General features: G+C 37.9%; 8 protein-coding genes, 2 long non-coding RNA genes and 2 pseudogenes across 41 annotated transcripts in view; 3 read left to right on the forward strand and 9 right to left on the reverse strand.

The window, feature by feature from the left end:
- Positions 1-21,278: 21,278 nt before the first annotated feature.
- PTPRZ1 (protein tyrosine phosphatase receptor type Z1) lies at positions 21,279-184,282 on the forward strand. Of its 3 annotated transcripts, none has more exons than XM_082399950.1 (30): positions 21,279-21,695; positions 73,481-73,546; positions 108,209-108,388; positions 110,533-110,684; positions 113,954-114,049; positions 114,527-114,593; positions 121,406-121,563; positions 121,731-121,881; positions 130,988-131,172; positions 132,393-132,519; positions 138,805-138,851; positions 143,045-146,603; positions 151,515-151,659; positions 158,029-158,120; positions 161,124-161,209; positions 163,712-163,732; positions 163,901-163,997; positions 166,491-166,573; positions 167,906-168,040; positions 168,595-168,729; positions 169,548-169,711; positions 171,325-171,460; positions 172,882-173,028; positions 176,037-176,130; positions 176,454-176,527; positions 178,317-178,445; positions 178,895-179,041; positions 180,650-180,792; positions 181,592-181,727; positions 183,318-184,282. In XM_082399950.1, the coding sequence occupies exons 1-30, from the start codon at positions 21,638-21,640 to the stop codon at positions 183,456-183,458; spliced, it is 6,951 nt and encodes a 2,316-aa protein (XP_082256076.1). In that variant the 5' UTR covers positions 21,279-21,637; the 3' UTR covers positions 183,459-184,282. The 3 variants fall into 3 exon arrangements, with proteins under 3 accessions (XP_082256076.1, XP_082256078.1, XP_082256077.1); XM_082399952.1 differs by having other exon boundaries at positions 143,045-144,044; XM_082399951.1 differs by lacking the exon at positions 113,954-114,049.
- On the reverse strand, positions 183,790-186,857 carry LOC309632545. The gene is made up of 2 exons (XR_014246970.1): positions 185,667-186,857; positions 183,790-185,331 (listed from the first exon to the last, which is right to left on the reverse strand). It is a non-coding gene; the product is annotated as an uncharacterized lncRNA (long non-coding RNA).
- A 3,761-nt stretch (positions 186,858-190,618) lies between these two features.
- AASS (aminoadipate-semialdehyde synthase) lies at positions 190,619-258,064 on the reverse strand. 3 transcript variants are annotated; one of them, XM_082400011.1, is made up of 24 exons: positions 257,932-258,064; positions 248,245-248,466; positions 244,966-245,142; positions 242,134-242,218; positions 239,337-239,404; positions 239,081-239,227; positions 238,085-238,163; positions 237,827-237,954; positions 236,266-236,414; positions 233,556-233,678; positions 233,054-233,165; positions 220,806-220,865; positions 220,553-220,620; positions 217,985-218,106; positions 217,671-217,797; positions 213,861-213,971; positions 213,659-213,767; positions 211,387-211,527; positions 205,390-205,557; positions 197,794-197,889; positions 196,073-196,188; positions 195,320-195,408; positions 194,633-194,809; positions 190,619-193,160 (listed from the first exon to the last, which is right to left on the reverse strand). In XM_082400011.1, exons 2-24 carry the CDS (start codon positions 248,449-248,451, stop codon positions 193,042-193,044), a joined length of 2,778 nt encoding a protein of 925 aa, XP_082256137.1. In that variant the 5' UTR covers positions 248,452-248,466; positions 257,932-258,064; the 3' UTR covers positions 190,619-193,041. The 3 variants fall into 3 exon arrangements, with proteins under 3 accessions (XP_082256137.1, XP_082256139.1, XP_082256138.1); XM_082400013.1 differs by having other exon boundaries at positions 248,245-248,459; positions 257,932-258,056; XM_082400012.1 differs by lacking the exon at positions 257,932-258,064 and adding an exon at positions 257,140-257,262.
- LOC309632488 (alpha-N-acetylgalactosaminide alpha-2,6-sialyltransferase 5-like) lies at positions 197,898-205,381 on the forward strand (annotated as a pseudogene). The gene has a single exon. The product of its transcript is annotated as an alpha-N-acetylgalactosaminide alpha-2,6-sialyltransferase 5-like (transcript).
- An 87,202-nt stretch (positions 258,065-345,266) lies between the features above and the next one.
- On the reverse strand, positions 345,267-350,585 carry FEZF1 (FEZ family zinc finger 1). Of its 4 annotated transcripts, XM_082399556.1 has the most exons (6): positions 350,462-350,585; positions 348,201-348,702; positions 347,829-348,050; positions 347,355-347,489; positions 346,971-347,103; positions 345,267-346,531 (listed from the first exon to the last, which is right to left on the reverse strand). In XM_082399556.1, the coding sequence occupies exons 2-6, from the start codon at positions 348,627-348,629 to the stop codon at positions 346,185-346,187; spliced, it is 1,266 nt and encodes a 421-aa protein (XP_082255682.1). In that variant the 5' UTR covers positions 348,630-348,702; positions 350,462-350,585; the 3' UTR covers positions 345,267-346,184. The 4 variants fall into 4 exon arrangements, with proteins under 4 accessions (XP_082255682.1, XP_082255680.1, XP_082255681.1 ...); XM_082399554.1 differs by having other exon boundaries at positions 347,829-348,702; XM_082399555.1 differs by lacking the exon at positions 350,462-350,585 and adding an exon at positions 349,286-349,536 and having other exon boundaries at positions 347,829-348,702.
- LOC309632258 lies at positions 349,548-353,995 on the forward strand. The gene is made up of 2 exons (XR_014246819.1): positions 349,548-350,464; positions 353,660-353,995. It is a non-coding gene; the product is annotated as an uncharacterized lncRNA (long non-coding RNA).
- Positions 353,996-364,195: 10,200 nt separating this feature from the next.
- Positions 364,196-913,605, reverse strand: CADPS2 (calcium dependent secretion activator 2). 22 transcript variants are annotated; one of them, XM_082399993.1, is made up of 30 exons: positions 913,112-913,604; positions 773,261-773,374; positions 720,708-721,040; positions 695,523-695,603; positions 689,203-689,439; positions 684,219-684,340; positions 631,220-631,331; positions 606,439-606,578; positions 565,748-565,814; positions 539,032-539,140; positions 537,747-537,947; positions 525,837-525,973; positions 523,350-523,537; positions 501,835-501,936; positions 493,648-493,711; positions 490,339-490,462; positions 488,246-488,266; positions 465,897-466,000; positions 451,640-451,796; positions 437,300-437,441; positions 437,055-437,174; positions 432,466-432,621; positions 430,936-431,083; positions 429,823-429,837; positions 422,843-422,917; positions 405,706-405,789; positions 405,567-405,599; positions 389,319-389,426; positions 370,152-370,256; positions 364,196-364,617 (listed from the first exon to the last, which is right to left on the reverse strand). In XM_082399993.1, exons 1-30 carry the CDS (start codon positions 913,454-913,456, stop codon positions 364,444-364,446), a joined length of 3,918 nt encoding a protein of 1,305 aa, XP_082256119.1. In that variant the 5' UTR covers positions 913,457-913,604; the 3' UTR covers positions 364,196-364,443. The 22 variants fall into 22 exon arrangements, with proteins under 22 accessions (XP_082256119.1, XP_082256115.1, XP_082256104.1 ...); XM_082399989.1 differs by having other exon boundaries at positions 422,843-422,914; positions 537,738-537,947; XM_082399978.1 differs by having other exon boundaries at positions 537,738-537,947.
- Positions 741,873-743,444, reverse strand: RNF133 (ring finger protein 133; the record flags this gene model as incomplete). The annotated part of the gene is made up of 1 exon (XM_082399027.1): positions 741,873-743,444. The coding sequence occupies one exon, from the start codon at positions 743,442-743,444 to the stop codon at positions 742,311-742,313; it is 1,134 nt and encodes a 377-aa protein (XP_082255153.1). The 3' UTR covers positions 741,873-742,310.
- RNF148 (ring finger protein 148) lies at positions 746,616-757,584 on the reverse strand (the record flags this gene model as incomplete). Its single annotated transcript, XM_082399028.1, has 1 exon — positions 746,616-757,584. The coding sequence occupies exon 1, from the start codon at positions 747,525-747,527 to the stop codon at positions 746,616-746,618; it is 912 nt and encodes a 303-aa protein (XP_082255154.1). The 5' UTR covers positions 747,528-757,584.
- A 324-nt stretch (positions 913,606-913,929) lies between the features above and the next one.
- On the reverse strand, positions 913,930-921,511 carry LOC309632484 (testis-specific Y-encoded protein 1 pseudogene; annotated as a pseudogene). The gene has a single exon. The product of its transcript is annotated as a testis-specific Y-encoded protein 1 pseudogene (transcript).
- A 61,956-nt stretch (positions 921,512-983,467) lies between these two features.
- TAS2R16 (taste 2 receptor member 16) lies at positions 983,468-1,008,968 on the reverse strand. The gene is given in 2 exon segments (XM_082400137.1): positions 983,468-1,000,971; positions 1,000,973-1,008,968. Coding segments are annotated over 2 exon segments (900 nt in total). The 5' UTR covers positions 1,001,611-1,008,968; the 3' UTR covers positions 983,468-1,000,709.
- Positions 1,008,969-1,078,512: 69,544 nt separating this feature from the next.
- SLC13A1 (solute carrier family 13 member 1) overlaps positions 1,078,513-1,153,433 on the reverse strand; it is a 319,118-nt gene continuing 244,197 nt past the window's right edge. Inside the window, exons 2-16 of one of the 2 annotated variants that reach the window (XM_082400077.1) lie at positions 1,152,779-1,153,433; positions 1,134,549-1,134,677; positions 1,132,486-1,132,622; positions 1,130,113-1,130,300; positions 1,129,443-1,129,500; positions 1,129,316-1,129,364; positions 1,108,934-1,109,085; positions 1,098,205-1,098,324; positions 1,093,865-1,093,963; positions 1,093,328-1,093,429; positions 1,090,096-1,090,202; positions 1,087,910-1,088,019; positions 1,082,417-1,082,578; positions 1,080,777-1,080,914; positions 1,078,513-1,079,026 (exon numbers count right to left, since the gene is read on the reverse strand). The exon at positions 1,152,779-1,153,433 is cut by the window's right edge and continues 21,881 nt beyond it. In XM_082400077.1, the coding sequence (XP_082256203.1) occupies positions 1,078,889-1,079,026; positions 1,080,777-1,080,914; positions 1,082,417-1,082,578; positions 1,087,910-1,088,019; positions 1,090,096-1,090,202; positions 1,093,328-1,093,429; positions 1,093,865-1,093,963; positions 1,098,205-1,098,324; positions 1,108,934-1,109,085; positions 1,129,316-1,129,364; positions 1,129,443-1,129,500; positions 1,130,113-1,130,300; positions 1,132,486-1,132,622; positions 1,134,549-1,134,677; positions 1,152,779-1,152,877 (1,788 nt within the window). In that variant the 5' untranslated portion in view covers positions 1,152,878-1,153,433 and the 3' untranslated portion in view covers positions 1,078,513-1,078,888. Of the gene's footprint in view, positions 1,079,027-1,080,776; positions 1,080,915-1,082,416; positions 1,082,579-1,087,909; positions 1,088,020-1,090,095; positions 1,090,203-1,093,327; positions 1,093,430-1,093,864; positions 1,093,964-1,098,204; positions 1,098,325-1,108,933; positions 1,109,086-1,129,315; positions 1,129,365-1,129,442; positions 1,129,501-1,130,112; positions 1,130,301-1,132,019; positions 1,132,276-1,132,485; positions 1,134,678-1,152,778 lie in introns of those variants that run through there. The other variant, XM_082400078.1, reaches the window with a different exon arrangement.

The raw sequence follows: 1,153,433 nt of genomic DNA on the forward strand, positions 1-1,153,433 counted from the left end.
AGAAAAATCAATAATACAACTGAAGAATAAATGGGATCCATAAGACTTCTTTAAACTGACTCCGGAGTTATGAAATCACATGTGGAAAGTTGTAGCAATTATCTTTATAAGACTTCTGCTAAAGAAGAGGAGGAACCCTCTCACGGGGATAGAGGGGGATGGTTTTAATAATCTGGAAAATATTTCCTGAGGGACCAAACATTTGACTTCACTAACTTTCTGAAATTGAAGACTGATTTCCTTGTTTTCTCACTTATTTCTCCCTTATTTCATTGTTGGTTATTGGGGGGAGGAGTAGTGACGGGGTTGTCTTTTAGAATTTTTTTTTAATCTTACATAGTTTCTATTTTCCCAAATGGCATCATTTTGGTTGACTCCTCCCAGAGCCTTTAAAACTTCATTTACTTATAAAACCTGGCCTCCTAAGCTGGGCAAATGCTAAGGGCTTGAGCCATATTGAAGATTCTCATCCATTTCTCAAATATTCAGGCCTTCCCCTGGATAGGGGATGCAGGGGGCTGGGGAGACAGGCTTGGAAACAGTCACAGGGATAAAGGGGAAAGAGGGGAACCCATGGGGAGGGGGTGCTGTGGGAACACAGCAGGAGCACTTATTTAGTTGTATCTCTTTAGGTTAAAGCACGGATTTGCTAATCTCTAACTTATAATGGGAGCTTTAAAGTTATAGCATCTTCATCTTTATCTAAAACTCAAAGGTTTTTCTATTCCTCTCCTCCAGATTCTTGTTTTATTAATTATCCATTCTTTTCAGAAATTTCTCCAGTGACTCCTTCTGTTCAATCTGCAAAAATGCTTAATTATTCCTGTCCTAAAAAAATTAAAAACCCCAAACCTTCTAGTAACCATGCCTCCCTCTTGTCTCCCGCTCTTTCCTTCCTTCCTGATGTTTCTGAAACTGTTGACAGTCATCCACACCCCTGCCACCGCCTCTGTAACTCTGCTACACTCATCAGCACACTGGAATCCTGCTCTACTCCCCAGCGCTCCATCCAAACTTTTTTTTTTATAAATTTATTTTATTTATTTTTATTTTTGGCTGTTTTGGGTCTTCGTTGCTGCACGTGGGCTTTCTCTAGTTGCAGCGAGGGAGGCTACCCTTCATTGTGGTGCAGGGGCTTATCATTGTCATGGCTTCTCTTGTTGCAGAGCCTGGGCTCTAGGCGCACAGGCTTCAATAGACGTGGCGTGCGGGCTCAGTAGTTGTGGCTTGCGGGCTTAGCTGCTCTGCGGCATGTTGGATCTTCCTGAACCAGGGCTCAAACCCGTGTCCCCTGCATTGGCAGGCGGATTCTTAACCACTGCGCCACCAGGAAAGCCCATCCAAACTTTTGGGTCAAAGGTCAACGGTGACATCCTAAATGAATGCCCAGTGGCCTCGCCTCAACCCTCGCTATGCTTGATCTAGGGCAGAATTTGATTCCATCCAAACGATTTTTCCCTTGGCTTCTGGCCCACAACTCCGGTCCACTGGGCCACTTGGGCTTTAGAGCTTGGACTAAACCTGTTTACATCCTTTGCCCAATATTCTATTGAGTTCTTAGTTTTTTCTTATTGATTTAAATAAGGTCTGTATATATTTTAAAAATAACTCTTAGAATGTTACATGAGTTGTGAATATTTCTCCCATCTTGTTTTTCTGATACTTATTAACCATAACAATTAACTAACAATATTAATATGAAATGTACTTAGCTTCACTGGGTAGATTCTAGGTTTTTGGATCGTGATTTTCAAAATCACAAAATAATTATATTATCATTTCATCTAATACTTCTATGCTGTAACTTTTTTCCTTGTAAACAATAGTCAACCAAGAATTACATTTCTTTTTCGTTTGTTTGTAGGTTGGTTTTAAAGAAATTATTTTCTGTCAACCTTATTTCCATTTTGTGTTTAAGAGTCTGTGAGAGAACAGCTTAAGACCACTCAGTTGTTGTTCCTACCCGTTCCGAGGCCAGAGCGATGGGGTCTCCAGATGTGTCCATGGCGGCCGGGCTGAAGCTCCGTCTTCAGGAGGGAACGGCTGGGTGGGCACAGAGGGCACGTGCACCTTCAGACGTGACCTCGGGGGTGGAGTAGCAGGAGGTCTGGGAGCTGGAGCACCCTGAAATTCCTCCTTGGTCACAGCCTTTCCAGCAGCGCCCTGCTCTTCCTTTTCTGACTCGTCAGCGTCTCAGCGGAAGTAGAGATCCGGCTGACGGTCTCGGGAGACGGTGCCGGGCATGCGCCGAACTTCCCCGGGGCAGCGTCCGTCACGGCGGACCCGCGAGTGAGCTCCCTTGTTGTTGTTCCGGGATGATGGCGATGTCCGCATGACGCAGAGAGGCTGTGTCACACGACAAGCTGCCAGAAGCCTCTCCTCCGTTCTCTTGAGATTTATGAGGTAGATGCCATCGCTTTTCCTTTTGTAGATGATTGTTCCATGTGGAAATCAAAGTTGGTGCCACCTAAGTGGGTTCCTGCTGCGAGGAATTTGAGGACATCCTGCTCCTTTATTTGCAGGGCATCAAGGGCTCAGGGCTTTGTGAAAGTTCCCCTTTAAGTTATTACGGGAATCCAGAACAATGCCTTTTGTTCTCCTTTCTGGGTAACGTGGAAAGGTTTGGTGGCATTTATCTTGAGAGGCTTGGTTGTGGCAGTTATTTTGTTCTTCAGTATTCACTTTTCTTCTACTTCTGGAGCAGAAGAGGATTGTATTTATATAGCCTCTTAGTGTTAGATGTGACCTGCTGGTCTTGGAGAGTCTCCTGGAGAGGCGGGCGAGGGGTGGGGGCGACTGAGGCTTACCCTGGGGACATGGACACTGGCAGCAGCCATCCCTGGGGGCTGCTCCCACCACTTGGACATTGGTGCTAGTGGTTGCCACTGCCAAGAATTTAACTTCTTATACTGGATAACTAACCACTGATTAGAAATGCCATTTTTATTATGTGTTGAATTCCCATATGTATTTAGTCTATTTCTGAATTTCTAATTCCATTCCATTGATCTATCTATTCTTATGTCAGTACCAAAATTATTGAATTAATGTAGCTTTATAGTACATTTAATTGTAAACTGGTAAGGTTAACTGGTAAGGTTAATTCATTTTCATTCTTCTTCTTTTTCAGATTTTTTTTTTTTTGGTTATTCCTAAACAACTTTTTTTTTCATATGAATGTTAGAATTTGGCTTGTCTAGTTTCCAAACACAGTTCTTTTTTTTTGTCTCATAACAATTTATGATATTCTGGGGAAATAAGACATCTTTACAATATTGTTTTCAATCTATCCCAAAAGAGTGTTTGCCTTTTCACATATTCCAGTCCCTTTCAGACACCTCAAACTCAAATCTCCAAAACGGACATGGTTACTTCTTTGCCACCATCATCTACCCTGTTCACATAATTTTACAGTTGGGGAAAATAAAATGGTAAGAAACATGCCAGAAGTGTTGAACTTAAAATTGGCTGTGTACATTGTAAAGCATAAGTCCCACTTCTTTTGTTCTGTGACATTGACAAACTGTAATATTTTCTGTTAGAGAAAATATTTTGAAGAGAGAAAACCTGTAACCTCTTTCTTGGTACTCCCTGATGATGACTTATCAGTGCCAACATGCAATTTCTACTTAATGACTTTCTATCATTTTCATCTTAAATATTTAGTTCATGTGACCAAATTAAGAAAGATCACTCTTTGTGCCAAAATTTATTGTCCTTCATTTATTTGATATTCCAGTCACAATTAATTTTCTCTTAATTATTATTATTATTTAAAAATTATGAAACATAGTGAGAGCCTATTTTTTTCCTTCTTAACATTTCCTCCATGTCTAAGCTGCTCCCACAGCCTTTGTGCTTTCTTCCCTCTTTCTTCCATATCCCCTTTGTCCTGTCTCTCTCTCTTCCTTTGTCTCATTCATGATTCCTGGGAGAAGTTGTCTGGAGTCACTAGCACCCAAAGAGTAAGAGAAGCAACTAGGGCACAGTATGAAATAATAAACTCCATAATATTGTTTCTGAGACCTGAAATTCTGTAGCCATTGCCAGTCTCCCTAGTGTCAGTATGGATCACCTTCCCATCACTCCCCATGTTCTAGACATGCTGTCCTTTCTGTTCTTAAATTCACCTGAGTCCTCTTTGCCTCCAAGCCTTTGCATGTGCTGGAATGTCCAGTTCTCCTCCTACCTCTTCAACTTGCTAACTCTAACTCAATATTTAAATTTCAGCTTAAATCATGTCCCAGGAAAGCCTTTCTAGTCCCCTCAAATGAGGTTAGGCAGCTTTGTTATATACTCACATTACACATTGCACTTTCCATTAGTGAGATTTGTTTCTTACTTCACTAGAGTGAGTTTAGAGCAGCATTTATTTGGGGGATAGGTTAACATTACTAGTAAAATATGACTTTTGGAGTCTCTACTGAATACTACAAATATTCAAGGTATCTCAGCTCTGTATCATTGAACTTGAATGTCTCCCAGCCATGGGGAAGCTCTGGAAGTTTTCAGCTTATAGCTCTCTCATTCTTTTTGCCCAGGCTCATTGGTTCTAACCCACAGATTCGAGTAAACTCTTATTCAGATTTCTAGAGCTCTTTCTCTTAAGTGCTCCCCTCTCTCCTATAATTTTCCCCCAAGATTCTGGCCACTCAGCCTCGTAAAACTGTGATCTCCAACTCAACAGGATCACCATGCTCCTCTCCTACACTGTGGTCCAGGATATGTTTCTAGACACAAAACCAGGATTACGGTAGGCCTAACCTGGTTTGTTGTCCTTATGTCAGGGGTCACAGTATTGTGTTATGTATTGTTCAATATCTAAAAACAATTGCTTCCTATATTTTGACTAGTATGCATTTATGGCAAGAGAGTAAGTCTGGTTCCAGTTTTTCTATCATAATTGAAAGTAGAAGGCTTCCACAATCTTATTTAAATCTTAGTTTTCAGAGAATCATTTAAGGAGGAAAATAATGAATGTGGAAAGCAAGTAAAAAGCTATTGTAGCAGTCAGTGAGAAATTACTTAGCATGGTATTAATAGAGACGGTTAGAATACATTTAACATTTATTGGGGGTAGGTTAATGGGAGTTAGGGGCTAAGGAGGAGAGAAGTCTCAAAAAAGACTCTCGGTCTTTTGGAATGAGCAACTAGGTAGATGGTAGATCCATATACTTAAATGAGGAATAACGGAGGAGGAGAGGGTATAGGGAATAAGATCAGAAGCTCAGTGTGACGTATCTATGGGACACCCAGACGGGTAGTTAAAACAGGCTTTTGGAAGGCAGAGATGTCAGGATAGGGATACAAATTTATAATTTGTCATTCAAAACATGTCAGAAAGAGCATCTGGTGGAAGAAACAAAAAAGCTAGATGAGAAATGATGTGTGTGATCATTGATGTGTGTGTGACCCTTGACTGAGGATGTGATCCATGTGCACGTAGCAGCATTAGTCTTTGATGGAAACAGGGCAGTGCATTTCCTTCACTAAATGAAGAGAGATGGAAGCCAGAATGGGTGTAACTAGAATTATGTTTGGAAATGTAGTGGAGGGAAGTTGAGGCAGCTCCAGATGGTGGCATCTATTTCCTCTTTGGAACTTTTCTGCTGAGAGTTGAAGGTGTTAAGGTGGAGATGGACCAGATACTTAAGGAAAGTGGAAGAGAAATGAATCATTGTGGTATATAGTGGAAAAACAAGCTGACTTGGAAAATGAGATCAGGTTTCTGACATACGTGGGATACATTTGAGTTTGATGATTAAAATTTATAGTGAAACCCGTTTACCCTGCTTTGAATTTTCTTGCAGTGCTCTAGCTGTCACCTAAAGGCATAAAGAAATCAGATAATAAGATAACTTCCTAGCTGGAAGTTTTGCAAAGCAAGGGGAAGTGAATCTGGGATATTGGCAACAGGAAACTTAAAATGATGGATTGTAGAGACTAAGAGGATAGGGAGGGGAGACAAGACAGGAGAAGTCTGACAGATGTGAATAAAGTATGGGGATAAGTGGACTAAAAGTCTTAATAGCGTTGAAACACAATCCTAATACAATTAGTTAAATAAGGAAGTTGGGACTATCAATTGTGATTAAATAATGGATTATTTGGGACTTCCCTGGTGGTCCAGTGGTTGGGACTTCGCCTTCCAGTGCTGGGGGTATGGGTTCAATCCTTGGTTGGGGAGCTAAGATCCCATATGCCTCATGGCCAGAAAACCAAAACATAAAAACAGAAGCAATATTGTAATAAATTCAATAAAGACTTTAAAAATGGTCCACATGAAAAAAATAATAAAAATAAAATAAAATATTATTTAAATTAGTTCTTTTGGAAGGGAGGAGGCTTTAGATAAAGAAAAATTCCATGGTCTGCATGGAGTGGGTAGTAAGGTGGAATGTAAATGAAGATTATCAGAGAAGAGGAAGTATATTATTAGTTAGTGTGGTAATGTTCCCTACACACATGAAGTCAAACAAGCACCAGAACCATGTTGGGGAAATACGAGGTACTGTGGGAGCCTGTGATGCAGCCTATGGCCTTCCTTAACATAGCTTTAATCACTCTAAATATCTGGTACTTCTTTGTCTCTGTGAGTAGGAACTATGTCTATTTTGGTTGCTGTATCTTCAGGATCTAACAGTTTCTGGCACATAACAGGGGCTTAATGAATGTTTACAAATGAATGAATGTGTAAACAAATTACTGAACAAAGGATGGTGTGGTAGCCACTTTCCAAGATGACTCCCAATGAGTTTTAGCTCCTAGTATTCACATGCGTGTGTAGTCACATCCCACATTACACCAGAGCTGGTCTGTGTGACCAGTAGACTACAGTGGAAGTGAAGGTGTGCCCCTCTGAGGGTAGTTTATAAAACCCTGCAGCCTCCATCCTGGATCACTTGCACTGGATGTCATGAGCAGCGCATGGTGAAAAACTGAAGCTTCCTGCCAACCGCTGTGTGAATGAGCTTGGAAACAGATCCCCTAGACTCACTCAAGTCTTCAGAGACTGGAGCGCCAGCCAACAGCTTGACTGTGATCTCATGTGTGACCCTGAGCCAGAAACACCCAGTAAAGCTGCACCTGGATTCTTAATCCTAAGAAATTGTGTGAGATAATTATGTTACTTGCCTTAAGCTGTTAAGCTTTGGGTTAAATTGTTATGCAGCAATAGATAGCTAATACAGACAGTAAGCTATTTTTACAGAACATTTCAGAACTTGATCTCTTCTTTCACAAAACATTTCAGAAATTTTTCTCCACTTTAACTCCATTCAAAAGGAGAGTTCCCCAAATTTCCACCACCTCTCCTGCCCCTAATTTCAATTGTTGTCACTCAATGAAGAGGAATTTTCAGCCTGTAGGTCTATGAAGAAATCATGACAAAACAATTGCTCCTAGTCTCAGGGGATAATTTACATTTCCTTTGGTCTGTGTATAAAATCATAAACAATGTCTCTTCTCTTCACTCTATATTATAATAATTTTAAGAGTCTGTTATTTTTACTTTAGTAATAAAACTATCACGTAAGTACAAATTTTGTTTTTAAAGGCATGAAATACCACTAAATTATGGCATAATGACTTATTTTCTCATTTTGTGAGATACTGTGTAGGCTGATACAGAAGGTGTAAAAACTTTTGAAAATGCAGTGATTGCCCACAATAAATCTGCACTTATTTATTGCCATCTTTGGCATGTTCTTCAGTTTTTCTCAAAAGCGAAAGTAAGCCAGTATAATAAATCATAATTGACACAAGCCACAAAATGCACATTCAGCATAGGATAATTCCACTAAAGCTTAGTTTTGTTCATTTCATTCTAATTCTAAGTAATTAAAGCCTCAATAATAACAAATACAAAAATAAATTGGAAACTTTACTTTAGGGATAATTAATTTTGGATGCAATGCAATTTCTGCTCAAGTCAAGTATTGTTTTTAATTCGTATCATTGCTTAAAAAATGAATCATTACATGATAAACCTATTATATTAAGGATAGCTTAAAAGCACTTTATATTTGTCGGAAAAAACAGTACAATGAATTAAAGGAATACTATTATTTACCAGATGGGCCTATTTTCAGTGGATAGTTTAGACAATTCTAAAATTAAAAATTTTAATAAATAGCAGATTGGCACAGTTAATTGATAATTTCCCATATAAATTTTTGTTAAACAAAATAACAGTTGTTTTATAAAAATAATCTTACCATATGAGATTTCTCGCTTTATCTGTATTAAATATACTGACATGCATAAAAACCAAATTTTAAACAATATCATTGTTTCCTCCACATATATGATGAAAGTGCATAACATTTATTTTATATCTCACGTAAGGAAAATATATTTTAAAAACATGGACCTATCTTCACTTATAAGATTAAATGAATATTTAATTCATTTGATATTACAAGATTATTACATATTTTGCCAAATTTCCCATATTTATGAAAGATAATGATATGATAATCATTTATGTTTTATATAACATAGTCTAACTTATATATTTGTGTTATATAACATAGTCTAACTTATCCAAAAGATGTGTATACTTATTTTATGCAATATTGCCCTATGTCATAGTACTATATTGTGATCTAGTTTACATTTGTTTTATATAATAACTGGATGACATTCAATTTTTTTGGTTAGATTTGACTCACAAGAGAGATTGCTTTGAAGTACAGTATTGCCCTATGTCATAGTACTATATTGTGATCTAGTTTACATTTGTTTTATATAATAACTGGATGACATTCAATTTTTTTGGTTAGATTTGACTCACAAGAGAGATTGCTTTGAAGTACAGTATTGCCCTATGTCATAGTACTATATTGTGGTCTAGTTTACATTTGTTTTATATAATAACTGGATGACATTCAATTTTTTTGGTTAGATTTGACTCACAAGAGAGATTGCTTTGAAGTACAATTAACATTGTGAAATTTGCCCCAAAATCATTTCAACACACATTTAAGTTTGTTCTTGTTCACCCACAATGAGTTGCCTCATTGTACTTTTCAACTCACCCATCCTGAATGACAGCTTGAAAAATCAACACATCAGACAGGATAGTAGAGGGCCCATGACTCTTTTTTCTTTTTTCTTTTTTTGTAGTAAATTTATTTATTTTATTTATTTTATTTTTGACTGCACTGTGTCTTTGTAGCTGCGCGGTCTTTCTCTAGTTGCGGCGAGCGGGGGCTACTCTTCGTTGCGGTGGGCGGTCTTCTCATTGCAGTGGCTTCTCTTGTTGCAGAGCATGTGCTCTAGGCATGTGGGCTTCACTAGTTGTGGCATGTGGGCTCAGTAGTTGTGGCTCGCTGGCTCCAGAGCTCAGGCTCAGTAGTTGTGGCACACAGGCTTAGTTGCTCCGTGGCATGTGGGATCTTCCCGGACCAGGGCTCGGACCCCTGTCCCCTGCATTGGCAGGAGAATTCTTAACCACTGTGCCACCAGGGAAGCCCAGGGCCCATAATCCTTCATCAAAAATCATTTCCATAATAAAGAGTACATTCTTGGGTATATCCAACAGTCACTTCTAAAAAATATATTACACAAGAGCATTATAAGAATTATAGCTTAAGAGGAGACTCGGTTGCTTGTATGTGTGCATGTTTGCACTAAAGACTTCATTTTTCTACTATATTTACAGAGAACAAAATGTAACGTGTATACATATATATGTTTCACCTAATGTCCGACTATCTAGTATCAACCAGTATTCATTAAATTGAATCCTGACAGTTTCTCAAGATCAGGGACAGACATTTCTCATGCTTCTTGGTACCTACGAACATCCCGCATCCCCATGGTGTCAATGTACAAAGCAGGTGGTTAATAAGTACTTTTAACTGAGTTGACAGTGCCTATGGAAACATTTCTTTCTCAATCTGATAGGTTTTTATCCACTGCTAGGCCTTCTTGTGTTAACTGGGTTAGAGATATATATTATGATTGTGTTTACTTATGTTCCCAATGCTAAATATTATTTTAGACATTTTTGTTCTGCCAAGAATAAAATGAAGACAGACATAAAATAACTCAACCATTCAGTTAAGAACACTGGTGTGAACAAAGAAAGAAAATATTGTTAACTGATTTTAAGTCCTATTGGGTATACCACTTAGACACCATCGTGGTCTTTGGCTGTTCATATAAGAGAGCTTTCCATCTCCAGACACATCTTGACCGCGGCATTAGAACCCAGGCTCACACATAAGAAGGGCCCAGCCAGCTCACCTCACTAAGCACCCTACAATAAGTTGTGCTCCTCCCACGGGGTTCTGATGAATAACATAGTCACTTGCTTCCTTCCTCTCTTGTGCTCCCAATCATAAATGCATCCTTACTAATTATTTTACTGAAAATTACTAAGGAAAATTGATAAAGTTGAACAATTTAAAACAAGGGGAAATTTCTCATTTTTATAGTTCTATAAAGGTTATCCAGTAACTATGTTTGTATATCCTAATTTCCCTTCTTGGGGGCTGCATAGAAGCCAGGCTGAAGTTCTATTCTTCACTTTTACTCCATCCAAAGAGAGGGTTCCCCAAACTTCTGCTATCCTTCCTGCACCTACTTTTGATTGGCATGATTCCATAAAGAGGAATCTTCTCAGCCTGTAGGTCTGCAGAGGAAATCAGGACAAAATGATTGCTCCCTGGACTCAGAGGATGACTTAACAATTCTCCCAGTTTGTTCATACATCCATTTTTCTGCCCTCTGTCCAGAAAAGGCCCTTTTTCAGGCATATCTTCATAATAAGATCGTATGAAAGTGAGTATGACTTTCAACTCATAATCTCATTTCTATTTATCCTTAGGAGAAAAAAAATTTAAAGGACACAACTTTATGCATTCGGACTTCCACTGCAATATTATTTATAATAGTAAAACTTGGAAGCCATCAATAAAAAATCCATAATAGGAAAAACGTTCAATAAGGTTATGATTTGGATATTAAATGGAATAGCATGCAAATACTGCATGATAATTATGACAATTAGATTGTAAAGTACAAAAATATGCTGTCTCTGATTCAATAAGCAATCTGTAGAATGAGGAACTTCCAAAACAGCTGCCAGCCCCAGAATTAGGCCACCTCTACTGCTATTTGCACCAGTGGAAAAAGGGGGTTCCCCATGCCTAACTGCACTTACTTCCAAATAGGTCTCCCCTACGTCATCTGATGGGTGGAATTCTAGCTTCAAATGAGTCTGAGAAATGTAGTTTTTTTAGCTGTCCAGTCTCTGCATGCTAAAAGGGATTGGAATACATGTTGAGGGAGATAATCCATAGGATCTGTTACTACTGTTAGGAAATCAACAGTTGATCTTATCTAGCATAATTTTAACAATTAGATAGGTGGAGAGGAGACAAGGAGGCACAAGGTATAAGATCAGTGGATATTTTAAGGAAGCATAATTTCTAGAAATAACGTGTTCTGGAGAAAATATTTATTATTATTTTAATAATAGAATGTTTGCCAATGACCACTATATTCTAAAGTCCTATCAAACAAAGAAATCGTAAATAATAGAATTGGCTGCCTGGTGTTGTAGAAAGAGGACTAAGTATCAATATATTTGAGTTTTAGTTCTGGTTTTCTTACTAACTAGATAGATTACTTAGTAATTTAGTCATTTAAGTAAATAAATGCTTATATTGGATCTCTGAGTAATCTCAGTTTTAGTGAAATATAAAAGAATTTCTAAATTTCTTTCCTATTCTGAAAAAGTGTTAAACTTCACCATTATTATTATCATGATCACCTAAGCTGTTGATTTCTCATGTAAATTTTAGCTTATTTAGTCTTATTTTTGGGGAAAGGAGAAACTACTTGTGCCGTATATCCCATAGAGCATAGTTGCTATGAGATCTCTCTACAATGAGAATCCTTAGAAAATTAGATTATATGGACTTTAGAATAGTCCATGTCATTATCTCTTCCCCCCCCCCCAATGTTAATGTTGTACTGAAATCTCTATGGTGTTGTTCATTACTGATTGGACATTTATTTTTCTTCCTTGGGTAGAGAAAGGAGCTTTTAGTCTCTGAAGAGTGTAAAATAGATGGTAAAATGCAGCATTCATGGAATAAGAACAAGATACTGCTCTTAAAGTACATTTAGTGACCAAAAAGAGCTCTTGAAAATTAAAAATATGGTAAGAGAAACAATAAACTCAATAGATGTGTTGGAAGAGTTGCGAAAAGTCTTCCAGGAAGCAAAGACAAAAAGGTAGGAGAGAGAATAAAAATTAGAAGGTGCTGTAGTCTGTTCAAATGGCCATAACAGAAATACCATAGAGTGGGTGGCTTATGAACAACCGAAATTTACTTCCTCTGGAGGCTGATAGGCAACCTTAATTTTCTCTGCAACTTTAATTCCCCTTTGCCATGTAACATGACACAGTCCAGGACTGGATCATGCACATCAGAAAACTCTGTAGTGGAGAAGCTCCAAACCATCCATATATTTGCCCAAAGATCAAGAGTTAGTCTTTGAATACCCTCCGAAAGACACTGACAGCCAATCAATGATAGTCAGAGAAGTGGTAAGAAAAATAAGAAGAGGATTGTGTCATCATACTGATAAGTGAGGGGATATTTGCCACTTTTCTCTGATAGCTCTATCCCAAGCCCTGAGGAGTCAGAGCTCTTAGAGGATTTAGGAGTGAAAATCCTGTAAGAAGAATGCACCACCACCAAGCTGCTTGAGTCTATCTATCCCTGGAGAAGAAGAAGAGCTTTGAATCCATACAATATTGATGTTGTAGACTTGAGTGTTGAGTTTGTGGGGGGTTTTAGAATTTTTATTTATTTTATTTATTTATTTTTGGCTGCGTTGGGTCTTCATTGCTGCGCGCGGGCTGTTCTGTAGTTGCAGAGAGTGAGGGCTACTCTTTGTTGCGGTGCGCAGGCTTCTCATTGCGGTGGCTTCTTTTGTTGCGGAGCACAGGCTCGAGGCGTGCGGGCTTCAGTAGTTGTGGCACTTGGGCTCAGTAATTGTGGCTCACTGGCTGTAGAGCGCAGGCTCAGTAGTTGTGGTGCACAGGCTTAGCTGCTCCGCGGTATGCGGGATCTTCCCAGACCAGGGCACAAACCTATGTCCCCTGCATTAGCAGGCAGATTCTTAACTACTGCACCACCAGGGAAGCCCCGAGTATAGAGTTTTAATAGACAAAAGTGCCTGAAAAATGAATAGACTCTAACCAAGATGCAATAAGAGATGGGAAAAGCAGTTTACAGCATAGTAATTATTAAGGACAGTTAGTGAAAAAAAAATGTAAACTCATATTTTTACCTCTAGAGTCTATATTATTCAATAACCTGTTACAGGTATGTGAAAATCTGGAAAGCCCATTCGATTTGTATGTAACAGATTACATTAGCTCTGAGGGGTATAACAGACAGGAACATGATGTCCCTCAGTTGAGCTGAAGGACCATGTTCTTTCCTCCAGCCTTTTACTTATTTCCAGCAATAGTTCTTTTAAAAACTATATTCTTACTGTAAAATGAAGGAAATATGGCTCAAGTTAAAAGTGGTAAAATCATTTTTCATTTTCTAAGCAGTGCTGGAATGACTAGTGCTATTATAAACACAAGAAATGAGTTCATGCCTTCATGATCTTAAAGTATATAAATGTAATCAACATTTTTCCTTTCAAAGGTAAAAAAAAAAAAGGTAGGAAAGATTCAGAGAAGTGATTTTCTTTTGTAATACAAGCTATTTGCCTTGCTGTCATAGTCAGCCACTTCATTCTTATCCATCCACCGTCTTCAACCTTCTACAGAAGATTTCTGGGTTGGGGCAACACCCCAAAGATTGATGGAGGGTGTGGGTTAACAATTCTGTGAGCTGCTCCAACTCTGACAGTGGAGATTTACGTAGGTATTTTTCTCTGAAAGACTTTAGAATAATTTTTAACATTCAGAACCTAAGAAAGATAGCAAAACAATTATCAGACCATTATGCAGTCATGAAACAGTGTGCCCTATTGATTTTGAGTTTCTTTATATCCTTTTATTTTATACTCTCCTTCTCTCTCTCTCTCGTTTTCACTCTGTGCAGAAGACATATCTATTATTTACCCATATTCATTTCTCTATTCATCTATTTATCTCCTTCTCTCTCTCTTTCGTTTTCACTCTGTGTAGAAGACATATCTATTATTTACCCATATTCACTTCTCTATTCATCTATTTATCTCCTTCTCTCTCTCTCTCTCTCTCTCGTTTTCACTCTGTATAGAAGACATATCTATTATTTACCAATATTCATTTCTCTATTTCATCTATTATTTACCCAATTCATTACTTCTAGGCGCTTTGGAAAACCAATGGGTTGGAAGAGAAGTGATATATGTCATATCTGTGGAAATATTTCCGTTGACAGTGCAAGACCCCCAAGCACTCTCTTTCCTTGAAATTGTGAAAACGCATGTTGAGAAGGAGGTGCCAAAAGCTCAAAGCAGCCTGGATTCCTGAACAACCATATTCAAGGCAGTTAAACTGGCTTCCAGTGATCAAGAAATAAACTTTTTGTCTGGCCAAGTCCCAGATATTTTAATTTTCTTTGTTAACTGCAGTATACCCTAGCCCATCCTGATATACTCACTTTTCATTGTGTATTTCCCCATTTTGGTTTTTGTTATTTTAATTTACCCATATCATTAGGCATTTCTTCATGTTACTAAACATGCTTCATTGGCCTTCAAATTTTAATTTGTCAAGTGTACATATACAAAGATAGACAGGCATAAATGCTCTGAAGAACCAGTTTCATTGGAATATAAAGCAAGCAGGAATCTTGTCAATTCAGTTTGAACTGTGGTGCTCACTAGGGGATATGGTAAGCACCAAGCTACTGCTGCTTGAGAAGGATGCCTTCCTCTGGCTGACTAAATTCAAGGTATGTTTACGGGAAGAGCATACACACTGAAATCAGAGAAACTTGGTTTTTAATTCCAATTCTACCGACACAAGTTCTTTGACCCTGAGTAATGCTATTTCAGCCTTGGGAAACATCTGCGAAATGGAGAAATGATATATCTAATTTGGAGTTTGGGAGTGATTAAAGAAAACAGATGCAAAAATATTTGGCATAGAGTTGATAGTCAAGTCAAGAAAGGATAAATATTACTACTGTCATATGCTGTTTTCTGGATAAGATTTTTGGAAATTCACCAGGTGCTGGAGGATTCAGGGAAGAAAACAAGGGTCTTAATGGCATCCCTCTGTTCTCCATCTTGATGTCAACTTCTGCTCAACTATACTGATTTCCCAAATCCTGCCAGGGGTTTGTTTGTTCCAAAATATATCTACTTAGGTAACTGAAGAGAAACACAAGCCAGTATTATTCTCAGGATAATAATAATCTTATTTGGGTAGGCAGCACATTTGAATTCCTGGGTTGGTATTTATTTCTCACTTCACACACTGTTCATGCTACTGACATTTGACATGGGATAAGTTTGTAAAGTGTACTATGCATCAGGAAAGCAAAGTAGGAACACATTTCCAACTATGCAAGGCACCTGGACTGAGTTTGGTTAGGGATTAATTGGTATACAATCTCTTAAGTGTCTTCAGGGAGAGGCAGTGTACATTATAATTAGATATATGGGTTCACACCCAAAGTCTGTCATTTACAATCTGTGTGACTGGGCAAATCATTTTGCCTCAGTTTTCCCATGAGACTGAGAAGATGGTAAAGCTATGCACATCATAGATTTGCTGGAGGATTAGACAATTATATACTACATCTTTAGAACAATGCTTGGTACCTAATAGTTGCCATGTACATGTGTCTACAATCACTATTATGATGAGAGATACAGTAAAGCGATGATCATTAATTAGTTTTCTAGAACTTTGATTTATATCAGCTTCTCAATTATATTATCTGTATGAGTCATATTATTTCTCATGAAATTAATGAGAGGATCCTCCAGGGCTTTGGGCCTCCTCAGCTTTTATTCCTACTTTAGGGAACAGGAGAAGCTGTCTAGATATAATGTAAGTAAAAGAAGAGACTTAGAGAGAATGGCCAATGGCAAATGTCAAGGTTTTGTAACAGCCCAGAAATACAGATGTTTCTTAACTCTCAAAATTTTAAATTAACTAATGGCCAAATACTGCCGCTGGAAACAATAGGGAAAGTTTGAAGTTCTCAGGCCCAGCCTGTTCTCTGCTTGAATGGAATCAGTGGAGGAGTGGTTAATTGTGCAGGAAGGGGAGAGAAGATCATAGCAGGCTGGGAATTCACGGGAGGGGTTCTAGACCTGCTAGCCGTGCTGTCAGCTGAAGAACAAAAACCACCAAGTAAGTTCTACGTTAAGGCAAATATGTCAGGAGCTGTCTACGTCTGTAATCAAAAAAGCCAGCCAGTAAGTCAAGAGAGATGGGATACCTCCTGAGTCTGAGGATCTAAATTAGTATCTAGGAACTGACAGGGAAACATCACAGAGCTCTCTGGAACCTTGTTATAAGCAGGCAAGAGAAGTAGCTGGTAGTACTGGTCTGACAGCAGCCCTTTTTCGATAAATTAGTTCATATATTTAAACATTAATTAAGTACAGAATATATGCCAGGCCCATTGATTATGTAAAGAAATCATGGTAGAGACAGGATGGAATTTAAGAGGAAGCTGTAGGACTTGGTGACTGATTAGATGGGGGTGGTGAAGAAGGAGAGGTCAAGGAAACTTCTAAAGTTTTGTGGACTCTAGAAAGTGCTAGCTTAGGAAGAATGATGAGTTTTTAGTTTTGGGTACTATGCACTTGCAAGACCATTAGAATGTGATTTTTACACCGTTTAAAGACCTCTATAAATGGAATAAGGAAGGCAGAAACCTAGTGTTAGTGGTTTGAGAGAAATGGGAGGTAAGGAAGTGGAGATAATGATTATAGTCTATTCTTACAAGAAGATTATGAAGGAAGACACACCCGGTACTATAATTATAATGAGACATGTGGTCAAGAAAAGATTTTTTTAATGGAAAAATATTTTAATAGCCTAGTGAGAAGAATAAATCAGGAGGGAGAGATTCAAAGAAATGATGGACCATTGGCTCCAGAAGAGTCAGGGGGTTCAAATCAAGCTTGGAAGAATGAGCATTTAGCCAGAAAAGGGAAACCTCATTATCTGGGATTAGAGAAAAGCAGTTCTTTCTACAAGGGATGAGATTTGTTCTGGTCCTAAAATCAAATGGATGGCAGTTATAGAGAGAGAATATTTTGGCTAAAAATAAAGGTGAACATAATGATTTTTAATATTGTCAAAAGTATAATGGATCATCTAGAGTGGCTGTATGTTATTTTTGACTGGAGATAGGCAAGAAACAGCCAAGTGACCATTTATCAGGAATGTTTATGCATTTGAGATAGAATAGCTCATTCCAATGACCCAGTCCAATGCTGATTCTCTGGTTTGTAGAATTTGTTTTACACATTTGCTTTCTAGTCTAACACTATCCTGGACATTTTTCAAAGTCCTAGAGAGCAGGTAAATATTGATTTTAAATTAAGCTTGTAGGAACACTTTAAATCCCATGCTTGTCTCTGAAAGAACAGGGAGAAATGCGTTTTCACCTTTAAATGGCGAGGAAATGAAAGTAGCAATAAACCTAAATTTGGCCATGTGGATCTCTTTAATGCCATACAAATTTGAGGATACATTCCTTTGGAACTTTTTGAATAATGGAGTTCAGATCACGGTTGTCAGGGGAAGAGAAAAATATGATTATTCTATTATGTTTTATAATAGAGATGGTCTTGGGGTGGGGAAAAGGGATCGGCATGTGTAGCTGTTGAAATATCAGTCATTAGCTTATAACCAGCACAATGTAGAAGAAGAATCGCCTCTTCCATTCTAGAGAACACATTTGTCTTAGTACAACTAACAATTATCGTAATACTACTGACAACTAATAAGTATTTTACTTCTAAAAAAATAACAATTTTTCAAAGTGTAAATATTTAATTGATCCAACCTAATGATTTCTGCTCAAATACATTTGTCAGTGACAATGGATAAAAATAAGCAATAATGTATGTGAGCCAAACGGGAACAACGTATTACTGTGATAGTATAAGAAGTACAGATATTTTACTTCCCCTTTAATTCCATGTTTTATTCAGTGACTCTACAATATTCTGTAGTTTCCTAGCCCTTCCACTGAATTTACGAGTCAAACAGATTCTGCAGATAAAACACCCCCCTTCCACCATCTGCCTCTATCTTTATTCATGTTAGGAACACTTTGGAAATAATTTGCCGAGTAAGGACACATGGGAAACCATGGACATTTCACAACCACAAATGACTAGCCCTGACATCAGACAATTCCCAGACACACAAAAGGGAGATGGTCAGATTTAGCAAATAAAAATACAGGACATCCAGTTAAATTTGAGTTTCAGGTAAACAATGAACTTTTAAAAATAGAAGTAAGTCCCAAACATTGCATGGGAGTACATTAAAAGTTACTTTGTACTAAAAAAAATTATTTACTATATTAAAAATTATTCATTAATTAATTCATTTTAATTCATTAAATTTAGTATTATAATGCACTAACATTATTTTGTACTAAAAATTATTCACCGTTTAATCTAAAATTCAAATTTAACTTGGGCATCCTGTATTTTATATGGCAATCCTCTACAATGGCATTTTGTAGTGGTTATGTCTTCCTCTCCTATCTGATACTGAATTCCTTTATGGTAGGAATAGAGTAATTCATACTTGGATGGTCATCACCTAAAGCAATGCATGATACATAATGGATACGCAATAGAAATGTGTTGAATGAATGAGTGAATGTCAAGGATGAATTTTAAAGAACCAATAGAAATAGAGACAGATGAACCTCCTAAGCCTCCTATTCCATTGCCCTCCTCAGGACTATTAGATCCACTGATTTGGTCTTGCAAATCAGTTTTCCTTTGCTATCACTCAGTCATGTAGAATTGGTTTCCATCCTGCTCCCCATACAAACCTCAGCAGCAACTTGACTACTCTGTCAAGGTGGCTTTTGTACCTTCCCAGGTAAATGACAGTACTTTTAACTGTGAGAATGGGATTAGCAGAAACCACAAGATCTACCTGCCCTTTTTATCAGAGTAACTTTTATTTCAACAGTGCCATTGTTTCAGGATCTAACTCAAAAAAGTGACTAGTGGTGTGACTTTGGGGCCAAGTAAGAGGGGAGTTAGGGTAAATTTTGTTACTGTTGGGTTATTCTGGCAGTCTAGTGAGGTAGATTTGATAATCGAGACCTCCTAGAACACCATACATGCCCCTGAGCAAATCTACCTAGCTTCTAAACAGATAAAGTTCTTGGAAGCGTCTTTTGTGGTTACCTCTTGCTTAGTATTTCAGGTATAAGCTCCTCCACTAGGAAATCAAAGTTCCCAGGGTCTGACCCCACTCAATCTGCTCAAATTTAATTCATGTAGTTTTTTTTTTTTTAATTTATTTACTTATTTATCTATTTTTGGCTGTGTTGGGTCTTCGTTTCTGTGCGAGGGCCCCCTCCAGTTGCGGCGAGCGGGGGCCACTCCTCATCGCGGCGCGTGGGCCTCTCACTATCGCGGCCTCTCTTGTTGCGGAGCACAGGCTCCAGACGCACAGGCTCAGTAGTTGTGGCTCATGGGCCCAGTCGCTCCGCGGCATGTGGGATCCTCCCAGACCAGGGCTCGAACCCGCGTCCCCCGCACTGGCAGGCGGACTCTCAACCACTGCACCACCAGGGAAGTCCTCATGTCGTTTTTATAGCACGAAACATCTGCTTCTTTCATTCTTGTCTCCACCCCCTGACATCAATTGTTTTCCAGCCAGTCCTTCTGGATTAACTACACATCTCTAGGAAAACTTCTCTGCCTACTCTAGTCCGTATTAAACACTTTCTCTGACCTTTCAGTGCATTTCTAGTTTATATATACACTTCTTGCTATGCAAGCAAAATTTTTCTTCTGAAGTGGAAACTCACATGAGCAATCATCAATCTTATAAAGATCATAATTCTTATAAAAATTGCAGCATTTCTGTTTTTATTCACAGGAAGAATAAGATCCAGGGTCACTTTCTTAATATTTATATGTATTCCTGAATAAACATTCTATATAGATTTGAAATTTATTACACGACTGTAATCAATTTCTGAAGCAACAGCAAGCAAATTGCATCATTAGCTCTGCATATTTAACTTAGTGTTCAGAGGCTGTGGATATTAGGGAGAACTGGTAGTAACACTCAAAATACATTCAGAACCCAATTTTGTATGTGATAAGCTTTCTTTAAAAATTTAAAGCTAAAATACTATTTTTGAGACAAGTACAGGACACAGGAGTACACACTGTACAGATAACCTACATCAAATGATTGCTGAGAATACAGGGATAATTCCAGAACTTGACTTTCTGTGCCTTAGAGTGGACTCCTGAAAGGCGACAAACGGGGTCTTATATAAGTATACAAATAGAAAGCACATAGAAACAAGCACGTACAACGTGACATTTCCAGCTCTGAGGCAGCACAAGGCATGTGTTATATCTCTTTTGTATATCCTGCAATCGAGCGATTAAAAAACCTTCCCTTGCGACTCTGTGCAAGGAGGCACTTGGGTAGGTTCGGTGCGTCCGGAAGGACCACGGCAGAGTTGAAAGTTCTTCCCGGCAGCTGTGCACAGCAGGACTATTTGATTGGAGTCTGGGGCAGGGGCAGGGTCTGACGGGTCACAATCAGGGCCAGAGATTATTGGCAGTCAACTGCCCTGAAGGAAATGTGGTCTGGAACTACTCTGGTGCTTTGGAAAATGGAAAGAAAGTGGAAAGGGGAACCCAGGTTACCCAGGCGACTCCACCACTTCCTGATTGTACCCACTTAGCATATGCGGGCAGGGAAACAATCAAATGAAAAACATTTCCAGGGGTGAACCCCAAAGGTCAATCTCTGGCTGTGCGGAACAATGGGGGTCGGGCCTCCTCTTCCAAAGGGATGAAGGAGTCTTAATGAAGAGACGTTTTCTCCACGAAGATTCTAAACCCCAGCGGGTTCCACAAACTCTGGGGCAGCGAAGCTACTAGCAGGGGCCAGGGGGGAGGGGGTGTCGCTCTGTGAATCGCTACCCCGGGACCCGGCCCCCGAACGGCAGCCGCGCCCCTCCACCCCCCGCGCGCGGCGCCGGCGCCGCCCGGCGCCCCCGCCCGCGCCCCCGCCGCACCGCGGCGCGCACGGCCCGGCCCGAGCGCGCACCCGGCACACAGGCGCCGTGGCGCTCCGAGAGCTCAGACTGCGACCGCCGCCGGTCTGGGAAACCGAGTCCCGCCCGCCCGACATGCGCCTCGGCTAGCGGCTCCCGGGCCCGCGAGCACCACGCGTCCTCCCCTAGGTTATTTCTGTCCTTCTCTCTCTCTCTCACACACACACACACACACACACACACACACGCTCGCGCGCGCTCGCGCGCACACGCACATACACACACACACACACACACACACACACACAGCCTCGCACCAGTCTATACACTGGAGGAGAGAACATTTCCTTCGCGTCCCCTCCCTCTCCATCCAGACACGCCAAGGAGCCGCGCGGTGGGAGCCCCCGGACCGTCTGGAAATGCGAATCCTAAAGCGCTTTCTCGCCTGTATTCAGCTCCTCTGTGTTTGCCGCCTGGGTGAGTGTTAAGACCTCGGCGGGGTTTCCCCTGTGGGATCGTTTGGGACACGGGAGGGGGGATTTCAGAGCTTTCGGTACTTGCTGCCGCGCCGCCATCTAGCAAGGAGGCAAGAGGGACGGCGGACTGGGGAGCCCACCGTGTCGCGGCGGCACGACGAGAACGCGCCCCCTCCCCACCTCGCACCTCCGCCACAGTTCACCTGCCCGGGGGGACGCTGCTCCCGCGGCCAGGAGAGGGGGGCTTGCCCGTCACGCCTCTTGTCCTCGCAGCTCTTCTCCTCCTCTTTGCAAAGTGTGGAAAAGAGCCTTTTAGATACCCATAGAAAGATAAATACACCCTTGGTGCGGGGCTACGTATTGTATCGCATTCTTGCTGTTTAGTTCATGCTACGGATATTTATGGGCTTGAATGAGGAATACACGTGTCTGATGCGAATTAAACACACACACACACACACACACGCACACACACGCCCGAAAGGTACTAACAGGAACAGGCACCAACCTGACTTTTCAGTGTTTTCAGTACTTTTAATTTAGTCACATTCAAGTCTGGGCAGTTACTTAAAAAAAAAAGTTTCAATCAAAATTTCTGTCAACATTCTGCCCCTGCTGCCAAAGTCAGAGGAGAGCTGCAGCTTGATATAGGTATTCAAGGATTCATCTTTTACCCACCACCTTCCAGGTTACACATTTAATACTGAAACTGTCTTCTGAAAGAGCCAGTTAGAATCTTTACCTGGGATGCAGATTCAAGTGTTCCGGGCATTTCCTGGAAGGATTGTAAGACTGGACTTTTGTATTCCATTAAAGAAATGTCTTTTTTTCCTTCATGAAAATGTTCTATTACGATGGCATACAATAGGTTTGGAGCCATTAACCCGAGAGTTAGAAAATGTACCTCCGTTTGTGAGCACACATATTTTATACTCTTTACAGTTAGAGGATCCTAATAGATTGTTCATAATAAAGTAGATATTAACTTATATTTTTATCCAGTAGATGGTGCTGCTTTTGGCACAGTAACCTTTACAAAAAGAAATCATTTCTGTGTTGTAACTAATGGGCATTGCATTGCTATATGGTGATAATTGCCAGTAGCCTGCCAGATATATGCACATAATTTAAATTCTAAAAGCTTTATGAAAGTGCTCAGGGGTGGTGTGATGCACACGGTTGACATTTACGACTTGCGAGGAATCTGGTCCTGGTTTTCTCTAAAACCATACAATTGATTCTGGAGAGGGGAAGACATTTTTTAAAAGTACTGTGGTCATCAAATACATACCTGTTGAATTTATGTTTCTGTTATAGATCTGTTTCAATAACAAAGCCAGGTCCTCTTGGTACTTAGATTATTATTTAAAGAACATCTCACTGTAGTATAAAAATAAACCAGAGGATACTGATTTGCATGCCACCTAAACCACATTCCCTGAGTATATTGTGAAGTTTTAAAATTAAGATATAATTTGCATGGCATACAATTCATCTTTTTAAATTGTTCAGTTCGGTGAGTTTTAGTATAGTCACAAAGTTGTGCAACCATCACCACTATCTAATGATAGGACATTTTAATCACCCCCAAAAGAAACTCCATGAACAGTCATTCCTCATTCTCTCTGACCTTAGCCCTGGCAATCACTAGTCTACTTTCTTTTTCTATAGATGTGTCTATTCTGAGCATTTATATAAATAGAATTGTATGATACGTAGCCTCTGGTGTCTGGCTTCATTCACGTAGCATAATGTTTTCAAGATTCATCCATGTTGTAGCATGTATCAGTACTTCATTCCTTTTGGGCGGAATGCTATTCCATTTCAATACACCACGTTTTGCAAAGGCTTTTCTCAATAAAGCATTGTTAGTAGCCTGTTGCTTGGGGTTTATAGATTTCAGTTTATTGGACATTTTCTTTAATGTTTTGATGATGTAACATTTAACTGGAAAGGATTAAATGAATTGTTTAAGAGTATCGCAAGTTTATGTGATGATATTGAATGTGAGCTTGTATTAGAACTCAGAATGTGGGTTTTTTGAGACTGGCAGGTGAATCCTTTTGTATCCCTTCCCATTTTAACACAGTTGGCCTTTTACTTTGTTGCCTGCAGACTGACCTAGGGGCCTTGACTACCTCAGATGGAATGAATACCTGATCTCAGATAGGACATTTTGAAAAACTGAGGCACGTTATCTACCAATGAAAAATTCAGTCTCCACTTCAATTATTTTACTCTCAACATCTACTGTTGTATTTGTGAATGTGTTTACTACTCATTCTCAGTGTCTTTGGAGGCAGTGAGTTGAGCTGGCACATATAATGGATGCTCAGGAAAGGTCCGCCCACTGAGACTTACTGTGCAGGGTGACAGCTCTGATACAATTTGAATGTTAGGCTGCCATCCTTACCGTTATCCAGAAACAAGGTGTAGAATTCACTAAGGTGTTCATCGTTAGCAATGTCATAATGACCTTATCACTTTCTGTGTCCAAAATGTCCTGATGATTTTGAACTGGACATAGGGACCAATTGCTTCTTTCAAGTAACTCTCCAAACACAAAAATCCTCATTCGATTATTTGGAGTGAAACAAATTCTTCCTTTCCACATTACTGCTAGGGATCACTTGAAACTAAAGAGGAACATTATGGGTTTTTTGGGGGAGGGGGTTAAATCTATCTGTGAGTTCATCCATTTGGATCATCATATCAAGATTAGCCTGAGGCCTCAAATGTTTTTGCCAGAATTAGCTAGATCACAGTTCTTAAACTTTAGGATACGTCAGAGGCACCAGGAAGGCTCGTTAAAGCACAGATTGTGGGGTCCACCCTGAAGAGTTTTGATTCAGTATTTCTGGGGTGGGGCTGAGGATCTCAGTGTCTAACAAATTCCCAGGATATGCAGATGCTGCTGGTCTAGGCCCACATTTTGACAACTGCTGAGATAGTTTGACATTTAAATGTCAGTAAAGTTTCCGGATTATTAACAAGTTTTTACCATGGACTTGATTTCTGATACCTGACTTAATATTAATTTTAAAAATCACATGAGGAACACAATATTTAATGTTATTCAGCTGAAGGAGATTCTTAATCAGAGAGGCAGAAAATAAAGATGACTCCAAGAGAATTTGAACCTTCTCTAAAATAATTGAGAGGTTTTCTACTAGGTGGAGAACTAATGTAATGACTGTATAACTAGTTATTATTTAATTGTGACCCACTGAACAGGTAATGGGAAAATCTGCAGTGGCTTCCTGTAAGGAGGCTGAACTATGAGTCATAGAGGAGAGGTAGGTGTTTTAAGAGCTTTTAAGGAGGAATAGTTTCTTTCAACTAATGAGAATTCAGGATCTTTTTTTTTTTTTTTTTTGAATTTTTGAATTTTATTTTATTTACTTTTTTATAAGCAGGTTCTTATTAGTTATCCATTTTATACATATTAGTGTATATGTCAATTTCACAATCTTTGAATTGAGTTACAGTCATGCAAGGTACGCTGAACTAATATGTTTAAATATTACTGTTAAATTTGTAATGAATCAAATTCTGAACTTTTAAGTCATGTATTATTGCTTTAAAGGACACATTAACTACAAATTATACCCAATTCCTCTGCAAGAATTAATTGCTTAATTTATCTTGAGTACAGAATCAGTAGAATCCAGTATGTTGTGACTCTCAGCTTGGTCTGTTTACCTTCCAAAGACAAATTGTAACCAGGAATAGAAAATATTCATGCCTTTTTCCCCCAAATAATAACTAGTCTCCATTCAGAAAATTAATTACTTTTGATTTGCAGAATAGGAATTTTCTTTATTTCATCTCTCTCTCCTTTTTATGTAGACTATAGCTGCTCCCACTCAGGGAAGTTTGCCAGGATAAATCATTTCATTGATGAATTCATTTATGCTGTCATGTCTGCATGAGACATTTGGGAACTTGCTGAAATTTTCTTGTGGGAATTTTGCTTCTGGCAAAAATTCAGGTTTTTCTGGAAGCATGCTCTGCATTTCCTCATTCCCCTGACTCCAAGGAGATTTGAGTTTTGTCTAACCCGGTAGTGTTGCTTGACCACTCACTTGCCAACTGTTTAGACTGTAGTATGGAAATGGAACCCCCTCATTCAGGACCAGAGGACCTCAGAGGAAGGCCTTGATTAAGAAGATTAGCTTGTGTTTTGTTTCCATTTACCATCTACTCAGTGCTTGCCAGGTGCAGACCCACTGCTGGACATTTTATGTACATTTTCTCATTTCATTCTCCCCAAAACTGTTTCAGATAGGTGTTCCATTTTACACATGTTTCAGCGAGGGAACTGAGGCACAGAGAAGTTAGATGACTTACCTAACATCGCACAGCCTGTTTCAGTCTATATGTTCCTTCTGACTCTCAAGCCTGAGCCTTTTCCTCCTTTCATTCCTGGGAGATGAATTTGCTGTTTGGAATATACTAGCTCGTTTCACATGAGATGTGATGCTGCATTTCACGTTCCCATTTGCTTTCTTGCAGATATCCATTCATGATTTTTCCCATGTGCTCCCATATTACTTTTTTCCCCCTTTTCTTTTTTAAAAAAATTAAGGCATAATTTATCTTTTCTAGTGTACCATCTGGAAAGTTTTGACAAATACATATAGTCAGGTAACAACCACCAAGATCCAGATACAGAATGTTCCCATCCGTACTATTTTAACTACTCTTCCATTACAGGTTTCCTAAGTGCCCAGCAGCTGCTAGGCACTAATAATTAAGCAGTGCATCAACATACAGAGTCCTAATACTCATGATACCTACATTCCAGCTGATCTGAATCAATCCCCACATTGAAACCTCCTTTAAATCTCACTTTGAAGATGTTTTCTTCTTTTAGAACTAGTTGAAAATAACAGTCTTTCCCAAATATCTCGTAATGTGTTAAATATCTTAACTTTTAAATATTTTTAAATGTTTCCCACTTCATCAAGAAGGCCATTGGTAAAAGTCAGAACCAATTTAAACATGACATATGTACGTTTCGACTGTGCTTTAACTTTTAGTGTCTTGTTGGGAGTAATTCCTGGCAACAACCACAGGTTACAGAAGGAAACCAGTTTTTATCTGTGTTTTTAATTCTTCAGAGGCATGTATAACATATGTATAGGAATTAAGAGAAAAATTATTTGATCATATGGCACAGTCTTAAAACACTTATATTTTAGAACTGTGCTGTGCAGTGCCACGGCCACTAGGCATATGTGGCTAGTTAATTTCAGATTTATTTAATACATTGATTCAGTTCCTCGTTCACACCAGCCATATTTCAAGTGCTCAGTCGGCACATGTGACTAGTGGCTGCTGCATGGGGCAATGCACACATAAAACATTTATATCACTGCAGAAAGTCTATTAAAAAGTGCTGTTTTAGAATCAAAAGCTGATAAAGTATTGATTGATAGTATTGATGAGAAGTCAACTCAACTGAAAAGACTCCTAGAGTCATTAAAATTATTTGAAGTATCGATGTATGTTGGTTATTTTTGGCCTGTGTTGTGTCAGCCATGCAGAGATCACAGAGACGTCCTGGTGGCCTGAGGTAGAGCAGCAATAGATGAAGAAAGTTAAATGGCCACTTCGTGGCCTTTAGAGACTGGGGTTGAATGGATGAGATTAGCTGCTGGTCCAGGAGTGAGAGCTCCCACAACTCATTTTCTGTACCTGTTCTAGCATTCACTATGTCGCTTTGCAATGTCTCTGTCTCTCTCCCCAGTTAGACGAGCTCCTTGAGGGCAAAGACTGTATGTATTTCATTCAACCTTGGACTTAGCATTCTTGGACTTAGCACCTATAGTAGGTGATTAATAAATCTTTAATACAGTACTGTGAAACTTCTTAGATAGCAGTAGGTTTTTGCTGTTGCGATCAGCCAGTTTATTCTGGCCTTTCCTTCTTTTGATTCTAATCTCAATTCGAGAGTTAGGTCACCATTGACCTCTAGCCATCCATCTTTAATGCCACTTCTGGCACCAGACCTTTGCTTTCTTTGATTCTCCCAGAAATGCACCTAAGCATCACCTAGATCCTATCTGTGCATGAAAAATATAGTCCCCATGATAGCTACTACATGTGTAGTGGCAGGAGCAGTTTTGAGTGAACATTTCATTCTAGATAAGTTGGCAGCCATGAAGCTTGGATATGTCCCGGGGACAGGGCATTAAGCCAGTGTGTATGTGTGTATATAAGTGCACGTGCACATGCAAGCATGCTTCCCTGTTAGGGAGAAGAGGGCAGTGGGCATGGGGGATGGTCAGTAATGATAAATGAAGTATCTTGATACCACAAAGGCAGTATTTTTAGTCAATCAAAAGCCATCATGTTGGATTAAGTGCTCTGTAGTCAAGCTGGCCATAAGAGGTAGTGGCCCAAGTCAGTTCTGGAAAGCAGATAAATGACAGGAAGTGCAGTTACATTATGTGGATATTCATGCTTTTGGAATTTGCCTGAAGTTTTATCATTAATCTCAGAGATGAGGTACTGCATGTGGCTCAGCCCTGCACATAGCGGATGTTCGGCAAATATTTGAATTTAGTTAAATTCAGATGGAACAGGGCAGGGGATGAGTTAGAAATTTTCACAGGAGTTAAAAACAGAAACAAGATTTGCTCTTCGATTAGGATCTTTGCTTTATTTTCTTCTCACTCACCCTCCTTTCTTTTATTGGTTTCTATTTCCTTTTCACCTCACTTCCTTTAATCATGAGTTTAAGATTTAAAAAAAATTCAAAATTGCTCAGCATTGTGATGAAGATTATGATAGGAAGAAGATTGTGATGAAGATTATGATAGGAAGAAGATTGACACTATTTGATACCATTATTTTAAAATATTTTTGATGTGTTAATATAATTTGGGGAGCTTTGTAGTTAACATAATTTTAAAAGTATGTGTTAACATATCTTTCTGCCTAAAAATTCTAATGTGTTAAAATGGGCAGATTATCTTTTTTTTTGCTTCTGATACTTATGCAGATATTAGAGTAAATGTGATTATTCAGAGTCCTGGTTAATGTGAACTTCCTGGTTTCATTCAATAAGCATGCATTAATTTATGTACACATTGACAAAAGATAAATTTTTTACAGATTCCTTGGAAATACAGTCTTCATACATTTGGAAAGAATAATTTATTAATTAGTAAGAAAGAAGGATTTTCTGTTAAAATATTCATAACAATGTCCACAGGTACCTTTCTATTCTTGGAGCATCATTCTATCCTTCTTTTTCTCTGCCTTCCCCATCTACTCCATAATTTTTCTGTTCTTTCACTGTCACTGACTAACTGCTTATTTCTTGATGTCTAGAGCTCTAACATATTTACTTAAAGATGGGTCTTGATACTAGACCTTTCCTCTGAACTGGTTAACTCAGTACCTTGCGTAGGAATAAAAGAAAATGTTGCTGTTTAAAATGACCTCTTTTTGCAGAGATCCTGGTCACCACCAGAGTCCTGCTTGTGTGCTTGGAATAACAAAATGCTGGCCAGATATAAGGAACTTTCTGGATTTTCTCAAAGTTTTCAGTCACCTGGTCATCAGATTAAAAATATTTCTATAATGACGTTTTTGCCCTTGCATTCTGACACATTTTCTTGAATAGGGTAATAAGGATGGCATCTCACCTGGCACACAGAATTGTGCAGAATCTTGGTCTGCCCACTGGTGTGTTTTGCACACATGATACCCTTGTCATGTTTGTTTCAGTGTGAAATTAGGTTGATAACCATTGATCTCGGTCAGTGGTTCTCAATCCTGGCTGCACTTTGAAATTATCTAGTGTTGTAGGTTGAATGTATCCCCCCAACATTCCTATGTTGAAGTCCTAACCCCCAATGTGATGGTACTTAGAGGTGGGACCTTGGGGAGGTAATTAGTTTTAGATGAAATCATGAAAGTGGAATCCCCTTGATGGGATTAATGTCCTTAGAAGAAGAGAAAGAGAGACCAGAACTCTATTTCTTTCTTTTCTGATGTGAAAACACAGAGAGAAGGCAGATGTCTGTAAACCAGGAAGAGCGCTTTCTCCAGGAACCAAATCTGCTAGCCCCTGGATCTTGGACTTCTCAGTCTCTAAAACTGTGAGAATAAATGTTTAAGCCAACCAGTCTATGGTATTGCTTTTATAGCAGCCTGAGCTGACTATATAACAGGGGAACTTTTAAAACATACCGATGTCTGGGCCCTACCCTGGATCAAGTACATGTGTGGGTGTGGGCCCCAGACGTGAACATTTTCTTAAAACTCCCCAGGTGATTACAGAGTACAGCCAGCATTTAAAATGACAGATCTAGGTCAACCTTGTGATACTACTAATCTTAGTTCATTTTTCTTAAGGTAGATATATTGGCAAGTTTCATGCCATTCTAAAACAAAGCTAGTACCACAGGACAAAGGCCCTGGAAAATGTCCCATCCCTCTCTCCTCTTCTTAAGGCAGTTTCAGTTTCAGAGTAACCCTAGAAGGAGGAGTATGGACTATAATGGTTGACCTCATAGTCTTTGAAAGCCAGAGGAACTTCAGGAGGCCAGACAGTCTTGGAGTTGGTCCAAAGATTCAGGTCTATCAGCAGATGGGAGGATTACTGAACCACTCTGAGATGGGAGACACAAGTGCATTTATCAGGACATGGGCACATAATATCTTTTGTTTTGTCAACGATACATATTCTTACTGTTCCCTTGTCTTGTTTATTTTCTTTCTCCATGCATAATTTGTTCTAGTCATAGTTATTATTTTCTGTTATGTAGTAGATACAAGATTTAGCTCTATTTTTTCATTTCAGCAATTTATTTTGTGTGTGTGTTTTTAAAATTACATTTTCATTATTGACCAGGTGTCAGCTATTTGTTTTTACTGTATTTGAAAAGCACTAATAGCTCCGCTTAAAAGTTAACAAAGAACTTTTTTAGATAGCCCAAACAACTATTTTAATATTCTTAATCATTAAATGGTGAGAACACAAGCACACAAGTCACTGACTCTTTATTGAGCACCTTGTTTGTGATAAATATTCTCCTAGAGAGAATATTCCTCTAGTGGTCTGCTAAGGCTTTGCAAGAGAGAAAGAACCATACATAAGTAGCTCTCATACATGGCAGAGTTTGCAGAATTTGAAAGCATGAGTTGTGAGTAGGCTAAATTCACCTCTGGGAACATTTCTAAGAGGAGATGGGTTGGATGGAGACCCTGGATGGAGGAGGGCAGGTCTTCAAGGGCCACTGTTGAGGGGAAGGATATTAGGGGCAAAAAAGATGGCATACACAGAAGCAAGGAATAAGATTGAAAATGTGGTGTTTAGAGGGAGGAAAAAAATTAGGAGGGGTTTGTATTAGTGGAAAAGTTTCAAATAGTAGGTAGGATTTCCAATGGCTAATTGAAGGGTTTGGAGTTTGGAATTTATCCAGTATATTATGGGGAGCTAGTGGAGGGTTTTGAGCGGTGGAATGACTCGAGTAGATCTCTTTACTTTAAGAAGGTAACTCCAGTATATCAGAGTGTAGGATGGATTGGAGAAGAGTGAGACTGGGAATCAGGAAGCTCAGTTAAAAGGCTATTACACTGTGTCAAAGTGGAAATTTGATAGATCATTTGGAGGTATAATAATACCATCCTCTTTAAATAGTACTTTAATGTTTAAAAGTATTTTCAAATACATTGCCTCATATGATATAAGTGTAATTGGTATAATTGCTAGGACTTGGTGCCATTCTCTGGAGAGTGAGTCATTGGTGGTCCTCAAGGGAACGTCCTCCCTCAGAAGGTGAAGATGTAGCAAGGACCGTATAGAGTCAGAGAAATATCCAGGAAGGAAAAGTGGAGGCAGCAAATACATACAGAATTTGATAATTAGAAGGGAAGAAAAGAAGAGAGAGAAATAGAGGAAAGTAGCATGAAGACTGCTTATGTATTGAATGGTAGAACTCCAAATTTGTTACCTCAAGACATAGGAATTGACAGTAAACATTTCCTCTGAACTGATTAACTCAGTGCCTTGAGAAGTCATAAGAAGAAATGGTGCTGCTTAAAATGATCTATCTTTATCGATTTTAGTAGAGATCATAGTCACAACTCTTAAAAAAAGCTTTTTTGTTTTCTTAAGGATAGGAAGGATTTGAGTATATTCACAGTGTCAGGTTAATTTTATCAAGTCTTATCAAAACTCTTTACTTCATTCACCTTGAAAACCCTTATATTTGTCCTTTTTAAAATGAGCACAGGTATGTTGGACATTTCAGTCAGCTGTCTGCCAATAAGTAGGCTTTCTTAATATCCATGATTTCAGATTGCTTGAAGGCTATCATATTCCTACCACATAAGCTAATATCTTTGTATATTGCTTGCAGCTTGTGTTTTACATAAAAACAGTGGAATGGAAGATGATCCAAAGAATAGGCTTCCCAGAATTTGTTTTAAAATTGATTTTAGCAAGCTTTTTCTTTTAATTCATGAAAAATACAATAGGATTTTATCTGTTTGTCTCTTACGATATATTAAGGATGCACAAAGTTGTAAATTAATGAATCATTAAGTTTCAGAAAGGGATAAAGTGGCAGCTGTCAAGGGTAGAAATGTAAGCATATTTTCTTGTGTAATGAAGAAACATAGCTATATTATGCTATATGAGTTGGATGCAAGACTTTCGTATTTAAGAAGTATGACTGAATGAATTCTTCATGAGTAATACTTGGTTATGGTCAAGTTTCCTTCGATGGTTTTCAGAGTGGGAAAATAACATGTAATATGCATATATAGAAAATATATTTATATAAGTACTTTATATATAAATATATGTAATATGCATATATTATATATTGTATAGATATGCATATATATACACAATAAATAAATAAGTATACATATATATATATATTCATGTATTCCTGCTTCTCAAAACTGATATTGCCTTATTTTGAGCATTAAAAGATTACATCCTATGGGAAAATCATTAAGTTTAATTATGGGAATTGTCCTGGATATTTTCAGCCTGACTTTCCTGCCTCCAGCATAAAGAAAGGAGAGGAAGAAGGTCTGCCTTTTCCTGTGACCTGAATACAGTGCTGTTCTTCGCCAAAGGGGTTGAGTCCGGTTGAGATCAATGGAACTCATTTCACCAGGTCCTCATTGAACAGCCACTGTGTGCTTATCACTGTGCTTGACTTTAATAGTTTTTCTCTTTGAGGAGTTAATCTCGTTACAGATATAAAATGAGCCCTGGTGGGAGCATACCAGAATAGAGAATAATGAAATACATGTTAGATTGTATAAATCAGATTTTAAGTCTGTGGAAAGTCATAAAAAAAGAGACAAAATAAAGATGTGAATTCATTTAAAAAATGTCTCTGTGAGCATATGAGCAGCAGTTCTTCTTTTTGAACATGGAGTGTTCACTGTTTCATTCAGTAATTTAAGCATCGTTTGTGTCCCCTTCAATATTCTACCCTACCACATTCAAAATGATAGTGTAAGTAGCAAAATATATGGACAAAATGTGCAGGTTAAAACACTCTTCTTGTATGTTCTGTTTAACACGTACTTACTGCTGAGAAAATGTCACATAATTTCCATAGTTAAGTCTGTCCCAATTTAAGGCTAAATTTTTGGTGGTGGCAGCTGCTATTTTGTGACAAAGGTAAACTCTTGGTGCTAAAATTTCAAAGAATGAGTTGATATGCATATGATTCTTGGCTAAAAGTCTATCAGAATGGGGCGAGAATTTTGGACATAGATAGCAATGCTATCTGCAAAACGGATTCCTGGAAAGAAGCACAAAGAATGAAGTCATTTTTAATTAGCCAGTATGGCTAGTACATATTGCCCTTAAATCCTTTACAGTACAGCACAATCTGGGCATCATCCGTCTCACAAGAGAATATCCCATAATGCTTCTCTCTTGCCTGTGATTGCAACTTATTTTCTTCCTAACTTTTCATTATATTTTAGCTATTTAGTATTCTTGGCAGAAGTCAAGAACACACAAGACGCTTCTTTGTTCCTCAATAATGTATTCAGAATTTTACACCAACCCCTCCACCCGCTTCCAAAACAGTTAAACATCCGTATGAAAGTATTCCCGTTCTCTACTGGTGGGAGCTTTTCAAGGTGGCTGGTTTCTCCTCTCCCCCCTCTCCTCGCACCCCACATCTCCACATTTTAAAATTAGAATTTTACAGTGTCTATTTGAAAAAATAAAACAACTGTTAGTTTTTACAAACATGATGAGAGATTAAGTTATATTAGACACAATGGCATTCAGGCAAGTGAAGATAAGAAAACATTTAGCCAAATAATCTCTCTGCTAATGATAACGGCATATAAACCCTTTCACTGTGAGATGGGTTGGGTCTTCTCTGAATACTGGCAGAGAACATGTACTTCCACGTAGTGAGTTTTCCCTTTTAAATACATGGGGAGTGCTGACTTTTTTCAATGTGAGGCTTTGACACTGTAGTACACAGTCTGCTGGAGATTTGTTTGGGTGATTGCATTACTGGAGAAAACTCACTGAAAGTAGGTCATCAAGAAAAGATTGATATAGACTTTTCTGTGTGGAAGTAATTATGCTTGTTTATTGCATTCTGCTACATTCTGCTACATATGCCAGACTATGCAAGTGCCAATGAGAAAATATGTTCACATAATCTCACTTAGGACTTGTAGCCTGGAGTTTAAGTTGCCACTGATTAAACTTCTCAAGATTCTTATATGGTATTCAATAATAAAGAATGAAAAGTTTTTTGCATATTGCATATGTTCTTGCTCCATCACTTATGAATCCCAAACACATATTAGTTGATCAAAACACATCTGGAAAGTTCCACTATATTAAATCTCTCTCTCTCAGGCACGCGCGCACACACACACACACACACACACACGAGCCATGAAAATGGCAACAAATGCATCTCCTATTAATTTAGGAGATCCTCACCAACCTGCTCTCTTGCCAAAATGTATACAGTTCAATAAGCACACTATAGTCATTACTTACTTGACATAAATCATTGCTTTGTTGAAGGCCAATGTTAAAAAGGCCTTTTGCAAGTTTGTAGAATGGATACTGGCATGCTTGTAGGGACTTGCATCTTAGGAGAAAGATTTTCCTTTGAATAGACTGTGTTTCTGTAATTCTCAGAAGGAAATTCTCCTGAATCTGACTTCAGTGATGAAACACAATACAAGAATGAGGGTCTCCATCACTGGAAACCATTGAGGAAATAATAGATCAAATTTTGAGTCGCTCCTACTCCTTTTTGGGAAGGACGCATAGGTTCATGTAACTCCTGATGTCATGTGATGTCCTTACCAGGGCATGCAAGGTGCTTCAAAACCTGAACTCAGGCTCCCTGTCCAGCTTGTCCTGAACTTCCTCACCTGTTCTCCTTCATTTTGGCTCATGTTTTTCCTTTTTCTTTGGTGACTTGTGCCCCCTTGCATTCCTAGTTATCTTTCATCTCCGCTGTGAAGCCTTCTCTGACACATTACTGTTCTCAGCCAGACAGGGGGACACATCACTCATACTGTATTACAGTTGTTTCCATAGCTCCCTCCCTTGAAGGAGTCTGGTCTCAAGACTCTAAAGACCCCTGGCCCGTATAGTAGGTGCTCAGTAAATACTTGCGGCATAAGTCATTGAGTGAAATTCCTTCCAAAGCAGTCACTCTAAAAACAGAAAATACAACAGAATCTGTCTAGTCAAATGGAAATATTGCCACCACCTCAACTCATTCAGTGCACTCCTCGGCAGGGTAAGAAACTTGGGATCACATTCCCAGCATTCAGAATTAGAATTCAATTCACTCTCAAATTCACTCAATCCCTCTTATTTAAAAAAAAAAAAACTAAACTAAAAGTAGGTCAATCAAATCACATTCTCGTTTTAACAGGTCCAAGAGTCTATATAGATTTTGAACTGAATTGGCAAACGATCATGGACAACTTCCTAAGGGCTTTTTACTCTTGGCATTCAGACTTTTAAGAAAGAAAATTAAGTGATTGGAATAGAGTACAATAGTGAATGCAGAAAAAGGGAAGAAAGATGACTGTGGCCAAAAACAGGACAGAAAGAGAACTATAAGTTTCTTTATTCTAAGTAGCGGTGGGAGAATATACTTGTTGGCCTGCACAGCGGATGCACCATTTCTATGGCTAAGTTTTCCCTGTATTTCCTGTCAAGCTAGGGTTTTCATGAAACAAAAAGATACCGGATCCCTCTTGCTAACACCTTCTCATCCCTCCAACACCCCAGGCAGTTTCAGCCAAAAGCATTTCCCTCAGTTCTTTTTATCTCTTTTTTTTAAACCAAGAACAAGATCTGAGATATGTGAGATCCTGTTTGATTCAAGCATGGAGAAAACACTGTATATTTTACAGCCACTGGTTACCTGTTGCTGTCAATAGCTGTATTGTCAACATTTTATCATGGCTCCAGTGCTTTAAAATTTTTGAGCAGCCTAAGTTTTAGATTTGTAGAGTTAAAGCTATTTTTCTTGGAAAAGAAAAACCAGTATTCTTGATACCTGAAAGTCTTTAAAAATGTGAGAATAGCAGAATTATGCCTGGCCCTGCTCGAGGGGCTATGAGGGACATTCTAAAACTACATTTTGTGACAAGAATCAGAGTATCTTTTCTTTGGGCTGCTGACCTTGTTTACGACATAGCTGGAGAGTCCGCAAGAAGACATGGAAACACAAAGAGATTATGAAAAAAAACAGATTGCTAAAAACAAAAGTCTGTCGAGATGGGGCAAATGTTTAGTGAAATACTATAGAAGTTAGTGTTCTGCTCAATAAAAATAGTTTAAATATGTATGAGGCTAACAGGCACATAGAAATTATTTGCAGAGTTCTTTAACTTCCCCATTGCAAACAGCAATGATAAGAAAATCTAATTCAGGAAAACTTATCCTGGTTAGAGTAGGACAAAGGACCCACTAAGATACATAATCACTTATACTGAAAAACAGTTAGTTTTAACTTAGGGTGAATTGTACTAACATTGAATAATAGATGATTTAAGAGATTATTTCAAAATGTATGTTTTACTGTGTCCAGGATAAAATGTAATCATTAAAATTTAAGAAATACAAAATTAAGAGAAAACAATGTCTGAGGAAAATAATTACAATATTCAGATGTTTAATTAAAAGACACTGAAAAAAAACAGAGGACTTGTTTAAATAAATAGTGATGCTTGATAGAATATTAACTAGGTTATTAGAAGTTTAAAAAACTATTATTATATAATAGCTGGAAGCAGCAGTATTTGATCTGATGAAGAACTGACAAATAGCTGTAAGCAATGATTAAGGCTCCTGTGAGACTTACTTTGGAAAAATCAGGTTTTAAAACACAATTATATAAGTAGTGAATTAATTTGTTGAATTTTTAAAATTCTGAGCACAGAGAAGAATTGTGTGGATTTAACATTAATTTTTAAGGGATGCACTATTTCCATCCTGTTGTTTAAAGAGGCTTTAATTATTTTAGTTATTTAAAATGAGACCTGAGTTAAACGTTCGGTATGAGAATCCTCGCACAAAATTCAGCCATTATGGTTATGGTTCTTTGGAGGCAATATTAGTCATAAAGAGTAGTCTGTGTTTTTGGAAAAGCTTACTGTGACTTCAGAAGCTTTTGATAAGAAGTTATCTTCTGTGCAAAAGCAGAAGGGGCAATATGATATTAGAAAATGTAGATAAGAGTTCTCTGAGTGATTTGGAAGAACTTCCATCCTGAAGCAAGGCTCTGTGCAAATGCTTACAGCTAAAGGTCACATTTTTAGCAGCAGAATTTTGTTTCTGGCATTCTATCCATTCATAATTAAATCACTGGTGTTTTCTTTCAAATTGTTAGCTTCACATATGATAATACAAATTAATCAGTAAATGTGGTTCAAATGATGGGTGTTTCTTAGCATGCTGTTAGCTCTGCCATTAAAAAAATGTCTCTTGGCTTCTGTCCCACTTCTTCCTTCCAGCTAAACCTTTGTAAAGTGTTTCCATCTCCATTTGCTCTCCTCCCGTTTACTCCTGAACCCACTCTAAACAGGATTCCGTTTCCACCACTCAAAACAAAACTGTCCTCATCAATTATACTAGCACCCTCAACATTGCTACCTCTAATAGTCAGTGGTCTTGGCCCTCATTTTGTTGGCCTCCAAGCAGCTTTTGACAGTTACCACTTCGTCTTTCTGGCGAAGCTTTGTTCACTTGACTTCTGTAACACCACGCTTGGATATCTCATTGACCACCTACTTCACTGGTGATCTCAGTCACATTTGATGGTTCGTTTACATCTCCAACCTCTAAAAACTGGAGTCTTCAAGACTCATTCCTTGGGATGCTTCTTTTTTCTGGCTACGCTACTTGCCTATCTCATCCCTATATTCTCTACCCGGGTGACTCCCAAATTTATAGGTCTAAACCAGAACTCCTACCTGAACTCCAGAGTTGTATACCCAACTGCCCACTTATATATTTAATACATCTCTCCAACGTGATGTATCCCACTCTTGCTCCCACTTCAGTTCCTAACTTGCACTTTCTTCATCTCAGTAAATGACAACTTCACCCCTCCAGTTGCTCAGGCCAAAAATCTTGAAGTCATCTTTGATTCTTCCTTCTCTCTCACAACCTGCATTCGACTTCTCAGCAAACTTCTCCTGGATTATCTTCTCTTATCATCTCCAACCACTGCCACCATCCATGCAAGCCTTCATCATCTCTTACTTGGATTATTGCACCAGCTTCCCAACTCATTTGTGCAAATACAAGTCAGGTCATGTCATTCCCCCAATTTCCTGTTTCTCGCAGAATGAAAAGCAAAATCACTACAGTTATCCTCAAGCCCTGAATGATCTGGCCTCCTATTACTTCTCTAATTGCCTCCTCTGGCCCTCACTTCCCCTGTTCCTTCTGTTCTAGCCTCACTGACCTCGGTGCGCTGCTGTTCCTCGCACATTCTCCTCCACGCTGTGTTCTTGCCATTCCCTCTGTTTGAAATGCCCTTCTTTTATAACTCTTTATGACCCACCACCTTACCTCCTTTGGTTTTGCTTAGTGTTACCTTTTTATTGAGGACTTTCCTGGACACACCATTGTGAAATTGTAACCACCTCCCACCCCCAAATGCCCTTCATCTCCCAATTTTCTCATTATGCTTATCACTTACATGTGCTTTTAAATTATGTGATTTCTGACTCTCCCCATTAGAAATAAGCCCTATGTGGGTTTGTGTGCATGTTCACTCTCTAGCCTAGTCCCCAGCACACTGATTGACACATAGTTGGTGCTCAGTAAATATTTCTTGAATGAATGAATAAATAAAACAACCCCTTTTTTGCATTTTTAGTTTGATTTTCTTTGAATTCTAGTTTATGTCTTTCCTTAGTTTGCACTGCCGTGACTATCTTAAGCTGTCCTTTTAATTTTGACGTTTCATGTAACTCTTCATTAAATGATCCTTGAAACATTGTATAGTCAATTTTTGCCATCTGAAATCAGCGTATTTTTTCAACATCTTTCCTTCATCTTGTTTTATGATTTCATAAATATGCATCCTAGTTGTTTTACATACTCTCTGGTTTTTGCTTTATGCACTGTCTAGTCTTTGCATTTATTTATTTTTTGGCCATGTTTCTGATTTTTCTTATCATTAACTAATAGAATGTTTATTTTTTTTAATTTTTTTTTTTTATAGGTTTACTTATTTATTTATTTATTTACTTTTGGCTGTGTTGGGTCTTCGTTTCTGTGTGAGGGCTTTCTCTATTTGCGGCAAGTGGGGGCCATTCTTCATCACGGTGCGCGGGCCTCTCATTATCGCAGCCTCTCTTGTTGAGGAGCACAGGCTCCAGACGCGCAGGCTCAGTAATTGTGGCTCACGGGCCCAGTTGCTCCGCGGCATGTGGGATCTTCCCAGACCAAGGATCGAACCCGTGTCCCCTGCATTGGCAGGCAGATTCTTAACCACTGCACCACCAGGGAAGCCCTAGAATGTTTTAAAGCTTTCTTTTCTCTCTAATTGTTGAGAAGGAAGCTGTGTCTTTGAGTCCTTCACTACAGCAGACGTGAAATGCATTACCGTCCACCAACCAGCTTCCTCCAGCTTCTCCAGTTACTTGGTATTGCAAATACAGATTGGTTATTTTTTTTTTTCTTCCAGTTGTATTGAGAGATAATTGAGATGCAGCACTGCATAAGTTTAAGGTGTACAGCACAGTGATTTGACTCACATACATCATGAAATGATGACCACAGTAAGTTTACTGAGCATCCGTCATCTCATATAAGATGTAGAATTAAAGAAACAGATAAACATATTTTTCCCTTGTGATGAGAACTCTCAGGATTTACCCTCTTAACAACTTTCATAAATACAGTACAGCAGCGTAAATTCAATTTATCATGTTGTACATTACATCCCTAGTGCTTATTTGTCTTATAACTGGAAGTTTGTACCTTTTGACTGCCTTCCTCCAATTCCCTGTCCCTCCAACTACCCCCTTCCGGTAACCACAAATCTGACCTCTTTTTCTGTGAGTTCATTTGTTTGGTTGTTTATGAAATATAATTGACAGTATGTTAATTTCTGGTATATAACACAGTGATTCGATACTTCTCTATCAAAATGATCATCATAATAAATCTAGTTACTATCTGTCACTATACAAAGATATTACATAATTATTGAAAATATTCCCCATGCTGTACATTTCATGCCTCTGACTCATTTATTTTGTAATTGGAAGTTTGTACCGCTTAATCTTCCTCACCTATTTCCCTCCTCCCCTCGCGCCAAGATTTGTTATTTTAAATAGAGAACATTGTTATTGTTATTATTTTTTACATTTTTCTTTGGAGGTTCATAATTAGTTCAGCAACCAGCTGTTTAAGATATATATGGATAACTTTTTATGCTTTAGAGTTTATAGTATGTTGTGTTATACCAGAATTTTATCATTCTTGGCTGGGTTACTCCTTGAAGTAATTGCTTAAAGCATACTTAAGTGACCCATTTTCTGTATCAAGACAAATTAAAAGTCTTTTTCTTCTTCACATGGGAAAGACAACCTGGATGGACATAAAATTATTTGGTCACAACCTTTTTTCTTACAAAATACATGGGCTCTGCTTTTTAATATTACGGCATTGAGTGTTACTGAGAAAAGAGTGGAACATTTCACCCAAGGCAACTTTTTTCGGCCAGAATTGACATATTTAATGGCTAGAAAAAAAAAGGCAGGGGTGCTGGGAGTGGAGCAATATCTTGGTTTCTTCAAAATGCAGCGCCTGCCTGGTAAAAGAAAAGGACACAGACTTCTCATTGGTTGAGACATTAGACCTACAGAATGTATCAGTTTTCTCTCCATAGTCAAAATAATTAAATACATTAAAACCATGTATTTGTAACCGTAGTACTTAACATGATTCTTTCACAAGTTTTAAATTTGGCTTTTCTATTTCACCATTTAAAGGGCAACTCATTCTGCCTGATATATTTCAGAATTCTCCAAGCATTTCTCATGTGTATGTGTGTCTATATCTATAAATACAAATAGATATAGATATAAATTTCGTGCAGTGACTTTTAAGAAAACAATCCAATCTTTCTGATAAGGCATTTGGGATTTGTCCCAAAATAAAGATGGTAATAATTCAAGGTCCAGGATCACCTTTCTCTTTGCAAATTTAGCCTGTGGCAAACTTTTCCCTAATCATTAATCCCTTCCCCTTGCCCTTGAGCACATTCTCACTATGAGCCTCCTGAGTGGTTTACAATCTGATTTTATCAGCCTCTATTTGGTTTCTTAAACGACTATACTCCTTCATTACTTAAAGGACATGACAATTTTGGTTTCATTTTTTCCCTTTAGGAGCCATCTGCTAGCTTGGTTTTCTGAACAATAACATGGGGAGGAAGATGGCATTATCCTCAAACTTTTTTTTTTTTTAACATCTTTATTGGAGTATAATTGCTTTACAATGGTGTGTTAGTTTCTGCTTTATAACAAAGTAAATCAGCTGTAGTATACATATATCCCCATAACTCCTCCCTCTTGCATCTCCCTCCCTCCCACCCTCCCTATCCCACCCCTCTAGGTGGTCATAGGGCACCAAGCTGATGTCCCTGTGCTATGTGGCTGCTTCCCACTAGCTATCTATTTTACATTTGGTAGTGTATATATGTCCATGCCACTCTCTCACTTCGTCCCAGCTTACCCTTCCCCCTCCCCGTGTCCTCAAGTCCATTCTCTATGTCTGCGTCTTTATTCCTGTACTGCCCTTAGGTTCTTCAGAACCATTTCTTTTTGTTTTTTAGATTCCAAATATATATGTTAGCATACAGTATTTGTTTTTCTCTTTCTGACTTACTTCACTCTGTATGACAGTCTCTAGGTCCATCCACCTCCCTACAAATAACTCAATTTCATTTCTTTTTATGGCTGAGTAATATTCCATTGTATATATGAGCCACATCTTCTTTATCCATTCATCCGATGATGGACACGTAGGTTGCTTCCATGTCCTGGCTATTGTAAATAGAGCTGCAGTGAGCATTGTGGTACACGACTCTTTTTGAATTATGGTTTCCTCAGGGTATATGCCCAGCAGTGTGATTGCTGGGTCGTATGGTAGTTCCATTTTTAGTTTTCTAAGGAACCTCCATACTGTTCTCCATAGTGGCTGTATCAATTTACATTCCCACCAACAGTGCAAGAGGGTTCCCTTTCACCAGCTGGAAAGTCTTCTTCACTTTCCCCACTAAGAAGGAGACCTGAGCCATGGTCTTCCTGTGCACAGCAACTTTCTGTGCGTCTCTCCCAAAGCAGCATGCAGTGGATACATTTACTCTCCGTAGGCAAAGAGAGCAGGTGATCAGGAAACACTAAGTGATTGTGGTAGCCAGAAATACCAAGGAGCATGATGGTATATAATGCAGTTATCCGTTTCCTGTATTCATTCTCATTCAGTCGTTTAACTAGGGTTTTTGAGCACTCATTATTTTCTCTAAAAACTGATGATGTCATAGTGGTCTATTGGCTGACCTAATTTAAGTAAAGAAGATGGCAAAGAGGAGGAGGAAGTGGTGGAGGAGGAAAGAGAAGAAGAAGAGGAATTTTTCCCAGTAAAGTAGGGAAGTCACATCCATTGGTGGTATAGTTCAAGCTGTCGTAGCAGAAAGTGATAACCTGAAAATGTATAGCGAGAGGTATGACCCCTTCTGGTGCTGAAACAATAAACCATATAAGCCTTTGAAGATATCCAAGAATATGTGCAGCCTTCGTAAATCTCACCACACTCACTGAATTCTCTTCCGGGAAGATCTCTTCTAACCATGGAAGAATTGGATGGTCAGGGCTTCCCTGGTGGCGCAGTGGTTAAGAATCCACCTGCCAGTGCAGGGCACATGGGTTCGAGCCCTGGTCTGGGAAGATCCCACATGCCAGGGAGCAACTAAACCCATGAGCCACAACTCCTGAGCCTGTGCTCTAGAGCCCGCGAGTCACAACTACTGAGCCCGTGTGCCACAACTACTGAAGCCCACGTGCCTAGAGCCCGTGCTCCACAACAAGAGAAGTCACCGCAATGAGAAGGCTGTGCACCACAACGAAGAGTAGCCCCCGCTCGCTGCAACTAGAGAAAGCCCATGCAACAAAGAACCAATGCAGCCAAAAATAAATAAATGGAAAAAAAAAAAATTGGATGGTCTTTCTCATGTTCTATGTATGGTGGCAGTATAAAAGAATCCAAAAGAAGTAGGACATAGATATTTCCCCAGTCCAAAAACAGTGTTGTAGCATGCAATTCAGAAGGTGTCTCTGCTATTAAAAGAATTTCTTGGAAGTCTTTCATCTGCTGTTTTGGGTAACTATAGTATAAACATAATAGGTATCATCTGTTATATTCAAATAGTACTTCTAGAGCATGAGAAGCTGAAGTTGGCTGTCAACCCCTACTGATTTACAAAAAAACAAACAGTGCTGTTGTTTCCTGCAAGGATAGTGGAAAATTCATTTATATTACTACACTTTGAATAGATGAAGGAATAATCTTGAATGTGAGTAAACTGAGAATTCTGCCCAAGAAGTGCTGCTGAATGCTTTGCTGATTTAGACACCAGAACAAGGTGGATGCCACCCTAACAATAAGTACATCTTGCTACAAAGAGAAGTTTTTCCTATACTTGTTAGCTACCAAAGAGTGCAGGGGAGCTCTTAGTAAGCAGTTCAGGTTGATTAACTTCAGGGGAAAACTAACGCAGAGTGTGTTTGTGAGAAGTAAAAGAAGGCATAAAACGGAATAGTTCACGATGGGAGTGCATGAGGAATTGATATGAGGTGACACTACACAGAGAACCCAGGAAATTCTATCTAATGCTTCTGTTTATTTATTATCATGAAGACTCAGATTATTGCTATATTTAAAACTCTCCTAAATTAAAAACCTACCATCGTTTTCTTCTCTCTCTCTCTCTGTCTCAGCTTGTCTTAGCATTAAAGTCCCAGGATATTAAAAATTTCTTAGCTCCAAAAGTACTAACAGCTCATACTGGACGGAAACAAAAGTTACGGGAGCCTGTCTCTATTTACTTCCTCTTCTTTGCCAATCCCACTAGGCATTGCCGTTCACGTCCCAATTCAAATCGATTAATTTATTTTCAGCCATGACTCAAAATGTCTCTAACTTCTAATCCTTGGAGATGTATTCATATATGATTTCCAGATCTCTCAAATACATTTTCTGCATCTTTCTCCCTTCATTATATTCTTAATATTTTTTCATGTAACACTCTGAATATATGAAAGATAAATTCTGCCATCTGTACAAGTTCATATCTTGTTTTTTTATGTTATCAGAAGTTTTTTTTTTTTTTTTTTATCTTTAAAGTTACTGAAAGCTCAGATTTCATTTAACAGAATGATCATTTAGGAATTTTACCTAGTTTCTTTCAGACTCTCTCCCTCCTGAGAAAGCGTGGATCCTGGACCTCTTGAAAGTTAGAGCTGAGGCTCGGACAGGGTGGGTGGCTGTGGACAGGAGACCAGACCTCAGGCCTGCGCCAGGACCAGATCTGATTGGAAGGCTCTACAGCCTGTGCAGGCCAGGCTGGGACTTTGGGGCAGCTTTCAGCTGGAGCTTGCTAGGTCCCCTGAGGCAGGATTGCATGGAGTGTACAGATTGAGGCTGCCTTTATAGATTGTTGAAGACCAAGCTTGGGGTCTCGGATAGCAGAGAGTTTTTAAAGTACAGGCAAATTCTGGAATTATCATTTGTAACTCAGGATCTAGTTGGGTAGCAGAAGCGATAACTGTGTTCTCAGTGGGCAAGTGTTGGGGCCTTCGTTGCTCTTGGAAGAGACCCAGATCCATTTCCTGAAGAATATTCTGACCCAGTCAGTAGATACTCTCATGACCAAAGTCTGAGCAGAGTTGAGTCAGCTGTTGACTGAGGCAGAACAGGACACAGAGCAGGTATTGAAACCTGAGATACAGGTGTCAAGAATCATTTTTGGTTTTCAGGATGGAGAGGTCAAGTTTGGGAGCTGGAAAGAAGTAAGAAACATGACCACAGAGGGGCTAAATAGAAAGGGTGAACTGAAACTAGATGCCAAGGACATAGTTATAACTATGAGCCAAGGTCAAAGCCCTGGCAACTTAGGACGCCCGTCAGCCCAGGAGAGGCCTCTCACCCTTCAGGACAGAATACAAGCATCACCTTATCTCTGATGCCTTTCTTACTGCTCCAGAGGGCCACTCTCTCTTCCATGAAACCAGATTGTTCTGGTGTCTCTGTCATTGCCTGCATCCATTGTATGGTAATTGTTTGTACATTTCTTCTCCCATTCTAGTCTGTGACCTCTTTGATGCCAAAGGCTAGCTTACCATAGATCATATAAGTGTTGTTGAACTGGCAAAAAGATCTTGAGGGCCTGTATCTCTTTGTAGAAAAAAAACAACCAAATAGCCTTGCTGTATTGGTTCATTCTGGGATATAAATTAGAGTAAGTCACATTGCCCCAATTCACTCAAATACCTCTCTCTGTCTGCTTTAAATCTTTACATTTGTCGAAGACGTAGGATGTACCTGGAGCCAGAAGTTGTTTGTGTAAGTTTTGATAGGCACTGTGATCGGTGTTTGGGTACAAAATGAAGATGGTGAAATCCCTACCTGTAAAGTCTGTATGGGGCATGATGACCACTGTTTCTTGTACATGACCTGTGTCCTAAGCACTGATAAATGTTGTCTCTTTTTCATGTAATTTAGCTCTAACAACAACCCCATAAGGTTTGTTACATCCACTTTACAAATGAAATGGAGTATGGAGAGGTCAAAAAATTTGCCCAATGTCATATACTTGGTAAGTAGAATAACTTGCATTAAAGTGTCTGAGCCCAAAGAAAAGGGAGGATCTCAGTAGTATTTGCCCCTATGTGTGTACCCAAGTCTCTGTTTCTGGTATTTACCACCGTGAATGCCCTTAGATTCTGATTAATGGTGTCTCTTTCTTGAGAATGAAAGTAGTAGCAGAGAGCAATATTTTAAGAAGTCCCTTCCATAATTCAGGCAAAGACATGTGTGCCAGTAATCTCATTTTCATATTCACAACCTACTCAAAGTGAGAAAATAAAACTAAAAATAGGACTCAGGCAATGTAATATAAAGTTCCTGAGTAATGTAATAAAAGTTAAATTTAGGTAAATATTATTGCAAAAAAGATGTGTTTTGTTAAGATGGTTAGTTGGGGAAACAGAACAATGAGGCCTTAAAATTTTTTCTGTATATTTATTCCAGGATATAAGAAAAAACATAGATCACTTTAAAAAAAAGATTCAGTGAATATTATGGAATTATATAGTTACCAAAAAATGATTTTATAGGTTAGTATATTCTAAAATTTGATGAAGGGAATATTTCACAAGTCAAACCAGAATTTAATTATTATTAGCCTTTGACATTTTATTGCAGGAGAATGTTCTTAGAAAATTTTGATTATTTAGCCTTTGACTCTATTTACTGAAGTGATTTTAGGAGTTAGTCCATAAATGCATACCAGAGCACAAAAGATTCTTTAGTTCCAGTATTTGTTATCCAGAATTTTCTTTTACCTATTATAATCCAGTATCATAAAAAGGTTATTATTAATTTCTTTATCTCGTTCACTTCTGAAGGTTTATTTGTAATATTCTTCTTTTATGCCCACATGAAGCAAAAACCTTAGAATATTGTTTTCTGTATTTCCTCAGGATTCTGTACCTATGTAGAAAAATGTAGAAAATCAGCAAACTTCCTTATTAACGTAGGAGAAAGAAAAACCAGAGGTGACAGCTGCCTACCACAAATTCCGTATCTTGAATGCTCTAACATTCACTCAATACAGAGCACTTATTATGTGCCAGGTGCTGGCTGAGTTGTGGCAACACAGAGGAGAACAAGCCTGTCCCGTCCCTTGCCCCCATAGGATACTGCTGTTGTACAGGCTTGGTGCTAATGCAGTGCTAATTACTATAGAATCCCGTAGGTAACATCAGGCAACTGCTCTTTGTGGCTAAGTATCATATACTGTATTGTATGTTGATTGCAAAAATTAATTTATTTAATTTGATAAAAATGCATATTTTTCCTGCTAGGTATGAATTCACTGGGAATTCTCTAGTTGCAACTTATCAATAAAAATATAATTTATTTATTTAAAAAGCTACTGTCATGTTCATTTCTTAACAATGATAAATGGTAGAGTCTAATTTTATTATAGACTTCTGTTGTTAAAGCACTTGATTTCTCTGCTTCGCATAGTTAAAGATTACTAGATCTTAAGGCAAGTGAAAGAAAAACAAGGGTCCTGTTGTTCATTTTTGAGTAAAATTACAACTATTGAGGAGCACTGACTCAGTCAGTGTCCAATCAGGTGATGTCAAATTCCACTTTTTCATCATGGAATGGCATCCTTGGCAGATTCTGCAACTTTTTGGTCGCTCTTGGTTTTTAAAAGTCCAGTTCTGTTTAAAAAATCAATCTCAGACAATTTAGACCTCATCTTTTACCCATCCCTTAGCTCAGGCCTTAGGAGCTTGCAGTGTAGAAACTTAGTCTGCCATTTGGCTCCTTCCCTCCTCCCTCTTAAACACTCCTCTCATTTGAGAGTCATGCAGGAAAGTAAAAGAAGAGCTTACTCTGGTCATTGCTCACCCTCTGATAATACCCTCCGTGGGAGGGTCCAAAAGCTCAGTCTCTTTGGGGGCACATGGTTGTTCTCTTTGCGTGAGCCCCAGACACATTCCCCAAGGCACAGATCCCTGACGAGGGAGACCTGGCTCCAGACTGTCGTCTTCTGCCCATCTCAGACCTCGCCACCACCAGAGATCCACCCCACAATCTCTTCCTTCTGGGTGAGGTGTCCTCAACTGGCTATCAGCCTCTTGAGTGGGATACCTGAAAAACGGCTTACCCTCCCTTGGCCCTCCAATCCCCTTGTCCCCTACTCCGGAAGGAAGTGGAAGATCAGCACACATTCTTGCTAAACACCTGCCCAACCACAATGGGAAAGTATTTGGAGATCTGTCAGTGAAAGCTCCAAGGCATACTTATTTAGCAGAATAATACAGAAAAAAGTATTTTATATTCAAAGGAGGTCTTTCCCTTGAATTTCATTTTTTTTTTTCTTTTTTCAAACTCTTAAGGTGCAAACACCTACTGTTTTTTTGTGATTTAGACACAGCCCTATATATATTCAGATTAACTTTTAGCAAATCCTTGGATTTAATTTCTTCTGCTTATTTCATTTATCATATATTCATTCATTTTTTTAACTGATATTTAGAGAACATCAGCTGTGTATCGTATTTTTCTTCATGTGCTGATTTCATGTTCTTAGATGACCATAATTGATATAATAATTATTTTGAGTTTTAACATTTTGATTATTCCATTTTGACACAATAAATAGTCTTAGCTCTGTGTCACCATTCCCATGAAGCAGGAAATGTATTTTAATTCTTTATTAATAAAATTTGAATGGGCCTATAATCAGAAGACACTCAGATAATTTCGTACAATAAGTTTGAAAGGATAGTTTCCAGAGTTTCTAGAATTTGAAAGAATAACTTCTGTAGTTTCCAGAATTTATGGTTTGGTTTCTAAAAATAATGAGAATTTGACTCTGGATAGAAATATAACTTTTATGTCAGTGATACTTTAATAAATGCAAGCACAATTTTGCTCAATTACCTGGAAAAGTAACTACATACATAATCTATCATAGTTCAGTTTTTATATGGACCTAATAATTATAGGTGATTTCTTACTTTGACTTTGACAGATTCAAAAAATGTTCATTTTTGCTATTTACTAAAGTTATTCAGTGTATTTAAAGGTTTTTAATGAACTATATTTATGTAGATCTATCTCTACCTTTAAAACTCTTAATGTTCTTTTACTGATTTGAACCTCAGGATATGCTTTACATGTTAATTTAACCAAAGAAATTATAGATAATTTAATTCTGCAATATGATGATGAGGAGGACTTTTCCTTTTGCCTTGGAATTGCTGATATTTGTCTTGGGATGAAAACCAAAGTACCTAAGAGTTCCATGTTCTATGGAAAACCTCTGACAATTGGAGGCAGCACCCTCCCCAGGACTTACGAAGAGAACAAATTCTACCACAGTCAGCCATCACCCCGGCATCCCTCACAGTACTTCCTAGCCTTTGTGAGGAGAGTCCTGGATGAGAGAGATGAGACGTAGGGTGACTTATCAAGGACATCTGCCCCATACAGTGCCCTATGGTAAGGGTGCTTCTCCCCACTCCCTGACTTAAGCCTACAACAAAGTCATGTAAATATGGGATTAAGCCATAATAATCATTCAGGAAGGTCTGGGCTTTCTGCAAGAAGTGGAAATTGGATTTCCCTGGTGGTGCAGTGGTTAAGAATCTGCCTGCCAATGCAGGGGACACGGGTTTGAGCCCTGGTTCAGGAAGATCCCACATGCCGTGGAGCAACTAAGCCCGTGTGCCACAACTACTGAGCCTGCGCTCTAGAGCCGGAGAGCCACAACTACTGAGCCTGTGTGCCACAACTACTGAAGCCCGCATGCCTAGAGCCCGTGATCTGCAACAATAGAAGCCACTGCAATGAGAAGCCCGCACACCGCAACAAAGAGTAGCCCCCGCTCGCTGCAACTAGGGAAAGCCTGCAAGCAGCAACAAAGACCCAATGCAGCCAAAAATAAATAAAATTTAAAAAAAAAGAAGTGAAAATTGACAGCCATAAGATTTAAATCTAAGGTTTTGCTGAGAGTTGCAAATAAATATATTCAGTGTATGCGGCGATTTCTTTGTTCTAGTCTTTATACACACACACACACACACACACACACACACAAAGTGTGAAGAAAAACAAGGATCTGTGATATGAATTCACATTAAGACCTGTTTTGAAAATACATTAGCTTTTCTATGTGGTCCTACCACACGTAAATCTGCATTATTTTTCTGGTAGTTCTCCTAATTATTTTATCACTACCTCTCCCTTTTATTCTTTTTCCATCACCCTGTTGTATCCCTCTCCTAGATTTTTAGCCAGATTTACAAGAGGTGCTGATCATAGTGTAAGTGGTTTCCTTCCTATTTCAATTGCCTCTGCCACACAAAGGGCACAAGGACCTTGGCTACATAAGACACCACAAAAAAAAGTTATGGTTATCTGTCTATATGATAATACTCTTATCCTCACTGTAATGTTTCAGTGGTACATTTTTTTAGTAAACATCTATTGATGAATCTCTGGTCTTAGAAGTTAGCCTGGTAATAGCAGTTTAAACAAGGCTCTTCCTCTATTTAAAGGAAGCAGTTATTCTAAAAGCACAGGGTCTGTGATTGACTAAGTACTATATCAGAGCTTGAAAGATTACATCTGGAATGTTTTCTGTCTTGTGAACCTTTGGATTCAAAACATAAATTTCAGATTTAAGGCAGCATGTGGATGAGTATTAATCAATCCCTGATGATGTACAACATGGTTATTTTTATACTTAATAGCAGTTTACTTATAAAATTAAGTGGATTGTCTTCTTACTAATGCACTGGAGGTTAAATAAAAGGAATTTTATTTTTTTATTAAACTGTTGTCCATTTTGTTCAATCCAGTCTCTATCTCAGCAGTCTGAAATTTAGTTCAATATTTTAGGTACAGTGTCATGAGGTGGGCTTCCATAGTTCAAATTAAGCTTCTTGGCTTACAAAGAATTATATTCAGTTGAACATTGTTATTGTTTGTTGGATGCCTGACTTAGTATCGAGTTTTCAAAAAATGAGTTTGGTTTGAAGCTGTTTTAGGTGGTTGGCTTTTTCCCTCCGTTTCAAGGGGAGGTGTTGGGTGGGGCATGGGAAGTAGCAGAGGGTTTTGACTGCACTTGTCAAAGCACATCAAAGACATTCACTGGCTGGACATCATTGAGAGAGTAGCTTGCATTTTCTTCATTTCCTGATATCAATAAAAGTAGTGAATTTGCAGGTTTTACTCACTATTAAAAAATGAAGTATATAATCCATACTTTTGGAGGTTAAACTTGAGTTATATGTAGTATGCATAGAGAATATTGTTTCCACATTTTTAGGATGACAATTTGATGTAATGGCATACTTCTGTATTATGTTTGCAGAGAGATTTTCCCCAAAATGATTTCCCAGTTTTATTTTATTTGTCTTTTAAAATTAATTTTTATTGGAGTATAGTTGATTTACAATGTTGCGTTAGTTTCTGCTGCACAGCAAAGTGAACCAGTTATACATATACATATATCCACTCTTTTTTAGATTCTTTTCCCCTATAGGTCATTACAGAGTATTGAGTAGAGTTCCCTGTGCTATACAGTAGGTTCTTATTAGTTATCTATTTTATATATAGTAGTGTTATATGTCAATCCCAATCTTCCAATTTATCCCTCCCCCCTTCCCCCTTGGTAACCATAAGTTTGTTTTCTACATCTGTGACTCTATTTCTATTAATGATTTCCCAATTTTAGTGCAGATATTAGAATTTAAAACTTAAATAAGTCTCTTATTTGTGAATATTTTATCTAAATATTACCTAAATAAACACTATTCACAGGGGTTCAATTTCACTGATAATTAATAATGTGACTATTCAATAAAAGGATGAAAGTAAGAATAAAACAGGTTATACAATTTTATTTACAAATATCACATCAATAAAAACTGGAATGATACTGTTTTGCCATTATTAAATGTACAGTGACAGGTCTAAAAATAATTTTTAAACAGAGTGGCATGTTTCTTAAAAATCTTGTACTAAAGAACTTCACATCATAAGAAACAGCTTACATGTATTCAAAATGAATTAAATGTGGAAAATAACTCCAAGGCATTTATTTTCCATTATTATATCTGGCTGGACAACTAAGAACAGATACTTTATGAATGAAAACTTGAAGTCTCCCATAATTTTATTAGGAGGCATGTAGATGCTGAATGTTTTTACATTTTGTTGCTGATGGACCAGGACCATACATTAAAGAGGGCTCTCAATATCTGTCTAACTTTTCACGTGCTTTTTTTTTTTTTTAATCATAGGTTTAAGAGAGTATTTAAGTGATTAGAATATAGCCTCAATTCTCTCATGATTTTGAGTGTTTATACATTAAAATCTGTGGAAAGGCCTGAGGTCAAGCTGTTTTAAAAATATATCAATTAGCACATTGTCACAATCTAATTTATCTCAAATATATTAACTTTTCAACCTATAAACTTCACAAGATTAAAGGTAATTAAATGTCATGTACTTTTCTTTTTCAAATATGTAATGAAATAAAACTGAGTCATCATTTGAAGATTATATGTTCTTAGTTTAAATGGATTCATCTACTCATGTGTCTGCCCAATCACAAAATGATAACCAAATTTGGATATTCAATCTTCAAGTACAGAACAGGGAGACATTAATAGCTGATGTGAGAATTGAACCAATGACTTTGCTCTTGGTCATGTCAAGCTCTAACCAAATGTGTCAACTGTTGTCAAGTAAGTGTAGAGGAAGAGGACAGACACCACGTTTTAAATTAGGAATGGTTAATCATTTGCCTATAAAACAATTATGAGTAATTTCTCTTCAGCGTTTTGGTGAAATGTATTGTTGGTTAGCTAGTTATTATCTGACAATGTAATCACAACCTTATATGTTTAGCCCCCTGATATTCAACTGCATGTCTATCTAGTTCAGCTACATCAACAGCTGAATTTGTGCATCAGAAATAGCAAATTTTATCAAATGTGTGCTTCAGTTGTGTTAGAAAAGAATATCAACTGCACAACATCTGTATTTCTTAGTTAGTGTTCTGTTTTTTATCTTCCTTTTAAGAATGCTGATGCATCCAACATTTATGTTTCTTTTTGTCTGTGTTGTATTTTAGTTTCTGCATCATATTTATTTTTTACCCAGCCTTCCTGTGGGGCTTCAGATGTTGGTACTCTCCAGTCTTACAGCTCCTGTGCTCTGGAATGGATCTTATACCTCTGTAATGATTTTCTCTGTATCCCTACTCTCCTTTACTTACAAGTAACCACACTTTAGGTATCCTCCTCTTAAAAATTAGAAACTTGAATGAGTTGTGGTTTTAAAATAGGTCACCAAATAACCATTTAGAACCTAAAAATGTTCCCAGTAAGCAGTTTTCAGGCTAGAATAACATCATGTATGACACTGCAGTGGTAGCGCTACTAATCTTTTTGAAATAAATGTCAGATATCTTGGATAAGAATTGGCAAACTGCAAATACAGAGAGAATTATTTTTGTACATGGAAAAAAAAATCTATAGTGTTAAATTTTTCATAGAATATTCATTGGTGCCTGAGGATTTCATGGAAATTTATTTAGGATTTGCTGGGTATCTGCAGACATGTTTAGGCTTTAGTATTGTTGTGACGTATCTGATTGTTCTATGTATATATTGTGTATGTGTGCTAAGGTTATTTTTGAATCAATTTGCTTGCTCTTCTATTTTCAAATTAAACTTTCATCTTGTCCTTTACATCTTGCCTTAGAGACCCAGGCATAGCAGAGATAAGGATGAATCGTGGGGGTAAAAATAGGGGAATTAACAGACAGTCTGAGTGTCAGATGTGAGGCCTTCAGGTGCATTCCTGTGTCCTGGTCCCAGAATGCCAAAAGCATGTAGAAAACAGATCTGAGTATTTGGAACTCTACAATGAAAAATTTATCTTATTATCACCCTATAGTGAAACACATCATTTGACAAACTCCACTCACTAAATACATCTGCTCTGTATTTTTGTGTGTTACTCATAAATAAGAAGGGTCAGTTGAGGATGACCAGATATTAAAGCAAAGTCTCCAGCATGACAGTGATCAAAATAAATAAATAAGCATAAAAAAGAAACTTGGAAGAAACTGAGACAAAGCAGAAAGTTGAGTGAAATTTTATTAAATATGTAATTAATATATTTAGAGAGATAATAGAAGATTTTACATTCATAGTATGAAAACAAGATTCTTTTAAAATGGCATTTCTCTCCACTTACCTTGTCTCCACCCAGACTCAAACCATCACTGTCTTGTCTATGAAATATTCTAATTTAAGAATTAAGAATTTAATTTAAATTCATTAAAGTTCTATTCAGGAGTTGTTCATAAAAGTCGAGTTGGAAAAGTCGAGTTGTTATGAAAAAGGAAATTGTCAGCTTCCATGTTGTATTCAAAATAGAAAATTATGATGAAATATTTTCCAGTAGTATGAAAACTCAGATTCTTTTACCCATAAAGGGCTAATGTATAATTAAAAATCTAGTAATTGATAGAAGTATTAGATTTTTTAAAAAACCATTCAGGAGAGAGTTTGAAATATATTTCATATATTTATTTTGAGCTGTATCCATCTTATATGAAAATAATGACAAGGCAAAGTTTGCATTTCATTATCAATATTGTTTCCATATCCACTGTTGTTTTAGAGCAGTCAAGTATGGAAAACCAAAACAAGAGATTTTTATAAAGTTGATAATGTGTTTAGCACTGTCTTGTATCACCCTGTATTTATTGACCCTTTTTATTCATTTTTGTGTTAAATATGTATTGAGCACTTATTCTGTGCCTTGTACTAGAGAGGATCTAAGGATTTACTGGTTTCTGCTCTTAAAATGAACCCTGGGACAGCTACATGTAAAAGAATGAAATTAGAATACTCCCTAACACCATACACAAAAATAAACTCAAGATGGATTAAAGACCTAAATGTAAGGCCAGACACTATAAAGCTCTTAGAAGAAAACATAGGCAGAACACTCTATGACATAAATCACAGCAAGATCCTTTTTGACCCACCTCCTAGAGGAATGGAAATAAAAACAAAAATAAACAAATGGGACCTAATGAAACTTAAAAGCTTTTGCACAGCAAAGGAAACCATAAACGAGACGAAAAGACAACCCTCAGAATGGGAGAAAATATTTGCAAATGAAGCAACTGACAAAGGATTAATCTCCAAAATTTACAAGCAGCTCATGCAGCTCAATATCAAAAAAACAAACAACCCAATCCAAAAATGGGCAGAAGACCTAAATAGACAGTTCTCCAAAGAAGATATACAGATTGCCAACAAACACGTGAAAGGATGCTCAACATCATTAATCATTAGAGAAATGCAAATCAAAACTACAATGAGGTATCACCTCACACCAGTCAGAATGGCCATCATCAAAAAATCTACAAACAGTAAATGCTGGAGAGGGTGTGGAGAAAAGGGAACCCTCTTGCACTGTTGGTGGGAATGTAAATTGATACAGCCACTATGGAGAACAGTATGGAGGTTCCTTAAAAAACTAAAAATAGAACTACCATACGACCCAGCAATCCCACTACTGGGCATATGCCCTGAGGAAACCATAATTCAAAAAGAGTCGTGTACCACAGTGTTCATTGCAGCTCTGTTTACAATAGCCAGGACATGGAAGCAACCTAAGTGTCCATCAACAGATGAATGGATAAAGAAGATGTGGCACATATATACAATGGCATATTACTCAGCCATAAAAAGAAATGAAATAGAGTTATTTGTAGTGAGGTGGATGGACCTAGAGACTGTCATACGGAGTGAAGTAAGTCAGAAAGAGAAAAACAAATACCATATGCTAACACATATATATGGAATCTAAGAAAAAAACAAAAATGGTTCTGAAGAACCTTGGGGCAGGGCAGGATCAAAGACGCAGACATAGAGAATGGACTTGAGGACACGGGGAGGGGGAAGGGTAAGCTGGGACGAAGTGAGAGAGTCGCATGGACATATATAGACTACCAAACGTAAAATAGATAGCTAGTGGGAAGCAGCCACATAGCACAGGGAGAGCAGCTTGGTGCTTTGTGACCATCTAGAGGGGTGGGATAGGGAGTGTGGGAGGGAGACGCAAGAGGGAGGACATATGGAGATATATGTATATGTATAGCTGATTCACTTTGTTATAAAGCAGAAACTAACACACCACTGTAAAGGAATTACACTCCAATAAAGATGTTAAAAAAGAATAAAAAATAAAAATGAAGATAAAATGAACCCCGGACAGAAGGGAGTCAGACAAGCCTATATTCACTGAAGGAGAATGACAGCTGCCATACGTAGAAGAATGTATGGATGCAGAAATGCTTAGTGCATTTGGTAAAGATGGGTCAAAGAAAGGGGAAGTTTTAGATTAGCAGGCTTGAGTGAGTTACAAGAGCCTAAGAACACAATCCAGTGTAGAGAGAGAAATTGAACCCCAAGAAATCCTGGAGGAGGTCAGAGGAGTGGAACATGTGGAAACACTTTCTGTATGAGACACAAGGGTTGAAAGAGGTCTATGAGTGAAGATAAAAGGTGATTAAAAGGTGGAGCGGAGGGGACTTGCAAATCTTCCTGTGCAGTGGCTTCTGTTTTCTCGGCAGTGGCAGAATGTTGAGTCAGCTCCTAACAATAAATGCAGAGATTTAGCACAATCACCGGTCTGGAAAATGTTGATTACCAGAGAAGGATAAATAAATTGAACGTGGCAGGGAAGAGTCCTCTGAGATTTTAAATCCTAAATTTGTAGTTTATTCACTCAGTGAATATTCATTGAATACCTACGGTGTGCCTAGGTTAGTGCTGAGTACACAGCAGAACAAGATAGACACATTTCCAATTCTCAAGGAGTTCGGAGCCTCGCGTAGTAAACAAATATCAAAAAATTATTACACAACTTAATACTCAGTTATACTTGTGAGAAAGAATATGTAAGAGTCATAATGGAAAGGACTTCTTTGAAGAAGTGGTGTTAGGATATCACATGAAGGATGAGAAGGACTGAGCGTGGTAAGGAGGCAGAGAAGGGAATGAAGAGAGATATCCAGGCAGGGAAATGCTGAGCAAAGGCTCTGGGGAGGGAGTTGCTGGAGGGTGGCAGGGCGGGGCTTCCCACCCTTCGTGCTGTGGTGCCTCTAGTGGGTGACAGGTGTGTCCGATATTCATCTGCTCAGCTCTTATGTGGTACCCCAAATTTGGCATATCTCTAGATGTTTTTACATTTCACGTTTACAATCTTTGAATTAATTCGTTTATTTAGCAAGTATGTATTTGATAAAATGATGCTACATTTAACCTGTGCTAATTTTATAAATATCATCAACCAACCAACCGATAGTGTGTAAAATGAAAGTTTACCTTGGGGTTGCTTACAAAGAGATTGGGACGATTCTCTTATCTTAGACGACTGATATGGGAGAAGGTTTTCTCTCATTTCTTTTTAATTGAGTACTGTCAGTACAATAGAATAAGATTGAGAGGAATTTCAAATTATTTAATATTCAACCAAAAGAATTCCTAATGTACTTACACAGACAGATTAAATAAACAATTCAGGAAATCATTCATAAAGTTCAGGCAAAAATAATCCAACTTCGTTTCTGGGGAAAACTGGAACTGTTGCCTGGAATTATCCAACTCCACTGACTATATTTTTTAAATTGCATACTTATCCTCTTTACCTCTATATACGGCACCTATTTACAGAGAAGCAAAAACCTGGCATTGCTTTTCTTAGCTGTGGTTTGTTACACCTCTGTGAAAGCATATGTGTTTACCACTGTCTTAAATCATCGGTTTGTGGTTGCTTGATGTTATCTGAATTTTTAAAGCATGACTTTTTTTATTTGTGTAGAAAATTTTTTAGCATACTATAAATTTCTGGTAGTGATTTATATCATCACTTACATAAGAAGTGCATATTGTTTCAGGTCCTAAGTAAGCTTCATGCATAGAAAATATCCCACTGCTCGCTCTTCTTGTACCCAAATGTAAACTCCTGGCGACTAGAGAGTGTGAAAGGCATCAAATGTGTGTCCATGGCAATCTGCTGGCTGTGTGCAGGAAGTTACAGTGGCATTAAGCCATGAAAAGGATCAATTGTTTTTGTGAAAAATCCTCAAGATGTGCCTTGAATGCGAAGAATCAAGTTCATTAAAATCGTAAATCATCTATTAATCTTTGTTTTCTGAAATGTCCTTAGTGGTCACTGGTATTTTAAAGAACAAAATGAAAAATACGATTAAGATCAGAACATAAAAGATTGTTGAAGACCATGGAATAAAATCCTCAGTGCTTTTTCTTCTTGAAGAGTTTTTAGTGGATACTTGCTATACCTCTCCTGAGTATGGAGCGGAACACAGTATGAGGTTTATATCTTTCATTCATTTATTCACTCATGTGCCAGGCTGGTTTTACAGATGAAAACGTTCCAGGGTTTTCTGGTTATATCCAAAAGCACTGCTAGGTTTCCCATAAATAATGTGGTGGACTGGGAATTAAGGATGGCATTGTACAAGAGGCTGATTAAACTACATTAATTCTTGTTGGACGTGCCAGGGAAATGGGGGTGGGCTTTCTCCCTCTGAGGAGTGATAGATAAGCAAGGCTCACTAGGGCATCTCAATATACTGCACGCATGCTCTTGCTGACTGACAGGGGCTCTGTGTGAGATGGGAAAGCCATGGCAGGGCATGGCATTACCACCTACTCCCCGGGCATGGAACACCACCCCAAATCAGCAGGCTATCCCTGCTCAGGGGGGAACAGTGCGTCCCCCAGCTACTGTACTGCCTAGGGGTGTTCAGGTAGAAAGTGAGTGCAGAGCCTTAAGGTTCTAGCTGGGATCTTCTTGGGAAAAGTCTAGCAATGCTCCTCACTCTGACACCAGAGAGGATTCTGGGAATTCTACCCTCACAAGAAACATTTCTTTCATTTAAAGATTACATGAAGCAAAACATCTCAGTTAGTTGGAGGTACATAGATATCAGTTAAAATTAAAAGGGTTGTCAGTTTCTGTAAGATATTTTTCCTGGGGTTAAAAAAAAGGTAGTTTAAAATAATGTGTATTTCAGTAGTTAGTATTTTCTTAGCTTGCCAGTGACCTTGAATGACATGTTAAAGCACTTGAGGCATTATGCTTCTAGTTTGTGACCTCCTTGAAGAGGCCCTGTTTTACATTGTGCATCCCTAGTGCATGGAGTTTAATGTGAAGCCACTGACTGTTAAATGAATTCTACTGGAACATTCCATTTGGCACCATTGTGATGCAAGGGCATTCCGCAGAACTGAATTCTTTAAGTAACTAAAATACATCCTTTGAAGCACAAATTATTTATTTTAAAATCTCCCCAGTATTTTGATGAAATCTAAAAAATATAAATGGGTTTTTCTACCTTACTGAAAATATTTTTCATATAATTTAGCTTTTTAAATGTTATATCAGTATTCTTATCGGAAATAATTTTTTAAAACACTATTGAAGAATGAGAGCCATTTTTCACATCATTAATAGTTTATTACTATTTTTGAGGTTGTCTTTCTGATTTTTAACGGTGGTTTGGTCAACTTCCTCAACTATCTACTGAAACTTTTTGATGGTATTTGAATTTCTGGCCTCAGATTTTCTTCTTTACATTAGACCCAGTTGTCTATATTAGGTCCATTACTGTGACATAGTTTTTGTGACTTACTTTCATCTGGATTCATGATAGTTTCATGTATGCTGAAGATGCCAAAATCTGAACTTTGGATATTGCTAATGTAATATAAGGGAATTCTATGTACTCATTGGCTTTGAAGCTATTTCTGTAGCTATTCAGCTTTTTAAATGAATCAACTTCAGTTAAATTAAATTAAAATTTGTATATTATTGATAGCCTAGTTCTCCTCTGGATCTTTTCAATTAGATTAAGTATGTTATTGAGTAAAACTGACTATAAAATATAGGTAGAAAATGTGTACTTCTCCTTGTATTGAAATTCAGTGGATGTATTTCTGAAAATATCTTCATGTAAAATGACTTGCCACTCCCCATTTGTTGGCAAATTGTTTGTTGTTTTGCAAAGAAGATAAAGAATCAGTGAAATTGCTGAAGTTTGAAAAAAAACAATAGCAGGATGAAACTCTAAATGTGATATATATATTTATAGACTAATAGCTATGTGTGCTTTATCCTAAGCATGTGTTGATAGTGATTGTTATACCCACTCTGTAGATATGGGAATTGAAACTTAGAAAGAAACATTGACTCGCCCAGAGAGCTAGTAAGCAATCCAACAGGCATTTTAAGCAATGTTAATTGGGTAATGTCTCACATGGAACATAACAGAATGGATAGAGAAAGTTCCTGTCCTACACAATGCATTAAATAACCACTGTTCATTCTATAAAAGAATGTGTAAATCAGCTTCAGTTTTCTTCCCAGATGAAAGCATAATTGCTTGTGTTTATAAACACATTCAAATGAATTAATTCATTGGACCCCAAATCCCCTCACCAGTATAGGAGGGACTTATTTTTCAAATAGAGGAACTGAGGCTCTGAGGGGGCAAAGGAGTCTCCTAAAGGTCTACAACTGGAAGTTTAAAAGCCAGGATTTACATTCCTAGCTCTTCTGTCTCCGTCATCTCCGTCTCTAGTTCCAGTCTCTTCCCATTATGATACACAGCCTTTCAAAGTATCACAAATCAAAATTAGCTTTCCTTTTTTTGTGAGCAGCACCCTTGACTGGAGAAGTTGAGCCACTGTAGGAGGCAAGTAGCTGTAAACCATATAACATGAATATGAACTCTTTTAGTGAGATCTTAGTGCTAAATGTAAAGACATAACATCTCTAAGCATCTAGCCCTTGCCTTTTCGTCCTGTAATCTCTGTTCAGTCAGTATGACCATTTAAAGAATAAATATGGGAAAAGAGAAGAGCATTATTTTTAATCTAAAGTTCACTATCTTTATATTTAAGAGTATACTTGGAGGGCTGATTTTAGCATTTCTTTTAATCATACATCTGTTCAGTCACTCCTTTGTTCTTTCGTTGTAGAACTCAAAACATCAATAAAATAGCATTTATTTGAGCACCAAATGGGTATTATGAGATTGTATTTCCAAGGTTAAATCAACATGGTTTTGGCTAGACATATGATAGATTATCAGTTAAACATTTTCCACCAAAAATATTTGCCATTAATGAAATCAGTGGGAAAAGCATAAACTTCAGAAAAGTGTGAAGTCACTTAGACGTTTAAAAAGATATTAAAGAAAACATAAGTTCTATCTCAATATCTTATGTCTTCATGATATATTATATATAAAGCGCAAGGCCTAAATCCTTTCATAAAAAAACACCTTTTCTTTTCCCTTGAGTTTCAAAGATGCTACCCTTGGTCTGCTGTAAGGTGCTCTTTTTCATTTAACCATCACCACTGTCATATTAGACACTGCAGGAATATGTTAATTATCTTGAGGTGTCCCAGTGGCCCAGTAACTCAAGGGGAAAATGCCAGCAGAATCCTGGTTGCAGTCCAGGTTGAAAACACTGCATTAACTTGTTCAGTCTCTTGACATCCTCGCAAACAGAACGATAAACCTGGAGAGAAAACATATTTGTTCCAACTGAGTTAACTATTCCAGAATAAATATATCCAACCCCTGGCCAACCGTTTGTGATTGTGTGTAAAAAGTAACGAATGAGCACTATTCTCTAAGGCTATTAATTATGTACTGAACAGGAATGCTTTTTAGGTACTCTTCCTCTGAGTGCAATAAACCTGGCTTATCTAGGCAACCTAATGAGCGTCTTTGAGCATCTGCCACTGCAGAGAGCTTTCAAGTTTCAGGCAGAAGTTAGGAAAAACTTTTGCAACAGTGGGCCAGTAAGACCCACTGCTGTCTTTGGTCAGGATCAGACACCAATGCAAGACTTGAAGATAAGTGTGTTGTGATTGATGATCGAACTGATGTGGGTTCACAGAATGAGCATTATGGAGCCACCAAGTTCCATGGAGAATGTATACATCTACAGTAGAAAGATAAGAGAGTACAACTGGGGTGCTTTGCAAAGAGTAGAGGCATTGTGGGGGGAATAGAGCTGGGGAGACGGGATGCATAAAGGTATCAGGCAGAAGAAATCAAATAAAACGATTCTGCTAGCCAGATGGAGCATCTCTGGACTGTTCCAATCAATTGAGCCAATAAGGTTTGAGCAGTTTCCACTTACTTCAAATACATTTTATAACAGAGCAAGATAAGATGATGAATGATAATTATCTCTTGGTAGCCCGGTGGCAATGAAACATCTGTACCAATAAAGCAATAGATGTCATCATTTTTATACAATTAAGAGCAAAATCAGTGACTAATATTGGTAGGTGCTTGTTAACAATTGAAAGCCAGCTAATTAAGGATGTCATCAAAGCATTTAATTCTTTAAAATTGCTAGTGGGGAAAGTGGCTCTAAAATGAGGAACTTCTTTAAAATGTAAACAATGGGAACTTTTAAATAAATAATGATCTTAAACCCCCTTAAGTCCTTCTGAAACAAAGAAAGCATGAATGTTCTAAAAATCCTGCTTTTTAAAATATATTCATTTTGGAATATAGCTAGGAAATTAGATAAGGATAGCCCCTTTAAGTTTAATTAAAATTAAATATTATGTTTTTCAGTGTTCACATTGTTCTTGTGGGACTCAGTTCAACATTTGAATACAGGGTTTTGTATTTTCCATCTGCACTGTGTCCATACTTATCTTTAAGACTAAAGAATACTTTAGGCTAAAAATCAAACAGCAACAGTAAACAAATGAATAATTTTGTGACTGAACAAGCACATGCTATCATGCTGTGCTCATGATATATCACTTTTTTTTTTTTTTTTTTGCTTCACTATTGAAAGGAAAAACTAAATACTTGAAAAATAAATTCAGGAAATGATGTGAGTTGAAAACACATTTTTTACAAAGAACTCAAAATGGTTTAATATATGCCATATCTTTTGTTGTAGCATCCTTGTTAATAAACAGGAGATACCTTTTTCTATTTTACAATTGTAGAAATACAAGCAAAGACATGTGACTCTTCCAAGGTCAGGACTCAAAGGGAAAGCCTATATTTCTAACCCTAAGAATTAGTGAAAAGAGGCACAAAATATTGATATATGTTTATAGTTTAAATTAGGTAGGTCTACAGTATGCTCACTGTGGTTTCTTTTTGAAATATTGCCCAAGCCTAAGCAGACTTAATGTGACTTACTAAGTTTATAAAATATATTGACAAAAATATTTTAAATCATTATAATATCAAAAATATTTTAAATATCAAAAATATTTTCAATCATTAAAAATCCATTGAAAATATTTGTCTTTTATTATAATGAATATGCTTCTCATGAATAAAAGCTTTCCATTTTTCTAGGAAAAAGTAAAAAATGAAAAACATGACAAAAATGACTTTTTAGTCAATATTCTGGAAAGAAGTCAAGAAAATCTTTCTGCCTTGCCCAGACATAACTACATGGTGAATCAGTCAACACACTGGCAGCAGTTTTAACATATGATCCACACCTATTTCTGAAGAGGTTGCCATCTCCAAGTTGCCAGATTTTCCCACTTAATGGATAGATTCTTATGTTTGGACATAATTTTATCTAAGCGAAAGGTATTATTAGAAGTAAGACACAAATTAAAATAAGGCTGTTTCAAGGTCTACCCAAAAATAAATGATCCAGTCAACGTGATCATTATGGCCAATAAGATGATCTGTGAGTTACTGCATTGCTATTTTGCTATGGCTCTTGGTTTTAGTTTTCTTGGTAGCTGAAGTGCTCAGATTGCTTGCCATGTGTAGACTTGGCTATGATTTCCTAAACTTAACTTAAACATGCGGTTAACGCTAGCTAATGCATGCAGGCTCTTGTGAGTAAGGAGAAGATTTTATTGTAAAATCCAAAATAAGCAGTGAAAAATGGGTTTCAAGCTTTTTTTTACCCAGTCTTCAAAGCATAGTTATATATTTGTCTCTAACCTATTTGGCTGTAGAATCAGAGATACTGTTTCAGAAGTGCATATACGCTTTAAAATTTTAAAATATTCACTCATACAAACTCATAAAATACATGGAAAGCATAAGAACATGTAAAAAAGTAAAAATCACTCCCAATGGCAACACATGAGGAAATTTACATTTCTGAATATTATGTGATATTCTCAAAATTGCATCATAACTTGATAATGTTTTATACCATGTACATTTCTTCACATCAATAAATTTTTTTGAAACTTAATTTTAATGGATTCACATCATTTCACATTATGAACATTTAAATTTCCCCCACTTTTTGAACATTAACATATTTTCCAATTGTTCACTGTTAGTTTCAGTGCTGTAAACATCTTGGTACATGGCACTTTGTTCTCATCTCTGTTAATCTTTGAAAATATATTCCTTGGAATGGAATTACTGTCTCAGAGAATATGAAGTATTTTAAGAATCTTGTTAACTCTTGCCAGCTTACTTTCCATGAAGTTTATACTAGTTCATACTTCCACCTGTACATAAAAGGATATCTTAAGATATTTTGGGCATCATTGAATATTTAAAAAATTAAAATAATATACCTTTGACAATTTTATAGCTGGAAAAATGATATCTCGGTGTTATTTTAATTTCTGTTTCTTTTATACCTACTGAAGTCTAATAGTTCTTTATAGCTTTATTATTTTTGCATTTTAAAAACTTCTCTGTTCATATATTTGCCTTTATTGATTTGTAAGAATTCTATATGTTTGAAATATATCATTATATTTGTTCAATGTGTTTTAGCAGTTACCAATAGCTTAATATTTGTAATTTGCATTTCACTAAACATTTTTCTGTGCAAGTTTTGAACGTTATATAATCAAAGCTGTGACTATTTCTTTATGATTTATTTTTTCCTGCATAGAAAGGCCTTCCCCATCTTACAATAAACTAAATATTCACTTACTTTTTTTTATAGTTTTTATATAACCTTTTTAAATCATTCTTTAATCCACTTGAAATGTATTTTGGTCTATGTGTGAAGTGTGATTTAACCTCTTTTTCCAAAAAGCCAGTGTTCCCAATATGGGTTGAACTTTCATACTTTTCTTATCTGATGTTTCTTTATCATGAATTAAACTTGTATCTATCCTGAGTCCAATTTTAGTGCCATATGCTTTGTTCTATTGATCAGCCTGTCAATTTATCTTTTAGTAACTGGTTAACCAAGCCCCCATTATTTCTCCCTTTTTCTTATCAATTATTATTTTCCCTTTATATTTCTAAATGAACTTTAGAATAATTTGTCAGTTAAAAATACCCCATTGAGACCTGAACTGTTTATTAATATGGAAACAGCTGATAATTTACCCAAATTCAATGTTCCCATTTAACAATGTAGTAGGTCTCTTAATTTATTCACATTTTTTATATTAATAATAGTTCATCTCTTTATGCAATTTTTGGTGTTTTATGCTTTCCATGGTAGATGTGAATGGAATCCCATTGTATTCTCTACTTGGCTATTTTAAGATGTCAATTGTCCAGAATTTCCCGACCAATCCTAATCCTAAGGCAACATAGCAGGCGTTCTTGCTCTACACCTGATTTCAGTAAGAGTGCACGGGCATAAGACTTCACAACAGAACCATTATTTAGATTGTTGAATAATAACACATTATTATTGTACAGATAATAATATGAAAGTATATAATGGCATAATAATAATACATAACACAAGTATAATAAACACATTATATTTTGTAATTTGATGAATTCCATGCTTTCTTCCCACTTTCATATGCTTTTCTTATACAGATTTGGTTCTTTTCCCACTTTTAATATTATTTTTAGCTTCTTCTATTAGTTATTTTTACACATGTTATTTCTATCTCTGCTCCCATTATCACTGTTCCATCAACAATTGAGTTTTTCTCTTAAGGCAGAATAAATTCACTGTTATGGAAACAAGGTAGCTATAATGTTTGTAGCACTGTACACTAACAATGAGTTTCTTCCATTTTAGTGTTTTCTTGGTGTTGTAGAAGAAGATTGACAGGGGAAAAAAAGTGGCAGTTAATTTCCTACAGATTTTATTTTATACAGATAGTTCAAAGTAGCTTAATTTCATCACTCATGTCATTTAAGCCCAAGGAATAAATTTTCCAAAGCTAAAACAACTTTTTATTTTAATATCCATAAAGTAGAAGAATGCTTCAGGTGAACTATTATGGTGCTATAAAACCATATTTATTACTTGGGAAGTGATTTATTATTATGTAGAAAAAGCAAGTCACCAAATAATGAAATAGTGTAATTCAATTAATGTAAAGTATAAAATTATTATATTGCATAGTATAATGCCTAGAAAAACATACATGCACGGAATTGTAAATACTAGTTTCTGTAGGAGATGGGATTATAGGTGATTTTTAAAATGATTTTTGCTTATCTTTATTTTTTTAAGCTATCTGAAACAGGTATTATTACTTATGTGGTAAAGATAAAATTATGAACATGTTTTCAACAGTAAATACCTCAACTTTATAAATGTAGATAAATCACATTAGATTAAACGCGTTTATCTAAGTGTAAGAAAATACTCTGGTGACTTTCCAAGACAAGCCTGTGAATATTTTGAGCTTTCATTGAATAGATTTGGTAGACATATTGCCAAGGTACAAACTCTCTCTGGGAAAGCATACACAGTCCTCAGTGTCTAAGGAACAATAAGATCTAATTGCTCACCTCCAAACTCTTCCCTAAGTCCTATGAGAAATATGTATTTCATTGGATGTCTGACCTCCAAAACAAGCATATGAAAGAAATGGCTCCCTCTGTTCTTTACCTTTTCCATTATGTTCAATCTTTCCATCTCCTTTTACAGTTTTACCTTTCGATTTTTTTTAGTATAGTGCCTCAAGGATCTACTTTTTCATCTCTTTAACCTTATCATTAAATAAAGCGGTCACCTGTACTCTAATAACTCATTTTTCCAGAATTCCTATCTTTAACTGTACGAATTCATGTGCCCTCCTATTTGGTGATAAGTTGCAATTTAAGTTTTGAAATTGTAAAAAGTACTTGCATTTTTAAACCTCTGCAGAGAGGAGAAAACTAATGGTATTCTTTTTTTCTAACCCTGGAAAGCAGTTGAAATTGGAAGACAAATGGTTTGGGGGAAAATAATATATGTGTGTTTTTTAAAGTTACATCTGAAGTGATTAACAGTAAGTACAGTGTTTGAACTATAAATATATCCTAAACAAGCCTATTATCTGAATTACCATAATTAACTAAATTATGTTTCACAAATGTCTTTGCATATATACTGGATACAAGTTTATATTCCAGATAGGTAAAGATAGGGTATGTGCTAACACAATTTGACAGCAAACACTGAATGACAGGAAAATGCACACATAAAACCTGCCATGTATGATACTATGATATGATAGACTCTATACTATACTCATGGGCAGATTTCATTTTACTTGGAAAGTTTGCCTCAGTTGGCTAATCAAGGTTTTGGTTTAGATCACTTGGGTCATAAACTCAGCTTTCTTATCAAACAAAGATATTTACAATAGAGTATCTGAAGAAATAAAGGACTTTTGTAGACAGATGATGTGTTCACAGGTGTTCATTAATCAAAAGCTGATTCTCTCCTTAAAGGAACTCATTTCTGATTTTATTTTTTTCTTCTCTGAGAGGGGACTGCTATTATTTTGTTTTCAGTAATTGATAGTTATGACTACTGTAACCATCAACCTTTTTTATCACTGCCACTTCAGCCTTATGCATGTCTGACTGTCAAATGATTTAGGGGATGGTAATAATCACTCTGATAATACTAGTCTGTTTCCAGGGTTTTCCAGGTTCTTCTCTAAGTGGTCACCAGCCACTTACCTTTCTTCTCTCACTCCCCGCCACCTCTTTCACTTCAATTAGAAATATTTGTTTGTTTGTGGGTTTATTTATTTACTATTTTTCTTTAAAATATGCTCAGTATACAAAATGTATTCAACAATTTTTCAGTCAGCTCAGCAGATTATCTCTTTTCCGCTTTTAAAAGAAATCTAGATAAGAGGAGAGAATAGGATGAAAACAAAAAGTGAAAATTGATGTGACCCTTGTATCATGGAGAGCCATAACCAAGTCCCTAGTAAATCCCTAGTGACCTACACAGACCCTATAGGAGAGCCCAACTGGCTTCCCAATTCTTTGGTTCCATGATTTGCCCAATGCCCTTCCTCTACCTGAGACATTTTAGACCTTCTCCCCAAGTCTTCCCTCAATCAAAGTCTATACTCAAAGACTTTAAAGATTCATCTATAATTCTATTCCTTCTTCTCTGCCTTTCCAGATTTCTTCCATCAACTGACTTCCTTTTCCCCTCCTCTGAATTTCCTTAGTGATATTTTTAAAGGATGTGAAATATGCAAGTATCATTTATCTTGGAAAAGTCTACTTTGAGAAATCTAGTTTTAGGATCCCAGTCTTCAAATTTTTAACTGTGGCTATTTTCTACCTGAAGTTTCTTTTTCTGAGGACCACTCTATTTCTTCTCTGTCATATATTTGGCCTCTTAATAGCATTAAAATATGTGTGTGTGTGTGTGTGTGTGTGTGTGTGTGTGTATTTTGTCAGAGCACTGCTGCTAGATTATATGGTAGAATACAGGTGATGAATTGTTGATCAACATAAAGCAGAGACTTTCTTTAGGCATTTAGGGCAAAATCAGAGGCATTTGTATAATTCAAAATATTTATAATGATATTTTTAGTGGAAAATGAGCAACATGATTTTTTTTTTTTTTGGTTTAAAAAGCATGAGCAAAAAATGCTAAATTTATCTACATCATCCATGTGGTGGTTATCAAAACTTTGGTTTCCATTTGAGTGTAAAGAAAAATAAAGGAATATGTGGCATATACATGTTTGCAAATAAGTAGGTGCTCAAGGTAAGTACAGGATGGAATAGATTGAAACAGAGACATTTAAGGTTACCTAAAATAGTATAAACCAAATTTCTCTCAACTTTGGTAGCCACTTCATGAAGAATAATTTTTCAGGACAAATTTTAGAGTTACCTTTTAAAAAGGTATACTGATGTATATGTTCTTATTGTGTATCATGTGTACAATTCATTCCTGAAATTTATTTCTTAGTTTTATCCCTACAAAACACTCACACCAAAGCAGACCTGGAAGATACTTTTGAACAGAGAGAAACAAAATATAAAAACTAAAGAAACTAAAATACACAGAAACAAAAAAATTCTATATTTCATTATTTTAATTGATTTTAAAATGTGTAAGCACTTTGATAGATTCTACTTTATATAGGATTTACTGGTTTTCAAAGTATATAATGCAACAAAAAAAGCGAACCTAGATTCTTTTTTTCTTGTTCATTGGAGCTATCACATCTCATCTATCAGATCTCTAAGTAGAATTTTAAAAGTGGGGTACTCTCTCACGCCCAAGGACTATGAAATTAGCATATGAATGTGTAACGGATTATTTGAAGTAATAATTAAGGGAACAATACAAAAAGGAACTGAAGAGAGCTACCAACACCTGGGAATCTTGTATTGAAAAAAGCTTTCTTAACGTAAGTAATTAAAAACCAAGCACAAATGCTGATTGTGTAACAATAAAGCCCTACAAGGAGAGCTAAATCTGCTGATATTTTGCTGTCATCCTTTAGCCTGAATCATTAAAACAAGAGCTTACTGTTTTATCTGTTTCAACAGAATACTTGTTCAATGTAAGTTTTGTGTGGTATTTGATCTTCTGAAATCATCAAAATGCACTTATGTGACAAAAATGTCTTTACATTTTAAAAATATTTATATTCAAAACATAAAAGATGACAAAAAATCTTTTCCCTGTGGTCAGTGCAAAGTTTCAGAGGAAAATTCCAACTGATGTTCAGGTCAGATTAGGTATACAGTCAATTCTCTATAATTTTTTTTTTTTTTGATGTGGACCATTTTTAAAATCTGTGTTGAATTTGTTACACTATTCCTTCCGTTTTTCTTATGTTTTGGTTTTTTGGCCCCATGGCATGTGGGATATTAGCTCTCCGACCAGAGATCGAACCCTCACCCCCTGCATTGGAAAGTGAAATCTTAATCACTAGACCCCAGGGAAGTCCCAATTCTCTATAATTTATTTGTCTAAGTAATTCCTGCTGGTAAAGTTCAACCCCAGTGTATTGTTTTGTTTTATTTTGTTTCTCTTGAAGAGGTTCCTACTCAGGCAGAGCACTTAAGAGAGTAACCAATAGCTCAGGATTGTTAGGAATCCTTGATATTGTGGAAGACTTAGTGAGTACGAGGCAGAAACCATGGATTATTGATTCCGTTTTTGTCACTTTCTGCCTGTACAAACCACTTACATTTCCTTGGGAAAAATTACCTTATCTCTAAAACAAGAATTGTTTTTTTGTAGTCTGTTAAAGTCTGGATCAAATGACCTTTGAGGCCCTAATTGTATATATTCCTTGATCATGAAAAAACACTTGTCCCCAGAATTTAACCTTAAATGACTACCATTTTATGGTACAACTCTATTTAAAAAATAAATTATGAATGACTACCATTTTATGGTACAACTCTATTTAAAAAATAAATTATGAATGACTACCATTTTATGGTACAACTCTATTTAAAAAATAAATTATGAACCTAATGATTATTTTTTAAGTAGAAAAGCAAATATATGCATGAATATTCAAAGCAGCATTATTCATGATAGCCCCAAAGAGGATACAACCCAACTATCCCTCAGTTGATGAATGGTTAAAAGAAATGTGGCATAGCCAGCGTCAAAACAAAAATTACAGCATACAAAATTAAACAGGCAAGGAAAACTTTCTTCATGGCTATTGCAGTAGGGGAGAGAAGGCAGAATCAAGTCTGAGCTCAACTCTGATGAGGCAGAGGGGGTAAGGTTTTTTACGAGCTAGGTTGAACCCCAGTGTAAAAGTAATGCAGGACATGAGAGGAAGTCATAGGCCATCTGCATTTGCTAATTGTCTCTATTCAAAGGAAAAATAAGCTCATATCATTATGACAGGAGGTAGTTTTTGCAACTTGGAGCAAGACGCCTCTCTGGAAGTTAGGCTCCTACCCTCCCACAGAAAATGGGAGATAAGGGTGCTTATTTCCTTCAATGGTTACATTTCAGAGAGACAATTCCCATATTCTTGAGAAGTACAGTCCTAGTTGTAAAATTGGCATGTGGCTAATAAAAAAGATTTACATCTTAAAGGAATAGAGAGAAAATTTATAAGTTTTCTAAACTGAATGCTGGAAGAAAAGGGAGGTCAAGAGCCTAGAGCTAGGAACTAGTCTGTCTAAAGTTTAGTCAAGCTGAGGGGAACTTTAAGGCCATCTTGGTCACCGTACAATAGAGTACTATTAGACAATAAAAAGGAATGAAGTACTGATATATCCTACAACATGGAAACGTTAATTATGCAAAGTTAAAGAAGCCAGTCACAAAAGGCCATGTATTGTGTGATCCTGTTTTTAAAAATATCTAGAATATCCAAATCTATAAAGTAGTTTAGTGAAGGTAGCGATGAGGTAGGGGGTGGCAGCTAAAGGGTATGGGGTTTCTTTTTGGGATAATGAAGATGTTCTAAAATTGTTTGTAGTGATGATTGCTCAACTCTGTGACTATACTAAATGCCATTAAATTTCATGGGTGAATTGTAAGATGTGTAAATCACATTTCAGTAAAGCTATTATAAAAACAAATATTTGTTGAAATGTGCTCCACGGCCAGTAGAATATTTACCTATATTTATGGGTAATGAAATTTTTAAAACAATTTTTTTTGTTTTCTCCAAGCTAGGTTTTGGTTTTGAATAATCTGTGGATTCAGAATGTGTATTTCTGGAAGCTGGCCTGCTTTTAAGTTTTTATAAAATATTTTAGTATGTATTACCATGTTCTACTAATCAGATTGTATATAACATGGGAGAGAAAAATAATTTCTGAAATGTCCTTGAGGTATTTGCCTCCTTGAAATTGGGAGCTGTCAATAAAGAAAAACACACCTGTGTAGAGGGAATAAGAGGAAATAGAGTCTGTCTTCCCAGCTGATGAGAAAGATCTATCTATCTATCTATCTATATAATATGTATATATGTATATGGTATAGTATGGTATAAATACATCCTCACATTCAAATGAGAGCTATATTGACAGAACCCCAATTTATGAATAAGTAATGTTCTACACGCTCATTTGTAAACTAGCTATTTGTAGCCTTTTCTTCTCTTTCTTTTTTCTTTTTTTTTTGGCCACGTCATGCAGCTTGCAGGATCTCAGTTTCCAAGCAGGCACTGAACTCGGGCCACAGCAGTGAAAGCCGGGATTTCTAACCACTAGGCAACCAGGGAACTCCTGTAGCCTTTTCTACAGAAATAGTTTTGTCAACACTGATCAGGTTCCAAACCTAGTTCACAAAGATTTATTTTGCCCACAGTGTAGCTGAAATGGGGTACGAGGGTTAACACAGGCTGGGATAAAGGGGACAATAGCATGATGGCACGGGAAGGAGGAGGACGAATCATAACATACCTGCTCCTTGGGTACAGGAATGACCCCAGCCAAAATTTTGAATTGTGTGGAGTGAGACTTTGCCTTCCATCCATTTTCTTTTCTGTACCCCTTGTCCCATGTTCAAGATGTAGAGCCCCTATCTCTAGGTCATGAGGCATCCACTGCTTTTATGGTACTCCAAGCTTCCCATTGTATTACCTCATCAGGCATCTCTGTTCCTCCAAGACACAAATTCACCTACACCGTCTAACACAACCTTTCTCCCAGCCAACATACACACACACATTTAAATTTCCATTTCTTCAAGGCAGCTAATTTTGTTTTGCATTGTAGGGAAGTAAATTTTGAAAACGTGGTAACCTCTGGATCTCCTAGAAGCATTTACAGATAAAACTTGGGTTGTAACCTTAAAAGATCTCTAATCTATAGGATTTCAAGTATTCAACTTAGGGAATGGTAAGAAAAGTTCGAAGATAGGACAAGCTGTCCTTTCTGACCCCAGTCTCACTTTGGAATGAAACCCTCTGGGTTGCTCCTGCTTTTCACAGAATATTTTCTTCGTCTCTGTCTGAACTTTAGCAGTTTTTAAATGTGCCCTGCTAAAACTCACACTAATTACCAGAGCATGGACAGTGGAGTCTATAATGGTGGCAGTTGGAATTGGGAGGAGACACTGGGAAGGTGACATAGAAGAGAGTAATCAAGGACCATTTATGGTATGAATGATGCTTTGGGCATCTTATATTTTTTTAAGTTTGCACACATATATTTTTCTATGCATTGATCAATTGGTTTTTCTTGGTTGTAGATTGGGCTTATGGATACTACAGACAACAGAGAAAACTTGTTGAAGAGATTGGCTGGTCCTATACAGGTAAATATATTAGAATATAATGAAATTCAGTGGAAAATTTTATTGTTTTTGTATCTGTTTTTATATGTAAAAGAAAACTTTGTAGCTCCACACATCATTTTAACTAAGCTACATGGGTATGCAATTAATCACTAAAAATATATCATATGCAAAGTGATTTCTAGTGATTTTCCATTAGCAAGTTGGTAGTGTAGAGTATATTGATCTCAGACAGAGCTAGATTTGAATCTCAGATCCACACTAGCTATGTCTCCTAGGGAAAAATGCATAACCTAATTGAGGTTCAGTTTTTTCATCTGAGAAATGGAGGGTTTTTCTGAGCATTAAATGAGATAAATGGAGTTGGCACAGAGACTCCTTGTAAATAGAAAATTCTCAATAAATGTTATGATCACAGTTGTTGTTATGATCAATATTAACAAATATTGACGGGAATCTTGCTTTCAAAAGTGGTTTCCTTTTGAATTACTGTGCTGAGTTAATTGGAATCAGGGTCTAACGTGATTTTGTATGATTACCAGACGTGGCTTTGAGCATCATGTGTAGCTGAAGTTGGCTTAAAATAGTTACATCCAGAAATCCTGATCAGAAACGTTAGGAAAGAAGAGAAGCTCTAGGCCTGATCAGATGAGCCTGGATGGAACCTAGAGGGAACATGACATGCCTCATGACCATCTGAGATAAAGCTGAGTAGTAGAGTTGGGTACTCATTAGAAATAAGATTGGGTTGATAAGTCGGGATCAAATTAAAAGGGCTTCAACAAGAGCCTAGCCAATTTGGACTTTATTTTATAGATGAAGGGCAGAAGCATGATGAATTTTGTAGCAAGGCATGCATTTTCTTTCTTTCTTTTTTTTTTTTTTTTTTAATTATTATTTATTTATTTATTTATGGCTGTGTTGGGTCTTCGTTTCTGTGCAAGGGCTTTCCTTAGTTGCGGCAAGCGGGGGCCACTCCTCATCGCGGTGCATGGGCCTCTCACTATCGCAGCCTCTCTTGTTGCAGAGCACAGGCTCCAGACGCGCAGGCTCAGTTGTTGTGGCTCACGGGCCCAGTCGCTCCGCGGCATGTGGGATCCTCCCAGACCAGGGCTCGAACCCGTGTCCCCTGCATTGGCAGGCAGACCCTCAACCAGTGCGCCACCAAGGAGGCCCTTTCTTTCTTTTTTTATCCTTACTTTAGAAGTAGAAACTTAAAAAAAAAAAAAATTCAAACACAAAGAAGAACATAAAAATCACTTTTTACTCCCACCAGTTACATCCACTAGAAAATTTGGTATATTCTTTTCAGGCCAGTTTTTATTATATTATGTTTATATATTTTTTACATAGAGTTTTGCATCCAGTTTATTCTGGAAATTAGTTTTGAGCAGTGACAATTCCTGTTGATCCTGGTACTTAATAGTCCATTGAATAAATGTTTCATTTTTAATCATCCAATTCAAGCTATTCACTGTTTAAAGAAATGGTGGCAAATAGATGAATAGATATGTCTATATTTTTATCATTTTTTATTAGAGAATCCTTGATATACCATTATTGAGTAGAAGAAAATAAATGCTTTCAAAATTATTGATACACATGACCTAATTGCTTTCTAGAGAACATATATATGCTTACATATAGTATAAGTAAGTGACTACCCCGCTGAATAAACCAGGATTTAATGACTGTCATTTTGAAAATCTTCACCAATTTGACATGTTTAAAAAATGACATTTTGTTTTAATTTGTTCTGTTTGATTACTGTTGAAGTCAGGATTTTAATTTTTATTAGTCATTTGTATCACCTTTTCTATGAAATAAGTTAAATTAGAACATGGAAAATCATCAAGATATCCATCAAAGCAGGAAAAATTGAACAAATTAAGGCATATCTAGCCTGTGGATTACTGTGCAGATGGACATGTGGTTGTTCTGTATGATATTGTATAGAAAGACTTGCTCTTAATTTACCCATTTATAATTATGACCTATATATCTAACGAATTCTGCCTTATTATTTTTAATTTTTTTAATCTTGAGAAATATATAAAAACAAAGATTCTCCATAACTCTAGTCCATTTTTAATTATTTAAAGTAATTATTCTTTTTTAAAAATTTTGTTTATGTTTTGCTCTTATGTACTTAATGTAATGAACATCCTCAAATTCTATTTACTTGAGCAATTTTTTTTCAGAAAAAAATGGACTTTAACAAAAAGAGAGTTGTTGGATCAAAGTGCCTACTGTTTTTAATATTAATATATATGGTCAAATAAATATGGTCAAATTTTAGAAAATTGTGTTAATTTATCCATTTCCCCACATTTTTACTCACACTAATTTTAAAAATCTGATCAACTTGTTTGACAAAAAGTAAAATTCCATTTTTAATTTGCTTTTATCTAATTACTTAATTTCTTAAATTACCCCAAATAACAGGGTTTAGGTTAGGATTTTGGGAGGACGTATGGTAAATAAGTACTACCTGAAGTAATGGTTAAGTGAATAAGAATGGTACACCTGAGTAAGGACTATAAAAAAATGAACAATCCATTTATTTACCCTAAACAATTTCACTTTTGTTTTCAGTAAAAGTGTGTGTTACATTCTACTTGAATAAATTTGTGTCTTAGTTTCTCTGGATTTAATTCCAGGTGCTGGACCAATTTTTCTCTATTATATACATAACTCATACAACGTAAGGATTTTAAACTAAGTTATTTTGAGTAAAAGGTATCTTTTAAGTATTTTTATATTATATTTAAGGTATTTTTTAAGTATTTAAGGATGTAAACATAAGAGAAAAAATACTTTCCTTTAGTCTGACCTTATTAAAATAATACTAGAGCTATAAATATTAACAATAAAACAATCCTTAAACAAGAACAAAGAAATAATATATAACTGTTGTAGAAAACTTAATACATAAAGATGTTCATAGAATAAAAATCACCTGGTTTAGTTTTGTTAACATCTACCTTCCTAGTTTGAGGCGGAACTAAAAGCAGGTTATTTTACTTTAAACTGATGAACTTTTAAACAGAGAACTCATATATTTACAAATGAAAAACAAGCTTTAATTCATCCTCCATTCTCCCTAAACCTAGAATCAGAAAATGGAGGACCTGTAGCCTAGGGAGAGAGAGGGTTACATTTCTCATCACCCCAAGCAAGGGCAGGTGTATGAGGGGTAATGCTGCCTGTTTCCAGCAGCCTGAGGTCCTTGAGGTTCCTGAAGGTGCCTCCTCAGGGCAGGAGAAGACAAGAAGATGGCAGTTTTACCAGTAGCTTCTGGCAAATACCACCATGCATATATTGTTATCTTAGGAGGCAGCCACAGAGCTCTTCCTTTTAATGGGCTAATTGCATGTAGACGTGGCACCTGAAGAGTGGCCAGGCTTTCATGAATGGATCTATGCATAAACAATGCACAGTTCTTTGTTTTATAATCCAGTTGCATCATCCTGGTCATAACTTAAGGCCTATTGGCTTTAGCTCCTTTAAGAGACAGTCTGGTGATCAAAGGGATAGATTCATTAAAAAGTGTCATTTGCTATGGGAGGAGGGGTGGTAGGTCTCAAAAGGGAATGTTCCAGAGTTGAGGTTGAGGGTGGAAGCTTACCAGAGGATCCTAGGAAGAGATTAGAAAGAGTTTCAGCTGAGGACATTTTATAGCTGCTTAGCTCAAGCTGAGTGTGGATTGATTATTTTGTCTGAATTCCTAGAGCGTCAAAAAGAAAACAAACTAAAGCCTTTATCTAAATAAACATATCTCTCCCGAGCAAATCACACCAAAGCCAAGCATTTTAAATGTGGATTATTCACTATTAAGTATATTACCTCAAATGTAGATAAAGGTTGGTAGTCTTTTCAATTTCTATGATTATTATTCCACCTGGAAAATGAAAAACTATATGTGCTAACTGTGTAAAATTTCAGGATAAATTAATTTTAAGATTCTTAAATTTAAGTAATTGATGAATGGCTGAAGTAAAATGGTTTTGACCACACATAGTCCTAGTTTTGTTCACAGCAGCTTATCTTGTTGAGCTACTTGTCAGATTAGCTGCAATCTCAGAAGAAAAGACCTACCCTTGAATGTTTGTATATATAGAATTCTATTCATAAAAATTACTAAGAACATCATAACATCTGTCTGTAAGAGAGCTCATTGCTTCACCATAAGCCATTTAAAAATATCATATGGCACATCAAACATGATTTAAATGGAATCATTTAAGCTAAGGTTGTTTAAGAAAGATTACACAATTGTAATATGTGAAGAAACAATAAAAATCCCTGCTGGCTACCAAATGGATGGAGAAATAGAGGGTGGAAGGGGAGGAGAAGGTATTACTCTTTCAGCTGTGTTTTTTTTAACATAGGTGATAAACAACTTTTCTATTCAGGATATATTCTATAATTATGTTGAGAAATGGCAGGGTTGGTAAATATAGTCACCAGTCCCATTTTTAAAGTTATTACAAGAAGGTGAGCAAAGTTCGTTTGTCACTCTGCAATGAAAGAATGAATTGTAAATCTGGGAATGTCAGCACTAAAATCCAGTTCTTTCCTTAGTAACTTAATTTCATGTAAGGGTTTCATAAAGGTTTCTTCTGAAGGTTTCACATAAGGTTTCTTTCTGTTAACCTTAAAATTTTTATAACAATGCCTGAACAAAGACAATTCAATGAAAAAAAAAAAAAAAACTAAGTCATTTGGTCTTTTTTTTTTTTTTTTAATATCATGAACACAGCCCATAATGATCACATGAGATTAAGATCTTCCTTCTGTTTGAGTTGTTAGACCTTTTCACCTTCAAGCAATGATGAGATCATCAGAAATGAATGGACTTTCACTGCTCCGTTCCTAGAAGTAGTCACTATTGAAATGTAGTCTTTATTTCCTGGAAATTAAAAAAAAATATTCTGTTGGTTCTTTTTCACCATACCTTAAGACAACTTGAAATTGAAAATTTTGTATTGATATATTCTCAAGTGTTCTTAAACCCAGACACCTTTAAAGTTTTAGTTAAAGTGTTGCATTGGGTACAAGTTAGGCCACACGAGAGTCACAATTAGACACTTGACTGAATACCTCGGAAGGAGGAAGTCTCTGAATGCTTAATTGATTTCTGCTTCCTTAAATAGAGTATCCTGTCTAAACAGTATTTCCAACACATATATAGACTAGAAGATGCTACTTATGGAAAACAAAAGAACCATAATATAAGGTTGTGTATTGTCTGGTTTGATGTTTGGCATTTATTTTTGGACCATAGTTAGGTTTAGTAATTTTACTTCTCTTAACCTAGGAGAAAGTAGGCCAAAGGTAACTCAGAAAGAAAATTTAAATCTACCTTGAATAATGACTGATTTCTGGCTCATCCAGCCCTCTCTTTACATCTAGAATCTGAAAACATTTTTAACATATTATGTTTTCCTCTGAATCATCACTCCTTATCTTAAACAGACTGTTCATTTCTCATTTCCAACTTGAGTGAAAAGGCAAGTTCTAGAACTCCATGTATAGAATTACCTCATTTTTGTAAAATATTATATGTTTATATGGGCATAGAAGAGAGACCTGGAAAGATACACACCACCCTGTTGTCAGTGGTTACCCCTGAAGAACGGGACTATGGAGGGCCATAGGAGGCAGGAGACTATCACATCTTATAGTATGCTATTCGTATTTCGCTAGTTGTTTAAACACCTATATTGAAACAAAAGGTTTTCAACTTGCTTCTCTTAGTTTTAGCTAAGAAGGACAAGGTAGTTGGAAAAGGACCACAGCTTTGCATTTTCACCAGTCAGAATGTAGGGTCCCTGCTAAGCTGCAGTGAGAGGATGCCACAGACATCTAATCAGAGCACGAGGGCATGTAGAGTCAGGCTGTCTGGTCATCACTAACATTCAGACTGACCAGGCTGTTTAACTGCTCTGTATTTCAGTTTTCTTTCAGTAAATAGTTTTTAACAATGCCCTACCTGATTGTGCATGAATCAAATCAGTGTTCCACATTGTTGTAGGAAATCTCTTTGAGCAGTTATGCTACAAATCCAAGTGATTATTATGACAGTGTCTTAACTTGAGCCCAAACAGATTAAACAAGTTGGGGTGTATCTGATAATCTCACAAGAGGATTAGAAGGGTTTGTTTAAATGCATATTATAGACAGGTATTTCCTGTCATTGTACATTTTTAAAAGTTTAGCTAAAATGTATGACTGAGCAGACTTTCCCTATGCTAAATGTGATGAGTAGAGCATGCCTCATTGTAAAGGCTGAATAGGTTCAGTTAAATAATCTAAAACTTAGAATTTATTTTTCTGCAACTATCACTTTAGTATAGAACTGAAAAAATAAAGGTGTGGCTACAGATTAGCATTACAATTAAATAATCATTGCTGAATGTATCTAAGAGTAAAACAATATGCCAGTAGTATTCCCCTGTGAGTAAAGTTAAAATTGCACAGATTCTCTAGGCCAGCCTCATAACCACCCCTGCTGACTATACTTGGTAGTCTTGAATGGATTGGACAAGTCCCTTAGCAGCTCAAGATGAGAACATCTGGCTGTTTCTCCTTCTGTCTGTGCTCAAATGTCTGGGCTTAGTGGCTGGGTGTACTGTTCTCCCTCCCTTTTCTGGACCTCCTTTATCTCACTTTCTGTGTTTACTCTGAAGTGCCCTGGTTCATAAAATTCATCTTTCAGCAAAAAAAAAAAAAAAAAAAAGCACCGAGAGAGAATATTACATGATTAATTAAAAAAAAAAAAATCTAAGATCAGACTACAGTTTGTGTAATCACACAGAATTCATGTAAATATTTTCAACATTTAGGCAAAATACCATTGCAATTATTTTAAGTTGACCTATGTCACCTTCTTATTTTATGAATCAGTAAAGGCTGAGTGCAAGGCTTATTTACCTACTTTCCTGTTTTCTGTGTGGTAACTCTGACTCTTTAAACCGAGGATTTTCAAAGAGCAAAAAGATGAAGAATATGTAAATGACTCATTTCTTCTATTCAGAAAGATTTCTTATTAACTGAAGCAGAGAATTATTGATACAAAAAATTCTTTTGAAATATATTCAGATATGTTTAGGACTGATTTTCTTCCCCTTTATCCATTGAATGTATATTGAATGTATATGGCTATCTCTCTATCCTGCTACCTATGAATACAGGTCTCTGTTATAACCATGTAGTATGTTTTGTTCAGGTAAGAGATGCTTTGGGCTAGAGCTAGGACTTTTCTTGGCTGGAATGCAGAGGATCTTAGAGGTTCTTTGTGGCTTCTGGCAAACCAGCCTCCAAAATGTTATAGACTGTGCAGGGACCATCTTAACTATCGCAGAATATTCTGGGACACTTAACAGCTGCCCAGATTCATTCCTCAAACTGTATATGCCTAGGGTTCCATGGGGAGGGAAGCGAACTTGAACCCTATTTAGAGGTAGATTCAGAGTAGTATCTAATAACCTAGGGAGGTGGGCTTGAAGAAAGCCAGGACTGAGAGAGGCAGTCGGGAGCCCCTGAGAAATAATTAGCGTGACTGAGGAAGAAACCTGGCAGCAGAGGTTGAGTGCAGAGTGGAGCCTGGCGTCAGTGGGACCAGCTTCCAGGTTCCCTGTGATGCTCCCGCCTGTTGGCGGGGCTGCTCCCCACCCAGAGGCCCCCTCACTCTTAAATGCCTGTACACCCTGTCCTGGAAACAAAGAGCTCAAGCAACTCCACTGTGGGCTCCTTCTCAAAGAGCCCGAAATGAGAAGACCACCCTGGGGGTTCCCAGGCAGAGTCACAGGCAAGCCAGCCCAAGTGCAGGCGTCCAGTCCCATCCAGCAGCTGCCCATAGCCAGGGAGGTGATCGACAGTCTCTAGGAAGGAGCGGCAACCTTGAACTTAAAATCAGATTCTTGTCTACCTAGGCTAAACTTTAGTCCCTTAGAAGACGCTCTCCAGCTCTAATTTAACAGATTAATTTTATTTTTTTTATTTTTTTTAATTTTTGGCTGTGTTGGGTCTCCGTTTCTGTGCGAGGGCTTTCTCTAGTTGCGGCGAGCGGGGGCCACTCTTCATCGCGGTGCACGGGCCTCTCACTATCGCGGCCTCTCTTGTTGCGGAGCACAGGCTCCAGACGCGCAGGCTCAGTAATTGTGGCTCACGGGCCCAGCTGCTCCGCGGCATGTGGGATCTTCCCAGACCAGGGCTCGAACCCGTGTCCCCTGCATTGGCAGGCAGATTCTCAACCACTGCGCCACGAGGGAAGACCCAGATTAATTTTTGATGACAACTTTTTGAGAAAGAGGAGACCGTACCCGGGCTGAGGAGACCGTGTGATAAGACTGTAGATGCCTTTCTGATCATTTCTCTGCTCCTGTCATTTCTCCCAGTGACAAAGTCAGTGAGCCATTATCTTGATGAGTATCAAGAGTAACGATCTTGATACTTGATATATGTTTTCCCCCAAAATGAAAATCACTTATTTCTCATTATAAAAATAACACACGTTCATTTAAGAAAACTCATATATATATGATTTATATGTAAGTGCAGATTTATTTATGTATAAATATATAAATGTATTGATGTTTATGAATATAAGTATGTATAAGCACAATATAAATATAATATAAATGTATTGTATTTATAAATATTTACCTATAAATATATTTACGTAAATATCTTAAATATATATGTAAAATTTAAATAAATTTATATAGAAATGTATATGATAGCTGGAATTCATAGAAAATAGCTATAAATCTTAAAGAATTGGAGAACAAGAAAAGCTGTATTTTATAGCCCTTTGCCACCTGGAAATTGAAACAATAGCAGAGCCACCCAGAATCAGCATCAAAGCACATTCAAAAGTTGGCACATGCCGAACTGGATTATCTCTAAGCTACTAACGGCTAATCTAGCTTTTTTACATGTGTGTTTCCTTTCATATTTCATGAGTGTCTCTATGAAGTAAGAGCTGCTTGCAGCACTTTTTTCATAAATAACATAGAGTTTTCTTTTCTAAAACCCCCAGAGTTGCACCCATGCCTATAGCGCCCCATATATCCTTGAGGAGATTCTGAGGTTCAGTTAATCTGTGTTAGAATGTGAAGGAGTTGACTTCTTATCACTTCTTGACTTGCCTTCTACCTGGATGTTATTATATACTCCTCGACAAAGCGAAATTTAAAGTTTTGAGATCATTAGTTTAATGAACCAGTACTTACTGGATGTATAACATGAGCCAGACACTTTCCCAGGTTCCGGGGATGCAGAAGCAATCACATGCCAACGACAGATTACAAAGTGTGACAAATGCCCCAGTGGTAGACTGTGGTGACACAGGTCTGTGGCCCCTTCGTAGCTTAAGGGGTTCAGGGGAGGCTCCCGAGAGCGAGAGAAAGGGACTTTAAATGGAGATAAAGCATAAGTAGGAGCTAACTAAGCCAACATGGGTGAAAGATTGTTCCAGGCAAAGAGAGTGGCCATGCTAAGCTGTGGGTGAAAGAGAAATCGAAATTGCTATGCCCCAGCCTCTCTAGTACTCTTCCTCTCTGGACAGAAAACTAGGAATGTGATGAGAACATTCTTAGGGCCCCATGAATTAATTCTGGTTTAACTGCTATCCTATCCAAAATTCTAGATAATAAAATTTATAGCATACTTGATTGATTGGCAATAACTTAAATTTTTAGTTATTGACCTATTTGTACTAAGGGATGTTAGGCATGATTTTTCATCACTGTTTTAGTTAGTAAACTAAGGGAACTGGAACTAGTGAAAGACACCAAAAGAGGGGGATGTTAGGAAGGCAGGGGGAGGGAGAGGGTTTTACAGAATCCAAACGAGAGAGGGTGTCAAGGAGACGGGACTAACCATGTCGCATGACTTCACAGGGAGTGCAAGCGGAGATAAAGATGATGAACCTCATCATAGTCTAAGGAAGCAGGTTTTAGTGGGGTTTCCTTTGCTATTTTGTCTGATAAGTAACAGGGTCTGGGGTCAGACTATCTAACTGCTTAGCTTCAGCGTGGGCTTCATAGGCTCTGCCTCTTTTATTTCCTCATCTGTCAAAAGAGCTAATAATGGTACCTACCTCAAAGGGCGCAGCAATGATTAAATGAGTCAGTATATTCATAGCACTTAGAACAGTGCCCAGTACATATAAAGTGCTCAATAAAGGTATTAAAGTCAGATCCATTTTCCGTAATACTCAGGACTTGTTTTGTACCAGGTTAATATCCATCACACTGTTCTCTTTCTAAAGTACAGATGTGATTATATTATTCTCCTGTTTGAATCCCTTCAGTTGCTCCCCATCACTTACAAAATGAAAAATGGACTCTTTAGTGTGGCATAGAGTGACTTTCGTGATTCGTTTCAGCCCACCTATCCTGTTCCGCCCCCCATAATTATCTTTCCCCCTGCCTTCTGCTGTGCCAGCATTTTCAAAAGCAGGTCTCTCTGATTCTAATCATTCTTCACTGTTTTGCCAGAATTCCAAACCTCTGCGCCTCCTTTAAGAAGTGAGGCCTTCCTGATTCCTGCTGCCCCCAGGCCAGTGCAGATCCCTCACATTCCTCCCGTGTCCCTGTGCCCTCCTCTTTGTTGCACATAACACAAGGACGTGGCAGGTCCCGTGTTTTATTCATCTTTCCTTTCGCATAGTGTGGCACATGGTATGTACCCTGCAAGTATTTATGCCATGAATGAATAAAGCTGAGACATGATAGTGTTTTCATTTTACAAATGGAGAAAGAGAGATGAAGTCACTTGCCCAGAGTCACAAGCTGAGCAGCAGACTGGAAACTTGAACCTGGGTCTTGACTCCCAGGGCTCTTCCTGAGACTCCTTATGGCCACATCTCAGTCATTTGTTTCAGTGATGTGGGTTACAACACAAAGCTGTTAGATTTTTTAATTATCGTGTAGATATAAAAAATGCTGGTTCCAAAGCCATCGTGTTTGGTATGGTCTTTTTGCTTTATGCATGTGTCTTTTTATTGAAAAGTGGAATTGTGGGTGCCTTTTATTTTTATCTCTGCTTGTCCATATCTTCTAGCTTGTCTACACTCGATATATATTTGTTTTATAACCAAACAGGGCTTAAACATCTATTTAATATAATATAAATTTATTTAAATTAATTTTTATTCTATGTGTGATTAACGAGTTGTTTTGCGTCACAGAAAGTCTTCTGCTTCTGCGTATTTCCTCACTTCATATAATCTAATGGTTTATATATCTGAGGGCCTTGTATCTGGGTCTCTTCCTACTTGGCTGTAGCAGGTGAACTTCTTTACTGATCAATAAAGTTGAAAATACTATAGTAGTCATCTATATCCTTAAAGAGTAGGTACTAAATTGTAATTAGTGTGGAAATGGATACTGTTCTCTTAGAAAGATGGCCATAACATGATACACTTGCATTTCACCCAGACTCGATCTAGCCAGGATTCCATTGAGCGCACTTAAAGTCTCACACAACTTGATTTTGTTCTCTCTTGTAGTGCAGTATGTTCCCTCTGCATTCGTTTCACAATCGGGATCGTTATCCTAGCTCAGTGAGAATCAATTTCCCATAGTTGACTGAATCACTGCCAGCTCAGTCACATTTTCTACATCATTTACCAGAAAGTATAGTTTTTTAAAAAGTCAGAACAATTATGCAGGGAACCTGTAGCCTTGATATGCTCTCAGAATGTGCTTCAGAGAAGTCACCCTACTGGAGCTCACATTCTTTTGCACATTGATCGACAGTGTTGCTGGCCTGTAGATCAAAGGATCCCCCACTCCAATTCCCCATTTTCTAAGTGAGCCTCTATTGACATGAAAGAGTTCATTCTCTTTTGAAAGGAGAACAGTTCATCTTCAGAGTGCAGCGTCTATGGTTTCCTTTTAGCAGAATAGTTACATCTTTAATTTCTGTGGAGATAGTGAGGAAAGCCAGTTTGGGATATGTTTATGTGGCTTCAGAGTAGATTTGGGGAGAAGATTCTGTGACTTTTAATTATGATCCTTTACCCCCCCCAAAGTACATGTTTTGGTAAATTATAATAACTGTTCTATGCCTTTCATTTATGGTGATTGAGATTGCTTTTTTATGCTTCTTCAGCACAAGGAAGAAGGTTTGATTTAAAGTCCAAGTCTTATTGACTTTTTTTTATCCCATCAACATTTTTAAAAGTAAATTGAGTAGAAAATTAAGTTCGGGCTGATGATGCAAATTCCTCTAATGTGTCTGACCTTTGTTTAATCATTTATGGGTTATCACTGCAAGAAGTTTATATAGATTAGATACCACAGAGATCTAAGGAACTATATTTATCTGATGCTAATTAATATTTGGCATTAAATAGTCTCGTCACCTTCCAATTTCCTAATGTTAAGCAATTCAACAGCAAGCAGCTATTGGTGAGATAACTATTAAACTTTGTCAATTATATATATATAATGTGTGTGTGTGTGTGTGTGTGTGTATACACACACACACACACACACACACACACACAAACACAAGTTTTTCACCATATTTGGAGTACGTTAGAATAGATAACAAGACGTTGAAATTCACACATCTTGGGAGGGTTGTATGTTATAGGTTATCACTGAAAAGTTATTATATGTTTAATAATGTTAAGGTTCATGCTGAATTATCACAGTTGATTAGTGTATTTTTGCTCACAGTATGTGATGATCCATCAACTAAAAATAACTTTTGTGACTATATGATATTCCTTCACATTTAAATAACATTAAAAAGTAATAAAATACTGGATTAGTATGGAATTCCATTTTCTTTTTTTTTTTAATTTTATTTATTTATTTTATTTATTTATGGCTGTGTTGGGTCTTCGTTTCTGTGCGAGGGCTTTCTCTAGTTGTGGCAAGTGGGGGCCACTCCTCATCGCGGTGCGCGGGCCTCTCACTATCGCGGCCTCTCTTGTTGCGGAGCACAGGCTCCAGACACGCAGGCTCAGTAATTGTGGCTCACGGGCCTAGTTGCTCCGTGGCATGTGGGATCTTCCCAGACCAGGGCTCGAACCCATGTCCCCTGCATTGGCAGGCAGATTCTCAACCACTGCACCACCAGGGAAGCCCAAGAATTCCATTTTCTTAATTGGATTTTTCCTAAGCTTTTATATTTTGCTCCTTATTTGAAAATGAATTTGCCAAAGGAGCAAGTATAATGATAAAGCTTAACAAGAGCATTAAATAGAGAGCTTATAATCTAAATCAGTGTTTCCTAAACTTTAGCGTGCATCAGAATTACCTAAATATTACTAAATAAATCTTACTAAAGTAGGATTGCTGGGTCTGACTTCGAGAATTTCTGATTCAGTAAATCTGAGGTGGAGGCGGTAAATTTAATACCTAACACTTTTCAGGTGATTCTGCTGCTGTTAGTCTGGGGAACCTCATCTTGCAGTGTCCAGAATCTAGATCAGTCTCTACTTATATTGCCTTAATTTGGGGAATGAATGAATGATAGAGTAAAAAAGAGAAAGCATATGTGTGTATACATTTACCCACATGGAAGTGCTTTAGTTCTCTGGATGTAGTATATTGACATGAAAAAATATTATTATTGCTTCTATTTAACATATAATAACATTGTAAATGTTATTTTTAAAACCTGCTATCTGCATCAGTAAAGAGAGAAGGTAAACTTTTGAACAGTTTTTAACACAACTTCCATTAATTTGTTGATTTAGGTATTAGGTAGGGCATCATTACATACATCAGGAAGTTCTTGGCCTGGGTGAGTCCAGTGGGAATTCCTCACTAGTGAGTCTGGCTGCAAGCTGTCTTTACCTTGAATTACTGTAGACACATTTATCTCTAGCAATTGCCAAGGAAAGTTCTTTTTCATAACCTTTCAAGAATCATTTTTTATTGACCTGGTTCCAAAAGAGCCTGTGTTCTAATGCTATCCAAATGGTAATATTAGTTCCTTGATTCTTTTTTCTTTTCTTTTTAGTTTCCAAATTCCAGTCTTGCAGTTCTCCTAAACTATTACTGTTAATAACAATTTCCTCCTAAATTTTTTGGCTGTTGGTAATGTAATTTAGTGCTACCTTCACAAGCTGAAAAATAGGATTGAAATTTTTCCGGATTTTTTTTTTAAGTAAACATTGTTATTCATTCCTTTCTTCAGTAGCTGTTTGGAGTTAAGTAACTCATGTATTTGTCACTTTTCAAGTCACTAATGTCAACTCCACAGGATAAATTATTTTACTACTACACATACAAATCATATTTTCCATCACTGGGCTGCATTTTGCTTGGAATTTAGTCTCTCACCCTGGGAGATATTTTTGAAAGTTTTAATAGCTGTATGTAGAAATTGAGAAAAAAAGCATCTGTCAGATCTCATTATTCTAGTAGAAAACTTATTTGAAAATCTTACAGTGGATGATAGAGCCTGAACTTGTTGGATAATCACTTCATTCACTTATTCATTCATTCAACACCTTTTAAATGAGCACTTCTTATCTGGCAGCAGAAAACAAACATCTGTAGGTAAAGGAAATGACTCCTAGTGACCTGTTAAGTTATGCTGCATAAGTATGGTCATGAACACTGAGTACAGTCATTTTAGTTTATTATCCTCTGGAGACTTTCCAAAATTATAGGGATTATATTTATTCAAGTAAATAAATAACTACAAAATTTGTAAGGCCAAGACATTGTCTTATTTTAAGTAAATATTAATTTTTGATAAATTTTTTAAATTGAAAGTTTGGGGAAACATTTTTTTAAATTTCCTTTTGACTCAGTTTTGCCCTTTGGCTTGGGAGGATTCACAGTATACCTCCAGGTGATATGAAAAGTCCCAATTAAGCCCTGCCTAGTAACGACATGGTCAATGTTGGGAACTCCTAAAAAACTACTGAACACAACCTAGTTCTTACTGATATCTGCAACCAGCCATATCTACTCCTCCTTTGCGTTCTGGACCTCCCTTCATCCACACCCTGGTGGCAGTGTGTCAAGCATAACATCTCAATCCATGTCCATTGCAGGGAGAAGAAATTCTCTCTCCCTTGTTAGCCATGGAATATCCCTCCGAGGTTAAAGACACCTTCTTCTCCAGAACCCTGAGAAGAATGTTAGACTTAGTGACAGGGTCATTTTCTCAAAAGTTTGGAAGAAGCAGCTTGTCATTTTGGTCAAATTCTTATCATTAAGCCTAGTCAAGTACCTTCAGAATAGAATTCAGTAGGGACCATGCCCTGATTATGACATCTCCTTCACTCATTAAAAGTTCTGCATCCCACCCACCGTGCATGTACTATTAGATGTTGATCAGGAATCTAGGTCATTAGTGACAGAGAAGCCTGAGGAACACTCGGACTCCAGTCTGATTATGAGTGGGCAGTGCTTGTTGAAGGTCCTGAATTTGCAATAAGACTTTTCATCCCAGTCACAGAAATGGGGAAAGGACCTAGTGTCTACCTACAAAAACCCAAGGAACTATTCAACAGTAAAGAGCCACTGTTCAGCAATGTGAGGATGTTTTCAATCCCCAACCCCCATATTCCTGTGTGTAGTGATGGCCCCTGTCATAGTAGTTCTAATGGAACTTCTTCTGGATTCTAAGGCCTATAGCCCAAAGGACATGATGAGAGAGAATATGGGTCTGACAGGGAATTCAAAGCCTCCCTCCTGGGAGCCTGTGGAATGTAGGCGCTGTTTCTACACTAATTAGTGTTCTACACTAATCCTAAAATCAGCTGCCATGGCTCACAATCATTTCTTGGAAAAGAGACTGAACATAACAAGGTACAGAAAAGTTCCACAGAGTCTCCTTTAGAAATGGTGCTGTCCCCAAGATTTAAGGGTATTCTCTTAGTAGAGTTGGGATATAGTAAAATGGTTACACACTGAAAGACCACCTTAACCCAGCAGAGTAAAATGGGGATTAACCCTGAGTGGTAGTCTGTAGGACTCAGGTTCTTCAAGACAAAAGAGTCCCCAGGTCCTAGTAGATAACTCAATATTTCCCATCTAGAACTCCTAGGACCTCTGAGAAATGGGAGAATCAGGTTTATCTTTACAAGCCAAATCAACTTTGGGGGATAAGGGGCCACTGAAAGACTAAAGGGACCTAGTGAGACAGATGGCATCATTCTTGAAGGGTTCCCAGACCTTCAGCCTGCAGTCTCAGCCCTCAGCATCAGCACAGCCAGGCCCATCTTGCATACCTCACTTACCACTTACCAGCGCTCTGGATACATATACTGGCTTGGCCTTCTACTCCTTTAAGAGGCTGTTGCCAGCCTGCCAAGGAAATATGATCCCCTTACTTTGATTGTGAAGAGCCTAGTCTAACCTGCTTAAACCTCATTCCGTTTTTTAGATGTTCATCATTGCTAACCCTAGTCTCCTTGTATGTCTGCCTCAATCCCTATAATCTGACACACAGGTCAGCTTCTTGCCTCTTACCTGCCTGTGTCTTGCTAACTTTGTTACTTACTGATTCTCACCCCACCCCTCATTAGCTGATGGAATTTAGAGTAAAACGATGCTTTTATTTTTGCCCTACAACTGTGATAGCCTGGTTGCCTTGGTTAAGTCATTCTTAAAGGGTGTTGGATTTTATAAGAGCACATAATGATTAATATTTTTCTGTACAATTTTTCTTGTAAAAAGAAGAGATAAAATTGAAGTAAAATTATTTTTCAAGCATGGAGATGTCTCTACTTTTAAACATATTTAGAGTTACTTAACAGAATTGCCTTGCCAAGGGCATAATTTCATCTAATTAAAAATCTTGTATTACTTTCAGATCTCAACAGAATGATATCACAGCACTCATTAAATATTACTTAACACAACTGCTTATATATCATATATATATATGATGTATGACATCTGCTTGTATATTATATAATGTATATGATATGATGTATGACATATTCTTATATATTATATTGGGATTAACACCCTAATGTTTCTAAAATGACTTATGACTGCACTGCACTAACAAAACTGATAATGTGAAGTTTTCATTCAAGTAACATTACTGAAGAATACCAGATTATAATTATATTTTATCCATGGTTAGTCAACTATATTTATTCTCTTTGATTTCGTAATTTCTTATTTTTATATAACAAAGCTGTTAAAATAGAAGAATGATCATTTAAAAAATAAACCAGTTATGGTTAACCAATGAAAGCAAAGTGCAACTTTTGTATATGTATAACTGATTCGCTTTGCTGTGCGGCAGAAACTAACACAACATTATAAAGCAACTATACTCCAATAAAATTTTTTTTAAATGTATTTCTCATTCTCAAATAAATAAATAAAATTTCAAACTTGTGATTTTTCTCCATTCCCTAAGAGACTATGGAGCAGGTGTGCTTTGACTCAAAGTGGGTCTCTGAAACTGCTCCTTGGGCATGATTTCTCCCAAGCAGCCCTGGTTCTCAGCCATCGCCCACGTAACTCCAACCACTACCCTGAGCGCCATCTTTTTTTTTCTCAACAGGACCTGCCTTTCAGGTAGCGCCCCATTCTTAGGAATTTTCCAGTCATTTTCTCTTCTATTTATCAACCTTTCATCTGAAGTCTAACGTGTAGCTGTCTGTCCTTGACAACTTCATCTCTAAGTACTTGTTCTCAAATATTGTTTTCCTGATCTAATGAACTGCACTGCGAGACAGTAATAGGAATAAATGAGTTCACAGGAGCCCTCTCAGGGACCATGTTTACCTATCACACTGCCTTTATAGGTTGTATCCTCAAAAGAATAATTTCATGAGAACTGCAGGCACTGTGTCAGTTTGTAAGGGAGATAATTTTGGTCAGCAAGCCTTTTTATGTCCTTCAAATCACAGCAGATAAAAGAATAGTTTCATTTTCATTAGAAAAGAACATTTTGCTTGTTATTTCATGCTTTAACAGCTTTCTAGAAGCCATAAATCAAAGAAGTTATGACTGCATTATAGTTTCTTTAAAATTTGTCACTCTGTTTTAATAGGATGAGATTTCTATAGTGAGATTAAGAACATAGGTGTACAAATATGTTAATTGAAGCTTTGGTTGTAATAAAGAAAATTGGAATCAACCTTATTGTCCAGGAATAGGAGAGTGAATAGCTATACGTGTGTGTGTGTGCATGCAAGTATGTGTGTGTGTAAATAAGTTATAGTACATCCATGCTGTGGAATATCATCCAGCCACTTTTTAAAATGTGGCAGAATTAGATACATTGATATTGAATGACCTCCAAGACATTATTGTTTAGAGACAACAAGAAAGTCATACCCACATGTGTAACATGATTCTCATTTATGTAGAAAGATAAGAAGAAAAATGATTCCAGATATATGCACATACGTACAAATGCAAATGCATAGACAAAGAACTGGAGCGCTTCCTCTCTTCTTCCTCTTCCCTTCATTTCCCTTTCATTTCATTTCTTCCTGAATGTTTCAGTCTTAAAGCCATTAGGAGAGGCCAAGCAAAATAAATGTTTGTGCCAGTGGAATGGTCAACCAAAGGCGGACTTACCAAGGCAGAGTGTCAGGTGTTAATTGAGATGAAGAAGGCATCCACTCAGATGATGGCCTGGCACAGGGAATCAGAGACCTATCGATACAAGGAGAATGTCACATATGAATGTTGGATTCAACCAACCATAGATTGAAAATATTCAGAAAACAAATTCCAGAAAGTTCCAAAAAGCAAAACTTGGATTTGCCCAGGTGCTGGCAACTATTTACATAGCATTTACATTGTACTAACAACTGTTTACATGACATTTACATTGTATTCAGTATCATGAGTAATCTAGATACGATTTTAAATGTATGGGAAGATGTGCATTGGTTATATGCAAATATTGCATCATTTTATGTAAGGGACTTAAGTATCCATCAGTTTCAGTATTCCAGGAGGTCCTGGAATCAATCCCCCATGGATACTGGGGGATAACTGTATACAGCAACTAGTTAACAAGACTTAACTTTTTCAAAGAGGAATAAAAGGTGAAGAAGCTTAATATGGAGTCTTTTACTATTTTACTCTATAGCTGTATGTGTTGCTCTTTACATTGAGAATACATGGAAATTTTAATTGTTTAATAGAAAAAAAGGGAAAGATAATATCACAGAGCCCACACATATACGCCTACCAGAGCAGAAATGTGATTACACTAGTTTCAACTACTGAATTACCTCTAGTTTTAACTGAAAATTCAATTGGTAATTCTACATCGAGTTTAACGATTTTTGTATAGAAATAATTTGGGTTAGAAAATAATACAGGGCCCTCAGAAATACATCATTTCATGTGAGCGTCCCTTTGTTCAAGTCTGCCAGGAATTCTAACTGAAATAAATGAAAGTAGGATGTTGCAGTGAAAATTTGTTTTGTAACTCTTTAAGATTCTGTTACTTAGCCTCTATTAGAATTTTGTTTGCGAGGCGAAATCCAGACTAAACTAAATAGATCTGTCATGGTAACATTACCATTCTGGGTCCTAAATAAGTGTTTCCTTTTAATACACATATTGAAATTTCCTAATATGACAAACTGGGGCACATGAAATGGAGTTTCATGCTCCACTGAACTGAATTCTCTGCAGCTGCTTAGAAATGTTTGGAGAGTTTTAGTGGATTTATTAATTTTAGTGGCCCTGTTTCCCCTTACATTTGTGAAATACATATTGCTATACATTTTAGTTATTCCAGAAATGTGAATTCATTGATCTACCTGCTTCAGAGAGCACTCATGAGAACCAAGAGAAATGATAAATGCTAATAAATACAATAACAAGAATAATTGTATGTGATACTCATTAATTTATTTATTCACTACTAGTCTCTGTAAATATAACAGTTGACAGACCAGATAAGGTACTTGCTCTGATTAAGCTTCCATTCTATTAGGGAAAGAAAAACAAATAACTAAACAAGATAATGGCAGAGTGTGAGAAGTATTGTCAAAAGAATAAACAGAGTGATGTGATAGGCAATAGTTTAGCAGAAGTGGGAGGGCCTTTCTAAGAGGGGGACATTTCAGCTGAGATATGAAGGAAGAGAAGACAGCCAGTGAAGAGGAGGCGGGTCAGCTTTTCAAGCAAGGGCACAGTAAGTGCAAAGGCACTGAGACAAAAAAAAGAGTAGTGTGATTGAGAGAAAGAGTGAAGTGTAGTAATAAAATGAAGAGAGTACGTAACCCGTTATTTTGTGTTAAACACTGTGCTGATGGTTTTCCCTGTACTAGCTCATTTACTCCTCATAGTACTTAATTCTGTGAGGCTCATCCTAATATGAACCATATTTTCAAGTGGTAATAGTGAGGAACAGAGAGGTGAAGAGTCCTACCTGTAAAATTAGTCATCTGATAGTGGTGAGGACACGATTTTCACCCAGGAAGTCTGACTTCAGAACCCATGCTTCCAACATTATTCTCATGCTATTTCCCAAAGAAAGCACCATACAAATGTAAATTACTGTTGTTATTATCATGATAAAGTTTTAGTTATCTTTTACAGCTTAGAAAACTCATCTATATTTCCATATTTCATTGCTTAAAGAATGTTGTGCCCTGCTATAGATGCCAGGCTTTACAAAGAATGTAGACAAAGTAGAGACTCTGGAAGAAGACCCTCTGGTTGGTAAAGAGTCTTGATATATGTGAAGCAAGTGTGACCCTATCATGAAAAAGGTAAGGCTCAGGAGACTACAGTATCAGTGTTAATATATTTAGAGGGACATCCTGAGGAAAAATAACTACACATTTCATATGACCCCAAGTAGATAAAATTTGGAGAGAAATTACTTTTGGAGAGGAACTTATTTTGAAAGAGGAAATGACTTTCTAACATTGAAAACAATCCAAAATTGGAATAAGCTATGCTTATAGGTGAAAAAGCAAAGTAAGATCCCAGACAGCAGGGTTGCAATTAAATACCAAAACCCCATTTTCTTCTCTAGTTTCAAGGGAACTAGTAATCTGGCTTAGGCTAGAAAGCAGGAGTAATCCTGTCTTAGTGAACAGGTACTCAGCTTTCTACATTTCAAAACCAATCATATCACCCCAGGGAATTGACCATGTAAACATGTCTTTATTAAATTACCTTTAATTCTCATTGCACTGATTTGTTTATCCATATGTCTTCTCCTTCTGGACCCTAGACTCACTGAAGAAAAACTTATACTTGTGTTTTCAGATCTAGAAGTGTTGCCAAAAAAAAAAAATATAGTAACGGAGACAACCAGTAGTAGACCCCTACAAGTCCAGAGAATAGATCAGAAAGTCGAAGTTGGATTTAGAAACATAACATGTTTGTGGCCAGCGTTCACTTTCCAGTTACCCATCCAGGTCATTGACATGTGCTCTTTGAACATGAAATCAGAAGACTAATTCATAAAATATATTTGTGACTTAGAAGATTATAAAATCCAAGCGATTCAGTGAAAACCATAATGAGTTATGATGGAATTACATCTTAGATTTGGAACATTTTCTCCATTTGTTGTTCTAGAGATCTACCAAACAGAATCACAGTGAATTCGTTGAAAATAAATATTTTGTGCTAAGCCAATATGTCGATCTTTACAGAGATATGGTCTAGGGTCAGCTTCTTTGAAACTCCCAACATTTGGGATAGATTTCTTAAACAAAAGATAACACTGACTTCTTGGAGTTGAGATGATTACAACCTCAGCTATCTACCAATGAAGAAAAAAAATACTTTGTTTGCAATACCTTTTGGTATTATTAGCATAATTTTTTAAAGTTTGTTCAGGGGCAGTGAAAATGAGTGACTTATTTGAAGCGTTTTCCTAATTTGACTGTCTTGAACACCTTTTAGAAATGTGGTGTTTATTATTTGTTAATGGTGTATGCAAAGGCATGGATACCACATTAACTAAACCAGAGCAAACAGAGGAATTTGCTCTTCTGCACATGCATTGTTGACTTTTACCTTGTTCTTAATTTTGGCATTCTTCAGTATTAATTAGTTGAAGATGTCTAAAACAGATGTCAGCTGGGGCCTCCCAACTTTTCAAAGATCCAGCTATGTTGGCTTAAAAGCCAGCCTTGCTGCTTCATCCCCTCAAGTTCTGCCACCTGTGGAAGCCCTAAGCTCTCTCCAAGCTTTCTGTAACTACTCAAGGGGTCTCCCTTCTCTGCCTGCTTCGCTTCCTTTGCCCCAGCTTCCTGTCACACCATCTTTGTTTAATCATGCAGGGGCAGGGAACCTGCTCGTCCAAAAAGAGAACTTACTTATATCTATAGTTACTGAAAAGACTGTTACAGAAACTTTCACTGATCTGGACACAAGGTAGACACAAGTTAAGATACCTTTGAATCCATGCAAATGTATCCTTATTTTGCATACATGATAAAGCCTTGAAGAATTGATTTATTAAAGATCAAATATAATTGACTTGCATGACAATTTTAATATTTTTTCTTTATTTGGGATTGATAGTCCTTTGGCAGAGGCTTGTAACATTTGAGTTTAAAGCCTCTAGCCATTTTAGCTTAAAGCCTTTAGCCTTTTATGTATATTCATAAAGAGTAGAGGCACTTGCTAGTTTAATGGACTATTGCACTAAATCTCTTTGTAGTGTAAATTGATTACCACTTCATTTTATCTGATTTATAAATTGTCACATACTGGAATTACTCATGTTCAAAAACTCTTACATTTAAACATCACTAAAAAATAAACTAGAAAAAAAATGAAAGAACCAGTGTTCAGACTTGTCTGTTTTCAAGAGTTTCCTGACTTGAGACTAATTAAAAAATAAGTGGAGATTCAGAAAGCAGAAAGCCTAGAGACACAGCAATAGACTATGTGGTTCTCACAAGCTGTTTATTGCAACATTAAAACAATTTATTATAATTCATGAGTCAACTTTAAGATTTTTTAAACCAAGCATTAAATTTACTATCTTTTAGTAGAAATTTGGTTTCATTATCACTTAAACACTTTTTATTTTCTCATTTTAGGCTTTAAATTTGGGTAATAATATTTCATCATCTATTTCTTTTATATTTCATAGGTTCTGTTAGCTTTCATTGGACAGTTTATTTCAAACTGTTCGTGAAAAAATAAATTTTCGTTATCATTATTTCCCTCAAGTAATAACCATATGAGTGTCTGTCTATAGAACATTTACCTTGTTTGGAAGGACCGTGATATAACAGCAAGACTGAGCAAAGGTAGATTTATGCAAAAGGCAAACAGACCTTCAATTCTTTGGGGGATTTTTTTTTTCAATTCTAACCCTTTCTATTATTTTAAGAAACATTTCTGGTTGTATTTTGTTATAAAGAGCAATCAGAATGATCACTGATGTCACATAATGTTTATTATTATTCAGCAATATACATGTTTAAAGAATCTGCTACCATTAAATTATTCTTTATGTTGCTCTTGGTGAGACCAATGTTTTATTGGCACTTTGCAAACAGAGGGAGTAAGGTGAAGATAAATTTCTCATGTATGGAATCATCAGTCTAAAATTTTTTTTTTTTTTGGCTGAGTTGGGTCTTCGTTGCTTTGCACGGGCTTTCTCTAGTTGCGGCGAGCGGGGGCTACTCTTCGTTGCGGTGCACGGGCTTCTCATTGCGGTGGCTTCTCTTGTTGTAGAGCACCAGCTCTAGGCGTGCGGGCTCAGCAGTTGTGGCATGTGGGCTCAGTAGTTGTGGCTCACGGGCCTAGGTGCTCCGCGGCATGTGGGATCTTCCCGGACCAGGGCTCGAACCCATGTCCCCTGCATTGGCAGGTGGATTCCCAACCACTGCGCCACCAGGGAAGCCCAGTCTAAAATTTTTATGTGATTTTAGTTCCCTGAAACCAGCCACCATGCTCTGTGTGGGCCTGGAATCAATGGTGTCACTTTAGTGACATCCATGGCAGAGCTCTGACCCACAGAAGAGTTCAGTTAGGCCATCTTCATGCTATTCCCCGGGATTATCAAGTCTGTAGTGTAGACCATAGAAAACTGTGGCTCTCCCTCCCCTGAAACTAATGCCCGGTTGCACAGTGGCCATGGCGGATGCCATGGGAGAGAATGACTTGGCAAGCAGTCCCCCGGGGGAATAGAAACTCTTGCCTCTTGACTGCTAGCACTGCCATCCTCAGCCACCCAAGCCAGAGTCATTAAAGCAACCGTTCACTACCCCTTCTTGCTAACTCCTACTGCTAATCAACTCCCTGGCCCTGAGTTTTTTCCTTTTTCTCAAATCCCTCTCTCCCTCTTTCTCCCTGCTTCTCTCTCCCCTAGTTTCGATCCTTACTATTCTTCAGCTAAACTGTTGCTCAAACTTTTAACTGACCTAAAATCAGTTTTGTCCTCCTCAACTCAGTAACCGTAGTTACCTGCATGAAACTTAAATATGACTCTGCCACCTGCAACTTAAATCCCTTCAATAGCCTCCCAGAAAAGTTCAAACCCTTTGTCGTGGCATTCAGAGCCTCAGCGTCCGCTCACCCCTACCCATTCCTCTCTCCTCTCTGCCTTGCCTTTTACGTATCAGCACGTAAAACTTCCGGCTGTTCTTCTCAGATAACCATTCTTTCTCTCTTCTGTGCTCATGCCTTTCTCTCTTCTTGGGTACTTTCAGCCCTAGATATCTTCCCCACCTTTAATTTGGTAATACTTGCCCATCATTGCAGACCTATCTCAGGCATCTTGTCATTCAGGAAGCCTTCTTTATCTCTTGTCCCATCTGGGTTAGATACAACTCTTTTATGTCCCTGAAATATTCCATGCATATCTCTGCTTTTATCCTTAGTAGACTGTATTATAATTAACAGTTGCTATGTCTTGGGGTCCTCACTAGAGCCTGCGTTCCTTGATGAGGGATGCTGTTTTATTTGTCTTTGAATCGTTTTTTTTTTTAACATCTTTATTGGAGTATAATTGCTTTACAATGGTGTGTTAGTTTCTGCTTTATAACAAAGTGAATCAGTTGTACATATACATATGTCCCCATATCTCTTCCCTCTTGCATCTCCCTCCCTCCCACCCTCCCTATCCCACCCCTCTAGGTGGTCACAGAGCCCCGAACTGATCTCCCTGTGCTATGTGGCTGCTTCCCACTAGCTATCTATTTTACATTTGGTAGTGTATATATGTCCATGCCACTCTCTCACTTTGTCCCAGCTTACACTTCCCCCTCCCCGTGTCCTCAAGTCCATTCTCTATGTCTGCGTCTTTGATCCTGCCCTACCCCAAGGTTCTTCAGAACCTTTTTTTTTTTTTTTAGATTCCATATATATGTGTTAGCATACGGTATTTGTTTTTCTCTTTCTGACTTACTTCACTCTGTGTGACCGTCTCTAGGTCCTTTTGTACTAGACTTTTATTTTGATTCACACTAGGCACTCCATAAATATTTGATGAAGGAATGAATAAATGAACAGGTAAAAGCTGTATTTAATGGAATTAAGTTTTGATGGGATCTGAAGATAATATAAAACTTAGTATTCTTAGCTGCAGCAATGGATTTGTGATACTCACTCACAGCTTCCTTGTTAGTCCTTGCATGTGGCCAGTAGAATGCATCTAGGTGATCTGATTTTACAATATTTTGTGATAAGCGTATCAAGAAAGGAGGAACTGATAGTTCTATTTAGGAATTAAACCAGAAACTTTGGTCTTATAGGCAGCGTGTTCTTTAACCGAAACAATAAACAACACTGTAGGAAAATTATCAGAAGTCCTATTACCAATAGAAAGATCTCAGTTATATCTGTGTCTCAGTCTTCAACTCTGAATCCCTGGTCCTCCCAGCAAAGGTAGGAAACAGAGCCTCTGTTATGCCTCATACTGATAATAAGTATGTGGGCTATAAGCTTTGGGTGCAGATATGATGGTGGTGTCACTATCACCACCACTGTCACTGTTCTCTGTTGCACTGCAAATTGAACCTCCATGGAAATCTCAGTCTGTAGGTTCAAAGCCAGATGCAAAGTCTTTCTTTCTATCCATTCTCTCTATCAACGTAACAGTTACCATGATACTCCCAGGTATACTCCAGTCAGGATCTTGGGAGTCATCCTTTGCCTATATCCCTTTCTCACTTTCAAATAAAAATCATTTGAACAGTCCTAAATCCTTTGAAATGACGTTCTACTTTTAGTCTTCAATTCTATTGTGTTAGTTTGTACCCCCAAAATTCCCTGCCTTGATTCAATTCTTCTATACTTCTCTATAGGATTCATTTCATTTTCTGATTAAAGCACTGGTTAATTGTGAACCATTAGGAGTACCAGTCTACTTGTTCTGCTCATTGATTTCATTTGTACCCACCGCATATTATCAGGTTGTAATTACTTATCTTCAGAGTAATAGTTTTTTACTATGTCGGTGTCCTTAGATCTTCATCTTGTGTTTTTATTTTTGTTTTCCCCGTGGTCTGTAAAAACTTAAGTTGTTTATTGCATTATAGAGCAGTAATTTTTATTGTTATTGTTTTTCTAAGGTTTTTATTTGTTTACCTTGGATTTTTCCAACTTGAAAAAGTCATAAATTTTTTTTTAACTTTTTTTAAAAAATTTATTTAATTAATTTATTTTTTTTGGCTGCGTTGGGTCTTCGCCGCTGCACGCAGGCCCTCTCCAGCTGCAGCAAGTGGGGGGCCTCTCCCTGCTGTGGTGCGTGGACCTCTCACCGCGGCGGCCCCCCTTGCTGTGGAGCACAGGCTCCAGGCGAGCTGGCTTCAGCAGTTGTGGCTCGCGGGCTCTAGAGCGCAGGCTCAGTAGTTGTGGCGCACGGGCCCAGTTGCTCTGCGGCGTGAGGGATCTTCCCGGACCAGGGCTCGAACCCACGTCCCCGGCACTGGCAGGCGGACTCCCAACTACTGCGCCACCAGGGAAGCCCCAAGTCATAAAATTTTAAACAGGAACTTTGAAGTAAGTGTCTGATCGCTCTCTCTATATATTAATACTGAACTTCAATTAATAATATTCTTCAATATCATAGTGCTTGAGGAAGTTCTGTGCTAGTATTTTCCTGAATCAATTGATAACTACCTTCCCTGACATTTGTAACCCTCTGTCAATTGGATATATCTACCAGGCTTGCAAAGATTTTCTGCTGCCCTGATGTGAGTGTCCCATTAGGACAGATAATAAAGGAAAATGCAGTCTTGACTAAACAGCTTCTCGTGCTGGAATTGTTTGCATTTGATCTACTTTCAGCGCAGTTTTAATAGCAGCCATTATCTATATTCGCCAACTGCTTTGCTCTCTCTAGCTCCTAAAACCTCTGTTCAACCAAAACCATAAGCAGGCACACTGATTTGTGCGTGTAAAAATACATCCTCATTCTTGTTCTCAACCTAGAAAGTTACGTCAGACATCTGTCTTCCTTTGCTTTCAGATTATGTGATGACACTTACTGGTGTGACATAAAATCACTCAATGACTGTTATTCGGTACTTCAGGGGTTTATTTTCTAATCTTTGAGGAAGCTCCCTTTCTCAAGCAGCTGATTGCCTTATCTGAAAAGTGTATACTTAAGTATATATATACAGTTTGCTGGAGTACTAAGTTATATGCTATACTTTTATTGAAAATAACACTGATTTGTTTCATTTTTGTATTTGAATAAACTGAAATTTGAATCCAAGACATTTCACTGCTGATAGCTTTATGCTATTTCAGTGACTTATAAATTTTGGCTTTTGGTATATTTGTTAGCACATATAAAGCAAGTCCAGAGTAATTTATAAAGCTTTGATTTATGGTATATGGAATCTTGAGCGGAGTTTATTCAAAGCAATTACTTGCAATTAATGCCACAATCATTACTACAGTCTACATTCCAGTATTACATTTATTTTTGCCTCTTAATAATAATAATATTTTTATATGTAAATGTGTAGAGACACAAACATTTTCTTACATCAAAACCTGGACTAGACAAGAAATTCATTAAGATTAAAAGCAGTATGTATTTTTCTTAACGATATCTTGGTCTTTAAAGAATCAGTTCTAAGTCTACTGTTATTCAAAGCTTGTTAGATATCAGTAACTTATGATAACCTTGAAAAGAAATAAATATTGGGATTTTAAAATCATATTTAAATGAATTTTCAGTGGATGTCTGCTGAATACCTTATACTGTATTATAATTATTTTATCCATTTTTCTGATATTGGAAGGTAAGACTCAACAGGAATCATGCAAAGAAGAGAGAGGAAGAATGATTTTTTTCTTTGACTTTCATTTTCATCATTTTCTCAATTTTTTCTTCAAATATTAAAAATCTTCATTGGTATTTTTTTTTTTACGCATTCCTTCTTTATTTTAAACTTTAGTTTTCCTCAGTTGATATCTTTATGTTAGAGACTGGTGGAGTAATAAATACTTCCCTACACAGAATGTTTTTTAGAATGTGTTCCTATTTAGAAGGTGTGTAGTACAAAGATATTGAAGTGTAGGTAACTGTAGATATTTTATTGAAGTATTTATTCATTCAGGAAATGTTTATTTAATCCTTAAGTGCCAGGTTCTAAGAAAGGTTCTGGAATTACGATACAAATAAGAAACAGACATATTGGAGTTCAAATAAATACAAGGTACCTTAGCCATTCAGGCTGCTATAACAAAATACCATAGACTAGTGGCTTATAAACAACGGAAGTTTATTTCTCACAGTTCTGAAGACTGGAAGTCCAAGATCAAGGCACCAGCAGATTTTGTATCTAGTGAGGGCTGCTTCCTAGACCATTATTTTTTCACTGTAACCTCACATTTCAGAAGGGGCGAGGGATCTCTTTGGCATCTCTTTCATAAAGGCATTAATCCTTTGTGTTAGTCAGAGCCCTTATGACCTAATCACCTCCTAAAGGCCCCACCACCAAATGGCATCACATTGGGGATTAGGATTCTAACATACGAATTTTGGAGGGACATAAACATTCAGTCCATTGCACAGGGATTATGTACAAATCAGATGAAGACGAATAGAAGATGCCAAGGGAAATGTCCACTAATTATGCAACCTCCCTCTCCCTGCTCATCCTGCATTCCTGCCAGCTCAACCTCTCTGATAAGGCAGCAGTAAACTCCTTAGCCTTCCAAAGCCTCAGTGCCTCCCACTGGCCTCCCCACGTATGTCTGATCACGGTCTGCCTTTCCATCTCCCTCTGTAGAAGTCCGCTCACAGGGCCGAGCTGGACTGCTCGCTTCTCTCTGAGCATTGCCCGCACTTTTCTGCCGCCATGAGTTTGCTCAGGCTCATCGCTCAACCAGACATGCTCTCAGTTCTCCTCTGCCTGTCAAGATTCTACCCATCCCTCAAGGCCTGCATTGTGTGCTTTCATATCCACGTTTACCTTCTTTCATCCCGTGTACTCCTTTAGGCATTTGTCTACTTTTTCTTGAACGTGCCCCCAACCTTCTGGGATGCAAGAATAAACAAGCAAGCAAACAAACTTGAACTCATGCACATCTCCTACAGAGCCTACAATCACTTTCCATTCTGCTTGGAATCGAGAGTGCACAGGATGTAAATATTGAATACATTCACTTGGTGTTCAAAGCCTATTTTCCAAAGATTTAATTTGTTTCTACTATGTGCCAGACTCAGAGTTTGGCAGTAAGATACAGATGCGATAACTAAGTTGACAAACAGCATACAGTCTGTGAAGTGCTCCAATACAGGTGAGCACAGGAAAATTTATAGGAGTGGTACTAGTTCAGGTGAGTCAATAAATGGATGAAAGAATGAATGAATACGTGAATGAATAATTTATTTTAATTCTCTAGAGCTGACGTTTAGTACTCTGCAGTCCTCCTGATGAGTAAATCACCCTGATAATCTTCTGCTGCAACTACAATGCATATCCTAATTTCTTCCTTCACAACATTTGTTAATAACACTCAAGTGATACAATATAGTTCTAATGAATTCTGTACACCTGCTTTCTTGGGTATGTCATCCTGGTTTTTATTACGACATGGACTGAGGTCTCCAACTGCAAAATTAAAAACATTAACTTGGGAATTTTAAAAATAATGTTTAAGCGTAAGGTTAACCTAATGGTTCATTATTAAAAACAGCTAAAGTATATTTAATGCTTCTTTGATTTATGTTTCATCCTTGTGTGCAATCTTAACACTTTATTAATTTACTTTCCCTGGGTCTCTACTTATGATGATTTGAAACATCCTGTTTTCAGAGTTCACTGCAAAAAGAACATTGGTCTTATTTTTTTGGACTTCTTCTGTTTTACAGCCTTTTCACTAAACAATTTCCTTTTGCCTATTCTGGTTCTTCTATTTTGTCTGTTAATCACAGAAATTAAGGAGGCTTCCTGAACCTATACCATACTTGACATCATGATCTAGTAGGTATTTTAAACTGAGTCTACACTCATACACTTCAGAGATCCAGTGACTCAGGATCATTGTGTTGTACAAGGTCAGACAACATACAATTTGGACACGAGATCTTTCTTTATATCCTTCAGCAGAAGTTTAGTGGGGACTACTCAACAAAATTGCCATATAACAAACAGTCAGATGTCATCTGCAGTTGAGTTTAGAAATGTTTCTTTAGTCGGTCAGTTTTCCTTCTTTCTTTTTTCTTGTTTTCATCCTGTTAGACCCCTGTGAGCTCAGACTCATAAAATGAAAGACATCATCGTTTTTTGTCTGTTTCAGTCATTCAACAAATGTTTATTGAATACCTACTATGTGCCAGGCTTTTTTTCTAGACACTGGAGTGTGGAAACAATAAACAAATAAACATAAGTAGTATCTTAGGAGGAGAAAAATAAAGTAAGGAGAGGTGATTGAGAATGACTGAGGGAGGGACGTGTATTTTACACAGATTGTTCAGAGAAAGCCTCTCTCCAATGAGATGCATTTGAGCAGAGACCTGATTGGAGCAAACCTTGCAGACAATTGGGGCAGAAGATTCCAGAAAGAGTAGCAGCAAGTGGAAGTGGTAAGCTTCAAGGCTTTGCATGCTTAAGGAACAGAAAAGAAGCCAGTGTGGCTAGAATAGAGTGATCACCACAGAGTGGTAGGAAGTGAGATCAGAGTGGATGTGAGTGGTGACATCATATAGGATCTGTCAGCCCTGGGAAATAGTCTATATTTTATTCTAAGATGAAACGGTATTGGAAGGACCTGAGCCAAGGGGTTGCATGCAATCTGATAGGTGCTTTAAAAGATGACTTTAACTACAGATTGCATCTGTTTTCTTATGGCACACAACAAATTTCTACAGATTTAGTGGCTTAAAACAACCCATGTTTCTTATCTCACATTAGACATGGGTTATGAGTCAGAGAGGAGGGCCTACTTAGCCAGGCTCTCTGCTCAGGGTCTCACACATCTAACATCAAGGTGCCAGCTGGGCTGTGTTCTCATTTGCAGCCCAGGGTCCCGTTCCAAGCTTGTGCAGGTTGTTGGCAGAATTCACTTCCTTGTGGTTCCAAGATTGAGGTCCAGGTCCCCAGTTTTTTGTTTGTTTGTTTGTTTTTAGCACCTTAACCATTTTTTCTATTGTGATAAAAAAAAAAACTCATCACATAAAATTTTTCATCTTAACTCTTTTTACGTGTACAGTTCAGTAGGGTTAAGTATACTCACATCGTTGTGAAACAGATCTCCAGAAATTTCTCATCTTGCAAATCAGAAATCCTATACCCATGGACCAACTCCCCTTTCCCTCCTCCCCTCATCTCCCGGCAACCACCATTCTGCTATCTCTCTCCCTATGCATTTGACTACTTCAGCTAACTCATCTAAATGGAATCATACAGTATTTGCCTCTTTGTGATTGGTTTATTCTTTGATTTTGCTGGCCATCAGCCTGCCGGGGTGGGGCTGGGGAAGCCCTCTCAGATGCTAGGGGCCGCTCTCAGTTCCTAGCCGTGCACCCCTCGCACAGCCTGGCAGCTTACTTCTTCAAAGGCAGCAGGAGAATCTCTCACACTTTGAATCTCTCTCTCTCTTCTTCCAATTTGCCGAGACAGAGCCTTCTATAACATGACATAATCACCCCCATCACCTTTGTTGTCCAGTGTCACCTAATCAACGAAATGACTATCCCATCATATTCAGAGGTCCTGCCCACCCTCAAGTGGAGGAGATTGTACAGGGTGTGTACAACTGGGTGTGGGAATTTGGGGGGTCATCTCAGAATCCTGCCTACCAGGTAAGTGGGGAACAAAATTGTGAAAGGGGCAAGAGAAGAAGCTGGAGACTAATTAGAAGGCGCTGGAGATGTCTAAGCCGTTGCTTCTCAAAATTTAACATGTGTGTGAATCTCCTGGGGATTGGGTTAAATTGTAGATTCTGACTTGGTAAGGCTACAGTGGAGGCCTGACTCTCCTGACAATCTCCTAGGTGATGGTGTTGCTGCATGTGGAACAGCAAGACTTACAGGCCAGCGATGATGGTGGCTTGGGCTAAGGGTGCTAACAGTGGAGATGAGAAATGATCTGATTAAGGACATATTTTGAAGGTAGACGCAAAAGGACTTGCTGAGGAGGAAACAGAGGCACCAAGATGACTTCTGTGTTTAGGGGATGGCAGTGATCATAGGAGGCACTTGTAGGGCTGAAATCCAGTGTTCAGTTGTGGATACGCTAAGTTAGAATCCAAGTAGAGATGAGCACTAAATGCTGTGGACAAAACAGGTTATAAATCATATTCAGTGCTCTAGAGACTTAAAACTTTGTGTTTCTATGCACCACAACTATGAGACTCTTCCTAAGTGTGCTCAGAATTTATTGTACTGTTTGAAAAAATGTAAGCAATAAAAAGAGCTTTATTGATTCGTACTGCAATTTCTTTCTCTGCTTCTCTTGCACTGACACTAGTAAAACAAGCAGTGTTTTCTTGTCCCCACACCAGTGTTCTTTACAGTGAAATTAATGTATTATTACTCAAATTGTTAAAGCTGTTCCCAGAAGCAAAAATGTGCATCACTCTGCATATTTCAAGCATATTGTATTCAAGCGCTCTCTAAAAAGAGAGCTAGATTTTAAAATAAAATAAGTTTTCAGCACCTATTATTGATTCTGGTGGATGCCTCACTAGGAGATGAATTACCAAATTTTCCCTGGCTATATAGGCAGTTTCATGGTGCGACTAATTATTATTTCTTTCCTGGGTTCAATTATGCAAAATTAGCTCTATCACATCATGAGAGCTTGCATGTAAGTCGATCCTCACTGATTCCCTTATCACAAAAAGAAGATGGCATAGACTAGAGTTGTACGGAGTGTATGTTTTCTTATAATTTCTCTGAACATCAACCATGTGAAATCTTGGCCTTACCCATACTCATGTTCTGAAAGAAAAGCATTTGAAAGGATAGAAGCTGAAAATGGTGCGGCTACCTGCTCTTTCATGGAATGGCGGCAGAAATGCTAGAGTTTAGCCAGAGAAAAGGTTGAGACTTGGACCCACAACATTGCATATATTTTAATAGATGAACATTAAATAAAACATACCCATTGTTAGCACTGCTTGGGTGCTTAGCTAAGTTAATGTCCAGTGAAATAAGTTATGAGAGATGGTTTGTGGTTTCAGGTAGTGGTGAAATAAAGGCAACATAGGGCAATTTGTGTTTAGAGGACTATTCATTCTGTGGAACAGATGAAAATTCACTTCACTGTAAGCAAAAATCTTTAGAGAAAGCCCTGTTTTATTTTTTCTATTGTTAAACCATAAAATCAGTTAGGTTTTATAACCAGGAAAAAAAAGGGGGAGAGGGGAAGGAAGGAGATATTTCAAGGAGAGCCTGGTGATTACATTTTTATAAATAAGCCCTGAGCAGATGGAAATTAAACCAAATCGTTCAACGCAGGGATAAGAGAAAGTCTAAAGGAGCCTCCCCCCACCCCATCCCCGTGGAGAGTACTAAGGAAGTCAGAACTTAACTCCTCTCATCTGGACATGCTTCAATCTGGAACCCTGAGCTAAGACTAACCATCTGATAGGACAAGTAGGTTTTCTGTTGATTTGGAAGCGCGTGATGGCTAAACAAGGCCATTGTTGAACCCTGCACTTGTTCTATAAGCATCTTCTTATAATGTATCATATTAAAACCCAGAATCTAAATCTAGGCATACAGTTGTTTCTCAGTATTGGAGAAGGATTGGTTCCAGGATTCCCTCGGATACCAAAATCTGTGATGCTCAAGTCCTTTATATAAAATGGTGTAGTATTTGCATATAACCTACAAACATCCTCCCATATTCTTCAAATTATCTCTAGATTATTTATAATACCTAATACAATGTAAATGCTATGTAAATAGTTGTATATACAATGTAAATGCTATGTAGATAGTTGTATATGCAATGTAAATTCTATGTAAATAGTTGTATATACAACGTAAATGCTACATAAATAGTTGCCAGCGCTTGGCAAATTCAAGTTTCCTTTATGGAACATTCTGGAATTATTTTTCCCAAATGCTTTTGCTCTGAGATTGGTTGAATCTGCAGAAGTGAAGCCTGTGAATACAGAGGGCCAACTGTAATTATTTTAAGAATTGGTTTAAAAAAAAAAAAAAAAAAAAAGAATTGGTTTAAAGATGTCCCAATTTTCCCTACTATTGTGTCTATTTTTATGTAACATATTAACTACTTTATAAATATAAAATTTAGCTTTTGCATAGTAATTTAAAAACTAACTTCTTACATTTTTTTCCCCCTAGGAGCATTGAATCAAAAAAATTGGGGCAAGAAATATCCAACATGTAATAGCCCCAAACAATCTCCTATCAATATTGATGAAGATCTTACACAAGTAAATGTGAATCTTAAGAAACTTAAATTTCAGGGTTGGGATAAAACATCTTTGGAAAACACATTCATTCATAACACTGGGAAAACAGGTAAAATATTTGCATTTTGTTTCTGACGTTAATATGTTTATCAGACCTAGAGTATGTTTAGGTTATTTTCCTTTTATTTTCCTTTCAATGATGTATTCTGAACTGGATAGAAACTATAAGTAGAAGAAGTCAAATAGAAAATTGGAAGTTTAGACCTTCTGAAAATGTGTACAAAAAGTTAAATGACCAAAGTCATAATATCATGTTCTCCAGTAATATAACAATAAAGATGCCTCCACTGGAAGAGCTGATAAAGATAACATAATATATAGCTATTGTAATTTAATAACTCTGTCACTGGTTAATCACTTAGTCAATCAGGATTTCTTTTTCTTGGGCATTTTATTTGATCTTGTCTGCTCAGCCTTGTGCTATATTCAATATTTGGATGTGAAAAAAGCAATGTACTCTAACTGAATTTTAAGAAATTACTAGCCCTTCTATTAGAAAGTTTAAAATTATGTACCATCCTTAGGAAGCACCCTCTAAGTTTTTTTTCTTAGTATGCAAAATATAATACCATAAAAAATTCCAGTAAACAACAGATAGACAAAATAGTTTATAAAAGTGAACAGTATTGTTATTCTGATCTTATATGTTAAATGAAATCGTATGTATATCAGGAAGTTATGTAAAAACAAATATAGGAAAAAGATTAGAAAAAATATTCACTATAATAGTAGCTATGTTGGGGTGGTTTTATCATTTGTGGTATTTTTCTCTATTTTCCATATTTTGGTAATACAATTATTTGAATGTGGTAATTTAAGTCCCGTGAGGGTAGGAATTTTCAACATCAGTGCCTGATAAATAATAAGCACTCAGTAAGTATTTGCTGAATGAATAATTTGAAAAATTATTACATGTTATAATATATTATTAATTTAATACATAATAGTATATTGTCCCAAATCTTGACATTTTAATTACCAGTTTTAAAGGATGTTACAAAGCAGTGAAGCATGTAATCTCTGCTTTATTCTTCTTAGGAGAATGTGGTAAAGCACTTGATCTTTAGAGCCACACTTTTTAGGTTCACTACTGGCCATTTAAAGCACAGTGTGGAACCTTGAGCAAGTTACTTCACCTCTCTGTGACTCAATTTCCTTATCTGTTAAATAGGGATTGTAATGGTTTCTTCTTCCTAGGGTTGTTTGAGGATCAGATATTTAATACATGTAAAGTAGTGTAATGCATGGCATGTCGTAAGTGATAAATGTTGACCATTATTGTTATTGTGTTTGTTGCTATTGTTATTATTCATGAAAGTTTATATCTCTAGCTGGCTGGTGTCCACTGAAAAAAAAAGCACAGCCTAAAAGTTAAGAATTATGTTTTATTTGGCAGACTTTATACTGGCCAATGTGTTGGATTCTGTTCCTAATGCCAACAGTGGTTTCTGCATGATAGAACAAAGACTATTTAAATCTGATTGAGAGACATTGAAATCTTGCATTAGGGTCTCTAGAGAATCATTAATCTCCAGATGACTCCTAAAATACAGTCAGATAGTATCTGCTACGGAACTGAAATAGGAGAGTTTAAGATTCTGAGACTTGCAACCGAGGGTTCAAACATGAGATGGCTTAAACCCCTTCAATAGGAATGGGTCTCCCGCCTTCCTTGCCACAGTCTAGGACAGAAATTCTGAAGCTTGATGAAGCCTGGAGTGATGCCTGGAGGCATAAGGAGATGGGACAAAAGCAGCAGCCTGTTAAATAGTAGAAACAGGCTGACCTTGAGAAGGTTGGGGGTACCCCCAGGAAAAGACTTCCTCTTTCCATACCTCTGTTCCTTCTCCCTTTAACTGTCCCCTCACTACCATCTGATGCATTAGGGGAGCAGGGCTTTGGACACCAAACAAACAAATCTTGGAACACCAAACGGACAGGGCAGATGGACTGCCTGTCTCCTGCTTTTAGTGCTGTATAGCAGTTAAGGTCTTAGGTTTATTTTACGTTTGTGGCAATAGGATACATTAAGTATACTATGCAGAGTTACAAAGTTCAGCTGCCAAAATGGTAACTTTTTAAAAATTTATCAAATAAATGATTTTATTAATGCACTTTAATAGATGAAAATTTAGTTAAATTTGCAATTTTGATTCTCAGAAACTTAGATGCAATTTTATTGTTTTTTTCAAGTGGAAATTAATCTCACTAATGACTACCATCTCAGTGGAGGAGTTTCAGAAACGGTGTTCAAAGCAAGCAAGATAACTTTTCACTGGGGAAAATGCAATATGTCATCTGATGGATCAGAACATAGTTTAGAAGGACAAAAATTTCCACTGGAGGTAAGTCAATAGTTCCACTAGTTACTATTTCATTTTCTAAATCATTGGGATTTTATTTAGCATATAATTTGATTCATTTGTAATCAACTTTATAATTTATACAGCTATATTTTGTTTACTTGGTTAATATCTGCCTTCCTCACTAGCCTAAGCTCAATAAGACCCATATTTGATTTTCCACGTCCTGGTAATGCAGAGTGTCACATTATAGATGATCAATAAATACTGATGAGTGAATGAATGAAATTCTTTCCATAGCCCAGTAGGAATAAAAAGGGAAAATTTTATCAACATACTGGAGAATCAAAAAGCTTCAAATTAAAATGAGAAAATGTTCAGATTTAAAATTGGTAAAATAAATATAATTATAATAAATAGTGTGTGTGCAGTGAAATATGTAAACACTTTCATACATGTCTGGAGAAAGTATAAATTGGTAGACTTTCTGGGAAGCAGTTCACTTTTTTTTATCAAGAACTTTAAATGTTTTATTCTCAACATTCACATTTCAATTTGTAGCAATTTAGCCTGAAGAATAATTAAGGACATACTCAAAAATTTATGTGCAAAAACTTATTTACAATAATAAAAATTGAAACAAAAGGAAATGATTAAATACATTATGATAGATTATTATAGATCTTGTAAAAATCATGTTTTTCAACGATTTATTTACACAAAAAAAGTTCATCATAAGTGCTTTTAAAGAGTGGAATGTAAAATAGTATACACAGTATTTTTTTTTAATTAATTAATCATTTATTTATTTTTGGCTGGGTTGGGTCTTCCTTGCTGCGCGCGGGCCTTCTCTAGTTGCGGTGAGCGGGGGCTACTCTTCATTGCGGTGCACGGGCTTCTCATTGTGGTGGCTTCTCTTATTGTGGAGCACAGGCTCTAGGCGCGAGGGCTTCAGTAGTTGTGGCTCGCGGGCTCTAGAGCGCAGGCTCAGTAATTGTGGCGCATGGGCTTAGTAGTTCCGCGGCATGTGGGATCTTCCCAGACCAGGACTTGAACCCATATACACAGTATTATTATTCCAAATTTTGTAAAACATGAAACTAATTAGTGGCTGAGAGTACAGTCTGAGTCAAATGGACAAGGCTTGAATACTGGCTTCACCATCTAGTTAGTAGCTATATGACATGACATTGTAAAAATTATTTAATTTCCCTAAGCTTCTGTTTCTGGTCCGTGAAATTGACATAATAGTAGTAGCACATCTCTGTAAAGTTATTATGAGGATTAAATGAAAGATTGAATTATTGCTATTGTAAAAATAATTGAAGGAAACCAAGAAAATATTAATAGTGATTTTCTCTGGGTGATGGGATTATAGGTGCCTTTTCTTTTCTCCTTTAAAGTTGCCATATTTTCAATATTACCTGTAATAAATCTGTATTACTTTTATAATCCAAAATAGTTATTGAGAATAAAAATAAGATAAATTAGTTATTTCATAAAGGATTAAAAATATTTTAATGTGGATAAGCACATTCAAGTTTATGACATAATTTTTTAAATATCCTTAAAGAAAAGCATATTTATCAAATTTGGTTTGTTAAAAACACGAAAGTCAACTCATTAAACACATAACATTCTCACTTCTGAGAGTTTAGCTCTCTCACAGTACTACTTAGAACAAAGGTGAAAATCAAGAAAAACTCTAACAATAACAAAAGCTGTGATTCAGCAAAATAAATTATATAGAATCTGTGTACTAAACCTCATGTATTTTTCTTATTTAAAAGCCCCTCAAGTTGTCTCTCAGAGATGTCATTTGTTTGTTGTTTGCTTTTTATTTTTATTTTTTTAAACATTCATGGTTTTTATTTTATTTATTTTTATTTTTTTGGCCGCGCCACGTGGCTTAGCGGGATCTTGGTTCCCTGACCAGGGATTGAACCTGGGCCCACGGCAGTGAAAGCCCGGAATCCTAACCATTGGACCACCAGGGAATTCCATCTTGTTTGTTTTTCAAAACACTCTTCACGTAATTGTGCAAGCAGGGAAACTGGGGGGTATGCTTGACCTGCTCTTTCTTTCTGGCCTCTCACATCCTATAATCGGCTCCTTAGTTCTGCCCCTAAATGATGTGGGAGGTCAGAAAAAGGTTCAAACCACCTTTGTCTCTTGAGTATCTAAGTCCCTGCAGCTAGTTTCTCTCCAGTCTTAATCCCTTCTCTCTCCCCCCTTCTCCCCAGCCCTGCCCCCTTCCCATCAAGGACTTCTATTGCCCTCCAGCCCAAACTGCTGGGACTGCCTGTGTGTCCCCTGCCTACTTCTCCAGCCTCATATCTCTCTTCTCCTCTCACGTGTGCTCAACTGAACTTCTAACAAACTACTTTCCATTTCCCACACTTCTCATACTTTCTTGCCTGTAGGCCTTTTCCTAGCCGGTCCCTCTGACCTGAACACACATTCATCTCTTCTGCTTTTTCATCTGTCAGCTTTAAAGCCACACATGCTTCCGGGGTCAACTTGGAAATCCTCTTTCTGAAAAGGTTTTGGTGACCACCCAAGGCAGGAGCTACTGCCTTCCTCTGCTTCACACCTGCTATTTCTCTGATCCATAGCCCTAACCACACATTAATCTTTTCAGACTTTCTGCTCTTCCCTTAATTATATGTCTAAACTACCTGAGTTACCAAATTTCCAAGCCCACGACACTAGGAGCACCAGCTTATAAGTGAGAGTGGAGGCTGTTATAGATAGATGTGTGGACTGAAGTAGAAAAGAACAAGGGATAGCCTCGCACCAGGGGGGAGAGACTTAAAATACGGAATTTATGACTCCTTTGATATTTTTAAGGTAGAAGCAGAGAGTTCTTGAGAGTTTCACTATTAGTAGAGCACAATACAATAATGTCCAAAACTGGTAGCTCAGACCATCAAGAGAGGCATGTCCATTCAGGAAAGAATGAAACCATATTTGAAAGAATTCCATCAAAATAGTGAAAATAACATTTGATAATTTATTACATTTGATAATTGCTCTAGTAAATTATTCAGTGTCCCCTGGTAATCACAAAGTGGTAATTTCAGAGCTAGATCTGTCCAACTTTGTATTTCTTTCTTCATTGAAGGATAAGTGATAGTTGTGTATACATGTAATTGATAAAATATTTTGAAAATTCACAAAATATAGAATTACATAGTTTATAGAATTTTTCAAATAGAATTTAATGAACTGATAAATTATTTTATAGTCCTTTTGCTGACTTTTTTGTGAAGTCTTTGTATGTAATAAAGCCATCTTTGTTACATTTATAGATGCAAATCTACTGCTTTGATGCGGACCGATTTTCAAGTTTTGAGGAAGCCGTTAAAGGAAAAGGGAAGTTAAGAGCTTTATCCATTTTATTTGAGGTAATCATTATACAGAGATTTAGCACTAACTTTTCAATCATGGGGAATATCAAAACACACTTTTTAACAAATAGAAGGGCTCATAAGTGGAATGATAACTGGTGCTCATTTTCAAAGAGAACAACCTCTTGGCTGGTATGTTTAAAAGGGGACTCTTGTATTTGTCAATTGGATATGTCACTTCCAGCTGGAGCAAATCTGTGCACTCATACACTACAAGATTTGCTTATTTGCAAAGCATCAGCATGATACAGCAGTAACTGTGAATTGTAACATTTTAAAATGTCCTTTTCTTAATGGAAAATTTGAAAATTATCTGGTTTTTGTTTGGTTTATTCTTAACTTTCTGTGAAAAAAAAAGTGCATTTAGGACATCACTTTTGAATACTTAAAATAGAATTTACTAATCTTTACATTTTATTGAATAATTAGTCAAATATTTTATGCAATTTTTAGAGCATCATTCTTCTTTCACAGGTTGGAATAGAAGAAAATTTGGATTACAAAGCAATTATTGATGGAGTTGAGAGTGTTAGTCGTTTCGGTAAGCTATTTGGAGAAATGTCTTTCTTCCAGATTTACTTTGGATGCATATGAATTTTTACAATGTTATAAAAATCACTTGTTCCAAGGAAGAAGGGCAGACATTTGTAAAGAGGAGCAATCTCTCACATCTTACACTTGACAATTTATACGTTTCTCACTAAAGAACAATTTATCAGAAATTTTTGTTGCATAAAATCATAAAACATTAATGTAAGTAGGAAGTTGGAAGTTTTCTAATTCTTTTATTGAAAATAATCTAATCACATTATGCATTTAAACGTATTTTTATTCTGTCTCTGCATTGTACATCTGTAAAAGACTCTATAATCTGAAACCAGTTAATTTTATAAAAATTTTATTTTAAAGTGAAAAGGGAATTGTTACTCAAGTTCAAATGTATTCCCTGGTGGTTTCCTTGATAAGTCCTTTGCTTTACCAATATGATGAGATAAGATTTTTGGAAGGTGAATGCTTACATAGAACAAGGTTCACTATACTTTTATATTGTTCTGCCTGCTATCTCACGGATCTTGTAATTTGTCACAGCAAATGCTTTTGACAACATTGGCAAGAGACAGCAAACCTGTTGTTATTGTTGTTTTATTTTTATTAAGCAGAGTATTAATGTTGTCCTGAGTTATCAATAAAGGAGGATTATTCCTCTCCGGGAAGCTGCAAAATTTGAAATCAGAAACACAACTCACATAGATCCTTTTCTTGAAAGCAGAAATCTGGCCTAGGGTTGATTCATCTTTGTCAATTATCTGTGAGAACTTGAATTGACCAAACTTTTCAGAAGTCAGGCATATGTGAGCTCCTGCAGTGCAGCTTTCTTTTTTTTTTTTGAAAGGTGCAATCAAACGGCATAAAGCTGTTAGTTATCTCCCTCCATCCACCTAGATTGCAGAATTCAACATTGAATACCACAAGCCACACTTAATTTTTCCCTCATTTAGTCAGAAAGTGGAGTCTATGCAGACTGCAAGAAGGCAGCTAGTTTGAATTCCTAAACTTAAAATGATGTAAAATATGAACCTGAATGTTCCCAGGCCTTGCACCAGCCTGTGGCGACCACAAAAGTGATACTAACACTGGTTGTTAGTCCTGATTTGTGCAACTGTGGCACTTTGGCCAATCTCTTGAGGCCTCTTCAGTTGTTTCTGGGGGTCTCTAGGAAGGTGTAGTATGATCTTAAGAACCAATTTGCTCATGTTCTTGGACTAAAGTTTCTTTTTAATATCTACTGTCTATAAGCCATTGAGCGGGATGCTTCATCAGAGCCTGCTGTCACCTAGTACCCTCCCTGGGGATATGGGTTCCCTAACAGCATTCTGCCTCTGTCCTGACTCTTAGTTCAGAAGCAGAACAAATGGTCTCCTGGGCTGGCTGGAAACACATACTAGTCTGCCCTCTATCTATCTTCTCTCTCTCTCTACCCATGCACCAACTTCTTCTCTCCTCTTTTACCAAAAAAAAAAAATCCTCCATGCCTATCAGCCCATCTACTAGATACTTAATATTTCCATGTACTCAGCAAGGACACCTAAGCCCATACAGTTGGTAAGTGGTAGAGCCAGGATTTAGAACCTGTCTGTCCAAAAAGTTTGTTCTAATATATTGTAGAGATTTATATTAGTTACATGTTTCAGAGCACATATGAAACACCTATCAATTTGATTTGAATGGTTGTGAGATGTGATCTGTCCAAACTAAATAAGTTAAGTCCTTCCAAAGTTAAATGTTTGAGAGTTCTTGGATTAAATTTAGTCCTATTTCAGAGTCTAGAAAAATCCCCTGGTGCCCCATAAATGATAGGCTTCCCAACATTGGCTGCCAGCCATTGCTGCTGGGAACTTGAAGGCAGTGCTCGTCTTTAGACAGTGACTCAGGAACTGCAGCTAAACTCACATTATATGGAGAACATGCAGCTAAAATCCTGCCACATATTCTCCATATAATGTGAGTGACACAAAAAATCAACACTGTTCAACCATCATTCAGATTATAAAGTCTGCCTTGTTACAGTGTGGGCTGGTCGCTCATTTCCTATATTTCTCTCTAAGAGACAAACCCATTTCTCTTTCCTTCCCTCTTTCTTACCTTTTTTTCTTTTCCTTCCTTCCATCACACCTACTCTATGTTAGACCTTGCTCTCACGTGGAGTGGTGAGAGAGGGGGTGCGGTTGCAGCAATCAGAGATAATGCATTAATATTCCCCAGGCAGAGCCCACAAAAGGAAAAACTGTTAGTCGAAATCCTTCAAGTTGCAAGAAGGAGACACACCCCAGGTAAATCATCAGTGATTCTCAAATGGGAGTTCTCATCACAATGATTTGTGGTGCTTTCCTAATCACAAATGCAGGCCAGGAATTTGTATATTGAAAAATCCTTTTTTTTTTTTTTACTGTGAAGCTCTTTTTTTTTTTTTAACATCTTTATTGGAGTATAATTGCTTTACAATGGTGTGTTAGTTTCTGCTTTATAACAAAGTGAATCAGTTATACATATACATATGTTCCCATATCTCTTCCCTCTTGCATCTCCCTCCCTCCCACCCTCCCCATCCCACCCCTCCAGGTGGTCACAAAGCACCGAGCTGATCTCCCTGTGCTATGCGGTTGCTTCCCACTAGCTATCTATTTTACGTTTGGTAGTGTATATATGTCCATGCCACTCTCTAACTTTGTCCCAGCTTACCCTTCCCCCTCCCCATATCCTCAAGTCCATTCTCTAGTAGGTCTGTGTCTTTATTCCCGTCTTGCCACTAGGTTCTTCATGACCTTTTTTTTTTTTTTTTCCTTAGATTCCATATATATGTGTTAGCATACAGTATTTGTTTTTCTCTTTCTGACTTACTTCACTCTGTATGACAGACTCTAACTCCATCCACCTCATTACAAATAACTCAATTTCATTTCTTTTTATGGCTGAGTAATATTCCATTGTATATATGGCAGTGTTGATGTGGCCCCATCCTAAGTCTCATTGTCCTAAGTGATAGGAGTTGGTTTTAAGTATTTAATGGTTCTTTCCTTGCACTGGGCCTGACCATGATCTTTGTCTTTATCTCCTTGTCTCTCGCCCTCCTCATCTTTCCACCTCCTACTATCAGCCTCCCACAAAGGAGGATCTGATTGGTTTGTTAACCATTAATTCATGTTCAAAGGAAGAAGTTCACTGAGTGAATGACTGATCACAAATAGAGCAGTGTTGGCTCAGGTGTGATTCTCTCTTATGTTAGCAATAGTGAGGTTATTCAGATGAGGTGCATGTTTCTGCAAGCCACAAAAAACCCACTGTAGTCCATTTTCTCATAAGATGATGGTGCAATTGGAAAATACTACTGTAATTGTAAAGTCTTGTGATAGCAGAAAGAAACTTAGGACATGTACGCAAATAACAAAAAATATAAGGTACAAAATAGTTAACGTGTCCATAACAGAGACTAGATAAGTGGTATTGTAGTGCAGAGGAAGGAAGAATGGATTCTATACTGGGATGAGGGAAGGAGGAATTGAAAACTTTCTTCTGATTCTTTCCCTTGCTCTTAATTATTTCCCCTTTAATTTCTTCTCCAATTTCACGAAAATTATCTATTTCACCATCCCTATTCAAATCTTCTGTTTTTCCTTTTCTGGCTTCTAGGTCTCCTGGTGTTGTTTAATTTCCCACCTAATTTAGTAGTGAGTCAATTTCTGGCTCCTTACTTAATTAGTATTCTCTAGGTCCACATTTCCATGAAACATTTGTAAGATAAGTTTTTTCATCAGAAAAAGGAAGAATTGTAGTCCATTGGTGATTAAAAAAGAGGTTATTTAATCACAGATTTTCTAGATATCAAAAACATAAATCTGAAAATGGAAAAATATTCACGTATTCAAAATAGTTTCCTTAGTTTCTGAGAACTTGAATCTGAGTCTGAATTCTAAATAATCTTGTCTTGACATTGGAGGAGAGGAAGACATACTTTTAGAAGTTACCAATTAACCCATTAAACCTAATGTAACTTGAATTTTCTAATGGATTAAAACGATTTAGGTTGTATCTACATGACACTATCAATTCTGTCAATAGGTTTTTACTTCTAAGATATAGTCTTAAATGCAGACAGGAAGCAGTTATCTATAACTTTATTAGCAGGCTTCTTTCTTCCTGAAGAAGTTTCTGTATTGCAGAAAAAAGTAACATTCAATAACTAACTTTTAAATGGAAATAATTTTTTTCCTTGAGGTTTTCTGGATATGTCCAATCTTCATTTCATTTAGAGCTGTAATACACTATTAAGATCATCTGGTCCAAAATGTAAAATAGATAGCTAGTGGGAAGCAGCCGCATAGCACAGGGAGATCAGCTCCGTGCTTTGTGACCACCTAGAGGGGTGGGATAGGGAGGGTGGGAGGGAGACGCAAGAGGGAGGGGATATGGGGATATATGTATATGTATAGCTGATGCACTTTGTTATACAGCAGAAACTAACACAACATTGTAAAGCAATTATTCTCCAGTAAAGATGTTAAAAAAAAAAATCATCCGGTCCAGTTATTTCATTTTGTAATGAGGAATATGGGGTTCAAGAAGACTAAAATCTTGCAAAGGCTTTACTCTACTTAAGGTTTTCAACTCTGGCTGCATGTTTGAATCACCTGGGGACGGTTTTTTAAAAAATGTAGACGCACCTAAAATTATAGCCTAAAAATAAATATAGATGCTCAGGTCCCACTACTAGAGATTTAAATTAAAACAGCTTAGGGTGGGGTCTGGGACATTGATTTTTTTTTTTTAGTGCTCCCCAGATAATTCATATACTGCTACTCTGTACTGTACCATCTCACTTAGGCTAGATTAAATTGGCGTCAGGGACTATTTCTTAATGACCTAAATCTACAAGACAGAGCAGAGGACATGTACTGGACTGGGTAGTTAAATACAGATAAGTTAAAATAAGTTAAACACAGATCTCACTGGTAAGCAGATTGCTGCCCATATGAGTGAGGACTGGTACACAAAGAACAAAATGGCCAAGGCAGTGCCATTGGTAAGTGCTGTTGGAAAGATGCAAGATCAAAAATGGGACTCTTCAAGGAGACAGATTTAGCTGGGTTGTTTCAAGGTTCTAAGGCTAGATGGAACACTTAGGAAAGGTCTACCAATTTTTTGTAGGAATTCTGTATTCTCGATACAAGTTATATATCTTTGTACATATAGCAGGAATAAATCAATATTTTTATTATATATATAAAATCTGAAATATATTTTCTGCTCTTTGTCCTGCCTTTTTACTCTCTTAATGGTGACTATTGATAAATAGATCTTGAGTATCATGTACATCATTTTTCCCTTTGTGAATAACGCTTTTTGCATGCTATTTAAGCAATCTCAACCTACCCTAACGTTATGGAGATAATTTTCTATGTTTTCCTCTAAAAGCCTTATTAGTCTGTTCACATCTAGATCCACACTCTATTTAGAACTGATTTGTGCTTATGGTGTGAAGTAGGGAATAAAGATTCATGTTTTTCCATAAGGATATCCAATTGACAGAGCAGTGCGTATTGAAAAGGTTAATCATTCATTACATAGTAATTTTTCTGTCATAAATCAAGTAACCATATATGTGTGTGTCTAGACTCTTTATTTTCTTCCATAGTTCTCCATCTTTGCATAAATATCTCTCTATCATGATTCCTATGGCCTTATATAGTAGGTCTTCCTACTTGGTATCCCTACCTTTGTTATTGCTCAAGATTGTCTTAACTTTTTTTGCGGTTCCATTTAAATTTTAAAAATAGAATGTCAATTAATACACACACAAACACACACACACACACCCCAACACCAACCCATCTGGAATTTTGATTAAGATGTCATTGACTCCATAAAACAACTTGGGGAAAATTAACATCTTCACAATACTGAATCTTCCCATTAACGTGATATTTCCCACCATTTTAAGGTTTTATCTAATTCTCTCAAAGTTTTTAAATTTTCAGTGTAGATGTTCTACACATCACTTGTTAGATTTACTTGTATTTGATATTTGTTGCTATCATGTTATATTGTTTGAAATTTCATTTTCTATTGTTTGTTACCAGTAAATAGAAGTACAATTAAGTTTTATATATTGGTGTTGCATGCAGTGACTTTGCTAAACACACTTATTAGTTCTAATAGTTTGTAAATTATTTTCAATATCTCACATGCTCAATTAGGTTATTTGAAAATTATGATGACATCATTTTTTCCTGCCCAATCTTCATGACTCTTTTTTTCTTTTTCTTACATTATTGTAAATAAATGAAGTAAATAAATGGTCCCAGTCCTCCAGTTCAATGTTAGATAAAAATGGTGGTATTGTAGAAGGATTCCTTGTCTCATTCTTTATCACTAAGGGAAAAACTTTCAATAAGTCATTTTTAAATATGATGTTTATTATAGATTTTTGAAGATAATCTTCATCAGAATAAGGTTTTGTTTTTCTTTTCCACAAATTGGTATTAAATCCTATCAAATGGTTTTACTGTATCTATTCAGATGGCCATATGATTTCTGAATATCTTTCATATGTAAAAATAATCTCTCCAGCATCTTGCCCATGTAATGATAAAGCACCTAGGACTATGTAGGGATATATGCAAGAAAATTCAGAGTATGCCAGTTTTATCACCATTTTTGAAATAAATCTAAAATGTTCTTAAAATTTCAGTTCTGATTAAATACATACCAAAGCATATGTCTTTGTTTCATAGGGACTTTGAGCAGCTAAGTTCCACTGTTGGGATTTCAGCTGAGATGTGTGTGATTCCTTTGTAGGGAAACAGGCTGTGTTGGATCCGTTCACATTGCTGAACCTTCTGCCAAACTCAACTGACAAGTATTACACTTACAATGGCTCCCTGACATCTCCTCCCTGCACAGACACCGTTGATTGGGTTGTTTTTAAAGATACAGTTAGCATCTCTGAAAGCCAGGTAATCTTGGAAATTCAAACAAATGAAGTAATTTGAAGCAATTTTGAAAGAATTATTTTCTAAGCTTTACTAGAGAATATCTGTTTTAAAGCATTTGCCGATATGCCTTTGAAGCAGATACACAGTTAAATTATGTGTTATTATATGTTAAATTATCTTCTTTCCAGCTGGCTGTTTTTTGTGAAGTTCTTACAATGCAGCAGTCTGGTTATGTCATGCTGATGGACTACTTACAAAATAATTTTCGAGAACAACAGTACAAGTTCTCCAGGCAGGTGTTTTCCTCATATACTGGAAAGGAAGAGATTCATGAAGCAGGTGTGTATTGAAATATAATTTTGTAGGAGGTAATTGTGGTATAGTGGAAAATATACAAGGCTTTGATTTTTGGAAATGTTTTGCTTATAGCCTTGTAGCTTTAGGTAAGCACTTTAACTTCTCTGAATCTCAGTTGCCATTTTTATAAAATGGCAATTAAAAATATCTGTTCTTTCCCACATGAATAACCCCATTTTGCAGACAAGAGACACTGAGATTCAGTAAGGAAAGTAATTTTTCTAAAATACATAGTAATAGGTGGCAAAGTCACATACACACCTCCACATTCTTTGTGTCATTTGCCTGAGCTAACAGCTATAAGAGAGGAATGAATAAGGCGTGAGGTGTTCAGAGCTTCGGGAGATCACTTCTGGTTGCGATGACTAGGGAATCTCCGTGGGAGAACCGCATTTGACCTGAGTCTTGATGTGTGATTTGGGTTTTAAATAAGTACTCATCCTTGTGTTGGCAGCTCCCAGAGAAGCCTAGTACCTAGTAAGGATTGAAACCAAAGGCACTGAATTATTAATGAATAAAAAGGGAGTCTTTCCCCCAGTTTCTTTCTTTGAACGAAAAGAAGTTTGTCCTTGTCAAGCCCAGGCGATGGAGAGGAGGGAAAGTCTCTGGAGTCTTTTGAAGCTGACACAGCAGTCAGAAGCCTTTGAAAGTGTCCAGAGGACACAATCAGTTGCATCTACGGACTTGTTCTTTTCAGTTCACGCTGAGGGTGCACTGATTCATGAAAGAAAGAGTTGAAGTGGCCTTTGCTTTGGGGACTGAAAACCTTTCCAAGTACATGGTCTTCTTTGATCCCCGTCCTGCAATGAATTTTTGGCTGTGTATAATATTAATTCAATAATCGTCTGCTTTTGAAGGTTGGGCATTAAAACAGCATGCTTTTATTGTTTCAATGTGGTGTTTGTGGGAATTGTTTATCCTTTAACAACAACAATAACAACAGAGCACAAGACAACAGTGATGAATAGCTGCATTTAATGTGACATTGTTTCAAATTAAATTGCCCCAAAGTGAGGAAATTTAATTATGTTTCTACCAAAAATAGTAAATACTAAAACTTCCTGTCTGGTAAATAATACACAGTTGATTAGAAAAAAGAAACAGATTTACCCATCTCCTTTACCGAAATGCAAATGACCAAATCACAAAGTAAATAAATACGATTTTTTGGTCATGTACTTTTATTAATTATATTTTATTAAAACCCTTCAGTGGCTCCCATTGCTTTTAGAATAAAATCCAAACAGTTTGTCATTACATGGTAGGTCCTATTCAGCACTTACTGGCCTTAGTGCTTACCCCTCCCTGGCCAGCTTCCTTCCCTCATCCTGACCTGTGTGAGGTCCCTGAAGAGGGCAGACCACACTCTCCCAGGTTGCATGCTCTTCCCTGCTGGTCTCCTCCTTGTTCTTCAAGACTCAGGTAGACCCTTGCCTCCACTGGGGAGCCAACTCTGACTCTACCTCCACCCCTACCAAGCCTGGCTCTGGCCCGGGGGCACAGGACTGTGCCCTCGTGAAGGTGCCGTGCCCATAGGGTACAAGATGAACGATGCTCGTCTGAAGGTGTGCAGTGTGCCCAGGAGCTCCTCTGTGCTGGGCGACCACACTTCCTAGCAGTTGCCATTTATGATATTGTCTGTTTACTTTTCTGTCCCCCACCACCATCTGAGCTCCAAGAAGGAAGTAACTAAGTCTTTTATCACTTTACCTCCTTTGCTGGGCTAAAGTAAAGCTCTCATTCATCAAATAGTCACCAAATGACTGAAAAAATCCATTTGCATATATAATAAAAATATGGCAGGTTGTGCTCAGTGGGTGCCTCTTGCATCGTTTAACGTGTAAACCCTTAGGTAGTTCCGTTTTAATGTAGATCATTGTTGTTTTTCACAGTTAAGTGATGAAGGCTAAAAATAATAATAACAAAAACAGTAATAGACCAGTGTATTCAACCAAGCGTTGGCCGTATTTTCCTCATTTTATAGTTTGGGAAGCTGATATTAAGTGGCTCACCCAAGTTCATGGAACTGTAAAAGGCTGGAGTCAGTATTTGAACCCAGGTCTCCGTAATTCTAAAGACTTTCAAAGCTCTCTCCACTATGCTTTATAAGGAACATAATTTATGCTTACATAATTTTATAATAAAAGCTGATGACTTTAATGACATGAAACTTTTTTAAAAATAGTATTGGCTCTTTTCAAAAACTAGAACAATTGAATTCTTGCATTTTCCATTATGAGTATTTGCATTCACCAAGCACGTATTTTCCATGTGCATATTCCTGTGATTTTTTTTTCCCTTAATGGATACACTATCGCCCTTCTACTTTCTCGAACTGAATTTGAAAATAAGAATTGAGGATTGCATTTATTTTCAGGATTTAATCTTTATTAAATTTAATCTGAAAATGTTTTTATTACATGAGCATTGTAAAAAAGGAGAAAATATAGATAAGCACACAGAAGAAAATAAAAAAGCCTTATACTGTCATTACCCAGAGATAACTGCTATGAGGATTTTGAGGAATATCCTTCTAGGTCTATCTCTTAAATTAAAACTATATTATTATATCTCACAAAAATCAGGCTGTACCACACTTATCTGTTTATTGATTTTGCTTTACTTAATGATGTAAATATATCATTAATCACATTCTTAGTTTTATGTACTCTTCCATTGTATAGTCATAGCAACTTATTAAATCAGTTTCTCAGTTTGGGACATTCAGATTATATTTATATATTTTGCTATTATAAATATCGAACATCCTCATTTTGACCAAGAGAAAAGTAAGAGGTGGCATGAAAAGTGTTAGAATTCTGCTCTTGGTAAATGCATTGTAGGAAAACATATTTTGCAAAATATCAATACATTACAAGTAATTGCAAAAACCATGAGACGTCTGCATATCCATGCAAACTTCTTGAGGGTAGAAATCAAGCCTTATTCATTTTTGCATTCATAGGAAAACGCACTCAATGTTTGTGAGTGAATCCATATTTTACCAGAACTTCAGTCCTCTGTTTTTGCATTTTTACGTAGCGTTGCCATTTATTAAAAGGCATTTATTTTTGGCTTCATGGAATGGGCGGTGGCTCTTCTAAGAATCACAGAATTTAATGGAACCATCTGATCTTGAAGGAGTTAGTAAAAGCTGTCTCTTAGTTAATGAGAAATATGTGTCAGTAACCGTACAAGCATCACGTGCGTGCAGAGGAGGTGAAGTCCAGCTTTGTCCCCTGCCTTGCAGGCAAAAGATACCTCCCTGCTGCCCTCTTATCCCACTAGCAAGGCTCTCCACCTAGAAGCAGGGCCCTCCTGAAGCACAGTAGGAAAGAGCTGGGGCTTTCAAAGCCCAGTCGACCTCTGGTTTCAAACCGCAGTGCAAATACTTATTCGTTATATAAAAATTGTCAAGTTATTTAATTTCTCTGAGCTCAGTTTCTTCACCTATAAAATGTGAGTTCAAAATGGCCACCTTGTAGGGTTGTTGTGAGGTCTCAATAAACTAAAGTTTGCAAAGCAGTCCATTCCCTTGAACATAATATGCTCCAGACCCATAGCTCCTATTACTATAGTGTATGTGTTTGTGTGTATGTATACACTCATGTATATATGTGTGTGTATGCATTTATATATTTGTATATATAGAAGGGGGCAAGCTCTCACAAGTACGGCGTGCTATTCAAGTTTTCCATGTTTAAGGCTTTTGTTTGTTAAGTAGAATTATAAATGCACTTTAAATCTCATTTGCTAGCATTGTAATATTATTTAATGCAAACTTTTTTAAAAAAAACCATAAAATATAAAATGCTTTTCAAGGCAGGGTAGCATGAAAAGAGTGCCTTCATAGCTTAATGTTGTATTTGAGCTATGAGAAGTTTTCTGTAATTTCCTGAAAAATGTCATGATGCATTATGCATCAGTAGACCTACCTTCTTGAAGGTCAGTAGTTGTAAATAGCATTCATTAAGGTCACATGTACATTAACTCTGTGCTCTAACTATCTGCAGAAAAGTGACATGGAGATTATTTACTTCTTGGAAGATTATATGTTACAAATTGAACTGTTGACGAAGTTGCTGTGTGTTCCTAGAGAAGATTGACTGAATTAGGTAGAATTCGAAAAATTTCTTTTGGTTATTTATCTAAAGGGAATGGCATATAATCATTGAGAAGTGCAAAGCAGTGATAGATCATTTCTAGTTATTTTTCACATTTGTGGCGATCTTTACATTCGTTTCATTAAGATCTGCTACTCCGTGAGGGGAAATCACAACCTTAATATTGATTGTCTTCTGAGTCTGTCAGTCTTCAAGTTCCTCACGTGGTAGTCATCAAACTACCTGTCTCAATACTTTTTAAAATGAGGCTCATAAACCTCAAGCAAGGATGTGGTGGATTTATCAGTGTGCATTCACAGAAGTACTTTTGCCATGGGCTGTGTTAAACTGTACCAAACCTCAATAATGGGAAATACTGGGTAAAAACCTAGTGACATTTTCTCTGCCACTCCCCAAGAATCACCACGCTGTCTTTTCACTTCCATCTACATTTTTACTCATAATTCGTGGAGGTGAGACTGGGCCTTCTCCCTTAGGGCATGTGTCCCTTCTCCCAGTGTGGGCATATAGAACAGCAAAGGCAGAAGGAAACTCGTATCTCCTCCCCTCAACCATCGGCACTGACTTTCGTGATCATGTTCTCCTCCTTTGTGCTTTTCCTTCCTTTATTTCCTTTTCTTTTCCCACTTTTTTTCCTTTTTCCTCATGACACTCAGCGCTTTGCCTATTAATCTTTTGCAACTTGCTCTGCAAGGCGTCCGCGTTCCTATGTAGGAGGTATTCACTCTCCATAGCCATTCATTTAAGTGATGAGAAGGTAAAGGACTTCGTGTGAGCTAAATTCGTGAAGCTTTTACAACTTTTAGTGATAAAAACGTGTACTTTTGAAAAGCACAACCTAATTTGGTCTAAATGGCAGAATTTTTAAGTTTATTTTGCATTCCTCTGTAAATGGAGTCTAGGATTTGGAAACTAAAAGCACCCATTACATTTAATACCTTACTAAATTTAAGGATTAGAGGAATGAGTTTCCTATAGGCAGGGATGGCACCGTTTTTATTTGTATGTCCAAGAGTACCTGGAACCAAGTAGATGAGAAGTGAATGTTAAAAATAAGTTTTTGGGGCTTCCCTGGTGGCGCAGTGGTTGAGAATCTGCCTGCCAATGCAGGGGACACGGGTTCGAGCCCTGCTCTGGGAAGATCCCACATGCCGCGGAGCAACTAGGCCCGTGAGCCACAATTACTGAGCCTGCGCGTCTGGAGCCTGTGCTCCGCAACAAGAGAGGCCGCGATAGTGAGAGGCCCGCGCACCGCGATGAAGAGTGGCCCCCACTTGCCACAACTAGAGAAAGCCCTCGCACAGAAACGAAGACCCAACACAGCCATAAGTAAATAAATAAATAAATAAATAAATAAATAAATAAATAAATAAATAAATAAATAAAATATAAAAATAAATAAAATAAAATTTTAAAAAAATAAGTTTTAAAAAAAATAAATAAATAAGTTTTTAAGTAAGAGCACTTACCAATCCCTTAAAATGGAGACCACATTCTCATTCTTTATATGTGAGGATCCCTTGCATGTGAACTGAAGCGCTTACTTGTATTCTGTGTGACTCGACGTGGACTCCAGATTTGTCACAGCCTGGCTCACAGCCACAAGCTTGCAGAAACCCGATTCTCCTTCTTGGCCAGTGTTCCTTAAAGGATCAGTCACTGTGATCCAGATCACATGGAGCTTGTAGAAAGGAACCAGGGCATGCGATTCATTCCTAAGGAAGGAAATGGGACCTCAACATATTGTAGTTCTGAACTCCCCATAATCAAGGAAATTATATTTTTGTTACTATTTTTTTACATTTATTGGTAGCTTGTATTTGGTGTCTGAATATATGTTGATCTGGAAGACACTTCTTGATTTTCAATCCAGATAATGCGCTTTATGGAGTGTATGTCCTTCTAATAAGATAAACTATTTTCAATACGAAATATAATGAAAACTTAGAAAATTTAGTGCCAATTAATAACTTATTCCATAGTCATTACGCAGCTTTATGTCTGAACACCAAGTAGTGTATATAAAATTAACTAGATTGTTATTTAAAAGATCCCGTCCTACCTTATAGAAGGGCAACCCTTTGGCAAGGTCATACACTATATACAGAAGTACTGGTCCTTCTCTTGAATACATTCTAAAGTATATATCTTTTTTTCCATAAAATTCTGTATTTCAGCATCTAAAGATAAGATTCAGTGGCAGCTTTATAACATATTACTAAGCTATGATTATTGATAAGCAAAAGGAGTGTTTTAAAAATAAATTTCTAATTACAATGTAAATTTAAACAAACAAATGACTAATAAGCTTTTACAGAAATATAAAGAAGAAAGCAAAGGAATAAAAGCCTGGTGGCAAGGAAATGTGAATTTCTTTTCAGAGTCCTACTTTATATTAATGCTGATGAAGTACCCACTGATTTCTACTATTAAGGCAAGATAAACATAGACGTCTGACCAAAATTGCTTGCACTATTTAGGAAGTAGTCCTTTGGGTATTTTGCAGCTAATAATTTTATGTTTTTCTCAGTTTCTCAGAGTTTTATGTTTTGTGTACATGCATAAAACTCTGATGCATTTTAAGATAGTTTCATCTTTGAGGAAGAGATAGTTCACTTTAAACCATTCTCACTCTATACAAAGTAGGAGTGATTTTTGAACAAAATCTGCAAATGATATTGTCCAGAATCACTTTCCGTCTTTTAAAAACAGACTTGGGATTCATCAGAATCTAGGCTGAGGCAATCCTGTTCCTCCACCTGTATAGGTTATGTTAGCAGCTCACTTCTGAGATGATTTGGTGGTCTTCTGCCATCTGGCGGACACTAATAGAATTGTCACTAGATAGAGTAACGATGATGGAGTCTAGACCTGAATTAGAATACATTTTCTTATTCTGAATTCGTGTTTTTTGATAACGGAGGAATTGTCCTCTTATTCCCAAAGGAACACCCCACCCTACATCCTCGATAAACAAAAAATAGTATATAGTTTTAACAGTGAAAACTTCTGTCTCTAACTCATATAAAGTTATTCATATATTGATTTAAAGAGTATATGTGTATATATATTTATGTTTATGTTTATATATATTTATGTTTCTCTGAATCATTCATATACCATTGCTAGCATAGCATACATATGCCAAAATATCTATTATTAAGTACTGTAATAAAATTTGTTTCAATTTATAAGGTCAGTTTTTAGTTTTGGGTGCCCTCCCGTGTTCACGAGAAAAACTACAGACGGATAGAGACAAAAAGGCTTTTTGGTCATATTCTGATGCTGCTGCTTGCATGTTTTCTTTGGGTCCTGGAAATAGTTTTGGTAGCAGTGATGCTTGGTTGACTTAAGTAAACCGCGTGGTCTCGTCTAGTAGTGTGTAACTTCTGCTATCCCTTTAAAGCAAAGCCTGGATTCTGTGAGCATAATATGTGAGCATAATATGCTCTGCGAGCATAATCTTTGGCCTTAGAGACCTTTCTCTCCCTCTCTTTTGCAAATCTCTCTGGCCTATGAAGAGATTATATTCATTACTTTGCTTTATCAGCACAGTATCATGAATTTTGTAATTTTTATCCTCACAGTTAGTCCAAATTATCACATTATGAATGTATTTCAGAAAGTATCAGAGTATTCTTTCTGATGGGACTACATTTTTGGCATGATTCCCAGCATGGGCTTCAATTCATTTTAAGAAGTCCCTGAATGAGTTTCAATATATTCTTTCAGCTGAGACAAACAAATCTTCTAATTCCCTGAAATTAATTGCTTAATCTATTTATGATGCCAAAGTGGGATTTTTGTCAGCAGGTCTGAAAAATATTGAAATAATAGTTTTAGTTGTCCTTCTATGGTTTTCTGTGATAGGGAATTTTTAATTATTTTAAGGATTTTCAAACAATAAAACGTCTGATAATAAAACATCTTTTATCATTGAAATTCTCCTCATCCAGAGCTAAGCATATTTGTCAGGTACTCAACAAGTGTAATAAAGACACCATAAACTTGAAGATATCCTTTGTTCTTTTATTTTTGAAAATGAATCAGTATGCCAGATATATTCAAGACAGTGTTCTGGGCAATACAGAAATATGAAGCTCTGATTCTTATGTTTATAATCTACTAAAGGAGTTAAGACCCATTTGGAAAAAATATATATAATAGAAGAGGCAATTATGCAATGAAATAATAGTGGTAAAACAAAACAGACAATTGAAAATGACAAAGATCACTTCAGCAGAGATCAAAGCGTGCATAACAGAGAAGGTTGCGCTTGATCAAGACATTTCCTGAGTGGGAAGATCAGACGTCAACAGATAGAGATAGGAGGTGTCGACTGAAAAAAAAATGCACAACCTAAAAGTTGAGCGTTATGTTTTATTCGGCAGACATTCTGAGCACTTCAAGCCCAGGAGACAGGTCTCTCAGATCACTCTGAGGGACTGCTCTGAACAGGCAAAGGGGGAGCCAGGATATATAGGAGTTTTTGCAACAAGGACCAGGTAGTCAGAACATCAAAAGATTACCTACCGTTAATTAAAGACAACCAGCTATCTCAAGTTAACGAATTTAGCATTTTTCTATGTATCGGAAGATGCACGAGTCTGGGCTCACTGAAATCATTCCTTTGATATGCACCTCAGCTATCTGGGGTCAGTTTCCTGTACATCGTCATCCTGAGTTTCCTCAGGGTGCACTGTTGGGGCAGCTGTAATGTGATGGCTTGATGGCTGCAACATCCTTTGTTTACTGATACGGCAGGCAATATTTTTCATTCACAGAAGGAAGGAAGAAGTATCTCAGATACAGGAAATGGCATGAACAAAAGTGCCACAATGGGAAAGTGTAACTTTTTACCCTTTATTAAAATACAACAAAAATGTTCATAGAATATGTTTCACTTGTTGAAATCCTAGAGGGTGACAGTTGTATCAATAACTGTACTTTTTTTTTCTCTGAAGTTTGTAGTTCAGAACCAGAAAATGTTCAAGCTGACCCAGAGAATTATACCAGCCTTCTTGTTACGTGGGAGAGACCTCGAGTAGTTTATGATACCATGATTGAGAAGTTCGCAGTTCTGTACCAGCAGTTAGAGGGAGAAGACCAAACCAAGCATGAGTTTTTGACAGATGGCTATCAAGACTTGGTAACTATAAAATCAGTTGTTTCGTGTATTGTAGTTTAATTTTTAGGGTAAGAACTTAAAATGATTGTATATTGTTGCCTTTTGTGACTTTAGACTTTGTATGAAGCTCTCTAGTGGGGTGAAGGGGGCACAGCAGTTATTTTAACTATGTCACAACTTACAGTGGTTGACACTAGGTTCTTACTAATGTTTTGAATTACATGGAGACCACAACTTTGCCAACAGCAACATTGTAGAGTAGACACTTATGGAAGACTTAGAACTGGAGATCATCTAGTGCAGCCTCTCTTTACAAAGAAAAGGGCTCAAAGAACAGTTAAATACTTTATGCTCTCACCGTTGGGGAAAGAATTGGGCCTGGAATGTCAGTGCTCCGATACCGTCATATGTTGTTTCCCCATCATACTGAAGCAGCACAAGGGAAATAGAGTAGGGAATAGAGTAGGCGTCTTGAAAGTCCTTTTCTTTGCATCAAATTTCCAAGTAACAGATGTGAAGTCAATTGAGATAGAACTTCTGGGACATGAGGCAGGTAATCCTTAGGAAAGGATCCACGTCCTCTTGCTCCCCACCCATGCACAAGAATTAAAGAAAATAAAGTACAGATTCCTTCTGTGACCTGAACATCTCAGTATTAAACTTTGCTCTGGTAGGGAGGCATTGGGGTATAGCTGAGAAAACCCCTCAAGAAAGCCCCCAGTATAGGTCCAAGACATTGAACTCTGAATACAGACACTCACTGGGGTGTCACTCAAGCCCTAGGAACCTGCATTTAAACAAAAGCTGGTGTTGAATATCATATAAACAAAATAATGAGATTTGTAACAACTTTTTAATTCAGATGTTTAGAACAAAGACACTATGAATTGAGAAAGTTGTGGAATTTATGAGAATATACTATTTTTCACTTCATAATGATGTGAAGAAGATAATAATTCTATTTACATAGAAATTTTAAATAAATATTTAAAATATGAAATTTTCTAATACTAGATCTGATTTGTAAAAAGAAAAAAAAAGTGTAGTTTTCCAGTATCTCCCTAATTCACAAATATCACAAGTTCAACTTAACAGCATTGCATAGAATTTTTTCTCAGGTTAATAAAATATAAATTTTTCTATTGACAAATGAGAAAATCTTTTCTAAGGACCGATGTCTAGTATGTTAGTACTCCTATGAGAATAATACATTTGTATAATTACTACCACCTTTCTTTTAGGGTGCTATTCTTAATAATTTACTACCCAATATGAGTTATGTTCTTCAAATAGTAGCCATATGCACTAATGGCTTATATGGAAAATACAGCGACCAGCTGATTGTGGACATGCCTTCCGATGACCCTGGTAAGTGACCCCCTGATATGCCTTATCTAAATAAACGAGGCTAGTTTAATTTCTGAATGCATTGGTGCTTTCTCTCTGACTTTATATTCTTTTGGCCAAAAGGCAAAATGATTTCCTTTTTAGTCTGGATCATCAGGTAATTTTGTAAAGCATGGAACTCATTTTTCATTCAGCAGATATGGTGCAGCACAATAAGTAAATTTATTTTTAATACTGAAGTTTTCTATTTGTAAAATAAGAACAGCAAAACCTATGGTAATGTCTGTACTGGCCACCAAATGAAAATAGCTAAGTAAATATAAAGACTTTGATTTTGGAAAATAAAGAGTTTGTTTCATTTGTGTTTATTTCCTCTTTCAGCCCCCAAAGCATTTTGTAGTAAGTATATACGTGATTCAAGGATCATGTGAGGTACTTTGAAATATCTATACAAAGCATCTCAAAAGTTTATCTTAGATATTTTAATCCACTTTTTATAATTTGGTGGGGGAGGGGGAGCTTTCCTCTTAGATTTGCCAGTATTATTCCATAAAAGCAAACAAAAAAGTTGTTTCTAATTGTATTTCATTTGCATGCATCTTCTCTAAGTATTACAGGAAAATCTTTGATCTCAAGGCATATGCAATAATTGAATGAAGTGCTGACCATCATAATTTGACAATTTCCAAATTTACATAACTAAATTAAAGCCTTCCTTTTGTTAGTATAAGCATTTTTAAAGTGATAGAATGGAATTATATATGTACATATATGTGTATGCATATATATATACACATACACATCATGCACATGCATGTTCATAAATATATGCAAACATACATACATACATAAATGTAAATATTCTTTGGTCATCCCTATCATGAGGCTACTCACTGAAATTTTCACAAGTTTTTAATGGCGATGGTTACAAGTGATATTAATTGTAGCATATTTCACTTTTACATATGGAAGGAAAACTCTTGTCTGTTGATTTGCCTTTGTGGTCTATATGCCTTAGCATGGCTTTAATCTATTACAAGCTCATTCATTGATTACCTCATCATAGTTGTTCTCATTAGTTGAACTTTTAAGTTAAAGAATATATGTCAGAGCATTCGATGTTAGATTATGGATCCTTCCAAACCACAGGCTACAAAACTTGCCAAGATATTTCCCAAGTTAGAGCATTGATGGCTAATGAATATTACTACTTTCATGATGGCAAAATCATTATTTAATAATATTTCTTATGATCTGCCTCATGTCCTGGGTATAACCATCTTTCTTATTGCTTTTATTTAGCATTATTTTTCAAAATCGGGTTTTTTTTTTTAATGGAATGTGAGCTCTAAGTCTTATTGAAAGGTGAGTATCAAATTAACTGACCGTGGTTCCACTGTACCATATCATGCCCCTCCATTGAATGTCATCCTTCACCAAAGTTCCCCATATTGATCCACACCCAAAATGACATCTGTAGCAGTGCACCATTGACCATGTTGGCCAACATTATATGTGAATTGTTTAAATGTGGTATATAAAAATCTCCTCTAATACTATTGTGTATTTTAGGATATGAATTATATTGAATACATTCACTTAACTTTACTATCTTGGTTTGATTATACCACTCTAATTTCTGAACATAAAACAATTTCCCAGGAGTTTACAAAAAATAATTTTAGCTATTTATGTTGTACACTTTCTTACTCTAGCCACTATGCTAAAAGTTTAGACTTTCTGAATTTTTTTGTTTTTTATTTTTGAGAGAGAAGCTTATTGCATATGGAAAAACAGATCAAATGTCTATTTTCTACAGAAGTGATTTTTGAGTGATCCTTTTAGACTGAGTCTATACTGGCACAAAGTATAACGTACTTGTATCATTTGTAGCACTTACACCATTTGTACAAAATAATACATATTATAACTTAATTTCTATTTGTTCAAAGGATCGGGACACCATTGAACTAATGAGGTGCTAGCTTGGACACATCATTTAATCTCCATGGATATCCCAGTCCCTTAGAGCATTTTGTACATGTTTTGGTAAAAGATGGTATTTGATTTGATATTTTACTATGATATTATTCTTAAAAGCCAAGGGTTAAAAACTTAGTTTATTCTTTAGTTATTTCTACCAAAAAGTCCTTTGTCAAAAACCAATTTACCCAAAGTTTGGGCTCTTCCTATTTTTATAAAGAAAATATTAGTACTTTCTTAGAACTCATTCTTTCTGATTGTGAAGACTACAATGGCATTTCAGCCCATATATTTTCAGTTCATTATTGAAATTACATTACCTTAAAGATTGTCTCTATGGTAAATATATCACAGTAAAAGTCTTGACAGCAGTACTATCCTACAGTGATAGTGATAGTACCTACAAGATTTGTAAATTTTATGTTTTATGTGGCTAATATAGATGTAAGTGGCTTTTGAGTTTGCTGCTTATTTCACGGTTTTTATTAGTACCATTTCATCCTGTTAATCATGTTGTTTCATTACCTTAGTAACATTGTAATGTACGCTATTGAATTATTCTATTATTTTGGATAAGCTGTTTCCTAAATACTGTACTGTTTGTTGTTTTTGTTTAAAAGGAATGAAGGAGATCACTTATAATTGCCCTCATTCCTTCAGTCACAGATTTTAAATATTCTAATCAATATCTGTGAAGGAAAACTCAATCTTCCAAATTGTGCATTTAACTTTGGCTAATTTGATTAATTTATCACTTGTGCATTTTAATTACATTTGTTGTTATGTACAACAGTATCACCATAAATTAGTGTCCATTAAATTTATTATAAATCGCTATTTTAAGATAAATGCATAAACTCATGTTCAGAAACAATTTAAATTTGTCGAGGAAACCTTTTTAAGGTTAAACAAAATGGATATTCTTTTTAAAAACTTTTTTAGAAATTTTTCTTTTTTTTTTGGTTGTAACTAAAATAATTATGCTCATTTCTATAATGTAGATCTAATTATGATATAGTTATAGAGGACATTATTTAAGTACATGTTTTAGGGCCTTGATAATTATATGTGTTAAATTTAAATGCATGGTGAATTAGATCAACACATTTTCCTGTTTTGTGTGCTTTTCATTTGTATAACAATTGTCTTTGTTAAATCACTATATATTGTCCTTATTCAGCCTGTACCATACTACACTACAGGAGTTATTATATAATGATATTTTAAAATCACACTTTAAAGAGATTGCAGTTTACATTGCTTTTGCCTTTTTGCACTGTGAAACTTGGCTTACAACCTTCAAACAATTAAATAAGCCTTGCTTGCCAACCTACATCAGTGTTGCTTTTTTGTGTTATGGCATGTTAATGTGTGACTAACATGCTCTTTTAGAAGATCTAACATTGCATGTGCCTCAAAACAAAACCAGAACGAACCAATAGGTTTTGTTCTATTATCACATAAATGTGAATTTTAAGTGTTCAGTCAAAAAAATATATTGACAATCTTCACTACTGGACTTTTTGTATCCTTCATGGAGTCTCTTTTGATGAAGTGAAAAGATTCTGTAAACCAATATAATTTTTGAACTGTTTAATATATGTGCCTGAGTCAGTGCCTGAGTCAGACCAGTGGCCACTAAAACATTAGTTATTATTTGCAAGAAAACAGCAGGCCAAAGTGTACCCATTCTGAGACCTTGTGCCAATCAGCAGCGCTAGACCTTGAGTGCTATGAGCTCTCAGACCTAGGAGTATGGCTCGGATTCTCCAGGGAGATAGAAACAACCTTTCAAAATTATTTTATTTCAAAATTGTTCTGAAGAGGCTCAGCAAAAGACTTCTAGATTATTTTGGGCAGGGCTATTAATGTGTTCCTGGGCAACCCCAGAATTTCGGTCAATTCAAATGATCTGAGTCTAGTAGGAAACCAAAATGAAAATCCTTCAAAGTGGGTTTTTACGTACCAACACGAAGGCACCCATACTTGGGTATTCACCCATGAGTGTGCCATGAAGTAAAGAAGGATCAAAGGGCTGCTTGGACCCATAGGTTCTGCCCCTAGGGCCTGAAGGGGCCCAAAGGAAACTTCTTACTTCTTATTGCGGTAAACAGCAAAGCCAGTTAGAGTAGAACTCACTGATCCTGATACTCGTTAGAGGATATGATTGAGTAGAATTATGTATTTTAACTTAATAGGAAACATAATCTATACAGTTAAGTTATGCTCTGGTCAAACGATAAAAATTAATCAAATGCAATACACACAGAGAGTACTGAAAGAAAAGAAAATCAGTCCTCAATGTAATAATTATATACACCCCACCCCAACCCTGACAATAAATAAGAGAATTACCTTTGCTCATTAAAAGTATAAAGTTAGGTGAAGTTAGACCAGTTTTTAAAAACACTTCTGTAAGAACGTTGAAGAGAATGGACTCTCGCTGAAATGTTTTTCGGTAGCCTCTTAACAGAGAAAAATCTACTGTATAATGTACATATCACTTAACAAGCATTTGATTATGATTTGCCCTTATTAATGTTAAAGTATTTTAAAAGTACATGAAAAGGAGTGACTCCATATAAAAATATTTTCAATAAAATTATGTATTGTTCACATGCTGAAATGGGAGATTTTTACATGCATGAACTTCTCTAATTGTAGTTTTTAGAAAATCATATTAAAGGTTGTTTTTATTTCTCTCTCACAGTTTAGTTGCAACCGATTTTAAAATTCACATATCTTGATTTCCTTGGAGGTTATAGAGACACAGATTCAGACTATTGAAATCACTTTAATTTAAAAATATAAAGAATAAAGAGCATGAAAAACAGGGTGGGAAAGGGTTTCACAGAGACAAAAATAGAAAAAGGAGAACACTCACGATCCAAATGAAAGTTTTCAAATTCCTTCTTTTAACAAGAAAAAAATAATAATTGAGAGTTAAGATTTAAGACTATGATTGTTTCCCATGAATATTTTCATTTTTATAGCATCGAAAATTATTCAGGGTAAGTAACTTTAAAATAAATAGTCAAGAGTATTTATTTTATCTAAATCTTCATGGGGCCTGGGCTTGCTTACTTCTATGTTTTACTTGAGTTCTCGTCTAAATAGAATTCAGGCACATAACTATATTTTATAGTTTTACATTTCTTAATACCTAGAAATTTTATCATAAAAATAAACTCAAGAAAGTCTATATTGTAAAACAGGCCTGGATTTGATAAATATTTAATGTTAGTTCAGTTATGCCTTTGAAAATTCTGTAGACTATGCATTTCCTTTGAGGATCTATAGAGGCATAAAAAATAGAATATAAGCAGCTTTAGGATAGTGAAGAGCATAAACTTTGGAGATGGAATGAGATTCTCTAAAGTAATAGGCATAAGAAGGGCATCTTTGTAATAATGCTCAAGCCCTCCCAGTTACCCTGTCTCCCATCTTCCTGATGCAGCTTGGATGAAGAGTGAGGAAAAGTGGTCCTCGAGCTCCTCAGTAATTTGGCAGTGGGGCTACATTCCTTGTTGGAGAGAGGGAACCAGCTCCTTATCTTTCCTAACATTTACTGATGGGTCTTGTTTTAGGATTGAGATAGCCAAGGACTAGAAATACGCTGATTCTAGCCAGTTGGGAAAATCAGACTTAAATGATCCTGGTCATTATATTCCTCGCATAGATGGCATTAGTTGAGTATGCCTGGGAAGAAGGTGTGGGGCTAACCCCGGTCAGTCCTTCCTGCTGCCAATCCAGGCTGGACCTGCTGGAAAACATTCTTCCTTTTACCTGGTGCAGTACCCTGTGTACAAATACGTATGAGCCCAAATCTGAAGAATAAAAAAGACCTACTTGATCTTCAGTCAGAAGTGGACCTTGAGGAATAAGTAGTTGAATAAGAAAATAAATCCGTCAATTCTCCCCTGGCATTTTCCCAACTATGCTTTTATCAGCTATGCTAAGAATGAAAGTCTACACTGATGAAAAATTACTTGGGTTTCTTTACACCCAGTAATATCAGCCTCACTGTCCCCTTCTCCCTTCTTAGCTTCAATCACAGTTAGGGTGAGAATAGGGAAGGGAGTTGGAGTTGGAGGATAGAGATGAAGGTTTTGAGTGCAGTTTCCTGTACGTTTATGTAGTGTTGTGTTATGTAACATTCAGTAGTCTTGAAAACTGAAATTCAAAATTTTTATTTTGGGCAATTCTGTATTTTCCAAACTAACAGTCTTTTTTTCCCCTTTTCCCTCTTTCCATCCAACGGTTGACCCATAAGGCTGAAATAGTTGAATAAAAATGTTAATAATTTTGTTTTTAATTTTGTAGAACTTGACCTCTTTCCTGAATTAATTGGAACTGAAGAAATAATTAAGGTATCATAGCTACTTTTTATTCAAGTGCTTTAAAATTAAAAAGTCTGGTTTGAATTACCGGTTAGGTTTCAGACGTTGCATTAATAAAAAGTTCATGTTGCATTATTCATTGTTTGTGGGATTAGTTGCTGAGCTTTGTAGATAGACATGTAATTAATACACATGATTTTTTTATGAAGAAGTTGGAAGACACTTTAATTGGTATAATTTTTAAAAGGAGATAGAAAAGGTTTGTTGATAATTAGAAAAACAGTGAACTTTAAAAATAATGATAGCTGTGAACTATAGCCACAAATTGGAATTTTTTCATGTTCAAATGTTTCTAAAAGACTAAAATAATATTTAAGCAATCCTTAATATTGGTACAGCTTATGTTTAACTAACTTAACCAATGATTGACAGATTGATAATAAATATGAGTCAAAGTATAAATTGTATATATTCTTTTGCCCATTTAATTTGATTATTTTTGTGTGGACTACTTATATTATAAATGTCTGTTGTTAACACAAGGTTCTTTAAGTAAATGGGCATCTAAGGATATTTATAAACTTTAACATTGTCTTAATTTTTGAAATAGAGAGAAAATGACTGTTTGTGCTTATATTCAATATTTCATCCTAAGCCCAAATGTGCTATTCATTATAACTGAGACTAGATGTTAAAGCCAGGTTCTATTGTTAATGATAGTATGAATTTGTCCATAAGTGCATATGTATGTATGAGCTGGTAACTTGTGAAAACTAATTCTACTGTCTCGTAATAAATAGCAATTAAGTTGTGTTTTCACAGATATAATTACCTCAATAATTTATTTATCTTATGGCAGTTCTCTCTTACAAAGGACTATTTTACCAAAATGACCAGTCCGCATTTCATCAAGAGTTCACAGAACTCAGCTAAGGATACCTCTGTGTGTCTGTGTGTGTTTGCATGCACACACGTGTGCACATGCATGTGGATATAAATATACCTAGAAATGATTACCAGAATCAAGTCAAAGGCAAGAAAAAGAAATTATCTTTACAATCATTGGTTTGTGTCTTAGTCAGTTTGGGCTGCTATAACAAAATACCATGAACTAAGTGGCTTATAAACAGCAAACATTTATTTCTCACAGTTCTGGAACCTGGGAGTCTGAGATCAGGGCACCAGCACTGCCGGGTTCTGATGAGAGCCCCTTCTGGATTGTTGACTACAGACTTCTTGTTGTGTCTTCACATGGTGGAGAGCAGAGCAGAAGAAGCAATCCTTCATGACTCTTAATATAAGGGCACTAATCCCATTCATGAGGGTTCCACCTTATGACCTCATCTAATACTAATGACCTCCCAAAGGCCCCACCTCCTAAGACCATCACTTTTGGGGTGTAGGGTTTCAACATGTGAATTTAGGGGGGACACAAACACAGTTCATAACACTATTCACTTTCATCGATTCATGCAGGAATGAATGATAGAGGTTGGCAAACATCTGGAATGTATCGATGATGGTTCTAAGCTTGAATATGGAATTGAATAGTTTGGGAGATGTTCCTCAAATTCTCTTCCAATAGGAACGCATGACTTTGAAAGACAAAGTATCTCCAGCACAATCAAGGCTTTACAATAAAAAAATTTTAATAGAAGTTGTGAAGGATAACAGGTGTGATCCAGATCAAAACCATAGTGAAAGAGAGATTCACAATAACTCCATAAGAAGTTATAGGAAACAGTGTCCATTAAAATATTTGTGGTTTCAGATATGTATAAAGTAATCATAGAACATGAATCATATATTCTTCTTGAAATGTTGACATGAGATAATATGACCTCATAGAGATGTACAAGACTTAGTTGGGTGGGATTAATGAAAGGTCCATTACTTTCATCAGATTCTAAGAGGTATCTGAACCTCACAGTCTAAAATCTGCTAGAAAAGAAAGCAATGAAAGGGATATGCGTGTTTAATGTGTGTATAGTTTTTTTTCCAAAAGATCGAATAGAAGAAAAGGTGAGTGGCATTATGTTTTAAGAACAGTTTTATAGACATCTACATAGCTTGTGATAGGAGGATGATAAAGGAGGTTTGTGTGGGAATCTAAGAAAAGAGGAAGAGAAGCAATGTTATTGTGAGATTTGATAGAAATTGTCAGATCATATAGAGAAGATAGATGACATGTGTTTTGGGAACTTTACTGTGAAGAGAAGGGGAGAGGTAAAATGAATACTAGACGTTGAATTAGAGATTTTTCTTTATGTTCCTTTTAAATAGAGATCTGAGTTTAAGCTGATGAGAATGATCCATTCAAGAAAGCAAAAAATTTAAAATACAAAATAGAGGGAAATAGTTGTATTCAGTTCCCGAGAAGATGATAGAGAATGGATTAGAACACAAATGTAGGAAATAGAAAGGAAGGGGAACATCTCTTCAGTTACAACAGGATGAGAGGGGCAGGGGTGGATTTCGTTGGTCCCGGTTTTTGATGTTTTAACATTAGGAAGAGGTATGTTTTTGTCTAGTGGCTTCTACTTTCTCTATAACCAGGAAAGCCATCTGCTGAGAATGAGGAGAGAAGGAAATGGAGATTGGAATAGAGCAGAAAAAAAGTTTGAATGTCTTGATAAAGGGTAAGAGTGTGGAGTGATACCAGAAAACTAGGCAAATATCCAGATTTGCAAAAATGAGGAAGAGTTCAGAAACTCCATATTGCTAAGTTTAACACTGATCCTCAGAGAAACTCTGGATCAGATTATAAAACAAATGTTTGTGAGAACTTCTAAGGAAAGAAGAGTATCTTTCACCAAGAGCGAGTCAAGGCAAACTATTCTTATTTCCTTTTACATGAAGTTTTTGGGCTTGAAGATTAGGGGAATATTTATTCAGGAAATTATTTGGTAAAATCTCCTGGTTGTCCTTGTGAACAAGGCATCAAACAGAATGCAAAATTTTATCAGGAAATACCACTAGTGAGGAAATATATCTGGGGAATCTAAGAGAATATCCATTTTTAATGACTCACTTCTCAGGGTTGTCACATGTGCCTTAAAATTAAAAAAAATACTTAAAACCAACTAAATAATTAAGCTCTGGATAATGATGCAGACATTAAGCTTGAAAGCTTGTGTTTCATACAGTGCCTCTTTCTGTGTGTATGAGACAAAAGCTCATGAGCACACGTGGTTAAAGGTTCAGATTCTTTCTACTGATATTGGTCACGTTCTCAGTGACTAATTTGTACTCGGTAGCTTTTTTCTTTTTTTAAGGCACATGGTCTTAAGAGGTCTAATAGATGGCAGTGCTAACAAACTTACAAAATCATGTCCCATGTGGACAAAAAATATCATATCTTGATACGTTTGGCAATTTAGTTTTCTAAACATATGATTAGATGTTTTATAAAATGCACAGTTTAAAAAAAAAAAAGAAAGCACGGGTTTTGGTTGACCTCTAGCCAGATAACTCCTGGGCCATTATAGTGATTAAGTGTTCATGAAAGACTGGGTCACCTGAATAGTGTTTCTAAAGGAAACACGAAATTTAATGACCAGTACTAGAACCATATTTTGACAAGTTGTCTTTAAAATGTCTGCCTCCGTCTAAGATGAAATTCTCAGGGAAAAGTATTTAAAACAAAATAATAAACAAAACGAAAAATCTCTTCCAGTCCTAAACCTTCCTCTTATGATGGCTTAAAAATTGTGATTTATCCTAAATATATACAATGAAATATTCTGAATATACAGCTACTTTTGTCTTTGAAGTAAGTTGTTTCATTGCCATTTCACAATACAAGAAGCTAATTGCTATTTAGCTTGTTGCCAGATGAACTGAACAGAGAAATATAAACACAAGAAAATAAATACTGTGTTAAATAACACTCTCAGTAAGTAAATACCACTACAATGTGTCTTCTTTTCAAAGCTGTGGTATTTATTAATTTATTTCCTTTCATCAAATAAAATAAAATAAAATAAAAATAAAATAAAGTAGCCATAAATAAGATGTTTTCATTAAGTTTAGTTACTCTCCCTCAAGGGTGGATAATAATGGTTATAGGATAGAGTCATGGCTTCTATGGGGTGGTGCTTTATGAGAAGTTCCCAAAATCCCACAAGTGAAGATTCACAACATAATGCAGTATAAGATATTATTAAGATTTCATTTTTCTCTTATTTCCTTATATCCCATTAAATCTTATTTGTTTTTCGAAGGAGGAAGAAGAGGGAAAGAACACTGAAGAAGACACTGTTGTGAATCCTGGTAGAGACGGTACCACAAACCAAATCAGGAGAAAGGAACCCCAGATTCCTACCACAACAAACTACAACCAAGTAGCGACGAAATACAATGAGGCCAAGACTAACCAGTCCCCAGCAAGAGGAAGCGAATTCTCTGGAAAGGGTGATATTCCCAACACACCCTTAGATTCCACTTCCCAACCAGTCACTGAATTAGACCCAGAAAAAGATGTTCCTTTGACTTCACAGACTGCGACCCAGCTACCATCTCTCACTCTGGCAGGCACTTCAGCCTCTTTAAGTGATGGCTCTAAAACTGTTCTCAGATTTCCACAGATGAACTTGTCTGGGACTGTGGAATATTCAAATACAATTTCTGTAACGGAATCTCAAGAGGTATCTACTGATATCAGTGGGGAAGAGAGTTTATTGACCAATTTCAAGCTCAGTACGGAAGCCGATGATTCTTCAGGCTCCAGTCCTGCAACTTCCGCTGTGCCATTCGTTTCTGAGAGCATATCCCATGGCTATGTGTTTTCTTCAGAAATCCCAGAGGCAGTCACATACGATGTCCTTATACCAGAATCTACGAGAAATGCTTCAGAAGATTCAGCCTCCTCAGGTTCGGAAGAATCTCTAAAGGATCCTTCCGTTGATGGAAATGTGTGGTTTCCTAGTACTACAGATGTGACAACACTGCCCGATGCTGGATCAGGTAGAGGGAGCTTTCTCCAGACTAATTACACCGAGATGGATATTGACGAATCTGAGAAGACAACTGAGTCCTCTCCTCCAGGCCCACTGGTGTCACAGGGTCCCTTGGTCACAGATGTGGAAATGCCACATTATTCTACCTTTGCTTACTTCCCAACTGAGGTAACACCTCATGCTTTTACTCCATCCTCTGGACAACATGATTCGGTCCCCACCGTCAACCTGGTACACCCGCAGACAACTCAACCAGTATACAATGGTGAGACACCTCTCCAACCTTCCTACAGTAGTGAAGTCTTTCCTCTAGTCACCCCTTTGTTGCTTGACAATCAGATCCTCAACACTACCCCTGCTGCTTCAAGTAGTGATTCGGCCTTGCATGCTACGCCTGTATTTCCCAGTGTCGGTGTGTCATTTGAATCCATCCTGTCTTCCTATGATGATGCGCCTTTGCTTCCATTTTCCTCTGCTTCCTTCGGTAGTGAATTGTTTCACCATGCTTCTCAAATCCTTCCACAAGTTACTTCAGCTCTTGAGAGTGATAAGGTGTCCCTGCATGCTTCTCTGCCAGTGGCTGGGGGTGATTTGCTATTAGAGCCCAGCCTTGCTCCATATTCTGATGTGGTGTCACATCAGACCACTACTCATGCTGCCTCAGAGACCTTGGAATTCGGTGGTAGTGAACCTGGTGTGCTTTATAAAACGCTTATGTTTTCTCAAGCTGAACCGTCCAGCAGTGATGTCATGATGCATGCACGTTCTTCAGGGCCTGAACCTTCTTATGCCTTAACTAATGATGAGGGCTCCCAATACCTCTTCAGTGTTTCTTACAGTTCTGCAGTACCTGTGCATGAGTCTGTTCAGGGTTCCTTACTTGGCAGCCCTAACCACGTACCGATGCCTGAGTCTCCCTTAGTAACCCCAAGTGCACCGTTGCTGCAGCCTACTCATGGCCTCTCTGGTGATGGGGAGTGGTCTGGAGCCTCCTCTGATAGTGAATTTCTTTTATCTGACACAGATGGTCTGACAGCCCTTAACGTGTCTTCACCTGTTTCTGTAGCTGAATTTACATCTATGTTTGGGGATAATAACAAGCTGCTTTCTAAAAGTGACATAATAAATGGAAATGAGACGGAACCACACATTTCTTCTTTCAGTGAGCTGATTTACCCTTCTGAAAGCACAGTCATGCCCGACCTGTATGATAATGTAAATAAATTGAATGCGTCTTTACAAGAATCCCCTGTTTGCACTTCTAGCACAAAGGGCATCCTCCCAGGGCTTCTTGCTTTTACTGCTACTAAGGTTTTTGCTCATGAGATTAGTCAAGTTCCAGAAAATAACTTTCCAGTTCAGTCTTCACTCGCTGTATCTCAAGCATTTGGTGATACTTCGCTTAAACCTGTGCTTAGTGCAAACTCAGAGCCAGCATCCTCTGACCCTGCTTCTAGTGAAATGTTATCTCCTTCAACTCAGCTCTTATTTCATGAGCACTCAGCTTCTTTTAATACTGAAGTATTGCTGCAACCTTCCTTTCAGGCTTCTGATGTTGACACGTTGCTTAAAACTGCTCTCCCAGCTGTGCCTAGTGATCCAATATTGGTTGAAACCCCCAAGGTTGATCACATTAGTTCTACAATATTGCATCTCATGGCATCAAATTCCACTTCAAGGGAAAACACGCTGCACGCTACATCTGTACCAGTCTCTGATGTATCGCCTACTTCTAATATGCACGCTGCTTCACTTCAAGGTTTAACCATTTCTTACGCAAGTGAGAAATATTTTGAACCAGTTTTGCTTAAAAGCGAAAGTTCCCAGCAAGCGGTACCTTCATTGTACAGTAATGATGAGTCATTCCAAACTGCCAATTTGGAGCTTAACCAGGCCGCCCCCCCAGAAGGAAGGCATGCATTTGCTACTCCTGTTTTATCAGTTGATGCACCACCAGATACGCTTATAAATAAGCTTGTTTACTCTGATGAAGTCTTCACCTCTGCCAAGGGTTCTATGTCTGATGAGGTATTGGCTGGTATCCCAACAGTTGTTTCTGATACAGTTGTAACTGCTGATCATTCTGTCCCTTTAGGAAACGCGTATGTTTCCATTTCAGTTATTTCTCCCAACAAAGATCGCTCTGTAACCACAACCAAGTTGCTGTTTCCTTCTAGAACAACTTCTGAGCTGACTCAAAGTGCCAGATCTGATGCTGATTTAGTGGGTGGTGGTGATGGTGGTGATACTGATGATTACGATGGTGATGATTATGATGGCAGAGATAGAGATGGCTTAGCCATAAATAAGTGTATGTCGTGCTCCTCCTATAGAGAATCACAGGAAAAGGTAATGAATGATTCAGACACCCAGGAAAACAGTCTTGTGGATCAGAATAACCCAGTCTCATACTCACTGTCTGAGAATTCTGAAGAAGGAAATAAAGTCACAGGTGTAATATCAGACAGTCAGACTGATATGGACAGAAGTCCTGATAAATCACCACCAACACATGTGCCACCCCACAAGCGCAATGATGGAAAACAGGAAAATGACATTCAGACTGGTAATGCCCTGCTTCCTTTCAGCCCAGAATCTAAAGCTTGGGCAGTTCCTACAAGTGATGAAGAGAGTGGATCAGGGCAAGGTACCTCAGATAGCCTTAATGATAACGAGACTTCCACAGATTTCAGTTTTCCAGATATTAATGAAAAAGATGGTGATGGGGTCCTGGAAGCAGGTGACTCAGAAATAACTCCTGGATCCCCACAGTCCTCGACACCGCCTAGCAGGCACTCAGAAGTATTCAACATTTCAGAGGCAGGTTAGTTATGGATCCAAGGGATAGATTGAGGTGTGGTGGCCTTCTGCCTCAAAAAATAGGAAAATCATGGGAAGAGAAATTTGGTAAAATGGCCATCATTTTTTAAAATCAAGATATTCACAAATCAATTTACAGTTTTTAAAGTATGATTTTATTCATTATTTCAAATGCATACTCAACGTGTTTTGATCCTTAAGTTAACACTCTCCAAAATAGATAAGGTGATTTTATTTATTGTCAATTTTTCGTATTCTGCAAGATACCTATTACATGTGAGACCAATTATTGTGTGCATAATACATTTTCAGTACACTGCTTTTTAAATGATAGATTGGAGTGTGTTTTAGATGATTTTAATTTTAATGTTTACTCATATTCTAAAATAAGTTGTCAACCAATTCTGTTGAATTATAAAACGAATTATAAACTCATAATAATACGAAATATGTACCACCTCTCTCTGACCCACCCAGTGGAAAGGAATTAGATAATTGCACATCCACATCGGCTTGGGGGCTCTAAAAAATGTTCTATTGCTAAGTTTTGAGAGTTAATGGTAAGATTTTTTTTTAAGATTTTAATTTCTAAAAATTGTCTTTGTTTGATTACCTTAATGTTGCCTAAAGAGGGCAGTGTGAACTAACAAAATACATTCTACTTTATACTTGCTGTTATACACCTTTCTAAGAAGTTAAATAATGGCCATTAATATGCATAGTATGTATAGGTATTGTATGACAAGATGTACAACACTAGAACATTTTCTGTAGAAATGCATTTCATTTGTTAATGTATTTTATGCAAATTAATTTATCAGCCAGATGTTTCTTCTAGCAGATTACTTGCAGCATATAAAATACAGGTGTTTGCTTTAGATGCCTCTGGGGGAGAAAAGGGGAAATTCAAAACCATTAAGAATATGAAATACTAGATAATTTCATTGCATTGATCATAAGAGTTTTATAATTTGCTTTTATTACATTTTAAGGCATTTTTAAAATCAACAATGAAAATATTTAAATCTCAACAGTAGGTCAAAAGATAGGCTAAAGTAAATCTTGCACTCTTATTGCATAAAAGTAGATATTTAAAATCCAGAACATAGACAGCAATCTCATTAGTATAGTTTTCCTCTTTGTTATTTCCGTCCCTTGAATTAGTTATCTACTTTTCCTTCAGTGCAGCAGTAATTAAAAGTTTGTACACTTTGATAGAGAAGTTTTTCTACATTCTGACTTGATACCTGTTTAACACTTTGTTCCAGTTTAAACACTTACATTCTGTTATGTGAAAATGAGTAAGGAATTCATGAATCACCATATTTCATTAGTGTTGCCATGTATATGAATTGTTATCTGGCTTCAAATATAGTTCTTGTGTTTTTTTAATTTGTATTAGATTTATTTAGAAAAAAAATCAGGAATCCATCCATTTTTCTTTCTTTTTAGGTAGTGACATCATCTGTATGTTCTTGCTAGATTATGCTGTTATGGAAAGACTATATGTACTGTAAAATGCCAAACCTTAAATTATTGACTAAAACTTAGCAATTTCTCTTCAATGCACTAACTAGATTTATTTAATTTGAGTATGTTCTCCCACTGATGAGGAGAAAATACAAATATAACATCTAACAGCAGCAAGTAACATAATTAATGAAGTAAATAAGATCATACAGGATTAGGGGAAAATTCTTGCCTATTTTTAAAACATATCTGTAAAAAAATCATATGTAGTCTGTCTTATCCAATAATTGAATATGCCTCTTTATCAAATGCATATAGACTAATTCTGAAACTTATCATTTTATTACCTACTTCTAGAATGTAGAATAATTTACAAGACATGCTTATCAAAGTAATATAGATAAGGCAGATATTAGTATCTGCAATTTATGATTGCATAAACTGAGTCCCAAAGATACTAGATTGCTTGATCTAGGTCACATAGGGAGTTAATAAAAAACTGAGACTGGAAACATGTGTCATTGGTGTCTGTCTCTTAGGGACTACGTTTTCATGATTGAGAACAATAAGATATATATAATGCTTAATTTGTAATACCAAAATTCTACTGTTTTATTCTCAAAGTGAATTTTAAAATATTAATCTTAGTTCTTTTTTTCTAATTGTCTATTAGCGCATTTTTGTCATATCATTTAGGTAACTCATATACACTACGGAGCCATATCCAAAAAGATATTTAGTGTCAACTAATGAATATAAAAATCAGTATAAGTAGTTGTTCCTCATTATAGTATATACAAAGCAGCCAGTGGATTGTCTACTTTCATGTGGTATCTGATCTTATATAAAATATCTAAGTTTCATTATATGTAATTACCATGGATTTATCATTCTAACTCCCTAATTAAAAGGTTTGTTTTAAAATCAGACATCCCAGAGAACTTATGAGAAAAGTCTATATACAGGACTCTGTGTGTGTGCATGTGTGTGTATAATGCATGTATATAGAGTGTATGATATATATGTGGTAATTTGTTATATATTTTATGTGTTATATATCTTACATATGTATCACATATTTGATCAGACATATCTCATATATATGTATGCACATACATCAATATAAATGAGATGTGGATGTATCTAGATACATATATATATACACATACACCTATATACATACTGCAGTGAATATTTGTGGTCATTGAAGACCAGTATAATTATATAACCTCACTTTGTATGTAAGTTAATGTACATCATTGGTTCTCAAACTTTAATGTGGATCAGAATCACCCAGAGGACTTGTTAAAACACAGATTGCTGGGTCTTACCCACAGAGTTTCTGATTCAGTAGATTTGGGATGGTTGGAGAGGGGCCGAAAACGTGCATTTCTAACAAGTTCCAGGTGATGCCGATGCCACTATTCTGGGGGACACACTTCAAGTATGACTGAAATAGACAATAATACTAACCTCCATTTGTAATTTCTAGGTACCAGGGACTTTGCTAAGTGGCTTATTTCCTTTGTTAACCACAAACTTTCTACTTAGGTAACAATAATTACAATAGAAACAATGTAAAGACAGTTGTGTATAAAGCAAGATGCTTTCCTAAATTTCTTTTAAAAATACCGGTACATTCACCGTCAGGTTATTTAGGCTTCTAGATGAGTCTCCCTACAATATGTAATGACCAGAGCATATGATTAACATAATAAAAGGTAAAGTTCAGCCTTCTCTCACAAGAACGTTAACCACAGCTCAGGGATCAGTTGACTTACAATATTCCCACTTTTTATACAGCTTTATTATTTCTAGTCACAACTTTGAATTCTGCTTTTTTCTAGCAAATCCTTCCATAGTTATAAAAACAAACATCTTGGGACATTTGGTTGTCACTTATAGATGCATTTCCTATATGAGTGGATTAAATTCTTGACCCTTTCTGCATCATCTCTCCTTACAGAAGGAAGCTGTCATTTTAACTCTTAAGTTCTCTCCAGTTAGATATATTTCAATGCTATATTTATGAATTTGTGACTCTCAAATTTATTCTCAAATATTTTCAACTAAATTGATAATATTTTCAATTAAATAGATTGTTGTTGTCTCATATCACTAAGAGTAAGATACTTGATATAAAAGCACCAAACATACCAAATGTGTAGGAGGCAATGTAGACTCTGATGAGGAGCTTAAACTTAGTTATTCCAGAAGTTCTACAGGTAGACAGGATAAGGGCTGTTACTTTGTAGCAGTGTCAGCCTATCATCCTGGTAGAATGGTTCTAATGTTCAATCATCTTGGTTTCACACTGCACACACCTCAAAGTAAAAGGGAAGAATTGTGACTGGCCACTGACACCCTGCAGTTCTGAAGATTTTTTTTAACAACTTAGAATGATAGCTTCAGTTGCAGTGATTTTGAAAATGCTAGAATAATAATGTACCTGACTGGTCACAAAAATAGTTATTTGCCATCTTTTAAAATTAACCAAAGGACAGAATTTAGACTTTTTCATAACTTACACTTGCATATTTAAAAAGAATTTCTTAGAACTGTGCATTCCTTCAATTTACATGCAATAGTATTTTTATTTTTGATAAAGAAAAACAGTTGGTAAGAAGGGCATTCAAAATAACATCTTAAAAGCAACCTACGTTTAAATGTTAAATAGTTTGCTGGATTGAAGGGTTATCCTAATGTAAGGAGGGTTATCCTAAGAGTCTCTCTTCATGAAATTATTAGTTGCTCCTAATTATTTACCTAACTGTGGGATTAAAAATATTTCCATTACAATTAATTTTGGGAAATCAAGATTATATGTGGTGATTCAGTAAGTAGCACTGTTTTTCTTGATCATTTTATTTAAAAACTGAATAGTTTTCTTATTTTAATATTTTCATTTCCCTTTTAATAAGCTTTTCAAGGCAATATTGTACTTCTTGCCATGGCACCTCTTCCAGGGTGCCAGTCTTTGTTGGGATATTATAGTTCTTCAGCTCTAATAGGCTGACTTACTTTATTTTTCTCTTTTTTTGTGAGTTTATTAGTTTGTTTTTGAAGTATAATTGATCTATAACACTATGTTAGTCCCTGTTACACAACATAGTGATTTGATATTTCTGTACATTTCAAATTGATCACCACAATAAGTCTACTTACGATCTGTCACCATACAAAGATATTACATAGTTATTGACTGAATTCCCCACACTGTATATTTCATTCCCATGACTCACTTATTTTGCAACTGGATAGCCTGCCTTACTTTTTAAGCTTTGTGTTACTTAAATTAGCTTATGATCATAGACATTGGTTGTCTCATAGAGTCGAAATTTTAAAGGTAAGCAAACAGCAATGAAGATTGCAGTTATTCGGTTGAAAAATGTTGTGCTTTTCCTTAAGCTTAAATATCAACTTTCTCAATTTTCTCCGACTACAGAGGCCAGTAATAGTAGCCATGAGTCTCGTATTGGTCTAGCTGAGGGGTTGGAATCCGAGAAGAAGGCAGTTATACCCCTTGTGATCGTGTCAGCCCTGACTTTTATCTGTCTAGTGGTTCTTGTGGGTATTCTCATCTACTGGAGGTAAGTTGAGCGTTTATTTTGGATATGCATTTCATAAAGCTCAGATTTTGCCTGTGTTTTACCTGAATGCTTTTCAAAGCATATGCAAAATTCCCTTTACTTGAGAGCTACCATTAATTTATCCAGATAACTATGAGTAAGGTGAATTTGTGAATCCAAAGACATAAAAATAAAAGATTTGACTGTTCTTCATACTTCTGTCAAACAATTAAAGGCGAAATGGAGGAACTTTGGCTTCAGTTAATATTTAATACAGTATTTTGACAGTTGCACTTTCATATTAATCTAATTAGCATTCAAACATTATCATAGCATTTAATATAAATCTAAGCTTCTCAGTTAAATGCTCCAGCTGTTATAACTTTAAAAGTTATTATTTTAGAAAACATAGTTTTTGATATAGTGAAATATACTTTTATAGCAGCAGATTTTGTACAAGATACATATCAATTGCATACTAATACAAAAAATGGTAACCCATACACAAAAATAAAAATTAAGCATTAAAATCTAAATATAATTTGAAAATAAAGTAAATGACTATATTAAGATGGATGGGATTTTTAAATTCATTATAATTTGCCTTGAGGATGAGATATAGCTTCATTCTTATCAATAATCTGTTGAAACCTTTAAAGGACAAGGAAAATTGTACCCACTGTAAGCTTCCCATCCTACAGCAAGCAGAACACACTGCAAAGTAATAAGTTTACTAGGGACACAATGTAAATCAGTATAACTGTTATAACTGTGTCTGTTGGAAAACAAGGACTTTATGATGATATAAGGAATCATATCTGTAAACTAAGAAAGGCTATAGCTTAGTACTTTATACTTTTGTTTTAAAAGAGAATTTTGTTCAGAAGATTTATAATCAATTTCTTTTTTTTTTTAGCAACCTCTGTCTGTAAGTTCATATCACCACTCTTTGCGTTATTCCAAAATATATTCTCTCAGTTTATTCAAAAATATTTAGTATGTTTATTGACTGTTTCCCATGTGCCTAGTACTCTGTGAACTACTATGGGAAAGTATAAGAGAAGGAATGAATGAATGAATGAGAATCACCACTGTCAAGAAATTTATGCTTATTGAGGAGAAAGAATTTTCCATGCAAAATTTATAAAAAATTACACAAAAGTGTATGCATGGCAGCTGAAATCTCTGATGCTAAGAGAGGTCAGAGAAAAAGGGATCTTGATAAGCCAGAATGGGCGGGGTAAATGTAAAGTGTCAGGCTTGAGCTGAACAGGATTCAGAAAGAGGAGCTGAAGGAGAAGGGCATTCCAGGCAGGGTTTTATGTAACTTGAGTACAGAGTGTTAGTTTAAAATATGAGCACTCTTAGGGTTTTATGTATATATTTTATATCTAACTATCAAATGTCCTGATAAGATTTGTTACTCTTACCTACCCATTTACAAATTTCACATATCTGTCCAACTCACAACCATTTGAAGTTGATTCACTTCCAAATACAACTGTTTAGATCAGTAACATGAATACACCAGGGGTATTATTTGCTGAATTATAAAATGACAATGTTAGTGCATTCTTCAAGGTTTGCGTGAATTATTCAAATTCCAGTGTAGCTGCATTTGTGAGCAGTATGATTTCACTATCCAACATGGAAACATTTTCGACCTTTGTGGAAACTACAGCCTGTAGAAAGGTTTAAAAATCTAATGGCGTACCAACAAGAGTCCGAATAGGTGTATGGTCCTTATATGTTTTTCCAGTTTATATATTAAAACACTTTTCTGACCTAATTCTTTACAAGAAAAAATAATCGCAAAGTGGTATAATAAATCCTCTCTTTTGTCTAATTTATCTAACTCGGTCTCTCATGTTTTGTGTAAACCTTGAGACGAAGCATGTCGTAGCAGAAAGAAAGAAAAAATCAGAGGTGATAAATCTGGATCCCTTTCCCAGTTCTTCCTGACATTTGCTATATGGCCTTGGGCAAGTCACTTACCCATCTAGGAATGAAACTTTCCTCTTTTTACCATTTGGGGGGAAAGATCATCTTTAAGATTGCAGTCAGACTTTCTTTAGGGTCTCTGTGATGAATACAGCATGATGAATGCTGTTTCATATTTGTATAAGGATCCAAAAAAAATGGAATCATAATTACACATTTCTAGCTTTTAATTCTAAATACTGTGATGAAAAGGTGTAAACTAAATAATCAGATTATTTATTGATTGATAGGACCTATGTCTATAAGTTTAAAACAGTCATCACTTTTTTCCTCATGGCTGAGTGATAATTAGCAGGAGACATAGTTATCAACACTTAGCACATAGATGTGAAGACATTCACTGCTGATACAGAACAGATGGACCATAGATATTGAGTCTTGTCATACATTAAATAATATGCCTTGAAATTATTTTCCAGATGTTTTAAGGTATAATTTATGTGAGCCAAATCATAAGTTTTAAAATGCAAAATTACTTCCATAAGGAATATTTTCAAAAAGTTCTTTTTAAAGACAACAAAGGGTAAATTTTGGAGAGCTTTTTTAATAGTTAGAATCTGAAAAATACCAAGGCTATATTCAACAAAACAGCACTCCATCAAAAGCTATATAGAACAGAACTCTCCACAGACACACTTGTTCTGGCTGGGGAGAGTGGGAAGAGAAGCAATATGAATTCTCTCTTGATCTTAAATTTAAATTTGTGGGTCACTAGTAGCTACCAACCCAGAACGGAGGCCTCCCAGTACCATGCTGCCTTTTAAGTGGAATGTCACTTCCTAGGTAAGACTGTACTATACAGTGTACCTAAGCCATGTACGGATGATCTTCATCCAGAATGTATCCTGTACTATTTTAATTTTAATTTTTCCCACTTTTAAGATTGTTGGTATGATTTATAAGATTCTTTTGTTACTTATTAATGCAAGTAACATTACAAGACCACTTATTTTCTAAAACCAACAAATGTTTGATTACATAGCTCAAAAGTATAGAGCTGGTATATACCCAGATACTACGATGAATATTAGCAACATGTTAAACCACTATACTAATATGTTTTAATTTACCTTTTCCTATTCTAAGAGATGTTACCTTCTTCCCATTCTCTCAGACACATCCTCTATCCATCCATCCATCCGTCTATCCATTCATTTTTCTCTAGCTATGTATTCCACCTCTCCCTCCCAAATGTTTTGAAATTTTAGGTTAATCTCATTTGAGGCTCAGGTAGGCAAGAGAGTCTAGGGTGCAGCCGAATACTTTATGGTTGGTGGAATTTACTTACTACTGGAAATCCATCTAATCATTCAACACTTAATACCTATTGTACTCCTGACATTGTATTAAAAATTGAGTCTACATACATCAAAAGATATGGCCCCATCTTTAAAAAAAAAACATAATGAGGATAAAAGCACAAAACAAATATACTGCAAAATACTATAACCACCAATTAATTAAAATATTTAAAATAAAATAATGGAGAATAATGTCCAGGAAGTGAAGGTCATCCTTGGATTAATTAAGCATAGTTTTCAAAGCAGTCCTAAGGTGAGTGTGAATGGAGATTTGCGTTGGGTACAGTAGAAACAGAAACTGGAGTGCAAGAGTCTGCTTAGGAAATGAGAGGCTGTTTCACAAAGAAGAAACCACTGAGTTGTCTTTAAAAAGGAAGTGTTTGCATGGCACATTAGTGACTGAGGCATTTTGGTCAGAAGGAGAACCATGTTTAAAGCAGGGAGGAGAAATACTGAGTTAGAGCAGGAAAAGACATGTTCAATGATCTACAACATGTTTGTGTTATTGGATATAAACTTCAAGGAGAAAAGTCAAAAAAGGTTTGGACCACAGATAGGTAGGGTTTAGGTATTAAAAGATTTGGGGTACTATAATCTAAAATTCTGTAAGGCACAGAACGAGAGCCAATACGTCAAAGTAACAGGGAGATAGATTTGGGGCTCGATACAAAAAAAATATCAGCAGTAGGAGGCATAACATTGGAACAGCAGGGTCTCCTCTTTGGGTACCATTTGGAGATACTTACAAGGGAATGAGTTTTGAGTTAGTACAAGAAATGTCTAGTAACTAAAGATGGTTCATAAAGAAGTAAGCTCCTTGTCACTGAAGGTATTCAAACTGGGTCTTTTTAATATGTCAGAGATGCTAGGGAAGGGACTCTTGTGTCAGCTGTGATATTGCACTAGGTCCCTTAAGGTGTTTTACAACTTTAAGATTCATTGAAAAATAAATAGAAACCCTTTCAACCGGCTTGTGTAACCATATTTTAGAGGAATCAAGGAGGTTTTCATTCAGTGATCTTAAAAGCAGGTGTATCAAATCCAGTGTTTTCATATCAGTGTGTCAGAAAATACTGCATCTGTGGTTACACAGGTAAGCCACGCTTTCCCTGTAGTTCCTGCTCCAGTCTGGTGTCAATTCTGCTCAAATGTGGACTTTCAGTAGGACAGTTTCTTTATCATGAGACCTGTGACCTCATCTTTCCCATTTCTCATTAGTCTGCCATGCTCTTTCCACTTTCCAGGATATGAACCTCGCTCAGGGTCCCTTTGACCCCACATTGCAGTTGATTCTACATCCACTCGTCTTCCTCCTACATCACCTCTTCTCTGTTGAAGACATTCCTGTGTTCTGTCAGTTATCTATGGTCTCACAAGCTTGATTATTAAAGGTTATACCATCACAGCAGAGGGCTAGTTTTTTGCTATGCATATCGTCACCTTTGAATTTTTTTTTTTTTTTGGTTTGTGACATTATATAATTTTGTACTATTCATAATTATAGCAGTGAATTCACTGAGCAAATATTTCAGGGCACCTACAGCATGCCAGACATTATTCTTAGCACTGAGGACTAACAATGCCTTAAGACAAAGTACCTTGCCCTTTGGGGGCTTACATTCTGGTGAGGGAGGACCAACTAAAATTATGAAACATGAATAAACAAATATATAAATAAAGTGTTTCAGATAGTGATAAGTGCCATAAAGCAAACAAAAGGGGGAAGAATAGTGACTTGGCTGGCAGGGCTGGTACTTTTAGCTCAGGTGGTCAGAGAAGGACTCTCAGAGGATGTGGCATTTTAGCCAATGCATAAATGATGGGAAAGAGGCAAGTGGCCAGAGGGGACATCCAGAACCAGGGCCCTGAGATGATCCTGGTAGGGTTTCTTAGAGGGAGAAAGAAAGGACCGGTGGGCTAGAGCCTAGTGGGTGCAGGAAGGAGTTGTAGGAGGTGAAACTGCTGGGGTGCGAGGGGACCAGGTGGCAGAGGGTCTTACAGCCCTTGCTGAAATAATGGAATATCATTCTAATTCCAGTGGGAAGCCACTGAAGAATTCTATGCAGGAAAATGATTATTGAAAAAAAATCACAAATTGAAGTGTGTCATGTAAGAACAAATGTTATGTTAAAGCTCATTAGGATAAATATCCTGTTGCTTGGATCTTTTAAATGGAAAATGAGATGGCATTTTCACTCAAACAGATCTTTCCATTTAAACTTAACCACTCATGAGTAATGCTTCAAATAAATTAAATGACCCACATCAAAGAGTGTCATTAGCAGTATTAATTTTAAAAAAATTTAAATTAAGGATAGTTTGCATTAGTTTACAGCAGCAGTTGGTTCTTTGCTCTTCTCAATTGTTTGTAGTGAGAGATGTTACTCTTATTATCTGAATGAAAATAGATTCAGGTGACATTTTAGGTCATGGTTGTCATTGATTCCAAATATATTCATTCTCAAAACTCTCATCAAGGCTAGCATCTGTTGGCGAGAAAATCACCCCTGTTTTTGGTTATATGCTCACTATTTCCTCACTTCGTTTTGTTATTACTTCATTATCATACTTATAATATAAAGCTGCCTTCTTTTTTCATCAAAATGTTACCACAGTAGAATTTCATTTCTACATGGTCACAGCTTGCTGCCTTTTGCTAGCAGCTGAATATCCTCAGAACGGCATGGTCCCTTAAATATTGAGTGAAAATAGCTTTGGACAGGCTTTCTTTTCCACTCTGGTCCTGTCCAAGATGGCAGGACATCCTGGTATACGGCAACAGTGGAAGAGTAACTAGGGCATGGAGGTGTCCTACTCCTTGGCACCAACTGCCAAGTTCAAGTGTCATCTCTGCTTATACCATGTCTGATATCTGCTCACTCTTCTTCATCTGGTACAGGTAAAGCTGAGATAAATTTGGAGGCTATAAAATTCTCTAATAACTGTGTTTTGTAAAAGTAGGTGATAAGTAGATGATTTCCACTTATGTTTTAATTCTGGAGATCTCTGTCATAATCTTTAAGCATCTTGGAAGTTGTCTTGCTGACCATGCCAGCTAGTAGTATAAATTGCTTTCTTTTCTTTTCAGGAAATGTTTCCAGACTGCACACTTTTACTTAGAGGACAGTACATCCCCTCGAGTAATATCCACACCTCCAACACCTATCTTTCCAATTTCAGGTAATAGCTTAAAGTGTGACCCTGAGTAGCTGGTAGATGTTAAATGAAAAGCGTGATGTTGGAAGGTTTTTCCTTATTGGAGTACTTTGCAAATGCCTATAATGTAGATTAGTAAATGTTTGTGTTGCCCAAAATATTATGTATCAGGTATCAGGTTTATAAGTTGTTCTTGTTAATTTTGAACATTCTTGGGACTTCCCTGGTGGCGCAATGGTTAAGAATCCGCCTGCCAATGCAGGGGACACGGGTTCGAGCCCTGGTCCAGGAAGATCCCACATGCCTCGGAGCAACTAAGCCCATGCACCGCAATTGCTGAGCCTGTGCTCTAGAGCCCGTGAGCCACAACTACTGAGCCCACGTGCCACAACTACTGAAGCCTGCGTGCCTAGAACCCATGCTGCACAAGAGAAGCCACCGCAATGAGAAGCCCACGCACCTCAATGAAGAGTAGCCCCAGCTCACCACAACTAGAGAAAGCCCGTGCACAGCAACGAAGACCCAACGCAGCCAATAAATAAATTAGTTAATTAATTTTTTTAAAGTAATTAATTAATAAAAAGAATGTTTTGAACAGTCTTAACCATACAGGTGATGTGGCAAAATAATTTATAGTTGTTCAGATGTTATATGTTAAAGAACATAAATATTTATAGCAATAAAATATCAGTAAGGAATAATGCTGACTTTCAGTCATTTGCATTCCTTCAATGGAAACCTAAACAACAAAAGTCAGACTAAATCATTGCAGTAAGGATGGACAGGACAAAAACCACAGAAATAAGGATAAAGTTTAGTTCCCTTCTGATTATCTGAGTGTATGTGTGAAAAGGTTTCTTAACTACATTACGGGAAAAAAAAGAAATTTTAAAGTGGTGAGGGTACAAGAAAAACATGAGCACAAAGAATGTGTGGTTGCCGGAAATACTTTAAGTAAAAATGTCAGTTGTATCCCTGGGAAAACATCAACTGTTTTAGCAGAACTTACCTAGTTAACAATATTCAAGAATTAACCAGGGTCATTTTAAGACCCTTACTGACCCTAGAGTTCACACTGTAACTAAGGTCACAGACACTTACTGAATTAACATCTTATAACATTTCAAAATGAAAAGTGGTAACAATAAAAAAAAAAAAGTTTTCTAGAAATGTGCGAATTAAGGAAGCAGAACTGGAGGACAGAGGACGAGACAAGGACATGGAGAGTCACCAAACCAGGGAAAGCAAATGGAAACATTCCACTCTATATCTTTGTACAGAAGCCTCTTTTTAAATTGTCTGAGATGCCATATGTTATTGCTTGAGGCTCAAATTCTACATGAAGTTATCTTCTGAAGTCTCATGATTTAAAAAACAAAAAGAAGGGAAGCATTTTCCTTGTAATTTGCAACAGGCATAGGAATAAGAAGTGTTTTGCTCTTTTACCTCTTTTATCAACTCTATCAGTTCTGTGTCTTTAACCACCACTGTTTTGTTTTTCTAGTTTATATTAAAATTCTTTCTTTTAGCACAGCACAATTTCTCATTAACATATTTCGAATTTTGAGACCAATTGATCTTGGTTATCTGTTGTGTTTAGTTCCCTTCACTTTCAAACATACCTCTTCTACATATCCTGTCAGTGTGGGTATGCAAATTAACTATACCATTATCCAAAGTCCAACACAGTTTATTATTAACAATAAATAAAATAATCCAAAATCAGGTTGTCCAGGAAATCCAGAATTCCCTGTTTTACTTCTTAGAAGAATGGTGATCAAGAGCATCTCCTCCTTTTACTTGCAGACCAATTCGTAAAAGAATTACCAAAAGACATGATGGCAAATGAGAAGTAGTCAGTTTGCTTGTGGAAAGAGGTTAGCTGTGCAGGATAATATCCGTGGTTTTGACGAAGCTTTACTAGGAGAACTAACGATTTAAATGTGACAAATTATTTCTGTTTTCTTGTCTAATTATAAAAGCTACTTCTAGGCAAGATCCTTCTGTAGGTGTGAAGGTGGAATTGCACCTTTGTCTAGTGTTTCTTAAGGTTAACTCGCTAATTCAATTTTAGTATTCAGGTATACTCATCTAAAAGAGAACAGATGGATTCTAATTTTTTTTAAATCAACAAATTCTTGGTAACTGAAGCTTAAAAATATTAAATGGCCTAGATGCTGAACATCTGTTGATGTAAATAACTGGTTCTAGTGAAATGTGTTTGATGTTTCCTTGTCAGAGGAAGGAAATTGTGAAATTGCACGCTGTGAACTAGTAATATGTTTAATCTAAGAAAGTCTTTCCAGGAAAAAAAAAGAAAAAAACAGAACCAGGTAAAATAATTTGGCCCCTTCACAATTAGTTAACAGATCCAATGACTTTGTTTACATAGCATATTTTCAAGTTAGAATTCTTGAAATTTTACAGATTAAAAGTCCCAAAGGTTTTTGACATTATCCTTAATGAATAGTCTGCATATAAATGTTTTCTATTATTTATAGAAAGAAGGAAAAAATGTTTTCAAATGTAAACATCTGACTATTTAACGGAGAGGCATTAAACTGTACAATTTTATAAAACTGAAATTGCACTATATATTATGTTTAGTCCAGGTTAAAATTGAAAATATATTATTTCTGCATTTTTTTCCCAGAATTTGCAGGCAACTCCCACTCATGTTAAAGAAAGTTATCCATAAAGAGATGCATTCCGTTGATAAGAAGTGAGGCTGTGGTATTATTTATAACTTAACATTGAAAATTAAGTTTCTCTTTAGAGTATGAAAGGAAAAGAGATTCCTGATCAAATCAGAATTCTAAAATGCAGGTTATGATTGAAAGTAAATATAGAGAAAATTGGTAATTGTTGCTGAATATTTCTTTGAACATAGATTCAGTCGGGATTATAGGAATAAGTGAACTTTGAAGTTGTTTTAGAAGAAGCCTCTTTATAAATCTCTATAAATGAGAGGCACATTTATTTCTGTTGAATTATCCTTTCCAACCTGATTTTTTTTTATTCACTTAGATGATGTTGGAGCAATTCCAGTAAAGCACTTTCCAAAGCATGTTGCAGACTTACATGCAAGTAGTGGGTTTACTGAAGAATTTGAGGTATGATTTTAATATGTCTATTTTAAATAATATGGAAAATAGTAAATTTTTAAAATTCAGCAATAGGCTATTTCTTGACATTGAAACCATTTTCACTTCTAGCAAGATTATTAGTTCCATAATCAATTATGTGTTTAGGATATGTGTTATGGTTATCATACAATTTAGAAAATTGGTTTTCCATTTTAAAATTCAAGTTGTAATAGTGGAAAAAACAAAAACATTGTTAATTCTCTCCCATAAAATCAGAACTCTAGTATTCTTTTTTTAATCTGAATTAGTAACACTGATTCCTTTTAATTTCCTAAATTATATAAATTATAGTAAACTAGTAAATTTCATAATTTTCAGCCAAAGTACATACAAGCTCTTAATTGTAAGGATTACAACAGTGTAAATGCAGAAGCACTTATTGTACAAGACATAATAAATATTATACAAGGTAAAACCCCATCTTCTGAAGAAAATATGCATTTCTAAAAAACATTTGAACTTCACAATCAGTGAAAATTTTTCTAGTATTATTCTGTAAAACACTCTTAGATGGTAGGGGCAGAGAAATTTACTGCAAATTTATCATGGCCCACTGAACTGTCAGTTAAGGAGCTTTTTCAAAATAGGGTGCCAGAAACCAACAGTTAACAATAATAACCACAAAACACAAAGTTACTCTTATTGAGCACTCCCTAATATGCCGATCATTGTACTAGATGCTTCTACATTCAACCTTCACCCAACTCTGGAAGTTATTTGTTTTTATTTCTATTCATATTGCTGATGAAATCAACTTCCACAGAAGTTAATTAGCAACTAATAAATAGCAGGGTTGGGATTCAAACCTAACATTCATGTCCTTTCCATTCTAGAAATCGAGGGATCCCCACCCCTTCCCCAGCCTCTCCCCTTCAGGAAGCATCACATTGCTTTTGCCTCCTCACCTCAGCCCCAAGTGCTCAGTTGACCTCCCTCTTTGAAGCCCTTTGAGGTCTGATCCTGATCAGAGGATATACCACCGTCCCTAATATACGCAGAAACTGCTCCCCACGAATCAGATCAACAAGAACGTATTTACGGAAGCAAAATGCCAGAGATCAGAAAGCTTTAAGAAACCAAAGGAAAGAGAAATGAAATATACGTTTTCACTAAATTAAAAACAGTAGGAATCAGCTAATTTAATCTTAAAAGAAGTCTAAGTCATAGCTACATTGAATAAGAAAGCAGTGTGAAGTGACTACTAAGTAAAGTGGAATAATATGAAGAATTATATTTTTAAAACATCAAATTATTTTTTCCTACCATAATAGAGGTTACTGGGTGGTGCAGTATTAACTTGTAGAAACTATCAGGCATCCATCAAACAAAATCATAGTTGCAAAAGGGAGAAAATGCTAAGGGTGTGTCTAATCTTCCAGATGTTAAAAGCCATAAGGAAAAATAGACACTTTATTGTAAAAGTTGCTGATAAGCATATATACAAAGGCAGATTCACAGTTTTCACAGCTATAAAGTCATTTTGAATATTATTAAGCAGTTCATAATGATTAAATTAATAAAATAACCTCACATTTTTACTCAAAAAGTATTTTCTTAATTCCATTGCTTTTAACTCACAGTCTGATTGAAGAAAACTTTTCATTAACTTAATAGTTAGCTTAATAACTAATAATGCTACACCTTTTCAGTGGTTCATATATTAAATTGTTTTTAAATCTAGAGTCAGAATGACTTGCTCCAGAAGAGGCCTTAAAAGCTTGTTTAGTGAAAGGCTGAGCCATTTTGCTGATGAATCAGATTTATATTTAAGTTATATACTTTCTCAAAAATTATAAAGCTTTCATGTTATTATCTTAATATGTACTAAATAATTGTAAATTCCAAACTAATATATTTAGATAGAAGACATCCCTGGGAAGGATTTTAATTCATTTTAAAAGAGAAATGGAGAGGTCTACTAATTAAATATGTAGAAAGTAGTACTATCTAAATTTTGTTTCAAAAGACATAGTATATATGATAAAAAAAAATTTCAGGAGATTTCTAATGTTTTGACAGCTCTACAGACCACCTAATAGGAAACTGTTTACTCTTTAAAATTACTCAAAATAAACAAACAAAAAAAATGTACTAATTCAGTTTTAAATAGTTCTATCATGATCAAATACAATTATATTTGAATATTAGTAAATCTGACTAGTATGTTAAAATGTGTCATCAAGTATGTGGTTTTTCTCATCAGCATTTTTAAAATTCATCATATTATTATACCACTGTCCCCTTTTAAAAGTGTTATTTTTTTCCTTTTACATAATGTTAAGGTTCCAAACAGAAGTTTTGATTTGCATGCAACTGTTTGAAACATTGTTTTGTTAGTATTTGACAAATGTATTTATTGCATGATCATGGTTTTCCATTGTAAACCTAATATGAACACTTTCTTTTCTCATTTGTCGTGTGCTGTGGAATTTGATTTCTTTACTTTTTTGGCATTCATTCCCTCATTAGACACTGAAAGAGTTTTACCAGGTAAGGCATTATTTCACTGCATTTTCTTTTAGCCAAGAAATAGTTGTAACATATAAAAAATAATTTTTGGATAGATTGTTTTGTTTGTTTTGTCTTCTGTAGTATATTTTAAGGCACTTTGTTTGAAAGGATGTGTGTTAAAACGTTATGCGTACAATTTCTTTACAGGAGGTGCAGAGCTGTACTGTTGATTTAGGTATCACAGCAGACAGCTCCAATCACCCTGACAATAAGCACAAGAACCGATACATAAATATTGTTGCCTGTAAGTATATCCTTCACTCAACTCTGACTTGTTGTCATTGTCGTTGCGGTGCTTTTAGTTCAATGTCCTGAAGTCCTCTGACAGCCGACATCGGTGTAGCTGTTTCAGGACCTTTGCATCAGGGGATGAGACTTGCGTTAGATAATACGGAGTGTTTTACCACTCCAGTTTAAATACATTCTGCAATTAATGACATCTGTTTCTTTTTTTTTTTTTTTAATTTAATTTATTTATTTATTTATTTATTGGCTGTGTTGGGTCTTCGTTTCTGTGCGAGGGCTTTCTCTAGTTGCGGCAAGCGGGGGCCACTCTTCATCGCGGTGCGCGGGCCTCTCACTGTCGCGGCCTCTCTTGTTGCGGAGCACAGGCTCCAGACGCGCAGGCTCAGTAATTGTGGCTCACGGGCCTAGTTGCTCCGTGGCATGTGGGATCTTCCCAGACCAGGGCTCGAAGCCGTGTCCGCTGCATTAGCAGGCAGATTCTCAACCACTGCGCCACCAGGGAAGCCCTAAACTCATATTTTAATCCAGTCCTTTCTTCAGACCCCATGGCCTGTAAATCTGTTCTTATGGTTTTCTGTCATTATTTATATTCCATAGTCCTATTTTCACTTGAGATCCCCCTACTTGATGTGAATTTACTAATGAAATGGGATTTTCTTTAGACTCTATTTTTTCCTTCTACCCTTTTCCCTCCTCTCTTGCCATTCTCCCCTGGGGTCTGATAAAGGGTTAATTGGATTCATTCTTTTTATTTCTTCTCTCCCTTTACTACCTTAGCTGACCTCTCTTTTTCTCCTCCATGAGCAGCTTTCTGGCTTTTTTCTTTAGGACAAGTTTACCTATTTTTTTGTATGAAATTAGCATGTTTCTTCCGTCTTATTGCAGCACCTCTTATTTACATCTGTTCCCTTTTATTTTCCTTTATAGCCCCCTCCATTTCTTGAAGTTCATCTTCATTCTTCCCCAAAACTTCAACTTATATCCTTTCTTATATATTCAGTGGGCCTTCCTAGATTCACGTGAACATGGTATTACCAGCTTGGTTATTTAAATTCTGGTTCCATTCTAGTTTCTGGAATGGGAATTTTTACGATCACAGTTCTAAGTAGTTTGCATGGATGCTGTCTTTTTTTCCCACAAGGTCTACACCAGTCTTTCCATTTTGATAGAAAGTTCTGCTTCATGTTTGTCTTTCTCAACAGAAGCAGCTATCCTGCTGCACATAAAAACTCAGTTGCTTCTTGGACAGGGTGAAGTGGTTGTTAGACCATTCTCTCTACAAGCTAAATAGAAAATACCCACCAGCTAATTAAGAAGCAGATAGAGGTTGACATTTGTTGAACACCTACTATGTGCCTGGCACTGTGAATTCGTCATTTCATTCCATCCCTGAAATAACCTGGCAAGACAGAGGTAATAACAGTCCTACTTTGAGATGAAGAAAAGCAACCCGGAAAACTTACCCAGTAATACCCTTCTGAAAATCTGAAAACCAAAATGCAAAAGTAGCCTGGCATCCAAGCCCATCTTTCCATGGCCACACATCTATTTCTGCCTACATTTCCTGCATCTTTGCGAGCTGCTGATGTCACCAAAGTATTATTATCCCAGAACGTCTCTTTAACTTGTCATAGTTTGGTCTGTATTCGTTTCTTCATCCTTGAAAAAACAATAGTCTGCCCAGTGAAATCACCAAGTGTCCTTCTAGTGACACTTTCCTTATTATGCAGTTCCTCCAAATATAGTTTCTCTGTAGAACTGAATTTAATCCCAAATGCCTCATTTCAACACTTTTAATTATGACCGTGCACCATGTATAAGTTACCACGGTTTTCATCCCCTCTTCACTGACAGTACAGGATCCTTGTCCTCCATTCTGGGGCAGTTGTTGCCCTGCCTCCCTTTGCAATAGTTCCTCTTTGAGGTCTTCCCTTGAAAGAGCTGTTTGCTCTAACCATTCACGGAAACTTTCTAGACCCCTTCTGCTTCCTTCTCTACTTCTTCTTCTGCCATCAGCCTCCTGTTCAGAACATGCATGCTGCCATCCTTCCTGAGCTTTCCGACACCCCCGTCACTCTTCTCTCCCCTTCACTGGCTCTGTAGTGTTCACAGCCCCAGTATCCGCCTTTAGAAACCCATCTAAGATGCCAACTTCAGGATTCAACCTCTATGAAAAGGTTTATTTTCATCCCAAACCAATACAGTTTCTGTCTTCGTGTCCCTCTAGGACTCTGCACCTCTCTCTTGACACCAGAACATTCCTCTCTGTGTATATGTCCATTCTCACCTTCCACATTGGAAACCTTGAAAGAGGATTTTGTTGTATTTATCTTTATTTTTGTCATCTCTGTATCCTCCAAAAGCTGACTAAAGTAAATGATGTTTGCACTGATTTTAATTGTATTTGATAAATTATTATGTAAATATAAATGAACTTTATGCTGAAAAGCAGTTCATGCTATAGTGAAATATTTTCTTTTTTTTATTACAGATGATCATAGTAGGGTTAAGCTTGCACAACTTGCTGAAAAGGATGGCAAACTGACTGATTACATCAATGCCAATTATGTTGATGTAAGCATGTTTCAACTGAAATTTTATGAAAATTATGTTAAACTATGAATTTATTACACCATGGTATTGTACATAGAATAGTAATAAGTATTGCATGAAAGATAATAAAAAATACAAATTAGTAGTAAGAGATCCCGTAGCTAAAGGTTTTCAGATTGAAGGGCATTCAAGCTATTGTACTTGGTTTATCTCCTGGGTGAGAGAGGGAATTCAGGCTGAGGAATTACATTCAAGGTAGGATGTATATATTCTGATAGTTTTATAGCTCCTTAAATAAGAGGGATAGGATCAGCGCTTATTTGGAATGTCCCATAGCTCCTAGCACATTACTATGTAGATAGCAGCTGATAGATAAATTTTGACTGAAAAATTCTCGGGGTAGTACTGGCTAAAAGGCAAACACATGATTTCTAAACCAGTTACCAGCCTTTATAATCTTGGGCCCTTCTCAGGATACCCAGCTTTGTGAAACTTACTGGAGATCTCCAGGGACTGTAGACCACTGACTAACTTACTGGGTTTTTTCCTGTGGTCAGTTGAATGCCAATGGAACTCAGTTATTTTCCTGACACTGACCTTGCAGTCTAGCTGCCTTCAGGTTTATGCTGTTTGGAACAGTTAATTCAAAGAAGTGAGTACCAAATATAAGTATACAGTAGGTTTGTTGTAGGCAACCACTTCAGGCTTCCATAGCAGGAAGTGTGTATGTCAGATTGAATATGAGCTTTGGAGTTAGAACTGGTTTTGAATCCCAGCTCTGCCATTGGCTAACTGTGAAAGCTTGGAAAGCCACTTAACTCCTCTGAACTTCAGTTTCCTATCTCCAAATCAAGGATGATGCTTCCATTTTGCATATAAATTAAGGGTTAAGGTTAATGTTTGTAAACTATCTTGGCCAACGGTGGGTAATAAGTGAAGGATAGCTATTAATGATTAGCATTGCTCAGTGCCACCAAGGAGAGGGTAAGGAGAAAACACCAAAGGTTTCCTGACTATTATAGACAACTGAGCCCTAATGCCTCAAACATATTTCAAAGCAGCACAATTAAGCACCAGATGTTAAGCATAGTAAACAGACTTGGATTAAATGCACTTAGACTAGAGGTGCAGAGAATAGTGGTTGTGTCAGTGCAAAAAGAACTCTTTTTTTGACAAAAATTATAACTAAAGAAGAGTTGCTGTCTTTGCTAGTACTAGTAAGTTTCTCTAGCTTTGGAAGTTTTTTTTTTATGGTTTTCTTTTATAGCAAAAATCTCCTGATCTTAGGAACTGAACAGCTAAAAATGGCATACAAATTTGTTAGTAAGAAACATTTGTCATTTGTTTCTGCAGGGCTACAACAGACCAAAAGCTTACATTGCTGCCCAAGGCCCACTGAAATCTACAGCTGAAGATTTCTGGAGAATGATATGGGAGCATAATGTGGAAGTTATTGTCATGATAACAAACCTTGTGGAGAAAGGAAGGGTATGAAGGTCATCTATTATGCCATCCCCGAGATAGTGATTAGAAATGCTTTAAGTTGCTTTTGATAGAGTCAGCATTAGGAAGCAGCAGAAGTCAGGGAAGCTAATCAGGATTCCTTTCAAGTAAGTATGACAGCTAAAGGGAAACTGTTAAAGGTCAAAAAGTTTCACTGTAACTCAAGCTACCTGCTATTTAAATGCATTCTTCATTCCGTAAGAAAAAGCAAATGAGGTTCATTGAAAAGCGATGCAGAGTGAAGTAGATTTTAACTCATGGGAGCTGGATTCTAGTCCTGGCTTTATAGCAACTCAGTACATCTGGGCTCACTTCCCTCATCTGAAAGGGGCGAGTTTGAATCTGATCATCTCAAGTCTCTTTCAGCCCTGTAATTCTCTCTCTGCTCTCCTCTACAACAAATCTGCAATCACTTAGAATGGAAAGAACATGTTTAGAAGAATGAGGGAGTCACGGTATCAAATCTTTACTGATTTCAGGGATGACTTAGACTAAGCATCTGAAATATGAAAAGAGCATCTTGACTTTCTCTTTTGCAGAGAAAATGTGACCAATACTGGCCTGCTGATGGGAATGAAGAGTATGGGAACTTTCTGGTCACTCAAAAGAGTGTTCAAATGCTTGCATATTACACTGTGAGGACTTTTACTCTAAGAAACACAAAGATCAAAAAGGTGAGTCCACAAATGATGGCTATCATCAATTGAGCAATACATCTCGATCCTTTTTTAAGAAAACAGGTGGTATAACCAAAAAAGGGTAAAAATACAAATAATTAAAGGCATTAAGAGTTCTTATCACAGCTACACCTCAATCCCAAAAGTTTCTTCCAAGTCTCTTAATGCCAGATGTGGCTTTAGCACCACATTGGTCATGGTGCCAATGGTGGCAGTGACACAGGAACAAAAGTCCCTGCCCCATGTGATAACTGCACATCCAACTGAAAATAGTGGAGACTGAAAAGGGGGAGGAAAAGAAAAAGAGCAAGTTATAAGTCAGGGTTCCTTAGAAAAACATATATCTGTATGTAGATATATATGTATGTGTGTGTATATATATATATATATATTTAAAGAGAGAGAGAGGGTGTTTTAAGAACTGACTCCAGGCTGGAAATTCAGGCAAGATTTCTACGTTGCAGTCTTTAGGAGAATACCTTCTTCTTCAGGAAACCTCAGTCTTTGCTCTTAAGGCCTTCAACTGACATTATGGAGCATAATCCAGCTTACTGGAAGTCTTACTGATTTAAATGTCAATCACATCTAAAAAATACCTTGACAGTAACATCTGGTGTGACAGGTGTTTGACCAAACTACTGGCCACCCTAGCCTAGCCAAGTTGACACATAAAATTAACCATCACAAATGACAGTGTACTTTTTTAGCTTCGTTATGAACCACCAACATCAAGCTATGAATCCAGAGATGATGTTTAAGGACCCCGTGGGTGCGTGTTCCTATACTTAGCTGATTAGCTGTCTGGTCTCTTCCAGGGTTCCCAGAAAGGAAGACCCAGTGGGCGCGTGGTCACCCAGTACCACTACACTCAGTGGCCTGACATGGGAGTGCCAGAGTACTCGCTGCCCGTACTGACCTTTGTGAGAAAGGCATCCCGTGCCAAGCGCCACGCAGTAGGGCCTGTTGTTGTCCATTGCAGGTGAGTCTCAGCGCCGGGTTTCCACACCCATAGAACTGCTTATGCTAACAAAAAAGGAATCAGTGGAACAAAGGCTTTGCCAAAGTGTGAATGATTTCACAAGCTGAGGGGCATGAAACGTTGGTTACTGGGAAGTGAGTATGCCAGACTCAGAATTGGATTGCTGAATATTTCAAAGCACCAGGTATTTCTATGATGTATAATATTCTATTTGATTGGTTAACTGGATTTCAGCTTATTAACTGCGTGAAGCAGGCAGAACAACGTTTTGTCATTAAACAAGCATTTATTACAACATAATGTCGTGGGACAAAAATGCTTAAGACACAACCCCTGTTCCTAGGAGTTAATAGTCTATTGTAGACTTAATACGCCAGGTTTACATTAGAAAAACCAAAGTGCACAACGTATGGGGAATTTTGCAAAATATTTTAAGTTGTTTTTAAACAGTTTGGGGTCAAAACCCCGTTCTCATTTTCCTGAGTTCTGTCTAATATATCCTATTGAACGTGTAATCAATTCATCGTTGCCCAGGTACTTTAATTTCCAAGAAATTGGGTGAGTGAATAGAAATAATGATATTTCAGAGAAAGAGAAAAATGTGTTAGAGGCTTTAATTTAATATTTTTCAGTTAAAACAAAAATAGCAGTTACTGTTTACTGCATGCTGACTTCTGTGCCAAGCTGTATGACCACAAAAGTCAAATTCATTTCCACGTGGAGTATTTTTGTCAAAGCAGCGTCTGTGTTTTTACAGAAACAACTGTTTTCCTTTGATATGCAGAGTATCTCACACATTCTAATTACCTATCTCAGGAGTTATCCTCAAAGTTTGAGAAACCTATCTTGAGTTTTTTATCTGTGAGCCTGACGATAAGCTGAGGGAAACAGGAAGATGCAGGAAAAATAGCTGTGAAGGTCAGGGATTGTTTCCTAGCGAATGGAAAAGACCCAGAGCCTTGTGCAGAGCGGGTGCTAATTCTTCACTGTAGTACTTCCTACTCGTCAGAGCATTTGAAAAGAATCCCTGTCTCTGAATTCTGTCCCTCCAGTAGAGGCTTTGAAGAAGTCGTTAGATAATGGCCCTTTAGAAATGACTGAAGTTATTCTTTATTCCTCACCATCTCACTGAAATGATATTTTCAGCTGAAAGCCTTCGCAAACTCTTTTTTTCCATTAACGCGGAAACCTTTACAAACATGTTTACCTGACAATACAGACCCAGAGACCTTGTCTTTTCAGAGTCTGGTGAGGCTGATGCTTTCATTCTTCTCAAATTAAATGTCTATTTGCTATACTCTGATACATAATATTTCCACTGTATAATGTATAACGAATAATAACTGTAATTGAAAATAAAAAATCTCCAGCAGGAATAATCAGATTGCTTTGGAGTTTGACCTATAAGCAAGAAAGAAAAAAGAAAACTTTGTTTGTTATTTGAAGCATTATGCTTAACTCCTAAGCTGCTTACTGTCTTGGACTGCTGAATTACTTACTAAGTGGCTCATTTGCTTGGAGAAGGATATTAATTTACAAGACAGCCAGGAGTGACCAATCCTCAAATGTATTTTATGTTGACATTGAAGTCTCTTTCTCTGTGTGCTCTTCAGTGCTGGTGTTGGAAGAACAGGCACATATATCGTGCTCGACAGTATGCTGCAGCAAATTCAACATGAAGGAACCGTCAACATATTCGGCTTTTTAAAACACATTCGTTCACAAAGAAATTACTTGGTGCAAACCGAGGTATGATAAAAAGGATAATTTCCTTTATCTAAGGGTTGGAAATGTCCCTAAAATGCTGGATAGACCAGAGTTTGTATTACCAGGTTGTGTTAGTCCCATGGGGCTCCCTGTAATAAAGTGCTACAAACCGGGTGGCCTAAAACAACAGAAACGTGTTGTCTCCTACTTCTGGAGGATAGAAGTCCAAAATCAAGGGGTAGGCAGGGCCATGCTCCCTCCGAATCCTCTAGGGAAGGATCCTTCCCTGTCTCTTCAAGCTTCTGATAGCCTCATATTTCCCTGGATTTGGCAGCCTAACTGCCTCCTTCTTCACATGGCTGTCTTCCCTCTGTGTCCGTGTCTGTGTCCAAATTTCCCTCTTCTTATAAGGACACCAGTCCCTACCTCATCTTAACTAACTACATCTGCATCGACTCTATTTACAAATAAGGTCACATTCTGAGGTACTGGAAGGTTAGGGTTTCAGCATATCTTCTGCGGGGGCGGGAGGCGTGCACAATTCAAACTATAACACCAGGTACTTGCACATAAGTCATGGATGGACCAGCTAAATTTTGCCTATTTTATGACCAAATGGGGAATATCTTTAAAATGACACTGGTCACAGGCAAGATTCAGAAAAAGAGTAAGTGGATCAGTCAACCCTTATCTCCTCTTGCAGAATCCTCAAGCTTTTCCTGCATGTAATGAATGAATGGATTCATTCTCATATTTAAATAGTATGAATTATGCTCAAATTATTCCCTTTTTTAAGCCCAGATCATTTACCCATATATGACACAGGACAAACTCTGCATACCTGTATTTTATTTTCACTATTTCTAAATAAAGATGGATTTAAATTGAAAACTATGTATGGCAGCTTGAAAGCAATAAGAAACATATGACTGAGTGGGCTTCCACACCAAACCAACCAAACTTCATTCCATCAAGGAAATGACATTCTAGTCAGATAAGACGAGGGAAGAGTCCCATACATGAAATAGAAGATAACTATTAAAAACTGTATAGATAATTGTGCTAAATTATATATGACCGGCTAAAAGGAGAATTGGAATGGGCAGAAGGGGAAGACCCATCAGAAGTAGAGAAGTCAGTGCAAAATGTGGAAGAGGGTCTCAGGTTTGAAGGATGAGCAGAGAGGGCATTGCTTTGCCTCCCCAAATCTTCCAGCGATCTCCTTCCCTAAACGCCAATGCACAAGAAATAAAGAGGTGAGAGATGGAAAGAGTTGTATTGTTTCTGGATGACCACCTTTTCCTCCATCTAACTTCCTGCCAGGGCTGGTAAGCAATCTCTGTGGGTCCTCCCTTCCATTTTGTAAAACGCTTTTTGTCCATCAGTGGAAGATACTACTTTTGTACCTCAATACATATAAGGAAAACCTGAGGTGATATCCCTGTTTGTCATTGCTTTGCCAGGAACAGTATGTCTTCATTCATGACGCGCTGGTCGAGGCGATACTTAGTAAAGAAACTGAGGTCCCGGACAGCCACATCCACGCCTATGTTAACGGGCTCCTCATTCCTGGACCAACAGGCAAAACAAAGCTAGACAAACAATTCAAGGTAAGTTCTCTCGGAAGCCCCTCTCTTGGGTGTCACCACAGGTTGGAATGTTCCTGCATCTCCTCATCTGAGTGGACAAAGCCGTGTGGACAGGCTGAGTGCCCTGTTGGCCCAGTGGCTTTGTTGTGTCCTTTACAACAGGCAACAAAGCCACTTGGCAAAGTTCAAGAACCTTAATTTTGAGTAGCGAGAGGGAAAGTTCTCAGAAACCCTAGAAATGCAGACGTGGTCCAGGAAAGGAGGGCACAGAACAGAACAGGAGGAACAGGCAGAACTTCTAACACAGACGGTGTAAGTGCTCTTCTCGCTTTGAGAAAACCAGACCACTTAACCACGAGTGCCGTGGCTCAGGCTGTTTGTGCTGCTTTTTGGAAGAGTCGGTCTCACTTGAAGCCCCCAGACTAGAATAGGCCACCCCACAAGAATAGCTTCTTCAACCCCAGTTTCTCCCACCGACCCTGTCACGAGGCAGTCAGCTAGACAGGGGAGCATGCTTTGTTCAGTGTTCTACCTCTCACAGCTTAGCTCTCTGACTTCCAGAAACCACTCAGCAAAGAATTCAGAAAGCAGTTGTTACCAGACCTGCCTGCGGAGATAGGGGGATTTGCAGAGCTGTCATCTTCCAGAGGAATGAAGGCTATGTTATTTTGTTCCCCATTATTTCTATACTAACCTCTTACTTCTCAGGGTTGCTAGAGAAACAGGGCCAATTTCTGAAGAAGGAATGTCTAGGAAGAATTCAGAAGGCCCTGGAAAAACCCAGGAGAGTTAACAAACCTCCAGATTGAAGTTTTTTCTCTTTCTTTTATGCAGCTTACAACATAGAAGATGTAGTCATGGGTTCCCTCTGACTTTTTACCTTCTCGTTCAGCACCTTTTGTGCTTTGGGAGGAGTAAGAGACAGATGAGGGGTGGAAGCTGAACTTAGAACTTGCAGACAGGAAAGCATAAATGTTTTATTCAGCCAAGCTTATGTGAGTCATAAAGGAACACTTTAAGGAAGAAAAAGTGCACAGTACAGCTTCCAGAAACAGATAATAAATGTAAAGCATTAACATGATGTTGCTAGGATGGCTTTTTTCTAAGTTAAAAATATACATCTATTACCCATTTTCTTATTTAAATATGATTTACCCCCTACACAATTAAATTAATAAAAGAATTGATATTGCTTATACTGGATAATTCAGGATCAAAATGGAAATATCAGTTATGAGATCAGAATCTAATTAAAAACAGAGACATTTGACTCTGTTTCCTGTTAACATCCTAACTAGGGAAATTTGGAAGGGGGGTGTATATACTGTCCTATAAGAAAAGGTATTTATTCAAGTTTACCCATAGAAAAATGTCCTTGAAATGAATTGCATGTCTATTTATTCAACAAATATTTATCAGAAACCCACCTCAACATTGAAAAGTAAAGAATCAGGACTTTCCTGGTGGCGCAGTGGTTAAGAATCCACCTGCCAATGCAGGGGACACAGGTTTGAGCCCTGGTCCGGGAAGATCCCACATGCCGCGGAGCAACTAAGCCTGTGGGCCACAACTACTGAGCCTGTGCTCTACAGCCCGCGAGCCACAACTACTGAGCCCGAGTGCCACAACTACTGAAGCCCATGCGCCTAGAGCCCATGCTCTGCAACAAGAGAAGCCACTGCAATGAGAAGCCCGTGCACCGGAACGAAGACCCAATGCAGCCAAAAATAAATAAATAAAAATTTATTTAAAAAAAAAAGTAAAGAATTGAAAACACTAAAACAATACTGAAAAATAAAGAATAGAAATTTGTTGTACTGTATATGAAAGACTTTTTATGCAAATATAATAATTTTTATGCAAATATAATTAATATTGAAAAACAGACAAATGAACCAGAGGAACCATGTGCGTATGGAAATTGTTATATGACAGATATGACATTAAAAATTGGTGAGGAAAGATGGATTAATCAATGAATGATATTAGGACAATCTCCATGTAGAAACAAGTACTGTTAGGTCCCTACCACACCTCAAACACTGAAATTATTCAAGATGGATTAAATATCTAAAGATGAAAACAAATTTTTATAACTATTATAGGAAAATATTGGAAAATATATCTTGAGAACTTCAGGGTAGAGAAGGACTTCTTAAATTAAAATGTTAAATTACAGAAATCTTAAGGAAAAACTGAATTGGCTGTAAATGTCTGTGTGATTAAAGAGAACAGAGACATTTGCAACTTTCTTAGCAGACTGTAGATTTACATTTAATAGTCAAAACCCCCTACAAATTAGTAAATGGCAATGAAGTAGAAATATGAAAAGGCAATCATCAAAGAAGAAGTAACTAAAATCAACAATTTCACAATAAGTAAGGAAATGCAAATCAAAACCGGGATATACTTTTTTCATCTGTTAGCCTGTCAAAAATTAAACACCAGTGACGCCTAATTCTTTATAGAAACCCTCACCTGTGCACATTAAGAAATATACAAAGGATATTCATTGCTACAAAGTTTGACATAACAAAACGTTGGAAATAACCCAAACATTCACTAACTGGGGAATAGATAAATAGCAAGTAGATAATTCGTGTGACTGAGTACTAAAATAATGAATAAAATCCAACTATATGCATATATATGTACACACACACATACATACACAATCACATGCAATTTATCTCCCAGCTGCAGTGTGAGATTTAAGTAGAGAAAATGGAGGGCCCACACCATAGAGGAAGCCTCCTAATGCTGAAAGTCAAACTAGACATCAAGTGTTCTCTGCTTATTCCAACCCTCCTGGTATAGAATATAGAACATAGATGTACCAGGGAGTCCCCCAGAACAAGTTTAATTCAAGGAATTCTTGGAAAATAAGTCAGATATATTTATATTCAGTATCTTATCTTTGTTGAGTCGTCTGTGTATCTGAGTGTGTGTGTGTGTGTGTGTGTGTGTGTGTGTTTATTTGAGGGGCTTAAATGAAATAATCTGTATTTTTCCTTGACACCCTTTCTCAGCTCCTGAGTCAATCAAATATACAACAGAGTGACTATTCTACAGCCCTAAAGCAATGCAACAGAGAAAAGAACAGAACGTCTTCCATCATCCCTGGTAAGCTATGTTGAATTTTGGAAGAAAAAAACCCCCAACTTTTTAAATAATAGAAGCCTTGTAGATAATTTGACAATATTTGTACATCTTGGAACAAAAACAATACACTCATATTTTTCTAATCATGCCAGATAATATAACTTAACAAAGACTCTTAAACCTTGAAGTCTTCGTCTAGAAGTGCAAAATACATAGAAAAACTAGCTTAAAAGTCAAACACACTCAACTTGCAAAATGCAGCTATGTTTTGGCATTTGCAGGGGCGGGGAGGAGATACAGTGCTAAGAGCTTACTTGTTTATGATGAATGTTCTGTATTCCCAGTGGAAAGATCCAGGGTTGGCATTTCATCCCTGAGTGGGGAAGGCACAGACTACATCAATGCCTCCTACATCATGGTAAGTCAGAGAGCCCCTGGGGAGACTGCTGCAGCTTGTGTTATCAGAATCAAAACCAGAGTGGGCTGCCCAAAGCAGTGACTGGCAGATACGGGAGGCACCACAGGTGGACGTGAGTCGTATCTGATGACTGCAGGCTCACAGCCCACAGCAGCAATAGAATCACAGCATTCCTTGATGTTTTTATGTGTGCTGGGACTGGAGAACCCTTAATCAAGACAACGAGTAGATGTGGGAACCAAACTCACCATGAGTAGATACAAAACATCCACTCGCCCATCTAAGCAGCTCCATTTCATTCACCAAAGCAGATTTCCTGCAGACCCGGGATACACCAGCTTTAGCAAAGTCCAGTCTCGTTCACATTACCACTCCAGGTTTGCAGCGTGGTTCTCACCCTGCAAACCGGGCTCATGTGGGGACTTGGATTTCTAAAGATACAATACTTTCTTTCTGCATTTAGATCTACTATCAGAGGGATGAGTGCTTTAGTAGCTGTTGTGTGACCTTCATTTCCATTTTAGGTCAATCAATCACAGAGTTTGCCTTCAGATGAAAGGGTCCTAATCCCTGTGCCAAAATCACTGTTCTGTTTATCTAGAAAATACTAAGGTATATCCATGCAAGAAACAGGGAGATGTGTGGAGGTGGCATCTAAAAGCATGCCACACTTAAAATAGGGGCATCTTAATACTATAGGAAGCAGATATTTTTACTCAAAAATCGAGAATGGGTTAAGAGAACAAATATAAATATTGCATTGTGTGCTGGTTAGATAGAAGACAGACTATTCTTGTCAAGAAAATAATTAAATGCTGGAAAATATTACCTACAAAGCTTGCCACATTACGTCTGAAGATTTACAAAATAGGATGAATTTTTATCTACCTGGAATGACTTTAGTGGGATATTGACTGAAGTTGCAGGATAAACTAGAGGTCCTTTCAAGGTCTCTTCCCAGCCAAAGAATCTACAATTAACCAGAAAAACATTTAATTATGTACAACCTGTTCATTCAAATCCGAATATATGAACTTAAAAGTTTTCTGCTTCTCAAACAAGATTATAACCAAAACAAAGTCAATTGAGTAGAATTCTACTTGATGAATAAATGAAGATAAAGCTTAAAAAATAAAAAATGAAAATATTCCATACTTCAAATGAGCCCGTGGGTGATAAGAATGCGATCTGAGAGATTCCATTGCAGAAGGGGCTAACTGAGCCATGATTTTGGTAAGCAGTAACATGGAAATCATGATTAATTCAATGGCACCAGCTTTCAGGTTTCTGCAGCAACATTTGCAAGGTGCCCCCCGGCTCCTCTCCTGTAGTGGCAGCCAGGGTGTAAAGGTATCCGGTTGCCAGTAGGTGTGAAATTTAGCGCTCTGCCATTGGGACTTGTGAAAAGTAAGAAATATAAAATCTCTAGATTTCTGTTCTATCTAGTGTAAGAGACATAGTCCAGAAGCCATTTTTGTTGTCTCCTCCTAGAGGTGATAGCTGGGTAAGCTTGGGCACAGCACTTAATTTCTTAAGCTTCAGTTTGATCGCCTATAAAATGAAGATCACATTCCCTTTCTCATAGTACTACTGTGAGGAATAAAGGAAGAAAATGTTTAGTGCTCTGCCTGGCATATAGGAGGTGTCTGTAACATTGGCTATAATAATCACATTATTATTTATAGACACAATCTACAAATAAAAAGACAGTACCATTAACCTATAAATGTTTTTTGAATGTTTAAAGTCATATGCTAAGGCTCTTTTTATCTTCTCTTTGGTTTTGTAGGGTTATTATCAGAGCAATGAATTCATCATCACCCAGCATCCCCTTCTCCATACCATCAAGGATTTCTGGAGGATGATATGGGACCATAATGCCCAACTGGTCGTTATGCTTCCAGATGGTCAAAACATGGTAAGTCCCTCAGGTCATTCTTGGCATGTTCTTTACAGGGTAGGTATCAAGACACAACCACCGGAAGTCCAGCATACAAAGAATGTATTTTTTTCAACCAATAAACTAATATTGAAGTTGCACCTTGTCTGTTATTGGACCTTGTTTGGATGCAATATCCAGGTCTGAAATTGTTGAATGACAGTTTTAAATAAAAGTAGGTTGAAATTAACTTAAGTATTTATTACGCTGCTTAAGGAAATTAGAATTGTAATCGTGAAGGAAGTCAGTCCACATGTTTCTATTTACATTTTCTTAACAAAACTTGTTAGGATATTAGAAGAGTAAATTTTGAGATTCAAAGAAAAATTTGAGTTGAATTGTCTATGGCAACCAGTTAATTTCGTTTCACAGTCTGACTTAAACATTTTATTAAAATCTAGAATCTTCTTTGGTTTTTAATCCTCCAGGCAGAAGATGAATTTGTTTACTGGCCAAATAAGGATGAGCCTATAAATTGTGAGAGTTTTAAGGTCACTCTTATGGCTGAAGAACACAAATGTCTGTCTAACGAAGAAAAACTTATAATGCAAGATTTTATCTTAGAAGCTACCCAGGTATGGACTTAGTTTAAATGACAAGCTTTTCATCTTAAGCACATGTTAAATATATGCCAATTTAAGAATCTCTCCTAGAAATAAAAAGAAGGAATCTGATTTCTTACAAATTGAGACAGATTACCCAAATAATAAATTTTACCTCACTTGTCATTTTCATTTTCAAAATCTTATAGAATCATTAAACAATTAGCCATCACTAAACTCTACCATCCCTGACTTCTACACACACAGGAAGTCAAAGATTTCTCTTTTACTCCAAAGCAGTTACTGATGGAAGTTAAGTTGAAAATAAAGAGAGTAAAAAATAATTTCATTAATCCTAATTCTCATGTTTTAAGGCAAGTCCTTACCTTGTATTCTCCTAAGTAAAATGGGAAAAATATTACCTACCAAAAAAAGCTTACTGCTCTCTACTGATGTACAGAGGGTTGTTAAGTGAAGAACTGCTTTGAAAACATGCAGTGCAATGAACTAGGGTTGTTTTACTAGACTCCTGATTATCTACAAGGCACCAATTTGAATTCTTTGTCAATAACTATTTCTGTGATTACAGCACAGTTCATAAATTATTGCACAGCTCCTGTGAAAGACTGAAAGATGCTAATAATGATGAGTAAAGCATGCGAAATTCAGAGGACTTTCTCAATCAGAAAAAAAATAAATCATGTTTTAGATGGTTTAAATGTTTCACTTTACCCTAATTCTGAAACTGGTAAAACATATAGGGTACATAAGAAGATTGAGTATTCACTAGAATATTTGACCAAAACTTATAAAATTGATAATGCAAATACATTGTTTTCTAAATGTTTTATACTTCTACCTGAAACTGATGTTTTATATTTTGTGAGTCAAGGGTCCAATTTTATTATTTTTGTGTGAATAACCATTGTTCCAGCATCATTTATAGATCAACAATACCAGTTCAGTCATAAATCAAATTTCTATATATGTATAAGCCACTTTGGGAAACTGGGGATCAGAGGTTTAAGAGATTTAAAGTCACATGACCTGGTTTGGTCACTTAATAAGCAAAGATCAGAACTGGGACTGCAGTGGAAACCATGTCTTCATCCTCCGTATTTCCCACACCGTGTCAAGCAATCTTATTCTTCCCTTAGTTAAACCCGAGTAATGCTGGTATTTGAAGAAGTCTATGCTATTTTTTTCTTTTTTCTTTTTTTTAAATTTAAGTATAGTTGATGTACAATATTATATAAGTTACAGGTGTACGATATAGTGATTCACAATTTTTAAAGGAAGAAGTCTATGCTATTTTTAAAACGAATTTTAAAACTGAAGATTTCTTTTTGTAAGTTTAAATTTATCGGCACAGATACATCTTTGTTCATGATTTGATTGGCAAGATAAGCCCACCGACAAGGTTTATTTCTGAATAAAAAAGAGATCACCTCTGTACATGGCAAATGTGGTGTCGCGGCAGTTTCTCCCTTCCATGATGGAGGACAGGCTGCAACTACTGCTGCTCACTCAGCGTGTTTTTTGGTTTTATTGCCTTCCTATAATTCCTGATTTTCCTCAATTCCTCTACACACCAACCAGTATGACACTTTCTAAAACAGTAATTTTTATCTCTTCTTATAGGATGATTATGTACTTGAAGTGCGGCATTTTCAGTGTCCCAAATGGCCAAATCCAGATAGCCCCATTAGTAAAACTTTTGAACTTATAAGTATTATCAAAGAAGAAGCTGCCACCAGGGATGGGCCCATGATTGTTCATGATGAGTAAGTTCCACACTTTAAATCAATTCACACCGGACATTCTCTGTGTGTATGTATATTTCTGCTGTCTTTGTACTAACCTAATGCTTAGCACCAATCGTGAATTGTTCAGCCAGGGTGGATTATCTGCTTCTCATGGACAGGGTTAACACAGAATAGTTTTGGGGTTTTTTTCCGCTTCTCTGGGAGCTCCTGTTGAAGGCAGAAAATGTGTGCACGATCACAAGCATCTGCTGTTGCATTCTACACTAAGAACACTTTGTGTGAATGAGTCAGTGTTTTAGAACCTGAATTTTCAGGTGCTAACCAGCGAGGCGTCTCTCAGCCATTGGCTTCCTGGGATAGGAGTAAAATTGATATATTTTTTATTTACCAGAAACAGGAATTTTTATCCAATAGATCTTTCCAAGTTTCAGTTGTGAACAAATAAAAAATGCATATGCTGGAATCATGTTATATATCAATACATATTATATATGATGCATATGATAATATTACATAATATATATTATAACCTCAGTCAGATCATTTTGATTTACTGCCAACCCCTTCCATAGTATAAAAATAAGAAATGTATCACCAAATATTGAACTTCTATAAAGTGTCTCATTACTAATATCATGAACACTCCCCAGTGATTAGAAGTAAACCACAGTTCCATGCACTATAAAGTAATGAGACAATTTATTAAAAATTTCAGTGTTCTTACTGCAGAATTATCAAGGCCATGTGCTCTGTGAGTTCCACATGTGAACATTTGATGCATCTGAATGGAGTCTTTGTCCCTTCCATTTGTTTCCAGGCATGGAGGAGTGACAGCAGGAACTTTCTGTGCTCTGACAACCCTCATGCACCAACTAGAAAAAGAAAATTCAGTGGATGTTTACCAGGTAGCCAAGATGATCAATTTGATGAGGCCAGGAGTCTTTGCTGACATTGTAAGTAATAAAGCAGCGAACCAAACTTTTCTCATTAGAGCACAAGTTACTTTCTAGAGGCTACCAAAATTGTTTTGTCCTGTATCAAAAAAGATCACATTGATAGTATTAGCATGTAGTTTTCAAGCTGAATTATGTTCAGTTTGCAATCCATAGAACTGGAACAATAAACATTTAAAGTTTATTTTCCAGAAAATTGATGGATCAAAAATTTTAAATATCATTGTGTGCCTTTTTGGAAGGCTTATTGTAATTCTGAAAAATATCCTCAGTAGAAGCACCAACTAATCTGATTTATCCAACAAAATAAATAGTTATTTTCCCGGGGTTAGGGGTCTACATAGCCTCAAAGAAGAGTCAGAAGATAGACTTCAGCTGTTCACCTTTTTCTCAAGCCAAATTCATTTTCTGAACTTAAGAAGTAGCTAATTCTGGGGGTAGTTTTAAAAAGAGAGAGAGACACTCGTACAATCAAGAAAGAGCATAGCACATCTGGAAAGGTAAGTCTCAACTCTGAGAATAATTTGGAAGTTTTTTTATTATAGAAACAAGGGCTAGAAAGACAATAGGGAACTTTGTGCAAATGCCCCAGTGGGAGAAGCTTAGGTGGATGCAGAAGTCATAGGCTCACCTCCAGCTTCCTGGTCTGGATATGTGTAAGGGCCTTATAAAGAGTCCATCTTCAAAGCTCTAGCCCAGACCAGCTGGCCAGAGAGTAAGGTAACCCTTGTGCACATGCACTTCAGAAGAGCCCTTATTGAAAGTCTCATTCAGGAGAGTTGAGTTGTATCAAGCTTGTCTTGTATGAAATTGCTTTCGGCGGACTAAACTTATACCCAAGTTTCACAAATGCATTTAATGAGGCGTGTGGGCCTAATGATTTTCTACTACGGAACCAGCCACTTGCTCATGTTCTTTGCAACTACCTTCCCCCACCTCACCATCCCCAAGTTGGCATCTGTAAGAGAACAACTACTTTATTCTTCTGTGTGTCTCTACCGTGAGACCACAGCAGGGTACACAGGCACACACTGTCCTTCTCACCAGGCAGGACATAAGACCCGTCGGGCTGGTAGAGTGTGAAGCATACTTGGTAAACAGTGGGTCTTGTGAAAGGCCTGCATTCCTCATGAGCTCCTGGGCTGACAATGCAGTCCTGAGACCTCTTCATAAGTAGACAAACCCAACAGATTTTGTAACAAAAGGAGAAAGGAAAATGAGTAACGTAGTGGGTTACAGGAGCCTAGTGCCAAAGGGTTTACACACAAGTTGATAAATCAGTATCAGAACCTTATCACATCACCTTCTGATTCCATGAAGTAAATGAATAAGCATGGAGTGTTTACCATTGGCAAATGTAGTGGGCCAGTGTTCTAGGTCAATGAATGTTGGCTAATTATAGAGCCACTTTAAATTTAATCAGAAAGAGACATTAATATGGATGGTGTACCTCTGCTGATTATAACAGAGCCCTTAACACAATGCCTTTCTATGACAGTGGCAAAGGGTGACTAAAAACCTTGCTTCTTTTTACAAACGTATGTCCTCAGTGAGCTTCCTGTTTCTGACCTCCCATTCTCTGTTCTGCAGGAGCAGTATCAATTTCTCTACAAAGCAGTCCTCAGCCTTGTGAGCACGAGACAGGAAGAGAATCCGTCCACCTCTCTGGACAGTAATGGCGCAGCGTTGCCTGATGGAAATATAGCCGAGAGCTTAGAGTCTTTAGTTTAACATGGAAAAGGGTGAGAAGAGTCCACATCTGGGCATTGCTTTCCTCTTTCTAAAATTAGACAGGAAAATTAGTCCAGTTCTTCTGTTATCTGTTTACTTCACGTCACCTGACAGTAACTATCATGACATAGGATTCTGCTGCCAAGTTTACATCATTAACAATGTGTGCCTTTTTGCAAAACTTCTTGTGATTCACTTACTGTGTTTAAACTAAAATGATTGAAATTTACCGTATTTCTAAGAATGGAATTGTGGTATCTTTTTTTCATATTGATTTTAACAGAGAATTTCAATTTATAGATATTAGGAATTCCCAACTACAGAAAACATGTTTGTTTTTAGTGTCAAATTTTTAGCTGTATTTGTAGCAATCATCAGGTTTGCTAGAAATATAACTTTTAATATAGTATACTGTAAATAAAACACTCTGTTCCCTATGATATTCAACATTTTACAACCACAGTATTCACCTAAAGTAGAAATAATCTGATACTTACTGTAAATACTGCTCTAGCATCTCCATGGACCAAATTTATATTTATAATTGTAGATTTTTATATTTTACTACTGAGTCAGTTTTCTAGTTCTGTGTAATTGTTTAGTTTAATGTTGCAACTCATCATCTGGTCTTACTCTGTGAGTCTTCTGATATTGTTTTGTGTTGTGATTAACTCTGTTTTAGCATGTAATTTTAACTTTTATGGAAAATAAAAATACATTTGTTTTGAAAGAAGATGTTTTTATGAGAATAACACCTTACCCGACATTGTTTAAATGGTTTTTATCCAAGACATTGCAAAAATAAATATAAATATTGCCATCAATTTGTGTTTGCTTGTGGAGTGCTGAGGCATGTGTAGCAGAAAATTGTGGACATGTTCCCTCTGAGATTATGGACGTGAAAGAAGGTTGATGGGATGGGACAGTGTATAGAGCTGATTCCCAAACTGTGCCTTAAGGCACACAGGAAACTCACAAAATTGAACATTTTTGAGGACAACACAGCAATGTGCACTGACACTACACAATTACTACTATTAAATTATTTGGCTCTAACTACTTAATAAACAGAACCATTATGTATTTCCTTTGGTTTAGGGGAGCTATGAAAATGTTACTCAGAAGCTGAGGGCATGATGTACCAAGAAATGTTGGGAAACTGGTTTAGAACCAAGCTGGGAGTTAGAAACGGGCAGATTTGCCAGCCAGGGAGAAGCTAAGCTGGTTTGGGAGCCAAATGGGTGAATGGACAAGGACCAGGAGGTCCTAACTCCCAGAGTGGAAGAAGGTAAGATGTCCTAGGTGACAACCCTATTGTCAGTATTTAAGAGCTATGTGGAGGTGAAGGGCAGGAAAACAGGGAATCATGGGTAACAAGCCTGCTCTGATACTGGAAGCAGTCCCCTGCCTCAGCCAGGAGTGTTTTAGAACACTGCCCGGAAAGGAGGCACCAGTCCCCAAGAACGCCCAGGTCAGTGCCTAAAGCGAGAGGCCAGGAAAAGTTTTGTTGAAACCAGTGGTTCTCAGAGTATGGTTCCCAGACCAGCAGCATCAGAAAAACCCAGGAACTTGTCAGAAATGCAAATCCTGGATTTCCATCCCAGATCTAAAATATCAGAAACTCTGAGGCAGGAACTCAGCAATCTAATGCAAGTTAAAATTTGAGAACCACTGCTCCTTAGCAACAACAATTCAGAGAGCCTCTAGTTTCCTCAAGCAATATCAGGAAAATTTCACCAAATCCTTAAAATAGAATCAAAATTTATGTTTCTACTTCTTTAGCTTTGCTTTTAAAGCAATAGTCATGAAGAGTTATGAAATAGAAAAAGATTCCAACAAATAGTGTCACAAATCACAAAATATTGGGGCTTCCCTGGTGGCACAGTGCTTGAGAATCTGCCTGCCGATGCAGGGGACACGGGTTCGAGCCCTGGTCTGGGAAGATCCCACATGCCGCGGAGCAACTGGGCCCGTGAGCCACAATTACTGAGCCTGCGCGTCTGGAGCCTGTGCTCCGCGACAAGAGAGGCCGCGATAGTGAGAGGCCCGCGCACCGCGATAAAGAGTGGCCCCCACTTGCCGCAAGTGGAGAAAGCCTTCGCACAGAAACGCAGACCCAACACAGCCATAAATAAAATAAATAAAATTAGAAAAAAGAAAAATGCTCCCTATTTAAAAAAAAAAAAATCACAAAATATTGATAAGTACTGACCTACAGGGTATAAAAAAATTAACATGCTTCTTTCTCACCCTCCCAGGGAGGAAGGCCAGAAGGTTAATTTTGATTCCTTGGTTGCTTTTCTAGCCTTGTCTCCTAGTCCTCTTGTTTTACAGTTTTGTTTCCCCATAACTCACAAAGTCTAATCTGAACAAGGAGTCCATGTCACAATTATTTTTTCTATTTTTCCATTTGCCTTTGTCCCAGGAACAAATGGCCTTTGAAGGGATAGAAAATTTTTTTTCCTTCATGGTTTTTTTATTAGTGAGGTATCTTGTAGAGTCTCTTCCAAGAGACAGTAATGTTGCAAGTGCAGGTATGATAATCAAGTATTTTATAGACAAATTCTAATAAAAATACCCTGAAACCAATAAAAAAGACAATCCTGTCGGATATAGCAATCTTCCTCATCTTATGAAGCTTAACTCTGAGACAATAATCAATTATGAGAAGTGAAAATAAATGAAGCCTAGTAAGTCTTACCCAATTATTTACATCCTTTACCAAAATTTCATATAGTTTTACTGCATTCACAGCTTTTATCCACACATTGTTTTATTACATAATTGTGGCCTTGTTATGAATATATTTTTATGCTGCCTTTCATGTTGTTACATAGGCATTTTTATTACACATAATTTATAAACCTATCATTGTTACTGTATAATATTCTATCTTGTATAGTGGTTTTCAAACAGGGATAGTATTGCGCCCCAGGGGACATTTGGCAGTGTCTGGAGACATTTTTGGTTTTCGCATCTGAAGGGGATGTGCTGCTGGCACTTACTGGGCAGAAGCTAGAAATGCTGCTAAACGTTCCGAAATGCACAGGACAGCCCTCGCAACGAAGAATCATACAGCACAGCATGTCGGTGGTACCAGGGTGGAGGAACCTGCCCTCATGATGTACCGGGGCTCTTGTGATCATTTTCGTGATGTCAGCTGTTTAGGCTCTTTTCAGATTCTTCCTAAACTACAAAACTATGGTAAACATTTCTTTATGTAAAAGCCTTTTACCATATTTAGGATGTTTCCTTAGTACCAATTCCTGTAAGTGCCAGTTGGCGAGAAGATTGTATGAATATTTTTATGTGTCTTAATACCCTTTGGCTTTCCAAGAATTGTACACCTCCCGTCTCCTTACCCTGCTTTTTCTCTGGAGCGCATTTTGCTTCCTGACATATTTTTATTTGTTGTCTGTTCCCCCCCACCCCCCCATTAATATCTAAGCTCCATGAGGAGAGGAACTTTGGCTCTTGTAAACCTCTGTATTTCCACACCTAGAACAGGACTGGGCACATTAAAAACACTCACTACATTTTAGATAAATGAATGAATAAGGAGTGAATTAATGAATGAATTGGGGCTGTTTTGTTTTGTTTTACCTAGGACAAAAATGCTCTTTAATGATCCTGGGAAACCTGACACTCTGTAGGTAGTGTTCCTCAACATACAATAAACGTATCAATTTTGACCCACTTTCTTTTTCTGTAGCACCTTTGTAAATTAGCCCAATTGAAAAATGGTGTTCTATACAGACTTTATCGCCAATGTTAAATCACGTAGAGCGGTTCTGCAATCTGCAGAGAGGTATTAAAGACGAGCATGATCCATCTATTTAGCTAAATGCACCGGAACTATATATAATCCATCGTGGTTCTCAGTCTGATACTACCTGAGAATTTATGGCAGCTGCTTCTTCATATCAAATTAATACAAATATTTAATATGTGCACGTTCTACTCAATATTACACCATAGGACTCTTACTTAATTTTCACATTTCTCATCTGAAAGCCCCTAATTTGTTAGCGTCTAAAATGACTTTAATAGACAAAACTTAGAAAATAAGAAACCTTTATAAGCAGATACATTTTAGTTTCTTAGAATTGAATTCCATTCATAAATAGCACATAGAATCAGAAATACTAAGTATTTATTGAATTAAAATGAACTTTTTAGGGAAAGTGGGAAAAATATACACATTTGTCAAGATAAACAAAAACACTTTTATTATTATAAATCATGATTAATTATCATCCACTCACTGGCTAATTGCAAAATATTCTTGTATGTTAGAGGGTTCCTCCTCATTAGTACAATATTGGTGTGTTAGAGTAGGTGGTATTAAATGTTAAGGCATATAAATGAAACACACTACACTGGTTTTAAAAATCCAAACATCCGGGACTTCCCTGGTGGCGCAGTGGTTAAGAATCCGCCTGCCAACACAGGGGACACGGGTTCGAGCCCTGGTCCGGGAAGATCCCACATGCCGCGAAGCAACTAAGCCTGTGGACCACAACTACTGAGCCCGCGCGCCTAGAGCCTGTGCTCTGCAACAAGAGAAGCCCCCACAATGAGAAGCCCAGGCACTGCAAGGAAGAGTGGCCCCTGCTCGCCGCAACTAGAGAAAGCCCGCGTGCAGCAACGAAGACCCAACGCAGCCAAAAATTTAAAAAATAAATAAATAAATTTATATATATATAAAAAATCTGGCATTAAAGTTAACAAGTTTTTTAAGGTAATCATTTTTAAAAGGAAAAAATAAGATTTAGAAGTGGGAGTAAGAAAAACTGTGTGTGAGATTGAAACTTCTTGTTACGTACACAATAACAAACTCCTAATCAGCCTGTCACCTGGGACGCATTCTAAGCAGCTCAAGACACACAGCCTGACCTTTGAAAAACTTCCCGAATATGCTAATTTGTAATCCTTTCCTCTGAAGCTTTGGACATGACTTTCTCAGATTCCTATTATCTTGCTTCAATCCTAGGGGAGTTGCTTTAGTTCTGAATTATCCACATGGAGAAATGAACCGATGCAAGTAATTTTTTCCTTGCTGCTAACTTGTTTAATGAAGGTGTGTATTGAAAACTATAGCATTAAGGTTCCTAATGAAAACTATTAGAGAAGTCTCTTATAGCACCTTTACTTCAGGTAAGTGTTTTAAAGGACTCGGGAAGTTAAAAGCACATTTCTTGGGCTTTTTAGAGAGTAAATGAAAAACATTCCACATTTTGTTTATACAGTATGTCTAGTTCTAATCTCACAGGATACATAAAAATGTTCAAAGAACCACCTGGAGAAAAAAAATGAAATAGTTAGAAAATAACTAAGGCCAATGAGGAAAAATTGATAACTGGGGTCATTTACTGTATATTCACAGAATCCACCTACATGCCACTCTCCTTCTGGGGTGCCTTCCTGTGGCAGATTGTATTTTCCAAAAATAGCTCAACAACAGCTTTCAGCCCACATGTGACTCGTTGAAACTCATCCCAGTGAGAGGTGGATCTATGGTCCCTTGCCTTGAATCTGGATGGACTTGTGACTACAATGAGTGATGCTACGTGATTTCTGAGGTTAAGTCATAAAAGGCAACACAGCATCTGCCTGATTCCCTTGGATGTTCACTCTTAGAAGAGCACCACTATCCTTTGACAAACCCACGCATGGAAGATACATGTGGAAAGAAACCAAGGTCCTGGTCCACTGCCCCACCTGAGCTAGAACCAACTTGCAAGCATGGGAACAAGCTGTGTTTAAGTGGATCCCCCATCTCCCAGCCAAGTGAGACTGTGGGGGACACAGACAAGCTGTTCTCACTGAGCCATGCCCAAATTGCAGCTTGGCAAATAGATAACTGTTGTTTTAAGCCATTACATTTTGAGGTAGCTGGTTCCACCGTGAGAGTAACCAGAACACTTCTTATTCACTTCATTTAACTTTGTGAGGCATATTTTCTCTTCCGTAAAGTCAGAAGCCTGGCCAGATGATAATTTTGGCCCTTTCTTCCCTACAATCACTTTACAATTCTCCTTATGGAGCAGATATCTCAATGGCTTCTTCGAGAAACATGGATCCTGAGGAGTCTTCCAAGTGTATCCAAAAGATTGAAAAAACCTCAAAGGTAAAATTGCATTATCTTTAACATAAACTTCAAACAAAAATGTTATTGCGAAAGAGTTATTGCAGAAAAAAAACCTAGTGTTTTTGAACATGTACTAGGTATCAGGCTTTTCTCTTACATTCTCTCAGAAACTTTATAACCATGCTGTGAATTACTGTTGTCCTCAGTTTATGGAAAAGGAAACAGCTAATATGTTGTAGAACCAATCACACTGCTTCTCAGAGAAACTTCTAAGTGTCTCATGAGTCTAGGATGAGGAAAGCTGGAAATATAAATATCAGTATTATCTGGAGGAAGCCAAAAAAAGGCAGAAAGACCTGGAAGATGTGTGCATTAAGTCTACCAAAATGGTTAGACCAGGGATTCACAAACTGTGGCTCAGGGGCCACATGCTTCTAAGTACAGTATAATCTACCCATCCATACCCAGATCCTACCACCACCACCACCTTTCCTATTGAAATTTCTGGTAGAAAACTTGTTGCTGAGAGCCAATGCAGTGTTTCACTCTCTATATCTTTACTCAAGCTTACTGACATTTCCTTTTCTAGCACTAACGTTAGACACCCCCCCTTCAATCATACCCCCTTTATCACTCAGTTAAAGCCCAAACTAGTTATTATCTCAGTGGGTTCCTCCTCCCACCCAAGGTGCTAGTTCCCTAGTTCCCATGCCATCTGGGTGCTCATCCAGACCGGGGGTGGAATCAATGCGACACAAGTGTTATTTCCTAATTGATTATGTTAAAATCAATGTTGTAGTTAAAAACAAAAAACAAAAAACTGCCATAACAGTTATGTCTTTACTTGTTAATAGATTATTGATCTCCATTATTGATATTTTTGGCAGGCGGGACCAGGTCGTAATCAACTTTGATCCTTTTCCAATAGCATAGATGCTTTCTCAACTGCCATATGTCCCACATATAATACCTGCTTATTTCGATGGCAGAATTAGTTTCCTATGCCAGAATATGAGCACAGCCCCTCAGAAATTTTAAGTTATATCCCTAAACAGAAACATTTCTTTCCTCCAAGGAGAAAAAAAGTTTTATTTGTACATCTTGATACATAATTCACACAGCATGCAATTCACACAAAGTGCACAATTCAGTGATTTTTAGTATATTCACAGAGTTGCACCTCCTACCACAATCAACTCTACAACATTTTCACCTCCCCCCAAAAACCCCCAAACTCATTAGCAGTCACTCCCACTTGCCCCCAAACCCCCCAGCCCTAGGCAACCACTAATCTACTTTCTCCATATAGAGATTTGACTATTCTGGACATTTCAAACAAATGAAATCATACAATATGTGGCTTTTCATGCCTGGCTTCTTTCACTTAATGTTTATCCATGTTGTAGCATGTATCTGTACTTAATCTCTTTTTAATTGCCAAATAATATTCCATTGTATGGATATGCCACATTTTGTTTATTCATTTATTATTTGATGGGCAGAAATAGAGATAGTTTTACATCTTGTTTTGATTTCTGGCTGTTATGAATAATGCTGCTATGAACATCTGTTTACAAGTTGTTGTGTGGACATATTTTCATTTCTCTAATACCAAAGAGTGGAATTACTGGAGATCATATGGTAACTCTATGTTTAACCATTTGAGGAACTGCCAAACTGTTTTTCCAAGCAGTTGTACCATTTTATATTTCCACCTGCAGTTTATGAGGGTTCCAATTTCTCCACATCTTCACCAGCACTTGTTATTATTTTTTCACAGTAGCTATCCGGGTGACTTTGAAGTGGTATCTCATTGTAGGTTTGATTTGTATTTCCCTGATAGCTAATGTATGTTAAGCATCTTTTCATGTGCTTATTGGCCTTTTGTATATCTTCTTTGGAGAACTGTTAATTCCGATCCTTTGTCCGTTTTTTTTTAACTGGGCTCTTTGACTTTTTCTTGAATATAGTAGTTCTTTACCTATTCTAAGTACAAGTTCTTCTCTCACTTGGTATATGATTTGCAAACATTTTCTCTCATTCTGTGGGTTGTCTTTTGCCTTCTTGAGGTATTCTTGGAAGCACAGAAGTTTTTAGTCATGATGATACCCAATTTATCTATTTTTTTTCTTTCACTGCTTGTGCTTTTGTTGTCATTTATTTAAGAAAGCACTGCCTAATCCAAGGTCATAAAGATTTACACCTATGATTTCATCTAAAAGTTTTATAGTGTTTGCTCTCATATTTAGGTATTTGGTCCATTTTGAGATAATTTTTATATGTGCTGTGAGGTAGGGAGTCCAACTTTATTCTTTTGTATGTGGATATCCAGTTGTTTCAGCACAATTTGATGAAAAGATTATTTTCCTCAATTGAATTGTCCTAGCACCTTTTTCAAAAGTCAATTGACTGTAAATATGAGAGTTATTTCTGGACTCTCAATCTATTCCTATTTTACACTTTTTCTTAGAATTGTTTTCTTAATATTACTTTTGCTTCATTCATTGATATTGTATACAAATACAATCAATTGTTGAATATTAATCCTGTATCATGCAACTTCACTGAACTCATGTATTAGTTCTAATGTTTTCTTAGAGTATTCTTTTGAATTTTCTTTGTATAACATTAGAGATAGTTTTACATCTTCCTTTCTAATCTGGATGTCTTTTATTTCATTTTCTTGCCTAATTGCCCCAGCTATACCCTCCAGTACAAGGTGAATAGAAATGGCAAGAGTATACATCCTTGTCTTGTTTCTGATTTTAGGGGGGAATCCTTCAGTCTTTCATCATTAACTATGATACTAGCTATGGGTTTTTCATAGATGCCCTTTATCAGGTTGAAGAATTCCCTTCTATTCCTAGTTTGTTGAGTGTTTTTATCATAAAAGCGTGTTGGATTTGTTGAATGCTTTTCCTGTGCCTAATGAGGTGATCATGTGGATTTTGATTTAGTCTTACCTATTTCCTTTTCCAAACATTAAAAGAAAGCTATAAGAAATGTCACTTTCTAAATGAATCATAATTTTACAAAAAGGCATAAAATAGTATTATTGCAAAGCTTTGGTAATCTAAAAGCATCCAACTGAATCAGTTTGAAAAATAAAAGCAAAAGAAAAATAAAGCTGCATGAAGAAATTTTTTTCTTACTAAAAAGATAAAACTTCATCTGCTAATTATCAGAAAATATATTCTTGTAAGAAAAAAGCTGCATAATAAATTAACAAGTAGTACAATCATTATCACTTTTACATACACATGAAAAAATACATGATAGAATTATTAAAGTTCCCTGGTAATTACCGGCATCTCTTGTTCCAAATGTTTTCATATTAAAATAGAGATTTATATTTCAAAAACACCATTGTATTGACTTAATCAAAACATATCATGCTTTATGTTTTAAAATATCACATTAGCAAGCATGTTTGTTGCATAAAAGTTCAGAGCTGTGTTGGCTGGGAAGATAAAAACAAAATATAATTCTCAATTATGGTGTGATTGTGCTCTGTGTAGTATACATAATGCCTTCTGCTTTAATTCGCTCCAATATTGGTCCATAGATCTCCTTTGAAAAGGGCCCCATCAGGCCTTTAGCTTGAATTTCACCTAGAAGAAAATAAATTTGTAGTTACCATTTTAAAGGTGGTATGAAAGGTTAACTTCTACAGCAAGAGTCTCCATACAGCAGTAAACTTTGAGTCAACAAATTGTTGGAGACCTATGGATTTTTCAAAATAGCAGCTTAAATGTCCCCTACTAAATTATTACTTTGGGACTTCCCTGGTGGTCCAGTGGGTAAGACTCCGCGTTCTCCATTCAGGGGACCTGGGTTCGATCCCTGGTCAGGGAGCTAGATCCCACATGCATGCTGCAACTAGTAGTTCGCATGCTGCAACTAAGAAGTCCACATGCCACAACTAAGAGCCCACATGCTGCAGTGAAGATCCCATGTGCCGCAACTAAGACCTGGCGCAGCCAAAATAAATACATAAATAAATATTTTTTAAAAATTATTACTTAATCAACACTGTAAGAAAAAGCGGTTAATTGAAAGCACAGCTGGACTTAGGGACAGAGTCTGAATTTATACACTTAACTTCATTAACTACCAAATCAGAGAATAAAGTCTAGTAAGAAAGTAAAGTCAACCTAACTGGTCTGCTTTATTTGCTGATGTCATTTTTTAAAAAGCATAACACCAACAGAATGAAATTAAAACCAGTCTGGTTATTTGGGCACTGGCATCTGTTAGGGTGGCTGAAAGAGTAAGTCTGGGCACTTTCCTTAAAGACTATGATGCCCTCATCCCTCATCACTTCTTCACTCTGGTTCCTCAATAACTAAGTAGTTGGTTTAATTTGATATTAGCTAATATGATACTGTAGATTTTTTCCCCATTATTTCCCATTTATATGTTTTGGTGTTTTTTACTCCCCTCACACCTTCACAGGGGCCAAATGGGGTGTTACATTCAGAGATAATGCTTATTGAATGCAAACATCATCTTAAGGGGAGAGTGGAGGGTTGAAATTTGAATTCATTTAGTTCAAAATATATATTGACTATTGATAATATGTTGAGACATGAGGATTAATAAAACGTGGCCTATATTTTTGAAGATCTGGAAATGAATACCCTCTGCTATTTCAGTGTTACCCCCAAAATACAAAAAATAAGGAAAGAAAAGAAGGCAGTTAACATTCCCTGGGGACCCTTCTATGTGGTAGGAGCTTTATGTATTATTTCACTTTAGTGTCACAACAACCCTATGAATTAGTCATGACAATCCCCACTTTAAAGGTGAAGGAACTCTGACTCAGAGATGCTAAGTAACTTGCACCCCATCACTCAGTCATCTTGCGACTGAGCTGGGACAGAAATCAGGTCTTACTCCAAAGCCAAGGTTTTTTTACTCATCACAAGGTGATCTCCCAGTCAGCCAGTCCTTAGATCTTCTGAACTGGCTCACTTTTAGTGAAAGCCAATGTCATACTCAAGACTAATTATTTGATATCCAGGCCCTGAATGACTTGGAGATAATATGGAGACGGACTTGGTCCCCCAATGAAAGAACTTACCATCAAGTAACATCTTGGCTGCCATAGCAGTGGGTAACCCCACAGTTTTAGCCATAGCTGAAAAACCATTGACATCCCCGTAAACCACAAGATCAATAGTTTTATTTTCTAAATGTCCAGAAGGATGTCTGATTCCAAAGTTGTCTCTCATCACAATCATATCTTTCTCTCCAGGGCCTTAAAATAAATAAACATACAGTTTAAAATGTCGCTATCATTACAACTCCAGTATCGTATTTCATTCCCCTGCTCCTGCCCTTCTGTGCTCATTTCCCTTCCCATTATGTATATCCTTAAACAATTATGTATACTGCTTTTTAGCACAAAGACCAAATTAAAAATTCAAGGAAATGATAACTCTAACCAGGTTCATCTGTCCAGGTGGGAATCACTATAACCCGGTTACAGACACGAGGGTACTGCCGTAGAGGCCATCCCTGCTTCTCCCCAAAACGCTCCTTCAGCATTTCCTGAATGTGTCAAAAACTAAAAGTAAAACTAATGATTTTTTCCTTTGCCATATTACCCAAGTTCACTCTTACTTAATAGTTCTCTTATTCTCCCCTCTGGAAAAAGAGTCCAAGTGTTCTTTCCCCATTCCCACTGTGTGGCTCCTGCCCTTCAGTCTAATTCACTGGTTCTTATGATTCCTCTGCTGGGATGTTTAGCCAATAGCCCACGGCCTACCATAGGAAAGCTTCATGGCCAAATGCTTGGAGAGTGCATCCACGAGAGACTCTGCCCGAGGGACTTGTTCATCCCCAAGTAAGCCCAACCTGAGAAGCACGAGAGACGGCTGCATTAGTTCAAGTCCTATACATATGCTCAGTTGGGAAGCAGAAGGGAACGCTCACTGGATTTTGTCTTGAAAGGGCAGAATCACAAGATGACAGTTCAAGTTATTGGACTCTCAAGTTATTGTAAAACAGTAATAATGAGAGTAATGTTTTAACCTTTAGAATCATCCCCAGACTCTCCCAAGAGTGTTGCCTGGAGCTAGACCTGATGCATTGTAAGTACACACTGTTGCAAAGCTTTTCATGAGATTAATTTACAGGTTAGTTCTCCCACATGAAGGATACCAGCAGAATGGGCCACAGCCACATGAATAAGTGTTTTAAAGTAGTTAAAGGAAGACTGGGAGAATGTCCTACAGGAGAGAAAAAATATCCCACCTTTCTCAGGAACTGAATAGTGAAGCTGCTCAAAAATAAGTATTTCCCAAGTTATAATTGCCATTGAATTTCTCACTTTATCTACTTTTTATCCCCACATGAACATGGTATGTGGTAATCTCTCTACAACAGGCCAACATTAGAGCAGCAAATTAATCAAAGACAATGTAAAATGTTTGCTTCTATCTTGACTTTTCTTTGACTAGAAAGCACTAAGTAATCATTGATCCAGTATTTTGCTCTAGGTTGACTGGTGGGTACCTACCATTCAACAGCCTCCAGCTGGGTATTGTCTCCTTCTAGTTTCTTAAAGACAGCTTCCTTAAGCACATCACACTTGGAGGAGGATGAAATTCCCACTAGATCACAGAGGAGCTCTTTCTGGTTAGAAAAACAAAGATACAAATTCTAAGTTCCAAATAAAATAAAAAATGAGCTGAGATATTATCCTATTAAGACATTGGACCTCAAAAGAACCTCAAATTTTAAATTAGAAATAATTAGAAATAGTAGATTGTGGCACACACATGTGCATACACACATCTGCACACCCACACATCAATAAATGCATGGTATTTCAGAATGATATTTCAGCAATAAAAGAGTCATAACACCAAATCAATACCAAAAAGGTGATACCATATTTACCATCACATTACCTACCTTTGCAGGTCCTCTCCATCACCTTATCCCTCATTATCCCTCACCGTCCAGAAGTCAATTTTGGACAGCATAGAGTGGAAGGGGCTTATTGCTGTGGTTGCTAGTAGCAACCAGAGTTCTTTTGTAGGTTCAAGAAATGAGGAAGATTGTGCAGATAATAAAATCTCAAAGGAAGAGCACTTAAACCGTGGTCATAGCTTTTTCTAATTTCTAAACAAGACTTTTTCCAGGCTCCCAAGGAAAAAGTTATGTTCTAGATTAAGGATCAACAAACTAGTTCGCAGGCCAAATTGAGCTCACCACCTGGTTTTGTAAATAAAAAGTTTTATTGGAACATAGCCATGCTCATTTGTTTATGAGCTGTCTGAACTGAGTAGCCTGACAGAGACCACATGACCCATAAAAGCCTAAAAAATTTACAATCTGGTCTTTTACCAAAAAAAAGTTTGCCAGTCCCTGTTCTAGACTGTAGCTACCAAGACAAGGGGACCAGCCCCAAGAATGCCTGCATCAACCTTCCCAATCAAACTGCCTCAATATCAGATTCACTATGGATATTTATTCACTCCTGTCCAACAAGTAAATTTATGAAATCTGAAACTTAGATTGAAAAGACTCTCAGATACACAAAAGAACTGAATTTAAAAGCAACTGGCTAACCAGAATACCCAAGTTTCTTTGGGACACTTAATGGGATTAGCAGTATTGATTCTTTTCTCTTTGTGATAAATTTCTAGCATTTCTAGCATTGGAATATGGGCACATTAATTTAAGTTGAATGACCAGCTGGTAACAAGTTAATTCCTGGCAGTTAGTGGAAGCTCTAGATTTTAATACAACACAGACATGGGCATAAACTCAGTAATTAAAAACTCAGATTACTCATGGTTACAAATGGTCAAATAAAAGAACTAATGGGATTCGGGCGCTGGGAATCTAGTTCTGCGATACCACCGGGAGCTCTCCTGCTTTCTCAGTTTCAGGAGCCCCAAGCTTAACTCCTGTCATGGGTCCACCACTTAGACAAGCGGCAGAGCCCAGAGCACAGTGCAGAGAGCGAGCCCGTCTCTGCTCAGGGCTGAGGGAGAGATCAAGTGGTAGAAGTTGCTGCAGGAAACAGGCCCCGAGAGTCAGCGTCTGTGTCCTCTCCATCCTCCCCAAACAATGAAGTTTGGAAAGGGGGGCTTTGGGGCTAGGACTTAACTTCCCGCACATAAGCCACAGAATGGGTTCTTTGCTGGTCCAAACCCACGTTCAAACCTGACCATTTCAGAAGGCATTTCTGAAGGGCAGCAGACAATGTATAATTCCGGAGTCACTCACCCAGCTGAGCGGATTGGCATCAGGTCGAAGGGCAGGAAATGCATCTCTGTTTATAAGACCCAATTTTACAAATCCATTCAAGGCTTTGGCATATCCCTGTAACAAGAGTTATTAAGCAATATATAAACATTTGCCTTCAAAGAAAAAAATTTTTTTAAATTTTTTGAAAATAAGGATCAATTTTTGTAATTCATTTAGAAAAGAGGCTGAAAATAGCCATTTGTATTGCTAGTATTGATGCAGCCACCCTCGGGTTCAAACTGAAATCAGTAGTATCACAACAGTTCCACTGGTTTACACAAGAGCCCTTGCAAAACTTGGGTCTTTACTTTTGTTTCTGGGTAATGTGCGAGTGGTATTTTCTGACAGCATGAGGGAAAATTGCATCTTGTGTTACATGCTCAGGTCAGCAGAATTGTATTTAATAGAATAGTTGTTCTCTCTCTTATAATGGAAGGAGTTTGTAAGAATATCTCCCAACGAAGATAATCCATTCTACTGATTAAGAGCCATTATCCTAACATATATAAGGAGCAAGGGAAAAAGGTAGGCGTTAGAGAGGTATTTCTAAAATGCCATCACTCTGATAAAAATTCCTCACATGTCCTTCATTCTCTACAGGACAGGCCGAGGTTCTGGGCACGTTATGTAGAACCCATCACAATATACCCCTCCAGCCTGACTCACTAATCATCTTCTCCACCACTCACTATCCTCCAAACAAGCTGCTGTGCTCTTCCAGAGCCCTGGGGCTTGGTGCACGCTGCTCCCATGCTTGGAACATGGTAACCCCTCTTTCTCATCTATGAAATGTTTACTTTTCTCTTAAGACCCAGCTCAGCACACATACTGAGCCCCCTAGGTGAGTGGGCACTCTCTTCTTCTCTGTATTCCTGTAGCATTTTGTACATACCTCTACGATGGCACTTAACACAAACTGTAATTAATTGTCTATTCAGCTGCTGAACTGCAGGCATAGAAAGTATGTGTATGTGTGTCCTTCATCCCCATGTCCTCACCCCATTATCCATCATTCCAATATGCTGAAAGAGAACAAATGACTGGATGAATAGATTCTGAATGAAGATGAAGTGAAGGAAGATCATAATGTCTGTTCTCCTGTGAGCAAATCCCGTTGGGGGCAGGGAGGGAGGGGGGAATGGGAAAGCCCAAATAAGGAGCTTTATAGCCACTGCAATTGAGAGACAGCAGGTGGGGGGAGGAGGAAGAAGAAGAAGAAGAAGAGAAGAAGAAGGGCAGGAAATTATTTCAGGAAGCAGTAAAATTATTAAGATATAAAATAGTTCCTGTTGCCACTGGATATTTCACAGTTTAATGTGTGAATTCTCACATGTCTGAACGGCTGTATTATTCAAACTGTTCAAAGTTACTAATTAAAGTTCAAAGTTACTAATTAAAGTTACTAATTAAATTTGCTCTAACCCAATGTAAATATACTTCAAAGAGGAGAAGCAAAAAAGCAATACCCCGAGCCTGCTTCTAGGATCTGATGAATGCTGGGGATCCCTTCTTCCAACATCTCAAATACTGAGACATTTCTCAGCTATTTCTTCATCTCAGAAATAATTTTATGGTGACCTCTAGAAATGAATTTATTATGTGTACTCATTTATCAGTAAGTACTTAGCAAACTGCTGCCATGTGTGAGACTTGTGCTAGGGGCTGAGCCCATGGAGACGAAAAATGCAGTCCCTACCCATGAAGAAACTACAGTCCAGGAGAAGGGTCAGATAAGTCCAACAAATAAGGCCTGGCACATAGTGAGCAAAACCACGACCACTGAGGACCACGATACACTGGGCTATCATAGGTGCTACGACAGAGGTAAACGCCGAGCTATGGGAGCACGAGGAGGGGAACTCACGTAGATGTCGGGGAGGGGAGTCAAGGAGAGGAAATAAGAAAGATCCTGTAAGGTGATACAAGCTGGGTCTGGAAGGACTCAGGTGACAGGGAGGTGCAGGAGAGAAGTCAAGGTCTCCCTGTCATACTTGGGTGACAGGGTCTCATCTCTAACGCTGGAAAGAATATTCAGGTTACTGAAGGGTTGCTGACACTGCTCAGGACATGAACTCTGTGACATCTTCCATCCTCTGGGGTTCTGTGGGGATGGCTCTCGTCCGTGCACATCCTTGAGAGCTTTAGTTAATTCTTAAATCTCTTAAAATCCTCTATTTCTGGGTCTATATGTTTGGCAGGAGCCTAAATCTATTGGAAAATCCTAACTCCTAAAACCCCTGGGGGGAAAAAAAAAACCAGAATCAAGAATCTGCCAGATCTGGGGACAGTATGGCTGCAATTCACACGAGAATTTCTGCTGGGCTTGAAGGCTTGTGAAGCATCCATGGTTCCTCGATCTCCTTAGGACGTTATCACTGACAATTCATTTAATTCCTAGACAATGAGGACATCACATTCATGAGAGCACAGGTACCACGGAATCTCACAGGGCATCGAGATCTGAAATCAGGTCTCTAGTTTTTAGAGATCTATGTATTTTAGGTACACTGGTTGTAGTGGGTTGAGTAGTGTATCCCTCATAACTCATGGCCACTCAGAACCTCAGAGTATGACCTTATGTGGATCTTTGCAAATACAATTAGTTAAGGATCTCAGTATGAAGCGACCTATATTTAGGGTCCTAAATCCAGTGACTGGTGTCCTGATAAGAAGAGGAGAGGACACAGTGATATAAAGAGATGGTGGTATGAGGATGGAGACAAAGAGATGGGACCAGTATGTCTACAAGTTAAAGAACATCAACAATTGCCAGCAACCACCAGAAGTGAGGCGAGAGTGGCAAGGGACAGTTTCTCCCTCGACGCCTCCAGAAGGCTTGCCCTGCCCACACTTTGATTTCAGACTGTGACCTCCTGGATGGTGAGAGGATAAATTTCTGTTGTTTTCAGTTTGTAGTAATTTATTATAACCACCCTAGGAAACAATTACACTGATTGTCTTAATCTGGTCACACTTGTAACTACTCTTTTGTGATTACAAAACGTGTGCTGGAATCTCTGCAACAGCGGCGCTTCCTGGGTCCCGGGGCGGCTTCCCTGGTGAGTCAGGCGTGGCTGGCCGCTGGGCAAAAATCAGAGCCGCCTCCGCCCCATCACCCACGATGGAAACCCTCCAAGAAAAAGTGGTCCCAGACGCGTGTGCCTGAGGATTCCGCACAAAAGAGGTGCCCAACATGAAGACCCTGGCGCGCCCGGGGGGCTGGCAGTGTGTTTTGCGCTCACCAGCACGTGCACCAGCTTGTCGCTCGTGTACAGCAGCCTCGGCGGCCAGAAGGAGCGGCCCCCGCAGCGGCAGCGGGCAGCGGCGACCGGCAGCGCGCGGCGGTCCGCGGGGAGCAGCCCCCTGCCGCGCCCCGAGGCCCCCCGCGCGACCGCGGCCACTGCACGGATACCTTGGCGTGGCGGACCACAAGGAAGATCTCCAACACTTGCCTCAGCACTGGCTGGTTCCCAAGGACGATTGCCCTGGAGCTCTGCGACAGGACCAACGTTTATGGCATGGGGACCCAAGACTCACTGCAGGGATCCCAATCACCCTTGAGTACCTTATCACTATTACGAACCTTCTGGACCGGATGAGTGTGCAATGTACCTCTCCCGTGAGCGAGGACGGAAGGGGAGTCATCACCGCTTTATCACAGGGAAACGAGCCTTTAAGAACTGGGCACAGACATTCCATTTTCACTTTTTTCAACCAGACCGGAAACCAGAATCGCTTGCTAGAAGTCATCCTGAGAATAAACCTGTGTTCTGAGGAAGGTGTGTGGCCAGACTGAAATCCCAAGTACCCTCTGTATCAGACATCGGGGCCCTGAACTTCCTGAACCACCAGACACGGAAGAGGAACAGAACTGGTCGCAGGGAGAGCGTCACTCCTCAAGCAGTGCCATGTACAGATGCCCCGGAGGCCTGACTACAAAGCAGTGCAGTTGGTTTACAAGGGGAAAATTCCAGAACTAATACACCCTAATGAGTGTTGTCCCTTTCAAGAGGGGTTACCTTAGGACCCGAACACTCATTGCAATGACGCTGCCATGGCTAAAAACATCTTGGATCTCTTTAAGTATTGCCTTTGAAACTGAGACATGAGCAACTCCACATTAGTGGTATTCCTTTGTAGAAATATCACGTTAAGAGTCATTTTTCTATCAAATTGTATCCTGACCTGAACCTTTGTCATCTGTTGGACTCTGTGTGGTTTGTAAAAAGCAGCCTTGAAAGTATGGACATGATTTCTGAAGAGTACATCTTTACTAAAACTAAAAATAGAATTACCATACGACCCAGCAATCCCACTCCTGGGCATATACCCAGAGAAAAGACATATGCACCCCAATGTTTATTGCAGCACTATTTACGATAGCCAGGTCATGGAAGCAACCTAAATGCCCACTGACAGACGAATGGATAAAGAAGATGTGGTACATATATACAATGGAATATTACTCAGCCATAAAAAGGACTGAAATTGGGTCATTTGTAGAGATGTGGATGGACCTAGAGACTGTCATACAGAGTGAAGTAAGTCAGAAAGGGAAAAACAAATATCGTGTATTAACGCATATATGTGGAATCTAGAAAAATGGTACAGGTGAACTGGTTTGCAAGGCAGAAATTGAGACACAGATGTAGAGAACAAACGTATGGACACCAAGGGGGGAAAGTGGGGGGTTAGGGGGGATGAACTGAGAGATTGAGATTGACATATATACACTAATATGTATAAAATAGATAACTAATAGGAACCTGCTGTATAAAAATAAATAAATAAATAAAAAATTTTTTAAAAAGTACATCTTTACTGACTTTCATAAGCAACTGCCCAATATTTATTTATTGAGAGTTTTTTAGTGTGCTCTAGGCCAGTATTTTTATAGATTATGATTATGTGGTAATTTATCCTTCCTAGTTCTTTAATCCTGAATGATGGTTGGAAAAGGCCCGGAACAGGGAGGTGAGTTGCCATGTTCACAGTGCTCATTGTTAGTATGTGATGGTATTTGGCTTGGAAATGTTGCATTGCATTTTTTGAACCCTCAGGCTTCAAGGACAGCTATGACATTTTCCAAAGTGCAGAAATGCTCCAAATGACAGAATTGAAAACCAAAAACTTTGTCGTTCAAACAAAAAAGATACCAACAAGAGAAACTTAAAAGACAATTTGCTTTAGTAATAATTGATGTAAGTCACTTCACTTAAGCCCTAGTTTCCTCTTCTGCAGAATGATATCACTGTACCAGAGGACCTCTTAAGTTTCATTCCAGATCTGAAATTCTCTCAACAAGCTTCTCGTTGACTCATGTAAAGACTTTGCACTTGGAATGATGGAGCTCCCACAGTAGCAAGAGCCCTATTTTAGGGGGTCTTTTATATCTCCCTGCTACCTATCCCCCTCTTGTGCTTAAAAGCATACTTCCTCCCCAGACCCCATCAGCAGAAATCCATCCCCTGCTTCTCTGGTGCTTCTTGCACCAAAAAGAGTTGGCGGGGGAGAGAATTTTCATGCTTTTCCTTGGCGACAAGAACAAGGAACTGCACTTCTATGCGTTTTTGAGGAGAAGAGAATATAAGGAGATTCCCCATTATACTACTCATTTATCCTATGAACTATTCAGATTCACTCACTGCAAATCTTACATTATGTTCACTGCCGTTCCCTGGTGTTCAGGAGTATAAAGGACTTATTTTATTTAGAACCAAGATCAACTAGTATGAAAGATTTTCATTTACACAAGTAATATTGTTCAAAAATAGGCTTTAAAAAATATACCCATGTTGTCTTTACACATGGCTTAGGAGGCGTTAATTTCTCTAATGCCAAATTTGAAGGCACCAGCAAATATTATGTATGGGGACTGACATTGTTTTACAAAACATGACCTGGTTTGTGGTTAAAGAAGGTTTCTCACATGAAAAAGTAAAAAATAAAAAAATTTTTAAAAATGTGTACTGGAGGGCTTCCCTGGTGGCGCAGTGGTTGAGAATCTGCCAACTAATGCAGGGGACACGGGTTCGAGCCCTGGTCTGGGAAGATCCCACATGCCGCGGAGCAACTAGGCCCGTGCACCGCGATGAAGAGAGGCCCCCGCTTGCCGCAGCTAGAGGAAGCCCTTGCACAGAAATGAAGACCCAACACAGCCAAATAAATAAATAAATAATTAATTAATTTAAAAAAAAAAAGTGTGTACTGGACATTCGTATTTATGGTCCTAGTAGCGACACCCCATTTTGTGGTAAAAACATTTCAGATTCACTTTGGGGAAAGTGACACTGACTACATCGTCAGCACTGGCGACATAAAACAGGGGCCAAAGCCGATTGCCACCTTTTATTGCACTGACCTCAGGGGCTAATGAGACAAAAACTCTACTTCTGGCTGTGAAGAAGTACTTTTTCTTTCTCACTGGATTTGAACCTAAGAGGATGCCACCATCTTGCCATCCCTGTGAAACAGGGGACGCAGCCAATGCTTGAAGGAAGAGCTGAGAGGTGAAGAGAAACTACTATGTGCCAGTGAGGTCACAACCCTCAAACCTCAGTACACCTGAAGCTGACCCTTCACCTGCCCCCCCTTCTCATGAGTCAAAAATTCCCTTTTTGCCCCAGCCACTTTGAGTTGTCTCCTGAAACAGTCAATCAAAAGAGCCCTAAGGGGAGAGCAGCTCGGGGCTCTGTGACCACCTAGAGCAGTGGGATAGCGAGGGTGGGAGGGAGACGCAAGAGGGAGGGGATATGGGGATGTATGTATATGTATAGCTGATTCACTTTGTTATACAGCAGAAACTAACATGCCATTGTAAAGCAATTATACTCCAATAAAGATGTTAAAAAAAAACTCCCAATTTTTAAGTAAAATATTTACATATAGAGTAAAAAAAAAGAAAGAAAGAAAAGAGCCCTGAGAAAACAGATGCCAATCTGGTTTGGTTTTTTTTTGTTTTTTATACATTACAAAATGATCACCATGATAAGTCAATTACCATCTGTCACCGTACAACGATACCACATTATTATTGACTACGTTTCATACCTGTGACTCATTCATTTTGTAACTGGAAATTTGTACCTCTTAATAGCCCTCACCTATTTCCCCTTCCCTCTGGAAGCTACCTGGTTATTCTGTGTATCTGTGACTTTTTTTTTTTTTTTTAACATTTGTTCATTTATTTTGTTTTTAAATTCCACATATAAGTGAAATCATATGGTATTTGTCTTTCTCTGACTTATTTCATTTAGCGTAACACCCTCCAGGTCCATCCATGTTGTTGCAAATGACAAGAGTTCATTCTTTTTTACAACTGAGTGATATTCCACTGCGTGTGTGTGTGTGTGTGTGTGTGTGTGTGTGTGTGTATGTATACACCACATCTTCTTTATCCATTCGTCTATTGATGGGCACTTAGCTTGCTTCCTTATCTTGGTTATTGTAAATAGTAAGCATAGGGGTGCCAGTCTGGTTTATCATCTTAATTATTTCAATTATGAAGAAAAATTAAGTGTTCACATCACTTATATCAAAACAGGCAACATGATCATCTCAAATAGAGCCACTTACCTTGTACCTCAGCGTCCCCCGTAATAAAGTGTGAGCAGACGGAATGCCATAAATCTCAGCATATTTGGTACTGTCTCTGTTAGGATAACTTTCCAAATTTAATCCAGGGAAATAATCCATAGGAGTAACCGAATCCAGAAAGGAGACACCCCCTACCACATTCACAACCTGAGGAACATTGAAAAGGCACACATGGGGTTAAGACAGTGTGTATTCCTCTTTGGATTTACCTGCATTATTTTCATAAGAAAGAAATCCAGGTTTTACAAGAAAGCAATAGGGGATTTGAAAAAAAAAAATTAATGAAACTACGCTAATCAACATCCCATATTCAAGCTGTTCTACTAATATCATAATTCACAAGGCCATTGTTCTCCCAAGCTTTAAAATCTGACTTAAAGCATTTCGTTTTTAACTCAGATCTTGTTTCTGATTTTTCCTTGCCCCTGGATGAGATGGCACTGGATTATGTCTCACTAGAGTTTTGCTTTGTTTTTAAATAAACGATACGCTATAAGCAACAGATACTCAAAGTGGCTTCTGTGCTCAAACAGCAATGGCCATATTCTCATTCTGTTCTTCCTCTTCACTCCCATCCCCCTTCTTGAATGCTAGCTACATCAGGCACCAGTCTTGCACATCCATTCACACAGCTAGCATTTACGGACCACCTGCTATGTGTGTGCCAGGATCACACCTGGGAATAAGGACAGTGATGAATAAGATTCAACTCCTGCCTCCGTGCAATCCTTTGTTCGCTGAACAAGCCTTTACTTAATGTCTACCAAGACCCAGGAGCTGCAGTAGAGCAACAACAAAGCGCTCACAGCCTGGACTAGTCAACCGACGTGTGCATGTTGGGAAATGGAGTGGGGGAGATACCCTCTCACAAGAAGGGCAATGCAATGAACATACAGTGAAACTCAAAAAACAAATGCTACCTCCTGATCTTACTGCCTCTGAGAAGGTATGTCACCGATTCCCAAGCTCTTCTGATTTCTCAGTAATCCTCGTTCCTACATCTCTACCCCCATCACACACAATCAAAATGCAGTGAAGCATTTTTTTCCGTTAATTTTGATTAAAGGGCTAAATTTTTCTTTCAGTTTGTGAGGTTGATGATCATCCTTGAGATCATGGAAAACATTCTGGAGTAATGAAATCAGGGCTGAGAACCCTGGTGGAACTAGACTTTGTCCTGCTTGCACCACTGGAAACAATCTCTGACCACATCTAAAAGCTGCACGAAACAACACTGCACAAGGGAGCTGGTGACGTACCTTCTGGTGGAGTCGTGAGTAATTTGCTCAAAGGAGTCTTCGGCTAAACTTAATGATTCACAGGGTTTATTTGTAGGGAAGTTCTGCGTATGTCATGGTATGAAAGGGAAAATGGAAAGGTATGTGTGTGTATAGCTGAAGCCCCAGAAGGAAACGGCCAGTGCTGACCACAGAGTCACGCCTGGAGGGGCCTCCGCAGTCAAAGGCTCACTTTGAAGAGCACCAAGGACCATCAAAAATCCCAAGAGTGAGAATCAGAAGGAAGTGAGGAATGCTTTTCACTTAAGTTTCTTGTCAAACTCTTCTGAACTTCACAATAAACATTTCCTGAAGAGCCATTTCTGTACTTTTTCTTTAAAACAAATTTCTTCCATCAGGATTTTAAATTTTTTTTAAAAGTCTAATAAAAAGGCAAATGTTTACTTTTAGGGTCTTCCCATCTATCTCTCTTCTACAACCTATGGCAATTCTAAAGTTTGCTTTACTTGTTTGCAGGTTAGGGATTTTTAAAGAAAAATTCAATAAAGACCACTATATTCCAGCACTGTACTAATCAGAAATAAATCAGCTGGTTCCTAAGTCTATCATGAGATCCTTGTAAAGAAAACAGGGAAGTATAAGCTGAATGGTAATGATCCATTTAGAGACTGACGGCTGCTGAAGCAACTTGACCCCCAAATTACTGGGTCATTTGATATCAATTCAGAGTTGTATTTCTAGTGTCCTATCACAGGATTCATTAATAAGCCCTGTCCTATATGACTTAGATAAGAAAGAGAGACATATTTATCCATTTGGCAGAGAATATGCATTTTTTTCTGACTCAACAATGATTATATCCAAGACCCACTCCCAGCAGAAACAGTAGCTCATTACTCGCTGCTGGTGCAGACTGCTCTAAGTGTGACTCTTCCCCACACGTGCGCCCACACCCACACGTCCCCCGACCACTGAGAACCACTGACAATAAGCTGGATTACTAAACCAACAAGACATTTAACACAGGCAATATACAGACAAGCATTTATGCGGGCCCACTGTGTGCCAGGTGCCTTCTATACATTACCTTTAATCCACGCAATAACCCACTTTTCAGAGGTGAAAACTGAGGCTGAGAGAGTCACCCAGGGGCAGATTTAAACCCAGGTCTATTTGACTCCAATGTCCGTGTTCTTTCTACTATACCATACCGTCCCCTTAACTGTGCTCATCTGTGGATCAGTAGTTTGAAAAGGATATTAATTGACTGGGTACAGCATTCCTGATCATGCCACCAGTGATGCACCTGAAAACTGAGTTAAGAATGGCTGCAGGCGGGCTTCCCTGGTGGTGCAGTGGTTAAGAATCCGCCTGCCAATGCAGGGGACACTGGTTCGAGCCCTGGTCCAGGAAGATCCCACATGCCGCGGAGCAACTAAGCCTGTGTGCCACAACTACTGAGCCTGTGCTCTATAGCCCACGAGCCACAACTACTGAAGCCCGTGAGCCACAACTACTGAGCCCGTGAGCCACAACTACTGAAGCCCACGCACCTAGAGCCCATGCTCCGCAACAAGAGAAGCCACTGCAATGAGAAGCCCGTGCACTGCAACAAAGAGTAGCCCCCGCTTGCCACAACTAGAGAAAGCCCGCGTGCAGCAACGAAGACCCAACACAGCCAAAAATAATAAATAAAATAAATTAATTAAAAAAAAAAAAAAGAATGGCTGCAGGCAACAGAGAGCAGCAGCTACAAAGGGAAGGCTGGGTGCTGCAGTCAAGGGAGGGGCAGGCAATAGGAAGGGAGCCAGAAAACCTATCTCAAAGCTGTGTTTGCAGAGCAAGCACGATCCTTACTTAGTGTATTTGTTTAGCTTGGGAGTGGCTTGGGATAGGAGGCTGAAGGCGATGATGGCGAAGGTCTGCCACGTCACCCCCAGGTGTCACCAATGTCCCACCACCCATGGAGGGAACAGAACTCAGAGAAGACACAGTCACTGGCTCCAAACATGTGGAAGGAAATCAGATGCATTAGAAACAGGATTAGAAGTTAGAAGTTAGCAATAGTACCAGAGGTAGATCTCATTGTCCTACATCCTTGCAGTTATTTCCAATGAGATACATCCTAATTCCTAGGCCACTGCCTGAGTTGCTGGAAAAGTTTAAGATTTCAACTTAAAGCAGAAGCCAGAGAAGTCACCTGGCTCCCCCGTGATGCTTCTGTGTATTACATAAGGCCTGCTCCATGGTGGAGGGTGATGGTGACAGAGGCGATGGAGGGACAAGAGAGGTTTTGAGATGTTTAACAATCTGGGTTAGGAGACAGACTGACACACTTGAATTACTGAGTGAATAATACAGCATCCGGAAAAAATGTTAGACACAGACAACCGAAGTGTGGGAGTTCAGACAAAAGAATAGTGAACAGGGGCTGGAGTGGTCAGGAAGAGCTGCAACCACAAGAGGAGACCTTGAAAAAAGTATGATTTTAGCAAAGAAAAGAAAAGCATCGTGTTTTCTCTTGGTGTCCTCCACAGTGTCAGGGAGATGCAAAAAGCACTCCTCTTTTACAAAAGGAGTTCAGGATAAAAGCGAAAAACTTCAAATTCAACAAATACAACTTTTGCTGCCTGAAAATAACCTCTTGCTTTTCCTGAGCTCCTACCACCATTAATTTCTTTATGCAGCTAATAGTTGCTAGGGACTTAGGACATGCCTGATGATCTGCTGTTTAGCAGATTGTAATCTATATGACCTCACTGAGCCCTACTGCAAGAACCCTGCAAGGCTGGTGTGATTATGCTTATCTTCAGGCAAGGAGCCCAAAGCTCAGAGAGATGAAATGATTGTTCTAGTGCCACCCAGCCAGCAATGGCAGAGCTAGAGGACCAAGCCAGACACACTGGTACCAGGTTCCGTGCTCTTTCTGTTGCACACATTGCACTCCACTGACCTTCTCCTTGTTATCTTCTTTATCTTTTATACGGCCTCCTGAGAATAAGCATTTTACCCAACTGAAGCAAGAATTCTTCCTGCATTCACATGTGAGTTTATACCAAACATAGGCCAGTCTCTGTTCCATGACTGCAGAAGGTAGGAGGGGCAGTTGAAGAGGAGATTGGCAGTGCCATAGAAAAGGATGTGTGCCTGGTAGAACCTGAGACTGAGACCCAAACCTTCATGATTCTTAGAATTGGAGAACTAGATTGCCTGGCCTTTGGTGACACTGAGGGATGTCAGCACTTGGACCGGAACTCAAGGGTCCTGTTTCACATCCTGAAACGTGTGAATGTGCCTTTCCAGAATCAAGGTCAAGTGTCTTGCTTGTCCAGTAGTGTTTTCAGTGCAGCTGTGGTCCTCTGGTCACTAAATCAGTCTATCTCAAATTCAGCTGCACATTAGAACCATTTGGGAAGTTTTTAAAGATCCCCAAGCCCAAGCAAATCAGAATCTCTGGGGATGAGGCCCAGACATCAGGATTTTTTTAAGTGCCTTGGTGATTCCAGTGTTCAGCCAAGGCTGTGAGCCGCGCTTACAGGTACAGAAGTCAATGGCTGACAATGACATTCACCTTAAGAAATTCTTTCAATTGGCTCCTGTTTCTACACGAAATACATTTAGATCACAGATACACTGAGAACTTATAATACTGCTGCCAGAATTATCTTTTTAAGACCCACATCTGATCAAGTAATTCATCACTCCCTGCAGAGCTGGGACTATGGTGAGGTGAGTAAGGTGCTTAGGGCACAAAATATAAAGAGGAACCCTTGGTCTAGTTATGTTTGTTCCTAAATGTGAGTCTTTCCTTACAGTCAAGAGCATAAACTGTGAAAGCAGACAGATGTGATTTGGACACTGCCCAGCACAGTCATGAGCGGCAGTGACTCTGCCAGGCTGGCACCTTCTTATCCCTCGAGGCTGAGCACATCTTCTCTTCCCTGTTCATTTTCCTCTCCCTGACCTCCTCACCAAGGTCAAGTCAAAAGTCAGTTGACCTCTCTTCTGCATCACTGTGGCACTTTAGCATACTTTGGAACTTCTCTCATTGAATTATACCTATTTATTCTACTGTCTGCCTTTCCTGCCATGAAGCGATCTGGTAAAAGGGGAAAAAAAGGCTTTAGAGTTAGTTAGATCTGGGTTTGAATCCCAGCTGCATGACTGTGAACATTCTCTTTGCGCCACAGTTTCCTTAGAGTAAAATGATGAAAATAGTACTAAACTCAGAGCGCTCTTACGTTCTGCCACACAGCAGCTGGGAAGAAATCTGAGTTTCCTTCCTTGACCCATCACACCCTCCATTCCGAGAGCCACCCCCATTCTAGTTGTGAGTACTCTGAGATCAGAAACTTCATTCAGCATGACAACCTTTAGTGCCTTGGCCCAAGTCTAGCACATAGTAGGGACTCAGTAAATGTTTGTCAGGCTGAAATAAATTGCAAGATGACCAGTAGTTACGCATGCAGAGAAGTTAAGAAGTGAGTGTTTCAACGGCAGAAACAACTTGCAAGAGGGCGAAGAGGAAAGAATGAGGCTGGGCTTTGCTGGGAACCGTGAGGAGACCACACGGAATGGAACAGAAAACACACACTGGGAAACAGTGCAGGAGGAGAGAACGGAGGGCAAGCGGCACAGCCAGCATTAAAGGGCCTTGGTATCGGGGAGAAAGTGTGTGGACTTTCTTAGGCAGTTATTGCAGGTTTGTATCTCTAAAGCTTTGATGATGAGCCTTCACCTTTCCATTGAGCAGGTAGGTGGCGGGCTGCATTATGTTCATCAAAACTCCCACTGGACTCCAGCTAAATTTGTATCTCAAAGGATTGTCTGAATGTTCAGGGGCTGGAAGGCCACCGCAGTAGGAAACATAAGATTCAATCTGTAAAATAAAGTATCAATAAATTAGGGAAATTAACAATTAGTTACGGAGAATAATCTATCCTAATCTATCCGAGTAATTAATTGAGTACAATGACACAAATAAGGTAAACCTGTTACAGTTTCCCCTTTCTTAAAGTTACAGAGGCTTTCAAAAATACATCCTTAAAGCCAAACACCATTTGATTAAGTCAGTTATACTTTTATATATATATATGTGTGTTTATATATGTATATATATTTTTTAATCATCTAGAGATTGTGGCTAACATTTTGCTCTGTTAAAAATCCAACTATTAGTTCAATTCTGCTTGGTCAGTGCCTCCTGACTTTTAATTCAAATTATATACTTCATTATAATTTGATTATATATGTATAATTATTAGTATTAATTAATATGTGATTAATATAAAATATTATTACTTGATATGATATATAATTTAATTAATTTGATTCTATATTTGATTATATATATTACATATGTGTATATATATATATATATATAACCTGTTTTAGGTTATATATATATTATGTTAGGTTAGGTTTAATCTGAGTCATCACATTTTCATGTACAATAGTTCTTTCTTATGTGTAAAAGATACTTTATATACCAACAGGTTGATAATATTACAAAGAATTTTTCCCACTTTTAAAAGTCAAACCTTATTATAGAATCTCCAAAGCAGTCTAAAATCTTTTATCAAACCAAAATACATATCATAGCAGCATCTATTTCTCTAAAAATCTATTGTTAAGGCTTGGACTTTTTTTTTTACCATACAAATATTTCTGCAGTTTCAAAATTTTACTTGAAATTTCTAGTCAAAGTATGAGTTAGAATATAGCAGTTTCTTCTCAAAATAGACAAAAGACCCTAACTGTAACACCAGAAACCATGAAACTCCTAAAGGAAAACATAGGCAGAACACTCTTTGACACAAATTGCAGCAATGTTTTTTTGGATCTGTCTCCCAAAGCAAAGGAAATAAAAGCAAAAATAAATAAATGGGACCTAATTAAACTTAAAAGCTTTTGCACAGCAAAGGAAACCATCCACAAAGCAAAAAGACAATCTACTGAATGGGAGAAAATATTTGCAAATGATATGACTGATAAGGGGTTAATATTCAAAATATAAAAATAGCTCATATAACTTAACATCAAAAAAACAAACAACCTGATTAAAGAATGGGCAGAAGACCTGAATAGACATTTTTCCAGAGAAGAAATGCAGATGGCCAACAGGCACATGAAAAGATGCTCAACATTGTTAATCATTAGGGAAATGCAGATCAAAACCACAGTGAGATATCACCTCACACATGTCAGAGTGGCTGTCATCGATAAGAACACAAATAACAAATGTTGGTGAGGATGTGGAGAAAAGGGAACCTTCATACACTATTGGTGGGAATGTAAATTGGTGCATTCACTTTGAAAAACAGCACGGAGGTTTCTCAAAAAACTAAAAATAGAACTACCACATGACCCAGCAATCCCACTCCCGGGTATATATCTGAAAAAAACAAAAACACTAATTTGAAAAGATACATGCACCCCAATGTTCATAGCAGCATTATTTACAATTGCCAAGATATGGAAGCAACCTAAATGCCCATTAACAGATGAATGGATAAAGAAGATGTGGTACATATATACAATGGAATACTATTCAGCCATAAAAAAGAATGAAATTTTTCCATTTGCAACAACATGGATGGACTTGTAGGGTACTATGCTAAGTGAAATAAGCAGACAGAGAAAGGCAAATACTGTATGATATCACTTATATGTGGAATCTAAAAAATACAACAAACTAGTAAATACAACAAAAAAGAAGCAGACTCACAGATATAGAGAACAAACTGGTGGTTACCAGTGGGGAGAGGGAAGGGAGGAGGGGTAGAGGATTAAGAGGTACAAACTATTATGCATAAAATAAGCTACAAGGAATATATCCAACACAGGGAATATAGCCAACATTTTAAAATAATTTTAAATGGAGTATAACCTTTAAAAAAAGAATACAGTAGTTTCTTTAACCAGAATTATAGAAAGATTATTTCTGTACACAAAAATCTGGACCTCTTAATATTTTCCTAAATGGACCTTTGGGTGTCAGTTGGGCTCACCGTGGCTCCCACTTCTTTGGCCTTATCTATCGTTTCCATTGCCAACATATGATCAAGACCAGGGTCCAATCCCAATTCTCCAATGATTGTGATGCCAGCATCTTCCACACTGAAAGAGGTGGAAAGAGAAGGAAGGAAAATTTGGATAGAAAATAAAAACAATTCCATGGAGCTACTTTGTTGAAAACCTACTGAAACTTACCTCTTTTCTAATTCTTTTAGCACCGGGGTGATGTAGCTTGCAGTGATCATGTTGACCTTGCTTGCAATGCATGCCTTGGCCACAAGAGGATGCAATACATAAGGCAACAAGCTTAAAAACAGGAGAAACTAGTTAGAAACTTTCTTTTCCAACCGTCCCTCCAATGTACCTTGAACTGCACTAAAGTGAAGACATCACACTGATTATTCTCTCAGAGATGATCAATGACTCCTTGAAGACTACAGAATAAATTCATCCTGTTATCATATTTAAAACTCTACACAATATGACCTTCACTTAACCTTTCTATTTTTCCTCCTTGCATCTCCTTCATAAACCATATATGGGGACCACAGAAGCTATTGTAATTCTCTACTCACAGTCTTTACTCTTCCATTTGTGAACCTTTACTCTCACCGTGTCTTCCACTTGAAATAGTCCCTCACCCACCCACCCCCATCCAGATCATACCTTCCTTAAAGAAATGTCTGAAAAGGTAACTCCTCCAAGAAGCTTTCCCAGATTCCCCCAAATCCAGATCTTCCTCTATATGCACTCAGCTATCCCTCTGTAACATTTAGTGGACTTTATTCTACTCATCCTTATATTTCTATGATTTTCTGTCTTGGGTCCCCTAGTAAAAGGTAAGGTTGCTATTCTTTTTACGTCCACATCTCCCAAATGGCTATCGTTAAACTAAGTCAAAGTGACCCATATGTTACATTAAAGAGTAGAGTCTAGGAAAGGCCAGGGGAAGAAATAAGTTTCAATGGTATTGTTAGGTGTAAAAGCTATCGAAACAGCTAAATGTCTATATGGTGAGCAAAAACTGAAACTGTACTCAAAACTCAACTTTGGGTCTTCTAAGAATCTGGCTCTGGTGTTTTACTTTGGTGCTAGGACTACACGATCACAAAAAAATGAATTTCCATAAATTTACATATAAATGAGTATATTCAGATTCTATCCAAGAAATAACCAGCATCCTGTCAATCACATAGTAATATTTAAGTTCTACTAGCTTATTGCCTATTTGGCAAAGCAATCTACACAGTACCAATGAAAATATAAATACAAACTTATAAACATTATTACAGTATATCACTGTACTTGTTAAATTCCTCCTGTTTATTTCATATTTTCTCTATTTCACATAAAACTAAACAATAAAACCACTTCTCAGGCACTTATTCCTCCTCAGGTTAATAGAACAGAGTATTGTTAGTTAGATTTATTATCATGCAGAATAAAATTGGGTACATATTTTGCCAGTAAAAATATGAAAGCCCTTGATCTCTGTTTTTTGGCTTTTTTAATCAAAAATAATTATTACTAAATATGGTAGCCCTTTAAAAGCCAATGAACGAAATACTTGCAAAACTCTTAGTTGGAAAAGTATTAATAGAAAATGTTCAGTGGCATCATCTTAAAGGTTAGTAGGGATTTTTTGTCACATTCTCCACTTTGAAAACCTGCCTGATAAAAATTTTATCCGGATCTAATAATATTTTTAAATTTGGGCATTATCAGCACTAACCTAATAATATGCTGAGAACTAGAATAATAGAACTTTGATTGATGGTGCCTATTTTGGACAAAGGGATTAGAGTTCATAATTCATTGTGTATGTAATATAGCAACTACTCAAGAGGATGTAATTAATCCAAATAGTTGGAAATGCCACTTGTGAAAACATACACAAAATACACAACTAATTTTCAAAGTAACTTATCAAACTCAATTCCTACTTTGCATTAAATCATTAAAAACCAGAACTGCAAATTAAAACCATGAGAATTTGACATATTATAAAATTTTTGTGAAACATATTCTTCACTCATTTTACTTTGATAGTCCCTAACATTGTGTTTACATCAAAACATTCTTTCTCCAACTTAAAAAATGAAAAGCTATTTAAGAAACACTACAGGAATGTTTAACAGCATTTCCACTATTCACCACAGAAACTCAACCAACTGAGAAAAGTGAAATATAAAACAGATTTTGCTCATGCTAAATCTTATTGAAGGTCACCAAGTCACGGAATTCTAAATTTTACACCTGTTAATAGATTATTATCGTGTCCATTATCTTGTCATATTTTGCTTCTGATTTTGTTCAAAATGTGTTTTGTTATGTTCTTTTCTTTTTTTAATCAAAAAACAATGTTATGTTTAGGTACCTATGTGTGGCAAAACAAATTCTCTTTGTTTTATTCAGTAGGCTAGAATTTTCAGTTTTGAATAAGGACTTACTTTCATAATTATAACCTGACAGACAAGATCTATTGGTTATTGATAAATTTTTGCTGAAAAATAATTAATGCACATTAAATTTTTATAAATTGAATAATGTTTTTAAGTGCCCAAAGTGAGTCTATATTAAGAGATAATGCAAAAGTTCCCACCTAGAATTACCTTTCTTTGTGTCTGTTTTCCAACCCCCCCTTTTTTTTTTTTTAAAGATTGATTGACTGATTGATTGATTGATTGCTATGTTGGGTCTTCGTTTCTGTGCTAGGGCTCTCTCTAGTTGCGGCGAGCAGGGGCCACTCTTCATCGCGGTGCGCGGGCCTCTCACAAGGCCTCTCTTGTTGCGGGGCACAGGCTCCAGACACGCAGGCTCAGTAGTTGTGACTCACGCGCCTAGTTGCTCCGCAGCATGTGGGATCTTCCCAGACCAGGGTTCGAACCCATGTCCCCTGCATTAGCAGGCAGATTCTTAACCACTGCGCCACCAGAGAAACCCCCCCCCCCTTTTTTACGGAGGAAATCACAGAACTTCCTCCAGAGATATCATTTGAATCTGATCTAACTATGAAAGTCATCTAATTATGAAAGCTGGTTAACTTTCTTCCTTCCATCTTGGAAAAATTATATTCTAAGAATAAATGGCTTATTCTTATCACTTTGGTATTTTCAAAAGGAAGTATCTAGCCTTCATTTTGTAGCCCTGTATCTAGAAGTTAGATCTGCATTTGTATTAGATAGTAATGAATGATATATTTCAAGATATGTTCCTCTGCTAAGGCTAAAAATGGTCATAGGGCTAGAGAATCTACTCACTTTCATTTAAGCTTTATAAGTCTAAAGGAAAAAATAGCCACCAAAATATAAGTCATTAGTGCCTCATGACCCAGCAATTCCACTTCTAGGTAAATACCCAACAGAAATGTGTGTATATGGTAACCAAAAGACAAATACTAAATTGTTCATGGCAGCACTATTCATAATAGCCAAATTCTGGAAACAACCTAGACATTCATCAGCAGTCAAATGGATAATAATAGTATATTCGCATAATGGAGTATTACACAGTAAAGAGCATAAACTACAATTACAGACAACAACACAAATGACTCTCACAATCACAATGCTGAAGAATGAAGGCAGCCACAAATGAGGACATACTGAAAGATTCCGACTGTACAAATTGAAAACTAGCAGAAACTAATCTCTGTGTTAGAAGCCAGGACAGTGTTTACCCTTGAAGGATGGGACTGGTAGTAAAAAGGGGCACAAGCAGCACTTCTTGGATACTATTATATTCTGTTTCTGATGTGGATGATGGTTACACCATGTGTTCACTTTGTGAAAATTCTTTGAACTACAAACTTATGATTTGTGCACTTTCCTGGATGCACACGTGAGTTTAAAAGTTTACTGAGAGAAGAGAAGAGGAGAGAAGGGGGAAGGGAGGACAGGGGAGAGGAGGGGAGAAGAGAAGAGTGGAGAGGAGAAAAAATAAGGAAAGAGAAGTAACAGCAACAACAACAAAATGTATGGCAATCATTTCTTACTATTTACTAACCTGATGACAAGATCCTGCGTTGCCACCAAGGAGCTCAACTTCACTTCTTGTTTACCAACGTACAGGCTAACAGGATTAATATTATATTTCTTGCCTAACTGTTCGATTTGATTCTTCATGTCAGAACCTATTCAAGAATTAAAAAGTCCAATCTTTAGATTTCCTTTCACTAGTTAGAGAGTAAAACACATTTTAACATCTCCAAAAATAATTTTTCAAAGTTTAGAAACAAGATAGTCATCTAAAATTCACAGAGTAGCCATGTTTTGAAATCAATTTTACTTCCTCTTCTTTAAAAATTGGGGCTTATTTACCTACTGTTATTTCTATATTGTCATCCCTCAACAGGTATTCCAACACCGGCTCAGATACGTAACCAGATCCAAGAACCAAGACCTTTTTCTTGGTGCCCACTGAAAGTGACTGAACACGTTCCCTATAAATAAAAGGGGGGGGGGGATTTTAACCAAAAAAACGTTTCAAATAACAAAATGTTGCTGTCCCCAAACCAAACTAAAACTTAGACTGTGAAGCGATATTTTTTTCCCACACTTCTTACAGTAAGAACCTCAACAGGAGTTCCCAATACCAACATTTTTCATTATTTTAGATCTTGTATGATGAACAACAGACCCTGAGATCTTTGAGGTGTATGAGTTCCCTATACCACTAGTGAGATGCAGATGCTGGACCAGCGCCTGGCTACCCACAACTGAGTAACTTGGTGTCACACTTTATCCTTCTGGGGGACATGATTCAAAATCATGCTGGGGGCCTTACATCAGAACCTTATTTACTCCTCACAACAATCCAAGAAGACAACGATCTGAGGAGGAGATTATTATCATATCAGACACTGTCTTGTGACTTATCTTCAGGGTCACTTGAAAACAGTTAAAACCATAATTTTGAAATCACAAATGCCATGGGTTAAATGTAGAAACCTACATAAGATGAGTCACTAGGCAGAACTTTAATTCTTGAATTTTTCTGTTGTTGGAATTTGTGCCTTCCTGACAGCTAACTCTTTGTCTTTCCTGCAAACTCTGACCTCCAAGACAGTGACTGAGTCTTAGCTGTCTTTATAAACCCACTATTGCTCACTGCGTTTTGCCTTAAAGATGGAAGATCCTCATTAAAAGTCTTTTGAATCAGATTCCCAGATAACATTATAAAACCATGGAAATGGCTTGGTGACAGGGACTTAAGCAGAAAGCTCTGTTGCTGGAATCTTTTAGGCCAGGATGTCTCTCAAACTTTAACCTTTATTTAACTTCACTTCATTTCATTAATTATAAGTGAATAAAAATAAATTTAAATATAGAATGTTCCTGCCCCCTCTTCACCCCCAGCACTCATATTACTGATGAAGGGAGGACTCCTTTAACTTCCACCCCCATCCCATTTCACCTCCCAGAAAGAAACACTATTACAGATCCTCTCTAACAGCACTTTCTGTACTTTGTGTAATTGAAACACATTATTTTGATGTCCAAAAAATAAACTGTTCAAAATACATTTTTAAGAACTCGCTCCTAGATTTTAATACCGTCCACGCCATCAGCAACCCCAAAGCGCTCCAGGTTAATAATCATTGTGCTAAGGAACGAAGAGAACAAAAGAACAAGGCAGGGATTCAAGATAACTCCAATTTCCTTCCAAAATGCAGTCTTCATTTTCAGTCTCTTGGCACAAGGTTCTACCTGGGAAGGAGGGCAGGAAGTCCTAGCGGTTGGGGCCAGCAGACCTGCCGCTACGTGAAATATGGTGTGTAAAGAGCGACTGGTCATGGTAGACACATCATTGGGATTAGTAATGTAAGAAAGGGATCATCTGATGATGAAAAATCAAAGATACACAGAACTATGAAAAACAAATATATGCAGTTTCCCCTACAAGACACTCTCTTATGGAGTTATAGAACTAGTTGCTTTTTTAAAAAACAAATTATACACTCTTGTATCATGCCAGAATATTTCACTGACACACAAAAAATTACTGTAAGCTAACAAACACATTTGGAGAAGGCATAACAGTAGTACTTGATCTGGTCATATCTCTTATTTACTTCTTATAGGTGGAAAAACTGAGAAAGAAGATCAGGCAGTTTGTTTGTTTGTTTTTAATTTTCCCACTCTGGCTTCTCCTGAGAATTCAGTGCATGGGTTATTTTTTTTAATGTGACTAGACCAGTGGAGCAGATATAAACACGGATCAAGTGCAATCAGTTGGAGACCAGAACATTCCAAAGAAATGTCAATGTTTCCAAACTTTGAGTAGTAAAACCAATTATAGAAACCAGGGCCTTAGCTAAGTATCTTCCTAAGAGAACTGTTCTCTCCAGTAGATTTGCCACATTACTTCCTGACACTTTCCTCCTAGTAAGAATCCCCAGGGAAAACTGACCTCTCACGATTTTCTTTCTTCACTACTTTTCTTAATTTCTAACCAAAAGCCCACTTTGCCAAGTATTATCCTAAACAAAAGAGAGTCCAAATCCTCAACTACAAATCAGCCTGAAAGCACCACAGAAAGGGTTAGCAAGCTCATTTTCCTTTGAGAGAATAGCTGAGACATTACAATATGCAAAATGCTCGAGAAAGAACAAAGACAGAGCTTTTGGAGTTTTGCTTACTTACACCCAAGTCTACATGGATAACAGAAAGCCAGAAAGATGCTACAATACTGTTCAAGGGAAAATAATTCACACTGGTTCCAGGCAGTCGCTTTGTTTGAATTTCCTATTATTTACAGACATTTTTTAAAATTACATACTGCATAATCCTAGCATCACGAACTCACATAGAAGCATTAAAAAAAGTACTCATGAGATCCAAGATAAGAATAAATGTATTAAACAAGAGGATGTGAATGATGCTTACCTGCTCTCCCGGAGTTTCTGGATATATTTATACTTATTAGACAATGTGCCGTTGGATGTAATCACTGCCTGAATATATACGATACAAGACATTTCTTTAGTCACCACATTTAGTCCCACAAACATGGGCTCATGACTAATAGAGAAAAGAGAGAGTAACAGAGAAAGGCAGGAAGAGAAAAAGGAAAGGGGCAAGGAGCAAGGATAGTGGAGGAAAAAGACATTCATGAAAAGAAATTCTTTTCATAACTTACATCTCGCACCACAGGAGAAAAATTCTGACTTTCAAGAGGCTGTGTCGCGTCTGATAATATCTGAAAAGGAAATGAGATTGGAAAAAGAGAAATGATATTGCAAAGAAGGCTTCTTGCTATTTTATCCATATTAAAATATTAGTCAAAGGAAAAAAAATTAGTTTAGAAAACAGTTTTTTGGAAAATCACTGAATTGTATAAATAATTGGTAAAAGAAGTTTTCTATAAGCAATGAATTCTGCCCCCCCTAAAACATGTTATTTCAGTACAATTTCCAACTCTAAAACCAACATTTAATCATGTTTGCTTACTGGAAGCACAAAAAACTTATGCTTCCCCACCAGTTAAATGTGTCATGTTGAGCATGCTGGTAAATATCATCACACGCTTTATAACCATAGTCCTCACTCTGAGGAACTCTACCCCTTGCCAAAGGTTCAGGCTGTTTTATTAGAAGTAGAGAACGGGTCTTCCAGACAAAAGAGCCACCAACCCTACAACAGAGAGTCTACCTCAGGTCAGTATTAGTTCTATGTATAGGCATATCAGCATTTCAAATGTGTCAAGGAAAATGACTTGACCTAGTAGACTCAAAAAGTCATTCACACTCTTCCCATTATCTGGCAAGAATGAGTCAGATGGCCAACAACAAAAGCCACATCTCTCATGTTAATATCCCAGCATCCCAGTCCTCCTCTTTTCTTCCAAGGTATAGAGTCCTTGAATAGACTGCCAAAGGGTAAAGGTCATATAAGTCAGTATGATTGCTTCTGATGGCCAATGAGACAATCATTCCTTCTTTATCCATAGGTTAAGGTCCAGAGCACTCATCCAACTAAGAAAGTGTAAAATGTACCTACCAGATGCTGGCAGGACAGTATTTGTTTACTGTATTAAAATACATGTAAAACTACTTCCATGTATCTAAAACATAAGACACCTAGGCTCTCTATTGCTGGGATAATGGCAAAGCCAGGGCATTCTTTGGGAAACTGATGAAATGGACACACCTGGGGTCTCCCCACTGCTTGTTTCTCCCAGGCACCTTTGGAATATTTCCTTCTCAAGCTGACTTCTCCACCTACCAACCCTGTCTACAAGCCAGGAGCCATTAGTAAGTAGACAATGAAATGAGTTCGCACATCACTCGGTATATGGTTAAACGGCTGAACTCTTGTGTATCTTTTCACTCTCTCTCTGCTCTTTATCTCTAATTCCACAGCATTATTTAGGCCTTACTGGGACCATGGGAACTACTTCCCACCTCTCTTTCCTCCATTTATCTCCAATCTACAGCACAAATCTGATTATTTCTCCTGTGCCTATTTAAAATAATCCAGTAGCTTTCCGTTGCCTTCAAGTTAGTCTCAGGCTCCTCTACAGTCTGGCTCTGCCTCTCTTGTCTCAACCCTCCCATTGGCCTCACACCCAGCACTTCAGTCCTGCTAACAGCGTGGGGCTGCGTATCTGCATCACGCCCTCACCTGCCTCTGTGCCACACCATGTCGATGCCTCACATGCTATTCCTCTACCTGGAACTCCTCCTCTTTGGCCTCCAAGAGGCAGCTGAAGAATTGCCTCCTCTGTAAAGCCTTTACCAAAAGCTGCCCCCAAGCAGACCTGGAAAGTAGGAACTGCATTTGGCATCTTGCTGTATGCCTACTACATTATAAAATGGTAAATATTCAATAAATACCTTAGTGGATACATGCAATAATTACTTAAAGTTCAATGGATTTTTTTCTCCCAAGGAAACTAATAATCGTCCTGAACTGCAGTCCTCAGAGATGCCAATCCTCATTTCGTTTTGTTTTGTTTTTTTTTTTGGCCATGCTACATGGCATGCGGGATCTTAGTTCCCCAACCAGGGATAGAACCTGTGCCCCCTGTAGTGGAAGTGCAGAACTTAACCACTGGACCACCAGGGAAGTCCCTAATAATTGTCTTGAGTCCACCTAAAGAAAGGCAAACATAAAAGACAACAAAAGGCTGTTTGATTACTGCATTTAACTGTCTCCCTTGCTAGAATTCAACCACTACAAAACTGCAAGCACAAGCCTCCTGGAACATGTGGTATGTCTTGTCACTTTCACATATAACATCTTTGAGGCTCATCGCTCTTTTTTTTTTTTTTAAATAAATTTATTTTATTTACTTATTTATTTTTGGCTGTGTTGGGTCTTCGTTGCTGCCCTCGGGCTTTCTCTAGTTGCAGCGAGCGGGGGCTACGTGGGTTTCTCATTGCGGTGGCTTCTCTTGCTGCGGAGCACGGGCTCTAGGTGTGCAGGCTTCAGTAGTTGTGGCAGGCGGGCTCAGTAGTTGTGGCTCACAGGCTCTAGAGCGCAGGCTCAGTAGTTGTGGCCCACAGGATTAGTTGCTCCGTGGCATGTGGGATCTTCCCGGACGGGGGCTGGAACTTGTGTCCCCTTCACTGGCAGGCGGATTCCTAACCACTACGCCACCAGGGAAGTCCCTCATCAGTCTTTTCTAAATTAACTTCAAGCTATTTATCCTGGTGTTAAGACCCTTTTAACATGGAACCAACATATTTACCTTAAGTCCACCAGACCAGACAACGCACAGAAAGCTTATGTTAAATTACTTCCACCTTTGCTCCCGTCTCCATCACACAGGATGCCTCCCACACCTACGCAAATGAACAGATCCTATACATCTACCAAGAGCCAGCTCAAGTGTCACCTTCCCTGGCTTTCCCAACAGGGCAGATCGTCTCCCTCCACAACATCATTAGCATCTCTCTGATGGCTGCCACATTCCATCTTACGGCAGAGCTGCACACTCCTCTTATCCCCTTCCTGGACCTCACGCTCCTACAGGTCAGAAACTGTGTTTTAATTCTCTTCACTTATATGTGTGCCTTGTTCCAACAGACAAGAAATATCTATTGAATTCAACTGAAACAAAACTTCCATATTGGTTCAAAATGATATCCTGTGCCCTGCAATGCTACAGGGTCCATAGGGACCTCAAGTCAAAAAGGAAAATCTGTGGGAAATAGGACAGTGCATATACAGGCATACCTTGTTCTATTGTGTTCAGTTTACTGTGGTTTACAGATACTGATTTTTCTTTTTTAATTTTATTTTTTGCAAATTGAAGGTTTGTGGCAACCCTGTGTCGGGCAAGTCTATCAGTACCATTATTCCAAAAGCATTTGCTCACTTCATGTCTCTGTGTCACATTTTGGTAACTCTCCCAATATTTCAAAATTTTTCATTATTATTATTTTTGTTAAGCTGATCTGTGATCAGTGATCTTTAATATTACTATTGCAAAAAGATAATGACACACTGAAGGCTCAGATGATGGTTAACATATTTTAGCAATAAAGTATTTTTTTAATTGAAGTAGAGTTGATATACAATATTGTATTTCTTAATTAAGGTATGTACATTTTCCTTAGACTTAATGCTATTGCACACTTAATAGACTACAGCATAGTTTAAACATAACTTGTATATGCACTGGGAAATCAAAAAAGTTGTGTGACTCACTTTATTGTGATATTCACTTTATTGCAGTGGTCCGAAACTAAATCCACGATATCTCCGAGGTACTTTAAGTATAGCTCCCATACCGTTATCAGAAAAGAATACAGAAAATATACTTAATTTTTTAGTGGTAAGCAGATACACATATGATTAAAACTACATAGAGACACTCATCAGTTTTCAAAAATGTCCAGTGCTCAAAGATACGCTGAGAGAGATGTCTCCAAGACAATCCCACCACACTGTTTGGAAGACCTTAGTGACATATAAAAGGAAGAAGCTGTGACAATTTAGGGAAGTTGGCTTTGTCAACAGACATCTAAGCACATTTCTTAGATGTAGTCACCAATGTGGAAGCAATGGCTGGGATGTTAAGCAGAGAGAAACTGAGAAGAGCTTTTGGCTGACCTTAAACAATAGGGTGACAAAAACTGGAGTTTAAGTTCTGTTGAAAGGGATCCAAATAAAGGCCAGATTTTCATTTGGGATCCTGAAAGACTATATTCTAAATAAATGGTAAATTGAAAAACATCGGTTTTCCAAAGGACCGAAGCCCACCTTTGAATCATGAATTGAGGTGATTTTTTTCCTAGCCTATCCCCCTGCCAGAAACAAAGGAAATCTTCTCTGAAAAAAATACATAACGTCCAGAGCCTCAAATCATCTCTAAAATTTTATATACACAATATCCAACATTCAATCAAAACTAAACAGGCATATTAAGTGATAAGAATTGACTGAAAACCAAGAAAAAGTAAAACGAAGAACATAAACAGACCCAAAAGTTCATTGTAATTATCAGAAGTGAGTTTAAACTCTGATTAATATGTTCAAAAAATAAAATTTTCCCCCAAAAGGCAAAACTAATGCATAGTTTTTAGTCAAGGTAGTAGGTACCTTTCAGAAGGAGAGTGGGAACGGTGCTGGGAGAGGCACAAGGGGGTTTCTGGGATGTTAACCTTGTTCTCTTTTTTACCTATGTAGTGTTCACATGGGTGTCTTTGTGATAATTTATCATGCTGTATACTTACATATCACTTATCTGTGATACTTTAATATTTTATACTATTATATAATGTAAAAATATTATATTTTCTTCTTTAAGAAAAATTTTATTTAAATTTTACTTATCCCTCATCAGTTACATGGGCTAACCCTCAAACACACTTTACTAAGGATTTCATTGAATTGGCTTGCTTTTCTCCTAACATCTGTATGCGATCAACTGTACTGAATGAATGGCAATTTTGATTAAGGACAAATTGGAATGAAAAACTGTGTTCTAAAGTCTAAAAGAAATAAACTTGTAGGGCTTCCCTGGTGGCACAGTGGTTAAGAATCCACCTGCCAATGCAGGGGACACAGGTTCAAGCCCTGGTCCAGGAAGATCCCACATGCTGTGGAGTAACTAAGCCCATGGGCCGCAACTACTGAGCCTGCACTCTAGAGCCCGTGAGCCACAACTACTGAGCCCACGTGCCACAACTACTGAAGCCCACACGTCTAGACCCCGCGCTCCACAACAAGAGAAGCCACCGCAATGAGAAGCCCGTGCACCACAACGAAGAGTAGCCCCCACTAACTGCAACTAGAGAAAGCCCGTGCGCAGCAACAAAAGACCCAACTAAGCCAAAAATAAATAAATAGATTAATTAATTAATTAAAAGAAAGAAACTTGTTATTGAAATTTTGAAACATAATAATTTGTGACTTGAAAATGGCTAGTAACAGCTTCTTAGAATGGTAAATGATTTTAGAGCAACCAAACAAAAAGACATTTCAAGAAATAACAGTCAAATCCATTCACAAAGGCAAACTAGCATGCAACATTTTCCATATTTTGGCCTAATAAGGTAAGAGTTGCACAGAAATGCATACTTGTAAGATTCAAAAGATGAATTAAAGCCAGAGGCTCACCGATAGCTCTTCTAGCTATTCCAAAGCTCTGCTGGAGTCAAGCTGATTTAATTAATGTATTATGACTGGGGAGTTCTCTTTTAGGTAGGGACTAAGTTCTAACAGACCATCCCTCCTACACATAACAACTATAAACTCTGGACAAAATACAAACAAAAGTAACTATGTGAGGGCTTCAGAGAATGAAGAATAGCAGGCGGTTTGGGAAGAGAGTCAAAACTCCGAAGAAATAACCAGTGCCATAGCTGAGCTTGCTGTTCTTTTGGCATTGCCCTGAGGAGGGGCCACGTGGTGTGAGGAGCTAAAAACCTGCAGCAAGCTCACTGACTTTCTGATCTGAGGAAACAGGGTTGAAACCCACAGCACCACAGCCTCTGGAGTGTGAGTGGAAAATGCCAGAAAGGACAGATTCAGATAAAGTGAAGCCCAACTTCCATGTAAGCTCTGGTCCAAGTCTGGAAGGACTGAGCGTGTGCAGGTCAAATTACAAGCAATCCAGATAAAGATGAAAGAGCTGAACAATTTTACTTGAGCTACCTGTCTCAGGTGAGACAGAGTTTTCAGTTTAAGTCTAGCCAAGTTAATTGCCTGCTAAAAAAAGCCAAATAAACCAAACAAAAGCAACACTTTTCAGAGAAATGTAACAATCCAGAATCTCCACAGCATGACTCTTCACCTCATCCAGGATGTTCTCCAAAATTATTCAGCTTAAGAAAACGAGAAAGCTATGACATGATCCATTCTCAAGGGAAAAGACAATCAATATATTTCAAGCCCAAGTTTACCCAGAATTTTGGAAATATGAGGTAGACTGTAAAGTGGCTTTTACAACTGTGCTCCATGTGATAAAGGAAACTACACTCATAATAAATAAAAAGATAGAAATTCTCAGGACAGAAAGAGAAAAAAAAAAAACCAAATGGAAATTTTAGAACTGAAAAGAGAATATCCGAAATAAAAATTCAAGTAAAGGGCTAAAGGAAGTTATTGATTCTTCAGGGAAATGATACCAGAGGGAAATGAATGAACATCACTGAAGATAGTAAACATCTAGGTAAATTTATTATTACTTTTTAATATACACATGCTTTTCACCACTTAAACATTTACAATTACAGAACGTTAGAACTAGAGGGACCATTAAGATTATATATTAAAACCACCTTACTTTACAGGTGAAACATCTGAGGCTCAGAAAGGAAGTGAGTGCCCGGCTCAAGGCCATAAAGCAAGTGATGTCTCCAGTAAAACCTGGCATTTATACTCTCTTTCTCAGGCTACTTTAATCCCTCAGCACCAATTCCAGACACACTGCAGATCCAGTACTGCATCAGCAAGCTTTCTCAGCCTTAACTTATTTGTGTCTCAGTTTTCTAATCAGTACAATGGGTTGATAATGGTACCTACCTGAAAGGGTGGTCGCAAGTATTTAAAAATTAAAATATCTAAAGTAATTTGAACACTGTCTGGAACATACTAAGTGCTATATAATATTGTTTCCAACCATGATAATGCCTGCCACCAGCATTTTCTAAAGCCTGTTACATCTCCCTGCTAACATATTCCAGGAGGAAAAACAAAGGGTCAAAATAGAATAGTTTGTGAAAGAAAAGAAGAAAATGGGCTGGAAGTTGCACTTATTCATACCACACTACCTATTGCCCCATTTTAGTACGAGAGCTCCTGAGTGAAACCATGGATGAAAAGGACAAGAGCCACTCTTCATACCTTTGGAACCACTGCCTGAGGCAGACAGCCATTAGCAGTAGAAATAAAGCAGGATGGGTATGAATGCTTAGGATAAATAATGAAGTAAGAAAGCTTTTCTCTGACAAAGAAAATAGAATTTAGATAACACAGTATTTCAGCAGTCAATCGCTGATCACAGTAAATAATACATGACCAGGGGACCTTCAAGATAAGAGGAGTAAGACGTGGAGATCACCTTCCTCCCCACAAATACATAAAAAATACATCTACATGTGGAACAACTCCTACAGAACACCTACTGAATGCTGGCAGAAGACCTCAGACTTCCCAAAAGGCAAGAAACTTCCCATGTACCTGGGTAGGGCAAAAGAAAAAAGGAAAAACAGAGACAAAAGAATAGGGACGGGACCTGCACCTCGGGGAGGAAGCTGTGAAGGAGGAAAAGTTTCCACACACTAGGAAGCCCCTTCACTGGTGGAGACAAGGGGGTGGGCAGGGGAGAAGCTTCAGAGCCACGGAGGAGAGCGCAGCAACAGGGCTGCAGAGGGCAAAGCGGAGAGATTCCCACACAGAGGATCCGTGCCGACCAGCACTCACCAGCCCGAGAGGCTTGTCTGCTCACACGCCAGGGCAGGCGGGGACTGGGAGCTGAGGCTCGGGCTTTGGAGGTCAGATCCCAGGGAGAGGACTGGGGTTGGCAGCGTGAACACAGCCTGAAGGGGGCTAGTGCGCCACAGCTAATCAGGAGGGAGTCCGGGAAAAAGTCTGGAACTGCCTAAGAGGCAAAAGACCATTGTTTTGGGATGCACAAGGAGAGGGGATCCAGAGCAAAGCCTAAACGAGCTGCAGAGATGGATGCAAGCCATGGCTATCAGCGCAGACACCAGAGACGGGCATGAAAGGCTAAGGCTGCCGCTGCAACCACCAAGAAGCCTGTGTGCAAGCACAGGTCACTACTCACACCGCCCCTCCTGGGAGCGTGTGCAGCCCACCACTGCCAGGGTCCCGTGATCCAGGGACAACTTGCCCAGGAGAACAGACGGCATGCCTCAGGCTGTTGCAACGTCACGCTGGCCTCTGCCACCACAGGCTCACCCCTCATTCCGTACCCCTCCCTCCCCAAGCCTTGGTAAATTTAAGAAAATTGAAGTCGTATCAAGTATGTTTTCTGACCACAATGCTATGAGACTAGATATCAATTACAGGAAAAAACCTGTAAGAAATACAAACACATGGAGCTTAAACAACACACTACTTAATAACCAAGAGATCACTGAAGAAATCAAAGAGGAAATGGACAAATACCTAGAAACAAATGACAATGAAAACACAATGACCCAAAACCTATGGGATGCAGCAAAAGCAGTTCTAAGAGGGAAGTTTATAGCAATACAATCCTACCTCAAGAAACAAGAAACATCTCAAATAAACAACCTAACCTTATACCTAAAGCAATTAGAAAAAGAACAAAAAAACCCCAAAGTTAGCAGAAGGAAACTCATAAAGATCAGATTAGAAATAAATGAAAAAGAAATGAAGGAAACGATAGCAAAGATCAATAAAACTAAAAGTTGGTTCTTTGAGAAGATAAACAAAATTGATAAACCATTAGCCAGATTCATCAACAAAACAAGGGAGAAGACTCAAATCAACAGAATTAGAAATGAAAAAGGAGAAGTAACACCTGACACTGCAGAAATACAAAGGATCATGAGAGATTACTACAAACAACTATATGCCAATAAAATGGACAACCTGGAAGAAATGGACAAATTCTTAGAAAAGCACAACCTTCCAAGACTGAACCAGGAAGAAATAGAAAATATAAACAGACCAATCACAAGTACTGAAATTAAGACTGTGATTAAAAATCTTCCAACAAACAAAAGCCCAGGACCAGATGGCTTCACAGGCCAACTCTATCAAACAGTTTGAGAAGAGCTAACACCTCTCCTTCTCAAACTCTTCCAAAATATAGCAGAGGGAGGGACACTCCCAGACTCATTCTACGAGGCCACCATCACCCTGATACCAAAACCAAAGATGTCACAAAGAAAGAAAACTACAGGCCAATATCACTGATGAACGTAGATGCAAAAATCCTCAACAAAATACTAGCAAACAGAATCCACCAGCACATTAAAAGGATCATACACCATGATCAAGTGGGATTTATCCCAGAAATGGAAGGATTCTTCAATATAAGCAAATCAATCAATGTGATACACCATATTAACAAATTGAAGAAGAAAAACCATATGATCAGTACATGCAGAAAAAGCTTTTGATAAAATTCAGCACCCATTTATGATAAAAACTCTCCAGAAAGTAGGCATAGAGGGAACTTACCTCAACATAATAAAGGCTATATATGACAAACCCACAGCCAACATGGTTCTCAATGGTGAAAAACTGAAACCATTTCCTCTAAGATCAGGAGCAAGAAAAGGTTGTCCACTCTCACCACTATTATTCAACATAGTTTTGGAAGTCTTAGCCACAGCAATCAGAGAAGAAAAAGAAATAAAAGGAATCCAAATTGGAAAAGAAAAGTAAAACTGTCAGTGTTTGCAGATGACATGATACTATACATAGAGAATCCTAAAGATGCCACCAGAAAACTACTAGAGCTAATCAATGAATTTGGTAAAGTAGCACGATACAAAATTAATGCACAGAAATCTCTTGCATTCCTATACACTAATGATGAAAAATCAGAAAGAGAAATTAAGGAAACACTCCCATTTACCATTGCAACAAAAAGAATAAAATACCTAGGAATAAACCTATGTAAGGAGACAAAAGACCTGTATGCAGAAAACCATAAGACACTGATGAAAGAAATTAAAGATGATACAAACAGATGGAGAGATATACCATGCTCTTGGATTGGAAGAATCAAACATTGTGAAAATGACTCTACTACCCAAAGCAATCTACAGATTCAATGCAATCCCTATCAAACTACCACTGGCATTGTTCACAGAACTAGAACAAAAAATATCACAATTTATATGGAAACACAAAAGACCCCGAATAGCCAAAGCAATCTTGAGAAAGAAAAACGGAGCTGGAGGAATCAGACTCCCGGACTTCAGACTATACTACAAAGCTACAGTAATCAAGACAGTATGATACTGGCACAAAAACAGAAATATAGATCAATGGAACAGGATAGAAAGCCCAGAAATAAACCCATGCACATATGGTCACCTTATCTTTGATAAAGTAGGCAAGAATATACAATGGAGAAAAGACAACTTCTTCAATAAATGATGCTGGGAAAACTGGACAGCTACATGTAAAAGACTGAAATTAGAACACTCCCTAACACCACACACAAAAATAAACTCAAAATGGATTAAAGACCTAAATGTAAGGCCAGACACTGTAAAACTCTTAGAGGAAAACATAGGTAGAACACTCAATGACATAAATCACTGCAAGATCCTTTTTGACCCACCTCCTAGAGAAATAAAACAAAAATAAACAAATGGGATCTAATGAAACTTAAAAGTTTTTGCACAGCAACAGAAACCATAAACAAGGCGAAAAGACAACCCTCGGAATGGGAGAAAATATTTGCAAATAAAGCAACTGACAAAGGATTAATCTCCAGAATTTACAAGCAGCTCATGCAGCTCAATATGAAAAAAACAAACAACCCAATCCAAAAATGGGCAGAAGACCTAAATAGACATTTCTTCAAAGAAGATATACAGATTGCCAACAAACACATGAAAGGATGCTCAACATCACTAATCATCAGAGAAATGCAAATCAAAACTACAATGAGGTATCACCTCACACCAGTCAGAATGGCCATCATCAAAAAATCTACAAACAATAAATGCTGGAGAGGGTGTGGAGAAAAGGGAACCCTCCTTCTTGCACTGTTGGTGGGAGTGTAAATTGATACAGCCACTATAGAGAACAGTATGTGGAGGTTCCCTAAAAAACTAAAAATAGAACTACCATACAATCCAGCAATCCCGCTACTGGGTATATACCCTGAGAAAACCATAATTCAAAAAGAGCCATGTACCACAATGTTCACTGCAGCTCTATTTACAATAGTCAGGACATGGAAGCAACCTAAGTGTCCATCGACAGAGGAATGGATAAAGAAGATGTGGCACATATATACAATGGAATGTTACTCAGCCATAAAAAGAAACGAAATTGAGTTATTTGTAGTGAGGTGGATGGACATAGAGTGTGTCATACAGAGTGAAGTAAGTCAGAAAGAGAAAAGCAAATATCGTATGCTAACACATATGTGTGGAATCTAAAAAAAAAAAAAAAATGTTTCTGAAGAACCTAGGGCCAGGATGGGAATAAAGACGCAGACGTAGGGAATGGACTTGAGCACACGCGGAGGGGGAAAGGTAAGCTGGGACGAAGTGAGAGAGTGGCATGGACATATATACACTACCAAAAGTAAAATAGATAGCTAGTGGGAAGCAGCCACATAGCACAGGGAGATCAGCTCGGTACTTTATGTCCACCTAGAGGGGTGGGATAGGGAGGGTGGAAGGGAGACCCAAGACGGAGGAGATATGGGGATATATGTATATGTATAACTGATTCACTTTGTTATACAGCAGAAACTAACAACCATTGTAAAGCAATTATACTCCAATAAAGATATTAAATACTAATAATAATAATAATAATAATACATGACCAGAACATAGGCTGTCATTTAACCAAGCATGAGTGCCTAAAATCCAACAAAATTTTCTGTATTTCTGATTTTTCCAATCTATTAATCACAGTATACTAAGAATGCCCCAAAATATGAATTGACCTAGAAAGCAGAAAAAAAGTAAAAATAAAGTAAATCTTATCTCACATGTCATGAACATTCTTAATAAAGTATGCATAATGAGAGGCAAATGCAATTGTAATGAAGCATGAAGGCAGTTACATATTTCCCATGAAACAATTATGCAGAATATGTAAGATAAGAGTGTCAGGAAGTACTTCGGGGAAGCGCTGGCATTTCATTTTACAACAGATTTCTTAGATACAGGAGACCAGAACATTCATCAGATCACTCCAAAGTCCTATTTAAAGCCACAGAGGTGTTGCTACCAGTCTGCTTACCATTTCTTCTACATAAGGGTAAAGCATGTCTCCAAAGTATTCGGTAGATTCAATTGGAAGCTGTGCCGGCAAATTGTCAATGGAGCACATCAGAATCCCAGAGCCTTCAACACTAGGAGAAGCAACATGCTTTATTCGAATGGACAAAATTTATGTGTAAGCTCTAACTTTCCCAGATGTCTACTCCGTTATTTACACTTCATAATCATTTGTAATCTTCTACCACCGTATATAGAAAAATAAACAAGACTTTTCAAATAAAACTTTTCCCTTCTTCACAACCCATTGAAATGTAGTATGTGTGTGTGTGTGTGTATTTAAGTGCTCAAATCTGAATGTGGTTTTTCTACCAAATTTTTTAATATGCTTGAGCATATCTCTGGAAATTTGCATAGCCTTCATAAAGCTGTGAAATATTGAGTATTTTAGAGTAGTATATCAAAGGAAGTAAATGATGCATTATTATGTATCTCTCCCCATCTAACAGCTTTAGCAAACTCACCTGTCATGAATAATATGCTGATCTGCATCATACATGCAGAAGGGATGCTCTATTGTCGTACACTCAGTCATAAACTCAATAGATCCTCCGGTGTCGGCTGAAATGTCACATATTGCCACAAGTCTGTAAATAACATCAATACCTAGATGTGAACATGGATCTCTGAAGTCTCCAACAGAATTAAAAATGAGTAAAAATGAAAGGTGCTTGGACAATTTTCAATGTAGATGCCAAATATTTCCTAGGCTCCTTAGCTCTTTTTCCTACAGCTCACCTGTTCAGGAAACCGTTCTTTTGGGATACAGAGAATCTTCCTAATAGGAGTTTTAGTCTCCACAAGCAAAAAGAAAAAGAGGAAGAGGAAGAGGAGGATGAGGATGAGGGAAGACAAGAAAGGAAAAGAGATAAAAGTAAAAAAAAAAAAACCCTCCTTATACATACTACTATATATAAAATAGATAACTAATAAGGTCTATTGTATAGCAGAGGGGACTCTACTCAATACTCTGTAATGGCCTCTATGGGAAAAGAATCTAAAAAAGAGTGGATAGGGAAGTCCCTGGTGGCTCAGTGGGTAAGACTCCACACTCCCAATGCAGGGGGCCCAGCATCAATCCCTGGTCGGGGAACTAGATCCGCATGCATGCCACAACTAAGAAGTCCACATGCCGCAACTAAGACCCAGTGCAGCCTAAATAAATAAATATTAAAAATAAAAAAGAGTGGATATATATATATGTATAACTGGTTCACTTTGCTGTACAGCAGAAACAACACAACATTGTAAATCAACTATACTCCAATAAAAAAGAAAAAAAAAATCCTTCCCTAGAGAAATCATTGACAACAGCCTAAAGTTAAGCTAGTTAGCCAACTTTAAATAACTTAGGAAGTTTGACTACACTACCTCCACCCTGCTTAGTAATACATAATTATATGTGTTATTACATAGAAATCTCTGGAATTATGAACAAAAGTCTCAGCCCAGGATTCGAAATCCTTTTGAGGTTGACCACAATTTTCCTGCCCAATCTGTAATTTCCACTTGCTCATATAAACCCTATACTAGGGCTGCACTGTCCCACTCACTGTCTTAAACTGTGCTTCGGTGGCTCCATATTTATCAAGCACCAGTCCTATCACTTGAAATCCTTGTTCTCCTCGCTCCTCCCTAGAGACTTTGCCGAGCCCATGCTCCCACTTTCTTCTAAACTCTTGCGATATTGATTGCTCCTAGCATTCCTTTGGAATTTAATTGATGCCAGCTACATGCCTGAGGGTAGCAACCACATTTTTTCTTTATCTCTCAGCTTAGCAGAGTGCCAGGCAGACCAGGTGTTCCATAAATATTTATTTATTAACGAATTCATTCAACATTTAGTAATTATTTGAATGAACATTATATGTCAAACAACGTACTGGGTATCTGTGGCCAAAACAAATAGGGCCCCTATCCTTAAGGAGATTAAGTTCTAGTAAGTTCTAGTAAGGCAGGAAAAATCATAAACGCAGGAAAATAAAAATCATAAACACATGAATTTCAGGGAAAAATATAGTAACAGACTGAAGAGTGATGGGAATGGGGAAACAAGAGAAGACCTCTCTAAGGAGCTTACTTTTTAGCTATGTGGGGAGTCACATAAGAGAAGAGAATTTCAAGAAGGAGGGAAGGAAATAGACTCACAAACACAGAAAACAAACATATGGTTACCAAAGTGCAAAGGGGGGGAGGGAGGGATAAATGAGGAGCTTGAGATTGACAGATATACACTACTATATATAAAATAGATAAAAAATGAGGACCTAATGTATAGCACAGGGAACTATATTCAATATCTTATAATAACCTATAATGGAAAAGAATCTGAAAAAGGAAAATATGTATGTATATATATATACATATATATATATATATGTATATATATATAAAACTAAATCACTGTGCTGTACACCTGAAACTAACACGACATTGTAAATCAACTATACTTCAATAAAAAAAATAAACTTGCTCCCTAGAGCAAACAAAAAAAAAAAGGAAAAAGAAACCTTGCAATCTCAGTTATCCCGAACATGTTATCATCGAGTCCAGCTGATCACTTAACACAGTTAAGCCCAGAACACTTTTTCTAACTTTCGGGATGTCACCTTATACATATATATATATAACTGAATCACTTTGCTGTACACCTGAAACTAACAACATTGTAAATCAACTATACTTTGATTAAAAGAAAAAAAAAGGAGGGAAGGTTAACTGTCAAATATTTCCAAGTGGGCTTCCCTGATGGCTCAGTGGTTGAGAATCTGCCTGCCAATGCAGGGGACACGGGTTCGAGCCCTGGTCTGGGAGGATCCCACATGCCGCGGAGCAACTAGGCCCGTGAGCCACAATTGCTGAGCCTGCACGTCTGGAGCCTGTGCTCCACAACAAGAGAGGCCGCGATGGTGAGAGGCCCGCGCACCGCGATGAAGAGTGGCCCCCGCTCGCAACTAGAGAAAGCCCTCGCACAGAAACGAAGACCCAACACAGCCAAAAATAAATAAATAAATAAATAAAATTAAAAAAAAAAAAATTTCCAAGAGATTAAATAAGATAAGGCAGACAACCGGTTATTAATAGTCAAGTCCTGTGCTATGTGGGTCCCCTATGTGTGATACCCTCACAGTGGGCCTTGCTGCTGAAAACTGCCATCATTGCTGACGTCCTTACTTGTGCGGCAGTGCTGGGCAGCCTTCAACACCAGCAGCTGAGGGCTGGCCTGGGGCCAGGAGACTCTGAGCATCTTGGCGGGTTAGTAGGCGGGGGGTGTTTTGTTCCCAGTAGATTCCATTAATTAAACAAGTTGTATAGGGTGCAATCTGTAAAGCAAATTCCAAGGTGAGCGAGATAGGAAATAGCCTTTTTCAAAGCAGTGTGCTGAAAGAGAGCTATCAGTAAAGTTCATGAGAAATAATTTAACGTTATTTCTAATTGACTTTGTTATTTGCCAAGCCAGCGGTCACCTTTCGAAGCAAAGACAATAAATACCCACCCAGATTTCAGTGGAGAATTACCTCATTATAGAAAAATATATGAATATAAATACATGAATATTTGTGTTCTATAATGCCTTGCATAGCCAAGAAAAAGGAAACAACAGAAGTTCAAGTGACCAAGTGCTCTATTTCCAGCTCAGCCTCTAGTAGCGTGTGATCTAAAGCACGCTACCTTAACTTCTCTGGGCTCTGTTTTCCTTACCTGCCAGATGGGGATAATGCATACCCCATTCCTCAAAGGAATGCTGTGAAGATTAAATCAGATAACATCTGTAAGCTCCACGGGCAAATGTGCTACATGCATGCATACATGGTAACTAGGTCATTATAAGTTTTGGGATGCATCCAATCACCAATATTTCTGTGACTGGGCAAGAGAAGGGATGGAAACGTTCTAGATTCACAATTTTTCAATTTGCAACTAATTTTATGATTCCTGTTTCTCAAGCATCTCAAGCATTCTCAAGCCACAGGTAAAGAGTTCTTCTTCTATAATATGCTCTACATGCTATAACACTAAATTTCATACCAGAATCTTAAAATGTTATATTGTTCAAATACATTTAAAATTATTGAAAACATTCCTTTTCACAATTAGATGCATGCATTTTTTTGTTGGTTTATTTTGAGGAGGACTGTTGCATGACCAATGACTACAAAACACACAAATATATTATCCTTCTTATAAGATGAGAGCAGTGTGTTCCCAGCAGAAGGATTTGAATTGGAAGTAACTTTTGTACAGTGGAGATGGGTCTTCTATAGCCATACTGTTTCACTCTTGTCCCCTGTAATCAATGGCATGTATTCCAAGATGGCTGGCTGAGGTTGATTGCAATTTGTGGCCATAGAAGGGATAGAACTATGTTGAGATCAACTCTCATAGACACTGTGGTTTCTCAACAGTACTAACTAATTCAGGGTAAATACAGAAAACAGTAACCCACAGGAAATGGTTTAGAGCAATTGGGCACATGCAGACCTGAAGGAGAAACAGAGTCAGTGAAGCAATGGGCATACCCATAGAAACCACCAAAGCCACGAAGCAAAGACCACTCCAAACACCAAGAAAAGCCAACAACACCTAAGGACAACTCATAATACCCAAAGGACTCACAGCAAGTCAATATGGAGAACTGAAAACCAATGTACACAATCACAATCTCTCTCCTTAAAAACAGCCTAACTATAGTGTATCATGAGCAATCAACTCAAAAGCTAGGTATGATACTCACATCAGTATTAAAGCGGCTTATGTAGCGCTCAGGATATTTGTCATACTCTACAGGATCATATATACCATCTGTTTTCCTGACGAGATGATGATGGCGACTTAACACTGTCCCGTACACTTTTCTCAGGTCTTGCAGAGGAGAAAGAAATTAGTAAAGTGGGTCACAAATGATAAAGGTTTATGGTGATAAAATATTATAACACTGAAACTGTTAAAAACAGTAAGAGATACATACACTCACCCTCCCCGCCCTCCCTACCTCCATTTTGGGAAACTTCTTTTAATTCATGCGGCTCCACATATTCACAAGGTAATTCATTGAAGATTTCTTGGGCTCCCTATAAATAATGCATGAGTGAAAATCTAAAAATCAATCAGAAAAGAGCCAATACGTTTTCCTGCAAAGGTTCCAACTCATTTTCCCCACAATTTTATAGCTCAACTTGCCCTGCCCTGCAACTGGGACCACAACACGGAAGCACAGATGAGCCTCTTGTATGCAGCCTGCAAACCAACTTTTATTCCCATTTAAACACCACTATTGGATGGGGCTTTAATTTTTTTACTTAAAGTTATTCAGCATAGAAGCAAGGGGATTTAGAACTGACAGTACGATAAAAATATTTCTATTTAATTTTTGCTCCATTGCAGAAATTATTTCAAGTGGGGAAACTATATATTTCCTACTTGTATCAGATGGCTATCTCACAGTATAATATAAATAGTGATGTCCTGTTTGTAAAATATTTTCGCTGAAGAAAGATCTATTTTGCAATTACAAGTTCCTCTAGGGGATCAAAAATACATTCTCGAAACTACCCCAGAAGGAAGAAAGTAACAATAGTAGTCTTGAATTAAGCTTCTTAACCTCTTTTGGCAAAACTCCAAATCTTGTAAACTTTACATCCTGGGATCACTTCCAAATTTGGGGATATCTCAGTGATGGAGGTAAAATAGAGCACCCTAAGAATAGACCTTTACACAACAGGAGTTATCCCTCTAAAAAGAAAAAAAGAAAAGAAGAAAAACCATTCAAAGCCTCTGACAGCTTGGAATCAACTCAAAGCAAAGACACTAAGTTTGGACCAGTACTGCACTTTACTATGGGAAAAGTACATAGGTAAGAAAAGTACCAAGAACAGAATGCCCAGTCATGGAAAAGAAGGGCTCTGAAATGCACACAAAATGCCCACATCCTTTGGGTTAGTGTCAGAGTTTCAGACTGCTTTACAGAAAGAAGACAGTTGGAACTTACCTTAGATACATTACCAGTCCCCGTGAACACAAATGTTAAGGGCCCTATCGACTTCGGCATCAAACCCAGAGATATTTCGTAGCCAGCGTCTCGGACAGCTTGCACAGCCTGACTGCTGTTCCTGTAGTTGTGAGCCATGCCAATGTGCTGCAAGCAAGCACACATGGGCCACATTAGTCGACCACCTGAGACGTGTTTCTATTCTTAAAATGTGACACGCGTTTACAAAAAAAAATAGACACGAAAAACATCTCACCATAAAAGGTGTGTGATGTCCCAAAGCAAGGAGCCTTAAACCCATTCCGTGTAAAATGTTGATCATCCCTGTTGCAGAATCAGACCAACAGAAAGACCATTAGTTGGAAGGAGTTGAAGCTGTTCTCTCTACCTGTTCTCCAACCTGCTCCGTGCTCTGAGGAAGCACCGACCACAGCATCTCAGATTTGGAAGGGGCCCCAGTAGTCATCTTCTCCACCCCCTCAACTTTCTGCCATTGAAAGTGTTAAGCCAGCTGCACCCCGAACTGCCCCCTCCACATCCAATCCTGCTGAAACGGAAAGAGCGCCCCTCTTTTTCTCTAAGGTTCATCTCTCCACCTTTGCTCCAGATCCCATCCCTTCCTGTCTCTCTCAGGAATTTACTCTTGAATTATGTCCTCTCTCTATCCCTCTCTATTGGTTCATCCTTATCAATGTTTAAACACGCCTCCATTTCTCTCATACCAAAAACAAATGAATAAGCAAAAACGAAGTCACCATTGACCCTATGACCCCTCCCCCCCATCATTTCAGTGACCTACACAGCTAAACTCGGTGGACGCTTTTCAGATCTTGACTTACTTGTCAGAGGTATCTGGCAATGTAGAGCCTCTCTTTGTTGGGACTCTCTTCCCTCAGCTTGCCTGGCTTGAACATTTTCACCCTACATTTCTGTAGGCTCCTCTTCCCATGCCCATTCCTTTTATATTAGTGCCCCTTGCCCTTTGCTTAATATTGGTCACCCTCAGGATTCTGTCCCAGGCTCTATTCTCTTCAATCTCTACATTTTTCCCTTAGCTAATCTCATACATTCCTAAATTTCAAGTACTCTCTGTATGATGATGACTCCAAGTCTGTATCTCTGAGGCAGGTATTTTATTTCAAGACCCAACCAACCACCTTACGGATTTCTCAATCTGGATGTCCTTCACAGAGCAGAAACTTAGCATGCCTGGAACGAAGACCTCAGCATCCATTCTCCCCTTCTTTTCCGGAAGGGAACTTTCCCTCTCCATATCCCTGACCAATTTTCTTTGACCTTTTTTCTGATGTCAACTTTTAAAGGAATAATTTATATACAACAAATCACACCAAGTTAAAGTCTATAGTTTGATAACTGTTAGCAAATGCACACACCCATATTACCACCAACATAATCAAAATACAGAATATTCCCATCACTCCAGTCAATCCTCCCCAAACTTTGGCCCCAAACAACTACTGATTTTATTTCTGTCTGTATAGATTAGGTTCTTCTACAGTTGCATACAAATAAAATTTTAAGTATTTACTCTTCTTTGTGTGTCTGCTTTTACTCAGGAAAATGTTTTTGAGATTCATGCATACTTTGTGTGTATAAGTAGTTTGCTTCTTTTTATTGCTGAGGAGTGTTCCATTCTATGGATGTACCACAGTTTATTTATCCATTCCTCTGCTGATTGTCTGGGCTATTATGAATGAAGCCACTATAAATAATTCTTTACAAAAAATAATTTGTTTCTCTTGATAAATGCCTATGAGTGGAATTTATTTTGTACATTGATATGCAAGTGTTTTATTTCTTCTTGAGATGCGTCTTTCAAGGATTTGCCTATTTTATCAACGTTGTCAAATTTATTGGCTTATTCATAATATTCCCTTATCATTTTTAATATCTGTGACATATATAGTGACGATTCCTCTTGTATTCCTAATATTGGTAAAAGTGGCTTTTCTCTTTTTTTAAAAATCAATCTAACTGGAGGTTTATCAATTGTATTGATTATTTTTTTAAAAAAGAACTGGCTTTTGATTTTTATTTTATTATTTTTTTAAAAAAAGAACTGGCTCTATTATTTTCCTGTTTTAATTTAATTGATGCTCCCTCTTATCAATATTATTTCCTTCCTTCTATTTGCTTTGGGTTAATTTATTCTTCATTTTCTAGCTTCTTCTGATGGAAGTTTAGATTACTAATTTAAGAACTTTCTTCTTTTCTAATAAAAGCATTAAATGCTATAAATTTCCTTCTAAGCACCACTTTACCTGCATTCCACAGATTTTGGTGTGCTGTGTTTTAAATTTTCATTCCATTCAAAATATTTTCTAATTTTTCCCGTGGTGTCTTCTGGACTCATGGGTTATTCAAAAATACATTGTTTATCTTCCAAATATTTGGAAATTTTTTATATATCTTTGTATTATAATTCCAAAATCAATTTTATTATAGTCAGAGCGCATACTCTATGATTTCAGACCTTTTAAATTTATTACAAATCATTTTGTGACCTAGCATATGGACCACCTGGATGAACGTTCCACATGAAAGGAATGTGTATTCTATTCTGCAAGTTGCTGGGTGGAGTGCTGGGTGCTCAAGAACTTTCACTGATGTCAGCGTGGTTGATTGTGTTTTGCGTCCTCTATCCCTACAAATTTTGTCTACTTATTCTGACAATTACACACCTTCAAGTAGTCTAATCTGATATAGAGTTATAACGTGTGGTGTTTCTCAACTAAAGATGGTTCAAAGTACTAACTGGGACAAAAATCAAGTGCTGTTTTTTCCCAGACTCCAGCTTGTACCCTTGCTAGACTGTCCTTCTCCCTGCTCTCTGTTTCTTAATTTTTGTAATAAATATAGTTTAATGATTTCATTTTATTCCCTTGATATCCATCACCCTTAGTCACACCCCCATGCTTATTTTTATTGGTGGAAATGAACACTCCCAACCCCTTGCCACAGAAAAGAGAAAACACAGTTACTCCCCAGGCAAGTTTAGAAAATGGGTGATGTAACAGCCCTGGCATACCTACCTGCCACACCTGCCCACTGTCCAAACGCCACTACCCGTATTCCTCTATGATCCACCATTTTCTCATAATCAATAAGTCGGATTTCCTGAAGAAACAATAAAAAATTTCTCAACCAGACCCATCCAGCTTAATTTGAATGAGTACAACACATATATGAGCAAGTGATTATTTCCCATTATTCCTTCATAAAATATATCTTGACTTGCTAGGTGCACCATGAAATATTTAGAAAATGCTGGGTCACAAACCAAGGGTAGGTTTGTGATGACAGATGAAAGAATGGTCCTAGCAGGGTGCTAACACCCCTTGATGGTAGGCAATAAAATAACAAAGGCATGATTTCTTTTCACTTTTAGCCCAGCACCATTGACAAATATATCCACATACTGCCCCCACTCATCTTCACATCCTTCCCTCTAGTCTCAAAAAAAACAAGTCTTTCCTGAGACTAATTCCTGTGAGATAGTTGCCAGCTTTATTCTATGTCCTCCAAGACCTCTCAAACTTTTTCTTTCTTTTCTTTCTTCCTTCTTTACAGTGTTCCTTTCCCTCAGCCATTCTAAATACACCCAGGTCTCTCTTCTACTTTAAAAATAACAACTATACTCCCTCTCAAGTCCGTACACACAAATCTATCTCATTCTCTCTCTCTCTCTCTTTCTCTCTCTCCTTCTGTCTCTCTTAGTATCTCTCTGTTTCTCTGTCTCTCTCTTTTTTTTCTCTCTCCAGCCTTTCACAAGCAAACTTTTTTTTAAAAGTAGCACAAGCTTCCTGTTCTTCACTTCCTCACCTTCACTAAAATCTTGTCCTTCCTCTTTCCTTGGGAATCTTCCCTCTCTCTTGGAAATGTCCTATTAATTCATGTTTCAAAACTGCTGACACATTGGAATTATAGAATGTTTTAAATAGTCTATTTCCTCAAAGATGATATAATTTTTGCCATGTGCTTGGATTTAAGAATATTTAATATTAATCCAACTCCAAGTAATTTGTTACAAAATGTTGCCCAAAAGCAGCCCTGCTGGGTCTGTTTTCATTAATTTTCTCGAAATGAATGAAACTTCATATAACCAAAAAGAAAAATGTTTCTAAAGTACTTTTTGAGGAGTTTTATCTACTTAAAGTGAAACATTCTTCTTATAATATTATTTCCTTGAATTACTTTTTGAATTGGTTCTTAGGAAACACTGTAAATTAACTACAGTGTCTGTTGAGTGAATCTGAAATTAGTAGGAATGTATTCTATACGCTTATGTAAAATACATTTTCCTCCATTACTTTTACTGTTTGTGAAACTCTCCTGTCCTCTACCTATGGTCAGATTCAAGTCTAGTTTCTAATGCTCTAACATCCTTACCCCAGGACTTAGACCTTGGACTTCTCCATCTACACTCACTCCTTACCCTCATCCAGTCTCACGGCTTTAGATACCATCTAGTCTCTGACAACTGAAAAATGTGTATCTGGAGAAGCTGCCCTCCTGAGCTCAGGCTCACATCCAATGGCCCACTCAGCACCTCCCCTTACACGTCTAATGGGCAAATTAAACTCGACAGGCCCTAAGCTCAAATCTTGATCCTCCCATCCAAGCCTGCTCCTCGTGCAGTAGCATCATGTCAATCTAAGGCAACTCCTTTAAGTTACTCAAGCCAAAATCTTGGAGTCATCTCTGACTCCTCTCTTTCCCTCATAGTCCACATTCATTTCATCCATGGATCCTGTAGGATCAGATCTCTAAAATACATCCAAGATCTGTCCATGTGTCACGACCTCCATTCCCACTGCCCTCAACATCATTTGTAGCCTAGCATCTGGACTAGTCTAGACTAACAATCCTCTTATCAATTTTGCTCTCCTTCTCCCGCCTCCAACTTTTATTTACAGAGCAGGCAGAATAAGCATTTTAGAATATGATTAACTCTAGTCCTCCATTCAAAAAGACTGTCTGTCAGGCTTTTGCACTACTATTCTCTCAGGTTGGAAGGCTTTTCCCAGATGGATATGGCTTGATCCTTTGCCTCTTTCAAATTTTTGCTCAATGCCAATATTGCAATGAGGCACTCCCTGATCATCCTATTTCAAGTAGCGTTATCACCTCCTCCAGCGCCCAGCACTCCTTTTTTTCTTCTGTATTACATTTATCTCCATTACACATATCGCCAAGCGACATATGAGGTGTTGTTTATTTATTCTAGTGTCTCCTCGCACTGGAATGTAAGCTATGTTCATTGCAGTGATCAGTGTCAGACACATTGTAGGCACTTGGTAAATATTTGTTGAGTGAATACTCTGTATTTTAAATAGACAATAGTTTTTCCACAGTATTTATATCTCAAAAAAAGTTTCTTTTCCTAATGAATGTTAATAAATATAAAAATAGTTTCCAGTACAGTTCTGGTACTACAGAGCTGTGCAGCCTCAGTCAAGTCACTTCACCTCTCTGGGCTCCATTTGAAAAATTAGGGTGGTAAGTTATATGATCCCTGAGGTTCCTTTTAGCTCTAAACTTCTACTTGCTAATATTTGAACTATTAACCTTATAACTTAATAATCATTTGGAGCAAATGCTTCTATCATTCTTCCCATTTCAGAATACAAAGGAATGAAATGTGTTTTGTTCCTCTTATCACAAACTCCAAACTTGCCCAGCAGAGCAGCCCGAAGAGCAGCAGAACTATTCAAGCACTAACAGCAGATCACCTCTCCTACTGAGGTGAATACGTGATGTATTTTCCAGATGCTGAAAGAAAACTGAAACTCCACTTGACAGTTAAAAGTTAAAAAAACTACATGCTTCTATGTTAACATTTATGAATATTGGCCACTAATTACCTGTTTTAGGATCTCATCCAACAAACCCATATTAGCCTCCTGAGCCTTTATGGTGTGGGAGAAGAATGCATAGGTCTTCTTAGGCATTAATCTTTCCTCTGGGGGTCTTTTAACTCCCAAAATTAAACAAGCTTCAGAAATATCCTCCTGAAGAATGCCACCAGCTTTGACATATTCCTGGGAATGTAATTTTGATTAAAAGTTATTCTCCTGATTTGTTGTATTCATATTTTCTTTAATAAATAAATGTAGCAGTTAAAGTCACAACCTTTTGAAGGAAAAAAATATAAGGAACAAATAATAGAAAAACTACTTCTAATATTCTTACTTGTTGGCTAAAGATCAATCTAACATGTTGACTTTTGTACCAAAAATAAAAAATTAGAAAATTCAGCACATACTTTAAGAACAGTTAATAGTTTGACCATAACCGCTAGCACATGTGATTTAAATATACATGTGAAATGTATATTTTGTACCAACAATGCCCTGCAACATTAAATGCTAAATAGTAATTTATTACTCAGGTATACTTTTAAAGGAAAGACGTATCTGCAATATTTTCTTTTCTTTTTTTTTTGTTGTTGTTCAGTTAGTATTTATTACTTCCCAACTCTGCTCCATGGACTGTGCTAGAGATGGGATAGGACACAAAGAAACAGAGACAAGATCTCTCCTGTAAAGGAGCTCATAAAATATTGCAAAAAGAAGTCAGAGGCACAGTGCATGAGGCTGAATTCAAAAGAACATTATGAGTAGCATAATCTAAGTGATATATTAATTTAATGGATATTGAGATAACTCCCAGGTGAGATGATCAAGGAAATGTGGAAATTTAAATTAATCTAAAAGGCTGGGTAGGATTTGGAGGGATGGAGATGGGAAATACAAGGTGGTAATATCAGTAAGAGGTATTGAAGGAATATATACAAATATGGAGAAGGGAAAATAAGGAAATGTTTAGGGCATAATAAGTGAATCAATTTAGAAAAATAGACTGAATATTATCATGGTGAATATGAGCTTTATTGGATAAAAATAAAAATAATCATTGATATTTATTAATAAATTACTATGTGCTTTGCTAAGCTCTTTGGATGAATTATCTCATTTAATTCTCAAAACTCCCATGAGGTAGGTACTATTATTATCCCTATTTTATCAATGGGAAACCTGAGTCTTACACATTAAACTGAGATTTCAGAGCTAGTACATGGAGGCAATAGACAATCACTTCAGATTTTTAAATAAAGGGGTAGCATGATCTAGGCAGAATTTTTAAAGCATCTTAGGTGGCAGTTGAATAAAATGAAGATAGGGCTTCCCTGGTGTTGCGGTGGTTAAGAATCCGCCTGCCAATGCAGTGGGCACGGGTTTGAGCCCTGGTCCGGGAAGATCCCACATGCCGCAGAGCAACTAAGCCCATGAGCCACAACTACTGAGCCTGCGCTCTAGAGCCCGTGAGCCACAGCTGCTGAGCCCACATGCCACAACTACTAAGCCTACGGTCTAGAGCTCACACTCCACAACAAGAGAAGCCACGGCAATGAGAAGCCCACGCACCGCAACAAAGAGTAGCCCCCGCTCGCCACAACTAGAGAAAGCCAGCACGCAGCAACGAAGACCCAATGCAGCCAAAAATAAATAAATTTAAGAAAAAAAAAATGAAGATAAATCTAGTTAGGAATCTACTTCAAAGGAAAGTACAAATGAATAGGAAAGAAAGTAAAAGAATGAACATATGGTTCATACCTGGTTTCTCTGAACAATCTATTTGCCCAGTTATAGTAGACTGGTTAAATAAATCATGATAAATAATGGAGTAATTATAGCAGCCATTAAATAGAATGAAGTTGATCTCTATGAACTGACATGAAGTGATTTCCAGGATATACCGTAGAACAAAGCAAGGTGCAAAAGAGTATATACAGTATACAACGTGCTGTATAAGATTGAAGGGAAAATAAGAAAACACATACATACACACACATACACATATGCTTATTTTTGCAAGAAGTAACATAGGAATGATAGATCAGAAATAATAATGAAAACAGTAACCTATAGGGTGGGTGGGAATGGGATGTAAGGGATTAAGATGAGAGCAAGACTTCTCTGTGTTGCATCTTTTTATACAGTTTTAATCTTTGAAGCTTGTAAATGTTTAACTTATTTGAAAAATAAAATTAAATCAAAAAGGATTTAAAGCAAATATTAAAATGTAATAGAAACAAAAATAAATCCAACTGGATATCACATTGCCATGTAACCACAGAGAAAAACTAATTCAGATATCTTTTGAACACAGCACTCTGAATATTCTTTGTGGGATGTATTCTAAAGGCCAAAAAAAAAAATTCTTCTAAGAAATATTAAATTCCATTCAATATTCTCTTATTGAGGTATAATTAACATTATATTAGTTTCAGGTGTACACCTAAATGATTTGACACTTGTACATAGTGCAAAATGATCACCACAATAAGCCTAGTTAACAATAAGCCCAGTACTGTTCTAGATTAAAAGAACTAAAGATACATAATAATGAACACAATGAACCTTAATTAAGCCTTGATTAAAATAAAAACCATAAAAGACATTTGAGACAATGGGGAATCTGAAATGTGAGATGTGAGATGATATTGTGGAATTATTAATTTCTTAGGTGTGAAAATGATACAGTGGTTACGTAGGAAGATGATTTATTCCTAGGAAATGTATACTGAAGCATTTAGAAATAAAGTGGCATTGTCTGCAGCATATTTTCAAATGGCTCAGGAAAGAAAAAACACGTGCATGTATCTAAAATAAAAATAAAAGTCAAACCTGTGTCATGAGATTATTGTGAAGAATGAACAGAATGATGAATAGGAGGGGCTTCACCTGGCGGCTGGCAAGGTAAACACTCATGAACAAACTCTACTCAGTGAAGCATTTTCTGCAGACATTTGTCTTTCCAGTCCTAGAACCAGGGTCACACATGAAGGAGAGAATGACTGAAGGATGTCATCTCCTAAAAGCAATCCTTTTATCCCTCAGCTGGAAGAAGGCATGGGATGGGGCAAAAATAACACTTATTGGCTAAATTCTGGGCTCAAGAAAGGATTCTAACTAGAAATCTCATAACTATATAATCTCATTATAACCGAAGTCAAGAAATGTTGTCACGTGGTCTTTAAGCGACACTAGCGGACATTTTATTTTCACTCAGATGCTCCCTATTTTTCATACGCAGGGTCATTTCAGTCCCACCTATTTTTAAACATTGGAACTCTTTACCTTATCGTGAATGGCCCGCCGATTGGAAGGCTGTATTAAGACCTTGTACCCCAGATTGGTGATCCCTTTGATGTGTCGGGGAGCCAGGGGAGCCCGTCTCTCCCAGGCGTTCACATCCTCCCGCCTCAACGCCATCACCGCCTTGTAGTGAAGCCTGGAGAGGTTGACGCCCAACCTGCCCAGCTTAGTCCTAGGTACTCGCAGCATCTTGAAACCTGGTGACTGGAAAGAAATTGTTAGAGCAGGACAACGAAAGGCAAGAAGGCTCACAGGTCAGTTCTGGTCTCCTGAGAAATCTGCTGTAAAATCCAACCAACTCAGGTGATAACAGAGTCAAGATGAAGAAGGGAGAGGGAAAACCTGGATGATACGATGATAATTTGCTGGTCCTTTGGATGCTGTTCCTTTACCCAAACAAACCCAAACTTCTACAAACGAAGTTACTTCCAAAAAAAAAAAAAAAAAAAAAAATGTCCCAAGCAACTTATGGGACACTAATCAATATCTGCTAAGCTGAAATCATTTTTTTTTAATGTATGTTTTATCAAACACACATTCAGCACAAAAGTCTTAAGCAAGTTAATCTACAATGCAAATACAGGAAGATAATTTATGCCAATTTTGATGATATAAAGTTTAGAATCCTTTCATAATGTACAAGATCCTTGACAATCTAGCTCCAACCTCTTTCGAGTTTCATCTCTGACCATTTCCTAAACTAGTTCTACTCAAAGTGTGTTTTACAGCCTGTTGTCAGTCAGTGAACTGCTTTGTACTGGTCCACAATGAGATATGTACAGAAATAGAAAGTAAGCACTTAGAAACCTTTATATGACAGGATCATTTTTCTAGTAACTCATTGGTATCGAATTTTATAAAAGCATTGGTCCTGGCAGATTGGAAATTTAAGAAAACAAAACAAACAAACAAACATGTTTTTCACCACAGGTGTTAGAAGCTGAAGAAGCACCTGACAACCCCAGCCTCGCTTCACTGACCCTGTTGTTGCTCTAAACATTCTCTTTCCAGGCTTCCCTGGTGGCGCAGTGGTTAAGAATCCGCCTGCCAATGCAGGGGACACGGGTTCGTGCCCTGGTCCAGGAAGATCCCACATGTCGCGGAGCAACTAGGCCCACGCACCACAACTACTGAGCCTGCACTCTAGAGCCCGTGAGCCACAACTACTGAGCCCGCGTGCTACAACTACTGAAGCCCACGCGTCTAGAGCCCGTGCTCCGCAACAAGAGAAGCCACCTCAATGAGAAGCCCGTGCACCGCAACAGAGTAGCCCACGCTCACAGCAACTAGAGGAAGCCCGCGCACAGCAACGAAGACCCAACGCAGCCAAAAAAAAAAAAAAAAAAACCATGCTCTTCCCCTTTCCAGAGTTTCCTCTACCAGACCACCTCCCCCTGCTATTATATTAAACCCAGACCTGTCTCAGTTTTCTAACTGCTATTCCAGATTGTGTAACTCTACTCATTAATTCAATTAAGAAATATTTACAAGAGGCTTACTATGTGTCAGCACAGAATAAATTTTACAGAAAATTTTAAAGCATAAGTATCAAACAGTATTCTGTGCCTCTTCAAATGGTTACATAAATTTAGTAGTCAGAAGTCATTTCAGACGATAATTTGCTGGTCATTTGGATGCTGAACCTTAGTTTTCTATGTTTAAGGTTGGCATCAAAATATAGAGACTAAATGATTTTATATCTTCTAGAAATTCCCTAGCATATAGCACAATTCTTATGGAACACATTTCTGTTACATCAGACTACAATCTCTAAATCAGACCCACCTTATAGACAGGGAAGTTTTGTCCAACAATGGAATGTACAAGTACTATTTCCTGGGGGCAAACTACTTATCACCCTAGATAGAAAACTTGTAGGATAACTCACAACACAGACTAAAAGAATAAAGCAAACAGCAAAGAGTCCGGCTAAGAAGGCTTTAGGAAGAAAAGGGGCAGGGAGAGAAAACACTGCACACGGCAAATGAACATGCCGATCATGAGTTCAGGCTAACTCTTACTCAGGCCAAAATACGGATGATCGACATTTCAGTAAAAGTCTGTTATATACTTCATCTAACTTTTTGGTTTACTTATAGAGTTTCGTTTTTAAAAGAGACTATGCTAAGTCCAAATCCAAGCCCAAGCCCATAACATTTATTCTCCTCCAAGCCAAAGGAAAATCTGCAACGTCCCATAGAACTTGAATCCCTATGTTTGTAAATGAAATCAATTCCAAAGACAAATGAGTCTTCTAAACACACTGAGAAGCCCAGAAATGGTCCCATCTTCCCAGCAGGGGCTGCATCTCACATACCATAGTTGACCAAGTGACCCTAATCCTCTATACTTAGTAGCAGTTCTTGGCACAAAGATTAGGAAACATGTCCAAATAATTCAGTCTCCTTCCTCAGCCCAAGCTTGATTTATAACCACAGCTTCCCCTTTCTCAGCAACACTCCCTCCTCCTCCTCTTCCTCCTTCTCCTCCTCCACACCTCCTTTGCCTGGAGTCGGGGGTACAGCGTGGGAGGAGAGACATAAACACACACACTCATGTAATACACACATACACGTTTGCAGAGGCAGACCTTCCTCAGGACCTAGGAAAGGAAAGTAGCAGAGGCTGGCCTTCTGCGTTTTATTTGGGAAGCTACTTTCACTTTCACTTTTTGTAGGGAATTCTTGAATCACAATTCCTGACACTTTGTTTTTAAAGAAATAGAACAATAGTTACCATTGATTTAACATTATATGCCAAACACTATGCTGAGCGCTTTACAGACATTATTTCATTTCCTCCTTGAGAAAATCTTATTAAGTAGATACTATTATTAGCCCCATTTTACAGATGAAGAAACTGAAGTGAAATCCAACTAGAGCTGTTGCTTTTAAGCAGAAGCAGAATCCCTAGGTTAATATTCAACACTCAGGATTTTCTCTTCTTTGCCGAAGACTGCAGATCCACACCTCGGACATCTGACACATGTTAGTCCTGCCAGCTCAATTCAGAAATAAATCAGATCCATATGGCATATGATTAGTTCTCCCACAGCATGGGGTGCCTCCATCAACCCCTTTCTATGTGTCACCAAAAATCCTTCCTGAGTCCCTGCCAAGGTAAATTCTAAGTTTCTGGATGCTTAGAAAAAAGATGATTATAGCAGGTCTGATTATGTTAGTAATTGCTTGAACCTTGAAACTTGGTCTCAGCATAGAACTTTCTGGGACCACCATTCATTTCATTCTCAGGTAATCAAGAAATATGTAACAGTGAGAATTTCTGAATTACTCTGAGGTATGGCACTGCAGGTGTCTGACATTTCATGGAAATGCCCAGGTGGCTTATTCTGGACTTCCCTGTCCTGTATTTTATGGGCTTTTCCAAGAATATCGGGACGTAAATGTCATGTATATTTCTGGCAATGCCTTCAAGTGGAAGCAAGGCAGTAAGACTCCGGACTTATTCACTGGCTCAAGTGAGGTTACTTAACAGGGCTGCGTGCTGATAACAGCCTCTGGCATGAGCAAGGAGAATGTGGAAAAGCAAGAGAAGGAAAGGAGAAGGAAAGGAAAGAGGAAAAATAAGGAGGAGGAAGAGGAGGTGAGAAATAAGGGGAGAAAGAGAAGTGTCACACAGTCAGGGTTGGAGAACAAGACCCTTTCCCTGACAATTTCTAAGCAGTCTTCCCTTCAACACATGAAGGGCCAATGTTTCAAATGGCATTAAAATAAAATTTAAAAAGATTCTTCTCTATGTTTTTGTAAAACAAGAATAGCACTACGGTATACCTTTTCACATACCTAGGATTGATTAGGAATTTGAAATGTCCCTAAAAGTCATAGGAATATTGCAGTGAATTGCACAGATGCACTGAGATAGGCGGACAATTAGTGGATGCAGTCCAACAATAGGAGAACATACTATATGATATCACCTTACCTCTTTTTTTTTTTTTAATGGGGGGAAGACTTAAGAATTTATTTTAATTTACCTATTGTGCAGATTACCTACCTTTGTAATGCACACATGAGAATTGGGGTGGGAGGAGGAATATGCTTAATTGTTCTTGGTATTTTCTAACGTTTCCAAGAGAAATGAGGGAAAAAAAAATGGTCACTAGAGAAAAAGATAGAAGATAGATAGATAGATAGATAGATAGATAGACAGAGAGACAGACAGAGCTTGGCACTCCCTACATAACCCACTGTTTTCTTTCAGTGACCATGAAATAAACCACGGTCACTGTGTACATCATCACCCTAAATAACATGAAGGAACAAAAGATTTTGTGAGGTGAATTTATGAAAGATTATATTTGAGGAAAAGCCACCTTCAATGGTAGAGGACCTCTTATGTAGTTAGGAAGGTCCTTTTAAATGACAAACAGACTGGTTTTTCTGTACAATTACATAGATTAATATAGTAGTAGCTAGTCATTTGTTTCTAGAATGAATATTTTTCTAATATTTTAATAAAAATATAATAAAAGCCAGACATTTCCTTGATGAGCTATAATTTGCCCATTGATCATGGGAGAAGTGTTTTGATTTTCTTTCTTTAATTAAAAATAAATTTGGGGTTACTTAAGGTATGCATAGCATGATGTTAGGTTCTTGTGAAGAAGCAGCAATCCAGTCCCCTGTTCATTTTCATGAGATCCAACAGGAGCAAGATGAAACAATTTTATCTGATTAAATGACCTCAATCAGTATCTGTTGGTGACTTATCCATCACTAATTATAGCTGAATATTAGAGTCAGAATGGATGGGAGAAAAGATAATCTAAAACCAGATAATACAAATGAAGGTAGTGTGCCCCATATAAATATGGGATTTCCCATGTTTCATAAACAGCATTTTCCAAGCATCTATGGATGAATCATAATAAAACAGTCTGCTCTTTGGTTGGTATAACTTTTCAGTGTAACTGGATTAGGTTACATTTATCTGTTATTGTTCAGGTAGTACTTATGCCAGAAAACAGTGTACTTGATTTGTGCTGGTTTTCACGGGTTAGTGTGGTAGGTGGATGAAGAAAGCTGAGATGTACAGAGAGCTTTTTATCCTTCCATCAAATGTTCAAAAATCCTTTAAGTCTCTTCAATCCTTTCCATACTATCAACCTAAACAGAAAACTTTTTAAACCTACAAACCACCTACCAAAGCCAGAACAATGTGCAAGCAAATACAAGAGCTTAAGTACGAAAAAGAGTTAGGCTTGGCCCCTTCTCATTTCTGTTGCTTCCACTGAGACATGTAAAAAGGATTACGAATTCATTATTAAAGAAATTTTAAGGCCAAATCATCTATCTTCAGCCCCCAAAGTCAGAGATGTGCTCTTCGTCCTTATATTTTAGATCTTTGAAATAAATCCACTAGAACATAATTCAGTGACTCACACTAAAACCATCCAATCACCTGGGGAGATTTCTCAATGCCAAGTTATTTGCAAATAATCAGGCATACATCTTGGTTAAATATTGAGACACTAAGGATGGAGTAGCCTTGAGTTGACTAAAATAAATAATGAGTGAGAAATGCAAATGATTTATATCCACACTTCCAGTTTATTCAAAAAATGCAAGTGTATTTAAAAAGCCATGGTTTCCCAGGAAGTCCTGGTACTATAATTAAGGGTAGGCAGCTGCACGGCCATGAGTCTTGGCCTACACTACATATTTGGCATCCAGACCGTAATAATCCTGGAGAGGTCCAAAACAGTTCCAGATTAATAGAACACCCAGTGATGGCCTGGAACTAATCCAAATACCTCCCAGCTCCAAGGTTTGCTAAAACTGGGCTTGGGCATGCCGCAACACTGTCGTCCATACTTTTATTTCCTGTTGCACAGCTATATTCTTTTAATATTAAACTCCTTACAAAATAGTTAGCTAGAAGTAAAAACAAGTAGACTTGGGGAGTGTTTATTAGTGCTAAGTAATCTGGTCTAAGAATATTCATATGTTCTCAAGCCTGTAAGCTACTCAGTCATCCAAAGACATAAGACCTCTGAGTCTCCTGGTCTCTAGCCCACAAATGTAGCTTCACTGAGATGGAATGCAAAGTTAGTTCTGAATTGGAGTCTGATCCAAAATGTTTATCTGCTTATTTGTCTGTCTCTTTGTTAAACTCTAAATTCTTGGAAGAAATGAATCGTGTTTTCCTCATCTCTGTATTCCCAGTGACTGCCCCACAGGAGAACTCAAATGTTTTGCGAAAGAATGAAGAAATAAATGAGCAAATTTAAATGAATGTCATAAAGACCAATGTAGCAGAGAAAACAAAATAGACTGATGAATAAGAACAGGGACTCATATCTCCCATCCCCCCAACAATGCCCCACAAAAGATCTAATCTCTTGCTGAGATCTCATAGACCAATGAATATTTTGAAATGCAAATAAAAATGGTAGCAAAATCCAGACCTGGTTGCTGAGACATATAACTAGATATGGGGCTCCTTACCTGACTTCAGTTTCCTAACCCAGACTGGAATATAATACTGAAGTCCTTTTCAGCTCTAATATACTGATTCTATTAAGGATAGTAGCGACCAGGCACTGTGGATTACAAAAGCATTAGAATTTTAGAACATAAATAGGCACTCTGACTCATGAAGATACAGCTAAAGTACAGTAAGCAGGGAAACAAAAATACTAAAAACACTATGGAGGAAGACAGGATATTCACTTAAGTTACCTGGATTAACTGCAGTGACCAGGAGCCCAGAGCTTAAAACAGGAGGGTGTACCTCAAAGGAATTCTGACTCCTCTCCTCCTGGGTTCCTCAGCTTCCCACTTACTCTATGACCTCAGTGAGTAACTTAACCTGTCTGTGCCTCATCGGCAAAATGGGAATCATACTAATATCTACCTTTTAGGGCTATTGTGAAGTTTATTTGCGCTAATAGGCATAAAGTGCTGAGCACTGCCTTGCATGCCATAAACACTCAGTAAATGTTAAGAAAAAGGTTACAAGCCTGCCCACTCCTCAAAGGTGAGCACAGGGGCTTCCCTAGTGGCGCAGTGGTTGAGAATCCGCCTGCCAGTGCAGGAGACACAGGTTCAAGCCCTGGTCCGGGAAGATCCCACATGCCGTGGAGCAACTAAGCCCGTGCACCACAACTACTGAGCCTGTGTGCCACAACTACTGAAGTCCAAGTGCCTTAGAGCCCATGCTCTGCAACAAGAGAAGCCACCACAATGAGAAGCCTGTACATCACAACAAAGAGTAGCCCCTGCTCGCCGCAACTAGAGAAAGCCCGCGTGCAGCAACGAAGACCCAATGCAGCCAAAAATAAAGTAATAAATAAATTTATTTTAAAAAAAGGTGAGGGACTTCCCTGGTGGCGTAGTGGTTAAGAAGCCATCTGCCAGTGCAGGTGACACGGGTTTGAGCCCTGGTCCGGGAAGATCCCACATGCCACGGAGCAACTAAGCCCATGTGCCACAACTATTGAGGCTGCGCTCTAGAGCCCGTGAGCCACAACTACTGAAGCCCATGTGCCACAACTACAGAAGCTCAAGTGCCTAGAGCCCGTGCTCCACAACAAGAGAAGCCACCGCCATGAGAAGCCCGTGCACCGCAACAAAGAGTAGCCTTTGCTCGCCACAACTAGAGAAAGCCTGCACACAGCAACGAAGACCCAACACGGCCAAAGATAAATAAATAAATACATTAAAAAAAAAAAAAAAAAAGGTGAGCACAACCATCACCACTGACAGAAGACACCACTTTCACATACTCTGGGTCACACTGTGGGAAGGCCTTCACAATGGCTCCATATTAATCCCTCCCCCTTCTTATTTTTTTAGAAGCCCAGTAAGCCTTCTCTTTACCTTCACCCTTTAGGCATGAGTGTTCAAGAAAAATAAGTTATCATTTTAATACTGTATTTCATCACATTTAAAACATGTTTTTTCACATTTTAGCATCCCCGAAATGGGGATGCATCTTATAATTGGTTGCATCTTAATTCTATGAACACGGTAATAATGTTGTTGGTTATTTCCCATTCCAAATGTACAGCATTTCTGTGATTCCATGAATTCCATAGAATTTTTTTGTGGCCTCATCAAAGAAAATTGCCACTGTTTGTAATGTTATCTCTATGAGAAAATTAGAAAAAGAATATTTGGAAAAATGAAAACTTTTTTGTTAAATTGGTGTTGGTTACACACCAACGATCATTTCCAAAATCCTGAACCAAAGTCTGCTGATGATTAAATAGAGGATTAGTTAGTAAAGGGGGAAATTTTTCAATTACAAATAAATCAAAATTCTGATGACGCTGTCACCACTAACAAGTGAGACTGATAACAAATATGATTTTCTGGAGAGTGGGAAAGTCACTTGGGGACATCGGCTTAACCTTTGTCGTCCTAGCTCATTTTGCAGAACGGCCACTAGGTTACATGGCTAGAAGGTAGTGTGGCCCTAGGTTCACTCATCTTTATAGCAAAAAAAAAAAAAAGGGGGGGGGAGCTCAAGTTACAAAACACACACACACAGAAACATCCACACCAAGTGCCATGGGTTTCTTGGTTTTTTTTTTTTTCTTCCAATATAAAGTATATGAAAGCCACGTGTCAAAGTCAGTGATGGCTCGGTCCTGTGCACAGCTAGGTCGACGTAATCACAGCTACGTCTTTTCCGCATTCCGATAGCTGACGACCCACAATATCAAAAAATGTTCATCTTTGTTCGAGTGACTAAACACACTCTCTCCCTCTCACCACACCCACTCCCGCTCTCCTAAAATCAGTGCCTAAAAAGCATATTTCTTCCAGAAGTAGTCGGGCCATTTAGCCCCACTGAATTAAACAGGGTAGGTAACTGCTTCTAACCGCGCCCCCTCCCCGCGCAAACGCTCACATTGGCCCGCACAGCCCCTGCGGGGTCTCCGCAGTTCAGATGACGCTGACATCCAAGGCATCCAACTTCCTCACTTCTCCCGCCTCTGTTGGAGGACGGACTGGGAGCCGCAGCTTCCGGGGGCGGGGGGGGGGGTCTCCATCTCAGAGAGAACGGCCTGCCCCACACGGGCAGGGTGGGGAAGTTTGTGATCCGAATTTGGTGAAGCAGGCCAGGGCTGAAAAGGTCAACCAGTAACTGCGCCGAAAGAAATCGGGGAGGGGGGACGGGGGGGACGGGGGGGACCGGGGGGGGGTCCCGGGGGGGCCCCCCCTCCGTCAACCACCTCCCACAGCTGCCTATCTAAATAAGCACACAGTCCAAGAATTAACAGAGGGTTTGCTCTACAGCTTCAATACCAACGCTTTACTCCCCAGCAACCGCTCCCCAGCTCAGCCCTCGCCAAAAAAGAAATCCGAATTGCCATCCCATCCCTTCTCCCTCCTATACAGAAGCTCCGGAGCCGCGCCCGCTGCGCCGCACCTCCCAGCCCTCGAGTGCAGAGAAACGCTAGGCGGGGAGGCCTGGCGAGGAGGCCCAAACGCTCGCCACCCTCTTCCGTACGCTCGTCCCGGCAAAGGCCGGAGTCCGCAGAGCTCCCGGGTCCCCAGCGGCGCGGGGAGGAGGAGGCAGAGCTCGCCCGCACCGCCCGGCGGACTGGCAGAGCCCCGCCGGCGATCTGCAAATTCTTCTCACAGGCGGAGCCCACCGCCCATCTGCTCAGCCCCCTCCGGGCACCCTCCCCCCGCTCACCTCGTCCGGTCCCCGCCGCCTCTGCGCTCCCGGGTCCGGGCAGAGAAGGATCCGAATTCCCAGCAGAAATTGGGATGGGGCCCTTGAGGAGGAGGTGTTTGCTCAACTTCTTCGGAAGTCATGCCTCTTCCTCCGCAGCCAATCAGCGCCCGCCCTGAGGGAACAACCTTCTCCTCCACCAATCGGCGGCGCTGCCAGGTGCTAGGTCATGCCCTGCCCCTGCTCCTCCCCGAAAATCCTTCTGCCTTTTAGATCTCTGACCTACGTCCTTAGCTGGGGGCGCCACGTCCTTCCAGGACTGTTATTGACCAAGTTTGTAACTGTCCATAGCGGGAGACAGGCGGAGACGGAGAAGGACGAAAACAGTCCGGACATTACACGCTCAACAGATGCGTGTATCTCCTGGGAAAAAAGTTTCCGTTTCATGTATATCACGCTTGTTTAGCGATATGCACTTTTCAAAGCATTTTCACAGCCTCATAACAAAACTGTGAAGCCAGATGACAGTTTTTAAAGCCATTTTAGAGTCCAGCAAACTGAGACTGAGAAATTAAGTGTTGTGTATCCACATCCAATGAATATTAATTTTCATTAATGAATTTACTAATTTGAATAATGAATTTTCATTTTTATGAATAGTGTGTAGCCCCAGAAGCTTTTTGCTCAAGTCAATGAGATGATCAGAGTCGTGTGCTTAAGGGAATATGGTCTAGATAGTGTATAGAAGGGGGTTGAGTAAAAAGTGATAGTAAAGGGATTTAAAAGGACAGAGTCAACACCACCGGTAAGGCTAACAGGCTAGAGGAAAACTGAAACAAATTTGGTGTTTCAGGCTTGGCTAAGTGGTGATTAGGAAGTTGGTGATATCAAGAACAGTGCAGTAAAACATAGCAAGGAGGGAAGGCTTTAGAGGAGTGATTAGGAATATGATTTGGGATGTGTAAAGCTAAAGATACAGAGGAAAACCCCAGCTCCCAGAGAAGCTTCTAATTTTCTCTGTAATTGGAGATATGAGTGGAGTTTATAAAAATGTTCTAGGTTCAAGATCGTTGACATGAGCGTTTAATAGTTAAACATATCTGTGGCAGTATGAGAAAAGTATGTGTTGGAGAAAGTTACAAAAACAGAAGAGAATATTACCCTCTGGCCATTGATTCCCTAGGAAGACCACAGATGGACTTCAAGCGTTTTTTCAGCTTCTAGTGCTGAGGCTGGTCTTCACAAAATGCATTTCCCCCTGACCCTCTAGGGCCATTTAGCCAGGACTTTTAAAGAACATTGGACTTTGTCACATATGCATGGATTCTTAATATTCATTGGATGTGGATACAGTACATTTACATCTCAGTCTCAGTTTGCTGGACTCTAAAACTGTTCTAAGAACTGTTATCTGGCTTCACAGGCTTGTTATGAGGCTCTGAAAACACTTTGAAAAGTGCATATCGCTAAACAAGTGTGATGGTCGTGAACTCAAAACTTTTTTCCAGGAGATACACATATCTGTTTAGCGTGTCATGCCTAGACTATTTAGCCCAAAGTCTTTCACACAATGTGTGAGTTCCTTCAAGATATGGCCAAAATCAGCCATCTCAGCTTTATTTCAACAGCAGCACCAGCCTGAAAAGAACAGTGAACCACAGTCTGTGCTTTGTTATCTCCTAAGGATTAAGAGCCTGGATCAGAATCCTTACTTTTCCCCCTCAAGGTAGAAATCGTGGACAAGTTACTCAGTTTTCAAAAAGGTCTTGGTTTCCTTACCTGCTAATAGGAAAATAATAGGAACTACTTCATGGGGTCATTATGAGGATAAAGCAAGATGATGGCCAAAGTGCTCTGCCAAGTGTTTAGCTAAAGAAACAGGCAATTATTCTTCATTTTCCCAAAATCTCATGCTGTTTACTTATCTGTGGTTCTCTGTAATTCCAACGGGGTAAATTACGAGACATTAAGAGAGTGGGTACAGGGATAAAGGAGGTCAACAAAAGATGGTGACGCACCCCAGGATTAGCAATAGTGAGAATACCTGTAGGCCTTGATAGGGCCAGGGGAAGAGTCAGTTACCAGAACTCAGGAAGAGCTCTAGCTCTGGTGTAGCTGAAGCCATAGGAGAGCCACTTGACAGTGGTGGCTTTTGACAGGCATGGAGTTGCCTAAGGAATCAATAACCCTGCCCAGAGAGGGAGTTACCTAAGGCAGAGGTCAATAAACTTTATTCTGTAAAGGACAGAAAATTAATATTTTAGACTTTGCAGACCATTACGTCTGTGTCACAGTTACCCAACTCTGACATTTGGAGAGTAAAAGCAGCCATAGACAATACTTAAATGGATGGGCATGGCTGTGTGCCAATAACACTTTATTTATAGAAATAAATGGCAGGCTAGATTTGGATCGAGGGTCACAGTTTGCAGATGCCCCGCCTATGGAATGAATAACCCTACTTCCCTCTCTTGCCCTCCCCTCTCCTGCTAGTGCCTTCTACAAATTGAACCCAAGGAAAGCCTGAGGGTTGGGACAGTCCATAAAGGTCAGTCCCTCAAGGACAGAGCAGGTACAGAAAGGGGCAGAAATTCTACAAGGTTCAAAGGAACGTATTCAGCACAAAAGGTATTCAGCAAGTGCTTGTTTAAATGAATGATTGGTCACTGTGAATTACTCTGCAAATGGTTGAACACTCATAGGAAAACTATCAAAATTACATCCTTTAATGGGCAAAGCCAGGAAAGGGTCCTGGATTATGGTGACTCCACCAAGAGACTGTGATGCTCTGTTAGCCTCTCTCTTGCTTTATTTTGAAATCCCATGCACTTCTGACCTGCCAATGAAACATTAACCTGGCAAAAAGAATCCTTCCTTTGAATTCCAAACTACCGCTCAAATGCTTATGGTGTTCAAGAATTTTGCAAAATATGCACAAGAGAAAACCTGTTCCTTAAAATGGGGAATTCAAATGTTATTCATCGTAGTGACAGTTGTTGTAATAAGCGTGACAGTTCTCAGAAATGTCTTCACAATGAAAAGAGACAACAGATGCAAGAAAAACAAGTCTTGGATACACCCCAAGTGCTTCCACAGTCAACTTTGGCAGTCAACCCCTCAGACTCCTTCAATATAGGAGAATTCTTCTTCCACCTCTGTGGGGTGCTGAGTCAATACTCCTGAAATTGGAAAGTTGATTCTAGGCCACTCAAGCTGCCTCTCTTTCTCCCACATTCTCTGGCTTTCTCTCTTCCCTCGTTGTTCCTTACTTTGGTTTTGTTCTTCCTGAGAGGCCATGAGGGTAGTAGTCAGGCATGTGAGCATTGGAGTGAGCCAGACCTAGACTTAATCCCTCCTTTGCCAACTCCCTAGTAAGTCATTTTCCCCCACCAGCACATTGGCAAACATCATAATGTTCTCAAGAAGATTAAGTGACGCACATTCTCAGTATACGTGAGCTATTATTGGGGTTTACTGTTCTACTCTGTCTCCTCCTCCCCTCCCCTTTCTTTGTATGCAGAACCCATTTTTAATCTTAAGTGAACTTTGCCATAAAGAGAAAAGAGGTGGACATTTGTTCTATTTTTTAAACTAAATAATTAATTAATTAATTATTTTAATTTTTGGCTGCGTTGGGTCTTCGTTGCTGTGCGCAGGCTTTCTCTAGTTGCGGCGAGCGGGGGCTACTCTTTGTTGTGGTGCTCTGGCTTCTCATTGCGGTGGCTTCTCTTGTTGCGGAGCACGGGCTCTAGGCGCGCGGGCTTCAGTAGTTGCAGCACGTGGGCTCAATAGTTGTGGCTCGTGGGATCTAGAGCGCAGGCTCAGGAGTTGGGGCTCATGGGCTTACTTGCTCCGCAGCATGTGGGATCTTCCTGGACCAGGGATCGAACCTGTGTCCCCTGTGTTGGCAGGTGGATTCTTAACCACTGCACCACCAGGGAAGTCCCAAGAGGTGGACATTTGTTCTCTTGATCTCTCAAGACTTTATATCTCTCACATGAACAGCAAATTTCACAATATCACCTATATCAGCCCACCCTAATAAAATATTTGATTATTATAAATAGAACTTTCTTACAGACAGGAAGTACAAAGTCATATGTTGTATAACATAAGAAGTAGTTTAGGAAAGAAAAGTTTCTAAATGACAATTACTATTGTTGCCTAACTCCTAAATTATCTTGGGAATGAAACATACCTTCTTTACCATCAAGGAATTTAAAAATCTGATTAGGTAAGATAAGAGCAGGAACCACCCACAGAAAAATCACAATTCCTGCAAACAGGTTCTGGGTGGAGATAGTGATGTCCTGGGGGATTGTATTTTTCCCCCCATCCTTAGAAGAAAGAAGCAGAGAAAACTAATTTTTAGTTCACCTCCTCTACCATTACCAGTCCTTAGGGAGCCTTCCTGAAAAAAATTTTAAGAAAATCCCAAGCCCCCTGGCATTTCCAGGGTCAACATTTGTTGGTTTCACAAAGTCCCCAAGCGTCCATGGCCTCCCTCGAGAGTTACTTATGCAAGCATAACTCACTGGACAGGTTTGCTGTCCATCATCACCTGCTTAGTAACTGTTATTGTAAGTCTACCAGGACTTCTAAATTTTCAGTTACACATCTCTGCATTTTATAGATTGAGTGACAATTATATGCCATGATAATACAAGCAAATCTGGGGGGTGCAAATTGTGGAATATATCTCCCTGACCAATAATGGATCTAATATATTCAGATCGAGGAAGAAAATCCAGCGTTCCTCCTCTCAGCCTCATTTGAATGAAAATCTCAAAAGAGAAGATGTCTTAAAGGACTGAGAAAAGATTGGAGAAAGGAGGGAGGAAGTATTTAAAGCAAAAATAAAATACAAGTGTAGTTTTTCTGGAGTAATTGCAAGTGTAATTGAGCTGGAGACAGCCAGCAGGCCAGGATGAGGAGGTAGGAGAGTCAGGACTTTCTCACTTTAGTTCTAGTCTGGGTTAGGGACTGAATGAAACCAATCTTTTACTGTTGTCATCTCACTATAGAGATAGGAAGGAGAAAAGAATATAAAAATTGTTTTTTGCAGTGTAAGAAGTAGCAGCTAGGAAAAATAATCTCAGCATAGACAAGGTCACATCAGGAAGCAGGAAGTCAAGTAGAGAAAGTATCCCTGACATTCAACTGACTCTCATGATCACTGCCATCTGTATAGCTCCTCGGAAACAAACGTAATAAAATTGGAAAGGAAGAGAGAAAGAACATCAAAGGAAGATGTTCTCATTGAATGGTGTAATAATATGGACATTGCCCATGACAGGCACAGGCTTGTCTGGCATTATTATTTATCACTATTGAACGACACCCAACCCCCTAAAACAAAACAAAGGCAAAAGCCTGAAAGACAAGAATTTACTCAGTAAAGAGAGTACTGCCTGGGCCTATATACACAGGTTAACTCCAAATATTTGTTAGCTATTTTATAAACACAGTTTAAATCAACACTTTCCCTACCCTAAGAAGCTAAATGCCTACAATGCCAAAGATGTGTTGAGACAAACACCACAGCAATGAATAAACTCTTAGGAGTCCAAGACTTGTGCTCTGTCTTTGGAATCTCAGGTGTCCCCTGCCCGCCCTACGCCCACTAGGCCCTGAGGGATCTGTGCAATTTTGTGAAAGTAATAGATTTAGACCATGGATGAAACAGGCAACTGAAAGAAAGAATAAAATGAAGAAGGGTGGAGAAAACAAGGATAAAGAATGAAGTGAGTGGAAGGTGAGAGGCCAGCAGGAGAAGGATTACAGCAAAGTTTACTCAGTGCACGCAAGTCCCATGAGAAGGAGACAGGAGGATGAGTGCCACAGAGGACACAAAAGGGTTTCAGAAAGGACAAATATGTCAAAGGTTTGGGGAATAACACCCACATCTTAGAACACCTCTGTTGAATTTTAAGAAGGAATTAAGTTCAAGAAATCTTTTCCTGCTAGAAACCACTTCTGCTTCTTCCCCTCCCTTTCTTGGGCACAGGCTGCCTTGCCTGCTTACATCCTCGGCTTCTTCTCAGCGTCCTGGTTGCCATGGCTGGAGGAAGCCTGGCCGTGCCATCTGCTGAGCCCACAACAGCGAAATACCATCTCCCTTGTCAGGAAAGGAACTGTGTTCCTACCACCTAATGGAATTCAGTGGCCTTTGTAATGGGTTGAATGATGTCCCCCCAGAATTCATGTCCACCCAGAACCTTGAAATGTGACCTTATTTGGAGGTAGAGTCTTTGCAGATATAACGAAGGAAAGAATCAAGTTGAGATCATATTTGTTTCAGGTGGGATTAAACTCATTGTTAAGTGTCTTTAAAAGAAAAGGACACGTGAAGGGAAGAAGCCCAAGACAGAAGCAAAGATGGAGTTATGCTGCCACAAGCCAAGGAATCCCAGAAGCCACCAGGAACTTGAAGAAGCAAGGAAGGATTCTCCCCGTAGCACGTACGGAGGGGCCATGGCCCTGCCAACAAATTGATATCGGACTTCTGGCCTCCAGAACTATGAAACAATACATTTCTGTTGTTCTAAGCCCCCCAGTCATTGGCACTTTGTTATGGAAGCCCTTAGGAACAGCCTTAATTCACCAAAGAGCTAGATTGTCCCCCAATGTTGTGGTGATTGCTCATGTATCACTGTCTTAGGACACAAAACAAAATAAAATCACGCAATGAATAAAGAAGGTAGAAATATGCCATAACTGCATAGGCAGGAATATAAATCACGCAATGAATAAAGAAGGTAGAAATATACCATAACTGCATAGGCAGGAATATAAAGTCAAGATCACTTCTTTAGATTGATCTTCCAAATATTTTTTGCTCTAAAGGTCTAGAGAAAATGAAGCTGAGCTACAACTGTGAGCTCTAAAATCAATTTGAAATACAGGTACACTGAAGCTGGTTGATTCTACTTTTAAAAGACTTATGCCTATGGATTTTGGAGAAACACCCTTATACCTGCAGTTTCTACAGACTCATTTAGCAAGAGTATTTCATTTACAAAAATGCCTATATGAAAAGAGAATGGTGGAAACAAACATTTTTAATCACTTCATCTCTGACAAGTCTTCTGTAACCCATGCTTCTTCATTAGGTAGACGGATAAAAAGCATATCAGAGAATTGGTGAATACTATCTTGCAAATGGTATTATTGTTATTATTATACATGGTACACTGGGCACACTAATCTGACAATGTGAGAAAAAAGTCAGAAAAGTATCACCCTCAGGTGAAACAGATGACCAGCACCAAAATGGAGAGAAGAGCGGCCAACTTTAGAAATTGTTTTTAAATGAATTGCTGAAGGTACTAAGGAATTTTCCAGGTCTCTTTCAGGAGATCCTGTTGTCCTCTCAAGATCTCTATGGGATACAATAATGTAGACAAACTGTAACTTAATTGCTTGTTTTCTGCCTGAAGCAATGATATGGTAACCCCAGAGCTGTGAGATGCATGGAATCTAAAAAAAAGGTGAACAGAATCTTACCCATGAAGGAGAATCCTCTGCTCAGGCCAGCGGTGTCCATATCCCTGTGTTAGAGACACAGGAGAAGATCCAGATTTGGGGGAGCCCAAGATATCATCTGTTGGACTTCCTTCAATAAAAAAGACAAAATTATAAATTCAAAATTAAGTACAAGAATAAATTCTTATTTATACTAAGAAAAGAATTCATGATGGATTATTAGAGGCTTGAAAATTCAGGTCCCATTCTTCTGAGATCTCTTCAGGCAATTTACTAAAAATGTTTACATAGAAATACTTCTTGGTTGCAATTCTGGCTTCCCCTCTCTACCTAGAATACTCTACAGTTCCCAGTCACACCCAGACTCACAGGACTCAGGTAAGGGAGGGGTCGAAGCTGAAAACTGTTTATGCTACATCCAATTCTGCAGAGAGGGTTGTGTCCAGCTGTAACAGAGATTTCCCTGCCCAGGACAGAATGTACTGTCAAGCAGTGACATGAATTTCTTATCAAATATTAATAATAAATTGACATTTTGGCTTTTGAGTTCAACCTGCATGAATCAGTCTCTAAGAACCCAAAGTGCTGATAACAGTGAGGGAGCTTGAATGTGGAGACTCTAGCAAATAACGTCCTCCTGAGAATCATTGGCTGAACAACTAGTCACACTGTGTCTTTGACATCTCCAACAAGGACCACCAGCTCCATAAATACACTTAGCAAGAAATACTGGACTCTTCCCCTTCCTGGACACACACAAACACACACACACACACCCCATGAGATACAGCTCACTCCGTTCTTTAAGGATCAATTTTGATCTCAGTTTAAGATGAATTTATATCTACTGCAGCAGTGCTCAACCTTGGCTGTTCATCAGATTTACAAGTAAGAAAATGCTCTAGTAAGAATGTATACAGGGCTTCCCTTCCCTGGTGGTGCAGTGCAGGGGACACAGGTTCGAGCCCTGGGCCAGGAAGATCCCACATGCTGCGGAGCAACTAAGCCCATGCGCCACAACTACTGAGCCTGCGCTCTAGAGCCCGCAAGCCACAACTACTGAGCCTGCATGCCACAACTACTGAAGCCCTCGTGCCACAACTACTGAAGCTCACGCGCCTAGAGCCCGTGCTCCACAATAAGAGAAGCCACTGCAATGAGAAGCCTGCACACCACAAAGAGGAGTAGCCCCTGCTTGCTGCAACTAGAGAAAACTCACGCACAGCAACGAAGACCCAATGCAGCCAAAATAAATTAAATAAATAAATAAATTTATAAAAAGAAAAAAAGTATGTATACAAAATAAATTTAAAAAAAAAAGAATGATCAACTCCAATGTACTAAGGGATAAATGAATGCCTTAATTAAAAAGAGCCACATCATGTTTCCCTGAGACAAGGTGGTAGCAATGCTGGTCATGAAATGCGGAGTGGAGGAGTGTTGTGCTTTTTAGAAGATAATGAGTAAAGTTTCATGCATATTTGGTGTGAGGCACCTGCAGCATATACCGAGGTAAAGATGTTTAGTAACCATGTACTACAATTACGTTCACACATGTCTTCAGCTCCTAGTAAGTTGTGATCCCCATGAAGTCAGATAATAGATCTTATTCACATTTATATCCTTGGTATCCAACTCAGGACCTACAGTATAAAAGGAGTTCAATACACATTTGGTGAGTGGATGAACAAACAAACTACTATATGAAGTAAATGAACCAGTGTTTGATAATCTGTTCAGGAACTGAGTCATCGAGACTGAAGCTTTTCTGTACACTTGCCAAGTCCCAAAGAGAGATGAAAATTCTGGTGTCTGAAGCCCTGACACCTGAAAATCCTGATTCCCTTATTTTGTCCACTTGGCTAGCAGGTTCTCCCAAAGACTACCTTCTCCTGGATTCTTGGCTCCCTTACCCCTCATTCTTATCAATTCACACCACTACTCCTTGCTATGACTCTGTAATGCTGATTGCTCATCTAGAATACCGTTATCTGTGCCCATATTCTCTGGACTCCCTGCTCTGCCTTCCTAGCTGCATTTTCTCCACTACTTGTAGCTGTACCCCACTGCCAACGGCTGTCCTTACCTAGTCCCTCTCAATATGTCCTTCCTTCCATGGTGTATCAATGTACTAGCAGGAAAGAAATGGCAAACACAAAAGCTGTAACTGAGAGAGTTCCATGAAAGCGGTATGGGCAAGTCTTGGTGAAATACTCAGGGATCAGCAAGAGTGGGAAATCATTGCTACCTCACAACTGAAGGCACAAGAATGGGAAATAGTGTTTCCAGAGTCTAGAAGAAGTTTGGAGCCATAGAAGAGGAACTGAAGGACAGAAGCTCTAACTATAGAACACAGCCACTGCCAAAACCGTGGCCAAGCAAATGTAAGGGTGCAGAGGGAATAAATAACCCAACATGCTTCTCCTTTCATCCGCCAATACCCTGCCGCCGTCTCCCTTTGGCCAAACCCAGCTGGAAGCCAAAGGGCAAGGGCAGTCTGGTAATGTAATCCATAGAGGTCAGTGTCTGACGCACAGAAGGTAAAGGGCATGGTATGGATCAAGGTATGAGGTGGGGGTATGCAAACAGAGAATAAACTATACAGTCCATTCATTTTGCTACTCAGCTTTTACTCTTGACCTTTGCCTAGATGAAGAACTTGTGACCCCCATACAGGAGAAACACAAAATATCATCAGTCATAGTGCCATTGTTGAGTGATGTCAGTTCTGTCATACTTCCCACCACTGGAATCTAAACTGTGATGTTAGCCACCATTAGCACTCTTCATAAAATGTAAGAAGGAAAGGGGGAAAACAATTAATTTAAAACTGCTGCAAAGCTTTCTTTCGTTGGTTACAAGATCTAAACGGATAACAGTAGCTTCCATGTTTTAGCACTCATTCCCTTACTCTCTACCAGCATCTTGGCTGAACGGAATTCTTTATCTAGTGGGGTTACCTAAACATTCTTGCCTGCAAAATCTGAGTCCTTGGTGTTTCCGATTTATTGAGCTGTTGGAGTTTTCCATTGACTAGTGTTTTGAACTGGGAATTCTAGACTTTAGGTTTATCTTTTATGTACACTCTCCAGAGTAGACAGAGTGTCGAGTCCATTCCTCAATCCACCCCATGGTTGCCATAGCAACTAAGTGAAAGACTATTTGATCCCTCACTACTTTGTTCTCTCCCTCTAACTCCATCACATGCCACCTTTAATGATAATCTGAATAATGTGATATTATTCCATCTCATTTCCTCCCAACAAGGAGGGTATCTATGCATTCAAATACGTGAGCATCACAACTTAAGCATCCCATTTTGAGGATCACTTCTGAGACCAATATCAGCCAGGGTCACAGCAGGAAAAAAGATAGCTCACTCAGAGTCCCTTGGCATATTTTTCTTCCCATACTCCAAACTTTGGCCAGAGTATCTCATCAACCCAACTCAACAGGAAATCTTAGGGCAAACCCTAGGGTTGCAATCCATAGAAGTCAGCCTCCTGGGTGTGGCACAGAACAAGTTAGAGACCTGGAGGGTGGATGTGATGTAGCACTCAGATAATAATCAGCATACCTGGTCACACTGACATCTTTTAAAAAACAACTTGTTTTTTAAGTTATAACTCCTGAATTATAATATTTAAGGTTGAGAAGGTTTTTAAATCTTCTTTACAGAGCAAACATATCAATATTTATCCCTCTAAATCAATTAACATAAAAGACTAAATGAACATGTGTATGTAAGACTCTCTGTTCCAGAGGCCTGGGACACCACTATCTAAATCTACTTCTCAATGGAAAGATTACTCGGCAAATGCCAACATGCCTTATAATTATTTTACTTTGATTATATTTTCCTTCTGAGGTTTAATGAGTTTGAACAACTTGCTGATGCAATTTTGTTACAATGGAATTGATCAGTTTTAGAAATAATTTATTATAAATTATATTTGATATAATTATAACTAGATATATTCTTCAATAATACTCTACATGTTTGCTAATGTCATTTGGAGCAAACAAAATTACCAGAGCATATCTGGACTTTTTTTTTATCTCCTGGCACTAACGAATACTCAGCTCTTAGCCTTATAATAGTAACGGTCCTTGGAACTGACATTCTTCTCTTTGTTGAATTTTTGTGACCTATTATGATGGCTTGTAAAACTGGGAATGATAGGTGTGGGTTATCCAAGTAAATAATGTTAAAATACAGTGTAATGTAAACACTAAGGAATATTTACGGATGCTAATGTGTTTCAGTTGGAGAACTTATAGAACTCTGCTACTGATGGATGAAAATTCAGTTTAACAGCACTGATTATACTTAGCCTTGAAATGGAGTGGAGAAGTGGGAAGTAGAGAGCTTGGGAAGAGTAATGTTTGGAAAGGAGAAGGATAAGTGATTGGAGGAGCTAAAGAATCACCAAGATAAGATCTTACTGAGACTCAGCATCCTGGCTGAAGAACCACCATTTCCACTGAGAAGATTTTATCTGGATAATCAAATGTGGACTTTGATTAACCACAGGACCTGCTTCTCCAGACTCAGATGTAATGGAGAATATGTAGATTTGTAGAAATATCCCAATATAAACTTCTAGGGACTTGAGTTCTTTTACTTTAGCTCTTGGCATAGTATTCCTAACAATATTTTGATGATTGGCTTACGTTACTTTCATTCCATGGAGAACACTGATTCTTGTGACGATGTATTTAAAGCAGGAATGTAGGAAAGCTATTTATATAAACACAAATATTGGATTCTTACAGGAAATCAATGAGTTCTTAAATGTTTTTTATAGGGTATCAGTGAAAAATATGCTGCAAAGATCCTAAAATACATGAAAACCATAACCTTAAAGGTTTCCATGAAAAAAAGAAGTATGAACAACAGAGAGTGGTGCAATAAAAGTGGTGAAAGTATAGGTCAGAATCTAAGAATATAATGTATATTTTAGAAAGTCTTAAGAGAGAAATAAAATTCGTATTTTATGGCAAGACAAGAAAAATTTAAACATAAAAAATTTTCTCTGTCCTTTGGCCTCCTCTCTCCCCTCTGCTGTGCACTGTGTATCTGCATTATGCATCAACCAAACCTCCCCCATGGGCAGAAATACCTGCTCAACCATAAAGAACAACCTTCTTCTAGCATCAACAAGACAACTCCTTAAAAGATAACATTCTTTCTTGATCTTGTAAAGGGTCACAACGACCCACCACTTTGTACTTACAGACCTGGGATTGTGTAAACTGTCAAAAATACATCATTTAAAGTTCAGCTCTCTGTCTCAAAAAAATTTATATAACTGTGCCTTGACTTCTAATGGACAGGACAGTTCTCAGAGCTTTCTGAGAGGTTGTTCCCAGGATATAATCCTCAATTCGGCTCGAATAAAATTTTCCTCTTCTTTCTTAGATTGACCAATTGATGTTTTTGTTGACACAAGAAAGAAATTTAAAAGTATAAATGTATACAGGGATAAAATACAAACAATGAGGTAATTATATGGTAATAAAATGATAATAAAAAAGTACCATGTTTGAACACCTATATGCCAGATACTGTGAAAAATGCTAAACCTATAATATCTCATGCAGGCCATGCAGTATCACATGGGGTAGATATTAATAGTAGTTGCAATCTATTTGAGAAAACTGAGGCTCAGAAAAGTTAAGTGAAGACACTCAGATCCCTGCTGAGGAGCTAAACTTAGGTCAATTCCCTGGTGGATTCCAAAGCACATGCTCTTAACCACTATGCTATGATTCTTCTCAGAAAAAAATAATTTGTGAATTTGAACCGGGACTAGTGGGGTTTTTGTTTTGTTTTGTTTTGTTTTGTTTTAGTAAGGTGACTTCTTTTCTATACAATTTCATGTCATAGAACTTGCCTGCTACAAATGGGTCTGAAGCATGAAAGCGTTTATCTTCTATGGGTGGTAGCCTCTCTGATTCTGGGTACCTTGTTTCTCTCATCTTCAAAATCAATAGAAAATATAGTCCATCTATACAAGATGATCTATTTATTTCCAAGGCTGTAGACTTCATGCTGTCTGAAGTGAAAGAAATGGGTAGATCCAGGGTCAGGGGTGGAGAAGAAGCTGTGTTTGGAACATCCTGAAGGAATTATTTATAGATGGACAAATAGAAATATTATTAGTTGTCAACAAGGACCTTTGGAGAAAAATGTGGGAAAAGAGCAGAGGTGTTTGAAGATTACCAGTAGTACACAAATGAAAGTAAAATTAAAGTTCTAAGAGGCAAAAGGGAGGGGGGTGGATGGAAAAAGCTCAGATGAAGTAACAGTTTGGGTCATACTTAGGGCATATCAAATATAAAATTGTGAAGAGATGAAATGTTTGGGAAGAAGGAGATTGGGGACCAGCAAAGTGGTTGGAGAAAGTGGGTAAAAGCAAACCAACTCTTTTATTTTGCCTAAATGAACCTAATCAAGATGAGATGTGTGTAAAATAGAATAAAGATACTCACTGCTCATGGGACTTTTCCCTAGTCCTTCACCCCCACCAAATCTGACATCCCCACCAGAAGGAATATCTGCAGCTCTTGTCAAAATAGAAGGAGGAGTGGGGAGGGGGAGGAGGAGAAGGAGAAGAAACATCACTGGATTAAAATTCAGAGGTCTGATTGTGATAGTTCAGAAATAAAAGATGGGACAAGCCATCCCAAGATATGTTTTAGCTCTTGGCTGCCAGCTTCTCACACAGCTGACTTTAAAGCTTTAATAACCATGTTAAGGGATTGCAGAGGATTCCCATCACCCAGCCAGGATGGATTTATTCCCACCCATTCATATCCATCTCACAGAGCCAAAGAAAAATTTGAGGAAGAGTGGGCAAAAAGCTTCATCTCCTGCATCTCTCTTACAGCCTCTCACCAGCAACACCTACTACTGTTCCCCACAACTGTCCATTGTAAGTGAGGGAGAGGAAGCAGGAAAGAGGTGGCTTGTGTTCAGGCTACTGCTGCTGCTACAAAGATAAGCAGATTTATTCCAATATATGTATATTTAAAACAACAGTAGCATGACCTAACTATTATGTGTATTATTAGCTCAATAAATGGGGAAAAAAGAGATGAAAGTGGAGAAAAGGAATTTCCTTTTTTCCTCTATTCATTATGATTATCAAATTTGTCCAGGGTTTACTGTTTCACTTGGAGCCTCATCTTAGTATTATACTAGTTTACAGCTTGCACAGTGAATGCATTCCACTGCCTTTATTGATGTTGTACTAGTTTGCTAGGGCTTCCAAAACAAAATACCACAGACTGGATATATTAAGCAGAAATTAATTTTCTAGGGGCTGCAGATCCAAGGTCAAAATGTCAGCAGGTTTGGTTTCTCCTGAGGCCTCTTTCCTTGGCTTGCAGATGGCCAACTTCTCGCTGTGTCCTCAGGTAGCCTTTCCTCTGTGCAAGCACATCCTTGGTATCTTTCTGTATGTCCTAATCTCCTCTTTCTTTTTTTTTTTTAAAGATTTATTTATTTATTTGTTTTTGGCTGCGTTGGATCTTCGTTGCTGCACAGGGGCTCTCTCTAGTTGCGGCGAGCGGGGGCTGCTCTTCTTTGCAGTGCCCGGGCTTCTCATTGCGATGGCTTCTCGTTGCGGAGCACGGGCTCTAGGCCCACGGGCTTCAGTAGTTGGGGCACTCAGGCTCAGTAGTTGTGGCTCGTGGGCTTTAGAGCACAGGCTCAGTAGTTGTGGTGCACGGGCTTAGTTGCTCCGCGGCATGTGGGATCTTTCTGGACCAGGAATCGAACCCGTGTCCCCTGCAGGTGGATTCTTAACCACTGCTCCACCAGAGAAATCCTAATCTCCTCTTTTTATAAGGACACCAGTTAAACTGGATTAGGGCCCACATCACAAGCTCATTTTAACTTAATTACCTCTTTGAAGTCCCTATCTTTAAATTCAGTCACATCTGAGGTACTAGGGGTTAAGGGCCTCAACTCATGAATTTTGAGGGGAACACAATTCAATCCCTAGCAGATGGTATGTTTATACTGCAACATCAACTGTTACCAAATGCAAGTTCGTTTGTCCAACAGAGTGAGGCCAAACAAACCTAAACGTCAGAGTTTGGAGCAGAGAAAGCTTTACTGCAGGGCCAAGCAAGGAGAATGGGCAGCTCATGCTCAAAATACCCCAAACTCTCCACTGGTTTTTGGAGAAGTGTTTTTATAGGCAAAATTGGGGGTGAGGGCTGCTTTGTCTACACTACTGTTTCTTGACTCTTCCTCCTTTGTTTCTGCATTTTCTCCCTTTCCTAATTAGTAACTCTACCCTTTCGAAATCAGGGAAGGTCTGGGAGGCTGAAGCCTTTTTCCTACAAACTAGAAACGGGGGACACGGAAAGACTTTTTTACCTGGGAGGGTCCCACAGAGTTCAGCTTGGTTTCAATCCCCCTTTTCTTTGATAATCCTCAGTCTTGAGGGGAACAGGTGTTCAGATGTTAGGCAAGAAAGGGAATAACATTTGGATAGAGACGTTAATAATAAACTCGGCAAAGGAACTCGGTTTTAGGAGGACTCGGTTTCAATGCCAGGCTACTAGTTACACCTCCTTTCCTTCCCCTCCTTGGTGAATGTTCAGAGTTAACTGACAGAACTTTTATTGTTAAAGCATGTGATGAAGTAACCTAGTGACAATAAATAATTTTCTGGAACTATTTTGGGGTATGTTGATACCTATCATAAATCACCTAGTTATAAAATTATGGGCATGGGACTAGAGTCTGACTGTGTAGATGGTAGAAAACCCTGGGGAGCACATGTTGGAGTAGTAGAGAAGAAAAAAGGGACAGAGTATGATCTGAAACCAGTAGGATCCAATACAAGAGAAAGTTTGAAGTAAGAAAAATAAGAGCAGGCCTGAAGAAGTTTCCAAATTAAAGCATAGACAGTTGAAGAGATGTTTTTTCAGTTCTCATGACTACCAGCATGGGTGTAGTCATGAGACTACCTGGAGCACTTCAGAAGCAGAAGAAAAGTACATAGACATGAAAAGGAAGACCTATCTTGATGAGAAAAATAGTACAGAGGTAGAATCAATAGAACATTGAAGATGCCTGGAAAATGGAGGAGAGAGAAATGGCAGAACTGGAAACAGGAGAATGGCAGAATAGTGACTAATATAGTAGTAAGCAGAGTTGAGGTGTTGGGTTAGATCAATTGAATACAATGTTCTGGCAAGATATCTAAATGACAATGTATAGTAGGAATCTAGGAATTAATGACTAGAGTTAGAAAAGTTAAGGTTGTACATAGGATTTGGTATCTGTAGGCATAGACAGCAAAAAAAGAGAGGACACAGCCTTGTAAAAGCCTACATGGAAGGGGAAGACGAGAGCAAGGCATGAGAAGAGAGTGAGCCAGGAGAGTGTGACACAGGGGACTTTGAGAGAAGAAGGAGCTTCAAGGAGAATGTGGATGTGGGTAGATGGTTTTAAACCTGTTTTATGTTGCATGAAAATTTGATAATTTGTAAACTTTTGGAAATGTGATACAGTGAAATGTCATGTTGATACTAAGCAACACAACAAACTCTGTTTGAAAGATGGCCCCTGGACTGAGAGTTCTAGGTATGAATATACACACCTGGTGAGAAGCCATAATTTTGGCCTTCAGTGAGTGCAGTGACTTGCAAGGACACTGGAAGAGATGGCTAAGAAGTTGTTAGAAGAGATGGGCTCATGTGGAACATGGGGTTTCTAAGCCAGGGCTGCTCCCACCCTGGCTCAACATGGATCTTGTCAACTTGCATGAACTGTCATGGGGGAACCAGGGCCAAAGAGCATAACCCCCAGACAGGTGAAGAGACTGGTGGGTTAATGGCTGCCACGAATACCAATGAAGTACCGAAACAAACCAACAAAACTATCAGAATACAATTATATACTCAGCCCACCCCTGCCAATAAAATCATTCAAAGACAAAGGTAAAATAAAACCATTTTCAGGCAAACAAAAACTAAGGGAATTTGTCACCAGCAGTTCTGCCTTATGAGAAATATTAAAAGAAGTTCTAAATAAATGAAGAAAACCGAAAATGGCAAATGTGAGGGTAAATATAAAAATTTTTTTCTAGGGCTTCCCTGGTGGCGCAGTGGTTAAGAATCTGCTTGTCAAGGCAGGGGACACGGGTTCGAGCCCTTGTCTGGGAAGATCTCACGAGCCGCGGAGCAACTAAGGCCATGCGCCACAACTACTGAGCCTGCACTCTAGAGCCTGTGAGCCACAACTACTGAGCCCACGTGCCGCAGCTACTGAAGACTGAACACCTAGAGCCCATACTCCGCAACAAGAGAAGCCATCTCAGTGAGAAGCCTGCACACCTCAACAAAAGTTAGCCTCCCATTCGCTACAACTAGAGAAAGCCCCTGTGCAGCAATGAAGACCCAATGCAGCCAAAAATAAATAAATAAAATAGGTTAAAAAAATAAATAAAATAAAAATGTTTTTAACTTTCTTTAGAAGGTAATTGACTGTTTAAAGCAAAAAGAATAGCAATGTATTATAAAATTTATAATAAATGTGGACATAAAATATATGACAACAATTGTGAAAATATGAGGAGGGATGGAAATATACTATTATAGGATTCTTACATTTATTACATTGTATGTGAAGTAGCATAATATTATTTGAAGGAAAACTGTGTTAAGTTGAAAATGTATGTGGTAAACTCTAGAGCACTAAAATAATAGTGCTACCACTAAACCACTAAAAAAAATAACAATATAATAAAGAGATAATTAATAAAACAAAGGGAGGGAAAAAACAAATTGTGGGAAAAAATAATCTAAAAGGACAACAAGAAATTTTTTGAGTTGATGGAAATGTTTTATGTCTTGATTTTGGTTGTGGTTATATGACTGTATACATTTGTAAAAACTCATTGAGATGTATACTTAAAATCAACAAGTTTTATCATTTGTAAATTAAACTTCAATAAAGATGATTTCCAAAAAAATGGTCAGAGCTATTCCCAAATTGTGGTCCAAAGAAAACCAGCATTATAGGCTAAATGTTTGTGTCCCCACCAAAATTCATATATTGAAGCCCAAGCCCCCAGTATGATAATATTTGGGAGTGTGGCTTTTGAGAGGTAATTATACTTAGATTAGGTCATGAGGGTAGGACCCCTCCCCCCATGAAATTAGTGCCCTTAGGAAAAGAGGAAGAAAGAGAGAGATTTCTTTCTCTCTCCAGGAGAACATATCAAGGAAATGCCAAGTGAGGACACAGCAAGAAGGAGGTTTTGTACACTGCAGGAATCTCACCAGGAATTGAATCTGCTGGAATCTTGATCTTGGACTTCTCAGCCTCCAGATCTATGAAGAATAAATTTCTGTTTTTTAAGTCACCCAGTCTACGGTATTTTGTTATAGCGACCCAAACTGACTAAGATAACTGGAATCTTAGTGAGATGTTAATCAGTACTTCAAGAACAATAGATCTTCTAGTCCTAGAAGCTTGGGTAATGTTGTGCCATAAGTTATTCTCTCAGAACTTCACAATAAACAATAGCACATTAAAGAATCTAGGAAATACCTTGTTATAACAAAAAAGGAAAAAAACCTATTTGAGTTGGGAAAGTTTTTTTCCCATCAAAACTATTAATTTCTCCTGGAACTGTTTCCCTGAATAAACTAGTATGAGAAGTTCTGGTGTCCAACATTCTTTTGAGAAATTTGTTAGCAAGTAAAATGAGATCACTGGGTCTTTCATCTGACTGAAAAGGAAAAAATAAAAATAAGAACATATAATCATGACTTGATTTTTAAATAAACATACAGTAAAAGTTACCTTTTTTAATACAGTTCTATGAATTTTAATCCATGTACAGATTCATGTAACCACCACCACAATTAAATTACAGGACAGTTATATCATCCCTAAAACCCCCTCATGTTGATAACATCCTTTGTAGTAACATCCTGTTCCCATGTCTAACCCCAGGCAATCACTGATTTGTTCTCGGTTGCTATAGTTCTGTCTTTTCAAGAATGACATAAAAGTGTAATCATACTGTCTATAATGTTGAGATTAGCTTCTTCCACTCAGCATAATGTCTTCAGAAACCATCTAAGTTGTAGTGTGTATCAATAGTTCATTCCTTCTTATCGTTGCATAATATTCCACAGTGTCAATGTACCACAGTTCATCCATTCACTCACTAAAGGACATTTGGGTTGTTTCGACTCTTGGCAATTATGAATAGAGCTGTAAATATCTGTGTACAGGTTGCTGTGTTTTCATTTTACTACCTAAGAGTGGGATTACTAGGTTTTAGGAAGTTTAACTTTATAAGAAACTGGCAATCGGGACTTCCCTGGCAGTCCAGTGGTCAAGACTCAGCACTTCCAAAGTAGGGACACAGGTTTGATCCCTGGTCAGGGAGCTAAGATCCTACATGCCGTGTGACGTGGCCAAAAAAAAAAGAAAAGAAAAGAAACTGACAATCTGTTTTCCAGAGTGGCTCTACCATGTTTTACTACCACCAGGAGTCCAAAAGAGTTCCAGTTATTCTGCATCATCATCAGGACTTGGTATGTTTACTTATCTTAATTTTAGATATTCTGATAGATACACAGTCGTGGTATTAAAAATGTGGCATTAATTTGTGTTTTCCTAGTGGCTAATGATGTTGGATAACTTTTCATGTGACTATTTGCTTATTTGTTGTCCACATAACCTGTGTTAGCGAAGTGTCTTTTCAAGTATTCCCACATTTTTAATTGGATTGTTTGTTTTCTTTCTCTTGAGTTTTGAGATATCGTATATATTCTGGATATAAGTCCTTTGTAGAACATCTGGAGTGCAAATATTTTCTTTCAATCTGTAAATTCTCTTTTTTATTCTCTGAAAAGTGTCTACCACAGAGGAAAAGGTTTTAATTTTTATGAAGTCTAATGTATTAATATTTTTCTTTTGTGGACTGTGCTTTTGATGCCTTGTCCAGAACTCTTTGTTTAACCCCAGGTCCTAAAGAGTTTTCCTAGGTTTACTTCTAAAAATTTGTATGATTTTAAGTTTTACATTTAGATTTATGATCCATTTAAATTAATTTTTGCATAGGTGTGAAGTTATGTCAAGGTTCTTTTTTTTTTTTTGCTTATGGTTGTCTAATTGTTCCAGCATGGTTTGTTGAAAGGTTCCCCTTTCAACATTAAATTGCCTTTGTATCTTTGTCAAAAATAAATCAACTGAGCTTCCCTGGTGGCGCAGTGGTTAAGAATCCACCTGCCAATGCAGGGGACACGGGTTTGAGCCCTGGTGCAGGAAGATAGCACACGCCGCGGAGCAACTAAGCCCATGTGCCACAACTACTGAGCCTGCACTCTAGAGCCCGAGAGCCACAACTACTGAGCTCACGTGCCACAATTACTGAAGCTCGTTCACCTAGGGCCCATGCTGTGCAACAAGAGAAGCCACCGCAATGAGAAGACTGCGCACTGCAACGAAGAGTAGCACCCACTCACTGCAACTAGAGAAAGCGGGCCCTCAGCAACGAAGACCCAATGCAGCCAAAAATAAAAATAAATAAGTTTATAAAAAAATGTGGGCTTCCCTGGTGGCGCAGTGGTTGGGAATCTGCCTGCCAATGCCGGGGGCACGGGTTTGGGTCTTGGTCCGGGAAGATCCCACATGCCGCAGAGCAGCTGGGACCATGCGCCACAACTGATGAGCCTGTGCTCTGGAGCCCGTGAGCCACAACTACTGAAGCCCGAGCGCCTGGAGCCCGTGCTCCGCAACGAGAGAGGCCACCTCAATGAGAAGCCCACGCACCACAACAAAGAGCAGCCCCCACAACCAGAGAAAAGCCCGCGTGCAGCAACGAAGACCCAACGCAGCCGAAAAATAAATAAATAAAAAATAATAAAATAAATTTTAAAAATATATGTTATATGTCAATTATATATCAATAAAAAATGTTTTAAATCTGTAAGGTGGAATCAAAGATTTTAAAGATAACTCTCGCATATTAAAAAATAATAATAAAAATAAAAGTGAAATCTTATCATTAAAAAAAGAAGAATAAAATACTTGGGAATAAACTTAACCAAGGAGGCAAAAGACTTGTATACTGAAAACTACAAAGCACTCTGAAAAAAAATTTTAAAGCACAAATGAATGGAAAGACACCCTGTGTCCATGGACCAGTTTCACTTTTTTTTTTTTTAATTTATTTTATTTATTTAGTTTTTGGCTGCATTGGGTCTTAGTTGCTGCACGTGGGCCTTCTATAGTTGCGGCGGGCGGGGGCTACTCTTCGTCATGGTGTGCGGGCTTCTCATTGTGGTGGCTTCTCTTGCTGCGGAGCTCAGGCTCTAGGCACGCGGGCTTCGGTAGTTGTGGCGTGCAGGCTTAGTGGTCGTGGCTCGCAGACTCTAGAGCGCAGGCTCAGTAGTTGCAGTGTGCAGGCTTAGTTGCTCCGCGGCATGTGGGATCTTCCCGGACCAGGGCCCAGACCTGTGTCCCCTGCATTGGCAGGCAGATTCTTAACCATTGCGCCACCAGGGAAGCCCCCAGTTTCACTCTAAAGCAGAGTGCCGTTCACACGTGTGTCCTTATCCCTCTTTTCTCCTAACTTAGCATATTATTCCACAATATCAACTTTTTACCCACCTCTTGCACCCATGATTCCTCCCTGTGCCCTAGTTTGAAAATCATTAACAATTGGAATTGCTGTTTAAAGCTGAGGGGTTGCAAACTGCTGCTGGAGGTGGTCAGAGGGAATAATAATCATAACTTAATACTCCTTTTTCCTTATCCTGTGATATAGAGGGTGAAAATGGTCTCCACTTGGGGTACTGTAAAATATAACTGTGCTTTCATCAGACAAAAGTTGGGATTTGGTTGAGAAGGGAGATAAAGGGATTGTTTGGAGTATTTCTGAGTTTGTTGACAACAGAATATCAGTTGAAAGGAAGGGGAGAGGTGTTGTCAGGAGGAAGTTTCAAGGAGATACAGGCCTGAGCAGGAGGCACAAGAACAATTAGACTGAACTAGATAGGGAGGAAAAAGTGGTGAAAGGTAAACTGGAGGGTTCTCAGTGACATTTTAGTTCCTGTAACTTGCCTCTCCTCCCTTCTGGGACTGCCTGATGAGAGATTATATTATCAAAAATCAAATAGATAAGCAAGAATTTATTCCCAGTTTTATTAACACCAGGGCAAGTACCCTATATCTCAATGGTAAAAGATGGATAAGAAGATACAGTTTAGTTTTAAGTTGAAGGGAGATCTCTTACTCTGGAGATCTTACGGGAGGGAAGGGCAGGTAGAGGGTGGGATACTGCGCCGGAGCACACATCTAATCACTAACCCAACCAGCAACAAAGATTAGAAGGGGCAGGCCTACTGCATCTACCCAGTCTTCTGCTTGTTGTGAAGACACTGTCCAATTTATCTAACTTTTGTTTAAATCCAACAGCGTGTCAGAAAGCCAAGAGACTGTGCCACCAAACGGCATTGATTTAGCACAGTGACTTCGACTCCACTGAGTCAGGCTTGCAACTCTCCCTCCTACGGAGAGGAATGAGTATGGGGTGGAAAAAAAGGAAGGCCAGAAGGACTCACTTCAAACCTCCTGGGAAGTATGGAGTGGAGATAAGACCTAAGATTTGTAGTGAGATTGGTATTTCGAGCCAAGGACCAGGAGTCGATGACGAGATAACAGCCGGTTAGTTAGAAGGCAAGAACGAGATGCTGTCTGAATTGTTTAGGAGACAGTCACTAAATGAGAGCCACCAGGCTTTCATTTATGACGTGTTTCATTTGTTGCCTCGATCCAAAGGACATAGAAAATGACCAAAACTGGGGCTTAGACATTCACTTGAATTTCCTAAAGACCCAATGGCTGAGCTCTAGTCATATCAACAGTGCCCCGCTAAACACCCAAACCTTTCACCTTTTTTTGTTTCTCTGCCTCCCCACTCCCTAGGCTGAAACCCTGCGTGAGCATTAACAGGCAGTAGGGTCCTGGTTTAGCTCCCCCAAACTTTGCTTAAGGGACTCCCTCAGCTACCTCCCCATATTCTCACAGATCCGTTTCAGACGATCTATTGAGAAAGGTTAGGAAAGAGACTTGTTCTAGCTTCAGTGGAGGGGGTCACAAGTTCATATCCGTTTATGCCTCCAATAATTCTATTTGTTGCCTTTGCATTGTGTTCCAAGATAATGAATGCCTCCATAGTAACAAAAGTCTGAAAATAAACTGTTACCTTGATTTTCACATTTTCAAAGAAAAATCCCTCAAAGGCAACCAAACCAGAAGCCTCAGCAGTGAACATGCAATAACGGCTACAAGGTGAACAGTGCTTTTTATTCCATTTTCTAAGCAACACCACTGATTGATTCTCTTGGAAAGGAATTTAGATTGGATTAGGTGATCTTTTTTTTTTTCTTCAGTTGTATAGCTTGTTATTAGCAAATAGAACATGCAGTTGCTTTTTTTTTTTTTTTTCCAATTTTTATCTTGGTTTTTATTTATTTATTTACGGCTGCGTTGGGTCTTCGTTGCTGTGCGCAGGCTTTCTCTAGTGGCGAGCAGGGGCTACCCTTTGTTGAGGTGCGCAGGCTTCTTCATTGTGGTGGCTTCTCTTGTTGCAGAGCACGGGCTCTAAGCGCTTGGGCTTCAGTAGTTGTGGCACGTCGGATCAGTAGTTGTGGCTCGCGGGCTCAGTAGTTGTGGCGCACGGGCTTAGTTGCTCCGCGGCACGTGGGATCTTCCCCAGCCAGGGCTTGAACCCGTGTTCCCTGCCTTGGTGGGCAGATTCTTAACCACTCATGCAGTTGCTTTTGAACAATGCAGGTGATAAGTGACTTTAAAGGAGATTTATTATATTGTGATACAAATGCTTTATAAACGCAATTTTATTTTAAAACTTCCACCTTTTCCTTTTCTCTGGTTACAACTGTCAAAGTATTCTGAAAGCAGAAAGAGCGTGCATACCTGGAAAAAAATATAACAAAATATTCCAGATATAATAAACACTTTACAGGCTGAATTCAAAGGACTGCTGTTGCTGTACTTTTTTTTTTTTTTAACCAATCACCTTTTCACTGTGCACAACATACTTCAGGGACAACCCCACTTACACTGTGTGAAACCAGAAAACTTTAGCAATGAAATAAAATTAGGAAAGACTATATCTATCAATCATGAGGAAATTGAGTTCTGGCAACTGGAACTTAAGTTCTGGCAACCTTGGGGGTTCAAGATTCCTAGTGTTCAGCAGTGATATCTTCGTAAGGGTCCAACTGGACCCCCATATAGAACACAGGTATGTGCAAACAGAGTCCTGTAAACTCAGAACTTCAATGAGCTCAGCTTAAGTCCTGAAAGGACAGCTCCCTAAACATCTATACTGGCTTGATTGGGTATAATTTTTAAAATGAAATATTTTTATTTCAATTTTCTGGACTCTGTGATTGTGGTTTTAGAGAGCCAATAAATAGCACTCCGCTCTTCCATACCCCAATAGATGCAGGAATCTGACAGAGATCAAAGCATAATCTTTATTATTGATAAAAGGTAGAAGGAAGATGTGGTTTAAATGTTCAGCCTCAATAGACTTCCTAACACTTTGTCACTGTATTAAACTTTGACCCTCTAATTGGTCAAAGGATGGAAACTGTCAATAACAAATTAATCAGTCAATCTAAGAAAGAAATGAGAAATTTTATTCAAGCCAAATTGGTGATTATAACCCAGAAACAGCTCTCAGAAAACTCTGAGAACTGTCCCACTCATTAGAAGTCAAGGCACAGTTATTTAAGTTTTTTGAGACAGAGAGCTGAACTTTAAATGATGTATTTTTGACAGTTTACACAATCTCAGATCTGTAAGTACAAAGTGGTGGGTCATCATGACTCCTTTCAAGATCAAGAAGGAATGTTATCTTTTAAGGAGTTGTCTTGTGGATGCTAGAAGAAGGTTGTTCTTTATGGTTGAGCAGGTATTTCTGCCAATGGGGGATGTTTGGTCGATGCATAATGCAGATACACAATGCACAGTAGAGGGGAGAGAGGAGGCCAAAAGGCAGAGACATTTTTTTTTGTTTAAATTTTTCTTGTCTTGCCATAAATTGTGAATTTCATTTCACAAAACTAAATTTTTCATGGTGAGAATACTGTAGTGTGTACAGAAGTAGCAATACAATGTTGAACACATGAAACTTATATAATGTTATAAACCAATGCTATCCCAATAAAAAATAAATAAATAAACTTACTCTCTATGGGCACAACAATGGATCCATGGTACTGGGAGCAGGCAGAAGAAGCAATGACTGTACTGCTAGGGGTTGATTCATCCTGAGTGAAAAGGGGGAAATTGAGGTTGCAAGTACATAATGAGAGGAACGATCCCTGGGACACCTCTTATTACTGTCATATCCCGTGAGTAAAGTCCATGGAAAATGGCAACAATTAATTCAAGCAGAACTTCTAATGGCTCAGACCCCTCAGGAATGAAGCTTAGGGTCACTTCACCAGGCAAAGGGTCATGACCAGTTGAGGTAAATCCTCGGGGCAAAGGAAATATAGAAGGGGTAGTGAAAGGATGTCATTATAAATATTAGCTATGACCATATGACCTGTTGCAGATATGAGGAATGCAATACTTATGAGCGGTTTTACTTATTTTTATATGAACATTTTTTTCTTACCTCTTTCATCCTTTATTATCTAATATAGGTTGTATTAATAGTAGATAACTAAGTATTTATCGGGTTATCAAAAAGAGAGCGTAAATCAGATGGGAGAAGGATGAATACCCAAAGACAAAAAAGAGATGTAACCTCTCCTGGGGAAAGGCTTAGATGGTTTTTCAGCTATATGTGATAGAGTTGCAGCAAGTGAGATGGAAGTATGACTTTCTTACTGTCATAATTTGAGACTAACTTTGTTTTAAGAAATGTGAATGCATGCCAAGTAAACAGCGATTGGACTGTGGTGGCTTGTCAATTTGGCTAGGTTGAACAATATTTTTTTTTTAATGAATTTATTTATTTTTGGCTGCATTGGGTCTTCGTTGGTGCACGTGGGCTTTCTCTAGTTGTGGCGAGGGAGAGCTACTCTTTGTTGCGATGTGCGGACTTTTCATTGTGGTGGCTTCTCTTGCTGTGGAGCACAGGCTCTAGGTGCACAGGCTTCAGTAGTTGTGGCACACGGACTCAGTAGTTGTGGCTCTAGAGCGCAGGCTCAGTAGTTGTGGTGCATGGGCTTAGTTGCTCTGCAGCATGTGGGATCTTCCCAGACCAGGGCTCGAACCCATGTCTCCTGCATTGGCAGGTGGATTCTTAACCACCGCGCTACCAGGGAAGCCCTTGAACAACATTTTTCAGAATTCTTTTTTGTGTAAGTTTTTGATTAGTGAGAGTCCGAATAGAGTCTTGTGAAAGATATGAGAGCAGAAGGGTATACATATATACCCATCTGTATATAGATATAGACACCTATAAATATATCCATAACTATGTATATAGTTATTTATAAATAAATCTATATATCAATATAGATGTAGATTTTCCCATCCTGACTGCCTGAGCTGTGGACTTCAAGATCCAGTATCAAATATGATGACAGTGACTTCATAGAAACAGCTTAACCAGCTCCACAATTGTTCTATAAGGACAAATCCCTGCAACAAATCCTTTTTAGATATAGATATAGATCTTGTAGGGTTCTGCTTCTCTAACTGAATCCTGATACAATACATTTCAACAATAAAACCAACAGAATTTTCTGACATACTGAACTTAGTGTACAAGAGAAAGAGAGGGATCAAGAATGATTCCAAAGTTTTGGCCTCAGAAATTTAGAAGAATGGAGCTGCCAATTACTATGAAGGAGAAGGCTGAGATTGAACAGATCTAAGGGAGAGAGTCAAGAATATGTTTATAATGATGTTATTTTGAAATGCCTACTAGACATCTAGATGGAGGTGTCAGGTGAGGACCTGGATTTACAAGTCTAAGATGGTGAGAGGCCCCCAGGTGGGAGGGTTTGACTGAAGATAAAAATCTGGAAGTCATCCCAAATTTAAGTACTTAATATTTAAGTACCGTAGATAACTTAAGCCATGGAAATGGATAAAATCACCTAGGGAGTGAATGTAGAAGGAGAAGAAAAGCAATCTGGCAATGGGAAAATGATAGAGGAAAAAGAGTTGGAAAAATGAAGAGGATCCATCAAAGGAAACTAAGAAGACGCAACCAGTAAGGTAGAGAAAGTAGTGGTAAATGCTTCTGATAGATGGAGATAGATGAGGACTTAAATATACCACTGGATTTAGGAATAAGAGAGGTCATTTCTGACTTTGAGTGGAACAACTTTAAGTAGAGTGATGGGGATAAACGCCTGACTTGAGCAGATTCATGAGAAAATGGGAGGAGGGGAAGTGCAGACTGAAAAGGCTGTTAAAGGCAAGTTCATGTGCCTGATACACAGTGAGGCCAAACAAACCGCACGTCAGAATTTGGAGCAGAGAAAGGTCTATTGAAGGGCCATGCAAGGAGAATGGGCAGCTCATGCTCCAGAAACATGAATTCTCCAATGGTTTTCAGGAAATTGTTTTTATAGGCAAAATCTGAGGCGAGGGCTGCAGGGTGTGTGACTTTCTTCTGATTGCTTGGTGGTGAGGTAACAGGGCGGTGCTCCAGGAATCTTGTGCTCAGCATGAAGTTACCATCCTCCACCTGGGTGGGGGCCTTAGTTTCTGCAAAGGAACTCAAAGATATATTGTTAAGGTATATCCCCTGAGGAGGAACCAGGACCCTGCTTTGTGTCTGCACTATTGTTTCTTGACTGTTCCTCCTTTTTTTCTGCATTCCCTCTCTTCTCTAATTAGTAGCTGTTTGAACCTGACCTTTGGAACTCAGGGAAGGTCTAGAAGGCTGAAGCCTTTTCCTACAAACAAGAAATGGAGGGCACAGGAAGGCTTTGGTACTCAGGAGGGACCCAGAGGGTCCTGCTCAGTTTCACTACCTTTCTGAAAAATTTTGCTGTCAAGGGGAGCAGAGAAATGGTGGAAGCAGGTGGGAGATATGGGATCCAGGGAAACTTTTTTAGATGAGAAATATTATAGCATGTTATATGCTAATGTGAATAATTAAGTAGAACCATACAGATTAATTATCAAGAGAGAAGGGGAGAATTGCTAGAGCAATACCCTTGGGAAGGTGAGAAAGAAATGGAATCCAGGACACAAGAGGAGAGATTGGCCTCAGATGGGAACATAGGCTGTTCATCTCCTTCAAGGGGTAGAAGACAGTCACACGGGTTTAGGTACGATGCTTTAGTAGATTAGGTAGTGGGGTCCTGTGGAAATCTGTTGGTAATTACTTCTATTTTCTCAGCAAAGAAAGAAGCAGGATCTTCAGCTGATAATGTGGTTTGGGGAGGGAAGGGTTGGAAGTTTGATAAGAAAAGAGAAGAATGAAGTATTAATCAACAAGAGTAGGAGTGTGACAGGACTAGAAAAATGTGGTAGAATCACTGGAGCTTAAGCAGACATAAGTGAAGGACAGAGTCTGTTTCAGTATGCTGCCCTGTGGACAGAGGACCTGGACCCAACTCCTTTTTGCACAAGCAGATCTGAAAAGGAGAGAATGTGAAGGGGCAGAGCCAAACATATTCAACTCCAAATTGGATGACGCATATTCTTCGTTAAAAGCCACTGGTCAGGTAAGTCAATCCTCTTCTCAGAGGAAGAAGAGAGCAAAGGTCCCTCTTGAACCTTTTCCTCCTTGGGAGTGAGAAGGAAATGCCCTTCCTTCTAAGAAAACATGAGGAGTGGGGGTAGGTGTTCCCCTAACATGCAGCATCATTTTATAGCACCCCAGTGGGATACACATCCTGCACACTGTATTAAGGGATTCCTTTGAGACACTTCTTAAAGAATCTGTCCAATTTTATGCAAATATTCAATAATTCTCCCTGCTGGGATTCATTTTAATTACTATAACAGAAGAAAAATAACTTTTGGCTCCAAAAGTAGAAATCTGAGATACAAAGAAAGTATAGGCTCTAGCAGGTGTTTTTTAAAGATATTACTAAATTCCTATTTTTTAACTCACTAAGAGGACTCCTGGACTCATAGGTCACCAGCAGTGACTCTTCACCAGCCCCCCTTCAGTTTTCAGAGACCTACCCTCACCCATTTTATCAGTCACCTTTCTCTATGTGAGGTTATTGCCCAGAGCTAGAGCTAGAGTTACGGAACTTGGACAGGCAGGCCTATGGTTGAGGGCCCCCAGATTGAAAATGTTCTAAGTAATCCACGAGTCAGCTTGCTTGTAAAATTGGGAAGCACGACCCTGTAAGTAAATCCTACATGGAGCACAAAGGTGACATTGAGACAACTTCATGGTCAAACTGGATTTCATCAAGATTCTGAGGTTCCCAATACAACTGGCTTTGCAACAGTCCAGGGTACCTGGTATACAAGAATGTGTAAAGAGGAAAGGTGAGTGGTGAAAAGAATCCCTTTAGGAGGATATAGAACTTCCAGACACCCCAGAATATCCTAGGTGTTGGCCATAGTAGAGAAGGTTATGGTTTCTGAAGAGTCTCTCCAACAATAAAATGACCTCTGCCTGAGATCTTCAAATGATAAAAACAAAGTTTTAGCCATTTAAATGTAATCGAGTTATTTAAAGATAGCTAACAATTGAAAATGTTAGGATGTATGTAAAAACAAATGTATAAAATGGTAGTTCATGTTATTGGTGTATGTTCCATTCATAGAAGAGTATATTGATATTATTTTTGTACCAGATATTCCATCAGGAACAGAACTTTCCATAGAAAAGGGACTCTGCAACAGAGTAAGACTTGAAACATAAAACTAGTCCTGAGAATTCTCTACCCATTTGCCTCGTTTGCCATCAGAGATTATGAGATGGAACCTGCATGTTCAAGGCCACAGATAGAAGGAGTCAGGGTCCTGGATGATTGTAGAACTATAGATACACAGTTCTAAATTGCCTACTCAGACTTTAACATGAGAGAGATCTGTATCTCTATCTTATTCAAACCACTGTTATTACTGAATGTCTTTCAACAGCTGAACCTATAATACAAGTCCTAACCAGGTCGTCTCATTCAAAAAAAGTGTTTTTAATACATATGGCTGTTCCTCAACCTGGATAACCAAGAACTTCCTGGTACTTGAACAAAATGCATTTGTCAGCAGGCAGAGAGTTTCCTACACAGTGAGGATTTTCACTCTTCATTTTGGCCCCTGGAGAGATGGGTCTCATATTTTTCCTGTGAACAACTGAAAATTTCAGACTTTTGCAAGGCTCTTGTAACTTGAACAAAACATTAAAAAATTTTTTCCAAATACACAAATATAAAGATTTCATTTAACATAGTGTAATATAAAAATCTTATTTGTCTAATGCAGTTGATGCCAAAGTATAATATGTATTTGCAATTTAGATCTTTAAAAAATATACGTTTTCCAGCTCTCAGACATAATGTAGGCAACATAGTCCCATTTTATAAATGAAGCAACTTCAGAACATTTGTCTCCCTTCTCTTAATTCAATATTTTTTCTATATTACATCATGTTGTAGTTAAATGTAATTCCAAACTTAACGCCATTTTTCTTTTATAGTTATTGGTGTCTCTGTGAATTGTAGGGTATAATAAGGAACTAGTTTACAGTTTCAACATGAAATTCTCCTCACAATTGCTCTTATGCAGCAATTCACAATTTCACCACTGGACGGCACCAGATTTTATCTTTTAAAGTTGATTTTTCAATTGAAATTGAGACTAGTGCACAGCAGTAAAGTAAATATTTAAGTTACAGGAGTTAATCAAGAACAAAATACTTCAGTCAGGTAAAATCACATCCTAATCCTCAAGTCAATGCTAAAAACTAACATTTCTGCACCAAATGTTTGTAAGTGAAGAAACAAAATATGTGTATAAATGAGCATTACAATTCAAAAGTGCTGACTCAAAGTAAATTGTGTGTAACAACACCAATGAATGTTTAACCTTGAAATTAGATTAATCCAAAGGAAAACTGTTCAAATACATAAGTCACAATAAACTTTAACAAACTCGCTGTACAAAGACAGAAAGTAATGCAAATATGCTCCAGCCACATGAATTCAAGTTGGAGCCTATCCAAAGCTTATGATAACCACCTATTTTCCTGAACTATCTGCTCTAAGAGTTCACTCCAGTGTTTCATTCCCTTGGTGGGTTTTCTCAGTCTTGCTGTGGTCTATGAAGTCATCCTTTGATTTCCCTATCAAAGTGACTTTCTCTTAAAGGGAGTGAACCTTCAAGATGTTCTTGTCTGGTGCTTCTTCTTTCCTCTTCCCTCTGATGGTAATTTACACATCTGATCCAAAATTGTACTTTAATCATGTTGCAATATATACATATATCAAATCACGTTTTACACCTTAAACTTCCACAGTGTTACACGTCAATTGTATCTCAAGAAACCCAGGGGAAAAAATGTACTTTATATACTGACTGGTTGGGCATCGTAACCAGAAGCCCACATACTACCAAGAAAAAAATATGCACAGGAGAAAGAGGAAAACCAGAAAAAGATAGTGCATGGAAGGCAAGAGAAAACTCTCGTGGGACAATTCCTTCCGTCCAGTTGCTCAGACCAGAAATACTTGGAATTATCCTTGACGCCTCTGTTTTTCTCACACTGCAGATTCAATTCATTACCAAACTCTATTTTCTCTACCTTCAAAACATATACAGGTCTGTTATGGTCTGAATGTTTGTGTCCCCCTAAAATTCTTATGTTGAAATCCTAACAGCCATTGTGACGATATTAGGAGGTGGGGCCTTATGGATGTGCTTAAGTCATGAAGATGGAGCCCTCATGAATGGGATCAGTGCTTTTACAAAACAATCAAAAAACCCCACAGAGCTCCCTAACCCCTTCTGCCACGTGAGGATACAGTGAGAAGTGTGCATCCCAGAGAGGGCCTTTGCCAGAACCCTACCAGACTGGCACTATGATCTTGGACTTCCAGTCTCCAGAACCATGAGCAATAAATTTCTGTGGTTTATACGCCACCCAGTGTGCGGTAGTTTATTATAGCAGCCTGAACAGACCAAGATAAAGACCCACTCACTTCACCCTACTCCTTCTCCTGTAAACCTGGTTCCAAGCCACTACCATTTCTTGCCTCAATTATTTCTATAAACTCACGACTGGTCATGCTGTCACTGTCTTCCCTCCTACAGTCTACTGTCAACACAATGATCCTTTTAAATGTGAAATATTACTTTGCTGCTTAAAATTCTCCAATGGCTTTTTCTTCTTCATTGATTGGAAAGGTTGCAATTTTAAGGTGAATCTTTGTATTTCCTTATATCAAAAATTATACATGTCCAATGTGATAAAGTCCATCATTTCTAAGATGAGTATTATAGACAGTGAAATTCCCGAGTAACCTTCTCTTCCTAGTAAAAACTACTATTGACAGTTTGATGGGTATTTTTTAATACAGATGGGATCATAATATAATATTTTTTTTGCAAATTACTTTATTGGCCTAACCTTATGTTTTTGGACAATTTTCCATGTCAATATATCTAGACCTACCTCACTCTTTTAAATAGCTGTACCACAATTCAATAGTATATTGAATGGCTCTGCCATGATTTATTTAACAATACTTGATATAGGAACATTGGGGTCATTTCCAAAACAATTTTTTTTACTAATACATCAGTGTTCATCATTGTGCAGGCATTTTTGCATGCATGTGAGTGTATGTCTGTAGGTAAAGTCCTAGAAGTGGAATTACTGGGTCATAGGGTATAAGAGACATACATTGGTGTCAAAGCCTTGATTCTCCTAGTTGCCACTCCCCTAGTCTACCCTTTCCTGTGAGGAAAAGCGCCTCCTACCCCCAGTTCTCCTAGGGTTCTACATTGAGATCACAGTGTCTTGATATGACGCTCACCTCCCCTGGCCACAGCACAGATGATCATCTCCACCTTGCAGATGAGACAAATGAGTTCAAAGAGCCGTGATAAGACCTCACATGTTTAGTAAGTGCATAAAATAAAATCAAACCCAAGTCTGCATGACTCCAAACCTGTGTTCATTTTCCTATGCTGCACTTTGATACAAATATAAAGAATTCTGTTGAAAACCATCTGAATATAGAAGCTAAGTGGATTCTCTGGGACTCAGGGTCTGGACCCTGGTTGGGTTTGTGCTGTTTTCTAAGCAACAAGAGAGGGGAAATCTCCACCCTGGCATCTAAATATTCTGACTCCACAGGACCACACGTCAATGCTTCCAGGTCTCCTGATATTTGGGTTTTGTTAATAAACCATGGACTGGATGTTTTATATTTTGTCTGGGTGTTTGGGGACTATAGAGACCCACAGAGTGTGATTAAGCACATACAGTGTTCACAGTGAGATGCTCTGTTAATTGCAGCATCTGTGATTCAAGGAAAGAGGAAAACTGCTAGCGATAGAGACATTCATTTATTCGGACCTGATAAAACACTCAGATATTGTTGATATTTATAATCCAGTATGTGCTTATAGTGATAAGGAAAAAAGAATAAGGCTGCTAATTCCCTTGTATTGTATGGAATTCTTTTCGATAGCAGACATTTGTTCCCCTGTGGTAGGATTCTCTCTTCTAATTCTTCTAGAATTACTGAGGTCCAGAGCATACATAGCTTTTACGTTCCTTACCCAGCCCCCATCAGGTCTCCAGTGGACAGTGTTGCTCTAACAGAACATACTTGCCTGAAGCAAACCTGGGAAGCGAGTCGTGCTGCTTTCCTTAAAGCACCTATCTTTCCTATTGTAATAAAACTAATCAACAACAATGGTGATGAAGATGACATGATAACAGCTAACATACATTGAACATCAATGCATACGCTCATGCTCCGTGGTCTGCGGCCCATACCTTATCAAATGTTCTTAACATCATTTGAGGTAGGTATTTTTATTACCCCCCTTAAGGAGGAGGATACTGAGCACCTAGGAACTGCCAAGGTAAGCAATAGGGCCACAGCTCAAGCCTAGATCAGCCAGGTTCTTGATGCCCTTGTTCTCGCACACCTCTTGCGTAGTCCCAGGAAGCCAGATGCTGCCATGACTGGTCCTCCTCCATATTCCACGTTCCATCGCCCCTTCTATGGTACTTTACTTGGATTAGAGGCCAGTTCTGTGCCTTAATTCTTGGCTGGAAAGTTTTATTAACTGATCTCAAGGACAAAACTGCCCTTGGTTTATGGATTCTAGTGTCCATTTTAAGCACAATTATAGGGACTTCCCTGGCGGTCCAGTGGTTAAGACTGCACACTTCCACTGCAGGGGGCCTGAGTTTGATCCCTTGTCAAGGAACTAAGATCCCACATGATGTGCAGTACGACCAAATAAAATAAAATAAAATGTCATGGCCATAATATAAAAAATAAAATAAAAAGTAAACACAATTATATGTTTTAATGTAATTGTCTTAATGTAAAGATGTCGTTTCTTGAAGCAAGAGTTGCTGAGCTCTGTGGCAGGAGATCTGTTGGGCAGGCAGAGATTTCTGGATTTGCCCCAAAGATATTCCCAGTGAAAGGGAGGAAGCAACAGGAGCATCAGAAGAAAGCTCCTTCTGTAGGCCAGTCCTACTCCAGGACGCTTCCTGCCATACGTTACCCAACTAAGTCTCAGTCCTTACACCTAAATGAATTGTCTCTCTCCCTATTTTTGTTAAGTCCGTTTCAGTACTTCTCCCACAAGGAAATATGCTGAAACTGTAGGATACATGATACAAGCTAGTCATAAGAAATAAAATTCCTCTACATTGAACCTTGAGTTCCATTATCATTGAGAGTCAATGGAACCTCAATTTCTAAGGATACTTTTAAAAATTGTACCAATGCCTATGATCTCCTCCCCAAACTCCTCCCTAGTTTGATGAACCAAACTTGAAACAGTTATGCCTAGAAAGAGAAATGGAGTTTCAGATTTCCCAAGAAAATGATTGATAGTTTATTTTGCTTTGTAAGCTTCCTTGCATGTTTTTCATATCTGTATTTTACTCCTATATGGTCACAACTCTTGCAATTAATAAAAACAAAGCTTAAACTAGCATAAACCAAAAAGGTAACTAGGAAGTTCAAGGGATGAACACACAGACAAAGCTGAATTCAGAGGCTCCAATGATAGTATCAACCTTGGTCTCTTCCTTTCGTGTCTCAATTTTGCTACCTTCTACACTGGCTTTCTTCTCAGGCATTTTTTGTTGTTTGTTTTTTGTGAGATGACCCATGGGCAGCTTCAGGCTTAAATTTTGCTAGCATAACTATTCATTCAAAGATTTTCTTTTGCAATAGCTCTAGCAAAAATCTCAGAATTCAGTTAACTGACTTGGGTCCGAAACCCAGATTTGAAGCAATCACAGTAGTTGGAAAGTGAAACTCTCCAAAAGGCCAGGCCTGGGACATATATGCCTGCTTCTAGGTAAACCCCAATCCAACACATGAATTGAGAGTGGGGTGGTCAAGTCCTCACAGAGTAAGAAGAGGTGTTGGATGGGAAGAAAAAAGGTCTTTACTCTACGGTGTCTGTGTCCTAATCAGACTGTAAGCTTATCAAGAACAAGGACTACATCTGATAATTATTTGTATTCCCCAGATAGTATTCAAAACAGTGCAATACATGAGAGCCCGTAAATAAATTTTTATTTACAAAGTTTCTAGCTGCCTGAATACAATGGGTTAAAAGGGGCCTTTATCAAAAGATGGTGACATCACCGTGTCCACCAAAACAAAAAAATGTGAAATTCAAACAATAAAAAGTATTTTCTCTTTTTTTTGCTAAAAAAAGGTGGGGGGACTCTATATAGATCAAAAGATACAATATTTCCCTCCCTAAATAAGTTACTGTTTAAATTCCATTAATATTTATTGAGCAAAGATCATTTACAAGGCACTATATATAGTATTTTATGCATATTATTGCATGTAATAATTAGTCCAACCCTGTGGGGAAGTATTGTTATTTCTTTTACAGAATGAGGAAATTGAACTTCTGAGAGATTAAGTAATTTGCTCATAGTCTTAAAGTTAATACATGGTGAAGCTTGGAGAGATTTTTGATTCTACCGCATTCTCTGCACCAGACCAAAAGTGGACATTTAGAGGCCACAGATGTGTTTGGACAGAAAGTTATGTTAAAAAATTTAAATGGATGTTAAAAAATTAAAATGGAATGCTTTTAGGAGAGACATTAATCACCTGTTTATTGTATAAACCAATTTTTATTGACTTACCGCTGACTTCATCACACAGTTGTGATACCTGTATGGTCTCCAGAAGCACGTGGGTTAGGGAACTGCACAGGACCATGATGGACTTAAGCCATTCATGTTCCGTAGGCTCCCATCAGTAGCATTTCCTTGTTAAAGTATGATACTTATACTGGCTATACATTTGGGGGGAAAATTAAATTAGATTCTGTTCACACTATACAAAAAGTAAATTCGAAAAAAAATACCAAAAGAAAACATTAAAAGATAACATAGGCAGGACACTCTTTGACATAAATTGTAGCAAAATCCTTTTTGACCCACCTCCCACAGTAATGAGAATAAAAACAAAAATAAACAAATGGGACTTAATGAAATTTAAAAGCTTTTGCACAGCAAGGGAAACCATAAACAAAATGAAAAGACAACCCTCAGAATGGGAGAAAATATTTGCAAATGAAGTGACTGACAAAGGATTAATCTCCAAAATATACAAACAGCTCATGCAGTTCAATATCAAAAAAACAACCCAGTCAAAAAATGGACAGAAGACCTAAATAGATATTTCTCCAAAGAAGACATTCAGATGGCCAACAAACACATGGAAAGATGCTCAACATCACTAATTATTAAAGAAATGCAAATCAAAACTACAATGAGGTATCACCTCACACCAATCAGAATGGCCATCATCAAAAAATCTACAAACAGTAAATGCTGGAGAGGGTGTGGAGAAAAGGGAACCCTCATGCATTGTTGGTGGGAATGTAAATTGATACAGCCACTATGGAGAACAGTATGGAGGTTCCTTAAAAAACTAAAAATAGAACTATCATATGACCCAGCAATCACACTGCTGGGCATATACCCTGAGAAAACCATAATTCAAAAAGACACATTCATCCCTATATTCACTGCAGTGCTATTTACAATAGCCAGGGCATGGAAGCAACCTAAATGTCCATCAACAGAGGAATGGATAAAGAAGATGTGGTACATATATAGAATGGAATATTATAAAGGAACGAAATTGGGTCATTTGTAGAGACACGGATGGACCTGGAGACTGTCATACAGAGTGAAGTAAGTCAGAAAGAGAAAAACAAATATCGTATATTAACACATATATGTGGAATCTGAAAAAATGGGAATAGACTATCTTATTTACAAAGCAGAAATACAGACACAGACGTAGAGAACAAAAGTATGGATACCAAGGGGGAAAGGGGGCAGGGTGGGATGAATTGGGAGATTGGGATTGACATATATACACTATTGATACTATGTATAAAATAGATAACTAATGAGAACCTACTATATAGCACAGGGAACTCTGCTCTGTGGTGACTTAAATGAGAAGGAAATCCAAAAAAGAGGGGATATATGTATATGTATAACTGATTCAGTTTGCTGTACAGTGTAAACTAACACAAATTGTAAAGCAACTATACTCCAGTAAAAATTTTCTAAAAATAAAATATTAAAAGATATTTTCATAATTTATTGGTGGAGAAAGTCTTTGTAAGCAAGTCATAAAAGTAAGAGCTACTTTAAAAAAAGGCTGAAATATTTAACTAGACAAAATTGAGGACTTCCATTTAATGGAAGGCATCACAAACTTATAAAAAACTATGGTGAACAAAGAGTGCTTAAAAAACTGATGGAATCAGAATAGGCCATGTGGAAAGTACCAATGTCAATTTCCTGGTTTGGACAGTGTACTACAGTTACACAAGATGCTACCACTGGCAGAGGCTGGGTGAAGAGTGTAACCACCTCCCTATGTACTTGGTGTGTGTGTGGTGGGTGGAGTGGCAAATTGCTGTGTATCTCTATGAAATGGTTAATTTTATGTGTTAAATTGACTGGGACCCAGAATGCCTAGATTAAACATGATTTCTGGATGTGTCTGTGGGTTGTTTCTGAATGCGATTAGCATTTGAAGCAGTGGACTTAGTAGATTGTCCTTCCCAGTGTGTGGGCATTATCCACTTCACTGAGGGTCTCAATAGAACAAAAAAGCAGAGAAGGGGGCAATTCACTCTCTCTGCCTGACTACTTGAGCTGGGATACCAGTAGTCCCCTGTCCTCACTGGGACTTACACTATGGGCCCTCTGGTTCTCAGATGATATCACTGACTTTCCTGGGTCTCCAGCTTGCAGACAGCAGGTTGGAGGACTTCTCACCCTCCATAATCACATTAGCCATTTTTTTTTTTTATAAGAAATCAGAGAGAGAGAGATACATATGTAAATTTATACGTATATCCATATACAGCTGACCCTTGAACATGACAGGTTTGAACTGTATAGGTCCACTCATAAGGAGATTTTTTTCAATAAATATGTACTCCAGCACTATATGATCTGTGTTTGGGTGAATCCTTAGAAGCAGAACCGCAGATATGGAGGGCTGACTATAAAGTTATACACGGGTTTTTTACTGCATGGGGGCATTGGTGCCCCTAACCCCACATTGTTCTAGATATATATATATATATGTCCTGGAGATATATATACATATATCTCCAATTTGTTCTGTTTCTCTGGAGGACCCTAATACACTATAATGATTTCAAAATAATACATTAAAAAATAAATGTGTGCATACTGAACAAGTTTTTTTTTTTTACTTGTGTTTCATGGGAAGTAATAAACATAAGGGTATCTAGAGAGAAAAAAAGCAAATAAATTAAGGTTTCCATGGAACCGCACTGTCAGTACTGTCCAGGCTCTGAAGCCAACAAAACTGCCCTGAAGCCCTTGCACTAGGCAGGTCCCGGCAAGTTCCTTAACCCATAAGCCTCAGTTTCCCATCTGTAAAATGGACCTTATAATAGTTATTGCTTTGGGGATACCGTGAGAATTAAATGAGCTAACTCCTGTAAGGCACTCAGTCCTGTGCCTGCCAAATAGTAAGCACTCAATACATTTAGTTATAATTAAAATTCTATTCATTCATATTTAAGTATATTATGTATCAATGCCCACATAATTTTGGATTTTTGTCATAGTTTTAAACCTGGTACAAGTATAAAAAATGTTATGAGAGCTATTTTCAACCTCATTTTTGTACTAGAAAATAATTTATGAAATCTTTCATGGGAAACCTTTGGAGATTTAATTTTCTTCACTCTCCGTTTCTCAGCGTGCTGGAAAGTGTATTATGCCATTGGCTATTTAGTCTTGGAATTTCGTTCACACTGTTCTCAGGAAGTGTTGCCAAGGAGCACAGATGAAAATCAGAATTGTGAATCTTTCTTATCCAAATCTCACTGCTAACTCCATTTCTGATGGCTGATCATATTAAAGACTAAAGTAAATCGTTATAATGTGACCTTCAACTTGCGTGATCTTTTTATTAAAAAAGCATTATTTACTCAAATGGCAGCTGGGAGCCCAGAGCCCATGGCTACTTAAAGCATTTTCTAATACAGGCAATTTTCTGCCCTAGAGACAAAACATGAATGGACCAGCTATTGGGATGACCAATGGCAGTGAGGGGATGGGGAAGGGATGACAGAAAACTAGATAAAGGATAAAGACATAATTAAATGTCACTGACCAGTCTCATTATCATTAGGACATCAGATTTTCTGGAAGCTTGGTTTACATAATCAACTACCGAAAGCTGATTGGATGAAGATGATCACCACTGGGTAAAATTGGATAGAAAGAAAATTCAGGAGGTTTAAAATTCTTCATGTAAGTCAATCAGCTCATCAGTTCAAACTGTTTTATGACTAAATTTTTTAAAACTAGAGTTAGAATTTATATTTTTGTTTAAAGCTTCAGGTAATAAATGCAAAATATTAATGAGATTTAAAATTAAGTAGCTGTGAAACAGTATGTTCTAGTTAATTGAGGCAGAATTTTAAAGCTTCTGTCAGGAACACCAAGGGACTCTAATGAAAATGATGAATTCTCTGATCAAAGAGGACAATTTGCCTTGAGAGGGGAGGTCTGCAGCAAGAGCAGGGGTGCTGGGAAGAGGTTGCAACGTCTTAGCTCTACTATCAACTATCCTATCATCCAGGCATTTGAGATTTATCGACTCTGACTTGTAAAAGTTGTTAGAAACACCCCCAAAATTTGATTTGCCCCAACTGACCAGAGTGTTATGGTTTTATTAAGGACCCAACTCTGGCCTCAGCTCAATTTCACAAAGTTCTTACGGTTAAGCTGCCCTGGGCGCTGCTCCCAGAGCCCACTGAACAACGTCTCTGGACATGGAAGACTCCAATTATTTCTAATATTAGTCAGGACTCTTCTGAATGTGAGTGACAGAGCTCTTACTCCAACCAGCTTAAGGAATAGAAAGGAAATATATGGGATCATAGAACCATTAGAAACTAATGTTCACTTTACTGCTGGACCCACTTTCCCATTCTTTCCCCCTTTAACATATACAATGTCGTAATCTACTTCATTATTATTTACCAGAATTTTCTATAAACATGTGGACTAATTACTTATCATTATGGCATATATTAAGTAAACTTAGTAATGATAAAAGCTATAGTAAGCAACTACTATATTGATAAGGAGAAATAAAAAAGATCTCGAGTAACTGACTCAACTCAGTCCCTTGCCCAGCCTAGGCTAATCACGGTGACTGGGGTTCAGACATTCTGATTGGCTGTGTTCAAATCACGTGCTCCAATCATGTGCCTCCCAGATGAAGGGGGAGGGGGCTGCTAAACAGACCTAAAGGTGTTCAACTTTAAATGTGGGTATTTTAAATGTGCTAGGCATTATAATTGAAATGAAAATAATTACTATAATTATACTTATATATACTTATATAAATATGAAATATAATAATAAATACATTATATAAAATGTAACATATATATTAATCATTAAATATATTTATAATGGTATATATTATATTATATTATATTATATAACATAATTATACTTATACAAATATTATAATTAATAAGCATTGTAGTTATAGGATTGCTTCTCATCCTTACATCCCCCCCTAAGAATTAGGTGTTATTCTTACTTCATGGGCAAAAACACTGAGGATTCAAGAGGTTAAGTAGTTTCCCAGTCTCACTGGTAGTGAGCGGAGGTATGGGGGCTTGAACCCCCGGAGTCCAAGTCCCTCTTAACTGTTACACTGTTCTGCTGGCAGCAGAGTCACAGCCCTTTTTCTTTTTTCTGCTGTTTCTTTATCTAGTAAACATCTGCAACCCCTCTGGTCTTCAAATATTTGGTCTTCACATTTTCTTAATGAAAGACTGAAGTGATTTTAGTAGTCTGATCTATTATTATTCAGGATATCAGGGCAAGGACAGAAGGACTTAATTTACACGAGTGAGGAAACCAAAACACTAAGATGTCTAGTAAAGACTGGACTCTTCTGTCCTCTCAGCAAGGAGCAACACAGAGTTGAGAGCTCACAGGGGCATGAAGAGGGCAAGAAAGAAGAGGCCTCCCAACAGCAAGTCCGCCTTAGGGGTGCAACAGTCGACGGTAAGATGGCGGAGTGGTTCTCACTTTCTGATATAATTATTTGCCCAGCACATCCATTCTAGAGCTAAGCTATCCATACTTATACCCTAGTTCATGATGACGTCAATAATATAGCTCAGATTCTGTAAGGCAAATCAGATTTAGTCTTCTTTTTGTTACGTGAGCTCCCCAAACTCATGACTACTGAAAATGGAGTCAGCATACTGGTAACTTGCATTATGTGAATCAAAGAATTGATGCTCAGGGCGTCATAAATAGCACAAGAAGTGGATAAATACAACCAGAACTTCCTTGTTATCAGTCTTTGATCATAACACTATTGTCCCTAAGGTATGTGAAGGGGTTAAACTCAATTCTTATCGAAATTTTCCTTCAATTGTTGTCTTTATTAACCGATTCTGAATTGGTGGTCCAGAGATAGAAGTATATTTTATTAAATGCTTATATAGAAGTATAAATATTATTCAAGGTATATGCATAGTAAGGTGATAAATGACTTCCCTAGAAGTGTATGCAAATTAAATTAACATTGGGAGTGAAGTCTTCATTTTCAAGAGAATCCCACACAATCTACTGCTTTCACTCCTGCTGAGAGTGTTAATTTATTTTTTCTTAACTAGAAAACCATAAGAAGATCTCTTTTAGGACTGGGTTTTCTATTTATTAATTTCTTTCATTGATTCTAAGATACTTTAACGACAACCTTGCATCAATGGTTATGGTATTTTCAAACTATTTAATGTAATGTCAGACAATATGTTTCATAGTAGTATCCCTTTGGAGTGTTAGGCAGTTTGCCTCCCTGTATAAGCTATCAAAAGACGAACAGTAGCAAGTATTTATCACAGCCTCAGATGTCCAGTGATTGGTTGGAATTCTTTGGTCAGTAACAGATACAGAGAGATGAATGTTAATTTTCCAAGCATTTTATTTAGAAAGCAATTCAGGTGAACATGTTCAAAGGAAATATTTAGTATTAATAGTGGTTGTTTATGACTTTCCCCTCTATTCACAGGAACTCAAAAACTCCGGAAAAAAGATAGTGGCACTGCTCTGCTTGTCGAAGGTAATTTATACTATAGCTAGTAAGTAAAGACACCTAGGTTAAATGATTTAATTTAAGCATGTCTTCCATGCTTAAGACTCCAATTTGGAAACACTTTCTGCTCTAAAATTAACTTGTAGCTTTAAATATTGTCAGGGTAGGAGAGTATAGCTATACTACTAGTTGTGTGATCTTGGGCAAAAAACTTAGTTTCTCTGAGTTTAATTCTTCATATACCTAAGGGACGTAATTTCTAACTTACAGGATTATTGAGGAGATTTAATAAGATAGTGAATGCAAAATATTTAGTACACTTCTTAACAAACACTTGATGTTATATGGAATATACCCCACAAAGGTCAATTTGAGTCATTTTAAAAATTGAAAAAAAATTATGTAAGTTAGCATCTAACTCTAGAATAGAGAACATACAGGTTGTTTTTACAAGTAAATTTTTTACTGAAGATGAATGAATACATATAGTAAAGTCCACAAGTAATAAGTACATTGCTCAATAATTTTTTAAATTAACTTTTATTGGAGTATAGTTGCTTTACAATGTTGTGTTAGTTTCTACTGTACAGCAAAATGAATCAGCTATACGTATACATATATCCCCCCTTTTTTGGATTTCCTTTGCATTAGGTCACCACAGAGCACTGGGTAGAGTTCCCTGTGCTATACATTAGGTTCTCATTAGTTATCTATTTCATACATAGTATCAATAGTGTATATATGTAAATCCAAATCTCCCAATTCATCCCATCCCCCCTTTCCCTTTGGTATCCACGTGTTTGATCTCTATGTCTGTGTCTCTATTTCTGCTTTGCAAATAAGATCATCTATACCATTTTTCTAGATTCTACATATATGCGTTTTAATATATGACATTTGTTTTTCTCTTTCTGACTTGCTTCACTCTGTATGACAGTCTCTAGGTCCACCCACATATCTGCAAATGACCCAATTTCATTCCTTTTTATGGCTGAGTAATATTCCATTGTATATATGTACCACATAAACACACAAGGTAACCAAATCAAGAAATAGAACATTACCAGTATTTCAAAAACCTATTCCTCTGTTCTTTCTCCCAGTCTCTACTCCCTTTTCAAAGTTAATCAGTGTTCTGACTTCTAACACCATAGATTAGTTTTGCCCATTCTTCAACTTTATATAAATGGAATATACCACATGTATTCTTGTGTCTGGCTTCTTGCCTTTCAACATTATTGAGATTAATCCATGTTGTTGTATGTGTCACAGTACTTCATTTTCATTGCCCTGGTGTATGGATGTACCACAGTTTACTTTTCCATTCTAATGTTGATGGATTCTTGGAACTATTATATTGAGTTAATGCTATTATGAAGATTCCTAACATAATGATAGTATAGGATAATGCTATAATACAATGAAGATTCTCTGTACATGCTTTTTAGTGCATATATGTACACATATCTTTTTCTTTTTTTAAATTTTTTTAACATCTTTATTAGAGTATAATTGCTTTACAATTGTGTGTTAGTTTCTACTTTATAACAAAGTGAATCAGCTGTACATATACATATATCCCCATATCTCCTCCCTCTTGTGTCTCCCTCCCACCCTCCCTATCCCACCCCTCTAGGTGGTCACAAAGCACTGAGCTGATCTCCCTGTGCTATGCGGCTGCTTCCCACTAGCTATCTATTTCACATTTGGTAGTATATAAGTCCATGTTGGGTGTAATTTCTGTTGGGAGTGGAATTTCTGGGTCATAGCGCATGCACAAGTTTATTTTCAGTAGATACTGCCAAATTTTTCCAAAGAGGTTGCATCAATTTACACTCTCAGCAGCCATGTATGGGAATACCACATGCTTGCTAACACTTGGTACTACCTGTCTTTTTTATTTTAGCCATGTGTCAGGTGTGTAATGATATTTAATTTTAATTTTAATTTCCCTGAATTGTAATGATGTTAAACACCTTATTATAGGCTTATTGACCATTTGGAACCTCTCTCTTTTTTGCCCCTTTACTTCTTTAATGTTTTTCATAGGCATGGAAATTTATTGAAAAGTGACCCAAAACCAAACAAAAAGCCAAACCTGCTGCCTGGAAATCATCAGGTAAGAGAAAAGAGAAACACCGTATCATAGGTATTACAATAGTTACTCTTTCATTTTTTCATAACATCCAGACAATAAAAAGCACTTGCAAGTAAATTATAGTGAATGGTAACTCATAAAGAGAAATGAAATTTCCATAAAAATTTTATGGAAGTGGAAATTGAGAGAGAAAAGAGCTAACATTCAATTTTAAGTGATTGACATTCTTGATATCAGTGATAAGGAAAATAATATTCCAAGGTTGATATATCTGTGGAAGTATAAATTGATGGTGTGTATGGTGAGGTGGCATTCAACTTTCTTTTTTTTTTTTTTAATTTAAGTATAGTTGATTTACAATGTTGTGTTAGTTTCAGGTGTACAGCAAAGTGATTCAAATATATATATATATTCTTTTTCAGATTCTTTTCCATTATAGGTTATTATAAGATATTGAATATAGTTCTCTGTGCTATACAGTAGGTCCTTGTTGTTTATCTATTTTGTATATAGTAGTGGAAACTCTCTTTTGTGAAGTACCTGTTCAAGTTCTGTGCCCAATTATCTAATGGTTTGTCATTATCTTTTTGATTTGTAGGTGGCTGATTTTTTTATACTCTGGATATATCTTGAATCAGACACATGAATGCAAAAAACTTCCTTCCCTCTAAATCTTTACTTTTAATTTCTTAATGACTTTTTTAATAAATAAAATTATTGATTTTAATGTGGTCTGATTTATCAGTCTTTTTTCTTTTAGTTATAAGTCATATGAGTAACAAATAGCATTAAAAACAAATAACAGATTCAGAAGACTGGGGCTTTAGATGTTGAAATTAAGATACATAATATAAAATTACTAGATAGAAAACACTTAAGAGTAAAAAATAGAATTTTTTGAATTAGGAAAAACTAAAGCTTCTGAGATGATTTGAAAAAATTTTTTTATTTGTATTGGAAATATGGTGCACAGAATTTATTTAATCATAACCCTTTAATCATGGCACATTAGAATCATTTGCCCAAGAATGGCCTTTTTTACTTTATTTCATTTTAAAAACATAATGAACATTTGGAAATTCACCACCTAATGCAAGAATTAGAATATTAACAGTAACTTACATTTACTACTACCAGTAATACCACCTCAGTGGATAGGTTAACAGCTTGTTAAATGCAGTTGAAAGCAAATTGAAGAACCAAAACAGAGAGCTTAAAAATTACCCTTATGCCAAAGACCTACTGTATAGCACAGGGAACTATACTATATGCAATATCTTGTAATAATCTATAAGGGAAAAGAATCTAAAAAAACATGTATATATATAAATATATATAAAACTGAATCACTTTGCTGTATACCTGAAACTAACACAACACTGTAAACCAATTATACTTCAATAAAAAAAGAAAAAACTTACAATAGTGCAACACAAAGAGACAGGAATATGGAAAATAGGAAAAGAAATTTAAGAGATGAGAAAGTTCAATAAGATGGTCTAATTGGAGTCTAAGAAAGAGACAATAGGGAGAATGGAGAAAAGTCAAAATATGAAGAGGTAATGCCTAACAATTTTCCAGACCTGATAAAAGATATCATCTCATTTTCAAAAAACATTAAAACCAAAGCATAATATATAAAAATTCACTTACAGAAATATTGTAATGAAATTGGAGAACAAAAAGATTGAAGCAAACATTTTTCAATTTAAAACTTTACATTTGTAAAACAGCTGGAGAGAAAGGACTAATAGATCAAAAGCAACTATGCTAGTGTCCATTGTTGCTAGAGAACAGTAAAATAATATATTTAGAGGTCACTGAAAAAAAAAAAAAAACAACTAACAACTAGAATTATAAAGTCATCAAAACTATCTTTAAAGAACAAAAATTTTCTTTAATATATGTTTGGGCCTGGTGTTGTTTTTGTGGGAAGATAAAGAAAAACTGAGCACATAACAATAGAGCCCCACTAAGAAACTTCTTAAGATGTACTTCAGGCAGAGCAAAGCAAGTCCAGAAAGAAGGTGTGAATGCAAAAAGAAATGAAGAGAAAAATTGTGATCGTACATAAATCTAAGGCAGCATTGATCTGAATTAAGATGTGCCAAGATCTTTGTCTGGATTGGGGATTAACAATTAATTTTGAATTTTATTAAATATAATAAAAACCACTTTCCCAAAGAGATCTGTATGTCCATATTCACTGGCAGCATTAATCACAATAGTCAAGGAATGGAAATAATCTGTGTCCATTAATGAATGAATGGATCAAGAAAATATGGCATGTATTTACAATGAAATATATTCAGTCATAAAAAATAAATATTTTCATTTGCGACAACATGGTGTGATGTGATTTATAAGAAATATTTATTTGGGAACTTCCCTGGCAGTCCAGTGGTTGGGACTCTGTGCTCCCAATGCAGGGGGCATGGGTTCAATCCCTGGTTGGGGAAATAAGATCTGCATGCCTTGCGGCAAAAAAAAAGTATATATATATATATATATATATATATATATATATATATATATATAAAGTGTATATATATGTATAAAAAAAGTGTATATATATATATAAAAAAGTATATATATATATAAAGTGTATATATATGTATAAAAAAGTGTATATATATATATATAAAGTGTATATATATGTATAAAAAAAGTATATATATATAAAGTGTATATATATGTATAAAAAAAGTGTATATATATATATATATATATATATATATATATATATATGGTCTTTATCCCCATTCCAAGCACAGAGCTCCTAAAACCCCCGGAGGTTCCTGAGATGAGAGCAATATAAGTGTCTTTTGTTATATTAATGAGGTGGCTTTTGGAAAGCTGGTTGCCAGGGGAGCCAGCCACGTGATTGGAGAGTTAGGGCTTTGAGTCCCACATCCATGATCTTTGGGAGGGGAGAGGATGAAGGTTGAATTAATCACCAATGTCTCTGTAATGAGGTTTCCATAAAAACCCAAAAGGACAGGGTTTGGAGAGCTTTCCGGTTGGTGAATCTGTGGGGATTTGGAGAGAGTGATACACTCAGAGAGCACATGGAAGCTCCAGATCCTTTCCCCCTTCCTTGCCCTAAGCATCTCTTCTATATGGCTGATCCTGAGTTATATCCTTTTGTACAAAACAGGTAATCTAGTAAGCAAAATGTTTCTCTGAGCTGTGTGAGCCACTCTAGCAGATTAATGGAACCTGAGCCGTGGGTCATTGGAACTTCTAATCTATAGTCAGTCAATCAGAAACACAGGTGACAACTTGGACTTGCAGTTGGCATCTTAAGTGGTTGGAGGTTGTGGGGGGGGGAGTGGGTGCAGCCTTCTAGGAGTGAGCCCTAAAGCTATGGAATTTGATGCTACCTCCAGGTAGCTATTGTTAGAATTTAGTTGAATACTAGGACACCTGACTGATGTCTGAGAACTGCTTTGTGTGGGAAAAAACGCCGCACATTGGAACTGGATGCATAATTGGACGTGGATGAACCAGAAGGGCCTTATGCTAAGTGAAATAAGCCAGGAAGAGAAAGGCAAACACTGTGTGTTATTGCTTATTTGTGAAATCTAAAAAAAAAGAAAGAAAAAAAGAAAAAAAAAAAGTCAAATTCAGAGAAATAAAGAATAGAAAAGTAGTTGCTAGGGGTTGGGGGGTGGGGGAACTAGGGATAAGATGGTAAAAAGGGTGCCAACTTTCAGCAGTACAATGAATGAGGATCCAATGTATAACATAGTGATATACTTGATTACACTGTATTATATAACTGAAATTTGCTAAGAGAGTAGAACTTAAATGTTTTCACCCAAAAAATCCCAGAAGGTAACTATGTGAGGCAGTGGATGTGTTAATTAACTCAATGGGGAGAATCCTTTCACAATGTATACATATATCAAGTTATCATGTTGTATACTTTCAATATATTACACTTTTGCCAATCCAGCCTCAGTAAAGCTGAAAAAATAAATATCTGTTTTGCATAAATAATAATTACAGTTCACATTTGCTGAGTGTTAGATCAGGAAAGTATGTAACATAAATAGCACATTCAATCCTAAAAACAACCTCTGAGGCTTATTAGCCCCATTTTACAGATGAAGGAACTGAAGCATGAAGAGATTAAATAATTTATTCAAAGTCACAGAACTAGTCATCAGAGGAGACAGGATTCCACGCCAGTTTTCTGGCTCTAGAGCCTGGTTGCCTAGTAGCCCTATGCTGTCTTAACTACCGCCCAAAAAAAGAAGTTTTAAAGCATGTATTTTTATATGCGTAGAACATTTTCCAGGAAAAATAAAGTAGAAATTATCAAAATAGTAGTTCCCTTTAAGGCAAGTGCCTTGGGAGGGAAGAGATTTTTTTCTTCCTTTCAATCTTTCTATTTTTGTTGTTGTTAATTTATGTGGAGGGAGGGTTAAAAATCATCATGCATCCGAAAGGATAAATGAAACATATGTTATGAAGCATATATTTTGAAGCATAACAATGAAATGAATCCCTGTGAATCACGATCTTAAAAACACAAACATTACCAATGCTATTACATCTAGACCTCTGTTTACATTGCTTTTTTTTTTTTTTTTTACATTACATTACATTTAGACCTCTGATTACATTTAGACCTCTGTTGCAACTTCCTAATCATGTGAATGTGGTACTTTAATTTTTTTAATTAAAAAGTTCAACTAGAAGTATTTTGATGGTGCAACTATACCATTTTTCTCACTGGCAAAGCCCATTAACAATTCCCAGGAAATAAAAATAGAATCTGGATAATAAAATGAAGTCTAACCTTGTTTTGCTCTTTTCCTTTGTGCTTAGTCTCGTTTCACTTGCTCAGAGGGTGTCTGCGGCATGCACAGGCCTCCAACCCGGTGCTTCAGACCAGAGTTCCTAGTGCGAAACACCTTAGCTGGGCAGGCTATGCGCTGAAGCATTGCACACAACGCTGCAATTCAGGACGGTGGGCAGCGGGCCAGGTGCAGAGGTGCTGCACCCGGCACTGCGATCTGGATCCGAGAACAACATGCTGCACCTGCCCCCCACCGGCGAGAACTCGGCCCCATCTCCCTCCCCGCGGATGTGAACCCTCAAACCAGCCCCGCCCATGAGCTACAAGAGCCGGACAGCGTGCGCTCCAGCTGAGCTCGCCCTTCTCCATTCTTTGATCAAAGAATAAAGCTTTGCTTCGCTCCTGAACCAACTTTGGTCTCCTATTGGAGAGAGAGGCACCGGGCAGGAGGACCCTTGTTGGGTACTGACTTGGGAGGGTCAGTAACATTTTTGTCTTCTCTATACGTTTCTAAATATTTTTTTGAGAAAGCAAAGAGTAAAGCGGGGAGGTGAATCAGAATGTTACATTTTCAAAAACGTAGTGGCTGTGAGTCCAGTCACACCCAGGGATGTGACAGCACATTAACCCTCCCAACGCCCTCGATTAAACCCATGTGGATCTCACGTGAGGCAATGTGAAACACTATTGAAATATCCATTGTAAGTTTATATAACAGGTTATTTTACAACCTCTGAAAGGGAAGTGAATTCCAAAGGGGGGGAAAAAAGCGATTTTATGCAAGTACTTCGCTTAAAAATAATAAGTGTATGAAAAAACTACCCACAGCTAGAGACTCTTAACACTATGAAGGATAGTATGAGAACTCATCTCTGCTGTTACCAGTAGCTTTTGTCACTGTACCCTTTGTCTTTGCCAACATCACTTTTGGTTTAAAAAAAAGAAAAGAAAAAAAGCACCTGAAAACCTTGAAACCCAACAATCTTTCCCACATGATTCTGGGACAAACAAACAAGTATTGTTCAACTGCTCCATAATAAGGTTAAGGACCTTTAACAATAATGTCAGCATATTGACGATATTGTCAAAAGCTTTTTTATAATTCTGAACACACAGGCAGAATAAGTTGTGTCATTGGTGCTTTTAGGTGGTCTTTCAAAAACCTTTAAAACCTGGTGCCATGTGAAATCCTTAGCACTTAATGGAGAAGTTTCAATTCTTGAGAACGCTACTTACATGGAATAATGTTTTTCATAAGCAAATTGAGCGCCAACAAAAATTTTTAAATAAATTCAAGTTTCTTAGATATACATTCTGTATAATACATTCTTTTTAAATGAAGTTTACTTCTTTCATTGCAAACTGTTGAAAGGACATTTCAGGAAATTGGATGTGAAGGTGCTATTTGAAGCACTACACACACAAACTTTTATCCTTCAATATAATCTTAGCACTGCTGGCACAGGGATGCCTTGAACAGAAGGATCTGAAAAGTATGAGCCAACAGAAGCCATGTTTCTAGAATAATCTATACATTAGATAGATAGATAATCTGACACATCCCCCATTGTCCTCCTCCTAGTATATATCCACTGCCTTAGCCCTCTCACCCCACAGCTGCACCTTGCTGCTTTGTAGCATGTAGTGCCGTGGCTAAGAGCCCGGACTTGGAAACCAGACTTTCCTGGCATCTAATCCTGACTCTGCAAATTTACCACACTTAGCTCTGTGGTGATGGATGAGTTAGGTAACCTCTCTGTGCCTGTTTTGTCATATGGAAAACAGACATTATAGTGCTGTTACAAATATTAAATGTCACTATATGTAAAACACTTAGAACAGCACCTGCCAGATAAGTGCTTAGTAAACGTTGGCAATTATTACCTCATACACACTCTGTCTTCTGTATCCTGGGCCTCTAATCTTTTCCATAACGCCTATCTGCTTTTTTCACTTTTCTTTTTCCCCCAACAAACACCCACTCATGACCTTAACCAAAGTTAAGTGCTGCTTTGAGTGGGTGTGAGTGTGGAAAGGAGACCCACAATATAATCAAGACTGTTCCCTGTTACTCTTCCATCTGGACAATTTCCCCTGTTGCATCTTATAAGTAATAAAAGTAAAAACAGTTTTCAAAGGCCTATTTCTTGAACTAAACCATGTCATGATGCTGGTAAAATAGCACATTCTGTGAGAGAATTAGTGATGAAAAACACATGAAGCTCTCTCTATCTGCCAAAGTCACCTTTTCACTCATAGTGCTGGTGATGACACTTCTCCCGTGGCTTATGGGACCCGAAACCTATAACAACCACACAAATGTGGTCTGCAAGCCCCCAAAGTAATTAGCTTTGTGGGATGATTACTTTGCTAGCCTTTAAAAACCTTTTTCTATCTCCACCTTTACCCTGCCATCCCAGAAATATCTAAAGTATGGGATAGAAAGAGCTTGCCCGATTTTCCTACTATCGTTACGATCACAAGTCATTAGGAACACAAAAGGTTTCATTCAGAGAAAATACAAATAACAACACTTAGTTATTGCCATCAGAAACTAAAACTCCCCCTGTTCCAGTATCTCCCTCTCATGGATGTTCCTTCATATCCGTCCTGGTCATGGGTCAGCCTCTCAGCCTTTCACATGTATTTCCTCAAACAAGTACAGTACCATTTCTTTCAAGCCTCAGCTGGGTGCTTTGGATTACTTTAAACCCACCACTTATCCTCCAGAGCCTTTAAAGTTTCTTTCATTGCTGTGATCCCTTAGGCCCTGTCCTATGCCTACAATATCGTCCCTTCTAGATGATATTTGGGTGAGGGGGCAATAAGGGCCAGAGAGGGTTGCTAGGCAATCGCCAACCATCTTGGGCAATAATTTTGATGTCTTCTTCCAATCAATCCACAGATTGCACACCACCACCCCCATACTCAACAGTTTTTTTTTTCCAATTCATACCATATTCTCTACCGGTGACATGCCACAGCTGAACTTGTTGGTTACAACTTGTGAATTACAACACGGCCTACTTCTACTTCTAATCCTAATCAGCCCCTGGCTTGGTGACCAGGTCATCTCCCTCTACTCTCTCAGTAGAGAAAGTGACTCAAGGGAAGAGGCTGAAAGAACTTTTTATTCCAGTTCACCGTGGTTCATTAAGACAACCTTAAGAAAGATGGGATTTACCTTTCTGATTACCTATAAATTCTAGGCCTATAGAGAACTAAAGTAAACCAGATCTTTGGATGGTACCTGATTCCATGAAGCATAGACAATCCCTTTTCACAGGGGATTCTGCTTTTTCTGAGACCTGTTGTAGATTATCTTGAAACAATTTAAATGAAGTTTCCAATAAAAATCCAACAGTACTGTTCCTAATTTTAATTGACACTTCTAAGTATTTAAAAGACTTTTAACTACTGTTTTAACTAGTTTTAACTACTACTATTAAGTAGTTAATTAATTCACACTCCAAAAGGCCAGCTTTAGTAACACTGTAATAACAGGAAAACCTAGTAGACCACAAATGTCTCCCAATTAGGAAATGTGTGATATGGGGAAAAATTGGATATCGTGTGTGTGTGTGTGTGTGTGTGTGTGTGTGTGTGTATTCAGTAGGAGAGCCCATAGAGTTCATTTTATGTTAATTGCGAAGATGAACACAAAATCTGGGATGGAATGAAGCACAAAACCCCAAATATTAGGTTCTTTAGGTTCCAGCAAATGTTTCATGTACCCGTACTCTTTTTTTTTTTTTTTTTTTGGCTGCATTGGGTCTTTGTTGCTGCGCATGGGCTTTCTCTAGTTGCAGCGAGCGGGGGCTACTCTTCGTTGCAGTGCGCAGGCTTCTCATTGCGGTGGCTTCTCTTGTTGCAGAGCACAGGCTCTTAGCACACGGGCTTTAGTAGTTGCGGCACTCGGGCTTAGCTGCTCCGCGGCATGTGGGATCTTCCCAGACCAGGGCTCAAACCTGTTTCCCCTGCATTGGCAGGCAGATTCTTAACCACTGCGCCACCAGGGAAGCCCACAACCTGTACTCTTTTTCTTTTGATAATTCCTATTAAACAGGATGAAAGGGGAACTATTTAAATGTGTAATAAAACTTGAACTGTTGTATATATATATATATATTTTTTTAAACTGATGGGAGAAAGTAAAGTCAAAGCAATGTAGTTTTTTTTTTAAACTGAGACTTTTCAAGATATCAAGGCAAATACCAGAACATTTTAATTATAAGCTTTTATGACAGCGCGAGGACAAATAGCTGGTTTGGCTGAATATTTCCTTAATGGACTTGCCTGATCAAGTAAATAGCTTGGTTTGCTACAAAGTAGATATATCTTAGACTTTCTGAATTTTTCTGATTTTTACAAGACCTATTTTTTAACACCTTTCCAGTTGCCTGTTTGTTATTTTCCTCACCATGGTACACAGCATAGGGGGGCAATATAATGCCTGGTCTCTAGCCACGATTTTTTCACGCAGTGTAAAAACTGGCATCTTAAACAAGTACTTGCTCTCCTGAGTATAATGACAGCTTTACTTCTGTAGTTCAATTAGATAAGTCATGGCATCTGATATAAATTCTCCTGCTAGATCTAATTGGTAACGATTAAATTTCACCAGTAGGTCTATTCCATATTACTTTAGAGTGTACCATCCCAACTTAACCACAGGTAATAGATGCTGTTCCGGAAAGGACTCTCAAAGAGAAGCCTACTTTGCAATTACAGGACAGCGTGAAACTTGCATCTGTCTGCCCTTCTGTGTTCAGTAATCGCAGCCTTTGGGTTTCAGCCAGCTAACAAAAGACAATATATTGCCATCCTTCTTATTAGATTATGCAGTTGACAGCATCATGATCCATGTGCATGAGCAAGGCTGAAAGGAAGATGAGGGAGCAGAAGTTTCTCTCTTCACAGCAAGCCTGTGAAGAAAGTCATTTGAATTTTGGCAAATGACACTGCCCTGAGAGCGTCCCTAGGTGTAGTTCGGCGTCTGCACTCGTCAGATTGTATCCTCAAAACATTTGCTTTATTTGTTTGCGCTTTGCCCCCAGCCCCACCCCATGTTGTCAGCTTCTTGGAAGCAGGAAATCCAGTGTGTATTCCTCTGTGATCCCTAGGGAACCGGTGATCTTCTCTGAACAGTGGGTAATCAATAAGGACTCATTAGGCTAATTTGTTTGCCACTCCTGTTTGCCAACAGCTCACAGCTACACTGCATTGCTTGATACAGTGCTTCAGTGAATCCCTTATGAGTCCTTCTAACAGTGTCACATAATGGAAAAAGGAAGGAACAGAGGATTCTAATACCTGGATTTTGGTCCCAATTTGCTGCTAACTTAGGTGTTGTGGGAGATGCTCAGAAAAATTCCCTTCTTTGGGCTTTCAGATTCTTTGATATCCTCCCACAGAGAACCTTTAATGTCACCTTTTTAAAGAGGCCTCTCCTAACTTAGTTAAAATTACAACCACTACCAACTCCAACCCAGAAACCCTCTCCCTCATCCTTCCTTTATTTTTCTCCATAAGACTTAACACCATTTCACACATTAACTTATTTTTTTTACTATCTCTTCTCACTAGAATGTAATCTCCATGAAATCAGGGACTTTTGTCTCTTTTAACAGAAGTATTTCCAACATTTGGAACAATGCATGGTGATTGTAGGCACTCAATGAATATTTGTTAGTAAGCAATATATAACTACATTCTACTCACGGAATGAGGAGATGGAATTAATAGATTGGGACTGGACTAGGGTCCATTGCTCTCTGTGAGCTCTTTTCCCAGAAGATAGGACATATATTGCAACAAGGGAAGAGAACATATAATATTTGCAAATTTCTTATTACAAGTCCCTCTTTGTTTAGAAATTATGCAAACCTACTCTTTGTGTTTCTTCTGGACAATAGGGAGAAACTTTCCCTCTAGCATTCTGTTTAATAGAAATTATCAAGAAAAAATGAGTGATGACTAGATTCCAGGTTACATAAAGCATTTGCTGGAATTTGGCATCCCAGAGAAAGTTAACAAAAGGGGGTCATAATCACTCCTTCAGGAGATAGCACTTCAACACATCAGAGACTAAGTTGGAAGTTTCAAGAACCTCTTGTAGTCCATCCCCAATCCTGAGAAGATAACGTCATCTCATGGGCCAGAATCTTTCAATAATTGCAGAATCCCACCTTTAGGCAAAAAACCGGAAGGAGCAGTGAAACATCTCAGTATTGCTTAGTATTCTATTTGACAGGAAATAAATGGATTGAAAAGCTCTTTAGTATGTTCTGTGTCTTGGTGTCCTGCAATTTTCCATTTTATTGTCATTTTAAAGAGTTAGAGAATAATGTAGCCCAGAGAGAAGTGCTGTGAGAAAGAGGCTTGCAAATTCTGGCAAGTATACTTCATAATAATTCTTCCAATCCTTCCCCAAAGGGTCCTATAGTTAGTTACTTGGGTAATTGCTTACTGGGGAGAGGGAATGCACAGTTTGGTTTGATGTTTTGTTGTTTTGTTTTTTTCTAGGACTCTTGGACAAATGGTCTGGGTTGAAATTGATATTCAGGGACTCGAAGTGCCATTAAAGCCCAATTGCTAGAGTGGAAACATATGGGAACCAAATAATAAATGGTGTTCTGGCCTAAATTTGACTCATGGTAGGTCCACTGGACCCACTTCGATCAAGGACTTACCCAGTGCCTCAATGTACATATTGAATACTTAGCACTTGGGCAGAATTAACACAACAATTCCTTGACATGTGGGATAAGAGCACCTGCAGTGAAGAAGACCAGGTGGAAACTTCTGAATCTTCCCTTACTCTCGCTGAGATAGCGAACAAAAAGCAAGGGACTTCCACTTGCAGTTAGAATACAGAAAGTAACAAGAGACTATTGTTCCAACCCTATTGTCAACAAGCTGAAAAAGCTAACCTCCCCGCAAAAAAATAAACATTAAATCATGGCTTTATTTAACAACCAGAGAGCTGAGGACACAAAGAAACCAAAGTAAACTGAAAAACATAAAGTGACAAGAGGCTTCCATCTCTTGCAAGGCAGTGGGAAGATGAGGAATGCACCCTTGGTAGTGGTAAGGGGAAACCAACTGACCTTTAACAAGCTTCTGGAAGCAGCAATTGGGGATTGGAACCCTGAGAAGCCCAAGCCAAGAGAGAGTCTGTGCCTACTCAAACTTTCCTACAGGTTTTCACGGAGTGCTGAGGGGAAGACACACAAAAGACTGGTTAAGGTGCGGGAGAGTCAAGAGAAATACCCCCTGAAGTGCTCTCCACCAACCCAACAAACTGGTAACTAGGCTTTGGAGCACAAAGATCTCCGGATCTCTGGCAAATTTGGGCACAGCTCAAAAACCAAGCACTACTGAAGAAAAGTCCTGATGTTTCCCCCAAAATATTTAAACCAGAGGTGAATCAAATTTAACTAAAGCTGCAACAAAGTTGGGACTCAGTTCAATTATAGATTAGATTACCTTAGTGTCCCATACCAGTAGCCTGCCAGAAAAAAAAGGATCATCATATTATTTACTTCAATCTCTATTATTCTCTTACATGTAATGTCTAGCCATACAATCAAACTGTGTAAGACACAGAAAGAAGCAAGAAAAAACCATCTGCAGCCAAGAGAGGAAAACCATGAATAGAAGCAGATTAAGAGATATCGCAGAAAATACCCCATCATTATAAGACAGTGATTTTAAAGTAATTATGATAAATGTTAAAAAGAGGTAGTGTAAAAGATGGACAACACGTATACATGTATAAATAGATGGAGAATTTTAGAAGAGAGATGGAAACTGTAAATAGAAGTTAAATAAAATTGCTAGAAATGAAAAATATGAAATCAAAATTAAGAATTCAAGAAATGTTCATCAACTATGCTTCAATAAAAATAAATTTAATTAAAATTTTTAAAAAATAATTCAAGCGATAGCCTTAACAGTACACTGGGTACTGCAGAGGAAAAATAAGTAAACTTGAAGATAAGTCAATAAAAATTATTCGCATTGAAATGCAAAGAGAAAAAAAGGTGAAAAATGAAACAGAACATCTTACATGTCTGGAACAATACCCAGGAGTCTAATATACATATAAATGGAGTGCCAGAAAGAGAGTAAGAAAATGGAACGGAAGAAATGTTCAGAGATAATTTTTCCCCAAATCATAAAATATATCAATTCAGGGACGCAAGCAGCTCAGTGAACCACAAGCAGAGTAGAGCACACACACACACACACACACACACACACACACACACACACGTGTAACACAGTCAAACTGCTGAAAAACAGAGACAAAGAGAAGATCTGAAAAAGCAGCCAGAAAAAAAAACCACATCATATACAGAGGAAAACCAGTATGGATTATGGCTCACTTCTCCTCAGAAACAACAAAAAAGCCAGTGGAATAGGCAAAAAGACAATGAAAAAAAATACTTTAAAATGCTGTAAGAAAAAAATTCCTAAGCTAGAATCCCTTTTCCAGCAAAATTGTCCTTCAAAAATGAAGATGGGGACTTCCCTCGTGGCGCAGTGGTTGGGAGTCCGCCTGCCAATTAAGGGGACACGGGTTCGGGCCCTGGTCTGGGAGGATCCCGCATGCCACGGAGCATCTAGGCCCGTGAGCCACAATTACTGAGCCTGCGCTCTAGAGCCTGAGAGCCACAACTGCTGAGCCCGTGCTCGGCGACGAGAGAAGCCACCGCAATAAGTCCACGCACTGCAACGAAGAGTATCCCCTGCTCGCTGCAGCTGGAGAAAGCCTGCACGCAGCAACAAATACCCAATGCAGCCAAAAATAAATAAATAAATAAATTTATTTTTTTAAAAACATGAAGATGAAATAAGGATATTCTCATTAGTGACAACCTGAGGGATTTTGTCTCCAGAAGACCTTCAGAAACACTAAAAGAAGTTTCTCAGGCTGAAGAAAAAGACTGTCAAATGGAACATTGGATATGAGGAAGGGAAAAAAAAACATATATATATATATATATATATATATGTATATAATTTATTTAAAAGACTATTGATTATGATAAACAAAAACAATAACATTGATAATGTAGGGGTTATAGAATATACAGAAGTAAAATATAAGAGAATAAGAGAACGGGTGTCAGGAGAAGGAATAAAAGCACTTGTTTTAAGATTATTACACTTTTTCATGAGATAATAGAATATTATTTGAAGGCACATTGTGATGAGATAAAACAAACAGAGATATAGCTTAAAACATAATCTAGGAGATAAAATAGGATACTTAAGACGTTCTCACTTCATCAACCATAAGGCAGCAAAGCAGGTGGGAATAAAATACACATAGTAAAATGAGGGGGGAAAAGTAGACAAATCCACATTGTTAGTTAGAGATTTTAACAGGCTTTTCTCAATATTTGGTAGAAAAGGTAACCCCACCCAATCACTAAAGATATAGAACGTTTGAATGACATTATCAACCAATTTTAATTAACATTGAGAGAAAAACCACAAAGTTTCATAACTTTGTGCATAAGAACAATTGCCAAGATAAATGACATACTGGACCATAAAACAAGTCAATAATTTAAAATGATAAAAATAAAGCAAAGTATGTTCTCTAACCGTGATGGTTTTAGATTAGTAAAAACAAGGCATCTAGAAAATCCCTAATATTTGGAAATATAGCAACACACTTCTAAATAACCCATGAGTCGAATGAGAAAAAATTACCAAAAAATTGGAAAATATTTGTACTGAAAGATCATGAAAAGATAATGAAATATTAGCATATCAAAATTTGTGAGATAGAGCCAAAAAAGTAGTGTTTTGAGAAAAATGTACTGGTCTAAATGCCTATATTAGAAAAGAAAGTGTAAAATAAATTATTTAAGCTTCCACCATAAGAAGTTATTTTTTAAGTAGAGCAAATAAAATCCAAAAGAATGGAAGAAAAGAAACAATAAAAAGAATGGAAATCAATATAACAGCAAATAGGCAAACAATAGAGAAAAATCAACAAAATTTTTCAAAAGTTGAAAAGTTCAATTGAGTTTATAATCCTCTAGCAAGACTAATCAAAAAAACAGAAGAGACAAATTACTAATATCAATGTAGAAGGGGACCACACTACAGATGCTACAAATATTAAAACAATAATACATGAATGTTATGAACAACTTCAATGCCAACAAATTTGGCAAATAAAGGAAAAGAACAAAAACCTTGAAAAATACAACTTTCCAAAATGGACAGAAGAGAAATCAAAAAATCAAGTATCCTTCTATCTATTAAGGAAAGTGTATTTGTAACCAAAATATTGTAACAAACAACTGCAGGTCCAGATAGCTTCACCAGTGAATTCTATTAAACATGTAAGGAAAAAATAATTCTAATCTCACACAAACTATTGATATTTCAGAAAATAGAAGAGAAGGGAACACTTCTTAAATCAGTTTAACAGGTTAGACCTGAAAGGACATTAACAAGGTATAAAAGCTACAGGATAATATCCTTTGGGAACATGGGCAAAAAATAATCTTAACAAATTTTTAGCAAATCAAATTCAGCAGTGCATATATAGGATAATACCACATGATCATGTGGGATTTAACTCAAAAATTTAAGATTGGCTTAACATTTTTCTATCAATCTATGTAATTCACCTTATTAACAACATAAAGGAGAAAATCATATTATCATCTTAATAGACGGAGAGAAAGTATTTGACATCTTAGTAGATGGAAAAAATGTGTTAATGATTAAAACTATTAAGCACACTATAAAAAGAAGGAAATTTCCTTTTGATAAAGGACATCCATGAAATACTATATCTAACGTTATACATAATGTGAAACACTAAACTCTTTTTCACTAATATTGGGAACATTGCAAGGAAGTCCGGTCTCACTTCTTCCAGTCAACTTTGTAATATAAGTCCTAGCCAATGTTACAAAGCAAGAGAAAGAAATATAAGAGACTTATTAGAAAGGAAGAAGCATAATCATCACTACTCTCAAACAACATGCAAATACACATAGAAAACATAATTAAATCTCTCCCAAAGTACTAATAAAACCACTAATAAAATAAAATACTAATAAATAATACTACTAATAAAAATACTAGTACTAATGAATTTATTAATTTGGTTGAATACAAAGTCGGTATACAAAAATCAGTTGTAATCCAAAACACTGTAAAAATTTGTAAGTCCATCATAAACACCGTATAACTAGGAATAAATCCAACAAATGATACATAGTACATCAACATTGGAAACTACAAAGCATTGCTGAAAGAAACTAAAGAAAACATATACAAATGAAAACACATACCACATTCATGGATTAAAAGATTCAATATCATAAATATTTCCCATCTCTCCAAATGCAGTGCAATCCCAGTAAAAATTCCAGGAAGGATTTTTACAGAAATGTACAAGCTGATTCTAAAATGTATATGAAAATAAAAAGGACCTAGAATATCCAAAGCAATATTGAAAAAGAAGGACAAAGTAAAGGACTTTCTCTGCCTGACTTAAAGTCTTTATAGCTACAAAAATAAGACATTTATTAAACATTGAATTGGCCTAAGCATCAATGAATAGATCAATGAAACAGAATAGAGAGTCCAGAAATAGATCAACACACCTATGGTCAATTCAATGGGAAAAGGAAAGTCTTCTTAACAAATGACTCCAGAACTGGGAAAACATATGGAAAAAAACCAGACCTCTACCCTTGTGCAACCATACACAAAAATTAATTCGAGCTAGACCATAGACCTAAATGTAAAAGCTAGATCCATAACGTTTTAGCAGAAAATATAGGCATATATCTTCATGACTTTGTGGTAGGAAAAGTTTTTTTTACATCACAAAAAACATTAATCATGTAAGAAAAAAAGATAATTTAGATTTTATTAAAAGAAAAAGTTCTGCTCATCAAAGGCACCTTTAGAAATGAATAGGGCTTCCCTGGTGGCACAGTAGTTGAGAATCTGCCTGCCCATGCAGGGGACACGGGTTCAAGCCCTGGTCTGGGAAGATCCCACATGCCACAGAGCAACTAGGCCCATGAGCCACAATTGCTGAACCTGTGCATCTGGAGCCTGTGCTCCGCAACAACAGAGGCCGCGATAGTGAAAGGCCCGCGCACCGTGATGAAGAGTGGCCCCTGCTCGCCGCAACTAGAGAAAGCCCTCGCACAGAAACGAAGACCCAACACAGCCAAAAATAAATAAATAAATAAATAAAATTAAAAAAAAAAAACTGCTTTGTTTTTTTTTTTTTAAAAAAGAAATGAATAGTCAGCCCACAGATTGGGGAAAATATTCACAGTATATGCTTAAAAAAGAACTCATGGCTGCAATATATTTTTTAATAACTACTACAAAACAACAATAAAAGGAAAAACAACCCTATTTTTTAATGGGCAAAAGACTTGAACAGGCACTTAATGAGAGAAAATATAGGTATAGCTGATATCATATGTAAAGATGCTCAAAATCATTAATCATTAGGAAAATGCAAATTAAAACCACAATGGGGTACCATTTCACACCTGTTAGAGTGGCTAAAAGTCAAAAAGTATGCCAGTACCAAATAAGGATGTGGAGCAATTGATCCTCCCATTTGGTGCCAGTGGGAGTGAAAAATTGGTATAACCTCCTTGGAGAATTGTTTGCAAAGTTTCCTAAAAGAGGTATAGACCATCTGGACATCCCTTGTGACATAACATTGGCCGCGATACCAGTGTTATTGTGCTAATTGAAACAGATGAGCAAAAGAAGCTAGTATGTTGAAGCCTTTGGTAAAGTACCTGTGTTCCAGAGGGTTTAAAATAAACCTGATGAAGACTCAGAAGTCAACCACATCAGTAAAAAACTTTTCAGAATTTTAATGGTCTGAGGTATGCCAGGATTATCACATATTAGGTTCTGGAGACAGCACATTTCACACTTGCAAATACTGCTCCAACCCACTTACTGAGTGACATGGAAGGTTGACAGATTTTAATGAGATCCAGAGAAGTAAAGGGCTCTGGGGCAGGATTAGGCTGTGGGGCAAGCAGCCCTGTCACTTGGGCTGTGTAAACCAGCAGACCCTATGATATTAAAGGAATCTGTGTTGCAAAAGATGTTGCGTGGATTTATGGCAAGTTCCTGTAGGAGAATCATAACATTAGACAAGTAAGGTTCTGGAGTAAGACCATGGCATCTGCAGCAGAGAATTAGCCATAATAAGATGGAAGTGGTACATTGGAGATCGGTCCTGAGCAAGACAAAGAGGCACAGTAAGCTGCATGAGCCCAGACTCCAGTGACATACGTTAGTATTGCAATGATGCCTCCTGCTCAGCTCACACCCGAAGGGAGTGCTACCTTGGGTCCAGAGGACAGAGGTGAAAAAAGGCCAAGCTGCATTCACAGGTGAGTTGGCTCAGTATATATATATGTGCAAGACAAAAATTGGCTGCAGTTTCACTCTTTCCTCACTCAGAGGGAGAGGAGGTGTCTGAAAGATAATAGTGACAGGAAAATCCTCCCCAAAGGCAGTCTTGGATGTGGGCTGCCCCTGGGGAAGGGGTGTTCAAAGGCTTAGCCCCCTCGCCTCGGGACATGTCTGAAGAACTATCCCAGCTTCATAGCACACTGTGCGGTCGGGTCAGGCTTCTCTGAGACTGCACTACTGCCCAACTTCTCCCTCTGCCCAGTCCTGCTTCCCTCAAGTCTTTATAGAGGTTATGCCCAAAAACACATCTCAATTATCTCCAATTCAGCCTGTTTCCCAGGAAACCCAACTTGCAAACAATGAATAAAAAGAACCAGTGAAATAAATCAGGATTAACATCTCTACATTTAGAAAGTTTGTGGGAGGAAGGAGGGATGTTATTTCTGCTTGGAAATTCAAGTTATCAATTTTGATACTTGTTTTTTTAGTTCTCTTATTTCTGATGGTGGAGACATACACCTTGGCTAGAGCTATACCAGAATATAGACTTGGACTGCCACACCACTACCTGAAAGCAGAGGGCGCTTTTGCCTGGAACATGTGAGAACAAATTAGTTTCTCGCTACTTTTCTGCAGCAAGGGGAGTGTAGCTCCCAACAGGCTAATGCTTGCTGGTGGAATCGAGAGTTCTCTAGAGCTCTATCTATCTATATATAAATATATATAAAGGCAAGGTGGGTAATTAATGTCCAGTACTGGGGAAAAAGACACATACTACAGTATAGGAACAGCCATGTTTGGAGTATGTTACTCAAAGGGCAAAATATGTATCTCTTTCCTCCTTTCCTTTGTCACATTTTTTTTTATTGGACATCAGGTGCACAGAACTGCACTAACCATAATCCTAAATTCAGAACAGGCTTCCATCATCTATATATAAAAGGCTCTCTTTTATTTGTTTGTTGTTCATTTGTTGGTTTGAATAACATAATAAACAATTGTGAAATCACCATCCAAGAGAAAATTTAAACGATGACAATATGATCCTCCTTGGGATCCAAACAGTCCTCCTTGGGTGAGGATGTCATGTGACAATAACATTCACGTGAGAGCCTCACCCACCCTATCCCCCTGCCTCTCACCTTGGAACTTGAGTTCATGTTGTCTTGCTTTCCTTTTGATATAATTGTATTACACTTAACTCTATTTCTTAATAGCATATACTTTTGTTTGGTCGTTTTTAAATTTATAAAAAAGGGTCTCTTAATCCAATTTTACTGTATTATATTTCACAATGAAAAGGATTATTTAAAGGTATCATGCAAGATGTAATCTCTGGAGACTTTTCATTTAAAATTATATTCCTAAAATTTGCCCATATTATCATATGTAGCTATGTTCATTCATTTTGTTTACTGAATTTTTTCTATCTTAAAGATCCATTTCTGGAATTTCATCTATAGACATCACCTTTTTTTCTTATCTTTTCCTTAAAAAAACATTAAAACATTTTTTTCTTTATTTCCTCTCTCCTCTTCCACAACATCCTCATTTACTTTACTGTGTATCTCATACATGCCTTGCTTCTTCTTTTTCCAACATAGTTTCAAGGAACCCTGGCATCTCTTGTTTAGTTTCAGGAAGAGGGGTGTTTGTTTTCCTAGAAAACCAGAACAGAGAAATTCAAAATGCCTTTAATATAATGCCACATTTGAATACCCCCTGTGCCTACACATCAACCTTGTTCTTGTGGGTCCCTTAAGCCTACCTGAGGCCTTACACCAGTTGAGCTGTTTGTAAAGACTCATTTGGTTGGGCATAAAGAAATCTCCTGCGGTATTGAAAAAACATCCCTCATAGAATAAAGGACCAAGCTGTTGGGCATAATGAAAATCAAGTATTAAACCTAAGCCATACAGGCACTTCACACACCTGGAACAACAGCCTGATGGTTTGGAGAGACAATGGCAGAAAAAGAATCTCACGTGTATTCCAGATGGTTCTGAAGGCTCACAGACAAAAAGCGTTCATTCTACCCCCTTTTCAGAGCAACTCCAATGAAAATGTCCTCCTACTCTCAGCTAAATTTGAAAAGTTAAGTGGTTAAATAAATGCCTGAGATGTGACAGGTTATCCTTATCCTCCCAACTTGCATGTGAACGTGAAGTCGTCTTGCAAGAAGAAATGACAAACACCCAAACGACTGTGATCACACTGCCTTCTTCCTAGTGGACATGGTGACCAACAGAATGTACAGATCACCGCACTGAGATGACTACAGATGAGAGTTTAACACATGCTGAGACCCACAGCGCGGGACAGGCCAGGGTGGGGACAGAGATCCCTCATCCCTCGCTCTGAGGAGCAGCAGCAGTGAATGGTGCAGCCACATTGCTGCAGAGACAGAAAGAACGCAGTTCCACCATTCACAACAGCTTTTAAAAGAGCAAATATTTTCTATTCATTCTAAAGAAAATTATGTTTGTGAGACTAGAAAATTGTGTGGATGCACATTCTCCAACCTGGTAATTATCTCCGATCCATTTCAATAAGCAAAGGTTTGGGGGAATTATTCACATCTGAATCATTTTCACTGCTTTTTATTTGCAGAATAGATTGGAACTCTATGAATACGAGACCTTCAACTCCTATTAACATTTTTGCGTACAACTGAGGCTCTCCGGAAATGAAAAGACAAACACCAGTAAATCAATAAAAGAAAACATTATTTTATTTCACCTTGGGCTCAGCCATCCACTGCCTAGCTTCTCTCCATCCTTGGAAATTTTTTTTTTGAGCTGACCCAGCTGGAATGCAGACAGGCGGTGAGGAGGTGGGAGTGGGCATTGCAGCTGAAGGGAGCTGCTTGAACAAAGGTGAGACTTCACGCAAAGGGAGAAGATGAAGTGACTCCTTTGGTTGGATTGAAGGGCTCACGTGGGAAAGTGGTTGTAGAGGAGGCACTTTGTGGAGGAATTTTAATGTCTGGATAATTGGAAGCCGCAGAGGCCACTGGGGTGAGTGTGTGTGTGTGGGGTGGGGGGGTGTAGGGAATGGGTGCTATCCAAGGACTTCGGCTAATAAGGGATAGCCATAAGTGGCAATAGACCATTAGAGCACCGTAATGAAGACGGAAGGACTTGTGTCAGACCTACCACAGCTAAAATATTGGCTTGGCTACTTCCTAACTCTGCCACCTTGGGCAAGTTACTTATCTGAGGCCAAGGTACCGCCTCTCCAAAAGGGGGGTGATATTAACAATTCCTAATTCATGTGGTGGTTGAGAGGGTTAAACAGAATCATCTCTATAAAGTACTGGACACATTGTAAGATGAAGTATAAATATTAGACATTATCATTGTTATCATCTTCAGTATTATCATTATTATTTCAGGAAAATTAATTCTCTATATGAGATGAGTAGAAATATCCATCCACTACTGCGCATGGCTCTGACAGAAAGAACCCCATTTTCAGCAATACTATAAAGCAACTAAGATAGAGGCTGTTTTCATTTTGAACAGCCTTTAAAAATCTACATTTCTTGGAACAAGCCGTTATAAATTCCTTACTTAAAATATCCTCAGGGCAAAGTGAATTTTACCTCTTTAAATTGCAAAGAATAAACAAAGGTGGACTTCAACTTAACTTTCTCCGTAAATTTTTGTGGGGAAAAACTTGGCACAAGTCTAGCAAAAAGAAATAACTTACATGTTAAAGGCAAGTCCGTGCAGAGAACATACAGGAATGGCTGCATCAGCCAGGGAATCACCTCCCTCAGGGAGGAGCAGGGGAGCTACAGATTGTAGCAGACGGGGATTATGTTTTCTTTGTTTGGCTTTAAGGGTGTGAGGCACAAGAACACGATGGAGTTACTCAATTGCAGAATTAGGCAATTCCATACCCACCTACTGCCTCCGGTTTTCTTTTTATTAAAGGAATGAGGAAATTCAAAGGAACAGCCATGATTATTTTCTAAATAGGCGACTTAAAAGTCAAGATTTTTGTTACCTATTTAAGTGGGTGGCTGTGTGAGGTAGAGGAAAGCTTACTGACATAAGGATGGGGTAAGTGAGATCAGATTCCACCTCCTAATTTAGGGACACTATGCACTATCTCATTTATAAGAAAAGGAAAGGGTTTGAATTAGATGGTCCAAAGGTTTCTCCCAGCTCTCAAATTCTGATTCTACATTAGCCACGTTTTACATAGCAGCGTCTCCTAACTCCTCCAGACCAGATATGACCTTTCCCTGCCTTAAAAACCTGTAAGATTTCCCCCTCTTTTAGAATACTTGCTGTGCTCCACCTTGGATTATAGTTAAGGGTGTACCTGTTTATTTCCTCCTAATTGACTATAACATCCTTTAAGGCAGGAGACATTTTTATTCGTATTTGCATAATCCAAAAATGGATAGAAAGAATTATACACCACAGCCAAGAGGGACTTATTCCGAGTATCTAAGGCTAATTCAACATTCAAAAATCAATTAATGGGGCTTCCCTGGTGGTGCAGTGGTTAAGAATTCACCTGCCAATGCAGGGGACACAGGTTCGAGCCCTGGTCCGGGAAGATCCCACATGCCGCGGAGCAACTAAGCCCGTGCGCCACAACTACTGAACCTGGGCTCTAGAGCCCGCGAGTCACAACTACTGAAGCCCGCGCGCCAAGAGCCCGTGCTCCACAAAAGAAGCCACTGCAATGAGAAGCCCACGCACCACAACAAAGAGCAGCCCCTGCCTGCCGCAACTAGAGAAAGCCCACGTGCAGCAATGAAGACCCAACGCAGTCAAAACTAAAATAAATTTTAAAATAAATAAATAAAATTTAAAAAATCAATTAATGTAATCCACCATATCAATAGCCTAAAAGAGAAAAATCATATGATCATAACAATTAATGCAGAAGGAGCATTTGACAGTATCCAACTCTCATCAGTGATAAAAACTCTCAGCAAACTAGGAACAAAGGAGAGCTTCCTAAACCTGACAAGTACTATCTTCAATAAATTTATAGCTAACATCAAGCTTAACGGTGAGCAACTGCATGCTTTACCCATAAAATTGGGATCAAGGCAAGGATGTTCTGTTTTACCACATTGTTCTTCAACATTGTTCTAGAAGTTCTAGCTAATGCACGAAGACAAGAAAAAGAAATAAAAGGGCATACAGATTGGGACTTCCCTGGTGTCGCAGTGGTAAGAATCTGCCTGCCAATGCAGGGGACACAGGTTCCAGCCTTGGTCCAGGAAGATCCCACATTCCACGGAGCAACTAAGCCCGTGTGCCACAGCTACTGAAGCCTGCGTGCCTAGACCCCATGCTCCGCAACAAGAGAAGCCACCACAATGAGAAGCCTGTGTACTGCAACGAAGAGTAGCCCCTGCTCGCCACAACTAGAGAAAGCCCGTGCACAGCAATGAAGACCCAACGCAGCCAAAAATAAATAAAATAAAATAAAATTTTTTTAAAGGCATACAGATCAGAAAAGAAGACATAACACTACCTTTAGTGACAGATGGCATGATTTTTTTAATATAGAATTCACCCGAAAATCTACAAAGAACTTCTGGAACTAAAAGGCTGATATAGCAAGGTGGCAGGATACAAGGTCAATGAGCAAAAGGAAAAAAATTTTTATATACCAGTAATGAACAATTGTAACCTGAATTTTTTTTTTTTTTTTTTTTTTTTTTTTTTTTTTTTTTGTGGCCGCACCATGCAGCCTGCATGGTCTTAGTCCCCCGACCAGGGATCGAACCTACAGTGGAAGTGTGGAGTCTTAACCACTGGACCGCCAGGGAAGTCCCCTGTAATCTGAATTTTTTTAATGTTATTTACAATAACACCAAAATATATACTTTGGCATATATCTAGCATAATTTATACAGAATATATGTGGAAAACTATAAAACATTGATGAAAGAAATCTAAATAAGTGGAGAGATAGTTTGTGTCCAAAGCCTGAAAACCAATAAATGTTTGCCAGGGGCTCAAGGGAAAAGGGGGTTGCATACATGAGGCACAGGAGATTCTGGGGGGTAGTGAAATAATTCTGCATGGTACTATAATGGTGGATATATGATACCATGCATTTGTCAAAACCATGTAAGTTTATAGCACAAGGAGTAAACCTTAATGTGTGCAAATTTTAAAATGTCACTCAGAAGATCTTGGAATCCCAGGAAGGAAAGCAGACTGTCAGGAGGATCTAACTGTATTACAAATATATGATACAACATCAACCTCACTGAATGGGGTGGGATGGGATACAAAATGCTAACTTAAGTAATGTTGGAAATAAGTGGACATGGTATGACACAAGAACTGTACACAGGCACTGTACTCCAGCTGATGAAACCTTTTCCCATGAGTGTACAGGTTACCAATTCAGAACCCGCTATACATGAACAAATAAATAAATGGAAAGTGGATGGTGGGAACCAGATTTCTCACTGTTGGAGTGAGAAATTATAGATAAGAAAGAAGGGAGGGCTAGAAAGATCCATGCTGATTTTGACTCAAATTAGAGACATCAATATGAACTCATGTTTAGCTTAATATAAATACTTATAGAAATATTTATAAGTACATATATATACACCAGTTAGTATACACACACCTATCCCTGCTCTGACAGCTTAGAGGGCCTAGAAGCAATGACAGCTTAGTAGCAAAGAGCACATCTAGTGCCTAGATCTTGATTTCTTTTTTTTTAATTTCTTTTGATGTGGACCATTTTTAAAGTCTTGACTGAATTTGTTACAATATTGCTTCTGGTTTATGTTTTGGTTTTTTGGCCGCGAGGCATGTGGGGTCTTAACTCCCTGACCAGGGATCAAACCCACACACCGGGCACTGGAAGGCGAAGTCTTAACCACTGGACCACCAGGTAAGCCCCCTAGATCTTGATTTCTTATAGCATTCTCCAAAAAAAAGAATGAGAGATCCTTAGGAAAATGGTTGATTCCAGGACTAGGGCAAGAAATGTATAGGGTGAGCCTAGAACATCTTGCAGTGCCAGCATGTGAGGAAGTACTCAAACACTCACATATACACGTACACACACACACACACACACGCACACACTGACAATGCTGGGATTATGTGTCAAAGGGACACAGGAGCCAACTGAAAGAGCTCTCAATGGCCAAAGCTGGAACAATTTGAGCAAAACAATAAAGTAGTATTTTATTATAACTCAAAGTATAAAATAAACATCCATCAGTCCATACTGATATACATAAATGATTAAATAAATAAACGAATGGGGAAAAAAATCTCTCGTGCAGAAAAATTCCAAATAATTTATGTAGACACTTTGCCTTAAGGGAGGTAGAACTCCCCCGCTGAGATGGAAACCAGGCGTATATAGTGGCATAAATCCACTCAGTTTTGTGGTTTTCTCCAGCAGCACTTTAGCGAACTGTGTAATAAGAGAGAAAACAGGTATATGAATTGATTCAAGGTTGAGGCTTGAAGCCGGGGCTCAGTAGAAATAGAAGGAGACTAGGAAGCTGGAAATGCGTGCAAGCGGGTGGTTGACGTCATGCACGGTAAAGTGCAGTCTAACTAGGGAGGGCGGCGAGGCTGTGAGAATGGCAATGACCTGGATGAAAAAGAAGGAGGTCTCCGAGAAACATATTGAAGAGCAGCTGGCGATGGAATTGAGGAATGGCTTGAAAGATGACGATGACTTTGTGTAAGTGCAAAATTGACCAGGGAGACTTGCATTTTGACTATGGCAGGGGGTGAGGCGTGACAGGACAGCAGGATTGAATGGTCTTAAGGCTAAGATTTTAAGCAGACCTGAAGGAAGCCTTGAGGGGTGTCACCCTCTGTACTCCCCCTATCCTGGACCCCCACAAAGCACGTTGTGTCTGTTGTTTAGTGTCACAAATAAACGGATGGTGAGAGACTACTTGGCTGCTTTTGAAAGGTTGAAATTGGAAACTTCCTATTGTTCGTCCACCTCTGAGGAACCGGCTCTTTCTCAAAAGCATTGGCGATGTCCTTCATTGACTATGAGTCTGAGCTTCTTTTTCCCCCAGCTTTGTTGAGGTATGATTGACAAATAAAATTATATACATTTAGGCTGTACAACGTGATGTTTTGATAAACGTATACATCGTGAAATGATCACCACAATCAAGCTAATCCACATATCCATCACCTTATGTAGTTACTGTTTTTGTGTGTGGTGAGAACACTTGAGATCTACTCACTTAGCAAATTTCAAGCATGTGATACATTATTATTAGCTATAATCATCATGCTATACGTTATGTCTGCAGAACTTATTCATCTCATAACTGAAAGTTTGTACCCTTTGACCAACATTTCCCTTTTCCACCCACTTTATAGCCCTTGGTAACCACCATTCTCCTCTCTGTTACTATGAGTTCAACTTTTTTTTTAGATTCTACATATAAATGATACTATACAGTATTTGTCGTTCCTTGACTGTCTTATTTCACTTAGCATATTGTCCTCCAGTTTCATCCATGCTGTTGCAAATGACAGAATTTCCTTCTTTTAGGGCTGAGTAATATTGCATTCTGTGATATAAATATATATATATAAAATCTTCCTAATCCATTCATTCATTGATGGACACTTAGATTGTTTCCATATCTTGGCTATTGTGAATAATGTGGCAATGAACATAGGAGTGCAAATATTTTTTTGAGATAGTAATTGCATTTCCTTTAGATATATACCCAGAAGTGGGATTGCTGGATCATATGGTAGTTCTGTTTTTAATTTTTTGAGGAACCCCTGTACTGGTGTGTTATGTTTGTCTTCGTGTTGAAGACGCTTAGAGAACACCAGTGTGGAGATTATGGAGTCAATGAAAGAGAATGCGGTGGACGTTTTAGGTGTAATTATTTCACCTTTGACCCGTTGGAGAAAGATCTTAAGAATGACAAAAAAAAAATTGTTTGAATCTTCCAGAATGTGGGGGTAAGGAGTTCAGAAGTCCCGCTCCGCAGCAAAATGACAGTTTAACTGGTAAAATAAGGATTTGTTTTCCCTCCCTCATACGGTAATAATTGTTACAATTTGCAAGAACAGCCTCTCCACCCCCACCCCCACCCCCGCCGCCCAAACTAACAGTATAATCAATTTTCTGTCCTGCTTGGCTATATATTTACAACCAGTTTATCTTGGAAATTTCATCAATGAGTAAAGTTACATGGCTCAACGTTATATGTTACAGGATAGCTTGAGGTTTTTTTTTTTTTTTTTTTTTGAGATGAATATTTGGTTACAACTGCCTTAAAATTTCTGCAGGCTAAATTCATTGCAGGCCTGTCCTATAACATAGAAAATTCGATTTGACGATTCACTGCAGTTAAGAGCAGAGTCGATATTAATGTCTTACAGGACTCCTGGCCCTGTATAAAGGTATCCCTTGGGCCTCGTCTATGGTATTGTGGTGTAGCAATCTATTCCAGCACATTACCTAGCCTAATTCCTCAATTTTCATAATAGGATTTTCTAAATTTTATTTATTTTATTTATTTTTATTTTTGGCTGTGTTTGGTCTTCGCTGCTGCGCGCAGGAATTTCTCCAGTTCTGGCGAGCGCGGACCACTCCTCGCTGCAGTACACGGGCCTCTCATTGCAGTGGCCTCTCCTGTTGTGGAGCACGGGCTCTAGGCGCGCGGGCTTCAGCAGTTGTGGCATGCGGGCCCAGTAGCTATGGCCCATGGGCTCTAGAGCGCAGGCTCAGCAGCTGTGGCGCACGGGCCTAGTCGCTCCATGGCATGTGGGATCTTCCTGGACCAGGGCTCGAACCCGTGTCCCCTGCATTGGCAGGCAGACTCCCAACCACTGCGCCACCAGGGAGGCCCCATAATAGGATTTTAATCCTATCTTCCGTCTCTATTGATTTTTAAAACATTGTTCATTGATTTAGTTAGCAATATACATTACAGGTTCTATTACCTTAATTCACTGATGCTCAAAGTTTTTAAAATCTCCATTAGGGGAAACACAACATTCATGAAAAAGTACCTGAAATACAGTCTAACTATACCTGCAGAATCTCTATGTTTAGAAAAAACTGGAGAATTACGTTCCTGAGTCAAACTGCTAGGCCCCTCAGTTGTACTTGGACATTTTGCCAATAGCCCAGGCTGAGCAAAGCTATACAAAACAATTTTCAAGAGTTTAGTGCTTACTATAAAGACATTTTTGAGGATGAAATTCACTGCATCCTCTCAATGTCTTCTCTCTAGGAAGACCTACCTGTGGAAATTGCTACCGTGTCTCACTACCAGCATAGTTATATTTCTTCCCAGCAAATCTTTTTATAGGTACAGTCAATCACACCACTGATGATTTCTCCCTTTTCATGCTTGCTTTTTGAAAGCGTAAAACAAAATTGGTGTCTCAGTGCCAGTAAACCAACAAGATCCGGCAGCACCGTTCCATGCACTAAACCTAATCCAGGCTTGATTTTATCTTTCCTGCCTTCTCATTTGTTAATTTAAACTTTATTTTCTTATTATATGTATGTATTTCAGTAATCTGTTTTAAATTCTTCCTGGAACAAAGAGAGTAATTTCTAATGTCCCTAAAGAAACCTTTCTTGGAATGTGCTTCCTGCTAAATTAAATGAAAATTCAGGGCATTTCAGGTAGCCAAGTAGAAAAAAACATTGTGTTTCATCACAAGGGTCCTCCTTTAAATGCTACTCTTCAACCTACTTTACCAGCCCGTATAGAATGTCGTTGTGAGGGAAGAAAGAAAAGATCTTTTGTAACTCATTTTTGAAGGCTTTTTGATGAGCCTTGAATCCCTAATCTGGGGAAGCTCAGGCGGATGAGTGGAGTAAACATCCAAACACCATTCTCTGAGAGGCCAACGTGGTATTTCTGGCCACGGACTCATTGTTCTGAGCTATCAGCACTAGGACCCATGGCTGTGACGGAGTCACGTGTCCAGTGCAGTGGTGCTTGTGGCAGCATTCTAGGCAGGACCTTGGCTATGCCTTGCCTCCCTTTGCTTCTGAGTTCAGCTCAAATCTCTGTAATCCAAATTGTGAGCAATTGGGTCTGTGAGCCAAATAATTCCCACTCAATAAATTCCTTTTCTCTTCAGATCCACAGATCCAGTTTTGTGGGTTGTTTCTACAAATCTTGAAGAGTACATAGGACCGCTCTCATTTTCTTTTTCTTTTTAAAATATTTTTTTGGAGTACAGTTGATTTACAATGTTGTGTTAGTTTCAGGTATACAGCAAAGTGAATCAGTTAAACATATACATATTTATATCGACACTTTTTTAGATTCTTTTCCATATAGGCCATTATAGAGTATTGAGTAGACTTTCCTGTGCTTTACACATATACCATAGATCCTTATTAGTTATCTATTTTATATATAGTAGTGTGTATACACTCAATACACCCAATCTCTCAATTTATCCCTCCTCCACCTTACCTCCTGGTAACCATTAAGTTTGTTTTCTACATCTGCGCCTCCTGTTTTGTAATTAAGTTCACCTGTACCCGTTGTTTAGATTCCACATATAAGCATATCATACAATATTTGTCTTTCTCTGTCTGACTTACTTCACTCAGTATGACGATCTCTAGGTCCATCCATGTTGCTGCAAATGGCATTATTTTGTTCTTTTTTATGGTTAAGTAATATTCCATTGTATATATGTACCACATCTTCTTTATCCATTCCTCTGTTGCACTCTCAATTTCTTAAGGAGAGAGGTTGACACTCTGGAATTCTGGGAGGTCCCACTTTCTAATTCAGAAAATAAATATGATAATGCTGTCAGGCAGGTGGTCCCAGACTTGAGATAAGCTCTGACAAAGGAGGGAAAAACAAAGGGCAGAATTTATTTTGTCTTAGAAGATGCTGAAGAACACAAATGCCATATCTTCTTTTTTATTTTTTAGGATGTTCTTAGCTCCAAATAACAGAAATCATGACTCAAAATGGCTTAAACAATGGGAGTATCTTGGGCAGATTCAGGCATTATGAGACCTGAAGTCTAATACAATCTTTGAGGCTCTCTTCATGCAAAAGAATGCAAAATTACAAATTTAATACTGCTCTCCAGGTCTTAGAAAGTCCTATGCAGGAGAAACACCCTGATTTTTAAGCTTTGTGTTAAAATGATTTATACCTCCCATCACTAGAAGTCTAGAAGTAAATTTGTAATAGGTAATTAATTCAGCAGTTTGATGATATCACTAAAGATGTAGGTTCCTTACAGATTTATGCTGTACCATCTTCAGCATATCCTTTTCAAGTTATCTCTCCTCGTGGTTACAAGGTGGTTACTAAAGTTCTAGGCAACAAATAAAAACACTAAGATATCCAAAAGATGATGATGGTCATTGTAATAAGGCAAGGGGAAAGAAATAAAAGTCATAAGGATGGAAAGGAAGAAGAAAAACTGTTTTTATTTGCAGATAACATGATTATTTACTTAGAAAATTAAGGAATCTACTAACTACACAAACTAATAAATTTAGCAAGGTCACAGCATATGAGGTGAATGTACTTCACTGTGTTTTTATAAACTAGAAGTAAACGATTAGAAAATTAAATTTAAATATAATTCAATCTACAGTAGGATCAAAAAATATTTAGGAATAAATTCAACAAAATATGTGTTAGACCTCTACACAGAAAACTATAAAACGTGTCTCAGAGAAATTAAAGAATGTCTAAATAAATGAAGAGATAAATCATATTCATGGAGTAGAAGACGATATTGCTACTGTGTCAATTCTCACTAAGTTTATTCAGCACAATTATAATCATAATTCCAGGAGGATTTTGTATCAAACATGACAAGCTGATTCTCAAATATGTATAGAAATCCAAACTGTCTAAAATATTGAAAGCAATCTTTGAAAAGTAATAATAAAGATGTACTATAAAGCTATAGTAATCAAGATACTATTAGATACTATTAGAATAAAGATAGACATATAAACTAATGAAACAGCATACCAACTCCAGAAATAGATCCTCAGTTATACGGCTATTATATTCTCAACAAAGGCACCAAAGAAATCCAATGAGAAAAATAATAGTATTTTGACGAATAGTTATGGGAAAACTGGATATGTATATGGAAAAGAAATGATTCTCAACCCTTACTTCATATCATAGTCCAAAATTAAATCAAAATAGATTATGGACCTAAACACAATAGCTAAAACAATAATAATTTTAAAGGAAAACAGGAGAAATTCTTAGTGACTTTGGAGTAATAGTAAGTTTCCTACAGAGAATGAATAAAAGAAAAAGATTAATAAATTAAATTTCATCAAAATTAAAACTGCTTATCCAAAGTCACTATTAAGAAAATGTGTATGGAAGCTGCAGACTGGGAGAAAATATTTGCAAAATATATTTCTGATAAAGAGCTGGTATGTAGGTTGTGTAAATAATTCCTACAAATTAATAATATAAAGAAGAGCACCTCAATTAAATAAATAGGTAAAATATTTCAATAAATACTTCACAAAAAGAATGTATGAAATGCTAATAAACACATGAAAAAGTGCTCAACATTATTAGTCATCAAGGAAATGAAATACCACTGTATACCCACCACAATGCCAAATTTGGAGTAACAGAGACTTGCATATATTTTTTTGTAGAGAGTAACATATTACAACCACCCAGGAAAACTTTCTTATAAAATTAAACATACACTTTCCCTCTAACCCAACAATCCTACCTCTAGGTGGTTACTCAAGAGAAATAAAGACAAGTTTCCACAAAAAGACTTGTATAAAATGTTCATAGCAGCTTTACTAAAAATAGTCAAAAACTGGAAAAATCTCAGATGTCCATTCATAGATGAATGCACAGCTCTGATATATTCATATAATGAAATACTATCACGTAATTAAAAAGGAAGAAACTACTGATGCATGCAAGGACATGAATGAATCTCAAAAACCCTATGCTGAATGCAAAGAGTCTTACACAAAGGAGTACACAGATGTATGATTCTATTTATATAAAAGTCTAGAATAGGTAAAATTAATCTATGATAGAAAAAAAAACCAGAACAGTTGTAGCCTCTTGGGGGAAGAGGTAGTGTTGACTCAGATGGGGAATGAGGGAAATTTCTGGAATGATGGCAATGTATGTTGATAGGGATTTGGGTTACACGAGTGTATGCATTTATCACTTAAGATTTTTACACCTCTTTTGAAAATTTTACTTCAAAAGAAAAAATTATAAACATATAATGACCTCTAGTTAATATTACATGTCTGAATTATAGTGAGAAGGGTAGGGATGTCTATAATTTACTTTGAAGTGCATTAAGAAATAAGATGGATTGATGGAATTATAGATGGATAGATATGTGATAAACCAAATACAGCAAAATATTAGTAGTGGAAACTTGGTGATACACATATGTGTTTACTGCAAAAATCCTTTATCTTTGCTAAACATTGTCTCATAATAAAAAGCTGGTGGAAGAGGCCCAGAAAAAAAAATTGTTTTATTCTTCTGAGTCTCTTTTTATGAGCAATGAAGCCTTTCCCCAAATAATACTCAGAAGAATTTCCCTCATTTCTCATTGGCAGGAAGAGTGGTATGTTAGAGCTGGCTCATTGTGGCTTGCAAGAGTCAATTGTTAAATTTTCAGGAATTTTGTGAACCAGTTGATGTCACGTTGGAGCTTGAATTCACAAGAGAGGGAGTATTCACACCAGAGAAATTGTTGAATGCTCCAAATCAGGACTTTTTTTAAAAAAGAGCCAGTTGTTAGATATTTACCAATACACCACTGCCCACTCTCAACAAACCTCTGACATAGAAAACAAAACACAATGATAGGCATAAATTAAGGAAAATACATCTGAGTTACAAGTCAGAATGCGAACACCTGAACCAAATTAGGTCTCTTCCAACATGGAAGAAAGGAAAATGACTAATAGATAGGCTAGTAACAGTCTGGAACACAATTACAGGGACTCACAATTCAAAAGAGTATATAGTACTGTTTTGGTTCAAAAGGATACACAGTAAAATCTCTCCTCCCCCATCCCTCCATTTTCCCACCCTTCCAGTCAGCCAGTTCTCTGACTGGGTAACCAAAATTACCTGTTTCTTGCACATCCTGCCAGGAAGATTACATGCATATACAAGCAGAAGGCATATTTCTTCTCACAGTGATAGTACACTGCTACACTGCTTTAAAACCTTGTTGTTGTTGTTGTTTTTTAACTTTGTAAAATTCTACCCACGTTCTAAAACCCTTTCTCATTTTTTGGTGATTGCATGGTTTCTATTATATGAATATAATGCAATGAATTTAACCTAGCCCTAGACATGGATATATAGGTTGTTTCCAGTCTTTATTATTACAAATTATGCTGAAATAAATTATAGAGTAAGTATTTCCCACATATGAGATCAATTCCTAGGAGTAGAATTGTGGTGTCAAAGGGGATTTGCAACCCGTAATTTGAATGATATTGCTAAATTGCCCTCCACTGATATTGTATCAATTTAAAACACCACCAGCAATGACTGAGTGCCTGTTCCCGCAAAACCTCACCATCAAAATGTGCTAAATCTTTGCTAATCAGATAGGAGAAAATTGCTTCATTGAAGTTTCGATCTACAATTCTCTTAACACGAGTGAGGTTGAACATCTTCTGATGTTTAACAAACATTTGTACTTTCTTTTTTAAGAACTATTTCTATAAACATTTGTAAGGTGCATCCTTTTCATAACAAATGTGTAAGGAACTCTTCTCATACAGTAAGGATATTTGCACTATGTTTTTTAAGTTGCAAATATTTTCCCCAGTTTGTCATTTTTCTTTTGACTTTGCTTAGTTTTTTTTAGATATGCATGATTTTTTTCATTTTTATGAGGTTGGTTTATCGACATCTATTTAATGTATTCTAGTTTTGTTGCCATACTTAGAAGGTTATCCTTATTATGTGAGTATTAAAAAATATGCCATAATTTCTTCTATGACTTTTATGGTTACACACTTTTCATCTAAATTTTTGTCCTTTTGCAATTTTCGTTGGTTAAGGTAGGCAGTATGAACCATATTTGTTTTTCTCAATGACTACTCAGCTGCCCCAGTTCTGTTTAATACTATGATTTATCATTTTTCTAAAAAAACAGCATGGTCTAATTTATTAGTTATCTTTTTTTCTGTTACTTAATTTTTTAATGATCAATTTTATCATTTCTATATTTCCTTCTGCTTCCCTAAATATTTTTTGTTCTTTTTCTAACTTCATGAGTTAAGTGCTTAATACATTTCTCTTCATTCTTTCCAGATTATTACTATAAATATTTAAGGACATGAATTTTCCTCTGATTTAGATGTATCCTAAAGGTTCTAAAATGTAGTGGTCTAATTTTTTTTTATTAAATTTAATCAGATAAAAAATAATAGTTATAAATTCTATTAGGAATAATCACACAACAAACATCTGTATACACACAGGCTAGTTTAATAAAAAGACTACCACTATTAACATCAAATCCTCCTGTGTCCCCTTCAATCTCATTGGCTTATTTCCTGCTTATAGGTAACCACTATTCTAAAATTTTTTCTTCATTTATTGGCCTTATTGATATATTTTTAACTTTTTAATGGAGTCACATAGTGTGCATTCTTCAATGACCCGCATTTTTACTCAAATTATGTTCCTGAGATTTATCTATGATTTTGCATATAACAGTAATCCATTTATATTCACTGCTATATACTATTACATTGTATAAGTATACCACAATTTATTATTTTCCTGCTAATAGACATTTGAGTTTTTCCCAGGTTTTTATAATTATAACAGTGTTATTATGAAATCTTGTACCCCGGTACCTATATGTCTCTGGTAACTGTGTGTGAAAGACTCTCTAAGTTATGTAGCTAATAGAGGGATTTCTAGCTGATAGAAATAGTGTATGTATAGACAAATCACTAGCTAATGCCAAAATGTTTTCTAAAGTGATTTCTAAAGTTATTACAGATTCCTTTGCTATCAAGAGGGTATAGACGTCTTGGATGCTTTATGTATTCACCACCTTTGCTATTGTAAGAATTTTAATTTGTCCAATTGGTTGGGTATGAAAGTGGATCTCACTGTGGTGATATTTTGTATTTTGATGATTACTAAGAAGGTTAAGCATCTTTTTACATGTATATGGGCAGTTTGATTTCCTTCTCTGTAATTCCTTATCAAGTTTTTACCTGTTTTTCAATTAGTTTTGTTTTGTCATTTCTTTTTGTTTTATAAATTTCTTTATATATATTGGATGTATGTGGGATAACACAAATTATATGTGTTGAATGTTTTAGCTATTCTAGGCATTGTAAATACCTTCTGTATACTCACTGTATACTTAGTAGCTCCATTTTCTTACTGTAAAATTTCTTAGTCTGAAAAATTCATGTAGTATGAAAGTAAATGAGGAATTTAGAGAATCCATAGACGCAAGTGCTGGCAAAAACACTGTGTACAAGAAAGACAAATCGATACAGATTAAGTGCCCTACATACGAACGAGTTCCGATCTGAGAGCATGTTTGTAAGTCCAATTTGTTCATAAATCCAACAAAGTTAGCCTAGGTACCCAACTAACACAATCAGCTATATACCACTGCTTTTATGCTTGCTTGCGGACATCCTGGGCTTGAAATATAGATACTGTACTACTGTACCCTATACAGTACTGTACAGTAAAGTACACAAAAGCACAACCACTTGTAGAGGATGCACACACGTGACAATGTACGTGACAATGTACAGCCAGACACGTGAACTAACTTATGTGATTGGACATGCGAACGCACGTTTGCAACTTTGAAAGTTTGAAACGTGAAGGTTCGTATGTAGGGGACTTACTGTACAGAATATATATCTCTTCCAGCAAAGACAACATGATGTCCTCCATGCGGAAGGAGTCCAATGTAATCAGCGTATCACCAGCTGGTCACCTTGTCCCATAGTACCATGCCAGAGGCTCTGCATGAGATTCTAGTATTGGCTAGGAGGTCATTCATCCACGAAAACCACATCAGTCTTAGTGAAAGGGAAATCTATTGATCCCATGCATAACACTCTGTTTTCCATGATAGAATGATAGAATGTGAATTCCAGGAAGATAAAAAAATATGGGTGTTAATTCCTATTGCATACCCTGCACCTAAGCTGGCGCCTTGCACTTTGAATGAATCAATGAAATAATGAATGAATACTGAGTTTTAGTTCTGGTTTTCTTGGGACTTGGAGTGACTATACAATGATGAGGTAATCTCTCCCTTTTAAGTATTGCCTTTCAATTAACCCGTGCATATATATGTTTCTTCTCACTATCTGAAATATCCTAACCAATATAAATTTTCAATTGTCTTTTATCCTCAACATTTTGCTCCTCAAGAGAGTAACAGGTTCACTGATTCTCTTCCTTTACATTCTTTTACATAAACTGAAAATTATTTAATTGTTTCATTGTAGAATTATTTAATTCTACAAAAGGTTTAAAGCTCTATATTGTAATGGGATTAGTCCTGGAATCAAACTAAAAAGAACAGTATAAACAATGCAATTAATGCTTTATGGTGATAGGATTATGAATGTTTAGGGGGGAAATGTTTTCTGATATGACACAACTTACTGTAAAATATTTTTAAGTGAAAATTTAAATTGAATCCAAGTATTCAGAATGTATAACATAATCTTGTTTACCATCACCCAGTTTCAACAATGATTAATTCATGGCCAATTTTATTGATCTGTACTTACACCCCTTCCCTTCTCCTGTATTATTTTTAAGCAAATTCCAGGTATCTTATAACTTCACCCTTAAATAGTTGAATACATAGCTCTAAAAGAGCTATTTTTTAACAAAATCACAATGCTTTTTTCATATCTTAAAAAGTAAACATAATTCCTTAATTTTATTAAACACCTAGTCAGTGTTCAAATTTCCAGTAGTCTCAGATGTCATAAATGACTTTCATTTTTATAGTTTATTTTATTGACTTGGGATTGAAATAAGATTTACATGTAGCAATTGATTATTAATGGCAACTGTTTTTAGCAACTGTTAAAATAAATAGCTGTGTTAAAAACATAGCAACTGTCTTTAAAATCTCTTTTAACTGGTAGGTTTTCTTGTTCTGCTGTCCTGGTCCCCTTCCTCCTCTCTTTCCCTCCCCCTGCCCACTGCCCCTCCACTCTCTTCTCTTTTTCTAGCTCTCCCTCTGCCACTCTCCCTTACTACTGTTTGTTGAAGAAACTGGGTTGTTTGTTCCACAGAGGTTTGTTCCAAACTTTGGTTTTAGCTGAAATTTTTAAAAATGCAAATCTTATTCAGAAATTTGTGTAAACAATTTACAGGTGTAGAATGTTTCACCAACTCCAGATTTGGTTCACATTTAACTGAAAAATTACCTTTCTATGGTGAGCTATCAAAAGACATTACTATATTTGTTACTATGATTCAAGGGCTCCGCATTGGTCTGAACTTTTAGATTTCTCACACGTAAAAAGTGTATATTATTGTTATCAAGAAGAAGAGAGTTAAATCAAACTGAAGATCTGTTCTTCATGTGAGTATAGATTTCTAGCTCCAGTTAGGAACTGGTACGTGATGCTTTCTCTCCCCACTCCCACACCTTTGTACCCATGAGCAACATTTGTTTGACAGCAAAATATTAGCCCTGGAGACTTGTACTGACAGAATTTTATTTCATCTTTATTTAGTAACTTGATCTCCATACGACCAATAGCAACATGACTTCATGTGACACCAATATCACCTCGAACTTGAACAGAAAATGTACACAGTTATTTGTGATAACTTTGTACCCATTCAAGTGCATGATGGATTTTGACTTTTCTTCAAAGTTCATTATGGGCAACATGTCACAATACAAGCAGAAATAATATAATAGCAGAGGTAGATTTTCCTATCAGGGTCATTTAAACACCAAGCTTCCTCTTCTCTATTGCCTGGAGTGAGTAACCTATCCTGGTTTGAACTGCCAATTGCTTCAACACCAAGAGAATACAAATGACCAGTGTGTAGATTAATATAGCTTTGTTTTTAGTTAGTCTGCCTGGAGCTGGAATGGACATATGCACTGACTTCTAGAAACAATGAAATTTATAATAAGGTATCTTATTATACTTATAAATATGATTTATTTTTTGGTTTTTAATTAACCTAATGGAAACATATAATTTCTTGTGTGAAAGTAATATGTGTTTTTGGCAAAAACATAGCAAAAAGGCAATGTTTTTCAGGGCCAGGCAACAACTTCATATTCTTACCCACTGAGATTTAGGTTTGTCTTTAATTTTTATACTTTTTAAAATGTACTGTTTGGTAACAGTAAGTCATGATCATGATCGCTTAAAATCATAAACTTTATGTGTAATAAAGGTTCTACCCATTAAAAGTGTTTATAAAGTGACCAAAAAAATTTCTGTAAGAAATAAACCCTAATTTTGAATTTGAGATCATTTGTATTTTATATTGTATATTTGGGGGTGAATATTTTGCAAAGACAAAACATCCCATTACAGTCATAATTTAACCACTGCTTTGAGCTGTCACCAAATCTAACAAAATTATGATGCCTGACATTGTTACCTGCCACTAACATAAGGGGCATCTATCAAACAGTGTGCACAGTTCTGGGACTCATGATTCCATTGCACCTTGTGGGTTCATTTTTTCCACATTTGGAAAGGAGCAAAGTTCTATGAGAGGCTCACTAAGCTTCAGACTTCATGAACAAGTAACTACTTTGATGAGGCCCCTAAAAATGCTTTCATTTACTATTGAAAACTTGACACTTCACTCCTAATCTTGCATGATAATAACTTGTTCTCAAACTAAATTTTTTTAAAGTCGAACATATTATATCCTTTGGGAAGAGACTATTAGAAATCAGAATTTGGGATCTGGGTTAAAATACAATCCGTAGGAATTAACTACTTACGTTATTAATTCCATTCTATATTCTGATTTCCCAAACTGAACAAAACACAAGGCCCCAGGGCAATAACTTTCTAAAACTGGTTCCTGCAGTCCGATAGGCCGCCTTCCTCTGTACCAAAAGTTAACTCCAACAGACAGCTGGAGATAAAACATTTCCCTCTGCAGATGATCTGAACACTGGCCACTCTTCCTTCCTAAACATGAGAGAATTTGCTGGCTAACTTCAAGAAAAGAGAAGGTGTATGGGGATGAGCCAATTTGCTATTCATACCATTGGGGTGCCTATTTCATGAATGAACATAAACATTTATGTAAGCACACACAAATACAAACATACAGGTTAGATAGTGAAGGGGCACCTTTTCACATTTGTTGGAGGTGGGAGAATTGTAAGGTCTTCCACTGACTATTAGCTAAGTATCCCTCTTCATCAATTTTTAACACCCCCCTCCCAGTCACCACCGCTCCAACTAATCTCTAAGCTCATCCTATCTTTAAGGAGATTCTCCTTGATGTTTAGTGAGCTCTAACAGCTTTGTCATAAGTCAAAGTTCATCGATAATTCACCTCCTGACAAGTAGTTCTCCTGAGTGCCTATTTTAGAGGATTTCCTTTTGGCTTCTCCTACTTAATCACCACTACTTCAGGCTACTCAAACCTGTGACCAGACAGACAACTGTTTCCTTTGCCTGCCTTCTCTGGAACTGTTGCCCCATCCCAAATCAGACCTGCGCAAAGTCAGTCCAGATTACAATAACGGGTCCCCTATATGCTCCCACCTCCCCCAACAGGCCAATTCTATCCTTCCATAGCAGACTTCTTGTTCAATATGTCAAAGCACACTGGCAGGGGCTAAAAGGTGGGAGTACCACATATAAGTACTTCCTAACTGTAAGTATTTTATGGCTTAGTAATTTTCCTCAACAATGTTCATTTTCTTTTCCACCAGTGAAATTGTGTCACCTTGAAAGTCTGGGAGAATTACATCCTGGGGTTTTGAGAATAAGTTCAAATACTTATGGAGAATAAATTCAAGAGACAAAAGCCATTTTCTGCCCTTTATAGTTACCCCTGACCTCATTCTGTTTACTCAAAGAGAACAAACGCTTTCAAGATCCGACTAAGTCACCTCGAAAAGGTGGCCACCCATAAGCTACCAGCCATTTCCGCCAGGATCCCTGGGGCACAGGCAGCTGTGAGGGAATTCGACAAGCACCTGGAACCGGATTTGTCCACTTGGCTGTGATATTCAGGAGAAATGGCACTTCTGCCAGCCTCGAAGATTCAGAATTCACCCAACTATGGAATTTCAAAACTCTCTCTTTCTGAAGTCAAATCTAACACGGATCTAGTCTCAGCAAAGAATAAGGTGGGGTATGGGGAAGTCAGGAAAAGAGAAAGGTAGGGATTCGATCTACTGATTGCTGGATTGGGACTTAAAAGTCCCAGTGCCCGAGGGCTTGCGTCCTGGGGCAAGAGCTGGGAAGTCTGGACCCGACGCCTGCGCGTGGAATCAGGAATTCCCTGTTCTCAGGACCCCTCCGGTCCAGCTCCGTGCCCAGGATCTTGGAGTCCCCCAACCCGAGAGTGGCCGCAGTGGAACTTGGCTCGGATGTCCCGTGGGGCCCGCTCACCCGCTCGTCCGCGGTCGCCTCACCCAGGGTGTCTATCACCTCTCGGACTCGGGCCGCCGAGGAGGCCCTCGGGTCGTCGGCTCTCGGCGCCCGGAGTGGTCAATCCTTCCCCCACCTGGAAATGCGGGCTCTGGTTGCCAAGGAAATCGCCGCCTCGCCCCGGCGGTGCCCCCTACCCATCTCCCCTTCGTCCCGCCTGTCGCCTCCTGTCTCCGCATTTCCTTGAGCGCCCCCCCCCCCAAGACGTACAAAAGTGAGGCAGGAGAGCAAATTTAAACGCGTTCCCCACGCCTCTCCTGCGACCGTCGAGGCGCTCGGAGAGCCGGCGAGGCCGCCCCGGGGTGGGGGGCGGGGAGGGGACCCTGCGGCCGCGGTGCGGATCCGCGGTGGATTCTCCGCAGCGGCCAGGCCCGGCGGGAGCTCGAGGCCGAGGGAGGGGCCGAGACGCACCCCCGAGGCAGGCGGGGCTGCGGGGACCCCTGCGGCCCACTCCCCCCAGTCTCTCTCCCCGGATGTGGCCCCGCTGCAGCAGGGTGGCTGGGCTGGGCTGGGAGCTTGTCTGGCAGCTTCTACTGAGCAGCTAATAGTATAACAACCCGGCTTTGATAAATCTGAACTAATTACCCCTCTTAATTAAAGTCTTTAGCAGTTGTTTCACTGTTTTGGCAAGAAAACAGGAGAGACTTGCAGTTAGAAAACACCAGAGCCCGAGCTCACAGCGGAGATGCTGATTAACACTTGAAGCATTTCAAGGACCTGGCACCCGCCACGGTTTGGTTTTCATCCATTTTTCCTCCTTGAATGGAAGTATATTCGTCTATAAACATATACACACACATAAAAACATGCAGACTCCCTTTGCCAGCTATGTACAAGTCAGTGTGTGCCTTCAGGATGCGAACAGTAAGACCCCCGTCTACATGATATCATTGTAACGTGTGTGTGGGGACGTAGATTACACACAGCTCCTATAGATATGTTGTTCCCACTTAACTTTGCACTGCAAATATATCAGATGGTCCAGGACAAAGACGTGCTTCTGTTAGAAAGCTCCACATCTTCTGTCTCTGAACTTATCGAATTTCATTACTTTACCAAAGTTGTAACTATTTGGAGAGACTATTATTTGCTCTTGGTGAATTTTTCAGATGAAACATTGGGTGATACTAACCCAGGGTTGAACTTTTTAAAAAGGAAGAAAGAAGGCTGAGGGGGTCAGAATCAGTGATCCCCAGCTGAATAATATGAACAGAGCCCTGAAGGTTGTTGATTAAATAAGCACGTTCCAAGGATTTATTTCCAACAGTCAATGAATCAATTTTCACGTGCAAGAATCAAAACCAAAATTCAAATTTATCCATAATGAACCATCCTTATCTAATGTGTATGTGTTTGTATGTGAGTGTGTGCTGATGAATGTGGAATGTGCCTTTACAGGCACACATATCTATGCGTGTATATATAACATACACACAGAATTGGGGTTTTTTGTTTTTGTTTTTTTTAACCTCAGGGAAAGAGGCAATGGTAATAAACAATCGGCAGGCATCTTGAGACCACAGAATCAACACAATGGAAATATATACAATAATAAAATTAAAATGGTGCAGCATTCCCGGGTAGGATAATACAGATCTCAATAAATACAGCAGATATTTGTTTTTAAAAAACAAAACAAAACAAACACGATCTCTCCACCCGAGATGAAAAGTCTTTGCAAATTAAAAAAAAAATCAGAAAACAAACTCCCAAATTTTCTCATAATTGTTAGTGCCTACATAGAATATAATACACAAAACCATTTAGCAGGTGCATGCAAGAGGCGAAAGGCCGGGGAATGCAGAGGCTTCTGGCTGGCGCTAATGTGTAAGGACCAACATGCCCTGGGTTCTACAGGTGAGCTTGGGTAGAGAGGTCCAGCTCTATCCCGCCGCTGTCTCAGTAGTGGGGACCCCGGCTGGGGCTAGGAAGGGACTTCGGCCTTGATCACTGGTGGCCCGGGGGGAACCCAGGCTGCAGGGGCCCAGGGGGCGGCAGCGGCGGCAGCGGCGCGGGCGACGGCTGCTGCAGAGGGGGGGACGGGTCCGCTCCCGGCTCCACAGCAGAGGTGCGGGGCAGCCCCAGGCCGCTGTCGTGCAGCTTGCGGACGTGCTTCTTGAGGTCAAAGTTCCTGCAGAAGCCCTTGCCGCACGTGGGGCAGGTGAAGGGCTTCTTGTCATTGTGGGTGTGCATGTGGAAGGTGAGGTTGTAAATCTGGTGGAAAGCCTTGTTGCAGATATTGCACTTGAACTGCTTCTCCCCGCTGTGGGTCAACTTGTGGTTTTTGTAATTCCCTGAAACAGACAAATGACAGGGACGTGGATCTGAAAAGAGAGGTTGGAACGGGAGGAGCAGACGATTGAAGGACAACGAGTCGAGAGAATAGGGGCCACAGCTCGGAGGGCCGGTGCAGTTCTATGCTGCCCCCCTGCACTTCGCTCCCCAAATTTATTTTTAAACATCAACAGTGAGGTCGTTCCCTCCACGTTTTAATACAACAGTTATTAATCCAATTCTATAAAAACGAGAACAAGCGGTTAAAGAGAGATGCCCCCTCTGTATATGAGCCATACCTTTCTCTAGTACTCATCGCACTTGAGGGTAGGAGGTTGGAATGGCAACACATGTGCTGGTAACTAGCTGCACTTAACAAATCGTTTTCTGAACTACCCCCCAAAGTTGAGGGCTTTCAGTAAGACTACTGTGAAAGACAACACCTCCTGGGTTCTATACCTTTTTGATGAAATCCTTTGCCACAGAATTCACACACAAATGGTTTGTAGCCTGCGTGTATTCGGGTATGCGTGTTTAAAGTAGAACTTCTATTAAATGCTTTGCCACACTGGTTACATTTATGAGGTTTTTCCTAAGCGGAAAGGAGAAAAAGCAGAGAAGTTATTTTGCTATTCAGTGGAGTCTTAAAAACTCAAAAACACTGTAATGCTCTCCCTCATGCTTTTAAGCAGAACAAAGGCAAACAATACCTGGCATTTCCCCCTCTTCCAGATGGCACATTTTAAACAAACCTTACGCTACAGAGTAAGAGTTTATCGGCCATTTAAAAAAAAACAAACCGTTCGGAAATAAACCAGGTGAAATTGAGACAGCCGAACACACCTGGGTGTGAATGATCTTGTGCCTGCACAGGGTGCTGGCTTGCCGGAAGCCCTTTCCACAAACTTTGCAAACGAAGGGTCTGGCTCCTGTGTGCACTGGCATGTGACGGGTTAAGTTATAGTGCGCGTTAAAGACCTTAAACACAAGTACAACAGGTTAGCTCAACAAGCACTTGGAGATCAAACCAGGCAGAGGGAGGGGAGGGAGGTGATAACGTTATAACAAGTGTATACAAATAATTACAAAATAAAATCAAATGTGGAAAGAAGGAAGGGAGGAAGGGAGGGAGGAAGGGAGGAAGGAAGGAAGGAAGGAAGGGAGGAAGGAAGGAAGGAAGGGAGGAAGGGAGGAAGGGAGGAAGGGAGGAAGGGAGGGAGGGAGGAAGGAAGGGAGGAAGGAAGAGAGGAAGGGAGGAAGGAAGGGAGGCAGGAAGGAAGGAAGGAAGGCCACCCCCCACCCTTACACAGTACTTGCCTTTCCACACACTTCGCAAGTGAAAACTTTGGGCTTGGTATGAGGAGCGCCTCGGCTGAAGTCAGAGGTTTTGAACGCTATTTTTTCCGACAGGAGCTGGGCGCTTTCTTTCATGTAATGCTGCAGCTGAGCCTGGGATAAGTCTTTGAAAGCTACTCCCGAGGGGTACTTCTCCACCGCCGGGACCACCAGTTTATTCCTTTCGGCTAAATACGTTTTTGGCTGCGGGTGCAAAGGGGAACTGAGGAAGTAGGAGGCCACCGGGTGGATGTTAACGCCGGCCGCCGGGTGGCACGGGCCGTCGCCTCGATTCAGGTAGCACAGGGCTCCCATGGCGTGGAAGGAAGAATGGTTGACCACCCGCGGCCTTACCAGCTTGTACTGCTGCAGCGGGAGCGCGTCGCGGGCCAGGTCGCCCTTGAGACTCAGCGCGCAGTTGAGCAGGTCGCTGCAGCTGAACGCGGGCGCCGCGGGCGCTTCCGCAGGCGCAGCCGGAGCCTCCAGACTCGCCTTCCGCGGCTCCGAGCCCGTCATTCCCGCCTTGGGGCTCGTGTCGTACGCCACGGGCACGAAGGGGATCATGCAGGGGGTCGACGAGTTAAGATGCAGAGAGTGCTTGGGGTCCCCCTTGGGCACGGCTCCCTGCAGGAAGTGGGGGACGGGCAGGGCTTTGGGCTCGGGGGTGCGTGCCATGATTCTTTCGATGGAGAAAGCCAAGGGTTTGGAGGTGTTCATCATGCTGCCCCGGGCCGGAGCGGTCGCTAACATTTTGGCAGTCGCGTCGTGGCAGCTACTGTCCATGTCTGAGTCTCCAGCGTCCGTCAGCCGGGGCCGGGCTGCGCCGTCGTTGCCTTGTTCCCTGCTTGTCACAGACCTGCGGAGAGGGGGACGGGCACCATCACCACCGGCAGCCTCCTCCTCCTCCTCCTCCCCAGAATCACCAGCCGAACCTGCCTGCCCAGCCCAATGGACTCCTGCCAGCCCATCGCAGAGTTCTTGGCGCACCAATGACTCGGGGACAATCACTACTTATTTCTATCAATAGAAAGTGTTGTGTCAATAACGCAGCCAAGATCTCGCCAATCGTTAACTTCCAAGAGGAGAAGGTAAACTAGATAATTGCTCAATTCGCTTCCAACACTCAACAGGAAAACTTTTTTTTTTTTTCCTCTGCAGTCAGTGACTACTTTTCATTGGTGAGTGAGGTTCCCCCGCCCAGAAGAGGCGGGGGGCGCTCTCCGAGGCGCGGCGGACCGTCGCCTCCGCGCACACACTCGCCGGTGGACACTTTGCTACCCTCCGCGCGCCCCCCCCCCTTTTGCTTTTTCCTGTCTTTTAAACTCTCAATCTGCTTAACCGGGCTTTAGAGGCCAAGCAAATCTGAGATCAATTTTCTCGTTTAGCTCTAAATGACATCATCTAAAATCATTGTACAAGGGCTAAATAAGGAAACAGACTCGAATTCAGGGGCAAACACCAGGCTATATTTATCAAACGCCAGGCTCTAGAAAGCCGCGGCCAGGAAGCCTCCGGCGGGAGAAATCCGAGCCTTCCCGGCATGGTTCCGCCGGGCCCGAGGTGGGCCCGGGTCGGAGCCCCGCTGCCTCCTCCGCAGTCCTCTTTCTTCCTCTAGGGCCTGGGGCTGAGGGCTCCTGGAATCCCGGAGTCTCCGTGGCCTGAACCGAGTCTGGACCATTTGGAAGACGCCAGCAGGTAACTGGCCTCCCCGCAAAGCCCCTGAGAATTAAAGGCCTTGGGAGGCTTGTTTTGTGTTTGTAGGTTTTGTAAGCGCGATGCCGTGACCTAAGCTTGGGAAAGACACGCTCCATCCACAAAGTTGAGGAGGAATTGCAAGGAATAAGCGGGTGTCACACCAAAAGAAACCTCGGCTAGGGCTAGACACCCTCCCCCACACCCACCAAACACACACGCGCGCTTTTTGGCGTTTCCATTGAGAGCCCGGAAAGAGAGTCTTTCTTTCAGTACTTGCGCTCAGCTAGAGCTCTCTCGGAGCATTTAAAATCCTGAATGTTGGGCAGAGAAAGGAAGCAACCTACTGATTCCCTCCCCCAACCTCCCGACTGCTGGTGTCCGCACGCCTCCTCAAAGCAGCGCGGGCGGCAGCCAGGGTGTGTGCGCGCTCGGGGGCGACGAGCACCGCGAGCTGCCTGCACGCCTGTCGCGGCCTCAGCCGCGCTTTCGCCTCCCAGAGAGCGCGCGGAGACTAGGACCCGCAATGCCCCCCATCAAGGCGCCCTCCGGGTCTGGCGCCTGGGCCAAAACTCCCGGGGAGGAGCTGTAGAGAGAAAGGAATGTTCCCGGAAGGCTCCGGTGGCAGCGACTCCGGCAGCGCGGGTTCGCATAGCTTAGGCGGGCGCCGCCCGGAGCGCGCCGCGAGCAGCAGCGCGCACCGTCCTCGTCGCTCCCCTTGGCAAGCCTGCAATCGTGCGGAGCTTAGCCCTGGGGCCAGGTGTGCTAGCGCCGGGCGTGCCCTAGCCGCTACACCGGGAGGACGCGGTAGCCGGGAGACCGCGCCAGGAGGCAGAGGAAGAGCATAGAGATGCCAGCTCCGGGCCTTGCGGCCTGCCCGCCCCTGTGAGTGGCCGCCCGCAGCAGCCCAGGGTGCCATCTACCTGGTGAGTTACCCCGAGTGGGTGCTTGTAGAACGGGTGGTGACGCGCGCCAGACATCGGGCCAAGCGGGTGTGGGCGTCCTCTTCCAGCAGGAGCGGTGGAAACGGTCGGCAGTGGGAGGCTGGATGCAAGCGGACTAGAAACCCTGGGATTGTTGAGCCGCTGACCAAATTACACACCAGATGCAAAGCTGGACCCCAAACGGAGGAAATCGACCTCAAAATAGTCCCTCTTCCCTACCCCATTGCCCAGCACAGGCCAGGGACCACTCTCTCTGGCTTTTCCTGGGGGGTCTGCCCCGCCCCCGCCAGGCGGGCCAAGAAGGGTGGAAACCGAGATAGTCTGGGCTGGGAGCGCGCCCGATGCCCAACCGCGAAGCAGAGCAGCCGGATGGGTGGCGAGGAAACCCAATTGCTGGGGAAATGGGGGAGGAGGCGCGAGTCCGCTTGTAAGTTGAAGGCAGCCAAAGGGCCAGGTGGGGGAAAGGTCCGGTTGCGACCGGCCTTAGCAACCAAGCCTGCAAGTGCCTGGTTTCAGGTCTCGAGGTGGCGTCGGGCTTGGAGGACAGATGCAGCGGTAGAGAAGTGCAGAATGAGGCGAGCGCAGAGCGCGGGGCCCGGGTCCAGGAAGAGGCGCCACACCCCAGCGGCGCTTTGGGGCGGTTTGAGGCCCAGGAGCAGTCGCCCAGGGTGCTCCCAGGCTGGAAATTTTCTTTCCGTTTGCTGCTGGGGCCGCAGAACCTGTCTCCTCTTCTCCCCTACTCAGACAAAGAGCGCGGGACAGCTTTGCTAGGGGAAAGTGGGGGCGGGTCCCGCCACAGATGGGTCGCGGTTAAGACTTTAATTGCTGCCTTTTGGGGGCGGATCAGGTTTCCTTTCCTACCTGCCGCTTCCCAGCATCGAAGAATCCCCCGCCTGCTGCCCTCCTCCGAGGCAGGGCCAGGTTTAAAGGAAAAAGCAAAGAAGCACGAAACTGCCCGACTCTGGAAAGCTTTGCAGCGCCCAGCTGACATGTACAACTCACCCGCTTCCGGAGCGTTACCTGCCTTCTTGACTGCCACCAGTTTGTTTTACGTTCGTCGCGTGTCCCTCCCTCCTCTTCCCCTCCCCCACTTCCTCCTCCTTAACGGCAAAAGAGCCTTGGTTTGACCTCGGTAAATTTCTCCTTCGTTGGACAGTGAACTAAAAAGGAAAATTATTGGCTAAGGGGTATACGTGTTTTGTATGGCTAATATTTCAGTAGTTTGCTTTCCACTGGTCTTTTTGGGATTTGCCTTTTTGACAAGTGTTGTTTGAAAGTATAGTGTCATTTGAGTAACACAAATATCGCAAAGTAGCAATTATACCCTTCCTTTACTAGTGCAGAGCTTCCTAATCCTAAAGACTGAAGAGGTTCTTTACAAATCCAGGTCTTGTTATTCCAACATTTGTTGATGAGTGTTTTCCATTTAAAACCTAACCTATATGTTAATTTTTTAAAATCTCTATTAAGTAAGGATTGTCTTAAACAAAATGCACAATGTATTCAGCAAAGTCTTGCATTTTATTAACAAATCTATCCAGTACTTTGGGTTTTTTTCCAAATACATTTGAAAAATAACAACAACAAAAATACCACCAATGAAAGCAGAGCTTATCTGACAAATTTAGAAGCTTCTAAAACAGTTCAACACTTTAAAATTATTTATTAAAAGAATGCAAAGGAGACTTGTTTGTTTTGTTAATGGCAAAATAGAAACTCAGTTATAGTTTCTTTGGATTTTCTTGGAGAATCCTATAATCCACCCTTTTTCTCATCAGAGCTGATGATTAAGTTCCCTCCCCTTCCCAGCCTTGGAAAGCCAGTATTCATTTGCTCTACTACTTTAAATCCTTGGGGAAGGTGAGTTTTAATGTTTCGTTTATCCTGCATGAGATGTCCTAAGGGAAGTAGAAAAACCTTTGGTACAAAGAGACCAGGAAACAAACTCTGAGTTAAGACTTTCTGAGAAAATAAGAAAGAAGTTCTACTCCGCTAAAGTAATTTAAAGTTCTCTTTTTCCTGGGGAACCTGATTTTGATCTCAATGCTTCCTAAACTATGTTCTTGATATTTTTCAAGAACTTGCATAATTTTCACATGCTTTTGATTTACATCCCTGTCATAAGGAAATGAAGTTTCTGGTCATGATTATTGCAGTCTGCAATAAAAGACAATATAATAGAATCATCAATTGCCAAATAATCCACAATTTTTAATCTCTTCTCTTTAATGTCATCAAATACTGTTGACTATTTTAAAAATAAAAAATGGACTGGGAATTATTCAGCCTTCTGCCAAGTGCACTAATTCATCCCTGGTCACGCTTTTAAGGTTTTCAGGCCTTTCCAACAACATCTACCACCCCGGCCTCTTTTTCAAAAGCAACAATCCAGCTTTCCTTTTGCTCCTTATTAACTACTGCAAGTTAAAAAAAGGGAGAGAAGATTATTATTATGATGACCCCCCTTTCCCAGGCATTCAGATTCATCCACACTTTTTCCTATTTAATAAATAGCACCAAGGGCAACGTACCTTCCTTCTAGAGGAGGAAAAACATTCCTAAATTCTTCTACAGTTTTGCTCAGTCTTTATCTCCGACTGGTCTTTTGTTATTTCTTGTGTGTGATGGAGGCGGGTGATGGACTAGGACACAAATAGGAAGGGTCTGCAAGGTTCAAGGAAAGAGTCTTGTTGAGTTCCTCTGATTAATTACTGAATACACAGTGAGAGCTAACTTTCCAGTACATTAACAAATACATGGGCCACAAGTTCATATTTAAGGCTACTGCTTTTGCTTTTAGTTAGCAAATAAAGAATTCTTGCTAATTTCATATAGCGCGTGAAAGGCAGTAAGTATCACAGGCTAGGACTATAGGAGGCATCAGTTAACTCGCAGAGCCCTCTTTTCTTTGGGGGTAGGAGAGGTGGGAATATGGCTTGTTTATCTCTAGGTCTTTGTTGTTACTATTTCTTTCATACTAGGATTTCCCTTAAACCTAGTGAAATTATTCTCCTCAAAACAGCATTTGCATATTAAGTCAGTTTGTGAAAGTAAATGAAGAGCCCCAAAGGTGAGAGCTGGTAATGAGCTGGCAGGCATTACAGACTCCGATCACCTGCCCTGGGTTTGTTTCTGCCCCTCCACTAATGCTGGGCTTTTTCTCACCCGTTCCCACAGGTCTGTGAGATGTTTTCCCTCCAGACTACCAGGCTCCGACTCAGGGCTGGATTTGACGGAAAAAGAAGTCTATAAACAAGCAACCCAATTTCTCCAAGTTATTCGAGGAGCTGCCCAGAAGTCAAGCGACAAAACCCAGCAAAGTTTTGGTTGCAATTTACAACGGTGTTATTGAAACCCGGGAAGTAGACAGTTAGAAGAGGATGCCCCAAGTATGCTCTCTTGCCCTACACTGATAGCTCGTTATGCAATTGGCCGATTAGCATTTTGCCGCAGTCCCCAGGTAGTTTTTTCAAAGTCATTTTGTGGTCAAAATAAAAACTATATTTAACACAGCGCTGCTCTTTCCTTGATACTACCCACGAGATTTAGAGCGGTTTTAATGTTATTTTCAAACTTTCTTATCTCTCACACGAAATAAAAGTCGACAGTGGCCATTCAAATAACACAGAGCAAAGAATGAGCTTAGAGAAATGGAGAAGCAATCGAGGTAAATCAAAATCTTGGGGCGAGAAATCTCTGACAGCCGTTTATAAATTCAGTTACCTCCCGGACCCCGGCCGTCGCAGCGCCCCGCGCCGACCCTCTGCCTCGGCCGCCTGGGCCTCCATCACAGCGGCGGCCTCGGCGCCCCCTGCCCTGGCCTCCGAGGGAGACTGCGTCCGGCCGTCGGCGTGGGAGCTGGGGCGCCCTCCTCACTCCCGAAGCGCTGGCCCGCGCTGAGCCAGGTGACAGAAGCCCGAAGGGAAACAGAAAAGCTGACCCACTCTCCCCGGCCGGGCTCTCTACTCATTGGCTCTTGCTCCCGAGTCCCAAACAGGAAAAATGACGTTGGCAAGGCCTAGGGCGACCAGGCTCCGTGCGGTGGCCTTGGAGGGGCCCGGGGGGCGATGGCTCCTGGCGCCTGGAGGGGACTGGGACCTGGGGCGCCCCTCGGCTAGCCCGACCTTCCCTTCCCGCCCGCCGCGCGGTGCGGTGCGCGTCCAGCTGGGCTCCGGGCCCCGGCGAGGTCGCCGGGGTGCCGGGTCCGCCAGCATCGCGCGGTCGCCGACCCGGTCCCTCTGACCTCGGGCCTCGGGGACCGCCACCGACCCCGCGGGCTCCGCGGCCCCTTCGGGGCTCGATCGCGCTCCTCCCCCTCCACGCGCACCCCCGCGGCTCCCTCTCCCGCCCCTCCCCTAGGCTGCGAGAAAGGGGGGAGTCTCCAAAATCTCCAAAGAGTTTCGGGAGGGGGGAGGGGCTGCCGGATCGGGTTTAAAGACCCAGTAACAGATGGCAGAGAACTTCTGTTTGAAAAGTTTTTGAACAGCACACTCGCTAATAGACTTGCTTTGACGACTCAGAGCGTAACTGAAGGGTCATTTAATCTAGATGTCAGGTGAAAGAAAACAGGCCTGACGCTGTGGCACGCCCAAGAAGGAACTAGAGCATCTTTTTGACTAGTTTTGCCTGTCATTTTGAGGTTCCCAGCAAACACTTTCTTAAGCCAATTTTAAATGGGGGCGAAGGGGGTGCAGCCCTGTGTTCTCCCCAAACCTGTCACGTCCATTCCCGTACCGTATGTTCGTGCCCACTCCTCACCCCCCAACCCCGCGAATCTTCCTTTCAGAGCCGTTTCGCTTGTCCTTACAATTAGTTGGTGTCTTCTGAAAGTCCTGGGAAATGAGAGAGAGTTTTCTAACTAGATTCTCCTGTTTTAAGACATTTTCCTTCTACCTTCGCCTCTCGGCCCATCCTCCAATTTGTCCTTTTATTCGGGTTCCTGAGCTCTCCCTGTCAATCCCTTTTTTCCCCCCTTCAAAGGAGGAGATGGGACGGCTGTCCCCAGAGCACAATGCCCCCGCGGCCACCTCCAGCAGGCCTCCCCAGTCCCGAAGGGGAGGAATCGCTCAGCCACTGGCCGGCCCCTTTTTCTCAGGGGGGCTGGACGCTCTTCTGCGATTCCCCCCCCCCCCGCCTCCCTCCCTAAGGCCTCTCTCGGACCAGATCCTACAGGCGTTGACCCTGTTTCAAGAGTTGAGCTGTAATATCCACGCCGAGGAGATCCCAAGATGAGGCTTGATCCGTCGTTAAGGAATCTGACTTTTACAGTGTTAGGTTAAATCATTGCCTTCTTTGTTTGAAGTAATTGGGAAGTCATTTTTCTTTTTCTCTTCCCACCGTCTCCTCCTTAAGTTCAGTTGATTCTTTGAATTTCACCAGCAGTGGGTCTGCTGCCCTCAGAGTTTCCCATCAGTCTCACAGAGGAAGAGAGTGCTGGAAACACCGCGAAGCTAAGCGGCCCGAGTCCGTGTGAACGCTGACTACAGGGGAACAGCGTCTGGCGGCCCGCGGTGACCTCCAGGGCCGGCCGCCTGATGTCACGAACGCTGCCCCCGCCGCGGCTCCCGGGGCCCGGGTTGGCGGCTCTGTTTCCCTGCCGACCCGCGGGGTGGAGGGTGGGAAGCAAAGCTGGGTCCGGGGAAAAAAGCGCGAGGAAGAAACGAAGCTGTGAATCATTCAAAGACTGAATGGGGTCGGTTCCAGTTGCAAGTGGAGGAGGGGGGGACCCTCCTCGATCTAACCCTGTGATTCACAGCTTTTCAGAAATTTACATAATACAAGGGCGTGGATGTAAACCTAAAGGACAAAAATATGAATTCGACAGCACATGTTCCATTATTCGCACCATGGGCCTGGATATGTTCCCGGCGTTGGCATAGTAGCTGATTCCCCGAGCTTTTTACTCATGACGGAGAGTAACTGAACTTTCACAACAGTGTTGAAAGGAGAGGCAGAGAGGGAGGAAAAAAAGGGAGAGAGACAGAGAAATTGGCTTTAGTGACTCTGATTTAGATTTCTTACTGACGGCAAAAGAGTTTTAAAAATTGAGAGCATATGCTGTGTTCAAAAGGCAGTGGGCATGATGGTAATTGGGGTCCCTCACTTTCCAAAGGATCTGTTCCCCTTTGATTTGGCTAACATGGACCTTTTATTTGAAAAGCAAATTCATTACCCTTTAATATTAATAGGACATTCCAATTCATTATTTCCCTAGATAAGTGAAGGCCACAACATCTACTGAGAGGCCCTGCTGTCAACTGGGCTCCAGCTGGCCAACTCAAATGTAAGATCAAAAAGTAAGACGTGGCAGCTACAAAATACACGTGATTGCTGTCTTGCCTTTTGGACTAGTATTTTTGTTTTGTTTTGTTCCTTCTGCATTTGAACTCAGATACCACTAATAAATGCAAATTCTGGAGCCCTGCTGGAGGCATTTTCTTAATGATTCCCTGTGGAACACCGGGCATGGGGAAATCCAAGGGTAAGGTTTGTGGGATCCCAGCGTCCTCTTATTTTAGCGGGAAGGCTGCAGCAGTGCAGGTGCCCTTGGTCTCGTGCTGTGCCTCGGCCAAGTGCATCTGGCATCCGGTCCATCTGCGGGTGAGCAGTGGAGCCCTCCCCTCTTGCTTAGTGGCGGACGTGGTGGTCACTGGAGATCGGAAAGAGGAAACGCCTTTCTTCTCCCATCTCTGCCTTTCTGCATCTTACTGCTCTTCCAGCCTCCCTCTTCTCTCCAAAACCTATGTGCAAAATTGGCCATATTCTCTCTCATTCAGTCCAACCCATCAGTAGTTTGCAGTTATTTTAACTTAATTTCTAGAGCTTTTCGTTAAACCTGTATGGGCAGGAACTTAAGAGGAGAAATCATCTACTTTTTCAAGTATGCAGTGAATTCTGCCTTCACTAACCACTCCCCCCCTGCAATTGCTGCCCCATAAAGGGTAAATAATAATCCTCTTTTCTCCTCTTTGTCCCCTTCTATCCTTTTAAAACTTGTTTCTTCAATTATCCATTGAAGTTGAGAACGTTTCCTCAGTTCTAAGAAACTTCTTTTTCATTAAGTACTCCTACCACCGATGTGTCCCAGGAATTTTGAGGGCTGAAATAAATGATGCCGGTTTCCTGTCCTGCTTTAGCCTTCTAGCCAGGGAGTGCCAGCCTGGGGAGGGCCACCCAGCCAGTGGACTCCTTGTTAACCCGAACGGATGGTGGCAGTTCCCCTTTGCCTTGTTTTTCTGTAAAATGGGACTAAATCAAAGCCCACTTCATTCTTGGGAGGCTTTGAGATTGAAAGGAGATTTAAAAATAAAACTACTTTACATGTGAAAAGCTATCCATCACCTTGTTAAAAACTTAAGCTATAAAATTTTCCCAAATATTTTTCAGACAACTGTATTTAAAAACAACGCTTCTGCTCAGTGATTTGCTTTCTGGTTATATACATGGAAATGTTAAAATACAGATTAAAAAATCACATTTGCTAAATTATTTTTCACAACCTTGAGGACTTCCCTTATCCTTGGGGGCCTGCTCTCCCACGTCCAGTCTTGAGTTCCCCAGGGGACAATTTCTTCTGTAGATTTGTGAATTACCCTTTCACAAAAGCTTTTCAAAAATCCCAATTTGATTAAAGCTTCTCTTTCGAAGCTGTTATTTCTAAAATTAATCAACTTCCTGATAGACTATCATGATTATATGAAAGAACACACCAAGCAATCACCCAATGTAACAAAAAACTGGGCAGTTTGAATGAGTGACAGTGAATGAGCGTCTTCAATATAGCAACTTTGTGGTGTGTTTAAAAAAATTATTACCCAGCTTTGGGGTATGTGTGTAGGTCAGGGACACCTAACAAAAGCCCTCCCCTGACACAATCTACTGCTATCCTAGCATTTCCATATTTCACTTTCTACGTTTTGAAATCCAGTCCTATTGGGTTCTGACCTTTTACTAATGTAACCCTCTTTAAGGAAACTTTTTCTACCTCCCTAGCAAAATCTCCTTCCAAGGTTACAATTAGTTTTGCTTCCTTGGCATTTTAAGGAAGTACCCTAAACAACAAACTTCAGCATTTAAAGTTTTCTTTCTGTCAATCACACCCAAGAGAGGTGTTACCAGTTGGGTGTCAGGAAGGAGGCAGTGTTAAAAGGCAAACTAGAATTGACTTAAAGTAGAAAAAGAAATAATTTGACACACCACTTTCAATTTTTGCAAAGGTACATATTATGTGTAGGAGCTCCATAAACAAGCCTGTGCCAGGGACCAGGAAAGAGTATCTACTCTGCCTGATGGTTCTTGTTTGAAATCAACTCTTCACTTCCTCTCAGACCAGAGAACCACTGATCCTAGGGATGGACCACGTGAAAGGAGATTTCAGACAACTCTAGACTATGCTTATTGGCTGATTTATTTATTTATTAAAAATAAATTTATTTATTTTGGCTGCCTTGGGTCTTCGTTGTTGCGCGTGGGCTTTCTCTAGTTGCGGTGAGCGGGGGCTACTCTTCGTTGCGGTGCGCGGGCTTCTCATTGCAGTGGTTTCTCTTGCTGCCGGAGCACGGGCTCTAGGCACGTGGGCTTCAGAAGTTGTGGCACACGGGCTTCAGTAGTTGTGGCTCGCGGGCTCTAGAGCGCAGGCTCAGTAGTTGTGGCCCACGGGCTTAGTTGCTCCCCGTGTCCCCTGCATTGGCAGGCGGATTCTTAACCACTGCACCACCAGGGAAGCCTGATTTATTTTTTTTAATCGCACTGCAAATAAGCACACAAATACAGCCACCCGCAGTGTAAAGTTGCAAAGTAGGGGAGATTAAAGGCAACGTGGCATTCCGGAGTGGGAGGGTCGGCGTGGGGCATGAAATCCTGTTTCTTAGGTCTGGAACTCAGGAAGCTGCAAGCAGGCTATCTTAAATGAATGATGGGGAAGGGGAACATCTCTCCAGTTAAAAAAAGCAGCTCTAGTCCTGGCACAGAGCAGGGCGCGATATCTTTCCCTTTGGTGAGTGATCAGTCTCTCCCTCCTCCAGGCCACCGCGTGCCTGGCCCCGGCACCACCTGGGCTCGCACCTCCCTCGCCACGGACATCCTGGCTTGTGACCCTGGGCGCGCCCTCGGCCCCGCGCTGGGTCTCTACGCTATTGGCGTTTCCCTGACGGCTTCGAAGGGCGGTCAGTTCAACACTCCGGAGCACGGAGCGTGCTAGCTGTCGTCCTCAGAGCCTGCCGTTTTTTACTCTGTTGCCACGGCTGAGGTCACCTTGGGGCGCGCCGGGGCGGCCTTCGGTCTCCTCTGCCTCACCCCCGGGGCTGCTTCGCATTTTCCCGTGCCGTGTGCGCATCTCTGGGCTGAGACGCAGGACGCCATTTAAGGCCTCCTTAAATCTGGGAAAACACTAATGAACACCAGTTTGCCCTTGAAATTCTCTTGAACTCAACCTATTGGGCACAGGCAGAGGCCTGGGATTCCTCGCTTGTGGTCCGACACCCCCCCCCCCATCATAACCTTTCGGTTTCGGAGGCCCTGACCGACGAACAATATCCTCATGTGGACCCAAAGACACGTCTCCAGCCGCCTCCCCTCCTAACTGCAGCTCCAGGGGCTGCTCTCGGAATACTGGCCCTTTTGGGAGACCGTCGACTTGCCCCTCCCGGTCTCCTCTCCTCCCACTAGGCTGGCTGTATAAATAACCCTGAAACTGGACAGTTCTAGCCAGTCCACGGACACGCCAGGGACGGAGCCGAAGATCTGCCGAGATGACTGTGACCCTGTGCCAACCCGGCGAGAACTGGTTGGTGCGAGTGGTGGTGTATGTTGGCAGGGGCAGGCCTCCCACAATTTCTTCCGAATCCACCCCTACATGAAGAAAGAGTCAACAATGGCCACAACTTATACGCATCACCTTCCTTATTGAGAGCCCGCTTCACAGAGAGGTTACCTAACTTGCCCAAGGACGCAGAGCTCGGAGGCGGGGAAGACGGGTAGCCGTTGGTCCTCAAACCCAGGCTTTCCTGGCTCTAAGGCCCTGGCCCCTTACGGTTTCCCAAGCTGTGTCACGTGCACACGTTTCTGGGTAGATCTTTAAATCGGGGTCTTTTTCAACTTGGGAAACACATCGAATTCTTGTCTTACTTCCTTTCTCTCGGCTGTACACACTCACAGTCTAGTGCCTCCTTCTCCCTTAAAACGATCACGTACTGCGCCTGGATAGAGGCTGTGGCTGACCGTCACCGTGACTTCTAGAACCCAGGCTCAGAGCTTTGCGCTCACAGCCTGCACTCGCCTCTGGCCCCTTAAAGTATCAAACTTCAGCGTTACAGAGAAGGGCAGCTGAAGGCACATCTGCCCCGCATCTACCAGCCCACGCGGCGGGAGGCGGAGAGGCGTGGGGAGGAAGCCTCGCCCTGGGCTCCCGGGGTTGGGGTGAAGCGCTCCGGAGCCGTCGCTGCTGCGGGGTCGCAACTGCTCTTTGCCTCTGGCCTGCTGCCCAGGTCCCTGGGCTTGACTCCATCTGCAGCTAAATTCCGGGGCCAAACGAGCCGCCGGCCTTTCCCTAAGGTTCCTGCGGGTCCAGCGATCTGGACTTAAAGGGAAAAGGAGACCCACGCCCACGGCGTCTCCCTGCACAGCACCAGGGAGGGGATGGGGACTCAGTGTAAAGGCGGGATGAGCCCCATCCTCCCGAATCCCCCCAAACGAGGCCCCGGAATTCCGCACAAACCCCGCGGGGCTGGGACGGGTGGAGGGCTGCGGGCGGGGCCGGGGTTGCGGTGAAGGGCGAGCGCGGAGCGCGCGGGGCCCGACTCGGTCGCTCTCCGGCCGCGTAGCTGCCCCGCCAGCGGCGCGTGAACAACTCTCGGGGAACATCGATTTGTCACCTCCCTTTAGGGACCCGGACCGGGAAATTTCCATTTTCTGTGTTGGGAGTAAGAAATGAAAGCGATCGAGCTCTTGCTCTAATTTCTTCCATCGGTCCTTCTACCAAAGGCGTGGCGGGAGGGGCTCGGAAGACCCCGGGCTTTCGCGGGGTGGCTCGGGGCGCGCCCCTCTCGGGAGGCCGCCGCGCGGCAGTGGGGAGGGGTTTCGCGGTCCAGGAATGGCGATGGCGGAGGGGCCGCTTTTCCACCAAGGGCACCTTCCCGGAGCTCACGGACCCCCTCACCCACGATCGCCGCGGGACCAGGCCGGCTGTGACCCTGGGGGCGCGGGGCGAGCCCCGAGACACTTTGCATGGGCGCTTACTGCAAAAGTAGCAGGAAATCCTTTCTCCAGAGCGAGGGACAATGAACAAGAACTAAGGGGAATTCAAGTGGAAAAATCCGTGAATACAAGAACGACCCACAGCTGGAGCTGAGAGGTTTACGTTAAGCTCAGTGTGGTTCTTTCCCTTTACGGGAAAAAGGCATTATTATTTTTCTCCAACAAGAGCTTGGAGAAACCTTCCCTCTAGGTGTGTTCTTTAACAAACTGATTCCGGCTGGACATTAGACTGTATTAGTTATTTTCTCCTGCAACATTCACCAAACTGGCCAAAGAATGCATTTTTTTTTTTTTGTCTTTCCCCTTCCCCAAGACCGTTTAGGAGAGTAGAGCTATTTCTTTGAAGTTAAAAATGATTTTCCTTTCAAAAATTGTACATTTGTTAGGTTTTCAATTACATTCTTTTTAAAAAGTTTTTGTTTTGTTTTGTCTTGTTTTAAAGAACACTTGGTGTCCTTTAATAGACAGATGCTTGGGCATTCACTCTCACAGCAATACATACCGATGAACAATTATGAAGTCATTTCAAGCAATCTGCAGTTATGTTGAAGAGCATTTCTGGGCAAAAGCCCCAAACTAACTTTTCATTCTTTTTCAGGGTGACTTTATAAATTTCTCTCCATACACCCCTCTGTGGCTCAAAGGTTAGTCCACACCGTCCTAAAAAAGCTGTGAGCATCTCCACTACCTGCCCTTGATTGCTACTGTCCTCTCCCTGCAAGCCAGTGGAGGCTGGAGTGGGGGTGGAAGGTTTTAGAAATCTGGGTGTCCAAGGCAAGCAGCAGAGAATACCCAAATCTGGAGAGAAGCTACAAGAGGCTGACCAGCAAAGAGGGCCAGTGGGCAGGTTAAATAGGTCAGGTCAGCAGGGAGACCCTGCTGGCCCCAAGTACTTTCCCCTGTAACACACACTTTCCCCTTTATTTCCAAATTCTATCAGCTAGATATTTCCTTTTAAAAAAAAATATATAGATGGCTAAGGGTTATATATGGCTAATCAGTTATTCATACCTTAGGACAAGATGGGCCAGTTACTCTGAGATAAGCTGTATCAAAGAAATAGACATTCGGTATAAAGGAAAAGAAGGGTGGGTAAGTTCCAAGTAGAGAGCAATTTGAGCTGTGCAGAGCCCGCTTGGGGAGGGTACCATTGGGGATTTGAGGGTAGCCTGACTAGACACCTGAGGGCTTGAGAAAGGATAGTATTGGCATGAGGGTGGAGAAGAAAGGGAAGGACAAGCATTCCAAGACAAACTGCCTTTCAACAATACTGAGCTGGTAGAGTGGGTCTCTAATCCAGGAAAGGAGAAGAAATTTCCATTCATGTTTATCTTGTAGCACAGGGTCTCTTACCCCTAGGACCCAGAATTGAGCCCAAACAATATTATATAATAACTGTGGATTAAATAGGTTTTTGTGGGCTAGTCTAGGTCAGGCACCAGAATAAATTTGGAGGGCCAAGAAGTTGTTTCACTTCCAAAGCTTCAGAACTTATGTTTACACAAATTCAGGGGTACCTTCACTTATTCTGCATTAACTCACTTCATTTAAAAACTACTTATGAATGAATGCTGGCATATTTTTGAAAAAAATACAAGACTTAAAATTCAAAGATAAATTACAATTTAAAATTGTAGCCAGAAAATACTTTGGGGGAAGAAAAACTGTTAATATGTCAATTGCTAGTTAACATTACTAGCATTTCTAGTATTACTCATTATTAACACTAATTGCTAATGTTAACTAATAATACACAATCTATGAGTATGTAGTCAACATCAGCTTTGCTATGGAAATATGCTCTCATATTTAACTAGTTCTTTTAACAAGTGTGAGTGCCTACTAGATGGAAAGTAGTGTTAATATCTTTTACTCATTTGACTGTAAACAAACACAATAAAAACACAGAGCCAAATTGTTGAGATGGTTATAATGCTGCAAACATATTTTACTGTATTTAATTTATACAAGTCTAATAAGTACATAAGTGGTTAGGACCAAGTGGACTTTTATTGCCTGCAAGCTGTTACACTTAGTAGTAGGAGAATATGGTATTTTGACGACAGCACACTTACTACCCCACACTTTGGGATTTTTTATACTTGAAGGAAAAAATGTTCAGAATGGAACAAGACACAAGCCCATTGGATAATCTAGTCTATATTTGGGTTTGGCGATCCTTTAAGCCCAGGAAGACCAATTCAGAGTACTAAGAACCAACGTTAAAGTTTTAACACACATCACAACAATGATAAATTAACTAGGAAACAAACCTTGCACGTAAATGATAAACTGTCAAGTACACACCATTTTAACAAGGGTACATACAATAGAGCCGGCACAATGATGAAAAGTGGCTTATTCTCACAATGTTGTATCATGAGAAATACATATTTCACTTCACACAAGCGACATGACTTTGATGTAATTACAGAAAAAAAAGTCGAATCTTCTTTAAAAAAAAAAAAAAGTTCATGTTCCAATCACAGTGCCAAAGATCATTTTAGATCAAGCTACACAAAAAAGGCTGATCTTCTTCAAAAAAATACTTGGCATTTTCTCTTTTAACTCTGCTTCAGGTTAACTTTTTAAAATGTAGAGTGAAATACAAGCATTTATATTTGGTCCAAACAATCAATGTCATTACAAGGACAGGTACAAAATAAACAATGTCAAGGTCCTCCTTCCTTCTGCAGAGCTGCATTTTATTAGCCTTCTTCTTCTTCATCACTGTCTTTCATCGTGATGCCCTGAAGTCCTCCTCCTTCCGAAACAGAAGCTGTAGCCTCCTCTACTGTTAAACGTCTGTGCAGGGTGTCATAGGTCTTACTGTTCAGGGTGACTTCCAACACACCCTGCAATCGGAAGTCCCTATAGGTTTTCTAGAGGAAGGAGAGAGAATTTGCTTAGATCCCTTACGGATTATATGTCTGGATGTATTTGTGTATGTCTAAATGTATATATACTCAGTTGGCATTTCAGAAATGATCTTGGACAATTCACTAATGGATTCGGATTGTAGCTGCCCAGGCCAGTCATCCTGTTGGTGTAGGTTCTGGGGAGCAAATGAAATGAGAGACTTTTGATAGTGCTATTCAAACTAGAATCACTCTGAGTAGATCAAAATGTTGTGACTGTCAGATGACAAATGAGCTTTTTTTCCCCCAAATATTACTAATTGCACAGAATTTACTATTTGAATAACCTGTAACAAAGGTAAAATGATATGTACTTATGTACATTTTCAATATGAAGGAATTCTTAGTTTTTCAATTGAGGAGCCTTTATTTTAGTATTGAAAAATACGTTGCATTTTATAAAATGCATTAGGTTTTTGGGGGAGGTGTGCGGAGGGAAGAGGATTAATCCTATTAACACTAAAACAAGTTTGCATTTTCAGCGTTTGTGAATTATAAAGTTTATTTATATGCACACTGGGTAAAAATTTGTGTACACCTAAATGTCTGTATGAATTTTGCCCTTCTGAAATTGCCTTGGAATGTGAAGTGTTAAATTCTGGCGTTAAACTTCCATTGATGGGCTAATAAATCATATTTACTTTTTTTGGTGTGAAACAGTAAATTATTATTTGGTGTATTATGTGTCAAAAATAGAGCAAATATCATGTTATTGTTTATATAGTGATTCTTAAAAACAACAAGAATAACAACAAAACTCTGATTTCTGTGGCTCTTAAGATATGTAACCTATAAAACTTTCCTTATTTTATTTTTCTCCTGAAGTGAGACTTTCTTCACACATGAGTTTTTGATGACTAAACAAGGCTGGTATTTTATTATTGATTTTTAAAGTTGTAGAAAAAGTCTAGAGTTAGTTCAATGGGGAAACAAAGCACAAATGAAGATAGCTCATTCTGTAGAGGCACTTCTAAGGCCATTAAAATGCTAAACATCTTTAAAGATTTTTTTTTTTAACTGTCCTATGTTAGATTTAGAATACTAAACAGCCAGATGTCAATGGACTGGCCCAAAGTATCAATACATATCAATGTGCTGCTTTTTTGTTCTAAATGATTGCTAACAGTCACTTTTTTGGGGGTTTGCACTTAACAGATGAAAAAAGTCTAATAAAAAAAGGAATGTTGTACTTCCCAGCCCAAAATTACAACTCCAATAGCTGAAAATTAACATTAAGGGATGCCTGATTTCACTCAACACAGTTAGAAGGAAAATATAATATTCAAACAGCTCAGCTGAAGGTGCTTATTCACCTGAGGTAGGAAGTGCTGATGGATGGCATCTTAATCCCCTGGATATACACACCTGGTCTACAAACAGACTTCTGGGAAGGAACAGAACCATTACAAGGTAGTGGTGCCATTGGTGTTTTCACATTTTATCTTCCTGTCTTATATCATCTGACTTATGCCCTATGGTACCATTCAAGTTTCAGAAGTGATATTCACTTGTTATAAATAAAATGCATAAATAAAGTCCACCTCATGTCCAAAAAATAAACTGAATGGTGAGGAACACTATACTGTATCTGAGGTCAGTATCTCAACAGCAAGAAAAATTTAGTGTTTTTTTTCTTAAATGACCCAAACTATTTAAATTTGATTATTTATTTATTTATTTATTTATTTATCTATTTATGGCTGCGTTGGGTCTTGGTGCTACGTGTGGGCTTTCTCTAGTTACGGTGAACGGGGGCTACTCTTTGTTGCAGTGTACGGGCTTCTCGTTGCGGTGGCGTCTCTCGTTGTGGAGCACAGGCTCTAGGCACACAGGCTTCTGTAGTTGTGGCACGTGGGCTCAGCAGTTGTGGCGCATGGGCTTAGTTGCTCCGCGGCATGTGAGATCTTCCCGGACCAGGGCTTGAACCCGTGTCCCGTGCACTGGCAGGCGGATTCTTAACCACTGTGTCACCAGGGTAGTCCTTTTAATTTGATTTTAATATTTTGTATTAAGACACATAAATCCCACCATCCTCATATTCTCTTTCTAAACCATTAAAGCTTATTATTACTAAGGTGATACTTTCACACCAAAACATATGGTAACTTGCATCAGAACCCATGAAGTAACTCTGTAAGGTAAATTTTGTCTGGAAAAATCTGGTAACTAGTATGCATGGTATTACTACCATAGAGGTTTCTGTTCAAGCCTCTAACACTCTGACAGTTAGATTAAAAATATATCAAGCACACAAAATATTCATCTACAGATAATACATCTGAAATAAAGTATTAGTGTTCCACTGACAATTATATACCAAGTTTGTGAGTCCCACTTTCTTATTTTATTGGAATGACTTTCCTTAGACTTAGCTTAAGTATCAGTAAGTTGGCCAGGACAGAGTTGTATTGTGGATTTGCAGCCTTAAAGGCTTTCTAATTTGTATAAACTTAAGACTCTGCTTCCTTACTTTATTAGTAAGCGATAAGCAGTTAGGGGCACTGCAGGGCAGGTACCCCTGCAATCTCTCTCTTTCTCTCTTTTTAGAATTCATAACATGTTACTGACACTTAGAGATCCTCTGTGGCTGCCAAGAAGGTCTGCTGGGCTCTTACTTAAGACAAGTGCCTGCCGCAGGGTGCTGCTCACTTGTCGTCTTTTCTCCTAGTAAAAGAGGCAGCTCATTTATGTCAACCGCTTTTAAATGTCAAACGGCCTCTGGGGAGAACAGAAATCCATCAGCCATTTTGATTATTTGAGGATTCTATTTTTCCCTTCCCCAAATAAACCATTCTGATGTTTAAACTTTGTTAATTTCTTAGTCCTAAATCTTGTGTGAAAATCTTACTGCAATTTGTCTCTTCTTAGTGAGCAACGTCAATGAACCAACTGGCGTCTGAGTGTCTCTGTGGGGCAAAGTTGGCTATCGAATCCATCTTGATGGCACCTGGGTCTCCGTGGGCACAGAAGAATGACAATGCTTCGAAGGACTAGGCCGGGGTCCAGTGGCTCTCAGCTCGTCTCCCGAGTAGAATGCGCTACTCTGCTGTGACAGGCAGGTCCAGTCTAAGTGATGCGGGTGGAAGGAAAGCCTACTCGGGGCCTGCGCAATTCTATACATGTGCTGTTTAACAGCTGCTTAAATTCACTGGAAAATGAACATTATAAGCATAGCCATATAGGCTCTGAAGAGTGATGAATCTATGTGTGAAATTGGTTAAAGTCTGTTTATATTCAAAGTAGAAAAAAACCAATCAGAACACTGAAATTAATTCATCCTAATTTTCATCGTGAAAATAATCACTTTTAATTATTAAGTAAAGCCCTATGAGTTGATTAAATGTACCAGCCCAAGAAAGTATTGGCTGAGTTTGGGGACCTGCTTGCGACAAACAAAACATGGAAAGTCAAACATATACATGAAACTTAATTTCCTATTTATCAGTCTTGACTGTTGGTAGCCATAATGAAGACTATATTAAAATAAGATAAACTGACTGGCTTAGAATACAATGGAAATGTCACCCTATAATTAACAAAATTATTAATCATTTTTTCTGCTAAAATAGTCACTGGTGCTTGAACTGTTATGACTGTGAATACGAGAAGAGGCATAACTTTGAAATAAACAGATGATGGGCTAATAAAAAATGGAGATTCGTATTCTAAAAACAAAGAAAGAGCTTACCAATCTATCAGCTAATACCAATCAGCCGAGTATGTAATTTCTGACATCCTGAACACAGTAGACATTAGCTTGAAAATATGGCTGATCCTAAGGGGAACAAGCTAATCCCAATATCAGTCACAGTATAGACTGCAATCTTAACATGTACACATATTTAGAAGGTAAACACAGATTATTCTGATTCTCTTTTACGAAAAACAAACTTCAGTTGAAAGCTCTCCAAGTGACATTTATAGAAACAAGGAAGAAACCATGGAGGAACTAAAGCAAACATGAACGTATCATAATGTGTTTTCAGTTTCTTTGTAAAATAAATAACACCTGGTAAAAAGTGTTCTCGATCAAAGGTAGTCTGTCAATTGAAATGTAATGTTTTAGTGTGTTAAAATTAGTGGGTGACTAATTTTACTTGTTATTTATGACTAATCATGATTGTTATTACTGTGACATTATAGGTCTGGTTCTATGTTCCAGTAGATTTGCCAATTTCTGACTTTAGAACAGAACTTTCCTCTTGGTGGATCTTTCTATAACCTATGTGTCTGTGGCACAAAAGAATTCATATTCTAATGAGACTGCAGGAACTAAGAGAATGGTGGAAAATATTTTAATGTGGATAAAACTTTTAATGATGTGACACAGTGGTTCTTCTCAACCTTTATCTCTATCAGAATCCTCTGGGGAGCTTGTTCATGTACAGATGGCCAGGCCCCACTCTCAGACGCTCTGACTTAGTGAGTCTGGTGTGGAGCCGAAGAATTTGCATGTCTAACAAGTTCCCAGGTGATGCTGATAATGTTATATCAGGAATGACATTGTGAGAACCACTGTGTATGTGTGTGTGAGTACATATACACACATACCCACAAATACACACATATACATATATATGTACTTGTAAATATACATATACACATATATAGGCACACACACATATATATAAATACATAAATGGTATACATATACCATTTGATAAATGGTACTAGAATGGAAGTAAAAGTCACTTATTTAAAGGAACAGCTGATTCACAAGAGCTTAGAGTTATGTTTTTTGCCATAATGCAGAATTTGTCTCAATTTTAAGAAAAAGTTATACCTGTGGTCAATTTTGTATTTCCACTGGAATTTGTAAGGTGTGAAAAATCATGTTGAATAATATATTACTTTAAAGCTCCTACTCACTCAATATAACATGCACGTGATTACATTTTCTCTTGAAAAGCAGAAGTCAAAATAGCCTCATTGAACTAATATAACATCTGTTAGTGGTTATGGATGGTCCCCGACACTCATACTGATCAGCTCTTACATATAAGAAGGGGCATGCTTCCAAAAGAATTCAGGCAGTGACAATGTTTTACTTTCATATCAGGATATAACAAAATAAAGGAGACTCTCCTTATCCTAGGGGCAAATATAATTCAAAAGCCCTCATAATAATATATTAATAAATATGAAGGAAATATATTAGGAGAAAACATTTCTATACCTAAGACAATTAATACAAAATTATTGTGGACCTACTACATTCAGGTAAATGTGCTAGGGGCTTTATGTATATATTATCTTCAAATATGATTACTTGATAACAAAATACTTTTAATTCATTAATGCAAAAATGATAAATTTATGTTTATTTAGCAATCTAACTGAAAATGGAATAAACAGCAGCACACCATTGCTGAAAGTGATGTTTTTAAAGTACTTACATCCACTCAGGTATATGAAATACGATTTTCTTATATGTCAATATCTTGCCATTATTCTTTATAGCTTGCTGGGCAATTCACATCTAAACACATTTTGTTTACCTTCACAATCTTGATTAGTGTCTTCAGTTGGTAAATATGAAGCTGAAGGTCTAATCTATCAGCCAACCACACACAAATGACTTTCATGGAACTGCTGTACCATTGCTGGAAAGAAGGATGGGGGCGGGGGGGAGGAAAACAGAAAAGAAAACAACCTCTGCAGTATTCATGTAACAGATTCGGTAATGAGGGGGTAATGAAACACTCTGAAATGACCATAGATCAGCACTTGAAGTCAATAATGCTATAATTTCCTGTTAACAGAATTGTATGTTTTGCTAGAAAATCTGCTAAGTTGACCTAGGCTGTTCTTTACACGAATTAACGTTACAGTCTTTTAGCTGTAACATATTCATGGGAAACAGTGTTTTTGCACTTGCAGCCTAGCGGCCTGCTTTGTAATTTGTAGGTAACAGTGGGTACTAAATACATGCTATGGAACTGAATGCACTGCCAAGCAGCAGGAAAAAAACAGGTAAATTATTTTCAAAGGGAAATTTCCCATTAGCCTGTACGTTATGTAAAAATCAGAGTAGATGCCACCATGCACGTAGGCAATACCCAGAAATAGCATTTTAAAGGAGGGATGGCAAAAAACATCCACAGCTTACTAACCTCTAATCCCCAGTCACACCTTTATCTGCTATCGGTTGTTAAGTATTTGCCAAGATGGTCTAAAACCACCTAAAATACAGATTTCAGATCTTAGGAAGGAACATTATCAGGATGAAATTCTTGTGTCTTATAAGAATCACAAAAACAGATGTCAGTTGACCAAATTATAAAAGAAAACAATCTGTTTCATTTTACAAGTGCTTTTGGAAGGTTCATATTTTCTCTCTGTTTATTACAACTTTCTTGGTGGGAAAATTGAAATTCTTCTCTAATGTACTTTCCTGCTCCTATATAATGCCTGTGAGTATAGTAAAAGAAGAAATTTTGTTCCTATTTTCAAAAAAGGGCAATCTGCCGTTAGTGATGGCATTTTTAAGGGATTCAGTACTTACACGCCAGAGCCAGGTTTAGGTAATACTGTAAGAAAATAATGTAATAATGCTACTCATTCAGATAACTGTGAGAAATATCAATGTCCACGCAGCATTTAGGAAATGACAAAAGAGTTTTTGAAAGAGAAGGTATTTTGTGCCTTGCTTGTGTACACACAGTGACACTACAGATCTCATATGTATGTGCATATGTTCTTAGGTGTTCAAACACAGAAAAAAATCTTAAAAGATATTTTTCTTCCATAATAAAGCAGTAAATACAAATTTCTAAAAGAAATCTCAAGTAATTCAAGTAAGTCTGAAATTCACCTGGACTTGTATTTACTAACATTGTTCTAATAAAATTTAGTATAAGGAATGGTAGTTTAAGCATAATATAAAAATGAATTAGTTTAACATTTCATCAGACTTATTTCTATGAATTTGTTGGCATACTGGACACACATGCATAAAATGAGATAAGCTAATGAAAATGAATAACTGATTTACTGAATACTGTGATACTGAATGGATGAATGAACATTCAAGTTTTTAAAATGTGAGATGGGCTATGGTTGTTTAAAAAAAATATTATTCATGTACTCAGTTTTGCTTTTTCCTAATGATTACTTTCCTAATTTTCAGGACATGTAAAAGTATCAGAAATAAGTTTTATAAAATGAGATACTCCTAAATTCTTAAAAAATAAACTGCTAAAAAATTCAGTACTTCAGCTGACATAGTAAATCTTAATAGATTAGTATCTGATATTTAAATTCTATACTTCCTTATTTCAAGTTATAGCCTCAACTACTTGAGTTCTATTTTAATGCAGGTAAACACTCATAGGTATTGGTTATATTGAATATGAGTATACTGAATTAACACCCTCACTCCCAGCCCACCCTCCAAGTAACTTGAAAACTAAAATGTAGTCATAATGGTTATGACTCTTAAATTATAGTGCTTCTTCAAGGAATAATTTTTTTTTTAGTTTGGGGGACAAAATACGATATATTGTACAAAGTTTATAACATACAAGTTAATCGGGCTGTTAGACTGTAAAGTTACTATATATATGGGAAGTTGCATGAATCTGAGGTAAATGAAAATACTTTCTTAAAATTACTCCATATGCATCTTACGTTCTTAAAAAATCCTTAGGTAATTTAAAACTAATGTAATTTCATTTTTCCATTACATATGAGTGATACTTATGATTAAGTGATAATTGAAAGGACATCTAACATAACACAGAAATTTATTATTAATATAACTTCTTTAACACAATGCCAAAATTATAATTTTAAAGAAGAATAATTTGGGAATAAAATGATCTAAAGTTAACTACAGAAACAGAGAAAAAGAACTAATGTTAATAAAGTGCTTAAGCTACTTCATCATTATCTTACTTTAAAGGCAAACAAATTATTCTACAAGGAACATTCTATAAGAAAAATTATTCCATCTGCTAATCATGCATATTTTTTGGTTCCAAAGTCAAAGCATTTTGAAGAATTTCAGCAAAATCAAGCAAATGATGAAGAGAAATCAATAGCTTAGCTTAGAGTTTATGTTGCTATGAAGAATAAGCTAACAAACAAAAAACCTTACTAGGACTGCTTCTTTCTTATATATGGTGACACACACACACACACACACACACACACACACACACACACACACACACCAAACAGACAAAACCACCAAACAGAAATCACTAGCATTTTCCTATTTCTGGTGCTGGAATGGATATGTTCTTCTTCTGGGTGGAGGACCATAGATTCCATTTTTTTCATCTTGAGAAAAAAGTCAAAGGTAAGTTAGCGTCATTCCCCCCACCCCACCAAACCAAAGCAAACCAAACCACCCTCCAAAGCAAAGAAAAAAAAATGTGAAAGGGGTGAATGTGCAGTGAATTGTGACTGTTAGAAAATGTGCTTTCATTTTGGAAAAGTTAATTTTATAAAGCAACTTGTTTGACTATTCACTTGTCCTTTCAGGGGATGACAACGAAGGGGCGCTGGAGCTTGCACTCAAATCGTGGGTATGGCACTACTGTTTTATTCCCTGCTTGGTCTACTTAAGAATAAAGCAGTTAGTGTATATTCTACACTTTTTCTCTCCATCAATCCATGCCAGCAGCCTACCACTTTAACAAAATATATGTTTTTCTTTTTTGTGGTTCATTCAACTCCTGTAAGGGCATGCCTTACTCACTTCATTTTCTTGAGATATCTCTTTTAAAGCAAAAAGAAAAGAAAAGGAAAGGCTAGGGTTGACTCTGTGAGACCCCTGTATTTATTCACACTTATTGTGCATGACTGTAGACTGGTAAATCATATTAGCAGCCCGTCTCCCCATCAAGCTGCTACTTGCTTTCCAGCCCTGGGAAGGTTCAACAAATCAACAGGAGCACGGAAAACAGAACATCAGTCTAATCTAGTGTTTAAGGTGAAGTTTTCAAACCCAATCTAAGAAGATCTTTAGAGCAAGCAACAAGCTGAAGGGCTCAGAAGGTGGTATTGACAATGAAAGAGTGTTGAAATATTGAGAAGCGCAGCACTTGTGCATTTTTAATAACAAGAGGGTCAACAAGGACACAGCTCCCTCAGTGCCAGGAGTTGCCACTGACTATGGAAATTGCCACACCAGGGCTATAAACGCTTGCAGTTCATCAGCTTTCTTAAACAGTTCATCAGCTTTCTTAAACACCCTGAACCCCCTCAGTGGACCTTTAGTCTTGAATTAACAAACGAAAGCAATGAAAGAGGGTGCATTCTGAATGGCTGGCATTGATCCCCAACTGTGTCGGCACTGCTACAGGCCCTGAAAAACTCTCTCCATTGTCAATAGAAATTGACAAACCTCCTCTCCTAAATAGTGCAGCTGAGCCGGGCGGGATCCACGCAGCTGTAAAGGGCTCTGCTCTCGGGGCCTGGGAGCACTAACAATGGAACAAGCATGAGCTCTTTGTCAGGCCCAGACTCGGCAATTTTCTAACAAGGATTAAAGTTGTTTCTCGGCAGTGCTGGTGAAAAGAGATTTAGCAACATACCGTGCTTTCTTCATGCAAGTTAAAGAGAAGTAGTTAAGGAATTTCATTATTCTGTTGACTAGTGGAAATACAAAACAAATATATTAAATATGCACGGCTCCCTTTGCTGCCTAATTTATAACATTTTGAGGAGGATTCAGTTAAATATAACACTCATTGCCTGGAAACAGGCGCTTCGCCTTTATTTTGGAAGTTTTATTTTTTAAAAAGTCCAGCTGCTTGCCACCTGGAATGAGGTCTCAATACATACTAATGCACAATGTCTTTCAGACCTTCTGGGGCTGATATTCCTAAATCTGAATCACAGGACCACATAGGGTTCATATATTGTGGCTGCTTCAAGCAAACGATTTCTGTCAGAATGTGGCTTCTGATGATGATGGCAAGGTAAAAATAGTTGCTTTGCTGGGGAACAAATCTGTGATATATTTTCTGCTTAAGTGTTCAGCTTTTTATTGATTATGAACTTGGTACAACTAGCTGATATATTTTCATTCTTCTCCAGCTACGCTCATCTCAATGGGTGAACAACGAGAAAAAAAAAAACAAAAAAAAAAAACCCAACACTTTTTAGTGCCCCCAGATATGAAATGGCTACGTTTCCACAGTATGTGTGCATTTCTTCATTTATTTCAAGAGAAGCTGATAGTTTTACCAGAGTCAAGTCACCGTGTTGAAATGAAATACCATCTAGAAAAATCTCATCTTAGGAAATATGTGCCTTTTAAATGTTAAGTTGAATTGGATAAAAGAATAATAGTTTTGAAAAGCTTGATAAATATAGAGCATCCTTTAGGATCATTTCGTGGCTTTAGAGGGCAACAAATTATTTAGAAATGTTAATGCCCTACAGTTTCACCAGTACATTAAAAAGTAAATAGAAATGTTTCTTTATACATGGAGTGTTCCTTTTGTCAATAGTACATCTGTTTAATATAACTAAATTCGTGGTCACTTCCCATTTCTAGGCATTAAAATGCAGATCTATATTAACAGTACATTTGATATAATAATACCAACATTTCCACCCTCTATTCAAGGTAACCCACTGAAATGATTATATTTGGTTCCACAAAACAGACGCTCAAAACACAAGCATTTTGAAAGTTTTAAGTGTGAATTTTGTGTTGGCTTGGAATAAGATTAAAGGCTATATTTAAGGAAAACTGAAACCAGTCTATTAGGTTAAGAATACAGGAAGTGTTCAACCCAACCTACATCTATCAACCAGCTAGCCCCGGAGGCACGCAGGAAGAGGGAAACAGAGACTTGCATCTGGACATGGAGGCTGAGGGCTGGCCGTGAACACAGCAGAGAATAACATCGACACAGAAGCTGCAGGGGCCGCAGTGCCGACCCCTGTGATGCGACTATTTGCTTGACTGAGCCTGTCACTTGCTTTCTCTATGCCTCAGTTTTCTCATCTGTGATATGAAGGACAGATTATATGAACTAGCTTTAAAATAAGATTTTTATGCTCTCCAGAAATACTATGAGATTAGATTTGACTGTCAAAGGAAGGGGCATGATTAGAAGCAATATAGCTTGTGATTCTCCTAAAAGAAGGGAAAAGCCAAATTGTTTTTTTTTTAATGCTACTTAAATATAGCTTTTTTCATCCAAATATTCAAGTCTAGGATTCCAGAAGTTTCTATTACCTGTTATTTTGTTTTAAATTGATTCATTTTGGCCTTTAAATGAAGTACAGACATATTATAAAAATGAAACAATAAAGTATAATGAGGAATAAATGAAACTTATTAAGAACTGTGAAGTATTCTTATGATTTTATAACAGTTATATACAATATATTATATTATATATTATATAATAATAATACTCTGATTATAAAGGCATCTGGTGTTTTAAAAAAATCCTCCATGGGAAGTTCAAGTGCATCAGTTAAATTTTCATTTGATTCTTAAAACAACCTTGATGAAGTGGTTATTATTCCTATTTTGCATGGAAACTGAGCTCACGTAGGTAGAAAACTGAGTTTAGATTAAGCAATTTACTTAAGTTTATATAAGTGGCAAGGTTAAGATTCATCTTATATCTATGCTCCAGAGTCCGTGCTCATGACGACTAGGTTATTCCATTTCCTTCTATGAAACAGTCTGTTCCATCAATGAAGTCTCTGATTTTTTAAGAGTAGTTTGATGCTTGTAGCAAACAACTAAGAAAACAACTCTACCATTCCTGGTGGTTCCTGATAGTTATCATAACACAGGATTGTGAAGTAATACAGGAGATGCTTGTTGTTTCAAAGAAGTCCATCATATTTTCTTGCAAGTTACTGTAATCTGCATTTCCAAAGGTATTTGTACACCTGATAATGTAATTACATAATGTAATCAATTTTTGGAAGAACCACACTGTTAGGGTAACCAACCAAACGGTTCTTGTGCTATGCATTTCCCATGTGTTTCCTTCTTAAGTTGTTTTAAAGTGCCATACACCCTAATGCTTAGGAATACTGGGAAGAATTTTTTTTTCACTGCAACAAAACAAAGCAATGTGGAAAGAAGATCCTTAGTTCATTCATGAGGGGACTCGATCTATATGTGCAGTTTTCCTCATCTTCTTTTTTTAAAATACAAAACAAAGAATAACTTGATTCATGCCTTTTTCCCTCCATATTCAATAAACTCACATTCAGGGAGATTTTCATTTCTTATCTCTATGAGGAAGTCTGCAAAGGAGAGTTCATGAGCACCATGATGTCTGTTAAGAAAGGGAAAATGTAAAAAGTACTAACATGGGAGGTTTGGCATATAGTAGGTACCTAATAAATGCTTGTTGAATGCTGAAAAATCTTTCCTGCTCTTGAAGTTCAGTACTTTTTTTTCCCCATTGCTTTTCTTTTAAAAAATGCATGAATATAATAACCAAGACACTTCCAAGATGCATTCAATCCTCTTCAGGTATAAAATAGGATAAGTTACATAACAGGGTAAGTTCCACAAATTGGGGGTTGCAAAAGCTCTTTTCCACTCACTACTATTTCATTAACCCCAAATTTCCTTCCTTCCAAAATATCCTGAAAGTAATATTATTAAACTAGCTTACCTATTCTCACACTAGACAAAGAATATTAAAATCAATACTATTCTTCATATTCATTATCATCAAGTAGGCAAGTGCCTTTGTAAATTTATTCTGTGGTTCTTTCCCTGGTGCTAAAAAGATTAGTGATTACAAAGTGAAAATTTCAGATCATCAGTTGTTCCCCCTTTCGCCTACTTATTGACAAATGATGGAACGCATACTGGTTTGGCTAATCTTTTGACTAATCAATGGTTTGGTTGAACTCAGTGGTCAACCCAGTTATAATGGTGTGTGCACCAGTTTGGGGTGCAGACATAGACTATGAATGATTTATTTGGGCATATGACCTGTTCATCTGGTTGAATGACTCATCTTAAGTACTATATATAAAAGTTTGGTCGATATTGCATTTAAATCAATAATGTAGGATCTGGATAAAAATAAATTAGACTATTAAATGGTACAAGTTTGAGATAAAACCTAGGTCTGAGAATTAATAGTTAGCAAGTCTTTCTGCTTCAGTTTCCTCATAAAAAATAGGGAACAATTATTCCGAAGTCCCTTTTCCAGAGTGTTGTAAGTAGTGGGATAAATAGCTACCTTCCGGTCTCTGACTCATGGTGCACTCCCACAGGACCTGAATGACCTGCTGATCTGCTAGATGTTGGGTTTCTCTATATCTATGGTTTTTGGGCATGCCAATCCCTCTGTCTGGACTTTTATTCCCATGTACGTTTCATTGGCCAGATTCACGTTGACCTTTAAGACTCAGTTCAACTATCATTTCTGCTATGAAGCCAACACTATCTCTTACCAGGTAGACTTAGATGCTCCTGTACTTCCTGCTCCTAGAACTCTGTACAGGTGTCTATAAAAATACTGCACAATGTGCCCTATGTCTGCCTCACCAGGCTGTGAGTATCCATAAGGCAGAAACCAAGTCTTTTTATTGATATCTTCAGCCCTTAGCAGAATGTCTGGCACATGACATGCATTACATATTTGTTGAAGGACTGAATGCTTTTAAATATTTGGAAATATAAACTGTTACGTATATAATAGTGGCAGGGCAGCTTTTCAACAGGAAAAAGATAAAAGAATATCAGAGCCAGAGGAACTGTTGACTTGAATTACATGTTTCATTAATAGCAAAATAATTTAATGCATGCTAAAGTTGTAGACAACATCAAAAAGTAAACAACTGCATCTGGCTAAAGAAATTTAACATAGAACTGAAAATGTGACAGTCTAACTTCGTTTTAAGTGATGAATTAAGTAAAGGAGAAAGTACTGTAAACTAACAAACCCCCATGTCTATGTACATATGTGAGTGTCCACATATATACTCTTATACACAAAGATATGATAACATTATGTGCTCAGAGGTTGATGTGCTCAGCTCCTGGATTGGCCCTCAAGAGTCTGTCACGCATGCAGTGAGCTGCCCCTCCAGCATATGCTCAGGGGTGTTGGTAGCTATTCCTGGGGGGTATCTGAGGCTGTGGGGCATCTCTGGTGTAGGGCTGGCAGCGCTGCCTGTGCATTTACGCCAAGAAGTGACATGTCCTGGGTGCTTTCAATGCTTGTTGGTTTTGTGAGAGGTGTTAAAAAAAAAAAGGGAGAAACATCATTGGTGTGGCACTATTGACTTGAGTCTGAGGCAACATGAGAGCTCTCCTGGGAGCTGGTATAAGCCTGGCTTTTGAGCAAAGAACCCATGAAGGGTAGAGGGGGAGAGCGTGCCCTTGTTGTACTGTCACGGCATTTGATATTGCAGGCACTAGAGCTAGGTACAACCCTTGCATTGGCCCTACATTCTGGCAAGTTTCCAATCATCCACTTGCAACAGAGAGAAATAAATAAACGTCATATTTAGATAATCACTATCCTCTATTTTGAAAGGGTACTAAATTTTAATTCTCCATAGTACATGCATTTGGAAAAAATCTATTAATGTCTATTCAATAGATGAAAATATGAAACATTTTAATGTAGAAATTAACAACTTTTTCAGAAGACCCACTTGGCCGTAAGAATGTAAGCTCCCTTAGGGCAGGAACTTGGTGTATCTTATCTAACATTGTGTTCTCAACCTCTAGCAGTGTGTGGCCTCTAGAAAATAAATACTGGTTGTATGAATAAATAATAAGAGGGGTTTTGATTTCCTATTTTAATTAAAATCCTACCGAGTCATTGTGACAGAGATACCCAACTATGTGGGAGAAAACTAATGCCTAATCTTTTTTTTTCTTTTTTTGGCTGCACAGCATGTGGGATCTTAGTTTCCCAACTAGGGATTGAACCAGTGCCCCCTGCAGTGGAAGTGCAGAGTCTTAACCACTGGACCATCAGGGAAGTCCCAATGCCTAACCTTTTAATCCCAACATTCACCACCATTCCTTGCACATCCTATTTGAAGGATGAATTGGATTTGTTTTCTAGATCTTATGCATCCAAAACATCAAATGAATGACCATCCTACATCAATAAACATATACATTTTTATCTGTATAATATAGGCAGTAAGTAAGAGGAAAGTCAACAAGAAATATGGGGAGTATATGGGACCAAATTTATAAGGATCAGTAAAGCAAAAGTATGGGAAAGTTATCCATGAGAATGCATAAATAGGAATATGCCTTGAAAAAAATCTTGTTCAGCCACATTCAAATACTGCATCCTATTCCTGACTCTAAACCCTAAGCATGACCGAGAACATTTTGAGAAGTTTCAAAGGACAGCCACAAAGATGATTAAAGGGCTAGAAAAGGGGCCTATGAAGAGAAGTTTAGCAAATAGGGATTATTTATCCTGGAGTAGACAAGTATGACAGGCGCCTTAATAACAGTCTTTATATATAGGAAGGATTATTCCCTAGAGATGCTGGCTACCTGCTTTTTGTTCTCCACTGAGAGGAAAAAGGGAAATGGGTTTAAAAAACAGCATGAAGAATTTTGGTGACATAGGGGTTAGAACTTGCTTCATTTCAAACAAAACATTTTGCCCATATTAAGAGAGCAAAATTTAGATGGTCTCTTAATTAGGGCTGGGCTGCGATCAAGAAATTGAGGGCTCTCTGGAGTTTAGGTATTTATAAGTACCTGTGAAAATTGTTCTTTTATAGAGATTCCTTTCAATGCATTCAATAAACACATGGTTTTGCCACAATGATGTTGGTTTACTACAATAGTCGTTTCCTTACATGGATTTTTTTTTTTTTTTTTTTTTTTTTTTGGTTGGACGTAGTCAATAGTGGCAATCTGGCTGCCACTGCTGTGCCCACTTGTGAATGGCACTGACCACGTAGATGGGGCTGGATGGAAAGGTTGCAGAGGGAGTGTCTGACGGAGGAGGAGTTCAAAAGGCTACCACAGAAAATGCTTTAAAGCCATGTGTCATTTGCTCATGAAGTTAGGTTTGAAGAGAAGAACGGTAGCTATCATTTCCATGAAAACATCACACTGGTCAACTGAAAGAGATGCTGGTCTCAGGGGAGTCCTGGGTATTTTCATTCATAAGTCACTGGTTGCCAGATGCAGTCAGTGCAAGCATGCAAACCACCGAGGAAAAGCCAGGCTCTGTGTGGAGAAGTCAGAGTTTTCAGACCCTATTACATGTGAAGGCAGCATGAAATCAATACTAAATAACTTTTGAAATGCTCAACATGTTGCTTGTAATTATTTCAACTCTCTTTGATAAAATCAGGAGGGAGAATATTCTAATTTCTTCCATGACTATTAAGTCACTGTTACCGGCTTGGGTGAATGAAAGCAAATGCATATTTATGCGTTCGGTGTTAAGAAAAATTTCTCGATGAAAATGCAAGTTTTGACATTTTCCATTCATCAGAGAGAGTTTTACCATTGCTAAGAGATTTTAGGTGATCAACCACAATTTTTTTTTTTTCCTATTCAAACAAAACCCTCAGATCAGTTCACACGTGAGTTTTTTTTTTTTGTTTTTTTTAAAATTCTGAGCACAATTAAAGGTGAGTTAAGGCTCTGGTGGAAATCTAAAGAGCATCAGCAAATCTGAGCACTGCTCAGCTTTTGAACTGCTTTTCTACTTCTCAGTTCTTTTAAATGGTTTTCTATGGCAGGAACATTTTTCTTAATTAGTCACAGCTAATTAGTGTTCGGGCGTAGACAAGTAATCAGAAATGTCAGAGCTGCAAGGCTACATCTCCCTAATCCTTTGATAATAATTTAGCCTCCTGGGAGGGCCCCAAGCTGCGGTAAGTAGTGACTGACAATAAGGCAAAATTAGGTGGGCAGCAGACCATTAGGATAGAAAAATAAAAAGCACTACCCGGTCCCGCTGAGCACCATCAGGCAACTAACTGCACTGCCAGATGAGGTGCCTGTTTAAGCCTGTGTTGTTAATTAGCTGATTCTACCAGACCTGCCACATATGTCCAGGTGCCTCACGCAAAGACGTGTATTTCTGGGCAAGTGCCAAATGACAATTGCGTCCGGTGATCACATTTCAAGAATCTAAGGAAGAAGTCCACATATTTCTGGAAGATCCTTTTGAATTATTAAAGAAATAAGATCAACAAGCTACAATACATTTTCTTGTTGAGTTTCTTTTAGGCAATTAGGCATGCATATCTCAAGTTTCTCAGGTCTTAATTCACCAACAGCTTAGATTCAAATGAGGGCCTTTGGCCGCAGAGCCGTGCCTGGACTTGCCAAAGGTATTTTGGCACACACCATACATCAAAAGTAGATCCTTTCATAAATCCTTACACCTACAAATGATAACATGAAAATAAGGATTATTAACCAAAATGAACGAGACAGCTGTAATTTGAGAGCAGAGGTTTTGAAGAGATACAAACTTTGAGGGGGAAAAAAGAAAACAGCTAAGGAGCAAGCTCTGTATGGCATTTATTAAGGCAGACATGACCATATACAGAACAAGTCTGACTACAACTGTCTTAAAAGACGTCAAACAACTTCAATGGGAGTCCGAATACTGTGGGTAAAACAAAGCAGGAATATACATAATGAAAATAAAAAACACCACCTGGAAAACAATGTGTTAAAGCAGCTAAATAAGACATTGTTCAAATGTAGGAGATGTGAGATGCTGGTCCTATAACACAAGTAAGAAACAGATAGTTAAACTTCTTATCTACCTTTAGTGCACGGTGTGGCCCAGGGTACACGATCTAACAGTGGGTAGAAATAAATGATCTCAAATAGTCTCAAGTACATCACTGAGCTTCTATCATCCATCTTTTCTAGTGATGGAAAAGGAAAATAATGGAATGACATGAGAGTGATGGTAACATTTAATTTTGAGTGTTGATAGGGAAATCATGATTGGGCATAATGTGCCAAAGTTAATGCTTTATATTTGACTTCTTTTTACATAGGGACAAAACCAAAAAGAAAATACTCTGTAACGGGAATCTATACTAATTTAGGCAGGTATATAACAACTTGCTCGTCATTTGAAAGTGAAAGATCATTGAAAAGAGGAAAAGTGCTATTTTTAAATTGACATTCACATATAAGAGAATATATCTATAATATCATGGAATGATAAGAAATGCAAGAAGGCAAAGAAGTCTTCTTAACGGATCTTAACGGGTTCCAGACTGCATTTCTAATAATGAGGTTGATGACATACACAAAGAAATTCATCCAAGGAATATGACTGAAAAAGCAGATTGTCAGTTCTAAATATATCCTACTATCTAGCAGCCATTCTTACCCATGTCCTATTGATGTCATGTATTCTTGGGAAACCAACATGGTAAATTTAATTTTTAAATAAGTTAAGAATAGTAGTGTCAATCTTACTGAGGATGAATAAATTCTCAAATCAAAAATTTGGGCATTGGTGTGAAACGGTAAACTCAAAAATTCTGAGCATTTCCCCCCTTTTTCTTATTTGGGAGTCCAGAGACAAACAAGAGCATAGAAGTGCAAAATTAGTTTTATTTTGAAAAGCATATTCACTTGCAATAGTTTCGTTTTTTTTTCTTACCATATCTTAAAATGGCTACTGAACTCACTGACATAGTTTAGGTCGATTTTACTTAAAATGTTTAATTTAGAGTTTCTTTACTGAAAAGAATTCTTTTCAAGGAAAGTCCTAAGAAATTAATCCTTCATAAAACACTATTCAGATGAATATCACTGATTAATTACCATTTAAAGAATTACTTTTAATTTTAGAAGACATCACAACACGATTTAAAAAAAATCTCATTGAGATGAAACTCCTCAACAATTAGATATTTAATCAGTTTATAACACAAGAGAATGTTTAATCTGCATGATTTACCAATTAAATACTGCACCCTGATGTGTCTTCAGCAACACGAGAGCTAAATCGAAATTGTTTCAAAGGGACACAAGACGGGCAATGCCCTATAAATGCACAAAGGTTTAGAGAGGTAGGTAGGTTGAGTGTCTCTCCTGGACAGCAGGATGCACTTCAGTCGACCCCTACGGGCCTCAGCACTGTAATATTCTTGGACATTAGGAAGTGACCACAGAGGATGCTCTCGTGGCGATTACCGTGGTGTCAGTTTTGATTTCTGAAACAACACCACTTTCCGACCCAGAGATCCAAAGCTCTCAGGGAAGTTGCCCAGCCTCTCTCCTGACCCATGGGCACTTGGGGCTCTCACTGTGTTTGCTGAAACTTGAGAGCGTGGGAAGAAACATCATAGTAGGCATTAAAAATGGAACTTAAGAATTAGAAAATCATTGCCATGCTTTTATATTGGGATCAGACAAGTTGTAGATGGTTTTGATTTGATAAAATTTTTTAAACAGCTACTGACAATGATGTTTTATACACTGGGGTAAGGGAGATGGCCTGCAAAGCAGAACACCTTCTTTTGGTGAATCCATATTCTCTTCTGCTACAGAACTTCCTTTAGATTTCTCTTACCCAGATAAGACACATTTTTTTTTTAATTGAAAAAGTAGATTTAACATGTATATTTTTTTCCTTTGGCTAAATTCAAAACATAATGGTAATAAGTGTGTATAATTTTTTCTTTTTTTAAATTTAAGTATAGTTGCTATACAATATTATATAAGTTACAGATATACAATATAGTGATTCACAATATTTAAAGGTTATACTCCACTTATAGTTATAAAATATTGGCTATATTCCCCATGTTGTACAATATAAGCTACAAGAATATGTTGTGCAACGCAGGGACTATTTATATTAACATATAGATTTTAAACAGCTTGTGTACCACCAATGACCACTTGATAGGCAAAGACAGCCTCTGCTTAAGATATTCTGGTCACTCAGAAAGACTTAACATGAATACAGAATATATGAGTTCCAACCATTTTTCTAAATGTAGGGTTCAGAACCATGGTGGTAGCTGTACAGAATGTCAAATGACAGTCTTTATATAGAATCTATTTTCTACTTATCTACTGTAATTGCTACTGCTTATTGCTTTCACCTGGCCACCACAAAAAAACTTAAGAATTGATTGCTACTCCGGGGTGCAAGACTCCGCATGCAACCAACCCAGTAACTTTTGGCGCCACTGCTAAAATTAAAACTAATTTAATTTGTTGGTTTATAATCTGGAAGGGATTTCAGAAACCATCTGGAGTTCTAGACTAGCTTCTTCAGTTTATATGTACTACCTATACTGAGTCTCAAACAGGTGACATAACTTCTTGAAGCTCACTCATCCAGTTAATGGCAGAACAGTGGCTGGAACTGAGGTTTCTGGATTCCTGGTCTAGTCCTCTTCCTACAAACACTGTTTTACCACTTCAAATTTTGTAAGTCTGAAGTATGGTAGACGTAACGTGGACTTTGAAACTAGAGAGACACAATTTCAAAGTCCGATTTAGCACTTAACAAGTCCTTTATTGTCTCTGGGTGCGAGATTCCTTAACCTGAAAATAAGGCTGACATGGGGGTGATGGCATCTACCCAGAAGGTTGGAAATGATATAGGTCAAGTATCTAGCACATTTCCTGGTACATGGAGGTGCCCTGAGAATAGTAGCGGTGACAGGTAAGGCTATTATAATTATTTTGACACTTTGAAAAGATTAGGGATGTACCTTAATCAAACTTAGTACCTTCCATTAAACAGGGGATTGGCCATCATTTACTTACACTTTTTTGAAATTATTTCTGTTTTAAGCAGAAAGTGTTTTATAAGTTTAACCACTTATGGAGTAAAGCAGAATGTCTTGATATTTATCCTAATATTAACTGTTTTGATCTTCAAATGATACTTTTAGTTTTAATATTTCAAGATTTGATGTAAACGTCTAAGATTATCCTACCTATGGTCTTTCAGATAATACAGATTTCAGTCATCCCCCTCTTTAACACACTGAAGAAATAAAAAAACTTCCATAGGGGCTAGAACAATCATCATAGCAGTGAAGAATGCTCAGGAAGCAGAGTCATGGTGTATGGCTGGGTGGGGTGCTGCACATGGACAACGGTAGGAGGTACCATTCTCCTTTGCAGGTGCATCCCCAAAACAATGGACGCAAATCCAGGGCATTGGTCATTTTTTTGACCTTAGTCCCTGGTACAATTATTTAAACAGAACCCTAAGGTATTTAGCCACAAACATCAGGAACTAGTAAGATGCATAATTGATCAAAAAGTTTCTGAGGCCAGGAACACCACAAGTAATTAATTACTACTCTCAGGGCCAGTTTCACAGAATTTTCAGCAGTCTTTTTCACGCGTGAGGCATCATGCGGGAAAAAATTCTTTAGTAAAACACATGCGCTCTTTTTTAAAGTGTTGGTGTTGGTGGCAGGATGGGTGTTTTGCAGAATAATTGTTTCATATGGAAATACTGCTATGTGTTCTAGAACGAAGCGAACTTCATCTGGATAAAAAGCATATCTTTTGTAAGGAGTTAAGCTCTCATAATTCATGACCAGAAACTGCAGGCCCTGTACTCTCGTCTGGGTGGGTTAAAACCACTAAGTATTGACTCACTGCAGTGAGTGTGCACGCGTCTGCACGCAGGCGTGTGAGTGTGTGTGTACACATTTTCTTCTGCATCTGAAGGTGGGAGGCTCCATTTCCTTACTTATTGAGGAAGCGAACTGGAAGAGCAAAAGTTTGTCATGATGCCTGAATAAAACTGTTCAGGGCTTCCCTGGTGGCGCAGTGGTTAAGAATCCGCCTGCCAATGCAGGGGACACGGGTTCAAGCCCTGGTCCGGGAAGATCCCACATGCCGCAGAGCAACTAAGCCCGTGCGCCACAACTCCTGAGACTGCGCTCTAGAGCCCACGAGCCACAACTACTGAGCCCGCGTGCAACAACTACTGAAGCTCGTGTGCCTAGAGCCCGTGCTCCACAACGAGAGAAGCCACCGCAATGAGAAGCCCGCGCACCGCAACGAAGAGTAGCCCCCTCTCGCCACAACTAGAAAAAGCCCGCGCGCAGCAACGGAGACCCAATACAGCCAAAAATATATAAATAAAATAAATAAATTTATAAAAAAAAAAAAAAAAACTGTTCAGTCTTTTATCTGTAATAGACTAAGGTTGCTAACAGGATTTATAGGGTCATTACTTTCAACTGTTTCTGACACCTAACAATATTATTTTAAGCTCCAGCCAAGTGGATTTCCAATAATTATATAACGTCTCTCAGTAATGATCTGTTGCTTAAGATACACATTCTACTTTACCTTTCAACACATACTTGATAACCTCTCATTTATTAACTGTAATTGAGGCAAATTCAGTCTTGGCTAATTAGGGGCTCTCGGTACCCCTTCATATGTTATTCTTGGTGACATATCAATAGAATTACAGTTTACTTTTTATTTTTAATTACAGTAATAAAAATGTGCAACTTAAAAATATTAGAATGTTTAAGGACATTATAACTATTTTACAAATAACAAGTCCAATGTTCTACTGGGGATACACAGAATGACAAAACCTTCACAACCAGAACAGAATGGTTGCTTGTCAAGGGTTCCTTTTAGAAGCAAACTCACAGCCATGTCTGATGCTTAGGCGTTGAAAGTATATACCTATCACCAGGACAATCAAACTACCACATCATTCTAATGTTGGCCTCCTGGCATCCACTTTAGTTAGCTCCGTTTGTTATTGCTGCCATACAAAAAGTCTTCAAAAGAAGTTTGGTGAATGAAGGGAAGTTTAAGTAGGAAATATCTTTATGAAGAAAGAAATTCTGGGACTTCCTTGGTGGTGCAGTGGTTAAGAATCCGCCTGCCAATGCAGGGGACACGGGTTCGAGCCCTGGTCCAGGAAGATCCCACATGCCGCGGAGCAACTAAGCCCGTGCACCACAACTACTGAGCCTGCGCTCTAGAGCCCGCAAGCCACAACTACTGAGCTCGCGTGCAACAACTACTGAAGCCCGTGCGCCTAGAGCTCGTGCTCCGCAACAAAGGCCACCGCAATGAGAAGCCTGCGCACTGCAATGAAGAGTAGCCCCAGGTCACCGCAACTAGAGAAAGCCCGTGCACAGCAACGAAGACCCAACGCAGACAAAAATAAATAAATAAGTAAATAAATTTATAAAAAAAGAAAAGAAAAGAAATTCTAACTCTGTTACAATCGGATGGCAAGCTTTGTAGTAAATAGGTCACCCAGACAAAAAATTGAAGATGTTAAGAAACACACACACACACACACACACACACACACACACACACACACACACACATACACACGATGGCCTATTTCCAGAATGACTCTACCATTTTTTCACCACAGAAGATGTGCTTTAGCTATACCAAGAAGAAACATAATGGGAATAACATCAACTCAACTTTTCTTTTCTGTTCAACATTTTTGAAAATTACCACATAAGCAAAAAAAGTAAAAGAGAATTTGGAAGTGAAACATATGCTTGTAAATTCAGAGCAATACCAAGTGGAAGCAGAAGTTGCTAATATGGTTTCAGTATTTTGTAAAGGAGCCAGCTGGATGGATGATAATTTTTCTACCCCTGCAGGGCATCAAAGCTTTTAGGAAATCATTCTTTTCACACATATTAACACTTAGCTTATTAAAACAGATGATACTTTTATTGTAAAACAGCCTGGGTAGAGGCTAGAAACATAAAATATGAAAGATAAGGCTCATTTTGACCACCCAATCTGACAAACAGCAAACACTGACATGACAGACCATGGTGGAGATGATGACGTAGCAGGACCTTCTGTAACTGCCACAGCTGAAGTGTCACCATGAAGCCCGTGAATTGCTGTTATGAAAACATTTGCAGTAACTTGCATAATTAAATGAAACTGCCAGAAAAGTATTTCTAAAATGCAGAGAAGATGTACATAAATAAATACAGTTCAAAGCAAATATTACATTTCAGAATCAGCACTGGTAGTGAATTATGCAAAGTTATGTCACAATCAAAGTACCATTTCCTTTGAACTGACTGCTGAATAATTACAAATGAGTGACAACATTGTTGTTGAAATGGACTGCTCTCTTAGTCTCTTTTACAGGTACTCGGTGAATGAAACTTGCGGATCAGGGCATCTAAAACCACAACCTCCCTGTTCTAGGAGCTGCCATGCCTCAGTGAAGACCTTCATGAGACCACAGCAGTATTCTGTTAGCAAACATCAGTACTGGAAAGCAAGATGAAAATGCACACTAACAGTACAGTGGCAGATATCTGCCTTTATTGCAGCTTATTTCTTTGTTTAAATGAAGAATATTATATTGACTTAAGAAAAACTTTTATAGTAGGGGCCAAATCCATTACAGTCTGATTCTGTTTATGGACTGCTGCAAAGGCAAGTGACGTAAACTACACACAACGGTAAACCGGATATCATCTTGCTTGCTAAAATTAACCTTAAAAGGATTTTAAGACTCTTACTCTAATAGTGACAGTTTTCAAGTATAGAAAAAAGCCAGTTAAGGCTTCTGTCAGCAGTCGAAGAAATAAAATGATCAACTATATTAGCTGCGTAGAAGAAAAAGAAATAAAAAAAGAGAGTCTGCTTTGCAGACATACCATCAAAGTGTAACTTTTTCCTTCACAGTACATCTACAAAGCCAGCATGATTTGCAAGGGTAGTTACTTACATCAAACAACTTCTCTATATACATTTCCTCATTGACCTTTTCTCGAAGAATATCCTGGTTTTGCCGAACAAACATAATATAGGTGTCTGCCAGATCCATTCCTGGTTTCTGTTGTGAGGAAAAAGCACAGGGAATAAAACAATATCAGGCCTTGATTGTGAGAATGTTATTTAATCACCATCCTAGAGAATCATTCCTTCTGTCATTTCAAAAGTTACAGTAGAAAAATATGCTTAAGATCAAATCAACAATGGACACCTTCAAATTCCATAATTAAAGTAAATAAAAGTTTATTATTGAGGTCTATAACTTGAGGTCGTAGTTACTCATCATTATTAAGATGATTAGAAATATGTGGTTGTAAGCTAGTAGATACTCTTTTTTTTTTTTAAATGGCTACCTTGCTAGGTCAATATGCCAAGCAGTATAAATGAATACATTTTTCAAAAAAATTCCCACATGCAATAATCATTTCCTAATTGTAAGTTCAATTTCCTTTTCATCATTTCTGGCTGGTTTATCCATATATATTTTTTAAAATGTTAGCTTTCCTTGGTTTGCCTTCCTCAACTACTACGGGTGGTCAAGGAATAAAAAATAAATTTTCTTATTAGGAAGATATTGAATAAAAAACATTTAATGCATTACAAAGTGAAATGCAAATCAAAATTTTGTGGGTTATCCATTGCTTCTACTCATCCATATTTATCAGTACTACCTCAAGGATTTATATTATTTTAGAAATGCAATAAGAATATTGATGAACTAGTCTCCTATGAAGAGCCAAAGGTGTGGATTAGATAACTTTCCAAAGTTACTCAACATTTGGTGTCTTCTAATATTAGACAAGATAAGGCAGTTAATAGAATTCCTCCTTGCTACAGAGTCTACAGAATCAGCACCAGGGAGGGACAAAAACCTGAATGGCTCCTAAAGAGTTTTCTTTCTAAATTTATCTTTAGTTCTCCTTTTAGTTTCACATAGCTGGAGTAGATGATCTGTATACTCTATACCTGGGGTTGATTCATAGTCTGTACTGAGTAATTCATTTAATTAGAATAGGACAACAATAACGATGAAATGGTAGAACTGATGCCCGAATAAGTCAATGCCAGTCATGCATAATTTCGTATCTATAGGATGCACTTATAAACTCCATCAATGGATTCTTTGTAAAAGTAAATAATGTAAGGAAACCAGGTGAAAGAGGATATGAATCATTTAACTATTACTACTGCAGGAAAGACAAGATATACATCTGAGAGATGCTAGGACAGTAGTAGTGCCTTTTCCTTAAATGAAGGACAAAGTTCTTATCACTTCTTTTTTCGGGAGGGGATTATATTTTATGTATTGATACAATGATAAAACTGCCCATCTCTTAACAAGTGCACAGTATAGACATTGGGCATATCTCATTAATAAAAATTAATTTGATTTTTTGGTAACAAAGTCATTTCTGGGCAATGAAAATCACAGAAAGTTCTTATATATTTATCTCTTATATTTAGCCTAAAGGGAAATTTATACCACATGGACTGAAGGATCCTTTCAAACATAACCTTGATATAACAAAATTCGTGACTAGCTATAATCCGAAACAACTATTTATATAAATGTCTTCACTGATCTTTCCTTCCAGAGCATCCATACACAATGTAGGAAATATATTCCAAACTTAATGGAGACAACTTACCAAATTCATGCCTTCACTATTTTTCTACATAATTCTCATAAGCAATGATTGAAAGTTTAAATAATTACAAGGATACTCAAGAGAAGCCTAGGTTATTTTCTTTTTTGGGGGCGAGGGGTGTTATACGTAAGTTTTTCCAGTGAAAAGGCAGGGTAATTTGTACAAGATTACTAACTACTATTAACAGTTGAAGACAACTAGCCCATGAGATAAGGATTTCTCTCCGTGCCTCTCAAATTTGTCAAGACACTGAAAGTGAGAACATTCAGAAAGGATACTGCCGCAGAATGAAAATGACAGGAGAACGACTTTCTATACATGATAACAAGTCAGCTCCACATCTGAGTTTCAGTCAGGTGCCTAGAAACAAAATGCTGTGACATATATAATACCAAGGCAGCTGGGCACCGCCCAGAGGAACTGAGAGTTAAGAATCAACACATGAGAGGCTTGCCTCCTCCACCATTTTTCCCCACAGCTACCCCATTTTTATTTCTGCCTTTCAAAAGAAGAGTATGCTTAGAAGTTTAAACTAATCAATCACTTGACCCATCAGACTCACTGGAAACTGAGTTACAGCCAGGAGAAATGGAGAATGATGGCTTTAAACACTTGCCACAGACCCGAAGGTAATTTTTTTTCCGTTTCCTTGATCACTTTTAAGATAACATTAGACATCATGAAACACTGTCCAGGAAGAATTTATCTTTTGCCATCTAAAACTAACAAATACTTTACAGTTTAAGCCTAAAAGAAAACTCAGTGCTATTCCCTTTGGCAGACCCAAAGGATATAATACTGAAATCTGTAAGCTGAGACAGTTCTATGGCTCTCTAAGAAAATCACAACCCTGGTTGAGGGTGTGAAGTAAAGCTCAATTAAAAGTTTATTTCAACAAATTAAGTGTTGTCTTTTTTTGTTTTTTTCTTTTTGAAATTACATTTTCTCCCCTTTGGCAAATTAAGATCCACTTGCCTAGAAAACAAAACCTACAATTCTTACATTCCTCATTAGCATTATTTCTTCCTTTATCTTTGAGCTGTTTACATATTCTTGAAACTGTGACATACGGGAATTTCACACCTAGTGAATATATTTTCATGTAGCTTGTGGCATGAGACTATAATCATTAAAAGAATATACACAAGTAAGAATAACTGCAACAGCTGGTGACATTTACCAATTAGAACTATAGTTCTTTAAAACACTTTATCCTTCCTTTGGTGTATGAAGGGTAATTATCTCTGATAAATTGCTGAAAAAGATGTAATTTTCCTTTTAAACAGTTTCTACTTACAGTACAAATGTGTTTGGATAGAAGACATTATCGCTGGTTCAGTGCTCCTTTGTGCAAAGACTGTTTTATGGCAGTAAAATCTACATATTTTGGAAGTCACTGCATCTCATTCCATTATTACATGTTATCTTATTAGGAAATAAAATTTAGTTAAAAAAGCAAAAAACTGAACACACTCAGTTAAGTTTTTGTTTGCTGGTGTGTAAATGAAAAGCATGCATGTGACGGCATCTCCAGGTAGAATATTGCTACACATTCTGGTGCAAGTGGGTGTCTCCAACCTTATCAGAGGAGCAGCCTGTTAAACTTCAACAACTGTATAGATCTGGGTGAATTTTTATCAAGGATATTTTGTTCTGGAGAGCTACATTTAGAAATCTTTTCTATATTTGTAATTACAGTTTTCTTAATGAACGAGAAAATAACAATTAAAAACCACATAGCGAGCACATTATATATTGAATACCACTAAGAGAGAGGAAATGTTGTTCTTCATTCTCCCATTTTTTTTTTTTTTTAATTATTGTTTTGAGACATGGTCCCAGGTCTTTTTTTTTTTTAAGAAATTCACGTTCTTTTATTTATTTATTTATGGCTGTGCTGGGTCTTCGTTTCTGTGCGAGGGCTTTCTCTAGTCTTGGCAAGTGGGGACCACTCCTCATCGCGGTGCGCGGGCCTCTCACCATCGCGGCCTCTCTTGTTGCAGAGCACAGGCTCCAGACGCGCAGGCTCAGTAATTGTGGCTCACGGGCCCAGTTGCTCCGTGGCATGTGGGATCTTCCTGGGCCAGGGATCGAACCCGTGTCCCCTGCATTGGCAGGCAGATTCTCAACCACTGCGCCACCAGGGAAGCCCCATTCTCCCATTTAAAACTTTGAGATCATGCAGACGTAGAGAATGGGATTGAGGACATGGGGTGGGGGGAAGGGGAAGCTGGGACGAAGTGAGAGAGTGGCATGGACATATATACACTACCAAATGTAAAACAGGTAGCTAGTGGGAAGCAGCCACATAGCATAGGGAGATCAGCTCGATGCTTTGTGACCACCTAGAGGGGTGGGATAGGGAGGGTGGGAGGGAGACACGAGAGGGAGGGGATATGGGGATATATGTATACGTATAGCTGATTCACTTTGTTATACAGCAGAAACTAACACACCATTGTGAAGCAGTTATACTCCAATACAGATGTTAAAAAAAAAAACAACTTTGAGATCCTCAGTTCACCAAAGCACTAACTTCTCCATCTTGTTTCTTAGGGTAGTAATCTCTATATCAAAATAAGGCTTCCTGGATTACTTCTAATTCGATTCAGAAAAGAACAGAATTTGGCTAACGAAGTTATAGTAAAAGGATACAAATATCTAAAAACATTCCCCCATGAGCATAAAGAAATCAATAAATATGGATGAGAATGGAGTATGGTAAGGTGAGTTCCTCTGACTTTGGCTGCATAATAGAATACACCAGCGAGGGAATGAGTTTAAGTAAGGATGCAGACTCCAGCAAATTTTTTTCGAGCGCTAATCACTGGTTAACCCAGTGAGATGAAAATGCCGTTTAAAAAAAAAAAGAAAAAAATTCCCTGTTAATTATACGCTGCAAATGCTCTTACTTCCTGCTGCTACACCTAATCCCACAGGTGCAAGTCTTCACTTTCCCCATTCATGGGTGGGTGGGTGCAATGCTGCAGACATTTTTCACAGCTACAGATTTAGATACAGAAGAAGCCGTTTAACCTTCCACAGGAGGTTAACAATACACTATGCAAACACTGTCATGGTGTCTATTTAACAAGGAGACAAATTTTTAAATATACTATTCCAGTCTCAAAGATTAATAGAAGCTACAGTTTAATTGACTTAATTTGAAAGCACACTTCTCATAACCTAGAAAATCTTGCTTTGAAGAAACAATCAGGAGTGGAACTGTGATATCATTATTTATGACAATCTGCATGCTTCGTAAATGAAATACCTGCACCTGGTCATTATTACCATTTGAAAAAAATGGATCTTGTAAGATTTAAAACACTAGTATGTCTCTTCAATCTGAAATTGTGATAGGAACAGTACTAATTTCAACTCTGGCGTTTCAGATTCAGGAACAGTCTATGATTGATCATCAGGGAACACAGGACAAAATTCTACAAACACACAACTTTCCAGGTACTGTTACCAACAACATATTTTTTCTTTTATTGTTTAATATATTCCTCATTATTTTGGCATTTATGCAGCAATTTCTATATTTTTTATCTGAGTGAAAATGTTCTTAAAATTAAGCTCAAAAGCATTTGGAGCAGTTTAAGTAAGACATAAGTTCTCAAGTATTTAAGATAGAAGAAGGTTTTGAGTACAGCTATGATGATTATGTTGTAAAAAATATATACCTTATATACCTATTTATTTACTAAATTTCCTACAAAGTAGAATATTTATATTGTATCCACATAGAAAAGCAAAAGTTAATGAACAGAACTAAAGACTTCAAATTAGATTTATTCTAACTTAAGTATTATATAAGTCCAGGAAGAGGACTAATTCATAAAAAGGGGAAAGGGGGGAAGAAATTTAAACAATGAAAAAGTCACAAGAATATAAAAATTTCAAGATTTTCTAATAATGGTTTATCTAACAATGGTTTATCATTGTTTTAAAACAGTGAACAAAAAAAAATTCTCATTGTTCTTTAGAAAAACTCCCAACTATTATTGCAAGGCAGTGGCCACAGTCACCTTTCCCTTTGTTAAATGTAGCACTATTCAAAATTCCATTAATTTACACTGTTATGCATTTTGACTCCAAATTAGGATGCAGAAAATTCTGAATGAAAGATAATGGCATCCACATCCATTTGAAAAATATCTTTCAGACTTGGAGCACGTAACATATGTGTTTTAAGTATGTAATTTCGCTCAGTCCCACATTCTAAGGGAGAAGGTTCTATGACTCCAGAGTTCTTACCCTGGATACTTCTGTCTGCTCCCTGTAAGCACAGTCAGTAAAAAGCATATTCCTACCACAATGCTATCAGAATATCTTATATCAGAATCTGCTATAATTAATGCTCCTATAATTTATGTAGTCATTTTGTTTTCATTCTTAAAATTCACACAAATGCTTCATACTATTCCTTCTAAATAGTGACATAATGTGTTCATCGATTTAAGCATCAGTATGTTCAAACATTTTTGTTGTATCACTGGGGAAAACCTTCCAAAGAGGAGGTTATTTTAAATATTAAAAGGGACACTGAATAATAGTTTAAAATAATAGCCTGAAATACTTAAGGAAAAGAGGCAGGTTGATTTTCAACTGAGATTTATGGGCCTGATTTTCATCTTACTACGGCTTTCCCATTTGAGACCATGAGCATATAGTATCTCTCTTGCTATTTCTGATCTATAAAAATCACTAACGTCTCAGAGTTTTGAGGAATAGCTGCTGATACAGGAGCATCAGACAAGGAAAGTGCTAACATGTATGTCACACACTAGCTTTATACTGTTATTTTCAGGACTAATAATTATGATGATGATGAAGGTATTAAATCTCCCAGTTTACAATACTGTTCAGTAACCTTTCCCTCATCTATCTACAGTTGCTACAATGTTAACTATAGAAACTACACTGAGGACTTGAAGAAGTGAAATTAAAATGCTGTGGGTATGATTTCATTTAGCTTTTAAAATTTAGATTGACTGGGATTGAGTTACTCAGTCCCAATTTGGAACCTTTCAGATTTTGGCTTAAAGGAGACCTGAGGATGTTAGAAGGTCAGGGTCCAGAGGCAGTTCATGGATTTACCTTCTATGAGAAGACCCAGACAGACAAAAACCCAAAGAAATAAAGATGAGAGAAGCAAAGTACTCTTCTAGGAAGCACAAAAGGCAACCTCCCCTGCTCCTGTAATGGTGAGACTCTCAATCTGGTCCTGGTGTGAATATGTCCCAGTGGGCAGGCACTCCGTTCCCCACATTCTGCCTGGCTCTCATTCTGACGTAAAGCACTGAGTATTCAGGTGGCCTCATCTAAGTAATAAACAATATCAAAACAAAGGAAGGAGGGAAAACACCACTGTTACTGAACTGACTGGCTGTACTTTTAAAAGTCACCATTGACATACGCAAGGTGCTTGATATTCTAAAATAAAAGGAAAATAAATGAAAAGCAATCTAATATTTTTTACACTGTGGAAAACAAATGGTTTTTCTTTTGGAAAATGGTCACGTTCTGAAGCAGGGGGTGGAAACTGCAGAGCAATGATGGGGGCAGGGAGCAATTCCAGGGAGAAGCAATAACAATCCCATTCATATTAATAGTGCTTTACATTTACAAAGCACTTTCATGTTAATATGCTCATGGAATCCTCATAAGAACCTAGTGAAGGAGACAGCACAGTGATTACACCATTATCCTCATTGCATAGGTGGGAAAAGGGAAGCCCATGGGTCAGATTGCCAGTAGGGGGCAAAGGTGGGACTTGAACTGAGATCCTGGACTGTACACCAAGCCTGCACAGTATAGAGCTAAATTCAAGCCACACTGTGGGGAGCTGGAAGGTTAGAAACTTGTGCAAGTGTCATAACAAAGAGAGAACATTTGAGAGAATTAGTAATGAAGGCAAGAGAAAGATAAGCCCTCTCCATCTTCTCAGGGCAGACAACCAGGATCAGACACCAGCACAAAGCAGCCAATCAGTGGGGAGTTTCCGTGTTCTTCGTCACAGTAGCCCTTATTGTGTCCTCCAGGTCTCTTTAGCTGTGTCCCCTCACTGTCTAGCACAGAGATCACATGCAATGTGTGTAATAATGTTAACAGGACAACTTTCAATAGGCATTGTACACATACACACCCACAGCAAAATGCCCTGTAACTTATATGAGCTATAGAACAAAATTTCAGAATCAGGGTTGGAAAGTGCTTTTAAATGTCCTTTTAAATGGTAAATGTCATGTGGTCTTATTTCCTACGTAATGCAGAATCTCCAGTACCACCTCTGGCAAACAGTGGAGTAACTACTACTAGGGCATATCACCCTTGTAAAGAATTTTAATTTCTTTTGTTTTTTTCTTAATACCCTGATTTCAGTTGTCTCCCACTAGTTTTTAGTCACTGATCCTAGTTCTATCCTCTTGACTGATACAGACTGAGGCTTCTTTAAATGGGAACTCCATGTATTAAACAGGACTCTCTTGTCTCTTAGGGTTTTCCTCTCTCAAGGATAATATTCCAATTTCCCTTTTTTTCTTTATAAGCCATTATTTCCAGATCCCCTTAACTATGCTGGCTGCTCTCTTCAAAAGGAGGTAAAGTAAAAAGTATATGTCGTTTTTAAAAGACTACAGATGGATTTTCCCACAACAACACAGAGGTGAACAAGATAGTATAGAGCAGAATGATTATTTTTTAGAATCTGGACACTAGATTTATTATAATCAGTAATAATGTATGATGACAACTAACATTTATTGATCACTAATTTCATTCCAGGAATCCCGAAAAGTGCTTAACATATTTACAACAAGCCTAGAAGTGGTATAATTCTATTTCCATTTGATAAAGTAATTGATGTCCACACGGGTATGTGCCTATGTCCAAACTCATCTAATTATGGACATTAAATATGTGCAGTTTTAAATATATCAATTTTACCTCAATAAAGCTATAAAAAAAAAAAAAGAAAAAAGAAAAAGAAACTGATGCCCAAGGTCATACAGATACTGAGTAAAAGTGATGGAGCAAGGGTTCAAACCCAAGCAGTCTGGCTCCTGAGTTTGGGTTTGTAACTTCTCTGTTGTGCTACCTCGTGTTTGTTTTTGTTTGTTTGTTTGTTTTTTTAAGCAGCTACTTTACATTATGGTCTCACTTAATTTTTCATACAACTTTTTAACATACATTGCTACATCTACATCCTCTGTACCTTATACGGAGGCAATATTTTTGGGGGGTGGTTAGTTTTAATATTCTACTTTAAATCTACTGAATTTTTGGTTTGGGCCTAGTGCTCACGTCTGTAAAGCTAAAGTGAATGTTTTCATGCTGGTCCTACATCTACTATAGCCCTTCTCCCTTCCCCTCTCTCAGGTCTGAGTTCCCTTCACCTAAGTTACTGTTGAGCAGGGGGAACAGATTCACCCCCTCGAGGTCTTGCTTTTCTTGTATGTCTAAGGGTTTTGCCGCCATGAACATTCCAAGGTTCTATGATGGAGCCTTGAACCGTGCAACTACAACAGCAACTCCTCTGCAGAATAGGGTTGTTTAACCAAGAAAAAAATCTACCAAACCATCCGAAGGTCACAGTTTATCACCTTGATTAGAAAGATATCACAGGGTTGGGGAGAGGGCGGCTGCTAGCTTCTTTGCTAAGAAGCAGGAGATAATGAAATTCACTTCTGTTCAGGAATATACTGATGATTTTTCTCTTATGTATGATATTTTTTCTTTCATAAAGAAGTGTCAAAAAAGTACAGATTACAAAGATACATAAGACTATGTTCATAATATGTTATATTTAAATGACTTGATTTGAATAATTTTCTGTTATTGACTCTTTTTTTAAACATCTTTATTGGAGCATAATTGCTTTACAATGTTGTGTTAGTTTCTGCTGTATAACAAAGTGAATCAATTATACATATACATATATCCCTATATTCCCTCCCTCTTGCGTATCCCTCCCACCCTCCCTATCCCACCCCTCTAGATGGACACAAAGCACCGAGCTGATCTCCCTGTGCTATGCAGCTGCTTCCCACTAGCTATCTGTTTTACATTTGGTAGTGTATATACGTCCATGCCACTCTCTCACTTCGTCCCAGCTTACCCTTCCCCCTCCCCGTGTCCTCAAATCCATTCTCTATGTCTGCGTCTTTATTCCTGTCCTGCCCCTAGGTTCTTCAGAACCATTTTTTTGTTTTTTAGACTCCATACATATGTGTTAGCATACGGTATTTGCTTTTCTCTTTCTGACTTACTTCACTCTGTATGACGGACTCTAGGTCCATCCACCTCACTACAAATAACTCAATTTCATTTCTTTTTATGGCTGAGTCATATTCCATTGTATATATGTGCCACATCTTCTTTATCCATTCATCTGTCGATGGACACTTAGGTTGCTTCCATGTCCTGGCTATTGTAAATAGTGCTGCAATGAACATTGTGGTACATGACTCTTCTTGAATTATGGTTTTCTCAGGGTATATGCCCAGTAGTAGGATTGCTGGGTCGTATGGTAGCTCTATTTTTAGCTTTTTAAGGAACCTCCGTACTGTTCTGCATAGTGGCTGTATCAATTTACATTCCCACCAACAGTGCAAGCGGGTTCCCTTTTCTCCACACCCTCTCCAGCATTTATTGTTTGTAGATTTTTTGATGATGGCCATTCTGACCGGTGTGAGGTGATACCTCATTGTGGTTTTGATTTGCATTTCTCTAATGATTAGTGATGTTGAGCATCCTTTCGTGTGTTTGTTGGCAATCTGTATATCTTCTTTGGAGAAATGTCTGTTTAGGTCTTCAGCCCATTTTTGGATTGGGTTGTTTGTTTTTTTGATATTGAGCTGCATGAGCTGCTTGTATATTTTGGAGATTAATCCTTTGTCGGTTGCTTCATTTGCAAATATTTTCTCCCATTTGTCATTGACTCTTATACATCTTCAGCTGTGCTATAATTATATGGAATATCTGACAATCCAGTATGTACTAGGATCATGAATTCCTCCTTCTCTTTTGTGTTAGGAATGCCACTTGATATCATAGATAATTTTATATTTCTAACACTTCATTTCATAAAATGTATTTTTTATTTTTTGCTTTTTCAAAATTTCAAAAATGAGATTATTTGCTAGATGATATTGTTTGTCTCTCTAAAGAATTTTCTTCTAGCTCTTTACCTTACTATCATCTTCTAAGTGACATTTATGGGTTCTGTTGTTTCTTGGATGGAATAGGACAGAGATCTAGAATTCACAGAATGATAGAATATCACAGTTAGAGGGACTAATGCAGTTTATATAACTTATTCATCCACTTTATAGATAACTAAACTGAGGCCACTGCAGTGAAGTAATGCTCAGGGTCACACAGTTAATCCAAGGGCATAGAGCAGCATAAGAGGAATTAAACCTCAGGTATTAAATCCTAGTCCACTGCCTTTTAATTTTTTTTAATTTTAGAATAATTTAAGATTTACAGAAAAATTGTGAAGATTGTATGGAGAATTCCCATTTACTCCCTACCAAATTTCCCCTATTATTAATATCTTATATTACTATGGTATATTTGTTACAATTAATGAACAAATAATGATACATTATGAACTAAAGTCTATACTTTATTCATATCTCTTTAGTTTTTACCTAATGTCCTTCTTCTGTTCCATGATCCTGTCCAGAAGACCTCATTACATTTAATTAGTCATTATGTCTCCTTAACCTCCTCCTGTCAATTTCTAAGACTTTCCTTCTTTTTGATGATCTTGACAATTTGAGTACCGGTCAGATATTCTGTAGACTGTCCCTTTACTGGGATGTGTCTGTTGTTTTTCCCCTGATTAGACTGGAGTTATAGGCTTCTGGAAGGAGACCACAGAATATTTATCAAGAGTAAATATTATCTATATAATTTATCACTGTTGATGTTGACCTCAATAAACTCGCTGAGGTAATATTGTCAGGTTTCTCCCCGATAAATCCATTCTCCTCACCCTCCTTTTCATACTGTGCTCTTTGGAAGGTAGTTGCTATGCACAGCCTTAAGGAGTAGGGAGTTACACTGTCTCCTTGGAAGTAAAGTATCTACATTACTTATTTGGAATTCTTCTGCTTGGGAGATCTATCTTTTCCATTTCTTTTTTTTCTGGCAGTGCCGCATGTAGGATCTTAGTTCCCTGACTAGGGATCGAAACTGCCGCCTGCATTGGAAGCACCGAGTCTTAACCACTGGACCACCAGGGAAGGCCTTCCCCCATTTATTTATTCAGTCAATCATTTACCTATGTCAGTATGGACTAACAGATATATATTTTATACTTTGTGTTATAAGCTAATACTACCTAATTTATTTGGTAGTAAGTTGTTCAACTTACTCTAGCTCAGGCCATTGGGAGCTCTCTCAGGGGTCTCCTGGGTCCCTTTAACATATCTCCTATCATTGTGGGTTTTTCTTTCTAAACACTTCCTTACTTTCTCTCACACATATATAAGATGCTCCAGGCTCATCTTGTGTTTCCTGCCCCAGTCCTAGTGTCAGCCATTTCTTCAAGGAATCTTGGTTCATTTTACTGGAGATGACAGACCACAATCTGGGCACTAGGTGTGCATGTAGCTACTGGGATATCACTGCTTCTAGGCTCTCTCAGCTAACAAACCAAGGAAATATATGTGTATATACTAACCCACGCATATACATATACCTAAAATTATTTCTATATGCAACCAGCTCTATCTATATTAAGCTAGAGACAAGTTCACATTGATGGCTCCAACTCCAATCCATTACCACAGGGATAATTCTAGCCTCTTCCTCTTGTTTGTCTTCAACATCTCACTCCATGAGAAACTTGGCTCCCACCAACCACCATCCTTCACTTAATTGTTCAATTCCATTATACATGTAGAGTGGTTTCTGAATTGTACAACAAGAGTACAATGCTTATGTACAGTTCCTTTTCCTTTATTTTTACAGATGCCACTCATTTCAAAAGTGACTCAGATCAGCACTTTTTTCCTTCATCTTTTTTTAGTGAGGTTATTCCATACATTTGCAATAGAGTTTAGATTATTTTATCACAGTCTCCATCCTAGGATCCCACGATATCCTAATTGATTAAAATTTTTTTTTCATATATTCAGGTTCAATTTTTGTGCTATAAAGTTAGGACTTGAAAAAGCATAGTGTTTTATATCTATCATTACAGTATTACATGGAATAGTCTCACTGCTCCAAAACGTTCCCTTGGCTTCACCTATTCAAGTCTCCCTGACCTTGAACTTATGGTAACCATTCATCTGTTCGTAATCTTTATACAGTTTATTTATAGTTTATGTGTCGTTTTCCCTTTTAGAATGTGATATAAATGATATCATACAGTATGTAGCCTTCTCAGACTGGCTTCTTTCACTCAGCAATACGGCTTTAAGATTCATCTATGTCTTCGTGTCGCCCGATAGCTAATTTTTCTTCTTCTTCTTCTTTTTTTTTTTTTTTTTGCTGACTAGTACTCCAATTGTATGGATATACCACAGCTTGTTTATGCATTCACTGACTGAAAGACATTTTGGTTGCTTCCAATTCTTGAATATGAATAAAGTTGCTATGAACACTTGTGTGCAGGTTTCGGTTGTGGACATATGTTTTCAAATCAGTTGGATAAATACCTAGGAGTGCAATTGGTGGGTTGCTAAAGACTATATTTAGCTTTGTAAGAAACTGCGAAATGGTCTTCCAAAATGGCTGTACCGTTTTGTATTTCCACCGGCAATGAATGAGAGTCCCTACTGCTCCGCATCCTTGTCAACGTTTTGCTACTGTCAGTTTTTCAATTTTAGCCATGCTAATAGGTGTGTACTAGTATCTTATTGTTTTAATTTTCATTTCTCTAATGACAAATGATGTTGAGCATCTTTTCATTTGCCTATTTGATACCTGTATGTCTTCACTGCAGTGTCTGTTCTGATCTTTGGCCCATTTTTTAATTGGGCTGTTTGTTTTCTTATTGTTGAGTATTAAGAGTTCTTCGTACATTTTAGATACAAGTCCTTGATCAAATATATGTCTGTGGCTTGTCTTTTCATTCCCTTAACAGTGCAGAGCAGTCCATTATTAAGTCCAACTTACAGTGCTTTTCTTTCATGGATGTTTTTGGTGTTGTATCTAAAAACTTATCACCAAACTTAAGGGCATAAATATTTTCTCTATGTTTTCTTCTAGAAGTTTTATATTGTAGTTTGCATTTTACAGGTAGGTTTTTGATCAGTTTTGAGTTAATTTCTGTGAAAGGTGAGCCAGTGTTGTTGTTTTTTTTTCTCATCAGTTTCTCCTTAAAAGACTGCTTCAAAGAGGTAACTTGCTGGAGTTTTAGCATAAAAAAACAAACAGACAAAAAAAACTAGTAAAAGCCAACAGCACCTCATAGCTTTTGAAGTTAATGTTTACAGACATCAATAATAGAGGTGTAATGTCTGGATCTAAGGGAGAAACTCTTCCTATAGCAATCTGCCATGGCCAGACCATATCTATGGTTTAGTATGCTCTGCTCTGGGTGGCAACTTGATTTAATAGTGAAATTGGTAAGCTGGAATTCATCTAGAGAGTGATTGGTATGATAAAGAGTCTGGGTACAATTGTTACAGCTGTTTTCATGATATATTTCCCTATCTCTTTTATTCCTAGACACTGAACAGCCTGTGGGCAGGACATATATATTTTCATCATACATGCCCAGAGTCTAGCACTTAGTATGTGCTAAATAAGTATTTAATTAGTGAATTCAGTGAATAAGTTAAGGATGTTTAATATAGAAAATAAGAATTCCTCAGACAATATATCCCTTTGAATAGCCACCATATCTCTTGGGAAGAGGATGTATGATAATTATCAACAAATATTTGAAGGGCTATCATGCAGAAAAGGGATTAGAACCAAGACAGAATTCACAGAGGTGCAGAATTTCAACTCATTATACATAAGAGGAGGCTGTCTTATGGTGAGCCTGCAATCACTGAAAAAATTAAAAGAGCTTGACTGAATCTTTGTGAGGGATATCAGGAGAGGGGGCTTCTGCATTGAGAAGGAGAGTGAATGAACCACCTTCTGTGTCTTTCAATGCTGAAGCTCTATGGGCTCTAACAGATCTAGTACACAGTCAAATTAAGAATTTCAAAAGCTCTAAGAACAGAAATAATTATGGTGTCCTATTCAAAATTAAAAACAAAAATTTGTAATTCAAAATTAAAAACAAAAATCTATATTATAAAGTACTTGTTAGGAATTCCAATAAATTTCATGTGTTCCCATGATTACTTGTCTTTTTCTTTTTTATACAGCAAGTATAAACTATTCCCCCTTAATTCTCCCTTTCTCTCTTTCATGCTGTTCCTTTGCAGGACCATACACATGTGATTATTTCTGCTTATTGCCCAGTACTGACTTTCTGATTCTAGGTACAAGACAAGGAGTATGCCAAGACTTCTTTTGGAATCATCTGTAAAACTAAAAACAAACAAACAAACAAAAAACTACTCTGAAGAAACCCCAGGCAAAGGCAGGAAAGTCCACGGCCTTTTCATTTAAAATGTTCATTTATAATAACTATAGCAGCAATAAATCTGGAGACTGTCTAGTCCATAGTATAAAATGCAGTTATGCATTTCAAAAATAAGAGCCACCTACAACTGATATACAAAGCTTGTCAGCTCTCAAACCACTAACGTTCATAATGATGATCTAGAGATGGTGATGCTATTCAAGTACAGCCTTAATCAAAGATGAGATGACATATTCCATTTAGTTTTAAATTTTAAGTTTTTTCCCATTGTGCTCTAATTCTTTGAAAATTGATACACGTGCCAAAACACATGATTAAACAGAACATCTTAGGCCTTGATCATATATACGTGATAACAGAATTTAAAGCAAAAGCTAATTTGTTAATGACTACCAACTTACAAATGCTGTACTAACTTGTTGATTATATTTATCACATGAATTTTTTTCATTGTAGCTAAGTAAGTTTCATACTTTCCTCTCATGGTATCTTAATTGTTGGACAACTTTACAGGTCATGCATTATTTCCCAATAATTCTGTGAAAAACCAAATGTTTAACTAAGTGAATATTGATTTATTTATAACACTTTTGTATTCAGAAAACTAGTTCTTTGATTCAACTGGTTCATCTTCATTGTTACTTTAACTCCTATAAGAAACCTGTTAGAGCTTTCATGGAAAGGGAAGGAGAGTGAACCTTTTCCTATAAGTAATGTGAGTCATTTTCTCCCCCATCCTACAGCTGCCACTGAGCTGATATGTTCTCATGATGAATTGACCTCCCCAAGTTACAACGGAAAAGGTACACGAAATAACCTTGCCAGGCCTTGTTATGAGGGTTAGTGCTTGCTTAAGAAAAATAAACTACTCCCTGAGGGAATGATACTGGATTAAAGATTTGAAATAAACCCGTGGTGAACCATAATTATTTTTTTTAAAGACTTATTTATAATTTTACAAAGCAGATAAAAAAATACTTACTGGAACATCAACATATTTTGCGGCTGCTTTCACCTTAAGTGGAAAAGAGATAATTATGAGAATTATTTTCTTAACTGTTTGATAAGTACTGTGACAGCAGTCAAAAGACAGCAGAGGAGAACTCATTCAAAATACTCACAGTGAATGACAGAATGGATGAAAAGAAAGTGCCTTCGTCATATCTTGACAGCTTAGACAACACCCCTTCCAACACTGAAACAAACTAGAATACAGTTTATAGTGAGTATTTAGGATAGTACTGGGCATACAAACAAATAACGGGGCAAACAATTCTTGGACCAACTTCTCCCATGGCACAAAAATCTGAAATGTATAAACTGACACAATGACAAAATCTCATTTTGAAGATGAACTCTAAGGTCCTTTTACATTGCTGGAAAAAATACGCACATTTTTTTAAGATAAAAGAACAATGTGTAATAGGAGTCTGGTTACTACGTGTGAGATAACTTAAACCATTAGTAAATAACTTTAAATCCCTGTGACTCTTCCTTAATATAATTTTCAACTCCAATATAGATGTTTATAAGTCCTCATCACAAGAAAAAATGTTGTAACTATATATGGGGATGGACTTATTTTGATGATCATTTTGCAATTTATACAGATATCAAATCATTATGTTGTATACCTGCAACTAACATAATGTTGTATGTCAATGACACCTCAATAAAAAAAATATAGAGATGTTTCGAGGCAACCATGGTCAAGCTTCATCAAATTCCTTTTCTATCATATATCACTCGACCATTCCCCAACTTTTTCTATCTACAGAAGAGGTTGAATGACAAAGAACAGATAATGAAAAGGTGTAACATTTGGGGCCCTTGTAACATTGAAATGAAATATGATACATCAGCTAACGAGTATTCACCAAGCAGTTCCAATTGGGACATGTAAGGATCATCCCTGCTTTCAGAAGCTTACAACGTAGTTGGGGAGCTCGAACAGGTACACACACTGCAGAGTACAATGAAAAGAGCACCAGATTGAGAATATAAATCCTGATTCTGTCACTGACTGACTGCTATGTGGTCTCCAGCCAACCAAGTGCACCGGTTCCCCCATCAGTCAATGGTGTGTTTGTGTTGGTGGGACAGGTATGGAATTAAAATTGTCTTAAGAGTTTTACATTTCTAAAATTTTATATTTCTATGAAATGAGAGTTAAGACATATATACTGTAATGTAATTAAAAATGTGGAGAATTTTATTTCATTGAGCAGAAACATTAAGATCTGGCATGAAGATAAATAAGAGATATTAATAAGGATCTACTGCCCTACATCTTTCCTCTTTCCTACATCTTTCCTCTTTAGAAGCAAAATAATATGCACTATTGACAAATTATACCTTCCCAAAGGGAAAATACTGACAAGGTTTTTTAAATACAAAAAGGGAAATTAGTGAAGGCTGGTTTTTGTTCACATAGCAGCTTCTTCAACAAAGTGATAATAGTTCTAGGGACACAGCTTATTCGTCTCTGGTGAGCAGAGAACTCGCTGAGAGTGCACGGGAGATAATCTTTTCTCTATGGCTGGTCAATTACTGCAAAATAGTTTATGCAAAAGAAACAAAAACTTCCCTACAGGTTTCTCCATCACATCATTTGCGACATGATGTAAGAACACAGAAACAAATTCATGTGAACTGCTGACTAAAATTTTATTTTTAAAGAATGAGAACTATGTATGGTTGGTTAGTTATCCTAGGGGATACAAACAGCAAAAAACATACAATTACAAATTGCTCACAACTAAAAGTCAATTTAGCACTTTCCTCCTGCCCTTTAAGATTTCTTACCAATCACAGCTGGCTAATTCAACTTGTTGTGGTTGGCAAAGACCCAGAAGACCTATACTCCAGGGCTATGACCAGGGGAAGGGAATTCCAAACTTAATGGCCCTCTGCGGAAAATGCCTCATCTCTTGTAACTCAAATCTTGAAAGCCGGTGTGTGATGGGTGATCTCATTTGCCACGAGGAGAGCGACAATTGCTATGGTTACCAGACAACGTGAACCACTGAAGGCTCTAGCATAGCACCTAGTTCTTGGTGCCTTCAAGTGAGTACTTGTTTACACATGTGAGTGATGCTGAGGGACTAGGCAAAGTAGAAGCAGACCCTGTGGATGGATTTAGAAGATCTTAGCTCGAGTTGAAGCTCTGCCACTCTCTGGCTGTGAGACAACAGTCTGGACATTCAGCTTCTCTAGCTTCAGTGTCCTCATCAGTAAAACGGGGAAAATGTCACTGCCCTGCCCACAATAAGGACGGTGTGAAAATCAGCAGAGATGATTTAGGTGAAGGGACTGTGAAAATGGCAACACACTAAGAGATGTAAAGAATGAATATTATTGGTATGATGAGCTAAATCACTAGCCATTATATGTCTAAAAACCTACACATGTTAAGTCACAAGTTAATGGGGGTAGCCTTGGGATTGTTTAGTGATAAGGAGAAATAATGCATTTGGTTACCAGCGAATGGGTCTAATTCAATGAAATGATATCTATGGAGGCAGGATAGAGTTGATGCTGTAAGTTAGAAGACCCATGTCGGAATCCCATCTGTTTCAAGGTCATGCGGCTGACAGTAGAGAAGGGAGGCTTTGGACACAGGTGGTCTGGCTCCAAAGCCCGTGTTCTTTGCCATCACACTACAGAGTTGTAAGCATTAAATGATATGACATAACTAATGTGCCTGGCATATAATAAGTGCTCAATAAATGCTATTTTCTTCTTCTTATTGAGCACCTAATATGGGAAATACAAAAAAAAAAAAATGAGTCTTAGACCCTTCCCTCCAGGAATGCACAAACTAGTAGGAGAGACAGACATGTACACAGTTGGTCATGACACAAGGCAGGAAGTGATGAGGGACAAACAGTGTAACTGAAACTGACTTCCGTTGGAGGATGCGGGGTAAGCCTCGTTTGCATAGTGGCACAGGAGCTGAGCAGCAGGAGAGCAGAAACAGAGTGGCTAAAGCAACACGTGGGGAAGCCCGTTAGCCGATGACCTTAGGGCAGAAGTTTCCCCACTGTGGCATCTGACAGCCTGTCTGGCTCGTCTTGTCTTCAGAGTGTGAAGCAGCACCAGGTTACATCCCGCTACGTCCAGTGTGTGCACCGCTGGTCTGCTGCATGCATGTCACAGCATTCTTGGCCTCCATTTTAACAACAGTGCAGAGCCTCTCCCTGGGATCCTCCCTACCCCAAATGGTCCCTGGGGAGGCCCAATACAGCAGCGACTCTAAGTGCTTACATGGCAGTGAGCAGCGACTGCATCTCTGGGACCAACCACGTGAGCTATACAGTTCCCGCAGGAAGGTTTTCTTTGTAAGGTTTCTGTCAAGGCACACGTGGTGGAAGAGCTACCTTAAAACCCAAAATCTATTAACAAGATTGACTAATAATGATGTAGTTTCCATCTGGCTTTTAATTGTATAAAAGAGCAAGATTCCAAAGAAATCCAGCGAAATGCTGGGTTTAGTTGCTGTGTCTTTAACTGCTTCCTGTGAACTTTCTCTGTACAGCTCAGGGAGTATATAAATACTTACAGGCTTGCCTTTGCCTCTCTGTTCTCCTGAGGGTGTCAGGTTGGAATGAAACCCTGTAATTTTTTTGTTTCCCTGCTTTTTATTGCGGATGTCATTTACTGGGTTTGTTTGAATAATATTTAGTGCCCAAAGTCTGTCTGGGTCATTACCAACTTTGCCTCATTATGTACACTCTCAGGGAAATGAAAGATGAAGGTACATTGAAATGACTGGTAGAATGAAACATGAAGTATGCCACAAGTCATGTTGATTTAAATTTTCTGCTGGATTTTAACAGGGTATAGGATTCATTTTCCTACATGTATGGAAAGTAGAACGACAAATTCTGAGAAGTGATGGGAACGATTCAGCTGTAGATTGGTGGGTTCAAAACACGCAGTTCTTACTTTTTTTCAACTGTGAAATTTCAGGAAGTAAACAAGGAATATTTGCATCATTTACACTGCAAGTTATTAAATCTTCCACAGAAAAAAGATACATCCATAAACAAGACTAATCATGAAAAACTAGGTGTATTTTGGAGGGGGGGGGGAATAAATAGGGCTGGAGATATCTATCAGATGTTTTATTTTTGTTTGGTACAATCAGGACTGACTAGTACTGTTAAAAATCCACCTGGAACCAGAATGTCATGGATTGGAAGAAAGCAGGTTTCCTTCCCTGAACTGGAATGTTAATGTTATGATACAACGGAATATAATCCTTGTTTCTCCCACTGTGAATCCACGTCCTCTTTGAACCTTTGTTCCAAATGACTCCGAAAAGGTCCTTCCAGATTATCCACATCGGTATTGAGGATGGACAGGATCTGACAGCACGTATTTATACAACATGCCTTGTTCTGCACAGTATCTCAGACAACTTCTGAAATAGCACACCTAGCCCGGATGTTGGTGAAGTCTCCACATTTCTCTCATTGCTCCTTTCTCCCTTGTCTCCCAAACAGACTGAACTATGTTAGTTTGTATTTCTTTTCTTCTAATGACTCCTAACAACGGTGCATGTTATTCCTTTCAAGCACATTCTTGGGTTTGAACACTTGTCTTCTGAATACATTGTCTTGATCCAAACAAGTAAATTTAACCAAGTTAACTTAATCAGACTGAATTGGTGGTGGTGGAGGAGATATTTTCATTGCATCATCTAGACAGTCAGGTTAGATTTGTCCTCTGTCCCTCTTAAGAGAAATTCAGGGGAAAATATTCTAGGTTATTAAAAAGAATAGGTGTTGTGTGTATGTGTATGTATTTACACCTACATACCTATATATCTATATATGTACTTAGTGGAAAAGTATATACTCTTTCCTAAATCCCTTTGTGCAATAATTGAGAATTCAGGAAGTTGAATATACTGCTATGGTCTTTTAATTCATACCCAGAATTTACTGAGCCCCTGTTACTGGAGTGCACCGTGAGAGTGATCACTTTCTCACTCTTTGCTCTGTTGACCATTTCCTCCAACCAGTTCTTTCCCACAGCCTTCCCAGTGTTTCTTTAGCATCCTTATGTTACACACAATGAATTCCACTCTCATCTACCTGACTCACAGCTGTCCCACACGATTGCCTGCCCAATCTGGTCCCACAGTGTGTATGCCTGCATGTAACAAATATCGAAGGAAATATCCACAGAGCCTGGACATATAAAGGGGACATGAGAAGACTGGGCAGTGAAGCTCCCATTCTTTTCCTCTCTGATCTTGCTGAGTTCTGTGTGCTGCTGTGCAAAGATGACAGGCTTAGGGCTACAGGGTCAAGTCCTGGCCCCTCCGCCAGCCACTGTAAAACCGTGGGCCTTTGTTTCCTCATTTGTGAACAAGGAGAGTGGACTCTGGGTGGATCAGGCCTGCCTTGGGAGATGGGGCTACACAGGTAGGCTCTGGCCTGCTTCCCCTCCTCAATCAGAACAGCTTTGCTTCCACCAGTGTTGTATCTGGGGTGCTACCTAAGATATATTTGAAGACATTAAGTATATCTCATAAACATCATAAAAGTATATAGAAATATGTCTTATAAACATTACAGAAATGTTTGAAAAGTCTCTGTTAGACAATCTCAGGGTTCTCTTCCAACTCTAGCATCGTGTGTGCTATGGGACTTCAGAGCCTGGGGAGAAAAGATGCGGGTCCCTGGAAGCCTCCGTACACAAACATATATAAGGATCTTTCCTTTATTTATTTATTTTTTGATGTGGACCATTTTTAAAGTCCTTATTGAATTTGTTACAATATTGCTTCTGTTTCATATTTTGGTTTTTTGGCCACAAGGCATGTGGGATCTTAGTTCCCCGACCAGGGATCGAACCCAAACCCCCTTCACTGGAAGGCGAAGTCTTAACCACTGGACCTCCAGGGAAGTCCTCAGAATCTTTGCTTTAGACTGAGAAAAGGCTGTAGGTTTTCTTCTCATCCAGTATGCCCGCTTTTTTTAATGCGGAAACTGAGTCATGCAAGGAGACCCAGCTGGTAACATGAAGAAACAGGAATGGAGTCCAGTTCTCCTGAACCTCCCCCAGTTTATCTGACTGAATTAATTCTAATATAAGGCAGCAATAAATATAGCATTTCTTGTATCCTTTCCTTGGCAAGAGTTAATGTTCTTGCCTTCATTTTTTTTTCTTGGTAAAAATTATCTGAGTCCTTTTCTGGCTAGAAGCTTCTTTTTTGTTTTTGTTTTTGCTTTCTTTAAAATGGTTTTTATTTCTTCCATTTCATTTCTCCATGTCTTCCACAGGAGTTCCACTTATAACATACATGCCTGAGAACAACAGCCACTGATAGAATCATTTTCAATGGCTGAAATCTTATAATCCCATTGGTATTTTGATCCCATATCCTTCCTGTGAACTCCAGCCCCAAATACCTAAATATCTGAATGTCCCCTTGTTATCTCCTCCTTCAGGTATCTCAGAGGCAGCTCAATTCCCCCATGTCCAATACTGACATGGGTCGTTCCCTCCAAATCTGTCCCTCTTCCAGGGCACCCTGCATCACTGAATGGCACAACATCCATCTCCTGCTGCAGGCTATAAACCTAGAAGTAATTGTCAACGTTTTCCCTTCTCTCCCCATTACTAACCCCTTGTCTTAGTCTGCTCAGGCTGCTATAACAGAATGCCATAGACTGGGTGGCTTATAAACCACAGTAACTTCTCATACTCTGGAGGCTGAGAAGGCCATAGTCAAGGTGCTGGCAGATTTAATGTCTGGTGAGGACCCAACTGCTGGTTCATAGATGATATCTTCTGGCTGTATTTTCACATGGCAAAAGGGACTAGGGAGCTCTGTGGGGTGTTATTTATAACAAAGTGAATCAGCTATATGTATACATATATCCTCATACCCCTTCCCTCTTGTGTCTCCCTCCCACCCTCCCTATCCCACCTCTCTAGGTGATCACAAAGCACTGAGCTGATCTCCCTGTGCTATGGAACTGCTTCCCAATGGCTATCTATTTTACATTTGGTAGTGTATATATGTCCATGACACTCTCTCACTTTGTCCCAGATTACCCTTCCTCTTCCCCGTGTCCTCAAGTCCTTTCTCTACGTCTGCATCTTTATTCCGGTCCTGTCCCTAGGTTCTTCAGAACGTTTTTTTTTTTTTTTTTAGATTCCATATATATGTGTTAGCATACGGTATTTGCTTTTCTCTTTCTAACTTACTTCACTCTGTATGACAGACTCTAGGTCCATCCACCTCACTACAAATAACTTAATTTCATTTCTTTTCATGGCTGAGTAATTTTCCATTGTATATATGTGCCACATCTCCTTTATCCATTCATCTGTTGATGGACACTTAGGTTGCTTCCATGTCCTAGCTATTGTAAATAGTGCTCCATTGAACATTGTGGTACATGACTCTTTTTGAATTATGATTTTCTCAGGGTATATGCCCAATAGTGGGATTGCTGAGTTGTCTGGTAGTTCTATTTTTAGTTTTTTAAGGAACCTCCATACTGTTCTCCATAGTGGCTGTATCAATTTACATTCCCACCAACAATGCATGAGGGTTCCCTTTTCTCCACACCCTCTCCAGCATTTATTGTTTGTAGATTTTTTGATGATGGCCATTCTGACTGGTGTGAGGTGATACCTCATTGTAGTTTTGATTTGCATTTCTCTAATGATTAGTGATGTTGAGTGTCCTTTCATGTGTTTGTTGGTAATCTGTATATCTTCTTTGGAGAAATGTCTATTTAGGTCTTCTGCCCATTTTTGGATTGGGTTTTTTTTTTTTTTGATGTTGAACTGCATGAGCTGTTTGTATGTTTTGGAGATTAATCCTTTGTCAGTTGCTTCGTTTGAAAATATTTTCTCCCACTCTGAGGGTTGTCTTTTCATCTTCTTTAGGGTTTCCTTTGCTGTGCAAAAGCTTTTAAGTTTCATTAGATTCCATTTGTTTATTTTTGTTTTTATTTTCATTTCTGTAGGAGGTGGGTCAAAAAGGATCTTGCTGTGATTTATGTCATAGATGTTCTTCCTATGTTTTCCTCTAAGAGTTTTATACTTTCTGGCCTTACGTTTAGGTCTTTAATCCATTTTGAGTTTATTTTTGTATATGGTGTTAGGGAGTGTTCTAATTTCATTCTTTTACATGTAGCTGTCCAGTTTTCCCAGCACCACTTATTGAAGAGGCTGTCTTTTCTCCACTGTATATTCTTGCCTCCTTTATCAAAGATAAGGTGACCATATGTATGTGGGTTTATCTCTGGGCTTTCTATCCTGTTCCATTGATCTATATTTCTGTTTTTGTGCCAGTACCATACTGTCTTGATTACTGTAGCTTTGTAGTATAGTCTGAAGTCAGGGAGCCTGATTCCTCCAGCTCCGTTTTTCTTTCTCAAGATTGCTTTGGCTATTCGGGTTCTTTTGTGTTTCCATACAAATTGTGAAATTTTTTGTTCTAGTTCTGTGAAAAATGCCAGTGGTAGTTTGATAGGGATTGCATTGACTCTGTAGATTGCTTTGGGTAGTAGAGTCATTTTCACAATGTTGATTCTTCTGATCCAAGAACATGGTATATCTCTCCATCTGTTTGTATCATCTTTAATTTCTTTCATCAGTGTCTTATAGTTTTCTGCATACAGGTCTTTTGTCTCCTTAGGTAGGTTTATTTCTAGGTATTTTGTTCTTTGAGTTGCAATGGTAAATGGGGGTGTTTCCATAATTTCTCTTTCAGATTTTTCATCATTAGTGTATAGGAATGCAAGAGATTTCTGGGCATTAATTTTGCATCCTGCTACTTTATCAAATTCATTGATTAGCTCTAGGAGTTTTCTGGTAGTATCTTTAGGATTCTCTATGTATAGTATCATGTCATCTGCAAACAGTGACAGTTTTACTTCTTCTTTTCTGATTTGGATTCCTTTTATTTCTTTTTCTTCTCTGATTGCTGTGGCTAAAACTTCCAACACTATGTTGAATAATAGCGGTAAGAGTGGGCAACCTTGTCTTGTTCCTGATCTTAGTGGAGATGGTTTCAGTTTCTCACCATTGAGAATGATGTTGGCTGTGGGTTTGTCATATATGGCCTTTATTATGTTGAGGTAAGTTCCCTCTATGCCTACTTTCTTGATGGTTTTTATCATAAATTGGTGTTGAATTTTGTTGAAAGCTTTTTCTGCATCTGTTGAGATGATCATATGGATTTTATCCTTCAGTTTGTTAATATGGTGTATCACATTGATTGATTTGCGTATATCGAAGAATCCTTGCATTCCTGGGATAAACCTCACTTGATCATGGTGTATGGTCCTTTTAACGTGCTTTTGGATTCTGTTTGCTAGTATTTTGTTGAGGATTTTTGCATCTAAGTTCATCCGTGATATTGGCCTGTAGTTTTCTTTTCTTGTGACATCTTTGTCTGGTTTTGGTATCAGGGTGATGGTGGCCTTGTAGAATGAGTTTGGGAGTGTTCCTCCCTCTGCTATATTTTGGAAGAGTTTGAGAAGGATAGGTGTAAGCTCTTCTCTAAATGTTTGATAGAATTCGCCTGGGAAGCCATCTGGTCCTGGGCTTTGGTTTGTTGGAAGATTTTTAATCGCAGTTTCAATTTTGGTACTTGTGATCAGTCTGCTTATATTTTCTATTTCTTCCTGGTTCAGTCTCGGAAGGTTGTGTTTTTCTAAGAATTGTCCATTTCTTCCAGGTTGTCCATTTTATTGGCATATAGTTGCTTGTTATAATCTCTCATGATCCTTTGTATTTCTGCAGTGTCAGTTGTTACTTCTCCTTTTTCATTTCTAATTCTGGTGATTTGTATCTTCTCCCTTTTTTTTCTTGATGAGTCTGGCTAATGGTTTATCAATTTTGTTTATCTTCTCAAAGAACCAGCTTTTAGTTTTATTGATCTTTGCTATTGTTTCCTTCATTTCTTTTTCATTTATTTCTGATCTGCTCTTTATGATTTCTTTCCTTCTGCTAACTTTGGGTTTTTTTGTTCTTCTTTCTCTAATTGCTTTAGGTGTAAGGTTAGGTTGTTTGTTTGACATTTTTCTTTTTTCTTGAGGTAGGATTGTTTTGCTATAAACTTCCCTCCTAGAACTGCTTTTGCTGCATCCCATAGGTTCTGGGTCGTCGTATTTTCATTGTCATTTGTTTTTAGGTACTTCTTGATTTCCTCTTTGATTTCTTCAGTGATCTCTTGGTTATTTTGTAGCATATTGTTTAGCCTCCATGTATTTGTATTTTTCCAGTTTTTTTTTCTGTAATTGATATCTAGTCTCATAGCATTGTGGTGGGAAAAGATACTTGATACGATTTCAATTTTCTTAAATTTACCAAGGCTTGATTTGTGACCCAAGATATGATCTATCCTGGAGAATGTTCCATGAGCACTTGAGACGAAAGTGTATTCTGTTGTTTTTGGAAGGAATGCCCTATAAATATCAATTAAGTCCATCTGGTTTAATGTGTCATTTAAAGCTTGTGTTTCCTGGGCTTCCCTGGTGGTGCAGTGGTTGAGAACCTGCCTGCCAATGCAGGGGACACGGGTTCAAGCCCTGGTCTGGGAAGATCCCACATGCCACGGAGCAACTGGGCCCGTGAGCCACAATTACTGAGCCTGCGTGTCTGGAGCCTGTGCTCCTGCAACAAGAGAGGCCGCGATAGTGAGAGGCCCGCACACTGCGATGAAGAGTGGCCCCCACTTGCCGCAATTAGAGAAAGCCCTCGCACAGAAATGAAGACCCAACACAGCCATAAATAAATAAATAAAATAAAGCTTGTGTTTCCTTATTTACTTTCATTTTGGATGATCTGTCCATTGGTGAAAGTGGGGTGTTAAAGTCCCCTACTATGATTGTGTTACTGTCAATTTCCCCTTTTACGGCTGTTATCATTTGCCTTATGTATTGAGGTGCTCCTATGTTGGGTGCATAAATATTTACAATTGCTATATCTTCTTCTTGGATTGATCCCTTGATCATTATGTAGTGTCCGTCTTTGTCTCTTGTAATAGTCTTTATTTTAAAGTCTATTTTGTCTGATATGAGAATTGCTACTCCAGCTTTCTTTTGATTTCCATTTGCATGGAATATCTTTTTCCATCCCCTCACTTTCAGTCTGTATGTGTCCCTAGGTCTGAAGTGGGTCTCCTGTAGACAGCATATATATGGGTCTTGTTTTGGTATCCATTCAGCCAGTCTATGTCTTTTCGTTGGAGCATTTAATCCATTTGTATTTAAGGTAATTATTGACATGTATGTTCCTATTACCATTTTCTTAATTGTTTTGGATTTGTTTTAGTAGGTCTTTTCCTTCTCTTGTGTTTCCTGCCTAGAGAAGATCCTTTAGCTTTTGTTGTAAAGCTGGTTTGGTGGTGCTGAATTCTCTTAGCTTTTGCTTGTCTGTAGAGGTTTTAATTTCTCCATCAAATCTGAATGAGATCCTTGCTGGGTAGAGTGATCTTGGTTATAGGCTTTTCCTTTTCATCACTTCAAATATATCCTGCCACTCCCTTCTGGCTTGCAGAGTTTCTGCTGAATGATTAGCTGTTAACCTTATGGGATTCCCTTGTATGTTATTTGTTTTTCCCTTGCTGCTTTTAATATTTTCTTTGTATTTAATTTTTGATAGTTTGATTAATATGTGTCTTGGCATGTTTCTCCTTGGATTTATCCTGTATGGGACTCTCTGTGCTTCCTGGACTTGACTGACTATTTCCTTTCCCATATTAGGGAAGTCTTCAACTATAATCTCTTCAAATATTTTCTCAGTCCCTTTCTTTTTCTCTTCTTCTTCTGGGACCCCTATAATTCGAATGTTGGTGCGTTTAATGTTGTCCCAGAGGTCTTTGAGACTGTCCTCAATTCTTTTCATTCTTTATTCTTTAGTCTGCTCTGCGGTAGTTATTTCCACTATTTTATCTTCCAGGTCACTTATCCGTTCTTCTGTCTCAGTTATTCTGCTACTGATTCCTTGTAGAGAATTTTTAATTTCATTTTTTGTGTTGTTCATCATTGTTTGTTTGCTTTTTAGTTCTTCTAGGTCCTTGTTAAATATTTCTTGTATTTTCTCCATTCTATTTCCAAGATTTTGGATCATCTTTACTATCACTACTCTGAATTCTTTTTCAGGTAGACCGCCTATTTTCTCTTCATTTGTTTGGTCTGGTGGGTTTTTACCTTGCTCCTTCATCTACTGCATATTTCTCTGTCTTCTCATTTTGCTTAACTTACTGTGTTTGGGGTCTCCTTTTCGCAGGCTGCAGGTTCATAATTCCCGTTGCTTTTGGTGTCTGTCCCCAGTGGGTAAGGTTGGTTCAGTGGGTTGTGTAGGCTTCGTGGTGGAGGGGACTGATGCCTGTGTTCTGGTGGATGAAGTTGGATCTTGTCTTTCTGGTGGGCAGGACCACGTCTGGTGGTGTGTTTTGGGGTATCTGTGAACTTATTATGATTTTAGGCAGTCTCTCTGCTAATCGGTGGGATTGTGTTCCTGTCTTGCTAGTTGTTTGGCATGGGGTGTCCAGCACTGGAGCTTGCTGGTCGTTGAGTGGAGCTGGGTCTTAGCATTGAGACGGAGATCTCTGGGAGTGCTCTTGCTGATTGATATTATGTGGGGCCGGGAGGTCTCTGGTGGTCCAATGTCCTGAACTCGGCTCTCCCACCTCAGAGGCTCAGGCCTGACACCTGGCTGGAGCACGAAGACCCTGTCAGCCACACAGCTCCTGTTGCTTGAGGATCCACATTTCTTCTGGAAAGGACATAAATCTGGCACTCTCACTTCAGGCCTAGCCCATCCACCTTTTTTCTCTTTGTGCTTAGTCTGTTTCACTTGATCATAATGGGCCCCATGCAAAGGCCTTGCCCCTGGCCTTCAGACCAGAGCTCCAGGTGAAACGGCTGAGCCAACACCTCAGCTCGGGATGTGCACTGAAGCTCCTCACAGGACACTCAACTCCTGTGGGGTGTTTTTTTGTAAGGCCACTAATCCCATTTATGATGGCTCTAACCTCATGACCTTATCACCTCCCAAAGGTCCCACCACCAAATACCATCACATTAGGGATTAGGTTTCAACATATGAATTTTGGGGGGACACAAACATTCAGTCTATGGCACCCTGCCCATTGTATTATCTTAAATGTCTTTGGACTAGTCCAACAGAGACCAATGTTACAGCCTCCTTACTACTCCCTCTCAATCTGTTTGCTGTGGGCAATCAAATGAATTGTCTTACAATGCAAATATGATTAACTCTATACCCCTACTCCTTGCCTCTCCAACCCTTCAGTGACTTCTCATTGCTCTAATGATGAAGACATTAAACTCCTCAGGCCTGTAGTTGGGCTTTTAACCATGATTCCATACTACCTCTCAGGTACAGAGTTCAAAATCATCAGCATATAGTTAAACCAGAAGTGTGAAAGTCACAGATATATATGGAATGAGTTCAAAAAAGACTAAAGATGGAAACCCAAGAATCCCACCATTTAGCTGCTAGGTGGAGAGAGAACATAAAGATGGAAAGCCAAGATCTTTTCTAGGCATGGGAAATGTGTGTGCAGATGGGACACATCCTGTTGAGTGTTACATGTGATTAAGAGCCCTGGATCATTCTCAAAATATTTGTGAAGACATGTGGATAAAAGGAGGATGCAGAAGTAGAACTGAAGAGAAGAGATGAAAAGAATGTAGCAAACATATTTCTCAATATGCACAGAAGAATTAAAATATGGGCAGAAACATTTGGGATACAATACAAGGAATTCACTATTTTATGCATCTACTTTATGTTGAATTAATTAATATGCTATAAAAATGTCTAGGACACAGCTCTTAGAATTTGCCAGAATAAAGACAGTTAATGTAGAAGTTACATATTTTAATTTTTAGTCTTTTGCTTTTTACTGATTTCCTGGAGATCTGGAATCAGCAAGTGCATTGGATTAGGAATCTGAAACTCAAAGGTTTGAATCCCAACTCTTGCACTTATTAGGAGTGTGACTCTGATCAGTTTACTATACTACTTTGAAGATTACATTCCTCTCTGTGAAATAGGGTAACTCCACCCATTCCATAGGTGCTATGTAGTTTGAATTAAATAACATATGTACAGTGGCTGCTTCATAGTAGGTACTCCATAAATACCTCCTTTAAAAAAATCATTTCTTCTTTGGTGAAGACAAATGGGAACATACTATCTAAGGGGTTGTCTTGTTTTTAAATATACTGAAGTTTTAAGGTAGTTTGCATGTCCATCTAAGTGGAGGGTCATCAGAGCAGTGGTTCTCCAAGTCTGGCGCAGGAACTCCTACATCAAAATCCCCATGGTGACTGGTTAAACACGCACATTCCTGCCCTTCTTCCAAAACTTCTGGAAAGCAGGGCTAAGGCATCTGTATTTTAAAAAGCTCTCAGGCAATTTTTTGGCGTGCTAACATTTAAGGATTGTATTACAGAATCCTATTCATCTTTGCTTAATGAAATAAAATGCACCATTTATTGTCATCTTCGATGGAAGCTTAAGACGGTTGTCAAAACTATCAAATTGGGGCTTCCCTGGTGGCGCAGTGGTTGAGGGTCTGCCTGCCAATGCAGGGGACACGGGTTCGAGCCCTGGTCTGGGAAGATCCCACATGCCGCGGAGCGACTGGGCCTGTGAGCCACAATTGCTGAGCCTGCGCATCTGGAGCCTGTGCTCCGCAGCGGGAGAGACGGCGATAGTGAGAGGCCCGCACACCGCGATGAAGAGTGGCCCCCGCTTGCTGCAGCTGGAGAAAGCCCTCGCACAGAAACGAGAACCCAACATAGCCATAAATAAATAAATAAAAATTTAAAAAAAACTATCAAATTAATTTATTTTATACTTTTCAACTAAAGATAATTAAAAAGTGCCATTTGACTGCAGGAGAAAGGATCCAGAGAGAAAAACTATTATCTAGACCTGATTTCTAAATATAATAGCTAGTTACATTAGGCTATATAAGTTAAAATTAATTATAATTAAGTAAAATCAAAATTTCAATTCCTCAGTTGCACTAGCCACATCTCAAGTGTTCCACAACCACATGTGGCTACTAGTTACCATACTGGATGGTGAAGGATAGACATTTCTATCATCACAGAGAGTTCTATTTCATAGTGCTGATCTCTAGGACACCACTTCCCAGCTTGACTCAAATATACTATTTTTTCAATTAACCAGATGCATTTGATATAGAAGAATTTAAGTTTTTTACTTTGCCAGAAACAAATGCAGAAATGATGTATAGACCTTCCTGCCTTTTCTGCAACCCTTCCTCCCCTTCGCCCCAAACCAAAACTAGTTGTAGCCTTTTTGCCTTGTTGCCTATTTAACCCTTTATCAACTGCATGCTTGCAATTTAGTGGCTCTCTTTATGCACCCTTCTTACAAAAGACAACTTCCACAGGAGAGCTGTGCTGATGGGGAGGCTCTACCCGGATAAAATTTCCCTGGATGGCTCGCCGACAATAAAGGTGCAGGGTTAACTATGTCTGTTCTGCGGGCTGTAAGCTGCTGGGCTGGGCTCCTGGGAGGGCGGGAATCTCATGGTTCTTCCTGTAGGAGCTTCATTCTCCAGTGATCCACCTCTTTCTCCACCTCCCAGATGGTTTTCCTGTTAACCCTTCCCCTTTCCCCCTGCTGGTGAATTTGTGTTGTAAGTGTAGGTGTTCAGTGCTGGGGTAGAAGCTGGGGGGCAAGAACAAACTGGGGAGGTGGTGCAGTTCTAAAATCCCCTTTCTCTGTGACTTTTTTTCTACCTCAAGACCTGCTACCAGAGAATTAGGAAGCACAAAACAATTTGAACCCCACCACCCCCGAATCAACTATAATCCCACCACCCAGATAAAAGCTCTGTTGGTACTGTGGTGTTTATCTGTCTTTTCTCTATGTGATGACAATTCAGATCATAGTTTACATTTCTAAATAGTCAGCTTTTTTCCCACTTACCACTATATTATGAAATTTTCCTTTAACGTTATAGTCTTTGAAAGCAAACTTTCTTAATATAGATGTCCCATAATTTACTTTACCATTGCCCTCATGTTAAAGTTGATTCCAATATTTTTCATTAGAAATAATGTGACATCTATCAATGTATATAAATTTTGTGCATCTCTCTGAGTAGTAAGAAAAAAAAAACGCAGAAAGAATTTTAGGTGAATGGGTATTAATGTACTTGATATAGTTCCAAACTATCTTCTAGAAAGGTTGTAGCCATTTATACTCCCATAAATAGAAAATGTGAGTGTCCCACTTCACCTTTTCTAAAACTGGGTGATAGCTTAAAAACATCTATGCTTATTTGCTATAAAAATATTATATAAATTTTAGTTTTATTGGTATTCCTTAAACTATTGAGGCTTAACAGTTTTCATGCTTATTGGGCATCTGTTTTTTTCTTTTCTAAACAACATGTCCTTTGTCTGTTTATTGAATTGAGGGTGGCTTTTCCTTTGCTTTTTGTACATTCTTCCAATTGTTTTATGAAGCCTGGTCTAGGGCTCTTTGATCCAGCATCCGCTCTTATGAAAGTGCCTCTTTGGGAGAAATCCATCCTCTCTCCTTACCCTCTTTCATCTCCCCGTGCTCTCTGGTTGTTCATCTCTTTTCCTATCAGACTCTGATCTCAAATGTTATCTATGGCAGTGTGTTCCACCTTAATGGGATTTTAAATCACCTAATCATTCAATGGAACACTCACTTATACCTCATCTCTACTTATACAGCTAAAGGCCATAGCTTTTGTCAAAGATATCTGAAGCCTCAAATAGGAAATCGTGGGAGACCTCTGGGAGTGGAGAACCTCAGACACCACTCTGCCAGCCTTCTCTGTCCGCCTGTGAGACCAGTCCTAGAGTCCCAGTGCTGTCACCACAAAAAAATAGGCTAAATTCAAGAACTGATGATGACTCAACTCATCCCTGGAGGCAAACAATAAGAGAACACGAATGAGAAAGAATAAGGTATTACTGGAAGATAGAGTTATTTTTAGAAGGACAACAATTGCAAGAAAAGCCAAAATTAATTATAAATGAAAAACCAAAAGTTACTGACCAGGTGTTCATAATTTGCTCATAACTTTTCTTAAAATTTGAACTTTTCTTGCATCTGTCTTTAAAGCTATTTCTCAATTAGGTATTTAGAAACCTAAGACAGATATTTCTAAAAATTCGCAGTTGAAAATTATTTAATTTGATTTAAAAAGGTAAATAAAAAATACCTTACCTTTGAAACTAGAAGTGAAATGATTTCTTTTACAGTGTTGTCAATCAAATCATCTATTTTCGAATGGTACTGCTGCTAGATATTAAAAGACAATGATGCATTAGTTGATGTGGACACAAAACTTTTGTCATAAGTCATAAATGTTTTAAAGCTACTAGTTATGACATATCAGATTTATACAAAATGACCATTTTGCACATTAGAAGAACAAAACCTTGAAAATGATCCACCCAATCAACAGTTTTTACATTGTGGGGTTTGAAAATTTTCCCATGTGCTCTGTTGAGTTAAGCAGCTAATGGGGTTATTATATAGATGAATTGAGTTCTTATTCTTATTCAGGCGGAGGAATGTGAAGGATACTTTTTGTCTTCTCCTCTATAATTAAGGTGGCCGTGTATTTTTCTAAAGGGTTGGTTTAGCTGGAGAAGCAAAAAGACTGGAAAAAGATTTAATTAATACAGCATTTCATGTCTGACAACTCTCATTCATAAGTTATTTTAAATGTGCTCTAGAAATAAAATGAGCTCCCAGTTGTTCACACTGAAAGGACCTTTTTGTCAGCACAGGGAGCCGCAGTTTATACAATTCTTACAATATGCTCAAGCAAGGGCAAAATTAAAATTTCATCAACAAAGGTGATAGATGGTAAGAAATTAATAGGCTATAAAAGGTATAATGAAACGGCACTCACTCCCCATAGTTTTATTACTGCTTCCTCTGAAAAAGACGTCTTTAAGTAAATGCAAAAAAGATGTATTTAAAATAAACCTGAAAGACTCTTTTTTTGCTTTCTTTAGAGAATACTAGAGAGTTCCCTTCTTAAGCTAGCAGGAGCTTCGAGCTTTGACAGCGTGTGAAGGCACACTTCACAGAGAATGTGACTTGTAAAGACTAACCCTATCTTGATAGTTCAAGGCTTCTTGGAACAGCTAACATAATGCATAGAGTAAAAGTACTCAGGTCAGTATAAACATTAGACCAACTTAACAGCTGCTGGGTGAATGGTTTCCAAAGATGTAAGTTTTTGAAAGCTATTTTTTCTTCTGAAAACATGTCTCAAAGTTTCCACACAGAACAAAACATCAACTTAGGTCTGCGTTGGAATACGCAGGAATGAGGTCTCCCCACAGGCTCTGACAGTTACAAGCCATCATTTACCTGCACAAATAATGAAGAAAGGAAGCATAATTTTGGAGCATGTGAATTATTTTCTTTTCCTGCTTGTGTGTGTGTATGCATGTGTGTGTATGCATGCGTGTGTTGACAAGTGGTCTAAAATTAAGCACACATATATGAACAAGGAAATTTCTAGGCATGTATTCCACTCAGTGAAACAAAATACTAAGCGCCCATCTCACGTAAAGCCTTACTGATCCTCAAATTTGCGCTCCCCAAAGGACAAACAGAACGGAAACCTAGATGGGGGCCTTCTACTGCTGTAGTACTGACACTTTTGCTTTCAGAACAGCTTGAAGAGAAGGAAAAGGGAAGAAAACAAAGAAAAGCAAGGTAGAAGAGGAAGAGCCTGAAAAACCTGGCTGGTAGCTGAGATGTCCAGGAAGCCCCCCCCCCACCCACCCCAGATACAGGTACAAAATCATCACTCCCCCTGGCCCCCACCAGCCGAAACTGTTCCAATGACTCGGCAGTGGAGGAGCTTATGCAAATGAGCTCAGCAGCTCTCCCTCCGTGCACACTCTCTTTTCAAATCCTTCTCTCTCCAAATTCGTGTCTGTGTAGCAGGAGGAGCTAAAATAGCAGACTGAGGCTCCTCTTTGGGGTAGAATAAGAAAGGGATACAGGAGATGGGCTTCAAGCTTCTTTCATCCCTCTTACATGGAAAGGGCTACAGAACATTCAGGGTTTGAGGCGCCCGAACCTCCAAACAGTTCCATCTTCTTAAATATGCCTTCTCCTCCATGTTTATCTCCCTTTGCCATAAACTTTATTTTTAACTCAAAAATAATGAAATGCCATCAGAAGGCTATTGGATATAAAATAGTAGAGCTTATGCATGTTAAACTTTTGGATTGGACCGATTTTGGCAATTCTTAAAGTCAAGAGTTGAGCCACTAAAGAGGCCATTTATATCCTTTTTATCGAAAGGCAGGGAAAGCCACAGACTCTAGGAGCCATCAAATTCTCCTATAATACACACCTTTTGACTGCTGTTTTCTTTCATATCTAATGTAGCCAAAAGCAGAGATGGAGGGAAGGAGAGAGAGAGAGAGAGAGAGAAAGTCAAAAAGGAAGAAAGAAAATATACTGTACATCTTAAATGTGTTACCCAGGGGGCAAACCCAAATAGTATAAGGGTTGCTAGATCTTTTTAATATGAGATTTTGCTCCTGTAAATTTATCTGATTAGCTCTGACTTACACTAATTTTAAATCTGAAAGCTGTTGGGAACTTCCAGAGTCTGCTCTAGCTGCACAGTTGGTAGAGGTGGTCTAGGAGCACTGTGGGTGGAAATGGGGAGGTGGCCTGAGAATTCATAGTTTACATACATATTCTGCAAAGAGAATAGTCCAGAAATGCCACATATAGATAATAGATAATTAGCTAGAAAAAGTTATTCATTAGGAGATCCAGATAGCTTCCAAAGACAAATACAAACACATACAAAGACATCAAAACAGGTAAGAACAGGATTTATCTGGAGACATTTACATTTCCTAAGCTAAAATTGATAGGTTTTTCATTTAGATTAGCAGACCAAATTTTTGTTGAAAACTTGCAAACTTTTTCTCGGCAACCATAAAAGCCTATAAATAAAATTCCTAACAGGATATTTCAAGTTGGATCAATGATTCTACAGACCAGGGTTTTGGTAATTTCCAGACCATTCTTAGACTAATTCTCCCCACATCTGCCCTCAAAAGTAAACCGTTGGTGCCTTGCTTCTCCAGTAGATGACTCCGAACTTAGATTAAGATGACCGTTGAGGAATTTTTACTTCATGGAGCCCAGGGAATTCAGATCAGGTACAGGTCTGAAATCCTTGCCCCCCTATATGTGGGTAAATATTCTCATTTCACCTGACTGTTCTCATGAGGAAACACGCAAGAAACGAAGACTAATCAAATGCCAGTGCAATCCAGCATTCTTAAAAGATTTTGGTCCTTCTGTTGTATTGGATTGTTCTGGCAACGGAAGTATTTTACTGCAATTGAGAACAAATCCCACATAAGTAGGGGCCCCCGAGTAGCTCCATTAATGTGCTTTCATCTTCAATGGATGGACCATGAGGTACAGTGGTTCTGAGAGCATATGACTGCCTAAGGCCCACGCAGTCATCTGCTTTTCTGCAGGAATGGATAACGAGGATTTCTAAACACTGGTGGTTTTCTGATCCCCACATCTGTCCCTGAGGGCCTGGCCTGAGACTGCTGACTCATTACACACAGCTGTCACAAGACCAGATCATTCACTCACTAATCACTCCATTAAATGCTGTTCTGGGCTGTGGCCCAGAGTGCTTGCATCATTGTGTGCCACGTAAGAAAACAGGATCATAATTTAGGAGCCCAGAAGAGGCTTCACTGTGGGTAAGGAGTTGGGAAGGTTTTATCCCAGCAATGACGATATAACAAATTTACTAGAGACTGTGGAGAGGTAATTCCCTTAAATTTAGAAAAAAAAAAAAATCTGCTAGGTTTACCAGTGTGGTATATATTTTTATAAGGTTCCAAATTGTGTAATAATCTAGTTTTTTCAAAAACTTTATTTGTTGCTTGCTATACAATGGGGTCCATTGGCTCACCTCTGTATGTAATGTATTCACCACTTTGCAGTAATTCCAAAACTTGTCTCAAACACGTACAGGGAGGAAAAGCCTGTGCAATTATGTGCATATTATTTCCTGGAGATTAAAAGCAAAGTATAAAATACTTCTTTTGCATTGAAATTCTTGTTTACCACTTTTCAGGGTTGCTAATGAGTTTTACACCTGCACATTTTGAACTATATTAATTGTGTGAAAGTTGTGGGAAACTAATCGTCTCTGGTGAGAAGGTACAGCTGCAGACATAATGCACAATAGCAGATTACTCTTCAAAACCATCCACCTATTAATGTAAAGAATCATTTGACAATGCAACAATGTTTTGTCATTTGTGCCTGTTTTTCTTTCAGAGTCCTAGAGTGAGTTGTTTCTTACAGAGGAGGATTTTTTTTTTTTTTAAATGGGGGTAATATTTTTAAAGCAGTGACAAAAAAAATCAGTCTGCTCATTCAACAAATATTTATTACGTGCCTATCAGTATCAGGTACTGCAGTGTATGTAAAAATAAGAACAAAAGGATAAATTCAGTATTAATGGAAGAGGCAAGATGATTCTATCAACCTGATGAGAAATGGATGTGTGTATAAAGAGACCTAAGGCAATATTCCCAAGCAGACAATCAAAGGCTTACATCTGGCTATAGAAAACCAAGAGAAGGTGGTTATGAGCCATTGATAGCCAAGCCAGCTGCCTACTCATTCAGGTAATTAGAGATAATAAATCACATCATAAGAGATCAGAGAATAATTACTGAACACTATAACACATATCAGCTACTTAATGTGTCTGTATGGTTGTATGCTGTGGTATTAGAAACACATCTTTTCCCCCTGAATTGCTCAAAGAATGCAAGATGTGTACACACACATAAGTTATGGCCAAATAGCTAATGTTTATCTCTGGGTTAAAAAGTATGAAATTCACAAATAGTGGGCCTTCTCATACTCTTAGCAGTTACTTAAACCTTTCTGCTTGGATGAGAATTGTTAGCCCAGTGAAGAGTTGGTTCTCAATTTGATTCCCAGGTGTCAACTGTAAGATGTGTAAGATTTAACATATTTGTAGAGCACAAAAGCATTTGACCTATTAAAAAATATTTATTTATTTATTTAGTCAATCCTGTAGGTATAAAAGGTTTTCTTTTTTTTGAAAATTTTAGATTTTATTGTCTCATTAGATGTAATTTTTTGATAAGAACATGATTAAGATATAGTTCTTTTTTTTTTTTTTTTTAAAAGATGACTGGTTTGATCAAGAAACAAAGTGGTTCAGCAACTTGTGTTCACTGAATACCTGAACACTACAGAACAATGAACTTTGGGTGCATTAAAAATCAGTGAGAAATCCATAATCCGTGAATCCTTCTGGAGAAGGATTTTTTTTTAAATTTTTATTGGAGTATAGCTGCTTTACAATACTGTGTCAGTTTATACTGTATAGCAAAGTGCATCAGCTATATGTATACATACATCCCCGCTTTTTTGGATTTCCTTCTCATTTAAGTCATTAGTTATCTATTTTCCTTCTCATTTAGGTCATTAGTTACCTATTTTATACATAGTATCAATAGTGTATATACATCAATCCCAATCTCCCAATTCATCCCACCACCACTACCCCCTGCTTCCCCCTTGGTATCCATACGTTTGTTCCCTACGTCTGTGTCTCTATTTCTGCTTTGTAAATAAGATCGTCTATAACCATTTTTTCAGATTCCACATAGATGTGTTAATATATGATATTTGTTTTTCTCTTTCTGACTTACTTCACTCTGTATGACTGTCTCTAGGTCCATCCATGTCTCTACAAATGACCCAATTTTGTTCCTTTTTATGGCTGAGTAATATTCCATTGTATATATGTACCACATCTTCTTTATCCATTCCTCTGTTGATGGACATTTAGGTTGCTTCCATGTCCTGGCTACTGTAAACAGTGCTGCAATGAACACTGGGGTACATGACTCTTTTTGAATTATGGTTTTCTCAGGGTATATGCCCAGTAGTGGGATTGCTGGGTCATATGGTAGTTCTATTTTTAGTTTTTTAAGGAACCTCCATACTGTTCTCCATAGTGGCTGTATCAATTTACATTCCCACCAACAGTGTAAGAGAGTTCCCTTTCCTCCACACTCTCTCCAGCATTTATTGTTTCTAGATTTTTTGATGATGGCCATTCTGACCGGTGTGAGATGATATCTCATTGTAGTTTTGATTTGCATTTCTCTAATGATTAATGATGTTGAGCATTCTTTCATGTGTCTGTAGGCCATCTGTATATCTTCTTTGGAGAAATGTCTATTTAGGTCTTCTGCCCATTTTTGGATTGGGTTGTTCGTTTTTTTGTTATTGAGCTGCATGAGCTGCTTGTAAATCTTGGAGATTAATCCTTTGTCAGTTGCTTCATTTGCCAATATTTTCTCCCATTCTGATGGTTGTCTTTTGGTCTTGTTTATGGTTTCCTTTGCTGTGCAAAAGCTTTTAAGTTTCATTAGGTCTCATTTGTTTATTTCTAAAAGGTTTTCAAACTGTGTTCCTCCTGAGGTTCTGGGTACTACCTCAAGAAAACCTCGTGTCAGGGAGGAAGAAGGCTCCTGACACAGGCCTGCCTCTTCCCTGCCTCTGATGATGGTTACATCCCACACCATGAGTGGGAGGAAAGGCTGTTATCATGGTGGGCATGTCCCTCACTGAAATCCACATCTGGGTTCTTCTGTATGAAGTGACCTTAAGAGTTGCCTCCTGGCCCTCAAATTTAGAGGTTACCCTCATATATGCTATATGTCATCTAAAGCCCCAAACTCTAAATTCTTCTAGTATTAATGAAAGTATATACTACAGATATATGCATCTTGAAAATGTTAACAAACACTCTGCTTCTGAATTTATTTAGAATTTAAAGGAGGGTGAATTCATTTGGTTTTAAATAATCTTATCTTTAAAAGTTTAAAAGTAGTTTGTTGATTCTGCAGCTTAACAGGGAAGAGACATTCCCCTTGACACTATTTAAGGTATAAGTATCTACATGTGTTTTACTGAGTCATTGGGTATTGCTATGTAGTGTTATACACAGAAACCAAAAACCTGAAAGTGGAATTAATTATATTATTTTAATTTGAAAAGATGAAAATAAAAAATGTACACGTACAAAAATAATAATGAAAATGTGCTTTTTTTAAAAAAAAGAAACTTACCCACTGACTACCAAACTGGATCATGCCATGGGGGGAAAAGAAAAGACGATGAAGGAGAACATAAGGGAAAAATAAAGAAATGATGAAAAAGTAATTACCATGGGAAAAGATGCAATAAAACGTCAACTTAGACAGATAATCTAAGAAAAAGAGATCCATTTCACCCAGTCACCACTCTCAACAAAAATAAATCATGGGGTAAAATAAACTGTATTTCTGAGTATAGAATCAAACAACATAGAAATCAAATTGAAACAATGGGGTATTTATTGAAAAAAGCAAAGCCTAATCCTTAAGTACAGAAAAGAAATGGAAACTTTTGTGTAAATAAAATATTTCATGCGCTATTTTCTGTGGCCTGTTTTTTTGTAAGCAAACTCTGGATACTCTATATTTGTATAAACAAAGTAAGTAGCTTTCTAGCTTTCTCATTTGCTTGTGAAAAGCAAGGTTTATGTAAATACACAACACCTAAGCCGTTAAAAGGTATATCTGAAATTCAATGGCCACTTGTAAAATTTTGGGCAGTCTTTATATTAAAAAGAAGAAATTGACAAGAGCAAAGGATAAAGGGGCATTCCATTATTATAGTAAAGATCAGGGACTTCCCTGGTGGCACAGTGGTTAACAGTCTGCCTGCTGATGCAGGGGACACGGGTTCGAGCCCTGGCCCAGGAAGATCCCACGTGCCGCGGATCAACTAAGCCCGTGTGCCACAGCTGCTGAGCCTGCACTCTAGAGCCCGCGAGCCACAACTACTGAGCCCGTGGGCCACAACTACTGAGCCCACGTGCCACAACTACTGAAGCCCACGTGCCTAGAGCCCGTGCTCCGCAGCAGGAGAAGCCACCACAATGGGAAGCCCATGCACCACAATGAAGAGTAGTCCCTGCTCGCCGCAACTAGAGAAAGCCCGCGCACAGCAACGAAAACCCAATGCAGCCAAAAAAATAAATTAAATAAAAAATAAATAAATTTAAAAAAAGATCAAACACTTGTATGGGGGAACTTGGTCTTTTTAATCTAGTCAAGTGAGAGACTTCTGGAAACAGCATCCTCCTCCACCAGGGCACCCAGTGCTGCATTTCCACACGGGACATTCAGTCCACTTACCTCCTGTCCTCCATCCAGGGCACAGAGTTTGGTGCTTTGCTTTTTGGCATCAACTAATACATTAAACATTGTACACACAGAGGCTGGGATGCGCAAGTCAGTTGTTTTGCTTGCCTTTTGCAGCTTGAGTTCGAATGCAGTTCTTGTTCTATTCATTAAAACAAGAATTTAGAGTAAGAAATTCTGACATATGTCCCACCTGTTTTGTAAAAGTGAAATCAAAACGACAAGATGCTAATTTAAAACATGCAAATATGGGGTGTGGCATTGCCTGGTAGCTAGGAGGTAGGATGCTCTTCTTTTCAGGTGTCTTGTATGAAAGATCAGACTGTGGTATTTTATATTAAACATAGCTTTTGCAGTTGCTCAGACAATATTTCTACCCAGATGAAGCTATTTGTTACATCTAGTGTGTACTTTTAATGGAAAAACTTCATAGTTGCGCTTAACTGTCTGAATGAATATCCAAGTAGAAAAATCACCTGCTTCTCTATGTTAAAGCAGAACAAATCTTCTGTGTGAGTGTTTACCACATCAAAAAAAGGACAAGTCTAGAAAACACTAAAACACCATAATCAGTGTGCAATGGAGAATGTGTAATTCTTTTATGTCATTTAGTTTCTCTTTCAAATACCTGAAGTTGCATTTAGGTTTTTTAAAGAAACTGCATAACAGGTAGTCTGGAAATGGTTTTGCTGAAGTATCCAAAGAATATCCATAGATTTGATACATCAGAATCACAGATGACGAACATGATTTTTTTTAAACATTAAATAATCTAATTCATGGCCTTGCTTTACACAGCCATTAAACATTATTCTAAAGACAGGATTTTTCTCGCTTTAAAGAATTCAGGATTATTCAATTGCTCCAACCGGAAGTTGTTATTCCCGTATGCTGCCCTCACTGTTCTCGCACATATTGTGAACAAGGGCAATGGGGAAAACAATGCTAATTAGGATGCAATGCTGATTTTGTAAAAAGTGTTAAAGAAAAGGAAAGCACATGTGGAAGAATCCAAAGCCTCATAACTTATTTCTGGTTAAGTTCTGAAAGAATGTAAATAGATACTTGGAACTCATCCGATGTGGATAGAGAATACCAGAAAGACAGAACAATTGATGGCAATGATCGTCCACGGAGTTTGCCATGTCATTTCACAGCACACAGACACAGTAAGTAATGCATAAAGTACTTAACAGATCTCCTCCACATGTCTCAGGAAGTATTGCTTTGCGAATTTAAAGCACAGTATTCCCAGAGAGATAATAAGTACAACAGAAAGGATTAATACGGTATGGGTGCTACTGATGAGGGTAATGGTTAGGAGACCCGAGAAAAAGTAGCAGGCCAATTTTATCAATTACATGGGTCCCCAGAATTCAGGTCAAAGGACCTAATGTCCTTGAAATTTTGGAAAAGTGGTACATGTTGAAACCTTCCTTGTGACAATTATACAGCAGATACTTGGTGAAAAGTGGTATTTTGGGAGTTGGCAGAGTAAGCAGCAACTTGAAAATACATGTCTACCTTTTGACACAGGCCTCTATCATATCACTGGCCATTAGTTTAAGTCTTTGCTCTAAGTGATGGGCAAATTCTTGTTCTGGCCAGTGAAGATCAAACACAAACATTTGCAGTGCGTCAAGTTTCCAAAAAAGGTCTTCTGATGTTGCTGAGCCATTGCTAGAAGAAAAAGGAAAAATGAAGAACATTGTGAACTTCCACTGTTAGCTGCGTGGGTCACCAATACATTGTTTCCTCTTTTCTGTATCACTTGCCATCAATACATTGTTTCTTCTTTTCTGTATCACTTGCCATCAATACATTGTTTCTTCTTTTCTGTATCACTTGCCATCAGTGAAAAAATACTATGTAAGACCCCTAGTGATCAATATTTTCTTTGTTCAACCTTGGAATTTTCCCCTTTCACTTCTTCTTAATGAATAAGGCAAGGCAAGGAGAACAAAATAGAAATATAGTAGTAGGGTTTCATTAAAAAGGGGTAAAATGAATAATGATTCTTTACTAAGGAAATCAAATTATATACATAGGAACAAACATGTTAAATTGTTCTTTACCAATCTCTAGGATAAAGATAAAATACACATTTCCTCCTAGAAATTCAGAAAAGTATGTTTTATGCAAGAAAATTCATATGACAGCAACTAGCAGCTTTATTTAACTCATGCATATGCGTCTCTGTCATCATGATGGCTTCTGTGTATCTATAGGTATGTAGCCTTCAGGGCCTTAAATTTCTCAGTTACAGGTAAAGGTGAAACAGGTACTGGGAATGAAGTAACAGGCTGGGTAGGGAAGCAAATCTTACTTTTACTTTGAAATGCTTTGTGCCTTTTCCTGTTCATAATCAAACCTAACTTAGTACCAGGTACGGTCTAACAGAGAAAAGATATTCAAGGTGCTCTCAAGTGGGAGCACCGTCATGTATTTCAGGTCCTTCCATCTATCTCACCATGGAGCCGAGGTCTGTTATGCATTCACTACTATGGTAACGTTACTCTAGGGACCATATTTTCACACCATGCGAGAAGGTAATTTGTGTCAGAGTATATCATATTTGAGTAAAGGATAATATTATTACTTTTCATTAAGCAAGTATACAGCCTAATAGGAAAATAGATGATTTGAAAATAAAATATTCCTATGTATACTGAAACTTAATTGTAAAAGAGAACAAAAGAAGAAGAAAAAAACAAAAACTGCTGTATGATTCATTTCTGCTTAGCTTTCCAACGTTTTAACATATACTAACCTAAAATTTATATTTTAGGTTTGTAAAAGAAAAATATTAAAATGAAATAAACTAACTTATCACAAGGGCATGGTGGAAAAATTTTATAAAAAAGAAAATTCTTTTAAATAACCATATTGTTTAGCTAAATATATCTTAATTAGCCAGCGTAAAAACAATCACCTCCTGCTCTGGCTAATTAAAAGCTTATTTCTGCCCCGCAGCGCCCAGCATCTTCGCTCCATCACCAATCTACTGTGCTTTCCTCCTCCCGTTTTGCCAGTAATTCCTCATGATCTCCTCGTCTAGCCAAAATGTCCTCAGAGTTAAATTCTCAAGGGAATGATCACAGCAAAGCAGTGAACATTACCCATAGCACTTCCCTCGTTTAATATCTCCAAACCTTAATATTCAGTGCCCCAAATGTATCATTAAACAAAAGAACCAGACATACCATGCTGACATTGCTGTAAAAAATGTTTGAGAAAACACTATAGTCAATTCTCCATTTTGCCATTTATATAATAAAAAGTAAGAGAAAAAAATCCTGAAGCAAAATCCTCCTGTACATCTGTAGTGTACAATTTAGTAGATAGAGGAACTATGTTTTAAGAGTAATTGAATATAATTGTCAAAGAAGCAAATCTACTTCTTATAATTTTTTACAACAAAACAACAGCAACAAAAGCCACCATTAAAACAAACCCCCAAATAGTAAAGGTAGAATTCTATTAAACATGGACTTTCTCATCATATGTGACAATTAGATCTTTATAGAGAATATGGATATATGTTTTTTCTGTTCTTTGATGTTATGGTAAGATTCTGAATGATACATGTGCTTAATTGGGAATGTAATTAAGATAACAAGAGTTTGTTATAATTAAATAGATGAAAAAATGTAAATAGGTTTTCTCTCAAGCTGGCATGTATAACCTGCAATTTATTCAGAGCTTTTTCATTTTAAAATTATTTCTAATCAGTGACCTATCCCTAAAAGTATTAGTAACAGATTAAAGAATTCAAATGTGAAAAATGGAGTCTGAGATAATTTTCTCATAATGCCAGCAGTAAACTCACCTGACTGGCATTCACTTCTAGAGTGAAAAAAACCCAGAATGAAGATTTTATATACAGCGAGAGATTTGGAGGAGCACCTCTTAAGGTGATTTATACATTAGTATGTAGAGATGTATCTTCAGACTCATGGATAGTTTAGTATTATTTCTCTTTACTTTATCAGTAGTTGTATTTTTAACTCCTTATATATGTGAAATGGGATTTTTTTCTTGCTATTTAATGCTTTATAAGAAAAGTTAAAAAAAACTTTGCAATGACATCAGAACATTATCAGTAATTCTGGCCACCCTGACACAAAGCCTAGTGTTGATAACCTTCGCAGGTAAAGATAATGGTAACTAACTTGTAAAACATATTTTTTTATTTGCCCAGAATGATGAAAGTAGAAGTACTTTATTTACAAAGTCACAATTTTTTATAAAGACAGGACATTCCTGTCCTGAGACAGGTTATTTTTAAAAAGGGGCTCCTAATAATGAGATTTAGGGCTCACATATATCTCAAAGCTAATAGAGTAATTACAAAAAAAACCCCACTAAATTTCACAAGGCAGTGCCCAAAATACTGTTCTTCATTAAAATCAAGGATGTTAAACAGATGGGAAATGAGGAAGAAGAGGAGTTAAATTAGAAAACCATGTAAAGAAGTACAAAAAAAAATCATAAACTTAGAAAGGTTCACTACACTTCCTAGATAACTGAGGACACACAGACACCACTTGTAAAGCCCAAACCATTTGCTTCTAAGAAAAAGATTCACATGTAACCTAATATCTTAATAATTATTATGAGTATAGTGTTGATGTTTAATTTGGAGAAAAACTGCCAAACTATTTTGCAAGTTATCATTCTCTTCCTTGGCCTTTGTTTCTCTCTTTTTTTTGATTACATGCAGATGAGACTGGGAATAGATTTGACACGTGGTGATGGGATAGGTTTTGGATGTTGGACAAGTTTTTAAACAGTATATTCTCTTGAAGCAAAATATATTAATAATCGGAGTGAGAGCTTTGGAGTCAAGCAAACCTGGGTTCAAATCTTGTCTTTGTCATTTGCTTACTGTGAGACACTGGTAAGTTTTGCCTTTTGACTTCTTTGTGACTTAGTTTCCTTAACTGTAAAATAGGGAAAGTGACATTTACCTCACAGGGTTGTTACAAAGCTTAACCGAGATAAAGAATTTGGCACTTTATACAACAAATTCTCTATAAATGGTAGGTAATTTTCTTCTTATAATTATTATTCTTTCTAGCTGACTTCATGAGAGAACTTGTGCAAAGCATGGGCTGTTATTGAGTTCATTTGATTGCTGTGAGGCTCATACGTTTGAAAACCATACAGTTATGAGTAATAATGATGATTGAGGATAATGTAATAATAATTATAGTAATAACAATCATCATGTAGAATAGGAGTGGTTATCACCTATCGAGACCCTACGCTGTGCCAGGCACATTTCACAGTTTTTTAAAAAATCCTCACAAAAAACGTCTTTAAGTTAGGTGTCATAACCATTTTAGAGTTGAGGAAACTGAGGCAAAGGAAGACTTAACGATGAATAAGCTAGGATCTAAATGTGGGGCTGATCGATTTCAAAGCCCATGTCCTTTTCACTTGAATGACTCTCGGTTACTGAATCTGCAATAGGTAGGCTCATCACAATGTGGAGTTAATAAATATGGTTTGTAATGATATAAAGATTACTTAAAAATAACAAGGTGCATCAAATGATATATGAAAGGACAAAAGAAGAACTTGTTGGTACTGAGAAACAAAAGACAACCCGTTCTCTGCAACCTGCATTATTGTTTCTTTAAAGGTGAGACTAAGATTAAAGCAGAAAAAGATTATGTTCTTGAAACTGTTCTTACAAAGGTTTTTCTACATATACGAGATAAATCAAGTGGCAGTAACAAAGCTGGAGCCAACTAAGGATTCTGGACATACATACCTACCGTTACCCACACTGCTTGTCTGAATATGGAGAACTCTGGTCATACCACTTAGACTAGAGTCTACAACCTGGGTCACAAAATGACCCTTGTCCCACAGATTACATATGAATGACATCAAACCAGTGAGTTTTTAAAAAAATCTATATTATTTATCATTGATATGCTAAGCTTAGCTTAATAGCTTCAAAAACTCAAAACAAATAAAACCAAACATAGTATTCCTCAACCAATGATGATAAATGCCATGCAATCTAAACACATCTGCACAGAATACAGCCCAGGCCATGCACCAGCTAACGCACCACCAGGAAATAAGTGAGGGATACACACGTGGACTCATATAAAGAAGCCATCCACGAAGGAGTAGAAAAGCTAGGAATCTGTGGAAGATTAAGAGGCAGACTTGGAACTTTTGGAAGAGCTACATTGGGAAGACTGTTGGCGATATTCCTGTAAAGAAACAAACAACGTGGGAAGGGACCACCATAAGCAATAACTACAGATGGCCACGTGTAAAGTCATAAGGTCAGGACAGAAGAGACAGGGGCTCTGTGGACACTAGGCAAGATACCTACTTGACAGGCTGCCATGTCTCTTGCTCAAAACCTCTGTGAATTGACTGGGCGATGGAGGACTCCATGAGATCCACGTAGCGGACAACCAAGGGCACAAAGATTTCTTGCAAGTGTTTATGAAATTTTCCATTACATAGAAGTGCTGAAATAGTCAAGCAGAAACAGTGTTTGTCAGAGGGATAATATCAGGCATTTGGAAAATATGGACGAAAAACTTTTCTGGAAAGAGTCTGACACAGAACCAATAAAATACAGAGGTCTGGCTCCTCATATTGGATATCGTGCCATGAAAATTGATCAAGAATTACAATTGACCTCCTATATATGGCTGTCAAAACCACAGATAGATTATATCTCTATAAAATATTCCTGCCAGGTGGTATGGTTTTATTTTCTAAGAGATTTAGCACACAAGGCATTTGACCACTTGCTGGAGATTCAAGGGAGCTGCCGAATTCTCTGAAGGTCTTGACACGTGTAAATACAGCAATTAAACAGAGTTAGAATACCTGTGGTACGCTGTGTATCACAGAAGAGCTAAACCTGTTCAATTCTAAGAAATAAGTTTGATTTCTTCTAAGAGATACACTAGTTTAATTCAGCAGGAGGGTGACTGTGGCCTTGGGAATGTCTATTCTGCTTCATGAACTTTTTAGTTATTTGTGGATTTTCTTCTTAGGCATTTACTTTTTCACATGGGTATTTAAAAAGTCAGCATATCACATGCATTTTTTAGTTGCCCATTAGTCTTCACTGAATTGTGATATAGGACATCCAAGCTGAAGCCGTTGCAGAAGTCTAAGAATTTGCACTACTAGGACAGCACTGCTGGACAAGATGCACTTACCTCCACTAAAAGATGGCTGCTTTCTATGCACAGGTCATAGCTTTATTAGAACACAGGTCAGTGCTGTAGACTGAATGTGTCTCTCCCAAATTCATATGTTGAAATCCTAACTCCCAGTATGATGGTATTAGGAGATGGGATCTTTGGGAGGTGATCAAGTCTAGGGCAGAGCCCTCAAGAACAGGATTAGGATCCTTATCAAAGAAACCCCAGAGACATTCCCTTGACCCTTTCACCCTGTGAAGATACAGTGAGAAGACGGTTGTCTGTGACCCAGGAAATCTAGCTCTCCCCAGACACTGAATCTGCTAGTGCTTTGATCTTAGACTTCCCAGCCTCCAGAACTCTAAGAAATAAATTTCTGTTATTTATAAGCCACACAGTCTATGGTATTCTATTGTTGTAGCCCGAACTAACACAGTATGTGTCTAAGTTGCACCATGAAAGGATAGAGAATCTTTAGGAAAATACTAAGTAATGCTAAGTAATTGTCAACAAAGAATTCGTAATTTTTTAGATGACGGTACATATTTCTCAAGCGAACATCCTAAACCCAGTTGTGATTTCTTCTAATAACTTTCAAAGTGAAAACGTGTTCATTTAAAAATATACTCTGTGGTTAGGAAAGGTATTTCTTAAGAGAGGGTATTTTAATTGAGCCGAAATGATAGGGGAGTCCTCTGTGGAAGATTTAGAGGGAAGGTTTCCAGGTATAGGGGACGGCTAGCACCAATGTTTTAAGAAAGGAATGAGTTGGCGTGTTTCTAGAAAAACGAGAAAGCCAATGTGGCAGAAGTTGAGTGAGGGAGGGGGAAGAATAGTCCAAGGTGATGTCTAGATGGTAGGACATTGTGAAAAGGATGGATTTTACTGGGGCAATGGGACACATTATTATTTTTATTATTACTAAGAGAGGAGTGACTTGATATGGTCTCTCTGGCTACTGTGTGGAAATAGAGTACGTGGTGAAGGGTGAAAGCAGAGAAGGAGGGTAGTACTCAGTTCTTTTCTGCAACAGACCGGCTAAAAGATGATGATGATGATGGTGGTGGTGGTGGTGGTGGCCTGGATGAGAACGGCCGAGGTGGGAGATGGGGAAAAGCCTCTCAGTAATCCCATTCACTTTTCCTTTTTCCCAGCATGATGAATATGGTTAACAATAGCATACTACATAGTTGAACATGGTCAAGAGATTAGATCTCAAATGTTCTTACCACTGCCCCCCAAAAATAATTGTAGGCATGTGAAGTGAAGGATGTGTCAACTAACCTTATTGCATTAAACTTTGATATACGTAAGTATATCAAATCACTACAGTGCACACCTTGAACTTACACAATATTATATGTCAATTATATCTCAACACTTCTATGGATTTGAATAGCTGTATATGCTCATAGTTACTAAATTTAATTACCAGCACACTTTAATAGTACTGTCTTCATAAAATATTCAGCTAAGTATGCCAATTTCCACATAATCTTCCTCAAAACCTAAATAGTGTTTTAAAACTTGGGCAAAGAATGTGACACTCATCATGGTGGCACGAATATGAAAATGCTCACTATATATTACTTTAATTTAGTGATTCTAAAATTTGTCAGAGGCTGGAAAACTACAGACACATGAAAGTGGAGTAGGGAGTTATTCTAAGTACAGAAGGAAATACAATACTTTTTTTTTTTCTATCTCTGATATATTTTAGCATTTTTTTGTAGTAAAATAATCTTTTCTGGCTTATCTATATGCTAAAAGATTTCCCATTAAAGTGAGAATGATAATCATATTTAATGATAAATGTCTTATTGAGGAGACTAATATTATCTTAATGATGTTTTCATTAGCACGAAAGGAGCTTTATTTATTCCTAGAGATTCAGTCATAAAGCTAGAAGGTACTACAGATCATGTAATTCAGTTCCTTTTACCAAATGTCACTTAAACAGGGATACTAAACATTAAGGATGAAGTACTTTTACTCATCTAAATCATTGTGGTACCCAAACTGAATTTATTGGATCTCTACTTCAGAACCTTCCTCCATCTCCTCCTCCTCATCATGAGCATTTTTGGAGTGTCAAACATTGTACTAAGTCCTTTATATGCATTCGCATTTAATCATCAGAAAAACCCTGTGAGGGAAGCACTATTATTTTTTTCAATCTTATCAACAAGGAAATTGAGGCACAGATAATTTAGGACACTTGGCCAAGTCATTTAGTCATTAGACAGTAGAACAAGGATTTGATACCAGAGCCCCCTCTTAACTTCCATAGATTATAATACTATCCTCCTTCAATTTTAGTTACTGTAAGCTATTATCTGTCTATCTATTCATTCATACATCTGTTCCACCTACCATCATCACATTAGCAACTTTTAAGACGTAGACTTTTAAGATGTAGAAATGTAGCAAACTCTTCTAGATTAAAAAAAAAAAAAAGTCTTGCAAATGACAAACACGCTACACCATATCTTAGATGAATTATATGTTTTTGGAATTAGAATTTTTAAAAACTCAGTTACAACATGAAAAAGTGAAAAGGTTACCAAAACGATTCTATTCAATGAACTGAAAAGTAAACTAAACTCAGGGAACATGATTCCTCCAGCTCTGCTCTTTCTCAAGATTATTTTGGATATTTGGGGTCTTTCAGCAATTTCACTCCTGTGTATATATCCAAAAAAACAAGAACACTAATTCAAAAAGATACATGCACCCCAATGTTTATAGCAGCATTATTTACAATTGCCAAGATACGGAAGCAACCTAAGTGTCCATCAACAGATGAATGGAGAAAGAAGATGTGGTATACATATACAATGGAATACTACTCAGCCATTAAAAAAAGAAAGAAAAGAAATTTTACCATCTGCAGTAACATGGATGGACTTGGAAGGCATTATGCTAAGGGAGATAAGTCAGACAGAGAAAGACAAATACTGTATAATATCACTTATATGTGGAATATAAAAAATATAATAAACCAGTGAATAAAACAAAAAAGAGCCAGTGGGAAGGGGGAAGGGGACTAAGGGGTATAAACTATTAGGTATAAAATAAGCTCCAAGGATATACTGTACAACACAAAGAATATAGCCAATATTTTACAATAACTATAAATGGAGTATAACCTTTACAAATTGTGAATCACTATATTGTACACCTGTAACTTATATAGTATTATACATCAACTATATTTCAATAAAAAAGCGAACAAACACTGTGAAAATATTCAATGTGCTTATAATACGCATTGAAAGCTGGATAATTTTACATTGCTATACAGCTAGACTGTGTGCCTAAGCCTTAATTTATACGGCTTACTAATAAAAAGTATAAAGAACCTTAGGCTCTGCATCTTGATAGGTACTGTTAAATACTGTCATTATTTTTAAGTACACCAAAGCCAAAACACATGCTAATGTTAACAAATCATTACCTCTGCAAATGAGCATTCTACCTGAGCAGTTCAAATGCTACTTTATTATACATTTAGAGATTAGGTATGTTGGCTATTAAGCCGTACTTACTTTCTTAAGATGAAGAAGCACATAAGGAGAATCACACTCAGTTATTATTAAATGTTATAATGATTCTAAGACTAAGTAGCAGTTGACTCAAATGTATTTCTAGCAAGAGCTCTCTTTTTTGATATCCTTGATAAGCACCGAATTCATTTTCTTGTTAAATAAGCCTACTTCTCTTCTCCTATTCTCATCCTAGGAGTGAAAATAGGGATTGTCCACCTGATCATTATACCAGCAACCTGGAAGTTGTGCCAGAGGTCTTTCCTTCACTTCCTACCTCCAATCAGTAGTCAAAACCTGCATATTTTATATCCTTGTTATCTTTCTAACACTTCTCATCCCTCTCTTCATCACCACTGCTGTTGTCCTAGTTCCAGCCTTCTCGTCTCCTGCCTTGGCTAATGCAATAATCTCCTAACTGGTCTTAGGCTCCTAATTTTCCTTCTGCCCATTCATCTTCTTAAAATCTCAAGCAGAGGGTCTTGCTAAAATGTAAAACAAATAATGTACCTCCTAAAGATTATAATTCTTTAATGGATCCTCAAGAAAAACTTCAAAAGCCTTAGCATGGAATGAAAGCCATCTATGAGATGTCTTTTTTTTTTTTTTTAAAGATTTATTTATTTATTTATTTATTTATTTTTGGCTGTGTCAGGTCAGTTGCGGCATACGGGATCTTCATTGAGGCATGCAGGATCTTTCGTTGCGGCGTGCGGGTTTTCTCTTCTCTAGTTGTGGCGCACAGGCTCCAGGGCGCGTGGGCTCTGTAGTTGTGGCGTGTGGGTTCCAGAGCGTGTGGGCTCTGTAGTTTGCAGCACGCAGGCTCTGGCTGAGGCGCGCGAGCTCAGTAGTTGTGGCTTGCGGGCTTAGTTGCCCCGTAGCATGTGGGATCTTAGTTCCCTGACCAGGGATCAAACCCATGTCCCCTGCATTGTAAGGTGGATTCTTTACCACTGGACCACCAGGGAAGTCCCTATGAGGTGTCTTAATATGACCTCTCTGGCTCATTTCGTTTGCCTGACCCCCCTACTTCCTGTGGTCCAGCCATAATGATTTTCATGGTTCAATTCAAGTATACACTTTCCCCTCCAAGTCTTCCTTGAAATGCTTCATTCTGCTGTCCCTTTCCCTAATTACTGGTTTCCCATGTTTATTCTCCACCCTGCACAGGTTTCTACTGTAGTCCATGTTATACTTCTGTACTCGTTGACATAGCTCTTTCTTCCTATGAGGGTGCAAGGTCCTTGGAGAAGGGACTATGTCTGTATTCTTAGTATCCAACAAAGTCCCTGGCTCAGAGCAAGTGTTCAAACGTTTGTTGAATGAATGACTGCCTGTATACACTATTAAGATTACTACATAGTTACTACATTATTATTCTGTATAAGAACGTTTGAGGCCTGTGTATCTCTTCATATTTTATATAAAATATATAGTACTAAATATTTTTATGAGAAATCCTATTTTTAGACCCATATGTCCAAGATCATAATGCTGAAAATTCTACTGGATATGAATGTTGTCTATTTTATGTCTCTTATTTTATTATTATTATTCTTCTTTCAGCCATGCCGGGTTTCGTGGCTTGTGGGATCTTAGTTCCCTGACCAGGGATCAAATCAGGGTCCCGTCAGTGAAAGCCCGGAATCCTAACCACTGGATCACCAGGGAATTCTATGTCTCTTATTTTAATGAATGTACCAAAGGGAGGATTTTCTCTGTTCAGTCATGACTTGATAGCAAACTATTACATCCTCCAGAAATAGGAGAAAATGGAGATTTCCTGGATTTCCTAAGAATGGTCACAAATGTTGAATTCTGGCCAAAAGTTTGCTTACGTTTCAGCAGAGTTTTCCTTTTCATTACAATAAACCAAATTATAAACCCATGTTCAAAAGTTTTAGAAAATTGGCAATTGGTAGTATTTCTTTGGTAATCAGATTCAGGAAAGGTGAGGAAGGATGGAGGGAGAGATGGGATGGAGGGGAGAAAGAGGAAGAGGAAAAATGAGAAGAAATGAAGAGAAAATACACACAGAAAGGGAAAGAAAGAAAAGAGAGAATCCGGTTTCAAAAGGCAAGACTCCTCAGACGACACTATACTTGTGTATGTAAATGTATGCTCCTTTTCTCAGTTGCCCATATGCCAGTTTGCATCCCATTCCTATCAGACACTGTCAAAAGCCATCTTAATATGTAGCCCCAGGCATCAGAATGAGTGCTTCTATCTTCTCCATATGGTTTAATAAGGATAGATTAGGATTTGGGGCTGCCACCTGTCCAAATCAAGCCTTTACAAGGCTCCCATTGCAACAGCTCATTGGAAGAGGCAAGTTCTCAATGTGGCCTCATCCAAGAACGCTTCTGACATTATACCAGAGGTGTGGAAGTAGAAAGAACTGCTCAGGAGGAGTCTCAAATAGTGGTTACGAGAACATAAGTGGAGGACTAGCATCTACTTGGTTGATAAAAATATTTTTTTCCAAAAGATTCTATTCTATGTCTCTAAATATCACCTTGTCAGAAAATAGTGAAGCATCAATGACATCAAGCCTAACAGTACAATTAGAAATGGCAAAAAGAAAGCAAGAGGCTTAAATAAAAGGTAAACTAGGGGTGCAGATGTACCCAGTTATTTTGAGCATCCCAATAATTAATAAATTAGTGTTGATTATTTACAGACCCAAAAGAGTCTTACATTTACAAAAGTACTTGTCATAGGCTTTTAAAAGTAAGATTTCAACACAGAATTTAAACTACAATCCAATTAATAACGATTACTGAGACAATAACCACTGGATAAATTAAGGATAAGCAGATAAAAGAGTTCACATACTGTGTTTAGGGTAAGAATACGCTGTTGACTCCTGAGACCATATAATCCAATTTTATATCGTGCCTTCCTCCTTCTAATTAGTCAGCATTAGTGGATTACTAGGAAGAATGAATTTCCCCCCTAAAATTCTAATTCTGATTAGGCATTTCAGAAGGGAATGAGTAATTTATGACCAGCAAAAAAACACAAAAAATACCCAAACACAAGAACCACAATAAAAACAATAGATTTTGCCACAAAACAACAATTATTCAAGGGACTACAAACTGTATCAATCCTTAACAATGCAAGCACCATGGACTAAGATATAAAATTAACAGGTCACTCTCTATGTTGACAAATACATATAATGGGATCCCCAGCACAGGAAATACGACTACGGGCTTCAGGAGAAAAGCCCGGAGGACTGCAGCCTAGAACAGCGTTATGTAAAAAGAAAACACACACACACACACACAAACCAAACCAAACTTCCTCCCCACTCAGATCTAGGAATAGCGCCCAGCCAAGAATCTGGCACATTAAGCAGGCACTCAATAAATATCTGTTTATTGAATAAATCCACCCCCTAAAGGAAACTCTGAGAGCATCCTGCTGAGGTTTAAGTAAAATAGAAGACTCTTCAGGTTTTATTCTCCTTTTAACTAAAAATTTGATAAGCAATTTTACATAGTTTGGTAATATTTAATTTATACTATACTGGAATGATAACCTCCTAAAACCACACCCAACTCTTCCTTTCCTCTCAGGGCACTTGTTAAAAAATACCTACCTACCTATCTACCTATCTATCTATCTATCTATCTATCTATCTATCTATCTAGAGATAGGAGGTAACAAGGAATGAGAGCACTGATGTTATAATGTTTATTATTTGGGGGGCAACAAATCCAAATCAAACAAAACCAAGTTTAAAACTATAATTAAAAATGTCATAGCACACAGTACACATAACTGAATTACAGTTTTACAATCTGTTGCATTACAGTTAGTACTGCATATATGCCCATATCCTCCACTAGATTATATGCTTTTCAAGGGCAGGAATTGTTTTTTACCCATGTATCTGTAAGGTGACTGGGATTTGGTAAATTGTAGGCATTCAGCCCCCATTTCTTGCAGAATTAATTCAGGAAAAAATCAATATAAACATTAAGCAAGGCTTAGGGCAAAAATAAGCGAAGTCTCGTGGTCTAGCAATTCTCATGCTGGATTTTATGAGACTAGTATTAAAGCCAAATGGAAAGTCTGTAATTTTACTCCAGTTAATACAACCTTCTGATCTTTGGGGTTATGTCCCACAATACCGTCCCGGTAATGGAAACAATGGAGTATGGCTGTAACATGATCAATAGCCCTCAAGTGCGGGGTTCCTGATGTTCGTGGCCTTCAGGAGTTAAAGAAGTTTCTGCAAATCTACAGTGAAGAACACTGTTAGAGCATTTTAGATTATTTTCTCTAAGGCACTAATTTCTAAGAAAATATACAGATTAAAATTTTAAAATGTCTACATGTAGTAAAAAGATACTAGAGCAGTACTGCAGCATTCAATTTAAAAAAAAGCTAGTGACTCCTTGATTTTTCATTTCTTTTACTATATTAGTCGGTAAAACAAGTTCTGACACACAATTTTGAATTCAATCAGCTCTTGGGATTGGAGTTAAATACATTTTCGAGTTTTAGTGGTCATTTCATCATTTGTAAAAGAGCTATAAAGCTAACCTGGCACACAGCTCTGCTATAATCTAGAAGTCATAAACCTTTCTGCATTATTCCTAGTAGATGTATATACAGATATAACTGTAAACACCAATTTGCGAATTTCAGATGTACAGCTCATTTAAGCTCTTGAGGTAGAATGACACACAGGTGCCAGCCCTCCATATTTCAAAGCCTGAAAATTAACCTAATATACAATATGGTGACCTAACAGTTCTTCATTTGAAAGAAATCTGAAAAGTAATCTCTGATACAGCCGAAGTGTGAGAATAACCCAGCAGGATTTCCACCTCTTCATTTCTTAATGAGTTTTTTGATAATGAGAGGTGACTTTGCCAGTCACTCTGGGCTCTATTATGGCTAATTTGACTCCACTTCACTCTCCTTGTTAATTATTAACACTAGCCTTTTTATCCTCATGAGACCACATTCCAATTTTTCTTTTTTCGATTTTTATGAGCCCATCTTTATGAAGGTGAAAGTCTTGGAGAATAGGTTTTCACTTAGTGTAGAGCCTGAACATTTATATTCGTTTAGGTAGAGACGCTGTGACATTGATTATATAAGCACGGGTGTTCTTCAGGATGGCTTTAATGTGCTAGCAATGTGAAAAGGCTGTTAATTAAAGAAGAAGCACCGTGGTATTTTTCAGCTGGGAATCAGTTCCCAACAGAATGGTCATTTGCCACTTGCTAGCATATCCACAGATTAAAAGGTGACTAGCTCCAAGAGTTTGCCTTTCGGTAGTACTGAAAGAGATGATTTGTGCCATTTGCAGATGGCTTTCATTTGTCAGAAGCAGTCACTTGCCATACGGATTATTGACAGGACAGGACAATTGTGGAAAATAGCACGCAAGGGTAGAATCTATTTGTACCAGCTTCATAGTCATTCAGGATCATTCAACTACCATGCTAATTGCTTCATTATGAAAACATTTATTTTCCCTAATTTTAATACATCTGTTTTTCAAAACTGTTTCCTGAGATACCATTTAAAGTGATTACCCATCTAATTAAGACTTGAGTTGTGGGGAGTGGATCAGGATGTATGGAGGAAGGGTGGAGAGGTAAGCGGGAGTTCAGTCTTTTTTGGACAGAAATGAGGGAGCCGGAGTTTGTTTTCTTCATCAGTCCTTCTCTGGGAGTCAATGGGTGAGCCTGTGAGGGGCGGGAGACTGGGGACAGTTGCTAAAATTGTGGTGCAGCTGGTACTCTTCCCTCGAGGAAAACCACATTTCATCTCCAAGGATCCTTAAGGCTAAGACTTTCCCTAATCACGCCCAACTGTAAGGAAACACACCTACCCCAGACACAGTTCTTTTTTCCCTCCTTAAAATAGCAACCGAATTCACTGTCTTGAATCTCTTTCCTCCTCTAATTAGTTCAGTCCCTGGAAATCTCGTCATGGATGTTTTTTAAGGTACATGCTAAGACAATACTTTATCTGGTCCTTTCTGCACCCTTTAACCAACCTGCTTCCTTTGCCCCCATAATTCAAGGCCCTTATAAACATTTCATGAGGTAAAAATAAAAGTTCAAGGAATCTCCTATCTTCTTTAAAAATATTATCTTACTTTATAAATGCTCCCAGAATCTGCATTTGTGACTGTAGACTGAGGTGGGCTGGAGACCAAGTGTTCAGGCTCCAACTTGCCGCTGCCTTGGTTTCCTGCCAGCAAGCCCCAGCCCAGGCACCTCGCCTCCTAGGGGTTTAGTTTATTCAGCTGGAAAATGAAGATGTTTGTCTAAGATCCTCTCCGCTCCCCTAAAGATAAACACCTATTTTTAAATATCAAAGCATAAATATTTTAACAAAATAAAGATGGTAAACATCCAGCAGGAACATCTAAATTGTTCATTAAAAAAAAAACCCCCAAACAACTCAGCTATAAAGTTTTCAAGGCACAAATAAAGCACAAATTCTAACTAATATTTCTGTTACAGACGTGTTAGTAATTTTTATTTTGGAAAAGCAGACATAAATATGTGACATTATTAGTAATAAATCACAACCATTTAAAATCTCTATATAAGTAGTGGTATGCCACGTGTGGGGTAAGAGTAAGCACTGTTATCCAGCAAATTATCTCCCTTAACAAGACTGGACATTTTGGAGCAATCTGTTCCTATTTTACCCCTGGCTAGTTAAGGTTTAAATTAATTAGAATTTGGACTATACCTCTAGTTGGGTCAATACGGTAAAAACTGTCAGGCCATGGCAGTGATGTAAGAATCTTTCTTTGGGAGGTGGTGGTAAAAGGACAGAAGTTTTATGGTTTCCTATAAACTTTCCAAAAGGACAACTTGGGGGCAGCTATAGGTTGACATTTAACATTTGAATTGAATTCACTAAATCACCATCTGAATATTTCAGGAATTTAATGAAATAAACATAATTATTAACAATATTCTTCATTATTATCAAGGGTGATATTAATAGCAAAAAAAAATTATGTCTTACCAACTACTGAGATATTACTAAGTGGTCTTGGCTTTGGATAGTAACTTGTGAGTTTGAGTTGAAAGTTACTGCATTCTATTTCAATTCCCCAGACCACACCGTTCTCCCAGTACTAAAAGGAAATTACGGCACTAGAGAACTTTTCTATTTACCTCACTACATAGGGGAGCTGTTTTTCTCTGAAATAATTGATGTTTTCTAAAATATGTTAATCACTGCAAAATCAAAGCCTAGATCTAGACTTACTCCCCCAAATTGATAACATTCAAAAGAAATCATTAATCAATGCTTCTGTGTGATTGAGTAATGTATACCAAAATGACATAACACAATACTTTATGCATTTAATAGTAGCCAATTTTATAAAAATGGTTTAAAACAGGAGAGGAATGTGATATTCTTTTGAATTAAATATTTGGCTAAAAATCACATTTCTGTTATTCTCTTTTTAGTGTTCTTTTTGATATGACTCATAAAATTACACTTGAATGTAAGAGATCTTCTTAAAAATAAATTTTAAAAGATGTTAATTCATTGGCATTATAGTAGAGGTTCCCCAAGAAAATTTCTAAGAAATCTACAGCATATTTATTTTCTTTATAAATAAATTCTAATATATTGAATAAGTTAAATGATTCATCATCTTTACTATTTCACTGAGAATATTAATAAATACCTTCATCTTTGAACAAACCCCCAAATAAATCTAAATATGGTCAATTCTGGAGTTTTCATGCAAGTGGAGAAGAGCAATGTTAGAAATAATCCTATGTTTATTTATTCTCATTTAGGGACTAAATGTATAATATTGTACATGTATTTATTTTTGGCAGTAAGTTTATTGATATATATTTGTCATAAGAAAATATTAAACCTCATTTGTAATTTCTTAGCAGAAAAAAAAATGATGATAAGAGACTGGGAAAGAAGAAGGTCATTTGAGGTCTGCTAGCTGGCAGGAGGGAACCAAACTGGAATGTAAAAGCTGTCTGAGGACAATTTGCAGAATAAACGATTCACATACGGATAACTGTGGGTATAGCAACTCCTGAGAGCAGACATTGTTGTTGAACCTGAACTAGGAATTGTAGCTTAGTTCTTTGGCTTTTTAATAAGACCTTTTGGAAATGAAATTGGATAAGAGAATGAATAAGATGGCTAAAAAAATCAAGACTGAAATTGTAACTGATTAATATCTATAATATTTATTTAGCATTCATTATACATGAGCTATTACCTTCTTTAATCCTCACGACCAATACACTGTAGGTACTATTATTTCTTTCTTTTATAGATGAAGAACCTAAAGTTTACCGAGGTTAAGCTATTGTCAAAGGTCAAGTAGTGAGCAGCAGAGACAGATGTGAATCTGTCTGGCACCAAAGCCCATGTTATTAATTAGTATAATATGATGCCTCTCTCTCTTACATACTTAGTATAACATGTTATTAATTAGTATAACAAAGGTTCTTACCCTGGTGTCCCAAATCCAGATGTCCATGGGGAGTCCAATATTACACACAATTTCATATCTATGTAGCTGTTTTTTCCCAGTAAAACAGTTATAGTTTTATCATAGACTCAAAGGGATGAATAACCAAAGGAACGTAAGAAATGATGGACTAGGGTGATGAACAAAATCAAGAGAGTAATTTTTAAAAAAACAAAGACAAATGTCAAAAAAAAAAGATTTAAATTTAAACCTGGAAACACAGAGTAGTGATATCCTGCAAAGAGAGAAGCAAAGAGATCTGGAGTTTTAAAAGACAGCAAGTGTGAACGGTATCACCAGTGTGACTAAGCTCCTGGGAGAGAGGACAGCTGTGGGCTGCAGGAAGACAGGGCAGAAGGCAGGCAGCTCTCCTTGGGGCCTGGGTTACCCAGGTAACATTGTGGGCACTGTGTACTTCTTAGCACCACACTCCAGAGCAATACTGAAAACTGGAGTGAGACCTTCTTAGAGGAAGGTGATAAAAATGGTGATGGGCATGAAAACGCTGTCACATGAGAAAGAGTTAAATGACTGGGGATAATGGCTGGGAGAAGAACTTATGCAACAAAAGAAAGCCATTCCATGGATCAGGCAGAACAAGTCAGAACCAGAGGTCAGAAAGAGGCAGAGTTCAACCTGGTTTATATTGAGAGTAGTGTAATACAATAGGGAATTAGTGACCCCAAGACCACTGCAAGTGTTGAAGCAAAAGGCTGTCAGTAGAAACCAAACCTGAGTTGAAGGGAAACTTCAAAAAGAATCATCAAAGGAAAGGCCCACAGGAATCTGTATGCTAAGAAATGCCTCCAAAAATCCTGACGAAAAACTAGGTTTATACTGGCTGCTAGAAGACCATGTACCAGAATAATTATAAAAGTTATTACTGCATTGGAAAAAAATATCTCAACAGAGAACCTTTACATTCTCTTCAATTTCTAAATACTGAGAGAGCAAGCAATACCGCAGGGCAATATTCCTATCATCTGTAGAACCGAATCTCTTCAGGCCAACAATATTAGCACAGTGTGTATTAGTAGAAGACTTAACATGGCATGATGTCTAGAATAAGTTTCTAAGTAACATGGCATGATGTCTAGAATAATAAGTTTCTAAGGTGTCTTTCAGAGATCTTAAATTCTCAGGTACTTTAGAAATGTTAACCTTTGAAGATTTTCTGATTCACAGGTACACTGAGAAGGTGCCTATGTAGTCAGTGCCTGATGAAGCAGAAGGGTAGGAATGAGAGCAACTTTAGAGGCCAGTGGAGCAATGTGAGAGTGTTGCTGGTCTCGCCCAGACCCGGGTGGGATATACCTGGGGAGACTGAGCAAATGTTAATGTTACCCGTGTTGATTCTTGTGGGGTGACTGCTAGAGCTCCGTAAATCCAGACTCACACACACAAAGTTCTCCCCTCCCCCCCATTTCTACACTAAAGAAAATGCAAGTGCTTACCGTCATTTCTGAGGAAATTATTAAGCAGTTGGAAAAGAGGAAAACTGTCCCAGGAGTCTTGTGGTTGTGCTTCCAGTGCGGTATCCATATCCACTGTGAATAAAGCCCAGAATTTCTCTGCATGCTCTGCCAATAAATCAGGCCACCAGGCAAACGCCTGTAAACAAATAAAGAAATAATGTAAACATACATTACCTGTTAGAAACCTACACAAATACTGTAAAAATATGTCATTAAAAGTGAAATTGTAGGACATGATTGTAGAGTATGATACCAAGTGTTTTAATATTTCTAGTCACAGAAAAAAGAATTGGAAATAAATACGCCAAAACATTCATAGTAGTTATGTATAAATTATGAGATACAAGGAATTTTTGTTTTATGTATTTTTCAAATGTTCTAAATCAAAAATGTGTTTTAAAAAATAAAGCAATGTCATTTTACATTTTAATTCTACATTAGATTTCATATTTTATTTATCAATGCCAAATTTGTTTACTATTTAAATACACAAATCTACACAATTATTTCCCATTTAAAAAAGATTACATTTTATTTGTAGTACTTTTTTATGAATCTAAGGTCTAAAGCTAAAACACACTTTCATAGAGAGGGATTTCCTGACTCTCCAGTGTAAATTATGTCCTCTAGATAGTCTCTCTGCTACCAAGTATTTTCATTTCACAGGACTTAGTACTGTGTATATGCCCACACATACAAATATTTTAATGTTCGCCTCTTAAATTAGACTGTAAACCCCACAGGGGCAAGGCTATGTATGTCCTGTTTATTACTTTATATTCAGCTAGGCATTTTTTAATGCCATTTAGTTAGTAACAATAATCACTTAAAAAAATCTCTGCTGTTTAGATGAGTGAAAAGAGTATTTACTTTTTAGGAGGTTCTCAAAAATAATGTGGCCTGCCATGTAACCTGGCAGCAGGCCCACCAGCCAGCCCGCCTATGGATCCTACCAACCAGACCACCTGGAATATCTGGCTGGGCTGACTGGTGAAGGCTTTCCCTGCTGAAGTCAGTCTGTAAAGAAAGGAAGAAGAGACAGTTTCTTCAAATGCACAACACCAATGTAAGATTACCAGATCGTGAAGAATCTAGAAATAGGACACCAAACAAAAGAACAAAATAAAGCTCCCACAGACAATCCCAAAGAAATGGAGATGTATAAATTGCCTAAAAACATTCAAAAATTCTTTTAAAGAAGTTCAGTGAGCTACAAGAGAAGAAAGACAGACAACTAAATGAAATCAGGAAAATAATATATGAAAAAAATGAGAAGTTCAACAAACAGAACCATAAAATGAACCAAATAAATATTCTGGAGCTGAAGAACACAATAACCAAAAAATTTAAAGGACAGCTTCAACAGTAGACTTGATCAAGTGGAAGAAAGAATCAATGAACTTGAAAAGAAGTAATTTGAAATTATCTAGTCAGAGGAACAAATAGAAAGAATGAAAAGGAGTGAAGAAAGCCTATGAGATTTGTGGTACATCTTCAAGTGAACCAATTTGATATGTATTATCAAATACATATTTCTGGAGTTCCAGAAAGAGAAGAGAAAGAGAAAGGGTCAGGAAATTTATTTAAAGAAATAATGGCTGAAAACTTCCCAAATCTGAAAGAAATGGACATACAGATTGATGAAGCCCAAAATATCCCAAATGGGTTGACCAAAAGAGGTCTACTCTGAGACACATTATAACTAAAATGTCAAAAATTAAAGACAGAGAGAGGATTTTGAAAGCAGCAAGAGAAAAGTGACTCATCATATACAAGAATAAGGCTATTTGCAAATTTCTCAGTAGAAACCTTAGAGGGTTAGAGGGAGTGGTAAGATATATTCAAAGAGCTAAAGAAAAAACTGCCAACCAAGAATACTATACACAGCAAAACTGTCCTTTAAAAATGAAGACAAGATAAAGACTTTCCCGGACAAACTAAAAGTGAGGAAGTTTGTCACCACTAGACCTGCCTTACAAAAAGTGTGAAAGAAAATTCAAGTTGAAACAAAAGGATGCTAAATGCAACACAAATGTATACGAAAGTATAAATCTCACTGGTAAAGGTAAATATGTAGACAAATAATACTGTAATGCTGTAATGGTGGTGCATAAATAACTTTTAATGCTAGTATAATATCTAAAAGAGAAAAGTAGTAATAATAACTTTAACCACAAAAATTTGTTACTGGATATATAGTACAGAAGAGGTAAAATTTGACATGAATAACATAAAGTATGTGTAGGAAGTCCAAGTGCAGGGTTTTGTATGTGATTGGAGTTATAAGTTTAAAATAGATGGTTAAAAGCTCTGAAGTCCAGTTGAGAGGTCAGCTTTACCTATCAGTAATTAATTTAAATGTAAATGGATTAAAATCTTCAATCAAAAGACACAGAGTGACTGAATGGGTAAAACAACAAGATACAACTATATGCTTGCTATCTATGAGAAACTCATTTTAGATTTAAGGATACACATAGGCTGAAAGTGAAGGGGTAGAAAAAGATATTCCATGCAAATGATAACCAAAAGTGAGCAGGGGTGTCTATACTTATATCAAACAAACTACAGTATATGTTAAAAACTGCCAAAAGAAATAAAGAAGGTTATTACATAATGGGAAAGGGTCAATTCACCAGGAAGCTAGGACAATTAAAAATATATAAGCATCCAAACATCAGAGCACCTAAACATGTAATCCAAACATTGACTCTGTAGGGAGAAATAGATGGCAACACAATTACAATAGGAGACTTCAATACTGTACTTTGAATAATGGAGAGAGCACCCAGACAGGAAATTGGGAAACAGCAGACTTGAACAACACCAAATGGGCCAAACAGACACATACAGATCATTCCATACAACAGCAGTAGACTATACATTCTTCTCAAGTACTCATGAAACATTCTCTTGGAAAGATCACATGCTACGTCACAAAAACAGTTTTACAAATTTAAGAAGATTGAAATCATCCCTAGTATCTTTTCCAACAACAGTAGAAAAAAGCTTGAAATGAATTACAAAAGAAGAAGAGAAAAAAATCACAAAAACATGGAGACTAAACAAGATACTCTTGAACAAACATCGGATCAAAGATGAAAGCAAAAAGAAAGTAGAAAATATCTTGAGACAAACAAAAAACATAACGTACCAAAAGTTATGGGATGCAGTGAAAGCAGTACTAAGAAGGAAGTTTATAGCAATGAACACCTACATTAAAAAAGAAAAAAAAAATCTCAAATAAACAATATAACATTACACCTCAAAGAACCAGAAAAAGAAGAACTAAGCTCAAAGTTAGAAAAAGAAAGGCAATAATAAAGGTTAGAGTATAAATAAGTGAAACAGAAAGTAGAAAAACAATAGAAAAAATCAAGGAAACTAAGAGCTGTTTTTTAGAAAAGATGACAAAACTTTAGTTAGATTAAAAAGAAAAAAAACAAAGAAGACTCAAATAAATAAAATCATTTAAATGGAAGGGAGACATTTCAACTGATGCCACAGGAAAGAAAAAAGAATCGTAAGAGGGGCTTCCCTGGTGGCGCAGTGGTTGAGAATCTGCCTGCCAATGCAGGGGACACGGGTTCGGGCCCTGGTCTGGGAAGATCCCACATGCCACGGAGCAACTAGGCCCGTGAGCCACAACTACTGAGCCTGCGCGTCTGGAGCCTGGGCTCCGCAACAAGAGAGGCCGCGATAGTGAGAGGCCAGCGCACCGCGATGAAGAGTGGCCCCTGCTTGCCGCAACTGGAGAAAGCCCTCGCACAGAAACGAAGACCCAACACACAGCCAAAAAAATAATAATAAATAAATAAATTAAAAAAAAAAGAATCATAAGAGACTATAATGAACAATTATACATCAACAAATTAGACAACCTAGAAGAAAAGGATAAATTCCTAGAAACATATAATCTATCAAGACTGAATCAAGAAGAAACAGAAAACTTGAACAAACCAAAAACAAGTAAGGAATTTGAATCAGTAATCAACAACCTCCAAAGAAGAAAAGCCTAGGAACAGATAGCATTACAGGTTAATTCTATCAAACGTTTAAAGAAGAATTAAAACCAAGTCTTCTTAAACTCTTTCAAATAATAGAAGGGGGAACATTTCTAAACTCATTTTATGAGGAGAGTATCACCCTGATATCTAAGGCAGAAAAAGACACCATACGCAAAGAAAAATATAGGCCAATATCCTTGATAAACATGGATGTGAAAATTATCAACAAAATACTAGCACATCAATTTCAACAGCATATTAAAAGGACCACACACTGTGACCAAGTGGGATTTATCCCTGGGATGTAAAGTTGGTTCAACACACACAAATCAGTCAATGGGATACACCAAATTAACAGAGAGAAGGATAAAAATCACATGATTGATCATCTCAGTAGATGCAGAAAAAAATTTGACAAAATTCAACATCCTTTTATGATAAAAATTCTTACAAATTAGGTATAGAAGGAACTTACCTCAACACAACAAAGGCCATATGTGAGAAGCCCACAGCTAACATCATATTCAGTGCTGAAAAACTGAAAACTTTCCCTTTAAAATCCAGAATATAGCGAGGATGCCCCCTCTCATCACTTTTTTTTCAACACGGTAATGGAAATCCTCGCCAGAGCAATCAGGCAAGAAAAGGAAATAAATGTTATGCAAAGCGGAAGGGTAAAATTATCTTTGCAGATAATGTGATCTTGTACGTAGAAAAACCTAAGTAGTCTATAAAAATTGTTGGAACTAATGGACAAATTCAGCAGAGATGCAGGATATAAAATCAACATACAAAAATCAGTTGCATTTCTACACACAAACAATCTGAAAAAGAAACAATCTCATTTACAATAGTATTAAAAAGAGTAAAAATTCTTAGAAGTAAACTTAACCAAACAGCTGAAAGACTTGTAAACTGTAAATATAAAACACTGATGAAAGAAATTAAAGTAGTCACAAATAAATGGAAAGATATCCGGTGTCATGGATTGGAAGAATTCATATTGTTAAAATGTCCATACTACCCAAAACAATCTTACAGATTCAACACAAATCCTATCAAAATTCCATTGAACTTTTTTTTATAGGAATAGAAAAAACAATCCTAAAACTCATATGCAACCACGAAAGATCCCAGATAGCTAAAGTAATCTTAAGAAGAACAAAGCTGAAGGCATCACACTTTCTGATATCAAAATATGTATATTCTAAGCTGTGGTAATTAAATTAATCTGGCACTGGCATCAAAACAGACACCTAGACTAATGAAACAGAATAGTGATCCCAGAAATAAACCCACACATATATGGTCAACTAATCTTCAACAAGGGTGACAAGAATATACAACGAGGAAAGGACAGTCCCTTCAATAAATGGTGCTGGGAAAACTGGATATCCATAAGCAAAAGAATTAAACTGGACCCTTGTTTTACACCATATACAAAAATCAACTCAAAACGCATTAAATATTTAAACTTAAGACATGAAACTGTGAAACTCCTGGGAGAAAATACAGAGAGAAAGTTTCTTAACTTTGCCTTGGCAACGATTTCTTAGATATGACACCAAAAGCACAGACAACATAAGCAAAAACAGGCAAATCATCAAACTAAAAAGCTAATGCACAGTAAAGAAAACAATCAACAAAGGAATGGGAGAAAATATTTGTAAGCCATATACTGGATAAAGGGTTAGTATCCAAAATATATAATACACTCCTAAAACTCAAAGCAAAAAAAGAAATAACCTGATTAAAAGATGGACATGTGACCAAACAGACATTTCTCCAAAGAAGACTAACAAATGGCCAACAGGTATATGAAAAGGCCCTCAACATCACTAATCATCATTTGATTTTCAAATGCAAGTCAAAACCACAATGAGATATCACCTCACACCTGTCAGAATGGCTATTATTAAAAAAAACAAAACAAAATGTAAGTTTTGTTGAGGATGTAGAGGAGAGAACCCTTGTACACTGTTGGTAGGAATGTAAATTGGTGCAGTCACTATGGAAAACAGTTGAAGGTTCCTCAAAAAATTAAAAATAGAACTATCATATGCCCCTTCAATCCCACTTCTGGGTATATATCTAAAGGAATTGAAATAAGGATCTCAAAGAGATACATATTCTACCATGGTCAATGCAGTATTAGTCACAATAGCTAAGACACAGAAGCAACCTAAATGTCTACAAATGAATGAATGGAAAATAAAATATGATATTTATATACAATGGGATATTTTTCAGCCTGAAAAAAGAAGGGGATCATGCCATTTGTGGCAACATGGTTGAACCTGGAGGATATTATGTTAAGTATAATAAGCCAGACACAGAAGGACAAATACTGTATGATCCCACTTATATGAGGAATCTAAAATAGTCAATTTCATAGAAGCAGAGAGTAGAATGGCTGGGGAAAGAGGGAAAAAGGGAGGTATTAGCCAAAGGGTACAAAGATTCAGTTATAGAAGATGAACACATCCTAGAGGTCCACATACACTGCAGTGCCTATGGTTAACAACACTGTATTGTATGCTTAACATTTTGCTTAGAGGGTATATCTTATGTTAAGTGTTCTTATCACACTCAAAAAAATAATGTGGACTTCTCTGGCTATTGTATCTCAGTTTTGTTTTAATTTGCATTTGTCTAATTTTGAATGAGTTTAACATTTTACATATGTTTTAGGGCTCTCTTTATACTGTTTTTAGTGAAATGTCTCTCAGGTTTTTTCCCCCTTATTTTCATTTAACTTTTGATAAGTGTTATAATTTTGTAACCAAATAACTACAAAGCACACACATTTCTGTGATACAGATGTTTTTGTTATTCTTCCAATTAAAAGTAACTTTTAATAAATGTTTAATCATACTATATACTCAGAGAAGTCCATATTTACTTTCAAGAACTTTCTAAGAACATGTGAGATTTGTGGTTGCAAAACTCCATTCAATTCCCTCCAGTGTAAATTAGATTATAACAAAAAGAGTCAAACCACAAACCAAAAAAAGGTGGATTATAAAATATTGATATATTGAGTATTTTCTTAAAAACTTCTGTCACAATAATAATGTTCAATATGTTTATAAAAAACATTACCGTGTAACTAATTAGCAGATGGAAACTGAAGAAAACACTGGCTAGAAAAAAGAGTGGTGTAGTACAAATCACAGACTACAGAGGTAGGAACATTTTTAATGGTTGGCTCAAAGCATATAACTTCGACTTTGCTGTATAAACATCTGAATGTGAAAACCTGCTGGAAGTGGTATGTTCTATGTAAACCAAGCTATTGCTCTTTGAAAATATTATATTTGAATACTTTTTGTTTAAATTTCTACTAGAATGGGTATATGACAATAATATAAAAGGAAAAAAATAAAATAGCATACACAATTTCACTGCATATACCTTGCTCCTGTCTTTTAGAGCTGGGTTGGTGACATAGATAAGAAGAATCCGAGATTCCTCCCTCTGAGTAGAGCAGGATAGAAATGCTACTGAAAATGCAGCACCGCAAAGAGAGACATTTTCAAAGTCTCACTTCCAGTTCACAACCAATACCTTTGCGAAAGGTTAAAATTAAGACAGTAACAGCCACGTTAGGTCAAGATTGTATCAAGACTCTGAGAAAAATTTCCAAAGCTCTTTTTAAGAGTCGCAGTAGGGGAATGGAACACGATGGAAGATAATTTTCTTTAAAAAAAAACAGCTTCAGGTTGGCGAGACTTTGCTATCAACTGGAAATTTTCGTTATGTTTTGCAGAAGTATATATTTGTTTCAAATTGTATCTCTGATGATGTTATTCCTAATGAACGTAAGCCAACCTGTGACGAATGCTTATTGTTCTAATGATGACCAGAGAAAGCTTTAAGGAACCACTGTCTTTGAAAACGAAAAGCAAGGGTTGCAGGTTGTTACCTTGAGAACACAGGGTCAGTTCTCTCACCTGTCCCCTCCTGCTTTTTGCCATCCCTCTGGGTGGCAGTCCTCGCACCCCGGATTGGTAGTAAGAGGAGAGGCTATATAATTTCCTTCCTGGAGCGCCACTTCCTGGGAGGAGCTCCACGGCATGAGGGGCTCCACCAGGGAGGAGAAAACCCTTCTCAGAAACACACCCATCTGTAGGGCACCAATCAAAAGTCACGATTATCTAGGTTAGAGTGATCTTGGCTCTAAAGCTAAGCCACTAATTAGCGTAAATGAGACAGCACAGGCAGAAGGCAATGTTTAACTTGATTAAGAGGGAAATACAAAACAAAACTTGATTGTAATCCTTTAGCCATACTATTTCTATCAAAGTTCTAACAATAAATAAATCTTGTACAGTGAGAACAATATTTGTGGCAGGCTGACAATACTTTGAAAGCCGTGTCTGTTTACTCAGAGTAGTTGAAAATAGAAGCAAGTAAGACTATCCCTGAAACTGGAAGCAGAGTACTGAGCTTTTGAACTTGGTGAGATTTAAGTGATCGTGGGCAAATCAGTTCCCTGGGCGGATTTCCATTTCCTCATCTGCAAATTGGTAATAACAATACTTGTACCAGCCTCCTCCAGGGCTGTTTGGAAAAGTCAAAGAATATGAAAATCTCTTGCTGTACAAAAGTAAAAAAATGAATCATTATCAGTAACATAAAAATGAGTCAAAATTCACACAAATCTTATAATGTGACTTTAGATATTTTAAAAATAATGATATCCAACATGAATGGAATAGTTTCTATGTGCCAAGTACAGTAAGTCTCCTACATACAAATGAGTTCCGTTGCAAGAGTGCGTTCATAAGTCCAATTTGTTTGCTAAGTCCAACAAAGTTAGCCTAGGTACCCAACTAACACAATCGGCTATATAGTACTGTACTGTAATAGGTTTATAATACTTTTCACACAAATAATACATAAAAAACAAATAAACAAAAAATAAACATTTTTAATCTTACAGTACAGTACCTTGAAAAGTACAGTAGTACAGTACAACAGCTGGCATACAGGAGCTGGCATCAAGTGAACAGGCAAGCAGAGTTAGTGACTGGAGGAGGGAGAGGAGATGGGAGATGGCAGAGCTGAAGGGTCATCAGCAATAGGAGACGGAGAGCAACCTGCAATTTCACTCACCCCTGACGCTGATGGCACAGGTTCTGGTTCCTTGCTGGATCCAATTCTATCTACCCTCTTGAAAAAAAGATCCAGTGATGTCTGGGTAGTAGCTCGCTTTTTCTCGTCATAGATGACATGGTAGCACTGGACTGCATTCTGAACGGCTGCTGCAACCTTCGTGTACTGTTCTACATTCAGGTCCCATGCCTCAAAAACTAACAGTGCCTCCTCAAATAAAGAAAATGCCCTTGCCATTTCCTGCATCGTGAATCTCTTCATTCTTGAGTTACTTCTTCCTCTTGTCTCTCTTCGTCCTTTCTCTGGGCCTCCAATTCCATCAGGTCTTTATTAGTAAGCTCCTTGTGCTGCACAGCAAGGAGGTCGGTGAAGTTGTCCTCTTGTAGATCTAGCTTGAAATAAAGATACTGTACTACTGTACTCTATACAGTTGTGTACAGTAAAGTACACAAAAGCACAACCACCTGTAGAGGATGCACGCACGTGACAATGTACACCAGACAGGTGAACTAACTTAGGTGATTGGACATGAGAACGTATGTTTGCATCTTTGAAAGTTAGCAACTTGAAGGTTCATATGTAGGGGGTTTACTGTACTATTCGAGAGGCTTTTTATACATTATCTTACCTATTCCTTTCAGGTAGATGGTATAATTATCCTTATCTTATAGGTTAGCAAACTCAGAGATTAAAGAACTTGCCCAAAGTCATAAAGTTGGTAGGTAACAGAGCAATAACTTGAATCCAGGTCAGCTGGAGTGTAGAGACCAAGCTCTTATACATACAGCCTCTTCTTAATTAACTACACATGGCACAGGGCCTGTCTGTCGGTCTAGTTTTGCAGATCAGACCAATGTTAATGTCCTCTGATTTTTTTCTTGCCAGAGCATCTTTTAATGGTCTGATTTCTTTATATCTCTTTGAACTTCTTTGAGGTCTTAGGCTTCTGATTACTTTTACCCTCAAAATATAGCAAACATTTCATAATTTAAAACACCACAAAAAATATGGCTGCATAAATGAGCAAAAATAGCGCGTCTGATTTTGGAATGTATTACATGCTTTTTTCCCCCCAAGAAAAGATCAGCTTGCAATCCTGTATTTTGTAGATGATCCTAAAAGCCCTGGAGACTGTCCAGTGTCTAGGGTATCACCACAACCCCCAGCATACACATAGAGCAACATAATGCTAAGGGGTCATATTCTAGAAATATTTAAGTGCTTTTGAGGAGCCAGCAGAACGGACTAAACTAAACTGGGTGACACCTAAACTACTGCCAAACGAATCATAAGTTTTCTGCACTCTTGATTCACGAAAATCTTTCCCAATTGTGTTCATAGATGAATATAAGTATTGAAATAACCAAGTGAGATGAAGAACTGAAAATGCTTCAAAACATGTTGGGGTAAAGTGCTACTCTTAATATTATACATTTATAAGTCAGTGAGTGACTAACAAACATTTCTGGTAGGATATTTTTGCCGATGCAGTTTCGTTTGAGAGTCACTGCTGCAAATTGAATACTGCCCCTGTAGCTTAGTTGTATGAAAGCCACTTACCGGTCATCTTCTTCCAAAAAGAGGAACATTTGTTGGACCACAGGCTAACCTAACCCTAAACCCGTCCTAAAAAAAAAAATGTCGATTTATCTCACTGGCTATCCAGATATAAATACTATGCAATTAAGATGAACTCAACTGTTGAGATGAGTGCAATTTAGTTAGTAGTAGATAGTAAACAGATCTTGTCTATGATCAAGTTTTGTATAACTACACTTTAAGATGGTCCTTAGATGTGCATGGTAGTAGAGAGGAATAAGGATATGAGGAAGTAAACACAATGGAAAAAAATTAAAAAATCAAACATCCATTCTCTTTATGTTAGAACCCATCCAGATGCATGATCTGGTCCACACACCGATGTTCATGTGAATGACCACACGCACAAATATGCGTGTCCATACTGAACTCCTGGGTCCTGGCCCGGGACCCAGCCAGCTGCAGGGCAGGAGGCATCAACCATTTACAGTGAACCGAGAGCTAAGTTGCAAATACCGAATTACCGCCAGACATCCCCCTGGCCTACGGTGTCACTGATACGGTGGACAATATCATATTTAAAATATCTTAGGGACCTTCAATTAAGATTCTGCTGCAACAATAAATCACAAAGTAACAACCTGAGCTGTGCTCATATCGATCATGTTGCCTCTCTCTCTGCCCCTTCACTGAGGGATATTTCCAGCCCTCCATCCCCAGAGCAGAGTCCCAAGATATGCCAGGAGAAGAGCCTGACAGAACAGAAGGGACATCTCCAGGCTTGCACCCTCATCCTCCTCTCTGCACTTATATCCCTGCTACGATGCTCAGTGTCAAACCTGCCGGCAGAACTAGGACAAGGCACCCATACCTGCCATTCTACTGAAACCAAGCAATAACAATGTGGTTCCCTGGAAAGTGTGGAGTCTGGAGTTGGCCTGCGTCTTCACGCCGTCACTGACCAGCTGTGCACCTGGCAAGTTTTCTTAGCAGAAAAGCGGTGCGTGTGTCTGGAGGGGGTGCGCTGGTGAGAGCCTAAGGCTTTCTGGTTGGCATCTGGGACTTGCCGCCTTTGTCAGAGTGAGCGGCCTTGGATGGACAGTTGTCGGATCAGTTTGTCTAAATTTCTGGTCAGACACAGTCTCATCACGGGAATGTGGAAGATGTCCTTCAAGATTTTCTGGAAAGGAGCTTAAACTGTCTTTCTCAAAAGAAAACACAGAAATTCAGAAGAGAAGCCTGAGGGGAGAGGTGGAGAGGCCTTCAGAGAGAAGGGAGGACTGTCTTATAAGCAAGTTACTGTCAAAGATCTGAAGGACGTGAAGCCTGCTTAACTGAGAAATTGCTGAAGGACAGAAACAACCTCTTGGCCTTGTGAAGTGAACCGCCCCTGCGGAGGGAAGGAGAAGGGAAACGAGAGGTGCTGACACACGGCCACTTGAAGGTCTCTGAGGCAGACGCATTAACCTTCACCAAGGGAGCCGGGCCGGGTCCTCTTTTGTGCAGTCAAGTCTAGCCTGGACATTCAGCAAAATCAAGATCAGTGTACAATGCAGTCCATCAGTTCACTGTGGAAACGACTTTGGAATCAGATCAATTCACCCCCCAATATTGTTCAAAGGAAAAGCTGGATCTCCTGGTTAAAAAAAGAAAAAGGCCAAAAAAACACTAGAAGATAAAACCAAAACCAAACTGACAAAATCCTCTCAGCTGGCCTGTACTTAGATGGCCAGCAATAATTATGCATGCAATTACTAATAAGACACATTCACGGAAACAGTACAACAAAGATTTGCCCATTTAAAGAAATACAGTCTTTAATTCCAAGGAGAGGGACAAAGGTGGCTTTAAAAGTGTAACCAGAGTGTGTTTCTATCTTATCTTCACATAAAAGAGTTATTCCATGCTAGAAAAATGGTGAAAACAATTTTACTCACCTCTCTTCCCTGAAGAATCCCAAGAATTTGGAAGCATTGTGGAATGAAGACATGTCATAGTGTTACAAAGCATTTTAAAAAGAGGTCATTATAACACTTCTATATTTTGGCATATAGTTGAGTTACATATATGAGTTTTTGATTATCCCTGTTCAAAAAAGTCAACTGTATTTTTGTGGATTAGAAAATAAGTAATATTTACATTTTAATTGTGTTTGGATACACTGTACTTTAACAAGCATGTGGTGGTTGCAGGGAGTATATAATGCTAATTACATTTAAAAGACAGGAGAGTTATTATTTTCCTTATTAGTGCAGGAAAATTAAATGTAATTTTTGGGAAATGTATAGGAATATTAGATGTACCTGTTTAGATGAAATTGGATACCCAATCAGAAATTTTTTTTTAATTCAAAAAGGTCTAATACTCTGATGATAATGCCTTTTAACAAAAGACAAAGACAACACACACATACATTTTATCATATAATCATTTTCATTGTAACATAGCGGTAGTATTAGCCTAGAAAAGCTCCTCCTGGGAATTCACTTCAAATTATTGAAGCAGCTGTTTCTTCAGTTTAAAATAAAATATCCATAACAAGTTCACACATGACAGATGCAAGGTAAAAGCTAGATTCCACAGTCTGAGCTAAAAGCAGATGTTTTGAATGATCATATTTATAACCAGATACAATAAATCTTAGTTATCTATAGCAAGGTTTCATGAATATTCTTTTCTGAGAATTTGCTTAAAACGTACTTCCTGTAGTTTCTTATATTTTTGAGAACAAGGCTTCATTAAATATAAATATTCTATAAATTCTTCTGTATCTGGTCTTTTTCATACTTACTCATTTCACGTGCTTCCTCAAGAATAAAAGCACTGTTAGGGCACTGAAATTTATTACATTTATTTAATCCTACACATTTTCCCTACCTGATTCAGTCAGAAAACTCTTGTTTTTTAAAATAAACTCATGGCTATTAGAAAGAATGACACTTTTAAGTCTCAGAATAAGCAGTTTGCCTGATGAAATACCATTCTATATTTTTAGTGAATGTCAGTATATAATTAGCACTAGAACTTTAAAAAATCTATTAAAAATGAAGGTTTAGTGAAAATTTAAAGAAAAGTTTGACGGTAAAAGTGAAAGACTGGAGTTATCAATCATACAGTTCTGAACGTCTTCTATTCAATTTTGGTGTCCTATAGTTTATCACTACGTTTCCTTTTGAGCATTGATTAACTTACATTTCTAAACTAAAGCAATCAGGGCACAGGGGGAAAAGCAAGTGATCTGGCATCACAAGATGGGGGTTCGTGTTCCAGCTCTGCTTCTTAACTAGTTGTACACCTTAGGCAGATCCCATAAGTTCTCCCATGTTCCTCACAGGAAGACAGTTGTCAGGAACAGATACTAAATTATATACATATACAATTCCTTTGTAACATATAGGAGTTATATTTCCAGGAGATGCACACATGTTCTCAGTTTTCTGTAGATAAATGGACAGATGTGTATCAAAAGCCACTTCTTCAGTGCTGCTCCCACTATGGTAAAGCATAATGTGACGCTTTATGTGACAGTTAAAACAAGCCAAAAACAAAAAACAAAAAAAACAAGCCATCACCTCTGCATGATGCTCTTCATTCTGCTGTAAGACTTCTATGCAGAGCTCTGCTAGATGAAGAACCTCTTCCAGCTTCCTAGCAGGAGTCGCCTGGTTCATGGTCTCTGCATTAAAAACAAATCATAATAATGTTACCTTGAAAATAAAAAGCCAAGCAGATTCTAAGATGTTAATGATGAGACCAGGGTGTTGAAATAGAATGAGAAAGCATATTTTTGAGAAATAAGAGAGACAAGAAATACAAATGAATACAGTCTTTAAAAAAAAATCAGTTCACCAGATTGCAGAAAATATTTCACCCACAAAGCAATCATGGGAAACTGCAAGTGCTTTGCCATTTAACATATTAGAACTAACAGGTGCATCAGCACATGAGATGCTCAACTTCTGCAACAAACAAGTTATAATTCTCCTCAAGGTCAGAAATACAAAGAAAGGCAGATACCACAGTCTTTTCCTTCTCTCTGTATTGTATTATCAATACAATACCATTCTCACCAGATGAGTCATTCCTGGCATTAGCAAAACGCAGGCTTTTCTGTTGCTATTTAAATTTCCAGCCTGAAATGTCTAAGGTTCATGTTGATCTTAAATGGAAGAAGTACAAAGTCACCTAAAACAACTCTGACAGGCTGCAATTAACTGATTTCCTCCCCTCCAACTGGGGAGGGGTGAAGAGCCATTCTTTGAAGCTGAAGGTTCTCTCAGCATTACAGCAAACTGGTATAAAAAGGCCAGGCCACAATGAGATTAAGTGCAGCTGAAATCCAGCAACAGAGAAGACAAAGCAGTTGATTTCAGAGATAAAACAAACTGGCAAAAATTAGAGGTGCCCTGTGTAATGAAACTGTTTCAAAAATGTGAGGAATAGAGTTTCCAGTAAGGATACTAAAGATAAACATTTCTGGACTCTCTCTTTGCCCCTGTATGGAGATCGTAAGGAAGAGAAATAAAATGTTTAGATAAAGAGCTTTTTCTGTGGAACCTAAGGAGTTTTTTTTTTTTTTTTTGGCAGGGGCGGGGCAAGAGATCTATTCCCTCTACATCTCCTTATAACTTCAGCCTTAACTTTGGAAGACTTCCATTTGCTCTTAATTTGTTCCCAAGGGACATACAATGATTCAGTGAAACAGCCTATGATTGGTGCTTGTTCATTAAACACTTTTTATAAGCTCACTATGGGTCACAGTGTGATGCACGTGGGGTTTCCCATCCTCCAACCCTGATACACATCCTCCCAAACTCCCCTGCAGGATTAAAGCCACTGCTCATCTGTCACGGATCAAAGAGTAGGATGATTCTTCAGGAAAACAGTCCGCTAAACACAACAGAGTTGAGTGTGCCTACAATAATCTTAGCTGTGGGAAGTAGGAGGAAGTAGAAGACATGTCCCTGCTCTTACACCACTCAGACTCCAAAAATCACTACTGCTGGGATCCTTAGACATCCACTATCCAACCTCCCCTCTGTTTCATGATCACTTCAACATCCTCAAACGAGGGTGAAGTCAAGGAGGCTTGTGACTTTGCACGACAGTCTGCTCCACTTGGGGGCAGCTCTCGCTATTGCAGTGAGGAAACTTCAAAGTTTGGAAACAGTGTAAAGCAAACAGAGGGGAGGCAGGGGATGTTAGGAGAGACTGCTGAGAGCAGGTGTATTTAGGGGGGGATATCAGTGGGAAGATAAGCAGAACCTGAAGCAGGTCCTAAAGGAGAAGCAAATGACCTGGGTAAGAGGAGGAAGGGTTTCTAGAAATGCTTGCATGTCAGAGATGTGGTGCATTTCAGAGGAAGGTGATGATGAAGGTGGCTACAAATGTCACCATTTATTGAGAGCCAATTACGTGTCAGACCCGGCACCAGGCACTTCCCATGTGTCATCACACTAATTTTCCTAACAGCTTTAAGACGTTTGGTTATTTATTCATATAAGTCGTAGATGAGGAAACAAGCTTGGAGAGATGAAATGCAACAGCTAACACGTGGTAAAGATGAGACCTGACTTGGTGTGGGCTCTTAGCATCTCTACCCTGCACTTGCCTGGCTGGAGTAAAAAAGTTCTGGGAAATGATGGGTGAGGAGCCTGAGGTTGGATCGTGGCAGGCTTTAAGTAAGAAAATAAATAGACTCAGTAACTATATCCTATCTGGTAACCTGGAGCAAACGTTTCTCTGCCAGGCTTCAGAATAAATTAATTTTGGGATAACGTATTTGTGGTTGTGTACTACAAGGAAGGACTGGTGGGGACCAGGTCTAGTGTATGGAGAACTATGGGAAGACGGTAATGGGAACAGAAAAGAAGAGAAAGGTAGAAGGGACGCTTTGAAGAAAGGATTTGCAAGCCTTTGTGAGTGACTAGAAATTGCAGGTCAGAGAGGACAATGACCTTAAGGTTTGGAGATTGCATGGCTCAGAGAATGAAGATGCGTGGTTGATGAAACTACCAAATGGGTCTTCGATGGGCCACCCCACCTAATTACCATGTACATAAAATTTAAAGTAAGCAAATTATTCTAAACTAAAAGGAAAGTGGCGCATTGTAAAATCTGCATGCACAGGGAGTTAGGATATCTGGAGCCTTTGCCTGGAAAACTCCTACTCATCATTCAAGACACAGCTTTAATGCTACCTTAAATGTAGGACCTTCTCCAAGTTCTGGGGCTGGGTGAGTCGCTCCTCCCTCTGGGTTCCCCTATTACCAGCTCATGAGCTGTTACTAGACTAGGCGCAGATCAGTCAGAAACTGGGTCTCATGATCTTGTGCTCTCACTATCTTGAATAGGCTTTGGACCATGACAGGTACTTCATGAATGTTTACTGAGAATGAGGTAGTATAATCTTTGGGAAAGGGCATGTTAAAAATAGAATCAATACCCAAATTATTTCATTTCACTTTGTGTGGGATTGCAAATAGCTCTTCTGTCACTCACAAACCAAGGGTGGACGAGACAGCAAGTCCACCAATGAAATGCAGCTGTAGTCCAAGGACACTGCTCAAATAATTGATGAAAGCTGTGTTCTTAAATTATTAGAGATTTTTGGGGAAGAGTTTTCAAAATAATTTTTAATTCTCAAGAGTGTATCACTTATATTCTTTAATTTTTCCATCTTTAGATTTTTTTGTTTTTGTTATTTTTGGCTGCATTGGGTCTTTGTTGCTGCGCATGGGCTTTCTCTAGTTGTGGCGAGCGGGGGCTACTCTTCATTGTGGTGGCTTCTCTTGTTGCAGAGCACGGGCTCTAGGAGCAGGGGCTTCAGTAGTTGTGGCACACAGGCTTAGTAGTTGCGGCTCGTGGGCTCTAGAGTGCGGCTCAGTAGTTGTGGAGCACGAACTTAGTTGCTCCGCGGCATGTGGGATCTTCCCAGACCAGGGCTCGAACCCGTGTCCCCTGCATTGGCAGGCGGATTGTTAACCACTGTGCCACCAGGGAAGTCCCTCCATCTTTAGATTGAGGGTGTTGAATTAAGTTGAGGATTCTTAACCCTAGGGGTTAGGAATAGGTTTTAGGGAGTCCTTGAACCCCTTATAATTATAGGCTAATTTTTGTGTATAGAGGCATTTTTTGGGGAGTGAAGGATCATAACTTTCAGATTCTCAAAGTAGTCCATGAGCCAAACAAATGGTAAGAATCACTGAACCATATAGGCTCTAAGATTCCTTCTAGCTAAGAGAGTCTATGCTTCCTATAAATTTTGGGCTTTACCTATATTGGATTATATCATTTCAACTTCATGAGGAAAGGGAAAGGCAACAAAATGTAATTGTTTTGATCACAGAAGAGAAACTTATTTTTCCTACATACTTTAGTACATTATTTACTGTACCCCTAAAACCATTCTGAAAGTTAGGGAATCAGGAGCCCCATTTCCAGATTAGGGAAAAGTGTCTTGGAGAGGTTAAAACAGTGATAATACAGTGACTTGAATTCTTTTCCATTTTCAAATTCTCTGAATAGGATTAACATACACACACATACGCACACTCAACTGAATATATATGTTCAATGTAAACTTCTGAAATAGCTGAAAGTTTGAGTTTATAAAGTCACCATATCCTTAGCCACAAGTAGGCAATAATGGGAAAGAATCAAGGAAGCAACCTGAAAACTTACTTCTGTTTATGTGTGAATATATCAAGTCCAGCTTTTACATTTGACACTCTTAAGGAAAAACTCACAGAGTACCCTGTGCTCTACTGAAACTTAAAAACAGTCTGAAACACTTTATTCTTTCTAGATTAAATTTACTGAGAGGATCAAAACTTTGTACTTGAACATAATGACCACTCTAATACTTTAAATAAACAGCATTTTTATCAAGTACACTATGTATGCCATCTCTGGCTGCCACTCATTTGACTACAGCCAAGAAGTTTAATGCATTTTGTAGCTAGAACTCTACTAGATAACAAGGTTATCAATAGCTCCATTAAAATTCTGAGCACTGTGAATATTTGAGAATTCTCCCTTAAAATGTCCACTTTCCCTCTTTTTGCAACATTTCTACAGCGTTACAGATGCCTCTATATTCTTCAAGCTTCATGCCAAGTTGCTGATAGTTGGTAACACATTTCAAATAGTGGCATTTAAAACAAATATACCCAAAGTAGCAAGGTTTCTTGATGAATTTCAATGTATTGCTCTTGGCTACGATATTTCTTCATTCTGGAACACTTTTACTTTTCTATGGCAACACTTCTTGGCTCCTCAAAGCAATTCCTTTTAATTATGCTCATCTGTACATTTAAGAAGAGATCTCACTGGAAAAAAAAGTCGGAGGTGGGGAGATGTAAGAAGACAGCCTGACCATTGTGTGTTAGCAGGCTTTAACTCTGCTCCCCTGCTTCAAAGAGGGTGCATACTCTCAGCATTCTCTCCTTGGCTGCCTCCTTTCCTGCCACTGCCTGTCACATTGGATACAAAATGATGCTCATTGTGAAGGTTGTAAGGGGATATGGGGAGAAGACCAGTAAAATCATTTCAGTCCATTTTTCTCCATATAAGATACATATAAATTTGAAATGTATTTGACCTTAACTTTTAACAGACTGATTGTATCTGTACTTGCAGCTAAACAAGGACTAGAATTCAAGATGATGTTGGATTGAAGGGCTATGGCAATAATCCCACTGCAGTACTGCCTTGTCTACTCTCCTCTGCAGCTAGGTCATGATAACAGCTAGAGTGCACCAACATATAATTCCTATATATGCGCTAAGATTTCCTTTTTTTTTTAAACATCTTTATTGGAGTATAATTGCTTTACAATGGTGTGTTAGTTTCTGCTTTATAACAAAGTGTATCAGCTATACATATACATACATCCCCATATCTCCTCCCTTGCGCTAAGATTTCTTGCTGGTTCTTCAACATCCCCAGATTTTGGGGCCCTGAATTTGATTCAACAAACATATATTACATGTAAGATATTGTACTAATAACTGAGGGGATAAAATGATGAACAAAACAGTATTTCTGCCTTCAAACAATTTATGTATCTCTTTCCCTAACCAGTTTATAAAGTAGAGGATAGAGCTGCATCCCATGCATTTTTGGTCAATATGAGGAAGTTCTATAATAAAGCTCTGATAAAGAGTGAATTAAATGCATTCAATATGCAAGAAAAGAGTTACTAGCTTGCAAGAAATAGGATCAAAGATATATCAAAAAGAGGGCTTTAAATTGCTCATGTGTAATATATGGAGTTCTTCAGAATCAAATTATCCTTTTAGTGGGTGGGTGTTTGAGTTCAGGAACATTAGATCAGAGAAAGCAGCAGTCTGACATTGAAGTCTCCCATCTTTTTCCTCCTCCCATCTGAAGACAAAGAACTCCCTCCCTCTAAAGGACAAAAATCAGATGAATGGGGAGAAAGCCCTGACATTCAGGAGGTAACTGAGGTGAGAAACTTGTATGCCTGAAGAAAAGACTCTGGGGAGATCTACAGGTCCTGGGGAAAAAAAGAAAAATAAAGAAGACGAAAGAGGGGGAGAAAATGGGGAAATGACTACTTTCTAGAGAAAGGAGTTAAAGGAAGGCCTACAGTTTGGAAGGAGTAAGGAGACCAGCAACATGGAAGCATCTACACGGGACACTGTGGAGACCCAAGTAGTGAGGCTTTGCCTTGTGAGGTTTAACTAAATAAGGAAGTTGGGCCAAGGGTACAACACCTGAGTTCTTCTACCTGAAACCCTAAAGGTCATTCAGTAGCAAGGACCGTCAGCACCCTCTCTGTGGACTGCTGGTCAGAAAAACTTATCTACCCACAGACCCCGATGAGAAATGGTGGAATGGACCCCTCTATTTCCTTGTGCCCCTTCTCCACCAAAATAGATGGTGACTGCTCCCACCATCCACCTCACCCTCTTACAAAAACATAGGGCAATACCACATTACGCACACACCTTGCACACTACTACGGGCACATACATGATCTGTACCAATTAGAGAGATCAGAAATGGTTCCATCTGAGCTGCCACCTCCATCTTAAATGCCTTTTTCCATTCATACACCCCCTTAGGCCAGCCCAGCTGGCTCAGGGAATTTCTACTGACTCCCTAGTCTGTCCTAATTTAAACCTTAATTCTTGTCTGGGATCAGTGTTCTCCCTCTTCCCATGACCCAGACTGAGGACTCAGTTGGAAAGTGTAAATTCTATTGAGATTTTTCTGACCCATCCTTTAGCTCCAGGCATAGCAACCTGTGGTGAGTGATACAGTACCAGAGTCTAGTACAGCTAGGTCCTTGGGAGTCCTACCCCTGCCAGATCTCAATACTCATGGGCCTTTTCATCCCAAGAGGGAAGGAGGGCAGGAGATCAAACACTTTCCCATTAAACAAAACAACCCCTCTCCCTCCCACCTGTCTGCCACTTTTAGAGCTTGTGACTAGATTAGATGATTCCGGGTGGGGGGGCGGGGGGGAATCTCCCTCGACGTAGTCCCCTAGAGGGAATGGTATATAACTTGCTGGCTAAGAAGACCACCTCAGAATCCAGGAGAGAGGCGGTATCTAAATCTAAACCCCACTTCTCCAACCTGACCTATACTTGCCCAGTATCTGACACCCCAAGACTTGGTACTGTCAACTGGTGCAAAAGGATGGTGTATCACTGACTCTCTCTTGGCTTGTCTGACTGCAGCCTATTACGGTTCTATGAGTGCCAGGCATAACGCATCACTCTAATCAATGAATGGGGTATTTTCAGTATAGGTCTGTAGTTCGCAACTTCATCATGCACCAGAATCACATGGAGGGCTTGTTAAAACACAGATTGACAGCACTACCCCTAGAGTTTTTAGATTCAGAAGGTCTCGCGTGGGGTCAAAGAACTCGCAGTTCCCAGGAGATGCTGATGGCGCTGGTTTGGGCAATGCACTTTGAGAACTACTAGTGTTTATGAAAAACAAAGATGACCTGTTTAACCTTCAGATTATTTCCTCCTTTACCTACCCAAAATCAAGCTATATCTTTACATAAACTTCATTTGAGGGAAAAGGTGACTTTTGTGTAGAATCGGAACACATCTTCAGTAATGTTATCCCAGATAGGATGAGGTACATATTTGGACAGTCCTTAGATGAATGAAAATAATCTACGATGTTACGGCCTGCCTACGGATGTTTAAAATCCATGAGAATACCAATGGCCACAGATGTTTGAAAACAATAGGTCTGTGGCCTCCTAATTCCAAGGCTCCCTTTGGGGCCAACTTGTTTAATGACCCTGTCATTTAAACCAACAGTTGCAGTTAATATCTCCTTGGAATTAACCATGCTAATGATACAGTGCCTTCGAATAACTGTCCTGCAGTCACAGTCACATTAGCTGCTTTACCTGGATTATCTTTCACATCAGTAAGTTCGTTTTTAAGGAAATGGTCAGCTACAGAGCAAAGGAGAATTGGACACTGGACCAGAGGCAATGGCAATGGCAGTCAAACTGGATGCAAACTGAGCAATCTCCATAAGCCAACAACCCGTGGTGATCCATGAGTGACAGGCCATACGAAGTCAGATACCGCTGGAGGTAAATGGCAGTGACACTTTGTGAACCTTCCTTGAGGAGGAATAGGGAGGCATCGTCTCCTCTTAAGATCTTAAAGGCATGATGGTGATGGAATTACAGAGAGAGGATTATTAGGATACACACACACACAATTTAATATTATTTGGTTTAACATTTGTCACAGGCTTTTATAATTATGTGATTTATAGGAGTGGAGAAATAGGGGGGTTCCCTGGTGGCCTTATGGTTAGGATTCTGGGCTTTCACTGCCATGGCCCGGGTTCAATCCCTGGTCGGGGAACTGAGATGTCGTGCAGTGTGGCCAAAAAAGAAAAAAAAAAAAAAAAGATTGGAAAAACAGACACCTTTGTTTGAGTTTTATAAAAGTTTTAATTTAGTCCTTTTAGCTGTTGAGATTCTAGCTCTCCTTAAATCTGTGAAACCAGAAGATCTAAGATCTAAGATCTCACAGGAAGAAAATATCTGCATCTGACTGCAGAGCCTATGAAGGCTTGAAAGAGAAAACAATTTTTACATGCATATTTACTTTGCTCTGGTTAGCTCTGGCTAGAACTATGTGGTAGGATTCTAATGACAGCAGAAATTTTCTTCCACTGGCAGTTTTCTCAGCTAGTTGCATAACAGGGGCTTTTCTAAAGACTGGTCTTTAGCCATGATAGCCGTATCTGTATTTCACATACACAGATTACATTCAGCAGCTGAAACTGAGAAATGGTCCCTTCCCTGGTTTATTGCTCTTCATATATATATACACCGTATTTACTTCTCCCCAATATAATTCAGATTCAGAAATTGAAAATCATCAGAATAATCTCAATTATGCTATGCCAATACTAAATTATCATATAATTAAAGCCTATAGCGTCTTAAATTTCATGCCTAGACCTTCTTGTCTTCTAATTACATTTACCTGAAACAAGCAGCCTTTCCATGGTCGTTTGTTACATTCCCACATAAAGGGAATACCTTCACACCTCCACACTTATACTTCTGCCCCTTATACTCTTTTCTCCATTCTCAGGGAGAAAGTCCGCCTGTGAACAGTGGGGGTTAGGCAAGCAGGATCCAGTGAGGCAATGGGGGTGAAGACAGTTTGTTCAGGAGTGAGCAATGGTTAAGGTGAAAGGCACTCCAGAGGCTTGCCAGCTGGGAAGCAAGCTGAAGGAGAAGAAATGAGAAGTTTCCCAGACACAGCAACCACAATATGAAAGAGATAATTTGAAGATTTGTAGCCTTGGGTGCTAAGAAATTAGTCAAAAGATCTTGACGTCTGTACGTATGTCTTTGTTTCCTTTGACACATAATCAAGATCTGTTAGGGCAGCCAGCTCATGCGTTAATGGTGGTAAAGTATTTGATGCCAAGATTTGGAGAAAGTCTCCTAGCTGGACAAGTGTAAAGACCAAGTGTAGAGAGTAGGGTTGGGCTTGGTGACATCCTGAGTATTTCTATGGTTGGTCTTAACATCGTGGGTCTGCCTGCCACCGTGAATGTGTGTGTATGCACTGATGATGCCTCAGGGATATTTTATAGGTTTCCCTTTTGAAAAAAATCCAGCATTACAAATTCTTCAATTAGGTCTTTATATTGAGTGCTTGAAGCTCTACGTCCACTTCACTGTGGTCTACAAGAAATCTCCCTAATTTCCCAAACTAGTCATCTGTCTAGGCTTTGAGTACTTACAAACTCTGTTGAGAAATAAAGAGGTGAAATCTGTCAGTCTGCATTACTCTCGTTTTGTCCAAGTGAAAAGACTTTTTAATACATCTAAACTACTCGGATTAACAAGGTGCTGCAGGAGCCACACTGCTGCATGTCACTTGGTTACCTGTTGACATGTGTTAGTAAATAAATAAGAGGGTCATCAATCAGTTGGTTTCAAACCCTGGATTTAGAGAATGATAAATTCTACAGAATTGCTCATGAAAGGAGGAAAGCTTGCTATTTCAAGGCTGCATTTATCTGTAAATCACATTCCATATAAAAGTAAAAATAAAACAAAAACACAAAAAATACATGACACACTGTCAAGTGAGCTGAATAACCTGACATCATTTCTGAGACCTTTTAGGGAACAGGTGTTGAACACTTGTAATGAGATTTCCATGCATCTTCGGAGGAAGGAGATAAGATTCTAGCAAGAGCTGTTCAGAGTGTTACAGATCATGGCCGAGGGAATAGTTCTCAGTAAGGAACAAACTGAAAGAGATATTACATAAACATTTGGTTTTCTCAGGAGGTGCTTATGTTTTAAGAATTTTTGCAGAAGGCAAATGTTCACACAAGAGAAGCTTTTGGAAGAATATAATTTTTCCAGATCCTGAGGAATCTGGGATATACTTAATTAAGTACTCCTGATACATTATCTTGTGCATTTACCTCATTATTTTACATCTTCTTCTGAAACTTTGAGAGTCAGTCTGGTTCATGGAGCTTTCATTTCAGAGTGTGAAGTATTTTTTTCAAGCATAGATGGTTGGTTGACAATTCTATGTAGAAAATGAAGTAAGTAAATTGGAAACTTAGAAAACTGAGGATGTGAAAAGGTAAAAATATTAGTTGAAGATAGTTACAATAAAGAGTAATGATGCATTTATAGTGATAGATGTTTTCTTCAATACTTTGAGGTCTCTCTGGAGACCACGTTTTTATCAGAGAGGGCTTCAGTTTATTTTAATCCATTTAGTGAGCCCTTCTTTCTAACATCTCTGAAACAGCCCATTCTTCCATACTGATTTGTGGTCCCACTTTATTCTCGATGAAGCATATCAGTCTCCCATTTATACATGACTCTGTCTCTGCATTCCTCTTCTGAGTATCTGCCTGATCCTGGGCTTTGGTGATGGTTTTGTAATTTGTCTTAGTATCTGGCAAGGCAAGTCTCCATACTGTTTTATTTTTTCCTTAAGGTGATACAGTTTTCCAGTATCCTTTATTCTTTTACTTAAATTTTGAAGTAACTTTATCAAATTAAAAAAAAAAAAACCCTGGAATTCTGATGGACATTGCAGTGATTTTATAGATTAATTTGGGGGGAGAGTTTATATATTATTAAGTCATCTCTCTTAAGGGCATGAACTGTCTCTACATCTATTTACATCACTCTCTGTGATCTTTATTTGAATTTCAAAATTTTTTTATAGAGGTCTAGGAAGTTTTGTATAATCTGGCTAAGTTAACTCCTGGATGCCTTATAGTTTGGTAGTTACTATGAAAGGTACCTTATCTATCTATTTATCTATCTATCTAGTTGAATGATGGTGCAGAATAGTGTTTCTGAGTGTGGTCCATGGACCACTGTGGATCCCTAAGACCTTTTGGGGGCCTGCATAGTCAAAAGTACTTTCATAATAAAATGTTTTGCCTTTTAAATTCTGTTGACATTTACAGTAATGATGCAAAAGCAATAGTGAGTAAAACTGTTACCTCAGCATGAATCAAGGTTATGGTGCTAAATTATACTCATCATGTATTCTTTATCACCATTCACTCAAGAAAAACAGCTAGTTTTACATAAGAATGTCCTTGAGGAAAGAGTAAAAAATTATTAATTTCATTGAATCTCTACGCTTGAGTATACATTTAAAAAAGTATCATCTGTGACAAAATGAGAAGTTTGCATAAAGCACTTTTGTGTACTGAAGTACGATGACTATCTCGAGGAAAATTGTTTGTGTGATTGTTTGAGTCCAGGGCTGAGCTAATTACTTTTTGTTTTCTTTCACAGAGAACCATTCGACTACTGACAAAGTATGGTTATTCAGACTTGGAAATTTGGTAGACACTTTCTGAAAAATGAAGTAAACCTCTCACTTTAAGGAAACAATAGATAGCATTTGTTGCCAATGATAAAATGGGAGCTTTTAAGGAAAAGTAGAATTTTAGAAAACTTGTATCTGTCAGGAGCTTGACAGCTTCCTAATACTTTAAGACTCTTCTGATGAGTCGGGGTGATACTCACAAGGGTGATTTTTTGATATTACATAATATTTGTTAACATTAAGAAGATCGCAATTCACTGCATATTTTTCAAATAATCAATACATAATGTTAAAAATTATGCATGGTGAAAGATCTATTCAAAATACATGATAAACCAGTGGAATTTAATGTAATAGCATGAACAGTTCATTGATGTGCTTTCAGACTTCACATTTCAATTAAACTGTAACAAACTTCCACTTGCTGAGTTTTGGTGTAATATCAAAGAAGAAAATCCACAATTATCTGAAAAGTTTTCTAAAATATTCTTCCCTTTTCAACTACATATAAGCCCAGATTTGTTTTTCATGTCTTAACCAAAATAATATATTGCAATAGACTGAATGCAGAAGCAGGTATGAGAATCTAGCTGTTTTCTATTAGGGAAGCCATTAAAGAGATGTACGAAAACATTAAACACTGTATACTTCTCACTACATAGTTTTTTGTTTGTTTTGGAAATTTTTTCTTTTCATAAAAATGTTTTATGTTGACAAGTAATGGGTTTATATTTATTTTTAAACAATAATATTTTATAAATTTATTTCTAGTATGGTAAATATTGGTAGATATAACCTACATAAACAAAAGCTCTTTGGGATCTGTGTTAATTTTTAAGAGTGTGATGGGTCCTGAAACTAAAAAGTTTGAGGACCTCTGGTGTAGAGAAAGGCTACTGATTTTAACAGGTTGACTTTACAACCTTGCTGAACTTTTGTATCTAATAGGCTCTATCTAGATCCTGTAGAATATTCTAGGGAGATGATCATTTCATCTGCAAACAATGATGGTTTTATCTCCTCTCTTTCCATTCTTTTGATTCACCTTTTTTTCATTCCTTTTATGTAGATCCTGAGACTCTCAGTACTGTGAAAAATGAAAGTGTATGTACTTGTCTTGTTCCTAATCCTAGAGAATGCCTTTAAACTTTCTTCATTAAATATTCACTGTAGGTCTTTTCCTATATGGATTTTATAAAGCTAAGGAAGTCTATCTAGGCTAACAATCTTCTTTTTTTTTTATGGTTAAGTGTTAAACTGTTTCACCCTTTTAAAAATATCTATTGAGATCATGTGATCTTTAAGTTTTTTTAGTTTTTTGATGTTGAATCATTTTTATATTCTTGGAACAAACTCCACTGATTTTGATATATTATTTTACAAATACACTGTTGGATTCTGTGAGCTAATATCATATCTAGGAATTTTGCATATATGCTTAAATGAAATGGACCTATAATAATTCTTTTTTAAAAAATTTATTTATTTTTGGCTGCGTTGGGTCTTCGTTGCTGCACGCGGGCTTCCTCTAGTTGCGGCGAGTGGGGGCTACGCTTCGCTGCGGCACACAGGCTTTTCACTGCGGTGGCTTCTCTTGTTGCAGAGCACGGGCTCTCGGCGCATGGGCTTCAGTAGTGTGGCACACAGGCTCAGTAGTTGTGGCTTGCGGGATTAGTTGCTCCGTGGCATGTGGGATTTTCCTGGACCAGGGCTTGAACCCATGTCCCCTGCATTGGCAGGCGGATTCTTAACCACTGTGCCACCAGGGAAGCCCTATTTCTCCCTTATTCTATTGTCTTTATCAGGTTTGGGAATCAAGATTATACTTGCTTCATGAAATGAACTCCCCTCACTTCCCATTTTATTGAACCTATTTTGGATAGGAATTATTTGTTCCTTAAAACTTTGGTAGAATTTACCTCCTAAAACAACTGGGTTTAGGAATTTGGGGATGGGAGATCTTTGACAACTATTTCAATTTCTTTAAAATTTATTGGCCTATTTGAGTTTTGTTTTTTGTGCTGACTTTACAAATATGCAGTTTTTTGAGACTTTCAATTCTGTATTGGTTCACAATACTCTTCTATTACTTTGTTTTGTGTCTCTAGTTAACTTTTTCTCTTTCATGCTATATTTATCTGCATCTTTTTCTTAACCAGTCTGATGGAAGTCTGTCTTACTCTACTTCTATTCTCCATATCACTTAGCTTTCCTTTTGTATTGTCTACTTATTTCTCCTTTCCTGCAGCCCCCATTCTGATCTCCTAGGTCACTAACAAGTTCTTCAGCTATATTCATCCTGTATCCTGTTTTTCTTACAACCATAATATTTTCATACCCAATATTTCCACTTGGTTTTTCATGACTTCTTGTCCCTGCATCAAGAAGGGACAAGCTAGCATCTTCCTGTATCACCTTGAGCGTATTATGCTCAATTTAAATTCTTGCTCCATCAGTTCCAGGTGGTACATATCACCTATCGTCTTTACTAAGAGCTGCACTCCTTAGGAGTCTAGTAATTTTAGTTTGAGAGCTCACGATCATTTGGAGGTACAGAGAATGGGATGATGGGCAGGCTTATGTCCTTTGCAGGGACTTCGAAAAGACAGAAGCTTAAGCTTTGGAGCAGAGAGTTCCAGGCAACACAGAACCAACACTGATAATTTCCTTTTCCTACTAAGTCATTAGGCAACTCCTGGGGACAGGGATTCACCATTAATTTGTTAGATTCAAAGCAACAGCACTTGGTCAACGGTCCTGTAATTCACCAGGTTACAGGGTTTGGATGTAGAGGAGTGAAGGGATGAGCGGGGGTGGCTCAGCCCTTTCCTGTTTTCATCAACATCTCACTGCAGCACAGCTGAGGCCCTGTTTTGATAATACCACAGACACTGACCACCTGACCTACTGCTACCAATTCCAATGACAAAAGATAAGGAATTGGACATCTCAAGGCAATGTAGTGGGGAGGCAGGAGCAGAATTTAAAAGTTTTCCTCCTTCCCACTCTCCTTCTGACCAGCCAGGCTCCAGGCTAGTGTAACTAACTCCCCACCAGACAGACTGGTGAGATTGGAAGCCAAACTTCTTTGGGCAAAATGGAGTGAAGGTGAGTAAAACGAAGGTGAGAGTATAGCCTGCTTTTTGGATGGCAGCTGAAAGGAGGCGTAGAGCTCAGGATAAGGCATTATTTAGGGAGATACCATGATTATAAATGGAAGGGAAATATGTAAAAGAAGACAGAGGTACAAGCCACAGGAGAAAGAGGAGATACATAATGGAGTAAAATACATCCGGAAAGAGGTAAGTGGAATTGGGGTCAGTATGATAGGTGCACAAATTGGCCTTGAAGAGGAAGATACCTCATCCCCTGATGATGCAGAAGAGAAGACACAGGTGAGTATAAATAACAGGAAGTTTGGAGGTACAGAGCTGGAAAGCTGAGGCTTACTATGCACTTTACAAGATCGAAAGGAAGTGTCTGCCCTTAAATAACCTTTAACTTAGGTGTCATTTAAACTTAAGATCAAGTTCCTACTATAGCCCGATCTGGAAAGAGAACGTTGTTCAAGATTGAATCAAGTTTTCATTTTTTTATATGTGGAACTAGCTACGACTGTCTCTTATTGAGATCGTCCTTATCTATTGTAATTCACACTCAAAATAGAATGAAATAAAAATGGAGAGAAAGGATGGATGACTCATTGACAAAGAGACTGTGGATCAAGGAAAAGTTCTGCTCATTTGGGTCACAAAAGATCTCACGGCATTACAAATCATTCAGCACTGGTAATATTAACCCCAATATAAGGGACGGAAGGCCAAAAGCAGAGGGCAGCAGGACAGAAGGTCAACAGTTGTTTTAGACAGAGTAACATATACTAACGCCTTCCAGAATTAAATGAAGATCAGTCAGGAAGGATGTTAGAGGAATGTAGACCCAGAACTAATTTTAGAGGAGAGAGAACTAAGTGTCCTTGAATGTTTCCATGCTTTGGAGTTGACAGAACCCTTGTCCTTTGGTCACTAAAGCTGTGGGTAAACAGTGGGTGCAGAGGTCCCAGGAGTGTTGAAAGCACTGCCATCGGGTTGCCACTGGTGTACAAGGGTGCACCTCGTCTCTTCATTTGACTATTCATTTAGTTGGTTAGTGACCTGAGTTATGCCGAGAGCTACTGAGCAACTGCACCACACTCTTGTCCTCTGTCCTAAGCTGACAGAAGGTACACACAGAGCTTGAAAGCTCTGCCAGACATAAGCAAATCACACCTTTACTTGCCTCTTCTAATCAATAATCCCTGCAACTCCTGCTTGTTATGTTTCCAAACCAGCTTTGGATACATGGGGATGAATCTGTCAACATTGTCATGAGCTGACTAATTGACATGAACACAAATTATACAGTGCGGGGTTCTTATCTTGAGGGGCTAGCGAGTTGGCGGGAGAGAAGTTGGGGCAAACGTACTAGAAGTCCTCATTCTTGCAGATCACATGTGGAAACAGCCAAAGTGAATTTGTATTACTTACGTAGTACTTAAAAGAGAATATGGTTTTAATACTTTCTGGCACATACATTATATAGAATAAGGCTAATGGTGTGGCAAGGAGATGTGAAAGACATCTTATTCAATATATTGACAAGAACATGCTGATAAAAATAGTTTAAAATTAGCATTTCAATTGTATCATACTCGGTGATAGAATCAAAGTAATTTATGGTTATCAGAAAACAATGATCTTCTTAGGTAATTTAAATAGTTCATTGACCATCTGAAAAATACTCACAGCTTTTCTCTCTATATAGTGCAAAAATAAATTTTAATTTGATCCTATCCAGGTAATCACAGATGCTAAATCAGGGTAGCTCAAGCAATGAGTTTTTACTGTATATACACATATTGCCTTACAAACTAAAAAAAAAAAAAACTTTACAGATTTATATGATTTTCTCAAATATTTTAAATAAAAAGACAATAGGTCCTTCTCTTTGTTTTAGAGCCGGAAATCGTATCTATCAATTTGTCCCTAAATCATCAGGTGAAATCATCAGAAGCAGAAATGGTCACAGAGGTTGGTTTTAGTTTCAGGCCTAAGTCCCAGAGTCCAAGCCACACTGTCCAAATAGGCTGGACAGAAATTCTTCAATTCTTTAATTTTGTTTTATCATTTTTAAGGTGAGGGCCCTGTTTCCTTTAGTATACAAATTACCTCCTGCAAAGTGTTGTCAGTGCTTATGGGAGTGCAAAATTTCAGGTCTATTACTTAGCTATTGTAGCCTGAATTCATGGTAACATATAATACTCAAAAAATTTAAGAATCAAATTTATAAGGAAACTCAAAAAACTTTTATGAGAGTACACTGCTAAGTTATCCTAGAAATATTAATATGAAATTATTCATTAACAAGAAGAATTTTCATCAACTGTGCAGTTTATATACTTATTTCTGTGCACACACATGTTCTTCAGTAGAACAGATTTCACTTATTTATTATTTATCGCTACACTCTGACAATGAAGTGCTAAATTAAAATGCCACCCAGATGGCAAACACATCCTAATGACGTAAAGATGGCCACAGTGCAACTTCTCCACTCAAAGAAAGCAAGCAGCGCGGCCCTCTGGGAAAGCATCTCTGTCCTGTTCAACTGAGACTTTGAAAATGAAAGCACTGGGGGTTAGACCTGGGAACCTGGCAACCAGAGGGCCCAGACAGATCATCACTGCATAAAGCCTCTGCCTGTTCATTCCATACTACCCTGTGTTTAGGGCACCTCCATGTTTTGAGATTCACAAGAAGCTTAGGTACCAGATTTACGTAAAAGATCTCAGGTCAAGGCAAGCTCTAAGGAGTGGTCTCCCTCCTCTTTTATCGTAAGTCACAATATGTTGTGTAGTCTTCAGGAGAAGACAGGGACTGTTATTTGATGTTTTATAGTTGTTCTTGTCCATAAAAAATTTCGTGAATTAAAGAATGGATTCTTCTTTAAAAGTAACAGCTAATTTGCATCAACAAGGTATGTGATTTAAGAAAAACACAATGAGAAAAATAAAGTTGCAGTATCATTTTGAACCTTGGATTATAAATAAAAATGATCTTGGGGCTTCCCTGGTGGCACAGTGGTTGAGAATCTGCCTGCCGATGCAGGGGACACGGGTTCGAGCCCTGGTCTGGGAAGATCCCACATGCCGCGCAGCAACTGGGCCCGTGAGCCACAACTACTGAGCCTGCGCGTCTGGAGCCTGTGCTCCGCAACAAGAGAGGCCATGATAGTGAGAGGCCCGCGCACCGTGATGAAGAGTGGCCCCCGCTCGCCGCAACTAGAGAAAGCCCTCGCACAGAAAGGAAGACCCAACACAGCTAAAAATAATAAAAAATAAATAAATAAATTTATTAAAAAAAATAATAATAATAGATTAAATCTTAAAAAAAAAAAGATCTTACTATTACATAAAAAGTTACGGATAAAATTAAACCAAAGAAGAAAACTAGCTGATTTCACAACAGTGTAAATTTCAAACTTTTCTTAAAATTAAAAAAAAAATCGCTTTCTAGAAGTTTCAAGTTCTTAAAATGGACTATCTGTTCTCATAAAACACATGCGAATAATTCCCAAGAAGGAAAGAAGGCATTTAGAGAGAGGTCATCTGTTTCATTTCATCTATTACAGAGCTGTAACATTCCTTTATTCTGCAAATTTGTGCTGCCAATGGAGAATCTGAAGAATTCCCAAGGAGGGACAAGAACTTTGAGTCAAACTGAGCAACGCGCTGCATTATAGAAACAACTGAAACAGGTTAGATTATTAACTATTATCAATACAGCTGCTGTCTGTAACTTCTGGCTTCTGTGATCCAGAGTTAGTGCCTCCTCACTCCCACCCTACACCATTATAAAGGGCATGAAATTCTGGTTTTTCCAACCTTGTTATTTTTTAGCGGTTAGTTTTTGCTCTATATTGTTAATTGTTCAGTGATTGGTTTGAATGATCTATTGCAAGCCAGCCTGCCAGCTTACAGATGTTCTCTCTGCTGTAAACAGCCTGATCACTCTTTGGGCCATTAACTCAATCGTTTATTCAATAAAGTATTTACCGAGTAACACCACACCAGGCACTTTTCTTGGCACTGGAGATACAGCAGTTTTGAAATACATAAGCCCTGCCCTTGTGGGGCTACCATTCTAGGACAATAGTTGGATGAAAGAACTATCTTGTGTGTTAGATCAAAGGGCTATGGAGAAAAATAAAGCAGGGAAAGGGAAGGGACATGCGGGGTGGGGGAGGCTGCACATTTTAATCACGTTCAACACCCGACACTTAACATGTGTCCGGGAAAATAAAGAGCGTCAGTTTCTGGAGTTCAGCTCTTAGCCTTCCAACCAGACACCTGTGTTGTCCAATTCAGCAGCCACTAGCCACATGTGGTGGATAAGTACTTGAAACGGGGCTACTTCTAATGGAGATGTGCTGGGAGAGGGAGATGCCCACTGGATTTCAAAGACATAGGAAAAAAATAATGTAAAACATCTCAGTAGTTGTGTATACTGAATACATTTTAAAATGATGATATTTTGGGTATATTGGGTTAAGTAAGCTATACGCATAAAATTAATTTCACCTATTTCTTTTTACCTCTTTAATGTGACTACAAATTTTTTTTAAGTTACATATATGGCTTTCATCATATTTCTATGTGCAGGACTGTTCCAGACTCCTTTTTAAATGTCCGTGAATTTTAACTGAGTACAAATTGAACTATGCAAGCTTGCCAAGAATGGGGAGGAAGGAACACCTAGGAAAATAAGAAGATATCTTAATGGGTAGAAAGTGGGTTCTCATCTCCCACTTACTAGCTATGTGACCAGAGACTGGCTGGTAGATAATAACCTCTCTGCTTCGGGTTACTAAAAAAGGAATAATAATAGTAGTATTCAGTGTAAAGGCTTGTTGTAAAGAATAAATAGATACATGTAAAGTGCTTACAATAGTGCCTGGCATGTAAGTGTTTGCTCCTATTATTAAATAAATATTATTTTTGGAAAAAGAGACCCTACCAATATTAACCCTTGGCTTTTGTGATGTGTGTGAGGGGTTTATCAGAAAATGCCATGACTTTGGATCAGACAGCCTTGGAGGCAGGGCAGCCAGGGGGAGAGCATGGAGACCCCTCTTGTGTCTGAGGAACATGGGTGCGAATCTCAGGTCTGTTGAATTTTAATAGCAGCACAACCTTGTGCCAGTTACCGCCTTTTTCTGAAGTCTTAGTTACCTCTTCTGTAAAATTTCTGTTTTTTGTTTGTTTTATTTTTATTTTATTTTTTAACATCTTTATTGGAGTATAATTGCTTTACAATGGTGTGTTAGTTTCTGCTTTATAACAAAGTGAATCAGTTATACATATACATATGTTCCCATATCTCTTCCCTGTTGCATCTCCCTCCCTCCCACCCTCCCTATCCCCCACCTCTAGGTGGTCACAAAGCACAGAGCTGATCTCCCTGTGCTATGCAGTTGCTTCCCACTGGCTATCTATTTTACGTTTGGTAGTGTATATATGTCCATGCCACTCTCTCACTTTGTCACATCTTATCCTTCCCCCTTCCCATATCCTCAAGTCCATTCTCTAGTAGGTCTGTGTCTTTGAAGAGTTGTTTAAGGAACTACTGAAGCAGTGTAAATGAAAAACCTCTGGAGCAACAGGCAGGTCAATAGACAACAACATGATGACAAACCTTGAGCCAAATTTTACTCTTCTCTATGTGGAACAAACTAACTGAGGATATTGATTATAATGCTCAAGAGAGTACTGTTTCAAAGTCTTATCAAGCATTTAAGCCCTTACACATGCAACTGATACTCTCATTTTTACTCACTTTTAAAAGCACCTCCAAGAACATTCACTAGGTAACCCTGTTAACTGGCAACCAAATACAACTAAAGGAATATAACTACGTTTCTTAAAAACCTCTCTTCTGTTACTTCAGAACAGTCTTCAATGGAGGGTAGCTTTCCCTTCGATTCACTTAAATTACTGAGGCTATACTGATTTTTTTCTCTTTTCTATACAAGCATTTGACTTTTAAAAAGTATTTTTCCCAGAGTCTGCAGCCTAGACAGTTGAGCAATGGTACGGTGTTAAACACAAGTGAAGGGAAGACTTTCGTCTGGTTGGAAGTGCTGTACACAGCAGACAGCAACTGTCACAAGCAGGGCAACTGACTCCGCTCCGTCCTCGTCATGGCGCGTGGTGACCCCTTCCTATTGCACAGGGGCAGGAGCGTCGTCTCTGTAGGCTGGGGATCAGGACACCTGACTCCAGTCCCAGCTGGCTGACTTATTTACTCTATGGCAAGTGGGAAAACCACTAACAACCCTAGACTTCTTGTCTGAAAATTATATAAAAACTATTTTTACCACAGAAATGTGGGAGATAAGATGCTATACGAGGTTTTGAAAAAGTCTGTTAAAGATCATGGGACTGCTGCTATCACAGCGGGCTGTCATAAGAGGGGATGGTAATATTTTTTTCTAATTCATCTTTTCTAAAGTGCACTTCAGCGATCATTGTAGGTGTGTTCTTTCCCCTTTTCCTGGCTCTGAGTGTTTTGTTCCTGACACATTCTGAGGTCAAATACTGGAAAAGAAGTGAAGGTCGGAAAAAAGAAATAGCATCCTTAATGGAAGACTTCAGTTAAAAACAACCCAAGCAAACTTGTCTATAAGACTGCATGCAAAATTTGACTAAGATGAGAAAACTCGGATTAGAAAGGTTCATCACTTGTCTCTCACGCCACTGATTTCAAATGGAACTTAACTAATGGACCTCTTGTCTCTCTCCAACTACTAAGTACCTACTTTGTGTCATGGGCACAGTGCTGGGTGCTGGAGATACAACAGTGAACAAGTTCAGTAGAGACCCTGCCTGCAAGAGGCTGAAGCAGAGATGGACAGGATGAATACATAATGGCCCATTAATTAAATTAATTACAACTGTGAGAAGTGGCGTGCACGTGCACACACACAAAAGTAACAAAATCTTTAAAAACTCAGAGACCCAGAGAAGAACTCTTTCCTAGCAATTTCTTGAGAATGGGATTTTATAACCTCTGCTCATTCCTATGATTAACAACTTTCAAAGTTAAGAGCTGCTTACTTTTTACTTAATAGCATTTATGCATTTTTACTCTCAGGTTATCTTCCAAGGGTGATAAAAGAAAGATGGTCCTCTTTTCTAGTTGTTAAGAGTCCTTCAAATATTGGCAACAGCTTCCAAATAAGATTAGTGTACGTGGTTAAAACCTAATGCATAACATTAATACAGCCTCAGGTGTTTTGCTTTGAATTCATATCAAAAAAACATTGCTGAACTTTTGCAGAGATAAATGGCCTATATTTTCCCTACAAAGCATTAGCAACAGTTCCAATAAAATCAAAGTCTTTTCAGTATCTTAGTCAAAGTGATCTAACAGGAGCCCTGAAAAGGAAAGAGCTATTCATCCATATCAAAACACAACACTGCCACATTAGAAATAATGGCACATGCATGCACAAACATTAATTACCTGTTTCCTTTTCTGCTGGGCCTAAAACATAAGAGAAGAGAATTTAGGAGAAAAACAAACTCTACCCGTGTTGCTCACTCACGTAACGTAAAAGACCAATCAAGCAAAGAAAAGTAGCCCATTTCCTATTTCTAACTTAAAGTCGACTTTGTTCTTGGTCTGAGCCCGAGCATAAAACAAAGCGCTTTATTTTTTAAGATACAAAAAAGGGGGAGAAGGGAGAAAATGAAAAGGATAAAAGTTTTTCTTATCTAATAAGTATGCATTTTATTTTTTTTTGAAAGGAGACTGCTCAGCAGTCCTACCTGACTAGATTTCTAGTATCCTTTTTCTAGAATGTTCTCACACTGGACTCGAGATAAGAGAGGGGGTGACTCCAGAAAGGAAGAGGTGGGAGAGTTCCCTGCTCACTCTCCATTGGGTCCTCTTTTAGGCTTTTCTCTAACACAGACTTGTTTTTGTGTGTGATCCAGAAGAATAACTATTCCTTTCTGATCACTATTGTTAACGTGTTTATCTAGCTGATTAATGAGAGGAGCCCATGGCTGTGTACAAGTAAAAGAAAGTTCTTCATTTGTCCATATTAAAATGGATTCTACAACTAGAAAATAAATACAGAGATAAAACAAAAAATATACTGCATATCTTTTCAGTATTGTTGGATAGGTAATGGTCAAAAATAACTAAAATAGTTAAGACCAAAAGGATTCTCATAGTTTTTTGGACAGCATTCATAATATTTAGATAAAACAATATTGTGTTTACTCAGGTTGTCTACAATTTTTTTCTCTTTGCCAGATTTGGAAGGTTTTAATATGTCTATTTTTATATCAATTCTTTCAATCCGTGTTCACAATACCCAATATTCCCAAAACATGAAAATTGTTTGAAGGAGTATTCAAAATGTGAAAACCAATCTGTTTATCTTCCACTTTCCCCAAATGACCTAATATTCATTGCTTCTGCTTTAACACAACATGATATCATAATTAATGATGTTAAACTGGTATCTAAGGAGGTTTCATGTTGTTACTCTCGTGATATAATATTGGTTGCTATAGTGATGGGATGGCTTTTTTGTTAATCACTCAGGAGGCTGGTTATCACGTGCTTGTTAGAAAGCTTGATCAGATTTGGAGAGAAAAAAGGATATAACACAGCCAATTATAATCATCTTTTTCAATGTCCCAATTTTGATGAATCTATCATAGTATCAACTAATTAATAAATTTATAATTCATTAAATACAATTTTATATTAAAAATTACTAAATTTTTTCTAACAGATGATTTACTTTTTATTTTTAGAGATAAGTATTAACACTATAAACTTTTTTCCTCCCTAAGTTAATGCTGCATGTATTACACAAGCTAGTTTTATGATAATTAAAGAACCTGAGGTCATTTCTATTACTTTTAATTATATCAGTCAAAGGATTGTCAGATAAAAGCTGATTGTGTGACTTTGCCACAAATTTCAATCTATGTATTTCTAAGTTATCTTAAACCTTAAATGAATAAAATGAATAATTATCCTTAATGAATAAAACCTGAAGAAAGAGAAAAAATGCACAGTCCTCTCAAGAGATCTAATCTTACAAATGCATCAATATATTGTAAGCAATTAAAAGTTGCAGGAAATTCTATCAGTTTATTTCAGCCCTCACGATAATCAACAAGTTTCCTCTTTCTCTGAGAGATGCTACAGAACCAAAAATAAAATTAAATAATACTACACTGTTACTGATCAGGAGAGAATACACTGCCCATAGTTTAAATGTTAGACATACTTACTGTAATGTCAAAAAATACAACCCATGAAAACACGTTTTGGTTTCTTCAAAACTCAAAATAAGAACAAAGGACAACTTATGCATGAATCCTGGGTCTTTCATTCAAGCAGAGTCCCAGGAGGCATATTAAGGCAATGAATAGGAAAAAGCTCTTCAGTTCACCAGCTGAGATTTTAATGAGACATTTCCCTTTGCCATGGCACAGGTTTGTTCAAGAAAGGAAAGGACTTCTCACAGAAAATGCAGTTAATAGGCACTGTTGGCTCTCACTGCCATTTCGGCAATTGCTCACTGCACTGACCTTCTATCTTGGCATATTCTGTGAGTCTCGTGTAATTGATCAAGGCAGCTTTCTCAAGACATTTTCTGACCACTTTTTTCACCTCTTCTGCTGGTATGGGAGTGGCAATATCTTTCATTAAAACCTAGAGAGAGAAAGAGAGAGAGAGAGAGACGGCATAACATACTAAAAAACAAGTACACAAATTGCCCTAGACCTATTGGTAGGAAGGGGTCCTAGGTAACACTGGGGGAGGTGATGAGTCAGCACTTCACAGCCGGGAAGTAATCTCTCCCAGTCTTGGCTCCACCTGTCTAAGCCTCATTTATGCACATCAAAACCTCCCTTGCCCAAGCCACCATTCAGTGTGACTGTCACTTTTCCTCCAGGGACCCACAACGCCACTAGAGCAGCTGTTTCAAAGGAGGATTACAGTCCTTGGGATACTTTGTAATAAAGTTTACCTTGCATATCCCTGATTTAAAAGCTTTAAATCTTTTGAGCAATATATATGAAAACATAAATTCCATTAAAATAAGCATCATTTACGGGCTTTATAAAAATCAAGACCCCTACTCTCACTAATTACACTTTAGTTATTTTGATCTGCTGGGGATGGGGGGAGCTTCTTTGTCTTAGTGAAATGAATGGAGTATCAAATGTTAAAACACAAGGAAAACTTTCTGAAATTAAAAAAAAAAAAAACTGATTATTTTCTGTTGGGTTCCTAAATTGTTTTTGGATTTTTCATTTAAAAGTATTAATACTGGCAAATGGAAAATACAATTGTATCCAGAATTCAAAATATAATGTACTTAAGTACTTTTATAGTGACTCATTGATAATTTTCCTTAAAACTTTCCTAGTGATAAAACTGCTCACAGTAAGTTTTGATTATACAATTAGTCAAACGCTATTTTCCATGTAATTAATGTGGCTTTCCGTGCTTTGCTTACATTCAAATTCTACAATATACAGGTATAGCAAAATCTTAACATAAAGAAGACAATACTTTTGTAAGTGTTCTGACTATCCTATTAGTCTTTTACTTTGAAAGAAATACTGAAAGAACATGAAGACATCCATTTCATGGTTCGTTATTTCATTCTATTTCTATCAGCCTCGGCACTATGGATTTTATAATCTCAAATTCATTCAATCATTCTAGCATTGGTGATCCTTGACGACATATTTTCATTTTGTCAGACAAGGTTTCCTTCAGAAAACAGCAAACTTTATCACTTAAAGATTTCCTCCCCTATCAAATTAAATTTTTCTTCATATTTTCACATTAAAAATCTTTAACACACTGATGTATATTTGGCACTTTAATTAGAACTGCACATTAGACTCTTTATTGCCAGAAAAATCCTTCTGTTTAGAGTAAAAAAATATAAGCATTAACAGGCACTATTATTTTTAAGGTGATTATTACTAAAATTTAAATTTAAGATTAATTTTACTATTAAGCTTTCCCATGGTGCCAAACTTTCAAATAATAGAAATAGCTGTTAAAATTAGAATGTCTATATCTATTACAGAGGTGAGTCTAGGGTTGAAATCATGCAATATTTCACAGTATCTAGGAGCTGGACACTTCATTTGAAGTGTGTGTGGGGAAACTAAATCCCCTTTCCTGGAGAAGCGCAGATAAAGGGCTAGCAAGTGCAAAAAGGGAGACACACAATTTGTGTTTCATGCTTCCGCCCCAAGTTCTTCCAAGACACCGTTTGTATCAAGAATTCACATGTAGATTTTATTTTTCTAAGATTTCAGTAAGTACAGAGACATGAAAATGAAGACATAGCCCTTATCATTTCTCTTTCAATTCAGCAAGAGATATGATTAGTTACTGTAACTGGAATAAAGGTCACTGTTCATCCTGCCACCTGTCAGTACAGGGCACGAGGGCATCTCTTCTGTTACTAACTCTTCCCTGCTGGGGGGAGGATGGGAGCTCTGCCATGGAAACCAGCACACAGAGAGGCTGTACTAGGTACCCAGGATGGGATGCCGTTCCAAAAAGCAAAGCTGCCTTTGAGGAGTTTTATCTCATTGATGATACCTTAATGGATAGGATGAAATGAAAACTCTGAAAAGCCTGAGTTACATGCAGCTTTTAATATTATAAAAAATGCTAATGAAACAGAGAATTATGACCATAATATTTCTATCACACAATTCACAGTAATCAAGGATAAGACAGGGATATATAGATAAAACCAATCTATAATCCAAAGACCTCACTTTAGTCATCAGTTCTAGCCCTCCTCTCCCAAATCCTTAAATCACTGAACAATGTCTCCCCTTTTTGCTTTTCAGAGGTGCGAATAAATAATATATTATCTGGAATTCCTTGGGCAGAAAAATCAACAAGAGCAAGTGCTTAAAGTCAACAAATCAGGACCGGAATAATCAAATCAAGAGATAGAGATGATCCCTAGATATTCTTTTTAATACAGATAAGGAATAAAACTTGTTCACATTACTTAAGCTGTTAGCTTCCAACTAGCACATGAATAGTTTTATAGACAGGTGAAAGGATACTTCCCTCTTTTTTTTATTGGGGTATAGTTTGGGGTAGAGTTGCTTTACAATGTCGTATTAGTTTCTGCTGTACAACGACATGAAACAGCTATATGTATACATATATCCCCTCCCTCTTGGACCTCCCTCCCACCCCCCTCCCTTTACACCTAATCTGCCACAAAAACAGCAGTGGAGAATAGACTTTCATTAATAAATGATTTTTAGCGTGGGTATAACACCTTATTTGCTATTTACTTTTTGTATATTTCTATAATTTCATGACTTCTATTAATCATCAATTTCTGTAATTCATGAATTCTTTCAAAGTAACACAAATTGAACTGAAATAAATTGAGATAAACTTAGAATGAAAGAAATGATATGTTTGTGAATATTAAATGTTAAACTCTTATAGGTATGAGGGATATGACAGACAGAAGTACAAATAAGTCGGGGGGATAATAAAAGACAATTGTAAAGTCTGAAAAACAGATAACTGTACTTATCTGAAATAAGGAGGGGAAAAAAAGAGGTGGGAAAAATGGATACTACCAAAAAGAAGATAACTTTAACCCTAACTCAGAATAGGATGGCAGTGGTAGGCTTCAGAAAGGCTTTGGAGAGGAAAAGCAGGATATAGGAGAATTTGAATGTAGCAAGAAAAAGTGAGAGACTGATGAAATGCAACAGACCCAGGTGATATCACACTCATAAGGAATGGGACCATCTGCCTAGTTCAACACTAAAATACACAGCCACTGAGAATGCAAATAGTACTTACAAAGTAATGTTCAAACATACCCTTTCAAGTAGTGAAAGTGTAGCTTTCAGTGCACCTTCAGGTCGTCCAAAGGGAAAACAGTATCTTTAAAAAAGAAAAAAAGAAAAAAAAAAAAAAGGAGGAACAAAAAAGTCAAACATTTAATATCCAAGACTGCTAAATAATTCCCTCTTCTATAACTTGGTGTTATTGGAGAACATTTGTAAAAAGTGGTTAAAAGGGCATCGACCCATGCAGGAAAGTTTTAAATGCTGAAATTTACCTAGTCCCATGATTTAAATGTCTTAAACAGTAAAGGTATAAACTGTGATGAAAAAGGCTCTCAAGTTTCGATGATACATGTACAAAAATACAGTAATCAAAAAGGAATCTCTAGGGTCCTATACATAAAGAGAAACTTAAAATGCATTTCCTACTAATTTCTTGTTTAAGGTGTTGTTATTCAAGCTCTATGATAAAATGAAATGACTCCCCCCATTTCCTCCTTTATTTATGTGTGATTTAAGATGGAAACACACACTGCATACATAACTTCTAGGAGAAACAAGGTTCCGGCTCCCCCCTTGTCCTTACATTTGCCTGTCTCTGCTGGTGTCTAGCTCTCCAACCTCCCCATCCCCCCACATAAACCTTCTGCAGCTCTATTGCCCGCAGTCATTTATCCAAAGTATTTCTAGTCCCATGTATTCCTAACACACACCAACAACTGGAGGGCAGGTATTCTGAAATCAGGGTCAGAGCTGGGAGGATGAGTGGGCCCCTCACAAGTTAGCTGCCACATGGTGGTGACAGGTTTACTGCTCTTCACAAGAGGGTCCCTCTTCAGGTCACTTTCCACTTAGAGAGTACAGAATGTCGGGGCCACTTCATCCTGCGGGTGCACCTCGCTTGTTCAACCAGGTTCAGCAAAGCCTCCCTGACCGCTGCCTCAGCCCCAAGATCAAGTGCTACACAGGCAGCTGGGCCATCGTGGACTGCCATTTTGCTCTTAGACACCTTCAAACTAATAACTTGAAAAGTTTACTTATTTCCATGTCTTTTGCCATTATCCAAGGACTAAGTAGACATATTTTCTAAGACATAATTACAAAGAAATTCTTTTTTTCCACACTGTAATTTGAAGAGGTCTCCCTCAAAAGCACATATAGTTTAAGCTCAAGTTCTCTTATAGGACCAAATTTTAAAGAGAAACTTTACTGGACCTGATTTTAAAGAGAAAGAGGAAGATTGATTCCTCACAAAGCAGTAGTTGAATTTATATTCGGTTTAGCTTTTAGTTTCGTGAAACTTCCATTCACGTCAGATAAATGCAAATAAGTGTCATATAAATCTAGCCACTCACGTGTTTCTTCAGAGTACTGTTTACCATTTCATTTACTGTTAAAATTTTCCTTCACTTAATCTTGCCTCTATGCCTCCTCCCCCCTACTACCTCCCCCGCCCATACATAAAAAACCATGACCAATTTATTTTGATAAGAGTTTTTCCTGCACAGTGGTGCTTTTTAGAGCATTAGCAAATTAGTAAAGTAGCTTTAGTCATTCTGTATACCATAAACCTTAATCCACGTTTAAATAAAACACAAATTGGGTTCTTGTAGTCCCCTCCTCCTGCTTAAATCTTTTCAGTGTTTCTGCATAATCCACCCATTGTCTTTCCTATTGTTTATTTCCATTAACCTATGGGTGACACATTTTATGAATGGAATGTTACTGATCCCCAGATTACATTTAGCATTTCAGGGCTCTGAGGTCCCACTGGGTATGCTCTGAATTAGCATTAGCTGCCCGTGATGTGTAAATAATTCAACACATTTACAGAATACAATCCTGAATCAATAAAATACAGAAAATAACTACACAGAAGCTTAATTAATCTTCACAAAACAAGTTTTAAAAGAAGGGAATCATTTTGTTCTGCCTTGCAAGATAAATATTTTGGGTTTTTACCACTTTGATAGCTCTGTAATAGCTAAGCAAAGTGAAAAACACTCAATTAACAAATAAAATTCAACCAAGTTTAACACCTAATCTGAATAAATCAAAGTCAGGCTGATTTTCACTTTAGTCAACTAATTACACAGATAAATGAGCCTGCATAGACCTGTCCAATGATTAAACTGGTTTTCTTTGAATTTTAAATTAAAATTTGAAATACAGTATCTGTTTTTATCAAAGTTATATATGCACATAGCCTGAAAGGAAACTTTTCCTAAGGGGATTTTTATGAAAAACGTAAATCCTTTATGTCAGTTCTACCCCCATTTCCCAAGTAATTTCTCGAGAAAAAAATGTTTTTAACTTTTAGCTGATTCTTTTGGTATTTAAATGTCATATCCCTAACCTACATGGTAATACTTCAAATTCTTAGTTTTCCAGTTTTAGATATTATCCTACTAACTTCCCACTATGGAAGAGAAGTTCTTAGCTTTTTTAAAAAAATAGATTTAGAGGTGTAAGTGGCATACAGTGAACTACACATATGTAAAGTATACAATTTGATAAGTTTTGACGTATGTATACACCTGTGAAACCATCACTACAATCAAGGCAATATATATATTCATGCCCCTCAAATGATTCCTCCCGACTCGTGGGGCCCAGGCAACTACTGATTTACTGTCATTTAGATTAGTTTGTATTTTCTATAATTTCATGTAAGAGGAATCATACAGTATTGAACTATTTTGGGTCTGATTTCTCTCAGCATAGCTGTTTTGATATTCTTTCATGCTATTGCAATGTATCCCTTTTCGTTTCTCAGAAGTATTCTAATACATTTTTTATCCATTCCTGTTGATGGTCATCTGACTTGTCTTCATATTTGGGCTATTATGAATAATGCTGGTATAAATATTCATAGTAAAGTCTTTGTGTGGATATATGCTTCCATTTCTCTTGGGGAAATACCTAAGAGTGGAACAGTTGGGTCATACGTTAGGTGTTTAAATTTTTAAAAACTGCAAACTATTTTACAAAATGAGTTGTACCATTTTCCATTCCTATCAATCACTGTGGCTTTAGTTTATATTTCCCTAAAGAGTAATGATGTTGAGCATCTTTTCATATGCCTTTTCACCATCACATATCTTTAGTGAAATATCTGTCAAAACAACTTTTTATTGGGCTGTTTTATTTCTTATTGTTTTAAGAGTTATTTATAGGGAGTTCCCTGGTGGCCTATTGGTTAGGATTCTGGGCTTTAACTGCTGCGGCGGCCCAGGTTCAATCCCTGGTCAGGGACCTGAGATCCTGCAAGTTATGCAGTGTGGCCAAAAAATTAATAAATAAATTTATATATTCTAGATAGAAGTCTTTTGTGGGATATGTATGGTGAAAATATTTTCTCCCATTCTGAGATTCCCTTATAATGTCTTTGGAAGATCAAAAGTTCTTAATGTTGATGAAGTTCGAGGTAATATTTTTCCATTTATGAATCACGATTTTGGTGTTTTATTTAAGTATCTGTGCTTAGTCCAAGGACACAGAGATTTTCTGTTTTCTATGTCTATCCATCTTGAGTCAAATTTTGGATCAGGCGTGAGGTATGGATCCAGGTTTTTATTTTACATTTGGATATCCAATAGTTCCAGCACTACTTGTTGAATAAAGTATATTTTGCAAATTACCTGTACATTTGTTGAAAATTAATTGACCATATGTATGTTAGTCTATTACTGGACTCTCTATACTACACTACTTTGATTATTGATTTTTGAGAAGATAGCCTTGCCTTGTTTTTGACTGTAGGTGGAAAATATTCAGTCTTTCCTACTTTTTTACTATTAAGTATGATGTTAGTTGTAGGTTTTCCATGATGTCCTTAACAGGTTAAACATATGACATGTGGTAATAATAATTATTTTGATACTATTGTTTACTAATTCTATCTTCCCTGTCATTTTCACTTTTGCTTGTTTTTATTCTTTTCATTGGTCGTATTTTACTACTTCTTTGTATGCCTAGAAATTTTTGACTGGATGCTAGACATTGTTATTTTACCTTCTTGGAGGCTGAACACTTTTGTATTTCTTTAAATATTCTTGAGTTTGTTCTGGAATGCAGTTAAATTACTTGAAAATAGTTTGATTCATATGAATCTTGGTTTTAAGCCTCATTAGGAGGGACCATGACAGTGTTTATTCTAGGGCTAATTTTTCTCCACTACTGAGGCAAAACCTTCTGTATTCTACCTGATGCTCATGAATTAGGTTTCTACTCTAGATATTGAAAACTGGAATTACTCTTAGCCCTGTGTAAAGAAACCCCTGTAATCCTTTCACATAGTTCTTTGCCCAACTTTGAATAGTTTCCTCACATCCATGCACAGATCAATACTTACCTGAAGACTCCAGGAGGACCCTCAGCAAATATTACTTGTAGGTCTCTTTGCTCTCTCCTTTAGAACTTTGAGTTGAAAACTCTGGCTGCCTTACCCTCCATGGACTCTCAGCTCTGTCTCCTCAAGTCAGGGTGTCCACGGGGATCCACCCAGATTCCTCCTCCCTGGACCATGATCTAGAAACACTGTGCTGTCAGTAAGCTGGGGCAATTAAAGGGCTTATCCATTGTTTTCCATCTCTCAGGAAATACTGTTATTGTCTTATGTTTAATATCTTGAAAAGCATTTTTTTCCCACATATTTTGTCTTTAAAAAATTGTTTCAGGTGGGAGGGTAAATATCATCCCATTACTCCATCTTGGACATAAGTTGCTTTTTTTTTTAAGACCACTTTCCACCACCCTAGACATAATTTCTGTTCCTCCTACCCTTAATGCAGTTACATCACTTTTGTGGGTTAGACCAAAATTCAGTATCTACATTAGTTACATAAACGTCCTAGATAAATGAAATGTATCTAATATGATTACTTTCTAGTGTCACTATTTTGTTTATAATACTTTGCTATATTTGTCTTTGTTTTAATTTCTTTTTTTTATTATGTACTTAATCTAATACAATTCCAAGCTCTAACACAACTAATACAATTCCAAACTCTATTCCAAGTGGGTAAAACTTCTCTCAATATGTTAAAATATCTCAGTGTTTTGTCAATTTGATCTACTTGAAGAATTTTCGGTGGGAGTCTTTCTTTTCCACAGCTTTAGGTCTTTTCTCTTGGGCTAGTCAGAGCCCAGGGGGAAGGTACTTACAATATGTATGGAAAGTGTAAGCCTGCCTGCCTGCCCGCCTGCCAGCATTTTCGGTGTCAAGTGTGTGAGTTGGAAGGAGAAGGCTGTGATTCTCAGATTTCAGAATAACCATTTATCTAATCCCCATGTTTCTATGTAATCCCGAACTCCAACTGTGCCTGATGTTTCCTCCCCTCCTCTACCACAGCCCAGGTACTCTGTAATTTTACCCTCTCCAGGGAATAAACCAGCAGTGCTCTTCCAGGGAAGGGGAGGGGCAGCGGGCTGGCTGATGAGGTGGAAAGGAGATCTGGGGATCTAAGTGTGTCTTAAGCAGATTTACAACAAATCATCCTTTACTCTTAATTTCCAGGAGGGCTTACAACTGGCAATTCCAAACGTTTTGGTGATTGTATGACATAAATCAGATTGCTTCTCTGTATTCCCCATTGCCCGTTTATGATCCAGTTCTTCCTGGGTGACTAAATTAGATACCATCCATCCATCTGACTTCCACATTTTTAACTTATTTTTTCCATTTTTTTCCCTCTTACTCTTGCTGTCCTTGTGGGTTTATGTCTTCTGAAAAATACTGTTCTGTTGTTTTGGTTAGGTTCTGTGAGGAAACTGAGACAGACATGCATTTAATCTGCTGTCTTTAACCAGAAGTTCCTCATTTATGTTTAATTTAGTTTGCCTTATTATTTTTACCTGTATCTTTGAAATCCATTTCTGAAATACAGTTGGGCCTGAATAAATAAATTTCTATACAAGAGTTATTAATAGTACTCTGGTTACTTCCTTAGTGTGAGTTGATAAGTAATTTACGTTCTTTCTAAATTTTAATGTAAGTGCCTAAGGAAGATCATTTGGTAGAATCCTTAGGAAGATCTTCATGGACAATTTAAACATTTTCCTAAATTTGCCTATATGGATACCTAAAATTTCCTCTGTTTTATTTTAATCCCATTTCCTCTTATCCAGTTTTCTATGGACTCAGGAAAAATAAAACTGGTAAAATTTATACAAACTCTACAAATATCAAAAGGGAATATAAAAGTCAGCCTAAAATGTCTAGACCAGTTTAGTTTAGTTCTTTATAGTACATCAAAGAAATAAAAACGAAAAAGAATTCTAGCGTACATCTTTACAGACATTATTAAGAGAAACAGAGAAACAAAACTGTAAGAGAGAGAATACTAATATAATAAATGATGTGGACAACTGTCATTCCCTGCCTCGACTGTGTAGTTGTAAGCACTGTGGGGGACAGGACCCGCTGGCGGGCTGGCTCTCATCAAGCTAACTCGATCATGGCGGTCCCATGGCTTGTCAGTGACGGAGGATCTAGTACGTGGGCTTCCTCTGGCCCCTGGGTTTGGTTCAGGACTGGGCCTATGACCTATCTAGGGCAAATGAGATATGAGGGCTGGTTTGCTAGGATCTTCTAAGGAAACTTTTCATCTTAAGAGAGAATCACAGAAAGAGACAGCCTCTACTACCTTCCCTTTCAACTCTGGCATGTATGGATGTGAGGCCAAGGAATTCTGTGGTCTTGTTACCCATCTGGGGATAAAGCCATCCCATGAAGGAGAATAGCCGTGTGAGAATTACAAAGAAATGGAGCTACAGCTACTAAATTCAGCCTGTCTTAAAGTCCAGCCTATCTGAGACCTGCATGTAAGTGAACATATCCATTTATTTGTTTAAACCAGTTTGAGGTAGGATTTGTTACTTGCACATGAAAGCACTACTACAAATAACCATAGAGACTTATAGTTACTGATGTATATAGTCAACTGAATGATCAGCTCTGTCTCAATAATGTCAAAAACAGGAAAATTATATATTGATTTTCATTAAATGACAGACACAATAAATATAAGGGTCTCTACACAACCTAAAAGACAATACTCTTAACAGCAAATGCAGAAACATCCTCTGAAAATGTGTTCCCTAGTATGAATTTATTGGCCTTTTGGGAAGAACAGTTCTCCAATGTGAGACTGTTCCATGCATAGCATTTCTAAATCCAGCACTAAATGACTGCCCCTATGCCCAATTATCATGACAAAGAAAATCCTCCCTCATTCACTTACCTTCAGGTGGTGGTACCAGCCCCAGATGAAAACACCAATGCAGAGAAACAGATGGATAGTATATCCTATGATAATTTTTTCCTTCAGTATCATTTTAAAATCAGAGTCTAAGCTTCTCATATTACAAATAAGGAAACTGAGGCCCAGAGCAGCCATACTCTATTCACATGGTTAAACAACAGTGTTTTCAAACTGTTGAGGGGGAATATTAACTGAATTTATTTTTCAGTGAGTTCACATGAAATGACATACCTGCAACATGACAAATATGCTATAAGATGCAATACACTGACATGGCAACATTTTATAGGATCTAATGAGACTGACAGAAAAAGGTATATTTCTGTTTTTAACCATTAGGTTCTATTAAGCTAACTATAATCAGGGGAAAATAATATTATCAAGATATTTATCCTTCACCCTGCAAATGCTTCTTAGTATCAATACTTAATTTTTTTGGCAAAGAAACTGTGCTAGACGCACTGTGGTCCTTGTTCTCACAGAATGTAAATAAAAGGATAACCAAGGACTATATGATAGGTGACTAGGGCATAGTACAGATGATGAATGCTAAAAAGACTTCAGCTTTTCTACTCTCTGCTGGAATAAATGAAAAAGTCTCCCCTGTGAAGGTGGGGCTTGAGAGTCTCCTTGCCTGGCTATGCAGTGAGAGGGAGGAAAAGCCCCCAGAGCTGGGGGAAGAGGCTATGCAAGGCTGAGAACTGCACAGGGCTAGCAAGAGAGCCAGTGGAAAGGATACTGCAGGGGGCGGGGCCTGCTGAATGAGTAGTGCAAACTGAAGGCAGGCTGAGAAGCAGAACACAGAGCCAGGGACGTGGATCATACCTTGCAGGCAATGGAGGAGAAGCTACCGATGGTGCTTGCGCAGTAGCAGAAAGACATAATAAACATTTGTAGGGGATTAGAAGGTTGAGTGAATTAAAGAAACACACACTTGTACTAATGGAGTATATACCTGAAATGGCTTATCTGATTCTCTAAAAGGGAAGACAGTCTTTCCTTTATCTCCTCAAACTTCTCTTTTTCTTCCATTGAAATAGTTCCGATTCCATCAGGCCTGGAAAAAACAAAGGAGAGTCAGTAATTTATTGTGATAGAACATTTACCTTTTTTTAAAAGTATTTATTTATTTATTATTTATTTTGGCTGCACTGGGTCTTATTTGCGGCACACGGGATCTTTGTTGTGGTGTGCAGGATCTTTAGTTGAGGCATGCATGCGGAATCTAGTTCCCCAACTGGGGATCGAACCCAGGCGCCCTGCACTGGGAGCGTGGAGTCTTATCCACTGGACCAACAGGGAAGTCCCTTGAACATTTACTTTTATAAATTTTATATCTTTCTATTTCCCTGAAAAATCCAAATAATTAAGGAAAATGCATATTGGTTCACAGTATACATACTACTTGTGTCTACAGTGGAAATTTATTGGAGATATTTATAGCCATTTGCTTCATATTTCGACCTGGAATGAATGGAACAGAATTATTCTCTTTTAGACAGCCTTCAAGGTAAAGGATTACAATAAACATTTTTCAGATCTACAGAAAACAATGACTAGTCCTTGAGAATGGCAGTGAAAAGTGTTTTATAGTGATACCAAACATTTGACCAATTAAATATCTTGAATGGAATTATTATAAAAAATATACTGAATGTAAGCTAAAATGTCTTAACTCCTTCTCTTCCAAATAAAAATTAAGCTAATGTGAAACTGGAGATTTAATTTTAATGGTTGTAAGGAACAGACATTTTGGATTCATGCAGTGGTTTACTGCTCTATTTTTTTGTTTAAATATAAATGAAACATGAATACTTGAATAAAAACATACAGAGAAGAAAGACCACCTATGTTTCAAGATTTTTGTGCTTAACCTAATATGCCTATGAAATAAAGTATCAACTTTATAAATAAAGTAGTACCTTTAAAAGTAGCAACAGGGACTTCCCTGGTGGTGAAATGGTTAAGAATCCGCCTGCCAATGCAGGGGACACGGGTTCGATCCCTGGTCCAGGATGATCCCACATGCCACAGAGCAACTAAGCCTGTGCACCACAACTACTGAGCCTGCGCTCAAGAGCCTGCAAGCCGCAACTACTGAAGCCCACGTGCTCTAGGGCCCACAAGTCGCAACTACTGAGCCCGTGTGCTGCAGTTACTGAAGCCTGTGTGCCTAGAGCCCCTGCTCCGCAACAAGAGAAGCCACCGCAACGAGAAGCCCGCGCACCGCGACAAAGAGGAGCCTCTGCTCACCGCAACTAGAGAAAGTCCATGTGCAGCAACGAAGACCCAACACAGCCAAAAAAAAAAAAAAAAAAAAAAAGTAGCAACAAAGACTGAACAGAAGTCTTCTTTTACTAAGATTAGGATTGAAAACATAAAATATATCTAATAGGGATTCAGAATTTATTCTATATCCATTTAAGTATCTGGTAGTATAGCAGTCATCTCAAATTTTGAATGTTTGAATTTCACTGTCAAAACAGAGAAAAAGATACATTAATTTCACATTCACTTTAAATATTTATATATTTCAACAAAATGAATCTTTTGCATTTCTTAACAGCAATCATATCTTCTCAAATTAACTTATTTTTCTAAAGATTGTTTTAATTTCCAAAGATTTATCATTTGAACTTACTAATTTTTAATGTTTATGTATAAAATAGGTACAAGTGAGGATTATGAAAAAAATGGGTATTTAAAATAACTTTCCCAACAAGATTTTTATTTGCTGTTCCCACTGTTTTTTACCTAGACATCTATACATGTGTGTGTGTGCATTTTTGATGCTTGTAAACTAGTCAGTTAGGATAAAAGCAGTTAATTCTAAAGTTATACCTGAATCATACTGGCTTAAAGACCTTTTATTCATATCAAAGCATCATTTTTCCCAGAAAAAAGAAAGCATCATTTAAATCTGAGAATTTTTTTCTAAAACAGAGTAAATAATTTGTTATTTCAGAAACTTGCATCCTGCTTGAATTTATGCCTTGAAAATATTACTTACAATTACATTTCATTCTGATCCATCAAAATGCAGTTTGAATGTTAACTGCAGAAAAACTAAGGGCAAAACATTTGGTCTTTCAAAATGTTTACGAAGGAAAAAAGAAAGTCTGATTTTAAATTCTAGAGCAATGAACTATGAACTAACCCCAATGTTTCAGAATAATTTAACAATGGATTTTTTTTCACGTATTACTTCAGAGTCAATTCCTACCAAGCAAATAATAGCACAAAACCCAGACTGTAACCTAAGCATAACTATTGCCAATGATCACAAAAGTTCAATTGGATAGTTCTATATAAATCATTAATTTGGGAATTTGGGCAGACAAAAACTATAACTACATTATGCTATTACATAGACAGCAAGACATCCCATACCACAAAGTTGCAAGTGGTCAATTCACTAAATACACCTATGCAAACTTGATGAAAAAGAGCAAAGAACTTCTCTTTATTGTTCTGAAGATTGACATGGTCCTTTGGCCTTGCACTCTGACAGATGCCACACAATTATATTTGAGTGAATTTTACTGTTTGTTTCAACTGTCAAAGGAGATTGTAATCCACAGTGACAGAGTACATTGGTGGGTCATATGAAACTTCACTGGGGCACATTGCCTACCTGACTGAATGAGGCCAGGGGTTCAGTCGATGAAGAGCGAGAAAAGTCAGTCGGGGGGAATGTCACTCATGTCACTTTCACTGAGATAAAGACTTATACATAGTGAAGGGCTGTCACTTCACTGAGCTTATTACTAAATTACATATACATCTAACAGGTTAAATACATTTTATATTTTGGACTTGCCCTTATTCACATATCCTTATTTTAATGTGTATACCAGACTATATTAGGTATATGAAGTGGCCTTCTATATCTAAATTATTGAGTCTAAATGGCAACTTTGCTGCAGTCAAGCCTAAAAGTAACAGCTCCTTCTAAAATTATTCTACCTAGTAAATGCAAATACTTCCGTGTCATCAATATCTTCTTGTCATGGTTGCTATTAAAACAAACACAGCAATTATCAATGTGCCTCGTACTGTTCTGTTTTATATGTATAACAACATAGGATGCCCACAGCAATCTTTTCTCTAGTCCCCAAGAGAGGAGGCTGTTGACCCTCAGGGAGGTTAGGTGACTTCCCCAAGGTCACACAGCTTCTAAGGACAGAAGCCTGGACTTGAATCTAGGTCTCTCGCATTCCAAGGCAGAGGCTCTCAGTGCCCATGCCTTATTGTCTTTCCTCTGTGTTTTAACAGAAAATCAAGAACAATACGAAAAATCCCTAATAAAAAATGGAAGCTATATTTGAGAAGCAACAATGGTGGAATGATTTTAAATACACTTCCTCACATCACACATTGTCTATGTTACTTGTATAAGGCAGAGAGCTTAAATACCAATACAGTTTAAAATACCTACCACTGAATCAGTGATTCAGTTAAAAAAGACCTTAACAAAGGAAATCCTAAAATTTGCTCTTTCGTGCATTACGACATAGGTACTTGCAGAATCCTTGAGAGATATTTCAACCAGTTACATTTGATGCACATTTGCCTAGTAGACTCAGGGTAACAGAGATTCAAAGTATAATAGTTTTATAAGCTCAGTTTATAAATTAATTTGTCAGCTATACGTTCAAAACCTATTCAGAACTTGACCACCCTTGACCACGTCTGCTGCTCCCCTGGTTCCGGTCATCCTCAGCTCTTCCCCGAGTACGGCTGTAGCCTCCTTGGTCTCTCTCTCCTCCAGTCTTTTCTTTGTCAGAGTGTTGGCTACACGCTATTGTGAGCCATTTTCAAGTGTGAGTCATATCCCTGTAGTGGTAACACTCATTGTAAAAGCCAAAGCCCACTCTGATTTCCTCTGCCTCCTCATGGCAAGTCCTCCACTCTAGCCATGCTGGTCTCCTAGCTAGTCTTCAAACATAGGAAGCATGCTCTGCCTCAGGGCCTTTGCATGTGCAGCTTCCACTGCCCAGGAGCCTTTCCCTATGCACACACATGGCTTGCTCACTCACGTCCTTCTTATCTCTACCGACGTGACTCAGGATTAGCGAGGTTATCTCTAACCATCTGGTGTAAGAGTGTAATCTCCCATTTCCACAGGCCTCTTTATTACTTGCCATTGTATATATTGCCATCGTCTGACATGTGATATATTTATTTGTTTATTGTCTGTCTCTTTGTGCTGTACTCCTAGTGCATAGAACAGTAGCTGGCATATAGTTAATATTCAATATATAAATGCTAAAGAAATGAATTAGTGTTATATAGAATAAAAAGTATCAGTTATATATGATTATAAGAATTCATGAATTAGTAATATCACATAATATTATTACTTATTAGTATTAATATGGCATGAATTGTTTGGAATATTTTTATTATATAACGGTAGGTAAAATAGAAAATTTTTTGAAAAGCAAGCTAGAACAGGAATTACAGTTAAGAATTCTGGGTATCTCTAACAAAAAATTAGCATGTATTTACACTTAGCAGAAAACTTTTAGTGTTTACCTGCCATTTTAATTATTAATGAAATGAATTGGTTTAAATCTCAAGAATAGAATTGTTTTCCTGAGATAATAAAAGCAAAAATAATAATGCCTCTTTGACATTGATAAAAAGATAATGTTAAAATGTGGTTATTTAAAATTCTAACAAAGAAGACCAGCTTTCTGATTTGAATGTTAACTGGGGTTTAACTCTATGCCTATATTATTATATTATTACATTAAAGTGGTTCCAATGGGAAGGAAGTGTATGTTCATGTACCAAGAGTTAACATTTTCATTTTTTCCTGAGGCCTGTAGTTATAGAAGTTACATGATTTTAATAAAAATAGAGTGTTCTGTGAAATAAGTTTAAGATATGAACAAGTTATAAAGCAGGTACACTTCTTTTAATTATACATACTGTCAAACGAGCTATGACACAGAACTTCCTTCCGGTATTACATAATAAGCAATTGAACACCACATGCAGTTGTGTCTATGTTAATTATACTTGAAAGATTCTTAAAAAACAGGATCATACAACACAACTTTCTGCCACTGATTCATACTTGATAGACTGATCTTACATCTGCCTATGGGTCCTATTCTGTTTTCACAGAAACCATCACATGTGTGCACATGCGCACAATCACGCACACAGAACACTTTTTTTTTTTTTTAATTTTATTTATTTTTGGCTGCGTTGGGTCTTCGTTGCTGCTTGCAGGCTTTCTCTAGTTGTGGTGAGAGGGGGTTACTCTTCGTTGCGGTGCACGGGCTTCTTGCAGTGGCTTCTCTTGTTGTGGAGCGCGGGCTTCAGTAGTTGCAGCACGTGGGCTCAGTAGTTGTGGCTTGCGGGATCTAGAGCAAAGGCTCTGTAGTTGTGGTGCACGGGCTTAGTTGCTCCACAGCATGTGGGATCTTCCTGGACCAGGGATCGAACTCGAGTCCTCTGCATTGGCAGGCGGATTCTTAACCACCGTGCCACCAGGGAAGTCCCAGAACACCTTTTTTGAAAGGCGGATTCCTCCAAAAAATAGTTCCTATACATATTAAGGCCTGTACAAATTAATTTTACTCAATTCCTCCATGAACTAAGGGATTTTATAGTTTGTGCTATTCATCAATCTGGCATATTAGGCATTTTAAAGCAAACAGAATCCTTTCTGTATAGGTGACATCTTGCCATGATTACCAGTTCCTTCTGTAATGAGTACAACATAAGCTCTAAAGTGAGGGAGATGCTCTGAAAAGACAACTCCGGAACAAGAGGGATGCACAGTATTACCCATCCATTTCCTGTGATCTCTGATGGCTTTGGGGGTAGTTCAGAGAATAGTTTCCATGAAAGGAAATGATGATTCCACTGTATTTCAAGAAAGATCTGAGGAGAAGAGTACACAACTGGGTTGCAGAGTTGGGTATTTGAGCAGAAGAGAAAATATCAAGGAGGGGATCTGCCTAAATGTTCTGATGTGGACAAACCCAGTAACTTCACTTCCCTTGGCTCGACAGTAGACAGTTCATGTGTTTTTCAGTATCATACAACATTTCAGAGGCCCATAAGGCTAATACAGACTAATTCTGGCATGTTTAACATCCATTTCATCTGGGTGAATTTAGGTAAAGACGATTTACTGGCTGCCAACATATTTTAAGGAGTAATGGTTCTGTGACACACTCCAACAAAAAGGGTGAAACACCCCCTGTATTTTTTTTTTTTGAACACCACGAACCATGAGACCTTGTTGGAGGTTCTTAGTGCAACAGTGAGGTCTGAGAAGGCTGGCAGTAAAGAAATGGGTTTAATTTGTTTTAATAGCACATCCGAGAATTATTTAGTCATGGTATCTCCCTACAATTCCCACTTAAAAAGCACTATTTAGTGCTGATGAGCATTTGTTCTATTACTCAATGAAAACTATAACATCTTCTATGGTTATTTTCTTAATCACTTTTATCAGTGGGACAGCTGCTAGATACCCGAAGGATAAATGTGCCCTTCGCTTTATAATCTCTAGGAGTGGACATACCACCTGGAACAGAGTGCTTGGGAAGTTTGTGGGTTGAATAAATACACCAGGAGTTAACATATAGAAAAGTCCTGTAAATTGACGAGATTTCCTTTACCTTCCCGCCTCACACTCCCTCCCTCCCCAAACTCCTCAGGTAGGTTTGCTTGTCCTGGCAGTTTGGTGGTTTGTGGTAAAAGATATTTTGCAAGCAATGAGTGGGCAAATGACAAAGTTCATGGTGCTTTTGAGTTTCTTATAGGCTTCTTTTCACCTGCCCTCTCTGATGAGGAATGTATGACATCTTAGCTTCCTCCAGAGAGAGTGAGAAGGGGAGAGACACCTAGAGGGTGGTATTTCTGAATTGTCAATTCTGCCTACAGCACAGCAGGTAAAAGTCACTTTGCACTTCGTGTATTTCCCACCAATATCCATTTGTGAACAGAATAAAAAAAAAAAAAAAAGAGGAAGATATAGCACACAAGAAAATAAGAAATGGTGGAAGGTAAGGGAGAAAACAATAATCTCTCATTTTTGTTCTCAAATCTATAACACCTCCTATTGTTTCAAGCAAAATGATGTATCATTTGGATGGTCATATAATATATAATCAGTGTCCTTTTACTTCCCCCGAAATTTTCAAATATCCAGAAGAAGAAATTAATTCTACCCCTATACATTCATTGAAATAGAAGAAACAGATTTTCTAGGAGAAAATATCTCGGAAATGAAATTTAAAAATCATATTCTCTTTTTCCAAACCCTCCTCCCTCCAGATCCTTTCCATATTTGAATTTCCGACTGTATTCTATTTTCTTTGGAGGTTTTAGATACTTCCACAAAAAAAAAAAAAAAAAAAAAGGCAGGAATCTGACACTATGAAGATACGTGATCTTGTGACTTAGTTTTTGTGGTGAAGTAATGATGGACAGACAGGTCAAGGACAGGTATCGAGGTGTCTCATAACTGTCCTCTCCTGGAACCAACTAAAATCAATACTGCACAAAATTCTAGAACTCAAGAAAAATAAAATATCAAGAGGATTTTAAAAATAAAGAGAATTAAGGTTGATAAGTGTTCTCTGATATAAGTATCATCTCTGCCTAATACCTAATATTATTTTTAAAAATAACTTTTTTAAAAAATTAAAGAACTATATACACATCATAATTTGGGAGGAGAATTCAGAAAAATACAAAGACAAAAGTTTTCTTAAATGCCCCAATCAGAAATAACTGGTAATACCATTTTGTAAATATAATCCAGCCTTCTTTCTATAAAGCTATACATTTATTGCACATTCTAATGTATAATTTGATTCTTTTAATGAAGTATAAACATTTTCTCACATCATTTAAATATTCTAATATATGCTTTTTAATGGAAGAATGATTTTTCATTGTATGGATGTACCATGTATTTTTTTAAAAATTTATACTGGAGTATAGCTGCTTTACAATGTTATGTTAGTTTCTGCTGTACAGCAAAGTGAGTCAGTATACAGTATGTATACGTATACATATATCCCCTCTTTTTTGGATTTCCTTCCCATTTAGGTCACCACAGAGCACTGAGTAGAGTTCCTTGTGCTATACAGTAGGTTCTCATTAGTTAACTATTTTATACATAGTAGTGTATATATGTCAATCCCAATCTCCCAGTTCATCCCACCCCCACTTCCCCCCTTGGTATCCATATGTTTGTTCTCTACATCTGTGTCTCTATTTCTGCTTTGCAAATAAGTTCATCTGTACCACTTTTCTAGATTCCACATATAAGCGATATTATACAATATCATATAGAGTGACTCTGTGACTAACTTCACTCTGTATGACAGTCTTTAGCACCATAATATATTATTAATCCAATATTCTATTAGTAGAAATTTAGACTTTTTCCATTTTTTTTCCTACCATAAACACTGTTGCGATAACCAATCTTACACTAAATATTTTTAACCCATCTCTGATTGTTTCCTTGGGATAAATTCCTGAAAGTACATTGTTAGGTTAAAAGGTACTATGGATCAAACTGTATTTCCCTGAAAGTTCATATGTTGAAGTTCCAACCCCCAATATTACTGTGTCTGGAGACAGGGCTTTTAGGAAGTACTTAAGGTGGAATGGGGTCATAGGGCTAGGACACCAATCTGATAGGATTGGTGGCTTTGTTAGAAGAGGAAGAGTGAGATCTTCTTCTCTCTCTTCTGTAAGAACACAGAGAGAAGGGAGTCATCTACAAGCTAGGAAAAGAGTCCTCCTCAAAGCCTAACCACACTAGCGCCCAGACTTCTAGTCCCCAGAACTGTTAGAAAATAAATTTCTGTTGTTTAACCCACCTAGTCTATGGTATTTTGTTATGGTAGCCTGAGCTAAGACAAATGAGATGACATTTTCAGGCATTTGATACATATCACAAAACTGCTTCTTAAGAAAGCACTTACCAGCTTATACTCCGACCCACAGTGTGTGAAATTATTAATTTCCCTCTATCCTCATCAACTGTGGTCTTTATCATTTGTTATAATCATTTTCAACTTTATATATAAAAAGGGTATTTCATTGTTTCAATTTATTAATTTCTATGTTGTAAAATGGCACACTCTTGCTGGTTACATGGGGTCTTTCCACGGGCCATAAAACTCACTGCATTTAATTCATGAAGAACATGTAATTGTGAGATCTATTTATGAAGTGCCCCAACATGTCACCTATAAAATTTGTAAACATATGGTCCAACGTCATTCATTTACTTACTCAACAAATATTTATCGAGTACTGGCCAGGTCCTGGGGATACAATATAAGCACAACAGAAATGACTCCTTCCCTAATAGAATTTATAATAGGGAAAGGCATAAAAAAGAAAAATTAAGACAGTAAGTGTACATCACATTTAAGAAGGGCGGAAGTACAAAGCTCTGATGTAGTTTGAATCTCAGGTAAGGATTCAGTTTGGGAATATTAAAGCTGAGATGCAATGGATGAGCAGCAGTTAACCAGGGGCCACGTGAAGCAGAGGGGTTAGGGAGAGAGTCCCAGGAGGTTCTCCTTTGAGATGTCCAAATGTTTTTCTCAAAATGCAAGTTTTATCATGTGATTTCTGCTCCTATTATATTAGATGGATGTGATACTCCAAAAGTCCCTCTTCACTACAAAACTCCTAAACACTGAATAAATTATAGCAAATACACTGTTAAATGTTATGTTGTACTTATAAGAAAGTTAAAAAGTTCTCCCAAGAGCAAGAAAATAAAAATGAACTAGGAGCTGAAATCAAAGTAGGGGTGAATGTGAACACCAGGGCTGCCTTAGGGGCAAATGTCGATTCCAAGGAGGTTCTGTAGCTGTGTTGTTCAAGGGAATGCACCACAGGCTCAGAGACCTAATCTGCATGGGCTGCTAAACCTGAGATGCCTGCAGAAAATGGGACACTTGAATGGGCTATACTATCAGTGAAAGGATGGGCTAGAAAATCAATATCCTTGCAAAGGAGAACAAACAAGGAAATCTGTCTGTTTGTACAACATCTATAGACTGAGTGAAAAGAGTCTTTCTTGAGAATATGCACCACTTGCCTGACCTCATTAAACTGGGTACCACCTGTGCAATCGAGGAATCTCCAAGATGGAAAATAAAACAGCTCCAGTAGCACCTCCTATCACCAAGTAAAAGCAAGAGCAAATCCTTTTGGGAAGCAAGCATTCTCAACCCTGGCCTTGTAGAATTTCCACAGATTAATCCAAGTATACGTGCTTACTACAAAAACTGCTAGCAGAATAAGCAAACGGTTGACCATGGCAAAAACATCAGCAGAAACAATGGATTTATATAAACACCTATAAATTTTAGTTATTGCAATGATCAGAATACAAAATAACTAATTATAAAAGGTCTAAGGAAACAAAAAAGGAAACAAAAGCCAAGAAAGGAATGAGAGCTACTCAGAAATGACCAAATGGATTTAAAAAAGAACCTAAGAGAATTTCTAGAACTAAAAAAATTAATAATTGAAATTAACAATTCAATGAGTAGGTTAAAAAGCAGGTGTCATAGCTGAAGAGAGAAATGTGGAAGTAGAGCAACGGCCAGTAAATGATAGTCCACCACCACCTGCCTCTGTGAATCAAATTGTATTAGAACACAAGCTACACTCATTCATTTGCATACTGCCCATTTGGCTGCCTTTGCTCCACATTAAGAGTCAAGTAGTTGTGACAGACCATATAGCCCACAAAGTCCAAGATATTTATTATGTTTACTATCTGGCCCTTTACAGAAAAAGTCTGCTGAGTCCTGAAGTAGAAGACAGAACTAAAAATATTATATAGAATGCAGTTGGAGAAATAAGTAGATAGAATATATATTAGAGACATTAAGAGATACAGAAGATAAAATGCCTAATATATGGGTGATTGGAGTTTAAGGGAGAGCAAGATTGGAGGAGAGACAATATTTAAAGAGATTACAATATTCCAGAACTGATGACAAACATGGATCTTCATATCCCAATCAAGGTAAATTCAAAGAAATTTGAACTTACCCAATATCAGCACACATGGATCAGAAAGCCACAAAATTCCCAAACAGAATTCTTTAAAAAGAAATCCACATATTACTGAACAGTGAACCCACAAAACACAAAGGAACAAAATAATCCTAAAACTATTAAATCAAATCTCCCTCAAAAGAATGGCAATGAAGCCTTCTTAACCCAGGAAGTCAGAAGAAAATGGAGTACTATCTTCAAAGTTCTGAGAGAAAATAACGGTCAGCGTAGAATGTATAACAAGCAAAATTTTCTTTCAAAAATGTGAATGAAACAAAGAAATTCCAAAATTCGTTATCTATAGGTATTCCATTGTATGGAATTCCAAAGAATATACTTTAGGAAAAAAGTAATTTCTAAATTGAAGCAAGTATTGAGTATAAAATAATAAAAATAATGTCTAATGTGTAAGATTAGAAAACAAATAAGGATACAGTTAAAATACCAGATAACATAAGCATGTAAGCCAGGAAGGGGGTGACTGGAGGGAAATGTTCTAAGGTCTCTGCACTTTTCAGAAGGAAGGGAAAATTTGCTGATTAGCATAAGATTTAAAATTTTAGTCACATACATGGTAAAATCTCAAAAGGTGAAAAATGTAAATGAGGAGCAAAAAAGAAAATAAACTGGGTGAAACAAAAAGGAGGCAAGAAAGAAACAAAAAGCTTAGAGACATGAGCCAAAAAGTGCCCAAAATAAAATGGTAGAAATGAATTTACTTATATCAATACACATGATAATTGTAAATGGACTAAACTAATTAAAAAACAGAAATTGTTATATTGGATAATTAAATCAGAATCTAGTGTGCTATTTATAAGACACAAGAATACAGAAAGACTAAAAGTAAGAATAAACATATATCAGACAAATGCCAAAAGAAGGTTACGTTAATAACCATCTAAATAAACTTTAATGTAAAATGCATTATTAATTATGAAAAGGGTCAGTAAATCATAATAATAATTTCCATTCGCCAAGAATATTTAATAATTTTTAAACTTGAATACACCTAATAAACAGTCTCAAAATACAAAGCAAAAATTTGCAGAAGTAGAGGAAGAAACCACCACTGCAGTGGCAGCTTTCCACTCACCTTGGTCATAACCCCACAGATCAAGCAGACAAAAAACCAGTAAGAGTTTAGAAGATTTGAACCACAAAATTCCTGCTTGCCCTACTAAGCTACAGAATATACATATTTTTTCAAATGACATGAAACATTTACAATATTTAACACATAACTGGACATAAAGAAGTCTCAAGTTATGAAGAATCAGTATCATACAGATTACATTCTCTGAACACAAAGAAATTAAGTTAGAAATCAATCTTCAAGAATATAACCAAAAAAAAAAATTCACTTTCCTAGAAATTCTAAAATATACTTATAAACAACTCTGTGTCTAAGGAGAAATTATAATGGAAAGTTAGAATTACTTAGAGTGAATTTGAATCAAATACATTATCAAAATGCATATATGTAGCAAAAGCAGTACTTAGTGGAAATTTAACCTTAAATACTTATTTTAGGAAAGAAGAAAAGATGACTAGTAATGAGTTAAACAGCCAATTTAGGAAGGTAGAAAAAATAATCCAAGAAAGTAGAAGGATGGAATAATAAAGTCAAAGACAAAATATAATGAAATGGTTGACTACAAAAGGGGGCACACAGGGGAACTTTTAAGGTGATAGAACCAGCAATAGGGTGGTGAATATATGACTCTTTGCATTTGTCAAAACCCACAGAACTATAAGAACTGTATAGCAAAAAGAGTGAACTTTACTGTATACAAGCTTAAAGAAAAAAAAAAATTCTATATCAACCAGGACGCTGAGGGATCCCAGGATGGAATGCATATTGTGCAAGTGACTCTAACTGTATTGTATGACATAACCTCACTAAATAGAGTGGGGGAAAAAAGAAGGTGTCATATTGAACTTTGGAAAACATTTTTGATTGGAAATTCTAAGGCCAATAACTAAAGGCCCTGTACACAGCATACTCTAGTTGGCAAATTCTGAAACTGCTTTACATATATACTGGGGTTGAACAAATAAGTAAATGGATGGGATGGTAGAAGCCAGATTTCTCACTGTTGAAGAGAGAAGTTACGAATAAGCAAGAGAGGGTGGCTGATACGATCTTTGTGGTATTGGACTAGAGGCGGAGACATCAGTATGAACTCATGGGTTAGTATATATACATACATACATATCACCTAGCTGTGTCCACTCAGAGGGCCTGGAAGCAATGGCATCCCAATAGCAATGAGCATATCCATAATCCTGATCTTGGTTTCTATATACCGTTCTCTAAGAAAAGGTATCAGGGATCTTTGGAGAAATGACTGATTCTAGGGCTGAGGCAGGGAAAAAAACAATATGAACTACAAACATGTTTTAATACCAGAGAGTAAGAAAGTGCTCAAAAAAACACATCAAAAGGAGTCTGTCTGAAAGAGCTCTCAATGGCTAAAGCTGGAACAATTTGAGCAACAAAACAAAGTAGTATTGGATTACAACCCAAAGTATAAAGTAACTATACATGAATCCATATTGACATAAACAAGTGGTTGACTAAATACACAGGGGACAAGAGACAAATCTTCATTGCAGAAGAATTCCAATTTACTATATGTAGCTAGTCCTCCCTCCAGGAATTAGGGTTTAACTCCCCTCTCTTCTTGAGTATGAGTTGGACTTAGTGACCTACATCCAAAAAATAGCACATGGAGACAGCAAAATAATATCTTTACAGTGGAAAAAGCTGGCAAACACTACCTTAACTAAGTGATCAAGGTTAACATGACCAGTTATGTCTTGTAGATATCATGTGCTCCCAGGAAGAATGAGATGAGAGGGTATTTCATTTCTTCAAAAACCTGTAGCCCCAGTCTAATCGTGAAAACGTCAGAGAAACCCAAATTGAGGGACCTTTGACAAAATATTTGGCCAGTACTCCTCTAAACTGTCAAGGTCATGAAAAACAAGGAGGAGAGACTGAGAAACTGCCACAGATCAGAAGAGACTTGAGGACTGAATGTAATGTGGTATCCTGAGTTGGATCTTGGAAAAGAAAAAAGGACATTTAAAAAAAAAGAAACAACAACAACAAAAAACCCCAATGGACTGGTGAAATCCAAATAAGGCCTCGTGGTTAGTTAAGAGTAATGTGCCAATATTGGTCTTCTAGTTTTGACAAATGTGCTGTAGGAATGTATGACATTATTATGTATGTAACATTAGACTAAACTGAAATACCGAAACTCTCTGTACCATCTTTGCAATTTTTCTGTATATCTAAAATTATTCTAAAATAAAAAAGTTTATTTTTTCAAAAAATTAATGAAATGGAAAACACAGAAACAACAGAGTTCAACAAAGCCAAAAATTGCTTCTTTGGAAAGACCAATAAATTTCGCAAACTTCTCATAAGATGGATTGAGGGGGAAAGAGAGAGAGAAGGTAAAAATAAACACTATTAGAATGTAAAGGGAAGATATTTATAGGCAGGAAAAAAAGTATAAAAAGAACAATTTGAATAACTTAATATCAATGCATTTAAAAACTTTGATGAAATGCACTATTTCCCAGAAAATCATAACCTGACAAAATTCACTCAGGAAATAAATGGAAAACCTGATAGTTCTTTAACTATAAAATAAACTGATGCAGTGGTGAAAAATCTTTTCACAAATAGGTCCCTAAGGCCAGATGGTTTTGTTTTCCTATTTTTTGATGTAACTTTTATTTTTTGGAATAGGAAAAATATTTCTTTCTTTATTTATATTGATGTATAGTTGATTTATAATATTATACTAGTTCCAGGTGTACAATATAGTGATTTGATGTCTTTATGGATAATACTCCATATAAAGTTATTATAAAATATTGGCTATATTTTTGCTGTTATACGTTATATACTTATATCCTGTTTATTTTATACCTAGTGGTTTGTACCTCTCCCAGATGATTTTAAAAATGGGTTACCGATAAACCTTTCGAATCTCAAACAGAGTAAGTGGGAAAGCTCCCCAACCCATTTTATATGGCTACAATACCTTGGATACCAAATCCTGACAAAAACAGTATGAGAAAGAAAAATAATAGGCCAATCTTGTGCCTGTTTAGATCAACACAGATCTAAAAGTACCAAACTGACTGGCAACAGTAATGGTAAATGGTTCAGATGTATATACATAGCTTTTGGGTTTTGTTTGATTGTTTTTATGCCAAAGCATCACATACTATGTTCTTTAAAAATTTTAGTATGTTGGAAAACTACATGGAGATCCAATGCAAGACCCCAAACTCCTTTCCACACTTTAGACGCTAAGAGGCTTTAAAGGTCCCAAGCTTAAGAAAAGCTACACCAGAAAAGTAGTTCTTGCTTCTGTTCATTGTTAACTTGATCTATATTCAAAGTCATACTGAAAAATCCCTTTGCTTTATCTCTTCCTCAGTGATTTACCTTCAGTAGGCTCTTTTGTGCATTGTTTCAGAAAAAACCAGGAGTTGTTTGCTGTGCATGAATGGTGTGGAGGGAAAAGAGAGAAAATTGATTAGGTGACCTTAGTAACCGTTACCCCCAACTTGCAGCCTGGCAACTTACTTAATCTGGATGATGGGATACTTAGCTCCTGCTTCCGGCTGTGTCTATGCTGCTGCCGTTAGGCCCACAATGCTTTCCAGCGACACGAGGGGCTGGGATGGAAGGGGGGTGATCCCAGAACCTCCCCATGGCTCCTTCTAATGCTTATGGGTGGTAGTTGAAGTGACGCACCTATTCAATGCTTTTCCAGTCTCATCTTCCTGCTTGAGACTTGTGTAAATTGTGCTGCAATAACACCACTATCAAGTTCACCTTTGCACTGTCTTTTACAGAGCAATTCCCCAAAGCTTATTTAACTACCATACCATATGTATGGTATGGTATACTTACATGATATTTTCATCATTTACAAAGTGCTTACATAATCGTATTTGACCTATTCAGGAACCTCATCAGGTAGGCAGCATCGATGATATTACTCACAAGGAACAGGTTGGGAAACTGAGGCTCAGGACCAACTGCTCCAAATGAAATAGCTCAAAAGTGGGGGAACCTCGGCAGGAAGACAGTTGTGCTCCTAGCTCCGTGCTATTTCCAACTTAGTAAGTCTCTACCCACATTGCTCACTTTCTGTTTTTTGCCTTATTTTAAAGAGCATAATTATCTTTAGTATCGAATTCCAGCTTGAGCAGGGGTAGATATTTCTGTTCGAAAGTTTGATTGAGGCGGATTTGGGTTGTACTATGGTTTCTGATAGAATCAAAAACGGTTCCTCAGTGTAAATTTAAAAGGCCCTCATTGGTAACTTACCTCTTCCACCTCTGCACATATCACCTGGGATAAAATCTGTCAGGTTAGCCATGTAAATTTCAGCCATGTAAATTTCACCTTGCAATGACATTTTATCTGGTTGCTCCCCTGTCCCAGAAGTGAGTCTCTAGATTCACAATGGGTGTGATACCTAGACTTAATTTCTCTAAGTCATATATCAAAGACTAGAATTAAGAACTGGTAATGAAAATTCTTGATGAGCCTATTTGATGCAGTCTTCTATGATGGGACTCAAAATATGCATCCTTGTCTCCAAAATGAGAGGCAGGAAGTTGAGGCATGATTTCTGAAGTGACAGGTAAGAGGAAATGTTATGATCTCTGAAGACGGAGGTACTGTGATATGATGATTTGACTGATTCCCGTGAAGGTTGCCTATTACTCTGTGATATGATCTGGAATCCACAGAAAGTAGGGATTACTTTCCATACAAACTATAGTCACGCTGTACTCCCTGTACCCTGTACTCGAAAGCTCGCACAGCTGAGCTGGCCTCTGCCGGGTGTGTAGCAGCTCTGAGACGGCCCCGCCAGACCGCGCAAGAGTCAGCGACCCTACTGCATCCCTTACATTAAACAGGGACATAAAAGCCGTTTTGTGCTGCTGCTTTAGTTTCTCCACCCTCAGCCTGACTCACAAAACCAAGATGTCTAACCACGCACATCAACCTGGAACCTTGCCCTACAGGCATCGTCTCGGAAAGCCTCTTTTCTCCTCGCTGACGGTGCTCCGCGGCGCTAACGCCGAGCGCGGGCTGCGTTCTTCACGGCCGTACGGGGCTAGCATCCTGCACGAGTGGGTCGGTTTCTGTCCTTGGCTCACTTTTCTCTTTCTTCCTCGGTCCTAGTACCAGCCAGACCTTTTCTGTTTAACTCTATTCTTTTACTCCTGAAACACTCGGAGTGCTATTCAGAGACGCTGTGTCTGCAGGGAAGGCACACGCCTAAGCGCGCTCAGAGCCATGTGACACGATGGGCTCCTGGAAACGGTTCACATCCAGACAGCACTGCTGTCCTTCGCGTCCATCCACAACAAAAGGCAGTCTTCTTTTCTTTTGAATTTTTGACAGAGGCGGTTCAGGTAATGAGCAAAACGACTCTTTGAGTGTGTGTCTTGACAGATGGAAAGATGATCTTAACAAGAGAATACGGCAAACGCTGTAGAAAAGTCAGACTTGACATTGACAGTATTTTTAACGGAAGTCTGTATAAATATCAGATGCCACAGACAGGGATGAGAGAAGCTTATTTTCACAAGGGGAGGTTGCTAAAACCCAGAATATTCTATTAGCAAAGAAATTAAGAATATAATTACTTACACGCTGAAATATTTCCACTGAGCAACTACCTATTTTTCACGTTTTTCCTCCTCTTACAGTTTACATGCTTGCGGCTGGCTGACAAAGGGAAACATACCAGAATAATGACTAATCAATACTGATAGAGTATTTTATAATTATCCAGGACCTTCACCTTAATATTTCCCCTTTTCCATATGAGAATGCCCATTTCAGAAATGTTAAGTAATTTGCCCAACATGGGGCAGCTTGCAAATTTCAGAGCCAAGATGCAAGTAGAGATCTTTTGCCTCTTTTAATTCTTTCATTGAGACAGCACGACATCTCTGAATGACATCTGTTAGACTCTAAACATTATAGGAAACATTATGCCTTTTGGGTTATCTTGGAATATTTCTACCCTAACGGAGGTTCAAATTTCCCTAAAACCTATACTCCTTCCTTTCTTTTTTTCTTAAGTTACATATGACCTAAATGCTGAATCAGAGACGGACTCAAATTTCTATTCTAAAGCACCACCCAGAGATACCTTCATAGGTATACATTTTAACCTGGAAAATGAATTTAATGTGTAATATTAAGTATAATATATGCACGAACGTATAAACATACCTTACATTATATTTTACAGTGTACCATCATAAGGAAAACAATAGTTTACAGAATAGAAGTAACTATGGCAACCCACAGGTTCAAATCAGGCTGCCTCCCAGGTGGTGGCAGCAGCTCCCAGTGGCCTCAGTAACTTTCCATTAAAATGTGTCTCAAACACATACATTTTGGGGGCACATAAGCTGAATTTCCCACTTCAATTTAATTTTAAATTAAATTCTCAATTTAATTTTACCTTTCTGTGTTAATGACTGAAATAATCTGATCATACAGGGCTCTCTGGGTTTGCCTGTTCCACTGTAACCTTTTCATCCTCTTGCATTTCAGAGTGCTGCCTAACACTGGGGGGCCGAGCTTTTGATATCCATTGGTCAGGAGGAATTAAGACAGTGCCCAGAGAGATATGAGACAGTGTCGACCACTGTACAACAGCCCCTCACTTCGACTATCAAAGGTTACCATCTGGTTATCCTCACGGTCCCCCGCTTGCCCTGCCACCTCACCCAACACCCCCCGCCACCCCGCCAAAGTTTGCTGAGTGTGGAGGGTTTAGCTTGGGGTAATAGGAAAAGTGACTAAACTCTGTAACATTCCCCTAATTGCCAAGGAAGGCTGAGTTCCATCATGAGGTGAAAGTCTGAAGAGATTCTGAGATTAGGATCAGTCTTATTTTATCGTAGGATGAGAAAAGGCAGCAGTGGGGACTTCAGCAATCACTTATTCTACACCCACAATATGCAAGGCACTGTGTTAAGGTTTACAGAGAGTAATAGGGGAATGAGAAGTAGTTTTTGCTTTTAAAATATGATCTAGTGCGGTAGAAGCAGGCGTGCACGTGTGCGAGTGTATGTGTGCATACAAGTATACATGATAAAGTTTATAACTACAGGTACAAGGTTTGTACTGTTTGCTTGAGTTAACAGAAGTCTTCTCAGAGGAATTTTGTGATATCTGACTGTTTAAAAACTTGAAAAAAGAAACCTTACAGGGAGGATAAACAGGTTGTCTCGGGTAAAGATTATGGAGCGCAGAATACCGGGACTTCAAACGAGGTAGATAGAACATGATGATATTGGAAAAACCCGATACGTGTAATTTATTTTTAATTTATTAATGAAATGAGAGTCACCGAAGGCTTTTGCAAAGGAGTATGGTAAAAGTTAGCCTGTAATTTTGAAGGTGATTGCTAGACTAATGTGGGGAGGAAAAAGCAGTAGAGAGATGAATAAAGGTAGATAAGCAAGAAAAAATAAAGGCCAGAATTAGGGTAGACACAACGGAAATGCTAAAAGACAAATCTGAGGAGTACTGTAAAGACAATATTGACATTGGCAACAAAATGGGGCTAGGAGGTAAAAGGAAAAGATAAATGAAAGATGAATGGCCATTACTGGAAGTGATATTAATACAAATAACAAAGTCATTCATTCATTCATCAAGTATTTACTGAACACTTACTTTGTGCCTGAGTGTTACTTCTTGTCAGGCACTCTGCTAGGAGCTCAGAGAGGTACAGGAGCTGGTTTCATGAGATGATGGATTTAGTTTTAAATGTGGAGAGTTTAAGGCATCAGTAGAAGATTCAAGCTGCCAGTTGTAGATAGAGATCTGTAGCTTAGGAGAATAATTGGGTTGGAATTATCTGTACAAAGAGAGGTCATAGTTGAAGCTGTGGAAAGTGGCAAGATCACCAACACAGAATTTTTCACTGAAGTAGAAAAAAATTCTCAGAAAGAAGAGAGCAAGTTCAAGAACAGATGTGAGAAAATGCCACACTTGGGGTCTGGAGAAACACAAACTATTAGCAAAGAGACGGCCAAAAAAAAAATGAAGATAATAGAATAAAATAAAAAGAGGAGCGCTGAGATAGCTGCATCAGGGAAAATGAGCTGCATTTACAGAAGCACGGGGTCTTGGATATTCCACAGCGCCAACTTTCCCATGAGAGTAAGGAGGGTGTAGCTGGAGAAGGCAATCCATTTCAAGCAGCCTCACCGGCAAGTGAGGAGCTGGGGGCCAAACAGGGGAAATGGTGAGAGGAGTTTGGTGGGGAAGAGAAAGAGAACAATGGAAAGGTAGCTTGACGGGATAATAATACTTAAGACAATGTAAACTATCCCTTAACAATTTTTTGACCACTCGCAAGCCAGGCACTGTTCTAAGTTCTTGATATACACGAATGCGTTTAATCCCTATCACAACTTATGATCTCTGAGAGAGATACTATCTTATGTCTTTCTTACAGATGGGGAAATAGAGACAGAACTCGATGAAGAAACTTGCCCTACCTCACCTAGTTAGCAAGTATTACCGCTCTGTTATGTTGTGCGGCTAGATGAAGCTCAGGCTTGTGGGAAGAAAGGAAATATAAAGAGGGGGAGATGGAATAACGGGTGAGGCAAGGTACAAAGGGGATGAGATAAAGGGTATCTCCTTTATGGGAGGAGCCCCACCTAGCGAAGGTTCCCTGGAACAAGATTGGGAGGAGAGAGGGAGCAAGGTGGAGAGATTTTTAAGGTCAGAGATGCACAGTTGCGGGGGGCCTGCATTAGGTGATATTTTGCCCTTTTGGTAAAACAAGAGGTGAGGTCACTGGCTCAAGAGTGCTAAAAGGGGATACTTGTTCCTCAAGTATGGATTAGGGAAGGGGCTGGGAGGAGACTCTACATAAACCCCATTATTTATCTCGCTTTATCCATGAACACTTGTTCCACAGTGGAAAAGCAAGAATCATTAGGTATACACAAACCTGTCGCCAAACCCTACCCAGACATCCACATGCATTACAACAGAAATACAGATGACACTTAAGCTGGGCAGACCCTAATACTAGGTGGTACATAAGAACTAAAAGGCGACTTCTAATCTCATAGCTTCTCTCCCTCTCTGTTTCAAGTGGCTTTAATGGCAAAAAGAAACATAAAGTGCAGCCCACCTAAATCACCGGCATATTGATGTACATTTTTCCTTTGTGGGTTTTTTTTTTTTCCTCTTGTAAGAAGCGTTTGCTATTTAAAATCTGTTACTAGGTGATAATAGCATTTTTCTCTCTTCCCAAGCCACCCCCCCACATTTCACTGTGTGTTTGCAAGTAAAAATACCTGTTGCCATGCACATGAGAGGCGCAGAACGCAAAGCTGTAATGAAGCAGGGTTGGGTCAATGACAGCACCGTTTTCTGAATGCTCCATCAGTTCTGTAAGGTAGCAGAGGTGTCTGTAACAGCCTCTCACGCCATAACGGGCACAGTACTCATCCAGCACAAAGACTTGGCCAGGGCTAAACCACCCCTGCAAAAGGAAGAACAGAAATATATATATATATATATATATATTTTTTTTTTTTTTTCTTTTTCTGTACCAGGATTTGCTTTTCTGTAGGCACTGTTAGGCATTATAAGCAGAAGCTGCGTTACAGTGTCTTTTGACAATATTTTTAAAATTAGTAGTATGTTTCCTATTGTTTTCCAAAGAGCGAAATGTCATCGATTTTGGAACTGATCTGGGCCACTGACAACGTGAAACCATCCTGTCCTTATTGCCACAGTGAGGCATGGGCAACCTGTTCTCCTCCACTGTCACTCACAATTACTCAAATTTATTCACAGCATCTAAACTGTCAGTCACAAAGAATGACATTACAAAAAACTTCAATCTCTATATGAATCAATTAAAAAGAGAATGGTAAAGCAGACATGATAACTGAAATTGCCTAGTTTCCAAAAGCATTTTTATAAAGTGAACTAAGAGAATTTCAGTAAGTCTAGCAGTGGTAAACATGTACTATTTGGGTGTTTAAATATTTGGGATATTGTTCTCATTCTACTGTCTTTCTATGACCAATACAACAAAGTTAATGTTTTACAGCAGTAGTTCCTGGTTCTCTTGAAATGAGATGTTAGGATGGGTGTGTATGTTGGCTAACAAGAGACGGCCAGGTTAGGTAGAGCTGGTTTATAAAATATTTCAGTGGATTATATGGATTAATTTAATATAAAAAAGAGAAAGAAGGCGGAATGGAGAGTTTTCAAAGGGGGCAGCATAATTGTGCAAGAGAAGGAAAAGAATAGTGAGAAATACAGAAAGATGAGACTGCAATAAAAAATAACTAAAAAGGAAGAGGAGAAAAAAGAAAACCAGAATACTACTTACTGTGGTGATAGTATAGGCACTGTACCAGACATACTATGTATATATTTAATATTTAGAACCATCATGCATAGTAGTTACTATGACTCCATGTTACAGATACAGAAGCTAAAGTTCAGAGGTAATCAGTGAATTGCTCAAGACGACAGTGCAAATCCGCTGCTGACCATGATTTACATCCAGGGTCATCTTGCGCTCAAACACTCTTTCTAATCACACCTACCCTCTAGGTGCAGTTGAAGACACACTGTAGTGTTCTCCTCACACTTCATATGGCACGTGAGGTCATCCACATAATGAAAACGACTTTTGACAGTTCAGGAACTAACCCCACAGAGTGGAATCCAAGAGGAAAGTGTTCCTATTGATGATCAGTCTATGTGTGCTTGTCCACAGAAAGATACATGAGGGTTTTGTGATGACTTGTTTTACTCTCCATGTAATTGTAAAGTTTGGGCTGGATCGGGTTTAAGCTACACAATTACATGTTGAATAATAGGTACTTAAAAAAGAGTCTATAAGTGAATTAATGAACCATCAGCGTGATCATGGCAATAAATTGTTTCATTTCTTCCTATCTACTGAAACACCTCTGATGAACTGAGAGCACATCCTGTCTAAAATCTTATTTTAAAGAGAGTGTAACTTTACTGCATGCAGCTACCATGTTCAGTAGCCAACAGACTAAGTGGTGATAGAAATAGGGATGTTCCAGCTGGAGAAATTCCAGAGGAACTGCCATGAACAAAAATCCTTGGATTTAAAGGTACATAACGATTTTTAGGCTATAGTTTAATGCCCACATTCTAAGGAGTCAAGCATTCCTTCTAAATGTAAATTATACTTTGTATCTCGAATTTTGGCTGGTTTAAACACAAAGTAGCAGTTTAGCTACTTGATTTAATGTCTTTTTTTTTTTTTTTTAAGGAAATTCAAATTATCTTTGGAGGGTTAGATGAAACTAAAGCTTTCCTCTGTTACATACAGCCCCTGTCATCGTATTATTTATTGCACTGTTTCTTTTCCCTGTCACTTAGATTGTCTTTCTAGGAACAAAAGGGAGACATGAATAGTACCACCATTAGGTAAGCAGAATTTAAACCTTAAAATGTCTGTACAGGTGTTAGTAAATCCTATCACAGAGGTTTTTTATCTTTAGTAAAGCCTTCTATTTTCATTCCACCTTCTCCGGAGGGGCTGAGAAACCACAGTTCAGAATCTGCTCGAGTCCATTCTCCTGTCTATTGAGTGGCACAGCAGTGGTCTTCAAGTGTATAATTTTCAAATTGGGAAGCAATCGATTGGAATCCTTTATCCCTAACTCCAACTATAGTTATTAAATGAGTCAGGGATAAAAGGCCGCTTCATAACAAGTATTTCTCACTTTTAAAAGTCTTTCACTCTAACCTATAGGGGACGAGATAGACAGATTTGTACTAACCAAGCAAGAATAGGAATCGTTCAGTCTGTGATCCAAAGTCTGCCTCTGGAGTATTCTAAAAAGGAAGGCGTGGTCGAGCTTGCAGGGATTCGCAGAAATAAACTCATCCATACCATGTTTCTGAAAACGGTCTGCATCTGTAAATTCAGAAAGGCATGTACAATACATTTATTTTTCTGGTTTAATAATAGGCAAACGTGGTTTTTGAACAACACAAAATGCATGTCTCATGATAACAGATGACTACTTTCCATTACATAAAATATGATGCCACGAATTCAGCATATAACCATAAAATGCAACATTTTTTGGAGCCTAAATAAAAATGACAGGGAAAAATCTGCCAATCATTTGGAATGAAGGAAATTCTATTCACATTCAAAGCTACTTCAAATATCCATCATAGAAATAATCTTTTTTCCCCCAATTTAAGAAAAGTTGATGCATTTGAAGTATACATTTACTGCAGGAACTGCCTGGAAAAGAACCCGGGCCTATTTATAAAAAAAAAAACTGACAACGATGGCTAGAAGCCTGCTTTCCAAATGGCAAACTAGGGCAGAAATGAACATACTAGTTTCAGCTGGATCACTTCCAGTCTTTTTTTGTAGGGAGCTTTTAATGGGACCAACTTTAATGTAGAAATGGCAATGAATGCTCTCAGGCTTCAAGTTTAAGAGACATGAAAAAGGGAGCATCATGTTTGTGCAAATATGCAGACAAAGCACAACGTCCCAAATGGCACTTCAATCAAAGACCCAAATTTATTGTTCTTTACAGATTGCATCTTTCAACGCCTATAGACCCTGCGGGTTTATCAAAAGGCAAGCTTTTATGATTGCTTTCATTAATGGTATGTTTTGTCAACGTCTTCAATGTGAGTTATTTACTAAGGAGAGAGAAAGAGAGCCACACAGCACCCGAAAGGAGTGCTGGGCGTTACTACATTAGCTCTGTTAGAGATGTCGCGCATATTGGGCAAGCAATCAGTTATCAAGATAAAAGTGGGCTCTCCTCACAGTGGTAGAGCTGAGACTCCATTGTTCCTTAAAATTCACGGATAGATCTCATTACTGCTCATCACAAGAAGCAGAGTCCTAAATGTAAGCTAAATGTAGTTTTTAAAAACCTATATGGTCCAACCCTAAAACTGCAAAGGAAAGGAGACAAAAGCTTATTGATTAAACCCAATTATAGAGTCAGGCTCATAATAAAACTCAATATTGATCTGTGGACATGATGCTAACATAATCAGTCACATTTAGATATTTAGCCCAGATCATATTGATCCATGTCAAGTTCAACTTTCAACCATATTTGTAGACGGAAGAACTATATAATTCAAGCTGAAGGGTCTTCAGAATCACATGTAAAAAGAAAAGATACACAAACTAATTTATACCTCACGTCAGTGACAGATATCAAGAGGTGAATGCAGCAAGCAAGCAATGAATGGCCATTCATCAATGATGTAAGGTATACAGTTATGGTTCATGGAGAAAGTAGCATATGTATTCTTCTGCATTTAGTAATTACTTATCTGAATGATTAAATACATTACATGTGGTAATTAGTGTTAGTTGCATGAACACTAAACTGCTTTTCCTGAACTGAGAAATGAGATAATTCAACTTCTCCTGTATTTTATTCTTATGTCTGATAGTCTTTTAACATAAAGTATATGATAATGTGAAATAATATCAAATGTGGAGGAAGAATATTGACAAATGCAAGGCATACATATGATAAAATCAGAAGATTTTGTATTTTAAAGAATTTATCTTAGAATCTTCATCTCTCCATTTATTTGAGTAAAAAAAATCTTTTAGTATCACCTTTATGAAATTAAATTACTAGTTTTATAAAACATCTGCCGAATTTTATTCATTATTTCTTTCACCAGAGAAGGTTATAACAAGAAGTTAAAAATAACACCCATTAATGGTTTATGTGTTGACAAGAGGATATGTAATAAACTTCAGAGAAAAAAATCCATAATTCTCCTTTTACTATAAAGGTTTGTAGAAGCAAATTCTTATTTTAAAATAATGGGTATACAGTCTTTAAATAAGATACACAAGTTTCTGAAAAAAACTGAGTCTATAGTTCATTTCCATAATTAAATCATATTTTCAAAAATAAAGGTACCTTACGAATTATCTTCCTTATGAAATATAACTCAAAACCATATATTATTTAATGTGAGAAACCTTTCCAAATCACACACATAAGTGGAAAAGTACTTTTCTAGCAAATACTATTACTGATAAAAATAATATTTATGATAGCAATTTAAGTCACAAACATAGAATGTATACTGACGGTGAAAGAACATACAGGCAAACAAACCCACTAAAATTTTTATTAAAAACAACAACAACAACCTACAATCTCTTCAGGGCTGTAAATTCTATGAAAGTGAAATGTACTTTCTATGTCATCTGATCAGCACAATTCAAAATATTTTATGTAAATAAACTTCACCATGCACTATTTTACCATTAGTTTCCATGAATTTATGAATAAATTAGAAAGGCAACAGTTTTGATCTCCCTGTGTGGGAAACCTTTCATTTTAAAATTCTCTCATGGAACAAACATATGGACACCAAGCGGGGGAAAGGGGGGGGGGTGGGGGTTGGTGGTGGTGGGATGAATTGGGAGATTGGGATTGACATATACACACTAATATGTATATAACAGATAACTAATAAGAACCTGCTGTATAAAAAATAAAATTCAAAAAAATAAAAAAATAAAATAGAATTCTCTCATGAACTAAAGTAAAATAGGAAAATAATTATCATTAAAATAGCTAGTGTCTTATTTTTATAAAAGAATATTTTCATATAGTTTTCTCTTGGCATAACATGTCTTTATTAACTGTGAGGGTAACACAGAGTTATCATCTGGGTCAAATGGAAAACATGCTTTCAATCAATTACATAACCAAATCCAAGGCTTGGAGACTTGCTTTAAAACTGAGTTATACTCGATCATCTTCAATTCATGTTCATCATAACACAAAATTATGGTGACGAGTCTTAAACGGAAAATTATTCATGGCACTAATCAAATGTTCAATGACAACTTAGTTCAGTTCAGTTTGTCTGCTGAAACAATATAAGGAAATCATCGAAAGAAACCAACAAGATAAGAGCTAAAACAATGTACTGTAAAACTGTCATATATTGTGATGATTAACCTGTGGACTAAGTACAGATGTTGGACATGATAAATGAGGGTACTGGTGGAGAGTTTCTATGGTAACAGTTGGATACATGCTCCAGCATCTTTAAGTAGTACTGTCACCAGGTGTGGTAAAAGTGGATGGAATAAAACCCAAATTGAGAAGGATTACTATTTGCTATAGATTTAAGAAATTATAGAGGCTTTACTCAAATGGGACCTGAAAATTTAAGTTTTTCATTAGGGTAATAGCTATTGGAATTCAAGAGAAAAGAATAATAAGCAGGTTCACGGTATCAATTTAAACAGTTAACAATGACTTGCAAATAGCTAGCAGAGAAAACCATGTGAGGTCTACTAGCAAGCTGGCAGGTCCCACTGTGGTGGGAGGGCTATTTGGTGGGCACAGCCAGCTCCTATGTGCTCAGGAACCCAAATCCCAGGAAGGGCACCTAAGTCAGAAATCAGAATGTGAGAAGGGTAAAAATTAACTGAAATGTTTCTCTTCCTTTGCAACTAATTCTAAGGATACTGCGTGCTTTTCTTTTTCTTTTCTTTCCTTTCCTTTCCTTTTTTTTCCTTCCCTTCCCTTCCCTCCCCTTCCTTCCTTTTTTTTTTTTTTTCTTTCTTGCTGTTCCTGGTAGTGTGAGAGATTAGGGATATAAAAGGGAAAGGGGAAGAAAAAGAGAGTTGGAGGAAGGGGCAAGAACAGGACGGCACTGTAGAAGAGGAGGCCATTTATCAGCCTTCTGAGACCACTCAGGTGCTTGGTCCCAGGCCTTGGACTCCAGTACCGAAAGGACTAAGAAGACGGTGCTGCTAGCTAAGAGCCTGTCTTCTCTGCAAAACCTTGAGCTAAACTAAGCAGCATATGAACCTCTGAAATACAGTAACTTGTTTTAAAATTATCCTGTTTAGGAGTTTGCCTGTAGCTGCATTTACCACTACCCACCCCAATTAGACTTTCCTTTTAGCACCAACTCTCACTGAGCTTGAAAATTTACAGCAAGTTAAAAGTGGCACAGAGAAGTACCACTTCTCTTTTTAGAGCACCCATACAGCCTTCAATAGGAAAAGTTTAATGTTTTAAAATTTTATGCAGATTATCTTGTTGGTATGTTCACGTACATACGGTTTATGCTGAAGACCTAACAGAAAAGGTTGGTAGATATATTCATGAGGGGTCTGTTCATGCCTCCATTATTGACCCAAATAATTTCTTGGCTTGTTTTGGTTAATTGATTAAAAATGAATATATGGATTTACACATCTTACTTTCTGCAGCAAATAACAAATAAATAATACTTTTATATGATGACAATTTTAACAAACACATACAGACCTATAATCATAGGCAAAGTACACAGATATTCAACATTTATTTGAAATAATATATTCAATATAAAGTGGGACATACTTTACTGATGAAGGGTGAAATTTAACTTACTAGATCAATGAGGAGAATTAGCTTATAAAGTTAAATAAGTTTACAGTCTGATTTAAGAATTTTTTAAAAGTTTGGCTAAAATTGAAGAGAAGGTAAGTACTCTGGTTCATTTTTGACATTGATTTATTACTGAAAGTCAACTAGTACTGTGTTGTATTATATTATGTAACATACACATTATATGTGTGAGAGGAAAATGAAAAAAAAAAAAAAGGTGCCTGCACAGTATTTTGTTTGGGGACAGCAAAGAAGGACAGTTTAACTAAACAACGTCTATCCATCTGGCAAGAGGCATACTGAAGCAGAAAAACTCAACAGTACTCCCCCAACCTCACTCCAATTCACCCTTTTGCTTAGAATTTCTGTAGATCTTGAAAGTCAAAGAAATATGGATGTAGAACAGATACACTTATTGGATAAATCTATAAATACACATCATTATATATACTTTTTAAAAGATAATAAGGTTGTCTCCTAATAAGTTAGATTTCATAAATTTATAATTTTGTTCTGACTATCCCTAACCACTTGGTATGCTTTAAAAATGAGCTTTTCTTTTTAAAGTTATAACATAGATACTTTGTAGAAATTCAGGCAAGAGAGGCAATGAATTAGCAACCAATCCCTCCAATTAAACGCATCCACTGTAAATATTTTAGGTATCATTCTACATATATTTAAAAATCTTTTTTAATAGAGTGAAAATAGCATCACATATATAATTTAGCATTTTTCTATACTAAACATTACAGAGAATTTTTTGCATGCTGTTGTTAACACCTTCATAGCCATTTCCTTTATGCCCACATGAATGAAAGATATTAGTTTGTTTCTACTTTCCTGTTGTGGCAAAAATAAACATTTCTGTTTCATAAATGGTAAAGTTAATGTAAATATTCCAGGTTTGCCTAGAAAGCAGTATCATGACACTGTAAACAAGATCATGATATTACTTTAAAAAATCCTATCATTATATGACAAACCCACAGCCAACATCATTCTCAATGGTGAAAACCTGAAACGATTTCCTCTAAAATCAGGAACAAGACAAGGATGCGCACTCTCACCACTATTATTCAACATAGTTTTGGAAGTTTTAGCCACAGCAATCAGAGAAGAAAAAAAAATAAAAGGAATACAAATCAGAAAAGAAGAAGTAAAACTGTCACTGTTTGCAGATGACATGATACTATACATAAAGAATCCTAAAGATGCTACCAGAAAACTACTAGAGCTAATCAATGAATTTGGTAAAGTTACGGGATACAAAATTAATGCACAGAAATCTCTTGCATTCCTATACACTAATGATGAAAAATCTGAAAGGGAAATTAAGGAAACACTCCCATTTACCACTGCAACAAAAAGAATAAAATACCTAGGAATAAACCTAAGGAGACAAAAGACCTGTATGCAGAAAACTATAAGACACTGATGAAAGAAATTAAAGACAATACAAACAGATAGAGATATATATATACCATGTTATTGGACTGGAAGAATCAACACTGTGAAAATGACTCTACTACCCAAAGCAATCTACAGAGTCAATGCAATCCCTATCAAACTACCAATGGCATTTTTCACAGAACTAGAACAAAAAATTTCACAATTTGTATGGAAACACAAAAGACCCCAAAGAGCCAAAGCAATCTTGAGAAAGAAAAACAGAGCTGGAGGAATCAGGCTCCCTGACTTCAGACTATACTACAAAGCTACAGTAATCAAGACAGTATGGTACTGGCACAAAAACAGAAATATAAATCAATGGAACAGGATAGAAAGCCCAGAGATAAACCCACGCACATATGGTCACCTTATCTTTGATAAAGGAGGCGAGAATATACAATGGAGAAAAGACGGCCTCTTCAATAAGTGGTGCTGGGGGCTTCCCTGGTGGCACAGTGGTTGAGAATCTGCCTGCCGATGCAGGGGACACAGGTTCGAGCCCTGGTCTGGGAAGATCCCACATGCCGCGGAGCAACTAGGCCCGTGAGCCACAATTACTGAGCCTGCGCGTGTGGAGCCTGTGCTCCGCAACAAGAGAGGCCGGACAGTGAGAGGCCCGCACACCGTGATGAAGAGTGGCCCCCGCTCGCCGCAGCTAGAGATAGCCCTTGCACAGAAACGAAGACCCAACACAGCCAAAAATAAATAAATAAATAAATTTATTAAAAAAAAAAAAAAGTGGTGCTGGGAAAACTGGACAGCTACATGTAAAAGAATGAAATTAGAACACTCCCTAACACTATATAAAAAAATAAACTCAGAATGGATTAAAGACCTAGAAGTAAGGCCAGACACTATAAAACTCTTAGAGGAAAACATAGGCAGAACACTCTATGAAATAAATCACAGCAAGATCCTTTTTGACCCATCTCCTAGAGAAATGGAAATAAAAACAAAAATAAACAAATGGGACCTCATAAAACTTAAAAGCTTTTGCATAGCAAAGGAAACCATAAACAAGACGAAAAGACAACCCTCAGAATGGGGGAAAATATTTGCAAATGAAGCAACCGACAAAGGATTAATCTCCAAAATATACAAGCAGCTCATGCAGCTCAATACCAAAAAAACAAACAACTCAATCCAAAAATGGGCAGAAGACCTAAATAGACATTTCTCCAAAGAAGATATACAGATTGACAACAAACACATGAAAGGATGTTCAACATCACTAATCATCAGAGAAATGCAAATCAAAACTACAATGAGGTATCACCTCACACTGGTCAGAATGGCCATCATCAAAAAATCTACAAACAACAAATGCTGGAGAAGGTATGGAGAAAAGGGAACCCTCTTGCACTGTTGGTGGGAATGTAAATTGATATAGCTGCTCCAGAGAACAGTATGAAGGTTCCTGAAAAACTAAAAATAGAACTACCATATGACCCAGCAATCCCACTACTGGGCATATAACCTGAGAAAACCATAATTCAAAAAGAGTCATGTACCACAATGTTCACTGCAGCACTATTTACAATAGCCAGGACATGGAAGCAACCTAAGTGTCCATCGACAGATGAATGGATAAAGAAGATGTAGCACATATATACAATGGAATATTCCTCCGCCATAAAAAGCAACAAAACTGAGTTATTTGTAGTGAGATGGATGGACCTAGAGTCTGTCATACAAAGTGAAGTAAGTCAGAAAGAGAAAAACAAATACTGTATGCTAACACATATATATGTGTTCTCATATATAAGGTTCTCATGAACCTAGGGCCAGGACAGGAATAAAAACACAGACATAGAGAATGGACTTGAGGACACAGGGTGGGGGAAGGGTAAGCTGGGATGAAGTGAGAGAGTGGCATGGACATATATACACTACCAAATGTAAAATCGGTAGCTAGTGGGAAGCAGCCACATAGCACAGGGAGATCAGCTCGGTGCTTTGTGACCACCTAGAGGGGTGGGATAGGGAGGGTGGGAAGGAGACACAAGAGGGAGGAGATATGGGGATATATGTATACATATAGGTGATTCACTTTGTTATACAGCAGAAACTAACACAACATTGTAAAGCAGTTATAACCTAATAAAGATGTTAAAAAAAAATCCTATCATTACAAAAAATTTAATACAGTGAAGCAAAAAAGTATCATAAAAATACTTACCCTTACCAGCTATATAGGTCAGCAAAGAAATGAAAAACATATTTAAACATTTAAATAAATGTTTAGAAACATTTATTTCTAGTCATTTTAATTTTATGTTATTTTCTCAGTTTCCACTAATGACTCTAAAAGTTGTTCTTCCAAGAGATGATCAAGAAAGGGAAAAAGAAAGAATACAGAAGTCAAGGAAGGGAGGAAAATACGAAAGGCAAAACTAGTGTCTGGAGCAGTCCAGTGGCATCTCTGATAGAGGTCATGGTCAGTAGCTCATTTGGATGAGGTAGAAACACATTTTTCTTTCTTTGTTTTTTTTTTTTTTCTTTTTTAAAGAAAGGTAAAACAGTAGGGTCTGCTCTGACAGAAAACTTTACTAACAGCCTGGAATACAAGAAAGCTCTTAACGCGACTGGAACAGTTTGGCTTTTTAGAACAAATTTAGCTTTTTTAAAACAAGTTTATCAAGGGGCTAGAAAATTTAGTTCCACTTAGCCTGATCAACACTGCTTTGACAACACATTGTTATCTAATAGAAAGGTTTTGCTAGAAAGAAATTATATGGCTATCTGAATAAACTGATTATTAGATCCTTTACTCATTAATTCTGTATCATGTAGTCATGATTTTAATGTTCTAGACCAGTGGTTCCCAACCACTTTTCTTGCCATTGTGTGTAAGATGGTTGATATCCTTTATGATATCAGCACACTCCTTGGGTATTCCTTGCACACAAGATGTAAAGAAAAAATACTGAAACACAAGTGAATGAGGGAAACATTTTCACAAAAATAATTTTCATGTCACCGTAACTCAGCAGTTCTCAAATGGGGGTAAAGCTTCCCCACCTCTTCCCCTGTCCCCTGGAACATTTGACAATGTCTAGAGATATTTTTGGTCGTCAGACCTGGGGTGGGGGGGTGGGGCAGTGCAGTCGGGTGCTACCGGCATCTAGTGAGTAGGAGACAGGGATGATGGTAAACATCCTATAATACACAGGACAGCCCTCCCCTCAACCCCTGAAACAAAGAATTATCTGGCCCAAAATGATAGTCTTGCTGAGATTGAGAAACACTGCTCTAACAAAGAAAACAATCACGCTGCTTCTGATTAAGACAGTGTCATTATAAACAGATTAAACTTCCTCCCTGAAACAACTAAAAATTCATGTAAAAAATATTTTTAAAAATGTTCTCGGGCTTCCCTGGTGGCGCAGTGGTTGAGAATCTGCCTGCCAGTGCAGGGAACACGGGTTCGAGCCCTGGTCTGGGAAGATCCCACATGTCGCGGAGCAACTAGGCCCGTGAGCCACGGCTGCTGAGCCTGTGTGTCTGGAGCCTGTGTTCCGCAACAAGAGAGGCCGCGATAGTGAGAGGCCCGCGCACCGCGATGAAGAGTGGCCCCCGCTCGCAGCAGCTAGAGAAAGCCCTCGCACAGAAACGAAGACCCAACACAGGCATAAATAAATAAATAAATAAAAATTGACAACCAGTGGGTAGCATTTAAAAAAAAAAAAAAATGTTCTCAAAATTTTGGACATCGTGCAACATAGGAGAGTGATTCCTAAGAGGCGGGGAAACAAATGAGATGAGCCTTTTAGTTGCCCCAGGTTAATGCCAGGAGAAACTTTCAAAGCTGTGGCTCAGGGAGGGAGAACCCAGGGAGAGCCAGTGGTCTCCCTGAGTTGAGAAGGTGGAGCTGACAGTTCAGGAAGGCCAAGGCTGCTGGAGTTTGCAGGAAAGACTACTGTTCCCTCTCGCTGCCCCATTTCGTATTCAAATGAATACTGACCACCTCACACAAGGGAGGCAACAACATGAGGATGGGGAAAGAACCACCCTAAAGGATTAGAGGGGACAATGTCCCAGACTCACACAGAGCCTGGAGCAGTGCTTGTTCCCAAAAGCCAGAAAATAAAACCTCAAATTTCACTGGTCATCAGTTGGGGTCTTTAAGAATAGTCGTGGTCCAGAACTGGGGACAACTCATCCTAGACTAGATGCTATGTGGTCCCACCCAACAAATCTTAAAAGCAAAACCTGAAAGACTCACACTTCTTTCAAGTAATTTAACCGTGTCTTAGAATAAAGCTCAAGAATATTTTTGTGAAGAAAACTACACCAAGGCACATTATAATCAAATTGCTCAAAACCAGTGATTAAGAGAAAATCTTTAAAGCAGCTTGAGAAAAAAACCACATTATATACAGAGGAAGAAACAAAAATGATAGCACATTTCTCATCAGGAGAAAAAAAAGCAAGTTAGCAGAGAGTGGAGAAAAGTCTTTAAAGTACTGAAAGAAAAGCATCTTTCCAAATGAAGGTAAAATAATGACATTTTCATATAGAAAAAAGCTAAAAGCTGAAAACACTATAGAAAAGTCAAAGGAAGTCCTTTCAGAAGTGAAATATCTCTATAAGAGAATAAAGAGTGCTAGGAATGGTAACTACACGGTTGAGTATACAACATTTTCTCTTATTATTTAAATTTCTTTAAAAGGTAATTGACTGTTTAAGGTATAATAATAATATCAATGTATTGTGGGATTTACAACATTTGTAGAAGTAAAATGGATGACCAGAATTGTGCAGGGGCCAGGAAGGGAGATATGGAAGTATACAATTGTGAGATGCATATACTACGTATGAAGTGCCATCATCACCTGAAGATGGATCGGGATAAGTTTAAAGGTGTAAAATCTGAAGCCTAAAGCACACAGGAATCTGGAGTCGAGCTCATATTCCATCTTTATTTGGCCTAAAGTGCCTTTAAGATGTCTAAATGTAATACTAACGGGTGTCTAAAAAGAACAGAAAACAGTTATTTGCTGCATGAAAAGTATGAGAAGAGAGAAGAAAATAATGAGAGAAGAAAATAATGAATGTCAAAATGCTGCTCCCCTGGAGAAGAATCTTGAGAGTAGAAGGGTGTTGAATGAAAAGTTCCAATTTGAGCTTACAGTTAAAGACCAACTGATTTATTATATTACAGAAGGAACCAGAGAAGTTTTAAAAAAGAGTATAACAAGTTAAAACATTTGGTTTAATGATTATTAAAGCTACGTTTGAAAATGTTTCTATCATTATTACATAATTTGTTATTAATTACTTGTAAATTAAAATGAAAAATTTAGTTCTTAATGATTTATATTAGCATTGAGAAAATGACATGAATATAAAGGTATCTAGAAAAAGAAAGTTGCCTTGATGACTTTTTTTTTTCCGACCTACAACAGAAAATAGGCCTATTATCCTTTTGGTTTGTTAGAAACAACTCTAGAAAGTTATGGTCCATCATTTTGGTATTCTGGAATCTTAATGCCAGTTTGATTTTGCAATACTTTTCCCATTTCAACAGAACACGTAAGTTAAAATTACAGTAAGTTAAAATCAATTTTCTTTTATGCTCTTGAGATTCCCAGAGAAATCCCAGTGCTTGGCAAATTCATGACTGGAAATCATAGGCACCATTTATTCCAGGTTTGCCTGAAAAATTAGATAACTGATTCTATGACTACTAAAATGAACTATTCTTATTCAATTAGGAATCAGTTAATGATGTAAACTATAATACTGAACAAATTTGACTCAGGCAATTTTATATCTTATTAAGGTTATTAATTGATAATCAAATTATTTTTCAACAAAACTTACAAAGCTGAGCGTCTGCATGGAGAGTTCCTCCTTTAGGATTCAGCTTCTGGGCTTGAACTGCGGGAATGGGTTTATACGATTGACCTGTGGCCCTATACATGGCTTGAACCCACAATATTCTATCCTGTTCATCATCACTTGCAAACATTACAGTGTCTCCTTCTTTAACAGCATTGAAGAACATCTGACCACCCTGAAGGCCTGTGGAGGAAAAAAAAGACATTGTTAAAAACGTATACAATTGGCACAATTTTAACCTCATTCATTAAATGGTCTCAGGGAAAAGAACGGATTTGCTGTTTGAGCTCAATGCCTTGAATCATTTTTAGTTGAGGATCAAATCCACAATCCAAGAATTGAAGGAAAACAATAAGGAGAAGCTATACACTTCCATATCACTTTGGAAATTAAAATTAGCTTAGGGAACAGTTCATAACAAAGCAGCATTCTGCAAGACATGCAAACCTACCCCAAAGGAATGCATAGCAAAGTCTGATATTTCATGCCAGAGAAGAAAGTCATTATCTGCCGGCACATTCCTCATTCTATATGCAGGAGATATATATGACCAGTTGAGCAGTAAAAAAATACAGGTAAGATAAAAATGATACTTACATTGCATGGTATTTTACTTTTGCAAAATTCTTTCATAGAGAAGATATTTTGCATTTTAAGTGATTGATCAGTGAATGTGATCACTGACTTCTATTTTTAATCTATAATAATTTCTTTATCCATTCATTAGTATCTATATATTTCTTAACCTCACTTTATTAACTTCATTAATCTCCATATATTCATTCATTCATTCACTTATTCACTCACTAATCTCAAACACTGAGTGTCCAGTACTATACACAGCATTAATATATTAGGAGGGAGGGAGAGAAGTACAAGAATGTGATGTAGGGGAGAAAATTAGTAGAATATAATATACAGTCATTCATTAGCTATTTCTTTCCCTATTTCTGTCTCTTGTACCTTTTGCTTTTCAGTAAAGAAGTTTCTGAAAGCACTGTTGATATTTCTCATATAATAATTTCCCCGTAACAGTAACTTTCACATATTTCATCCTTGTACTGAGATAACAGAGATGATGACTTATGGCTAAAACTAAGTAGCCTCATAAAGATATAAGTCAAATCCCATCAAATCTTGTCTAGGTATATAAATGGAATATGTACCATTCACTGAATGGAGTTTGAAGTGGAGAATAGACACAGGATATTTATGACAATTTCATGAATACATGAGAGGCAGGGAAAGTGATTCAACTAAGAATTACCTGGGTGGGGATCTGTGTAATCCACAGTGTATCCTTCAAGCTGCATTAATTCTTGTGGTTCAGACTTTTTTTCTCTATAACTGCACATAGCAAAGGTGTATTGGCTAACCTGCATGAGAAAAAAAGTTTACATATTGGTTACATTAAATTTATCTTCTAGTTTTTCCTTTATCAGAAGACTCTTTGACCAAAATTTAAAAAAATAACATATGAGTTGCATATAAATTATTAAATGTCCACATTTTTTAAAACCTTGCTCAGAGATTAAGCACCTTTCATTTATCAGCTTGCGGTTAGGCCTTTCATGCCTATGACCCAGCATTTCCCAGTTTGATGACCAGCTGGTCAAGATTCTATGAGCTATTTATTAATAGAAGAGCCATAAAAAAAAATAGTTGTGTTAAAAATAAGTTTGGGACCATAAAACTTCTAGAGGGAGACATAAGCAGAACACTCTGACATAAATTGCAGCGATATTTTTTTTTTTAACATCTTTATTGAAGTATAATTGCTTTACAATGGTGTGTTAGTTTCTGCTTTATAACAAAGTGAATCAGTTATACATATACATATGTTCCCATATCTCTTCCCTCTTGCATCTCCCTCCCTCCCACCCTCCCTATCCCACCCCTCTAGGTGGTCACAAAGCACCGAGCTGATCTCCCTGTGCTATGCGGCTGCTTCCCACTAGTTATCTATTTTACATTTGGTAGGAGTGCGATGTGACAGGGTGAGAGAGTGTCATGCAGCGATATTTTTTTGGATCTGTTTCCTAAAGCAAAGGAAATAAAAGCAAAAATAAACAAATGGGACCTAATTAAACTTATAAGCTTTTGCACAGTAAAGGAAACCATCTACAAAATGAAAAGACAACCTACTGAATAGGAGAAAACATTTGCAAATGATATGACCGATAAGGGATTAATATCCAACATATAAACAGCTCATACAACTGAATATCAAGAAAACCAAACCGCCTGATTAAAAAAATGGGCAGAACACTTGAATAGACATTTTTCCAAAGAGGACATGCAGATAGCCAACAGGCACATGAAAAGATGCTCAACATCGCTAATCATTAGGGAACTGCAAGTCAAAACCTCAGTGAGATATCACTTCACACCTGTCAGAATGGCTATCTTCAAAATGACCACAAACAAAAATGTTGGAGAGGATGCGGAGAAAAGGGAACCCTTGTGCACTGTTGGTGGGAATGTAAATTGGTGCAGCCACTGTGGAGAACAGTATGGAGGTTCCTCAAAAAACTAAAAATAGAATGACCATATGACCCAGCAATTCTACTCCTGGGTATATATCTGAAAAAAAATACACACACACACAAAAACACTAATTCAAAAAGATACATGCACCCCAATGCTCCTAGCATTATTCACAATTGCCAAGGTATGGAAGCAACCTAAGTGTCCAACAACAGATGAACAGACAAAGAAGATGTGGTTCATATACACAATAGAATACTACTCAGCCATAAAAAAGAATGAAAATTTGCCATTTGCAGCAATATGGATGGACTTGGAGGGCATTACATTAAGTGAAATAAGGCAGAGAAAGACAAACACTGTATGATATCATTTACATGTGAAATCTAAAAAATACAACAAACTAACAAATATAACAAAAAAAGAAGCAGTCTCACAGATACAGAGAACAAACTAGTGGTTACCAGTGAGGAGAGAGAAGGGGGGAGGGGTAGGGGATTAAGAGGTACAAACTACTATGCCTAAATTAAGCTACAAGGTTATATTGTATAACACAGGAAGATAGTCAATATTTTATAATAACTAGAAATGGAGTATAACCTTTAAAAACTGTAAATCACTATATTGTACACCTGTAACTTACATAATATTGTACATCAACTATACTTCAATTTAAAAAAAGTTTGGGAATCATCAGGTTAAATAAAGACAAACAGGCTTCTTTTACTGCAGGTTCTTTACGGCCTTTAATATGCTCATACACATTGTGACTCTCCAAGAATGAGACACATTATGAGCAATCTCAAACATACAATCATGGAACCGCATTTTCAAGCACACATATTTCAAGACTTAACCAAAGTAAAAAAGATCTTAATAAATGTTGGAAATTTATTGGGCCACATAACCAACCCCACAGGAAGGTCCAGGGTGGAGTTAAGGTTTTAGGCAGCCAGGGACTCAACATGGCCAAGATCTGCTGTCTCTCTGCTCTGCTTCTTTTGAGGAACTAACTGGCTTCACGTTCTTATCCTGAAGTCTCACTGGGCTAGAGCCATAGCTGCCAACAGCTCTGCTGCCACCTCTCTGATTGCCTCAGCTTAGGTGTAAGGCCGTATGTGGACCATTCCCTGTGGCCAAGGGCAAAAGTACCACCGTTAGCCCAGTCTGGGTCAAGAGCTCACATCTGTGGCAAAGACTATTGAATGCTACAATGGGCAGGCTCTTAGAAGTTCCCCCAAAACAGTGAGGGGGAGGTGCTGCTCCGAGCAGGAGAAAAAGATGTCTGGTGGATTGATATCTAATTGCAAAATTTCCTACAACACAGGATTCCAGGGAAAACACTTTGCTTAATGAGAGTTCCCTTTCCCACTTTTGAACAGAAATTAAAACTAAGGAAACGTAAGCACATCTTTCAGTAGATGAAGATTACTTAAAGAGGACTCAAAAAGGAACTAATTAGGAAAGAAAAAAATAGATTACATGAACTAACACTAAAATTAAGAACGTCTCCTCATTGGGGCTTCCCTGGTGGCGCAGTGGTTGAGAATCTGCCTGCTAATGCAGGGGACACGGGTTCGAGCCCTGGTCTGGGAAGATCCCACATGCCGCAGAGCAACTAGGCCCGTGAGCCACAACTACTGAGCCTGCGCGTCTGGAGCCTGTGCTCTGCAACGAGAGGCCTGGGCACCGCGATGAAGAGCGGCCCCCGCTTGCCACAACTAGAGAAAGCCCTCGCACAGAAACGAAGACCCAACACAGCCAAAAATAAATAAATAAGTTAATTAATTAATTAAATCCATGTTAAAAAAGAAGACCGTCTCCTCATTAAAGGATACCATAAAGAAAGTAAAAAGGTGTATGCAAAATATATATTCAACAAAGAACTAATATCAATGTGGGGTGATTTGTAGATAAGAGCAAAGACTGAGGTTACTTGGAGAAGAGGGAATTCTGCCTCAAGACAGCAGCGTTAACTCTTGCCTGAGTTTCTAGCCTGCTGGCCTTTCTGGAGAACCCTGACTGATACCAAAAGACTTATTACGGATTATGAACACTTGATCCAGCCAATTTCCTTCCAGGAACTTACCCAAGGAAACAAATAGACAAATACTCAAAGATGCACGTGCAGTGTGTTCACGGCAGCATTGCACATGAGAAAAAACTGGAAAAACCAACAGCGGTTTGATTAAATACATTATGGTATAACCACACAGTAGTATAATGCCATACAGCCACTGAACGAAATATGACGTTTTTTTTTTTTCTGGACATGAAACTATTTCTAAGATATAACATGAAGAGCGGATTTAAAAAATGTAGAGTGTGCTTTTTTTTGGTAAACACTCTATATACATATGAATAGAAGGATGTATACTGAAACTATAAATAGTGATTATTATTGGATAGTACAATTATAGGTCATTTAAAGTTATTTTTTTCAGTGTTTAAAGTTTTTCTTCAAAGAGTATTAATTACTTTATAATGAGACTTTCTCTATTTTGGAAAAAAACCCAAAGCTTTGTTTGGGAACAGCGAGTCCAATAACTTGAGACACTTGCGGTTCTTGCTACTCTTAGATTTCCTTTTCTTTTTGCTTTCCGTATCTTATAGATGGCCAATGAATTTACTTTCTCACCTGCATATGCCTAAGGCTTACAGATGAAACCCACTGGCTCCCATCGGAGCTTCAGTTTCTTTGTGTAAAAAGGTATGATTGTGGGTGTTTTTTTAGGGGGTGTTGGTAAGTGGTAAACAGTAACATTATACTTCCATTATTTATTCTGAAAAGCAACTCATTCTCTTACTTAACTTAGTCCAAAATCCCACCATTCTTCCATAAAGTGATTTAACATAGTGTTATCTTAAAAATATTATGAAATATTTCAAGCATAAAAAACATGATAATATATTAACATGTATATACCCCCATCCAGCTTTGTTCAATCATAACTTCTTGTGTGTGTATATACATATATATATATATGTATATACACACACACATATGCATATATATATATATGCTTTAAGTCCCCACCCCCAACCCCGGCTCCTCCGGACAGAAAAAGTTAATCCCTACATATTACACCTACTCAAACACATTTCCTTTTCTCTCTCCCCAGAGGTAATCATTATGCTGAATTTTGTGTTTATTATTTCCACTCATGCTTTAAAACTTTTATTTTACACATAAGTTCTTTTAGGTTCCTGGACCTAGTTCCAACCTGTGTGTGGGGAGAGGGGGAGGGGTGGTTTCTACACCACCACCAAACAATGCTCAGGACACCAGCTGGTTTCCCTACAATTTAACTCAATTGTGATACTATCTGTCAGGAGATAGCACCAGATTCCACAGGTGAAGGGTTCAGTCTGAAAAGCTTGCCCTCCCACTCCCCCTACTTGAGATGCCAGTTGCAAGCCTAGGTTGTTTACCTGTGCTCTGGTCAACTGGTTACAGACTGGAGGTTCCCATGACCCCCTCCTGTACTTCAGAGGCCAGTTGCAAGTCCAAGTTGTTACCTGTACTTCTGACCAACAGGCTATAGATCAGAGGTTCCCAGTATTCCCCCGCACATCCCCTCGGGTTCAATTAATTTGCTAGAGAGACTCATAAAACTCAAGACATCCATTTACTCACTAGATCACAGGCTTACTATAAAAGAATATAACTCAGGAAATGCCAGATGGAAGAGATGCATGGGGCGAGGTATGGAGAAAGAGTGAGGAGTGTCCAAGCTCTCTCCCAGCACTCCATTCTCCCCAGATCTCCACGTGTTCACCAACCTGGAAGCTCTCTTGAACCCCCTCCTTCTGGGTTTTTGAAGCTTCATTACATCGACATGATTGATTAAATCACTGATCATTGGAGATTTATTCAACCACCAACCCCTCTCCCTGCCCCAGAGGTCAGGGTGGGTGGGACTGAAAATTCCAGCCCTCTACTCCTGTGGTTGTTTCTCCCGACAACCAGCCTAAGGTGCTTCCCAAAGTCACTGCATCAACATAACACCTTTATCACTCTCATTACTTAGGAAATTCTCAGGGTTTTAGAAGCTCTGTGTTAGAATGGGGATGATGGCCAAATATATATTTCTTTTGCTTTTAACTCATCTCCTACTAAGTGTAGAAAACTGAGTGCTTTGCTTCTATCACCAGCTCCCATCTTATAAATCAGTGCTCATTATACACTAATTCTACCTTATTTTAGTAATATTACTAAATATTACTGTACTAATACTATTATTAATATACTAATATTAACATTTAGTCAGAAAATATTCTTTATCAAATATGTTATCTTATCTAGTCAATATTTATTTGCCCTTGTCCTTTTTTTCTTAATTTTTATTTATTTATTTTTGGCGGCCTTGGGTCTTCGTTGCTGTCCGTGGGCTTTCTCTAGTTGCGGCGAGCGGGGGTTACTCTTCGTTGCGGTGCTGGGCTTCTCATTGCGGTGGCTACTCTTGTTGCGGAGCACGGGCTCTAGGCACGTGGGCTTCAGTAGTGGTGGCTCACGGGCTTAGTTGCTTCACGGCGTGTGGGATCTTCCCGGACCAGGGAAGGAATCTGTGTCCCCTGCATTGGCAGGAAGATTCTTATCCACTGCTCCACGAGGGAGGCCCTTGCCCTTGTCTTTACCCATTTTTTTTTGTGACCATTATTTCTTGAATTACACTCCATCATTCTGAGTTCAATTTCCTTCTTCCTTCCTTTTACCAAAAGCTGAGTCAGTTTTTCTTTTTATTTTAAAATGTCTTTAATTCTCCCTTACTTATTAATGATGGTTTAGTTGGTTATATATAGTATTTTAGGCTAGTAATCTTTCAGCACTTTGAAGATACTACCCCATTGTCAGAAGGCTTATATATCTAAGCTGAAAAGTCTGATGGAAATCCACTTGTGGTTCCCTTGTAGTTAATTTGCCTTTTCTCTCTGGTTTCTCTTACATGTTCTCTTTATCTTTGCTGTCCTGCAGTTGCACTGCAAAATTTCTACTTTTATATTTATCGTAGTTAGTATTTGTTGTATTTCTTATATCTGATAATGCATGGCTTGTATCAATTTTAGAATCTTGTTCAGTATTTTTTCAAAGGTTGAGTCTGTCCCATTTTTCCTGTATACTGCCTTTTCTTCCAATTCTATCAGAAGTATCTTGAAACTGTAGATTCTTTCCTCCACATCTTTTAACCTCTTTACATGTTTCATGTTTCTGCATTTCTGTATGCTGAATTTTGAGTTATTTCTTCAGATTATAACTAATACCCTATCATTAATTACATCACTAACTTTCTCTTCAGATGTGTCTAACCTACTGTTTAATATGTCCAATAAGGGTGTAATTTCAACGACTGCTTTACATTTTTAGTTAGTAGTTGTGCATAGTCCCTTTGCAAACCTGCTTGTTCATTATTTCATAGTGTTACGTTCTTTTCTGTTGTTGTTTTGTTCTTTTCTTATACTTTTGAACCCACTTATAAATTTCAATGCCTTAAATACAATTATCTTATAGTTTATATATGTGATATTCCTATTACTGAAATTCTTGGGGGTGCAAATAGTTTATTATTCTATAATTTTAAATTACGAGCCCATATTCAGCACAGTTTTATCTGTAGATCTCTTATAAAGCCTAGGTTAAGGGATCATTTCTCCAAAAAAAATTTTTTTTTTAATGCCAGATGCCTCAGATGTATCACCAATCCAGAAGTATTTTTTTATGTTAATTTCTTAACTTGGGTGTTTCCCTTATATTTGGAGAAATAAATTAGAACTTCAACACTTTCTGAGTCAAGGCTAACAGTTACATTCTCAGGCATCTATTTTACTCCACATTGCAAACTTAAGGCCAAACAGAAATTTACCAGAAAAAGGGCAGGCTTTTTCTAGTCTACCATTTCCCTGAAATCTAACTCTTTTAAGTTCTTTATGAGAAAGTCTCTGTTCCAAATTCCCACTTTGAGAATGCCTCAGGGTATGTCTTCTTTCTTGGAGTGAACAATAAAATCCTTAGCCCCTGACAGACCAACATCAATATCCCTTGTCCCATACCCCAGCCCCAGGGCAGTCACAATGTCAACTCACAAGCTTCACTCTTTGGTCCCTGAGGTTTTCCTTTCTTCTTACAGTTATGTATGTAAAAAGATGTGTATTATATCATATCATTTCTAGATGTTTGCCATAAAAGAATTCTTAGCATTATTTTTACAACTAGCCAACACCACCAATTTAAACCCTTTGGCTAACTAACTCTCGATTCTAATTTTGTTTTATGGAGTTTCTGAATAGTAGGTCTAAGTTTTATATGCATGAGAGAGACTATACATGTCCTTTTCACCACATTCCAGGAAAAAAAATCCATGATGGTTAGTATATAAAACCAAACATATGTTCAAATTTGTCTTATAATTAAAACATAATTGTTAGACACCAGTGACTATTCCAAAGTCATCATTTTGTGATCAATTATTAACAAAATAGAAATATTTATTAAGCAAATCATTCATGTTTTCCATTTCATTCTTTTGGAGAGTCTTCAAAACCTGACTAAAAGTCTCCTGACAAATCACCACAGGAATGATCTGGAACCCACTGGGAGAGAGAAGGAAAGCACAGGAAGGTCTGCCTTCCTTGCAAGGGTTAGCAACAATCTCCAGCAATTACTAGGCTGGAGTACAAGCCACCACTGCATCTGCTACTCCAGACAGACTATCCGGCAAGACTCGCCCACTTCTATGCATTTCTTCACCTGAACTCCCAAGCAGGAAAATATCACCTTCGCCTTTAAAATCCCACTTTCCATCTATTTCTTTATCTAGTAAAACCCTACTCCCCCTTCCAAGACCCTGACAAACTTGTTCCCTTTACCTTTCTAACTGCATTTCCTGTGTGTTGTCCCCTGTTTTTGCCTCACTGGCTCCTACACTGTCTGGCATATAGTCTCTGCCTTTTAATTTCTCCACGAAATCCAACTTATTTCAATTAGATAAATATTCTATTAAGCCACATTTGAAACTGTATTCTATTTGAAAGTACAAATCACATACTTATCTTGTTAAAAAAAAATAACACTAATAATCCAGCAGCCCAAATTACCCAACGTGTACTCTTAAATGGATCCTCCACTACTTGGCATACAAATAATATTTGATTTTTTAAATGTCGAACACTCCACTTAAAATGTTCAGGAAATAATAAACATGAGGCCAAATTCATTCCTTCATCTAAATAGGCTGTCTCGAGCACCCATTATGGGATGGGCACACCTGTGAGGGCCACGGGGACCCAGATCTTACTCCTTCAGGATACACAGCTGTGATGTGACCACAGTCATAAAGCCATCAAAATGCTAAGAAAATGCAGGAAAAACAAAGCAAAACAACAGACAATATAGCAAAAATAATATGGGAAAGAACTAGTTAGGGAGTGACTATTCATATTAAAAAGAAATTCTTAACCTTCTCAAAAATATCTGGTTGATAAAAGTAAAGAGATCTTTCTATATTTTATGTATTTCTACTTAGAGAAAAAAACAAGGCCAAAATAATGGAATGTACTGTAAACTGAAAACTGATCAGAAAAAAACAGTAAGCAGTTTTAAAATTGTAATGGAACATAATAAAATGTATAATTTCATTCAAAATCCCAGATCTTACTCACATGTATCAGATACATATTATAAAATAATACATGGGATTGTACTTCTCAACATTATAGACTTACTTTTTTTTAAAAAAATTAATTAATTAATTAATTTTTTGGATGAGTTGGGTCTTCATTGCTGTGCGTGGGCTTCAGAAGTTGTGGCATGCAGGCTCAGTAGTCGTGGCGCATGGGCTTAGTTGCTCTGCAGCATGTGGGATCTTCCCGGACCAGGGCTCAAACCCGTGACCCCTGCATTGGCAGGCGGATTCTTAACCACTGCACCACCAGGGAAGTCCCTAGGTTTACTTTTTGATAGTATTGTCCTAACATTCTACAAGGTATTTACTTAATCAGTAAAAATTCACCAATGGAATAAAATATTGTTACATTTGCTAGAATTACAGATTTCAATCATGTGGTGAGGATTTTTAATACTTTGGAAACTAGAGGCTGTGATACCTAGAGGACTCAAGTCTCACTAAGTGACAAATAGTTACTCTCAGAGCTAAGCTTCACTGAAAAGAAAACATATGATTATCCTCTGAAACATACTGGTATTGAGGGATGAGGGTTATGGACCCCTGGGGTTGTGATCTCAACTCCAGAGTTCACGGATGTGGAAACTGACTTTCCTGAGGTCACCCAGAAGGAGATGGTCATCCTGAGAGTAGAACACAAGTCTCAATCCAGTAAGTACTCCTTCCGATATACCACGTTCTAATTCACATTGTGAAACTTAAAAACTGTATTCCCAAATAACAAGCCAATTGCCTCTTAATTTCTAGCAAAGTTACTATTTAAGAGAGCTATAAGATATTTAGTTAGGTATCTGTAAGAATCTATAATCAAAGACTACTAAGGGTAGCGGGGAGAGAGAAAAGTGAGTTGAACAGCAAGCAAGTTGAGGCATTATCTGTTTATTATTTATCTTCTCTCAGGTACATATTCAATAAATCACCATCATTTGTTTTACAGTAATGTTGACTATATCTTTAACCAATATAAAATTATAATCCTTTCATATATTTAATACTTCTCTTAAATTTTACTTGGTCTGAATTTAATACTGTCATCCTACTTTCTCTGTGTTTTGGCCTTTTGTTTGTGGTATAGCTCACATACGGATTTTTATTTTATTTAATTTTTATTTATTTATTTATTTTTTAACATCTTTATTGGAGTATAAGTGCTTTACAATGGTGTGTTAGTTTCTGCTTTATAACAAAGTGAATCAGTTATACATATACATATGTTTCCATATCTCTTCCCTCTTGCGTCTCCCTCCCTCCCACCCTCCCAGCTGCATAGCACAGGGAGATCAGCTCGGTGCTTTGTGACCACCTAGAGGGGTGGGATAGGGAGGGCGGATTTTGATTTTTATCCCACTCTGAGAATCAGTTACTAGGTCCATTTAACTCATTTATACTAAAAATTCATATATATACGTATATATCGCTGTCTTCTGTAATATGGCTACTACAACTTCCTTGGCATCCTATTTTTAATCTGTACTAGTTACTTTAAAAGTTTTCAAAGACATCACTGACCCCATCTTTTCTCTATTTACTGAAAGACAAATCATTTTTTACTGTGTCTTATAGAACTTGAAAAACGTAGCTTATTTTTATCTCTCCATTCATTAACTTTCATAAAATCTGGAGTTTAGTTTTCACATATTGTTATAATTACTTAATTACTTCATATACCTATAACATATTTTAGGAATCATCTTTCACGTTTTTCTTTGAGTCAAAATATTTTAACAGTAATTTAGATTTAGCTATATCTTATCATTATGCTCTTTAATTCTTTTATATTTTAAGTTTGATATTTCTGAGATACTACACTCATTCACCTTTCAAATATCAGGAACTCCACTTTAAATATTTTCAGGAAGGTGAACTGTATCTTTTCTGAATCTCCACCCATACTATAATATTTTCTAGTGCTTTTATTCATGAACAACTTCTTGGATGTATACTACTTCTCAAGTCACACAATTTCCCATCAATTTTCTGTAGATATACTCTATTAAGTTCAGTAGTTGAGTGTTAAGGAAATACGAGGCAACACACACATCTTTAACTGAAAAAATATTTTGAAAGAAATGTTTAGATGAAAATCTCTTCTCACTACATTTCCTGAAATGTGGGAAGCCTGTTTATCTGCAGACTAATTTCTTTTATTTTTTATTTTTTTTAACATCCTTATTGGAGTATAATTGCTTTACAACGGTTTGTTAGTTTCTGCTGTATAACAAAGTGAATCAGCTATACATATACATATATCCCCATATTCCCTCCCTCTTGCGTCTCCCTCCCACCCTCCCTTTCCCACCCCTCTAGGTAGTCACAAAGCACAGAGCTGATCTCCCTGTGCTATGCGGTTGCTTCCCACTAGCTATCTATTTTACATTTGGTAGTGTATATATGTCCATGCCACTCTCTCACTTTGTCCCAGCTTACCCTTTCCCCTCCCCATGTCCTCAAGTCCATTCTCTACACCTGCATCTTTATTCCTGTCCTGCCCCTAGGTTCTTCAGAACTACTTTTAGATTCCATACATATGTGTTAGCATACGGTATTTGTTTTTCTCTGACTTACTTCACTCTGTATGACAGACTCTAGGTCCATCCACCTCACTACAAAAGCTCAATTTTGTTTCTCTCTATGGCTGAGTAATATTCCACTGTATATATGCGCCACATCTTCTTTATCCATTCATCTGTCGACGGACACTTCGGTGGCTTCCATGTCCTGGCTATTGTAATTAGTGCTTCAGTGAACACTGTGGTACATGACTCTTTTTGAATAATGGTTTTCTCAGGGTATGTGCCCAGTAGTGGGATTGCTGGGCTGTATGGTAGTTCTATTTTTAGTTTAAGGAAGCTCCATACTCTTCTCCATAGTGGCTGTATCAATTTACATTCCCACCAACAGTGCAAGAGGGTTCCCTTTTCTCCAGACCCTCTCCAGCATTTACTGTTTGTAGATTTTTTGATGATGGCCATTCTGACTGGTGTGAGGTGATACCTCATTGTAGTTTTGATTTGCATTTCTCTAATGATTAGTGATGTTGAGCATCCTTTCATGTGTTTGTTGGCAATCTGTATATCTTCTCTGAAGAAATGTCTATTTAGGTCTTCTGTCCATTTTTGGATTGGGTTGTTTGTTTTATTGATATTGAGCTGCATGAGCTGCTTGTATATTTTGGAGATTAATCCTTTGTCAGTTGCTTCGTTTGCAAATATTTTCCCCTACTCTGAGGGTTGTCTTTTCGTCTTGTTTTTGGTTTCCTTTGCTGTGCAAAAGCTTTTAAGTTTCATTAGATCCCATGTGTTTATTTTTGTTTTTATTTCTATTACTCAAGGAGGTGGGTCAAAAAGGATCTTGCTATGATTTATGTCATAGAGTGTTCTTTCTAGGTTTTCCTCTAAGAGTTTTATAGTGTCTGGCCTTACATTTAGGTCTTTAATCCATTCTGAGTTTATTTTTGTGTATGGTGTTAGGAAGTGTTCTAATTTCATTCTTTTACATGTAGCTGTCCAGTTTTCCCAGCACCACTTATTGAAGAGGGTGTCTTTTCTCCATTGTATATTCATGCCTCCTTTATCAAAGATAAGGTGACCATAGTGCATGGGTTTATCTCTGGGCTTTCTATCCTGTTCCATTGATCTGTATTTGTTTTTGTGCCAGTACCATAGTGTCTTGATGACTGTAGCTTTGTATATAGTCTGAAGTCAGGAAGCCTGATTCCTCCAGCTCCGTTTTTCTTTCTCAAGATTGCTTTGGCTATTCAGGGTCTTCTGTGCTTCCATTCAAATTGTGATATTTTTTGTTCTAGTTCTGTGAAAAATGCCATTGGTAGCTTGATAGGGAGTGCACTGACTCTGTAGATTGCTTTGGGTAGTAGAGTCATTTTCACAATGTTGATTCTTCCAATCCAAGAACATGGTATATCTCTCCATCTGTCTGTATCATCTTCACTTTCTTTCATCAGTGTCTTATAATTTTCTGCATAAAATTATATGCAGGAGGTCTTTTGTCTCCTTAGGTAGGTTTATTCCTAGGTATTTAATTTCTTTTAAATATCAGAAAATGTTTCCTCTTTTATAGTATTTCTTACTTTTATTGGTATTTTTGCTCTGTTTAGTCCTCTTCTCTTTACACTTAGAAAAACAGATTTTTGTTATATTGGATATTTGCTTTCTTTCCTTAATATCTGCCATTGTGAGTAGTTTTCATTTCAGACTTTCAGAGCTTCTCCATTGTCTTCTATAGAACTGACTTCGTTTTATGCAGTGTTCATTCTGTACATCACTGCCTAAAACGTGGACATCAATTAGCTGCTGTTTTTAGTTTTAATGTCTTCTGATTTCTACCAGATCTCTTTTATTAATCTCAGCCAACTCATCTCATTTTTACAAACTTTTCAATAGAGTCCATGTTTCTCAAAATTTAAAACATAAAATCAACATATTTGAATTCAATACTATAGAATCTCTTCATAGGTCTCCATTAGCCCCTCCTCCACCCCTTTTAAAAAATCTATCACTGAACAAAGAGAGATTTTCCAGGTCTGCTATTTGCCAAATGATAGGAAATCCTCATTAATTCCTTGCATTCTCCCACTGGAGTACTGTCAGAATCCACCTCTTCAATCTCTAGCTTGAGAGCAAGTGGAAACAAAACAGCTCTCTCCAACCCAATTTCCATCCTCTAGCAGGCATTTATGTAGTGAGGTTTTGATAGAAATTCTTCCTGTTGCAACTGTATGGTTCTTTGCACTCAGAGGCAAAACAAAGTATTTTGAAAGTTCGATGGTTTTCATATATTTTTGCTTACAGCAAAATTGTGGAAGGCCTTAATTCAGTTATAAAATGACCAAATATTAAAAGTAACTTAAGATATATCACTATATGTTTGGGGCATCTAACTCAGGAATTAAAAAAAAATTTTTGAGACACTGAGTAATACTACTGTGACAAAGGTTCTGTTTCCATCTACTTATTTAGGTGAGCCAGGCTTCCCCATGCCTGCATCTTGCAAAAGTTATATAAACAAAAAAGGAATGAACATGAAACCCTTTCTCATTATAAATAGCCATTCACAGATAAATTGGGAAGACAGCCATGTCCAGCTCATTAAGATAGGCATTTCCAATCAAATTTAACTTTAATAATTGTTTTTCAAAATCTGTCACGTAAGTTTTTATAAGCTGTGTGCTACTTATAATTGCAATTATACTTCAATACAAAATAAATTTTTAATACTTAAAGCCTTTTGGTTACAGGAGTTTTTATTTGTTCTTCCTTTTGACTGTTTTATTTTTCTTCAGGTGAGGTAGTTTGACTGACTTGGTTTGTTCAAACAGAGGGACATGGGGAAATAAATCTGGGTGTTTAGGATAAAAAGAGCTAATGACAAAGATTTTTTAGGGAAAGGGGTTTTTTGGCCTTCCTGTGTTATTCTTTATGTCTACTATCTCTGTTCTATGGATCTTATTTTTATTTTATTTGGCTTAAACAACAGAAATTTATTGTCTTGCAGTGCTGGAGGCTATAAGTTTAACATTAAGGTGTTGGCAGGGTTGGTTCCTTCTGAGGGCTGTGAGGGTAATCTGCTCCTTGTCTCTCTCCACACTTCTCATGGGTTGCTGGCAATTTTTGGCATTCCTTGGCTTGTGGAAGCATCATCTCCATCTCTGCCTTCATCTTCACTTGGCATTCTCCTTGTGTGCATATCTGCTCCCAAACTCCCTCTTTTTAATAAGGACGCCAGTCATACTGGATTAGGGGCACACCCTTCTCTGGTATGACCTCATCTTAATTACACAGAAAAACACTATTTTCAAATAAGGTCACATTCTGAGGTACCGGGGGTTAGGACTTCAACATAGGATTTTTTAAGTTCCAATTTTGTAGACATTTTTAATGGCAGAGAAGTGTGATAGAGTGATCAAAAAATTTTGCTGCATAATACTTATTTCCTAAGAATAAAATTCTGTTGGGGAACAGCCATGGAAGTAAGAATTCAAGGAGAAAAAGCTAATAATACACAATTTGCAATGGTTAGAGGTACATATAAAATCACAACAGTATGTAAATTCTATTGAGCATGTTTACGATTCATTTAATGTTTATTTTAGAATCTGCATCCATTGCAACTATTTAAATTTATGATAAAAAGTTTACAGTGATCTATAGTTGTAAAAAAATTAATTTAGGGCTTCCCTGGTGGTGCAGTGGTTGAGAATCTGCCTGCCAATGCAGGCGACACGAGTTCAAGCCCTGGTCTGGGAAGAACCCACATGCCGCGGAGCAACTAGGCCCGTGAGCCACAATTACTGAGCCTGCGCGTCTGGAGCCTGTGCTCCGCAACAAGAGAGGCTGCGACAGTGAGAGGCCCGCGCACCGCGGTGAAGAGTGGCCCCCACTTGCCGCAACTAGAGAAAGCCCTCGCACAGAAACGAAGACCCAACACAGCCATGAATAAATAAATAAATAAATAAATAAATAAATTTTTTTAAAAAATTAATTTAAGGGACATACTAGGAAAACAGTTTGAAGACTGATGTGACTGCTCCTGTCTAACTGGTCTTTTTTTAGGAAGACACATCTGGTCCTTCCTTGATACCTTTTAGAAATGCGAGAATTAGTCTTTCATTGCTTACTAGTCAGAATGCTAAGTAACTGACTGTAGTTTCATGTACATCTACAATTTTTATTATCTTCTTCCATGTTCTTATGGGTCGTTTTTCCCCTGTTATTCATTCATTCAACAAATACTTATTGAATATCTACAGTGTATTTTTCTAGGCCTTGAGCATACAACAATGTCCCCAGCACCAGAATCAGAAAAAAAAAATTAGAAAAATAAAATCAATCTCACATAGTGAGGTGGAGAAGACTGAATTACAAATAAACAAGGAGATACCTACAACAATTTTGGGTGGTGAATTGCTTTCAAGAAAAATAAAGCAGAGTCAAGAGTATGCCATTGAAGGGAGTCTATTTTTGATAATGTGGCCAGAAAAGGGCTCTCTGAAGACAATCATATTTCAATATTGGAAGCATTTCAATCGGAAGTGAAGGGGGATAAGCCAGGTTTAACAAATGAGTCTGCCATTTCATATCCAAGTCCCAGTTTCATATCCCCCTCAATTGCTTAACCTTATTCTTTCCAACTTAACTTTGACAAGACTCTGGACAAATTACTTCAAGCCCTGTATAGTTCAGTTTGATTTTCTGTAAAACAGAGACAACAATGACTCATGTTATACAGGGCTTTGAGAGAACTGGAGATACTGACGTAGAGCACCTAGCACAGTGCCTGCCTGTTATGCAGTGGTCTCCCAATAAATCAAATCCAACTGTCAGGGAACCATCAACCTTCTCTCTATGCTTTTGTGTCTTCCTAGAGTCATTTCACTGTGGGTTAGAGATGCAGTTTGTTCTGTAACAGGTGTGAAGGCACCTGACTGACTTGGGGATTGACCCGATTTGGGGGCTGTATGCTTCCATGCTGGGAATGACTAAGGACTGTTGACTTTCACGCCTCAGCCTTCTGCTTTCCAGACTCACTTGGTTCTCTCCCCCTTTATCTTTCTATTTCTCCCCAGTCTCATGCGTTGTTTCTTTCCATTAAGAAGACAGTGACTGGGCTTCCCTGGTGGCACAGTGGTTGAGAATCTGCCTGCCAATGCAGGGGAAACGGGTTCGTGCCCTGGTCTGGGAAGATCCCACATGCCGCGGAGCAGCTGGGCCCGTGAGCCACAATTACTGAGCCTGCGCGTCTGGAGCCTGTGCTCCGCAACAAGAGAGGCCGCGATAGTGAGAGGCCCGTGCACCGCGATGAAGAGTGGCCCCCGCTTGCCGCAGCTGGAGGAAGCCCTCGCACAGAAACGAAAACCCAACACAGCCAAAAATAAATAAATAAATAATTCCCAAAAGAACTGAATGTTAAAAAAAAAAAAAAAGAAGACAGTGACTATGTTACTGAAGATACTTGTTGAATGGATACGTAAATGAACAAGAAACTGAGGGAGAAGAAAAATTGGAGATGCTTTTAAATGTAGTTTTAGATATTAGTCCCTCCATTTCTAATGGACATTATCTTGAATATATATTTCAATGTATATTTTAAAAAATTATTGTCTTAAAACAACAATAAAGATTAATCTCTAAAGCTCTTTATATAAATCATGTTCATGTTGTCACACATTAAACAATCCAGACTTGATATGCATAATGCACCTAAAATGCTAAAAATGTGCTTGCTATTTAAGATCTAGCCTTAAAAACTACCCGTCAAAAGGCTACTTGTTTTTTACAGTCAGTGTAAAACGCTTACATCAATGTTGCTTTTTTCTTTATATAACTTGAAGTACAGGTTCAGTTGCTGTTTTATGCTTTAAGTATTGTATTTCTAGCTACCTTTAAATAATACAATTATCTCTTAACATGATGGATATGTTTAAGTACCAATTTCAAAATCTTTAGAGATACCAAGAAAAAAACCCAAGGCCAAAAAACCTCCAGCTTTAGAGAGATCGCCTACTTTTGAAAGTCATGGTAATTTAAATGGTATTAAATATGTATTATTTTGTTCTTCTTTTAATATTTTGTTTACTCTAATATCTCAAAAGTCACCTAACAGTCCTGGAGTCTATCACAGATAATTGGGCCCAGAGTTTTAATGAAGAGTACAGATGGAAGAGTAACAAAATACCAACGACCAACAAAGCTGTCACTGACAATTAGGAAATCAGACCCAGGAGACAACTGAAAAAAGTGCAATTTGGCTTTTGAATACTCTGGCTCAGGAAGCAACTAACTACGAACACTATCCTTTTGACTCACTGGCTCCTGGTTCCGCTTCCATAAAATGATGCTGTGTTTTATGCTTTTGATTCCTCTAATGTCCCCAAGCGCCTTCACTTTTGCCCATCTCTTTTGCAAGGTCATGCTAAATCACATTCCATAGGCAAACCCTACAATGAACCTGTAGTATAAATTCAAATGAATCCTTCCGAATAGTGTCAATACCTTGTAGCTACTGGTTTGCTAGCCAGTATCCAGAGTGAGGGTAAACTGGAGGAGTTGCACTCTGAACAAAAAGAACTGTCAGTATCAGTTGGCACTAATAGTTAATGTACACTGCTGAAGGATAAGCTACAGGGGCCAGGGCTTTGCCATGCTCCCCATGCTTCCAGCTGAAGGCAGTCTTGCAGCCTCCGCTCTGCCCCATCTTCACATACCAGGAAGTTAGATAGAAACAGGTGGTCTGACCTATTCTGATCTAGCATTTGTTTTCATGTCTAAGCTTACTTATAAGCTTATATACTATAATTGCAATTGAAAATCCATTCAGTGGAAAGACAGAGCAATGATAAACATTCAATATCCTTAACCCAATCCACTCTTAATAACTCCATAAAGAATGGATTTGTTGAGAATTGGGGGATATAAACAGACTTTAATCTGAGAACAGCGCTAAATCAGGTTTTGGCATCATTACCTCTGATGGGGCACCTGAGTTGCTGAGGTCCCACGAGGTACCTGCATCTGGCCTGGGAAACCTCCCATTTTATTTTCAATTGCCAACCTGTTTAACACCTGTCTGTGTCCACACGTGTAACTGCTAACGGTGAGTTCTTAGACACCACAGCATTCAGGTTTGTGTGTTGTATTCCTACCGCAGGGATCATGTTAACAGCTGGCAGCTTAGCAACTGCCACCATCTAATTTCAGTAAAGATTAAGGCTTAAAAATCCTTAGCTGGAAATGTTCTTGGCAGAGGCCAAAGGTGCTGCTAGAGTTACTTAAAAAAAAAAAAAAAAAATCCCAGAGCTTAATTTAATCAAGGAAAATGAATATATCTTCAAGATCATGATGGATTTGAAGGAAATATATATTTACTGTCTTGACCAAATGGCATAAAAAAGATTTAGCAATCAGTGTATAAATTAGAAAGAGGAAAGGCAGTCTTTTTAAAACAATGCTCAGACTGATTCACATACACTCTTTTATTGAACAAATATTTCGGCAGTTTCTACTCACAGTAGATTATAAGAAAGACAAGGTCCTTATTTTTATGGAGCATATATTCTAGAAGGGGTAAAGAGATAATTAAAAAATAGATATATAAGGATGACAACTTTGATTAGAGAAAAATGCTCTGAAAAATATAAAACAGGGTAATGTGACAGGGAGTCACTGTAGATTGGGTGGGTAAAAAAGACCTATTTAAGGTGACATTTGACCTCATACCTAAGTGGGTAGGTAGAATAAGCCAGTCACAGGGAAAATAGAAGCAGTAGAATAAATGTTCAGAATTTCTTTAGATGCATTTAGGGGTAGCCAAGCAACAACTGAGTGGAAGAAAGGTAGGGAGACTTAATTCAAAGGCATATTTGCATAGAAATCACACTTTAGAAATAAACTCGTATTATCATATATTTGAGAGAGGGGGCTGGTGACTTGGAGGTGCTAAACTCCAGTTCTTGGCACTGCGATTAATCTGGGCGCAGGGCATTACAAGTCAACGTGCTGCTCAGTGACAGGCAGAGCCTCGTCAAAGAGGAAGCCTGAGGCCACAATATGTACAATATATAGGACCTTCTCTAGGTTAGAGTCAGAGGTTATTCTAAGTGTAATGGGAAGTCATGGAGGGATTTAGACAGAAAATTGGCAAAATCTGAGTTATGCTTCAAATAGATTATTCTGACAATGTGAAGAATGGATTGTAAAGAGAATGGTAGAAAGTAGAAGCAGAGAGAACAGCTGGGATTCTATTGTGAAAATCCATGTGAAGATAACAGTGGTTTCAACTAGAACAGTAGCAGAGAAGATGGAAAGAATTGAATGCAAGCAGGATACTGTTCTGGCTATAGATAAAACAGTATTTTCTGATTGACATGGGGGCAATGAAAAAAGAGTCATCAAAGACGACACCACCATTTTGGTTCAAGTATGCTCAAATATAAGTCAATTTTATGTTCCATATAGAGGTTTGAGAAGGAACCCAAATTAAAGGTGAGATATTAATTTATCTTACATTTACCAAGTCTTAATTATGTGGCAGGAACACTACACATGTATGTGTAAAGATATATATGAATATGAATGCATGCATACACATAAAGATATACACATACAGCATTTTAAAGTAGAGTCTTATAAAACAAAAAAATTAAGCCCATTAAAATTTAATTCAGATAAAGGATATTGTCACAATATTGTACATTCCTCATTCATAGGGCCTTTACTCTTTCATATAGGTATGAGCTAGCAAAGAAGAGAAATAGACATTTCTTTGCAATCTAAACATGAAAATAACAACACAAATTTTAAGGGAACACAGGGTATATGCAAAAGAGGAATTTTTGCATTGTGATCATATCCTGATTTGTATGAGATACTCCTTACCAAATTCAGCCCTACTCCCACTCTACTTTCTTTTATAGTTTTAGCTCTTGAGACATAGGTAAATGATACTTTAGAACCATTTTGAAGAGTAAATGCATTAGTTCGTTAATGCCCAAAGGCAAATTGTATAAATTAATATGGCCATTTTCTTGTTTTTGGTTCTTTTTTTTGGCTATGGAAAACTCAATTATCACAAAGCAAAAGTTATCTTAAAAATGAAACTTAAAAAAATTCTTTTCCTCTGAGATTTTGTTCCAAATAAGCTCCACAACCAAAAGAATTTTCAAGTTTCTTTCATACGTGCATTTTGAAAGATAATACATGCAACTTGACACATAATGACCATTAACTATAAAAAAAGACAAATTAAAAAAAAAAAAGTTTTGGTGAGTATTTAAGCATTCATGAGTCAGCTAGAGCTTTATAAATCTTACTTCACATTATAGGTATCTATGCCTTTGGCCCAGCAATTTCATTTCTATAGGAATACTCCCACATACACCCAAAGATTATGCATGTATATTGATTCCAGCATTATCTGTTGATTAAAAAAAAGGAACTTAAATGTCTCAAAAAGGGGAATTGTTACATAAATTATCTTAATCTACACTATGGGATCCAATTGTCCATTAAAAAGAATAAAACAGATTTTTAAATACTGACATGGTAACTTTATGATATATTTTAAAAGAAGATGTGGTACATATATACAATGGAATATTACGCAGCCATAAAAAGGAATGAAATTTGGTCATTTGTAGAGATGTGGATGGACATAGAGTCTGTCATATAGAGTGAAGTAAGTCAGAAAGAGAAAAACAAATATCGTATACTAACACATATATGTGGAATCTAGAAAAATGGTACAGATGAACCTATTTGCAGGGCAGCAATAGAGAAGATGCAGATGTAGAGAACAGATGTGTGGACACAGGGGGTGGAGGGGAGGGTGGGATGAACTGGGAGATTAGGTTTGACATAAATACACTACTTTGTGTAAAACAGACAGCTAGTGGGAACTTGCAGTATAGCACAGGAAGCTCAGCTCAGTGCTCTGTGATGACCTAGGTGGGTGGGATAGGGCGTGGGGTGGGAGGGAGGGGATATATGTATATGTACAACTGATTCACTTCGTTGTACAGCAGAAACTAACACAATATTGTAAAGCAATTATACTCCAGTAAAAAAAATAAGAGGATCAGAACAATTCACAAAACAAATGTATCAATATATGGAATGATTCCATTAGGGTTGGATTAGACTGAAACAAGTTTAAAAGGTCTATGTGGCTATTTGGGGGGAAGACTGGAATAAGGTGGCCATGCTGGTAGGGGTGCTGAAGAGGGCCTTTCATTTGCTGCCATAAATACTTGTGTATGGTTTGATTTTATCCTATACTGAGCATGTCTTGGGTCTGTAAATTTTAAATCAGTTTAAAACATAAAGCCACAGAGCCACTACCCTATGACCTTCTTGATTTGACAGCAGCATATTTATTCACTTTGCATTACTATAAGCAAACATCAGCTTACGTCCTAAGACTAAACCTAGACCATATAATTTCCTGCAGTAGTGGCATTCTCAGAACTGTGACAGTAGCCTGCTGCAGTGGTTCTCCAGGTGTGCTGAATATTTCAGATATCAATAGGCTGGGGCAGCCACTTCTTTAAGTTTAGAGCAGATTTTGATGGCATCTCACTAATAGAGTGGTTCTCGTATGTTTGCAGCATGTAATGATCACTCAGTGGCATGGCTGACTGTTTATATCCTGTGCCAGTTCAGCTGATATGTAATTAACATTATGTCTTGATAGCCTGCTGTTGTTTGCAGCAACTTCAAGTCATGATTCTGACACATCGACAACAAGCAGTGAACACTTTGATACAGGGCCAAAACAACATAGATGTCTATCTTCTTCAGTTTCCAGTAATGTCATACGGTAAGTGGCCTTCATGAGCATGGAACTCTTTATGCCATAAGTCACTGGCCATTTCTTTAATGTAGTGACACTGTTTTGTACTTCGTGAAATGAATGATCCACAGTGATTATTCATTTATCTGTTTGTCTTCAGATCAATTGTAGTTGTGTGCATTAATTTGATCATGGCACCGTGACAGAGGAAATAAGAGCTTAGCCTCTAGAGACTGACAGAACTGGATTAATCACTTGACTCTACCACTTACTAACAGTATAATTCTGGGCAAATTATATAACCTCTTTGTACATCAATTTAATCTGTACAGTGGGGATAATACCTACCCTCAAATAAACCTTATTCTGAAGAGTAAAAGAGATAATGTAGCAAAAGTGTTTCCCATAAATGCCTGCCACATTTGCATAATAAATATTAGATTAAATATAGCAATAATTGTATTAATAGGTGAGTGCTTCAGGAATTTTTATATTACCACAGAATATGCAATATCTGGGGGCATACAGTTTTTTGAATAGGCATTAGCTGAATACAGAATTATGAAATAATTCAGTTTGGTTAAATCATAAATACAAGTATAGAATTTTAAAGCTACTGAATGGTTTATTATAATGAACTAAAACATATTAGTGTCATAAGTACTTTACGCCAATGATATCCTCCAAATGTAATACTAAAACACTGAATAAGCATAACAAGCACATATAAGTTTAATACAAACACATGTAAGTTTTGGTAAGAGTTCAAACATATTCCTCAAAATCACTGTTCTTTCAGTTTGGCTTGAACCAAAATTGACCTTCATGAAAAACAAATGCAGCCTCTTAAATACGTGAAAGATCTATTTAATACTGTAACTATACTGGCTTCAGAATCTAAATGGGGTCCAAAACTAATCTTACTTAGAAGCTAAATAAACACCCCACATTGATAAGTAATTCATTTTCCCATTTTCAACTCTGATTTAAATGTTTATGTAAGAGTCTTTGAAAAGTCTCTTCACCTCAGCAGCTCTGCAAGTGTTCACTTTGAACAATGACTTTGCAGCTGACCAAACCCGACTCTCAATCAATTTTTATGAGTACAAATTCTTGGGCTGATGGCTAGATCTCCAGCTATATCACTCATATAATACACACTCACAAGTGGTGATGAGATTCACATTATCACCAGAGCACCACTGTGACGACGGCGGCAGCAGACACAGCAGGGGTATACTGTCCTCTCTGAAAATGACTCCTTCACCTTTTAATAGTGCAGCCTGCAGGTATAGATCTACGAACTATTTGCCAATAGAATGAGAGCTATCTTTAAAAATACTGATAAAACTACCTGGTTCTTCCCAATGAGTCCTTCTTGCTCAATCTCCATACATACCCATCTTGATTTTGAAGTGGGTACATTCAATTTGTCTTCCCATTACATTTGGAATTGAAAGGAAGATTCAATTGTATTTAAAACTTCAAAAAGTTGCCAGACTACTGGCATGTAAATCGCAAAACACTTGGGCATGGGATTCTTTGTGTGAGTACACGTACATACATATATTTGTGTAAAGATACAATGCTTAAATATGACTTCAAATTTTAAGATGATACCTCAGGTAGAATAAATCCGAATTCATGATAGTTTGGTGGTGTTTTTCCTAAATTTTAATTATGGGGTATAGAGGTTTACCTCCTATGGTTTAAACTGAATTTTGCCTTTAAAATGTTAAACATATTTTTGTTACGTGGAGAACTTTCTAGCTCTCCAAAGACATGGTTAATGTTCCTAAAAGACATACCAATTAATGATCTCAAAAGTATTCAACTTCCTTCTTTCATTTCTAAACTCTCTTATGGGGTGATAAAGTATACGTGGTTGTTTTATAACTTGATTCTTGTGATCATATGCCAGAAAATAAGGTAAGGTGCAAAGGATTACCTTGAACTTTACCTGGCCAGAAGAGGAGCAAAGGATTACCTTGAGCTTTACCTGGCCAGGAGCATGAGGTGTCCATTTGACCTCTCAAAACTGATCTACTAAGGCCTAGTTTTCATATTAAGACAATCAGTATATAAGAAACTCTTTTAGCCTACTGTCACTTCACTGGATCTCTACACAACAAACATTCTCTGATTTATTCTTTAAAAAATAACAAATATGATCCAGCAATCACACTCCTTGGCATTTACCCAAAGGAGCTGGAAAGTTACGTCTACACAAAAACCTGCACACAAACGTGTATAGCAGCTCAATTCATAACTGCCAAAATTTGGAAGCAACCAAGATGTCCTTCAGCAGATGAATAAATAAACTGTGATTCATCCAGACAATGGAATATTATTTAGTGCTAAAAAGAAATGAGCTTTCGAGCTACGAAAAAACATGGAAAAGTCTTAAATGCAAATTTGTAAGTGAAAGAAGCTAATCTGAAAAGGCTACATACTGCATGATTCCAACTCTATGACTTTCTGGAAACGGCAAAACTATGGTAAAAAGATCAAGGGTTGCCAAAGGTCGGGGGGAAGATGAATAGGCAGAACACAGAGGATTTTCAAGGCAGTGAAAACGCTTTGTATGATGTTACAATAATGAATAGTATGTTTGTCCAAATACACAGAGGTACAACACCAAATGTGAACCCTAATAAAAACTACGGACTTTTGATGCAGATGACGTGTCAACGTAGGTTCATCCTTGGTAACAAATGTACCGCTCTGGTGAGTGATGTTGACAGTGGAGGAGGCTATGTCTGGGGACAGAGGATATATAGGAAATCTCTGTACCTTCCCTTAAATATTGTTGTGAACCTAAAACTGCTCTAAAAAAACCATAATGACTAAAAGGTATGACATGTTGAACATCTGTGGTTACCGGGTGACATTCTCATGTGCTCTCATACATATTTCCACCAGTTAAACTCTATGCTTGCTAAGAGTCAGTAGGGTTTGCTTAGGCCAATAACATTAGCTATCGAACTTATGGGATGGGAACTTATGAGATTCTATGTAAATGAATGACATATGACTATGAAAAAGAAGCTGCACTTCCTACAAAAAAATCAGTTGAATGCTTGGAAAGCTTTGACAAAGACAAGTCACTAACACAAACTTGTCAAATTAGATGTGGGTGAGACAGCTATAAGTGGAGAAAGATCTGCACTCAAACTGCCTGGTAAATGTATTTCAATTCTTGTGCCAACGTCAAGAAATTAAACCTGGAAACCAAAGAAGATGGCTTACAGGTGTGGTTTTTGGAGGAAGATCACTGAGAACTCCCAACAGGGAGCCCTTTCTCAAAGCAAATGCTTGGGGTTTATATCAAAAGATTGTCAGTGTGTGTGCGCACATGTGTGCATCTTTTATTAAACTGGTTGACCAAATATTGGTTCTATTTACATAAGAAAAAGTCACACTTTACCCAGGGGAAAAAAAGCACTTTTGATGAAAAGGTTATACTTTTCATGAAGTTACCATGCTATTATGGCACATCAATAAAATAATTTTATCTAGCAGTTGATAGACGGCTTTATTTCTGGAAGACAGCAAATAATTTTCCTTCCTTGGAATTTCACCATGTTAATCTGATCTGGGCTATTTAAACTACTTAATGTGTGAATAGGAATCGATGAGATCTTACAGACTGTTTTGTGTTAAGGATCCCAAGAGAGCTTCTCTTTTCATAAATATTCACTGGGAACAAAACAGCTTGCATTTATCATGAAACGGAATGACTATTACTCAAAGTTATTCTTTAATGTAACTTTAACTAAATGAGTATATTCCATGAGCAAAGGTCATCCACGATTCAAAAACCAAACCAAAACAGAAAAGAGTCAATTGAAGTGTACATTCCAATAACCTGTCTACATTCAGAATCCTATCACAAACAAATCTACCAGTCAAGGTAATTTAAAGACCTGTACATGTGAATAAGTGATATATATGGTACATTTTTATAAAAATGCATGTTTCTATGTACTAAGTTTTATCCATGAACTATCAGAACAATGCAGTGACTCTTGAGGTATGCTCTTGGGATCCTGGAGCTCTTCAAGATCCTTTCAGGGACTTGTGAAGTCAAAACCATTTTTCTAACAATATTCAAACATCTTTGCCTGTTTCACACTTACTCTCTCAAGAGCGTATAGTGGAGTTTTCCAGAGGCTAAATTTCACCTGAGATTGCAACAGATTGAAGGCAGAAGCTGATGTGAAAATGCAGCTGCATTCTATTTTATTAAGCCAGAACATTAAAGAGGGGTACAAAAGCATAAAATAATGCCACTCATATCACTAAAATGTTTGGCCTGAAAAATAGTTATTTTAAATAAAAAGGTTATTTGCGTTGGCATATAATGGACTTACCACTTTTATTTTAAAATGAATTAAAATATTTTTAAAATTTCTCAGTTTTAATTTCTGATACAGTGAATATTGATAGATACAACCCACAAAAAATTTGAGAATGGCTTAGAGTGATTATGTAACAGGAAAAAAATCTACTTACCTGAACAAGAACAAAGTAACGTTTTTTCCATCTTTTCCAGACCTTCTGTCCAAGGGCATACAGATATCTGGTAAGAAAAACAAGTAAAAGAATACTTTACATGAATAATGGTGTGGTTCCACGTAATCGTATTTCTTCCATAGGTATTTATTCTTGCGACAAGCCTGCTAAAGGCAAAGTTTAGTTCATTTGGAATCTGTGACAGCACGCAGCTTCTGTGTTACAAAATGACTGAACCTGTTCTAAGGCTTTTTGAAAGGGAATTGATTTATGTGGATTATCAATTGTCAGTTCTTCCCACAAATTGAGCGAAGTTGGAGTTAGAAAGGATAATCAAAGAAGCAGTAGGAATTTTATTCTTACACATATTTCTTAGGAGAGACAAAGGCTACAAATTGAGGCTATAGTACCAAATGTTTCAGCTCTCAGGTGACTGGGGCTCAGGAGTGTGGCCTGGCAGGGAGCTGGCTGCAGAGTCCAGAACCCATGGTGAAGGGTCGCTGCCCAGCTGAGTGTTCCCGAGACGTGCCTGCACCAATCTCAGTTTCCATTTCCTCAACTATCAAATGAAAGGACTGGATGTGATGATTTCTGAGGTCCCTGCCAGCTCCATAATTCGGAGATTTGCCTGACTTATGCAAGCTTCTTACTGCAAATTTTCCTAACTATGAAATTTAGATAATAATGAAGACGACACTGTATAATGTAACACAGTTTCAACCAAGGCTTTTGTTTAACTTTGCACTGCTATTAGTAACCTGAATTGAAATGATTCAAGTAGTCAATCATTGGAGAAGAGAACTTTTGTTCTTACTGAATATACAGATGTAAGCTTAAGTATCAAGGAGGAAAGAGAAGAAATTAAAAATTAATCAAGTATGAGTGTGTCATGGAGAGCTATTTAAAATTCTACCACATACCTCCTACAAAAGTGGAAAACATTGTTAGAAGTTTAAAATATGACAAATAGAGAGCTAATTTTTAAATTAAAGTAAGACTTTTCAATATTTTATCACAATCCCTTTTGCTAATGTGGAGGTTTAACACTGCAGAGGCTATTCAAACTAACTTAATTTATAAACAATTCTGAGTGATTTAAAAAAAGGACTATAGCTAATTGTTTAGGGGCTTAAAGTCTTCAGACTTTCTCTCAATTTTAAAAACTGAAACCTTAGCTTGAATTTTTAGTTTCTGTCTTATGAAAGTAATTCTCTTTTGTAAAACAAAACAAACATACTCTTTGCCCCCTTTTGAAAAAAATATGGGATATTAGCTAAGGTGTGCTGAAATGATGGGATTTCTTATTCACTGCTAGTGGAGTGTAACATAAGACCACCTTCCTGTAGGATAACACGGCAGTATATAGAAACGGTCTCCACCTCTTCATCATGGAATTAGGGAAATAATTAGATACACACACAAAGATGTATGCTACATGGATACTTAGAACAGCGTTATTTACATTATGAAAAAGGTAACAACTTAAACGTCCAACAGTAGGTGAATGTTTAATAAATGCTGGAAAATGCATAGAAATACTATGCCACTGAAAAAATATTTTTGATAAAATAACATAAAGAAAATCTCATTGCATAATGTTATGGGAAAAGAGCAGATTCAAAACTATTGATACATAAATACTTAGTGATTTGAAATTTGTAAAAAAAAAAATACGAACTAGATAATCCAAAATTTTAGTAATAGTGCCTTTCAGTGGTGGGATTATGGAAGATTTGAGTTGCCTTCTTTATTCCTTGTATTTCTAAATTTTCTGAATAAAAACATACAAACAAACATGGGGTTACTAAAAGTCAACATAAATCCTAGGCTCTTGCCTGGAAAGCATCACCCAAAACTGCCCAAATTAATTATATATTTTCTTTCTCTCAGACACATCAGCTAGCTGAAGGGTTTGGCGAACTTCTATTTGATTCTCAGAATACCCTTGATGACCTATCATCTGCGCTTGTGGATGTAATGCGAATGCATTTAGAGTCTATCAGAAATATCTACCGCTACTGTTCTCACCTGTTCACTATCTCCTCCTGAGGGCCCCTTGAAACCCTTTGCCCCATCTTTGCTCTAGCCTCTAATTTCTCTTCTATGGTCCCAGTGATAGGTGTTCAGTTGCTCTCTTTCTGTCTTCCCTATGTAATTTTCCTCTGCTGAAAGGCACACACCCAAGCTCCTATTACAGGGTTAACAGCAATGACCTCAGGAACTATACACTGTGGACACGACAGATGCTCTCTGTACAAGTTCACTAGCAAGGTGTGCACCAAATAGCTGCCAAGGAGCCAAGAGGGCATCTGGAATAACCGCTGCCTGTGACCACAGGCTGGTTCTTCAACGTGTCTCACTTAGCATGCTGCTGGGCTACTAGATCAGACATAAGTGAAAGTGAATAGGGGTACACAAACCATCAACACCACAAGCAAGTGTAAGTCTTGCAGACAGTGAAGGTTCTGCATAAGGGATAATACTGTCATCTGCAACCTCATTAAAAATGATGCCTCACTACATTTGGAATGAAAAGGTATGGTTTCTGTGAAGACAGAAAGCAGAGGGGTGGGTGGATTTACACGTGTATACTGAAAGATATTATTAGAATAAAAAACAATTCAAGACTGGAACCAAGGTAAGCATTTGAATGTTGGGCCTTGAGGTATTATGCACTATTGCACTAGAATTCAACAGAATATATACAGAAGAAGTCACAATTGATCAAACATTTCTAGAAAGAAATTGCTCATAAGAGTTTTAGTCTCTATATAAGAAAAAAGTTACATTCAACAAAAGTAAACATTTCTGCATAAAGGAAATGTTACAAATGCTATGTAGGAAAAATATGATAGTTCCTGCCCTTTAGTTTTCATATTAGCCAGACAAAAATTTTACATATGAAATTTCTGAACATAAATAAAAGATATCAGAAAAGATAACTATACCAAATAAGAACACATGAAACTTCAACAAATCTGAGATTTTTCATTATAAGCATGAGTTCTGGAATCAGGCATCAATATCACCATCTAGCTGCTTTTTCACTGTATAAAAGCAGATTCCTGGCATAAAAGACACATTTAAAATTGAGGGGAGAATGAAGAAAAAAGATGTTCATCAATGTTGTTTAAGAGCAAAAACTCAAAAACCATCTAAGAATCAAGCAGTTAAAATGATTAGGTTGCCATTAAGAGTGATGCCAAAAACAAAAGCCCAGGGCCAGATGGCTTCACAGGCGAATTCTATCAAACATTTAGAGAAGAGCTAACACCTATCCTTCTCAAACTCCTCCAAAATATAGCAGAGGGAGGAACACCCCCAAACTCATTCTACGAGGCCACCATCAGCCTGATACCAAAACCAGACAAAGATGTCACAAAGAAAGAAAACTACAGGCCAATATCACTGATGAACATAGATGCAAAAATCCTCAACAAAATACTAGCAAACAGAATCCAGCAGCACATTAAAATGATCATACATCATGATCAACTGGGGTTTATCCCAGGAATGCAAGGATTCTTCAATATATGCAAATCAATCAACGTGATACACCATATTAACAAATTGAAGGAGAAGAACCATATGATCATCTCAATAGATGCAGAGAAAGCTTCTGACAAAATTCAACACCGATTTATGATAAAAAACCCTCCAGAAAGCAGGCATAGAGGGAACTTACCTCAACATAATAAAGGCCATATATGACAAACCCATAGCCAACATTGTTCTCACTGGTGAAACACTGAAACCATTTCCACTAAGATCAGGAACAAGACAAGGTTGCCCACTCTCACCACTATTATTCAACATAGTTTTGGAAGTTTTAGCCACAGCAATCAGAGAAGAAAAAGAAATAAAAGGAATCCAAGTCGGAAAAGAAGAAGTAAAGCTGTCACTGTTTCCAGATGATATGATACTGTACATAGAGAATCCTAAAGATGCTACCAGAAAACTACCAGAGCTAATCAATGAATTTGGTAAAGTAGCAGGATACAAAATTAATGCACAGAAATCTCTGGCATTCCTATACACTAATGATGAAAAATCTGAAAAAGAAATTAAGAAAACACTCCCATTTACCACTGCAACAAAAAGAATAAAATATCTAGGAATAAACCTACCTAAGGAGACAAAAGACCTGTATGCAGAAAATTATAAGACACTGACGAAAGAAGCTAAAGATGATACAAATAGAAGGAGAGATATACCATGTTCTTGGATTGGAAGAATCAACATTGTGAAAATGACTCTACTACCCAAAGCAATCTACAGATTCAGTGCAATCCCTATCAAACTACCACTGGCATTTTTCACAGAACTAGAACAAAAAATTTCACAATTTGTATGGAGACACAAAAGACCCCGAATAGCCAAAGCAATCTTGAGAACGAAAAATGGAGCTGGAGGAATCAGGCTCCCAGACTTCAGACTATACTACAAAACTACAGTAATCAAGACAGTATGGTCCTGGCACAAAAACAGAAATATGGATCAATGGAACAGGATAGCAAGCCCAGAGATAAACCCACGCACATATGGTCACCTTATCTTTGATAAAGGAGGCAAGAATATACAGTGGAGAAAAGACAGCCTCTTCAATAAGTGGTGCTGGGAAAACTGGACAGCTACATGTAAAAGAATGAAATTAGAACACTCCCTAACATCATACACAAAAATAAACTCAAAATGGATTAAAGACCTAAATGTAAGGCCAGACACTATCAAACTCTCAGAGGAATACATAGGCAGAACACTCTACGACATAAATCACAGCAAGATCCTTTTTGACCCAGCTCCTAGAGAAATGGAAATAAAAACACAAATAAACACATGGGACCTAATGAAACTTAAAAGCTTTTGCACAGCAAAGGAAACCATAAACAAGACCAAAAGACAACCCTCAGAATGGGAGAAAATATTTGCAAATGAAGCAACTGACAAAGGATTAATCTCCAAAATATACAAGCAGCTCATGCAGCTCAATATCAAAAAAACAAACAACCCAATCCAAAAATGGGCGGAAGACCTAAATAGACATTCTGCAAAGAAGATATACAGATTGCCAACAAACACATGAAAGGATGTTCAACATCACTAATCATTGAGAAATGCAAATCAAAACTACAATGAGGTATCACCTCACACCAGTCAGAATGGCCATCATCAAAAAATCTACAAACAGTAAATGCTGGAGAGGGTGTGGAGAAAAGGGAACCCTCTTGCACTGTTGGTGGGAATGTCAATTGATACAGCCGCTATGGAGAACAGTATGGAGGTTCGTTAAAAAACTAAAAATAGAACTATCATACGACCCATATCCCACTACTGGGCATATAACCTGAGAAAACCATAATTCAAGAAGAGTCATGTACCAAAATGTTCATCGCAGCTCTATTTACAATAGCCAGGACATGGAAGCAACCTACGTGTCCACCAACAGATGAATGGAAAAAGAAGATGTGGCACATATATACAATGGAATATTACTCAGCCATAAAAAGAAACAAAACTGAGTTATTTGTAGTGAGGTGGATGGACCTAGAGTCTGTCATACAGAGTGAAGTAAGTCAGAGAAAAACAAATACCGTATGCTAACACACATATATGGATTAAAAAAAAAAAAAGTTTTGAAGAACCTAGGGGCAAGACGGGAATAAAGACACAGACCTACTAGAGAATGGACTTGAGGACACAGGGAGGGGGAAGGGTAAGCTGGGACAAAGTGAGAGAGTGGCATGGACACATATACACTACCAAACGTAAAATAGCTAGCTAGTGGGAAGCAGCCGCATAGCACAGGGAGATCAGCTCGGTGCTTTGTGACCACCTAGAGGGGTGGGATAGGGAGGGTGGGAGGGAGGGAAACGCAAGAGGGAAGAGATATGGGGACATATGTATATGTATAACTGATTCACTTTGTTATAAAGCAGAAACTAACACACCATTGTAAAGCAATTATACTCCAATAAAGATGTTTTTTTAAAAAAAATAAAGTGAGGCCAAAAAGAATGATATGGAAAATTATAATAATATTGTTTTAAAAAAGCTGTCACATGAACTTATACTGTATGCATGGGGATAAAAATCCAGAAAGATGTATCAAAATGGGAAACCTGAAGTGAGTATCTGGCTGGTGAGATTAAAGATAAATTTTATTTTCTTCTTCATGCCTTTCTCCATTTTCACAATTTCTATCTTGAGCATGTCTTCCATTTTTTTGTTGTTGTTGTCATTTAAGTAAGGTTTACTGGTAGATTACCTAAAGTAAAATTCACCCATTTTAGGTGTATAATTGGATGAAACTTGAAATAGGAGGAATGTAACCACCACCACAATGAATTTATAGAACACTTCCACCCCCCACCCAAAGGCTCCTTCATGCCTTTTTATGATCCATCTCCTCCTCACATCCGCAGCTTTGCAACCACTGATCTGATTTCTGACCTTATAGTTTTTTGTTTTCCAGGATGTCATATAAGTGGAATTATACAGTATGTAGCCTTTGGTGTCTGGCATCTTTCACTCAGTATAAAGTTTTTGAGATTCAGCTTTTGTCTGTATCAGGAGTTCATTCCTTTTTATTTCAATGTATGACTTCAATGTGTTTATCCTTTTACCAGTTGGTGGACATTTGAGTTGTTTCCACCTTTTTGGCTATCGTAAATAAAGCTGCTATAGCCATTCACATGTAAGTCTTTGTGTGGGCACATGTTTGCATTTCTCCTAGGTAATTATCTAGGATTGGGATTACTGAGTTACACTGAAAGTGTGTTTAACTTTATAAGAAACTGCCAAATTGTTTTCCATGGCTGTACAATTTTGCATTGTCATTAACAATGTATGAGAACTCATCTTTTATCATTAGAAAAAAATCACTTTTATTAAGGATTTGAAGGATGTGGGCATTACAGCTCCATAAACAATATTTCTGACATGACTAAGTTGAATATCTATAGACCAAAGATGAGGATCTTTGTCACTTTATCTTGAGTACAGTGGCAAATTCCTATAAACTTTAATGGTTAAATGGGTTTTCCAGTTTTCAAAGCTATTCTTAAGTTCTGATATTTAGAGCAGTCTAAATTCTTTGTAGGTGGGTGGTCTTATCAGGGGACGATTAAAGTGTAAAGAAAGTAAGGAAAAAGGATCCAAAATCATTTGAATATTTGGTTACAATCAGATAATCCATTTATTAGAAAGCATCTGTAAAAACCAAGATGCATTCTTTTGTTTTTTAATTTATTTATTTTATTTATTTTTATTTTTGACTGCGTTGGATTTTTTTTTATTAGTCATCAATTTTATACACATCACTGTATACATGTCAATCCCAATCGCCCAATTCATCACTCAAGATGCATTCTCTCCTAACTCATCTTTATGCCTAGCACTGCTGTTGAATTCAGAGTTCCAGTTTTTGTTGTTGTTGTTTTTAATGTTGAGTGTTAGGTTATAAATTATCTCTTTTATGGATAAAAATCCAATAAGTTTTTTTCAATTTCAGAAAAATACACTAAAGTTACATTTAACATATTATGTTATACTAGGCAATAGATTCATTTCATTATACTTACACAGCAATGATTACTGAAAAATGAGTTATTCTACATAGAGAGACTGTATATTCATCTATAATGAATTTTTAAAGAATTTGTATACAATAGGTTGACTTCAAATAGTCATAAAATATAATTTGATCATTCTTTAATGATTTAGAAAAGGACCCTATAAACATCTTGGGGTCATTACCATGAACATCAATTATAACTGCATAGTCCTGTAAAAGGAGAAGGTACGCCTGGTAGGACCAAATCTATTTGACATACAATGGCAATAGTGATGATTAAACAAATCCTTGAGAGTTATTTACTTGTCACTTATTTCTGTTTTATAAAAATAGTTTAGAATTTAAGAAATCTATTATTAATATTATTTTCCTGCTGTCTGAACTCTGGAAAAATTCATTTTTTTAAAGCTTTATGAAATCTGATTCTACCCCATAAAGGTGTAGAGAACATCATCCAAGAAGTGCATTTGTCATCTGGGACAGACAGAGTACCTTGGCTCGTATAGTAATGTTGTTAAGGGGGTGCGGTCTGCTATGCAACTGTATTCTCCCTGAATATTTAGTAACCTGCTGAGTCATTACTAGCTTCCTCTCAATTGTAGGATTATCTCAAATTTAAAAAGTTTTTTTTAAGAGTATGTAAATTAGACCTGCCAAATACCAGGCAAACTGGGAAAACACATTTAACTGGGTTTTGTGTGACAATTTATAATGTTACCCAATAAAATAAATATTTATCACACAGCATGAGACCAACATTCTCTAATGAGTGAATTTTTGTCACCTTATTTAAAGAGGTTTTAAAGAGCAAACCAAAAGCAAGTCTTTTGTTTTAGTTTTGGTGGGGCTTTCAACATGATTCATTTTCATCAACCTACAGAATCTGATTTTAAACAAAACATGTTTTCTCACCCTTGTTAAATTATCTCAGTTACTAAGAAATGGATAGAGGGAATTCCCTGCTGGTCCAGTGGTTAGGACTCTGAGCTTCCACTGCAGGGGGCCCAGGTTCGATCGCTGGTCCGGGAACTAAGATGCAACAAGCCGGGTGGCATGGCCAAAAAAAAAAACCAACAAAGAAATGGATGGAAAAGGAACACATACCAGTAGTTTTCACAGTCGTAGTCATATTACATTCTCCAGTACTCTATATTAGAGTACGACCCTAGGAAAAAAATTCCCTAATCGGAGTTAAATTTGATTCAACATGATTTAAATGGGGACAGAAGATATATTCTATTGTATGTAACACAGTTCAAAAGCACATATTTCCAATGCTAAACTGATACTCAATATAACACTTTTTCCATCGAAATATTTCCAATACATCACAATACTCATGTAACTATAGAGTATTTGGGGTTATTTAAAAATAACTGCTCAGATACTATTTTAAAGTGTTTGCTTTCATCAATACACCCAACTTAAGTAAGGTATTAAGAAGCTGTTTCCTTTGAACAAAAAATTGCCTGCTTAACTTTAAAATCTTCTCTTCTTACATGGGATTAGGTAACAAAGAAATTAGCAGCCCTGACACAAAGCTCGGATTTAACACATAAGAGTAAAGCCTTGAAGCATTTGGTTTTATAAATCAGTATAAATACAGCAATAATCTTAAAGTATTAATCCCTCTTCTAGGGCTGTTTCTAATGGAGAGTACTATTTCACCCAAAGAAACATAGGAATCAGCTAGGAAACAAGGCACAAAACAAACTAACGTGTTATCAATGCTCCACTCACCTACGACTTTTTTTTTGGTATTATTTCTAACTATTCTTAGGTCATGCTCTATCCTCAAATATCAAAGCTAAGAGACAATGAACTTTATGAATTTTTGCTTGTATATTTAAAATATGGTATGGACATAGTTTAGGTACCAGGCTGTTAGGAAAAATGTCAAGAAAAGAGAAAAAAAAAAAAAGAGAAAATAAAAGTTTTGGTATAGCCAAACCTCAAGTCAATACAGTTACTATCAACAAGGCAAACGGGTCATTATTTTTCATCTACTACATCACATTTATATACGGTCATTAGAGAATCTCAATACTTAACATTAAAAATTATACGACCTCTATGGTCTCAACGTGATCCTTAAAAGAGTTATCTGTTAACTTAAGATGCCAACTGGAACACATACCACAGTTGCTTCTAAAAGTTTTCATTTGTGGACAAACAAAAGCAGAATCTTAATGAAATCCATCAGAATGTTCTGTGACAACAGGAATAAAAACTTTTCTGTAGAGATATGTTGATCATTAACAACATACATTACTCTATTACCAAAAAAATGGTCTCAATATATTTATTGAGTAAAATGAAGCTTGGTAAAAATAATCTTCAAGCAAAACAAAAATCAGTAAAATATGAAGCTTATTTTTGCTGAATTTTCAAGTAGATATTTACATTTCATCACATGTTCACATTGCAATGCTTGTAAAATAAAATTACTTTAAATGCTTGTCTTTTATTCAGTACCCCTTTGAGTATTTTTTTTTAAAAAAACAGATTCCCATATAACATTCTGTGATTTGCCTTCCTTTAAGCCAAAAAACCTCTGAAATTAGTTTTACTAATAAATTAAGCCATTTTCTATAAATGCTATATATTATTTGCTAATATATATAGTCACAAAAGTTAATGAAATTTCAAGAGCTCATTTTGATTAGTTTTAAAAACTGAGATTTAACTCATCTTCATAACACAGTATGTCTAAACTACAATATACCCTATATTTTTCTAGTATAGTAAAGAAACAGCTAATATTCTCTATGCCATATTTGAAATAGAAAATGGTAATATGAAATAAAGAACTCATCTATCCAAACGCTTTAAAAGCACCTTATTAAAACCTTTCTAACTTGAAGACTGTTCAAAGAACACATCAACATACACAAATTCTCCAGACATATTACTAAATATTGTAGTTTAGTTTCAATTAGAGTGGTGGCATACAGTTCTAATAGGAGAATATGATGATTTATTTGCACGGAGTCCATGGTGTGGGAGTTCATGGTTTTACTTTATGGTGAAAAATCATCACTAATGAATATTTGAAAAACATAACTGTATACAGAAACTGGGAATTATTCGGTGCTTGAAAAAAAAAGACTATTACTTTTGGCAGATCACTTATGACTCTAGCTTTTTATTCAAAGAAATGGAACAATCAATCTACATGTTGAATGATAAAGCCTATTCTTCTATAAGCCTTCATTTTTCAAGGAAAAATACAGAAAGAAAAAAATCAATATATAGAGTAGTTTAGTCCTGGAAAGGGCTTTCTTAAAGAGAAACCTCAGTCAAGGTTGAAAGAGCAATTAATGCAGGCTCAAAAATCTGGGCCATTCTGATAGAGTTCGGTTAACATGTGGCAGAAGTAATCATCCACTTGTGAAAATGATTTTCGGTTCATTCTCAAACACCTTTCAGACACTCATGATCCCATTTAACTGACAACAATACAGGCTATCCGTGGGCACCACTGCATTTGATGTGAAAACCAATAGGGACCAAATGCCCTCAGGCACTTTCAGTCATTCCCCGCACAGTCTGTGCTCACAGCTTCCCCGCATAAAAGGAATCTTCCTTCTTTCACTACATTCTTTCCTTTATTTAACCCCACAAGATTAAGCCTTTTTTTTTTTTTTTCATTTTTTGGTTTTATTTTCAGCTATGGATGAGAAAAAGAAACTGATTCAAAACAGCAGTGTGACCTGGGCATTAAGAAACCTAGAAGTAAATACTTCCCAGTTGGCTTTTATATACTTCCTGAATTCTTATGGGAAAGAGAACAAGAGGTGAGGATGCAAGGAGAGGATCATCACCAAACAAAATCACAGAACATTTTGAAAGAAATGATGAATGAAAATGAAAAATCAGAAACTCCTATTGTTGAGTAAGAAGTTAAAATGCGTGTGCTATGTCAGCAGGAGACCTGTAACAGCAAAGGAATAAAATGTAGTTCTTCATTTTGTGTATCACATTTTGTAGAATCAGTAACATGAACTGCCTCCCCCCACCCTTTTTCTGAGAAGTCTTATCTTCTGCTAGTTTAATCTCAGCTAGATGGGAGTTAAACTTGAGCTCATATCAGCATTTTCAGATTAAGTCTAGCAGTCTAAGGTATAAACGCTATCCTTTAAAAACTGGCTTGCTGGGACTTCCCTGGTGGCGCAGTGGTTAAGACTCTGCACTCCCAATGTAGGGGGCCCGGGTTCAATCCCTGGTCAGGGAACTAGGTCCCACATGCATGCTGCAACTAAGAGTTCACATGCTGCAGCTAAGGAGCCCTCGAGCCTCAACTAAGACCCAGCGCAACCAAATAAATAAATATTAAAAAAAAATTGGCTTGCTATTCACAAACTAGAATATGAATATAAACAAACTGCCAAGATGAGAAGACCATAAAGCCCTATTCCACCCTCAGATTGAGACATCAAGATCTACAAGTGACCACTCTTAAAGGAGGTGTTCTAATATAAATGGCAATGCACTACCACCTAGAAACAAAACTGATCTGGGTCAATTACACTATAAGCAGTTCTACAAAAAGTAGTTTTAAACAGCTAAACACAAGCCAAACCGTGGAACTAAATCAAACTGTACAGAGAAATCTTTTGTTATAAAGGCAGTTTTTCCTATATTTTTTGATAACTGATCATCAGTACCCTTTTATATCTCAATTAGCAGAAAAAGTGCCCCAATACATATTTTTTAATGGTTCATGATCTTACCAATGCTGATATTTAGAAAGTTATACAAATATGTTAGGGTCTCATTCTAATATACTCTGCTACAGAGTGCATATTTTGTAGGCATGGTTTCATGTTTTTCCTCAGTTTAAATGTCCTTCGAAATATAATATTACTTTTCTGCATGTGCAGAAACTTTACTGCCTTGCTAAAAGTTAAAATTAGTGAGTTTTCCAAGTTGATTATAAAATGTCTCAGAAGAGGATAAGAGGGAAAAAATGTCACAAGACGGTACTGAGTAACCTACCCCAACCAGGCAAACTTGCTTAGACTCAAGCCTATGCCTCCATCTCCTGGGAGAAGGGTGGAGGGTAGACGCTATGAAGATGTGACTCTCTAGGGGCTATGACACATTCCAAAGGGAAGGAGCTCCGCACCATTTAGCAAAAAACCTCTGGCACACGTGGTGATGAAATGAAATAATTTACTTAGGCGCTCCTAGATATTTTTGTGATACAATCCATTAAGCTTTCTTCTCCCTGAAAACTCAAACGGTTTGGAAATAAGGAAACAAAAGTTTTAGCAAAGGCTTTTATGCATGTATCATAGTACATATTATTTATAAGGTATTGGAAGGTATTGGAAATACCTTCCCTTTTGGGGCACAAAATTCCTGAAGCAATGCAAAATGGTCACACACTTTTAAACTATATATACAGTATAGGTAATCCTGAGTTAACACAGATATTGTAGGCCTCAGTTTCCTCTTCTGTAAGTGGATATATCTGTTCTACCTGCTTCATATTTAGGCTAAATTCAAGCGAAATACGTACATGAAATGCCCATTTTATAAACTGCGCACACTCTAAAAAGAAAATCATCGAGAAGATAATTTGGGATTCAGTGTTTTCCACTGTGTGTCTCAGGACATCTGGATAGAAAGAAGTAGTACACAAAGACAGAACGGGTTTGGCAGGCAAATAAATGTGAGAGATACTGAGCTAAACAAAGCTAAGTGTTCTGTGTGTGAGGACTAGTAAGAGCCTGTAATAGACCTGGGAAATGAGACGCTGAGGAGTGAGGACAGGAGGGGGGAGAACAGTGCAGGCAGCGTCTCCAAAATTCCAGACTCTCTCTCACAGAAGACCATGTAGGAGTCACGCTCTCCAGCACACACTCTGGGAAGTTAGCTGGACTAGATGACTGCTAATGAGTCTTTAAGCACTACAACCGTATAACTTGGTTTTTGCATTCTCTTCAGAATTAACTAATATCCTAATCATGATTAAAAATATCCTCTTCAAGGACTTCCCTGGTGGTCCAGTGGGTAAGACTCCGCGCTTCTGATGCAGGGGCCCCGGGTTCGATCCCTGGTCAGGGAACTAGATCCCGCATGCATGCTGCAACTAAAAAAAAAAAAAAAAATCCTGCATGTTGCAACTAAGACCCAGCGCAGCCAAAATAAATAAGCAAACAAATAAATATTTTTTAAAAGTCCTCTTCACTTCTGACATTGCTTTACTTAGAAGCTATAAACATTATATTTGAAAACAAAAAGTTTTCTGTAAAATTTGGATCGTCATCGCCATGGATTATGTTTGATTCCAGAAAGGTCTCTTTTTCTATAACGTTATTCTCTGATCCTAGTTAATGAGGACATTTTTGGAGGGCTCTGAAAATTTAGAAAACAAACTGTCTACGTCCATCTTTAACTTATCTTCATGTGAGTTATTTGTAAAGGTATCTGAATTCCTCCTGACACTCAGCATTCTGCAACAGCCTTGTTTTACCTGAACGGTATCACTTGAACTTCACTTTTGTGCTTTGTGACCAATCTTAGCTGCCATCAAGGAGGACTCTGAGTTCTGGGTCAAGATTTGGACTGAGCAGTGAGATCCCCTTGCTGTCCTGCCAGCTCCGACCTTCTACCTTGGCCTCAGCGTCTCAGTCCCTCTTCCTCTGAGCTTAAGTGGTTGTTTTGATAAGCTGCCCAATACTCCAGGCTGAGGACGCAGCTTTGCTCTTGTTCTTGCTAATCTTTCTCTGACACCCTGCTCTTGAATTCTAGACTTATTAGTTGGTCACAGACATTTCCAAGACAGCTCATATCTGGAACATTCCTGTGCTGAGATCCTTTGATACTTTTCTTGGCTTTTTTTTTTTTTTTTTTTTTTTTTTGGACACCAAGTACTCCTTTGTACCAATACTCTGAGTTCTCGCTGCTCCCCTGGTTGTTTGTGTGTTGGCTGTCTTACCCCATCAGTCCCACATATCTTACAGTTCCATCCATTTCCAACAATTTAAATTCATTTAGTTCTTGCCTCTCATGTTTCCAATTTCTTCCCATCCCTCAGAGTTCAACTATCACTTTCTCAGAGAAGCCCTCCCTGACATCCCTAATGAGGTCATACGCCCTTCTTACATGTGTTTGGTGAGATGTGGACATTCCTTCCACAGCCCTGCCATGGTGTATGGCATGGCACATTGCATGAATGTCTATTTCCAACACAACACAGTAAGGTCCGTGAGGGTAAGGACCACATCAGTCACCACTCACCACCCTGTCTCAGCACTGTGACTTTATACAGCAGATATTCCGTAAGCGTTTTTGGAATGACTAAATGACTATTTCTAGTCTTGTCATTAGGAATGATTATAAGAACATAATGAAGAAAGTAAATCTTCAGCAAAAATTTATATAAAACATACATATGTAAAAGAAAAAGCCTTAGACTTTGGATTTTCCATAAAGTTGGTATTTTCATATTTATCTAATCAAGAGTATCCTAAGTTTTAGCAGCAGAATTTTATCCTGATATTTAACTTAATATAGAAGCTCAGAACACAGAGGAAAGATGAAGTGGCTGTTGGGAAAGGAGGAACCGAGGTGCAGGAGTCCAGTTTGCCTACAAGCCCATCAGTCACGAAAGGGACTCCCAGGGTTTCTGGCAAGACAGTTTGAACCACAGTTGAAAATGGCCCCAAGGTCACAGTATCACAGAGGCCTTTAAGTTAAAATGCAATAGAATATATTCTATGTCTAAAGATTTCTAACTCCCGCTAATATATATATATGTATATATATAATGTATGTATATGTATATATATATTTTAACTTTCATGATATACAAACATGGTTGGAGTTTTTGAGAAGGCCCAATAATTTAGTACCTCTTTTCTTTGCCTGAGTTCCGAGCAAACTGGCTAAAGATAAAGAGTTGTTAACAAGAGTTAAAAGATCACCTTATTAGGGATAACAATAATACTGAAGAATGTGGCTTATTTCTGTAAGAAGTGGGCTCCCTTATGAGGTTCAGTATTATTATCAGACATACTTTCCCCACTCCAGGGACAGACAGCGCTGGTCAGGCCACACCTGCCCACGTGGAGATCCCGCCCCTGACAAACTCACGCAGGGAGCAGCGGCAAGCAGTTGCTTGAACAGGTGTTCCAGGGACAAATGGAGTGGAAAGGGCTGATCTCTGCATGCCCAGCCCCTGCTCTCAAGCTAACTAATCAGATGCGTCAAAAAAAAAAGAAAAAAAAAGGGGGTAGAGAGAAGCCAGGAGTATTACTGTCATGGATATTCCTCCACATGGAAGCAAATATTGGGGCACAGAATAAGATCTTTTTCCAAATAGAGATGAAAGAGTGAAAATATGAGAGACAGAGACAGAGAGAAGAATGACAGAGAAAGAGAGAGTGAGAGGGAAAACGAATGAATGATTTTAAGTCTCTTTAACTTTTAACTGCTATGTGCCTGGTGTGACTTTCACTATTTTTCACCTGTAAAATAGAAATAGCAATATTTGTTCTGATTATAACAGATAGTGTCATTACAAAAATCTAGTTAAATGATGTGTGTAAAGGAGCCTTTGAAATTATAAAGCACAATGTAAATGAAGGCATCATCATTATCATCAGCTTTATGATAGTAGTAGTAGTAGTAGTATATACTGAAAACTATTTCAATCTAACTTTTTAAAGGACTCTTTGGAAAAGGTTGGGGAGAGTGGCAATGAATTTTTCAACTTTTCCCATTTACGAAAAAAAGACTTTTGAAGAGTGGCACAAAAATTTAAGTATACATTTTCCTACAATGAAGTATAACTATAATATCACACAAGTTACAACAAAACACCTAGTTCTTTTCATTCATCAGATAAAAGCAATATTTCTATAGAGTACATTATTATCTTTCCCAGCTACTGAATTCCTTAGGTTCTTAAGAAATTGCTACTTATTAACCTACTAAAAAACTCTAGACTGCTATGAAAAAGTACACTCCAATGTTCAGTTTCTCTCTCACATGCATCTATTTATTTGGAGGAGAATGAATAACAAAATAAAGGTAACAGTAATAAGAGGGCTATGTACAATCAGGTTGGGATTCATTGGGCTACACTTGTAAAATGTTTCTTTTTCTCCTTTAACTTAAAGCTTAAGAATTCCACTTATTTACTTACTTGCTTATTAAACTATAGACAGTGCTTCTGCCTATGAATGCAGGATACAAAGAAAAATGAAATCAAGATAGTCAATAGAAAAAAAAACCTTTGACATTTAACAAAACATATTCAGAATTTCAAGTCTCAGATATTTTTGGTTAAAACTAACATTGGTGACATCTTTGATTATTCATATAGTGCTAAACATTAAAGTTTTTCTGTATTAATGTGATAAAATGTCTTGACAAGTTTGATATGTCCAAAATGAACTACCACTTCACCTTCTAACATTTTCTTACATTTTTAAAAAAAAGAAAACGTCTTGAAGATTACTTAATACTACTTAAATAATGCCACCTTTATTATCAAGTTCTCCATTCAGTAGATAAAAACACTTCGTGTTTTGGGGGGGGGAATGCTTGCACCATCTACTGGAGAAATATATTACTACTTTTGTCAAAGGACAACTTTAACACCATTTCCAAAGATTCTTGTGAGGTACTTCCCTCTAAAATGCAACACTGGAACAAAATCTGGTCCTTTTCTTTCTTGCATGTGTCAGTACAGGAAATCAGCATGTTTTTCCGCAAAACAACACAAATATACGTTAGTTCAAGTAAGTCAATATTCCCATCTTAATTTGACAGTTATTAATCCACCAGCAAAAGTAATAGATGTGGAAGAGAGAGAAACACAGATGGAGGAAAGGAGATTATACAACCATTTTACTATTTATTTAAAAAGTATACAAACACCTAATTTTAAAATGAATATAAGCAGAGGCTCTCTCCCATTTAGTCATACAGCTAGGGACAAAGACTAGAATTGTCCGATGAATTTGTATAATGTCAAGATTACTTCACAGAAAAGAACTGAAACCATTCTGAAGGTATCTCTGGATTTTTCTTAATAAATAACCACAACCATAATAATATGGAGTGTAAAAAAATCAGTACACAGATGACAATGATCTCTAAATAGCTTTTTTCCCCTCTCTCCATATGAGGGCACCACCTAAAGCAGAAGAATTTAAGATCTGTTCATTTTCAATTAAGAAGGCAGGCTATTTTTTTTCCTAGCAAAAGAAATGAGAATCTTGTTTGAAGGTCCATATCATAATTGCATCTCTGGGTGTGGGATGTGATTCAGTTGCAGGCACATATACATCTGCTTTTTAGTGGGATGCACGGATTATTAGAAAGTTAACATAAATTACACTGTAATTGTAATTGTTAAGAATCCAAATAATTTTCAATTTATGAGAGGCCCTACCCCTTCCTCTCTCTATAATTAGAGGAAATAGACAAAAAAAAAGAACCCTCACTGCAGAGACTATACGACATATCCTGGAGTTGCTGCTCCTTAGTGATAATTGATTTATATTTACTTTGTGCATTTTAGGACGGAAGATATGCTCACCATAAACATTAACAAAAGGTAGAAAATACGATGAATAGTGAAGATAAACTACCATGGGAGTACCTATAAGTCAGAGAGAATCAGACAGATGACCAGAGGTGAATAAATGATCCTTAATCATCAAATAAAATTAAAATGTATTTATGAACTCTAAAGAGAAATACAAAATTCTAGTAAACATCAAGGCAATTTTAAACAATGAAGTCTGAAATTTAAAAAGGTTTAAATAAGTTATACTTATTTTGCTAGCATTCAAGTTAACCTTTTGAATCAATCTGAAATTTAAAAAAATCAAAAACAAAAACCAAAAAAAGTGAGTAAAATGACAGACTATAATATTACATCAGAATATATCCTGTCATAGCACACATCCTATGTTGATATTCTTCGTATCAGGTAACTATTCACAATGCATTTCATCATTGTTTTCTTTATAACAGGTTACATTTCATTTTTTGAGATTTACTGAATTCCAGGCATTGTACTTTGTATTTTACATATATTATCTTGATTAATACTCATTAACGATCCTATTAGGTAGGTATAGTCATTGCTACAAACTACAGGAAACATACAGTTTATAACCAACTTCCGATACTTTCAACACTATAGAAACTATATATTAAGGACCACCTTTAAGTTTTAATTAGCAACACTCACTGAACATACTTTCTGACTTTGCTACAAGATTCACTTCACAGTTGTAGTTAACTGTGAGGGAACAGGTCCCAGCTTCTACTGATATATACATAAAATGCTTCTCTTCACCTAAGGTTTGACCTCTCATATATGGAGAAGGTGGTCTTGAGCTCAGAACAGGAATATCAAGACAACTCCTTGTACACTGGGCGAGGTACATCTGTCCTAGTTGCTGGACTGGTTGTGAATGGGAGGGGTTTACTTACTTAAACAGGAGGCCGCTCCCTGATGCTGGGCGTTAATGTAGGAGTTTTCATTTGGAGAAAAGACTAAGAGCAAAATAGCAGGGGACCCGCATGAAATGCCATCTAACTCAGGCCAGCTTTTTGGATAGACCCCCTAGTATCCCAGGACAGTAGATAAACAGGTCAGAATCTACAGAATAATGGCAAGCTTTACTGGTAGTTTCTTATATTCTCTGTGATTACTTTCTTATTTGTTCTCCCTTAGCATGAAGACTTTCAAAAGCTCTACCTTATTCTAGCTGACCAAAGAGAAATAGGAAGGGAAGTCTATCATGGGAGAGAAAGAGAATGAGATGCAGGTAGGGCATGTCTGAGGTCTAGCACAGGACGGAGGAAGGATGTGAGAGAATATCTCCAGGAAGGGAAAACTCGGTCCCACCCTCACAGTCCAGTCACCGTATTTCCAGGAGATTCTCCTACCTGACTCAAATCGTTGGAGGTTTGGAGTTGTTCTTTTAAGGGCAGAGGCATTCTCTCCCAGTAGTTTCCACTAACTCTCAGAGACAGAGGAACACACTTAGATAAGAATTCTGAAACTGTTCTCAGTTGAGCCTCAGTTTTTCTTAACTGTAAATAGAGCTAATGATTGGTTCTTAATTGCCTTAAAGGGTTAATCATTAGGATCAAATGACCCAATATATATATTATATTTATATAATAAATATAAAGATACTATTAAGATGTAATACTGTTAGCAGCATTATGTTAAAATCTAGGTCATGTCTTGTTACTATCACAAGGAGTTAAATTTGAGAAATTCCATTAATTGGCTTATTTATTTACATAATATAAAACAGATGATTAAAACTGGTTTCTTTTTTGAGAGGGGGGATGAAAGTGACTAATCAACTAACTGTTGTGATTCATATGGACCCAGCTGTACAATCACGAACAAAAAAATAAATTTAGACTCATTTATTGTTAATGTAGGGGAGAAAACTTCCCTGAGAAACACATTTTCACAACATTTCAAGCACATCTGAGAAGTTAATTTTTAACCTAATGATTTTTAACAGTTAGAAATTTTTAAAGTATGTCGACATTCACTTATTCTAATCCAGTGCTTCTCAAGTGTTATTAGCAAGCAACGAAATCATGCACAGAGAGCTTGTGAAAACACATTGTTGGGTCCCATGCCCTGAGTAGCTGATCCACTGCAGCTGGCCTGAGAATCTGTATTTCTAACAAGTTCTCAGGTGAGGCTGATACTCCTGGTCCAGACAATGCACGTTAACCACTGGTTAATCTACACCTATTCTGAAGCTTGAACAAAAACTTCAGCCACCTCGAGTATATATTTAAAAGGTATTTTACCTAAAAGTATATAATTAGTTAAGGTTTCCTTATAGTAGTATTAGGAACAATTTTTCTAACTGAAATAAACCTAACAACATAACATTTTTCCCTTTTCTTCTTAAATTTGATCATAGTGCCCCCAAGTGCATGAAAATGTTACTAACGGGAAAGGAAAACAATTCTCACTGGGAGGGAGTTAGGTAAAGTTATCTTTGTATTTGCCAGGATACACTCAGGACAGGTTAACGGAATAAACACCCACACATACTTTGGAAAGGCTTACCACTCTTTCCCTCAGTGTTTTATCTATAAAACTCTAATGTTGGGTCAAGTAATCCCCAAATCTCTTTTAGTGCTTAAATTCTATGCTGGCATGAAGTAAGCACAAAAACCTATTTAGAATCGAGTAGAATATAAAGAAATAACAGAGAAACCAGTATTATTCTATTCTCTTTATTCTCACCATCACATAGCTCCTCAAAGTTGTGATGGGATTGCAACAAGCATTCATTTAGGGTTTAGAAAGAAAATATCTGTACTTAAATGATCGAATATAATGCAAGGTGGTTAAATGGGCTCTGGCTAAACACTTGCCTCCCCAATGCAGCTATTTGTGCCACAACCCTGGAGGAACTGTTAAGGAAGAAAATCAATCCTTCTTCCTAGGTGTAATTAATAGTATCTTTACAGTACACTCCACAGCAATTTGTATATCATTTTGTAGCACTCTAATTCATTTAAAAACTTATCAGCTGAATTATATATATATTTTTACTTCAACGGGCATATACGGAATCAATAAATTAAAGGACCTTAGTCAATGCCACGAAAGGGATACTGCAGATGGGTTAAAATTATTTCTAACATAAAACACTGGTGAAGAGGCTTGGGGTTAAAGGCTTGATACTGACTAAATCCTTTTCTTAATTTTCTTACATGCATGTATCTCTCTGCCTACCTTCCTCCCACCTATTAGCATTTATTTATATACATGTGTATCTCCATCTCTTCTTCACTTTTCATCATTCTCAATTTCAGAAAAGTGACGTCTATTTCAAATGTGTATCCACAGTCTCACATTTTCGTAAACTGCTCACATAAACTCATTCTGCCTAATGGAAGGACAGAAATTCAAAGGGTTCCAAGGAACACAGGCTTCGGTGGCAATGGTACATGCTGTAAGGCATTAGCATTAGCTAATGCATACATTTACCTCTTCGCATTTCCCCTGGCTTCCTTAGGCCCGTGTATTTCTCGTACAAAATACCCTGAAAAGTCTCATGTTATTTCATGCCAATTAACAAACTGCTAACATGTCATGTTAATAAAAAAAGCAATTGACCTAAGTAGAAGGGCTAATTAAATGGAGTAAGATAATTAAACGATTCTCAATATGTAATCAAAAATTATGGCTGGAAGTGTTTCACAATGTTGTCTTTTTGTTTTCAAGTCTCTGCCTATCTGCAAAATTCTAATCATTGTATCCATATGCAGAAAAGATCCAGTGCAGATGTTAATTTGTTGCATGATAGAAATCAGGTGTTCAATTACAAATAATGGGGTGTATGAGAGAACGTCCAAGATTTCCATTTAGCTGAACACACGCATCTCAACCGGCAAGTGATTGCAAAGCATTCATATTGGAATTAGCTACTAACATGCACCCAAGGCACATCACATTCAACTCCTTTATTATCTTCATTATATAATATTCACATCGCCAGCCCTGTGTGTTACTTAATTTGCTACCGATTTAGGAGTCTGAATATTTGGTGATCTAAATTCTATGTATTGTACCTGAATTCTTTTAAAGGGATGTTTTTGATTTTTATCTAAACTCTAGAGCACTTTAACATGAGCAATTTTGTTTCCTAATATTACATTTTGAACAATCAAAATCATCTGCTTTTGTACTAAGGTAAGTTCCTTGAACTAGCAATATTCGAAGTTTTTAACATGTAAAGCCTATTTCAACAAAGTCTTCTCAACATGGTATCTAAATGTATTTTAGCAAAGTAACCACATAGAGGGGCCAAATATATTCACTTGGCTAAAAGATTTGCTTTTTTGAATATAATTTACAACAAAGACACAGGCTTAAAATTTACTTATTAAGATATTCACCATGCCAAGCTTATAGAGTGACACAATTCTGAGAGTATGAATAAATACCAGACTGATGCTGAATTATGTCCTAAATCAAGACCCTAATACTGAGAGTTTGCAAATTAGTTATTCAATAACTAGCAGGGCCATACCTCTAAAACCTTAATGTCAGATAATCACAGAGGAGACAATGAAAAAGATCATCTGATTAGATGGCAGAATAATAGCAGTGTACATCAATGGGGACTTCATTATTTTAAAAGAACATATGAAGGAGGTTTAAAAAAAGAAAAGTGCATTAATTTTTAATTCCTTTCATTCTCTTAAAATCACTTTCAAAATATGTGACTGTCTAAGGTTCCTTCTTCATTAAGAAAATAAATAAATGCTATTTCTAAGTATGTGGCAACTAGCAAAGCCTCAACAATTATTCAAAGGTAAGAATAGTGAGGGATAATTCCTGTAACCAAGAGAGGCAACACGGTGACCTGATGGGCCAAATGGGGCTGCAGATATGCTCTGAAAGCCCAGCAACACAAAAAGCGATTCTGAATTTCTTTTTGTAGCGCATATTATCTTGACTCCGCTAACCCTGACTATTCTCCTCTTTCTGACCTTAAAACTTAATCATTTCACACTTTTGTTTGGCTTGCCTGGCCTATGGTGGCATTTGAGTTTTGTGAACACCTGGTGATCACTTGAGAAAGGTATTGTGTATTCTTAAGCAATGTTGTCTGACGGTTTAGAGAACAAGCTCTGGAATGAGACAAAATTGGGTTTAAATCATGGTCACTTACTAGTTATAAGACTTTGGTCAAATTCCTTAACCTCTTTATGCCTCAGTAATCTCTGTAAATTGATATAATAGTGATATCAATCATATTATACAAATGATATATAAATATATAAGTTATATAAACATATCACAGAGTTGCAAGAAATAAGAATATATCATAAAAATATAATCAACTAAGATATTTATATTCAAATAAGGTTTTTTTAATTTAATTTTTTAAGAAGAGTTTTAGGCTCACAGAAAAAATTAAAAGGTAGGTATGGAAATTTCCTTAGACTCTCTGCCTCGATACAAGCAAATTCTCCCCAATATTGACATTTTACACCAGAGTGGTATATTTGTTACAACTGATGACCCTATATTGACATATCACAATCACCCAAAGTCCATAGTTTAGGACATGGTTCACTCTTGGTATTGTTCATTATAAGTATTTGGACAAATGTGTAATGATACATATATACTAATCATTATGGCATCATGCAGAGTATTTTCACTGCCCTAAAAATCCTCTGTGTTCTGCCTATTTGTGCATTCCCTACCTCCACCTCTTGGCAACCACTGATCTTTTTATTGTCTCCATAATATTGTCTTTCCACAATGTCATATAGTTGGAATCATACAGCATGTAGCCTTTTCAGATTGACTTCTTTCACTTAAGTTTATTTAAGGTTCCTCCATGTCTTTTCATAGTTTGATATTTCTTTTTAGCACAGAATAATATTCTGTTGCTGGATGTACCACTATTTATCCACTCACCTACTGAAGGACATATTGGTTGCCTCCAAGTTTTGGTAATTATGAATAAAGCTGCTATAAACATCCATGTCCAGCTTTTGTGTAGACATAGTTTTCAACTTCTTTGGGTAAATACCAAGGGGCATGACTGCTGGATCAGATGGTATGAATATGTTTATTTTTGTGAGAAATTGCTAAACTGTGTTCCAAAGTAACTGTACGATTTTGCATGCCCAACAGTAATGAATCAGAGTCCCTATTGCTCCACATCCTTCCAGCATTTGGTGTTGCCAGTGTTCCAGAATTTGGCCATTCTAGTTGGTATGTTGTAAGATAAGTTTTTAACAAACTTCCAGTGACAGAAAATCCCTCTTATACAAGTTATTTTAATAAAAAGGACAAAGAAAAAAAGAAAAAATTGAGAAAAAAACTGCCCAAGAGGTTTAATGAGATTAAGATAACTTTGATTCCCCAAATTAAAACTAAATGAAAACATTAAAAGAAAAAAATTGTAGGCCAATTTCACCTATAAACAGAGATGAGAAATTTGGCAATGGAGATGAATATATGAATTACAGAAGAGAAGCCCAACTAGTTAAAAAGCAAATGGAAATTTACTCAAACTCATTAGCAGTCAGATAAACTGATGAAAATATTTAAATTTCATTTAATTTTAAATAGTTTCAATAATAAAACATTGTGTTCCATGAACATAAGGATGGTTGAACATCAGAAAACCTACCAAAGAAAATCACTATACTGATGACTTAATGGAGAAACATAATATTACCACCTTAATAGACACACAGAAAGCATTTGATAAAGGTGAACAATTTATGGTTTGATAAACAATTTAGTAAAGCTGTATATCAAGAACATAAAGCAATCATTGTGCTTAATAAAAGAAATTTTAGATATTGCAATGGTTAATTTATGCCAATTTGACTGGGCCATGGGGTGCCTAGATATTTGGTCAAACATTATTTTAGGTGTTTCTGTGAGGATATTTTTGGATGAGAGTAACATTTAAATCAGTAGACTGAATAAAGTAGACTGCCCTCCCTAATGTGGGTGGACCTCATCCAATTAGTTGCAGACCTGGCTAGAACAAAAAGCTGACCCTCCCCTGAGTAAGAGAGAATTCTCCTGTCTGACAGCCTTCAACCTGGAACACTGGCAATTCCTGTCTGAAACCTTCCAAACTGGGACATTGGCTCTTCCTGGCTCTACAGCAGCTTCTAGCCTTTGGACTAGAACCGGACCACTGGCTCTGTAGGTCTTGGAATTGCCAGCTTCCATAATCACAACAGCCACTCCTTATGATAAGTCTCTTAGTGCACACACACATGCGTGTGTGTGTGTGCGTCCTATTGGTTCTTTTTCTCTGGAGAACCCTAATACAGATTTAGTTATTCTAAAACTGGGAAAAGGCAAGCTTGCCTGCTGTCATTTCTAAATAACATAGCATTCAAGGCCTAGGCCCATTGTATAAGACAAGAAAAAGAGAGAGTAAAGACAGCAAATTAAGAGAAAAAAACTGCCATTATTTGCAGGTGACACAATCACCTACAGAAAAAATAGAACAAAACAAATTGTTAGAATAAGAGAATTGATCAAGTCAGCTTACTACAATCAGTACTATGCTTCTGTCCCACAAAAGTAAAGGTGGAAGGATGGGTTGCCTTCCACACATTAGTGTGGGAAAACTGACTTGTTGAATAAACAAAGTTAGAGGCCCTTCTTATTACACCATTCCAAAAGGAAGCTCTATGTGGGTTAAAGACATAAAAGTATAAGATAAATCTTTAAACCTAAAAGAAGAAAATGAAGGGGATTATTTCTGTGACTTAGGGGTAAAAGATACTTTTAAAATGACTCCAAAAGCACAAATACACAGAAAGAAAATTGATGAATTTGACTCCCAAGCATTTCTGTTCAACAAGGTTATCCGTCAGATAACAGATCAAGAGGGTATCTGTAACAGCTAAAACCAACAAAAGTATGTGTATATCGGATTCTTGGTTATATATGGTGGAGAAATTCTGACATAGGCCTACAAGTGGACATGAACAAGGACAATCAAGGGGGCACTGTGTATGGTGATGGACAGGAGACAGTTTGGGTGGGTGGTCATCATAACAGGACTGCATAGGTAAAATGTGATAAATACTATGGAATGCACAAAATATCAAGAAGCAATGACCTAGAATAATATAATTATGTACATAGGTCTTAAATACTTAATGTTTAATGAAAACATAAGAAGTTGAATATCTTTAGCACAAAATATATAAACTTAAAAGACATACGCATACAAAACATATTCTATAAGGTTACCTAACATTCAAAGATACACTGTCCAATACAGGATGGACACCTATGCAGGTAGGAGCAGAGTAAGAGATGGGAACAGGGATGAAAGGGCTAAAAAGTAAAACAGAGGAAGAGCTGGTGACAGTGTGCCGTGAAATAAGGAATATGAGTATGTGAATTTCTGTGCCTCAAATTCTAGAGAAACATGTAATTGTTTAAACTCTTCTCAAGTACATGTCCTTTTAGGTGAATTTATTTTAACCAGAAGTTTTTGAGATGTAATCTAGAATTTTAAGAGTCCATTGAATATGACTACATTTATAAGTTGCCATGGAGTGTTAAAAGAACATGTAATTCATATAATATTGACATCATTATTTATTAAAGAAGATTTTTCCCAAATGGTGAAAAATGCTGAAACAAAAAAATGAAAAAAAATCAATGCTCAAGAAAGCTGAAAACAATTTAGGAACTCAGTGTTATAACAATTTAAAAAACATACTGAGTTTTAAAGTATTATAAACTCTATCTGTTCAAGTTCCATAATCAATCCAATAAAAAATTAACTTGTACCAAATTAAAGTAACATTTAAAATTTTATGACTGTTAACCTTTCCCAACCACAGATCACTTTAACAAAGTCTGCTGTGGGTATCCTCTTGAATTTGGAACTAAATTTATATCTCAGTTCTTACAGATATTCAAACTAATTATTTCAGAATGAATGTAGAATGACACTTTAATTAGTAATGCGTCTCCTGGCAATTTAGATTCTCTTGCTTCTCTCGGCAATTAAAATGGCAAGGCATATTATTAAGGTCCCACGATTCTTCATACCTCTTCCTGACAATTACCACAAGAAACATTAAAGGCAAGATCGCAGCTATAATCCATTCACTGAATATTCGGTAGCAGGATAAACACTTTCTCCTCCTTGCCTAGTAATTTTTCATTTCACTCATTACCCTTCAATCATTAATGCAACTTGTGCTCTGTCTCACAAAGTTCAACTTTTCATTTTACATAACCTATTAAAACCAACTGATTTTGTAGGAATGCAAGTAGTAGGGATAATTTTAATTAAGAAATAATATTTAACACATTTATTCATGATATGACTCTAACAGTCAGAACATTAAATACATAGAGTGGTTGATGGTGGCAGAAAATATCAGTGGTGGAATATGAGACATCAAAAATTACTGTAGGGACTTCCCTGGTGGTCCAGTGGTAAAGAATCCGCCTTCCACTGCAGGGGACGCGGGTTCCATCCCTGGTCGGGGAACTAAGATCCCACATGCTGCGGGGCAACTAAGCCCGCGTGCCGCAAACTACAGACCCCGCGCCACAACAAGAGAAGAGAAAACCCGTACGCCACAACTAGAGAGAAGCCCGCGTACCACAGCGAAGAGCCCGTGCGCTGCAAAGAGCGCCGTTAACGAAGATCCCGCGTGCTGCAATGAAGATCCCGCGTGCCGCAGCGAAGACCCGATGCAGCCAAATAAATAAATATTAAAATAAATTACTGTAAATTGAATATATTAACATAACAAAGATGCATGCACAAAATTGCTGATACGGCTGGTGGGGTCAGAAAATAAAGAGAAGCACTTTTATTTTTAACTTTTAAATACTTAAGATTCTTTTTCTCTCTCCAGTTCCTTTTTTTTTTTTTTTTTAATTTATCTATTTTTGGCTGTGTTGGGTCTTCGTTGCTGTGTAGGGGCTTTCTCTAGTTGTGGCGAGCGGGGGCTACTCTTCATTTTGTTGCACGGGCTTCTCATTGCAGTGGCTTCTCTTGTTGCGGAGCACGGGCTCTAGACACAAAGACTTCAGTAGCTGTGGCACGTGGGCTTCAGCAGTTGTGGCTCGCGGGCTCTAGAGCGCAGGCCCAGTAGTTATGGCGCACGGGCTTAGTTGCTCCGTGGCATGTGGGATCTTCCCGGACCAGGGCTCTAACCCGTGTCCCCTGCATTGGCAGGCGGATTCTTAACCACTGCACCACCATGGAAGCCCCTCCTTTATTTTTAAAAAAAATTTTATTGAAGTATGGTTGATTTACAATGCTGTGTTTATACCTAAGATTTTTTTTAAAAGTTGTTATTATGAGGTGACTTCTATGTTGATTCTCTTATAATTCCAGTTTTTTATATTAAATATATATTATTACTGTAATAGGAAAATCTCAGTCACAGGAATTATTTTTTTTTATATAATACTATATCATAAAATTAAAACACGGCATTCACATGTGTGAAACTTCTGAAAATTGTAAAGCCCTATAAAATTTAAAGAATCTTCCATTAGGAACAAACATGGCACTTATTTGTAAATCATAGTTTGAATTAGTTATTGTTTACGGAGAACAGCTAAAATGTACTGAACATTTATGTGCCAAGCACTTTAGTGATACTAACTCATTTAACCCTCTCAGCAACCCTGTGAAACAGGTGATTACTATTCCACTTTACAAGTGAAGAACTGAGGTACAAGGCGGTTAAGAAATTTACACCAGGAGTGCACAGTGATGGGGCTACAGCCCGGTTGTACACTCCAGCCACTGCAACAAAGCTGCACTGCTATGGTATTACGTTGTCCTTTAGTAGTTTTCATTATGCCTTAAAACATTTCATCAATTATTCACATCTTTCACTACAAACACACCTAACACTATCACTCTCTCAGATATACTTAGTCAATCTGATGGTTAAACCTTTCTATAAATGTATTCATTTTATCCAAATGGACATGAGTGATTTCCAGCAGTTCCCTCAAAACCAGGGGCATGGAGATGAAGTGATGAGGGTTAGCTGAGTTTCTGCTCAAGAGGAAGTTAGATTAACAAACTACCTTTCTTGGTACATCTGTACTAGTGTGAGCAAATGTGTAACCTAGTATCAGACTGGCAGGGTTTGTTAATTAAAAAGTGGAAATAATAGGGTTGTGTTAGGAAAAGCATGTTCAGTGTATACAAACTGATCGATTTGGTTGAAGCTGGGGGTTTGTGTTGGGTATGGAAAGGAGAAAAAGTTGTAAAGACCAGATGGGGACAGGTTTTTGAAGAATTTGAATGCTAGGCTAAAAATGTAAATCTAATCCTACAGGCAATGGGGAGGCACTAGAAGATTTTTTAGTAGAGATATTAAATAGTATTCCTAAATTCCTGACTGTGTTGGAAAACAGGTGAAACAGGAAAATCAGTACAAAAGTCACTGAACAGTTTTTTGGGTTTTGTTGTTGTTGTTGCTGTTAGAATAGAGATTGAATTGGGTTTGGCAGAATGAATGGATTTATCTGTGGGAAAGACTATAGAGAGAGAGGTATTAACTACAATGGGGGAAGAGGAAGTGGTTAAAGACAAATGTAAAGATCAATTTATTTTTAGTTTTTTAAGGAAACTGGCAGAAAGGATAAGGCTCCCAATTTCACAAAGCTGGAAAAAGCTGATATTCAAATTTTCTCTGACTTTTGTTCTATTGCTATGCCCTTCTAATCTACTGTCAAAAGAAATTTAAAAATATTTTTTTCATAAGTTCTGATGTATGAAATAAACAAAAACACTAAAAGATACTCATAGTTTTATAAAGGCAATAAACATTCCTTTTTTAAAATTATGCAAGTAAGATGTGCTTTTCCTCTGATTTAATACTAGCGTACTATCCCTTAAGGATATAAACGATTCCAGGATGAATGACTAGAAATGTTAATACTTGCAAAACCCTTTGCTCTCCATTCATGTCATCAACACTGGTACTAATGAACATTTAAATTGTGGTGATGATTGTTTTTATAATCAGAACACACGTCTATCTGACTAAAACAAGTTCATTTGCTATCTTCCCCATGATCATGGACTTACAATGATTTTCAGGCATTTCAAACACAGTCTCGATGGGGAACTGTGGCTGTGATGTTAGCTTCTGTCACCAATACCCAATCGTGCTAAACTCCAGCTCTGATCATAAAGAGAAGATTAGGAAATCTTCCTTATGATCATGTGTTATTTACAGAAAGAATTACAGAAGTACACTACTAGACACGTTGGGACTACTTCTGAAGAGATCCTTTTTAATCAATTCTGTATTTCCAGACACTACCCTATCCATCACTACTTCCCACCAACAACTCATTTTTGTCCCTTTGGACCTCTCTCGTATGCCCCTAAGCTATTTTACTCCTCCTTTTGTTTGGGGCTTCCAAATGAGGCCAGCTTTGCTGCAACATACATTGGTCAAATTCTTTTAGTGCTGTTGCCCTTCACTGATGCCATGCTTCATTCTTTCTAATTTATGTAATCTTCAGGTGCCTACATTTCTTGATGATTTGGGCCATGTTTGGACCCTTTGAAATCTCTACAAATCTTGATAGCAATCAGCCCATTCTTTTGCTTGTCCCCTCGACTCCTCTCCCATGTAATGTATCCAAGACCCTTCCTATCTGACTGATGACCAAAGTGCTGGCTCCTTTTTGGTTTCTCTTCATTCTTCTTTGGCAGTTGTCGGGAATAATATTTTCATGAAGTATTTTTGAGCTTATGTAAATGGAGTAAAAGTGTTCACCAAACAGAATTGACAGAACAACTTCTCTAATAAATGGGACTACTTCAAATCAGGAGGTGCTGTAGGAGAAAGAAAGCGAATAACTTATTGATTCCACAAAGATAGTATGAACAAAGCTCAAGCCTAGTTCTTTTTTGCCCTTAATAAGTATGAGTTACGTGATACGCCATTCTTATATACGAACCCTGAGGTATAATGCTACCCACACAAAATGCTGCTAAAGCCTCCTCCTACATTCCAACCACATATCACAGGAACAGTCTAAATATAAATGTTTGCAGATAATAGATATTAGAAATTTACTTCCTCCATCATAGTTTAGACAAAAAGCCATTTAAAAAAAAAGCATCGCTATAGAGAATAACAAAGTTTTTAGACAAGAATACATTTTTTTTTCATAATACAACCTTTAGATTTCATATAGAAATCTGTGGACTAATGAAGTTTCCTGCACTTCTTCGGGGACAATAATGTTTTGAAGCACACTCCAATAAACTTATATTACAGTGGTACCAATCAGACAGCATTATAACTTGAAGTTTATAACCAATATATCCAAACAACCAATCCAAAACTTTGAATATAAAAGATTTGTGAAATTAAGTTCTGCATTCTCCTCTTTCCTTGGAAAAGAAAACATTCATTCATTCAACAAATGTTTATTTAGCTTCTGATAAGTGGTAGGCAATTTTCTAAAAACTGGGTTTAAAAATAGCAGTGAATAAGGCAAGGTACTTATCTTACAGAAATTAGATTTGGTTGGGGAGCTAGTTAACAGCAAATCACCCAAATGGAGATAACATTCTAGATGGTGAGACAGTCTATAAGCAATAGTCACTACCTATAATATCAGGTAATAAGGGTTTAAGGAATGAAGCAGGTTAAGAGAGCTGGCAGCAAGGAAAGAAGAGCGCTGTTCTATACAGGGTGGTCAAGATGAGCCTCACTGCAGAGATGGTATCTGATCTGAAAACTGGCAGAAGTGAGGCGGGGGTGGATGGGGAGTAAGAGTATTCTGTAATAACATCAGCAACTGCTACAGCCCTCTACCAGGAGCCAGCTAAGAATGCCCACGATGCAGCTTTAGAACTCTAATCTCAAAGACACCAATCACTCCCAGTGATTATTTTCATAAAATATCAGCATATATAATTGACTTCTCAATTACCTGAATGTCTTGGGTACTATGCTAACTTCAAAATAAAAGTCTTTTACTCAATAAGTATTGCATAAGCTATTCAGGCTTACCAATGCCTCCTTAAACAAAGCACATATACAACAATAATTTAAAAAAACAAAAAAAAAATACCTGAGATGGAATTAAAACTAACTTGATATATACAAATTGAGATCAACAACTTATTGAAAAGAGAACAAATTTTAATACCACAAATAGCAAGATCTGATAGACTGTTTAGACCTATGTAGGTCAAGTAATACTTGTCTAATGATTTAAGAAAATTAAAACTAGCAATTGCACTAAACATACAAAAGGCACCACACTAGTTATTTAAAATAACACACTTTGAGAGCACATGCCATTTTTAAAAGAAGTTAGACTGCACTGGACTAAAATAAAGAGAGAAATTCTATCAGATTCTTCTCACTTGCTATTGGAGAAATGATCTCCAGGTGTTCTTTCTTAGAACTTGAGCTTATTTCTTAGATAAATCATTCAAGTCAGTTGCTCAGACACAGTTGTAAGCTCTTAGGCAATACAGTTGACCCTTGAACAACGTGGAGATTGGGGTGCTGAACCTCCACTCAGTCCAAAATCCTCCTATAACTTTGGCTCTCCGTATACACGGCTCCTCTGCATCCTTGGATTCAACCAACCGCTGATGGTGTAGTACTGCAGTATTTACTACTGAAAAACATCCCAGTATAAGTGGCCATGTACAGTTCAAATCCGTGTTGTTCAAGAATCAACTGTATTTTCCTTTTTCTTCCTTTGGACATAGAGTAGACAAAATAAAGTGAGCAGCCAAACACACACACACAAAGAGAAACAAACCACCACCACCACCTACAGCCATAACAGCTGTCAAATAAAAATGTAAATTAAAGCCTAACAATTAAGCAGAAGGCCCTAATGGGGGATATAACTTTTATACTCTCAAGGAATCAGTGAGGATTTGTGCACTGCTATTTTCCCATCTGCCTTTGAGCATTTTCTTCCAAATAAAGTCAAATGATGTGGTTAAAACTAGAAGAAGGTTGTATTATAGTTTAAGGAATTATAATTTTTTTAAATGTTTATTTTAATGATTGTTACTAGTTAACTGAGAATTTACTATGGAACAGGCACTGTGTTACATGCTTTATCAGTATATCTCATTTCATGCTCAGGACAATCCAACTTCATGGTGGAGAGAAGTGAGGCTATGAGAAGTTAAGACCTGAACAAGTTTGCATAAAAAATGACAGGACTAGAATTTGAACCCAGGTCTTAACTTCAAAGTCTGTGTTCTGTGTCACTCTGCACGTTGCTTCCTGTCTATGGAAATGTCCTCAACGAGAATAATGTGGATTGAAAATCACTTAACTGTTTCCACCTTGCCCAGGAATAGAAACACTTCCATCTTTCTTTCCTTAAGGGAATCCTAATTTTAGACTTAAAGAATTAAAAGATTTCAGAGCGGGAAGAAACTTAAAGATCATTTAATGAGTTCAATATGTTGTTTAAAGATGAAGAAACCAAGGAGGCACGCGACTGTGGACCCAGTGCTACCTGAAAGCAGAGCTGGCTGGAGCCCAGATCTCCCAGTCCAGGCCCCCTGTTGCCCAGCTGCAGCCCTCCTGAGTGCTTGAGAGGAGTAGAGCAGGGGGTCAGAAGCGGGGGGTGACATGGAAATCATGTCTTATTTCTTAAAGTGTTTTGGTCTGCTTCATATTTTAAATATTTAATATTTTTCCTTCTTTTACTAGGATCTCATCTCACAGATGTGCCTGCCTTAGGGTTTTATTAATAGCTAAATATATTATTACTGTGAGCTAGCCAGCCACTCCTGTAAGCACATTATACACATTAAAACATTGCTCCTCCAGACAATTCTATGAGGTAGGTTCTACCAACATTTTAATTTTGCAGATGAGGAAACTGAGGCAAAGTTATGAAAGTGTTATAACTTGCCAAAGATCTCCTAGCTACTAAGGGATGGAGCCAGAATTTGAAGGCAAGCAGTCTGGCTCCAGAGTTTACACTCCTAAACGACACTGTCCCCTTAAATATTGGAAGGGCAGGACACCTCCCAGGCTCTCCTGAAGTCATCCTCTCAAATGTCTCCCTAACAATCAGATTTCTGATAAAACAAATTTAACTGTTTTTAGTGAAAAGAAAACCTATTTCCTTTTTTTTTTCAGTTCAATAAACTGCATTCTTTCATCATAAAAGAAGTATAACGACATCACAGAAAATTTGGAAAACAAAAACAATTTCACCCATAGTTGTATTCTATTTAGTATGTCTAGTATATATCCTTTCTGAATTTTCATATGCGTTTGTTTAACACCATCAGAGTATAAACAATTCTATATTGTGTATTTTTCAAATTAATCTTATACAACAGAAACCTGATGTTTCTAGTCAGTTATGATACTTCCTTTCCTTGCCTTGAGAGGATTCAAATAAACCCCCAAATCTGCCATATCCCTCCATGTTGCCCTTGCTTTTACCACTTCTATTCTTCCTGAACTCTTACACCCTCTCTCTGATGACATACTATGGAATGAGTAAAATATGCACCTGGCGAGGTCAGGGAGGAAATGATTCACTGAGTTATAATTTTCCAGGGGTCTAAGGAGCCATTCAAATTTTCTAGCCCACTGTCTCCTGCAGTAATTGATGAAACTGAGGCCAAAACAGATGCAGTGACTTACCCAAAGTCAGCGACAGAACTGGGGCCAAAATACAAGCGTCTTGGCTCTTAAACTAGTGCTTACTCTTCAAACTATTATAGTACTGTCCTCCATCTATGCCACAATTCAGCTACAAGTATCAGAGACATGAACTAAAAATAAATATCTTCAAATAATGTCCAAATTTATCTTGACCTTCCACAATGCTCAGGCCTTTAACCAGCCCAAGATTTTTGCTTTATTAACACAGTCAGTGTTACTATTTCCAAACTTCTGGATATGCACAAATGAATAAAAAGTACCACTGTGTCAAGTGTATAGTACAAAAATTTTACGGCAAGGCATCGATTAAGAAGAGGAAACCATTCCATTATAATTATGTGCATTAACTGTTCATAAAATTTTATAGTATTCCTAAATAGTTTTCACGATACTTTTTTTGAAAAGTGCTCCAAATTAATTAAGATAACCAAAGAATATGGTCTGTGGTTTCTGAAAGAAAATAAAGAAAAAAGGAACTCATCTGCCACCCTTAATTATCTGACCTAAAGTACCTTTGTTTAAGACGCCCAAATGTGATACTGAAGGGTGTCTAAAAGCAAGAGAATAGTTATTTGATGCATAAAAAGTAGAAGAAAATAACATATGTTAAGATGTTAGCCTCCTAGAGAAAAATCCTGTGTTGAACAGAAAGCCACAGTTTGAGCTTAAAGTTACAGACAAACTAATCTGTCACAGGAGAAATCAGAGAAGTTTTGCAAAGAAGTATAACAAGTTAAAACATTTAGTTTAATAATTACTAAAGCTATGTTTGAAAATGTTTCTAACATTATAATATAATTTATTAATCACTAGTTAATTAAAATGAAAACCATAACTCTTAATGATTTATATTAGTATATATAAAATGACATGAGTATTAAGGTATTTGGAAAATTTTTATCATTCTACAATGACTAAATCAATGTTTATAAAGTACCACAGACAGACTTCTCTCCTGAAAACTGTAGTCAGAAAAAGAATCAATCATTTATTAAGAAACTAGCAAACACTTTGTCAGAAGTTTTGGCAAGGCTACAAGGAGTGGGATTTCTATGAAACTGGGGTAAGTCAGAATGAGGTAATAAATTGGGAATGCAGAGATGTCAAAACATGGTTATTTTAGATAAGGACATGCAGAAAAGTCATGCTAAAAGGTCGATTTAAAATGAGGAATCAATTTTCCTTGGGAAAAAAAACAGACTTGTTTTTTTTTTTTTGGCAGGTCCAGACCCTCTAAGTAAGTGCCACTTTGACAAAAATAAGATTTTCCTCCTTTTGGTCTTCAGACTGTCCCCTAAACTACTTGAAGATAATAAACCCTAAGTCATAAACAAAATAATGCAACTTTATTAGAGTGCAGTCATTTCACTTTAGGAGCAAATGCCACACTTGAACATGAAGAGTATGACTGAAAGTTTCCGTAGGCATCACACAGCAGACAGCAGACCCTGGATGCCTGGCCGGTCCTCTCTAGAGGGAAGCGCACGAAACTAATAATGCAGCCAGCTTGGGGCTTATCCTGTTCTTCCTGCTGGAAGCTCACATGCTGTCTTGCCCCTGCAGCAAGCAACGGGCACAGGGCCTTTTCTACCTTTATGATGTAAATTAAGGAGTTTTATATATGATACTCTCAAAGTATTTCAAAACATCTATTCATTCAATAAATGTTCAAACTGCCAAGCATGACTTTACACACAGAGAATTACGAGATTTATATGGTAGTGATTTGGCTAAAATTTTATCTTACTGATTTTAACTGTGAAATAGTTCTTCTATAGTTATATATTCATGAAGTTTTCTTTTTCTTTCTTTCTTTTAACTATAAAAGTAATCAGCTTCATGCAGACTAGGTAGATCCCGGTCATAACGCTTCTACATATTTGTGACAACTGAATTTTCTTCTTTCTCCTTTTCAGTTGTAGATTTGTCATAATAGTCATTTGCTTTATTAGCCCCATTTTATTTTGCCTTTCTTTTGGCTGAGAAAATAACATTTTGAATTAGGAAAACATGATTTAATAAAAACGACGATAGTAGTTCTGAGATTTAAGTTAATACTGCCTCTCAGCCACTAGGCTATGCTAAAGGATAGTCCATTTGTTCACGAACACTTCTGTCTTCCAGTCACCCAGGAAAGAAGGAAAATAAATTCTAAAGCTGAATGTGAATTATTTAACCACTCAAAACCTAGCTGGAAATTCATTTAACAGATTTATATAAGAGTTTATGTAATTAGTTTATATGACATACCCCCAAAGAACAAATGAACCCAAATTTTTACTAGCTAGATGCCACACAGTAATGTTTAGTTTGGCTTTGAATGAATGAGTCGTCATTATGCTTATGTTATCCAAATTAAATATCTATTTTCATTTGCATGTAGTCAGTCCTATTAAAAATCTATAACGTATAGTCATGGACTGATTAATTACCAGAAGCATGAGCTTTAGATTGGTTATATTTTTCCTTCTGGTTCAAAAAAGGTCATTTTAAAATGCAACAATTGAGGTTCAAACACCATTTACTTCATTTATTTTAGGTATTTTTTTACATTAAATTATACCCTATCCCCTATAAATCTCTCTAAACCTTTAAGGTTCTTCAATTTATAGGAATGCATGTTACTGTCATTACTTTTTCCTTAAAACTCTAAGGAGCACACTATTACCAATTTCGTCTTTATTTATATTAATATCTATCCTTGTTTACACATGGTGGGAGGTACTAGGGGTTTAAACAGGTCTAAGAAACCTACGGTGTAATCAGGAACACACAAAAATACAGATAACATTAATAAAAATATTTACTTAGAGATAATATAGGGGCCATATACACATAATAAATGAATAAAGGAGAATACATGTTAAAATAGTTCACATAAGAGAGATATACTTGTTGCCCACATTATTAAAACAGAGAATAGGTTTTTTTTATGACTAAAGTCCCGAAGGATTTCTAGCTCTGAAAAGTGCTCTGAGGACAAAAATCCATAACCCTCCAATTTATTGTTTAATCCATTTGACAACTCTATCCATAAAAGGAGTCTGCCATATTTTAAAGGTAAATTAATTTTTTAACTGTCTCGTTTTCAATTATTCATTATTCATCTGTTAATCATTCATTATAGGATGAATTATTAACAAAATATAATCCAGCCTGAAAGCAAAATGCTATTAATCTACTAATTCTATTATATCACTGCTTTGGCATATGACAGAGCACTTGGAAGAAAAAGGTTAGTTGACCTTCTCTTCTTAAACGTAATTAAGTTCAGTAAAATCCATCTATGAAGCACCACAGAAAATGATGTATAAGGTTAGGATAGTCATGTGTGTGTCAAGTCATGTTTTCCCATATACATCTAAACACAGGGGTGATATTCAAAATATTTAAAACTGTTACCACACAGGCACTGAGAAACCTAGACAGGTGCTTGTGGTCTCTGCCCAAAGTGATAAATTGCTATTATAGCAATGTTGAAATTCTGGTTGATCATTATTATTACACTCAGTAATGGTCTTACATAGCTTTTTTTGAATAACTATTAGGAAATATGATATTCTTAATTATGCTCCATAACACACCAACCAGCAGAACAACATCACAGGTATTTTCAACTCTAGAATTTCTTCCTTTTACATACCATAAACTGCAGTTACCCAAATGTCTGGCAATGCCTGCTAGTATCTTCGTAAAGGCAGGTCACGATAGCTCTTGAGCTTTACAGATTAAATTCAGAGACTATGATATATTCTCTTTAGTCATCTCTTTCACCCATAGTCTTGGGCAGAAGTCAACTCCAGAACCATTCTGGGGGTCCTAATTTAGTCAAAGGTCTCTGAGGTGTGATACAAACCAATTCTCCTTCGTTGCAAAGGAGTGATTAAAAAAAGCAAAAAAAAAAAAAAAAATCAAGTCTTAGAAAGCAGCTGGATTGTACCACTTGCCCTGGAGCATTTTAGAGCAAGAAAATGCCAAGGATTAGAGCAGAGCTTTCTTTCCACGGGAGCTGAAGGCTTCAGAACTTGCTATGTGCCCAACTCCATATTCAATCCCGGTTCTTGGGTCAATCTGAAGGCTCTAAGGGTATTCATCACAGCGCTGCCCATGTGCAAATCAGGGGCCATCTTGGCGTTACAGTGCATAGGTTCCCATTTCCTGCTGTGCTATTCATCAAGAGACTGAGTTCAAAAGAGTGGGGAAATAACTACAATGTTTGGAACATAACATGTTCCTTTTTATCTCCCTCTAGTTTCTACTAGTCTCTAAGCACTTTAGAGCAGTAGCCCTCTCTCTAGTCTTAAAGCACTCTCCAGCTATACCAAAATCGTCATGGTTGGCTAACAGCCCTTCCAGATCTCCTGCCTATGTGTACGCCGTGCCATGTGGCTGGTGGCTGGACTGCCCTTCCTTCCCACTGCCCACCTGCTGGATTCATCCCTCAAGCTTCATCTCAAAAGTCAGTTGTCTTGTGAGACTTTCTTTGACTCCAGCTAGAATCAGGTGTTATTTCCACCCGTTCCCATTCCTCTCTTGTAGCGCTTATCACTCTGTATTATCATTATTTGTATACAAGCCTGAATCCCCGGCTAGCCAGTTCCTTCAGGCCTGGGATGGTATCTCACTGAGGCTTGCTCTGGTTGGCACAGAGGAAGTGCTCAATCCATGTCTGCTGCATAAGTCAACAGTGAGGAGGTAGATGGAGGGGGGAAGAAAGAACTCTACGTATTAAATCCCGGGAACTCCATCTGCATCATGAGTCACAGTTAGACTCTGCATTACTACATTAAAGATGCCACACTGTGGGATACCTACATTATTGTTCCCTTTCTAAGAGCCCACCCGCTGAGGTCTTCTTCCCCCGAGTGAGACTAGTTCTGACACTGCATACACACTGCCCACCCAAACCAAGGAAGCAATATGGTCCTCAGAGTCACATCCCAGCTGTAGGAGATACATCTGGGCTGCCTCCTGTTCAGAGCCTAACTTTGTTTTCCCTAACAGTCATCTAAAGAATCCTTATCTTGTGGACTTACCGGTTAACTCTGCCACAGTGCTAGTGACTCAGCTCCAAAGCCAGCAGAGACGCCCCTCTGTACAGGAATGTGCACAGACTGTTAGATTTGCTGCTAAACTTGGGATGAGACACTTTAGCAACTGCTTCTCTCCTTAGTAAGAAAAGTCTTCACATTCTTTCCTAGTGGCTAACATCCCTATGCTAGAATTTGGCTGTAGCAAGTCCTAAGGTATTAATCTGAGAAAGACCTGGGTTTTAAAAAACCCATTGAATTGGATTCAAGAGTTCAGACCTGTTTCCTCATCAGCTACAAGGGAAAAAGAATCTCGGAGATGGAAGTTGACTCTGACCCACAGCAATCCCCAGGGGCCAGTCCCTGCACTTCTGGTTATCCACCAACATCAGTTTCCTCCGGTATTGATCTAGTTTCTCACTCACATATTGGAATGAACACTCACGCCCCTCCCGTCAAAACTTGTACAGCCTCCTGGGTTATATCTGGACCACCATTAAACTTTAATGTTGTCTATGTAGGTTTAACTATTTCTGGGGATCTGAATTCTAGGCTTGTTTCAACTACTATTGTATTTTGAAATATATCTTACACATTATCTCCATACATCACTGTTCTTTATCAATATAAGTGATGTGCAATACCAACACAATCAAGTACCTATAGTGTGTTAGCATGCAATCAGTTATATTAACTAAATACCCATGTATTCAGCTATAAAGATGTCTACAGATTTAAAAAATTAAGTTAACCTATTAATGTAATTTGGCAGGAAAAACTCCATGTGAATGTCTGATATATTGGCTCTCAGTAAAATGACAAAAGTGATACAATGAAATCCAATAATTCAGGAGAAAAACATCTTCAAGTACACTCACCCACTATGTTTCATATGTGGTGGTTTATCCATTCGCACTGCCAATTTGATTTTTAAGTCAGAGTCCTGGCTATTTTTTGGAACGATCATTCGGTGCAACTCAGCTGACTTGGAGCTATTAGAAGTTGGGTATAATATCACCTGTAAGGGACAAAAATAACACATTTAGGTGCATAATACAGAATGTCTAAGGAGTAGAACTGAAATCTTTTCTATACATTTTCCTGTTTGAAAAGGTGGTGTCATGCCCAAATGTGTCTAATAAACCATTTCACTCCCACCACAGCAGATGGGTTTTCAATACAGACTGGTTTATTTATTTATTTTTTGACAAATATGTGTTTTCATATTATCACATAACGAGTTTTCTTCCTGTGTCACTTCATAATGAATTAATAGCACGGTGGCTACAGTTGAATTGACAGTTGAAAAATACTTAATAGACACCTATAATTTCAAGATCACTCTAAACTCCTCAGAGCAAAGAAGTTCAGAAAGAAATATTCTTTGAAATTACAAATAGCATGCTCAAAAAGCAAAACCAATTATTTGAAGCAGCAAAATTATACCTCATGTTTTAATATTTTCATTGCAAAGCAGTGTTAAAGGAAATCAACTCAATTAGAGATGGAAGAGACTGATCGTCGCACATTTTCTGCTCTAGATCAATATCAGAGAAGGATTTTTTTCCTGACTACATGTTTCCAAAACTATAAAGATGATATTATGATGACTGAAATAAAGTAATTACTTTTAATAAAACTGCTAAATTATCAAGTCGTTATTTCACAATCTCACATTCCACAGAGCCAACCCAGGAAAGAAAAGCTTACTCTTCAGATGTTACGTACCATGTAGATTTAAAAAAAAAAGTATTTTCCCCTTTTAGTCAGTCATGACACTACTTAGACACAGCCTATATTCAAGCCTTAATGAATATTTTTAAATGGGAGCACTATATTCTGAAGGATAAAATGAAGATATGAAATGCAGTACATCATATTTTAAGCCATTTCTTATTTTAAAGCAACGTGAAAAGTAAAAAAGTTTTAAGTTTCTAAGAAAATGAAAGAACTATAAACATGCTCAGGTATGATTAAACGTTTTCAAAGCACATCATGGCAACTGAATTTGACATGCTCCGTCAAAAAAAAAAAAAATCTTCATTTCCATGTATAAGTGAAAATATGCACGAAGAAATCTTCAGGCAAGGCTCTTTCTCTCTCTAGGAAAAACAACATAGTCATAGGCTCAACTTCCAAGTTGTTAAATATATCTACTATTTAGAGACTTTTCTCAAACCTATCCATAGCCAGGTTCAGTCCAGCATATCTACACACTTAAGCATATAAAGGCTCAGCCAAGAGCAGATTAAACGGCATTTGTGATATTTTCAAAAATTATGATCAGATTCTAGAAAGTTCTTTTTGACTGCGGAAATAGCCAATGGAATATTTTACAGATTCTTTCTTAAACAATAGTAAAGGAAAATAAGTTAGTAATTTCTGGCTCAAACCAGCAGACAAAGGTATATCATTTTCAACTCAGAAGGTGATTCCACAAGAAGAGTCAAAGACTAAGACAGAGCTATACATCCTCTGTAGCTCTTACTGCTATTTCCCAGCAAGTCTGAAATGCTTTTTCTATTTCTCCCTACCCCATCCTTTTTAAAAAAATTTGGCACGAACCACCTACAGACTTTATTCCTTTTTAATTCTTCTTTCTATGTTCATATGAAAATTGGTATTGTTCCAAACTCTAAATGTCATATACAGTAAGAGAATATTTAAATTAAAACTTTCGATAATTTCTCATTCTCTAAATGCCAATAATGGGTTACTGAAAAAGGTCCCAAAATAACTAATTGCAGTTTATCCCCAGTTAAGGATCATCTCAGTACTGAACACCATCATTTCTGCCACATTTTAATTTTCTGATGGGTACCTCTAACTGAAGTCGGTGGAAGGATTTACTGCTTATCTCTGTTCAATTAAACATTTGAGTGCTTACTATGTGGGGACACAGAAAGATGAAAGAATATGGATGACTCCATAAGGAGCTGATAGTTTCTTCTTATCAAAGCTAAAAACTCAGATAATATCTGGTAATATCACTTCTTTCTCTTGCCCTTCTATCCCTAGGGTGTGCAGCAGTTTTCCAATATTGTTAGTCTCTGGCTTTATTCACCATCGTTTGTTTGGCTTCTCTGTTCTATCACATATGTAGCTAACTCCCCGTGCTAAATTTCCTCCATTTGAATGACCTGGAATTTTCTGTTTTTCTGGACAGACTCTAATAAAGGCATAAACACTGCCACATGTAACAAATGAAGGCCCAGAGATATGAAATCTATTACTTCTAAAAATGGTACTGGTGAAGAAACTCTGTTAAATTGTTACCAGCTTCCCAAATTGTACAAGCAGAAAGTGATCACACCCCTTTCCATGATTCAGCCATGGATGGTAACAGACAAGGAAGAAGCACCCAAATGTGTAGAGCCCAAAGGGCCAGGGAGAATAAAGGACAAAACAATTCTTTTCAGATGCATAATAAGGGTCTAATCAAGAGACCCTGAACACTGTCAGGCAGGGTGCCTTCACAGTGCCTGCCACGCCAGCATCTCACTGTTCTCACCGGACACGTATTGCTCTGTATTTCCCACTTCACCTTTTTTCGAATGGGAAGCTTCATTGTAGCTTTCCTGCCCCCTGCTCCACTGCTATATGTTGGACTTGTGCTTGAGCAGGGTGGGGAAGGGAGATGGAACAGCAGGCGGCTAACACGAACCCTAGTTCATTGGGCACCAGGATGCAAAGAGCCACAGCTGGACCTGATTGAGATGCTGGACTTTGAACTGGAAGTAAGGACAGGATGAAGCTTTGGGTTGTTTCCCTTGAAGTAAATGCATTCTATGGGTAGTTGGAAGGGTAAGAGAATTGTTGTTACCTTGGCTATAGGGATGAGCTATGGCAGATCATCTAACTGTTCACCAGGATTCATGCTTTCCCTAGTATAGAACTGGTGCCAAGAAGCAGCTAGCCAGCCATATTTTCTAGCTCCCCTGGCATCTAAGTAGGGGCATATGAAAGTTGTAGCTAATGGAATATGAAGAAGAGTGGTAAATCGTTTTGGGGAATGATGATTAAGATACAGAAGTGAAGAAGGTATGTCTTCTTCACTCATCTGCTAGCCAAATGGAGAGGACTCCAATGATCTAGAAAATGAGAGAGCCATAAGAGGGAAGAAACCAGAGCCCTGAATCACCACACGGAGGAAATCTACCCATCTATCAGGAACACCCATAATAAACTGTTATACAGGCACTATCGTTTTAAATTACTGAAATGTTGTCATTTGTTACAGCATTTAGTAGTATACCAACTAGTACATGAACACAGGGTTTTGCTGCATAAGACTTGCACAGGTAGTAAGTGCTTGAAGACTTTTCTTTCACAATAAGCAGATAAACAGTTCTACTTCAACAGGACTTAGTTCACGTTCAGAGAGGGATGTCTGATGTTGATGGTACAATAATTAGAATACTTAAGAGACATAACTTGCTAAGGATTCTTCTTGTATTTTAGGTTCACACATAAGTTAAATCATAGCTCTGCACAAAATAGTTAGCTTCTTACAGAATTTAGCAAAGTAGCTTGTTCTTTGCTATTCATTTCTTAACTTTTCTACACGTATTTCTGCTTCTTCTAGTCTTTTAGTTTATTTTGGTCACCAACACTTTAAATGCCTTGTCATTTAGCATAACACAACACATTTTATGATTTATCTTAAATATAAAGCCAATGTATCTTCTTCATAATAAAATGTCAACATTACTTTCCATCTTTGCTAAAGTGTAATGGAAAACACAAAATGTTTTTTTCAGGCTTTGTTTAAAATTCTGTCAGATTTAATACAGAGGAAGAAAAAACTTAAAATGAAGTGTAAAAATACATATGTACATAATATCTAGAGTAATATGGGGTTCAGAAGGATCGTTCTCTTAAAATATACTTGTACAAACTGACACCCTTACATTATTTTTCTTCTATTAATATACATTAATTAAAGCCAAGCCATGTGCATCTGTACATATACTACATTATTTGAACTTTGTGGCCTATGAATTCACGACTTTCTAAATTTCTAAACTGTTTCAAAACTAAAAACCTAAAAACTGGAACAATCTAGAAGAACTGAGAGGGAGCTAGGTAGGCTCTGGGGTGAGGTAAAGAATTCACTGCCTTGTCCCATAAATCTCTCTTAGTCCAGAGGAAGAAAAAAAAAGACCACATGACTGCAGCAATTGCACTATGGTCTTTGAGTAAAATAATAGAGCTACATTTTTGGTATGAATCTAGCTCAAACATAGGTGCAATCAACAATTCTTAAAGGAATCAGGACAGACTTCATAGAGGAATCACTGCTTCATTTTGGAGTCTAAAAGAACACATAAGATTTATAAGATATTATAAGATACAATATACAAGACACAATAAAAGACACAGGGAAGGGACTGATAAAGACATGAGGCCATTGGAACTGACCCACCCTTAGAAAGTAGGCACACAATCCCGATGCTGACATTCTTACCACTACCTTTGCTTCTCAAGCCCTTCCCCAAGGGTGACTGGTCAGCTCTTTGTTCCCAGGGACCTATCCTCAGTCAGTTTCCACTGCTTGCCACCAAAGGAACTTCAACCAATACAAATGTTCATGACATTTTCTGCCATGTCAATTCTCTACCTTATCAAAAGGTAAGGGGAGAGCCCTGTGGAACAGTAACTTTTAAGGGTTAAGAAAAGGAAGAGAACTCTATAATCAAGACCAGAGGCCAAGGAGACAGAAGAAAAACGAGAAGGATGGGATGCACTACATTCAAGGCAGAGAGTATTTCGGGGACTAGGAAGTGGCCGTCAGTGCCAAATGACACTCAAGAGGTCAAGCACGGTAAGGAAGGAAAGGCTACTGTTTGGTTTAACAACAGAGAGGTCACTAGAGATCTCAGCAAGAGAAAGTTTAGGTGAGGCCAGACTATAATGGCTTGAGGGATAAAGTCTGTGAGAGGAATGGGGGAAGACATCACTTAATTCTTAAGTGAACAAGATGGGGCGAGATAAGCAAGATCGTTTTGGCTGGAAGGGAGATTGTGTACAAAGGCGGGGGTGGGGTGGGTGGTAAGGATATGGCCACGTAGACTGAAGAGGGTAAGGAAATGGGAAGGTTGTGCTGATAGGTGAGATCAGAAAGGAAGAATGGGGATAGATTGTAAAAGCATAGGTTTTGCTAAGGAGTTTGTATGTTATCCCATAACGTGTAATCGAAAGATGCTTCTAAACCAGAGAATGACATAATCAAAACGTCATACTCTTGTGTAAAGGATAATCCCTGTCTATCCAGCTCTATACATTCTGGAGAGGAGTCATGTGTAGTCAAGTGTCTTAACATCCAATTAAGAAATGAAATGGCCTTAGAAATACATCTTTAAAACAGAGTAAGAAGGGACTGAAAATGCTTTTAGCTGGAATGTTTCAATTTGTGACTTAAAAAAAATTTTTTTTTTTTTTTTGGTTAACAATCAGATGTCCTTGAGGCATAGGGTATTTTAAGGAAATGTCCAAGGGATCATCACTCCAGATAACTAGAGCTATCTCTATGAGAAACCTTGACTTTTGGGGTTCAGTTGACATTTTTCGATCTTTCTCTTTCAACTGACAAATTTTACAGTTTAGCAAAGATTCATGACAACTATGCCTTGTGAACCTTTTAAGTACCTTCTTGAGAGCTTAGAACCTTGAGAAAGTATGTACAGTGAAAGGAGCAACTGAATTTACTTCATTTCAATAAATTTTTATTTAGCACATGTTAATAACTAGCATGTATTTTCTCCAATGTCAGAGCCCTGTATTTTCACTGTATGGAGAAGACGAACTGGATGACTTTTCTGAGAGAAATCTACAATACATCCTTCTTAGTAACATTTTCCAGTGTTTTAATACACCTGAGGTTTCTTAGCCTAAATTATTTCTCCTTTAATGTCATTGCTTCCTGTCCTACTTGGTTGAAACAAAGAACACCTGCTCACTTTCACCAACACAAGGCTCTCCTGTATACTGAAAGATTAGCATTAAGTCTTCTGTGAACCTTATTGTCTGTAGGCTAAATCCAGTTCCCTTTATTTTCAAAGCTGGAAAGAATCCTAGAATTTACAATACAGAACTGATCAAACTCCCAACCCCTTAAAAATGTGCCGATGGCCTGACAGAAAATTACACATTTCCTTCCTTCTGTATAATACTTTTTTTTGTTTTTTTAAATAAGAAAAGCCTTTAAAAAAATGAGTAAAAGAAGAAAAAGGAAAGTATTATCTGATATCTATATATTTTTTCTTGGCATTAGCTTGTTAAAAAAATAGAGGTAATAAGCTTTGTTATTTGCATGATGGGGGATGGAGAGAGCATGAAAAACAAACATCAAGGTGTATAAATTCTTCCTAAATCTTTTCTTGCATCACTACTTAATAATGAACCACGGTATGAAGGGGCTCATGGAATGCATTTAGCAGAGTATGCTCCTTGAGGGCAAGGGCTCATAGTGATACCTAGAGTAATTCACCTGTGGCTGCTACTGTAATTTAAGCCAGTATCTAATTAAGCCATTCTTTTGTTTTTGAAATTGAAGTATAGTTGATTTACAATATTGTGTTAGGTTCAGATGTACAGCATAGTGATTCAGTATTTTTGCAGATTATATTCTATTATAGGTTATTATAAGATAATGGCTATAATTCCCTGTGCTATACAGTATATCCTTGTTGCTTATCTATTTTATATATAATAGTTGTATCTTAATCCCATACCCATAATTTGTCCCTCCCTCCTCCCCTCTCCCCTTTGGCAAACACTGGTTTGTTTTCTACATCTGTAAGCCAGTTTCTGTTTTGCATATACATTAATTTGCATTATTCTTTTAGATTCCACATACAAGTGATATCATATAGTATTTTTCTTTTTCTGTCTGACTTATTTCACTAAGCATAATATGGTCTAGGTCCATACATGTTGCTTCACATCCTAAACTAGACACTTACCAAGTGTTTGTTGGATAGATGGGTGGATGCTTAGAGAAATTAGAAATAAAAATGCAAACCGAAAATTGATAACTTCATTGAGGTGAAAAGAGAAAAAGGCTTGCCAACTAAAGTACCGCCAAAACTTGCTAACAGAAAATGACAGTAGCAAAGGCCAGAATTGGTACGCCATTTACTTGCCAGTCTCTAAAAATTTCTGAAACTCTCATCTTTCCACTTCTGGACTGTAACGGGTGGAATAATTAGTCTCCCCAAAAATGCCAAGTCCGAATCCCCAGAACCTGTGACTATGTTACTTACCTGGCAAAGGGGAACTAAGGTAGCTGATGGAATTAAGGTCACTAATTAGTGGGCCTTAAGAAAGGGAGATTATCCAGGTGGGCCCAGTGCAATCACAAGGGTTCTCGGAGGTGGAAGAGGAAGGCAGAGGAGTGACGAAGCAAAGTGATGTGAGAAACACTGGACCAGCCATTGCTGGCTTTGGAAATGGAAGAGGACCATGCATGAGCCAAACACAGGCAGCCTCCAGAAGCTGGAAAAGGTAAAAAAAAACAACCTGCATTCTCCCTTTTAGGTCTTCTGGAAAGGAACACAACCCTGCCAACACCTTAATTTGAGCCCACCAAGATTCGCTGTGGACTTCTGACCGGCACAACTGTAAGATAATAACTTTGTGTTGTTTTGAGCCACTAAGTTTTCGGTAATTTGTTAAAGTTGCAATAGGAAACCAATACACAGCCAATAAAAGCTGCGATTTGATTACAAAAACACTAAATTTACCTTTTAAAAAATTTCTTCTGCTACCTGTGTGATTCAAAGATTTTTACAGACAGATTTCTATCATTATCTCTGATTACTTTAAGATGTTTTTGGGTGTGATTATTTCTGTCACTTTCCTGAGGTATTCTGCTTGTATGAAATCTTTTGAAAAAACTCTCTCACCTAGTGTTAGTTAACTTAAAGTTTTCATTTTCCTTACCATAAAACAAAAGAAAAAATTGAAAAGGATTCATAATGAGACAGATTATTTTGGCTACTAGAATGAAGACCATCATGCATATATTTCTAACAAATTTCAAGTTCCATATACCCAAATGATCAAGGATTACATCTTCTATTTCAGTCTTCAAGAAAGACTTTGAAAGACATAGTCAAATTTGTCAAGATATTTTTCATGGCTCAATTAAAGATACTGGCCTTTACTAATCTTCATATATCACTTTTATTGCTTGTAAGTTCTCGATTTCATACTTCTCCTTGAGTGGAGCAATATATTCCATCACAGCTACATCTGTGTCTTTAAGACTTATCTAGACAGGAAAGCATTATTATTCTTGATCTATTCCCCTCAGCCATAAATTATGAATAGCAGTAACCTTTATATTTCCTTACCAATAAAGTTTCTATTAGAGGACACTGCATGAGTAGCTTTATCGTGTTTCTTTTTACTAGTCTGGTTATAATAATGCCTGGCATTTATAAAGGACTTTTCAACTCAGTGCCTCAAAGTGCTTTGTGAAATTTAAACTAATTCTCACATCACCCTTAATAGATAGGCACTGCTCTTGTTGTGTAAATAACTTGACACTGAAGTTAAATGAATACCTAAGGGAAATTACTTCAAGATAACAATAGACACTTTCAATTTTACATACCCTCCACAACACATTCCCTTCATAATTTCACATACATTATAATAACTAATTTAGCTTTGTTCTCACTCTTTGGTTATTAAGTACTATAAGAACTCTTAGAGCCAAATCAATTTTATTTCTGTCAATCCATACATAGGATGGTAGGATGGAAAGGAGGAAGTTATGTTAATGCCTAAACTTGGATTACTTCAGCTGCAATCCTTAAACCGAAGACAATTATAGCAAAGTGTTTGGGAATTGACTAATTTACAGATAAGTGTTGGTATTTTTATTAAAAACCAACTGCCACCCTGAAGAGTGAACGTGAATTATTATTCTTCATTTGAATAAGAAATCAAAGCAAGGTCTAATAATTACAATCTAACCATTTGCCAAAATGATAAGATTCATGAAAACCTTCCCAATTTGTCATTCTGTATGTATACAAACTAGTCAGAAGTCCTTTAAAGAATAGAAAAGGAAGATAGGAGAGTAGGAGGTTAAGAATTCCTGGTGTTACATTTTCACATGCTCCAAAGAACTGAATGAATTTAGAGAAATATGATAAGATGGAAGTAGTGGGGAATAAAGGTCAAGGGAGAGAGGTTCAGTGACTTGTTCATGCCCTCTTGGCTATTACGGCAGAGCCAAGACCAGAATCAACGTCTTATGGAAGCAGGTTTCAAACTTTTCAGTTTGTGATGCTCAACAACCAACTAATCTGAATGTTGGACCTTTGACCTAAAGAATTTATTTTTGACTCATACAATACATAAAATAAAAACTAGCAGGGAATAAAGGTACTTAGCTTTTCAGTATCAGTGCTAGAGACAATAAAGGTGGATATTCCTAAGAGGCTTTGTATAGCTCCCAGATGCACAGGGACTTCTTAATGCAGTAACTAAAAGAAGAAGTTAGTAATGGATGTCAGGATGTTCCAACCTGCTTCTTCTATATATTATAACTAGGAGATGGGCTGAACATCCTAGAACCTCATTCTTGCTATAGGATCCAAACCATGTATCATTCCACAATTGCTGTTTCAGCTTATCACTTGGTTAGGGAGCTCAGGTGTTCAAACAAAAGTGACTCATTCTACTGTCTACTATAACTCTGCAAAGGAGAAATGAAACTGAAACTTCAGGAGATTGTTCATTTGTTCATTCATCCTTCCAACAATAACTGGACATGTATTGCATGTCAGAAACTCTTAGACAGGTGCTATTGCTGAAATAATATGTCCTATGCCTTACCTTCAATGGGAAATGGAGATATGATATTGTAAGGCTCATAAACTACACATGAAGTGTTATAATATCATTTGAAGTTAGACTAAACATAAGCAACACTTAAAATAACAGTTACCAATAATAAGCAAACAAAGAAGAAAAAATGGAACCATAAAAAATATTCAATTAGTCTAAAAGAGGAAAAAAATGGAGGAAAAAGGAAATAAAGAACATATAAGACAGAAAAAACAGCTAAATGACATATTTAATCATATCAATAATCATATTAAAATACAGTTTAAATACTGGTTGAAAGGCAGAGATTGTCAGATTGAATAAAAAAATAAAGACCCAATCATATGCTGCTTCAATCAACATATTTTAAATGTAATGAAACAAATAGATTACAGGATGTAAAAAGATATAATACGCTAACACTAATTAAAAGAAAGCTGGGATAGCTAAGACAAAGAAGATTTTAAACCAAAGTATATTACCAGGGGTAAGGAAGTTATTTCATAGTGACAAAGTGGTCAATTAATGAAGAGGAAATAGGAATCCTAAATATTTGTGTACCTAATAACATAACTTCAAAATACAAGCAGCAAAAAATGATAGAATAGATCCATTATTATACTCAGGTTAATACCAGTCTCTCAAAAATTGCTTTTTAGAAAGTAGATACAAAAATCAGTAAGGATATGGAAATAACAGTAACTTGAACTATCTGACATGTATAAAACTCTACTGAATGAAAGAATATGCAGTCTTTTAAACTGTGAATGTGGAACATTCACAGGATAGACCCTATTATAGGCTATAAACTAAGCCTCAATAAATTTAAAAAGGATCCAAGTCATATAAAGTATATTCTCTAAGCCCAATAGACTGCAATTAGAAATTCATAACATAGAGAACTCCAAAAAAGCTCTCACATATGTGGAAACTAACACAATTTTAATAACCCATGGGTCAAAGAAATCAAAATAAAACTTAGAGAGTATTTTGAACAGGATGAAAATGAGAAAAAAATATAAAAAATCTGTGGGATGCCACTAAGGCAATATTTAGGGAGGGTGGCACTTAGAGCACTAAATGTCTATATTAGAAAAAACAGATTTTTCTCAAATCATTGGCTTCAGCTTTAATAGAAAAAGTATCATGAATTAAACTCAAAGTAAATAGAAGAAACAATAAAGATTAGAGCCAAAATAGATTAAATAAAAATCAGCAGAAGGAACTTTATCAATTTGATGAAGGGGATCTACCAAAAACCTACAACTAATGTTATACTTAATTTTCAAAGACAATGTTTCTTCCTTAAGATCAAGAATAAGACTAGGATGTCCACTTTCATCTATTCAACACTGTATTGGACATTCTAATAAGTACAATAAGACAACCAAAATAAATAAATAAAAACATCTAGATTGGAAAGAAGAAGTAAAATTGTCTTTATTTGTAGACAACAATATTGTCTATGGAAAAACAAACAATCTACCAAGATACCAGTAGAACTAGTAAGTGAGTTTATCAAGGTTGCAGGATGTTAAATCAATATAGAAAAGTCAATTTACATTTCAATATACTAACAATATCTAAATTAAAAAAATTAAAACTAACAAAATGATGCCATTTAAAATAGCAACAAAAATATGAAATACTCAGTGATATCTGGCAAAAGAAATGCAAGACCTGATCACTGAAAACTATTAAGACATCACTATGGGGAATGAAATAAGACCTAAATAAATGGAGGGATATACTGTGTTCATGGATCGGAAAACTCAACTTTGTTGATCAACTCCCAAACTGATCTACATATTCAATGCAGATTTCTTACATATGGCACCAAAAGTACAAGCCATAAAAGAAAAAAAATTGGACTTCATCAAAATTAAAAACTTCTGCTCTTTGAAACACACTGTTAACAGAATGAAAAGACAAGCCAAATTCTGGGAGAAAAATATTTACAAATCATAAACCTGATAAAAGATGTGTAAACAATATATTATGGTCTTTCCAAACTTAAGAATAAGAAAACAAGTAACCCAATTAAAAACTGGAAAAATTTCTGAACAGATTCTTCATCAGAGAAGAGGTACAAATGAAAAGTAAGCATGCAAAAAGATGTTAACATGATTAGTACTAGCTGTTACGGAAGTATAAATTAAAACCATAATGAAGTAACACTACACACCTATTACAAATAAGGAATTGGTACAGTGTGTACATTGAATAATCGTTCTATCTGGGACCGAGGCAGCCCTCTGTTTTTCTGAGGAAACTGAAATGTCAACTTCTGCTACTATAATCACCCACATGGACCCATCATGGAGGATGCCTATTTATAACTTGCTCTTTTAGTGGTGAGAATGTAAGAAAATGCTTTCCTCTACCTCTACAGTGAGGATGCCAGCCAACTCCTCCGAGAAGGTCTGAGGGAGACTCACTAAGGAACAAGTAATGCACGTTATCAAAGTCTCCTTTCCAAGTCAGACTCAGGATGGTAAGTCCTCTCTTCTAACACTTCACAGCATGTAATTAATGACCCAGACGTAATCAACTGCTGCTAGAAAATATATCTAGAAAGACTTTGCACCATATAGGAATGATCTCTGGCCCTTCACCTGTCTGTGGTCCCTTTCTTGTCACTGGAATGGCTTCTGAGATATGACAACAAAGGCTTGTGACAAATGGCTACATGACAGGACTAAAGGAGGAAGGAGAGCTTTTCTGTGATTTTTAGTTTCAGAAAAGGTATACCACTTGTGAGAACTACAAAAATAAAAGTCTACTCTGTTTGAGGAGGTGAATTAGACATATATGAAATGCAAATGAATTTCCATTCCATTTTGCAGCAAATGATATTAATTTGCTGGCTAAAATAGCAGTCATTGAGTACCGGCTCTTTCAATGAAATTGGACATTAAATTTTGCTTTCAAATTGAAGTAAAATGCCTATGATTATGATTTCACTAGCAGTTTCTCTAATGCTTTTTTGATTCATATGTAGATGAATCAAATTTATATAACGCTGGAAAGTTTAATCCTCAAATATAAATTTTGTCTGAGTGAAGGGAAGGCCTAAAGTGATTTGTAGGCATTTAACTATATAATTATTTGTGAAAAGTCAGAATTGTTAGTCAATAAAACATCTGTAGTCTATTCCTGATCTATTACTCTGTATGTTGAAATAAGTTCTGTGATGACTGCCTGTAAACCAGGCAATTAGAGACATGTTTTAAACTCTATAGGTCCTAACCAAGATGCTTGAAAGATAATAGTACATTTTAATGGAATCATCTATTGAGCAAGGTTAATTTATCTTAGTATTGAAAATGCACCTGAAATTTCCATATAATATCAATATTTACATTTGTAAAACATGCATAATGATTGTCACTCTGAATTATTAGCTATGAACATCTCCATATTAAGAAATGTTTACTAGAAGTACAGATATTGAAATATTATTTAATCAAATGAGAAAAAAGGATAACGTTCTAGCTCCACTGCACCATAAAGGAAAATAGATTCTGATTTATACACTTCTCCAACCTCAGGGAGGCCAAAGAACCAGCACCCTCCTGTGTAGACTGATGGTGTAGTACCAAGGCCACAAACTTAGAGTGTATGAATAGACAATAGGTTCTTTTTCTAACAACTGTCAGAAAGAATGTCTTTACAGCAACACTCTAAAACTAAAAAGTTATTTGGGTAGAAACTTCAAAAATCCATTTTGGGGACTTCCCTGGTGGCACAGTGGTTAAGACTCCGCCTGCCAATGTAGGGGACACGGGTTCGAGCCCTGGTCCAGGAAGATCCCACACGCCGCGAAGCAACTAAGCCCATGCACCACAACTACTGAACCTGAGCTCTAGAGCCCACAAGCCACAACTACTGAGCCCGCGTGCCACAACTACTGAAGCCTGCGCTCCTAGAGCCCGTGCTCTGCAACAAGAGAAGCCACCGCAATGAGGAGCTGGCGCATCGCAACGAAGAGTAGCCCCCACTCGCCGCAACTAGAGAAATCCTGCACGCAGCAACGAAGACCCAATGCAGAGAAAAAAAAAAAATCCATTTTGGACTCAAGAACACCATTTGGCAGGTTAAATAGTACCCAGGAGTACATTAATTCATCCTGAAAGACTCAATGGAAACTGCATTGCTCACAAATAGATGTCTTGTGGGATCATTTAGATTCTTATATGGCTATGTTACAAAAGCCCTGCTTTTAAATTTTTGCGGGGACAATTGATTATGATGATCTGTATAAGTTTGGGTGCTTAACTGGTCTACTATTTACCTGCTAGGACATACCCATAATAAGAAAAATTCCCTGTTCTGTCTCGAGGTATTCCCTTAGCACCCAGTGGAGGGCTGGCCACCAACTTGGATGAAAAATCTCCATATGCCACCCCCGTTTCCCTAAATAGGTATTTGCATCTGCCATCTACAAACAAAATCTGCATGCCAAGCATTTGCCAAAGAACATAACCTTTAACTGCCTAATGCCTATTTAAATTTGAGCTATCATTTCACAAAACTATGTGCTACAATAGATTTTTTTTTTATGTGTTACTAGTTCTCAACCCTGGCTGCACCTTAGTATCAGCGATACTATTTGTGCCAGTGCCTCTCAGCCCTGTATGCACATTATCAGCTCCTGAGAAGTGCTTGAAATTCTCTTTCCTGGGCTCACCCTAAACCAACTAAAAGTGTGAGCCCAGACCTTGAGTCTTTTCAAACACTCCCCGAAGTAGTTCTTATGTGAACATCCAGTTGAGACGCACCATCACAAATGAAAGTAATAAAAGCAGCCAGACAGTACCCTAATAAGATTCAAATCACTGTATAAAAATGATATAAAATGACTATGCATGAATTGGCTTTAGCTTAAATAATATTCAGCTCCTGCTTTAAGTCATGAAATTAAATTGGTCCACACCAACACCATGATTTGTAAAACAGTCACATTACCTCATCCTATGAAACGCAGTATTTAATGATTGTTTTAGGGCATAGACTTTGGGGTCAGAAAACTGAAGTTCAGATCAGGACTCTCGCAGTTGCTAACTGAGTGGTCTTAACCTCTGCTTCTCACTCTTTAACGAAATACGGACTGTTACTGTCACCTTCAAAGAGGATTAAATGGGATATGTGAATAGTAAGCAGTAAAGCAACCAGTAAATCAATATGATGATAGAAAAGGAGAACTAGAAATGACAACACAGTTTGTATTTCAGACAAGGGGTCAGAGATCCAGAGAGTAAATGCCTCCAGATCACGCTTAATAAAAAGTCAGTGGAGTTAACCTTACTTAGTATGGCAAAACTGATCTAATAAATCCTTCAGTGAGCTGCTTGGATGAGAATTATTATGACAGACCTGTTGAAGGAAATCTCCATAATGAATGAACCTGTAGTATCTTCAGTGATTTTTACCAGTTAGAATATAAATAAGAAGCTTTATCTTCTATTGTACTAGGTTACTTTTAAATGAAGTAATCACACATACATCCTTACTGAGATACATTCTAAGGACAAAAAGAACTACAAAGAAATACTGACCATTACTTGGTAAGTTCTTTGTTGGTTATGGTACTGGTACAGTATTTCTGGAACAATTTTGTATGTATTACAAGACAGAAAATAAGTAAACATATTGATGCTGCAGGGAACCTGTAAACTCATGATTTTTAAAAAGTATATATTCCTTAACCATAAGTGATGATACACAGAATGTTGATTTCTAAATTCCATTATCACTAAAAAGAACCAGTGCTGATTACAGGCCTGGGATAGGGAGAGCACAAGCTGAGTCGATCAACATCTCCAGCTCCAGAAAACAAAGACTGATGGTATCAAGCTTAATTAACTTCACTAATACCAGGAAAATCTACTACTATATGACTCCCAATACGATGCTACGGGAATCACAAAACATCACCTATGTAGGGTTCTTCCCAAAAATGTTTAGCTGAATCCAATCATGAAAAAACAGTAAGACAAACCCAGAAGGGAAAACATTCTACAAAATTAAACTCGTTAAAAATGTCATCATCATAGACAACCCCCCCAACCCCGCCCACCCAATATATGATCCTGAATTGTATTCTGGATTGGGGGATGGGGAAGTCCAGCTTTTACAGACATGCTAGGATAACTATGGGACTCTGAATGTTGACTATATATCACATACTAATATTCATCAATATTAAATTTCCTAGGTGCAATAATGGAATTCAGGTAAGAAAATGTTTGTCTCTTAGAAAATATAAGCTGAAGCATTTTGAAAAAAAAATGCTGAAAAGCCTTCTTTATTACAAATCTTTTTAAAACTAAGCTTTACATTCTGGAATAATTTTAAAAATTTACAGAAAAGTTACAAAAATATTATTGAAAGTTCCTGTATACCTCTCAGAGTTTCCCCCATGATTAACATATGATACCATGGTACTTCTGCGAAAACCATGAAACATACATTGTTACATTACTCTTAACTAAACCTCAGACTCTATTTGGATTCCATGGGTTTTTCCATCAATGTTCTTTTTCTATTCCAAGACCCAATCCAAGACACCACATCGCATTTAGTTGTCATATCTCCTTAGTCTCTTCTGATCTGTGTGTGACAGTTTCTCAGTCTTGTTTTTATACCTAGACAGACTAGAAAAATACTAGCCAATTATCCTGTACAGTGTCCCCCAGTCTGGTTTTGTCTGATATTTTCATCATAATTAAACTGGCTTTAAGTTGGGGTTTTCAGAAAGAGTATCATAGAGGTGAAATGTGCCGTTCTCATAACATCGTATCAGGAGTACATGATAGCTATGTGGCATCAATGGCAGTGTTCATCTTCATTACTTGGTTAAGGTAGTGTTTGCAGGTTACTGTTTTTCTCTTATATTGCTTAGGTGTACATTTCTCACCACTCCTTTCAGTGCAGTTATGTTGTACCTTGTAATACAACTAAGTTCATCTGTGTTAATCTGCATACATTAAAGTACACGCTTTATGATGTACAGTTCTTTTTGTTTATTGAAGTATGGTTGATTTACAATATTAAATTAGTTTCAAGTGTACAGCATAGTGGTTCAGTATTTTTACAGGTTATACTCCATTAAGTTATTACAAGAAAATAGCTAAAATTCCCTGTGCTATATAATATATCCTTCTTATCTATTTTATATCAATACATAGTAATTTGTATCTCTTAATCCCATACCCCTATCTTGCCCCTCCCCACTTCCCTCTCATTGCTGGTAACCACTGGTTTGTTTCCTATGAGTTTGTTTCTGTTTTGCTATACCCATTTGTTTTATTTTTTAGATTTCACATATGATTTCTTCTTTGAGTTCTTCATTGACCTTTTTTTTTTTTTTTTTTGGCTGCATTGGGTCCTTTGTTGATGTGTGCAGGCTTTCTCTAGTTGCGGTGAGCAGGGGCTACTGTTTGTTGTGGCGCGCAGGCTTCTCACTGCAGTGGCTTCTCTTGTTGCTGAGCACAGGCTCTAGGCGCGTGGGCTTCAACAGTTGCAGCACGCAGGCTTAGTAGTTGCAGCACGCAGGCTCTAGAGTGCAGGCTCAGTAGTTTGGCACACAGGCTTAGTTGCTTCACAGCATGTGGGATCTTCCCGGACCAGGGATCAAACCCATGTCCCCTGCACTGGCAGGTGGATTCTTAACCACTGCACCACCGGGGAAGTCCAATCCATTGTTTTTTAATAACATGTTGTTTAAGTCTGCACGTCTTTGTTCTTTTCTCATTTGTTTTCTATAATTGACTTCTAGTTTCATACCATTGTGGTTCAAAAAAGTGCTTGATATAATTTCCATCCTCTCAAATTTGTTTAGACTTGTTTTGTGGCCTAGCATATGATCTATCCTGGAGAATGTTCCATGTGCATTTGAAAAGAATGTGTACTCTGTTTTTGGATGTAATGTCCTGTAAATATCTACTATATCCAACTGGTTTATTGTGTCATTTAAAACCACTGTTGCCTTATTTTCTGTCTGGATGATCTGTCCATTGATGTCAGTGGGGTGTTAAAATCCCTTATCACTATTGTATTACTGTCAATGTCTCCCTTTATGTGTTAGTATTTGCTTTGTATGTTTAGGTGCTCCTGTATTGGGTGCATATATGTTAATGAGAGTAATATTCTCCTCGTGTCGATCACTTTATCATTTTATAATGCCCTTCTTTGTGGTTTGTTAAAGACTTTGTTTTAAAGTCTATTTTGTCTGATATGACTATTGCTACCCCCATTTTGTTTCCATTTGCATGAAATATCTCTTTCTGTTCCCTCACTTTCTGTCTGCGTGTCTTCAGCTCTGAAGTGAGTCTCTTGTATTATCCAAAGAGCCACCCTATGTCTTTTGATTGGAGTACTTAGTCCACTGACATTTAAAATAGCTATTGAGGGCTTCCCTGGTGGCGCAGTGGTTGAGAATCTGCCTGCCAATGCAGGGGACACGGGTTCAAGCCCTGGTCTGGGAAGATCCCACATGCCGTGGAGCAGCTGGGCCCGTGAGCCACAATTACTGAGCCTGCATGTCTGCAGCCTGTGCTCCGCAACAAGAGAGGCCGCGACAGTGAGAGGCCCACACACCGCGATGAAGAGTGGTCCCCACTTGCCGCAACTAGAGAAAGCCCTCGCACAGAAACGAAGACCCAACACAGCCATAAATAAATAAATAAAAATTTTAAAAATGAAACAATTTAAAAAAAAATTAAAAAAATTAAAATAGCTATTGATAGGTACCTACTTATTGCCTTTTATTATTTGTTTTTCTGTTGTTTTTATAGCTCTTCCCTGTTCATTTCTTCTTGTTTCTTCCATTGTGGTTTGATTTTCCTTAGTAGTATGGTTGTGTTCCTTTTTCTTAGTTGGTAGGTTTTTAATTTGTGGTTACTATGAGGTTCATATATCTACTTGTTTTAAACTAGTAGTCATTTTAAGTTCAAACACACTCTAAAAGAGCCACATTTTTTACTCCCCTCCTCCGCACCATTTTTAATGTCATATTTTACATTTTCACACGTATCCCTTTACAGTTTATTGTAGTTATAGTTGCTTTTACAATTTTTGTCTTTTAATCTTTGTACTGGCTTATGTAAGTGGTTGATCCTCAGTCTTTACTATATATTTGCCTTTCCTAGTGGGATTTTCCTTCTCCTATAGATTCCTATCTTTCCATTTAAAGACACTTTAACATTTTTTAGGATAGGTTTAGTACTGATGAACTCTTAGCTTCTGCTTGCCTGAGAAGTTCCTTTTCTATTCTAAATGATAATCTTGCTGGGTAGAGTATCCTAGGTTACAAGTTTTTCCCTTTCAGCATATTGAATATATAATGTCACTCCCTTTTGGCCTGCAAAGTTTCTGCAGAGAAGTCAGCTGATAGCCTTATGGGGATTCCCTTGTATTTGACTCTTTTTCTCTTGCTGCATTTATAATTCTTTATCTTTTGCCATTCTAATTATGATATATCTTGGTGTGGGTCTGTTTGAGGTCATCATGTTTGGAATCCTCTGTGTTTCTAATACCTGGATATTTAGTTTCCTTGCTCCGGTTTGGAAAGTTTTCAGCCATAGCTTCCTCAAATACATTTTCAATCCCCTTCTCTCTTCTCCATTCTGGGACCCCTATAATGCAAGTATTGGTGGGCTTAATATTATCCCAGAGGTCTCTTATTTTTATTTTTTAAAATTTGTTTTTCTTTTTGCTGCTCTGATTGGGTGATTTCCATTATTCTGTCTTCCAGATCACTTACTCATTCTTCTGTATCACTCAGTGTGCTATTCATACCTTCTTGTGTTGTTTTTTTGTTTTTTTTTAATTTCAGGTATTGAATTCATTTCTGATTCGGTCTGTCTTTCTATTTTTTAACTTGTTAAAATTTTCACTGTGTATATCTATTCTTTTCCCTAATTTAGTTAACATTTTTATTACCAATATTTTGAATTCTTTATCTGGCAAATTGTTTGTTTCAACTGCAAAGTGTTGAGGCTTTTCTCTTGCTCTTTCAATTGAGAGCAATCCCTCTACCTTCTCTGCCTCTATGAATTTAGGTGAAACAGTTACCTATTGTGGTCTTGAAGGAGTATTCTTATGTGGGAGAGTCCCCATATGGACTGTGTCCAATGTCTTTGGTAGGAGAGCTGGATTTGATGAGGATGCAAGTCATATCTTTCCTCAGGGTGTTCTGGCAGCTATGACCTTGGTAGGGGGTGGGGCTGGAGATGGAGGGGCTAGAGCCAGGTGTGAGGCAGGACCTCCCCTCTGCTCAGTGGCCAGCAACACACTACTGGGGGGAGTGGTCTGATCCCAAGTTGCTGGAGCAGACTCCCTGAGGGTCAGGCCTGAGCTGGCTCTATTCCCTTTAAGTATGTGTTTATCCCTCTCCCTGCACTGGGGACCCTTGCCCCAGAGGGGGTAGTGCTGAAGCAAACGGGGCCCTTGGGGGCTCTCTGCTCCTGTCTGCCTCAGACAGAAGTCTAAGCTTTCTCTGCCATGCTGCCTCTGCAGGCACCCACAATAGTTTCCCTCGCTCTGCTCAGACACAGCCTCAGGTGCAAATCCCTCTGTCCCTCACAGCTGATCACTCTCCCCAGCCTCTGCCACCCTTGCCCAGTGGTGGAGCAATACTGCAGGGCAGGGGGAACCCACATGGACTCTGGGCATGTATGGGGGTGGTGAGCTGCGGTGGAGTGGCTGCCATAGAGATCTGGGCTGCTTTTGATGGGCTGCTTAAGTAAGTGCCAACAATGGCTGCCACCACCTCACCCAGGCTCTGCCCCAGTACCTGGTAGCCTCCGTGTCCCACAGTTGAGTCCTCTCCCCAGTCACGGCTGCCCAAGATCCGGTGTCTTGGGAAACCTGGCAGCTGCTAGAGCAGACCTCTCTTCACCCTGCCTTGGGGGGCAAGCCAGTGTGTGCTCGTGCTGCCCACAAGCCGAGTCCAGTGTTCCCAGAGCCCTCCTGTTAGCCCTCCTGTTCCCAGAGCCTCCAACCAGCCAAGGGGGTTCATCTCCCCTGTTTAGGACCCTGGGACTGGCGTGTCTAACCTGTGGCTCTCACTGCTCATTCCCCAGGGCAGGTGTCCAGCCGCGTATTCTCCCTTTTCCTCTAAGTTCCCTTCCAGGGGCACAAGTCCCAACCTGATCGTTTTTCTTCCCTTCCTACTTGATTATATATGTATCTTTCTTACAGCCTTGGTTGTACAGGAGTCCTTCTGCCAGTTTCCAGTTAGTTTTCAGTGAGAACTGTTCCACATGTAGGTGTATTTCTGATGTGTTTATCAAACACATGTGAGTTCCACATTCTCTTACTCCTCCATCTTGATTGATCTCCTCCTGGGATGTACAGTTCTATGTGTTTAGGCAAATACATACATTCATACATCCAATACCCAGTATCACACAGAAAAATTCCTTCACCTTGAAAGATCCCTGTACATCCCTTTTCAGCCAACCACTTCCCCCCTGGGTCAATCCATGGCAAACACTCATCTGTTTTCTGTTTCTATAATGTTGCCTTTTTTAGAACAAATCATACATTATGTAGTCTTTTGGGTCTGACTTCTTTCACTTGCATTTAAGTTTCATCTATGTTGGTGCATGAATTAGTAGTTCATTTCTTTTTATTGCTGAATAGTATTCCACTCTATAGATGTACCACAATTTATCCATTACTCTGTTGAAGGACATGTTACTGCTTCCAGTTTTTTGCGATTATGAATAAAGCTGTTACAAACATTCACACGCAGGTTTTGTGTGGACATGAACTGTATATACCCTTGGGTAAGTTTAACTTTATAAGAAACTGGCAAGTTGTATTCCACAGTGGCTGTACAACTTTGCATTTCCGCCAGCAAAGATTAAGTTTGTTGATTTGAATCCTTGTCAGCTTTTGTTATTGTCAGTTTTCTTGTGTTATATCCATTTAGTGTACCTTCTTGCGCTATACATCTATTTTAAAGGCTGTGTTACTCATCTTTCAAATACCACACAAAATTTTAATTAAAAAACTTCACTAAACTAAGATCCCCAGATACAAGAGTTGTATCATTTTAGACTACAGAGCTCAGATGATGTAAGGCCTTTTTCTTCAAATTAAAATGTTGTTACTGTTTCTAAGTATAAAAGTAGGTAAATATATAGAAAACATTACCAGCAACTCTACCCTCCAGCAATGACCACCATTCTCTTCTAATTTTCTTCTACTTGCGTACACATGGTCAGATTATAACACATCTAAAGACCCAAAGTGTAAACCAAGAATGAGTCTGATATGTTTGAGGAACAGAAAGAAAGCCAAATGTGAAGGAAGAATGATAGTAAGCAAGGAGGGTGTAATAGGAGATGAATTTGGAGAGAGATCAGTTCATGCAGAGCAGAGTTCTTCACTGTTGGTGTGTGTCCAAATTACGAGGTGGCCTTGTTAGAACAGATGGCAGCACCCCACCCCCAAGTTCCTGTTCCAACAGATGGAGAGTTGGGCCTGAGAACCTGCATTTCTAACAATTTTCCAGGTGTTGCTTGTCCAGGGTCCCACCCTGACAACCCTTCTTGGGCGTACGACACTATGATGAGGAGTCTGATTCTTTGTTCCAAATAACTTAGAAGACAATGGAAGATTTTAAGGACAGAATGATGTGATTCTGTTTTGAATTTTAAATAGAGCATAGTGGCTGAGGTGTGAAAGCTGGATCAGAAGGGACGAGATGACAAATGAGAAAGCCGTAAGCTGACGATTACTAGTGAGAAATAATGATGTCTTGAATTACAGTCAAGGAAATGTTAAAGTGTGAACATATTCAGTATAAATTTAGGAAAAAGCTGACACAACTTGCAAATAGATTGGGTATTAGAGTCAAAGAAGAAGAAAAAAAGGGCATGATGAGGTCACTGGTTTGGCAATGGCCCCTATGGAAGACTTGATGGAGTTGCTAATCAAAAGTTCTTATTTCAAAAATATTTAGTGTGAGATATCTGTTAATACACAATTAGAAATACCAAGTAGGCAAGTTGGATATACAAATTTGAAGCTCCAAGGAAGAAAACTAATTTATAAATTGGAAGTCATTAACCCAAAAAAACATTTATAATCATGGAACCTACTGAGGTCATTAGCATAGATCAATGGATCTCAAGCAGGGGTCCTCCCAGGGGACACTTGGCAATGTCTGGAGACATTTCTTATCATCTTTACTTAAGAGGGGACGAGACTACTGGCACATATTGACTGGTCAGGAATGCTACCAAATATCATAAAATGCACAGGAGCGCTCCTAACAACGAAGAATTATCCTACTCAGAACATCAATAGTGCTGAGGTTGAGAAACTCTTATACAGATAGAAAAATTGTCTTTCAGGTATCACAGGAACAAGGGAGCATGAGGTCTTTCTCAGATATACAACTGATTGGAAAATATACCACTCATGTACATAATTTAAAAATTGCTTTTATATATAGATATCTATATCTATCTATCTAGAGAGCTGAAAAATAAATTAAAAATACCTTAAATTACGTTATAGCATTAGACTTAAAATGGCTGCTATTACACAGTAAAAAACAGTTACAATAAGGAAACAAGGTAAATGAATATACTAATAATTTAAATGAGAAACCCTGATTCACAAATCCATCAGACCATATGCAGTCTCCAGGGTTCTTCTCTTAGATTATGCCACCTGTATACCTTTGTTGAATGAATAAATGCACAAATATGTAAGCACATGAATGAACGAACATTATGGTTTAGCTCTCTTAGGTATTAAGAAATACACATAACAGGGAAGCAGAAGAGGAAATCTAGCATATGAATGCAGACTCACAATATCTGGAGTGTGGGTATCGATTCACAAAATCCCTAGAAATGAAAGAACTTCAAAGGTGTAAAGGATACAGAAAAGGAGGAAGATCTGAAATGAATAGAAATCCCAACTTTAGGGGGAAAAAAAATCCAACATACACACGAATCCTAGCATCCTTCAACACCTAACATCACACCAGCTAGCCACCATTACCAGAAATTTTCAAGTAAGATTTCTTAAGGCTTTATTTTCTGGAAAATATATACGAAAGCAGTGCTCAGGTCTGGGTAAAATAGATCCACATTACAGAAGATAACTTTATAGTCTACTCACTGGAACACATCTACCTCGTAAACAAAACCGCAGATAATCATTCACACAAAGAGGTGTTAAGATCACAAATCTACCGTAATGTCAGAAGAAGCTGAGTATAGGTGAGAGATACTGGATTAGAGGATAAATATATTATAGGGATGAGGAGGTGACTATAGGAAAAAAACAATTCTAGGTTAAAAGGTGTGTGGCGAAGGTCTTCTCACAGGGAAAATGAGAGAGGTACAAGAGATAAATACACTTAAGAGATATTCTGTAATCAATCTAATCACAACGAACAGAAAGAGCAGATGACTTCAAATATAAAGCGGATGCTTGTAACCCATGGACAGAAATGTTTGAATCAGGGTTACCTTTCACCAAGAAAGACAAGTTGGCCTATACCATTCACTCACTGGCCACTGGAGTACGTGTGACAAGAATGACTCAGTCAGTGACTATGACCTTATGTGTTCCCCTTAAACACCCAAGGCCTATCACAATACTTTCTCCATTATAGCAATTATGTTTAGTAAATCAGAGCTGTAAGCTGGGCTCATGGGAAACTACAAATAAATTATTAACGTACGAACAGAAGGTTTACACACTGCATACTGTTCCACCTTAACTCTAAATCAAGAGAAGTTAAAATTGTGCTCCCTGGGAAACACGGGGCTGACCATAACTCACCCTTCCCAGTTCTTTATCTTCAAGGGCCAGGACCCCAGTGCTTTCTGTGAAGAGTTTTACTTTGACCACAGGCCGTGGATGAGTAGTGGTAAAATCTCCTTGGGTTCCCCACCTGCAATGAAGTAACAAAGATTCTCTTTGAAATGCAGCATTAATTTTGTTTTCCATGTAGATGTGTTTCCTTAGAAGGCACATGAAGCAATGGAGAATCTTTCATGGCTCACTGAGATTTTTATCTTTGCTTTTGTTTCTGACAGATGGCACAGTCAAGAAAGAAAATAACAATAAGCTTTACAGCTTGTAATAATTATTCAGCTGTTCTAAAAATTAGCACATTAGAGTACAAAACACAGTGTGCCATAAGAATTTAGGTTAAGGTAAAGCATTAAAGAATATATATATATAACTGAATCACTGTGCTGTACACCTGAAACTAACACAACACTGTAAATCAACTATACTTCAATTTAAAAAGAAAGGTAAAGCATTATAGATATAGCTATTGGAACCTATTTTATTAATTCAAACACAAATTACAACACGATTTTTATGGATGGCTAGGGAAAACTGTTAACGGTTTGAGTGTGTAAGAGGTAGTTTCTCAGAAATTATTTTTGCATGCTGAAGATTTCATACCATCTCTTCTTACAAAGTCTTCACTAGATATTTTATTTATATTTTTAAAAGTGGAGGTAATCATCTCATCCCTTACTTTATATGATTTTTTAAAGCTCCTGTCGAAAGGAAAGAAATAAGCACCATAAAAATAGGAGTGTTTTGCCATTAATTTCCCAGTACACTCTCCTAAGAATGAAGTAAGTCTGTCGATATCTGGCTTTTCAAATCATAACAAAATAACATGTTTCCTTGGCTTATCTTTTAATTAATAGCATCTCATCTTTACCACATACCAACTCATTCTTGTCTATTTACAAACTTAGATGGCACACACCTGATACTAAAAAATCTTATCAATGTTTCTCATAATTCTGAGATCAGACTTGATATTCAGCACAGCGTAAAGAAAATACCACTGAGAAAAACAGACATAACAGGAAGAAAAAGAGAGATTTAATGAGATAAGATTCCTGTTAAAAATCAATAACCAAATAAAAATACCAATTTCTTATTTTAAAAAAACAGTTTACCACATTCATGGCACTGTCTAAACTTTATTTTATAAACTTATTCAGAAAGCTGAAATACAGAAAACTGAGGTAAGTATACCAAAAACTAAATAATCATGATGTCTTCTCCTATCACAGCAGTTTTAATTTTTAACATTGTGATACATGTACAGTAAAAGCACAGGCCATTTCAATGACTGAAGAAACCTGCATCAAGATGCAGTTTGTTCTTTTGAAATTAAAGTCATACTTCAGAGGGAAGGGAAAGATTCATTCAGGATGGAAAGCAACTTAATTTCTATTTTAGATTTCTAGAAACTGATTAGCAAAGAATCTCTTTGCCATTTCATAGAATTAAGATGGTCTGAGATAAAGTAGAGCTAAAATAGGAATAAAAATAAAAATAGATTCAGAACCAAAATAAGGAAGGAGAGAACAATTCTTAATTTAGAGTGTGGAATCTTAAGCCTTGAATACAGTCAGGCGATCTGGATAACAACTCCGGAGTTGACGCCCATGACATACCCTTCTCTTTATTTAGTAACATGTGGTTAAATTTGGAAAATTAACTTTTGGAGACATTTTCTTATAACTGAAATCAATGATCTTTAGTAGTCATGTAGACACAGCCTAATAGTTTTCCACAGAGTTTGTTGATCTTTTAAACTAAATTCTCTTCATAAAAATTCTTTTGTGTATTAAATCAATGATATTTTGTCTCCTCTGTCAAAAATCCTTTGAAACTATTACAGTTTTATATGATTATCTGAAATTCCTAATCTACTCCAATATGCAGTTCTCCAAAGAGAAAAATATTGACTGACCCTATTAACCATCACTGAGGGACTTGGTGAGTTTTGTCTTTTACCCTCATCCTCCTGTCATTTTACCTGAAGGAAGGGAAATGTGTTACCAATTCCACTTTGTTGGATACAATAAGACAAATAACATCATACATGTAAAGAGCTGTGCTCACCCACGATCGCATGAACTTCCGGAAAACTGCCTACTCACTCAGATCCTTGACAAACAAGCATCTTCAACAACTGTTCTTCAATCTTTATTCACTGTGGTATGTCTCTCATTTACTCATTAAAACCATTTTATCCTGAACATCCTACATAAGTTGTCTAAAAGTGAGATACAATGTAAATAATAAAAAAAAGAAAATCGACATTCCCACAGCTCAGGTTAAGATGAAAAATGTACCAGGACATTAGAAGAGCTCTGTTCAGGTCTGCAGTGGTCACATCTTCCTCTCGCCCCTACTCCACACTACCACCAAAGTAGCTAGGATTTTGGATTTTATGTTAATAATTCCCTAGAATTTCTTCTTAAAGGGAATATTTTCAGCATTTTACCTCTGAGTGTGACCACTGCTCTAGGTTTCTTGTTAACTGGTTTTTAATGGGTAAAGAAAATTCTGTTTTCCTAGTTCATTATATACACACGTGTAAATACATCAGAACTTATGTGTGTAACATACATATATATTATTATATATGACATCACCGGTAGACCACAGATATGTCATATATATATATATATAACATCCCCTGCTCCTATATATCATGTATATAATCCACTTTTGGACTTTATCATTGCTACATCATAAATATGTTACATGGAGGGTCATAGATATATCACAGATAACGCTATATATCAAGGACATAGATAAATCCTAGATAGATTCTATCATCCAGAAATGGATACTCTAACATTTTATTAAATGTTTTCCTCCATCTATTGAGATGATTAGTCATTGCAGATTATATTAATCCATTTTCTTTTCAGAGATAATCCTAATTTCTTCTCTTTAAAAAAAAATTTAAAAGCACAGGGAATTCCCTGGCAGTTCAATGGTTAGGACTCTGCGCTCTCACTGCCCAGGGTGTGGATTCAATCCCTGGTTGGGGAACTAAGACCCCGCAAGCTGAGTGGCATGTCCAAAAAAAAGAAAAAAGAAAAAAAAATTAGATTTAGTACGCTAATATTATGTATCAAAATTCACGATTGAGACTGGCTTGTAGATTTACATTCTTGTATTTCCCTTGTCTGTTTTTGTTATGCTAACTTTATTTGAATGAGTTGAAAAGTGCTACAGTTCTCTGAAAGAGTTTGTAAAAAATGGGAATTATCTATTCTTGGAACTCACCTATTAAGCTGTTTGGGCCCAGTATTTCTTTGTGGAAAGATATTTACTAATGATTCTATTTCTTCACTGGTCATAGTTACAAAACTACTCAGGGTTTTCTCTTCGAGCCAATTTTGATAACTACTATTTTTCTGGAATATATTGATTTCATCTAAGTTTTTCAAAAGTATTTGTACAGAGTTGTAAAAATTCCCTTATCTTTTGAATCTACAGCATCTGTAGTTATGTCTCCTTTTCATTCCTAATATTTTTCTTTCATTTTTAACCTTGAGAGAGGTTTGTCTCTTTTATTATTCTTTTCAACTTACCACTGTTTGACTTCGATCGATGACCCTCTCTATTGCATGTTGGTTTTCTATTTCATTAAACCCTGCTCTGTTATTCCATTCTAATTTATCTTGTGTTAATTCTGCTGTTCTTTTAAAATTTTAACTTGAATGCATGGCATTAATTTTAAGCCTTTCTTTTGTTCTAGTTAAGCATATAAGGCTATAAATTTCCCTTAACCACTTTAAGTACAACATCCTATAAATTAACAATATTTTTATTAATCAGCTGTTTATAGGTGTGTTTTTAAATTTTTAAATGAAGTTCTTTTTCTAAAGCTCTACTTTTAGTGCATCATATTAGAGAATAAAACTTGCATGACAGTAATCTTTTGAAATAATTAAAACTAGCTTTATATTCTAAAATATGTATGTATGCATGTCTATGTGTGAGTTTAACTTTTCCATGAGTACTTGAAAAGTATTCTCCATTGTGGGCACAGTGCTGTATATATGGCTATAAGCTCAAGGTTGTTACTGTGTCATTTTTTTATTTTTTAACATCTTTATCGGAGTATAATTGCTTTGCAATGTTGTGTTAGTTTCCACTGTATAACAGAGTGAATCAGGTATATGTATACATACACCCTCATATCCCCTCCCTCTTGCATCTCCCTCCCACCCTCCCTATCCCACCCCTCTAGGTGGTCACAAAGCACCAAGCTGATCTCCCCATGCAATGCAGCTGCTTCGCACTAGCTATATTACATTTGGTAGTGTATACATGTCAATGCTACTCTCTCACTTCATCCCAACTTACCCTTCCGCCTCCCTGTGTCCTCAAGTCCATTCTCTACATCTGCGTCTTTATTCGTGTCCTGCCCCTAGGTTCATCAGAACCTTTTTTGGTTTTTTTTTTTAGATTCCATATACATGTGATAGCATACAGTATTTTTCTGTTTCTGACTTACTTCACTCTGTATGACAGACTCTAGGTCCATCCACCTCATTACAAATAACTCAATTTCGTTTCTTTATATGGCAGAGCAATATTCCATTCTATGTATGTGCCACATCTTCTTTATCCATTCATCTGTTGATGGACACTTAGGTTGCTTCCATGTCCTGGCTATTGTAAATAGTGCTGCAATGAACATTGTGGTATATGACTTTTTGAATTATGGTTTTCTCAGGGTATATGCCCAGTAGTGGGACTACTGGGTCATATGGTAGTTCTATTTTTAGTTTTCTAAGGAACCCCCATACTATTCTCCATAGTGACTGTATCAATTTACATTCCCACCAACAGTGCAAGAGGGTTCCCTTTTCTCCACACGCTCTCCAGCATTTATTGTTTGTAGATTTTTTGATGATGGCCATTCTGACCAGTGTGAGGTGATACCTCACTGTAGTTTTGATTTGCATTTCTCTAATGATTAGTGATGTTGAGAATCCTTTCATGTGTTTGTTGGCAATCTGTATATCTTCTTTGGAGAAATGTCTTTTTAGATCTTCTGCCCATTTTTGGATTGGGTTGTTTGTTTTTTTGATATTGAGCTGCATGAGCTGCTTGTATATTTTTGAGATTAATCTTTTGTCAGTTGCTTCATTTGCAAATATTTTCTCCCATTCTGAGGGTTGTCTTTTCGTCTTGTTTATGGTTTCCTTTGCTGTGAAAAGCTTTTAAGTTTCATTAGGAACCATTTGTTTATTTTTATTTCCATTTTTCTAGGAGGTGGGTCAAAACGGATCTTGCTGTGACTTATGTTATAGAGTGTTCTGCCTACGTTTTCCTCTAAGAGTTTGATAGAGTCTGGCCTTACATTTAGGTTTTTAATCCATTGTGACCTTATTTTTGTGTATGGTGTTAGGAAGTATTCTAATTTCATTCTTTTAAATGCAGCTGTCCAGTTTTCCCAGCACCACTTACTGAAGAGGCTGTCTTTTCTCCATTGTATGTTCTTGTCTCCTTTATCAAAGATAAGGTGGGCATATGTGTGTGGGTTTATCTCTGGGCTTTCTATCCTGTTCCACTGATCTATATTTCTGTTTTTGTGCCAGTACCATACTGTCTTGATTACTGTAGTATTTTAGTATAGTCTAAAGTCTGGTAGGCTGATTCCTACAGCTCCATTTTTCTTTCTCAAGATTGTTTTGGCTATTCGGGGACTTTTGTGTTTCCATACAAATGGCGAAATTTTTTATTCTAGTTCTGTGAAAAATGCCATTGGTAGTTTGATAGCGATTGCCTTGAACCTGTAGATTGCTTTAGGTAGTACAGTCATTTTCACAATGTTGATTCTTCCAATCCAAGAACATGGTATCCCTCTCCATCTGTTTCTATCATTTTTAATTTCTTTCATCAGTGTCTTATAGTTTTCTGCATACAGCTCTTTTGTCTCCCTAGTTAGGTTTATTCCTAGGTATTTTATTCCTTTTGTTGCAATGGTAAATAGGAGTGTTTCCTCAATTTTGCTTTAAAATTTTTCATCATTAGTGCATAGGAATGCAAGAGATTTCTGTGCATTAATTTTGTACCCTGTTACTTTACCAAATTCATTGATTAGCTCTAGAAGTTTTCTGGTAGCATCTTTAGGATTCTCTATGTACAGTATCATGTCACCTGCAAACAGTGACAGTTTTACTTCTTTTCAGATTTGGATTTCTTTTATTTGTTTTTCTTCTCTGATTGCTGTGGCTAAAACTTCCAAAACTATGGTGAATAATAGTGGTGAGAGTGGGCATCCTTGTCTTGTTCCTGATCTTAGTGGAAATGGTTTCAGTTTTTCACCATTGAGGACAGTGTTGGCTGTGGGTTTGTCATATATGGCCTTTATTATATTGAGGTAAGTTCCCTCTATGCCTACTTTCTGGAGGGTTTTTATCATAAATGGGTGTAGAATTTTGTCAAAAGCTTTTTCTGCATTTACTGAGATGATCATATGGTTTTTATCCTTCAGTTTGTTAATATGGTGTATCACACTGATTGATTTGCATATATTGAAGAATCCTTGCATTCCTGGGATAAACCCCACTTGATCATGGTGTATGATCCTTTTAATGTGCTGTTGGATTTTGTTTGCTAGTATTTTGTTGAGGATTTTTGCAACTATGTTCATCAGTGATATTGGTCTGTAGCTTTCTTTTCTTGTGAAATCTTTGTCTGATTTTGGTATCAGGGTGATGGTGGCCTCATAGAATGAGTTTGGGAGTGTTGCTCCCTCTACTATATTTTGGAAGAGTTTGAGAAGGATAGGTGTTAGCTCTTCACTAAATGTTTGATAGAATTTGCCTGTGAAGCCATCTGGTCCTGGCCTTTTGTATGTTGGAAGACTTTTAATCACAGTTTCAATTTCAGTGCTTGTGATTGATCTGTTCATATTTTCTATTCCTGGCTCAGTCTTGGAAGGTTGTGCTTTTCTAAGAATTTGTCCATTTCTTCCAGGTTGTCAATTTTATTGGCATATACTTGCTTGTAGTAATCCCTCATGATCCTTTGTATTTCTGCAGTGTCAGTTGTTACTTCTCCTTTTCCATTTCTAATTCTGTTGATTTGAGTCTTCTCCCTTCTTTTCTTGATGAGTCTGGCTAGTGGTTTATCAATTTTGTTTACCTTCTCAAGAACCAGCTTTTAGTTTTATTGACCTTTGCTATTGTTTCCTTCATTTCTTTTTCATTTATTTCTGATCTGATCTTTATGAATTCTTTCTTTCTGCTAACTTTGGGGTTTTTTTGTTCTTTCTCTAATTGCTTTAGGTGTAAGGTTAGGTTGTTTGAGATGTTTCTTGTTTCTTGAGGTAGGATTGTATTGCTATAAACTTCCCTCTTAGAACTGCTTTTGCTGCATTCCATAGGTTTTGGGTCATCGTGTTTTCACTGTCATTTGCTTCTAGGTATTTTTTGATTTCCTCTTTGATTTCTTCAGTGATCTCTTGGTTATATAGTAGCATATTGTTTAGCCTCCATGTGTTTGTATTTTTTACAGTTTTCTTCCTGTAATTGATATCTAGTCTCACAGCATTGTGGTCGGAAAAGATACTTGATACGATTTCAATTTTCTTAAATTAACCAAGGCTTGATTTGTGACCCAGGATATGATCTATCCTGGAGAATATTCCATGAGCACTTGAGAAGAAAGTGTATTCTGTTGTTTTTGGATGGAATGTGCTATAAATATCAATTAAGTCCATCTTGTCTAATGTGTCATTTAAAGCTTGTATTTCCTTATTTATTCTCATTTTGGATGATGTGTCCATGTGAAAGTGTGGTGTTAAAGTCCCCTACTATGATTGTGTTACTGTTGATTTCCCCTTTTATGGCTGTTAGCATTTGCCTTATGTATTGTATGTGCTTCTATGTTGGGTGCATAATTATTTACAATTATTACATCTTTATGTATTGTATGTGCTTCTATGTTGGGTACATAATTATTTATAATTTACAATTACAATTACAATAACATAATTATTTACAATTATTACATCTTCTTGGATTGATCCCTTGATCATTATGTAGTGTCCTTCTTTGTCTCTTGTAATAGTCTTTATTTTAAAGTCTATTTTGTCTGATGTGAGAATTGCTACTCCAGCTTTCTTTTGATTTCCATTTGCATGGAATATCTTTTCCATCCCCTCGTTTTCAGTCTGTGTGTGTCCCTAGGTCTGAAATGGGTCTCTTGTAGACAGCATATATACAGTTCTTATCTTCGTATCCATTCAGCCAGTCTAGGTCTTTTGGTTGGAGCATTTAATCCATTTACATTTAAGGTAATTCTTGATATGTATGTTCCTATTACCATTTTCTGAATTGTTTTGGGTTTGTTTTTGGAGGTCTTTTCCTTCTCTTGTGTTTCCTGCCTAGAGAAATTCCTTTAGCATTTGTTGTAAAGCTGGTTTGGTGGTGCTGAATTCTCTTAACCTTTGCTTGTTTGTAAAGGTTTTAATTTCTCTGTCAAATCTGAATGAGATCCTTGCTGGGTAGAGTAACCTTGGTTGCAGGTTTTTCCCTTTCATCACTTTAAATATGCCTGCCACTCCCTTCTGGCTTGCAGAGTTTCTGCTGAAAGATCAGCTGTTAACCTTATGGGGATTCCCCTGCATGTTATTTGTTGCTTTTCCCTTGCTTCTTTTAATATGTTTTCTTTGTGTTTAATTTTTGATAGTTTGGTTAATATGTGTCTTGGCATGTTTCCCCTTGTATTTTTCCTATATGGGACTCTCTGCACTTCCTGGACTTGACTATTTCCTTTCCCATATTAGGGAAGTTTTTAACTATAATCTCTTCAAATATTTTCTCAGTCCCTTTCTTTTCCTCTTCTTCTTCTGGGACCCCTATAATTCGAATGTTGATGCATTTTTATGTTGTCCCAGAGGTCTCTGAGACTGTCCTCAATTCTTTTCATTCTTTTTTGTTTATCCTGCTCTGCGGTAGTTATTTCCACTATTTTATCTTCCAGGTCACTTACCCTTTCTTCTGCCTCAGTTATTCTGCTATTGATTCCTTCTAGAGAATTTTTAATTTCATTTATGGTGCTGTTCATCACTGTTTGTTTACTCTTTAGTTCTGCTAGGTCCCTGTTAAACATTTCTTGTACTTTTTCCATTTTATTTCCAAGATTTTGGATCATCTTTACTATCATTACTTTGAATTCTTTTTCAGGTAGACTGCCTATTTCCTCTTCATTTGGTTTGTCTGGTGGGTTTTTACCTTGCTCCTTCACCTGCTGCATATTTCTCTGTCTTCTCATTTTGCTTAACTTACTGTGTTTGGGGTCTCCTTTTCGCAGGTTGCAGGTTCATAGTTCCCATTGTTTTTGGTGTCTGCCTCCAGTGGGTAAGTTTGGTTCAGTGGCTTGTGTAGGCCTCCTGGTGGATGGGACTGGTGCCTGTGTTCTGGTGGGCAGGGCTGTGTCTAGTGGTATGTTTTGGGGTGTCTGTGATCTTAGAATGATTTTAGGCAGCCTCTCTGCTAATGGGTGGGGTTGTGTTCCTGTCCTGCTAGTTGTTTGGCATGGGGTGTCCAGCAATGGAGCTTGCTGGCCATTGGATGGAGCTGCGTCTTAGTGTTGAGATGGAGATCTCTGAGACAGCTCTCGCCGACTGATATTATGTGGGGCCGGGAGGTCTCTGGTGGACCAGTGTCCTGAACTCAGCTCTTCCACCTCAGAGGCTCAGGCCTGACACAAGGCCGGAGCACCAAGACCCAGTTAGCCACACGGCTCAGAAAAAAAGGGAGAAAAATGAAAGAAAATAATAATAATAATAAAAGAATGAAATAGAATGAAAGTATTAAAAAATAAAAAATAATAAAAGAAAAAGAGAGCAAGCAAACCAACAAACAAATCCACCAATGATAACAAGCGCTAAAAACTATACTAAGATGAACATAAAAATCAGAAACAAGTCAGTCGCAGGCAGCAATCCCCAGGTCTGCAGTTGCTCCCAAAGTCCACCTCCTCAATTTGAGATGATTCGTTGTCTATTCAGGTATTCCACAGATGCAGGGTAAATCAAGTTGACTATGGAGATTTAATCCGCTGCTCCTGAGGCTGCTGGGAGAGATTTCCCTTTCTCTTCTGTGTTCGCACAGCTCCTGGGGTTCAGCTTTGGTTTTGGCCCCTCCTCTGCGTGTAGGTCGCCCTCAGGCTTCTGTTCCTGCCCAGACAGGACAGGGTTAAAGCAGCGGCTGATTAGGGGCCTCTGGCTCACTCAGGCCAGGGGAGGGAGGGGTAGTTATAATTGGAATGTGGGGAGAGCCTGCAGCAGCAGAGGCTGGCATGACGTTCCAACAGCCTGAGGCGCGCCGTGTGTTCTCCCAGGGAAGTTGTCCCTGGATCAGGGGACCCTGGCAGTGGCGGGCTACACAGGCTCCCGGGGGGGTGTGGATAGTGACCTGTGCTTGCACACAGGCTTCTTGGTGGCTTCATCAGCAGCGTCAGCGTTCCATGCCCATCTCTGGGGTCCAAGTTGATAGCCGTGGCTCGCGGCCATCTCTGGAACTCGTTTAGGCGGTGTTCTGCCTTCTGTGGGCAGACAGGGAAGGAATCCCCTCTCCTCACATACCCCTGAAACAATGGTCTCTTGCCTCTTAGGCAGGTCCAGAGTTTTTCCCGGACTCCCTCCCGGCTAGCTGTGGTGCATTAGCCCCCTTCAGGCTGTGTTCACGCAGCCAACCCCGGTCCTCTCCCTGGGATCCGACCTCGGAAGCCGGAGCCTCAGCTCCCAGCCCCCGCCCGCCCCGGCGGGTGAGCAGACAAGCCTCTCGGGCTGGTGAGCGCTGGTCGGCACCGATCCTCTGTGCGGGAATCTCTCCACTTTGCCCTCTGCACCCCTGTTGCTGCGCTCTCCTCCGTGGCTCCGAAGCTCCCCGCCTCCTCCACCCGCAGTCTCCACCGGCAAAGGGGCTTCCTTGTGTGTGGAAACTTTTCCTCCTTCACAGCTCCTCCCAGAGGTACAGGTCCCGTCCCTATTCTTTTGTCTCTGTTATTTCTTTTTTCTTTTGCCCTACCCAGATACGTGGGGAGTTTCTTGCCTTTTGGGAAATCTGAGGTCTTCTGCCAGCGTTCAGTAGGTGTTCTGTGGGAGTTGTTCCACATATAGATGTATTTTTGATGTATTTGTGGGGATAAATGTGATCTCCACGTCTTACTCCTCTGCCATCTTGAAGGTCCCTCCTCTACTGTGCTATTTAAATCTATTTTATCCTTGATGATTTTTGGTATCCCTTATATAACAAGGTATAAGTATCGAGGTCTACAAACAAAATTGAAATTTTTGTCAATTTCCCTTTGTGTTTTTGTCAACTTTTGGTGTCCTTTTTGGTGATGTAAAGTGTTCAGTAGTAACCATGCCCTTTAAGTATGAACAGTTTATTATTTTTTCACAATCCCAAGGTCACGATTACTTTTCAACCATCAGACTTTTGTAAAATTAGAGAACTAAAACTATGCTAGGAATGGTGATAAGGTACAGACAAGCTTAGAGAAGTCAGACAAGGAATCTAATCAATATATTCCAAGTAGAGACAGTAATTTATTAGAAAACAAAGAGTGAAAATTTATGGGAAATCATTAGTAATCTATAACTTGGAAGGGAATCCAGGATACCCTTTCTCAAAACCAGTATGCCAATGAAGGCAGGAAGTAGATGAATATCATAGGCCTGATAGGCAATCCACAAGAGTACATTTCCCTACAAACAAGGTCCAGGAACTCTGTAGAGTATGGATTGCTAATGGCCAACTCCTGTGAAATAAGGAAAGCTTAAACAACATGCTTTCAGGCAGGGAGAAGCTGAGGCACAGGGATACTGGCAGATCCTAACTAACAGCTAGAGGTCTAAGCTTTTACAGACATTTGACAAAAATGTGCAATTTTAAAGGGTGCATGAATATAAATATGGTGACACTTAACAGTCCTTATATATTCCAAAATTCTAGGATACAAGCAAACTGGCATCACCTTGATAATTTCTCCTCTGAAAAATAAGTTAAAAAGATATGTACAGTTAAAAAATATTTATGAATTCTGTAACGAATGAATTAAAAACCAAAGTCTGGGGTTCCCTGGTGGTGCAGTGGTTGAGAATCTGCCTGCAAATGCAGGGGACACGGGTTCGAGCCCTAGTCTGGGAAGATCCCACATGCCGCGGAGCAACTAGGCCCGTGAGCCACAACTACTGAGCCTGCGCGTCTGGAGCCTGTGCTCCGCAACAAGAGAGGCCGCGACAGTGAGAGGCCCGCGCATCGCGATGAAGAGTGGCCCCCACTCGCCGCAACTAGAGAAAGCCCTCGCACAGAAACGAAGACCCAACACAGCCAAAAATAAATAAATAAATAAATAAAATAAAATAAAGCAAATGCCCCTAGGAGAGAGAAGACCGCTAAGAGCTCAAGGTCTTAGTGTTCAAACTTCTTTAAAAAAAAAAAAAAAAAAAAAAAAAAAAAAACCAAAGTCTCCCTCCCCCTCCACCAAAAAAGTCAGGGAAGAAAGGAAAAAGATAATAGGCCTATCTCCAATATTCACCATGATATTTCCTTGTTTTCTACTTAATTGGCATGTTTAAACACTTTAAGGAATTAATACCAGTTATCATACTATTTTCTCTGTATTATGTGATGAAAGAATACACTACTCTTGCTGTCAATTTGCTTTGACTCAAAATGCATTGCCTTTTTCTACATCTATGAATGTATTATTTATGAGGATTAAGACTTCCAGTGCAAATCTTCCAATGAATAAAATATCTACAAAGCACCTGCAGGACTTCGTGGCTATGAAAACAGGGTAGTTCATATACAACTGAAATAACTGACATTAATTATGTATTTGCTAATAAATAAAGTATGCTGGAAATTTGTATCAGGAGCCAAAATACATGTTCAATTTATTCATCCAGTAAGGCTATTTCTAGGAATTTATCCTAACAAAATAATCATGTGCAATAAAAAGTATAAGCAGGAACATATTCCCTATAGCATTAGGTATAATAGCAAAAGCAAGCAACTTAAATATCTAATATTAGGGAAAGGATTATATAAATTATATGGCACACAATGGAATATTTTGCTGCTACCTATGACAGTTATGAAGGTGATGTACAACCATGCATGATGTATTAAAAAAAGAAAAAAAAAGAAGGGACACAAAACTGAATCAGGGCCTTTTATTCATTCAAAAAAAATTGATGAGTACCTTGTGTGTGCCAGACATATTCTAGTGTCAGCAACCAAAGTCTAGCCTCTTGAAACATATTCTAACAGAAGATTATAGACAATAAACATTTTTATTATTATATTCTGTAACATATCTCTCTCCACCCTTGCCCTGTATTCTTAACAGCTAGATACCTGCCATGGCCTCAGAGAAGTTAGAGAACTACATTTATATTGTGATTGGAAAGAATTCTCAGAAGTTAATAGCATATTTGTTTTAAAGTATGTTGAAAACCATAAGCAGTAAAACAGTTATGTCAAAAACCATTCAAATCCCTTAACTCAAAATTCTTATTCATTGTGACCACATAATGCAGCATGATTACAGAAGCTAAGAACTTAAAAGCAGTCTCAATCTATATTCCTCATTACAACCAGCAGTAACGAATTAAAGATATATGTAACTCAAAGAATTATTTCATCCATCATCTATCTCTTCATTGTTTTATCTAACCAACTATGTGACTGGTATTGGGAAAGGTAGTGGGCATTCAAAAACAATCAAGACAACAGATCCTGTACTAAGTGAACTCAGAGTAGTAGGGGAGACAGACATATAAACTCAAATATAAACAATAAACCAAATCATACAGAACTGAACAGGGCTCTAAATTGTACTTTTAAATTACTTTTGAGGTCTAGCACTTTCTTTTTATTAGTCATCTGCATTTCTGACTTGTCTTTTTATTACCATTGTCCATTTCTCTCTTAGTAGGCTTTCTATCAATTGGTGATTTTTAAAAACTCTTTGTAAGATAGACATTAACTGTTTCCATACATACGGCAAATATTGTCACACTTGGTTATTTTCTATTTAACTCATATATGACTTTTTGAAATTGGGATTCACATATATACACTACTATATATAAAACACATAATAAGGACCTACTGTATAGCACAGGGAATGCTACTCAATACTCTGTAATGGCCTATATGGGAAAAGAATCTAAAAAAGAGTGGCTATACATATATATGTATAACTTATTCACTTTGCTGTACACCTGAAACTAACACAACATTGTAAATCAACTATACTCCAATAAAAATTTTAAAAAAATAAAAAATAAATTTAAAAAATGTATAGTTTAAAAGTATTAAGTAGCTAATTCTATCAATTTGATTTATAGCCTCTGATGTTGACATCCGACTTTAAAAGTTTCTTCTTAACCAAAGATTATATGAATATCAACCTATATTTCTTTCACACATTTCCACTGTTTAAATCTTCAAGTTGTCTGAAATTTAGTAGTGATATTAAATTTCAGTTTCACTTTTCCTTTTATCCCAATCTCATTTGGTTTAGAAGTCAAATATATTTACTATTATATAAACTTGAGTTTGGTTTTGAATTTTCTGTCCTAAATATCTATCTCCTGAGCTGTGCTATTCTGTTTTAATTATTACAGCTTCATAAGATATCTGTTAGGACAAAAAAAAAATAGACATTTTCAAATTATATTTCTATTCAAGAAAAAGGGAGGTTTCCATTAACTAAAATCTGTTCTGGTATTTCTTGGTGAAGACTTTTTTTTCTTCTTCTATGTAGGTCTCACGCATTCCTTGTTGAACTCATTTCATAGTACAGTTGACCCTTGAACAATATGGGGGTTTAATCCCCATATAAATTATAGTTGACCTCTGTATCCGCAACTCCTCTCCATCTGCAGATTCAACCAACCACTTACTGTGCAGTACTGTAGGATTTACTGTTGAAAAATATCCACAAGTAAGTGGACCTATGCAGTTCAAACCCATGTTTTTCAAGGGTCAACTGTATTTCTTCTTTTGCAATTCTAAGGAATCTATTTCCTTTATACTGTCTGACTATTGCTGTTATATAGGAAATTTACAAACCCTTTTTTCAAATGATAGTTTTGTCTTATTTCCAATCTAGTGACTGCTTTTTAAAATAAAGTCTGGGGTAGGAGAGAAGATGGCAGAAGAGTAAGATGCGGAGATCACCTTCCTTCCCACAGATACAGTAGAAATACATCTACACGTGGAACTGCTCCTACAGAACACCCACTGAACGCTGGCAGAAAACGTCAGACCTCCCAAAAGGCAAGAAACTCCCCCCATACTTGGGTAGGGCAAAAGAAAAAAGAAATAACAGAGACAAAAGAATAGGGACGGCACCTGCACCAGTGGGAGGGAGCTGTGAAGGAGGAAAGATTTCCACGCACTAGGAGCCCCTTCGCGGGTGGAGACTGCGGGTGGCGGAGGGGGGAGCTTCGGAGCCACGGAGGAGAGCGCAGCCACAGAGGTGCGGAGGGCAAAGCGGAGAGATTCCCGCACTTCCCGCACGGAGGCTCGGCGCTGACCAGCACTCACCAGCCCGAGAGGCTTGTCTGCTCAGCCGCCGGGGCGGGCGGGGCTGGGAGCTGAGGCTCCGGCTTGGCTTCGGTCGGATCGCAGGGAGAGGACTGGGGTTGGTGGCGTGAACACAGCCTGAAGGGGTTAGCGCACCACAGCTAGCCGGGAGGGAGACCGGGAAAAAGTCTGCAGCTGCCGAAGAGGCAAGAGACTTTTTCTTGCCTCTTTGTTTCGCGGCGCGCAAGGAGAGGGGATTCAGAGCGAGCGCCGCCTAAACGAACTCCAGAGATTGGCGCGAGCCGCGGCTATCAGCGCGGACCCCAGAGACGGGCGTGAGACGCTGGGACTGCTGCTGCCGCCTCCAAAAAGCCTGTGTGCGAGCACAGGTCACTCTCCACACCGCCCCTTCCGGGAGCCAGTGCAGCCCACCACTGCCAGGGTCCCGTGATCCAGGGACAACGTCCCCGGGAGAACGCACTGCGCACCTCAGGCTGGTGCAACGTCACGCCGGCCTCTGACGCCACAGGCTCGCCCCGCCTCCTCCGTGCCCCTCCCTCCCCGCGGCCTGGGTGAGCCAGAGCCCCCGAAGCAGCTGCTCCTTTAACCCCGTCCTGTCTGGGCGGGGAACAGACGCCCTCAGGCGACCTACACGAAGAGGCAGGTCCAAATCCAAAGCTGATCCCCAGGAGCTGTGCGAACAGAGACGAGGAGGGGAAATCTCTCCCAGCAGCCTCAGAAGCAGCGGATTAAAACTCCACAAACAACCTGATGTGCCTGCATCTGTTGAATACCTGAATAGACAACGAATCATCCCAAATTCAGGAGGTGGACTTTGGGGGCAGGATATATTAATTTTTCCCCTTTTCCTTTTTTTTTGTGAGTGTATATGTATATGCTTCTGGGGGAGATTTTGTCTGTATAGCTTTGCTTTATAATAGCTTTATTTTACTTCACTATATTATAGCCTCTTTCTTTCTTTCTTTCTTTCTATTTTTTCTCCCTTTTACTCTGAGCCGTGTGGACGAAAGGCTCTTGGTGCTTCAGCCAGGCATCAGGGCCGTACCTCGGAGGTGGGAGAGCTAACTTCAGGACACTGGTCCACAAGAGACCTCCCAGCTCCACGTAATACCAAACGGCAAAAATCTCTCAGAGATCTCCATCTCAACATCAAGACCCAGCATCACTCAATGACCAGCAAGCTACAGTGCTGAACACCCTATGCCAAACAACTAGCAAGACAGGAACACAGCCCCATCCATTAGCAGAGAGGCTGCCTAAAATCATAATAAGGCCACAGACACCCCAAAATACACCACCAGACGTGGACGTGCCCACCAGAAAGACAAGATCCAGCCTCATCCACCAGAGCTCAGGCACTAGTTCCCTCCACCAGGAAACCTACACAACCCACTGAACCAACCTTAGCCACTGGGGACAGACACCAAAAACAACGGGAACTACGAACCTGCAACCTGTGATAAGGAGACCCCAAACACAGTAAGATAAGCAAAATGAGACGACAGAAAAACACACAGCAGATGAAGGAGCAGGGTCAAAACACACTAGACTTAACAAATGAAGAGGAAATAGGTAGTCTACCTGAAAAAGAATTCAGAATAATGATAGTAAGGATGATCCAAAATCTTGGAAATAGAATAGACAAAATGCAAGAAACATTTAACAAGGACGTAGAAGAACTAAAGAGGAACCAAGCAATGATGAAAAACACAATAAATGAAATTAAAAATACTCTAGATGGGATCAATAGCAGAATAACTGAGGCAGAAGAAAGGATAAGTGACCTGGAAGATAAAATGGTGGAAATAACTACTGCAGAGCAGGATAAAGAAAAAAGAATGAAAAGAACTGAGGACAGTCTCAGAGACCTCTGGGACAACATTAAACGCACCAACATTCGAATTATAGGGGTCCCAGAAGAAGAAGAGAAAAAGAAAGGGACTGAGAAAATATTTGAAGAGATTATAGTTGAAAACTTCCCTAATATGGGAAAGGAAATAGTTAATCAAGTCCTGGAAGCACAGAGAGTCCCATACAGGATAAACCCAAGGAGAAACACGCCAAGACACATATTAATCAAACTGTCAAAAATTAAATATAAGGAAAACATATTAAAGGCAGCAAGGGAAAAAAAACAAATAACACACAAGGGAATCCCCATAAGGTTAACATCTGATCTTTCAGCAGAAACTCTGCAAGCCAGAAGGGAGTGGCAGGATATACTTAAAGTGATGAAGGAGAAAAACCTACAACCAAGATTACTCTACCCAGCAAGGATCTCATTCAGATGTGATGGAGAAATTAAAACCTTTACAGACAAGCAAAAGCTGAGAGAGTTCAGCACCACCAAACCAGCTTTACAACAAATGCTAAAGGAACTTCTCTAGGCAAGAAACACAAGAGAAGGAAAACACCTACAATAACAAACCCAAAACATTTAAGAAAATGGGAATAGGAACATACATATCAATAATTACCTTGAATGTAAATGGATTAAATGCTCCCACCAAAAGACACAGGCTGGCTGAATGGATACAAAAACAAGACCCATATATATGCTGTCTACAAGAGACCCACTTCAGACCTAGAGACACATACAGACTGAAAGTGAGGGGATGGAAAAAGATATTCCATGCAAATGGAAATCAAAAGAAAGCTGGAGTAGCAATTCTCATATCAGACAAAATAGACTTTAAAATAAAGACTATTACAAGAGACAAAGAAGGCCACTATATAATGATCAAGGGATCGATCCAAGAGGAAGGTATAACAATTGTCAATATTTATGCACCCAACATAGGAGCACCTCAATACATAAGGCAAATACTAACAGCCATAAAAGGGGAAATCGACAGCAACACAATCATAGTAGGGGACTTTAACACCCCACTTTCACCAATGGACAGATCATCCAAAATGAAAATAAATAAGGAAACACAAGCTTTAAATGATACATTAAACAAGATGGACTTAATTGATATTTATAGGACATTCCACCCAAAAACAACAGAATACACATTTTTCTCAAGTGCTCATGGAACATTCTCCAGGATAGATCATATCTTGGGTCACAAATCAAGCCTTGGTAAATTTAAGAAAATTGAAATAGTATCAAGTATCTTTTCCGACCACAACGCTATGAGACTAGATATCAATTACAGGAAAAGATCTGTAAAAAACACAAACACATGGAGGCTACACAATACACTACTTAATAACGAAGTGATCACTGAAGAAATCAAAGGGGAAATCAAAAAATACCTAGAAACAAATGACAATGGAGATACGACGATCCAAAACCTATGGGACGCAGCAAAAGCAGTGCTAAGAGGGAAGATTATAGCAATACAAGCCTACCTCAAGAAACACGAAACATCTCGAATAAACAACCTAACCTTGCACCTAAAGCAATTAGAGAAAGAAGAACAAAAAAACCCCAAAGCTAGCAGAAGGAAAGAAATCATAAAGATCAGGTCAGAAATAAATGAAAACGAAATGAAGGAAACAATAGCAAAAATCAATGAAACTAAAAGCTGGTTCTTTGAGAAGATAAACAAAATTGATAAACCATTAGCCAGACTCATCAAGAGAAAAAGGGAGAAGACTCAAATCAATAGAATTAGAAATGAAAAAGGAGAAGTAACCACTGACACTGCAGAAATACAAAAGATCATGAGAGATTACTACAAGCAACTCTATGCCAATAAAGTGGACAACCTGGAAGAAATGGACAGATTCTTAGAAATGCACAAACTGCCGAGACTGAACCAGGAAGAAATAGAAAATATGAACAGACCAATCACAAGCACTGAAATTGAAACTGTGATTAAAAACCTTCCAACAAACAAAAGCCCAGGACCAGATGGCTTCACAGGTGAATTCTATCAAACATTTAGAGAAGAGCTAACACCTATCCTTCTCAAACTCTTCCAAAATATTGCAGAGGGAGGAACACTCCCAAACTCATTCTACGAGGCCACCATCACCCTGATACCAAAACCAGACAAAGATGTCACAAAGAAAGAAAACTACAGGCCAATATCACTGATGAACATAGATGCAAAAATCCTCAACAAAATACTAGCAAACAGAATCCAACAGCACATTAAAAGGATCATACACCATGATCAAGTGGGGTTTATCCCAGGAATGCAAGGATTCTTCAATATACGCAAATCAATCAATGTGATACACCATATTAACAAATTGAAGGAGAAAAACCATATGATCATCTCAATAGATGCAGAGAAAGCTTTCGACAAAATTCAACACCCATTTATGATAAAAGCCCTGCAGAAAGTAGGCATAGAGGGAACTTTCCTCAACATAATAAAGGCCATATATGACAAACCCACAGCCAACATTGTCCTCAATGGTGAAAAACTGAAACCATTTCCACTAAGATCAGGAACAAGACAAGGATGCCCACTCTCACCACTATTATTCACCATAGTTTTGGAAGTTTTAGCCACAGCAATCAAAGAAGAAAAAGAAATAAAAGGACTCCAAATCGGAAAAGAAGAAGTAAAGCTGTCACTGTTTGAGATGACATGATACTATACATAGAGAATTCTAAAGATGCTACCAGAAAACTACTAGAGCTAATCAATGAATTTGGTAAAGTAGCAGGATACAAAATTAATGCACAGAAATCTCTGGCATTTCTATATACTAATGACGAAAAATCTGAAAGTGAAATTAAGAAAACACTCCCGTTTACCACTGCAACAAAAAGAATAAAATATCTAGGAATAAACCTACCTAAGGAGACAAAAGACCTGTATGCAGAAAATTATAAGACACTGATGAAAGAAATTAAAGATGATACAAATAGATGGAAAGATATACCATGTTCCTGGATTGGAAGAATCAACATTGTGAAAATGACTCTACTACCCAAAGCAATCTACAGATTCAATGCAATCCCTATCAAACTACCACTGGCATTTTTCACAGAACTAGAACAAAAAACTTCACAATTTGTATGGAAACACAAAAGACCCCGAATAGCCAAAGCAATCTTGAGAACGAAAAATGGAGCTGGGGGAATCAGGCTCCCTGACTTCAGACTATATTACAAAGCTTCAGTAATCAAGACAGTTTGGTACTGGCACAAAAACAGAAATATAGATCAATGGAACAGGATAGAAAGCCCAGAGATAAACCCACACACATATGGTCACCTTATCTTTGATAAAGGAGGCAAGCATATACAGTGGAGAAAAGACAGCCTCTTCAATAAGTGGTGCTGGGAAAATTGGACAGGTACATGTAAAAGTATGAAATTAGAACACTCCCTGACACCATGCACAAAAATAAACTCAAAATGGATTAAAGACCTAAGTGTAAGGGCAGACACTATCAAACTCTTAGAGGAAAACATAGGCAGAACACTCTATGACATACATCACAGCAAGATTCTTTTTGACCCAGCTCCCAGAGAAATGGAAATAAGAACACAAATAAACAAATGGGACCTAATGAAACTTAAAAGCTTTTGCACAGCAAAGGAAACCATAAACAAGACCAAAAGACAACCATCAGAATGGGAGAAAAATATTTGCAAATGAAGCAACTAACAAAGGATTAATCTCCAAGATTTACAAGCAGCTCATGCTGCTCAATAACAAAAAAACGAACAACCCAATCCAAAAATGGGCAGAAGACCTAAATAGACATTTCTCCAAAGAAGATATACAGATGGCCTACAGACACATGAAAGAATGCTCAACATCATTAATCATTAGAGAAATGCAAATCAAAACTACAATGAGATATCATGTCACACCGGTCAGAATGGCCATCATCAAAAAATCTAGAAACAATAAATGCTGGAGAGGGTGTGGAGGAAAGGGAACACTCTTGCACTGTTGGTGGGAATGTAAATTGATACAGCCACTATGGAGAACAGTATAGAGGTTCCTTAAAAAACTACAAATTGAACTACCATACGACCCAGCAATCCCACTACTGGGCATATACCCTGAGAAAACCATAGGTCAAAAAGAGTCATGTACCAAAATGTTCATTGCAGCTCTATTTACAATAGCCAGGACATGGAAGCAACCTAAATGTCCATCGACAGATGAATGGATAAAGAAGATGTGGCACATATATACAATGGAATATTACTCAGCCATAAAAAGAAATGAAATGGAGGTATTTGTAATGAGGTGGATGGAGTTAGAGTCTGTCATACAGAGTGAAGTAAGTCAGAAAGAGAAAAACAAATACAGTATGCTAACACATATATACGGAATCTAAGGGAAAAAAAAAAGGCCATGAAGAACCTAGTGGCAAGACGGGAATAAAGACACAGACCTACTAGAGAATGGACTTGAGGATATGGGGAGGGGGTGGGGTGAGATGTGACAGGGTGAGAGAGTGTCATGGACATATATACACTACCAAATGTAAAATAGATAGCTAGTGGGAAGCAGCCGCATAGCACAGGGAGATCAGCTCGGTGCTTTGTGACCACCTAGAGGGGTGGGATGGGGAGGGTGGGAGGGAGGGAGATGCAAGAGGGAAGAGAAATGGGAACATATTGTATATGTATAACTGATTCACTTTGTTATAAAGCAGAAGCTAACACACCATTGTAAGGCAATTATACTTCAATAAAGATGTTTAAAAAAAAATAAAAAATAAAATAAAGTCTTCACCAAATTACCTTTAATTCTATTACAAAAGTTGAGTTACTAAAATGATCAAAAATTAATGACATAATTCAAATATATCACTAATTTTATAATAAAAACATTAAATAAGGATCTAACTACAGAAGTAGAGATCAGTCTTTAAAGAATCACATATAATTCTTAAGATCTTCCATGCTGCAATTACTTAACCAAACAATCCAACTATAGATAAGTTATCATTTTCATAATTTAGGCATTTTAAGATTAAAATGATGCAACATTCATCCAACAATCTTTGCCTAAATAAAAGTTTCGGTTGATAAACATCCAAACAACAGATATTTGGTAGCACCGACTTAGATACTCTCTTGGAAGGCAGAAAACATTTCCAAGTTTTCTGCAACTGATTTCAAACAGGTCTGAGGTCTCTTTCTGCTGTCCTATAGGGAATTTGCCCAAGAAACTAGATTTGGATTCACCCAATTCATGATGAACAGTCAGGATTGTTTTGAGTTATTTTCAATGACTCATATTTGGTGACAAGGTAGTTGGGCCTTCTTCACAAGCTCCAAGGACCAAGAAGGAAGATGCTTGAGAATGGGATGCAATGAGTTCATGAGGAAGGCCTGATGGTATGTATCCACAAGAGTTTCAAACAGTTATCATCTACAGACATGTGCCTTCTTGGGGACTGGATGCCAGGGAAATTTGCCTGGTTGACTGAGGGCAAACAGCTGTGTCTCTGCTTGTGCAGCTGTCTTTATGCAGGTGAGCTCTAGCATGCTTTACTTACATAAAGAAACCTATACCCCTTGTCTGAATCTGTTGGTATATTTCTATCAGCCACTGTCCCACTCATCATGGCCATGAGTATTCTAAAATCACTCTGAAATAGATGTGTGTGCAAAATAGGTACATTAATATGACGTATAAAATATACCAAGCAGATACAAGACCTCGCTGTTACAAATACACAGGACTATATTTTTAATTGAATTATTTAAAATGGGGATTAATTTAAAAAGCATTACAAATAGGCTGATTATTAATTACATGAATATAAATTAAATAAGAAAACACTGAAAGCATTTTAAAAATTGTTAAGCACTGTATAAATGCTTTAAAATATAGCATTTGATTAATATGAGCAAGTAATAAGACAGTTTCATGGAAAGCTCTTTTTAAACAGAAGACATTTTTGGAAGAACAGATCTTCAAATTTAAAAAGTTCAACATTTCTAAGTCATTTCCCAGGGCCCAAGTGTTTCAGAGTTTTATCCAAAACTGATGGACTTAAGCCAAAGATTAATGGAAGAATGGTGAAGATAACTACATTTTCATGGGAATTTGGATGACTGGTGATGTCATTTACCATGGTCAAAACTATGAGAGGGACTGATTTGGAAATTTTAACTGATTGCAATTGGCTGCTGGAAACTCAGGTCTGGACTTTTGCTAAAAAGCTGCAAATGAAGATACGGATTTGAGAATTATTAACATAGAGATGGTAGAAGCTATGACAATGAATGAGCTTGTGAAAGGTGCCCATTAAAACTCCATGATAATGGGGACCTGTATCTTACAAGTCTAGGTCCATATATGTATCCATATGCTTGTGTGTGTACCTAAGTGCATACTTATTTCTAACTTATTTCTAACAATTTAAATTGTTCCATAACTTGTACTTTCATATAACACTACGTATTCTTTATGCATCAGTACATGGATTTACACAATTTTTAAGACTTGTAAAGCATTCCCCTTGTATAGCTATGTCATCATTTATTCAACCACTCTTCTGTGAATGGATCCTAAGGTTGCTTCCAATTTTAACTATTACAAGAAATACTACAAAAAAGTCTTTCTATATATTCAATTGTTTTTACAACAATATTAAAAACAAAAGATCAAGGACAGAATTCCAAGACATCTTTTGTGTTCTTAAATAGTAAAGGTTTCCTAAGTAATTAAAAAGGTTGATTCATAAGAAATTTATCTATGTATTACATAAAATTTGTCACAAATAGCTTTGTAATTACAACTCCAGATTTGAAAATAATGCATTGTAATACAAAACCCAAGATTACTGGATAGAATTTCAAACTTTTATTACAAACACCCATCCCCTTCAATTTTAATAGTTAATCTGTAGAGCAGATTTAAATTTCTTCCCTTAAAAATATACTGAGTATATTTTAAAACAATTTTCTATATATTTAATGGAATTAGTTTAAGTTAGGTGATCAATAATGTTTATAAAAGTTGCCTTACTTATTGTCGTAACAGTTGACATACTTCAAAAGTATTTGAAATTTCGATTTGAGATATCTAAATTGAAATGCAGAAGTTAATAACATGCCCAAGGCAATACTGTGGTAATGAATAAAATTATGATATAACTTCCTAGGCCATGAGGATAACATTTATTCAACAAACCACATTTCCATTTAAGACATCATAGTATACTACTCTCTCCTTTCAACAAAACCAAAGGAATTATTCTGCATAGCTATCTGTGAAATACAACAACCTTAATGAAATTAATGACAAGTATCACAACATTGTTCTAAAGAGTTTCATATAAAGATGGGGGGGTGGGTAAAAATAGACTGACTAAAAAAAAAATCCGAACCAGTATCTGAGCCCTTGCCTCAATGGAGTAACAGTGGTAGTGAGACAGGGCTAAAGAGCGCAGGTCCCAGAGACAGTTTGTGGGCTCAAACACCAATTCCAATGTGCAAAGGGACTCCAGGAAAGCAACTTTGTCATAACTAAGTAACACTTCCCGCATAAAACTCCTGAGGTATAAATGAAGACAATTCATATTAATACTCATAGTGGCACAGCACCTCTCTCACAGAAAGTGCATATAGAACGCTAACTATTACTATTATGATCCACAGTAGTATTCCTTTAGTTTTACTAAGCAAAATGATACCTACCTGGAAAAAACTGATAGATTTGAACATTAAGATTTTAATCAGTTTCATAAAAAGGCAACATTAAAATCCAGACAATATCAGAAACTAGAGAGAGATATCAACTAATAGCAAAACACGACAAAGGAGAAAAAAAGAAACAGGAAGAGAAAGAGCTGGGGGAGAAAGAAAGTAGGGGTGAAAAAGAGAAGAACAATGGAGAAAGAGGGTAGAGGGGGGAGAAAAGAAAGGAGGATTAATAAAAGACCAGTCTGGAAAGGAGAGACAGTAGTCTGGATCTTAACCCATTTTTGCACATTATGTTTAATCTTTCTTTTAAAGACAATTTACAGTCTAAATGCTGACATGATGCAAATCTTAATAGAAGAAATAAAAAATACCCTTTAAAGTAACTAAGTTTTATCAATCTAAGCTTTGGGAGGAGCTTTCAAAAACACCACACTAAAACATTTTTATTATGATGAAAAGACAATACAAAGTTATCTGTTTCTTCAACATGACAATGAAGAAATCCTGGGATGGTATCTTGCAATTTAAGGTAGAACAATATTTGGGGGTGGCTTGGGGTGGGTAATGATCACTTTCATAATGAAAGAAAAACGCTATGGGCTTCACCTTCATTCTGGCTCTTACCCTCTACTGGATGTTTCCCTTTGCCTTCAAAGAGACAGCTCCATTTTGTTGCTCTCAAGATTGGTAAAGCCTCAAGAATAATGGGACAAAATTCTCCTCTAAAGTCTGCATTTCATTTATGAAGTTATTCAATGCCATTAAACTTCCATATCCAGAGTACAGAAATCATTATATTTGAACCATTTTCTTCTGAACAAGTCTAACAAGCATGTTAGCTCAAAATCGGGTTTCAGAAAAGGCAGAAGATATAATCTCTCATACGCATTTTTCTTTTTCTCCCTCAGAGCAAGGTAGTTCAGAGACATTAGCTTGAAGTATCTAATTTTAAAGAGAACCATTTGTCACGTCTTGCATTACAATTTTACTTGGTCAAGAAAGCACCAAAAAGTAACTTTTTATAAGCTGGAAATCAAGATTTTTAAGAACTTACATTTAGAAAAACAGGCTAAATAACTGATATAGAAGATAAATTAATTTAACTTTAAAGCATAAAGTCCACTATACACATATAAATCCCTAGAAAAGGGTTTAAATAATAAAATGCAATGGTGTAAAAATGAGAACATACTGCATAAACCACTACAGAAATTTACCAATGTATGTTCATACTGTTCTCATACCCGTAACATTGAGGCTTATGTGAGAGCATCAGTCTGATTTTTTCCTGTTTTTCTTGACATGAAAATAAAAGGTGGATGTGTTATATGAACTGGAATTTAAAAAAAAAAAACTTTCAAATGTCATAGAATTAATGTATTATCCTTTAAAGATAAAAAGAAATTTAAACTATACGGTTTCCAAATACTAGGTTATAATTATCACTAATCAGTACAGCATATTGTTATTAGTAAGTTGGAGTGTCCATCAGTTACTAGTACAGTTGACCCTTGAACACAGGGGTTGGGGTGCTGACCCTCTGCATAGTCGAAAATCCAAGTATAACTTATAGTCAGCCCTCCCTATACATGCATCTGTGGATTCAACCAACTCAGATGGCATAGTACTGTAGTATTTACCAGTGAAAAAAATTCACGTATAAGTGGACCCATGCAGTTCAAAACCCATGTTGTTCAAGGGTCAGCTGGTGCTTGCTTTACCAGACCTTCCAATGATTACTCTTTAATTTGATAGAATTTCAAGCAGGGGTTAATGTTCTTTGGGGCTAGACAATATGGGCAAGAAAATATTTTGCTTTATATATTTTTTAATGTGAAGGCCTTGGAATTGCTAAAGTAATATAATGTTAGTGCATCCCATTCTTAATGACTTAACATTTGAAAGCAAATGCTCCTCAGCTGTTTCTAGCTGCTCCAAAGGTAAAAGACTCTTGGTTGTGTCTTCAAGCCGTAACATCGGGTGGGGGGCAGGGGGGTTGAAAGGGAAACAGCAGACTGAATCATCTACACAGGCTGTTTTCTCCTAGAAAAATCCCTCCTGGGGTCTCCCTGCAGATAAAACTACTTTTCTTTTCATTCCTAAATGACTATGTGAAATAAAAAGATTTTCCAAGTGCAGAGTAGTTTGGGAACAATAGGAGAAGTCTCTGAATTATACCAAGATCTCAGATTCCAGAGAGGGTAGGAGTCACCTAGGACCATTCCTGAGGGGGTTAAGAAGACAGCCAAAAGCAGCAAGCACTCAACAAGAGCATGATGTATGGAGCTGAAACAAGCAGATCTAAAGCACGCAAAACATAGCAGGGCCCAAACCAGCCCCAAGAGCATCAGTAGAGTACTTGTACACCAGTCCACGGCCCGGAGGACATCACAGCAGGACTCAGGAGGAATCTGGTCAAGGAGCCGGATCTGGTAATTTTCATAGTACACAGTCACTGCTGGCACTTGGTGCTTCTAGATCCTATGAGACCTACCCTGTGTTACTCAGGAAAAGAAATCCCCATTTGCTGGGGATTTCTGATGGCCGGTGACTACTTAATTTTGTGATACTTTAGAACATAAATACAACGTCGACATGCTTTTAAAAATTAAGGACATTTAAATTGATTTTTTTGAAAAAACGTTTGATACTTATGAGACAACGGGAACTCTGTTACGGTTTTAAAGGAGCGAAAGTGATTTATGTTTCTCCATAGCTTACCAAATTGGCACTTGAGGAAGCATTTTAATAACGACAGTTTAATTCTTGCCTCATTTGTGCAACCTCTAGAATGATACTTAATAAGCACCTAGTATGTGACCATTGTAGGGATGAATGTTTAAAATACAAAGATGAAAGAAAACAGACTACGGCATCCAGGGACTTAGCCTGTGGGAAAGGGAGAAGCGTGAAACAAACAAATACTATATAGTACAGATTAAAGGTACATAGTGGCCTCCACATTAAGACCTAAGTCTCCCACCTACTGCATTATCCTTCTACGTTTATGATTTGTCTCAGCAACAACAGCTAGACCCCTCACTGCAACCACCACTGTGCTCTGTACATAACAAGCACACATTACATATTCAAGAGAGAAGATGATGATGTGTAAAAAAAAAAAAAAAAAAAAAAATACAAAATTTGTAGCCTAAGAGGACTGTGCTTGAAAAGCTGAGTTAAATCATGTATGTCAAACTTTTTGAGGATACTTTCTCCTACCTAGAAAATAGGAATAGTAGTAAGTCCTCCCTGACAAGGATTCAGAAGAATAAATGAAATCAATAAGAAAACACCTATCATAATGTCTTGAAGATTAGAAGGGCATACTAAATAAATGACTGTTCTCAATTCACCGGAGCACCCTATTCTCCTGATGTCAGGATAGAGGTCCAAGTGACCAATTCCTGACTGCTTCCTCATACCCGTTTCTCTGAAGGGAAAGCAGCCCTGAGAGTGATCGTACATTCTGTTTTCAGGCGAAAGCAGCAGCAGCAAATACATCAAGTAGGACAGAAGACAGGTCCTGAAACACCACAGGTTTTATCCATATTAGGTGGGGATGCAGTGTTTGCTGATAGCTCTTTGACTTCTGGGAAGTCCATCAGTGCTGCATTAGCTCCAGAAAATACGGCTGATGCATGTTTTGGCTTTCTGTGCCCCTTAGTCTGTGAGAGTAAGGCACAGTTATTTTCACACAGTCACGGTACCCAATTTCGAGGTAGGAAGCACTTTGGGGAATGTTGTATCCAAGTCTAAGATACAGATATTTGGAATTCCTAGAATCCTTATTAAATCTTTACAGATTCCACTTGGAGGAAATTCTGAAACAAAATAAAATGAAAATTCCAGTCCTTATAGTACTTTGTAACAGTACAAAGCTGGTGCTTATCTTGGTCAGGCTAAGAACCTGATAGTCTAGGTGGAGCTTTTGTCATCAACATATCAGTGGGAAATCTAGCCTAGAGAAGAATTTCTTAAGATTCAAAACCAGCTGGCAGGTCTCTCCCCCGTTTTGGTTGGCACGTGCAGAGGGAGGCTTGGGATTTTTTTGTCTTCATTTTTTGGGTGATTGTACTCCCAATTGTACTCACAATCTCTTTGGGTGATTGTGTTTTTTCCTTCATTCATTCTGTCCTTGAGCTACTATGGTTACCAACAGAGTCTTACCTTCAAATGGTGGAGATAATGGTAAAATGTAAAGAATGGCTACAGAGATGAGCTGGCCAGAATGACAGAGTCAAAAAACAGGCCAAATCAAGTAGTAGGGATGTGGTGGTACACACAGAGCACCACATGGCACTGGAAGGAATGGGCAGATGATGCAGATCTGGTGCAACCCAGAAGAGGCAACTATGGATGGGAAAATCAGAAAACGATAAACCAGGAAAAAGAGTACAGGAGAACGGGGCTAAGGCTGAGAAGCATGATTAGAAAATCTGTGGTGGTCTTTATCCAGCTACAGAGCTGGAGTAACTACTCGTGAACGATTAACTAGCTTCCGGCAATGATGAGAGGAGAAGATACTGCTGTTTTACATGTGAGCTATCCTTACAAATGGTTCTTTCCCACCAAACTCCAGAATATGAAAGCAGTTCCTTTTTATTTTCCCTAGAAAAATCCTACCACTCTGAGAAGTACTAAGTAAGCAAGTCTATGTTTAAGAACAGAAGCAAAAACTCTGAAGTACACTGAGGTTTCTATCGTAGAAGATGGGAAAGGGTAAAATAAAAAATTTAAGGTAAGGAAACAAAGACACCAGAATGAAGATTAATATCCTTACCATGGCTCTCAAGGTTGGGCATACCCGGCCCTTAGCTATGCCTCAGGCCTCATGTCAACCATTGTAACCCCAGTCTATGCCCATCCAGAAGGTTCCCGCCATAGGGCAGCTGAACTTGCCTGTTCCTTCATTAGTATAGACTCCTAGTTGTCCCATGATCCTCTGCCACCATCCGATTAACTACTACTTGTCCTTCTGTTGAGAGCTCAAGGGTTACATTCTCAAAAAGACTTCCCTAACCAACTCCATTTGAAGCACTGGACAATCCCCCAAGTAAGTAACATTACTGTGTCACATATATTTGCTAGGATCAGATTCCTTTTCTTCAAAGCAGTTAACTCAGTTTGTAATTATGTGTTCCTGTACACATAACAGGGTGTCTCCCTGCTTTAGACTTCAATCACCATTGGCAATAGCCATTTCTTTTTTTTTAATTTTTATTTTATTTTTATTTACTAGCCATTTCTGATTTTAGTCATCACTTCAAACCCAGTACCTGTGTGTCACTTAGCACAGAGCAACTCAATAACTATTTGTTGAATGAATGAATGACACCATATACTTTATTCTAACCAGTCCTCAAAGGACTATGAAGTGATTCACAGCAGTTGAATGACTAAGTTTGGTTGATAGTATATTTTACTGAGCTATATAGTTGTCTCTTGGTATCTGCAAGAGATTGGTTCCAGTATCCCCCTCAGATACCAAAATCCATGTATGCTCAAGCCTCTCATATAAAATGTCATAGGTACAGTCGCCCTGGGTATCTGGCGGGTTCCACATCCGCTGATTCTACCAAATGAGAACCGAGTGCCGCTGGTTGAAGCTGCAGATGTGGAACCCTCAGATGTGCAGGGCCAACTTACATGGAAGGAGAACTGAGATCAGGAGCTGAGTTTCTTTAATTACTGCCACATCGGACAACTGCTCAAGTTGCATGCACCAGAGCTTTAGATCAGACTTCCATTAATATATACAAAAAATACAGAAAACATTTCATGTTTACAAACACACAGTTGTATGGATAACGCAACCAACTCAAGGTGGGGGGATGCTGTTAAATAAGAGCAATCCTCTGAATCTGAAAGCCACTTTTGTATTTTAAAACATAACATTACGTTTAACTAAAATAATATTGCCAGTAATTTTAATATATTTATAGTGGTTCAGAAAGATTCTCAAATAAGTGAATTTCTACGTATCAGAACTGTCACGGCTGATAAACAACACACGTACGTTTTTTAAGTGTTTACCTGAGACTACTGTCCGTTTCTTACCCAATCTCTGTCTTAGCCAACTGTGAAGATGTGGAACTTTCTTTAGGCAAAATTTGCTAATGAGTAACATGTGTGTTTTAGTAATTTATTCAATAAACATTTCACTTAGTTTTTAAGAGCTTAAATTTATTTAAGCTCTTTTTGGTGCTTGAACGAAATGATTTTGTGGTATTTTTCCACTTGTCTTTTTGGGTACACATTTCTTATCCTATCATCACTGCACCTGTGCCCTGCTTAAGTAGAGAATTAGTATAGAATATGTCACAAGAATTAAATGCTACCTGACTGCTTAAGTAGTAATCATAATTTTCTCTATGAGGTGAATCTGATAGAGCATTTATTCACTAAAGTCTTCCCCTGAAATAAAAATGAAATACTGAGGCAGAGTCTATTTGTACATATTATAAAACCAAACACTAGGGGCTTCCCTGGTGGCGCAGTGGTTGAGAATCTGCCTGCCAATGCAGGGGACACAGGCTCGAACCCTGGTCTGGGAAGATCCCACATGCCGCGGAGCAGCTGGGCCCGTGAGCCACAAATTGCTGAGCCTGCGCGTCTGGAGCCTGTGCCCCGCAACAAGAGAGGCCGCGATAGTGAGAGGCCCACGCACCGCGATGAAGAGTGGTCCCCACTTGCCACAACTAGAGAAAGCCCTCGCACAGAAACGAAGACCCAACACAGTAATCAATCAATCAATCAATCAATCAATAAGAACGTGAATTTCTAAACATAAAAAATAAAAAATAAACTAAAAAAAACCAAAACCAAACACTAAAGATTAGAAAAGACTTTGTCTCCAATTTTCCTTTGAATACCTCAAAAACACTAACTTAACCAATCACATCCTATGTCTGATATGTTTATAACTTAAGAAGAATCACAAAACTGTGGATCATATTCCAATTTAACCAAGTAAAATACATCTGTCACGGTTTCAGTGGAAGCACACAGAACTTGTGTGTAAAGCCAGGTTTGGCTTATTCTTAACACTTTTAAAGGGAATAATATGATTTTAGAAGATGAAATATCTGGGTCCTCTGATCACCAAAATCATATGTATTTACAAACCAGGTGGAATTTAGTTGCCTGGTTAGATATTTAATTATTTTGGAACTGCAACTTCCTTTTTCTTAATTACCTATATGCATATATTTTTAGCTGCTGCTTTGTTAATCCGTATTTACATATGCAAAAGTTAGAAGTAAACAATGTGGGTGGAAAATTTTTAAGTGAAAACAAGCACAGTTGTGTATCTGGTTAAATAAAAATATTCTACCTTTGGTACAAAGATGTCTTTTTGAAAAGTACCCATATATGCTTTAAAAAATTAGAATACTATAATAGCTTTAAAGAACTTTACAATTCCAGCTTAAATTTAAGGAGCATATTCTCCGAGAAATTCCATTTGATTTACAGAGGAGATTTTATTTATATATAACATTTTTGTCACTGCACCAACGTTCTGGATATGCAAGATGGGACAGCAGTGTTGTGTTAGTTGTAATTTGTGAAGATCTGGGCCACAGAAAGTGATTTGTACACTGTCACTCAGGAGATTGTATTTTACTGTGTAGTGGGTGGAAATTAAGGTGACAACTGGCTCCCAGTTGCTCTTAAGTCCATTCAGGCTCAGGTTTAACTTTCTCATGCATGAATACTAGAAGGCTGTCAGTTTTATTTGCATGTCTTATTTTTGTTAAAAGTATCCTTCTTATGGATGAATTACTCTCACTGATGCTTAATAGAGTCAAGAGAATTTTGTTGTCAATTATTTGAGGTCAAATGCTTCATCAGATAGAGGTCAGCCACTGAGCCGGATACTGGGAACACAAGGCTGAACAAGACCTGGCCTCTGCCTTTAGGGGGCTCACAGTTTTGGGGGAGCAGCTTACAGAGGCAATTACAACACAGAGTTCCAGACTATACATAGGTGTTAAGGAAGCTGCCTTAGGGAAGTGGGGGACAGGGGTTCAGGACAGCTTCACAGAGCAGAGCACCCTAAGCTGAGCCTTCAAGGAAGAAAAGTAGAAGATAGGCAGCTAGGTGCAGAATGAAAGGTAGGCAGGCCATGGGTGAGGACAGACAGTGGCTCTCCCCAGGGATGGTACCTCCCCCTGTTAGGGGCATTTTAAAATGCATATGGGCAGAAGCTATGGAAGCTAACTAATCCGTGATAGAAGGGATAGTTCCACTGATGAAAACTGCTCCCGTAAAAATGCAACAGCGCTCCTGCTTGGAAACACTGTGGCTGGCAAGACGTAAGAGGTGGGGTGGAGTGGTAAGTGGCAGTCAGGTAAATGTAGAGTCTTTCAGGCCGGACTTCATCCTGAGGGCAAAGGAAAATTACTAAAAAATGTTGAGGGAAAGGACATAATCAGATTTGCGTTTTAGAAATTGGACTGAAATAAAGGAAAGAACAGAGGTAGGGAGACCAAACAGAGGCTTCTGAAATAATGTTAGCAACAGCCCAAACAGAGGTGTTGGCAATGAAGATGTGGGAAGAGAGTGAGATTTGCTGGACATTACAGAAGCAGAATCAATAGGATTTAGATGTGGGGATCAGAAAGAGAAAGAAATGATTAATGCCCACATTTCTGCTTTGGCCACCGCTATAATATAAAGGTACCACAAACTGAGACGGTAAACAGAAAGCAGGAGTCTGTTAAAGGTGAAAAAGAATTGTTTCTATTCTGAACATGTTGAATTTCAGAGTCTGCAAGATACCCAACTGAAGATATCCAGACAAGAGAAGGATATGCTGTCCAGTATTAATCTGGATAACTAAAAAGAAGACTCTAGATTGTAGAATTACTTTTAGTAACAGCTTTCTCAACTTGGAAGTTTTTTTCTTTGTATTCTACCACAGGGGTTGGCCCATTATAAAAGTTTCTTTCAGAATGAACAATACTACACACAATATGAATTACTCACCTATTAAAGTAAGAGAGAATAAACTGTATCTGTTGCCTATCTAATAAAAGAGAGTGATTATATTCTACTGTGAAATTCTTGCTCATCCATGCCATATGGATAAATATTCCCACATCAAATTAATTATCCTCCTTGTAATATATCTTACTTTACATAAGTGGTGCTATAAAACTGTGAACAATTTTGATCACTTTATAAGAATGTGCTGTTGGAGTATTACATCTTTGGATTGCTTTTAAGAAAAGGATCATTATAAAACGGACATACACTTTTTGTCCAGGCCATCACAAGCTACATGATGGAAAGAAAACAAAGCAAAACAACACATGCAGTAGCTAAATAAAGGAATTAGCCTCTTTGTGCGCAGAAAGAGCAGCCCTGTGGAGTCAAAGCAACAAAGCCATGCTCAGCTTGGTGTAAACAAGCTTTCTCTTTCTAAAGATGCCACCAACTGAGGGAAAATAGCAAAGGTCACTGGCTAGGTTGGGGACCTTCTCTGAAAAACTAAGCCGTGAAACATTCACAGATATGCCCAAGAAAATATTAATCATGAAAATTTAATGTAATCACTAATCTGTCTGATGATGAGGGAAACAGGTCCAGCTGTCAGTAGGTCTCATCACAAAAGTGACTAATCATATTAAGTTCATAAACCTGCTCTGAGCCTTCCAGAAATAGTTACTTCTGCAATTTTAATGGGTTTGCAGCAGAAATCAAGACCCTTACTCTAAGCCATTTACCATTCTAGTCCCACTATAAGTAGGATGTACACTTAAGCAAGGGGCTCAAATAAATACTGAGGTCCACCAAGTTCCTGCTATGACCTGAATTTGCTTGAAGCCAAACTTAGAAAAACATGTCTGTTTTGGTCCTAACTTGCCAAGGGTCTTATTTTCTAAAGAACTAACGAGTCTCTCCCCTAGAAGTTCATTCTGGAGCTTTCACCTAGAATGGAGTATTTGCAGAGAAATAACATGAGAAGGAGGTAACCTGAAACACTGCCCCTCTGTAAAATAAGTAATTGGATGAGAACATTTTGAATTTTTAGAGGGAACGTACAGGAAAAGGTGTTTGACCCTGATAGAAATGTTGACTTTCAGCTACCCGTATTATTTTAATAAAAACACAAGTTGTTACTTTAGGAACACAGTTTTTAAATACGGAAGATAAAAGGTTATGTTTCTACAACTCTAAGATTATATTCATAGTAAATAGTTTAACTTTTTTTTCCTAGACATCAATTCTATTTAACTGTAATACAGGGTACGAAAAGAAGAAAAATGCCTAAGAATTTGTCTTTGCCACTCTGGCAGAGCTATGTAAAAATTGTGATTTTTTTTTCCACATGCAAATATTAAAATTTTTAAAGATTCTTATGAGAATTTGCCAATTTCAGTATGATCCAAATGTTGCCATCTGCCAGCAAAGCTATATTATGGCAAGAAGAGGAAAATTAAACATTAGAACACAGTGAGAATTTCACAAAGTTGCTTCAGGTAAAATTTTGCTATTTTATAAGCCAAAGATATAAAATCTTTGCCAACCAAATTCATCTTGCATTTTATGTAATAAGGAAATTTGTGCCAAGATAACAAAAGTGTTACTTGTCTAAAAATTGACTGATTCTTCACTTACATTTCTTTTGCCAAACTTACTGTCACTGTGGTTTCTTTGGTCATCTTAAGTCAATGAAGTCTTTTCTGAGAACAAGAGAAATTCTAGAATAGGCTTCTTTTCCCATCTTTCAAAACTCTCTTTAAATGATGTGATGTCAATATCTTTGATGCCATATTTCCAGAGCTGATAGTTTTAATTGGGAAGATGGAAAGTGCAAAACAAACAAACAAAAACGCCCTGAAATTTACATAAGACTTATTCTTTCTTTAAAACAAAAGAAAAACTCTCACATCTTCTAGATCATAGGGTTCCCATGCATAAAGAGTTGTCTTCAAATTTCAGAAAGAAGAAAAAATACCGTGAACAATGGGTCTCATTCAGCAAAAGTTACCTGATAATTGCCAATACTTTAGATTTATTTAAGTGTCCACTTCCTTCTAAACAGAAGGGCTTAGAAATTATGATTTTTAAAAATACATTAATTTTAAAATAATCAGCTTGTAATTAATCTTACTAAATAAATTGGTGACAAAATATCTCATAAGTAAAATTTAATAAGGAGAGTCACTGTCATGAATAAAAGTGCCTAAGCAGGGGAAAAAAATGTCATGTAGGTGGTTTAAGCAGAGATTTCTTAAGTTGACGAATCTTTAGTTAGACTATGTAGGATAAAGAGAGACTCAAAATTAGAAATGAAAGAGGGGACATTACAACTGATGTCACAGGAATAAAAAGAATCATATGAAACTACCATGAACAATTATATAGCAACAAATTGGATAACCAGAAGAAATGGATAAATTCCTAGAAACATACAACTTACCAAGACCAATACATAAAGAAAAAGAAAATCTGATCAGACTTATAACTGGCAAGGAGATTGAATGAGTAATCAAAAACCTCCCAACAAAGAAAAGCCCAGAATCAGATGGATTCACTGGTGAATTATACCACAATTTTAAAGAAGAACTAATGCTAATCACTTCTCAAACTCTTCCAAAAAATTAAAGAGAACACTTTGAAGCTCATTTTAAAAGCCCAGCATTATCCAGATACCAAAGTCAGACAAAGACACTACAAGAAAAGAAACTACAGGTAAATATCCCTGATGTACACAGATACAAAAGTCCTCACAACATACCAGAAAAACAAATTCAACAGGATGTTAGAAGGATCATGCACCATGACCAAGTGTGATTTATTCCTAGGATGCAATAATGGTTTGACATATACAAATCAATGTGACACAGCATATTAATAGAACGAAGGATAAAAATCACATAATCATTGCAGCAGAGGAAGAAAAAACGTTTGACAAAATTCAACATCCTTTTATGATAAAAGATTGACTAAGTACAAAAGGAATTTACTCAATATAATAAAGACCATATATGACAAGCAGACAGCTAATACCATACTCAATGGTGAAAAATAGAAAACTTTTCCTTTAAGATCAGAAACAAGGCAAGGCTGTCCACTCTTACCACTTTTATACAACATAGTAATGAAAATTCTAGCCAGAGCAATTAGGAAAAAAAAAATTTTTAAAGCATACAAATTGGAAGGGAAGAAGTAAAATGATCCAGGTGACATTATCTTATATGTAGAAAACACTAAAGAGTACACAAAAAACTGTTATAACTAATAAATTCAATAAATCTGCAGAATACATTATCAACATACACAAAAACCAATTGCATTTCTGTACACTAACAACTACCCACAGAAGAAATTAAGAAAACAATCCCATTCACAATAGTGTCAAGAAGAACAAAATATTTAGGAATAAACTTAACCAAGGATGTGAAAGACTTACAGAATGATAATGATATAAAACTGATGAAAGAATTTAAAGACAGCACAAATAAATGGGAAGATATCCCATGGTCACGGGTTGGAGGAATCAATATTGTTAAAATGTTCATACTACCCAAAGCAATCTACAAATTCAATGCAATCCCTATCAAAATTCCAGTGGCATTTTTCTGAACAGAAATAGAAAAAAATCCTAAAATTCAAATGGAACCACAAAAGACCTTGAATAGCCAAAGCAATCTTGAGAAAGAAGAAAAAAGCTGGAGGCATCACATCTTGATTTCAAAACACATAATAAAGCTACAGTAATTAAAACAGTATGGTACTGGCATAAAAACAGAAATATAGACCACTGGAACAGAATGGCAAGAACAAAAATAAACCCATACATATACTGTATGATCAACTGATCTTCCACAAGGGGGTCAAGAATATGTAATGCAGAAAAGGTAGTCTCTTCAACAAATAGTGCTGGGGAAACTGGATCACATGCAAAAGAATAAAACTGGACCCTTATCTTACACTACACACAAAAATCAAGTGAAAATGGATTAAGGACTTAAATGTAAGGTCTGAATTTAAACAGCTCCTAGAAGAAAACATAGGAAGAAGTTTCATGACATTAGTCTATGTAATGATTTATTGGATATGAGACTAAAAGTATAAGCAACAAAGCAAAAAGAGCCAACTAGGACTACATCAAACTGAAAAAGCTCCTATAAAGCAAAGGAAACAATCAACAGAGTGAAAAGGCAACCTATGGAATGGAAGAAAATATTTGCAGACAGTATATCCAATAATGCGTTAATACCCAAAACATATAAGGAACTCATACAACTCAGTAGGAAAGAAACGAAGTAACTTGATTATAAAATGGGCAAAGGACATAAACAGCCATTTCTTGAAGGAATGTATACAAGTGGCCAACAGGTATATAAAAATTTGCTCAACATCAGTAATCATCAGGGAAATACAAATCAAAACCACAATGAGACATCACCTCACACCCGTTAGGATGGTTATCCTCTAAAAAAAACCAAAAGATAACAAGTGCTGGCAAGGATGTGGAGAAATTGGAGCCCTTGGAACACTGCTGGTGGGAATAAAAAATGGTGCAGTTGCTATGGAAAACAGTATGGAAGTTCCTCAAAAAATTAAAAACAGAATTACTATATGACCCAACACAATCCCACTTCTGGGTGTGTGTGTGTGTGTGTGTGTGTGTGTGTGTGTGTGTGTGTGTGTATGTGTGTGTGTGTGTGTATGTGTGTGTGTGTGTGTGTGTGTGTGTGTGTGTGTGTGTATATATATATATATATATATATATATATATATATATATATATATATATATATATATATATGAAAGAACCGAAATCAGGATTTCAAAGAGATATACTCCCATGTTCACTGCAGCATTATTCACAATAGTTAAGATATGGAACAACCTAAATGTATATCAATGGATGAATGGATAAAGATGTTTTATGTATGTACAATGGATTATTATTCCACCTTAAAAAAGAATGAAATCCTGCCATATGTGGCAATATGGATGAACCTTGAAGGCATTATAAGTAAAATTAGCTAAGTCACAGAACGATAAATAGTGCATGATTCCACTTATACGAGTTATCTAACATGGTCAAATACATAGAAATGGGGAGTAGAATGGTAGTTGCCAGGGACTGGAGGGAAGGGAAAAAGGAGTTGCTGTTCAACAGGTATACATTTTCAGTTCAGCATAAATTCTACAGATCAGCTGTATGACATTTTGCCTATAGTCAACAGTACTGTATTGGGCCCTCAAAAATTTATTAAGGGGAGAGATCTCATGTTTTTTTGTGTGTGTATTCTTACAATAACAAATAATTTTTACTTGCAAATAATGTCAGTCTTGATTGATCTCATTACAACTACTGCAATTATATTTCATACAGTTACCTAACTTAAAAAAACTCTATATAATAATGTATACGTACATAAACATACATATTATGGATATTACCCCAAAATGAGTTTTCCTATGAAGGAATATATAACCAGCCATTAGGATGAATGTAAAAAATAAAATACGTTACTATATGTGGTATTATGTTTATATATTTATACTATGTTTATGTATTATATTATACTATGTTTAAGTAAAAAGTGCTCGTAAAAAGAGAGTGTGCTGGGCTACCCTCGTGGTGCAGTGGTTGAGAATCTGCCTGCCAATGCAGGGGACACGGGTTCGAACCCTGGTCTGGGAAGATCCCACATGCCATGGAGCAACTAGCCCGTGAGCCACAATTACTGAGCCTGCGCGTCTGGAGCCTGTGCTCCGCAACAGGAGATGCCGCGATAGTGAGAGGCCCGCGCACCGCGATGAAGAGTGGACCCCGCTTGCCGCAACTAGAGAAAGCCCTCGCACAGAAACGAAGACCCAACACAGCCAAAAATAAATAAATTAATTAATTAATTAATAAAAATTAAAAAAAAAAAAAAAAGAGAGTGTGCTGAGATCAACCTGGGTGCAAAACCTGCACCAAGTTGAACTGGTCTTAGAACATTATTCACATTTCTTGGGCAGAGAAAGGCAAGGGGAAGCACCCTGCTCTCACGTACAGAGGCATGACCATACCGCATTTTTGACCCTGACTCTGCGTGCATCTCCCAGTCACCAAGGCCATTTGAATACTCTGATTTGCAGAAACTACCTACTGTATTCCCTTCATTCCAGGGAGGGCCTGCAAAGGGTTGCAGGATATTTTTACCAACTGTTCTAGATTTCCCTATATCTGAAACAATCCCAGTTATATAAGTTGCATTGAATTTAGGATTATCCTTTCTTTTACTGATGCACACGTCAGTTGTAATGGGAGTCCCCAGCTGCGTTTCTATTCCACAGCTCTAGTACGGGTCACGGTTGAGTGCCCTGCACATAATGTATTAACACGGTGCCAACATGGGAGACGCGGCTGCAAAGTTACTGTCAACAATGGCAAAACACTCTGCTGCTCAGAGCTAGTGATCCTTTGACAGCTGCATTTTACCAGAGCAGATATAAATCTTCAATGACATCAACTGAGAAACAAAACCAATGTTGATAGTAAATAGATGACAACCGAAGAATGCTGTCCCTTCAAACTGACACTGGAGCATTATTCATGTTGAAAACGACCTCCTTTTGATTGAAACTAACTCTCAAATCTTAAAAAAAATGGTGATGGGGTTCTTACCAAATAAATATTTCATGACAACGAAAACACCCAAGCCAAAAATCTCAGACGGGACTCAGGAGACAAAAGCAAATTTCGCTCCATAAAATGTTCTTTCATGTTGTCAGCAGCATTGAATCTTTCTTCAACTATGAGCCCCCTCCTGAAAATTCTCAACTTTAAAGCAGGGTGCTACAAGAAAAGGTTTAAAGAAAGTAGAAAATGAACACAAGATTAAAAAAATTGAAAACAAGCACAGCACACAAAGCAAAGGCTAAAACAAAAATTAGTGAGTATATGGGGAGAGGTAAAAGCAGAAGAACATGGTCGAGTGTTCCTGCATACATTATGTCAATTAATTCACAATATAATCCTTGATATAGGCACTACTGTCCCCATTTTACCAATGAGGAAACACACACATGACAACATGGGTAATCTGGGGTGAAGTTGAGATTTACCCTCTGATTTGTCTCATTCTTTGGCTTCGAGCCATGTTACATATCCACTATCATCACCCTGAAATTAACATTTTAAAATCTTGAAATCTGAATTTTAAAATATCTTACTTCCTTTCCAACTTATTTCATTTCTAATGTATTTCTTTCTATTTTTAAATATTATAAATTCTGCTTATATTCTGAAAATATGAACTTATTTTACCAACTCACACCAAATGCTATACAGATTTCATAAAATGTCTTTCCTACTTATTAATATTATCATTCTTCTCATTCCTTGACTGTTCTGAGGATCCTGGAAAATCCTTTACATGTACGACTCCCACTCTCTCTTCACAGCAATGCTCTAAGTAGTGATTACTGTGCACGTGTCTCAAGAGAACATAGGTCCTTCGTTGCCCCCCACCAGGTGCTGACCTGGTCTGGGTGAAGATGTGCACTAGTGGGGGTGAGCCCCAAAGATATCTCTTTGGCTGCTGGTCGGTACTCTAGGTTTAAGGACAGGAGCAGCTAAGAATAAAGGCGTTTCTTCTGACTGTCTGGGCTAAGCAGTCTGCATCTGAAACACAGCAACAGTAAAGTCTTTTGACCACAGGACTTGGTCTGGCACCAAAACACTACATGTCCTAGAAAAGCGGCCTTCAACCTTTTTCTCATAAACTTCCTAAAATAATTTTGAAAAATTATGTACCCTCTTCACACATTTTTTAAATTGACATCTAGAAATTTTAAATATAAATTTAAAGAGTTGCAAAGGGTATAATTTCTGGTGTGCTGGAAACACTGACATTTAATTTGAAACAGTGATATCATTCTTAAGTGGATCCAAGGGAATTTATCATAGCAAAATGATTCCACCATCAACCATTTAAAAAAAAAAAACACCTGTATAACTCCTCTTTAACAGAAATTTGACACTATTTTTTGCCCTGAACTTATACTTTGATTCTACTTACCCCTCACAAATTTAGAATTTTAGCCTACTATATTTTAATGCTTGACCATGTTTTTTATATATTTTTAAAATCTGATCGTAAGGCTCAACATGGGGGGCTGAGAGTAAGAAACAGAGAGAGAGGGAATACATATATTTCCTTCTGGAATATACCTCAACATTATAATAGTCGTATATGACAAACCCACAGGTATCATACTCAGCAGCAAAAAACTGAAAGATTTCCTCTAAGTTCAGGAATTAGACAAAGGTGCCAAACTTACCACTTTTATCCAACATAATAATGGAAGTCCTGGCCAAAACAACTAGGCAAGAAGAATAAAAAGCATCCAAACCCAAAGGAAAAAGTAAAATTGTCTGTTGGCACATGACATGATCTCGTCAATAAATGGTGCTGGGAAAACTGGATATCCATATGCAGATGGTGTATCTTACACCACACACAAAAATCAACTAAAATGGATTAAAGACTTAAACATAAGACATAAAACCATAAAACTCCTAAAAGAAAATATACTGGCAAATCTCCTTGACATTTGTGTAGGCAATGATTTCTTGGATATGACACTAAAAGCACAAGCTACAAAAGCAAAAATATCCAAGCAGGACTACATCAAATTACAAAGTGTCTGCACAGCAAAGGAAACAATCAACAGAGTGAAAAGGCAACCTATGCAATGGGAGAAAATATTTGCAAGCTGTATCTCTGATAATGAGTTTATATCCAAAATATATAAGGAACTCATACAACTCAATAGCAAACAAACAAACAAACAAAAAACCCAATTAGAAAATAGGCAAAGGACATAGAGATTTCTCCAAAGAAGATATACAAATGGCCAACAGATATATGAAAAGATACTCAACATCAGTAATTATCAGAGAAATGTAAATCAAAACCACAATGAGATGTCACATCACACACGTAAGGATGGCTATTATCTAAATAATAAAAGATAACAAGTGCTGGTAAGGATTTGGAAAAATTGGAACCCTGGTAACACTGTTGGTAGGAATATAAAATGGTGCAGTTGCCATGGAGAACAGTACTCAGGTTTGTCAAAAAATTAAAAGTAGATCTACCAAACCATCCAGCAATCCCCGTTCTGGGTATACACTCAGGGACATAAAATCCTCATCTGGAAGAGACATCTGTACTCCTATGTTCATTGCAGTATTATTCGCAGTAGTCAGCATAGGGAAACAAATTAAATATCCATCTGTAGAAAGGAAATGTATATGCATACAATATAATATTACACAGCCTTACAAAAGAAGGAAGTCCTGTCATTTGCAATAGCATGGAAGTACTTGGAAGACATTACATTAAGTGAAATAAGCCAGACACAGAAAGACAAATATTGCATGATCTCACTTATATGTGGAATCTAAAACAAAAAAGTCAAACTCATAATAACACAGTAGAATGGTGGTTACCAGAGCCTTGGGGGTGGAGGGAAAGGAAAGATACTGATCAAAGTGTACAAACTTTCCGTTAAAAAAGGCTTAAGCCTACACATATCCACGGGTGACCATAGCTTAATTCTATTGATAACATTGAGACAGTTCAGCATCAATTTTAACCCAGAATTTCATTCTTTCTGTTGTTAAGCTCTAAGAAAATAAGTAGATGGGACATTATTATAGCAATGTCTATCAATTTGTTTCCTTCCTATTTGATTGTCCCAAAATAATACAGTGATTGATAAGCAAAATCTATTTTTCCATCATTCAGCAGTTGAAAACTTGATTAAATCCTTCACCAACTTTGTTGAAAGCAGAAAAATAGAAGCCATCTAATTTACAGGAGGATTTATTACATCATTGGTAAATTGCTTTCTCAAAACTAACAGGAACATTAAAATTTTTCCTTTTGAAAGGTGATGTGGAGGTTTTTTCCACTCCAGAACGAACACAGCGTGGTTAAGACTCAAGCTGGGCTAGAGGTGTACCTTTTTTTGTAAAGTCAAGGAAGGGAGACTGAAAGTGGCTTGAGAGAGAACTTGCATTTAGCAGGTTCTTTCCTAGAAAGACGGGCTTTAGGGGAGAGTACTTATGAACTGGAGGAATCATATATCAATTCTATTAAAACTGAACTTGTGGGGCTTCCCTGGTGGCGCAGTGGTTGAGAATCTGCCTGCCAATGCAGGGGACACGGGTTCGAGCCCTGGTCTGGGAAGATCCCACATGCCGCGGAGCAACTAGGCCCGTGAGCCACAATTACTGAGCCTGCGCGTCTGGAGCCTGTGCTCCGCAACAAGAGAGGCTGCGATAATGAGAGGCCCGTGCACGGCGATGAAGAGTGGTCCCCACTTGCCGCAAATAGAGAAAGCCCTCGCACAGAAACGAAGACCCAACACAGCCATAAATAAAAATAAATAAATAAATAAATAAATATGCTTGTACTTTAAAAAAAAAAAAAACTGAACTTGTGCCTGTCCATCTCTTGGCAAGTCGTCTTGTTTACGCAGGTGGTCCCCCATCTCAGGGCAGTCAGCATAGCAAGGATCTGGAAGAGATCCTGAATCCCAGCCTCAAGTCACCACACAGAAGCAGAAGAAATGGCCCTTTAAAGTGAATATGCTTTCCAAGGAATTTCTAGAAAAATGGGAGCTTGGGGTGTGAGAATGAGAACTAAACATCCTGTTAGTCAGGGTAGGTACTGGCTCAAGTGTCACAGCCTGACACCTACTGAGAGACTGTATTTTTTAATACTCTAAATAGTAGAGAAAAGAATTTTAATTATAGACCACCAGTGAGCCATATTACTTGTGGCTGGTGCTAGACAGGAACCAGGAGGTATAATATAGAGCCTTTGTCTTTAAGGAGCTTCCAATTTACTTGAGCCATCTGCTAAGAAAGTTAAATTCAAGCAGGAAGAGGATATGTGGGTGATAGTATTAAAGCAGTAGCTCAGGGGAAGCAGAAGGAAGGCAGCTACAGGATGCATCGTTCTAGGACGGAAGGGTGTGATGTCAGAAGTTCCGGGCAGCACGAGGTGTGTCTCCAAGGAAGTGCACCAGAGAAAAGTTAAATGTGTACATTCCCCATGACAGAAGGCATTTGCTAACCAAGAGAGGCCTACAAAGAGTACCTACATACAAAGATATTTTGCCCCTTCACCTCTTCCCCTCATCCCCACCTCCACCCTACCCAAAAGTGATAGAAAGAGCATACGAGCAGGCAAAACAAGAAGCATGTGAGGAACAGACAGCAGTACCCTTTCCCCTGGGCAGGTTTCTGGGAAAGCTGGGAGGAAGGAAAGGAAAACCCTACCCTTTTGAAATGGGTAGGTTCTGACTTAAAGTGGTCTGAAATTTTAATACCTGAACATGTTATTTAATACCTGAAAATGGGCAGCAAAGCTATGGTTTCTGCCAAGATCTCTCCCAAGGGCAGGGGAGGGTGATCCTGGAGCACGTCTGAGAGCAGTATCAGAAGAGAAGTTAAGTTTTTTGCTACTTACACTTGGCCAAATTTATCCCGTGCCGTAAATTGGCTACACAGATCAAATAAAATAATGATGAAAGCAACTCCAAAACACTGCTCTGGAAAAAAGTCACGCATTATAAGGGGAAGTTATTTACAAGCTGTAAATCCATCCTCGAGATGTTGATAATCATAGTTATATACATTTTCTCCCAAGCTCTCTCACTGCTGTTTTCCATTAGTGCTCTTCAGCAAGCATCTGGAATCTTAATCGATCATATTTTCCCCTCTAATTCAGATGCCACGAATTATGAGGATCCACACATTAGCTTCCTTTACTTGCAAACAAACTCTCAATGAATGTAGTTTCTGTATTTGGCCAGTGTTTGTCTCTTTAGGCCTCATTTTCTTCTGCACCAGTAGTATGAGTTTTAGAGAAATCTTATTTCTGGTGAATTTATGTAAGAGGAAGGAATCTCATATTTTTAAAGATGGAAATGATAAAAGATGAAACTTGTGTGCTGTTGGAGTGTTTTCCTTTTGATTCATTAAAAACAGGCATATTTTTTGATAGATCATTTAAAAATGTAGTGTATTCTCTCATCAGCAAGAGTAGCTGGCTAATGAATTACACTTCAAAACTAATTCTGGCATTAGCAAATTAAAATGAAAACTACTATGTTTTTAAAAAGCACGGTTACCTTTCTATTGGTTTATTTGCAATCTGTATTTAATCTCTCTTAAACACTTGTCCTAGTAGCTTGTCATTCTGATAAGCTTTCCATTTATAGCGGCAATATTCTTTCAATAGTTTGACAGATTATTACAATTATGGTTCAGAATTTAAAGTTTCCAGAAACGGGTACTGAAGCCTGTGTTTCCCGTCATCTTCATGAGGTAGAAGAATGTTCTATCCTAAAAACCATAAATATATTTCTCTAATGATGCAACTCATCAGTTTTTCTTACTGCTCCTTGCCTTTCTGTTTTATTACTTTGAAGGGGGGGGGTGGGGACAGAGACCAATTAACCTTCAAAGGTCTTTAATAAGACAGCATTATGGGATGAACGAGATAGAGGGTATAGCAAAACACAGTGCTGCTTCCCAGGATCTTTTTGTGTGTGTGGCAAGAACATTTAACATGCGATCTACCCTCTTCAAGAATTTTTAAGAGTATGATGCAGCATTGTTAACTATAGGTGTGATGTTGCACAGCAGCTCTCTAGAATTTAGTCATCTTGCCTGACTGAAACTTTAAGCTCCTCAAATAGCAACTCCCCATTCCCTGCTCCCCCAAGTTCCTGATTTGTTTTTAACAACGAATTTCCTTCCTTCTTCTTCCCCAGAAGCAAGGTCTATCTTGGCCCTCCATAGGGTATTATTAGCTTTTATGCTTTTAGGCACTCAAAGGATGCACATCATCTGCAGGGAAAGTGCTTTAAGATCACTACGTATCAGGAGATTGGTGACCACTACATGACCATGACAAATCACTCCCTACCCCTTTCAGCTTCAGCTGTCGTCTCTCTGACTACCCCTCCACTTCCTTTCAGCTGGCATCGTTAATGGTATGGGCTAAAACTGAAATAATGAAACGTCTGGAAATGGTAGAAAGCTATAAAAGTGGAGCAACAATGCTTCTGTACCTCATTCATAGAGAACAAAACTTTCCCTGGTTGACTGAGAGACTATGAAACGATGACTTACAAATTCATAAGTAATAGAATTTTCTCCACTGAAAATACCACTTGTCTACATTCCCTTCCCTATATTAAAAAATCAAAATTAAAAACAAAACTTTAATAGATGACCTCACTACCACTCTTCACAAATCAAACTTGTCTCTAAACACCACTTTTATTAGATCCCAGGTTCCATATTCTAAGTCATGTACCAACCTCACATGCTGTTTTCCACCTAATTGCCGGCAGGAAATCTGAATTACAAGAATGAAATAGGCAATGGCTAGAAATCTTGATTACATTTATTGGAAATATGGACTAAATAAGGCACTTTAATTAGTATCAGACAGAAGAATGAATTGATCTCCAATAAAGCACAAACTGTTGAAGCAATAAGATTTAGAAAACGTGTCCAAGGCATAATTCACTATGATGACGGAGGAGATGAATCTCTTTCCTGTTGTGCAAGATGAGTTCAAGATAAAAGTGACCACACTGCTGAAAAGCTGCAGTTGGTCAGCATTCAGGAGAGACATTTTTAAGGAAATCTGCCTCTGGGATACAATGATAAACACAAATCTTTTAATTCTTTTTAAAAGTTAACTCAATCTTCATGAAGAAACAGGTAAGATATTTTAGCCAAATTTCCTTGTGAAAAGAGTAATCAAAAGTGTATTGGAGGCTTAACTGTAATATTTTCTCTCTAACTCATAAGTATTTTAATTCATTTAAATTATCCATGTATATGTTCCCTATTATAGCATCTCTTTATGAATACATTCTGAGTTTATTAGAAATAAAATGAGACATATTCTGTGAAAACTTTTGCTATTTTTGGAAAAAATTATTGTTAAAATAACTATTTATATAAAAATTAACTCATTTGATTGACCAAGTATTTAAGTATCAATTAAGTAAAAGACTTTGTAGAGATTATGCTAAACAAAAAAAAAGCCGGATACAAAAGACTACATTTTGCATATCATTTATATGAAATGCTCAGAAAAAAAATTACAGAGCTAGAAGGCATACGAGTGTTTTCCTGGAACTGAGTAAGATTGCAAATGGGAATGAGGCAACTTTGTGAAATAATGTGTTTTGAAACTGAATTGTGATGATAGTGCACAAGTGTATAAATTTATTAAAAATCATCTAAATTTCAATAAAAGAATTTTATGCTATATAAACTATACCTCAGTAAAACTTTAAGAAAAGATTCTGTAAAAACATCATGGCATTGAGATTCTAAGGGCATTTGCACTCCCTCGAGAACTCACGGAGTACTAGAGTACGGTAGTGTTTGTGACCCCCCCCCCCCAAATTAATATGTTGAGGCCCTAATCCCCAATGTGATGGTATTTGGAGGTGGGGCCTTTGGGAGGTAAGTGGGCTCAGATGAGGTCATGGGACTGGAGACCCATGAGAATATGGTGTCCTTATTATGGGATGAAGAGAAATGAGATCTGTCTCTTTACCATGTGAGGACACAGCAAGAAGGCAGCCATCTGTAGGGCAGGAAGAGGGCTCTCACCAAGAACCCAACCTAGCAGGGTTATTATGGTTCACTATGTAATTAGGATTAGTAACCAGAAAATACCCACAAAGAAAAATCCATCCCCAGATGGTTCCACTGGTAATTCTACCAAACACATAAAAAGTAATTAATACCAATTCTTCATACCCTTCCAAAAAGTAGAAGAATTTTATGAGGCCAATATAAAAATCAGACAGATGCCAACAAAAAAAGGATATTACAGACCAATCTCTTATGAATATAGATTTTAAAAATCCTCAACGAAATACTAGAGAAAGTAATCCAGTAACAAAAATAATTATATACATCACGGTCAAGTGGCAATTATGCCAGGAATGCAAGGTTGATTTAACACCCCTCCCCCAAAAAGCATATAATGTAATGTACCATATTGATACAACAAAAGGCAAATACCATACGGTCATCTCAATTGATGCAGAGAAAACATTTGACAAAATCCAACACCCTTTCATGAAAAAAAACCCACTCAAACTAGGAATAGAGAGGAATTTCCTCAAACTGATAAGGGGCATCTATGAAAAAGGCACAGCTAACATCATGCTTAACAATGAAAGCCTATACTTTTCCTCTAAAATCAGGAATACAAGGATGTCTTTTCTTGCCACTTTTATTTCACATTGTACTGGAGGAGCTAGTCAGGGCAATTAGGCAAAAAATGAAATAAAAAGCATTCAGATTGGACAGTAAGAAATAAAACGATCACTATTTGCAAATGACATATTATATAGAAAGAAGTCTAAGAAATCCAGTAAAAAAAAGTACTATTAGAATAAACAAGTTCAGCAAGGGTGCAGCATGTGGAATTAATATACAAAAAATCAACTGTATTTCTATAAACTGGCAATGAACGATCCAAACGTGAATTTAAAAGAACAATTCCATTAATAATAGCATCAAAAAGAATACTAGAAATCAACTTAACCAAAGAAGTAAAAAACATACTTTGAGAACTACAAAACATTGTTGAAAGAAATTAAAGATTTAGATACATGGAAAGATATCCCACGTTCCTGGGTAGGAAGACTTAATATTGTTAAGTTGGCAATACTCTCCAAACTGACCCCAGATTCAATACAATTCCTATCAGAATCCAAGCTGGTGATATTTACAAAATTTTTGCAGAAATTGACACCGTTATAAGGCAAATTGATCCTAAAATTCATACGGAAAACCAGAATAGCCAAAATAATCTTGAAAAAGAACATATTTGGAAGACTCACACACCTGATCTTAAAACGCAATACAAAGCAATGGTAGTTAAGATAATGTGGTACTAGCATAAGGATAGACATATAGATATATCAATGAAATGAAATTGACAGTCCATAAATAAACCCATGTATCTATCGTCAAATGATTTTCAAAAGAGTACCAGGAACATTTAATGGACAAGGAGTAGTTTCTTCAATAAATGGTGTTGGGACAACCGGACTGTCATACACAAAGAAGGAAGTTGCACCCTACATCATACCATGTACAAAAATTAAAATGGGTCAATCACCTAAACGTAAGAGCTGAAATTATGACAGTGTTAGGAGAAAACACGGGGGTAAATCTTTGTGACCTTGGATTTGGCACTGGATTCTTAGATATGACACCAAAAGCACAGCAACAAACAAAAACTAGGTAAACTGGACTTAAAGTTGTAAAACTTTTGTGCTTCAAAAGACAGTATCAATAAAGTGAAAAGATAATACACAGAATGGAAGAAAACATTTGCAAATCATATATATGATAAGGGTCTAGTATCTAGAATATATAAATAGTTCTTTCAACTTAACAACCAAAAGGCAAACAACTCAAATAAAAAATAGGCAGAAAACTTGAATAGACATTTCTTTCTCTAAAGAAGATATATGAATGGCTTCTACAGCATATGAAAAGATGATCAACATCATTAGTCATTAGAGAAGAACAAATCAAAACCACAAGATATCACTTTACTCTTACTAGGATGGCTATATATTTATATATATTTTTAAAAGTCAAACAACAAGCATTGATGAGAATATGAAGAAATTTAACTCTCATACATTGCTGGTGGGAAAGTAAAATGGTGCATTGTGAAAAAGCATTTTGATGGATTATCAAAAAGCTGAACATAGAATGACCGTATCATTCAGCAATTTCACTCCTAGCTATATACCCAAAACAACTGAAAACAGGTACTCAGATGGGTATTTGTATACCAGCCTTAACTGCAGCATCATTCACAGTAGCCAAAAGGTAGAAACAACCCAAGTCTCATTAGCCTAGATGAATAAACAAAACGTGGTATATACATACAATGGAATATCATTCAGTCATAAAAAGGAATGAAGTCCTGACACATGCCACAAGATGGATGAACCTTGAAAATATGCTAAGTGAAAGAAGCCAGTCACAAAAGAGCACATACTATTGATATATATGATTCCTTTTATATGAAATGTCCCAAACAGGCAAATCCATAGAGACAGAAAGTCAATTAGTAGTTGCTTAGGGCTGAGGTGATTTGAGGCTGATACGTAAAAGGTAAAGAGTTTCTCTCTGAGGTGACAGGTATGTTCTAAAATCGATGATGGTTGCATAACACCTTGAATATACTAAAACAGCTAATGTTTAAAACCGACACCAAACCCCTCCCTTGACTCCATGTGCCTTGCTAGAAATGGTCCCAGTTTCTCTGTCTCCTCTCAAGCCTCCTCTTGAGAGGTTTTAACCTCTGAAAGAGCTGTTTATCCTCATTATTTTCACTTCACCGTGAATTAGTAAATTCTGACTGAGTACCTACTAGGTGCTAAGATATAAGATCAACAGGACAAGAGCTCTATTCAGAAGGGCAGAGGAAGGGAAACAGTACAAGATACACAGATGAGGAACCCATTCATCTAAAAGTTATAAAGTGATGAGCCAGAAAATATCTGCTTAGCATTGGGTTGTCTAAAGGAAGGGGTTGTTCTCAGCAAGCGATGTTTAAGTTTCTCAATACTAAGGATCCAACTATAAAAAGGTAAGAGGCAGAGCAACTGCAGGCAGAGGGAAAAGCAAGTGCAATGATGAGAGAAGGCTGATAGGAACTTCATGAGGTCCAGGGAGGCGGAATAGTAACTGACCAGGGGAACAGAGAGACAAGGTGAGGTCCCAGAGGTAATGAGAGGCTGGTCAGGGGCAGACCTGTAGGGCTTTGTAAGGCAGGGTGAGAAGTTTCAGTTTGCTTCTTCTCAATCCCATAATACTCTGTGCACATCTGTCCCGTTACACTTAATTCTCTGTATACCTCCTTAGACTTTGTCTGCCCTAAAGAAAATCAAAGTTTCTCGTTCATCTCTATCTAGCCAGTGCTCAGCCAGAATCTCAGAGATGGAGGTTTCCTGAATGAAGAATCCACATATTGACACCGTTACAAGGCAAAAATCCTAAGGCCTGTAAGAAATTCTAAATAAAGTTTAAATGGAAGAAAAAATGTTATCGAAAGGCAGTGTGCAAATGAAGGCCAGGCAATTTTCATTTAAATTCCCCTGGCCCACCTGGTTATTTCTACCAGAGACTGTGATGTTTCCCAAGTTTGAATCCGTTAAAAAGAACATATTCCAGACTTAATTAAACTCACTCTCAGAATATGAAACATAAAACCGCCAGCAAAGAACAGTTTTAGCACCTCCAGTTACTGCACGGTAGTCATTGACTGGTTCTCTAACTCAAGCCTACTCACTAAAGTATCCCAAGACATTGTCTAACATATCTACCTCAGCACCACCGCAGAGCTATAATACACAGAAATGGAAAAGCTACAGATTACATTTCTAGTAACTGAAATAGGATCAAGCACTGCCTTTTAAATAACACATGATAACAACACATGCATTCCTTACAAATGACTTACAAACATTTAACTGCCCAATAATTAGCTTCACATTTGCATGTTGGATTTTCTGTTTGTGCTACACAGGGATTCTGCATAGCTCTAATTATAGCCTCATTACCCAGAAAGGCACACACTGATTCTAACACACAGTTGAGACAAAGCTAGCCAAATAACAGTTTCAGAGTGTAAAACCATACGATTCTTCAAAGAGATAAAGCACATGTCTTCAAGAGGGAAGAAAAACACATTTTTTTCAACTGGCTTACTGTGGCCTTGAGGCTTCGGCCTGATCTGTCTGCAGTTTTTCTCCTCCTTCCACTTCCATTGTACAGTAAACAATTCGATTGGGAGCGACTGACTTCAAACCTTGCACTTCCATTATGACAATCTAAAGATAAGAAAAACGTTTCACTGATTCGTCAAGCTGACAACACTTAGCAATAGAGACAGCGGTATGAACTACATACAATTAGGAAGACCAATTGATAAAATTATCTGGCAATATCATGGTATTTTATCTTCTTTATAATCCACCTTTATTTATGGAAGGTAAATAACATTTTGAGAAAGTCTGGTATCTGAAGACGCATCTCCTGCCAGCTATGAAAGATTAAAGTCTCTAAATAGGAGCCATAATGAAGTAAGTCAGATATAAACTCAGAGCCTTAAAAAAAATTATGGCAGGTCTGCATGAGGCAAAGCAGAATTATTAATGAAAATTCAGTGAATGTGTTAAAAGGATACAGGTTGAATTCCACATAAAGCGACTGGTAGACACTGTCACCATCACACCAATTCATTGATATCAATACATGACATCAGAAAATTTCTATATTCACTTATTTTATATGACTACTAGCATTTATAAAAGAATTTTCTTCAGAGCCACTGTTTACCTTATGAAAATATGGAAAATATAACTTGGCAATGAATATCTTACTATTAACTTGACAAGGAAAACAATTTTCCCCATCCATTAAAGGTATATACCAATTTGATGCAGTCTACTGGAAAAGGGTAGAAAGACTGATATTACCTTATATATTTGTAACTCCTGGGGGAAAGGGAAACATAGTTTTCAAGTGTGCTTTTTATGTCTGTATAAAAGACTGCCAATCTTAAAATATGGTAACCTAACATTCTTACTGGATGTACACATAAAATATGACTACTACTGAATATCATTTATAATAGTTTTTTTAAATCAAAACTTGCATCATGAAGTTTCCTAAATTCTCAAAATTAATAAAATATATTCAATGACCTTTTTATACATGCACATGTATTGATCTCCTGTTGTATATGTATAAACAAGATTAATAGCATCATTCATGCCATGTAGCTACCAAAATATCCACTAAAAAGATATGTGTCATTTATTGATCTTTTAATACATTATGAAAATCATTACACTCTTCATAGAGTTCTGATATGAAAGTTAAGGCAAAAAGTCTCAAAGGAACAAACCATCTTAAAAGAACTTTTCTTCCTTTCAGTTCTGGTACAACAGCTTTTTTTGTAAATACAAATGCCTACTATTTTTGTTGCATTTTTTCATAAAAACTTATGGGAAACTGATCACCAAAAAATACGGGTCAAATTCAGAACCATTTTCCTCCCTCAATCAAGGCTTTTGTCATTTTGTCACACTGAAATGCATACCAACATATGAATAAAAATGAAGACAACTGACAACAGACTATGAGAATTAATAGATAATAGTAACAGTTTTCACAGTTGCTCTAATACTCAAGGAAGTTTAGGTGAAGTACTAAACATGAAACAGAATTGAGTACACAAGATAAATCTAGAAATCTTGATGGCACTGGTTCCTATATGGGAATATGACTGTTTGTCCTGCATCTCTTTCTGTAGAGTGTTTAATAGCCAAAGTGCAAGAGAGAAGAAAGGAAGCATCTGCTTAACACTATTTCTGTCACCTCTACTACAAGCTACTATAAACAGGACCTCCTAAAACATACGAGTTGTGAAACAGTTTTTTGTCCCTCAAAACAATGCTCCCATCTGTGCCGGGAATGTTCTATCCTGCAGAATTGCCACTTTCAAAAGATGTAACTTCTGTTATGAATCCACACATATAAGTAAATAAAACACAGTTCTACAGATCTGACTTCCAAAAAGAATTTGAAAAGGACAACTAGTCTCAATCATTAATGATAAAGGCGGCTAAGAATTCCATGGACCATCAACTAGCCTAAGTTATCTTAGGTAACTGTTTCAACTAATTGCCAGCAAAACTTGATAATGAAACTACAGAAAATAAAACTGATCTGCGTTCTGTCTTTTCTTCCCAGATCTCTGGATAACTGATGTAATCAGGATAAAATAGACAAAGTTATTCTAGAAGCATAAAGAAGGGAGGCATGTTAAAAATATGAAACTAGATAACACGCTTCTGAATAATGCATTGTCTGCCCACAGAGTTACATGGCACTCAGGCATGTGCGGGTTGTGGGAAAAGGCAGCTGCGCAGTATGGTGAGTAGGGGGACCACACACGTACCTCCAAACACAGAGGAGGTCACAGGGTCTGCAAGCCTAAAACACTCAGTGTGAACATCAACTACATTCATGCCACTGACACCATTCCCCTTACAACAGACTCATAACTTCATGGATGAATGTTTTTCTAACCTTACTTGAATATTAAATTTTAACATACCATTGTTTGGCTTAGTGTTTTGTGAGTTAGCTTGTCTCTTGCTTTATAATTCTCTCTGAAGGCTTCATAAATGAAGAGACATAAGAGTAATCTTGTGAGACTAACTGCTGCGTTTTGATACCATCAAAGTTCCTAATTCAATAAACAATTATCGAGTCTACTGTTTTAGGCTGTTGGCACTGTTTTAGGCTCCTGGGATACCTCAGTAAACAAAAGAGAAAAAAAAAGACTTTAACTTCCTAAAGCTTACATTCTAGTAAAGAAAGCCAGATAATGAATAATAAATATAATAAATAACTGATTTATATGTTAGGTGGTGTGGTGCAAGAAGGGAGGAGTGGGTAGAAATTTTAAAGAAATGATAAAATTTTAGCAGTGTTTCAAATCTGCACTTATTCATTTGACTCAGACTTCAGTTCCTAGAAAAACTCCTTCTCCACTGGACCAGCTCTAAGCCTGACGATGAAATGTGAAACCCTTAAAATGGATTAACTGCTTGCCCTTCAGAGTTTTCTTAGGCTGAAATCTGGTGTCTGATGAGCGATGCTGGGATAATGGGCGAGAGATAATTATTCAGTTTAGCTAGACTGAGGTCAGAGGCCTTGGGGCTGGAGGAGGTACCTGGTCCATTCCCTCAGGTGTCCCATAGACAAGCACTGTGTAGTCTGTCCTGAAAGAGACTTCATTTTGTTGTGAGACACAACTCCTCTTTAAAATACTGTAGGCAACACGGAACAGATCTGTACTATGCCATGATAGGAAAATATCTGCCTTATATAGACCTAGTAACAGAGGATGTCAAAACAATTGTAAAAATATGGAAGCTTCTCAGACCATGGCAAAATGAAGTTTTAACTCATTTCATTCCTCCTAACACCCTTTTATAGCTAACTGAACAACCCTGTTTAAACATACTGGCAATGAAGCACAGAATAACAATTCATAGTTTCACCGAAAAACTAACTCATGAGCATAATTTTGTTTTCAAAAGGGAAAGAGAATTCATAAAAGCTAATTACTTAACAATGGTGTAAGATTTTTAAACAATAGAGAAAAGAGAAAGTGTTTTGAACTGTTTTCAGTTCTTCATGCTTATAGAGATAATGGTAAGTTTAAACATTACACAAATCATTTGCTTCCCAAATTATTTATTATTAATGAATTTAAATGCCAAACTCCTGTTAGAAAAATTTAGACTGTAATTAAATAACTGATTTTGTTTTGTACAAAACCTTAAGAAAAAAAGAGTTGGCACTTTTCATTTTAGTTGGCAGGAAACCTGACGCAGGAATGATTGGGAAATTCTACACCTGAGATACTATGTAGTTTCAAATTAAACATCCTGAGGTTATGAGGTTAAAGAGATTGAGAAGAAACCCAGGAACAAAGCCACTTGGCAAAGTTATTAGCTAATCCCTGAACTGGGTATGGAGTCAGAAGAAAATCTCCTATTTCTACCCTGACACTGAATTGAATCTATTAACCTACAAAGAAAATGTTAGCCTGGAAGGGAAGAAAGAGAGGCAGTTGTCTTATCCTCAAGCTTGAATTTCTCTTAGAGTTGAATAAGTGGAGGAAAGAACAGAAGCAGACATTTGCTTTTTCTGCCATAAACGAAGCAAGCCAAGTGTAAGAGGTATCAACAAAAAAATCTAAAGCTGTACCTCCTAAGACTCCACATGTTTTGCTTTGTCAACGAGCAAACTCAAACAGCAGTACTGGGACCTAGCAGAGAGAGTACATAACAATGCAAGAAAGGAGTTACAAGCTTTAATTTTTGAGAGGCTAAAAATTTAAGCTGGATATTGCGAGCATATGTGTGGGTGTTGGGTATAAACCCATATACATATACATGGATCAGCCCATATACAGAGTTTAGCAGTGAGGAAATGCCATCATGAAAAATATCCACAGGGAGCAGTAGTAGGGGTCAGTGATCAATGTCTTTGGTTTCCAGTGATTTGTATAAAAGGGATGAAACTCTGAAGTCTTGGGGAACACAATTTTAAATGCACAACATTTATTCTCGTTTCTTTTTAATGATATTTACTGTACCTGTAATGAAACGGCAAGTCCTAGAAAGGAAGAAGTCTTTACTTCTCATCATCTATAGTACCCAATACTGTACATTACAGCTGGTTTATGCGATTTGATTCTACAAAGATGATCCCGTAGTTAAAGCAGATTAAAAACAAGAATAACCAAAAGCTTGAAAGGAGTTTCCAAATTACAGAGAATTCAGTTATGTGTTTAAATCCTATTTCCACTCAAGCGTGTTTCAGTGCTTACTCTACCAATAAATTTCCACCAGCCTAGGTGGCGCCAAGAACACTTGCCTCAAAACTTGTATTATTTTATTATTTAACCCTAACACCACTGTTATGTTTAAAGGACAATTTGCGTTAATTTGCATTCACACTCTGATTGTCTAGCAAATGAAGAATAATTTAACTTCTTCAAAATATATTACACTGCTTTAAATTTGAACTGTTACCACCAAAGTCAGCGGAAATGACCCTGTAGCCTCATTTACGCTGCCAGAAGCAAACACGGGATAAAGCCACTTACCTCTAAGGTGAATGACAGCACCACGTCGGACTTTGACAGCTGAATCTCATTCTCATCTCCTATGTCCAAAAAGGCAGAATTCTGTGAACGTTTTAATTTTTGTAATTTAAATTCTGGACCACCTTTCGAAACTGGAAGACTCTCCAAATTGGCCATTAGCAAATTCACTGAAGACCGCAACTCTTCTATATACATATTCTCCATCTCTTTTGCTATAAATCTGGGGAATTTTCTTTCCTTGAAAATAATTTTTAAAATAATAATGTTACACAAGTCATATTTCAATTTTATCGTAAAAGATTACATGATGTATATATACTTGACTGTCTTAGGAATTGTGATGCTCGGTATAATGCATTGACCTGATACTTCAGTCTCTACGCTTTAAAAGCCTCAGGCTTTGGCAATTTTGATTATATTTAACTGTACCTTATCTACCTTACGGAGGATCATTATCATAAAAAATGAATAACATGATATACATTTTCAGATTAACTTTATTTTTGAGATGGTATTTATTTAAGGGAAAAACCAACTCTAAAAAACATACATGTAAAAAGTTTTAGTGTACAGATGAATCTTAATTAGCCACTGATATCTTTGAAATACTTGGAATAACTGGTCTATAAGAAGAATGTTCAGTATATACTGCTCTGACTGTTAAGAAACAAACATTTTAACAGTATCTCGCTTTCATACCACAGATGTGTTAGGCATTCAAATTGAAAAACCTTTACTATTACATAGCAGTATGGCCATACTTCTAAAATTAGTTAACTTTCATGTCATACAAATGTATCAAGATCCCTTATTGCCATAAATTCAGTTTTTTAGTAAAGGTTTAGAAAAACTTAAGTTTAAAGACTAAGGTAAATTTATGATAAAAGCTGTACATGAAAAAGTAATAATATCAATTTAGGAGATTCAATTTTCTTCCCAAATTACATGAGTGTTGCCATTCAGTTCTCAGATCTCTGCAATCAGACTTCTGTTTCTTTCACTCAGTTAAAAGGACATTCCAAGTACTGATACTTAGATAGATATTAACAGCTATTGCCAAACTACCCTTAGAGAAGGTTATACCCATTTACATTCCCACAAATAGCAAGTGAGGTTTCCTCACACTCTTGGCTCTTTCTTTAATCTCTGACAGCCTGGCACTTAGGTCTTCTCTCTGAAAGGTAGAGGGCATACAGCTTTATGATGGGAAATGCGATGTAATGTAATGACAGCTGTATAAAACTGGCTGGGGGATGACAGCCTAAAGCTGCCATCATTCAAATGAATGACTGCCTAAGGCTCCAGAAAAATCAATGCCTTTACTACTGTTTCCTTTGGCATCATTCAAACTGTAACCTAAGAAATCCCCATCTCCAGGGTGAATGGAATACATCCACAGTGCGTTCATCAACCTGCACCTGGTCTGACTCACTTGCACCAGTTTGTTCATGGGCTGGAAAGGAACATCTGGCACCACCTTATGAATCAGTCCCAGAGTCTTGGACCACCTGTTTTTCTTTTCCCTCAATATAATCTTGACATATTCTTTTAAAATAATTTACATATAATCAATATTAAAATTGCATATTTATATCACAGAGTGATTAAATATCTACATCCATAATTAACTTTCCCAAGGAAGGTTCTTAAGTATCCTTTTAATATTCCCCTATAGCTTGAAGCAACATTCCCACACAGTAAGTTTGCATCCTCAGAAAAAAACACATAAGTACTCATTTATATAATAACTTGGTTTCCTTTGGGGATGGAGGGAATAATGTTTTGGATAGTTTTTCAATACATGCAAAAAAAGAAAAAGATAAAATAAAGCATAAAAACATTTTTACATTTGTGGACTAATTTTAAAAGCTGTCATAAAAAGCATCCAAAACTCAGATATAAGGCAAAAAGGTGAGGGAATAGGTCCTTCCAACGTCATATGTGAGCAAAGGCCATCCAAGGATCATGTGGGGGAAATGTACCTAGTTCAATTTACTGTTTACATTGATTAAAGATCCTGTTTACAAGTGAAGTCACACGTTACTTTGTAGAATTTTGTCTGGTAAAGATATAAATAATGTGTGTCTGGTGACTAAGATAATCCAATGGTTATAGTTTAAATCCCTGTTGGAAATTAACCACTGTTTTTTTTTTTAACCACTTGTATATCTAATACTTGAATCTTATTTTAACTTTGCCTAAAAACACCTACTTTTCAAATGCCCCTTAGACTAGTTTTAACATCTAACTAGTTTGCTCATTAATTATACACTGAGTACAATCATTATTGTTTGTTCATTTTATATTCGTGTAACAGTCACAGTTTTGCCTTTTAGAAATATTTTAGCAAAGCAAAAGGCAAGTATATCACATGTTTGAAAGTCTGGACGTACCAGTTATTTTCTCCAAATTTTTAAGGTGTTTTTTAATGGAAAACTTAGCATTAGCACATGAAAAAAAAATCTATTCTTACTTAGCTTTCATTAAAAACACTTCAGCCATTATCATTTTTCAAGGAGGAGATTGGCAGGAATCACCCAAATTGACTGTTTCATCAGCATTTTCAAACTTTTCAGGAAATAGACTACACTAGATTTTCTTTTTCTCTCTGGGGAAAAAAACCCCCAACAACTCTCTCTTAAAGCTCTGAGGTTTGTCGATAGTATTTCATAAATTTTATTTAGCCTGCTTATGTTGCCTCTTTCTTGGAAACAAAACCAACTGTACAACGAATGTACATATTAAATTTGATCTTTTAAATTAGAACAGCATCAGAAATAGGGTTATTCTGTAGTTTACCTGTGAGTTGTTCCTATAAACCACAGTTTCAACGTTCTAATTTAGTCCTCTGTACAGCTTAGCCCATTAGCAGCCCTAACACACTATATACATTGAAAAAAATGTGCTCCATAAAATTTCCATTATTCAAATTTAGTCACTGTAAGAGTTCTTAACTTCCTAGTAGATGAAGCATGGACCAGAGTGGTAGGATGAACGTGGTGACAACTGTCAGATCGTGGAAATACTTTGAAGACAGATAGAAATGGATTTCCTGATAAATGTGGCATGAGGAAAAAAGGAGTCAAAGATGATTCCAAGTTTCTGAGCCTGATGTACTAGAAAGACAGTATTGCCAAGAACTGGCCTACCCTGACCACTTGACTGGAAATTGTCAACACTCTCCTTCCCTCCCACATTCCTGATTCCACCTTCTCTGCTTTATTTTCTAAGTAGCAAATGATCACCTTCCATAATTCAGTTACATAGCAAGTTTATTCCTTATTGTAAGTCTCTCCCAAATAAAATGTAAGCTCCCTGAGGGCATGGCAGGAATATTTTTGTCTGGTTTTATCCTAAGAGAACTACATTTGTCTGGATGTATCCCAAGTGCCTAAAATAGGGCCTGGTAATCTTAATAGGTGCTCAAGAAATATTTATTCATTGAATTTATGAATAGAAAAATGCAGGCTCCAAAAAGTTAAATAAGTTGCCTATATCGAGGAAACAGCAATCATGGATCTGGCCCACAGGTCTTTCTGGCCCAGTCCACTCACATTTTTTTCTACTACTACTTCCTAACTATGCCTTGGCTAAAATATTAAAGTCAATGTTTACATCCCTTGAAACAGACTTCGGCCCTGTGGTTTCAGTGTTATTACACTGTGTTGTGAAGCATGACAGGTGTTACTAATAGTTGACTGCCAACTATAAACTATGAATAAACCACACTTCTGGATTTATGAGATTGTAGAGGTATCAGGGCCTAAGAGAGCAAACCTAAGCTCTGGAGTCCAAAGACCAGCGTTTGAGGTCTTTTGATTTGTTAAGTAATCTTCCCTATACCTCAGTCTCCTTGTCTATAAAATAGATTCATTATATCATCTGCCCTTGTGGGTTCATAGGATTATTGTAGAGATCTAAGACAACAAGGTCAGTAAGTTATAATTAGCCTTATATTTTATGAAGGTGGCTTAAATTTGGTGAAACTGAAGTAGAAGGCAATTAAACATGCTCTATCTGCTATGTCAATATATTTGCCGAAAGGCATTATATTTTGGGGTGGTTTTTTGCTGCTGTTGTTGTTCCAATCCCATCAACTTCAATTCCTTCCTTCTCCATGCTTTTTCTTTTTTTTTTTTTTCACAAACACACACTGTATTTTATTTTTACAAGAGATAAACTGACACCAAGCATTGTAAATGGATGACCACAACAAAAGCAACAATGATTGCAATTACCAAACACAAAACACACTCATACTATGTCATAATATTGACATTCAGTCCAGTAATCCTCCACTGTAACAGCTCCTTTACTTTGCAGTGAAAATTGATTTGTATATTTTTTGCCTCTGAGAGTCCTTGTGGGATTTTGTTTTCTTTTTTAAATTCAAACAGAAAGTCACAAAAATTATAATCATCCTCATCAGTCACTCAGTCCCATGTAATTAATTTTTTTTTCATCTTGATCTTTTGTTAGCACTTTTATGAGTTCATCAGTTTTCCATTAGAGTTGTGAAAATGCTTATTCATTCAGTTCAGCAGTATAGTCAGTTACCAGAAACCTGTATCCACGCTTCTTCTACTTTATCAACACTTCTGATGAAATCATCAAGGTCCCGTCAAAGAGAAGCTGCTGTTTGTGCAGCACTGACCCTGCTCCTCTCACTCAGTCCAGAGGTTACACACACACCACACATTCTCCTCCACAGACATGAACTCGGGAACACACCCAAGGCTTTCCATCCTATTCTGCAACCCTCTAGAAATTCATCTCAACTATCACATATTCAGCCAGGCCCTTGAAGAAGTTCAACTTATGACAGTGTGTACAGCTCAGGTACAATCTAAATACAAGTAGGCAACTGAGAAATGCTGATCACAGGTCCAGAGTCCTGCCCACAGTGCCGGGCACATCTCTCTGGATTCTCTCTTAGCCTCAGGGCTTCAAGAAAAGCAGTGCCTTTCCAGACACAGACAGCTTCCAACTCAGGTTAGGATTCTGGGGAATGCATTTCTCTCTCTAAAGCTTCCAAAAGCCTCAAGCTAATACTCGATTCCTAGCCTGCGAATTCCACATCTGAATCTCTAGAATGATGTAGTACCTCTCCAGAGGGTGGTAACAAGGTGTGTTGTCTTTTCACCCTCTGCCCTTGGCTTGGTTCTCACAACTTACGGTCATCTCTGTTACCCAATTTCTCTCAATTTTCTATGTATTTCTATTTATCTCCATTTCTCAACAACTTTGCTACTTTTAAATTTAATACACATTTAGATAAACACAGTACTAGTCTTAAAACCAACATATTCATAAATACATTTTTCTTTGAAAAACACATAACTTCAACAGTCAAATGCAGTGTGGGATATATCTCCTTAAAGTGCTGGAAAAGTTCACTGTCTTGATTTGGGTGGTGGTTAATACAGGGTGTATACATGTTCATCAAGCTGTAAACTTAAGATCTGTGCACTTTGCTATATACATGTTATGCCTAAAGTTTTTAAAATGAAGAAAAATCCCCAATAGAGAGGATTCTTCAGAGACAGGGACAGAGACAGAGACAGAGACAGACACAGAGGGAGGGAGGGAGAAAAGGAGAGGGAGAGTCTATCAAATACTCAAATTTTTCATTTAGCAAAAGGAAAAAAATCTTATTCTCAGATCAACAGCATTATAACCTCAAGTCTATTTTAAGAGACTAAAATTTTATTTTTACCACTGAAGTAAATTAATGCATCAATTTACTAGAGAATGATTTAGACAAAGAGTCCTCAGAATTAAAAAGAAACTCATGGCTTTTGTTCGAAATCTATTTCTGTTCACACAATGATTGTATAAATAAAAGTAAATAAAATATTGTATTCAATATGCCCTACGAGACTCTGTACTAGAAACTGCAAACTATATTTTTCATCCATTCAAATATTAGTTGACACCACTGTGTGCCAAGCACTGTGTTAGATACTTCGGAATATACTGTATGATTTTGCAGGCACGATGGTTTTCTCTCTGATTATATTATACTTAGTGCAATATTAAAATTCTTCTAAGTCTGGCAGTTTGAGAAATTCAGGCATTGCTTTAAGAATAATCTACAAAAGTTATCACTGAATTTAAACATCTTATATAAGGATGGATATGTAAAATAGATAATATGCTCCATTTTAGATAATATGCATTCAGGTACCTGGGCTTAAGAGGCATGCATGGAGATGAGAAAGTAAAATTATTCTGGCTTTAACTATACAAAACTCTTTCAGCTCACAGAAATCTAAGTACAGAAAGAAATGCGGTACAGTATATCAAAGTTAACAATTTACCTTTGCCATTTTCTCTGCCAATTGCAAACGACCATCAAGTTCCCTTCTGATCTGGGCTGCTTGTTCATCTGCATTATCCAACTTAAAAATAAAACAGAAATCACACATACATGATTACTTAATGGCAGTGACCTACAGATTAAAGCAAAGACAAAATGACTCCAAAAAAACTTTATAAATTCTCTCAACTACCTACTGAGAACACAGAAAGTTGTTTAATTAGATTGATAGTCTAATTAAATTTCTTGGGCACTTTTCATTGTGGTTTGCTCACAAAAAAGGTAATAAGTCTCTAAGGTTAATAGCTCAGCTTACCAAAAAATCTAATTATAATAATTCTTTGCCCAAACTGTCCACAACAAAGCTAAACCAAGAAGTCCTTGTTTCCTTGAGGATGCATGAAGCTGTCATTAAGTTTATTCAGGCCACCCTTCCGCCTTCATTAAGGTCAGTCCTAAATAGTTCAAAATAGATAAATCTCTTGTTTTGTTCTTTCAGATTCCCAAAATGCATTTGTGGATAGTGAGATACTGAGTAATGCTTCATTTTTTTCCTTGCTCTTTCAAAAAATGTTTCCTTCATTTATATAAGAAGTTTTTATTCGTGCTAAACTATCAAAGCACTATTTGATTGATTGCTATAACTTTCTACCATGTAAGTCTTCATATGCCCCTCATTCTAGTACCAACAGGCTCATACTGCCAAGAAATCCTTTCACAGACCGGCACCACGTTAGAGTTCCATTCTCTTGTTCTAAATTTGATTGAAAGCTTAGCATGCTATCCTCATTTTTAAAGATACTTCCATCTACATGGAATATTACTTTAACTTCTCCACTGACATAATCCTTAACTTTTTCTATAACTTCTTTTAACTTTTCCTCATGAGTCCTTCTATCTCCCTGTATTAGTTCATTAAGACCTCTTAAATCGAGGCAGTTCTATGAGCCATGCACAGTGTGGGCTGTACTGGGTGGGTTACAGACGTGAACAAGGCCAATGTTTCTCTTTAATTCCTTCCCCTCTCCCACTTCCCTCATTAAGAAGCCTAGACCACACAATACAACCATACTTTAGTAAAAGTCCATCTAAAAATTGGATTAGTACTGAGTACAACATTAAACACCTAGGAGAATACAGATTAACTTGTCCATTTGCTGAAGAACTACAAATTTACCATGTTACATTAAAAAAGATAGACTTAATAAGAAAAATTCTGAAAAAGATGAGTAGGGGCAAAGCAGGTCAGTAGGATGGTGGTGTCAGAATGTATACGAAGGGTCAAGAAGAAAGGTAGATGCTCCAGTAAGAGGGCACCAAACGTCTGGAGGTGAGAGCAGACAGTGGTTTGGGGAATGGAATGGGGGGAGAGGGGGGAGAAGGGAAGGTTCATGAGAGATGGGGCTGGAGAGAGAGGTGGGGCTACCTTATAAGCCTACTCTTCACAGGCAAATTAGGGAGCTTGGAATTGCTTCCTATAGCACTGGGATTTCACCAAGAGGTTTTAAGCAGGACTTTGGAAAGGTCACTGTGTCTGTCTCCATCACAAACAGGTTAAGAGGGACATAAGGAAGTCTACCTGTCCATCTATATCAATCCATCTATCTGTTTGTTTGACAGATCTAAGGTCACCTTTCCAAAAAATATGTTTCCAAATTTATTTTAAAACATCAAGTTTATTTAAAAACAAGTTTTTAAATAGGCAAGATTTTCTTAAAACTAAATCCTTGTTGTAAAGGAGTTGCTATGTCATCTCAAAAAAAATTACATTTTAATTGATTCATATTCAAAATCAAACAGAAACAAGTCTCTCTTCACTGCGTCTGAAGTCAAAATGACTTACATTAAAAACTAACAAAATTATTAAGGAAAAAAAGAGGTGATAAATGCCTATTCCAGGTAACTGAAATCAAGGTCCTAAAAACAAAAATTATGTATAAGAACACTAACTACAATACCTCAAATACAGTAAACGTAATATGGGATATCTTCTCATTTTGCTTAAATGCTGATAAATATTTTTCCACAAAAAATAAAAATAAAATGGTTACCTGCAGTGAAGAGTTACAGTTCCACCAAGAAATAGCATTTAACATCTTAAAACCTTAAAAATTCTCCTTCATATTTCACCACAAAATATTATTTAACATCTTTAACTATTTGTATCTTCATATTAACAGTTCTTATTTAGTTTTAAATGGAATTGTTTGAGTCACTTCTGCGGTCTGCAAGTGTTTTCTTTCTCAGAGTTTTCTACTACTTTTAAAAAATATTAATGCCTTAACTGCATTTGTCTGAAAAAATACAAAGAAAAGCAGAGCATTACTGTACTAAACTGTCTGTTAATAGCAATCAGAGACTGGAATGTTACTGATGACTACAGTGTCATTTTTGTGAAACTAGAAAAGCATACTTCCAAACATGTTTACAAAAAAAAGAGGAAAAGCTAATATAATAAAGACAACCAATAAAACATTTATTGGTTGTCTTTGTTTTATGTAATGCTAGACAGAATTCAAGGAGGTAAATCAGCTGATTAACTATAAGTAAGAATTTTAGTTTACCATTCCATGTGCCATATGTTTTGTTTTCTTTTGAGTATTACCAAACTCAAACACAGTTGAAAGTTTATATAATTTTTATGAATGCTTTTTTTTTTAACATCTTTACTGGAGTATAATTGCTTTACAATGGTGTGTTAGTTTCTGCTTTATAACAAAGTGAATCAGCTATACATATACATACAGCCCCATATCTCCTCCCTCTTGGGTCTGACTCCCTCCCACCCTCCCTATCCCACCCCTCTAGGTGGTCACAAAGCACCGAGCTGATCTCCCTGTGCTATGCGGCTGCTTCCCACTAGCTATCTATTTTACATTTGGTAGTGTATATATGTCCCTGCCACTCTCCCACTTTATCCCAGCTTACCCTCCCCCCACCCCGTACCCTCAAGTCCATTCTCTAGTAGGTCTGTGTCTTTATTCCCATCTTGCCACTAGATTCTTTTTTTTTCTTTTTTTTTAATTTATTTATTTATTTTATTTCTATGGCTGTGTTGGGTCTTTGTTTCTCTGCGAGGGCTTTCTCTAGTTGTGGCAAGCGGGGGCCACTCTTCATCGCGGTGCGCGGGCCTCTCACTATCGCGGCGTCTCTTGTTGCGGAGCACAGGCTCCAGACGCGCAGGCTCAGTAATTGTGCCTCACGGGCCCAGTTGCTCTGCGGCATGTGGGATCTTCCCAGACCAGGGCTCAAACCCGTGTCCCCTGCATTGGCAGGCAGACTCTCAACCACTGCACCACCAGGGAAGCCCGCCACTAGATTCTTCATAAACTTTTTTTTTTTTTTTTAGATTCCATATATATGTGTTAGCATACAGTATTTGTTTTTCTCTTTCTGACTTACTTCACTTTGTATGACAGATTCTAGGTCCATCTACCTCACTACAAATAACTCAATTTCGTTTCTTTTTATGGCTGAGTAATAGTCCATTGTATACATGTGCCACATCTTCTTTATCCATTCATCTGTTGATGGACACTTAGGTTGCTTCCATGTCCTGGCTATTGTAAATAGAGCTGCAATGAACATTTTGGTACATGACTCTTCTTGAATTATGGTTTTCTCAGGGTATATGCCCAGTAGTGGGATTGCTGGGTCGTATGGTAGTTCTATTTTTAGTTTCTTAAGGAACCTCCATACTGTTCTCCATAGTGGCTGTATCCATTTACATTCCCACCAACAGTGCAAGAGGGTTCCCTTTTCTCCACACCCTCTCCAGCATTTACTGTTTGTAGATTTTTTGACGATGGCCATTTTCACTGCTGTGAGATGATATCTCATTGTAGTTTTGATTTGTATTTCTCTAATGATTAATGATGTTCAGCATTCTTTCATGTGTTTGTTGGCAATCTGTATATCTTCTTTGGAGAAATGTCTATTTAGGTCTTCTGCCCATTTTTGGATTGGGTTGTTTGTTTTTTTGATATTGAGGTGCATGAGCTGCTTGTAAATTTTAGAGATTAATCCTTTGTCAGTTGCTTCATTTGCAAATATTTTCCCCCATTCTGAGGGTTGTCTTTTCATCTTGTTTATGGTTTCCTTTGCTGTGCAAAAGCTTTTAAGTTTCATCAGGTCCCATTTGTTTATTTTTGTTTTTATTTCCATTTCTGTAAGAGGTGGGTCAAAAAGGATCTTGCTGTGATGTATGTCATAGAGTGTTTTGCCTATGTTTTCCTCTAAGAGTTTGATAGTGTCTGGCCTTACATTTAGGTCTTTAATCCATTTTGAGTTTATTTTTGTGTATGGTGTTAGGGAGTGTTCTAATTTCATTCTTTTACATGTAGTTGTCCAGTTTTCCCAGCACCACTTATTGAAGGGGCTGTCTTTTCTCCACTGTATATTCTTGCCTCCTTTCTCAAAGATAAGGTGACCATATGTGTGTGGGTTTATCTCTGGGCTTTCTATCCTGTTCCATTTATCTGTATTTCTGTTTTTGTGCCAGTACCATACTGTCTTGATGACTGTAGCTTTGTAGTATAGTCTGAAGTCAGGGAGCCTGATTCCTCCAGCTCCCTTTTTCTTTCTCAAGGTTGCTTTGGCTATTCGGGGTCTTTTGTGTTTCCATACAAATTGTGAAATTTTTTGTTCCAGTTCTGTGAAAAATGCCAGTGGTAGTTTGATAGGGATTGCATTGAATCTGTAGATTGCTTTGGGTAGTAGAGTCATTTTCACAATGTGGATTATTCCAGTCCAAGAACATGGTATATCTCTCCATCTGTTGGTATCATCTTTAATTTCTTTCATCAGTGTCTTATAGTTTTCTGCATACAGGTCTTTTGTCTCCTTAGTTAGGTTTATTCCTAGATATTTTATTCTTTTTGTTGCAATGGGAAATGGGAGTGTTTTCTTAATTTCACTTTCAGATTTTTCATCATTAGTGTATAGGAATGCAAGAGATTTCTGTGCATTAATTTTGTATCCTGCTACTTTCCCAAATTCATTGATTAGCTCTAGTAGCTTTCTGGTAGCATCTTTAGGATTATGAATGCTTTCTTAAAGGTTGACTTCTCAATTGAGATAATTGCAGTTTCACATGCAGTTATAAGAAATAATTGAGAGATACCCATTGTACACTGCCCAGTTTCCCTCAATGGTAACATCTTACAAAACTAGACCATCATGTACAAGCAGAATACTGATTGATACAGTCATCCATCTTATTCCAATTTCCTTAGTTTTATGCACACTCATTTGTATGGATTTCTATACAATTTATTATCTGTCTAGGTTCATTCAGTCACCACAGTCAAGACACTGAACAGTTTTAACACCATATGTTGCCCTTTTATCACCATACCCACTTCCTCCACCCAATTCCCAGCTGGTTAGTTTTATACAATGTACCTCATTTTCAGAATGTTTAAAAATAAATTTAATAAGGCAAATAGATTTTCTTTTAATTTCCATTATTAAATTGGAGATGTGCTCCCATGCACGAGAGATTAACATTTATAAACACTGGCTTGGGGCCACAGACCTCTTTAATCTGCACATTCACTGCCTAGGTGCTTTCCTCAAAGCCCATGGCCATAAAGAGCATCTATTCACTGATAACTCCCAAGTATGTATTTATAGCTCCAACCTCTCACCAGAGGGCCAGTCTGTTATTTTCAACTGCCTACCTACCATTTCAACCTGCATGAAGACAAGGCACATTGCATTTAACATGAACCAAATGGAATTTTGATTTCCATCTCCCCACCTCAATCACTCCTTCCGTGAGTAATGCCATGTCATGTAAATGGCACACCTATTTACCATCTGTTCAAGCCCAAAGCCTAGGTCTCATCTTTGACCTCTCTCTTTCTTTCACAGCCCACAACCAATCCAATTAGAGTTATGCAGTGAAACCCAGAATCACATAGTTGAAGGCAGACCAAATCCAGGTACTCTGAGTCCTTGGCCAAGACTCTTTTTTTGCATGGTGTAGTGTATCTCTAGCCACTTGAAGTGCATTTCACTTTGCCAATACAGTTGTATACATCATTATGGTGAAAATAATTTTTTCTTTTCTGAAAACTTGGTTTTGCACACTACCTCCTCTCCTTCCCCTCAAAAAAAAAAAAAAAAAGTAGAAAAAAGCCCAAATGGATGGTTTAATAGATGTGGGACATCAGACTTTAAAATGTTGGTGATGTATCCATTTCTAGTGCCTGATTTGGGCTGTGAGATAAAGACAATGGGGATAATTTGGGGACCGTGGAGTTGGCGGTAGAGGCCAGAGACAAGTCCTCACTCCACAAGGACATCTTTTAATTTCATTTTCTTTTACTTTAAATTCCTGATTACAACACTTTATATGACAATAGATTACTTATACCTCACAGATATCCTTTCCTGGCACAGAATATTTTCCAGGTCTTTTAAAGAGGGTCATTCAACCCTGACCATAACAGATGCCCAAACGTATCTTTATTCTCTGCAATGCCTTGAGTATCTATTATACAGAACATTTTATCACTTTAATTATCAAAATATTTCAATGTCTTGACAAATGTTCAGTACTTTTATTTTCCTCCTGTTCATTACACAGGGATTGCTGTTTCCAAATTCAGAATTCTCTTGGCTATGAAGTTCTTAACCTGGACCTTCAGGAGTCTGAACCATTCAAGTTGGGAGCAAAATTTGGAGAGATATACACTTTTCTCCTTGAGGAATTGTTTGAATTTCATAGCTTACCCAAAGGGGTGGTTAACTCAAAACAGGTAAAGAACCATGGCTCTAGGAGAATCTTCTTTATAGAAGTCTCTATTCATTTCTTCTAGAAGAGGCTGTCTGGCTTTTCAAACATAAGCAATGGCAAATGGCCACCTCAGGCCTACACATCATCAACCTTACCCTTTCGAAGATTTGTTAAATTCTTCATAAAAGGACACTAAGACATAGGCTCTGAACAATGTTGACTGAATGGCCCACAATTACTTTACTAACTCTATGTTTCTTCTACACCTACTGTACAGCAAGCACTACTGAAAGCTCTTCGGTAGCTGCAGAAGTAGTGGCCTTCCAGGAGTTCACATTTCATACAGAAAACAGTAAAAACAGTATTTAGAACAGAATTGCCACCAGAAAGCTACTGATCAAGGAGTGTGGGAAATCAGTGATGGAAGAGATGTTGTTCCTGGTTGATAATATCAGGATGAATTTGCTAAAATGGAAATATTAAAAAATGGACTTTGAGGAATAGAGAAAATACTGATCTGATGCCACATCTATTAGTCTTGACTTGCAAATCTCAAACCCTGGGCTCTCTGGGCCCCAGTCCTCTCAAGTTCTGTGGAAACAGTTCTGAGAAGAGAAGGTCTCAGAAATCTCCCTTTGCAGAAGTCCTTGGGAAGACCCAAAGACTTCACTGATGGCCAACTATCTTACAGGTAAGAAAATTTTAAACAGCATAAGAACAACCTTACCAAGTTTTACCCAACAGCTTCATTTTATAGCATCTGATATCATTTTTCTAATGCTTTAAAAACTACAAACATCAAATACTCAAATTCATTAAATTTGCTCATATCTTCAAGAAAAAAAAAAGTCTTCTAAAAAGCACTTTTCATAGCACTGTTTAGCATCATTGCCCTCTATGATTAATCTGTTTTCTAGAACCAGGATAACTGTCTTCACATTAATATTGTCAATCACTAAAAATGGGAATTAATAGCTGTGTTTTTCCATAATGATGCCTTTGTTTGCGCTAACCCTAGTCAATTGTGCCCTTCTTCCACTGAAAAAAAATTAGTTCTTTTCTGAGTCCCCAGTCCAATTATCTCTTTTCAAACAAATTATATTCTGTTACTTTCTTATAACACTCACCTTTATCTTTTAGTATGAAATATACAAGTAGACTAGGATTTGCACTGTTACATAAATAGTGTTTTCCCTGAGACTAATTCATTTGCTGGTTATTCTGTTTATATCATCTATAAATCTGGTGATCTAGAGATAGTACATCATGAGAAGGAATTTGCACAAACCTAACCCCAATTCCAAAAGAACACTCCACCCAACATTATAATTTTCTCATAGCCCAGTGTCTGACTTATTTGACAGTGCCAAATATGCATGGATTTTGCAACATAGCCTAAAAACCCTGATCAAAAGCTGTATTAAGTATTAGCAAATTCATTTACTTCATCAATAAATTTGTTAATTTTCTACCATCACTTGAATCAAATTATTTATCGTGAAGATAGAGTGCAACTCTACCCTACTGATTGTTCCTGCTCTGTTTTCTGTGCCGACACCCCTCATTCTCTCAGCCCATAAGCACACACAGTTGGTCCTTGGCTGTTCTAGACAGAGTGCCTGCTGTTGTATATGATGTCATAACATACAGTACAATGTCATAACTCAGCACATAGCTCTGGCCTCTCTCCTGAGTCCCAGTTCTCTATCTCCAGTTGAAGGCAAGGTCTTTCCTTTCAGGCATCCAACAATGGCCTCAGCTAAGACTTAAGTGTCCTTTTTTACAATCCACTCTTCTTCATGGCTGCCCTGTTTCTACACATGATTCTCACTACCCTTGATCAGGCTAACATCTTAGAAGAGGAGGAGGAGTAAAGGGCAGGGGGATGGAAGGATGGGTGGAAGTGAATGAAAATAAGTGGATATGAATGAGAAAGAATGATACCCAAACATCTCAGCTTAGTTTTCAGGTCCACCCTATTTCGTACCAATCTCACTTTTTAACCTCTTGGATACTTTCATTATTTATACAAATTAGTTTGCTCATTATATACAAAACATATTACATTTCCTCCATCATATATCTTGTTTGTGTTTCTCCTGCCTGGGATGCTCTTCTTACCTACCTTCATTGCCCAGATCAATCTCCAAATCTTCTGAGAAGACTATCTGCCTACCTATTGGGTAACAAAGCAGGTACTACCTGATGACATATCTTTCATAGTAGTCTTCTCATTATTCAACTTCTCAGATATTTATGACCCCTACCTCACACCGCAACATATGACCCTTGTTAGCTCACCCTACCACCCTAACAAGAGGCCTAAACCAATCCATCTCCAATGGTGGGATTCCCGTAACCAGTCCCAGTTTTAATGTAAATGCAAGGAATAATTCCACCTGTATTTGAAAGGTTTTTGGACCCTAACATCCCTCCAGACTGACCCATCTTCCATGAGGCAACCTCCCTCAAAAACAGAAACAAAAAAGTCCTTCCTCCCCGCTATCTCATCATTGACAATTAGCCAGCAACTCCAAGGTAACTGAAACTCTTTTTGCAATTTTGTCAACACAAAGAGCACAAGGAAGTGAAGTGATTCCCGTATTCTCAAGGGCGACGCATTGCTTGGATGCCGTTACGTCTGAGTCAGGGAGCGCTCGGCTGCTAAAGGCAGAGCGTGTAAAGATCACTCTCACGTCTACTTGCTAAACTGTGCATAAGAAACCTGGCTCGGAAAGAGCAGTTCTGCCGCAGCTTCTCGGAGAACAGTTCTGAGAGTCTTAAAATTGCATTTCCCAAACCACACTTCCTGTTGAATACTACTTAAAAGTAGGAAAAAGATGAACGAGTTAATGAGATATAAAATTAGCCTATGTGGGGGCTTCCCTGGTGGCGCAGTGGTTGAGAGTCTGCCTGCCGATGCAGGGGACACGGGTTTGAGCCCTGGTCTGGGAGGATCCCACATGCCGCGGAGCAACTAAGCCCGTGAGCCACAGCTACTGAGCCTGCGCGTCTGGAGCCTGTGCTCCGCAGCAAGAGAGGCCGTGACAGTGAGAGGTCCACGCACTGCGATGAAGAGTGGCCCCCGCTCGCCGCAACTAGAGAAAGCCCTCGCACAGAAACGAAGACCCAACACAGCCAAAAATAAATAAATAAATAAATTTAAAAAAAAAATTAGCCTATGTGAACTGAACTAAACTATATTAAGTAATGGATCAAAATGTTCAAAAGTAAGAACGTAAGAACTTTAACCTCAAATATAAAAACCAGGGGACTTCGATAGCTTGGAGACTATGCATACATATTGCCTAAAGCGGTAGGCATAACTTTGCAAATTTTTGCACATCATGAAATTTTCCTTAGGATTCCATTTGGTATTAACATTTTATCTTCTAGACAGAAGTCATGAGCTAACATTTTCAAGCAATTATTTACTAACTATACTTCCCTCAATAAAATAATTGAATATACATTCACATTAATAACGATGAAACGGAGAGATTTTAGCACTAAGTAAAATAACACAGACACTATCAGCGACTTTAGAGGACTCTGTCAGAGCAGATTAGAACTTTAGCCTCATCAGGACTAGTAAGAGGTAAACTTATACAGCACTGTATGTCAGGAACCGTTTTAAGTGTTCGTAAACATTATTACATTTAAACCTCAGAGCAACCATATGGAAGAGTTCTTACCATCATCCCAGGTTAGTAATGAATAATCTAAAGCACAGACAGGTTTAAACATTTTTCCAGGGTCAAGGTCACACAGTTCATACTCGGCAGGGCCAGGGTCTGAATCCTATAGTTTGACCCCAGGGTTCAACATAACCACACCTCCCACTCCTTCACGACACCTCACCCTCAGTTTTCATCCTGTCAGTCACTTGCCATGAGTGCCCACAACAGGAAACACGTTAAATATTACTGGACAATTTACGGTAAAAGGATTTAAATATTTATCCTATGTTCAAGTTGTTACAATGCAATAAGAGAGGCATGTATGACTATCTATAATACAAAGTAGAATATCACAAGCTTTTGGGTATGCTAGGGAATTATACATTCCTCAGGGATTTCCCCCTCTCCCACAATATTTAAGAAAAATGAGTGAAGGCAGGAGCGGAGCAGAGCAGGCTTTGTGGAGGAGGAATTTCTCTTGATTCTTTAAGAATAGAGAAGGGGGATTCCAAGTGAAGAGAATAAAGTGAGACAAAATTAAAATTCAAGAAAATACAGGGTGTAGATGAGGAACAGGGAGTGCTTCGGCTCACCTGGCACAGAGGGGTGTGTAAAGAATCGTCACATGGGGAAGAATATGGGAAAGAACATAGAAAGGCAGGTGGGGGCCAAGCTGAATGCCACAGGTGTTGAAAGCCTAGCCAAGGGCTATGAACTTCATTCTGTTGACAGAGGAGCCATATTTTTTTTTTCCCTGTTCAAAGTTGGGTCATGATGAGAACAGGATGGTGCTTCAATAATATTAATCTGGCAATAAAAACATGTAGGATTAGAAGGGAGGAAGCAGGTGAGAGGTTACTCTCATACTCCATATGAGAGGTACTGAAGTTTCCAGCTACGTGGATGGTTGTGGAAGACAAGGGCAGACACTGCAATATAATGGAGAAAGTAGCAGTACCAGATTACTGTTTGGACTGGGAAGGCAATAAACACGAATGGCTCCTGGTGATGAGTCAGAAAGCTGAACATACATAAATAGAAGCAGGTTTGAGATGAGAAAAAATAGCACTTTGAACCTGTTGAGTTTGAGAAGTTTCAGATTCAGCAGTTTGCCATGGATGTAGAGTGGAAAGAAGAGCCGACCTACGTGAGAAGGCTGAAAGACAGGGAAACTCAAAATAAGCATAGTGAATCTGTGTTTTTATCACTGCAGTATTTTTCAGTGCAACAATCCTAATAGCATTTCTCAAACAAAACAGAGCAGCAAACCTATCTATATTTTTCAAATACTATTCCTCTTGGTACCATACCATGTACATAGCAAGTGCACAAACTTCTGATGAGGCTTCGTAAAACAAGATGTCAGCCTCGTTCACCTGGAGACCTTCACATAAGAATCATGAAAACACTCTGCAAACAGGAAATGACATCATTTAAAAACATTTAACAAGAGAGGCCTTTCTACCAGTTTGTAACAAACAACTGAAAACACTTTGCAAACAGGAAATGACATCATTTAAAAACATTTAACAAGAGAGGCCTTTCTACCAGTTTGTAACAAATAACTAGAATTATCACTGCCACCCATTACACAAGTAAAATCTTACTAAGACAATGATCAATTGGCCCTGCTCTATCTAAGGTAATTAGGGAAAATGGAAAAAAGAAATATTTTTTTCTGGTCTTAAACAAAGAAGGTTCAGGATATTATAACCCCAATAATCATCTAAAAGTGTCAAATTCACAGGATACTCTTCGTAAGCATACAGTCCTTTTTCTTCAGCCCTTTCAAACTGCTTTTTTAAAAAAGTGCTTTGTAAAAAGTTGTTCTGACCACCTACCAGAAGAAATCGGGATTTTGTGGGCCATACATTTCTAAAAGTCCAAAAGCAATAAACAATTAAGAACCAAGTCTGATACTGTGAGCCTGACACATAGTAAGGTAAGGGCTCAATAATTTTTTTTTTTAATAAAATGATTCAATATACTAAATAGAATGAATTTCTTGACTATATAATATTTTTCATATTAGCTGATTCCCTAAAGTTTTCCTATTAACACCACTTTCTTACTTTCTTGGTTCTTCTCTTAACCCACTCCAATCAGGTTCACTCCCAACCACTCCAAAAAGTCTTCCCTTGTCAAAGCCAACAGTGGCTTCCACTTGACAAATTCAAGGGTCACTTCATTGTTGTGTGGCACAGGTAAACTCTCTCCTTGCAATGTCTTCCCATGGCTTTCCTGACACCACACTTTCTGGTTTCCTCCCTCCTCGCTGGCTCTCTTGCCTTTGTGCAGCCTCTAAATCCTGGCATCCCCAGGCCTCTCTGTCGTGGCCCCTTTTTCTTCTTGAGCCCCAGACTCCCCCAGTATGATTTCATAATGTCTCATGACTTAAATTAAAATACTAACTTTATCAAAATGATTTCCAAATCTTTATCTCCAACTCTGACCTCTCACTGGAATTTCAGACTTGTATATTCAACTACCACCTGCCATCACATGGACATCTAACATTCTTATTTCATCAAGTACACAACAGAACTTTTGATTCCCCCCACCCCCTGCCACATATGCCCCTGCCCCAAAATACTGCTCCATGAGAAGAGGGACCACAATATATGGAGAGCCTTGATCAGTGGCTGACCAGAGTAGGTGCTATATTGAAAGAACACCCTCAGCAGAGATGCCCCATCAGACCACAATTAACAGAAATGCTGCATCAGATAAATGCTGGAAATGTAAATGGGAGATAGCCATCAAAGGATACTATCTTTTCTATAAAACGTGAGTGAGAGGAATGGGTGGATGTTACTCATAGTTCTAGAGAATGCTATGTCTTAAACTACAGACTCCAGCTGACCCCTTTTTCTGCTTGAATTCCTGGGCTTTCATCATGTCCCTTTTAAGGCAAGTAGGTGGTCTAGTGTTCTGACTCAGGCCAAAGCTCCCAAGCGCGGGAGCACAGAGGAATTCCGAAGCACAGTACAGGGCACGGATCCAAGAGGATGTGAAGAGACACCCAGGTGAAATCCAGTAGTCTAGGAACTTCACAGGCAACACAGGAAAACAGGACCACAGTAGGGCAAGGAGCAGAGCCTCATGACTACTCAAAACATTAACATGCAGGTCCTGTTCCACTTCTTTTTTAATAATGCTGGGCCATGCCCACAGGTGGGCTGAGGCAGGGGATGGGCCACATGCAATCCATTCTTTAGACCACAGAGAGTGATCTTTCCAGAACCCCAACTTGTTCCTGTCATTCCTTGTCTCACAAACAGTGTTCCCTCTCTCGTGAGAGTTCCAAGCTCTTCCAGCTAGCATGTGAGGCCCTTAACATTCAAGTCCTTTCCTAACTCTGTAGCCTCATCTGCTACTCCACCAAAACACACAATGAATCTCCCGTAGATTCCAAGCCATTTCATTCTCCTCGTGCCTTTGTAAGTGTTGTTTTCCTCCAGTCCGCTGAACTTCTACGCATCTTCCAAAATTCAGGAATGGTCCTTGTTAGAACCTTCATTAAAGTTCCAACAGAGGATTGAGTCTCCAGACTTCCAAATCATTTCTTCTTCTGGGCACAGAGCTAGACTGTTTCCCAGCCTCCTCTATACTTAGATATGACCATGGCATGAAGACCTCAGATGAACTGTCAGGCCAGGGGTCCTTAAGCCTCAGCATCACGTAGGAAGCTTTTAAAAAACAGACACTGGGCCCCACATCCACAGAGTGTTTCACTTAGTCTGAGGTGGGGCCCAGGTACCCAGTGGTTTTTAAAGCTCCTCAGGTCATTCTAATGTGGAGCCAGTGTGGAGCACTAAAGAAATCCACGCAAACTATCCAGTATCAAATTAAGAGACTGTCATCCACGTGCTTACTCTATGCCCTATACACACCCTCAGAGACACACTGATTAATTATACCATTCATCACATTTTATTTACATACCTGTCTCCTGACCACATGCAAACACCTTGAGGGAAAGAATAAAATCTTGTCATTTTTGTATTTTCATTGCTTCACCCAGTAACTGATATTTTTAGAAGGTATTCAATAAGCATTTTTCAATGTATAAAATATATTCACCACGTATATTTCATTTTAATTTTGATAGAATATTTTCATTAACAACCATGAAAAACTAAGAACAATATTCATATTATTATAGTTGGAACAGTAGATTCATATAATCTTTTATTCATTAATAGATGAAAACACGTCATAAAGTGCATTGGCAAAAACACTTTCCCCTTCCATTACTATTACAAAAATGCCTGATCTCTGAAGATTTGTGTTCTCTTATCATTAAAAAAAAAAAAAAAAAAAAATGTGGACATGCCGGGATAAAACCCTAATTTCTATAGGCTAGATCTAAGTAAAGAAGAAAAGTCTAAAAATAAATGCATGGAATATCTGACTGTAGCCTATATTTTTATCTGATGAGATTCGGGAGAAAGCAGAAATAAGTTAAAACATCTTTAGAAGAAACCTTACTTAGAAATATTTTTATGTAGTTCCTCTACATGTAGGCCAAAGGTAAAAAAAAAAAAAATAACGCAGAGTCAAATGAAGCAACACTGATAAAAGTTATAACTTGATTTAAGAATATAATACAGCTATATTCACAATTATACAAACAATTTTTATGGATTAAAGACCTAAATGTAAGGCTAGACACTATAAAACTCTTAGAGGAAAACACAGGGAGAACACTCTATGACATAAATCACAGCAAGATCCTTTTTGACCCACCTCCTACAGAAATGGAAATAAAAACAAAAATAAACAAATGGGACCTAATGAAACTTAAAAGTTTTTGCACAGCAAAGGAAACCATAAACAACACGAAAATACAACCCTCAGAATGGGAGAAAATATTTACAAATGAAGCAACTGACAAAGGATTCATCTCCAAAATATACAAGCAGCTCATGCAGCTCAATATCAGAAAAACAAACACCCAATCCAAAAATGGGCAGAAGACTTAAATAGACATTTCTCCAAAGAAGACATACAGATGGCCAACAAATACATGAAAGAATGCTCAACATCACTAATCACTAGAGAAATGCAAATCAAAACTACAATGAAGTATCACTTCACACCAGTCAGAATGGCCATCATCAAAAAGTCTACAAACAGTAAATGCTGGAGAGGGTGTGGAGAAAAGGGAACCCTCCTTCTTGCACTGTTGGTGGGAGTGTAAATTGATACAGCCACTATAGAGAACAGTATGGAGGTTCCTCAAAAAACTAAAAATAGAACTACCATACGACCTAGCAATCCCACTACGGGGCATATACCCTGAGAAAACCATAATTCAAGAAGAGTCATGTACCACAATGTTCACTGCAGCACTATTTACAATAGCCAGGACATGGAAGCAACCTAAGTGTCCATCGACAGATGAATGGATAAAGAAGATGTGGCACATATATACAATGGACTATTACTCAGCCATTAAAATAAACAAAATTGAGTTATTTGTAGTGAGGTGGATGGACCTAGAGTCTGTAGAGTCTGTCATACAGAGTGAAGTAAGTCAGAAAGAGAAAAACAAATACGGTACACTAACACTTATATATGGAATCTAAAAAAAAAAAAAAAAAGGTTCTGAAGAACCTAGGGGTGGGACAGGAATAAAGACACAGACATAGAGAATGGACTTGAGGACACAGGGAGGAGGAAGGGTAAGCTGGGATGAAGTGAGAGAGTGGCATGGACATATATACACTACCAAACGTAAAATAGATAGCTAGTGGGAAGCAGCCACATAGCACAGGGAGAGCAGCTTTGTGACCACCTAGAGGGGTGGGATAGGGAGGGTGGGATAGGGAGGGTGAGAGGGAGGGGATATGGGGATATATGTATACGTATAGCTGATTCACTTTGTTATACAGCAGAAACTAACACACCAATGTACAGCAATTATCCTCCAATAAAGATATTTTTAAAAAATAAAAATTTTTAGAGAGGAAACTGATTCAATATTACTAATCAGATTCAAATTTATTTAACTGAAATCAGATTCATCAATTATATATCATGATACATTTATTTTAAAAAATAGAAGTGAATATGTATATAAATATTATAGCTAATTATTAACTCCAGAATTTCAAAAGTCAGGTATTATACGATCCAATCAGTCTTAAGGTCTTCAGTTGCTCCTTGCTGTTTCCTAAAACATTACCATTGCCATTTAATGACATTCACTTGAATACTTTCTTGAAACATTTTGAGATTTAAAATTACACTCACAGGAAAGATATACCTTGCTAACAATCATTTCCTCAGCTTTATTTTCCTGATTTGCAAGTGATTTTTGTTATCAAATGTAACTGTCTCTGTAGAATGTGCTTTTATATTTCTGCCAAAGTAGACAAATTATGTTAAAATGTATTATCAATCACATGATACTAGTTGAGAAAAAAGATGACAGCAGTGAAAGGCAGATACCAATTTCCTCTGAGCGATTCACATGTCTCTCCCTATTTTCCCTTTACACACCGTGAAAGGGGGTCTTCAGAACAGAATGCCTCATGGTTCCTGCACTTCCGGGGAAGACTTTCACAGTGAGAGGGGCAAGAAACACAGCAACTGCCTCTGTTGATTTTTTTAAAATTCCTAGACCTCAAGTGCTTAATCTCCAAAGCTTGAGATTTCTAGGGGAAGGGAATCATAAACCTGAACACTATACTTTTTAACCATTCATAAATATTCCTTCTTATTCCTTACAAACACACAACCAGTTCTGTAATATTACTTAACACAGTTCTTACAGTCTTCAGAATATAAGGAATTTGGTGAGGGCAGGGGGAGCGGTATTTAGAGAGGAAGGTTCCAGGTAACTTTGCTTTGACTCTTGGGTAAACATGGGTGAAACTTTCTTCAGTTAATGGAAGGAGATTATGAAAGATTAATGAAGATTGCTTTCGGCAGAAAAGATCAGGATCTAGGTGGCTGTAAAATTCAGTTAATCAGTCCTCTTAAAAGGTAAAAGGAGGAGAATGACAGTGTATATGGTACTATGTATTCCACTACTCAGACTCTGGTCATTTAGGATTGTGTGTCTCTGCAATCTACAAGAGCCACACCCACATGTGCTAATGTCACCTCAAACCACAGCCCCAACCCAGCCCTCCTTATGCTAGCAGCTCCCCCCAGACGCCAGGGGCTGCTTCACATCTCGGCATCAGCACATGCTCACCCCTCCCCCCCACAGAATACTTAGCATCTTCTCATCCTGGTAATCCTCTTCACGACACACCTGAAGATTACACAATGCTCCCCAATACTGCATTCGCCTCAACCTCAAGAAGGTAGAGCCAGGGACTTACCACGCCACTGTGGCATTTACAAGAGTGTTTCCTTTGAAAAAAATTAAAGCTAGCAAATTAACTAGATCTCCTTTCTATGTTACCATCTGTATTCTCTACATGATTACAGAGAATGGGTTAACGAACTGATTTAAACATAGTGTACCACGCTTTGTCGTATTTTAAAATAATCTTTAAAAAACATTTCATTTTTGTTCAAGGAAAGCTGATTCATTACTGGTACCACTTAAGTAACAATATTTTAATTCAAAAATATATGAAATAAAAATTATTCTTAAGACTATAAAACACATAGCTTTAATATCAACTAACTTCATTTCTCTAAAAGTATGACTGTATTTATTTGAAATTCACTGCATTTCCTTCAAGTTATTCTGAAATTAAACTCTCTTCTGACAGACTGGGCTTCTTTCACCCCTGTTAATTTAATATCCTGATTCAAGTAAATGATGGCTAACAATTTCAGATTCTGGTATTGTTATGTTACTCATTGTAGAATGTACAGTTTGCCTCTTTTTTTCATTTTTTCTTAGTATTTTGTTCTATGAATGTGCACCTATGCAAACACAATATTCTCAAAGCAAAGAATCCAAAATCTGACAGGCAGTTTCAATAGCACAAGAACTAATCCATGATATATGTAGGTTGTACTTATTTTTCTGATAATATGCAAATAATTTTTCTTTCAATTATCCCTGGTTTCATAACTTAATTGTTATACATGCTATCTTCTAAATTAGTGCTTTTAAGAGTTTCCTAAAGGAAACTCTTAAATGCCTTAATTTTGAAATTAATAAGTTCTTGGCTCTGACTGGAAGTAATACAAACACCTATGCTTCTTCAGAAGACGGCTTCCTGTTTTTCCATTCTGGATGCTAAACCTACAGCTCTGGGACAAGGGCTACAAAACCACGTGAGGCTCCTGCCAGCTTCGGGTGGCAGCCCTGGCACTGCTCCCTCCTCATTCACGTCCTTTCCTTTCCGAGTCCCCAAGGGCTGTCTGTCCGTTGCCAACCTGCACATCTCAGCAGAGCAGCTTCCTATCCTGAGCTTCTGACCCTGAAGCAACAAAACATCTTTGAGATTTCCTAGGAGAACACTGTTGGCAAAAACAAGGGACCAGACAGGGTAAATAAATACAGAAGCAAGAATTTTACAGTGAGCAAGAGCCTCAAAGCCTTTCCTGAGACACAGGGAAAGTGGAGTAAATTCCACCAACATGTACCTGGAGCCAAGTGCCTGCAGCTTGGCTAGCTTTAGACCAAGCTGCGTCCCCGAGCCCTGCTCTACTAATTCCTCTCCTCACACCATTCCTTCCCTGTAAAGGGCAGGCTATCTTCTGTGATTTCTATAGCCTTTTCTTTTTTAAACTCTGTTGAAAGACAACAAAAGAACAAACAAGATAGACAGGTCCTCGAGGGGAAAAAAAGAACCTCAGTTATTTTTCTCAACAATCCATTTTCTTAATTTCTGTAAAATGATTTTTATTCCAAAGGAAAGCTCTTCCCTTACTTATGAGTATTTTTGTAATTTCTTTAAGTTAATCAAAAAATCTTTAAGCTTTTCTTTCAAATCTCAGAGCTGAAGAGAACTCTAGTTTCAGCTCAGATACGTAAAGAGCTTAGGAGAAGTCATGCCTCCTGTCTTCACAATAAACAGCTGGACAAGCTGAAAATCAATGACTTTTCTTCACTTATCAGAGAACTGAGCTTTCAGGGCAAACCACTAACCCAATATCTGGAGACACAGGAAAAACAGAGAGTTACTACATTTAAAGCAGAAATCAGTGGGTGCCAGAAATATAGAACCACTTATTTGACTAGTAATTTGGACAAACTACTGGAAGCTGAGGGCAGAGAGTGAGAAACTCCTGGTGTTGTATCATAAAGGGGCTTCCACACTTTCCTGGGCTTTCTTTCAGTAACCCCACCAAGTTCTCATGGTAAGGATCCAAGAAGGTTCCCCATGTGAACCTGGCAGGAAGAGGGGAAGAAGAGCCACTGTTATACCTCCCAGAGTCTTTTCCCTAACAAAGGGGAAAAGACTTTGTTAGAAGAAAACGCTGAAAACTTATTCCAGCTGGAGGAGGAGAAGGCTGCCCTCTGCAGTCCTTTGCACCCTTCCTGTCATGTCTATTTGAAAAATAATAATAATAACAAAAAACCCAGCATGAACAGGAGACAAGACTTCAAGGAAACAAATGGGGGATGCTTTAGCCAGGGAAGGAAATAAGGGATGTGGGTGAGAAGGAAAACAATACTCGGGGACAAAGGTTAGAAACACTTGTGCAAGTTACAGCCCTGAGACACAGGCCCACGGAAAGACTGAGACTTTACCAAATGGTAGAATGAACACTCCCTTCTCCCCAGCACCCTACCACAACACCAGCATCGCTCCAGAAGAACAGCCGATCGCGGTTAAAGAGCCGCAGATACAGACTCTCTGAAGAGGAATACTTAGGGAAGCCCAAAGTCAAGACAGGGGAAAAAGACAAGGACACTAGAAGAATGTGAAGCTTCTTGTGCCTGTGGCTACAACAAACATTAAACACAGCCAACCTCCCAGTCAGATTAACGTAAATCCTCACACTAAAGGCAAATATACCGAAGTTTCTCTTACCTGATACAACATGCCTGGCTCTCAACAAAAAGTTACAAAGCATGCCAAAAGGCAAAAAAAGAAAAAGGAACACAGTCTGTGGAGACAAATCATGCATCCAAAGCAGATTAAGATGTCACACAGACGTAGTTAACTAACAAGGAATTTAAGTAACCATAAATAATATATTAAGGGCTGTAATGGAAAAAGTTGAAAACAGGCAAGAACAGATGGATAATATAAGCAGGGAGGTGGAAACTCTAAGAATCAAAGGAAATGCTAGAAATCAAAAACACGAACAGACAGGAACAATGCCTTCGATGGGCTTATCAGTAGACTTGCTGATTCTGAGGAAAGAATCAGGACACTTGAAGGTCAGCCGAAACTTCCCTCTCTGAAATGCAAAGAGAAAGAGAACTAAAAAGCAAACAAAAAACCAAAAAGAACATCCCAGAACTGTGGCGAGTAACATAACTAGACATAACAAATATAACTAAAATACTGGCAGGAGAAGGTGAGAATAGGATATAAGGAACGTTTGAATTAATAATGGCTGAGAATTTTCCAAATGTAATGACACACACCAACCCCTAAATTCAGGAAGCTCAGAAAATACCGAGCAGGAGAAATATCAAAAAACTCATACCCAGGCATATCATATTTGAACTGCAGAAAACTAAGCCAAGGAGAAATTATGAAAGGAAGCCAGAGGACAAAAAAACAAACAAAACACCTTACAGAGAATCGAGGATAAGAGCTTGATCAGACTACTCATCAGAAACCACACAAGCAAGAAAATGGAGTGAAATCTTTAGAATGTTAAAAGAGAAAAAAAGCTAATTCTATATCTAATGAAATTATCCTTTAAAGATAAAGAAGAAACAGAGACTTTATCAGATATACAATAACTGGGGGAGTTCATTATCAGTAGTCCTGCCTTTCAAAAAATGTTCAAAGAAGTTTTTCAGATAAGGAAAATGATGTAGGTCAGAAACTTGGATCTACATGAAGAAAGTGTCAGAGAAGGAATAAATGAAGGTGAAATTATATGTATGTATATATATATATATATACACATATATATATATATATATACACACATATATATATATACACACACACACACACATATATATCTTTCATTTTTCTTATTAATTGATCTAAAAATTATCTGTTTAAAGCAAGAGTAGTAACAATATGTTTGGTGAATAGAGCATATTATAAGTGAAATGAATGACAGAAATTTCACAAGGGATGGGAGGGAGGAATTGAGAATTCTCTATTATGGGAGAGCTGTACTACACTTGAAGCCTTATAGTGTTATTTGAAGGTAAGCTTAGATTATTTTAAAATACATATTGTAAGCCCTAGGGCAATTACTAAACACACTTTTTAAAAAGATAAGTAGTACATCAAAAGAGTATATAAAATGGAATCATATAAATGTTCAATTAAAATTAAAGAAGGCAGAAAAAGGAGGGGAGACAAAGAACAAATGCAAAAAAGGGTCAACACTTAAAAAGACTGCAGAATGTGATCCAACTACATCACTTTATATACAAATGGTCTAAACACACCCATTAAAAGACAGAAATTGTCAGACTGGATTAAAAACAAAAACAAAAACCAGAGGTAATATGTGCTGTCTACAAGAAACCCACTTTAAACAAAGAATCAGACAGGTTAAAAATAAACAGATGGAGAAAGATACACCATGCTAACCCTAATCAAAAGAAAGCTGAAGTAGCCATATTAGTTTGAGACAAAGTAGACTTCAAAAAAAAAAAAGATTATCAGGGACAAAGAGGGACTTTATATAAAGGGGTTAATTCCACAAAAAGACATAACAATGCTAAATGTGTATGAACCTAACAAAGCATCAAGATACATGAGGCAAATACTGATAGAACTGAAGGTAAAAATAAATCCATTATTACAGACAGAGATTTGAACTAGAAGTATTGGGTTGGCCAAAAGGTTCTTTTGGTTTTTAAGAACTTTATTGAACAACATATTCACTGTTTTTGTTCCACTACCTTCTGCCATTTTTCAGGCAACTTCATAGTTCTATCTTCCCAAAACCTTTTATCTTTTTGAGCAAAGAACTGTACCAGATGCCTTTTACAGTCTTTCAGGGAAGACCAAAATAAATGGAAATCCAAAGGTGCAATGTCTGGTGAATATGGCGGATGAATCAGAACATCCCAGCCAAGGGACTTCCCTGGTGGTCCAGTGGTTAAAGACTCCGCCTTCCAATGCAGAGGGTGTGGGTTCGATCCCCGGTCGGGGAGCTAAGATCCCACATGCCTTGAAGCCAAAAAACCAAAACATAAAACAGAAGTAATATTATAACAAATTCAATAAAGACTTTAAAAATGGTCCACATCAAAAAAATCTAAAAAAAAAAAAAAAAAAAAGAATTTCCCAGCCAAGCTGTAACAGTTTTTGCCTGGTCATCAAAGAAACGTGTGGTCTTGCGTTATCCTGATGGAAGATTATGTGTTTTCTGTTGACTAATTCTGGATGCTTTTCGTCAAGTGCCGCTTTCAGTTGGTCTAATTGGGAGCAGTACTCGTTAGAATTAATCGTTTGGTTTTCCGGAAGGAGCTCATAATAGAGGACTCCCTTCCAATCCCACCATATATACAACATCGCCTTCTTTGGATGAAGACCGGCCTTTAGTGTGGCTGGTGGTGGCTCATTTCGCTTGCCCCACGATCTCTTCCGTTCCACGTTATCGTACAGTATCCACTTCTCATCACCCATCACAATTTGTTTTAAAAACAAAATGTTTTTGTTATGTTTAAGTAGAGACTCGCATGCGGGAATATGGTCAAGAAGGTTTTCTTCGCTTATGTGGAACCCAAACATCAAAGCGATGAATATAACCAAGCAGGTGTAAATGATTTTCAACGTTTGATTTGGATATTTTGAGTATGTCAGCTATCTCCCACGTGGTATATCATTGATTGTTCTCAGTTAATGTCTTGATTTGATCGCTATCAACTTCAACTGATCTACCCGACCGTGGAGCAACGTCCAGCGAGAAATCTCCAGCACGAAACTTTGCAAACCACTTTTGACACGTTCAATCAGTCACAGCACCTTCTCCATACACTCCACAAATCTTTTCTTGCGTTTTAGTTGCTTTTTTACCTTTCTTGAAATAATAAAGCATAATATGCCGAAAATGTGCTTTTTTTCTTCCATCTTCAATATTAAAATGGCTACACAAAAATTCACCAATTTTGATAAGTTTTTTTTAAATGCATGCTGCTATGACAGCTGTCACAATACAATCTAACAAAACTGTTTTGAATGAAGTTAAAGAAAACTAAGCACTACTAGAGCCATCTGACAGAAAACATCGAATGAACCTTTTGGCCAACCCAGTATGTTCCAAATCACAGAGGACAGAAACCAGGAGGTCAAAACCCTTGCTGTAGAAGTGATCTTTAAAAGTAAACAAAAGATTAATTTTAGTACATTTTGAGTAAATAAACATAAACTCGTAGGTCCACAGGAATTTATGTTATGACCCTGTAGCATTCAGGATAAATTCTACTGCATTTGTAATAACTTATTTTAGAGGTCTACCTGCTCTATTAAGACTTCAGCACATAGAGAACAAATATTTTATTTAGTTAAGGTTGGTTTCCCCAACACCTAGCAAAGTTTTTGGCTTGAATACTCGGTAAACATCTACTCAATGTCTGAATCTGAATTTTACTAATAAATTATGTTCATCAATATTTAACTATACAAGTGAGCTACTGCTCCATTAAAAATACAAAGTCCCAGTTGTGTTTCTTTTACAATGGAAGATTTTGGCTGTCCAGTCATCCTCCAATATTATCAAAACCACCACCTGGTTTAATAATACAAACAATTATAGTGAAAGCATGAATTGTTCACAGGGTTAAGGTTCCACATTGCTTTTCCATTAATTAACTCTGCTAATTTATTCATTGGAAATGATTCACAAATTAGTAATGCAAAGTAAATGATACACATAGAATACAGAAATTGAGAAGTAGATTTGCAAAAAGATTTAAAATAAATGTAAACATATGTACATTATAGACATGTGGACTCTTAATGAACACAGGAATTTTAAAATGCCAGAATTTTGTCAATTTAAATTGTATATTAGGGTATAGTTAAATAATTTATAGCTCTAAAATAAGCAAACAAAATACAACTAAGGAAGGAATACATTTAGACAAATCATAGGCCCTAAAGATGAAAGACATGGAACAAACATGATATTTTATTCAGTTTTTCATATGTATGATTAAAATAACAACTGAAGAGAAAATAGATTATTTACTCTGTTACCTCTAAATTACCTAGTTTAGCAATCTTCTTCAATTCATTTTTATCTGGCTGAGTTAAAGAAAAAATTTTTGAAATTTCAGTCACTTCCATAAAACTCTGAAGATGAGTATCATACCTTTATGAAAAATTATTCTGCAGTGAGGAATACCTGTTTATTATAAATGGCCAAGCTTCTTCAGATAACAGACGATTTTCACTTTACCATTCAGGGCATGCCCCATACACATATACCCAATAGGTACAAACCTGATGTCCTAAAATAGGGTACATGGAACAATTACTTACTGAATAAAATGCACAGATATTCTTCTCCTATCAAATAATTCTTTCAAAGCTTCTTCCAAATGTCATTATTTGACATATTGAAATTCGATTTCACTCACCTTTTCAAACAAAGTGATTAGAGAAAGTAAAGTACATCTTCATAGGCTTGTAAAGACTTGGTGTTCATTCTGTGAGTCAGGGGAATAGGAAATATCATGATCACTTACCTGACACGCATTATAAAGAAGTTGGTGTTCTAGTTTTTTAATCCCCAAAATCTGCTGAAACATTTCATAGAGTTGTTCCTTGCTCAGAATAAGTTCAGAAACAGCGCTTAGGGCCATTCTGTTTGGCTGTTTACACAAGTCCTCTTCACCCCTGCAAATGGCATCATATTTGGCTATCCAGGAGCTCAGCACTGTCTCTTTGCTCAAGCCATCAATTTCTGGCAAACTCCGCACACGTTTTTCTATGTTTTTCTTAAACACCTCTCTGAAGTCATTAGCAGAACACCCTCCACTCTGAACCATTCTGGCCACTCGATCACTCTTCAGAAAAACCTGAAAACAAAACAAAAAACAAAAGAGAACAAAAACCCACTTACAATTAGGCATGGACACTAACACCAACTGCTTTTAGCAATCCAAGAGTTATGACACCAAACATTCCACAACGGTTCAAATGTTTTATAATACACACTAACTAATGACAAACTGGAGGCTCCAAATCATCTCTCTTAAAATGTTGAAATGTTTAGGAGAGAAAATAATGAGTCTTGAGGAACTTGTAAGATGATCCAACCTTGACCTACACACTCCCCACCTGAAGGTCATGGGGATCTCTACAACTGAAACCTTTAAGAGTTGATTGAAAAGGTAATTGGAGATATGAACCCAACTTCCCAATGTGTACTTGGGAGTTCTGGTTAGTTCTTCAGCAAGGAGAAGGTCCCTTATTGTTTGAAAATCTGAAGGCCAATAGTGTGGTAAGTCTAGTATCCAAGTCAATACCCTCTGGGTATAACTGTTAATCAAAACTACTCCACAGCTGGGGGGTACACACCTGTCCCTACCCCTGACTTCACCAGCTCCCCAACTCCTCACACACTTCTCATAGCTGGGAAAAATCGATGATGAGAAAGCAAACTCTAAAACTTTTAGCTGTCCACTAATATCAAGTAAGAAATAAAATACAAACGATGACAACCAGGGAGAGAGACAGTTTTGAAATGGGTAGGAAGAGATGGGTAATAAGTAATAAGGTCATACTGTGCAAGGGACATCAGACTTGGCCTCGAATCTCTCCTTTCTTCTAAGTCACAGACCCAAATATCAACAAGTATCAGCCAAGATTCATGAAACATCTATTCTGTCATCAATATTCCTAAGAATCCTCTATGGGTCATATGAGATTGATTTTATTCCTGTTTTCTTCCTATAATAACAAAAACTTCTTCCAAAGAACCTGTAGGACTATTTAATGCAGCCCCCATGAGTTATATCTGTTGTTATGGCTTATGGAACAAAAATTCATGTCAATCTTTTCCCTAAGAACTGACTCATGATACTGAGGTACTCCCAAATTATGACCCCACTATTTGCTCTAATGCTACTACCATGTCTGTCTGCATGTGGGCAAACAGCATGTGTGGTCTGTGCAAAGCAGCCTCATTTGTCCCAGTGACTGGCATCTCAGCTACCAGGTCCCAAACCTTTTCCCCACTTAATTTCTCCTCTTTTCAGACCATTCGTACAAAATATTGTTTCCTATCTTTGCTCAATGGCCAGAGGGGATTTCTGACTCTTGAATATTTTGGTTAACTAACGTACTGAATTAGGAGTGGTGAATTTTACACTAGCAAACATGCATGACACACACACACAGTGCTTCCTCTCTTTTTACTAGCTGTGGCTCAATTACAGTCAAAGAGACTCTTATTTTTTATGTTTCTAAGCCAAAACTAATTCTTAAGCCCCAAGTATAAGAATAGTGTCTTTAATTTATTTAGATGAAGGAAAATAAAATTTAGATATTTAATATTTTATCTAAAAATGCCATTTAACTACCTCTAAACACACAGGGGTCTCTCCATCTTCTTTCTCATCCTCATCTAATTGCACTACTCTCGTTGGGCACTAGACTTCAAGATAAATGTTATACGGACATAATTTTTCTAACTTCCGTTACAGCTGTATCTTGTTAAATGGGAATGTACGGAGGCCCCGTAGTCAGAGGGGGCGGGCTGCGCCAGTGGTCAATCCACTGCTTTCCAGGGCTGTCTTCCTGTGGCCTTGGCACTGGTACAGTTTTAGAGGGTGCTGGAGGGACACTGGAGGAGGAAGGGCCCTGGTTCCCCGTTCTCTTCTTATACCTGGAGGCAGGTGGCACCAATCCCCGGGGCAGGCAGCTTCTCTGCAGACCCCAAGGAGGGCTTCGCAGGGCGCGCCCACACTGGCAGATTCCCGAGCAGTTGTGCAGTGCAGCACTGCAGAAGGCAGGCTCCCGTGAGTCCTACCAGTGCGGCACTGCAGTGAACTGGCCTGCCATCCGGTAGGATACGCCACATCTTCTCCAATGAGGTCTGGACCCCAGCCTTTTCCAGGTTTGCTCCTTCCTTGGGTGCTCTGCTCCCTGTACCTGCTACTCCTATATTCTTTAGTTTCCCTTGCCCATTGTAGCCAACCCCTCATTGTTTATAACAAATTTTCCCTGATCAATTATCGTGTGGTTTCTGTCTCCAGATTGCACCGTGATACAGAAATACTGAAATGCTGCATGGGACATTATATCTAAGAGAAAATATTTGAAATTGAAACAACTTTTTAAAATTTGGTAATTGTATAAAGCTGGAACGGCAAGATATTTTTAAAGCACACATAAATGCCTTACAATTGGCTTCAGAAAACCTTTTAATTGCTTGATATCTAATACTCTAAGTTAGGAGGCATTTCATTTTTTTCAACCTCTTCTGTCTGTCAGTGCTAAATTCTACCAAGTAACCAAACAGTGTTTTTGAAGCAAGGGCGCTGATGAACTTAGGTTTTTGGAGTCTTAATTTCCTCTGTAAAACCATACCTAAAGCCATACTAACTCAGTCCAATTGCATGCTATTTAATCAACATTTACAAAGTGGTAACAACATGTCAGGCATTCTGCTAGGTGTTGGGGACATAAAGACAAATGAGCCAAAGACCCTGCCCTCAAACAGCTCACACCGCCTGAGAGAGACAGGATACACAGTAAAACAGAGGGCGGGAGCAATCACAGAGACCTATGCAAAGGTGGGGGGAAAGAAAAGGAAATTATTAACTCTGTTATCTGGGGGGCACGGTTGGGGAGGAGAGGGGAACAGGACAAAGGACCTGTGATTTGAATGACCTGTGGGTTGAGTAAGGGGAAAAGGGAGAAGAAAATACGTTTCAGGAAAATAAAAGAGGGAAAAAGCAAGAAGCATAAAATCGCATGACCTTTTGAAGGAAACATAAGAATTTTTATACTTCAGGAGCATCAAATATAAGGGTGAATGGAACACAAGTTGTGCCAATCAGACCAACAGAGACCAGATGGCCAAATGCAGCGTGTGCCAAGCAAGGAAATCTGAGCTCTGCCGGTGGGTCAGGAGTCGATGATGGCTAGGTAACCTTGGTGCTGAAATACTGAGAAGCACGATTTAGACAAATAACTGGGGGCAGCATCAAGGGTAGATGACAACTGACCAGAAAAGAGATTGGGATCAGTTATCTGGAGACCAGGTGAAAAGCACTAAGGGCCTGATCTAGGGCAACTCATGGGCTAAAGAGAGAGAGGCAGAGGAGAGACAGCTGGGAGACAATCAACATATCCTGGTGAGTTACAGAATGTGTAAAGGCAGGGAAAATATGATTCACAGTTTTTACTGGAGTGTCTGGATTCCACTAGCTAAAAATAATTAAAGAATACAGGTGGAACAACGTGTGTGTGTGTGTGTGTGTGTGTGTGTGTGTGTTGTTTGTAAATGGTGGTGGGTATATGGGGGGCATGGTCCTGGATTACTAGTTTAGTTTTGGTAGAGGTCAGCTTTGAAGACCAAGTATAGTAAAAACAGAGTGAGGAACAGAACTCCATGAAATACCTATATTTACAAAGCTGGCAGAAAAACTGGATCCAGGGGAGGCTGGTAATGTCAGAAGTAGAAGGAAAAATATGACACATTAGCAATCAAGAGGGGAGAGAGTCCTGAGAGAAAGAGAATCAAGTACCACAAGGGAAATCAGCTCAAATCAGCAGAAATTTGATTGTCTCTACCACCATCTGGTCACCTTTGGCAGAGAAGATAGTAGAGTGGTAAAGAGTAGGAACTGATCTGCAGAAGGAGAAAAGGACAAGTTGTAATAAAGTTAAGACGGCAAACATTGGGTTGGCCAAAAAGTTCGTTCGGGTTTTCCCATAAGACGTTACATAAGATGTTCCGTAACGTCTCATGGAAAAACCCAAATGAATGGCCAACCCAATACAAACTGTCCTTCTAGAAAGCTTGGATGAAAAGGGAAATGAGAGGAAAGCAAAAAGCTGAACTGGGAAACGACATGTAGGCAATGAGGGAGACAAGTCAGGAAAGAGAGGCAGCTTAAGGTATGGATAACAGAAAATAGTGATGGTACGTCACTTCTGAGATTAGTTTGTGGAAGCCTGTAGTGCGCTCTCCCGTCACATGCCCGGGGGGTGCAAGCCACTGTGACGCAAGGTACTGAAGCCCTCGGTCTAACAGCCCTCAATGAACTGAGGTCGGCCCAGAACCACGGGAGTGGACTGTAAAGCAAATTCATGACTAATTGAGCCACGAGTGTGATCTCAGCAGACAGCTTGATTGCAACTTCACGAGAGACCCGGAGCAGAAACATCCAGCTAAGCCTATCTCAGATTCCTAATCCTGAGAAACGCATGTGAGATAACATGCATTTACTGTTTTAAACTGGTATGTTTAGGGATAAATTGTTACCAGCAATAGAGAATACATGGTTTACACTGTATTCTATCATATTCATGTTATATATCCACATGGTTTACGCCCTAACTTCACGTGGGTGTCAGTACCATCATTTCCTCAGAGGAAGCTCCACCTCTTCCCCCTATTCATTATCACACCCTTTTATCTTGCTCTGTTTTTCTTTTTAGCACACAGCACTACCAGATATGTATTTACTGTATGTCTCCCCAAAATATAAGAGCCACCAGAGCAGTGACTTTGTCTTGTTTTCTAGTGAACCCAGTGCCTAACACAGTGCCTGCCTAGAGTAAGGGATCAATAAAGGTTTGTTGAAAAAAGTGATGATTATCTATAGACACTGAATCCTCTAAGGCTAAAGAAGAGAATTTAGATAGGCACCTGGATCACAGGCTTCCTAAGATACGGATGCCCATGGGAGAGGAACCAGGAGATGGATAAACACCGAAAAACTGAAAGTGTAGTAAGTGGTAATAGTGAACAGGAATGCACTCCAGAAGGCAAAAGAGATTTCGCCTGAGGGAGGAAGAGCAATGATCTGAAAGCAGGAATGAGGAACAGCCCTCCTGGCCCTAGATGTGGAGGAGAAAGGAAGACCTACCATCATCAGAAGGCTGTTCCTCCCTGTGTCCTCGCTAAGGTTCCATCCCATCCATCGTTAGGTCTGAGGTGCTCCACTTTGCACATGTTCCCAATCCCAACACCATCACAAAGGGTGATCCACCAACCCCTCCTCATCTCACTTCAGCTTCAGACTTGCATCTCCAATACCACCCATCTGCTCTCCTGACACGTCCCCCTGACACCCTAAACTTAACAAATTTCAAATGGGATTCATGAGTTCTCCCATTATTTGCTCGACCTCCTGCTTACCTGCTTCAATGAGTATCAATACCTATTTCCCTCCTGGAGAGACCTGGAAACCATTCTCAACTCCACCATCTCCTCCATGTTTATTTCCCAACATACAACTTGTCACTAAACCTTGTCACTAAGCTGATCCTGCTCACCCTGGAATTCCTCTGAAATCCTTCCTCACTTCTTCACACCCCACGGAAGCTGTTCCTGCCCCTCACTGTGACTCAACTGGCTAAGAACAACAGCCTCTCAAGTGGTCTTCCTGCCTTAGAAATTTTCCTGATAGCCACTCTACTCTCATTTTCCCCAACTTATCCTCTTCACTGGTATCAAGTTATTTTTTTTTTTTAAATCTGGCCGTTTAAATTCTTCTCCAGCTTAAAAATTCTTTGCTGACTTTCCACCAAAAGTCATCAGCAAGGCCTCTGAGGCCCTACACTTCAACTGGCTCCTAACTACCTATCACTCTGGCTTCATCACAAATCTCTCTCTCACTCAATGTCCATGCCCCGACCTCCACCATCCTTCCTTCAAAAATTTCACACTGTCCATCTCACCACCACCAACTTACCTCCTAGCAACTATTCAGATCCCTGCTCAGTTGACCCTCAGTGATTCCCTGAATCACCTTGAATCAGCCATATCCTATGTTGTTTGTATGCAATCCTAGCACCCTTTCTTTTTCCTTTAAAGTCACTTTGTAACTGTAATACTTAACTGCAAATTCTATTACCGTCTTACTTTTCTTTTTTTTAATTAATTTATTTATTTATATTTATTTTTGGCTGTGTTGGGTCTTCGTTTCTGTGCGAGGGCTTTCTCTAGTTGCGGCGAGTGCGGGCCACTCTTCATTGCGGTGAGCGGGCCTCTCACTGTTGCGGCCTCTCTTGCTGTGGAGCACAGGCTCCAGATGCACAGGCTCAGTAGTTGTGGTGCACGGGCCTAGTTGCTCCGCGGCACGTGGTACCTTACCAGACCAGGGCTCGAACCCGTGTGCCCTGCATTGGCAGGCAGATTCTCAACCACTGCGCCACCAGGGAAGCCCCAACCGTCTTACTTTTTACTCACTAGACAGTAAGCTCCATGAAGCCAAAGACTGTTTCATTCACCACTGTATCTCCACCTCCATGCAACTGCATACTTTAAACAATTAACCAGTATGGTTTACTGAGTTTCAGCTACATGCTTACAGAAGAAAGTATAGGACACAAACCTTGTCCATATGAACGGGAGAGGGAAAGATATCTCAGAGGGAAGGAGGCACAATGAGTGATGCCACAGAGAACTAGTTTTGTGAGAAAAATAAGATGTTTATTGTCCAAAAACATAATATTGTCTAATTCTCCATCTGTGCTGTTCTTGCAGAAATGACAGTTTTAAATTTTTCAGATGTTATCAGTTATGAAACTGTAACAATGATGGATTTAGTCTCATTAGATATCAACTGTCTTAATCCTGTGTCCTTTCATAAGAACAGTTATCAAGTTAAAGGCAGGTAAAGTGTGACCACGTGCAAAGGCTAGTCCTAGATGCTGCTCTCCAAGCCGAGCGTGCACATACGCCAGCTTTCTGCTCTAGGCCCCAGGATCCTCAATGAACTTCTGCCCGGGGAACACATAACAGGGGCCATCCTGGCGCAGAAGTGGCCATGGGAACTTAGTGTATCCACACACCCGCCAATGAGCAGATATTCTGTCTCCCTAGAGCTCTTCATATATTATCTCCTTTCATCCTCCTCATCACCCTGTCTCTTTCTCCATTGTCATTCTCTTTTTTTTTTTTTTTGTTTCCTTATTTATTTTCATTTTGGATGATCTGTCCATTGGTGTAAGTGAGGTGTTAAAGTACCCCACTATTATTGTGTTACTGTCAATTTCCTCTTTTATAGCTGTTAGCAGTTGCCTTATGTATTGAGGTGCTCCTATATTGGGTGCATATATATTTATAATTGTTATATCCTTCTTGGATTGATCCCTTGATCATCAAGTAGTATCCTTCCTTGTCTCTTGTAACATTCTTTATTTTAAAGTCTATTTTATCTGATATGAGTATAGCTACTCCAGCTTTCTTTTGATTTCCATTTGCATGGAAAATCTTTTCCATCCCCTCACTTTCAGTCTGTATGTTTCCCTAGGTCTGAAGTGGGTCTCTCGTAGACAGCATATATATGGGTCTTGTTTTTGTATCCATTCAGCAAGCCTGTGTCTTTTGGTTGGAGCATTTAATCCATTCACGTTTAAGGCAATTATTGATACGTATGTTCCTATGACCATTTTCTTAATTGTTTTGGGTTTGTTTTTGTAGATCCTTTTCTTCTCTTGTGTTTCCCACTTAGAGAAGTTCCTTTAGCATTTGTTGTAGAGCTGGTTTGGTGGTGCTGAATTCTCTTAGCTTTTGCTTGTCTGTAAAGCTTTTGATTTCTCCATCGAATCTGAATGAGATCTTGCTGGGTAGAGTAATCTTGGTTGTAGGTTCTTCCCTTTCATCACTTTAAGTATATCATGCCACTCCCTTCTGGCTTGTAGAGTTTCTACTGAGAACTCAGCTGTTCACCTTATGGGAGTTCCCTTGTATGTTATTTTTCATTTTTCCCTTGTTGCTTTCAATAATTTTTCTTTGTCTTTAATTTTTGCCAATTTGATTACTATGTGTCTCCGTGTGTTTCTCCTTGGGTTTATCCTGTATGGGACTCGCTGCGCTTCCTGGACTTGGGTGGCTATTTCCTTTCCCATGTTAGGGAAGTTTTTGACTATAATCTCTTCAAATATTTTCTCTGGTCCTTTCTCTCTCTCTCTTCTCCTTCTGGGACCCCTATAATGTGAATGTTGTTGCGTTTAATGTTGTCCCAGAGGTCTCTTAGGCTGTCTTCATTTCTTTTCATTCTTTTTTCTTTATCCTGTTCCACAGCAGTGAATTCCACCATTCTGTCTTCCAGGTCACTTATCCGTTCTTCTGCCTCAGTTATTCTGCTAATGATTCCTTCTAGTGTAGTTTTCATTTCAGTTATTGTATTGTTCATCTCTGTTTGTTTGTTCTTTAATTCTTCTAGGTCTTTGTTAAACATTTCTTGCATCTTCTTGATCTTTGCCTCCATTTTTTCCCTGAGGTCCTGGATCATCTTCACTATCATTATTCTGAATTGTTTTTCTGGAAAGTTGCCTATCTCCACTTCATTTAGTTGTTTTTCTGGGGTTTTATCTTGTTCCTTCATCTGGTACATAGCCCTCTGCCTTTTCATCTTGTCTATCTTTCTGTGAATGTGGTTTTTGTTCCACAGGCTGCAGGATTGTAGTTCTTCTTGCTTCTGCTGTCTGCCTTCTGGTGGATGAGGCTATCTAACGTCATTCTCTTTTACAGATGAAGTGGTCAGGCTGAGAAGTGACCAGCCCAAGATCACAAAGTTATTGGGAGAACAGAGACTGAATCCCTGCATTTAGAATCCAAAAGCAACATTTCTTTATTCTTCTTACCCACTCTTCCACCACACTATACCCCACTTCTACCAAGGGTTCACCCCTGCACACCATATATTTTGCTGGGTGCTGGCCAACACATGTGGAATTACCAATCAGTGACCTCCCTGTGAAAAGGCCACTGAATACACAACCAATTGAATACACAACTGGCGTGGCAGGGTGAGGGTGGGGTGTTACGATCCGGACATCAGAAAAATAATATACCACATATGCTACCTTTCTCCACATTTTACTGGGTTTTAACTTGTACGTGGGCCCTCTGAGAACCACCAACTGCCACCCTTCCCATTCACCTGCTCAGCTTAGAGACCAAAGAAGTTACTGAATATCTTAAAGTCACGGTGAACTAATAACAAAATTGAAATGTGGTGATAGCACAACAAGCAGCTGTGTCTGCAAAGGGTAAGTCTGCTCAGCTGTCCAAATAAAACCTCAAATACACTTTTCTAAAAAAGTACTTATTGTTCACATATTGCTTTTGATCTGAAACATGCATTGCTTCTTTGACTCAAAAGGATTGTATAACGATGAGAAAAACATTATCTGCTTGCCAAATCATTGTGGTCATCTATGAGATGGTTCCTGGGAAGGCTGCCAACGTGTGTTCAGCCAGGAAAACGCTGAGAAAGTACAAGAGCCCCACTTCAAAGAGGTGCCATTTTCTCCTTAATAATGACAAATAAAATATTGTCTAATAATTCTAATAATCTATGTGGCCCATGGAGAAACGGTTTCTTAAACTATTTTTCAGGTGTTATCAATTCATGATCAATTTTTTTGTAACACTGATGAATTTGATTTTACTAGATATCAAATAATTCCCAGTTTTCCGGCATAAATACCAGTATTTCCTATTGGTCACTTCTTACGCCTAAAGCCAGTCAGTGGATTATTCCCTGTTGGCACCCTGTTGTGCCAGTCTCTTCACCCATCCAAGTCTCCCTCAATCTACCTTTCCAGCCTTCTCTTCCACTGTTCCTGAGAACATATTTTCTCTTCCAATAAAGGGAACCACTTGTTTAGCCTTTGACATTCTCTACAAGCTTCCTCCCCCTTACCGTACCTCATCCACTTGTTCCATAAATATTTATCAAAACATACTCCCTGCTGGGCAATGTGCTCAGTGCTGGGGATTTACTGGTGAGCAAAATGACATGGGTTTGCTGCCTTCACAGAACTTATAGTGGAAGAAACAAACTACACGAACTAAAATGACTGCAGCTTGATGTATACTACTGAGCATTTCTGGCACCATAAGAGTCTGTAGCAAGACTTTGAATCTATTTGAGGAGGTCACAGAGGCTTCCCTGAGGAGGTGAATGGAGGTATGAAGACCAAGAGGAATCAGTTGGGAAATGAGGGGAGACCAAGGGACCATGGGGTAGGGTGGGACACAGCTGGTCTCAGCGGGCTTCAGTGAAGGGAATGAGGTTACAGTGGTATGAGAAGAGATTGGAGAGAAGGGACAGGCTTTATAAGCCTTGGAAAGGTATCTGGTCTTTATCCCCAGAGCAGGGAATGCCATCCAAATATTAGTCAGGGAGTCACATGATCAAGACTGCATTTTGAAAACAGCTAAAATTTACTCTAGAGGCTTTATATATATTAACCCTCAAACACATAAGGTAGGTGCTAGTATCTGTTTTAAAGGTAAGAAACAAAAGCATAGAGAGGTAAAGACACTTGTCCGAGGTCACATAGCCAGATTGTAAAGGAGTGAAAATCTAAGCCCAGACCATGCAATCAAGTGTGGTGATTGATCAACTTATGGCTCATTAAACTGAGAGGGATAGAGCAAGGAGCCGATAGAATGAAGAGAACGAGGAGGTAGAATGTACTCCTGGTATCCTCTGCTCCTTTGTGACGCTTTCCCCAGCTTATGCCAGGTCTTCATCCTGTGCCTTCTTAGCACTTCCCGTCCTCTCTGAAGGTACGAAATATACCTGTCCTCAAGCAAGCAAATTCTGTACAGCATCAATGCATCTCTCCCCTGCTTAGACCATGAACTGCATTAGAACTGCACCTTTAAAGCCTCTGCAGGGTCTGGTATCATTCGATATTCAAATTTTACAGAAAATAATGAGGTCCTTATAGTCATAATGGATTTTGGAAAGTTATTAAATCCGAAAGGGGGGGAGTTTTGACCAGTGTGGAATGAGGTTTTCACTGATTCAATGTAAAGAAATGAACATAATGATTACAAAGTAATTCTAATAAAGCTAAATTTCCTCCATATTTTAATAGTAGAAATCATAAGTACAAGTCACTTCTATGCAATACAATGTTATTAACAATAGATTGTGGGTTAGTTTTTTTGTTGTAGTGGTTAATGATCTTTCTTGGCAAAAAAATAAGAGGCTATATTTGACATTGGTGTGTTTTTTTTTTTAATCCATGAATTCCCAAGGTTTAGAAACCACTGAGTTAACCAATCCCATTCCCTTTTCAAATGTTAAGAAATCATACCTTAAAACTGATAGCAATCTTTTAAAAAAACATATAGGTAAGTGATACGTCTAGACCTTTATCTGTAAACTAGGAAGCAGGTGCTCACAAATGACCCTGCCTTATAACTTATCTAAATCCCTTATATCAACTCTAAAGCCCTTAAAGCAAATCTAAACCCCCTAAACTACCAAAGGCTTCTCGCACTGTCTGCAGGTAGGAATTGAGGCAAGTTTACATCCAAATGAACATAAATGTGATTTGAGAAGTATAAGACTATTTTTTTGGGAAAAAAAATACACATGCTCTTCCCATCATCAATATTACAAGGTTTTTATAAAACTTTTTTCTTCTAATATTAGCTCATAGCAGATCCTTTAGTCTTCCTTTATAGATATCTTCCAACTCAATGATTAGCTTAAATCTCCCTAAGCCGATGGCAAATTCTCCTTAACCCTGTAACTACAGAGCCAGAAAGTGAAGAATTTACCAAACCACTAACTCCAAGCACAAATATAAACAGAGAAGCATGATCACTGAGCACTAGTTGGGCTTCCAATCTGCACAGACTGAAAGTCTTAACGGGAAAAATGATCATGTTCACAGTGGAAAAGGGAGCATGATAAATGTAAATTTGTGAAGTCAATTTCTATATGCATACATAAAGTGAAAGAAGGCATCACCCCCTCCTAATCCATCCCCTCTCACCCTTCCCCTATTTCATTCGATGTTTCATGGTATTATAGAAAATTTTAGAAAACTCTGAAAGCTCCTGGGTTGGGCTGCCTTGTTCTGCCTATTCTATGAAGAGGTTTTTTGTTTGTCTGTTTTGGGGGGGGGGGCGGTTTGCCCTCATTATAATGATATAGAAAGTAAATTTTTAAAATGTATATTACATTTACAGTCTTATACTACCTAATGTTCAGTAAATCCCTAAAATCATTTATCTTTATTGTATAGAAGAAAATGGGCTGTTGCCATCTTTACAATATTCCAACCCTGGTTGCGTAATGCAGTTCACCTCACCCTCACGTCTGCTGCACTGCTCTCCTCTCGACGAGGAAAGAATGTACCAAAACCTGGAAGGAAATCAGACCTGAGTGTTCAAGGTGTGACACAAGCTGAGAGACTCAACTGTTCTCGGTCAGTTTCACCACTGATGGAATAGGAATTATATCCCTTTTTTCAAACAGTGTTTTGAGTATTATATGAAATAATACAGTAAAATAAGCTTTTAATCAGTTATGCGAAGTGTGATCCGTGGACCAATGCCATGGATTGTTACCTGTCCCCCGACAAGTACAGAGAGTATGTCTGTAGAAACTTGCAGTGACGTGGCATTGCCATGACATCCCAATACATGATTGTGTACCAACATTTTGTTATGAAAATGTCCAAACATACAGAAAAGCTGAAAAAAGTCTGTAGTGGTTTGAAAATCACTGACTTAACTGATCCTATTCCTTTATCAAATGTGAAGAAATCATTAAGCTAAAACCCACAGCAAACGATCTCTTTTGTTCCGACATTTACCTTCCACCTAGATTCCACAATATTTTACTCAAGTTTTTCTTTCACATAACTATCCATCCCCTCCCTCAGTCCAAATTATTTTCATTATACATTTCAGAATGAGTGAAATGCATGATCTTGTGTTTTTACAAAATAATCCACAATGGATTGAAAATAATACAGGTCCTTTGCTGCCGATACATCATCTCAAACTTTTTTTTTTTTTTTGAGAAGATGGATGATGTCCTCACATTGACAGAGAAATTGGGAGAAGATATTTCTAAAAACCAAATTATACTTTCCACAACACTATCAGCATACCAGAGAATGAGCTACTGTCCTTTCAGAGATGGAAGGTTTATAAAACATGAATCTTGAGAATTGCGAGTGATTTGCTCCTGATAAGCCAAGAGCCTACAAGCAGACAAAGTTCCAAAATGAAAAAAGAATTTTTGGAAAGTAAATCAATCTTAAAAGCAAACATTCTGTTAAGTCAAAGAAAAATGAACCCCAAACCTTTTGAACTACATTTCCCTGGCATATAATGACTCTCGCTAAATATCTGTTGAACGATACCTTGCAGTTATTTGTTTTTCCACCAGATGGCAACTATGGGTGGAATAACAATGATTTTAATCTCAACATGTGATTTTCAGGATTGTGCAAGACTTCAAAGGTATAAATCCAGTCACCCTTCCAGAGCTTGAATTCCCTCACCACCGCCGCTGCCACCACCATCAAAACGACATCCAAACCACCAAACTCCTCTAGGGAAGAGAAACTCTCGGCTCTCGGAGGCAATGGCCTGTCTATGGGCAGGACCCACTACCTGAAAGTTCTTTGTTTACAGGGGCCAACACTCTCCTTTTAGCTGTCACTCTCTTACCTACTTGTAACCCCTGTAAGAGAAGAGACAATCTAAATTCTCCCCAGGCCATTCTTCAGGTGTTCAAGTCAGCTAACACTGTCTTCAACCTTCCAGGTTAAACACTCCTCAGATGACAGGGCCCCCTCACCAACCAGAAGAGTGAGGGCTCTCCTGGCACATGCCCCAGTTTTTCTCTATGTTCTAGCACAGGGCCCTTGCTCCTTTCAGGCCTTTGTCCAGTTGTTCATCTTCTTGACAAAGCCTTCTCTATTTAAAACTGCAACTCCGGGCTTCCCTGGTGGCGCAGTGGTTGAGAGTCTGCCTGCCAATGCAGGGGACACGGGTTCGAGCCCTGGTCAGGGAAGATCCCACATGCCACGGAGCAACTGGGCCCGTGAGCCACAATTACTGAGCCTGTGCATCTGGAGCCGGTGCTCCGCAACGAGAGAGGCCGCGATAATGAGAGGCCCGCGCACCGCGATGAAGAGTGGCCCCCGCTTGCCACAACTAGAGAAAGCCCTCGCACAGAAATGAAGACCCAACACAGCCATAAATAAATAAATTAAAAAAACAAACAAACAAACAAAAAAACTGCAACTCTGCCTCTGACAAATTCCCATCCTGTTTTGTTTTTCTACACAGCACTTATAACTATTCAATAAATTAAATTTTTTTTTTTATAATTTCTTTCCACTAGAAAGTAAAAAGTAAGCTCCATGAGGGCACTGGGTTTATCCACCCCTGTATTTCCAGGGCAAACCAATATTTAATGAATGAATGCATGAAATGATTCATCAGTGAATTTGGCACATAAGTAAAATCTCACCATTAATGTGAAGAAAAGGACAGCAATTCCAGTTACAGAAGCAACACTGCTATTAATGCAGTAGGAAAGGCCACACACCTTAAGATGGCCTGCTTAGATGCTCAATGGTGCTCCTCTTGCACTTACTTTCAGCTACAATGTTAAAGATACTAAACTGAGTCTCCCTCCAGTGTTTGTGAAGCTGGTTTTATGGATCCAAACCGAGGAATTTACATGATTCCTTTTTGAATTTCATCTACAGCCCACTGTTTTAGTATGTTATTTTCAGACCTTTAGTGAACAGGTGGTATTAAACACTATCCTTTTCCAGTGCGGACTACTCAGTCCAGTGCATGGATTGCCCTAAGCTGTTTCTGCTTCTCAGGTTTTTTTTCTATCTTTCTACTTTGAAATTCATAAACCGTCTAAAATCTATTCATTTCCTCACAACTCCCTTGGCAATGTGATAGTGGTGGCAGAGAAACCAGAACTGGGAGAGAAAAGGAACAAGCATTAATGCACAAGCCATGCATAAATCAGAGCAGCTGGATACCTGAAATACGCCTAAATGTGTCTCTAGAAAACTTAACAGCAACTATTATTTGTGTCATGCTTTAAAATGCACAATTATTTTCATTTACGCTATTTCTGATTACAACTGTATGATGCATCCTTCTGTGAAAGTGAACTGACCCTCTGCGACAGAAGAGGTTCTTAAACTGGAAGGTCCAGCAGAATCAGCTAGAAGACTTGTTAAAACAGACTTTTGGGTCCTCCAGAGTTCCTGACTCCACAGGCCTGCAGTGGGGTCTAAGAATGTGCAGTTCCAGCAAGTCCAGGTGATGCTGACGCTGCCGGTCTGGGGACCACTGTTCCGAGATGCTCTGCCCCGGGGCAAGGATATGAATGTGCAGGCCACCTGATGTAAAGGCTTGGTGTTCTTTTCAATAGGCAACTGTGCTTCCTAGGCCTGAGTTTTTAAAACAAACTGAATTAAGAGAATTATAAAAATTACTTTTTGCCCCTTTCCAACTTCAGAGGAAAGGAAGGCTCTATAAAACCCCTCTGACTAAAGTTTTTACACAAGAGAACTACCAATTCCAGAATCAGTACCTCCTAAATGGAAGCATCCTTTCCTAGAGCCTAAGTGTCCTTCTTCACTCAGTCAGACATACCCTACCCACACCCTCACCTGCCCACACTCCTCTTTCCTAATTATTTATTTTGAGATCTCACGAGTTATCACTTTAACCACCCTGCTGCTAGCACTCTCAACGCCTCTAGCTGGGATTTTTCTTCCAAGGCCCCATCCTTGAAGTCCTCAACACTAGACTTACCTAAACACTTTCTCCTTTACTTAAAAAGTAGCTTTTCAAGCTACCTGTAGTCTAGTGGTTAAGACCAGGAGCTGTGGAACCAGACCAAGTTCAGATACAGGCTTTGCCACATACTGGCTGTTTAACTTTGGGCAAGTTACTTAGCCTGGCTGGGTCTCAGTTTCCTCATCTGAAGAAAGGGGTACTAATAACATCTACCTCAGAGTTACTGTTAGGATTAAGTGGCTTTCTACCTGTTAAGTGCGTGTAACGGTACCCTGGTATACTGTAGCTGCTATTTTCACAACTACCTCATCGCCACTTTCACAGCCATCAGCCTCACTCAGGCTGCTACACATTTGAGAGAAAAAGCCATACAACTTTGTAATTGGAGATACAGGTCCAAAATAGTAACATTAAATTTCACATAATAGTAAATTACTATTAATGTGAATTGTCTTGTTAATAAATTACAACAACTAAGTACTGCCTTTTGCTATATTGTTCCAAGTACCTCATTTAATTAGCACAGACCTATACTTTCAGCTGTGTAATGAACAGCACCTATAAGTTCTTTGGGTTCCTCAAATTCGGCATGCTAAAAATTTGAACTCCCCTTCCATCCTAAACTTACTTCATCTAACTGTATTTTCTACCTCAATGAATGACATCATCACCTCCTACTGGCCCAGGTCAGAAACCAAGGAGTCATCCTTGACTCTTTTTCTCAACTCCTTCTGACCCATACCCTTCTCTTCTGTATCCACTATGTGTTGCTAAACTGAAGATGAAAGCTACAGGTATAGGCAAGTTTTGAAACCACTGTGACTGTGGTCAGTAAGAAATGAAGTAGAAAATTCCCATCAGAAAATGAGATCAAAGAACATTATCCTGGACATGGCCCACCTTCTTTTCATCTCACCCAATTCACCTGCCACTGTTTTCATTCATATTTTCATCTTATCAACTCCTGGATTATTGCAACTACCCGCAAAATTCCCGGTCTTCATTTTCCTAAACCGAAATTCTACATGACACTCAAAACTTCTTTAAAAAAACACTGTTATTCACTGTTCCCTCCATGAGAATGCCCTCCGTCCCAACCCAGTAGTTCCATTTCAAATGTTATTTTCTTATTTAAGTGTTCCTTGCTTTTCCAGTTGAAATCCACTCCTTCATACTCCCAGAAGCCTTTAACAATTCCTCTCCATGAAATGTAACCCTTTATAACTTGATATTTAGATTTTTACCTATATTTTTCAGGAAAGTGAAAACAAGTAAATCTGAAGGAATCAGAGGATAAAACTAGAACCTGACTAATGTAAAGACTCTTTGGAAGAGCCCTATGGCAGTGGTTCTCAATCTGGTCTGCACATTGGAAACACCTGGGTACCAGGTACCTGGGCCCCACCCCAGAAGTCTTGGGTGCAGCAAGGGCATTGAGCATTTTCAAAGCCCTTCAGGTAGATTCTGACATGCAGCCAACGCTGAGAAGTACTGCTCTATGGGGAATATAAAAAAGAGTTGAGATTTATAAAGGATTCTTAAATAGAAGTAAAGATCTGGTGGAAATCAGTAGAGATGACTCAGGGTAGGCAAATGGTACTGCAGAAAAGAAGTCTTGAAGTCAAGGAATTCAGTAGCACTTCGTAGATAGAGCAGTACTAAAACGGCTTACAACTGGCTGTAGGCTGAAGTTGGAGAAGATGAGATGGGCTTGGAAAGGATGGTTAAGGGAAACTAGGCTTGGAATGAGAACCAAGAGCAAGTGGTGGAAATGAGGTCAAGTGAATTCAGAGGAGGAATTCTGAAAGAGGCGCTGTAAGTTGGGAGGTTTTCAAAGATGACAGAACTTCTGTGGCAGCAACGAATGTTACAGATGTAGGGAAGTTTCCAAATCAGGGTTACCCTGCTTATCAACAGTGATGAGGAAAATTCCTATCAGCAGCTGAAATCAAAGAACACATATCTTGGAGGTCTGACAAAGATGACAGCATAGTTGCAGAGGGAGGTGTTATAAACTGTGGTGTAGCTATTTTAAAAAGGGACGTTTTTTGGAGAAATTGTGGTGGAATAACTCTAACACCTGTGCCCAGGGACCAGATCATCTCTCTAACTTAAAGTACATTACCCAACCCCCCCAAAAACAGTTCTTACAGTTTAGGAAACCAGGTATGTATCTTAAGATATTTCTGTATCAGTAATTGTCATAACCCATAATCCTTATTTTTCATTACTAAGCACTAAACATTTTTTTAAATGAAGTACAAAACCAAATAAATTCTAAAAAAACAAACCCAGGGCTCCCAGTAAATGATGGAGCGGGAACATGGAGTTGCCATTAAATGGACTCCTTCGCAGTATCAACGTGTGAAGGCTTCCTCTGTACTTCAATGCATCTTCAAATTCTGATCCTTTCTCCCACTTGATTCCTGCATGCTGCTCCAAAAACCAGTGAGTTTTGCAGAAGGAGAAAACACTTTAACTGTATATACTAAGCTTAAATACCATCAGAAATGCCAGATCCTGGCTCACTAAATCCTTTGAAATACATTATTGTAAATATTATGGCTGACCAACATCTCTACAGGACAACTGCGTTATAACAATTCTATAGCAAGAGACAGGGATACGATCAGTGTAGTGTCACATAATACGAGGAACTATATAGGTAAATTCACCTACGGCATCGCCCAACCAGTGGTCAAGTGCTTTAGAATCATTTTCACTTCAGTAGATAATTAATCCAATTTATCCCAGTTATAAGGAAAAAAGTTTAATTCTTATAAGGAGTATCAAACCCCTACCTAGCGAGGTGAGCAGGGGGAATCAATTACCAGAGAAATGCAAAAATATATACAAAGGAGAAATGCAAGGGAAATCCATTATGACACTGGTACTGGGGGCAAAATAATTCATATTATAGCCCCACGCCATTATGGCAAAATACATTTGCATCACTAGGTACAAGAGAAAATGGTGCAGACCACAAAATAAGTAAAAATCTATTACAATGAATAATACCTAACATTTGACATAGCAGTGCTATTTCCAGGTTCTAGTTATTAAACCCAGAGTGAAAGTGGTTTACTGATCTGTTTACCGCATTCTAAAGACAAGGATTAAAACTGCTGTTTTGTTCTGACATAAGAAACAGCTATGGAAAGAATTTAGTCCACTGCCTGTTACATGGTAGGCACTCAGCAATGACAGTTCCCAAGTTCACTGATGTGACCTTTCTTTCCCCATTTCAAACACAGATTCTAACTATCCTTTAAAGAACATCTGTTGAAAATTCTCAAATCAAGACCACAAGCACACTGTGTTAAATGTTTGATGTTCACATTAACAAGAGACATTACATGCGAATTTTTTACACATGAGGGTAAGTCAGGTCTAAGATTGACAATGATGAACAAAGTGGAGGAAAAGGAGGGAAAGAAAAGAAAGGAGAAAGCAACGAGAGTGCAGAGGAAGGATGGAAAGAACAATGTTGGCATCAGTGTGAAGAGCAAATAACAAATTCCTCAAGTGTTAGGTCTATCTCGGAACACGTACCCCACGTGAATTTGCTGAAAGTACACAGAACTATAATAACCTGAGAACCCTGGGCTTGGGGACTGCCAGCATTACCAGATGCATTCATTTCCAGTGCTCCAATGATTCCAGCAGGTAACCAGAGAAAGTCAGTCTAGCCACCCCTATAAGCTGCCAGCCCCTCGTGGCAGAGATGCCAACAGTGGCCAGTCTGAGAATGACAGCTTATTCTGGCTCAGGAATCCTACCAGATGTGGCTCCCACGGGGTCCTCAGTGTCCTGTCTCTTCAGTGTGATCTGTGGACCTTCAGGAAAGGACTCTACTCTGAAGATAAACTAAGAAAGACACGTGAAACAGTGTTCCTGCTAAATCCTTCAGCAGCCTTGGTGCTATGCAAGTCCTTCGAAGAGCAGCTCTTGGGATTAATTTCATCAAAACACCTCTCCATGGTTGGGTATAAAAAAAAAAAGCCTGTATGTACCAAGCAAGGCATCACCCCCATCTGGCCATCTGCCTAGTTTGTGCTGTGTCTCAGTTCTCCCTGGCCTTCGAGGAATGTCCTTCCTCCTTTAAATAGTCTTCTTTGGCATTGCAGTTAGAATCAACTACTGCCCTCCTGCCGGTCTCTGGATTCCAGTATTGTTAGCACTGAGCAACTCACGAAATTCCTCTTAATAAAGCTCTCTCTAGGGTTGCACAAGAAATCAAATCCCTGTGTCAGCCCTGAAGAGTTCAAAGCCCTTTGTTAAAATTACACATGCTAAATTGTAATACTGAATTCTGGGCTAAAAATTGTAATTTTCTATTTTCTCAAAGCGATCTGGGATGAAAATTTTCAGGATTATGTTCCCGTTATTTTGTATGACTGGGATAAAACTGTCCAGTTTTTCAGATTAACACATAATAGTTACATTATTTAAAAGATAATAGTTATTCATTTACTCAAATATTTGAGGGTCTGGCACTGTGCTACATCCTGGGAATACAGTGAACAAAACAAACAATCCCAATATGTCATAATAACTTCTACATTGTGGTACTTAACTACAAAATAATATGACATAGTTAAAGTGTCTTATTTAATTGCAAAAAATAAACTAGGGAGTAGGGTGGGACACATGGGAAATAAATACACTATTACTAAATATAGGAATTCTTCATTTAAGTCTTTCTATACATTATGAACATGTAACAATTATGATAAGCAATACTGGGCACTGAAATATCTCCTATTCACTTAAGGAGTGCTAGTATTTTACCTTTAAAATTTCTATCATTATATATACGCAGATCACATAGGATGTACTAATGGCTGAACAGAACTATTTGTCAAAACACTAAAATTCTACACAGCAAAATTTTCATGCCAAGAATGAAGAAAACACAGCACAATGACTTCAAAATTAGTATACTGTACTATAAATATCAAAAGATAAATTTTATTCTTCCTAGTATATAAAAGGTAATTTGTTTTTCAAACTTCATTGATAGTTTCTGTAATATAAGGAATGTGTAAATATGTTAACAATTTTCTTACCAAAATAAAGCCCAATATATATATATAATATATATATATATATATACAAAAAAATTTAGGGAATAAATTTTGTCCTTGGTTGGGAATTCCCTGACGGTCCAGAGGTTAAGACCTGGCACTTTCACTGCGGGGGCCTGGGTTCGATCCCTGGTCGGGGAACTAAGATCCCATAAGCTGCACGCTGCGGCCAAAAAAATAAAAAGCAAAGTTCGCCCTTGGTTTAACATTCATGTGCATACAGAAATAAACATATATACTCACAGGAGTAACACACACTGACAAAAAGTTACATTTAGCAAAGGTGAAAAATGGGAAAAAATAATCCTGCTAGTACTTTTTTTCTGTCTCCGAGACTTGACAAAGAATGTAGAAAACTACCGAAGTAACAAAAAAAAAAAGACACAAAAACCACACTTCAGACAAACTGCTTGTTAGTACTTAGGACCTGATTTCACAGACAGGTTTAATCCACTTCCTCAAAGGTCATGCTGTCAAGGTAGAGGATGAACGTCTGCTGCTACTGAATTAGACGGGCCTTCGTTCTGAGAAGTAGGGTGCTTCTCCTCCTCCATGTGGGTCACTTTATTTGACCTTCCTGCAGGAGGAAGTTCATTATTTGTGCCCTCTTCACGAGGTGAGAGGGTACCAGGCAATTCATTCAACATTAGAACTTGCAAAGATTCTGGTCCATCTTCAACATCCACCTGAATCCCCAAAGCTTTAAGAATGTCACATTTGCACATGGGGCATGTCCCATGGGCTAGAATCCAGGGGTCAATGCAGTTCTGGTGGAAAAAATGTTTACAAGTCAGAATACGAACTGTATCATTAGGCTTATAGAGTTCAAAGCAAACTACACAGCTATCTCCATTTGGACATACTTCTGTGTCCCCCTCTTTAAGTACCCGAAGTTGAAGCTGGCCACATGCTTTCCTGAGATCAGTTGTTAACCGCTGCCATCTCCTGTTCTGAATCCTTGCTACCCAAAGTCTTCTAATATGATAAAAGATGAAATACGCTAGTGTAGCGGTTGTGACGATCACAAAAGAGACAAAATAGTGATTCATCCAGATGATGTGTTTTCTTCCCACCTCAATCATGACTGTAACGTGAACTCCCTTCTGAATTAAATGCAAAACCTCCATGCCTTTCAAGTTACCAATCATCACCACAACGATGTCTTCAAACGCCTGATGAGACATGGGAAAAACCTGATTGCCAGTTCCTGGAAAGTTATAGATGATCACTCCGCCGGCTCCCTTCTCCACGGCCACCTTGATCTTCTGCGTGAAGGTACAGCCTCCCCGTTCAACAAGTGCGAGCCATGTCTCCGAGTTCTTCGATCTGCTGAAACTGGTACTGGGTTTACATGCATTTTGCATTTTTCCCTCTGGAGGCACGATAACTCCCGCCACTCTCTTCAGAGCAGAGCTTCTTCCAAACACTCCAGTCTCCCCCAACTCTGACAACATGCGATTCCCAACGTGAAATGATATGTTCATGTAAGCAGTCCAAACGGCGCTGGCTCTGCAACAGTGCTGGCTAAGCAGCCAAAGGAAACTGAATTTCATGAGCCAGGAAGAGGCAGTGTGGTTTCTCCGAGTGCCAATCTTGAGTGGACGCATCTCTCTCTTAGTGACTGAAGGACTAACCCAACAAAAAGATGTGGCTTCCACAGCTGCTGACAGTCAACAAAAAATATTAAAATGAAAAAAATCTTCTGGGTGAAAACAAGTTCCACTGTCTTCCAGCATGTTTCTGTAAGAAATTCTTAAAGATGTCTTATGAGTTTCAGATGTTTTTTTTTGAGAGAAAGAGAAAAACTTTAGATTGAAAAAAAAAAAAATCCCAGTCTCACTACTGTAACTCTACATACTGCTTACTGTTGGGTGGCATGATTATGACATAAAAGACAACACAGCCAATTAGGTAAGAGCTTAGAGCATGCTGTACAATTTATTGGCTTGACTGTTTCAAATGTTGTTATGGGTAATCTCAGTGTTGTTACAGGATGGATTCAATCCTTGAGCTACTACATGTAATGTTACCTGGTATCACGTTAAGCTGAAGAATATTAAAAATTATATAATGCAGGCATTTTAAAACCTGAAAGCATATGCAAGAAAGGCCATACGATTAACACTTTCCTTCACAGTGAAGTAAATATCTGTATCAAAATGGCAAGTTTTAAAACCATGAATGATAATTAAAAATTAGCACTATGACCAGATATGGGATAAAAGTGGTAAGTAACACTGTTTTTAACTCACATTTGGTCACAGTGCAAATTTTTTATCTATCACGTAAATATTTGAACTGAATTTATTTAATAAAGCTTGCTCAGAAATTTGTTGGACAGGTTTGGTTTTGATTTAACTTTTAAAAGTAGGGAGCTTCCCTGGTGGCGCAGGGGTTGAGACTCTGCCTGCCAATGCAGGGGACACGGGTTCGAGCCCTGGTCTGGAAAGATCCCACATGCCGCGGAGCAACTAGGCCCGTGAGCCACAACTGCTGAGCCTGCGCGTCTGGAGCCTGTGCCCCGCAATGGGAGAGGCCGCGATAGTGAGAGGCCCGCGCACTGCGATGAAGAGTGGCCCCCGCTTGCCGCAACTAGAGAAAGCCCTCGCACGAAACGAAGACCCAACACAGCTAAAAATAAATAAATAAATAAATAAAGTAGCTATTAAAAAAAAAAGTAGGGCATCCCGTTAAACTACTTCAGCCTCACTACCCTCACTTTTTTTTTTTAATTAATTAATTATTTATTTATTTATGGCTGTGTTGGGTCTTCGTTTCTGTGCGAGGGCTTTTTCTAGTTGCGGCAAAGCGGGGGCCACTCTTCATCGCGGTGCGCGGGCCTTTCACTATTGCGGCCTCTCTTGTTGCGGAGCGCAGGCTCAGTAATTGTGGCTCACGGGCCCAGTTGCTCTGTGGCATGTGGGATCTTCCCAGACCAGGGCTCGAACCCATGTCCCCTGCATTGGCAGGTAGATTCTCAACACTGCGCCACCAGGGAAGCCCACTACCCTCACTCTTACATTGATTATATGTAGGGATGACAGCAGTAAAGACAGAAAAGACTAATCTCATTTCTCTGCAGACCCTGACATCTGTTAGTAATCTCGCAATATTTTGAGGGAAGAGGACGGGTGTAGGGGAAAAGATTATATATAGCAATATTAGTTTAGCACAGTTTACTTTGAACAAAAATGTAGCTATAGATTTTAAAAAGAAAAACTTCAAGGTCCTCACTTAAATTTAACCACTGACAGCAGTGATGGTTAAAGGTCATAGATGCTTTTAACAAAATGCTTGCCAAAATCAACAAACATCGTTGGTGGAAGACCCCGCATACACTGTCAGTTCTGCCTATATGCTTGCTACACTTCGGCCAATGGCACAATATGACTTCAAAGCCAAAGAATGACATGTGAACTAACAAATACGGGCAGTCACTGGCACTGCCATACACTTTCTCAGGGGTATCTCTCAGTGGTTCTTATTCACCAGCTAGGAAACCAAAGCCAAGGATTTTGACCTTGGACATAAATGTCTCTGACCTCTATGCATAAGGTACTAAGAGACACTTTAGGTTGGGTCTCACCAGGACTACGGGAGCTAGTGTATTCTTATGAAATATCAGTCAACAACGTGACAGCTCAAAGTAGAAAAGAGGAAGGAGAAATGGTCCCTAAAGGCCCAACAAAAAGTGGCATTAAAAGAAAAGAACATTGATGTGACACCTTCGGGGCTCACAGTGGTCGATTTTCTTTCCCAAAGACCATTAATCTGATTTCCACACACCCACTCTTTAAAAAAGACAGTGAGGCACACAGTGTGTTGACTCACAAATTGCCATTTGAGTTGGACATCAATGCTTTAGCATATTATCCAGAGAGATTTTCATCAAAACAACAAAACCCACATCTTCAGGCCTCTCATTGTTATACAGGTGTTTATCTACCAGAAAAAAGGAAGAGGCAAAATAAGGCAAGAGATACAATTTGGAAAGGCAAATGAACAAAATTGCAGTTCTGCTCTAGGTCTATATTATCAAAATGTCCCAAATAGAGACATACCACCATCTTAAGAGGAGCATTTACTAGAGTCAATTCTAGAAGGAAAATTTGCAATCATAGCTGATTCACTATGCTAGGATTTAAAGGGCTCTAGCAAACAAAGGTGATTTGTTTTTTTTTTTATAATGCTGCCCTAAATTAGACCTATAGTAATTTAAAATATTTTTAGATACATAACCAGAAGTGCTACCATCTAAAATAATTATTTGGAACAGATTACCTACCCGGTCAATAGCTTTGGCAACCAGATTTTCTGGGTATTAATAAAATTAACCACGGAAAATTAAATCAAGATCTAAACCTATAATGAAGTTTACTGAACAGAAGTATTATTAGATATCAAAAATTAAACATATGGAAGCAAAGTATAAAAATTAGTATAAAGAAACTTTAAAATATTATGACTAATTCTGTGGCATCAATGTCACAATCACTGTAATTTGAAAATCAAGACTAATTTGCTTTTAATGTATACTAACGTCCTTATTTAGATAAAGGCAAAAATGTATAACAAAACACTAGAAAAACAGCAAGTTCAAATAGATCCACATGATATGGAGTTTTATTTTTAAAGCACACACATTTCACCCTCTTTAGTACTTGCATAGACAAGCTGCAGTTGAATTTTCTCTCTACATAAAGTGCTAAAAGAGAATTCATCTTAACTGTAATCTTTGGTAAGACGCAGTTACATCTTCAGGAGATTCTCCGGGTTTCTTAAGTTTTCAGAATGTCACACTTGCACATGGGGCATGTCCTATGGGCTAAAAGCCAGGGGTCGATACATGCCTTATGGAAAAAATGTTTGCAAGTTAAAATACGTACTACATCTTGAGGCTTGTATATGTCAAAGCAAACAACACAATTGTTTTCATCTGGATCTAGTTCCTTATCCCCTTCTTTGAGCACTTGCAGTTGAAGCTGCCCAATAGCTTTCTTCACATCTGCCTTTATCTGTCTTCGCCTCCTGGTGGAAGAATTGGGCACTCGAGGTCTCCAGGCACAGTACAGGAACAGGTAGGCCACTGTGGCAGCCAGAAAGGTAAACAGAGACATGACATAATGGCTCAGCCAGGGCATGTGCATTCTCCCCACTTCAATGATGATCGTCACATAGAATCCTTTCTGAATCAAGTGCAAAAGTTCCATGCCTTTCAGGTTGCCTATCATCACTGCGACCATATTTTCCGTTCCCTGGTGAGACATGGGAAATACTTTGTTGCCCGTACCTGGATAGTTATAGATGATCACCCCATTTGCCCCCTTCTCTGCTGCCACGTTGATTTTGTGTGTGAAAGTACAGCCTCCCCGTTCAATGAGGGCCAGCCAAGAGTCTGCTCGCTCAGGCCTGCTGAAATTGGTCATAGGATTACAAGCGTTCTGATTCCATCCTTCAGGAAGTACCACCACACCAGACACTCTTTCCAGAGGAGAATGATTCCCGAACACTCCACTCTCTCCTAATTCTGATATAATCTGATTTCCCACCTGAAACGTTATATTCAGGTGGGCTGTCCAAATGGCTTTTCCTTTTGAGTCAGGAAGGCTAAGTAGTAGAAAGATGCTAAGCCTCAACAGTCGAGATGAAACAGAACTGTGAATTGAAGGAGTAATTCTAAGTAGGCTCATTCCTCCATTTGCCTATTAACTGACAAACATGAAGAAAAAAAAAACAACCGTTGTAAAATAAAGAAGCTATCTTCAAGTGTTGGCAGTAGATAATTAAAGCACGTAAATGGAAAAGGTCTGCGTGGATCAAAGATATCTTGCTCCTTCCAGCATTTTTATTTTTGGTAGATTATCTTTCTCATAATGAAACAGAATAACAAGATTTGTTATTAGTACAATGTTATTTCAAGAAAATTGTGACTTCCTAATGGGGAAATTGTGACATCAGAGGTAGTTAAGCCAATCCAAGAGTTTATACTAGTGCAGTGCATACTGAAATCCTATTGGCCAAAAAGCTAGGCAGCAATGACTCATGATATGTACTAATCTGAATAAACTCTAAAGCAAAAAATAAATAATTTTTTAAAATACTTTGAGTTTCTTTTCTACTTCTGGATAGGCTGAAAAGCTGCCTAAACACTTTTTGCTCCTTGTTTTCCTATCTATAAGGCAAAGGAGAAATCATTCATGTATGAGTGTATGTCCCTGTCCGGTCACCAGTTCTCAGTTATGGTTCTGTGCTACCCAATATGCCATTCTATGCGAAGCAGGAACAAATCATTCCCTCTCTCTTCCAACATTAAATGCTTACCCCAGGCCTAAAGATTCAACATAAGGGTAATGTAATATAAACTTATACTGTTAGTCTGATATATTGCCATCTTGCAAGGCGAATTCAACTTTGTTCACTAAAATCACTACCAAGAACCTACACTATGTGCTGGGCAAGTACTAAGTATGGGTCATATATTGGAGAAAACACATACACCTACTTTGTGGAGATTATCTGGTGAGGGAAGATTTTAAACAAAAACACAAATGTGTAACTGCAAGTTGTGATAAGAGCTCTGAAAGGAAAACAGAGTATCAAAAGAAAGAACAAATGTAAAGGGGACCCAAACTTTGATTCGAGGCCAGAGGCCCAGAGCATTGCTCTCTAAGAAAGTGATAGTCAGTCTGAGGTTGGAAAGATACATCAGCATTATCCAAGCAAAGTATGAGCTGAGAAGATTCCGGGCAGAGGAATCAGCAGTTTCAAGACCCTAAGATAGCAAGGAACATGGCAAGTTACAGGATCTGAAGGAACATGAGTTTGGCAAAGCAAGAGAGGCAAAAGTTAAGGTGATGTGGGAAGGCAAGGCCAAAAGCAGTCAGAGGTTCAGGATCATGAACCATAGACTAAGGATTTTGGATTATGTCCCAAGGACCAGAGAAACACACTGAAGGGTTTCAACCTGGGGAGGTGACTTAAGTGTTTCAAAATGTTCACTTTTTTAAAAGTGCACTTTGGCTTCCTGAAGTGGAAAATGGATTGGAAGAAGAGGAGAATAAACTGATGAGTGTCTTCTTTTAGGCAAAAGAAGACAGTGGCTGGGACTCCTGAAATAGCAGTAAGGATGTAGAGACAGACAAATCAAGTTACTGTAAAGGTTGAATTAACATACGTGGTAACCGGAAGGGTAGTAGTGGGCAGAGCAAAGGATGACCACAGCAGCTATCACAAGTCACTATATTACTTAGTTGATGCAAACTGTAGAATCTTTACTGCTTTAAAGTTGCTTTAATGCTTGTTTGCGTTTATTTTATATCTTCACCTGACTTCACTCAAGGAATCAACAGATTGGCAACACTCATTCAAACATTATTTACTATACACAGGGCACATGCTATGCATGTACCAGGCATACTATAAAGCCCTGGGGATGCAGAAAGAAAAGACAGCCTCCGTTTGCTTGTGTGTGAAATAGACAGCAACATTTAAATCAGAGGCATGTTAAGAATGCTGTCATTTTCACAAAAGGAATTACTGTACTCCCTGGTCTGTAATATTTTAGTTAACATTTGCTGTTAAAAATAAAATTGGAACCAATCAACTTGCCCCATGCACAGAATTTTATGCAGGCAACATTTCAGCTCACATCTGAACTGTCTTTACATGTAGACTTTTCCCAAGTTCAAACAGAATGTGAAATCCTGGCTTATTTATTAGCAAAGTGAAGCCTTACCACAAAGACAGTTATCATCATATCAGAGGCTGTTTGTTAAATATACGATTATTTAACATTTGAAGATAGAATTACATTAGTTTTTAAATCCTAACTTTGCTCTTTTAGTTTGCTGATTTTCAAGGTTGAAGGAGTTTAAGCAGTAACTATATGTTAGCTCAAAACATCTCAAATCTAAAGGTTCTTCATATGGTTGAAAAGACCAGTTTGAAAAACTTAGTAATTCATTGTATTTTCTCACCATATGAGGAAGCGGTTAAGGCAATGGCAGTTAGAACTTCCCCCCTCTCTTTTGCCTGAGTCTTAGGACAAACGCACCTATAAAAAACAATCCTTTATCTCTAACGTAGTGGTTCTCAAGTGGGGGATATTTTTGTCTCCCAAGAAATAGTTGGCTATTTCTGGAGACATTTTTTATTGTCACAATGGGGGAGTACTACTGGCATCTAGTGGGTAGAGGTAAGGGATACTGATAAATATTCTATAATGCACGAAACAGCCCTGTGCAATAAGTAATTTTCTGACCCAAAATGTCGATAATAGCTTTGGGAGGGAGGAACCATCCCAAAACTCACTTGTCCCTGAGAAATGAGACCTGAGCTCCTATCACAAAGTTTATAACTGGCAATACATCCATCAAGGAGGACTCCTCAACCAGTCTCCACTTCCTGTTTTCTTTGAAATAGAAACAGTGGACACCAGCACAAGTGCCTATTAGTCCATGAAGCCTGATTAAAAATTGCATCCATTTGATCAGGACCAGATCCAAGAGTCTTCTGTGCTGGGGCCAGGATGTCTGAACAGGAAAGGAGGGAAGTGGGCAGTGGGGGTGGGAGGAGGAGTGGAAAATGGACAACTGATGTTACTCTAATCTGTGACTTTTAGATCATTTATTCAATATATAGACTTTCTATCTTTTTAACAGCCAAGTATTAAAGAGGTTTTCATTAGCCTACCTGCCAGGTTCAACCAAAGGAGACTGAAATATACTAAGGTTGGCTGATCACATTCAAAAACCCCTGCCTGTTCTACCTTGCCACTCTGCCTCTTTAAGGACAGTATGTTGATTTTTCTCTTATATAGGCTCATTTCACTATCCCCCAAGGTGGCTACTGCTGTTCCAGGCAGACCCCATTCAGAAGCACAAAGAGACTTTTCTTCTCCCATCTCTCTATATAAGAGCAAGGCAATTTTCTTTTCCAGAAACCTACTAGACTTCCTTCAATGTCTCTCTGGCTAGCAGTGCTTTAGAGACCCATGCTTAATGGAACCCCTGGAAATCAGAGTAGAATTATCATGATCAGCTAAGGTTAACCACGATTTATCCTGCTATGGAAAACCGCTTCCCTGACTGAACACATGGCCGGAGGGAACATGAAGGTAATCAGTGCCCTGCCCCCAAAGGGAAAAGGTATGAACTGGAAGGTGAGTGGGTAAACAAAGTTCCTGAGGTTTACCCAAAGGAATGATACTTAAATAACCATCAGCCACACCAAACACATAATATTCACGACACACAAGGTACTGATATGAGCCGGAGACTGTGTTACCAGGGACACAGCACGGCCCTGCTCTCAGGGGTCATCATCTAGGTAGAAGAAGAGAGTTATACACCAATTAGGTACATGCATATATATATATCTTAACTTCTAGGTTCTAATTAAAATTCAAGAAGGTTATCATTTTCATTAACTTGGCGGGTGGGGGGAGGAATCAGCTGCTCTCTATCCCTCCGCTGTTCATCAACCTCTGTTAAGAATGCTCAAACGTCCAGAAATCTCTACTTTGAGAAGAAAAATAGCCAAAAACTATCTGGGCAATGCTTTGTAATTGTATCTCTAAATGCAGGGAATACTGAAGAGACTTCAATAAATTACCTCACAAGTCACCGTATCCAGGGCTATAATATTATTAGAGATCTCTAGAAATCCACAAAACACACTGGATTTGCATTTAATCTTGAGAAAACAACTGTATAGGGTTTCTGTGAGTAATTAAATGCATCATAATGGGATTTGACAGGAAAAGAATACTGACTCTAAGTAGTTTACTGAGAACAACAAAATAGCAAGTAATGCTAATGATAAATATTCTCTGAAAGAGATACCTTTATTTCTAAAGATTTTTAAAGGCAAAACTTACTTTAAAACGTTATTATCTTCGATTGCAAATTGGTGAATCCTTATAAAAATTTCTTCTCAATTTCTCCCGTAAATTAGTCTCTACTACCACATATTCTCCCAGACATATGCAATAAAAAATTATTCTCCACATACAAATATACTTTTTTCCACTTAACACCCAGGAAAGTGTTCTGAATATGCTAAAATGAAATACAGGAAATTAAAAAACTAATATATGAATCTTTGAATTACTTTCACAGTCACATACTATACTAGAGGCAGGTACAGATGTGTAAAAGTCACAAAATTTACTCAGGCTCCTATTCATTATTCTTTATATTAACCAATAAAATAACTTTCAATATCACTAAAATCTCTGGTAACTAAGTATACTAGAAAGAAAAAATAGCCAAGACAGACATTTTAAATCACCATATCACTAGCCACAATTTCTTCGCTAGGTAAGCCAGGATTACTATTCGTCTCTATTTATCAGCACGCCTAACAGTGGGATGCATGAGGAAAGGGTAACTTGTGTAAGAGCTCCAGAAGTCCAAAGCTCCAAGAAGCCTTTGCAACATTAAAGAAGGGGAATTCTCACTGACGGTTCTCAAACACCTAACACAGCACCTGGCTCAAAGGAGTCTGTCTGAATGAATGATTAACATGGTCAGGTTTACCACACTTGAATACTTTCCACTGCTTTAGTCTGGCCTTCATGATCTTTCCACAATCTAGAGTTTTGCAACAGCATCTAATCTTCCATCAGTGTTTCGCTCACCTTTAATTCACTGTTGCCAGAGCAACCTACAGAAAAAAAATGAAATTTACAATGGCATTCCTGTTTGCCTAAAACTTTAGATGCCTCCCTCTATCCAAAGGGTAACACCCAAGCTTCTAGAAATGCAAATGTAAGCCTCTCCAACCTGGTCCTCTTTCCTTCAATCCAGTCTCATTTTCTACTGTTATCAGTCCTGAAATGTATGCTTCTTCAATTCAAAGGGCTTATAGTTTCCTGTGCTCCTATTGCAGCAGTCACTATATAAGACCTTAGACAGGCTTTGTTCCTTTTACAAAACTCTGTCCCTACGGTAGGAACACTAATTACAAAATGGCCCAATTACTTCTCTCCCAGTGATGCCCTTTGCAATGTGACTTAGCAGGTCCTTCCATCAGGAGGTGGGATTTACCTCTATACCCCTTGAATTCGGATGGCCTGATAACTCAAGCTGGTGAACAGACTGGCACGGACGTGATGATGTGCGAGTTCCGAGCCTAAGCCTCAGGAGGCCTTGCACTCCTCCCCTCACTCTTGGGACCCCACCGTCCTCTAACAAATAAGGCCAGCCTGACAGAGAAGGACGCAGGTGCCCCAGCTGAGGCTACCCTAGGCCAACCTACAGATGGGCAAACATATGCAAGCACCCAAGATGAGCAGAGATGTCTCCATAATCCTAAGGTGACCACACATTCATGACTCAGTACGGCTGAGACCTCAGTTGCTTAGCCACTCCTGAGCAGTGACAGATACTGACCTTTTAAAAAGTAGTTTATAAAAGAATACTGCCCTTATATACAGTGAGTTTTTATACAGCAGCTGATATAGTTCCCTCTACAAAATGATCTACTCTATTAATCTCCAGGTCTGGGACTAAATCTTATTCTCATTCTTTCAATACTCAGTTTGCAGCACATCGTAAGTTCTCAATGAAGGATAATTAAATTGATAGCATCTTATCCTCCAAATTCTAACCTGTAATATTACTCATGCAATAATGCATCTATTTAATTTTATCTTCATAAGGGTGATCATTTTAGTTAGAGCAATAGTTAAATATACATAATAAGTTTAACCTTTAATTCTTCCACAGATTTAATACTCATAAAACTGAATTTCTTACAGCTGTACTTGAATGCTAAGATAAATGAGCACTTAGAATATGACCAAATTCTCTTAAACTTTAATGGGTATAAATCAAACTACATAAATTACACTCTCTTCCACATTCTGAATTCAAGTCAAGGTCTACAAAACTTTAACACTAAATTGAAAACAACTTTTTCTTCTCATTCAATCTGCCAAGTTAGAAGACAGAACGGCAATCAACAGAGTAGAAACACATTACTAGTAGTCTGGAAGGTAATGGGGGAAAAACCTCACACCACAGCCTGTGCATTAAGAGGACAGAAAGTAGCTGAACATTCTTCAGCAAACACAAGATTAAAGATTAAGGACGGTAACTGATGGTATTGTTATGTTTCTTTGAGCCCAGGACAAAATACATCTTAATATTAACTCAATCATTTAGACTGGATTTTTGTTCGAAAGAGCGGAGAAAAGGCAATATACTCAAAAAAGGAAAAAATAAATAAATAAAAGCAGAATCTTTTGAATAACCACCAGAACTTGCCCTGTTCTCTGAACAGACCATTTTGCTCCTGTAGTTAAGAACCACCGAGGATGCGGAGTCTACTTTTGGAGCTCCGTCATTTCAAAGTTGCCCTAAAACCCTTAGATTCTAGACCTTCTTAAGCCACAATCGGGGTCACTGAAGGTTTTTATAAGCTTTGTCTTCCTAACACCAGTCCCCTGGAGTGCGGTTAACTCTCAGTGAGCTCTTAGCAGTCAGAAATAGCAGGGCAGTGGCGATGAAGATTTTCTCACTTAGATCCCTTACTTTTTTTTTCCGATTCACAGGTCAAAAAACCTTACTCATTTACTAGGTAATTTAATCCCTCCTGGGAGGCAGGAGAGAAGAAAAAAACAGGAATATGGAGTCATCACGCTAGCAGAAACTGTACTGAAGCACAAAGCTATGCGCGACAGACCTGCCATGAAACCCAGTCTCTGCCACGTGCTAGCTGTGTGCAGTAAGTCACACTGAGCCTCAGTTTTCTCATTTGTAAGGTGGGGAAGTAATGCCTGCCTCCCCGGTACACGGTGAGTATCAGATGACCTATTTCACATCTCTTTGTAACTCACTAAGCACACGGCTAGCAGGGCAGGGGCTCAGTAAAGGGGCCCTTTCCCCCTTCCAATTGTATGAAGGCTCTTTCCTGTTTTCCACCTAATAATATTTTCTCATCCTTCAAGGTGGATCCCCATCTCCCTTTTGCAATCATCCCAGTCAAAACAACGTGCTATTTTTTTGTATCTATTTGACAGTCATTTAATTTTGCCATATATTATATAGTGTAGTTAGACGCTTATATGTCTGGCTATACTTTTGTTTGATTTAGAATGTCTTGGAAGGAGCAGTGTCATCTTATTTCTGTAAATCCTGTTTCCTCCCCTTGTCTCCAGCACAATAAAATTTGCTCAGGGTCCCCAACAAATGTGTGACTTTTCAAGCACTTATTCTTCAAAATATCAAAACATATCAGCAGCTTTTGGCAACCTCTGCATTATACAGTCATCCATTTAAAAAAAATAGAACAGGCAATGATTTGACATGTCTTCCCTCAGCTAAGAATTACTTTGACAACAGTTGTCCAGAAAAAGGCTTATTTAATATCACAGGATCAGAGGCCATGTGTCTCACATTTTCTCTCTAAAAGTCAGTAACTCCATCCACATCTTTGTATCTGAAAAATGATATAAAAATTGAGTAACATACAGCCATAAACTAACAACTATTTCTAATATATAAGCAACTAGAGTCTACAAAATTTAAAATGCTCCTTTAATTATCTTTTATATATCAAGATATTTATATACATATATATATATATACACACACACACCTATATAGATATGTATCAAGTCATAAACCAAATAGTCATTATCCAGAGAAAAGTATCAGAATAATTTTGTTCATTTCAGTGCCTCAAAGAAAGCCCTATCATCATATGAGCAGTAATAGTTAAAGCAACTAACTTTCTCAACAACCCATGAGGCCTTCTATTCCCAGCCCAAGACACACTCAAATCCTGCAATCCCTAGAAACCATCTGACTAACCAGGTACAAATCATGTTGTTTCTACTATGAACTGTCTCTAATTTTTTATCATTAAAAAAACTTGTCCTTATACTTTAGAGTAAAAACAGTATATATCATATATATACATTTTAAAATAAAAATAAATCAAGTACTATGTACATTTTTAAGAAAAAAAACACTATTCTTCATTTTTCCACATCCTTTCTTAGGAAATTATATACTACCTGGTGATAGTTTTCCGCAGGTGTTGAAACAACGTTAATTTACTTTTCATTCTAATAAAGGCTTTTTTGATTCTCAATTATAAGTTCTTGGGGGGTAGGATTTTGTTATATTCCTTTGTCTTCCTACAGAGCCTAGTACACTGATTTGTGTAAAATCAATTACTTATTTGATTTTTCATAATAAAAGTGATTCTCTGACACAAAGAACTTGGCATGTCCTATTTTTCACATACGCTCCAGGAGGACAATCCAAGAACCACCTACTCAATACCTACACTATTCTCTCACTCATTCATGCAAATATTTATCAAGAACCTACTATGTGCACAGTTCTCAGTGCTGAGGCTAGAGTAGTGGTCAAAAAACCAATTTTCTATATTCATGAATCAATCTTTCTGTGTACCTGGGGATTCAAAGATGAGGTCAAGGTTGTATCTCACCCAAGAACTCTGATGTGATAAATAAGTAATGCAAAGTAAATGGCAGAGCAGTAGGAAAGGATAAATCCTGCCCTAAGATGGAGCAGTTAATTCACACACAGTCCGGATACCCTAAGCTAAGGTACCACAGTCACTGGTATGTTTCATGCAGTTTACAATAAAGCAGGCCAAACAGCACATCTGATCACAAAGTTTCCTTGACTCAGGTTCATGAAGCTCATGGAGCTGTTAAATTTCTATATTTAAAAACAAATCTTTGTTTCATATCATGTTTCACACAGTAGGTCTCATTAGTTTTAACAGGAATAGGAATTACTTAAATTTCACAGGTTTAATTAATTCTGCCTGGGTTTGAATCCTGTATTCACACTAGCTCTGCAACCTTGGGCAGCTTACTTGAACTTACATGCCCTGGCTTCTTTACCTGTAAAATGGGGAAATTAGCAGTACCAAACTTTTAGAACTCTTATGAGGATTAAGCAAAAAAAGTATGGTATCTAAAGCATTTAGAACAATGTTTGGCTCATACACAGACCGATATGTGTTACCACCACTATCATCATCTTTATAATCTTATTCACTTATTTTACTAGATAAGAGTGATGTCAGGGTCTTTAAGGGACTTTCTCAATCCTTTAATTCTAAGGAAGTCTCTATACTGACAGAAAACATTTAGTATCACTTTTCCATATATAACATACATAACTACTGATCTACTGCATAGATGCCTGTTAACATCTGCAGCTAAACAGTAAGTGATTGCCCATTAGATAAAGTATTTCATGATTCATAAAGGATGCATGATAATACAGCTTGCTTATTATGAATATTATCCTCTTAATGTATATGCCAACTTCAAAAAACAGGTCCTTTTTGTTCCTTCACACCCACAGACCTCCCATGAAAACAAGAACAAAACAAAGTAAAGCTTTTGATTAGCTCTCCTGGCATGATATTTTTCAATACATTGAAAAAGAGCCTTGTTTCACAAAGTAATTGTTACATTAGTAATCCATGTCAAACTGCAAGAAGAACATTCATGTCACCAATGACTCAAGGTTTAATTTGAGACTTAAGACAAAAAGGTTATCATGTGAGAAAGCAAAAGTGTTTGTAATATCCACTAGGTTCTGGGCAAGACCTAGAACTCAATTACTGTTGTCCTAATGTCCATTTGATCGAGATTACACTAACAAAGATTATGCAGGTGGGAAAACTAAATGACCGATATTCTACATAAATCAGGAGGAAAAGTCATACAGTTAACCCAAAAATACATGCGACAGTCTCAACCTACAAAGTATATAGTATATATACTTTGTATACAAAGTATATAAACCTACAAAGTATATAAAGTGGACATGGAATTTACTGTTCCCACCCTCTCTACAACTTTTGAATTGTTTCGAGACTAGATGTCTTAAATGCTTAACTTGATTTTCTACATGTCACTTTAATTTCTTTGGTAAATTTTTTTCTTTAATACTTTTCTCTCATCAAAAATTTAATCAAATCAAACATTCATTCATAGGACCATAGGTGACACAATTACAGAAAGAATCCATAGTAAACTGGAGAGACTGAACTACACAAAATTTGGTTTATGTTTATGTCTCAACAAAAATACATATATGCAAAATGGACTACTAGGTGTGGGGCGCAGATTGGGAGCAAACTAGAACAAAACCCACTGCCATACACAAGAGTAAAACCACTCCCAAGGTGATTAGTGCAGTGTCCTTACAAACTACCCTAGCTGATATTTCAAGTGTAGTACTTTTATAATTTGAATTATAGTAACTTACAATGCTATTGCTATTGACAATGCAAGCTTCAATCTGAGTCTTTACTGAATGCTTGGTGTTTAGCACTTTATGTACTAGCTCATTTGATAACCAAAATAATGCAATGAAGTAGACACTATGAGAATCTCTGTTTTACAAATTAAAAAACTGAAGCTAAGCAAGTAACCTATTAAGTAGCTGAACCAGGATATTACCCCAATGTTTGATGTCTCATAGCCCAATTACCTTTTTTTGTTTTTTGTTTTTATAACTAGGTCCAGACATACCTATTTTCCATACTGGATACTGGACAAGAGCAGCTCTTTCAATGCTGAGTTAGTCCCCCACTCTAACTTAAGACCATTAACTGACCCTAGGAAACATACTGTTCGGGTTTTGTAACAGGTATCATCTCTGATTCCATCTGTAATATACAAAGCACTCCTCATTTTGCCAATTACTCACACATCTATTTTACTCTTTAACTCCATCAGAAAGGTTAATTACAAAAATTCAGATTCGTGTGGGTTTGTTTGCTCTTAAATATTTTCAAGACACAATATAAATAAGAAAAATACAGAGAATACTGTAACACGCCGGTACTCATCACCCAACTTAAAATCTGAATATTCTCGATATGTATTCGGTTCCTAGGGCTGTTGTAACAAACAAACCGGACGACTTGAAACGACAGGGATTCCCCATCCCACCCCTCCCCACAGTTCCAGAGACAAGAAATGGAAAATTCAAGATGCGGGCAGCGTTGGATCCTACCACAGGCTCAGGGAATCTGTTCCATGCTTCTCCACTACATTCTGGGGGTTCCCAGAAATCCTCGGCGTCCCTTGGCTTGCAGATGAGTCACTCCACATCTGCCTCCATCTTCATCTTCACAGGGTGTTCTCCCCTGTGTCTCAGTCGCCTCTATATGAGGATACTCATCCGATTAGATTAGATACTCACCCTCACCTTAGCTTAACTAATTACATCTGCAACAATCTTATTTCCAAACAAAGTCACATTCTAAGGTTCTGGGGAGGATTTTTTTTTTTTTTTAAGGAAAATTACAGATATAGTTGAAGGTCCTTATACACCAATCCCCAAACCAGTAATCCTTCCAGAATCCCCAGAGATAAACCCTATCCAGGATACGGTATTAATTCCATTAAAGTTCCATGTGCATGTATTCATAACCAATATAGAAAATTTACGTTGCATGTTATAAAACTCTATATAAATAGAACTGTGCTACACCATTCTGCAACTTTTCTCTCTTGCTCATTGTTTTTGAGATTCACTCGTTTATAGCATTCTATCTTATGAATATGTCACACTGTATTCACTCATCTGTTGATGGATATTTGAGCTGTTTTCACTTTTTTCGTATTTTGAACAATGCTTCACTGGACATTCCTGAATAGGTTTCCTTGTGCTAGAATTTCTCTAGAGTATACTCCTGGAAGTTCACTTCCTAGGTCACAAGGTGGAGGCGCTAGGCATCTTGAAGCTAAACAGACAGCACCAAAGTACTGTCCAAAGTGTTTGCGAAGATTTACACTTTGGCCAGAAGCACGGAAGTACTTACCCCTCTATACCCTTATTCAAGGTTAATGTTTCCAAACTTGTAAAACTGAAAGAAGACAAATGGTATTTCAGGATTTGAATCTGAATATCCTTGATCACAAGGAATGTTAACCATCTCTTTACACTGTACCAAGTTCAGGGATGAATCCCCAGAATACATGTCCATGTCAAATTCCTAGAGCCTGTGCATGTTATTTGGAAAAAGTCTTTGCAGGTGAAATTAAGGATCTTGACATGAAAAGATCATCCTAGATTATCAGCTGGGTCCAAATCCAAGGACAAATGTCCTGATAAGAGACACAGGGAAGATCTGGCAGGCAGAAGAGAAGGAGGCAATGTAAAGACAAAGGCAGGCACCAGAGTGATGTGGTCCTAAGGCAAGGAAGTCAAAGAATGCCAACAGCCAAACCTGCAAGAGGCTTCAAAGGATCCTCCCCTAGCGCCTTCAGAGGGCGTGCAGCCCTGCTTACACCTTGATTTCAGATGCTTGGCCTCACAAACTGTGAGAGAATAGGTTTGTTTTAAGCCACCCAGTTTGCTGAAATTTGTTACAGCAGCTACATGAAACTAACAGTTGGCCATTCAGGTTTCCTATTCTTTGAATTATTTATCCTTTATTTGTTCAAGAATTGTTTGCCTTTTCACACAGTTATATAGGAGCTCTGTATACATTTTAGATATCAAGCCTATGTTAACTATAGGCATTGTGATATCATCTCAGTCTTATTCTCACTTTGTTTTGCTTATCATGAAATATTTCAGCTTTAGTTTAGGAGAATTTTTCAATCTTTCATATCATTTGTATTTTCTTTGGCTTTAAAAAAAAATCCTGTTCTATTCTTTACATGTTCTCATGTTTTCTTCTAAATTTTTGCTTTTCCCATTTCTGTATTTAATATATTTAGAATATATTTGTGCACAATGCGAAGAGAGACTCCAGTATTATCTTTAATTCCATATGGATAGCCAATTATCCTAGCAACGTTTATTCATCAGTCTATTGATACTTTCCGAAAAACGTATAATGCCACCTGTAAAGCATATCAAGTTTATATCCATGTGTGGGTTTATTTCTGACCTGCCCCTCTACTAATACCAGTCTATCTCAATTACAATAACTTGGAACGCTGGTAGGGCAAATCGCCCCTTGTCACTCCTCCTCCTTTTCTATATAGTTTTGGCTATTGCTGACCCTTTGCTTTCCCATATAAATTTCAGTATCATCTTATCAAGTGACGTAAAGCAAAACTCTGTTAGGGGGTTGTAATTGTAATGACTTATTGACAAAATTGAGGATAAATGCTATCTTTATGAAACTGACTCTTCCCGTTCAAAAACATGATATATTTCTTTTATGTTCTTCAGTAATATTTCATAATATTTCTCCCCAGGGGCCTTGCAGTATTAGGGTAGGATTTGTATTTAAGAGGTACTTTATGTGTTGATGCTTTTGAGAATGAATTATTTTTTCCTACTGCCATTTTCTAGTAAGTTATTGTTATTTAATAAAAGTGCTACAGATTTCCAATATCAAAAAAACAAACAACCCAATCCAAAAATGGGCAGAAGACCTAAATAGACATTTCTCCAAAGAATATATACAGATTGCCAACAAACACATGAAAGAATGCTCAACGTCATTAATCATTAGAGAAATGCAAATCAAAACCACATGAGGTATCACCTCACAACAGTCAGAAGGGCTATCATCAAAAAATTTACCAACAACAAATGCTGGAGAGGGTGTGGAGAAAAGGCAAGCCTCTTGCACTGTTGGTGGGAATGTAAATTGATACAGCCTCTATGGAGAACAGTATGGAGATTCCTTAAAAAGCTAAAAATAGAACTATCATACGACCCAGCAATCCCACTACTGGGCATACACCCTGAGAAAACCATAATTCAAAAAGATTCATGTACCACAATGTTCATTGCAGCTCTATTTCAATAGCCAGGACATGCAAGCAACCTAAGTGTCCATCGACAGATGAATGGATAAAGATGTGGCACATATATACAATGGAATATGACTCAGCCATAAAAAGAAACGAAACTGAGTTATTTGTAGTGAGGTGGATGGACATAGAGACTGTCATACAGAGTGAAGTCAGAAAGAGAAAAACAAATACCATATGCTAACCTATATATATGGAATCTAAAAACAAAAACAAAAACGGTTCTGAAGAACCTAGGGGCGGGACAGGAATAAAGACGCAGACGTAGAGAATGGACTTGAGGACACGAGGAGGGGGAAGGGTAAGCTGGGACGAAGTGAGAGAGTGGCATGGACATATATACACTACCAAATGTGAAATAAATAGCTAGTGGAAAGCAGCTGCATAGCACAGGAAGATCAGCTCGGTGCTTTGTGTCCACCTAAAGGGGTGGGATAGGGAGAGTGGGAGGGAGATGCAAGAGGGAGGGGATATGGGGATATATGTATACGTATAGCTGATTCACTCTGTTATACAGCAGAAACTAACACACCATTGTAAAGCAATTATACTCCAATAAAGATGTTTAAAAAAAAAACTTCAAAAAGTTTTTTTTTGAACCAGAAATTCTACCTTTCTGATCTAGCTTAAGGAATTAAAAAGGGTTGTTTATAGATGCTGATTTCAATGTTATTTATAATAATGAAAATGGAAATAATCTAATTAGCCCAAAATATGTGAACAGTTAAGTAAATTATGACGTATTTTCAAAATAAAATAATCTCTCTATAAAATTAAATTTATAAAGTTTATCTACCGACCTAAGAAAATTCTCTTGGTAAGTGAAAAAGCAAGATAAACTTTATTTTCAGTATTGTAATTTTGTTTTAAAAACATATATTTTATTTGTTAAAAAAATAAAAGTGCTACCGATTTCTGTACGTCTGCTGGGTAAAAACTAGATAATCTTCCTGAAGTCGTTACTTTTTCTAGTTTCTCTATAGGTCCCCTTAAAATTGTCTACATAGAAAACAAACTCTCCATATTTGCAGATGGTATAACTTTACCGTTACAAGTTTAACGATGCTCTTTTTCTTACTCCATTACAATACAGGCATACCTTGGAGATACTATGGGTTTGGTCCCAGACCACCGCAATAAAGCGAGTCATACAAATTTTGGAGGGTTTCCCAATGCATACAGGTTATGGTTACGTATACTATAGCCTAGTAAGTGTGTAGCAGCATTACATCAGAAAATGTACATACCTTCATTTAAAAATACTTTATTGCTAAAAAATGCTAACCATCGGCTGAGCCTTCAGCGAGTTACAATCTTTTTGCTGATGGAGGGTCCTCCTCAATGTGTTTTCTTTTGCTGCTGACTGATCAGGGTGTTTGTCGCTGACAACTGAGGTCGCTGTGGCCAGTTCTTAAATGAAGTCTGCCACATCAATTGACTCTTTCTCTCAAACGATTTCTCTGGCGCATGCAGTGCTGTCTGATAGCATTCTACCCACAACAGAGCTTCTTTCAAAGTTGCAGTCAGTCCTCTCAAACCTTCCCACTGCTTTCTCAATGAAGTTTATGTAATATTCTAAATTCTTTGTTGTCACTTCAAAAATCTTCACAGCTGCTTCGGCAGGAGTAGATTCCATCTCAAGAAACACTTTCTTTGCTCATCCATAAGAAGCAACTCCTCACCAATTAAAGTTTGATCGTGAGACTGCAGCAATTCAATCACATCTTCAGGCTCTACTTCTAATTCTAGTTCTCTTGCTACTCCTACCACACCTGAGTTACTTCCTCCTCTGAAATTCTGAACCTTTCCAAGTCATCCATGAGAGTTGGAATCAACTTCTTCCAAACTCCTGAAATAACTGTAAGTCAACTATATTTCAAAAAAACAAAAACAAAAAGAACAATTCCAGTTAATGTTGATATTTTGACCTCTTCCCATGAATCACGAATGTCCTTACTGGCATCTAGAATGGTGAATCCTTTCCAGAAGATTTCTAATTGGCTTTGCCCCGATCTCTCAGAAGAACCACTATCTATGGCAGCTATAGCCTTATGAAATGTTTTTATTAAATAGTAAGACTTGAAAGTCAAACTTACTCCTTGATCCATGAGCTGAAGAATGGATGTTGTGTTAGCAAGCATGAAAACATTTTGCAGTACATCTTCAGAGCTCTTGGGTGATCAGGTACATTGTCAATGAGCAGTAATATTTTGAAAGGAATTTTCTGAGCAGTAGGTCTCAACAGTGGGCTTGAAATACTCAGTAAACCACGTTGTAAACAGATGTGCTGTCATCCAGGCTTTGTTGTTCCATTTGTGGAGCACAGGCAGAGTAGATTTAGCATCATTCTCAACGACCCAGGATTTTCAGAATGGTAAATGAACATTAGCTTCAACTGAAAGTCACCAGCTGCGTTAGCCCCTAACAAGACAGCCAGCCTGTTCTCTGAAGCCAGGCATTGACTTCTCCCCTCTGCAGCTATGCAAGTCCTAGACTGCATCATCTTCCGATTTAAGGCTGTTTTGTCTATATTGAAAATCTGTTGTTTACTGTAGCCACCTTCATTATCTTAGCGAGATCCTCTGTATCTAGCTAGGATAATGAATGAATCTGCTGTAGCTGCTACATCCGCACTTGCTGCTTTCAGCTTGCACTGTTATGTTACGGAGATGGCTTCTTTCCTTTAACCTCACGAACCAACCTCTGCTAGCTTCAAACTTTTCTTCTGCAACTTCCTCACCTCTTCATTGAATTGAAGAGAGTTAGGGCCTTGTTCTGGATTAGGTTTTGGCTTAAGGGGATGTTGTGGGTAGTTTGATCTTCTATCCATACCACTCAAACTTTCTCCTTATCAGCAGCAAGCCTATTTTGCTTTCTTATCATTCACAAGAAGGAGTGATTCACTGTAGTAGCACTTTTTATTTCCTTCAAGAACTTTTTCTTTGAATTCACAACTTAGCTAACTGGTGCAAGAAGCCCAGCTTTTGGCCTACGGTGGCTTTCAACCTGCCTTCCTCACTAAGCTTAATCACACCTAGCTTTTGATTTAAAGTGAGAGATGCGCAACTCTTCCTTTCACTTGACTATTTAGAGACCACTGCATGGTTACTAATTGGCCTAATTTCAATATTGGTGTGTCCCAGGGAACAGGGAGGCCCAAGGAGAGGAAAAAAAGACCAGGAACAGCCAGTAGGTGAAACGGTGAGAACACACACACCATCTTATACAGTCATGACTTGTGGCACCCAAGACAATTACAATTGTAACAAAGATCACTGATCACAGACCACCATAACAAATGTAATAATGAAAGTTTGAGATATTACAAGAATTACAAAAATGTGACAGAGACACAAAGTGAGCAACAGATGTTGGAAAAATGGCACTAAAAGACTTGCTCCAAACAGGATTGCCACAAACCTTCAGTTTATAAAAATGTAAATATCTGTAAAGAGCAATAAAGTGAAGCACAATAAACGGAGGTTTATCTTCGAATACTTAATTTAAAATGCCATACTTAGAATTTAAGAAAATGTGATGTGAAATAAAAAGGCTAATATCAAAAAATAACAAATACAGTGTGATCTGCAGAGCTCAATGAAAACTTAAAACCTCACTTCTCATTACTGGTTACTGGATTTCATCTATGAATATGCTGACATTTTTCATACCCTCCTGACACAGGATGCCAATCCTGGTTTACTTAGCGATCATCAATTCACTATGAAAAAATAGGCCTTTTCCATGGTATTATTTCAAAGTTTAAGAGATTCTGACAGGTCAAACATCCCTTGGAATACGAACAGTAAATCTTTCCATCCCAAAGTAAAGTGCTATCAAGAAACTGACATCAAAATATTTAAATGCAGATCTGCCAGGCCTTCTCCCTCTAGCTTGCATGCGCACACACACACACACACACACACACACACACACACACACACAAAACACTTGGGTGGTGCCTTTTAATTCTAAAAAAGGTAGTTTTATAAAACAAATCAAAAAAGCCTTAAAAGTCTCTCAGTTTTCACAAATCTACCATTAAACAACTGCACTTATTTTTAAAATAAATATTAAAGGTCAGGATATAATGTCAGGGAAAGAAAGTAGGTAAAAGAAAAGGAATGATACCAAACTGACTGCTGGCAGTGGGAAGCCGAGGCAGACATTCCCAATTTCCCTGGAAGAAACTGACAGCTAAAGTCAAGTTTCCTGATGCTCTGGACTAGGAAGATATATAGATTTTTTCCAACATAAATGTGTATAAAAATTCAAACACCATGGCCTGGAGATTAGTCCTAGAGCTAAGGTATCAAGCCATGTTTTTTTTTTATTCTTTACATTTTGGAGACGTGAGAGCATGTAGGGCAAGGAAAAGAAGAAACAGCAATATAAAGAATCAAATTAACTCTCAGAGGCTTGCACAAAGGGAGGGAGGTTTAGAAATCCTCTTCCCCCTTCAATGGGTGGGGAAACAGGCCCACAGCAAACACCTGAGTTACACCAACATACTCTACTCAGAGAGCTACTAATCCAAAAAGGGTTGTAGCTGGAATGAGGAGAGGAGGGAAAGGTATGATGCAAACCACTGGCACGAATAACTTATGAACAAGAAAAGAAAATTCAAAGGAAATAAAACGTGGTGCAGTCTCTACTTGGAATGAGAATATGTCTTTCATTCTATCAGAACAGGAAATAAATGAGTATCAGAGGTAAGGAAACTTAAAATTGCAAAATGAAAAAAAACAAAAAAAACCCTGAAAATAATTGCAGCATAAAAAGGGGTTAATAGTCATCTTAGTGTATAAAGAACACTTATAAATCAGTATTTAAAAGATGAACATGCAAAATCCAAATGGAAAAATGGACAAAGGGCATGAACAGGTAATTCAGAAAGAAAGAAATATGAATGGCCAGTATGGAAATGTTGAACTTCGCTAACAGTAAAATAAAAACAAGTGAACCTATCAGTTGGCATTTATTTTATGATACTACCAAGTGTGAAGGGAAAAAAAATGACACTCTCATATACTGTTATGGTAGCATAAATTCTAGTACTTTTGAGGACAATTTGGTAATCTGTATTATAAGAGCTTAAACAATGTTTATCTTCTATCATCCAGTAATACAACTTGCAGAAATTTAAAGATGAACCTATTTAAGAATATAAATGATCATCTCAGCACTTATTTTAACAGTTAAGATTGGAGAAAACTTAAGCATCTGAAAATAAGGAAACTGAATAAAATTTAGATACAGGCAGACAATGGTCTATTACACAGCTATTTAAAAACCACACTCTTGAAAAATAGTTAATATTAAAGAATGCTCATGACATATGTAAAAAAATTAAAATAATTCCAGTTCATATACACAAAAGAGAAACACCAAACTGTTACAGTTGTCTATAGGCGTTGGAATTATAGGGGATATTTAACTTCCTCTTTAATAATTAATATTTTATTTTTAGAACAGTTTTCAGATTACAGAAGCTTTTCCTCTTTAATATTTTAAAAATTCTCTAACAGTCATACTATACTTCTATTAAAGTGTTCTTAAAGTAATATCAAAGTAGAAAACTTCTGAATCCCAGAATAATGCACTTTAAATAAAAGTATGCAATAAAAGGGCCAAAATTGGAGCTCAATATTTTGAGATGAAAATGAGTAATTTTTCCTTTAGTATGAAATCTGTAAATTCACACTGAAGGCAGTTTTTCTTTATTGAAGGAATTCCCATTTGCATCATTATACAAGTGGAAAATCTGAAAAGCAAGTGGTTTTGGTGGTGATGGTGGGGGACAAGATTTATTTTAGTCCTTCTTTGATAATTTTTAAAGATTAAAAACTTGTAACTCTCATCTCATCCATTCTCAGGAACCAGAAGAGAACATAAACAAATGGAGGTAATAAGAAAAATACACATCCTTTCCGAAAAGTTGTGAACAAAGCCAACCCACCAAAAAGGGGAAGAAAGACTCCAACATCCATTTTTTTGCACAGTAACAGAACCTGAATGTTTGTTAATGCTGAAAGCAGCTAGTAAGCAATTATATACCGTCTTTTGGAAATCTCCAAAGAAAGGCCATTTTCTTTTCCACATATCTGTTATAAATCACACTGTCATTGGTTGTATTTGGATGAAGTCCACCTGAACTTTGTGAACAGAAGCCAATATCAGATGGGAAGGACAACTTAGAAAGTAACATACTACAATAAACCTATGTTTACCCATCCACAGAATCAGCTGAAGTCTCCTAAATTGAAAAACAGAACAAGCAAAAAAGATATGGCTAGAAAGATATAGCAGATACTTGTAGGACTACTGTCCACTTTATGTCTTCCTCCAGACAGTGAGTTACTTTGGGGGGCAGGGGGAGCGTGAAGGGGAAGAAGAAAACTTCAATGAAAGAAAAACAAAGATGAAGGTACTGCAGAATCTAACAGCAATTAGCAACCATAAAATTATCAAGATTGCAACTGCTAACTTTTATTAAGTATCAATAGCTGTGTATACTATCTACCATTTCTTTCTTCTTTTCCTGTTCTGGTTCTTCTGTACCATCAAGTCTGCCTAGTTAGGTGGTTTAGCACTTGGGTCCATTCTTTTTCCCCTAATTATGCTAACTTCATGAGGAAAAAGACTGATGTAATTTCAAAAACAGATTTCTTGTTTAGTATTATTATTTTATAGGCCAATATTTAAACCAAAGTTATCTTGTAAAAATGGATGAGATAGAAGTAGCATTGTCATATAAAAATTATCTTCACAGTATATGCTTCTACAATATATAACACATTGAATAATATTCACGGTAAATATTTAATACTGACATAGATATAGATATAAAAAGACATATGAACACACACCCAAGAAGGCACCACATTCTAAAAACCCAGAAAGATTCAATGCTGTCATGACCTAGTTGAAAGAAATTATTTACTTTTAAAAATAATGAACGTACTTTGAAGAAATGCTTTTGGTCAAATACTGTGGAGAAAAAGAAATATCTTGAGTAGCACACCAAGATCCCAGGTATTAAAGAGAGGTGAAGTAAACCAAATATCCAAAGGTACAATCAGTTTAAGAAGAGACAGATAGGGACTTCCTTGGTGGTCCAGTGGTTAAGATTCCAAGCTTTCAATGCAGGGGGTGCAGGTTCGATCTCTGGTCAGGGAACTAAGATCCCACATGCCACATGGCCAAATAATAATAATAATAATAAAGTTTAGCTTAAAAAAGACAGATAATTTTTAATTGTCTATATAAAACAGACATACAACCAAGATGGAAAAGACTATTCATAAAATCACTGAAGGAGTACCATTTATGAAGGTAAAAAAATTAATAGCAAACAGACTTTGGAGAACTTGTAAGCCCTAAGTATAAAGATGTATTTTCAATTTAATTGGTGATACATGTTTACTAGGGTTTTTCACATATATGGATATATTCACACACACATACATATATCGCCATGGTTAGAAATGTCCATCACAGCTAAAGCTTACCAAAAATCTAATATATTAGAAAATCACTACTGATGGATTAATTGTTAAAAACAGCTGTATACAGGAAACAACATGTAACATCCCTGAAAAGGTAGACCTTGAAATACATAAACCAAAAAAGATCATAAAATTATAGACTACTAGGTTAGAAAGAACATAAAGCCCAACCATGCTTCTGAAGCATCTGCCATCTTTGAGGAAGCACAAAGCCATGAAATGGATATCATAATCGAAAGAAATTCCATGGCACTACTGAAGTGATACTTTAAAAATTATGGAGAAAAAAACCAAAATATACAATTTTACACAGAACAATAAGTGCTCCAATACTCATCCACTTAGTCAACAAGCTTTTGTTGAAAGCATTTGTGTGCCACAAAACACTTGCTACATTTGTGGAATAAGATGATAACCAGGGCAGAAATGGTTCCTTCGTGGAACATACATTCAAGAAGTTATTAAGATCTAGGTCGACATGTTTCTCAAAATATAGAGTGAACCAAAGTCATCCAGGTGCAAGTTCAAAATTCAGATGCTCCATCCCAAGGAATTATGATTCAATAGGTATTGGGTAGAACCCAAGATCTGTTTTTAATAAGCTTTAGGGGAAAGAGTGAGGTTTTGGCTCTGCTATTCATTAGCTATGCAGCTTTGGGCACTAGTCACTTAACTTTGTCTCTAAGATGGGAATAATTCTGTTTAAAAGGTTTATTCTGAAGAATAAAAACATTTTTGAAGTGTTTTGCACAGTACATGGCACAGGTGTCTTCAAAATGGCGCCATGAAGGTCAGAAAATCTGGATTCACACTGAACTCAGATGCTTACCAAACATACAACAGTGGACAAGTCACTGAAACCTCTGTGAGCTTCAGTTTCTATTTATGTCATGTGTGGGTAGTAATATTTTCACTGTTTACCACAAAGATACTGGAAGAAGAAAAAACAGATATTTTTGGTAAGCTGTAAGAAATACCACAGAGGTAATTATAGTAGAGGCTACCAGCAGGTTTTTTAAATTTTACTGAAGTATAGTTGATTTACAATGTTTTGTTTAATTTCTGCTGTATAGCAAAGTGACTCAGTTATACATACAGTCTTTTCATATTCTTTCCCATTATGGTCCATCACAGGATATTGAATATAGCTCTCTGTGCTATACTGCAGGACCTTCTTGTTGATCCATTCTATATATAATGGTTTGCATCTGCTAACCCCAGACTCCCAGTCCTTCCCTCCAACCCACCTCCCCCTTAGCAATGACAAGTCTGTTCTCTCTGTCTGTGAGTCTGTTTTTGTTTCGTAGTTATGTTCATTTGTGTCCTAGTTTAGATTCCACATATAAGTGATTATCATATGGTATTTGTCTCTCTCTTTCTTACTTACTTCACTTGAGACTACCAGCATTGTTAATCACAGCAAAGTAGACAAAAATATAACCCTTAAAAAAGAGGGTAAAGACTTTTGTAGGAAAAATTGAGAAGCAATTTTTTTACCTTATTTTTCCAACAAAATTTACTTATCTATTCAAGAGTTTGAGTACTGAATGTGTGCCACCTGGGAAATGGTAACTCCCCAGATGTAAATCAGGAATACAGACTCCATAGACATTAATATAAATCTTAACCCCTTTGAGAACTTCACAAAGACAAGTTAGCTACAGTCTCACAAGCCAACAATTGCTGGAAATACTACCCAAAGAATAGAAAACCCTGGATCACCTAGCCCAATACTTAAACATTACTACCCACAAATTACATAAATAGAAACACTGAAGCTCACAGAGGTTCAATGACTTGTCTGTTATGTATTTGGTAAGCATCTGAGTTTAATGTGAAGCCACATTTCCTGACTTTCTAATAGGCCACAGTCGTTTCCCAGCTGCCATTTTGAACACTCTTCAGTACTTACATCTCTTTCTGTAACAATCCCAGCAAGCAATCATCTAATTCCATTGGTTGGCGATCTACCAGTTGTAAGCGAATCACCTGGAAAGCTTTTAAAAATATAGATTCTGAAATTCTGATTCAGTAAGGCCAGGGCAGAGCTCTGGGACCCCTCTGTGCAAAATGCTTCCCAAGCGATTGTGAAGCGAGCGGGAATCTGGCCGCCAGGGATGCTGCACTCTCCAGCCCACTCTGTCTCTGGGCAGCGCAACCAAACTCCAATAGCATTAGGGTGAAATCTTCCCCACTGCAGTTTCCATGTTAATTCTAGTTTTACCCTTGGGGCCACACACAACACAAGCCTAATGTGTCTTTAGGCCCTTCAAGCGATCTATATTATGATATGTTTCAAACCTGTTATCACTAAACTTATCCACATCTTTTCATTTATAGTTTGTACCCAGAAGAGCACACCATCCTCCTTTAGAAACCAGTGGTGTTACTCCTTTATTACAGGAACAATATTCTCATTAACACAGCTTAAGTGTGCCTTTTACTAAACTGACAACAACATATTATGCTTACTTCTTTGTAATACCCTTATGAAAAACACCTACTTTAGAATATATTTATTTTGGAGTAATTTTAGGTTTACACAAAAGTGGCACGTGTAGTACAAAAGAGCCCCCATGCCCCGCTCACCCGGTTTCTTTTCCTAATGTTAACATGTACAATACCATAGTACTGAACCAAAAATGAGTTTGCTTAATTACATCTTTTTACACAAATTACTTAACCCATTTCTTTCCTCCTGAACACAGACGTTTGGCTTTTCTTTTATTACATGATGCAAGTATAGGCCCTTACATTTCATCTACTAAGATTCAGGGCAAGATTTCATCTTGCAAGACTTTGACTCAAAGACTCAAGCTTTGAGTTTTACAAGATGAAATGTAATACCCTATACTTGTTAAGATAGTCTGAGTCGGGCTTCCCTGGTGGCGCAGTGGTTAAGAATCCGCCTGCCAATGCAGGGGACACAGGTTCGAGCCCGGATCCAGGAAGATCCCACATGTTGCAGAGCAAGTAAGCCCACAAGCCACAACTACTGAAGCCCACGCGCCTAGGGCCCGTGCTCCGCAACAAGTGAAGCCACCGCAATGAGAAGCCCGCGCACCGCAACGAAGAGTAGCCCCCGCTCGCCGCAGCTAGAGAAAGCCCACGCACAGCAAAGACCCAACGCAGCCAAAAATAAATAAATTAATTAAAAAAAAAAAAAAAGATATTCTGAGTCAAGGTTCAGTTAGACAGCATCCACTATTGCCACTAGATTCTTGCCACACACACATCTGGTGAGTAAGACTTCTATACTTTCATCTTGTTTGACAGGCCTAGGCTCGGGGTAACACACACCTCCCTCGGGTTGCATTAAGCCACTTCTGATGCATACACACCATCAATTAATTACTAATCCAACCAAGTATCTGTACATCCAGTTACTTTGTTGCTCTTGCAAAGATATTTCCCTGCCTCAGAAAACTTCAGACACACTGCATCTCTACATTTTTAATTTGTACTAGTCTAATACACCTTTGTATGTTGTTCTTCAGCTGAGAGACGTAGAGTTATCTTCACAGTGGAAGGAATCCATGCACCAAATGACTCTAAAAGTCCTCAAGAAAAAAGAGAACTCTCTTTACATCTACTGGCTACTCACTGAAGCAGTTAATGACCCTGTGAAAACTGGTGCCCATAGGAAGTCCACAGAGAATTCCTGATGACTCACAAACTCAAATCAGAAGAAAGAGAAAGGTGGTATTGTAGTATTATCTCCCCGGGAAGAAAAGAATTCAATTTTCCTCATGAAATTAGTTACTGGCCTTAATTATTATAAAGTTTAGTGAACAGAATGGCACAAGATAGCAATTTACTATTGAAATCCTTATTAAAAAGGATAAATTAGACATGTGGACCCACAGATAGCTACACTCATCTATATCAATCACTGCCAGATGATTTTTCTAAACAGCTTACTTCTCCCTTAAAAGATGTGAACAATTTCCAATTCTGTTTATCTCTCAAAACCAGGCTGTGGAATCAGTTTTTAAATTGCAAAACAGAATTGACAATGCTTTCAAGGAAGGTGGCAAACTCACAGCCATCCTATCATACCAGTAAGTTTCTTAAAATGGGAAAGCCATTAAAAATGTCTTTTAAATGGCATCAGACTCTTCAAACTTACCTCATAGTAACTCCGAACTGCATTGCAAAATGCTTCATCAGCTACAATCTGGGTTTCCCCATTGAGGAAGGCCTGGAACCGTTCTTTCAGTAACTGCAATTGCTGCTTGTTAAGCTGCAAGAAAAAGAGGGAATCAGATCAAAAACTAGCCAATCCATGAAACGCAATGACTTTTAAAAGTTACATTTGCTACTTGTGTCTAAGATTTGATACCTAGAATTAACTTATGGGTCATTTTAAAAATGTAAGTCACTGCCCCACATACTCTGCGATACCTGCTATTGCAATGGAATCCAAATTTCTGCCCCAAACAGAATTCCCGTGATTACTACACTGATCCCTTTGTAGAGACAGGGAAAAAAAAAAAATCTAAAATTCGAATGAGAAACTAACTGCCAGCTGTCCTGAATAGAGAGAGCAGGAGGAATAAGCACTCTTGGAGGTGAGTGGACAACCATCAGCCCTGGACAAAAGGTGACACGAAAGACAGAGGGACCCAGAGAAAGAATCCTCTGGAAAAGACATCTGTTGTATGCCAAAAGCTTGGATTCCATGAATAAACACACCTCAGTGCCTGAGCTGAGACAGAGGAACGATTAAGGAGGAGAAGAGAGAGGTGATGGGGGGCAGTGAGCGCATCTGCAGGCAGGCTAGGGGAAGGCCGTGACTCAGGGAGTGGAGTGGAAGTTCACAACCAGGTTTGTTCAGCCTGGGTCTACCCATCACAGCTACGCAGGGTGGGTTAGACACGAACCATGACTTACGAACCACGTCCTCTAGTTATCAGCTACAAGAAGAGGCAGCTACTTCATTTGCAGGGCTCACTACAAAACGAGAACGAGGAGCTCCTCGTTGAAAAAATTAATTTCAATACAGCAGCAAAAGAGCATTAAACCAAGCACGGGCCCCTTCTAAGCAGGAGCCCCACGTGGCTGCACAGGTTCACCCGCACAAAGCCAGCACCGACTACGGAGGCATCCACTTCACTAGAGGCACGGTGCATCAGGTCAAGCAGAAGCATATTTGTTTAACGCTTAACTGGAGACAGAGCGTAGTCTTGCAGATAAAACAACAAATCCTGAGATATATAAGGAACAGGAAGGAGTGATCTTTCCATTTCAGTCATCCTCATCAGACTGTTAAAGAACTCAGCCCAGTTCTGGATTCTACAGAGAGATGTGAAGCATGCGGAAACATGCGGAGGATAAAATGATTAAAGGATTAGAAAGACTAAACAAACTGGTATGATTTGGCTTCCAAAAGAAGGCTGATGTGAAGTAAGTTTAAAACTGTTCAAAAGGCTTACTAAAATGCCATTCAAGTATGAGACAAGCTATTTCAAAACACAGGCTTGATTTAGGAGTCTAATAAACAAGACAGCCTGTAAAGAAACTGCTGCTGGTAGTAACAGACTGATAAAGAAGTGTCCTATCGTGCTGCAGTGTAAAAAACCCTTGACCTGAGCAGTGGAGAGAGAAGACCATTCCATTTCTTTAGTAAGGTTATCTTCTTCATTTTAGGGAAAGCTAAACCAAGCTGAAAAGCAGGAATATCACCACTATATTACACTCTCCATTTCTATAATATGAAGAGAATGAAAGCAGGAACCTTTTGTGTATGTGTACTAGCAAGGCAAATTAAGCCCATGCCTTTAGCTCTCTAAACTTGGTTCACAAAAGGGACCAGATGGAAGTAGGACAGCAACTGCTGAGAATGAAATGGCTGAGAGCACTCTAGTTGCCAAGCCCTGGGAACCGCCAAGAAGGGCTTCAACTTGCAAACCAACTGTCCAGGTAAAATAATCTAATGGAAATGTACACGGGGGAATGACAATAACCTGGAGGGGACCTTAATGATCATCTGCCCCAACTCCCTCATTCGATAAATAAAATAAATATTGTTCAAAAACTGGAACCTAGGGATATCTTCCTTCAATTTTCTTCTTTCAGAGGCATTTTGTTCTTTAAGAACTCCTCTAAATCTTTGCAATTTCTAGTTTGCCAGTGTTTAAGTTTAGCCATTGTGGCAGTGAGTTATGTTTTGGTGATTATGGTGTGGAAAATTCATGCATATGAATCAAGAGAAGGAGATGTGCACAAACTATCTTCTTGGAAACTCTAACAATGGTGGTGTAGTTCACAAAACATGCCAGAGGCACCTGGCTAAGTATCAGGCTTCAACTTTTTTATGAATAAAAATTACTGCAGTTACATTTAAGACATAAAATGACAGCCATATCATAACGATATACAAACAGTCAATAAATGGATACTCTTATTAGTACAGAGAAAAGGTCTACAATTCCACATAAAAGAGATAGGAAGGGAAAAAGGCAATTTAAAATCTAGCAGTGGGAAAGCAGTCAGAAAGAATTTCCTAAAAGCTATTGGCATTATCAAAATAAACTATGCTATACATCAACAGATAGAGACCAATGTAATAGATCCAAGAAATAGATCCAAATACAACCAGAAGTGTACTATAAAATACCTTTATTGCACCTCAAATCAGTAGTAAAAGATGGTTTCTTCAATCGATGTTAGAATAACTGGGTAGCCATGGAGAAAAATATTAAATTGGACCATAACACATGGTTACAGCCCAAATGAATTAAAACTTCTCATGTAAAAAAGACCAAACCGTAAAGGTATTAGAAGAAATGGGAGAATTCCTTTAAACACGGGCATGAGAAAGATCTTTTTAAGCATGAATCAACATCTACAGGTCATAAATTTAGCTGCCTAAACGTTAAAAATAAATTTGGTATTGTAGTAATCATTTTGCAATATATGTGTATCAAATCATCACATTATACTCCTTAAACTTATACAATGTTATGTCAATTATATCCTTTTTTTAAAAAAATAAATAAATTTAGCATGGCAAAACATACCATAAATAAAATCATTGGAAAAAAAGACGTACCAGAAAAAAAAAAAAAAACTTGCAACTCATACCCTAAAGAGCTAGTTTTCAAACATATAGATCCTAGAAATTGACAAGAGTCTAACCTATAAGCCAACAGAAAGACAGACAACATGGATGCACTCAGAGAAATGACTCAAGCTATGAAAGCATGCCTAACTTACTGTACATTTTTCTTTTCCGAATGAAGTCTATCTGAGAGCGGAAGGATCCTGGGAAGATGGTGGAGCAGGAAACACCAGAAATCTGTCTCCCACCCTAGACAACAACTGCATCGGCAGTATGTGTCTGATGTAAATATTTTGGAACTCTGGAGTATATTTAAAGGCTTGCAACATGAAAGGGAAGGCTTGACTGGAAACTGCAGTTAACTCTAATCAATTTCAGCTCTGCACAGTAGCACTTCCCACCCCTCAAGCCCCACATTAGCAAAAAACAAAACAAAACCAAAAAATGCCGACCACCTTAACTTTTCATAAATAAAGGAGTAAATAATACTACATCCAAACAGTGGTAATACTATTAGCTTTACAAAATAGTATGACAAAGTTCTCTTATGTACTGATGTAAAAATGTCCTCAAAATATCTCGGGGAAGGAAACAGTATAGAACAGTATTTAAAATAAGCCACCACTTCCACAGAAAAGGGACAAAAATCAGAACATGTATTTGCTTCCATACACAGACAAACTATGGAAGAAGGATGGCCTTGGACACTGGACAGATGGAAAAGATCTTTCAACCTATATCACTTTATTCATTTCAAGTTTTAAATCACAGGACCCTTCTTACATACTCAAATTTTAATTTACATTTAAATTAAGCTTTAATAGCCACTTTACACATTTTTAAACGCAGAACAATTATGACTCATTGCAGACAGTTTAAATCTGATCATCCTGCAGAAAGACTGAACAAACCAACTGACTTTTTTTTATTTCTCCTTTCAGGTATAAGATTTGAACTTGACTGTATATCCACACACACCCCTTTTTTTTTTTTTTTTTTTTTTTTTAACATTTCAAGGTTGAGGATTTCAAAGAAACAGAAAGAGTCAGAAAAGAACCATAATAATCATGCTATTCAACATTCTAATCAATGCATTAATCTTCACAAAATCCATACCAAGTGGTCTCTCGGTCTCCATTTGAGCCTATTAAAACTAAAATACACACAGACATACACACCTTACCTTTATACCTTGCAATGAAGCCTACTTTAATTTTAGACAACTATGAAGGATTGAAACCTGCTTCCTTATGCCTTCCATAAATCCTAGTTCTATACTACCTAAGACCAAACAAACTAAACGTTACTTTGCTTCTTCAACATAGCAATTCAGGAAGTTGGAGACAAGTACTAGATTATTTGAGTCTTCTCTTTTCTAGAATAAACTTTACCAGTTCCCCCAGCATCCTAAGAGTACTCTCCAGTTTGCCCATAAATAAAGCATTACACAGTTAAATAAAACTTATTTACATAAAACTAAATATAAGAAAGTACTTTGAAAGCTATAACATCATGAAACTCATTACAACAGCCATGTCCCTTCCAAAATATACTCAACAGACTGAAGATGATTCTCCTAGGATCATGTAGCCAACACAGAGACAAGTGGGAGGGCCACTTCTCACATTCTAAGTACTCTATGTCTATTAATTCAAACTAAAAACAAATTAACTCTTCTTGGCAGTCACATCAACTGACTCACATCGTGCTTATGATCAACAAAAATTCTAAAACATTCTTACATGTGCTTCACTGAGCCATGTTTCCATCCTGGCTAGATTTATTTGGTCCATTGTTCCAGGTGATTCATTTTTTTCTTTAGAATTCTGATTCCTTCACCCTATGACCAAAGAACCCTCCTAGTTTTGTTATACCACTAACATAATAATGCGCTATCCATATTCTTCATCCAGATCATTATAAAAATATTCATCAATTCAGGATTAAGCAAGAGGGAAACCTGTCATATGCATACCTCCTGTCTGACACAACCAATTAACATTTTGGAGGGCAGCTGGTTTTATTAGTCAGCCTATATTGTAGTTTTGCCCATATACTGTCTTCACCCTAGTATATTTACTACTGAATAAAATATTTTTCAAAAGTAAAAAAAGGGACCACCAGAAATTATCTAATGGGAATTTTAAGAAGAGCTTTTTATATGAAACCAAATTGCAAAAACTTAACTAGAACATAAATGTCCTTGCAAACATCTAAATACAACCAAGAGATTGACCTTATAAAAAGAACATTTCAAATACTGACAGTAAAAGCTAAGTTTCATAAATCTTGGCTGGCAGTGATAATTTACCCATAATAATAGTGGCCTCAGAAAAAATGCTTAATTTCTTGAGTTCAGAGATGTCTTATGCAACCTAGAGTGTTTTCTGTTTTTGGAGGGGTTTTTTTGTCCCTGTTCAAGTTATATCCTAGCCTTTTCATTCTAAGTCATGATCAGCCGAAGCCTTATGCCTGGATCTCGACTGCAGCAGGAGACCCACCCATTATGCTACTCAGGAACCTGGCAACCACTGCTGTGCAGAGCCTGCCTTGCCCTGCAGCCCCATCATGAGTCGGAACACTCATGGTGGGGCTGCATTACCTCCTGGTAAGCGAAGGAGGCCAAGGTCAGACTCTATAGCACAGTGGCAGGTGACCAGTGGGTACGTACCTCCTCCGGGAGGGTGGGTGTCGGTGTGCGCACATACTTTAAATAGAAAGACAAGCACTTCTCAAGGACAGAAAAGGATTTATTCCAGGCACAGATGGTCTCTGAAATGCACAAAGGCATAGCTTTGACACCCGTTAATGAGATATAGCAAAAGACATTAGCAGGAAAAGACTATAGGATAGGTATTGTTTTCTTTTTCCCTTACTATGGACACTCTACCAGAAAGATCTGCATAAAACCACTGGGGCAAAATCATCAGAGCCTTTCTGAAACAGACCTCCCCAAACTGCATGTCGGAACAGAACAACAAAGAGCCTCTGGCCCATTTCACACGTTATAATACCCTGTGGGAGTCACTGCTATTAACAATTTCCTATCCAAATAATTTCTCACTCTCTTCTACAGGTGCAGATACTTGGGACAGTGAATATGCCCATCTAAGACTACAAATACCAGCCTCACTTGACAGTGGACATGGTCAAGTGACTAAGTTAAAGCCAACAAGATGTAGGCAAAAGTATATGTGACTTGCAGGAAACCATAAACAATAGCTAAAGCAAGCACTTTTTGCCTCTTTCTCTTTCTTCTTTTGCCACTGGCTGGAATTTGATGTGCTAGCTGGGAATATCAGCTTGGCCCATGAAGATGGTGAAGCAACAAAATGAGAGCCTGAGACTCTCCCAAATGTGAAGCAGCCATTACAACCCCGGACTGCCACCTCCCTCCCAACTTCCTTTATGTGAGAGAGAGATAAGCATCTACAGGTACAGATCACTCTTGGGCAGGGAGGAGGGGGCTTGGGCTCACTGGTCATATGTGACGGAACCAAATCCTAACTGATAGAAATCCCAATGAGATACCCCATCAGGGAAAAAATGCCACAGCACTACCATCCCTGGCTAGTAGGTTTATCTCAATTTACTCTAAAACAAAATCTTCTTTCCATATGTTATCGTATATGAAAAAACTCCTTATCCAGTGAACATGCCCCAGTGAACAGTGAACACCAGATTCTAAGTGCCTGAGGTAGACTAAAAATAAAGTTAGTTTGACAGAGTTCTATTGTCCCACAGTACTGAAAAGGGGAAATTTTAGAAAGCCCCAAATTTGCAAATACTGCTTTAACATATTTTATAATAAAAGGTATACTAAATGATGAGTACAGAGCAGAAAAATCCCATTGCACTGTGTACAAATGGCTCCCAGGCTAGGCTTGCCCAGCTGCTAAGTATGACTTCTATCCACACTCTCACTGACCTCCTAGTTGAATTCAAGCCTCAGCAAAATTATAAGTCATTACAGGGGACTGGCTTGGGGGAGGGGAGCTGCTGGTGAACACTGAAACTAGGGAAGTTAAATCCATGATTCTATGAATTTCCTTGCTGCATTGTACTGAGCACATTTCACACATGTCTCATTAAATCTCCCTAAATCTTCTAGAAAGTTCATCCTCATTTCACAAATGAGCAAGTTAAGCATCTCACCTAACATCACATCTAGGAAGTGACAAGGGCAGAATCTCAAGCAGTATCCTGATCTAAAGCCTATATTCTATCCAACCTCCATATTATTCTGTTTCCCTCACAGCCACACTTTTTTTTTTTCCAATAACAGGTGTGTAATTCCTGCATGTATTTGCTTATTTAAGTCTCCCCACTACAATAAAACTAACTTTAGGATAAGAACTTGATTGTACCTCACAGCACTAATCCCATACTAAAATAGTGCCTCAAACCACTACAATGGACGAGAAAACAGCCTATCATAGATACCTTTATTCATTTCATTATTTAACAAGGTTATATATGACTAACAGGGCATTAGAGTGAGTAAGAGCACAGGCTCTGGTTTAAGACTACTCTCTGTATCCAGGATCCCCCCCCCCCCCCAATTTGTAGGGTCTTCCATGGGTCACTTAACCTCAAGTTGTTCACCTAGACAACAAGGAGACTAATAATGCACATTTAGTAGGGTTGTTGTTAGAAACATGTGGCGGGGACTTTCCTGGCGGTACAATGGTTGAGATTTCACCTTGCAATGCAGGGGGTGAGGGTCTGATGCCTGGTTGGGGAGCTAAGACCCCACATGCCTCGTGGCCAAAAAAACAAAACACAGAAGCAATAGTGTAACAAATTCAACAGACTTTAAAAATGGTCCACATCAAAAAAAGTCTTAAAAAGAAGCACACAGTGATGTTATTTCAACAACTAAAGAAGCAGCAGACAATGCTGAATCTTAACATGGATGCAGGCACAAGCCTCTCAGATAGCCTCATCCACCAGAGGGCAGAGAGCAGAAGCAAGAAGAACTACAATGCTGCAGCCTGTGGAACAAAAACCACATTCACAGAAACACAGACAAAATGAAAAGGCAAAGGACTATGTACCAGATGAAGGAACAAGATAACACCCCAGAAAAACAACTAAATGAAATGGAGATAGTCAACCTTCCAGAAAAAGAATTCAGAATAATGATAGTGAAGATGATCCAGAAGCTTGGAAAAAGAATGGAGTCAAAGATCAAGAAGATGCAAGAAATGCTTAACAAAGACCTAGAAGAATTAAAGAACAAACACCTAGAAGAATTAAAGAACAAAGATGAACAACACAATAACTAAAATGAAAAATACACTAGAAGGAATCAACAGCAGAAAAACTGAGGCAGAAGAACGGATAAGTGACCTGGAAGAAAGAATGGTGGAATTCACTGTTGTAGAACAGAATAAAGAAAAAAGCAAGAAAAGAAATGAAGACAGCCTAAGAGACCTCTGGGACAACATTAAACACAACAACATTTGCATTATAGAAGTCCCAGAAGGAGAAGAGAGAGAGAAAGGACCCGAGAAAATATTTGAATAGATCATAGCCGAAAAATTCCCTAACATGGGAAATGAAATAGCCACCCAACCCCAGGAAGCAGAGAGAGTCCCAGGCAGGATAAATCCAAGGAGAAACACACCGAGACACACAGTAATCAAAGTGACAAAAACTAAAGACAAAGAAAAATTCCTGAAACCAACAAGGGAAAAATGACAAATAACATACAAGGGAACTCCCGTAAGGTTAAAAGCTGATTTCTCAGCAGAAACTCTACAAGCCAGACGGGAGGGGCAGGAAATATTTAAACTGATGAAAGGGAAGAACCTACAACCAAGATTACTCTACCTGGCAAATATCTCATTCAGATTCAACAGAGAAATCAAAAGCTTTACAGACAAGCAAAAGTTAAGAGAATTCAACACCTCCAAACCAGCTCTACAACAAATGCTAAAGGAACTTCGCTAAGTGGGAAACACAAGAGAAGGAAACAACCTACAAAAACAAACCCAAAACAATTAAGAAAATGGTAACAGAAACATACATATCAATAATTACCTTAAATGTGAATGGGTTAAATGCTCCAACAAAAGACACAGGCTCACTGAATGGATACAAAAAGAAGACCCATATATAAATGCTGTCTACCAGAGACCCACTTCAGACCTAGGGACACAGACAGGCTGAAAGTGAGTGGATGGAAAAAGATATTCCATGCAAATGGAAATCAAAAGAAAGCTGGAGTAGCAATACTCATATCAGATAAAGTAGACTTTAAAATAAAGAATGTTACAAGAGACAAGGAAGGACACTACATAATGATCAAGGGATCGCTCCAAGAAGAAGATATAACAATTATAAATATATATGCACCCAACACAGGAGCACCTCAATACATAAAGCAACTGCTAACAGCTATAAAAGAGGAAATCAACAGTAACACAATAATAGTGGGGGACTTTAACACCTCACTTACACCAATGGACAGATCATCCAGACAGAAGTTAATAAGGAAACACAAGCTTTAAATGACACAATAGACCAGATAGATTTAATTGAAATTTATAGGACATTCCATCCAAAAGCAGCAGATTACACTTTCTTCTCAAGTGCACATGGAATATTCTGCAGGATAGATCACATCTTGGGTCACAAGTCAAGCCTCAGTAAATTTACGAAAATTGAAATCATATCAAGCATCTTTTCTGACTGCAACACTATGAGATTAGACACCAATTACAGGGGAAAAAAATGTAAAAAGAACAGACACATGGAGGCTAAACAATACGTTACTAAATAACCAAGATATCACTGAAGAACTCAAAGAGGAAATCAAAAAATACCTACAGACAAATGACAACAAAAACACAACAATCCAAAACCTATGAGATGCAGCAAAAGCAGTTCTAAGAGGGAATTTTATAGCAATACAATCCTACCTCAAGAAACAAGACAAATCTCAAATAAACAATCTAACTTTACACCTAAAGGAACTAGAGAAAGAAGAACAAACAAAACCCAAAGTTAGTAGAAGAAAAGAAACCATAAAGATCAGAGCAGAAATAAGTGAAATGGAAACAAAGAAAACAATAGCAAAGATCAATAAAACTAAAAGCTGGTTTTTTGAGAAAATAAACAAAATTGATAAACCTTTAGCCAGACTCATCAAGAAAAAGAGGGAGAGGACTCAAATCAATAAAATTAGAAAGGAAAAAGGAGAAGTAACAACATACACCGCAGAAATGTAAAGCATCATAAGAAACTACTACAAGCAACTCTATGCCAATAAAATGGACAACCTGGAAGAATGGACAAATTCTTAGAAAGGTATAACCTTCCAAGACTGAACCAGGAAGAAACAGAAAATATGAGCAGACCAATCACAAGTAATGAAATTGAAACTGTGATTAAAAATCTTACAACAAACAAAATTCCAGGGCCAGATGGCTTCACAGGTGAATTCTATCAAAAATTTAGAGAAGAGGTAACGCCCATCCTTCTCAAACTCTTCCAAAAAATTTCAGAAGAACACTCCCAAACTCATTCTATGAGACCACCATCACCCTCATACCAAAACCAGAGAGAGACACTACAAAAAAAAAAAGAAAATTACAGACCAATATCACTGATGAATATAGATGCAAAAATCCTCAACAAAATACTAGCAAAGAGAATCCAACAACACATTAAAAGGATCATACACCATGATCAAGTGGGGTTTATCCAGGTATGCAGGGATTCTTCCATAATGCAAATCAATGTGATACACCATATTAACAAATTGAAGGAGAAAAACCATATGATCATCTCAATAGAAGCAGAAAAAGCTTTTGACAAAATTCAACACCCATTTATAATAAAAACTCTCCAGAAAGTGAGCACAGAGGGAAACTACCTCAACATAATAAAGGCCATATACGACAAACCCACAGCAAACATCATTCTCAATGGTGAAAAACTCAAAGCATTTCCTCTAAGATCAGGAACAAGACAAGGATGTCCACTCTCACCACTATTATTCAACATAGGTTTGGAAGTCCTAGCCACAGCAATAAGAGAAGAAACAGAAATAAAAGGAATACAGATTGGAAAAGCAGAAGTAAAACTGTCACTGACTGAAGATGACATGATACTATACATAGATAAGATGCCACCAGAAAACTACTAGAGCTAATCAATGAATTTGGTAAAGTTGCAGGATACAAAATAAATGCACATAAATATCTTGCATTCCTATACACTAACACTGAAAGATCAGAAAGAGAAATTAAGGAAACAATCCCATTCCATTCACCACTGCAACAAAAAGAACAAAATACCTAGGAATAAACCTACCTAAGGATGTAAAAGACCTGTACTCAGAAAACTATAAGATACTGATGAAAGAAATCAAAGATGACACAAACAGATGAGAGATATACCATGGTCTTGGATTGGAAGAATCAATACTGTGAAAATGACTATACCACCCAAAGCAATCTACAGATTCAATGCAATCCCTATCAAGTTACCAGCAGCATTTTTGCAGAACTAGAACAAAAAATCTTAAAATTTGTAAGGAGACACAGAAGATCCCGAATAGCCAAAGCAGTCTTGAGGGGAAAAAAATGGAGCTGGAGGAATCAGACTTCCTTTCTTCAGACTATACTACAAAGCTACAGTAATCAAGACAATCTGGTACTGGCACAAAAACAGAAATATAGATCAATGGAACAGGATAGAAAGCCCAGAGATAAACCCACACACCTACGGTCAACTCATCTATGACAAAGGAGGCAAGGATATACAATGGAGAAAAGACAGTCTCTTCAATAAATGGTGCTGGGAAAACTGGACAGCTACATGTAAAAGAAGGAAATTAGAATGTTCCCTAACACTATACACAAATATAAACTCAGAATGGATTAAAGACCAAAATGTAAGACTGGACACTATAAAACTCTGAGGAAAACATAGGAAGAACACTCTGCCATAAGTCACAGCAAGATCTTTTTTGATCCACCTCCTAGAGTAATGGAAATAAAAACAAAAATAACAAATGGGACCTAATGAAACTTCAAAGCTTTTGCACAGCAAAGGAAACTACAAACAAGAAGAAAAGACAACCCTCAGAATGGGAGAAAATATTTGCAAATGAATCAACAGACAAAGGATTAATCTCCAAAATATACATAACAGCTCATGCAGCTCAATATTAAAAAAACAAACAACCCAATCCAGAAATGGGCAGAAGACCTAAATAGACATTTCTCCAAAGAAGACATACAGATGGCCAAGAAGCACATGAAAAGCTGCTCAACATCACTAATTATTAGAGAAATGCAAATCAAAACTACAATGAGGTATCACCTCACACCAGTTAGAATGGGCATCATCAGAAAATCTACAAACAACAAATGCTGGAGAGGGTGTGGAGAAAAGGGAACCCTCTTGCACTGTTGGTGGCAATGTAAATTGATATAGCCACTATGGAGACCAGTACGGAGGTTCCTTAAAAAACTAAAAACAGAATTGCCGTACGACCGAGCAATCCCACTGCTGGGCATATACCCAGAGAAAACCATAATTCAAAAAGACACATGCACCCCAATGTCATTGCAGCACTATTTACAACAGCCAGGTCATGGAAGCAACCTAAATGCCCATCAACAGACGAATGGATAAAGAAGATGTGGTACATATACACAGTGGAATATTACTCAGCCATAAAAGGGAACGAAATTGGGTCATTTGTAGAGACGTGGATGGGTCTAGAGACTGTCATAGAGAGTGAAGTAAGTCAGAAAAAGAAAAACAAATGTCGTATATTAACACATATATGTGGAATCTAGAAAAATGGTACAGATGAACCGGTTTGCAAGGCAGAAATAGAGACACAGATGTAGAGAACAAATGTATGCACACCAAGGCGGGTAAGTCGTGGGGTGGGGGGATGGTGGTGGGATGAATTGGGATATTGGGATTGACATATATACACTAATATGTATAACATAGATAACTAATAAGAACCTGCTGTCTAAAAAATAAATAAATTAAATTAAATTTAAAAAAAAAAAAAGATGGATGCAGATGAACAATCAACAATAGACTGTCCGGAGCTGGGTTGTCCCATCTAGGAGCCACTAACCACACGTGGCTATTGAGCACTTGAAATGTTGCTAGCCCAAGTCAACATATGCTCTATGTCGAAACACATACTGGATTCAAATACTCTACACAAGAAAAAGAAGATTATGAAACATCTCACTAACACTTGCATAGTGGTTACATGTTGAAAAAATGTTTCGGATACATGGGGTAAAATAAATTATTAACATGACCTTTATCATTTTAATAATGTTTTAATATTACTACTAGAAAAATCTGAATTACCTATGTGGCTCTCGCTATATTTCAATTGAACGGCACCAGTATAGAGAAATGTGCGAGATGGTGAAATGCCCCTTGAAGACACAAGTGAACGAGGCCTCGCTGCACCATGAAAAACATGGGTGGCCTCACTCACAGCAGCAGGCTCCACAGTATAAAGCTTGTGACGAAGTCTGTGGTATAAGTGATTGAAGAGAAACTGAACAAAGGCCAAAATGCAAAACCTAGGTATTTGCCTAGCATTTTTCACTGTCAGAGAGTGAAGTAGGTGTTATGAGTCCCATGTTATGGATAAGAAAACAGAGAGGTTAAGATACAATATCAGTTAGCTCATAGAACTAGGACCCTAACCTAGGTCTCTCCTGAATCCAAGCCCACATTTTTTACCCAACCCTGCGTGCCCCCATCCCATTGGCATGTCCTTATATGACTGAGTCTTCATTCAGCCTAGTCTTACAAAACACAATCAAGCTAAGTGCTGAGGAGTTATTCAACAGGACTGTCTCATATTCCTGAACACGGCGATAGGTAGGTAAGAGAGAAAACTGGCAAGTCTTGTTGCTGATTATCCTCCCCAAACCTGCTTTTTCATTAGCATCTGTTTCACCCACCAGAGTGAAACAGATCTCTGACAATAACTTCTAATCGTCCCCATTAATAACATAACCTCATCAAAAGCAAAACCAATTGTGATGGTTAATTTTATGTGTCAACTTGACTGAACAGGGGATACCCAGAAAGCTGGTAAAAAGCTATTTCTGAGCGTGTCTATCATGGTGTTTCTAGAAGAGATTAGCATTTGATTCAGTAGACCGAGTAAAGAGATCCACCCTCACCAACGTGGGCAGGCATCACATAATTCATTGACAGCTGAATACAACAAAAAAGGTTAAAGAAGGGCAAATTCTCCCTCTTTCCTTGAGCTGGGAGGTCAATCTTTTCTGGCCCGGGGACATCAGAGCTCCTGCTTCTTGGGGCCTTTCGACTCAGACTGAAGTATATCACAAGCTTTCCTGGCTTCTCCAGCTTGCAGAGGGCAGACTGTGGGACTTTTTGGCCTCCATACTGCATGAGCCAATTCCTATATGATGTTTATATATATAATCTCCTATTGGGCTTCTATCTCTAGAGAACCCTGACTAATACACCAATCACCAAAAATAATAACAGCCTTAGCAATCTAGCAATTCAGAGATAACTGGGGGCTGGGAGTGGGGGGTAGGGTAGAAGTTTCGAAGAGAAACAAACCTTAGGAGCTACTCAGAACTTCTTACTACAATCAAAAGTCACTCCTTCCCCCATTAAAGTCTGACAAAAATCAATAAGCCTTCCTCAACCAAGTAGTCTGGGAAGTTTACTATGGAAAAAAGGCAGGAATAGGAGATAGTTCAGGACAAGCTTTGCTACCTTATAGTCCTACAAAGTCAGAAGAGTCTGTCGTCATGAGCCATCTTTCAAACTCTAGTCAATGGTTTCCTACAAATAACACTAGTGAATTATGTCAAGGTACATCATGAGGGAACTGCCCTTTTGAGACAATATAATTTCCCCTTGACTAAACTTAATGTGTAATTTAATACCCAGTAGCTTATACTAATACCCAATAGGTTATACTAACTGACAACTTACTACATAAGAAGCACATTTCTAACCTCATTACAAGTATTATTTCAAACTTCCTATAAGGTGGATTTTTTGTTTCAAATAGGAGGAAGCGAAGACCCAGAGAAATAAATAAAGTGGTCCAGTTCATGCGATTTGGGGGCAGGGACAGGTACACCTACCAGCATGCTCTTAGCCACTGGCTACCCTTGGGGTTTCTTCTGGAACTCCCCAAATCACGTCTCCATACCCAGGTAAAGACACGGGGCTACCAGAGCCTAGGAAAGTGGGACATGGGATTTGATCAGACTGAAGAGGCAAGTAAAAGCTCCCCTTCTTCCCATTTACCTCCAAAACATCATCTCATTCTCATCCACATTACTGAGCCTTTGCAAACACTTCCCCCTGCCTGGAATATCCTTTCATCCTTTAGGAACATAACTCAGATGAAACCTCCTAGAAATCATCTTCCTTCAGCTCCCCCCAAATTAAGTCATCCCAACCTCTCTGTCACTTCTGCACCTCATACATTCATCTATCATTTGCTGAATGTGGCTTTCTCCTTACTAGGGTACAGACTCCTTAAACAGCAATGCCAGTCATCTCTGTATCCCCCTTCCCCACTCAGTACAATGTTTGTTGATTATGAATTTATCTATTGGTGAAGAAAAGCCAGAGTGGAAGACAATATCACCATTCACTACTGCTTTTCTGGGAATGTATCCTGTCACAGCCATTGACAAAAGACACTAGCAGTGATATAATTGAGTGAGGAATAGGGAACAAACAGTCTTAGAAAAGAATTCCAAGATAGCTTATGTGTTGTCCAAATAATAAGTTCCTGGCCAGACTCGGTGAGGCCTGCAGAAAAAGCAAAGGATTTCTCAGTTGAGCTGCAGTGTGAGTGGCTCTGTTATGCAGATGATATTGTTCTCAGGCAGGAAGAACTTTGTGCCTCAGAACCATCTGGTATTTCATGACAAAGTTCCGTATGCTGAAAACATATTTGCAAGAAACAGTGATTTTATATTCATTATAAGGAATTCAGACAGGCTCAGCAGTAGACACATGCTGGCCTAAAAGCTCAGACACACTGACCAGCTCCAAGCCACACAACGGCCTTTTCCAGTAGATAGTAAGCAGTTCGAAATAGTTCCTTTTGAAAGAAGAAAACATGATATAAATTTGCTTTCCAAAGAAGTGTTTGAAGTTTTTACTTTCTTTCTAAAGTAGGTATGTCATGGAGGAGAAATGTCTCGCTATAAAGGAAAAACAGAAGAATAGGAAGGAAGGTAAGGAACTTTCAGCTTGTCATCTTTGTGGACCCATCCTTCTGACACACACAGTGGTAGAATCTAATAAGAAAAGCATTAAGTCTACCCTACTCCTTTAATTTAGTGAGGGTGCATTTGACTGAAAGTTGCAGAAGCCCCAACTTAAAATAGCCTGTTAAACGATAAAAAGGCTGATTATCACATTTCTCAACAAGTCCAAAGGTAAGAGGGTTCCAGAGTCAGTTAACTTGGTCACTCGATGAAGTCACCAAGGACCCAAGCCTTATCAGTAAGTCTATATCCTCCATATGTTGGCTTGTTCTCAGATTTACTGTCTCCAAAGTCGTCCATATTAACTCTATGCAAAGCATCCTCACAACAATAACCAAGGATTGAAGAAAATATTTTCATTCTGAAAAATGGAAAGAGGGAGGAGAAAACTTTCCCAGAAACAGCACACCCTCCAGCAGATCTTCCCCCACAGGTCACTGGCCAGAAAGGATTCATGCATCCATTCCTAAAGAAACCACTGAGGGAAAGTAAAGGAAATATCATGACTGACCAATGAAAAGTCACCCAGAGACAAGAAGAATCCAGCCACTCCTGTATAAAAATAGGGACTATATATCTGAATAAAACCAAAGGCCTGTTAAGGAAGAAGAGTAGCTAGAGGATGGCTACTGTGTGGGCAACACACTGCTGTTCTGTCCTGACCTGTCCAATAAGGAGGCCTGAACTGGAAAACCACACTCAAAATATCAAGACTAATACCTCCTTATGTCTAACACAAATTCCCTAAGAAATAACAAAATTCTACCTCTACCTAGAACAGAAATCTTAGCTGCAACAACTTTAAAAATTTCAAAATAAGTTAAATCATATTGATTACTGCATTTATATCTACATACTTAGGGACAAAAATGCCAGGGTCACATTGCTCCCTTAACAATGAAAATTATTTCATATTTATCTCCTTCTTTAACTTTACAAAATTTATCCAGCAAAAAAATGCTATACTACCTCTAAGACATCATATATGTTGGCAAACTCAAGGATTTGTGAAGATTAAACAGATAAAAATCCTCTTCAAGAGTAACATTAAAAGAACTGAACACCTAGACTAGCATGATATAAATACTTGCTTTAGACTTTTGGATTCTAAAACCAATTCTGAATTCAAGTACAGAAGACTGCTGATAAATAAAGGCAAATGCTTAGCACATTTGTTCACCAAGTGAGGTCAAATAAGGAGAATATATAATGATTTTCAGATTAAGAGAGAGAAACAAAATGAGGGTCTATTCTACCACTTACGAAGCTAGTTTTCAAGTGATAAACAAGAAAAAAAAAAAAAAAACAGGTAGAGGGAGTTTCAAGGATGGCAGAGTAGAAGGACCCTGAGCTCACCTCCTCTCACAGGCACACCAAAATTACAACCATTTACAGAACAACTAGGGGGCGGCCCCACCTACCAGTTGTCCGACACCAGCTCTGGGACATCTGGGCCCTGCAGCCAGACCCCAGGACATGGCTCTGCTCACTAGTGGGCAGGTACCAACCTAAGGATCACCTGGACCCCAACTCTGCCCTCCAGTGAGCCAGCACTAGCCCCAGGAACCCCGAGGGTTCCCCAGCCAGCCGCCTCATGAACCAGCCCACCAATCAGCAGTTGGCAGCCTCAGAAGAAGGCAGGACCTGGCAGCCAACCAAACCAGGAGCTGGCCATGCCTACCAGACCACCCATAGTAGTCAGCCTGTCACAACCAAAGGATCCACACAGCCCACTTGGAGGGCAATCCTAGAGCATATAGCTCTAGTGACTAGAGGGGAATGCACTGCTAGGATACATAGGATGTCTCCTACAAACCATTACTTCTCCAAGGTTGGGAAATGTAACTAACTTACCAGATACATAGAAATAAAAAACAACAAGTTAGGCAAAATGAGGCAACAGAGGAACAAGTTCCAAATGAAGGAACAAGAACTAAGTGAGGTGGAGATAGGCAATCTACCCAAGAAAGAGTTCAAGGTAATGGGGTAAAGATGATCGAAGATGACAGGAGAAGAAGACTGGATGAGCAGGGCGAGAAAGTTAGAATTTTTTTTTTAACAAAGGAAAAATATAAAGGACAACCAAACAGATGAAGAATATAATAAGTGACATGGAAAATACACTAGATGGAATTAACAGTAAACTAAGTGACACAGAGGAATAGATCACTGAGCTGCAGGACAGTCATGGAAATCACTGAAGCTGAACAGAATAAAAGAAAAAAGAAAAAAGAAAAAGAAATGAGGGCAGGACTTCCCTGGCAGTCCAGTGGTTGAGACTCCGTGCTTCCAATACAGGGGGCATGAGTTCGATCCCTGGTCAGGGAACTAAGATCCCACATGCCATGTGGTGCAGCCAAAAAAAAAAAAACTAGGAAAAAAAAAAAGACAAAGGCAGTTGGAGACCTCCAGGACAACATCAAATGTTCCAACATTCAGGTTATAGGGGTTCTAGAAGGAGAAGCAAGAGAGAAAGGGGCAGAGAACATATTTAAAGACATAATAGCTGAAAATTTCCCTAACTTGGGAAAGGAAACAAAGCACAGAGTCCCAAACAGGATCAACCCAAAGAGGGCCACACCAAAATGCACTGCAATTAACACAGCAAATATTAAAGAAAAAGAAAATATTAAAAGTAGCAAGGGGAAAACAACATTAGATTTAAAAAAGAAACCCCCCCATAAGGCTATCAACTGACTTTTCAGCAGAAACTCTGCATGCCAGAAGGGATCGACACTAAATATTTAAAGTGATGAAAAGGAAAAACCTACAACCAAGATTACTCTACCCAGCAAGGCCCTCATTCAGATTTGATTGAGAGATCAAAAGTATACAGCCAAGCAAAAGCTAAAAGAGTTCAGCACCACCTAAACTGCTTCACAAGGAATGTTAAAAGGATTTCTGTAGGTGAAAAAGAAAAGGCCAGAACTAGAAACATAAAAGTTACAAAAGGGAAAGTCTCATCAGTAAAGGCAAATATGCAGTAAAGGTAGTAAGTCAACTATGTACAATACTAGCACAGGAAAGTTTTTTTAAAAAGTAATAAAATCACTATATCCATAATAAGCAATCAAGGCATACACAAAACAGATGTAAACAAAAATAGTAATTGTGAAAGGAAGAGAATTTAAAATGGAGGGTTGTTAAAATACATTTGAAATTAAGAGATACATATCTATAGATTGCTATATATAAACCTCATGGTAACCAAAAACCAAAATTCTGTCATAGATACACAAAAAAGAGAAAGGATCCAAACACTAAAGATGGTCATCAAATCACAAGGGAAGAGAACAGAAGGAGAAGAACAAAAAAGAACTACAAAAACAACCCCAAAACAATTAACCAAATGCCAGTAAGTACATACATATCAATAATCATTTTAAATGTAAATGGATTAAATACTCCAGTCAAAAGAGAGTGGCTGAATCAATACAAAAGCAAGACACATATGCTGCTAACAAGAGATTCACTTCAGATCTAAGGACACATGCAGAATGAAGGTGAGGGGGTGGAAAAAGGGATTCCATACAAATGGAAATCAGAAGAAAGCCAGGGTAGCAATACTTACATCAAACAAAATAGACTTTAAAACAAAGACTGTTACAAGAGACAAAGAAGGACATTACATAATGATTAAGGGATCAATCCAAGAAGAAAATATAATAATTATAAATATATATGCACCCAACATAGGACCACCTAAATATATAAAGAAAATATTAACAGACAAAAGGGAGAAATCCACAGTAACACAATAATACTAGGGGACTTTAACACCCCACTGACATCAATGGACTGATCATCCAGACAGAAAGTCATTAAGGCAACACTGGCCTTACATTAACAATGAAAGATCAGAAAGAGAAATTAAAGAAACAATCCCATTTACCATCACATAAGAATAAACTACCTAGAAATAAACCTACCTAAGGAGGCAAAAGACCTGTACTCAGAAAACTATAAGATGCTGATGAAAGAAATCAAAGATGACACAATCAGATGGAAAGATATACGATATTGTTTTGGAAGAATCAATATTGTGAAAATGACTGTGCTACCCAAGGCAATCTACAGATTCAATGCACTCCCTATCAAATTACCAATGGCATTTTTCACAGAACTAGAACAAAAAATCTTAAAATTTGTATGGAGACACAAAAGACCCCAAATAGCCAAAGCGATTTTGAGAAAGAAAAACAGAGCTGGAGGACCCTGACTTCAGATTATACTACAAATCTACAGTCATCAAAACAGTAAGGTACTGGAACAAAAACAGAAATATAGGTTAATGGAACAGGATAGAAAGCCCAGAAATAAACTCACACACCTATGGTCAATTAATCTACAACAAAGGAGGCAAGTCTATACAATGGAGAAAAGACAGTCTCTTCAATAAATGGTGCTGGAAAAACTGGACAGCCACATGTAAAAAAAAAAAAAAAAATTGAACATTCTTTAACACCATACACAAAAATAAACTCAAAATGGATTAAAGACCTAAATGTAAAACCAGATGGATACTATAAAACTCCTGGAGGAAAACATAGGCAAAACACTGACATAAATCGCAGCAGTATCTTTTTGGATCGGTCTCCTAGAGTAATGGAAATAAGAAAAAAGATTTTTTTAAATGGGACCTAATTAAACTCAAAAGGTTTTGCACAGCAAAGGAAACCATGAACAAAAAGACAACCCTCAGAATGGGAGAAAATATTTGCAAACGATGCAACCCACAAGGGATTAATCTCCAAAATTTATAAACAGCTCATGCTGCTCAATATCAAAAAAAAAAAAAAAACACAACCCAATCAAAAGACAGACAGAAGACCTAAATAGACATTTCTCCAAAGAAGACATACAGATGGCCAAGAGACACATGAAAAGGTGCTCAACATCACTAACTATTATAGAAATGCAAATCAAAACTACAATGAGATATCATCTCACACCAGTCAGAATAGCCAACATCAAAAAGTTTATAAATAATAAATGCTAGAGAGGGTGTGGAGAAAAGGGAACACTCCTACTCTGTTGGAGGGAATGTAAATTGGTACAGCCACTATAGAGAACAGTATGGAGGTTCCTTAAGAAACTAAAATTAGAGCTACCATATGATCCAGCAAACCCACTCCCAGGCATATATATGGAAAAAAACATGGCTCAAAAGGATGCATGCACCCCAGTGTTCACTGCAGCGCTGTTTACAACAGCTAAGACATGGAAGCAACCTAAATGTCCACTGACAGAGGAATGGATAAAGAAGATGTGGTGCATATATACAATGGAATACTACTCAGCCGTAAAAATGAAATTTTGCCATTTGCAACAACATGGGCGGGCCTAGAGAGTATTATGCTTAGTGAAAGAAGTCAGACAAATACTGTATGTTATCACTTATATGTGGAATCTAAAAAACAAAACTAATGAATATAACAAAAAAGAAACAGACTTACAGATATAGAGAAAAAAACCAGTGGTTACCAGTGGGAGAGGGAAGTGGAGAAGGGCAGGATGGGTAGGGGACTAAGATGTACAAACTACTATTTGTAAAATAAGCTTCAGTGAAATATATTATACAGCTCAGGGAATATAGCCAATTTCTGGAGTATAAAGTCTAAAAACTTAGAATCACTGCATTGCACACCTGAATATATTATAAATTAAGTATACTTCAATAAAAATGTAGCATTTTCATTTTAGATTAAAAAACAGGTATTTTAAAATAAAGCCTGCTTCTGGGGCTAGTTAAGCTGAAAGGCTGTTTTGTGGTACACTGACGCATCTAAGCAGTATGCCATATCCTCCTTCCACACTAATGGACTTCCAAAGTAGGGCTGCCAAATTAAATACTGGATGTCCCATTAAATTTCAATTTCAGATAAATAGGTAATGATAAAATATTTACATTAAAAATTTGAGATAATTTTTACTCTAAGTGTATTTCATGAAATATTTGGGACATACTTGTAGTAAAAAGTATCCATTATTTACCTAAAATTAAAATGTAACTCGTCATCCTATATTTCATTTGTATTATAGCTTTCGACCTTCACACTAAGTCTTTGATAACATCATTCTTTCATTCATCGCACTGTCTGTTTCTGCCTAGTTTATCTTTGCCTCTTCGGACTTGATACTGTCTCAGAGTCCCAGTCACGTCCAACTCCTTAATCTTTTCAGTGCTGCCTGAAAAGGAAGCTCAAAGGAAATTTCCACAGCAGAGCTCAACCTGCTGTGTAAGAATAAATCCAGGCAAACAGATGAGATGCCACGAAGAGGAAAGTCTGATCATTTTTCTATAATAAAAAACCAACAAGTTTCCCAAATCTGGCTAATCACAAACTCTGAAAAGCTTTTTCAAAAATGTACGTACCGAATACCTTACCTATACCTACTACTTCTGAATTCTGAATAGAGTGGCCCGGAAAGCTATTCAATTTTTAAGTTCCTGGGGGTCTGATGTTCAGCTAGGTTAGGGGATTTGCTGGATCTGGTATTCGTTAGTTAAAAGAAATCTACCCAACTAAATCAAAGGGTAGGGAGGTATCAATGAATTGATTTAGATTTTCACACCATAATACTTGGCTGTAACTCCAGAATTTTAATTTTTGACCAACCTAAAGTGGAATGACAGATACACATGATACACAGGATAGGACTAAAACCAATTATTAAATTAGGCTTTTACTCATGACAAAGAAATAAGAGCAGATTCATCTTCTGCTTAGTATAATTATAAAACATATTGTAAGACGTAAGTACTTCTTACATGTTACATCCTGTCTGCTAGGAAAACCTAGAAATGCTTACATCTGCAGCAAATTTCTAATTAGGAACAACCTAACCTTAACCTGTCTGGATCTTACAAAAAGTGGTGAGTTTACACTAAACCCACAAGCTTTTTTTTTTTATTTTAACTTTTATTATTATTTTTTAAAAATACCCTAATATCCTGGCCATACCCTAAGAAATTAAAGCAATTCAAATAAACATGGAAAGCCTCTGGCTACACAAACAGAATAAACCTCCAAATACAACAAAGGTGGAGAAGGACCACTGCACAGTGCCACTCATTGTTGACCAGAGGTCCCACGTATAGCGCTGGTCTAGAGAGGAAACCTACACTATACTAAATATGCATAAATAAAGGCTCGTAAAACAGTGAAATGCTGTGTAATTCTGGCCATGGCATATGCATTTTGGTCCTAAAACCCTGTCTACTGGTGCAAGGGGTACCTTTGGTTCAACTCCACCTGCTGCCCACCTAGTGGGAGACACTGAGCCAAACCAGCTTGAAAGGAGGGTCGCTACTTAATTCATTAATATTTAGAAATACTATCAGATCCATTTTGTAGGAGAAAACTTAAATTCACAAAACAGATATCCAAAAAAACTCAAAAGGGATTCAAGATGCCAAAAACTGAAAGATATTCTAGGATGTGAATATTCAGAACAGAAAACTTAAATATTTTGTGCTACAGCAGATCTGAACATTTTTCATACTAAAGACATTATTCTAGTGTTAGTTTCTTTTCAGTTAATTTCTCTCACAAAAATTCTGTTAACAAACCCCACTTATCCTATATCTATTTACATTGCTAAGTTACAGAACAACCCCCAATTTTTTTTGTAGCAAAGAACAGCACATCCTATACTTTCTGGACAAGCTTTCCGAAGTCCTGAGTATTGCAAATTCCTGAAATGTACCTGGATATCATGGAGAAATTTGGCTACAAGGGGAGGTGAATAATTATAACATCAATATAGGGATCAATATAGAGTAATATGTTAACAATCACGAATATAATTTAGCACCAAAATCATTAGTATATCACAAGGAATTACATGAGGTAAAGTGAAAAAAACAATGGGTAAATTTTACAAATTCAAAAGCTTCCACGTGACAGTTTTGTGATTTATTTTCCAAATGTTAGTCACACACTCTACCTTTGTCATTATAGAATGCCAGACATTTTGGTAGGCAAACTCTTTGGGGTACTGTACTCTTTCCAGGACCCCTTCCTTGTTAAGATTCCTGCGGTAGGTTAGTATGCAAACCCATCAGTCCTTTACAACACAAAAGCAGCTTAACATTAGTTGACTAAGCTGACACAACCTGTTCCTAAAAGGGTACGGCACATCAAATAAAAAAATTTCCCTGCTGATTGGGAATCGAGGGAGGTAGAGGAAAAGGAAGAGGAGGAAGAAGAGAAGGGATGGCTGGCGGAAGGAAGGAAGCAAGAGGAGAAGGGAAGATGAATGGGAGTGCCTGGTATGCTGAGACTGGCACTTCCACTCTCGGAAGAGCGACATCTGGAGAAAGTACCCAGTGGATAGTCCTGTAGTACAGCAAGTTCTCAGTAGTCCTCAGGTAAGAGATTACTTGTCACTAAACTCACTTAGTATCTATAAGTTAGAGTCTTATTAATACATCTTATAAGCATGTTTTTGAATTAAAATTTGGTAGGGTATAATTAAGTCGAAGAACTTTTCCAGGAAAAAGATGCACTTTATGCTACATACTTATGAAACATTCACTGTCTCAACTTTTATTCAGAAAGGCTATGTTGCTTTTAACGTTTCTTCAAATATTCAGCAAATGAGCAATTCAACAAGTATTTATTGAGAGCCTACTACACTGCAAGTACTGTGATAGGGATGGGAAAGACAAAGAAATTAAGCCTACCTTCAAATAAAAGTTTAGTCATATTTTGGGGGAAAATATCCTAATTTTCGAATACTTTGTAAAATAACCCGATACTTTGAATGGAGTGTTCAAATACAGTTATGATTGAAGAAAGCAAAATTTTTCCTTCCTATGATCTTGGTTTATAGTATAGTACACGTTAGCCAACAGCAATAGCTGTCAAAAATAATATGAGTAATTTAAAGCACGCTCAGCTGTGTATACACACACACGCAAATGCTTGCATGTACTTGCGGGCATATATACTCCCCTACCCACCTACTGGGGGTAATATTTTACAGGGAGGAGCTTTCCAACCAATGTCTGCAGGTCGTGAACAAAAAAAAAATTTGTTTAATTTTTAACCACTATGAAAAAATTTAAAACCATTGAATAACATTTAAATATTATTTAAGTAGCTCCCTCCATGAACTTTCTTAATGAGGTAATTGTCATTTTGGCAAATAAAACTTGATGTAGAGCAGTCCCCCCACCAAGTGAGGTGCAGGCCTACACAAATCTCATCTCTCCCTGACCTCTGGCCAAATCACCAGTAGGAAAGGTTTTATCACAATTCCTTTATAATCAAAACTTTTTTTTAGCATACACATGTGAAGTACCTAGTTCTCATTCCATTTAATTTGCTTCTGCTTTTCACAATTCTTCCTTCTAACATAGAAAGAAGTTACCATTACTACTATCACTATTATTATTTTGTTATTGTCATTACCTTCTTATATTAGTATTTGTAAGTTGAATAGGATTGTGTGAATTTTATCAACTATTTATTAATTTATCTACAATTGGTTAATAAAACAAAAACAAAGTGACTCCAAGGCATTTGATAACTTGGAAAAATGTTTGCTTCTAAAATAATTAATGCAATTTAATTAAAAGGATTAAGTAAAGGGTCTTTAGAATTTTGAAATATATATTTCAATTTTTTAACCTGATTGTAATATCTATATCATGTGAATTTCTAAATTTTAACTATTAAATTAGATCAAATTCATATCTCAGTATTTCCTAATGCTATTTTTAATTTTTTGAAGTCTCTATTTACACATTCTTAAGAAAACAGGTTTAATTTTTTTAAATCAAGTTTCTAAATTCCTAACAGCTCAGTCTCCTTCAGAAGTTATCTAAAATGATTTAATTTTTACAGATCTCTTTCCACTAAAATGCACTTTTCTTTTTAATCCAGAATGTCTTCCGATGACAGTCACAAATAAAGTTTTGCCACTAATTAGGCAATATGATGAGGACGATACAAAATCTAGACTTGTGTATTGCAACAATTTTCTGCAAACAAAATGTCTCATTTCATGTAAACATTATCAAGTTGAGCAAAAGTACCAAGCAAACCAGGCTGATACCTTCCTATAATACATCCATCTTAAATATTAAAAAACTACGAATTTAAATAGCTTGACAATTGTTTCACGAGTTAGGTTACAAGAGTATCATACTGAACTCAAGAACTCAAGGTCATGCAATTAAGAGCTAAAACCAAAATCTCTCACATACACTGCAAAGTCACTTACTTTATCAGCTTATGTGATATTATGGACATTGTATTGCAGATGGGACCAACAAAGCAAAGGATACTGGAAAGGCGTCAGTTGTCAAAACTTTTAGTAGAGACAAAGAAATCAGATGACAGAGACAATACTAATTCAAACTATTAAATCAAAAGAATTTCCATTACATATTAACGAATCCCCAGCTGTTAAAAATATTTTAGGGCTTCCCTGGTGGTGCAGTGGTTGAGAATCTGCCTGCCAAATGCAGGGGACACGGGTTCGAGCCCTGGTCTGGGAAGATCCCACATGCCGCGGAGCAACTAGTCCCGTGAGCCACAACTACTGAGCCTGCGCGTCTGGAGCTTGTGCTCTGCAACAAGAGAGGCCGCGATGAAGAGTGGCCCACGCACCGCGATGAAGAGTGGCCCCCACTTGCCGCAACCAGAGGAAGCCCTCGCACAGAAACGAAGACCCAACACAGCCATAAATAAATGAATGAATAAATAAATTTTAAAATATATATATATTTTATTTTTTAAAAAAATTAAATCACTGGAAAGTAATGCTTGGAATAACGCTACTTGTCTTGTAGGGAAATATCCAAACCACTGGGGATGAGATAGTCTGTGTGGTAGAACAAAACCAGGAAACCAATAAGACATTATACAAACAGGGCCTATGTTTATGTTCTGCACTGACAGGAATATGTAAAGGCTTTGACACCAAGAGTTTATTCTGAAAACATTGCAATTAACACATCGTTTTCTTCCAAAGAAGGCTTCCTAAAGAAGTTTGCCTGAATTCTACACTAAGTTATGTTAACAAAATAGTGAGTATAATATAATCCAAGCTGCTACTGTCCCATCTGTTTTCAGCTTTTATGTGAAGAAACAGGATCAGAGCATCATTTATTGTTTCCTACCGCAGCATACTGATGGTACAAAAAAGTTTAATAAAAAGTTTATAAGCTAAAGTTTTTTTAAGAAAATTGTTAATGCTTTATTTCCACCTTGCAGATCTGCTGTTGGATTATTACTGGCTTCAAAAGGTGGCTAACTTAATTGACACGACAGCACCAGAATGAACAAACTGAAAATTACAAGGACTCCATAAATATATATTAACACATACTGACACAGCTAAGGGATTCAAAATAAAAACTCAAAGTCAGAAAGGGAGATTAAAACAAGTCACTAAGCCCTGTTCAGCTGCTGTTATCATTTGTATCCTAACATTCTAAAACAGCACCTATGTATGCTTATAGAGTCATTTTGAAATCTTGATATGAGAAAGTTCATTCATATTACAAAAGAAATACACATTTGTTAACAAAAGATTAGGTTTCAAAATATGTATACCTTTAATATGTAACTGAATCTCCAAACACACGGATATTTTCCCATGTCATAATCATATATTATCAAGTCATGAATTCTTTCCTCAAACCCCATTCCGGTGTCGCAATCCCCTCTACTTTGTGCCTCATAGTGCAGTATAGACAGTATTGCCATATTCCAAACCTCCTGGGAGCATCCTTTGTATGGAATAAATGTGAATGGTACTTCCTGGAATTGTGCTGCAAAGCAGCCCTCCCCCCTCCCCCTTTCTCCCTCTCTCTATATATTTATATATATGTATGTATTATAAATGTCCCTTTTCAGTGTGTTCCAGCACACTGGCGGGAAAGTTCTGAAACACAGCCAAGGGGCAATGTTTTGAAACACTGCTGTTCAGCTTCTGTTAACATAAGTTAAACAATTATTTTTCAAAGTGCTCTCTGGACTACCATCTGGCATCCCTGACCTCTATGTGGCAACACAGGAAGGGGATGGTAACGCCTCTGGTTGTGGCCCACCTGTCCAAACTCAGAATTCCTGTTCCTCGTCTAGATGCTTTGTAGTAATTTCTGTTACAATTCTAGACATTCTTGACATACCTGTCACCAAAAATTGGCTGAAATTTGAAAGTACTGAACAATCATCTTATAGTAACACTCTTCTTTGGATTCAATCTCTAGTTGAATGTTTTAAAAACAAGTAGCAACTATTAAATACTTGCAGATTAGGAGAAAAAGAAATTATAATTAACTGAAGTAAAAAAAAAAAAAAAACTCACAGTAGTCATTACCCACATGATACTGTTTACACAGAACAGAAATACATTTTAAAAGTTATGAAAAGGCTTATGGAGAGATTGGCTCAAGATGGCGGAGTAGAAGGACGTGCTCTCACTCCCTCTCGCGAGAGCACCCGAATCACAACTAACTGCTGAACAATCATCGACAGGAAGACAGTGGAACTCATAAAAAAGATACCCCAGATCCAAAGACAAAAGAGAAGCCACAGTGAGAGGGTAGGAGGGGAGCAACCACAATAAAATCAAATCCCATAACCGCTGGGTGGGTGACTCACAAACTGGAGAACAGTAATACCACAGAAGTCCACCGACTGGAGTGAAGGTTCTGAGCCCCACTACAGGCTTCCCAACCTGGGGGTCCAGCAACAGGAGGAGGAATTCCCAGAGAATCAGAATTTGAAGGCTAGTGAGATTTGACTGCAGGACTTCGACAGGGCTGGGGGAAACAGAGACTCCACTCTTGCAGGGCACACACAAAGTAGTGTGTGCATCAGGACCCACGGGGAAGGAGCAGTGAGCCCACAGAAGACTGAACCAAACCCACCTGCTAGTGTTGGAGCGTCTCCTGCAGAGGTGGGGGGTGGTTGTGGCTCACCACAGGGACAAGGACACTGGCAGCAGAAGTTCTAGGAAGTACTCCTTGGCATGACTCTTCCTGGAGTCCACCATTAGCCCCACCAAAGAGCCTGGAGCATTCAGTGCTGGGTCACCTCAGGCCAACCAACCAACAGGGAGGGAATACAGCCCCACTCATCAACAGTCAAGCGGATTAAAGTTTTACTGAGCTCTGCTCACCAGAACAACACCCAGCTCTATTCACCACAAGTCCCTCCCATCAGGAAGCTTGCACAAGCCTCTTAAATAGCCTCATCCACCAGAGGGCAGACAGCAGAAGCAAGAAGAACTACAATTCTGCAGCCTGTGGAACGAAAACCACATTCACAGAAAGATAGACAAAATGAAAAGGCAGAGGGCTATGTACCAGATGAAGGAACAAGATAAAACCCCAGAAAAACAACTAAATGAAGTGGAGATAGGCAACTTTCCAGAAAAACAATTCAGAATAATGATAGTGAAGATGATCCAGGACCTCAGGGAAAAAATGGAGGCAAAGATCGAGAACATGCAAGAAATGTTTAACAAAGACCTACAAGAATGAAAGAACAAACACCTAGAAGAATTAAAGAACAAACAAAAAGAGATGAACAATACAATAACTGAAATGAAAAATACACTAGAAAGAATCAATAGCAGAATAACTGAGGCAGAACCGATAAGTAACTGGAAGACAGACTGCTGGAAACTACTGCCGTGGAACAGAATAAAGAAAAAAGAATGGAAAGAAATGAGGACAGTCTAAGCGTCCTCTGGGACAACATGAAACACAACAACATTCACATTATAGGGGTCTCAGAAGGAGAAGAGAGAAATGACCAAAGAAAATATTTGAAGAGATTATAGTCAAAAACTTCCCTAACATGGGAAATGAAATAGCCATCCAACTCCAGGAAGCACAGAGAGTCCCAGGCAGGATAAATCCAAGGAGGAACACACCGAGACACACAGTAATCAAACTGACAAAAACTAAAGACAAAGAAAAATTATTGACAGCAACAAGGGAAAAACAACAAATAACATACAAGGGAACTCCCATAAGGTTAAAGCTGATTTTCAGCAGACACTCTGCAAGCCAGAAGGGAGTGGCAGGACATATTTAAACTGATGACAGGGAAGAACCTACAACCAAGATTACTCTACCTGGCAAGGATCTCATTCAGATTTGATAGAGAAATCAAAAGCTTTACAGACAAGCAAAAGCTAAGAGAATTCAGCACCACCAAACCAGCTCTACAACAAATGCTAAAGGAACTTCGCTAAGCAGGAAACACTAGAGAAGGAAACAACCTACAAAAACAAACCCAAAACAATAAAGAAAATGGTAACAGAAACATACATATCAATAATTACCTTAAATGTGAATGGGTGAAATGCTCCAACCAAAAGACACAGGCTTGCTGAATGGATACAAGAACAAGACCCATATATATATGCTGTCTACAAGAGACCCACTTCAGACCTAGGGACACAGACAGGCTGAAAGTGAGGGGATGGAAAAAGATATTCCATGCAAATGGAAATCAAAAGAAAGCTGGAGTAGCTATACTCATATCAGATAAAATAGACTTTAAAATAAAGAATGTTACAAGAGACAAGGAAGGATACTACATAATGATCAAGGGATCAATCCAAGAAGAAGATATAAAAATTATAAATATACATGCACCCAACACAGGATCACCTCAATACATAAGGCAACTGCTAATAGCTATAAAAGAGGAAATCGATGGTAACACAATAATAGTGGGGGACTTGAACACCTCACTTTCACCAATAGACAGATCATCCAAACAGAAAGTTAATAAGGAAACAAAAGCTTTAAAACACAATAGACCAGATAGATTTAACTGATATTTATAGGACATTCCATTCAAAAACAGCAGATTACACTTTCTTCTCAAGTGCACACGGAACATTCTTCAGGATAGATCACATCTTGGGTCACAAATCAAGCCTCGGAAAATTTAAAGAAAACTGAAATCATATCAAGCATCTTTTCTGACCACAACACTATGAGATTAGAAATCAATTTCAGGGGAAAAAAACATAAAAAACACAAACACATGGAGGCTAAACAATATGTTACTAAATAACCAAGAGGTCACTGAAGAAATCAAAGAGGAAATCAAAAAATATACCTAGAGACAAATTACAATGAAAATTCGATGATCCAAAACCTATGAGATGCAGCAAAAGCAGTTCTAAGAGGGAAGTTTATAGCAATACAAGCCTACCTCAAGAAACAAGAAAAATCTCAAATAAACAATTGAACCTTACACCTAAAGGAACTAGAGAAAGAAAAACAAACAAAACCCAAAGTTAGTAGAAGGAAAGAAACCATAAAGATCAGAGCAGAAATCAATTAAATAGAAACAAAGAAAACAATAGCAAAGATCAGTAAAACTAAAAGCTGGTTCTTTGAAAAGATAAACAAAATTGATTAACCATTAGCCAGACTCATCAAGAAAAAGAGGGAGAGGACTCAAATCAATAAAGTTAGAAATGAAAAAGGAGAAGTTACAACAGACAACGCAGAAATACAAAGCATCCTAAGAGACTACTACAAGCAACTCTACACCAATAAAATGGACAACCTGGAAGAAATGGACAACTTCTTAGAAAGGCATAACCTTCCAAGACTGAACCAGGAAGAAACAGAAAATATGAAGAGACCAATCAAAAGTAATGAAATTGAAACTGTGTTTAAAAATCTTCCAACAAACAAAATCCAGGACCAAATGGCTTCACAGGTGAATTCTGCCAAACATTTAGAGAAAAGATAACACACATCCTTCTCATACTCTTCCAAAAAACTGCAGAGGAAGGAACACTCCCAAACTCATTCTATGAGGTCACCATCATCCTGATACCAAAAGCAGACAAAGATAATACAAAAAAAGAAAATTACAGACCATTTTCACTGATGAATATAGATGTAAAAATCCTCAACAAAATACTAGCAATCAGAATCCAACAACACATTAAAAGGATCATACACCAGGATCAAGTGGGATTTACCCCAGGGATGCAAGGATTCTTCAATATATGCAAATCAATCAATGTGATATACCATATTAACAAATTGAAGAATAAAAACGATATGATCATCTCAATAGATGCAGAAAAAGTTTTGACAAAATTCAACCATTTATGATAAAAACTCTCCAGAAAGTGGGCATAGAGGCAACCTAACTCAACATAATAAAGGCCATATATGACAAACCCACAGCAAACATCATTCTCAATGGTGAAAAACTGTAAGCATTTCCTCTAAGATCAGGAACAAAACAAGGATGTCCACTCTCACCACTATTGTTCAACATAGTTTTGGAAGTCCTAGCCATGGCAATCAGAGAAGAAAAAGAAATAAAAGGAATACAAATTGGAAAAGCAGAAGTAAAACTGTCACTGCTTGCACATGACATGATACTATACATAGATAAGATGCCACCAGAAAACTACTAGAGCTAATCAATGAATTTGGTAAAGTTGCAGGATACAAAATTAATGCCCAGAAATCTCTTGCATTCCTATACACTAATGATGAAAAATCTGAAAGAGAAATTAAGAAAACACTCCCATTTACCACTGCAACCAAAAGAATAAAATACCTAGGAATAAACCTACCTAGGGAGACAAAAGACCTGTATGCAGAAAACTAAGACATTGATGAAAGAAATTAAAGATGATACAAACAGATGGAGAGATAGACCATGTTCTTGGATTGGAAGAATCAATACTGTGAAAATGACTATACCACCCAAAGCAATCTACAGATTCAATGCAATCCCTATTCAAATTACCAATGGCATTTTCTACAGAACTGGAAAGAAAAAATCTTAAAATTTGTATGGAGACACAGAAGACCCCGAATAGCCAAAGCAGTCTTGAGGGGAAAAAACAGAGCTGGAGGAATCAGACTCCCTGACTTCAGACTATACTACAAAGCTACAGTAATGAAGACAATATGGTACTGTCACAAAAACAGAAACATAGATGAATGGAACAAGATAGAAAGCCCAGAGATAAACCCACGCACCTATGGTCAACTAATCTATGACAAAGGAGGCAAAGATATACAATGGAGAAAAGACAGTCTCTTCAATAAGTGGTGCTGGGAAAACTGGACAGCTACATGTAAAAGAATGAAATTAGAACACTCCCTAACACCATACACAAAAATAAACTCAAAATGGAATCGAGACCTAAATGTAAGACCAGACACTATAAAACTCTTAGAGGAAAACATAGGAAGAACACTCTTGGACATAAATCACAGCAAGATCTTTTTTGATCCACCTCCTAGAGTAATGGAAATAAAAACACAAATAAACAAATGGGACCTAATGAAACTTCAAAGCTTTTGCACAGTAAAGGAAACCATAAACAAGAAGAAAAGACAACCCTCAGAATGGGAGAAAATATTTGCAAACGAACCAACGGACAAAGGATTAATCTCCAAAATATATAAACAGCTCATGCAGCTCAATATTAAAAAAACAAACAACCCAATCCAAAAATGGGCAGAAGACCTAAATAGACATTTCTCCAAAGAAGACATACAGATGGCCAAGAAGCACATGAAAAGCTGCTCAACATCACTAATTATTAGAGAAATGCAAATCAAAACTACAATGAGGTATCACCTCACACCAGTTAGAATGGGCATCATCAGAAAACCTACAAGCAACAAATTCTGGAGATGGTGTGGAGAAAAGGGAACCCTCTTGCACTGTTGGTGGGAATGTAAATTGATACAGCCACTATGGAGAACAGTATGGAGGTTCTTTAAAAAACTAAAAATAGAATTACCATATGACCCAGCAATCCCACTACTGGGCATATACCCTGAGAAAACCATAATTTAAAAAGAGTCATGTACCCCAGTGTTCATTGCAGCACTATTTACAATAGCCAGGTGTTGGGAGCAACCTAAATGCCCATCGACAGACGAATGGATAAAGAAGATGTGGCACATATATACAATGGAATATTACTCAGCCATAAAAGGGAACAAAATTGGGTCATTTGTAGAGACGTGGATGGACCTAGAGACTCTCATACAGAGTGAAGTAAGTCAGAAAGAGAAAAACAAGTATCATATATTAACATGTATATGTGGAATCTAGAAAAATGGTACAGACGAACTGTTTTGCAGGGCAGAAATACAGACACAGATGTAGAGAACAAACATATGGACACCAAGGGGGGAAAGCAGGGGGTGGCGGGGGTGGGATGAATTGGGAGATTGGGATTGACATACATACACTAATATGTATAAAACAGATAACTAATAAGAACCTGCTGTATAAAAATAAATAAAATTCAAAAAAAGAAAAAGTTAAGAAAGGGCTTATCTAGGCCAGATCCCGTTACCCTGCCCATTTTCCTGAGTATATTCACATAATTCAGAGAAAAAATTAGATCGACAGAAGTATGAGATAACCACACAAATATAGCCACGATTTCCCAAAATAATTGTTTCTCCTACCTAAAATGCTAAATTTAAAGTTTAAAAAAAACCATGACATGAGGACACTCACAACCGAATATTTTCCTAACAGAGAAGCATAAACTCTATTATTACAAGCAAATGGGACCCAAAAAAGATAAGCTTGCTTCCCTTTATACTTTGTTAACAACTTCCTTGTAGTGTTTATACACTTGGATTATAATCTTAGTCATTTAGGTGCACATATAACCACCCCACATCCATGAAATTAGGAGTTGCTTTTGTTTGAAAACAGCCAGGGCTTATTCATTTTTATAGTGTTTGTCGGCTCTCAAATTAATGAATTTCTCACTCCTTCTGGAGTTATACACCCAACCTCAGAAGGAAAGGGTCAGGCTGCAAATGAAGCAAATTTTTTAGAGGATGAAGTAAAATATAATAAAAATCTTTCTGAGCATTCACATTAAGACTCAAACATTTTCGTACATACTTTAATGACCACAGAGGTGAAACAGTAAATGCCATCTCACATCCGATTTTGAAAGCCTCTTCTACTGGATGTAAAGCACAAGGGCTGTAAAATAATATTTTTGTGATGTATCCCAAGTACTAAAATTAAGAGCCTGATTTGACTACAGATGATATGAATTTTAGTGCCTATGTCTCTTAAAAAGATTTCCTACTCAAAATACAGTAAGTTATGCCACTTTTTAAAAAGGCACATTGTATCAAATCATCTCTATCATTCTTAAAACAGCGTATGAAATCAGACACGCAGGGACGTGGGCCAAAAACTTCTTAAATTCAAAGGAAGGTGAGATTTGCATATGTTGACTGACCTTTTGCTAAGCAGTCTTCACAGCTGATGCTAAGCCACCTTTCAGAATTAGAAAGGAGTTCAATTATTTCTTTTTCTACCATGAAAGCCTTTGGGATTAAAAAAGTGATAGCTACTAACCATCAATGTTTCTTAAGCCAATCTTTATCAACATAGTTGGGGTGGGGGAATGGTCAGAAAAAAAAAAAAAAAAGGCACTAAGGTTAATACATTTAAAGAGTGCTTTTGTTTAGAAGGGAAATTTTTACTTAACAAACTAAGAATAGTTTCTAAGGACTGATGTCAGGGGGAAAAAAAAATCCAGGAGACTTTAAAGGAAAAATAGGAGGCTGAGGAATCCAGGAATCCAGAGGAGGAAACCATACTTCCATGAAGACAAAAAATTCACTATTTTCCCACCCTAAGGATTATCACAGTCTATAGTCTCCGGAGGCACTGCCAAAACCAATGTGGAGCTTGTCTTATTTAGGTTTGGTTACTGTCTGAAAATAAAGATCTAATGATATAATTAATTAGGGTTCTTATTGAGTAAGTTATTTTATTGAAAAGGCATACACTCTAAGTGATAAAGCAGATGTCAGTGGACAAAAAGCAGAATTAAAACACAAGACAAAGGATGGATCGAAATGCAAAAGTTAGAAAAGAAAATGAAATACCATTTTAATAAAGTTACATTTCTAATTTTTCAAAAGTACAAACAAAAAAGAATTATTACCTTGGTACATTTCATTAAGCAAATCACATTGTAAATTAAAGGAAAATGATAGGGGTATTGCTTCTGAATTCTCAGAAATTTGGGGTTTCATTGCAAAAAGGCTTTTGAAACTTCTGAATTCTGTAGAAGAGATTAATTTCATTAGACTACACAGCCATTAAACTGATTTATAGAGGACTTTAATGATTTTAATGGATTAACTGATTATTCAGAAATGAGACTGAAGAAATGCAAAATTCCTTCTTGCCTAGACCTTTGCTATTAATCCAATTGTCACCATTTCTGAAGAAAGCTACTTATCTTTGTGATCTGATTTTAGTATAACTTTGTCTAATTCTATTCAAATTATATGGCAAACGTTTAAAGCTAGTAGCAAATGAAAAATCAAAATCTAAATACCATTAATTCCTTAAGTGAGCATATAAAACAGAAGATAGCTCATATGAATCTTTAACCAACTAATTCAGAATTTCAGTCACAAGTTTAATTTGTGTGTGTATATATGTATACATTTGGCAAATATATGAATATAGGTACATATGTACAGTGACTAAATTCATACAGAGAATATAATAGAATCAGTATGTATATGCATACTGTATATGTAGGTATTTACAGGTATATATATATGCTGTATAATTATGAAACTGTATAATTAACTAATCAACAGTATATATCAAGGTATTATTAAGTACTGTATACTTAAGCAAACAAGTCATCATTAGCTTCGGGAAAAAGGAAATATAATTATTGCACAACAATTCTCAGTTGTGAATATCTGTAAATGCATATATATATTTGGATAATATATAATTACATATACTCAACCAAGGAATGCCAGAGAGGTGAGAAAAGTCTCTAATATAAAAGAAAATAAAAACAAATAGAAAAAGGCAATTTGGAAGAAACAGACTATGCAGAAAGACCGTAACAAATCTATCCCTAATACTATCTAAAAAATAAAAGATACAACATGAAAGAACATAAAGCTATGAAAAATATTCAACAAACAAAAAATGCTCTTGAAAAATATGACAGCAGAAATGAAGTACTCCATAGTGAGGTTGGAAGATAAAGTTCAAGAAATCCCCCAGAAAGCAGAGAAAAAAAAAAAGAGTACAGAATACAAAAGTGAAAACAAACTGGAGGATGAGCTAGGCAATCAGGCTAATTGGAAATCCAAAAAAGGAACAGAGCAAATTGAAAAGCAAATCATTAACAGATCATTTTTAATTCAAGAAAATCTCCCAGAAAGCAAACTTGTGCATTTCCAGATTAACGCTGAGTTCCCAGCACAAAGGGTAAAATAAACATGAATCCAGCACATCACTGTAATAAACAGATGAAGAATTAGAATGGCTTCAGACTCTTCACTGGCAACTAAGACAACTGAGCAATGGCTTCAAAAATTGGGGGGGGACACTGATTTGTACTTAAAATTCTTTACCCAGTCATCCTATCAACTGAGTGGGTGAGTAAAAGGGACATTTTTCAATGCTCAAGAATTTTAAAAATATTCCTCCCATGCAATACCATCTCTGGGGAAGCTTTTGGAGGATGTGCTTCAACAATATGAGATACTCTCCCAAGAAAGAGAAGGGCAAGGTCGTTATAACAGAAGTTTCAACTAAGAAGATGGGGAAATCTTAGGATGAGAGATATGCACCAGCCCCAGAGGGCTACCCTGCCCAGACTGAAGCACTGAGAGTCAAAAGGCAGATCTGTTAAGGGTTGTCACCACAGTGCACTTTGCTGTCATACCTTCTTTTTAATCTGATGAAGCCATGAGAGAATGTGTCCCTCCCTAACAAAGGAAAGACGAAGAAAAAGGTAGGAAATCTAGGTAACAGGAAAAATAACTCAGAGAAGAGGCAAAGTGAGTATCTAGAATAGCAGCAAAGGAAAAGTTTTAGGAAGGAAGACCTAGGAGGCTGCCTACAGAGCAACCAGTACAGCTAGTTACATGGAGGTCTCCAGAGAGATGAAACCACAAAAACTGAATTAAAAGATGTGTTCCTGAACATGGACCAACCTTGCAGAGGGCTGTGTTGAGAGGCTTTCGGATCATGGGGGGAAATCTGCAATTGGTACAGTGAAAACTAAGCAAACAAGTCGCCGTTAGCTTCAAGAGAACGAAAAGGAAATATAATCATACCACACAATTCCCAGTTGAATAGTATTTGCATATACATGATGATATAGTGATTTGAGAAAAAATTTAACACAACTCTATGGGAAGAAGGAAGGGAAGCAAAGGCAACCGTGGGATAACAACACTAAATCCTAAACCATGATAATAGGAAATCAGCAGATGATGGCTAAAACTGATCAATACACCAGTATATGGGCATTATTTAGAAATACGGGCATGAGTAATTGTCAGAAGAGGAAAAGAACAAAAATCGTTCTTAATGTTATGCAAGTAGATGGAGATAACACTGTAACACCATATCCATATTCGAAAAGCACTGTATCGCCAAGATGCAAAATGTAAACTCCATCCTTGAGAATAAGGGGTTTTGTCCATTTTTATTCACTGTGCCTGGTATAAAGCAGTTGCTCTATAATGCTTATTACTCAATGAATACACAAATGGCCCTAGCAAGGTAAATATGACAAGCTCTGGCGAACTTTGTTAGAAAACACCAAAGGGGTTCTATTTATGACAATACTGACATGGAAACTACACATTAAAGGTATAAATGATAATTATTAAAGCAGGATTTTCAATATACTGCTTTATATGATATGGGATTTAGTGTAGCCAAGTAAGTACTGAGTATATATTTATTTCATCAGTATATCTAAAAATTTATATTTTCAATTCGGCTGAAAAACTTTAAGATCCACTCCTTCAGGCACATAACTCCTAAAATGTTCTGAGCTCTCCTTCTCCTGACATTTCCATTCAGAATTCCCTCTGCCTGGTTTGGCTCCCCTATTACCCTTCCCACACGTTTGCTTCATTCAAGCTGCTTCTCCTCAGCTGCTTCTAAGACTCAGTAAGTTTTCACACCTTTCCAGGATACCTTCTCTGATCCCTAAGGCAGGAGACCCTATCCTAGGTGTTCCCACAGAACCCTGTTCACATCCCTACCACAGAATAGAACACACTAAGTTTTCCTGCTTTTGACTCTCTTCCACTAGAAAATAAGATCTTGATCAGAGTAACTGTATCCTACCTATAATCGTATCCTCGGCAACCAGCATAACACTTGGTAATCACATAAACGTCTGATTAACAAATACGTTTGTTCACTAATTTAAGTAATATTTACTTAGCACCTACTATGTGTCAGGCATTTTCTAGGCATTGTGAATAAAATTGTAAAAAGAACAAATCATCTGCCATTATGGAGCTTACATTCTAAATAGAGAGACAGGAACGACACAAATACAGTGGTTCCTTGGTACCTGTGGAGGACTGGTTCCAGGAACCCCACAGATACCAAAATCTGCAGATGCTCAAGTTCCTTATTTAAAATGGTATATAGTTCAGACAGCCCTCCATATCCTTGGATTCAGGGGGCTGGCTGTATATATGTATAATATTTGTATAAAACACAATGGAAGATGGTGCTGAGTGTTATAAAGCAGGGTCAAAGGATACAGAGGGATAGGAAAGAGTACTATTTTAGAATGGTGACAGAAGGAAGAACTCTTTAAGGATTAAGCTAGAGAGCTAAGTGAGAGAGGAAGTCACTCAAATCAACGGGAAGACTATTCCAGGTAGAGGAAACCGCCAAACACCAAGGCCCAGAAAAGGCAATGTACCTGATGCATTCAAGGCAGGCAGGCATGCCGCTCACTGGTTAAATAGTTTGCATAGAATAATTTCACCCCTCTAAGCCTTATCTCCCCCATCTACACAACCTGGAGTCTATTAAACTAAAAGCACCACTCGCAGCCTAGGCATCCTACGACCTGGCTTCACTGCTTCTGCACCTCCTACCAGCGCTCAGCTTGGGGCAGATGGGTGGCCAAGTGCGCTGGCTTTCTGAGACTTACAGGGTCACTCCCTGACTCTTTCTCTCATGAAGTTAATCCAAATGGAGGGGTTCATCTGACACTGATGGATTACACCAACTGAAGGCTACATGTTCTGGCACGTGACAGAGTTCGTACGCTCCAAAGAGTGCACTGGCCAGGTCAGGATTTAGAAGGCTCACAGGTGGATTCCACTCCAGCGAGAAGTCAGGGCTCAAGTTTGAATGGTATCAAGTAACCTCAATATCTCTAAATCAAGGATTTTTAAGGTCAAGGCTAAAAGTCTACACAATTCTTCCTCCTTATGGAAGACAACCAATTAATATGGCCAAAGAATTCTGGTCATCTTACACTGCTTACTTCTGACCTGTGTGAAAAATAAACAAACCCTGGCAGCGAAGGGCGGGCAGCACCCAGCACAGTGCACGGAAGATGTAAGAATCTAAGTATCTGATAAGCGCAGATGAGTGACTGACCAATTACTCACTGGGAGAGGGCAGCAGCCGTTAGGAAGCCATGGATCGCTAGTGACCAGACCATCTTCCTACAGCACTCACTTCAACGTCTATTCAAAAATAAAGCTGTCTATAATATCCCTAAAACTAAGGGCAGGGCTTCCCTGGTGGCGCAGTGGTTGAGAATCCGCCTGCCAATGCAGGGGACACGGGTTCGAGCCCTGGTCTGGGAAGATCCCACATGCCGCGGAGCAACTGGGCCCGTGAGCCACAATTACTGAGCCTGCGCGTCTGGAGCCTGTGCTCCGCAACGGGAGAGGCCGCGACAGTGAGAGGCCCGCGCACCGCGATGAAGAATGGCCCCCGCTCGCCGCAACTGGAGAAAGCCCTCACACAGAAACGAAGACCCAACACAGCCAAAAATAATAATAAATAAATAAATATTTTTTTAAAAAACTAAGGGCAAATACTCTTTGGGATATAATGTGCCCTCTCTGTAAAGAAAGGTATCAAATAACAAAAACTCTCATAGTGGAAGGAGCAGCTGTCAATCGAGAACACAGAATGTGCTCTGCTAGCTGAAATGCAAACCCACTAGCTCAGCCAAACCAACCTATAGGGTAACCCTTATTATGTCTTACAGCTGAGAAAGACATACTCCAGGCAGATGATGTCTCCAAGGGTAACCACAGAGCTGGACGATGGTGGAGCTAATCCCAGGTGTTTGTTTTCTGGGCGCCTATTTACCTCTTGCGAAAGATAAACAATATGAAGATTTTTAAAAATTACTTGAACCACTGTCATGTGAATACAAAAAGAGTGGTTAGCCAGCTGTAATTTAGAAATATCTTACACTGATATAAGAATATTCTTGTAACTGATCATTTTACCAATATGCCATTTGGTTCACTCTCCTCAAACAAAGCCAAAGCCAATAATTACTGTTACATGTCCCGAAGACCATGCTCATTGGACCACAGGGTAGGGAAACAAGGCGAACTATTCATTCCTTTCCCTTTCAATATACAGACAGATTCAGCTAAGAAAAACATGTCCCTTAACACCAGGATAATTTTGAAAAGCTATCTTGCTAACACCCAAGAAAAAGTGTTAGCAAGGGTACATGCCAGTGCAAGAGACAATAAATCTCAAGCAAGTAAGGGCAATTTAAAAGCTTTTAAAATGGCTTTTCAGAACACAGAAATGTGGCAGAAGGTGAGTCAGCAGATGATATCCTAGCTTACAAGATAAGGAGTGACAGGGAACAACTCAGGCCCTATTGATGGAGCTGAAGTTAAATCCCAGCTCCACCATTTGCTAGCTACCGGGAAAGTAACTCATTCTCATATGCTCTACAGCTCCCTTTCGTATCTGGAAAGTGGAGATAATAATAGCACCTACTTCACAGGACTGACATAATAATGAAGTAAACTAATACATGTAAAGTAAAAAAGCCAAATATAAAAGACAAATGTATAGTACTTATTAACTACTTAATTAAAAATCATTATTCCCTAGGCAATGTAAGAAGAGAGTCAGGAAAAGGGTGCCTACCAAAGCAGATTTTCAGTGCTTATCAAACATAGACTGTTTTCAAGCAGACACTTTTAGAAATTTTATTTAGTGAGTTTAAATATGCACTTAATGTCATTTTAACTTTTTTGCTAGAAAGTTAAGACATCTTCCTGGATTGAATGTTTCCTAGGTCTCCACACTAAACATTTTTCTCATCTAATCTTCATGACTCTTGTGAGGAAGATGTTATAACCCCCATTTTACAGACAAGAAAATGTGGACTCAGAAGTGAAGGCAACTGCCATGCAGACAGATGATAGAGCCGGGATTCCAAACTCAGGTCTGTTTGATTACGAAGTCTATGTTTTTAAATGTTTTGCTACCCTAACCCTCTATTTCCTCAGAGCCCATGGCTGTGCCACCCATGGCGCTTTTCAAGAAAGTTTAGCTTCCCAGTTGGAGAGGGATTACTGTATGGTTATTTCTAAAAGGAAAAGTCAATAGTTGAGAGACACATTCAAAGACATGCAGTTAGACCAACAAAGGCTTAAATTCTACACAGCTGGCACACCCCTTGTGCCTTTTTCTTATTCCTTCTGCCTCACCCCTAGACAGTGTGGTGTGTCAACAATTCTAGTAACTGTAAATTAGTCACTTACTGACGTTCCAAATAATCTAACTCCAAGTACCTTTAGGACAATATGACAGTGGAAGCTATCACTGATTGGAAGAACCCCCAGGTTTTCAGTCTATTCATGAGACTATAGTTGAAAAGGGTGAAGGAAGTATTTCATAATGGAACTTAGATAATCTATACTGCAAAGTTAAGCTTCTGGAATTCTGATAGCTGTACTGTAACTGACCTGTTGCCTCTCATTTTGTTATTTCACTACGGAGACAATAAGCTCGCATTCCTTTTTATTCACACATCTAGAAAATAGGTAAAGATTGGGTGGAAGAGATAGCTAAAATGAGTTTCTGGCCTTATATACAGCTTTTATTATAGTCTGCAGCCAGCTGTCAATCACAAATTAGCAAAGGGAAATGTGATAATTAAAGCCAAACTTGTCCCTTAATAAAGAAGGGCTTAAAGCAGGCACCTTCCAGTGTCTGTAATTGCCAACTTGGCTGAGTGAGACAAGCATCTGACATATTAGTCATAGAAAACAGTTTATATTGGCAAGCCCAAATCCAGGGTTATGACCTTCATTTGCTCTTTATGGCTCTAGTGTGCTTGAGTAGTGAGGGTGAAGGTAACATGAGCCATTTAGTTGCCCATATCTGAAACATACAACAAAGTCATTATAAATCTCAGACAGACCATACTGTCAGGAAAACAGGAATTTTTTCTTTTAATTCCTACTTTGTTCCCATAATTATTTAAAATATTTTAAAAGCAAATATAGGAGCTCAATAGATGGTTACTTAATCCTAAGGTCAAATAAAAGAGGAACCTGAAAGGTTTCAGAAGTGTCACATTAGCTAACCCACTGGACATTCACTAGTGATCTTTAAAACTGTATCAGTCACAAAGAATTGCGATTGCTTGAGCTGAAAACAAAATGCCTAAAAAGGACAAAATAATGTTTTCAGTTTTGCAAAAAGAAAATGTACGCTATTTTTAAAGTTTCTGCTTAGATGTGAAGAAAATCATATTGTGGATAATTATATAAGTAATAACAGTTCCTTTGGAAGCCATATGTTTATACTTATAAGCAAATATTTTCCCTTTTATGTCTTGTATTTCAGTACTGAATAGCCCAAAGATCTCGTGCATATAAAGTCACAAGAGCATAGAAAATATATTTTATTCAAAAAAGAAAACCCAAATGAGGAATAACAACCAAGTTGCAAAACACAGAGCTTATGATGGAAAAATGTAGATAACCTGAAAGACAGCATATGCTGCTAAGTGCCGATATCAAAAAAAAAAAAAAGTCACAGCTGCCATAAGTATGTATTTCCAGATCACAGCAAGGCTGCCATTCAAACTGTACTGTCAAGGTGAGTCTACATTTAATGAGATACATACCACAAGAGCCGGAGACCTCAGTAAGTAACTGAGTGAGACATTAATGTGACTTTCTGCTGTTTGATTAGCACTGCCCTCCAGACAATTCAGCTTAGTTACATGATTACTGGATAGACGGCACTTAGCTCTATTCTTCTGCCAACACGTGGTTTTAAAATTCATAGCTATCAACTATAGAGTCCAAATCTCATCCTCTCCCTTTGACAGGGCTTTGGCAGCATTTCTGTTGCCTCCAAATTCATAACACGGCAGAGCTCTCCATGCCTTGGGAAAGTAGCCCTTGGATCCACAGCTTGCAAGGGCAAAATTCTGAGGATTCCTTCACATCTCCAGGCCACAGCGTCTGTGCGATTCCTTGGCTCCATCACTTTGTTCATTCAAAATCCTTCATACCTCACCATTGCCAATTCTCTGCCCTACAAAAGCCCCTTCCTCATCTAACTTATTTTATACATGGAGCCTATTTTTCTTGAAATGCTATCAATCCCTCTGCCAGAAGTCAATATCCTCAATGGTCTCTTAGAAAATAAAGACTTCAAAATAGCAATGGTTTCAATACCCTCATCTTTTTTCAGGGACAGTATGGTATAACATAAAAGGTGTGGGCTTCAGAGTGAGACAGATGTGGATCCGAATCTTACAGTTGTTAACTGGGTAACCTGGAACAAGTGATTTAACATCAGAGGCTGTTTAATTCCTCTTCTAAAATAGGGATGGCAACAGAAATCTCAAATGGCTGTTTTGCGGGTGAAATTATTATAATTGTCCTAATTATTGTTAGAGCTAACATTTATTAAGCACGTCTATATGTCAGGTATTCTAAGCACTTACATAATTAACTCTCTTAATCCACAAGACTACCCAGGAAATGGAAACTAGTATCCACTTTAGAAATCAGAAAACTGAGGCATAGAATTGATGAGTCAAGAAGTGGAACTCAGGTTTGTCTGCATAACTCTGAACCGACAGAGTGCCTTGCCTCACTTACTGAGAACGCCACGGGTAACAAGTCCGTTCATACGATGCCAGCCACACAAAGAGATGCTCATTTCTTTTCCTTCTTTCCTATCCCATCTCTAACTTACCTTACATCATGCAGATCATGCAATGAATTTAATAACTTAAGTGGGAAAAGAAATTACTGTTATAGAAAAAGGTTTACTTAAAATATGAGAAACTAAGAGGGCCCCCTACATTTTTTTTTTTTTTAAAAAAAAGCTCACCCTAAAGGAAGAGAATCAGGCGAATCATTTTGGCAAGTGACAAAGCAACCCCCTCAGAGGCGAATCCTCACACACACAGTATCTAACCCACAGGGCCACTGGTCCCATGCTATGGACTGAATGTGGCAGAGGCTGGAAATTCTGAAGTTGTGGGCAGGGCGAATATTCTTTCTGCACATTAGAATTAGGGAGCTTTTGAAAATATCTGTGCTGAGGCCCAACCCCAGGAATTAATGTAATTGGTCTGGGGCAGAGCCCACACATCAGACTGACTCTTCAAAGCTCCCCAGGAGATCCTTACCTGCACCAGGAGTTGAGAACCACAGCCTTGGATGGTTAAAGTCTGGTGAAACACTGCCTCAAGTACTTTAGCATGTGGGTGTTGTTAAATCCTTTAATGAAAGAATTTACTTTGCTGTTGTAAAAGAAGTAGACTTATCTTTTAGAAAGGACACTCTGGTAGCAGGAAGAAATGACCAGGGCCTGCTACAGTCTAGGCTATGGGGAGACTGCATCCATCCACCCACTCACCCAGTAAATACCTGAGCCTCTATTACTTAGCAGGCACAACAAATAAGATGAATAAGGCTCACCAACTCTTGCTCTCAAGAAGTTCCCAGTAGAGAAAGAGGCAAGAAAATTAAAATATTGTGCATTAAGTAGAATACAAATGCGAAGGATACAACAGGAGAAGAGAGGAGGGACGTCTAAATGTACTGTGAATAGCTGAGGTATCGTAAAAAACTTCCAAGATGAAGCGGATTCCAGGCCTAGGCGGGAAGCTGCAGGAGTCGCCAGGCAAGCAAGGCAGTAGATCATTCTAGGCTGTGAGAACCTCATATCAGGCTTCTGTAGAATTAAGTGATGCAGTGAGGCTGGAAAAAGGGCAACCGTGGGAACCTGAAGGTCGTCAAAGTTAGAAATGGCCCAGCTAAAGAGTTTTAGCTTCACAGTGAAGGCAGTGGGACACGACCAGCTGGCTTTACAAATTGAGCTGACGTGATCAGATGTGTGTTTCAGGGGGAAAATGCAGTCTGACAGCAAGGAAAAGATGGAAGAAAGGCAGGTAGGAAGACCAGTCAGGAGGCCATTCCAATAAACCAGGTGAAGATCAGTGAGGACCAGGAGAGCTCTGGGAGGAGGGGTCGGGCAGGGCGGGGGGGAATTCTGCTTATTTAGGGGTAGAACTGGTACTGAGCTGATCCACTTGATATGGAGGATTGAAAGAAACAAGAGTTTAGACTTAAGTTAGAGTGACAGCATGAAACCACTTGGAAAGATGAGAACAGAAAAACAAGCAGAATGTGGAACATGAGTAGTCCATGAAAATGCCAGAAAAAGATGCCTGTACTCTATATTCTGGAAAATAAAAGTGAATCAATTTCAAAGATACAGTAAAATAGTTATCCATGAATATTAGGTCATACTTCTTCAAGAATGGTTTAAGATACAAATTTTATTAATATGTCACTTCAATAGGTAAAACTTCTGGAAACCATAAAGTGATCTTAACACATGCTAAGAAGGTACTGTCAAATTCAATACGGATTCTTGATTTTTGTAATTAAACAAATAAATCTTAGGAGTCACATTACAACCTTTCTCTCAAACCAAAGTGTATTCCTTTTGTGAAAAATTGAGACTACCCATTAAAAGTCATAACAAAAAAATATGGGCTTCCCTGGTGGCGCAGTGGTTGAGAATCTGCCTGCCAATGCAGGGGACACGGGTTCGAGCCCTGGTCTGGGAAGATCCCACATGCCGCGGAGCAACTGGGCCCGTGAGCCACAACTACTGAGCCTGCGTGTCTGGAGCCTGTGCTCCGCAACAAGAGAGGCCGCGACAGTGAGAGGCCCACGCACCGCGATGAAGAGTGGCCCCCGCTCACCGCAACTGGAGAAAGCCCTCGTACAGAAACGAAGACCCAATACAGACAAAAATAAATATAAATAAATAAATAAAAATTTTTAAAATATATATATATATCACTCATAACATAAGAATATACTTTGATATTACTTTCCATCTAGAAAACCTGAATTAATTGAATAGCTAAATTAAATAGTAAATAAGGGAGTTCAGGAAATCCACTGGATGGAAGTGAAACTTGCCAAAAAATAAAAAAAAAAAAGAGCTTCCTGAATAGCAAAAGTAATTTTTTAATGTAATAGAAAATTCCACTGGAAAATTTAATCAAACTAAAATAGGAAAAAAAAAAATGCAAGGTTCAAAGATCTATATAGAGAACCCAAGTTTTTACTAAGAGATTTAAAGGAAAGCTTAAATAATTGGAGAAACATACCATATGTTTCTGGATGGGAAGCTGGATGTCAGTTCTTCACAAATCCGCATGCATAGTTAATAGAAATCCAGTAACTACACTGGACTCTCTAGACAAGATACTCACACCATAAAAGGTATAAGAAAGTAAACATAAAAATCAAGGTTCTTGATAGGGAAGAACTTGCCAAGCAAAGGAAATAAGAATCAATGCTTTTAAATGTACAAAATTTTCTATGTCAAAACAGATCCCAAGGAAAACTAAAAAGCAAACAAACTGGAAGAAAACTGCACCATATGAAATGGGCAAAAGTTAACTTTTAGAATTAGCACTGAACAAAACAAAAGACATGAACAATTCATATGAATGAAAACTTTTAAATGTTCAACTGCTCTAGTATGAAAAGCACACTAAACAATAAGATTTTATTGATTAGATTAACAACTTCAAAATTGTGTTGTTCAATGCTGGAAAGGACCTGGTGGAATGGGAACTTTCAAACGTTTTTCATGAGCATGAAAACTGGCAGAGCATTTCTGAAAAGCTAGTTGGCCTAGGCTCACAGGTTTATTCTACTTATGCAACTTCTCTTCTGTAATAAATCAGTCCCAATAATTCAAAAATCAATGCTCATTTACTGAGTGATATTAGTGACAGCACTAAGTCACTAATATTAAAAAAAAAAAAAAAAAGAAGACTGCTTAAACTTTAAGGCTATCTATGTTAATAGGAAAAGATAAACGCAGAACTTTATTACTGTGCATTAAACCATGAAAGAAGAATGAAGAGGGTGCCTTGGACACAAAAAGAACAAACAGAATCCAGACAAAAAGTTTGGGAAAGGCTTCTGCTAGGAAAACATTTTTATATGTTTAGACACATGCTAAATGCTATACAGTGAACAAGTATTACTTTTACTGGCATTGCTTTAATGTCAGCAAAAGACTGGCAAACAAAACATTTAACAGTCTTTTCTACTTGTAGCAAACCAAACTATTTTTCTATGACTGCACTTCAAATTCTCATCCCACTTTTCTTATGAAGCTTTCCTTAAATTACTTTTTACATTTTAAAGCAATGAAGACAGCTAGATCTCACCAGTTTTGCTCTGATGTTTAGCGTTCACATTTTCTGAAACCCTGTTTGCTCTGCATGCTATATAGATTATAAACTTATGTCTGCTTAGTTTTCTGTCTTGTGTAAACTTTGCATATTATAGGTCAATTTTTTATTAGTTAATAGGCTGTAAAAAAGCAGAAACAGCCAGAAAAAAATCAATGTAGTTCACAGATACTGAATTAAAGTCTTGTTAGCATTTTAAGATTTTAAAGGAGAAAAACATAACTTTTCAATTTCATTTAATTTCAACCACTGCATATCGACGTAAGTATTCATCCCTAACAGTAGGTTTGAGTTACTGACAGTTGTTTTTTGAACATAAGAAATTAACCTGCTAAATTTTTTTTTGGAAAAAAAATACACATTGGAAACATACTTACTGACAAAAAAGTCATCTCAAGCCAATTTATTTCCTTCAAAGTGAAAGAGCTATATTTTCTTCTTTTCCAAAAATGGAACAATGTGTTAGCACAGGCTTATATTTAGCAATAAGAACCAGAACCATTTCCAAGGAAAAGTTAGTGCAGACTCCCTGGTTTCTAGACCTGAATTCACTTATTTTCAGGTCATTTTGTTTAATAAAAGCATAGGTTATATCCATTCATCTGTCGATGGACATTTAGGTTGCTTCCATGTCCTGGCTATTGTAAATAGTGCTGCAATGAACACTGTAGTACATGTCTCCTTTTGAATTATGGTTTTCTCAGGGTATATGCCCAGTAGTGGGATTGCTGAGTCATATGTTAATTCTATTTTTAGTTTTTTAAGGAACCTCCATACTGTTCTCCATAGTGGTTGTATCAGTTAACATTCCCACTAACAGTGCAGGAGGGTTCCCTTTGCACCACTCTCTTTCCAGCATTTATTGTTTCTAGATATTTTTATAATGGCCATTCTGACTGGTGTGAGGTGATACCTCATCGTAGAGATCTTCTACCAACTATAGTTCATCCACTTACCATAACCTTTGCTACAGAGCATGTCTCTTATCATTCCCACAGTCTAACTTCATGTTTGATATCCTCTTTGATCCCCAAGTGATTCAGAAGAATGTTTAATTTCTGTTAGAATTTTTATTTGTTTCAAATTCCTAATTTAAATGGATTTAGGCAAGCAAAAAAAGACTGAATTGTTTCTACTCTTTTATTGAAATTTTCTTTGAAACCAACTATATTTAATATTTTAAACTGTTTCACGGGCACTTAATTTACATTACTTTTTAAATACAGTGCAGACGTATCCATAAATATTCAATATATATATTTTCACTCAAGCTTTTTGAGGGCAATAGGCAAATATAAATTTTGGGAGATTTGACTAGTTGTTAAATTTTGAAAGAACTGGTTGAAGTCTCTCAACTATGACTTAAAATACAAACTAACCTTACTTCTAGAAGTTTCAGTTTTATGTATTTCAGTTACTGCGTTGTTTGGCATTGTAAAAGTTTTAGGACAATTATTCTTGCTCTCGGTATACTGTACCTTTTATCCAGGCGTGATATGAAAAAAATTTAACAAACAGTACGGCATGATGTCTGTGAAGAGTGAGATTTCACTTAATTGCAAGCTAACAAATTAGCCTGCCACTGCTTTACAGATACTGGAGCAAGACATGAGACTCCTGGATCAAAGATAAAGGACATTATTAGGCACAACACAGACGGCCGCGTTAGCTTCATGTTCTCGTGGCTTCTCCTTGGCCCCGAGCCCCAAAGGGTGACGCAGAGTGGCTCAGTGGGATGCTGCACACACAGTAGGTTTGCGTTACAGCTGAAGAACAGTGGCGTTGAGGGAATGCCACTCTTTCTTTGTTTTTAAAGGTGCTACTAAGCACATCTACCCAAACTTTGTCCCAGAGGGAGGCAACCTATTACCCCAGTTAGGAAACAAACCTGCCCTCTGTGCCAGAAAGAGATACTGTATCTTTTTTTAAAATACTGTATGTCTTTCTCACAAGTGGTTTCCTTTAATTTAGCATATTTGAACCCACATTTGCTTATCACCATCAAGAATTAAACACTATAGGGTTTCCCTGGTGGCACAGTGGTTCAGAAGCTGCCTGCCAATGCAGGGGACATGGGTTCGAGTCCTGGTCCAGGAAGATCCCACATGCCGCAGAGCAACTAAGCCCGTGCACCACAACTACTGAGCCTGAGCTCTAGAGCCTGCAAGCCACAACTACTGAGCCCGCGTGCCACGACTACTGAAGCCCGTGCACCTAGAGCCCGTGCTCTGAAATGAGAGGCCACCGCAATGAGAGCCCTACAGACTGCAACAAAGAGTAGCCCCCCATCGCCGCAACTAGAGAAAGCCCGCGCGCAGCAACGAAGACCCTATGCAGCCAAAAATATAAATTAAAAAGTAAATAAATTTATTTAAAAAAAAGAATTAAACACCACATATGATGTTTTCCCCTAATAAAACACAACAGTAAACAAACTTTTAATCTCTCTTCCAGGCCAACATCAACTTTACTGACATTAAATTCCCGATGTTCTTCCCAATAGGACAGCCCATGCATTTTGAAACTCTTTTCCTAACTGCATTAAGATTCACAACCTTCTTATGGTTATTTAAACTTAATCATGTTTTACTAGTTTCAGTGTTCACTGCTACTTTTTCCATTCCACTTCTTTCCTGTTCCTCATTATGATTCTTTTTTTTTTTTTTTTAATAAATTTATTTATTTATTTATTTTTGGCTGTGTTGGGTCTTCGTTTCTGTGCAAGGGCTTTCTCCAGTTGCGGCGAGTGGGGGCCACTCTTCATCGCGGTGCGTGGGCCTCTCACTGTCGCCGCCTCTCCCGTTGCGGAGCACAGGCTCCAGACGCGCAGGCTCAGTAGTTGTGGCTCACGGGCCTAGCCGCTCCGCGGCACGTGGGATCTTCCCGGACCAGGGCACGAACCCGTGTCCCCTGCATTGGCAGGCGGATTCCTAACCACTGCGCCACCAGGGAAGCCCTGATTCTTTTTTTCACTTGGGTACTTTTTACAAGTTCAAAATTTTTTTTCCTACTGAAGTTAGATGAGCATATATTGATAGTTCCTAGGCCTGTAAAACAACAGTAATTTCCCCCTGTTGGAACTGTCTCATTCAGCTACTGCTATGTGACAACCAGCCATAGACGCAGTGCACACAATAAGCATTTATTCTTACGCTCACTCGTCTTCAGCTGGAGCAGCTCAGCTCAGGCTGCAGGTAGACCAGGGTGACTGTTCCACTGGGTCTCATTCTGGGACCAGGTTCAAGGAGCAGAAGATACAGTCTTCCCATGGTGGAGGTCAGCAGCTCGCAGGGGGCCAACCCCAGCTCGACAGCACATTTCAAGCCTCTGCTCACATTATACCCACACATACTCCATGGGCTAAAACACGTCAAAAGGCCCAGCTTAAGTGAAGGGGTAGGACTACACTCTGCCCAAAGTGAGCATTTGCTGGACAACCTAAATGACACTCATCTACAACATACAACCGAGTATAGACTCCTTGGTCAAGTCTTCCCCCTTCCCCTCCCCTGGCTCCAGTAACTAGTCCTTCAAGGTCTTCAAGATTCGAGGGTCAAGGAAAGCAAAGCCCACTGCAGCAAATCTCCCATTTATTTTGTCAACAGTCTTCAGTAAGCAAAGTCAGGAGTCACATGCGCAGAATTTGTTGATACATGTCCAAAGCCTTCATTTTGTCACCCTATGCACTACCTCATCCCCTTCCCATGATGCTCCAATACCCCGCTACTCTGAAACTACAGACTGACTAAAGCCTTTGGGGTGAAACCCATCCATTTACTGGTTACTTGCTAGGCAGTCCCATCTGTTCCATGTGTTGACTCAAGGGCCAGTCAGCATTTCTCTCTATCTGATCCCGTCTGCTGCAGAACTGCTACAAATTCCTCAACTTCTCAGGCTACTTGGTGGCATTCTTCCATGTTTTCTAGCACTACTGCCAAGTTTTTTAATTTTTATGTATTTGTTGGTCCTTTCAACATTTTTAGGAGGGAAGTGTGTAGGCTCAACTTATCTTGACATCAGAAGTCCAAAAGAGAGACTATGATAATTTTAATCTATTTCTTCATACATTACATAATTTTACATAAATACATGAATATCACAATCATTTTTATTTTTCTTTTCTGCCTAATTCCACACTACTGCTTCACCAGACTTCTCTTTATATACTGAGTCTTATAAACAACCTCTGAACACCATCTGCATGCTACCCCACCCCCAAGTGAGAACAACTGATAAAACTTTGACTATTTTTCCCTACACTCATCATACTACAGATACAAATATGCACACAACTACATGAAATGCACACAGAGGTATTTTAAATCATGGTTATTGTTTTGGTTTTACAAAAATGGGAAATTGTATAGTTTTTAGTAGGCTGCATTTCTCATTCAACTGTACCTCCAGGGAAACCTCCCCTCCTCCAAGTAATCTGGTTTAGCTCTGAGCCATTTTTTAGGGGCTCCATAACAGTCCACAATATACGGCTGCACCACAATTCATACCCTCATTCCCCCTCTGACAGCATTTACATTCTTTTCGGCTTTATGACATTATAAATAATACACCAAAAACCATTCTTACGCATATACCCTTACTTAACAGTGCTTTTACTCTACCGGGTAGACTCCCATATGTGGGAATGCTGAGTTAAAAGGTACGTTTAATTTTAATAGATTTTGACAGATCACTCTAAAAAGTTTTATATATAAGACTACCCTTGGGGCTCCCCTGGTGGCGCAGTGGTTGAGAGTCTGCCTGCCGATGCGGGGGACACGGGTTCGAGCCCTGGTCTGGGAGGATCCCACGTGCCGCGGAGCGGCTAGGCCAGTGAGCCACAATTACTGAGCCTGCGCTCCGCAACAGGAGAGGCCGCGATGGTGAGAGGCCCGCGCACCGCGATGAAGAGTGGCCCCCACTTGCTGCAACTGGAGAGAGCCCTCGCACAGAAACGAAGACCCAACACAGCCAAAAATAAATAAATAAATAAATAAATAAATGACTTGTGGTAAAGAAGTTTGTCAAATAATTAAAAAAAAAAAAAAAAAGACTACCCTTCCTTCCACATCCATGAGAGACAAAAACAAAGCAGTGATAGAAAGCAACATGTTTGCCACTTTAATTTGCATCTTTTCATAAATGTGTTCATTTTAATTTGGTCTTCTCTGAAGTGTCTATTCATTTCTTTACCCATTATCCTGTTGTCTTCCTTGTCTTTTAGTAAGAAGTTTCTCCATAGAATTGCTATAGATACTTTATCATCTATACCATATTTGCCGGGGTGGGGAGACTTTTGACGTTGTTTATGGTATCCTCTGCTAATCAAAAGAGATTTCATGAAGTCAAATGTTCTTTTATAGTTTCTGTATTTCTTTTCTTGGTTAAGGAGGTCTCCTCTACTTCTAGGCTTTTATTTTTTATATTATATCTTATCCCCTTTGTGCTTTATTTTATTCTAATACACAAGAGAATTCACATTTCCTTCAACTACGCCTGTACCATTCAATAATCTATCCTCTCCTGTTTTTGTAATGAACTATCACTATCATATGTTGAATTCGCTAAAATATATTTCTAGATTTCACTTTGTTCCACTGACTTAACTATTCTTAATACCATATTGATTATAATGAATTTATAGTATTGGATTTAGAGAATATTTCAACTTGAGTAGCCAGTTTCCTCCTCAATAAGTTGTCTATTCTCAAGCCCTTATTCTTCTCTATAAACTTTATAATTATTCCATCCAATTAAAAAAACCAGGATAGGATCTGAAATGAAAAGTCTTTAACTCTGTGTATTTCGAATGACTTGATATTTACAAGCTACTGAACCTTTCATCTAAGGACAAGAAATGTCCATCTACTTGTTCGGATTTGATTTTATGTCAGAAAAATTGTAGTTTTCTTCTCACATGTCTTAGGTTTATCTTGTTGACTTTACTACTAAATTTAGTTTTGTCATTCTTCTAAATTAAATTTGTATTTCTAGATGTTTAGTGTAAAGAAAAGCTATTGATTTTGGTGCATTTACCTTATATCTAGCAACCTTATCAAATTGTCTTTTTTTTTTTTTTTTTTTTTTTTTTTAACTAGACTCTTGGGTTTTCCAGGTAAAAAATAACATCTATTAGTATTAGGGATAATCTTCTCTTTCAATGCCTTTGCAGGCTATTTTACTACTAACATTTACTAAAATCTTCAAGAACATGTTAAATATAGCATGACTAGATAACTTGGTTGGTACTGAAACAACACTACCAGCAACTATTTATTCTAAATTTTGAAGATTGGTTTTAAGTTTCTTTCTATTCCTATTTTACTTAGTTTTCATCGGAAATGACTGATGAAGTTACCACCCATCAATAGATGCTTTTCATATTACCTTTTGTATTTGGTCATCTGCACCAAATGTGCTAATGTAATCAATTATGTGTATGAGTTTTCTGTTCTGTTCACATCTTTATTTTTTTTGTTTTATGTTTTAACTGATTTTTTTTGGTGCATTTACATTTTTAATTTATCTTCAAGATAAACTTACATTTTCACTCTATATCTCTTCGTCCTAGAGACTCCTTCTTTAATATTAATACTGCTCTACTGACATATTTTGCATTTCCTAGTATCATTTTAATGCATCTCTGTATTTCAAACATTCTTATAAACATACTAACAGCAAAGCAATGAACACAGCATATAGCTGGGTTTACTTTTCTAACCCAGTTTCATACCTGGCTTTTGATTTTATAATTTAATCTGTTCATGCTTAATATAATGACTGGTATTTTAGTCATTTTATTCCTTCCATCTTACTTTGTGTTTTAGTAATTTTGTATTGCTATTTTTGTTCCATTTCATTATTTTTGAGGGGCTGATCAAGTTATTTCCCCCCTCATTAGTTTAGAAATTCTGCTACACTCTTCCATTCCATTAGTAGCCATCTTCCTTTTCCCTGTTCTCATAATCAGATGACTATTCTCTGAAAACAAGAATACAACTACTCTGCTTAAGAAACTGAGTTTTCCAACTATGACCCTCTATTTACCCTCTTGTATACCCTAGTAAGCTCACTCTTCTATAATTATTTTAATTTCTCCTCTCACTCTCTTCCCTAAAATCTTTTTAGAATGTTTCTTCTCTGCTTACCACTTCCAACAGTTAGGCTGTCTGATAAAGTTTACTTTTAACATTTTTAGGGAGGCTTACTGTGTCCTTATTTTGCACTTAAATTACAAATCCCCAGACAGCTATCTCCATCCATTTAGGTTTAATGTCTAAATAGCTATGAACCAATAATGTTAAGGTTCACTGTGAATACTTCTTTATCTTTTCCCATCTTGAAGTCTGTTCTAGTTCATTTACTATTTGGTTTAGCATCTGTCCATAGATGGGGTATGTGGGTGATGCTCTGAATTCCTGCATAGCCTCAAATATGTTTCTTTCAACCTAGGCAGGTAAATGATGTAGGCTGGAAGTAAAAATCTTGGATTGAGGTCCATTTCTCTATATAATGTGTGGATACCCCCATCTCATCTCTTTCTGACTTACTGGCAGATGAGAAAACCAAGGCCAGCCGGATCCCACCTCCCACCATTTTCTTAAAATTAATTTTTTTTTTCTTCTTGGATCTATATGGTTAGAGAATGAAGAATTTTGCCAGAATATATCTAGACTGTGGAGCTTTCTCATCAGGTGAGCCTAGACCTTACTGAGCCCTTTCAATTTGCAGGCCCAGTTCTTTCTTTAGCTCAGGTCAGAAAGATTGTCTCCTATTGTATAATTATCACCTTTCCTATTTATGTCCTTTACTCACATCACTAACTCCAGTTATCTTCATTTCAGGTCTCAAATCTGCTCTCCAACTCACATTTTTCTCATGATTTCTATCTTATCTTTTCATATTTTTGCTCTATGATATATTTTTTGCACTTAATCTTCCAGGACACTAAATCAGGTCTCAACAATGACCAACCTTCCTCCCCTTTATACAGAAACTTTTTAATTGGGAATTCATGCTTAAGATTTTTTAGGTGCCACAATTAAATCTTCATAGGCACACTTTTTTCTCCCTAGTGTTTAACATGTCTCCTCCAACGTTTCTGCCTCACTTCATTTGCTTTGATTTTCCTCTCTCCAGCTACAGGTTTTATGTAGACTGCTATCTTGGCTCCAGTCTGATGTTGCACATTAGATTCACCTGGGTAGTGGGACGTTTAAAACTCCTAATGCCTAGGGCCTATAAAACGAGAATTGAAGAAAGTACTCAGGCATCAGTACTTATGTAAATTCCCCAGGTAAGTCAAGCTAAGAGACTAAAGCCCTAATGCTGTTCTGAATCTCACCCATTCCAGCCTGTTGCTGTCTCTGCAAAGGGAAGCCTCTTTGTTCTCAGGTCTACCTGTCCTCTCTTGGGCTCAGGAGCATAGGTGATTCAGTCTAGCCATTCAGCTTCCTCTTGGATTTTCAGAGAGTCAAATATCCAGCACCCTTTTTTTTTTAATTTAAGTATAGATGATTTACAGTGTTGTGTTAGTTTCAGGTGCACAGCAAAGTGATTCTGTTATACATTATATATATATATATATATATATATATATATACACGTTTTTATATATATATACACACACTATATATGTATATACTTTTTCAGACTCTTTTCCCATATAGGTTATTACAAAATCTTGAGTATAGTTCCCTGTGCTATACAGTAGGTCCTTGCTGTTTACCTATTATATATAGTAGTGTGTATATTTTACCCCCAAATTCCTAATTTATCCCTCCCCCCGACCTTTCCCCTTGGGTAACCATAAGTTTATTTTCTACGTCTGTGAGTCTGTTCCTGTGTTGTAAACAAGTTCATTTGTATGTTTTTTTAGATTCCACATATAAGCGATAATCATGTATTTGTCTTTCTCTGTCTGACTTATGATCATCTCTAGGTCCATCCATGTTGCTGCAAATGGCATTATTTCATTCTTTTTTATGGATGAGTAGTATTCCATTGTGTGTGTATATACATATATATGTATGTGTGTGTGTGTGTGTGTATATAGAAATAACACACCTTCTTTATCCATTCATCTGTCGATGGACATTTAGGTGGCTTCCATGTCTTGGCTATTGTAAATAGTGGTGCAATGAACATTGCGGTGCATGTATCTTTTCGAATTATGATTTTCTCTGGATATGTGCCCAGGATTGGGATTGCAGGATCATACAGTAGCTCTATTTTTAGTTTTTTTAAGGAACCTCCATACTGTTCTCCATAGTGGCTGTACCAATTTACATTCCCACCAACAGTGTAGGAGGGTTCCCTTTTCTCCACATCCTCCACAGGAAAGAAAGCCCAGAAATAAACATACGCATCTATGGTCAATTAATCTATGACAAAGGATGCAAGGACATAAAACGGAGAAAAGACAGTCTCTTCAATAAGTGGTGCTGGGAAAACTGGACAGCTACATGTAAAAGAATGAAATTAGAATACTCCCTAACACCATACACAAAAATAAACTCAAAATGGATTAAAGACCTAAATGTAAGACCGGATACTATAAAACTCCTAGAGAAAAACATAGGCAGGACACTCTTTGACATAAATCACAGCACTATCTTTTTAGATCTGTCACTAGAGTAATGGAAATAAAAACAAAAATAAACAAATGGGACCTAATTAAACTTAAAAGCTTTTACACAGCAAAGGAAACCATAAGCAAAATGAAAAGACAACCCAAAGAATAGGAGAAGATATTTGCAACCGACAAGGGATTAATCTCCAAAATAAACAAACAGCTCATACAGCTCAATATCAACAAAAAAAAACGACCCAATCATAAAATGGGCAGAAGATCTACAATACATAGACGTTTCTCCAAAGACGACATACAGATGTCCAAAAGGCTCATGAAAAGATGCTTGACATCGCTAATTATCAGAGAAATGCAAATCAAAACTACAACGAGGTTTCACCTCACACCAGTCAGAATGGCCATCATCAAAAAGTCTACAAATAATAAATCCAGCACACCTTCATACCCCTACTGCCAGGATGTCTGAGACCAGGTTGTTTTCCCCAGGATCTGCCTCTTTAAAGCTCTTTATCCTGGGGTTCCAACACTGTTCTTCCAGCGAGGTTCACACCATTTAGAGCAAGCCCCCCACCCCCAAACACATGAACTATTTCCCTTCCTTGAAGTCCCCACCTGGCACAAGGTCTCGCTTAACCCAGTTGCCTCTAGATCCTCCTGGGTTGGTCAGAAGAGCCAAGCAACAAGGTTCTAGAAGAAATAAACCATACACATATCTTCAAACTATACCTCTTAGAAGGGATCAGATCGACTTTGATCTTTTATGTTTCCATGTCTATAGTCAACATCTAAATACAGTTTTTGTTGCTGTACACAGCAAATTAGCATCACTGGGTGGTGGGTGAGAGGGAAAATGGTAAGTCAGCTAATAATGAGCATTAGAATGCCAACAGCAAATATCAAAAGGGAGGGAGGAGGATTAAGCAGTCAAGAGACTGGGAGAAAGGACTGATAATGCCTGAAGCAAAGTCAACATGATACACAGATCTAGACAAATAGATAAGCAGCACATTTATAGATTAGGTTTATACGACAAAGATGTTCAGCCAGAGGTGAGTGAACTGGGAGTGACACTCTTGTATCTCTTCTATTATTTGTCAATCTTGGGAAATTCTGCTTATAAGAATTTATCAAGAACTTTTGATATTCATAGATTTAACAGTGAGTGCATGGTACCCACTAGGTAAGAAATACATAGCACAACTTTTGTGAATAATGTTGCCTTCCAATTTTCAGATGTGAGCGGTTTTACTAATGTTGTGAGTCCCATATTCAAGACAGGATTGCAAATACTACTTTCAGAGCTCTCTCCATTGTAAGAAAAGTAAAGGGCAATAAAGCATCATCAGATTCCATTCTTTCCTTCTATAAAAGTGGTTTTCAAACTTGTTTTGCCCACCATTTTTTTTCCCAAAGGGGTTTAAATAAAAGCTCACACTGGCAAACAGAAGCCTGCTTACGACCCAATGCTCCCAGCCCTAAGCATCTCCCCACTAGAAACCAAGCTCCATGGTAATGAAGTCTTTGTTTCTCAAAGCTACATCCCCATTGCTAGAGAAAGTAGGCCCTGTCTAATATTTAAGAACTAAACCCCCTAAGAATATGAAGGACTATTTGGAAACCATCATTCCTGACTCTTTTGTGTAAGTAGTCTCTGGGTAAGCCATTCCACAAAGAATAAAACTTTAAGCACAAGGAAAAGGTCACGCTCTTCCCAGCCGAGGGATTTGAGACAAGATATCTCACCTCCCTGCATTTCATGAGGGTTTTACAAGGTGCCTCCACCCTCAAAAAAGATCTGAAAGTTTGGTCACCTGTGTTTCATGCCATTTGACAGCATCTGACAGTAGAATAAAGTATCATGAACTTGTACATACACTTCCTTGGGGCACAGCAGAAAGGACTATAAAAACCAGAGGCCTATCAGCTCTTTACTTGTTATTACACAACTTTCTGAACGGCGCACACACTCTGTAAATTGACAGTAACTCTCGTCTTTGAGCCCAGATACATTCCAATGTGAAGCCCAAATTCCAGATGACTGAAGATTAAAGTTCGAATGGACATTTGGAAATGGGCAATTAATCACCACCAGCTTTGTGTCCCCAGTACAGGTGGTTCATCTTTGATACTAACCACAGTACACTGCAACAATCTGCTTCCATATCCATCTCCCCCAGTAGAGACCGGCTCCTCGAAGAAGAGAATCAACATTGTATTCACATTAGTAATTAATTTAAGCGCCTAGTACACTGCACAGCTCATTGCAGGCTCCCAGTTATGTGTCTGGGAAGTAAATACAAACCTAGCGAAGTAACTGCACTCCAGGAAATCTTCTGGCACTAGCAGGTAGGGCAACCTTCCACAGTATCTTTAATCACAGGCAAAAACTCATGTTGCTCAGGGAATGAGGCAAAGTATTACCAAACATCTGATCCCCTACCCTCAACAAGACACCTCCCAAGGTCCAACACCAGCTTAAACTGGAGAGATATTTGTGCAGTACTTAAATGATCAAATTAGAGAAAAGGGTCCCTGACAAATAGTACAAGACTAGATAACATAAATAAATGTCCCCAACAGGACACAGCATGCTACAGGAGACTGAGAAGTAAATATTAACTCAAAGGAAAAATCTGCCCAGCCATTCATCAGGCTGGAATAACCAGACGCAGACAGAACCAGCGTCAAACAGGAAGCTATATTCTTCTCAAGGACATTCTGCTACTGTGAAGTGCCATAATAACCCCTTTGAGTGTCTACTGTTTTGTTACTCATGGAGAAACTTAGTTCTCTAAATTCAAACAATCAGAAACTTTGTTGTTTCTCCAAAATCCTGTAACAACTCTGTATTTTCCTTTCATTGGTGAGAAGTCCAATGAACGGTTCCTCTGGTGTATGGTCACCCTCACTGCAATGAGTCAATAAACGTGATCTTGTTGGACTACAGCTTTGTCCCAGATGATCTTAGGCTGATTGGGCTACAGCAAGACTTTTAAGAAGTCGTCTGGTAACCACCCTTTCCATGATTCAAGATGAGTTTAGACTCAAGCAAAGCCTTATGCAATAAAACCAGTCTCCTGAGATGACAGGGCTCTACTTTGTCACCTGTGTTCAATCAGGCTTAAGTGGCCTTGTCCTCCCCAGGACATAGGTCCTCAGCCAGTCGCTAGGATTGAGTAATTATCTACTTCAGCAGTAGAAACAGTTCAGTACTTCCCTTTCACTAACCCTTATTGGTTTCAACACTCAGAACACCCTGGCTCCTATCAGACATTGACCACAAAGGAGGAAACAGTACTTGCCCTCTCCAACTCTTGATCCCAGAAGCTCAGAATCCATATGTCCTCAGAGATGGAAAGTGTCAGATGGCAGAGGCAATGATAATGGTTTCTCTTGGTCCTCAGCTTGGCTGCACTGGATCCCGTGTGAGGGAGAAGGATGAGGAGGTGGAGGAGGAGTAGATTTCATGATTATTAGTGTATCATTCAGACTGGAAGAAATGCCAACTATAGCAGCACCAGAGTGTATTCAGGGCTTAGTGTTTTTATAACCCCTTTCTTACCTGTCAGAAAGGAAGGCTTATTGCTCTACTACCCAACTTCCCCAAGGCCCAAACATTTCAAGGAAGGTTTAGCCTCTCATTGGTTCGCTGACTCCAAAGCCCCAGTAATTAGCAGCGAGAGCTCCCATTTAATTGCCTCAGCCACTTTATCTTGACTTCGGAAAACACTCAAAAGGAAAAGGGTCTTTCAGGGCATACCTGCTAAGGAATACAAAAAGCTCAGCCACTTACTAGAAGCATTACATCCTAACCTCAAAACATCTTTTTTTTTTTTTTTTAAACATCTTTATTGGAGTATAATTGCTTTACAATGGTGTGTTAGTTTCTGCTTTATAACAAGGTGAATCAGTTATACATATACATATGTTCCCATATCTCTTCCCTCTTGCATCTCCCTCCCTCCCACCCTCCCTATCCCACCCCTCTAGGTGGTCACAAAGCACAGAGCTGATCTCCCTGTGCTGTGCGGTTGCTTCCCACTAGCTATCTATTTTACATTTGGTAGTGTATATATGTCCATGCCACTCTCTCACCCTGTCACATCTCACCCCACCCCCTCCCCATATCCTCAAGTCCATTCTCTAGTAGGTCTGTGTCTTTATTCCCGTCTTGCCACTAGGCTCTTCATGACCTTTTTTTTTTTTTTTCCTTAGATTCCATATATATGTGTTAGCATACGGTATTTGTTTTTCTCTTTCTGACTTACTTCACTCTGTATGACAGACTCTAACTCCATCCACCTCACTACAAATAACTCAATTTCGTCAAAACATCTTTAGTCCTCAAACCCAGAGGATATCAATACAAATCCTTCCCCTCCCACGGCAACAAAACTGTCATAACTACATGCTTTAAGAAGTTAGCTTACGGCTAAAAATATCTAGAGATAAATGTGTACATTCAACAAATACCTTTAAAAGTTATTTGCACATAAAACCCAGAGGCCAAAAGGAAAACATGGATAATTTGACTACATAAAACTTTAAAACTTGTGTATGAAGACAAAAACAAAAATACCACTTAAAAAGGCAAAAATGTGTGGGGAAATATCTGCAGTGCTAGAAAGGAAGTAAAGAAGTATTTTCCTTAACATAGAGCAGTTCACAGGAAAGGAAACAGAAATGGCACTTATCCATTTTCTTGGAAAAATAAACTACAGTTGAAGGTAGAGTGCTGAAGGAAGACAAATTCTACATGTTCGCGTAGTGGGCCGGTTAGAGGAGAGAAACACAGGTCACTGTATCTAAATTTGCAATGATAAAGTTGTGGATTAAAAACAGAAAAACCACTGCCACCGGGGGTGAGTTCCCTCTCAAATCAGACTTTATTAAAGTTCTTAAAACCCAAGAAAATACTACCCCCCTCTTTGTCCAACTTAACTTCTGCAAATGAAGACTTTGTATAGAAATAAATTCAAAACAGGAACTATAAGACTTTAAAATACCAAGGCATATAAAGATCAAACTAGCTCTTATGAATAAAACATCCAACTTAATCCATCGGAAATTGTTTTTTAAAATAAGTATCTAAATCTAGTACTCACATCCCTCAGTCATTCTTCAAATTATAGCTCATGAACACCACCCAGGTCTGAAATTTGTTTCAAGATGGCTCTTACAGGTACTCAAATGCACGACTAGTTCTGCCTAATTGATCCAATACTTGAAAATTCACAGGCATATAATCCAAGCCTTTAGTGGAGCCAAGCTCTTCCAAGAGTCCGTCTTTATAATGTTTCCTTGCCATCAAGTCTTAACACTAAAAAATTTAGGAATATTAACTATGAGTAAGTACATAAGGAAACAGTAGCACCTAAAATAAGAAAGCAAGCAATTTAATTCAGAGTTCAATATGCAGTGTGCCCACAGTGTATATACAGGTACATCAATTCTCCCAGATGTCTGAATTACTTTTCTTAAACACTGTAGACCATGCTGACCAGAGCAAAATACAAAGCTGTATGAGACTGTGCCGATGGGGAAAGAAAGAATACAAATGACCAATCCGTAATGTATGAGGTTCAGATGCTAAACTTCTTAACTTGTCTTATACAAGAAATTCTCTCTCAAGCAGCAAATACTGTCTAACTTTTAGACTTTATACTACAGAAAGAAACACTGGGGAAATCAGAGACGAGATGAGGCTCTTTTTGGAGATACACACACACACACACACACACACACACACACACACACACACATCAATTCTTAAACCTTAACTATTCTTGGTTCTTCTTTCAAACATTCTAGTCTTCCTTGGGTCATTTCCTTTGACTCTGAATGTGAACTAAAACTTGAGATTGTTCTGAACTGGGCAAAGGCTGAACTGAGCACATAGCGAAATGCAGCAGCATAGCAATTGATAGCAGCTGCTAGATTAACAGCAGCTTTTCAAACTATCTGAAGACTACACAGGATGCCATTAACAAATAAATTGTGATTTACTGACTTAAACATTTTTATTTCATTATTATTTAATTTTTCTAAGATAGCAAGACAGGATGAAAGAATTTTTATAAAAAAAACAGTCTATCTTGGAAGTTTTTCAATTTCAGAGTAAATTTAAAAATATTTTTAAATATACTCAATCTAATTATAATCCAAATGTACTTGATCTAATTATAATCCTAAAATGTTTGTTCAAAGTTAAAGGCATGAGTATTAAGATTACCAAATAGGTTGATTAAATGACAAATGCATCTTTATCTCAACTGTCATTAAATTAAATGATTTATATGCATCTAATTGTCTCAAAATCATCACTGGGAAAGAAAATACATTTTATATTAATGTTGATGCCTTAAAGGTAACTAAATCAAATGGCTAAGTCAGTCTGTAAACAATGGACCAATTCCCACATATCACATTAGCTTTCTGTGTTGAATACTAAAAAGGAAGAAACCTAAAACAAAAGGCAGACTCAGTGCCTACCAATCAAACCAACATACTATACCAAGCAAAATGTACTTTTCAAGCACACCCTCTGGTGAACAGAGATGATTATTCTGGTAACATACTACGATTGGGAAAAGAAAAAAAAAAGCTAGTATATAAAAATATACCATTTTAAACTAACTTCATTAAAAATGCAAGTCTTTAAAAGAAGCACCCTTAAGATTCTCAAAAGTATTTAACAGCATGGCATTTTGAATTTTAAGTGAATTAGATTTGATGATCTTTCAAACAGTCTATTCTCTTTACAAAGCAAAGCAAAGAAAGCGAACCAGCTACAAGATGTTCTGTTTTAAACACGAACAGAGTGAACAAATAAAGGTAAACGGCTCATTCCAGGCTAGGAAACAACTAACAGCAAAGCATCTGGTTTCTCAAGATCAACTGTTTACCTAACAGCACCATGCTTACGTTAACTTCTAGTCCAATACATCACGGAGAGGATTGTGCAGTTCTAATATAATTCATGTAGAAACTATTATATTCCTATTGGATTGTTTTTCAAAGAATACTGAGTGCAAATGAAGAAATATAAAAAGCTGTACCTTTCAGCCATACTGTTACATGCGCTAAAATCCTCCCTTTAAAAAAAAAAAAGCCCTCAAGGCCTTTATGATTTCACAAATTTTCCCTCATTTCCACTTCCATTGATTAAAACTCCTCAGTCCATCCCTCCAACCCCCGCCCTTTGAACATTATTCTTTGAAGTTCAAACACAGAATTCTCATTTTCACAATCCCTTCTTCAAGTATGTCTATAAAACCACTCTAACACCATGGAGAAGCTCTAACCAAAGAGTTCTCTTTCCTTCCCCAATTACTTATTTCAATTACCAAGGAAAAAAAAAAGATGCTGCGGAACTCCCCAAACACACTGTCTTCCTACTTGACCCAACCATCACTGCCTGCCCAGGGCTACAGCTCACCCAGGCCCTGGGTCACCGTAAAAATGCTACCCTCCTTGATGAAAAGCCAAAATAAGCACATCAACTTCCCCATAGACTAACTAGGTTATCTAAGGTGTGAAGTATTAGTTGAAACAATGATAAATTTTTTTATTTAAACTGGAAACACAGCTATCAATAGTTAGAGGATATTTGCTTATAGCTTCTTTGTCTACATCAACCCATATACATGTCCTCTATTATCCCAAATAATGCAAAGCCAACCAAAGATTAGTCTTCACAAAGCCTGATTTTATTTTAGTCTCAATGTTTAATAATACAGAAGAATCTTTGACTAAAAACTTCACGAAGATCTTACTGAAATCACTACAGGAAACCTTACCATTGCTTCCATCACAGACCTTTTGTGTAAACTCGATTATAGAGAGACTTCTGTTTTATTATAAACTCTACTTCATGCAGTGCTGTCCCAGGAGGAAAATAAAAGCACTATACTATGGGTGGAATGTTTGAGGCTTCCTGGGCTCATAGAAGATTATTTATGCAAATTTGCCTGATCCACTCAATTTTTCCAAGACAGGTAGTGCGGAGGGGGAGAAATCTCCCTTTGCAGAAGGCATTTGTTAACAGTTACTGTGGACAGCTAGGTGTGATCCAGTCAAAAGACAGCCTCTATGCATGGCAAGGAGGACAGATGCATCACCTGTCCAGGTGTACCTCACATTTAGAAAGTGGTCTTCCAGGCTTCCCTGGTGGTGCAGTGGTTAAGAATCCGCCTGCCAATGCAGAGGACACAGGTTCGAGCCCTGGTCCGGGAAGATCCCACAGGCCGCAGAGCAACTAAGCCCGTGCGCCACAACTACTGAGCCTGCGCTCTAGAGCCCGCAAGTCACAACTACTGAGCCCGCATGCTACAACTACTGAAGCCCGAGCGCCTAGAGCCCGTGCTCCGCAACGAGAAGCCACCACAATGAGAAGCCTGTGCACCACAATGAAGAGTAGCCCCCCCGCTCGCCACAACTAGAGAAAGCCCGTGTGCAGCAACAAAGACCCAATGCAGCCAAAAATAAATAAATAAATTTATTAAAAGAAAAGTGGTCTTCCATTGTGAAAATGCTATTCACATGTTCACACAGTCACAGGGTACATAAATTATAAATGGCTTTATATACAAAATCTTAGATTCACATTTGTTATATTCTTACCATTCAAGAATACTGCACTTTCCCTTTAAACGCCAGCTTTGAGATGTTTTACCTGTAAAATGTGGTGACTAAATAATGCAAGAAACCAAACACAAAACAATATTCTTTTTTTAGATTAAGAGAGAAGCATGTTATAAATGAGTGCAGCTCATTAATATACAATATATAATTAACCTAAAGAATTAAAAATGGAACCAAATTGTAGGACAAAATCTGTGTAAGTGCCAAAAAGAGTCTGGACAAGGAGATGAAGATGTTAACACTGACCATCCAATTAGTGAATATATACTAACAACTGAAACTTGAATAGTCAGCTGTTCACTTTCTCCTATGGAGGATTTGGTTCAAAGCCTGACCGTAATCATACCTCTTTCAGTCAACACATTTGCTGATGTAGGAGAAAAGTTACTGGACCACAAAATCAGGAGGAGAGTTGACATCTTGGTTGTGTCATTTAGAAGCTTTAGGAAGACTTCAGAAAGGCTGCATCTAGCTCCTTATCAGAAGAAGTGTAAGCCCTGTCAGTCAGTTATCCCGGGAGGTATACACATATGCAAATGGTGCTCCATAAATGGCATTTACACGGAAGGTTTTTGTCTACTGTCAAGGTCAGTAACTAGGAAATATTATGCATTCAATAAATGAATAAGCGAACACGTCGAGTCCTAGTACTAGTTTTATTCCTACTAGATATTTGGTTCACAATATATTATTTATGAGAAAAATTTTGATAAATGTAGTCATGTTGGAAATTTAACACATCTCAGGAGTATCAAAATAAAGAGCGCAGTGTTCAACCTAACAACTTGTCAAAATAAATTAGAGAGAAAATTTTACCTCACAGATAATGTTTTTTTTCCCCCCAAACACCCATGTAACCTTTACAAACACCGATCAAGTTCCAGAGCAGTGATTCTTGAACTTGAACATTCATAGGACTCATCTGGGAGTCATTCAGATTCTGCTTCAGTAGACACAGATGGGACCTGAGAGTCTGCACTTCTAATAAGCTCCCAGATGATAATGATGCTGCCTAAATCCACTAAGGTTTATGCCAGGAATGCATAGGTGGTCCAACATGGAAAAGATGTCCTAATAATCTGTTACATTAGCAGATTAAAGGACAAAAGCCATGTGATAATATTAATGCCTGAAAAGATTTGATCCAGATATTTCATCACCCTCTGCTAACAAAAAATACTAGCAAGCAAGGAACAGTATTCAAGGTAGGTTCTTCATTTAGTAAAGTGTGTCAAAGTATATATCTAGCATAAAACCCCACACATAATAGTTAATAGTAAAATATTAGATATACTCTCATTAGATCAGGAAAAAGACAAGGACATCTATTATCACTGCTGCTATTAAGACACATACTAGACACTAAGTAAATGCAATAAAGTGAAAATGCTATTCAAAAAATATACATAGGAAAGGAAGAAAAATTTTAGTTGTCTTTACTGGAAACTGTATAACTGTCTACATGTAAAAGCTAACAGAATCAATTTTTTTTTAAACTACTATAATTAATAAGACTTCAGTAAGTATTCAAATATAAAACATACAATTAACTAAAAATATTTTAAATCTCTAGAAAAAATCTTTAAAAGTCTAAAAATTATCACAACATGGGAAAAATCCATCTTTTAAAGAAATTCTTGAAGGACATAATAATAACCTGAACATATGGAGTGAAAAGTTGTGTTTCTATTATGGAAGAATCTATACTGTGAATATGTCAGATATCTCCCAAATTACCCTATAAATGCAACAACAAAAAAAAAAACCCAGCTTTTTAAGACTGACACTGAATCTACAATTCATGTTCAAAGAGGAAAAAAATAGAGACGATAAAAGATCTTTCCCTTTCTCCAACAAGCTGAGTATGCTCCTGCCTCAGTCTTTGCACATCCCACTCCCTTCGTCTCAAATGTTGTACCTCAAGTCTTCTCACTCATTGGACCTCAGCTCAAAAACGCCTTCTGATTTTGTCTAATGTAGATACGCACACGTGCCCACAGGAACCCCCAGTGTAGGTCTATCCCATTATGTATCTCAAACCATAACCATGTCATCCCATCCACCTGCCTACTGTTTGGCTCTCCCATTAGAACATAAGCTCCATCAGCACAGCAATCGTGTCTCTCCTGTCTTCTCCAGGGACTGGCATAATACCTGACATTCACGCTTATTGTTCTTTAAAAAAAAATTTGAGCATGTTCCTCAAAACACAGTGTCTCATTTTGCACTATTATCAACTATCACAATGTCTAAGTGGTTGGTTAAATAATTCCACATGTGTACAATGGAATAATATACAACCATTAAAATGATGTTGGTGAATAAGGATGACTGTTAGTGAAAGTATATAAAACAGAATGTAGAGCAAAATCCCATTTTTGTAATCAAATTCATGTGAACAAGGATGCACACAGTTCTTACAACAACTAACCTCAGGTTAGTAACATTAAGCGGTTTTTTGTATTTTTAATTTTAATGTTTTTTTATGTTTTCTAAAGTAACCATGATTTTTAACAAGAAAAAGCTAATATAGGTGTGTTACTGTATGCGTAAATATGTATGTTTAAGAAACAGACCTCTTTACTTCCCAACTCCCTTATTACCCTTGTCCCAATGTATGTAACTAAGAAAAAATCTTAAAGAAAATTACACCAGCTTAATTATACCACAGAGCTCGGTGCTGTTTACAGAAATCCACTTAATCCTCCTGTACCTTGCTGCTTTAAAAAACTTCAAGTTGTAAGTGAAAAAAAGTAAATATTGCCAGTATTTGTTCTGTAAAGGGTAATCACAATTCAGGAAGATACAGTTCTTCCCTTTCAAGGTAGGAACAAGAACAAAACCTCTGAATTCCCGCCCTGGTCATGTACAAAGAAGAGCAGGGGAGAAAGGGTTTTGTTGTTACGGAATCTCTCATTTTTGGATCTAGAAGAACGTTAGATTGCTACCACTGTAACACAAAGTTTGTCATTTTCCACAGTGTTTCCTATTGGAAACGTACAAAAATCTGACACAAACCCTAATTCACAGTAGCCTTTCACCACTAGATGGTGATCTTGTGTCTTGGTCTCTCTTGCCTCTGACATCATCAACCAAAGAGAAAAATTAGACACTCAATTCATCTTAAAACTTTAATGGGGGCTTCCCTGGTGGCGCAGTGGTTAAGAATCCACCTGCCAATGCAGGAGACAAGGGTTCGCGCCCTGGTCCGGGAAGATCCCACATGCCACGGAGCAACCAAGCCCGTGCGCTACAACTACTGAGCCTGCGCTCTGGACCCCGCGAGCCACAGCTACTGAAGCCCGTGCGCCTACAGCCCGTGTTCCGCAACAAGAGAAGCCACCGCAATGAGAAGCCCGCGCACCGCAACGAAGACCCAACGCAGCCAAAAATAAATACATAAATGAATTTCAATAAATAAGTAAATAAATAAATAAAAACTTTAATGGTTTAATTAGTTAACAAGTAATTTGCAACTGAGCATTATACAGTTCAAACTCAGCTATCAAAACACTCTTTAGAACAGGGGTCCCCAGTCCCCGGGCCGCAAACCGGTACTGGTCCATGGCCTGTTAGGAACCGCGCGGCACAGCAGGAGGTGAGCGGCAAGTTAGCAAAGCTTCGTCTGCCGTGCCCCCCACCCCGCCCCTGCCACCTGTCCTTAGAAAAATTGTCTTCCACGAAACGGGTCCCTGGTGCCAAAAAAGGCTGGGGACCGCTGCTTTAGAATAACCAAAATGACACGCTGAAGTCCTGGTTTTTCTAGTATACACTTATACTCAAATTTAAGCGGGGCTGGAGGATGGATTACTTAAAGTGAGAATTCTTATACTTAGGCTTTCTAGTTTTGACTTCCCACCTGTACTGGTGTTTTTTTAACCCATCTTAAATGGAAGGAACCACCGCCAGGCTTGCACTGAGGCTTACTGCTTCAAGTAACTGAGAGCCACACTTGGGTCAATGCCTGGGAAGGGTAATCCACTGTGGTCGTTCATTCCCAGCCATCAATTCTCCTGCCTCTGTGGTCCCTGACAGAAGAGGGGACTGGACCTCAACTCTGGTTTGTTTGGACAAGTTTAGGGCAAAGCTTTAATCCTGACCCCTGCAGTTTCCTTTCCCCACATCAGTGCCAGGCCATCGGCATAATCAGTGTTCCTCAAAGAAGGGAAAACTGGTGAGCTTGTTTTTAAAGTGACTTCTTAGAAGCCAAAACAAGACCTATCTATATAAATTCTGATTTGGATATAAGTATTCACAATCATGGAAGACTATCATGTTGCATTTTCACAACCACAGGTATAAACTATGTACTAGTTACCTTTACTCTTTTAGGAAAACAGTTTTGAAAAAATAAAACATCTAGTGTCTCTGAAATACTGTGCAAGTGAATGACAATTTTAGAATCACTGAGAGTTGTGTTTAAAGACAAAAGATCACTTAGTTTACGATTTTCATAGAATATTCTCTTCGATGGCATTCTAAGGAAATGCCAAGGAATTTGGTATAACCAGAGTATATGGTACCAAGGCAATGAAGCAGAAAATACTTAACCCTTTCTTAAACTTCTTAATTATTATGAATGGCAATTATTACTCTAAATCATTATAGAGATGCCCTCAGGACACAATATACCATAAAGGGTCTGTTTCCCTAGAGTTCCTGCATTGTTCCCTAGATTTTCTAGATTGACACATTTTTAAGTTCTCTAGGTCCTGCCTTGAAGTCAACCATCATTTTTCATTCTAATCACTACTGCTGCCTATAGAATCTCTTATCCTCACCTATTTGCTATTATTAATATCATACACTGAAAAACTAGGTAAGTGAGTTTGTTAGAACCCTATGTGAAACAATGAATAAACTTCGGGGATTAGAAAGGAGCATTCTTATCCATCACAAGCTGTGTTATACCTACTGTTAGCAATAGGTTAGCCATTTAATATTAGCTGTGTCTTATCTTCCATTATTAACTACAAGTTCCTTGAGGGCAAAAGCCACACAAGTACCTCCTTGTATTCCCAAAGCTACCACCCAGCAGAGTGCTTTGCTTAACAATGAAAGAATTCTCATACTTGTTTACTTCCTTTATATTTTAGATAGTTTAGGTCCAGATGAGTCAACAGTGGAAGCAAAGATCAAAACCCTCCATATTTACTAGCTTGCAAGGTAAGTGGTAGTGCTTCTATTTACCCTGACATGTCACATAAACATCTTTTCCGGTTATAATTCCAGCAATTAGATTGGTAACCAGGAAAGGAATCAGGAGAAGCCACAACTGAGGTTCTCAGAACCATGAAGGGCTGGTGAGAGGCCAAGAGTAACAGTGATAACATTACAACACACAGCAGTTACCAGGAAATGTGCGCCCTGTAACTCAAAGAAACCCCTCCGCCAACAACAGAGGAAAAGGGAGAAAACGTGCACAGACACTACTAATTTCCTACCAGTGCTTAAACTTCAAAAGGGTGATAAAAGGAGGCACACTGACCTATGACGCTAGCTCCTGATGGATGTTTTATATAGTTTTTAAAGTGACTTCTCCAACAAAACAGTACTTTCTCACTGAAGTAGGAGTCATGCCTTTTTGACTATATTAATATTTATATTAGTGCTCTGGAAATGCAAAGCTTTGCTGCATGATCACTTCTAAAAGTAGCAATAAAAGGTACTAACCTTAGCATCTTCAGGTTTTTGGATATTTTTGCTGTGGCAGAGCCACCAGATCTGAGACTTGTGCTGTCAGAAGCTATTCATAATGTAGGTAAATTTACAAAATTATATTAAAACTGTAAAAATTGATTCTACATTAAGTGTTTTCTTATTTCTGAGGCTGTAGAATATTAGTGTTCTCTCTTGAATGAATAAATCATTTTTGTGGTGGTCTCAGGTCTACACTGAAACAAAGTTGTTTAGAACTGGCAATAAAAAATAGTTTGACCTGTTATTTTTTCCCTTCTCCTGCACCCAAACTAAAAAAGGACACATCTAACAATGTTCTGACTGGGAAATAAAGGCCAGGATCTAGAATTTATGGCCCAATTAATTCCTTCTCTAGTAACTTCACTACACTGGCAAGGACAGTTAGTGGATTTATAAATGCTACTTTAACACTGACTTAAATAACTTAATGTGTCTAGATAAACAAATTGATCATCCAGAGTCTTGTCATTAGACTCTCATCATTAGCGACCCTAATGATTTTATCTTTCTCCCACAGTTTACCATAAAGTAGCCTGAAATACTCTAATATGGCAATCTCAGTGAACATAATAATGATCGAACCATGAGTTACCTAGATTAGTACTAAGAATTTTTGCCAAACCTACCACCTACGTAATCCTTCCCTCTGTGGTATTCATAATTGTATTCAAGTCTAGAAATCTGTTAGCTTAGCCTATGATCTGAAGATGGGGAATATTAGAACCAAAGTAAGTCAGCTGGAAGTTTTGGTTTTTTTTTTTAATGATTCCCAAAGAATTTTACAGACTGTTAGTTTATAGGAAACAGGGAGAATTTAACCTAGATGGCTTGAACAACAAATTCATTTTCTCAGTTCCAGAAGCTAGAAGTTCACAGATCAAGGTGTCAGAAAGTTCAGTTTCTTCTCAGGCCTCCCTCCTTGCCTTATAGATGGTCACCCTCATGCCGTGTCCTCACACGGTTTTTCCCCTGTGTGTACACATCCCTGGCTCTATGTTCTCATCTCCTTTTGTCAGGACACTGGTCACATTGGATCTGAGCCCACCCTAACAGCCTCATTCTAACTTAATCACCTCTTTAAAGATCTTGTCTCCAAGTAGTCACATTCTGAGGTCCTTCGGATGAAGATTTCCACATATGAACTTAGGAAAGTACAGACACAATGAGGCCCGTAACTCTCAGGTACTCTCACTCATCCAGTGAAGACACTGTTTCAAGTTCTTTTTACCCCTTTGTGGGTAATCCCGTTATAGTTGCCTTTTTATTAAATTTTTCTTCAAATTACTTTGTGGTTTCTGCCTTCTGATACACAGTGATGGTGCAGTTGTGTCGTTTGAACTGGGAACTCCCTCACGTTCTAAGTTCACATTTTTGTAACTTTGGCTTTCCTGTAGTTTTGTACCTTTATTGGATTTAGAATTAAAGTAAAATGTAGTTTCGCAGAATTATAGTACAATTCTGTTGAATTCTCTGCACTTAATTACTCTTAACCACCATGACAACTTTACTGATCAAGACCATGAGGTCCTGTGGTACAACACTAAGAAACTGGGTAAAAGCCGCTTAAAGTACCACTAAACTGACAAGATACCTGTAACCACTTCCTTGATATTAGAGAAGACCCATGCAGATGTGTTAAGTGTCGCTTTAAGGCATACTAAGACTGAGATGTCAAACTAACTTTTTAGATCCAAACTGAAGTTTTTATCATAAAGATAAAGCAAGCCAAATTCAGATAGCTCTGAACAGAGGCAAACTATCCACCTGACACTCTGAAGCTCCAGCATTTGCCACAATAATGTTCTACATGTCAGTAACATTAAGATATTGGATGAGTTTATGGAAAGCAGTATTTCAAGACCTCAGTCCTGGCACTAGGCATACTCACTATTACTAGGTTATTGTTTCTATGCACTTTCAGTAGAAAGAGGAAAAATAGAAAATATGGGCTTATTTACCTTTAATTTCATATAGACAGATATATAGGTATGTATATGTGTACATATATATGGAAGTTCATACTGATAATTCCAATTTAAGTTTAGGACTACAGTTGCTTATCTTCTTAGTAGGAGAGGACACTGGCTGGTTTCTGGGTACCTGGCAATGCCCCATCACCTTGTCACCAAAACACTTGCTTTTAATAACTCATTAAGCTCTATATTTGTTTCATGCGGTTTTCTGTATGTATATTAAATATGTTGTTTCATATCATTAAAAAGTGTTTTTAAATAACTAAAATTGCAACATTAAAAGGATAGCATATTTTGAGATAAAAATATGCTCCTTCACATCCTAGCATAAAACAGCTTTGTAATATGGTTATTTTAAAATATCCACATATGAACTGTCAAGCCATAAAAAGACATGGAGAAACCTTAAATGTGTATTACTAAGTGGCTTTTTACACAGCAAGATAATTTTTTCTAAGAACATTTTATTACGTTACACTGTGCTAATAAGCAGGACTAACTACTGATTAGAGAGATAATGTGCTAAACTCATCTTTTATTTATCTACTCAGTCATTTAAATCACATGCTGTTACTTTTCCTCTCCTAAGATTCCAGTATTCTTGGTCCCCAGTTAATTGGAGAGTTCACTGATTTCTTTCCCTCCTGTATACTTCCTTTCAAGGAACTTAGAAACCGAAGTCCCAAAAGACTACATATTCTGCTTGTAACAGTATCTTGCTCAGTGGTTTCTTAAGCAAATCAATTCTTCATCTATAAGATGGAAATGATATATGCATGGAGGTTATATGTGTTGAAAAAGCATTACTCTGAAGGATTTTCATGGCATGGATACAAAATAGAACTTCAAAAAACATAAGTAGTATTTACTTCTAGTTAGCTATAGATGTAAAACTTAGAACAGATGCTAAAAGCAAGAAGTCTGTTAGGTGATAAATGTTGTAGAAAACAAAAAAGAAAACTAGTATAAAAGAACTTTCTAACATGGGAATTACAAGTTAAAACACTGTATGGGTTGGGGTGAGGAGTTATTTTTATAATAAGGCATTGGCCCTACCTTCAGAATCTCTCCACAGCACCCAGCACATAGTATTTATTCATTCAGTAAGTATTTCAGTCTTTACTATCTTCCAGGTATTACAGTAAATTAGATGCTAAAAATAAAGCCTAGTTCTATTACTATAGTCATTTTTTAAGTATTGATATAGTGCCTAACTATGAAGTTACAGAGGCAATGCTATTGCTTGCTAATGCACACTGAAAACCTATTTTCAGTTGGCTCTCAATGTACTGTTTGTCATAAAGCTAGGATTCAAATTCTTCGGGAGGTTATATACAATGTGGAATGGAGCAGGAAAATATATGGTAAAAGGACCAAGGGGCAAGGACCTACCACTGCCCATTCTTCTTTGTCCACATAGATTTCAAAGCAACATAGGCCAGAAAAGACTTTAAAAGTCAACGTTATTTACTATCTTAGAGAAACATGCAAGCTAATTATGTCTTTATCTGTACCAAGTCCCTTTTGCCCCTTCCTGCAAGATGTAAGTCAGTACCTGCATTTATGTATTTTTATATTCTTCCCACTCCCAATTTAAAGACACACTTAAAGCAAAATCATGAAACACTTTCATTTTCTATACAAGTCCAATTTTTAGACTTAATTATATAACGCCTATAAGAATTATAATGCTTAATTATGCTAATTTGTAATGATTACATTTAAGTCTTTTTGCCAGTATTATTGTGAAATTATATAACTCATCATTTCAATTTATTAAACATAAATGGAGTGTTTATAGTTCTCTAGTCAAAAAACAGTTTGAAGCACCATCACTTGTAAATTACCTTGCTTACTTACACCTTATCAAGGTGCAGAAATTCTCTTAAAAACTGAATTTTATCAAAAAGCTGGACTTAAGTAAATGCCTGGAAATGCATGGAGGCCTCAAAGGGGCATTCTGACAATATCACTGCACTAAAACCATACAATTCGATTTGCATTTCTCTAATGATCAGTGATGCTGAGCATTCTTTCATGTGTTTGTTGACAATCTGTATATCTTCTTTGGAGAAATGTCTCTTTAGGTCTTCTGCCCATTTTTGGATTGGGTTGTTTTTTGGATATTGAGCTGCATGAGCTGCTTGTAAATTTTGGAGATTAATCCTTTGTCAGTTGCTTCATTTGCAAATATCTTCTCCCATTCTGAGGGTTGTCTTTTCATCTTGTTTATGTTTTCCTTTGCTATGCAAAAGCTTTTAAGTTTCATTAGGTCCCACTTGTTTATTTTTGTTTTTATTTACATTTCTCTAGGAGGTGGGTCAAAAAAGGATCTTGCTGTGAAACTACAATGAGGTAGTTTCAGAATGGCCATCATCAAAAAATCTACAAACACTAAATGCTGGAGAGGGTGTGGAGAAAAGGGAACCCTCCTGCACTGTTGGTGGGAATGTAAATTGATGCAGCCACTACGGAGAACAGTAAGGAGGTTCCTTAAAAAACTAAAAACAGAACTACCATACGACCCAGCAATCCCACTACTGGGCATATACCTTGAGAAGACCATAATTTAAAAAGAGTCGTGTACCACAATGTTCACTGCAGCTCTATTTACAATAGCCAGGACATGGAAGCAACTTAAGTGTCCACTGACAGATGAATGGATAAAGAAGATGTGGCACGTATATACAATGGAATATTACTCAGCCATAAAAAGAAAAGAAATTGAGTTATTTGTAGTGAGATGGATGGACCTAGAGTTTGTCATACAGAGTGAAGTAAGTCAGAAAGAGAAAAACAAATACCGTGTGCTAACACATAAATATGGAATCTAAACAAAAAAAAGAAAAATGGTTCTAAAGAACATAGGGGCAGGACAGGAATAAAGATGCAGACATCAGGAGGGAGACGCAAGAGGGAAGAGATATGGGGACATATGTATATGTATAACTGATTCACTTTGTTATAAAGCAGAAACTAACACACCATTGTAAAGCAATTATACTCCAATAAAGATGGTTAAAAAAAAAAAAGAAGAGAAAAAAAAAGACGCAGACGTAAAGAATGGACTTGAGGACATGGGGAGGCGGAAGGGTAAGCTGGGACGAAGTGAGAGAGTGGCATGGACATATATACACTACCAAATGTAAAATAGATAGCTAGTGGGAAGCAGCTGCATAGTACAGGGAGATCAGCTCAGGGCTTTGTGTCCACCTGGAGGGGTGGGATAGGGAGGGTGGGAGGGAGACACAAGAGGGAGGAGATATGGGGATATATGTATATGTATAGCTGATTCACTTTGTTAGAAAGCAGAAACTAACGCACCCTTGTAAAGCAATTATACTCCAATAAATATGTTAAAAAAATAAAAATTAAAAAACCATACAACTCTGAAGAACATCCTTGTTTCAATTACTTTTTCATGCTTTAACTTGTAACACCATTTTTAGTATAGCACAAAAAAGAGAGTGGGTATTAGGAAATACTTAAGGAATAGTGTTTCAAATACTTAAGGAATTAACTTTCCTTTTTTTTTTTTAAAGATATTCCCTTAAATTAATGCTGAAAATGAATATGACCCATAAAAATGGGAGCTAGGGAGAATGAGATCTGACTCAAAGTTTTAAAGGTAGTATTTCCTAACCATGCTAGCTTTTATTTTAATTAATATTTTTAGAGCAGTTTTAGATTCACAAGATTGAGGGGAAGGTACAGAGATCTTCCATATACTCCAGTCCCAATATATGTACAGCACCAGTATCAACATCCTCCAGAGCAGTAACATTTGTTACAAATGATAAACCTATACTGCCACACCATAATCACCCAAAGTCCAGGGTGATTATTACCTTAGGGTTCACTCCTGGTGTTGTCTCTGGGTTTGGACGAATGTGTAATGACATGTATCATTATGATATCATAGAGATTTTTCACTGCCCTAAAAATCCCCTGCTCTCTGCCTACTTATTTTTCTCCCCTCCCCTCACCCCTGACAACCACTGATCCTTTTACTTTCTCCATAGTTTTGCCTTTTACAGAATGTCATGGTTGGAATCATACAGAAGCCTTTTCAGATAGGCTTCTTTCACTTAGTAATATGCATTTAAGGTTCCATCTTGTCTTCTCATAGCTTGATATTTCATTTTTTTAGCACTGAATAATATTCCATTGTCTGGATGTACCAGAGTTTATTTACCCATTCACCTACTAAGGCCATCTTGCTTGCTTCCAAGTTTTGGAAATTATGAATACAGCTGCCAAAAACATCCATATATGCAAGTTTCTGTGTGAACTTAAGTTTCAACCACTTTGGGTAAATATCAAGGAGAACAACTGCTCAACTGTATGGTAAGAGTATGTTTAGTTTTGTAAGAAACTGCCAAACTGTCTTCCAAAGTGGCTGTACCATTATATATTCCCACTAGCAACGAATGAGAGTTCCCGCTGCTCCACATCCTCTACAAGCATCTGGCGTTGTCAAGCGTTCTAAATTTTAGCTATTCTAATAGGTGTGTAAAGGGATTCCATGGTTGTTTTAATTTGCATTTCCCCCAGCTTGTTTGTTCATAAAATCACATTAATATAATTAATGTGTGTATAGAGACATGGGGGTGAAGCTGGTCATGTTATTACCGTTGTAAAGCTGAGTAAGATGAGGCTGAGGAGACACAGACCTACTAGAGAATGGACTTGAGGATATGGGGAGGGGGAAGGGTAAGCTGGGACAAAGTGAGAGAGTGGCATGGACATATACACACTACCAAACGTGAAATAGATAGCTAGTGGGAAGCAGCCGCATAGCAGAGGGAGATCAGCTCGGTGCTTTGTGACCACCTAGAGGGGTGGGATAGGGAGGGAGGGAGACGCAAGAGGGAAGAGATATGGGAACATACATATATGTATAACTGATTCACTTTGTTATAAAGCAGAAACTAACACACCATTATAAAGCAATTATACTCCAATACAGATGTTAAAAAAAAAAAGATGAGGCTGAGGAAAAGTTAAGTAAATGGGAAAAAACCACACAGCTAGCATATGGAATCTGACTTCAATGTCTAACTACACCAAGCTACTCTGCCTCCCAACTGATATCTTTCTAATATTTTGGGGGAAAAAAATCTAGCAGAGAATATTTGGGGTGGTAGTAACATGATTAGCAAAATCCTAAACAGAAATAAGGAGACATATACTAAGCAGATAATATAAGCAAAATAACATGAAACCTTCTCAACGTAGTGAAGCCCAAAACAAACGTAGACTTTTTGAAATGAATACTCTAATAACCATCTTAATTGCATAACTATAACTGTAACAGTGTCAGTAAAAATCAAAAAATCTGTAATATGGGGGTTGGCAAACATTTTTCATGTCCTGTGAGTTAAGAATGATATTCTCACATATAAATGGTTAAAAATCAGAAGTATATTATTCATGATATGTCAGAATTATGTGAAATTAAAATTTTAGTCTAAACAGCTTTATTGAACACTGCCATGCCCATTCTTTCATGCACTATGAATGTTTTTGCACAAGAGTCGTTGATACAGAGACACCACGGCCCACAAAGCCTGAAATATTTACTATGTACACATACTAATACAAATTGAATCTATTATTTTATTGTATGGTTTTGAAAATTGCCAACATTTTGTTTTGTTTTGTTTTTAACATCTTTATTGGAGTATAATTGCTTTACAATGGTGTGTTAGTTTCTCCTGTATAACAAAGTGAATCAGCTATACATATACATATATCCCCATATCTCCTCCCTCTTGCGTCTCCCTCCCACCCTCTCTATCCCACCCCTCTAGGTGGACACAAAGCACCGAGCTGATCTCCCTCTGCTATGTGGCTGCTTCCCACTAGCTATCTACTTTACATTTGGTAGTGTATATATGTCCATGCCACTCCCTCACTTCGTCCCAGCTTACCCCTCCCCATGTCCTCAAGTCCATTCTCTACATCTAAGTCTTTATTTCTGTCCTGCCCCTAGGTTATTCAGAATCCTCTTGCACTGTTGGTGGGAATGTAAAGTGATACAGCTACTATGGAGAACAGTATGGAGGTTCCTTAAAAAACTAAAAATAGAGCTACCGTATGACCCAGCAATCCCACTACTGGGCATATACTCTGAGAAAACCATAATTCAAAAAGAGTCATGTACCACAATGTTCACTGCAGCTCTATTTACAATAACCAGGACATGGAAGCAACCTAAGTGTCCATCGACAGATGAATGGATAAAGAAGATGTGGCACATATATACAATGGAATATTACTCAGCCATAAAAAGAAACAAAATTGAGTTATTTGCAGTGAGGTGGATGGACCTAGACTGTCATACAGGGTGAAGTAAGTCAGGAAGAGAAAAACAAATACCGTATGCTAACACATATATATGGAATCTAAAATAAAAACACATTTTTATAGTAAAAGAAATTACTGTGAATCAAGAAACTATGTCAACCATCAAATAGAACTGTCGTTTTACTAAGTTTGTCATATTTTGGTTAACCAAAAACCTCCTTCAGACACTTTCGTTTCAAGGTCTGCGTACTGTAAAAGGCTGGGTGCAAATTCTTCCTAGGTCAGTCCCACAGAGCATTTACTCAAAGCTCAAAACTCAAATTGTAAAGCACGAAGGGAAAAAAAAATTGAAGCAGTTTTATAGGCAAAAGCCAAGACGCAGTTAAGACATAAAGGAGGCTAAATATAGAGCCTGTTCTGCACAGACTTTGCGACACAACTACAATAAAGAAAGTGGTTTGAGTATGTTACTCCTGCAACTCATTAAGTTATCCTACACAGAACATATGGTTTGCTTTTCCTAATCAAAACTGTAATTGCATCAATCTGCAAAAGCTCACCTACTGCAGATGCTCTCCTAACTAACCCAAAATGCTAGCTAATTCCCTTCTAGCAAGAAACGTGCTCAAGGTCCCGAGTAATGCCCAAACTAATAAAGGTGTTCAAATGATTATGCTTTGACCTCACATCCGGAAAAACTGTTAATAGCTAATTTCACAAAGCTGTACCCCAGAAAACTGCAATTTGTAACAAAAGATCAAAACATTAACCCTCATTTAGAAGTCAATGAAAATATGCAATTCTAAAAGTTACTCCCTGTCTTGGGCTCAAGCAAGAAGTGGTATAGGAGGGTGGAAATGTGGAGAAATACAACAAATAAACCTGAAGAAAAAAAACAGGCATGGCTAATAATGAAGATTACCCAAAATTTCATGGTTTGTTCCAGAGGATCCTTAGACCTTGATGAGGTTAATACAAAATAAGCTTGTATGAGTTCCCACATGATTATAAAACTTTCAGTTATTACCTCTAAACTAGTAGCCATTGATAGAAAAATGTTTCCTTTTAACTCTCAAAGCAGCTCCAATTGAAATTATTTTGCTTAGAAATTAATTGAGTTATTGTTAGCAGAAAGAAAAGATGAAGTTCTACTTTCACAAAGGTTACAATTTAAATTTAAGAAATTTCATGTCAAGGAGTGTGCGCCCCCAAAATTCAATTCTTATGAAGTAGAGAAACATGATGCTCGTCTCGTCTCAAATTTCTTATTTGCACAATGCCATTCCATTTTAGGGGGAAAAAAACTCCTTACCTCAGTTTCCCCCCTCCACAAAATGGGTAGACTAGAACCTAACTCCTAAGTTTGAAGTATTAAATGACAATGTGTATACAGTATTTAACACAACCTTAGCATATTATATGATTAATAGATCATTTCTGATACACCAGTGTCTCAATACTGAGAATGAAAAGGTAGCCAAGTCATGTAATAAAAATTTAAATTAGGTATAGAGTTTCTGATAGCTTTACTGTAGAAGTATCCATTAGACAGTGCTTCTGACGCTGATATGCATATAAATCTTCTGGAGATCTTGCTAAAATGTTGATTCTAATTCAGGAGGCTTGTGGTGGGGCTAGCAATTCTGAATTTCTAACAAGCTTGGATGATACTGGTCCTGCATGTCCATGGTCTTTAAGTAGCAGGGCTCTGTAACTGACTATGGATGGAGATTGCCTGCAATTAGAAGGGCTATTTTGGTTGCAAGGAACAGAGACTCCGCCGAGTCCACTCCAGAAACTTAAAGCATAACCTGGAAGAGACCTAACTCTGGAGCTGGGCCTCTAGGAAAGTCTCTTTCCCATTATGCACCTGGGTCCACTCTCTTCTTTCTCCTCTTCTACCCAGGTCCCTCGCCACCTACTCCAGTAGGTGAGTATCAGGCTAAGGGTGGAGGTGGTGGTGCCTGTATGTTTTTCAAAAGCTCTCTGGGAGTTCTGCGGGACCTCCCTCAGCAGAGCACGTAACATGCTCAGGCAAAAGGCACTGGCTTGCAATTACCGAATCTCCACCTCAAAGTACCCTCTTGCCCCCTGTTCTTCAGCTAAATGAATTACTCTTAACTTTCCTGGTCCCTTAAATGATTAATACCCATTGTTTAACCTAAAAGTTAGGAAACAGGGATAAAAACTGAGTGTTTCCATGTATCATTTAACTCTCACAGCAACCACCCAAGATAAATATTTTTACCATCCCCACTTCATTGACAAGAAGACTAACACTTAGGGAGGATAAGAAGTTTGTGCACGGTCACAGAGCTGAGGCCTATCTAGCTACGATCCCCGTGCTCTTCACCGCACCCCGAAACAACTCTTGCCCAGGACTGGTGAATTTGAACTCACAGGCAATGTCTTTGAGTACTGTCTTTCTCAAAGCTTTGCCAGCAAAGAAATGTTAAACTTTTGAATTTTGCTCCTCTGATAGTGAAGAAATGACCCTTCTAATTAAGGATGACATATACTTGCAACTGTTTAAAGACCATTTGCACTTTTCTCTTTTGTCTTTTTTTTTCTAATGGCTTTTATTCCCTTTCTTTTCAGTTAGTAGCTCTTTAAAAATCAAGATTAGTCCTTATTCTGTGTGTGACACGTAGCAAAAATTCTTAGTTTGAGTATTTTGACTTTGCTTATGATGTCTTTGGTCATGTAAATGTATTAATGTCTTCTTTTAACCATTTCTGGGGTTTGAATCTTGTATTGGAACGTTTTCACCACTCCTAAGTGCTTGTACTATTTCATTTTCAGTATTTAGAAGTTATTCTGAATTTGGAATTTATTCTTGTGTATTATGTGAGGAACAAATCTAATTTTATATTTCCATATGTCTATCCAGTTGTTCCAACACTATTTATTAAAGTCTATCTCTTCCTCACTGATTTGATATGCCATCTTTTTCATATACTAAATTTTGACAAATAAAACAAAATAATGTAGATGCAATCCAATAGCCAAAAACTAAACAGTCAAGATGCCCTTTAACGGTTGATTTAAAAGTTCAAGGTGGAAAAATAAATAGCAAGAATAGCCAGAAAAAGCACAGTAATTGCATAAAGAGGAAGGCAGTCCAGCCATAGCAGATATTAAATGTTTTATAACCTCTCTAGAATTAATTCTGGCAAAATTACAAATATGTTCACACTTAATCCAAAAATCCTGTCTCTACTGTATTCCAAAATACACTGGCAAGAATACAAAATAACTCAAGCACAAGGATATTGTCTCATTACTTGTAAGAGCAAACAAACTATGGTTCATCCATGCAATGCACTGATGAAGATCTGAGCTCCCTACATAGACTAGTCTATATAAGAGAGTGATCTCAACAAAAACCACTAAGTGAAAAGCATGGTGCAGAATAATGTTTCATCATTCTTCATGAGGGGGCACCCGGGGGGGGGGGGGTTGCAAAATTAATAGAAAATGTTTCCCAAAGAAACAACAGAAGAATAAAACAAACTATTAATATGGTTACCTACAGAGAGAGAGAGAGGGCACAGGGTTGGAAACAAGATTTCTGTGACTATGCCTTACTATGTAGTTTAAGCTTTGGAAACAAAATTTCTATTTTAAATCATTAACTTATTTTTAATTAAAATTTTTGCCGAGGTAAGTGCAGAATCACACAGTTGTAAGAAACAATACGGAGAGATCTAACGTTCACTGTGCCAGTTTGCTTCAGTGGAAACATTTTGCAAAACTAGAGTATGATATCACAACCAGGGTTGTAACAGACAATCCGTCTACCTTATTTAGTTTTGCCAGCTTTATCTGTATTCCTTGTGTGTGCATAGTAAGTTGCATATAATTTTATCACCTGTTAAGGTTCCTATATCCACTCTACAGACACAAAATCCATAAGGATTTTTCAAGTTGCCCTTTTATATATCACCCATATCCTTCCTGCCACCCCTCACCTGGTCCCTAACCTCCTTACAAACACTAATCTGTCCTTGATTTCTAAAATTGTGTCATTTCAAAAATGCTATACAGTACTTTTGCTTCTGGGAAGACTGACTAGACATACTTTTCACTATTCGCGTCGTTAAGTACACTGAAAACATTGGATATCATGTAAAACAAGCATAAGACTGGCAAAGAGAAAAAAGGTAGACAGGCTAGAAGCTGTGGGAACCAAGGAAGGACATGGTGGTTGTATCTGCCACCTCATATAATCCCTGACTTGGAGATGAAGATGTAGGAAATCTAGAAACACCAACAGGCCCAAGCCAAAATAAAAAGGAAAAAAGCCCCGATAAAAGGCTTCTCTATGTTGCCAAAGGACCAGGAAACGGGCAACCTAACAAAAAAGAAAACATTTAGGCAACAGCCACTCTATTCCACCAGTCACCACAGAAAGCCTTTACCACTATCCCACCTCATGCCAGCAAAGGACAAAGGCAATCCTAGAATTCTACCCTCTTGAGACTAACAAGGCTCCTAGTACCCCTGCCTGGACGGTGCCCGAGAAGGCCAAGTAGGGAGTGGAGATTGTTATGCCCACTGGGCAGCAATGGCATGCCCTCCTTGTATGTCAGTGGAGACAATGTGGGGGGCCTGCACTTCAGCCCCCAAACAGCAAGGCGGCCCCCTCCCCCTCAGAGGTGGAGGCAGAGGAGGCCTAGTGGAGACTACAGACTTTTACCATCATCCAGTGGGAACACCATGGGTCCGTGGTGAGGGAGAAGGAGGGCAGAAATCCCACCACACCCAGCAGTGATTAAGATCCCCCTCCTCTGTGTCAACTGCGGCTGAGTGAGGAACCTGGACTTCTATCTCCACCAGCAGGAATGAGGCAGTATCCCTCTCTCCTGCCAGAACAGCATCAGAAACAGCCAGTTAAAACAAAATTTAAACAACATAAAGAGTCTCTCATAACATGATACAAAAATATCTAAGTCTCAATAGAAAAATCACTCATCATAAACAAAAACCAGGACGATCTCAAACTAAAAAGGGACAATCAGCAGACACCAATACTGAAATGACATGTTAGATTTATCTAACAAAGATTTTTAAAGCAGCCATCATAAAAGTACTTCAAGGAACATTTATGAATATATTTAAAACCCATGGAAAAAAATAGAAAGCCTCGGGCTTCCCTGGTGGCGCAGTGGTTGAGAATCTGCCTGCCAGTGCAGGGAACACAGGTTCGAGCCCTGGTCTGGGAAGATCCCACATGCCGCAGAGCGACAAGGCCCGTGAGTCACAACTACTGAGCCTGCGCATCTGGAGCCTGTGCTCCGCAACGAGAGGCCGCGATGGTGAGAGGCCCGCGCACCGCGATGAGGAGTGGCCCCCACTTGCCACAACTGGAGAGAGCCCTTGCACAGAAACGAAGACCAAACGCAGCCAAAAATAAATCAATTAATTAAAAAAAAAAAAAAGAGGATGACCATAAAAAAAAAAAAAAAAAATAGAAAGCCTCAAAAAAATGGGAAGTTTCAGCACAGAAATAGGAGATATAAAGGAAAAACAAACAAATTTTAGAAATGAAATATATAATAACCAAAGTTTAAAACTCAATGTATGGGCTCAATGGCAGAATGGAGTGGACAGAGAAAGAATCTGTGAGCTGGGAAACAGACTAGAAAACCAACAAAGGAAATACTGAAAAAAAAAAAAAAAATGAACACAGCCTCAGCAACCTGTGGGATGGTAACAATCTAACTTTCATGTCATTGGAGTCACAGGAGGAAGAGAAACAACGGTGAGTCTGAAAAAATACTGAAAAAAATAATGGCTAAAAACTCTCCAAATTTTCCATGAGACAAATCTACAGATTCAAGAAGCTGAGAAGACCCCAAACAGAATAACCCCAGAGAAACCCATGCCAAGACACAACATAATTAGAATTCTGAAATCTAACATTAAGAAAATAATCTTTAAAGCAGCTGAGAAAAATGGCACCTTACCTATAGAAAAAAATTGATTTCTTATCAGAAAACAAGGAAGCCAGAAGTGGCACAATGTTATTCAAGTGTTGAAACAAAGAAACTGTCAGCCTACAATCCCACAGCCAGCACAATAGCCTTAGGAAATAAAGGGTGAAATCAAGGCACTCTCAAAGAAAAGCTAGAAAAATTTTTCACAAGCAAACCTACTCTAAGATAATGGCTTAAGTGTTTTCTAAACAGAAAAGAACACCCCTCCCACCCCCCGTGAAAAAAACCCATGGAACATCAGGAAGCAAGAAAGAATAAACTAAAATATGGGTAAATACAGTAAGCTTTCTTTCGTATGTTTTCTAAACTATGTTTGAAGTCTAAAGCAAAAATTTTAACATTGTCCCACGTGCTTCTAAATGTCTCATGTGGTTTAAATGAAATATCTAAAACAATATTTTAAAGAGAGTATTAACACCTAAAGGAAGATAAGATTTCTATTCTTCAAATGAACTGGTAAAGGGATGATACCAGTAGATTGTGATAATTTATGTGTATTTAGGTGATACCTAGAACAACCTCAAAAAAAAAAAAAAGCTATACAAAGATATATTCACTATAGATAAATCAGAACTCTGAAAAACATTAAAGGCAAGACAAAGAAAACAAATGAAATGAGATGACAAAAAACAAAACATGGCAAACTTAAGCCTTAACAGATAAATGGTTATATTGAATGTAAGTGGTTTAAATATATCAATGAAAGACAGACTGGCAAAGTAGATTAAAAATATGATCCAACTGTATGCTGCTTACAATAAACTCAATTCAAATATAATTATATAGGCAATTGAAAGTAAATGTAAGGAAAAAGACCAGGCAAATATTAAAGGAAATCAGGAGTGATATCAATATCAGAGCAAAGAAAATTACTAGAGACAGAGAGGGACATTATATAATAATAAAGAGTCAATCCACTATGACAACATAGCCAACCCAAATGTGTATGCACCAAAAAAACAGAGCTGCAAAATATGTAAAGCAAAACTCATAAAACTAAATAATATACAAATCTACAGTTGGAGACTTCAACACTCCTCTCTCAACAGTTACTACAGCAAAAACACAAAATAGGCAAGGATATAAAAGAATAACATCAACAACTAACAGGATCTGTGAACACCCTACCCAACAGCAGAATACCCATTCATTTCAAGAGTCATGAGAGCACACATTAAGATAGAACACATCGTGGGCCACAAAACAAACATCAAGAACTTTAAAAGAATTGATATCATACAGAATATGTTCTCTGACCACAAAGAATCAAACTACAAATAAGTAACAAAGGTGACAGGAAAATCTCCAGACATCTGAAAACTATGCAACACACTTTAAAAAAACATCTAACTGGGGCTTCCCTCGTGGCGCAGTGGTTGAGAATCTGCCTGCTAATGCAGGGGACACGGGTTCGAGCCCTGGTCTGGGAGGATCCCACATGCCGCGGAGCAACTGGGCCCGTGAGCCACAGCTACTGAGCCTGCGCGTCTGGAGCCTGTGCTCCGCAACGGGAGAGGCCGCGATGGTGAAGGGGCCCGCGCACCGCGATGATGAAGAGTGGCCCCCGCTTGCCACAACTGGAGAAAGCCCTCGCACAGAAACGAAGACCCGACACAGCCAAAAATAAATATAAAAAATAAATAAATAAATAAGACCCAGTGCAACCAAATTAATAAAAAAAAAAAAAAAAAAAAAACTAACTGAATTAAAACATACAATATATCTAGATTTGAGGGACATAGTTAAAGCATTGCTGAGAGAAGCTATAGAACTAAATGTATAGATTTTTAAAATCTTAAGTTCTCACTTCGAGAGCCTAGAAAAAAGTTAACTTAATTTAAGAAGGAAATGAAAATTAAAAAAAAAAACAATAAAATTGAAAATAGGAAATCTACAGAGAAAGAAAGTCAATGAAAAAAGCTAATTCTTGGGAGAAAAATAGAATTGATAAACTTCTAGCAATAATAAAGTGAAAAAAGACAAATTACCAATGTCAAGAATGAAACAGAAGATATCAGTAGAGATTCTGCGGCCATTAAAAATATGAGGGAATACTATGAAAAACTTTGTAAGTTTGACAGCTTACCAAAAATAAAGCACCAATTCCTCAAAAAACACAACCTGCCACAAGTCACCCAACATGAAACGGATCATCTTAATAGCCCTATGACTATCAAGGAAATTGAATTTGTATTTAAGAACAGGTTTAAAAAAAAAAGAAAAAAAAGCAGTCTCCCAGCCTAGATGGTTTCACCGGAGAATTCTAGCAAATGTTTAGAGAAGAATTAACCACAGTTCTATACAATCTCTTCCAGAAAATAAGAGAATGTTTCCCATTTTAAAATGAAGCTGGCATTACCTTGACGCCAATATCAAAGAACAAAAAATATTTATACTACAGGTACAAAAATCTGTAAAATATTACATAGCATTCAGAAATACATAGAAAGTATGTACTATGATCAGGTGGGGTAAATTTCAAGGATGCAAACAGTTCAACATTCAATGGTGGATTGTGTTGTTCAGATCTTCTATGATCGTGTTGATTTCTGTTTAGTAGTTCTACCAATGGCTGAGAGTGGGGTGTTTACATTCCCAACTGAAATTGTTGATTTCTTTCTCCTTTCAGTTCTACCAATTTTTGCTTTATTGTGAGACACTGTTGTTTGGTATGTACACATTTGGTATGTACACATTTAGACACTGTTGTTTGGTATGTACACATTGTGAGACACTTGTTTGGTATGTACACACTGTTTGGTAATGTACACATGATATATTTCTGGTGGACTTACCCTCTTATCACTAATAACTTTCTTCCATTCTGGAATCTAACTCATCAGGTACTGATATAGCCATTTCTATTATTTTTTATAATGTTAGCAGGGTATAATTTTTCCATCCTTCTACTTTCAACTTACCCACTGGTACTGAATTTGAAGTGAGTTTTGCATAAGCAGAATATAATTGTTTTTTTTTTTTTTTCTTTTTTTATCCACTATGCCAATCTCTGCAAATGGTCGGTGCATTTAGAACTTAATTTTAAAGTAATTGATATGTTAGTGCTTAAGTCTACCATGTTATCCATGTTATTATTTGTTTTCTATTTGTTTTCTTCGTTCCTCTGGATCTCATCCCATTTCTCTTCCTTCAGGTTACTTGAACTTTTTTTTTTTTTTTTTAGAACTCCTTGATCTCTTTAGTGTTTCAGTGTATCTCTCTGTATAGTTTTGTAATAGATGCTGTGGGTATTATATATATGAATTATAACAATTTACTGATTCCATTTTAACACCTCAAGTGTGGAGAACTCACTTTCATTTAGATCCTTTTACCTCCCCCACTTATAAATATCATTGTTTTGCATATTGATATTATGATTTGTTTCAATCAAGTATTATTTATTAAAGTCATGAGGACAAGCTTAGTCTCTTGTACACGCTCATTTATGCTGTTTCTTCTTCCTGATGCATCAAGATTTCTGCTTACATTATTTCCTTTCTGTTTGAAGAACTTTAGCCAATCTTTGAGCAAAAGTCTGTTAAGCAACTAGTTCTTTGTTTTCCTTCATCTGAAAAGGTTTTTATTGCCCTTTCTTTCCTGAAGGATAGTTTCCCTGAACACAAAACTTGTAGTTGATAGTTCTGTTCTACTAGCACTTGAAAATATTCCAGGCTGCAAGTCAAGAAATGCTAAGTGTGGGTGGTCTTCTGTTGGGTGCCGGGGACACAAGACACCCTGCCACTGTGCTGTTCCAATCTTGCTCACCTTATCACAGTTTAGAGTTCTCCTTTGGTTGTCTCCTACACCATTTTTTCTGGAACTAAAATGTATAAAAGTTTTAAATAGTTGTTAAGTGTCCATCTCCAAACCACCATTTTAAAAGCAAAAATATGGTAATGGTGTTATTGTGTCCTTCCTCAAGAAATAACAGGGCCATTACGACCTTGAGGGCTCAGCCTGAGGTCAGCGTAGTAACACCTAGGTATTCTCTTGGTCAAAGAGCACTGTCCTCCACTCTCTCCAACCTGATTGATTTTACCCACAGTTTAAGGTTATGTATGCAATTTATACTACTTGCACTAATCAATTTTAACGTGTTTTATTTTTCTTCAACACAAGCGTGAAGCAGGAAATCCAAAAGCAAAGCTTAAATCTTCTTCCTTCCACATTTTAAAGGAAGAGATACTACATCAAATTTGTTGACAAATGTTTTTCAGGACAAGAGAAATCTTGTGAACAGCATTACGAAATGAGCCTCCCAGATTCCTACCCCTGCATGCAAAAGCCACACTGAAAACAACTTTTTAAACTATCCTATGGAATGAAGAATGATTGTCAAACTGGTAGACAGAATAAGCTATTTTTTATATCTTATGTGAAGAAGACATTATGTAAGTTTTGAAGGAGAAGCTTATAAATTTGTTCAGTTATTTAAATGGTCTACTTCACTAATAAATAACCTTAAGCCATCAGCTTTTTTTATATATAAATTTATTTATTTTATTTATTTATTTTTGGCTGCATTGGGTCTTCGTTGCTGTGTGCGGGCTTCTCATTGCAGTGGCTTCTCTTGTTGCGGAGCACGAGCTTCAGTAGTTGTGGCTTGAGGGCTCTACAGCGCAGGCTCAGTAGTTGTGGAGCACGAGCTTAGCTGCTCTGCTGCATGTGGGACCTTCCCGAACCAGCACTCGAACCCGTGTCCCCTGCATTGGCAGGCAGATTCTTAACCAGTGCACCACCAGGGAAGCCCAAGCCATCAGCTTTTATCATTTCATGTATTAAATGTATTTTAGAACCACTTTAAAAATATAACTTGAGGGGCTTCCCTGGTGGCGCAGTGGTTGAGAATCTGCCTGCCAATGCAGGGGACACGGGTTCGAGCCCTGGTCTCGGAAGATCCCACATGCCGCAGAGCAACTGGGCCCGTGAGCCACAACTGCTGAGCCTGCGCGTCTGGAGCCTGTGCTCCGCAACAAGAGAGGCCGCGATAGTGAGAGGCCCGCGCACCGCGATGAAGAGTGGCCCCCGCTTGCCACAACTAGAGAAAGCCCTCGCACAGAAACGAAGACCTAACACAGCCAAAAATAAATAAATAAATAAATCTTTTTAAAAAAAAAGGAAAAAAAATATATATATATAACTTGAAAGTCTTAAAACAATGAGCCCAGCAGAAAAGATAAAGCTTATGTTTATAAAAATCTTCAACAACAGAAATCGTCTACGGGGCCTCAAAGATGGCTTTATAATTCAGAAGTTGCCAATAAAATAATTATAATTCATTTAGGCCAAGCTCACTCAAAATAGCACAAGAACAGCCACCTTTTCAAATGTGTGAAAACTGTGACACAGAGTAAAGAATACTTATGAATTTATAAAACAAGGCATACTATATAACTATCCATTATACTTCATAGCAGTGATCACAATAGTATAAAATAGTACAGATAGGAACTATTATCCCCATTTCAAAGTGAGAATACTTTAGACACAGAAAGTTTAACTAGCTTGCTCAAGGCCACACAGCTAGTAAGAGGCAGATGACCATTCAAATCCAGGCGGTCTGTCTTCAGAGTCCCTGGCTCCTAACCTAACACTACGCTGCAGAGACACTCCAGTCCTGGGAAATCACCAAAGGAGTATGTCTATTGCAAGATTAAAAAGGTAAAGTAGGGGCTTCCCTGGTGGCGCAGTGGTTGAGAATCTGCCTGCCAATGCAGGGGACATGGGTTCAAGCCCTGGTCTGGGGGGATCCCACATGCCGCGGAGCAACTAGGCCCGTGAGCCACAACTACTGAGCCTGCGCGTCAGGAGCCTGTGCTCCGCAACAAGAGAGGCCACGATAGTGAGAGGCCCGCGCACCGCGATGAAGAGTGGCCCCCGCTTGCTGCAACTAGAGAAAGCCCTCGCACAGAAACGAAGACTCAACACAGCCATAAATAAATAAATAAATAAATAATTTTTTAAAAAAAGGTAAATATAAAGTCTGTAAGATTCTATTCTATTTTAAGTGAAATAAGGATAAATAGCATTCCATTTACCGACAGTGCTACAGAAATAGCATGAAATCAGTTAAACTTTCTTATTTTGATGCTGCTAAAATCAAAGGACGCAAATCCCACTGATTTCAAAAGGCCTGAAAAGATAACAATCCAGAATAATATGCAACTATTTAAAAATAAGTAAGCAGTAAGTACCAAAATAAACTAAAAACGAATATAACTGCTCCCATATACAGTGCATTAGCAGAGGACAAACAGAAAAAACAGGCTTAATAGATATTTTTTTCAATAAGTTGACTTTTCAATTTGTAATAACTGCAAAAAATTTTGCATCTGGACACTGGGGAATCTTCCATTTTTATTTAATAGGTTATTCAGAAAAAAGAACAAGAAAAGCTAAAAGATCACAAGGCAAACAATTTGTAGACAGCAAAAGTAGAAGGTTAAAGATAGTTCCAAGTTCAATAACTAAATATCCCCCCTTCAGCTATAAAATAACTTCAATCTACTGTATTTAATTTTAAAAAGTCATTTGATGTTTTCCATTTATAAATTCCAGCTATAAAACCATGAAACTCAAAAGAAGGTGGTTCTAAAATGTCATCATTAAAAGAAAGCAATCTGGACTTTCCCTGAACAGTATTCAAAAAAAAGGAAAAAACCAGAAGATTTAAGTGGAAATAGGAAGAAAAATCCAACATCAAAAAGTTTTTAGAAAGTTTTTTTTTAATGGAGAAATTAAACATTCGAGGGCCATTCTATTAATCTACTCCACGAGAAATTTAGAAGCTGGAGGAAGTACCAGGCAAAACTCAATGTCCTAATAAGAAGTAGAAAGTAGGCTTCCTCCCTCTCCTTCCCCCCCCCTCTTGAGTAGGATCAATTGGGGCTGTTATTCGGCTCCTCTCCTGACTGCAAAAGGGAAACCAAGTTCAATATTACACCATTAAGTAAGATTTAAACAACTCAGACCTATATTACATCATCACCTCAAGCAAAAAAATATGATGATGCCTTACTGGTGTGATTTTGGGTCCCCCAGCCCAGTAAAACAGAAATGTAACTATGTCATTCATACCTGAAAAACAAACATTCCAGTCTTCAAAAGCATCAGTATCTTAAGTTTTGATGAAAATCTGTAACTGAAGATCACATTTGTATTTCAGTGGGATATATACAAATAAAGCTCCTTTTTCAAAGGACTTCAGATCTGGGAGTTATATTCCCAAATGGGGAAGTATCAGTACCTCAACAATTCCTGCTGTGGTGTGGATGGGAACGGTTGTTGTTTTACATTAAGTCCCTGGAATTGCTGCCAGTAAAATTTCAATCACAAACTTCACTCCGAACTTTCCATCTCAGCACAGGCCAAAGCCTGAACTTGTGAAGAAACTCACTGTCACACTAAAGCAATTTTGCCAAACATTGGAGATCCCTTTTTACTGAGTGCTGCACAAAGATGTTGATAAGAGGACACCATAGAGAAGAAAAGCATACACTAGGATTACCACTTTAGCTCTCAAATATAAAATAGACTGAAGTTTGTAATAAATGATAACCTTTCCCTTTCAAAACTAATGAAATGTGTCTAGAAAAAGGGAAATGCTATCAGAGTATAAGCTGTATTTCATCACTCCAAAGATAAGAGAATGGTTCCATTCTGGTTAGAGACTACGAATGCAACAAACTATGCTATAAAATACTTTCACTGTAAGTGTATAGGGTTGTTTATGTACATGTGTATCTCATTCACTCTGAAGTCATTCAAAAATAAGTACTTACACTATGTGCCAAGCACTGTTAAAATATATACATGAAATGTCGGTTCTGTCTTTCATGGAATTCTAGTCTAGTCCAGTGGAGGATGACATGTAAACAAATAATGTAATTCCCTCAAAAACATCAGCAAGTCACTTTCTTAAAAATCTCTGGCAAAGCCACCATTTGCAAAATCATGGTCATAAGTACAACAGTTCGATAAACTAATATAAAAAGAGTGTAAAAAAATCACATAAGTATGCATACACGCAATACTAAAGAAAAGTGTAAACTTGCAAAAGAATCCTGAATCACTAGCATATGGAAATCTGGTCTTGTAGGTGGCCCTTTGCTTGTACCACTTGCTCAAGAAAAATGTGACATACAGATTGTCAAAGCCTGTTTACCCATAAGTTAATCTTATCCTACCACGAATGTAACGAAGTCATTTGGAGATGTAAGTGCGTATTTCCCTGAGTCTAGTCTTCCATCTGCATTAAGGGGTGATGGAACATAAATAGACCTCTTCTGCCTGTGTTACTAGAAATCTACCAGCATATCCATGGGAGTGGACAGCAGTATTATTGTCTGGTTCCAGCTGCCATTTAAAGACAAGTGAGGGAATCACCACATATGTAAAAGAACAGATGTTAAAAAGCTGCTATATATATATAGTAAGAGTAATTCAAAACCACGGCTGGCTAAACTGTAGAAGAAATCGCAGTACAGTATGGAAACTGCCATAATATAGTTGAGACCATAAAGCACCAAAGTCCCCTTTGCCATGAAACTAAGCATTTTTGATAATGAGGATGACTGCTGGATTTTTAAAAAGACAATTTGGGCAATGAAGATACTCAGTGTGATACGGTAATGGTGGATATGTCACTACACATTTGTCTAAACCCATAGAATGTACAATACCAAGAGGGAACCCTATGGTAAATTATGGGCTTGAGATGATTATGTGTCAATGTAGGTTCACAGTTAACAAACGTACCACTCTAATGGTGAGGCATATGTGTGGGCAGAGGGTATTCAGGAAATCTCTCTACCTTCCCCTCACCTCAGTTTTGCTGTGAACCTAACACTACTCTAAAAAAAAAAAAAAATGAAGTCTTTATCTAAAAATAAAACAAAACAGTTTAATGATAGTGAAATAATGCATTTCTCTTTACTTTTGTTTCCCTTAGCTTATGTGAATACATTGCTCCTCTTTAACTACAGAATGGCAGTATGGTACTTGACATCTATTTCCTACCAAAAACTTGGGGAAACAATCTAGGGAAGGAAAAAGAGCCTCACTGCCCATGCACAACTACTAGTCACATTTTCATTTATTTCCTTCCGGCCTTTTGTTCTGTCCATGACACTTTTATTTTACCTACTTGTGATCATGAGATACTACTTTAAAAGCAAAATGACAGGCCATTACAGGATTCAAAATCTTTGCTAATTTAACAGATGAAAATGTCATCTGGTTTTTGCATTATGTTAACTCCTACTGAAATTGACCATTTTCCACCATACTAAAATTAAATTATTGTGAATTCAAGGAACAATTGATATGTATCATGCTTTATGTTTAAATACTAAAATTTTAAAAAATGGTTTTAAGTAACAAAATATTAAAAGTATTTCCACTTCTCAATATTTAACTTGTATCTGAAGACATTTCCCTTAAAAAATTTACTTCAGTAGCAATAAGGATTTTTTTTTTAAAGAATAGTTCAAGTTAACAATAAGTCCTTGATTGATTCATGGACTTAAATTTACATGATTTAAGAATTGCTGTAAGAATTCAAGAAATAGCGGGTTAGAGTGCTCTGGGAAGATTTCAGATGGGAAACAGATTTAAGCTGGTTCTTAAAGAACAGGTAAGGTTTAAACCAGCTGGAAAAAAAAAAAAGACATCCAGGAAGCAGAGAATAACCTGACGAACAGGTTTGGCTAAAAAACACTTATAAACTATTCAGGAAAGTGTGCCCTTGAAGATAACAGCCAAGATAGGCCTAGAAGAGCAGAGATGACAGCAATATGATAGGAAGAGGTGAGATATTTGACATAAAAATACTGAACAGATAACTGAAAAATCAAGGTCTAACCCTTGGGAAATTACCCTAAAGAGCTGAAGAATCCAAAGTGCTAAAAAAGAAAAACAGAAGAGCCATCGAAGCATTAAGAATGGAACTTAGGGTAGTGTGGAATTACCTAGATTTAGTGAGGAGACAGTTTTAAGAAGCCACAAAGGGGCAGGAAAACACCAACTGAGAAGATGCCAATGGATTTCGTGGTAAAGACATTCAAGAATTCAGTGTCCACAGGAAGGGCAAGCTGAGATACCTTGCAGATTTTGCAGTTTACCTTTTCCAAAGGAGACAAGCACAAACCCAAGTTTCCCTATTAGCTAACTTGATAATGTACAGGGAAATTGGGGGGAAAAAAAAAATCAACAAATCCATTTTGCAAAGAATGGTCAGGTTGGTCTCAGAGAAAAGGTCACACCTGAGCCAGACCTTGAAGGAGGTTACGAAGTGAGCCAGGCATATATCTGGAGAAGAGCATTTCAGGCACTGACATGTGTGAGGCAGTACAAAGAGGCCCGTGGTGGGTGGAAATGTATCTCTGCCTCTTTCCTTTGCTCTTCCCAGCAAAGGAAAGAGGCAGAGATACCTAAGACATGAGGTCAAAGGGCCAACAGGGCACATCTCGTAGGTTTGTAATAAGCAAAATTAGGTACCATTATTGTAATGTAAGAAGTAACTCAAATGAAGAATGCATGTTCCTTTATGAAAAAGCTAAATATTCCAAAGTGTCAATTATTTCAGTTAATTCTTGTATTTTCTGGAGTATTAATCAACTATCAATAAAAATTAATGAATCAAAACTTAATTTGAAAGAATAAAGATTGCCTAATACTCTAAAAGGGAAACATGGAAGAGACAAGGCAGTTTAGCCCTACTTGATACATTTATTACAAAGTAACAATCATTAAAACCCAAGTTTATTACCATAAAATTAGAAAAGCAGATCTAATTATATGAAATTTAATATAAATTTGATATCAAACTAAAGGGTTGGGAAGAATTATTTGATTAACTAGATATCACCATAGAAAACTTCCCATTTAAATCTACACCTTATAGCATAAAACATGCTATAGTTACCATAAGTAGAGGTAGAAATGTAGAGGTAGAAAGTAGAGGTAGAAATGAAAATTGAGTATTTATTAAGTTTCTGTAGGGATATTAATTTCCTTCAAGCTTTGCTGCAAGCAGCTGGAGAAAACACTCACAATAGAGAAGATCCAAAGATCTGATTGTGAAAAAAAAAAAAAAAAAAACCACACTAACCTCTGCACACCATAAACGAGCCAAAGAAAAACTGACTTGGATTCCCACCTATTCCTTCTAAAACCATCCTAAGGAAGAACTGAAGCTCTTCAGCCAGAGTCAGCTAAACCCAAATTTAAAGAGCCTAATTCCTATTAAGTATGGTACCCAGAATTTTCTTCCACTCAAGCAAACTATCCAGCATGACCAATATATCAGTCAAGGCCAAGAGGAAAGAGATGGGACACTCAGAATGAGATAATATGAGGAGGGTTTATTTCCAAAAGGGCGACTTATAAGGAGTGGGTATAAGGGCACCAAGGGATGGTACCTTGGCCTGCACGAGCAACAGCTGAGCTGTCACCTCTCCTAGGCTGAGAAGGGAGAGGTGAAGGAGCAGTTATTGCAACCCAAGAAACAGTCGTACAGTTGGTTACTTTGTGGGGACCAGTGAGTTCTGGCTAAGGAATACAACCTCCTCCAGGTGACCTTAAAAGTGGAGGCGGAATCAATACTTTGACTTCTTTCCTTCCTCTACCTTCTGCCAGGTTCCCATGGGCCAAACTCAACCAGAAGCTAAAGGACAAGAGTCCACACAGGTCAGCCCCTGGGGCATAGAGCAGGGTGGAGAAGAGTGGAAGGTGGGTCTGGAGGAGCAAACGAAAGAAATCTGGTGCGACCTCCAGGAAGTTCCTTATTTAACTATTTTTTAACCATATGATCCAGTAATCCCACTCCTGGGCATATATCTGGAGAAAACCATAATTCATAAAGATACATGCACCCCCAATGTTTATTGCAGCACTATTTACAATAGCCAGGACATGGAAGCAACCTAAATGTCCATCGACAGAGTAATGGATAAAGAAGGTGTGGTACATATATACAATGGAATATTACACAGCCTTAAAAATGAAATAATGCTATTTACAGCAACATAGATGGACCCAGAGTATCATATATACTAAGTGAAGTAAGTCGGAGAAAGACAAATACCAAAGGCTATCACTTATATGTGGAATCTAAAAAAAAAAAAAAAAAAAAGATACAAATGAACTTATTTATGAAACAAACACACTCTCAGACTTAAACGTACAGTTACCAAGGGGAAAGGTGGTGGGGAAGGATAAATTACGAGTTTGGGATTGCCATATACACACTACTATATATAAAATAGATAAGCAAGGACCTACTGTATAGCAAGGGAACTCTACTCAATATTCTGTAATAACCTAAATGGGAAAAGAATCTCTGAAAAGGAATAGATATGTGTATTTGTATAACTGAATCACTTTGCTGTACACCCAAAACTAATACAGCATTGTAAATCAACTATACTCCAACATAAAATAAAAATTTTTTAAAAACCTCTGCTTACAACACTATTACCTTCTGACCCTTCCTAGGGGCTTAGTCTGAATCAGCCTAGACCTCAAGAGCCGGTGAGTCCCATCAAAGTGCCTGGATGACAGTCATTTAAACTCAACCCTAACACTTCTGCATTCCCAATCTTGAGGAAATCCACCACCATCCACCGCCACTCAATTCAAAAGGTGGACGTCATCATAAATCCCTACCTTTTCCTCACACTCATCCAATCCATGATCAAATGCCACTGATCCTGTCAACACAGTACCTCTTTACCTAATCAGCTACTACCTTAGTTCAGGCTGTCATGTTTTTGCCAGGACTTTCCCAGATACTCACCTTGCCTTCCTCTAACCTATCCTCTCCTTAGGCTTGCCCAGAAGAGTCTTTCTAAAAGCACTCACCTGATCCTACTACACTTCCCTCTATAAAACCCTTCACTAGATCTCATTTTACAGAAAAAAAGCCCAAAGTCCTGCAAAAGGCTCTGCACATCTAGTTCCCACCTATCTGCCAAGTTTTATCTCTTGTACTTGCTTAACAAATGAATAAAACCTTTTTCTCCATAAAATCAGCACATTTTAGGTACATAGATTAGTCACAAATCTTACCAGAATGTAAAAGACTGGACAATGGGCCAGCCTAGAACTGGAACAAGAAGGGGATAGAGAAGCTATCCCTCATTGTGACCGACATTAGAATCATATAGAGAGCTTGGAAAAGAAAATCAATACCCAGGCCAAGCTCCAGAGTTCTGATTCGTTTGGTCTGGATGGGGCTTATCTTAAAGGCTTATCAAACGACTCTAAAGTGCAACCATGGTTGTGAACCATGGGGCCAGTGAAAAAGCCCATCTCCTTCTCCAGCCCTGTCCTTGAGTGGGAGATGAAGGAAGCCACATCCATTTCTCACACTGACTACATCTCAGCATTTGAACCACACCTTCTAACTTAAACTGAAGGGCTGAGAGCTACTAAATAGAAGGGTATTTTGCAGCCCTTCTTGCCAGAAGTACTTCAGATACCATTCTTCCTGGTTCAGCTACCAGAATCTTGCCACCTGCAGTCATGGGTGTTCTACAGGACCACTAAGACAGGTTGCAACAGTGTAGGTATCCAAGGAGAGTTCTATTGTTTACCATCAGGTATAAACAAAGGCTGAGAGAAGATATTGAGAAAACATTCTCTTCACCCACAAGCCCTACAGATTCCATTGCTAACTTTGGCCTCGTAAATTGAGGGCAGGAGAGGCAAAAATCAGCCTATTCAGAAGAAAAATGCAACGTACATGGGGTGTCTGTCCTATTCATCAGAGGTCCTTGTGAGAATTTCTTTGTCCCAGCCAGAGGCAACCCCGTGTGTACACGTGAACCTACTACCACTTCTCAGCACACTTGCCCTAAGCTAGGTCAGAGTTTCGCTCTCTCCTAGAGATCCATAACCACTCTTTCTAGGAAGTCTTTTGGTAGCTAGTGTAAGAACATGTCAAGTCCAAGGCTGTATAATCGTCACACACATGAAAAACTGAGTTTACAAGACTGCAGTGCCAAGAATGAGACCAGAGACAAATGGGGAGAGATCGTACAGCCCCAGACAGAAAAATAAAGTCTGGCTGTCTTTGTTTCTAAGAGTTTCCAGTTCCCAAGTCAAGGCCTTCAAGGGGCCTGGCTGATTACCGTGCCCTTGAGTACTACGAGACACTTGCCTTCTAATGACATCAACCACCGCTTTGTTTCTTAGCTCCCTCAAGTAGGTTTTATTACTCACAGCTAAAAGAATCTTGACCAGGGAACTTGTAGTCCAACTTGATCTCCTGAATATAGTACTGGGCAGAATCAAAGAGATGATGAATGGCCACAAGCCTGGCATAAATCAGGAAGGACCCTGCTCAAAATTACAAATTTCATCTATGAATCTGGAGCTGCAAGTTAAGGGGAGACAGAAGCAGAGAAAGGCCTGCGTTGTTAAACACAGTAACGTTCTGGAAATGAAGAGAATAAAGCCAACAGTTGAAATAGAAAATAAGCTACACGTGAAAAGCGCTGAAGATGCAGATTTTGAAGAGGTCAGAGAAACTTCTTACGGTCACAACTAATAGTTAGCCAGAGTTTATACTCCAGTATTCTGCTTCAAGTTTAATATTCATTCCACTATGACATTTGTCTCATAGTAACGCCCCACTGTGAAGTTACACGTGTGATTATGGTGGTCACATAGTGAGCTGTAACAAAGTCTGTAGTGCAGTTGTCATGCTTGGCCAGATAGCTCTAAACAGAGCCTATTGTCTATGGGAACTGAAAGCAGCAACAGACTATAAAGATGTTACTAAAAGTATCACATATAGCAAGAGAAGGAAAGGAACTGTAAGATTTTATACCTCAAGGGACAGGGATTAGGGAGATGGCCATAGTTATGGCAACTAAGAAGACTGGGTATAGAAGGGGAGTCAGAACTAAGCTTCTATTGTAAACAGACATGTATCGATGAACTTTTACTGTGTTACAAGTTGCCTCAAAACAGTAGCTAAAAAACAATCCTGTAACAGCTCACAATTCTGTGGACTGACAATATGGGCAGCTGGATGGTTCTGCTGTTCGTGCCTGGATTGATTCAGGTACTAGTCAGCTCTGGTTGTGTTATAAATTGCTCTAAAACTTAAGGGCTTTAAACAAGAAATATTATTTCTCATGATTTTATGGATCAACTGGGCAGTTTTTCTGGTCTGGATCAACTCAAGCTGTGACTGGATTGTTTGGTAAAATCCTATCAGTCAAAGCCAGCGTGCGCTGGAGAAGGAACTTCCCCAGTTGCATGGGTGCCGTAAGTGTGATTGTGTGTGTTTAAAAGAAAAAAGGGAAAAAAAGAACGAAAACGGCCTCAATCTACAGTGGACATCTAGGTGTAAGTCAATCCATGCATAAGAATGAAGAGTGGGCTTCCCTGGTGGCGCAGTGGTTGAGAATCTGCCTGCTAATGCAGGGGACACGGGTTCGCGCCCTGGTCTGGGAAGATCCCACATGCCGCGGAGCAACTGGGCCCGTGAGCCACAATTACTGAGCCTGCGCGTCTGGAGCCTGTGCTCCGCAACGGGAGAGGCCGCGACAGTGAGAGGCCCGCGCACCGCGATGAAGAGTGGCCCCCGCTTGCTGCAACTAGAGAAAGCCCTCGCCCAGAAACGAAGACCCAACATAGCAATCAATCAATCAATCAATAAAAAAAATAAATCTTTAAAAAAAAAAAAAAAAAGAATGAAGAGTTACACACACGTGCCCTGTCCTGGAAACGCTAGCCTCTTCCTCCTTTCTAGGAGTCACTGCCTCACCCTCACTAGAAGTGAGTGCTTCTAATGCAAGAAATAACCTAGCTTATCCAGATTTTAGCTCAAATGTCAACGACTGAAGGTCAAGTTTACACTTCTACAACAGAACTCTCTATGGGAGAAAAAAAGAGTGTACCATTTCTAAGAACACAATGCTTACTTGAGAGAAGCGGACAAGTGTGAGTGACAGGCCCTCGGAGTCATCTGGCTTCAGGGAAGCTCTCTTGGGGGGGGGGGGAATCACAGGGGTCATCCTCACCCACCTCTTTGCTGCCCCAAGGCAGCTCCGCCACAGGTGAGCACCACCAGCCAAAAGACAGAAGTAGAGGGTCTCTAAGGTGGCCATGACCCACCCTCACTGAGAGTCATTTTGAAAATCTATGGGGCTGTTTGTGGTTGTTCAAGTGACCAGGGGCAAAGTTGGCATCATATGAACAGGAGCTAGTGATACTAGATGATCTGCTACATGAAGGACAGTCCTGGGGCTTTAAACATCCTCCAGGAAATCCACATAAATAGAAAACCCACATGTAGTTTGAGACTAACACTAAGTCGAGTTTATATAAATAATGTATTTTTGCATGGTTTTAATACACAGTTTAGAAATACAACCACTATACAAACCCAGGAAAGACAGTATTCTGTTTTACTAGAGAATTTATCAATGGTTGTTTGCTAGTTTGGAAAATCATGTTGCTGGCCATGGTGTTGGAATCAAAAGGCGCACATACTTCTATCAGTCTGCACTGGTGATTGCCACACTCAGTGATTTTATTTAAATATGAGTGTGTGCATTTTAAATGATATCTTCAGTGTAGTTGTGCCCAAGTAATTAAATTTTGGTAGGTATTACTTTACTGAAGTTATTTTTACTTCCTTATGCTATAGATAGGGCATCACACTGATTACATAATTATATTTTACACTTAAAAAGGGAGCTCTGGTCCTGAAGGACTTTGTAAGTGATTTCGTGTCCTCATTTTGATTTTAAGTGCATGTTTTTTAAAAAATAGATAAGTGTGCATACTAGTTCTCCAACATTACTTTTTAGTTACTTTCCTTGGAGATTTAGGTTTTGGTCATTCACATATTTGAAAGTTATTTCCTTCTACTCTCATGGCTCAAGAAGAATTCTCATCATTTCCCTATATCCCAGGGCCCCTAAGCCTCCAAACAGCAATTACAATAGCCCCATGGCAAATAAAGTCACTTCTCAGTCACAGGAGAAGAAAGCTATCATGAGAATCGGGTCATAGCTTCTGTAGCTAGAGATGCTTCCTGGGAGGCAAAAGACAAAAGGATAGGGAATGAAGATGATTGGCTTACGCACCACCCCACGTTAATGGGTTTTGCTTTAGCACCAAATAACCAAAAGTAATTTCCAAAAACTTTAGTTGTTTTTTTTTTTTTTTTTTTTTGAAAGATTCTTCCTAGAGAGGGCTACATGAATCAAGGATTAGCGGGGGCTGGGACACGTGGTCTTAGTTTCATCTCTGGCTTTCAAATGTGTCCTTGGCTAAACTCTTAGAAGAGCCTTAAGTTCTTCAGCTACAGACCTGGTATATATATACATACCTTGGTCTAAAATCATGAGACAAGTTGTCTCCAGATAATAAATAATAAGACAAGTTGTCTTCCTTTTGGAGAGGGAAACACTGAAGGAGACAAAGTTGGTGCTTATACAAAGGATAGTATTTTTAGATGCACAGCAAACAAAGCATGAGTTATATCCCTAACAGAGAATTAACTTCCTTGAGGAATTATGCTATCATGCCAGATAATGACATCTGACAAAGGAAGAGTAATTTCGCCATAAAATTAAGCAATCTGACATGACAGACTATGGAAGGCTTCACTTGAAATTCCACACGGATCAGAATACAAGAGAAAGAAAAAAGGGTCAGTTAACGAAGAGAGAGTAAAAAGGACCTAGGTCTAACAGCAGATCTGAAGTGGGAAGATGAGTTTACAGCATGAAAGGGCAGGTGTGGGGGAGGCGGACCATTCAAAAGCCAGAAGTTGAAAGTGAAAACAGGATCCAGGTGGAAAGCATGTTGGAAGGTATGAGCCAAGAGGTCTTACCAAAAGGCGAACAAGGAATTCAAGGTGAGTACGTTGTCTCTGAAAGGAAACTGGGATACCCAGCAGAGAAGTGATCACAGATGAGTAAGGCAGGAACCCAGTTTCCAGGCAACTGGGGCACCAAGATGAGAACAGGACTGAACACAAGCCCAACCCAAAGCTGAGTCTACGGCTTTCTGCTTCCAGCTCCTTATACGGAGGCCCCACTAGGGACAGAAATAGCCCTGCTTGAGGGGCAAGGCTGAACCTTCAAGTTGGGGTTAAGTATCACAAATACAAGAGAACTAGTTGAGTAGAAACACAATCCAGACATAACTTGCATTTCACATTCATGTTAGAATTCATCTAAAATCAGTGGTAAACTTTCATAGCTTTAAAGCTAGAAAAAATACCCTGCTTGCCCTTTACTCGAAAAGGGATACTCAAAGATAAAGGAAACTAATGTCAACCTAACAAATCCCTGATTTCTAATAGATAAAGTGAAGGAATGTCTTTGGGTGATTTATTTCTAAGAGTTCCCATCTCAAAGAACATGCCATAATAATGCAGATACAATCAAAGCATGCTCAATATGAATAAGAAGAATTTTAAAATATTCTTGGATATCCTGTATTAATGCATAGGAAGCATGTTAGAAGACTGGCACACAAATACTAGGATGGAAGGTAATAAATTAAGTAGAAAATACCTCTTTTGTATACATCTATAGTGATGTATCCTAAGTTACATAGTTTGTGGCCAGGGGCTCAGGTATAATGCATACAATCAAAGGTTTATCCAAAGTCACAAATAAAAGATTTCCGGGAAATCTGATGTGGTTAGAAAGGTCAATATTTGAGTTTAAGAGACAAAAGGGGGGAGATTCACATATGGCAGTTTTAAGAGACTGAGCAAAGCTTGGATATAAAGATAGACGTGGCCTAAAGCAACAGCATCTAAATCAAGAGATGTTAACAAAATCGTTTTAATTCTAAGGCTTGTTTGTTGCCAAGTCTATATATATGCATGTCTGTGTGTGTGTGTGTATATATATATATTTTTTTCTAGCTTATTATCCCATAAGCTCATACCAGGCACAAGATCAAAGTAATGCTGAGAGATCTGAACTTCAAGATAAGGCTTTTCACTGTTTCCCCACTGATATGATAACTATCTTCCATTCACCACAAATCTCAGGAATGAGGAAGAAGAGTTACATTGCCAGTCAAACTTGAGTTGATCACTGGAACCCGTATCACGTATCTTCAAAGACTGTGCTCCATCTCAGCCCTCTCGACAGTTGTAAAGCAGTGCACGTCACACCTAAGCATTATCTTCATAAAGTCCCGACTTCTTTGCATGGCACTCGGGGACATCCACAGTTTGACCTTTCCAACTTTACTTTATCCCCCCTCTCCAACGCCCCCCCACACACACACAATGTCTGTTATGCTGCAAATCTCACCAGATTGGACAAAGTCCTCCCAACCTACCTGCCACCACTCCCACTCCTTTGAACTCGTCCCTTTTGTTCAAGTCTTATTTATGAACTAGTTCAAATGCCACTGATCCCCTTGGTGCCTTTTCGAAGGACCCCAATTGAAATTAGCCCTCTTGCACAGGTGTCCCATGCTTTATTCCACCCCCCTCCCCTTTTTTGTTTAAATAACAGAAGAGTCCTCATGTTTTATTTATAAGTTAGTCTCCCCTTTGGGAGTCAGACATCAGGCCAGCCGGCCGGGGAGGGAAGCAGCCGATGGCACCAGCCACCCTACTGCTGGCTTCAGCCTGAAGCAGGTCCTCACGGAGAGGGGAGAATCTTCAACTTTAAACGAAGCTTGGGGTTTTGATTATGACACAGGAATAAACATTAATTGCTGAAATGAACTTTATGGGACTAAAGCCCACAGGAGGATCTGATATATTACACAAGTTATTATTCAGGAAAAGTCATGGTACTCAGGAGTCTATTCAAGGAGAAAGGCAAAAAAATTCAAATGTTTGAAGAGACAGAAGGAAACAAAGTTGAGTATTGGACATCAACACCATGGTTAAAATACCAAAGGAGAAAACTCGAGCATATACCTATTCTAAAAAAGTCAGGAGTAAGGAAATATGGTGAGTTCTGTTTATCTGCAGGAATTTCATGATTAAGTTTTTGGGACATTTATTGTAATGCAAGGTAATAAATGGTAAGCACTGCATCTTACATATTCCATTTAGTCATATTAAAGCTCTGAGGATGTTCAAATATTAAGTGATAAAAGTCCTATAAAATCTAGTAAGCAAAGTTTATTCATCCCTACTCTAAGGAATAAAAAGATATAAAATTGAGTTAACAACCCTGTGGAAGAAAAATTGCTTCCTATGCTAAAAAGATTGTTTACTAAATTGTAGGCCAAAGCAAAAGGTATAAACCTCTTAAATACCAAGAAAATTACAGTAAATATTTTATAAATTTGAGAATCCTGATGAGTATGCTTTGTAAATCTCAAAAGTAAACTGAGTTTAGTTACATGCAAAAGGGGTCTAACAGGAAATCTAAATCAGGGGTTTGAAATGCCACCTGAAATTTTTAAATGAACTATGTCTATTCAGAAATTCAGCATGAGTATTATAGAAATAAAGGAATTGTGACATAAGTTATGAAACAGGTTATGTTGGTAACCCTCTGAATATAGAGCCAAAAATTTAAAGGAAGAGGCAGACCAGTGACGACTTACATCTTGGTAAGGAACAAGCAAGATCACGTAGGCTGAACACAGTCAAAAATGAGCTTCCAGGAAACAAAACATAAAAAATACTAAAGCTGATGTGATGGTTAATTTTACGTGTCAACTTGACTGGGCCAAGGAAGACTATTTCTGGGTGTGTCTGTGAGGGTGTTTCCCAAAGAGATGAGCATTTGAATCAGGAAACTGGGCAAAGACTGTCCTCACCAATGCTGGTGGGCATCATCCAATCCACTGAGGACCCAAAGAGAATAAAGAAGGTGCAGAAAGCAAATCTGCTTTTTGCTTGTGCTGGGATATCCATCCTTTTCCTGCCTTTGGACATAAGAGCTCTTGATTCTTGAACTTTCAGACTCAGACTCACACCATTATTAGGCCCTCAATTCTCAGGCCTTTGGACTCAGACTGAATTACATCCCCAGCTTTGCCTGGCTCTCCAGGTTTCACACGGCAAACTGTGGGACTTCTGGCCTCAATCATGTCAGCCAGTCACTTCCTGTAATTAATCTTTTCTCTTCCCTCTCAATCTCTCTATATTTATATAGAGAGAGCAAGAGAGATACCCACATGCACATACGACAACCAATTGGTTCTACCTCTCTGGGGAATCCTAATGCAGCTGATTGTGCGACAAAGTCAACCAAAGCTCTCTCCCACTTCACGGGGTGACCCTCAAAGTTGGCATCCACTCCCATCTAGCAGTATGCCAGGCTATGCATGACCTCGCAGCAACCCCCTACCACAAGTAGCTTAGTGGGCCCAGTAGCCATAACTGGGGTGCTTGTTAAAATGAAAGTTCCTGTGCCCCATCCCACATCTGCTGACCCACAATGCCTGGAGTAGGCCCAGGAATGTGCATTTTAAAGGACTCTTCAGGTGTGTAATGCATGCTACAGTTTGAGAACCACTGTTCTCAAAACCAGAATTTAAGTCCCTCTTCTCCGTTATTCCTCATATTCATCTCTTCTAATCTAGTTCACTCACCTCCTACCAGAAAGCTTCTGTGATAAACTCCTTTCAAACTCTGATGGGTCTTTCACTTTCTTCAATAATTATGTGTACAGCTCTATCTTTTCCCATTTTATTGTATTTACTGTTCTTACAACATTCCACTTGTTTGTTGAAAAACAACCAACACATACTAAGCCCTTGCTGTATCTACTTCACTCAGATTTTTTTCTTCTCCATTTAATCATTAACAACAGCCTTATAGGAAAGATACTATTCTTATTATGCCCATTTGACACATGGGAAAACATTTTCGAAAGTAATTTTGCTTCAGCTCACACTGCTAGAAATTAGTAAAGTTACTATTCAAACCCAGACAGCCTTATCAGTTATTGCTCTTAGATATTACTTACTTAAACTTTAATCTCCTTGAAGCAAAGTTTGCTTCCCAATATAGAAAGGAAGCAAAGAAAGTGTTCGTGGCACGGAACAGGAGTAGTTGCAGTGAGTGGTAAAGCTATTAAAGTGCTGGTTAATGCCAATGATTGAAAGGTGCCTAGATGACAGAAGTACTAGGTGGGAACAGAAGGTACCTACCGTTGTACAGCAGCTACAGGGTAATTTGCCATGAGATGATCTCATCAGTACACTCAGTATTTGCCTATTGCTAAGCTCTTGTTTTTACAGACACGCCTGATAAGAGCCTTTACCCTCCAGCGCAGTAGCTAGCATGACTAAGACAGAAGTCCCCACTGAGGTTGAGTTCCAGGAGGACAAGCCCCTTCTTAGACAGAGCCCACAGATGCCAAGCCACTGCCAGGACAGAGAGGACAAGGGAATCTGAAATCTCTCCTCAATTTACACGGAAAGAGGCAAAAGGAAAAAAGTCTCCCCTCGAGCTGGTAAACACCTGTGCAACCTCAGAGAGAGGAGACCCTGTGTCTACAGGCTACCATGCGCCAGGTCTATGCTGTGTTTTCCTCGGAGGAGGAGCCAAGGCTCACGATCAGATGCAAGAATGAATCTCTGCCACTTCCAACAGACACCAATGCCGCTAGTGCCCTTTATTCCCCCACCGCATTTTGTTTCACTCTGAGGTCACTGTGCTGCAGAGAAGAACGTGGGGTGCGAGAGGATGGTCACGTCCCAGGTCTCAGGTGAGTCTCTGGGACGGCCACCAAGTGTGGGTTCTTGGCTTCGTGCAGGAAAAAACTCAAGAGCGAGCCAGAGTAAAGAAGGTTTACTCAGGGAGATACACTCCGCAGACAGAGTGTGAGCCATCTCGCAAGGCGAGAGGTGCCAGCCTACGGGGTTGTCAGTTTTTGTAGGGGTGGATAATTTCACAGGCTAATGAGTGGGAGGATTATTCTAACTATGTTGGGGAAGGGTTGGGGATTTCCAGGAATTAACCGCCCACTTTTTGACCTTCTATGGTCAGCCTTGGAACCGTCATGGCACCTGTGGGTACGTCATTTAGCTTGCTGATGTATTACAATGAGAATATACTGAGGCTCAGGGTCCAGGGGCAGTCAATCGTCTGCCATCTTGGACGTAGTTGGTTCTGACCAGTTCATGTCGTGTCTTCTTCAATGGCTGTCATTCTTTTAAAGGCTGTGCCCTGCCCCCTTCCTGTCTCAACCACAAGTTAAAATATTTCCAAGTTAGTGGGTCATCTTGATACTTTGCTTTGGTGTGTAAAATGCGATGCTCTGACTTTTCCCTCACGAGTTTCAGACACCAAGGCAACGAGCAGCTTCAAGCAACTCACACCAAACAAACTCAGAAGCAGTGGATGGTGGCAAAGAAAACAGATCTAGGAAACCTGGAGATTTACACACACAAGTTATTGAGGGGGAGAATATATCACCCCAAGATATGCTTCTTTGGCATAAGGATTATCTTGAGCTGATTTTTTTAAGAAATAGCAGAGATAGCAGAATCTCTGAAAACCAAGTAGAAGTTACCCTTCGGAAAGACATTTACCTTTATAAGGGAAATCTCCATTTGCAAGGGTGTCTCCCTCTCTGTTCCAGGAAGAAGGAGGGGACCAAGTTTCTAGAAACTCTTACCAATGGATAAGGCAGCTGACTTAAATCTGTGTAACAACCATCCCCTTGTTTACTGTGCTTTGCCTAAAAACCTCCCATAACTGGCTTCCCTCCCACTGAACATCTTTTGTCTTTAGCTGGAAATGGTATTTATGATGGCAGCTTGGGCCATTTCAGGGAGTTACTCAGGGAGTTTTCTGGGGTCTCTCCCATGTATATAGGAAGTATATATGATACTAAAACTTCTATTTGTTTTTCTCCTGTTAATTTGTCCTTTATTACAGACAGATGTCTGCAATGTCTCAGCCAAGAACCTAGAAAGGTAGAAGGAAAATTATTTTTCCTCCCCTACACTATCTTTCTGAGGACTTCACAAGGAAAAAAGATGCTTCTGCTGAAGCACCTTGGAACAGCTTTTCACGTTCTATTAAAAGTTTCAATGCAAGAGCATGGAGTCTGCTTTCCAAAGTCCCAGGCAGGTTAACGAATTATTATTACAACTTTCAGCCTTCTGCATCTAGTTTTCATTTGAAGGCTAAGAAAGAAATTCAGTCTAAACTTAGTCTCCCTTACTAAGCTATCTAGAGACAATGCAGAAATTCACATTTCTATCAGTGATTAATAAGTGTGTTAGCTGCCCACTGTTTGTCATTAGCACAAAATCTAGCTTGTGTTTATCAAAATTTTGAAAAGCTCTATTTACAAAGTACATTAGTGCATTCTGAGATTCTCCTCAATCTGTAAAATATCTGGGGAAAACTTGTTTTCACTACATTTAATCTGCTTAGTCAAAAATCATCTAAAACAGTTTAAGTTTGCATTTTACCAAGCCTCTTTTAAAGCATATTTACAGCATAGATGAATTCTTACAGCTTGACTATTTGTATTCAAGACAGCAGAAATGCCATTGCTATAGATTTCCAGGGAAGTTCCCTGATAAAAGTCTCAGATTTCATAAACTCCAGAGCTCATCAAGCTCTGCCTGCCCTCCCCAGCTGCCAGCAGCATCTTTATTCCCTACTCACATCCCAGGCAAAGTGAAAACAGTCTGTTGATTAAGGAATGTCTATTCAATTTACCAAGTTTTTATAAAGCATTTTATGTTTACTGCTAGAGGTAGCTGCTGTGGCTGGTGTAAAAGCAGCATTTGACTGAGTCTTTGCCTTCAAGGAGCTTTCAATTCAGAAAGCTAATAATGTCAGATGCTTCAACAATAGCCAGTGAAGACACTTACTAGATGCTCTCCATTCACCTTGGCAACATTCTTAGCCACAGGGCATATCGTAGCTAGCTGGCTTCTCACTGGCCACTCAAGCACTTCTGCTCTCACTAGGACTACCTGTTTGTCTACAATAAGATAGTTGTGTTTATTTCTCCATTCAATCATGTCAGTTTTACTTATTGTTGTAATTGTTTTTGTTATTTAAATATTATGTGCATTAGTTTGGGTTCACCAAGAAGAAGACACTAAAATAAGGTCAGACAGGCAAAAGACACATCAGGGTAATGTCTCAATACCTTCAGGCTGCTATAAACATAAGTACCGTAGACTCGGTGACAAACCACAAACATTTATTTCTCATAGTTCTGGAGGCTGGGAAGTCTAAGATCAAGGCACAAGTAGATTCAGTGTGATGAGAGCCTATTTCCAGGTTCACAGATGGCCATCTTGCTGTGTCCTCACATGGCAAAAAGCAGTGAGAACTCTCTGGGGTCCCTTTTATAAGGGCACTAATCCCATTCATGAGGGCTCCACCCTCATGACCTAATCACCTCCTAAAGGTCCCACTTCCTAATGCCATCACCTTGAGGGTTAAGATTTCAACTTATGAATTTTGGGGAGATACAAACATTTAGTCCATAACAAGTAGGGAGCAGGAGGAGAAAGGGAGCATCCTCATACAAGTTACAGGTGTGATACCTATGGAAGGGGGAAGGACAGAGGACTGAACTTATAACAAGGGTCCAAGAAAGACTCAACCAGGCCAATGGGGAGTCCTCGAGCAAAAGTCACCCACTAGCACAGTCCCACAACGCAGAAGAATGTACCTGCCTTACTATCCCTTCTGTGCCCAGTCATTGGCTAGAAGAGGCCCGCAGAAAACACGACTTCACGGTGAGGGTGGAAGCAAAGGGGCAGCAGCTGGGCTATCAACCAGTATGCTCCACAGGAGGAGATCTGAGGGGTCCATTTTCCTGGTCATATCAGCATGTAAACCAGACTTAACGATAGTTAAGATTGAGTGAGCATCAATTCTGTAGACTAAAGAGTTTTTTATGCCTTAGTACTTACAACCATGTGGTACGGTACTATCATCATCTCTATACAGACAAGGAAGCTGAGGCACAAGTCACTGTCCAAGATCAAACAACCAGTTAAGCGTCAGGACTGCAATTTGAATCCAGAAGTCCTTACTCCCTCCAAAATGTGACTGAAATGGCGGTTATTTTTTTCTTTTAAATTAAGTTAAACACTTTGGAGAAACTCATTAAAATGTTGGTAAACTACTGTCACATTAAGTGTAATTAACATAACTGAAAAAGATGCAAGGAAACTAGAAAATCTAGGAAGGCTCTAGCTATTCATTCAATGACAGCATATGTGCCAGGCATTCTATGAACAAAACTGACAAGAACAGTCCCTGCCCTCACAGAGCTTACACTACAGAGAAAGGGGTGGATAATGAATATGTTATATATTAGGAGGTGATCAGTGCAACAGGGAAAAGTAAAACAGGGAAGGAAAGTAGGAAACTTGTGAATAAGTAGAAAGAAGGGGCGATTTTAAACAGGGAAGTCAAGAAAAGCCTTGCTGAGTTGATGATTAAGCAAGAGTGAAGGAGAGGAGGGAAGGATAGCTGGAGGAAGAGCATTCAAGGTTCAGGGAACAGGAAGAACACAGGGGCAGAGGTAGCAACATGCGAACATGCTCCACGAACAGCAAGGAGGTGAGTTTAGCTAGTGGGGAAAGTGCCGGGGGGAGGAGCAGGAGATGAGGTGGGCAGACCACGCAGGGCCTCGAGGGCCCCTGGAAAGACTCTCACCTGTACTGGGAATGCATGGAACCCACTGCGGGTCTTGAACAGAGAAACAATCTGACCTGTGTTGTAACGGAGTCTCTGACTGTTTGGAAAGAGTTGGGGGTGGTAAGGCTGGAAGCTGGAAAACAAGTTTAGAAGGCTACTGCAGAACCCTGCATGCAGACTGCTCTGCAATCTCCACTCCAAAAAGCCCAATAAGAAATTAGGGGGCTTCCCTGGTGGCGCAGTGGTTGAGAATCTGCCTGCCAATGCAGGGGACACGGGTTCGAGCCCTGGTCCGGGAAGATCCCTCATGCTGCAGAGCAACTAAGCCCGTGCACCACAACTACTGAGCCCACGTGCCACAACTACTGAAGCCTGCGTGCCTAGAGACCGTGCTCCACAACAAGAGAAGCCACCGCAATGAGAAGCCTGCGCACCCCAACGAAGAGTAGCCCCTGCTCGCCTCAACTAGAGAAAGCCCACGCGCAGCAACAAAGAGCCGATGCAGCCAAAAATAAATGAATAAATTTATTTATTTTTAAAAAAAGAAATTAAAGAAATCCCACAAATTAAGTTTCGTGAATTAAAGAATCTAAAATGGAAACGATGGAAGGTGCATTAGGGATGTGCCTTATGCTAGAAAAATAAGGCATGACAATGGTCATTGCAACCACACCTAAGGAAAAGGCCGTGGCCTTTGTGCCAGTCCTCTGACTGTTTGCTCTCCCATAGACTCCCCAGCTTTCCCCTTCACATGACTGAACCCCCACGAACTTCAGCACTCAGGCTTCCTTGACAGATTGGCTGTTGGTGTCTTAGGCTGGTGAGAGCCTAGCAGGAGAATGGACATCATAAGGGGGAGAAGTTCAGGGTATTTCTCCCTCTACCTCCTCTACTTCAGGTGGCATCTCCAGCGGTCACCACATCTCCTTCATTATTCCAGCTCCTGTGTGGGCAGCCCTACGTCCTGGGTTCTGCTCTCACCAGGCAGCTCCCCTCCCTGGCTGTGACAACACCCATTCCTTCCTGTATCCCTTTAGCCCAAGGGATGATAGCAGCTTCCTGAAGTTGGGAACCTCTGCATTGCATGACAGATCCACACTTGCTCTCTGGCTCTCCAATACCTTCATAATTAGTTCCCTATATTCAATTCCCTCTATTAAACCACTTTGTGATAGTTGCTTTTCTGACTAGATCCTGACTAATAAACTCCTACATCGAAAGATACACGAATGTTCCTACTGTGTTATAACCTTGACAATAGCATATATCATCCTGTATGATCCACACTATTCATATCAAATCCTTCCCAGGGAAATCAGGTTGGAGGGATGGCAGGGGAGAAGGAAGAAAAGGGAGAGGCGGGAGACAAGGGGACATGGGGTGGGGGGAGGAGGGGAGGAGAAGAGGTGGAGGGCATGCACTGTGTGCCAGCTGCAGTGCTTTGCAAACATTTTCTCTGCAGCCCAAGGCAAAAGCCCCAGAGGTGCCTCCTGGCATACAACTCCGGTAGAAAACCCCATCCCCGTCCTTCTGGAGAGCCTGCTACTAGCAGTCAACACAACCAGGCTGCAGGCACTCCTAAGCAATGTCCTAGGAACTGCCAGAAATGAGGGTCTTTTGCTTTCACCAGCTCCGTACTTGCACGCAGCATATAATAATTAGAAAGTCAGAAGAGGACACGTATCCACAGAAAAGTCAGTGGAGAGAAGTTCAAGCCATTAAGGCGTCAAGACAAAGATGCCACTCACGTTTGCTATAGAACATCGCCAAACAAGACGCCCCACACCACCACTGTGCTTAGCTGTGCTGGAACAAGGCGTGCTCCACACATGCAAGGGCTGAGAACTCCCATGAGCAACCTCAGGGCGAACGCTGGTTATCACTGCGATAAACGTTATGCATCAACAACGGCAGAAAATCTGGCTTCGAGTATGTGCAGAGAGCAACAAGTTCTACAGAAAGACACTTAAGATTATATTGTGTTGCATAACTGTTTGGTATGAGGGGATGCTGAATTGAACCCGGGGAAGACCCTCAGTGAACAGAGAAAATGGCTTCGGCACTACAGCTGTTAGTCACCACTTGGTTTAATTCAGAAGGGAATCATGTCCTTGAAAATCATAGTATAAAAGGGACATCACTATATTTACATAAGATCTAAAAAAATTAGATAATGTTTATTGACTTGTTATATATGAAAATATAACCCATAAAACCTTTGAATTACTTAAAAGCCTTTCTCCCTGGAGGGGATGTAGTTTGTGGTGGAGTCTGAAAGCTTTTTAAAATGTGACTTTGATCCCCATCTGCAAGAGAGGAAGACTGATGGGAAAACAAGCATGATGCTAGAAAAAGGGGTTGCTAATTTCATGGAGGGATCACTTCCTTATTGGCATTACTAGTATTCCTTAGCAGTATTCTGCCTGGACACTAGTCCTCTTTTCAAAATTGTGGAGGGGGAGACAGGAAGGGAACAATCATGGGAAGTGACTGTGAGTTAGTAGATACATTTATTTAGTCCTAACAATCCATTTCTTCAGATAAGAAAAGGTATATAGAGAGGGGTTGAAAAATGTGGTTATTGTCATATCTGATAAATTACAGACTGGAATTCAAATTCCAAACGTGGACAAAGGACTCCACCATTGACACTATAAGCACACCCAAGAGAATTCTGAGGGCAACGGATGAAATAACAGTAAATGGAACCAAAATGATGGGATGTCATGGGGAGTCTGGCCTTGTAGCTGGAAGGTACAGGGTGTGGTCCTCAGGAAGAAAAAACCTAGAAACAGGAATTTGAAGTCCTTCAGTTACAAGACTGAATATGAAGCAAATGTAGACTGCATCTAGATCTGTCCTCAAATCCCGAGAACTTCTGAAATCTACATTCTATTTTCCACTGCATAAAAGCTTCTTCTACAAACATGGCCAAAATTTATATTTATATTCTGCCCTCTTGTTACCAAATTGTCAGTGGCTTAACTAACTCTCATTCCAAATCCCTTTCTCCTTTGCTTTCCTCCAGCACAGAGACCAGTAAGAAAAAACTACTATCCTAGCCTTATTTACAGCTATAGTTTGGCAATAAGGTACAGAAAGAAGTCAAGGTGGGGAGGGACACTCCATTCCAGAATAAAGTCTCTCCACAGCTCCTTCTCCTTTCCTTCTACCTGGAACAAATACCTGACCTGCAGGTAGCTGCAACCATGAAAGCAAAAGCTGCATGCCAGGGATGGAACAGCTGCAAACCGGAGAAGGCTGCATTACGATGGCATCACTGAGCCACAATCCCAGCCAATGCGTCTTGTAAAGTGAGATAAATAAAACCCAGTGGTTTAAGCTATTAGGCTTTCTGTTCAGAGCCCACATAATCCTCACTGGAATATACCCAAATCTTTCTCATGTTTCCCATCTTGGTAATGGTTCCTCATCCCACACGTGGCACCAGCAAGATCCTAAGAATAATCTTTACATCCTCCTCATTCAATCAGCCCCTGTTTGCTTCTCATTCTATTTCTTACACATCTCTTACAGCCCTTGTCTTGTTTCTCCATCATCTCTACATTCACCACCTTCATTCATGCTCTCCTACACTACTGAAATGCCACCAAACTCCTCTCCCTGTCACCAAGCCGCCAATCTTCTTAGACACACAAAGCTCTACTTACAGGCTTTTCAGACACACCAACACGAGTTCTTGGCTCCTAGCCTGCTTCAAGAGCCTTCACAGTATGGGGTTCAAAGATAGCTAAAAAACACGCGAGAAGTTAGCATTTTAACTAAAGTTAGCATTTTAAAAAGTAAAACAACATACCATGTGTGTCAAATATACAAAGCTGTCTAGCTATGGAGCAATAGTAAGGACCAGATGTCTGTTAAAAAATAAAAAACCAACTTAAAGACAATGTTCAAAGTTAGCAAGGACACAGTGAGATAAGTATATTTGTTACAAACTATTCATAGGCATATGTATGTACATTTGTTCAAGAATTATTCAATACATATTACAAATCTCAATATGTACACATTCTTTATACTCAGCCTAGAAATGTGAAATCCATCCCTCATCCCATAAGACATACTCAGATGCTCATCAGAGCATAAATGTTATGATATGTATATATAAGGAAAGAGTATACAACCATTAAAAAGTATCAGGAAGAGTGTTTTGAATAGGAAAATTTTCAAGATACAGTGCTAAGTGGGGGAAAAAAAAAAGGCAAGATACCAAATTGTGTTTATAGCATAATCACCAGGGAAAGATAGAAATGGAAACGAGAAGGAAGAATTGTTCGGCACTCACCACCGTTACCCTCTGGTTAGAGTATAAGTACTTCCCTCCAATTTCTCTATGTTTCTGGACTTTATTATAAGCACATATTATTTCTATATTCAGAATATAAAGAATTCTGGAGATTGATGAGTAATAGAGAAAAAGATAGTAAAAACTGAAATAGTAAAAGAGAAAATTGGGTTGAACTATTTTAAATGACAACTTTCCCTAGCCAGATCCAGAATGAGAAGCCCTGAGCATAGATGCCCCAAGAGCAGGCACCTGGGATCAAGATCAATAACCTCCTTAGGGGCTTCCCTGGTGGCGCAGTGGTTGAGAATCTGCCTGCCAATGCAGGGGACACGGGTTCAAGCCTTGGTCTGGGAAGATCCCACATGCCGCGGAGCAACTAGGCCCGTGAGCCACAACTACTGAGCCTGTGCGTCTGGAGCCTGTGCTCCGCAACAAGAGAGGCCGCGATAGTGAGAGGCCCACGCACCACGATGAAGAGTGGCCCCCGCTTGCCGCAACTAGAGAAAGCCCTCGCACAGAAACGAAGACCCAACACAGCCAAAAATAATAAATTAATTAATTTTAAAAATAAATAAATAAATAACCTCCTTAGCAGTTTGACAGACTCTTTTACAGTTTGAGAATTCAGAATTCCAATTATGAGGTCCTGACATTTTAAGATTTCCTATTCAGACAGTTTCCCATACAATCCCAACTAACTCCCTTTATAAAGCCACTGCTGAAGACCACAAAAATACTCAAGTTACCTTCTGTCAGGCTTTAATTGTAGGTAGTAATGCTTTAGGGGCACGTGATTTGTCCTGCAATATACCCACATACTCCTGACTTCAGTATAATCTAATAAAACAATTTTAAATAAGAGCTCTTATACCAGAAACAAAGTAGTTCTGATCTTGCAAGAAAAAAAAAAAAAAAGACACCTCGGGAAGCACCTGAATTAAAGATCCAAGGGTTTGGAGGCACAGAGGTCTGAGTTAGAACTCAAACGCCATCATTTACAAACTGAATGACCTTAAGCAGATTGCTTACATTCTCTGAGCAAATACAGAAATAGAAATAAGATAAGCTCAAACTTCAAAGACTTAAAAATGTCATTTAATCCTTCTCATTTCTTTTAAAAGCCATCGTGCATTTTATCCCTCTTTAACCTTCATGCTCTGAAGAACATCTCAGAACCTGGTAAACATTAATATTTCAGGCACATTATGTATAGTTGACATTTTAGACTATATATTTTTGTGAAGGTACAGACTATTCTGTTGTGAGGCCTCTGAACAGCAATACGTAATTCTGAAATTAATGAAAACATTGGGGGCCTAGGAAGGTCCCCAGTGAGAAAAAACCCAAGTCAAAAGTGCAGTATTTAAGCAAATACTGCTGAAGAGAACAGTCTTTAATGAGAATAAAAGAAGTTGCTTTGTAAAAAGTTAAAATGTTCTCATTGTCAGGCACTTGACTCTTGGTGGGGGAAAGACACAGAGGGTACTACCTACTGAAGCCATTGTCTATTGATATGGTCAGGGAGCAGGGCCTGAGGGCCTTGCACTATAAAAAGAATCAAGTAACTTTTGCCAAAGAGTTACTAATGGAATTCAGGTCTCTCTCTGACCTTAACACATACCTCACAAATTGATTCCCCTCATTACTCCCTTATTTGTTTCCTCCTAAAACTGCTTAAAATAGTCAACTTACCTGGGTTTTATTTAATTGAAAGTTTACACTATTCTACATTAAAGAAAATAGCCCAACAGACTCATAAAATTTCATGGACATAGGAGTCATACATACACACATACACACACACACAGACTGAAAAGAGCTGGATAACTAATTAGATGAGAACCTTTAATTTTATTCTTACCTTTATCATTACTGGTTAATGCCTAGAGGCAAAAATGCTGAACAAGCACATTTCTTTTGAAATTCCTTTCTCCAGCCAGATGTTTATATTCCATCATATCAAGGTCATTTTAGGATCTATGGGTCTTATTCCTGTTAATAGCTTCATTAATGCACAGGGGAGTCAAACATAAAACTAAGTCATAGAAAATTATAACATAATAGGGAATATGCACATAATATGAATACACTGTTATATCCTTTGATTCTCCTGAATTTTACATTACTCTGTGTTCCTAAAGTAAAGTCAAGAGGCAGATGAAAGGAAAACACTTGTTTGTTAATGACAATCACCCTGAAGATTATGATTAGAAAATTCATCCAAATAGAACGTTCCAAGATCTTTAAATGTTCCAATAAAGACAGTAGGATGATTTCAAGAAGCTGTCTCACCCTAAAGAAAAGCAAATACCACCCTTTACTGCCCAGCCTCCTTCCATTTCAAGTTCACAAAAATACAAGAATTTCCAAGAGCTGAAAGACACACTCCTAAAGCCATATTGAGTGTAAGTAAGTGCCTAGCACAACAAAAATTGTTTTGGCTCTTAAAATTTTTTAAAAGCCAAAAGGATTGTTGTAACATTTTAGAACCCTCTAAAAATAAAGAACAGTAAAAGCATATGAGACAGGAAAAAAATGGGTCATATAAAAATGACACCAGACTTCAAACTTTTCACTAGCAACACTTGTGAAGCAATGCCTTCAAAGGTCTGAGGGAAAATGATTTCAACCCAGACTTCTATGGCCAGCCCATTCTCTACCAAAATAAAGATAACTACAGACTTGCACGGATTTGGGAAATTTATCACACTCTTTCTTACAAAGGTGCATGTGCAAAGGTTCAAACAAGAAGAAAAAAAAAAGTGTTGCCAACTCAAAAGAACTAAGAAGGGAGAATGACAACTCAGCCTGCTGTCCAAACACCAGTTCAGGTTAGCGTTACGCCTGAGCAAGGCTACACGAGGGGGGAAAGGTAGAGAGAGAGATGAATGCCATCCTTTGGAATAGTGACTCTCAACCCTAATCAGACACGACATCCCCTGTGCTGGCTATTCCCCTTTGCCCTCCAGATCTACTTTTCCCCCGTTGTCTACCCTGTTCTGTGCCTTGGGGGACTAATGACTTAGAACAGCAAGCACTTCTGCTCTCCAGCTTCTCTCTGGGTTTCCCTTCTGGTGAAGGGCCAGCATCAGAGGAATCGGAGGGAAGGAAGACAAAGCCAGCAGAGTCACGCCCTTCGCTCCCTCCCTGCCACGCACAGTCTCAGTGACTAGACTCTCCACGGCCTCCGTCAGGCAGCCTTTCTCCCGCCCAGTTCAGACCACAGCTCCCTCCTCCCGCTCTTGGAGGCCCAGGGGTAGTAAGGGTTTCCCTCTGTAGCCAACTCTTGAACGCTTCACCATCCCGTCACTGGTTCCCTTAAACCTGCCTGACCCTCTCATTTGCGAACTGTCCCTTGGAGTGTAACAGGCTATCTCCTACTGGGCCCTAACTGATAAACCCCCTATAATTGCAAAAAAACAGAACAATAACCCTTTTGCTATGCAGCAATGACATTTATCCCTAGGTATATTATCTGCACAGACGTTTTCAAAAATATAACATCCTAATGGGAACAGAAACAAAGTAACTGAAATAACATGTATATTGGTATGTAAATGCTTAGGCGTAGCTGGTCTACAAGATAGTGGATGTATGCATCTAGTCTTATATAATGAAGAAGTCAGAACTTAAGGGAAGTTAGGCGATATTTAACTGAAAGTTGTCAAAAACAGTGCTGACATTTTGAAATAAGGGCTAAGAAGTTTTTATATATGTGTCCATAAAATCAAGGAGAATGTGACAACTGAAAATGAAGGCTGACACAAGCAACTTGTATTGGTAACACAGTATCAGAAGCATCACTGGTGCTGTTGGTGACATTTTTCAAAATAGTGAGCAATTCTCAGGAAAGTTCCTGACAAAGTTCAATCTTCCTTCAATTTACCCAGAAGTTGTCGTTCTAGAAAAATAACTTAGTAAACCCATGCAAAAAAAACCTTTGCATTTTGTAGATGAAGAGTTATGCTCTAGGCTCAAATAATTATAAACCGGCTTTAACTACAGAAATGTCCAACAGGGCATTCAAATGCCATGGGTGACGGACAATACAGCATGCATTCCAGGATTTCTAGAATCCCTGGATCCCACCCACTAAATACCAGTGGCAAGCCCCCAATCAACCGAGAAAACCAAAAACACCCCATACTTTTTTAAATGTCTGCTAGGGGTTATTACCATCCCCATTGATAGGCACCGGTTTATAATTTTGAACAACTTAAGGAAGCAATGAAGGGAGACAAGATGGGTAGAGAAGAAAAAAAAAAGACCCCAAGAAAAATAAAATTTTAAGAAATGCAACCAAGTACATTATGTGGTTTTGCAGTGAAAAATAGTCTTGATGTAAACTCCATTAAATAGTCTTGAATTTCTAGAAGCAACTACTCAAAGAGCAGAGAACTTAACGATTCTTACCATAAGAATCATTCTTACTTAATGATTCTTAAACATAAAGTAGATTAGCAACCTTGGGAGGGTATTTTCCTCACAAAAATGTCTGGATGCAGGTGCGACTGGCGATGGTTTCAGAATCAAGTGTGTCTGACCCAGCACCTCTAATTCCCTTAGTATATATATCTTCCTCAGTCACAAGATGACTGTCTCCTGTCTCATACACCAGAACGTACGTCACATGCCCCCCATAGCTGCCAGGGAAGCTAGAGCTGGAAACTTAGTAAAGAGGAGGACGGGAAATCAGCATCAGGTAATTAACACTAATAGCGGAAACAGTACAACTATAAGGTCTATAGAGGAAAAACTGAGAAATAAAAGGGGTGAGTATATTACGTAAATTAAAAAGCTAAGTGTAGGTATGACGTGGATATAACAGATTATAATTAAAATCACTTAAAATTAGCATAAACATGACAGAAGTTCATTTCTCTGAGATCTGAGCACGTGGCAGCTCTCCCCTGCAAGGCTATCAGGGCCCCGGGCTCCTTCAGACATGTTGTTCTGCACTCAACAGATAGCAACCTGTCCTCATCCAAATGGCTGCTCTAATGACTGACATGGGGATTCCAGCCCGTGGGAAAAGGGAGGATGTGCCCCTCTTTTCAAGGAATGGCCCATAAGGTTTGCACAGGGCACTTCCATTCATACCCCACTTGCCTGAACTTAAGTCTTTTAGCTCTATCCAGCCACAAGAAGCTGGAAAAGACAACAGACTGTTGTCTGTTGCATTGTTACATATTGTTAAGAGCCATCAGGAGAACAATTTGGGGCAACAGTTTGTCTGCCACATACTTGCTCCTAGTCTGGCAAGACTCACTTTCTGCTCTTCTCAGCAAAATCTCAGCCACCTGTAGCCTGTCTTCTTGAATTCTTTAAGAACAGAGACATTGCCTGTGCAATTCGTCGTGAGAACAGACCCAGTCCCGTTCTCATGTGCGAGAAATAAAGTCAACGTCCCCCTGGGCTGTGCTCTTGACCCACATTCTCTGCAGACAAGCATACCCAGTCCCACGGTTAACAAAAAAAAAGGGGAGAAGATGAGAAAAGGTAGCCATGCTCCCAACTAAAAAGTCTGTTGCTTGTAAGGAGGGGAGAACATATTGGGGTCAACTAGCAGACTAATAATGGTAAATAACCACATTCCAAGTAGAAGAAAGGAGCCAGATGCTTGTAAGTGAGCTTGATCTCCCCACCCTGCCCCTTCTACAGGAAGTAATGGCTGGAGTCTGAGGAGGACCGAGGACGAAAAGTGGTTTGTGCATCTTATTTCAATTTACAAAGGATTCGCCGGAAGAATTAAAAACATAGTGAAGAGTGAAAAGGGTTCCCTCAGGAAATGTAACTGGGGTTGGGGAGAAACGGGACAGGAGACAGCTTTTTATTCCAAGTTCTGCAAGGCTTCGATTTTTAACCACATGAATATGTTTTACGTAATAGCATAAATAGATTTAGCACATTATCATCTTCAAAATAACACTATTACCATACGGTCCATTATAATATATTCACGAACTTAAACGGTGAGAAAATACTACCTATATCCTATACTACCCCTGAGGCTACCACCCTCTTCAGACCAGAACCACTGCCACAGTCCCCCAATTGGTCTTCCGGCTTCCACTCTTGCCTTGACAATCTATTCTCAAGGCTGGACGATGCTTGAGGCGTTGCCCTAAATTCCACGTAAATGGTGGCCCCTGGAGTTGTGCCACGTAGTGGCACTGGATCTTCTCAGGTACAGACTGTTTTAGCATCTTAGTCAGATCACTTTTTGAACCTACTCAATACTCAATAGCTCCCCACCCCGCTTAAAGTCTGACCTTCCCATGGCCTAAGGAACTTACCTAAGCTAGCCCGTGCCTACCTCTCCAGACTCATCACTTCCTGCTCGCCCCTCTCTCAACCCCACTCTAGCCACCCTAGACCTCACTGCTGTTCTTCATAAGACAAGCTCGTTTTATTCCACCACAAGGCTCTTTGCACTTGCAGTTAATGCCATCGGGGATGCCCTTCCCCCTCACCCCACCATCAAGTGGCTCAGTCCTTCACTTAATTCAAGTTTTGCTCAACCACTACTGGCTGCTCAGAGAGGCTTTCCCGGACTACCCTACCTGAAATAGCTGCCGAGGCCGACCCCCCTCCCCACAGTCGCTAACCCTTAATATGTATGTGCATGTATGTTAACTATCCGTCTCCTCTACTAGAATACAAGCCTCAGTGGGGGCTGTCCTGTCCACACGTATACTCTCGATGCCTAAAGTACTGCCCAGCACACAATATCTGTTCAAATATTGCCTCAATATGTGACAACTAAATGCAATATGCGTTATGGAATGAAAGTTCCTTCCTGCATGAAAATCACGAGAAAATAAAGGAAACTCTCGATCTACTTACTCCATGCCAGGCACTGTGCTAGTTACTTTTCAGAAATTTTACATAATCTTCACAGCATCTTACTGAAGCAAGTATGAGTCATTTTACAGATGAGGAGACAACAATTTAGAAAGGGCAAGGAAGGGCTGAACCCTATTCTTCTCGGATAGGGTTCCCATAAACATGACAGAACACCGGAAGTGGGAAAGTGAAACAAACAGCAAGGGGACAGTGGAGGAGAGATACATTACCATCAAGCTAAAAATATTACCAACCTGGTTTCATCTCATTTTGATTTTGATTTATGTATCCCAGCATTTGCACAAGTTCTTTGAGATTGTTTTGTTCAAAATGGAAATGAACAGTTAAACTTAATAAGTACCCAATTAATGTCAGATCTGCTAGTTGTAGCATACTTCGTGATCTATGTCTCAACTGCACCCTATTTGAAATCTAGGTTTATCGCTAATAATTTTTATTTCAGTTTTATAAAACAAAAGCACAAATACATATGCATGTATATATATACATTTATATCTATACAGTGTCCCCCACAAAACAGTCTATACAAAGCAGCACTAAAGCTTACCGGTTGGGTGGCAAAGTCACCATGTTATAACTCAAGCTGTTCAGGTGTAAGAAAAGCTGAATTCAGCATACCACATGCAGTTGAGATATCAACATTTGAAAATATGGGCTGTGAAATTCAACTTATGAGTTGCAAGGTTGCAGTTATCTCCATACTGATAAATCCAATTAACATTGTCAATCCTTATCTTACTTGACCTCTCAGCACCTGACATCATTTTCCACCTCTTTCTATTGAAATGGCTCTTCTTTTAGTTTCTGCGACAAAGGCCATGCTAACTTCCTTCTTAAAGACCTGGTTGTTCCTTCTCCATTTCCTTTGCCAGTTCAATCTTCCCTCTTGTCTTTTAAATCCTCAAGTTCTTTAATACTAAGTCATTAAAACCTCCTCTTTGCTGGATTCTATTTCCACCACAGTCACGCCCATGGCTTTGATTACAATCCACATGACAATTCTCAAATTTACCGCGTGTACCCAAATCTCTCCCCTGAGCTCCAGACAACTGTCCTTTGATCTCTACTTATTTTAAGGACCACAAATTCAACATCTCACCTATTAGATTTGTGCTGGATTAAATTGTATATCCCCTACATCACTTATCTCAAATATCTGTAAGGGAATAAAAAGGAAAAATAAAGTCTAAAGCCTAGGATTCTAGGATGTGGTAATCAAACTCTGGAAATTCTTATGGGATTTTACACTCGAATCACATTAATTTTTCATAATTAGACAGTTCATCCTCCCCTTCTGTCATTTTAGATATGTTGTTCTAACATGTATTGGGTTGGCCAAAAAGTTCGTTTGGTTGATGAATACGTCGTTCAGTAAAGTTCTTGGTGAAAATGAAAAATTTATTTTACTTTAAACTGAACAAACTTTTTGGCTAACCCAATAAAAGCAGACTGGCCCTAGCTGAAGCAGAGGTCGGAGAATAAGAACGTGCTCTATCTCAGTCTCCCTACTTAACCACTGCTCGAGAACACATACAATCCTTCTGGTTAAGAAAACCAGAGCTTCACAAATGTAGGCTAGAGTCATCTTGTTATATTTCAGAATTGCTCCTGATGATATTCAGCATTTTGTAAGCCTTTTGACTATAGCAGCATTTGGGGTTTTAGATATTTTTCTAGAGAACCAAATTAAAATAAGATTCTCATCTCAAATAAGATTTGGAATATATTTCCCTAAATTTGTTAAAATAGTAAGAATACAGGTTTCATGGCAGAATTTAATTTTTCTCTTCTTCCAATAAAACATGCTCATACAGATGCATAAAAATTTTAAACACTGCAGACTAAAGGTAAAACGAAAGCCTACTTTCCAGAGGAATGTCCACTAACTTCAAAATCCATGAAAAAAATTGGAGACACAGCATCTTAAAGCAAGTGTGCTCTGCCCAGTGAATCAAAACAGTAAGCACAACCATGAGGAAGGCAAAGGAAGATTTATATCATGTCACTCTACCTGTCCCTGGCTCCAGAATGGGAGAGCAGAAATGCCATACAGCAAAGACAAAACAAAAAGCAAAGGAAACAAAACACTGAAAATGAAAAATAAGATTAATCATATCAGCGATGACTAAAAATGTTTCAAACTCTTAGAAAAGCAAAGACTAGGCAAAAACTGTTGTAATAATTTTCAATACAAAATAACCCCAAAATGTGTGCATACACACATACATATGCAGATCAGTGTATATATACTTACACGTTTATAAGTGTATATAGGTGAACATATGAGCATAGATGTAGATGTATTATGGATACCTATCAATATATCTGATAAACTCCCCCAAAGAAAGTATTTTCAGCGTTAAAATTGGACAAAGTAGAATCATCATTCAACACACTATGAGTCAAAGGGAGTTATTTTTCACCGATAATAGTATAAAGACTCATAAGTATATTTATAAAGAACCTGGAATCAAAATTCATGAATACTTCTAGAAATACAAGATAAATTAAAAATACAGTCGACTCTTGAACAATGCTGGGGTTAGGGGCATTGACCCTTGGCGCAGTTGAAAATCCACATATAACTTACAGTTGGCACTCCAACTACCCGGTTCCTCCATATCTGAGGTTCTGCATAGGCCAACCATAAGTCAGGTAGTACTGCAGTACTTACTATTGAAAAAGATGTGCATACAGGTGGGCCAAGCACAGTTCAAACCCATGCTGTTCAAGGGTCAACTGTTCATATAAGTATAGCTGGATAATTTAGTCACTATAAGGATGACAAGATAGGAATGATTACTACAATAATGCTGATTTAGATATAACACCTTTAATCCTAAAGTCAGAACATGTATATACTAATTTGTGATGTAAAAATACTAGTTACATACAATGAAATAGTTCAGTGAACCACACTCTGACAGCATAAAATTAGAAATCTACTACTAAGAAGAAAACAAAACTTCAACACTTGAAATTTTTACATACTCTTCTAAGTACTGGCTCAAGGAAAAACTAAGATCTGAAATAAAAGATTTGGCAAAAAATAAAATTTCATTATGTAACAAACTGATCCCAAATTGTTCCCAAACTGTATCTAGAGATAAATTCATAGCTTTGTATACTTTAATTCTTACTGCAAAGCAGAAAGTAATCCTAATTAAGAAGCCAAATGAAAGTACTCCCTTATGCCTCCCAGCCCGCTTAAGAAACTTTAAAACAAATTAATGATTTATAAAAATAGAATTTATAAAGTGTATATTTGTAAAAACAAGAATAATTGGGGATATGAATTTTTTTAACATCTTTATTGGAGTATAATTGCTTTACAATGGTGTGTTAGTTCCTGCTTTATAAAAAAGTGAATCAGATATACATATACATATATCCCCATATCTCCTCCCTCTTGCATCTCCCTCCCACCCTCCTTATCCCACCCCTCTAGGTGGTCACAAAGCACCGACCTTTAGGTCTGAAGTGGGTCTCCTGTAGACAGCATATATATGGGTCTTGTTTTTATATCCATTCAGCCAGTCTATGTCTTTTGGTTGGAGCATTTAATCCATTTACATTTAAGGTAATTATTGACATGTATGTTGCTGTTACCATTTTCTTAATTGTTTTGGGTTTGTTACTGTAGGTCTTTTCCTTCTCTTGTGTTTCCTACCTAGAGAAGTTCCTTTAGCATTTGTTGTAAAACTGGTTTGGTGGTGCTGAATTCTTTTAGCTTTTGCTTGTCTGTAGAGGTTTTAATTTCTCCATCAAATCTGAATGAGATCCTTGCTGGGTAGAGTGATCTTGGTTGTAGGTTCTTCCTTTTTATCACTTTAAATATGTCCTGCCACTCCCTTCTGGCTTGCAGAGTTTCTGCTGAATGATTAGCTGTTAACCTTATGGGATTCCCTTGTATGTTATTTGTTTTTCCCTTGCTGCTTTTAATATTTTTTCTTTGTATTTAATTTTTGATAGTTTGATTAATATGTGTCTTGGCATGTTTCTCCTTGGATTTATCCTGTATGGGACTCTCTGTGCTTCCTAGACTTGACTGACTATTTCCTTTCCCATATTAGGGAAGTTTTCAACTATAATCTCCTCCAATATTTTCTCAGTCCCTATCTTTTTCTCTTCTTCTGGGACCCCTATAATCCGAATGTTGGTACATTTAATGTCTTCCCAGAGGTCTGAGAATGTCCTCAATTCTTTTCATTCTTTTTTCTTTAGTCTGCTCTGCAGTAGTTATGTCCACTATTTTATCTTCCAGGTCACTTATCCGTTCTTCTGCTTCAGTTATTCTGCTATTGATTCCTTCTGGAGAATTTTGAGTTTCATGTATTGTGTTGTTCATCATTGTTTGTTTGCTCTTTACTTCTTCTAGGTCCTTGTTAAACGTTTCTTGTATTTTCTTCATTCTATTTCCAAGATTTTGGATCATCTTTACTATCATTACTCTGAATTCTTTTTCAGGTAGACTGCCTATTTCCTCTTCATTTGTTTGGTCTGGTGGGTTCTTACCTTGCTCCTTCATCTGCTGTGTGTTTCTCTGTCTTCTCATTTTTCTTTAACTTACTGTGTTTGGGGTCTCCTTTTCACAGGCTGCAGGTTCGTAGTTCCTGTTGTTTTTGGTGTCTGCCTCCAGTGGCTAAGGTTGGTTCAGTGGCTTGTGCAGGCTTCCTGGTGGAGGGGACTAGTGCCTGTGTTCTGGTGGATGAGGCTGGATCTTGTCTTTCTGGTGGGCAGGTCCACATTCAGTGGTGTGTTCTGGGGTGTCTGTGACCTTATTATGATTTTAGGTAGCCTCTCGGCTAATGGGTGGGGTTGTGTTCCTGTCTTGCTAGTTGTTTGGCATAGGGTGTCCAGCACTGTAGCTTGCTGGTCGTGGAGCTGGGTCTTAGCGCTGAGATGGAGAGCTCTGGGAGAGCTCTAGCCATTTGATATTATGTGGAGCTGAGAGTTCTCTGGTGGACCAATGTCCTAAACTCAGTTCTCCCACCTCAGAGACACAGGCCTGACACCCGGCCGGAGCACCAAGACCCTGTCAGTCACCCTGTCAGCCCTGTCAAGCTCAGAAGAAAAGGGAGAAAAAAAGAAAGAAATAAATAAAATAATGTTATTAAAATTTTAAAAAATAAAAATTTAAAAAATTTGAAAGTAATAAAAGAAAGAAAGAAGAGAGCAACCAAACCAAAAAAACAAATCCACTGATGATAACCAGCACTAAAAACTATACTAAAAAAAAAAAAAAAAAAAAAAAGGACAGACAGAACTCTAGGACAAATGGTAAAAGTAAAGCTATACAGACAGAATCACACAAAGAAGCATACACATACACACAAGAGAAAAAAGGAAAAAATATATAATCTATATAGAAAAAAAAGGAAGAGAGCAACCAAATCAATAAACAAATCTACCAATGATGATAAACTCTAAATACTAAACTAAAATAAACAAAAACCAAAAACAAATTAGATGCAGAAAGCAATCCCCAAGTCTACAGTTGCTCCCAAAGTCCACTGCCTCAATTTTGGGATGATTCGTTGTCTATCCAGGTATTCCACAGATGCAGGTACATCAAGTTGATTGTGGAGATTTAATCCACTGCTCCTGAGGCTGCTGGGAGAGATTTCCCTTTCTCTTCTTTGTTCGCACAGCTCCTGGGGTTCAGCTTTGGATTTGGCTCCACCTCCGCATGTAGGTCGCCTGAGGGCATCTGTTCTTCGCTCAGACAGGACGGGGTTAAAGGAGCAGCTGATTCGGGGGCTCTGGCTCACTCAGGCCGGGGGGAGGGAGGGATACCATACGGGGTGAGCCTGTGGCGGCAGAGGCCAGCGTGACGTTGCAGCAGCCTGAGGCGCCCTGTGTGTTCTCCTGGGTAAGTTGTCCCTGGATCACGGGACCCTGGCAGTGGCGGGATGCACAGGCTCCCGGGAGGGGCAGTGTGGAGAGTGACCTGGGCTCGCACACAGGCTTCTTGGTGGCGGCAGCAGCAGCCTTAGCGTCTCATGCCTGTCTCTGGGGTCCGTGCTGCTAGCCGCGGCTCGCGCCCGTCTCTGGAGCTCGTTTAGGCGGTGTTCTGAATCCCCTCTCCTCACGCACCCAAAACAATGGCCTCTTGCCTCTTAGGCAAGTCCAGACATTTTCCCGGACTCCCTCCCGGCTAGCCGTGGCGCACTAGCCCCCTTCAGGCTGTGTTCACGCAGCCAACCCCAGTCCTCTCCCTGGGATCTGACCGAAGCCCGAGCCTCAGCTCCCAGCCCCCGCCCGCCCTGGCGGGTGAGCAGACAAGCCTCTCGGGCTGGTGAGAGCTGGTCGGCACCGATCCTCTGTGCGGGAATCTCTCCGCTTTGCCCTCTGCACCCGTTGCTGCGCTCTCCTCCGTGGCTCCAAAGGTTCCCCCCAACCCCGACCCCCAGTCTCCACCAGTGAAGGGGCTTCCTAGTGTGTGGAAACTTTTCCTCCTTCACAGCTCCCTCCCAGAGGTGCAGGTCCCATTCCTATTCTATTGTCTCTGTTTTTTCTTTTTTCTTTTGCCCTACCCAGGTACGTGGGGAGTTTCTTGCCTTTTGGGAGGTCTGCGGTCTTCTGCCAGCATTCAGTAGGTGTTCTGTAGGAGTTGTTCCACAGGTACATGTATTTCTGATGTATCTGTGGGGAGGAAGGTGATCTCCATGTCTTACTCCTCCACCATCTTGAAGGTCTTCCCATGAATTTTTTTTTTTTTAAGGGCGGCTAAAATCTGAAGACTTAAAACTAACATTAAAGATTAAGAAAATAAGTGAGAAATATGCCCAACTCTATGTTAATATACATGAAAATCTAGAAATGGCCAATTTTCTGAAATTATGCAATCATCACAATTGAATCTGGAATAAAAAGAAAAATCTAATAGGCTAAGGAAAGGAAAAAAATCAAAAATAGGTTCTGGATGTAGTTCATTTCATAAGTCAATTGTTTCAAAAGTGCAAGTATAATAGGGGTTCCCCTAGCAATGCAAATATGGTTTAATAAGAACCTAGAAATCTGTCACATCAGTAAATTAAAACTAGTCAAGCACCTCAATTGATGCGGAAAAGAAATCTGATAACATTCAGAGTCCATTCCTGACATTTCATCCTCTTAATGTAATAAAAACAGAATTATCCTAAAATACTAACCAACACTATATTCACTGGTGGAATACCAAAAGCATTCCCAGGAAAGCCTGGACCAAGCCTAAGGTATTGGCAACAAGTACACATACTCTTCTGGACATTGTATTAGGACAGTTGCCCTGTGAAACAGAAGAGGCAGAGCTACTGGACCAGACAAAAGTTATAACTATCAGCAGATGATTCAACCACCTACTTAGAAAATCTAGAAGAATAATGTACTAATTACTCAGTCAGTAGTGTACTGTAATATAACCAGCTGTAACAAAAATTAGAGTTTTACATTTATCCATAATAAAACAGGGAAGGATGTCACAGTAAAAACAACAGTTATAAAATGCTTAAAAATAACCTTAATTATAAATGCAAAGGTTCTATATAATGAAAATGCAAAACATCACAAAGACATAAGAAGCTTAACTAAAGAGATATGCTATGTTCCTAGAAGACTGAATGTAATAAAATATTGTTTCCTAAACAAGATTAAATTAAAAATGATAGCACCTAATTTGGAACACATCCATGCAGTAGGCACTATACTAAGCACTTTATATGCATCACTTCATTTCATCAGAACAGGAATTCTATGAGGTCATTATATCCACATTTTACAAATGAAAAACCCAGGGCCCAGAGACATGAAATGCCTTGCTCACACAGTGAATGAATAGAAAATAATGAAGCCCAGGCCCTCTGAAGCCAAAGAGTGATTTCCATCAGATATTAAAATATGATAAGATCATAATTATGGTATTAGCAGTAGGAAAAAGCAGTAGATTAATGAATCAGAATAGGTAGCCTAGAAACAGATATAAAGAGAAATACATACAAATAATCTATACATCATTGAACATTATCCCATGAGAAATTTTCTGCTTGTTTTATTCTCTAGTCTCAGAACATTTTGTGGTTAAACTCACATACTAGGGGCTCAATAAATATTTGATCAATGAATTAATGAAGGAAAGAATATAAATGATTTGGTCTAACACCTTACTAATGAAAGTAGAGCTTAATCAAAAGTTAGGCTTCAAGAATTGCTTAGCTATTTGGGGGAAAAAAGTCAACTCCTTGATTCATATTTTAATTCAAGATGGGAAACTGATTATCCAAGAATATAAATAAGAAATAAGTTTTTAAGATCAACTGAATTATATTTAAAAAACCAAACGAAAGGCAGACTATACAAACACCCTCCACAAAGGAATGCTACCTTCAGCATAGCGAGGAAGGGGACACATTAATAAGTGACACCTAAATCTCAATAGAGAAGTAGGAATAGGATATTAGATCATATACATTCATCCTCCCAAGCAATCAGAAATGAGCAAATTAAATACCACCTCAGCTATCAGACTGAGAAGGATAGCCTTTTAATTATTCATACCCTTTGCCCCAGTAACATTTTCATCACAAAAATTCATTACTAACTCGAAGGTTATAAAATGAAAATATTCAAACCATAAAGTTTACAAAGCGATGTGATAAAATTTCAAGAAGCAAAGCAAAGCATCAATGATGCTCTGCAAAGTAGAAGGCTCCCAAATACAAACCGAGGACTTAACCCATTATGCAATCTGAGGAAAACAGAGGCTTTCCTTACTGCTTAACCTAACATTAGTGTTTTGGAAATAGCATAAAAACAAAGACACTCTTAGATAAGTCCTTAGTTTTTAATTACTTCACTTAAAACAATTACTTGAGAATGACTTCTAAGGTTTACTTTTTGAAAAACCCAGATGCATTCCTACTGCACACATTGAAAAAACATTCCACCCGCTAATGATCTTGTAAAGACCAGACCACTGTGAAATTCACTCTTCAGTTAGGCATTACTCAGGGTCAACTCCAACTTTGAGATTTCACTAGATTCTCCTTTCCAGTTCATTTTGTAATGGTAAACACTCAGGCTTACCCTCCTATATTTCCCATTGCGAACATTGTGATCTATCCGTGGTTTTGTAATGAATAAATTACACAATTGATAATGTAGTTCAATAGCCTCCAGCATATCACCAAATTAAAGACCTTTTAAAAGTCTAAATACGCACTGTCCTCCCACTGTATTGGTTCAATAGAGTCTAAAATATTTAGATGTTTTTTGTTCCTTGCCTAGAGCACCCCTATTACCTTTTCCTCAATATGTAATACGGGTTTGATTACTCAGTAATCTCACTCATTATTGCAAATATTATACTTTCACCTTGCCTAGGTGAAACTAAGCCATAAACTGTAAGTCATTTTCCTGTAGTTTCCCTTTAAAACAGGATTTATCAAGTCTGATGTATACTGGTATCACCTGGGAAGCTTTACGACTCTAACCCCAGAGATTGGTTTAATTAGTCTGGGATACAACCTGGATAATGGGATTTTTTTTTGAATTTTTGAATTTTATTTGATTTTTTTATACAGCAGGTTCTTATTAACCATTTTATACATATTAGTGTATATATATCAATCCCAATCTCCCAATTCATCCCACCACCACCACCCCCACTTTCCCCCCCTTGGTGTCCATACGTTTGTTCTCTACAACTGTGTCTCTATTTCTGCCTTGCAAACCGGTTCACCTGTACCATTTTTCTAGGTTCCACACATATGCGTTAATACACGATATTTGTTTTTCTCTTTCTGACTTACTTCACTCTGATTTTTAAAAGCTCTCCAGGTGATTCTAATGTGCAGTTAAGGATAAGAATCCCAGGGGGTTTTTTTCCCTTTTTTTTTTTTTTTTTTAAAAAGAAAATCATATCAAAATCCTTAGGCAACTTAAACACTGGTCCTAAGGTGACATGTTACAGATTTGGGACCCTTCCATGATTAGATTCTTGACTACTCTTAAAGCTTTGGAACAATGTCATTTGTTCCAATGATATTCTATTTACAATCATTAGAGTTTTTTTCCTGGCCTAAAAACTGAACCGGCAATAACACACGACTATGCAACCCACCCTCTTTCCCAAAGAAAGGTCTAATTTGAAATGCATAAAAAGTAGCACAATAACTCAAAAGAGGCCTGCCTCACTAGAAAACAATAACTGGTAGAATTTTCCATTCAGAATTCCCATACTTAACAGCCTGACAATTGGGTTTCTTAATTTTGTTTTGAAGGTCTTTAATGACTTTACAAACTATGCCATTTATCTTGTGAGGGTAGAAATGAAGGGAACTGCTTCCATTTAAAAGAGGGAACACACAGAATTACAATATTTTATTTCACTTTATAAGCAGTCAATGTATACCAAAATTACAGCTGATTTCATTTTTGAAAGAAGCGAACTCCAATATCGCTTAATCCATTTGAGTTCTCATTAGCACAACTCATTCCACCAAATTAAGTGCCGCGGTCTCAAGACACCCTGCGGAGGGATAGATGAATCAGTTGAAACAAGCAGCATTTTTTTCTCTGAGATAAAGTCCAGTCTGAGGTTTCACTCTAATGTGTGGTTTCCAACTCACTCCCCACAGGACAATGTACTCCCTATTAAAAGCAGCAAACAACATAACCTATCCCTTCTGCACCATAAAGTACCAAAGCACAAGGAGCAAAGCATGAATTATCCTAACTCCCTGAGAGGGTGGGCTTTTTAGACTATCACCACAGCTCCTGGAAACCTGCAAGCAAGAGAGCAAGGCATGCTGTGGGGCTTCTACACTGCTTGTCTCTCGGATTTGGTTGTGGCATTGGGAAAAGTCTTCCCTTCGAAGTCATTAGTTCTATACCAACAGGTATTACCATTTTTATGGCTTTCTTTACAGAGGGTGGGGTGAGTCCTGGTGGTCTCAAAACATGTTTAGGAACATTAATTTCCACGGAAGAGAGGTTGACTCTTTGCCTTTATATTCTTTCCTCCACCCTATACCTCACTAATTCTTCGAGACGGGGACTAAATCTGACACTTCCTATCCAACAAGCATTTACTAGGTTCTTATACATCATGCACTACACTGAGAATACATCAGGCCACAGTCTTATCTTAGGCCCCAAAGATGGCACAACATAGCACTAAGGAACAATGACCCCTAGCATAAGGTAAGTGATTCCTGGTCTTCGTAAATCTAGCTCATTTTTTCATAAAATTGTCTTTTTCTGAGCCCGGGGATCACCTAAGCAGTGAAAAGATTTTTTTTTTTTAAGCTACAGAAAGTACTGCCATTTCCAAAGAGAGATAAAAGTGGCCACTTTATTGCAGTATAAACACTCAGACGCGCCAAGTGTAGAACCCACTGTGTATTATTTCACCCAATACTATTTCCCCACAGTGCTCTCTTCCTGATCGGTTTTACCAAAGGAGATTACTTCCCCACCATCTGCAATTTCACATTATTTGTATACATTTCTCAAACTTAATTAGTGTGGAAAATTATGCAAAGTGGTGGGAGTGATTATATAAGCAGGTTTAAGGCAGTTTAGTGAGATTACAGTGACACATAAAAATGCAAAGAACAAGGGTAGATGAATCACATGTTAAGTTATTAGATACCATTTTAGTCTTTTTGATTCCCTCTTCATTATTTCTAGTTTAAGATAGTTGGCTTCAACATCTGACTTACTAAATTTAATAAAACAAATAATGAACAAAGCAACTAACTGACTAGACACCTAGAGACTGGCCAACCAAAACTGTTAGCACTTCAAGTCATGCACACCTGAAACAGTTATAAACTGAGACCTGCAATCTGTAAACCCACATCTATGGAACATACTTAACCTCTTCTATGGTAGTCATTACGTTTCTCAGATTCTCCCTACCTTCTAACCACCATGGACTTTATTTTTCCTTTAGCGTCTCAATGTTTTCCAAAGGTTCGACAGACAAATTGCCTTTATTAAGCAACAACTGATTAGCTTTTATCTGCATCATTGTTGTTTCCTAGTTTCAACGCTGATCCCACCTTTAACCAATGACCTAGAATCATCCAAGGTTCATCATTATCACTGTTAACTGATGGTGCAAAGGTAATCAACGTAAATAAGCATCAGAGGCTTAAGCATTACTCACAACTGAAGTCATTTTTGCCATTGGCCGTTTGTTACTCCACATTGGTAGCATGTGTGAACCATTTAGGTGGTGTGACCACACGGTACAAGGCTTTGTCAGTGTCTGGTCTACACTCCTCCCAGAGTTTTCTGTAAAGCTTTAAGTTATCAGACTGGCATAAGCTAACCACCATTATTCTTCTAAGCTGAAATTTTCCAGCCAAAAGCAAAGACAGACATGTTTTAGTCAACTGAGTTTAATGCTATTAAGCTTTTTCTACTCATGGATACAACCTCCTACTAGCTTTGTGGGCCATCTTAGCCAAGTGGGAAAACAAAAAACAGTGCAGCTCAGTTGGTTCACAGAAACCCACCAACCCTAATAGTGAGAGGGCTTTGACTGCCAGGATAAGGCTTTTATCTTCCTGTGATTAATTTTCTTCATTTATAAGATGAGGACCCTTTCAAATCTCAATTTCTGAGTTTCTAAATTCTTAAAGTTAGAAGTGAGTAAGCAGCAATATGCATTTCAATTACAATTTAAGCTATTAAATCCTTTTACTAGATGTCTGACTACTTGAAAATACAGAAAATATACAATGGATTAGTGATTTTGCAATTATCCTGTTACTTCTTTTATATAACCCAACTGTATAATTCAAGACAAAGTTTTTGTCATTAATTATTGGCTTGTGCATCAAATTTGGAGGAATATAGTTAAATTCCCATTTCATTTTGTCCTGGGAGGAAACCCGACTGCCAAGAATTGCTCCAGCTCCCTTTAACAAGCAACTTGTTAAAAAAAAAAAAAAGAAAGAAAAAGAAAGAAAGTGGGGGGCCTTTTGAATAAGTTTGAATAAGGGAAACACTTAAGTTGTTTGGGGGCCTCCCCCTTAAAATATAAGAATAATTCACAAAACTTCATCTCACAGCATTTAATGCTCTCAATATTCAGAAAATAGAAATTTCCAAGCAGTCTAAGTATTTTTGCACAGAACATACGCACTGTTTTGCTTCTTTTTTGCAGTTTGGAATTATTTGGGTGATGTCTGAAGGAGGTTATAACAGTGGTGTCCTCAGTGGTATTGTGAATGCACCTGTGTGCCTATTCAAATAATTTCTGGAGAAACATTCTATTTAAACAACAGGAGTCAGAGAAATCTGCACTATTTGAACAAGCGAGAGTTTGTTTCATTAACAAAATGCAACAAGTATGCACAGTAAGAATCAGCTACCAGTCATCGACTCTTTGCAAAAGCACCTTCAGTGATCATATTCCAGACAGGAATAGCCTCTTAGTTTCACCAAACGTTATTTTTATACTTTAACACACCGAAAATAAACTTAAATGCTATATGAATATTAAAACTGGAGACTGGATGATATTCATAAACTTATATGACTACATACAACATACACACAAAATTACTTAGTTTAAGAGTGACTACTGAAGATGAAAGTCTTGACCTACAGAGTTAAGAGGCACTGGGTGACTGCAATCCAACCGAATGCAAGCAAAGGATGACACAGCGTGGTACTCACCTAGGAACAGAATGGAAGGCTCACAAAAACTCCACAGGGCACTCGAAACTGACCTCACAAATGGTGGCTTCAATCATACCAATTGGTTAGGGAATAGAAAATGTTACTCAGAAATCCTCTCCTCCAAAATGAAGGGCCTGCCTGGATCCCAAGGTCTTTTCCAGCTCTAGCATTCTGGGACTGCGTTACCTAGCGGGTTAGGCATTTGAAGGCTCTGTGTAATTAGCCACCAGCTGTAGGGAATCATCCCGTAAGTACGCCCAGGGAGCAATTCAAAACAGCTGCTTGGTTTAGGCCTGTTTTAAGAGGTTGGGTAATTGGGGGTGGGAGGGTGATGGGAAGACTGCCTTTACTCTGAAATACCAGCTTCTCACAAGTCAATTCAGAAGTGCTCCAAATTTCTAAGAAATGCCTCACATTCTGAAGTTAATGGTTCAGAAAACTAACAAACATCTGTGCAACTAGGTATGCTTTGGACAAATTACAATACAATCTCTCTGGGTCTCCACATCCTGTCCCAAACTAAGGGGGCTAGTGCAGATTTCTGGTGAATCGTCTAGGTTCAACATTCTATTAAGAAGATTTCTTAGTTTCTATTGAAAACGTTCACCCAATTCGGGCAATTTTGAGTCATCACTTTTGTCTGCTACAGACTATTAGACCCTGGGGTCTTGTTTTAAAACTAAAGTTGGCAGACATTTCACCTGAAAGTCTTTAGCTCTTTGGGGATGGGGACAAAAGCGCTTTCGTGATGAAGTGGTTACGAACCAATCCTTTTCATCAATAGCGTGTTTCCTTAGGCCTGCCGAGACCGGTAATTACTAACCCACAGCAACTCACCAAAGCTGCACACCTTCCCTCCTTAGGATCTGATGTCCTAGTTACACAGCAGTACAGAAAAACTTGTCCAGTTAGCTTTGTTTCGTGGAACATTTCTACACCTGCTCCCCAGAAAAGACTTCTCTCTAGCTAGCAGAAGTGTTCAGATTCCACACTCATTCAGACCCACGGTAAAGCCCAGCTCCAGGAGGGCCAAGCGGACAGGAATGCACCACTACCCTTGGAAATTAAAGTTGATGGGAGCTGCGTTCTAACCCGGCCGGGGCCGAGCCTGCCCGGTGTAACCGCCGCACCGCCGGGCTGTCGGGTCGGTCTCGGTCCCGACCAGGCTGATAGCTTCTGCCAGCCGCGGGGGAGAAGATGCGTTCTTTGCAACCTGATACCCAGCGGGCTAAAGCACCGTCCTCCCTCCAAAGATTCCCTTGCCCTCCAAGACTAACAAAAATACAGTGTCCTGCAGGAGGACAGCGGGCAGGCGCCTCAGAGCTCTCCCGGGAGAAAAGCCCAGGGCGGAAGAAGTGGGGCTGGAGACGCCCGGTCCTGCCGGCAACTCACCTTCTGCTGCCTCCGGGCCATGTCGGTGGGCTGCTTGGCGTTGAAGGGGTACGCGATGCATCTCACCACGAAGACGTAGAGCTGCAGGCGGATCCTCCGCTCCTGCTCCTCGTCCAGCGGCCGTTCGGGCTCGTCTCGCCCCTCGCTGAGCACCGAGGGGCTCGGGCTCACGGGTCTGGCTGCGCCGCCGCCGCCGCCGCCCGCGCGCCCCGCCGCGTCCCGCCGCCCTTCCCGAGCCGGGGCCGGCGGCGCTCGCTGCGAGCCGCCGGCCGCCACTAGCACATCACGGCTCTCCTCTTCGAGCCCCTCGTCCGACTCCTCTTCGCTGGAAGACGGGTCCAGCATAGTGCTCGGGGCACCCCGCCGCTCGGCCCGCGGCCCCCAGGCGCCTCACCCCCTGCCGCTGCGCCCGCGGGTCTGCGGGAGCCGCGCGGCTGACAGCAGCGGCCGCAGAACGAAAGGGAAACTGGCCGAGGCTTTCCGGACACGTCGAGTTAGACCCAGGAGTGTTTCCTACCACCAGGGCGAAAGGGGCGGGCGGGAGCCGGGAGGAGGACTAGGAGCGGGGCGGGGGGAGGAAGCCGCCGGGATTAAATAGGCGGAGTTAGCGTCGGGGGTGAGCCCGAGCGCCTGGTGAACTGCTCGGCTGGCCCGGGCCCCGCCAGCCCCGTAGTCCTCCGACGTCCGCCGGCGGAGGCGGAGCCGCCCGAGCGCCCGGGCGCAGGTGGGGAACCTGTGGCGCCTACAACAAGCAGCACGTGGAATGGAAGGTTGAGGAGCGGGCGCGGGGTCGCGGAGTGCGCGTGCGCGCGCCGCCGCCGCCGCGACCCTGGCCGAGCGCCCGGGTGTCAGGCGCGTAGTTTGCAAAGATGCGGAGCGCTGAGCGCAGTGGCTCTGTGTGCGCCCACCCGGGATGCTTGGACTGCCGTGACACCACCACCACCACCACCACCACCACCACCACCTATCCCCTTTTCTCCCGCAAGCTTCCTGAGGCACAGGCGAACGGGGGGCAGGAGAGCTGGTCCCCTCCACCTCCCCGGGTGAGCGGAACAGCCAGAACGTGCGTCTCCGACCCGAATTTGATACCCAGGGTTGAACCCCAGCACGGAAAAGTGGGGCCAGAGCCGTTTACCGCCAAATAAGGTGGAAAAGAGACTTTAAAAAGTCTCTCGCTCTGCTCTGCTGCTGTTTGACGCTATGCTGCAGTCCAAATTGTAAAAGTCAGAGGAACATTCTTGAAAAGAAAACCAAAAACAAAACAAAATACACGAGGCTTTCTTTTTAAACTGTCTTTATTCCTGTAGATGCATGAGTAAGACCGGTTTTCTATCTGCGAAATGGCACTCTGTTTCAGCTCACACATAGCTTGATTATGTTCTGGGTTGGGATGCGGTTGACTCAAAACAGGTTGTGCAGTGTAGACATGCAGCAAATTTTTGAGCACACGCCCGGTGTCCAGCACTGTTAGCGTTTGGACGAGCCCGCAGCGCCCTGGGACACACACTTGGTCACTATTGGTTCCGGCCTCAAGTGGGCGTCTCGTAGCTGCATCCGAAGCCTGTCTTATCTGCGCAGATTTCTCAGTCCCAAAGCCAGAACCACCTAGGAGTTTCTTTCTGTGTTTTTTCCGGTATTCTTAATCTGGACAGAGGAGGAAATAGGGAAAATAGTGCATTCAACAGAAGGTGCAGTGTGCAGTGGCCAAACTGGCAGGGAGGCGATGGAAGCTCAGTGCAAATATCACCCGGCAGGTAAAACTACCGGCTCTGAGCTCGTCTACCCCGTGGCCAAATAGCAGCTGTAGCTTTTTCAAGCCACTTCCGCAGTTAGGTACACATGAGGGAGGCTTTCCTTCTGCATTTACTCATAGTCTCCCTAGATGTAGAAAGACAAAGAAGCATTTACTCCTGGGGAAACTTGCCTATTTATCAATCCTTAACGGTGCCCACAGTGATAAAAGGTGTTCACTGAGGGCGTGACTGCTGGCTGATCTCCAACTGCCAAGGAACACAAATCTCAAAAACTGATGTGTTTAAAGGCAATATTTTTCAATTTTTTGGCAAGGTAAACCATAAATAACAAGCTTATTCATTTAAGTTATAGTATCTAATGCTATATACATAGCACGCTACATTTTGCAAAGTTTCGTAAATGTGTTTGTCGAATAATGTCACCAAAGTAACCTTTTGAGACAGGTAGTGATGATGATGATAATGATGATGATTACCATTTACATGCTTTCTACCCGGTACTGCACTAAGCCCTTTACATACATTATCCCATTTATTTTTAGTTCCATTGTACAGATAAGGAACCTGAGACTTAGGGAATCCTCTTTCCTACAGAAGGAACAACTAATAGAACAAGGACGCAACACACTGAATCCTCTCTAGTTCCAAATAGTAGCTTTTACTATTACAATTTGTTTGATTATAAATCAGTATATTAAATGTATGATGTTTATTAAACTGATACCTAAAATAAGAATTTAATTCCTAGGCACATAAAAGTATAATTTATATACAGCAGCTTTATTGCCCTTCCTTTTCTTGCCAAGGAAAGGTATCTTTTCAGCTTCCTTTATTAATTAGTTAAAATTGCTTGATGTGATAGCTTATTATTCTCTTCCTATTAAAAAATGGCTATCAAAGATTCTCCAAGCCTTGGGAATCCCACTGGAAAACATCTAATAATTTGTAGAATAACATATACAGTGTTTTGTCTATAAAGATGAAAATGGTTAAGGGGCATAAATTAAAGAAGTATCCAAAACAACAAAGAGAATGTTTAAGGATTTCATTAGTTAAACATACATTGGTTAAGAAACTAACATTGTTAAAACTATGCAGGGTATATTTAGAAGAACAAGATATAGTCTCTGACCTTTAGGAGATTACAGGTTAAAGAATGAAAGATGAGAAAAACACTTATTAAAAACAAACAGAAAATAAATATTGGTATTGCAATCTGATGATCGGTCTAATAACCTGGGAGATAATGGTTATACAGAGAAAAAGTAGCTTATTCAAGATAGAGTAAGAGAAGGCTTCCAGGATGCTTGACATATGTTTTGAAGAATGATTCATAGCTGTTTGGGTGAGGGCACTATAGGCCAGAGGAACCACATTTGCAAAGGTATGAAATTGTTTGCCACATTTGGAGAACTGCAAGTAAACTTGGCATGCCTGAAATAAAGGCTACATATGAAGATGGGGAAGATGAGGCTAGAGAACAGAGTCAAATTCAGCCTTGAGCAGAAGGGCAGTGGGCAGGTGTCCATGGCCTTGTATGCCATGCTTTGGAATTCAAACTATGTCCTGAAGAAAATGGGGATACACATTAAAAGTTTAAGTAAGGTACAACATAAGGTGACCTATAACTCTGAAGAGTCAATCTGGAGCAATGTAAGGGCAGTGAAACCAGATGCAAGATACCAATGAGATTACTAAGGAAATCTGGGAGAGAAACAATGAGGGCTTGAATTTAAGATGGGGACAAGGGGTGGGAGTGGGGGGAAGAAAGCTTAAGAGGTGGACAAAGGAATTAATAGAACATGTACGAGGAGCTGAAGAAGAGGGTCAAGGGTAGAATATGATTCCCAGGACAGGGTAACTTGACTGAGAACAGATGAAATATGAACTTCTAGAGGACATGTAGCTATAGAGAAGCATCATGTTTTGAGGAGCTTATCAGAGTGCTCCTAGACCCATTTGAAAATGCAAACCTGTTAACTCACATCTGGGTAAAGGAATCATCAGCATATTGGTGGTAGTTGAAGCTACAGACAGATATGGATAATGAGGTCCATAAAACATGTTTCAGACTGAGAAGAGGGCCAATGATGTGTCTCTGAGGAACCCTCCCTTCCTCTCCTCCAAAAAAAGATGGTTTGAAGAAAAGGAATCTGAAAGGAAAACCCGATCATTAAACATTAACTGTGCCCTAATAATTATTAATTAACATTTTCAACTTTGTGCTTATACTAATGTTCTTGCCAAATTTCTACCTTAAATATTACCTTTTCAGGTAATTATAACTTCAGCTGATGCTCTGGGATAATTGAGTAAATGATGCCCAACATAAGACTATGATTGGTTTGTACCATTTCAAAAATACATAAAATACACTTGAATTTATTCCGTGATTCATTTTTATTTTCGTCAAGGTGAGCATAAAAACAAATTGAAGTTATACTGCTTTTTAATGAAACACCTCTAATGCTAGGGAAAGATGGATGCACAATAATAAAATCGAATATAAAATGTGTTTTGGCAATGATATTTAAGGAAACAGGTGTGTGACCTGAATAGCTATAGGTGGTCTGTTTTCTGGTTGAGAATTGATTTGCGCATTTCACCGGAAAGGAAGGTATTAACTCTTTCAAGTCACAGATGAAATCATTCTTTCATTGAACAGACATTTTTTGGGGCACCCACTCTAGGCTATGCACTATTCTGAGTAGATAGAAACAGTAGAATTTAGTCGCTGAGGGGACGTATATGAAACAAACATGAGCAAAATAAGAAGTTATGGTAATATATGCTCTTGTGGTCATAGAGAAAAACATTCACAAAATATCCCTTAAGTGTTTTGGGAGTCTATTATTTTTTGTAGTTATAGCTAAAATTATATAACAACAGAGAGAGGAATCTTTTTCAGGTCAAATGGAAGGACCAGTTTTGCAAATATGTATGAGAAAAATGTCAACTCACAAGCCCAGCTAATAAAAGGGTATGCATTTGCAAAAGTAAGATAAAAACCAATTTTTTGAAACTTTAAGATGAGTATTTATATCTTATGAGGCAATAATCCTCCTGGCAACCTTATTTAAATCCCTCTCCTTACTTTGCTCAGCTTTTTCTTTTTCGCCTCTCAAGTTAGAATTTGAATCCTAGAAAGAATCATTCTGTGACCCCACCTTTTACAGATAAAGGGTAAAAATATATGCAGATGATCAGCACAAATTGACCAGAAAAATGAGTAATCCACACTGATACCCACACAAGATACAGTCAAAGGTTTATTGTGAAGATTAAATAAAATACTGCATTCAAGTACTAAAAGATTGTCTGGTATAGAGTAAATTCTCAGTAAATGCCAAGTATTTTATTGTTATTGTAATTGTTTTATTATGTAGCTCACTTTTAACTGTAGAACTATAGAAATAAATTGTAGATAAACTAGTAAATGGTTCAATGCATTTATTTATTGATTTTTACATAGCTTATAATTTGTATTTCTAAATTATTTTCCTTGAAACAGCCAGCCTGAAAGAACTCCCAAATATGTTAAGGTGTTTTATTAAAACCTTAAAGATTTCATAATTTTTATAAGATGGTTTGAGCCCACAATAAGAAGCTACTTTCCTTCTGTTCCTATTCAATCTGTCAGCATTCATAAATGATTGATTACAGTTCCATTTTTTAATTTCCATTTTGTAAGAAATTTGGAGAAGGTAACGGAAATGAGTTTGTTGTAAAGTACAGGGAGTAAAGAAAGGTAAAAGCATACTGTGACCTCTGAGCCTAAAATTGCATGAGAAAAGTGCCTTGCCTTAATTCAAGATGTACAATATACGAGATGATAATTATGGTCTCCTAGAGAAGAAGGTACTTAACCTACAAGAACCTGTTTGTGTTTTAAATGGTAAAAGAGACACAAACTGCACTTTTTGTTTGTGTTTTAAATGGCAATAGAGACACAAACAGTGCTTTTTGTGGGAATGGATTAAAATCTACTAATTATGCTCATAAATGGATAAAGCAGTAAATGGAGTTTTTTCCCTCTAGCTTTCACAGTTGTTTTGCACTTTTATTGACTTTGCTGTTTAACACATGTTCTGCCAGTCAATAACATTTATTGAGTGCCTTGTCTATATTAAGAACTATACTAGGACACTGTAAAGAGAGCATTGCATTGATTGACCAGGAATTCAACCAATGTCTCAAGAGATGAGAATTCTACTCCTATTAAAAAAAAAAAAAAAAAACCTAGACCATTTCAACAATAATGCTCAAGAAAATTAAACTGAAATAGAAAAGTAAACTGAAATTAAATTGAAATAGAGTTTTTATCAGAGAAAATTATAAGGGATAGTCAAATGATATTAAGTGGGGAAAATGAAGATATGTCTTTATTAATTATTTACTATTACCCTGGTCTGTAGCAGTGATTAACACACTTGTTCTCAGGGCCTATTTACCCTCTTAAAATTTATTAAGGACCCCAAAGTTCTCTTGGTTATGTGGGTTATATTTATTAGCATTTCTAATATTAGAAAGATAAAACTAAGGAAATTTAGAAATGACTATTAATTCATTTAATAATAATAATAACCTACTATATAACATGTTATATATGTTTATGAAAAAAACCCTGTATTTCCAAAAGAAAAAGTTGAGTGGGAAGAGTTGTACTATTTTACACTATACAAATCTCTTTAATGTCTGGCTTAGTAGAATTCATGTGCTTCTACATTCTCATATCTGCTTCTACTTCAGTCTGTTGCAATACATTGTTTTGTTTGATAACAGATGAAGAAAATCCAACCTTATATAGACATGTGGTTGAAAAAGGAAGGAGTATTTTAATAGCCTTTCACATAATTATGGATATTCTTCTTTGATATTAAACCAAAACTCAGTGAGTGGTAGTTTCTTTAAGGTTAGTTGCAATGTGGAATCTATAACCACATCAGTAAATTTTTCTTACTCTGTGATTTTAAAAAATCCATTAGTCTATCTTGAACTTTGAATGGATCTTTTACTGATTCATGATTTCATAATGTCATTCATTGGTCATTTGGAAAACACTGGTTCATTGGGTAATGTAGATTGTCCAAAAGTTGACACATTTTATTTTATTATATAGTATCCAACAAATTACATTTGTCAATAATTTCATCAAAAAATCATTAAGTACTGGAAAACTATCGTTTACTTTGGCAGATAACGTTTTACAAAATTCTAATTTTCACCTGAAAGCTTGAATTTATCACTGGCACAACAAAACTGTCAGTTGTTTTCCTTAAAGTGACAAACTCACTTCACTCATGTTTGAGAAAATGTCTGCCAAATATCTAAGTATGAGTAACTATAATTTGTTTGTCGAGTTGCTCTCTCAAGTAAAAATGGTGTTCTATGAAAAAGCAGATAGTTCAGCTTGCAACTCAGACAGTTCTCCAGACAATCATTGTACTTCGTTATGCAGCAGAAGTGTTTTATGTATACTTCCCATTTCACTTCACATTATTTTTTAAATGTGTACCCAAGGGTTGAGATTTTTAAAAATAAATATTTTTTACTGCTTAATCAGAAATATTCATAAGTGAATCTGGCTTATTTTTTTTCTGTGAGTATGTGCCTGTGAACACAATGATTACTAGTGATTTTGGTGCCATTGCCTTGATTCATGCTAAAGCTCCAGCATGAATCCACCATTGTTACTGCACCATCTACGCAATATCAACACAGTGAAGAAGACAAAGATCTTAGTATTCCTATAAAAATAGTTTCAACCTCACAGACCTCCCTGATAGGGTTTCAGGGAACCCCCCCAACCAGGGGTTTGAGGACCATATTTTGAAAATCCCTAGTTTTCAAGGTTAGGTCTCTAATTTTACCATTGCATCACTAATTCTTTTTTTTTTTTTTTTTCACTTGTTAACTTGTTTATGTCTCTCTGGGCGTCACTCCTGGCACGTGGGGCTCTGCTCTCTGGAACCTTCACTGGCCATCCTTTCCTCGTTTCCCCCCTGGGCACCAGAACCGCGTAGGTAGATACATCCATCCGTCCCCCGCATCTGTAGACGCCTCCTGCCTCTTGTGCTATTTGGCCAAACTCTGAAGCTCCCCCAGCGCCTTCCTCCCTGGGGTAGTAGTGCAGGGGATTGGGCCATAGGCCCTCGCCGATGATCTCAGCAATCCTGTTAGACCCTGGGCAGTTGTGGTCAGACAACCAGTTGAGGAAGTTAAGGCTGGTGGTGTCCTGCCTGCGGCTGGGGGCACCTTGTTCATAATCCCAGAACCACTGAACTGGAGTGGAACGAGACGCCCTATATCCAGCGATGCTAAGGTGATACTCCTTAATGATCATGTCGTTCCAGAAGTAGGAGTTGTTCCGAAAGAAAAACATCAACTTGCAGCGGTGCCTGGGATGGCCCAGTTCCTGCACCTCCAAACTGATCATGTAGCTAAGCATGTCTTCATCTTGGTCACTGATCACGGCCGACATCTGGGGTTGGTTCATGATGGCTCTGGCCCAGAAGCCAGGTATGCCCCAGATGATGGCCCTTCTTCCATCCAAGTGAGGCTTCCGCCTTTGATCGATCATGCGCTTGAGCCAAGTGTAGGCCCTGCTGGCTTGGGCATTCAGAGTGCTCAGCTCTAACTGCAGGGCCGCCAGCGCCTCCAGCAGGGGCCGGGCGGTCGTGGGTCCCGGGTCCCCGCCCTGGCTCTTCCTGCCCCTGCTGCTGGGGCTTTTCCTCCCGCTCCTCCGCCTGCACCTCCTCCTGCTCCTCCTCCGCCCCCGCCTCCACCGCTTGCATGATGTCTTCCACCAGCAGCCCCAACTCCTCCCCGATCCCCGCCACCTCTCCCTCCTCCAGGGCCGCGCCTTGCCGCACGACCCTCACCCTGAAGATGGTGGCCTCCTCGCCCGACCCACCAGCTAGTGCCCGCACGGCACTCACCTCCCCCACCGCACCTGGGGACCCGCAGGCCCCTGCTTCCTGAGGACCCCCTCCCACATGCAGGATGACCCGGGGTCCCTGGGCGGTGCCACGTGGCCCTGGCCCTGAGCTGGGGCAGCTGCGAAGGAGCGGGAGGTGGGAGCACAGCACGTGGTCCGCAGAGCAGCCCAGCGACTAGAGCCCCCCTGCGCCTCCTCGGACTTCGGGGTGGGGGCGGGGTGCCGATTGGGACGGGGCTAATTCATTGTTTTACTTTCCTCCCAATTTAAGGACAAAGTAAGTATTACACTACGTAGAGCAGATATATCCATCCCGTGGATCGTATTACAGTTAAAGGTATAGGTGGTGGAAATATTTTCATTACCGTTTTAAATGATCAGATATCTAAATTTTTCATGAATTTTTATGGAATCTGCTCTTACAACTTAAAGCATTTTATTAAATTAGCAAGAGTGTTCTAGAGTATCAATAAAATAATTTTTACATTATGATAATTCTGCATTTGATAACACGAAAAATTAAGTTAACATCTAATATAGTGTCTTGGATCTGCATTTAAATATAATGCTACTATTATAAAGCTATTAAATTTCCCTGGATTTCTTATTAAGCTATAAAATACCTATCCACATCTCAGAAGTAAACATAAAAACATGTATATGGTATGCTTAGAATTTTTCAACTTTATGTTGTATTTTTTCTATTAATATGGACATCTAGGAATAACTTAATTTTATTAAATCAGTTACAAGTTTACATTTGAAACAAAATTTAGAAATTTAGAGTCAAGTCTACATGATATAGAAAACTATTCATAATAGGACATTGTTAGAACCTGTAGTATTCTGTGAGGATAAAGCCAAAAATTCTATATTGTTTGTAGTCAATGTCATATTTTTACATCTCACTGTAAATAACATGAAAATTAAATCTGTATAAAAATAAACTAATAAGAACCCCTTTATTTACACTGGTCTTTTAATATAATTTAGTTGTGGGAGAACATGAGTTAAAGCCAAATAGGAGTGTGTGTGTGTGTGTGTGTGTGTGTGTGTAAAAACTATGGATCGCTTCTACCACAAGAAGACCTTGCATTTTTGTGATAAAGCTCCTGGCTTTTACTTGTCAATATCACATCCTAAGGAAATAAATGTTAAAATAAGGAGAATACTATTTAAAATCATAGAGCATGGATGAGCTCCAGGGAGTCCAGAAGCCCCTAAAATTATGTGCAAAATGTATTATATCTATGGACTTTTTTTAAAAGAGAGGTTCCAAAGCTTTTATCATGGAGTTCAAGACACTAAAAAGTTAAGAAGTACTGAATCTGTGCTTTGGTTAGAAGTGGGATAATTTTACACCATATAAACTGGGTAAATCATGTAGAGCTTCAGGTCTATATATGATAACTAAAGTGAGCTAAGCATGAAGGATATGAACCACACCCATGTAACGACACCTTAATAATTAATTGTGGAGTTTTGTTCATCAATTTTTCTATAATCTCCTTAAATTGGCTATGTGTTTTATATTAAAATAATAAGAAGGATTATTAAGAAGTGTTTATTCAAAAATATCTGTACCTAAAATCAGAACAAAATAATGGGCATAAATCACTTATGAAAACATTTAAATGCTAGATAAATATAAGGAGACTTGATTACCAGTTCTATAGTATCAGCAGATAGTTAAATAGGTTTATTATCATACCTAAATTTCTCATCACTCTCTAGAAAGTGTGGTTCATGTCTTATAAGAACACTTCTTTGCCAGGTGATAATCGGTGATGTCCCATTTAGAGACTGACAGTATTCTGAGCTACATGTCTTATTTCACAAAGTTATGAATTTGTATTGTAATAACTTTTGTTTATTTGTCTTCTTCAAATTCTTAATTTTGAAGGGAAAAAATTACAAATCTCTTTATTTACCTTGCCATCACACACACATTCATACATGCATGCACACATACACATTCAAGTTATTCAATATTGCAACATTTTTCCTTGTTACAGTAAAATATTCTCCTCCTACATTTTTTTTTTTTACTGATAAAGCTTTTCTATTCCCAAACTCAAAAAGATTTTTATATTTATAAATTTTACAGATATAGAAATATCCATAAGATGGTGCTGTATCTTTAATTTAATTTGGTCAGATACTTGAACGTTAAAATATATCTATTACACATGTGGTTAAAAGACTAGGTTAGAGTTTAATCTCTAAAAAGTCTTATGCTGTAAAGATGTCAGTATAAGTATAATCAGAATCTTTGCATAACTTATTTTTCATATATCACAGATTATTAAAGCATCTTTGCCCCAGATTTAGTTGCCAACTATAGGTGAAAAAAATAATTGAAATTCTCATTTCAACTGACATTTTCTGAATAATAGCCACTTTGCACATACCACATATGACAAATGAAGCAGTTGAATTATATACAGTATCAATTTCTACCAAGGTCAATAATAGTCTTTAAAAGTCCTTTGAAACATCCAATTTGATGGAAATTAGAAATGACATTGCATTTAAGCACTTCCTTTCAAATGCTAAAGAACTGTAGAGGAATTAACTCAATAATTTTCTCTAGTAAGTTTATTTACCTAGTGAGGGAAAAGTAATTTAAGACATGCTAATTATATAATGTATTTCTGATTCAGGGAGATGCAGTTAGGAGAAGTAATATTTCATATCCCATTTAATTATCACTTATAAACAGATTTAATAGAGTGCTTAAAATTGGTGATAGGATCTTTTATTTTTAAGATGAACAATCTTATGCCAAAGGAATAGAAGCCATTGCAGTGGAGGTGACAAGGTGACATGGGAAAATGTGTTCATGAAAGGAAATATATGGAGTCATGAAGGTTGATAATACCAACATATGGGTGTACCCAAGACAGGAACCAAGTCCTCATCACATAACCACATGAAAATCTCAAATAAAAAATTTACTGCTATGATTTGGGGACATATTTAATTTTATAGATTTGCTTTCCTAGCAATTGCTCATAATTTTCTCTTCCTTTGAACAGTGTAATCTTCTGAATTACACCATCATTACATCTCTCTCTTTTAAAATATTTATTTATTTATTTGGTTGTGCCGGGTCTTAGTTGAGGTTCATGGGCTCCTTAGTTGCGGCTTGCGGGCTCCTTAGATGCAACTTGACGGCTCCTTAGTTGTGGTATGCAAACTCTTAGTTGCGGCATGCATGTGGGATCTAGTTCCATGACCAGGGATCAAGCCTGGGTCCCCTGCACTGGGAGCGCGGAGTCTTAACCACTGTGCCACCAGGAAAGTCCCAATCATTACATCTCTTAATCCAAGCTGATGCTGTAATTTTGCAGAAAACTTTGACTAGATTAGTAGTCATTATGAAGTAGTGATAAACAGAATCCTATATAACATTATATTGCAAAATAGCAAAACCTAGTGACGAGTTATTAAGAACTTATACATTTAGGCTAAAATTTTCTGTCAACAAAATATCAAAATATACTGCTATCTTAAAAAGTTATAAAATAACTCTAAGAAATATGTGATACCAGATTTGTGGGGACATTTTCACCTTCTCAAAAATTTCCCAGAATTTAACTTTCTTAATTTTTCTTAATATATATTTTTTTCTCATACTGAAATAGAAACTCTAAATAATATTGGCGTTTATGTAAATAAAATACAGCCAAACTTATATCTGTGTGATTTAAAATTAAAAATTAAAATTAAGAAACTAAAATCAAGTAACGCTGTTGAAAACCATTTTCATTAAGATAATCTATCAGCCTTTCAATGAAATATTTTTCCATTCACTTGACCATAGTGTTGGTTATACAGCAATACATAATAAACGTTTATGTTGATGGCACCTTCCCACAGACTGCTTTCTATGACAATGTTGTTTTGTATTTAGTGGGGAGAAAATAGTATTATGATGTAAAAGAAATAGCTAATGATTATTAAAAACATCGAGAAGATAAATATTAATTATAAGTTTTGCCTGCACATTCATTTTGAAAATAGGACCAACTGCACCTGTTGGTAAAATAATACTTGATCAAGTGCTTCAGAAGAAATCAAAGAGAGGACAGAAGTCTCTATTTGGAGAGACTAAAGGTACCACAGGGCAGGGGCTATATGCAGGAAATCTTCTGATATTAAAAGACCACGAAGAATGCTAAGAAGGCAGCAATGGGCAGGGTTCTATTAAGAAAATCCCCACAGCTTAATTAATGGGTATTTATTAAGAATTCACTCTGAGCCAGGCACTCTGATAAGTAGAGGAGGTAGAATAATGAGCAAAAAAGACACCATTTCTCCCTCACGGGACATGAAGTATAGGATGAAGATAGACACTAATACAAAAACCATACACATAAATATATAATTACATACTGAAATGATTTCTTAAAGTAGAAGCGCTGGGTACAATGAGACCATATGACCAGGCAGTATGACCTAGATGGCAGAGGGATGGGGGAAACAGGTGGCACTTGAGCAGAGATCTTGAGGGTAAGTGTGAGTTAGAAAGAGTCTTTCATTACATGCCTGGGATTTGCTTCAAAGTTATCTGGGGTGGAGGTAAGGTGGGTGGTGCCATAGACGAAATATGATTAGACATGTAATATTATTATGGATATGTTTGATAATTTCAATAAGAAATACTTTATATATTTATAGGTAAGAAATATATATATTTATTATATAGTATTTCAGGCAGAAGGAGGAACATATTTGAAGACCCTGAGGCAAGAAGGAATTTGGTTTGTTCTAAAGCCTGGAAAGAAGGCCAGGGTGGCCGGAATGCAGAGGACTGAAGCCAGACAGAAAAGAGCTCTGTAGACCATCCTAAAGGTGCTGGCCTTTATCCTAAGAGCCATGATGGGTGTTAGGCACCAGAGTTATAGTCACATATTTTATTTTTTACAATAAAAATCATCCAGGTTGAGATTCGAAAATGACAAAATAGTTGAGGGTGATGGAAATGTTAGAAAGGAAGTGATTGGAAAGAAATATAGGAGATACAACTGAAATAACTTGAACAAATAGATATTAGGCAAAAATGAGAGGAAGATGTTAAGAAGGTCTCCCAAATTTTGTAGTTTGTGCAACACTGAGCTTAAGAAATTCTTTTAATTGAATTTTTTTTTTGAATTTTAGATTTCAAAAATAACATTTTTGTCTTGGTATCATTCTTATACCATGAAATCTTGACCATTTCAATCCCTTTTGTCTCTTTTAAAAGATTTAAGACCCTACTAGAGTGCTAAATTCTTCCTATTTAATTTCTATTTCATCTGGAGTGTGGGGACGATAAAGTTAGATAAACTTTTGTGAGTAGGGTAAAACCAGCTTTAATACCCTGGATCCTGTCAAGGAATCTAGGATACCAGTTATATTTGTATTTCTGATGTTTATTTCCCTACTTTATCTTCCGGCATTTCCAAGTCAAGAATTGCAAACATATGGTCTTTGCACAGATACAATAGATTTACAATAAATAAAACAAAGAAATCATTATGATGAAAATCTGCAGCAAAAATAATGAGAAGATTGATCTTTTCCTTCCTTTCTTTCAATACTAGGGTTAGTCTATAACTCTTAATATAACAATGACACTGATAGATTTAATTACATTCCTAACACATGTGAACAGGAGGCCAGAACTGGTTCAGGATTAGGAGTAGCTATTAAAAGACTTTAGCTGGGACAGAAAGTCTTCACCCAAAATCCTCACTGGAGAATATCTGTCACAGGATGAAGCACTCACTACAATGAAATATACTTAAGTAAAATTTACTGCTTCCAGACTGTTAGTCAGTTTCACATTGGTGATGCAATACTGTTCAAATGTTCCCATTTAATATTTTAACAGGAAAGTTTAGAGCTGATGTAATCCTTATCTACACCACCAAAATTTTTTTCAGGATATCATGGGAGAAGTTTTGGGATAAAAAGGCAACCTGTGTTATAATAAAAAGTAGAACAACCTATATAACACCTCTAATCCTTTAATGTCTCTGTGATTTGATGTGAGGAACAAACTTGCCCCCTAACCTGAACCCAAACTAACCATAACCTTGGCCAGAATCCTAAATGAATTAAATGCAAAATGTATTAAAAGGGAGACATCTTATTTGGCTATATCTTGCTTTATGGTAAACAGAGAAGGAAAAAGGACAAATGAACATTTTCTTCCTACCATAGTGACCTAACTTTGGAATTCACAAGCTCATTTGGTTGTTTTCTGAATTATCTGTATTTTATAAATAAAACTTAATTTTTTAAACTGCAGAACAAATATTAAATTCAAATATTTTCCCACTAACAAAACACTCTTTGGGGCAGAAAATATCCTGTTAGAAGACTGCAGCAACATTCTCATTAGTGTTAGGATTTGCAGAACATCAGTCTGGGTACCATTAGTTGGGTAGTAGAGATAAGAAACGAGCATCCTCCGTATATTCCATACCAGTCTACTGCTGTAAGAGGAAGGGGCTTCCTTGACATTTTTTCCTACTCTTGTCAAGAACAGAAATTAATTACTTTCCTAATGATAAATATGCTTTGTGTTTTTGTTATTTATGAACTAAGAATACTGTTTGAAAATAATTCACTTCAATTTATTTTAACAAATATGTACTTAGTACCTATGACACACCGGGCACTGAGATACAGCAGGAAACAAAATAGACTTAAAGGAAAAACTAGAATTTCCATAACACTTTTAACATTTTAAAGAGCTTTGACAGCTAGTACTTTATTTTTCACAATAGTCTTTTAAGGAAAGTACAGAGAGATTAAACGATTTGCCAAGGTTTATTCTTTAATTGATGAAATATTCTCTTAATTTCAAACCCATTACTTTCTCCTGAGTTATAGACCTTTGCTTCATCCTTCAACTGATTATCTTTACCTAGACATTTGAAAAGAACTCATTATTTCCTGTACAAGTAGCAGTATGATACAGACTCTGTACCCATATTGTCAGTGTTCAAATTCTTTCTGCCACTTAATTAGGTGGCTGAATAACAAACCACCATAAAACTCAGTGGAATAAACAACAATCAACTATTCTCTCACACCATCTGTGGGTTGCCTGATCCAGGCTGGGCTGTGCTCCAAATTACAGGTTGGTTCCAAGTCCATTCCACCTGTCTTTCATCCTCTTTGGACCAGTAGGCTATCCTAGGGCATGTTCGTCTCATAATGATGGCAGAGGCATAAGAGGAGAAGCCCTCCACCCATGCATATTTCAAGCCTCTGCTGGTGTTATATCTGTTAGCATCCCATTGGCTAAAGAAAATCACATGGCCAGGCCCAAAGTCTAAGTAAAGGGACAAGGAAGTACACTCTGTCCACCATGAGACCAAAGGCAGTCACATGACCAAACCAAGGATCAGTAAGATGGGGAAGTGATGGTAAGGGAGGGTGAATACTTTTGAACAATAATCTACCACGGAGACCTTAACATTTCTTGCCTTAATTTCTCTCTTTGTAAATCTTTCCTAAGGTTGCTGTGAGAATTCAGTAAAGCACTTAGGATGCTTAGCAAAGGGTGAGTGCTAGGGAACATAGACACTGCTATTTCTATATGGCTCTTTTCATTTAATGGAATCCCACCTCCAGGCCTCTTACAGCTATCCCATTTCCTCTCGCATCCATTCCTTTTCTTCAGGGAAGCACATTTGTTTAGCCCAAGGCAAACAGTTTGCACTTAGGTGCAGCTAGCTTTAGTAACCATATCAATAAATGACTCCTCTATAGGGAAGATCTCTATACAGGTTTCCCTTCTTTATTTAAGGCACACCTCATCTCTGAGCTTTCTGATCCAGATGAGACTGCTAACATCCAAAATCCAGATTAATGAGGTAAATATCCTTATTTATATTTTCTAAATTTTCTGTGATGAATGTTTCTTTTTCAAAAGAAGGCGAAAGGAATTATAATAAAGATAACCTAATTCAAGCTATACCACCTCTGTGAAGTTTTCTCTAACTTCTCCTCTTTCCTCTGGGATTGTCAATATTTTTTTCTTAACCTTTATTACAGCAGTGACTGGATCCTATGTGACATGCTTTTATTCCTAGTTCCCAAAATGAAGTCTTCTAGAAAATGGTTTCTTATTCTTGTCTCTTTCCTAATGCAGTACATGACACAGGTAAATGATCCATAATTTTCACTAGATAGAATTAGGGAGAAGCCAGCAATGGAACCTAGCAAAAGATCACTGATTTCACTTCTGACCCGCTTTCAAAAGTGATATTCACTAAAAGATACAGTCTGCTGTTTGTAAACTATACCTCAGTAAAGTTGATTTTTGAAAAAAAGATTCCCAAAAGACAAAGGATAAATGCCCTATGGAGTATCAACCATTTACTGGCAGATAATGATACTTATTATAAAATGGGTATAAAATCATATTGCTGAATACTTTAAAAAATGAGCTTTGGCTAGTACTAGAAAATCAGCATTGGACAGAATAGGAAAGGTAGCACAAAAATAATCTTTTCAACAAATGGTGCTAGAATAACTGGATACCCATACAAAAAATAAATATCAACCATCATCTCCTGTCATACACAAACATTAACTCACATTGATGGTAGACCTAAGAGAGAAGCTAAATCTATAAATCTCTAGAAGGAAAAATAGGAGAAAATCTTTCTGACCTTGAGTTATGCAAAGATTTCTTAGATTAGATGCAAAAAAAAGTAAATCATAACAGAAAAAAATGATAAATAGGTTTTTACTAAAATTAAAACCATTTTTTTCCATAAAAAGACACTATTAAGAAAGTGAGAAGGCAAGCTTCAGACTGGAAAAATATTTAGCAAAAACACACATATCTGGCAAAGGACTTGTTCCCAGAGTATATAATGAACTTGCACAACTCATTAATAAGAAGTCAAATAACCCAACATAAAGATAGGCAAGAGATTTGAACAGGTACTTCACAGAAGAAGATATACAAATGGCAAGTGAGCACATGAAAAGATGCTCTACATCATTAGCCATTAAGGAAAATGCAGATTAAAACCCCAGTGAGATAGTATTATATACCCATTTGAATTAAAGTTAAAAAGACTAACAATGCCAGTGCTTGGTGAGGATGTGGAACTCATGGAGCTTACACTTCATTGGAATGTAAAATGGTGTAACCACTTTGAAAAATTATTTGGCAGTTTCTAATACAGTTAGACATATAATTACCATATGACCCAGCAATTCCACTCCTAAGTATTTTGTTACCCTAGAAGAATGAGAACCTATGTTCACCCAAAGATTTGTATATGAATGCTCAGATCAGCATTATTCACAAAGTTAAAACCTGGAAGCTATCCAACTGTTCATCAGCAGGTGAATGGATTTTTTAAAAAGTGGTAAATTGATATAATTGAATACTCCTTAGTCATAAAAAGGAATGAACTACTGATACATGCAAAATGGATCAACCTCAAAAATATCATGATGAGTGAAAGAAGCCAGACACAAAAAATACACATCATTCTATTTCATTAAAATTTTAGAAATTGCAAACTGATCTATCAGTACAAAAGACAGATCAATGGTTGCCTGGAGCCAGGAGCAGAGAGCGAAATGAATTGTATGGGGCCATGGGGAATATTTGGAGGGTTATGAAAGCAGTCCATATCTTGATTTGTAGCAGTAGTTTCTCAGGTGTATATATATATATATATATATATATATATATATATATATATATATATATATATATATATGTATGTCAAAACTCAAAAATTTTATAGTTAGTAGGTAGTTCATTGTTTGTAAATTATATCTCCATAAAGTTGATTTTAAAAATAAAAGTTTTCCAAAAGGCATGGGATGAAATGACCTATAGAGAATTAACATTTTATTGGCAGATAATTTATCACAAAATAGAAAAAAAGTAATACTGCTGAACACTTGAAAAAAATTCTTTAGTGCTTAAAAAATCAACATTGCACAGAAGATGGAGGGTCACAGAATCAAATATAAAATTTTTTTTATCCTACTTTCTGAGTCTATGAATTCTTCCTCCTGCCTCATCTCTACGCCCCACTTTTAGCTGAACAGATGGACATTGCTTTCCCTTCTTCTTTCCCTCTCTCTCCTTATCCCCCTCTTCTTCCCATGCTGAAAAAAGATCTATTATTTTAGGCAATGCTAATTACACAAAAGTGTTAATTTGGGGGAGGAGTGAGAATTTTCGAGTGTAAAAATAAAATACTAGCGGTAGTACATGTACTCCCATTAAAGCAATTGGAAGGACTGACAAAAAGAAAATGAATTAAGTATTTCATATGCAGGCTCCAGAACTCAGGGAAAGTACTCCCAAGTCAGGGTACAGTATAAGTGCTTACCAAAGCTCATGAAATTCAGACCTAATTTAGTGCATCTCTGAGGAGACAGTTGCTGGTTTTTAGCTGCTATCCCCTCACAATTGGCACACTTGAATCTGCAAGTTGGTCTTACATTTGCTTTTTCTTTCCTAAATATGACATTTACAAAGAACAGAGTAGAGTTTATGGGTCCATTTCCAAAGTAAACTCAATTTTTCTGTAGTCCAACCAAAAGTCCCAGTTAAGCTTCTTTTTTAACAGGACAGTCTCTATAAGTTCCAACTAATTTAATTTTTTCAACTTGATTTCAGAGGTTTAATGCTAAAGAGCTATAAACATAGTCAAGTGAGATTCTTTGGAATTCTAATGAGATCTGCATATCTGGGGATTTTCTTTTTACCTAGAAGCATTGCAATTTATATAAATACATTTTCCTCTGGCAAACATACACCTACACATATTTCCATCACACTCACAAATTTTCAAGAGCTGGAACTGGGAAGAAAAAATTAAAGTTAGTGGGACAATACTACATAATCAGCATTTTTTGTTAAAGATCAATTTTCTAAATCTTTCACAATCCTGACTTATCCACAATGATATATCATGCATGGAAATATGGGGAAGTTTGCAGTATTTTGAATATACAGCAAAATACTATGAACGTTTTTTCCCTATCACTGCCAACTGTTTATTTGAATTTTAGAGTTTGTGTAATCATATAACCACTTGCTAATACCCTGAAAATAGACACCAGGGAATTCAAATGATGGGTTGAAGACCAACTGGAAATATAAAACTTGCTTTCCTGCAAACAGACGGCCTATGAACAATAAAAGTACAATCCTGGCATGAATGCTTCTTGTTGATACTGTTAATTTTCAGCTGTAAAATGACCTGGAATATTTCCAAAGCTAACAAGTCCATAGCCTTCCTTCTCATAACAGAATTCCATTATTATTGGAAATGTAATATCTAATCACACTAGAAGTAAAAAATTTAAGAGGCTAATAATAACAACAGTAATAATAACAGCTGAAGTTACACCCAGAAGCATTGCCATCTACATAAAGGTGAAAATGTGTTATAAGCCAGCATTTTGCTAAGACCTTGATATAAATCTTCTCACTGAATTTGTACAAACCCCCATGAAGTAGTTTCTCTTATTATATCAACATTGCAGCTGCAGAAATTGAGACTTGGAGATGTTAAGTAACTTCTTCAAGGTTGTTCAGCTAGTAAACAGCTGAGCTGGATTTTGAATGTAGATAGTCTACTCCAGAACACAGTCTCTTAGCCACTATGAACTGCAAATAGTTGCAATTTACAGAGGAGGTGAAAGGTAACTGTCTCTAATCTTTAAGTAGAATGACAGAAACTAGGTACATTCCTTAGAAGACATAAATGTAATCAGGGGTACAAGAAACATATTGATTGCACCTGTGGCAGCTTTCGTGGCAGGCAATGAGGTCCAAAATTCTATAAGGCTGGGAGTCTACTGTCAAAGATAGCACAGATTAGTGAAGGAGACAGCTATATAAAAAATTAAATAAAAGAAAATTGGTAAATGCAATGTCAATAGAGGTATGAAGAGAGCACTAGGGGAGCACAGAGGAGGGGAAGGCTGAGTGGCGTTAGGGAAATCCATACAGCCTTCCCAGAAGAGGTAATATCTGAACTCAGCATTCATCAGTGAATGATTTTCGTGGCAAATAATATTTAAGATGTGAACAGACACCCGTGAAACAAGAAATAAAACAGAGGCAAAAGATTACTAGTAAGCAGAGCCTTTGGTTCTAATACCAAACCCATGGTTCAGTGGCACAGCAACTAAGTAAATTCTTAGTAGTCTGGAATTTGTTAATGTTTCCCCCTAAAGCTTATTTCTGGAGAGTAAATTAACTAAGTACTGGTGAACAAATAATAAGAAAAAAATCCCACTAAAGTAAAAGAAAAGGAGTATAGTCATTCTTTGGTATCTGTGGGGGATTAGTTCAAGGACAACCAATGATACCAAAATCCATACATGCTCAAGTCCCTTACATAAAATGGTGTAGTATTTGCATGTAACCTATGTATACTTTAAATCATCTCTAGGTTACTTGTAATAGCTACTACAATGTAAGTGCTATGTAAATAACTATAAATACTACTTAAATGCTATGGAAACAGTTGCTGAGGGTGGCAAATTCAAATTTTGATTTTTGGAATTTTCTGGAATATTTTCCCCCAAATATTTTCAATGCACATTTGGTTGAATTCGCAGATGTGAAGCCCACGATACGAAGGCTAACTGTAGTATTTACAAGGATTGGAAATCAAATACATTTTGAAAGGATAGTGATTTGAAGATCAAAGACAAACAAAAAAATGATGAGTCTGACTTGAAAATACACATTAATTCTGAATTATTTTTCTTATAGTATACATTAATTTCAAATATTATTTTGTATTATTCAAATGGTAAGAATTTCAGAATATTTAACATGACGTACAACGTGTACCATCTCTATTCATTTAAAAAGTAATATAAATTTCGTAATGTATTCATTTTAATTTAATTTTTATTTGTCATATTTTTAAATTTAGATAAAACTGTCTTAGGTCAGAATCATCTGTTTTATCTCTCTCAGCCCCTTGCTTCCTATGAATGACAGTTCTGAATGGAAATTCTATGTTAGCCATACACAAATCTAAAAGATGAAGGACTTGTGAAAATCACTGGGTACATCTCTTGGCGTTGTACCACATTCAAGCTTTACCTACACTAGCAAAAGAAAGCATGAGAAATAAATCTAATGTTTTCAGTAGTTAATCTGGAAAAAAAGAAAAAGGACAAATTAGTGCAAACAAGTGGAAGATTTTCCTAAGAGAATGGTCTTTAAGAAGTTTTGAATCTTTCGGTACAGTCTCCAACCCCGCTACGGTAGGACTGTGATTGAACAGGAGATCCCTCAAGATTTTATGGCTAAAAGTCTTTCTGGCTAAAATACAGTATTTTATGAAGCTAACCAAACTGGATCAAGGGCACTCTGATAGGAGAATGAACAAAAGCTCTTTGGATATGTATACTCAATTAACACACAAGTATCTCAAAATTCAGTTCAAACTGGCTTAAACAGTAAGAAAATGTATAGGTTTATGTGACTGCGAGTCCAGAGGCCAACAGACTTTAGGTCTGTTTAATTCAGTAATGCTAGTTCTGTTTCTTCAGCTTCCTGTCTTGTGCCTTCCTCTGAGTATTGGGGTTTTCCTTAGGCTGCTCCCCGCAAGGTAGCAAAAATGCTATAGCACATCACCTCTCTCCATACCATGGAAAGGTAGAAAGGATTCAGGGGGACATCTTAAAATATCAAAGACCTCTTTTCCCCAGAAGCCTTCAGCAAATCTCTCCCAATTAGCCAGAATTTGTTTACATACCCATTTGTGACTGAATCTTGTAGCCAGAGACATGCCATGTTCTGATTGGCTTAGGCCTGGATCCCTGAACCAATCACTGGAATTCATCTTTATTGTTTTCTTTTACTGAAGTATAATTGACTTATAATATTATATTAGTTTCAGGTGTACAACATAGTGATTAGATGTTTTTATACATTACAATTCACCTGCATTCTTAGACCAGTCAGGCCAACTCTTGGAGCTGGGGGAAAAGTCAGCTTCTCCTGAGGTACCTGAGCTGTGATCAAAGATGAACTTCTATTAGGAAGGGAGAAAAAGGGCCGCATGGTAGGGACAAGCAACCATCATCAACTACAAAACCATCAATATAACAAACTAAATATTTAGTGACATTTTGAGGAAATTGGTGGAAACACTAGCTCCCAAGAAGGGAAAGTGTAGGTATAGTCAACAGAGAGCTCTGAACGGCTCCCTCTCTGCACAGTATAGCAATGAAAAGGAATCATAATTAATAATATTATTAATAGTGTGGTAAGAAGGATGTTCTGTTTCTTCTGTATCTAGGAACTTGCAGGCTCAAATTAAAATTCTTTTGACCACTATAACTGGTTGCCACATTTAAATTTTCTCCCATTGGTTTTTTCCACAATAATACACTATATATAAAAACTCTCTCTCTCTCTCTCTCAATATATATACATTCATGATGGATGGATGGACATACTGTACATTATTATGACAAAAACCATAATAATCACACATATACATATTTAATCCTTAGAGAGATTACTACCTTGCCCAAGGTCACATAGCTAGTTGAATAGCAGAGCTGGGATAAAATCCAAGCCATTAGGCTTTGGAGATGGTATTCTTATTCTAGATTATACCTACTGCCTCATGGAATATTTTCCTCCTCACTTTGAGGGCTACTCTTTTTTCTTTCTGCCCACTCTTTCCTTTCCTCTTACTTCTGGGTTTATTCTGATGCCTTTACTACTCTCCTCTTGCTGTGAGCTCCCTGAAGATCTCCTGACCATGGGACAGTTTTCCACTAGTTTTCTGTCACCCAAGGTCTCTTCCCCATCTATTTGATTCTATTACAAGCTCCTATAATTGTTCTTCCATATTAATTTTTTTTAAATTTTTATTTATTTATTTATTTATTTATTTATTTATTTATTTATTTATTTATTTATTTATTTATTTATTTATTTATTTATGGCTGTTTTGGGTCTTCGTTTCTGTGCGAGGGCTTTCTCTAGTTGTGGCAAGTGGGGGCCACTCTTCATCGCGGTGCACGGGCCTCTCACTATCGCGGCCTCTCTTGTTGCGGAGCACAGGCTCCAGACGCGCAGGCTCAGTAATTGCGGCTCACGGGCCCAGCTGCTCCGCGGCATGTGGGATCCTCCCAGACCAGGGCTCGAACCCGTGTCCCCTGCATTGGCAGGCAGATTCTCAACCACTGTGCCACCAGGGAAGCCCTCATATTAATTTTTGATCTCCTATTTTGGGGAGTTTATTACAAGTGTTATTTCCTTGTATTTTCTAAACCAGAGCATAAGAGTTAATGCATGGAATTACTTTCCCTCTTAGCTTTATATTAACATATTGCTTTCAAGATCATGCTATTTGCTACATTATTATTTTTAATAACATTTAATAGGCAACTACTTCCTTCTCTGTAATAGTCTTAAGTATTTTAATGTACCATTATTTTTCTCATTATAATTTTGTTTTCATTTTCTTTCTTATATTATTTTTAAATATGTAGTTCATTAACATTTTCCCAATATATTTCCTAATTATATTCCACTTCAAATCATGATGTCCAAAGTTCTTAGGCATTTTTCAAATGAAATAAACTAGAACTATTGACCACAACAGGGAGGAACCAATAATATGTTCATTAGACTTCTATTTATATTTATACCATAAAAGCTAATCATTTTTATTATTTTATTTCAGAATAGGGTATCCTCATTAAAGTCCCTAGTTTTCCTAAGGAAATATTACATTTGAATTTCCACATATTTTCACAAAGGATACAGGTTTGGTCAAAGCTGTAATGTAATCAGATAGAGATTCTGGCTTATCGTGTTACCACTTTTCAGTGTGTATTTAGTCAGAGACTAGCCTTGCCGCAGCCTGAATGGTGTTTCTATTCATATTAGGAGAAAACCTTCTCTTCCTCGAGACAAGTACAGCCACCCGACAGACAACTATGGTGATAAACACACAAGTCCAGAGCAATTATGAATGTGAATGACACTCCCTGGCGCTGGGCATGACCAACCAGAGGCCCGGCCCCGAGAGAGACACCATCAGTGCTCCTGTTTATTTCAGTGAACTTTTTCTGACTATACTCGGCCAGCCTGGAAAAGAACTGAGGTAATCAGACATGATTATCTGAATTCTTTGTGACTGAGAATCAGGTTTACTAAGACAAGAGAAGAAAATAATTTGATATTTTAGTTTTCATGGCACGTCAGGTTCTATTGAGTGCTAGTGAACCTTGCTATTTGTCAGAATCTTGCTGTTTATCGGTTTAAATCCAAATTTCTCCTCCTGTCTTGATGTTTGAATATAGCATTTCAACACCCTCTAAAACAATATGAAATGAAATGACATTTTAACTGCTAAATATAATTACCTATTTAAATCATAAAATTTTATTATACTTTTTTTTTGAAGAAATCATGTTTCTTATGATGTAATAATGTAAATATCTTATTTTACCGGAAAGAATGATGTTCTCTGTATATAATTTGCTTGATTAGCACTGAAAAGGGTAAGACAAAATAGATGATTAAGGCCATTATTACAAGTTCTTACACTTGAAGAATAACTAAAAATTGGTTGGGCTTGTTTGGAAGTGGAGGTGGGGATATGAAATTTTATAGTGAAGCAAAAAGCTGGCTTAGTAACCAACTATGTGTAACATAGGATGAAATAGGACATTTTTGAACAAGTGAAAAACAATATTAGTACGGCTTTAAAAAAAAAACTGTAGGTAGAAAACTTCAGATATTGATCTCAATCCTAAGAGGAGTACAAAATATTATGGGGAATTCAGAAAATTAATGATAAATCATATTGTGTGTATACACATGTATATGTCTATATATGTGTGCATGTGATATATGTATTGATAGTTAGGTTCAGAAGTGCTGTTTAAGTTGTATCTTGAAATATATAATTGAGTTCTTAATATTTATTTTCCTTCATTCTCTCTGCCTAATTTCCATTAAAAAATATTTGGAAGATTTTGAAAAAAGTCTATGAATTAATTATTCTTGTCATTATCAAATGCCCATTTTTTTCTACATTTGTTGTTCTTCACTTTTGATGAGTATGACAGACAATGATTATATGTTTTACACACTTTGAGACTGAAGTTAGAATAAGGCTTTCAGATTAGTATCCTACTCATCTAATACTCTTTTTCTTACAAAACATGGGAACTAGGGATGAGATTAAAATGTAACCAGCTGCTATGTTCATAAATATTTTTAGTTTTTGGATGAGATTGAGGTGAATAATTGAATATTCATCTTTTGAATAATAAAATTTAGTCAAGGGCATACCACCAAAATGTATCATAATCAAAATTCAAGCTAACCTCAAAATCAGGGACTCAAAAACTAAAAGGTTTCTTAGAAAACAAACAATGACTGAAAAACTGGAGAGTAAGGTTATCTAGAATCAAAATTAAGTACCTCAAACTTCAAGTGAACATAAATCTCAGTGATTATATATCTTAAGCAATTTACAGATGTCCGGCCTGGGTATAGTCTGGTGAAATATATCCATAGTGTTAGGTTATACGTAGCCCAGAGAAAAGCTGATATACTGAAGATGAACTGCTCTGAGAAAATGTGCTGGCATATTAAGAGGCTGGATGACAAAATGAGCATGGGAAGAGTAGATAGAAATGAGAGATTGTTATTAGAACTTCAAGCAAAGGAACAGGGATCCAGATATGCTATCTAGGTAAAAGGTCAACTCCAGATAATCAGTGGTAATTTGAAATTTCCCAGAAAATTGTTTCTATTTCAATGTTCCTAAGAATATAAATATTCAACAATAATTTTCAAGAACTAAAAAAATTTCCAGAGATACCTACAATATAATCTCTATAAATCAGAGTATCAGGTTCTCCAAATGGTGGAGTTGTTGACTTAAAGAACAAAAATGAAATCTCTACACTGTTGTATATGGGAAGCAGTGAACCCTCATGCTAAGGTCAAAATAAAGAGGGCTGCTTGGTGTCCTCCATCAGCTAGACAGCTGTATGTGAGAGATGTTAGGATAGGGACACTGTAACATAATGTTGTCGTTGTTTTCTTAATTCCTGAATTGAATACCTGTTTCTTTCTGCTTTGATGAATTCAATTGGCTATCACAGAAACAAATTTGAAGCCTTCCTAATAGGTACCTCTTTTAAGTCAAGAGCAAGACCTGAACAGACAACATTTATTTTAACATTTAGCAATTTTTGCTAGGGAGACAATTTTTTCCAATCTAATATCTGCTTCTTTCTGAAGAAATTTTGCATGTCTAAAGGAATTCACTAGGGAAGGCCTGTTGGCTGTTTGTTAAGAGTCCTCACAGAATAGCATTAATCTTGGCAATTCATCAGGAATTTGAGGTTGGGTCTCAGATTTACAAATCTAAAATCTTGATAGCATATTAAGAATGGACTCTTCTTTGAGAGAGTGCTGACAATAATCAAACTCATAGAGACTGATGTGTATAATCAAATGCTTATTATTTTATAATGAGAAGAATAACCTTGCAAATCAACATTCTTGCACCTATTTAAGGCATTAAACTCAGACTTTTTAGGGAAAACCATTTATAATCAAGAATTTGGAATGAGCATGGAATCAGAGCAAAGGGATTTGTGTCAGAAAAATATAATTAGAAACAAAATCCTCCCGACTCAGTAAACCTCACCACAAAGGTAGAAGAGAAAGAAAACAATTTTACTATTGAATAAGCATTAATCAACAATGTGATGCACATCACAGACAATCTGCTAAAGAGAATGCAAATACAAAAAACAACAACAAAACTCACTGTTTTATATAGCCAAGCAGGTAAAATCCATTACATACTTGTTCTCAAGATGTACAGTGACAAGTTCTTAAGAAGTAAAATAACTTAGCACCATTTGTCACACATAGTTCACCCTCAGTTCACCTGGTAATTGGGGTGACCGGCAGTGTTAGCTAATTGGCCTTATCCAAAAGAAAAATAAACTTATGTCTTCTTACATCTTTATGTCAGGAGGTAGTTATGCAACTTGGAGTGGGGCTCCCACTGAAGTTAGGCCACGATTCTCCCACAGAAACTGGGAGATAGGGTGATGTCTTCCTTGATTAGTACATTTCCAAGAGATCGTCCCCAAGTCCTTGAGAAAGACATTCTTGGGTCTTTAAGCTGGTAAGAGGCTAATTTAACTTCTGAAAAGACTTACGTAGGGGGTGGGGGGCGTGGCCAAGATGGCGAAGCAAGAAGACCCTGAGCTCACCTCTTCCCATGGGTACACCAAAATTGCAACCATTTACAGAGCAACTATCCATGATAGCAATCTGAAGACTAGCAGAAAGGATCTTCCACAGCTAAAGATATAAAGAAGGGACCACCACGAGATGGAGTAGGAGGGGTGAAGACATAGTACAGTCAAGACCCATACCACCAGGTAGCTGATCTATAAACAGGAGAATAATTACAATTATAGAGGTTCTCCCCAAGGAATAAAGGAATCCAAGCCCCACATTGGGTTCTGCAGCAGGAATTTGAGCCCCCAGAGCATTTGGCTTTGAAAGCCAGTGGGACTTACTTTCAGGGGAGCAAGAGGGTGGTGGGAAATGGAGACCCTACTCTTAAAGGGCACACACAAAATCTCACACACTCTGAGACCCATGGCAGAAGCCATGAAAGGAACTTTGAAAGGAACATGGATCAGACCCACTTGTTGATCTTGGAGAGCCTCCAGGAGAGGCAGGAGGCAATTGAAACTCACCCTGGGGATGCAGACTCTGGCAATAGCTAGTTTGGAGAGCTCATCCCACCACAAGGACACTGGAGCTGGTAAACACCATTTTGAAATCCTTTCTCTAGCTTATTAGTGCCAGGATTGGCCCTGCCTACCAGCATGTGGGCACCAGTCCTGGGATGCCCTAAGCCAGGCAGCTAGCTAGGCAGGGACACAGCCTCACCCACCAGCAGGCCAGCTGCCCTAGGACCCCCTGAGCCCATAGCTTCCTGGGGACCTGGCCCCACCCACCAAAAGGTCCAGCACCCAGCACCACCCAAAAGTGGGCTGGCATTAACCCCAGGACTCCTGGGGCTGCCTGCAGCTAGCCGTTGGACCCAGTTCTGCCCAACAAGGGGCCAGCACTAGCCCTTGGATCCCCTGGATCTTGGCTTCACCCACCTGCTAGCTGATATCAAAACTAGGACCCCCCCAGGGCCCCATAGCCAGAGACCCTGGGACCAGTTGCCCATCAGTGGGCCAACACTAGGCTTGGGTCCCCCTGAGCCCCAAAACTGCTGACAAGTGGGCTGACAACAGCTCTGGAACCCCTCCCCTTGCAGCCAGAAACCCCAGGATCTGGTCTTCCCATCAGTGGACTGGCACTAGCCCCAGGACATGGTCTCATTCACTGGTAGGTGGGAACCGCTCCAGGACGCCCTGGGCCCTGGCCCCACCCAACAGCAGGCCAGCACCAGCGCTGGGACACCCTGGGCCCCTCAGCCAGCCATTTCAGGATCTGGCCCCACCACCAGTGGTATATCACCAGCTCTGGGTCACCCCGGACACCATAGCCAGCCACCCCAGGAAAGAGTTCTGCCCACAAGCGGGCCAGCAGTAGCCCCAGAAAACCCTGGGGCTATATACTAGTCACCTCATTACCTGGCCCCACTCACCTGAGGGCTGGCACCAGGACTCAGACTCCCCTGGCCATGCAGCCAGATGTGCCAGGACACAACTCTGCCCACCAGTGGCTGGCAGCCTTCACACAAGGCAGTGCATGACGACAAACCAGACCAGGGGCCAACAACACTTACCAGATCTCACACAGTAGTCAGACCACCACAACAGAAGGGCCCACGCAGCCCACAGAGAGGACACCACTAAAGTGTGTAGTTCTGGTGACCTGTACTGGGAAAACTATAAGACATTGATGAAAGAAATTGTAGATGACACAAACAAATGGAAAGATTCACCGTGTTCATAGACTGGAAGAATTTATACTGTTAAAATGACCATACTACCCAATGAAATCTACAGATTCAGTGCAATCCCTATCACAATACCAATAGCATTTTTCACAGAACCAGAACACATAATTTTAAAATCTGTATGGAAACACAGAAGACCCCAAATAACCAAAACGATCTTAAGGGGGAAGAACGAAACAGGAGGTATCATGCTCCCTGATTTCAAACCATACTACAAAGCTACAATAATCAAAGCAATATGGTACTGGCACAGAAACAGACACACAGATCAACAGAACAGATCAGAGAGCCTAGAAATGAACTCACACTTATACAGGCAATTAATCTATGACAAAGGAGACAAGAATATACAATGAGGAAAACACAGCCTCTTCAATAAATGATATTGGGGAAACTAGACAGCTACATGCAAAAGAATCAAACTGGATTATTTTCTCAAATCATATACAAAAATAAACTCAAAATGAATTAAAGACTTACATGTAAGACCTGAAACCATAAAACGTCTAGGAGAAAACATAGGCAGTATGCTCTTTGATATTGATATTAGCAATATTTTTTTGGATATGTCTCCTCAGGTAAGGGAAGCAAAAGCAAAAGTAAACAAATGGGACTACATCAAACTAAAAAGCTTTTTGCACAGCAAAGGGAACTGTCAATAAAATGAAAAAGGCTCCTACTGAATGGGAGAAGATATTTGGAAACAATATATCTGACAAGTGTTTATATCGAAATTATGCAAAGAACTCATACAATTCAACATCAAAGAAAACAAACAACCTAATTAAAAAATGGGCAGAGAACCCGAATAGACATTTTTCCAAAGAAGACATACAGATGGGCAACAGGTACATGAAAAGATGCTCAACATCTCTAATCATCAGGAAAATGCAAACCAAAATCACAATGTGATATCACCTCACACCTGTCAGAATGGCTATTATCAAAAAGACAACAAATAAAAAGTGTTGCTGAGGATGTGGAGAAAAGGGAACCCATGTACACTGTTGGTGGGAATGTAAATTGGTGCAGCCATTATGAAAAAAAGTGTGGAGAGTCCTCAAGAAACTAAAACTAGAACTACCATATGATCCAGCCATTCCCCTCCTGGGTATTTATCCAACAAAAATAAAAACATTAATTCAAAAAGATATATGTACACCTATGTTCATTGAGCATTACTTACAGTAGCCAAAATACGGAAGCAACCTAAGTGCCCATCAATAGATGAATGGTGCGTATCATACAGATGAATGCATGTGTGTGTGTGTGTCTACACAGAGTGGAATACTATTCAGCCATAGAAAGAATGAAATTTTGCCATTTATGACAACATGGATGGAGCTAGAGGGTATTATGCTAGGTGAAGTAAGTCAGACAGACAAAGATAAATACTGTATGATTTCACTTATATGTAGAATCTAAAAAACAAATGAACAAACATAACCAAACAGAAACAGAGTAATAGACACAGAGAACAAACAGATGGTTACCAGAGGGGAGGGGGTGGAGGGAGGAGAGAAATAGGTGAGGGAGATTAAGAGGTACAAACTTTCAGTTACAAAATAAATGATTCACAGGAAAAAGTGTACAGTGTTGGAAATACAGCCAATAATTATATAATATCTTGGTATGATGACAGAAGACAACTAGACTTTACCATAGTGACCATGATCATACCTGTCAAAATGTAGAGAAATATCGAATCACTATGCTGTGTAATAGGAACTAACATAGTGCTGTAGGTCAATTATGCCTCAAAAACAAAAAAAACATAGAAAAAGAGATCAGATTTGTGGCTACCAGAGCTGGGGCTGGGTGGGTGGGAATGTGGGGGTAAGGGGAATTAGATGAAGGCAGTCAAAAGATACAAACTTCCAGTTAAAAGATAAATAAGTACTAGGGAGTAATGTATAATATGATAAAGATAATTAACACTGCTGTACATTGTAAATGAAAATTATTAAGAGAGTATATCTTAAGAGTTCTCACCACAAGGAAATAAAAATTTTTGTATTGCTTTAATGTATCTATGTGAGATGAGAGATGTTCACTAAACCTATTGTGGTAATTATTTCATAATGTATGTATAAGTCAAACCATTATGCTGTATGCCTTAAACTTATAGAGTGCTGTATGTAATTATATCTCAATAAAACTCGGGAAAAAAGACATGTATTTTGTAACTATGAACGGTGATGGATGTTACCTAGACTTACTGTGGTGATAATTTTGCAATACAGTCGTCCTTGGGTATCCTGGGGACTGGTTCCAGGAACTCTGTGGATTGCAAAATCCAGGAATGTTCAAATCCCTTACATAAAATGGCATAGTATTTGCATATAACCCACACACATCTTCCTGTATACTTTAAATCACCTATAGATTACTTATAATACATAATACAATGTAAATGCTCTATAAATAATTGAAAATACATAAATTGTTGGCAGAGTGTGGCAAATTTAAGTTTTGCTTTTTGGAAATTTCTAGAATGTTTTTTCAAATATTTTCATTACTCAGAAATGTGGAACCCGTGGATATGGACGGTAGACTGTATATGCAAATATCAAACAATTATGCTATACACCTGAAACTACTATAATATGTCAATTATATCTAAGTTTTTTAAAAATTAGAAAAATGAAAAGACATACATTTTGAAGAGGAGAGAAAGAACTTACAGACTTTGTAAATACCCTAAGAAAAAGGAAGGAAGAAAGCAGTTCTCTTATTTACAACAGGAAGAATGAGGCCTCTTATTTTTAATTTGTATTTGTCCTTAGAGGTACAATATTCCAAGGTTTAATTTGCATCAGACTTGTTTTGGCCAGATTCCTTTTCCTCTAGATGCTTGGATTTTCACTTCCTAACTTTGCTTCCTCCACCTCCCTGCCAGCAAACTCATTTCTCCATTCATTAATACATTCTTCCTTTAAATACCTTGCTATGTCATTCAACCAGGTTACAAGTAGCCAGGGGAGCCATTTGCCTCTTTGAGACAAATTTGCTGATTGCTGCTTAATACATTGATTTCAAAGTTTGGCTCTTAAAGCAAACTCATTTCCCCTTCTTCCAGGTTTTTGAGAGGCACTCGTTGTAGCTCTACATAGAAAATGTAACAATCAGAGTTTACCTGGAGTAGTATTCCCGGAGCAGGCGCTCAGCAACTATTGCTGATTGATTGAGAAACCTCATTAACTGAAAGGCTGGCATTGCTTTCATTCCAGTTCAACTGGTTTCTGTATTAAGCTGGGGACTAGCAATTACAGGAATGGTTTCCATTTCCCTTTGCTGTTAAAGAAACCGGCAGAATTAAGCAATCAGTGACATTATCAAAACAATGACCATATCTAAAATGGAAACATTCCAATTGGCTTGTGAATCATTTATTCAACCTCTTGAGATTTACCTGTGCTTCTATAATCACTTTGTTGTGAAAATCCAGAATAGAAAAAAATCTTGAGGTTGAACTAGGACTAGTGACTTATTCGTCTTTTCTTTTCCAATTTGTACATCCAGCTACTTTATTAACATGTTCATTGCTGTGGGTTCTGTTATTGCCTTTGGCACTGCGAGGCATACTCAGATTAACAAGAAACCTTTGCCTTAGTTCCCTTAGGGTTTGATTCGTCCAAAATTACCTTTGGAGGCAGCTCTGCTGATTCGTGTCCATTGATTTAATAAGGAACAATCACCATTCTTAAGAGTAAGAAACTTTCAGCTGCCGAGTTAGTCGTGCTTCTTGCTTCTGAGGCATCTTCCTCCAAATAAGATCATTTATTTTGGATACCATGGAAAACAAAGAGAAATTGAACTGCTATCCTTAAACAGCTCCAAAATTAGTAACCAAATGTCATATTTCTGCTAGATATTCTAGTAAGGCAGCTTCTACAAGATCACTATCAACTGCACTTATGGATTTAGAAATGAGAGCCAGTTCGCTCTTTTTTTATGTCAAGATTTCATATGCTCCACCAGATAATAAATAACAATTCTTAAAAAGCCACAACCCCTCAATATTATTTCTGCATTTTTATAAACTTTCCCTCATTTGGTGTATATTTGCTGAGATTCAAATGTGGCAGAGATGTTTCACAGGGAACATAGCGTTCCCTTTTTGGAGATTACAAAAGGTCATGGTCTCAAAGTGGAAAAGACAAGGGTCTCATAAAATTCGAGAGACCTGAGAATGGATCCATGTCTGCCAATTATCAGATCTGTGAGTTTACGTATGTTATTAATCTCTTTGAGCCCTAATCTCATCATTTCCTCATACATATATTTTACCTGGTGATCACTACATACAACACTTCAATATGGTTTATAATAGAGTGTTACAGAAAACATACAAAACAGCTGTCACATAGCAGATGTTCAATAAAGGATAGTGATTATTATCTTTCTATCCAGGATTCTATAGCATCCTGTTTAGGGTTCACTGAAAAAATGACAATTATAATTTGTTTGGCACTATTCTCCTGGACTCAAATGCATGATTTCTGTACCTTGTGTTAGTGCAACACGTTTTAATGATGAGCTCTAATCTATTCCTAACACACCATCCTTTTCTTGCAAAAGCATCCAAATCATGTGTTAGTCAGATCAGAGAAACAATCCCAACAAAATATGTAACCAGACTTCCATAAAAAAATTTTCGTTATATATTTGTCATTAGATAGTGCAGCTCTGTTTTCACTCAAACCCTAATACCAGACAATAAGATTATTCCCATGGCATATCTGAATAATAATTGGGAAGCATGACATACTAAAAATACCAATTTCTTAAACAGAAAAAGGAAAAATGAGGTTTTTCCAATCAAGAATCTTGAGAGATCAAGAAACATAGAATTTTGGTAGTGATAGAGCTTTTGATACTTTAGAGCTCATCTTATTCAATTCTTTCTCTCCCTGACCTTCCCCCACATTTTTAGAACAAGAAAACTCATGTCCATAGATATTAAATTATTTTATTTTATTTTTTTTTTAATTTTTGGCTGTGTTGGGTCTTCGTTGTTATGCGCAGGCTTTCTCTAGTTGCGGTGAGCGGGGGCTACTCTTCTTTGCAGTGCACGGACTTCTCATTGCGGTGGCTTCTCTTGTTGCGGAGCATGGGCTCTAGGCGCGTGGGCTTCAGTAGTTGTGGCACGTGGGCTCAGTAGTTGTGGCACACAGGCTTAGTTGCTTTGCGGCATGCGGGATCTTCCGGGACCAGGGATCGAACCCGTGTCTCCTGCATTGCAGGCAGATTCTTAACCACTGTGCCACCAGGAAAGTCCCGATATTAAATAATTTTGTTGTGATATTGCAAGACCAAATCTAAGATTTTTGACACTTTATTATATCATGGTGGTCATTTTCTTCATTGTATTTGCATACAGAGCTTCAAGTGGAAGAGATAAGAATTAGCAAATTTTCAAAACTTCGATTCTCATTCCCATTTTTCCATGCTTATATAGATTTTTGAAAATAAAACGTGTGGTGACTATTTGCTGCTTTTCCCTGCTCAAAAGGTATGACCTTTCTTCTGGTAACAGAATAAATTTTTCCTGGGGGCATCCATTCCACCCCTACTCTTGGTTCATGCGATGAGATGGACCGAATCCCCTCAATAAAAGTTAAATGTGTGAAATAATGAAATAAACTGTACTTTATTAATCAGCAATGCATCTACACATTATAAAAATAGCAATACAGAGATGGAGAAGGCATATTATTTATGCTGTCTAAAGATAATTTGGGGTGTGTATATGTATTTTCGGCCTCAAGTTTCCCAAAGATTCCCAGCTGCAGTGCCAAACAAATGGTAGTTATTCTCAAGATACTAAAAAGCAGCAGAAGGCATTTTGCACAAAAGTAAACAATAAGGACTGGAAGGAGTAAGATGGAACCTTGGGATCCCCTAGTGTCCTCTTGTACTATCGTGTTCATTAGAATTAATGGAACACTACAGCATATCCATCCAGGCAGGATCATCACACGTTCACTTCTCTAATGAATGAAGTTTGGTTCTCCTTGCCAGTCAAAAAGTGTTAATGAGCTGAGGTGGCTGAGGACAAAGGAAATACTGAATGAATAGTGTGGAAGGATGGAAGGAAGTCATTTACACCAACTATGGTCTAGTGATTATTTGTAGAAATGAAAATGGTATTTAAAGTATTAATCAAGTTTTATTTCCCCCACTTCGTCTAGTATTTTATATAGGGTTTGTGGCTGGTGGTTATCTTTAGAATTTAGCTGATAAATTATAGAATATCAAATCAGCATTGTAACTATGCCTGGTGATGGATACTAGCTAGACTTATTGTGTTGTTCATTATGCTATACAAATATAAATTATGTTGTATACCTGAAACTAATATAATGTTATACGTTAGTTATATCTTAATTTAAAAAAATTTAAGAAACAAAACCAGCATTGTGAGTAATCCAGGGGAGGAGAGCATGTGACCTAGGAATATAGAAATTGGAGTTGGATGCAGTAACTGATGAAATTTATGGATCATTCCTTTTTAGGGAGTGTAGGGGAGAAAGAATTTTCCTCTACCCTTAAAAGATTCTTTTGACTGGTCTAATAATCAATTGACATGAAACAGATTAACAGGAAAAAAAAATTATTTTATTTCAAGACAGAAGAGTTAAATGAGGGATGTATGCTATTCTGAGCCAAGGAATGGGAAAAGGGCCTAGGGTTTCAAAGGGGAGGAAGGCAATTCACAGGACAATAAGAAGAGCAGATGTATAGTAATCTGATGTTTGCCCTGAAATACAGATGGGTCACTCAGATAAAATTTATCTCTGGTAATAATTCTCATTCTGGGAAAGATCCCCAATTTAAATTCTTCTAGGTAGTTAAGGGAGGAACAGAAGTTTTGCTTGAGCCCATGGGGTCTCAGTTGCCTTTAGCTCAAAATATTCCACATGCCAATGTGGAATGCCAATGTGGCACTTTATGGGGAGGCTCATTCTGAACCCCTTTAGGGAGCAAATGAACATATTTTATTTTGCTTTGCCTTTATTGAAGCAGCATTCTTCTGCTGGGGTGAGAGAATTAATATTTGGATGCTTAGCATGCTGTTGGTGGGCAATCAAAGGATGGGATTTAGAGGATATTCATCAGATGGAGCTGTCCAACATCTTTGAACATTCTTACTTTTTGGTAATTTTCAACATTGTAAATTAAGCCCTCCCAAGAAGCAAGTAAATTCACATATCCAGATTTACTTTCATCTAGGGTACAGGCATGCGGTATACAAGTCTAGATTGAAGATATTTTCCACGGTTTTCTGGCTTCCAGGATAATTGTCATTCCTTTTTTAGATCATTTTTCTTTCTCTTGCTGCTTAAATTTTGAGTATATGTGTATGTGTGGTGTGTTGGTATTTTGTGTTTCACTACACTTTAGTGTGTATTGGTTTTTATTTATCCTCATTTGGATTTCTTGTGATTCTTCAAACTGAATATTCTAGTTTTTCATCAGTTTTAGTAAATGATTAACTGTTACCTTTTCCAATATTAGTTCTCCCTGATTCTCTCCATTCTATCCTTCTGGAATACTATTTTTTATATATTAGCACGTGTCATTCTACCTCCTGCATCTTTTAATCCCTCCTCTTTTTCTTCTGATTTTATCAACATTTCTTTGGCTCTGTCTTCCAGTTATCACATTATTCCTCATTTCTGTTTAATTAGCTACTTAGTCCTTCCATTCAGGTTTGCTAATGTAAATATGATTGGATTATAACATACATTTTAAAAATACACAAATCATAAGAGTGGCTTAATGTGTTTTCACAAAGTGAACACACCCACTTACCCTGCACATTACCAGCACCTCAGGAGGCCTCTTTATGCCCCATCCAGCCCCTCTTCCCATTCTAAGGGCAACCAATATCCTGACTTAATAGAATTGGTTAGTTTTGTCTGTTGTTTGACTTTCTATGAATAGGATCTTAGCATATATTCTCTTTTGGTTATGGCTTCTTTCTTTCAACAGTATATTTGTGCTGTTGCATGAAATTGTAGTTTGATCATTGTCATTGCTCTGTAGTGTTCCTTTTAAAAAAATATACAATTTATTTATCAATTTTACTGCAAATAGACATTTATATTTATCCAGTTTAGGGCTATTAAAACAGCATTGCTATGAATGTTCTTGCATATGTTCTTCATATTAACATTTAAAACATTGTGGGAACATATCTAGGAATAGAAGCTTGACAACGTGTGTGTAAATTCCACGTTAGTAGTTATTGCCAAACAATTTTTCAAAGTGATAATATCAATGTAAATGTCTACTGCAGTGTATGACAGTTCCAATTGTTCCACATCCTTGTCATCTTTGTCTGTTCTTTTCATGTTGACATTTTCATGGTGTTGGTAGTGCAATAAAATTGAACACATTTTTATACATTTATTAGCCATTTCGATTTCCTCTTTTTGTAATGCCTGTTTCAGTTTATGGCTCAATATTTTCTTGGGTTGTCTGTCTTTTTTTTTTTATGGATTTGTTTGAGTTCTTAAATATCTTGGATACAAGCCCCTGACAGTTATATAAACTGCAAATATCATTTCCCAGTAATGTTTTCATATCCTATAATGGTGTCTTCTGATGACCGCAAGTTCTTAATTTTAAAGCAGTCCAACAAATCCATTTTTAATTGCTACTGCTCCTTGTGTCCTGTGTAAGAAATAGTTGCCTATCCCAAAATATTTACTAAAGATACTGTCTATTTTTTTCTATTTGCTTTATTTATTTACCTTTCACATTTGCCCTTGACAAATCTCAATTTAATTTTTGTATAGTGTATGAAGTAGGGAGTCAAGGTCCTTTAAAAAAGTTATACAGATATCCAATTACTGCAGAACCATTTCCTGAAAAGCTATTCATTTCCCACTGAATTGCTGTGGTGCCTTGGCTATTTGATTTCCTTGTTCCATTTATTTGTCCTTGCACCAATGCCAGAGTTTTAATTATTGTGGCATGATAATAAATGTTAAAATATTATAGTCTAAGTCCTCCAAATTTGTTTTTCTTCAAGTTTGTCTTGTCTATTCAAGTTTCTTTGAATTTTTATATAATTCTTAGGAGCATCTTGCCAGTTTACACTCTGACAAACACTCACACACCTTTCTGGATTTTTGGTCAGGATTGCATTGAAACCATGGTTGATTTGGGGATAACTGATGTCCTAAAAATATTAAGGCTCCCAAACTATAAATGTGGTGAATGCTATATTTAATTACTTGATTTTTCTTAATAAAGTTTTGAAATTTTCATTGTAGAGAATTTTTGTATTTTCTATTAGATTTAATTTTAGGTATTTGATACTGTTGCAAATGATGTTCATTTAATATTTTACTTTCTACTGATTTATTGCCAGTATACAGAAAAAACTTGATTTTTGTGTATTAACCTTGTTAATCCTGCAATTTTGCCAAACCCATTTATTAGTTCTAATAGTTTTCCTGTATATTTTTTCTGGATTAAAAAAACATACACACACATGTCATGTGCAAATAAAGTTTTGCTTCCTCTTTTTTGACCTTTGTACCTTTTATTTCTTTTACTTGTCTTATTACACATGCCAGGACCTCTAGTACAATGTTGAATAGACGTGGTGAGAGCGGGCATTTGAATCTTATTCCTGGCTTCAGGGTGAAAGCATTTACTCTTTCATCATCAAGTACAATGTTAGCTATGGGTTTTTCAGAGACAACCATTATAAGATTAAGAACATTCCTTTCTAGTCCCAGTATGCTAAGAGCTTTTTAAAATCATGAGTAGGTATTGAATTTTATCAGATACCTTTTTGACACCTCTTAAAATGATCATCTTTTCTCTTTCATTCTATTAATGTAGAAAATTACACTGATTAATTTTTAATGTTTACCCAACTTTGCACTCCTGGGATAAACCCCAGTTAGTTATGATGCCTTATTCTTCTAATATATGCCTATATTTGATTTAACAATTTTTAAAAGGATTTTTGCATCTATATTTGCAAGAGAGTGGTCTGTAATTTCTCTTTCTTGTAATATCTATGTTGGCATAAAGTGAAATGGGAAGTATTTACTCTTCTTCTACTCTTTTAAAGAGTTTATCTAAAATTGGTGACTTCCCTGGCAGTCCAGTGGTTAAGAATCCATGCTTCCACTGCAGGGGGCATGGGTTCGATCCCTGGTTGGGGAACTAAGATCCTGCATACCGCAGTGTGGCCGCCTGCCCCTCCCCCCCCAAAAAAGCATAAAAAGCTCTTAGAATAAAATTGGCATTATTTCTTACCTAAATGTATGGAAATTTTCTCTGGTGAAGCTTTTGAAGAATGTGCTTTTCTTTGTTTTATAAAAATAATTAAATAATTGATTCAATTTCTTCAATAGATTTAGGAGTATTTAATTTTTTCTGTTTTTTTTTTTAACAAATAATTGCATGTATTTAAGGAATACAATGGATGTTTTGATATACGCATACATTGTGAAATGATTACCACAATCAAGCCAATTAACATATCCATCACCTCACGTAGTTACCATTTATTTTTGACTTTCTGGTCTTATATTTCATTTTGGTACTGTTGAAATTCAATGTGTTTGAACAAAAATGTTACCAACTTAATTTTTCATTTTTGTTCAACTGAAACATACAAAATTGCTTCTAAATTCACAAACTAAATTATATTTAGGGCTAAACAAAGCTAATTAAAAGACTTTTTAGTAGGACACAGGCTGCCAAAATAGCAAATTTCCCCTGAATTTGTTCATTTATCTACTGAGTGGTTCCTATGATTTCTCTATAGTGCTTTCATTCATTTTGAAAGTATTTTTAGACTGTGTATTTGGCATAAACATAAAATTTAGAAGTAACATAAAATTTGCTTTTACCATATTTACTTGTTATTAAGCCATTTTCTTTCTGTTTCAAACCGACTCTTTTATATTCTGCCTTGTCTTACTAGGGCTGGGACTCTGCAAATCACGTTTCTGTTTTGCCAGCTGTCTCCCTGTTAGACTTTGACAATAGAGAATTCTAAAGAAAGACTGGAGGCCTGGAGAAGGAAAAAGGGACATGTTCTTTCCTGTTTTGCGTCCTGTGACTGTCAACATCATCTGAGCAATGATTTTTCACCTGGGCAGTAGGTACAGTTGGTTCTAGTTTCCACTTCTCCTCCCAAAATTTAAAAAACCTGTCTCATTTTGTCTTCTCAGAGAGACCAGCACCAGTTGGCTGGTATCCTTTCCTCACATATCTGAGTCCCAGCTCCCTGACACCTATCCTCTAGGATTTTGAGTTACAAGCCCCAGCCAGGCAATCTGTCCTCAAACTACTATTTCTTCTAGTATTCCCACTCTCTTCTCTTTATTATCCCTAGGGGTGGTAGCTTCCTCTACCGTACTTCAGTGTTCTCTCTTTTGTCTTTTCAGCTCTCCAGGGTCTAAATCAACTCTTTTCTATTACATTCTCTTGTTAAAATAGTTGGTGTGATTTCTATTTTTTCTTAAGTGATAGACCATTTCTTAATCTATGCTTTTTCTTTGCAAATAACAGAAACTTACTTAAACTGGTTAAGAACAAAACAGACCATATAGGTTTCTCCTGGAATCCTGGGACAGGAAGTACAATCAGGCCTGGTCAGCTTTAGAAAACAGCCTGAAACTAAGATTAGTCCTTTTTGTCTTTCTGGTACTCTATGGTCTCCCATCTTCTCTACTCTTTCTTCACCTTCTTTCTAGCTCTCTCGGTAAACCTATTTTCTCTACCTTTGGCTCTGGGATCAGTATGAATTCCAGTTCCAGAAGAGGAAGAGACCCTGAGTGGCTTTGTTTGCACAAATGTACGTACTTCGTAGCACCAGCATTAGTCATTATAAATACAGCTATGGGCTCTACCACTGGGGTGAAGAAAAATATTTGTCGGAGATGAGGACATTGTGCTGAGTGTATGGCTCGAAGAGTTTCTGATACATTTTCTGATTTTCCTTCATTAGAAAGGATCACTGCTTAAGGAGATTTTCTTTTTTTGGATGATATACTTACGGCATATTCCATTTGTATATAATAATTATTAGATTACTTAAAAAAACTTTAAGTACATATTCACTGAACAAAATTATAAATATAGATGAACCAATGTAAAAAATATAGATATTACACAAATTCCCACCACATAGGTATGTAATTTGGGGAATATATTTACATGCATTGATATTTACATTCTTTTCAAAAAATGGGTTTTCACATAAGCAATAATTTTAAATAATTTTACGTCAATAAACATGTTTCTAGAACATAATTTTAAAAGGTTAGCCAATAATTTAAGAAACACAGTTACTTCCTTCACTCAGATTATTGGACACTTACAGCCTTTAATTATACAGCTAAATTTTTGCAGATACATTATTTTCTCAGAACAACTTTTTAGCAGAGGTATTTCTGACTTGATAAACATGTATTTCAAGATATTTGGTATGTATCTTTTAATTGCCAGAAAGTTTGTGTACCTCTCATCCAATTGGCAAGAAGGCTGTATCAATTAACGTTGCCTCCATCAATGTAAGGGATTACCTGTTTTTTTCTCGGTACAATCATTGTTATCAACTTTTAAAGTATGACAAATTGAGAGGTAAAAACGTCTGATATCACATTATTATTTTAATGTACACTTTAGTTTTAAATATTTATTGGAAGATTTTTAACATTTGTTGGTCGTGTGTGTGTGAGTCGTTTCCTTTCTATAGAGTTGTTCTTTAATTTGTAACAGTTGAAAAGAGTTTATTAAACTTCCATTTTAGGTTTTAGTGTTTGATTCTTGGACCTATAAACTTCTTAAGTTCATATTACACTTATATTGTAAGTACCACTGAAGTTTAAGCTAATATCTCTGCCTCCTCACCTCAATCTCTTATTTTACTAAAAAAAAAAAGTCTATCACTGAAATAAGTATTCATTAACCTATCAGGAATTGTATATTAAACTGCTCTAATTTGGTCAAAAGTTAAAATACAGTTTTTAAATAGATAGCACTAAAAATAATAAATCCACGAAAAGAGTAATAGAATTATTTATAAAACTTATCTACTTAAGATTCAATGAACTATGTATATTTACTAAGTTGATTACAAGATGTGTTAGTGAATGATAATGACTTAAAACATTATTTATTCCAAGTATCACATCTGAATTTTAATAGGAGATTAATGGACATGAAATGTTTTAATTTTAAAAGAGTGGAAAGTTCAGTAAGTAAGGAATATTTGGGGCGCTTATATATTGTCCACAGTTTAAATGATATCAGCAGTTATTCACCAACCTCACCTGCAGATGACAATTCAGTAATGAACTGCCTAAACTATAAACATAGAAGATGAAAACAAACATGAGCAAAAGCAAAGTAAAATTCTATAGAACATGAAATAACAGATTAACCTTACAGTTCAAAGAATTCAAGGGGCTTCCCTCGTGGCGCGGCGGTTGAGAATCTGTCTGCCAATGCAGGGCACACGGGTTCAAGCCCTGGTCTGGGAAGATCCCACATGCTGCGGAGCAACTAGGCCCGTGAGCCACAACTACTGAGCCTGCGCGTCTGGAGCCTGTGCTCTGCAACAAGAGAGGTGGCAATAGTGAGAGGTCCGCGCACCGTGATGAAGAGTGGCCCCCGCTTGCCGCAACTAGAGAAAGCCCTCGCACAGAAACGAAGACCCAACACAGCCAAAAATAAAAATAAATAAATAAATAAATAAGCTCATTAAAAAAAAAAAAAAAAAGAATTCAAAATGCAAGGGAAACATTTAATCTCATACAATTACTGGAAGAGTATTGCAAAGTTATAGTTCACAGTTTGTACTCATTGGATTCTAATATTTAGATTCACATCACATGATCTCCTGTAATTTGCAGCACTTTTACCATTTCCCAAGTACATATGGGCGAGAAGACATGAATGATAAACATTTTTTTTAAAATATTCTAGACTTCTTAGGAAAAAAATCACCCTGAAACATTCTGATTCTCTTTTGTTATATATCTTTCAATTCTGTGTTGTGGGAAACAGCAGAAGAATTACACATATTAATGTTTAATATGTAAAACTTATCCTGATACTACTTGAAAGGAAGAACTCTGGGTCTGTAGTGTCAAAGGCTCTGATTTATTTCTTACAGGGATTTGAGTAGTCTAATGAAACGACCTCAGAACTCAATGACAATGAAAAGAAGTCTGGGAAGGCCTGAGGCTGGTATTGATTCCAGGGAGGCAGGTGATGTGACACTATAACACAGGGAACAAAGCACATTGCTCCATTAGGGAGGAATCTGTATGAGTTAAGTATATGTTCAAGGGTGACCTCAGCGTCATCGCTAATAAGACGTCCTTTGTCGTATCCCCCATCCTAACAACAACAACTTGACATCAATCCACAGGCAAAAGTGCCTTTGTCTACGGACTCAGCAGTGGCCTGTGAACTGGCTCCAGCCTCTCTTGGCTGCAGCTTGGGAGTCCTGGGAGAACAGTGTCTTAGACAATCACCCGTGGATGAGAGAGCCTTTCTTTTCCAGGTTTCCAGTGGAGAAGTTCAGCACACCACTGGAGCCAAACAATACAAGTCAGGATACATTATAGAGGTTAAGAGGAACTTTATCTGTGTCACCCCCCCCCCCAAAAAAAGGGGCACAGCTTAGTGCCAAGTGGGAACTTTCTGGCCTGTGATTTCTCCCATGAGGGAAAGTGAGTGCATGAGTCAGAACTTAGCTTTCCCCCTGTGTGGGATGTTGCCAAAGAGGCACATTTCTCTCTCGTCCCCTACAGAGTACTGAGTCAGGAGCTGCAGGACTAGAGGGAAGAGGGAGGCGAAGAGAGAGGACTCGAAGAGGGCAGTAAAGGGACTCGGGTCCTACTAAATGCATCACGGACTCCACCAAGAACCCCACCCATGAGGCACTGGGAAGCCTCGCCCACGGATCCCCCAACTGGCCCATGAGCACTCTCAGTGCCTATTAAAGAAAATGTGGCGCTCACTTTGGCAGCACATATACTAAAACTGGAACGATACAGAGAAGATTAGCATGGCCCCTGCGCAAGGATGACACACAAATTCGTGAAGCGTTCCATATTTTAGGCTCAAGAGGGAGGGGATATGGGGATATATGTATACGTATAGCTGATTCACTTTGTTATACAGCAGAAACTAACATAACAATGTAAAGCAATTATACTCCAATAAAGATGTTAAAAAAAAATGTGGTTTACATTTTATTTACTATCTGTCTGCATGGTTTGAAGAAACATATTTATGGGACATTTATATTACTGTGTGATGTTCACCAGTTGCCATTATTTTCAATAAACAGCTCAGAAATAATTAAGTTAGTTCCTAAATTTCTAATTTGACTACTATGGACTCATAGAGGACTGATGTTTAATGAACACTTATAATAGGTAGAAGATTTCCTGGGTTTGTGAGAATCTAAATATGTGTAAGTGTTGTCCTCTGCCTTCAAGTTGTTACTTAAAATAGAAGACTAAAACCAAGATTAGAAAAAACTAAAATCATGTATTATAAAATCCAAGATTCAAAACAAATACTCTGATATCTTAATACGGAAACAGACCCTAAATTATTTTGATTTAAAAGATTAGACCTTTCCCCACGTTTAATTTTAGCTCAACATATAGTAAAAAATATAGCTGTAAGAACACCTTTCTTACACATCTTTTGCACATCAGTGATTCTCTCTCCATGCTTTACTGGCCTAAAGATGGATTAAAAGAGTTTCCCTAAAGTGCATTGATTTGGAGTAACCTCATTGATTGTTTCCTTCCTGACACTACTTTGTGAAATTAGATTGGGACACACTTTTCCCTGAAGAGCTCTACATCCACAAATGTTTCTGATTACATGAAATCATTCAGAGTGTGAAGGGTCATCATGCAGAGAAAAGTGTCCGGCTAGCCCCTATTGCCATAATGACAGAATAAGAGAATATGAGTTTAAACTGAAAGAGAAGAAGGGATCTGGCTTGCTTATGGGGACGGTTTTATTATTTAAACCCTCTGTCTTAGAGTAGCATGGATCTCCTGTTAATAATAAGAGCCAAGAGCTACTTGAAACTTACTATGTGTCAGGCACTGTCCGAAGTCCTTTACCTGTGTTAACTCACTGACGATTTGCAGCAGTCCTGTGAAACAGATATTGTTATTATCCCTGCTTAACAGATAGAGAAGAGTTAGTTAGGATTATAAACTTGGGGGGAAAAAAAGAGAGAGAGAGAAATATGACCTATGCTCTCAACCACTGTTTTTGGGTCCTTTGTGCTGTCTTAGCTCTTAACCGACCCTAGCTTCTTTCATGCTTAGCCTTTCTGATCTGTTTTCCAGAGCCCATCTTCCCATTCTTGCTGACAGACACTGCTTCTCCAAATCCTATATGCTGAATCATGTAGTTTTAATTAAATCTTCCATAATATTTTAGAAGTATTACCCATTTAATCTTTTCAGGAGTTACATGTAGAGGAGAGATCACCTCTATTGCTTCCTAACAAATGATTCATAAGTTTTACATTGCTACCTAGCAGCAAAATTTCCCACTGATACTTTATAAACACTTACCTATTAAACCTAGAAGTAATCAATTAAAAAGTATTTCAAAGAAAGCTTGGTAATGGAAATATCTAACAATTAATATAAGAAGACAAATGATTATGTTTAAGTTCTCTATTAAAGAAATGGTCTATTCTTGTTTGGCAAAGTTTTTTTCCCTAAAATCTCACACAACCTAATACTGAGGGCTTAGACAAGCTTAGTTAAATGAACTTAATTTCTCATTAGTTAAAGATTATGGTGTGCTACCTCTCAATATGCACGCTCATTTCCAGCTATCATTGAGTTGTGTTTTGCATTATTTTCCCTGCTACCATCCGTCACTGGGCTACAATCTCATCAAGTTTCCAAGTCCAGCTGGGTGGAGTCTTCTAATGGCCCCCATTCTAACGGTGTCTAACAGTGTAGAGGTGCTGATGATTGTGAATTATGGCCACTTTGCACAGAATCATTTCTGACACAGATTTTTTTCTAATTTTGATGTGATAGGTAACATCTAAAACCCTTTTTTTTTCCTCTTGGGAGCTCTCTTCTCATTCTATGGGTATCTTGGCCCTATTCTGAAATGTCACACTTTAAAGAAACTTAATGCAAGATTATATGACCAGATTAAACTCTGAATAACTTCAAGTGACTCTGGACAAAGCAAAGTACACTGAGAAAACATCAATTCCTGGGTTTTCTCTATATGGAATTCCTCAAAGTGTGATCCTATACTATCTTCATCAGAAACACTGAAGGTGTTTTTTAAAAATGGACGTACTGGTCTCCCTCTAGATCTATCCAGTCAAAACATCTAGGCACTGTGGATTGACATCTACACTTTAAATAAACATCACAGGTTAATATTACAAACTCATGTTTGAGAACCAACGTTTTGTTATTCAGATAGCACCTACCTCCAGAAGCAGTGATACCAGACAGGAATAGTAGACAAGAACAGCTTTCAGACCCTTTGTAAGGAAATGAGCATCTAAGACACCATGGTTTATTCCAGGTGCATAAAATGAAATAGATACAGCACCCAGGGATCCAGCCATGGTTAGGTGCCCTGCATAATGTAAATTTATATGGTATGGACATAACGGTATGTCATCTGCTACTGAGATAGCTCGGTGCAAAATCCAGCCCAATTGGGGTGTTCCATATTGGATAGTCTCACTAATGGGTGGCTGCCCCAATAGGAGGTGGGTTTCTAGGCCTCGGTCTGAAATATACTGGGTGAAAATGGGCCTTTGTTCTGGTTCTTCATGGACCTCAATGTCATGATGCACTTCTGAATAAATATAGCTGCTGTGATGGGTTTCCATGCTTCTTTATTTTCTAGGGTATCTTTATAATAACCTAACATCATCTAACTTGGCTTGTCTTTGCCTTGCAACCTCAGAGAGCTTAGTAAAGAATTAGTATGCTGCTGCTCCAAGGCCTGGGCCCGGCCACTGGGCGGCCGTGGCGAGGGCTCTGGAGCCCTGCGGGACACAGCCCTTAGCCTGTCCCTGGACCCTCCAGCTCACCTGCCGGCCCGAGCACTGAGGGCCTGGAGGGCCCCGGGGAGAAGGCAGCCACCTGCCTCTCTCCACACTCTCTGCCCCGAGGAACACTGTGAGTTAATTGTTCGCTAATGGTCTGCAGGTCTGCAGGTCTCGCGGTCTCGCGGTCTCGCGGTCTCGCGGTCTCGCGGTCTCGCGGGGTCTCGCGGTCTCGCGCTAATGATCATGCGCTAATAGTCTCGCGATAACGGTCTCGAGAGGAAGCCCTCCCACGAACAGCCGCGAGCTAATGGCTGCGTTCCCGCCCCGGCCTTGCCTATTACAATAAGGGACACGAGTCATATTGCATTGGCGTCCAACCTAATGACCATAACTTACTTCTAGAAAGACCCTATCTCCAAAGGAGGTCACATTCTGAGGTACCAGTCATTAGGACTCTAACATATGGATTCGGGGAGGGCAGGGGGAACAGAATTCAATACTTGCCATTCGTATTAAACGATGTTTAAGTGTGATTGCAAATCAAAACCATTCTGCCTCCTGTGTGACCAATATTTTCTTATCGCTGGCCTAGGCTGTTCTTGAGGAAGGCTGATTCCAGCACAGTCATGGCCGCAGCTAGAAGGACTCCTGGACCAAGCCACCGTGGTGTAGCAGCATTCTTCGAAAAGCAACGACTGAGCCAGTGAGTAAGTACAATCTTTGGTTGTAATTCTTTAGTGGTAAGCTTGTGGACCCAAGCTTCCTTTAGGAATAATAACACTGTTCTGAGAGCTGGACAACATATGCTTCACCACAGTGGTGGGCAAGGATGTGTTAACCATGCAAGATGAGTTTTTTTCAACAGCAATAGTGTAAACATATTAACAGAAGCAATGGCAGCAGAAAACTAATATGTGTAGAGGAAATAAGGAACTAATTAGCTCCTCTAGCACTTTCTCTGTTTTTTGGCACTTGGACACAGGAATGGGCCCTATATGTTTTTCTATTTCTGTGTAACAAATCACCACAAATATAGAGGTTTAAGCCATATCCATTTATTAGCTCACTGTACTATAGGTCAGAAGTCTGAGTGCAGCATGCGTGGATTCTCTGCTCAGAGTCTCAGAGACAGAAATCTAGGTGTTGACCAGGCTGGGCTCTCATCTGGAGGTTCTGGGGAAGAATCTGCTTCCAGCCTCATTAGAGTTGCTGGCAGAATTCAGTGCCTTGCGGCTGTAGGACTGAGTTCATGTTTCTTTGCTAGCTATTGACCAGGGGGCCTCTTTCAACTCCTTAATTCACCCTTTTTCTCATGTGGCCCCCCCATCTTCATACCAGTAATGGCATGTCAAGTCTTTCTCATGCTTCCCATCTCTTTGCCTTCCTCTTCTGCTTTTAAAGGGCTGATGTAATTACATTAGGCCCAGCTGAGTAATCCAGAACACTCTCTCTGTCTTGAGGTCAATTAACTAATTAACAACCTAAGGTCAACTAATTAGTAGCCTTAATTACATTGGCAAAGTCCCTTTTGCCATGCAGCATGATGTATTCATGGGCCTGATATTTTATCATACTCACATTCCCTGGCATTAGGGTAAGAAATCTCGGGGGGACATTTTTATAATTCTTTCTACTACAGCCCCTTTGGAATGAGCAAGCCTCTTGGATTCTTGGATAATTCAAGGAATGCAGGCCCAAAGAGAGACACAAGGGACTTGTCTCTCTGGGCATGTGGGTGCTCGATTGATTGTTTTCAGTATTAAAAAGAGATACCTTAATTCATTAATTAAAAAGTATTTATTGATTACCTATTTGGGGCCAGTCCTCTTCTAGGTACTGGAGACTGAGTAAGGAGGAAAATATTAGGCAAACAGGTAGCTAATTCGTATAGGACCTAGTTGGCCATTATTAGGACTTTGGGTTTTACTCTAGATATTAAGGGAGGTTATTGGAGAGTTTAATGCATTGAGTGTTACGATCAGACCTAAAATTTAAAAGACACAAACGGCACTTCCTCTTCCGGGAAGATGGAGCAGATGTGCTTTTTTTCTATGCCTTCTGCTGATAACTAAAAATTCCTGACCTTTATATGTAAAATAAACATAGGAAGACTCTGAAAGGTGGAGAGAAAGCCAACTGTCCAGGGACCTTGGTACTCAAGGAATAACATGGTGGTGAATTCTCTGGGTTTTATATTTGCCCCAGGTATCCCAAACTTAAAGAATCCACAACCTGGAAATGCCAACAGGCACAGACAATAATAGCTCCAACAAAAGCCTGTTCCTTCTAGTTAAAGGACCAGGAAAGGGGTATGCTAGCAAGACAGAAAAGTTTTAGACAATAACTGTTCTACTCTGACTAAACACCACAGAAAAAAAAGCTATGGTTTCATCCCCCCCACTCTCACAACAGCAAAGGCCTAGAATTCTACCATTGCCAGGCTGTAAGGAGGCATTCCAATGCCCTTGCTGGGATAGTGTTAGAGAAGGCGAAGCAGGGAGCCAGGACCTTTATTCCCACTGGGAGTAATGAGACCTCCCACCCCAAGGTGTCAGTGAAGACCTCATGGGGAAAATAGATTCCATACCACCCAGCAGTAAAGAGGCATCTCTTCCTGGGATAGTGTTAGAGGAGGCCTAGTGGACAGTAATGACTTTCACCACTGCTCGTTGCTATTGAGGTTACCCCTCCTGTGGTGTCAGTGGAGGCCATGTGAGAGACTCCAACTCTTCCCAGGCAGAAATGTGGACCATCCGGACATCCTATAAAAGAGCACATTGATCTGTTACATTGATGACATCATGCTGGTTGGACAGAATGAGCAAGAAGGGGCTAGCTTGCCAGGAGCATTAATAAGACACATACCCTCCAGAGTGTAGGAGATAAGTCCTATGAAGATTAAGGAACTTGACACACTGTAAAGTTTTTGGGGGGTCCAGTTGTCTCCTGTTGGCATAGGAGTTGAATAATATGAACACATAGGTCTAGAAACCAAGAGATAGAGGCAGGATCGGCTGCACTTACTAACACAGTGACCTGCTGGGAGACTTTCTGCCTCCCATCCCAACTCTGGGCTCTACAAGGTCAGAAGTCCTGGTCCCCAAAGGATGCTCACTGTTTCTATGAGACAAAACAAAGGTCTCATTGAGCTATAACCGTGGCTACCACTTGATCACTTTGGATTCCTTGTGTGTATGGACAAGTAGAGAAGAGTTGCTAACATCTTAGCACAGATAACTGACCCTGATCAGAAGAAGGAGGAAGGAGGACTGCAGTTACACAGTGGGGGCAGGTAGGAATAATTATGTAATTTAGGTGTTCCACTTGGATGTCTCCTGCCATTTGGATTGCAGATGGGCAAATGACGCAATCTATGCCTGAAAAGCATATGCGAACAGGGGCCCAAAAGTCTTAGGAAGGAGGTATAGGTCATATTACCAGGTAATAAGAGAACTGTCCAGGTGATGGCTAAGAGTGAAAAGAATTTAGAATACACAGTGGGGACAGAAGATATTGAGTACCAGCTGCAGACCCAAGGCCAACTTCAGTGATGGGCGCTACAGTTCATCCCTCTAATAAATTTCCTCTCAAGGGGAGAGGCTCACCAGAACCACAGAAGATCTCCTCTTAAATGTGTATGAAGAAATGAGTGTGCACAGTATAATGGGTGGACTGTTTCAGTTATAGGGGTGCACCACTCTGATCTCCTTCAAAAGACAACCTGCCAAAAGGAGTGCAGCGAGCTGACAGTGGTGGCACCTTCAGGATCTGCTACAGCATTCAGACTGAGGTCATGCTCTTTCAGGGAACGCCCAGCCAATAACTGAGCATCCTGCGGGTACTAGGGCCTGACTATTTGGCCTAATAAGGGACTTCTCTATGGGAAACCTTTGGCTCAAGATCCTTATGGGACTAACCAGGACTTTTTCAAGCTGTCTCACAGTCAGAGGCTTGATTTACCAGTCTCTGCTCACAGATATCAGATCTGAATTATGGTCTGAAGGCTTTCCTTGCCTATTCCTGCTTCCTTTCTCCTTAAGTTTTCTCAAGGAATACCCTCTTTAATTCTTTTGCATTTCTAACTGTATTAGTATATGCTTTCCGAATGATTGAAACTGACCCATACCCTAAAGATCTCCTGCATCCTTACCTGTTGCATTGTATAAAAAACAAACAAACAAACAAAAAAACTCCCAAATTGTCCTCGACAGGTAGGATTAATAACTCCAGATGGAGCTGTAACCTTTGTTGGCTGTTGGTTCAGCTGTATAAGTAGTCTAACACGGTCAGGTGGCACTCTTACCTTCCAATTTAATGGAACAATTGTTGTGTCTCCTTGTGGAAGCACTCATATTTTGTGAACTAAGACCACCAAACTATCAGACTACAAAGTTGTGGTGATGAAAAGCAAAACTTTTTCTGAGGATCATTAAGGGTAATAGTGAGAGGAACCATTCTCATTTCCACATAGTGATTCCTGGACCCAGGAATCCTTGCTATAAGAAAATCATCACCATATATCGATTGCCGTTTAGAGCATTACCTCATGCTGGTGGATATTAGCCATGCGCACAATGTTTTGTCCCCTAGGTGGCACTGTAACTAACTGAGTCTTCAGAAGGCCATTGCATTGTAGTATGAGGCCAACTCAGTGGATTCCATTAGCGTAAGCCATTGATGAAATTGTTTGCTCTACAATGAGTTCCTTGGTCAGGAGCAATGCTGTGCGGAATACCACAGTGATGAATAAGTTTTCCGTAAATCTTTGTTATTTTATTTGTTTATTTTCTTTATTTTTTTTGGCTGCGTCAGGTCTTAGTTGCGGCCCGGGGGATCTTCGTTGAGGCATGCGGGATCTTTTTGGTGCAGCACATGGGCTCTTCGTGGTGGCACCCAGGCTTCTCTCTAGTTGTGGCGCATGGGCTCCAGGGCACGTGGGCTCTGTAGTTTGTGACACGAGGGCTCTGTGGTTGAGGCGCGTGAGCTCAGTAGTTGTGATGTTTGGGCTTAGTGGCCCCGCAGCATGTGGGATCTTAGTTCCCAGACCAGGGATTGAACCCATGTCTCCTGCATTGGAAGGCGGATTCTTTACAATTGGACCACCAGGGAAGTCCCTGTAAATCTTTGGATGGTGTTTTGATCCAAACATTGCATGTAGGGAAGGCAAATGCATATCCAGAATAGGTGTCTATTCCAGTGAGAACAAAATGCTTCCTTTTTCATAAGGGAGTGGTGCCACTTATCTCCCAGGGAATTATGCTATTTCAGGGAATCAGTCTTGGTTTCTGCTGTTGGCAGGCTGGGAACTCAGAAGTAGTATAGACAGATTGGCTTTGGTGATTGCAAGTCCATGATACTGAGTGAAAGCATAACCTCTATTCCTGCTGTCATGACCTCTTTATGCGTGAACACATTGCCAAGGATGGAGTGGTTTTCAAAAGAGGCTGACTGACACCTGCATAATGAATTATCTGCTCCATTTGATCATTAAGTTCCTTTTCAGCTGAAGTTACTCATTCGCGTGTATTTACATGTGATATAAATATCCTTACACTCTGTGCTCATTCAGAGAGGTCACTATCTCATCCCCAGACCTTCTTGTCATCAATTTTCTAATTATGTTTCTTCCAAATTTTTGACAGCTAGCCAAACCATTATCATTGCCTATAAATCAATGTAGACACACACATTAAAACATTTCTTTTTCCAGGCAAAAAAAAAATCAGAAGTACTGTTCTAAATTCTGCCAACAGGGAGAACTTCCTTTCACCATTGTCCTTCAGGGCTACCCATGGAATGGGACTGCAGTGCTACAACTCTTCAGATGGGTGGTGCCAGAATATTGTGCAAAATCGTCTGAATATTGTCTTCATCATTTAACTGGTCATTGTGAATTTCCCATGAGATATTGGTGCAGGATGAGAGAAAAAAGAAGATGTAGCTCCAGTAGGACTTATGGGAATCTGAGCCATTTGCTGTTGTGTCTTGGGACCTACCTAATTCTCACCTCACTTATACTACTTTTCCTGATGAAGGTTGTTGCTGTCAACATTCAACTTTCTGGCTCGGGGTCAGACAACTCCCCCTTCATCATGGGCAGCTTAGAAAATATGGCAACTTGAGGGCCAATGATCAAGCATTCAGTCTCCATTTACCCTCACTGGTAGGTCATAAGATGTTTTTCAAAAGGAAAATAGTTATCAGCAGATGATAACTTAGCTTTGCCCTAAAATCTGAAAGGTCTGTGATGTATTTTACCTATAGGGTCTGGCCAAAGACTCCATACAGCACTCCTATCTGCTACAGACATTTCAAACATATCTGGATCTGGTGGGTTGTATGACCCAAGTGGCAGAGCAACTTGCACAGCAGCCTGGAACTATTATTGGTGAGCTATCTTTTGCTTTGGGCCCACCTAAAACTTGCAACCTTTCTGGTTTCTCTGTAGATGACTTGGAGCAGTACACTCCAATAAAGTATATGATGCCTCCAAATTACGGAGAAGCCAATAAGCCCCTTTCTTAGTAGCTGAAGAGGACTTTTAACCATGGAGCGCTATTTCAACATGCCCCAGACTATTGGACTCCTATAAATTTCACTGAGGTGTCAGACCCCTGAATTTTCCTGGGGGATATTTCCTACCCTCTGATCCTCATGTGACATACAAAGGTTTCTACTTCCTGTTTACCAGAAAGGTCCAATCAATGTGATAATATTGCATTAGATCAGCATTATATGCTATGGGATAGATAGGGTATCAAAGTTCCTGCAAACTAAGTATAACAGTGATGGAGAGCTGAAAGCAAGCTATTCTTGATGTTTTCTATCAAGTATAGAGAAAAAAGACAGTCACCTGTTCAACACTTGTATACCACACTGAATGCAGAGAATCTATTTTAATAGCAGCATTTGCCACTCTGTTACTCCTGGCCTCCAGAGAATAGCTGTTACAGAGGCCTTCAGGATGCTGGTGCTCCCAGCCCCTACTGTGCTTCTCAAAGCCTTTATAAAAGAGGTATCCTCCAGAGCTTCCCTAGGGACATAATCAGAAGAAAGATGATTATAAAGTCACTAAAACATTCCAATTTCCTTAAACATTTGATACCCTAACGCTAGGTTAGCTCTGATTTTTCAACCCCGGTTAGCATAAACCATATATGATTCCAAATTTTAGCCAAGCAATCAAACCAGCCAATTCAAGTTACTTTAGTTAATGCATTAAATTCAAAATTTATGCTTAATCCTCCTGCATCAATATATTTGGCTTCATCCAATATTACATTCCTTCTACCAGATTCCAGCCCCTTAGAATGCATTATGATAAATATTCCCCAGCTTTTAGTTAATGTATATTGGCAAAGTCTTGCAATATTGTGTATGCCACATTCTCCCAGGTCATACTTGGTGCCTGATAATCCTGGATTTTAATATAATTATAGGTCTGGAGTAACAAGAAGAAGAAGATTAAAATTTTCTCTCTTGGAAAGATCATTACTGGTTCTTTAGGCAAGGAGAGTCGAACCTCCTTAGACAGCAAGAATGGGCTGCTTCCACTGGCAGATGTGGCAAAGCAGAATTTGGAGGTTCATGGTCCCCAGCTTCTCTAGAATCTAGCCAGTTGCTCCCATTCCCATTTTCATGGTTCTCACTCTTTTCCAATTAATGCTTCAACTTTAACATAAGAGAATCTATGGTTGTGAATTCCATGCATATTATCATTTAGCTGCCTGCAGGACTGGACTTTGGGTTTGTTTTCAGAAATATCAACCATTTAGCTATAGGACCTAAGGAAGCTTTCTGGTTCATTCCTTTGACGTTGAGCTGGGAATTTAAAGCTCTAAGCTCATCATTTTCCTTTTTCAAGTTTTTAAAGAAGCAATCAACCAACCCCACAGTCGTTACACTATTTATTTTCACTAAAAACCTGGCTTCTGTAGACACTGGATTCCAGATGACAAGAGGTGATCTCATGGCTCACCCCTAGAGCTGGGGATGGGGTTATCCAACCCAAACTGCATGACCAGGAATGAGTGGGAGTTAATTCTTCCATGGGAAACCAGGGTACTGTTGATGGGAGAGGGTAGGGATGGAAGCATAAACAAATATCTGGCCACCCTGTCCATAGTTGGTCTTTTCTCTCCAAAGTTGAATATAAAATGTAATGTACTATTGCCATTATTTAGAAGATCCTTCTCAGAGCAAAACTAGAATGGAGCAGGTCAGAGGCTGGGAAGGGGTAGAGTAGACAAGAATGTAAGAAGACCAGGAACTTGAAAGATTAGCAGAAGAGACCAGCAAGAAGAGGAAATTGCAGAACGGCTAGGCTGGAAGTGAAGACGGAGGCTCTGCTTGCTCTGCAGTTATGTTCAGAGCTATACCTAATACCAGTTAAACTATTATTTTTTTAAAACTTTATTGGAGTATAGTTGACTTACAATGTTGTGTTAGTTACAGGTGTACCTCAAAGTGATTCAGTTATACATATATTCATTCTTTTTCTGATTCTTTTGCAATATAGGCTATTACAGAATATTGAGTAGAGTTCCCTGTGCCATACAGCAGGTCCTTGTTGGTTGTCTATTTTATATATAGTAGGGTGTGTATGTTAATCCCAAGCTCCTAATTTATCCCTCCCCACCACGTTTCCCCTTTGGTAACCAGAAGTTTGTTTTTGAAATCTGTGAGTCTGTTTCTGTTTTGTAAATAAGTTCATTTGTACCCATATTTTAGATTCCACATGTAAGTGATAGCATATGGTATTTGTCTTTCTCTGTCTGACTAACTTCACTTAGTATGATAATCTCTAGGTCCATCTATGTTGCTGCAAATGGCATTATTTTGCTCTTTTTTATGACTGAGTAATATTCCATTGTGTATATGTACCACATCTTCTTTTCAGCATTACTTTTAAGTATGGACAGACACAATTCTTTACATTTGAAAGATAAATGGTGTTAAGTCACATACATTTGAATGAGAACATGTTCTGTCCTAATATATAAGTGAATTCTTTTTTTCCCCAGTTTTACTGAGAAATAATTGATATATATCACAGTATAAGTTTAAGGTCTACAACATGATGGTTTGATTTACATATATTGTGAAATGATTACCACATAGGTTCAGCTAACCTCCATCTTCTCATATAGATACAATGAAAAGGAAGGAAAGAAAACAAGAAAAGGAAAAAGAAATTCTCCTTGTGATGAGATCTCTTAGAATTTACTCTCTTAGCAGCTTTCCTATATATCAGACAGCAGTGTTAGCTATAGTCATCAAGTTGTACATTACATTCCTAGTACTTAGTTATCTTTTAAGTATAGTTGATTTACAATATTCTTTTAGTTTCAGGTGTACAACATAGTGATTTGAAATTTTTATACATTACAAAATGATCACCACAATAAGTCTGGTTACTGTCTGTCATCACACAAAGTTATTACAATATTATTGACTATATTCCCTGTGTTGTACATTACATGCCTGTGACTTATTTATTTTGTAACTTGAAGTCTGTACTTCTTAATCTCCCTCACCTATTTTACTCATCTCTCCATTCCTCTCCCCTATAGCAACCAACAGTTGGTTCTCTGTATCTATGAGTCTATTTCTGTTTTGTTATGTTTGTTCATTTGTTTTGTTTTTTAGATTCTACACATAAGTGAAATCTTATTTGTCTTTCTCTATTTGACTTATTTCATTTAGCATAATACCCTCTAGATCCATCCATGTTGTTACAAATGGCAAGATATTACTCCTTTTTTCTGGCTGAGTAATATTCCATTGAAATATATGCACTACATCTTCTTTATCTGTTGGTTTATTGATGGGAATTTGGGTTGCTTCCATATCTTGGCTATTGTAAATAATGCTCAATGAACATAGGGGTGCATATATCTTTTTGAATTAGTGTTCTTGTTTTTTTTTTTTTTTTGGAAAAATACCCAGAAATGGAATTGCTGGGTCATATTGTAGTTCTATTTTTAATATTTTGAGGCACCTCCTTACTGTTTTCCATAGTGACTATACCAATTTTATGTGCATTCTTATATTCAGATACCATTTGAGCAATGAGAAATAATGTAACTCTATTTTATTAAACATTGTTTCCATGCTATGTTCATTTTTATATTGAAATGAAAGCTATGCTGCTCTTTGGAGAATTTGGCTAACCTTTCTGCTTATCACACGTCACAATTATTTCCAGGATATTGAGAGTTTGGAAGTTATTTTCCCAATGGTGGTATCATGATAATGAATATTATTTAATTCTTATCTCTAGGACAGATTTTAGGGGTTTTCCATAAATTAAGTTATATGATTTTGGGGCCTCATACAAAATTCCCCAGTGTTGGCAAATGCTGACCAAGCCTCCTGCTGCTCCCCAGACCTTGAGCAATTGCTATGAGGTCTCAGAATCGAGCTTTTTAGAGTCTCATGTAGACTTAAATTGGATGAGCTGGGTAACAGAAGCATCTGGCTTTAACTTCTGTTTTTCTGAAGTTTTACTAGAGGGAGTTTTATAAAGATTCTGTTTAACCTCATTTTCATTTGTCAATGTCAGCCTCTTCTGTGGGAGTCTTAAGTTTACCTTCTGTGACCTGCTGGTCGTTTAGCAGTGCTAAAAATATAAAAATACCTTTCCAGGCTTTAGTGTCAGTTACTATCTTTAAGAAATAAATCCTATATACGTGCTGTTAAATGCTCAAATTCCCATCTTGCTTAACTATCAGATTCACCCAGATAAAGTCAGTCACATTGTATAGTTTTTTAAAAAGAAGCAGCTCTAACTTATTGCCATTTCAAACAGTTTTTGCAGCCTAATGCCATATTTTTATATTGTAGACAACTGTGAAGTGTCTTGAACTTTAGGCCAAGGAGTTTCTATGTAATTTGGTATGAAATGGAACAGTAAAATACTATAAAATGCTGCATTGATAAAATAGTACTGAATGTAATTTCATCTTTTCTGTCCTGAGAAATCCCTTGGATCTTTAAACGGACTATTTGTCCATCAACATCTTCTTCTTCTTCTTCTATCTGAATGGAATTTTCAGTGAACCATATGGCCAACCAACTAGCTTCCTTTATATTTAAATGTGGCCATTATGAGTTAGTCTCTACAACGATATAGAACTTAAAGAAAAGGAGCTTTCCCTCTTTTGGTCTCTTCCTTCATCCTGCTACATGGGACGTAGACAGGGTGGTGAGGCATCTTTGCACCTGTAGCTGCTCCAGGGATGCAAGAGGAACAAAAAGAAACATGGGAACCTCCTGGACTACTTGCAATATGACTGTTAGAGGAGAAAGAAAGAAACTCTACCCTATCTGAGCCACTTTTAATATGGTGACCAGTAATAGCAGCTGAATTTATATCATAGATAATTCAACCTGGTTTTACATGTGTAAATAACTATTCCTTAGCAATGAATGTCCCCTGTGAAGAACAATACAAAGTATAAATATAATAGCTTTAGTACAAAAAAAGTGACCTCTGATGGTATTGCCTCTTTTTGCGTGTTATTAATGGCAGTGACAGCCATAGGTACGGTTGAATGTATGTTGCATAATTTCCCCATACACTGTTTCCCAAAGTTCATTCATTCTTGTACCACCTTCATAATACTTGCCATATTCATGTCCACTTTTAATATTAATTATTTAACATTTTGTTTAAATTGACTTTTTATAACTGATATAAATGGAAATTGGTGTGACTTAGAGTCAGTAGAGGGTAATTACAAAAATAACTGCATTAAAAAAATTATAGCAAAATATTATTACCTACCAAAGGCCCTGGACCTGAGACCTGATCCTTATTTATTAAAAGAGATCAGTTAGATGTAGAGGTATGTTTAAGACACACTAGCAAGAACTTGAAACTTTCTGTTTGGTATAATTAATTGAAAGAGAATTGAAAAGGGAAAATCTTTATGTGACTAAATTTTATAGAATGCTGCATGAAACAAAATCATTCAAGAGTACAATCAAGTGCAATCATTCTTGCACTTCAGAAAATGCTCTCTGATTCTGTTTCTTATCAATAAATAAAATATAGCAATGATCAGACAAAACGTTGGGTGGTGGGGTATCAGGTATATTCCAGTATGTAATATAGTTTCTCTCTGTTTCTATGTCAGTCTCTTTGCTCTGAAAGTAAATAAGAAGACAGCCAACTACTCAAAGACTCAAAGTCCTTGCTACTTGTTATATCATCTCATGTTTTTGCTTTTGAGCTAGGCATTAGATACTTGTAAAAAATTATTATATTATTTATTTTTGGCTGCGTTGGGTCTTCATTGCTGTGTGCGGGCTTTTCTCTAGTTGTGGTGAGCGGGGGCTACTCTTCATTGTTGTGTGCAGGCTTCTCATTGCGGTGGCTTCTCTTGTTGCAGAGCACGGGCTCTAGGCGCGCGGGCCTCAATAGTAGTTGTGGCTCACAGGCTCTAGAGCACAGGCTCAGTAGTTGTGGCGCACGGGCTTTGTTGCTCCGCGGCATGTTGGATCTTCCCGGACCAGGGCTCGAACCCGTGTCCCCTGCATTGGCAGGTGGATTCTTAACCACTGCGCCACCAGGGAAGCCCCAGCATTAAATACTTTTAAAAAGTAACTTCAGTTTACTAATAATGTGATCCCAAGAGTGAAATCATGACCTCACTGAGGTCCAGATCTGAAATGAACATCAGGAGCAAACTGTTTAGGCCCGAATGGACTTTTAACCTTGGACATGAAAATAATAAGCTTCACTAAAGAACAAGATGAAAAGGGAGTGGGTCATTTTATAAGCAAAGATAGATTTGTTTAATTTAAATGGCTTCTGATTACAGAGCAATCTTTGAGGTTCTTGTTTGAAAACCGTGAGCGCACAATGATGCATTTCTGATGAAATGGTGTGTAAATGTGCTGCCTACAGAAGTGGCAGCTTAAGAGTGCTGCCTATGAAAGCAAAGTGCAGTGTGGGCAGACGCTATAGGAGCTTCCCAACAGGAATTCTCTTATGCGCTGGGTCATGGAGAAAGGGTTGATAATTTTACTGGCATAAATTTGCCATTAACAGGAACTTTAGCATGTTCTGAAGCATTTTCATCATCCATAATACAGCTTACGAACGTTTCTAGTTGTAATTCAAACCTCTACATTCACACAAAAAAGTCTTTTTTTCATAGTGCTTATCAAACAAGTAGAGTCTCATTTGTTCAGGTTGTCATTTAGCACTTGATATTAGGTATCCCTTAGGCAGGAAACTAGAAAAAAATTATTGTCTTTTCATACTAAAATACAGCTGGATGAATTCATCTGGATTTGCATAACACCATGGTGCATCCCTGCTTCAAAGATTAGCCAGCTGTGTCAGACAGCTGTGTATTCACCATAATCGATTTCCGTTTTCTTCTGGCCTCACAGATAGATCTTATTTCCAGTTCTTAAGTGTAGTGGATACAATGGAGTTCTAGCCAATGGAATGCAGAAGGGTTATATGCCATTTTCAGGCTAGTGCAGAAGGGGCTATTGTGTGATTTTTCCCTGTTTTCTCTCTTTCCTTCTGTCAGCCAAATGGCTTTGGAGAACTCAGTGGAGGTGTATGAGTTCCTAGCAGATGGTGGGAGTATAGTATGTAAAGAGCCTATGTTCCTGAATGACTTCATGGAGCAAATTAGCCCCTGCCCCCAGGCCCTGCTGATTGGACTTACTGTGAGTAAGAAATATACTTTTATTGTGTTAATCCACTGATTTTTGGAAGTAATCCCTAAATGAATGCAGCTTGATATGATCAAAAGTACCAGATAACAGATGATAGTTTTAAAGCTGAAACAGACCTAGTGACCTAGTGACCTAGTGACCCAGTGACCCAGGCACCTATTCGACAGATGCTCTCGTGGCCCAGGCAACACACAGTCCCCTTGCTGCTCCAGATGGGCAGGAAGGAGAGCAGTGCCCACTCCACACACTGCGCCAGGACTTCAGCAACAGCATCCCTCCAGGCAACAATCTTAAGATTTCCAGAGAAAAGACTCAATTAAAATAGCCCAACATTCTTCTTTTATAGGTGAAAAAAATTGAGACTTGGAGTGTTTAAGTGATTTGCTCAAAATTACTTAATTATTAAATGAGGACTATAAACTAGGTCCCCTAACTCATGGTTGAGGTAATTCATATTTATAGGTCATTAAAAGCAGTTTTATTCTGAAATGCATGAAGATAATTACGAGCTATAAAGTTCAAGGAACTAGTTCTGGACTTTAGGCAAGTCAGTATCTGTAGATTAAAATAAAAGTAGATGAAGAATGGTCTCAAATTCTTAGCTACTCCTCCATTGAGAAGTAGAGTCTAAGTCTCCTCCTCTTGAGTTGGGCTGGCCTTTTCAAGTTGTTTGACCGAGAGAATATAGCAGAGGGGATTTCTAAGATTAGGTTATAAAAATCCTTGAAGTTTCCACTAGGTTCTTTTGGAACACTCTCTTTGAGTTTTCACTTAAGTAGTTTGACTACCCTCAGCCTGCCGGCTCTAATGGTCGCGTGTAGGGCCTCCAAGCCAACGGCTCCAGCTGAGCTCAGCTTTCCCACCACCCCTGTGAGTGCCAGACCTGTGAGTAAAGCCAGCTTGGACTCCTCAGATCAGCTCATTTGTCAGCTGAAAACCACAAATTGAGAGAATTCCCCAGCTGAGCCCCACTTGGATTTGTGACCCACGAAATCATGAGATATGACAGAAAATGATGGTTGTTTTAAGCAGCTAAATTTTGCCGTAATTTGTTTCACAGCAATAGATAAATAGGATGCCCAGTGAATGAAGTATTCTCTTTAGTATGTAGTGTAAATGTTAAAAATGTGGAATGAGGCCAGTCTTCCTGCGTTCAAATCCGGGCTCCACCATTAACTAATTGTATGATCTTTTGTGTGTCTCAGTTGCCCAATCTGTAAAATTTGGATAAAAATAATGCTTACCTTACAGTGGAAATTAAGTGAATTAATATTAATATTCTTAGAACGTTACCTGGCACATAATAAATAAAACATAAAAATTGGCCCCATTCCTTGCTTATTAGTTTCTCACTATAATCCTCATAACACATTCTCTCTCTGGTTGGCTCAGCAGGCTGCGAATGTGTTGGTGTGCCAACCACATCAGCCTGGTAAAGTTGGAACAGTTTTTCCCAGAATCCCCTTTCCTCTCGTTTCAGGTTAGAGCCAGACAAAAGAGGAACTTCTGCAGGGTTTGGAAGGCGAAAATGAAGCAGCAGTCATTTCTCTCTGTATTATTTTCTTGGGGCTGCTTAACGAATGACCACAAATTTGGTGGCTTAAAAGACCAAAAATGTATTCTCTCAGAGTTCTGGAGGCCAGAGGTCTGAAATGAGTTTCACTGAACTGAAATCAGGGTGTCAGCAGGGCTGTCCTCCTTCTGGAGGCTCCTGGGAGAATCTTTCCCTTGCCTCTTCTAGCTTCTGGCGGCCGCGAGCGTTCCCTCACCCCTGGCAGCGTCACTTCAGCCTCTGCCTCCTTCCTCCTTTTCCCTCCTCCTCTACTGTGTGTGTCAAATCTCCCTCTCCCTTTCTCTTATATGGACATTTATGAGTAGATTTAGGGCCCAATGGACGAACCAGGAAAATCTCCCCACGTCAAGATCCTTAATCACAACGGCAAAGACCCTTTTTCCTTCTCAGGTAATATTTGCAGGTTCCAAGGATTTAGACCTGATATCCTTGGGTGGCCATTATTCGGCCTTCTGTACTCTCTCACTGTAGTGTTCATTATTTCCTCTGATTGACTCAGTAGGCTACTCACGAGGTGGTTTACAAACCATATCAACTTGGTTAAGTGGGAACTACTTTTCCCAGAATCTCCATTCACTGTACGGGTTCAATGGTTAGAGTTGGGCAAAGGATGAACCTGTACAAGGTTTGAGAGGCAAAAGTGAAGCAGTGGTCATTTCTCTCTGAAGATCACGGTGGTTATGCAGTGACAGCGAGATGCTGATGGATTCTAGGCTGTCCCCTCTTTGCAGCATTAGCTGAAAATGAAGGAACAGTGTGATTTGACAACCTCAAAATGGTAGGTCATTCTAGGCCACATTATTAGAAGTATAGGGCCTGGAGTGATGTAGATAATAATTACATATCATTGATCAGATCTCAGGTGGGATCTTTATTTGAAGATACATGCTAATTTAAAACTATTCAAGGAATACAGAGAAGTACAAAGAAAAAAGCAAAAAATTATCTTTACTCACAACTCAGAAGTCACCATTTTAACTTTAGGTGAATATCACTCCAAACAGTACACAGGTAACTAGGAAAAAAAGATGACTTCAGGATTAAAGGATTTATGAAAGGATAGATTCATAGAAAATTATGTGGAAAAAATTTCATATACCTGAAGGCAGTTAAGCTGAGCATAAAATTTGTGATTATATATGTCTTATTTCAGAACTTTGTAGAACTTCACTGACTTGTTACTGAATAATTTTTTTCCCTTTATGGTGACTTTGAGTGTGTGTGTGTGTGTGTGTGTGTGTGTGTGTGTGTAGTAACTGAAGAACTCGTTTTTTAAGACTTTATTTTTTTTAGAGCAGTTTTAGATTTGTAGCAAAATTAAAAAGAAGGTAAAGAGATCTCCCATATACTTCCTGCCACCATGCATACATAAAGAAATCTCTATTTTTGAAGTATAGCAATTTAAGTAGGACATATTTATATAGATAATCCTACATTCATTTTTCTTAGATTACAACATACCCATTTGATCTATGTATTTGCATTTTCATTTCAGGGAAATTATTCTTCAGGTTTTTATTTTTACTAATGTAATATATGTATTATGTTTTAGCTAATTATTTTAATCCGTTTTGTATCTTCTGCATTTATTGGGATTACCTCAAGCCTTTCCTCTGCATAATTAATAGATTTTCAGCCATGTCAATTTTGTTCCTTGCTGATTCCAAGTTAGTGATTAGTTCTGAAATAATGTTGTTTCTCAAGCTGTTTATATAGTTGCTTTATCATCTTCTTTTTGAGTTTATGTTTTATTGAATTACTGTTCAGGTTTTATTTTTCTATGGTTCAAAACACTTTTGGGGACTTTTCTTTACCTTGGATAATGTTTTCTTCCATATAGGGTTCTTCATCTGTCTTTACATGCTTTGTTCTCATCCTCTCTTCCTCCTCATTCTCTCCCTAATATCTTTGCTTGTTTTTTCTTTGTGGTTGTTTTTTGCCTCTTTTCCTCAGCTTACTCATATTTAATGTGGGCAGTTTTATCCAGATTCTCAGTGTTTTTGTGTAAAGTGGTTGGATTCTTTTTGGCAGCCTTAACACTTTACCTAAGACTGATTTATCCTCTGCTTGAAAACTGGGAACTGTATTTTATCTCCTTTCTGAAACTTGAAATATATCTGAGAGCTGGAGCCTTCTTCACAGGACTTGAGAGCTGAGTTCTTGTTTAGTATTTTGTTCATCACCCACTCCTGTCTTTGTAGAGTGTACATTATCTAGTCCAAGGTATGTTATATTTTCAAGAGACGGTGGTTTCAGGCTTTAGATTGTTCCCTTGTTTTGGAATTAACCCCTAGACAGTATGCTCCTTAACAATATTTTCTGCCTCTCCTGAGCTTCTGAGAGCCTGATGTCAATTATAGTGGCTTCCACTTTCAAAACTTTCTTCTGTTGCCACTCACTTTATAGTACATCTCTCTCCACATTAAACGTATTAGTGAGAATTCTTAGGATTTCATCAATTTACTTTTTCTGGAACAAACTCAGTAATACTTCTTGGGAGTTAGGAGATACATACAAAACCCCCAGAATTTTCTATTTTTTCTTTAATTGTAATATATTTGTCATTTTTGATTATTGTTTAACTTGCATTTGGGAGCAGGAGATCTTGCAATCCAGTTTTTCTTTGTCACCATTAAAAAGACTTTTGACAACACTTTTGAAATAGTATTATCAATCTAGAACTTATGTAGAAGAAAACAAGGGAGATAATAAAGTGATTCAAAACTTTGACAGTTAAGAAACACTTTAAAAATGTCATTTAAAAAGGAACAGAAGGTCTTTACTTACAGAAGACTCAGACACAATCAGTAATTATTAAAAGCTTTCTGTTAGCACAATGAATAGTTTTAATGTGTGTGACCCCAGAGACAGGAGAAATACCAGTGGGTTGAAATCACAGGGGGACTGATTTCAACTTGATACAGTGAAGAAGCTTCAAAAGTAAAAACATGCCTACCTCTGGATCTTAGCTCTTGTTTTTCACCTTCTTGAAACTTCCTAATCCTGTGATATCTGCTGGAGGTGCTGCATTATTCTCATTAATCCATAGGATTTTCCAGATCCTCCTCCTATTATTCTCATCTCTCCTACATCTTTTCTCCCAGTGTACTGTTGAACTACATAAAAGCAAATGTGGTTTTATAATTATTTGTATTTTTGTTTCTCACGTAAAATATTTGGTCTACCTTAGTGCCTAATACAGGGTCTTGAACAAACAGTAGATGATCAGCAATTTTGACTGAATTAAATTAGATAATATATATTTAAAACACATTTACTCTTTACAAATTATTGAATTAGTTCACGCTAACATAGTTGTCCTATTAATAAAAATTAAATTTACTGCTAACCTCTCTATGTATCCTAAAGTATGTTTTATTTAATGAAAAAAGTTTACCCGGTTATATTACCACTTATCTGAAAATTTATTCTTTAAAAATTTCACAAGATAATTGGACATATAACAATCACACAATCTGTTGGGTATAATCATCAAATTTAAAAAAAGATAAAGTCTTACAGTATGGTATTATATTGAGTACAAATAAATATTTAGCAGTATTACAGCCCTTAGTTTTTGGTGTTCTAACAGGCTGCAAATCTCAGTTTTGCTTAAACTTAGAGGATTTTAACATCCCCTATAAGAACATATCGTAGAAAGAAACCAGTCTGAATGCCTTTCTATCCCACCACTAACCTTCATAATTAATGAGGTCTTTCATTATTTAAATAAATATGCTGAAACCATTTGTCTGAACTAGCAGCTACATATTAAACTGAGTTATTCATAGTTTTGAGTGGGCAGTATTAAGAATTTATATATGCTGTACATTTAAGTGTTACTAATATATTTTTAAAGCAACGTACTTAGCCACAGTTTCACTTCATAATTGGTATGCCATTTGATACTATTAGAACAAAAGCCTTTATAATGGATTATCATATTTGCTTTAACCACTCGAAGCATTGAATATATATTTTAACAATCCAATTTACACATTTTCCTGTTTGTATTCACCACTAATCCTAATCTCTGCCCTCTTCATTGGCACCCTCTCTTATTTTTCTCTGTTAATCTCCCACGTTGTGTCTTCATCACTTTTTAGTGCTTCAAGCTTGGGTCCAATTGCCCCCAAAGGTCACTGGATATTTTTTGTGGAAGTTCCCTTCTCCTTCTCCTCCTCCTTCCTCTCCCTTCCTATTCTTCCCTCTCCACTTCCTCTTCCTCCTCCTCCTCATCTTCCTTCACCTCCTTCCCCACTTTTTTCTTCTTTGTCCTGCTTTTGCAGAGGAGAGGAGAAGCAGAATTGAACTAACCTCCCAAATGTTCTGTATGTGTCTGTAAATTTTTCCATCATCATTAAAAATGGTCCTTCCATTGTTTTGTACATCACATATTTCTGGTGATTAGGGGAAGAAAAATAGGAACTGGAGGAAGAAAGACAAGATAAGGGAGAAAAGAAGTGAAGAGAATCAAGCGTGGAGGGATAGATATGGAAAGTTGGAGGGAAGGGAAGGAAAATTTGGAATGGGGCTACAGGAGAACATAAAGTTTGTGTTTAAAGTGAGATCCAAAGTTCTGATAAAATATAGGCAGAAGAGTTGGAATGGAAGCTGGTAAGCAACGCATCTTTCCCATCTCCATTCTTTGTAGATTTTCTTTTAGTATTTTAGTTTCTATCACATTCATTTTTCTATCTCTCTGACTTCTTTTTCTTTATTTTATAAAATTAAAAAACTTCAGTATACCCTAAGAAAACACACACACACACAACCCCAACAAAAAAACAGATTGTCCTCTTTCAAAAGCTCTCTAAAATCAAGTATGCTGTGACTGGTGCCCATCTACTCCAGTGCCCCCTACTACTCCATGCACAGCAGGCTGTGTCCACAGACGCAGGGAGATATAATATAAACTTAATTTTCTTTTCAGTCTTTTTATTTTCTGTAGTACCTTTAAACAAAGTCTCAATTACAGATTGTTATTGCTCACAGTTTCATAAGACAGAACTTAATATTCTCTTTTTGATGTGACCAGACATCTTATCTTTGCTTTCCCCCACTCTCTTAATAGTAAGCTAAAAATGTTTTTCTTAATCTAAGCTGTGGCTTCGAGTTGGTTAATCCAGTTTAAACAAGTAGGGTTCCTTTCTTCTTCCCTCCTTTCCTTCCCTCCCTCCCTCCCTCCCTCCCTCCCTTCCTTCCTTCCTTCCCCTTGGATGATTTCTCCCTGACACAGTAAAGAGCTTCCTAGGCCCTCAGCACAAAGGAAGTAGGTATTATTACCTACTAGGTATTATTACCTATACCTAGTAGGTATTAACACAACTTCTAGTGTTTATATACCGAGGCATTACATTGCATATAAGTACAAGCTGTACTCCATGTAAACACAAGGACCTTTCCGTGCTCTTAGAGTTGTTTATTCAAAATGACTGAAATATATATTTTTAGATGGGTGAATACTTTATTCATGGTCCTGCCTTTAGTTTATAATCATTTTCTCCAATCCCACCCCTCCCCCATGTAGATGGGGAAAGAGGACTAGGGAGACTTCTTTCCACTCAGAATACAAATATTGAACATAATTTATAAAGCACATATCTGAAGTATTAATAATGACTTCTGTGTGTAATCTGAAGCACAGTCTAAAGAGGTGAGCCACGAAGTTGAGTGCAGCACAGTGACAATGTTAGGAAATGCTGTTGTATTATAATCTTCCTGCTACACTTTGAAAAAACACATTTTAGCCGGAGAATAAAATCCAAACACCAGAGCGAAAGTTAATCTCAGTTTTCACATATAAAATATTTATGTTTTAGTGAATGGTAAATTCTTATCTGTGCTTTCCTCCTGGCTTCCCCTGTCTCCACGATGTTTTAGCTGTGAAATTAGCTTTTCCTCTAAGAACGAAAGAATGAGCACTCTACAAAAACCCTTATATGGTTTGTCTCCTGAAATGATCAGCTCTGCAGGATCCTTCCATTCATGGAGATTATATGTGTCTCATGCAAATCAACCGGTAACCTGGGCAACAGTGCAGACAGCCTGGGCTGTGCTATTATAAGGTGACCGACAGAAGACATTCAGTGTCACAGCTCCCCTTGGAAAGAGCTCACAGGGAGTGGAACCAGAGACCATGAAACTTCTGTTACTCCTCTGGCCAACACTGGATCAGATTGTGAGGAGAATAGACTGGGAAAATGGATTGTAATTCAACACAGATATGTTGAATCAGTGTTTAAACTGCTAATCAGATCATTGATATGAGGATCAGAGTTTGTATCTCCTGATGGGGGAGGGGAGGATAGAATGGGTAGACAGAACCAGTAGTCTTAGGGGGTAGGATAGGGTAGAGACAAAAAGTTATGGAGAAGAAGACATACAGATGACCAATAGGTACATGAAAAGATGCTTAACATCACTAATTATTAGAGAAATGCAAATCAAAACTACAGTGAGGTATCACTTCTCACAGGTCAGAATGGCCATCATTAAAAAGTCTACAAGTAACAAATACTGGAGAGGGTGTGGAGAAAAGGGAACCCTCCTACACTGTTGGTGGGAATGTAAATTGGTGCAGCATATGGAAAACAGCATGCAGGTTCCTTAAAAAACTAAAAATAGAGTTGCGATATGATCCCGCAATCCCACTCCTGGGCATATATTTGGAGAAAACTATAATTTGAAAAGATACATGCACCCCAGTGTTCATAGCAGCACTATTTACAATAGCCAAGATATGGAAGCCACCTAAATGTCCATCAACAGATGAATGGTAAAGAAGTTGTGGTATATATATGTACTATGGAATACTACTCAGCCATAAAAAAGAATGGAATAATGCCATTTGCAGCAAAATGGATGGACCTAGAGATTATCCTACTAAGTGAAGTAAGTCAGAAAGAGAAAGACAAATATTGTATAATATCACTTATATGTGGAATCTAAAATAATGATACAAATGAACTTATTTACAAAACAGACACAGACTCACAGACATAGAAAACAAATTTATGGTTACCAAAGGGGATGCAGGGTGGGGGAGGGATAAATTAGGAGTTTGGGATTATCAGATACAAGCTACTATATATAAAATAGATAAACAACAAGGTCCTACTGTATAGCACAGGGAACTATATTCAATATCCTGTAATAAACCATAATGGAAAAGAATATGAAAATATGAAAAAGAATATATATATATATATATATAATAGGTATAAAACTGAATCACTTTGCTGTATACCAGAAACTGACACAACATTGTAAGTCGACTATTCTTTTTTTTTGTTTTAATATGACTGGTGTCTTTTTATTTATTTATTTATTTATTTATTTATTTATTTATTTTTGGCTGTGTTGGGTCTTCGTTTCTGTGCGAGGGCTTTCTCTAGTTGTGGCAAGCAGGGGCCACTCTTCATCGCGGTGCGCGGGCCTCTCAGTATCGCGGCCTCTCTTGTTGCGGAGCACAGGCTCCAGACGCGCAGGCTCAGTAATTGTGGCTCACGGGCCTAGTTGCTCCGCGGCATGTGGGATCTTCCCAGACCAGGGCTTGAACCCGTGTCCCCTGCATTGGCAGGCAGACTCTCAACCACTGCGCCACCAGGGAAGCCCCGACTGTTCTTCAATAAAAAATTTAAATGATAAATAAATAAGCCATCTAAAGAAATGTTATGGGGAAATGCAGAGGATTGTTAGAAATCAAAGAAAGCTAAAATATACATGCCAGTTTATTTTTCAGAGAAGCTTTGTGTTCAGGAGGAACCGAGGACCTAGAATGAGTTGAACTGGTCTAGAAGAGCTGATTGTGTTTTCTCATCATGTATGAGAGCAGGAAAGAGATGGAAACCATTCAGTGAACTGAAAGAGAATAAGAAGGGCTATGGGGCATGGGACAGTCTGGGGATGAAACATGGTCATCTCCATGTTTTCTTTATTATTTTTTTTCTGTCTCTCCAAGTTCTTTTTTTCTTTCTGATTATGTAAGCAATATGTACTCATTTTTGAATATTTGGAAAATAGATATATAGCATGAAGAATAAAAATCACTTGCAATCTACCATTCAGACAACCAATAACATCATGAATATTTTGGTGCATTTTCTTCCTAATCTTTTTTCTTTGGCTTTTATATTTTGAAATATAGTTTCAGTTTTTATCTAAGTTATGCATGCATAAGGCTTTAAGAGAACAAGTGTTCTGCAAAGCTTTTTGGGAAAAGCAGAATTTTCAAGTTTTAATGGATTTTTTTGATACTAACCTTCATTTCTAAGTAACATGCTATTTTGCCGTTCTTTTTCTTTTCCAGTTTTAGGCATTATCTCTTGCCTTGAGAAAGGTGAGGAGAGGACCTGGCTGTTGCTAAAGTATACTTTTTAAAAAGGTAATGCCATGAATCTCATGCAGTCTTAAAGTGAGCACGTCAGACTTAGTGGTTTAAAAAAACAATTCAATACACTGTTTTTCATGATTCCCTGGGTAGGTTGGGCAGTTCCTGAGTTCTAAGAAGACAAGAGCAGAGGCTTCTAGGCTTCCTAAACATACTCTCACCCCACTGTTGGCCTATTGGTCAAAGCACATCACAAGCCAGCCCAGATTCAAGGGGGTGGAGAAATGAACTTTAACACTGATGTGAGAATGAGCAATACATCCTTGCAAAGAGCATGGCCATGAAGAGCTGTGATTTATTAGGGGTGTGTTCACCACAAAGTCATTTTTAATTTTGGTTCCCACCAAGTTACTGTTCCCTGTGTTCTTGTTTCTCTGATTATCCTATTAGAAGCTTTCTTCAGATATTTAGAGATCTTTCAAATATCTGGAGATGCTATTCAATCGTATGAAAGGACATGGCACTAAAACACTGACGGGAAGCTCTGCGCACAGGATTGGGGTGTGTTGAATGGGGGGTTCGCTACTTGGTGATCTAGCTGGGCCATTTGTTTGGGGAACCCCTCATCATCAAATTCCCCAGGAAAATGTGTCTAATCTCCTGCCTGGAAGGTATAAACTTGGCTCCTGCGGTTCTCTATCCTGGGTCCTGATACAAGGCTGCTTTTAGTATCTCGGCTATGCCAGTGGCCCCTGTTTCAGGTACCCCCTGTTTGATCCTCTTTAGAGAATAAACTTACAGGCTTTGCCAGGGCCGGCAGAGGAACTGTGGATTCCATTGCTCTCTTCAATAGACTTTAGCAGACTCTCTTGTTCTTACCCCACTTTCACTGCCGTTTCCAAGGTGACTGATGCCTTAATTTCTTTCATGGGTTATGTGGTGTAAATTGGTTTGCTTCTTGGCTTTCCATATTACCAGTTTAGGATTCAACTTTCCCAGTAATGCTGAGTCACTTACCAAACATCTGCTTTCCAGCTTCCAAAATCTTTCTGTTCTCTCCTCTCCCTTTCTCTTTGTCTGTATAGATTTATTCCCTGCTGTCACCCCCACCCCTCCTCCTTCATCATCATCATTAATGTGTTTCAGGAGTTACTACTGTGTACACGCAGGTTCAACCAGAAATCTCACTGCTTTATGCATGTTACACACGTATACTATTTATTAATTCATTTTGCATGTTTATTTTTTCAAAGTTTGGGTTTCAGCACAGACTGGGTCACGTGAAGTGTTTGCAGTACCACAGCCCTTCTGGAAACCATAGTGCTGCTATACCTATGGCCTTAGTGAGGAATCTTTTTTAAAAAATAAATTTATTTATTTATTTATTTTTGGCTGCGTTGGGTCTTCGTTGCTGCACGTGGGCTTTCTCTAGTGCGGCGAGAGGGAGCTACTCTCCGTTGCGGTGCGCGGGCTTCTCATTGCAGTGGCTTCTCTTGCTGCGGAGCACGGGCTCTAGGCACACGGGCTTCAGTAGTTTTGGCATGTGGGCTCAGTAGTTGTGGCACGTGGACTTAGTTGCTCTGCGGCATGTGGGATCTTCCCAGAGCAGGGCTCGAACTCGTGTCCCCTGCATTGGCAGGTGGATTCTTCACCACCACGGCCAGAGCTGATTGAAGTAGGGATGAGCTTCGGATCCAAAGTAACCAAATCTTTGGGTTAAGTTGTGACCTTTGAAATGGCCACACACAAGTGCTCTATCTTATATGTGTTTTCCATATTGAATGATGACTGCCATTTTTCTAAGGTATTTGTGTTAGTCACACACACAGAAAAAGGAATCTATTACTAGTAAAAACAAGAGCATCAAATATAGAGATTAACTGAGCCAACATCATATCAGAACACTGGAGTAGGGAACAAGGGATATCTGCTGCTGGTTGAAAATGAAAAAATTGCTTTGTACTAACATTCCAGTGCTCTGTGAAGCCTCTTTATGGGATAGTTGATACCGTTTACTATTTAATTTGCTTCCTTTATATCTATCCAATAAACCCAGATTCAACAGCATAAGCTAATCCTAGTTCTGTTCCTTGTGCAATTTGTAAAGAACTAGGTCCTTATAATCCTGAGCAGTGGGGAATACCCTGCCACTATTACTGTGATGAGAACGATCCTGAAAGAGAGAGTTTGAAAATGTCAGTCTTGCCTTACGTGGTTAAGGTGAGTATGTTCTGTTCAGAAGGTATGAATAGAAAAGAATAGCATCTCAGTTGAAAACCTGGAAGATACAGTTTCTAATTCTAGGCTCCTTACCAACTACTTAAATTCCTGAGGCAAGTCACCTACTGTCTACTCCTATTTATTTATTTTTTTCTTCATCTGCTGACTAAGGGCTTTGTACTAGAGGACTCAAAGTTCTCTTCTAGCGCTCCAATTCTGTATCAGCTGATACCTGTTGTCAGATTATTTCAAGATCATGAAGACAGAGATATATATGCAGCTCCCTTTTTTTTCAGGCAGTTACTTCATTTCATTGCTACCCCCAAACAACATTTTCTCCATTCCTTTTCATTCTCCTTCTATTTCTCTGTTATCATCAGTCACATTTTCTCCTATGCAAGCATTCTGTTGGGAAATAGGCAAAACAACAGTGTTTAGGTGTTTGTAGCAAAAGGGAGGATGTACAGCGCGTCAGTGTGAGCGTGTGTTTGAGCATGTGTACGTACACGTGGTGGATATGGGGATTAGGGTGTGGGAATAGTGAAGGCAGGAAGAAAACAGATGATGGCTGGGAACCTGCCGTATCCAGGAATACCTTTGGCAGGGAAGTTTATCTTTGAAAAGAACTTTATGCCTTTTGGACATAGTGAGTTTTCACTATGAAATAAAAATAAAGCTGATGCTAAAGTTTGATATTGGATCTAGAAAATTGTAGAAATTTGGTATGAAATAAATTTTGTAAACATCAAAGTACATTAATCTGTCTCTCATTTAACAATGTTAAAAGAATAAGGTGAAAAGACATTAAGCCAAAAAGTTATTGGTGAAGATTTCAATGGGGGGAATTATACGTTGTCCCCAGAACTACAAAAGTCATAGTCATTTTCTAAATAAGCTAAAAAGAAAAAGAGGCACTTAATTATGCCTAGCATTTCTGAGTTTTCTTATTAAAAATGCAATTAGTTATTAAGATTTTTTTTTAAATAGACAACACAAAGACATTCTGAATAAAAGTATAGTTTGGTTTATCCCTCTAGCTAAATGCATTCTAAAACTATATTGTCTCCACAAAAAATTAAAAAATAGAACTACTATATGATCCAGCAATCCCACTTCTGGATATTTATACAAAAGAATTGAAATTAGGATCTTGAAGAGATATCTGCACTCCCATGTTCATTATTCACAATAGGCAAGATATGGAAACAACCTAAGTGTCTGTCTGCAGATGAATGGATAAACGAAATGTGTTATATACTTACAATAAAATATTATTCAGTCTTAAAAAAAAAAAAGGAAAGCCTGACATTTGTGATAACATGGACAGACCTCGGGGACATTATGCTAAGTGAAATAAGCCAGACACAGAAAGACAAATACTATATGGTCTCATTTACATGTGAAATCTAAAATAACCAAACTCAGGAAGCAGAAAATAGAAAGGTGGTTGCCAGGAGCTGAGGGGAGAGGAAAATGGGGGAGGTGATGGTCAAAGGTACAAAGTTTCAGTTAAGCAAGATAAATAAGATGTGCCTAAAGCTGTCAATACTGTTTTATACACAGAATTTGCTGTGAGGATCGATCTTATGTTGTGTTCTTATCACACACCCAAAAACAATGATAATAATAATAAAGGTGATGGGGGAAACTTTGGGAGGTTGAATGTGGATATGTTTATGTCCTTGATGGTAGTGATGATTTCAGGGGTGTATACTTACCCTCAAACTAACCGAGCTGTATACATTAAATATGTACCACTTTTTAAAAAAAATTTTATTTATTTATTTATTTATATTTATTTTTGGCTGTGTTGGGTCTTTGTTTCTGTGCAAGGGCTTTCTCTAGTTGTGGCAAGCGCGGGCCACTCTTCATCGCGGTGCGCGGGCCTCTCAATATCACGGCCTCTCTTGTTACAGAGCACAGGCTCCAGACGTGCAGGCCCAGTAATTGTGGCTCACGGGCCTAGTTGCTCCGCGGCATGTGGGATTTTCCCAGACCAGGGCTCGAACCCGTGTGCCCTGCATTGGCAGGCAGATTCTCAACCACTGCGCCACCAGGGAAGCCCATGTACCACTTTTTACATGTCAATCGCACCTCAAAAAAAGTGGTTTAAAAAGAAAATAAAATAGTTAGTATTTGGTTTTTTTCCAGAAAAGATTTGCTGACCTCTGCTTCAGGGCACTAATTTTCCAACCTCAATGTTCTTCTAAATCATTTGGAATACTTTTTTAAAAATGTAGCTTCCTGGGTTCCATCCTTGAAATGTTAATTCAGTAAATCTGCAGAGGCCTAGGAATTAGCATTTTAAACACTTTCATCAAATAGTTCTGACTCAGATAGTCTTGAGCCAAACATTAAGTAACACTGCCTAAGGGTCACCGATAAAAGCTCAAGAGGTAGTTTGCAGGAAAATTCAAAGAGCTCTCTGCAGTCTTTTCATCCCTTTCCCCCAAATTAAAACCAAGCCTCAATGCTTTTTGTCTTTCCTACAAAAGACAAAGTTGTCCTCATTAGAAACTCTCCCTTTTGTGTAAAACAAATACATTTCCACTGAAGTATACAGCCCTGGATATTTCACAAAGAGGCTCTCAAAGTAGGTTTAGTCTGAGATGTACTCTCAAGAGGTTTGCAGCGATGATTCTACCCTGTGTCAGTCATGTGTTCATGAATAAATTTTGATTTGTTCCTGCTCATATAATTTTACATTCATTGGAATAATTCATTTAAAAATGAAAAGGTTATTTTAAATTAAAATTTAAAAAGGTTATCTCTTATCCTTGAATAATTTTCTAAAGGAAATTATCCAGGCAAAAAATAAATAAAATACTTGTTTGCTGCCAGCTTCTCGCTAAAATTTACTATAAGGTGGATTCAATATTGAGTTTCTTCTGTTCATACCTCCAGAAAGGAAATTATAATTTAACAAGCACACAAGCGCTCCTAGTATTTAATATTTTAGTGTTAAGCATGAGGATTATCACGCCTTGATCATCAGAAGTGATTAGCTAGTAATACAAAAATGCTGTTTAGGGTAAGAAATTGTGAAGAGAGTATATTCTAACACCGTTTCCCTAATAATTCTGATCTGAGGAATCCCATGAACTTTGGTTAAAAGTGCACATTCTGAGGCGCCTCTCCTAGAGATTCTGATTTGTTAATCTGGAATGGTTCCCAGAAATCTTTATTTTTAATAAGAAGCCAGGTCATTTTTTAGATCAAGAAAGGTTAGAGGACATTGCTACAAGGTTAGATTTTCCTGATCAATTGTCAACATTACAGGCTTTTTTCTTTAATATTTAGGAATTACAGAAAAAGAAGAGGTGCTGTGTTCTTTAGGCATCACATTGTGGATGCTTCTGATTTATTCTTCTCATAGATTTCTGCCTCTGGTAAAAGAATAGAGATGCTTGGTTTGAATCTGTTCCATCACCTCAGTTCTTTGGCTGTTCGGTGCTTAACCACGTTTGGCTTAGATGCGCTGAGTCCTTAGATGGGGCAGCCCAGTTTTATACAGCCCATCTTTTAACTTCCTTGCAAAAAAGGATAGCCCTGACCTCCCCCACTCTGCCCATTTTATAGATCCCCATCCTTGTGTCTACTATACCGATGTGTCAGTATAAAGAATTTGATGTATAATATACTTCTTTCTCTAGGCACATATACAGAAGAAAAATATTTGTTTGGTGAGTGTTTGGTACAGTAAAATATTTTCAAACCGAGGAGGAGGAAGATTCCATATGGTGTTCTTAACCAGAATCAGGAAAGGGGTACACAATTTGAAAACATTCTCAATATTAGAATATAATTTTTATTTGTAAAATAAAAAAATTATTTCTATGCTTTTCATATCAGCTGAAAAAATTGCAACAGGTATTTTTTGACTGATGGAGATATGCAGAAGACATAGTAATTTTTAACTAGAAGCAATCTCCTCCTGGAGGAAATATGAGAAGTGAAAATTTAATTTTAACAAAAGAAGACATGATTCAAAAGATTTTAAAACTAGGGTGGATGCCTTCTAATACATTCCTTCCAATGTTAAAGTCTGTGATTTTTCAAACATTCAGAATCTCTTGCCTTAAAAAATATTATTCTGATCACTTTGCTCAATTTCATTCCTCCTACATGCATGTTTGATTGTAGTGTACACAGACTTAAGGAGGAAAAACCCTGGAGTTCTGTTTACTCCTAGGATGTAGAAAGTTGAAAAACAAACAAACAAAAAACCAAAAAACATGCTCCCATCTATCAATGAGAAAAAGCTGGATAAATGACAAAATTACAACTTTCCCTGAATCCATCAGAGAACTAACGACGCAAGGGAACGGAATAATCTAAATTGATGGAGGGACAACCTCCTCCAAGAAGAGAAGGAACGTGTGGAATGGATCAGCTATGTAGAGCAAGGCAGGAAGAGATGCCAGCCACCATACTTACACCCTGACAGAAGAAATGGCATGCCAGTCTTTAGACACAAATATTATTTACCTCAGCTTCTACAAGTCTATGCAAAATACGTGACATTCAATAAAAAATTACAAAACACACAAGAATAATGAAATCATTCTCAAGAGACAAAGAAATGACCCAAAATGTTATAAGTATTAGACAGGGAATTTTAATTGCTCTTTAACAATAAACTTTGATTTAAAAATACTTTTAGATTTACGAAAGAGTTGCAAAGATGGAACAAAGAGTGCTAATACCTGGTTTCCCTGATTGTTAGTTAGGATACATAGGGAACATGTGTGCACTTGTCAGAATTAAGGATCTAACATTGATGATACATTACTATTAACTAACATCTGAAGTTTATTCAGATTTCACTAGATTTTCCTTAATGTCCTTTTTCTGTTCCAGGATCTTACCCACAAAGTCATGTTGCATTTAGTCATTATGCTGCCTTAGCCGCCTCTGGTCTGTGACAGTTTCTCCAACTTTTTGATAAACTGGACAGTTTTCAGGAGTACTGGTTGGATATTTTATAGACTGTGGCTGGATTTGGGCTTGTCTATCTGATGTTTTTCACATGGTTAAACTAGATTTTTAGGAGGAAGACCACAGAGTTAAAGTGCTGTTCTCATTACTTCATACCAAGCTCCCATGCTATCAACATGACTTATCATTGATGAGGTTAGCCTTGATCATCTGGCCTAGGTAATATTTGCCAGGGTTCAGTTTAGCTGTTTAGCTTTTTACTTGCTGTTGGGACAGAGTGGCAACTTTCAAGCTCCTTATATATGGAAGAGAAAACTAGTAGTCCCTGTTGTATTATTCTAGAAAATGATTTATTTCACCTATATTTTAAAACTGCTTAGAATTTTGCAAAATAGTCTCATGATTTTTTTTAAAAAGTCCTTCTGTTTTAGTGGTTATTTCTTTTTTGCCATTTATAATTTTGTATAATTTTGCTTTTCCCTTTTGTTTCTAGATTAAGTTAGCTAGTGATCTGTCTACTGTGTTAAAATTTTCAACTGACACTTTTCGATTTTATTCGTTTAACTCTTTCTCTTTTTGAATCCATTAATTTTTGCTTTTATACTTGTTAATTTCCTCTGGCTTTCCTTTGTTTTCCTTTTATAGCTTTGTAAGTTGGGTGCTTAATTAATTTTCCTTTTGTATTTGTATTTCTATCGGCACTTAACACTAAAACTGCTTTAGTTGTATCACATAGATTTGATATGTTATATTTTCATGGTTGTTAATAAATTTTTGAAATCTTGATTTGTGTTTTCTGTTGACCCAAGAGTTGTTTTATTAGCATGTTTTTCAATTTTTATGTAAAAAGATCCTTAAAAAATTTTTTTTTAAAAATTTTTATTTATTTATTTATTTATGGCTGTGTTGGGTCTTCGTTTCTGTGCAAGGGCTTCCCCCAGCTGTGGCAAGCGGGGGCCACTCTTCATCGCGGTGTTCAGGCCTCTCACTATCGCGGCCTCTCTTGTTGTGGAGCACAGGCTCCAGACGTGCAGGCCCAGTAATTGTGGCTCACGGGCCTAGTTGCTCCGTGGCATGTGGGATCTTCCCAGACCAGGGCTCGAACCCATGTCCCCTGCATTGGCAGGCAGACTCTCAACCACTGCGCCACCAGGGAAGCCCTAAAAATTTTTTATTATTAATTTCTAGGTTTATTACATTGTGTCAAATAATGCTGTTAGTATTATTTCCATTTTGGTATTTATGGACTTTTTCTTTTTTTGGTTTTATATGTAGTCAATTTTCATAACATGTTACATGTACAGTTAAGAAAATATATTCTCTAATGTTAGAGTTTGACATATATCTACCATATTTTTGTACTGTTTATGTGTCATATATTTCTCTTTACTAATTCGTTGTTTGTCATTTTTTTTCTTCACCATTTTCTAGTTTTTTCTATAACAATATTGAAATTAGCTAGTTTCTTAGTTCATATTCATTCCCTGGATACAAAACTTGAGCAGCTTCTTGTTCAAGTGATGTATTGAAGGAATGTTTTGAGGAGAAAACAAGTGACGGGTGCTGGATAGGGCAAGGGGGGGAAAGCTTCAACCAGGTAAGGATGTGGGAGCCCAGGGGGAGTTTTGAACATGAATTATGCCATAGAGTGAGTCTGGCCCAAGGGGCTTGGACTTTCATGCTCCATATCACTTAGTAATTAGCTGTAGGCTGCAATCTGTGGGCTGGAAATAGTCTTCTGAGTGAGGCTGTTTCTGTTGCTTGTTGGCAATTCTCTCCGGAAGGGAGCACCTGTGAGCTGTTAGCAGTCCACACTGACAACAGCTAGGAGATAAGTCACTGTCTTGGTAAAGTGGATCAGGGAAGGAAATAAAGACCATCTACTACAGCTAATAATCTCTTCTTCCCCTTTTCTGCCATTAAGTTTAAGATGTTTTTCTTCCCCCATTGAAATAGAATGCAAACCACATGGAGAGGGGGTAAGTATGTATTGCCAAGCTTACCATTGTCTTACACGTATTTCACATATGTGTGCTACCAGCCCTGACATTTTGGGACCCTTGATTTTAACAAATGCCAAGGTAGCCATATTTAATTATCCTTCTTTATTATTGATATATTTTTCTGGCATCAATTGCTTGAAAACTTTCTATCCATTCCAGGTATGAAAACATTTTTGGTGATACTTACCTAATTTTTTATTAGTGAAAAATGGCGATAGATGTGTGAGGCCTGTAAATTACAGATTGTAGGTATTTGCGTGAGAAAGTTGTGAAGAGACTACTTTGTCTCACTCTGCTCCCCCTCTAGTTCCCTTCCTGTGAGCCTTCAGTGAAGGCTGGAAACTGAATTTGACCTTTTCCAGACTGTTTGTAGCCAGGGCTCTCTGTGTGATCCAGGTTCAGTCAAGCGGAGGCACCCACCAGAGTCACACAGGGAGAAAGCGGGAGAGGGATAAATTGGAGGACTGGGATTGACATATACATACTGCCATATGTAAAATAGATAACTGATAAGGACCTGCTGTACAGCACAGGGAACTCCACTCATTACTCTGTAATGATACATATAACTGATTCACTTGGCTGTACAACAGAAACTAACACAACATTGTAAATCAACTCTACTCCAATAAAAATTAAAAAAAAAAAAAAGATTTAATCTTGGGTCAGAGGTGTCCAAGCCTCTTGGGCAACTGTAACACAAGTTCTGTTGCCTGTTCCCTAACGTCCTGGATGCCAATTGGCACATGCTGCTGCAGGAAAAACCCCGTAGTATGGTTGGGCATTTCTTCTGGTTGCATGGTTTCTATTTTTGAAGTGCTCCCTGAAACTATATCCTGCCTAAAAACTTGCAGTAAATCCCTCCCTCCTCAAACTATCTAGAGTGGATTTCATTGCCTGCAACTAAGAACAGTGACCCAGTCAGTGACAGTAATAAATCTAAGTATGGCAGGATTATTCTCAAAATAATATCTCAGTGAGGTTACCACATTCTAGGTTCTGCTCCTTAACTTTGTGGGTCCAGAGACCCATCCCTGTCAGTTCTCTGAGGTAGTCAGTTTCAGAAATGGACTCATACTGTTACCATATGATCCTGCAATCCCACTTCTGGGCATATATCTGGAGAAAACTGTAATTTGAAAAGATACATGCACCCCAGTGTTCATAGCAGCACTATTTACAAGACATGGAAGCAACCTAAATGTCCATTGACAGATGAGTGGATAAAGAAGTTGTGGTACATATATACAATGGAATATTGCTCAGGCATTAAAAAGAATGAAATAATGCTATTTGCAACAACATGGATGGACCTAGAGATTATCATACTAAGTGAAGTAAGCCAGACAGAGAAAGGCAGATGTCATATGATACCCACGTATGATTATGTGGAATCTTAAAAAAAAAAAAAAAAAGATATAATTGAACTTATTTACAGAACAGACAGAGACAGACATAGAAAACAAACTTACGGTTAACAAAGGGGAAAGGGGGGGAACGATAAATTAGGAGGTTGGGCTTAACATATACACACTACAATATATAAAATAGATAACCAACAAAGACCTACTGTACAGAACAGGGAACTACACTCAATATGTATATGTGTGTGTGTGTGTGTGTGTGTGTGTGTGTGTGTGTGTGTGTGTGTGTATATATGACACTGTGCTGTACACCTGAAACTAATACAACATTGTAAATCAACTATACTTCAATTAAAAAAAAAAAAGAAAAACAGACTCATACTACTGAAACTGATATGAAGACAAATGATACTGAGGTGGGCATAAGCATGCATGGTAATTAAACAGTCAAGATGTCAGGGAAATTTCTGCTTAAACACAAGCTATAATATATGATCTTAAGTATGGGTAAAGAAAACTGGGACTGAGTAAGAAGATGGCAGAAATGAACCTCACAGAAACCAATATGTTAATATTTATCAAGTATCAAAAACATCATGATAACATCAGCTGCACAATAGCTTTGCAGAGTCTCTCTTCTGTTTCTCAGGGGATGCTCTCAGGGTGGTGGCAAAGGTGGCAGAGCAGTCAGTGTGGGGTATCAGACACTTGTCCTAATATCCAGGAACTGTCCTGAAGTCTTGCCATGCTATACTTATGTATGTCATGGATTCTCCTCTTACTTGTACCCACATTTTAGGACCTAGGAATTTTCCTTTTATGTCCACTTAGAGGCATGGTCATAGACTATCAACATGAAATGCCAAATCATAATGAGTGAGTGAGAGAATATAGAGCAAAAACTGGAGGGATTTATATGACCTTGTGACAAACCTCTCAGATAATAGCTTGAAGGGCTTGTCAATAGGACTAGAAAGCTTCAAGTTGGTTGACCAAACATCCCCCTACCATGGGCAGACCTGGATGAACATCATGAAATTCAAATTTCTTACCTTTTTGTGTGTGTGTTTAATTAGTTTATTTTAAGACATGTTTTACCTCTCTTTCTGTATAATATGTTACAGTCTGGAGTCTGTCTAGACATACATCTTGAGATTTGATTGGAGTACATTCTACCCACCCTTTTTCTGATTAATTCTTAGGTTACTACATTTAGAGCAGAGGTAGGGAGAAAAGTTGATTTCTTGATTTACCCTTCAGAAGACAGTCTTATTTCCAAATTCTTGGAGTGGGTCTCATTCAAACCATCAAATACTGACAACACCAGTCTGCCAATATTCTCAAGAAATATCTACCTACACAGTCTATCTTTAGACTTTAAGAATGAAGGCTTGTGAAACTTATCTTCCCTCTAATTTTAAACTTAAATTTTAAGATCTATTTTTTCCTGCAAATGCAAGTGATTATTCCCAGTCATTTTGACTGTATCTTGGCTGTGTTTCAGTTGCTTACATCTAGCATATTTTAATAAAAGTTAATTTTTAAAAATCTAGTATTTAGTTTAAAATTTAAAGAAAAACTTCAGTCATGATATAGGATTTATCTCTAACCAGTGTGACCTGTCATTTTTGATATATTCTATCTAAAAAAATTATTTGAAGAAACTTGGCATGGCAATATAGTTAATACAACTGTATGTTTGCCACCAAAACTAGCAAAAAGTCAATTCACACTTAGGATCAATTTTGTAAGTTTTATTAAATATAGAACATCATCTTAAAGAAATCTCTGGGGAGTTTGAGACATGGCTAAAAGATGGTGAATGAGTCTCAAGGATTCTATTAAAAACTCTGTCTAGAAAAATCAAAGAAGATGCCTTTCCCCCTCTTATTAGGAAGCATTTTGACATTATGAATAGTCACAGGAAGAAGTTATTTTATACTGATTGTAAAATATACTGTAGATGCTCCTCTAGGCTTTATAAGAAAGAGTTCCCCAAAATCTCTCCTTTAATATGCATTTCTGGAATTAAAGTAAGTCTGGATAATTTTTTTAAAAGGTTTACAATTGCAGGTGTGTTATGATTGCTTTTTTGCTACAATACTACTCATACTATTATCCTTGGTAGCCTTTCTCTCTCTTTTGGCTCTTTATCTTTAGCAAGACCAATTTTGGAAAGAACTTGCCATAGTTTACAATACAAATACAAGAACAATGTGAGCCATTAACACAAGAACAGTAACACCATTAACAAAATATAAACAAAAACACCAAAACAGGAAAAAGAGCAGAACTCAGTGTTCTGCTCAAGATTTACCAGGCACTGGAAGTTATTGTGATCAAGTCCAAACTTTAAGGCTACTCTATCTGGATTCAAGTAGAGGGAATTGTGAAGTTTGTGGTGGCAGGAAGACTAAGGATCATCAGAGGTTAAACCTTTACCTTGGCCTTTGGTTTGGTTCCTTCTGGGAAAGGAATTTATCTCAGGGTCTATTTATAAGGAGAATGTAATGCACAGTACCTGACAAGCAATCTCAGAGAAAATGTAGGCACATTTAACATCTTATTGACTTTTACATCTCCTGTAAAAATTTTATTGAATAGACTGAGCTCCAAAGAAACAAGTTTTTCTCCAACTTCTGCCTTCAAACATGTTCTAGAGATCATCATTTCCCACCTCTTGTGGGTATTATAGATTCCACAGGTTTCTACGAATAGTTCCCTTTTGATTTATAGTATGAAACTATAAATAAACAAGAGGAAAGCTGGAAAATTTAGAAGCATGAGGGAACTAAACAACATACTCCTGAACAACCAATGGGTCAAAGAAGGGATCGAAAGAGAAATTTAAATATATCTCAAAATAAATGAAAATGAAAACACAATAACCAAAACCTATGGGATGCTGCAACAGCAGTTCGTAAAGGGAAGTTCATAGTGATAAATGTATATGTTAAGAAAAGAGAAAGATGTCAAATAAACAACATAACTTTACACTTCAAAGAACTAGAAACAAAAGAACAAACTAAGCTCAAAGTAAGCAGAAAGAAGATCATAACAAAGATCAGCATGGAAATAAATGAAATAGAGACTAGAAAGATAAAAGATCAGTGAAACTATTAGCTGCTTTTTAAAAGATAAAGTTGACAAACCTGAGGAAAAAAGAAGACACAAATAAAATCAGAAATGAAAGAGGAGACATAACTGACACCACAGAAACACATAGATCATAAGAGACTACTATGAACAATTACATGCCGAAAATTAGGTAACCTAGAAGAAGTGGATAAATTCCTAGAAACATAAAAGTATCTAAGACTGAATCATGAAGAAATAGAAAATATAAACAGATCAACAATGATTAAGAAGATTGAATCAGTGATCAAAAACCTCTTAACAAAAAAAGCCCAAGACCAGATGATTTTACTAGTGAATTTTACCAAACATTTAAAGAAGAATTAACAATAATCCTTCTTGAACTCTTCCAAAAATTGAAGAGGAGGGAACACTTTCAAATTACTTTTATGAAACCAGCTTATCCTGATACCAAAGCTAGACAAGAATACTGATAAACATAGATGTTAAAATCCTCAACAAAATACAAGCAAATCAAGTTCATCAGTACATTAAATGACTCATACACCACGATCAAGAGGACTTTATCCCTGGGATGCAAGGATGATTCAACATACACAAATCAATAAATGTGATACACCACATGAATAGAATGAAAGATAAAATTCAAATGATCATCTCAATAAATGCTATGAATAATGAGAGTTATATAGGGTAGACTGCTTACAAGTTGGACAATACAGGTATATAGGCCCTTGGTGCCTGAATCTCATATCTACCTAACTCAAGCTCTCAAAAGAATTTCCTTGTTCTTAGCCCAAACATCTCTGTTATTCTTTCTAAAGTATCTTCCTTTTAAATCCTAACCAAATTTAATTTAATCCAAATTAAAACTTTTCACTTCTAATCTTAGAACATTTTTATTTTATGGAATAGATTTTAATCTATTTACTACTTTTAATGTCAACTTTCCATGGCATGTCCATTAGCTGAATATTCAATAATAGATGATCAGGGGTTTCTTCAAAACTTGTATAGGAGGAAATTGCACATAGTACCCAAGATTTGGGGAATGCAGAAAATTTTCAGACCATGAATGTTTCCATTTTTTTCTAATGGAATGTGAGAGTTTATTTTATTCTGAAGGACTTTAAAGGAAGGGATACATGATAAAAAGCCTATAAAAGGTGAAATATGTGATGTTTAAAGTCTCATGGTAGACTTTTTATATATATTTTTAAAAAACACTCATCTAGGTGAGGTGCTTTGAGCAGTTCTGAAAAATGTAGTTCCAGAAAGCAACTGCTTTGATTCCTAAGGAAGAAATTCTAAATAGTGCAAGCTTTTTTATAAGCATCTGGGTTTTTGATAATTCTGTCTACCTACAACAAACTTGTGAGTGCATAACCACTATTTTAATAATTATTTTCCCTACACTAGTGTGTAATACCATATTTGACTTTGCTTATGCAGGCCATAAGTTCCAAAAGGCAATTTCCTGGGCCACAAAGGCATCCATTTGAAAACACTTGAGATTGAATCAACATACTTTAATAAAAAAAGATGTATAATCTAAAAAAAAAAAAAACCAAAAAAAGGAAAAGAGTATGAGAGAAACCTGTGGGATTGGGAGGTTGAAAGGACTTCTAAAGAACAGGAAAGTCCTGTACGTGATTTTAATTCGATTCCTGTGTGGTTCCTGTATTCTTATCCATTTGGGAAGGACTTTGGATTGTCAGAGAGCACAGAATAGAAAATTATAGAAAACTTAAGCCAGTGTCACTCAGATTTTACAAAGAAGAGTTCCCAGCTCACATCTGGGTTATGTATGGAAGAAAGTGAGCTAAGCCTCAATCTGGGACTATTTCTAGAAAGTCCATTCCAACCTGTGCTACAATGAAGAGGCAAGAATCCAGCCAGTGGAAACTGTGTGCAGTTGGTCAAATTAAATTGCCAATATTTGAAGAGGTTCCAGGATGACCCTAGATTGAGTAAGTCATCTGCTTTTCTGGGGAAAGTAATGTCTTGGCAAGAAAAAGAAGAGTTAAAATTTGACTTGAATATTAAAAGCATAAAGGCACAGTATTTGGAAGAGACACAAATAAGGAAAATCATATTACTGAATAAAAGTACAGAAGCAATGGAGAGAGAGATACAAGATCTTTTCTTGACTAAAATATGGAAAGTAAATCAAGGGCTTAGCATGGAGAACATTCAGGATGTGGGCAATAAATTCTTGTGGGGAAGGGATTCATATTAGTATGAAGAATTGGCAGTCATGGAATGGGTCAAATAAAAACAAAATGCAGACACCGTGACTTTGGGTCTCTTGTGTTGAATATACTGGGAGAAAGATTTCAGAGGTAGAGAGGACTAAGGAGAGATGGAGATGTCATGAGAAAGTTGGGGCCAGCCTGGGGACAGTGGAAAGGAAAAGAAAGGAGTGGCATAGGTTAGAGAAGGGATTGCTTGTTTGGAGATAGATGGCTGTAGGGAAAGAGAGTGAGGCTTGCATTTATGGTGCGTCACTATCACACAGGGGATTGTCAAGAGTCCTGCCGGTTAGGTTATTGATATTAGTTGTATCAGTGCAAACACCCATTTGCCCAGGGGTCTTCTTGTCCCCTGTGCCTCAGGCAGCCTCTAGGCCCCAATACCTTACCTTTAAAACCCTTTTCAATTTAGGGCTGCTCAGCATCAGTGAAGTCAAATGAATAGAGACTAGAGCATAGATGATAGCTTCCCAGGCCCAGAACCAGGACCCCTTATTAAAAAGGACACCCCAGATGGAGATTAGTAGGGTCAGAAAATAAGAGGTGAAGAAAATGAGGAAGACGGCAAGAGACCTCAGGGCAGTAGAGTGAGCTTCCGGGCTGGAGTTGGAGTGGCTGGTGATGATCTTTCATCTGCCTCAGGTGTTGGAATAATAAGTCCATGAGCAAGACGGTGGAGGCCAGGAACAGGAGGAAAGGAATAATCAACACAACCACTTGCTGGCACATGGAAAAATCCCACAGGAATATCTCAAGTCTCTCAGTCGTGGTGCTGTTTCTAGGGAAATGCCTCTTGGAGATTAATTGAATCTTGCTGTAATGCCCAACAGCTGCAAAGATGATAGACACACAAGAAATCAGCAGAGAACCCAGCAACAGCCGAGGAACCAACCTCACAATTCTCCACTTCAGCCAGAAGGTGGGGTGGCTGAAGGAGGAGACTTTGACACAGTAGAAGACAGCAAGCAAGCTGGTCAACCAGAATGAAAGAATGTTAGTAAATTCCCAGACGATCCTGAAGTACCAAAATTCATAACTAGGGTGGAAGTGGGAGCAAAAGTTGTACAGCATCGATGACCACAGTTGACAGAAGCAGCAGACACCCAGGCTGGTGAGAATCATTTCCATTGGTGACAGCCTTTGGAAACTCACCCACTCTGTGCCCAGCACTACAGCAGTTAAGCTGCTCTGCGCAGTTATTGTCAAGAACTTGAGCATATAGATGATCATGAAGAAGACGGAGAGTTGGATGGTTATCATCCTTCTATTCCAAAGAAACTTCCTGGGCACAGACTCAGAATCTCTGCAACAATTTCCAGGTAGGGACCAGATTCCTGGCCCCACTAGTGTTTCACACAAGAAAATATCTCCCTCTGGATGCACATTTTTCTGGGCTTATTTTTGACTTTCCCATTTTCCTATCTGCAGGATTTGCTTATGCTTTGCTTGCTGGTTTGTTATCAGGCCTGGATGCAGGGAAATGTTGTTTGAATGTGGATTCTTGCTCCTGAGGTGATTTGATTATTCCCATAAAAAGCATCCCTATTTCATAACCATGCTGTTTATTTCTTCTTTATCTGCCTGAGGTGTCTTTAGCTTATTTCCCCATCTTTTTAATAGAATATCCTCAGTCTTTCAACCTAAAATTTGAACCACAGGATAGATAAATCCTTCACTGTCCATTCACATCCTGGGTAACATTTCTGCTCACTGAGTGCTGTAACAATGTCAACTTCAGAAACCCGTGTCCCCAGCTTCTACAGCAGCTGGGCGTGGATGCTACAATCAAAGTTTGAGTACATAGAAAAAACAGTAAAGAAAATCTTTGCTCTGAGATTCCACCCACGAAATTGCTGGAAGCTGAGACCTTCAAGTATCCCCATCCAAGACGGGCCACTTTCTTTACTGCCCATTGAATTCCTCAGAGAAATCGTTGCACGGTGCCCCCAGTGCTCTCCCTACAATTGAGGTGTGGCCTCCTTGGCTATTGTTCTGCCGACTCCTGTGCCTTGAACTCCTGCTTTATATATGTTTGGGAAATGTTCTTGTTCCATTATCATCACCATTTTTTTTTCCGCCTTATATGGCGAGGCTCTGTTTGTCACTGCTCCCATTGCTCAAGATGAATTGAAAGAGGGCCCTCTTACCACGAGTAAAACCATTTTGAAACATGGGGTCTACTGAATAGAGAAGTGTAGAAGCCTTGCTCTCTTTGTTTGTTTGTTTATGTATTATTGTCTTCGAGCTTTCCCTTCTCTAACCAGCCTGTGGAGACAAAGGTAATCGCTGTTCATGGTAACTTCGATGTCCCTGGCCCTGCTGTAATCTGGCTCTGTAAAATTGTAGCCCTCTGTAAAGTCCCCACTAGGTATTTCTGGAAGTGTCTCATGAGGGCTCACAAGCAAGTCTGACCCCAGTGGATGTGGAATGGGCTGGTCCGTCAGGCGCCTGCTGAGGATGGGCGCTTGGCAGCTGCTTCCCTGTCCAGCTGTGTAGCCTGGCCTGGGCTGCACCATCCCCTGTCTGTGCTCCTGCTGCTCCGAGCTCCACCCCATGGGCCCTGAGGCTGAGCTGAGCAGCCACATGTCTGTGGGGAAGCAGCCCAGTATTCACACTCTGAGCTGTTTGAGGAAACTTGGAAGCTTAACCCTTAGTCCTTCTATTCTTTGTAATCTCACTAGAGGCAAATTTGATGTGCAGTTGCCCAAACAACTACAATAGCACCCTCTTGAAGTAAGCCCTTTTTCTATCTCGATTCTGGGACCACAGTTCCAAGTATCCAATGTCGCTGGTGTGGAAGTGAATGCGTGGTGGTATGTGGTACCTTGGAATATGAAGATGGTAATTGAAAGCCTCAGAGACAAAAAGATCCCTATAAGCAGGATGCTTGTGATTTTGTAGACTTTCAATGCTGTTTTAGACAAGGGACAAACTACACATTACTTCTAAATATCTCAGTATTTAGGAATCCAGAGCTATATATGCAGACCAGAAAATGAATTCAGGAAATTAGTTCTGGAAAACGATACCAGATAGACACCAAATATTTAATTAGTGCCTTCAAAATTGAGAGGATAATTCTGATAATTACTAGTTGATGAGGGAGACAAAGTGAAAGTCATAGAATCCTTGAAAGTAAAACAAGAAACCACTGAACTCACGGTGCAAAGGTAAACCACACTTAAAAATTACACTAGGAAACAATATTAGAAAGCATCTGATCTGCATTCTAAACAAAATGCAAGAATCAGGAAATTTTAAAAGGGAGATGGCACCTTTTAGTTTTCAATTAAAAGGTGAATTGGTTGAGATGTATCCAGGTATAAGAAGGGAGAAAGATAAGAAATGATGTGACGTGAAATATGCAATAATAGCATTAACACCTGCCTTTTGTCCTGGATACACTAGGCATGTTGCCTCCTGTATTCACTGCCTCATTCTGAGAACCCTCAAGGCCTGGCTCTACTGCACTCCACAGGGGCACTCTCCATAATGATAGTGACCAATCAAATAACCCAGATTCTCTTTGTGAAAGTTTGAATGTGAGACATACAAAGTGAGTCCCTAACTGGTGGTTGATGTTCCCTGGGGTTAGGAGTTCAAAGGCTGGCTCTTTTCTTGTGTGGGCATGTGAATCCTGCAGAGCAATCTCTGGGGTCCCTTGATGCAGCAGCTAGAACACAACAGCCCCTAGTAGGTACTTAGAAAATAGCTGTTGAATGAATGATGAGTACAAGGAGAGCATACCATGTGTCCTACTATATCACAAGTGTAAGGGCCTTGAAAATCATAAAACTAGCCTCCTAGCATAATAGAGAAATGCACACATGTGATTATACTCTTATGTCATTCAAATAATTGAAATTGACAAAGATGCTAAAATATAAGTGTGCCCAAATTGACAATTTTTTAGGGAAAAACTTGTGGCTTGGGCATTTAATCTGAACAAATGCTTCAAAATTGAATGAGGCAAATGGTGATTATAAGTTCTTATACATCATATGTGACATTGTGGAGAGTGGTTCCCATGATCTGCACTGCTGTGAATGTGCATTTATTGATCAGTGTTTGGACCAGTGGGGCTGGCAAATGGACCCCAAGTTAGTATAATATGAACTCAACAATGTGACTTCAACAATTGTTAATGTAATGTGGTAGTTTATTTACATCGTTAATGTCCCCCTTCCAGAATATTGACATCCTAATGCCCCAAACCTGTGACTATGTTACCGTATGTGGCAAAAGGGACTGTGCAGTTGTGATTAAGGACCTTCAGTGGGGAGATTATCCTGGGAAACCTGGGTGGGCCCAATGTAATTACAAAGGTCTTTATAAGAGGAGGCAGGAGGGTGAGAATCAGAGAAGGAGATGATACAATGGAACAGATCAGAGTCATGAGCCAAGTAATCCACAGGAAGCTTCTTTTCAGTCTGTGCTTAGTCTAATTTTTTCAGGATATATTTGTTCTGTGGAGGAAAATGGCATTCATCCTTGAAGGTTGTGGGAAAAATGATTTCATCCTCACCTTAAAATGAAGAACACACTTTGTTTACCTGCCTTCCCCTTTATAATTCCCTTTCCTGAAAAATAGAACTCTTTTTCCCACAGGCTTGTCGTGGAGTTTTGCCTTTGACCCTTGTTAAAGCAATCCCAAATTTGACCAAGAAATAGTGGAATCAGATGTTTCCCAATTAGCCAAACACATTTTCTTCCTTGTGTTACTGGAATTCTGTAACAGTCAGAATCGATCTTTTTCATGTGGCAATGGCTCCCAAAGGGTCAGCATTTGAAAAGAATATCTAATAGTAAGTAATGTGGTCCAAGCACACGATCCAAACTCATTCTCTCTTCTATTTTTAATTCTGCCATCAACCTGTGCAGCCTGAAGCAAGTTCATTTTTTTCTTGCTTTTTATCTCATTGTTTAAATAAGAATCATAGCATTAATTTGTTTAGTCTCCAATTTATTGAATGTACGCATCACTGAAACCCTGGGAGCATGTACCCAGTCAATTGGCAAATTGCAAATTGTAGAAAATACAAGAACTATAATTTAATACTAAAATGATGCTATCCAAAGGCCATAGGCAAAATTCTGGCCAAAAGGAGTTAAAGACCATCCCCACCATCAACAGCAAAACAACTGTGATTCAGGTGACAGACAGAACTCCGTTCAGCACTGCCTCTGTTTTCATCACTCTTCCCAGGCACTGGCCCTGCTGCCTTAGAACGTTTCAACACTCAAGGTGCAGAGCCTCTGGTGATCTGAGGTAACATGGAGGAGAACAACACTCCCGCTCTCCTGTTATATTCAATTAGAGGGGGGGAAAAATAAAGCCACAAACATACTCCAGAGCCTCAGAGATGTTTACTTTGTGTCTCTCCCTAGGACATAGCACAAGTCCATGAGGTTGGGTGGGGTTAAGGCAATTGAATGATAAACACCACCCTCAGAGACACTCCTCTCTTGCAGTGTCTAAAGCTGTGATTCCTATGGATTAACAGCATCACCATCTCCTGGAGAATAGTTAGAAATGCAAATTCTTGAGCCCTACCCACACCTACTGAATCCGAGATTCTGGGAGTGAGACCCAACAATCTGAATTTTAACCAGGTTTCTAGGTGATTTTGATGCTTGATTCAGTTTGAAAATCGTTGATTGAAACACGTCATATCTGGTTCCTTCTAGCCTGGGGAGGACTCAGGTCCTTGTACATACAGGCTACCCTGTGGCCACTCCTCAGGAAGCTCCAGTTTAAATAGATGTATCAGTCTCCAATGGAAGGCCAAACTTTGGCCCAAGCTGAGACTTTCTCAACATATAAAAGAAGTGAGATCTTTGGTTTTGTTTTTAATAAATGATGTCCTACTATGAAAATTTCTTTGTTCTAGTTTTGGGGCAGAATAAAATTTTCAGATGTTGAAAAGAGGGATTTTGGAATAAATCTTTACTAAAAATATGTGGTGATGGGGAGTGAGAGGTTGGCTATGGAAGAGCTGTGCGAAATCTTCGCTTGGTTACCTTCTGTATGTTTCTCAACTACAAGGTCACTAACTCATCAGCCAGTGCTGGGTGCACACAGTGGTGCCCACTCTGTGCATCCAAGGGATGACTTGGATACCTCTGTACCACCAAAGCATTTGCATAGGAAAAAAACAGAACAGGGAAAGTGCAAACAGCAGGATAGAAAGATGATGAAGAAAAAAGTAAGAATTGAAGAGAAAGAGGACAAGCATTCTCAAACCTCCTGGTCTTTGTCCCATCTCAGAATTTGGAGTTGTTCATGGGCTGCCTAAACCCTCTTTGTAGAGGCAAGAAAGGCTCTTCAGGGACTATGTCCCTGGAGTTTGAAAACAATCATTTCTCAAGGATAAACCACATGTGACTATCCTGCTAGTCTAGGTCCAGCCACCTTTCCCCAAACCTTCATACCCATAAATACATACATTTTTAAAAGATAAATAACAGCATGTTTTTGTATGGTGCAAATGATCTAGTAGAGGAGGGGAAACTGATGATACAGGAGAGAGAGAGAGGGAGGAAACTAACTTCCGGGAGCGTTGTCTTTAGTAAGCAAGAGGTGATAGGACTCAGTCAGGTAGAGGAGTTGGCCTTTGCTGCATGCAAGGATTTTTTTCCCCTAGTAGCAGGAGGAAAAGAAGCATACACGTGGTGATAACATATAGAAGTTCCTTTCTTACGCGTGTTTTTTTAGTGAGGTGGGAAACAAGGTTCCATGAGTTGAGAATGAGGAAACGATGGGAATATTGGAATTTAAAGACGGGTGAGTTTGCGCAGTAGATATTTAGGAGACAAAGATGTCTCGGGGTTGTGCTTCGCAGAACTCTAGAGGGCAGTATTTGCATAGACTAGTCAGCAAGGAGCTGTGTCGGCTACGGCTATGAAAATGTGCTGCTCAGATTGCCTGCTGCTGGGAATGTAACTGGTGAGCCAAGCTTCTGGATCCACAAGCACATTTGCAATAAGAGCCATGCTTCCCATGGGCTGGGCTCACCTAGTGACTGAGCATGGCAGAGGTAGAAGGAGGAATAATGCTGATTCATTCCTGTGAGATGGGGGACTCGTCAACTGTGACTTTGACTCAAGGACACTCTTCATTCAGGCCAGGACTTTCTTAAAACTGCACTGCAGTTCAGGAATCTTCCTACCTGACCCTCTTGCTTCCCTCCACCACCTCATAGAGGTCAAGTCTCATCTCAGTCTGGATTCTATCTTTGTCTTCTCCAGCTTCATCCTCTTTTTTTTTCACAGACCTTTCTCCAATAAATCTCTTCCATATCTAGTACTATTTTGGTGTCTGCTTTTTGGAAGTCTGAACAAACATAAGTGATACCAGGAGTGGTCTGAGAAACAGGTGATCAGGTGGGGTTTGGACTGACAAACTCATATCCCAGCAGGCAAAGAGGACCTCAATACGAGGGTTGTTTAGGGTGCAGATTGTCCCTGGCACAGTATGGTAGCCTGGTTGCTAAAGATTTCACTAGTGGTGAAATAGTCAGAGCAAGACAAATACGGTATAACAAATGTGAAATCTAAAAAAGCCAAATTCATAGAAATAAGGATAAAATGGTGGTTGCCAGGGATTGAGGGGTGAGGAAAATGGGGTTATGTTGGTCATAGGAGATAAAATTCCAGCTATAGGATGGATAAGTTCTGGGAATCTAACATACTTGAAAGTTGTTAAGAGAGTAGATCTTAAATGTTATCACCACAGAAAGAATGGTAATTATGTGAGGGGATGGAGGTGTTAACTAACCTTATTGTGGTAATCATCTTGCAGTATATACATGTATCAAATCATCATGTTGTACACCTTAAACTTAAGTATATGTTTATAATATCTCAGTAAGGCTGGAAAAAATAACAGACTAGACTCTGCAGATGAAAAGATCAGTGAACTTGAAGAAATAACAATAGAATGTATATGAAACCAAACTCAGAGAGAAAAAAAGCTAAGCCAGGGAGAGGGAGAGGGCGAGAGAGATAGAGAGAGAGAGAGGAAGAGAGAGAGAGAACACTGCTATAGAACAGCTTCAAGTAGCCTAATATATATGCAACTGGAGTCCCTGAAGGAGATGAGATGGGGAGAAGGGAAGGAACAGAGAAACATTTGAAGATATGTTTCAAAAAAATAAGGTAGTCTCTGTAGAAAAATAGAAAAATAAAGCATAATACATCCAAACAATGAAATATTATTCACTGCTAAAAATAAATGAGCTATAAAGTCGTGAAATAAATCGAGGAACCTTCAATGAATATTACTAAGTGAAAGAAATTAATTTGAAAAACCTACATAGTCTATAATTCCAATTGTATGATATTCTGAAAAAGGCAGAATTATGGAAGATCAGTGGTTATCAGGAGTTGGGGGAGTATGGAGGATTTTTAGGACAATGAAACTATTCCGTATGATACTGTAATGGTAGATACATGTCATTGTACATTTGGCAAAACCCAGGGAATATACATCACCAGAAGTCAACCTTGATGTAACCTATGGACTTTGGGTGGTGGCAATAATGTGTCAATGTAGATTCACCGATTGTAACAAATGTATTACTCTGGAGCAGGATGTTGATGGGGTTGGGGGGGGGAAGCTGTGTGTGGGGGGATGGGGGGGAGTGACAGGAGGTATGTGGGAACTCTCTGTGCTCTCTGTTCAATTTTGCTGTGAAACCTAAAACTCCTCTAAAAGAAAAATCTATTTAAAAAAAGAATGGTCGGAAAAATTTCCAAATTCATGAAAATTATAAACTTACGGATCCAAGAATCTCGATAAACTCCAAACACAAGAAACATGAAGAAAATTATGCCAAAGCATATAATAACAAAATTACTTGAAACCAACGCTAATGAGAAAATCTTATAAGTATCCAGAGAACAAAGATGCATTAGATACAGAAGAAAAATAAGTATGATAGAAGACTTCTTGTAGGAAACAATGAAAGCCAGAAGGTAGTGGGGCAAAATTTTAGTACACTGAAAGAAAAATTTTAAACTTTCAACCTTAAATTCTATAACCACAAAAATATCTTTCAGAAATTCAGGTAGGATAAATACTTTTTCAGGCATATGAAAGCTGAAAGATTTCATCTTTAGCTGACTGACCAGATCCAGTGCTGGCAACGACATGGAGAAATTGGAGCTCGTCTGTATTATTGGTGGAAATGTGAAATGCTGGGACACTTGGAAAACAGTTCGGTGGTTTCTTTAAAAGTTAAACATACACCTACCATATGATATGGCTATTTCATTCCTAGGTATTTATTTACCCAAGAGAAAGAAAGCATATGTTTGCACAACAACAAAAAGCCCCAACATTTTGGGTAACCCTAAGTATCTGAAATTTTTTCTTATTTTTGTTATGGTAGTATCCTTGCTCATTTTAGACCTTCATAATTGAAAGTTTAAAAAAATGGAAAGTTAAAAGCTCTAACATGCAACTTATCTAGAGAATACTCATTTGTTGACATACCACAAATTACTGTTTTATGAAATGAGATTTACTTGTAACAAATGAACTTTCTTTTTTTGTTTTTATTTTTGTTTTGGGGCATGTAATTCCTTGGTCTTGTTTTAACCATGTGGGGAATGAGCTTAAGAGATAGAAGGCTTTTATGTTTTTCCTGGGATCCTCTAGATATTTAAAAATTCTTTTTACTGTTAAGAAGAAATCATGCTTAAGAGGCCACATAAGTTTTTTAACTTGCTCACCTCAAGAAAAAGTATTTTGTTTGTCTCTTCCCTCCCCTTCCTGGGACATTCTCATTTGATGGATTTAGGAATTTATCTTGTGTGTATATTGTGTATATTTTACACAGTATTGCTATACAATACAATTTCTGTATATTATGATGTTTTGACATCTTGAAAAACTTTTCTGGCTGGGGAGAGACTGGCCCTACCAGAGCTAGCCAATTCTTACAGTTAGCAAAGGGCCCAGCCAGGAGCATGCTAGTGATATGCAAACTAGCCTTTCAACCTCTATCTGGTTAGTAAAAGAAAGACTTATACAATGTCTAATAAAATTTTGAGGGCAAAATTTCCCAACTGTAATTTACAATCTTTGGTTTGCTTGTAAATCCTGTAATATTTCTATTAACAAAGAGAAAACGAAGCAAGTAGAACATAAGTCAGTGGAGAATGTATCCAATAAATAACATATTCTGACGATTAGTCTGTCGCTTACATTTTCACTTATTTGTATTCTCTCTCATTTTCACATATATGTATATTTTCAACTTAGTCTCTTAGATCTTCCTTTAATCTCCTTCCAGAGAAAGATAGTGGGCACAGAAAGACTCACATGAATTCAAATATTATCATGTATATGTAAGATAGTCACATTATGTTAAAACATACAGCATGCCAGTTTCAATATCCCTTCCCAGTTTTTCACGATGTAATTTATTATTTTGGATATGATGCATCAGCTTATTTCTTTCCTTTGAATCTAGGTAAACACGAGAAAGTGCCTTTCTGGACATATGAGGAATAAAAATGTGTGACATAGGTCAACTAGCTGGTCATTTAGTAATTTATAAACAAAAAATTATTCTCATGGTAGCATACAAAGGGTTTATTCTCATGGTAGCATACACAGGGTTTCTGAGGAATCAAAATCCAGATCAGAGTCTTCAGGCTTTTGCTTGACCCAACAATTCTCCCTTATAATACTCTGCAATTGGAGTAAAGGTGAGAAAAAAGGAAACAACAGAGAGAGTGAACATGAAGGCTGAGATTTTTTTTTTTATATTTAAAATTTTGCTTTGCCTCAGAAAATGGGGAAATATAAAACTGGAAAAAAAATAAAGATATTTATGGTAGTAATATAGTATCTGAGATAAAGAAAAGTTGATAACACCTTTTACACAGCAACAAATGTTTTGAGAATCATTTAACTTTGCTTCATTAAGTATGAGAATTTAGTTGATCCAGTAAAAAAAGTTATCCATAATGATTGGATTTTTCTTGGGAATCAATAAACAAATTAGAAGTGAGCCCCTGCTACAGATGGAACACCCTTGGATGGAGGATGATGGTGAACGGGCCCGGCATGGTGCAGATTCTTACTCCTGAGGTTGAGGCAGGAGAAAAAAAAGATCATAAGAAACCCTGAGTCCTACTCGAAGACCTGTGCATCATCCTTGTTTCAATAAAAATTTAAGCGCCAGTTCCAAGTTTTGGTTATTACCTATCCGCTGTTGCTATGAAAATGTTGCTGGACCTCACCATTAATCAAACCCCATGGCAAGAGGAGCAATTAGCCTTATAGCCATTGCTCCCCCCACCCCCCTATCTCCCAGCCTGAGAGAGGACGCCCTGGGTGAGAGAGGAACCTCTCACAAGTGACAGGTACCGGGAGATACGGTACTGGTGCCTCTCCCTCCTACTTTGCTCTTTGGAGCAAAATGAATTGGCCTTTGCTTCAAGAGTCTGGGTTTGATGACTATTCAGTTTAACTGGACTGCGATAAACGATCCTCAACCCCCTCCTCATTCCTCTAGCCAATCCAGCCATCTGGAAGAATTAATGGCATTTCTTACGTTCCAGTTTATCATCTTTGAACCTCCTAGATCCAACAGCCATAGAGAAGCAACAAGCCTGCTCCTCCTACAGTCACCTCCATAGCTCCAAATGACAATGCCAGCTTTTCAGTTGCTCATGACGAAAATATTGGAGTCGCTGCTGACTCCTTTCTTTCATATCCCAAATCCCATCCATTAACAAATACAGGTTTTCAAAACCTATCACTTCTTATTACCTCTGCTACTAATATCCTGGAGTGAGCTGCCATCGTTCCTGACCTCGAGAATATTGCAGTAGCCTTTCTACCATCTGTCGGACTCCACTGTTGCCATCCACTATTTATTCTCAACACAGTGTCCAGAGATACACTACCAAATGTAAAATAGACAGCTAGTGGGGAGCAGCTGCATAGCACAGGGAGATCAGCACAGGGAGATCAGTGCTTTGTGACCACTTAGAGGGGTGGGATAGGGAGGGTGGGAGGGAGGGAGACGCAAGAGGGAGGGGATGTGGGGATATATGTATACGTATAGCTGATTCACTATGTTATAAAGCAGAAACTAACACACCATTGTAAAGCAATTATCCTCCAATAAAGATGTTAAAAAAAAATAAACATAAAAGTGTAAGCCCTACCGTGTTACTCCTCTGCATGAAATCCTCCAATAGCTTCTCATATTATAATGGTCTACCAGACCTTACAAGATCTTCCTTTCTCCAACCCCATCATTTCTCTGACTATGCAGGCTCCAACTGCAGAGTCTCTTGGGGTCTTTTCATTATCATTCCCAGTCTCACTTAACTTCTTCTCCCAGATATCTAGTTTATTGTCTCAACCCCTTCTGGTCTTTGCTCAAATACACCTTCACAAGGAGACTTTCTTTTATCCTTTATTTAAGATTGCATTTTCTCCTTCCCTAGCCCTATGTCACTGGTCTTATCCTCTCCTCCTCCCTTTTTTCTCATGGCATTTCTTCCCAACTGATATACCATGTACTAAATTATTTGTTTAGAATCTGCTCTCTGCACCAGAATGTAAGCGTCATGATTGCAAAAACTTTGTTTTGAGCACTGCTGTATCCCCAGTGCCCACAACAGTGGCGGGACCAAAATAAGCCCAGTGAATATTTTCTTGAAAGATTTTTTGAATTTTGCTAATGCTACTCTAAACTTTTCTAAAGCTATTCCTAACTTCTTGAGAATATTTTGCTCATTATAACAAAGAGGACCAGATGAAGGAATGTGGATTGGAAGTACATCTCATGTTGGGGAAATAATTCAACATGAATGCTATAATGGTATTGAAACCATAGGGGTCTCTTCATGGAGAAATCTAGCATCTGCATTTACACAGCTAAAAGTTGCCACTGGTGGCAGTTTGGCCTTGTGTCTGGAGAATGTACTATTTCATTAATTATTTCATGGAGCAATAGTCCAAGATTTCATTTCACCAAAGGGATAAATTTGTAAACAGTATCAGAAGTCAAGTGGAGAGGTGGTGAGGAAAATAAAAGGAGTACTTGAGAAAAATGTCAGTTGGGTACAGTAGCTCTGTGATTATGAAATATGATAATAAACAATATGCTGTTGCTTTGAATATCCTCAAAGATTAGATATGTACAGGATGTTCTTTTCCTTTTCTGTTGTCATGTGCTAAAATAGCACATTTTTTTAAATTACCTTGGAATGCAATGACCTGACAAGAGAATGTTTATCAGAGGAAAAGTCTACTTATCTCTCACCTCCCCGACATACCTCAGTCTTTTCCTCCAGATACCCTGCCCCAGTTGGGGTTGGTTTTCAGTACCCTTTATTTTCATCCATTTCACTTGCTCCTTTTTCCCTGGTGACTTCTTCATCAGCCCTTCAGTATTGCTCTTGCCACTATCCTGACTTGCCCATCTGTAGTAATGTTCTTTGACGATTTTTCTGTGCCTGAGCTCCCATGTCTAGGTCTTGGGTCACTTCATGGCTCAACACCAACATTTTCCCTCCTTCCTATTTAATTTCCCCTCCTACTCTCGATTCCTCAACTGACAATAGCGCTTAACCAAGTCTTGGTAAAGGAGATTTTTCATTGATCCTATGTCTCTATCCTTCAGGGAAATGGATTTTTCTCTCCTTGCTGGGACTCTGCTCCTCACATTACCCCTTCATCTCATCCTGTCCCACTTCCTTTGGAGTTATTTTCACATTTTGTCCTCTCCCTTACCAATACTATCTTTCTGTCTCCTCAGGCTTTTTATACCCTCAAACATTCTCAATATTCCCAGGTGACAAAATCAAAACAAACAAAATCTAAACAATCAGAATCAAAATTGTGCAAAATCCTGCTAATCCTCATAGCCTTTTTTCAACCCCTAATGTTTTAGAGCAAACTCCAGGGTGTAGACTTGCCCAATTTCTGTTTTCTATTTCTGTTCACACTTTATGATCTATTTCTTTCTGCACCATTTGCCTGAAACCACTCACAAGTATATCATCCATTACTTTGTATTACTCTGCCCCTAATTATTTAGTGTCTCCTTCTTTCTGCAAGGGACTGTATTAGGCAGTATGGAGGCTGGATTAGACAGTGAACACACTAACTCACCCCAGATTGCTTCTAAGCAGAAAGTTTAGGTTATTTACTGAATGTTGGTTAGAAAATGAGCAGGAAAAGGTAATTGGATGTAAAAAGCAGAAGGTAAGGGAAATAAGAATTGTAAATAGAAGTAGCAAAAGAGACAAATGATAACTAACAGTAAGTGAAGAATGCCATAGTGTAATGAGAACAGAATTCCCTGGTCAGATTGACTGGGTTAAAGTCTTGGCTTCCCCACTTAATAGTTCTGTGACTTTGGCCAAATTACATACCTCCTTAAATTTGTTTTCTATAAAATGGGAAGACAGTTATAGCCACATCAAAAGGTTGGCTTGAGGGTTTAAAAAAAGCCCATGTGAAGAATTTAGTTCATTGCCTAGTACTTAGTAAATGCTCAGTAAATATCAATTATCTTTACTGTCAATGGTCTACTAAGGATACCGTGACACTGTGAGAGACGAGAAGGGGAAAAAGTTTTAAATTTAATTTTTCAAATATTCTTTTGTTTTAAGGAATTTGCAATCGTTTGTGTGTGTGTGGTGCTACAGAGCTTATGTTAATATGATTTATGTCAGTAGTGCCTACTGTCCACTGTATTCTTTATGTTTTTAACTCTGTATTATTTGGAATTTGTGGTAAAGACTGCTAGTTGCTCTCAGTATCCATTTCCCTCTTCCTCTGTAGTAACAGAATCTTGATTTTTAGCTGGTTACCTTGTAGTCCAGAGGTCCCCAACCTCTGGGCTGCGGACCAGTACCGGTCCTCAGCCTGTTAGGAACCAGGACGCACAGCAGGAGGTGAGTGGCGGGCGAGCAAGCGAAGCTTCATCTGCCGCTCCCCATTGCTGCTCATCGCTCGCATTACCGCCTGAATCATCCGCCACCTCACCCCCATCCGTGGAAAAATTGTCTTCTACCAAACTGGTCCCTGGTGCCAAAAAGGTTGGGGACCACTGTTTCTATTTGAAAGACTACATTTCCCAGACTCCTTTGCAACTACATGTAACCAGGTAACTAAGTTCTGGCCAAAGCGTTGTAAGCCCACATGATGTGTGGAGTATCAAGGAGTCCTCCCCTTTCCCCATCTTGTTGCTTGGAATGTGGATATGAGAGCTGGAGCTCCAGCAACCACACTGGATCATAAATCAGCCCACTAAGGCTTCTGAGGCAGCAAGGTAAAAGAAGCCTAAGTCTCTGATGGCCGTGGAGCTGCTATCATTTCCAGGGACTGCCTACTTTTAGAATCCTTTTGTGAGCAACATAAACTTCTATTTTCCTTAAGATGATATTTTTCTTCTTATTTTTGTTAACGACTCTGTATGCAACTGTGCCTAATTCTGACACAGACTGCTTTTCAATTACCTTCCTTTGATAATCTACTTCAATTTTCTCTATTTTACTTATATTTCTGATCTAAGATTTTCTAAAACATACTCACAAAAGATGGCAGGCACTCCAAATGAGTCGAATTATCAATACATTTTTATTTTTAAATTTTTCTATTAGTGTTGTAATATTCTACTAATTTGGTAGCACGATCTCATTGTTTTCTGTTTTACGTTAATCCATTCATTACCCTGGTAAACAAACAAACAAACAGTTTTGCTAAGTGAGAAAGTAGAACAATGGGTGGTTAATCATCCATTGGAGAAAATAGGGAAGGAATAACATCGTTAAAAGAGATTTTTAAAAATGTTGCTTTCCTCAGAGAGTAACTTGAAAAGGGGCCAGTTATTTTAGTGTGGATTTTGTCATGAGAGGTGAGAAATATTGAAAAAGCGTTGTTTGTGTTCAGGTGCTTCAATCACAATGTGGGAAGACTGCCTCCTTTAAAAGCAATTGTAGTGTATAAGTAAGAGGCCGACACAGAGAACATAGTAATCAAGATTTAATAAGCATGGGTCACAAAGGCAATGTAAGTCATTGAGGCTGAATTCGGAAGATGAACAACACAGACCCGTAACCATGGAAACACAGTGGGCCAAGGATAATTCTAAACCTCTGATCAGTTTTTGTTTAGTATTAAATGCCACTTGGAAAAGAAGGAAAATGAAGTGCTGAGGATACCCAGACATACACTTCATAAACTTTTTAAAGCCAAATAAGCAGAGAGATACTGAATGTTTGCTGTGACTAAAGGCAGGTTCATATGCCAATACTTGTCTAATCAGACACAGGAATGGGTCCTCACAGAGGAAGTGCCAGGACTAGCACAGTTTTCATTCTTCTGTTGGTATAAAAGGTAGAAAATCAAAGTTACTAAAGGCACATGACCAGATATATGAAGTGATTGATAGAAATAAAACAATGTGGACATTTATAGACCATTTAGTCTCTAACACTCTTACACTGAAAGAAGGGGCGTAATGTTACTGAATTTCAGCTTAATCCATTTCATTCAATTAATGACCATTTATTGGCATCTTTTATGTACACAGGACTGCAGTTAGCAACTGCAACCTGCCTGAGACTCAGTTCTGATGGGGAAATAGTGCAGTCAGGAGGCATGTGAAGATGGCCTTTGGAAAGTAACATGCTTCTCATTGAAGTCTTGGAATGCAAGCTGAACACTCCATAAGGAAAATCTCCCAGACTCTCATCACAGTATATTTATTCTTATTTTATACAGTATTGGGTTAAATTTGAATCTCTGGTTACCAAGCACCTAGCAGATTAGAAGCAAAATCTAAGAAGAAGGAACAAAGGCCCTACAATGGTCACATTGTCACTGGCGGGGATGCCAAATATGACTCCTGAGTACATGAGTGACGAATAACAACAAGAGATTGAAAAACATTTTTAAAAGGGATGATTAAAACCTTGAGGGTAATAATTTGTAGTGCCTAGCTTTGAATTTGATGACCCTACTTAACTCATCAGGCATCAAAGTATATTATATTACATATTATATAATAGAGAATAATAATTGTTGATAACTAACATTTGTTGAGTTCTTACTAAGTGCTAGGCACTGGGTAGGCATTTTGAATACATTTATTATCTCATTTAATCCTAGTAACAACCATGTGCTATAGATATTACTATCACCCTTATTTTACAGATGAGGAAGGTCTCAGACATTTTACTGCAATGTGTCGGTAAGCTTTGAGGGGCTGAAATGTGATTCAAACTCTGGTCTCTAGGATTGTAAGGCTCATTTTTTTTTTTCTAATTAATTAATTAATTAATTATTTTGGCTGTGTTGGGTCTTCGTTTCTGTGCGAGGGCTTTCTCTAGTTGCGGCGAGCGGGGGCTACTCTTCATCGCGGTGCGCGGGTCTCTCATTATCGCGGCCTCTCTTGTTGCGGAGCACAGGCTCCAGACGCGCAGGCTCAGTAGTTGTGGCTCACGGGCCCAGTTGCCCTGCGGCATGTGGGATCTTCCCAGACCAGGGCACGAACCCGTGTCCCCTGCATTGGCAGGCAGGTTCTCAACCACTGCGCCACCAGGGAAGCCCAAGGCTCATGTTTTTAAAATACCTTTATGTCACTTTTCACTATCCTATGCTGCATCTCAAAAGAGAAATACTATTTTGAACCCATTTTCTTTTTACCTAGAAGTGAGCTAATCAAGCTATAGTGGCAATAGCTGTATCATTGAAAGTTTAGCATATGCCAAACACTGAATTGTAGTCATTATTTCATTTACTAGCACAGCTCTAGCAGGGGAACACTCTTAGTATTCCTGTTCAACTGCCAAAGAAACTAAGTTTTAGAGAAGCGTCACTTGTTCACAGTCACACAACTTTTAATTAGCGGAGTGGAGTTAGCGGGATCTAGATTAGTGGGATCTAGAACCAGATATTCCTATTTCCAGAGTGGGGGGAGGTATCTGGCAGGCTGGAGAAAAGTGGGTTCTCTCCTTCACCTGAAGTCAGACTTCCACCTTAGTTTCTCCCAGACTTTTCCAACTCCCTCTCTATTTTTTCACATAGGCACTTATTTCTTATATTACATTCTGTGTACATTTAATCCCACCTTGATATCTACTTCTCAGAGAACCTAGACTAACATAGTTACTTGGTGTTTGCTCAAAGATTTGAGACAGGCAGATGGTGGAATGGTATCCTGAATTGCCTTAGTAGGTACTGAAAAGTATAAGTTGACAAATCCCTTTAATGGAACTCCATTCCCTGGTATTCAAAAGCTTCCATCTCATTGTTTATTTTTAAAAATCAGTTATGGCTGAGTAATATTCCATTGTATATATGTGCCACATCTATACAATGGAATATTACTTAGCCATAGTTGATCTAGAGTCTGTCATATAGAGTGAAGTAAGTCAGAAAGAAAAACAAATACCATATGCTAACACATATATATGGAATCTAAAAACAAAAACAAAAACATGGTTCTGAAGAACCTAGGGACAGGACAGAAGTAAAGACGCAGACATAGAGAATGGACTTGAGGACACGGGGAGGGGGAAGGCTAAGCTGGGACGAAGTGACAGAGTGGCATGGACATGTATACACTACCAAATGTAAAATAGATAGCTAGTGGGAAGCAGCCGCTTAGCACAGGGAGATCAGCTTGGTGCTTTGTGACCACCTAGAGGGGTGGGATAGGGAGGGAGGGAGACACAAGAGGGAGGGGATATGGGGATGTATGTATATGCATAGCTGATTCACTTTGTTATACAGCAGAAACTAGCACAGCATTGTAAAGCAATTATACTCCAATAAAGATGTTTTAAAAAATCAATTAAATTGGACCTATCTAAAGTGAGGTGTCATTCCCATTTTGGCAAAGTCTTAAAAGAGGTTGGTGCAGGGCATTGCAAGGTACTGATTGATTCCAAAGCAGCATCAGCTCTGCAGAGGAGTTGATTCATTCAGGTGTACTTGTCTGGGCCCTACACTCAGTATCTGTGAAATAGAGGCTGGACACTGTAGGAGGCACGGTCCCCATGTCCTTTCTGTTTCACAAGGAAAGCCTGAAAAGTACTGGTTTTTTCTTCCCCCAGTCAGTTATTTAGTGTGACTCTATCCTAGGTTCTGGCCAGTTTTCCCACCTGTCCTAGCGTTGGGAGATGCTTAGATGCAGTTTTTCTGTTTTCATGTCTATTATAGCAGGCAATTATGATTCTGCTAGCTAAAACCCATTTTAATGTCACTATGATTTGGATTAAAGTTAAAGGAAATGAAACTTTCACCTAAATGTGCATCACTTCAAAAGCTTGAAGTAGTCCTTATTAAAAAAAAAAGGTTTAGTTTTTGTGGGACTATATAGGCTTTAAATTCCCTTGGAGAGCTAATGGTCTTTGAGTCTCTGTGTCTCCAAATATGTAAGGAAAATCTATTTCTTTTATTGATGTAAGACCTATGATTTTATTCCCTTGGGTAGTAACCACAGATGGCCTCAGACTCTTGTCAAGCATTTTGCATGTTCATGAATGTAGAAGTGAAAAAAACAAATGTTATTTGTAGTTTTAAAGAGTTAGGTTATATATTTCTTGGTTTGGGCAACTCAAAAATCAGAAAATATAAATAATATGTGATAATTTAATAATAACTACAATTAATGAAAGCAGCCATATTAGTTTCTGTTGTTGTTTTAACAAACCACTAATTTAGTGGTTTAAAACAACACAAATTTATTTTCTTACAGTTCTTGAGGTCAGAAGGCTAACATGAGTCTGCAGGGTGGTGTTCCTTCTGACAGTTCCCAGGGAGAATTCACTTCCTTGCCTTTTGAGATTTTCGGAGGCTGCCTGCCTTTTTTGTCATGTAGACTGTTTGTCTTCAAGGCCAAGAGCGTGGAGTCCTCAAATCTCTCTCTCCCCTCTGCTTCAGTCACCACGTCTTCTTTTCTGCCTCTGTTGTTACATTGCCTTCTCTGACTCCTCCTGCCTCCATTTATAAGGACCCTTGTGATTTACATTGGGCCCACTAGGATAATCCAGGGTAATCTCCCCACCTCAAGATGCTTAACTTAATCACATCTGCAAGATCCCTTTTGCCATGTAAGGTAACATACTCACAAGTTTTGGAGATTAGGACAAGGACATCTTTGGGGAACCATTACCCTGCCTATCACAGTAGTCTTACCAGTAATAACAGATACAAGCTAAAACAATGAGAGTTTAAAAAAATACACTCATTCCAATAGAACTACCATATGGCCCAGCAATCCGACTACTGGGCATATACCCTAAGAAAACCATAATTCAAAAAGAGTCATGTACCACAATGTTCATTGCAGCACTATTTACAATAGCCAGGACATGGAAGCAACCTAAGTGTCCATCGACAGATGAATGGATAAAGAAGATGTGGCACATATATACAATGGAATATTGCTCAGCCATAAAAAGAAACGAAACTGAGTTATTTGTAGTGAGGTGGATGGACCTAGAGTCTGTCATACAGAGTGAAGTAAGTCAGAAAGAGAAAAACAAATACCGTATGCTAACACATATATATGGAAGCTAAAAAACAAACAAAAAAAATGGTCATGAAGAACCTAGGGGCAGGACGGGAATAAAGACGAAGACGTAGAGAATGGACTTGAGGACATGGGGAGGGGGAAGGGTAAGCTGGGACGAAGTGAGAGAGTGGCATGGACATATATACACTACCAAATGTAAAATAGATAGCTAGTGGGAAGCAGCCACATAGCACAGGGAGATCAGCTCGGTGCTTTGTGACCATCTAGAGGGGTGGGATAGGGAGTGTGGGAGGGAGACGCAAGAGGGAGGGAATATAGGGATATATGTATACGTATAACTGATTCACTTTGTTATAAAGCAGAAACTAACACACCGTTGTACAGCAATTATACTCCAATAAAGATGTTAAAAAAAAAATACACACATTCCATACTTGTCTGGGAGGGTAAATCCTTAAATTCTGTAAGGCATTTTAGTAATATTCACCAAAGAGCTTCAGAATAGCTATATCCATTTGACCTCCTCAAAAGGATTGTATCATATGTGTATACAATATATATCATGTATCACATGTGTATCGTGTGTATACGTGACATTGTATACGCACATGATATTTATCAGAAAGGAATTTAATTACATAAATGAAATAAACTTAATGCATCCTAGGGGAATTAAACATATTTTGATATATCCATAATAATATACCAACAGTATCTTTAGTAAAATCATTTTTGAAGGATTCTCAAAAATATTGAAAAGCCTTTAACTTATTTTCATAAGTGAAAAAAAGTTACACTCTATTATATACTGTATGACCCTAAAATTTCAAATTTACATATTGTAATATTTACTTATAGGCATATATAAAGGAAGAATGGATATATAGCAAAAATTTTACTGTTCACATTTGAGTAATGGAGTCTGAGTAAAACTTTGTGGATGTGCATCTCTACATTTCCCAGTTTTCTAAGTTGAATCTGTATTATTGCCATGATACAAAGGAAAGTAAGTATGTTCTTAGAAATATCAGTGGTCTTGGCCCATTGGGGATAAAGAATTTTTAGAAGTGAATTTTAATTATGTAAGCATACCAATAGCTTCTAAGATGATAAAGCAGGGATTGATGGATGAACTATAGCATTTTAATTGTGACCATCACAAATACCTGTCTCTGTTATTTCTCAGAAACACCTCAGACTTCTTACTTTTCTGATTACTTTTTTGCTATTATTATTAATTCCTTAAGCTTTCTATTTATTTAAAATTTAGAGGATTTATTTTTCCTGTGTACCTACTTAATTAAACTCCCTTTAAAATGTATTAATATTGTTATTGGTTATCTTGCTGTCAGGTTTGAGTTTATAGAATTACCATATTTCTAAAAACACATTGTTTAAAAATAAAACCATACAATTATACACACATAAAAGAAAATTTCTGTGGCAAAACCTTATGCAACCTTATTACATAAGGAGATGAATGCTCAATTAGCCAAAAAGCTTGAAGAGTAATCAAAGCAACCTATTCCTCAATTATACCAGTTAATAAATGTTTGTGTATTTAATACTTCTTTGTACCAAGATCTTAGAAATACAGTACAAATATATAATACTCTTCGTTACAATACCTTTGATAGCCTAATTTTAGCCGAAGACATTTCCTTTAGTCATTCCATAGGTCAGCAGCAGAAATTCAACAGTAGTCTTGCAAGTAATTTTCCCTGGAAGTAGAATGCATTCTTTTGGTGATTGTTTTGACATTCTAGTGACTTTTCAGTATTTCATATTTGCAGATCTAAGAAGGGAGAATCATTAGTCTCTTGATAATAATAGAATAGTGTCTCCTAGAGGCCGTGTAGGAATCCTGTGCCGTGACCTTTGTGTTTGTAGACAAATCACTTAGTTTTCTGGGCTTCAGTTTTCTCATCCCTCAGTGGAGGGCAAGAGAAGGTGGTGGAGGCGTCACACGTCTAAGTTACTCCTCTAATGTCCTAGAGGGAAGAGAGCTGGGATTTCAACAAGATGCTCTTTTGACAATTAGGAAATGTCCAAAAAGAGATGCCGAGGCTAGAGAGGAACCAGATAACTGTCTAATATGAGGATTTGGAGAAATTTATTTGAAGGAAATGACAACAGAAAAGAAACATTTAACGATATTTGCAGAGCCATCATAGTCTACCCAGTGGGCTAGGGTAAGAGAGTCTGGAAAACATAACCAAATGCCGGCAGATTGCCCTACATAGAGAGGGCAAATGCTATAGATGCTTTGAAGCTGAAGGGAAGAAAATATTGACTCCGTAGAAGATAGGACAGCTCAAACTAACCCTGGACCAGTCTGCCATAAACAAGATGGAATGCTCTCTGGCATTGGTATTTAAGAAGAATCCAGAGGATCTGATACGTTGTGGAAAAGATTTATGGATAGGGTGAGAGACTGTGCTGTTAGAGTTTTCTAATTTTTAGAGTTTATTTCTCAATGATCAGAACAATAGCATTTTATGAATGAAGAGATATAGACTTAGTTAAATATTATTTTATTTCATTTTTATTTTAAATGCATAGAAAAGACAGTTTGGGGAGTGGAATCAGATGACTGTTTTAGTCAATGTTTGTTCTTCTTAAGTCATGACCTTGATGAAGTTATTTGAAGTCTCTAAGTTTCCTCATCTGTGGGATCTACTAGCTATCTACTTCCTAGGTCAAGTTAGAAAAAAAAATATATATATATGAAAACTGCACGTGAAACCCCTTTGCATTGCTGAAACTGCTGGACAATCATTGGCTTCCTGTTATTATTATTCTTAATATAACCTCTTTTATTGATCATGTTATAGGACCTTTTTCTACTCTCACAACCACTCTAAAAGGATTATTCAGCCCTATTTTATAATTTAAAAATGAGATTAGATGCAGGTTAAATTATTAGTTATATCTAAACCCAGAATAGGACGCAGACTTTCTTCCCAGCATAAAAATGAATATGCTCTTCTCAAGTAAAGGAGACATTTCTATGAGCTTTTTCATTTCAACTAACTGTGCTTGAAATTGGTGTTCAAGGTTACTGGTGTCTGATGTGTAATTTGATCCGCAAATGGGTGAAAGCTGAAAAATGACAGAAGTAATGGGGCTGAAACTAAGGGGTAATTCACAGGGGAAAAGGAGAGAGTATTTGTAAATTGTAGAAGATATGCGGGCTCCTGAGTAATCCTGACTGAGTTCAACCACTTGATGAGCACTTATAGGGTGGGGGGTCACTTAATTTGTCATAGATTTTATCAGACTTTAAGCTGTCTCTCGAAAGGTCATATTTTCAATTTCCCCTATGGGTGAAGGAAAAATTGCCTTTCATTAACTTCAGACATTTTTCTCTTCACTTTTTGTGAAGGACTGAATGTTCGAGAATGAAAGTAAAAGACATATTCTATATTTCCTGGCTGTCAGAAGTAGGAGATGAAAATAGAAGGCAGAAGGAACAGATAAACCCAAAAAAAGATGATACAAGTTCTGCCAAAAGTACATACAAAAAACCCCACAAAAACCAAAACCCCAAAAAGGTTACCTGAGCTGCCAAGAATATTTACCACTTAAAAAATGCAGTCGTCATTATTAAGGAACTACAGAAAGCCATAGGGTGTGAAGCACCCAACTGACCATTGAGATGTGGTCAGCTCAGAGAAGTCTGAACATGATATCTCTGAGCTGAGAGAATACACACAAATATAAGGAATGGCTCCATTTCCTAAACTACTGTAATTCTTGGTTGATAAATCTGCCTTTCACAAGAAATGAAAACCACTCTCACAATGGAGGTAAATGGAAAACAAAATTCTTAAAGGTTTTGTGTGGGATTATTTTCATAACATTGTCATAGCACTTAACATTTTTCGCTAAGTATTTAAAAGGTAAATAGGATGGTAATTGAAAAGGAAACTTATGAGTCACCGAAGGAAAAATGTTGAAGGGAGTAGGGTGATTGGTGGATATGATGTTTTTAAAGCAGAAGTGTCAAAAGTTGGTCTGTTTATATAATAATCATGACCATAATAAGTGATTTTTATTTAATGGGCAATTGCTTAGACAAAGAATATGAAAAGGTTTTGTGGAAGGATATGCAACATTCAGCAAATTTTGTCATTGTACTTAATAACATTTGGCAGTGGGAACACCAGAGTACAAACTAAGAAAATTGATTTATAAGGCATGTTTACCAGCAAACAAACATTGCAAGTGGACACAAGCAAAGAAAGTGTCACTGGGAAAAAGACTGCCCCTAAGTGAAGTCACCTTTATTTTTTTTCTTCTTTCTGGAATTAAAAGGTTCCCAAGCGACACTTCTTTATTCTATTTCTCTTAACTTTCTCTGACCTTCTATAAATGTTGGCAAGCTTCTGAAAAATTCCAGAGAAAATATCTGAGCTCTAATCTGATCAAGACAGTGGAGATTGTTCTAGTTTTATTTCTCATCTTGTGACCTTCTTATGTTGTCATGTGTTCAAGTCCTAATTTTTTTGAAGATCTGTCCCCTCTATACCAAGATGTTTAGATTAATTGTCAGCTGGAAAGGACCTCTAATCTCAGAGGTAGCAAAATAATTTGATAGAAAACAAATCCATTACAAGTTGATTCAGATGCAAATGAAGGCCCACAGGTGGGTAAAACTTAACTTTTTATACCAAGTTGTCTTTCTGTACATGCTAAGCCTGCCTCCTGTGGGGATACCTTCTTTCTCCAGTCTCTTGCCCTTCTTTTCCTACAGAGTCTCCCCTGACTTCTCTAGACTTCTGTCACCCTTACAGGGTCCACCTTTATTCTAGAGGCAAGTTTCATCGTCTCTGGGGGTAAGGGTGACTGACAGTTCCCACGGCCAGATTGTGATGGGTTCTCGTCATCCTCTCAAAGCAAGAGGCTTCTTTTTTCCAGTCTCTTCAGAATGGACCATCTACAATATACACATTCAGTTGTGTCTCATGGTAACATTTTACTAAACGAACAAAGTCTCTGCATTACCGAAGCCCCTCCCTGTCACAGTAAGAAGCATATAAGAATAAAGGCAAGAGAGGGAACAAACAATCGTCAGTTCTCCTGATGGCTCCTTACCCCAACTCATACTTGATTAGCGTCCATTTGAAGGGACTTTGTGATGCCGTCCTAGGGTTGGCCCTTGAATTGTTTAGGCGAATTGTAGACTCTTTTTTTCCAAGTTGATGTCAACTTGAAAATAAACTGCTGTAATATCCTGCACCTTCTGAAAGATGGAGAGAGACACTGAGACTACCTGATATTAAAGATGTCCTGTCAATTCAGTTAAAAACCAGTCAGTCTTGTTCCTTTTTCCCATGGCAGAAATCCTAATCTTACAAAATTTGGCTTCTTGTTTTATTTTCACTGCTTACTAGCTCTGGTTTTTCTGTTGCTTCTTTAAAATAACTGAGAAAGCATTACTTCCCACCTATTTCACTGGGTGGTTGTGAGGGTCACATGTGATAATGTATGAGAAAGTGCTTTGCAAAGTGCAAAAAAAAACCCCAAAAAACCCTTATGTCATTGTGGAGTAGCATGTTTTCAAAATAAGCATTCAAATGATTTTTTCCTCTTTTTAATCTATGTAGGCTGAGTGCCAGGAACTACTAGTAATGCAGCCAGTATTTAATCTCCCCTTTTTCCTTTCTGACTGAACTTAGATTTATTTGGGATAGTAACGTGCACAGCTAAAAAATCACATTCCCAGGCTCCCTTGCATATAAAGTCAGCCACGTGTCACAGTTTTTTTGTCCTTTTTTTTTTTTTTTTAACATGTCACAGCTTTCATCACCCAGATATGGGTAGAAGTTATTGGATAGGATCTATGGGAAATCTTAAAAGAGTGACTAGACTCAGCTGACTTGTGCCCTTATCCTCTCCTCTTGCTCTTCTTCCTTCATGGATGGTGAATGTTTTGGTTAGAAATACAGTGGTCATTGTATGACATTAACTTATGATTTTAAGGCCGGAAACCTTCAGAAGGCATAGTACGGTGGAAAAGCCCAGGATGCCTGGGTCATTGCTTATACCCTGGAGCTGAGGCACCCAGCCCTGGAATATCCAACTCCAGATCGGTCATGCTACCTACGAAAAAAATCTCTTATCTTGTTGAATCCATGTTTTCACATATTTGGTTATTCACGATCAACGCAGATTTTAACAGGAGCAGGATAATCATATCTATAGTTTCTATTACTTGGTTTTAAGTACACATATATCCAATAGTAATATTTGATATTTCTTTTGACCTTGCAAATATATCTTATATGTCCCACTGGCATTTGACATGCGAGGACTCTAACGTTCAACTCATCCTTCTCACAAAAGCCCTTTCTTATCTTTTATTGTTCAACTCAGTGAAAGGCCTCATTATTCTCTTAGTCAGTGAAGCCAAAATGTGGTGCATCCTTTGCCTCCTTGGAGATATTAATGGTACCTTCTCGTTAGCAATTCTCAACTCTGTACTTGGTCTTTAAATCTTCTTTATCTTTTATGCAGCTGCTAGTGAGCCTTCTAAACTGTATGTAATTTACTAGTTTAAAAGTCTAGATAAACAACAAGGTCCTACTGTATAGCACAGAGAACTATATTCAATATCTTACGATAAATGATAGTGGAAAAGAATATAAAAAAGAATGTATATATACGTATAAGTGAATCACTTTACTGTACAGCAGAAATTAACACAATGTTGTATATCAACTATACTTCAATAAAAAAATTTTGAAAAAATAAGTCTTAAATAGCTCTTTACTATCTAGAGAAGTATGCTTGTTTTTCCCTTTTCATCACACATAGAAAATGATGGTATCTTGGGGTAAATGGATGAGAGTACTTGTCCAGAGTGATTTTATTGCACCCTCAGACACTCCAGAACTGAGTTGTTCATGGAATGGGTACCTGTAGCAGAATCAGCCTATGAATTGGATGTTGTTTGGGAAACTCTGACTTAGAAGAAACAAAGTCAAGATATCTGAACGTGTCATACAAAGCTCTCCCAGTCTTTACTTCCCTTCCAACCTTATCTCAAGCTGCATTCCTTTTCTGCTCTTACCCTTCCTAATACATGGTTTTATATATATACACACACACACACACACACACACACACACACACACACACACACACACACACACAGGATGTATTACACATATATCACATATCATAGATATATGATGTATTATATATGTGTATATATACATACTAATATATGTTTGTGTGTTTCTATATCTGTCTCTGTCTATCTCTATCTCATCTCTATATCTCTTTCTCTCTGGCTATTCTGAATTTTCTTCATGGAATATGCCAGATGTTTTCATCCTCCTGACCTCTACTTCTCGCGTTATCCCCATCTCCAATGGGCGTGTTGAGTATCAACTCATCCTTTCAAACTCAGTTCAAGTGTTGTCTCCTTTGTGAAGTCTTTCCTTCTCTCTCCTATGTAATTGATCTTTTCCTCTGTATATCCATTGATCCTTGTTAACACTTCTGTAACTCTTCACTGCCTTTTTCTTAACATATTGTTCTCCCTGTACAAGGATATAGACAAATAGAAGTCAGAGGCCATGAAATATTCATTGTTGTACCCGGTATCTATTTACAACAGTGCCCGACTCATGACTAAATAGATATTTGTCAAATATTGCTTGTTGACTTAAAAAATACTTTGCAAAAATGTTCAGAAAAATTATTAGACCATATTTATAGATCCTACTGACAAAAAATTTCCCATTTTACCCTGCTTAAGATCTTAGTGCTAGTTAAAAATAAAAGCCAAAAAATTTGTCCTCAAAATTTGTCCCTTGACAATTATACTTTACGGACTGTGGCTAATTTTAAAGACAAATGCTACATTTAAAATGTCTTGAATAATTTTGGCTCTATCACTCTGGCTATAGATGTAACCTGAAAATGTAAGGCTTCAAACCACCCGGCTCTTGCATAAGAAAACAGATGTTCAGCTTGCTTGAAGATCTACATGTCCCTGGTATTTCTTGACCGTCATGAGCTTTTCTGTTGACACTCTGCAAAAATCATTTGGCAGTGCCTTAAAGTCTAAAGCGTATCCCAGGAATGATGATAACTCTAGAGTCAGAGTAAAAGCAAGAAGAGTTTGATGATCCACAGAAACATCTGCACATTGAGTTAATTAATTTTTATAGAATAGATGGGAGCAAGTAACTCTCTTTTCCCCTCCCCCTCCATAGTTTTTAGAAAATAAATTTTCAACAAATTTACTACATCCTAAGTGCTACTTCTCATTAAGACAAGGATGTTTACATCCGTAAAGAACAAGAGGGTTCATTATGTCAAGGTAGAGATACCGTCTATGGATTTGCTATTCTTATAACTGATTTGCCGTTAACGACATTTATTGCTGGAGAGAAATTGACTGCATGTATCAAAATTTAAAATGCACCTCCATTTAATCCAGCAATTCCACTTCATGTGTGAAATGTATGTACAAGGATATTCATGAAAGCATTGCTTATACCAGCAAGAGTTGTAAAATAACTAAACGTCCTTCAGTGGGGGCTGATTAAGTACATTATGGCATATTCACTTTTACATGAACTGATATGGAAATATCATACAATCATAATAACTCTAAGTTATGATATTTAGTGAATAAACCAGGTACAAATGAGTGTGTATAGTATGCTGCTATTTATATCTAAAATCAGAGTAAGTATGTATAGTTTTCAAAGGCATAACACAAGAAAGATACACAAGAAACTGGTAAAAGTATTAGCTCAGAGAAGGGGGACCTGGTAACTATGGAAAAGAAAAGAAATTGAGATTTATCCTTCACTGTTTATATATTTTACCTTTTGAATATCCTACCAAGTGCATCAATTACCTATCAAACAAACAAACAGACAGCAGGAATGTATTTCAAAGAAAACATGTTCTTATTTCAAAAAGAATAATGTATCATTCTTATATATAATATATCAAGCACAAGATCTCAACATAGAGATTTTTATGGCAAAAGATTAAGACCACAGAATTTATCTCTGAACAGTTAGTAATCAAGGGTCTATGCTCTTATATAGGCAGGTTGTGCCCATATTTTTAAAAAACTTGAAATTTCCATAGCTTTATCAATTCTACAGACTTGGAATATAGCATATGGTCTTATATTTATTTATTTATATATATATGGTTTTCTTCCCAAACTAGATATTATATTCAAGTCAGTGACTTTATTTTTATTTTTTAATGCATCAAAATACCTAACAGAGTTTCTTACATATGGCAGGAGGTCAAAAATGTATTTATTGATTGTGCAGTAAAGAGATGAGTAATGGGGCTTAGCATCTTTAGTAATCCTTACCTCTAGCTGTGTGAAATCAAAATGTAGTAATTTATTTCAGTGCCTGCAAATAAAAACTTAGCATGTGCCACCTTCTTTAGCAACTGAGCGATCTTAGAGAGTTATTAGCTATTAACCAGATTTATGGAGTGTACTCCTCAAATAGGCCTCTAGATATATTCATAAAACTATGAAATAAAGATGGAATTGTTGCTGTTAAGGTTTATAATGAAGTCATCTAGAGGGAATTCATGAAAGCAGGTATTGGATATAACCACACATGGACACCCTACTGCTACTAATCTAGTTTAAGAAGAGGAATGAGCATAACTCCTCGTACTTTAGTGTGCTTATCTTTCCTAACATCCTGCCATTACTCTTCATCTTATACAGTTTTTTTTTTTTTTACTGATGCACTGAAAATTTTGAAAAGTTTCAATAAAGGCTTGTTGAAGAAATGAATATGTACCAGCTACTCTACCTGTGACTTAGAAGTTCAACAAGACCTTTTGGGCAGACCCTAAAGGAACTGATCTGGGTGAGCTGTCTTGCATGCAGCCTTCTGTTTATGACGTTAGAGGAAGAAGTGCTGGAAGGGCCCAGGCAGGAAGGAAAAGAAAAGGAGGAGAGGAGAAGGGATGTGCACGAGAGAAGAATGACCCATTTTCAGGAAGAACACATGAAATGGCCGAGCCATGGCGCTGTGAGAACATGACCCCACTGGTCCTTCCTAGAGAAGGCTTCAAGGGGAAGAAAGGTGGTGGAGCAGGAGTGATGTCTTACAGAATGAGAATTGTTTGAGGACACCTGTGATTCATGGAAATCCAAAAAGCAATTAATGGGAATCTACGTGGCTAAGTTTTAGTTGATGGGACAACAAGAATGAAATGAGCTATTACCATTACTTTGTCTCTATCGAAATCATAGGTCTGGCTTTTATAAAAATAATGTAGATAAGTCATACTCAAACTTACATGAGTGAATTTGGTAAAGAAATACCACCATGGGCATATATTCATAACATGTGAACTAACTTTTTTCTGAACTAAAAAATATTAACCTGTTATTTTGGTATGAGATCAGGATAAGCTTTCTGTTGTTTGATCACGTGTTAAAGCTCATGATGAACTAATATCATCTTTGTAACTAAACTTCATGGTGTTTTCCTACTAAGAATGTTTTTGTGTTCAAAGGAACAGATGTAGTGATAAGAGATCTTGAGTTCTTCTAGGTTCTTCTATTAAAAGATACTAACCCTACCCAACTCCCTAGCACACTAGGAAAGGGTGGAATTCAAAGGTTTGGGCTTTAGTTAAGACAGTGGAATTCTTGACTTAAAATCCAACAGTGACCATATTAGCATAACACATTTTTATAATTTTACAATAGTTGGTTGCTCAGTTCCTCAATAAAGACAAAAGCTTTAAAAAATACTATACACACACATATATATTTAACGTGTGTGTGTATTCCTTCATTTACAAATTGGGAGTATGTAACATTTATGATCTCTGCTGAGTTCTTGGGGAGACTCCTCTTTACAATGTGAAAGAGGTTGCTTTCAAAGCAATGCTGTATTTTTTGTATTTTTCTTACTTAACCTTCAGGCATTCAATGTTTGCTTGAATCATCAAAAAATTTATTTCAGACGGCAACTGACATTTCCTCATATTAAAAAAATAAATCCTTGAGTTGACAGACATCCAACAGTAGGAGGGAAGGCTTGAGCTGACAGTTGCTTCCTTGCACAGGCTTTTAATTACAGAGTCAGCATGCAAGCTTCAGAAGCCCCCAGGAGTTGGTAGCTAACACTGACTGGTGTTCCAATCCATTGCTAGAACAGTAACAGGGAGAAGTGTGGCAATTACTATGTCTCAGTGGGAACATGAAGAGTATATATCTGCTCTGGGATCAGGAGTCTTCATTTCATATAGAAAAAGAAAAAAAGACTATCATTTCATCTATTTAGCTTTATCAGAAAATGAGTTTCCCATAATTAAAATTTTTAAATAGTTGAGGCTTAGAATTTATTCACTGTAATGTTTAAGCTGTTTAGATATTTAAGTCACATCTTCTTAATGTACATTAGATATTTTCCTGTCTTCTTAAACACAGTATTCTAAACAAAATATAAACTTCTCTTATGCAACTCAAGGATAGATTTCAGTTGTTTTAGTTTTACTGTGAACACAATGAGACACTATTTTTCTAGCTCTGGGTCTTATATCAGCTATTTTTTCTCAGCGTCAGCTTCTAGCACAACAGTCTGGTCATTCTTTCCAAAAGATTTTTTTCTGTAATCTAGGGACACAGATGATCAAGTTTGTTAAATCAAAAAAATTTATTTCCTCATCATTGTAAACCAGTGGGCTTTTATCTGAGGCTCAGGAGAGGACTTCTTTTCCTGTGGATTCAAGGATTTTATTATTGCCATTTTTTCTAATCAATTCCCCAAATATTTACAGAGCATCTGTTACGTGCCAGGCATTGGGTAGGTTGCCAGAAATGTGTTCTTTGGCTGAGCAAATGCCACCAAACTCAAATACTTTGGAAAACAGGGAGTATGGGTTCTTATATTTCTGCCCAGGCCTTCCACACCTCCAGGCATGATTAAGATCTCCTGATTCTTAAGATCTTCTATCTTCTTCTGCATCAGCAGAGGATCAGACGTGACCTCTCCAGACTTTCCATTTTAGAATCAGAAGCATAGCGTATTCTGTGGCTTGTCACCCTTTACAAGGCCTTAAACCCTACTGGGTAAAGTCCTAAGCTGACCGTATAAAGAGCTCTGGTCCAGATCTCCACATAAGGAAGCTTGTCTGTGAGTTTCACATCTAAAGTAAGATGGCTCATTCTGAGTTTCTCTGTTAAGTTTGCTGTCTCCATGTGCTCGGTCAAAAACAAAGGCCCTACATGAATTCAGGTAGATCAAATTTAAGAAAATATGTAGGAATATATAGGATATAGGAATAACAAACATATGAAAGGAAAGAAGGGATTTTTGCACCATTGGTTAGCCTTAAATCCTTTATGGAATAAAAAGATATAAACTAATGTACAGACAGACTCCTGGTCTTACAGTTTCTCCTGACTCTTTAATGTTCCCTTTTAGGGAAAATCAGTGGTCAATTCATCAATTCTTGGTTCTTTTTAGGAGGCCTACTCTTGTCCAATTAAATTAAAATCTTTAGGTTCCTCCACTATTAATACAAGAAAAAAAAAAAAAAAAGAAAAAACCTTCCCAGGTGACTCTAATTAATGTATGGCACTGAGTTTGATTGATTTAAAAGGCACAGTGAATAGACATTGCTTTTGCGAAGTCCCATACCAGACAGGCATCTGATATTTTAGTTAATCTAATTTCTGAGACAATGTCACTTAAGCAGAAAGTTGGAACAAATATGATTTAAAGTAATCTTTGGAAAATCTGTAATTCAAAGACAACATATTAGGGATGTACTTTTCCTCCAAATGGGCTAATCACAGACATAAGATGTGAAAAGAGTATGTCATATTTTGACATTTCAACAATGGCTATTAATCACAGCCTTATATTTTACTATTAAAATTGCCATTTAAATACCATTTGTTAATGATAATTTTTTGAAAGCCTATCCATATGTAATCTAACAGTGAAAATAGTTCATAGCCTATCTTGAATTATACATCAAATTTGAAAAACCTTTTGCTAAAAATAATCTAGAATAGAGAAGATATTGTGCAAGACGCTAAAAATGTATGCTTTGGAAAGGAAAGTAGGTGAGCTAGTTTCTACGTATTTTGATTTATTTTTTCTTTACAAAGTTTTCATGTAATAAAAAGGATAATTTACCAAAAAAAAATCTCAGGAAATAAGAAAGTTACATTAGTTCCTTCTGACTAATATGGAAACTTTAAGTGAAAGCATTATAACTTCCTCTCCAGGGTGCCTAGAATTCCTTAGAGAATAAAATTTTAAAACCATTGGAATTGAGAGAAAGTCACTTTCAAAACCACTGGAATTGAGAGAAGGTCACTTTCTAGTTCTTTAGAGAAATGTATAATGTATCCTTAAATTTAAAAATAAATCCTATTATGAAGCATCAGAATTATTTTCAGGATAGTTCATTTACTTTCTGATCAATTTTTGGAACTGTTCTCGGTAAAATTAAAGTGGTTTCATACATTAAAAAAAATAATCTAGAGTCTGAGTGCATTCCAGATTTTTTCATATGAACAATAGTGTCTTAGAATCCTTACAAGGAAGAGATGTGGTCGGGTTAACTTAGCAATGAGGTCTTATCTACAGACAAATTGGGAAGAGTGGTACCTCAGGATATCATCACAGGCAGCTGAGCAGTTATTCTGATGTCAGTGTGTCCAACTGACCATCATCTCTTGTATGGAAATAAGGCACAGAGCACTGGCTAAATAACCTCCAGGGAGCATGGAGCTGGGAGTCTCAGAACCTGCCTTCGTAACCACTGAGCTACACTGCCTCTCCGCCAAGTCTCAGGGAACCAGAATCAGATAACAGGAAAGCCTACAGGGAGCCTAGAAAGCCCAAGTCTAGAACTGAACTTTGAAATCCACTCAGGAGCCAGGACCAACTGTAAAACTTTAGAATTTAGTTTTGTATCTTTGCACTTATCTTGTGCATTTATCCAATTTCCTGAAAGCATTAATTTTGCAACAAATATAAGAGAATTACTTCCTGAAAGCACTAATTTTGCAAAAGATAAAAAAGAAGAGCATTACTTTACAAATATGCTGTTATAAGGCCCAGTTGAATGAGGAGAAAATATTCCCAGTCAGGACCATCTTGGGTGGCCTCCAGATGAGGAGTGATTGGGTTTCTCCATATTGCCCGAAAGGTCAGTAAGAAGAGTCTTTACACTTGGCTCAAGATGGCCAAAATCTAAACTCTGCTTAACACATTCAAGCCGGGGCATTCCAAAGAGGCTGCTTTTGTCCCCTCCCTCCCTCCCTCCCTTTTTCCTTCCTTCCTTCCTTCCTTCCTTCCTTCCTTTCTTTCTTTCTTTCTTTCTTTCTAGCCCAAACTCTCTAGGAGAGAGTTTCTCCTCCGAAGGCAAGAACTTGTTGAAGGAGGATGGCCTACAGGTTGGCCAGGTCTCTGAGGAGGAGTCCTGAAAAGAAAGAAAGCAAATGAGAGAGGAAGATCAGGCCTTAAAAAGGATTATGTGGAAAGAGAATAGGATCAATTTTTTTTTTTACATGTCTCTTTTTTTTATTGAGATATAGTTGACATAGCATTGTATGCGTTTAAGGTGTACAACATACTGATTTTTTTTTAATCAGTCATCAATTTTATACACATCAGTGTATACATGTCAATCAGGATCAATTTTTGACCAGCTGTATCCAAGAGTAGAAATTTAAGGAGAAGGAGAAATATCTAGACAGACCTCTGTGGTGTGTATGTGTGTGTTTTTCTGATGCATCATGACGTTGCGTCCCCAAGGGACCAAGTTTTATTATGGTCATATTAAAATGTAAGATCTATTATTTGCTTTGCCTCCCTACAACTCTGATAGAATCGGTAGCCTCTAACATCACATTTTCCAGGCTGCTTGATTTGTGGTTTTAAAAGAATAGAAGGCAACCACCTTAGAATAAGAGGAAGATTATGAAAGCCAGTCTAGAATAGGAATTACGACCACTGTGACAATGCAATATCTGGAATTTGATGTATTAGACAGAACTGAAGAGGAAATCAACCCTCTTTTCATCAACAGAACTTTGTCACACTTTCTAAACTTAAAAATTGCAATGAAAAATATCCTGAATGGTTTATTCCCTTGAATCATCATCAAAACCTTTTTATAGACCTCATCTTTGGTCTTCTGATTTTCCTGTCTCCCTTTCTTTTCAAATACATACCTGAATCTCTTTTGAAATATAATGGCCTTATGAAGTTTGTTCTCTTTTCATTAAAGGCTCATCTTCCACTGTGGATCCTAAAGCAATTCCTGAGGATGTATGTGGGGGAATCTTGGGTTGAACTGTACACTGATATGTCAAGAAATGAGACTTGGCAGTCCCTGGTCTCTGGTTGATGATCTCCTCATTTTTTCCTAAATAAACATAAAAGCCGTATTTCAAAGTTTCTGGTCCATTTTTCCCACACACAGCTGAATTACGTTTAGGCAGTGTTATGTGAGATACCCAGAGTGAAAGAGTATAAGAAACTCTGCTTCAAACTTGTAGGCTGGAAACATGTTTATCTTTCCTCCCTCATACACACAATTTATTTAGGAATTTGAGTCTTTCCTGGAAATGGAACCGAGGTCTCTGACACTCATTATTACACTGGGACCTTGTCAGTAGCTGAGACCATCCTATGGAGACTCAGCTGTCATGGTTTGGGTAACACAGCTATAAGTTGTTTGCCATGTTACCCAAACTCAGGGATTTCACAGGTATCACTGTATCAGGTCTGAGGCAAGAGGGCATTCTTTCATGCTTAGAAAATGTATTGAATTGTAACAGGGTCTGCAGACTTTGGGGGCTAAGCAGAGACTTAGCTTAATAGGATAGTCTGCAGGAACAGGCATTAGTAAATAATTAATGTCCACTTCGATTTTTGTAGCAGAATGCTCATCAATCACAGAGGATGAAGCAAGGAGTGTAGTTCCTGTGTTCACATGTTGAAATCATACCTGCGTGTCTACAGAAGGGTCAGAATGTGTCCAACCTATGTGTTTAGGCTTAGGAGAAATTTGACAGGGGTCCAGTCAACCAGGTGTTGTGAAGTGCAGTTTAGTGAAACTGAAAGATCTGCATTAAGCCAGCGCGGGTCTCAAAGATGGCCAGGAGTTCCTACCAAACTTAGATATTCCTCAAAACCTCAAAATTCTTGCTACAAGTGAAGTTACCAATGAAGTATAAACATAAAAGCAATGCCTCAGACTAAACAGAGCCATTACGACCAGAGCTTTGGTGTAAACTTGAGGGCAGAGAGGTGAGGCAGGCACAAGCTGGGCTGCTGAAGCCAGACCCCTAGCCAGCAAGTGCTGGGTGAGCAGAGAGGTAGACCTTCCCCTGGGTCACCACCCCCTCATTTTTCAGCATCTGGGTCATACCAGGTACCCCTAAATTTGCTTTCCTAATAGCAAGATGTTTTCCAAATCAGATTGTTGATAACACTTCAGCAAGAGTTCCTTGGGACTTCTCAGACCTCTTTGTGATTGAGACATTCAGAAGTAAATACAGAAACACCAAGACTCCAGAGAGGAAATATCTCTTCATCCCCTGCCCAATTTGTTCAAGCTGCAGTAAGAAAGGAAAACTGATGGCAGAGTGAAGTCATAAGGATAAAAAAAGGCAAATACCCTGTCATTCTCCCTCGGAAGAAGCTGGACCCATGGGGCAGTGGGAAGAGAGAATTCAATTCTGATGTTGCTATGTTGGTTTTGGGATAGTTACCAGTGTTCCAGTTTCAATGTAGGCTCATTTTCATGCTGGTTCTAAACACACAAGTACACACACACTCAAATATAGACTGTCTATACCTGTATTCATACCTACGTGTGTTGTGCATCTGCACTGTAATAAACATTTGTATACTTTGCTATATATAATAATATATTATATAATATATATCTAAACTGGATAATTTTCAAGGTAATAGAAGATAATTTATTCATTTTTTTCAACAAATGTTCACTGAACACTCACAGTGATTCAGATACTGTGTTGGGTGCCAGGAATATAAGTCAGACAAGGTCCTTCCTCACATGGAATCTATTTTTCAAGTTTGGGGAGGCACAAAATAAATAACAATACAAATTAATTCCAAGTAATAATAATTGCTATGAAGAAATTAAAACAGAGCAGTATAATTGGGAATGTCTGGAGTGAACTGAGCAGGTTAGGCAAGACCTTGCACAGCAAACTTTTATTGAAATCTGAATAGTAAGAGTCCAACCATACAAGTGTCTGGAGGAGACAGATGTGCAAAAAGTCTGAGGCAGCATTGAGCTTGGCCTTTTTCAGGAACTGAGGGAAGCCTCTGGAGAGGAAGAAATTAGTGAGAAAGTTGAGGAGTTGAGGTTAAAGAGGTAGGAAAAGTCAAGCCACTCACATTTTGCAGACAGTTATAAGGAGGAAGGATTCTATTTTCACAGCCATTAGAAGCTACTGGAGAGTTTGAAGCAGGGGAGTGATACATTCTTATTTATGTTTTAACAAGTAAGTCCTTCTAGGTGTTGCCCAGATAGGGTAGAAAGAGTGGAATCAGGGAGATAGCCTTTGGAGTTTGACCCACCAAATTAGAGGGGCTTGGGAAATATTTTGAGCATTCTATATATACACCAAACAAAGCATAAGAGCAAGCCTTTTCAAGTTCAAGGTGATCATCCTATAATTGAACTGTCTATTCACAGGAAGATAACAGAATCCAGAGTCTCTACAGTCTATCATCCTCAAAGACCAGTACATAATAAAAAATTATTAAGCATGCAAAGAAAAACAGGAAGCCATGACTCATAGTCAAGGGAAAAAAGTCATTAATACCACCACCCACACCCCCCGCCAACAGCCCACATATTGGATTTATCAGACACATAAAGTAAGATTACCAAAAAAAAAAAAAAAAAATGGAAATTATGTTCAGATAACTAAAGAAAAATATTTTTTTCATAAGGGAACAAATAAGAAATCTCAGCAGAGAAATGGAATCTATAAAATATTGCAAATTCTAGAACTGAAAAGTCGTAGGGTAACTATCAATACAATGGAAAATTCACTGACTGGGCTTAACAGAAGATTTGGGGGGGGGGGAAGAATGAGTTAGTGATCTTGAAGATATATCAATAAACATTTTCCAGTCAGAAGAATACAGAGAAAAAGATTGGAGAAAAATAAACTGTGCTTCAGAGATATGTGGGACAATAGCCAACAGTCTGAATGTTACTGAAGTCCCAGGATAAGAAAATGAGAATAGGTAGGAGAAAATATTTGAAGACAATGACCAAAAGTTTTCAAAGTTGATGAAAACCTAAAAATGGATCAAGCCCAGTGATGTAAAGCAAGATATTCTTCCAGCTGCTGATTCAACAGTATTTATTGAGTGCTTATTCATTTACTATTTATCGAGTAGTTGCTGTGTTGGGCAAGAGGGAATATACATCTAAATATGGCACACTGTCTGCCATAGGTCTATAATACCCAGTTCCCTAACCACTAGTCACCTGTGACTACTGAGCACATACTTGAAATGTGATAGGAGGATAGTATAACGTGATGAAATGACAATGTTTTCAATTAAATAATATATAGAAATTAATTTCATCTGTTTCTTTCTATTTCTTTAAACTGTCTTAATAGAAAATTAAAAATTACACGTGTAGCTTGCACTATATTTGTATTAGAACTGATCCAGGCAATCATAACCTAGTTGGTAAAGTAGGGGTCATACATATAAATACAAAGTAGCTAAGTCTCAACTCAGATACATTGGGACTAGATACTTTTTGTTAGTATTTGTTATTTTATTAGTATCATTTTGATTAGTATAGTTTTGTTTCCTTTTGAACTTGTTAATTTGTATTTCTGGAGAGGAAGCAGAAACATAGTAGGTATCAGAAAATATCTGTCATTAATCATTAACAACAGATTATTCTGAACTCACTATAAGACACTTGGGGTTTTAAGGTTATCAGTTTGGACAACTTCAGCTCTTTATCTCATGAGCCACATCAGTAAAAGGAGGTATGACTTGGTCTGCTTAGTATGTATTTCACATGGTTCTCTCAAATATAAAATGAGGAACATTAAAAATGTTTTAAAAACTCAAGTGTTATGTACAATAGAACTTAATATACAATTTGAAATAGACTTCATTTTTATGTTATACTCTTTGACATCCTTTTTTACTTTTATTTGGTAGACATTAAATTAAGGGAAAACATTTTACCTCTAGTCATTAAAAACTGTCCAATAAAACATTTGAGTTAGGTTTCATAGGTATTATTACACTATTAAAGAGGAACTATTAAAGAGAAAATATTGAAGTGATTGATTCATTCATTTGAGCATGTGCTGTATGCCAAATAGTACATTAGACACTGGGACACCACAGTGACACAATCTGTGTGAGTCTTCCCCTGAAGGAACTAATAGTCCTGGGCATGGTTATTTCCTTTGCAGAGTTAGGTTTTCTCCTCCTCAAATGCTGTGCTAAAGTTTGGTCTTTGATCTTATAGATTTCAACTTTTAAAAAGTGAGTAGCATGAAGTTCTCTCTTTGGGAGCTTCCTCTTTTGCCCCATCAAATATGACTCTCTCTCCCCAGATGCAGCTGTGGGTTTGCAAGTTAGAGCGCCCAAAGGGCAGTGGGGCTGGGGAAGCTAGCAGGTGGTGAGATGGCTCAGAGAAAGAGGGTTCCTAAAATCGATCAGAATTAGCAGAGGCTCAAAGGTTCATGCTGACAGTTTGCGTAATGACTAAGATTTCCTCGTAGTTTGCCAAACTGTGAGATATTCAGGAAACCACCACTGCAGGTCTTGCTGTCCCTGGTAAGATAACAAGGTCATACTTTCACTAATATACCTTTGCTGGGGATATTTTGTTCAAACAGACTTTCTCTTTCCAGCTCCGCAGCATGCTTTGGCCCAAACAGTGTCTATTTCCAGCAATACACATATTTAAAGGACATTGCAAATCTGCTGCTGTAGTACCCAGAACTATCAAATGTGTTCCAACAGGTGCACAAAGGTAGGAAAAATCTGTAAGGAAAGTATCTAAATAGGATTAGAATTTGAGTTGCTCTAGGAATCAAAGTGTTATATATAAGACATTCCTGTAAATTTGGGTGGAAAAAATAAGCAAAGGCATCTTTCTCTTACATTCCTAAATTTCCCTCAAAAATACCAAGGGGATGTAAAATAGTATTAAAGCCAATAACTGTTAGAAACTAAGAAGAGATATCATCTGTGTGACAGAAACATCCAAGGAATTCTGCTGGGTATAAATGCTACATCTACGCGGTTATTCTGAGAAACAGTGGCATCAATGGAAAGAAATAAAGGAGACTCTGTAAGGAAACACCCACACTCCCTGAGGAGCAGACACTATATGGACCCTAATTAGCCAGTATTCAACACTGATATTTGAAAACAAAAGGCACTGAAGGCCCAAGTTTAATTATTCCAAGCAGGAAGTTTGGGTATTGGTAACATCAAGCAGAGAGTTAGTGTGGGCTAAGGGATCGCAAAATAACTGAAGAAAAAGCCTGTTGTGTATCCATACAATGGAATATTATTCAGCAACAAAAGGGGATGAATTACTGATACATGACACAACATGGATGGAAAGCAAAAACATTGTCTGAAGTGAAAGAAGCCAAAGGCAAGACACTACATATTGTATGATTCCATTTATATGAAATGTCCAGAAAAGTCAAATCTACAGAGACAGAAAGCAGATGAATGGCTGCCTCGAGTGGCATTTGAGATGAAGATTGGCTGGAAACCCACAAAAGTGATCTTTTTGGGGTGATGGAAATGTTTAAAAGCTGGATTGTGATTATGGTTGTACAGTTCTGTAAATTAACTAAAAATCATTTAGTCGTACAGTTAAAACAGGTGAACTTTATGATCTATGTAATATATCTCAATAAAGCTGTATTGGAACAGCTTTTTAAAATGGAATGCAAATGTCAAAAATTATCACTAATAATATGCATGGTTTAAAAATTCAAATAAGTATCAACTGGCTCTGAATTAGTAGAGTTTAGGTGGATAACGGAGGGTAAGAGATGCTGACACATGTGTAGATTTCCTCATTTTACACTGAATGATAGAATAATCCTGTTTTTATTGTTAGATTTTAAAAAATAGGTAACAGCTGTTAACGTTTAAACATTGTTTTAATTATATAAGTAGTATTTGAAATCAGTCTGTTTGTCAACATAATTATGCTTTACACATGAGGCTAATGTGCCCTGTGCCCACCGCTCCAATCCTTGTCCCCTTTGCTACTGTCACCACTTTGCTGTGTATTTTTCTAAGAACTTTTTTACATTTACGAATGTAACCATATAATATATAATTTGTCTGTTTTCTTTTTATGTTACTATAAAATGTGTGTATCGAGATAATGTTGGATTCATTAAATGAGTTGAAAAACCTTCCCTCCTTTTCAAGTCTGTGGAATGATTTATAAGATATGGAAAATAACCATTCCTGAAAAGCACAAAGTCACCCAAGATACTCTTCTTGCCTAAGGATTTAAAAATATCACCTATCTATTATTTTTTTTCCTAATTCTTCCCTCTATTTATGTTCTCCCCTTCATCATCAATCAACCATGAATGCTGAGAGGGTAGACTAGGGCAGGAGGCCAGAGTTTTGCCATGTCATACTGCGGGAACTGCAAAGCTTGCACCTAAGGGAAGGGAATGGACTGGGGCTTCCCAGTCATGGCCTTGAAACTCCACGGGGCTTCTCTGTGGTACTGCTTTATCCTAGAGCACTGGCTCTAGGTGTGATGGGCAATAGGGGCTGTGCATCTGCTACTGATGACCCCTGTCTGGGCTAGTTTTCTCCAATAAGTGCTGTACTGGGTCTGGTACATATACTGCTGGGTCATAGTACTTGTTTTTTATTTAAATGCATAGTAAGTTTTATTTATGAATGTTTATTGCAGAAGTTTTTTAATAAAAAAATAAATATTATAAATGTCCAACAGTTGAATATGATTAAATGAGTTACTTATACATAGGATAAAATATGACAAAATGAATATAAATCATGTTTTTCTGAGGGAAAAAACTGCATTTTACTAATTCTATAACTCATGTACCTTTTGATCCTTCTTTCCGTCCTTCCTTCTTTCTGACCAATTTTGTTATTAACATTCAGTAAGTTATTTTTCCCATGAAGTATGTGTCATGTTACTTTAAGGAATTGATAATAATATCTAATCTTATTAAAGTGACTCTATTTCATGATTTTGCACCGTATCTAAAACCTTCAGTGGTCTCTCTCACTTAAGATTTTGATCTCGTAGACTGAATAAGACTGCGAATGATTTGGTATTAACCAAAACAGCCCCAGACATCTGTTCTGCAGGGGTGAAGTTGAAGTATTTCCTTCTGAATAGATGGCCATTATCCTAATTATTCTGGAAATGTTAAGACTTGAGTTAAGAGTAAATGTGGGCAATCAGAGTTTTTAAAACGTTGCAGTCTGGGTTCACCTAACTCAATTGAGTAACCAAACATGTGCCAAAGGAATAGAATCTCCTCTCAAGAAAATACATGGGGTGTGGGGGAAATAGGGAGACATGAGTCAGTCAAAGGGTACAAACTTTCAGTTGTAAGATGAGTTCTGGTGATCTAAGGTGCAGCATGATGACTGCGGTTAACAATACTGTATTGTGTACTCAAAAGTTGAGAGAGGAAATCTTAAATGTTCTCAACACACACACACACACACACACACACACACACACACACAAGGTAACTATATGACGTGATGGAGATGTTAACTAATATTATGTGGTAATCATTTCACAATATATACATATATCAAATCATCACCTTGGATACCTTAAAGTTACACAATGTTACATGTCAAGTGTATCTCAATAAAGCTGGGAAAAGAAAAAAGAAAACACATAGGAATTCTAAGAAACCACACCCCTTAGAAAAAAGCAGTTCTGTGAGTGCTTGGCTCTGAGCAATCCCTGGAGAAGTAGCAATTACAGCAATATTCTAGCCTTGAGATTGGGTTGTTTTTGATGGCGGCTGATAGTAGCAGAAATATTACAGGGCACAATTTGTGCAGGTATGGGTGATTAATCTGAGCAGCGGCCTTGTGGGTGAGTGTTAGGAAATCAAGATCCGACTATTGGAGAGTGAGCTTCATTCTAACTTATACTTTGCTTGTATGATGATAAGTATGATTAGAAATACACAGAGAGATTTATATACAGAAAATTATTCTTTTATTTGTTGGGACTGATGTTCCAATTGCAGGGATGAGAGTTGATTTCCATTCATAAGCAATTCATTTCAGTTTCCATTAACCAGCCTAGAGCCTGGTTCAAAATGCGGTTAATTTTATTTATGTGATGCTTTCTGGCTTCCAGGTGCCTAAAGAAACATAACTTAAATCATGTTTAAGAGCAAGATGTTAAATAAACTTCTCAACTTCAAAAAAAATGCCAGGGGTGTGAGTTGGGAATGAAAACAAAAGTCCTTAATTTTTATAAGAAAGTTGATTCTGTGGTGTATTCTGTGGGGAGAAACTAAGAGCTTCATCATTGCACATCATTAAAAAGAAGAACAGGGTCTAAGGATTTCTCCTCTATGTTTGAGCATATAGCAAGTGCCCAGAAACTAGCTACTATTTCTTCAGGTCACTTAAGCCATATGGTGACTTGACTTTTTGAAATGAGTTTTGTGCTTTAATCGCAATAGTCAGGAAGGCTCTGGAAAACCATGCTGACATCATGTAGTTTTCAACAGTTGCTTGGGTGGAGATCTGACTTACAGGAGAAACTTCCCTCAGTGAGGTCATTCTTTGGCCAAACCTTCTTTTTTAAAATTAATTAATTAATTAATTTTTATTTTATTTTATTTTTTTAACATCTTTATTGGAGTATAATTGCTTTACAATGGTGTGTTAGTTTCTGCTGTATAACAAAGTGAATCAGCTATATGTATACATATATCCCCATATCTCCTCCCTCTTGCGTCTCTCTCCCATCCTCCCTATCCCACCCCTGGCCAAACCCTCTTGTATGGAGTTAGAAGAAGTCCATTTTCCACCAAATTTTGTTTTGTCAAAAATCATACTGTGGAGGCACTCTAGTTCAGCAGTACCTAAAATATCTTTAACATTCCCCTAAACTGGCCTGACTTTAGACAGGCTTCTTCCTAACTCCAGGGTCCTCACCTCCTTTTTGCTTTAGAAAACATGTAAATTCTTTTTCTGCTCCTTTGAGATATAAAACTTTTAGAAGCTTCTTGCCAGTTTTACAACCCAGGGATGCCTTTCTCCAGGACCTGGGAGTCATCCCTTTGAAATGCAATCATCATGGAGATCAAGCCCCTATCTCTCATTTTCTGTTGGAGAGTGGGAGCCTGACTTCTAACATCTATGGGTGCCTGATGGTGGCATCATCACAGAGAAAAACATATATTTGCAAACTGAGGAATAACTCAATGGCTTCAGACATCACGTTAACCATCCTTCTCCTTGGTTAATTGGGGACCTTCCCCCAATGTCCTCCAGTACTCTTCCACAAGTTCACCCCATTGCTTAAAAACTCTCCTGCCTTTTGCTTCAGTAGTGATGAATTCAAACCCAGTTCTGGCCTTGCTCCCCTGTTTCAATAGCTCGGAATAAAATCGTCCTTACTTGTTTAACTTTGGTGGGATTTTTGCTTTGACACCCAAATGTGAATGTCTGTGGTGGGCATGAAAGCCTCTGATGTCCCTATAAGCTGCCTCACAGAACGAGTGTGGTTAACAGGTTTTTTGGTGGAGGATGGGGAACAGGCTGAGTTAAGGGAAAAATTTATTTGCATGTAGTGATTGGTTTCTACCACTTCTTCATCTATTCAGTGTTACTGAAAATAACAATAAAACCATGGATTACATTTGTGTAGCTGTCTTATCACAAGTAGTTTGACAGTTTCTGGTATGAGTAATTTATTCTGTTTTGTTTTAGTTTCTTTCAGGAATATTATTGTCTGGAGCCTAGAAGAGTGTTTGTACCCCCATATCCTATTTATTGTTGGAGAGAGATTGAAAGAGAGAGCGAGCAAGCTGTGTTGGTGCACCCTCATTCTTGCATGCTTAAAAGAAATCAGGCCAGACTCATGGGGAACCCTGAAAGCAAAAATCAGGGACCAGAGCAAAGAAAGTTGCAAACCAGGGGGCACTTCCTGCCCTTGTGTTAATGCTGACTTAAGGTAGTGACCCTAGGGAGTGTTATTTTTGGAAAACATCTTTGGACTTAGAGAAGATCGTCGTACACATTTGTAGGTATCTGGTAGCTGTCCATTATGAATTCAGCTCCTTGAAATTTTTAAAACTCTAAATTAAAGATTTTAAAAGTGTTAAATACATCAATAATTGAACTTTCTGTTTTGAGATTTTAAAGTATTGTTTATCTTACAAACCATCCCCTGTCGAACGTGCTTATACCAAAGAAAAAGGAGTTTGGTTGTGGCGATAGAGGCACTGGTGTTAGGAGAGGAGTGGAGTGTAGAATAATACAAAGACAAAAAATGGTATAACTATAATCCCCAGTCATTGCCTAATTAGGCCGTCCTACTCTCTTGGAAATGATGATAGCACGGTTTAATAACTTTATTTGAATGTCGAAGATCCATTTCACAGATAACTAGGAAATTGCCTACATCTCTACTGTTCTAAGTAAAGCTCCTGAGTTAAAGCCAGTTTTTCTTGGTGATGAAATACTTTCAGACTTCTGGAAAGAACAGAGGGAGGCTATAAAGTGGGTTTGGGGGGGAATAAGATACCAGAGACTCTTGTTTATGACAAAAGCAAACTTTGACCCCCCCCCCAAACTAAACTGTTTTCCCTAAATCAATAGCAAAGCAGAATCAGATGCACATTGATCTTTTGCAGAACTCATAGATGTCAGAGCTGTAACTGTTTTGAAGGACTTCAGCTTAAACTCAGTCAGAGGCTTTCTCTGAAGATCTGGTTTGAAGCAGTTGCTTCCCCTTTTGGAGGTTCCTGTGATTTCAAGACCCTAAACTGTATCACAGATTAAACCTAATCCCTGGCACATCTTCAAGGTCAAAAGTCTTTCACACGTATTCATTGTCTTGGAGAAAGGTCTCCAGGAGCCCCACAGGACTGGGAATTTTCAAGGTAACGTAGCTTCTCTGAGAGGTGAGTGTAGAAGGTTGAGGTTTACAGGCATCCTTCCTCTGGTCCCACTCAAACTTCTTTTGATTCATTATTTTTAAAAAGACCAACCTTTATCTTCCTAGTGCAGACACCCCAACTCCATTGCGAAGTTCAAACATGTTGTGAACGTGCATCGCCAGGGATAGGTGTGGGTGGGGCCTGGGAGCCCCTGTTGCTCAGGTTGCTACAGAAGGGAATTCCCCAACTTCTGAGCAGATTCACTAAATGCTTATAGGATTCGTTAAGAATTCTTCTACATTGTTAACCCATCTGTTTTTAGACTCATATCCAACAAGTGTTAAAAATATTGTTTTCAAAACACTTTATTTACTGATAATACCTTATATCTCTACAGCACTTAATCACTTAGAAAATATTTTATACAAACATTATTTCAACCTTATTTCACAACCACCACCCACCCATGCATTTTTGTATTTTTTCAATCAATATATAATTTTGAGTAATTATTAAGGGCCAGATGAAACCATATAACTACATATTTATAAATGTATTTTGGGATTGAGGAAATTGAAGGTGAGGGAGATTAAATGACTAGTTCAGCATCACAAAAGAATAATTTTTAGATCCAAGGCTTGCACCCAGAGAGTAAGATGAATCCAGCACCCTTCTCATTACTCTTCAGTTTGGGAAGGTGGTTTATTCCGGCAGTGCAAATGACTAAGACCTTTTGTTGCTAGGTTAGGTTTCAGCTTTACAGTGTGTTTCCGCCCCGCCCCCCGCCCTGAGAAGTAAATCTTCCTTCCATGTAGGTGGCAAGGCTAGCTCAGGAACTAGAGAAATATTGTGATATCTGTGTTTTATTATTTCTAGAAGGAGAGGAAGTAGAAGAAAGATAAGTCAGGTATGTAATGTCAATTTGTGTCACCTTGTGGTACATTTATGGGTCTAAAATATGTAACCACTACTTCTTTATTTGTATGTGCCCTGGAAGATCAGCCTCAAATAAAACTTGTGATGTTATTTGCTAAGTACTTTCTTTTGAGAAGCTTACACTGTTCAAAAACTTATCTTCCTAATTTTTACACCACTGTGGTAAGAAAATAGTGGCACAGGGAATTAAAATTACTTGGACAATGTCAGAAAAAGTGTGAAACAGAAGAGTTGTGTCTGTACTCAAAAACTGATTTAAATACATTTGAATTCAGTCAAAGCATCAAATAACAGTGGTAATATTAATATTAGAACTTTATTATATTATTTATTATATTAATTCTGTATTCAACTTACTGTTCTTTTAGAGAATCCAACCATGTTTCATTAGGATATAGTTGCAATCAACTTTCCTTGCAGTATTTATATAATGCCAGCAAGGAAGCACTGGCATATATATTAGTCAGGATAAACTAGGTTATGCTGTGGTAAAACATTAGCCATGAATTCTGGTGGTTTAATACAATAAAGGTTTATTCTGTATCAAGTTATATGTTCAAAGCTGGACAGAGGCAGGATCTGCTCCACTGAGTCACTCAAAAACTCTGATTAAGGGCGGCATTGACAGTTCAACATGAGGTTTCAGGGTTTGCTGCAGTAGAGGAAGGGGGAGACTGGAGAATTGCACAGGGAGGTTTTCACTCCCTCACCCTGGAAGTGACATAGTCCTTTCCATTCACATTTCTTCGTCCAAGACTTAGTCACACTGGCCTGCCTAACTGCAAGAACTCCTAGGAAGTTTAGTTTCCCATGTGTCCGGGAAGGAAGGAGAGCTGAATATGTAGTATTTATCTCAGCATGTTCGTGATACTCACAGCACATATTTGGGATCTGAGAGTAGTGAAGATGAAAAAGTGTGTAAAATAATAGTCTGAATAAAAGAGAACACAACTGGCTACTCACCACTGTGTATAATTCTGCTTAGATCAAGGTATATGTTTATCAATCCATCTTTCTACATATTGTTGATACATCATATATCATTTCTTTACATGCTGTATTATTCAGGGTTCTCCAGAGGAATGGAACCAATAGGATGTGTGAATGTAATTTAGAAAGAAATTTATTATAAAGAATTGGCTCATGTGATTATTGAGGTTGGCAAATCCAAAATCTGTGGGGTGGGCTGGCAGGCTAGAGACCCAGAGAAGAGTCGATTTTGCAGTTCTAATGCACAGATCATCTGCTGTAGAATTCCCTCTTGCTCAAAAGAGGTCAGTCTTTTGTTCTATTCAGGACATTACCTGATTGGACAAGGCCCACCCACATAATGGAAGGCAGTCTTCTTTATTCAGAGTTCCAGTTTAAATGTTACTCTCATCCAAAAGCACCTTATAGACATATCCAGAAAAATATTTGTCCACTTATCTGGACACTATGGCCCAGCCAAGTTGACATATAAAATTAACCATGACACATTCTCAAGTAGAACTCCACCCACCAGCTATGAGAGAAAGGATGATGGACTTGCCCTTATGACCAATAACCTCAGCATGAAATATTCTTTAATAGCCACATCCAGATATATGATTCCTTGAGAATCATCAAATGCTTTCATAATAATCCCTTCAGAATTACTGCACAATGTTTTGCTTTCAAACATTAAGCTTAGAAATGAAGTCTAGTGAAGTCTAAAGCCTAATGGCATTGTTTTATCCTGATTAGTTTAGTGATTCCTTTACAGCATCAGTTTTTTTTGGAGGATTCTAAATTACTAAACCACTACAGTTTTTTTAATAAAAGTTTTCCTTAGAGTTTCATTAAAGCATGAACATATTTCTACCTGCCCAAATAAAATTTTAAAATGTGTATTAAAACTAGATTCCTTTCTGTTGCTAAGAATTAGGTACTTAGAATTCAATAGCATGTTAAAAAGAAGGAAGAGTATTTTTGCCTGAAAAAAAAGTCCAACTTTTATAAGCAGAAGAAAGGAAGAAATGATCAACTACCCCAAAATAGCTGAAACACAGAACTTCATGAAATATGTTTTTCACTACTTTTTCTTTTGTAATGAACACTGATAAAACACATAATCTATCTCTGAATTAAAAAAACAAGCATAATCAAGTTGTCACCTATTTCTAGAGCATTGGATCAGGATTAACAAGATAATATTGGGGGAGATTTGGATTGATATATATACACTAATATGTATAAAATAGATAACTAATAAGAACCTGCTGTATAAAAAAATAAAATAAAATTCAAAATTTGGATAGAGTCACCCTTTAAAAAAAACCAAGATAATGGTAAATTGTTTTGAGATTCTCAGATAAAGGTCATTGAGTAAGAAAGTAGCTAGCTAAGTACTGATTATAATACATTCATACGCACAAACACATGCATACATTTGTGTGTGTGTGTGTGTGTGTCATAATGGGCGCTACATGTCCCTGTGTTATGTGGAGCAAAGATTCACAGCCTGGGCACTACTGACATTTTGGGTCAAACTGACTGTTGTGGAGGGCTGTTCTGTGCACTGTGGAATGTCTACCGGCATCCCTGGCCTGTATCCAATAGACGCTAGCGACACCCCTCACTCTAGCTGTGATAGCCAAAAGTGTCTCCAGACATTGCCAGATGTCCCCTGGAGGGCAGAATCGCCTCTGATCTAAAACCACTGACTTACAGGTTATGACAGAACTAAAGTGAGGGAGTTTGAATATGATAAAATTCATAAATTTGGCTAAAAGGAAGCTTTCACATTTAAAAGAATAAAAGTTATTTTTTAAGGTGAGAGCTTAAAGGAGACTTTTTTTTTGAACTTTACAAGCTGACCCCCAAATTCATATTGGTGAACAAAAAGACAAGAATAAGATAATTTTGAACAAAATTGGTAGAGGAATCGCTCTTTTGACTAGTTGTTATTTTGATTAAGGCAGTGTGCTGTTGGAATAAGAACAGACAAATAGACCAATGAAACATAATAGAAAGCCTAGAAACACACACAAGACACACCTAACATTTGTGGGACCTAGGACAAGGGTGCAAATGGAGGTCCATATATCATATGTTTAAATATTTAATCAAGCTAGCAAACAATTAAAGAAAAAATGTTCTATATTTTTACCTTGACATGTAAACCTTCATAATGACCTGAAAGGCAAGTTTAAATTTATGGTTCTTGGATCCCTGGAGTTCTCTGAAAGAAGGTGATGGCGCAGGAAAAGCAGGCCTCAGACTCCAGCTCCTAAGCCTTTGCCCAGCCCTGTTCTCTTCCCATTCCCAACGGTCTCATGCACTTATCTGTGTGGACAGCAAGGCCTTAGCCTGTACATCCAAGATCTTTCCACAAATCCTTCAAGACAGCTTCCACTTGGCCAGCCTCATGCTTGGTGGTATGGTCTGCCTTTGAGGGAAGCAGACTGTGCAGGCCCCATAAGCAGGCTCAGAATTGTTGGGCAGAAAATTCTGGGATCCAAAATATCTACCACTAGATAGGCTTAAACTTGGAACATGGGCTCTGGGTGAGCAGATCCTTTGCCTGGCCACCTCCTCGCACCATAGAAAGGGATATGGCTGGATGGGAACCAGAAAAGACCCTTTGAAACATGGATCCTAAGCTAGAGGCAATTCTTCTTGGAGTCCGTGGGTGGTATTGCACCAGTGTATATGGAAATATTTTTATATGACAGAGTTTCAAACCAGTGGGGAAAGACAGGAACATTCAATATTGGATTGAATTAATTGGTTATCCATATAGAAAAAAAATAAAATATCTTTTCCTTACAGCAGCACAAGATAAATTCAAGCTACATTGAATACCAAGATACTAAAAGCAAAGCTATGATCTCAGGGAGAGTATCATGTTAGACCATAGGGGAAAGCCAGACAGGTAAAACACAAAAACTATCAGCACAGGCTCATAATTGATATCCTGTTGAGAAATTTGAAGGAATATTAAGTTATTCTGTAAACATTCACTGGAGTGCAGTTTAGAACCTCAATTCAAAGTCTAAATTTGTTTTAATGAACAATATAATTGTGGTGACCACCCCACTGAGGCAGGATTAATTCTTTCCTCACCCCTTTCCCTCCCAAATCTGGTTCAGATGTCTGGCTGATAATCCACAGAAGCCCCAATGGGGTATGAAAAGTTGTATTACTCACACAGTGAAGCTTTCTGGGGAGAGTAAGACAGGCAGCCAAGTAGATAAAAAAGTCTGTGGAGCCCCAGTCTAATCATGAGAAAAACATTAGACAAATCTCAGTAGAGTTACATTCTGCCAAATACCTGACCAATACTACTCAAAACTGTCACGATCATTAAAACAAAGAAAATCTGAGAAACTGTTAACTAGAGGAGCCTAAGGAGAGATGACAACTTAATGTAATGTGGTCCTCCCTATGGGATCCTGGAACAGAAAAGGGACATTAAATAAAAACTAAGGAAATCTGACTAAAGAATGAACTTCAGTAAATAATGTATCAATATTCATTCATTAATTGTAACAAATGTATCATACTAATGAAGGTGTTAATAACAAGAAATTATGTGCAGACCATATGGGAACTCTATATACTATTTTTGCGTTTTCTGAAATCTAAAACTATTCTAAAAATAAAGCTTATTTAAACCTTTATTAAAGCTTTATTTTAAACAACTAGGACCAATGGATCAATGAAAGAGAATACAGTCCCCACACAGGGATTATTCTCATAACGGAATTTGGCATGTGAAAAAGGTAGCTTTACCAATCACTGGGGGAAATGTTAGACCTTTTAAGTAATATTCCTGGGGCAACAGGTTTACACATACTGAAATGTTAAAAATAGATTCCTAGTCTCAGTATTTACAATTTCATAATAAAATGTTGGGGGGAAATTCTAAATATTTATGTCGTCAATTTTTCTCAAGTCTTGGAAGAAAGACCATCCATACCTAAGATAAATGATTCCAGAGAATAGAAAAAGTGGAAAAGATATTCAACTCACATAATCAGGCAAATATAACCTTAGTAATAAGATTGGACAAATGAAAAAATAAGAAAAAAATTTATAAACTAATTTTATGTATGAGCATTGCTGCAAAACATAAGAGAATAGCTTTATGACATTGTGGGCAGGGACATGCTTCTTAAGTAAGTTGCATAGAGTATATCCATAAGGGGCAAAAAAGGCAAAAAGCACAAATGCTGAAGGAAAAAACACATTTTACTATATTAAAATTAACAATTGATTCAAAGATAATACGTCATGAAAAGATTAAAAATAAAAACAATCTGCCAACCAGAAGAAGGATTATTATCTAAAGAATTACTATAAATAAATACTAAAAAGAAATAGAAGAAAATTAGGGAAAATATATTTATAGACAATTAAAAGAATATGAAATTCCAAGGGCTAATAAATATATGAAAAGATGCTCAGCCTCACAACACATTAGGGAAATGTTAAAGTAATATCAAGATAAAATTTCTATGGGAATAGCAAGCACTGAAATATCTAACAATATATGTTGACATTGGATGTGGACAAATGGAAACTTTCATACATTGCTGTCAGGAGTATAAATGACTGCAGCCACTACTGAAAGCAGCTAGGCGATATCTAGTAAAATTGGACGTGTCTGTACTCTAGAACTGAGCAATATCAATTACAATCATCTCCTCTAGAAAAACTCATCCATGTGCACAACAAGCCATGTACAAGGTTATTACTAGGAAAAAATATATTGTCCATCATTAGGAGAATTGATGATGTTGTCCTTTAAAATAAAACCTAATGCTTTAGAGAAATTAAAATGAATAAACTAGATCTACATATATTAATACAGGTACTAAGAAAAATATATTGTAAAAATATACCCAGAGAATAATAATTTTATAAAACTTTTTTTAAAATTTATGCTTTCATTTTATTTTTTTATACAGCAGGTTCTTATTAGTCATCAATTTTATACACATCGATGTATACATGTCAATCCAATCGCCCAATTAATCACACGACCACAACCCACCCCACCGCCGCTTTCCCCCCTTGGTGTCCATACGTTTGTTCTCTACATCTGTGTCTCAATTTCTGCCCTGCAAACCGGTTCATCTGTACCATTTTTCTAGGTTCCACATATATGCGTTAATATACAATATTTGTTTTTATCTTTCTGACTTATTTCACTCTGTATGACAGTCTCTAGATCCATCCACGTCTCAACAAATGACCCAATTTCGTTCCTTTTTATGGCTGAGTAATATTCCGTTGTATATATGTACCACATATATACAATGGAATATTCATTCATCTGTCGATGGGCATTTAGGTTGCTTCCGTGACCTGGCTATTGTAAATAGTGCTGCAATGAACATTGGGGTACATGTGCCTTTTTGAATTATGTTTTTCTCTGGGTATATGCCCAGTAGTGTGATTGTTGGGTCATATGGTAATTCTATTTTAAGTTTCTTAAGGAACCTCCATACTGTTCTCCATAGTGGCTGTATCAATTTACATTCCCACCAACAGTGCAAGACGGTTCCCTTTTCTCCACACCCTCTCCAGCATTTGTTGTTTGTAGATTTTCTGATAATGCCCATTCTAACTGGTGTGAGGTGATACCTCATTGTAGTTTTGATTTGCATTTCTCTAATAATTAGTGATGTTGAGCAGCTTTTCATGTGCTTCTTGGCCATCTGTATGTCTTCTTTGGAGAAATGTCTATTTAGGTCTTCTGCCCATTTTTGGATTGGGTTGTTTGTTTTTTTAGTATTGAGCTGCATGAGCTGTTTATATATTTTGGAGATTAATCCTTTGTCTGTTGATTCGTTTGCAAATATTTTCTCCCATTCTGAAGGTTGTCTTTTCATCTTGTTTATGGTTTCCTTTGCTGTGCAAAAGCTATGAAGTTTCATTAGGTCCCATTTGTTTATTTGTGTTTTTATTTCCATTACTCTAGGAGGTGGATCAAAAAAGACCTTGCTGTGATTTATGTCCAAGAGTGTTCTTCCTATGTTTTCCTCTAAGAGTTTTATAGTGTCCGGTCTTACATTTAGGTCTCTAATCCATTTTGAGTTTACTTTTGTGTATGGTGTTAGGGAGTGTCCTAATTTCATTCTTTTACATGTAGCTGTCCAGTTTTCCTAGCACCACTTATTGAAGAGACTGTCTTTTCTCCATTGTATATCCTTGCCTCCTTTGTCATAGATTAGTTGACCATAGGTGCGTGGGTTTATCTCTGGGCTTTCTATCTTGTTCCATTGATCTCTATTTCTGTTTTTGTGCCAGTACCATATTTTCTTGATTACTGTAGCTTTGTAGTATAGCCTGAAGTCAGGGAGTCTGATTCCTCCAGCTCCGTTTTTTTCCCTCAAGACTGCTTTGGCTATTCGGAGTCTTTTGTCTCTAAATACAAATTTTAAGATTTTTTGTTCTAGTTCTGTAAAAAATGCCATTGGTAATTTGATAGGGATTGCATTGAATCTGTAGATTGCTTTGGGTAATATAGTCATTTTCACAATATTGATTCTTCCAATCCAAGAATATGGTATATCTCTCCATCTGTTGGTATCATCTTTAATTTCTTTCATCAGTGTCTTATAATTTTCTGCATACAGGTCTTTTGTCTCCCTAGGCAGGTTTATTCCTAGCTATTCTTTTTGTTGCAATGATAAATGGGAGTGTTTCCTTAATTTCTCTTTCAGATTTTTTATCATTAGTGTATAGGAATGCAAGAGATTTCTGTGCATTAATTTTGTATACTGCAACTTTACCAAATTCATTGATTAGCTCTAGTACTTTTCGGGTGGCATTTTTAGGATTCTCTATGTATAGTATCATGTCATCTGCAGACAGTGACAGTTTTACTTCTTCTTTTCCAATTTGTATTCCTTTTATTTCTTTTTCTTCTCTGATTGCCGTGGCTAGGACTTCCAAAACTATGTTGAATAATAGTGGTAAGAGTGGACATCCTTGTCTTGTTCCTGATCTTAGAGGAAGTGCTTTCAGTTTTTTTCCATTGAGAATGATGTTTGCTGTGGGTTTGTCGTATATGGCCTACATTATGTTGAGGTAGGTTCCCTCTATGCCCACTTTCTGGAGACTTTTTATCATAAATGGGTGTTGAATTTTGTCAAAAGCTTTTTCTGCATCTATTGAGATGATCATATGGTTTTTCTTCTTCAATTTGTTAATATGGTGTATCACATTGATTGATTTACGTATATTGAAGAATCCTTGCATCCCTGGGATAAATCCCACTTGATCGTGGTGTATGATCCTTTTAATGAGTTGTTGGATTCTGTTTGCTAGTATTTTGTTGAGGATTTTTGTATGTATATTCATCAGTGATATTGGTCTGTAATTTTCTTTTTTTGTAGTATCTTTGTCTGGTTTTGGTATCAGGGTGATGGTGGCCTCATAGAATGAGTTTGGGAGTGTTCCTTCCTCTGCAGTTTTTTGGAAGAGTTTGACAAGGATGGGTGTTAGCTCTTCTCTAAATATTTGATGGAATTCACCTGTGAAGCCATCTGGTCCTGGACTTTTGTTTGTTGTAAGATAATTACTTCTGATTAGTCTGTTCATATTTTCTGTTTCTTCCTGGTTCAGTCTTGGGAGGTTATACCTTTCTAAGAATTTGTCCATTTCTTCCAGGTTGTCCAATTTATTGGCATAGAGTTGCTTGTAGTAGTCTCTTAGGATGCTTTGTATTTCTGTGGTGTCTGTTGTAACTTCTCCTTTTTCATTTCTAATTTTATTGATTTGAGTCCTCTTCCTATTTTTCTTGATGAATCTGGCTAATAGTTTATCAATTTTGTTTATCTTCTCAAAGAACCAGCTTTTAGTTTTATTGATCTTTGCTATTGTTTTCTTTGTTTCTATTTCATTTATTTCTGATCTGATCTTTATGATTTCTTTCCTTCTGCTAACTTTGGGTTTTGTTTGTTCTTCTTTCTCTAGTTCCTTTAGGTGTAAAGTTAGATTGTTTATTTGTGATTTTTCTTGTTTCTTGAGGTAGACTTGTATTGCTATAAACTTCCCTCTTAGAACTTCTTTTGCTGCATCCCATAGGTTTTGGATCATCGTGTTTTCATTGTCATTTGTCTCTAGGTATTTTTTGATTTCCTCTTTGATTTCTTCAGTGATCTCTTGGTTATTTAGTAACGTATAGTATAGCCTCCATGTGTTTGTGTTTTTACATTTTTTTCCTTGTAATTGATTTCTAATCTCATAGCGTTGTGGTCAGAAAAGATGCTTGATATGATTTCAATTGTCTTAAATTTACTGAGGCTTGATTTGTGACCCAAGATGTGATCTATCCTGGAGACTCTTCTGTGCGCACTTGAGAAGAAAGTGTAATCTGCTGTTTTTGGATGGAATGTCCTATAAATATCAATTAAATCTACCTGGTCTATTGTGTCATTTAAAGCTTCTGTTTCCTTATTTATTTTCATTTTGGATGATCTGTCCATTGGTGTAAGTGAGGTGTTAAAGCCCCCCAGTATTATTGTATTACTGTCGATTTCCTCTTTTATAGCTGCTAGCAGTTGCCTTATGTATTGAGGTGATCCTATGTTGGGTGCATATATATTTATAATTGTTATATCTTCTTCTTGGATTGATCCCTTGATCATTATGTAGTGTCCTTCCTTGTCTCTTGTAACATTCTTTATTTTAAAGTCTATTTTATCTGATATGAGTATTGCTACTCCAACTTTCTTTTGATTTCCATTTGCATGGAATATCTTTTTCCATTCCCTCACTTTCAGTCTGTCTGTGTCCCTAGGTCTAAAGTGGGTCTCTTGTAGACAGCATATATATGGGTCTTGTTTTTGTATCCATTCAGCAAGCCTGTGTCTTTTGGTTGGAACATTTAATCCATTCACGTTTAAGGTAATTATCGATATGTGTGTTCCTATGACCATTTTCTTAATTGTTTTGGGTTTGTTTTTGTAGGTCCTTTTCTTCTCTTGTGTTTCCCACTTAGAGAAGTTCCTTTAGCATTTGTTTCAGAGCTGGTTTCGTGATGTTGAATTCTCTTAGCTTTTGCTTGTCTGTAAAGCTTTTGATTTCTCCATCGAATCTGAATGAGATCCTTGCCGGGTAGAGTAATCTTGGTTGTAGATTCTTCCCTTTCATCACTTTAAGTATATCATGCCACTCCCTTCTGGCTTGTAGAGTTTCTGCTGAGAAATCAGCTGTTAACCTTATGGGAGTTCCCTTGTATGTTATTTGTCATTTTTCCCTTGCTGCTTTCAATAATTTTTCTTTGTCTTTAATTTTTGCCAATTTGATTACTGTGTGTCTCGGCATGTTTCTCCTTGGGTTTATCCTGCCTGGGACTCTCTGTACTTCCTGGACTTGGGTGGCTATTTCCTTTCCCATGTTAGGGAAGTTTTCGACTATAATCTCTTCAAATATTTTCTCTGGTCCTTTCTCTCTCTCTTCTCCTTCTGGGACCCCTATAATGTGAATGTTGTTGCGTTTAATGTTGTTCCAGAGGTCTCTTAGACTGTCTTCATTTCTTTTCATTCTTTTTTCTTTATTCTGTTCCGCAGCAGTGAATTCCACCATTCTGTCTTCCAGATCACTTATCCGTTCTTCTGCCTCAGTTATTCTGCTATTGATTCCTTCTAGTGTAGTTTTCATTTCAGTTATTGTATTGTTCATCTCTGTTTGTTTTTTTTTTTAATTCTTCTAGGTCTTTGTTAAATATTTCTTGCATCTTCTCGATCTTTTCCTCCATTCTTTTTCCGAGGTCCTGGATCATCTTCACTATCATTATTCTGAATTTTTTTTCTGGAAGGTTGCCTATCTCCACTTCATTTAATTGTTTTTCTGGGGTTTTATCTTGTTCCTTCATCTGGTACATAGCCTGTTCATCTTTTCTGTCTTTCTGTCAATGTGGTTTTTGTTCCACAGGCTGAAGGATTGTATTTCTTCTTGCTTCTGCTGTCTGCCCTCTGGTGGATGAGGCTATCTAAGAGGCTTGTGCAAGTTTCCTGATGGGAGGGACTGGTGGTGGGTAGAGTTGGCTGTTGCTCTGGTGGGCAGAGCTCAGTAAAACTTTAATCTGCTTGACTGCTGATGGGTGGGGCTGGGTTCCCTCCCTGTTGGTTGTTTGGCTTGAGGCAACCCAACACTGGAGCCCACCTAGGCTCCCTGGTGGGGCCAATGGTGGACTCGGGGAGGGCCCACCCCAAGGAGCACCCCCCAGAACCCCTGCTGCCAGTGTCCTTGTCCTCACGGTGAGCCACAGCCACCCCCTGCCTCTGCAGGAGACCCTCCAACACTAACAGGTAGGTCTGGTTCAGTCTCCCATGGGGTCACTGCTCCTTCCCCTGGGTCCTAATGCGCACACTACTTTGTGTGTGCCCTCCAAGAATGGAGTCTCTGTTTCCCCCAGTCCTGTTGAAGTCCTGCAATCAAATCCCGCTAGCCTTCAATTCTGATTCTCTAGGAATTCCTCCTCCCATTGCCGGACCAGGTTTGGGAGCCTGACGTGGGGCTCAGAACCCTCACTCCATTGGGTGGACTTCTGTGGTGTAGGTGTTCTCCAGTCTGTGAGTCACCCTCTATGGGCTTTAAAATAAAAGCCCTTATTCTATGGGCTTTTATTATAGGACATTCTAAGTTCAGGAGCTTAATTATTATATTAATATCATTAAGGATGGGATCTTCTATATCACCAAGGTAGAAAGGCACATGACAATATGGAGAGTATCATAAATGTACTGTAATATATTTAGCTTAGACTGATTTTCCCACATTTCTCTATGCTGTTTCTTCCTCTGTTTTCTTTTAAAATTTTTCTCTTTATTTTAATAGCTATAATCCAATTGAAATCCTTCTTGAGATAAGTCCCGACAAAAGTTTAGGAATAAACAGATTAACAGAAATTATCAAGAGGGTTCAAAAAAGAATTTGAATCTCTGATCCTTCTCTTGAGTAAAAGCAATTATTCATACAGGCAAAAACTCATTTTATGAACAATACTAAAATTGTAAGGACTCTTTATTTAAAAGTGCTTCCTAAAAACTAAATATATGCATTATATCTTGTAATCCTAATAGTTAAGTACTATTATTATGACATTTTACAGGCAGGAAAACTTAAAGAGTTAAATAACTGGGCCAAAATAATGCAACTAGAAAATGGTAATATTCAAGCTCTGATATTTCTTACTCCAAAACCAGGCTCTTAACTGGTTTTTCTTTATTATATTACCTTACTGAAAAAAAAGATTTAAATTGAGGTGACATTGGTTTATAACATTATATCATTACATAAGTTTCATGTGTACAACACTGTATTTTGACTTCTGTATACACTACAGCGTGCTCACCACCAAAAATTTAGTTTCCATCCATCACCATACAGTTGACTTCCTTTGCTCATTTTGCCCCTGCCTCTTCCCATCTGGTAATCACTACTGTATTCTCTGTGTTTTTTTGTGTTTTTTTGGTTTGGTTTTTGTTTTTTCAATTCATTTTGTGTTGTTCGGTTTTTATATTCCAAATATGAGTAAGATCATACAGTATATTTGGTTTTCTCCGTCTGACTTATTTCACTTCACATGATACCCTCAAGTTCCATCCATGTTGTCACAGATGGCAAGATTTCATTCTTTTTTAATGGCTGAGTAGAATTTCATCATACGTATGTACATATGTGTATACATTCATTTGTCGATGGGTATTTAGGTTGCTTCCATATTGTCCCTATTGTAAATAATGCTGCAATGAACATAGGGGTGCATATATCTTTTTGAAATAGTTTAACTCTTATTCTTTACTTTTCTAATCTTAAATTAGACAATGCTACTCTGACAATTAACCTAAATACAAAGGCATTTTAATAATATTTTGATAAGATTGTACAAAAATCTTCCAACTGCACTCTTTAAATAAGTCTCTCTTCACCTTACTTCCCCACCCCCAGGCTTCCACAACTCTACTCATACAATCAAAACATCAGCCTGGTATATCTTCCTTAAAATCAACTGATTAATGAATGAGCTTTTCATATCAGATCTTTATGAGCTCATATTTATCCAAAAAGTGAAAATGTGGACTAAATGGTCTTTTTCAGAATAGCATGGTTGATTTTAATATTTCTTCCTAAGAGGGATAGGAATATATATTACAGTGGCGCATTTTCATGAAGAAATCCTAGAACCCCTCACAAGGTCTTGCTTTGGAATTAAGCTTTGTATTGATACAATGGGCTGAATCAGCCCACAGCTAATTCTAACCTCTGAATAAGGGGAAATAGCTGGTTTTCCAACTCTTCTGATAATTCTTGTACTTTTGTAGGAATTCAGAACAATACTTGAGAGACAGAGGGCACTATTAAATCATCATTTGTTATATTTTTTAAAGAGAATTTTTTAAAGGGATTAGAAAATGTCAACAAGAAATTTTTGGAAAATCTCCTAATTCACAAGCTGATATTTCTTCATGGAGAAGAGTTAGAAGATATACTGGAGATGACTGCTTTGATAACTCTGATATTGTTGCTTTGCCTTTGAGGGAGCACTTAATCAGACTCTAATAAAAGTGAACAATCTGAAAATTCCTTGAGAACATGCAATTATGGTGTGATGCATCTTTCAATTCACTCACTGACATTCTGAGTGCTTTAAAAAGGTACTCCATCAGCCATTCAGATAGTAGAAATTAAAAGTAGATGGATTGTGAAGAATAAAAATTGGAAGAGAAAAATGAGGCTCAATATCTCTCCTGCATGTGCAGAGTATTGCTTCCATCTCTTCAGTTTACCAAAGCTCAGGTGTAGCTGGAAAGTTATATCTGTACCTCAAAGAGCCAATCTGTCTGGAACAGAGATCTTAAAAGGACCCAACTCAGTGAAAAGCAAAGATGGAAGGCTATAATTTCTAATTAGCAATTAATAAATAAGGTTGAATGTCCAGGAAAATTTCTGCAAACCTTCAAGCTTTCTACAGTCTTCTTTATGTTTTCTCCATTGATGCAGACAAAGTACAAGGGTACACAAAATATGCAGCCTGAGTTGAAGATATTTTAAAGACATTAGACATCCTATTGCCTCAGGAATAACTGGAAGTAACATTTTAAGTACTCTAAATAGGTATGAGTTTTTCCTGTCTTGACACTCAAAAATGTATATTTTTATTACTTTTTAAAAAGCATTCTCACCACACACAGACACACACACACACACATGTGCGCACATGCACAGGCAAAGTTAACTATGTGAGGTGATAAATGTGTTAATTATCTTGATCTTGGTAATCATTCCACGAAGTATATAAAAATCAAATCATCACATTGTACACTTTAAAAATGTATTTTTTAAGTTAAGCTTTTTTACTTTGACATAATTACAGATTCACATGCTTAATACAAAGAAGTCTCCTGTACTTTTTACCCAGTTTTCCCCATCTTGTAAAACTGTAGAACACATCACAACCAAGATATTGACATTGATACAGTCAAGATACAGAACAGTTCCATCCCCATGAAGATTGCTCTTGTTGCCCTGTTATAACCACACTAACTTCCATGCTGTCCTCACCTCCTCCTTAATCTCTGGCAACCACTAGTCTGTTTTCCATTTCTATAATTTTCTAGTTTCTAGAATGTTCTGTAAATGGAATCATACAGGTTGTAACCTTGTGAGATTGGATTTTTTTCACTCATCATAATTCTCTGGAGGTTTATTTTAGTTTGTAATGTATCAAAAGTTTGTTCTTTTTTAATACTGAGTAATATTCTATGTTATGAATGTATCACAGTTTCCTTAATGATTCACACTTTGAAGGACATGTGGGTTGTTTCCAATTTTTGACTTTACTAATAAGCTGCTATAAACATTTGTATGTAGGTTTTTGTATGAATAGCATTTTACATTTTCATTTCTCGGGATAAATGCCCAGGATTGCAGTTGGTGGGTCAGATGGTAGTTTCATGTCCAGTTTTTTTGTCAAGAAATTTCCAGTCTGTTTTCCAGACTAGTTTGTACCACTTACATTCCCACCAGCACTGTCTGAGTGATTGTTTCTTCACACCCTCACCAGCGTTTGGTGTTGTCATTATTCTTTATTTGGGCCATTCTGACAGTTGTGTAGTAATATCTCATTGTGGTTTTAATTTGTATTTACCTAATGGATAGTAATGTTGAGCATCTTTTCATGTATTTATTTAACATCTGTATATGCTCCTCTGTGAAGTGTATCTTCATATCTTTTGCCCATTTTCTAATTGGATTGTTTATTTATTGTTTTAAGAGTTCTTTGTGTATTATCAATATTAGTCTCTGTGGTTCGCAAAAATGTTCTCTCATTCTGTTGTTTGTTTTTTCATTCACTTAATGGGGTCTTTTGCTGAGAAAAAGTTTAAAATTTTGATGTCCAATTTATTCGTTTTTGCTTTTGTGGACTATGCTTTTCATGTCAAGTCTATTAACTCTTTGCCAAGGCTTAGATACTGAAGATTTTCTTCTATATTTTTTTCTAAAAGTTTTATAATATTATGTTTTACATTAAAGTATTTAAGTCCATGATCTATATTGAGTTAATTTTTGTATAAGGTATGAAACTTAAAGGTCAAAGTTTTGTTATTTTTTGTTTTCTTGTTTTTATCTGTGGATGTCCACCTCTCTTGCATCATTCATTAAAAATCCAACTTTCCTCCATGAATTGCTTTTTTACCCTAGTCAAAGTTCAGTTAGGTATATTTATGTGGTACTACTTCTGGGTTCTCTATCCTGTGTCAATTATATGTGTCTATTCCTTTGCCAATACCGTACAGTCTTGATTACTGTATCTATATTATAAGTCTCAAAGTTGGGTACACTAGTCTGGCTCTGTCTTGTCACTGAAAAAAAAAAAAAATTAAAGCCTACTTTAAATGTCTTTGAATGCTCTTATTGTATCCACAGAACCACCTAAGTACTGATTCAATATCCATAATGTTTGGTGAATAGATTCAGAGGAGGTTGCACAAGATGCAATAGCACATTATAGCAACTAGTACTTCAGTGTTTAGTTATCATGTCTGCTTTCCATATAAGTTCTTCCAGGAGAAATACCAAGGATTACTAGTTTAAAATACTCTTTCTTGAAAATTTGCTTTACATTTTGTAGAGTACTTGACTATTACCAGATTTTAAAAGGTAAGCTACTAGAAATGCTCAAAAGTGCTTTAGGAAATTGTATAGAGTTTTGTTTCTTTGCTTACATTATTTAGTCAAGTGAATATATGAAAATAAAGAAAACAGATGTAGGAGATGGAATGTAAATAGTGGCCAATGAGACTTCCTTCCCCATGGGAAGACTGAGGTTCTTTATGACCTCACAGTTCTGGCTTTCAAAAAAAATAGGGAAGTAAATATAAGTGACACTAGCCTTCAGAAGTATATTAACTATAAAGCTGGCCTTAACTCAAAGTATAAATTATCTAGCACATTAAATCTCACATATAGTCTCAACTACAGTTGCAATAATAGAGAATGTCAACTTCCAGTTCTGAGGATGGATTCTGGCCCTTTTCAAATTCTAAGGAGGACCCATGAGTAGGTTCTATATGGAGGAAGATCAGGGCATCCCAAAGCAACCTACCAGATTCCCTGAGGACAGGACTGTTCACACCCAGTAGACCCCCAACTCTGACTGGAAAACAGTTGGTAGACCCCCAGTTCTGACCAGAAGTAATTACTTTCCCAGCTGAGATGGAGATTAAAAGTTTATGGAGAGGAAAGTCAAGGACTGTAGTAAAAATGACTTCCCAGATCCTGAGGAATAACCTGCCATTAGTTATTATTCATTTAACATTTGTTAGATGAACCACAAAAAGCCCTGTGACTGTGAAAATAAAATATTCCTGTCAGACTGTAGCTTCTATCAGAGACCTGCCTCCTCAGGTTGAACTGACTTTGAGGTTGAATTATTTTCTAAACAATTTTTCCAAGATTTAAACCTCTACATCCCCTAATTCTTTTTAGATAAAACAAGAAAGTATAAGTTATATCTGTCCCAACATACTTTCAAATATGGCCATGAAATCTTGAGTTCTGAATTAAAATAATAATTTAAAATTATATCTTTCATTCATCTGTCAATGGACATTTAGGTTGCTTGAATGTATTGACTGTTATAAATAGTGCTGCAATGAACATTGGGGTGTGTGTATCTTTTCAAATTATGGTTTTCTCTGAATATATAAAGATGTGGTATATTTATACAATGGAATATTACTCAGCCATAAAAAAGAATGAAATAATGCCTTTTGCAGCAGCATGGATGGACCTAGAGACAATCATACTAAGTGAAGTAAGCCAGGCAGAGAAAGACAAATATCATATGATATTGCTTATATGTGGAATCTAAAAAAATGATACAAATGAACTTATATACAAAACAGAAATAGATTCACAGACATAGAAGACAAACTTATGGTTACCAGAGGAGAGAGGTGGAGGAGGGATAAATTTGGGATTTGAGTTTGGGATTACCATATACACACTACTATATATAAAATAGATAAACAGCAAGGACCTACTGTATTGTAAGCACCTCTTTGGCCTTAGAACTTAGTTTTACTTTAAAATCTAAGCCTTTACATAAGACAAAATAATAATAGTCATTAAACAAAGTCAAGGACCTTTAGTTACTCCTCAAGGGCTATAGATAATATTCTGAGCCATATCCTGTGAGCTGTTTTGCAGATAATGAAGCTCCTACCAGGTGGAGGAAGATGACCATAATTGTAGCCATGATAGAAGCAACTCCATTTCATAGAATTCCTAGAACTGGCCTCAGAGAAATGGGAACAAACCCTGGAACTGAAGATTAACTGTACTTAAAACAACCAAGATGATGCTGATCAGACCACCACATTACTGATTTTGAGATTACCCTCAGAGCTGGCTGTGCTCCTCTGCCCCCTCCCTCTGCCAATACACCCCTGAAAATCCCCTTGCCGCCTGAGTGTCAATTGGGAGTTGGTTCTTGGACATGAGACTACCTTATCCCCTGGTTGCTGGCTTCCACAGCAATGCAAACTTTCCTTTCCTACCAATACTCGTCTCTAGAGTATTGGCTTTTGAGCGGTGAGCAACTGGACCTGGGTTTGGTAATAGTGTTGCACAGGGAACTATACTCAATATTTTGTAATAACCTATAAGGGAAAAGAATCTGAAAAAAATATATATGTATATATAACTGAATCACTTTGCTGTACACCTGAAACTAACACTTTGTAAATCAACTATACTTCAAATAAAATAAATATCAAACAATTTAGGATATGAATATTATGTAGCTATCATAGTGTTGAAGTTGAAAAAACAGTTTCTTACACATTTTTTTGTATGTTCTGGACTCACTTCAACTTATAGAAATATTATATTTTAAGCTAAAAATGAAGGTCTGACCACTGTCCTCAGCTTCACATTTGGATTATTCAAGTGAGTTTAGTCAGTTCTTCTTGACTCTCTCATAAGTGCTGAGTAAATCTCAAGGTCAACAAATTCAAAATTGCATTCACAGAAGAACCTTTTCTACTTCCCAATACCACCAGAAAGGCTCCTTATCCACTCTTTACTCTCTTATTTAAGATCTGCACTACACACCAGTGATTAAAATTGGAGACTTCAGAACCATCCAATTAACTCAGCTTGTCCTGATTCTAAGTTTACTAGGGGGAGAAAAGGATTATGATCTCTCTTCTAGAGACCTCCACTCTTGGCAAGATGCAGCATTAGGAAAAGGATTTACTCTTCTGTCTGAAACAATTTTTAAAAAAGGAAAAATCTTATGAAATAACAGTTTTCAGATATTGGATATCAGGCAAAACAGGACAGTGGTCTCTGAAAGGGAGGAAATAGTTGAGGCTTATGATTGCTCCAACTCATAGCATGGGGAGAGTTTCCAGGCAGCAGCTCAAAAAAGGGGGAATCCAGGCAGAGTCTGGTGATAACCTAAGTTGAACAGATGGAGTTGGAAGTCTGGGGAAGACAGGTGGCTAGAGTTTGCAGGGCAGAGTACCAGAGAGGAGAGACATGCACAGACAGAAAGAGCTCCAGAAATTCTGTCCCCTGTTCTCCTGAATACTGATCAACACATATCTGTCAGAAAACTACCTCAGGGTAAGGAAATAATCACTCAAAATTATTAGATGAGATGATCACAAGGGCTCACACAGGGTTGAGAATAATTCATGTTCCAATCAGAGTGGAAAACCTCAATATTAATGGAACATCAAGTACAATACTCAGAAAAATATTGCAGCAGTGAGGCAAATGCAGTCCTAAATTAAAGGTTGTTTTAGTCTTACCCAATAAATCTTAAGAGCAAACTGTTTCCAAATAACTGTGCCCCAGAATAACACTCAATGATATTTATAGAAATAAAAATATAGATAGTATTAAACAAAGTAAAATCAGCAATACCTGGCCCTCAATTGAAAAAAATTACCGGGCAGAAAAAGAACAAAAATACGGCTCCTAAAAGAGAGGAAAATCAAGCAATAGGAATGGAGGCAGAAATGACAGAGATGATAAAATTAGTAGACAAGAACAGCAAAAGTTATGAAACCTATACTACATATGTTCAAGAAGGGAGAGGAAAAAATGAGTATGCTGAGTAGCAACAGGAAAAATATATAAGACCCAAATCAAATTTCTAGAGCTGAAAATTACAATGTTTGAGATGAAAAAATATGCTTGATAGAATTAACAGAATTAAGTTAATATAGATACTGCAAAAGAGGGAATTAGTGAACTTAAACATTTAGCAATAGAAACTATCCAAAATGAAATACAGACAAAGAAATGGGTAAAAATCCCCAGAGGTTCAGTGTACTCTGGGACAATTTCAAGTAACCAAATATGTGTGTAGTTGTAGTCCCTGAAGAAAAGGAGGTGAGAGAGAGTATTTTAAGGAATAATGGATGAAGGTTTTCCAAATTGGCTTAAAAAATCTACAAATACACGGAAACTTAATGAATGTCAAACACATAGACGCATAAAGAAAATGACTTCAAGTTACCTCACAATTAAATTGCATAAAATCATGTAAGGAAAATCTTAAAAGCAGCCAGAGGGGAAAAGATACACATTACATACAGAAGAACAAAGTTAAGAATAAAAGCACATTTTTTGAACAAAAAGAATATAAGCCAGAAGTCTTGCAACATCTTTAAATTGCTGAGTTAAAAAAACACTGTCAATCTAGAATTGTATTCCCAGTGGAAATATCTTTCAAAAATGAAGGCAAAATAGATATATTTTCAAACTTACAAAGCTAAAAGAATAAAAGTTATAACAGGTATTAATTGAAATAACAAGCCTATATGAAAGGAAAGACGAATATGGGAAGATATAAGACACTTTTTGATCTTTTATATTTTTTAATCTTTTAAAAGATAATGTACTGTTTAAACAAAAAACAATAGCAATGCATTTTGAGGTTTATGACATATGTAGAAATAAAACACATGACAGAAGAACACAAAGATGTGAAGGGAGCTATAGGTATGAACTCTTGCGAGTCTTATAATACACATGAAGTGATATAATATTACTTAAAGTAACTGTGATAAGTTAAAATGTATACTGTAAATTCTTAGACAACCACAAAAAATTATGGTAAATAAGTCAACAAACGAAATAAAATTAAATCACAAAAATGGTAAATTAATCCAGAAGAAGGTAGTACAAGAGGAAAACAAAAAAGAGAACAAATAAAACAAATAGAAAGATAGTAGAATTAAGTTCAGTCATACCAAAATCACATTAAATATAAATGGCTTAAACACATAAATCAAAAGACAGAATCTGTCATATTTGACTAAAACCTAAGAAAACAAAATTCAATTATATTGGACTTCCCTGGTGGCGCAGTGGTTAAGAATCCACCTGCCAATGCAGGGGACACACGTTCGAGCCCTGGTCCGAGAAGATCCCACAGGCCGCGAAGCAACTGAGCCTGCACTCTAGAGCCCGCGAGCCACAACTACCGAGCCCACGTGCCACAACTACTGAAGCCTGCGTGCCTAGAGCCCATGTTCTGCAACAAGAGAAGCCACTGCCATGAGAAGCCCTCATACTGTAACGAAGAGTAGCCCCCGCTCGCTGCAACTAGAGAAAGCCCGCACACAGCAATGAAGATGCAATGCAGCCAAAAATAAATAAATGAATAAAATTTTTAAAAAATCAATTATATTTTACCTACAAGAAACCCACTTTAAATATAATATAAAGACACAAGTAGTTTAAAAATAAAAGGATGGAAAAAGATACACCATGATAAAATTTTAAAAAGTTGTAATAGTTACATTAATATCAGTGTATTTCAGAATGAAGAATATCAACACTGATGAAAAGAGCACTGTATTGTGATAAAGGCATATACTCACAATGAATATATAGCAACCTTAAATGTTTACAAACTAATCAAATACCAGAGCTTCAAAAAACATAAAGCAAAACCAGATAAAAATGCAAGGAGAATTGACAAATCCACAACTACAGGCAAAGATTTCAACATTCCTCTCTCAGTAGTTGATAGAACAAGTAGAAAGCCAATAAAGATATAGAATAATTGAAAATTCTATCAACCAAGATTGAGTGACACTCTAGAACACACCACACAACAACAGCAGAATATATATTCTTTTCAAGGGCACGTGTAATATATACCAAGATATTCTTTCATAAACAAATCTCAGTAAATTTAAAAGGAATCAAATTCTACAGACTCTCCCAGATAATTGAAGAGAAGAGACTGCTAACTCATTCTCTGAGGCCAGCATTACTCTAGTACCAAAACCTGACAACAAACAAACAAACAAACAAAAGACCTATAGGAAAGCTAAAGACCAATGTCCCTCCTGATCACTGATGTGAAAATTTTAAAATTTTAGTAAATAAAATTTAACAATATATAAAAAGTATAATATATCATGCTCAAAGTTAGTTTAATTCAATGTAATTTAGCAAGTTAACAGACTAAAAAAGAAAACCATAAGATCATCTTGAAAGACACAGCAAAAACATTTAACAAATTCCAACATCTATTCCTGATAAAAACTATCAGCAAACTAGCAATAGAAGAGTTTCCTCAATCTGAAAATTCTACAGCTAACAAACACTGATAACTAATGGTAAGAAAAAAGAGGCTTTACTGCTAACAGAAGAAAAAAGATAAGGATATCTTAAGGCAGAATAAGAAATAAAAGTATCCAGATTGAAAAGCAAGAAATATAAGTGACTTTATTCACATAAGACATTATTGTTTATGTTAGAAAATCCTATGAAGTCCACAAAAAAGCAGCTAGAACTAATAAGTAAGCTTAGCAAGGGTACAGAATTTAAAAAATCAATGTATTACTATATGCTAGCAACTATCAATCAGAAATTGAAGCTGAAAAATAGAGACTTCCCTGGCGGTCCAGTGGTTTAAGACTTTGCCTTCCAATGCAAGGGGTGTGGGTTTGATCCCTGGTCGGGAGCTAAGAACCCGCATGCCTCGTGGCCAAAAAACCAAAAACATAACACAGAAGCAATATGGTAATAAATTCAATAAAGACTTTAAAAACGGTCCACATCAAAAAAATCTTTAAAAAAAAAAGAATCTGAAGCTAAAAAATAATACAATTTACAATAGCATCAAAAAATGAAATACAAAAAAAGAAATACAATAGCATCAAAAATATGAAATACTTAGGAATAAATCTGTTTAAAGATGAGCAGGACTGTATACTGAAAACTATAGAGCATTGCTCAGAGAAAGTAAAGAATACTAAGTAGAGAGATACAGTGTTCATGGGTCAAGAGAATCAAGATTTTTAAGGTGTCAACTCTTCCCAAGTTGATTTATTGTTTATGACTAGAGTTTATTGAGTCCCTGTTGTAATCTCAAATTTTTTCACTTTTGGTATACACTTTAAATTGTCTAAGGTGATAAAATCCATAAACTCCCTCAAGAAGTGTGAAGGAAGGAAGGATCCTGGAAGCTAGTCTGGAAATCCAACGTCTAAAATATATAATATTGTTTGAAGAAGGGGAGTCTTCACACTAGAAACGGATTTTGTGGCAGTCAGGTTTAGATGGATCAAACATGCTGTCTTTAGAACATCTCTTCTGCCCTAAGCTTTTCCACCAAAACTCTCTCCCACTCTCTTTCAGGATCACTTGGAGTTTGAAAACCATTGCATAAAATAGAAGGCATGTCATTTTCAAGCTTTATTTGAAAATGTATTCCAAGGCCATAGAAGATGAAGTAAATGGAGAAAGCTATGTCATTTCTTTATGTAGGAGTACTATAAGAGGCCACTATTCTTAGAGGCTCTAACAAACACAGTCTCTGACTCTTCTGAAGAGTCCAAGCATATCTGCGTCTCTTAAAAAAAGATATTGTGTCAAGAAAAAAAGTTGCACTAAATAAAAAAAGATAGAATTAAGCATTAGAATAAATAAGGAAAATAATGGAAATGTCAGCTATAACATGGATGCAAGAGCACACCACTTTTCTTTGAATGGAGAGGCTATCTGACTTTTCTGGCATTTTGGTGATCTTCAGTACATACTTTTTACAGAATAATAACCACAAAGGCATGGAGTCTGATTCAGTGGCCCAGCCATAGACTTGCCACTGAGGAGAGGTCAAAGGGTAGGCTCAGCTCAGCAGGTGTGCAGAACTACAGTTGTCCAGATTCATCCACAACCCTGCAAACAATGCTCCAGGGAGCCCTGACAATCTGGGGTGGGAGGGGATTGAACTATCTAAAAATCCCTGAAGTGAAAACTAATAATGAGAATAGTTTAATTGAGTTAGAGGCTCATTTGATACCAACATACCACTTTATTCCAATAAGGTATTGAACTTGTTTTTTAGTATTGTATACAGTGTCTAAATTGTCCTATATTTTCATTGTGTGCTGAATTCTGTAAAGTGAAAATGCATTTTTAAAAATGCACACTTTGTTCACTGTTTTACCTTCAGTGTGCTCTCTCAACCAAAGAGTAATTGGGTAAAAGTTAAATGATTCTTTGGAAATATCTGTTTAGGTGTTATTACTAAGGGAAACCTTTTACATTTAAACAAAATTAGCTTACCTAAGGTTTCAATGAGATTCTGGCTAAGAGTCTTCTGAAGAAGGAGTTTGACCAAGCCTGGTGACTGTGTGTGAGCAATTACTTCTGGTGATGTGCTAAGGAATGATAAGAAAATAACAGTAATAAGAATACAACCTAATATTGAGCTTTTATTATGGCCAGTCACTGCCCTAAGTGTTTTTTTCAACAGTTTTTTTTTTTAAACAATCCAATTTATTTATTTATTTATTATTTATTTATTTATTTATTATTTATTTATTTATTTATTTATTTTTGGCTGTGTTGGGTCTTTGTTTCTGTGCGAGGGCTTTCTCTAGTTGCGGCGAGCGGGGGCCACTCTTCATCGTGGTGCGCGGGCCTCTCACTATCGCGGCCTCTCTTGTTGCGGAGCACAGGCTCCAGATGCGCAGGCTCAGTAGTTGTGGCTCACGGGCCTAGTTGCTCCGCAGCATGTGGGATCCTCCCAGACCAGGGCTCGAACCCGTGTCCCCTGCATTGGCAGGCAGATTCTCAACCACTGCGCCACCAGGGAAGCCCGCCCTAAGTGTTTTATGTGTATTAATTCATTTAATTCTCATAACCAAATGAAGATATTCTTGTGTCATCAGTGGTCCATTTTCAGATGAGGAAACTGCAGCATATACAGGTCAAATTACACATCTGAGGATGGTATGGTGAGTTGTGGAGCAAGCATTCAATCCTGGAAGTCAGCCTCCAGATTCTATGCTCATAAGCACTGCTCTAGACACAATGGTTTTGGTCTTCATTTGATCTAGGCTGATTTGCTCTGTTCTGTGGCTATGGGTTACATCAGTTATTTTTGCCATGAATTTATTAATATACTGACTCTTCTAGGTGAAAGATGTGAGCTTCAGGCTCCGTCTCTCTTGCAGTTAACACGAAGCTCTGCAGTAGAGTTGGTTATTGGCAAGGAGTGTCTAATACATGTGGGCCTGAGATATACTTTCCTCCCAGAGGATCCCAGAGAGGTTCAGAGGGCATCCAAATTTCCCTACACCCTTGAAGTGGTGGGTCAGTGGGGCTTGTGGCTCCGTTGAAGAGATGTTGATTTTAGGCATGACATGAGAGGTACAGGAGCCAGGGAGCATGAATAGATCTTGGAATCAGAAGTAAAAGATAAAACCGATAGGAATCATACATTTCAGAGGATTGTACATCTCAGTGGAAGCCAACACGGACAATTGCTGATCACAAAGACCAGATGCATCTCACTCATCCAGTGCAAGTTTCATATGTAAGGTTCACAGAACTTAGATAAAAATCTCAAGAAGAAAGGAACAAGAGAGGGGATCTAAAAAGCAAAAACCTAAGTTGACTAAGTTAAACTCTGAAATCAGAAAAAACACTGAAATGACTAAATTGACTTTGATTTAAAGTGTTCCGCTGTTGAGAAAAGTGGAAGCTTGAGAGCTAAATTAGAATACTTTTCTTTGAACTTATTTTATGCTTTTTCAGTATTAATTCTAGTTTTTCTTAACCCATATGTTTACCAATTTGGTTACTCACCATTTCTTGTCATGTCACGGAACTCCTGTCTTGAATTGTTTTTCTCTTTTCCTTTGTTACATACGTTAGACGTACCTTTATGAGCTTCGGTTATTGGTAAACTCTCTTAGTTTTTATTGGTTTGAAAACTCCTTAGTTTTCTTTCATTCTTGAAACATAGACTTTCTAGATGTACAATTTTAGGTTGATAGCTCTTTGTTTTAGCACTTGGAGATTCTTCACTGTTTCCAATTGTTCTTGAGAAGGTAGCCTTAGTCTAATTATAGTTCCTTGTATGTAGTCTTTCTTCTCTCTCTCTCTTTATTACCTTTTCTTTCTTTTGAATGTTCTACTATTTCACTCTCATGTAGGTGAGGGCAAATTTCCCTTTTAAAAATCCTGCTTTGGATTCATTATGCTTCCTGAAAATCTTGATTGTTTTTTTTCACTAATACTGGAAAATTGTTACCCATTGTATCTTCAATGATTGTGTCTCCCTCATTCTTTTTACTATATACTCTTGGAATTCTGATTAAATATATGACACATTTCTCATTCTACCTTGCATTTTTCTTAACTTCCCCTTCAGAGTTCTGTCTATCTCTGTGTTGTATTCTAAATAATTTTTTAAATGTGTCTTCAAGTTCACACACTTTCTTTTCCAGTTTGTATAGTACTATTTAACCTATTCATTAAGTTTTTAATTTAAATCATTATACTTTTTCTACTTAAAATTTCTATTTGACACCTTTTCATATCTTTTTTTTAACATCTTTATTAGAGTATAATTGCTTTACAATGGTGTGTTAGTTTCTGCTTTATAACAAAGTGAATCAGCTATACATATACATATATCCCCATATCTCCTCCCTCTTGCATCTCCCTCCCACCCTCCCTATCCTTTTCATATCTTTCTAGTCACTTTTCAGGGTGTCTAGTTCCTCACTGTATTTGTTTTCTATTGTTGCCATAACAAACTACCACAATACTTATTATTATCTCAAAGCTCTGTAGATTAGCAGATTTGTCCAATACAAGTCTCAGCGGACTAAAATCAAGGTGTCTGCAGAGTTGCGTTGAGGACAGTCTGTTTCTAGGCTTATCATGTTGTTGGCTGAATTCAGTTCCATGCAGCTGTAGGACTGAGGCCTCTGTTTCCTTGCTGGGTTTCAACCAGGGTCATTCTCAGTTTCTAAAGGCTGCCTGCATTCTCTGGCTTGTGACCCTTTTCATCATCAAACCCAGCAACACTGGGGGGTCCAGTTCTCATGTTTCAAATCTCTCTGACTTCCCATTCTGTCTGATCTCACCCACCTGACTCTTCTGCCTTTCTCTTCTGCTTTTAAGAGCTCATATAATCACATTGGTTCCACCTGAATAATCCAGGATAATCTCCCTATTTTAAGGTCATCTGATTAATAATCTTAACTACATCTGCAAAATCCCTTCATAGTAGTATCTAGATTAGTGTTTGAATAATTAGGAGACAGAAATCTTAGGAGGACATTTTTAGAATTCTGCCTGCCATACTTATTATGTATTTCCAAGACCCTCTTTTATATTTTCTAACATTATGAGTCTTCACTTTATATTCTTTGTTTAATAATTAGAGTATCTGTTGTCTTTGCACTTTGGATTCTATTTCTTCTGTTTATGTTGTCTCTTGCACAAAATGCTTTATGTCTTGGCAGAATTTATGGGTTTTGATTATAATCTTAGAAATTCTTTGAGCCCCAACTTGAAGAAAGTGTTCCTTTTTTTTGGCCAGGTAGTTGGGGATATTCTCAGCCTAGGACTGTTTTAAAATTACGTTTCAGATTTAGGTCCCTACACACATTGATATTGAGACTTTTGGCCCCTAACCTGCATGGTTATGAATTTTCAAAGGAGATTTTATCCCTCCACCAAGTGCATAGGCCAAAACATGAAAATTCCCTCAATGTTTCCCTCCACAAGGTGGGTTTTTTTTTTTTTTTTTTCTCATTTTCACTGAGAGTATAGCCCTTGGAGATCCTAACTCTATGTAATTTTCCATTCAACCTCTAACTTGCTTGGGTCCTAGCTTGGTCTCCCATCCTTCATACCCTGTGTACTTATTAAAAGAAAATTTCAGTATCTCTAGGGACTAGCAGTTTCTATCTTCAGTCCTTGCTTAAGTCTCTGGACATTTGCTGGTCCTTCTATATATTTCTCTTCTTAAGGACTTCTATTTTTTTTTTTTTTTTTTGCCTACATGGTAATGTATGTTATACAATATTTATTATTATTTGGCCTTAAGAAGATCTCCCCCACCTCTAGACATCTCCAATGTCTATACCACCATACTGTCATTAAGAAAAGCCCTTTTATTTCTTTTTTCAAACCCCACATCTTTTTGTTCCTAAACAAATGAAGGTCCTCATATTTGGAAAACCTTTTAATTTTTACTTTATTTATGTGCTGTTTTTACTATTTACTCCTGGACTAATCTGATCTTACTCTGCACTTGGGACATTCCCAGTGCATTCCCAAAACTTACCTAGTATATTGTTATTTTGACTAAAATACTTCGTTTGGGAATAACATGGCTGATGCTGCCCTGGGGTAACAATTTAAACTATTTTTATTTTTATATTACATTACAGTAATAAAACTGAACGTTTGTTTGGATTTACTGTTTCATTGCTAGTACAGTCCTCTCCCTCCTGAAAATAAAAATATTTAATTGGGAAAAATCCACACACAAGTAAAGATAATAATCATTCAATAACTAAACCAAGAAAACTTTGGAACAAAAGTATCATCACAAAGATTCTTATCAAACATTTAGCCATGGCAAAGATATAATAAAATATCTAATAATAAACTTTGACATATAATAATATGTAGTACACATGTCCAGACACAATTAATGTGTCACGATATTGTTTTATCAAATTTTGCTAATAAATTTAGTTAGTAATACTGGCTAAAAGTGTACCTTCCCACCTCCCAGGCTGAAAAAGGAGAGAGCAAAGCCTTGGAGACCAGGTAGGGTGAAAACAGTGCACACATTTGCAAGGAAGGAAATCTGAATTCTAGAGGTGCTGACGTGTTCAGTGGCAGTTGTGGTGAGTGAAGGATACACGTATGCTGCGGAGCCCTCTAAGCACTTGCAAGGAACAGACAGTAAATAGGCACTTAGTGAAATTGCTCCTATTATCTAGACAAGATCCAACCCTAAGCAAGATACAGGGATTTAAAGTGACAAAGCCTTCTAGTTAACTTCTAAGTAAGGCTCAATATAAGAACAAAAACACTGTCTACCCTAGAGTGGGAAGACAAAGATTTGTCTGATCATCTGTTTAGGCTGTCTTTTGGAAACTTTCAAAGACAGCAGTGCACCCCTCAAACTAAAAGAGCTTGAGAACTTTGATGTAAATGGGACAAATGTGAAATGGATGAGTTAAGTCATTTTTGATACATCAACTAAACATCAAGATGTAACAAGAGAACCATATGGCTCACTTAAACAAATTTTAACAAAGTATCATTTTTCCTGCACTCAGCTGGCAGCTGTTGGAAGTAATTCTGTTAAAATGATTCAAGCTGGAATGTTTATATTATTTTCTTGAGAGCAAAACTTACTCATTATAATTTGAAAAGTCATTTCATTTTTTCATAATGAAAATATATTCATCATATAATTCAGCACTGATAAATTGAATGACTAGAAAAAAGCAGAAATGTAATAAATACTATGGATCATAAATAAATGTGTAACATGATAGGGAAGGGAACAAGTGAATAGGGTGAACATAGATGATATACACAAAGCAGCAATATTATATTGTCAGGCTTAAATAGACACATTTTTTTTCATGAAAAAGTGGTTAATTTTGCATTGAGTAATTAATAAACAGACAAATAATAAACATGGGCTATCTATTATATATAATTTTTTAAAGAAATGTATAACTTTAAAAAACCCTCTTTACCATATTTAATTTTCAAGAATAACTTTATAAATAATGTCATTTGCACAAAAAAACCAAACCAGGTCTGATGAGCTCTATGAAAATTAAAGCTATTAAAGGGGTTTTTTAACCTTGTCTTCCATTTTATTTTTAGCATGAGAATTGCTCTGTTTTAACTTCTCCATATTTTCCTAACTGTACACATTTTTTTGTCTTTGTCAATTTTTTCCCTTTAGTCTAATTTTGGAATGCCAGTAGACCTTACAGTTTAACATGCTGAATGCTAGGAGACTATTTTCTTCCTACTTTTGTTTGAATGTTCAGTTCTTTTTTCTTTTTGGTTTGCACATAAATAATTTATTTTTTTCTTTTGCATATATATCAACAGTTTCAATTTTTTATTCTTTATTTTCCCTCTGGTATTCCATTTCAGTGTTGATGCAGTGGAGTTACATGACTTTTTTCTGTATCTGCATACACAGTGATAATTCATTTAAGTTTTGGAATTTCTTGTTTTTATATATTATGTAGTTCTGAAATAAAATAAACATTTAAGCAAAACTGTTATAAAAATCCACAAATGTGTTAATAATTTTATACTGTTTAGCTTTCTTTCCTAACTATACTGTGCTAATAGTGCAAGTCATAGCAAGCCTTATCCATAGCTCTACAAAGTGCATTTCTTAGTGCACCGAGATCATAAAAGTATGAATTATATTATCAATACTTTAACCATAGGGTCAAATAGAAATTAATCCTTATCTATTTTCTGTTGTTTAGTGGATTCAGCTATAATTTTGCAACTACTACTTTCAATTTTTATACTATATGGATATTTCAAGAGTAATCTGATTGGAATATTTTTTAAATGAGGGAATGTATATTTTATTTAGATTAAACTTTTCTTTTGCACCACCAGATGACCACAGCTTTGATTTTTCAGAAAATTCCCTTGGACAACACTACACAAATGATTTATACAAGTAGCTAATTAACTTGTATATTTTATTTTCTATTTCTACCTTCATGGAAAGTTTCTGAAATAACAAATTGACATTTGAAATGTTACACTGAACCCAAAGTGTTAAGATGAAGCAAATGACCTAATCTCTTGAAGGTCAAGTTATAAATTATTCTTATGATGAAGCAGGATGCATATGGTCCATGAGCACAATCTCAACTGAGGGCTTCTTCATGAAGGCACATAGATGGTCTTGGTTGCATCTCAAAGCAGGTTTGGGGTGTTTTACAGCAGCTACTCCAGGACTAATTTAAGTGTCATCAGTTTTCTGGAGCCAAATTTTGTAGTGAGTTCTTAGTGGTTCCCAAAACCCACCACAGGATAGTCGGAGCATTCATGCTTGTCATGGTATGGTCTCATTACTAACTGCAGGAGCCCAGGAAGGGTAAGTGTGGAGGTCAAACATGGGTACAATCCAGGTAAACATGCCAAGCATCACCACAGCAACACCCACAATATTAACGCCAAGTCCAGCTTTAACCTTGAATACGAAAGAGCATGAATGTCAGTCTCAAAAACAAACAAACAAACAAAAAAACCCAAAAACAACCTATGGGAGAATTGGAATACTGTTGAAGAAGACATGTCAGATTTACATGCATCCTAAATGATTAGTATCAATGATTGGTTTCATAAGACAAGGGGTCCTTCCATTCATGTCAAAAAAGAATCTATTCCCAACTAAATGCCATTTAGGTGGAGAGTCTCAGAGAGGTTCCTCTTAGAATATACTGAAGTCATTCTGATTAGAGAAAAATCCCTTTAAAAATCTGCCATTTCATGTCAAATCAGGATTTGAGTTTTGCGGTTTTGTATTTCAGTGAAAATAAGGTTCAGGTCACTATATGAAAACTGAATCCTTCATATTCACTCCATATTATTTCTAGTTTAGCCTTCAGTATTCTCTTATTGAGACTTAATACCTCTTCTATTCATCTTTCTTAGACCTCCCATTTTTCTAGTTCTGATGTCATTATTCTGGTGGCATTAAACAATCTCAAATTGCTTTCTAGCTATTAAGACAGAGGTTGGCAAACTACTGCTCATAAACTGTTTTTGTAAAGAAAGTTTTGCGGGACCACAATTCTGCCCATTTGTTTACATGTTGTTGTTGGCTGCTTTCATGATTCAGTAGTTGTGACAGAGACCATATAGCCCACAGAGTCTCAAATATTTACTCTCTGGCTCTTTACAGAGAAAGCTTGCTTATCTCTGCATTATCTGTATTAAAACATGGAGCCCCAAGGCAAAATAAACATTATAGAGGCCTCCTGTTCTGTCCATGCAAGCCTCTCATTTATTTTAGAATCCTGTTTTTTTTTTAACATTCACATACCTAGCACACTGTTTATGTTGTATATTATGCTCATTTTCTTTACCCAAAGGAGATTATACGACTTCTGCATGGAGGCATTTCCAGAATTTTTACATTACAGGGGTTTAGGGACAGCAATCTGTCTGGAAGAAAAGAACCTGGGGCTTAACTTGGAACTACATTTGCACAGCAAACTCACTGAATTGCCTTTAGTTATAGTCTTGCTTGGTTTGTTTCGGAAGCTGGTGATCAAGATTGAGAGAAGAGCAGGATATTCTCAAGCTAGTCCTTCTCTACCACTCCTTTTGTAATTGGCAAAATGTGCACGTTTTGTCACTTAAATTTTCTATTATTACTTGCTTGTGCTAATTTCATTTCATTTCACTTCATTTCATTTCGTTTTATTTCAGGTGCCACTGTTAGAATCAGAACAAGAAAGATGACTTTTCATCAGTCAAGCACTGAGCCCAACATCTTATTCAGAGCAAATGTCGGTTCTGTAAATATTCATGATAGTAAACCACAGTGCTTGATTGCTGAATTTCATTAACCCTCTTTCCTCCTTTTGCCTAGGTCAGGTTGGGTCCTGATGTTGACGTGTAAGCTTAAGCCATTGTGTTGAGCATATTCTTTGCTCTCTTCCTCTGCCAGCATGTTACTGATGCATTCAGTATCTCTGTATTTGTGACTGTAAATATTAATGGCATGTTTGCTTCTGGTTATCATGCTTAAAAACAATTCTATGGCCAGTATCACTCTTAAAAACAATTCTATGGCCAGTCATGCGCTCACCTTCAGAAGTAGTACTCAGGCTATGCATTTCCTAGCAGTTGACTAGTGTATAAAAGGATAGACAACCCAAGATATCACAAAATAATGTCTATTGGTCCTGATAGCATTCTTTCAGCTCACTTACCATGTCAGTAACTTTTAGATGGCCATATGAAAAAACAATAGCATTGGGTGGATTTGCTACTGGTAGGAGGAATGCAAATGAAGTACACAGAGTAGAAGGTAACAAAATATAAAGAGGGTTGACTTGAATGGCTTCAGCCTGTTGGAAAAGATAAAAAGGAGTCTAAGTAAAATTTTGAGATAGGCATCAAAATGAGCAAAATTATTATAATAAACTTTCCCAGAAGCAGATTGAAATATAAAGACATAAAATTATATATACATAAATGCAGTTATAACTGGAAGAATACTTTTTAGAAAACGTATCTTCCTCTTATCATTGTTTATATGGTGATTGGCGTCCATTTAAGCATTATAGCTCAGTTCATTTAGAAAATAAAGTATCATTTATTCCAGAAACAAAATTAAAACAGCAGCTGCTTATTACTGATCTAGTGCTAAGTACTGTGCTAAGTGTGTATATATATATGTTATATATGTTATATATATAATATATATAAGATATATGTAAAATTTAACATATATATAATGTATAACATAATAACTTTGTATATTTATATATATAATTTAAATTTCACTACAACCTTAAAAGATCATAACTGTAGCCCCAAATAGCAGATGAAGAAACTGAGGTCCATAAAGGTTAAAGTAACTGATCCAAACACATAGCTGGCAAGCAGTAGAGCTTACATAGGTCTCAGATCCCTCTGGCTCCAAAGCTTCTCATCATTCCATTAACTTTACTACCTCTGTGACATATATAATTTAAAATTTTCTTAGGGATCATCACAGAAGAGTTACTACTATTCTTAATTTATCACATGATTTTTTAACTGCTCCATGTTGAGAAATAAAAACCAGAAAAAACCCAAAATTGTATTTTACCAACATAACCTGCCTGCATTTCTTTTCTAATTTGAAGCAGCTCAAGAATGCCAACATCTGCCCCTTGAGCTGGTAGCAGAACAATTCCAGAAGGGCAATCCTTCTTCATCCAAAGTGCTTTCCTTTCACCAAACTCATCTGTCCCAATAAGAAAAACATTTTACTTGAAGCTGTTTCTTGTAATTGCCAGCTAGTGGTGGAGAGGAAGAGAGACAGTCTTTCCCTCTCTCTCCTTGCAAATCTGCTTCTTACTTATCTTTTTAAATTCTTCCCTGGGCTGTAGAGAACTGCATCTAAGACATTTAAGCTTGAAGCCTGAAGTGTAAACATAGCTTTTTATTCCCTTGAAAATTACTTATATGAAGCACTTCTCAAAAATTCAAGACATCTTCTGGAGGGAGAAGTATCAGTGTTAGAGATCTAAATACTAAAGTTGCCAGGAAGCACTGAATCCCAAAGTCTTCTAGAGCTGGAAAGGATCTGGGCTGACCCTCCCGTTTATCTGCAAATGAAAAATATGGGCAGAAAGAAGGTAGAGGGTTCACTTAAGATCATGCTGCTTGAACATGGAAGAAAATAGTTCTCCTGAGTTGAGGTCGCCTAAGAAAGCATGAATGCAAATAAGGACCACTCTGTAAGTTACGTACAGGGGGACCATTTAGGACCCAAATGATTCCACACTGCAATATGAGAACACACAAAGTAGAACGCTATTCTTTCAATGAATAGTGTAAATAGGATAAATGAGATACTCACCAATGGAGACAGTATTGGAAGAAGGAGGGTAATGGTAGCTGGATTGCTGGCTACCTCTGTTAAAGATGTGACGAGCAAAGAAGATATCAGAATTATTAGCCAGACTGGTAATGAACCTAGAGGAGATAATTTATTTCCTATCCATTTAGATAGTCCTGACTCCTAAAAGAACAAATTTGCGATATTTAGTATTCATTAATAAGTCATTTAATCAGACATTTAAATATATTAAAAAGCATTATTTGATCTAAGAACTCAGTTTCTAAAGTATAATTTTAATCTTTCATGTTTTTCTGTGGTTTGTTAGATCTAGGTGGGTTTGACATGGAAAAGTTCTCAATTATTCTCATTTTAATATACCAACATGCTTTAGGAAGTTTGAATTGTCTTCCTACATCTTTTCAATTAAATTTTAATTATATCTAATTAATATATGTGGGTATAACAAGCCATGTAGTACTAGAGGGCTTTAAGAAAAGAGCAGCCTTTCTGGTCTACCTCTGTCCACATTTGTGTTCCCCAGAGGCAACAACTTTCATCTATATTAGCTATTTATAACCATGTTTTTGTGTTGATAGCTATTTTACAAAATTCTACTTTTTCGTCTTTCTAAATTTTCAAATGTAGACGTTATTTACTGATTTCCTAATACGTGCATGAGAATTCAGCTTTCTAACACCTTCCACCATACATATATTCCCTGTCCCCACCCCCCATTCCCTTACACTCATATATCAACATTTTTGGTTAAATCAATATTTGAAGTTTGCCATTATGATTATATGGATATCGTTCACAACTGAGCCACTTAGTGTACTGTGATTGCTTTCACTTTTTTGTTTTACTTTTTATTCGTTTTTCCAGGAAATAATTTCCCTATTCTTTTGTTTGCTTAGTTTTCTAAGTATCTATCACTAATTCTCCAGTACACTCTCCAGTAAAAATGGAAAACTCCTCACAAGTAGATAAAAATTCCAGTTAATTGTTCTTTTTCATTTTCCCTAATGGAGGTGTCAATTTTGTAGTATTCCCTTCTCCTGCTCCATTGGGACTAGTTGCTCTTTAGATCTACTTTACTGTTAGAAAGAGACTTCTCTTCACTAGCATACTATGGATTCTCTTCACCTCTCTCTGATGTGGGAATCCTTTCTTCTTAACTTCTTTGTGTTGGTGGGCCACAGGACCACATCTTCTGTAGCTTCCTGTTAATTGGTGCATGGGAAGTAAATTTTTTTAGTCTCTGCATGTCTGAAAACCTCTTTCTTTTCTTTTCACATTGCTTTGATAGTTTAGCTTTTGTAGAATTCTAGACTTGAAAAAATTACCACTCCAGATAATTATTGCTCCACTTCCTGTGGATTCCAGTTGGGTTCTTTAGAAGCCGGATAATGTTCAGATCTTGGATTCATTGTATATAATACAGAAAAATCAGCCACAGTCAAATTAATAGGTATATTATTCTATTTTTCTCCCACAAATGGAAGGGAAAATCCTCCATTTGTGAGATTTCAGTGAGCTGCTGCAGGTGTGAATCTGTATGCTCATGACAAAGTAGGATGGACATCAGAAATGCTCTAATTACAAGCAGAATACCCTCAGATCAGAAGTTGACAAAAACATTGCCAGATGTGATAGCCAGATATTATGTATATTATTTGCAGTTCTGACTTACGTTTTTGTTTGTTTTGGGTTTTTATTTTATTTTTTATTATTTTATTTTTATTTATTTATTTTTTTGGCCACACCGCGAGGCATGTGGGATCTTAGTTCCCTGACCAGGGATGGAACGCATGCCCCCTGCAGTGGAAGCGCAGAGTCCCAACCACTGGACCACCAGGGAATTCCCTGGGTTTTGTTTTTTAGATGGAAAAAGGCTATTTACCATTTAAATCAAATTCATCTTTAAATATATTTTAAGAATGGATTTTATCTACATCTGATTAGATACAGCTGGAAAAGATTACACCACATATTGTCCCTCGTCTCTGGAAGCCACTGGGATCATATCAAAATCCTACATGAGGTGGTTTGGTACTGGGTTCTCAGTAGTTCTCTCTGTCCAGAATCTCTAAGTCCTCGGTTCTATGAAATTTCTTATGTTATTTTTGGGAAATGGCCTTCTATTTCTATTTTCTTTCTTCTTTTTTTCCCCTTCTCTTTCTGAAGCTATTATTGATCAGGTGTTGGACTGATACTCTAATTTTCTTATTTTTTTTAATAATATTATTTTCTCTTCATCTTTCTGTTCTATTTTCTGGGATAAGTTCAAACTTCAATTTCTAACCCTGCTACTGAATTTAAAAATTCCTGTTATTCTATTTCTTATTTTCAGTGGCTCTTTCTTATTTTCTGTCTAGTCCATTAAAAAAAAAAATTACATTCTGGTGGGGGGGTGGTGGTGGTGGGATGAATTGGGAGATTGGGATTGACATATATACACCAATATGCATAAAATAGATAACTAATAAGAACCCTCTGTATAAAAAAATTAAATTAAATTAAATTAAAAAAAAGTTTCCAATGCATCCCCTGTGGAAATAAAATAGCCTATGTTCACAGAATTTTTCCAAAAAAAAAAAAATTACATTGTTTTACTTTCGTGACTTTAATGTTTCTGATATCTCTTTGAAGCATCAATGAAAAATTCTGAAAGTTTTCTTTTACTTTATACATTTTCCTTGTCCTTTTGGTATTCTTTTTCTTTTTGCTTATTTTGTGTTACTGGTTGTTGTATCAGAGGCTTTCCCAACTGTCTGGTGATCCTGGACTACCTATTTATGTTTAAAAGGGAGGCGATAAAATCACGATTGGAAGCTCTTTGTGTCTCAGTGAAGATTGTTGAGAGGAAGACGTTACTATAGGTGACTGAACTGTAAGCCAGTGTCTCAATGATTCGATTTTTTACAGAGTAAATCTAAATTTTCTACCAGGGAGGAGAGAGGGCAGTTGTCTCTCTGTTCAGGACTGGAGGGAGTGTCTGGAGGCTTACACCTCCCTACACACTTTTTAAACAATCTTCCATTTTTAGTGCTGGTTTTTCCTCTAGCTTTCAGTTAATCTGCTGCTTCCAATTCCTAAACTCTTCCAGAATCTTGTGGATGCATGTTAGTTTCTTTTTGGCTCTTTTTTTTTTTTTTTTTGCAGGCCGTAGATTGAATCTTTTTCTACTTCTTTACTGTACAAAGTCATTGACCCCTCATGTATCTTCTTTCCATCTTCTAAATTTTATCAGTATCTCTTGTTATGTTATTGTTCCTGTCATTTATTCTTTGTCTTTAGAGATTTATACTTTTTTGTTATGCTATTTCCATTTTAGTGGAGACCTGAGTCAAAGTGTTAAGTCCTCCATATTTAACTTAATAGAAAAATTTTGAGGAATGTGTGAAAATGGGAGAGGAGGAGTTGTCCACTGATAAGATTTTGAAGGTGACTATCAGTCCGTGAGAGTTCAATCATGTTGAACCAAAATCAAGGGGCATTTAAGAGAGAGGAAATAGCAATGAGGTGAATGCTTTAGGAGCTGCAATCTCACAGTTCCCGACTAGAAGGGTTATCTAGTTCTAGGCATTTGCCAAACTAATTACAGTTTGGAACAAAATTTTTAAAAAGTAACTGTCTCTAAATCTTTGTAAAACCAGTTTCTAGTGGAATAATTGTCCACAGCTATATTTTTGAATCTCATGGCTTCGAGCTGACCACTCAGAAATAGGGTGATTTGGGGTATCCCACAGAAACCTGATTCTTTGTACTAGGATTTTCACAGCAGAGTCCCTCCATGGTTTCCCTCATTCTTCCAGTGAGAGAGCCTAGTGCATCAGACTAAGTCCACACCTTTTCATTTCCTTCGATTTTGCTATTCTAGGGTCTGGCCAATGCTTTTTTTTTTTTTTTTTTAATTAATTAATTAATTAATTAATTTTTGGCTGTGTTGGGTCTTCGTTTCTGTGCGAGGGCTTTCTCTAGTTGCGGCAAGTGGTGGCCACTCTTCATCGCGGTGCGCGGGCCTCTCACTGTCGTGGCTCTCTTGTTGCGGAGCACAGGCTCCAGACGCGCAGGCTCAGTAGTTGTGGCTCATGGGCCTAGTTGCTCCGCGGCATGTGGGATCTTCCCAGATCAGGGCTCGAACGCGTGTCCCCTGCATTGGCAGGCAGATTCTCAACCACTGCGCCACCAGGGAAGCCCTGGCCAATGCTTTTAAAACCACTTTGAGTGACAGATATTCTGGGAAGGAGAGATGAACAAATTCACGTCAATGCTAGAATTGCTGATTCTGATTTCCTCACAATTCAAATTAGCAGACATAGGAATAGAAGTTATTTATTCTGAGAAACCTGATCTCATTACTACTGAGCTAGTAGAAAAGTGTATTTGTCTTCTATTTCTATCATTTATATTTGAACAGTCTATGAGGCAAGCCAAATCTAGACCTAAAATGACATTGTAAGGGGCACTCAGAACTGAGACAATTTCTAAGACTTTCACCTATTACTAAATTGCTGAAAACTCAGTATCCAAATATCATACAGAAGAATTGACAATGAAGTCAGAAGTAAAACCCAGTCTTCCCTTAGATTGTCAAGAATAGAACAGAACAGATAGTTATTTGTCTTGAAAAGTATAAAAATATAACTTTTCAGAAACTGAAGGGCTTGATATGATATCTCTCTCACCATCGTTTTTACTTTGATGACTGAATAAGGAAATGGAATGTCCATGAGTTTTGAGTGTTTCACAGAAGGCTACTAAGTCCCAAATAATTAGTTAAAGAGGAGAGGATTTCCATGGACTTTTTGGAGAAGATAATTTTCTTCTAGCAACCCTATAATGACCAGGGCAATTTCAAGGGACAAAGGCTTCCCCAGACTTCTACTTTATATCAACTGCATAGATGACAGGCCAAAGAAATAGCCAACTTTATTTCTCATGGTGATTTTGTTTCTTCCTACAATTAGACATAATACAATATTAAACATGGTTATGTGAAATTCTTTCTGGACTTCATTCAATAAGCATGTATGAAGTACCTTTAATGTATTTAATATGTAATAAATAATGTAATAAAGTACTATTGTTTCTCATTCTTCTTTGGCAACATTAGGACCATGATATACTGCAGAGACATCTGAGAGCTACTTAAATTCATCATGAAATAAGGTGAAGGTATAAACAAAAAAAATATGTACATATGATTTTTATATAAGATATTTTTCTTACTAAGCTGGTCTTCTAATATTATTTCATGGATTAAGAATTCTAATTTTCTTTTTTTCTTTTGATATGCTGGGACATCATAAACAATGATGTTTTATGCTTATAAAAATTCTTGAATTCTGAACTTACCTCATCTGTGTGGTACAGTTACTGCATGGCTACTGAAATCTGCATCATTACAATGAAAGGATGAAGTCGAGCATACCAAAAGCTTGACTGTCTTTGCGTTCTTCTTTCGAACAGTCTAGTTAATTGCTAACTATCTTAGACACAGAGTATTACCTCACAGCCATCTGCCAAGGCAAACCCTCCACCAACAAGAATGGCTATATCCCAGGGCATGAATGACTGGAATTCTTTCCAAGTAATCAGTGGAGAGTAATCAGAAGCAACTGAAAAACAAAAGTCCTACAGTTACACATTGCTTAAAATATGGCAATATGACATTGCTTATTATCCTAAATAGCCATCTCACAAGAAGTGTTTAATATTCTTGTATTGTTCTTAGATAGGAAACTTGATCTGGACTTTGAGTAATTTCCATCTGGCCTAGGTATAACATTATATTATAAAAAAAGAAAAATATCCATAACTTGTAAAAATCCTTTCTATTTTATTATAGAATAAATTTAGATAAATAACATTGTCATATATAATACTATTCATTCATTCATTTGTTCATTCATTCCACTAACATCTTTGCCTACTGTGAGTCACAAGTGCATTGGGCTGTACTGTCCTTTGCTATGTGAGATGTCTGTAATACGCCATTGGTTCAACAGCATCAGTGGAACATTATAATTATTATTCACTCATATCTATTTGAATATTTTATTGTTTTTTCAAATCATGAGGAGGGTCATGATAGATTCACCAGAATTTCTGTTTAAAATAATTCAAAGTTCAGATTTTAAAATTTATGTATTATTCATGAGACCCTTAAAATGCTCATAAAGCAATAATCATAAGGATTTCTCTTGATATTTGGGTCCTGATAGCTCCATTGATTTGCTTAGAAATAACATCATCCACGAACACATTATGCCTATTTAACATTTGTGTGTAACAGGCAAGCTTCTACATGGTGAGGTTTTAAGGTTACTAATAAGTCCCCTTCCTGTCTCCTTATCCCAAACCTAAACCAAACCTACCCTCACTGTTGATGGAAATTTTGCTATTTCCTGCTCGAATTAAAGCCATATATCCTGTCAAAATGCAAACATCTCTGAATGTACCTCTCATCTAAAACTGAACATTTTATGTCTTATTTGGCATTTAAAAACCTAGTGTGAATGAGTTTATCAGGGAGAAGAGGAGCTGAAGAATGAGAAGGGAGAGGATGGTGGGTAGGGCAAGGCTCTTTCTGAGAAGGGCACCCAGATGTGGGAGCCAGAGGAGTTAAGCCAAGCATAGCACTTGCCACTGCAAGGCCTTAGGGCTTTGATTGCAATGGTCAGAGTCCTCAGAGTCTCACAGGAATCATTGCTCTATGTTACAACACCTCCTTATAACACATTTGAGATATTCTAGTCTCAAGTGAAGAACAAAAGGCATGTATTTCTACACTATACTGTTTACATATATCATGTCCTGGAAATGTGACCCATTAGTCATTTATCTATTCTGACTCAAGGAGGCAGGTGGGCCAACCCAACTGCATGACTCCCAGTTCCATCCCAGCAGATAAATAAAAAATAAATAAATAAATAAATAAAGGATGAATGAAAACCCAACAAAAACCTACAACTCTGCTAGGCCATTTCCAAACAATCTTAAACCATTTTCCCATATTGACAACATATGAATCTGACTACCCAAAATATGCTGTGCTAGTATAAAGCACAGGCATGGATGGATCCTGTGTTTAAGAAGTGTGTGTGTGTTGGGGACAGGATGGGTATACGCACATAAACACACACACTTTGTTGTCCATGTGTTATAAAGACAATGAATGCTCCCACTGAATGTGGTTTGTTTCAACTGTGACACTAGGTTATGGCTAAGTGTGGGCTTGATTTGCATTTTCTCCAAGGCTACTTATGAGGCTGTAAATACTCTTTCCCTTGAAACTCCTCACCTTTTTAGATCCTCAGTATTTATTACCAAGGGCCCATCTTGAAGTATGCCTTCCAAGTTCTTTTTCCTACGTTTGCCAATAGTAAGATTAATTCCGATTATGACCGGGGAAGTGGGTACATGGCAGACCAAATAGTATCACCCATAGCAGAATCCTAAATAACCATGGTGCATAAGGAAATCTACTTCTAGCTTCTGCAAAGTAAGATAATCCTTCGTATAAGGAGAGGATGTGTGCCGTCTGTAGGGGTTGCAGTGTATAAACAGGAGATGTAAGCCAGGGGGCTGTGTCCATGTCCATTCCTTCTGTTCTACGTGTTAACTGAAACCAAGGGAATTTTGTATTTTTGCCCTTCTGTCAAATTCATTCAGAATTATAAATAATACTCAACCAGTTTCTCCTGTAGGTATAGTTTTGGTCAATCTCTTAGCTGGGATAAGAAAGAACAGGAGTCCTACAAGTAAGGCAACAGTTGAATCTGTAGCAAAACCGGGATACCTGAAAAAAGACACGTGTGTGCATTAAAAAATGCCATCAAGAATTTGTATGAACTAAGCACCAACTGATTACGCTGATAGCATACAAGTAGAAGTGGTGGTATTGCTAATTTATTCTGGATAATCTGCTCTAAAATCTATAATTCCTAACTAAATATGTAACTTAGTGGGACTGAAAATCTCAGATCACATTCCCATTGTTTTCATATATATCTCCTTATTTTTAAAACCATGTATACATATGTTGATATACTAGGCCAAGAGTTCACTTTTAGGTAAAGCTGACAGATCTGGTAAATAACTTCTTTGAATTATTTCTTTAATTTTATTGGTAAAGCATTGAGGTTGAAACAATAGGCCAAATCCTGTATAACTGATTTATAAAAGACTACTATTGAATTGTGGCACGGCATGGATATTTTGAGTGTCCTTTAAAACTCTTCTGTAAATTGTGAAAAGGAATTGATCTGTTTTTCTAAGATATAACATCTGCTTCTGTGTTTATAAGCCCTGGCCATATCTTACAAATGAAATCACCCATTTAATGCTTTGCACCCTGTGAAACTCAATCAAGGATATTAATTATTAGAATGGCTTTGAGGTACTCATAAATGATCACTGAACAAATTAAGAGTTATTCAGGAACAGATGGGGTCTCAGAATCACCAGGCCATTCCAGCAAGTAAAACAGGTTCCCAGAAGCCCCAACAGTTAAGAAGTACCTGGAGACCAAATATGAATGAAACAGGCATAAATAATTAGAAATCAGTTTAAAAGTTAGCATATTAACTAGTGAATCTTTGTAGTCTGAAAAGAAGTACGTACACCCTAAAAATTATTTTGCTACCTTGTAACTCAGCAATGCATACATAGTATAGAGATTCTTTATTCCTGTAATTTATTTGAACAATTTACATAATCAAGGAAATGCATTATTTTATTCAGTCTGACAATTTTATAAAGCAGTCTGTTTTCCCCAAATACAGATTTTCTTTATTTCATCGTGGAGTAAAAAGCTGCCTTGGTGTAATTTATTCAGCAAACTTAACCCATACTTATTATTTTATTGTTCCTTATTTCTCTTATTTCAGTTATAATTTTGGTTGAATTTTTGCCAAATTAGGTCAGGCATCATGTAATCTGATTTTGCTTTATATGAAAAGACATATTGAATTCCTTCCAGGTTCAAACAGATGGAATGAAAACATGAGGTGGTAGCTATAAATCTAGATTTATCATTCTAGCTTTGGAAACTCTAAATGCCTAAAACCTCTACATTACAAATGTATTCTACAGAATATATACTTTAAATAAAATCAAGCCATAAATACAGAAATAACTGCTTTTTAAAAGACTTTTAAAACTACTATCATTTTATTTATTATTAGTTTATTTTATTTTGGTTTATAATGAACTAAGGTTGTCTCAGTATTACAAAATATTAAGCTTATGCAAATTTTATTTGCTTTGGCAATTTATACATCTGTATATCTTCAAATCCCTTCCTCTTTCAAAGCTTTGTTTCTTTTCTTATTGTTTTCTCTCAGAATTCTAGATAACATGAGCACCTCACCAAAGCAAGTACGCCTTGTTTTCCTGCTACAAAAAAAACGTCTCCTGAATTACATTTTCCTCCCATAAGGAGTAGAAATTAGAAGCTGATTATATTAAATTTCCTATTGGGATTTCTGCCTGGTTTTTATTACCCATTGTCTGATTTCATTTGGTTTTTACATACTGGTGTTTAGAGAAGACTCTGCCTCTCTAGAATGATAGGAGTGGGATTTTTAAAAGGAGGAAGAATTATTTTTTCTGTTGGTCTAGGTCCAATTCCAAAACTGTAAAGTTCGAATCAAACTATTAAACAATAGTTTGCTTTGAATAGCTTGCTTTGAATGATTGGATACTGCCTTTTGTTTGGACTTCTTGAGATGAAACGTTTTTGTCCTAATGGAAATAAAAAGTTTATAAAGCTGCAGCTGATCCTTTGAAACATGTACCACACTGCATTGCTGCACTTGTGTGCTCACTAGGAATTGGGACGCCGACTTGGCAGCTTTAAAAAAATGTGGGCAATGCCTACATAAGCAGAAGGCTCTGATGCAAGAATTTCTTCATTCCATGTGGGCAGAATAGATCTGACTCAAATGTTTTTGGTTTCTACCCCCACTACATGGATTTTTGCTGGGGGATGTGAGACAGGAAGTTCAAATCAGAGATCTGCTGAATTTAGGATCCAGAGGACTTCAGTGAAAGACAGATTTGGGAATGTAAATCTCAAAACCGAAGTATTTATATTGACATGTAGGATGGTCCTTAATTTAGAAAATTATGCTACAATCTTCCCCCTCACTTCACATGACTCAGCAATGTCTGCTGGGATATTAGACACTGAGAGATAAAATTAACTCTGACCCAGCTTCTAACATTAGTTTGTAAACTCAGTCTTATTGCTTACTCAGGAATTCCTTATTTATAAAATAGGGGCAGGGATGGATTTATAGCGAATTAATACAAAAATGGACATCAATAGAGGAAAAGACAAAATATGAACCAAATAAATAACCCTCCATAGAAATAAAAAAATTAAGCCAGCAAAAATCACAGAATATGAATTCATATCAGGTTACTAAGAAGCATTGAGTGGCATTGAGTTCACATAATAAACATTTATATTGCACTTCCTGTGGGGAGAAGCGCAGCACTATTCTAATTAGCGCCATTTTACAGATGGAGAAACTGAGAGGTAAGTGACTTGCCCAAAGTAAGTGGAAGAGCCAGGAATGGAACCCAAGCAGTGTGGCTCCAAGGTCTATACTCCTGACCATTTTAAAACATAGCTTTCCTGCAAATCATATTTCTAATTTTGTAAAGATGAAAATAGCCTTGTCTGAAGGAGACTTATCTTTAGTTACAGGGTAGTTTGGTTACCTTGTTTGCTGCCTTACCCTAGATTTCATTCCTTATCTTTTTTTTTTTTCCTGAAAAGATAAGAATTAAAAAAATCTTTTTGATGGAAAGGAAGAAAAAAAAATCTTATACAGTTTTTCAGAGTTATAGGAACCACTTAGGAGAAAAGCATAATATAAAACAGGAAGGGTTGACAAACATAACAGTAATGCTTACTCTGAAAAAAGCACGGACCAACCAGGCATAAACCCAGGATCTCGGCTGAACCATAGCAGGGCCATTACAATGAAGAGGACTAAGGTCACAATTTCTTGATACCTGTGGGAAAATTCCAATCCTTTCATTTATTTTTCTCAGTCAGGACATTTGTAGAAACTCCCTGAACTATTGTCAGAAGTAGTCTTAGCAGAACACTAAGCACTGTAAAAACCTGATGTATCAAGTATTTAAGGGAATTTGCAGTTAGAAAGGGGCTTTACTCCTCTGTGGGCCTTTCAGCTTCTTGTCCTAACACCTGGTAAGTTTTAGTTAGACAAGGTATGTATTTTATCATGTTGAGTTATATTCACAAAGGTTAGAACATTCAGGGCCTTATCAAGTGTAATAAATACACTAAGACAATTATGCACATATTTGCCTTTAAACAAATACTTGCAGTATAAGCAGCATCTCTCTGTGTGTTTGTTTGCTTGCGTGTATGTGTGTGTGTGTGTGTGTGTGTGTGTGTGTGGTGTGTGTGTGTATGTAACTTACCTTATTGGTCCAAGTTTTTGGTATTGTTGTTTAATAACCTCAGCACAAGCTTTTTGTTTGGCTGTTGCGGTTTTGCCACACCGTGCCATCTCCTTAAAGCTGAAAAGAATAATTAAGCCTGTTAAGCAAAGAATTCTCCCTTTATAGAAGATACTTGTGTCAAAGTGTCAGAAAATACACATCTCCCTGCTGATAACAAAAAGCTGTGCTTTTTGCCTATACCCCTATCTCCTTTGAATTTCTTCTCCCCTTTTTTTCTGTTTTTTCCTGGTTTGCTTAATTTTCAATGCTTAACTTTCATTCCATATCTTCCATGACATCATCCACTGATCTCTTCCAAGTCCTTTTGCACCACTGGAATTTTGCTATGTACCACTCATCTCTAAGTTAATACTTCATTATATACCTGATTGTTATATATTTTAATATATTTCTTAAGTATCTTGATTGTTAATTTTCACACATGTATAAGTTTTATCTCACTAGTGAGGAAACAAATTATTAGGGGGCAGGGGCAGTATCATGGATTTTTTTTTTTGGCCCAGTATCTCTAAACACTGACATACACAGTAAATAGTTGATTCATTAACTCAGTACCTCTGTCAAATTTATGAGATAGTTGGTTGTTAGATCCATCAGTTTTCACAAAATATGCTAAACTCCAGTTATACACTAGGGCACAGAAGTCACATACACTGAAGATGAACAGAGTTCAAACTAGGTCTATTTTCAGAACTAAAACCGATTCTATTAGATTTTTATTTTTTGAGTTTCTTTACTCCTTATGTCCTAATAGCATCAACCAGATAATTTTCCAATTTACTTCTAATAGTAACTGTCAGTCTCTGTTTCTTTTAGCTGCTTAATTTAGTGACCTCTTTCTCCTGTGACTAATTTTCCTATCCTGAAGTCCAGGGTCTTCAAAACCTTGAACAGTTTTTTGTGAAGTGCTGCTCTAAACCTTGATTTAAAAAAAAAAAAAAAAATCCCTCCAGTGGAAGAAACAAATGGGAAAATGGCCAGATTCTTACAGATTATCTCTTGGAATGTATATGAGTAGCTCAGTTAGATTATATGTTGGTATAGAAAGGACTTCCGGGTATATATCTAAAGACATTGACATCTAGATCTTGAAGAGATATCTGCATTCAAATATCCATTGCAGCATCATTCACAACAGCCAAAATATGGAAACAACTCAAATGTCCATGGATGGACAAACGGATAAAGAAAAAGTGGTGGTATATACATATAATGGAATATTATTTACTTATAAAAAGCAATAAAGCACTGATACATGCCACAATATGGATGGACCTGGAAGACATGATGCTGAATGAAATAAGTCAGACACAGAAAAACAAATACTGCATGATCTCACTTATATGTGGAATCTAAAACAGTTAAACACATAGAAGTAAAGAGTAAAATGGTGATTGCCAGGGGCTGGGGTAAGGGGAAAATGGGCAGGTGTTGGCCAAAGGGTACAAAGTTTCAGTTATGCAAAATAAGTAAGTTCTGGAGATCTCTGTACAAAATAAAGCCTATGAAGAATAATACTGTATTATATACTTAAAAATTTGCTAAGAGGGTAGATGTTATATGAAGGGCTTTTACTACAAAAGGAAAAATGAAAAAAACCCAAAAAGCAAAGGAGGTGGGAGGAAACTTTTGGAAGTGATGGATAAGTTTATGGCATTGATATTGATGATGGTTTCATGGGTGTATGTTTATCTCCAAATACAGTAAGTTTTGTGTACATTTAATATCTACAGCTCTTTGTATGTCAATCATACCTCAATAAAGCAGTTTTTTAAAAAAAGAAATCAGGGACATTTTCTTCTGTAAAATTGCTGGGGTAAACATTGATATTTTGGGGAAGGCAGCTATCACACAAAGACACATTTCATTTATTTATTTTTCTGTAACTCTGCTACTCAGATTTGTTTGGACTGTTACTCCCTGTGAAGGATCAGAGTTTCCTCAATTCGTAAGTCATCCATCCTACATATTCATAATCACCCTCATGCACACACAACCCCCAGTGAACATGATTGGTTGTTGTGTTTAAGATCAATGAGGTAATACTTAATTTTTATAGCCTCAATTCAATTATGACTAGTGCCAGTCTTGAAGTTTTTCCCTTTGTCACAATATAAATCCTACCATTAAAAAAGAAACTGATCCATGGACCGCCTTGAGAACCATCTGTAGAATTAAAAAGTAGAGTTAAAGAAAAAGATGAGTCTCCTTAGAAACTGTTTTCTACCCAGTAGACTGCTATGTATTTTGTCACTTTGGTTGGGGATAATCAATAGTTAAGTCAAAAGCCATACTGGCTTTGCTACAAATGAAGGTTAATGCCTTCACAAAGGAACAGATGAAGCATATGACAATGCATCAACCTCTCCTTTTAAATAAATTCCGTGGCACTGATAGATGAACTTCACTTCCCGAGTAGGTTGGGGTCATTTATGATGGGTGAGTTAACTGTGTTAACAGCCAACACGCTAATCAGAATGTATGGTGGCCTGCCAGGGGAGGGGCTGATAGTTTCTGTTTGTCAATCTAAAACCTCTGGAGGTGAACAGCCTGGCAGACTGAAAAGGACACTGAAGAATTAGCTGGAGCATGACACTGTGCCATGTCTAACCAACAGTGGACTGCCAGGGGACGGTTTCAACATGCTCCTGATCATGATTTATGGACTTGGCCTAATATATGCACTTCACAGGATGTTTTTCCTCATAGGGAAACACATTTCAGTACATCTGCCCTTTATCTTCTTGATTTCTCCTTTTTAAGTGGTGGACGACTTCAGAATAATGACAAGGGTTGCATACATATTTTATAAAGTCATTATATGCAGCAAAAAAAGAACGAAACAGCTGTGGGTCTGAGACCGGATGCTTTGTCTCTTGGTTTGGGATTCCTGTCCCCTGCATTCTGCTTTGCTACCTGTACGATTGAAGAGGCCCCCAAAGGCTTGGATTGCCAGGAAGGGGCATTTAGTATGCAGCTAGCCTCTCCCCACTAATGCCCACCTGCGGAAGGCGGTGACATTTCACACATTTGCTTCATCAGGAGGGCGACCTCACACTGCTCCCACAATCTGGACAAATAGATTTTTCAAAAAATCATCAGTACCATCTCCCCACTACTAACAGAATTGTGGCAGTTCTGGAGAAAAACCAGGAAGAGGAACGGAGAGGGAAGAGTATCAGTCCTTACATGACTAAGCTTGGAAAATTTGGGCACAGGCATGGAATACGACCTGATTGCAGTATTTTGCTGTTCAAAGGAAGTACAAAAAGCTGACTGCAGTCTCCCCTGCTTGGTGGATAACACGTTTTTTCATTCATAGGTCCTTGAAATTATTTAAATAAAACCCTATGAAAATGAAGTTGAATTTTTTTAGAAAAAAGAATACTCAAGGTTTGATATACAGCACTTTCCCCTTTCTTTTTGGAGTATTGTTATATATGTTGAATCTGTGATGCAGCATTTTAGATTTTGCTGTGGAGCCCTGTATAATTTTAAACGCTGGCTGTCATTTAAGTCATATAACTCATTGGTACTTATGAACCACCAACTTCAGTCCCAGCCGAAGAAACACTTGCAAATTCTCCTTGAATGCATGTATTTGACATTTTCCAGCTCTTGATTGATCAGTGTTTCCTACCTTGACTTCTCTGTATTCAACTAGGGCCCATCCGTGTTAGAATTACAGCATTGGAAGTGATCTTGCTGATCTTCCAGTTAAATTCTATGGTATTTAGTTGAAGATACTGAGACTGAGAATGGATCAGGACTTGCAAAGATCACTCATCTGGCTTGTGAGCAGCCACAGCTTTGTCCCTGATCTCCCGATTCCCAATCCAATATTCTTTCGTTTTTCAAGGGCAAATCAATGTTGGTACTAGGATGAAGCAGGAAGCCCTGCGTATTACAGTTTAAAGTAAGTCGATAACCTGAGGAAATCCCCACATTAAACCAAGAGGAGGGACAAAACTTCTTAAAATAACACTTTAACAGGTTGGACTGGGTCCTCACCATAATGAGCTTCATATGCCCTTCTGGGCTATTAATGTCTTAATGGGTTGGGATCAAAGGAGACCAAGATGGATTTTCTGTCTGCAAACTCTCTTCCACAGTCAACACTGGTTAGGTGATATTCTAGAGGGTCCTTAATGTACGTGTTCATACGTGTCAGTTTTGTGGACAAGAGAAATGCAGAAATGCAGCACTCATGAAATAGGTGTAAAAGCCTTGGATGAGGGGCTGAGAACATGGAACCCAGACACCTTTATTTATCTGATTCACATGGAATATGTACTCACTTGAATCCTAAGAAAAGCCACTGAAGCCAGATCCATGACAAGAGGAGAATAATAATAGCAGCCGGGAAGGACATCAGAAACCATGATCCAAAGTTGATGCAGTGACAATCAGGGTAGCGCCTGTGTGAAAATATGGAAACATGTTCACAGAAGGAGTACAAGTGGAATCCTTTCTGATGGTCAGTGGGAAGCAGCACTTCCCATCTTTCCTGTGCCACCAGCCAAGAAGGAAGATGTGGGAGGTATTCACCATTAAATATAGAAGTTAGTTTTACTCCTCATCTCTTGAGTCTGTAACTGCATAGTTATTGCTGCTTCCCACAAAAACAAGAGTGGGCATGTTATGACTTTTGCTCCCTTTATTCAATCTGTAAGGAAGTGTTTGTGAAGGAACCTACCACGGTACCTGCTACTCATGGAAATGCACAAGAAATGGGTATGCATGGGTGTGTGCGTTTTGTTGTTCGTACTCAAATCATCAGTATATGAGTGAGGAAAGACAAATAAGCAGACTTGGGAACAGATGAGAATTAACTTAACAAAACTGAATGTGTCCATTACCATTTCGTCTTGGGAGCTGACATCCCAGACTCGGAAGGGACTCAGACCCCACCCGCGTTGTCTCTCAAAGCTGTTTCCCTCTCTGTTTCTTCTGCCCCAGAGCAACTGCAACCATCTTACCAGACATATTCTAGCCCTTTCTTCCTAGAATTAAACAGTGCTTTGGGGCTCAGTCAAACAGAATAAATCAGATAAAAATAATTAAAAGACCTGTGGAAAACATCAATTTTTTCCTTTCTCCTACTTATTTTCAGCTTTTTAGCTCACATAATAAGAAGACAATAGCAACAAAAAAAGGTCAGGTACAAGCACGGTTTCTTTGGTAACCTCACATTCATTGTTTCAAAATGTAGTCTAAATTTCATATAGTTATCTATTTTATGACTGTGTGGGAAAAAAAAAGAAAATTTGAGAAACAGTTGTCTTTAAATTTTCTTCTTGAAGCAGTAACACAGAGTCAGAAATTGGAAAAGTACAGAATATAATACAGAAGTAATAAAAACACTGTTAACATTTTTAAAAATTATTTTTGAAATCACAAAATATAGAGAACTTTATAGAAATGACAGATTTTCAATATTTTTTTTCTATTTAAATCGTACCTTGTATTTTGCCACTTAAAAAAGATCATGTAAATAAATGAGAAGATTCATGCTACATGCCTCAACATAAGCCAAATTTATTTATTTTAGAGCACTCCTTCTATTTTAGAATGGTTCCTAAAAAATGCAAAGGCTGTTTTTAAAAAAACAAAATTAAGCTTTCAAAACTGCATATTTCTAATGTTGTCTACAGTTTCTTTGAGCTGATCTCCCTGGGTCCTAGAGTTATCATTGGCAACTTGAGTATGATTCTATCTACTTTGAAGAGATCCTAGGATTAGCTTATATATTTATGCCATTAGAAAGTGACAAATGATAAGTAAAAAATGCTACAGAATACAGAGAATTGATGAATGGAAAAAAATGCTTTACCATGTCCATGAGGTTCTACTGAGAATTGCCTGCTTAAAAAAAAAATGTTGTTTTCAGTTGGAAAATAAATTAAGTGGGAAAAGGCTTAAGCTTTTCTCCCATCAATTTATTAGACTTGGATTACAGGTCAGTGGCCTATGTTATTTTGTTCAGCCTGAAGACATTGAGAAATGCTGCTTGGATTAGGTTCAAAACAATGCCCCAAACCCAATTTCATTTTTCACCATCTGTAGCTCATACCTTGAAATCAGGCTGCATTGTTCTCCCCACCCACTGCAGAGAGTCCTGTGAGATTTGACTGAAGAGGGGCTTTTCAAAATTTTTGCCTGGAGGGATAGGTCATTTAGAAAAATGAAAGCTTAAAAAAGCTGAACTCTGGGGGTTGTTTTGTTTGTTTTGTCTTTGTTTTTTAACTCAGTAGTCAGAAAGTAAACACCACGCAGGTGTAAATATTTTGAATGAAAGTGGAATGAGTGGCATACTCAGGATTAGTTTCACTGTGGTAGTTCTTTTCCCACTTCCTCATATCCTATAAGTGAAGGGACTGCAAGTATCTGCCTAAAGCAGATATAGATTTCTTCTATCATAAACTATGTTAAGTACATTTAATTCTAATAGAATCCTTTTCTTTCACCCAACACTGTGTTTTGGGTGTCTACCATGTGCCGGATAGTCTCCTAGTTTTGGGGATGTAGTAGTGAATTAGATGGACATAGTCCAGGCTCTCAGAGTTTACATTAAATGAAGAACACAGGCAATAAACAAACAGGTAAGCATATAATGAATCAGAAAATAAAATAGAATAATATGGTAAAAAGTTATTAGGTGGAGGGAGAAATTTTACATAGTGTGACCAACAAAAGAGATAGTTGAGATGAGATCTAAATGGCAAGAAGGAGCCAGTCATGTAAATAACTGGGAAATAGCATTCCCGACAGAGGAAGTAGCAAGTACAAAGGCCCTGGGGTAGCAATGAGTTTGGAAGACCAGTGTGGCTGTGGGTAGTGAGCTAAGTTTACAGTCACATGAAATAAAGTCCAAGAAGTAGCCAACAGGGGTCAGATCATATATAACCTTGTAGGCCATCAGAAGGAATTTGGATTTTAATACTAATGCAATTAGGAGTAATTGGAACATAGTAAGTAAGCTAGTGACGTGATCTAATTTAAAATCTATGTAAAATTATGAACTTCATAAAACATGTTATCTAGGTGGATTGTCAAGATTGACCGTAACAAGAGTGGAAGTCAAGTGTGGTAGGCAGAGTTCCAAGATGAACCCCAAGAATCCTGCCCCTGGTATATATGCTTAGTATATTCCTTTCTCCTTCTGTGTGGACAGAACTTGTAAACAGGGCAAGATGTTATTCCTGGGATTAGGTTCTTTTATGGCTAAAGTGAAAGGATTTTACAGAGGTTCCCACAAATGGACTCTGAGTTAATCAAAAGGGAGGTTATCTTGGGTGGGCCTGACTTACTCAAGGGAGCCCTTAAAAGAGAGATTTTCCTGCTGGCCTAAAGAAGTGAGCTTCCATGTTGCCGAAGGAAGGGGCCATACGGCAAGGATCTAGGGGTAGCCTCTAGTTGATGAGAGTGACCTTATGCCAATAGTCAGCTATAAAATGGGCACCTCAGTAATTCAAACACAACGAACTGAATTCTCTCAACAGCCTGAACGAAGACCCTGAGCTTCTGTGGAGATTGCAGGCCCAGCTGACACCTTGATTTCAGCTCAGCAGAGGACCTGGCTAAACTGTGCCTAGATGCCTGACCCACAGAAATTACGAGGTAATAAATTCATGCTGGGTTTTTTTTCTTATTTATTTATTTTTAAATTTTTATTTTTCAGCTTTTAAAAACATTTAAAAAACAGTGGAGTTGAGTAGATTTTAGCTTAATTTACATGAGTCGCAGTGAAGATGAAGAGAAGGCAATAAATTTTACAAATGTTTGGCATGAAATGTACGAAACTGGGAAAAGGTGCTATTCATTGAAATGAAGTCTGAGGGAAGAACAGGTTGGCAGAAGGAATGATGGATTAGGAAGCTTCTGTGGGCATGTTAATGTGAGGTGTCCCTTAGTTTCCCAAGTGGCCATGGTGGATAGGCAGTTAGACAAATGAGTCTGGAATTGAGAGGGCAGGTTAGAGATGTAAAATTGGTGGTTACCCACATCCAGGTGGATTTATAAACCATGGAAATGGGTGTGATAATTTCGGAAGTAAATGGAGGTGAGCGGAAGAGGAAATGCACCTGGGACCCCCTATGTCTTAGAGGAATGAGCTAAGCGCATTTAATTCTAACAAAAATCCTGTGGGCAAAGCATTATATTTTCATTTTACACCGAAAACACTGAGTCTCAGAAGGTTAAGTGGATCGCTCAAGGTCACAGAATGCAGTCAAGCTGGATATTTACACCCAGGATGAATGTTGAAAACACAACCTCTCTTCATTAAAGCCTAGTGTCCTCAACACCAGCTCCCAGGTGAAAAGAGAAAATTCCGTATATATTGCAAAACATCCATAAGCTAGAGTACAAACTTGATGTTTTAAGGACATTTTAGAACACCATATAGGCGTGATGGCACCATAGGAGAGACATGCCTTGACCTAAAGCATATATGTGCGTCACTGTTGATATTTAGGAAGATGGTGTTGTCGATGCAGTTCTTATGCCCATGTACAAAATCACAAATCATACTAACGAAATACACAGTACTGGTCTCAAAAGAATGGGTACAGTTGTGGACGTTTACAGCCTTGAAACAGATTTTGGCCATTAAGAGTGTGATCAGCTGGTATCCACGCTGATTATAGTCCTTTTGATTAATGACTGTTTTGATGATTTCTGAGTCAAAGTCACTTTTCAGTTTTGTATTTATGTACTTCCAGAGGTTTCTTTTGAAATATTAATTACTCGTTACTCATGAGCCAGGCTTAGGTTTCTAACAGCAATGGCAAAAGTAGAAGCAGCAGCAACAACAAATGGTTAGGGTTATTGACAATTTCCTCCCTGCCAGGCCCTCTGCTAAGGGCTACGGATGCACTATGCCATTTAATCCTCATAATAATGTTATAAGTTCTAGTCTTGCCTCCATTTTACAGATGCAGAAACTGATGTTTGCAGAAGTTAAGCTAATACATGGCAAGACTGAAATCTGAACCAATGTCTAAGTCCAAACTCTGCAATATACAAATTTCTTCTCTAGTATTTGCCAGAGAAATTCTTTCTTAGAAACACACATTGCTCTTTTCTGCAGGGGGGAATCATGGTAAGTTTTGAAAGTGGCTATTGCTAAGTAACTGGTTTGCCTTCTTCCTCTGTGATTAATCAAGAAGGGAGGTTAGGGAAGTGGGCTTTGAATTTAGGGTGCCTATAAACACATTTCTTTTACCATTTCTAGGTTTGTGAAGCTATAATAGTTATTATTTAACATATAATTAGTAACAGTGACTGTGCTAATCATTGATAATTCAGCTTCCTTCCAAGCTGTTTTGTATACCCACATATTTCACTGCTGACACATACAAGCTGAATAATATACTTTGATAATCAGCAAACTACAAAATTTTACTTGTGATATCTTCCATTCTTAATCTGATAGATTTGCCTTTTATGTTATTAATAGCTGTTGCATTTGTTAAGTGATATTGATGCATCAAAACTCCTCTATTATGAAAGCAGTAATTGTCCCTAATAATATTTCCCTTAATAGCTTTATTTTAATATCAAAAGATTATTCAGTTACTTAGATGATTCCCAGGAACAGTCAGCACTTCATTTATGTCTTGGTACAGTTCATCGCAACCAACGTTTATTGATCACCTACCTGTGCCCCTTGTGGGCTAAAAGATGAAGAAGACAATAATTCATGAAGCCTTTAGAAGTTTGCAGTCAGGGGTGGTAGTTGTGCATAAGACAACTTGTGTGGATAAGACAAATTTATAGAAATGTGAGTATAGTTTATGATAAGAGGAGATGGGAATGGAAGTTCTGGAGTAACTGAACAGAGTTTCAAGTGATACAGCATCCACACAAGGAGAGAAAGAAATTGGCAGAATTGGTGGGTCTTTCAAGAACCAGAGTAGAAAGAAATGGGTTACTTACAGGGTGAGATTTATTAACAATAGTGTTAGGAAAGGAGGAGATTGGGTGATGACTAGAAGGGTCTATCAGTGGAGCAGAAGGGTCAGGTAGAGAGCATTGAGCAAGCAGGATTTCCCTAATGAGAAGAGGAAACAAAGACTATTTCCAGAATGCCCTATTCCAAGGATTAGTCATAACTAATGGTGAATTAATCACAAGGCAGTCAGAATTCAGGTGTCACAGGTACTAGATTCAAAGACTAAGAACACAAGAAATTTCACACCTTATGGCTGAGTTAGAGAATTGGCTTAGTCTTCTTAGTATTGTTCTGAAAATCACTTTCTAAGCTATACATCAGCTTATGACAGTAAGGGAGTGGTTCAGTCAAACTAGCCACATTCCCAGCTTTGCAGCTCTTTCAAATAATACTTGTTATGTGTGCAGGTTTATATTTTATAAAAAGAAAATGCAACGCATGAATGCAAATACCCATGCAGTCTTTACTTGTCACTGTCAGCAAACTTGCTTTTTAAAGACTTTTGCCAACATGGCCCCCTCACAGATGGTCAGAGAGGCAATGAGGCTGCAGAGTGAAAAGGGCACTGGGACTCAGGCCAAGTGCCTCCACTGACTAGTGATCATGATTTAAACTCTTGGAGCCTCGGTTTCCTCATCTGTGAAATGAGGGCATGTATACACGTGATTTGAGAGATCTCTGTCTTCACTTGTCCCTTTTCATTATCACTCAGCAGAACACATCCTTCTTTCCCAAGACTGACATTTCTACTCTTGTTTCTATTCCATTCCACTTCTACCTGACTCTTAGCCAATCAATATATTCTCTCTCCTTCTCTCGCTCGCTCTTTTTTCCCCAAACTTCACATAGCTCTGTTTTTACTGTCTCCTTCCCCTGAGTGTAAAACCAGACTGACACTACCCTTGTTCTAAAGGAACGCTCTACCTCTGGTTATACCATGCTTGTTCTTTTTTCCTTTTCTTTGTCAAACTTGAAACAATCATTTAAACTAGCTGCCTTGCCCTCCCACAATGTCCTCACTCCTTAACTCTCTTCAGTCCGAGTTCTGCCCCAAACCCCACTGTTCCACTGCACCTGCCCTCTTGGAGGACCCTGATGAGAACCAAAAGCCTCTTCTCAGCCATCACCCTACTTGACCCTTACACAACATTGCATGCTCCTGACTCATCCTCCCTTTGGAAAATGGTCTCCTCTGTCTTTCAAAATCCCATGTGCTCCTGGTTCTTCACCTACCTTGATTAACTTTTCTCATCTTCTTGTTAATATTTCCTATGAATCTATCCAGGTCTCAATTCCTTGAACTTTTTTTCTCCCTATATGACCATTTCTATAGTCAAGATTTTAATATCTGTATTTATATATATAGAGTTCCAAATTTATAACTAATTTGAACAATGTATTTGCAAATGCCTGCTGAAAATCTCCTTGTGGATAGATTCTGAGCAGGCCACTTCAATATACTCAAAATAAAATTTATTTATTTCTCTAATGAACCTGCCATGACTTCTCTAGAAGTTCATGACATCACTATCTATACAGCCATATTGTCAAAATTTCCCAGAGTTGCCTTAACCCCTCCTGACCCTTACATCCTCACACCTAGTTACTCACTACCTTCTGACTGTACAGTGCCCTATGTTTAAATCCCCCCATCACTTCACAACTGATCTACTTCTGCCTCTCATCATTTGTCAATACATTGGTAATAAACTCCTAACTGGTCTCCCGTCCCCAGACTCTTAGAACGCCAGTGTGCACACTGCTATTCTCAACTGTGCAAAGACACGCACAGACTATTCCACTGCCTCCCTGAAAAACTGATTACACGATTTTTGTGCTTTGATTTTATGGATTATTTGCATTCATTTTCTCCATAAACATGGTGTTTACCTCTTTTAAGATTGGGCCAGGTTACACAGACAAATCTCTACTGATCAAGGGGTGCTGCACAAAGCTAGAGTCCTCTTTAAGGATGCACGTTCAACTGTCTCTAGGAAGGTAATGTTTTAGGGAGACAGACTTTGGGGTCTGACTGATCTTGGTTTGGTCTTCAAACTGCTAAGCTGAACGTCAACTTTCTCAACTCTACTAATAATAGCCAACATGAATGGAGCACATGCTTTGTGTTAGGCACTGTTCTAAGTGCTATTTATTTTATGTAAAACTCAAAACAACTCTCTGAGAGAGAGAGAGATCTTATTATTATCTTCATTTTTTTTTCTGGCAAAATAACAGGCTTAAAGACATTAAGTAATTTGTCCAAGAGCTGGTATTTGAACACAGACATTTTAATCTCAGAGCCTATACCTTTAATTACCACTGTATACCACTTCCACAGCAAGGATATATAGGATTCGTGTGCACTATAATATATGTAATTCATCTGGCAAGGGCTCAATACATGTCACTTTACCTTCTTCCCTATATGTCAAAAAGCAAATGTTATTATGTTTTAAATTTTTTCATGGTTTCCATATATGTATGTTTTGTCTAGACAATGAGATAGAATCTTCTTTCCAGTAAGTTTTATTTTTTTGCATTTCCCGAAAGAATTCAAAACCATGCCTTGTACATTGTCAGTCCTCAACAAATGTTTGTTGATTGACTGAGTGAATAAGTGAAGATCTGTTTTTTATTTGCACAGAATAAAATTTAGCTTTCTCAGAATTCATTGTTCTTATTTCCTTTGTGTAAAAAAGAGAACAAAAGACATCACATGTATAATATATAAATATATTTTATGTATAAGTAAATAGATAGATAGACAGATAGATAGATAAGGCTTTTAAATGTGTTACCCAGTCTCTTCCTCCCATAGTTTATTTGTAAGATAGCACCTTTTTCTAAACGTCAAAGGCAGGAAATCATTGACTCTCATGCTTATGTACCCTTTGGAACTTGGCAAGACCCAAAATGAATTTGTACAAAATGATCGTTGGTATTGCTCAAAAAGATGGCAAGCAGTGTCAAGAGAAAAGGTGAGATTATTGTAGTTGTTTTGGAAATAAAGGGCGATTTCTCTCTGGCTCCAAACATCTGAACATAGAAAATAAATCTTTTTTATTTTCTGCAGTTTTAAGTTTCTGAAACTTTTTCCAGTGAAACTGAAGGCATTTCATTCCATTGTTGCTTTGGGTTGCTGTTGTATTTTTTAGGGTCAATATTTAAGAAAACATTTATTAAATATCTAGTTTGTTTAATAGTATCAATTATATTTTGTTACATAAGGTTGTTTTCCCCCTTCTATTTTAATATTTTCTATCAAGAAGGGATTCTTTGAGTTTTTTCCAGTTTTCATATAACTCTTAATGTTAAAGAAAACTTGAAGAAAAAAATCACTAAATTTCAAAGTACATTTTAAGTATTTTCTAAATTTAAAGAACATTTTGGCCAAATTCCCATGATTAGGAGAATTAGAAGATCAGACAATTGGGGAAAATAGTTACTGAAACATTTTGCTCAAAGTGCTACAATGCTCTCAATCTGTCATTGCAAATGGATGAATTCATTCATAGAGTCAAAGGAACAGTTAAATAAAAGAAAATTTTGTCGATACATCGGGCAAGAACACAAAGACCAAGGGCAAACTCAATATGGTCATTTTGACAATACCAAGTAATTTCATGGGAATGGTGGAAACCAGCAGTTCTCTAACACCAACAAAGATAAAAAATAAAAAATTGGTCTAAATTTTAGAAAAAGAGATTTGCAGAGAGGACTGAAACGTGGACTCTCTTTCTTTGGGGGATTCATGTGAAAGGACAGAAGTCTAGCTTTCAGAAAGGGATCAAGTACATTTCCTATCTTGAATTAGGAGATATATGGGATAAATCCTCTCTGCACTAGGAATTTCAGAAGTCTCCCACTTATAAACCAAATGTCTTTCTAAGGTTCCTTTCTAAGTAGGCCGTTGGAGTACACATGATGGTTGTGTACTAATAGAAGCAATAAGCGCACATGGAGGTCTGTGTTATAAATTCCCTAAACTGTTCTGTTAGTGTTCTTTTTTGTACATAAGTTCTCATTCTTTCCAGAACGGAGGGTGACATTTTTTGAATCTTGGATTTCTTGGAACATCTTGCAAATAATTTCAGAAAGTTCATAGAGTTTGTGAATCTGTTTCCTAGAGTGTGGTTTTCCTAAATTTTTCTGTGAAAAGGACCTAAATCATGTTCCAGGGCATCCTCAACACTGCCCACCTTCCAGGCACTCTGACAATTATCTGTCCTATTAGTCCTTGAAAATATACCTTGGGTGCAGGATCAGATTGAGCTCTCACAAAAAAGCGTGGACTTTCAGACTATTGCTTCAATAGTTCTTACATGTTACCAAGTATTTTTACATAGTCTACTTCATTTAATTCTCCCAATAATCATATGAACTGTGACTATTTTAGGTATGAAAAAATTAAGTCTTGGAAGAGTTATTTACTTTTTATTGTTCAAATTCACAAAGTAAGTGACTGAAAATTGTGGAATTTTTAACTCAAGTGCTCTGACTGTATCCAAGGTTCCCCATTTTCTGCACTGGAGTAACATCACAGCATTAACTTATATGCAGATTCATACATCTGTCCTTAGAATACTTTATTACTGCTATTTTTGGTAATTGCACAATCCTTCAAATCTTTTTCAATCTCAACACCAAATTTTCTGTAATGAGCAATTCTGTTTCCTGCTCATCATTTAAGTTCAAATGTCAGTTGCAAAACCCTACATAAATTGTCCCATGTAAACAATCCCCTTTCTTTTTAGGTAACTACCATTTGCAGTATTATTTATAATGAAAAGTGTCTTCTGTGTTTGGTGAGCATGGTCATCCAGGAGTTGTTTCTTTTAAGGTGACCTTGCAATCTGCAAACACCTGTTAATTCACTATGTCCTACGTATTTAACTCTATGGGAACGAGTAGAAGGGCATGTTTCTAGACATATAGAATTCCTGATGGGGAACAAAGGAGAGTTAACTCAATATAGCATCTCTGTCTTTGGATTCTCTGAAACAGGTAAGAATAATTCTTATAATTTGTGTGCTGTCCATTTATTAAATCACCAGTCCAACAATTTTACTTACGTATTGAAATGCTCAGCGAAGATCAAGTTGGTGGAGGTACCAGTGATCGTTGTCAATCCACCAATGGTAGAAGAGTAAGCAATGCACAAGCACATAAGTTTACACATCATGTGGTCCTTCTTTGTTCGATATTTGTTTCTTGTGCCTGAATTCTGTTCAACAATAAAATGTACTATGAGAACAGCTCTATTTGTGGTCATAACAAACAGTAATAGCATTTGTTATGGGCTGAATGTTTGTGTCCACCCCACCGCAAATTTCATATGTTGAAGCCCTAACCCCCAGTCGGATGGTATTTGGAGATGGAGACTCTGGGAGGTAATAGGGTTAGATGAGGTCATGATGGTCCGGGCCTTGCATGATGGGATTAGTGCTCTTGTAAGAGGAGGCACCAGAGAGCTTGATCTCTCTCTCTCTCTGCCATGTGAGATCACAGAGAGAAAGCAGCCATCTGCAACCTAAGGAGAGAGCTCTCATCAGACACTAATCCTGCTGGTACCTTGATCTTGGATTTTCAGGTTCTAGAACTGCGAGAAATAAAATTCCTGCTTTTTAAGTCACCCAGTCTATGGTATTTTGTTATGGCAGCCCAATAATGCAACATTTATCTTTCCATCAATAGAAATGTTAACAATAAAAATACATAACCACTGAAATACTTTACACAGTTTCATTCATTCATCCTTCTTTCTTATTCCTGAGCCAACTCTTACTTCCTTTCTTCCCTTCTCACCAAACACTCCCAAATCTTTCCAGGGTTTTCCCTCTGAACTGGTGGTACATGGTCAGTGAATTCCGAAACCTCTTTTTGGAGCGTTTCTTTATTTTGGCACTTTCACTGATCCTCCCCAGAGGATACCACTACTTCTGAAATGGAACTTTTCAACCCCTTATACTTCACTGTTGAGAGAGAGTCAGTGTACTTGTTCCCCACCCTCTTCCAGGACATTAATCCTCTACTGACATGGAAATAAATCCATTTTTCTTTAAGGCTCATATAATTTGGCTCTTTCTCTGCCTATTCTTTTGAACAGGATGTTCTGATCTCCCAATCACCCACTGCCATCACTTAAGATGACATGCCCATCTGGCACACAACATTCCTCATCCTGCAAATCCTGTCAGCATCTGGATAACTATACCATCTTCATGAGTAACTCCTTAAATATCCCGGCTTTACACATTTTTTAAATCTCATTTCCAGAGACCTTCAACTCTGCTCTTCCTGTCACCCTCTCCTCTAATTCCTGGACAATAGCACATCCTCAAATGGCTCCATCTGAAAAAAAAATCACTATTTCTAATGTTTCTGTTTAAGAATAGAACTCCCTAAGGTGCAATACAAAAGCAACTTCATTCCTTCTCTCACCTGTGACCCATTTAACACACTCTGTTGGTCTGATTCTTGCTATCCCTGGGGTGAAATCTGGGGTAGAATCTATAACATTTTTGGTCACTTCATTTAATAAAGAGTCTTTCAGTCATGTTTTAAAAAAAAAAGCAACCTCATTTCAGTAGCTGAAATAAAGAGTCCTCTATCTACTAGCAAAAGTCCAAACTTTAGTAAAGTTAAACTTTTGCTTGTCCCCTAGATCAGGCTTGCTGAAAAGCCCATAGTTGGAAGTAGGTTTGTGGGTTCGTATTGTTCTCTCTCTTCTAGCTCCAATTTCTCCCACCATTTGCTAGTTCTAGTTTCTAAATCCTCCATATTTGGAGTGGCAAGGGATGGACAGTATCGGGAGAGGAGCAGTAAGGATTAGGAGAGGATAAGATACGATGTTAGTACTCTTTATGTTTTATTTTTAAATATCTTTATTGGAGTATAATTGCTTTACAATGGCATGTTAGTTTCTGCTGTATAGCAAAGTGAATCAGCTATACGTACACATATGTCCCCATATCCTCTCCCTCTTGCGTCTCCTCCCACCCTCCCTATCCCACCCCTCTAGGGGGACACAAAGCACCGAGCTGATCTCCCTGTGCTATGCGGTTGCTTCCCACTAGCTATCTATTTTACATTTGGTACTGTATATATGTCCATTTGCATAGCAAAGGAAACCATAAACAAGATGAAAAGACAACGCTCAGAATGGGAGAAAATATTTGCAAACGAAGCAACTGACAAAGGATTAACCTCCAAAATATACAAGCAGCTCATGCAGCTCAATACCAAAAAAAATAAAACCCAATCCAAAAATGGGCGGAAGACCTAAATAGACATTTCTCCAAAGAAGATATACAGATTACTCTTTATGTTGGATGGATGTTCCAGATGGCCTCATGTGGTGGGCGGTATTATGGATTTATGCGTCATAGTGCTTTTAGAGATTCCTGTCACCCAAATGAGAACATCAGGTTGCTGCTCCTTCTGTGGAGTAAGGCACCTCTTCCACTTATGACACCCTGTGGTTTCTGCATGTGATGGTCACCCTATCTCTTGATGCAGAGGTCGCCTTGCCCTGTCAAGAAGCTGTCTTGGGGAAAGTTGCTTTTAAAATGACCCCAGGGCTTCCCTGGTGGCGCAGTGGTTGAGAATCTGCCTGCCAATGCAGGAGACACGGGTTCGAGCCCTGGTCTGGGAAGATCCCACATGCCGCGGAGCGACTGGGCCCGTGAGCCACAACTACTGAGCCTGCGCGTCTGGAGCCTGTGCTCCGCAACAAGAGAGGCCGCGACGGTGAGAGGCCCGCGCACCACGATGAAGAGTGGCCCCCGCTTGCCGCAACTAGAGAAAGCCCTCGCACAAAAACGAAGACCCAACACAGCCAAAAATAAATTAATTAATTAATAAAATGACCCCAAATACCACTCCTCTCATACATGTGGCTCATGGGAAACAGGCACCTCTGCTCCATTGGCAGTGAAAGTGCAGCTGACTCTCCATTAGATAAGGAGACTCAGCAGTGACTTTCACTTTTAAATGTTTCAAGAGTATGTCAAATACTAGTCCACTGATCTGTAGGAAACAGAGTCTCAAGTTTTCCAAGTGGTGATTTCTCAATATCTATTGCACTGTCTCGAGGTAAATGGAAAGCTCCCCTGCCAAAAAATTGATCATACAAGTTGGAGTTTAGGAAGATATTCTAACTTTCTCCAAAGGTAGACTGTCTCTCAACCTTCTCATTTTCAACACTAAATTTAAGAGTCTAAAACTGTTTTTTGGTCACTTGCTTTGCAAATCCTGTGTAAGTAAAACACAGGAATACTTATGGTATGTGCTTGATATGATAGTTCTTCAGGGATAGAAAGAGCCTCGTTTTACCACCTCATTAACCAAGAATTCTGCAGTCACAGCTTCTTTTCCAACTTCGCTGTTGAATTACTTCTGTCCCTGTTGTCCTTTGACTCTATTGACAAGTCTTGGTCACTAAAGCATCTAGTTATTGTTCCCAATAGTTTGGTCCTCTCCTTTCTACATTTCCTTTCTTATCCTGTTTAGATTCCTTGGTAAACCAATTCAGTAACTTTCTTTTTTAAGGCACTTTTTAAAACATCTTTATTGGGGTATAATTGCTTTACAATAGTGTGTTAGTTTCTGCTTTATAACAAGGTGAATCAGTTATACATATACATATATCCCCATAGCTCTTCCCTCTTGCGTCTCCCTCCCTCCCACCCTCCCTATCCCACCCCTCTGGGTGGTCAAAGGCATTTATTTTTAAAGCCACTTTATTGAGGTATGATTGACATGTAAAATGTTGTACGTATTTAATATATACAACTTGATGAGTTTGAGGATAATTATACACCCATGAAGCCATCACCACCATCAATAACTTTCTCAACAAAACCCTAAACTCTCGTCTCTCTCTCTTTTTTTTTTTTAAATTTGTATTTATTTATTTATTTATGGCTGTGTTGGGTCTTCGTTTCTGTGCGAGGGCTTTCTCTAGCTGTGGCAAGCGGGGCCCACTCCTCATTGCAGTGCACGGGCCGCTCACCATCGCGGCCTCTCTTGTTGCGGAGCACAGGCTCCAGACGCGCAGGCTCAGTAGTTGTGGCTCACGGGCCTAGTTGCTCCGCGGCGTGTGGGATCTTCCCAGACCAGGGCACAAACCCGTGTCCCCTGCATTGGCAGGCAGATTCTCAACCACTGCGCCACCAGGGAAGCCCTCTTGTCTCTCTTTAGAATGATAGTTCTTTACCAAAATTTTAACTTTGGATGAACCCAACAATTTACTTTCTCTGTGTCACGTCTGCCCCTGAGCAGCCAAGTTCTGTTGGTGAAAATTACACAGAGTAGGGCGTCCCTGGTGGCGCAGTGGTTAAGAATCTGCCTGCCAATGCAGGGGACACGGGTTCGAGCCCTGGTCCGGGAAGATCCCACATGCCGCAGAGCAACTAAGCCCGTGCGCCACAACTACTGAGCCTGTGCTCTAGAGCCCGTGAGCCACAACTACTGAAGCCTGTGGGCCACAACTACTGAGCCTGCGCTCTAGAGCCCGTGCTCTGCAACAAGAGAAACGACCGCATGAGAAACCTGCACACCACAACGAAGAGTGGACCCCGCTCGCCGAAACTAGAGAAAGCCTGCGTGCAGCAACGAAGACCCCACACAGCCAAAAATAAATAAATAAAATAAATAAATTTATAAAAGAAAATTACACACAGTAGAGGAGAATAGGCTCCCAACATTCATGGTCACAACCTTCAACTGCTTTGTTACTGCTGCACCTCTACCCTGCTGTGTTTCTCTCACCAAATGATTCTACCTGTCTCCACAAGAAAACTTAAAACCTTCCCACTTCTCGTTACACCTCCCTCATAATGCTCCCTCCTCTCACTCTTCACAGGTAGCTCTGCCTCCTATTCCACACAGAAAATAGGAGCTGGTAGAAGTCTCACTGTCAAAGGTAGAAACATACTTGCATCTGCCCTTCCTTCCGTATTCTACATACAAAGAGAGTAAATCTCCTCCAACTTGTTTCTGAACCCCAATCTCTCAGGCCTTCTCAGAAACCTTATACAATAGACTTCACTAGAATTTTCCCACCAAAGTTTAATCATTTTCAAGTCATCTTTCCAAAAGAAGAACATAAGGCCTTTTAACCCCCCTCTCAATGAAACTACTGCCCACAGCACATCCATTTTCACAGCCAAACTACTCAAAAGAGTTGTCTGCATTCACTGACTCCATTGCTTTAACCTCTCCAATCTGGCTTCTGTCTCTTCAATCCACCAATACGTACTTGCTATGATTACTGATAACCTCCATGTTACTAAACCCAATAGATATTGTTCAGTGTCAGGTTTGTAGACCTCTCAGCAGCACCTAAGAGAGTTGATCACTCCTTCCTGCTGGAGAACTCTTCTTTGGGCTCTGTGATATCTCAGTCCTCTGGGTTTCTTCTACATTTCTGCCTGTTCCTCTGTCTCCCTTGCCAGTTCATTTTCCTTGATCCTTCCTTAAAACTGGAATTTCTTGAAACTCTGTCATAAGTACTTGTCTCTTCTCATAGTAATATTTCTTCTTAGGAAATCTCATATGTTTTCATTGTTTTAATGAAAGAGAAAACCAGACCACCAAACTTGTTTTCAGCTAGACTTCTCCTTTTAGACCTATCAATCCAATTGTCTGTTCGACATAATTTGAATGTCTTAAATAAAACTCCAATCCCCAAATGTTCAAAACCAAACTCATTATTTCCTTCCTCAAACCCTGTTCTTCTTCAGGATCATCTATATAAGATAATAGCAATACCATCACCACAATTACAAACACTTAGAGTGTGCCTAGTATGCAAAAACACTGCTTCAAGTTAAAATCAAATAAATGATTTAATTCACATTTTTCTTACAACACAGTGAGGGTAGTACTGCTAGTATCCCACTTTATACATGAAGACATGAAGCACAGAGAGGTTAAATGGCTTCCCAAGGTTATAGAGCCTGGAAATGGTAGACTTGAATTTTGAGACCATGGAGGGCTCATACCCTCAGCCACTACACAATATTTCTCATCCTCCTTGAAATCATTCTTTTCCTCATCCCACCAAATCCTGTCAATTGTATCTTCTTAAATACATCTGGAGTCTGTTGGGTTTTTTCCATCTCCACTATCACGTTTGGTCTAAGTCATCATTATCTCTGATTTGAGTTACTGTAATCACCTCTTTATAGGTCTCCAATTCTTGCCTATTTCAGACCTGTCTTGCACACTGAGCCTTTTAAAAAAAAGAACTGGATGTATTTAAGAAATATGCAAACAGAAGAATTTCCCCATTTCATACATATAAGCATGCTGTGTGTGACATTGGCACTGAAAGATCCTTTTGAGAAACCATGATAGGAAAAAATGTCTGCTCACTAAAAGCCATCATGGATGTGGGAATGGCATTTAGCATGGCAGGGTCAGGACATTGGATTGTAATTTGCCTTTTACTTTCTAATTAACTTAAAGGTTAGCCCCCAAAGGTATCTACCCTTCACCCCAAATAAATTAATTTACAAATGTCTCCTTTTGCCTTATATTTCTTACATGGGAATGATTTGTATTTTCCACATGATAAAACTTTCCATTGAAAATTTGAAAAATACAGGATATGTAAATAAAAGTAAAATAAGTTTAAAAATTCTTATGAGTGATACAAAATGACAAATGAAATTTAGGGCTTAACTATTAGCTCTTTTATTAAAGGAAAGACTTCAAACAAATCAGAAAGTGATATATAATTTGGATATTATTAAATTGATAATAAGAAATGGAAACTTAAAGATGTAATGTGCATGTAATTTCTCATCATCACATTAAAACTTTCAAAAATACAAAGAAAAAATTGGATTTCATAAAAAATTGGACTTCATATATGTATATATGCAGTCATATATATAAAATAATGATAAAACTGTACTGGCAGATATAAAATTAAAAAAATAGAAAAATATTGACATATTTGCATGCTTTAGGCCTTATGGACTTCTCGTACTTTTTTCCTATATAAAGACTTTAAAGCATACATGAATGCTACAGCACAAAAGGTGATGTTTCTGCAAATATCGTGGACAATTTAGAAAAGCATTACAAATTCAAGTTAAATTCAAGTCCTGCAGTAAATGGTAATGGCAATATATCATAAAACACATCAAGGGTTAAGTGGAGGTCTTTGGGAGGTGGCATGGGGTGCACCACTTGTGTTATCTAGCCAGTAAACATGAATCCCATGCAGTCAGCTCTACTGTTATTTTTACTTAGTCATGTGATTGCTGGACTGGACTAGTTTGAAGAGATGATACTGCAGTAAGGGGTAAAAGTTGAGGACCAGAGGGATAGTAGTAGAGGGCAATGGGCAGGAAAATACAGCTCTTAAGTCTGAGATGAGCCACTAATTAAGCCAACGATTGGTACAGAAACTATAAAAAGGAGTGGGGGGAGTCCTTAGCAAATTAATCTTCTGCTCAAGACAGTAGTTTCAACCTGAGACCAAGTGTTTGACTCTAATCTAAGAGGGTGTTGGAATAAGTCACTCAGGGTAGAAAGTAAGATTCAGACCCTAAGAGCACATGTTTGCAGATTATCAGACTAATCATTACTATGATTTTTCCATGAGTGGAGGAAGAATTGGGGGGGGGGTTGTATTTTCTCCTAGGAGTTCGGGAGAGAAAAAAAAAATCCAAAGTAAAGAAGGGAGAAGCAAAGTGTCTAGAGGGGTGAGGCTGGAGACAGTCAGGGATCAAGTGGCCAGAGAAAACCTCTTGTGCTGATGACCAAAGGACACTGCCGTGACTATACTGTGAATGGGAAAGTGCTTGTTTTATGTTTCATGATGAGAGACTTATGTGAAATTAAATGTATAGAATGATGTAATTTTTTAAAAAATAAAAAATATATCTACATACATATATGTGCCTAGAAATAAGACTGAAATGAAATATGTCAAGATATGAGAGTACCTGCTACCTTCTTGATACTTTTTGTATCTTCCACAATCATAAAAAAGTTTTTTAATATATAAAAGAATCATAGACTATTAGAACAGATAGGTATTTAGAGATAATCTGGTACAAAGACCTAAATTTTCAGAAGAGCAAAATCTCAGTGTGACATAATGGTCACAGCAGAATTGAAGCAGATTTCTGTGTATCTGAGTTCCCTCTCAATAATTTCCCTTGTGTCATCTTGCCTTCCAGAACACCTTTTATTTATGTGAGTTTTTTAACCTACATCTAAAACTTTACATTTAATTACATTTCATATTGCTTAGCGTGTTTTTATTCAATCCCAATTGTCATCATACATTCGTATTTCCCACAAATGTATGACATCTAAGACCTTGTGAGTATGTCTCACAACTTCTTTCAGGTGACTGAAAACATTTTGTCCAGGACATGACCAAATTCAAAATCCTAAGATAAGCGGGTGGTGCTCAAGGGACATTTCTGAACAGAAATCCTGCAGGTCCAGATATAACTCACTATTGCCACCTGGTGGCAGTGATTGCAGACTCCAGTGATTAGCACCAACCCCGGGTGCTAATAATGCATACATGAATCACCACGAACTAAACCAGTGGTCTCCACTGCACTGTACAAAATAATTCATTTGGGTGAGTGTGGTATAAAAAACATTAGGGGTTCTATTTATATTTCGATATTTATGCAAGGCAAATTGCACAAAATATTAGTTCCTGCTAACCATTTTCTGCTTGCCAAAGACAGCCAGTTTAAAATCTTCCAGCTCTTTTTGGACATTTATTTGCACTTACTTTAACAGTATTCATATGATACCATCTCTTGATTTCTCAGTTGAAGGCATTACAGTTAAAATTCCACTATGTTAGATGATGAGAATTTAGCTATCTTTCACAGCATCCTCCACTGAACACACTTACACTTTTCATGTCTCCATCGTTCTCCCATTATGGCTGTATCGTAATTCTGCTTAGAGCAGAGTTCAGTGTTCAGAATGTTGTCTAGATATCTATTAACAGCTGAGCAATGGGATTTATATTACCTTTCCTGTTTTGTGTCCCCTGCTTACTTGCTTAGCTTTCTAAGTGGATACCACTAAATCAGCCCCAAATATTCCCTGGTTGTTTAAATCTTCCCTTCGAACAATCAGGTGACAGGACGCCTAATCTACATCAAATATTCTACCAATTCCATTGTCTTAGAGACATCTCTTCCAGGGCTTTTCTGCTTGTCCTACATCTAGTCATTTTCTTCCTCTAAGACCTGCAAAGATCTATCTAGACTTAAGTCTAACCTCTCCCTTCATTGGTAGTTTGGGTATTGATTTCTAGATTGGAAACAATGTTACTCAGAATTTTGAAGCCATTTCCTCCTTACTGCCTGGGAGTTCCCAATGTTGCTATAAAGAAGTCTTCTGCCATTCATTTTTTTATCTTAAGGAATCTGTTTTTCCCCCTTTCTGGAAACTTTTAGGGTCTCTCTTCATTCACCATGTTCTGAACTCGCATTGTCCTTCCCTATGTGCATCTGTTTTGTCAATTTTGCTGGCACCCGGTGGGACTTTATGTCATAAAAATTATATTCTTTTATGGAAGTTTTCTTGAGTTTTGATGTAATCTCAGTCTTCTCTATTCTTTTTCTGAAACTCCTATTATTTTCTTATCTTGTTTCTTCCTTTTATATTAAAATTTCCACTTATGTTTTATATCTTTACATCATATTGATATTTTGTATTTTATATATTTTCTATTTTATTTATATATTTATTTTTTGCTTCTCATTCCTCTTTTATAGAATGTCATTCATATTTCATGAACGCAATTTCTTTGTTCACCTCTCTGAATATATTAATGATAGTTTCTTGTCTTGTGTTTTCAACTTCTTGCACAGTCTCTGTTTCCTGCAAGTTTCTGTTTCCCTTTTGTTTGTTTGGGTCTCTCTCTTTCATGCCTGAGGCTGTCTTCAGATATCCAGGAACTTTGGTGGTTTGCTCATATTTAAGGCAGTGAAAAGCTGGTTGGAAGTCCTGTACATGTGCTTTGGAATTTGTTGTTGACTGTGGGCACATATATAGTATCATCTGACTGGAGCTTTTTTTGAGAAAACCCAGTGCTGTATATTTTCATCTTTTCTCTTGTGCTGATTGCATTCCCCAAAGAAAAACCTCCTGGTCCCTTGCCTACTGTCACCTGGAGGGAATAGGCCTGGCTATTAGGGACAGTGGGGTGGAAGGTGGGGTTCTCACCATTCAACATATTAACTGTCACTCAGTGTCCCTGTTTTCATTGTGAAATCTGTTCCTGACCCTGAACTCCTTCCCGTCTGCTTTACCGTGTCAAAAGACTACACTTCTGTTTGGTGGAGGAGGAGCAGCTGTGTCCATGTAGAGGTTGGGAAGAAATTTGTGGATTTAACTGTTTCATAAGCAATTTTTTTACTTACCCTCACTTTTCAACATTTTAAAAAACTTTGAGGGCTGCTGCTAGGTAAATTAGATTGCTTTCTTTTTTTTTAAACATCTTTATTGGAGTATAATTGCTTTACAGTGGTGTGTTAGTTTCTGCTTTATAACAAAGTGAATCAGCTATACATATACATATATCCCCATATCTCTTCCCTCTTGCATCTCCCTCCCTCCCACCCTCCCTATCCCACCCCTCTAGGTGGTCACAAAGCACCGAGCTGATCTCCCTGTGCTATGGGGCTGCTTCCCACTAGCTATTTTACATTTGGTAGTATATATAAGTCCATGCCACTCTCTCACTTTGTCCCAGCTTACCCTTCCCCCAGCTCGATAAAGAAGATGTGGTACATATATACAATGGAATATTACTCAGCCATAAAAAGAAATGAAATTGAGTTATTTGTAGTGAGGTGGATGGACCTAGAGTCTGTCATACAGAGTGAAGTAAGTCAGAAAGAGAAAAACAAATACCATATGCTAACACATATATATGGAATCTAAAAAAAAAAAAAATGGTCATGAAGAAGCTAGGGGCAGAACAGGAATAAAGATGCAGACCTACTAGAGAATGGACATGAGATTGCTTATTTTTGTAATTTACTGTTGACTTAAGAATTGCACTTTCATGGGATAACTGAGGCATTTTCCACCCATTCTTTAACTTTCCAGCTTCGAAAATGATTTTGCTGTCATCTCCTCTCTTGATAATTTTATAATTGTGACTTATGACTTAAAAGTCTATTCTTGTTTTAATGGAGATTTGGGATAGAGTGAAGGTAAATGGACCTATTCAATCTGCTATCTTGTTGGAAGATGCAATATTTCTCTTTTTACATTAAAAAAACCCCAAGAAATAAATGATTCTTGACTAATAATTATTGCACAGATTGACTTTAGTGCCTTCATGGCCCATACATTGGTGGATGATGGAGGTAAAGGGAGAGGAGAGGAAAGCTCCATGTGCACAGAGGGACTGACAATAGGGCCCTGCCCACTTTGTTCACTCTCGGCATATTGAGTTTATATGGGCTTGGTAAGTGGATAACAAATTATCCTTTCTAGTTTTAATTAAACTAGCCCTCCCATAATGTGCTTACGGCTGTAAATGATTTCTACAGGAAATGACTTATGTAAAAAAAAACCAAAAAACCTAGAGTGAAGATAATACAAGAAAATATAAGAGGATATCCTTCTCCTACTTGTGATATGAATTCTTCATGAAGATCTGGAGAAGATCTAATTAGCAATAACCTGAACAACTCAGAAGAGCTGGTAACAAATTTGAAGTTATCAATAAGACTCCTTGAAATAGGATTTTTATCCACTGTAGTTAATAAAGAATTATGATGCATATTGTGAATTGGGATATTCGTTTATATAGTAATAGTATAACAAATAGATATTCAAAATTTAGCACTCAAGACAGGACTTTTCATAAAAATTCTGTTTCTAGCAATGTCAAAAATCAATTGAATCCAGGATTTATTTTACAAAATGTTATATCCTAAATGTTAAGTATGTAGAAGCTTCCTTTGTAATTTCTTAGTGAAGAGCAAAAAATCAAAACATACATGCTATTAGAAAAAAATCCCGTTCTTTTTATAGTGGTAAAAATGACTGAAATGATATATAAATAATATAGCAGCATAGAACGTCAGTATAAGTGTGTGTGTGTGTGTGTGTGTGTAGGATGATATAAAAAATAAAGAACAAAAAGAAAATAAAAAAGAATACAGGAAAGAGAGATGGAAAGAATAAATATTTAGAAAAAATAGAAATCTGGCACTAAAAATTATTCTAAATTTATAAAGTCACAGAAAGTTCAAGGGGATCAAACTTGTCAGGCAAAAGTTTCTAACCTGGATAAAAATGAAAAAGCCAACAATATGCTTTTTATAAAAGAAACATCTAAAGTATAAGGACATAGAACTATTGAAAGTGAAAGGATAGAAGTAATGTCAGGTAAACACTAACCTAAAGAAAGCTGGTATTGGTATTACATTATCAGCAGACAAACTCGAAGACCCCAAAACATTACCATAGATTGAGAGGGACACTGCAAAATGGTAAAAGTGTTAATTAACCAGGAACATATAAACATTCTAAACATTATTATGCGATAGGGATAATAACATAATCTGAAAATATATAGAAACCAAAATTGACAGAACTATCAGGAGAAATAGATATAGCCACATCATGGAGGGAGATTTTAACAAAACAGTTGCATTAATTGCTGGGTTAAGCAGACAAAAAATTGTTAGGTCACAGACAATTTGAAAATCACAACTGGCAAACTTGATCTAATAGACTTGGAAAATACTGCACCCCAGTAAGTTGAAAATATGCAATCCTTTTTTAGCGCAAGGAAATATTCATCACAATTGGCCACATGCTAGTCCACAAATCTGCCTCAACAAGTTTAGAGGAACTGATGTCATACAGACCAGTTTCTGACCACAGTAAATTTATGTTAGAAATAAAAAAACAAAAAGTAGCTACAGAAGACTTATTTATTTCAAAATTTAAAACACATTTCTAAGCAGCTCATGGATCAAAGACTCTAGCATAATGGAAATCAGAAAACACAAAGAACTAAAAAATATGGAATACAGCTAAAGTGGAAGAAATGGAAGAAAATTTGTCTCCTCAAATTCTTACTTTGGAAGAGAAGAAAAGCTCAAAAAAAGTAATGGAAATGTATACTTTTAAAAGTAAATGAACAGAAACTAAATGCAAGGATAAAATAGAACGAAGTAATAAAGAGAAGAAACTAATAAAGTAGAACATGAAATAGGATCAAAAGAGCCAAAAGCTGGTTCTTTGACAAGACTTATAAGACATAAAATCGACATACTTTTGGAAGAATTATTCCAAAAATGTTTAAAAGCCTAAGTAAAAATATTAGGAATTAAAAGATACATAACTAAAAATACTGTATAAATTAAATAGGTCATAAGTGAATATTATAAACAACATGCTACTAAATTTGAAATGGAATGCATAAATTCCTAGAAAAATATAACTAAAACTCAAGGAGAAATAGAAAATATGAATAATTCTGAATCCAGGAAAGTAATAGAATAATTGCTAAGTATATGTATATGCCTTCTGCTTTCTCCCTTCTGTTTCCTGCTAGCTGGAACAGAGAATGGATAGAGGGAGATGAGGCAGCCATCTTGAACCATGAGGTAGCCATCAAGTGCTGATGATGGCAGAGCAAGGACAGAGTCAAGGTCATCATGATTGTGGAGCCACCATACCAGCCTATTTCTATCTTATTAAAAGTATTGCTATTTTTGGTCTTTGTTGAGATGAAGAAGTAACTAATATAAGTGGTAATACTGAAAAGAAAATAAGAAAATGATTGACATGAAATTCTGGACTGTGGCTACGTTGATAAGGGGATGGATGTGATGGTGTGAAGAAAGGAGATGGAATCAGAGAAGAGCTCATGGAGAATTCTAGAAATTGTTATGTTTTATTTCTTAAGCTGGGGTGTTGGTAAATACCATTTTATTCATCTTATTATTCTTTTAAATTTTTGTTACATTCTTTAAATATGTATATTAAAATATTTCATAATCAAGATATATGAAAAACAATTTGGGGACAAAATAAATGTATTCCTTTGTTAGGAAATATCATTGGAATATGAAAAGAAAAATATTGTTGAAGATTTTAGGAAACAAAATACAGTATTAGAATAAATGTTATGGTATGGGTGGTTTATTGTACAGTTAGAGGAAAGTACAGATGCTTCCAACATGGCTAAGCTCATGTTATTTGCTAGATAATATTTTAACAATATAAAATGTGAAGAACCACATTTTTGTGATTCAAAAATGAAAGATATATGGAAGAAAAGGTATCAATAGTCAATCATTTCTTTAATAACAAAATGTTTTGTGGAAACCTAGCTAAGTAAACCAATGGAGCCCAGCTAGGGCTTTGACTACAATAAATATTAAAATCTCGAGTGAGGTCGTGTTCACAGGTTGCTGCTATGATTCCTCTTTTTTTAATGAATATTAAAATAAATTATTTACTCAGAAGTGAATTTACCCCACCACCTGTTGCCACCCGCTTCTCTCTTCTTTCGGAAGATACATCTGGCAGAATTTCATGTGGATCGGGTTTGACCTGTTTGCTGATACCCAGGCATTTACCTTCACTTTAGTGAAGCCTCTTTGTGGGGCATATTGGATCCCCAGTATATGTCAGGAATATCATCCTTTGTTCTGATTTAATACCATTGATAATGAGGCTTCCAAATTCTCAGTTGAATGGAATGAGTTCTCATAAATTGGATTAGTGAGTAGAATAGTTACAATTTCTTTTGAAAGTTCAACTTCATCTTGTATTCCCAGAGGCACAGAAAACTGCCAAGTTAAAAAAAGACCAAGTAAAGGGTACAAACTTTCAGCTATAAGATGAGTAAGGACTTAAGAGCCATCGCAAAACATGGTGACTAGAGTTGATAACACTGCACTTGACAACTGAAATTTGCCAAGAGAGTAAAACCCAAATGTTCTCACCAAAAAATAAAAAAGAAAAGAAAAGAAAAAAAGATAAATATGTAAGGTGATCAATGTGCCAATCAACCAGATGGGGGAAACCATTTCACCGTGAATACTTCATCAAATCACCACGATGTACACTTTAAATATCCCATGATCTTTTTCAACTTTATTGAGGTATAATTAACAAATAAAATTGTAAGATATTTTAAGTGTACGTCATAGTGATCTGATCCACATATACATTATGAAAAGATTAACCCCATCCAGCCCATCAACACATCCATCACCTCACCTTTCTTTCTTTCTTTCTTTCTTTCCTTTTTTTTTCTTCTTTTTTTCTTTTTTTCTTCTTTTTTTCTTTTTTTGGTGAGGCATTCAAGTATCAGTCCCCTAGCCAATCTCAACCATACAACAGTATTATCAACTCTAGTCCCCATGTTTTACATTAGGTCCTCTGACTTTATTTATCTTATAGCCAAATGCTTATACTCTATTACCAACCTCTCCCTATTTACCTACCCACCACCCTGCCCCAGCCCCTGGCAACCATTTTTCTACTCTTTGTTTCTATGAGTTTTACTTTTTAAAAAAAAAAAGATTTCCATATATAAATGAAGCCATGCAGTATTTGTCTTTCTCTGTGTGGCTTATTTTACTTAGCATAGTGCACTCAAGTTTCATCCATGTCATTGCAAATGGCAGAATTTCCTTTTTTGCCATGGCTAAATAATATTCCATGGTATATACATACCACATCTTCTTGATCCATTCATTCACTTAGGTTTTTTTCCATATCTTGGCTACTGCAGTGAACATGGGAGTGCAGATTTCCTTTGAATATATACCCTGTAGTGGGATTGCTGGGTCCTATGGTGGTTCTATTTTTAATATTTTGAGGAACCTTCATACTGCTTTCCATAGTGGTTGCACCAGTTTACATTCCCACCAACAATGAACAGGGGGCTCCCTTTTCTCAACATTTTCAACAACACTTGTTATCTCTTGTCTTTTTGATGCTGCTGTGATTCCTAAAGGGTGTGTAATAGGCTCTCTCTCTCTCAATCATTCTCCCTCTCTCTCTCTTTCTGCTCACCTCTCTATAAACCGCAGGGTTTGGCAGGATGAGTAAAGGAGACCCGTGAGTTGTCTCAAGTGAGGTCTGAGAGGCATTAACAATTGGCTTTGCTGCCGAATTTCACGCGGTCTAAGAGAAGGCAAGAGTAATCAAGAAGAACTTTTGTTTGTAGCACCTACTTGATCTAATCTAAAATTCCTTTTCCACATTTGATCTAGGGACCAGATATTCTAGAACTGATACCTCCTTACTCAGCAGAACTAATGCCCCTAGTCCCTGACATTATGACCCATGCTAATTACTGTTATACGGTTCTTAGAATTTTTGGAGAATATTAAAGAGTGCCCTCTTACAGAATTTGATTTTGAATAATAAGAATTTCACCCCCAAACTAAACAACACGTAATTAAAAGCAAAATTCAATTTGTTCAAGGAAATTTTCCTTTGAACTTTTCCCTTTGGGGAACAAGAAATTATATAAGATGAATGGAAAACAATTATTTTAGGCCTTTCATTAAAAGTGTACTGATTTTTCAATTCCTTTCATTCAAACATGTCTGGAGGTTTAGAAATTGAGCTAGTGTAAAAATCTGGGGTATCTCTTTGATTAATACTAGTGCTTGAAAGAAGGAAAAAATATAGCAACTTGATTCTTCTCTTGGTATGTAAAAATAGATTTTTGGAAACCTGGAACTCATTTCTTATGGAAATAATATGAGTGATGATTGGTCTCCCAATTGCTCCATTGGAACCTGACAAATCTATTCCCTCATGTATGTCAGTGTCATTTTGGGGTCTTCCTTTCTTCTTGTTCCTTTTCTTCTCTAAAAATATTTCAGTTACTTTTGGAGTAATATAGAATTTATGGGCTAAGTACCTACCCACCATTTTTATTCTGGGCATGAGTAGGGAGTTCTGCTAATGGGTGGGCCATTGCCTATAGTGAAAAAGGAACTTGGTGAGTCATGGAAGACATCTCTTTTTTAAGTATGCAGCTTAGGAATATGACTCTTAGATAGGAGTGCTCCTTAATCAGTTCCTGGAATCTGAGGAACCGCTGAATATCCATCAGCTTCAAAACCAGCATATAATCATCACCATCAGCTGCTGCAGCAGCAGCAATGGGAAAATTATCATCAAATTATCATCGTTATCATCTTTACCAAAACTTTGCAGTTCTATTAACAATAATTTTAGGACTGATAAAGTATATAAAGAACTCATACAACTCACTAGCAAAAACATCCAACCAACCAAACAAACAAAAATCCCCAGACAAGCCAATTGAAAAATGGGCAGAGGAACTGAATAGACATTTTCACAAAGAAGACATCCAAATGGTCAACAGGTACATGAAAAGGTGCTCAACACCACTAATCATCAGGGAAATGCAGATCAAAAGTATAATGAGTTATCTCACACCTGTTAGAATGGCTCTCATTATAATAGCATTATGCTAAGTGAAATAAGTCAGACAGAGAAAGACAAATACTGCATGGTATCATTTATATGTGGAATCCATAAAAGCCAAACTCATAAAACAGAGAGTAGAGTGGTGGTTACCCGGGGCTGGGGGTGGGGGAAATGGAGAGATGATGGTCGAAGGGTGCAAGCTGCTAGTTTTAGGATGAATAAGTTCTGGGGATCTAATGTACAGCATGAGTATTATAATTAATACTATATACATAGCTGGAAGTTGCTAAGAGAGTAGATCTTAAATGTTAACACTGCAATAAAGGAATGGTAATTATGTAATGTGATGGAGGTGTTAAATAAAGCTATGGTGGAGATCATTTTGCAATATGTAAGTATATCAAATCAACACGTTGGTGATTCAGATGTGTAAAAATATGGTAAAATGGTGCAAATTACTAAAAAATCTATGCCTTTCATTTTTTTTCTCTTCTTTGAAATTTATTTTAAATCATCCCCTCTCAAAAGGAGTAATATTTGGATCTTTTTTGACTTGTAGTTCACATTCAAAGCCAAACCACACAGGATTTATTTTAATTCAATAAAATGTCCCACCAACTTCCTGAAAAAAGCAGAAGACTAAAACATTATGAATATAAATATTTCTTCCATTTTATAGCTAGATTAAGTAGATATAGATTCTTCCACATGATCAGTTAATCTTAAATTATCTAGTTTAAATCTAGCAAAGAACAGGTGCAATTTATTATAATTATAACACAAACTATACAATATGTTTATATCTGAGAAGAGATTTTTAACTGCTAAAAATCAAAACATATCTTAAATGTACAGTATGTAAAAAATACTTGCATGTGATCTCTTATAAATAGCACTATTACAGAGCAAAAAGTGATCCCTTAATTTTTCTTTTACACCAAGCTAAATTTTTATATATATAGTTCTAGAAAGACCACAGAATCATTGTTCAAAGGTCTTGCTCTTCTCTCCCAAACTCAGATCTTAATCTTTACTGCCTAAAATATACCCAAATTACCTTACTTCTCCCCGTTGAAAACTTATTTCCCCTCAGTGTTTCCCATCTCAGTCCGTGGCATCACCATCTGCCTTTACTTAGCTTACTGTAGCAGGGGCATCTTCTATACTTTTCTCTCTCTCATCCACAAAGTCAGATTAATCAAAAAATTCAGTTAGGTCCATACCCTCTGCCTTTCACATTGTTGCCACAGTAAGCTTCTCAAAGGGCAGAATTTAACATGCTGCCTCCTGGCTTCAAAGCTCTCTATTTCCCTTAAGATGAACTAAACTCCTTTGCATGGCATGAACAGCAATTTTTAACCTGGCCCAACCTATCCAAACATTTCACTTTCCACAGCTCATTCCTGGCACCTGCACTGGAGATGTTTCCCCAAAAAAGCCCTGCTCTCGACATTTCGGGGTCTTTGAATTCATCATATTCTCTGATTATGTTACCTCTTCCTTTTTCTCTCCTTCGTTAATTAGTCAAGATAAATATCTATTGAATACCTACTCTCTGTCAAACAATGGAATGTGCTAGGGGATTATATGCTGGACCAAGTGGACACAGTCCCTGCGCTCATGGAGTTTGCACTTCCCTGATTGCACACGACATCTTGCTCCAGACTCAAATTCCTTTACCTCACATTCCCTCTGGCAATATTCCTAGATTGAGCTAGTTGCGCCAGCTTCTGGGAGATCTGGCCTCTGTGTGCACCTTTGCTGTGGTATTTATGTCACGCATTTTTTTAAGTCCATCTTCCCCATTAGACTCTGAGCTGCTTATGGTTAAGGAGCAGGTCTTTTCATCAACAGACCTTCCTACAATGCCTAGTACAGTGTTGGATGTCAAATCCATTGGAAGCCAAAATTTAGGCATCACGCCAGAAAACTGGGTTTGTAAAGATGACCACAAGAAAGTTACCGAGTGCAAGTATATCCAGCAGTTTTTTTGTTTTTTGTTTTTTTTATCCAGCAGTTTTTAAAGCTTATTTCTAATGCATTCTTCTGTGATGCAGCTGGCATACTGTTGATTTTCTATGTTTTAAAAGAATTACTTCTCTCCCTAAAGATGATAATGTTTTCATAAATATGTATTCAATTCTCATCTTAAAAGCCCTTAATATACCCTGTAGCTAGTGGTTTAAAACTTATCTTTGTATAAGTTTTCTCTTTACATAAAAATCGCTCTTTCCTTGAAGATTTCTGTAAATAACAAGAAAGTTTTCTTTTTCCTATTGAGTTGCATGCTAATGCATTATAGCCTGAGGAAGGAACATATGCCCCACTCTCATATTTCTAACGCCATGGTTACCGTCGGACTATTTCTATGCAGGATTATTTTTCAATGGTCTCGAGATATATTGCTCCCAATACAACCTAGTATAGTATTTTAAAATTGATTTATTCTGGGGAAATGAATTCTACGGGATAGTTTACAAAAGTCTCTTTCCTTCCTTGAATAGGCAGAATAGCTACAACCCCTCCATCTGTGTTTGACAGTAGTGGCTCATGAATTCTGCATTGAATTTAGTGGTAAGGAAGACACTAAAGATAACTGGATTGTAACCACATGAATAGGAGTTGCTCTAAGTTCATAACCTGGAAGAAATAGGATGAGCCTAATAAAAAGGCAGCAAGATTTTAATAAGAAAATGAAACAACAATCTGAGACTAGCATTATATTTCCTTAAACTACAAACGCTAACTGCCATCACCATGAACCTGGTAAAAGGAGAAAATGAGGCTGATTTTCAGAGCCTAAAATGTTTCCTATCAGGATGTTGATTTCAGTCCATCCATGAAGCTTATCAAACCATTACAACATGCTTTGATGTAAGCAAGTAAAGTAGTTTATAGACAAGGAAGCAAGTAACAGGTTTTAAAATGCGTACATATCTAACTGCAGATCTAATATAATTTTACATATAATTATTCAGAGAGAATCAAATTTAATGTACCTTTTCTATCTCCATCTTGCTTGAAATTTTCCCTGCATCATTACTGTATCTGAAAAACAAATTGACCCAGTTTATAATTTTATTAAAATGTAATTCAGAAAATCCTAATCAAAATAATATTCTTTACCCTGGAACTGGTTTTGTTTTCTCTTTCCTCTCACTTGTTTCATGTCCATTAACATTTTCTGCAAAACATTAAACAGAAAAAAATAATAATTTAAATGAAGGGCTATCAGTGTGTGTATGTGTGTGTGTGAAGATGGAAGCATTATTAGAAACTGAAAATAAACAAATTCACCTTGTACTGACGTAACAGTCATCATAATAAAGTATTTTACAAACACCAATATCCTCCCAACATTTTTTTTCACTGCATCAGAGCAGTTTATCAGACCAGAAATAACCAAGGTAAAATGTGATGCTGTTTCCAAATAGAATATGAGAATTAAAGGTTCCCAATATTATGCAGGAAAAGTCATTTCAGTATAAAAGAGTAACCTGGAGGTCTACTGATAAAGGCATGAAAGACAGAGTTCTAACAGACTGGCTGGAGGATAGAAAAGTCATACTTATTCTTTCCCTTTTGGCAGAGAATGTAAATTCAACCATTAATTGAAAGTAAAATATTTGGGTAAATGTAATTCCCTTGTATAAATACTGGAACATAGAGAAAGAAGAAGGTTAAATTCCCATCATGCATGTATGGACAATTAGTTCAAAATATAACCCAGAATTCTTGAGTTTATTCTATTGCCCAAATGACTAGACCCCACTGTGGCCAAATCAAAATGTGATACCATCTGTTTCCAGTCCATAATTGGTTGATCCACTGATATAAGTCATCTGAGTAGCCTCAACCTCTGCTTCAGCACTGATGATCTGCTGGGCCACAGCCTCCACGATGGGCATCACCATGGCAGCAGTAGAGGTGTTGCTAAGCCACATAGATAAGAAGGCGGTACTGCTCATGAATCCCAAGGTCAGCCTGAAATGAGAGGGCCTTTATTATGAACTGTACTCTCTAGCTTCACTAGCTCTGTATCACTTAACTGTAAAGGATGTTGTTTATGAGTTGTGAATTAATTTTTTCAAAACATAGAAGGTTAAGATTCCTCCCAGATGAGGAACTCTGAGGACAGCTATAGCCAGGTAGAAATCAAAATGGCACATGTAAGGGCAGATTTCTTATGAGGTTTGTCTCCCTGAAAACCATAAGGATCTTCTCTCCGAAACCAGAAAAATGATAAAACTTATAATCAAACTGCAAGTTGGTAGATGGTGTAACAGCTTATAATATTACACCAATATTTGAATGCCCTTTACAGATGACACATCTTCAAATACTAGTAAGATAAGGTGCGGTCAGCATTTGCATTTAAGATCCCTTATCCTTTCTTTTATGTTTGGGTCGTATCTCTGATTATTAGTATATGTGCCAAGGAGGCACAAGGGCAAGGAGGGAGGTTAATATTTATAAATCTGCTTTTTACTTGTTAACTACTCTGGTTCAATATATGGTAGGTGGAAGAAATGGGTAAAGTCACTAGCTAAAATGAGGTTTCAGAATTTTCTGTAGATTCAATTATTCATGCTCTCCTGAATCTGACATCCCTGCCTGTTGTCAAGACTGGATATATTACATTGTCTCCTCTTACAAATAGAGTAATTCTTCTCCCTTAAAAAATAACATACCTAAGATTATAGGATTTTAAACCATGTCTATAAGCTTTCAAAATCACAACTGGGAAAAAAACACGATCTCTTTTGAGTAGGAGGTCCAAGAAAATCATTCAGAAGCACATCTTTCCATATAGAGCCATTTATGAAATTCTCTGACTCTCTTTTGAAATAGATCTATAAGAAAAATTCCGCACTATAAATTCCAACTACAGATAAGGTGGATATTTTCTATGTGTAAAACAAAACAAAAGAAAACTTTTAAGAAAACTGTTTAAACAAGAAATGATTCTTAATAAAAAAAAAAAAAAGAAACAATTTTAACTTAAGGCACTGGCAAAACAAGAAATCTTTCAATACACAAAGGGTGGGAACTGATAAAACTTCTGCGTGGTAAAAATGCCTTAAATTGAAAAACCGCTTAGTGGTATAATGGACAGGACCCTTGTCTCACTGTGCAGTGCATGACCTCACCCCCTGGGGCCAGTAAGTAGGTGGCCAAGGAAAAGAGACACATTTCTACAGCACTTTAAGAGGCATGGAACACCATTTCATTGTAAGAGTGAAATACCCTTAATACATACATGTCGTAAAATTTTTAAGTAACAGATATTTTTTAAAATGTGTCTGATCTGAGTTATTGAATTTTTTTTCTATTTAACAAAACAGTTTGCTCCATAACTGATAAACACAGATGTGGTTACACCCTGGAACGAATTATGCAACATAATTCAATACAATTTTCCTATTTTTAAAGAAAGATGAGACGGGAAGAACCACCTAAGGCTTTAAAGCATAATGCCATTAGGTAAATGATTATGACACTGGAATTTTTTTTTTTTTTTTAGCTCCCATCTATGTTCTTAACAAGAGCTAGAATTAAAACCAAAACAGCCAATCAATTTAATGGAAAAAAGCATTTATTTTACTGGGGAAAATCAGTCTAACGAGTGATTTCACATTCTATAAATGAACCTTCTTAATTGCTTCACTTTGGAACAGTTCATTTAAAAAGAGAAATGTTCACCTTGGAATTTTTCTGCACATATTTGTATTTTGTCAGCAATGTCTTTGGTTCTTAACATCCTCCCTGATGATCAAGGATACTCTTGAACAAGTCTTGAATGTGTAATCAGCCAAATAAACAAGATAGCACTGAAATCTACTCTGAAGTCTGTCAGTCTTGTCTGTTGACGTTCAAGGCTTCTCTCAGCTTTGACTCCTACGGTGCATAAAAGGTGAACGAGTTGTGTGCACTTATTCCAATCTCCCTGTAATTAGACCTGCAGTGAAAGGAAAGTTTTCTTTCTTTTCCTCCTCCAACTCAAGTACCTTTTATATCACTTTATATTTGCAGAGAAAAAAAAAGTCATGAATTACACTGCCATACAAATGATGGCCTGGATATGCATTACTTACTTATCTGTTTATTTGCTCCACACAAAAATGGTCTGTTCGGAATGTAAACCTGGAACGGTAAACACAGCACTTACCATGCTGGGTTCACACCCACCATCGTCACCATTCTCAGAGCAATCCTTTTGTGCAGATTCCATTTTTCTGTTGATGTTGCTAAACAGATGACTCCAATTAGCAGTAGGTGAAAATCTTTGAAATAAGCAGATGCCACCTGAAATTACAGTTAAACCCATTATTTACATTGGTGGGGGGAAAACAACATTGCACCAGAAAGACATTGTTTCACTGCTCTTAACTTTGACCTTCAACTACATAATCTTTCTATTTTGTTGAAAGAAATGTAGATGTGTTTGAATACAAATTTAAGTAAGTTCCACATCCTTACCCAGAAACAGTAGTGCTATGAAAAAAGTATATAGAAAAAAAAAGGGTACCCATATCCTGAGTTTTTAAAGAGCTGAGCAACATCAGGCAAGTGCCTTCTGTGCCTTAATTTCTCCATCTGTAAACTGGGGTGAATTAGTTTGTGCTCCTATGGCAGAATGGCCATGACCATGATCTGGGAAAGTCTCAAGTCAAGCTTTGGCTTGCCAATATCTTTATCACCACCATTATGCCAAAACTGCAGTCACTCTTTTGTATTTTGAATGGAGACTAGGAGAATATACAGATACTTGGGCAACCACTTGGAGCAGGATTTACCGAAGAATGCTCTGAAAGGTACATAATATTTTTCTTTAAAAAAAAAGTTTCAGGCTTCCCTGGTGGCGCAGTGGTTGAGAATCTGCCTGCCAATGCAGGGGACACGGGTTCGAGCCCTGGTCTGGGAAGATCCCACATGCCGCGGAGCAACTGGGCCCGTGAGCCACAATTACTGAGCCTGCGCGTCTGGAGCCTGTGCTCCGCAACAAGAGAGGCTGCGACAGTGAGAGGCCCGCGCACCGCGATGAAGAGTGGCCCCCACTTGCCACAACTAGAGAAAGCCCTCGCACAGAAACGAAGACCCAACACAGCCAAAAATAAATACATAAATAAAATTAAAAAAAAAAGTTTCTGTGGTCAAATAAGTTTAAAAAACAGTTTTCTAAGATTCTAGAATTTTCTTTCTTGTAGGCCTTCTCAAAACACTAGTGTATACTATCACTCTCGAACTGTGGGATACCCTATACATATTTTTCAAACTTATCTAATCATAGAAACCTTATTTAAAAATACCTCATGGTACTGATATTCAAGAGACCTGACTTTACGAAATGCTTGGCTTAAATTGAATCACAAGGCTGTGGTAAAATCTTCTCCCACGGAAAGGGGAAGAAAACTGTATCATGGGTATTATGGGTTAGTTAATAAACAGAAGTCTCCACCCACTCTACAGGACAGATGAGCCTCATGAAAGCAGTACTGGGCCCAGGCAGAAGATAGAAATCCAAAGGTGATAAATTGCATGGCCTGGCATCTTGAACATGACATCTTGCCTGAGAATGTTTCAGCTGTGGTTTTAGGCAGTTGTGTGCTGGGTGGCTGAAAGCTGCATGGAGACAGATATTCTGGTTTCAATGCATTTCATGCTTTTAATGGGAAACTGAGTCCACTTTCTTCAGATGGGTACCCTTAGATTGTATAAAGGTAAGAAACACCTCTCAGCATGAATAAACTCTCAGCAAGAACAAAATGGAAATACATGTGAAAGTTAATTGGGCCTTATCTTCTGAAATGGCAGGTGTCTAGAAAAGAAAACAGGGAAGCTTTTTCTTCATTAGAAACAAGAATTGCTTTTCCAACACTGTGTGAGACCGAATTCTGTTGACTAGAAAAAGCTGATGCAGGACGTGAAAGAATTGACCCTTTTCTTGGGAGGTAGGCACCGGGCGTGGATGTCAGCCTGGGAAGATTGGACACACATTTCTCCTACTGACACACGTGACTCAAGAAGCCACCGTCTGTGTTTTGTTTTTGTCCACCTGAAGGTGGACACACATGCACAATTCTAGAGGCAAGAAACAGCTGGAAGTTTGGAGGACTTATGTGGAAGTTTTATCTACAGGATTATTGCTCCTTTTAAATACAGCTTTCTCATTGGAAGTAGCAGCACAAAGTAGGGAATCTAATTATGTCAAACATTCACAGGAGAACTTACCTTCTTGGAAGGTATGATCCCAAACATAGGAAACATTAAGCCAGGCAGCAAAGCTGTTACCGACAGAGGCAAAGCTTCTGTCAGCCAAAACATGGCAACGACAAAGAGGATGTAGGCACATTCTGCTTCCTGGACAGAACAAAGGCAAAATGCCAGGTGAAATAACAAGGCTAGGAAATTATCGTTCAAATCACAATCACATTTGCTGAATAGAGTCGAGTCACAGAGAAAGTTAAGAAGAAACTCTGAAGGTCCCTGCCCCTTTGAGCTGGGCAGCAAATGGTTATTTCTGAGGGGTTCCAAGAGTCAAAATTTAATACACGCGAAAAACCAATGACATAAAAACATCCTTATTTGTTATGTTTCCTTCACATTTTCTTCAAAACAGACAACAGCATGTAGTCAATTTTCTGTGCTCATGTCAGCGTATATAGTTGTTTGCAGTCACCTTCATTTGGCCTGTAAAATGTACTCCCTGCCTTTTCACTGCATTTCTTGGTTGGGTGGGAACCATGCACACTGACCTTCCTCTCCCTCTACTAAAAAGGGAAATCAACCTAGAAGAAAATTATTGGTGTACTTTTTTACAGGGAAAGAAGGACAGTGCTCTGTTACATGCATGGGTAAGACTGAATTTGCTCCTAAGTGACACAGACCTGGAGGTGAAGAGCCTCTGCTTTGCTTTTTAGAAAGATAGCTGAGCTCCTGGGAAGACACAGGGGGACTCAACAGGATGGAGACTCTTAGTAGAATCTTCTGCTTTGCTAGGTATAAAACTGTGGGTTTCTATTTTAGGGCATTGTTAAGGAATGGTTGGAATTTGTCATTATGTTTGGCTTATATAAATAATTTTCATATGAAATCACCCAGGATGTACTAAGTGATCAGTAAAGGTTAGCATCTCTTATAGGCTTTGTTTTGCTCTCACACTGCTTAATCTCTGCAAATCCTGAGCTGCGTTTGAAAAATTTACAAATTTACAAAAACTGCTGTCTGAGTTTAATGAGGTCTTTTATTTAAGGCTTTCCCAGGACAATAACATTTCTAGCTCTGCTGCCCTCTGATTCACCTACCTCAGGGTGAGTCCTCTGGGCCTGGTATTTACTCATCCAGCAACCCTGTACTTTCAGTGGGTTTCTAAGAAATTCTTAATAAGCCATGATTGTGTCATGTCTTTGTTGTGCTTTTTCAAGGAGAAAGACTAAAGGTGTTTTGATGTTGACAATATTACACAAAGTCTGCCTCTATAATCTTGACAAACAATAAAAAACAGTGAAACAAAGCTGAGCTTTGACTAAATCCTCCTGGCTTGCTCTGGAGAGAATCTGTGAATATGAGCTTAATTTAAAATGCCAGTGTAGGGCTTCCCTGGTGGCGCAGTGGTTAAGAATCCTCCTGCTAATGCAGGGGACACGGGTTCGAGCCCTGGTCCAGGAAGATCCCACATGCCACAGAGCAACTAAGCCCATGTGCCACAACTACTGAGCCTGCACTCTAGAGCACGCGAGCCACAACTGCTGAGCACACGTGCTACAACTACTGAAGCCCGTGCGCCTAGAGCCCGTGCTCTGCAACAAAGAGTAGCCCCCGCTCCCGGCAACTAGAGAGAGCCCGTGTGCAGCAACAAAGACCCAACGCAGCCAAAAATATTAATTAATTAATTATTAAAAAATAAAATAAAATGCCAGTGTAGAGAATGACCAGCCTGCTTTTTCTCTTAGTTAGAACACGTGGATAACCCCAAAGCTCTTCATTATGACCCTATGTTTTCTATCATACTTTCAAGAAACTAGATTTCAAAGATAAAATGGACCTTTTTATTATCTTGCTTTTTAATCACAACCAACCAGTCTCTTGGTCCTATCCATCCCCCTGTCATTTTACCTCTAAAACCTGACCTTCTGCCTCCATTCTACTTCTTCTACTGCAGGCAAGGCTGTTCCAGAATGAGGTGATCTTCCAAAAATCTGCTTCGTTTTTGTCATTCCCTTTCATGAGGCTGGATTAAGGGACTAGCTACCCTGACAAGTGCCTGGAGCACCAATCTCTAAGGGACTGCAAAAACATCAGAAAAATAAACAGAGTATGGTACCAGTGAATTCTGTTCACCACACACAACCCCTGCCATAGTGCTGAAATTTCATTTCCACATGGGTCTACTTCAGCTAGGAACTCATCGTCTGCTCAGATGGGGCAACTTTGGGGACAGAATAAAAAGCAAAATTTCAAGTATTAAATTATTTGCTTATGTAGACGACTTTCATGTTTTAACTGGCCCAGCCCTGATTTAAAATGATCAAGTCAGTGATTTTTCAGTTGTTTATTGAAAAGAATCCAAAATCCTCATCTTGCATTCAAGGCCACCTTCATTCTAACTATAAGACTCACTCCAGGGCTTCCCTGGTGGTGCAATGGTTAGGAATCCACCTACCAATGCAGGGGACACGGCTTCGAGCCCTGGTCCGGGAAGATCCCACATGCCGCAGAGCAACTAAGCCCGTGCGCCACAACTACTGAGCCTATGCTCTAGAGCCCGCGTGCCACAACTACTGAAGCCCGCGTGCCTAGAGCCCGTGCTCCGCAACAAGAGAAGCCACCGCAATGAGAAGCCTGCGCACCGCCACGAAGAGTAGCCCCTGCTCGCCGCAACTAGAGAAAGCCTGCACGCAGCAACAAAGACCCAATATAGCCAAAAAAACCAAAAACCAAAAACCAAAAAAAACTCACCCCAGTACTTCCTGAAATATTTCTAAAGCGTCTTATCTATATTCCTTCTTCATATTTGGGTTCTGATCCCTGCTTCTCATCATGCACCCTTCTGAACTCTAATCCATAATGTTCAATCAGGCAGTCATACCAGTGAGCCCCCAGATACTCTTAAGTGACAGCTTCTACCTGCGTGTGACCATACCGTGGCCTCTTGGACCCTTTGACCTAGTTTAACTATGTAGATGAAGCAGTTGCGAACTGATGGCCAAATCTAGCAAAAAATGCAGTTTACTTGACTTACAATGGTATGTGTGTGTGTGTGTGCATTTAATTTGAGTCAAGATTTACAAACCAGCAGATTTCATATTAGATTTAAAATCCAGATTTCTGGCTTCTCTTGAAAAACGAAGGAATTTGGTAACATTGGAATCATATTCTTCCAGGTCAGTAATTCTCCAGACTTGAGGACTCCGAAATTCGCCTTTAGAGACTGACTTGTGCTTTTCAGTTCTGCACGGTACCTCTGCACCATCTCACGCACTCTCTTACCTGCTTGGCCTTAGACAGCATTTGAGTAAAATCTCTGGTAATAAAAATGCTGCCTACCTGCCTACCTGCTCTTCCTTGCATATCACCAAGTGAGAATCAACACTTGGATGGCTCATTTGGATTTCTCTGCCTACCAGCTGTGTGGTCCACGGACCAGCAGCATCAACATGATCTGGGAGCTTGTGAGAAATGCAAGCATCTCAAGCTCTTCCCCAGGCGTTCTGAATCAGGATCACCATTTTAAGGATTCCCAGGTGATTCTTACGTAAGTTACAGTTTGAGAAGCCCTGGGTTACTACCTCGTTTGAGGAGGTAACCTTTCGGACCTTCCCTTTTATCATTATCCCTGGGTCCAACTTGCAAACCAGAAACGTGCTTCCAGTAAGTGTCTTTTTGCTCAAGCTGAATCCCTAGACTCATAATCTATTGTGAAAACTTGGCCATTCTTCAATGTGAGGTTCACATTTACATCTTGTCTATGGAGCTTCCCACAAACACTTACATACATTTCATATTTCTGCATATGTGTCCCAGGAGGTTATAGTTGCATCTGGCTAAGGCACTATATCTGTTGTCCCTGATCGCTACATTCCCACAGTGTGTTGGAAATGCCACTTTTTCCCATATCTTAAGGAAGCTCAAAGTCTAGAAAAGGAGGAAAACAGTTGTATCCCCCTCCGAATGGGTAGGATGGCCATCTTTCCCAGTGTTCATGGGATAGCGCTGGTTTACACCTGTTGGGCAGGTATCCCTTTTGATTAGAAATCACTTTCATTCTCAGAAGTGTCCCTCTTTGGCTGACAAATTATGCAGTCATCCTATTGATGGATCTATCCTAGGACTACCTCCTTCCTCCAATTCCTGTTTTCCATTATGTGATCTTTCTTGGTCAGGCTTGGAGTCCTGGACAGGAAAATGTTCTTTCCCATTAGCACTTTAGGCCTTCAACAACACAAGGTTAATCCAGGCACAAAGTCAAGTATTTTAAGAATCTTACATTAAATATATATATATAGGATTATTTTTTTTAAATCAAAGATCTGTGGATGTTTTTGTTAAGAAAAAGAAAGAAACTAAAGATAGAGAAAAACATTTCATTTGTTATTTACATTATATTCAACAAAACTAAAATGAGGGTGAATGATTTTTGGTGAACAGGTTCTTCTGACGAAGAAGAAAACTCAGAAGTTATCTCAGTGCTCACAACTCAAAAGTCATTCTGAATGTTTGAACCATTCTGAATGTTTGTAGAACCATCTCTGAGACAGAGGAAAAAATTGCTTCATTATATCACTGGGAATTCTTAGAGTGACCCATTATCTCTAGCTCTACCATCTTTGTCTCTTTAATTTTTTTCTCTTCCCTTTCTCCACCTTCTTATCAAGCCCCCTACTCCTAAAACAGAAGGACACCACTGTAACCACCATTATACACCACAATCACCACTACTACCACCACCAGCAAACACTGATATGACAGTAAAAGAAGGCCAACTGTCAAGTAAGTTAGACTGTGGGTGAATCATTTCCCCTCTCAGTCCCTCTCAAGTCTAGTGAAAATCGTGAGTACATCTGATGTCTTTATTAAAATTAACCTTGCAACCATAACAAGTAAAAACTTGAATCAAATTCTGTTCCACAGATAGCAAAACATTTTAGTATTATAAATTCTTGAACTGAGTGAGAGCAACACAAGTAACGTCTACTTTCATTTTGTTTATTGTGAAGGAAAATATAGGAAGGAAAAAAAGATTCAAAATTATGAGTAAGACTGATCTTACAGAAATATTTTTTAAGTCATGATCCCTTCTCAAAATACTATATGAAATAAAGGCGGAAAAGTCCAGAGGACTTCCTCAAAAATAAAAACACCGATTTTCTGTTAAAAAAACCTATATACCCCCTACCACTTCCAAAATTTACACCGAGAAGTTCAGCAAACAAACCACATCCACCAGGCAGAGGCAGCTGTGCAGAATACAGATGTTGTAAATTCCATTCGATAGTGTGAGGTGTAATGTCACTTGACTGTGTTTTCCTGCCTTGTGTGTGTACGCTGTGCCTTTCTGGCTCATTTAGGGCCATCTCCACCTTTCCTATTAAAAGCAGATTCTCTCAAACTACCAGAGAGATTACGTGCAGATGATTACCAACCAATATGGGCAATAAATTCCTGTTCCTGATTGACATATACACATTACTATATATAAAATAGATAACTAATAAGGACTTCCTACTGTAGAGCACAGGGAACTCTGATCAGTACTCTCTAATGACCTATATGGGAAAAGAATCTACAGAAGAGTGGATATATGTGTATGTATAACTGATTCACTTTGCTATACAGCAGAAACTAACACAACATTGTAATCAATTATACTCTAATAAAAATTAAAAAAAAGAAATTCCTGATCCCTGATATTTTTGAAAAAATGAAGCATAAGAAGCCTTCTAGCAGTATATGTTTTAAAAGCATTTTTTAAATTATGAAATATTAAGAACATATGGAAAATTATATAATAAACACATTCGTACACATATTTTAAAATGCTGATATTTTGCCACATTTGCTTGAATTTTTTAAAATTAAATAAAACATTCAAGATTTATATACACCACTCCACTTCCTTCTCCTCTGAAATCCTGAAAGTCAACCACTATCTAGGATGTGTATCCTTTCTATCCATGCTGTTGTGATTTTACTACATGTAGCCATTAATGCATTAATAAACATCATGTGGTTTTGAGATTAAATAAGATTTCCTGTATATGTGATTTTTCAGCTTGCTTTTTCACTCAATGTTTTATCTATTTCAAATGCATTCATGTTGATACATGAAGGCCTACTGTTAATTTGTTTTAAATGGATATAGCATTTCTTTTTACAAATACATTAGAATTCATTTGTCCGTTTTTCTACTGATGGCTGTTTATGGGCTACGAACATCTTTGTACTTAGTTCCAAAGTGAATATAGGAAAGAGATTTTCTAAGCTAGTGTATAAAAGTAGTTATCAAAATTTCTGAGTGGAAAGTATGCAAGATGGTTGTATCAGTTTATACAGTATTAGCACCAACAATGTGAGAAAGCTCCGTTTCACCAACCATTGGCATATTGGACTAATTTATTTATTTGACAATCTGATAGTATGGAAAGTTCTTCTTAATTTGCATTTGCTTGAATACCACTGAAGTGTTTTTTTCATGGTTATTGAACATAATTGTTTCTCTCCTGCAAATTACCTTATTTATAGTCTCTTTCCATCTTTCTGTTCAGTTGTTTGTGTACTCAGTTTAAAGTTCACAGTTTATTATATCTTGAGTTTTTAAAATTTGATTTTTTTTAAATTTCAGAGACTTTATTTTTCATTTCCAAGACTTCTAACTAGTCTTTTTTTAAAATATTCACCTGCTCTTGCTTTATATTTCTTTAAAAAAAAATGAGGATTAATAGATACACAAAAAACTGCACATATATATTGTATACAATTTGCTGAGTTTTGGACATATGCGTATACCTGTGTAACTATCACCACGATTAAGGTAACAAACATATCCATCATGTCCAAAAGTTTCCTCAGGCCCCATTCTGGGTTTTGTTTGTTTTTGTTTTGTGTGTGTGTGTGTGTGTGTGTGTGTGTGTGTGTGTGAAAAACACTTAACTTGAGATCTACCCTCTTAAAAATTTTAAGTGCACAATACAATATTGTTAACTATGGTTACTCTGATGTGCAGCAGATTTCTAGGATTTACTCATCTTACATAACTGAAACTTTTACCTGTTGAACAACTCCCCATTTCTCCCTCCACCCAACTTTTGGCAACCACCATTCTACTCTCTACTTTTATGAGTGTGACTATTTTAGATACTTCATAAAAGTGGAATCATGCAGTATTTTTCCTTCTATCACTGGCTTATTTCTCAGCATAATGTCCTCCATGTTGTCGCAGATGACATGATTTCCTTCTTTTTCTTTAAGGCCGAATAATATTCTGTTGTCTATAGATACCACACTTTTCTTTATCGATTCATTCATTGATGGACATTTAGGTTGTTTCCATATTTTGGCTATTGTGAATAATGCTGCAATAAACATGGGAGTACAAATACTTCTTCAAGATCCTGATTTCAATTCTTCTGGCTATATACCTATAAGTGAGACTGCTGCATCATACTTATGGTAGTTCCATTTTTAAATTTTTGAGAAACCTCCATACTGTTTTCCATAGTGACTGCATCATTTCATTATTCCCACCAACAGTATACCATGGTACCAATTTCTCCACATCATCACCAACACTTATCTTTTTAAAAAAAAATAAAAGCCATCCTAATAGGTGTGAGGTGATAATTCACTGTGGCTTTGATTTGCATTTCCCTGATGATTAGTGATATTGAGTACCTTTTCATATGTCTGTTGGTCATTTGTATATCATCTTTCGAGAAATGTCCATTCAAGTCCTTTGCCTATTGTGTAATTTTGGTACCCTGGTCAAAGATCAGTTGACTACATATACATGGGTTTATTTCTGATTTCTCTATTCTGTTTCATTGGTCTATATGTCTGTCTTTATGCCAGTATGATACTGTTTAATTACTGTAGTTTTGTAATGTATTTTGAAGTCAGGAAGTGTGATGCCTCAAGCTTCATTCTGTTTGCTCAGATACCTTTGGTTATTCAAGGTCTTTGTGGTTCCATATGAATTTTAAGATTGTTTTATCTATTTCTGTAAAAAATGTCATAGGAATTTTGATGGGGATAGCACTGAATTTGTAGATTGCTTTGGGTAGATGGACATTTTAGCAATATTCAGTCTTCCAATCCATGAACATGAGATGTCTTTCTATTTATGTGTGTTTCCTTTAATTTCTTTCATCAATGTTTTATAGTTTTATAGTTTTCAGAAGGTGAAACTCCTGGTTAAGTTTATTCCTAAGTATTTTTTTCTTTTAGATGCTATTGTAAATGGGATTATTTAAAAATTTTTCTTTTCTCATAGTTGTTAGTGTGTAGAAAACAACTGATTTCTTGCATTGATTTTGTATCCTTCAACTTTACTGAATTTGTTTATTATAACAGTTTTTTGTAGAGTATTTACAGTTTTCTACACATAAGATCATTTTACTTCTCCCTTTCCAATTTAATGCCTTTTATTTCTTTTTCTTGCCTAATTGCTCTGGTTAGGACTTCTAATGCTGTATTAAATAGAAGTGGTGAGAGTGGGCATCCTTGTCTTATTTCTAATCCTAGAGGAAAAGCTTTCAGTTTTTCACCATTGAGTATGATGTTAAATACTCAGGGCTTGTCATATACATCCTTTATTATGTTGAGGTTCATTCCTTCTATACTTAATTTGTTGAGAGTTTTTCATCATAAAAGGATGTTGAATTTTGTCAGTGATTTGTCTGCATCTATTGAGATGATTATGTGATTTAAAAAAATCCTTCATTCTGTTAATGTGATACATCACATTAACTGTTTTGTGTATATTGAATCATCCTTGTATCCCAGGGATAAATCCCATTTGGTCATGTTGTATGATCCTTTTAACGTGCTAATGAGTTTGGTTGGCTAGTATTTTGTTGAGGAGCCTGTGATTTCCTTTCATGGTATTGTCTCTTTGCCTGACTTTGGTATGAGGATAATGTTGGCCTCATAAAATCAGTTTGGAAGTGTTCGCTCCTCTTCAATTTTTTGGAACAGTTTTAAAAGGATTGGCATTAATTCTTTTAAAATATATTTGGTAGAATTTACCAGTGAAGCCCTGGTCCTGGCCTGTCTTTGTTAGGAAGTTTTTGATTACTGATTCAAGCACCTCACACTCATTATTGGTCTGTTCAGGTTTTCTGTTTCTTTATGATTCAGTCTTCATAGGTTGTATGTTTCTAGGAACTTATCCACTTTTAGGTTATTTAATATGTTGGTGTGTAATTGCATATTGCAATACAATATTGTAATATTGTATATTTCTATATTAAAAATAATTTGTCATCTATTGTGGATTTTCCCCCTTTCCTCATCTATTGATTTCCCTGTTATTTTCATTTTATGTGGAGTGTTTTCGTCTCTGTGTTGATTTCATTGTCAGACTTTCTTGGTTGTCTTATTGCCTTTTGAAATTGTATTTCCAGATTTACCCTGTATGGTAGTTGTTTTGTTTTTGTGTTTTTCTTTCTGTACTCATTATTCACCATCTAGAAGTTTTACAGTTGCCTCCAGCCAGTCCCTAGCTCATAGTCCAGAATGTGCCTTATCTTGTCAGCCTGAGGTCCTGTCCTCCCAGGACAATGCAAATCCTGCCATCTAGCTGGATCAGGAAGCTTGGATCAGCCCTGCCTGGGAGGCTGGGCAGAATCTGCTTCCTCTGAATGCCACCACAGACAGTGGTCAGTCTAGCTTTTTTTTGGGCCTGTCATAGTTGCCAAGAAAACCACTCTCCAGCCCTTAGTTTGTGGCACTAAAATTAACTCTGACCCTAGAATGATGTGGGAGCACTTTAGACCACAGGTTCTCACATTTGCTCTGCTTGTGTGCTTTTCTGACCCATTCTGGTCTACAGAGATGTTTATTAGCTTTGTGTTTATGGTGGAGAAAGGGATGAGGGAGGTCTTAATTGTACAAACTTCATCTAGACTGCTAATCACAGGCTTTAAAGATAGGAAATCTTATTTAAAAGGTGAAGATATTTGCCAAATAAATAGGCAAATCTGTTTTTCTGACTTATGACTAAGTAAGAGGAGGGGAGAATAACATTTGTGAATGCCTGCGACATGCCATGCCAGATATAATACTTGTTTTATGTAGTCCTTACCAAAATTCTGTAAAGTAGGTATGGTAATTCCATGTTGAACTTAGGATCAATAATCATATTGCTAGTATGTAGTAGAGTTCAATCCAAGTATATCCATGAGAGCACATCTTATTTCATTTACTGCCTTATTCCCAGCACTTAAACCAATGCCTGGCATATAGTAAGTGCCCAGTAATATTTATTAAATGAATGAAGCTTTTTTCCCTTGGTGTCTTTTCTACAGCTGTTTTTATTCATATATCTTGAGCCCTATATAAAACAATCACTCTACTAGGCATAAATTCTTTAGCCTAGGAATCTCTTTTCTTTGCCTTGTTCTCTTTTCTGTTTTCTCTTCTACTTGCCTGGCACTGGATGTTTTGACACTCATCCCGGTGGATGAATTGTCTCTCTAGTTCTCCTGAGGGTCTCGCCTCTCTTGCTAATAAGCTGGAATTGGAACTAAAACTTTTACTTGCATAGGTCACTTCCCAGTAGCTGCCACTCTCCCACTTCCCCATTTTACAATATTAGTCATATGTTGTCTTAACCGCCCCAAGTAAGTGCAGCCAGGAACTTGCTACCGAGGCAATAAAGGCAAATGACCCTATGACTAGGCAATGTGGATAATGACTCCCCCCCCCACTGAAGTTCTGAGTGACAAATTATCTTGGGAAATGTGGCTGATTATATTTAAAAATCACCTTGGTTCTCTTTGAAATTATAGTTCCGGATGGAATTGAAATATAAATTAGGCTTTAAAATATAGTTTTTTTCACCTCTTCTCCCCCTTTTTAATGACACACTGACTGATATTATGGAATAATTTCACTGATGAATTAGTACATATGTGGGTACGATCTCTCAGCACAGCTTGAGAAAAGCAGGACCAATCACAGGCCTCACTCACTGCAATTGATTTTCGAAAAAGAACGCAAAGCAATTAAGACAGGAGAAAAGTAATGCATTCTAAATCTGTGTGCTACAAGAAAAACACTATTATTATTTGCCAGAACCCTTAAAGGGCTTTGTATGGTTCGTGACACACCTACCCCTACTGCTGCAGGAAATTCTCAAGACTCAATCCATATTAACTGCAAAGCTTAAAGTGACTCCATCTTGGAAGATGGAGAGTAAGAAGCTCAACTACAAAGTCAAGGAAAAATAATTAGCATTTCTAGTTAGTTTTCAGCCCAAAATGGGTAGCAGGGAAAGGCAATTGGTGGCTCCACTGTCAGTTACAAAGGAATTTTTAACTCCTTTTCATCTAACTTCTGAAAACAATTAGCAATGGAGACATGCTGTATTCACACCCATGCACACAGTGGAACTGAACATAGCCATAGAGATCATCTTGTTCTCCAGTCTGACAATGCACCAGGGTGTGATAAAAATTCAGGCCATGGATTAACTGCTTCCGAATCATGATGAGTCTTTTAAATGTGCAGCATCCTGGACTTCACATCCGTAAGTACCTCAGGTGAATCTGGGGCAGCCAATCCACAGATAACATTGAAAACTCTTTTAAGAGTCTTGTTCATTTTACAGATGAGGACATGGGCCAGAGGGTAGCATGACAGAATCACTTGGGGAGTTTTTCAGAATATGCTAGATAAATTGGGACAGCCTAGGTTATGCTGTGGCAAACCCCCCTAAATCTCAGCAGCATAAAACAACCAAAGTTTATATCTTGCTCACATTATTTGGTCATCAGGGGTCGTGGTTGCTCTGTAATCCAGGCAGTGGGAAACCTCATCTCAACAGTGTGTTTTGTAATTACAAATGCAGGAACAATGGTGCACGAGGTTTTCAAAATCTGATATAAATGCCATTAAGGAAGCAATAGCATCGATGGGCTTGGGAGCCAGACAACTTGTCTTTAAATCCTCCCACTCCCCTGAGAGGCTGTGTGACCTTGGGCAAATTGCTTAACCTCTTTGAGTGTCTGTTTGCTCATCTGTAAAATGGGGATAATATTGACTATTCTAATGGTTGTTAGGAGGCTGACAGTAGACATTCACATATACTATTGTTACCAACCAAGGTATAAATATGTATCATGAAAGGAAAAGAAGAGCTTCATGGAAGAGACACACTCCTGTTACACCTACATTCTTGTTCTGTCCCTTAGTCGCTCTCTACACTCTATTTGAAGTTCTTTCCTTTCATCGTTTCCTTTTTCCTGTATCCTATCCCTCCTACAAGATCTAGCTTAGGTACCATATCCTTCTGCCGCAAGAGGTCCTTAAATCCATCCGTTCAGCACAGTTATAACTATCTAACTGTGTGACAGGCACTGTGCTTGGGCCGGAGGAAACAAGTTAAACATGTTCTGTGTTCTTGAGGTATCTGCAGTTTAGAGGGGGAGGCAAAGATAAAGGCAAAATGGAATACAGACTACGATGGAGGCCGATGTGTCCACGACTGTGCAATGAGAGCATGGAGGAGGATTCTGTTTGTATCACAGCCCAAGCTGCCTTTCCCGAGAAGGACAGGGCGAGAGGAGTGGGCGTTCCTGCATGTTCCATGCAGCACGTGCAGAGGAAGAGAGGGAAGAACAATCATGGGTCTCCTAGGGCGGCAGATAGTGAAATATTGCTCCCATGGGAAATGTGAATGCAGTGCGGGAGATAGGTATTGGGGGCTTTGGGGAGGGCTGTTAGGAGGAATAAATGGCAAAATCCCAAAGATCCATCAGTATATACATGTTTGGTTTAGATATTTTCCCCCTGTCTGCAAAAGGGAGCCATGGAAGATGTCTGACCAGTGGTACAATAGGACAAGGTTGACATTTTAAAAATAGTTCTCCGGCAGGAGACTCTGGGGGGAAGAGTGTGAAAATGGTCTATGAAAGAGAGAGGAAAAGACAGGCTTGAGGAGAGCAGTGCCAGCAGGAATGGAGATGAAGACACAAATGGGAAGCGGGTGGATTCAGGAGGTAAAGCAACATAGACTGAGGGATGAGGGCTTAGGAATATCTGAGGGATCTGACATGACACACAGATTTCAGACCTGGAAACGGGGTAGCAGATTCTCTGAGACAGGGAAAATAGAAGGAGTAGCAGGTTGTGGGCAAGTGCGATGTGTGTGGTTGGGGGGATGGAGGGGCTGAAGAATGATGAATCCCTAGAGGTATGTTCACCTTTTAATTACACGTCTATAACACAAATCATTTGTTTCCATCATTTGGCATGGATTTATATACAACCTTATTTTGTGATGAATGTTGGCTGTGGTATATATTGACTTTTCAGCAATTGTGCAAGCTACTTGAAAGCAGAAACATTAAACTGCGTAATATGCCACTGTTCACTGAGCACAGTACTTTGGGCCTAGCAAGTTCTCATCAAATATTCATGAAATAAATATATATCACATTTGGATTTTCTGGTTTTGTTCATCTCCTACCACATTAATTAGCATGATTCCATGCTTTCTTTTTCTTGCCCTCCATCATTCTGATGCTCTTTTGTATCTAAAATGTTCACTTTCTTGGAGTTTATAGCATTTCCCCCCTTTATCTTAAATCTCTACAGCAGTTTAGACCAACATTAAAAACAATATCAACTGTTTCATTACTTGATTTGCCCCTTTAAAAGTTCCTTATGTTTTCTCAGAATTCTGCCCTCCCTCTTCTCTCACTTGTGGTCTTTTTAAATTTTCTCCCACTCATTTTCCTTTCCTTTGTCAGACTTCTCAACCTACCACTTTCCCCCTTCCATCAGAGCCTTTATCCCTTTAAGGTTTACATTTCTTTACAAGAGCTCTCTTTCTGCCATCTGTTTAGTTTTTCTAGATGGAGCACCGTAAGACTCTCATTATGTATCATTTCTTTTACTTATTATAATTTCTATTATAACTTTGAAGTTTACGATGCATCAGATGCATAGATTGGGAAGGAAACAGAAGCAGCCCACGACAGGTGGCCCTCCCAGCTGTGTTTCCTCCATCCCTAACCTGGGGCCGGTCCAGCGCCCTAAGGCTCTCTGCTCGGCTGACTCTTCCCCTCTCCTCTCTTCAAGTTTCTCCTGGTGTAAAATATTTTCCAGAGAAATCCTGAAGTATCTGACAGAAACCTGAAGTCTGGTCTCGGATTTACAACCAGTCAACTAGGGAATGCTGCTCAGTATCCGTGTGGCTGTTTTCCTGTCTCCTTAACTGAAAAAAAAAAAAAAAAAAAAGGTCCATAATGAATGGGTAAATTAGATGGAGTGACACACCTGGAAGGATGCTCTCTACAAACAGAAAATATTATTGTTCAGTTTTCTCCTCTTAAAACTCCTCAAACAAACCTGGCCTTCTTTTTATCATTTTGTTCCATCAAAAGAAATACAAAGAAAAGCCAAGAAACTAGAAAAATAAGTAAAGAAATAGTACGGAGTTCTGAGAAGTAAAATTAACAAGCTGCTAGAGATAGTCATAAAAGAACAAAGTTGCACTGTGGATATCACTGGGACTACGGCATGTAGCCTAGGCCAATTTTAACAGGTTTTTATCTGGGAATATTTAAGATATTCCCTCTCCAAAAAGAAAAATACAGTGCAATTATTAATTTTACTCAAATATTTACATAAATATCAATTGCACTACAGGCTTGTTTTACTGACCACTAACTACTAATTGGGAAAGGGCTAGGACTACCCTTATACTTATGTGATGATTAAAAAGACAGTATTTTTGATGTTTCAGTGTAAAGCAATAAGAAAATACAATTCCTTTAGTAAAGTGACATTTACACCAATGTGTTAGGAGTATACTTATTACCCTCGGAAGCTATAAAGACACAGATATTCAGTTGTGGTTGAGATCACTGGCTCTAAAGTCAGACAGATGTTGATTGGAAACATCTGTAGAGCCACATTTTGGTAAGCTATTTGCATGTTTCTATCTCCATTTCTAATCTGCAAAATTTGACCAATTACAATACCTAATGCATAAGGATTCAATTTGAGCTTCTGTTTGACTTATGCTCATAGGCTTCTGGGGTGATATCAGTACATATTTTCTTTCGCTATAAAATATTATTTCCATGAAAACACTGAAATACACAGTTCCAAGGTCTCTTCCAACTAGAAGATTTTAAGATGCCCACTAAATGCCATGACTCATGGTAAACATTTGGGCACAGGTGTGAAGGGAAGGGGCACCATATCTTGACAAGCTGATAATACAAGCTTGTATAGCTGGGACTCTGGGACATTCAGCAAATGACACACGAGACCGCTGCTCCAGTTCTCATAGGTCCGCCCCCAGTGGTCAGAATCACTGCAATTTTCTACCTTAAAGACATCGAGTTGCATGAGGTCAATTGAGGAAATGGCAAAGATGCACCTCTTCTCTGGTCTGACCTGTCTAAAGCATTATTGTAAAGAGTTATGCCTGAGTTGTTGATAAATGATTATCAAGCCACACTTTATGTGACTCTTCAAAATAGAGGGTAAATCTTCAAAAGTACAAAATATAGAAAAGAGTAAAACAAAACCACTGTTAAATCATGAATTCTGAGTTCTGACAGAACCTGAGTTCAAATCCAGTTTCAATAGCATCTGTGTGGCCTTTGTTGGGTCACATGTCTGCAAAGCGAAGCCCTTCCCCTCCCTTTTGAACATTACATTGTAAAGCCACTTAGGGGCTCTCATCATTGATGCTACATTTTTGAATTAAGGTAAAATTAAGGTAAGGGTTAAGGCTGGTCTATAGAAACAACTCAGTAATCAGAAGGAAAATGAAAAAAAATCAGCCAATAACTTATTGTTTGTTGGTTCTACATCATGTAGATTCACTGTGTTTTTATAAAGCAAAATTGACTTTGTTTTGCTTGACTATTACTGTGGGTTTGGAAGCAAGCATAGGGTTCTCCAGTTTGGTAACATGAAAGTTACAATAAATTGATTTGCATTCATGTCAAAGTAAGCCTCTACCTAACTTTTAAACACTCCAAAGACCCACATCCTCTGAAACAAAGTTTTGCTCTCCTTGTAAGCAAAAGTTAAAATAATATTCTTTGGGTTTGATTAGCGGTTGATTGAATGGTTAAGTATCCATTTAGAGTAAACAAAAAATGAAATCATGTTACTGTACTAGAAAAAAATCCTCCCATTAACATTAATTGAGTTTTAACAAATGAGTTGATTAGAGGGAAAGGAAAGAGGAACACAGTTTGTCAAATGCAACTTGTTGCCAGGTTTCCCCACAGACCTAATGTACACTTTCTGGTTAATGACTCATGCACAGAGAACGTTGCTTTTTATTAATTTAACTGTTCTTCCTTTTCAAAGAGTTTATATTCACTTCCTCTGAAAATTATGGAAGATACTCAAAGTGTCATATGCGTATATGTCAAAGGAGCAGCACAGATGATACGCAGTCATGGCCAGCGTTTGTCTTGACTAGTTTAACTTATTTTCTCTGCCATAAGTAAGGACTTATGCTGAGACTAACCCAGAAAAATTAAAGTAGAGCAGGGGTCCAGGTATGAATCAGGATGTACTCATGGTAGGAGTCAGCCAGGTCTGGGGCACAGGTAGGACCAGGGGAACTGGAAGAAGGCCGTCCTGCACAGTAGATGGAGTGACGAGTCTTCGAAGCAGGTGGCGGTGGGCATTCTGATGAAATCCCTATGTCTGTGATTCACATTGGTCCTCTAGTGGCTGCCAGAGACTCATAGAAGAGTCCTCAGAACTAGCTGGGGTGGGAGGGGCAGGGCGAACAGGGGAGGATTAGTCACAAAGAATTTGCAAAACAAAACCAACCAAACCAAAGACCATGGAGTGTGCCTGCTGTTTTCACTAGACATTCTCTAAAACTTTGGGGGTTCAGAACAATATTTGATGAAAAGTGGGAGAGAGTTCTTCCCTCCCTCCTCGGGGCACTGTGAGACCTCCGTTGCCCCTCCTGCTCCTGAGGGAGACACCTCGCAGCTGTGGGCGGCAGAGGCCAGATCCCTTGCCGGCTTTGCAGGTAGAGGAGGCCTAGACAGAGTCAAAAAAGACTTTTCAGTAGCTGACACGACTTTCCTTCAGACAGTGGCAGACTTCTGAGGGAGGCTGGAGTATTATAATTACTGCAATTCTATTTTTACCCAGACTAGTATAACCTTGGTTAATGCTTGTGAGAGAAGAACATCAGAAAGGTTCTCTTCTACTCAGAGAAAAGGCATCATGGGGTGGCGGGAATTGCACAGCTGTGGGATCAGCAGATTTGGGGAGATTCTCACTAGCCCACTTACTGTGTGCCAGCCACAGCTCCAAATAAGTGCTAAATGAGTGCTTATTTATTTAATCCTCACAACAAGCCCGTTACTCTCTCAGTCTTACATATGAGACAGTGGAAGCACAGAGAGGTCAATTAATTTGTCCAGGTCACACAGCTTCTAAGTGGAAACCTGGGACCTAAAGCAGAGAGCCTGACTCTGGTGACTCTCTTCTTACCACCAAGAGACACTCATTGTGCCTGGCGTAGAGAAGGTGCTCACTAAATGTTTGCTGATACAATCATTTCCCCAAGGTATTAAAAATGCATTGCGTTTATTATTCTGGACTTAATAGACTGACCACACTTAAAAGGAAACAGAAAAATCCCTACAAGTACACCAAAATGATATAAAATCTCAAATGATCAGAACATGTACAATTATTTATTAGACTTTTCTGATTAACCAAGGAAAACTACTTCATGCTTTCAATGAAGCATAAGGAAACTAAATTTCCAGAAGGTTCCGTGGCCCACACCAAGCCACGGAGCTGTCAAGTAAATTAGTTTGCGCTAGACCCTCCCTAGGACTCCCAAGTTTTCTTCTAGCTCTTTCCCCCAGTGTCACATTGCTGCCTAGTCTCAGGGGAAGGGACTGTGTTAACCCAGGATGCTCTCTGGAGATTGATAACTAGAATGACAGGATCTCAAGGGCTGTGATTCTTTTGTTCTTCCTCTCATCTGGTTGCCAGGCAGAGAACAATTCTGACTGAATATACTATTTAATTATTGCAGTTAATCATACCGAGAATCAACAACATTAATCATTAAAAAGGAGAAAAAATGGACAAAACACAATGTATAACCATCCTGATTTCAAGCCCAAGGTGTCACCACCCATTCAGCTCTGAGCCAGAAAATTACATAGCAACAATAAAGGACAATTAGATAAATAAGAAAACCTACCAGCCCATTCTCCGGGTTCACTTACCTTGGTGCGGAGGATGAGTGGCAGGGGCAATAAAATCAACAGAGTGAACACTACAAGGAGAAACCGGCGATAAACTAAAATATAACTGAAGAATTTCATTGTCCTGAACAGGTGCCTTCAATAGTGTTCTCCTCAAAAAAAAGGCAGACGTTAAATAGCCAACCTGGATTAATATTTCTCTAGCCCATCATCTTCATTTACTGCCCCAGACTCACCAACACGAGTTAAAATTAAATCTCAATTTTTATTGTTTTACTGTCACAATTCACATGGAGAGATAAGCCCAAGAGCGTTTGCGAGAAATCAAAGACCATTTTCTGTTATGTTTTTGAAGGGCAAAACTGTCCTTATTTAGTCTGTGCACATTAACTGGAATATGAACTGGCCAAGTCTAGGAGAAGGCAAACCATGAGGCTGGTTGAGTCTGCCCACAATGAGGCCCCTCCCTACCTTCTGATGTTCCCTGAATTTGAGGCGCCACACTTGCGTGGTGCCTTGAGCAGGTCTTTACTGGGTGCCTCCAGTACCCTTTCCAGTGAAGCTCATTTTCAGTTTGTGAATCGAAATAGCAACCCCAGTAGTAGGAATTCCAGTGTGAAAAGGCAAGTTTTTGCTACAGATGGGTTTTTCTGGGACTTCTCAGATAAGGTATTGA

Source organism: Balaenoptera borealis, assembly GCF_965194805.1.
Source record: "Balaenoptera borealis genome assembly, chromosome: 7".
In the NCBI taxonomy this organism is placed as follows: domain Eukaryota; kingdom Metazoa; phylum Chordata; class Mammalia; order Artiodactyla; family Balaenopteridae; genus Balaenoptera; species Balaenoptera borealis.

Excerpts from the sequence above, each read along its gene's own strand:
- PTPRZ1 (XM_082399950.1), top strand. The coding sequence starts at position 21,638 with ATGCGAATCCTAAAGCGCTTTCTCGCCTGTATTCAGCTCCTCTGTGTT. Across the intron at positions 161,210-163,711 it reads GGTTTACTGAAGAATTTGAG|ACACTGAAAGAGTTTTACCA; the intron begins GTATGATTTTAA and ends TTCCCTCATTAG. Across the intron at positions 163,998-166,490 it reads ATACATAAATATTGTTGCCT|ATGATCATAGTAGGGTTAAG; the intron begins GTAAGTATATCC and ends TTTTTATTACAG.
- AASS (XM_082400011.1), bottom strand. The coding sequence starts at position 248,451 with ATGCTGCGAGTACCTAGGACTAAGCTGGGCAGGTTGGGCGTCAACCTC. Across the intron at positions 211,528-213,658 it reads CCAAAGAAGTGGGAGCCACG|ATTGAATCTTATGTTTCCTA; the intron begins GTGAGCCCAACT and ends TTTATTTTACAG. Across the intron at positions 196,189-197,793 it reads ATGCCAATCCGCTCAGCTGG|AAAGAGCTCCTCTGTGATCT; the intron begins GTGAGTGACTCC and ends TTTTCTAACCAG.
- FEZF1 (XM_082399554.1), bottom strand. The coding sequence starts at position 348,629 with ATGGACAGTAGCTGCCACGACGCGACTGCCAAAATGTTAGCGACCGCT. Across the intron at positions 347,490-347,828 it reads CTTGCGAAGTGTGTGGAAAG|GTCTTTAACGCGCACTATAA; the intron begins GCAAGTACTGTG and ends CTTGTGTTTAAG. Across the intron at positions 347,104-347,354 it reads ACAAGATCATTCACACCCAG|GAAAAACCTCATAAATGTAA; the intron begins GTGTGTTCGGCT and ends CTTTCCGCTTAG.
- CADPS2 (XM_082399978.1), bottom strand. The coding sequence starts at position 913,456 with ATGCTGGACCCGTCTTCCAGCGAAGAGGAGTCGGACGAGGGGCTCGAA. Across the intron at positions 501,937-523,349 it reads TCTCATGTGCATGGCAACAG|GCCTGATGGAATCGGAACTA; the intron begins GTATTTTTACTT and ends TGTTTTTTCCAG. Across the intron at positions 490,463-493,647 it reads CACTTTCACTACTTGAAAGG|GTTTTAATGAAAGATATTGC; the intron begins GTATGTTTGAAC and ends TTCTCTCTCTAG.